This window comes from Mus musculus, chromosome 4 (genome assembly GCF_000001635.26).
Source record: "Mus musculus strain C57BL/6J chromosome 4, GRCm38.p6 C57BL/6J".
Taxonomy (NCBI): Eukaryota; Metazoa; Chordata; class Mammalia; order Rodentia; family Muridae; genus Mus; species Mus musculus.
The window spans coordinates 97,158,206-98,152,967 of NC_000070.6; the positions used below are offsets into that span (position 1 = coordinate 97,158,206).

Here is a 994,762-nt window from a genome sequence, read left to right on the forward strand (position 1 = left end):
TTTCCTAACAAAATATCCCTCTAAAAACTGTCTGAAGCATTCTCTGCTGGGCCACATCTTCATTTCCCTAAGTTCAGATACACATGATCGACTGAGGTCCTTAAAAAAATACTTAAAAAAACAAAATTTCCAGAGTGAAACAACGTATATGCTTTAAACTGTATGCTATTTTGAGAAAAGTGATGGAAACGCACGGAATTCAACCCACAATGTACAGAGTATGACATGTCCTGAGGAGATGTGAGCAAATTTCAATAATAATATATAGATTACCAGTGACAGAAAAAAAGAAACAAACCACTCAAATATAGTTATTAGGGTTACTTACAGGAAAGTGGCTAAGATACCCCATATACTTGAAGGCCCTGCCTCTCCTGGGTAATACCACATACATGCTAGATCACTGCAACTCTCTGCCCAACTTGTGGGCAGATCCATTAAGAAAATCTCTTTCCTCCCTGAAATTATTTACTATTTGAAGATTGTTATGGAAACAGCTTGTGAATATTATAATGTTTCTAAATTTGAGCCTCTGGACTCCTGAACCTTCTTCTTTTCTCAAAGGTGAATGTTTTAATTTGAAGGAAATACACACATAACCTCCTGGTTCATGCACTCACCTCTATTCCTGAATTTGTTTACCCTTAGGTTGCTTGCTCAGCAGTCTTCAGTCATGAGTTAAACTGTAACAGATTCACACTGCTAGTATAAGAGGCCCATAATATAAGTGCATCCCCACATCAGTCCTCTTGATCTCAGCATACAGAAATGGGGGCATCTTCATCACATAGGCATGGAAGGATGAATATTCTATGACAGACTCTGAGAATGTATGGACACCTGTACACAATTCCTCATAGAATATTCTAATCATTGTCTATTTATTGCTAGCATTACTGCTCTGTTGCAATGTAGCCAATCTATAAGGTTTGTATGTGTAAGGAAATCCATATGTTGCATGATTTTTGTTCTGTCTATAGTTTTAGGCAGAATCTTGGAGTAGAAGCTATTGAAGCAGGAAAATGTTATATTTGAATAGTGCCATAAAAATATGCAAGAGATAGACAACTTAGAACCTACTCATAATCTAGCTACTTAAGATTCCCATAAATAACTTCTCAAGCACTAATCACTATACATTAATCTACTTTACCTACACTTAGAGAAAATTAAATGTACATATGCAAGATCATGTTTTCTCTATGTATGAGTGCTGAGATTATACAATCTGGACAGAGATGAAGAGAATGCCCGGAACTTGATACCATTTGTGGAAAGCAGAGGCAGGGGGAATCACTGAATTCCAAGCCAAGGCTTCACAAAGAAACTATGTCTCAGAAAAACAAACAACAAAAATCAAAAAAGAAGAAGAAAGAAAGGAAGGAAGGAAGGGAGGGAGGGAGGGAGGGAGGGAGGGAGGGAGGGAGGGAGGGAGGGAGGGAGACAGAGAGACAGAGAAGGAAAGAGAGAAAGAAAGACAAGTAAAACCATTATAAATATAAAATTAAACCCTGCCCTGTAAAGGCCATGCAGGCTATACCATACTTTCCTATGAGATGATAATACTCGTGGATTTTATTTAGACAAAGCAGTCATAAACAGTTAAAGTAGAAACTTCAAAGGCTAGACAGATTTAAAAGACCATGCAATGCTGACTTTTAATGTTGAGTTGACTAATACTGCTCAGATGTCTTCTAAATGATTTAGACTCGTGCAACTTCTAGTGTTGTTGTCTTATTTCTTAACCCTCCCCCAAAATAACTAGCAATTATAGCTATCATGTTGGTTATTAATAGCTTTAACAATTGTTAATATCCTAGATAATGGGATTATTTGACGAATAACAATACATGCAACGATAGCATTTTATTTTCTTTCTGTAGAACCACAATCTCATTTCCCGCTTTACGTAGATTTTCACATGTTGCTTGTTCTATTTTGCATGTCTGAAGTTTTAAAAACTATTCATTATTATTATGAATGCAAAATGTTTATGCATGGTTGCTTATGGTGCACAGGTAAAAGTTAGAGGACAATTCTGTAGTGTCTGCTGTCTCCTTCCATATTACATGGATTTCAGGAATCAAACTTGGGCTTGGTTATCCAGCACCTTTATCCACAGTCCCACCATCTCACTGGGCTCTTGTTTTGCTTATTAAAATATATTTTACCAATTTTCAGAATAGTTTGAGCTTCACAGCACAATTAAGCAGGTAGTACAAATGACCACTTTCCTCCTTCCATATACCTGCATATGTTTGTTTCTTTTTTTTTATATATTTTGGGATGGTTTATGTATGTGACTGTATTTTAGGATGTACATGTTTGTATGTAAGTGCCCGTGGAGATTGGAAGAGGACATCAGACCCTCTAGAGCTGGAGTTTTAATAGGTTATGAGCTACTGCATGTGGGTGCTGAGAACTGAAGTCTGGCACTTTGTAAGGGCAACAAACTCTGTCAACTCTCGCAGGACCCTGTGTTTGGAATTTTTGTAATACCCTAGTTATGTAAAGATGATATAGTGTCATAAGAAGTGCAGTGTGATCCAGTGTTGAAATCCTGGACTATCTTGCACAGATAGTTTACATGGCTTCTAAAACATGGAGTACCACTGACTTTTCTTGGAAAATAAAAATAGTTAAAATAGATTAGCTATAACAGCTGTATAATTTCAGCACAGCTTGGAAATGAAGGATTGTTGCCTATAATTCTATGTATGCCATCCAAACAAAGAAACCACAATTCTGCAGAAGGATCACTCATAGTCTAATAGCTAAAATTAATGGAACAATAAAAGTGAAGCCTTCTTTGTCTCTGGATGATTACATAGAAAAACCATCACAGAATATGCACATTAAACTGTTAAATATTAGGAAGTGAATCTCAACTGGACCAACCCACTAAAATTATGGAATTTCCATGTGTATATCTAACTAATAATTCATTCTTATCTATGTTAAGTGTACATCGGGTTATTATTGTGAATTAGCACAATTTTATGAGGTAAAATTCTATGAAGTAAATTATATCATATGTTTATTTGTGAGCTTCCTTTGGAAAGCTTCTGGGCTTGTGCTTAATGAGTTTCACATAGCTCAATACAGTTCCAACCAAACTGATGTCAATAACAGGTTTCCTGAATCAGGAGTGACAAAAGTCCTGGATTAAAAAGGTGTGAATGAAGTCACTCTGGGGATCTCAAAAGTAGAGCACTGCCCAGAGGTTGCATCTGGAAACAAATGGAGCATGTGGAATAGAAAATATTAGAAAGATTTCTTCTAAGGTTTAGATTCCTAGGAGAACTGCAGAGGCAGGCATTGAATATAAAACGTGAAAGCGCAGACTTAGCAAAGTGAAAAGGGGGTAGAAACAACTATTAAAGACTAAGAAGCCAGAAGCCATGAATTTATGAAAAAAATAGAGCTAGGCGGATATGGGAAGGATTGGAGGTAGAAATGGTAACAGGAAAAATGACATAGTTACATTTTAATTTCGAAAAATTTCAAAAAGTTAAAAGAATATAGGATGAAAGAAAGAAAGAAAGAAAGAAAGAAAGGAAGGAAGGAAGGAAGGAAGGAAGAAAGAAAGAAAGAAAGAAAGAAAGGAAGAAAGAAAGAAAGAAAGAAAGGAAGGAAGAAAGAAAGACAGACAAAGCATGAGGCAAACCAGGTGCTGGGCCCTGTGCTTTCGAAATATTGTTTCCCATGCCATCAAACTACAGCTAAGGTCACCGATTCTGCACACATGGAGGAAAGGTCCTAAGAAACCACTTGTACTGCTTCTCACTATCCTTATGTCTGATAACAACTCACTCTGAGAAGGACAAATTATTGGTATTTGTACAAGAAAAAAAAAGAAAATGGGTATTCATTGCTCATCACTCAAAGTGCCAATTTTAAGTATGAACGTCATCGTATCAGAATCCAGAAATTCAATCATTTTTAAATATACCTTTTATTTCTTCTTTGGGAATTTCAAACAAGCATACATAGCCCCTCCCCAATTCCTCCTAGACCTCCTTATGTTGTGTTTCCAGACCAACTTGAAGTCCTATTGGTTTTAATGGTGAAAAGGAAAACAAGACTTATGCACCATGTTGTGAAAAGGAACAAAAAGATTCAGATACCCCAAGTTGATCGTCAGTATCCTCGCATGATAGTAGGGCTTAAATAGAAAAGAAGAGAAGTGAATACGCATTTAAGTGTAGAATCTTCTATAGGAACATGAACAATGCATCAGGGGCCACACCCTAGAAGAAAACTGACTCTCCTTCCTTAAGAACTTGCTCTGGTGCTAGTTATTTGTACACAATACCATATTTTAATCTACATCAAACCTTTGGTTCCTGGTTGTCTTTAGATGAGTTTAGGTCCCTAATTTGGAGCTTCATGTATGTATAGTCCAAGAATGCAGCATCCTGATGCTGGGGAAGTAGAGCAGAGGTGTGCAGTGCACTTAAAGTGAGACTGTTGGCATGTGGTAAGTTCAGTGATTCATACCATGGCACATCTCAATCACAGGAATGATGAGAGATAGGAGATAAAGTACAAGGCAAGGCTTGGGAGCCACTGCCTCCAGCCTTACCAATAAATAGATATCCCAGGTCCTTAATGTCTTAACTCAAGGGGTTAATATAAAATGTGAAGAAGGATGTTAAAGGTGCTTACCCTAAAACAGTATTGATTCTATTTCAGTCTTAGAAGTTTAAGAAAAAAAAATGGATATATTACTGTAAATGTCTCTTTTGATATTATAAAATTGTTTATATGGAATTTTTAAAGGACTGGTATAGAAATAGATTTCCAGCATAACATGAATTTGGAAAACACACGACATTAAATACATAGAATGATCAAAACATATCAATTTTTGGAAAATGTCCTCTAAATATCAAAATATAGATGTAGTTAGAGTAGGTCTTAGGAGTATAATATAAAATCCCCTGTACTTTTCTGTGGGGACAACAAAAAGAGATCAAGGTCCCCACTGCACTATCTTACTAATTGTCACAGCTTCTTTGCCAAATGGGTATTTTCTCAGACTCTTGGAAAAACAACCTGTCAGTCATCTTATAACTGAAATATAAAAGACCAATATTTAAACAAAGATCATGATCAAAGACATTTCCACTTGAAATTCAATTTCTGAGTCTTGTCTCTGGGTGAGGATAATAAATAAAAGAAACACAAACAAATGAATTTTGTCAAACATTGCATTTTTTCCATCTTGTTAAAACAATGACCAGACCAACATTCATTAACATAAACAAATCTGACCACAAACTAACAATACTGCCTATATTTAGTTATAAATTACCATAATATGTCAAAAACCTTAAATAACAAACAACAGAAGAAAACAGCTAAGTAAATTATGTCTTTAATTAAGCTGACTATAATTGGTTATACAGTTTATAGATTGAAAATAGCTCATGAGGTACACAAGATGTAAACACTCTCATGAAACCTTACAGTTTAATTTATACACACACAACACAAACACAAAACTAGGAATAAACACATGTGAATGTCAGGTTATCAATATTTCATTTAGGCAATAAAATATTTCTCAATAGGCAAATAGTATATAATAAAATATATCATTTTAAGTTAGAAAAATGATTAAGATCTGTTATTGCTTTAGGCATATAATTTACTATGAATGCTTTAGATTCAAGACATTGATCGTGGAACTATAAGCTTGAAAGTTTAAGAGGCAAAAGATCTATTCAATCTAAAGAAAATCTACTGTATGAGAAATCTTGAAAGTTCTGTAAAATGGTCTATTATTTTACCTACAGCATAGTTTGAATAAATTAATGTTTCAGGGAAAAGACAAAGGTGAGTTTATGGACACAGAGTGAAAGAGAAGCAGAATGGTAAGTGTCATGATGTCTTTTTCCTCTTGAGTTCATTCCAAAAACCCACAGGAGGCACCACCAATTCTGGAAAACACAGACCAGCAGTGCTTGACAGTAGTACATTTTCAGCTAAAGCTTTGGTCTTCAGTGAATAGATGAGCTAGAAAAGGCTGTGGGCGTGCCCATTGTCTCATCAGTGCCTTCCCACAACCCTAATGAGCGATGCTGAGATCCCCCATGACATTCTGGGAAGGATGAAGGCAATTAACTGTTTTCTGGGAAAATGTATAAGTGGTATGTGATGTGGAAGAGTAGTTTTTAAATATCACATAAAATCCAGCAATTGTGGACTCAGAACTCCATTTCAGCAAGGTAAATTTGACTAGACCTTGGAATGGGAGGTCAAATCTTGGCCTGGAAGCACTTTCACTTTTGAAAACAAAATAAGCAAATTTTATTTACGACTTTGGAATTTGCCTTTAATTTTTATTAATTCAGAGATAACCAATATTTAGCAGAGTGGGCCAAGATCAAACTTCAGAACACAGATCAACTCTCCAATCGTATTACTTTTCAGCCAAGCGACTGAAAAAAAAAAAAAAACAGCAAGATCTAAAATTAAATTTATACAAATTACAGCATATAAAAAAAGGGACTAAACTTCTCTTCATAAAGCCCTGTGGCTGTTTCCTGCCTATTTGTAAGATGAAGTGTGAATTGTATTGTTTACATTTGAATACCTGGTGAAAGTGCTTTAGCAGCCCACACATGGGGACCAAGGTTTGAAGGGCAGGATTAACTTCTGCAAGGAAGTGGGAATAACACTTTGGAGAAAAAAGTTTGCAGTGGACAAAGCATCCAGAATTTATTATGGAATCTCAACCCCTGTGGATACCAAAGTGATTAGTCTATGTTATCCATTGACATGCCACTTGAAACTTAGGAAGCTAACACCAGGAACAACTCCAGCCACAAAATGTTGCAGCCATGCTACCTGGCAGTGAGGACAGTTGTAGAAATGAAGCCAGGGAACCTATCTTCAGAATCCAGTCACATTGTGTGTTAGCTCTGTGACATACATGAGTTATCCAACTTTTATAGTGTTAGAAATCATTTATAAATGAAGATAGCTAAGAAATATATAAATGAGATGTAAAAAGGAGTTATAGTTCTCAAGACTAGGGGTGAAATATGTAGGTAGAAACAATCAGCATATATCAATTATTTTTAGAAATAAAAGTTAGGACAATTCCAAGAAAACACAGCTTAAAGGCAGCAATGCCTGTCATAATGTTAGGATTAGGGCAGCAATTTCTGGATGCCATTTTAATCTTTCTCCTTAACCATTTACCACTTCTCTGTGGGTACAGAAATATAGTTTTGGGGGAACAGACATATTCACTGACCTAGGTGGGGAAAAACAGAATTACAGACTGGAGTCCTTCTTTTGTACTTATAATTTCTTCAAATTTCTCCTGTGGTCAGTCTTTGGACAGAGATTAAACAGTGGATTTGAGAAGAGTTTGAGAAAAAAAAAAGGGAAAGACTGGGGCTAGGGCTTTGGGCAGCGCGAACTATGAGGTTCATTTAGAGCAAACGATTTAGAATAAATGAGAGAATCCTGTGGCTTTTGGCTGGAGGCAAAGGAAATCCCACGTCAGGCTCTCCTGCCTCTGTGCCTCCATCCAAATCCACTGGAAAGAAGAGCATTTACTCGCTTTGAATTCAGCATTTAACTGTTGCTCAAAATACCCGTGTTTCCAAATGAATACTTGCTCCTTTCAAATCCTGAGATATTAAGACCTTAGAATTCAGGGTTAAGGAGATCTTCCAACTCCCCACAGGAGTTCTGCCCTATTGGGAGATGACGGTCTTAAGTCATTATGATAGTTTCAGATGCTGATGTGCAATTCTCAGAAGCTAGCTTCCTCCTGAAGAAGCCTCACTGAATCTATGGTGGAAATTCACTTTACCCAGTCCACTACAGGCACATGGTGTCATATGAGACCTGGGTATACGGCTACATTTAGCCTTTTCCATGGTGAGAACTTGAGGAGAGAATTTGTGAACAAATACCTCAATTTTCTTTGTTTTTCAATGTCAGGAACATCATGCAGAAAACTGACCACTGAAAAGATCCTATCTGCATCCCATGTTGGTCAAACCACTGGACTCCCATTTGTATGTACTTCTTTGTACCCAGCACATTTTCATATTTTAGTAGAATCACCTGTGGGTGTGACTGATCTAAAGCTTGAGTGTGTGAGAATTGTGGTTCCGTTCACATTCTGTTCCCAACCTCCCTGCATAAGTCACTGACTTTTTTATAAGGAAGCAAATAAATACATTTTTCAAGAACATTTAAAAGACAACCATAGCTTACCTTGAAACAAAATATTAGACAAATTGAAGGCATATGCTCAAAACGAATTACATAGAGAAGCAATGAGGAATCCCACACTGGAAGTCGTGACTTTACAGGCTGTGGAGAGAGCACCCACCTGCAAAAGGGTGAATTTCTCAGAGTGCTTACCAGACTCTCTTCTCTCTATTCTCCACATTCCTGCTGCTTAAAGTCATCACGCCCACACTTTCAAAAGCCAAACAATCTCAGCTTCTTCTCATGTTTCCCCTTTTCCACTAGGTTTTCACTTAAGTCAGTAGACAAATGCTAATTTAATTCAATATTCACAAAGGACAACTGCCCTCAAACTTTATTATTCTGCTTTTCTGGGTAGCTGAATGCTCTCCATCCACCAAAATGCCCATAGTATGAATCCCATAGTGTCTGTGGCATCATGTTCGTAGCCTATCAACATCAGGTATTTCTAATAATAGAATTAAAACACCTGCCGCATCATCTCATACCTTCTCAGCTCGTCATCCTCTACTGTCTCATCTCCACTAGTGCAGGAAAGGCAGTACTTGGTCCATTCCTTTTATGCCCCAATGTCAGCTTGCTAAGATTAAATTCCTGTGTAGAAGCTGTTCAAAGTTATTGTTAATAGAAAGGATTTTTTTGTGGCATTAAACCCAAAAGACACTGGTAAAGTAAAGCTAGAAATGCCCATGTGTACCAGAGAACACATTACCGCCATTTAATTTTTATTCAGCCTCTCTCATCACTCACTGATTCCAAAGACGTTGCCCCCAAATTACTGACCTTCACCCTGTTCTTTCTGCCTCACATTCACATTCTCCTTTCTTCTTCCATCCAGATTCATTTTCTTAGAAATTACAACCTACCTTCTTTACTATTTCTTTCAAATTTATATTCTCCTTTTTGGTGATGCTTTCCATGTTGTTTCTTTGTTATTTGACAATTTTAGCTAAGCTTTCAGGATCCAAGAGAAAGACTGGTCCTTTATATCCCAGACCATGCACTATTCCTGCTCCAAATGGAGTGCCCTGTGAATCATCTTTAAGTTAGGTATAAGTTTTGTTGCTTGTGATAAATCAGGATACTACCTGAAGAAACCCTGAAACCAAGAACCTATAGCTAGTTACTGCCGGTACAGAAGATACCTGAAAGAGATTGAGAGTACCTTCATCCGTGGCAAAATCCACATTGGTTAACAATATAGAACTTTGGCCTCTACAACCTGTTCTTGGTATTTAGGCTCAGGATATTCAGAGAGGTCATTGTCTTTAGCCTAGATTTAATCAAGTTCTCTTGTTTTTTACATTGGGTCCTTATCGAGGTAATTACTAGAAAATGATCCAAAACAAAACAACAACAACAAAAAAAGATGATTTTGTAAAGGTCAGCTTACTGTGGTTGCTCCCAAATTGTGATGCTAAAACTGAGCCCAAGACATTAAGCACATTTGGTATGTGGTTTATGATTACAATTATCACTCCAGTAAAAGGGTAAAGAATACATGCATGTGTATGTATGTATGTATGTATGTATGCTGGTATGTATGTATATATATATATATATATATATATATATATATATATATATATATAAAGATCACTAAAGACCTAGATCATCTATGAGGTAGTCTCTCATTTGGGAGATTCCAACCCCAAAGTCTACCAAGTCACCAAAATCATATTGATAAATTGATTGATTGATTGATTCATTCATTCATTCATGTATGTATGTATGTTTTGGAAGACAAATCTGCTGTGCAATTTCATGATCTTCAGAACTCCTGCTGTTATGTTTTAGAGGTAAAGCAGGTAACACTTATCTTCTAAATGCATGTGAAACATGAAGAGGAAAAGAAGAGCTCAAGGCAAGCGCCAGGGTTCATGTTTGGATGGCTGGTAGTGTATTTCCCTATTAGACATGGGGAATGGGGCAAAGAAGAACACCCTGACCATTTCAGATCCTCAGGAGGTATTTATAGGAATCTACTGGAGAGGCTATTGTAAATGGGATAGAAAAGCCATAAGGACATTTTCCCACATGCCTTGAGGACCAGAGATGGATCATGAAAATGGACATAAGCTTTCAGACTTCAAAGGCAGATCCAAGAATAACTGCTCAGTGCTAAGGCACCAGTTAAAATTCCTGAACACCAGATAATGCAGTCCAGGTTTCACTTCAAATTTTAAATGGAGAGTCAGAATAGGCTTACATCATTATAAACTATTACCTTTCTGCCCTGGGCCTTTATGTCAGTTTCTTTCTTGGCCAAATATTTAGAGAAGAAAGCGCTCACCAATAATTTACACTTTCTTGGAAAAGCATATGATTCTGAGACTACTATAAAAGTCTTTCTATTCTAATTTTTAAGGGTATTTCAGATAGTGCATCCGTCTTGTTTCTCTTTGTTGTTGTTGTTGTTGTTTGTATGTGTGGTTGGAAAGTTTTATTTAACCTATTTAAAACACTATCAGTTGGTATTTTTGCTTTCTCTCATCCCTACCACCTCCAATTTTTTGATCCTTTGTTTTCTTTCTGTTTTAAGACAGGTTTTACTCAGCACATTGGCCAGCATCTTGGATTGCCACTGACAGTTGAAGTTTCTGAATGGCACAGTATAGTAGCATGCCATGTTAGTACTTTTGTTATTCTCTTGAAGAAAGAATACATTAATTTTAAACAGTTTTTCTTTGTCAATACTAGAAAAGAGAAAGACAATAAATATTTTGAAGAAAATATTTCCAAGAGACTCACTGTTACATATAAATTAACCGCAGAGGCACATAGTACTCCTAAAATAATAATACAAAGAAGGAAACTAAGTTTGTGAAGAATAGACATGTTTTCAGCATTGACATAGATTCATCATCATATAATCTTTTCAACCCAATTCAATAAAATTTTTTGTTTTTTTTTCTTATTATTATCACACTGGCAGTAGAAAAATATATTTTGTTCCTCTCTTAAAGAAGAGTTTATTCTAGTAAAGAACAGACTAGACTCTATTAGCACAGAACACACATTTCATTACTTTCTAATCCTTTTACCATGGCAGGTATCACTAGCCATTTGTAGTAATCTTCAGTGCAATGGACAAGACCTCCTACTCTATTTCAGTATTCTGATGCAGTATTACCATCAGTCAATCTAATAGGGTTCATGGGGAAAATCCCATTTGTCACCAGGGTCTAGGGGATACACATGAAGGAACATTATGCTGTATAGAGAATCAACCGCTCTATTCAGGAAGAGAGAAAGTAGGAGAGATGTCTTTGAAGTAGATTTTTAGAAAGACTCCATAGACTGTAGCTTTGAGTTGATCATCACCCACACTTTTTAAAACAGAAACTAAGATCCCTCTGGTACCCCAGGCATTGAGCAAAGAAGTGGGTACACTGTGACTTGGTTCAAGTCTCAGTTCTATTCATTTGCTGAGTTTTACTTCTTACTCACAGTGATTGAGAACATCACTGAAGCTCTGGGCCCCTCATCTCTTGAGTAAGAACCCTAGATGAGGTGATTACTAACAGATACTGTGGCTTATTTTTAATGAATTTTTTTTATGATCTAGTCATTATCCCCCTCCCTTTCTGCCTTCTGACAGTTCCTCATCCCATTCCTCCTCCCACATCTCCAAGAGGATGTACCCACAAACCTCCACACCCTGCCAGGCCTCCCCATTCCCTGGTGCTTCAAATCTCTCAAGAGTTAGGTGAATCTTTTCTCAATAAGGCCAGACCAGGCAATCCTCTGTTGTATATGTGTATGGGGCCTCTGACCAGCTAGTTTTTGCTGCCTGGTTGGTAGCTCAGTAACTGAGAGATCTTGGAGCTCCAGGTGTGTTGAGATGTCTGATCTTCCTATGGGGTCACCCTTCTGCTCAATTTCTTCCAGACTTTCTCCACTTCAACTACAGGGGTCTCCAACTTCAGTCCAATGGTTGGGTGTAATTATCTGCAGCTGTCTGAGTCAGCTGCTTGTTGGGCCTCTCAGAGTACAGCCTTGATAGGCTTCTGTCTGTAAGCATATCATAGCATCAGTAATATTGTCAGGCCTTAGAGCCTCCCCTTGAGACAGATCCCAAGTTGGGCCAGTCACTGGACCTCCTTTTCTTCAGTTTCTTCTCCATTTTTTCCCCTGAAGTTCTTTTAGACAGGAACAATTCTTGGTCAGAGTTTTTAACTGTGGGATGACAACCAAATCCCTCCACTTGATGCCCTATCTTTCTACTGGAGGTGGATTCTATAAGTTCTCTCTCCTCACTGTTGGGCATTTCATCTAAGGTCAATCCTTTTGAGTCTTGAAATTTTCTCACCTCCCAGATCTCTGGTACATTCTAGAAGGTCCCTCCCCACCTCCTACCTCCTGAGGTTGAATATTTCCATTCATTCTGTTGGCTCTCATGGCTTCACTCCTGGTCTTCCCCCCTAATACTTGATCATGTTCCCCCTTTACCCTGACCCTGCCTTTCCCCTCTCCCACTCAGTTCCCTCCCGCCCTCTAATTTCTTCTTTCTCCCAAATGGAATTGGCTTTTCACCTTCTTGAGTTCTGTGGATTGTATCCTAGGTATTCTGTACACTTTTGGCTAATATACACTCTTAGTGAGTACATACCATGCATGTCCTTTTGGGTTTTAGATACCTCACTCAAGATGATATTTTCTAGTCCCATCCATTTGCCTGCAAAACTCAGGATGTCCTCATTATTAAGAGCTGAATAGTATTTCATTGTGTAAATGAACCACATTTTCTGTATCTGTTCTTCCATTGTGGAACATCTAGGTTGTTTCCAGCTTCTGGTTACCAAAAATAAAGCTGCTATGCACATAGTGGATCATGTAATCTTGTGGTTTACCATGGTGGGGCATCTTTTGGCTATATGCCCAAGAGTGGTATAGCTGGGTCTTCAGGTAGATCTATTCCCAATTTTCTGAGGAAACTCCAGTTTCATTTCCAAAGTGGTTGTACCAGTTTGCAGTCCCTCCAGCAATGGAGGAGTTATTCCTCTTTCTCCACACATTCTCCAACATGTGTTGTCACCTGAGGTTTTGGTCTTAACCATTTTGATTGGTGTAAGGTGGAATTCCAGGGACGTTTTGATTTGCATTTTCCTGATCACTAAAGACTTTGAACATTTTTTTTTTTTTACCTGCTTCTCGATCATTTGGGATTCCTCTATTGTGAATTCTCTGTTTAGTTCTATATGCCATTTTGTGTTTGGGTTGTTTGATTCTGATATTGTGATAATGCTCAGGCTAGAAGCCTGAGATCAGTAGGCAGCAGCCTCATCCAGTTTTCACTAGTGAAATATTTCAATCTAGTAAAGTATTTAAAGTCGTTGGTATCTCTATTTGTTTGATTGGTTTAATTTGGCTTGTTTTTTTTTTTTTTTAATTTGGCTTTTTGGTCCAGGAGTGGGAAGAAAATGTCAAGCTAGAGCACAAATTTTTATAAAACTTGCTGTAGGATTCAAGGCAAAATTCAGAGGATTTTCTTCAGAAAAGTGTTTGGCTAATGACTTGTAGAATTCATAGTAAGACAATTGCTGAAGAAATTCACAACTCTTAGTACCATAACAATAATATAAGACTTGATACTATACTGGGGCTTAGGTTAACACCTATCTTGCATACTTCACATCCCAGGGCTCAGAGTTCTTTGCTAAATTCCCCATATGCAACCAGTTAAAAGAGAATTTACAACATGGGAGGTTGACTTTCCACAAATGCCTTGTTACTGCCATTGCCAGTGCCATTTTTACATTGGCATCATTACATTACATTTTTTTTTTACATTTCTGCATTTCTGCACTCCTAAACAAAAGTAAATGATGTGCCATTGACTTTTGCCACTACAGTTTTACTGCTGAGAATTTGCCTCAGGACCTTATTTAGAGACAAATTCAATGGGAAGTGTGAAGGAGCCGAGTGCATATAGAAAATATAAAATAACTTTCGTGAATACTAGCGCTTTTCTATCACAGACGAACTGATATGTAGTGACTAGCCATTTTGTTTCTCATCACTAATATTTTCTATTCTCCTTCTTAAAAAAACAGTAGTGGAAAGAAACGTTCTGAGCGTTCTAAAAACGCAAGCTTTTCATTTGTACTAAAGCATTTCCCTAAAGAACAATAGGAATCCAGAACTTCCTTGTATGCTTCATAATGAATTAGTAAAAGCCCAAAAAGATAATTTGCAGGACAGTGAGAACGATGGCTCCTCAATCACATCAATGATCTAATCACCAGCATCTCTGAATATATTATTTCACATGTTATGACGATGTTGACTATATGATTAAATTCAAGAATTGAAGAGCAAAAGATTTAACCTGGATTATTATAGTAAGTTTAATGTCATGGTGATTTCTTTAAGTTACAGAGGGTGATAGGAGAGAACATATCACAAAGAAAGTTGTCATAAAGGAAGAAATCACAGTGATGTGTTGGGAGAAAGACATTAGTGCATGCCTATAATGGTGAGAATAAAAGGACACAGGAACCAAAGAATGTGTGTGAATGTTAGAGCTTGATAAAGATGGAGAAAATAGTCTCTCACAAGGACTACTTTATTCCAGAAAAAGTCAAAGACCTCTGTGTGACCTTGTAAAGGACAAGATAATAAATGTGTGTTGTTTCACCCCACTAAGTATGTGGCTACTTGCTATAGCAGTGATAGAGAATGGATGATACAGATGTTTGCGACCTAAATTGGTATTAACTATAGTTATTATTCACTGAGTTCAGATTACATCTGAAACACTGTTTCATGATTGGCTCAAGATTGTTAGCTTAATCCATTTAAATGTAAATCTGTAAGATGCATTCTACTCTTAGTCCCACAAAGTAATGAGAAATCAGGGCCAGAGTAAACTAAGGAAACTTCCAAAAGTCACATAGCTTTTCAGAAGTAGGACTGTAATATGTATGAATTTATTCCACTGGAAACATATAATTGAAAAGAAGAAAGGTTGATGTGACTCCCATCCAAACCTCTTTGTAGTTTTTTTGAACAATTAAAATGTTCATCTTGGTCACTACACTCTTAAGCAAAAAGAAATATACCATTATAATTAAAATGACACCTGTCACAATAGGAACAACATCTGTAATAAAAACTTGAATTGTTTAACAATGAAAGTTTGATTAAAATTCTTACCACTTGTGTGGATTGTAAGGTCTTTTTTTATGGTCCCACAGTGTTGAAGAACTTTTAGGAAATGGAAAAAATACATCACCGTCTTTATTCTTTTGGAAAAATAATTATTCAGCTATAACTCAGGATGCCAAAAAGCAGTTCCTTTTAAAACATGGGGGATGTTTTTCTACAATACTATGAGAGAATTACAGGACCCCAGCAAAACAGTCCATGATTTTAGCTACTGCTTCCACAGTTCAATTTATTACAGTGTATTTTTTGGCCTATAACCAGCCTATCACCATATTGCAGATTTATAAAGTTTCAAGCTGAAAACTTAGGATTCTAGAAACTACTGATATTCTTTAACAAACTCCACCCCACTTCTTTTTCAATGTAGATTTTATATGTGTAGAAGAACCAGAAAATTTTATTTCTTGCTTTTGGTCTCACCTAGGGAAATTATACTAGCCTATTTCCCACAATCTTCTAATGTAACCGTACAAAAATCGAATTGTTTTTCTGGAAGTCACCAATAATGTTTCACATTTTAAGCAACACAAAAAAAAGAAGCCCGGGTTCCGGCTCATTCCGTGATTTATGACTATCCTCTTCTGAGCAGTTCCTATTTATACATTCATTTGTCCTGTCTCTGGCAGCATCACTAGACACAATATAGAGTGTCCCAATTTTTCCTCTGGAATCATAAGAAAACATTTAGCAGAATTGAAATGATATTGCTTTTTAATTTTCTTGTAGAAATCTGTGGTTTGTATAACATGACTCAGTCCAGTTCTGATTAATGGGAATGCATTTCTCTCCCCCAATAGCCAAGTCTGCAGGTATTAAAAGCTCTCACAATCCAAATACTGGAATTAAATGCAAAGCCCTGTGAGCTCAGAATTTACTGCTCTAAGGAAGAGATTACAAAGAAATTGGAAATAAATCCAATAGTAAATTTAAAGAGGTTCCTGAGCTACTGTTTCCACTTGCAATGGATTCCTTGCAACTCTGCCTTGATAAACTGCTTGAATAAGCACTGGCCCCAAAGTAACCTTTGCACTAGATTTGATGTAAAAAATGGTTCCCTGTACCATAGGCATGCTGGGAGCTGGTATATTAAGCACAGGACAGAACCATCCTATTGGGATTGTCAGGAGTGATGTCACGCCTGATGTCTGTCACTCTCAGACCTGAACATAAAAACTGTTTCTCTCAAAGCAGTTTGTGAACTCACTAGTGTTGCTGCTGAACACAGTTTTGTCCATACCAACAGAGTAAATCAAAGGCTTCCGTAGGATACTGAAGAATATTCTAAGATTTAAAGTGTCAAACGTTGGGCTCAGAAATGCCATCTTCTTTGAGAACGGATTTCTTATACTTCCTTCCTTCATTCAGCCATAGCTCCTTGAATTTTTCTGTACTGGAAATAGCATCTTTGTAACAATATCCATACAGTATATTTTAATAATATTTCCTCTCTCCTAGGTCTGTCCAACTCCCTCCCTACCCAACATCATGTTCTTGTCCCTCCCTCTCTCATTCATTTTTTTTAAATTGAAAAGAATTTTTCATGCAATATATTCTGAACGTAGTGTCTTCTCTTCCAAGCCCTCCTAGATCCCATCCACATTCCCACTTACCCAACTCCACAACCTTTCTTTTACTGTCTTTTTAGGAAAAACAACAAGCAAAAAAGAGAATTTTAAAAATGAGGAAAATCCTCCCACTGATGTCCAACAAGGCCATCCTCTGCCACTTATGTGGCCAAAGCCATGGGTCCCTCCATGTTTACTCTTTGGTTGGTGGTCCAGTCCCCAGGAGCTCTGGAAGGTCTAGCTGGTTGACACTGTTGCTCCCCCATGGAGATGAAAACACCCTTAGCTCCCTCAGTCAATTCCCCAACTTATCCACTGGGACCCAGATCTCAGTCCAATGGTTGGCTGCAAGCATCCACCTCCATATTTGTCAGGCTTTGGCAGAGCCTCTCAGGAGACAGCCATATCAGGTTCCAGTCAGCAAGCACTTTCAGACATCATCAGTAGCATCCAGGTTTGGCAACTGTATATTGGATTGTTCCCCAGGTGGGGCAGTCTCTGGATGGGCTTTCCTTCAACTCTGCTCCACACATTGTCTCCATATTTCCTCCTGTGAGTATCTTGTTCTCCCTTCTAAAAAGCTCTGAAGTATCCACACTGGTCTTCCTTCTTTTTGAGCTTCATATGTCTATGAATTGTATCTTGGGCTGAAAAGGGGGTTTGATGCCTCAGTGTAGGGAAGTGCCAGGGCAGAAAGGCAGAAGAAGGTGGGTAGGTGGGGGATCACCCTCATACAGGCAGAGGGAGAGTGGATAGGATAGGGGATTTCCTAAGGGGAGACCTGGAAAGGGGATAACATTTGAAATGTAAATAAAGGAAATATCCAATCAAAAAAAAATTGAAGAAAATCACAAGAAACACACAAACACCCTACAGAAACACAAAATTGGAAATCATAATATATAAGCAAAAATGCAGAAATAAAACAATATAAGACAAGAAGTTTACAAAAATAGCATTGAGTTTGTTTTTTGTTCACCGTCTACTGCTGGCCATGGGGCCTACAAAACAAAACAAAACAAAACAAAACAAAACAAAACAAAACAAAACAAACACACACACAGACAGAGAGAGAGAGAGAGAGAGAGAGAGAGAGAGAGAGAGAGAGAGAGAGCTTTTGTGTTGTCCAACTTCCCATGGGCATGGGTCTTGTAATGAATTGTGGTTGATATACTGTGTTAAAAGAGGGACTTTGCGTCATTTCCTCTTCTCTGTGTGATGATTTTTGTCTGGCTTGTATTTGTGAAAGTCTTGAGCATATTGTAACAGTCTCTATGGGTTCATATGTTCCAGCCCTGTTGTGTCTTGAAAATATTTCTTGATATGGAATCATCCATGACCACTGGCTCTTACAATTTTTCCACCTCCTCTTGTGTATAGATTTACTTGAGCCTTGAGGTGAAGGTTATAATAAAGGCATTGCATTTAGGGATAAATGTTCCAATGTTTCTGACTCCCTGAACATTGCCCAATTGTGGAACCTTATGTTAATTGCCATCTACTGTAATAAGCTTCTCTGAAGGTAGAGTGTTACTCTGATCTATGGAAATACCAACATGTCAGTTGTACTTGTGGTATTGCTATGTTCATCTAACATACTAGTAGTGGGTTATCCCTAGGGTCCATGCACTATCTAGTCTTAGCCTAGCCTATTAACAGTATCAGGTATGAGATGCCTTAAATCCATTTTTTACAAAGTGGCTGGCTAGTTCTATGACACTTGTGCCACTATTGTACTAGTGGCTATATCTTGCAGGCAAGCTTCTATTGTTGTTCATAGTGTTTGTAACTAGGTGAGATTGGTGATTCTTTTCTGTGAGGAGTGGATGTGGCAGCAGTCCCAAGATGGCACGCGGGACTGCAGCCAAGTATTATATTACTTTGGTAATAGGAGTAGTATTTCCAGGCCCAGGAATACTAGTGACAGGGGTGAAGCTTATAATTGAGTACCTACTCAAATTCTCCTTGTCTGATAACATAAGTAATTGATGTCTTCCGCAATAGGGCCTTACTATCAGGTTGTAGAAGGTAACCAATAGCATTAGAAATAACCTGTTATGTTTGAGATGGGGGTTGTCTATAGGATCCCACTGACTGATAAATCAAAATAATATTTCTGGTTCTATGTGTTTTATTTGATAGCTCATGACATCTAGTTAAAGCATTGTCTTCTGCATTATGTTGTGAATTCAATTAAATATTTTACATCTGTATATTTTAGGAAACTCCCACAGTAGTAAGTTTTGATACAGGTTTTCAAAAGACATTTAATGTTAATTGTCCCTTCCCATATTCCCTTCTCTATATGGCCCTACTATTCCCTCCCCTCATTTAACCTTCTTTTCTAATTTTCCTTTATCTCTCTATAAACTATATAGTATTCTCCCTTCTTTGGAAAATCACCTTCGTACTCTACATACAAAGGTAGTCTCTGACTACCTATCTAACTCCTTGGACATTATAAATGAAACATAGATAAATAAAGTTTAAAATGTCCTCATAGAAAGGAAAAATGCAATGTTTGTCTTTCTAGGTCTGAGTTGCCTCACCTGGCATGATTGTTTTTCACTCCATCCATTTATCTGCAAATTGTATAACTTTATTTTCTTTAATAAGTGACTAATACTCCATTGTGGAAATGTACCACATTTTCATCATTGATTCATCAGTTGATGAATATCCAAGATTTTCTAATATCTGGTCATTGTGAATTGAACATCAATGAGTATGGATAAACAAATATCTCTATAGTTAACTGTAGATTCCTTTAGGTATATGCCCATGGCTATAACATCTTGTAATTTCACCAGTCATAAATAAATATTTCCATTATCACATTCTTACCAGCACTTGCTATAATTATTTTATAAATCTTGAATATTCTGACTGGGGTAAGATGTAATCTCAAAGTAGTTCTAGATTATATTTCCTTAATGGTTAAAGATGTTGATCAATTTTTAAAGTCTTACCCTGCCATTTGTACTATACCTTCCACAATATCTTCAAAAGTCTCTTGGAATAAATCTGAACAAGCAAGTGAAAGATTTGTGCAATAAAAGATTTAAAACATTGAAAGAGTTAATTGAGGAAGGCATCAGATGATTAAAAGATCTCCCATGCTCAAAGATCAGAAGGATTAATATTGTGAAAAATGGCCATTCTACCAAAACAATCTACAAAGTCAATGCACACTTTAATAAAATTAAAGATTCAGACATAACTTTATACATTTACAGATACCTAGGATACTTCTCTTTGTTTTTGTTTACTTTTGAGTGTTTTTTTTTGGTTATTTTGTTTGTTTGTTTGTTTTTCTTTAGAAATAAATCAAAACTATATTCTGGAGTAAACAATGCATCTTTAACCTCAGCATACCTTGAGTCTGATAGTAGAGAAATATACTGAAATTCATTGGCACAGGAAAGAGGTGGAAGATCCTGATAGCACAGGCACTAAGACTAACAACTTATAAATGGAACCTCATGAGATTAAAATGCTTCTTTACAGAAAAGACATCATCAATTAGGCAAGGAAAAAGCTTACAGAATTGGGGAAAATTTTTACATTTTACATTCATGAGGTCTATTTTTTAGTGAAAGAACAGAGAGAGAGCGAGAGATTTCAGAGACATCTCTTTGACAATTGATACCTTTAAAGACTATAAGTGAGAATATTAATTCTATTTAATCAGCTTCTTACTCTTTTGGTGCCATTGTGCATTATTGCCTCCTTAAAGGTCCTGGCAATTATGTTCATCATTCAGAGATACTCATTAGCCATATGCCCCTGTACTGGACCTTGAAAACAGACAGAGCAGTAAAGAATAATTACCTAACTCAACAGCCAAAAACAAGAAGAGACAAGCATGTAAAATTGCACAGTAAAGGGTAATGAGTATGACTGGTGGTCACGAGGGCACATATATTATATTTGGATTGAAGAAAAGCTCCTTGAGCTAAGTATAAGATATATGGACTGGGAGAATAGTGGGTAAATACTGGACTCTTGGCTAGATGTTGGTCTCTGGAGAGACTCCATCTATCCAAAGGATCTTTAACAGTGCAGAAGTCTGTGTATTTAAAATATGTTCCTAATTATTCCTAGGCCTGTGAGCCAGAATCCTTATATAGTCTTTAACTGGACAAAATTGTTACCTAAATGAAACCTTTTATTTTTTTTCCATGTTCTACTCTCTACCCCTTCTTTATATCCAGATGGCTCTATACCATTCTTTTTTAGGCAGTCTTCAGAATCTTCTTATTACAGTTGCCTTTTCAAAGCAAAAGCAATTCCCAAGATGCTACTTTCTTAGTTAGTTCTTAGTTGGACAGACTAGAAAAATGGCCTCCAAGGTCATGATTAGATGCCTCCATCTAAAATGTTGTTACTTTCTGTGATGACTCCATTGTATTTTCTCTAAAATATCTGCTTGCTTTGAACCAAAACAGAGATCTTCTTGCCTGTGGACTTGAACTTGGAAGAGGGGTAATCTCCCTAGAGATTACTGTAAGTATTTACATGTATTAGCATCCTTTATTAGAAAATAATATAGTCCACTATATTATAAAATACAAAACCACTATTCTGCTAACTTATTTCCACATATAGCATGATTTCTCGCCCAGGTCCCAGTCTGTAGTAGGTGCTCAGAAAAATGTGTGTTAAATGACTAGCTAAAGCAATTACTGGCTTGCTTCCTGCCAAGAAGTTTATTTATTTATTTTTAGACATGTCACTAACAAACCATATAGTTTGCAGTTCATAATTGGACTTGACTGCCACTGAACTAGCCTCCCACTCATTCTCTTTCCATCTGAGCATCATATTCATATCTGGATAACGTCCATATTTTGTAACACACAGTAAACACAGGGCTTCCTAAAGCCTCTAGACAAGGCACCTGCTTCTGTAAGACCATGTTCAACAATAGCAGAGATTGCTGTGACTGGATGCGTGCAGGCTACGCATCCACTAGCTTCTTGCAGCCACTACTCCATCTGCACCTAAGCACCACCAAACAGAGCATCACTCATATAGCACAATATTTTCCAAAGGAAGAATGAGCACCACAGAGACAGCAAAGAACATCTTCATCTTAGCCTTCTAACCAACTGGCAAGCAAATTATCACCACACTTATCTCAGTGTCACTTACAGAGTGGTTTGGTGTGCTGAGGCCTGGATTAACATTTGCTCCACATCTTAAATGGAACTCAGGCCCGCTGCAAGTATAGCTAGTGTTACTAGCCACTGAGCCATCTCTCCAGGCCCTCTGCCAACAACTTACTGTTCAGAATGTCAAATTTGTAGGAAACGTGAAAATATTTTAATTCAAATACCTAAATTCCTGTCATTCAAGTCACATAATTAGCATTTTTCTCTACTCACTTTATCATATATTATTCATCTCTCAGAACCTGTTTTAATCCAGGTTAACTTTTGAAATCACTGCTTACATTCCACACATTTATTTTAATCCTTGTGCTCTCTGAGTCAGTCATCCCTTCAAATTCCTTACTGAGAATCATCTACTATGTGAGGAACTGGAGGCTTAGCCATTCTCCCAAGCTTAGCTTAATGCTGAGCAATGAAAGAAGACTCAAAACAGAAGCTGAGAATTGTATTGCTGGATTGGTACTCTGTCCAAAAAATATCTCTCTCTCTCTCTCTCTCTCTCTCTCCCTCTCTCTCTCTCTCTCTCTCTCTCTCTCTCTCTCCCTCTCTCTCTCTCTCCATGTGTGTGTATGAAAGAGAGAGAGAGAGAGAGAGAGAGAGAGAGAGAGAGAGAGAGAGAGAGAGATACACACAGGTACACGTGTCCACAGTGGCAAACAAGCTCCATGTATATCTCTGCAGAGTTATATTGCTGTAATTGGCCTTCTTTCTCTCTTCTTCTAGTCCTATCACTCTTGCTTATTGAGTCCTTTCCATTTGTACTAGGTTTCTTGTTTGTTTGTTTGTCTTGCCATCTTTTCTCATTTTCTAGAAGGGCTTACTCAACAACTTCACTATTTGCCATCGAACCTGGTCTACAGAATGTGCAGAAATTCCCTCACAAGCTGCTGAATCCCCAGAGTTCTATAGCCCTACCTGTAGCAACATACTGGAGCTACTCCGTCATGCAGAAAGCCCAATGCAAGGGGCTAACTTTGTTGCTGGAATTCACCCAGCTTCAGTGTAACCAGTGAAGGTCAGATATGGTCCAGGACTCCAAAGATGTGCTGTTTATTATTTCACATGAAGAAAGTCAAATAAACCCAGTTTCTACTGATTTCCGTAAGAATTCACTATTATCTGTGATACTGGAGTGATGGTGACTCATGTTTTGACCATAGAGGCAGTTGCAAGCAAGGAAGCCTGGAGTCTCTGTTGCACAGAGGGGACTAATTCACATTTAGGTGCAGATGCTCTCTCGCTTAGTGCCCTTGCATGCTTGGAAACTCTCCTGTTGCAGTTATTAAAAGGAGAGTCTACTCTCTGATTTCACACTAGCCTATTTATCAAATCTTGTTCATGAGATGTGTCCTGACTCAAACTATTGGTAGCAGTATCAGCTCAGTTTGGGGTGATTCCCCCTGGAGCTTAAAAGCAAAAGGTAAGACAGAGAGAGCAAGACTTTCACCTATGTCACACAGGGTGAGAGGTTGTGACAAGGTAAGAGTTTCTAGATAAATGAGTATAGAGCACAGGATGAAGAAGAGAAATCATATGCAAAACAACAAAAAAGAAGCAGCAGAAGAAAAGCCTTTGGGTGCCATCATCACATACTCAGATATTTTATTTTGAAAGTGACAGAAAAGTCCTGAAGATATTTTCCAGGACGCAACAAGGTATGTCTCCATTCAAAACATCACTTAGGATAGAAAATGAACTTTAAAAGGATAAAGATGAAGCACTGAGAAATGATTAGCTTGGACCCAATAATAGTAACTCTAGCAATAGGACCAAGGGAATTAAACTAATGTTTCTGAATTAGAAGACAATTGAGTTGGAACAGCCAGGTTGGTCAGAACCCCTGGTCTATGGCCCATTTTCAGGAAGTCACACCTAGACCCTAGCTCTCAAGTGTTGTCAGCATATTCTCAAGTGGCTAAGAAAGTGCAGAGTCTACTTGAATGGCAACAGAGAAGGACTAAGCAGGCAACATTTCTTCCCTGTTCTCTTTCTTCTAATCAGTGAAAGAAGCTTAATATAAAATGTTTCTATTTAGCCACTACAGGGGAGGGTAGAGTGAGTACAAAATCATGCCTATTAAAATCTTGATTCTATTTTAATGGCTGACAGCAATGGCACTTTTTAGCATTATTGTCAAGATAGGACACAATGAGATACAAATTCAAGGAGCGACTGAAACATCTACTGTTTGCACTCTACACTCAATACCATATGAGACAATATTTTTACTTTTATGTCATGCATAAAACAGCTATAATATCAAGTTGAGGGGTGCTCTCTGGGAAATATGAAACCAGCTCCCTCTACTCTAAGGTTGTGTGGACTCTACTGCTACTTAACTCAGTTTTTTGTAAAAAATAACAGGATGATCAGCTGTCATCTAAGCTCTGAATCAAAAATAAACTTTATATGTATAATGTCACTCTCTCAGAGATGCTATGAGATATAGACATTTTACTGTAACGATCTACAAGTGTCAGAGTTTCAAAGGGTTGTAAAATGAAAGGGGTGTTCATGTGCCAAGGCTGCATTTGACATGAAAGCAAAGCTCTCCAATATCATAAACAAGTCCAGAACCACAGTCAGGGTACACAGAGAAAGAGACCAGACACTACTGCATATACCAGCAAGATTTTGCTGACAGGACCCTGATGTAGCTGTCTTTTGCGAGGCTATGCCATTGTCTGGTAAATACAGAAGTGTATGCTCACAATCATCTATTGAATGGAACACAGGGGCCCCAAAAAAGGAGCTAGAGAAAGTACTCAAGGAGCTAAAGGGGTCTGCAACCCTGCAGGAGGAACAACAATATGAACTAACCAGTACTCCCCAGAGCTTGTGTCTCTAGTTGCATATGTAGCAGAAGATGGCCTAGTAGGCCATCAATGGGAGGAGAGGCCCTTGGTCTTGTAAAGAATATATGCCTCAGTACAGGGGAATGCCAGGGCCAGGAATCAGGAGTGGGTGGGTTGGGGAACAGGGCAGGGGGAGGGTTTAGGGGACTTTCAGGATAGCATTTGAAATGTAAATGAAGAAAATATCTAATAAAAAAAAAAGGAAGAGCCCTTTTAATTTGCCCCCACAAACCTACTTGGATCATGTTGTAGACATTGGCTGACCATTTTACATACACAATTGAGGGAATAAAAACTACTTGTAGTTTGTCTGGAAAGCTATTAGGAATTTGCCTAGCACGTCCTTATTATTTAACACCATTTGTAATAAAAACAAGAATACAACCTGCCCAATGTATTCAGTGTGCTTTGCATTTGTTATCTATTTAATCTTAGCCTGCATGGTAAGAATGGAAACACAAAATTAAAAACAAAGAAATTGAGATTCACAGGCTTCATAGAGGTGGAATAAATTATCCTAGTCTGAGAGTTGACAGAGACATAGGGGTCAAGGACATCACAAGGAACCCTACTGAATCAACTAACCTGGGCCCATAGGGGCTCATAGAGATTGAACCACCAACCAATCAGCATGCAGAACTGAGACAGAACCAGGCCCTCTGTACATATATAAGAGTTGTGTAGCTGGGTCTTCATGTGAGACTCCTAAAGCAGGAGCAGGGTCTATCTCTGAATACACTGCCGGCCTCCTTTGAATCCTTTCCTTTAATTGGGCTTTCTTGCCTAGCTTCAGGTGAAGATGTGTTTAGCCCTACTGCAACTTGATATACCAAAGCAGGTTCATATCCTGAGAGGCCTCCCCTTTTCTTAGGAGAATGGGAGGAGGGGTAGGGTAGTGGTGAGAGGGAAGGAATGTAAAGAGATTAGGGAGGGGAAGCTGAAGTAAAAATGACAGCAAGATTCAGGAGGAGAGAGTGGATAATGGTATGAAATTAACTCTAATGATACAGAACTGGCCACAATGTTGTATATATTTTTTTCTGATAACTGAAGATCCAAGCCCTAAAAATAGTCACTGCACCATCAAGCCATCAAGTCCTATTTAATCTTACCTGATCTCTCAGGTTCACTTGATTACAGTTTCCTTCATCACTGGATGAATTGACCTCCTATCTTTATCAGAGCCTTTACAATAGGAACAACTAAGTTGCCAAGTGAAGATCATGAATCAGGCTCTGGGCTAGGCACAGCATGGTATTATTTCATTGAATGCCTACAGTAACTGTTAGAGACACATTCTATTATTATCTGTATTTCACACATGGGACACAGTATAGTAGAGGGTGGTAGGTACATTGCTGAACTTTCTGCCCTTTGTGACTTGGCAAATATCTGGACTACTTGTACTATTCCCCATAAGAACACCATATAGTCTTTAATCTCAAGTCAGTCCACATTCACCGGTGATGTGAACTTTTGTCTTACCTGTCTCTTCCCTATCTGTTTCCTGGGTGCCAATTCCCTGTGTAGTAATTGTTCATCTCTGGTCTTTGAGTGACTTTGTAGTACAGAATCCTTACAGCATCCCACAAATAGCATTTGGATCATGCATAAACAAAAACTAAACTATTCAAATATCAAACCAAGGATATTTTATCTTCCACAGAATCTATTATCGTCTACATAAAATCTCATAGTGAAATTACAGAGTTATCAAGGGTTATATAACCAATAAGTGCTGAAATGAAGATACCAAATCAGTTGTTAATTTCATACCAGATTCTGCACATCTAAACAAATGCCGTGATACCTTGCTAAATGTCATTTACCTCGTTCCTCACTAATCTCTGAGGTTTTTCATGGAAAATTTTTACATTTTTAGTTATGTATCAATAACATTAAGTACTTAAAATGAACTCAGATGACATTGAAAGTAATTAAATTGAATTGGATGAAATATTGCATAAAATTCCCCAGAATTATCATCCACATCCTTTCCCTACTAGCATCTTGCATAACATTAATATTTTCAAGTCATTTTTACTTTTTCCTAAGCTAGTTGCACATTCCCAGGAGTTACTAGTCAATGTTAAAAATCACTTTGACACTTGCTGCATAACAAACTCTTCTGACATTTTCCTATTGATCCTGATTGAGCATGATTGATTAAGTTCATGCAGTCGTTTCAGCACTTTTCTATGCCATCAGTTATTGCTACAATGCTGTAAAATCTATCGCCATCTTAAAGGTAGGAAAACAGGAAAATGAAGGCTTGAAGATATGCAGCATTTGACTATGTAACTTAAAGTTAACTGTTGACAGATCTGTGTCCATTTCATGGTGTGTGTGTGTGTGTGTGTGTGTGTGTGTGTGTGTGTGTGTGTTTATGTATCCTGGTGTATCTTTTCTCTTTAAACATAGTGCTTTAGTCAATTTTCTCAGTGCCTCTCTCATTCTTAGAACTCAGAAAGATCTACTCACTAGACTTCATATTAATGATGCTAAAAGATGAATCAAACAGTAATTGTAAAAAAGCCAAATGGAGATATCACCCACTGAAGAGGACCTAGGCATAGTGTGTCTGTGTTGAGCCGAGGAACATCCTTAAAAGACCTGAACAAGGAAACTCAAAAACAAGTCTTAGGATCCCAGTCGAGATAAAGTTAATGTTCTTTAAAACTAAAGATCACACTAAAGCTTATTGTTTAAAAGAGGAGCAGGGAGAGACCAACTATAACTCATAATTATAGCTAAAGTGTTCAGAATCCACTTCTTGTGGATAAAGCAGATAGATTTAAATTGTTTCTGTTCCTAGGTTTCCATAGACCCACATTTAGGTTTCCTTAATTTATGGTCAGTTTGAGATTAAACAACTTTTCCTACTTTTTCTTTGAGTCAAAGATGAAATCATGAATGATTCCTAGAAAAAAAACCTGTCAAATATTCTTAGATCAATAACAACACAATCACAAAATATCATGATATACAAATAATGCATTGCTTAGGGATATAATGACAGCACTAAAGCTAACTAGAGCAACATAAAGGTAATAGTTAATAAGCTAAAGTTCTATGTACAGAAAGTAGTATTTTACAAACAGCAGAGCCGAAAAAAGCTTTTGTGAGATCAGCAGGTTGAATGGAAGAAAGTCATGATATCTCCATCAAGGCCATCAAGTCTCACACCTCAGGGAATTTTGCAGAAGAGGAGAAAAAAATGATTGCTAGAGTGGATAGAGTGGATAGAAGGAAACAAGACTTTTTTCGATTTTTTTTTTTTTACTAAAAGTATTTATTTATTTCCTTTACAACCTAATATCAGTCCTTCCTTTCCACCCAATACCACCACACACAAGTTCTTCCCCCATTTCTACTTCCCTTTCTCTCCTGAGAAGGGGAAGCCTCCCTCTGGGTGCCAACCCCCTCACCAGCCATACACATATCAAATCACTGGGGAATGAGGCACAACCTCTCCCACCAAGGCCAAACAAGATTGTCCATTTAGGGATGTGGAATCCACAGACAGGCAGGCAGGCAGGCAGGCAGGCAGGCAGGCTCAGGATCAACCCTTGCTCCAGTTGTTTAAGGGGACCCACATGAGGACCAGGCTGCTCATCTGCTACATATGTGCAGGGGACCTCATTTAGCTCATGCTGGCTATTTGGTTGGTGATTCAGTCTCTGGAAGCTCTCAAGGGTCCAGGTTAGTTGAACCTGTTGTTCTTCCTGTGGAAATCCTGTCTTCTTTGAGTCCCTTAATCTTTCTCCCAAATCTTCTATAAATCTCCTCAAACTCCATGTAATGTTTGGGTGTGAATATCTAGATCTCTCTTCATTGACTGCTGAGTGGAGTCTCTCAGCAGACAGTTATATTATGTTCCTATCTACAAGCATGACAGAGTATAAATAGTAGTGTCAGGGATTGGCTCTTGACCATGGGATGGGGTTCAACTTGCAGCAGTCATTGGTTGGCCATTCCCTGAGTCCATGCACATCTTGTAGACAGGACACATTTTGGGTTGTAGGCTTTGTGTGTCCTTATTCTTCCACTGAGAGTCATGCCTGGGTACAGGAAGTGTCCACTTAAGGATTTATGTACTCAGATTGCTGGGAATCTCAGCTAGAGTCACCCTTTTATACCCTCTGGAGTCTATTCCCATCCCAGATCTCTGACACCTCCTAGAAATCACTCCCACAGTGAATCTCCCTTCTCTGTACCCTGCTCTCCATACGTATGATTTCCCATCATCCATTCCCCTTCCCCTCTTCCACCCAGAACTTCCTGACAGAACCCCCATGGCTCAGGTACTAGAACTAAGAATTAATAAATGGGATCTCATGAGACTGAAAAGTTTCTGTAAGTCAAAGGACACTGTTATCAGGACAAAACAATACCCCACAGGTTGGGAAAAGATATTAACTAACCTTACATCAGACAGAAGGTTAATATCCAAAATATATATATATATATAAACTCAAGAAGCTAGACACCAACAATCCACATAATCCAATTAAAAATGGGATGCAGACGAAACAGAATTTTCAACAAAGAAATCTTGAATAACCAAGAAGCATCTAAAGAAATGTCTAATATCTTTAGCAATCAGGAAAACGCAAATCAAAACAACTCTGGGATTCTACCTTACAGTCACCAGAATGGCTGATATCAAAAACTCGAAGGACAGCACTTTCTGACAAGGATGTGGAGCAAGAACACTCCTTCACTGCGAGTGGGAGTGCAAACTTGTCCAAACCACTCTGGAAATCAATTTGGCAGAGTCTCAGAAGATTTGGAATAGCTCTACCTCAAGACCCAACTATAGCACTACTGAGCATACACCCTAAAGGTATCCCACCATCCCACAGGGACACTTGATCACTAAGTTCATAGCACCCTTATTCATAATAGCTAGAAACTGGAAACTACCTAGATGTCTCTCAACTGAAGAATAGATACAGAATATGTGGTATATCTACAAAGTAGAATACTACTCAGAATATCATTAATTTCACAGGCAAATGAATGGAACTAGAAAGTATTCTCCTGGGCTGGTGAGAGGGCTCAGTGGTTAAGAACACTGACTGCTCTTCTGAAGGTCCTGAGTTCAAATCCCAGCAACCACATGGTGGCTCACAACCATCCATAATGAGATCTGATGCCCTCTTCTGTTGTGGCTGAAGACAGCTACAGTGTACTTACATATAACAATAAATAAAAATCTAAAAAAAAAAAAAATGAAAAGAAAGTATCCTCCTGAGTGAGGTAAGTCAAACCCCAAAGGACATGCATGATATGTACTCACTGATAAGTGGGTATTAGCCACAAAGTACCTGATAGCCATACTGTAATCGACAGACCCAACGAAGCCAAATAACAAAGAGGGAACAAAGGAGGATGCTTGAATCTTTCTCAGAAGAGGTAATAAAATAGTTATCATAGATGGATGAAAGGAAGGACCTATGTGGAAAAACAAAACCTTTTAAACACAGCAAGACCAGCAGTTCACACGAAGTCACACAGACTGTGGTAGCATGCATAGTCCTGAACAGGACTAATCCAGATGGAGTCCCACAGCTGAAAGCAGAAATGTATACATGCCTCTGTATTAGTTAGGGTTTTACTGCTGTGAACAGACACCATGACCAAGGCAAGTCCTATAAAAAACAACATTTAATTGGGGCTGGCTTACAGGTTCAGAGGTTCAGTCCATTATCATCAAGGTTGGAGCATGGCAGTATCTAGGCAGGCATGGTGCAGGAGGAGCTGAGAGTTCTATGTCTTTATCCAAAGGCTGCTTGTGGAAGACTGACTTCCAGGCAACTAGGGTGAGGATCTTATACCCACACCCACAGTGGCATACCCATTCCAACCAGGTCACACCTATTCCAACAAGGCCACACCTTCAGATGGTGCCTCTCCCTGGTCCAAGGATATACAAACGATCACATGCCTCCATCTCCAACCCAAAGATATTTCCACTTAATAACCACCCAATAAAACTAAATATTAGTTTTTTCTACATGAAGTAATATTGAGCATACAAACTACTCTTATGGGCATATCTTGTTAAGGGCAGCTTCCCTGCCCAGCAGTAGCTGACCAACACAACATGAACACAGTGGGGGGGGGGGTTGTTTGTCGTTTGTTTATAGATTTTTGTCTCAAAATGCTTTGCCAAGTTACTTTTTTCTTACAGGTATTTTGTATGGTTTCTGGTTTTGTGATTTTATGGGATTTTTATGTGTGATAACACACATGTCTCTGTGTCTATATGTTTCTTCTGGGGGTTTTTTGTTTGGCTCTTTTCCTTCTGTTTGTTTGATTTCTTCTATTCTTTTTTGTTGTATTTGATAATGTTTTACATTATTACAATTTTTTTAGATTACTGTTTGTTCTCTCTCTCTCTCTCTCTCTCTCTCTCTCTTTCTTCCCTTTCCTTCCTTTCTTTCTTTCTTTCTTTCTTTCTTTCTTTCTTTCTTTCTTTCTTTCTTTCTTTCTTCCTGTTTTTTGAGACAGGGTTTCTCTGTGTAGCAGCCCTGGATGTTCTGGACCTCACTCTGTAGACCAGGCTGGCCTCGAACTCAGAAATCCACTTGCCTCTGCCTATGCCTCCCACATGCTGGGATTAAAGGTGTGCACCACCACTGCCTGACTAATTAAAGAGACAGGTGTAAATTTGTAAGGGAGGAGTGGTTGGGAGGATCTTGGAAGAGTTGGGGGAGGAGAAACTGTAATCAGAGTATACTGCATAAAAAAATCAACATAAAAATATAAGACCACATTCCATTGCAACAACCCCACAAACTATGGAGCTTCAAATACTGGAAGATAAAGATGATAGAATGCCAGAAAAGATTTTATAGTCTTACTTTAAAAATGACAAATTACTCAATAGAAGACTGGAATATGCAGGTAAAAAATTTAATTCATTGTCTAGACAAGAATGTTATTTAATCGATTCAAAACATAGCCAGAAGAAAGTCAACAAAGTGGATGAGTCAGTATTGTGGAAAGGTAATTTTAAAATACGTGAAGGAAATTTTCAAAAGGAAGCTGAGACAAAGAAAAACCAAAAATACTGGCAATGAAAGAATCCAAAAACCCTTCATAAATAAACAGCAGTAGATAAGAACAACATCAAACACACAAGACCAAGAAGAATGAATCTCAAGAATGGATGGCAAGGTCAAAATCAACCTCTCTCTCTCTCCCTCTCTCTCTCTCTCGCTCTCTCTCTCTCTCTCTCTACACACACACACACACACACACACATATATATGTATATATATATATATATATATATATATATGTATTATATATATACATATAGTCATGAAAATGGCCAGACCAAGCTTACTATTGAATAATATATTGGAAAATAATCCCCTAAACTTAGATAAGGAAGTAGACGTGATCTTCTGATATCTCCCCATAGCTAGAATGTTAGAGAATACAAAGCAAATAGTTAATACAAATAAATAATAATAAATACTACATGAACAAACATTACCCTGGAGAGAACAAAAACATTTGGCAAGACAGTCCTAAGAAGAAAGTTCAAAAGTATTTATACATAAAAAAAAAAAAAAGTAGGAGAAAAGGCTAACCTTCCAATGATGAGAATTGATGCACTTATAGAGTTAACAGGTGAGAAAACTCAAATGTAAGAGATGGCAAGGGATGGCTAGTAAACCATACACTTGCTATGTAAGTAAACATAAAAGGGAAAACAGATTTCATCCTCACCTACCAAAAAACACACAGAGATCCTAGTTCTCTCTGGAGGGATGATCTCTGGCCCCATATTAGCACCTGAGGTTGTACAGTCTCGAGATTTACAGCCTGAGTCAGGAGAGGGTTATGCTGATGATTGGGGCAGTCTCTATCTTCATGGAAAATACAATTCCATGTATTCTATAATGTACAAACTTTTCTTTCCTGTCTAGTCACTAAACAAGGCAGTATAACTACTATTTCCAATATGTTCACTTGTCACAGTCCTCTTCAGAGGATTCAAGGTGGACACATAAGCTGTGCACAGGTGTGCACAGAACCAAGGCTGGGGGATTCAGAAACTAATCACCCTTGCTCCTAACTACAGCTATATGTAGGAGATTATTTCTGCCTGATTTTTACATAATGGTGGGAGTCAGCTCTAATGTCAGTTAATGAAATAATACTGGACAAAAACTCAGAAGATGTCTTGACACATAATAAATAGTCAAACATGTGCCTACCCACCATTATTCCCATAATCATAGAATCATATTAAGATTTAATAATGCAGTAAATTACAGAAAAGAAATCACTTTATGCCACACAGGCTGAGAAGAGTTGGGAGAGGGGAAAAACATAATCAGAATATGGTATATGGGGAAAAAGTCTATTTTCTATTTTGAAATAATATTTTTAATATAGTCTTAATAGGCAAAGACATGGCATCCAACAAAACTCAACTCTAATCCATATTAAAACTCTCTAAAAATTTGTTTCCTAGAAACACTCTAACGGTTATAAAAAGTAATATTGGAAAAGGTACATTTAATGACTAAACTGAAATGGTTTCTTTTAGTATTGTCTGTAGGAGTTTGGTCTGGTGCTGCTTGTATTTAGATGCTAAATACTGTACCCCAAGATCTGGTTGCCCCAAGATGAATCCTCATGTACACCTCACATGCAAATCTTGCTCACTGGTAGAGAGAGGGGGAAGGGAAGAAAGGAGAGCAAGAGAGGAGGAAGCCATGATGAGAGGAGATAGAGCATGAGCACGTGGGCAGGAGAAGAGCAACTAACAAGGATCATGTGGCGGCTGGGATGTGAGTGAGAATCATGCCAATGCCTGCCCGATCTAGGCGTACAGCTTGGAAATTAAATACCTGGATTCTGTGTCTTTTGTGTGGGCTGGCTTGAATAAATAATTAAATTTACAATTGTCAGAATGGATTGTAATTCATACAATCAAACAATGAAAAAATAATAATGTGTATGTTGGACTACAGTAAGGAATACCATCTTCATTTATAAACACTTAGCTGTACAGAAGTTTTAGGTATCGATAGTGTACCTGCAGTAGATATTAAGTTATTATATAAAATTTCAGCATTTAATAATCTTTTTTTTCTCTCTCTATGTATGTATGTATGTATATATATATGTATATATATATTGTGTATGATCAATTTAATAAAATTGTATAATAATATAATTTATAATTGCACACAAAAATGTATTTAAGGGATTTTATAACAATTTTATTTATAAGAACACAAACCTGAAAGCTACTCCACATTCCCAGCAAGCAGCTTAATGATAAGTATGTTATAAACCCAATGTAGAATCACTGGGCAAACCATAAATTCCAGATACATGCAAAAACCTGATTACACTTAAAAAAACCAGCCATGTAGAAATCATATATAATATATAAGTACATAATATATTTAACCAAAATTCTAGTTCCATAAAAGATGATATGTAAACAAACAAACAAACAAACAAAAACAGAAAACTGGTGGCCATTCTGTGTCTGGCGGTACCAGCTGAGGACTGAAGGAGAAAATGGAGGTGCTGTGGATGCAGATGACGTCAGCATTCTGAGTTGTACAGAGGTGGGGCTATATAAGCATCTCTACTTATACTAGCTGACTAGAGTTTGTCAAGTTTGTATATTCTTTGTCACATGAAATCTGTGTGCCAATTCAAATGAAAAGATAAAAATATGTGGAAATAGAGGGGGAAAGTAGGAAGGACAGAGAGTGGGAGAAAGGGAGAAACAGTCCCATAAATTCAAGAATATCTGAGGCAACAGCCAAGAAAGGAAGAGAGCAGGCCCTGGGAGCGTCAGGCTGTTTCAGAACCCTGCAGCTATTTAAAGATGCCAAACAAAATCCTGAAGCAAAAAGAAAACATAGTTTTTGAGATGCAAAAAGCAGAAAGTGACCTCTGACCTCTGACTTCTGATCTATCCGCTTAGATAGCATTTGGAAGTTAAGAGTTCATTTTCAGGAATTAATTTGTATAGTTCTCTTGTTCAGTCCCTTTAATTTGGAAAATAAAAGTCACTCCAAATTGCCCACTGTATTTCTGCCAAACTCTCATGTGAAGAATTGGGTGGCAGGTGTTTCTTTCTGTAGTCATTCTTAGGAGGGTTTGTTCCCATGTTTGAATGGAGTCACTTGTGCAACTTCCCCCTCCCCCAGATCTTTCATTGCAGCCTGGCCTGGAATCTATTCTTCTGGAGTACGGTGGAATGTTCGCCCATTTATAATTGCTGCAATCCTTCATTTCTCTCTCTCCGTTGCTTTGCTGTGCCAAGCACATCAGAGCTAAATTCTTGGCAAAGGATTTTTTGCTTGTAATAGTACAAAATACATTTTACTATGCCCTTCAGTGTGTGTCCTGAAGGGAGATGAAGAAAAGCCTGAAATAGCTGAGGGAAGATCTTCTCATGAAGAGTAGCTGATATATGGAAGTAACCTGCTACAGCTAAATCAAGTACCTCCAGATGTGGCAACAAGACCAACAAAAATTACCTTTAGTGAAGGCAACACCAGAAACCAAATTGTAAAATACGTTAACTCAAACGCTGCACCTAATTCTTATCATTACAAAATGACGGTCATTTTTATTTCTTCTTTGTTTTAAATGGTAACTTTCAAACTTAAAGACAAATACTAAGTAACTTGGCTAAGGTTGTTTAAAAAGTAGGCTTAGAGGTTTTATGTGTTCAAATCCAACCCCAGTGTGCTTTGTCCTAGTTCAAATTGCTTTATCATTCCACCCCCCCCAAATCTCTCACCAACACCTGTCACTTGAATGAATATGTTTTGAGTGAAAAGCGTTTAGAAGAGAAAGCCCCTATGAGAAGTAGCAGAGATATTGTAGGACAAAGCCATTAAAACATGTTGTTCTAGAACATCTGAATTGTTTGAGAGCCACAGGAAACAAGGAAAACAAAATGTAATTGACAAAACATACATACATACACACATACATACATATAATGGATATATACATTACATATAATACATGCACATATACTAGATAGATAGATAGATAGATAGATAGATAGATAGATAGATAGATAGATAGATAGATAGATAGATAGATAGATGGAGCTGTGCTCAAATTAATAAATCATTCTCTGGCATGGTTAGCAATTTCAATGACTCGCTCCCTAGATCCTAATTTATATCAGCTCTGAGTCTTTTGACTATTTCATTAATCACTAAGGATATGCTTTATAATTCTCATAAAACTTTTTGGACCTTCAAATCTGTATGAAGACACCAACCACCATCCATTCAGATGGGACGCACCCCCTGGATGACTGACAATCAATCTCAGTAAATCCAATCAGAGTAAGATTGAAGTGCTATTGTTTAGGTTACTGTTTTAGTGATTTATTGTGTTTATGCAGACATTTCATTAGGCCAGTGGTCTTAAGGTTTCAGGTAATTCCACAAAATTTTATGAAAACTTGTAGGTACATTATATTTTATACTTGAGGATGTTGATTTTCATAATTTTACAAAATTAGTAATGAATCTATAACTCATTACAAAGCACTAATCTAACACTTAGAATGATAAGGCTGATTTTTAGAGCTTTTTACTGTATTAACTACTTCTGTTGCTGCTGTATCAAAGTTCCTGATTGAAAGCAAACATAAGGAAAGAAGGAAGGAAGGAAGGAAGGAAGGGAGGGAGGGAGGGAGGGAGGGAAGATTGATTTATGTAGGCTCAAAGTTTCAATATAGAACCCATCATTGCAGAGTTGGTATTGCAGGGATGCATTGAAGGTATCAATATACCAGAGGACTCAGCAGGCATGCATTTAGAAACATACCAGGTGAAATATTAGATGTCATGAACAACTTTAAAATTTTAATTACAAAATTTGTAGGAAACAGAAACAGTGAGAGCAAAGTTTCATTGTTTGGGGTACCTGATTGTTAGTGGTGCTGCCGATGGGCATTTTCCAGCATGTTGAAAGGCCACATGATTGTCCTCTCAGATGATGTGAGGAAGCTCAACACCACCTAGGAGTAAGTCAGAAGTAGCTGGATATCATCCTGGTTTTTAAACAGAAAAGAGTCTTTGCTGTGATTTTTTTTCTTTTCTTTTTTCTTTCCTTTTTTGTTGATATCATTTTTTATCCTTTGAAAAAGACTAATTGTAAAATGTAGTTAAATATTTTATAGTATTTGTCATTTGTTGATTGAATCGATGAAATTTGTAAGCAGATTAAAATAATTGTCCATTAAAATGAGTCTTTCAATCATTATGCAATTTAAAGTAATAATCTAAGAAGGCCTTACTTTCTAATCAAAATTATATTTTACGGTGAAAGCAATGAATGACTATCCAAGGCTTTGTCCAGTGGGAAAACATAAATCTAAAATTTAATCATAGGTTTTATATAGACTACTTGAGAAAAGGATACTTAAATGCAAATAAATGATTAAAAATATTATTGTAGAAAATCAAACATAATTTTATCTCAGTGTATTGAATTAACCTTGAAATTTTTCATAACCTTTGTATTATTTTTAACTTAGTTACAACCATATTTATTTTTTAAACAAACTTCTAAGGCACACTTTAATCTTAACATTATTATTGTTATTTAAAATTTTTAGAAAACAATTTTAATGAGCTAAATTTCAATGAAAGCTCAGGAGGCTATAGGAAGAGCACACAAACATATGGTATCTTAGATATCAAACAGTTATAAACGCAGGTAATTACATTAATCATTTTTGTTTTCTTAACTTAATTACTCATTAAGGATTCAAATTATTGTAACATGTACCTTAGTGTGGTCTTTGCTAGAAAAGCATTTACTTTTTATTGGTATTAATGAGGCTTCCAAAGAAGAATAAGGCATCCAGAACAGGCATTTCTGAATTGATCCTTATTACTTTTTAACTAGGCAAAGATGGATATTTCTAAAATTATGTTTTTATGCTGTAATACATGAAGATGGTCTCTAAAGACGAAGATGTCTGTGTAGACCTCAAATTAGGCTTTTTAAAGTGACAATTAAAAATTAGCATATTTTCTTGCATAGACCTGGACAAACTAAGAGTCTTGAAAACCATGTTTGTTTGCTTGTTTGTTTGTCTTTAAAAAGATAGTAGTGGTCAAATATCCTTAAACTCACACAGCATAGCTGTTTATTCCTCTTACAGTCTTTCCACCTTTCCTTCCTCAATGTTTCTTGAGTCTTAGACATAGGCATGTTTTGTAGAGTGTATCCTTTGGGACTGGGTTCCACAACTCATCATTTTGATTGGTATAAAGTATCTGTTTGTGAAATTTGCATAGCTCTTTCTCATACAATGAAGCTAATCCTGAGTTAGGGGTCATTAGGCCAATTCAATTCAGGGGGCTTTGGACCCTGTTTATGAAGTGTGTGGTTTCATAAGAAATGGGGACTTGTGTTCTGTCTCTGGGAGGTGGGGCATGGTAACCAAGGACAACAACAATAAGATTTTGGAGTCTCTTAGACAATCCTTGTCAACAACTCAAAAGAGGGCTTAGGTGGTCTTTAGCACTTCGAGAAAGCACTATCAGCCCATATGGGAAAAGTTCATTAAAACTATTTACACGTAGAATTGTGTGCATTAGTCCTTGGTGGCTTTTTTCAGCCATGCACATTGTTATTTTACCTACTTCCCTTCTCCTTTATTTACCTTAGCCCCCTTCCCTAAGAGACCTTCATTTTCCCATTTCACCTATCAGGTAACTTATCCTCTGCTATTCCCATTTGTTCTCTTTCCATCTTCTTCTGATTTTATGTCCCATACCCTCTCTAAGCTCCCCTTTCCCCTTTCACAGATCAGATCCTGATTGTATTCTGAATTCCCCTCTCCATAGATGGCAATCTCTCTATATTGGCAGTGGCCCTATTTTTCTCTCCTGTTTTCTGAAGTAACTGAAGTGTACATATGCACAGTTGATCATTTGAAGCTAAGAATACTAAGTAAGTGAGAACATGTGACATTTGATTTTCTGTGTCTAAGTTATCTCACTTTTTATGATATGATCTTTTCTAGTTCCATTCAACTACGTGTAAAGTTCTTGATTTCATTTTTTTCTTTACCACTGAAGAGTATTTTATAATATATATGTATCATGATTTCATTCAACATTCATTTGGTTGTAAGAAATTTAATTTTTCCCATTTCCTAGATTTTGTGAATAGAGTAGCAAGACAGGGTTTCTCTGTGTAACCCTGGCTGTCCTAGAACTCACTCTGTAGACCATGCTGGCCTCAAACTCAGAAATCTGCCTGCCTCTGCTTCCCAAGTGCTGGGATTAAAGGCATGCGCCACCAGTGCCTGGCGAGTGATCAAGTATCTTAAGAAAACATGTTGAATCCTTTGGGAATATGCCGAAGACTAGTTTAGGCATATCATATGGGAGATTTGTATATTTTAATGATTTTGAGAATTCTCCACTATGATTTTTATAGTGTTTACAGTCCCAACAATGAATGAAGCATCTTTTCTCCCCCCAGTGGGTCAGGGCAAAGGATTTGGGACACTGTATAAGCCTAGAAGTCAACTATTGCAAGGTACAGGTGGCCAGACTAAGCCAATGCTCTGGTAGCTGGGCTAGATTTGGCAGGATGTGGAAAAACAAATATGAGATACTTGACTGACGTGATTATTCCAGCAAAAAGTGGCTGGCTCATTCTTGGAGACCCAAGTGTGTCACCATAATTGCTAACACAAAAACCCCAAATTCTCACCTTAAAAGGAATGAAAAATAATTTATTCTGAAGCCATTTTGAATACCCATGGTCTGGAACACAGATTTAGATTACTCCAGATTCCATGTTCCAACATAGAAGTTATTTCATGAAGTCTTTATAATCTTACAGAATGAAGAAAGCAAGTTTAAAACGGAATTGGTGGGTACATCCAGGAGATAATTACGGCAAGATGGGGGAAGTTTAGCTATAGGTCAAAGGTACTGTCTGATGACATTCGTAGATTCTGAGTTGGTAGAAGCTAGAGAGGCCTGCCAAATTAATAGAATCTAAAAGGATTCTACCTACTTGTAACAAGACAATAGTTAAACAGAAACACAGGCAAAGACTGGTCCAAAAGGCAAGAACTAGCCCAAGATAAAGTAACTAGCCCCAAGAGCAGCAACGGTCCAATAGCCCCATAATAATGCAGCGCTAGTCAGCCAACCAGCCTCTGGAGACACAGTCCCTTTGAGGATTGTTTGTTCTTTAACTATGGAAAATTTTGAAATTGGACTGAGTACATTTTGCTTTATTAAAGTTCCCTGAACCTCTGAGGGACAGGAATGAAATGCTGTCATCAAAAGCAATACATTTACATAGTGAGTTGACAAGATTTGTGTAGTTCATATTTATTGTCAACTTTACTTGTTTGAAAGCACAGAGGTATCTGTGAAGGTATTTCTACACACATTTAACTGAGGGAAGGAGACATCTTACAGATGTGGGAAAGAAATCTCACAAAATGGGTTCCCAGACAAACTAAAGACAAAGTGAAGCACCCAGGTGACTGTAGTGGCTATTCCTGGTTGTCAACTTGACTATATTTGGAATGAACTACAATCCGGAATTGGAAGGCTCACCAGTGACCCTTATCTGGAGGCTTGGAGATCCTTATCTGGATCTTGGTTTGGAGATCTTGAGCCATCGTGGCTATGGATTCCAGAAGATTGAATCTCAGAGTTTAAGGAACACGCCTTTAATCTGGGCTACACCTTTCATCTGGGATTGAAGGTGTGGTGGAACACACCTTTAATCTGGGCTACACCTTCTGCTGGAGACAATATAAGGACATTGGAAGAAGGGAGTCTAGCTCTTGCTCTTGCTCCTTCGCCTGCTTGCTGCGTGAGACTGAGTAACTGCTAGATCCTTGGACTTCCATTCACAGCTGCGACTGAACCATTGTTGGGAATTGGGCTGCCGACTGTAAGTCATCAATAAATTCCTTTACTATTTAGAAATTATCCATAAGTTCTGTGACTCTAGAGAACCCTGACTAATACAGTGACCACCAGCATTTTATGCTCCCTGGGTCAGGACTGAAGATACAATGTGCCCAACTACCTCACATTCCTGCCAGTAGGCCTTCACAGAAAACTGACACCCATCTCCTCTTAAACCACAACCTAGAAGAAACTTTCTTCTCTTAAGCTGCTTCAGTCATGTTTCTCAAATTGATGAAGAAAGTACACACTCACTATCAAGTATCCCTCCTTTCTCAAATTTCAATCTAATACAAGCAGCATCTGTTGTGCTACAGGCTCCTCACAGGAAGGGAACCCAGATGGCTTCTGTGAAGGTTTTAACCCATTACTGAAGCATCCAGTATTCCTGTGATATCCCTTCTCTGATTACATGAGAGGCTACAGCAGAGGGAGTGTTCTCCATGTTATACAGCATCTAGAGTTGTTTGCACCAGAGTACAAGAAGTTGACACCATGTTAATTTGCTTCAGAATGTGACCTAGAAAGAAACTACCTTTTCTCCATATGGATCCATTATTCTGGAGGTGTTATTTGTCTGAAGCAATAAAAATAGGTCTGACATAGTTCCTTATGCAAGCCACACCATTTTATTTTATTTTTTATTCATTTTTTACACTCCATCCAACCCCCCCATCTACCCTTTGACTGCTCCACATCCCACACCTCCTCCCCACCCCACCCTATCCCATCTCCACATATATGCCCCCACCCAACCTCCACCCCACCTGACCTCTAAACTCCCTGGGGCCTCTTGAGGGTTAGGTGCATCAGCTCTGAATGAACACAGACTGGGAAGTCCACTACTGTATGTGTGTTGGAGGCCTCCAGTCAGGTGGTGCATGCTGTTTGGTGGTCCAGTATTTGAGAGATCTCAGAGGTCCAGATTAAATGAGACTGCTGGTCCTCTTATGGGATTGCCCTTCTACTCAGCTTCTTTCAGCCTTCCCTAATTAAACAACAGGGGTCAGCTGCTTCTGTCCATTGGTTGGGTGCAAATATCTGCATCTGATTCTTTCAGCTGCTTTGTTGAGTCTTTTGGAGGGCAGTCATGATAGATCCCTTTTTGTGAGTGCACTATAGCCTTAGTAATAGTGTCAGGCCTTGGGCTGTATCCCCCTTTGGGCCTATTGCTGGACCTTCTTTTCATCTGGCTCCTCTCCATTTCCATCCCTATAATTCTTTCAGACAGGAAAAATTATGGGTCAGAGATGTGACCGTGGGATGGGAACCCATCCCTCACTGTATGTCCTGTCTTCCTGCTGGTGGAGGTGGGCTCTATAAGTTCCCTCTCCCTACTGTCAGGCATTTCATCTAAAGTCCCTGCCTTTGAGTCCTGGGAGTTTTCTACCTTCCAGGTCTCTGGTGCATTCTGGGGGACCCCCCCCCAAACCTCAGTCCTTTTCCCTTACCCAATACCAGATCAGGTTCCCCTCTCCCCACGCTCCCCCAACCCACTCCCAGCCTGTCCACTTTCCCTCCCAAGTCCCTCTCTCCCTCACCACTTGTGATTGCTTTCTTCTCTCTCCCAAGTGGGACTGAGGCATCCTCACTTGGGGACTTCAGCTAAGCCACATCATTTTAAAATCACATAACATATAAGAATTAATAGTGATAATTTTTATTATATAACTTATAGAAAGGAAAGAAAAACTATAGTGAAAGTAAGATCTTGGTGGCTAGGAGTTGGCAATACAAGTGGATGAATGATCTGAGAACATAAGCATTTTAGAGCAGAGAAATTATTCTACATAATAAACTAATAGCAGTTACATGGCAGTGTATAAGCATCAAAATCCACAGGATATACAACACTATTATAAACCATGGCCCTTGGGTATAAATGATGTGTTAATGTTGCTTATCAGTTATGATAAAGAATACCACTGAATATTTATTTATGCACACTGGGGTACATTCTAAATTCTACTCAGTTCATTGGTGCTTCAAACAAAATTATTCTTCATTTTTATTCTAGTTTTAAATTTTAAATTTTTAGAAATATTCCTTTTCCTTTTTATTAATGTGTAAATGTGTGTATGTGTGCCATCTGTGTGAAGGTGCCCATGGAGGCTGGAAAAATGTGTTTTATTCCCCAAAGCTGAAGTTACAGGCAACTGTGAGCTGTCTAATGAGGGTATGAGGAACCCAATTCTAGTTCTCTGGAAAATCAGAAAATTCTCTTAACCACTAAGTCATTTCTCCAGCCCTTAAAACAGTGGTTCTTAACTTGTGCGTCCTGACATTTTTGAGGGTCAAATGACCCTTTCACAGTGGCCACCTAAGACTATTGAAAAACACAAATATTTATAATACAATCTATAACAGAAGCAAAATTGCAGTTATGAGGTAGTAACACGAATACTTTTATGATTGAGGGTCACAATTATATGAGAAACTGTATTAAATGGCCACAGCATTAGGAAGGTTGAGAACTACTGCCTTAAAAAACACTCTTCTAAAAGCTAGGAATATAACTTTGTGGTATAGCATTTGTACAGCATGAAGCCCTCGGTTTAATCATAAGTACTCATAATAAAAAGGAAAACTGGGATGAGCAAGATAGGTACCATAGGTAACATTACCTGGAATGTAAACCTGTTGAGCTCCATTTCCAGAATCCACAAAAGGTGAAAGGACAGAACTTCCACAAAGTGTCTAATTTCTAAATGTATACCATAGCCTGCATTCATCAAACACACACAAAGAAAGGGGGTGGGGGGCAGAGAGACGGAGTGAAACAGAGACAGAGAGATAGAGAGTCAGAACAAACAAACAAATCACAAATCCTACTTCATGGTACAGTAATTAAACAAGATGGGATGTTACAATGGACTAAGCTTGTTTGCAATGAAATCCAGTGTAAATTTATGATGAGATATGTTTAAAACATTTATTACAGCCTTAAAGGCAACAAAGACCTTCCTCTTCTCATTGTTAAAAGTCAAAATAAAAGAAGTGTCCTAAAGAAGCCAATCTCATGTTACCATCTTCATTCCAGTGTACGGAAAGAAAATGTAAAATGTAGTGCCTGGAAGCAAAACCACACACAGAAAACCTTTTTTCAGAAAGTTTTTACAAAAGGAACCCAACATAGCTAATAAACCTGAAACTTCATCTTTGAGGAACAATCATTAAAGGTCAGAGAAGGAGGAAGAGACACAGCATCCTTCTCCACCGCAGTCCTACTCATTACTACTACTCAACACCCCTGGGCTTAACATTGTAATTTCCCAAGAAGCTACTCAGAGTGGCTGAATTCATATATAAATATATTCTTCCTAAGAGGAGACAGAAGCCAAATAGAACAGTTTATTTGCCTTGCCAATTTAATTTTTGACAGTGTTGGCACCTGGGTTTATTTATCAGTCTTTTAGTAATTGCTTATTCTTGCTTATCCAAAACCCAGCATGGCACCAAAGCAATGCAGATACACTATAGATGTTTTCACAGTTTAAAAACTGTCCTCGACAGTGAATGTTCTGTGCCATTTCAAAGCAGTGATTATCAAAAGGTCCTAAGGTATTAATATCATTTGAAAATATGTTGAAAAGTAACAATAAATAATTGGTACCCACCCCTCTGAAATTCTGAAGGGGGATGGGTCCAGAAACCAAGCTTGTAGGATTGGGGAGATGGCACAGTCAATAAAGTAATTGCTATGTGTTGTATGCCGGCCTGTGGCCTACTTGAACCAGGTACATCTGGGAGGCAGGCTGGGGCTGAAAGAGACTTAGACGGCGAGAGATTAATGGACACCAAGACATGATTCTGTTCAAGGCCCGCCAGTTTACTAAGAGAGTCTGCTTATAAGAGGGAGGCCCATCCCCAGCCAATCCATTCTTGGTGTCTGGAGCCAGCCTGTAGGTGACATGCAGAATAGGATGTTACTCCTGAATGTCTCAGGGACTTCTCAGCAGGTAGCAGTGTCTTGGAGAGGTAAGTGGCACGTGACAGAACAAAAGAGCCATCTAGGTCAGAAGGCTCCACCCTAGGTAAACTCCTTAGTGGCAGCAAGGTCAAAGTCTGGATCAGCCTGCTTCAGGGCTGAGGGAGGCTACAGCTATGCAAGCTTGAAGACCTACTGTCTGTGCCCTGGATTACTCCCTGCCCAACCCTCCCTGCCCTTGGGGGTTGGAGGTGAGGTGGCATGAAGTCAACACAGCAGCAAGCTCATCTGAGCACTGCTGCAAACTCCTTTAATATCCTCTACCTGTGTCCCATTGGTCCCAAGAAAGCATCTCTTCTAAACAACAGTTTCCAATTGGCTGGCATTGTCTGCACCAGCAATTCTTGGTCTCTCAGGCAGTCCTCAATTAGGTTTAACTGCAAGAGATGCTTTTTGAGGTTGCATGATCCCCCGAATTTATATAGAGGTGGGCCCATTGTTCCTGTTAAACAAGACCCCATAAAAAGCCATGCACAACTCTGAGTGTCTCTAATACCATCCCAGGAAAGGGTGTGCTGCCCAGCCAGTCTGGCCAAATAGGTAAATTCAAGTTTTAACAAAAGACTCTGTTCCAAAAAAATAGTGCAGAGCAATTGAGGAAGACACACATCAACCTCTAGTATCCACATTAATGTGCATATGCATGCATGTATGTCTCAGAAGAGTGCAAATGTATGAAAACACACACACACACACACACACACACCTCTGACCTTTCACAAAGCCTCTGGGTGGCTTTGGTATATGATAATATTTAAGAAACTTTTTTTTATCCCAGGTAGGATTATACTTACTCCATCTAAAATGTTCCTTGATAGTACCTGTAGACATTTTGGTTACAGGCATGCATTGTCAGACAACTGGCTTCCAGTTCATCAAAGGTGATTTTCATACTATATTGAGTACAGATAAGGACCTGACCCAGATTAAACTCAGAAATCCAACATGTGTCAATAGATATTACAATAGGTATTACCTCAGATGTGGATTGAAATTATTAAGGCCAGTGAAATAGAACATTTCAAAAAGAATGGCAATTTTATAATGTACAGTGAGATGCTAACAAATGAATAACAACCCTTACATTTCTTCTCTGTAGCTAGAAGAACCTGAAGAAGTCAAGCCTTGTTTAAAAGCAGGAAACCAATCCTAGAAAATCAGCTAAAATGACAATAATTAGACAAGTATCTCTGAAAGTTTTCTATGAGACACTCATTATAGCAAGAAAGTGAAATGCATTCTGACATCTTCCCAAGAGCTGTTTGAGGTGGGTATAATATTGCTTTATTTTGCACATTAAACCAAAAGAGATATGAACCTGACAACTTAAACAGTATGGCTGTGGTAGTCTAAATGAGAAATGTACTCCATGGAAGGGTGCAATTGAACACTGACTTGGTGACCTGTTGGTGCTGTTGCTGGGGCGCTTATAGAACCTTTAGGGGGTACAACCATGCTGGAGGAACGACACTAATGGAGATGAGCTCTGAGTATGAGCTCACTGCACTTTCAGCTCACTCTCTCTTTTTCCCTATGCACAGTGGAGGTGTATCAGCTCTTACTGCATGTTGTCATGCTTCTCTGGCCATTGCAGATTTTCCCTCTGGAATCCTAAGGCAAAATAAAATCTTTTCTCTTTAAGTTGCCCTTTGGTCCTAATAACTTATCACAGCAACAGAAAGTACATATATACCGGCTACTGTTGTCCTGATAGGAAATACTAGGACAAGGTTAAAACCCCAGTCTGTGTGGAAGAACAGCAGTGCTCTCAATCACTACACTGAACTGCAGGCCATAGGAGCAGCATAGCACAGCTCAGCCCTAGACTCCCCTGACAAGTGAGTGAGTAGTCTATCATACTTGGAATTTCTTCACCAAGACTTTTCATAACAAGATCCCATTAGCTGTTTTTCTTATTGACATGACAAGCTATCCCACAATAAACAATTTTGGGCAAGAGAGGGTTTATTCTGGCCTAAGGTTGGAGAATATCATGGTGGAGAAGGTACATTAGTTGGCAATGCTATCTGTAGATCTGGTGGCTGAAGCAGATCTCTGGGCACATGGTGACCAGAGTCAGGTAGCAGAGATGTGAATCTTGGTGCTCAGTTGACTTTCTCCCTTTCCACTGTTAATTCAGCCTGTGAACCCAGGGCATAGAATGATGCCATATATATTAAGTGGTTTTTGTTGTTGTTGTTGTTTTTGGAGGATTTTTTTTCAATTAACCCCTAGAAAGGTCTTTAAGGCTAGATTCCAAATGATTCTTAATCCAGTCAACTATAAAATCACCTATTAGCCAACAGAAAAATGAAAACAAAATCAGGTTCTGCCACAAGCCACCAACAAATCTCCTATTGTCTATGGTGTTGTTTTGAAGCAATCTCTTTTAAAGTAGGGGAACTCCTCTGCCTCGGAATATGTTTAACCAGGATGAGATGAGCACCTTCAGCAGGGCAAGTGGAGCTCCTTCAGAAGAGTTTGTACATCTGTACCCATTGTTGAGCTGGAATTTTCCAATATGTCAAAGAATTGGAAGGAGAATAATCTTATGCCACAACTTTTAATTCTGCAGGGTATTTCTTTATTTCCCCAATTCTTAGTTATAGTTAAAACAAACTGAGCTAATGGATAGAAAACAGAGAGCATATGAGCACGAGAGTTTACTCAACTTCTCAATCTCATGCCCCCACTGCAGTATGAAAAGAAAGGGAAAGAGAACAAAAAGGTCCTCAATTTAGTCAGTTCTACCTTGTTATTTCATCTACCTCTTCACCCTCAGCCAGAACCTCATTAAATTGTGAGTACTCCATCTGCAGGCTAGGAATGGAAATGTAAAGGGTCACAAAAGATAGCCTCTGGAAAGATTAGAGTCAAAGTCTGCCTGTGACCTGAGCTTAGACGTTTTTCAACAGCTCCTCAGTTTCCATGGCCAAATGAGAAGGCTTTAATGGATTCTTAGAGGTTGCTAAACAGTCCATTGAAAAAGGTGGGGAACAATAGGTAATCTTGTTCCCCATTTGTACTGTTAGTTTTCTGTTCACTTGACATACTCTAGAGCCTTGTGTGAAGAGGGAGCCTCAGTTGAGAAAATGACTCCACAACATTCATCTATGAAGAGATGTACTAATTAATGATTTTATGAGGGATGGGTCCAGTCTATTGTAGGTGGTTCCATCCCTGGACATGCGGTCCTGGGTTCTATAAGAAAGCAGGCTAAGCAAGCCTTGAAGAGCAAGTCAGTTAACAACACTCATCCATGGCCTCTGAATTAGTTCCTGCCTCTAGTTTCTGCCCTGTTTGAGTTTCTGTCCTGACTTCCTTCTATAATGCTAAACACTCTTCTCACCAGTTTGCACTGTGGTCATGGTGTTCCATTACAGGACTTGAAACCCTAACAAAGACAACATTTTGATCTTTTCCACTTGACTGTGTCCTTCTGTTACACAAATGCTCAGAAGATTTGTGTCTTCTGTGGCACAGAATAGCAAAGAATGAGCAGCCACCTAGGATTCCTATCAGCATCTTTGATAAGCAGGCCAGGAACAGAATCTCAGAAGTATTAACTACAGTCTTCTGTGAATTAAGTGTAGAGAGACATGTCATCCAATTCTCCCAGCTCTTGGATTAATTCTGTGGCTGCTGTATCCTATCACAGGATACAGCACAATACTAAGAATTCACAGATGACACTTTTAGAGATAGTAAGATAGAGACTGCAGCTCAAAGGTCTTTTATTTTCTGAAAATGATTGCAGTTCCCCTGAATCTAACACAGTTATTAAAATGACAACCCAAAATGGTCTACTTTATAAAATGCATATGCCCCAGATCATCATTATCAGGACAAGTGAATTTTCCATTTCTCTTACTTAGGACTTTGCCATAACCAGAAAAGCTAGTAGAAAGTGGCTATGGTAGGACTGCTTTTAGCCACACCATGCACACTGCCCTTGGACTGCTTACATTTTCCCTTTGAGAAATCCATTCTCTGAGTCACAATAACAGGTGCCTCTAATTTCAGTAGTTGATGCCTCTTGCTTTGGGTGTTACATGGTCTCTAGGTAGCAAGACATAGTCTGATTTCCTCTTGGTATTTGTTCAGGCTCCCAGGGACAAAGGAGGAACTTGTAAATCCAGGAAAAACAGAAATCGTTACCTAATAAAACACCAACAGACTTTCCAGGCCTCAGGGAGTGTAGCACTGCTGCCCTTTCTAATTCATAGACCACATTCCAAGTGCAAAATGGAATCATTTTTTGTTTTCAAAGTGATGCTAATTTATTATCCATGGTGCAAATGTTGACTGTGGAAATGAGACTTCAAAAAGAATGTCTGTAGCCCAGAAAGCTTGAGGGGGAACGGAAATCAGTAAGGAGTGAAGAGAATCAAGTAGATTCTGCATTCCAAATTGACTACACTCAACAACTCATCCAACCATTCATTAGGCTTTCTACTACTAATCTATTCATTCCAGAAACTTCCTAGGTTCTACAAACATACAGATGTTTAGGATATTCTCTCTCCTCCAGCAGGAATGATGGATAAAGAAAGCACTGGGAACAATGCTGTTACTTTTATGTATTGTATTATTAAGCTGGTGGAAATATCAGAAAAGAATTGTAGGGAGTGTAAGGGAAAAGATGAGGAAATAAAAACATTGAAAGATAAGAAATCTTGAAGAATAATTTATACAATTAACTTCAGCAAAATTGTGGATATTTCAAGGAACAACCTAAGGTAGATAGATGTGTTGGAGAAATTCTACAAAGGATGGTTCAAGTTCACAAAGGTTCCCAGGCTTATTTTAGCTATTTTCCTCCCCCCTACAAATTCTACCATGCTGTTTCCCTGGAGATTGTTTCAATACCTCAAGATTGTGGTTACATGCAAAAGAAGACTCTTTGGTCTTTTAAGCTAAATGGGGATTTACTTTTAAAAGATGTAAAAAACCTGAAAAATAAAGAAATAAAAAAAAACAGAAAAAAATACAAAAAGTATGGAAGGAGACTTGAAGCAAAGGTAACATGCAGTGATCTAATGTTACAGCTTGTGAGGGGCAAAGTGGCTAGACCAAGATCCTGCCTCAGTACAATCCCACTGAAGCAAGCAATGCAGCAGGTGGGGTCTTTTGTGTCCTGCTACAAGGAATTAACAGTTTACTGGGCACTGTGACCTTCTTTCCCATTTGCATTTTCTTCATTTGACTGTACTTAAATATTTTTTGAAGTTTTGAAGTGCATATAACATAAAACAGATGATTTTAACCATTTTAAGTATGTGCTGTAGTGACACTTATCACATTCACATTAGTCAGTAACCACAACCACAGTCTCAGGTCTCCTCAGTTTGCAAACCTGTTAAGTCTGTGGCCAGTAAACAAAACTCTTCCTTCTCTCCTTCTGCAAAGTCTTTTTTTGTTTGTTTTTTTTGTTTGTTTGTTTTGTTTTGTTTTGTTTTTTTCAAGACAGGGTTTCTCTGTATAGCCCTGGCTGTCCTGGAACTCACTTTCTAGACCAGGCTGGACTCAAACTCCTTTTTCTTGTGTGATTGCTATGTCAATGTGTGAAGGGTCCCTCCACCGCCCGAGCTCTGTGATTCTTGGATAACTGAATGCTTTCTGTGACACCTTCCAGTTCTGTACAAGTGCTCCTAGAGAGCAGATGGTGACTAAGGTTAGACAGTCCAGGATCTGAGCCAGAGCCTTGTGCCTTCAGTAAGAGATGCAGAGACAAAGGACTGAGAGGAAACCTTGTCATAGAAGCTTCTAGAACATTTGACTTTTCTAATATTATACATAAAATTAAGTATTTAAGCTTGGCTATCAACTCAGAGGATCTGAAATCATAACCCTCATAACTGTTGAATTAGAGAACTGTATATTTTTACCTTTAGTTGAACAGAAAACTTAATGACATCTTTTACACATGGGTCACAACAAAATAAAATAAACAGGCTTCTGCTCTAAAGGATTACTCTTAAATGGGAGCATAGATTAAAGTAATTATACTATAAACTGATGGTTATTTCTGCAATAACTAATTAATAGAGAGGAAGAAAGGACTGGATTATCATGGAATGTTGGAAAAGGATTACAAGAAGTTATAGTGCTTCCTTTAGTCAACTTTTTGGCACTGTAACAAAATACCTGGGGCGGCTAACTTTTATAAAAAAAAATTAGCTTATAGCTCTGAAGATTCAAATACACAGTGAGTATAACATTTCATTTCTGTGGTTGGGGAAGCTGTGTTCTCATGAGAACTATCTTCTGAGATAATGACTTTAGGGAGTTAAAGATCTTCTATCTTGCCCATCTCCCCAAATTTCCACCACTTCCTGGCTCCATCACCCTACTGACCAGTGCCCCAGCAACTAAAGATTCTTGGTGAACACAAACTCAGCACTTAAACTATAATCACTCTTGAGACTGATCTTAAAGGTTAGTGTAAGTATACTTTGCATATAAATCCTTGAGACCCAGCAATATATTAAGGATTCAGGCAAGACAGGCTATAAGGTACTACAAACCACTGAAAGGTTAAACTTTGCTCAAATCTGAGGGAGAGATGAAATATGGCCAAAGAGGAATCAGGATAATGGTCAGGATATAAATAGGTCAGGAAGAGGGACAGACATCTTTTGCTGTGACCAAAAATACCGTTAGGTATCCAAGCAGGAGTTGGGCATGTGGATTCTCTGTGGGTTTTAGGGTGTCATGCTGAAACCATATCAAAATGTTGTTGGTGAGCGTTATTCTTAAGGTAAAGATCCATGCATTTCTTTGTGTTTTTATTGTGATTAGCACAATCTATGGAGTGAATAAATGAGAGTAGAGAACCCCTCCCCTGAGATATTACTGCTTTCAACCTTTCTATTTCCTACCTCAAATGAACTTTTCCTCCTCCTCCTCCTCCTTCTTCTTCTTCATTTTCTTCTTCTTCTTCTTTTTCTTCTTCTTCTTTTTTTTTTTTTTTTTTGAGACAGAGTTTCTCTGTGTAGCCCTGGCTGTCCTGGAACTCAGTCTGTAGAACTTTTCCTTCTTACAATGAGAAGTTTACCATATAATCCCTTCACTGGCCAAACTTCCACTGCTCGTATGCATACTGGTGTAGAGGTAGAGAGTATGGAAGGATAACACTAGGGCAGCGAGAAGTGTGAAATAGAAAGAATCAGTTTCTTCTTCCCTAGGAATAGTGTGCTAGTTGCCAAAACAGTGAGTGAATCGAGAATGCTAATGCCATGAGTAGCAGCAGATTAATAAGCAACCTATTATTAGACTCTACCCTGCACAGTAAGTGCTTCTATCCCCACCTTCCTTGAACAACATCTGCTGTCACATTGTGTGTCAATGTTGGGAACACTGGTCCCCATGGACATGGAAGGAATTGAAAGTGTACAAGAGAAATGCTTATATAGAGACCAGAAAGAAAAAAGAAGAAGAAGAAGAAGAAGCCTTGCTGCAATGCAATGATTTAACACTGTCCATGCTGGTGGCATAGGAGCAATGCCTATCTTCCCTTTCCAGATTTATTATAAGCATTAAGGCAGGAAACATTGCAGCATCAATTTACCCTGTCTCCCCTTTGGCATCTCAAATGATACCAGGCATATATGAAGTGCTTTAAAATGAGATGCCTCACTATCTTGAATTAGACTATGTTGTACTTGATCAGCAAATCACTTAGCAAAGAAGTAGTTTGCACCCTGCCAAGTGCCAGGACAATGAGCACACCATCTCTCAAGGATTCTATGAGATGACAATTCTTTCATGACTAAAATGGTACAAACAATACAAAAACAATTAAAAAAAAACAATAAAAAATGGTACAAATAATACAAAAAAAAACCACACATGACATCATTGTGTGTTTCGGGTTTTAGCAGTTTGGGTTAGATGAATCTGGCCTAGAATTATGGATCTGCAAATTAACGTTTTTCTTATCTATGGAATAGGACACTAACTAACAATACTTCAGGGGTTTGAGGTTTTTTTTTTGTTTTTTTTTTGTTTTTTTTTTTTGCTTGCAATTGTTTTATGGATAAGAAACACTTCATATATTCATTATGCCACATAGTATATTCCTGGTAAGATGTCTCCAATTGGTTTTAAAGGCTAACATCAAAAAGAGATTGGAAAGAATCTTCTAGGTGGAGGTAATTAAAATTCACAGCCTAGCATAAAGTATTTGTCATGAATCTTGAAGGGTGAATGCAGTTACCACAGAAGAATGGAGTATAGGGCAGGAGTGGGGAGAGTAATATCACCCAGAGAAATACAGAATAGGGGAATGGATTTTTTTTTTAGGCATTTATTTCATTTACATTTCCAATGCTATCCCAAAAGTCCCCCACACACTTCCCCACCCACTCCCCCACCCTCCCACTCCCACTTCTTGGCCCTGGCGTTCCCCTGTTCTGAGGCATATAAGTTTGCATGACCAATGGACCTCTCTTTCCACTGATGGCCAACTAGGCCATCGTCTGATATATATGCAGGTAGAGACAGGAGCTCCGGGGGGTACTGGTTAGTTCATATTGTTGTTCCACCTATAGGGTTGCAGATCCCTTTAATTCCTTAGTTACTTTCTCTAGCTCCTCCATTGGGGGCCCTGTGATCCATCCAATAGCTGACTGTGAGCATCCACTTCTGTGTTTGCTAAGCCCCAGCATAGTCTCACAAGAGACAGCTATATCTGGGAATGGATTCTTAAAATGGGAGACATGGATCAACCAGCACAGCAGAACTAGAAATCCAGCGAGGACAACAAAGTTCTTAGAGGCAAGTAGAATAGGACAGTTAGGATAAACTCAAATAATAAAACAGAGGCTTGCTCTTATGAAAAGCATAACCAAATATGAATGAATTTACTCTATATGTATTTTTATGACACCATATTAAACTATTTGTTCAAGTAATTTTTAAGGAAGATAAGTCTGGTGGCATTGACAAGCTGGCTCATCCAGCAAAGCTATGAGAGTGCTCTAGATAACAAATGGAAACACTAAACTAATGCAATGATGAGTGAAGAGAGGGTGTAAGCTTTTGGGGATAAACGGGTTACTGTAAAATGGTTCCCAGACATTTATGCTTGTGATTATATGTAATTAATATGGCTAACTCAGTTAAATTTCTTTTTCTCTTCATATATCATGCAATGACATATATATGTATATGTATATATATATGTGTGTGTACATATATATATATGTGTGTGTGTATGTGTATATATATATATATATATAAGCATTTTATTTTCTGAAAAACAAGATCTGCATTCAATCAACCACATTAAAAACAGAAAAAAGTAAAAGAAAAGATCCTTGAGGGATGTAAGATTCATGTTATTTACTGTGTGTAACAACCCTGCCCCAACAATTAATTGTCTAAATTTGCAACTGGTTATCAAATATCAGGGCCTGACTTAACTCACTCCTGCTGGGCAGCTCTAGTTGTTGGTGACATCTTAAGCTGTGGTCATGTTACCCTTGAGTGTATGAAATGTACAAGATTAATCACTTAACATACCTGACATTGAGCTGGCTGTCAGCACAGATCTCAGCTGGGATGCTGGTGGAAGTGCCTCATCTCATCAGCCTGACCTTCCCCCATGTTGCTTGGAGTTCCAGAAGAAGGAATGTGATGTGGAAGTGATGGATCTCAGGAGCCCTGGGATCAGATGTGTTTGGTTTTGACTCAAATGCCTTCCCTTTGATAAAGCCTCTCTTAAGAACAGCTTTGGGTTCAGGCAGGAGATACATTCATCCTGAGAGGAGGAGAAGCATGGAGATGAAGGAGGGGAGATTGCTGGGGAATGTCTTTGTCCAATGTTATGTTTACCTCAGAGACATTCTTAAATGATACAAATTTAGGAAAACCTGCTTGAAAATTATATTTTAATGACTAGGAATCTAACATTCATATCAAAACATTGGCTGCTGGTATGATTCTATTCTTGGCTACTCTGCCATCCTGGCCCGCCACTGCTTTATCCCTTCTGGTGATTGCTGATTCAGTCAGACATGATGCACTATTCAACCAAATCTTACACAAGCCCGTCAAAGTCAGCGTGATACTGGAATCTTCCTCTGTCTTCGCCCACTCTGAGCAGTCTTTCCCTGAAGTACCACATGCATCCTCTAAACTGGCACATTCCAACTCTGCCCATGATTCTGTCCCAGCTGATCCTTCTCAAACTTCAGCTAAGGAGCCCCGCTGGGAAGGTAGATGCAACAAGCTTTTGATTAGTAGGGTCAGTGTGAAGCTTGTTAATGAAGAGTTCAGCAAGTTCACTGACTGCCATCGCTGCCTCGTGGGAAATAAGAACAGAAACACAGATTTGAACATGTACCAGATACTGTTTAATTCCCCTCTTTTCCTTCAAAGCCTATTATTGTTAGTCTTTTCAAATAGTTCCAAATCCACTCCCTCCATTCATTTCCATCTTCATTTTTTATATGCACTGGGCACTCTGTTTCTGTGTCCAGTCTCATACCCTGAACATGTACAATTCTCTAACTTAATGCCCCTTCCCTCACTCACAGACAAGCATACATGTAGCCTATGCTCATAACACAAGACAATGTTTCTAATAACATAGCTTTGGTCAACACTGTGAAAACTGCCAAACACTGTATCTGTTAAGTAAGCTAGAGATATTTATCTAAAGATAAAATAGAAATTAAATTTCTGTCTATTTTATGTCTATTTCATTGTCTACTTCTATTCCCCTAGCTGTTTCAGGAATCATTCCAAAGATACCCACTGTACTTTTAATATAACACCATCAAAACAATATTATATATTTTAACCACTATACCTCAAAATCTTTAAAACCAAACCATATTTTCCCAATGCTACATTTTTCATATCTAGCCCCAACTCAAAACAAGTGTTACAATAATGCATCAATTAAAAATATAGGTAAGAAAATTAACAGTAGTATTGGCAAAACGAATGAAGGACTTTTTGTGCACACACAAGACTATGCTTGTCACCAAATCTCCTGGGGGTTTGTTCTGCATCAATGGGTTGCTTCTCACCTAAGAAAAAACAAGATTGGAAGAATTTGAGGGGAGTTCTAGGTCAAGTGTGCTGTTTTAAAATATATTTTTATTAGATATTTTCTTCATTTACATTTCAAATGCTATCCCAAAAGACCCCTATACCCTACCCCCGCCCTGCTTCCCTACCTACTCACTCCCACTTCTTGGCACTGGTGTTTCCTCATACTGGGGCATATAAAGCTTGCAAGACTAAGGGGCCTCTCTTCCCAATGATGGCCTAGTCAGCCATCTTCTGCTACATATGTAACTAGAGACAGGAGCTCTGGATGTACTGGTTAGTTCATATTGTTGTTCCACCTATAGGGTTGCAGACCCCTTCAGCCCCTTGGGTGCTTTCTCTAGTTCCTACATTGGGGGCCCTGTGTTCTATCCTATAGATGACTGTGAGCATCCACTTTTATATTTGCCAGGCACTGGCAAAGCCTCACAGGAGACAGCTATATCGAGGTCCTTTCAGCAAAATCTTGCTGGCATATGCAATAGTGTCTGCGTTTGGTGGCTGATTATGGGATGGACCCATGGTGTGGGGTAGTCTCTGGATGATCCATCCTTTTGTCTTAGCTCCAAACTTTGTCTCTTCAACTCCTTCCGTGGATAATTTATCCCTTATTCTAGGGAAGAATGAAGTATCCACGTGTTGATCTACCTTCTTGACTTTCTTGTGTTTTGGAGGTTGTATCTTGGGTATTCTAGGTTTCTGGGCTAATATCCACTTATCAGTGAGTGCATATCAAGTGACTTCTTTTATTATTGGGTTACCTCACTCAGGATGATATCCTCCAGATACATCCATTTGCCCAAGAATTTCATATTTTTTTTAAATAGCTGAGTAGCTTAGTACATGTTTTTAATAGCTGAGTAGTACTCCATTGTGTAAATGTACAACATTTTCTGCATCCATTCCTCTGTTGAGGGACATCTGGGTTCTTTCCAGCTTCTGGCTATATAAATAGGGTTGCTATGAACATAGTGGAGCATTTGTCCTTATTACCACTTGGAACATCTTCTGAGTATATGCCCAGGAGAGGTATTCCTGGATCTACCAATAGTACTATGTCCAGTTTTCTGAGGAACTGCCAGACAGATTTCCAAAGTGGTTGTACAAGCTTGTATTCCTACCAGTAATGGAGGAGTGTTCCTCTTTCTCCACATCCTTGCCAGCATCTGCTGTCACCTGAATTATTGATGCTAGCCATTCTGACTGGTGTGAGGTGGAATCTCAGGATTGTTTTGATTTGCATTTCCCTGGTGATTAAGGATATTGAACATTTTTTCAAGTGCTTCTCAGCCCTCTCGGCATTCCTCAGTTGAGAATTCTTTGTTTAGCTCTGTACCCCATTTTTTCCATTTTTTATTAGGTATTTAGCTCATTTACATTTCCAATGTTATACCAAAAGTGTACCCCATTTTTTAATGGGGTTATTTGATCAAGTGTGCTTTTAACTACATTGCCTTTCAATTCCTTTCCAATTATGAGACTCTGGTACAAAATGACTTTGTGAAGCTTGTTAAAAGATTTCTAAACCATACAATCAGTTCTTCCTAAATGATACAAGAAAGGAATTTCCAATTCATGACACTTAAAGAGACAGTAATCCTATCATCTACACTTTGGCTGATAGGATTTTAAGCTTCTGTGAACTAGGATCACTGACACACCCTGACAAGTCTCCCACTGCCAGCCATCAATTCACAGCTCAACAGAAAGACCCAAGTGACAAGGAGATGGGTAATACAGACAACTTATTCTTGTCTTTTCTTCTGAATTCTCTTTTGTATTTTCTGTAAAACCCTTGCACTTCAAAGCAGTAAGGCAACTTTTGCCAGAGAAGAAGAAAATCGAATGTATGGAATAGTTGTCTCAAAGAACTGAAAGTACTCCCAATGGACACATTTTTCATTTACGCATATTGCCATGCATCAGTAATGCTCTTTTTTGGCTCATCTTACAGGAAAAACTGCACATTTCCTCCTATTCTGATATTGAGTTCTATGTTTGTCATAAGCATCAAGAATGTCACAACTAATTAATTTCTATAAACTGATTCAACAATTACAAAACTAATTATTGCATATTTAAAACTACTGTGTATTGTTTGGTATTATGAGAAAATATAAGCAAGACAGACTGCCACAAAGACATCATAGCCAGCTTGTTACACAGCAATGCAGGGACAATAACGAAACAGGCTCCTCAACTCACCGACAAACTAACTAAATCAATGCTGGATATTTCTCCAAATTAAGAAAAGGATTTTTATTTTACTTTTGCCCTTGTTAGCTTATGTGAGTGGCTCTGCTTTGCCATAAGAGTGAGAAACAGAGAGAAGTGGGGAGATTGTTTAAGCCATGTCCAGTCATAGAGGTCTGTCCTTTCCACTTCTTTTCTCCCTCATCTCATACTCGCGGCTTAGCAGTAGAGACCATCAAACAGGCAGGTTAAATGGAATCTAGACAAATTTGCCACAGCTATGCTTCACAAAGCACATGCTAGAGCAGAAGCCAAGCATGCTGAACAAAGGACTTCACCAGGGACATGTGCTGATTTGGGGTGAGGTTCAGGTGGGACTTGAGAAATTTAATTTTAGGAAATGTACTTTAGAGTCTATCTTAAGTGTCTCACTAGCAAGAGCTAGATGATAAAACAAAGGTGTTAGGCCTGTGCATCAAGTGTGGTCCTTGGTATCACTTAATCACCACAACTGAGATGCTGGAGGAACCCAGGTACCTATATGCCCATGAGAAGGATGCACAAAGAAAATGTGGAATAATATTCAGCATCATAAAAGAAGGAAATCTTCACATCTGTAGGAACGTGAATGAGTTGAGAGCACATGATGCTAGGGAAATTACAGATACATAAAGACATGTACTTCCTTTCCTCACACTCAAATCTTAACGTTGAATTAATGGAAATACAGTTAGAAGGAGGGTTACCAGAGAACAGCGACTTGCAGGACATGGAATGATGCTGCTGAAAAGGATAAACTTTCAGTTCTGGGGTGAAGTTTTGGTGAATACACAACACAGTAAACATAGTTAAGACCACAGTATTGTAATCACATACTTTGCCTGCTAATTTAAAATTAATTCTTACATTTTTAATTTACTTTTAGTGTGTCCATACATCCATTCATGCATGCATGCATGCATGTGCATGTATGTGCATGTGCATACGTGTGTGTGTGCGCGCGAGTGTGTGTGTGTGTGTGTGTGTGTGTGTGTGTGTGTGTGTGTTTGTGTGTGTATACCCTCAGAGACCAAAAAAAAAGGTAGAATCCTCTGGAGTTCCAATTTCAGGCAGAGGTGAGCCACCATGTGTGAGTGGTTGGAACTGAGCTTGAATGCTCTGGAAGAGCTGTACAGTCTCTTACCCTCTGAGACACATCTTCAGTGTCCAACATAAATTGTTTTAAAAAGGCTATTGAGTTATATTCTTGGCATTTACCAGGACAATGGTTCACAGTGTTCTTAAACCAAAAATTTCCATTATGAGGAACACAGGAATCACTTAATTTGATCGTGGTGACTGTATCACATTGTAAAATTGTAGTACATCACTATTTTGTATGTCTAAAATGTGTGTAATTTTGCCATATTAACCTCAGTAAAGATGAAAATGCTATATATATATACGTGTGTGTGCATGCGTGTGTGTGTGTTTATAATATACTCCCTCCAAGAATGTTAATAACAAATGAATATTCTTGGGGACAAGACATAGTGCAAAGTTGCAGAAACTACAGCATATCTGTTGAATCACAAACTGGGAAAGTGGCCTAACAAGTTAACAGGTGGTACAGTGATGTTTGTAGAGACCCTTGGCCCCAAGCCTGAGCATTCAGGCAGAGGGACATTTCAGAGCATAGTGCCATATGCAGTGGGAGTATTAGCCCAGCATGAAGAACTCAAGGCAGGCTTCCCAGGGGAGGTTAGCACCTGACACTTTTTAATCTTCTAATTCAGCATTTTCTGCTCCTTTAACCTGCCAGGCCATTGACAGTAATGCCATTGTCTGACAAGAAGAGGGCCAACTGTCACCTGCGTGTGCAGTGAATTGTGTCACATGGGAGACACTGACCTACAGAACCTAAGTCTTTCAATATTAAATGACCATGCTGACTTTCCAGGTGTGTGTTTTGGGGGGCAGAGTTGCCTTTATTACTATAGAGAGTACATATGCCTGCTTGTTACCCTCAAGGAAGCTACCTTATCTTTTAAGGCCACACACTCACCTTTTGTAGAAGAGGTAAGCACCTACATAACAAAACATAAAACCATCTGATTTCAGATGTCCTTAGTATATGTGGTTGCAGCATGCTTGCATTGTTCTAGAATGTGAGCTATGCCCTGAAGAATCCCTTCCAAATAAGAGCTGGTGAACACTCTGGCTTACCCAAAAAAAACTGTGCATGAGACAAAACACACTACTAGAAAATAAGGGAATCTATTATAAAATTCAGCAAAGCATCTACCTTGCCTTGCTAGCCAAATTTTGCTATGTGCTCTCAAAATACCATGTGCTTTTCTCTTGAAACTTTTTATAACAGTTGTACTATATTAAGCAATTAAGCAATTGAATGTTTTTACCTCACCTTCTATTGATTTCTCTAGACTATATAAACTCTTGATACTCAGGAAACTAAGTGCCTCATTTTTAATATTATGTTTGACTATGTCTAAGAATAACATAATATTGGATATCTAGTAGGTACAAAGTGTTTATATGTGCATGCACAACACATGTAAGTATATATATATATATATATATATATATATATATATATATATATATATACGTATATACTTATATTTTATTGTTGACAAGGTCACTTCACTTCCCAGTGGGATATGGAAATTTGACCATCAAGATTGATTCCATCATTCTTCTGATATCTGACCTGAGTTCCCTGTGACAAGAAATCATGTAGTATTTTGTCTTTAATTTACATAGAAGTCACTGTGAAGAATGGATAGCAATGGATTGCCTAAAGTCAGACATCAAGTCTTGAAGGACTTAGACTGGAGTTTCCAGACTCCTGGCTCTTTCACTTGTCCCCGCTTCTGTGTTCTTCTACCATGAGATGTTGCTGTTAAGAGTTCTAGGGACACTGGGAGGACTGGAGATATTTGAAGTTCTACACTAATACCGCCCAAATCTCCTGTGCATCACAGAGCCTGAGTCACAGATAGAACAATTTTCAAGTCTCTAGTGCATTCTTCAATTTGGAACTTTGGTTGGTTGGTTAGTTGGTTGGTTGGTTGGTTGGTTGGTTGGTTGGTTGGCTGAGTGTTCTAGTTAAATCTTTGAAAATCTACAGGGCAACTCTACAAGTCAAACCATCTGAATGATCTGCCAAGCTCAATTTCAAAGATGCAGATCATTGCTATTTCTTTCTCTTATGTTATTTATGTCCATGAAAGAAGCTTTTCTTACTCAATTTGCCTGTTTGTGATGATTTAGCAACCAATCCATTCATCGTCTTTTAAAAATTAAAATTTGTGAGTTTTAATTGCTTAAAGTACATTACTTCTCTTGTGATATTGACAAGGTCATATAGTAGCTGTACTGAAATAGGGGAGCATCAACAACTGCTTACTAAAGATCCTGGAAAGCCATGTCCATTTCTCCTAAGAAAGTGAGCCGGCCATCTGCTCACCTGGCAGGCCCCACAGCATACTTGTGATGGACTGTTGCACCAGCAGCCTGGTCTGACAAAGATGTTCTTTTGAATGACAGGCTGACTTTAAATATAATAAATAAACAAGGATTAGGGATTGCCATGTGGGTTCTCAACTCAGTAGAGGCAAGTATTTGGTTTTTAAATTTGAAAGAAATACAGAACTAGTCTCCATCTTCCACCTGGAAAAGCCAAGATTTATGGACATGAACGTCACTATTCTCATTCTTATGCAGCTGCAGCTATTGGAATACTTGAGGTGAGAATGCTTTATGGCCCCAGGAGAGCAAATGTTAGTCTGTCTTCCTTTCCAGACTAAGTAGTTTCACACTAATTCCTGAGCAATGAATCTCTTCTTTTTAGTAAATTCCATGACAAGATTCTTATAGGCAGAATACTGGAGAACAAATGTTTGAGCCACAGGATGAATGAAAAGCTTTTTAAATGCAACGATTCATAATTTTTCTCAGCTACTGTCCAAGCATTTTGCTGTGAATCTGATATCCTTACTCAATACTTTTCACACATACATTGTGAATATAGCTTAATATATTCTACAGATTCACACTATAACTCATTCCCTTCATTGGAAGGAGGCTACCAGATATACTAGACCTGTGTGATGTTAGAATATTCTGAAGGGAAGTTCCACCATTAATTCATATTTTCCTGATGTTGAGCCATTTTCTTTGATCTGAGAATTTGATATTTCTCTGACAGCTGCTAACTTTTAGAGTATTGAGATGCCACTAGAAAATCAGATCTGATTTGTAGAATGCACTTAGATCAGCCTCCTAGTTTATTGGTTTTAGTACAACCTTCACTTACAAAAGTGTTTTCCTTAGTTAAACAAAGGCAAAGGATAGAATCTCAATTCCTCTGTCTCTCATTGTCTCTCACTCTTCTCTCTTTCTCTACCCTGATTTTATACTTAAAAATAATTTGCATACATATGAGAAGACATTTAAAAACATTCCTAGAGGTAAATGTAAAAGTAGGAAACATATTAGAATCATGATCTGACTTTTCTCTGGACAAACTTCCTGTCCTCTGTATGTTTAACTCTAAAGTAAAGAGAACTCCTAGCCACAGTTACAATGAAATGAAAGTAAGTTTAATAGCTTGTTCATTGGCAAGAGGCATGATATGCTCTGCCTATGGGCATCAAGTTCATGAAGTTTCAATGTGTCTGTGAAGCAGTGTCTTAGAGTTTCTAGTCCTGTGATAAAACATCACTACCAAACGAAACTCAGGCAGAAAGGGGTTTATTTCATCTTGTTACTTGTACTTCATCATCTAGAGAAGTCAGAGAGAAAACTCAAAGCATGAACCTGGGGCAGAGATGATATAGAGGTCATGCTTTCTTATACACCCCAAGACCCCACCTCTGCCTAGAAGACCCACAATGGGCTGGTACTTCTTGAATCAACCACTAATTAAGAAAATGTCCTACAGTCAAATTTTATTAGGCATCTTCTGAATTGAGGGTCCCTCTTCCCAAATTACTCTAGCTAATAGAAAGTTGACATAAAACCAGCATTACTCTCAGGAATTTGATATTGCCTTCTATCCAACCTAGAACTGAGATAATGACAATAACATCCCTTCCTTTATATGATAGTTGGTGTTATTTATTGAGTTAATAAATGTAAGGCTATTGGAGCAGTGCCTACTGCTTAAGTATACAGGAATGCTGGCCATATTGTAAGGAAATCATTGTCAGTATCATTTACTAAATGCTGTTTTTATTTATTTTCCTGATTCTAACTTTAAGTTGATAGGCAATCTATCAAGAGGAGCACAAAACAAAGCAGAACACTACATGACTATAGCCCTAGCACTCATAAAACTGAGATTGCTAGGTCAAAGCCACTCTACACCATAGAAAGTTCTCGATTCAAGAGCACAATAGCCTGTATAGTTCACAGGAAAAACACAAAACAAAACAAAACAAAAATAAAAGAGAAAAAACCCATGATGGTATCATTAGGCAATAATTAAGCATAACAAGTCCTACTATCAAATAAATACCAGAAAAAAAGAATAAAGCAAATGTTTTCACATATTGGGAACTGGTAGCAGATGCTTTGTCTCCCAAGATATGTTGAGCTCTTTTAACCCATATATAGAAGTTGAGACACACTTCAGATTGCCTTAGGGGAAAGGAACAGAAATAGAACATGGCAGTCACCAAGCTAAAGACAAGAGTAGACCTCAGGATACAGCTATAGCTATAGTTGTTAAACAATAAAATGAAGGGGAGAAGGAAATCTGTTCAAAGAAAAATACAAAGAAAATTACACAGAAATTCTCACTTTCTGACTTAATTCTAATCTTTTCAAGAATACATGGACTCACAAGAGGCAGAGGAAAGCTAACTGTCATGCAAGAGAACAACTAGCCAAGAGCTATGAGGTCACTACTACTGCTCACCAGATTCCATGGGAGTTATCGTTCTTACAAATATGTAAGGAAAGAGTTTTTTGGAAGTCTGGAACACTTATATCTCTGAATTTCACTCTTTACTACCTAACTAATTCAACCTCAGAATAAAAGAATCTTAAAAAACACCTGTTCCAAAAGGGGAAAAAAGGCAACCAGATTGCCTAGCAGGTAGAGGCAGTTGCGGCCCATTGTGCATATCTGAGATTGATCCCAAGACACACACAGTAGGCAAAGAATCCATGTGATATCTTCTGACTCCTCACACGTGTATATACATAAGACACACAGTAAGTAAATAAATTTTAAAGCAAAGCAAACAAGATTTTTTTTGAAAGACATAACACATTCTTAAATTTTTATTATTTAAATTCATTTTATACATCAATCATTTTAATAACATTGAATACTTTGAGAATCAAATAATACACCTAAATTTTGTTCAGCTTTTATATTTCATATTCTAAAAATGTCATTAATGCATATTTAATAATAACCACAACTAAGGACCCTATGTCTAATATTGAGTACTAACCTGTTTCAAACCATACAAAATAATCTTTGGGAATTAAGCATAGTAAAACAGCATAAAATATTAAAACTGAATCATTGAGAAATATATTCAGAAGCCCTTATATGATATCACCTCAAATAGTGAGAGAGTATTTACAATGTATTATATAATCTGTGTATGTTGTCTAACAATCAGTTTATTTAAAAAAGAATTTTAGTGTTTCTAGGAGAAAAATTATTTTTTCTTAGATATTAACTTTATTTACATTTCAAATGTTGTCCCCTTTCCTGATTTCCCCTCTGAAAACCCCCTATCTAATCCCTTCTCCCCTTTCCCCCTGCTCACCAACCCACCCATTCCTGCTTCCTGGCCCTGGCATTCCCCTACGCTGGGGCATAGAACCTTCACAGGACCAAGGGCCTCTGCTACATATGCAGCTGGAACCATGAGATCCACCATGTGTACTCTTTGGTTGGTGATTTAGTCCCTGGGAGCTCTGGGGGTACTGGTTAGTTCATATTGTTGTTCCTCCTATGGGGCTACTAACCCAATCAGCTCCTTGGATCCTTTCTCTAGCTCCTTCATTGGGGACCCTGTGCTCAGTCCAATGGGAGGCTGCAAGGATCCACCTCTGTATTTGTCAGACACTGGTGGAGCCTCTCCAGAGACATATATAACAGGCTATATCAGTGCTGGCTAAGCTGGCAGTTAGCATGTAGAAGAATGCAAATAGATCCATTCTTATCTCCTGTACAAAGCTCAAGTCCAAGTGGATCAAGGAACTCCACATATGAGACTAACAGAAAAGAAAGTGAGAAAGAACCTCAAGCACATGGGCACAGGGAAAGTTTTCCTGAACAGAACGCCAATAACCTATGCTCTAAGATCAAGAATCAACAAATGGGACCTCATAAAATTGCAAGGCTTCTGTAAGGCAAAGAATGCTGTCAATAGGACAAAAAGGCAACCAACAGATTGGGGAAAGATTTTTACCAATCCTACATCCAATAGAGGGCTAGTATCCAATATATACAAAGAACTCAAGTAGTTAGACTCCAAAGAACCAAATAACCGTATTTAAAATGGGGTACAGAGCTAAAAAAAAGAATTCTCAACTGAGGAATACAGAATGGCTAAGAAGCACCTAAAGAAATGTTCAACAACCTTAGTCATCAGGGCAATGCAAATCAAAACAACCCTGAGATCCCCCCTCACACCAGTCAGAATGGCTAAGATCAAAAACTCAGGTGGCAGCAGATGCTGGCTAGGATGTGAAGAAAGAGGAACACTCCTCCATTGTTGGTGGGATTGTAAGCTGGTACAACCACTCTGTATATCAGTTTGCCATTTCCTCAGAAAATTAGACATAATACTACCTGAGGACCCACTAATACCACTCCTTTACATATAGCTAGAAAATGCTCCATCATGTAAAAAGGACACATGCTCCACTATGTTCATCATAGCTGTATTTATAATAGCCAGGAGCTTGAAAGAACCCAATTTCCCTCAACAGAGAAATGGATACAGAAAATATGGTACATTTACACAATGGAGTACTACACAGCTATTAAAAACAATGACTTCATGAAATTCTTAGGTAAATGGATGGCAAATGAATGAAATGATAGAAAATATCATCCTGAGTGAGGAAACCCAATCACAAAAGAACACACATGGTATGCACTCCCTGGTGAGTGGATATTAGCCCAGTCACTCAAAATACCCAAGAAACCATAAACCAAATGAAACTCAAGAAGAAAGACCAACATGTGGATACTTCAATCCTTAGAATGGGGAACAAAATACCCATGGAAGGAGTTACAGAGACAAAGTATGGAGCAGAGACTGAAGGAATGGCCATCCAGAGACTGCCCCACCTGGGGATCCATCCCACATACAATCACCAAACCCAATACTTTTGTGGAGACCAAGAAGTGCAAACAAGACTTTTAACCCATAAAAACATATAATCTGAACATTAATTTCCTATCTTTTAAACAAATTAGGGTATTATTTAACACCCAAACAATATTCAATATGTCAAGTATCCAACCAAAACTTATTAGGGGGGCTGGAGAGACTGTTCAATGGCTAAATGCATACGCATAAAGTAAAATAAATAAATCTTTTTTTTTTACTACTAGATTATGTCAAAAAAAAAACAAAGAAATAAAGCCCATGGTTAAGAGAAATAATAAATAAACAGGTACAAATGAATAAAGATAACATTACTAGATAAACATACTGGGGGTAAAGTAGGGTCAAAGTAGAGGAATGAGGGTACCTGCATCACATTTCCTCCTATGTAGGCTTAGGGATCATCTTGGAAGAAGTAGCAGAAAAACTTAAATCTAGAGACAGTAGAATACAACATTTCTGAACCCTACAGGGAAGTTGTACATATGAACTCAAGGTAGTTGTGGTATCATGAACATGACCTGCTGTACAATGAAGCCAAACTAAATCTCAGTTTGGAGGAGATATGTAAATAGGACCCACCATTTTGCTGCATACAGGAAATGTACCTCAGTGACCTTAGAGAAAAGACTAGAAAACAAGTTTCCAGGCAAATAGTCCCAAGAACCCAAGCTGCAGTAGATATTCTCATATTGAATAAAATTGACTTTCAACCTAAAGTTATCAAAAAAAGATAAGGAAGGACACTCCATAGTTATCAAAGGAAAAATCTATCAAGATGAACTTTTAATTATGAACATCTATGCTCCAAATGCAAGGACACTCATATTCATAAAAGAAACTTTACTAAAGGTCAAAGCAGACATTGCACCCACACAATAATAGTGAGAGACTTCAATACCCCACTCTCATCAATGGAAAGATCATGGAACAGAACATAAACAGAGACACAGTGAAACTAACAAAAGTTATGAACCAAATGGATTTGACAGATATCTATAGAACATTTTTTCCTAAATCAAAAGAATATACATTCTTCTCAGCATCTCATGATACCTTCCCCAAAATTGACCATATAATCAGTCACAAAACAGGCCTCAAGAGGTACAAGAAGATTGACATAATCCTGTGCATTCTATCAGATAACAAAGACTAATCTTCAATAACAACAAAAACAATAGAAATCCCACATACACATGGAGGCTGACCAACATTCTACTCAATGATAACTTGGTCAAGGAAGAAATTAAAGACTTTTTAGAATTCAATGAAAATGAAGGTACAACATACCCAAAATATGGGAAACAATGAAATCAGTGCTAAGAGGAAAACTCATAGCTCTGAGTGCCTTCAAAAAGAAACTGAAGAGAGCATACACTAGCAGCCTCATAGCACATCTGAAAGCTCTATGACAAAAAGAAGTAAATACACCTAAGAGTAGTAGAGGTCAGGAAATAATCAAAATCAAGGTTGAAATCAACCAAGTAGAAACAAAAGGAACTATACAAAGAATCAAACAAACCAGGAGCTTGATCTTTGAGACAATCAACAAGATAGTAGGCAGATTAACCAGAGGTTACAAAGACAATATCCACATTAACAAAATCAGAAATGAAAAGTGTGACATAACAACAGAAACCGAGAAAATCCAAAAATTCACCAGATCCCACTGCAAAAGCCTATACTCAACAAAACTGGAAAATTTGGATGAAATGGATGATTTTCTAGACAGATGCCGGGTACCAAAGTTAAATTAGGATCAGATACACCAGCTAAACAGTAACATAATCCCTAAAGAAATCGATGCAGTCATTAAAAGTTTCCTAATCAAAAAAGCCCAGGACCAGATGGGTTTAGTGCAGAGTTCTATCAAACCTTCAAAAAAGATCTAATACCAATACTCTTCAAACTATTCCAAAAAATAGAAACAGAAGGAACACTACCCAATTTGTTTTGTGAAGCAACAGTTACTCTGGTACCTAAATTTGACAAAAATGCAACAAAGAAGGAGAACTTCAGACCAATTTCCCTTATGAATATCAATGCAAAAATACTCAATAAAATTCTCACAAATGAATCCAAAGACTCATCAAAATGATCATCCATCATGATCAAGTAGACTTCATACCAGAGGTGCAGTGATGGTTCAATATATAGAAATCCACCAATGTCATCTGCTATATAAACAAACTCAAAGGGGGAAAAAAAAACCCATTTCATTAGATGCTGAGAAAGCACTTGACAATATCAAACACCCCTTCATGATAAAATCCTTGGAAAGATCAGGAATTCAAGGCCCATACCTAAACATAGTAAAAGCAATATACAGCAAAACAGTACCCAACATCTAACTAAATGGAGAGAAACTTGAAGCAATCCCACTAAAATCAGGGACTAGACAAGGCTGCCCACTCTCTCCCTACCTACTCAATATAGTACACAAATCCTAGCCAGAGCAATTAGAAAAGAAAAGGAGGTCAAAAGGATACAAATTGGAAAGGAAAAAGTCAAAGTATCACTATTTGCAGATGATGTGTTAGTAAACTTAAATGACCAGAAAATTCCACCAGAGAGCTCTGAAACCTGATAACTTCAGCAAAGTAGCTGGATATAAAATTAACTCAAACAAATCAGTAGCCTTCTTCTACTCTAAGGATAAACAAGCTGAGAAAGAAATTAGGGAAACAACACCATTCACAATAGTTGCAAATAATATAAAATACCTTGGTGTGACTCTAACCAAGTAAGTGAAAGCTCTGTATGACAAGAACTTCAAGTCTTAGAAAAAAAAAATCAATGACCTCAGAATATGGAAAGTTCTCCCATGCTTGTGGATTGGCAGGATTAACATAGTTAAAAAAGGCCATCTTGCTGAAAGCAATCTACAGATTCAATGCACTCCCCATCAAAATTCCAACTCAATTCTTCATAGAGTTAGAAAGAGCAATTTGCAAATCCATCTGGAATAACAAACACCTCAGTGTAGCAAAAACTATGTGCAACAATAAATGAACTTCTGGTGAAATCACCATCCCTGACCTCAAGCTGTATTACAGAGCAGTATTGATAAAAAAACAAACAAACAAACAAACAAACAAACAAAAACTGCATGGTATTGGTACAGTTACAGGCCTGTAGATCAATGGAACAGTATTGAAGACCCAGAAATGAACCCAATCATGTATAGTCACTTTATCTTTCACAAAGGAGCTAAAACCATTAAGTAGAAAAAAGCCAGCATTTTCAACAAATGATGCTGGACTGGCAGTTAGCATGTAGAAGAAAGCAAATCAATCCATGCTTATCTCCTTGTACAAAACTCAAGTCCAAATGGATCAGGGACCTCCACATTAAACCAGGTACACTGAAACTAATAGAAGAGAAAGTGGGGAAGAGCCTCTAGCACATAGGCACAGGGGACATTTCCCTGAACAGAACACCAATGGCCTATACTCTAAGATCATCAATTGACAAATGGGACATCATAAAATTGCAAAGTTTCTGTAAGGCAAAGGACACTGTCAATAGAACAAAACAGCAATCCACAGATTGGAAAAAGTTCCTTATCAATCTCCCAACAGATAGAGGAATAATATCCAATATATACAAAGAATTCAAGAACTTAGCCTCCAGAGAACCAAATAACCCTATTTTAAAAATGGGGTACAGAACTAAACAAAGAATTCTCAACTGAGGAATGTCGAATGGCCCAGAAGTACTGAAAGAGATGTTCAACATCCATAGTCATCAGGGAAATGCAAATCAAAACAACCTTGAAATTCTACCTTGCACAAGTCAGAATGGCTAAGATCAAAAAACTCAGGTGACAGCAGATGTGGATGTGGAGAAAGAGGAACACTCCTTCATTGCTGATGGGATTTCAAGTTGGTACAACCACTCTGGAAATCAGTCTGGTGCTTTCTCAGAAAATTGGACAAAGTACTACTGGAGGATCTAGCTATACCACTCCTTGGCATATACGTAGAGGATCAAAACTGAGAGAGAGAGAGAGAGAGAGAGAGAGAGAGAGAGAGAGAGAGAGAGAGAGAGAGAGAGAGAGAGATCTTTTCATATGTAACAATAACTAAAGAGTTCACAAATTTAAGATCAGGAAAATGTTGTGTATAGTTTCCTCGATGATTAAAGCATTCCATCCTTCAGAAAAGCTCCTTCAGACAGAAAGTAAACAATTCAAAACAGTTTCAGCAGGTCCCTGAAACTGACCAGCTTCACTAGGCCTTCCCCTCCTTAAGAATAAATAACAAGCTGGGCAGTGGTGAAGCACACCTTTAATCCCAGCACTTGGGAGGCAGAGGGGAAGATTTCTGAGTTCGAGGCCAGCCTGGTCTACAGAGTGAGTTCCAGGACAGCCAGGGCTACACAGAGAAACCCTGTCTTAAAAAAACAAAAACAAAAAACAAAACAAAAAAAAATACAAAACCAAAAAGTAAAGGAAGGAAGGAAGGAAGGAAGGAAGGAAGGAAGGAAGGAAGGAAGGAAGGAAGGAAGGAAGGAAGGAAGGATAAATAATAAAAAGTACAAGAGACTCTCAGAGGAGCCAAGCTGCAAAGAAAACTCTGAGATAAGTTTATCCACCTGGATGAAGCAGAGACCAGTGACCTGCCTGGAAGAGACCTAGATTAACTGAGCTCCCAGGAAAGGATACTCTCCAACTTATTGAGTTCTATTGTGTACACGAACCATATTTTTTGGTATCCATTCTTTGGTTGAGGAACATCTGGGTTGTTTCCAGCTCCTGGCTATTACAAATAAGGCTGAGGCATGATTTTTAAAACATGATGTTTATAAATTTTCCTATTTTTTCTTATTTTTGTTACTAATTCCATATTTCTTGCACAGTATTCCAGGAATAAAATGTTAATGTATAATCATTATTCCTGTGCAGAATCAGCTTATAATGGCTTATTTTTCTACAATTGTCCAGGAACTAGTTGTAGTGGTACCTTCTGTCTAGCCCCTAATTAGTTGTTCAATACAAAGTGGTCAGCTCTGAAATCATATATAAACAAACAAAACAAACAGACTCATCAGGCATGTGTGTGTGTGTGTGTGTGTGTGTGTTCATTTGTTTGTCAATTACAATAAAAAATAAGAAGCCATAAATTTAGGAGGGAAAGAAAACAAAGGAGGGGTAGATTAACAGGACATGGGATGCCTGGTAACAGGCAAGGGAAGGGAGGAATAGTCTAGAAAATTGTATTTTCATTTTAAAAATACTAAATTAAAATTTAATTTTTAAACTTTAAGTTTAAAGTCCTTCTTTAAAAAGTTTATTGTTCTTATTGTACCATAGTCACTCTTCTTGAACAAGAGTAACTGAAGCTGTAGAAGGCAAAACAATAGGTAAGACGTGCTGCTGTGGGTGACCAGTCAGACCTGCCACATGAAATAAGTAATGTTCAGTGCATCCTTCCAGAACCCACTCAACTATTCTCTCCTCTCAGAAGCCTTGCTGCCCTCTGAGATGAAACTGGAATTCCTAGGTCTGTTTGAAGTAACACCCAGCACCACCAGCATATTGTAGTTCTGCTAGGGCCTGAGTGTAGCTATTCATTGATTTGTTTACTTATGTCTCCCTGGTGAAACTGTTTTAGCCACTCACACCTAGCACAAGGTCTAACGCATGGGGAAAAAAAATGCATAAAATTCTTGAAGATGAGAGAGGGGGGAGGGGAGAGAAGGCAAGGAGAGAAAGAAAGGAAAATGATTTTCCTAACACTGGAAGGGGGGAAGATATTCTGGAACTTGTGTGTCCAGCAAGTTTCAATTTACATCCACTGTCACAAGTAATTAGGATCTTTCCCAGTTCTTTCACAGCAATGCCTGCGAAGTCTTTGCAAGTATTAATCCAGTGTTAGGCTGGTGCTGCGTGTCCTGCTATGCCATATGAATCCCTTCCCTTATGATCTGAGGACAGTAAAATATTGTACAAATATTATTATGCCAAATGAGTATGTGTAAAAATTATCCTCAGGGCTTCCACGGAGGAAAGAGTATCTCACCAGCAAAATAAACACACTTCCCCAGCCCCAGGCAACACCACTCCTCCCTTCTCCTGACTCCCAGAGCACATTATTCATTCCTCTCATCAAGCACTCTGAGAGGCAGCTGAGAACTGAGTGTCCTCCCTTCCTACTGTATTTCAAGCTTCTTGAGGCCAGAGATTGTATCTTTTCCTGCCAGCTTCAGGTTCTTATGTAAGCACTGGCACATGTAATTACCCCACATGTATTTCTAGAGTGCTTCAATACATACAAGAGCATCTTCCGATACTAAGATTTGAAAGTGTTGCTGAGGTTCTGTCCACAAAACACAGTTGGAGTTCAACATTAAAACCCTGTCCTAAACAAGGACCAATGTAAAGTTTCCCTGAAAAGTGAGCTTCAGCCACTGGTGGAGACACTGGAAGTGGAAAGGGACCGGAAACCATCCCAATATGCTTGGTCACCATCAGCATCCATGCAGGAAGGAACTTCTGTGATCTTTAGTGGTATCCGGTGGCAGTTCTATTTTTCATGTGAAACTTTATAAACTCACAGATCAAACATCTGCAAATGATGCACAATAAAACTAAGACAACAAACAAGATAAAAGTGATAGAAGTGGAATAAAATTGCTCTCTATGTGAGCACAAACATATAGCAGGTTACATGTTCGATGCTCAGGATTCAGTGTTGCAATATGATGGGCTCCCGGGCCTGCCTCACACATTCTTTAGAGTCTGTGCAATCACAGAATGTCTCCTGCTGTAAGTTCACAATGTTTTCAGAGCAGACTAAACAAAATCATTGAGAGCATAACAATTTGGTGCTCAATTTTCATATTCAATTAGCTTTAAAATCCTATAAAATCCAATCTTTATTTACCTAGCTTACCCAACATATATAGCATCCTAGACAAGGTTGTGCTTCCAAGTACATATTCTTCAAAGTAAAAGAAGAAACTATATCTGTGCACCAAGTAGATAGTGATGAGGAAAAGAATATTATCATGAGCCGGGAATGGTGAAAGGGTGATCATTCCCAGAAGTGTAGGGAGGCCACTCAGGGGTGAGGATGTTTCAAAACCTTTAAAAGGATTTTAATATGCTAATGAGAACATTGATATCACCCAACAGGATAGTCATCTTCACATGAATTTGGAAATGGTACATGTTAGAATTTATTTGAAATTTGATAAATTAGAAATTCTTTGAAAATTGTCATCAGCCTATGAGAAGAGATTTCCTAGTACTCCAAATCCTCTAATGTGTTTATGCTTTAATGATATCTGGAGCCTACAATGAGCCACAAAATAACTTTTGGCTAGCAGTTGAACGTACATGCCACTCTTCTCATAAGAGTGTTTTATATAATGTCATATAGTTCCTGTGATTGTCCACCAGTTCAAGCAAGGTCAAAACACATAAAAGCATATTTCTCAAAACAGTTCCTGTCATTAAGGGCTACATGAATATATTGCCATTTCAGAGACAGAAAATATTATATATTAAGACCCACTAACTATTCTTTTAACTGATTAATTTAAAGGGCATCAAGCCCATGTTTGGTGGTAGTTGAAATCTTTTACATGTGCACTTGCATGGTGTATCTAGAAAGTAGGTACTGTTCTTATTTTATACACAGTAACAGTCCACAGCAAGATAAAAGATCCATCAGCACCATTGATTCAGAGTCTTTTGACCTCAATGGTTGCAATATTCCTATCTTCAGAAGCCCCATGATGCTCTTTAGAACTCTCGTAGCTGTGTATATATGAGAAGTAGTAATAAACAGCAACAGAGAGCTAGGAAACTAGTACTCAAATGTTCTTAAAACCATTCTATTTCTGGTTCCAAAAATTCAAATTTGGGGGCTTCAAAATTTCTAATAGTTTCTATCAAAAGCCTAGCTAGCATTTTTGCCTATGTTTAGAATTTCATCTTAAATCTCACACGGAAATGCTAGGAACACAAAAGAGCAGAAAATCTTGAAACATAACTGGAAGAGGTTTCATGTTCTTAATTATAAAACTTACTATAAATCTACAACAGTATGAAAAGTGTGGGATTAGTATAAGGGTGTAATGTAAGTGAATCGAACTGAGGGTCTAAAAGAAAACCCTTAAGCTCTCAAATTCTTAGCCTAAGTGTGGAGACAAGTCAAGGCATAACGGATTATCATTGAACAGAGAATCCTGGGACAACAGATAGACATGAGCCAAAGAGTGAATTTACCCTCTCACTTAATATGACACTTAGCATATACCTTCAAATAGACTTTAGGTTTCAATACAAGAGCTAATTATACAAATGTCTAAAACAGTAAACATAGGAAAGTATTTTTTGAAAGTAATTTTTGACACCTTTGAAAAAATAATCCTCACAGAATACAGAAACACTTCAAAGAATAAAACTAAAACTAAATGAAAGATGATATGCCAGGTATGGAAAAATATCTAAGGATTGTATATTTGATAAAGAACTTGTACCCAGGAAAAATTAATTTAATAATTTAAATCAAACAATTTTTAATGTGAAAATAATTGAACCAATGAAATTCCAACAAAGAAGGTATATAAATGACCAAGAATGCTATAAATACAGTTTAACATCTATAGGAATTAGAGAAATATGAATTAAAAGCATAATCCTAAAAAGGCTATAGTCAAAGACAAAGAAAAACAATGGACTCTGTATATGAACATGGATAAAGAGGAAATTTGAATGCAAAATGATGTAATTGCATTGCAAAACTTCCTATTTTCTTTTGTCATGTATTTCAATATGACAAAGGCAAATTTACTCTTTGATATTTATGCAAGGGTAATGAAAGTAACCACTAAAACTTGAATGTGAACGTTCAACAGGTCATTATTACTAACTGAGGGTGAAAATAAACAAAATGCTCATCAACTGGAGAATAGAAAAATGTGTGGTGCATCCTTACAATAGCATATTTGGTAACAGAAAGAAACATACTACTTCAACATGAGTGAATTTCATTACGCTGGAAAAATATGCCAAGAAAACTAGTCACATATTACATCACTGTATTTATAGGATATAATTACATGAAAAGAAGTTAAACTTGATTGAGAGGGACAAAGTCTTCCCATGACTTTGGGAGAGCCTGTGTGTCTCTCTTCAATTAGCTTGGGTAGTTTTTTTGTCTTTTAACTGACAACATTCCTTTTCTTGGATTAGTCCTTTGTGTCCATTTGCTGTCCCCCTCATCACCACCAGAAAAGCACTTTAAAAACCACAGAACATGGTTCAGAAAGTTTGATACCAATGAAGGTTGAGATGTTTCAGAATTTATGCTGATTCTTAAAATTAATTTATTTATTCACTTTACATCCCTATTGCTGTCCACACCCCCAGTCCCTCCCTTCATCCCCATTCTCTAATGCCTTCTCCTCTGAGAGGGTGGAGGTCTCCCTGGTTACCCCCTTACCCTGGCACATCTAGTCTCTGTGGGGCTAGTCATTGTTTGCCACTGAGGCCAGACACTCCGTTCATGAAATAAGAGATGCCCTGGAAGTCCCCTCTTCTCTCTCACAATAGACTTGTCTCTGTTGAGTCTATTGGTGGATCTGTGATAAACTAGGAGATTCTGGATATTTGAACCCATCCTCCTCTGTTCTGCCTAATGAGTAGTTTTAGGTGGCAGAGTCTGGCACAACCAGACAATTCTTCTAAAAACTGCCATCAAAGAAGTAAGATGCATTTATGGACTAATGTTGAAAGAAATATCCTGAGCAGGAGGATAGAAATGAGGATGGAACCAGAATTCTTGAAGAAAGCCAAATAAGAGTTATCACCCATTTGTTGTACAGTGTACACACACTTTGGCTACACTGTAGAATCTACTTTCCATCCCACTGCCATACAGTCTTATGTGCACAAAAATTTTAGTCCATAAGTCTCAACCTCTTTATTTGAATTTACTGCTCACATTTCCATTTAAACCTTTATTTATTTTTAGGATTATCATTTTGCCATTATCTCTGTGATAGTCTTGTTAAGAACAGAGGATTTGGATCACCAAAGACTCGAACTTGTATCTTGGAAACTCACTGGATGTTTTTTTGAACACTTAATCAAGCTCTCATAAAATCACTCTATAAAATTAAGTCAAATATATCTGATTCATAGAGGACAGTAAGAACAGAAGAAACAGTCTCCTAGAGTGTTTGCTGTGTGCCCTGACCCAATGAAAAAAAAAAAAAAAAACAAAAAAAAACAAAAAACTTTGAGCTTTATGGACAAGAGCAAAAAGAGTTGCCCACATGTCCCTGCCCACCTATATGCTGGCCACCGTTCTTTAACTGAGAGACATCTTGCAAATCTTAGACAAAATCAGAAACAGAAGCAATGGCTTCACTCTAATCTCGGACCAACCTTCACTGACTTTTATTACTATACAAGCCTGACTCCTCAGTCATCTATCAAAGGACTGACTCTTGATGTCTGCCAGAACGGCGCTAAAGTATCTTGAATTCCTTAAAAATAATATCTTAATTTTTGATTCCTTCTCTTTAGTGCCATTAAGATCGCTCAGTTTCAGTTACCTCATTTATCTGTGTAACTCTATTTTTCCTTTTCCAGGAAATGACGATACCCCCCCACACACACACACACACACACTCCCCATGCAAACTTACTGCAAGAAAACCGTTCAAAGTTAAAAGCAATTTAAGTTACAGGAGACACATATTTGTTAATAGCACACTGATACCATCTTCCTATCTCCTTCACACAAGTGAGAATGTGGCTTCAGGAGCCATTTCTATCTAAGACTCCAGCTTCCACTGCAAACTGGCCAGAGCCCATATACAAACTGAAGCCTATTTGGTCATCACACAGCTGATTTTTATCCATTCTGAATACAGTATGATTTTAGACTTTTTCCAAGCCACAGGTAAACGGAGAAGGGGGCTATCAGCAGTGCCTGTAAGAAGGCTAAAAGTGATATTATTTCTGCTCACCATTAACTATCAGAGCAAATTAATATTTTTAATAATACTAGAAAAGTCAGCAAAATGCCCATGATATCTCAGAACATCTTGGGCACCCGTTCTCTCTCCACTTGCCCTAATGTCTTCTGTATTTATTCATACATTTCAAAAGGATCAGCCAAGCAGGCTCTAGGAGACAGAATCTGGCACCTCAGATACACTGAGAGTCTCCATGCCCGAAGCTCTGGCAGGCTGCAGGCATCAGGAGTTAAGATTACAAGCTTCATGGGAAACCAATAGCCTTAGGAAGAAGCAGTCAATCTGAATTAAGACATCAACACAGTCAGATGAGGAAGGTATGCTATGGAGCCTATTGTTGGGTGCATGTCAGGTGAAGGCAGTACTAATTACTGTGCAATCCAAATGTGCCTGTTCTCTATTCCTCCCAACTTAGGGTCACCTAGTTATTATGGCATAGTGCTTGCACTATTTTGGATTCTGCCAAGTGGCAGGTGGCCTGACAAACATGCGACTCAGCATGTTTTGTTGGGTCCCCACAGCTGTGCTGCCAATCAGTTCAGGATGGCTGCAAGTTAATGCTAATTAGCTTCTGTTGATCTGCATATTCCAACAGCCTCCCAGGATTCCCATTTTGATATGCAAGATTGCCAGTTGGGTGTGTGATTGAATTAAGAAGCAAAAAAAGATTTTAGCTTCTATGCGAGAATATGTGGATTTGAATTCCCAGCAGAGCCCCTTACCTTTCTGATTAACAGTTGGCAGCTCTGGCCCTTAGTGAGGGAGCAGGGGCTCCAGGCAAGGGTACTGCTGTGTAGCTTGTGAAAACAAGATGACACCTTCACCTCCTAGCACCATTAGAAGGAATCATTCCTTCCATCTGGTCTGTGAACTGTCACTGGCAATGTAGTTGGGCAAACAACCTATAGCTTTCAGTTTGGTTCAAATCCATTTAGTTCCATTGGTTTCTAAACCAAAAAAAAAAAAAGTAGTGATAAGGAAATATCATTTCCCATGTTGTTCCAAATGGCCACTTCCACTCTCTCTGGGTAGCTTTGGTTAAAGTGCACTAACACCCCAGGGTTCTGTTTCTCCTATGGCAATGATAGCCGGTTATTATGGGATATATAGCACACAATAAGGATGTCAAAATGTTTGACACATGTGAGCTTCTAATTATTGTAATATACTGTAAAAAAAAATAGACAATTGTCCAATAACAAGAGCTTGTGTGGGTCTGGATGTTCAAATTTGAACAGAAATCTATCTTTTCTTCTTTATCACCAGAGTGTAAATGGGCAGTTACAATGGGATACTCGAGTGTAATCAAGGGCAATCATGGAGCCCATGTCACTGTGTTTGAGTGGGTCACGTGAGCTGATGCTCACTCAGTACATTACTGGCACCTCGTCAATACTATTCAGTGGATAGGAATTTCCTTCTGCTTTGTCTTCAGGAAAGCCTATGAGAACCACAAGTGTGGAGGACAGAGGTAAGAGGAGAAAGGTGGAAGGATTTCTGCCATGCTGAGAAAGGAGCTTGGCAGGAAACAGCACGGTGGGACTGATATGTTTAGATTTTGCACCTGTATTTCATCAGGGCAATAAAAATATGATCTCACTGAGTAAACATTACAAAAACAATTTTCAAAAGTTTTACTTGGCTACAGCCTCTAGAAAGTCTGCTTCCCTGAAGTGATTAAACAATATTTCTTGGAAATCATTTTTTTAAACATATAATCATAAGGGAAAATTCTCTCCTCGTTTTCATGTTGTTGAATTTAGGGGCCCAACTGCACCTTAGTAGGAAGAATTATTAATACCATGGGTACAATTATATTTTATTTTTATTGCATATTTTATGTTTTCATATATGTGTATACAAATATGTATGTCTCCATTTTCTCTATGTATATATATATATATATATATATATATATATATAAAACAGCTGGACATATGCATCTATATAGTGTATGCATTTAAATGCCATCTATGCGTATACAAATGTATGCCAATTATGACTTGAATTCAAACACACATGTACTCCTGTCTTTTATGTGGCACCCATAGTTATCAGTCACTTAGCCATATATTTTAGTGACTAAGAGGATAGACCTAAATCAGATATTTGAACTTTGTATTCCTGGTTGTAACTTTAGAACAGTTATTTAACCTCGTTGATCTCTCTTAAAATGGTGTAGTGATTATGCCTACCATGAAAGATTGCTATGAAAATTAGTTTCATAAATATGAAATCACATCTTTATCATACAGCTATTTTATGATCTATAGTCTCATTTCTAACTTATTTGTTTGTTTTGGATTCCATTAGTTTTTAACAATCTTATTTTGCTTGTAAATTCAATGAATAGGAATTTTTCTCAGCACAGAAGAGCAGAGCTAGTGGCATTTCTATCCTGTAAGTAGTAAGCATTTTAAACATCATTTTACAGCATATCTTCCTGCATCTTGAAGAATCATCTGTGTATATACGCTTAGCTATGCAAATGTATATACTGTCTATCCAACCCACCTCATTGCCTTCCTCATCCTTAGAGAAAACAGAGAATAACCTGAATGCATACGCTTCACAATTCATAGATCAGTGTGCTACTTGGCAATCAAACTGAATGTTTGCTTTAGCAAAGCTCTTCCTTTGCATATTTGGCTGCTTCTTTCAGAGGAAGATTTCTTTATTAAGTAACTTAGGATGAAAATTATTGCTTGTTTTGACCAAGCTGCATATGCTTGGCAATCCAGACTGGACTAAATTAGAATTTCCTCTCCTTCCTTTCCATGTGACCTTATGCAAGCAGTGAAATTGAAGGTAAATAAGTGTGCCTTTCAGCAGTATTGATGTTGAGGTGTTGGCTGATGTTGTCAGACTATGGTCCTCAAGGCCAGGCAGTACTTCTGGAGAAAGGTGCTTTTATATATATAATGTGGCCCTTTCCACTATAATTATGAGAAGCAATGAATCTGGAGAGTTACAAACTTTGCACTTTCATTTTCTATCTTTAAGAAACATTCTTGTGTCAGGTTCTTTTTTACCATACTCTTATTCTAGGTGAGGTTGTTTGGGCTCTAGAAATAGGACATATGACCTCTACTTTTTAAATTCTTATGATAAATAGGGGATATAAATATGTAAATGTATGAACAAGATCAATATGATAGAGACTACAGCAGAGTGCACTTAGCAGGTGTGCGAATGAGGGGGAAAGACAGACTCCGTAAGAAATAAAATGAGCCCTAGCTGAGCTGCCTCTTAAAAGGAGGGGAATTTGACAAAGGGAAAGCAGGAAAAGGATATTCCACAAAAAGGATCCTGCAGAGTCACCCTAGGAAAGAATTTAACAAATTAAGAAAATCATCAAAGGGTCTTGTGTGCCTGGATCCTTGGATGCACAGAGGAAAGTAACAAGAATGAAGCTTGAGTCATAATTGACATGTCACATTGGCCTGTGCATACAGACTAAACAGTACAACTGCTGTTCCTTAAGGAAAACTAAAACTATGGAAATGTTTTAAGCATTTCCATGTGCTTATGGATGAGAATCTTGTTTATATTTCCAGTTTCTTTTGATTACTAAAAATAAAGGGGAAGCATGGACCTGAGACGGGGAGTTATTTAAGAGGGTATTTTAGCAGTTGAGGCATGGTGTAATAAAGGTTAGGAGCAAGTATACGATGCTAGAAATAAACAGAAAGAAATTGTATATTTTAAATAGTTAGAGATGTGCCATCTACCTCACTTGGAACTGGTTCGTGGAAGGAATGAGTCAACGATAGGCCTAGGCTTCAGCAACTTATAAGAAATATGGGAAATATGGGCTTAGTTTTGAAAAGAGGAAGAGATAATCTGAGGATGTTCCAACAGATATACAAATTTTGATACTTGAGTTTGGAGCTCACAGCAGAGGTTGGGATTAGAAGGAGACATTTAGAAATAGCTTACAAATTTAATGGTGAAAATACAGGAAAAACCACGATGAAAGCCTTTAAGGACAGATGAGAATGCATGTGGTGGGGAGGAAGCATGGCAATATCAGTACATAGGAGACCCATGTCAACATCTTTACACTGTGTGACCTGATTGCCACTGGCCATCAATGTAGCAAACAAAGCCCTGGAATTCTTGGAAGACCTGACACTCTCATGATGTACAGTGTCCCCAAGAAGCTGTCTGTTTTCTTTGTCACACAGAGTCCCTCTGAACTGAGAGCAAACAGAACAAAAATAATTCATTTTAACGTTAAATGAAGAATTAAAACTGTGGTGGCCACTATTTTGAATGACGCCCTCAATTTTTTTCTATTCTGTTGAAAAGAAACAATGTGACACTTAATTTTCTCTTTGTAAAGGCTGGTAAGCATGCAAAATACTGGAGTCTATTATAAACAAATGGTCCTCAAGTGCAAACAGAAAGGCCCTATCCATATAGGGACAGCAGCAGTGAAGAATACTGATTGATGGTTGCTTTAAGGATTTTAGTAAGTACATGAATGAATAGTCACACAATGATGTGGGTACTGGTTTTTGTTTGTTTGTTTGTTTGTTTTTATCAGATACCTAAAACTTAAACAGTAAGACCAATATCTGATGTAATAATATACTTAGTAGCAAATTTAAAGAGCAGAAAACTTTTAGATGTTTCTTATGGAAGTTTTGATAAATTGGGTGGAGCTGATATATCCTTGAAATTTATTCTTCTTCAGGCAAGGGCTTCATGCCCTTGCCATAGTTAATCCACCTTCTCCCTAGGCCATTGTAAATTCCTGTATATGGAGTGATTCAGCTGTTATTCTAAGTATTTACTCTAGTTCCTTCTTAGACCACAACCTTCCTTCTTCCTAGGTCATTGTAAATTCCTGCACATAGGAGTGACTCTGCTGTTATTCTAAGTTTACTTTGTAGAACTAGCCCTGAGATTTCTAGCTCTTTTCCAGTAAATTTTAATGCCTGATTTCTTTCACTATCTCTCTATCAACACTGGAGGCATTTCGTCTGAATGAGTAGCACTCTTACAAAATTAAAAGCCCAAGGTTGGCTCAATGATTTCCTAGGATATTGGAACATTGGTGGAGGCTAATCTAACTTAGTTGTATGTCAAAATCATTCCTTGGAGGCACTTATACTAAAACAATATTGAAGGAAAGCACACAGATCCGTTCACCAACTGACGTATGGACAAGTTTGGAGCATTGGTGCTTCAGGATGCCAAGAAACCAGAAAACTACGTTTCTGTGAAACTTTTTGCCTCAGAACTGCCTCCAAGCTTTCGGGCCTGTTACACAGTTTTCACTGGAGTGGGTGTGGCAATTATAAGTAGCTCATTAACATTTTTGATACTGTGAATATAAATGTATTTAAATTGTAATGCAATGATGGATGCTCACAGATGAAATGGAAACTTCTGGTTTCTTTGGAAAGTAAGTTATGTCAAATGATATTTTATTGAGGCACATAGGTGAAAGGATGTTTTCCTGATGTAGACCCAGGTGAAAGGATGTTCTGCTAGGAAAAACACATGAAAGGATGTGTATGTTTAGAAAGAACATAAATATGACCTCACAGCATTGGTTTGCTTTGCTTTGTCTTGCCATTCTTCTCTAATGGCACTCATGTATCGGTTTGCCTTACATTGCATTGCTGAGCTCTGCTTGTGGTGACTTCATAGAAAGAAACTTGCACCAGAACTTCTTGTGAGGTTCCTGGGCTTCTTTGTCACACTCTCTGGTCAAGTCAGCTTGACAGGCTGAGGCTTGAAAGCTACTCACGAGGCAAAAGAGTTTCACAGAAACTCGCTCCTGGAGTCTGGCATTCTCTCTAACCCATACATTAATTTTCCATTCCCACCTTAGTCTAGTGTATGGATCCACGTGCTCTCTTTTAGTATTATCCTATTATAAGTGCCTTTTAAGATTGAATTCTGACATAGCTAAAGCCAGTGTTCCAACAGTCCTAGAACGTCCTTGAGCAAGACTATGGGCTTGGAATTCAGGAAGAATGTTGCTATTCAGTGACATTCAGAATAGCCTCTGGTACTACACTATCACTTAGAATAAAAGTCAAGTCGCTCCCATATACAGGAATTTACAATGGTTTAGGAAGTAGATCGGGCTGTGATTTTAGAGTATTGCATTATTCATAGGATGGTTAGCTAGAACGGAACTCTCTAGTTAGAACCATAACTTGGGTGTGAAAGCCCTTGCCCTAGGAGAGTAAAGACCTCACACCTGGCTTCTAAGACTATAGCTGAGTTACACCCATACACACGTATTTACAATGGCCTAAGGGGAAGGTGGACTATACAATGGACTAAAATAGGAACTATGGCAAGGGCACGAAGCCCTTGACCCTGGCTTCTAAGATTAAGTGAATCTTAGGTGGAGCCCTTGTTGATCCCAGTTGTTAACAATAAATTCTATCCCAGCTGGTTCCCGTTAGACCTTCTGTGTTTGCATTCCTCTGTTTTATGTACGATTTCAGTAACCTCTTTGTACCTTGCGGGTATGTCACCCAACTTCCTTATTGTCTTCTGTATAAAAAGTTTGATGCTCGATTTGACAAAATACATTCAGATTCTACACAACCTCTCCTGTGTGTATCTGTCTGTCAATTCATCTGACGCTTTGCCCACCCGCGACTAGAGACCCTTTCCACGCAGACAAAGGGGCCCAGAGGGTTTGCGGCACTTCTTACCACTTCTGCACACTTGGGCTGGTTGTTGAACCTCAGGATGTCTTCTGGAGTAAACTGCCCTTGCTTGTTTATGTGTGGTGTCTGCCAAGTGGACTGAAATGCAGCTGATAATTCCTGTGTAATATCTACCCAATGGACTGGTTTGAAGCTGCTGATTCATGTTTGGTGTTTGCTAGTGTACTGGACTGAGGACAATAGAGATTAAAATTTCCCCAAAGAACTATTTCTAAACAGACCCACTTCCCCATGTCCTAATAATCTTTCTTTTCCACTACTTCTGGTGGGTACTGAGAAAGAAGGAAGGTTGAACCCTTATTAAAAAAGGTTGGGAAATTTTATGCCTACACACAGATCTACCATTCAGTCCTACAAATAAAACTTTATCATTACAGTTTATAGCTATGTGTTTCTCTTCCACAACCGTAATTTGCTGCCTAACTCTGAAGTACTTTATTTTGAATTTTATACCTATCATGTCCCTATTTTATACTTGGTTTAGCTTCATTTGTTCTAGCTTGTTTCAAATTTTATATTAATGCTATCAAGCTGTATATAGCTTTCTAAAATTAGCATTTCTTATGTGAACCTTATATTACAAAAACATAGCCACACTATTTTTGTATAATTGGCTTTTCTTAATTTTCTGCTAGGTAATATTTTGTATAAACATGCCATAATTTATGCACTCCTTATTTTATTAATAGGAATCTGATTATTTCTCAATTCTTTGTTTTGATAATAACTATTTCCATACATATTTTACATGTCTTTGAGAATGAAATTATTGTTGGATATGCCCAGGTGTAGGATTACTGGGTTGAAAATTATAGTCTTTATAGGATGATGCCAAATTGCTTTTACAAAGTTGTTATAACAATCTGTAAACACATGATAAAGGTATGAGAAATCCTGACAATCCACAGCCCCTACCATAGTTTTGTCACTCTTAAGCATACTGTCGGGGAGGTAAACACAGACTTATCTCCCAATTGCTTTTCATTTGCACCCCCTTCAACTACAAATGAGATTGAGAATATCTTCCACATTGTAGTACTTCAAATAATGTGGATAAATTATTTGCCAATCATATGTACCTACTTTATTCATAAGATTGCCTTCTGTATATAACTCAGCTTTACCCAATAACTACCTAGTGCACAGGCTCAGGGGGAGAGGCTGTTCACTTACCTCCACCAAGACCTCTATGCTATTTGTCCTACCCAGAGCTCTCCATGGAATTAAGGCTAGGCAGGATTTTAGCTGATCAGCTTCTGCTACTTTCAAACCTACTGTTTTTGCTTCATGGCAGGTTCATCTTGAGATAAAGACATAAATCTAGAATACTATAAATATAAGACATATCCCAAATGTCAGAGGGTTACAGCATAAAAGAAAAACAACAAAAAATCTGAGTCCTCAGTTGGAAGCCTCCACAAAATAATTAGATGTCTCCCAACACAAGTCAGGAAAGCTATGAAACAGGGAGTTAAAGAACAGCCAGTTCCTGGTGAAAAAAGTATATGCTTCTAGGTGGTTCCAGGTTGAAAAGAAACACCTTCTGTAGAGCCACAGATGACCTTGGTTTTCTTTTGTTTGTTTGTTTGTTTTTTTGTTTTTTTTTCCCCTGTGTAAGTACATTTTTTTAAATTAGGTATTTTCATTTACATTTCCAATGCTGTCCCAAAAGCCCCCCATGCCCCCCCCACTCCCCTTCCCCCTCCTACTTCTTGGCCTTGGCGTTCCCCTGTACTGAGGCATATAAAGTTTGCAAGACCAATGGGCCTCTCTTTCCACTGATGGCCGACTAGGCCATCATCTGATACATATGCAGCTAGAGAAATGTACTGGTTAGACACCATTGCATACACTAGCAAGATTTTGCTGAGAGGACCCTGATAGAGCTGTCTCTTGTGAGGCTATGCTGGGGCCTAGCAAACACAGAAGTGGATGCTCACAGTCAGCTATTGGATGGATCACAGGACCCCCAATGGAGGAGCTAGAGAAAGTACCCAAGGAGCTAAAGGGGTCTGCAATCCTATAGGTGGAATAACAATATGAACTAACCAGTACACCCCGGAGCTCGTGTCTCTAGCTGCAGATGACCATTTTAGAATGTCCCTTCTTGTATGTGACAAGAGTTATGGCAAGAGATAAGAAGTTAATTAAGGAGCCCTTCATGTTAAATGTCTTGGAAATATCAGGAATTCAAGGCCCATTCCTAAACATAGTAAAGCAATATACAGTAAACCAGTAGCTAACATCAAACTAAATGGAGAGAAACTTGAGACAATCCATCTAAAATCAGAGACTAGACAAGTCTCCCCACTCTCTCCCTATCTATTCAATATAGTACTTGAAATTCTAGCTAGAGCAATTAGACAACAAAAGGAGGTCAAAGGAATACAAATTGGAAGGGAAGCAGTCAGAATATCACTATGTGCAAATGATGTGTTGGTATACTTAAATGACACGAAAAATTCCACCAGAGAACTCCTAAACCTGATAACAACTTCAGCAAAGTGGCTGGATATAAAATTAACTCAAACAAATCAGTAGCCTTTCTCTACTTAAAGGATAAACAGGTTGAGAAAGAAATTAGGAAAATGACACCCTTCACAATAGCCACAAATAATATTACATTACTTGGTGTGACTCTAACCAAGAAAGTGAAAGATTTGTATGACAAGAACTTCAAGTCTCTGAAGAAAGAAATCGAAGAAGATCTCAAGAGATAGAAAGATCTCCCATGCTCATGATTGGTAGGTAGGTTGAGGACTGAAGAGAAGGATCAGCAGTTAAGAGCACCGACTGCTCTTCTGAAGGTCCTGAGTTCAAATCCCAGCAAACACATGGTGGCTCACAACCATCTGTAATGAGATCTGACACCCCCTCTTCTGGAGTCTCTAAAGACAGCAACAGTGGACTTACATATTATATATATACACATATACACATACATATACATATACACACATTTACCATCTTGCCAAAAGCAATCTACAGATTCAATGCAATCCCAATCAAAATTCTAAATCAACTCTTAGAAAGAACAATTTGTAAATTCATTTAGTATAACAAAAAAAAAAAAAAAAAACAGGATAGCAAAAACTTCGCAACAATAAAAGAACTTCTGGGGGAATCACCATCCATGAGCTCAAGCTGTATTACAGAACAATTATGATAAAAAAAAAACCTGCATGGTATTGGTACAGAGAAAGAAAAGAAGATCAATGAAAACCCAGAAATGAACCCACACACATATGGACACTTGATATTTGACAAAGGAGCTAAAACCATCCAGTAGAAATAAGATAGCATTTTTAACAAATGGTGCTGGTTCAACTGGCTGTTAGCATGTAGAAGAATGCAAATAGACCCATTTGTATCTCCTTGTACAAATATCAAGTCCAAGTGGATCAATGGCCTCCACATAAAACCAGATACACTGAAACTTAGAGAGGAGAAAGTGGGTAAGAGCTTCAAGCACATGGGCACAGGGGAAATTTTCCTGAACAGAACACCAATGGCTTATTCTCTAAGATCAAGAATTGACAAACGGGACCTGATAAAATTTCCAAGCTTCGGTAAGGCAAAGGATACTGTCAATCGGACAAAGGGGTAACCAAGAGATTGGTAAAATATCTTTACGAATCCTATATCTGATAGAGGGCTAATATCCAATATATGTAAAAAACTCAAGAAGTTAGACTCCAGAGAACCAAATAACCACATTAAAAATGGGGTACAGAGCTAAACAAAGAATTCTCAACTGAGGAATACAGAATGGCTGAGAAGCACCTAAAGAAATGTTCAACATCCTTAGTCATCAGGGAAATGTAAATCAAAACAACCCTGAGATCCCACCTCACACCAGTCAGAATGGCTAAGATCAAAAACTCAGGTGACAGCAGATGCTAGCTAGGATGTGGAGAAAGAGGAACACTCCTCCATTGTTGGTGGGATTGTAAGCTGGTACAACCACTCTGGAAATCAGTATGGCAGTTCCTCAGAAAATTGGACATATTACTACCTGAGGACCCAGATATATCACTCCTGGGCTTATACATAGATGATGTTCCAACATGTAATAAGGACACACGCTCCACTATGTTTATAGCAGTCTTATTTATAATAGCCAGGACCTGGAAACAATCCAGATGTCCTTCAAAAGAGAAATGGATACAGAAAATGTGGTACATTCACACAATGGAGTACTACTCAGCTATTAAAAATGGTAATTTCATGAAATTCTTAGGCAAATGGATGGAACTAGAAAATACCATCCTGAGTGAGGCAATGCAATCACAAAATAACACACATGGTATGCACTGACTAATAAGTGGATATTAGCCCAAAAGCTCCAAATACTCAAGACACAATCCACAGACCACATGAAGCTCAAGAAGAAGGAAGACTAAAGTATGGGTGCTTCAGTCCTTCTTTGAAGGAGAACAATATACTCACAGGAGCAAATATGGAGATAAAGTGTAGAGCAGAGACTGAAGGAAAGACCATCCAGAGACTGCCCCACCTGGGGACTAATCCCATATACAGTTACCAAAACCAGACCCTATTATGGATGTCAAGAAGTGTATGCTGAAAGGAGCCTGATATAGCTTTCTCCTGAGAGGCCCTACCAGCCCCCATTTCTTGGCCAATGATGCTCTTTCCTCTATGATATTGCTTTTATCTTATTTGATGAGATGAGATGTGTCCTTACATGATGCCTTCTTCTTACCCTTGACACACCTATATCTCTGTTGTAAGAACAATTGGGATATTTTGGGCTTACCTCATAGTCATGATAAACTTAGGGCCCCTGATATTAAATCCCTTCTACTTAGTTGTCCTTACATTCAATTAGATGGGCGATTGTTATCCCCAAAATGTAAACACTATTGCACTTTGGAGACATTTTGTTATCCTGGTCATTGTTATGGTTTATAGACTTTACAGCAAGGAACGAATAACACTTGCTTTCTCAGGTAGAAGTGGTCCTTATCAATATATGCAGAAAAGATCTTTGTAAATGGTTTTATAATAAAAGTCGAAAAGAGAGTAGTACTGCAAGAAACATAATTCAATATAATCAACACTACATAGGATATACCTGGAGTCAACATTATCTTAGGTAGAAAAAACTAGAAGCAATCCATTATAATAAGGAATGAGGCAGACTTCTCCATTATCTTTACTCCTTTTTAACATGCTTGAAGCATCAGCTGGAGCAATAGGACAAGAGATAGAAAGTAAACAAAAATACATACATATATATGTATATATATAGTTATAACTTAGAATAATATAATAATTATGATACAAAATAATAATAAATACTGTATAGCTATACAAATGTTAAAATATATTTGTTATTAATATTCATATATATTTAAATAAATTTATAACATATCTTTAACTAGATAGAGAGATAGATAAATAGCTATAAGATAAGCAATTTAAACAGACCCATAACCCCAGTTAAAAAAAATAAAAATCTTCACACAAAAAAGGCCAGAGTCAGATGGATTATGTCCAGAACTCTACCAAAAAGAATTACAACTCCTCCTCCTCCTCCTCAAATTATTCTGCAAAATAAAAACTGAAGGAACATTACTAGATTATTTTTATAATAAGATATTATATAATAATAATATCTTATTATAAAAATATTCTAAATAATCCAGTTTAGTATTTTTAATTATTTAAATATTAATAGTTTAATATCTAAATAAAGTTTTTAAAAGAAAAGAAACCTAGGCATCAAAACAAACAAACAAAACAATTTAAAAATGTGACAGAACTAACAGAGTTCTCAAATGATGAAATAATACAAATGGCTGAAAAGCACTTAAAGCACAATTAAAAAATTGTGAGGATAACCAACTACTCTGACTTGATTTAAGGCCCACTCTATGAGATGTAACCCATGCCTGACACTGTGTTGGTTGCCAAAAACTGGAGACAAGTTAGTCCATGGTGCTAGGGGTAAATCAAATACTACTGTTCTGCTAAAGAAATGAAGCAACAACATGAATCCTAATGACATTATTCTATACTCGTAGATCAGCATCTTCCTCAGCCATCATAAGAGAAACTTACCCTTGCAGTAGATGGGATATAACAGAGACCCACACCTTAACAAGGTATAGAGAGTAAGAGATATTGGAACACTCAGTCCTAAATGGGATGACTTCACCAAAATGCAGGCCTCAGGAATCTATGTGGAAGAGGAGGTATAATGATTATAAAATCCAGTAGAGATGGAAGACAAGAAAGCAGGACTTATAGACACAACAGGACTGATATACATGGAAGCACTCACAGAGCCTACACAGATATGGGCCAGATGGGACCCAGCACTAAGAGGCAGAAATGAACATAAGCTCCCATCCCTAACCCAGAAGCTCTCTCTAATTGGCATCCACTTGTAAAGGAAAAATTAGTCTCTCCAGTGGAATCTCATCAGGTATATTAACCACATGAAGGTTGGGCACAAACTCAAGCCCAACAGTAGATGTCCAACACAAAATGAACTCAATGATATTTTTTTGTGGAAAAAAACAAAACAAAAAAAGAAATTCAAATATGGAAAAGAGTTACATTATCCCTATTTGCAGATCATATGATACTATACATAAAAGATCATGCAAATACCACAAGAAATCTTCTAGAAATGACCAACACTTTCCCACAATCAACTTATAAAACTTAGTAGCCTTTCTATATATCAATAACAAACCCAATACTAATGAGGTCTTAGAAGCATCCCCATTCTCAGTGGAATATAAAATAATAAAATAAAATATCTAGGAGAAACCTGACCAAGGAGATGAAAGACCCCTACAATGAAATCTTTAAAAATTTGGAGAAATTGAGGAAGACATGAAAATATGGAAAGACATCCCATACACTTTAAATGGCAGAATTAATATTATAAAAATGACCATTAAAAACAATTTACAGGTTCAGTTCAAAATACTCAAGATAGTCTTCACAGAAGTACAAATAAGTTCTAAAATTCATATAGATCTATGAACGACTCTTGATAACCTGAACAATGCTGGTAGAATTACCACACTTGGTTTCAAATTATGTTAATAGAAACAGTATGATCTTGGTCCCAAAATAGACTTGTGTATCAGTGGAACTAAATAGAATACTCAAATATGAATGCACTTAACTATAGCCATCTGATATTTGACAAAGATGCCAAGAGTATACATTAGAGAAGAAACAGCACTTTTTCCAAATGGCTCTGGGAACGCTGTATTTACAAGTGTGGAGTAGTACTGTTGATTAAAGTACTGTATGTAAACAGAATACTATTACAAAAGTTCTACTAGTCAAACATTCTGGTTTGTCTTGAATCTTGATACTTTTTTTCTTTTGTTACTTAAATTCGTGTGTGTGTGTGTGTGTGTGTGTGTGTGTGTGTGTGTAGTGTTGTGTGTCTATGTGTGAACCTATACCTAGATGTGTTGTATAGCAATTTCTTCCAACATAAAGCATTTAATGTCAAAGAGAAACTCATTAAGACTCAGGATGCTCTAAAGGCAAGTCAAGTATTCTGTCCTGCAGAAAAGTTCCTTAAGACTTAAGAAGTTATATTATTTTAGAGGATTTTTATTTGTATGCATATGTTTGTATTATCTGTATGATTCATATTCCTATGGTTCATGTGTGAGCCTGGTGCCCACAGAGGTAAGAAGCAAGAAGGGCCCCTTAAACTGGAGTTACAGATGCTTGTAAGCCACTGTGGGTGCTAGAAATTAAACACAGGTCTGTCTCTAAGTCATCTCTCCAGCCCCAAGTCTCTGAATGTTCTAAAGGGAGGCCTTTGAAAACTCAGGGATAACTCAGAAGCCTCAGGAAGTCTCTGAACTTGACCATACACCTTCCTCAAGTTTCTTTATATAGTAAAAGCCACTGAGAAGATGTAGATCCTTGGAGCCTCCTGGAAGAGGCAGAGACCAACTGAATTGCTAATGAGGCAGAGAGTGGCTGAGTTGCCTGGAAGAGGTATGCTATGACCTTCCTGCTGTCTGCAAATTCTTCTATAAGCTGGGATTCCTGCTTTCATTATCTGTCATCCATACTGGGTTATGCAAGTGCCTTTAAATCCCTGTTTCAGTACAAAACCCTCAGTCAGGATAGGGACACCCCCACACACACATTAAACTTTCAACTCAAAGTTTATCCTATCTAAAGATAAATAAATAAATAAATAAATAAATAAATATGCATAAATGGAGCAGAGATTGAAGAAAAGGCCAACCAATAACTGCTCCAATGCAAAATCTATCTCATGGGCAAACACCGATCCTTGACATTAATGATATGCTGTTATTCTTGCAGACAGGAGTCTAGCATAACTGTCCTCTAAGTGACTATGCCCAGTCAGGGATAGAAACAGAAGCAGATAACCACAGCCAAACAGAGCCAAACATTAGACAGAGTTCGAGGACACTTAATGGAAGAGATGGGGGAAGTACTGAAGGTCCAGAAATATGTGGGAACTCCACAGGAAGACCAACAGAATCAACAAACCTGGGCCCCTGGGAGCTCTCAGTATCTGAGCCACCAACCAAAGAACACATATAGGGGGGAAAAATCCCCTACCCCCACCCCATGCTTGCTGACCCAGCATATAAGTAGCAGACACTATGATTGGCTTCAGTGAGAGAGGATGTGCCTAATCTGTCAGAGACTTGATGTGTCAGGGGGGAGAAGGGGATTGCCATCTTCCCCACCCTCTCAGAGGAGAAGGGGAGGGGAGATGGGGAAAGGATTCTGTAGGGAGGGAACTGGATGGGGAATGGCTTTTGGGATATAAACAAACGAATTTTTTTTAAAAGAAAGGAAAAGGAAGCCCCAATCATATTTCTGTAAGCAGTCCCATAAACTCAGTCTCACAAAGTTGGACTTTGGTGGTATGCTTACTTTGTTCTATCATTGACTTTGGCTTTTGTTTTGGGGGGTTATTTTTGTTTTGTTTGTTTGTTTGTTTGTGTTTGTGTTTGTGTTTGTGTTTGTTTTGTTTTGTTTTAATTTGGAGTGCACAATTTCTCAGTCTCCCCAGGAAGAGAGCCACACAACAGGGAGTGCAAAAGCCTGACTTCTGGATGTCTTCCTCTGTCACTCTATACATTGTGTTCTATGAGAGAATCTGTTGACTGAACTTGAGAATCATGATTTTTGGCTACAGTGGCTGCCTAGGGAACCATTAGAATATAGTCTCTGCTCTAGCACTCTGCTGTTACAGGCTCAGGCCACCACACCCAGATTTATATTGATGCTGGGGATCTGACATGGGTCCTAATGCTGATAAAGCAAGCGAGACAGCCACCAACCTGTCTTCCAGTCCTGTTTATCCATCCTTTTAACACTATAAATATTTAAGCTGTTTTCTCTTTTCTGTGCTTTCTTGGTTTGCTTATTGATTTGTTTTGGTTTTCTACTGTGTGTGTGTGTGTGTGTGTGTGTGTGTGTGTGTGTGTGTGTGTGACTTCTGATACAGGATCTCACCATGTAGCCCATGATGACTTGTAACTCATGGCCCTCCTTCTTCAGACTCATCTGTATTGGGAATAAAGCCTATACTACATAATCACAACCATGAAGTTATTTTTTGTGGGCTATTAAAACTTGTAAGCCTATATGTTCTTGGTCTGTAATGAACACATGTAAGAATTTGAAGTATAAATCTATGAATTACATATCTGTAAGGTGTAGAATAGTTTTTTAATTTTTAATTTTACAAAATAAATATAATATTCATAACATACACGATTTTGTTTTTATTTACCTCTCCAAGATAGAAGAAATGTTTAAATCATTTTTCAAGTTGATTGAAAAACAGAAAGTCACCAGTGGTCATGCTAGATATCTTAATTTCTTATTCTGGTTGGTTTTTGTCAATGTGACACAAGCTAGAGTCATTTGGGAAGAAGGTACTTTAAAGGAGGATCTGGCTCCATTAGATTGGCCTGTGGGCATTCTCTGTGTGGCAGGTCTTGGTTAATAACTGATGTCGGAGGGAGGAACCAGTCCATTGTAAAGGTTCCATCCCTGGGCAGGTGGCCCTGAGTTGTAGAAGAAAGCAAACCAAGTAAAACAGGCAGTAGGCAGTGTTCCCCCAGAGCCTCTGGTTCACTTCCTGCCTCCAGGTCCTTCCCTGGAGCTTCAGCCATGATTTTTCTCAGTGATGGAATGTAACCTGAGAGTTATAACTTGAAATCCTCCCTAGTTGCTCATAGCGATGGTCTCTATCACAACAAGAGAAAACAAAGATATCTGCTTTCTAACCAAAAATCCAATATTGATAGAGTTAAATTTGGGCATTCTAACAAGTATAGAATAATATAGTTTTTGAGTGTGTAAAATTTTATTCTGGTGGTATTTCTATGCTTTATTTATAAAATCATTTCTACACTCAAGCCATAAGGTATGTTACAATGACTTATAAAATTTGATAGTTCCTTCTAAAGTAAAGATTTTATTCTTATTTCTATCTACATTTTTAGATAGAAAGGAACTCAATTTATTTTCTCTCTGTATGTAGCCATCTTCCCCTTAGCACTGGGCAGTTTTTCTATATTTCTGTCCTAAGTAAATTTTCCTGCCTCACTTCAAGCCCATATTACATCTGCACTTCCCGTGAGCTACAGGAAGTAGATCCTGGGAATAGATGAATGTTCAGCTTTCAGCCAGGCATCAGCAAATGGCACAGGGACAATTGAGAAAGAGAAGGCAGAACAAATGTATGAGTCACATGATGGGGGCGAGGAAAGCCATGAACTGTTGTCTGCTGGGAGTGACATGCCCACTGCAGTAATGAACTCCCAGAAGCTGCCATTTCGTGCACAGGCCTACAGAAGACTGGGTATGAGCACTATGCTTGGGGAGAAGCTCATGGGGCCTGCCCCTCCTAGGGTTACATGTAGGGGAGACTTAGTGATACCTGGTAGTTGTCATAGGAGAGGAGTCATTGCACTCAGTGATGTAACAACTGGTGAGTTACCCATGCTCTAATGGAATGTACCACTGTTTCTCATGACAGTGACCTTAGTTAAATTCTTTGGTCACAAAATGAAAACAAAACATGAGACATGAGAGAATGAATTCCAAGACATAGAGTGGTGGGACAAGAAAATATTCTATACCTGTATAACATCAGGAGTGTGTTAAATTGTTGAAAACAGAATAAATTTAGAGTGTTAGGATCACTTTGTTTAATTTAATCAATTCAGAAGTTCAAAATCAATTTATCAAGTTTTACAAAAGATTCAATTAAGGCTTAAGAAGTACTGCATTTGGGAAAACTTGATAGCTTTACAGCTTTAGAGCCTTGGTATTCATAACTATGGAACTCCTTTGTATTGGTTTATAACTTCTTCACTATTTGTAATTTTTTGTAAGAAATCCATTCATGACATCTGTGTTTACATTACTTCCATCCTTCTTTTTCTTATGCCCTCAACTCACTCTCAAAACATGACCTCTTCTTTAGATATTGTTACACATGCACACACACACACATAGGTACTATAAACACAACATGTACGTATTGTTACATATGAACGTACACATGTGTGCATATAAATAAAGCCTGCTGAGTCCATTTCCTGGTTAGTACATTACACTACAAAGTATTATACTGAGTAGGTTACCTAAACCAAGAGAACTAAACTTCTATGTTCTCTCTTTGTCTTAGTGTTTCCATTGATATGAAAAGATACCATGACCAAGGCAACTCTTATAAAGGACAACATTTAATTGGGCTGGCTTACAGATTCAGAAGTTCAGTCCATTATCATTAAGGCAGGAGCATGGCAGCTCTAGGCAGACCCGAGCTGGAGGATCTGAAAGTACTTCGTCTTGCTCCTAAGCCAAACCAGAGAGCACTACTGTCTTCCAGGCAACTAAAAAAACTTCAAAGCTCACATTCATAGTGACACACTTTCTCCCACAAGGCCACACCTACTCCAACAAGGCCACATCTCCTACTTATGCCATTCCCTTGGCCAAGCATGTCTAAACCATCATACTCATTTGTTGATCATAGCTCTGAATCTGTAATGTCTCTTAGTCACTTGTATTTTGAGAACTTCCTGTTCGGTTCCATGTCCCATTTTTAATTAAGATTTTTAAAATATATATTTAGTTGTTTTAATTTTTTGTGTATTCTATATACTAACATATGTCTAATATATATCTGACAAAATCTTTCCCATTCTGTAGGCTGTGTCTTTACCCAAATAATGGTGTCTTTTGTAGAACCTTAATTTCTGATAAGCATTAAGATCAGAAATAAAGAATTGGGGTCTCATGAAACAAAGAATCTTTCATACAGCAAATCACATGCATATATTTTTAAATTGGTTAAAATAAACAAGATCATATTACAAGATCCTTTGCCACCATGAGTCTTGGTTGTTCTTTTAATACACACCATCTAGAATTGCATGGGGTATTAAGTAAGTTAATAAAGGTGAACTCTTGAAATTTGAGATGTTTCTATTGGCAGCAGTATTAATAGTAGTAATGCTTGATTCTTATAATATAGTAGAAGGGTGAGGGGCTCTCTTCTTCTGGTACATTATATATTGGACAAACCTTTTAAACTCTCTGGTGTCATTTCCCTTACCAATAAAACAACGGAATTGAGTTAATGGTCTCTAAATTCAATTATAGTTTTAATGTAAGAAACTAGGATTCCACACCTATAAAAATTTAAGCATAAATCCACTTTCTTCCAACAACCTGTCAAGTATTCTGCATTATCTTTACAACATGAATAACTTCCATAACCCTTATTATTCTTCCAAAATTTCAAAGGGTATATAATATTTTATCCCTCAATAAACTGTTTGAGTATGCCATTTAATCACATTTTATATTTTAATATATTAGTTGGCCCCAGCTATTTTCCAGCCATGCTGATGAATTTTGACAAAGTGTAAAATAACTAAAGACAGATGGCTTGCAGCTCCAACTGTTGGGGTCGATTTTCCTCTACTAGGAAGGTCATTGATCCTTCAACTAAGTGTGGCCTCAGACTACATGATGGCTCTTATTTGCATGTTAGAGAAAGTAGAACTCAAGCCCTTTAAGTTTCTTACTGAAACATATGAGTTTCGTCATGAAGTGTGACTGCTGCGCTTGCAGGTTTACTATGGGCAGCCTCACACATGTCTTTGCACATTTTTGAAATAAGGAGCACATTAGCAGAATGCCTGTAAATTAAACCCTTCCCAAAGGATACATTGTCTTGTATCCCAGAAAACATTCTGCATTTTAATTAATATACTAAAAGCCACTACATTGAATTGTTTCAAAGGGAGATTTTATGCTACATAAGATACATTTCAAAAATTCTTAATCTCAGTATTTTAGGCCATCACTATTATGCTCACTAATATTTGAAGTTTGAACAACATTTTTGAGCATTTATCTAGTGTGTGTGGGGGTGGGTAGGTGTGGGTGTGCATGTGCATGGATGTGGAACCCACAGGACAGCTCAAGTCAGTGAGTTCTCTCACTCCAGCGTGTACTTTGAGATAGGGATCAGACTTATGTTGTCCTGTTAGCAGCAAATATCTTTCCTACAGATCTGTCTCCCTGTCTTTTACAATATGTTAATTCTGTGTTCATCGCATGAAAACAATGTCAAATGTACAGAGATCTTTGTGAAGTGTCTTTCTGATCCACACTCTCCAAATAAAGTAATGCTGAGTTTTTTTTTCACAATGCTTTACAGAATACAAATAAGGCTTTATCATTTATATGTCGTTATCAAAAATGAAAGAACAAAGTAATTCAAGTGAGTTACCCAAAACTGGCTTTACATATTGGGTTACTATGTGGGGTTGTGTCCAGTCTACTCACAGCATCAGTAAAAGAACAGGCTCCTCTATTAACTCTGAAGAAAGAAGGTAGGATGCAGGGCCTAGCAGCTGCAAAGAGCTGAGGTCAGCCATTACTTCAAAGCCATGTGCTGCTCCTCCTGGAGAACTGGAAACTTTTTAAACACCAATAACTGTACATGGCCACAGCAGGCTCTGCTCATCAATCAGTACTCAGACTTCCTGTGTGTAAATGGTCATTACACAGAATTATTTTCTCATGAGTTAATCATCAAAATGTATAGAATTGAGGGTCTAATGGTTGGAGGATCTGTGCCCTAGTTAGTATCTAGGGATATTTTTTGTCACAACTGGATATGGCTAGGGGAGTGACAGGGGCACAGTCAGCAAAAGCCAAGGATCCTGTTTGGCACACACAATGTACAAGACAGTTCTCTGAAGAATTTCCCAGTCCAATGTCAACAATGCCGAGGTTCAGAATCACCGTTCTAAATGCATTTTCAGCTCCTAAGCCCTTCAAGATGTATTCCCAAGCAGCAGACTTCTGCAAGTTGGCTATATAGAACTCCCACCAAAATAATTCAAGGAAGAAGGAGCCCCAGGCTTTGCTTAAAATAAATAGTTCATGTGGATTCAATTCAGTTGACCTAAAACTTTAATGTTTACCTACTGCGCAAATAGCACTAGGCTATACACTATTGGGGAATATGTGAACAGTTACAGCAGAGTCCATACCCTTGAGGAACTTATAATTTATTAAATGTGGCAAGACCATAAGAACAAGGGCACTATATCCTCAGTATCTACACAGTAAATGTTTTACAAATTGTAATTTTTCAAAATTTCCCCTAATTTGATACAAAAAACTATCCCCAACATTCTCTCTTTGTTCTTGTTAGAAGATTTTGTCTCATATTTGTCAAAAAAAAAAAAAAACCCAAGCAAACAGCAAAACTTGAAACCAAGAGTTGGAACCAACTTTGGCTTCCATATCTGTCCAATTACATTAACATCTCAGGGGACACCCTGACCCTCATCTATCCAGAAACAACTCTTTCATTAGTTTTCTAGTCCCTCTCCCTTTCAAGATCCATCAAAACCACAGAACAGGTTTAGCCAAAACAGCATCAGGGCACAGTAACGTTCTGTGAAAGTAGCTTCTGTATCCCCTCCTCAGGTCACCTTGTGGACCTGAAACTGTATAAATACCTGTTGTACTCCTATCTTATACTTTTCAAACTCTTTCATAAATAGCTTCTCAATCTCCTCCTTTTCTGACTTCTACCTACTGTGCTGAAATTGGATTCTGCCTCTATGATTGTTTGAAGCTGCTTCCATCCATTCTGCTGATCTCCATGCTGTAACATTCCAAAGGCTTGTTCTCAGAGATTCTTAAAGTCTGAGGAATGTGTCCTTTCCTACGTAAGCACCATATGTAGCCACTCTTGTTTTTAGGAATACTTGTATATATGTGCATGTATATAACAATTAATGGAAAAAGAGGCCATTCATTTGGAAAAGAGCAAGGAGGGCTACATGGAATGATTTGGATGGAGGAGAAATGATGTAATCATACTATAATTTCACAAAGTAAAATAAACAATCTTAAAAGAAAGATTAAAAATTCATAGAATATTCAAAAGATAACAGACACACCCACTGACACCCATTTCTAAAGTGTGGTATTAAACAAACAGTCCCCACTAAATTATTTCTTGAGCAAATATCCTAAGACAGACACTAAAAGCAGAAGAGAGATACATTAAGACCAGATTCATCAAGTCCAGAAATGCAGAATGCGTATCATTTGGAGAACTAAGTAGCTCTGAGATTTCATATTTGATTGTCCACAAAGGCAACGATGCCATTTGTTGTAAAGAACTCCAAGAAAAGGTTATGAAATAAGAACACAATGACATTCTTCCCTCGGGCACACTGTTATTGAAAAGTATACAAGATATCCTGATGGAGGAGTCCAGTGTTTAGTTTAGATGCAAAGGTCCCTATGTTTCAGCTAACCTCCCAGAAAAAAAAAAAGAAAATTAAATTTTAGGGTAAGAACTTAAAACTATTATTTATTACATAAATGAGGCAAGACTGTGGTCAATGGAGCCAGATAGACTTGATAAGTGTAAAACTACACCCATCACATGGTACGTCTGAGACCTGAAGCAAATATGTAATCTCATGAAATCCTAAAATTTTCATGTATGACTTAAGAACATCTGTACCCAGAACATTATGTTCAGACCATGCAACCAAATGATGTACAGGCTGAATGCCACACGGGAGAAATCACGTTGTACTCATATCACCACTAATTTTACTATTAGAGTATTATATATATTAAATATCTATTCATAAATTTAAAGATCACAATGTCAAATATGCAAAATGTTTTAAAGATCAATATTTTCTTATTATTAAACTCTACAATCTGGAAAGGAGTCCAAGAAAATTTATATTTCATAAGCTATAACTTCCTGGCACCAATCCCTGGAATGTTTCACACTTTCATCTATCCATGGGATTATGGTAATTCATATCTGAGTTATGAGTCAAATGCTGTAAGAGTTTCTCAGATACTTACACAAAAGGCTGAACTAATAAAGACAAGTTAGTCATTCTTGTGTTCATTTAAAAGCACACAATGAATCTATTCTACATTCTAGGACAATGATAGGTAATGGGGATTCCATACAGAACAGATTCTATTCACAAAGAGCTTACAGCTTCATGAAGATATAGAGAAAACAATTTTGGTGATGTGCAATGACAAATTTGGATAAATTCCCTCCTGCATAAAAGCATGAAGAGTTTGAAATCTGCAATGAGGAGCCCTGGTGCCTTCTGCAGTTTAAAGAGAAATTCCCCGGGGTCACAGTCACATGAGAGTAAGAAAACAAGAACATTTCAGGCAAGGAAAATGACCATGTGAGGACACTGCAGAGGGACCATGAAGGATATCTTAGGAAAGATAAAGAACAGGGAATATGCCACTCAAACTTACATGCAATTTTATTTTTCCTAAGAGGCATAGTTGACTGACAGGACCCAAGCCAGCACATTTTGGATCCAGCAAAGGATTCACATGAGACCAAGTGTGCCAAGTAGCACCAGGCTTCAGAAGGAACATGGCAGCATACTAGAGCCATGCCATTGGAACGGATAGGATCCACTTTCAATGGGTGTCTCTCTGGAGATCCACTGCAGTGCAAGGCTCTTATGACTGGACTTCCTCCTTGCCTTTCTCTTACAGTCAGTCCCCTTCTCTTTGTTAAACAGACACTTTTATTCAACCTCAAATATACAATTCACATTTTACTGCAGGGTAATTTCTGGCCAATTCTAAATTTAAAAATGGGTGGCTCTGATAAAATCCACCTCACGAAGTGCAGTTCAGGATGCAGGTTGTTTGTGTGCCTTTTAGTTGAGCACTCTGTTTCTACCAGGCCTCTCTAACATACAAAACGGCCCAAAGACCTATAATTCTTTGCTTATGATATGTCTTTGCCTTTCAGGAAACTGTGTTATGGCTTCATGCAGGGCTCATCATGAGCTATACACTCCATCTTACCCACTAGGGACATACCACCACCAAGTCTGCACAAACAACAGAGCTGCTCAAGATTATAGAAAATTAACTGGTGAGAAAGAACACCTGCACCACGATTAAGTGAAAAAGTGCTCTTTGCAAACCAAAGCTAATCGTATTCATCTCAGAGCTAAGACAAAGACAGAGACCCTACTGCTTCAGATAACAAATGTGAATAGAAGAAGGAGCTATGACCTATGAAGGAGGATGAGACTTTAGGCTGTTAACTTCCTAGCAGAGGACTATGAATGGACACCAAGCAGGACACCAGAGAGAGCTTTTTGCCACAGACTTCTGAGGGTAGACCCTAAGGACTTCCCATTGGTCCCCACATCCAAGAAGTTTCACTTCTAACCAATGTCAAGCTGGGGGCCAAATCCTCCGAACATTCTATTATCAGTATTTTTCAATTATAACTAACTTAATACATAGGTTCCTAACTATTGCTAAAAGCTGTCTTCCGTACTGTATACATAAAGATCACTTAAGTTTCCTGTGGATGCTTTGACAATCTCCTAGAAGACTCCTTAATCATGTACGCATAGCTCCTGGATGCTTCAAGCTTCCCCTACTGTGTAGCCTGTGGGCTTTGGTAGTTTTTAAATTAGGTCCAAGAGCACTTACCTCTCACCAATAATTCTTCCTGCTCCTTACTATTTCAACTAACATGTTCCACCCATATTATACCCTCGGGGGCTCAAACCTCAGCACAAATCCTTCCCAGCTAACACCCAGGCCATTGTCAAAGAAGAGGGAGAAACAAATTCAAAATAATAAAATTTCAACTGCTCCAGGATGATTCCTTTCTCTTTTATTTTTCCATTCTCTACTCTAAAAAAAAAAAATAATAAATCTGCTCCAAAGTATGCAAACATTTCTTATGAGACATATTTCCCCTTTCTGTAGAATAAGACATAAACACATTGGCTGACATATGGGTCCATGTGTTCCTTCACCAAGGTGTGATGAGACTCCATGTGGCGTATGTGCCAGGTGAGGGGGAGCTTGCTAGAGAGCAGGGGGAAACAGGTGCAGGAGGCCCGTGGGAGCACAAAGCCCTGCAAAAGTGTGGGCACTCAGATCTTAAGCTCTAATGCAGGACCAAGGCTCCGTCTGACTTTGTTTATTTAGCACCTTACCTACGTGGGAACACGAAGGACTTCAGTGCTTAGTAAACTTCCAAATCGTCTTGCAGAATGGAAATCATATAGTCCTAGCCAAAAGTTGAGGGCTTGCAGCTATCAAGTGAACTTCCTTAGTGGTGGTTCTCCCAGACTTTAGTATCTTAAGATTCATTTGGGCATCACACCTGGTACCATCCCGGCTCTGCCTTATTAACACAAAGGCAGTTTCTACATCTGAGACTGAACTGTGTAACCTGCATTTACAGTATTTCAAGTTGAGGTCACTTCTACAAGTCTGAGAGTGGTGAAGATGTACCTTGCTAATTATAATATTATAACACTACACACACACACACACACACACACACACACACACACATACACACACACACACACACACACACACACATCCTAACCACACTTAATGAGATTTCCTTCCAATTTATTTCTTGTCATTCTTCTAAGTGTAGTCTTCTGTGGATCTGGGAGGGGTAAAAGTGCACGGGACTTTAAACACTGTTCTTGATTTTGGAGCTCTTGGAACCTAACATGATGTGTCCACCACAGGCTAGACTATCAGGAGTGTAAAACAGATTGGGGCTGGGGAGAATTCATGCATTCTACTTTGAGAGGAAGGGGTTGCTTCACAGTAAACATCAAGTTAAACATCAAGTACAAATTTGCCCTCAGTGGTGAGAAGGAATCTGACTGACAGACCTATGAAGAGAATAATTTACCTCATTTCCTCCTACAGTAAAAGAACTTGTTACCTCAAGGTCAATTCCATCAATAGTAGAGGAAACAAACAAACAAACAAACAGGTATTTTTGGTTTTGTTTTGTTTGTTTGTTTTATAAAAGCCTTCCAAAACTAAGGTTAAACATAAAGGAAACACTGAAATAAACACATTTTCAAAAGTAAAGTGTCTTCATGAATAGACAGATTTATTTTTATTTTCATTTATTTTTTTTTTCTTTCCTGCTTGTCTCCCTCTAGGGAACATTTCATTGAAAGCTGTTGACTTTCCTGAACTCCACTGTCTGCTTAAGCACACTTCTTAGAGTTGGAGTATAAAACAGAAAATGAATACCACAAAATCATCCTTAATATCCAAAGTTTGCTGTTTCTGTTAAAAACAACAACAACAAAAACAGCAAGCAATTCTACAGTACTGCTCCCTGCTTTTTTCATGTTTTGTTATCTTGTCTGCTTTAGCAAAATGACACTGAAGAGCTTAAACAACAGAAACATCTCACTGTTTTTGTTATGGTAAGTGCAAGATGGAAGAATCAGTAGAGCTGGTGTTGAGAGAAGCCTCTGGTTTGCAGAAGGCCATGCTATCTATGCTTATTCAACATGCCCTGTCCTCTATGAACACAGAGAGTGACCTCTTGATATTCCTTCTTTTTGTAAAGGACACCTACCTGATCTATCAGATGAAAACCTAACCGTATGACCACAACAGCTCCTTTAAGAGCCCTGACCTCTCTGCCACACAGGGGGGAGGGGGTGTTCTCTGTGACTTGTATCTGGCTTCTTTCTTAGGATTAGTTTGACTTCACTTTCTGCCTTGCTCTCCTTGTAGGGAGAGACATAAATTCACCCTGAACTGAAGGTTCCTTAAGATCAGAGACTTTATTTCCCTTATTTAGATTCATTTCCCTGTTGCCTTTTCTGGGACACTGTAGGTCATTTGACTGGAACAGAATCCACATTTACTCTTTGAGCAATAGTCACAAGCACACCAAGAGAACTGTTACAGTATTCTCAGTTCAGGCCCGAGAATCCATGGGACAGTATCAGTACATACCACAGTCATGTACTTGTTCTAAATTCTTCATAAATCAGCTACCATAGTTCTTACTTCAGTAAGGAGGAAACAAGTTCAGGGAGGTCAAACGACTAAGATGATGTCTAGGAACCAGTGTCAGAACCAGAATCTAAACCTTAGTTTCCTGGTTCACAGCTCAAGCGTTTAACCATGCCACTGGCCACATGTTCTTTAATGGATGGTTGAGCTATGGCCTGCCTTATGTTTCTTTTATGACAACTGTATTAGATTTCTAGGGCTGCCATGAGTTTCTACAGATGAGGTGGCTAAAAACAGTAAAGATGTTGTTCTCTCACAGTTTGTGAGATCAGAATTCCAAAAGCAAGTTGTTGCCAGAATGCAACTTCTTTCGAGGTAACCAGGGAAGGATCCACCCTTTATCATTTCAGTATAGTAGCCCCAAGCCCCCGATCTCTCTCTCTCTCTCTCTCTCTCTCTCTCTCTCTCTCTCTCTCTCTCCTTCCTTCCTTCCTTTCCCCTCTTCCTCTCTCTCTCTCCTTCCCTCCCTCCCCCTCTTCTTCCTTTCCTTTTCCACTCCTTTTTTATGTGGCTTTAATAATGGTTATTGCCATTTAATTAAGGCCAACCTGAGTAAGCAAGGATGTTCTCATGAGGCTTGACATATTCATATCTAAGACATACTTATTCTCAGTAACCACAAGTTCTGATGGATGGATGTGAACACATCTTTTAAAGGGGCACAGTTATGCTCACTAACACACCAAAGGAAGTTAGGGCCTAGTATACAGGAACATTCTCTACTAGACCCTTCTTTTTTATAACCTTATCTTTGTGTCCCTACTGAATCTCGTCTACATAAGTACTTCACTCCTCATGATAAAAATATGGGCAATATTTGCTCATGAGTCATTGACCCAAAGTATATGCCAATTAAATTTGATTTTATATGTAATCTCACTAAGAAGTTTTGGCTAAAGGAAGGAAGGAAGGAAGGAAGGAAGGAAGGAAGGAAGAAAGAAAGAAAGAAAGAAAGAAAGAAAGAAAAGAAAGAAAGAAAGAAAGAAAGAAAGAAAGAAAGAAAGAAAGGAAGGAAGGAAGAGAGAGAGAAGAAGAAAGATGGAAAATTTGATTGATTCTTTTTTCTTAAACAGGATTTTAAGTACCCTAGTCTGGTTTTGAACTTTTTACACAGTCCAAGATAACCTGGAACTTCTGATCTTCTATCCTCATCCTTTTGAGTGCTAGGATTAGAAGAATACACCATTACAGAGTATATAAGGTGTGTAGTAATCCAAACCAAGGCTTTATGCCCCCAACTCAAGCATTCTATCAGCTGAGCCATATCCTCAGTCTTCCAGTCTTTTTGTAGTTCATTTTGCTCTTCACAGCCACATTTTTCAGCAGGTTTGGGACAAGAGTGAAGTAGGTCCAACAAAGAACCTAGGTTCAAAATGTGATGTTTATCTCTGACAGCCTCAGAGACTGGGGAACTCAGTACCTCATACCACTCTCCCAATTGTTTCCTGGAATAAGTTCCAAGAGCCCCATGAAGAGACACAAGCAAACCTGAGAAAAGAAGAGTCCTGATGGCATTCAAGTGGCTCTAACCATCTTGAGGCTCTGTGAGATTGTCTCATTTGACATACTTTGAGTTGCATGAGAACATGCATTCATTTGCCTTAATTGTTATTGCACATACTTGGCTCCAATAGAAAAAAAATTTCAGCCAAGGTTTTAGTCTCAGTTCTGCCCTTCCCCTCCTGCTGCAAAACGTGGCTGTCAAGAGCAAAATGAACTCCAAAAAAGGGGAAGGCTTAGGATATGGCTCAGCTGATGGAATGCTTGGGTAGTGGGCACAAAGCCTTGGGCTGGGTTCCCCAGCACCTTACATACTCTGCCATGGTGTATTCTAATTTCCCAGGGTTAGAAGCCTGGAGATGTTGATGGGTACCTAGACCTCAGCACTAATGGTTGTGAGGTTCATAGTTGCAAAACTTTCTTCCTTGGCTTTTTGAAAACACCCATCTCTGTTGTCTTTTCATGTTGAGGTTGAAAGACAGGTCGATTGTTGACATAATCTCAGTAAACATCAGTGATTAGGCTACACTTTTAAGGGCTAATTAAATATATTTGGCCATTTTACCAACTGGCACAGAATGCTATCTCTTTATTGTTCTGTTGCTTTTCAAAGTTTTTCTTTTCTCATTTGTAGTTTTGAGTAGTTCTACTTCTAATATTTTTTTCAGTACTACAAAAAAAACCACCCTCAAAGCAAAAATAAATCAGTATACACTAACATTTTTCTTAGTATATAGCCAAAAGATTTTTAATTATCTCTGAAAGCTGTGGATCTCTTTCTGATTTCAAGGAATCCCTCTCCCATCAGGCAGATGGGACATGTGAAGTACCAGTTCCCTGGTCTCCTCTCCTAGAACAATGCCTCTCTGTTCTTCCTCCTCAACTGCTTCATACTCTTCTTAGAGAATCCAGCACTCATTGTAAAGGGGGTGACAGAAAGGACTGCAGCCTTCAGTTTTCTTTCTTTTAGTGGTTTGTTTGTTTATATGGCAGAAGGTTTAACTTCTATAAATAGGCACCATCATCTTGGAAAATAGAGTGACTGCTGTGTTTCCTAGGATTTGACATAATTAATCCAAATTAACCCTTGAAGCCTCTTATTTACAGAATAAGAAGGAGCAAGTAGGTTGTGGAATGCCATGGACCTGAAGAATGGTAAATTCACATGTGGAGCCAAGCAACTGTGCTCTTCCCAGGGCAGTGGGGCAGGCCAGCAGCTCAGCCCCTGGAAAGAACATGCCTTTGCTACAGGTGAAAAGGCTGTTGTGTGGGGGTGAGGGCAGGGTCCTGAGATTATGGAATTCACTGTGTTAGACAATTCACCATAGTTTCCCATTAGCCCATGTTGCTTCAAAAGCATCTAAGGAATCTGTTTGTGTCAAAGGCAGCGGAAAACTTCCTTCCTGACCCAAAGGTAGGTCCAGGGTGTGACTCAATATGATATTTAGTAGATAAGTTTGCCCTGCCCTTTTCCCTAATGTCATTGTTACCACATTTTTCTTCCTTAGATACATATGTCTAGCTTCTGATTTTAGTCAAATCCCTTGAGGGTAGTGATTCCTAGTTTCTGATGGGCTGTCCCATTTCCTGGAGCTGTTCATCACAGGTACTAGTGGCTCAGAGAAATGGATTTACTCCATCCTTTCTATTGTGATGTGATAAGGTGGATTTTGGAGTCTCTAAGATCCCTATCAGATGATGATTGTGCCAGTTGTACGACTTGGAAAGCTACAGAACCTCTTTGTATGAGGAAATGCATGCTGAGACTCTACCTTTCTCACAACTCTGTTCCCAAAAGGAAGAATTGGCAGCAGGATGAATGTAGAAGTGAAGAAGGTGAAATAATTCATGGTCAACATTAATAAATTTAAGTAACAAACACAGACAGCTAAACTAGGTAAGCTAGGATAGAATCCAGAGATTCCAAATGCTTAGCATCAAATTCACAGACAAGCAAATATGGGGAACCCTAAGAAAGAGCCACCCCTGCTAGGACAGTTGCTACTATCACAGAAATGTGCTCAGACTTGTCCATAATGATTCTAAGTTTTCAGAGGCTGATTGTTGATGTATCTAAGAGCCCAGCCTCTATTTGATTAATACTGACTCACTTAAATGATTGCTAACAAATATAACCTTGAATAACTTAATTAACCTTTCCATCCATCACTTCTTCTCATCTGTAAAGTAGGATTCACAAAAACTATTTCATTATGAAAGCAAGTGATATCTATTCACTAGAAACAAATGCTTGCCATATGCCAAGAATTGGACTAGAATCTAAAAATGTTATGCAAAAATCTTTGCAACTATTATGTAAATAGCTCATGTGACAATTTATACAAATACCTATATATTTTATGCAGTTATATCCTTATATATTTATGGAATTAAATATTTTTATTAGATGTTCATATATTATATGGCATGTTATGATATGATATATATCTTGTCACCCTACAGAAATTGTTCAAGTGATAGTACACACCATAAATTGGTGTTGGCATTTCTTGGAAAGAATGAGAAGAGGCAACTCTACAAATAAGAGCTGTGATAATAGCATAGGGACTTGCTGCTAGTGGTCGAGCAGCTTGGAATGGAGGTTACAGATAGTAACAGAACCATTTCTACCTCACAGGTTATTAAGATTAGTTTTCACATCAATGTCGTTGGGGGTCCCATCCCCAACTCTATTTGTATGCAGAGCATAACCTGGTAGCTGCATGTCCAGTTATGTAACACATAGAGTTGACAACATATAGATAGAAAGGACATTATTCACGAATGATATATGCAAAGGCCCTGAGGTACCAGAAATTGTTGGGTGTTAGTGAACATTGACCATCTAGATAGGTGGATACATCGAGATCTCATTTATTTTTGTTATTAACTGATCTCCAGAGAATTCACTCTTACTGAGAAATTCAGTAGCTAGCCGATACTTTTTTCTCTCCACTTTGATTGTGTTCTGGAACTTTTTGGTAACTACTTCAGGAGCATTGGAATTTACCTGACTGGTACTGACAGTTCTCTGGTAACAAAGTACTGGCCATTGAGATCAGCAGAAACATCATACTGCTGGTGCCTCTACCTGCCTGGTCTGTCCTGTCCTAGGGGGTATGTCTTAGCTCCTTATAATCATCCTGCCACTATGTAGATAACCTTTACTCCAGCTGTAACTGATATGTTTGTCATGGTGAGGAAATCTAGTCTTAGGAAGGTGATGCAGGTAACTTGGTAATATAATCAGGGTAAGATGATATTGATTACTGAAACAAACATACTGTACTGTGAAACCAATTCTCTATGTATGTTCCTTAAAAACATGACATTTTTCAATAAACATAACTACTCTGTGATTTCACAGAGATTGCTTGTTTTCATCCCCAAATTCTTAAAACATCCTCTGGGACTCTTCATTTGCTGTGGAACACAGCCCAGTAGTACAACTGGTCACTCACTAGGAAACACGCAGCAGTTAGATAAATTTCACTTGTCAATGTTAGTTGTCATAAAGACTGTCATAAAGGCCCCTTGTCTGGAGACATTGAATAGGTGACCTACTCTGGGTACACTGTTAGAGTGCACAAATTTGGATCCTGGATAAACAGGGCTTATGGGTAGGACATTCACAAGCCCTTGGGAACCCATGTTGTAGTTTGGTAAACATCATTGGGTTACTGAAGCACCCTCTTTGCTGGTCTCTCTGCTTGTTGTATCCATCTTTTCTGTTGTGATAGCTCTGGGGCTATGTGTAATTTGATGCTAATCCCATTCTTATGAGAGGGGCTTCAAATAAGGAATGAGTCAGCACTCAGGTGATTTCCTGTAAACCTTCTTCCCACCTTAATTTGTAAAATGAAGGCTAGAGCGTGATTGGGCAGGAAAAGGAAAGGTGGAGCTCAAAGGAGAGAGAGAAGAAAGAAGAGTGGGAGAGGGGGGAGGGAGGAAGGGAGGGAGGGAGGGAGAGAGAGAAAGAGAGAGAGAGGAGAGAGAGAGAGAGAGAGAGAGAGAGAGAGAGAGAGAGAGAGAGAGAGAGAGAGAGAACAGGAAGGAGGAGGAGTGGAAAGAAAGCAGACCAGACACATGTGGCCTGGAGAAACCACAAGTTATAAAGGATCTCTGAGATGTGGAAGATGGGGTAGTATAGTGGTAGATCTGCCCAATCTAGGTGCACAGCTTGTATTCATATTAATAGAGTTATGTTTTCATTACTGGGGCATATTTGGGTTGGAGAGTTACTCCAACACCTCTCTATCCTGGAATACTCTCTATCCTGGAGAGCTTTGTAACCTTAGTGAGCTGCTTCCATTTTCACTTCCACCTGTCAGCCTCCTTTTTTCAAAGGAAAAGGCAAGAGCTGTTTGGTTTCATAAAAGCAAACTGCCTTTGTATATAATGTGGGATATAGAATGAGTCAGCTGGTCCTAAAAACTTGACTTAGTTGACAAAGAAATAAAGAAAGGACGAACACACAAACTTAAATACAGAAAAGGTGGGATCCACTGGGCTGTGCTTGCTCTGGTGAAGCCTAGTATGCTCAACAACAACCTGGAACATCATCATATTTATTGTGTGCAGCCCAGAAGGGCGTAGCTCATCTCTGTAGGGGAGCAGTCTCAGGTTGCCATCATCTGGGACAAGGAAACTGCAGTTGGGCGAATATACTGGTCAATTCTTATAGATACAGGAAAGCTTTGCCTTGTCTGAGCCCCACCAGGAGGAAGGCTTCACTTCCATTTTACTTAAATTTTGTAATTTTTTTGAGTCCAACTGTTTATGCTATTTACTTGTGATTACTGGCTTTATGTGTGATAAATGTCTCCTCTTTTCACTGCTGATGATATATAGCTTGCTTTTATTTTCCCTTTCCTCTTTTGCTAAAGGGTGATTATTTCAATTAGCTTTTTCCAAATCAATATGCTTTGACTTATTTGATCCTTGTCTTATAGTTGCATCTTGGGTGTTGAGCTTTATTGTCACTATTTTATTGTTTCCTGATTTTCTGAGACTTGAAATGTCATTTTGAAGTCTTCTTGAAAACATGGTATAGGCATTGGGCTCAGCCTGTTTTAATTTATCACAAGCACCAAGGGTCTACATATCCCATGCTGGTCACGTTCTAAAACTCCAATAGGCTCCATTCTTATTACCATTCATTTAAAACTTTCCAGTTTTGACTATGACCACTTCGACTTACCAACCTTCCAAAGCAACTAGCAAACTAGTTAAACAGTTAGTGGACTTGTTGGACCATAGTTTTTCTTACTGTTAGTTTCTAACTCAACCTCACCCTGCTCAGGAGTGGACTTGACAGGATTCCAAGCATTTGGAATTTGTTGAGAATTGTTTTCCAGCATGACATATGGATTTGTTTTGGTAAATTTTCTTGTGCACTTGAAAAATCACATGTATTGTGTTGTTGTAGAAGTCACTTAAGACATGTGTGTTCATTATTGACTCTGTGTGCCTCTTGTGTTCTGCACACATCTTTTGTTATTGACTGGGAACTCACTAAAAGGCTCCATTGTAATTGTGGATCTGTTTCTGTTAGTTTATACTCCATGTGTTTTTGTGGTTGTGTTATTGGATGTGTGTACATTTTGAAATGAAATATCTAGCTTGTGGATTTGCCCATGATATTTCTATCCTGCCCTGCAATTTACTTTGTTTGATGTTAGAAGAGCTGTCCTGGCATGTTTGTGATAAACTTTGGCAGAGTCCACCTCCCAGATCTTTAACTCCTAACATTCTGTCTTCATGTTTAAGATATATCTTCTAAAACTAACATGAACAAATGTTTGTTTATATAAGTAATTACTTTTTATTCAAATACTTAATTGATATTATTTAATTTGATGTTGAACTTACTTATATTTTAGGATTGGATTATTTATTTATTTACTTATTTATATTTTTAGATATTTACTTTATTTACATTTCAAATGTTGTCCCCTTTCCTGCTTTCACCTCCAAAAACCTCCTCTCCTCCCCCCCCCCCCCACTCACTGGTATTCCCCTACACTGGGGCATAGAGACTTCACAGGACCAAGGGTCTCTCCTTCCATTGATGACCGACTAGGTCATCCCCTATTACATATGCAGCTGGAGCCATGAGTCCCACCATGTGTTCTTTTTGGTTGGTGATTTAACCCCTGGAATCTCTGAGAGTACTAGTTAATTCATATTATTGTTCCTCCTACAGGGCTACCAATCCCTTCAGCTCCTTGGGTCATTTCTCTAGCTCCTTCATTTGGGGACCCAGTGCTCAGTCCAAATGTAGGATTTGAGGATCCACCTCTGTATTTGTCAGGCACTGGTGGAGCCTCTCAAGAGATGGCTATAACAGGCTTCTGTCAGAAAGCACTTGTCATCCACAAAAGTATCTGGGCTTGAAGATTGTATATGGGATGGATCCCCAGGTGGGGCAGTCTCTGGATGGTTACTCCCTGCTCTCTTCACTCTCTGCTCTACACTTTTTCTCTGAAAATCCTTCCATGGGTATTTTGTTCCCCCTTCTAAGACTGACTGAAGGAGCCACACTTTGGTCTTCCTTCTTCTTGAGTTTCATGTGGTCTGTGAATTGTACCCTGGGTATTCTGAGCTACTGGGTTAATATCCACTTGCCAGTGAGTGCATACGATGTGTGCTCTTTTGAGATTGGGTTACCTCACTCAGAATGATATATTCCAGTTCCATTCATTTCCCTAAGAATTTCATAAATTCATTGTTTTTTATAGCTGAATAGTACTCCATAGTGTAAATATACCACATTTTCTGTATCCATTCTTCTGTTGAGGGACATCTGGGTTCTTTTCAGCTCATGGCTATTATAAATAAGACTTTGATGATCATAATAGAGCATGTGTCCTTATTACATGTTGGAGCATCTTCTGGTTATATGCCCAGGAGTAGTATTAGTGGGTTATCAGGTCCAATTTTCTGAGGAAACTCCAGACTATTTTCCAGAGTCATTGTAGCAGCTTGCAATCCCACCAGCAATGGAGGAGTGCTCCTCTTTCTCCATATCTTTACCAGCATCTGCTGTCACCTGAATTTTTGATCTTAGCCATTCTGACTGGTGTGAGGTGGAATCTCAGGGTTGTTTTGATTTGCATTTCCCTCATGGCTAAGGATGTTGAACATTTCTTTAGGTGCTTCTCAACCATTTACTATTCCTCAGTTGAGAATATTTTTGTTTAGCTCTGTACCTCATTTTTTAAGAGGGCTATTTGTTTCTCTGGAGTCTAACTTCTTGAGTTCTTTGTATATATTGGGTATTAACCCTCTATCAGATGTAGGATTGGTAAAGATCTTTTCCTAATTTGTTGGTTGCCTTTTTGTCCTATCGACAGTGTCCTTTGCCTTACAGAAGCTTTGCAATTTTATGAGGTCCCATTTGTCAATTCTTGATCTTACAGCACAAGCCATCTGTGTTCTGTTGAGGAATTTCCCCTGGTGCCCACGTGCTCAAGGCTCTTCCCCACTTTCTCTTCTATTAGTTTCAGTGTACCTGGTTTTATGTGGAGGTCCTTGATCTACTTGGACTTGAGCTTTATACAAGGAGATAAGAATGAATCAATTTTCACTCTTCTACATGCTAACTACCAGTTGAACCAACACCATTTGTGAAATTGCTGGGTTTTTTCCACTGGATAGTTTTGAGTAATTTGTCAAAGATAAATGACAATATGTGTGTGGGCTCATTTCTGGGTCTTCATTTCTATTCCATTTATCTACCCTCCTGTCACTGTACCAATACCATGCAGTTTTTATCACAGTTGCTCTGTAGTACAGCTTGAGGTCAAGGATAGTGATTCCACCAGAAATTCTTTTATTGTTGAGAATAGTTTTCACTATCCTAGGATTTTTGTTATTTGAGGTGGATTTGAAATTGCTCTTTCTAACTCTGTGAAGAAATGAGTTGGAATTTTGATGGGGATTGCATTGAATCTATAGATTGCTTTTGGCAAGATGGCCAGATTTACTATATTAATCCTGCCAATCCATGAGTATGGGTGATCTTATCATCTTCTGAGATCTTTGATTTCCCTCTTCAGATACTCAACAAAACTGGAATATCTGGATGAAATGGACAATTTTCTAGACAGATAGCAGGTACCAAAGTTAAATCAAGATCAGATAAATGATCAAAACAGTCCCATATTCCCTAAAGAAATAGAAACAGTTATTAATAGTCTCCCAACCAAAAAAAAAAAAAAGTCCAGGACCAGATGGGTTAAGTGCAGAGTTCTATCAGACCTTCAAAGAAGACCTAATACCAATACTCCTCAAACTATTCCACAAAATAGAAACAGAAGGTACTCTACCCAATTCATTCTATGAAGCCACAATTATGCTTATACCTAAACCTCACAAAAACCAACAGAGAAAGAGAACTTCTGACCAAATTCCCTTATGAATATTGATGCAAAAATACTCAATAAATTTCTCGAAAATTGAATGCAAGAACACATCAAAACAATCATCCATCATGATCAATTAGGCTTCATTCCAGGGATGCAGGGATGGTTCAATATACAGAAATCCATCAACGTAATCCACTATACAAAGAAACTCAAAGAGAAAACCTGTATGATCATCTCATTAGATGCTGAGAAAGCATTTGACAAAATCCAACACCCATTCATGATAAAAAGTCTTGGAAAGATCAGGAATTCAAGGCCCATACCTAAACATAGTAAAAGCAATATACAGCAAATCAGTAGCCAACATCAAGCTTAATGGAGAGAAACTTGAAGCAATCCCACTAAAATCAGGGACTAGACAAGGCTGTCCACTCTCTCCCCACCTATTCAATATAGTACTTGAAGTCCTAGCCAGAGCAACTCATCAACAAAAGGAGTCAAAGGGATACAAATTGGAAAGGAAGAAGTCAAAATATCACTATTTGCAGATGATATTATAGTATCCTTATATTACCTCAAAAATTCCACCAGAGAACTCCTTAACCTGATAAACAACTTCAGCACAGTAGCTGGATATAAAATTAAACAAACCAGTGGCCTTTCTCTATACAAAGGATAAACAGGCTGAGAAAGAAATCAGGGAGCCAACACCCTTCACAATAGTCACAAATAATATAAAATACCTTGGTGTGACTCACTAAGTAAATGAAAGATCTGTATGATAAGAACTTTAAGTCTCTGAAGAAAGAATTTTTCTATTCTACTAATTTTCTTGTTTGTAATGTATCTCATTATTTCTTTTAAAATCTTTGTTTATGGTATGATGATTTATTGTATCAGTTTCCTCTTAGTTTGTGTGATGAATACATCTTCGTTTATTTTTCATGTTATTACTATAGGTCACAACATATTTTCTTAGTAGAATCCTTATAACTAATACTTTTGTTACATAATGGACAATTCAAGAACTTTGAACACTCAATTCATCGTCATATTATCTTTGATGTGACTATTTGTGTGGACTTCCATGCTATACATATGAGAAGTAAAAAAACTACTTTTTCTTTAAAGATTCTAAAATCCATAATATGTGTTTGCTTTTTTTCCTCTATATTTATTGTATTGGGTGTGAATTTCTATATGTCTCTCTAGGATCATTTTCTTTTTGTCAAGGCTATTTGGTTTGATAAATGATTCTTATTTATTTATTTATTTATTTAATCACTTTCCACCTTGGTCACAGAGCTCCTCCTTCCTCTTCTCCCAGTTCCCCTTTACAGATTCTTCCTTCTGTTACCCTCTCTCCTTCTCCCCTTCATTTTCTTTTGTTCTTCTTGAGAATTTAGTGCAATGAATTTTTATTATATTCCCGCTCCTTTCTCCAACTCTTCTTACCCTTTTCCTATCTCGCCCATTTTGTGTCTTATTTTTTACCCATTGAGGAAAATTGGTGCAGTCCAAACATTCTTGGATGTATGACTTTCTACTGGAGCCCGGTCCACTCATGGTCGCAATACCCTTAAACTAAAGTTACTTTTCCTTTCCCAGCAGCTATGAAGTACCACAGATCCACTGCAAGGGATGGAACCTCAAGGTCAACTCCTTTCTCCATGTTGAGATTTGGTCTGGCTTGGACTTGACATATCATATATATGTAATCTGTGACTCTCACTGTAAGTTCATGTGCAGCTACTCTGCTGTGTGCAGAAAGTGATGTTTCTTTGTGCTCATCTATTGTCTCTATATAATTTTTCTGATGATACTTGGCAATGATCTTTGAGTTATTGGAGGAAGTGATACAATATAAATGTTGCCCTTAAGACTGGTCATTCTTCAGCCTCTTATTTTCTGCACCTTATCTAATGTAAGTCTCTGTGTTGGTATCAGTTACGGAGAACAGAAGGTTTTTCTGGTTCAGAGGTTCCTTAATCTTCAAATAGAGAAAGGATAAGTTAGGGGTTGTGTTATAAATAGTTACAAGATATTTTTATGTTTGACATAGTTGATTGCAATTTTTATTGTACTAATAACTTCACTAGAAAGTATTTATATGTTGGACATGATTTAATTGCAAACTTTAAATACATATTATACAGTAGATGTGATTTATACAAGCAAGAATAGCTGAGGCAGCATGGGTTTTATCCTTCTTTGTTCAAACTGTCCTTCATTGTTGGATTTCCAGCTGTTTCCTGTTGAAGCAAGTATGACATAATAATCAAAATTATCAACACTGCTGCCTCCAGAAGCCAAGATTTTTCTTCAGTTTCTATGTCTTCATCTATTGTTTTTATGTTTTTGAAAATTCTTAGTTAGTAGTTCTTCAAAGTCTCCTTTCTAACATCTTATACCAGTTTTGCCTACAATTGTGGATATTTGAACATTTAACTATTATCCATTTCATTTCTACTTTATTCTACATTGCCAAATCTCATTTTTCTCTTTGAATTTCTTGTTTTTCTACTAACTTATCTTCTGATTCACTTATACATCTCTTTCCACAGCTACAAAATAATATTAAATTAATCTATTAACTTATTTTTTAAAATATTGTACATGTGCATTGTGTGCATGTGCGCATGTCTGTGTGTGTTTGTGTTTGTGTGTCAGAGAGAGAGAGAGAGAGAGACAGACAGACAGACAGACAGACAGAGATAGAGCAGAGATAGAGAGACAGAGAGACAGATGAGTAGGGGGAACCTGAAGAGATCAGAAGAGTACATTGAATTTGTTGGGTGTGGACTTATAGGGGGTTGTGAGCCATGTAGTGTGGGTGCTGGCCATTGACTTCAGGTATGCAGAAAGAGCAGCAAGTGCTTTTAAATGCTGAGCCATTTTCTAGTCCTGCTTATTAAGTTTTTAATAGCAATAGTTATAGTTTTCCATTACAGACCTTCATAGATTCATTTACTTAATGAAAATTTCCACTTCAAAATTCTGGAGGCTTTTCTGTATTCTATAAGAAAACAACGTGAACTAGATGGCTTAAATGACATTTATTTTGTATGTGTCTGGAAACTGGAAAGTCAAGATGGTGTTTTGAGCAAATTTAGTTGTCAGTGAGATTCTTCTTTCTGCTTTGCACATTACTACCTTCTCCTAGACCATCACATAATACAGAGAAAATGCTTTGTTTATTTTTTTTCCAAACCATGATCCTGAGCTCATCTCTACATACATAGCTCTAAAAGAACACCCCTCCTGATAGCTTAACACTGGTGACTAGTGTATCAATAGGTGAATTTGGAGCAAATGTAAATAGTCATTTGCCAATGCCATTTGCATGTAATTCTGCAGTCAGAGGACTAGCATAAGAAATTCATTCCAAATGGAAATTATTCTGTATGTATAACTAATTTTGTTTTCTGATTTTTTTTGATTATAAAAAACAACTCTCTGGAAAGTTTTCCTTTAACAAATTCTTCCCTAAACCAATATGACAGGTCATTTTGCATACAAAATAATTGTCCAAGTTTTTTATGTCATTTCATTGGGTAGCGTGATATGATCACAGTTTTACTATTGTGATTTGGTAATGTATAGTACAGCTAACAAAGTAGTCTACAAATTAGGAGCTTTGGGTTTATAGTTCCACTTTTCCCATTACCTGATTTTGCATCCCAAAACAAATTGAATAAATTCTATTTACATTTCTAAATGTGGCTTTTCAAATGACTCAGTTTTCATTAACAATTAATAAAAGTATTTTAAAGATACTTGTGACAAAGTAAGACACTTTCTGAAATCTAAAGTGTACAAAATATTCACAATAATCTCTGATCTAATAAGCAATAAGATATTGAGAAAATGTGGGGATCCCAGATTTAAACACCATATAAAAGCTAGTATCTGAGCCATTTTATCATACTAGCTTTTTATCAAGAAGTTCCATGAACTAGGAGTACTTTTGCAAATGAATTCTGCAAATGATACAGGTGATTGACCTGGTAAGATCTAAGACTAATTAAATATCTAAGAAAGAGATAAAGATTATGTTCTTTATATTAATTTTGCATACTTTATTCAATGCATCTGATAGGGTCTTATGTTTTTCTACCTACTTCTTTAATGGCCAATCTTTTCCTGTTTTATAATAAAGCCCTTTGCAGCAGATACTAACATGACTCCGGTACTTTTTTTGGTCTCAACATAACCTCTGCTTTCCTGGGCATAAATCACTAAACATTGAACAAGATATGGTTTCTTTATAAAAAAGAGATACCCTCTGATTAGAGGGGAGGAAATGGAATAGGAGACCAGGAAGGAAGAAAGTGAAAGGCAAAGTCACAGAGTATGACTGTGGAAGAGGCTGAAAGATTGTTAAAGCAGGAGAATCAGAAAGTTTTCTGTGAGACTGTATCTCTCAGGAACATCAAAAGCTCCCTCCATAAAGTCTCACCAACAGGACTACCTAGACATAATCTGAACCAGGGCTATACCAATAGACCTGCTAAGGTGGGTGGGGAGAGTAGAAGAGGTCTCCACCTTATGCAAAGAACTCTAGGCAACTAAGGAATGCTTATCAGCTATATCGAACACCAAATAGTCAACCCTGAAAACTTACATACAAGTAACACCACACAAACAGAGCTAGTTATAGCTATGTATTTAGGAATATGTGAGTGTTATGTATGTTTGTGATTATACATATATATGCATGTTTGTAACAACAATTAATGAAAAAAGAAGGTCATGAATTTGAAAGCTAGCAAGGAAGGCTATATGGGAAGGTTTGGAGGAGTGAATGGGGAGGGGGAAAATGATGTAATTATATTATAATCTCATATATAAAATAAAAAATTAATAATAAAAAGTGGTAGGATCTCAAATTTGCTGCAGAGAAAAGGCAGGCTACGTCTCTGCTCCAGCTCAGTCACAGAAGCTATTTGGTGGCTCAAGAACGGGGAAGAGGCAGACTAGGGTAGAAAGCAGAGTGAATGCTTGCCAAGTGTAATGAAAGATATGTGGCCAGACTTGATTGTTTGAAAAGTCTAACATCCAAAGGTGCATCTGTTTCTGAGACTTGAATGTGCATCTGCATCCAGAAGTTTAAAACAAACGACTCTGGATATGTTACAAGTGGATTAGATTCAATCTCAAGTCCCTCCCACGGTCTTCAAAACTCTGATTGAAATTCATCAAGACAGTCCTCATCTTCCACTTTGATCCTGACACATGTGACTGCTTGGTGTTTATGAACTTAGGTGAAACCTATACACTTTGTATTAAGTGCATATTCCTTTGTAATCAAAACGAAATCATCCCTTCTGTCTGAGACACATTTATGTCTGGCTTATGGACCCCTAAACACTAAAATGTCCCTTTTCTTTATAAAGTACTGACCACAGGCATCTCACATTTTCAGCTGATCTCTGATGAACATTATTAAGGACACTAATTAATCTGCATGCTCCTGGATTTTTCATGTACTGACCAGCCTTGTATTCTGCAGCCCTACCAGGAGATGATGTGTATATACAGATAGTGTACTTACTGCCATTGCTGAAGTCACAGGAAGCTTCCAGTGAACACCACAAGTTGACTACATAATAATTTTTACCTATATTGAACGAATTCCAGTGGACAATAATTTTCTCTAAAAAGTTCACACTACAAAAACATTCATAGTCTAGTTTGCATTTCTTAACTTTGGGCACACCAAGAAGAAAGTTCTTCCTTTGCAAGGACTCACCCACCATTCAGAAAGTGCAAAGCAGGAAGAGGGTGTCTGTTAGGTTCAGTTTCCATTCTAGAACTGTCCAGAGGAGGCTCCCAGAATGCCTTGCTGCATAACAGCTGCTTTTGCTGGTGACAATAAAGAAAAAGTGACCTGTGCATGATTATTAGGTTAGAAGCAGAGAGAGAAAGCACCGGTTCTTTGTGGGATTCTCCTGTCACCCATACTTCTTAAGAAGACTGAACTAGGAGATGGAAGGAGAGAGATGCATGGAGGTGGCATTTGGAAGAATTCATTTTGCCAAACTTAAAATGTTCTCTGTATGCATTCTAAAGGAAATGGAAGCCACATGTTTCTGATTCATTTACATGTAATCCATCAAAATATTATTTTGTAAGAGATACTTAATGTCTAAGGAACCTGCCAAGCTTTCTTGTAAACACATTTCCCTAAAGGACCAGCTGCACCGAGGCAGATGTATAAGAAGTTATTCTTGAAAAATGGAACTAGTTTCAAAGTCTCAAGTTCAGTTTAAACTTCCCCAGAACAGCTTAGCATGGGAGGACTAGCATAGACTCTAGAGTTAGACAGGCTCACATTTTTAATCTGCTTTACCTTGTACTAAAATTCATAAAAATATATGTCCATATATGGACGCATTTGTACAAAACTAACACTAGAAATGCAGTTATGATAAAGTAAAATCTCACTGTTTTTATAGATACAGTTACTAAGCTTACACAGGACAGCATTTTCTTTTTGTGAGAAGTTAAGTTATTGAGGCAAAACCCCATCAGTAAGAATCTCTGGCATGAAAAACAAGTTTTGCAAAAGAATTTCCCTTCAATTTTCCATGGAATCTGCTTTCTAGAATCTGTCTGCACACAGACTCTCAAATAAGGTCCCTGCTCCTCTAACTCCCTCAATTCTCACGTAACTATCATGCCTATTATTTGTCTCTCTCTCTTTGTTAGAAACACATATTTCTCTGAAGTTCAAAGCGATACACTTTACATTCAAATGATGTAAGACTTTCTATAATAATGAGAAAGCATAAACTTTGGAGTCACAAACAATTCCACTTGGTTGTAGGATTTGCCAGTCACAGCCGATTTCATCCTAGTCACATTTTGTGGGTTCATTTTATACACCTATAAGACTGGATTTAAAATATTGAACACACAACGTTGCTTTGATAAATTAAATAATACCAAGGAATGGCAGGTCAGATAACTTCCATAGAGAATAAATTAAAACATTTTATATTCAATGCTTTAAAACATGATCTTATAGTCCTCTGAGTAGACCATATAAATTCAGGGCTTTATTCAGTTGGAGGAAAGCCAGTACACTTATCAGCTCTACCCAATAAACACATGTGAGTAGCCACTGAATGTCTTAAAAATGCCCGAGGTTAAGTCTCCGTAACAAGAATACAAATACAAAATATTTGCTTTGCTACTTCCCTTTAATATGCTCATTTCAGTCATGACTAACCAATCACAGACAACTTTTACACTAAGCAGACAGCATCTTCAAGTCCTTTTCACAGCCTTTCATGAAGCCACTGTAAATCCTTAAGACTTGTCAGGTTTTCTGTATGCATCCTCCTTATATGGCATTATTCTGCACACACCACTCTCCTGAAATTTCACATCTATGCATTAGGCACTTACTTAGCAGTTACTCTGTCTTCCTGGCCACGAAGGTAAGATACAGAGAAAGAAGTGCAACCTTGTTTACCTGAAACACAGAATGACGAACTGCTGTGTAAAGTAGGACAGACAGGAAAAGTATTGGGGAAGAGAAGTAAATGAGGGTTTACTTTTGTTCTGTGTGTCCACTCCTCTTCCCCTGAGTGCGCCTAAGATAGAGCTAGAAGATGTGAAGATAAAAATGGGCACATATCGACTCTACACCTTCTGAGAGCTCCTACTGCCATGATTTAGTCTCTTTGATTTTTCATTGGGGGGATGTTAAATGGTAACTTTTGAAACACTGGGGAATGTAATGTGGCTAGGAACATTTGTATTGGGCCTTAAAGGGCTTAACATATTCTGTCAGAGAGATGATAACATCCAGAAAGGGGGGGGGGGGAGAAGTGCTCTGAGCCAATACATGGAAGGATGAAAACTTTCTGTCCTTGCTGGTTTGCCACCTCCCAGGCTGAGACAGACGGACAGATTCAAAAACAAAGCCTGTGGCCAAGCAGAATAAAGCTAGGTCAAAAGAAGATGGTGAAAGATGCCAACAAGAGAAGCTGTTCTTCATTGTTTGGGACCTTTGCTAAAGCATTTTTTCCCATCAGTCACTGCTGCCTGCTTGATCATTAGCACCCGAACATCTTGTTTGTTTCCACCAGACGGAAGTAATATACAATTATGCAAATCACCTTAACTCCAAGTAAGGAATCACAGTCCAGTCAATAATGTTGATGCATTATGAAAGGGCAGTTCCTCCTGGAAGAAATAACATCAAGAGCCCATCATAAGCAAGCATTTTGAAGCCTGTGGAGGACTAGTCCCTACAGCACAATCTATTATCATATTTCCACATAATTAGTTTGTTTTCCACTTGAAATCAGAAAACGATTCGACATTGTGTTCCCTGCCTCAGGATGGAAGAGCATTCAGTGGAATTCTCCTGTGAAGGCTTGCATTGTGAATAATTAGTGAGAATTAATCAGTGGAAATTAAGTTTGGAATATTGTCCTACTCATGAATAGTGCATGGGGCAGTTTGGTAGAGGACAAGGAGAGTCACACTTCCATGGCAGGCAATCACAGATGACTGCTGGCAACCCATTTGGTAATCAGTGCTGTACCAGCCTGAGAGGTGCATGTGGCTACAGGCTGTGAAGAACAGTCAACTTTTTATTTATTTTTGCAGAATAAGGACGGGGTTCCAGAGACACCTCATGGTGTGTTCATTGTGGTTTTTCTTTGTTAGACAGGCCACAGAATTAGAGGGGCATTAGCTATTTTAATCCTTGCCATTATTCTTCCTCTTTGATTCTATTATTCCCATTTTACTAGGAAGAAAAGTGGGCTTTAATACAGCACAATCATTGGCTAATCAGTAGTGGGTAGATTGGCACTGAAATCAGAATGCAGGACTAAGAAGGCTAACTCATGGGTGAAAATTCCAGTATAGATGGAATTTACTCAATGCAAGTTTCAACTTTAATTCCTAGATCAGTTTCCCCAAATGAAAAGGGGACATATTGAATTAAATTCGGCATGTTTTTAAAAAACTTGTCTGAAAATTCTACAAGACTGTATAAATGAATCCTTCCCATAGTACACTTTAGTAGGGACACTAAATACCTTAAGCTATTAATCAGGACACTTTCTTGGAGGTCTGACACATTGATACTTGGAAACTCCTGCCTTGAGAAAATTCCTACCCATGATTGCAGGATCAAGCCATACGTTCCTCTCTACTCCAGCCCTGTGGGGTAGTTTTCTCCAGCTTATGGACCTGTGAGTAGACTGGAATGGGAAATTTGTAAATGATCAGGGTTAATGTCTACAATTATTAAGTAACCGGAAAAATGGAGCGGCAGGAACACACAGCAGGGGAACATTTTTACATGCAGAAAGGGATGATATTTCTGTAGATTACTGTACAGCTTTGGTTTTCAGGTCTGCGGTACACTTGAGCTCATACTGATTACAGTTACCAGAACAATATGGTCACCAGAACTGTCAATTCTCTCTTTTTCCTTTCCTTTCTATTCTTTTCTTTCCCCTCTATCTTTTCCTTTCCTTTTCCCTTTTTTAAAAATATCAAGCATTAATATGAAATTTAATATAGGAAAAAAGTATGGAAAGGTAGAGCATAGCAGCTCACAGCAATCTTAAAGGCTTTTCCTTTTGACGTTTTGTGTGTGCTTTCCTCTTCAAAAGCAAATGTGAAGGAGGGTGTGTTTTCCATAATAAATACATCTGCAATTCTGACTTTCTTTTTTTCACTTAAAGTGCTAAAATAAGCACGTGTCAACTGTTCTAAACACTATAAGAATTTTAATTTCTTAAAAGGCACAATTGGTATACATAATATTAATTGTTTTCAGCTTCAAAAATCACCTTTTGTTCCTTTCTCAGGCAGAGCCATTTCCCATCCAACTGCACATTTCCCTCTCAGGCATCTGTTGAATTTGGAAGAGGTTTCCAGACGGAGTTGAGAAATGGTCATTACAGTTAAGCTGCAACTTCAATCTTGAAAATGAATGAATGGATCCGGTCCAGTTCTTTGGCTGGAACCCAGTCTTTAAAATCCAGCAGAACAATGATTATATGGCTTCGTAGCCAGCTGGTATCAGACTTGGGCAGGGAGAGTGTCAAAATATTAGTGACTTTTTTGCATTTGTCAAAGCTGAGGCCAATACAAGAAATGCAGACAGCTTGCAAATGTGGATTGAGTACCAAAGGGTGTTTGTGTGTGTGTGTGTGTGTGTGTGTGTGTGTGTGTGTGTGTGTGTGTTTTAATCTTGCCCACCGGATGTCAACATTTTCTTGCTTTATGAATATATCAACAGCAAGGATATCCTTTACTTTGAATATAAAAACCGATATAGATTTATCACTAATTCATCAACACTAATTTATTATACTGGGGCAATTTACTCAACTGGAATAGTGGAGCCCTCAGCATTTCCACTGGAATCCCTCCTCTGCTTTCCTGGGTCTGTAATTCATCTGCTTACTCAGTTGTTCCTGAACCTGGCATGCAAGGTCTCAGTGGGAGAATAAATATATTTATACACAGTGTTTAAGAAAGGCTGCCCACACTGAGTTAGAAAAACAAGCATATGCTAGCACTGTCTGGCACTCTCTTTGCAATTCCTGTATCTCTCCAAAAGGGACAAATCCACAACAGAACTTTTTTTCCCTAAAAGAAACAGTACTGACAGCCAATGGGCAATATGGGCTTAATGAACATTTTTCTCTTCATCAATTTTTTTTTCTTGGACTCTTTCAAACAGTAATACAGGGACATGAACTCATTGTTTCCATTATAAAATGAAATCAGTTGTTAACATTCACATGCCACAGAGAAACCCCTTTCTCCATTTTCCTTCAGTATCCTTGGGGTGAAAGAGGGCTCTATTGTGTTGTCAATAATCCCATGTTCTGCACCCATGGTGAGAGGCATGGTGGAGTCATCCATCACCAGACATGTTTGTTAGGTGTGTGACTCTGTCAGCTCAGGCCATGAATCTTGCTGTGGAGAAATGCTAAACACACACCTTGAGATTTTAGTGAGTATGAACTGTTTATATCTGGAGGTCTGTCCTTGTCGGTTTCTTACTGCATCAACTGAATGACCATGGCAAGGCTCAGAGAGTAAAAGCATTTGCTGTGCAAGGATAGGACCTGAGTTCAGATCACCAGCACCCACATAAAAGCCAGGCACAGTGTAACCCGTGCTGGGAGCATGGAGATATGTAGATCTGAGTGGCTGTCAGGCCAGCCAGTATGACTTAATGGTTAGTTCCAAGTTCAGTGAGAGATACTATTCCTCAAAATAAGGAAGAAAGTGGTAGAGGAATATACTTGACTGTGACCTTTGGCCTCATATGTGTACACAGGTACACACACACACACAATGGTCATAGAGAATTTTTAGAAACTAATCAGACCTACAAAATTCAAAATTCATGTGATTCAAGAATTCAGCAAAGATAAGAAAGCTCCCCAGGCAGGTGTGACCTGAAAGTAGCCTGCTACAAAATACCATCCTTCACTGTATTACTGACATGTGGGCAATAGGTGAAATTCTTCTTTCCCTAGAATAGAGGTAGGCACAGAACCACTCTTTTATCTCAAGAATGCTTAGTTGAAGGGTTTCTTCTCATACACCAGTCTGAACAACTCACTAGACTTTTTACAAGTTTACAACTTCTATCCATCCTCAGGTCTGCAATTTTACCTATGTTCCATACATACCCTGAATTTGGGATCACTTCCCAAGAATCCAATGTTCTCTCCTGAGAATCAGCCACCAATGAGGATAAGAAAGGAAAAGAGACTGGCTGAACCATGTGCCCAAAGGTAGTTATTTATAGTATTTTTTTTATTTATTAAAGAAAAATATCCATTTTGGTATTAGATATGGGAAGCTAGCAGATCTTAAATCCAAAATATTTGGTTTTTGCAATAGTCTCCTTTTCCTTATTTTGACTATTTTTTAAAATAAAGATATTTTCTTATTTAAGTGTAGAGCATTTTATTTGAACAGCAATATTAATGATTGATAACATATGTGTAGCTCTTCAAATTCATAAACACTTTTTACAAGAAACATAACCTCCATTTCCATAATGCTAAATGGCCATATTTTAATTATTCTTATTAATATCTTTTAAAAATATTATTCTTCATCTTTAGATCAGTCATTATTCCATTTAAAAATAAAATCATAGACAAGGAAAAATAAAGTGACTGAGTCAAAGTAATAGAGCCTAATGCACGGGAATCAAAATGGAAGCTACAGACGAGCGAGCAGCTTCTGTATTCTGGTCCCCAAGCCTTCTCCAGGCTGGTTGTACTGTTTTGAAAAAGTCTGTCTTTTGTAGGATAAATGTAATGGAAATAGATTTGAAGCTAGAGGGCTCTTCAGTCACACAGACTCCTTTTAACACCATATTTTAATTCATGGTTTTATTTTATTTTTCTTAGAGACTCCCTACCAACTGTATAATCTTTGAGTCTAACCAAACTTGGATCTACCCCAGAGAAGGCTGCCAACATGTTGTTTGAACAGTGTACCTACAGGGCTATTCTCACAGAAAGCACTCCTTAGGTGGTATAATACCAACCTTCCACAAAAGCTGGTTTTCACTAGTCATTACTTGCCAAAGTGTAGTTTTGTAGAGTGGTAATTTTATTACATATTAACAAGTGACCCACAAAATAATTGGTAGTCAAACAAGAGTCAGTTTTTTAAGGTTGTGATGTTTGTTTTGTTTTGCTATTTTAATCTGGAGTCCTGCTCTGATACTTGCTTATGCTAGCCCATGTAAAGACTCTCAATAACTACTTCTGAACAGATCACTACCTTACATTAATATAAAAAGATGGCTCTGAGAGAGTCATGATGAAGCCGCAAGGACTCTATGATTCAAAAAAAAAAAACTGACAGGCCAAAAAAAAAAAAAAAAGTTAACAAAAGCTCCTTATACTTTAAGACAGATGGGTTATCTATGTTCAGACTTTTCAGAAAGATGTCACAGGAAAACAAGAACAGAAAAAGATACATTTGGATAATTAGTTAGTGAAGTGCTTGCAGGGACTGATGGGGGCAGGGGGCAACCAGATAGATCATCCAGAGTACATGGAAGCCTTTTTGTCTAGAACAGGAAAAGAGCTCAAAATGTCCCAAACCACTGGGACAAAATTCTTCTGAAACAAAAGTGAGACCATAGCATATGCTGGTTTCACAGAGAACCACGACGAGTATAACCTTTTATCTAGAACACTGTTTTCACAAAAATATTCTTTTTGCTTTATTTTTTTAAGCAGCTACAGCTGACCAGGGTCACAAGTCCCTTCCAGTCAGCACCAGCACGGGGGCACCTTGGGGACAGAGTCTGCAGACACCCCCAAGGTCTTCACAGGACTCTCCATGGGATCATAGGACCTCTGGTGAGTGGAACACAGCTTCTGCTCCAATCCAAACTCACAGGACCTGAGACTGCATTAATTAGGGAAGCAGAAAACCTGGCCTGACCAGGGTCACAAGTCGGTTCCAGTCGGCACCAGCACCAGCACCGTGACACTTTGGGCACAGAGTCTGTGGACACCCCCAAGGTCCCCAGAGGATTCTCAACGGGATCTTAGGACCTCTGGTGAGTGGAACACAACTTCTGCCAGGAAGCAGGTACTAACACCAGATATCTGGGCAACTTCCCTGCAAGAGGAGAGCTTGCCTGCAGAGTAAGCTCTGACCATTGAAACTCAGGAGAGAGCTAGCCTCCCAGGTCTGCTGATAGAGGCTAACATGATCACCTGAGGAACAAGCTCTAACCAGAGACAACTATAAAAACTAAATCCAGAGATTACCAGATGGAGAAAGGCAAACGTAAGAATCTTACTAACAGAAACCAAGAACACTCACCATCATCAGAATGCAGCACTCCCACCCCACCCAGTCCTGGGCACCTCAACACACCCGAAAAGATAGAACCCGATTTAAAAGCATATCTTATGATGATGGTAGAGGACATCAAGATGGACTTTAATAACTCACTTAAAGAAATACAGGAGAACACTGCTAAACAGGTAGAGGACCTTAAAGAGGAAGCACAAAAATCCATTAAAGAATTGCAGGAAACCACGACCAAACAGGTGATGGAATTGAATAAAACCATCCAAGACCTAAAAAGGGAAGTAGACACAATAAAGAAAACCCAAAGTGAGGCAACGCTGGAGATAGAAACCCTAGGAAAGAAATCTGGAACCATAGATGCCAGCATCAGCAACAGAATACAAGAGATGGAAGAGAGAATCTCAGGTGCAGAAGATTCCATAGAGAACATCGGCACAACAATCAAAGAAAATACAAAATGCAAAAAGATCCTAACTCAAAACATCCAGCAAATCCAGGATACAATGAAGACCAAACCTACGGATAATAGGAGTAGATGAGAATGAAGATTTTCAACTTAAAGGGACAGCAAATATATTCAACAAAATTATAGAAGAAAACTTCCCAAACCTAAAGAAAGAGATACCCATGAACATCCAAGAAGCCTACTGAACTCCAAATAGACTGGACCAGAAAAGAAATTCCTCCAGACATATAATAATCAGAACAACAAATTCATGAAATAAAGATAGAATATTAAAAGCAGTAAGGGAAAAAAGGTCAAGTAACATAAAGGCAGGCCTATCAGAATTACACCAGACTTTTCACCAGAGACTATGAAAGCCAGAAGATCCTGGGCAGATGTTATACAGACACTAAGAGAACAGAAATTCCAGCCCAGGCTACTATACCCAGCCAAACTCTCAGTTACCATAGATGGAGAAACCAATGTATTCCACGAGAAAACCAAATTTACACATTATCTTTCCATGAATCCAGCCCTTCAAAGATAATAACAGAAAAAAAAAAAAAAAACAATGCGAGGACAGAAATCACACCCTAGAAAAAGCAAGAAAGTAATCCTTCAACAAACCAAAAAGAAGACAGCCAAAAGAACAGAATGCCAACTCTCACAACAAAAATAATAGGGAGCAAAAATTATTTTTCCTTAATATCTCTTAATATCAATGGACTCAATTCCCCAATAAAAAGACATAGACTAACAGGCTGGTTACACAAACAGGACCCAACATTCTGCTGCTTACAGGAAACCCATCTCAGGGAAAAAGACAGACACTACCTCAGAGTGAAAGGCTGGAAAACAATTTTCCAAGCAAATGGTCTGAAGAAACAAGCTGGAGTAGTCATTCTAATAACGAATAAAATTGACTTCTAACCCAAAGTTATCAAAAAAGACAAGGAGGGGACACTACATACACATCAAAGGTAAAATCCTCCAAGAGGAACTCTCAATTCTGAATATCTATGCTCCAAATGCAAGAGCAGCCACATTCATTAAAGAAACTTTAGTAAAGCTCAAAGCATACATTGCACCTCACACAATAATAGTGGGAGACTTCAACACACCACTTTCACCAATGGACAGATCATGGAAACAGAAACTAAACAGGGTCACAGTGAAACTAACAGAAGTGATGAAACAAATGGACTTAACAGATATCTACAGAACATTTTATCCTAAAACAAAAGGATATACCTTCTTCTCAGGACCTCATGGTACCTTCTCCAAAATTGACCATATAATTGGTCACAAAACAGGCCTCAACAGATATAAAAATATTGAAATTGTCCCATGCATCCTATCAGACCACCATGGAGTAAGGGTGATTTTCAATAACAACATAAATAATGGAAAGCCGACATTCATGTGGAAACTGAACAACACTCTTCTCAATGATACATTGGTCAAGGAAGGAATAAAGAAAGAGATTAAAGACTTTGTAGAGTTTAATGAAAATGAAGCCACAAAATACCCAAACTGATGGGGCACTATGAAAGCATTTCTAATAGGGAAACTCATAGCTCTGAGTGCCTCCAAAAAGAAACTAGAGAGAGCACACACTAGCATCTTGACAACACACCTAAAAGCTCTAGAACAAAAGGAAGTAAATTCACCCAAGAGGAGTAGATGGCAGGAAATAATCAAACTCAGGGGTGAAATCAACCAAGTGGAAACAAGAAGAACTATTCAAAGAATCAACCAAACGAGGAGCTGGTTCTTTGAGAAAAACAACAAGATAGATAAACCCTTAGCCAGACTCACTAGAGGGCACAGGGACAGCATTCTAATTAACAAAATCAGAAATGAAAAGGGAGACATAACAACAGATCCTGAAGAAATCCAAAACACCATCAGATCCTTCTACAAAAGGCTATACTCAACAAAACTGGAAAACCTGGATGAAATGGACAAATTTCTAGACAGATACCAGGTACCAAAGTTAAATCAGGATCAACTTAAGGATCTAAACAGTCCCATACCCTCTAAAGAAATTGAAGCAGTCATTAATAGTCTCCAAACCAAAAAAAGCCCAGGACCAGATGGCTTTAGTTCAGAGTTCTATCAAATCTTCAAAGAAGATCTAATTCCAGTTCTGCACAAGCTATTCCACAAAATAGAAGTAGAAGGTACTCTACCCAACTCATTCTATGAAGCCACAATTACTCTGATACCTAAACCACATAAAGATCCAACAAAGATAGAGAACTTCAGACCAATTTCCCTTATGAATATCGATGCAAAATATCTCAATAAAATTCTTGCTAACTGAGTCCATTAACACATTAAAACAATTACCCATCCTGACCAAGTAGGTTTTATTCCAGGGATGCAGGGATGGTTTAATAAATGGAAATACATCAACGTAATCCATTATATAAACAAACTCAAGACAAAAACCACATGATTATCTCCTTAGATGTGGAGAAAGCATTTGACAAAATCTAAAACCCATTCATGATAAAACTCTTGGAAAGATCAGGAATCCAATGCCCATATCTAAACATGATTAAAAACAATCTACAGAAAACCAGTAGCCAACATCAAAGTAAATGTTGAGCAGCTGGGAACAATCCCACTAAAATCAGGGACTAGACAAGCTGTCCACTCTCTCCCTACCTATTCAACAATGTACTTGATGTCCTAGCCAGAGCAATTCGACAACAAAAGGAGATCAAGGGGATACAATTTTGAAAGGAAGAAGTCAAACTATCACTTTTTGATATAATATGATATAATAGTATATATAAGTGACCCTTAAAATTCCAACAGAGAACCCCTAAGCCTTATAAACAGCTTCAATTACGTAGCTGGATATAAAATTAACTCAAACAACTCAATGACCTTTCTGTACACAAAGTTTAAACACACTGAGAAAGAAATTAGGGAAACAACATTCTTCTCAATAGTCACAAATAATATAAAATACCTTGGAGTGACTCCAATTAAGGAAGTTAAAGGTCTGTATGATAAGAACTTCAAGTCTCTGAAGAAAGAAATTAAAGAAGATCTCAGAAGATGGAAAGATCTCCCATGCTCATGGATTGGCAGGATAAATATAGTAAAAATGGCTATCTTGCCAAAAGCAATCTATAGATTCAATGCAATCCCCATCAAAATTCCAACTCAATTCTTCAACGAATTAGAAAGAGCAATCTGCAAATTCATCTGGAATAACAAAAAACCTAGGATAGCAAAAACTCTTCTCAAGGATAAAAGAACCTCTGGTGGAATCACCATGTCTGGCCTAAAGCTGTACTACAGAGCAATTGTGATAAAAACTGCATGGTACTGGGATAGCAACAGATAAGTAGTCTAATGCAATAGAAATGAAGACCCAGAAATGAACCCACACACCTATGGTCACTTGATCTTCGACAAGGGAGCTAAAATCATCCAGTGGAAAAAAGACAGCAATATCAACAAATGGTGCTGACACAACTGGTGGTTATCATGTAGAAGAATGTGCATTGATCCATTCCTATCTCCTTGTACTAAGGTCAAATCTAAGTGGATCAAGGAACTCCACGTAAAATCAGAGACGTATAGAGGAGAAAGTGGGGAAAAGCCTTGAAGGTATGGCCACAGGGGAAAAAGTCCTGAATAGAACAACAATGGCTTGTGCTGTAAGATCGAGAATTGACAAATGGGACCTCATAAAACTGCAAAGCTTATGTAAGGCAAAAGACACCGTCAATAAGACAAAAAGGCCACCAACAGATTGGGAAAGGATCTTTACCTATCCTAAATCAGATAGGGGACTAATAGCCAATATATATAAAGAACTCAAGAAGGTGGACTCCAGAAAATCTAATAACCCCATTAAAAAATGGAGCTCAGAGCTAAACAAAGAATTCTCACCCGAGGAATACTGAATGGCTGAGAAGCACCTGAAAAAATGTTCAGCATCCTTAATCATCAGGGAAATGCAAATCAAAACAACCCTGAGATTCCATCTCACACCAGTCAGAATGGCTAAGATCAACAATTCAGGTGACAGAAGATGCTGGTGAGGATGTGGAGAAAGAATACACTCCTCCATTGTTGGTGGGATGGTGAGCTTGTACAACCACAATGGAAATCAGTCTGGCGGTTTCTCAAAAAAATGGACATAGTACTACTGGAGGATCCAGCAATACCTCTCCTGGGCATATATCCAAAGATGTCCCAACTGGTATGAAGGACACATGCTCCACTATGTTCATAGCAGCCTTATTTATAATAGCCAGAAGCTGAAAAGAACCCAGATGTCCCTCAACAGAGGAATGGATACAAAAAATGTGGTACATTTACACAATGGAGTACTACTCAGCTATTAAAAAGAATGAATTTATGAAATTCCTAGGCAGATGGTTTCTTACACGCGTTCGCGCGACCGGCCAGGAAGAACGCAACAAACCGGAATCTTCTGCGGCAAAACTTTATTGCTTACATCTTCAGGAGCCAGAGAGCAAGAGAGCAAGAAAAAGAATGGCAAAACCCCGTCCCTTTTAAGGAGAATTATCCTCCGCCTAGGACGTATTACTCCCTGATTGGCTGCAGCCCATAGGCCGAGTTGTCATCATGAGAAAGGCAGAACACATGGCGGGAAAACTACCCTTGGCACATGCGCAGATTATTTGTTTACCACTTAGAACACAGGATGTCAGCGCCATCTTGCAACGGCGAATGTGAGGGCGGCTCCCCACAATGGTTGGACTTTGAGGGCATCATCCTGAGTGAGGTAACCCAATCACAAAAGAACTCAAATGATATGAACTCACTGATAAGTAGATATTAGCCCAGAAACTTAGAATACCCAAGATACACAATACAATTTGTGAAACACATGAAACTCAAGAAGAACTAAGATCAAAGTGTGGACACTTTGCCCCTTCTTAGAATTGGGAACAAAGCACCCATGGAAGGAGTTACAGAGATAAAGTTTGGAGCTGAGACAAAAGGATGGACCATCTAGAGACTGCCATGTCCAGAGATCCATCCCATAATCAGCCTCCAAACGCTGACACCATTGCATACACTAGCAAGATTTTGCTGAAAAAACCCTGATATAGCTGTCTCTTGTGAGACTATGAGGGGCCTAGCAAACACAGAAGTGGATGCTCACAGTCACCTATTGGATGGATCACAAGGTCCCCAATGGTGGAGCTAGAGAAAGTACCCAAGGAGCTAAAGGGATCTGCAACCCTATAGGTGGAACAACAATATGAACTAACCAGTATCCGGGAACTCTTGTCTCTATCTGCATATGTATCAAAAGATGGCCTAGTCGGCCATCACTGGAAAGAGACGCCCACTGGTCATGCAAACTTTATCTGCCCCAGTACAGGGGAACGCCAGGGCCAAAAAGTGGGAGTGGGTGGGTAGGTGAGTGGGGGAGGGAGTGTCTGGGGGACTTTTGGGATAGCATTGGAAATGTAAATGAGGAAAATACCGAGTAAAAAATATTTTTAAAAAATAAGCATCTATATTTGAAAGAAAAAAAAAGACCACTGGACAGAAAGTCCTTTAGATGTGTTTTTAAATCCCATTTCTTCTACTTTTGGGATTTTTAACAATGAGCATTGCTCTTCACTTTTATCACCCTCAGTTTTCCCATTTTAAATGAGGTGTCAATATCTACTCATAACTCAGCAGTATCTCATCGAGGTGCTACATATGGAAAAGGGACCTTAGAGACCGGTGTGTGGCAGGGTATTAGAATACATATGTGTTGGGAGTTGGGAAATGGTTCAATTAGTAATGGTTGACAGAATACATGTAAAAGGCCTGCCATAGTGGCACATACTTGCAATATCACCTTTGAGTATCAGTAACAGGGAGAACCCTGGGGCTTGGTGGCCAACCAGACAGCCTAGCATCCTTAGAAAGCTCCAGGCCAGTGAGATGTCCTGCCTGAGCAGAATCCATAAATAAGAAGAAGGTGGACATTTCCTCTGGCCTTCACATATGTGCTTGTACACACAGGAACATATGTACACACACACACACACACACACACACACACACACACAAAGAATGCACAAATAGGTATGCTGGATCTGAACTACCAGTCAGAGTGATTAGTAGTTTCTTACAACAGAGCAGAGATGTTGAATTCTTTGCGCACAGCTACCCAGTGAGAATCAGAAGAGTAAAGGCTCAATGCCAGGGCTACTGGTGTGGGACTTTGTGTTTTCTCCCCACATTCCATGTATTTCTTTTCATGTTTTTGTATTGGGTCAGTCCAAAACCAATTGAGATTACTTGTCACTCTCTGAGGCTATGGCTTGGATCTTAACAGAAAAGATAAAAACCAATCACCAAGATGAAAGACACAGAAGACAAATCTCAAACTCTACAAAATCTTATGAAAGACACCGCTTTCTGGTTTCTCACCCATTTTAAGGTCTAAACTGTAACTTTGCCACATTCCACTTTGAATTCCACTTATAATTAACTTGTATTTCTTAGAACATATGAGCATTAATACCTGTCCCGTTTGAGTTATGCTATATCAACGTGCCTGGCTTCTAGTCACATTAATTTTCCATTTTCTTTAATTATTCTTTTACTATTTATTATTATTATTATTATTATTATTATTATTATTATTATTATTATTTTATTGCCTTAGTTTAGCTAACTTCTTCCAATTATCTCTGACCTTTTTGGAGCAGCTTTAAGAAACTATTTCTAGAGCTGCCTGCCCAAACTTTTACCAGAACACTGATCAAAACCTTAATGTACTTCTCTTAAGATCTTATTTCAATAGAGAGCCAAAAATAAGCAGCAATTATTAAGAACATCAAGACTGAAGTATTCTCAAAGATGAGGGCACCAGAAGCTCACAGACATCTGTATTATAACATCTACACAACTCCATGCTCAGTGCTGTTCCCCTAATCTTTGGTCAAGTATCTAGAAAATCAAAAGCTTACTGTGCTGTTAAGGGATCTTAACCACACAATTTAGAGAGAGAAATCCAGAAGATGTATGCTATTTTAACTACTTCTGTAATCTCACTTTCTACATAGTGAGAGAAAACACTATAGGTGCCCTATGAATATAAATGAGAGTGATGGTGTCCACCATTTAGAAGCCAGCAGCATGTCTTATACCCAGCTCTACTCACTTTCTCAATAGATGAGACCTTGAGTTATGAGAGATTAATTTCATTTGGTCATCAGGCAGGAGTGCTCACTCAGCAGTTTTTAAATGCAAATCCAATTGTGGGTTGCTCACAGTGTAATTTTGCCTTATTTTCTCTTCTTTTTTGAAAGAATTGACTAGGATGCAATTCTAAAGGATAATGACCACAACCAGTTATATTAAAATGTCAGATATAAAGTAGAAGTAATTATCTGCCCTTCAAGAAAATCTTGATCTATGGAGCCCCAAACCCATTATGTAGTCCATTCATCAACATCCATTCAATACCCGCTATGTACACAATATTGCACTAAATGCATAGAGTGCTTTCCAAAGAAGTTGAAGACCAGCTCTGCTATTGGAAATTATTGAAAGTTGGCTAAAATGGATAGTGTATTACCATGGAACACAGAATAGTTAACCAACTCACACTTTGGTCACACACCACTCTGCTAAGTGTTTGAAAGAGCAGGATCATATAACCTGAAGAAGAAAAGATAAAGAGAAAAGCAATGGTTATTCTTTTAACCAATACTCATTAATCAACAAATCTGCACCACATAGGTTTTTAGCTATGTGAGATCTTTCTGTGGTCCTTGCAGTCTATTGCAAAAAAGTAGACACAAAATCCCACAAATAAACATGATGTTTCCATAGTGATAAGAGCTACCCTACAAGGAGAACAAGCCAGTGCAAGGAAAGTAATTTATTGCTTTAAATTAGTATCAATGAGTATTTACTGCTTTAAGTTAGTATCAATGGGTAATCAGGGTGAAGTTTCTGAGCATAGTCTAATGTGATAGGGAGTAACTAATTTTGAAGGTGTTTCTAGAATAATTTCAGGTTCCTCCTTCAGTAACAGGAAGTGCCAAGTCTGTGGGGAACGAACAAGCTTAGTTTTAAGGAACAAAGGAAGACATGTGTGGTAAGGAAAAATTACAAGTTGAATAGTGATGTTCTGGGATTCAAAGAGACAGACAACAGACTCAAATGTCAATTTGCAGGGCATGGTAAGAAGGATTCTGGGTTTTCCAATGTTTTGGGACATCATCTGGGCTTTAAGCAGAGAAGTGACTTGATATAATTTAAGGAAGATCTCTAGGACTGTCTTGTACAGTATAGATTATTGGTTATGGGACCTCAAAAATATCCAATCAGAACAAGATCTAGATCCAAGAGAGGAATCAGAGTATTTTAATTTGATATGGGTTGCAGAACCGTCTCTTCTTCCCACTACCACATATTTAATTCTGCAAGTATTTTTGGCATAGCACTAACTATGGGTTGATTGTTGGTGAATTCTAGATCCCTGGAGTGGTGGGAAAGAGAATGAAAGTACTTGGGTTTCTGACTCTATTTGCAAGTCCTTGACAAAGTCAGGCTCCTTTCGGGGTTTGGTTGAACATTTCAATGCCTAGAGGCAACCTGGCCCAGGTGAACTGTTCATTATGGTCAGAACTCCCAATTGAGCCACTTTATTGTGTGGCTTTATTCATACTTCTGTTTTTATAAGGTATCTTAGTTTTTCAAAAGATTAAATCAGGGGAAACATATTTAAAGCATCAAAGTCAATATTATTTTCTTTGATGGATCCTCTTCAGGTTCTGAAAGAATCTCTACAGAGTTTGTGAATCACCTCAAGTAATATCTCCATCTTGGTTCTCCCATTTTCCTTGTCATTAGCAAAATAATATTTCTCTCCCATGCCCACTGACATTACCCTGGCATCTGAACCACTAGATGTGACACACACAAAAGCTTTAATGTGTAGACATGGTAATCAGAAAGAAAATGTCAAATCTGCATACATTTCAAGTGACCCACAATATTTACCTTACAGCAAGTCTCCTGTTTCTCTGACAATTGCCTCACGGAGGAAGTGACTCATGTTCCACACTAAGCCTCATGCCATTGGAAAACTTCACCTCAGACTCGTTTAGAACTCCAGAAAGATGAATGTCACTGACTTGCACTGGATAACAAGGCTAATTTGATATGACAAATGATGCTGATTTGAAAGGGTCACTGACCACTAGAACTTCCAGGTCCAAAAGTGCCTTGAAGCTGGATAAAAACTGAATATTTAAGCAGACTGTTAAAGCAAATTTGTTTCCTACCTTTCAGGAGTGGGTATAGGAGTGAGCTAGAGAGCTGATATAAGGCCATGCCCAGTAATGATGGCTGCCAGGCACGTGCCCAGCACACTGCATAGATCTTGCACCTGGCAGCCTGTGAAGTTTCAATTCTCTTCATTCCTTGGAGCCTAGTTGTGCATACTTCCAGAAGGATTTCAACCCTCTCTATCTTTCTTGTATCAATTTTATGTTTCATGTGCATAAATGTCTTGACTGCATATATGGCTGGGTACTACATGCATGCACGGTGCCTAAGGCAAAAAGACCACAAAAAGAGCCTCTTAGGAAAAAACCTGGCATAGTTTTGTATGTTCAGAATTTCAATGGCAGTGATATATCCTTCTCTTCTCCTAAACCTAAGGAAATGCTTGTCTCTAGAACCACTCTATTTACCCTAAGCTTTTCAGAGCTTGAACCATTGCAGCTTTTTTTTTTTTTTATTGAAAAAGGGACACTTGAATAAGCTGAAGGAGGGACAATGTAAGATTCTGATATGATTCCTTTGGATATTTTCATATCTGAGGTAGTGCAGAGGTAACATATATTAATTACCTTTCCAACATTGTGCTTCCTACAGTCAATTTATGGCTGTTGAATTGGTCAGAGATGGTCCTGTAACCCAGAGCAAGAAATGTAGTACGTCCTAAGTGGGTCAGGAAGGCAAGGGAGAGTCTTAAGCATTATCTTTATATATATAACTATTAGGCAATAGTAAGTCCTCAGAGAGCAATTGCAAAATAATATATGTAAAGCACAAAGTATAAGCCCTGTTACTCAACTGGCACATAACAGATGCTAGTTGCGGCTATTATAAGCATTAAATCTATAGCCTCTTTACCTTGGCCTTTCCGTTATATTTTACTTCCTTTCTTTTTCTTTCAGTGGATAGGAGAGTACATAATCAATCAAAAGGATGTCCTTGCTCTTGGAAGACTGATGTATACTTCTGAATAGTCAGTTGTACAAGAGTCTACCCATTCCAGACTGCATGCTTTTAGCCACTGAACCAAAGCCAGATTTCTTATTTTTAATATCTTTTGCTGGGAGCTAAAAGAGCATCTTGAGACTAAAGGAAAATTAAAACCAAGTATGACTGGTCTTTGCCCATTAATTTACTCAAACAAATCATATGGAATTCACATATAAAATACATTGTCTTTCAATTCAGAAAATCTCTGCAGAGGTCAATTCTACTGTTCAGGTTATGCGTGACTGTGGATTTGTTCCCAGTATCTCCAAATCTGTTTCCTCCTTTTTGAATAGGAATATCTTGGCTTTAAAAAGAAGAAGTAGAAGTTGTAAAAGAAATAAGATAATAAAAATAATATAGAGTCAGACTATAGAGATGGCTCGATGGTTAAGAGTGCCTTCAGCTCTTCCAGAGGTCTTGAGTTCTATTCCCAATACTCATGCCGGGTGGCTCACAACTTACTGTAACTCCAGTTCTAGGGTATATGATGACTCTTGCCTGAATGGGATCCTGTGTCCTCATGCTCTTACTTACAGAGACACATATACATGCATGTACAGAATTATACATAAAACATATCTTAAGTTGTTTATTAACTCAATCTCTGGAAAAATAGAAAAACTGTGTGTTCATGAGGTTGGCATCCATTATCTTCAATGAGCAAATTCCTGGTTAAGAATAATATGTTTCAAGTTCTACCATGTAGGAAAATATACTTTCGACAATTGAGAATCTATATGCAAAATGTTCTTACCAATGCCTGCAAATGATATAAACCTAAAAAGTAGTTGTGTCATTTAAGGTCCCAGATATTGGACCAACTCGTCAAAGTGTGCTGACTAACACCTCAAAAGTGAAGGCCAAATGAATGGTGGTAAGAATAGAAGCTACCCCATCCTAAAAGCCATACCATACCACTTGTTTTCATTATATAAAATAACCACCGTTGTCTCTACTTTACTATTGGAATAGCCTATGATGAGCTCAAAGTTTTCTAATTGTTATATGTGATAATTGGAACACAGCAATGATGAAGATGTATATAGTACTAACTCTGACTCACATAACTTCCTGGGTGGAGTTTTAAATGGTGGCAAAGAAGTCCTTGTCCTGAATAACTTTACATTTATTATTTGAATTGACATCTGACCAACTCTAGAGGCTCCATGTTCCCACAACGCCCAGTGCTTCATTGTGGATATAAATACTATCTGTAGAGATAAATCTGACCCCAACTCAGTGAGTTATAGTGTCCCCATGATGCCATCATTCCCTTTATGATTTAATCAGAACACTTGCTTAAATTAAAATAAAGCTTAGTCATGAATATGATCATTTTCCCCAACATCTTTTCCATGGAGCTGTCAGTTTTGTGAACAGGTTTGATTTATACTGATATTTTATCCAGAAATAAATTGAATTAGCAATTTAAAATACAGACTACAAAAGGCTGCCAGTGTGCTAATAACTCCATTTCCCTGATTAAGAAGGCTTTCACCAAAATGGATAAAGGACAAAACTCTCTTCATTCCAAAAGTTATTATGACAATGGGCTCAGAAACAGTAGAGACTAGAACACCATCATGTCTGACAAATGGGCATCCATCTCTGGCAAGACTGTCTTCAGAGCTTTGATTTCCATCCTTTGGTCATAAGCCTTGGAGGATCTCTTTGCTCATAGAATTATAACCCCAAGTTCCCTTGGCACTTAAGCTACAAGCTGATTCCTAATGTCTTCTGTCTTATCATTTTATCTCTCTTTTTCCATCCCATCTTTAATTAGTCTTAAATGTAGTGATAAAATTTGCCCTTTCCTCCTGGATCAAGAGAGGTTCAAATAGAGAAAAGAATCTGTGAATGCCAGAGCACAGGACATAAGCCACCTAGTATTATCTCTACTCCACCACAATTGTCTAGTGGTCTCACAGAAGAATGTACACACTTCTCCACAGGGTTATTCCTCACCTCTTGCAGAGCTTTTCCTAGTTGGTGTATCTAGGGTCTTGTGGCTTTTGGTTTTTATCTTTATTTTTTTTTTCAAGCTCAGCAAAACCTCCTAACAGAACCCACATCTCTCATTCTTCTAGTTCTCCAGAATATTCTTTTACTTTCTGTCTTTATTTACTTAGCATTATCCTTGTCATCCTGGCTGTCCTTTGTCAGTGACTCATCAACTAAATTTCTAGTAAGGCATAAGAGAGAGTATTAGTCTACTGTAGGCTATTGTGATGAAGATCTACAATGGGATATGTTGAAAATTTTCCCACAATTTTAGAAACTAAGTAGTTCAACATCAAGTTGCCAGCACCTGAGGGTCAGGTACTGCATACTCAGTGGACAAAAACAGAAGAGGAAGTATGGGCCAGGACAACCCCACCACACCCTTTTGTAGCAGAATTAATACAGTGAAGGCTAAATCTTCTAAAGGCTAGCTGGTCTTGGATACTTGTTTACTGAGAGCCTAGTTTCTAATACATTCAGCTCAGGTGAGGGAAGGACTGCATTTTATACTAATATATAGCCTTTTGCTAGTTTCTTTTCTCACTGAAACAAAATATCCAAGGAAAACACGACTGAAAATAGAAAAGATTAGTTTGTCTGATCAGAAAAGTCAGCCATTCATAGCAAGACAGAGTATCTCCATCTACAGAGGCAGAAGATTGCAGAGGTAGCTTACATACATGGTAAGACCTACAGGAACAGAGCTCGAAAGAACAGGAGTCATCTATCTTTCAAAGGCTTACCCATAGTGACTTATCTGTACTAGCTAATCCTCATGCCCCAAAGATTACATAACCTTCCCCAAATGGTGCTACCAGTTGATGAACAAGTACCCAAAGCAGGAGCCCATGGCAAGGGGTGGGAGTGTTTCAGGGTAAAGTCATGATAAACTAAAGTGCAGATTCTGCTAGATTTTGTTGAGTGTCTGCAAAGTACAGACTTAAGTCACAGGTCTTCTTGTTCATTATTGCACTTGCCACTCATAAGGTAGTTAGTATTTCTCACAGTTTGCGCACATACAAATGGAAATCCAGAGATGTTAAGCCTTTCTTTTTCAACATCTCATGACCAGCAAGTGGCAAAGCTGAAAAATGATTCCAGGACAGATTTCAAAGCCCATGTTGTTTCTACCAAATTATGCCTTCCCGTTTATTAAGTGCTGGTGGATGACTATCCTAATTGAATGGTGGAAAGTAACTGGGGCATTAAATGGGGTCTACAGTAGCTCAGAGCACTAACCATCTGGGCCCGATTATAATTGACCATAAGGATTCATATCTAACTATTCATCTTGTAACCATCTCATTCTCTGGCTTTTACTTTTTTGATTGTTACATCACACATGAAACAAGGAAAATAACAGAAAATAGCATGTATAATTCAAATCCTAAATAACTTTATTATCAATATAGTTTTAGTTACTCTAACTTCTATGTGACCTAGTATTGTCATAGCAAAAATGAGAGGATGGTTGGCAATCTCATAGGACAGCAGGGACTAAGAAACATACACTGAAATCTTTTATAGTAGTAGGTAATTCTAAGAACTTTAGGAAATTTTCAGGACTGATAACTAGTAATAGCTATTTAATTCTGATTTATTTATTTTCCCAAATATTAGTCATATTCTTTATCTAAAAAGAATATTCTAGGCAATATAATAGAATGTCAAATGTATAGAGATTAATATTATGAAAAAGTAAGCTTTCAGGCAATCCTTTAAAGTAATTCTTTAAATTCTTTAAATTTCAAAAATTCCTCTCTAGAGGAATTGTTTCTAGAAGATTCCTGGCATAGGAAGACTATGAGGACCCACTGGTGTATACAGAATTCAGTATACAGTATTCAGTGTATATTGGGGTGAGATTTGCATAATAAATATGAAATGCTAGATAAACTCCTAAGTACTAGCCCTGTGTATACTGTTGGAAGAAAGGAGTAGTAGGGGCAGCTGAGATAATGTGCCACAGAGCTGTGACCATCTTGTTATTCAGGAAATATATATTCTGATGATGTCCTCAGCCATGTGTCCAGGAAGATGATGGGAGGGGGCCAGTTAAATTGGAAAGAAAACAGTATAAAAATACAGAGAAAAAAATGTCTCTGGCCAAATTTGGGTGCAACAAAAATTTATGGGTATAAACATGAAAATTTGAATGCAGTTAAATAGTGTGAACATTTAGGAAATCAGCACCAATCAGTTCCCTTTGGGGCTTATGATCTCATAGTCATGGGCTTTGGCTCAAGTTTACAATATCAGGCATGAAATCTCTCCTGTGAAGCAAGTCTTATATCCAATCAAAGAAGTTGGTTACCCCCATAACTTTCATGCCACTACTGCATGTCACTGTTACAGCACTCAGTGTTTGGTACTGGCAATATCACTGACATATTTTCTTTCCCAGAAACCTATATAACACCCTCTGGAACTAGGTAAGTTATCCAGAAGGAAGCTTTCTGGTCACTTCACAGCTAATTTTGTGATTTCATGCATCCAATATAAACTGAATCTTCTGCAATAACTCTTACCATCTAGCTTTAGTGGTCAACCAAAAACAATGAAAATACTGTATAATGTTTTGTTTGGCTATGGCCTCCCTGACCAATAACTTCTAGGAAAGTATCTTGTTACTGGTTCTGAATTTTTCACTTAATAACCCAAATATTCTTGGTTATTGTACCCTATTCTCCACCCATGTAGTTTTTCTGTTCAACACTCCCTTTTAAAAAGAGCCTATATTAAAGTATTTGATTTATTTTATGTGTATGAGTGATTTGCCTGAATATATGGCTGTGTACTATGTGTATGTCTAATGCCATCACAGACCTGAAGAGGGAATCCAGCCTCTGGAACTTAAGTCAAAAAGGATTATGAGTTACCAAGCGAGTGCTAGGTCCTCTGGGGCAGCAGCTGATGATCTTAACCACTGGGACATTTTTCTAGCTTCTGATATTTTTAGAATCTTAAAACTGCATGTGCAAATTTATATGTGGAATTATGTGTATTATCGGTTTGAGAATTGGAGGTGTTAATTAATTAATTAATTAATTAGTTAATTGTATAACTCCGTGTGGCCTTTTCAGACATATTGCTATTTTACCTTTTTCCCTCTTGTGTATTTGCCTTTCTTCCACTTCCCTAAGGACCTCCCTTTTCCTATTTACTCTATCAGGTCATTTGTATCCTGTTATTCTCATTTATCCTCCTCCAACCTCCTGCATTTATCTCCAATCCCTCTATCCAGGCAATGGTCCCATTTTACTTTTTTGTTTTCTGTGGTTATTACAGACTATGTGCTCACATCTAAAGACTTGGAGCTGGGAACCTTAGGAGTGTGTGTGTGTGTGTGTGTGTGTGTGTGTGTGTGTTAGAGAGAGAGAGACAGACAGACAGACAGACAGACAGACAGACACAGAGAGAAAGAGACACGGAGATAACATGAGATATTTGACTTTCTGTTTCTGGGTGACTTCACACAATATGATCTCTTCTAGTTTAATGTATTTATCTGCAAAGCTCATGATTTCATTTTTCCTTACCCCTGAATAGCATTCCATAATAAATATGCAATATCCTTTCCATATCATTGGTCAATTGTAAGACAATAAGTTGTCTTCATTTCCTAGCTATTGTGAATAGAGCATTAATGAACAGATTGAGTCAATTGGAGTAACTTTTTAAGTCCTTGGGGCATAAGTCAAGGAGTGGTATAACCTGGATCATATGATTGTTTGAAGAGGATTGCAACCCCATAGGAAGACCAACAGTATCAACTAACCAGACCCCTCAGAGCTCCCAGGGACACATGGGCAGGTCCATGGCTCCTACTAGTATGTAGCAGACAGAGGACTGCCTATTCTAGCACCAGTGGGAGGGGCAGCATTTGATCCTGTGGAGGCTTGATGCCCCAGAGAAGTGAGATGTTAGAGGCAAAGGGGAAGAGGTGGGGAATTTGTGGAGAGGAGACCTGGAAGGGGGATAACATTTGAAATGTAAACAAATAAAATGATTAATAAACTAAAAACAAAGAAAAAAGAAGAAAGAAAAAAGAATTCTCCATACTGTTTTCTATAGTAACTGTACAAGTTAGAAGCTCCCCAAACAGTGAATAAGGGTGTCCGTTCCCTGCCTTCCCTCCAGCACTTGTGGTCAGCTGTTCCAATTATCTTTGATATTCTGACTGGGGTAAGATAAAATCTCAAAGTTGTTTTGATCATCATTTAACTAATTCCTAGAGATGAACATATTTTGAGACGTTTCTTAGCTTTATCGTTCTTCCTTCCTTCCTTCCTTCCTTCCTTCCTTCCTTCCTTCCTTTCTTTCTTTTTTCTTTCTTTCTTTCTTCTCTCTCTTTCTTTTTATAGTTTTTTTTATTTTTTATTAGATATTTTCTTCTTTTACATTTCAAATGCTATCCCAAAAGTCCCCTATATCCTCCACACGCCCTGATCCCCAACCCACCCACTCCCGCTTCCTGGCCCTGTCATTCCCCAGTACTGGGACATATAATCTTCGCAAGACCAAGGGCCTCTTCTCCCAATGATGGCCTTCTAGGTCATCTTCTGCTATGTATGCAGCTAGAGACACAAGCTCTGGGGGTACTGGATAGTTCATATTGTTGCTTCTCCTATAGGGTTGCAGACCCTTTTAGCTCCTTGGGTACTTTCTCCAGCTCCTCCATTGTGGGCCCTGTGTTCCATCCAATACATGACTATGAGCATCTACTTCTGTATTTTCCAGGCACTGGCATAGCCTCACAAGAAACAGCTATATCAGAGTCCTGTCAGCAAAATCTTGCTGGAATATGTAAAAGTGTCTGGATTTGGTGACTGTTTATGGGAAGGATTCCTGGGTGGGGCAGTCTCTGGATGGTCCCTCCTTCCTTCTCAGCTCCAAACATTGTCTCTGTAACTCCCTCCATGGGTAATTTGTTCCCCATTCCAAGGAGGAACGAAGTGTCCACACTTTGGTCTTGCTTCTTCTTGAGTTTCATGTGTTTTGCAAATTGGATCTTGGGTATTCTAAGTTTCTGAGCTAATATCCACTTATCAGTGAGTGCATATCATGTGAGTTCTTTTGTGATTGGGTTACCTCACTCAGCATGATAGCCTCCAGATCCACCCATTTGCCTAAGAACTTCATAAATTTATTGTTTTTAATTGCTGAGTAGTACTCCATTGTGTAAATATAACACATTTTCTGTATCCATTCCTCTGTTGAGGGACATCTGGGTTCTTTTCAGCTTCTGGCTATTATAAATAAGGCTGCTATGAACATAGTGGAGCATGTGTCCTTATTACCGGTTGGGACATCTTCTGGATATACTCACAGGAGAGGTATTGCAGGATCCTCTGGTAGTACTATGTCCAATTTTCTGAGGAACCACCAAACTGATTTCCAAAGTGGTTGTACAAGCTTGCAATCCCACCAGCAATGGAGGAGTGTTCCTCTTTCTCCATATCCTCGCCAGCATCTGCTGTCACCTGAATTTTAGATCTTAGCCATTCTGACTGGTATGAGGTGGAATCTCAGGGTTGTTTTGAGTTGCATTTCACTTATGATTAAGGATGTTGAACATCTTTTCAGGTGCTTCTCAGCCATTCGGTATTCCTCAGTTGAGAATTCTTTGTTTAGCTCTGTACCTCATTTTTAAATGGGGTTATTTGATTTTCTGGAATCCAGCTTCTTGAGTTCTTTGTATATATTGAATATTAGTCCCCTGTCTGATTTAGGATGATAAAGATCCTCTCCCAATTTGTTGGTGGCCTTTTTTTCTTATTGACAGTGTATTTTGCAAAAGCTTTACAATTTTATAGGGTCCCATTGGTTGATTCTCAATCATACAGCACAAGCCATTGCTGTTCTGTTCAGGAATTTTTCCCCGTTCCCATACCTTCGAGGTTTTCCCCCACTTTCTCCTCTATAAGTTTTAGTGTCTCTGGTTTTATGTGGAGTCCCTTGATCCACTTAAATTTGATCTATGTACAAGGAGATAAGAATGGATCAATTTGCATTTTTCTACATGATAAGCGCCAGAAAAGCCTCCACCATTTGTTGAAAATGCTGTCTTTTTCCCACTGGATGGTTTTAGCTCCCTTGTCAAAGATCAAGTGATCATTAGTGTGTGGGTTCATTTCTAGGTCTTCACTTCTATTCCATCGATCTATCTGTCTGTCTCTGTACCAGTACCATACAGTTTTTTTTGTTTTGTTTTGTTTTGCTTTTTTATCACAACTGCTCTGTAGTACAGATTGAGGTCAGGCATGGTGATTCCACCAGAGGTTCTTTTATTGTTGAGAATAGTTTTTGCTATCCTAGGTTTTTTTGTTATTCAGGATGAATTTGCAAATTGCACTTTCTAACTTAGTGAAGAATTGAGTTGGAATTTTGATGGGGATTGCATTGAATCTGTAGATTGCTTTCAGCAAGATAGCCATTTTTACTATATTAATCCTGCCAATCCATGAGCATGGGAGATCATTTGATCTTCTGAAATCTTCTTCGATTTCTTTCTTCAGAGACTTAAAGTTCTTATCATACAGATCTTTCACTTACTTAGTTAGAGTCACATTAAGGTATTTTATATTATTTGTGACTATTGTGAAGGGTATTGTTTCCCTAATTTCTTTCTCAGCCTGTTTATCCTTTGTGTAGAGAAAGGCCACTGATTTGTTTGAGTTACTTTTATGTCCAGCTACTACATTGAAGCTGTTTATCAGGTATAGGAATTCTCTGGTGGATTTGGTTTGCCAGAATTTTATTGAGTATTTTTGCATCGATATTCATAAGCGAAATTGGTCTGATGTTTTCTTTTTTTGTTCAGTCTTTATGTGGTTTAGGTATCAGAGTAATTGTGGCTTCATAGAATGAATTGGGTTGAGTACCTTCTGTTTCTATTTTGTGGAACAGTTTGAAGGAGAATTGGAATTAGGTCTTCTTTGAAGGTCTGAAAGAACTCTGCACTAAACCCATCTGATCCTGTGCTTTTTTTTTTTTTTGGGTTGGGAGACAATTAGTGACCACTTCTATTTCTTTAGGCTAAATGGGATTGTTTAGATCATTAATCTGATATTGATTTAACTTTGGTACCTGATATCTGTCTAGGAAATTGTCCATTTCATCCAGGTTTTCCAGTTTTGTTGAGTATAGCTTTTTGTAGTAGGATCTGATAATGCTTTGGATTTCCTCAGGATTTGTTGTTATGTCTACTTTTTCATTTCTGATTTTGTTAATTAGGATACTGTCCCTGTACCCTCTAATTAGTCTGGCTAAGGGTTCATCTATTTTGTTGATTTTCTCAAAGAACCAGCTCCTGGTTTGGTTGATTCTTTGTATAGTTCTTTTTGTTTCCACTTGGTTAATTTCAGTCCTAAGTTTGATTATTTCCTGCTGTCTACTTCTCTTGGTTGAATTTGCTTCCTTTTGTTCTATCGCTTTTAGGTGTGCTGTCAAGCTGCTAATTTATGCTCTCTCTAGTTTCTTTTTGGAGGCACTCAGAACTATTAGTTTTCCTCTTAGGACTGCTTTCATCGTGTCCCATAAGTTTGGGTATGTTGTGGCTTCATTTTCATTAAACTCTAAAAAGTCTTTAATCTCTTTCTTTATTTCTTCCTTAACCAAGTTATCATTGAGTAGAGTGTTGTTCTGCTTCCACGTGAACGTTGGCTTTCTATTATTTATGTTGTTATTTAAGATCAGCCTTACTCCGTGGTGATCTGATAGGATGCATGGGATATTTCAATATTTTTGGGTCTATTAAGGCCTGTTTTGTGACCAATTATATGGCCAATTTTGGAGAAGGTACCATGAGGTGCTGAGAAGAAGGTATGTTCTTTTGTTTTAGGATAAAATGTTCTGTAGATATCTGTTAAATCCATTTGTTTCATAACTTCTGTTAGTTTCACTGTGTCTCTGTTTAGTTTCTGTTTCCAGGATCTGTCCATTGATGAGAGTGGGGTGTTGAAGTTCCCACTATTATTGTGTGAGGTACAGTGTGTGGTTTGTGCTTTACTGGAGTTTCCTAAATGAATATGGATGCCCTTGCATTTGGAGCATAGATGTTCAGAATTGAGAGTTCACCCTTGGAAGATTTTACCTTTGATGAGTATGAAGTACCCCTCCTTGTTTGTTTGTTTGTTTGTTTGTTTGTTTTTGATAACTTTGGGTTGGAATTTGATTTTATTCGATATTAGTATATCTTCTCCAGCTTGTTTCTTTGGACCCTAGTGTTTGGATAAATTTTTCCAGCCTTTTACTCTGAGGTAGTGGTCTGCTCATTGTGTCCTAGATTTCCTGGATTTTTTGAGTTAGGGTCTTTTTGCATTTTGCATTTTCTTTGGTTGTGTCCATGTTTTCTATGGAATCTTCTGCACCTGAGATTCTCTCTTCCATCTCTGGTATTCTGTTTCTGATTTCCTTCCTAGGATTTCTATCTCCAGACTTGTCGTCCTTTGGGTTTTCTTTTTGTTTCTACTTCCATTTTTAGTTCTTGGATGGTTTTGTTCAATTCCATCACCTGTTTGGTTGTGTTTTCCTGTAGTTCTTTAAGGGATTTTTGTGTTCCCTCTTCAAGGCCTTCTACCTATTTAGCAGTGTTTTCCTGTAATTCTTTGAGGGATTTTTGTGCTTCCTCTTTAAGGGCTTCTACCTGTTTAGCAGTGTTCTCCTGTATTTCTTTAAGTGAGCTATTAATGCCTTTCATAAAATCCTCTATCAGCATCATGAGATATGATTTTAAATCTGAATCTTGCTTTTCGGGTGTGTTGGGGTATCCAGTACTCACTGTGTTGGGCACACTACGTTCTGATGATGCAGAAAGGTCTTGGTTTCTGTTAGTAAGATTCTTACATTTGCCTTTTGCCATCTGGTAATCTCTGGTGTTAGATGTTCTAGCTATCTCTGGCTGAAGTTTATGCCTCCTCTGATTCTGTTAGCCTCTGCCAGCACTCCTGGGATTCCAACTCTTTCCTGAGTGCCAGTGGTCAGAGCACTCTCTGCAGGCAAGCTCTCTTCTTGCAGGGAAGGTGCCCAGAGGTCTGGGTCTAAGCTCTGCTTCCTGGTTGAGGATGAAGGCCTGAAGGGACCCTATCCAAGAAGCTCTGATGCTTCTGCAGCCTGCATGCTCTCCTGTGTAGACTGGTCTCTGAAAGACCCGGGATACAAGATGGAGCTCTCACCAGAGTTGCTGGGTCAGAGCTCTCTCTGGAGGCAGACTCTTCTCAGTGATCCTAAGATCCTGAGTGTGCTAGGGCACCTGCGGCTTGGAGAGTCCTCTGGGGACTTTGGGATTGTCCACTAAGTTTGTGCCCAAGATGGCATGGATCTGGCGCCCACCTGAAAGAACCCCAGCTGCTGGTCGGGCAGGTTTCCTGTGTCCCTGTCCCTGCTGGCCCAAGCCCCTCTGGGTTGTTTTGGAACAGATATTGTGTTCCACTCACCAGTGATCTCAAGATCCTGGGTGTGCTAGGGCACCTGCAGCATGAAGAGTCCTCTGGGGAACTTGGGACTGTCTGCTAAGTTCACGCCCAACTTTTTTTTTTTTTTTTTTAAACTTCTTTTGAGGACTTTCTATTAAGGTCTCAGGGCTATTTTTTAAATGGGTAATTTTGGGTTTTTTTTGTTTTGTTTTGTTTTGGTTTGGTTTTTTATTTTTATTTTATTTATTTATATTTTTGCTTGTTTTGTTTTTTGATTGTTTGGTTTTGTCTCCGATTTTTGAGATCTTTGTATATTCTGGATATTAAACTTTTGTCAGATACAGCTGGCAAAGATGTTCTCCTATTATGAGAACTTCACCTTTAACTAGTTGATTTTATCTACTCAGGCTTTTTAGTTTCCTAAAGTGCCACTTGTCAGTTACTGGTCCTAATTCTTATGCAAATGAATTCAGGAAGTTCTTTCTTACATCTCTACCACATAGGATGCTGTCTATGTTTCTTGTAGCACTTTCAGTGTTTCAGGTTCCAGGTTTATGTCTTTGGTCTATTTTGAAATAGTTGGGTTTTGTGGTTGTTGTTTGTTTTGTTTTTTGTTGTTATTATGTGCAATGTGATTAACACAGGTCTAATGTCTTTTTTTCTACATGTGGACATCCAGTTTTCTCAGTACCAGTGTTGAGGATGACTTTTTTCTTCTAGCCAAAATGGCTAAGATGTGTTTCTGGTAGGCAGCAGTTAGATAGATTTAGTCTGTGTCCATTGATTAGAGAATTGAGGCCATTAATATTTAATATTATTATTGAAATGTGTAGGTTAGTAGTAGTCACTGTATTGTAGGTTTTTGGTGCTTTTTATGTTTTTAGTTGGGTTTTGTATTTTAATAGTAATGGCTTCTTATTTCCTTCCACTCTTTCTCTGATAAGTTCAATTCTCTCTTCAACCCCAAATAATGCCTCCTGTATCATCCCTTGATTAGGTTTCTTGGTTATAAATATTTTAGGCTGTTTATTTTGGAGAATTTTTTTTCTCCTTCACTCATGACAGATAGTTTCCCTGGGTATATTATATTATGTTGACTGTCACTCCTTTTAGGTATATGTTGTTGATGTGGGATTCTTCCCCCTCATATACACCAATAAATTGAAGGTTTAGGTTATTCACAGTGTTCTACATTTTCTGCTTTCTTTTTCTGATTTTTTTTTTAATTCATGTTCCCTGCTTATTTGATCTAGATCCTCTGTTTTGTTTTTAAGACCTTATATTCTATCTTGTTTTATTCATCCTAATGCAAGTCTTTCCTTTTAGTTTTCTAGTTTGGCCATTGGCTCTTTCAATTTCATCTTTATTTCAGCTTGAATTCTCTTTAATGTTTCTATTTCCTAATTGAATTACATTCTGAAGTATTGGCTTGTCTTCAAATCATTTCCATCCTCTTTGAGTTTTCTTGGGCACCCTTCAAGCAGTTATTCAAATTCTTTGTATTTTTTTCTCCTTGATTTCATTAAACTTTTTTGTTGTTGTTGTTTGTTTGTTTCTTTTTAAACTCCTTGAACTCTTTGAGGATATTTAAGATTGTTGTTTTAATTTCTGAATCCTGGAGTTCATTTGAATAATTCTGATTGGCAAGCATTTCTATAAGACTGGTAGATTTTGGAGAAAAGATACTGGCTTGACCTTTCATATTGTTGATATTCCTGCAATGAGATCTGGACATGCGGACTTCCTTTGTTCATACTGAGTTTCTTATGGATGACATAGGGAGGGTAGTGGGAAACAGAAGATATGGAGGCAGATTGAATAAAAAAACTTTGGATATAGCTTGGTTGTAATGAAGCCATTTGGACAGAAGAGACTGGGTTGATATACAGGTTGTATTTCCTGGTCTAAGCTGGGAGTGTAGTGGTAGACAGGTCTGAGTAGAAAAATTGGATATGATGTAAAATAATCTTGTGGCTTGATGAATAGTGAACATTGTATTCCAAGCCCTGAGAGCCTCTGAAGTGAATGTACAGAAGGCAAGAATAGATGGATAATACTGGTAGAAGACCCAGGCTACATCTAGTAGGCTGTGACAAAAATGTCAGGGATGCTCACTGTAGAACGAATGGCATCAGCCACTTCTATGTAAATTCTGGGGGCCACACAGCTGCAAAGGCATCTCCTGCGGAAGGATCTAATTGAAGACTGCCTGAGAGACCAAGGATTGCTGATGAAGACAATGCCAGCCAATTGGGAACTGCTGTTTAGAAAAGATGTTTTCTTGGGACCAATGAGGAGTGGGAGGAGGGTATTAAAGAAGCTCACAGAAGCATTCAGATGAGCTTGCTTCCAGCCCTTCTCAACCCCTCCAGGAGTCTACATCATTGACTCCATGCTACCTCATCTCTAACCCCAAGAATAAGTAGAGTCAGGCATTGACTAATCCAGGGCATAGGCAGCATCTCACCAGACTAGTCCCTGGAGGAGGGCATGGGATTTGGGGGTAGGGGTTGGAGTGGTGGAAGCCTTATAAAGATTTCTGTATGCGAATACAGGCAAGACAAGTCTGGAAAAAGCCTAAAAGGAGGTGTTGGGGCTAGCAGATTGTGTTATGTTGAATCATTAATGCATGTCTGGGATGAAGTTAACCTGATCATCAAGGATATTCTTTTTTGTCTGTTCTTAGATATGGTTTGGAAGAATTTTGTTGAGAATTTTTGCAACTGTGTTTATAAATGATTTCGCTCTTTTGTGTAGTTTGGTATCAGCGTAGTAGTGGTTTCATGAAAAGAATTAGAGAATGTTCCTTCAGTTTATATTTTGCAAAGTAATTTGAAGGAGTGTTATCATTAATTTTTCATTGAAGGTCTCACAGAACATTGAATTCAATTAATTTGTCCCTGGGCTTTTAAAAAATTACTCCTATTTCGTTAGGTTTTAATTGTGTGTTAAAATTCCTTATTTCCATGAGTATTTTGTTACCCCTTCTAAGCAGGACCAAAGCCCCATACTTTGGACTTCCCTCTTTTGAGCTTCATGTGGTCTGTGAATTGTGTCTTGGGTATTCTGAGCTTTTGGGAACAAATACAGAGACAAAGTGTGGAGCAGAAACTGACGGAAAGGCTATCTAGAGACTGCCCCACCTGGGGATCCATCCCATATACAGAAGAAAAAAAAAAAGACACAAGATACTATTGTGGATACCAAAAAGTGCATGCTGACAGCAACCTGATATAGCTGTCTCCTGAGAGGCTCTGCCAGAGCCTGACATATACAGAGCCAACCCTTGAACTGATCACAGGTCCCCAAAGGAGGAGTTAAAGAAAGGACCAAAGGAGCTGTTCACAACCCCATAAGAAGAAAAACAATAACCAACCAGAGCTCCCAGGGTCTAAATCGCCAACCAAGGTGTACACATGGAGGGATCCATGGGTCCACCTGTATATGATGATGGCCTTGTTAGGTATCAATGGGAGAAGAGGCCCTTGGTTCCATGAAGGCTCAATGCCCCAGTGTAGGGAAATGTGAGAACAGGGAGGTGGAGGTGGGAGTGGGTGGATGGGTAGGTGGGGGTACACCCTCATAGAAGTAAGAGGAGGGATGATGGGATATGGGGTTTCTGGGGGATGGGAATTGGGAAAAGGGCTAACATTTGAAATGTAAATAAATAAAATATCCAATAAAAAAATTCACACACACACACAGAAAAAAAAATACTTCTTATTTCATTTTGCTTTAACGTCCATAGGTTTTAAATACTTAAAAAAAAAAATCATTACTTTCATGTGTTTCTGTTTGGAACAATACATATTTTTAAAGTATTATGATTCTATGAATATCCTCAGAATCCGTTGTAATAGATCTCTAATTTTATTAATTTCATTACCTCTGTTTCTTTTGGTTAATTTGCCTAAGGGTTTGTCAATCTTGATTTTCTCAATACACCAACTCTTTGTTTCATTGATATATTTAATCACTTTATGTGTTTATTTCAATGATTTCAACCTTGAGCTTGATTATTTCTTCCTATCTACTCTTTTGGGGTATTATTTCTTGTTATTTTTCTAAGTTTTATTGTGGTGTTCAAAACTACTGGGAGAAATCAAAAACTTAGACTCAATTCAAATTTACAGTAAGTGAACTTATTCTTACTGCTAGCAAAAGGGCAGCAGCTTTAGAGCCAGAACAGCATGCCCTGAAGAAATGGGGGCAGGGGGGAGGTTTTTAAGGCTGATGGCTAAAAGGTGTGCATTACAGCTGTCCATATGATTGTTCCCAGCTGGGCAGGCACATTGTTTTACTTCTCTCTGTTGTGTTTCTACTTGTCTTCTATATGGTAATAGAAAGATAATTTCGGTCCCTTCTCATAGCAATAAGCAGGTTTGGCAGAAGTAAAGGCAGCTGTTGATACCCCACAGCCCATTGTCCTATTCCCATCTTACCTGCAGACTACTAGGATCTCCCAGGCATTCCAGAGCAAAAGGGCAAAGGCCCTTAAGGAATACCTGGCTCCGTAGAAAGTCTCTTTGGTCATCGCAAGGGACCCGTGTAAATTATCACTCAGGTCTGAGCTCTCAAATGACTGGGATACAGCAGTTCCTTCTAGGGCAGGCAAAAAAATTCAGTGCCATCAGGTTAGGGCTAATGGTAACATCCCTACAGTTTCAGACATGCTGTTAAGTTATTGATTTGAAATCCCTCCTTTTTTTTTTTTTTAATGTAGGCATTCAAGTGCAATGAATGTTCCACTTAGAGCAGCTTTTATTATGTCCAATAGATCTGGGCATATTGTGTTTTCATTTCATTCAATTCTAAAAAACAAAAAACAACAACAACAAAAACAAAAAAAAACTTAATTTTTGTATTGATTTCTCTCTTGTTGCAATTTTTAATTCAGTAGTGAGTTGTTTAGTTTCTGTAAGTGTGTCTGCCTCCTGTTGTTTTAAGTGTTGATATCCAGCTCTAATGTATGGTGGTTACAAAGGATTTAGAGTGCTATTTCAAGATTTTTACTATATTTTGAGACTAGACTGTATCTTGATACATGGTAAATTTTGAAGGAAATTTCAGGAGCTTCCCAGAAGAGAGCATATGATTCTATGTGTGGGTGGAAAGTTTTGCAGCTGTCTATTTGATTGGGGTATTAAGGTCACCTGCTCTTAATGCGTGAGGATCAATATGTAACATTGGCTATACTGTCATTTCTTATATGAGCTCAGGTGCTCTTGCAATTGGTGCATAAATGTTTAGAATTATATATATATTCTTTTGGTGAACGTTTTATGAATTAGTGGAAAAATATCTCCTACCTCTTTGGAGTAGTTTCGGCTTGAAGTTAAATATTTGATTTGATTTATTACATATTACATAGCTACACCTGCTTGTTTCTGCTCTGTTTACTGGGAATACATTTTTATCTGTCTTATCCATCCTTTTGCCATGAGATGATTTATTTATAATTTATTTATAATTAATAATGAAACTGTACTTCTTGAATGCTACAAAAAGGTGGGTCCAATTTTCTAATTCAATTTGTTAGTGTATGTTTTTATGGTTTGGTAGATAGATACTTCTTTAATTTGGGTCAACCATGGAATGTTATACTTTCTACATCGATTGTGATAGATAGTTTTGAATCTTCTACAGACACTCAACTTTAACACCACTTGTTGTAAGTCCCTAACCCCCTTCAGTTGTGTTATTTCTCTAGCTAAGACTTCAAGTACCATATTGAATAGGTATGGAAAAGATGGACAACCTCTTCTTGTTCCTTATTTTAGTGGGCATGCTTTGAGATTCTCTTTGTTGAGGTTGGTGTTGTCTGTGGTCTAGCTGTAAATCACCTCTATTATATATGGAGGTATGTCCCTTGTATCCTTGGTCTCTGGACATTTATCATGAAGGATGTTGGATTTTGTTAAAGGCCTTTCCTGCATATAATGAGAATTCTTTTAGTCTGTTTACATTGTGGATTACATTTTTCAATTTGTGTAAGTTGAACTACTCATGTATCTATGTTCATAAGGAAAATTAGACTGCAATTCACTTTCTTTGTTGGGTCTTTATGGGTATTGAAGTAACTGTGGCCTCATAAAATGAATTGGCTAATGTTCCTTCTATTTTGTGGAATAATTTAAGAGATATTGGCATGAATTCTTTGAAAGTCTGGTAGAATTCTGTGCTGAATCCATCTGGTTCTTGAAGTTTTCTTTTTTCTTTTTTTTTTTTTGGTTTATTTGTTTGTTTTGTTTTTTTGTTAGTTTTGTTGTTGTTGTTCGCAGTCATATAGTGAGTGCTCCTATTTCACTAGAGGGTTATAGTTCTGCTTAAATTGTTTTTATGATCTTGATATTACATTCCTAGGTGGTATATATCAAGAAAATTATCCACTTCTTTTAGATTTTCCAATTTAGTGGAGAACAGGTTTTTAAAGTAAGTTCTTTTAATTCTTGAAATTTCCTCAGTGTTATGTCCCCCCTTTTTTTCCCATTTTTTATTAGGTATTTAGCTCATTTACATTTCCAATGCTATACCAAAAGTCCCCCATACCCACCTACCCCCACTCCCCTACCCACCCACTCCCCCTTTTTGGCCCTGGCGTTCCCCTGTACTGGGGCATACAAAGTTTACGTGTCCAATGGGCCTCTCTTTCCAGTGATGGCCGATTAGGCCATCTTTTGTTACATATGCAGCTAGAGTCAAGAGCTCCGGGGTACTGGTTAGTTCATAATGTTGTTCCACCTATAGGGTTGCAGATCCCTTTAGCTCCTTGGGTTCTTTCTCTAGCTCCTCCATTGGGAGCCCTGTGATCCATCCATTAGCTGACTGTGAGCATCCACTTCTGTGTTTGCTAGGCCCCGGCATAGTCTCACAAGAGATAGCTACATCTGGGTCCTTTCAATAAAATCTTGCTAGGGTATGCAATGGTGTCAGCGTTTGGATGCTGATTATGGGGTGGATCCCTGGATATGGCAGTCTCTACATGGTCCATCCTTTCATCTCAGCTCCAAACTTTGTCTCTGTAACTCCTTCCATGGGTGTTTTGTTCCCAATTCTAAGGAGGGGCATAGTGTCCACACTTCAGTCTTCATTCTTCTTGAGTTTCATGTGTTTAGCAAATTGTACCTTATATCTTGGAAATCCTAGGTTTGGGGCTAATATCCACTTATCAGTGAGTACATATTGTGTGAGTTCCTTTGTGAATGTGTTACCTCACTCAGGATGATGCCCTCCAGGTCCATCCATTTGGCTAGGAATTTCATAAATTCATTCTTTTTAATAGCTGAGTAGTACTCCATTGTGTAGATGTACCACATTTTCTGTATCCGTTCCTCTGTTGAGGGGCATCTGGGTTCTTTCCAGCTTCTGGCTATTATAAATAAGGCTGCTATGAACATAGTGGAGCATGTGTCCTTCTTACCAGTTGGGGCATCTTCTGGATAAATGCCCAGGAGAGGTATTGCTGGATCCTGCGGTAGTACTATGTCCAATTTTCTGAGGAACCGCCAGACTGATTTCCAGAGTGGTTGTACAAGCCTGCACTCGCACCAACAATGGAGGAGTGTTCCTCTTTCTCCACATCCACGCCAGCATCTGCTGTCACCTGAATTTTTGATCTTAGCCATTCTGACTGGTGTGAGGTGGAATCTCAGGGTTGTTTTGATTTGCATTTCCCTGATGATTAAGGATGGTGAACATTTTTTCAGGTGCTTCTCTGCCATTTGGTATTCCTCAGGTGAGAATTCTTTGTTCAGTTCTGAGCCCCATTTTTTAATGGGGTTGTTCGATTTTCTGAAGTCCACCTTCTTGAGTTCTTTATATATGTTGGATATTAGCCCCCTATCTGATTTAGGATAGGTAAAGATCCTTTCCCAATCTGTTGGTGGTCTTTTTGTCTTATTGACGGTGTCTTTTGCCTTGCAGAAACTTTGGAGTTTCATTAGGTCCCATTTGTCAATTCTCGATCTTACAGCACATGCCATTGCTGTTCTGTTCAGGAATTTTTCCCCTGTGCCCATATCTTCAAGGCTTTTCCCCACTTTCTCCTCTATAAGTTTCAGTGTCTCTGGTTTTATGTGAAGTTCTTTGATCCACTTAGATTTGACCTTAGTACAAGGAGATAAGTATGGATAGATTCGCATTCTTCTACATGATAACAACCAGTTGTGCCAGCACCAATTGTTGAAAATGCTGTCTTTCTTCCACTGGATGGTTTTAGCTCCCTTGTCGAAGATCAAGTGACCATAGGTGTGTGGGTTCATTTCTGGGTCTTCAATTCTATTCCATTGGTCTACTTGTCTGTTTCTATACCAGTACCATGCAGTTTTTATCACAATTGCTCTGTAGTAAAGCTTTAGGTCAGGCATGGTGATTCCACCAGAGGTTCTTTTATCCTTGAGAAGAGTTTTTGCTATCCTAGGTTTTTTGTTATTCCAGATGAATTTGCAAATTGCTCCTTCTAATTCCTTGAAGAATTGAGTTGGAATTTTGATGGGGATTGCATTGAATCTGTAGATGGCTTTTGGCAAGATAGCCATTTTTACAATGTTGATCCTGCCAATCCATGAGCATGGGAGATCTTTCCATCTTCTGAGATCTTCTTTAATTTCTTTCTTCAGAAATTTGAAGTTTTTATCATACAGATCTTTCACCTCCTTAGTTAGAGTTAGGCCAAGATATTTTATACTATTTGTGACTATTGAGAAGGGTGTTGTTTCCCTAATTTCTTTCTCAGCCTGTTTATTCTTTGTATACAGAAAGGCCATTGACTTGTTTGAGTTTATCTTATATCCAGCTACTTCACCGAAGCTGCTTATCAGGTTTGGGAGTTCTCTGGTAGAATTTTTAGGGTCACTTATATATACTATCATATCATCTGCAAAAAGTGATATTTTGACTTCCTCTTTCCCAATTTGTATCCCCTTGATCTCCTTTTGTTGTCGAATTGCTCTGGCTAATACTTCAAGTACTATGTTGAAAAGGTAGGGAGAGAGTGGGCAGCCTTGTCTAGTCCCTGATTTTAGTGGGATTGCTTCCAGCTTCTCTCCATTTACTTTGATGTTGGCTACTGGTTTGCTGTAGATTGCTTTTATCATGTTTAGGTATGGGCCTTGAATTCCTGATCTTTCCAAAACTTTTATCATGAATGGGTGTTGAATCTTGTCAAATGCTTTTCCTGCATCTAACGAGATGATCATGTGGTTTTTGTCTTTGAGTTTGTTTATATAATGGATTACATTGAAGTATTTTCGTATATTAAACCATCCCTGCATTCCTGGAATAAAACCTACTTGGTCAGGATGGATGATTGCTTTAATATGTTCTTGGATTCGGTTAGCAAGAATTTTATTGAGGATTTTTGCATCGATATTCATAAGAGAAATTGGTCTGAAGTTCTCTATCTTTGTTGAATCTTTCTGTGGTTTAGGTATCAGAGTAATAGTGGCTTCATAAAATGAGTTGGGTAGAGTACCTTCTACTTCTATTTTGTGAAATAGTTTGTGCAGAACTGGAATTAGATCTTCTTTGAAGGTCTGATAGAACTCTGCACTAAACCTGTCTGGTCCTGGGCTTTTTTTGGCTGGGAGACTATTAATAACTGCTTCTATTTCTTTAGGTGATATGGGACTGTTTAGATGGTCAACTTGATCCTGACTCAACTTTGTTACCTGGTATCTGTCCAGAAATTTGTCCATTTCATCCAGGTTTTCCAGTTTTGTTGAGTATAACCTTTTGTAGAAGGATCTGATGGTGTTTTGGATTTCTTCAGGATCTGTTGTTATGTCTCCCTTTTCATTTCTGATTTTGTTAATTAGGATTTTGTCCCTGTGCCCTTTAGTAAGTCTAGCTAAGGGTTTATCTATCTTGTTGATTTTCTCAAAGAACCAACTCCTCGTTTGGTTAATTCTTTGAATAGTTCTTCTTGTTTCCACTTGGTTGATTTCACCCCTGAGTTTGATTATTTCCTGCCGTCTACTCCTCTTGGGTGAATTTGCTTCCTTTTTTTCTAGAGCTTTTAGATGTGTTGTCAAGCTGCTAGTATGTGCTCTCTCCCGTTTCTTCTTGGAGGCACTCAGAGCTATGAGTTTCCCTCTTAGAAATGCTTTCATTGTGTCCCAAAGGTTTGGGTTCGTTGTGGCTTCATTTTCATTAAACTCTAAAAAGTCTTTAATTTCTTTCTTTATTCATTCCTTGACCAAGGTATCATTGAGAAGGGTGTTGTTCAGTTTCCACGTGAATGTTGGCTTTCCATTATTTATGTTGTTATTGAAGATCAGTCTTAGGCCATGGTGGTCTGATAGGATACATGGGACAATTTCAATATTTTTGTATCTGTTGAGGCCTGTTTTGTGACCAATTATATGGTCAATTTTGGAGAAGGTCCCGTGAGGTGCTGAGAAGAAGGTATATCCTTTTGTTTTAGGATAAAATGTTCTGTAGATATCTGTTAGGTCCATTTGTTTCATAACTTCTGTTAGTTTCACTGTGTCCCTGTTTAGTTTCTGTTTCCCCGATCTGTCCATTGATGAAAGTGGTGTGTTGAAGTCTCCCACTATTATTGTGTGAGGTGCAATGTGTGCTTTGAGCTTTACTAAAATGTCTTTAATGAATGTGGCTGCCCTTGCATTTGGAGCGTAGATATTCAAAATTGAGAGTTCCTCTTGGAGGATTTTACCTTTGATGAGTATGAAGTGTCCCTCTTTGTCTTTTTTGATAACTTTGGGTTGGAAGTCGATTTTATTCGATATTAGAATGGCTACTCCAGCTTGTTTCTTCAGACCATTTGCTTGGAAAATTGTTTTCCAGCCTTTCACTCTGAGGTAGTGTCTGTCTTTTTCCCTGAGATGGGTTTCCTGTAAGCAGCAGAATGTTGGGTCCTGTTTGTGTAGCCAGTCTGTTAGTCTATGTCTTTTTATTGGGGAATTGAGTCCATTAATATTAAGAGATATTAAGGAAAAGTAATTGTTGCTTCCTTTTATTTTTGTTGTTAGAGTTGGCATTCTGTTCTTGTGGCTGTCTTCTTTTTGGTTTGTTGAGGGATTACTTTCTTGTTTGTTCTAGGGCGTGATTTCCGTCCTTGTATTGCTTCTTTTCTGTTATTATCCTTTGAAGGGCTGGATTCGTGGAAAGATATTGTGTGAATTTGGTTTTGTCGTGGAATACTTTGGTTTCTCCATCTATGGTAATTGAGAGTTTGGCCGGGTATAGTAGCCTGGGCTTGCATTTGTGTTCTCTTAGTGTCTGTATAACATCTGTCCAGGCTCTTCTGGCTTTCATAGTCTCTGGTGAAAAGTCTGGTGTAATTCTGATAGGCCTTCCTTTATATGTTACTTGACCTTTCTCCCTTACTGCTTTTAATATTCTATCTTTATTTAGTGCATTTGTTGTTCTGATTATTATGTGTCGGGAGGAATTTCTTTTCTGGTCCAGTCTATTTGGAGTTCTGTAGGCTTCTTGTATGATCATGGGCATCTCTTTCTTTATGTTTGGGAAGTTTTCTTCAATTATTTTGTTGAAGATGTTTGCAGGTCCTTTGAGTTGAAAATCTTCATTCTCATCCACTCCTATTATGCGTAGGTTTGGTCTTCTCATTGTGTCCTGGATTTCCTGGATGTTTTGAGTTAGGATCCTTTTGCATTTTGTATTTTCTTGGACTGTTGTGTCGATGTTCTCTATGGAATCTTCTGCACCTGAGATTCTCTCTTCCATTTCTTGTATTCTGTTGCTGATGCTCGCATCTATGGTTCCAGATCTCTTTCCTAGGGTTTCTATCTCCAGCGTTGCCTCGCTTTGGGTTTTCTTTACTGTGTCTACTTCCCTTTTTAGTTCTAGTATGGTTTTGTTCATTTCCATTACCTGTTTGGATGTGTTTTCCTGTTTTTCTTTAAGGACTTCTACCTGTTTGGCTGTGTTTTCCTGCTTTTCTTTAAGGGCCTGTAACTCTTTAGCAGTGCTCTCCTGTAATTCTTTAAGTGACTTATGAAAGTCCTTCTTGATGTCCTCTATCATCATCATGAAAAATGCTTTTAAATCTGGGTCTAGATTTTCGGTTGTGTTGGGGTGCCCAGGACTAGGTGGGGTGGGAGTGCTGCGTTCTGATGATGGTTAGTGGTCTTGATTTCTGTTAGTAGGATTCTTACGTTTGCCTTTCGCCATCTGGTAATCTCTGAAGCTAGCTGTTATAGTTGTCTTTGTTAAGAGCTTGTACTTCAGGTGACTCTGTTAGCCTCTATAAGCAGACCTGGGAGGGTAGCACTCTCCTTGGTTTCAGTGGGTAGAGTATTCTCTGCAGGAAAGCTCTCTTCTTGCAGGGAAGGTACCCAGATATCTGGTGTTCAAACTGGACTCCTGGCAGAAGTTGTGTTCCACTCACTAGAGGTCTTAGGATCCCGTGGGAAATCCTGTGTGGGCCCTTGCGGGTGTCAGGCGACTCCGCTGGCAAGGAAGCCTGGGGCTCGAGTGGAGCGGAAGGGGTTTTTGCCCCGGGTCAGGCCCGGGCAGTCTGCTTCCCTATGTACCGCAGTCTCAGGTTCCGCGCGATTGGATTGGGTATGTCCCCCTTTTTGTCTCTAATATTATTAATCTGGATCTTCTCCCTCTAATTTTTAGTTAATCTGGCTGAAGGTTTGTCAATCTTATTGATTTTTCTCAAAGAACCAAATCTATGTTTCATTGATTCTTTTTATATGCTTGCTTGCTTGCTTCCTTCCTTCCTTGCTTGCTTGCTTGCTTTTCTGTTTTATCCATTGCAGCCCTGAGTTTGGTTATTCCTTGCCATTTACTCAGTCTGGGTATTCTTACTTCTTTTTGTTCTAGAACTTTCAGGCTTTCAGTTAAGTTAATAATACAAGGTCTCTCCCCATTCCCCCCTTTTTTGTAAGCATTTGGTGCTATTAACTTCTTCTTAGAATCACCTTTATTTTGTCCCATATTTTGGGATATGTTGTACTTGCATTTTCATACAATTCTAGAATGGTTTAAAATTTTCTCTCTCTCTCTTTTTTTATCTTAATATACTTTTTATTCAGTAAATGAGATGTTCTGTTTTCAAGAGCTTATAAACTTTTTGTGTTTATGTTGTTAGTATTCAGCTTTAAAACATGGATGGCCAGGTAAGAAGCAGGGTTTTATTCCAATTTTCTTGAATCTGTTTAGACTTGCTTTATGTCAGAATATGTGGTCAGTTTTTAAGAAAGTTCCATGAAGTGCTGAGAAGGCAGATTCATTTGTGTTTGGGTGAAATTTCTGTAAATACCTGCTAGGTACTTTATGAGGTCAGTAAGCTTCAGCATTCCTCTGTGTTTGTCTGGATGACATGTCTATTGGTGAGAATGGGGTATTGAAGTTATCCATTATCATTGTGTGAGGATCAATATGTAAGTATTGTAGTAGTATTTCTTTTGTGAACTTGGGTGCAATTTCTTTGGTGCATAGATGTTAAAAATTGCAATAGCCTATTGCTAAATGTTTTCTATCATAAATACTTCCTTTCCTACCTCTTCTGATTAATTTTGGTTTGAAGTCTATCTTGTCATATATTAAGATGGTTCTGGCTTGCCTCTTAGGTCCATTCATTTGGACTATCTTTCTCTATCATTTTACCCTGAGGTGGTATCTAGCCTTGGTGGTAATGTGTGATTTTTGGATGCAGCAGAAAAATAGATCATGTGTTCAGATCTAATCTGTTAGTCTTATTATTGGGGAATGGAGACAATTGATTTTAAAAGTTGTCAATGAGCAGAATTTGTTAGTTTCCATTTTATTATGATGGTATGGGTTTTTCTCTTTGTGATTTGCTGGTCTGATATTATTTATTCTTTGTGTTTTCTTAGGTGTGGTTAACCTCTTCAAGTTGACTTCCTTCTAGCACCTTACATAGGGCTAGATTTGTTTAAATTTGATTTATATCATGGATTGCCTTTTTTCTCCATCTATTTTGATCAAATGTTTTCCAGAATATAATAGTCTCACTAGTCTTGCTGGCATGTGGTATCTTAGAGTTTGTAGAATAACTGTCCGGGACCTACTGACATAAAATTTCCACTAAAAGTTCAGGTGGTGTTTCCTCATCCACACCTAGACCTCCATGGAGACATGGCTGACTATTTTTTAATTAATTAATTAATTAATTTACTTACTTACTTAATGTATATACGTTCACTATTGCTCTCTTCAGACACACCAGAAGAGGGCATCAGACCCCATTGCAGATGGTTGTGAGCCACCATGTGGTTGCTGGGAATTGAACGCAGGACCTCTTAACTACTGAGCCATCTCTCCAACCCACAGCTGACTATTTTGATTGAATGATTTTCACACTGGCACCAAGATATCTGTGTTTGAGATGATTGTAATTCTAGGTGTTCATATCTGGCCTTGATTGTTTCCTCCATTTTCTGGTTCTTGCTATGTTCCCCCTTTGGATCTTTGAAGTGAGTGGTGGCTGTGGTTCAGTTAGTAGGCAGTGCTTCTAGGTCTTTGACTGGTATGAGCACTGAGGTCCCAGAGAAAAACTTGTTTCTAAGTATTGAAAGCTGAGATGTAGGACTAGGAATGATATAGAAGAGTAAGGGGCTGAGAGAGTTCACAGAGGAGAGAGAGAAACTTGCTCTACCAGGGTGATTCGTAAGCTCCATAGGAAATGGAGGAAGAGAAGGAAGCTGGGTCTCTGCATGTGGTCTGGTACAAGACTGGGAATGACACTAGCAAATTGGAACTGGGAATGGGATTGAAAGTAAAAGTCACCTATCTGATTGCTGGTCTGGTGCGGCCAGTTTCCAGGGAGAAACTTCCTCGAGTGTTGGCAAGTAAGACAAAAGCACGGGCTGAGGAAGGAGGGCAGATTCTGTGTCTTGTGTGTCCAGTGTATTTCCTGGGATTTTCCACATTGACGATCAAATGAGTTGTATATTTGTGCATATAGTACTGTCTAAATTCCCAACTTTTCATGTTTTAGAAACTTTTACTTATCTGATGTACTTCCTAGAAATATTGAATAAACATCTATCTAGTAAAAAAAAATACTATGATCATTGTGAGTGCCACTAATTTTCAATATTGTTACCTACACTGATTTTCTTATGATAGCAAATATAGTAATCACTGTGCTCCAGGCACTATTCTTTGCTGCACAACAAATGCTATTACTACCTCCATTTTATAAGTAAGATAACTGAGAAGGTTCAAAGACTGTAGATAATATAGTGAAGGGTACCTGTTCATCAGGAAAGACAACTATAGATTCATTAGATTTATTTAGGCATTTTAGTGTAAAATGGTATGATTCTTACCTTTCTACTCCTGGGGGGTGGGGGGGAGGCACCATGACAACATATAAAGAAAAGTATTTTATTGGGCTTATGGTTTCAGAGGGTTAGAATCCATGATGCTGGCAATACATGTGGGAACAGCAGAGAGATCACATCTAACCACAAGCAAGATCCAGAAATTACACTGGGAATGACAGTTAGATTTTTGAAACCTCTAAGCCAATTCACTGAGACATATTTCCTCCAAGACCATACCTACTAATCCTTTACAATCAATTGCACTAACCATGAATCAAGTATTCTAGCATATGCGCTTATGGTGGGGGGCCATTCTTGTTCTAAATACCATAGAGGTTTGAACTCCTTTTTTCCTTTCTTTCTTTTTTTCTTTTTCTTATTCTTCTCACATACAATACACCCTGACCACAGCCTCTACTTGCTCCAACTCCACCATACTCTTGACCTCACTTCTCCCCCAGATCAATTGCTCTTCTGTTTTCCTTCAGAAAGGAGCAGCCCTCTCAGGGATATCAATTAAAGACAGCATAACTAAATACAATAAGACTGACGCATAAAAAGGCTGGACAAGGCAACACAGTAGGAGGAGAATGGTCCCAAAAGCAGGCAAAAGAGTCAGAGATAACCTTACTTCCACTGTTAAGAATCCCACAAACAACCCAAACTAAACAACCATAGTATGTATGAAGTGACTGTGATTGTCACTTCAGTCTCTGTGAGTCCCTATGTGCCCTGCTTGGTTGACTTTGTGGACCACGTTCTCCTGGTGTCCTCAATACTTCTGACTACTATAATCCTTCATCCTTCTCTTCCAAAGTGTTTTGTAAACTCCTCATAATGTTTTGGTGTGGGTCTCTGCCTTTGTTCCCATTAGCTGAAGAAGGAAGCATCTCTGATAACTATTGTGCTAGTCTCTGATCTCTGAGTATAACAGAATTTCATTAGGAATCGTTTCATTGACTTTTGTGGGGAATGGGGGAGTAATTGTATTTGATTCTCCCTTAGGTCTTTGACCCATGTAGTTTCTAGTTTCTGGCCATCTAATCAGTGTTAGGCATGGGCTCTCTCTCAGGACTTGAGCCTCAAATTAGACCAATCATTGGTTAACCATTCTCAAACTCTGAGCCATGATTGTCCTAGCACCTCCTGTAGGGAGAATGAGTGTGTGTTGAAGGTTTTATGGCTGGATTGGTGTCCTAGTCCCACCATTAGGAGCTTTGCTTGGTTACAGAAGATGTCCAGTTCAGGCTCCATATCTTCTGATTACTAGGAGTCCTCACTAAGATCACTCTCATAGCTTCCAGGAAGTTTCCACTGCATTAGGTTTACACCCTGCCCCTTAAGTGCCCACTTATTCCAGTGATGTCTCCGTGACCTCTCTTCCATTATTATACTGGCTAGTCCATATAAGAGACACACAATCCTGATATTTTATTTGTAATCTGGAAGCCTAGATTGGACAGGTTTGAGCTATTCTAACTTATATCCCAGCCATATATCCCTTACTACTTGCTGATTCATTTCACCTGGGTTATCCCCAGGGTCCATTCTGCCTGATCACATGCTCATGATCCATCTGGCCTTGTGGTCACCTTCATCTCTGCTTTCATTTCTTCCTCCTTTGGTCTTTCCTGAGACTCCTCACTCAATCCTCAAGTCCCACCTTTGTCTCCCTACTGTCCATTCTCAGGTTCTAGCCTTTCATTAAGCAGTTAATTTTAAATTGGGGGGGGGGGATGTTTAGATACCAAAGCTGGTGTGCATGGGAATTTGCTTATTTTGGGGCAGTAAGATCGTGGGGTAGAAAATTTAGCATTTGAATATATAGTAGTACCATACCAAGGCCCAACCTCCGTCCTCCACCTGAGTCTTTTTTTACCATCCCCACCCCACCCCAGTCCACACACAAAACCTCTTCTGATTCCCCTTGCCAAGGAGATGCATGTGCTCCATGAGAGCCTTCCTTGTTATTTAGCCAATCTGGGTCTGTAAATTGTATCATGATTGTCATTTACTTAACAACTCATATTCACTTATGAGTAGATGTGTTTGTCTTTCTGGGTCTCAGTTACCTGACCCAGGATGTTTGTTTGTTTTGTTTTGTTTTGTTTTTGTTTTTTATTACTCCTGTCCATTTGCAAGAAAATTTTTATTTAATTTTTCTAACAGCTGAATAATACTCGATTGTGTAAATATACTATATTTTCTTTTTCACCTCTTAGTTGAGGAATATATAAGTTGTTTCAGTTTCTGGGTATTATGAACAAAGATACTATGAACATAATTGGGAGTATGTCCTTAATTGTAGGATGGAGCATCCTTTAGGCATATTCCCAAGAGTGGTACAGGTGGGTCTTAAGGTAGATTGATTAATCTTCTGATGAACCACCATATTGATTTCCATAGTGGCTGTACAGGTTGGCACTTTTACAAGCAATGGAGGAGTGTTTAAAACCTTCACCATCATGAGCTGTCTCTTGAATTATTGATCTTAGCCATTCTGACAGGTATGTAGTAGAATTTCAAAGTAGTTTTAATTTTTCATTTCCCAGATGGCTAAGGATGTTGAAAATTTCTTTGTTTCTCACCCATTTGATATTCCTCTAGCAGAGCACTCTTTGTTTAGGTCTATACCCCATTTTTAGTTGGGTTGTTGGGTTTGTTGACATATAGTTTCTTGAGTTTTGTATATATTTTGGATATTAGCTATCTATTATATGTGGAGTCTATCATTCAATGATTTGTCATTTTGTCCTATTGGCAGTGTCCTTTGCTTTACAGAAGCTTTGAAGTTTCCTGAGGTTCCATATATTAATTGTTAATCTTAGAACCTGCACTATAGGTGTTCTGTCTAGGAAGTTGTCTCCTGGGATAATGCATTCAACACTATTCTACTTTCTCTTATATTGAGTTCAATCTGGTATAATGATGAGATCTTGATCATTTAGACTCGATTTTCTACAAGGTGACAAATTTGGATCTATTTGAAGTCTACATGCAGACATCCTGTTAGACCAGCACCATTTCAATGTGTGTTTCTTGCTTCTTTGCCAAAAATCAGATATCCATTGGAGTGTGGATTTATACCCGGGTCTTCAATTCTATTCCATTGATCAACCTGTCTGTTTTTATGCCAATACCATGTAACCAGGGACTGTGGGGGTTTTGTTTTTTTCATATGAAACTGAGCATTGTCCCTTCAAGATCTATAAAGAATTGTGGTGGAATATTGATAGGCATTGCATTCAATACGTATATTGCCTTTGATCATGTGGCCATTTTTACTATGTTAATTCTATCAATCCATGAGCATGGGAGATCTTTCCATCTTCTGATATCTTCTTCAAAGACTTGAAGTTTTTGTCACACAAGTCTTCTTGCTTGCTATGAATTGCACTAAGATATTTTATATTTTTTTGTGGCTGCTGTGAAGGGCATTGTATCCTTGATTTCTTTCTCGGTCCACTTGTTATTCATATATAGGAGAGCTACTAATATTTTTGTTTGAAGTAGACTTTGGAGAATCACTTATGTATACTATCATATCATCTCCAAATAAATATATTTTTACTTCCTTAGTTCCAATTTTTTTCTACTTGATCTTTTCAGTGTATTGTTCCAATTAGAACTTCAAATAATATATTGTATAAATATGGAGAGAATAAACAGCCTTGACTAGTTTACTGATTTTGGTGGAACTGCTTTGACTTTCTCTCCATTAAATTTGATGTTGGCTATAGGCTTGCTGTAAATTGCCTTTATTATATTTAGGTAATTCCCCTGTATCCCCAATCTCTCTAAAACTTTTATCAGGAGTAAGTCTTGAATTTTGTCAAAGACTTTTCTTTGGCATTTAGTGAGATAACCATGTATTTATTTGGGTTTTTTTTCAGCTTGTTTATATTATAGATTATACTGACAGTTTTGTTGTTTTGTGGATGTTGAAGCATCCTTGCATCTCTGGGATGAAGTCCACCTGCTCATAGTGGATAAACCCCTTGACATGTTCTTTAATTCAGTTTTTGAGTATTTTGTTTATTATTTTTGCATCTATTTTCATAAGTGACCTTGCTCTGTAATTCTCTTTGTTGAATCTTAGTGTGGTTTGTGTATCAGGATGACCATTGCCTCATAAAGTGAATTTAGCAATGTTCCTTCCATTTGGGGGGGTGGGGGAGATAGTCTGGGAGTATTAGCATTAATGTTTCTCTATATGTCTGGTAGAATTATGCTCCAAAACCACCTGGCCCTGGATGTTTTTTGATTGGAAGACTTTTAGTGACTGCTTCTATGTCCATTGGGGTTATAGGTCTATTTAACTTGTTTATCTGATCTTAATTTAATGTTGGTTCTTGTTCTCAGTATCCTGAATATTTTTCACTTATTGGGAAAGTGTGTCTAGTCACATATTTTCAGAAGTTATGGAACTCTAACTTACTAGACTAAACATTGCACCATGATCTTTACTTTTCTCATACAGATTAAAGACAACTTTGATATTTGCCTCTAGTCCCATGAAGACAGAGATTCTTGTTCATCATGGTGTCTTATATCAATTCTAAGAAAGCAGACAATTTATATTTAAGTTATGTTTGTCATGCCCACATGATAAAACACTTGTAGAAACTTCCTAAGTTTTAATTCTTAATTTTGTTTCACAGATTCCATATACAAGAAGAATCCAGAATTGTTTTTATAGACTGCAGCCAAAATTTCTCATGCATTTGAAGTTATATTGACAATATAGTCTTTTATTACATAAATAACTACATCCAGTTTTCATTGGTTTCACACACCTACTTATGATATTCTGAGCACATGGGTCATATCTAGACTCATATATCTTCTGTATTTGATGTGGGTCCTGGCACAAAAACAGACATTTTGTTGAATAATTAAAAGGCAGCAACTTATGGCTCATTCATATTTATCCATATTTGGCAGATGATAAAACGATATTTACAGGAATAGATATGACCTTCAAGATTATAGAATTTGTTGGTGACAGAACTAGAATTTGATCCTAGTTTTCATAACCCAAAGTCACATTTCCAATTAGCCATACAATATAGAAACAAAGGATCCTGTATATATTCCTACAACTATGTGGCAATTAAATTTCATGTGGTTTCCTGTGTCAGCTATATAAGAAAACTCAAAGTTCAAAGGAACTTAAGGGAAATAGTAAACCTTATGTTGCATTTATAAACTGATCCCTAAAAACAGTTTATTTTGTAAATACAGTAACATATGTCAAAAACCAGTCTAGGCTTCCTTTTACTAGGAAAAGCTATTTTTTTCTCAAAAATTATATCTTTTGCCAACTTTGAATTTGAGATTGTGTTAATGAAAAGCTGTTCAAAAAATATAAATTTTCCTACTAACTAGAAAATCATGGAGAATTGGAGGTATGCCAAAATACCAAAGGCAGTCTATGCCTGGTGAGATTTCAAATCTCACCAAGAAATTCAGATGTATGAATACAAGTTTATACCAGGCAGTGATGTGGTCACTAATAGGTTTCTTACTATCATGTGAGAAAAAAAGTTGATTACATTGAAACATCATGGCTTCACTTGGAAAAGAAGCCTCAGAAAAACACCTTAGCAAAGGTTAATGAGACAAACTCCTTCACGTATCAAAGTTTCTCACCACATGACAACATCTCTCATATCACCTTGATGAAGAATACCAGAATGTTAGAATTGGACATAATACTTAACAGCAGTTGGTATAACCATAAACATTGATGTTAATTCTTGCTGCCATAGGGACTAAGTTGGTTGACTGAATTCCTGGTAATGACAAGAAATAAGACAATGAGCAGGGGACAGAGTTTTCAATAAATCTGTAAGTGTAAAATGAAACTAGCAGCATCAGAAAATTAACGACTGCCACAGAAGTTTACCAATGTACTGTTTCCAGATCACAGTTCAAATGTCAAAGTGTAGGAAAACTAGTAGCTTTGAAGCTTGGAATGGATGCAGAGTGTTGATGGTAGAAGATCCTAATACCTTTCCTGTGAGAACCAGTCTACATTTTCCTCCAAATCTCCACATCCTGCCCTAGAAAACTACAGCTTGATCAAACAGAAATGATAACTCTTCACTGTAATGTGGGCACTCTACTCTTTAAGGTCAAGAGTGATCTCGATTTTCTATTTCTGTGTTGTCTTCATCTTTCTTGCTTACCAGAAATACCTCGTGAACTACCAGTACTTCTTTTTTTTTTTTTTTTTTTTTTTTGCATAGGCCTAGTCCAGAATCATTTTATTAAAATAAAAAGGGGGAGATGTGGGAAGCTGCAAACGCCATTACAAGAGATGTGGGAAGCCACAAACGCCATTACAAAATGGCGCTAGTTTCAATAAGCCGACGTACTTCTTGACATTTAGGACAATGACCTCTCTGGATACTCCGTTTAGTTTTGTCCTTTCTTCTTCAATTAATATAGAAGAGCCCAGGGTCAGACATAGATAGCCTTTATCTGAACTCACTGCCTTTGGGTAGTCACCTGAATTTATGACTTTAAGTGCCATCTAGACTTTGACATCTATATCCCAGACCTCCAGCTTCACCACTGACTAATGTAACCAATCACTAATGCAGATATTTCCATTTAGCCATCTTATAAAAGTAACATTTATTCACATTATGTAATTGTCCTCTCAGAGGCTTACTGCCTCTGCCTGCTAACCTAGGCCTAATCCTGAAAGCTTCTAGCCTCCGTACAATCTTATTTAGGCCTAGAATGTTTTCAGACTCTAAGGCTTATTACTTCCTAAATTTCTCAGATCTGGCTGGCTCATTCAACTCAACTGTTCTGCCTCAAACTCCTCTCCAAACAGACTGATTCAATCTGGCTTCTTTCTCTAGGCCTCTCCTGTATTACTCTGCTTGACCTCATACTCATTTTCACAATATGTTCTAATCTGATTCCTTCTCACTCTCTGGCTCATTCTGTCTTCATCTGTGTCTATCTTGTTCTCTCTGTACCACTGTCTCATCTGTACCACTGTCCCAGTAAAAACTTCCTCTTCTTTTCTATCTCTGCACTGCACTCTTAAGTTAGCTTCCTTTTCCTCAATCTTCTCATGAGAGTTGAGCATATTCTAGTTGTCAAACCTTTCTTGGATTTGTTGTGTTGTCTACCACTCAACTATATGTCACTTTCAAACATGGGTGCTTCCTTCTACAAGCTAACTTTACCTTTATTGCTTGGGATTAAAAATATGTACTAAGGGCATGTCTATATTCCAGCCAGAGGGACTAATGGCTAAGGGCTGAGCCACACCTCAACTAGAATCAGTTTTTTTCCAGTAAATAATATAATTTCAGGGTTCACAGTGTAATAAAATATACTGCAACAATATCTAGTAGCTTTTAAAAATTATTATGACTCAAATGGAATTTTTCTTAAGTCTTTGAAGCTCACTTCACCTACAGTCTTTCCCACCTCAACTTTTAACAGCTTAATTCTTCAGGTTGCTGAGACTGCACTCTGTGTATAACTCCCCTTATTTTATTTTCAATAATATTCAAACTGTCAAGAAATGCAGATAGACATACTTACAAAATGCATTTAGAACCACAGAATTTTTGCTTTTCCTGTTTTTCCAGAAATTCTGTCTTCATCTTCTCTAAGGTTAGCTTCTGATCCTCATTTCTCACTGGGACATTCTTGAGCAGCTCACTTTATACCTATTCTGTCCACCTGTTGGATTTCAGGAGTCACCCCACAAACTACACAAACACTGGTCTCAGTTAGACAGGGATGGTTTATTGAATGTACACCCTGATACTGATCAATCAGGACCATAACTCAGAATTTGTGGGGTGAGACACAGCACTGAACATCTTTTTCTTTCATCTTATGAAGAAAAAAAAAAAAAAACAAAGAAAAGCACAGTGAGCTAAAACACAGGTCCAGGAATTGCTGCCAAGTGGTGGGCTCTGGCTCAAGTAATTTTAGACATAACCGTTCATACTGACCTTTAATTCAATGGGTCCTACATAAAACTTTGTAGAATTTTTTTAAGATTAACAAACCTCAGAACATACTGAACATAACAGGACATGTGATCAGCATGATCTTGTTCTGACTCAAGTTATTTTTCTGTGTCAATGGCTGTCAGGCATATTCAGCAACAATATGAAGTTACTGGCAGGCATTAAACAAAATGGCTACAACTATGCTCCAGGGCAAGGGATGGTAGACCACAACACACAATCTCATGAACATCTCACCTCCCTAATACCTTAACTTTTCATTGTCCACAGTACTTTTAAGCATTTTCAAGGCTTTATATTATTAAGAAATGCTTAGCTGTCTCCATCTGCTAAAAGGGGATTCATATATACAATGCTGTTTTTCTGTTTTAATTATTAGTATGCTTATACTTTTGTAATCAACTTGTTCTAATGTTTTAGATTATAAAATAACTAAAACATTTCTCCTTACCTTTCTTAACCCTAAATGCTTCAATATAGCTCTCTTTGCTCTTATTTATATTCATTCCCCTTTTCTTTATTAATTGGCATTGCATGCATATATGTGTGTGGTTATGCATGTAAATTCCTAAATATAATAATGTTACAGTCTGTAATGTCACAAACATACATACTTGTATGCTTGTTTCCAAGGGCTGATTCTGGCACTGAACAATAAACTGGCATGCTTTTCCCTACAGAAGACTCTCTTCTGCTTCCAGCTTTTCTCATTTTCCTATAGATCATCCTGTTCCCTTTTCTACAATGTTCTTTCAGCCTTAGACTTGGCGCTATCTTGTAGAACCCACTGTGACTGGATTCCACAATTCTGCATATAGCTTGGTTGTGATTAAGCATAGTGGTCTCAATCTATTGCAAAGAAAAGTGTCCTTGATGATGGGCGAAGTCTACAATTACCTGTGGACATAAGAACACATGTTTGAATATGGTTTAGTAAGTTAGTGGTTATAGATTCTACTTTCCAACCATGAATTTACTAGCACAGAGTAGTTGCTAGGTTTCTAGTAGTAGGAATGGTCTCTACTTTGTTAGGTAGGAATTAAATCCAGAAAATTGGCTACTACCCACATATGGCTACTGTCAAGGTATATTTGCCACTGCTGCATCCTTAGGTTATTCTGCCATGCTGGTTGTTGATGTGGCCCACAGTTATCATATCTGGATGGGACTGTTTGTTGCCTCCCTTCTTTGGAATCTTGTTTTATGCTTTCTGGTACCACAATGCCAGTCCTCCAAGAGAGGACATTCAGGTCAGTTCTAACTAAAGAGTTACTTGGCCCTGTTTCTGAAATATGTGGTATCTTCTCCAATAGTGACTTACCATCTACCTTGCAACTAACCCCATCAACAGTAGGCTATGCTTGGGGAGGATCTTGGACATCTCTGGCCAACAATTTAAAAATATTTTGGGGATTAATTAATGATTTAATTAATGTGACACTTATACCAAAGCTCTAACATCAGTTCTTCAATTACAACATAAGCTATAAAATTGAAAAAGAGAAAATCCATGGAAGAGTGGATTCATAAATTTTTCTGGATGAGTTTTGTGAGAAAAATGGTGCATTGTTGCAGAGAATACTTAACCAACTATTATGTCTATTTCTGAGCTTCACACTCTTCAGTGGACATAAACAAACTTAAAATATCAAAACAGGATGATTATAACACTGAAATGTTGGTTTCTTTCTGCATATAATCACTCGGTAATCTTGAATACTAACTCTTGAATAGAAACCTTGGTTTAATCAATAAGATGCAGGATGTTCACATATAGAATGGATGATAAATGTTAGCATATTACTGTTAATATTAATTAATATGTGAATGTTATTGAGTTAGTTACAAATATATCATATAACATAATTCATTCATCACTATACTAAAAAAACATATATTATGATTTAACAATATGATCTCACTAGATGGTATAATTTTATTTTGACTCCATTAAGCTAAGTTTTGTAGAGGAACAGAAGCGACAGAATGAATCTATTTTATAAACAATTTGCTTAGATGATATGTACTGGGTATTCCAACAGTGGCTGTGGAAATGGAAAGAGAACTTGGTACCTCGTGAAGTTAGATGCCTCAGCAGTCCCTGGAGGCCTGCAAGATTCCTATAGAGTCTCTGGTATCCAATCCTGCTTAAGCTGAAATTTGATGTCAGAGAAAGACAGAAGTAGCAATAGCAGTAGCAAGAGATATATTCATTCAGCAAGAATTGCAGGCAGGCAATGCTGGTTTCCTTTAAACATCTTTATGTTGGTGTCACCCATTGACAGTATTGCTCATTCTTAGTACCAGGCCTCTCCTCTTGGTTAATTCTTTCTAAAAATGCCTTCACAGAGAAGCCCAGAGGTGTATGTCTCTAGTGATTCCAGCTCTCCTCAAGTTGACAATTAAGATTCATCTCACTCCATGTAACTACCCAGTAGTAGTATTATTATATTGATAAGTTTTATATGTAATGATCAGAATTAATACGAAGACTAAAAGGACTCCTGCTACAAGGGAAGTAAGGTTTCTTCTAGAAATATTAAGAATAAACTCTACCTTGGGTCAATTTTAGAGATTGAGCTCTTAGGAAGACCAGCTGGATGGCTTACTGTCTCATCTTGAGTGAAGCTCTTTGATTCATTCATTCAAAGTGAAAATGCTTTACTGAGCCTTGATGTCTATAGTGGCCTGCATCCTTCCAATCATGTCCTTTCTGTTGCCTCTATTTCAACGCACAGGTAGTCTTGGATGACGGACTCCTCTGTCTGCTAGGTATGCTCCTGTTTCTTCCTCCAAATCTCACGTTGTGATTTTCCCTGCACAAAGGATTACTTTCACTGAAAGAGAAGTAGTTATTTAACTTTTTTTAGAATTGAAAATATACTCTCTCAAACAATATATCCTGATCAGTTTCCCTTCTCTCCACTTCTTCCAACTCTTCCCACCCTCCTATCTCCCTCAGACCCATTCTCTGTTCATTTCTTCTTCAAAACAAGATACACTAAGACAAAGTAAAAGCCCTCATAAAGAGGCTAGACCAGGCAACTCAGTAGAAGAAAAAAGACACAAAAACACGCGAAAGAGTCAGAAAAACACAGTTTCCACTGTTAGTATTTTAATTAACAGGGTGGTTGTTCCTTTGTATCATGTGGTCTTGTAACATTGAAACCATTGTATGTTTTCCTATCAATGATAAAAAAGAATGAAGGCTAGTGATGTAGCTCAGTTGTAGCTTAGTATGCAGAGCCCCTGCTTTTAATACCCAGCACTACATAAACTGGTGGTTGTTTCAAGCCTGTAATCCTAGAACTTTGTTGAGGTAGGGGAAGGTAGTAAGGTCATAAGTTCATAGTCATCCTTAAACTGTTTCTTCCATGGAGAGTTCAAGGCCAGGCTGGACTACATGATGCCTCATATAAAAGAAGGAAGAAAAAAAAAAAGGAGGTCGAGGAGGAAGAGGAAGAAAGGACAGAATGTGAAGGAAGCACCATGAAATCCAGGCTTAATGACACACAACTGATATCTGAGCACTCTGGAGAACTGTTAAGGTCTACTAGGCAAGCTAGGCTAGGGATCTAGCCCAGTGGTCAAACGCCTGCCTCACATGTGCAAAGCCCTGGGATTGATCCATAGCTCAAGAGAAAAAAGATAAGGTGGAAGAAAAAGAAGATAGTTCACAAATTTCTACCCAGAAAGCCAAAGGAGTCACTTATTATATGTATTACCATGAGCATCTCTATAACAATAGTTCCTACTGAAATAAAGACAATGATAGTATTTCCCTGCATTCATAGATTTATACACAATCTATTATGACTTTACACAGCATAGAATTTTAAACCATAAAATACTCATTTGTATGTAATCCCATTAATAATTCTTCTTAATATGGTTTGTATGTTCTCAATTTCTATATAAGAATGGGAAGTAGATATCAGTTTTGAGATTATGTGCAGGTTAAATTTCCATTGCTAGCTTCAGTGTTTTCACTTACTGGGGTATTGGATTAATATTTATTTTATGGCTGCTCTATCATAAGCCTTGGTGATTTACTAATGACAGAGTAGTGCTTGAATTGAACAAACTTGTTACAAGCTTCTGGAATACCTACTGGCTTTTATGAACCCCTCTATGATGATACAGCCCTATGATATCCTTAGAACCCTTCATTATTTAACCTCATGATACTCATAGTCATTTTCCTTCTTTGTTATTTCACTTCATTTATGACAGAATACCTTGGTGTGAAAGTCACTACCAGGCCCATTTAATCATCTGTACATTTTCAGATAATGCTAAGAAAGGAGGGAGGTAGTTAACTAATCATAGTGTGTTTGGAGTGCCTGGTAAAGTGTTATAGGATATAAATCCAGAAGAATAATGGAATCAGTATGTGAGGGAACTTGAATATCCTATTAAATAAGTAGAATTTTATTTGAAGAGGGAGGAACAATAGGAACCTGAAGTACTATGTAGATGAAGACAGGAATGTGCAGACATGGAGTTCAGAGGAAATCTTGCCTCTGCTCACTCATTCACAGAGAAGCAAACAGAAGCACCCAGTGTGTCTCATCCAGAAGAAACACACAGATCAGCAGCACCCAGTGTCTCCTTAAGACATGACTGGCTCTGTCTGGAGAACTGCTTTGCATCCACCTGACATACAGGATGTTGTTCTCAGGAAGCACAATAGCATTGATTGGGATCAAATATCTGGATAAGCTCCATCTACTGAGCCAAGTGTGGGAAGCAGGAACACTGCAGCAGTTAAATGCACTGATTACAAATCTCTTGACATTGTCAAGAATTCAGGGATCATCAGTGCAAACATGAATGTATTGATTGCCATACTTTTAAATGGGGCTGTGGGGGACAACCTTGGAGAAACACTGAAGTGCTTATATAGAAACAATGACTTCCCTGCTAAATTTGCTCTCTCTCTGCAGGATTCTTGAGGTTAGCAAGGTGTTTGTTAACTCACCCAGAAAATGTTTATTAACATATACTTCATCCCAAGGTCTTGCTCAGTTAGGATCTGAAGTATTTATTTGAGGACAATATGGCCTGGAAGGTATCTAATGTGTAGTTGAGGCCTGTGTGAAAGATAAAACATTTACATCAAGTTTGGTGTTGTCCAGACACCTAAAAATTAAGATTATAGTTCATGTACTGATTCCTGTTTTCCATTTGACACAAAACTAAGTACATTTTGGAAGAAGGAACATTGAAGAATTTTTTTCCACCACAAGTGCTTGTGGGTATGTGTCTGTGGGACATTTCAATTTAGATGTTAAAGTCAAATCAAGAGGAGATGATCACAAGTTTTGGTACCATCCATATTACTTTTATTGTTGGTAATAACAACAGTAACACATTGGAATATTTAATATTTTATGAGCAAATACTTTGTGCCAGGCATTGGCTCTACAATGGTGTCTTCATGTTTAATGCTACAAGAACCCACTGAGGTAGTCATTGCCATTTTCTCCATTTCACAGAAGTAAAGGGAAGTTCAGAACCTTATCTAGAAGTACACAATGAATAACTTGAGGCAGGCACAGTTTGGAACCAGTGGTCTCAAAACTACTGTTGTTTCCTTTATTCTGACATAAAATAAGAGATAGCGACTGACTGTTTTGTTCCTCTCAACTGAATACTCTTGGATTGGCATGAATCTAAGAGTTTTAGCTACAAGGAGGTTTACAATGCAAAAGAAAGGAAGACAGAGAAACAAAAAGCAAACAGACAGGGGAAAGAGAAGGAGAGAGGGAGGAAGAGGGAATAGGGAGAGAAAAAGAGAAAATGAATGACAGGTGACAGAAAATATGAATCTTCTAACAAATAACAAAATCTTGAATCTTGTCCCTCAACACCCCACAAAATGGGAGTTCTCTTTGTTTAGAAAGGGATCTTAGGCAAAGAAACATAGGAGACATGCAAAATTCCAAAGCGCACTGAGACAACGGCAAAGGCACAGGAGCCATAGTACCAATTGTTCCAGAAAGTTCAACTAGAAATACAGCCCCGACATGGAATAAAAGACTTGGTAAAGGTAAGAAGACACCAAAGCAGTTAGTCCTACCATGAAAAGCCTCCTGTGCTATCATTAGGACAGTCAACCTGTCTCTTGACCAACAGGTTAAGGAGTTTGAACAGAAAAGAAGCCATTGCATGTCTATTAAAAAGAGCCCACTGAACTGTCCAGACTGCCACTGCCATCAAGCGATGGTCATACAATGCACTGTATGACTAGCTGGGTCCCCTTAAGAGTGAAAATACTACCAATACCATGCAGGGTTTTTTTTTTTTTTTTTTTTTTTTGCTTGTTTGTTTTGTTGTGTTTTGTTTTGTTTTTTATCAATATTGCTCTGTAGTACAGCTTGAGGTCTGGGATGCTGATTCCCCAGAAGTTCTTTTATTGTTGAGAATAGTTTTCACTATCCTGGGTATTTTGTTATTCCAGATGAATGTGAGAATTGCTCTAACTATGTGAAGAATTGAGTTGGAATTTTGATATTGCTTTAGGCCATTTTTACTATATTAATCCTGCCAATCCACAAGAGATCTTTCTATCTTCTGAGGTCTTCTTCGATTTGTTTCTTTGGAGTCTTGACGTTCTTACCATGCAGATCTTTCACTTGTTTGGTTATAGTCACAGAAAATTGAGTAAAGTACTACCTGAGTAACTTTCTATACCACTCCTGGGCATATACCCCAAAATGATCCAACCTGTAATAAGGACACATGCTCTATTATGTTCATAGTAGCCATATCTATAATAGCCAGAAGCCGGAGCAACCCAGATGTCCCTCAGCAAAGGAATGGATACAAAAAAAATGTGGTACATGTACATAATGGAGTACTACTCAGCCATTAGAAACAATGACTTCAAGAAATTCGCAGGCAAATGGATGGAACTTGAGAATATCATCATGAGTGAGGTGACTCAGTCACAAATAAACAAACATGGTATGTTCTCACCCATAAGTGGATATTAGTCCAAAACTTTGGAATACTCAAGATTCAATTCACAGACCACATGAAGCTAAAGAAGAAGGAAGACCAAAATGTGGATGCTTCAGTGCTTTTTAGAAGGGTGAGCAAAATACTCACAGGAGGAAATATTGAGACAAAGTGTGGAGCAGAGACTAAAGGAAAGGCCATCCAGAGACCAGCTCACCTGGGGATCCACTCCATATATAGCCACCAAACCCGGACACTATTGTGCATGCCAGGCAGTGCTTGCTGGTGGAAGCCTGATATAGCTGTCTCCTGAGTGGCTCTGCCAGAGTCTGATAAATACAGAGACAGATGCTCACTGCCAAAAATTGGACTGAGCTTGGGGTTCCCTATGGAGGAGTTGGAGAAGGGGCTGAACGACCTGACAGGGTTTGCAGCCACATGGAGAGAGCAATAGTGTGAGCGCCCAACTTGCCAGCAAGTGAGACACCACAACAGAATCCTTCTGCAACACGTTTATTGGGAGAGCATTGACTGCGTAGGTGAAAGACCCTGAGTCCAGAAATGGTGCTGCTTATATAGGCCTAGGAGTGACATGTCCATACCTGATTGGTTATGCTACCAGTACCTCAATAATATGCGTCGGGCCAGGCAGTGACTCAGCAAAAAAAAACCTCTTATGCACATGGCACATTGGTTGTTTACCCATAATCATGGGCGGTGGCCAGTGGTAGCCAGCGCCATCTTGTAATGGTGTTTGCGGCTTCCCACATCTCCCCCTTTTTATTTTAATAAAATGATGCTGGACTAGGCCTATGCAATTATGTCCATCCACCACGGCTCCTGTTTTAGGTTGTTCCTCTAATGTCACAGCCTTACCTGTCATAGGGTAACCCTATCACCACTGGGCCCCGTGTCTTAGGTTGGTCTGTGCATGAGGAAAGTTGCCTGTCTCTGGATACCGCGATGCTGTGTGACAGTAATTGCTAAATGACCTAGGGCGAACTCTACAAAAGAGGCCAGCCAAAAAATGAATTAGTGGGGAAATCATGATCACCCTATCTCGTGCAATGAGGAAACCTCAGCGATGTGCAAGGGCTGATCAATGATTGTTGAGTCTCTCTCATCCCAGTGCAATGGATCCATAAATCCGTGGGGTGCAAGAGCAGAGAACTCAGATGCCGACTAATTCTTGAGCACAGATAACCAAAATTCAGGGGAGGCGCCATTTTCAATAGCTAAAAGTGCCTGAGTTATAATCACCTTGTCACGTTTTTGTTGAGTTCTGAATTTGCATACCAACCAGAGCATGAACACCAGTCCACAGCATACGGCAGCACCAAACAAAATCACAGCCACCCATTCCTTAAAGTAAAAAAAAAAAAGCGGAGGTAAGCCAAGAGGTAAAATTGCCAACAATGATGGGTTCTATTCGAGTTCCATTAAGGCTTAAAATCTGGCATTAGATGTAAAGAATTGAGGAAACACCCGAATGCGTCAAAGGCCTGGTTTCAGGAACACAGAGCTCTTCAGTTCTCACTAGCAGGAGCACCTCCAGCCACAGGAACATCTACCTCCTCATAGCTCCACTTGTTTTGAATTGCTCTGGTCAGCCGCTCCGGGACCTGCAGCTGTTGTCGATGATCCTGAGGAAACACAAACAGACCCTCTCTCCCAAACCAATTGAGAGCGCTCCTCTCTTACCTGATTCAGGGCCTCATTGCTTCTCTGGAGTTCTGCAACATCGTCGACAACAGTGGGCAATGATTTCCACGCCCTTATGGCAATCTGATTCACCTGCTCAAACACCTGCACTGGATATCCTGTCTGTTGTTGTGCAAAGCGACCTTGACCAAGCAGCATATCCCTATCCCATGCTGGATTTCCTGCAGCAGAGTTAGCCACTTCCTATTCATTTGCAAATTCAATAAGGAAGGCTTTCCAATCTAAATACTGCTCAGGTGAAAGGCATGCCTTCACCAAGACTGCCCAATCGGATGGAGTCATGCAGTGTCATGAATAGTCAATGCCTCTACTTGAGCCACAGTATAGGAGGCAGTTAAGCCGTACGTCCGCATGGACTCAGCAAAATTCCTGATTACTTTGAAATCTAGAGGTTCATGATATCTCTGCCCTGATTGGTCTGTGAAAATAGGACATCCCAGCAAGGAGAATATAATCTCTCTCCAAACCTCTGAACAGAAGGTCCGCTCATAGGTGGCTGCCGATGAGGCATAGGGAACTAATTTGCCTTCCTCCTCCACCTCGGCTTTTATTTTGTCCTTTCTGTCCACCTGATAACACTGTGTCTCCTTTCTTTTTCTTTTTTCTTTTTAAGCCCTTCTCCTCTTCCGACATACTTTCTTGTTGCTCTGTAAGGATTTTCTGACCTGTCTTGACTGCCTCTACACACAGTTTCAAACAGTAAAAGTCCATATATCAGAACAAACAAGACCAAAACTATCAGACTTACCCACAAAGGGTCAATGGGAGAAAAAAGCATAATTCATGAACCTTAACTTGTCCCAAAGCCGGGAACCTTATCATCTCAATCCTTTCTTTCCTTCTCTTCTCTCTTTCCCTCTCTCCTTCCATTCTTTCCTTTCCTTTCTTTCTTTCCTTTCCTTTCTTTCTTTCCTTTCGTTCTTTCCTTTCCTTTCCTTTCCTTTCTTTCCTTTCTTTCCTTTCGTCCTTTCCTTTCCTTTCCTTTCCTTTCCTTCCCTTTCCTTTCCTTTCCTTTCCCTTTTCCTTTCCTTCACTATTTCCTTTCCTTTATCACTGATTCCTTTTATTTTTCCTCCCTTTTCTTTTCCTTTTTCTTAAAAAAACATATTCCCCTTTAACCCGGGGATCAATTTGGGAGACTTACCAGTACCACCGTTCTTCAGCTGAAGAGTTCTGAATCCACGCTGGATCCTTCTCAACAGTCTGTTTTGCAGGAACACTTTATTAACCGCTCCTTCCCCGCAATGCAGTTCTGAATTCTACCTGTAGCAGGGGGTCTTCTCTCGTGCCTGAAGATGTTTCTTTTTCCGGGTTTTCGGCACCATTTATGAGTGCCCAACTCGCCAGCAAGTGAGACACCACAACAGGATCCTTCTGCAACACGTTTATTGGGAGAGCATTGACTGCATAGGTGAAAGATCCTGAGCCCAGAAATGGTGCTGCTTATATAGGCCTAGGAGTGACATGTCCATACCTGATTGGTTATGCTACCAGTACCTTATTAATATGCGTCCAGCCAGGCAGTGACTCGGCAAAAAAACTCTTATGCACATGCGCACATTGGTTGTTTACCCATAATCATGGGCGGTGGCCAGTGGTAGCCAGCGCCATCTTGTAATGGTGTTTGAGGCTTCCCACACAATAGTGTCAACAGGCCAGACCTCCTAGAGCTCCCTGGGACTGGACCACCAACCAAAGAGCACACATGGAGGGACCCATATGTGGCAGAGGATGGCCTTCTTGAACATCAGTGGGAGGAGAGGCCCTTGGGCCTGAGGATGTTTGATGCCCCAGTGTAGGAGAATGCCAGTGCAGGAAGATGGGAGTGGGTGGGTGGAGAGTACCCTCATAGAGGCAGGGAGAGGGAAGATGGTATAGAGGGTTTCTGAAGGGAAGACCTGGAAAGAAGAAAACATTTGAAATGTAAATAAAGAAGATACCACCCCACCACCACCACCATATAGAGTGAAAACAGGGCTACTAACCACACCAGGAAATAAACTTTATGGCCATCATATTTTACAAAAACAAGGGCAAAAAACAAACAAACGAACATAAAGTAGAAAGAGGAAAATGACTAATCTTTTGAATAACTTCACAAGACAGTAGCCAAAACTTTGAGTCATTCTCTCACAAGGGAGAACTTTTAGCTATCCACACCTTTCTTTTCAAAGTAAGAAAAAAGAAAAAAACAAAAGAAAAACAGGTTTATGAAGATTCGGTCAGATTTCAAGGATCTCGGAGACAGGAAACCAAAGAAATCAAATCGAATTCAGTTCTATCAGATTCAAAAAATGATCTCTTCCAAATCATCTTGTTGTATTTCCCATACTTTGTAGTATCTATCTTCAGTGAACTGACAAATTCACTTTAAAAGGGACCTTGAAGGCAAGCAAATCTGGATTTGAAGACTGGCAATCACCATAGCTAGCCAATGCCCAAACCTCTCAAAGCTCAGCTTCCATTTTATGAGAAACAGGAATCTAATCAGTTAGAAATTTATAGTTGGAGTTCAATGAAATAAAGCATCTAAAGAGCTCCAGGGAGCAAGATCGGTGATCTCCAGGGAGCAAGATCAGTGATTCTCTTCAACAGACAATGTACAGAAGGGCTGGGATGATCTTAGACCAGAGAAGGGGACTAAGGAGAGTGTTTCTTCCACCTCAGTATGCCTCTGTGGGAAGCCATAGTCTGGACATCAGGCAGAGGACATGCACTTTGCTTCCAAAACAGGCGCTATTTCTGTCTGTCTGTTTCAGTTTCCTGTTTGCTATGGGTCTATAAGCATTTATTATGAAATATTTTATGAAATAGTGTTGCATAATAAGGAACAAGGTTAGCATTCTGGAGAACAGGAAGACCAATCAGAAACAAACTACTGTCAAGTAATAGGGTCACCTGATGATCAAACTAAATGTTGTTTAGTGTGAATTTTACCAAGTGCAATCAAAGTAAAATAAATAAATAAATAAATAAATAAATAAGATATGCAGAAATTTGAAAGGGAAAGCAAGATCACCTTTAACTACAGGGAAGAAGAAAAGACTTTTTGATGCACCATCCAGTGTAGTAGCAAACAAAGAGTTGGCTGGAAGCTCTGAGCTTTTGGCAGAAGCCAAAGGTGTGCACAGAAAAGTTGTTCATAGGATGTCTGTTGAAAAAAAATTCTCTAGTTATCAAAAACTAGCAACTGCTTTTGCTAACCTGCATGTCTGGTCATCTCTCATGGAGGTGTTCCAAACAGGCTTATTGGCGGTGGTTTGTGACTCTTCTTTCTTTTTAACACCTTAAAAGAGACATGGAAGACAGGTAAAATCATTAGAAAACCATATACCTACTACAGCCTCTTTCTGATAATTTCTCTCTTCTAAGTGCCTTCACCCACCAATATTCAGAACTGGGAAAGCTGGCCTAGCCTTAACAGCCAAGTGTCCTCCAGAGTTTCTCTCAATTCTTCCTCACCTGCCTGGCTTGGTTTATATTTTAAAGTTTTCACTAAAACCCTTCAAGTTCTAAAGCAGACTTATAGCAGTATGTTTTTATTTATGGTAACATAAATATTAGGTCTCTCAATTTCTTCATCGTCTTAAATGTATTCCATTTGAACTGGCTTGACACACTTGTGCCTTGGAAAGCAGAGTATTACATGACTTACTGTACTGTGGAAAGAAACAGAAACCCAAAGTTGAGTAACCTGCCAGGCATGGCAAAGCTGATGTCACTTTCCAGATCACTAATCCTTCACTCCTCACCCTGTCCCAGACCTCTCTGGGAAACAGATGTGATATGACCCTAGGCATTTTCACCATTACCTGCATCAGTTGTTCCCTGTGTTAATGAAAAACATCAAATAAGAAGGCCTGGGGTTTAGAGAGAGATTAAAAACAGGTGGGATGCTGTGTGTTTCTCCTTTTCTCTTTTGCCCTTAGCGAGACTGATTCTAGTTTTAGGTGTTCAGAAGGCACACTCCTAACTGTGGATTATCAGTTATCCACCCTTTAATGTGGTTGGCCTTCTGGGCACTAGGAAAGATGTTACACCATGCAGCCAGATGTACTTGGTGTGAGGCTATTTCCAGTGAGCCTAAAGAGACCAAACACAGACTCTGAATTAATAAGTTTGCCCTTTGTTATCTTTGCTTTTAAACCAAATAGAGCAAAATAAAGAAGTTTCAGTTACTGCAGATCCCAGTCTCTGAGTAGGTAGAAGTGGCTTAGGAAGAAGGAGGCCCTAGTAACCTGTCTCAGTTGCTACTGTTTCTCTAAAGGCCATTAGCGTGACTGTCTTTCTCGAATTTGCTAATCACTCCTTCCTTTCTGGCCTCTTCTCTTGCTAACTTATGGTTTTGCACTTCATTCTTTTATCTCATCAATAGGGACCACGGTGTCTGTTCATGCTCTCAACACTGACAGCCTGTTCTTTTCCCACCCAGATTCACTGAGGTTGAATATAGCTAGATAGGTTGAACCACTCTGAGCCTCTGTTCATCGTTGAGTCATCAGCTGCAAGCAACCTACTTTGGCACATAGGAATTATGGGGAAATGTGCTTCAAAAACTCTTCAAGCAGATTAGCATAGTAATAGTCCATCTATGTAGAGCCAAGAATTAAAAAAAAAGGCAAGGACGATAAAATTATGGAAAAGTCCCAAGACCTAGAGATATTATGACTGTCTTTGAGTAGTTTTGATCTGATCTTCTATGGAACTGGCAATAAAACAGTTTAAAACATTTAAAACAAAATATAAAAAAAATAACATAACTGTAAGATATGAAGTCTCAGCCAGCAAAGATAATATACTCAGACTAGATAAAACAGTGAATTGCATATTTCTTGTAGAAATAACATGGAATGATTAGAAGGACACAAATACCTAGAAGTATGTAGACGTGATCCATACTCCCACTTGAGAAGGTTCCCTTTGGGTAATAATCCTGTATTAAGATGAACTCTTCCATCATTGCAAGACTGATTTTGTAGATACAATTCATTAAAGACTTTTAGAGACAGTTTTCACTGGTAATCTAGTAGTCTCTATTACCCTACAAATCCTTAAAAATGTAGACCATTTCCCCACTAGTTGAGGAGATTTTGGAGAGAAAGTGAAATGGAAAGGTATGAGGAGAATAGAGCTGAACCATTGAGATCTACAGCATGAGAAGATTGATTCAGGAAAGGGACCCCCGACCAATGAAGGCATCTGCTACAAGTTGGGAAAGACTCACATAGATTCTTCTTCCTATCCTTCATATGCGAGGTTCAGCAATGTTAAGACCTTAAATTGAGCCAGGAGCTCCAGCTGGCTTCCTACTCTAGAAGAAAAAAAATGTGTATTGCTTTCAGCACCAAATTGCTGGTATTTCCTTATAAAATCAATTGAAAATATATCTTGTTTAACTTATGGCACTTAATTGGTGTGGGTTTTCTTTATTTTCTATATTCCTTCATTTTTGAAACAAACACAGTTCATTTTGGATAGTAGCCATTTACTTGTGAAGTTGGTGGGGTTATTTCAGGACTGTGGGAAGTCATTAAGCCTGTAGAACAATGCTGATCAATGCCAGCAGTTCTGAGATGGCTATTACTATCTTCTGTCTTGGTTTTGACACCAGAGAGTGGAGCCTTTGGTTTCCATGCTCAGTACTTCTGTGAAACAGAGTGTTTCCCACCCAAGAAGAGCTTGGATACAGCTAGTAGAGACCCTGTTTGAGACACATCTTGTTTCTGGTTGCTGGGAATCCCAAATTTAGAACGTCACTAGAAAACTAGCTTCATTTGTTCTCAATTTCTCTTTCCTGGAAAACTGACACAGTTTGGGAAAACTTTTTCCTATTGCTAAATATAGAAGTCTCTGGGCATGAGCTACTCAGATGTTTTATTGGCTATTGAAGGGAGTAGAAATCTCTGTGTGTATATATATATGCAGTCTTTTGAAATCAGTTCCTTCCAAAAGAGCATTCACAAGCTGGAGTCCAAAACGTCGTTCTGTAAAGTTGTCAGAAGCCTCACTGTTCTGCCTCACTTTTACTTTATCAGCCTAAATTCATAACACCAGCAGAAGCATGGAGATGAAATCAGATCTGAAAAGGAGAAAATTGATTTCCTTGCCATGCCTTTACATTACAAATGGGTCCAGGGCAGAGCAATCCCAGCTGCACCTGGAAGAGTGCATGGGCCCTATGAATAATCCATGCTCCTTTCCTAGACCGCCAGGAAATGCTGACTCAGCATCTGTTTTCCAAGCAGCTGAGAATCTAGGTCAGGTGAAGCAGAGACGTGGAATGAAACTCTGGGTGTTCAGTGGGTCTTGAAAACAGAAAAGGGACTTAAAAATCTGATTAGAGATAGTTTCGCTTTTCTTCCTATTTGTATCCCTCTGATTTCCTTCTCTTGCTTTACAGCTCAGCTGCTTCACTGAGCAAAGTATTAAAAGAAGAGGGTGGGGGTGGACAGTCCTATCTTGCTCCTGATTTCAATAAGATTACTTCAAGGTTTTCTCCACTTAGGATGTAGTTCCCTGTGGGCTCTTCATATATAGCTTTTATTATGTTGAGATTTGTTCTCTCTAGTCCAACTCTCTCTAGAAATTTTTATCATGAAGGCATATTGGATTTTGTCAAAAGCTATTGCTGCATCCATTGAGATGATCATGTGATTTTTGTACTTAAGTCTATTCATATGATCTATTACATTTCCTGACTTGTATATAATGAAATACTCCTCCATTTCCCAGATAAAGCCAACTTAGTCACGGTGAGAATGTTTTTGATGTAAGTCTGTATTTGGTTTGCCAGTATTTTTAAATATTTTTTATTTATTCTTATCTCATATGTTTAAGTTCCAACCGCAGTTTCCCTTCCTTCCTCCCCTCCCCTATATCCCATATCAACTCCTCCTCCTTTTTCCTTCAGAAAAGGGAAAAGTCCAGCCTCCAATGGATACCAACCAAACATAGTATATCAAGTTGCAATGTGACTAGGCACCTCGCCTTGTATTAAGGCTGAACCAAGCAACCCAATAGGAGGAAGGGGTCCCAAAAGCAGGAAAAAAAGTCATAGATAGCCCCCACTTCCACTATAGGAGTTCAAAAAGAAGACCCAGCTACACAACCATAACATACATACAGAGGGCCTAGGTCAGACACATGTAGGCTCAACAATTGTTGGTTCAGTCTCTGTGAGCCCCTGTTAACCCTGCTTATTTAATTCTGTGGGCTATGTTATTGTACTGTCCTTGACCCCTCTGGCTCTGGCAAACTTTCCAACCCTCTTTCCTGAGCTCCACATAACTTCCAGCTCTGGACTTCTGCATCTGTTCCCATCAGTTGCTGGATGAAACCCCTTTGATGATAATTGGGCTAGGCTATGATCTATTCGTATAGCAAAATGGCAGAATAAAATCCTTTCACTGATTTTTTTTCCAGTTGTGTTTGGTTCTGCCCTAGGTCTCTGAGTATCCAATCTCTGATGATGGAACAGTCACTGGTTGGCCATTCCCACAATTTCTGTGCCACCATTACCCTAGCATAACCTGTAAGCAAAACGAATTGTAGGCCAAAGGTTTTGAGGCTGAGTTGATGTACAAATCCCTGCACTGCAAGTCTTGCTTAATTACAGAAGATGGCAAGTTCAGGCTCTCTATTCTCTATTACCAGAAGTGTTAGCTAGGGGAAGACTCTGTACATTCCTTGGAGTTCCCATTGTACTAGGTTTCTAGCTCATCTAGAATATGTTCCCTAATTTCAGTTGCCTCTCCTAGTACTTTTTGCCTCCATCTTCCCCACACCTGATCCCTTCTGTTCCCAGCTCTGTTGTAGTCCACCCACAAAATCTATTCTATCTTCCCTTCCCAAGGAGGTTCATGCATTCCCTTGTGAGACTTCTTTGTTACTTAACCTCTCTGAGTGTATTTATTTAGTATGATTAGCCTTCACTTTACACTAATATCCAGTTATAAGTGAGTACATACCATGTTTCTATTTTTTGTTCTTGTAACCTCACTCAGGATTTTTTTAGTTCTATTCATTTGTCCAAAATTTCATTATGCTATTTTTTATTAGTCATTTTTCTACATCCTGAGCAAAGTTTCCTCTCTCTCCTCTCCTTCCATTCCCTCCCTCTTACTTCAACTCTCACCTCATCCACCCCTCTTTCTCTTCTCCTCAGGAAAGGGGAAACCTCCCATGTATATCAACCAGTCTTTCGATATCAAGTTGTAGTAAGACTAAGCTCATATTCTATTGAGGCCAGACAATGCAGCCCAGATAGAGGAAAGGGATTCAAAGGAAGGCAATGTAGTCAAAGACAGGCCCTGCTCCTGCTTTAGGTATCCCCATGAAGACCCAGATGCACAATTATTACATAAGTGCAAAGGGTCTAGATATGTCCCATACCTGCTCTCTGGTTGGTCATTAAGTCTCTTTGAGCAGCCATGGGCCCAGTTTAAATGATTCTGTAGATTTCTCTGTGGTGTCCGTGATTCCTCAGGCTCCTAAAATTCATCTTCTCCCCCTTCCATAGGTTTCCCCCAAGCTCCACTTAATGTTTGGCTGTGGGTCTGTACAACACCATCAGTTGCTGAGTGAAGTCTCTTTGATGATAGTTATGCTATGCTACTGTCTGCAATTACAGTAGAATAGCATTAATTGTGTCGGGGTAGGCTCCCTCTCATGACATGAGTCTGTCTGGGCTAGTCATTGGTTGGTGCTTTCCTCATTATGATCTACCTTTTACCCCTGCACATCTGTAGGCAGGAAAAATGTGAGGCTAAGATTTTGTGACTGGATTGGTATCCCAAAACTTCTACTGGAAGTCCTGCTTGGTTACAGAAGAAGGCCAGTTCAGGTTCTATACCCTCCACTGCTAGAAGTCTTAGCTAGGGTCACGGAGCCTCATAGATTCCTGGAAGTTTCCGTTATCCTAGGTTTCCAGTTTGTCTAAGTGATACCTCCATCATCCAGTTGTTGTTATCTCTGTATTCTTTCCCTCTACCTCCCTTCTTCATCCCTCCTGTTCCCATCCCATCCCCTTTCCCACATAGCCCCCTCCCTCCATCTACCTACATGACCACATCATTAGATGGTGAAAAAGCCTTTAACAAATCCAACACCTCTTGATGATAAAAGCCTCAGAGAGGTTAGGGATACAAGGTACTAACCTAAACACAATAAAGGCAATATACAAAAGCCAATAGCCAACATCAAATTAAATGGAGAGAGAGAGAGAGAGTTAAACCAATTCCACTAAAACCAGGGACAAACAAGGCTGTCCACTCTCTCCATATCCACTCAATATTAGTACTTAAAGTTTTAGTTAGAACAATAAGAAAAGTAAAGGAGATTAAGAAGATACAAAATTGAAAAGAAAAAAAAGTCAAAGTATAGCTATTCTCTTGCGCGCGCCCAACAGGCCAGGAAGAACGACGCTGCTACAGGATCCTTCTGCACACGTTTATTCAGTCCTATTTCTTCTTTCTCTATATATCTCCCTTGTTTATATCTCCCAATAATAACAATCCTCTCTCGAATAATAATCCTCCCTCTAACCCGGGCCTCTCACTCTTATATACTCTCAGTTCCCATCCACGCACAGCAGGCCACGCCACCTCACCAGGCACGCAGCTTCAGCTAATCAGGGCAGCAGGGGCATATCTCCATCAAATTGGATTCACCGGTATCCTGGTACACCTGCGCAGCACTCAAGATGTTTGTGTCTTATATGAGGAAGTCAGGTGCAAGTCATATGACTTAGCTGCAGTCCCTGGCGCCTTTGGGACTGCCGCCACACCCGCTCCTAACATCTCCCCCTTTTTTCTTTTTTGGCAGAGAGAATGTCTGTAGATAGCCCCCCGCAGCCATGCCCCTTACCCGTCCTTGGGTGACAAACAGCATTGGTTTGATCCCTGTCTTAGGTTGGTGACATGCCCAGGGAGTCTTATCACTGACTACCTCTCAATCATGCCAAGCCACTCCTGGGGAGATTGTGTTTTGCTTGCGGCAGGTGCATCAAAAGGCCAGGATATTAATTAACCTATGGCCAGATCTTAATTGCTGCAAGCAAGCCTCATGGGTGAAGGTAGAGGTCTGATCCCCAGTGTGCAAGCATAGGGGCCCTACACAAAACCATCCCTTAGGCTCATCACCCAGAGAGGTCTTGGCCAGCTCCCGTGTCGTTTTTCCTGGGGGAAGGGAACTAGGACACTGAACCTTCATGCAATCAGACGTGCCTTCCACAGGATGCCAACAGCAAGCTATCCTCTGTGCAGTGCTTAGCCTCGCACCCCACGGCATAACGCAGCATAATTTCTTTTAGAGCGGCAAACCGAATCTGAGGAGATTGTCCCGCCTCCACTGCAGCAAAAGCCTATGCTACCATGGCGAAAGTGCGGGCCGCACACTCTGCACCTAACACATGTGCCAAACACAAAAAACACACACACTATAACAAGCATACATCCCAGGGCTCTCATCCCCGCTCATCTTCCCTGAAGCAAGGGATAGATAGCCAGAGGGGCTATCTCTTTAAGGGGAATTCAGGGATCAAAAAGGCATGAAAAGAATATCATGTCGAGCTGGTATCGGCTTCTGGAATACCGAAAGGATCTCTCATCTCTGCTCCATCCTTTGTGCTTGTGGGATCATCCACCACATCCACAGGGGCAACTGGATCAGGAGCCTCATTCTTGCAGCGTCTCACCAATCTCTCCAGCACCCAAAGAGGTTCCGTCTGGTCCTGTGGAAACACACAAACAGACCCTCTCGCCCACATCAACACCTGATCCTGTCGATCCTCTCCAAATCTCCGGACAGAAGGTCCACCTACAGGTGGCTGCTGAGGAGGCATAGGGAGGCGGCACAAAAGCTAATTCGCCTTCCTCCTCCACCTCGGCTCTTTTATTTTGTCCTTTCTGTCCACCTGATAACACTGTGTCTCCTTTCTTTTTCCTTTTTCTTTTTAAGCCCTTCTCCTTTTCCGACATACTCTCTTGTTGCTCTATAAGGATTTTCTGACCTGTCTTGACTACCTTTACACACAATTTCAAACAGTAACAGAGTCCATATATCAGAACAAACAAGACCAAAACTATCAGAACTACCCACAAAGGGTCAATGGGAGAAAAAAGCATAACTACACAGCGAGGATCTATTGATCACTACACTGAGGTTATCATAGTTCCTTAATCTGTCCTGAAACCGGGAACCTTAACTTATCCCAAAACCGGGAACGTATTGTTACTTTGTGCCTGCTTCCTGGCAACTTTATATTCCCCTCTATTTTATCCGAGGTCCTTCCCAAACTTCTGGGTTACTTTGTGCCTACTTCCTGGCAACTTTATGCTCACCTCTATTTTATCCGAGGTCCTTCCCAAACTCCTGGGGTCGCAAGTTTCACTCACCGTGAACTTACCCTGCTGGCAACCACTGACTGCTGAAAGTTCTGAACTCGGCGGGGGAGTCGGTTCCCCGTACGGGCCACCAATTGTCGCGTCCGCTCTCGACCAGCAAGAACGACATGACCACCAGTCCTTCTAACAGCAGTTTACTCAGTCTTCATCTTTCTTCTTTCTCTTCATCAGTACCGTTCCCCAGCTGAATAGTTCTGAATCCACGCCGGATCCTTCTCAACAGTCTGTTTTACAGGAACACTTCTTTACCACCATTCCCCGTGATGCAGTTCTGAATCCTCCCTGTAGCAGGGGGTCTTCACTCATGCCTGAAGATGTTTCTTGTCCCAGGTTTTCTCGTCCCGGGATTTCTCGTCCCAGGTCTTCTCGTCCCGTCCCGAGTTTTTCTTCCCGGGTTTCGGCACCACTTCTTGCGCGCGCCCAACAGGCCAGGAAGAACGACGCTGCTACAGGATCCTTCTGCACACGTTTATTCAGTCCTATTTCTTCTTTCTCTATATATCTCCCTTGTTTATATCTCCCAATAATAACAATCCTCTCTCGAATAATAATCCTCCCTCTAACCCGGGCCTCTCACTCTTATATACTCTCAGTTCCCATCCACGCACAGCAGGCCACGCCACCTCACCAGGCACGCAGCTTCAGCTAATCAGGGCAGCAGGGGCATATCTCCATCAAATTGGATTCACCGGTATCCTGGTACACCTGCGCAGCACTCAAGATGTTTGTGTCTTATATGAGGAAGTCAGGTGCAAGTCATATGACTTAGCTGCAGTCCCTGGCGCCTTTGGGACTGCCGCCACACCCGCTCCTAACACTATTCACAGATAATATGATATATATCACAGATAATATGATATATATATATATGACTCCAAAAATTCTACCAGAAAATTCCTACAGAAGATAAACATCTTTGACAAGGTAGCTGGATACAACATTAACTAACTAACTAAATAAATAAAATCAGTAGTACTCCTATATATAAATGATAAATTGGCTGAGAAAGAAATTATGGAAACAACACCACTCACAATAGCCACAAGTAATACAAATACCTTGGTATAATTCTAACCAAGAAAGGGAAAGACCTGTATGACAAGAACTTCAAATCTTTAAAGAAAGAAATTGAATATATCAGAAGATAGATCTTCCATGTTTAGGGTTAGTATGCCTTAACATAGTAAAATGGCTACCCTACCAAAAGCAATCTGCAGATTCAATGTAATCCCCATTAAAATTGGAGCACAATATTTTACAAACTTTGAAGCACGAATACTTAACTTTATATGAAAAAACAAACAAAAAATCCAAGATAGATAAAACAATACTGTACAATAAAAGAACTTCCAGAGATATCACCATACCTGATTTCAAGCTGTACTGTAGAGCAATAGAAATAAAAACATCATATTGGCATAAAATCAGACAGTTTATCAATAGAATTGCAGCAAAGAATCAGAAGTAAATTCACATACCTACAGACACTTGAGTTTTGACAAAGAAGCCAAAACTATAAAAGAAAGCATCTTCAACAAACAGTGCTGATCTAACTGAATATCTGCACGTAAAAGAATTCAAATAGATCCGTTGCATTTGTGTGTGTGTGCATGTGTGTGTGTGAGAGAGAGCCTGCACAAAATTGAAGTCCAAGTGAATCAATAAGACTTGAATATAAAGCCAGCCACACTAAATCTGATAAGAAGAGAAAATGGGTAACAGACTTGAAAGCACTGGCACGGGAGAAAGCTTCCTAAATAGAACACCAACAGCTTGAGCACTAAGATCAACAACTAAGAAATAGGAAACAGAAAACTTTCTGTAAGGCTATAGGACACTGGCTATAGGACAAAATGCCAGGCTACAGAATGGAAAAAGATTGTTACCAACTCCACATCTGTCAGAAGGTTAATATTCAAAATATACAAAGAATTCAAGAAACTAGACATCAACAAGACAAATATCCCAATTAAAAATGGGATACAGCTCTATACAGAGAATTCTGGAAGAAGAATCTTGAATGGAGCACTTAAAGAAATGTTCAACATTCTTGCCAATCAGAGAATTGCAAATAAAAATGACTCTGAGATTCCATCTTATACAGTCAGAATGACTAAGATAAAAAGTTCAAGCATACTCAAGAATACTCCATTGCTGTTGGGAGTGCAAACCTTTGCAACCACTTTGGAAATTAATTTGGTGATTTCTCAGAAAGTTGCCAATAGATCTACATCAAGAACCAGCTATACCACTCCTGGGCATATACCCAAAAGATTTCCCAGCATCCCACAAACACTTGCTCAACTATGCTTATAGTAGCATACTGCCAGAAACTGGAAACAACCTAGATGTCCCTCAACAAAAGAGTGGCTAAATAAAATGTGGTACATTTACACAGTGGAATATTACTCAGCCATTAAAAACAAGGACATCATGAAGGTTGTAAGCAAATGGATGGAAATAGAAATGATCATCTTGAGTCATGTAACCCAGACCCAAAAAGATAAAAAAGAGTATATGTACTCTAGTATTTGTAGATATGAGTCATAGGGTACAGGATGATCATGCTACACATCACAAATCCAAAGTAGCTACTAAGTAGCAAAAATGTCCCAAGTAGAAACAATTGAATCTTGCTAAGGGAAAATAGATGTTTTTGTTGTTATTTGATTTTTTTTTCAAACAGCTGAGTAATACTCCATTGTATAAATGTTTTTTAGTTTGTTTGTTTGTTTGGGGGGGTTGTTTTTCTATTCTTTGTTGGTTTGGGAACCTCTAGGTTGTTTCTGACTACTATTGCTAATAAAGTTGCTATGAACACAGTTGAACAAGTGTCCTGTGTAAGGATGGAGAGTATATGCCAAGAAACAGTATAGTTGGGACTTGAGGTAGATTGATTCCCAATTTTCTGAGAAACCATCATATTAATTTCCTTAGTGACTATACAAGTTTGCACTCCTACCAGCAATGGGTCCTCTTGTTCCACAACCTCCCCAAGCATAAACAGTCACTTGTGGTTTTGATCTCAGCCATTCTGACAGATACACAATGGAATATCAAAGTAATTTTTGTTTGCATTTCCCTAATGGCTAAGAATTTTGAATATTTCTTTAAATACTTCTCAGCCATTTGAGATTCCTCTGTTGAAAATTCTCTGTTTAATTCAGATACGTAGAGCCAACCATTGGACTGAGGTAAGGGACCCTTATGGAAGAGTTAGGAGAAGGACTGAAGGAGCTGAAGGGGATTGCAACCCCATAGAGAGAACAACAATTTCAACTGACCCAGATCCCTCAGACTTCCCACAGACTAAGCTGCCAACCAAAGAACATACATGGATGGGCTTGTCCATCCCACCTCCCCACACACACCCCACTCCCACCCTCACCCCTATCCCCACCCCCATCCCCACCCTGCCCCCTGCTACCTACATAGCACAGACTGCCTTGTCTGGCCTCAGTGGGAAAGGGTGTGCTTAATCCTGTAGACACTTGATGCCTGGGGGAAGCGGATTCTAGCTGGGTGAGATGGGAGTTGTGGGTGGTGGTGGTTGGAGAGCGTGCTCTCAGAGTGAAGCAGAGGGGAATGGGGTGAAGAGCTCATGGAAGGGGAACCAGGAAGTAGAGCAACATTTGGAATGTAAATAAGTAAAATAATTAATAAAATAATCCAAAAAAAGACAACTATCTGTTTAGATCTGTACCCCATTTTTAATTGGATCATTTGATTTGTTGATGTTTATTTTCTTGGTTTCTTTATATATTTTGCAAACTAGCCCTCTATCAGATGTGGATTTGTTAAAATCTTTCCCTATTCTGTAGGCTGCCTTTCTGACCTACAGATGATGTCCTTTGTCTTACAGCAGTTTTTCGGTTTCATGAATTATTATTTACCTATCTTGGTGCCTGCAGTACTGATGTTCTGTTGAGGGTACTGTTTCCCATGCCAATGCATTCAAGGCTATTGTCCACTTTTGCTGCTATATATCTGAGATCATGTTGAGGTCTTTGATCCACTTGGACTTCAGTTTTGTGCAGGGTGATATATATGGATCTAGTTGCATTCTTTTACGTGCAGACATCCAGTTAGACCACCACCATTTGTTGAACGTGCTTTTATTTTTCAATTTTTTAATTCTGGCCTCCTTATCAAAAATCAGGTTCCACAATTATATGAATTTATGTTTGGGTCTTCAATTCAACTTCATTGATCAAGTTGTCTGTTTTTATGCCAATACCATACCATGGAGCTTTTATTACTATAGCTCTGTAATAGAGCTCAAAATCAGGGTTGGTGATACCTCTGGAAGTTTTTTATTATTCGAGATTGTTTTTACCTATCCTGTTTTTTTTTCCATATGAAGTTCAGTATTATTCATTCAAGGTCTGTAAAAAATTGTGTTGGAATTTTGATGGGGATTGAAGTGAATCTATGGATTGCTGTGTATTGGCTTTATAATATTTAGGTATGTGCCTTGTATGTCCGATTTTCCCAAAACTTTTATAATGAAGAAGTGCTGGATTTTGTCAAAGGCTTTTATGGCATCTAGTGAGATGATCATGTGGGGTTTTTTTTCTTTTAGTTTGTTTATCTGGTGGATTACATTGACAGATTTTTGTATGATGAAACATGTATGAATCTCTGGGATAAACCCTACGTTATGGTGGTGGATAATCTTTGTGATGTGTTGTTGGATTCAGTTAGAGAGCATTTTATGATTTGTAAATATTTTATTCAGGAATTTATAATCTATATTCATCAAGAATATTAGCCAACAATTTTCTTTGTTGTTCTTTTACCATGTCCTGGTATTAGAGTAATATTGGCTTTATTTGGGAGTGCTCCTCCTGCTTCTATTTATTTTTAATAATTTGAGAAGGATTAGTTGTATATATTTTTGGAAAATTTGGCATAATTCTGCTGGTACTCTACCTAGGCCTCAACATTTTTTTAGTAGAAAGCATTTTTATTACAGTTTTAATATCCTTGTTTGTTTTGAGTCTTTTATGTCCTTGCTTTCTTAGTTTAATTTTGTTTATTTGGATGAATCTAGAAAATCATCCATTTCTGTTGAGATTTTCCAACACATAGATTCTCAAAGTATTCTAAGAATCTGAATTTCTCTAGTATCTGTTGTAATGTTTTACTGTTCATTACAATTATGTAAATTTTGGGTCTTCTCTTTATTTGCTTGGGACACGTGGTCCACTGGTCTTTTGACCTTGTTTCTTTTCAAAGAACTAGATCTGAGATGCTTTGTATCATTTTCTCTATGTTCATCCCTGAAATCAGATGCACACATGAAACATTCTATACAAGGTTGTATTTACATATGTGTGTGTGTAAAAGAGGACATAAACTTTAAGTAAAAGAGAGTAAATTATTAAAAGAGAGAGTAAATTGAGGAGGTAAAAGAAAAAGAAGGGAGAAATGATATAATTTTATTTTAACACCATGTTTTTAATTTTTTAAAAGAATATATAATTACATTTTAACTATCACATAATGCAATATTTTCTTTCTTAGACTACATGATACACACAGCCACTGAAATAACATCTGTAGGATCATTCCTTAAGCTCCTACCCACTAACCTTCAGTTAGCCCTGTTTCTGCTTCACTCACCATCACTGACTGCCATACCAACTCATGTGTACTTGTTCTCCAAAGGAAAACAAATATCCAACTATTTACTTTTGTTGGTCTCTTTTTTAGAAGATTCTTCTCTCATTTGTCAGTAATATAAATTGAAGTCTATCACTCAAAGGGAACCCATGGTTCTATATGTAGAAAATATCCCCACCGTGCATCTGATTTGAGCCTAGAGGGTCTTTCTTAGGTAACACCTGATGTATCACAATGGCCCTATCAATCTATACTAAAATCACTCACTGTCAATCCCACAAACACCATGCTCTTTAAAAGTAAAATTGTTTTGGCTCTGAATGCACACTGTTCTTGGCACAGTGCCCAGTAGTCATTAAGTGTTTGCTGAAGGAGACCATGAGAAGGAAAGTAGGAGTAAGAAATGCACAGGAAAAAAAAAGAAAGGGAAATCAGATTTTTAACAAAGGAAGTAAAGAGAGGCAGAAACAATGGAAGAAAGAGATGGCAATGAAGGAGGACAGGAGAGAAGGAAGAAGGGAAGGAAACCAAGCTCACACATGAGAAGGTGGTTTATAAATTGCACATTGCCTCATAGCTCTGAGGAGCACACTCATCTTCATGAAAATATGCTGATAACTTTGCCTTTTTGAGTTCAAGGCAAGGCTGCTTTTCCTTAAAGCCTTCTTCAGACATCCAGACCCACTAACATCCTCTGTAAGACAAGTCTATGACCTCTTCAGAGTAGATTATTCTCTTGGCCAGCTCTTCTTTGTTCTAGTAGGATCAATTACTAATTTGGGTGACAAATTACTATTAAATACAATCAGAAAAAAAAATGCCAAAAATCACACAGAAACAAATTTCAAAGTCTCTCTAGAATTGTAGTCTCCTGAAACAGCCAAGAGCCCTGTAACTATTCAGCAGGGAAGGATCTCGAAGAGTAAGAGGATGGAGTGTGGGTTGTTTCTGAGACCACCAGTATCTGTGTGTGATGATGGAGGTGGAGGCACCTCCAGAAATAGTGTTCTTATTTATGTAGTAGAAGCTGAACTTCCAAATCAACATGAGTGAGAGTTTTTAGATAACAGTTGTAAATACCAGTTGCTGCTATGGCTTCAGTACTATGGCTGCTTCTGATTGCTTGATGGTTTTGAAACTGCCTTACACTAGAATAATTGCACTTTCCAAATTGCACCTGAGGCATTACCATACCTGATAAGGCTTTCAATTAGTGTTTTAGAATAATCACTTGAAAAACACTTTCTTTCAAAGAATACTTTCAATAGAAGAAAGATCATATATGCTCCAGAACTATCTTTTAGAATCAGTATGTTAACTGCTTTCCTCCTTCCCTAACCATGAGTAAACTCAATAACTTCATAGTTGTACATTTTAAAGCCATCCCAATATTCTGGAATATTTGGTTTTCTTTTTCAAGAATCCCCTGGTCTCTCTATGTTTCTGTCTCTTTCTGTATCTCTGTCTCCATCTCTGTCTCTGTGTCTCTTTCTCTCAGTCTTCCCCTGACTCTCAATTTCTCTCTATGGCTCTCTCTATGGTTCTCTGTGTATCTTTGTCTCTGCATGTCTCTGTGTCTCTGTCTGTCTCTGTCTGTCTCTGTCTGTCTGTCTCTCTCTCTCTCTCTCTCTCTCTCTCTCTCTCTCTCTCTCTCTGTGTGTGTGTGTATGTGTGTGTGTGTGTGTGTGTGTGTATCTGTCTGTCTGTCTGTCTGTCTGTATGTCTGTCTGTCTGTCTCACTAGCTTTCTCATTTTACAAAGCAGTATTAGCAGAGTAGAGAGATTCAGTGGAGGTGATTTAGAATCAATGTGCTCCTGACCTTGCCCAGGTCTTATATAAGTATTTGAATTGGAATAAAATTAGGAATGAATATGAAGGAGAGAAGATGAAATTTAGAAGTAGCAGTGAACCTGGAACCTCTTCTTAAAGACAACACTCTGTAACTCAGTAAGTAGCTTTCATTGTCACTCTAGTTTTTCATTATGGCATTCTAATAAAATTTAAAGCATAAAAAGAAAAACAAAAACCAAGCTAATCTGCACCAAGAGACTTATGAATATTTTCATCATGGGGCAAAACTGATTGAATGGGAGAAGAAAATACAATTTGTTGGCTATAATAATCTACTTGGGGAGTTATAATAAAATTCCAACAATGGAGTCACATAACAGACATCTATTTCCTCACATGTTAAGGGAGGAAACCCTCATTGTTACAGGTTTCATGCTCTGGGGAAGCTTCTCCTCCTGGCTTTCAGGTGACATCTTGTCTCATTTATGTCAGTGCACCAGACCCAGATGCACTGTGGATTTGAACTTCATATGTAAACCTTGGGCAGAGGACACAGTCATATAGGGTAGCCAAATGTCTACTCTTCAGGGGTATCGTCTTTAAGTAACATGTGACTGGCTCTCAGTTACACTCCAGGCTGGTTCAGAATGCTACCTTTTTACAAGTATCTGCTTCTCTTTCCATACCAACTCCACTTGCTTCTTGTACCTTTTATGTTTGTTCTCTAAGAGTCTGCTTATTAGCACTGCTCTGTCTCTAAAGGGATGGAGATCCCTCTAGTTGAGAGGATGTCTTTTCAGCAATTTGTAGCCATCATTATTGAGAATTTCCCTATCAATATTTTACTCCTTACCACTAAAAAGCTTCACGCTTAATTTCTAGTCATTTTCATTGCTACATGCGCAGTACAAGACTCTAATATCAGAAAAAATAAACTCTTCCCTGCTACTCAGAATATATAACATCAAAGACAAAATTGTGCAAACTCTGAGCTATAAGATTTTATGTTGGAAAGCATATACATTCATGAAGGGTACAGTGGTTGACACTGAGGCTTCAGGAAGTATGATTCATAAACTGACACATGAGCTTATCTATGTATAACAGTCCAGTATGTGATGTCAAAACCATATATCTCCAAACACTCTTCTAGTCCTACTTCTAGATAGAATTATCCCAGAATGGACACAAATCCAAAGAACAATAGGAAAATTAGGAGCAATCTTGTATGGCTAGACATAGTATAAGAAAAGGGAAGCCAGATATTTTGCTTTGTTTATGTTATAGATCAAAAGTTTGTGTAATATATTCCCTTGCCAATTTTGTGTACTTAAATTTTCAAATGTGATAGCACAAGCACTGGGATTAGGAAAGGACATCACCCCAATGAATGGGTTAATGTTGTCACTCAACTCTCTAGCTTCTGCTACCATATTGATGCTAGAGTAAGAATATAGGTTTCTGAAAAACAGAATTTAATCCCTCACTAGACACCAAATCTACCAGTGCCTACTAGTACCAAGGACTTCTCAGCAGCCAGAGTTAGGAGGACTGTGTTTCTGTGTTTGCATGCCTTGCACTCTGCTCATTTACTTTAGCAGCCTGAACCAATCAAGAGAGGCTGATTGTGTCTATTGTCTCTTGAGGAGTCTTATAAATAATCACAGCAATTATACAAATTAGGGTTTAATTGGAATAATATACTATGTGATGCTCCCTAAGTATTAATTATTGTATTTAATATTTTAAAATTCTAATATGTGCTGTTTCATATTCCAGTGTTGCTGAGAGTCTCCCCTCTCTTGGTGGGAATAAAATAATTTTGAGTCCAGTAAACAGTTGAACTTGGACTTGCTGAAATGGAGAATGTTCACAGGGGCTGGGTACCTGAAATTCAGTGCAATACTTGGTGTTAGATATAATGTTTATGCTATTATACTGATAGGCAACTGTTATAAGGAGCTTAATTAGCTAACATCATCATATTTAGGAAGTAGAGAATAGAGTGATCATCATGTAAAGGGATTATATGGATTTTTTTAATGGGAGAAAGAAAAGTACTTTCTTTTTCCTTCTCTTCCCTTTTTATTGGTTATTTTATTAATTTACATTCCAAATGTTATCCTCCTTTCTGGTTTTCCTTCAGCAACCCCCCTTCTTTCCCCTCCCCCAGCTTCTATGAGGGTGATTACCCTCCCACTCATCCACTCCTGCTTCAGTGCCCTAGCATTCCCCATACTAGGTTATCGAGTCTTTACAGGACCAAGGTATAGAAAAAATGTAAATTGGTCCATTCTTATATGGCTTTTTGAGAGTGGAGTTTAATTTCTTCTCAACCTCACCCAGCCCAGAAAACTCTATTGATGAAAACATCATGTCTATGTCAGCTATGTTAGTGGTTCATTCCTCAAATGTCCTCTCTAATTAACATTGCACAAATATTAAGCTCCTGCACTAAATCAACTCTTGTTTCTCCCTGACTGGGCTAAATGGCATTGGCATGTAACCCTATGTGTTGCTGAGGCCTTCCTTGTCATTGTTTGTGAGGAAACTACAAGATGTGGAGAGTGAGATTTTATAAATTGAATAAGAACTTATGAAGATAAAGTGGCTTTAGACTTAATTGGTATTGTATTGGAGAGCTGGTAGGCTGTGGGAAAGCTTGATATACAAACCTAAAAGATCAAAGATGTACTTGTTCAAGGAATGACATCTTTTCCTCTATAAGTTTCCTTGATTGCCCAATTTCTGCTTTGGAAAAGTGAGATTTGAAGCTACATGACATTGAGAGATATACTTACTAACTCAGAGCCTTGCTGCTTTCTTTTCTAAGCTAAGATGACAGTAAGGACTACTGCCCAGAAGGTACTGCCTGTGAGATCTTTAACAAATGCCACCAATGAATGGCACACCTTTCCCCATGAGCCATTGACAGTTTAGCTCTGTGGACAATGGCCCTTTTCTTGAGATCTGTGTGCTTTCCTTTCCCTTTTGTGGTTTCTTCTGCTTTATTTCACCCAGCACAAGTCACTAACCTTGGTTTAAGCTGTGAGTCAATTCTTTCCCTTATTGACTGCTTTCATTCAAGTATACACTGCACCACAGAAGCATTCTGCCTTCTGGGTATTTTGATAGTCTCAGTAACTATAGCTTCATTCAGACCACCATCACCTCTTAGCTTAATCTCATATTCGAAAATAACTATCCCTCTGGTACTAACATCTCCAAAACTATTCTCTAGTCCAGGATATAAATATGACCATTCCATTTTGCCACTGAAAAAGCTTTATGACTGCCCATTGCTGACTAGTGTCTAACATTTGCTAAGTGCTTAAAACTGTATAGTATTTTTCAAAAGTACTCTAAGGTGCATATTATTGCCATTTCTCTTACATAGCAACAGATTTGGACCACAGGAGCATAGCAATGCATATGTTGGCAGAATGTGAATTAATTTTAATATTCTCAATAGAAGTATATTATCCCATAAGTCTTTGTTATCAATTAATTGAAAACATGCATTGTTATACACATTAGCCTCAGAATTTGTGCTGCTTTCCTCTGTTATTCACTTCCTAGGATAATCATCTTCCATTTTCCTCTGACTCCTGGAACAATGAAATCTCTCTCAGTATTTCAACATATGCACCAAATATACTAATCATTATATTAAGATGTAACATATAGAGATGTGGATGTGAGAGTAGGTAGATGATATCTAGATGAGTGGACAGGTAGATGATAGGTGGGTTGTCAAATAGTAGACAGATAGGAAAATATATGGATGGATATATGACAGACAGACAGACAGACAGACAGACAGATAGATGAATGATAAATACAGAAATAGATGACAGATTAATGAATATATAGACAATATAAAGAAAAACATATGTACATATGTATTCTTTTCTCTTTGAAAATAAATTGACTAATAATGAAAAAAATTATGGAAATAGTACTTACAATGCCATCGATGTAAAATCATAACCACCCCTCAAAGAGAATGCAACATTGTTGTTTTATTCTGGCAGAATAAATGTAGAAGACCATGACCTAGATGCATAGATTTAGTCTGCCCAAAATGCCATATTACAACTAGATAATAATGTCATGAAGTTTTTATGGTAACAGAATAAAGAAATCCACAAATCAAAGTACCTTCAAAATACTTTGGTATAAACATCAGGTAGGCTGGTTACTATAAAGTAGGACAAGCTCTCTTTTTGGCCTTACTTTCACCTGAAGACATTACTAGCCTTTGGATTGATAGAAACTAAAAGATGGTTTGTACATTCAATAATGGTTTATCTCATAGTCACAAGGATTGATGTTATTTCAAACATGGAGGTGGGCAATGAATAGCTATTAAAGATAACCTGATATAGCTTGGTTCAACCCATACCATATTATAGATCTCTACAACCATAGAATTTCTAATCAGTTAGTCTTTTATAACTTTTAACACAGGTGTGACTTTCTTTCTAAGAATTTCAGTTCACAATGCCATGATAATAATAGCAGATAAGTCAAAGAACTAGATAATGTTCTTTTAGAAATGCAAATGATGTAACTCTCAGTGAGATGACCTTTAACTAATTAGAGAGCTATGAAGTCCAATTAAATGTCTGGTTTTTTGCCTACAAGATATAAGTGCTACTATTGTACCACAGAGGATATCTTGTTGGGCTGGTCACTGTTGTGTCTTATAGACTTTATGGTTGAATAGGACTGCTCATTGCCTTTTTCCCTTGGCAGCTGGAATAACACCTTTAGATGCTAGGAAAGCTAGTCTTCAGAGAGAAGGCTTCCAGATCTGTTCCAGCTCATCACTCCAGGTCTGCTGTCCAAAGCATGTGGTATCATCAATTTCTGGAAGACAACCATGAACAACAGAAACAACCTACATTGTTTTAGAAGTTTCTTGGATTCCCCTAAACAACAGTTAAAGGGGACGTGTCTTATGTATGGCACTGGGATTTTTGTTAGTCTGTTTAGCTTCAAGTAGCATTATCACTTCAAGTGATTTAACTTCACTCAAGTCATATGTATATAAACACAAATATAAATATAATATTTTTATTTATTTTTATGTATAATATAAATCATACATAGACATAAAAACATATATATGAAGAAGATACACACAGAGTAGACAAAACCTCTACCCCCTATTCCTGATAGAGTATTTAATATACCAAATTTAAAAAGAGCCCAAAAAACAAAGAATCAATAATACAAGTGACTTAAGTGTTGTTGTTTTCCATACCCACACCAACAGTTGTCCCTTTGAAAAGACATAGGCAGTATGGCTGTGGTAAAATGAAATCTGAAAATAATTCTAAGTTGCTTTATCCTAACAGCTGACAGTGTTGTTATTTAAAAATGCTTCTCACTGTTTCTTCTTCTGAAAGCCCTCTGTTTAGTTCCATCCTCCATTGTTAAACTGAGTTGTCTGATTTTCTGATGTTTAGTTGGTTGGTTTGTTTTTATTTTGTGGGATGTCTTTGAATATTGTAGATCCTAACCCTCTATCATACATGCAGGTGGTAAAGACTTTTACATTACTGTATTTTTTTTATTGTATAAGTCTTGCATTTCAATGGTTAAGTTCATTCAAAGATATTTTAACATTTCAAGGCTATTGTTAATGATATTATTTTCCTAGTTCTTTTTTGGTATGTTGTACTTTGTATACAGTACAGCCATTACAAAAACCAGTGTTGTAGTTACTCAAAAACTTAGAAATGCTACATGATACAGCAAGTGACTCTTTAAGATATATCCAAAGAAATGTATACCCTACTATAGAGATGCATGTAGCCTACAGAATTGGAAAACATTTTTTACCAACTACACATCAGATAGAGGACTAGTATCTGAAATACATAAAGAACACACACACACACACACACACACACACACACACACACACAAACCCTCGATATCAAGAAAACAAACAACCCAATTTAAAAGAGAGTAGAGATCTAAACAGAGAATTTTCAAAAGGAGAAGCACAGATGGTTGAGGAACACTTAAGGAAATGCTCGTCATTCTCAGTTGTCAGGGAAATGCAAATATAAACTACGTTGAGATTTTATCTTAAACCTGTCAGAATAGCTAAAGTGAAAACCCCAAGTGACAGCTTATGATGTCAAGGATATGGAGCAAGGGGAACACTCTCCCACTGCTGATGGGAGTACAAAATTGTGCAGCCACTACAGAAATATTTATGGTGGTTCCACAGGAGATAGTCATCGACCCTCATTAAGATTCAGCTATACCGCTCTAGAATATATACCCAAAGGACACTTCATCCAACCCCTGAGACACTTGCTCAACCATATTCACTTCTCCTCTATTCAAAGTAACCAGAAATTTGAAACAACCTAGCTATCCTTCAATAGAAGAATGGACCAAAGGATGAAACCAAATACTACTGTTGTAAAAGTAAATAAATTAATAAATAAATAAAAGGAACAATAAAACCTCTCCTAATGACATTCTTCTATACTCATATCAGTACCTTTTTTTGTTCATCATCAGAGAAGCTTGCTCTTGTAGCAGATGGGAACAAATATGGAGATCCATAGCCAGACATTATGCAAAGAGTGTAAAACCTTAGAACACTCAGACCTAAGTGGGTTGTCTCCATCAAATTCCTCCCTCAGAGCTCAGGGAACCCCACTAAAGGGGAGGAGGAAAGAGTTTTAAGAGCCAGAGCACGTAAAAGACACCAGAAAACAAAACCTTCTATATCAGAAGGATCAATGCACATATGAACTCAAGGAGGCTGCGGCAGCATGCACAGGGCCTGAATGAGTCTGCAGATGATGGGGTCCTAGAGCTGAAAGAAGTAGATACATGTGCCAATCCGTAATCCAAAAGCAACATCCAACTGATAACCACTTGCAAATAAAACTTTAGTTTCACTGAAGGGACTATCAATGAGGAAACAATGCAAGACTTATACAATAAAAAAATACAGTAATGTAAGTCTTTACCACCTGCATGTATGATAGAGGGTTAGGATCTACAATATTCAAAGACATCCCACAAAATAAAAACAAACCAACCAACTAAACATCAGAAAATCAGACAACTCAGTTTAACAATGGAGGATGGAACTAAACAGAGGGCTTTCAGAAGAAGAAACAGTGAGAAGCATTTTTAAATAACAACACTGTCAGCTGTTAGGATAAAGCAACTTAGAATTATTTTCAGATTTCATTTTACCACAGCCATACTGCCTATGTCTTTTCAAAGGGACAACTGTTGGTGTGGGTATGGAAAACAACAACACTTAAGTTACTTGTAGACCCACCTATTGATAGCTGAACTACATTTTTTGTGCAATCTGTGAAGCAAAAGTCAATTATGCCTTGCCTAGATTCTCCATCACACAAAAATTGCTTCAAAAAATTTTAATGCATCTCAAGGATTACACTTCCTCATCCCATCATGTTGGTTTTGAGTCATATCCAGCAATATTGCTATTGAATGGGACATACTGTTACATTAGAACATCCTTCCAATGAACCAATGGAAAGAAGCTGTAAGATGGTGAGGGCAGCAGGGGAGATTATATAACTCTGGAAATCTACTAAAAATTTCTTATTTTACATTTCCTTGTGAAGTGATCATCAATCGGCCATGACAGTAAGCAATTACCAGCTAGATTCAGTCATCCAATGCCTCATTTGTACTGAATGTTGATGAGTGTAACTACAAAGGCAACTGGCTGAACATAGCTATCTTAACTACAGACATCCACACCAGCTTCAGTAACTTGAGCTCTTTTCTCTTAACCTTGTGTCCAAATTCTTCCAGGAAATTATGAATAACCAGACATCAACAAGAGGATAGTACTATATAGATTCCATCTTTAAAGAGAATAAAGATACTGTTTTGGGGTATGGAAAAGTAAACTTACAAACTGAAATAAAAAATAAAAAGGGCATAAGTAAGAGGGCTGTAGTGGAATAGAATTGCCTAGAGATCAACACATAGACCATCTCAGGTCAACTTCATCTTTGTCAGAATCCCTGGAATGCTTGTTTGACTCATGTGCTATTTTAAACACAATGCAGATGCACTGGGACTGAATACTTGCTTATCACAGAGGAGACTCTCTTTCATGAGAGACACCATGCAACAAGATAGAGGCCCAGCTCCCAGCTACTTTTTTTTTTTTTTTTTGCTTAGGCAAAAGATACACCATAGAGATACGGGTTATTGTTTCTCAAAATGCTAGTCACATAGCCAGAAATAATATGCTGGTAGAAATAATATGATGCCCACCATACCCTATACTTTCTCTCATTTTTCTCACATAAGGAATGAAAATTTAACTCTGGCCATTTGCTTGGTAACTGTGGATAAGGCAGATATAACAGGACAATAAAACAAAGTTATCATTAAAACACTAAATAATTCTTCATGTCCCACTTTGTTTTATATAAATTATATATAATTTACACACACACACACACACACACACACATATTAAAGGAGTAAAGGCCAAGGAGGAAGCATCATGCCAGCAGGAATCCACAAGAGCAATTTCCTCATGGAGACCACAATGTTCAGCAACTCTGGGAAAGAGGCTGGTCATGTTATGCTCACGAGAAAACTCTCATGTTTTTAAGCAGCCTGACTTCCTCTAAACTCTAGGAAGCTGGGCCTAGAATAAAGGAATACGCTGATTTCTCATTTTTATTGCAATTTTAATTAAGAGATAATTGTGTATATGTATGGAGCAGAGCGCAATGTTTTGGTGTATGTGTGTATTGTAGAATGATTAAATTAATTAACATAGTCATCACCACACATAATTATTTTTTATAGTGAGAACACTTACAATGAGCCCTCAGCATTTTTCAAATGTGTATTATTACTAACTAAAGTCACCATGCCACACAATGAATGGACTGCTATTGATTTGCCTTCCTTCTAACTAAAACTCTGCCCCCTTTGACAAGCATCCTCCCACTCTTCCACACAGCCCCGATGGCCACCATTTACTCTCTGCTCTTAGGAGGTTAAATGTTAAAATTCAGCGTGTGAGGAAGATGGAGCAGGATTTGTGTTTTCATCCCAGACTCATATACTTGGAGGTGTTGAATGTGGCCACCCTCTTATAAAAGCACTTTTATGTTCTGCTATGTATTTTTTATACCACATTTAAAGTCTGTTCTTCTACTGATAGGTTATAGATTAATTTAATAGCTTAAGAGTTATCAATAACGATATCATGTATGCAAGAGTGCAGATATCTCATCAAGAATTTAATATCATTTTCTCCCCAAATCTATATAGTATTGAGACTGCTGGGTCATAAGATAGTCCTCCTGCTAAGTTTTAAAACATCTCCATGTTGTATTGGCTGTACTAAGTATTACTACTACCCAGAGTACACAATAAATCCCCTTTTACTGCATCTTCATTAACACTTGTTGTATCTCACCTTTCTATATAGCTATCTGGAAAAGTGTTAAACAATACCATCGCATGTTTCTAATTTGTATTTATCATTTAATAGTGAGGTTAAGAATTTTTTCATACAAATTGTTAGCCAACTGTGAAAACAGTGATAAACGTGTCTGCTTCATTTCACAATTTATCAAATAACAATAAATTCACAAAATGTGATTTTTTAATCACAATAATTTGTCAGATAATTCTATATATCACAATCTGGTAGAGTTGAACACAGGTCTCTATTTTTAATTTCTACCGTATTTATTAATATGAGCCCTCATACCACAGAGCATACAGTGTGTGTGTGTTTGTTTGTGTGTGTGTGTGTGTTCACATGTGCGCTTTACAGAATGAATACAAGTTAATGAGATTATAGCAGAGTTTAAGAGGGTTCAGTAGTAGACTGAGAGAAATCCCTAGAGAGTATGGGTAAGATGACAAACCAATCTCAGGGAAGAAGTTGCTGCTGCGGCTAAATGATCATCAGGGTCTAAAGCAAATATCAGAATTGACTCCAGCTGTGAGGTGAAAAGGCAGAACAAGATCAGAGCAAGAAGTCAGATCTTAGACCAAAGAACAGTCATATGATGGGCAGAAAGAACAGTGGGGTAAGCCATTTCATCAGTATGGAATGCAGCTAAGCTGAGAGGCTCTGGGAGAGTCAAGTGTTCTCGGCTTGCAAGGATTTATATCACATGGTCTGTCAGTGGTGGGGCCAAGCATTAGATGTCTGTTTCTTTATGGTCCAGGTGATTTTGGTCTTATATGTTCAATAAATTCTTGAGACATTTTTCCCTCACATGTTATTAAATTCACACATGTACTCCCATAGTCTTAGGTAACACTGAATTTTTTATAGGATGGCATCTAAATTAGGACATATATATAATTTTTATTTTTATTTATTTATTTATTTATTTATTTATTTATTTTTTGCTGTGATGAAACACCATGACCAAAAGCTAGAAGAAGAAAAAAGGTGTTATTTGGCTTACACGTCCTGGATATGTCCACCGAGGAAAGCCAAGGCAGGAATTCAAACTAGAGGCAAAAGTTGATATACCCAGAAGATGCTCCAACATGTAATAGGACACATGCTCCACTATGTTCATAGCAGCATTATTTATAATAGACAGAAGCTGGAAATAGAGGAATAGACACAGAAAGTGTGGTATATTTACACAATGGAGTACTACTCAGCTATTAAAAGCAATGAGTTTATGGAATTTGTAGACAAATAGATGGATCTGGAGGATATCATCTTGGGTGAAGTAACCCAATCACAAAAGAACACACATGATATACACTCACTGATAAGTGGGTACTAGCCCAGAAGCTCAGAATCCTTCTTAGAAAAGGTAACAAAATACCCATAGAAGGAGTTACAGAGACAAAGTTCAGAGCAGAGTCTGAAGAAACGACCATACAGAGACTGCCCCACTTGGGGACTCATCCCATAAACAACAACCAAACCCAGACACTATGGCAGATGCCAACAAAAGCCTGCTCACAGGAGCCTGGTATAATAGTCTCCTGAGGACCTTTGCCAGTGCCTGGCAAATACAGAAGTAGATGCTCACAATCATTCATTGGATGGAGCACGAGGTCCCCAATGAAGGAGCTAGAGAAAGTACCCAAGGAGCTGAAGGGGTCTGAAGCCCTATAGGAGGAACATCAATATGAACTAACCAGTACCCCCAGAACCCATTGGAACTAAACCACCAATCAAAGAAAACACATGTGGCTCTAGCTGCATATGTAACAGAGGATGGCCTAGTCGGTCATCAATGGGAGGAGAGGCCCTAGGACCTGTGAAGGTTCTATGCCCCAGTATAGGGGAAGGCCAGGACTGGGAATGGGAGTGGAACGGCAGGGGAAGGGGGAGGGGATAACTAGGAAAGGGGATAACATTTGAAATGTAAATAAAGAAAATATCTAATTTTTTTTTTAAGGATGTAGCATGTAGCAATTTCCCTGGAGTCTAGTTTGGGATGTCTCACAAATGGATGCTGGTGAGCAAGGATTGGGGTCCAGGAGGTCCAGAAGTACCATGTAATCTGTATGTTGCACTGGCCCATGTGGTTATCTACCTTAAATTCTCCAATGGCTTGAATGAAAACTGTGCTGTATAACCTTAGGCACTTGACTACTTAGTCCTCATTTAGTGGCACTATTTGGGCATTTTAAGAGGTGTGGCTTTGCTAGAAAAAATATGTCACTAGGGGCAGTTTTTGAGGCTTCAAAGCCTAGTCATATTCCATTCATTCTCCACTTGTGCTTGAAACTCAAGATGTGGGACCTCAGTTTCTCTTCAGCTACCTTGCCTGCCATCTGCTTCTACTCCCCCATCAGACCATAACCCTTTGTAACATTAAGCCCATATAAACTCTTTCTTCTACAAGTGGTACTGGCCAGGTGTTTTATCACAGCAATAAAAAAGGTAACAAATACAAATTCTAAACAGCAAAAATTATAAGCAAGCCCACATAATATTATATCTACAATATGGGAGGTATGCCTGGGGACATTGCTTTGAATCCGGTTTCAAGAGAAAGGTGCGTGTTTTGTGGGAATTTGTGGATTTTTAGTAGACTATGTGGAATTAAGATTCTTGGCAAATGGAATAGAATGGTTTGCAACCTACCTCAGGAAAATCAAACTTGCTGCCATGTGTAGGGAGGTTTAGAATGGAAGATGCAAATTAGTTGGTCAAGTAGCTAGGTGATAATTATTGTAGTCAAAGAAAGGACAAGAAATGAGACTTCTAAGGGGTGTGTTTACTTTATTTTCAGTTTTCAAATTTTGTTACAAAAATCCAAATTTTCCAGAGAAGAGATTTCCACAAGAAAGCTAGTTTTCCTTGGGAAAACAGAAAGATATTTTTGGATAATAGTACACTTCCTGGGAAGAGTTGGGAGGACTCTGGATCTTTGTAAAAAGGATTTCTGGTATTTCATAATCATAATCCTTCTTTTAATATAGAAGAATCACAATATGACTTAGAATATAGATAAATGTAAACAAAAGATATACTTTTCATATTGTCTCACTCCTGATTGTTGTAAATGTAAAATGATCAGAAAAAATAAAAACAATAGAAATACCTAGAAAGCTGATAAGGAAAGCTGTCTTTGCTACAAAGCAAGATTTTTTGTCCTTTATGGCCTCCTTTGAACCAGCATGGAAAGTTGGTACAATGTTCTAGAAGCTATCATGAGAAATGATTTAACCTTGTATAGAGAAGCAATAGACTGGTGGTAGTGAAGCATAAAGTAGTCCCTGAACCTTTCTTTTTTTTTTTTTTAATCCAGGGAACAAACTCTTTCCTTGCCTTAAAACATCCCTACTAGATAGAACAATCCGAACAAGTAGGGCCACTGTGCAAAGCAACCTGGAGAACTTGGAATTTAACTCCCCTAACATAATTTCTTTGTAACTGTCAATATGAAATAATCCCATCAACATACTCTGGCATAATACTGCACCTACCAAAAGGCTCCAACTGTAAAATATGCAATGTATAGTCCCCATGACGGTGACATTGGTTTTCATCCTGTTCCTGAAGACCCTCTTACATGATCCCACTTGCTAACTTTGTCTTCATCACCTTAATCCTGTTCTATTTTTTCTGAGTTTATGTTTTGTCATAGCTTCTCGTTTATTCCCTGGCCCCTCATTTTATCGACCCTCTTGTTTCACTTCCATTGCTTTCCCAGATTTCATTTGCCAAAGCATAATGTCAAAGTGAAATCCAGTCACATCATTTCTTACTCAAATATATTATTTACATTTAGACTTTTTATTTATGTATATATGAATGTACATGTATGTGCGTGTGTTTGTGTATGTACTTGTACCCACATGTGTACATGTACTTAGGCCCACATGTGGTCTATCCAAAGGCCAGAAGAGGGCTTCGGATTATCTAGAGCTAGAGTTACAGACAGCTTTGAGCAGCCCAATGTAAATGCTTAGAACCATCCTTGGGATCTCTCCAAGAACAGCAGGAGCAATAGCTAACCCCTAACCATCACCAAATCATTCTGAATCATCAGGTTACCTGGCTGGAAATGTTTCCTCTTCAGATGTCTCTATACTCTGATCTATTCAGTTTTCCATCTTGGTTGCTTGGGCCACATATCTTTTCATAAGAATGTGCTTCCATCTTCCACCCATCTTCCTTGTCCATATTCACAAACACTGAAGAGACCTTAGTTCACAAATGTCTGGGTCTTAAAAATCAAAGTCTATATTTGCATATTGTCGTGGACCCCAGAAAGAGTCAATTGCATATTTTTTAATCAGTATTTACCAGATAGAAATTTAAGGTTAGAAAAATGTTGGTTGTTGGCATAACAGTTCTCTTATAAATAGTATTAATATATACTAAAATGTTTGAAATATAATTTCATTACAATTAATGAGAAAATTGGCATTGTTTTACATTTTTGCAAATTTTCTATTATGTGCTTTAATACAAGAATATGTCTTGGTGGGGTTGGGTGTTAAGCTGAGAACATACGAAATAAACATACAAATGTTTGCTACTTAATCAAGGGCATTGTCTTTTGAATGTGAGTTTTAAATGACTACCATGGCATGATTACCCTAAGGGTGACATATATCCCTTGGTGGTAACTAACAGCTCTCATTGAACTTAAGACCAGTTCAACAAGAGGGATATCATGCCTAATACTAGAAACCCAGCCAAATACTCAGAGCTAGTGAAATCAGGGCTACTAGAGGAGAATCAATACCAACACTTTACTAAACCAGTGTAATTTTCATTATAAATATTTGTTCTTATTCTCAGGTAAGTAGAGTGCTCATCCATCATCCAGTACTTCCATTTGCAACACAAAGAGACCATTATCTAAAACCACAACAAATCAAAATGTAGAGGGGCAGAACTTAGTTCCAGCTGATTCATCCACAATACAACTCCTGCTCCCAAGGCTCAGACATCATTGCAGAAGAGGAGGAGAAACGATTATGACTTAGAAGACCAGAGCGTTTGTTGTGAGATTGAGTCTCCTAGTAATATTAGTTGCTAAAACCATAAACATGATCAGAACAAGGATGAATCTAATAGATATGTTAACTTGGACTTGAGTAGACAAAATTCTAAGAGGCCTCAACCTTACACAAAGAACTATAGGCAATTAAAGAATGCTGAGAATGGGAGAAACAGTCTTCACCAGGGAGAAACACATCAAATGATATCCAACGAAATGGTCCTCCCTGAACACATATGCATACAAGTAACATAGAGAGTGAGCAAGTTGTATTTATGTATTTAGAGATTTAAAAAAAATGAAATGCCTGTTTTACATTCAAGATGCTAAAGACCACATTGAATAACTTCCAGTTTGTTGACACTGTTTGCTTTCAAGCTAACTAAATTTCAGTTTCTTCTGACTGCTTTTCATGGTACAAATATTAGAGGGAAAAAATGAAGAATATCGTCAGGTTTATAGGGTTATTTAGGTGTGAATCTCATCACCAAACACTCCCTGGATGAAAACATGATTCACAAGAATACGGGTGCTATTCTTTGGGAACCACTCATCTGAGAAAGCATCTTCTCGTTTCATCTCAGAGGAACTGCCACTTTTTAACTCCTAAAACCTCTGATGGATGCTGTCTGTTTCTATGTAATCCTTTCACACAGATCCCAGTAGTGAGCCTGGGAAAAACCCAAATAGGTTCCTGTCTTAGTTTCATTTCCATTTGCTTTGATAAAATACTTTGACAATGGGAACTTAAGGGAGAAAAGTTTACTTGGTACACATATCCTGATTATTTTCTTGCAGAGGAGTCAAGGCAACGGGGACTAGAAGCAGTTAGTCACATTACATTTACACCAAAGAACAGTATCTTCCTGCCTCAATTTTCTATTCTTATATGGTCCAGGATCCTCTGAATAGAGAATGATGGCACCCCAAAATGGGAGAGTCTGCCTACATCAGTTAACATAGTAAAATAATTCCCCATGGATATGCTCACAGTCTCACCTAATCCAGACAATCCTTCACTGAGACTTCCTTCCCATGTGACTTCAGATTATGCCAAGTTGACAATTAAAAATGTCTATCACATTACCAATCCATGGCTTCATGGCCTTAGAATGTGAACAGTTCACTGAAACAGCCTTTTCTTGATAATTGAAGGCAGAATATATTAAAATATTGCCAGTGTCGGTGGCAATAATTTATGACAGTGACCAAGAGACAGAAGCAATTTATTGTCAGTAAGAGTGATTGAAAGGTAAGGGTGAGGAAAAATTAATTTATGTGTTTAAATAAACATATCTGAGTCTTCCATATGATTGGCTGATATCCATGAATATCAGGAAACATTCAGTGTCTCCACTGCAAAGTGCCTTCTTGCATGAAGTCTTGTTGGTGTTTGTTTCTTGTTTTGTGAGATGATGTTAGATGTAGCCCAGACTAGACTCCAACTCCCTGTACAGCTAAGAAGGACTTTGAGCTCCTGATTCTTCTGTCTCCACCTCCCAAGTCCTGGGACTAAAAGCTACCACCATGCCCTGCTTTAAGTCTTTTATTTAATCAGAGGTGATAACTTCCATCTCTGTACAAACTTAAAACACCTACATTTGTACCCATTTCTGCAACTACTTGGTGTTTGAATGGTTTCTCCCAATGGCCTCCTCTCAACATATTGCAAGCCCTTGGAAAGTAGTCTAATTATGGAAATTTTAATTTTAATTTTAGGGTTAGAGAAATAACTATATGGATGGTTAAACAAAGAGAAAGAGGGAAAATACTGCTATAAACCCCAAGCCTTTCTCTGTTTATTCCTAAGTTATTTCATTTTTAAAAACTTGTATAAACACATTTGCAAATTATCTAGATACCAAGACTAACGCCAAGTAACATAAGGCATTTGAAGAGCCATCACTGAACAGTTTCTGAAATTCTGATACAGATTCTGAAGAGATGGTTCATTAGTTAAGAGCACATACTAACCACACTTGTAGATGGTCCAAGTTTACTTCCCAGCACCTATTTCAGTTGGCTCACACCTATTTGTAGCCCAGGACTCGAGTTATCTGATGTCACTGGGCTCTACAGGCATTGCACATAACTGTACATACTCAGATAGAGATACAACATCATAGTATTCATAAAAAATAATAAGTAAAACATTTTTAAAATTATGAAGCATAGACTTGCTGACTAAGTTATAAACAAAGATGTTTTATACACTGATAGAAATCCATGATTATTTTAAAGATTATAAAACTGTGGTTTATAAATCAGAGATATTTAAGCAGAGCCTATATACCTTTCCATTTATATTATATCCATACTCAGGAAACTTCAGAATTAATGCCCCAAATCATTAGGTAAAACTCATCCAAATTTAAGTTGTATACTTCTTTTAACCAGTGTTTGGATCTTCACTTCCTCATCAGTAAAGAGCATATTCCCCTTCTTGGGTCCCTTATAAAATTCACTAAGCTGGTTTTCTTTGAACAGTACACTGTCCATATAGAGAATGGGACAAACTGTCTATACAGTGTTTTCTTTCTTCCAGAAACATGTACTTCATGCTTCCTCTCAAGAAGTTCAGACTGAATAATAATATTTAAAGAGGAGCTTACCAAGATATTAAAGAAGTCAGAGGATGGACTTCCAATACACAGTTTAAGAATGCAGCCACCTCAGAGGCCCAGCACAGCCTTCCAGTCCCCACATCCCATTCTGCTGCACATGCAGAGTCTCCCACTTAGACTAAAAGCATTCAAACTTTTTCTTCAAATAAAACACAAGTACTCCGTCCCATCTTCCCACCTTTGGGGATTGAACAAATGGAGTCTGTAATAAATTGAAATGGCATCACACATGAGGGTGAACATCTCAGGACATCTCTGAGGTAAAGAAATGGCAAGGATCATTCTTAGAAGATAAGATTCTACCATTGTCCTCACACTTACGTGGTGAATTGAGCAAGTTATTATAAAAATGCACGGCAATTTTGCCATATGCAGAAGCCGGAGAAGTGTGCTGATTGTCCTGGGAAAAAAGAATGAACTCATTCTGAGCACTTGTGTCTGGGCAGTTTACAGACATTGTGTTGCTAATTCTTAAAAGAACCATGGTTAACATATACTTCCCACCACTTTTATGAGCAAGGAATTTAGGTCCCATAAATGTATTCAATCTGGATTCAGTCTGGATGAGGTCACAGAATGAATACCTATTATCAAGACCATCCATCACAGACCACTCTACTTGCCTTAAAAATTGCTGTGGGATACAGGGCAAACATGCTGTGCTTATCTCACAGGCAAAACAGTGGTCTGGTCCCTGCACATCACTTGAAAACCTGAGTTCGAAGTTTCTTCCTCATCCTCTAATTGCGCAGCTCTGATAGCATCATCACTTCTCCAAACCTTAGTTTCCTTGTTAGTAAAATGGATACATAGACTTGAAGGCCTAGATACCTACCTTGCAGAGTAGTAAAATGTCTCAGGCTCTCTAGCACTCTTACACAAAGTACACTATTATTATTATTGCTATTACCATTATTATTATACCATGTTCTTGGGCAAGACATTTATGTTAAACTGACACAGCATATAATTGGAGTGCTCAAGTTAAATAAATGAAGTCAGCTGTCTGACTCCTTTAAGATAAATGATGTTATTACAACATAATTGTATAACCCCATATAGCTTACAGCAGCAAAAGGATGTGTATTTCACATGCCCTCCTATAATTACATCCCCATTATAATTTTGCAGTTAGTTGTGATGAGCTCTGGTCATGAAAACATGCCAATTTTGTATAGGATTGAAGTCTGCCTAATTTTAGCAAATTGAGAGTCACACAAAAGAAAAGAGATAAATACTATGTTGTTATTTTTCATTAGAGAATTGCTATATTAAGAGGCTGTGATCCAGCTGTGTTTGTTTAAATAAAAGTGTGATTTGAATACCTCCTACAGCTAATGTTCCTGCCAATGAATAAAAGATAAAACTGCAGCTCTCGTTAGATGGGAGTCTCTGCCTTCTCGCTGACTCGGAGATTTATTGTTCCACAGAAAGAAGTTGAAAGCGTGGATAGTAGACCACACGCAGTGGCCTTTTGTGTATTGTTTCAAGCCATATCGCTAATAGATTTCTTCCACCAAAGCTCCCAGCAATTCAGCTGCGTTCAAATGCTCCACTTAACTGTGGAAAAAAATAAGAATAAAATAGTAATTATGCCTAAATGGCAAGTGCATCCCAACTCAATGCCACAAGGAGGAAAGTAAACAGGAACAAATATCATTCAGTAGGCATGCTGTACTTCAGTGGCCTCATGATAATGCATTGGAACCTCCTTTATTTCTTCTTAATAGACACTTTCCCTTCAAACCTACTGCCTCTAGCTCTCTCTCCTGTGTATCCCCCGAAAGCTGGAATATTCTCTTGGAATTCATTGTCCTCAAAAACTGTCTTCCCATCAAGAAGGATTAGAGTGGCTGGCCAAGTGGTAGCTCCGATGCAGTACAGTCCCAAGTCAGCAGAGTGGTGTGCTAGAAGGGACACATTGAGTTAGGGAGGGTTAAAACTATCCTCTGGCAGATCAGATGGTCAGTAAATGTGAGGTCCCCATTCCCTACAACAATAATGTGCCTTAAACAATGTCATCTCATTGCTTACTTCTGACTCCCCATTCTTGCCACCACCTGTACTTTGTCCTTTAAAGTAGGAATATGTTACCACATGGCTTCTTGTCCTAGTACACACACACACACACACAGGAGAGAGAGACAGAGACAGAGACAGAGAGACAGACAGACAGACAGACAGACAGACAGACAGACAGACATAAAGAGAGAGACATAGGTTCTGCCTTCTCTTTGGTTTATCCCCTCATACATATGGGTGACTTCCCATTTCTTTCTCACTAATGTAATTCCCCATAGAGAATCATGTTCATTTACATGATTTCACCTCTCAGAAACATTCTCTAACCCCCACCATGGATGCTCCAAATATGAGTGAGCATGTCATCTCTGTGACAGTAATCTGCCATCCTTATCCTGAATTCAGGAAGCTAGCCTGTCCTAGAGAGCCATACCCCTTGGGATCTCATCCTTACTCTCATGTAGAAGGAGGATGTCTTTTCATTTCTTCCTCCTTTATTCCTTCCTGTCATTCTTTATCATTTACTAGAATAATATTCATCAGGAGTACTTACTGCTGACACAGAAATGTGTTTTTCATGTATTAAGCTGAAATCAAGAGATATATAGTTGTGTTTGCATATCCAGTTTATTTACACACATCCTTGAATAAGATCTTGACAACTAGAACTGTGTATCCTGAAGGTCCCTGACCTGGGCTAGAACATTATACAACAAATGACTGATACATGGGTGGATGAAAGATGCATGGATAAATGGATACACAAATGAATCTAACTTATGACTGGTGGCATAAGAAAAGCAAAAATAAATCACAATGACAGCCAGAATTAGAGTGAACTTACTTAAAGCTCTTTTTAAACGGAGGGCTCTTATGGAAAAAATAGGTGACTTTGCTTGGGAATGGAGCCTCCCACCCATGGAGCACAGTAAGAGTGACTCATTAGTGGACACATCAGAGCCTATTATCCACAGGGTGTAGTTTAGAATGGCTATGCTTTGTTGCACTAAAAACCAATCTCGGAATAATTGAAAAATGATATTTAAGACAACTGAGGAACAAAATCTATTTGAGATGTATTTTTTTTATTATGTATTTTCCTCAATTACATTTCCAATGCTACTCGAAAAGTCTCCCATACCCTCCCCCCAACTCCCCTACCCACCCATTCCCACTTTTTGGCCCTGGCATTCCCCTGTACTGGGGCATATAAAGTTTGCATGTCCAATAGGCCTCTCTTTCCAGTGATGGCCGACTAGGTCATCTTTTGATACATATGCAGCTAGAGTCAAGAGCTCCAGGGTACTGGTTAGTTCATAATGTTGTTGCACCTACAGGGTTGCAGATCTCTTTAGCTCCTTGGATACTTTCTCTAGCTCCTCCATTGGGGGCCCTGTGATCCATCCAATAGCTGACTGTGAGCATCCAATTATGTGTTTGCTAGGCCCTGGCCTAGTCTCACAAGAGTCAGCTATATCAGGGTCCTTTCAGCAAACTGTTGCTAGTGTATGCAATGGTGTCATCGTTTGAAGGCTGATTATGGGATGGATCCCTGGATATGGCAATCTCTAGATGGTCCATCCTACTTTCTTTGTTGCTTCTTTCAAAAATTCAAGTCTGGACTAACTAGCATGTTATCCCTTACTTTGAAACATGTGGCTCTTATCCAGGGCATTTTTTCAATATGAGAAATGAAACAAGTGAACTAAAAAACTCAGAACTGCCACCACTGAAGGCAGGAGAAGTGTTACAATATGTCATTACATTTGTACATTCATGGTGATGAAGGATTTTCTTATTAGGGGAAAAAAGGATACACACACACTTACATTTTTTATAACTGTACATACTATTCAACCTCGTCAAGCCTCAGCAGTTTCTTTTATAAAATGGCATTAACAGAGACCATAGAGCTAACTGGGTCAGTATAATGCTTTCTGTCCAAACATGAAGAACTAAGTTCAGGTATCCAACACTTACATAAAAAGATGAGTGTTGCAGCAAACATCTGTAACCACCACATTGGGGCAAAGGAGCAGAAATGGGTGTATCCTTGAAGCTTTTTGACCACGCAGTAAAGGACAATCAATAAACTCTAGGTTCAACAATCAGACAACTTTGTTCAAAAATATATAGTAGAGAACAATTGAAAAAGACACCTGTTATTAACCACTGACCTCTACATATACTTAGGCACATGTACAAAGTACAACCACATATATTTAAGCATGTAAACACATATCTTACTTGAAGTTCTCAAAAACAAAAAGATGTATGACTATAAAAGCTATGAAAGGACAAGCTCTCACAATAAATGAATAAACAAACAAAACCACCAACCAAATAAATAAAAAAAAAATCGAAAAAGAAAACTAGAGTACTTCAGTAAAGAATGTGTGTGGGCAATTTATGTTAAAATAAAGTATAACCACAGATACTCTGGCTGCATGCTAAAACAGGTTTTATTGGAATTATGCAACATGCACTCAATTTAGAAGAACTGACGTGTTAGAGCTGACTTAATTTAGGCCAAGTGGAGGTCTGCATGGCTGACTGCCAGAAGTCATTGACTCCTGAAGGCTCTGGAATGTCAGAGAAAGTCTGGCTTACACTGCCTTAAGTCAATTTAAATAACTCAAATGCCTGAAGCCCAAAAGAAGTCTGTTCAAATGGTAACATTTGTGATCACATCAGAAGTATTTGGGTTTTTCCAAGGATACGGCATAAGAATCAAAACTAGATGTGAAGTCCTTCAAGAATGCTGATTAACAGCAGAACTTCCTGATATAAGAAGGCATGTGTTCCTTTGTACCGTCAGAAATGATTATTGCTAGAACCTCAGCAATAAAACTCTACTCTGACACATGACAGTTTCCTAAGGTGCTGAGCAACCATGTATTCTATACACTGGATATTACTAATAGCCAAGGTGATCATTTTGGTCACATATAAGAGCCTCTGAAAAGGAGTATTCAGACACTAGTGGATCTGTAGAGAAATGTTGACAGAGAAGGACTGTAACAATGTTAGGGATGTACACACAAAACTCAGAGAGCATTTTGTAGCATGGTATGGCACATAGTTACCAACTCACCTTCAGAAAGATAAAGGATGCTAAGGATGCTGTGCAGCATGCAGAGTGATTTTCTTTCAGATAATCCTGATTAGAAAGAAGTAAATGAAAGTACAAGGGAAGTTTGTTGAAGTGTTCACACTGAAAAGATGAGTCTCCCTGTCTCTCTGTGTCTCTCTATGTCTCTCTGTCTCTCTCTTTCACACACACACACACATGCATACATGCACACAGGCACGTGCACACACGTGCAAACATGCACACCTATCCATGCATATCTGCATTGAGGAAACAACAAATGTAGTGATTAAAATGCACCCTCTTCAAGTAATCTTCACCTAGGTCTGACAACCTGAGCAAACCATGTAACCTCTTTAGGATTTTGATCTACCATTGAGGGACCTAATAATTTCTGCCTGCTAGGAAATTAATAGCATGGCCCATTACACAACAACTGGAAGGAAACTTAGGTTTCATGTTTGCTCAGCAACTCAGAGAAGGGTTTGAAGGTAGGTGACCTTCATTCACCATTTTATCCACCAGTCTACCAATTCCAGTCCCCCATTCTCATCCTCAACTCTGTGCAGAACACCTACAGGTGCTTGCATTCCTTTTCTTTTTCCATTCCACGTGGAGTCCACAGACACTCCTGGCAGACTCACTCAGCTTTTCTTCCTCCTTTGCACCCTACCCTTCCAGCTTATCCCCATTCCTTCCCACTAGCTTCCAATACCTTAAAGCAAATTCTACCTGGGACCCTTATTGATCAGGTCCTTCTGGCAGGGACTTAAAATAAACCTTCAGCCACCAGAGTCCTAAGATACAGAGAAAGAAATGAAAACAAAGGAATAGAAAACCCACACAACAAAGATAAGACCAGATATCAATGCCTGGAATTGCAAACACAGATGCAAGACACCAGAGTAAAAGGAAAATCAGTAACAGACAGGGAGAAAAATGTTGCCACTAAGAACCCAGCAATCTTACTACAGTAGGCCTTGAGGAATACAATGTAGAAGAAACACAATGCAAGTATTTTACAATAGTCACTTTGAATATGCTTACAGACCTTAAAAGGATTTAAAAAGAAAAAGAAACACACACGCACGCACACACACAAAAGATATAGATATGATGTTCCTGTCTAAAGGAAAGACGGAAATAAAAAATGGAACAGAGACTGAAGGAAAGACCAACCAGAGATCGCCCCACCTAGGTATCCATCCAATATGCAGACACCAAACACACACACTATTGCTGATGCCAGGAAGCACTTGCTGACAGGAGCCTTATATGGTTGTTCACTGAGAGGTTCTACCAGCACCTGACCAATACAGGTACAGATACTCACAGCCAACCATTGTACTGCGCCCGGGGACTCCAATGGAAGGGCTAGGGGAAAACTGAAGGGGATTGCAACCCGATAGGAAGAACAATATCAACCCACTGGACCACTCAGACCTTCCAGGGACTAAACTACCTACCAAAGAGTATACATGGAGAGAGCCATGACTTCAGATACATATGTAGCAGAGGATGCCCTTATCTGACATCAATTGGAGTGCAGAGAGGCTTGAAGCCCAAGTATAGGGGGATGCTAGAGGGGTGAGGCAGGAGTGGGTGAGTGGGTGGAGGAGCACCTTCATAGAGGCAAAGGGAAGAGGGGAGAGGCGGGATGAGATGAGGGTTTGTGGAGGGGTAACCAGGAAGGAGGATATCACCTGAAATGTAAATGAATAAGATAATTAATAAAAAAGAAAAATAAACAAGATACAGATAGATATAAAATGCAAAAAACAATGGAATGGAAGGAAAAAAGCAGTTCAAGGTAGGGAAGTAGATATACAATCAATAAAGAAAGCCAACTGTTAGGTAAATCCGGAAATTAAAACCTTTAGAACTCCAACAGGAATCACAGAGGCAAGCTTCACCATGAGATGAAGGAAAGAATCTCAGGCACTGAAGACAAGATAGAAAAAATAGGTATCTTAATCAAAGAAAAAATGTTACATTTAAAACCTTTCAGGCATAAAATATCCAGGACATCTGGGACAGTTTGGAAAGATAAAATCTACAAATAATAGAAACAGGGAAGAGAAATTCAGGTCAAAGGCACAGAGAATATTTTCCAAAAAAAGTATAAGAAAATATTCCAGACATAAAGAAGAGAGACAAAATACATAGAAAACATTAAGTAGATTGGACCAGAAAACAAATTTCCCATGACACTAAACATATAAAACAAAGACAGAATATTAAATGCTGAAAGGAAAATAGACCAAGCAACGTGTAAAGGTGGACAGAGTAGAATAACACCTAAACTTTCCATGGTGAATTTTAAAGCCAGAAAGGCCTGAATGCAAGTCTCTAAACTATAGAAAACCACAGATACCAGACCAGAATACTATACTCAGGAAACTTTCAACCACAATATATGGAGAAAGACATTCCACAACAAAAATAAATTTAAGCAGTATATTTTTACAGCAAGCTGTAAGACAACTTCAATACATAGAGGGTAACCAAGCCAAGAAAAAAGTAACATCAGAACAATAAATCAAAAAGAAGAGGAAAAACCATACCACAACATCAAAATAACAGGAATCAACAGACACAGCTCATTGATAACTCCTAACATCAAAGGTATCAATTTTCCAATAAAAAATACACAGACTAACAGTTTGGCTTTGATCTATCCCTTGGCCGCATCCAAGAAACACACCTTAACATTAAAAATAGACATTACTTTGGGGTATAAGGATGAAATATTTATATTTAATTTAGAAAAAATGCTGGTATGGCCATTTTAATCTCTGATAAAATAGAATTAAAAACACAACTATTCAGAGGAGATAAGGAAGGGTATTATCTGTTTATCAAAGGAAATATCCACCAAGTGAATATTGCAATTCTAAACACACATGCACCAAACTTAAGGGCACCCAAGTTAATAAAAGAAACACTACTAGAGCTTAAATCACATATTGACCCTCACTGAGATATGGGTGGTTAACAATATCCTACTCTTGCCAATATAGTACCATTGTAGCAAAACCAAAAAAGACAAATGCTGAAGATAAATGACATCATAACCCAAATGTACATGACATTTTAGAAAATGATAGATAGATATATAATAGAAGATAGATAGATAGATAGATAGATAGATAGATAGATAGATAGATAGATAGATAGATAGGGAGGGAGGTAGATAGGGAGGTAGACAGATAGTAGATAATGGATGGTAGATAGTAGATAGATAGATTTCACCCAAACACAAAAGAGTATACCTGCTTCTCAGTAACTCATGTAACTTTGTGCCAGTTTGACCACACACTTGGACAAAAAGCAAGCCTCAAGAAATGCAAGAAATTTTAAATATAATGTATCCTATCTGACTACCACAGACTAAAGATTGATATTAAACAACAGAAACAACAGAAAGCTCACAAACTCATGGAAACTGAAAACCCCACTACTGAATAAGAAATGGGTTGAGGTAGAAATTAAGAAAGATTTTTCAAAACTTTCTGAAATTGAATAAAAAGAGGCAAGTTCATCACATTCAGTGCTACATTAAAAAAATGAATGGACAGAATTCATTTCTGCTATTAGCAACTTAACTGCAGACATGAAAATTATAAAAACAATAAAGTAAAAGTAGTAGTAGTAGTAGTAGTAGTAGTAATAGTGGTAGTAGTAGTGGCAGAGGAGGAAGAGGAGGAAAGAATTGAAGAAGAGAACGAAAAGAAAGGGTAGAAGAAGGAGGAAAATCCTATAAGGAGTCAGCAAAAAATTATCAAACTCAGACCTGAAAACAATGAAATAGAACATACAAACAAAAGCACTGAGAATTGGTAAAACAGTTTGTTCTTTGAGAAAATCAGTAAGATTGACAAAGTCAAATTAACTAACAGATAAAGGAAGAAGATGCAAATTAGCAACATTAGAAATGAAAAGAACAGACACTGAAGAAATAAAAAAAAATGGTAAAGACATACTTCATAAGCTTCTATCTACCAAATTGAAATATCTAAATGAAATGCTTAATTTTCTTGATATATATTACCTACCAAAGTTAAATCAGATAAGCAATTTAAATAGACAAAGATTTTCTAGTAAAGTAATTAAAAGGATATTTAAAGAGCAAGATGAATTCTAAAAGGCTAACACAAATACTCCTCAAATTATCCCACACAAGAGAAACAGAAAAAAAAAAAGTACAATTCTTTTTATGAGATGTCAGATAGTCTGACACCCTAACACATAAAGACCTAACAAATAAGAGAGAAAATTATAAACTAATTTACCTTATGAATATCAATGCATATGTAAATTGATAAATGTAATTGACCGCATAAACAGACAGAAGCCTCATGATCATCCCACTAGGTGCAGAAAAAGTCTTTGATAAATTCAACACAACTTCATGATGAATGTGTTGGAGATATTACAAATAAAAGATATATAATTCAATATAATAAAGGAAATTTACAGCAACCCCTAACCAGCATGAACTTAACTGGAGAGAAACTCGAATCACTTGCTCTGGAACTATGAACAAAGCAATGCTGTCACTTCCCTCCATGTTTAGTCAATATAGTACTTGAAGTCTTAGCTAGAGCAAGACAACAAATGAAGCAGATCAAGGGAATACAAATTGGAAGGGAAAGAGTCAATGTATTATCATTTTCACATGATGTGATAGTCATAAATGACCTTTAAAATTCCACAGGGAAACGCTTATGTCTGTTAGCAAAGAAGCTGGATACAAAGCTAACTTTTAAAAAAGGGAGTCTTCCTATATACTAATAACAAATGGACTGAGAATTAATTCAGGGAAAGAACAAGTGGCTGGAGTAGTGGCTATGCAGGAACCTATCCCAGTTATGGGCCTGCAAGACAGACCTGGTGGGAATGAGACTGGACTAAGAGATGGCCTCACTTAAAACATACGGAAGAAGAAAGGACTCAGATTGCTAGCCCCCTACCAACTACTACCTAGAGAAGGAAGGGCAATGGTGCACACAAGAAGGAAAAACTATATTCCTCAGAAAGCAAGCTGAAGACTTACTAGGCTAAATGCAAGAATGGACTTATTTCAGGGATAAAAAGCTTGCCCAAGCAGTTAAGGGACATTAAGTATATATAATGGACCTCAGGTTTTGGGTCAGAGAAATAGTTGAACAGCAAAAGGTATGTCAGCAAGTGAATCCTTATGTGGCCAAGAGTAAACAGGGCAAAAGACCTAGGGGATTAAGGCCTAGGGTATATTGGGAGGTCGATTTTACAGAAGTTACGTAAGGAAAATATGGCTACAAATACTTTCTAGTGTTTGTTGATACTTAATCTGGATGGGTTGAGGCTTTTCTCACCAAGCAGGAAACAGCTAACATGGGAGCCAAGAAGATATTAGAGAAAATTTTCCTGAGGTTCAGAGTGCCCAAGGTAATTGGATTGGACAACAGTCCTGCTTTTGTCTCTAAGGAAAGTCAGTAATTGGCAGAGATATTGGTGACTAATTGAAAGCTCCATTGTGTATACCATTCCCAGAGGTCAGGACAGGTAGTGAGAATGAACAGAACCCTAAAAAAGAACCCTTAACTAAATTGTCCTTGGAGACTGGTTTGTGCTCCTTCCCCTGGCCCTGTTCTGAGCATAGAACAGCCCCTACCATTTTAACCTGACCCCTTTTGAGATCCTGTATGAGACCCCCCCCCACTCCCTTGACCCCTGTTCTTGACCCCCCCTCCCCCAAGTGACTTTTCAGGCTGACAAGGATCTTATTGCTTGATTCCATGCTTTCCAGATCAGGCACCAGGAATTGTGGCCTACACTTAGTGCCCTGTATAACGCAGGTACCCCAGAGGTTCCACACTAGTACCAGGTTGGAGAGTGGGTATATGTTAAGAGGCATCATGCTGAAAAGTTGGAAGCAAAGTGGAAAGGGCCATTCCTCGTGGTGTTGACCACTTCAACCGCCATTAAAGTGGATGGAGTTAACGTAACTCACCTCAGATCAGCACATGCACCTGATGCTAACTGGATAGCAGCCAGACAACAGAGCAACCCCCTCAAGCTCAAGATCACTTGCTCTTCTGCAAGGCCAGAGAAACCATGAGATGTCTATGTCGATCTTCCTTCCTTCTGGCGCTGAGCCTCAGCAACCCCCATAACCCTACCAAAGTGACTTGGAAAGTATTCTCAGCCACTGGGGATGTAGCTTGGTCCATTACAGAGGAACACCCACCTTATATCTGGTGGCTTGACCTTGTCTTTGATCTCTGTGAGTTAGTGGCTGACCTGGACTCTTCGGATATCCCCACCCTAGAGACACAGGGAGAGGGTTATTTCCTGCCAGCAGCAGACCCATCAGTGTTGGGAGGCCAACCACATTTTCTGTGCTACCTGGGGGTGTGAAACATCAAGAAGCACATACTGGAGACTATTCTGGAGGTAGTTAAAAATTCAATGACCTGACTCCAACAAAAGTAGTCTGCACAGGTGAGAGTGTGCACTATAGAAGCTAACAGCTTCTGGGACAGGCGAGAGCCACAGAGCTTCTGAGGCAGCACCCTTTTCAGGCTCCAGACATCCGGGCACCTTCCCACCAGAGGATAGGTGTTCGCCCAGCCCAGGAGGGATTTGTCTCAGCATCACCGGGAGCCATCTTGGTTCCGAGACTCCACCTAAAGTAGTCTGCACAGGTGAGAGTGTGGACTACAGAAGCTAAACAGCTTCTGTGACAAGCCAAAGCAACACAGCTTCTGTGACAGGTCCAGTTTTGGGCCTTCATCTTCGGCCAGGAGGGAGGTCCAAATGCCAGATATCTGTGCACCTTCCCTGTAAGAGGAGAGCGTGCTCTGACCACTGAAACTCAGAGGAGAGAGCTAGGCTCCCAGGTCTGCTGATAGAGGCTAACAAGATCACCAGAGGAACAATCTCTAACCAGAGACAACTATAAAAACTAAATCCACAGATTACCAGACGGCAAAAGGTAAACATAAGGATCTTACTAACAGAAACCAAGACCACTCACCATCATCAGAAACCAGCACTCCCACTTCACCCAGTCCAGGGCACCCCAACGCACCCGAAAAGCTAGACCCGGATTTAAAAGCATATCTCATAATGATGGTAGAGGACATCAGGAAGGACTTTAATAACTCACTTAAAGAAATACAGGAGAACACTGCTAAACAGGTAGAAGACCTTAAAGAGGAAGCACAAAAATCCCTCAAAGAATTGCAGGAAAACACAACCAAACAGGTGATGGAATTGAATAAAACCATCCAAGACATAAAAAGGGAAGTAGACACAATAAAGAAAACCCAAAGTGAGGCAACGCTGTAGATAGAAACACTAGGAAAGAGATCTGGAACCATAGATGCAAGCATCAGCAACAGAATACAAGAGATGGGAGAGAAAATCTCAGGTGCAGAAGATTCCATAGAGAACATCGGCACAACAATCAAAGAAAATGGAAAATGCAAAAAGATCCTAACTCAAAACATCCAGGAAATCCAGGACACAATGAGAAGACCAAACCTATGGATAATAGGAGTAGAAGAGAATGAAGATTTTCAACTCAAAGGACCAGCAAATATATTCAACAAAATAATAGAAGAAAACTTCCCAAATCTAAAGGAAAAGATGCCCATGAACATACAAGAAGCCTACAGAACTCCAAATAGACTGGATCAGAAAAGAAATTCCTCCCAACACATAATAATCAAAACAACAAATGCACTAAATAAAGATAGAATATTAAAAGCAGTAAGGAAAAAACGTCAAGTAGCATATAAAGGCAAGCCTATCAGAATTACACCAGATTTTTCACCAGAGACTATGAAAGAAAGAAGAGCTTGGACAGATGTTATACAGACACTAAGAGAACACAAATGCCAGCCCACGCTACTATACCCGGCCAAACTTTCAATACCTTAGAAGGAGAAAGGAAAGTATTCCACGATAGAACCAAGTTCACACATTATCATTCCATGAATCCCACCCTTCAAAGGATAATAACAGAAAAAAACCAATACAAGGACAGAAACCACGCCCTAGAAAAAGCAAGAAGATAATCCCTCAAGAAACCTGAAAGAAGACAGGCACAAGAACAGAATGCCAACTTTAACAACAAAAATAAGAGGAAGCAACAATTACTTTTCCTTGATATCTCTTAATATCAATGGACTCTACTCCCCCAAAAAAGACATAGACTAACAGACTGGCTACACAAACAGGACCCACCATTTTGCTGTTTACAAGAAACTCATCTTAGGGAACAAGACAGACACTACCTCACAATAAAAGGCTGGAAAACAATTTTCCAAGCACATGGTCAGAAGAAACAAGCTGGAGTAGCCATTCTAATATCTAATAAAATCGACTTCCAACCCAAAGTCATCAAAAAAGACAAGGAGGGGCAATTCATACTCATCAAAGGTAAAATCTTCCAAGAGGAACTCTCAATTCTGAATATCTATGCTCCAAATACAAGGGCAGCCACATTCATTAAAGAAACTTTAGTAAAACTCAAAACACACAATGCACTTCACACAATAATAGTGGGAGACTTCAACACACCACTTTCACCAATGGACAGATCATGGAAACAGAAACTAAACAGGGACACAGTGAAACTAACAGAAGTTATGAAACAAATGGATCTAACAGATATCTATAGAACATTTTATCCTAAAACAAAAGGATATAACTTCTTCTCAGCACCTCATGGTACCTTCTCCAAAATTGACCACATAATTGGTCACAAAACAAGCCTCAACATATACAAAAATATTGAAATTGTCCCATGCATCCTATTAGATCACCATGGACTAAGGCTGATCTTCAATAACAAAATAAATAATAGAAAGCCAACATTCACATGGAAACTGAACAACACTCTTCTCAATGATAACTTGGTCAAGGAAGGAATAAAGAAAGAAATTAAGGACTTTTTGAGTTTAATGAAAATGAAGCCACAACATACCCAAACTTATGGGGCACAATGAAAGCATTTCTAAGAGGGAAACTCATAGCTCTGAGTACCTCCAAAGAGAAACTAGAGAGAGCACACATTAGCAGCCTGACAACACACCTAAAAGCTCCAGAACAAAAGGAAGCAAATTCACCCAAGAGGAGTAGAAGGCAGGAAATGATCAAACTCAGTGGAGAAATCAACCAAGTGGAAACAAGAAGAACTATTCAGAGAATCAACCAATCGAGGAGCTGGTTCTTTGAGAAAATCAACAAGATAGATAAACCCTTAGTCAGACTCACTAGAGGGCACAGGGAAAGCATCCTAATTAACAAAATCAGATATGAAAAAGAGAGACATAACAACAGATCCTGAAGAAATCCAAAACACTATCAGATCCTTCTACAAAAGGCTATACTCAACAAAACTGGAGAACCTGGATGAAATGGAAAAGTTTCTAGACAGATACCAGGTACCAAAGTTAAATCAAGATCAGGTTAATGATCCAAACAGTCCTATATCCCCTAAAGAAATAGAAGCAGTCATTAATAGTCTCCCAGCCAAAAAAAGCCCAGGACTAGTTGGGTTTAGTGCAGAGTTCTATCAGACCTTGAAAGAAGATCTAATCCCAGTTCTTCACAAACTATTCCACAAAATAGAAACAGAATGAACTCTACCCAACTCATTCTATGAAGCCACAATTACTCTGATACCTAAGCCACAAAAAGACCCAACAAAGATAGAGAACTTCAGATCAATTTCCCTTATGAATATCGATGCAAAAATCCTCAATAAAGTTCTTGCTAACCGAATCCAAGAACACATCAAAACAATCATCCATCCTGACCAAGTAGGTTTCATCCCAGAGATTCAGGGATGGTTCAATATACCGTAATCCATCAACGTAATCTATTATATAAACAAACTCAAAGACAAAAACCCCATGATCATCTCGTTAGATGCTGAGAAAGCATTTGACAAAATCCAACATCCATTCATGATAAAAGTCTTGGAAAGATCAGGAATTCAAGGCCCATACCTAAACATGATAAAAGCAATCTACAGCAAACCAGTAGCCAGCATCAAAGTAAATGGTGAGAAGCTTGAAGCAATCCCACTAAAATCAGGGACTAGACAAGGCTGTCCACTCTCTCCCTACCTATTCAACATTGTACTTGAAGTCCTAGCCAGAGCAATTAGACAACAAAAGGAGATCAAGGGGATACAAATTGGAAAGGAAGAAGTCAAAATATCACTTTTTGCAGATGATATGATAGTATATATAAGTGACCCTAAAAATTCCAACAGAGAACTCCTAAACCTGATAAACAGCTTCGGTGAAGTGGCTGGATATAAAATTAACTCAAACAAGTCAATGGCCTTTCTGTACACAAAGGATAAACAGGCTGAGAAAGAAATTAGGGAAACAACACCCTTCTCAATAGTCACAAATAATATAAAATATCTTGGTGTGACTCTAACTAAGGAAGTGAAAGATCTGTATGGTAAGAACTTCAAATCTCTGAAGAAAGAAATTAAAGAAGATCTCAGAAGATGGAAAGTTCTCCCATGCTCCTGGATTGGCAGGATCAATATAGTAAAATGGCTATCTTGCCAAAAGCAATCTACAGATTCAATGCAATCCCCATCAAAATTCCAACTCAATTCTTCAACGAATTAGAAAGGGAAATTGGCTGATTCATCTAGAATAACAAAAAAATCTTAGGATAGCAAAAACTCTTCTCAAGGATAAAAGAACCTCTGGTGGAATCACCATGCCTGACCTAAAGCTTTTCTACAGAGCAATTGTGATAAAAACTGCATGGTACTGGTATAGCAACAGACAAGTAGACCAATGGAATAGAATTGAAGACCCAGATATGAACCCACACACACATGGTCACTTGATCTTCGACAAGGGAGCTAAAACCATCCAGTGGAAAAGAGGCAGCATTTTCAACAAATGGTGCTGGAACAACTGGTGGTTATCATGTAGAAGAATGCGAATTGATCCATTCCTATCTCCTTGTACTAAGGTAAAATCTATTTGGATTGAGGAACTCCACATAAAATCAGAGACACTGAAACTTATAGAGGAGAAAGTAGGGAAAAGCCTCGAAGACATGGGTACAGGGGAAAAATTCCTGAATAGAACAGCAATGGCTTGTGCTGTAAGATCGAGAATTGACAAACGGGACCTCATAATGTTGCAAAGCTTCTGCAAGGCAAAAGACACTGTCAATAAGACAAAAAGACCACCAACAGATTGGGAAAGGATCTTTATCTATTCTAAATCAGATAGGGGACTAATATCCAATATATATAAAGAACTCAAGAAGGTGGACTCCAGAAAATCTAATAACCTCATTAAAAAATGGGGCTCAGAGCTGAACAAAGAATTCTCACCTGAGGAATACTGAATGGCTGAGAAGCACCTGAAAAAATGTTCAACATCCTTACTCATCAGGGAAATGCAAATCAAAACAACCCTGAGATTCCACCTCATACCAGTCAGAATGGCTAAGATCAAAAATTCAGGTGACAGCAGATGCTTGCAAGGATGTGGAGAAAGAGATACACTCCTCCATTGTTGGTGGGATTGCAAGCTTGTACAACCACTCTGGAAATCAGTCTGGAGGTTCCTCAGAAAATTGGACATAGTACTACCAGAGGATCCAGCAATACCTCTCCTGGGCATATATTCAGAAGATGTTCCAACTGATAAGAAGGACACATGCTCCACTATGTTCATAGCAGCCTCATTTATAATAGCCTGAAGCTGGAAAGAACCCAGATACCCCTCAACAGAGCAATGGATACAGAAAAATGTGGTACATTTACATAATGGAGTACTACTAAGCTATTAAAAAGAATGAATTTATGAAATTCCTAGGCAAATGGATGGACCTGGAGGGCATCATCCTGAGTGAGGTAACCCAATCACAAAGGAACTCACACAATATATACTCACTGATAAGTGGGTATTAGCCCAGAAACTTAGGATACCCAAGATATAAGATACAATTTGCTAAATGCATGAAACTCAAGAAGAAGGAAGACCAAAGTGTGGACACTTTGCCCCTTCTTAGAATTGGGAACAAAACACCCATGGAAGGAGTTACAGATACAAAGTTTGGAGCTGTGACCAAAGGATTGACCATCTGGAGACTGTCATATCCGGGGATCCATCCCATAATCAGCTTTCAAATGCTGACACCATTGCTTTGGGAAGCCCCTGAGTTAAGCTTTCTTAGCAAAATTAGCATTGTTGTTGAGGGAAGTTTTACATATGCTGTGAAAGCTCAGGGCAGTACTGAGCAAGATACTAATTTTATATTATGGAAACTTAAATCCACTAACATCAGTTATCCATGTGGATGTAAATTGTGAGGGAAGCACACACAGCTACATTTCCAGGTTCTTGGTAAATGGTAAAAACAGATGAGCTCAGTGAGGGAAATAGTGTGGAAAAGATACAAAGGTAAGATTCAAATCTGATGTTTGAGGATTCAGTGGATGTCAAACCTATAATGTCAGCACTCTTGTACTTGAAAAGAGACACTTCAGCAACTCCAACTGAGAAGAGTTGAAGACAAATAAGAAGGGAGAAAATGCAGGACAGAAAGTAGAAATGAGAAAATGGGTGAGTTGAAAGAAAGCACAGATATTCAGAAAGACTGGGGCAGTATGAACAAAAGAAGGGGGGATGGGAAATGGAAAAGGGAAAAGGAGAGAATATGCATAAGGGAGAGGGTGAGGAAGGGAAGGTGAGGCACATAGCTTTGCAGGAAGAGCATCCTATAGTCATGGGGCTGACTACCAAGAAGGGTGTTTTAAATGTACATGAAATAGAGATCTATTGCTGATCTCTGAAACAAGGGGGTGGGGGTGGGGGACACATCAGGTTTTAATTTCCCTCAGTATCAGCTAGTTACATTTATTGCATTTATAAACAGATATCTTTTGGCAAGTAAATAAAAAAGGCCTCCACCAGACATGCAATTCTGGGCTTCAATCCATTCACTCTGTGAATTAATTGACTTTATTTGAACTCTACTGTTTGCAGTTGGAAAATTCGCTGTGAACATGTTGTACATATCTCAGATATCAAATAGCAAATGTACTGTAGCCAGATCCTGAAACAGAGCCAGAAATTTCTCATTAATCAAAAAGGGGTTTCTCTATGATTAGGAAAGACAACCAAGAGTAAATAAATGAAATAAACAGCTACAATCCTACAAACACTCTCCACGTTTCTCTTGTAGCTTTGGAAGGTTTGGCTTCACTGGAAACTCAATGAGTATACTCAGTAGGGGGAGGCACTATATCTAGAACCAGCCTCCAAAGGAACATTTCTTCTTAAAATCTCCTTAAAATTTCATTAAAAAATATGTTTTTCATGTTTCTAGCAGTCATATAGCGGAAAGAAATCAGATAAATTGGTTTTATCTTCTATTATAACAAAACAAAACATTTACTCTTTTGCTATGTGAGGAAAGTTCCTTTTAAGCTGACAAGATCAAGAATTAATAATATGTTTAATTTCTAAAACTAATACATGGTAAAAGGGGAAAAAAGGCATTAAATACCTAGTATTCTTGCCAGAATTTGTGGGAGCTTGAAAAGTCTTTGGGTCTTCCTTCATCAAAGCACATAGATGAAACATAGATAGGTAAGCAGATGAATGCATACAAATGTTGTGTGACTTTTTCTGGGGAGCTTTGAAAAACATCTATTTATCCACAGACCACAGAAATTATTACACCGAAGTGTAGCACGGTAAGCTAGTGAGGTCATTTTGAGTTATTTACCGGAGTGTAATTGAGAGGTCACTTTACAAGCATGGCAGGTCAAAGCCAGCTACATCACTGGAAAGTCTACCTTTGCATGGGTTCCATTCACAACATCCTTAGAGATCCCTGAACAACTAACAGGTAGCTCAATTTGTCAGTGTTTCCTTTGACTTGTATAGTTCTTATTGTTTATATACCTGGGGAAAAGGCCCTGTGAATCTACAAAATTCCTGAAATTAGTGAATTGTTGTCTTCCTGCATCTTAAGAGTTTCATTTACTTCCCAATCATTAAGAAGCCTTTCTCCAGGGTATTTCAAATTAGAAATGACAAATGTTTCAAAATGACAAATTGTTAAAGTACCATAATAAGGAATATTCAGGGCTAGAAACATGATAGCATAGTAAATGAAAGAAAAAAGAAGGAAAGGAGGGAGGGAGGGAGGGAGGGAGGGAGGGAGGGAGGGAGGGAGCAAAGAAAAGAAGGGAGGAAGGGAGGAAAGAAAGAAAGAAAGAAAGAAAGAAAGAAAGAAAGAAAGAAAGAAAGAAAGAAAGAAAGAAAGAAAGAGAGAGGAGGGGAGAAAGGGAGGGAGGGAGGGTGCAAAGAAAAGAAGGGAGGAAGGGAGGAAAGAAAGAAAGAGAGAGAGAGAGAGAAAGAAAGAAAGAAAGAAAGAAAGAAAGAAAGAAAGAAAGAAAGAAAGAAAGAAAGAAAGAAAGAAAGAGGGGGAGGGAGGGAGGGAGGGAGGGAGAGAGAGAAAGGAAGACACCTGTGCAATACTGGAAAGCCAATGTTTGATCAGTATCCATAGCTAAAAGCAAGTCACAAAGCTAATTCTGTCTGCTTGCCATTTGTACTACAGCTGAGATCAATCTAACTTATGAATATTCCCCCTGTGTTTTATGCCATTGATCCAAAATCCTCTCATTTGTCTTTGCCTCTTTACCATGACTTAACCCCTGTGCTGGACTGCACAGCAAAAGGAGATGTCCAGGGCAAGGAAGGTTAGAGCCTCCATCCAGGAATCTTGGAGCTGTTTTTCCAGCCCCAAAGGATTTGGAGTAGAGGATCTCCCAGACAAGCTATTTGGGAATCATAGTCAGAGGTGCAGACAAAAACCTTCTTGTAGGTAAATAAAGAAAATAACAAGTCCCTCCAAAGAAACAAATTTTATAAGGGAAATAGTGAAACAACAGAGAAAAAATGTCAACAGTGAAAAGTTATGAAAATGGCATCTAGTAAATGAAGCAGATAGATCGTTAATTAAAATCATTATGTATGAAATCATCAGCATGTCAGCCCCTCTGAAGACCGCACAGTCTGAAGGACTCCCAGGAGATCTTAAACCTTCTTTTCAGCACCTCATGCATGATACCTTCTCCAAAATTGCCCATATAATCAGTCATAAAACAAGCCTCAACAGGCATAAGAAGATTGAAATAATCCCATGCATCCTCTCAGATCACCATGGACTAAGGCTAGACTTCAATAACAAGAAAAAGAACAAAAAATCCACATAACCATGGAAACTGAACAGCTGTCAAAGATAACTTGGTCAGAGAAGAAATAAAGAAATTAAAACATTCTGGGAATTCAATGAAAATGATGACACAGCATACCCAAACTTTTGGAACACAATGAAAGCAGTGCTAAGAGGAAAATTTATAGCACTAAATGTCCTTGTAAAGTAATTTGAGAGATAGTGACACTAAATCCTTGGTGTTGTTCCTGTCAATAAAAGTGCAATACAGAGCATGAGAAAACCCCAAAATGTTGACTTCCTGAAAAACATCTGATTACACTCTTCAAAACTGTCATTTGCCAAAGCAAGTAAAATTCTGTCATAGTAGAGAGGAGATAAACAAACATTAAACCTATATATAGTTGGCCATTATGGAATAGTGGAAGGAAAATCTGAAAGATATTAATGAGATGTAAAAAGATATGTGGAGTGAAATTAGCAGCACCAAGTCCTTGGAGTTCATCATGTGTGGCAAATACAGCATGCTCATGTCTAGTACTGACTGTAGGATGCAGTGTACATGGAGACTGTATGATGTCTACGTAATTTCTGTACCTATTCAACAAATAGAACCAAAAGTTTCAGAAAGAAGAAAATGATAAATTGTAAAGTAGAACTAAATGAAATAAAGACTAAAATGTAATAGAAAGAGCAACACATGGAGATGTGTCTGCTCCTGATCTCTTCTGGGTTTTATTTTGATGGAATATCCTATTCCATCACTTTACTTTCAGTCCTTAAAATGACAAAGTTGGCAAATTATTAGCTGGATTCTTTACATATAAATGAAGGAAAATCCAAATACACAAAACAGTTTATGGACAGGGAAAGGGTGACATTACAATCGGCAACAGAAATACAGAAGATTATTGCAAATTATGTTTAACATCAACCAGCCAATAAAATTTAAATTCTAGAAAGAAACGGAAAAAATTCTAGATACATACTACCTAAATCAAACCATAAAGGAACTGATGACTTTAGGGAAGCAACAGTGAGTGGAGATATCAAGTTGTTAATAACACATTGAGGAGGGAGAGGCCCAGCAATTCCTGGCTTCACTGTAGGGCTCTACTACATATTTAAAGAAGATTTAAAGATATTTTTAATGAAAAAGGAAAGAATTTATTCCAACTCATCTACTTAGCATTAATCTGTTATACATAAAACCAATGACACAAGCTGGGCGTGGTGGCGCACGCCTTTAATCCCAGCACTTGGGAGGCAGAGGCAGGTGGATTTCTGAGTTCGAGGCCAGCCTGGTCTACAAAGTGAGTTCCAGGACAGCCAGGGCTACACAGAGAAACCCTGTCTCGAAAAAAACCAAAAAAAAAAAAAAAAAAAAAAAAAAAAAAACCAAAAAAACCCAATGACACAACAACAAATCTATAGCCCAGTATCTTAAATGAACGTAGATATAAAAAGTCTTCAACAAAAAATAGCAAATAAATTCAACAACACATTAATAATGATAACCCTGAAACAAAAGAATATATTTAAGCATACAAATATGGTTTTCTATATACACATAAATCAATAAATATGATATACCACATCATTAGAATGAAGAACAAAATTGATCATCTCAGTATATTAACAGAATTAGAAAAAGAAACATAAGAGACATGAGTTGCTTCCTCCAATTCTTAGTAGTCACCCAAGGTAACACACAATTAAGGTAAAACCTGCAATCTCTACAACAAAAACCAGATGATATTATTTACAGCAATAGAGCCTTGCTGTCAGTTCGTAGAGAGCAACTTATTGTCTTGGTAACAGCCTGGATTCCCATTAGGACCCTTTGACCAACAATGCAATTAGATGTAACCCAGTACCAGTACTGAAAGCTTTCTTTGGTGAGAAGAAACAGCCAGTTGGGGTTTTGTCTCCCAATTATTTGGCAGTTCCACTTAAGTCAATTATAAGCAGTATTCACAGAACCACAAAGGATATGTGTAAAGTAAGAGACGAGTTGGTGCTGGTAGATCTCGTCAAAAGGGAGAAATAGAATAAATAGTTATGGGTGGGTGAGAAGGAGCTAAAACAGGAGGATCAATTGAAAAGAGGGGGATGAGGGAGGGAATATGGGAGAGACAACTAAAATAATCATTTGAATATGAAAACTCAATATGGTAGTTAAACAAATAAATAGTAGTTAAACATATAAATACATATATGCATATATGTGTATCAAGGTGATCTAAATGAAATTGCCAAATAATGGAGGAATATAAGCTTTTAATCCTTTCATTTGAGTGAATCTATTTACTAGTAAAATAGTAAAATGAGTTTCTGACAGATAGTCTATTACTGGCTTTTTTCTGATGTTCAACAATTTTATACCTTTTTCTTGGGTATTTAATTGATTGATATTCAAGGTCATTTTCTTTATAAATAATGACATATTTCAGGAATTTTTCCAACTTTTTTGATGTATCCTCTGTTGTGTTATTTTTTACTTTTTGTTTGTTTATTTTTCTGTTTGTTTGTTTCACAAGACAGGGTTTCTCTTTGCTACAGAGTCCTTCATGTCTTGGACTTGCTTTGCAGACCAGGCTGGCCTTGAACTCACAAGAGATCTACCTACCTCTGGCTCCCAAGTGCTACAATTAAATGTGTATACCACCATGCCCAGCTGTTTTATTATTTCTTGTCGTAAATTACAAGCTTTCCATATTGGTTATCTTTTACTGTATTTCTTTCATTTTACTCCAATGGTGATTTTTTAAACATTTGTGTGTTTTCATGGCATTAGTTATTTTCCTGCCATTTATGCATTTATCAGAAGGCCAGACTAGTGGAGGTAAATTTCCACTTCATTGCAAACTCTCACAGGAAATGAAATCAGCATTCCAAACAAATATCTACAGTCACATGTTCTTTAATTTCATTATTATAGGAATATTCACCAATAGCCAAGATATGGGATTAAAAATGTACTACTTATTGGATGAAATAGTACACAAAATATATTTATAGAGGTTAAAATATTTAGCCATAAAAATAAGGAATCCCAAATCTTCACAGTATAATGAATGTAACTTAAGGACATTATAGTAATTGTGTATTCTAAATTATACTTAAAAACTAAGATAGTTGGTGTCACAGAAGGAAAAAGCAAACTGATGATCACTGAAAGCTAGTAAAGGTAGAATAGGGAATGGAGAGAGAAGTTTGCAGCTAATGGTCACAGTAATAAACTTGAGTATGAGATAAAAGTTCTATAACTTTATAGAATAAGACCTCTAAATCTTATCTAATAAGGTAAGTAATTTACCACAAATTTCTATGATTTTAAGAACTACAAGAGAATAGGTAGTTTCTCAATGGAAGTGCTAATTGATTCATTTTATAATTACATTTTTTATAAATGTATAAAATCATCATAATATGTCCTATGAATCTATCTATCTATATCTATATCTACATCTACATCTACATCTATCTACCTATCTATCTATCTTTCTATCTATCTATCTGTTTGCTTGTTGACAAAGTTGAAGTTAAAAGGTATGTACCATGTTAAAATAGGTATATTCCACTAGCACTAAATAAGCTATAATAAAATATTATTAATAATTTTACCATACTAATTGAAAAAAAAATATTAATTACAAACGAATTGAGAAAAATTGGATATGGATGCTGTCCAGTTGTAGTATCATTGCTTGTCCTAACAAAAATTTAAAAATAACCTATGCATCTTTATTAATATTAGGAATAGATATTAACTGGCTTTGCTTATACAGAGTGGAATATTTATGCAGTTATTTGAAATAAGCCAATATTTATGCATATATATACATAGATATGAAAAGAAATATATCAAAATGTTGATTATCAGTAACAAAAGCAAATAAAAACACTCAATAATTTATATATCTATTCATCCAAATGCACAAATAATACATATTCAAAGTAGTACTCTTCCAGGTTAGTACATTTTCTAGGTCAGGAACTAATAAATTTTTACTCTGTACATATTAATTTGTTTAACTCATCAAGTAGTCACATGCAGCCAAATGAACCACTGAACTTATGCTCCAGAATCTACACTTTCTGCTTCCCTTGAATAGGATGCTTAGAACACATCAACTATATCAGAATGCTATAAAAGAAGAGAGATAGGAGACTGAAGATTTGAGGGAAAATGAGGGATAACCCACTAAAATAACAAAGCATAACACCAACCAGGTCTGATGAAGATTGGATACCCCACTAGGGATAATAGTTACTTTAATGCTATATATCTGATGTTCATTTTTTTTTCTTTTTTTAAACATGGCAACGTTGCAAAAGAAATCCGATTACCTTTTAATCCTAATACTTATATATTTTCAAAACATGGCTTTTATTTTAGAAATCAGAGATTTTGTTGGCTTGAGATTTATTTCAGAGATCAATGAGCCTCTTCTTGACTCACTTGAAGAACATTGCCAGACCATTTTCTCTGGAGACACACTTACTATTCACTCGGACAACTGTCTCAAAGCACACAATCCTGAATTGCACTTGAATTTCCTGACTGGAAGTTCCCCAAGCCTGAAGGTCAGTTTACCATCTAACAGTCACTCTGCACCTACTGAGCATCTCCATTCCCAAAGCATCACTTCCCTTATGTTCTGTTCTCTCAGTGGTGACATTTGTATGTCCATACCTGGATTTGTATTTCTCTATCCATGTCCAACTCCAAAATGTGCTGAGATGTTGCTATAGATCATGTACTATACCCGGTACTGAGTACACAGGACTAAATAAAATACTAATTCTGAAAATAAACTTCTATAGTTTAATAACTAATATTTTTAGGATGATGAGAATATATAAATGACTACAATAGATACATGTACCTGTACAGAGCTTCTCAAAGGAAGATATCAACATAACTACAGGTCATTTATTATTTGATAATTGACAGCTATGAAATGTGCTTGTATAGTTGGGCAACTGAGCTTTGAGGGGGACACTCCTTTTCTCAGAGTATTAAAACAGAGAATTTGGTGTTATACCTGAAATCATATTCCTCAATTTCTCTTGCCTGTGGAGAAATACTTGAGTGTTTGTTAGAATGGCATGAGTCACTGCAATCAGGACTCCAACGTGTTTATTTTAAAACAGTAAAAGTTCAAATCCATTCTCCTGCATTGAAGACAGACAAGGAGACCAGACTGGGAAACACTGAGCAGAGTTACCCAGGGAACCATCCTCCTTTGTATTGATATTCTGATCTTTACTGGGGCCATCTCACTGTAAAGGAAATGAAAAGGTGGAAACACATGCACTTTCAGCACCACAGCAAAGCTTGATGCATACAAATTACTTCCATCCATTATCTTTTCATTAGTGGTAGCAGGTGACACGGTTCTAGATCCAAGCACTACGGTTCTCCATAGTTACCTGATGGGAGAAGATATGGTCCAATGGCACAGTTCTTTAATGAGATTGTACAACCATTTCAAACAAAAAAAGTGTCATAAATGTGGGAAACACCATTTATGATCCACAGTGGCTAAGCAAGCATGTGTGCACCATTTTTCCCCTTTTAAGTAGGAGGCCATCTAGGAACACTGAGCAAAAAGAACACACACTTTTTGCTGATCATCACGTTGAGAATTCTATGTCAATCAGAAAGTGTCCTGCCAATCAAGAATGCATTTAGCTGGACTAAATTATAACCAAAAACTAAAATATTCCCACATTTGCTAATTAGTCCATTGGATTTATTTCAACTATAATTTTCCTAATGGGAGTTAGTTTTTGTCTATTTAACACGAGCTAGAATCACCTGGGGAAAACCTGAAATTGTCTGTGAGGCATTGTCTTGATTGCTAATTGGTACAGGAGGACTCAGGCCACTGTGGGTTGTTTCCTACCTAGACAGCTGAGCCTGAGCCGAGAAAGGGAGATGAATGAGCCAGGGAAACAAACCAGCAAGCAGTGTTCCTCCAGTATCCTTGCTAACAAATCACCAAGCAGTGTTCCTCCAGTATCCTTGCTTCAGTTTCAGGATCCTGGCTCCTGCCTTGTGTTCCTACTTTTGCTTTCCTCAATGACGGACTGAAACTTGTAAGCCAAATAAACTCTTTTCTCCCCAAAGCTGCTTTTCATCAGTGTTTAATCACAGCAATTCTAAAAAGGCCAATTGGAAGAGTGCCTAATACATTGTGACTTTTGTAACTAAAATCAGTAAAAGAATGTAAAAGAATCAGTACTGTATATGGTAGATCTAGGAGTGAGTTCATCTTTTAACTATCTCTTAAAAATCACCCTGGGAAATTTCCTAGGTTGTCTAGGAGAAAATAACTCTCCTGGCAAGGTTGCTTAGGGAGCAGCTCTGTGACTCTTTTGCCTAGAAATAGAGACAATCTGAAATGAGCAAAGCAGAGAAGCCCCAAGACAGAAAGCTGGGTCCAGCAGGGAGCTGCTGGACTCAGCCACAGCAGAGTCATGTATTGTCACCGGAGCTATGTGTAAGCCAAATCAACTACTGTTCATTCAAATTATACAATTCTTTCCTAGAGACTATGGAAATCTTGATAAAAGTAATTTCTTTCAGTTACTAAAGTTTGGTAATATCAAACTAAGACTAATATCAATCTCTTTACAAACTGTGTTTTCTGAGACATACAAATATTGGGTATTAATCATAAGCATTTAGACAAAAAAGAGTATAAAGCAATCCCACTTCATAGTTGATAAGTCTAGACTCAGAGTAATATCAACTCATTTTCTACAGATAAATGATTGTTTTGCCAAAAGTAACTAAGAAGGTCAAATGCAGCCCAGTATTGCTCCCTACAGAAAAACCCTGTGTGATGGTTTGTATATCCTTGGACCAGGGAGTGGCACCATCTGAAGGTGTGGCCTTGTTGGAATAGGTGTGACCTGGTTGGAATGGGTGTGTCACTGTGAGTGTGGATATAAGATCCTCACCCTAGTTGCCTGGAAGTCAGTCTTCCACTAGCAGCCTTTGGATGAAGACATAGAACTCTCAGCTCCTCCTGTACCATGCCTGCCTGGATACTGCCATACTCTCACCTTGATGATAATGGACAGAACTTCTGACTGAACCTGTAAGCCAGCCCCAATTAAATGTTGTTTTTATAAGACTTGCCTTGGTCATGGTGTCTATTCACCACAGTAAAACCCTGACTAATACACCCTGTAAAATCTTCAATGCTGCTTTTGGAAACTGCTCTCATCCTTAAGAATATTGCTCAAATGATGCTACCTAAATACAGCTTTTAAAAAATTAAGAAACATACTATGTGAGTATGTTTTTATCACAAGTCCTGCAGCATAGTATATGTGTAATAAATATTTAAGTTTATTTGCAGATTATTAAAATCAAACAAGTAAAGTTATTGTAGATTTGTCTTTACAAGCTCCTTTCCGGATTATTGTATTCAACAACATATTTGAATATAAGTAGTCTTGCTTTATCTTCTTATCTGTCTAAGCAAGGAGAAAAACCAGCAATGTTCCTTCATTCTTTTCCGTCCCAGCAGTTAATCTTGGTAAGTATGGGGGGAATGAGAAAAGTTACTATGTGTATACTTGTGTTAAGCACATGATTCAGCGTTATGCAAATATTAATCCCCGTAATCATTAAAATTGTCCTCCTTGAGAATACTGTTAACTTTGACTCTCAGATGAGAAAACTGAGACCAAGAAACAACACATAGATTACCCAAAATAATAACAACAACAAAAATAAATGAAAACAAACAAAAAACCTTTATTTTAGGTTGTAGGTGGAGGAAACAAAAATCCTTGGGTTGCTGGTTATCTGAATTTGTGCCATTAACTTTACATCTTTATGGAAAGTGATTAAAATATCTGTGAAACTACATTTGTGGTAGGTATGGATTAGTGAGCCACCTTCTCCTGTACAGGAATGTCACTCACTTGGTATCACCTCTGCCTGACTCAAAACCTATATACCCTTTGCCTGTCCAGCCTCCTTGCAGCTAGGAGAAGCTGATTTTTTTTTTCTTTTGGTAGGTTTGAGCACGTATTTGTACACAGTGCAGAGCTAAAATAGAATATCTGTTGGTTGGTTAGTTAGTATTTAAATGACTTCTCAAAAACCTCTTTTCTAAAGATTCAATCGTAAGTATTATCCTATAAGCATTTAAGAATATATGGTGCTGGGTGGTGGTGGCATACGCCTTTAATCCCAGCACTTGGGAGGCAGAGGCAAGTGGATTTCTGAGTTCGAGGCCAGCCTGGTCTACAAAGTGAGTGCCAGGACAGCCAGGGATACACAGAGAAACCCTGTCTCGAAAAAACAAACAAACAAACAAACAAACAAAACACAAACAAATAAACGAAACCAAACAAAAAAGACTATATGGCATATGCGGCTCTAATAGAAACAAATTAACCCCTCTTCTATTTGATACTGAACAGGTCATGGAGAGTTACAACTCATTTAATGCATCTCTTCTGTGGTTGCAATCATAAGAACTGTACCAAATGACTTCTTTTGTCTATGCTATAATATCATAATAGAAATCTAAATCGATAGCATATTTTCAAACCTAATTATATGCCTCGCTTCTAAACCAGTCCTGACGACATACAATAAGTGGTAGTGTGGAAATTAGAAGATGCTTAAAAAATAGCAGCTGCAAATTATACTGATAGTGACAGGAATAGAAGTCTGAACTCTGCTTCTGTCTATGAACAATGAGTCCTATTGTGACTTTGCCATCAAAAGCCAAGAGGAGGGGCCTTATCCAAACATGCCAGTATTTTCAGAAAAAAAATTTTTTATAGAACAAGCCACGATTCTGTTAATTCAAAACACTATAAGGAGCAAAACCTTTGAGCAAAACCTCATCTAGGCACAAACCTTTCATTTCCCATCATAGACCTCCAACCTAGAAATGTGGTAAGACCAGAACATGATGTCTAAATCACTCCTTCCCATACTTTGAAGGATGACTAATGTTTGCTATAGACTTCTGAAAGATGTCAAAAGACACAAAGAAAAATACAGTAATTCCAAATCTCACACCCAGACATGACAACTATTCTCATGTATTTCCATAACACTGACACCAATGTTATATATTTGAAGCAATAACATGATTTCACTGGATGTATAATCAAATAGTTCAGAATTATGAATGTCCCATAAATCATAACATGAAAAGTTGTTACTTTTTGAAATGCTGAATTATTTTTCTATATTTGCCATGGCAAGGTACTAAAGATTGGGTGGCTTCAACACAGGAATCTATTTTCTCATTATCCTGGAGACTGTAAGTTTTAGACCAAAGAAAACAGCAGATTTGGTTTCCTCTGAGTCCCTTTCCTTTGATGTGTAGAAAGCTGTCTTCTCTAGGAGGGGCCCTCTTGGGCCAGGAATTTGAACAGAAGTGGTGGTCTTACCTGTTCTCACAGGTATGTCAGCCCTCCTGGGAGACCAGCTTTCTCCCGACATGATTTGGGTATGGGTGCTGTGGCATAGGATCAGTTCCAGGCACAGATGGAAACCAGAAGCATCCGGTCCCAGGCTGCTTCTCAGTTCCTGTGTCCTGAAGGTTCTGGGCTCTGAGCAGAAGTGGTGGTCTTACCTGTGCATGGAAGCTGAACAATGCCCTACTCAATGGTAACTCCAAAAAGGAACTTGAGAGAGCATACACTAGCAGCTTAACAGCACACCTGAAAGCTCTAGAACAAAAAGAAGAAAATACACCCAAGAGGAGTAGACAGCAAGAAATAATCAAACTCAGGGCTGAAATCAGCCAATTAGAAACAAAAAGAACTACAACCAAATAGAAACAAACAAACAAAGAAGTATAATCAACAAAACCTGGAGTTGGTTCTTTGAGAAAATCAACTAGATAAACCCTTAGCCAGACTAATTAGAGGACACAGAGACAATATCAAAATTAATAAAATCAGAAATGAAAAGGAAGACCAACAGAAACCATGGAAATTCAAAAAAAGAATCATCAGATTACTACAACAAAATTAGAGAATCTGGATGAAATGGACAATTTTCTAGATAGATACCAAGTGCCAAAGTTAAAACAGGATCAGATAAACCATCTAAACAGTTACATAACCTCTAAAGAAATAGAAGCAGTAATTAATAGTCTCCCAACAAAAAAAAAGTCCAGGACCAGATGGGTTTAGTAAAGAATTTTATCAGACCTTCAAAGAGGATCTAATACCAATACTCTTCAAACCATTTCACAAAAGAGAAACATAAGGACCACTATCCAATTCATACTATGAAGCCACAATTATGCTGCATAGTCTCCCTTGGGGTTGGAATGGTTTCTGTCTAATCAGTAACTTGTCACAATTTCCTTTCATAGAGGACTTCATAAGAAATTTTCTACTATTTCTACCATGTTTAGTGTTCCAAATAGTTTTTAAAAATTGGTTGAGTGCATATTACTTTTAGCTTCAGAAGAAACCTTGTATATTTAAGAGGCATTTAACTATTATAAATTATTTTGATGACTTAAAAAATGTCAATACTGAGTTGTATATTTTAAAATATATTTTATTTGTTTAATAAAAATAAAAAAAGAAAGCCGCCTTCTCCCTCTACCTTCAAATCACCTTCCACCTGCATATTTCTATAGCTCAATATTCTCTTCTTTTGTAAAATAAAAAATATTATGTTTATACTTTTCTGAATGTTTGGATGTATAGCCTGTGAATGGCCTTCAAAGGCCAGAGTGTGACCCTTAGAACTAGAGTTGCAGGCAGTTGTGAGCGAACAATAGAACAAAGCAGAAAGTCTCGAGTGCCTTTAATACCTAAGCATATCTCTAGGCTCACATTTTTTTTTAATATGGAAGCCTTCTACATTGACTCAACACTTAGTATAATTACATTATTTCTAGCTCAGCAATTATTTAAATACCATGCTTCTAAATGGAATCCTAATCTGACTTTAGAATTCAAATTAGCCATCAGAATAAAATACAAACTGCATCTACTCCTACGTGTAGGAACACAAACGTGTGTGTGTGTGTGTGTGTGTGTGTGTGTGTGTGTGTGTGTTAACATAAATACATCATAGATCATCAGGCCAAAGTATTTATACATTCAGTATGGGCAACCTCTTGATCATAAAGTCTTTCATTTATCAATATTAAAGTAATATTTATGATGATAAAAAGTATCATTTAGTAACTAATTAAATAATTTAGTACTTTGGGAAAATACACCAATATTCACTTTATACCACATACCAAAGTAAGTTCAAAATCAAAAATAATAAATGGAAGGAGGACATGGGAAGTAAAAAGAATGAAAATGGGACATTAGAGGAGAAAAAAAGAAAAGTGCAGTTTTATCTGTCTTACCTATGAATGGGGTAGTTATTTTACCTTTAATTCACTCATTCATTTAATAAACATTCCTTGACCAGCTATCATATGCTAAATTTTATGCTAAATACAGCATGGCACTTTTTTATTTTTTATTTTTATTTTTTGGTGCTTCTACACAACAGGAGCTCCTCATATTGCTATGATGTAAATACAAATTGCCAACTCTAATAGTGTGCTATTCTATATTGTTCCCATCAGTGTGCACCAGTATCACAAGCCGCATGCAGTAAATAGGTCCCCATATACGTTGTCTTCAAAGCACTCTTGTACATCAGATCCTATTAGAAATGCACAAAGAGGCCGGCTGTTAAGGAGCCCTGAGGGAACCCTGTGTAAGAACCATCATTACACAAAGGGAAGACTGCTGCCTTGATTCCAGTGCTGTACCTGTGTCTTAGCTTGCAGGTTATGCCTGAGCGCTCATCTGTGCTCACATTGTCTGTCCTGATGCCTGGGACTGCAACCCCCTGGAGGTTGGTGCACCACATCTGTTCCCTTCATTGTGACCAGTGTGGTAATGAAACACTCATAAAGAGATTCAAGTAAGTGCTTTTAGAAGATAATGATGCAGAAAAGGAGCTCAGCAGGCAGGATCTGTGGGGCCATTGAGGAGATGCCCTGTGTGTGCCTCCTGTCTCTGATCAGTCGGATCCTATAGCATCACACACGTGGTCTTGCACATGCGGAGAACAGGACCCCATCTCTTTTGGACCCATTTGTGTTTCCAGCCAGAGAGGAGAGAAATTATTGGTTGGATAATAAAAGGTGGTAAGAAAGTTGGAGACTTCATGGGACACTCCAAGCACTTGACTCTGGACAGTGTTTAGGTTTTCTCCATTTACTGTCTTGAGGAAGGTGAATTTTTTTCTGCATGTTTCCAAATAGGACAGAGTTTTCTCCACTAGGTACTAACAGTTTCAATAGCTCATAGAATCGCAGCATACTTTTAGAATCCAGCTATATTCCCCAAAATAGTGAAAATTACTATTACCTTAGGACATAAATACATTAGACAAAACTTGTTTTTCTAATAAATTTTATGACTATTGACAATAAACAAGTGATGTAATCCCCATGTCAATTATTACTGATTTCAAACAAAATATCTTGACCAATTGTCTTAATTGTCTTAATTCAATGTTCATAAATATTGACATTGCCTCAGAATTATACTAATATTATTGACTTACGCCAAAAGGAAAACTCATATTTAATAGAATTAAATCAATTGAATTAGTTGACTAATTTCTATTTAGCAGCATCTTTTCATTTTTACTTCTAACTTACTAAAATTACTAAAATCATATATATTCCACTGTTTCCATTAAACACCATTCATTTATTAGTCTTTTTCACCTTCATGTTAGCTAATAGTAATGTCCCCCTCTACCTCCATGGATGTTTTTTGGAGGCCATTATTACCACATAGCATGATTGCCTTAACTCTATTTTACATTTATAAATTTTATCAAAAATTACCCTACCCAATCAATATTTATCAATACATTTTAACATGTTGAACGTTAATTTTTGTATTTATCAAGCTAATTCCTCCAAAAATGATTGACTTCTATCATTTTTACATTTTTAATTGCATGGTTTTTCACCTCTTATTTAATCAAGTGAAAATTTACCCATTGTTTCATTATCGAGAATAATATCCTCTGTTGAAAACTTGTCACTTCCTTCAATTATAAACATTCTCTAAAGAGATCAGCTCCTGTTCAGGCCTGAACATGTGAAAAGGGCCTACACTCATGCTCTCCCTAAAGTGAAAACTGAAATATGTACGTGTACGTGTGCGTGTGCGTGTGTGTGTGTGTGTGTTAGAGAGAGAGACAGAGACAGCTGAAGCAATGGAATCACAAGGAGCTAGAATAATCATGAAGGATTTTAATTCAGTGTTCATGGGTTTGGCTCTACTCTGGAAGGGCTGAGAGGAATTGTGGCCCTACTTGGGGAACTGCATGTTCAGATTTTAAATGCAAAATAATGCATCAAGTTGACAAGGGGTTAATTATCCTAATTGTTTTTGTTCATATGACATGAACTAGATAGAGTCACCTGGAAAGAGGGAATCTCAGCCAAGGAATTTCCTCCATCAGACTGGCCTATGGATATGTCTGTTAGACATTTTCTTAATGAATGATGTGGGTTGTTGTATCAACCCTGGACCAGTGGTCCTAGGTTGTATAAGAAAGCAAGCGACATGGAAGGACTGGGAACTGGGTATGATCGAGATGCATGATGTGAAATTCCCAAAGAACCAATAAAAATACTATGTCAAAAGGGGACAGGGGGAACAGCCTGAGAAAGCCATGAAACACAGGTGTATTTTTCCAAGGAAGTAACATTTTCCATGGTCCCTGCTTTGGTTCTTGTCTCCAGGTTCCTGCTTCAAGTTCCTTCCTTGATGCCACTTAGTGATAGTATTAATTGCAAAATGAAATAAAAATTTCCCATAACTCACCTATGGTTAGTGTTTTATCACAAACTAGAATAGGTCAACAAACTAGAATATACCTTTTTTTTCCCTGAATTTTAAAGAATAGCCCTATTGGCTTGGAGCTTTCTATATAGACCAGGATGGTCTCAAAAATCAGAAAGACCTGCCTCTCTTGGCTTGTCAAATGCTTTATTCAAAGGCATGTGTCACCACGCCTGGTCTAAAGCACATTCTTTTTTTTTTTTTTTTTCCATTTTTTATTAGGTATTTAGCTCATTTACATTTCCAATGCTATACCAAAAGACCCCCTTACCCACCCACCCCCACTTCCCTACCCACCCACTCCCCCCCTTTGGCCCTGGCGTTCCCCTGTACCGGGGCACACAAAGTCTGCGTGTCCAATGGGCCTCTCTTTCCAGTGATGGCCGACTAGGCCATCTTTTGATACATATGCAGCTAGAGTCAAGAGCTCAGGGGTACTGGTTAGTTCATAATGTTGTTCCACCTATAGGGTTGAAGATCCCTTTAGCTCCTTGGGTACTTTCTCTAGCTCCTCCATTGGGAGCCCTGTGATCCATCCATTAGCTGACTGTGAGCATCCACTTCTGTGTTTGCTAGGCCCCGGCATAGTCTCACAAGAGACAGCTACATCTGGGTCCTTTCAGTAAAATCTTGCTAGTGTATGCAATGGTGTCAGCATTTGGAAGCTGATTATGGGGTGGATCCCTGGATATGGCAGTCTCTACATGGTCCATCCTTTCATCTCAGCTCCATACTTTGTTTCTGTAACTCCTTCCATGGGTGTTTTGTTCCCACTTCTAAGGAGGGGCATAGTGTCCACACTTCAGTCTTCATTTTTCTTGAGTTTCATGTGTTTAGGAAATTGTATCTTATATCGTGGGTATCCTAGGTTTTGGGCTAGTATCCACTTATCAGTGAGTACATATTGTGTGAGTTCCTTTGTGATTGTGTTACCTCACTCAGGATGACAGGGTTGCCATCCTAGTCAAAAACTCTGACCCAGAATTGTTCTTGTCTACAAGAACTCCAGAAACAATAATGAAGAAGAGACTGAGGGAAAGGAGGTCCAGTGACTGGCTCAAATTGGGATCCATCTCAAAGGGAGGTTCCAGGGCCTGACACTATTACTAATGTTATGGTGTGCTTATAGACAGGAGCCTATCTTGGCTGTCCTCAGAGAGGCCCAACAAGCAGCTAACTGAGGTAGACACAGATACTTATACCCAACCAATGGACAGAAGCCAGGGATCCCTGTGGTTGAATTAGGGAAAGGCTGGAAGAAGCTGAGGAGTAGGGTGACCCCATAGGAAGATCAGCAGTCTCAACTGAAATGGACCCCTGAGATCTCTCAGAAACTGAGCCACCAACCAGGAAGCATATATTAGCTGCTCCAAGACCCCCAACACATATACAGCAGAGAACTGCCTGGTCTGGCCTCAGTGAGTGAAGAAGTGCCTAACCCTAGAGAGACTTGAGGCCCCAGGGAGTGAGGAGGCCTCGAGGGATGAGGGAACCATCCTTTTGGAGATGGGGGAGGAGGAATGGGATGATGAACAGTCAGAGGGCTAACCAGGAAGGAAATAACAACTAGACTGTAAGAAAAGATTAAAGATAATTTTAAAAACAAAAAAATAAGTAAAGATTTTTATTATTATGAATTACTTCTGTTTATTTCATGTAAGTATGTTGGAGTTGATTAATTAGAAATTTTGAGTATAGAATTTCTTCAGTCTCTAAGTATAAAAATTTTGAGAATAGTGAGGAATTCAATAAAAGCATAGTAAGAGTACTGAGTAGATGCAACAGTTGGTACTAGTAACTATTAAACTATAACCTGTCCTTTTCTGTTTATCCCCAAGATCTGATGTTACTATAATAATATAAAACACAGCCAGAATCACCACATTCTTTTTGAAAGGTCAACACATTAAATGGTCAATGTCTCTTTAAAATATCAAGAACATCTTAATTGTAGGCTCCTGCAAAGTCCAAAATAAATTATATACTCTCTTATTCCAAGAAGAAAGAAGCAGAGCTACAATTACATTTATGTAAAACTAACATCCAATAGTACTGGTATCAGAATGAACTAATAATCTTCTGGGCTCCAAAGAGCTTGGAAGCTTACCTTCTGTCCTACAATCCATATCACATATAGCTTGCATCCTAGGCTCAGTCCAGCTCCATGTCACATCTATCACTTTCCTTGGTAGTCATTCTATAGTCCTGACATCTTTAGTACACTCAGATCCCCACCGCAAATGAAGCTGCCCCTTCACCAACATCTTTTACTGGATTCTCTTCAACTCTGGCTCTACCTTATGCTGCCAAGACTCAGCAACCTCTTCATGACCACTTCAACTCTGAGACCTCCACTATGAGGCTGAATTTTCACCAATAACATCCTGGCTTCTCTACAGTGACTCCTACCCTGTCAAATGATGTCACACATCAACTTTTCTACATGACCCATTTATGATTTCAAAACCAGTACCATGTGGGAGATGCTTACATATTACCAAGCTCAGCTACCAGACTGAGACTCACTCTTGTGCTCCCCCACACAGACACACATGTGGACCACAGCTTCTATGTACTGACCCTGAGAAAATATTTCCCAGAAGGTTCCATTTAAATGATGTCAGTCTCTAGTTTGCTGATGGTGTTACTGTTTTTACAAACACAACAAAGATCTGATACTTTTCTCCACCTAAAGACTCTTATCCCTGCTTTCAGAGGTATCCGCTTGATTGAAATGGCATTTTGATTTACTTCTATTTATCTTCAGTAAAATTTCATATCTGTTTTATGTGGGTACAACAAATGCCATCTCCATCAGGCCAATTGAAAGGTGAAAACAGGGACACAAACAGCTTTGCTGAACTGCTATATTTAATTTTGAGAAATGTCCCCTGAAGATTCCTGTAATTGTGAATACATTGCTTGAGAGAGAAAAGAAAGTGATTGTATTGAACTTGATTCCCATGACAAAAGGCTCCTATGTACATTTTGAAAGAAGCAATTGAGTCTGGCTGTTACCAACAGGCTAAGAAGCCTGATGCTTAGTGCGTCACATTGTTGGTGAGAGCTCACTAGACTACAAAGGAGAGAGTAATATGGAGAGTGTTTTCCTTTACCTGCCTTGCTCTTTGCTGCTGTCTCCAGTGCACACAGCTTCACATGAGCATCTTACACTCTTACATCTAGATTGAAACTAAAGCACAGGCAGGCTTTTAACAGATGACAACTCTTGGATCCTGGGGCCTTTTAGAATGACTATTTCTCACTATCTGGTCTCTTTTGCAAGGTGTCCCTTCCATCCCCATTCCACTCTTCCATAGGCGTCATTGTGAAGTCATCTACATTTTCCTTGGGAAAATGCAATGGAAATAATTACCTACCTACATGTGCTTCTAGAAAGACTTCATCGGGCTTTCCCATCAATGTTATGATAAATCAAGCGTGTGTATGTGTGTGTGGGTACCTGAGGTTTATTAATATGTGTATTATAGAAAAATGTGTGGTGATTTCTATAAACACAACACACACATGCACACATGAATACACACACATGCAAAAAGATAAAACTTTTACAATTTTACTAATCTTTCTACTTATTGTTGTAGTTTGACTAAGGGTGCTATTTCCTATTGGTCTATTTGTAAACATTTGCTGCTTATTTGTTTGTTTGTTTGTTTGTTTGTTTGTTTTTTGAAACAGGATCTCACTATGTAATTTTAGCCAGCCTGGAACTCTCTATGTACACCAGGATTAACTTGAACTCAAAGAGATTCACCTGTTTCTGCCTCCTGATGCCCACCCAGCATAAAGACTTTATTCATGACTCTGAACTGACCTTAGCCCCACTTTTCCTGCATACATTGCCACTTGAAAGGCACTGGTTTGCTGGGAGTGAGCACTGGTCTCTGTTTCAATGATGAGACACTTTTGTCACTAAGGAAAGTTTAGAGGTTGCAGTTCAAAGCTAACGGTGAAGTTCCACATTCTGCTCACTGTCACAGGCTCCCCTGATCACTCGTTTTCCATAATTCCGAGTAAAGAAAGAGATGCTCATGAGAACCACTTAGAGGATGATTATAATGTAGACTTTCCATCACCATAAAGTCTTCTTTTTAATCTATTCCTAAGGTTTTAACAACTAGGTACGGTTTTTTTTTTTTTTTTTTTTTCCCATTCGCTAGGAGGTGTGGCTTCCTGGCAAAGGTGTAATGACAAATAGTGGTTTGTTTCTTAATATAAGTAAATTTCAGGAGATCCTTACAGATTTACAGTGATTTGATTAAGACTTTCCCCACCTGTCGCAGACATCTGAATACCTGGTGACTAGCTGTTTGGAGAGGATTAGAAGATATATAATATATATAATCTTGCTGAAGGAAGTTCTTCACTGAGGGCTGACTTTGAAGCTTCAAACGACTACAGCAGTTTTGAGTTAGTGTTCTCTACCTCCTGCTTGTGAGGTCTCAGCTGCTGCTCCTGCTGTTTGATCTGTGCTGTGTCTCAACTCAGCCATCACACTCTGCCCCTCTGGACCTGCACGTGACATTAAACTTTTTGTATAAGTTTCCTTGGTTATGGTGTTTTAATACAACCTTTTTTTCAAAAAAAAATATGTAATACAGGGCAGGTAAGTACTGCTTTTTCAATGGCGCAGGAAAGGATAGAGAACCATTTGGAGACAGGTTTTTGCGAAATCCAGGTGCTTTAGGAAAAGGAAGAGTTTTAGTACGAAGGCAAAGCAATTATATTGCTGTCAATGTGAAGTATTTCTAGAAAGGGGTCAGGAGGATGTTAAGTAGCCAAGATGCTCCCTTGGTCTCACTCACGGACTCTTTTTCTCTTAGAAGCTTGAATATTATTTTAATATGGAAAGTCTCACCATATCTCTAATACAGTATATATCACTGATACTTGGTAAGATCTCACTCCTATCAAAGCTGTATAGACTAACACTTCTGAGGGTAAAAGTGGTGATGTGGCTCAATCATAACACTGAACTTCATCTAGTGACCAAACAAGCCAGTAGAGTATCTCACCTCTGCTCTCTCCATACGCTTGTCCCCAAAGGTTTGTTGTGTTTGTGTGTTCCATTGTATTTTTTATTGTATCTATTTAAAAAAAAACAACACAATTATTGCATAATGGAGATAACACTAGCCTGTAAGCAAATTAAAAATATATAAACACTCAAATGTAATAAAACATAATAACAACAACAACAACAACAATAATAATAGCTTCTCTTTCAGATATAATCTATACAAGTGTCTTATTCTCCATTGCTGGTGAATTTATTTTAAGACATGACTCAGGGGTCCAGGTCTCCTCTCTCTCATGTTGTTACCACTTTCAGTATGCAGCTTCCATAATCCCTCTGTTTCCCATAAGACAGTAAAAGGAAGCATGGATGTGGGAGATCATGAAAAACGAGAAAGAATAAGGCTGAGAAAATGGACATATTACATCCACTCACATTCAACCTGGCTAGAAATCCATCAAATATCCATACTTAGAAGCAGATGAGTCTAGGAAATGTAGCCTGTCTCAGGCCCATAAAGAAGAATAAATGGGATTGATGAAAGATATTGCCTGCCTACCATAATTCCCACTCCGCTTCATGTGACAGATGGCTGTTCACATAGGCATGGTGTCCTCTTACTGACCTAAAGTATGGAGAAAGATAAAGATGCTAAACAACTGGTTATACCTGTAGTATTATAATAAATATTATACAGTATAACTTAAGGAATACAATTGTGACTCTGACAACAACGTAGAGGATAAAACAACTCTGATGAGTATTAATGACACAGATTTTAAGCTAGGAACTAGATGATATATAAGGAAAAAAAAACAAAAAACAAGAATTCACCAAGTTGTTTGTGTATATGTGAGAAAGTGTGTGTGTGTGTGTGTGTGTGTGTGTGTGTATGCATGAAGTATTTAAAGAAAGAGTTTCATAGTATGGAGTAACATAAATTCAGGCCCTACCACTTATTCAATTGCTCTCTTAGCACTTTGAGTGCTCACTATATGACAGACTTTCTGCCTGTCTCCCTGAAAACTACAAGGTGAAGGAAGCATAGTTCTTCTGTCTATTGCACCAAAGAACTTAGTTAGATGCGTCAAGGACTTCTCACAAATAACCTCATATATTTGGAATAACTTTTAGTATCGAAGAACGATGCCCTTTATACCACCAAGTCGTTTTCCTTCATTTACCTACTAAACAAATTATTGACCCAGAGCCACAATATCAATACCACCCTCTCTTACTGCTGAGCCTGAGTTCCAGCTACTGCACAGCTGGCTGAATATTCAATTGTACGTATCATACTCGTGGGCCCTTTTAAGAAAAGCAGTATGAGGCTGGCATGTGCGGTACTGGATAACTGCAGTGCTACCTTCTTGCTCTGCACCCACTGCTCACATCACACCTCAGCTGGGCTCACAGACTCTGAGCAAAAGCAGCAGGAGGACCCCAATTTTCTTCTGCTCTAGGCAGTTATTATTTTCATATTAAAATAATAGTTGGTACTGATGATGTGATGTCAAACCTTCATGAACAGTTCCCATAGCCTAAAGGTATAGTAAAAGATAGATTCATATCTTTTAGCATGAAATACAGAGCTTATTATTTACAAAGATAAGTACTTTATATACAGGAAGTCTTCCTGTATTACTCTGAATGGGTAAAAATTCATGGGAAAAACAAACAAACAAACAAACAAACAAACCCAGAGCTATGCACCTTAAGTTTCACACATTTGGAGTCATGATTAATGAAATGGGTCTACTGGGACCAGACCATGAAATAGCAAGTAGTGATTCTCCATGGAATTGAGGACCTGTGGTTTTTGAGACGTCTCGTAACCCAGTTCCCATTTAAAGGTGGTTCCTGCTCTGTTATAATTCCTGCAGCCATGTCTAAATTTTGGCATGAGTGCACACAAACACACACACACACACACACACACACACACACACACACACACACCTCTCTCTCTCTCTCTCTCTCTCTCTCTCTCTCTCTCTCTCTCTCTCTCTCTCTCTCTCTGCTTTGGTGATACTTTGACATGTAGGCCAGTGAATGTAAGTAGGCACTGGCCTGCCCACTGTAGACAGGCCAGCCAAGGCTGCTACTTTGTTTCATGATGATATTAGCAGGGTGACCTGTAGGGGGCAATGGCTCCCATTGCCATGGAACCTGACTTATTCTGACAGTCATAAATGGGAGATATGGTAAATCAGCTCAGAACTCATACTGGACTTCCAGTGACCCAACAGACTAGGACACTGCACCACCTCTACCCTCCTCATTAGCTTGTTCCTAAATGTGTGTATGGTGGTAAGTTTCAGTGTTTTGCATTGTTTTTCTTTTCTGTAGGAAAACAACTAAATCTTGAAAAGTGCCATAATGGGTTTTTGTTTTTGTTTTGTTTTTCTGTTTTGTTTTGTTTTTTTTGTAGTCACCTAGAAACCTATCATTTCATAGACAAGCCAACTCACAACTCAAGTTCAGTACTGCAGAGCAGAGTTTGAAGTTTTTAATATTTATCCTTTGTTCCTTTCGGTTTCTGAAACCAGAATGCTTTTGAGTGGTACTTTACTTTGTTATGAAAGAGGCAGTGGCTGGTTTTTTAATGGTTACAAAATGGACTTGCAACCCTGGCCCAGCTGCTGTGCCCACTGGGCCACAAGCAGACTTGCAGCATCTTGTCCAAGGCACACATCAGTGCTCCTGGCTGCTGCTTCCCTCCCTCCCAGTGGACAAGCCACCACCTGCTGTTGGCACAGTGCCGGCCCTTCAGGGAACAAATGTTCTCTTGCTGCTGGGTGATAGGACAGGACAGACGATGGAATTCAAGAGAACAAGGGAAAGCCATTCGCCGGCTGGCTGCCCATTCTCCTCCACCCATCTGCCTCCCTGTCTAGTGAAGACTGCAGTAGTGGAAGCTATGGGGAAGTGGATGTTTGGGTCAGACTGTGGTCTAGATTTTTCTGTCTCCTTTTCTCGGGGCTGTTGTTCTCCTTTATTTATTCAGCCCAGAAGCATTTATTGAGCCTCTGTTTGTGCCAGGCAATTTGCTAAGTGCTAAGACTATAGACTTAAACATTTCATTCTTCGTCCTTGAGAAGGTCATCATTTAATAGGGGTACACAAGACACATCAACTAATAGATTATGATACAACACCAAGATTTAATAGCATACTGAAAAACAAAATGCAGACAGGAAGAACATTAAAGTATCACCCAGGCGTGAGATGTGGGTTTTGAAGACTGTCACTCTCAGTAGAAAACCCTGCCTTGCCTCATGCTACTTGATTTACCTTTAATAATTTATTTAGTGTCTCCAATCCCCTATGATTTACCAGTATATGACTATGTGAGACACGTAATGATGCTCCTTAATATGGCACATAATAAATATTTAGTCAATATTGGTCATTGATAACAAGTAAAAATTGTATTCAAGGGCATGTCCCAAAGATGATGCACATTTCCAATCACTGTCAAATCATAAGCCAGATGAGAGGGGGAATATGAGCAGATCATGGGCATCATGGCTTATAACCAAAAAAGAACTGAGCTATCTGTTTCTAAGACACAGTGCTGGATGCAAGACTTAATAAAAACTATAGCTAGGGTACCAGACAGGACAGGCTGGGGGAAAACTAGAAGAGTAGATTGGAAATTAGCAATATGATAAAGTTTACATCTTTCAAAGATCACAGAGGGCAGGAGTGGGAGTCAGAGTCAGTGAACATTTCAAAAATACAAAGAAAAAAGAATCTCAGAGAAGGTTTTGTTTTATTTGCATCCTGCAAAGTACCTAGGGGTTACTGAGAGGAAAAACTACAGAAGTGCCTATTGAAGGACAGGCAGCATGAACATTTGCATGGCCACACTCAGGCAAAAGCAAGGATGCTAGAGTCACTGAAGGATGGAAAGAAGTGGAAGGAACTGGGGTTGGAAGATGGTGGGAGCTAACACACAGAGGGGTGAACAAGCTGTCTGAGGAAGACAAAAATGGCTCTCTAAACCAGCACAGCCACAGTTGCTTATCAAGTGGGAAGCAATGTGCAGGCCATATCGCCAAGAGTTCTGTATTTAACTGATGTGAGGAAAGGCCTGCCCATAAATGTGTGTGTGTGTGTGTGTGTGTGTGTGTGTGTGTGTGTGTGTGTGTGTGTGTGTATGTGTGTGTGTGTTTACAAGAACTCCAAGCAATTCTAGTATGCAGCAGAGGTGACAGGCCAGTGCTATGGGCAATCTGAGGTCAATGATAATTCACCAGGTGAGGCTAGAATGTGGGGAAGCTAAGAGAAGATATGCATTTAATTTCAGCAAATGTCATCTGCCCCAGCTTGGTAGCAGGCCTTGTGCTAGGGTAAGGAGATCAGGGAGACAGAGTCCAGTGCTTCCTATTTACCTTCAGAGCAATGAGGAATCACTTTCACCTTCACGGTCTCACCAGAGGGACTGCGGTTGCAGCCCTTCCAGGGAGGCAGCCTATATAATCACCTCAGTCATCTGGAGGCCTATCCTGAGACCTGGTGTGGGGCTGCAGTGGAGAAAATGAATTGAGCAATCTTTTATAGAGCAAAATCAATAGCATCAGAACAGCAACCACAACAGCAGCCAGGGCTGGTGGGAGGAAGGGAGAGAGGAATGGAGAGGCTTGAGGAATAGCAGAAGGACCCAGCAATTCAGACAAAAGAACAGAGGTGCCCTGGAGTCAGGAGGGTAAAGGGAGCCATGAAGAGAGGGTGGGGATAATGTGGTAGCGTCTACACGTTTGGACTCCACCTCTACCCCTCTTGTCTTAAACCACCATTGCCTGCTCAGAGTCCCAAGTGCAAAGTAAGGCAAGGAGATTTAAGGGAAAAACTAGCTCTTGGTACATTCCTGACTAGATATTTTTCAGAAATTGATGCACAAATAATCCTCACTGCTTGCTAGTTTCACAAAGGAAGAAACCAAATACCTGAAGATGGAAGCTTCTAAGTCTATGCATAATGGAGTCATTTAACCCCTCTTAGAAATGCATCACTCAGTGGCTTTGAAAAGGAAAGAGCACTTAAGAAATAAGTGCTTATGCTCAGCCCACATGTAAGCACCATGCGACAGCATCTCTCAGGTCATCAGAGTAGTTCTAAGCAGGATTTTCCTATAGCCCAAAGAGGACACCTTACTACCTTTAAACAGGGAGTCTGGAAACGGTGTATGTCCTCACCATGTACCACATTTTCAGGCATTTTGATCTTAGATTTGAGAGCTTCCAGACCGACAAGAAATAATTTTTTGCTGTTTGAAGTTATACAATCTAAAGTCTCTATTATAGCAGCTAAAACCGACTAGGACTCTGTTGAGCCATTAAACTTCAAGAATGGATAGTTATAATTGAGGCTTAAGTAGTTGAAATCTGGAGAATATTCATAATAAGGATTTGTTTCATCTTTTTCTTCAACACTTATTTTTATTTACTATTTATTAAAGTTTCCTTCATATAATGTATTTTGCACCTGTTTTCTCTCCCCCAATTCCTCCCAGATCATCTCCTTATCCCTGGTACCCAATTTTATATTTCCATCTCCCTCTCCCTCTCTCCCTCTCCCTCTCCCCCTCCCCCTGCCTCCCTCTCCCCCTCCTCCCCTTCCTCCCTCTCCTCCCTCTCCTCCCCTTCCTCCCTCTCCTCCCTCTCCTCCCTCTCCTCCCTCGTCTCCCTCTCCTGCCCCTCCTCCCCCTCCTACCCTCCCCCTCCCCTTCCCTGGCTGTGGGTCTCTACTTGTTCCCATCTGCTGCAGGAGAAAGCTTCCCTTATGATGACTGATTAAGATGTTGATCTATGAGTATAATAGAATAATATCATTAGGGGTCATTTTATTGTTTCTTTTTTTAGACCAATAATACTTGGTTTTACCCTAGGTCTCTGAGATATCTGGTCTAGGGTTGTTGGTTACCCAAGAAGTGGTAGGTAATGGGTTCCATCACATACTTTTTTTTTTCTATTCCCAAAAGTTTTGTGCCACAATCACCTATTTTTCTGACAGGTCAGATCATAGATCAAAGTTTTGGAGGCTGGATGAGTATTTATGTTTCTCTTTTGGTATCCATCAGAATATGTTCCCCTAAAAAGACACTAGAAGATGGGGGTGAGGATTCTATGTAGGTACCAGTATAACCTCACCATGTTCAATGAGTTGTGTGGGTGTTGGTTTGACTAATGGGGCCTTGCTCTCTGTTTATAGAAAGCACATATTATCTTAGCAACCAACTGAGTTGTTTGGGGATTTCCATAGGACACCTCTGGCCAATAGCTCCATGGGTTGTAACCCATCCAGTGTTGATACTGGGAGCTTCATTTGGTGGCAAGAGATGGCCCATCAAGAAGTTTCTAATGCACCAGGTTTCTAGAACACCCCTCAAATGTCCCTCAATTTTACCTGTCTCTTCCCACACTCCTTCCATTAATCCCATCTCCCACTAATTCAACTAAACAAAACTCAAAGAAACTCATAGAAATGTAAGCCTCAAGCACAGGGACAACATGGGTCTGCATCAGGTCCTCTGCATATATATTATAGCTTTCAGTTTAGAATTTTTAATTGAAATCCTGAGTTTGTGAATGAATCTGCCTCTGATTCTAGTGCCTGATCTTAGAACTCTTTTCCTTCTGTTACTTTGCCTTGTTTGACTTCTATGGGTTCTTTTTGTTTTATCTATTATATTTTAGTTTGTTAAAATAATAATAATAAACAGGTGAATAACTTAAAAATAAGATAAAATTACCAAAACAAACAACCACCAAACAAACAAAAATTATAGCTCCTTTTGCAATGGGCAACTCTTACTGACCATGGACAACTCTGGAGAATAGTTGATATAGCAAGTGAAATTTCATTGAAGAAAACAGATTTTCCCTTTCCCAGCAGGTATCAAGGACAGATAGCTTCTTAGTTAGGAGTGAAATCTTGTGTCCACTCCTTTTCAGTACTGGAATTAATTGTCTGGCTTAAACCCATGCAGGTCTTATTGTGCTGCCACAACCTTTGTGAGTTCATATGTATATCAGTCCTGTGTCTGAAAAGGTTTCCTTGGAGTCATTCAAGATTTCTGGCTCTAATGATCTCTCTGCCTCCTATTCTACATATATCACTAAGCCTTAGGTAAGGATTTTGATGAAAATATACCATTTAGAAAACTCCAAAGACTCTCATTCTCTTCACATTGTCTTTTTGTGGGGCTCTGTTAATTCTTGTCTACTTCAAGAAAAATTTTCCCTAATGGAAGTTGAGGGATACTGATTTATGAGTATAACATCACGTTATTAGAAGCCCTTGCTATGTTTCCTTATCAGAATGTAAAATTGATTTCTAATTATAGTAAGTATTTTCCTGGACCCATGGCCTATACAGTTTATTGGCCATTTTAGCAATATCATTTATGGGTTGCATTTCATAGGCCAAAAAAGAAAAAAAGAAAAAAGTTGTTAGTAAACCCAATAATATTTGTGCTACTCCTAATACCAGTTTCTTGCAGGCATGTTACTGTTGTAGGTACCCAGGATTTGTAGTTACTTCTAACTACAAGTTATTGATATAGGTGATTATCTTTCTCCTCCAGTAGCATGTAAAGTACCTTCCAGAACCATGAATGAATGCTGATCAGTAGGAATAAAGTCTTTAGCTGAATGCCAGTGAGACTTCTCCAGGTTTGATGACATAAATGAGTGTTGTCCTCAGCAGCAGAGAGCAACCAATAGTCTTGGCAATATCCTGTGATAGAGGATCCATGGGACCCCTTTAATCAACAACTCCATATAATATAACCATTCCTAATACTGGAGGATCAGGAGCAGAAAAGGCTTTGACAAAAATCCAGAGTTTCTTCATTGTAATAGGTATCCCATTGAATATGTAAGTGGCTTTTGGGGGGTTTTCAGAAAATAAATCCTGCAATCCATGAGTATGATAGATCTTACACTCTTTGGGATCTTCTATAATATTTTAAGGCTTTATTATTTAAGTTTTTTACTTGTTTGGTTAGCTTTCCCAAGATATGTTTTGAGGCTATTGTGAAAGGTACTATTCTCCTGAGTTCTTTCTCAATATTAAGACTTCTAAATTTTGTGTTAATTTTGCATCCTGCTATTTTGCAAAAAGTGTTTATCAATTCTGGATGTTTGCTAGTAGAGTCTTTTAGGATCTTTTATGTATAAATTATTTCACCTGCAAAAAAAAAGGATAATACTGTGGCTTTTTCCTTTCCTATTTGTATTCTTTTGCACTTTTTTCAGCTCTTATTGGTCAAACAATGTATTGAATAGATATGGAGATAATGGACTGCCCTGTTTTGTTCCTAATTTTTGTGAAAATTCCTTGAGTTTCATTCTGTTTAGAATGATGCTGTCTGTGGGCTTCCTGTACTTTGCCTTAATTATGTTGATGCATGTCCCTTAAATCCCTAGTCTTTCTAGGGGATAGCCAAAACAAGCATGTCTTCCAGTGTTGGGACTGGGATACCACAAAATTTTTGGTCTACAATCTGTCCTAACTGCAAGAGGTGCTAAGGCAATGGTGGCTCAAAGGTTGTGGATGTGGCCAACCAGTGACTGATCTAATTTAAGGCTCATACCACAGAGTCATACATGACAATGCCTGAATGGGTAAGAACTAAAAGGTGGGTGGCCTAGAAACTTACAGTAGAACCAAACACTACTGGGGGGGAAAAATTCAATGAAATGTTTCCTAATGATATTCTGCTACACTCTCAGATATAGATCAGTGCTGAGCCCTATCATCTTCAGTGTGGCCTCCTCCAGCAGTGATGGGAGCATATCCAGAGATCCGCAACAGAACAATAGGTGGAGCTCATGGGAAACACACAGAAGAGGAGGAGGAGGAATTGTAGGAGCCAGAAGGGTCAATGGCACCAAGAGAACATAACCCACAGGATCAACTAAACAGGGCTCATAGAGGCTCATAGAGACTAAAGTAGCAATCACAGAACTTTCACAGGCCTGTACTAGATCCTATGTTATGGTTATTCAGTTTAGAGATTTTGTTCCATTCCTCACCATGGGAGTGGAGGGATCTCTCACTCTTTTGTCTGCTCTTGGGACTCTCTCCTATGGGATTGCTTCATCTAGCCCTAATATGAGAGTTTATGCCTAGTCTTATTGAATCTTGTAACATTGTGTTTGGTTGCCATCTCTGAAAGACCTATATTTTTTCTCCAAGAGAAACAGAGAAACAGGGAATCTGGGGAAGAAGGTAGGAGGGAACTGGGAAGAATAGAAGAAGGCTGTAGTAGAGGTGTATTTTATGAGGGAAGAATAAATTTTAAAAATTAAGTTGAATTCCCATATAATAGGGGTGAAGATGCCCCCACTAAGCATCTTATGCCTCCATATACACTTAAGTTTTTGCTGGTAAATTTCAGTCTCTTTTCCTGCAAAGTAAAAATTTGTTTATCAACTATTCCAAAGCCTCATGTTACTCGTATTCTACCTCTAGGAAACTAAGTTTATTACCAACACTACAATTTGAGAAACCCAAAGGAATGCTTATGTGGAGGAGTCTGTTCAGTCATTTCAGAATGATGTTTATTCTTGCATCCAATTAGTAGTTGTGTCCAGAGAAGCAAAGTCATGTTTAACACCATGGTAAATCCATTTGTGCCTGTACCAACACAGAGAAAAATGCTTTTAGAAAGGAAGAAGGAAATGAGGTCATTTCCCTAGGTGTCACCAACATGAAGAATACCTACCAACACCAACAAAACAAGGTACCAGTGATAGGGAAGTTCAAAGCATATCATTGGTGTGCAAAACCTGTGTACAGCACTGAGATATCGGTAAGGCTTAGCCTAAGACCACCAAGTGCTCACAACAGCAATATGATAGAATATCACATTATTTTCTTTGTTGGTAGTGAAGGTATAATTCTCAGTCCAGAGATTGTCATATGACTGACACCTGACAAATTATATGTGGGTAGATCATTTTTAGACCTTCTCCATGTCATCTTGCATGAACATGTCCTTTTGACTGTAAGTAGGGACGTAAAGTAAGAAAGTCATGCATTTAATAATACATAGCTATAGTTGGGGTGACAAGCTCCCTGGGTCACTATAAGGAAGAGACAACCTAATCACAAGCATGCACACTGCTCTCTTAGATTAGCAAGAGAAAAATAATCCTAAGACTATGATTTAGAGATTTGGTTTCTTACATCTGCAGTGTTTCCTTTTCCTCAGGTCCTTTGTAAAAGTCATTAACTGGAATTAACTGCTCTCCTCTCCAAGCCTGTGGAAAACGTGCTGGATGACCTTGGGAAACTGACTTCTTCTCTGAGTCTTCCTTTCAATTATATCTACAGTGAAGTATTTTTCCTTAATGAAAAAAGATAATGCATATGAACAAATGTGAATGCTGAATTGCTTTACAAGTTCAGTATAGAATATTAAGAAGTGTCTCTGGCTTGCCATTTCTCCAGTGTGCCAAAATTTGATTTTAGTGGATTACAAACCTTTTGAGTTTATTATCAAGTCTCCTACTTAATAAAGGATGCAATATAAATTATAAGAAGATAATTTTTCCATAGAGCCCAGTAGCTATTCTCACTATGAATTAAAAAAAATAAGTGGAATAAATTAGCATTAGACAAAAATGGCTTAGGCACCACTGATAGTGTCAAGCTGTCCTTACATCTTGAAGAAACCAAGCTGAATTAGGAAGAAATTCACCATTTGCCCTTAGTAAATGAGAGATCCCAACCTTGAACCTAATAAATAACTTCTGTCTCCACGTTACCATTTCTACCCTACCCTATAATTCCTCCCTGCTGTAGTGCTCAAACTCCTACAGCCAGTATGAGGCTCAGGGGAGAGATTGGCTGGACTTCATCTCAATCTTGCTGGAAACATTGCCAAAAAGACCCCAGCAACCTGTTATATAAACAATGTCTAATCTGTGAATCTCCCAGGTCCACAGTAACCATTTTGTTTGAGTTGCTGGCAGAATACCCCAACTACTGGTTTAACCAGAGTTGCATAATTTTATTTGTTTTACATATGCATACTGAGTTATGGATAAGACATCACTCAACAAAAGAGTTCTCTAACTTTGGTTTTGCTTTGCTTTACTTTGCCTCTTGAAATGAGGTTCATTATATAGTTCCATCCATCCAGGAACTCTGAATTTTCTCACCTAAGCCACTTGTCTGCTGAAATTACAAGTGTATGCCATCATAGCTTGCAGAAGTCCTCAATGCTATTTTTTTTTAAGAAAAAAAAGGAGCTGTTGAATCATTAAGCAAAATTGTTCTCGTCAATTTTTCATTATTTCCATTGCTGTGATAAAATTCCTTCCCAAAAGGAGCATTTGCCAAGGGCTTTATTTCACTCACAAAAAATAAAAAATAAAATTCCAGAGGAATACACGCTATCATGAAGAAGATGTGACAACAGGCAAAGGGAGTAGACATGATCACAGAAGCAAGAGGCTGTGATCATATTGCATCCATACTCAGGAAGCAGAGATCAAATAGGAAGCCTCAGGGTCCACCCCAGTGACCCACTTCCACCAGCATGACTCCACCTTCAAAAAGGTTCAAAATCTTCCAAAACAGTATTATCATCTTGGGACCAAGTGTTCAAACATCTAAACAAGTCAGGAAATTTCTCACTCAAATCACAACCAGGTGAATTTTGAATTTATATTAAGATGACAAAGAGAAAAGAAAATCATTTTATAGTCTTGTGAGACATTATTTTTATGACATTAAACAAGTCCCTTCAAATCCTCCACTTCCTATTCTATGAGCAGAAGACTTGGAAATGAAGTCCAGGAAGGAGGAGGAGACTAACTATGAAAAGAGCCGTAAAATCCCAAAGAAAGATTTTAAGTTAATTTCAAAATAGCATTGAGTTACAGCTATGTGATAAGTAATTGTACAACTATGACATGGCATCAAATAGATATTGTGCCAGTAGAGACATTTCTGAGAATGAGTTATGTCAATCAGAAAGGGAACCAGGGACTGTCAGGAAGCAAAGAAATGCACTAGCTAAGGAACAGAAAGGTTCTTGATTTATATAGATACATAAACATAAAATCTTTGTCTGCATAGAATCCTTTCTCCATCCTTACCCCTTCAACCAATGGTAGGGATTACGAAGAGTCAAGTCCTTTCTTACATTGTCATTCATTTGTCACCAAATAGCACATACTTCCCAAATACCTCCTGCATCACATACTGTATGCCAGGCACTAATGATTCAGAGATGAATTGATTTTGATGCCAGTTCTCAGGGTGCTCATGATCTGTCCAGAAGATTTAAAGCATGTGCAATACCTTGCACTAGGAGAATAATTGAGGAGCAAAGGAGTGAAGGATGAGGCATCTTTGGTGGTCTCCCTTTACTCACAAGATGCCAGACTCCGTTTTTCCTGACTTCCTCACCTCTCTGTGCCTCACCTCTGCCTTTTGCATGCAAGCTCTTGTGCTGAATCAACAAGATCAGGTGCAGACATCCGAAGTGAGGGAATAATGAGGGCAACAGAAGGTCAGTGCAAATAGAAGGCAGTTATGTTGCTTCATGATTTAAAGTACTAAATGGTACATTTATTTCCATTAACTGCAATGAGATGGTGTCCATGTGCCCAGTAACAATGAGATTTCACTGCGTCGCTTTTGCTTCAGCACACCTGGGACAGAACCAACTGTATCTTGAGTATTGAATGTTCTTAAAACATGGAGAAATAAAGATCACTGTGCATTTTATCTTCCTTGTTCCCCTCTACCTGATCATTTTTAGTTACAGACCGAATCCTCACATTCCAATCTTTTAGTTAGGCAATGTTTGCTGAGCCATGGTACAGGCAATCCATTATGAGTTTACAGACATGTAAGAAATAACACATTTGTTCCCTGGTTTCAAAGTCCTAACAATCTCATAGGAGAACAACAACCATTGCTAAATACATATGATTAGTACTACATCAAAGCAAGATTACTGTGAATGAGACATGCTAGAGATGGACTCCCTATCAGATACCATCCCCAAGAGGCTTCCTACAAGAGAAACTTCTAAGTCAAAAGTGGAAAGGCATGGCCTGTCGAACAGATACATTGAAAGATATATCCACAGATGTGTGATTGTTTTCCTAAATACACTGCTTGGAGAAAATACCCAAAGTCAATATATTAATGATAACTAGGAACCTAGCATTCCCTGTGCAATTTGGACTTAAAGAGACTATGTTCCTAATTCTGGTCTGTTTTCTCTTTATTGTCAGACATCATGATGATGATGATGATGATGATGATGATGATGATGACGACGACGATGATGATGATGATGAAATTAAGATTATATGTTATATATGGTCTCTGTCACTACAAGATTCTCACCAATGGGGTTAGGAAAGAAAACTTCACTTTGTGATTATAATCTCAGTTACTATGGCATGTGTCAGGAGGGCCGCAAGACAAACAATTCTTCTCTTTGTGGGATTAGGATCCAAAACAACAGTAGAATAGAGGCCCTGTCATTGATCAGCAACCCAGCACCAGGTATAAGCTTCAATCGTAGCATCCCAGCTCTGCCTGGTACTGTGAGACAATTATAATGGAACAGATCCCCAGTTCTTGGCTTCTGATCCCTTTATGGTTACTAATCCCATGTACAGATAGACTCTTCAAAGTTAAAACATGTCTTGCTAAATTCGTTTCTAAGAACCCTAAGATAACTATTTCTTACAAATTCTTTCCTCAGAATTGAGGACAGAATTTGGCTGAGAGATGTGTCCTGGATGAGATCATGGGGCTTCTCTGTCTTGGAAATACTTTGGACACTACTACATCAGGCTACCCAAGATGAAACTAGTTGTATTCACAGCTGTTAGGGAGACTGTGTCCGAGTTTGTTTAAGCAAGAAACTGCCTGCTCTACCAAAAGGAACAACTGAGAGTCTAGAGGAACATCAAAGGATACAATCTTACCATATACAACTCCTAGCTGTCACATAAAAAGGTATACCATACAAGGAGGGTTCTATGAACCATTTACCAGGGAAAAGATTCTAGCCTATTAGGTGACTGCTGAGTCGGGTAGATGTTAGAAAGCCTTGATGTCAGTTAGGCCATGGGCCAGGGAAAGAAGCAGGGACAGTTTCACAACTTTCAGCAATGACCTTGGAGAAGTCATTGCCCCCTCCTTGAAGTGAAGAAGTAGGAGGGCCACTTCATTGCTAAAGGTCTTCATGTTCTATAAATCATCAATTCCAAAACACCTCACATTTCTGTAGCTCTTCACAGCTCATAAAGTACATTACCTCATTTCATGCTGCAGCACTAAAGGCAAAACTTGGCAGAGTTCAGAACTGACCTTACTCTTCCTGGTGACTTTTCAATGGGAATGCAGAACCCAAGGCATCTCTCTCACCACTCTCACGAGTAGCCCATCCTCCCTCACTCAGAGATGATAGAGGTATGAAGAAGAGATTTGTAAGACAAAGTCATTCCATTTTAAGTGTTCTCAGTATGCATTTCAAAAAGTAGGGCACTGCTACTGCCCATCCTTATCCCCATAATATCTAAAGAGTAGGCAACCAGAAAGAGTTTGATGATACATGTAACAGAATGTGACTCTAGAGTATAAAGGGGTTGCTGATGCCGATAACCTGAAATAATAGAGCCAGAGAGTACTTAGCCTTCCTTGACCAGGAATTTAGTTTTACAGTTGATTCCAAAGGGCCCTGGGGACACTGAACAAAAAAGTTTGTTTAGATTTTGACCTTACATGATTGAGTGACCCAGGCCAGTGAATGAACACCTCTGAGCTTCTACGACCCTATCTGTATCACTGACTTGGATTAGATGATCAATAAAATACCTTCAGTTTACTAGTTCTTCATTCATTCAGTTCCTACTGGTTGAGCTTCTAGTCTGTATCTGACAGTGGTAAAAACAGAGAAATATAACCAAATCTTTCATTTAAAGTTAAATGTGTGCATACTCCTAGATTCCCAAGACTATGATGCTGAAGAAGGAGGCTAGTGAATTCCTGAATAGTTTGGCTATATCCTGAGACTCTTTATCAAATGAAAATTGAAATACATGTGAACATGTCCTCAGATCTTTAAGTGGACAGACAGACAGACGCATCATCAGCATATGTGGTAAAGAATAATGTTGCTCAATGACCATCCACATAGGCTGAGCACAAAGCAGGTGACTCTTCTTCTAGAAGTAGCAAAGATTTTACAGCATGCCAGCATGATGCTTATACCAGCCCTGAAAAAAAAAAAATAGAGACAATATGGCATTTCATCAGCAGGAAGAGAGCAAATAGAGACAGGCTTAACGGTTCAGACTTAATTTGAATTTCTTAGAACATAGAGATGAGAAGGATGCAAAGCAGCTAGAGATGCAGACAGGAGCCAGACCATGGAAAACCAAATTAGCTTGGCCAACACAATGAAGGCTTGTGATCAGGAGCTAATATGACCAATCTGAATTCAGTAAATGTCATTCTGGTTGCCGTAGAGACTGGAGACAGGAAGGAACAAGGGTTGAGCCAGGATGAAAATAAAAATATCTACTATATTCTGGAGGTTGAATCAGCATTTAAGGGATGCCAGTAGACTTATAGAGGAAGGTATAAAAGTAATAGCTTTCTTGGAATGCTGTGTACAATTCTTTTATTTATATAGTTTTTTCCTATGTAACAAGTAATTTTCTAAGCACTTAAAACTATTTATCATACCAAATCTGTGAGCCCAGGATTAGCATGACCCTACATAACAAATGAGGAAAATGATACCTTGAATGGTTGAATCATTTGGCCAAGCTCTAATTGCACATAAACAAGTTTTTTCCCCATCAAAGCCACTAAAGCTGCACTAACAAGTATGACTTCGAGAGTACTAGCTTAAGTCATGCCATTTATTTCTGTACTAGAAATAGAACAGACTATATGAAATAATAAAGGTTGGAGGGGGGACTTGCTAATCAAGCTTCCTATGGTATTGTAATAGACAATCCCATGAAGAACTGGGCAAGTTTATGTGAAGTAGAAGACAAAGTCATAGCTGGAGACAGAGACTTGAAGGTTGGCTGTCTATGTAAATGGCAATGGTCATCAAAATAGTGGCCAGGATAGCTCAGCACTGTCACTGACTGGCACAACTCACAGGGAATGACAGGATTGTGTTCTCATGGCACATCTCGTTTTCATTGAAGGCTAAGAACTGTTCCTCATTTCCTATGCAACATTCATGATTCCATGGTTGTGAGCTAGCTCTCATGTTCTGAAATACACAGAAAGGCTCAAATGGGTAACTGACAGGAAATGAGACTTGGATAGAAATAAGGAATTGAGGAAGTTGAACCTCTCTTGCAACCTTTAAAAAGCCTGCTTAATACACCCATCTTTAATATTTTAGAACCTAATTGGTACAAAACATTGGACCTGCAATTTGGTCATACTCATTATGTATTTACATTCCTTTTATTAAAATATAGTAGAAATGAATAATTGAAAGATCAGAGCTTAAAATGATTTTGCAGCTAAAAGTTAAAGCTTGAAAACTGATCTACAAATAATTACTATATCCACTTAAAATTTAAAGACTGTTTAATTTTATTTTTAGAGCCCAAAGAATCCCAACAGACTTCATAAGAAGCAAAAAGAACACTCGCTGGCTGTGGGCACTCCACCTCATTCAGATGCAGCCCTTTCTATCATTGCTTGTAGCAGTTAAATACAGTAAACCATTACTTTGTGCCAGGCACTGGACTGTGTACCTTCTATCCATTGGAAATTCACAATGCCAGTCAAAAAAAAGGTTACTTTCTTCATTTTAAGGATAATGAAAGCATATTTGAGAGATTACTCATTTCCTCGGGCTCATTCAGTGAGACATGGTAAGCTGAAACTGCTCAATACAACTCATTCTAGAGTGTTACAGTGAGCAGTTTCTCAGGCTCCAGGTTCCAGCTATGTCTTTAGTGTCTGAATTCTTTAGTGCTCTCTAGAATGCCTGAGAAGTACTTTGTAACAGCATCCTCTCTTCTTTCTTCCAGACAAATCAAACCCTCACACAACCTCCACCACCAAACAGCCAGAGGTGACACTGAGTTCTTTTTATCCCTTCCTTATTTGGCTGCACCATTTACATTGTTACTTGAAACTGTGAGATTCCCGTTGAAGTCTATATTTCCCTAAATGCCACGAGCTCTCTTCAGCTTAAACTTGTGACACATTGCAATGTAAGCTTCACTTCAAACATTAAATATTATCAAATAAACTCAGAAGTGCTCTGAGAAATGATGAGACCCATAATAAATAGTGCCTCTGTTGTCCCCTCAGGTATTGAATGAGTAACATAACAGATGAGTGGAAGCAGAGAGTCAAGAATCATTTTTTTAAGTTGCTACTTGAGTTTTTAATAGCTAGTCTGAATGTTCTAAATAACATCAGTAAACCACCTGAATTAGCCACCCCAAACTTTTACATCTCAGAACTTAGAGCCACTTTTGGAGTTATTTTCCAATACCACTTGTCCTTTCTTATATTACCTTTAGGTTTAAATCTTACCTGAGATTTTTATCCCTTTAACATAAACAGACAAATACTACACCTTATGATGACTTGATGATCATTTTATCTCTTCTTTCACTCAATAGTTTCTCCAGTTCATAGACCCCTCTACTTACCATTAGTAGGCTTCTCTTTAAGTCTTACCCCTACCTAGCCCAAGTTCCTGGACCCTAACTTCAACATTGACTTGTTTCTACAATTACCAATTCCTTCAGCCTCACTAGCCTGATGTGCTACTTACCTGTCCTATGTTAGTCTAATTGTCTGTTTAATGCTTTACCTTCAATATAATAAGGTGAGGATTTATTCCTTATTCATTGATATGTAATTAAAACAGAGTCACCGTTCTTATCTGTGGGTAAAATGTGGTAACCTGGTGCATGCGAACAAGTACAGTAATAAATCAGAGACTGAACCACTTCCTGCTCCTCAAATGTTTAGCATTTGTGTTTAATACACACAAATTCCTCTCTTCTAGTTCTTAATTTAGTTCACTGAAATTTGCATTTCACAATTTCATATATAGTGTATTCACATAATTCCCACTTCCTACTCTCTCACCTGTGTCCATTTTACCTTTTGCTTCTGAATCTCTTTCATCAGTTCGTGTCTTTCTGTTTCATATTGTGAGTTCTGACATAAACCAAAGCCATATGAGTGATCGTGGATTTGGAAACTTCTACTGGAGTTTGGTGGGAATCCCTATCAGGAACACAACAAAAGTGGGAGCAAAAAGAATACTCGCTGGCTGTGGGCACTCCACCTCATTCAGATGCAGCCCTTTCTATCATTGCTTATAGCAGTTAAATACAGTAAACTGTTACTTTATGCCAGGCATTGGACTGTGTACCTTCTATCCATTGGAAATTCACAATGCCAGTCAAAAAAAGGTTACTTTCTTCATTTTAAGGATAATGAAAGCATATTTGAGAGATTACTCATTTCCTCAGGCTCATTCAGTGAAGACATGGTACCACTCTCCTTCAATGAACTAAATTAAGAACTAGAAGAGAGAAATTTGTATGTATTATACACAAATGCTAAACTTTTAAGGAGCAGGAAGTGGTACCCCCTCTCCTATAATAAGTTGGTTGCCAAAAGTCCATCAGTAAGTGGTAGAACCCAGTAAGACCCTTCCTTCCATAGTTGACTACTTCCTTTTCCAGTCTTATGTAAGCCCTATGCCAATAATCACATCTAGTGTGATTTCATCTTTAAATGACTGTGTAATACATAGAAGGGGACATTTTGCAGCCCTTCTCTCAATCCTTCATCTCTTACATTCTTTCCATCCTCTCTTGCACATTATTCCGCGTGTCTTAAAATTTATGGTATGAATTTCTCAATTATTACTAAGCATTCAATCTTCATTTCTTTTTTTTACCTTGGGTCTTTGCATTCACTGCAAAAAGTCTTTTCTGATTAAAGGTGATAGTAACATTTCTCTGTGGTATAATCATAGATGCTTAGAAGGTAGTTTAATGTCATGTCAATTTAACTAAACAGCAGTAATAAGTATGGAATTTAGTCTGAAGATTTCTCAGAAGGAGAAATAGAATTAACAGATGATACTATTCTTAGGTATGTAGCCAAAGACTTCTATATCGCACTACAAAGATATTGTACAACCATACTTGTGACTGCTCCATTCACAACAGCAATGAAATGGAGTCAGTCTAAATATCTAACAACTGATGTATAAAGGTCTTTTACATATACACAATGGAGTTTTATTTGTACTAAATAATAATGAAGTTTAAAACACACAGGAAAATGAATTAAACTAGGAAAAAATCATGCTGAATAAGTTAACAAAGTCCCAGAAAAACAAATACCACATGGTCTTTCTCATGTGTAGATTCTAGCCTTAAATCTCTATTTTTTGTGTGTTTAACCTGGAATGCCTACACAGGCCAGGAAGCTAGAATGAGGCAATGAGGGGTAAACACTAAGAGGTATGTCAGTAGAATATGAGTGAAATGAAAATGGAGAAGTGATATACCAAAGGCAAAAAATTGTAATTGGGGAGGACAGTGAAAGGTGGGAGAAATGAGAAAGTGGTAGACATAGTTAACAAAAATAAAATGTATGTGGAATCTGTATAAAAAATAAATTAAAAATAAATGTAAAAAGAGATGCCCTGAAAGACTGAGTATTGATGCTCCTGTGAGCTATGAATTTCTGAACAAAAATCCCAGTTCCAGGTACGAAATAACTTGATATTTTTATATTAGTTATTGGTTGGGGAGGTTCTGGGCTGTTGCTCACAAGAGCTAGGTGTTAAAACCTTATTGGTAAAGACACCACCCACTTTGGTTGCAATACATAAAGACTTCAAGGTTACAGTGTTGGAAGTGGCAAAGCCAGCTTGTAAAGAAGAAAAGATGCCAACCAGCAGTTTTACCCAGCTGTAAGTCCTATGAACCACAGTACTGACATACACATCAAGATGTCCATGCTTGGGCAACAGTGATATAGTTTTTAGGGAGGTAGCCAGTTGCTCTCCGGTTGTATTTGAATCCCATTCCACAGGCGAGAATCCATGCCTGGTACTTTAAACTTGCTGAAAAATCATATGACCCGAAAAGTCATGGCTTTAAGAATTGTTTTAGTTATTTATAAATGTACTCTATTATAAACTATAATCACCTTTCTGTACTATAGAGCACTAGAACTCCTATAAAAATAATGTGCATACAAAGTCAGTTTTAATACCTGTGTTGATAAGCTGGAGAATAACCACTAATATAAGAGCCAAACACAAAGTACCAAAATCAAGATCTCTGTAACAAGTTCAGTAACAGCAGGTTTAGCTAGGGAACTTGTGACCTGGTGATAGCTGCTATTGCTAAGTAGAGGAGAAATCCACAGTAGAAAGGCCCTACTCTTTCCCAAGAAGAAAGAGAACAAACTTTCCCCGCTACTATTATAGAAGTTTCATAAAACCTTGCCCACCAAAATATACTAGAAAATAAATAGGACAATATATCCTTTATCTAACAAAGTAAAAATCACCTCATATCTATCCTGTTCATTGTTCATTGAATACAAGTTAATGAAGAACGGTAGCATCTTCTAAGAGTACCTGGAAAACCACACCAAATTCTCAGCCATGATACTCATAAAACGTAAGAGAAAAGCATTTGTTGAACACTAGCATGTATGCCTCAATCCTTTATAATTACCATATGTTTAATTATTACTCAACTACAATGTCCATGGCATATATGAGAAGAAGCAAACTGATTAGTTTCAAATAGAAGCAAAATGAATAGTACTCACTTCAACCATGAAATGAATAATAGAGTCAAGACTCAGATTCATCTTGCTATCCACCCAACACTACGACTAATGACGAAGAAGATGATGAACAAGGTGAAACTCTAACCATTAGTTGTCTCTATTAAGAATTCTCTAGCACCATGTAGCTATCTAACTGACAAAATCAAAGAACTACAATCTGACTGTTGAAATATGCACCATCTCCCAATATCTCTCATGCTGGAGATATTACTCACAGACATCTTAGAGATGAAATTCTCTAAGCATAAGAGTTTCTCTACCCCAAGTCTTCAAGCTGTGCTGCCAGGTCCTGCAGGGGGAAGTTAAGAAGGAAATCTTGGTATCTCATCTCAGCAACTCATTCATCTGTTTATCCTTCTGTTTCAAGTAGTGATATCATAGTTCCTTAAACTATACTAATCACCATGAAAACTGTTTACCCTTTTCTGTGTGCACTTCAATATTTATACAACCTTACAGCGAGTTACTCAAGAGTGACTTCAATAGTGTGGGGGATCTGTTTCTTGATTGGTCAAATTAACTTCACATGAAGATTTCTTTATTTTTTAGACATATTGTCCTGTCAACACATAGTAACACAAGTTTAATTAAAACTCAATCATGACTGATTCTCAAGCCTCACTGTGGATTAGAAGTACTGGTTGTTTAGGTACGAACCTAAAAAGATCTTAATTTGGTAAATCTATTATGCATCCCAAAAGTCTACATTTTGATAATCAGGCATTATAGCATAGGCCTATAATCCTAGGACTCATGATTCTGAAGTAGGAATAGATCTTAGTAAAAGTCAGCTGAGATTACATATTGATATTCTATTTAAATAGTAGGGAGGGGCAATTCCCCTCTGAATACTAGCTAGGTCTTACCCTAGATAACCTTTCATTGATAAGTATATATTGAAAATAAAATACATTTAAACAATGGAATACTATTCAGCTGGTAAGAAAAAGGAAATTTGTAGGTAAGTATATAGATGTAAAAACAATCATCTTAAATACTGTAACACAGATTCAGAAAGACAAATATTACATGTTTCCCTTTTGTGGGAATATTAGGTTTCAAGCTTTATCCAGAGTATCCACAGAGATTGTGTAGCTGTAAGAATCCAGGGAGGGAGAGAGTATATTCCAAATAATGAAAAATAGAATATAGTGTAGAAAATGATAAAGGAAAATGGAAAGGGGGATGAGATGGAAGGGTGAAGTGGGTAATATGGAAAGGGACAACTAATACTAAAGACTTTTGAAAAGTCATATAGAAATCCACTACTATAGAAGTTTCCTAAAATAAATACATGTACGACGGGAATTTAAATGGAATCAACACATAATGGAGAGACAATAAAATCTCAACTAAACATCAAATGCTAACAAAACAACACCCCAGACCCAGGGATAGGTTACATCTTTTTGAGTTATTGAGCATAAGGGATCTAACAGACATCCCACCACCCAGGGATTACTGACTATAGCCAATGCTATACATCCCAGTCTCCTAGAACTTGATGGAAATCGTCTTTTGCTTCTTAATAATATGGCTTGTGTTTTATCAAAACCCATAAAGCCTATACATCCCTAAATGTTCACTCCTAAGGAATGGTCTCTTGGGAAATGATCAAAGACAACTGCAAAGACCTCCTATGAACACATTCAGTGCACATTTCTTTATGGATAGAAAACCAAGGAAGGGAAAGAGGAAAGAAACAAGTTGGGAAAGAAATGGAAAATAAAGAAACAGGAAAGGAACTTTCCAACAGCAAGACACTGAATACCAGAAAAATATAAAAATATAATTAGTACAAGGCCTACTACAGGGTTCTATTTTAATAACTTATAAAACACTATGAGAAGTGGTCTGGTGGTGTTTCTCAGTTCTTAGAATTCTTGTCTAATGTGCAAAGCCCTGTACATTATCAGTGCTATGTAAAATCAGATGTTATGATGTATACCTGGACTATAGGAATTCAGGAAGGAGAAGTAGGAAGATTAGAACTTTACAGTCATTCTTTGTTACATAACTATTTCAAGGCCAACCTCCGTTACATGAGACAATAATGGTAAAACCTGAGAACAAATGATGGATGGACAGTCCCTAAACTTCTGTATTATGTCTTTACTGTTATTTTTAAGTAGTCTTGCCATAGAGTTCAGGTTGGCCTTGAAGTTACTGTGTAAGCTGAGCTTGAAATAGCAATACTCCTGAGACAGCTCCCCACTCTCAATGTAGCATGGATTATAGACATATGCCATCATACCTGGGCCTCTGCATTCGTTTTTATAACTTCATGTGAACCTAAAACCATCTCAAGAAGTTCAATGAAAAGTAAATAAAAGCAAATACTCAGCAAATAACAGCATTAGGATTCATACCTAATGCTGTTAGCTCTGTCTGAACTTTCTCAGCAGTAGCAGTGCTAAACTGGTCTCAAGATGTTGTTGTTTGGCCTTTCTTCCTTGACCTTGTCCTCTCAGGCTCCTGGGGGACTTGACCTGACTGTAACTTTGCAAAGTGCAGCCTGCTGTCCTGTGTTGCAAAATTGTCGGAACCACTCCTGACGACCATTTGCTAGGACTGCCAAGACCAGCAAGGGGCAGCCTGCTGGTTTTCTTGCCAAGGAGGAGCAAAGGAAAGAAGGTAAGAGTCAATGGGCATTTTGCCTACTGAGGACTCTGGGAATGGATGCTCCATAGATATGCAAATTGAATTCTGTGTAATTTGTGCTTTTCAATAACCTCAGCATGTGTTGGATATGTACAAAAAGAATTATAAAATAAAATTGCAGACAAAGGGGAAAGTCAGAACGCAGAAAGGAAAAGAATTGGTTTATTCCACAAGCCAAACAACAGGTCATCATAAATTCGCCAGCCATTAGCTCTTCAGTTGCTTGGAACAAAGAGATTGAAATGAAATGGTCGGGGGTTGGAGGGCAGAATCACAGTTAACTGTGAGTAGCTGGCCTGCTTCCACTTGGCCAACCAGACAGCTCAGAAAATTGGCCAGGGAACTGCCTTGTGACATGTGCCATCTCACTGGGACAGCCCTCATCAGTTTGCAAACTAGCCACAGCTCTTCCATATGTCCAGGGAGCCACTGGGAAATGTTCTCTCAAGTAAATCATGGGGTTAAAAAAGTCCAACTGGGGTTTAGGATAATAGATCAGTGGTAGTGCATTTGACTCACATATGCCAGCCCTGGGTTTGATCTCCAGTGCAACTGAAAATATTAAAAAAAACAAACCTACAATGTTTTAAGTGGCTACCAGCTGATCTATAGTTACAAGTCCCATCCCTCTAAAACTGTAAGATGAACAAGGTACAAAATAGAAGTCTGAAGGTAAAACCAAATAGGTGAGGGCATGAGAAAGAAACTGAAAGAGAAGATAGTGATGGAAACAATAGTAATCATTGCTGCTAATGCCCTGCTATGGTTGGTCTGTCACTCCCACCTGCAGCCCATCATCAGTTTTCCTTCAAATCCAAAAGCAGCTGTCTACTCAGGAGCAGAGTCCCAGTGGCCCTCCCACACATTCTTAAGTACTGTGAAGATGGCTGTGAAACGGTCTCCTAGTCAGACAATGTCTCTCTCCATCACCACACTCACTTGCATATCCATTTTGAGTTGTCTTTTATTTTGCCCATTCCAATAGAATCTGAACTCTTTGACAACAGTGTCTAGAGTTCAGTGATGGATTCCAAATGCCAACCATTGGGCCTGGTTCATGTGAGCTACTATAGTAATGTTTGCAAATGACTGAGTGAGTTTTGGATGGACAGAAGGTTAGATGAAAGCTAGGCATGTTACTTTCCATACTTGCTACATGAGTTAGTGCTTATTAATTCCATTTTGCAAATGAAGAAAGTAATGTTCAAAGAAAAAAAAACTAATCATCTGGTGTCTTACCTTGTGAATGACCATCTTTTAAAGGTGACATTCAGCCTCAGAAGCAGGACATAATAAAGACTGGGAGAGGTTTGAGCAGCAAATGAATGGATAATAAAAGAAAACAGAAGGAAGAAAGACTGGGGAGAAACCAGGGCTGAGCTAAAGCAGTTGTGCCTGGGAAGAACAAGGCTTTAGCTTTATTTGAAAAATAAGTAACAAAGTCTAAGTTGAACATAAGCCAGAAATCCATGATGTCATATTAGCACAGAATCAAGAGTTTAAGATGGGCTCCCCAATCCTATTTGGCTCTAACAGCAGGTGTAGACTGGAATTGGAGATTTGCAAACTGGCCAAGGTCATCCTGATACTTCGAATGCAAAGGAAGCTCAACAGAGATTTGATAAATAAGCAGACAAGCTCAGAGATTTTGCTGTCTGCATCAGAAAAAGGAAAGGGGACAGTTTTGCTTAAATGAAGTAAAATAATCTCCCTCTTAAAGACAGAAGTCTCATGGACCCTGCCTGCCATAATTCTCAGAGTAATATGATTTTTGACAAATTCATTAAGCAATAAGACATGGCAGACTGTAAATTGCTCTACTGCTAATTTATGTCCACCCTATTGTTAGGCATCTGGCCAAAACTCTGTCTTATCTGAGAGCAAAGATATAAATGGCCATTGTGTTGCCACAGTCTGGAATACTTGTGAGGATCAGAGAGTGATCAAATTGTAGAGTTCCTCCACTCAGAGAACAAGAATTCAATCCTTCACACTGACATTAATTTTACCAAGTGCCCACTTCAAAACAGTTGCTATTCTTAAATTACATTTACAGAAGTTTAGGAACACACATGTCACACACTCTCACATAATCCTTATGTTCGAAGTTAGTACTCATTTTGAACAAGCACAGAAGAAGGGGTAACTTTTTCTAGCCAGGTTTAAAGGGAGAGTTCCAGAGACGCTTCTGGAAAAGAAAGGACATTTAACTTACTATGAAGACACATACAGATATTGCTCAATGAAGACCTATTAGCAAGTACTGCAAGAAGACCCAAGGATGTGGGGAGCTATCTTGTGTTCATAGCATTTAAGCAAACTGTAAGTCTGAAGTAGGTTACAAGACAAGAGATGATGCCCTAGGATCCAGTGGATATGGGTTCCACCTATTCATCTCCATTGATATTGCTGGTTCATTAATCACTACAACACAGGAATAGTGGGAGCTTGTCAATTAGGAGGATATACACCTTTAAAAGGCATGCTATTCTCATTTAGACAAAAAATATTTTTAAATGGTCAATATGTATTGATGGCCATGGTCCAAGTCTTAGAAGTTGTCAGCAGCACTAGTTAAATTGTAGCTTCTCAGAAGCTGTCATTAATAGGAAAAGTGTGCAAGCCAATTGTTCTATAAACACCTTTGGTGAAATCCCCTCCATATGTGTACACACACCCAGGGAGCAGGATCTCTCCCCTCTTAGGTTACCAAAAGGCAGAGAAGAAAACTGAAAAGTGAAGAAAAACAAGTAATACATGGAAAAAAAAATCCCAACTAACCTGAGCAGTATAATCATGAATCTGACATTCCACAGGACTTTAAGTATCCTCACTTGGACCTTCCTTATTTAACTTCTTAGGGTCTCCGGGGTGTATCATGAGTATTCTGTACTTTTTGGCTAATTTCCACTTCTCAGTGAATACATATCATGTAAGTCTTTTGGGGTCTGGGTTACCTCATTCAAGATATTTTCTAGTTCCATCCATTTGCTTGTGAAATTCACTATGTCCTTGTTTTAACTAGTATTTTTTATGTAAATGTGCCACATTTTCTGTATCCATTCTTCAATTGAGGGACATCTGGGGTTGCTTTCTGTTTCTGACTATTATAAATAAGTCTGCTATGAACAAGTGCAGCATGGGTCCTTGTGATATGGTGGAGGATCTTTTGGGTATATGTCGAGGAGTGGTATAGCTGGGTCTTCAGGTAAGACTATTTCCAATTTTCTGAGGAACTATGAGGTTGATTTCCAGAGGGGTTGCAATCCCACTAGCAATGGACAAATGTTCTCCTTTCTTCACATCTTTGCCAGCATGTGCTGTCACTTGAGTTTTTGATCTTAGCCATTCTGATTGGTGTAAGGTGGGATCTCAGGGTTGTTTTGATTTGCATTTCCCTGATGACTAAGGATATTGAACATTTCTTTACATGTTTCTCAGCCATTCGAGATTCCTCTGTTGAGAATTCTCTGTTAAGCTCTGTACCCCCATTTTAATCAATTATTTTATGTATTTATATTTTAGTCTTTGCCCCATCCCACCCCTCCACAGTTCCTCACCCAATTCTCCCTCCCCTTTGCCTCCCAGAGGGTGTTCTGTAACCCTCATATCCTCCTTCCCTGTGGCCTCAAGTCTCTGTGGATTAGGTTCATCTTCTCCCACTGAGGCCAGACCAGGAAGTAACCTACTATATATGTGCTAGGGTCCTCAGACTAGCCAATGTAGGCTGCCTGGTTGGTAGCTCTTTCTCTGAGATCTCCTGGAGGTCCAGGTTAGTTGAGGATGCAGGTCTTCCAATGGAGTTGCCCTCCCTTTCAGAGAACTCCTAAAGCTGATAAACAATTTCAGAAAAGTGGTGGAAGATAAAATTAACTCAAACAAAACACTATCCTCCCTTTATACAAGTGATAAACAGGCTGAGAAAGAAATTATAGAAACAAAACCCTTCAAATAGTCACAAATAATATAAAACTATCTTGGTGTAAGTCTTACCAAGCAAGTGAAAGATCTGTATGACAAGAATCTCCAATTCCTGAAGAAAAAAATCGAAGACCTCACAAGATGGAAAGAACTCCCATACGCATGGATTCGTAGGACTAACATAGTGAAAATAGCCAACTTACCGAAAGCAATCTACAGATTTAATACAGTCCCCATAAAATTTCTAAAACAATTCTTCATAGACATAGAAAGAGCAGTTTTCAACTTTATATGGAAAAAAAAAAAGAGCCAGAACAATTCTCAACAACAAAAGATCTTCCAGATGAATCACCATCTCTGTACCCCATTCTTTAATTGGGATATCTGGATTTATTTTGGAGTCCAAATTCCTGAGTTCTTTATATATTTTGGATATTAGCCCTCTATCAGATATTGGGTTAGTGAAGATCTTTTCATAATCTGTAGGCTACCATTTGGTCCTATTGACAGTGTCCTTTGCTTTACAGAAGTTTTTCTGTTTCAAGGAAACTGTCCTATAAGACAATGCTTTGTTGAAGCAGACATTTGAGAGCATTTGAGAACAGACATATGGTATTTTTATGGAAGCTGCCTGGTGAAAGGTCATGTGATATTGTGCTGGAGCAGACATTTGAGAGGATATGTGATGTTTAGAAGAATAGGAGTATAATCCAACAGACAATGGATGATGCTCTTGCAATAGTTCACCTTGCAACTCTTTGCTGGTCTTCATTGGGCTTCACTGACACTGTTCTTAGTTGATTCTCTTGCATTGGTTTGCCTTGCAACTCTTTGCTGGTTTCCTGTGGGTTTTGCTGATGCTGGTCTTTGCTGATGACACTCTTGCATTGGTTTGCCTTGCATTTTTGTTAATCTTTGCTTGTCATGGACATTGTACAAAGAAATGCATCAAAGAACTTTTGATTGTACTCTTGATGCTTCCACAGACTCATGCCAATTGGTGAAGGGTCATGGTTTCTTTTGTATAGAGCCACTGCTACTGGTTAGTGTTTGGTGTTTACCTAGTGGGCTAGACTGCCACTGCTGATTCATGTTTGGTGTTTTGCTAGTAGACTGGACTGTTGACAAGGAAGATTAGAATTGCCGCAAAGAACCATTTTTAAACAGGTCCACAACCCCCATTTCTTATTAACCTTTCTCCCCTACCTTTGATAGGTATCAGGCTAGAAGGGAGATTAAAATTTTAAAGAGCCACAACTGAAGTAGGTTTTGAAAACTCTAAACCTAGAAGTGGTGCCCAACATGGGGTAGGGTAGGGTAGCAGTTTACCTTCCAACCTGGTTTGCTTCCCTGTTTCATCATGCAGTAAATTTCTGGTCTCAGACACCAAGCCTGAACACTGTTGTTCTCCTCCCACTGGGATTTTGCTTTGAGGCACTTTTATATCTATCAGCAAATTCTCTAAATGCATAGCAAACTCTTCAATCTTTTCTAACATGAGAGAATTGTCAGCTTTCCCCTAATCTTTTTCAAAATAGTCTGGGTGGGTCCTCAGCTGTTTCTATTGAAACTGCATGACTATTAATCATAAGCAACCAGCAAAGTCTCATATGAAATGCCTATTACATTAGAGAAGAACTTCAAAACCCACAAAAATATGTGTCAGAAATTGTTGGGAATTCAGGTGGTGTCTGTGTTGTCGTTATTTTTACTTGGTGCACTTATTTTCAGCCTCTGGAGATCTTTTATGAGTTTTCTTCTATGTTAACACTGTTGATGAAGCTGGACAACTTTATTAGTCTTTTTTTTCTACAGAGAGAGGCGGGCCCCAAGAGATAAAGAAAAGTTTTGTTGTGTGTGGATCTAGTTGTGGGGCAACTGTATGTACTATTCAAAGATTTATGACAATGTTCAGACATTCTTTCTGCTCCCCAAGGTAGCCTTGTAGGAAAGGTTTCCTGTTGCCTCAATAAGTAACAGGAATATGGAGAGGAGTGGAAAGAATATTGGTCTTGGCTTCAGGAAGCCTGGGTTCGCAGCTCAGCCCTGTCACCTGAGGGACCTTTGGTACAGCTCTACTGAGTCTTAGTCTGCTTGTCTAAAATGTAAATAATGGGGCCACATATTTATTATTATTTTTCACTCTAGTGACATAACTTAAGTGAAATCACTTCATGAATTGTAAAGTACCAACAACTATGTGTGCTAAAACACTAGTCATCATTAAATATAGTAATATAGTATATGAGCCTTGTTGCCAGGCAATCCCTGTGTGTAAACCAGCATCCCGTAGTACTCTCTTGTTTCCTGCAGGATACAAAGTTCACCCCCTCCCCATGATTCAAATAGGGAGATGTTAATAAACCCCTAATTAGATCTATCTGGGCTTCTTTAGCAGTAGTTCTCAGTCTTTCAAATGCTGCAACCCTTTAATACAGTTCGTCACACTGTGGTGACCTCCAACCATAAAATTATTTTGGTTGCTAAGTCATAACCACAATTTTGCTACAGTTATGAAATACAATGTAAATATTTTGGAAGATAAAGGTTTGATGAGGATGACATTATCAATAGGTTCAGAACCACTGGTTTAAAGCAATTAATGGGGGTAGGGGATGGTGAGTTTCCAAGAGGCTAGCATTTCTATTAGGGTAGGAGGGTTCAAGAAATACTGCAGCCTTGCAGGAGGGGAGGTCAGCCAGAGGAATGCAGCTATTACCAGATACACAGAAACACAGACTTCCAACTTCTACCCACCATCTTCAACTGATAGAACCCACTCAGAAAAGTCAGCAACAGACAGAAATCAAGCAATTCACAGAATTAAAACCCCAAAGATGCATGTGGTGGTCATCTTTTATTTCCTATTATTCAATGCTTTCTAATGGTCTGTGACTGATTTGCATTAGGCATCTGAGACAACCAAAGCCATCTTCAGATCTGCCACTTCCTGCCTGTGCAATTTTAGTGACTAAGCCTCCCAGAAGATCAGTTTTTTAAAAAAAAAAAAAAATCTGGAAAAGGAGGAACTAAAGAAGTCAATTCCAGAAGCTGGTGTCTGTCCAAAGCAGGAATTTCAGAACAGCACCTCTCAAGGCAAGCACTCTGTAACAAAATGACCTTTTCCTGGGACCTTCCTGTTACTGCATTCCACTCCTCCTGCTCAGCACCAGAAACCAGGCATAGAATTCTCACCCTCTTCCATCTTTGAGCTGCTTGATAATTTTGCCTCCTTTCCTAGACCTGCTATTTCATTTGTATTTGACTCCTTAGCTGCAGTTCTACATTTCTCATTGCGGCCTTCAAAGAAGCCTCCTTCCATTGCTTTCAGTGCTATTACTGCATTGTTTGGCTGAAATATATCCAAACTGTTTATATGCTTTTCCCAAAAAATATACCCCTTTCCTCTTACCCTAAATATACACACATCACCCATTTGTTTTAAACTTCAAAATACTAAGTCTTTCTTAACTTTGCAGTCAATAAATTATAGGGACATATCTACTAAATATTTAAACTATGTTTGAAATCCACCTGCTTTCCTCTATGTCTTGAAGTACCAGGTCTTTGTGAGCCATCAACACCTCTTGCCAACTTCACTGTAATAAATTCCCGTGAGGTGTCACTGCCTCCTATCTTCTCTACCCATTCTTCACACTATAGTTAGAATGTTTGTTCTAAAGAAGCCATTTTCTCACACCTCCTCTCTTAGTTAAAACTCCCCAATGATTCCTTTTGCTTCTATTAAAAAGACCATGTTTTTAATTGTCAGCAAGACTCTGTGTCCTAACTAATGTCACCAGCCAGGTATTCATTTAGAGGAACACTTTCCTCTTAGCCTCATTTTTAACATGTGACCCACAAGTCCCAAAATGCTTCACTTTTTGCTGTCCTATGGGTGGTGTATGTCCTAGCCAGGGTCCTTTACCTTCAAACGGAATTTACCTTTATGGTTCATTTTTATTTCCACCTCTAGCTAGACATCATTTCCTCTATTTTGTGAACATCAAAATATGATACATTGGTATCCACCCTCCGGTTATACCTCCTCAGCTTTAAATTTCTGACTCTATGAAGGCAGGAATTACACTTATTCTTGACAATAGTTTTAATGTTTTGTCTAGTCTCTGACATTTTTGAATAAGAAAATGTAGCCCAGAGAATTTTCATCTTATCCTCATTCTCCTAGTTTATCTATGAGTCTAAAATTGTCTCCCAACTACACAGAAAATCTTTGGACTCAGAGATAACTTTGGTCTTATAACTGTAAAGTGAAGACATGGCTCTAAGCTACAAATACTATGCTAGAGCTCCAATCTGCAAAGATCCTTGGGCGTCCAAGGATCAAACAAGTCAAACAGTACAAAATGTCACAGCCCACAGTTTCAGAGCACTGTGAAGAAGGTAAGCACAAAGCTGATTTTTATGTGAAATGAGAACACAATGTTTTGCACAGAATATTCAGTTTCTCGTTGATGGAAAGCTCTTTATTCTATTCAAATCTACATCCATAATACATATGAATTTTTCTTACTGTTCTTGGACCCATTTTTACTGCTTCCCTCTTTTTACATGCATGGAGTTTGCCACTAGACCAAACCATAAATATTCACATTTCTGTAAATATCAGAACTCTTCAGCTAAAAAGGCATGGCTGGATGTGTTGATACTGGCCTTATGGCCTTGGTGTTCACCCTTTCTTGCTACTTAGGATTCTTTATTCCATAAAGAGTAATCTCACTAAATGAAAATTTTCATCCACAAATAATATATGTTTTATTAATTAAATATTTGGGGTTATAGAGTTAGAGTTTGACAAGTGTTTCTCAAACTTATCAGAGGAAAGGAAAATAGTTTATCTTTAAGGTCACAAATAGTAGTTCATGCAGAGACTGTGGCCCAATGTAAACTAAAGGAAACATGGCTATGTTCTAGCTATTACTGGTGAGTTGTTAAAAGGAGCTCCATTTTCTACTTCAAAAACTCATACTAATTCCCATCCTCAGAACAGTTTCTTTCACATTAGAGCAAACAAGAATCTTGCTTCTCTATACTCATGAAACAAACAGACGAGTTTGTAGTTGTCAATACCTGGTAAATACTGTACAAATCAGGTTGAAATACAAGAGGGGATGCTGGAAGACTTCCTGGAAAATTGAGAGAGGGGAATGGCAGAAAACAGAAGTATTTTTCAAGCAAGTTATGAGCAAGCACCTTATATCCACAGCAAAGACTACAGATATATGGAATGGAAAGCAGCAAGAAATTAACATTTGGAGATGGTCAATGTTTGTAAATGAAAGATAATATTTGAATCCACACATAACTTGTGCTAGTCATGGGGTTGCATGACTATTATTCCCCAACACTCAGCAAGTAAGGAAGCATAATCAGGACTTCAAGGTCATCCTTAGTAGCACAGTGAGTTTGAGGCCAACCTGGGATACACAAGACCATTCATGCACATTTGTGAACACATGTGTTTTTGTGAGTTCTACATATAACATACTGACCTGATTTTGAAAAAAAGATCTGCTATAATTGTATTTGGTTGTGTTAAGGAAAAAATGCACTACATGACTATTGATATTGTTAATAATTTTTAATACTGAGAACTAAGTAAAAAAAGAGTATTTTTTGCTCACTTTCCATAAGCACCCAGGAAAGCAAGTAGTCTGAATACATGGTTCTACAGAGCCTACATGATAAGACTCTTGGCAGCTGCAATTCTGCTTCCCTTTCCACGGTGAAGAAACTCAGGTCATAAGGTTAAGCCACATTTCCAAGTCACACAGTAATTGAACTAGGACTCAATCTGAGTCTTTCAAAATCTAGAAACTGGGCCTATGTCAGTCACAGCATGCAGCTTCTCATAATAACTTCAAGGATGATGACCGTGGTGAGTTGAGTTAGGACTCCTTTCTTAAATCTTGCCCTTCCCTCATCTTTAGGAGTCCTAACCAACAAAGCTGTTCATAAAAAAAGAAAAATTACCAAGTATCTAATTGTCAAAGTTATGGTTACTCTAATAAGATGAAATGAAGACAATGTCTGAGGCTAGAAGATTAATACTCCCCCCTCCCATTTTTTTTCTGCTTACATTTTGGACCAATGTATAATATGGGCAGTCATATCAAGACAATGAAAGAGAAAGTCATCCACTTTCAGGCTCTGAGAGAACGTTATGGCTATCAAACAGGAAAGAATGCAAAGCATCAAGTAAAGATGGAAGCATTTGTCTAGAGGAAGCCATAATCCTTCCCACCAGGACTGTACAAAAGTATCATTAGAAAATGTGCCTCCATGAGGGGATGAGGAGCTATAGACTAATGAGAAAGGGAGAATCAGTCTTCTCCAGAAAAAAAAAATCCCTGATAGGTTACTCAATCCTATGTGCTCAGCCCTAAACACATCAAATAATAAATAAATATAATAAATGGATATATATGTTATATTGAGAGGTCAATAATTTAAGAGAATGTAGGTGAAACATGGGAAGAGTTAGAGAGGGGAAGAAAATTATGTAAACACAGTACTCATTTATAATAATCTAAAAACCTAAATGTAAATTAAAAAGAGAAAATGTTCCTCTACTCTAAACACTGTGGGATTTCAGAATAGCAGGAGAGATACAATAGGTTACAACTTCCCCTGCAGAAAAAAGGAGAAACATAGGAAACACTAATTTATATTATACAAATACACTTTAGAATAAAGCTGAGCATTCAAATATTTCCTGTAGTTCTGAAAAGTACTCTAACATTCATCATTGCACTTAAACATCACAGTAGCCCTTGAGGTCAAGAGCAGAACTACACAAAGGTTAAGTGACTTTCCTCAAATCAGATAGTAAATTGACCATCAAGTCTTCCAAATTCCAGTCTTATTGTTCCAAAGTCATAAGGACAAGTCTTATCTAACCACTTCATGAAGAGGGTACAGAGGTCAGACAGAGAAAGAAGCCTTGAGAACAGTGAAGTTAGCCTCTTACAAACATCCCACTGTTGAGCACGTCCTCTGAGTTCCATCTGAAAGTTTGGATGATTACAAGAAGAAAAGGAACACTGTATGTATCCCCTACCCAAGCTATGGCTTTCTTCGTGTTTTAAAAAGAAAGAAAAGAAAGAAGAAGGGGAAGTTTATGGAAGGAGAGAAGAAGGGAAGAAAAGAGAGAGGGGGAGATGAAAGAAAGAATGAAGGGAGGAAAGGAAGGAAAACAGACCATTCCTACTTTTTAAAAACCTTAGTGATTGTAGCCATTGACATCAGCACAGTCACAATTATTCATGCAAAATGAATAGTTATCACAGTTAGTTATCACAGTTGCTAAGAAAATCTCTCCCAGAGCCACTGTTCTGCACGAGTGATTCCCATGGGATCTGTTTAGTACATACCCTAGATGGTTTCTAGTGTAATATTTTTTCTGCCTTTTTCACACCACACTGCTTCAGGCTCCACACCAGAATACCATGAAACCTAATTTGTTAGCTTATTTTAAAATCAATGTTAAGCATGTTCTATTGCAAGCCCACTCATCCATTCTAGGTATGCAGAAAGCTAATATTCTACAAAGTAGACTTCTCTCCATCGAAATCTCCTTGTGCTTTTGTTTTCAAATAATAAAGTTTGCAAGATCAAGGGGCCTCTCTTCCCAATGATGACCGACTAGGCCATCTTCTGCTACATATGCAGCTAGAGACACGAGCTCTGTGGGTACATCAGACTGCCCCATGATAAAAATACTTACTCATCCTCAAACTGATTAGCCTTTATCAGTAGGTCTGCAGCACCAAGATCCTATCCATGCCTGAGAAGTAAAGAAGAAAAAGAAATAAAGTCTTACCTGTCCGGGGGTCCCTTTTTGGGCACCATTCTGCCACAGACCAACCCCAGTCGGCCTCTCTCAATCCGTGGCGAATAAGGGGTTCCAGTAGGTGTGCATGGAGTTGCGAGAATTGACAGACAGATGCGGAAGAGAGAGAGAGAGAGAGAGAGAGAGAGAGAGAGAGAGAGAGAGAGAGAGAGAGAGAGAGAGAGAGAGAACTGAATCTGAATGTCAATTCTCGCTGATTCCATGCACACCTGCCAAAAACCCTGTTTCTCCACAGATTGAGAGAGGCTGACTGGGGCTGGTCCATGGCACTCTAGTGCCTACTCTAGAAGCAGAGCTGTGCACAAAAGCTGCAAGCTGATTCTACAAGCTTGCCATTGTCTTGCCCAATTGGATCTCAGAAATCTGGAAAATAAATGGTGATTTGGAGTGGAGCTTAGGCGACCCCGCCCCTTCCAAAGGTGCATTGGTGGCTAATGGCTATGGGGGATGATTAGTCCTTATCCTCAGTGTTGTATCCAACTGGTTGGTTTACTTTATTCCACTGCATAACACACCCCCAAACCCATGTTCATGCAAATAACCCCATTTAAATTCAATGAGAATTTGTTGAAAAGCAAAAGAGTTTCAGCAAAAGAGAAAAAGAGAGAGACTATAATAGGAACGCATAATCAAAATATATCATGTACATATATGCAATTCTTAAGGAATAAAGTTTTCAAAATAGCATTTCATGTAGGAAATCTCCTATGAAAGTAAGATTTGGGACAAAACGAGGAGAAGACGAACCTCATGAGACCAAGGAGTAGATGGGGACAGGAAGGCAATGAATCCTAATGCTATAGTAGTCGTCTACAAAGAACTTGTTTGGTCTGGAGAAGTTTGTGATATATATATATATATATATATATATATATATATATATATATATATATGCACATATATATACCTGACTTCAAACTTTCACACTCCAAATCCTCCTATAAAAATGTAAGACTCTGACTAGATATTATTTAAATCCTAGGCTGGCGATCACAATTCCCAGGAAAGCAGCAAGTCACCATGTCTTGTTTGTCATTTAACCTCAACCCCTAGGGAAGGCACAGTTCAGACAATGGTACTATTTAGTAATTGTCAACAGAAACATCAATTTGAACAACTATTCACCTGGGAAAATAGCTTCCCTTAAGTAAAGAAAACCAGGTGGGACGCCACAGTGTCTAGTAATAGCATTATAATAAAAATGATGCACTGAAAAAGATATAAAAACACATTTTTACATTTCCAGCAACACCAAACCACTATTCAATGGCAGCAAAGCACAGGGAGATGTTCTATTTAAAGGAGAGAAAAAGAAGTAAGTGCATTTAGAACACAGCCTTAGAACGCCATGCTAGTGCCCAAATGAAACCCATCATCAGCTGGACCAGCATGGCACGTGTCTATAGAATAGATCCACATGCTGAGCCTTTAGACCTTCCCCAATGCCTCAAAAGAGAGTAAAGACACTAGGAGATGTACTTAAATTCTGACCTGTATCACACTATTGAGTACAGTGGAGTTGGAACAAGAATAACTTACAGTGATAGGAAGAAGTCGGCAGATTTAACAACTAAATGATTCTAGCTCGAAATAGCATCTACCGTGGTGTACTAGCATTAATGAATTCTCTGGAATTGCAACACATGCAACAATCATAAACATAAGTTCTGCATCAAAACACTTGCCTAGACTGTCAGGCTGTGCAAACTGTTGTAGGACCACTTAAGCAAAAACAGAAAGTGCTTTACCAAAAGCTTTCTTAAATGCCAAGACATTACAAATGGATGGGGAAAAAATTAGAGAAAGAAGATGTTGCTGAAGTAAGTGTCCTGGAACAAAGGAAAATATCCGAAATCTGATGAGCAATTATAAACAGTTGACATGCCAAAGTACATGAGAAAATCTCATAAGGCCTCACTCCTAGATAAAGAGCTGAAGGTAAGTAATGACTGCCAGGACAAGGAGAACCAGCCTTCTTTAACGACAAGACCCAAAATTAGTTATCAAATACCAAATGACCAGTCCTAAAATTATATACACATAAACAACACATATTGGATTTAGTATGTTGTATTTATTCACCTATATACACACATACATGTATAAAACAATAATTAAAGAATAAATAGCCATGAATTTGAGAGGAATCAGTAGGTACAGACTCATGAAGAGTTAGAGGGAGGAAAAGGATGTAATATAAATACACTATACATGTATGAACTGAAAGAAAACATTTAAAAAATGATAAAGCAGCCATTTTAGAGAAGCCAGCAATTAAAATACAATCATTCCAAACCTTAGCAATGAATTTAATAGAGAGATTAAAATTATCAACAAAAATCACTCAGATGAAAAATATATTGTGTGAAATGAAACACGGAACAGCATCAATATTAGGGTTAACCAAATGAGGGGGAAAAAATCTATGAATTCAAAGACATCAGAGGAGCAAAACAAAATTAAATTTAAAAAGTGTACAGGAATAATGGTTAAAAAAAATCACAGAAGCAATGTTCAGGTCATTGGCATTTAAAAGAAAGAAGAAAAAGAGAAAGGAGTAGAAATTTTATTTTAAAAAGTAATAGCCAGAAAACTTAACCAGCGTGGGGAAAGCTATAACTGTCCAGGTATACAGGAAAGTCAGATGTCTTCAATTAGATACAAATACAATGACTTCCTACCATATTAAAATCAAACTACCAAAGCCCAAAGATAAAGACAGGACTTGGAAAGCAGCAAAAGAAGTGCCAAGATACCAAGTAGTAGAAGCTCACAGGACAAGAGAGGGAATTAACATAGTCAAATTTCTAAGGAGCAATAAATAAATATAAATAAATAAATAGCACTAACATAATTGTACCCAACAGCACTCCCTTCAGAAATGAATATAAGACAAGCAAATCTGAAATAGTGCATCCTACAGGAAATGCTGTGGGTTTATAAATTAAAGAAAAAAATGTAAAATTGTTGAATGAAAACATTTAATAGTATAAAACACCTTGGTAAGAGTATGTCAGCAAATTCAGAATATTCTAATGCTGGAATGATCACGTGCAATTTGCTTGTGTCTTTATCATGAAGATCAGAAGACAGAATTGGTAGTAGTACTAATAATGGAAATAAATTTTCAGGGATATGTAATATAAAATGTGAGTTGTAAAATCATCTTGACATGTGTACAGCAGCAGGACTCGGGAGGTGAGGTCAGTCTGGGTTTCGTAACTGGCATTATAGAGAAAGAAGAGAATGGCGGAAAGAAGAAAGGCAATGAAAGTGAAAAAATAAAGATAGGGAAAGGAGAAGGGAGGGGATGGTAAAATGGCTTTGGGAGGGAGGAAAGGAAAGAATTGTGAAATAAAAAATTCAAAATGAGGATAGGAGTTAAAAGGTAAAGAGCTTTTATTGTTTGTGCAATCAAATTTAAGTTTTTATCAACTTAAAGTCTGTTATAGGATGATTTTTGCAAATGCCATGTTAAAAACCCAGTAAAAACTTTTATTAATAATAATAATAATGAGTAAGTACATCCTGCTCAGACATCATCTGTATAATGTTATTTGTATGTATGTTTTCAGGGCTAAGCATTCAGTATTTGATAATTGTGCTCTCACAATTAGGGAAGCCTAACTCCAGCTCTCAGCTTTCTTTAGTCCTCTGTAGTTCTGTGTGTATGACTGAGGATGGGCTCAACAATCCACATTCGAAAGTCTTCCTCCTTCGACTCATGTTTAGACAATCAGGTCATTGTAATTTATCAGCTTCTGACATTAGTAGGAGATAGTCTTGTTGCAAACCCTCTGGTCCTCTGGCTCTGGTGATCATTCTGCTCCATTTTTCACAAAGACCCCTGAACCTTAGCTGCAAAAGTTATCTTGTAGGTGTAGCCATTGAGGCTGGGATCCACAACTCTGCATTCTGATTAGTTGTGGATCCCAATGATAATTTCCATTTGAGAAATTTGCTTGAAGAGGGAAGAGAACTGTACTTTCCTGTGAGTATTAAGGACAAATATTTAGAGTTAGGTAGGGATTATACTGTTTTGGTAAAATGGCAGTTGAAGGTTCTTTTCCAAGATCCATTACCTCACTAGCTCTGTGTAGTTGGCAGGGTTTCTGGTACCTGGCAAGGTTTCTCTCCTGGGTCTTAAGTCCAGTTAGAGAACTGGTGGTTAGTAGTGTTGTACCACTACTTCATTTTTACCACAGTTTAGTTTAGTATTCACTTTGTCAGTAGCATCTTAGTTGCTGCAACTGTAATAAAACCTATAAACATTTGTACAGACTTTTGTGGAGGTTAATAATTTTCAGCTAGTTCGAGAATCAGCATGCACAGTTGTGGATCTAATATTAAGAAGGTATTCTGTTTTACAGGAAGCTGTACCACTTATTGCTGAAAGAGTTTCTACTTCAGTACATTTAAATGAGTATTTGCTACTGTATTGAACCTTGGACATTCTAAAGTGTGGCTTAGTCAATATATATTTTACAATAAGTCAAGTTTTAAAATTATAAATTAAATTGAAAAAGATTTTAAGTAATTCAAAAATCAGAGTTTAAATATCTGTTATTCATACTACATATGTCCATTTGTGCTAATTTTTATATGTACATAGTACCTTCAAAGATGACATGAGGAACTGACAATATTGATTGTATCATAAAGAAATTTGGAGTGATTAGCAGCAGGGAGAGTCTAGGTACCTCATTAAATCCTCTACTACTTTTGAATTTGAAAGCATATGAACAGTGTACCTCATCAAAACACGCATTGAATCACAAGCACATCACCTAGAATTGTTAGAAATTTCTGGAAAATTAGCAATGCACATTCTCACCCATCTAGAGTAAACTGGAGATTCCAAGCAGGGCCCTCTACTAACAATAGCACTCCAGCCATTTTCCAGAGTTCTAGGCCAGGCCTGGCTAAAAGATCTGACCAATTCAACTACAAAAGATCATCTACTCTCTCCCAAGAGAGAAGTCATCACAACGGCTTAGCCCTAGATAGTAAGTGGATATCCTGCAAGAAGTCAAACATAGTGAAGAGCTAAGGATAAGGACTTTGAAGGGACAAGTAACAGGAGAGAGATCTGGAGCAAGTTTCCTAAGGTAAGAACACACTTGTCACAGCTGATGAGCAAGAAGGGGACCAATCTGGCTATAGCAGAATTAAGTAGAAACATGGAACCAGATATAAAGGAGTCACAGCCTTTTCCTCTGGGAGAGCATGGAAGTCAGTGAATGATTTCAGCAGAGTGAGTTGGAAGGGTAGCTATTTGATGAAGATATTAAAGTCAAGCTTTAGAAAAATAGAAGCTGAGGATTAAGTCCAGAATAATAAGATATTTTTTTCTCCAGGGAAATTACTCCTTGTGGTCACTCTGCTCTTTGGGATTCTTTCTTGTCGATATCAACTTGGTCAGTCCAAGTTCCCTCTACCACATTCCCCATCTTCACATCAAGAAAAGCTAATGTTTGCACATATAATCATCCGTGTCAGAGACACACTGATATTTCCTACCTGAATATGACCTACATTCCACATACCAAAACCTAAAGGAGCATGTAGCGAAGTCACATACATGATCCCATGTGCACACACATGAAGCTGTCATTCCTCTAAATACATAACCACTTTAAACGTTGTGTTTCTATAGCAAGGAGAGTCTGACTAATCAAATCCTCCTCTGAAAGAAGAGAGGATAGTTACATAAGAATCATTAATATCACTGAAGGCTTTTGGCTGTGCAATTCAAGACTCCCATGGCAGTCTATGACGTTTGATTACCTTCTCCAAACTCTGCAAACATCTGTGTCCTGATCTATTCCTCAGCCATAACATGTAGGTCATTCATCTGCTCCTCTAACAAAAATGTGTTCCATCCAAATTTTTCTGAAAGCCATCTCACTTACCACATGTATAGCACAAAATTTAACTTCTTTTCTGAAAGTCCACATTCTTATGTAATAATTAATTCCTATCTCTAAGAATCAAGTGACTTTTTAAAACGGTTTTTGCAGCATTGTAAGTTGAACATAAAGACTGTGATGATAGCTGGTGATGACTTTTTGTAAATCAGAGATTATTCCTGATTATAAGGTGACAAGAACATTTCCAGGCAAAGAAGGAGGGAACATGTGAAAAGAAGAGTATCTTGGATACTATTAGAAAGATCCAATGAACATGTACATGTATATGCAGACATGCATCATCATCATCAATAACAACAACCATATTTCTTTTTTTGTTTTGTTTTGTTTTGTTTTTTATTAGGTATTTATTTCATTTACATTTCCAATGCTATCCCAAAAGTCCCCCACCCACTCCCCCACCCACCCACTCCCACTTCTTGGCCCTGGTGTTCCCCTGTACTGAGGCAGATAAAGTTTGCACAACCAATGGGCCTCTCTTTCCACTGATGGCCAACTAGGCCATCTTCTGATACATATGCAACTAGAGACACGAGCTCTGGGGAGGGGGCGGTAATTGGGTAGTTCATATTGTTGTTCCACCTATAGGGTTGCAGATCCCTTTAGCTCCTTGGCTACTTTCTCTAGATCCTCCATTGGAGGCCCTGTGATCCATCCAATAGCTGACTGTGAGCATCCACTTCTGTGTTTGCTAGGGCCCGGCATAGTCTCACAAGAGACAGCTATATCTGGGTCCTTTCAGCAAAATCTTGCTAGTGTATGCAGTGGTGTCAGCATTTGGAGGCTGATTATGAGATGGATCCCCAGATATGGCAGTCTCTAGATGGTCCATCCTTTCGTCTCAGCTCCAAACTGTGTCTCTGTAACTCCTTCCATGGGTGTTTTGTTCCCAATTCTAAGAAGGGGCAAAGTGTCCACACTTTGGTCTTCGTTCTTCTTTAGTTTCATGTGTTTTGCAAATTGTATCTTATATCTTGGGTATTCTAAGTTTCCGGGCTAATAAACACTTATCAGTGAGTAAATATTGTGTGAGTTCTTTTGTGATTGGGTTACCTCACTCAAGATGATGCCCTCCAGGTCCATCCATTTGCCTAGGAATTTCATAAATTCATTCTTTTTAATAGATGAGTAGTACTCTATTGTCTAAATGTATCACATTATCTGTATCCATTCCTCTGTTAAGGGGCATCTGGGTTCTTTCCAGCTTCTGGCTATTATAAATATGGCTGCTATGAACATAGTGGAGCATGTGTCCTTCTTACCGAACAACCATATTTCTTACTTGTTAACTATCTACCCAACCTTGGGCAAGTTCTATGCCTATATGAGCCCGTTTGCTAATCTGTAAAGAATGTAAATAGTCAAACATTTTTAACAGGACACGTTTAGCAGATACTGAAGGAAAGGCCATCCAGAGACCGTCCTACCTGGGGATCTATCCCATATACAGACACCAAACCCAGATACCATTGCAAATGCCAAGAAGTGCTTGCTGACAGGAGCCTGATATAGCTGTCTCCTGAGAAGGCTCTGACAGAGCCTGACAAATACAGAGATGGATTTTTGCAGCCAACCATTGGACTGAGCATGGGGTTCCTAATGGAGGAGTTAGAGAAAGGAGTGAAGGAGCTGAAGAGGTTTGCAACCCCATAGGAAGAAAAGCAATGTCAACCAACCAGAACCCCCAGAGCTCACAAAGACTAAACCACCAACCAAAGAGCGACCCATGGCTCCAGCCACATATGTAGCAGAGGATGGCTTTGTTGGGCATCGATGAGAGAAGTTGCCCTTGGTCCTGTGAAGACTCGATGCCCCAATGTAAGGGAATGCCAAAGCGGGGAAGAGGAGTTCTCATAGAAGCAGGGGGAGAAAGAATAGGAAAGGGGGTTTCCAGAGGGGAAACCAGGAAACATTTGAAATGTATATAAATAAAATATCCAATAAATAAGTAAATACCAAGAGGTTAAGCATCTTATCTTAGGTCATGCTCATATGACTCCCTTGACACTGACCCCAAGCACATGATAAACTGAGACTTGTTCTTATACTTGTCCTCATTGCTCAGAGTGTTTAGCAATATAAATGGAGGATCCAGGAAAGAAACCAAGTCCAGGGTAAGAGCAAACAAGGAAGTCAGATAGAAAGCAGACTCAGGAGCCAAGAAGGAGGTGGGCCTTGAGGATACTCACATATGACACACAGAATGCCATCTCAGCCAAACTAGAAATAGGCACATATCCTGTTTGTAGCAGATGGTTTAAAAATAAAGTATCAAGCAGGTGGATTGACAGCAAAAGACAGACTTTGGCTTCATTTCTGCCCCTAGAGCACATTAAGAATGTCATCTCCATGCACTCAATCTCACCAGCTCATATATAAAGAAAAAGGCACACTGAGAAGCTATGCCCATCCAAGCCTTAGTCCAGAATTCCTGTAGGATATCATCCTCACTGACATCAAGGGAGTTGTCCCAAGAGAGGAGGCCAGAATGAAGATGACCTGACTTCTGAATACAGGCTTAATCATTTATGCTATACTAGCTTCCATATCTATCATGTGCTCTTTGACCAAGTTTTATAATTCTAGGCTTCCTCAACTATAAACTGAGAGTGATAGCTATTTTCTTTTTTTTTTAAGATTTATTATTTATTATATGTAAGTACACTGTAGCTGTCTTCAGACACTCCAGAAGAGGGAGTCAGATTTTGTTGCGGATGGTTGTGAGCCACCATGTGGTTGCTGGGATTTGAACTCCGGACCTTTGGAAGAGCAGTCGGGTGCTCTTACCTGCTGAGCCATCTCACCAGCCCGATAGCTATTTTCAAGGAAGCATGTGAATGCTAACATGGTAACAGACATGTAAAAACTGTGATCACTCATGGCCTATGCTAGCTCTTTACTATATATGTACTATGAGCTGTATAGTAAAACTGGTGAACAAAACCATTCTAGACCACCTTTAATGGTTTTAAAGACAGGTGGTATGCTTCTGTATGCAGCACCTAACCTCATTGCATTTCAATTTTTAGCCATACCTCTCTCATTATTTGTCACTGTTAGGTGATCTCTTGCTTGTCATATGCCTTCCAGCATATGGTAGCCACACTAGTGAAGCATTATCCAGTGATGATATTATTAACCTGGAGTACCATAGTTTAAAATTTTGATTTTGACCATAACTCTGTACTTCACCTGACTCAAGAAACATCTCTGTAAGCTTTTTAGCTCCTGCAACAGCAACAGGGGAAGCCACAATCAGCTACTGAACTCATTGGTACAATGCACAGCTGAAGAATTATGGTATTCTCATGATAGCTCTCCTGACGCTACCGTTGGGATGATATACACAAGGGACAGAAGGGGGGGGGGGTTAGAGACCAAATTTTTCACTTTTTCTTTTCCTTTATGGATTAAAGATGACTGACATTCTGGGGGTCAGGAAAAGACTTACAGGAAGAAGAGATAGTACACCTCTTTTATTGCTTAGGCAATCAAAACCCTCTCAATTTCCACCACTGAAAGAATAGATACTTCCATTGTGGACAGGGCATTAAATGACCAAGGATCAAAGGTTAACTAACAAGATATAACCTAAAGTGTGTTTTAAAGGAAAATTTCACAATCAAGTTGAGAGGATCTTTGCTACTGATTTCAGGAAACATTATATTTTAAGTTTCGACTACAAGAAGATAGTTGATTGAATGATGATTTCTATCCTCATGAAGTCAGAGTCCTTTTCTGGTGCCTCCAGACAATCAAACGAGTTATCACAAAACAGGTCAAACTGCAGACTTAACCATCAGTGGGTAGCTGATTCTAGTCCAGAGCACCAGCAACCACCTTTATCAATTAGAATAAAGACTCTTCAAATACAGACTGCATACTCAGAGCATTCATGTGGACAGGTTTTTGCTCTTTGATTTATGTGCCTAGATATGAGTGTCAGAAGCCTGAGAAATCACAGCTGGATTAAAGAGATGAGCTGTGCATGGAAGTCACATTTTGTTTTATGAAAGAAACTTGAGCATTAGGCTTTGAATGGCTGGGCACCTTTTTAATCAGAGAAGAGCTGCTCAGTGGGGGCTTTGCAAGTGAGCTAATTAGTAATGTGCTGCAGCTTTACCTGGCTAATCGAATGATTAATCACTTGGTAGACTTCAGTTCTCTTGTTTCCTGGCTGTCTTTGGCTCTTCTATTTGGTTTTTTGTATTTTTTAATTAGCATTTTAATAGGTGGCAGTCACCATTGGGGTAAAAGAAAATGGCATTTTCCTACTTTAACCATTCTGTGTGTGTGTGTGAACAAAAATGAGACAGAGGCCGGTGTTCTGTAGGATTGATTATGGCTTGCCCCAAAACTGTTTGGTTTAGAAGGAATATGACTTTCGGTAGACAAGGAATGTAAAGCTCTGTGGAAAGGTTTGAACATTTTCTTATAACTGTGATTCTGACTAGAGACAGTATGACTGAACCTACAAGTTAGCCAATGGGTACTCATAACTTTCACTATTTAATTTACCAAGTAGTAAATTAAATTTGCCAAATAGCATAGCTCTTATATGAAAAATAAAAACATATTTCATAGTTTTGTTGAAAAAAACTTTAAAGTCTACTTTAAAATCCTCTTTAATGTTTTCTGGTACAAAAAGAAAAATATTTAAGTGTTTGTGGTACAAAGCACATATTAAAAAAACACATATCATTTATCTGGATGTTCTAGCTCCTGACATTTCCAGATTTATAGTGATCCAGAGTACAGATATTAAAAATGTTAAGGAGTTTCATTATTTTAAAAATAATATTATATTATGTCCCTACTTTAATTTACTATCTTAAAATGATTGTCACCCATGAAAGCATGTAAATGGCTAAGAACTACACAGATATCAGTTACAGAGAAGCTCCTCATTATGTTAGTATAATCGCCCAAGACAGTTTATCCCCTACCCTGTGTTATGTTCATCATCCGATCCTTCATCTTCAAGCACCATGAGAAAGCATCCTTTGATGATCTTAATGGTGTTTTAAATGCATAACAACATAACAACAATTATCAATTTGTTACAGTGATTCCCCTTTATGGTTTCTTCCTGTGTTTGGTTCTAATTAAAGCATCATCTATTGCTGCATGTGTAGAATTTCTGTTTGGGAGTAGAGAGTAATTGCATGAACACATGGCTGTTCAGAAGGCTAGTGGAGCTGAATCCTGAAAGCATGTGTAGCAATACAATGGTCAGTTGGTCTTTATCATGTAAAGCTAGTGATTCTCGGCCTACTTTGAAATTGCAGGATTTCTACTTGTGCTTTTCAAACCACATGACTTACTCCTTTAAAGCCTTTGTCTTGTTCTATGATGATGATGGTGGTGGTGGTGGTGGTGGTGGTGTGTGTGTGTGTGTGTGTGTGTGTGTGTGTTACGTGTAGTGGAAAGATAATCCAAGCAGAGTTTCAAAAGCTCAGGTAAAAGAAAAGTTTCAAGTAAACAAAGTATCTCTAAAATAATTTGGGGATAAAAGGAAAAAATGTGAAACATGGAAGTTGGAAATCTAACTAACAGGATTACCCTTCATTCATTGCTTCCTTTATAACCACCCTTCAAGAATGGCTACATCATCTGGAAACCTCTAATGCAGCCAGAAGTGGTTCTTGGAACTGAAGTTTTATCAAGAAGACTCACTAAAATAAAAAATGCATTAATAAATCCCTTTTGGTAAGGGTTATCATAGAGATCTCAAGCTAAAAGCTAAGTTCTAGTTTGTTGCCAGACAGTCAGCCCATGATGAAAGTCATGAGGGAAGCACAGAAATTGCTTTGGGGCTGATCATAACCTGTGGTGAGAAGAAAAACTAGAAATTAAAGGAACAAGTCAATTAGCAGTCTCCTTATGTCAAGCTTACTCTCTCCATTCAAGAATATGCCAGTTTCCAGGACACAATATTGACTTCATGGCTTCATTATAAATTGTGTGTGTGTGTGTGTGTGTGTGTGTGTGTGTGTGTATGCGAGCGCGCTTGCGTACATACACACACACACGAGAGAGAGAGAGAGAGAGAGAGAGAGAGAGAGAGAGAGAGAGAGAGAGAGAGAGAGAGAGATCTTTCACATCTGTCCTACCAGCCCTGACTACATCGTTCCCTTCCTATAGGTTAGCTTCTGGATCACATTCACTTGGATTTTCAAAAGTATGGTGGCACTTCATCCATCCTCAAGATTTCTCCTCCAAGTAACTTCTGGACATCCTTGGCTGAAAGCCTGTTCCTAAACACGTCCACTCCTAAAGGGCTTTGATCCTGAGCGTGGCACCATGATGTTCACTATGCTTCGAAGACACCTAATCAAACTCTGCTCCAGGCTGCATGGTCAAAATAGCTTTTGTCTGGATACAGAATACACTTGCATTTTGGGAGAGCCAGGATCAGTTAGAAACAAAACAACATCATTCCATCAAAAGTTAAAAAAAAAAAAAGCCAAGTGTGGTAATGCATGCCTTAAATTCCAGCCTTTGAGGCTAGAGGTAGAATGCCACAAGCAGGAATATCTCTATGAGTTTCAGGCAAGCCTAGTCTACTCATGAGTTCAAGGCCAGCCAAGACTACAGATGACATTATGAACTAACCAGTACCCCGGAGCTCTTGACTCTAGCTGCATATGTATCAAAAGATGGCCTAGTCGGCCATCACTGGAAAGAGAGGCTCATGGGACACACAAACTTTATATGCCCCAGTACAGGGGAACGCCAGGGCCAAAAAAATGGGAATGGGTGGGAGGGAAGTGGGGGGTGGGGGTATGGGGGACTTTTAGGATAGCATTGGAAATGTAATTGAGGAAAATACGTAATAAAAAATATTTAAAAAAAAGAAGATGGACCAGTACCCATTACTTAATTCATCATGGAAGCATACAAGCAAAAGTGACAATAATTTAGAATTATGATGTTTCCCTGGCTTTTGTTTTGTTTTAACTCCTCCCTCTGAGATTAAGAAAATTTTATTTTTATTTTATATAAAATAAAATTGCATTAAAATATTTCACTTCCTGAAAAAAATATGGGAAAAAATGGATTTTTAAAGTGTTAAAAATATGAACAATGGAATAAAGTGGAGTTTCTTGTTCTGAACAATTACTAATTGTTGTCTTGAACACATTTACATTTTTGTTGTTGATATATTAAGCTATTAAATTATACATAATTGGTTGTCAGAAAACATCACAGGTTATTATCAATAAGTAATAACTTTTTGAGACAGTCAACAGAGGTCCCAGGATTAGAAACTCTCACAATCTCTTCAAAATAACATTCATTCCTTAAGTTAAAGATTGAATAATTTGTTTCTGAATCAAATAGTAGCCTTTCTACTGCAATGTATAAATAAATACAGGGAAATCCTGATGTACATCATTACCACATGGAGGCCACGTTGACTTTCATTTCTACATCTCCATGGCTTTTTGACCTTTCTCAGCTCCACCAAGTCTTATATCCAGTGAAGCAGAGTCTTCAATGTGCCAAAGATTTTAAAAGTGAAAATTGAAAAGATCCTCTCTATTCTATTCCTGGTAAACTCTTCATAATATGGTGTGTACAAAATGCAATAATTTCACCTCAAAGTTAAAAAAAATATATGTATAGCAACTCTGCTCTCTAAGAGTACCCTTCAAATATGTATAGGGCAGATGTGAAGGCAAATCAAAATAGCAGCCAGAGCACGTTTTTCTCTTGGGAGTATCTCTAGAGCCTTCAAGAAAAACATCAAGATTTCCTTCAAAGAAGGATCCTCGATATTCCATCCAAACCAAATTCCATCAAGCTTAAATCTGAAATGTTCAATATGTAAAACATGCCTAGACTTTCAGGCAGATATGGCTTGTGCTGAAATCATACCTGGCTTCACCTTAATTACGTATGGATTGCATAAATGGTCTACAAAACAGAGTAGTACTTAAGGCATATTTTTAAAAAGAGAGTGTGGTTTATGTACACACACACACACACACACACACACACACACACACACACACACACCACAGTAATTGTCCATGAGGAGGAAGCATGAAGAAGAAAAAGGATCACCACAAAATCCAAAGAACTATTTTAATCAAATTTTAAGATGGCCAGAGACAAATTCAATAACATTCTTTTAGATCACACTAACTCACGAAAACAACTCAATAAATATTGTTGAAAAACTGAGTGAATGGGTGCTTGCTTTATTATCTTTAAATGCATTAAATTTGGCTATAGCCCCCCCACCCCCACCCCCATTAGTTAAGAGCAGGTGGTACTCATTAGTTCCTCTTAAAGAATATTTGATTTCTTCTTAAACATTTAAAAACAACTTTAGCAGTTCATGTGGTATCCAAACTCAAGAGATTTTTCCATGGTATATCACCATCCTTATAAGTGCCTGTTCTGTATCTGAGGTTAGTGGGCAAACTGGTCTCACATCATCAGTACATGGCACACCAAGAGGCTCAGCAGTACTCTCTTGGCAGCATCAATTCAACTCTTCATGGGATGATTCTGCCCTTTTCACTCTCAGCTCACACATCTGAGACAAAATGAGCCCTAGTGGTAACTCATAAAAAACAGCAGACATAAAATGATCAAGGTATTCTGGGTAATAAAGCAGTCAGTCACCTGCAGAGCATTTGCCAGGTCCCAGAACCTCAAAGGCTGCTTTGTTCCTCACTTGCAGGTGAACTGCAAGAGGAAGGTGCCTCTCAGCCACCGCCCCCTGGAGCTGCACAATACACTCATTCAGTGCCTGGGTCCTGACCATTCCTCTCACACTGCTTCGGACTTATTGGGTTGCCTGTGCGAGATCATTTCCCCATCTGTGCCTCTTTACCCCTGACCCTGTTACTACACAATGCCACTCCGAGGGCGTGGCAGAATATTACATTCCAGAGAGGAAAGGCTGTGCTCAGGCTAAAGACACCAGGCAGACATAAGGACACTCCCTGCTGGCCACAGAGCTCTCACTGTCTCTGTAGACAATGGGCCTCTGTGTAGCCCATCTCCTACTGCAATGACTGTTTACATGTTTTCTTCTTTGGAAACTTCAAACTGCTCAGTACCCAGGAGCGGTTGCACAGGGAATTGTTTATCCAGGAGGAAAGGGAAGAAAAGGGGTGAGGATTGGCCCTCTAGAATAACTTACCAGCAAGCTTGTGTACTCTGAGTGCAATGTCATGGTTTTCACTCATTTAAACAATGATTATCTCCTAACCATGCACTGTGTGTCTTATTAAGAAGCCTACTAAGAGATGCTTACCCTGATAAACACTGCCTGTCTGTGTTTGGCTGATGGCAGAGTGAGTGAAAAGCTTGTCATTAATTAATTTTTGTTCAGCAGTCTTTTTCTATCCACATCTATGCCTAGCATTGTGTTATGGCTCTTGGATCCCTTCTCATTTATCATCACTTAACAATAAAGCTAAAATGTTAGCTTTCACAGACAATCTCTTACTGGTGACAAAAATAAATAAATAAATAAATAAATAAATAAATAAATAAATAAATGAAATAAAACATCAGTCAGTAACCCTGTGGAGAATACTGTAACAAAATACTTAAACCATGTTTATATATATTCCAGCCGGTAATATCACTCCTGAGAGTTTACACTGAATACATACCTCTAATGCTGTGAAACTATATCCATTAAGATATTTAGAGTGGCAACATTTTTTTCTTGTAGAACATTGGAAACTACACATTCAAAGCAAGGAAGTTGATTGAGTAAACCATGGCAAATATGCATTTTAGAGTATGGTGTTTTCAGAGATACTGTGTTACATGGCAAGTGCAATATGCCAGACTGAAAATATAACTTGAAACCTTTATATAAAATAAGGGGTAGGAAGATTTGCAATTCCCTCCTAACTTTATCATCCTGTGTTAAGAAAAAGAAAGAAGAAAGGAAAAGCCAGGGAGAACTAAGCTGATGCTGTATCCGAGATGAGGAAAGAAGGGGAAATGGACAGAAACATACTGTGAAGCCATGGTGATATCTGTTGACATTTGAATTATTTTGAAAAGGAAATGTAACCCAGAGGAGAAAATTTGAAGTTAAATATAATTGTCACCCAAATATGGTCAAAGTGACTTTCATAACCTCAATAAAGGGAGAAAAATTTTAAAGATTCCAATAAAATCAACACTGAATTTTACCACATAGACATATAGATGACATGTGATAGAGGTGTATCAATATAGAGCTGTCATATGCAGAATTTTAGGCAGAGTAGACAAAAAGAAACAATAAATTCTGACCTCTTTTTAGTTTACTTTTTATCTTGGGTAAAACAATCCTAAAACTATTTTAGGTACATTAAGGTGATGCAGCGAGTGTTGCGATGTTGTTGGGAGTTGGGATTTTCACTGTGAAAAAAAATGTCTAAGTGTATAATGGAAGAAATAATATTCTATGGTGTTGGGTTAGAGTTAAAAGTTATTGGTATGGAGTTTGAATTTTAACACATAAGTCTCAGGAGCAAAGGTGGTCCTGTCAAATGGTTTATGCCCAACATTGGTTTCTAGTACTATTCCTTTCTGAAAAGAACCAGAACATCACAGAAAAATAAATGGCTGATTTCAGAGCAAGGGTGAGGTATGTATAGTGTAAACCTAGAAAACCATGTATGCCCAAAATTAAAGTGATGCTGAGCAAATGATTAGGTACCATGTGGGGCCAACTTGAAGAATCTTCCATGAACCAGGCATCCAGATGAATGTACAATTAATACAAAACAGTGAGGAATTTGAGAACATTTGAAAACAGAAACCCATGGGTCTATTGTGATGAATAGATGACAGATCAGATAAATATAAGATGAAAGACAAATGGATAGATAGATAGATAGATAGATAGATAGATAGATAGATAGATAGATAGACAGACAATCTGGTTTGTTGAATGTAAAATGGTAAAATCTGGAGGGAATTCTAAATTTGGACAAATAGCCATTTGTAACTGTCAGAACTGTCACTATGGAGTTAGTTCAGGGGAATAAAGCTCACCATTAGATGCTGAAAACAGTAGGAACTTTTTGGTAAGTAGAGTGATATTCTCATGGTCTTAAAAACATCTTCTTATATTTTGCTAAGTAGCAAAAAGAGTGAGAAATCAGATATTACCACAACTGAGAGACTGATGCTCCTATCACCAGTCTATGAGGCTATGCCAGTGCCTGGCAAATACAGAAGTGGATGCTCACAGTCATCTATAGGATGGAACACAGGGCCCCCAATGGAGTAGCTAGAGAAAGCACCCAAGGAGCTGAAGGGGTCTGCAACCCTATAGGTGGAACAACAATATGAGCTAACCAGTACCCCCAGAGCTTGTGTCTCTAGCTGCATATGTAGCAGAAGATGGCCCCTAGTCAGCCATCACTGGGAAGAGAGGCCCCTTAGTATTGCAAAATTTATATGCTCCAGTACAGGGGAACGCCAGGGCCAAGAAGTAGGAATGGGTGGGTAAGGGAGCAGGGCAGGGTGAGGTTATAGGGAACTTTTGGGATAGCATTTGAAATGCAAATAAAGAAAATATCTAATAAAAAATTGGACAATTCAATGTTCTGGGAAGCTCACACCATCCCTGGCCTGAAGCTCTGACTTGTAATGAAGAAACTAAAATGACTTATGAGAAATAAAAGATCAACCAGCTCCCAGGTAAGTACATTCTGTTTTAGTGGTTGAGTTCTGAGCTACTTTTCACGTCCATTATCATAAATAAGCAAATACAACTTATGGAAATATTCCAGTTTTAAGGCAGAGAAATAATGGGAGAACAGAATGCATATGTAACCTCACATCAAAACTGGTAATGAAGGTATAAAAACGAACCCCCAGCACATATGTAGCAGAGGACTGCCCTGCCTAATGTGCTTAATCCTGTAGAAACTTGATGCCCCAGGGAATGGGGATGGAGGAAGCACCCTCTCAGAGGCAAAGGGGAGGAGGCATAGAGTGAAAAACTGTGAGAGGGGAGACCAGGAGGGGAACGTGTTTGTCATCATTTAATGGGGTGGTAGCAAATTGTAATGGTCTTAGATCAGAGAGGAAACCAAATACAAAGGTGAGACTCAGGGATTTCTCTCTTTTTCTTTCCTCTAGCATTCTTTCTCTCCTATCTATTATTAGGGGAAAATGGGGAAAGTGATGAAGAGAAAATTGGGGGGATATAGGAATAATATAGATATAAGAGAAAAATAGTAGATTCAATTGTCTCTAACACCAAAGAATATTAACAACCCAAAAATCTTTTAATATAGAATTTTAGATATTGATATAAAATTAAGATTATATTTGGTTATACTGGTTACAACATAGATATGCATCATGTCTGCTTAAGGTATTGTACCTCTATAATTCTTTAAAATGCAATATTAAATTCTAGTTCATTTGAAGTCTGCTACTACAAACTATTTAGGATAAGAAAGAAATGCAAGTTAGTAGTCAATCAAACTCATGGTCATTTTAGACACTAGTCTAATTTATTGCAGGAATATTTTTTTTTAATTGAACAGATAGCAAAAAGCTAGAAAAAAATTCTGATATATGATATATGATAGATAGATAGTCTTCAACAACCTCAGAGATCTACAGAATATGGCATTTAAAGTTGTATTATTATTAAAAGATCTTTTTTTGATAAGGAGACAGGTCTGCTTCTGGCAGCACCTTCATTCCATTTCAATGAATATGTTGAGCACCAGTAACCTCCATATGGAGTTTTCTTCAAATGTGCCAGGCTAGTCCCTGGGCAAGTAAATGCCCTTGTTTGAACTGTAGCTAGAATACTGTCCAATGTCCGAACTAGACAAACAAGATGCAGGGAAGTCAACTGATGAGACTTGAAATGCCAACATAGGCAAGTCTTTCAGAATTTCTGCTTCACAAGAAAGTCTGCCATATACTGTGCCATAAGGCTGAATGTGGATGCTCCATTTTTATAGAAAAGTTTCTGTCCAGGTAGCCAAAAACCTCTGTCATTTCAATAGTTATGGAAGCTGTTTGCTCTGGACTTCCTGCATATTCAAGTAATATTAATTCCTTGTCAGGTCTGTGATGGTCTGGAGACTAGCTCATCTCACAATTAATACAAGTTATGATAGAAATGATTTCATTACAGAGTTATAATTCACCAAGATAGGATAGATAGTATTTTCTTCAAAGTTGCCAAATACAAATGGACTAGACATTGTGAATGTAATTTTCACCTGATGGTTTTCATAATTGTTAATATTGTATATAATTTACTGATGTAAGAGAAAGCCTTTTACTGGACTAAAAGGGGGAAATGTAGAGAAAATCTCTTATAAGCACCACCTGTCAATGGAAAAGTCAATGGCCAATGAGCTCAGCAGAAAATAGGAGGTGAAACACTGGCAGGAAAAGAGAGGATCCTGGGAAATAGTGAAAAGATTAAATAGTGAGAAGATAAAAGAGAAACTCGAGAATAGGCCTGGGAGAGAGCCACCAGGAGATGGGTGTAAACCAGCAGGGAAATGAACTCACAGAGAAACTTAGGGAGACACTGAGGAGACATCAAGAAAGAAGCAGGCTGTGACTGAAGAGGTAACTAACCAAATGGTAGACATACAATAGTTCGAATGGGTTAAATATGTTACAGAGTAGTCAGAGAATTAGCCAAAACTTATGGCCTAGACATTTAATAATAAAAAATTAGTCTTGAACTCATTGTTGTTGGTAACTAAGGTGGCTGGGAGGAAAAAAATATTTAAAAATTTTAACAGGAAGATCCACTATAGATAGACATTTTTGGATAGACATCACCCTTAAAGTAAAAGGATGGAAAAAGATATTTCAAGCCAAAAAGTGCGTGTCACTTTCTTAATACATTAACAAAATAATATTTAAGCAAAAACAAGTCAGAAGATAAAAGAAGCCCTTTACATTCTGATCAAGGAAGCAATCCATCAAGAGAGTATTATGATTCTAAATGTATCCATTGAGCTCGGGTGCTCCCAGATCCGTGGAATGCATCCCAGGGGACATTAAGCTATACAATAACCTCAGCACAATGGTAGAAGGTAATTTTAACATTTCACCTCCACTACTGCACAGATTATCTAGACAAAAATAAAAATAACATCATAGATCTAACAGATAGTTACAGAATAGTTCCCCCAGGAACTGTAAGATACACATTCTTCTTAGCACCCGTGGGAGCTTATCTAAAATAGATCACACATTGGAACACACACACACACACACACACACACACACACACACACACACACATATTTAGCAAATACAGAGAAATTGAAACAATTCTTTTGTATTCTATCTATCCATAAAATCTTCTCTCCTTTATATTCATGGTTTCTGCCATCAACCTGGTCTATCATGGATATCATTTAAATGCCACTGAAGCTCTATTGGATTTTGGTAAGTGCTTATTGAACTACTAAAACAGTTCTAGGATGTTCACTTTTTAGCTATACAGAAATTGAAACTTAAACCTGAGAACTAAGTCAACAATGTAATAGCCCTTCTTATGAAAACTGATCTCATTAATAGAAGAATAAAAATTTTTTTAAGGTAGTGAACAGTCTGATCTAGTGCAGAGAACCAGCCAAGTTAGACACAACTGAGTTCTACATCCACATGCACGTAGACAGAGGCAAACTGGAGGGAGCCAGACAGATGACCAAGCACAGGTAATGCTCAGACTCAATAGTAAGGGAATGGAGACAAAAGCAACTAAAACTGGTAAGAGTTCAGAAAGTTTTATTTGGCACTTTTACTTTCTTTCTTTTCTTTTTCATTAATTTATTTATTCACTTTACATCCTGATTGCAGTCTGCCTTCCTCTCCTCCCAGTCCCACCCTTAAAAACCCCCTCCTGTCCCCCACTTTTTCTCTCCCTTCCCCTCAGAGAAGGGAAAGCCCCCTGTGTACCACCCACCCTAGGACATCTAGTCACATCAGGATAAAGAGGATCCTCTCCCACTGATGCCCGACTAGGTAGCCCATCTAGGGGAATGGAGATCCAATGATAGGCAACAGAGTCAGAGACAGACCCCACTCGAATTGTTAGGGGACCCACGTGCAAACAATCTGCACACATACTACAAACTTATAAGAGACCTAGGTCTAGCCCCTGCTCTTGAGGAGATGATTGTGTTTCTGTGAACCCCCATGGGCCAAGATCAGTTGACTCTGTAATAGTCTTGTAGTGTCTTTGATCCCCCTCTCCGGCTTGGTCAATGCTATCCTCCAATCTTCCATAAGACTCCCCAAACTCTGCCTGACATTTGACTGTGAGTCTTTGTATCTGTTTCCATCTGCTACTGGATGAAGCCTCCAACGTGCCTATCCTCAATCCAGTGTAAAGCTATCAATGACCAAAAACAAAATAAGGGAACTTAAAGAAAACAGTAGCAGGGTTTTCACAGCACTGGGTCAATTCAACTTAAACTGTTGCCTCTTCACACCTAATTGTGGTTTTTATGTTTCAAATTTCCCTATTCTGGTATAACAGGAATGATCAGAACTGTTTCTTTGGCTGCACTTTTCTCTTTTATTTTGTTTTTTGGTTTGTTTTTAATTTTTGTTTTGTATTGGGTTTTCTTTTGGTTATTTTTGGTTTGTTGTTGTTGTTTGTTTTAATTTGTTTTGTTTGCCCCTGGCTTAGCAAACTGGGAAGTCTGTGTTGGTGCCAAAGTGTTTTTAAAAGTCATAGTGGCCTATGGCATTTATATCTGCCATTTCATGAAGCAGAGCAGCTCTGATGGCCCTTCTGCCCTCATGTTCTTTTGTTTGTTTGTTTGTTTTTTGTTTTGGGGGTTTTTTTGAGACAGGGTTTCTCTGTGTAGCCCTGGCTGTCCTGGAACTCACTCTGTAGACCAGGCTGGCCTCAAACTCAGAGATCCGCCTGCCTCTGCCTCCCGAGTGCTGGGATTATCTTGCGCACGTCCAACTGGCCAGGAAGAACGACGCTGCAACAGGATCCTTCTGCACACGTTTATTCAGTCCTGTTTCTTCTTTCTCTATATCTCCCTTGTTTATATCTCCCTTGTTTATATCTCCCTCTTGTTTATATCTCCCTTGTTTATATCTCCCTTGTTTATATCTCCCTCTTGTTTATATCTCCCCCCCCGAACCCTGGGCCTCTCACTCTTTTATACTCTCAGTTCCCTTCCACACACAGCAGGCCACGCCACCTCACCAGGCAAGCAGCTTCAGCTAATCAGGGCAGCAGAGGCATATCTCCATCAAAATGGATTCACCAGTATCCTGGTACACCTGCGCAGCTCAAGATGTTTGTGGCTTATATGAGGAAGTCAGGTGCAAGTCATACGACTTAGCTGCAGTCCCTGGCGCCTTTGGGACTGCCGCCACACCCACTCCTCACAGGATTAAAGGCGTGTGCCACCACGCCCAGCTTGCCCTCATGTTCTATATCTCATACATACACTCTGAGATCTGAGTCTACCAACCAGGCACGGCATAAAATACAAGCTTTGGAGTCATACTTGTCTGGATTGACACCATTCTTCAGTTACTCAATGGGCAAGAAAACCAGCTAGCTTCACTGCGTCTTTGAATTTCAGCTTTTCATCCTTAAAATAACAAGAAAAAATGAATGCCTGCCCTGTAAGACCATTGGTTTAGATTCCAAACACATAGGTTTGTGGAGTATATAACAAAATGTCTGCATCTCTTTGTTTTTACTCTAACAGTGGGTAGCATATACTTCTCTATCCTTTACACAAACATCAGACATGGACCTCAAGTATCTGAACACAAGTTCTGCTGGTCACAGAATGCTCCCTGTACTCCTTGTGATATTTTCTCTGCTAGCTGTAAAGGTCCAGTTATTGCTACTGCTGCAGTCAATAGTCAGCCAACAACTACAGGCCATTCAAGATCAGGCAGATTTGGTCAGTTCCCTTCATCTGGTCCTGGAAGTTGGAGTAAGTCCAAAGGACTTCAGATAAGGCTTGCCTAGATCATCAGAAACACCCAACTGAACCTTAAAAAATGAAAAGTAATGAAAAAGTTCTTTGAAGTCACTATATTCCACGGTGGTTCATTATGAGGCAAAACCTAAAAGATTCAGCTCCCTTCCCAAATTATATTTTCTAGCCAAGTGGCTCTGAGAAAATGATTCCCAGTGCCTGCTCATGGATTTCAACCCTAGGAAACTGCACAGTGGCTATTTGAGATAGAGACCAGCCTGTGATTAATAAAATATTATACAGAATTTAATCAGCAAGGCTTTGATTGAGCTCATATTTCTGAATCATGATCTGAGCTATTCAGCAGTACAAAGTGGTTGCTAAGGTAGCCTAAAATGCAGAATTGTCATTCTACTGTTTCAAAGGTTCATGATACAACATTTCCAGAGATGAAGAATCTCACAGGGCAAGGAAGATGTGGCTGGGTGGAGCGGACTCCTGAAGGTTATGGAGCAATCATTTTCTCCAGGCTTTATGTAATATCTGTAACACTCTTGCAGTGAGCATTTTCAACTCTGTGAACAAGAAGATTGAGGTACAGGCTACATAGGGACTGTCTCATGATCCTCTGGTCAGTGAGGGATGTGGCCCATGTTATCTACAGATGAGATGTACCCAAAATTATGCTTCACTCTCTGATGACCCACTTTCGGGTTGTGAGGTCACCTAATTCTGGGCTACACAGATACTATCTCAAATAAACAAAGGGAAAACAAGTGGGTGATGCTATGAGTATGTTCATTACCTTCGTTAACTCTTCCCATAACTTATATGTCAATCAAGACATCATACTGTACTCCATATGCACATATTCATGTCAGTCACATTCATCCCTACCCTTGTTTCCCTCTGCTCTTCTCCTCTCACCCTTGTTAATGCCCTTCAATTAAAAATAAATAAAACATTGGAAAGCTGGTGCTGCCATTTAGCTAAATGAATACAGTATGCCCACAAAATTCTAAATAGATGAGTACTTTCCATTGATTAGTACTGCTGTCAACAAGAGTCAGAGAAGCCTCTTTTGCAGTGGTCAGCAGTGACTTTAGGACTCCTGATTGAGCAAAGAACTAAGAATAGCTGTTGAAAGCCTGGCCATGGGTGGGACATCAGTCTCATCTTCTCCAAGGCTCACAGGCTGAGAGTCAGAAAGACTGATTGTAAAAGCAGGAGAAAGGTGCTCAGGGAAGCAGTATGAAACACTGACTTCTAGTCATGGCAGCTGATCTCTTGAACTCACAGCACTTAGGATTACCAGCACAAGATCTTCTCAGAACTGGGCCCCCTCAATACCATGGAGACTAGAAGGCTTCTAACATTCAGACATAGTTCATTGTTGATAGAAGAGAGAAAGAGTTCCTCCGGTGGTATAGCCACTGGTGAGCTACCCGAAATCCTGGAAGCAACATTACTGAACTCAAGGGGCAGCAACAAACACTAAAGGAACTGAAAAGCAAGAGAGTATTTGGGAGGAGAAAGGGGATTAACAGGGTGAGAGGGGGACACCAGATGGTATAAGGGGCCAGGTGAATATGATTGAAATACATTATGCACTTGTATTAACATTTCATTATTGTATATATAACTAATATGTTAAAAAAACAAAGCCATGTTCCAATGATGATCTCATAATTCCCCAACTGTAGCAGACACTCAGAATTAACATATGTTTTATTTCATTTGTATTTGAATTTGTTTTTTCCTTTTTTATTATGCTTTGAGAATTTCATACTTTAGATCCTCAGTGTAAAACAGGGAGACTCCAAAGTAGAAGAGGGGCATAAAGATTTTAAGAGCCAGGCTGCCTGCTATGAGAAAGTATCTTCTAAAGATGGCAGGGAGCTGTCCTCATGAAATACCAACATTATGAGTGCCTAAACAAAACCTGCTTAATAACCACAACAGTCCACCTGCTATCATGGATGTGGAAAACTTCACAAGACCCTCTGCTAGATGGAGATGACTCAATCAACAGCTGATGAGAGAGGGAGAGTCCATTTTCTCCAGGTGTGAGCCCCCTGATAGATTATCCAGTCCCAACTGGTTACCCATAACACATAGACATATGACCAACACTAAATGGACCCAGTGGTATGTGTGTGTGTGTGTGTGTGTGTGTGTGTGTGCATGTGCATGCAAAACAATATTTGAAAGAGTCATGACTTTGAGGAAAGTGCCTAAGGACATGGAAGAAGTTTATGATGTCAAAATAATCTTAACTCCAAGTGGATGAGGGTAAGAATACTCAGGAAGTTCATGGAGTGGAGCAGTGACCAAATCTTCAGTCTTCAAAGGTTTGATTGACAAAAGGCATAATTAAGTTAGGTATTTTGTATTCACAGCACCCCAGAGTGAATGGTATACAATGGGTGGGGAAGTCTCTAACCCTGCCTATACATTTTCCAAATCGAGCATATCAAATACACAGGACAGATTCTCCACTACTGGCAGACAAACCTGGGGCCAGAAGGACTAGCTCTGTGGAGGAAATCCACTGTAAGTGCATGGGGCAAATTTGTCTGGCCTGCATTTCCAGGGATGCAGGATGAAAGGAGGCTTTAAGGCTGCCTAGCAACACTGTGTTTATGCAGCAGTCCTCAAGACTTGGAGGGAAAAAGAGAAAGGAAACAAACAAAAAAAAAAACCTGTTTCTAGAGGCTGCTTGAGAGCTGGAGGAGAGGGGCAGGAGAGCAGGAGCCTGGGAGCAGGCCCTCCACTGCCAAGCAGGTCATGTGATCCCCAGATTCCAGGGCTGCTCGCTGACATGGGAAATGGGCCTGGTGGCTCCCAGACTGCCCCTAGCCCCACACTAATCACAGCACTCCTCTGCTGAGCCATTGTTTTCACAGCTGTTCAGCTGCTCCTGCTTAGGAGGAGGACAGACAGGCCGACTCCAAATCATGGAGAATAACACCAGAGTGCACAAAAAGGGGATGGCGGGGGGGGGGGGGGGCGAGGAGGAGGGTGGAGGGAGGACTGGAAGGATGAAAACTCTTAACTCTTTATTTGGCTACATTAAATACAATGGCTCTTTCTATGCCACGTGAGAACTTGGAGATGAAAACTGTTCTCCATCTCCGAGGTCTTTTGGGGACTAGATTTTTCACCTGAGATTCTTTCTGCCGATAAAAATCACAACAGAATTTGTGCTCCTTTTTCCTTAACACACTCGGTTACACTCACCGCTGGGAAACAGGAATACCTGGATCAGAGTGTAAGAAGGGGAAGTAAAAAAATCAATAGCCTAAAGAGAAAGTGGAGCAGACATTTACAAACTGTTCAGTGGGTACTCGGGATAATGCGAGTATAATGTCATAAGTCCTCACACAAACCGTAAAGGAGATAAAATCTCCACACTCTAAACGCAAAGCTGATGTAGTTACTGACTTGCTTACAATGACGAAGCTGTACACAGGCAGGTCATGACTCTAAGTGAGGTACTGTGACCCCCAAGACAAGGTTCTTGTTGCCAGGTGCCCTGTTTCTTTTAATGGCCCTTACCACTTTGCTGTGATTGTTGGAGGGAGCCGTAGGATGAATTATACAAATGATGGCTTCACACAACATGAGCTTGTTATCTGACTGTCTGGAGGTCAAAAGTCAGATATTGGTTTCACTGAACTAAAATCAAGATGTTTCTTCTGAACACTCCAGGGGAGAATCTGTTTTCTTTTCTTTTCCAGACTGTTGAGCCTGCCAACATTTCTTGGCCCGCTATCCTTTTCTCCACCTTCAAACCAGCAGCATGACCTCTTCTCTCTTCATCCTGAGTCCTCCTCCTGTTCCTGGAAGTGCCTCTCACCCTTCTTGGCCGAGTTAATTCTTATCCATCCCTCGAGACTCAGGTTGAGGGTTCCATCTTCTGATATGCTCAGAGCTGTGAGCATGTGTGTGCGCATGCCCATGCTTGTGCCCTTGCCCTACCATGTTCTGTGTGTGCCGCCCTCACACTTGACAGCTGGATGTAACTGGATATGGCTCACTAGAGCTAATAGTGACCATTTCCCTTCCTCAAATCTTCATTTGCTAACATCGTATTGCTAGCTATTGTAGGAATATTTATGTTACAGCAATAGGAAGTCATTATTCAGTATTTCCACCTTACCTAAACCAGCTTACCTAAATCCCACTGGCTTAATTTCTCATTCCGAGCTTTTACACCCACAGTCTCTTCTTAGCTCTACCTCACTGTTATGGTTTTACCCTTGGTAACCATGGTGAGATGCTCACTCATGCACCTACACTGTCCCCTTTTTCTATCCCTAGTGTGGAGCAATGAAAGGGAATGACCCTCCATAGACTCATGTGTTTGAATGCTGGGCCCACAGGGAGTAACACTATTAGGATGTGGCCTTGTTGGAGTAGGTATGCTTTGTTAGAGGAAGTACATCACAGTGGTAGTGGGTTTTTAGGTCTCCTATGCTCAAGCTACACCCAGTGTGGCACACTGTCTCCTTCTGCTGTCTTCAAATCAAGATGTAGAACTCTCAGCACCGTGTTTGCCTGCATGCCATCCATCATGATGATACTGGAGCCAACCTCAATTAAATTTTGTTGAATAACTGTTGCAATGTCATGCTGTCTTTTCATGGCAATAAAACTCAAACTGAGACACCAAGCATATATCAAAGTTTCTGACAAATTCAGGATGGCCATTCAAATATCCAAGGACAAACAATAACAATCATGAAATCACGAGTACTTTCCAAGCTTACCTAAATTAGATGTACCAGCTCAAACAGACTTAGAGTAAGGCAAGTTTTGTTTTATATACTAGAGATTAGAACCAGAGCTTCAGACATACACAGAAGTACTCTATGTCTGAGTAAAGACTTCTAGCCAAAGGCAGTTTGATTTCTCCTGATATACAACTGCTTCATGTATTAGTGATATCTGCGCTGCCATCGTGTCCTAGAAGAGGAGCGGAGGGTGACAGGGAAGAGACGATTCTCTGGTATCTTAAAATAACCAGGGAGCCATTCAACAATATCAGTCACATTTGGCAATATGTGAATGAGTCCAACTGTTTTTGTCTCCACGTCATTTCAGGTGAAACTTCTCAATCCATTTGTGGGATTCTTCCCTCCCATCCCTGCATCGACTCCTGGGAAGCTATGAGAAACAAGAACAACAAGGGGGAAGGTGACTGTGGTGAACTTTGCCTATGCAATTCACAGCCATGTTCTGCTTCTCTTTCCTCTGTGCCTTGTGCTAACATAGGAGTAGGGGAACATTCTCTGTCTTGGGTGAGCCTGAGTGGATGGATATACTAGCATCTATCAAATCTTTACTGTCTCACTTCTTTTGCCTATCATTATGTTAGAGGAACGAGAAAGAATGGCTACAGGCACATGAACCTGGCCTGTAGGCATACTTGTTTTGCAACCTACTTTGAATAAGGGTTCAACCCCTCATCTCACCCACCAGCCAACAGAGGTAGTGGAAGAGAAAAGTTATTAGGATATGGGGGAGATGGACCTTTCAGCAATAGTTAGTTCTTAAGCTTGATCGTCTTTAGCAGTTCAGTCCCATAGCAAACACCAAATACAACTCAGCAGCTACAGTCCAGTCCTTTCAGCAAGCAGACACCAGGCAGCTGGCAATCCTGAAGAAACCACCAGGCTTGCCAGCCTCCTCAAGCTATTTAAAGTACCTGTTCCCAAACATCTTTAAACTCTGTGGACTAAGCAATAGTTTCAGAGGTCAAATCCCGCCCCTGCAGTAATAGGAACCCTAAGATACATTTAATCTCAGTTTTTAAAGGAAAGATAACTTTTATTTATTCTTCGAAATTTTCATGCATATGTACAATACATGTTTATCATATCAAAATCCCACTTTGTCCCTCCAACTCCCTCAAAGTCTTCAAACACATCTCCCTCCACAATCCATACCCAACTACACATAAATTCATAAGCTACTAAGTTAAATTACTATTTTCCATCTTTGCATAAGTGTGGGTTCATGCACAAGGGTAATGTGCAATTTACCAGTTGTCAAATCTCCAAAGAAAAATGTTTCTCCTTCCCTGAAACAACCATAAACAACCAGCAACTCCCCTGCTAAGAGCATGGCCTTTGTAAGCACAAACAAAACAAAAACAAAAACAAAAACAAAAACAAACAAAAACAAACAAACAACAAAGAAAATTTAAAGGGGTGGGATTTCCTGCAATCACCACTCCCTAAATCTCTTTAACTTCTTTCTTAGTAATTTTCAAACAAGTTGGTTCATGGACCAGCTGCTTTTTTTGTTGTTGTTGTTCCTTTTGATTCTTGAAGCCCCTCGTATAATTCACATTGCATCCCCATTTTTTGCATAGTTGAGAAATTATATATTTTTGAACTCATGTATTTAGAGCTCTTTCCCATAGCCTAAAGGACTGTCCTGAAGGTCCCAGTGTTTATCATTTTGCTGAAACATAGTCACACTCTCCATCCCTGGACTGGTGCTGTTTCTAATTATCATGGAGTCATTAACATTAACAGGTTAACAGGGAGGAGATCCCTCAGTAGTAAAGAGTCCTCCACTGTTAGTGGGTCCAGAAAATGCATACATTATTACACAAACAAGCCTTTCACTCACGGCAGCTGTCAACACTCAGCAACTTGTGGAGGCTCACACCTGGGCTCTGTTCCAGGGGCAGGAACCATGTCACTCTGTCCTCACAGGGCCACACCAGGCTTGGCCTCACTCATTTTTGTCATAATTCTTGAGATTTCAGGAGGTAGAATATAGGTGTAAATGTGTATATGGCTGAGTATTTGCAATCACTTATACCCAGCGTTTTGAACAGTTCTCTGAATTAACCATGACCTACAGCAAGAAGACACTTATTTGAGAAGCAACACTAATCTATGTGTGTAAACACAAATATTTAGAAAGCAATTTGACAACATCTTGGCTAGAGAAGCCATAGGCACTGGGGAGGGGCAGGGGCAGCTACTGTTTCTGTCGTTTTTAAGAGTGAAGAGCAATCCCAAAGAAGCTGCACAGCAGTTTGTAACTTTTCCCCCTTTTATTTCCCACTCACAAGAAAAATCAGATTACAGAAGTTCTAGAAAAGTTTCTAAAAAGAAATCAGTGAACAGAAAAATCATCTCTTCCAGCACTCTCTTGTTTTGCTCTGGTTAAATCAAATCAATCGTATGTTCCCATTGAGCACTGCCACTCTCCTTAGCTCATTCAGCAATGAAGTTCAGCTCCAAGACCTATATGCAGTAAAATGTACATAATGTCCCTAAATCAAGAAACAAACAAACAAACAAAAAAAACCTGCAATTCAGAATGAATGAATGAATGAATGGATGAAAAGTGTTGCTTTAAAATCTACATAAATGTAATATTTTTCAGTTTTTCTACAGTTCATGGTATATAGATACTCATATTGACACAAATAGTAGCTGAAGTTACATTTTAATGGGTTGAAATGGTCGGAAAGGTTTTCTAGGATTCTAGAGGAGCCCATGGCTAGCTCCATGGATCACAGTGTACAATTGATCATGTCACTATTCATCTGTGTGGTGGATTGTTGGACAGTCTTGATCCCGTCTGCTTCTATGTCACCCCACAGAGAGGTTTGCCCTATCTTCTCTATACCGTGAGCTATTCTCTGCCTCTAGCTCCTCTAGCCTCCATTTGGTATCCTTCCATGTTGGGGAAACCACAAACCTCACTTATTTCGTGTGAGCAACCTACAGTAGTCAGTGTTCTGTAACTATAGCAAAAAGCCTGAGAAAACAGCCTTGTGAAGTGCAAAGGTTAACTTGGATTTGGTGTTCCAGGGCTTCTGTTAAGCATCAGTAGCTCCAATGCTTTGAGAATCAGCCATGTGGCAAGAGGAGTGCCAAGGACTGATATAAAGTTAGGTCATTCCACAGGACAACTGTTTTCATATAAACCTCCTCCAGTAAATAACCTGTCCCGTGATCTCACAGGCAGAATATAATTAAACAAGACTGGAATGAACCAGTCATCCATAAACTCTTATATAGGACTTAAATAGCCTTTAGAATTTATAAAATCTTTAAACTATTTGAGAGCTTGTTTTGTAACAAATACTCCCAGCCTAAGAATCACGGCTTTCCTTGTGACCTCTTCACACCACACCCTGGACATCTCCCATTCACGCCCTTCACACTGTCTTGTTCTCCTCCCATTCAAGTTCCCTGAGCACCAGTAGACATGTTTCTTCTTTAAGAATTATGCTTTAGTTTGTGACCAGATCTCTCACTTGGATTCACTCTCATTTTTAACTTAGTGATAGAGCAATAGCCCAGTGTTTATAAGGCTGTGGGTTTGATTCCCAGAACGTCGGGAAAGTAAAATAACATTTCTTTTTCCAACCAAGTCCACGGGAAGGAGCTCAGCGAGGCCCTGATCTTTTCCCCATCAAACTTCCGTGAGCCAGAGGGATTATAAAGGGGAAAAACACATGTGCAAATAATACCACATTATTTCCAGACCTATAAACTACAGAACAGATTGCATCTGCAATATCTGCTTGAAATAAGCCTGTAGTATGTTAGACCCAAGGGACGAGTCAAAGTAACCTGTCACAAATACCCAGAGCAAGATATTGGGCGCCCTGGTATAATCTGTGTATTTACAGGAGGCCTCCCTTCAAAGGTAGCTCAGATCCGGATCTGAAGACCTTTATTTGAACTCTCCACTGCGGCGTAATTGACAGGGAGAATTAAAGGGGATATGAAGACCTGGGCCTGAACTTTTTCAACAGTCTCAGCTCGGCTCACATTGCTCATGATATTAGAGGCTGCCGTGATGATATTAAATGATGCCGCACTGACAGAGATTAACAGACTATGCAATTAGATTTAAATGCTGTAATTGGAACATGCTGTTAAGTGCCTACCATCAGTCCTGGGCTCCCTTATGACAAGTGAGTCTCTCCTTGGGCTGCTTTGTAAATTTAACACTGTCCTCGCCAGCCACAAATCCATTACCACTCGCACAGAGGCAAAGAACAACTCACTGTTATAAAGGGATTGCCACGTACCCTACTGCACACATCTACAGTCTTGTGTGCTTACAATATGCTTCAGGTCCTTGGAGCTTTCTGACCTGTGTGAGTAAGGGACACCCACTCTAGGGCTGCTTTGTAGGATCAGCAACAGAGAGCAGCATGCCTGTCCACTGCTCAGCTGCTCTATGCTCTGAATCTACACTAGTTCTCAGACTCTAGATTCCCAGCTCTTCCCATCACCCTACATCTCTGCCTGCCTAGGTGTGATTTACAGCTAAATTTTGCCAGCTGAGCAGCCTTCTCTCTAGAGGTGAGGAGGCCCAGGCCCCAACAAGACAAGCAACTGCTTTTTGCTGCCCATTACCCTCCTCTCCATAGGTCTTCACCAATGAAATTACCTTGATTAATCACTGACTGTGCCATAGACCAAGCAAATCCATCAACTCCTGCTTGGGACACCCCATGCAGTGCCTGGTCATTGATAAGACTAGATGAAATTAGATCTTCAGTCTCATTGACTATTTCTATCTGTCAGTTCAATTTTCTCTCTTACAAAATACAAAAATTAATAGCTAACATTTGCCAAGATAATCACCGGGTGTCCAGACTTTTATAGATATCTATATGTACTAGCTCTGATTTTTAAAGTTGATTTTCTGTCATCCTGGTAACAGAATTCCAGGCAGGTTACAAAGGTCATCACGAAGCAGGAAGAGTTAATGAACCTCTGAAACCACTTCCCAATCCTCACACCAAAACTAAAGCAGATTTTAGGGGCTCCTCGTTAATAAATTTTAAGTAATTGAAATAAATCATGTGTTATCTCTAGTTTAAACTTGGAAAAGTTAGCTGAATAAAAAATTAATGTTCTGTTCAAATCCCTTAGCCACTAGGGATATCTCTTTTTAAAAGAAAAACAAGACAATAAACATATCTATAGTATTGACTGCAGAAGGAAACTTGAATGTCTATCACTTGATTTTCCCTCTTTCACACACACACACACACACACACACACACGCACACGCACACGCACACGCACACACTCTCATTTGCATGCATACACACATTTCTTATCTACCACCAAGCAAGTCTTACACTTGAATTCAGATCTTAGGCTTGGCTTCAGGACTCTTTACCAGACAAGTCATTTGCTGACACTATGATGTCACTTTTACTTTTACTATTTGATCCATTTCAAATTTATTTTGATGTACAGTATGAACAGGAATCCAAAATTACTGCCCAAATGGATATCTGATAATTGCTGTAAAAATATCTATTCACAAATCTCTCAGTTCACACACATGTACAGTGCTGTGAACTGGCCAGTTTACATGATGTATCATTTACCGTGTATTTGTAAGTTCTACAGGGGGGCTTTCTTCTCTGGTCCTTTGGTTTTACTTTTCAGCCAATGTTTTCTGTTTATTCAACAAGCAGGATATCTTTTAATATCTCCTAAAAAAAGCATTTTCCCTTTCTATGAATCTATTTATTCTCATTTACTTTTTAAAATATCATTTGGTGTTATATTAGGACTATGTGTGATTTAAAGACTAATAATAAAAAAACCTTTCCATTTATCTTAGAATGAGTCTTCCTATCAGCGAACTTCTTGTATAAATTTGTTCAGCTCTTCTTTCATGTAATCTCAGGAACATGAATGTATGTGTATGCTGTACACCTGTGCATATGTATGAAGTTGTGCTTGTACATATGTATAATGTATCATTATTATACTTTGCATATAATGTTGCATTAAACATTTGTCTTTTATTTCCATTGGACAATGATTATAGAGGTAGATGAATATAAAATAAAAGAACTATATTCATATATGAATGTATATTTGTTAACTACTATCTTCATAAAAATTTTCCTTTTCATTATGATGAAAGGTTCTTCAATTTGTTGCTGTTTTCATCTAGCTGATAACTCAGTTGAGTTTGAGTCTTAACTACGAGAATCTTTTAAGACTTGCAGTATTGACTTCATTGGGTGATCTTTAAGATGGCTTTAATTTGTACTATCCACTGAGCAAAATCCAACAGATATATTGGCAATAATTAAATGTTGCATGTTTGGTACTGACAATAAGAGAAAAGAATGAGGGAAGTATCCTTACTCTCTGTAATAATTACAACATCTAATACAGTGGTTCTCAACCCCTTTGGGGGTCGAAGGACCTTTTCACAGCGGTTGCCTAAGACCATCAGGAGGCTCAGATATTTACATAATGATTCATAACAGTAGCAAAAGTCGGAAGTAACAGCAGAAAAATTTTATGGTTGGGGGGGTCACCATAAAATGAGGAACTGTATAAAAGGGTTAAAACATTAGGAAGGTTGAGAACCACTGCTCTAACACAAATACATCACATGGTATACATTAAATGTGTAGATAGAGACCAAATATTTAGTGGGCATTAAGAAACATGACACAATGAAAGACACCATGTTGACTGACAGGATCTCGGAAACTGATATGAGGGGCTAGAAAGAACTTGGACTATGTTATACACTCACTTGTAATCTAATCTAGCTCTCCCCCCCCCAGTTTAATCCTAAAATTCAATACTTAATTCAGTTTCTTAATCTGTAAAATGGAACCATTATAGTGTCCAGTTTATGGTGAGTCTTAACTGGAGTACTCTGTGATTAACAAACATATTGTTTTTAAATATATTATCTTACATTTTTAATTATTATTTTAATAATATTATTTTTAAAGTTACTTTCTTCTCCTACCTCCTTTGTCTTTCATTCCCTGCCTTTATTAGGAAAATATATCTACTAAGTAAAGATCGCCTAATATAGAGAATAAAGCACATGCATAACCAGACACACACACACACACACAAGAGTACACACAAACACACACACACACACACACACACATACACACACACACACACACACACACACACACACACACTTTTTAAGAGTAGCCTTGGACTATGGTAGGATCTTAGAGTCAGGTTCTTACCCCCTATGTGACCATAATTCTGTCCTTTAAATCACTAAATATTTAGGGTTTTGTCTATAAAACAGAAGTCATAATACTATTTCATGAGTCCATTTACAGATAGTGACAATGCATATGAAGCGCCTGGGACAAAGCAGGGACAATATCCCCAGTGTCCTTGCTCCTTCCTGATAGCAGCACAGTGACAGCTGATATATGGAGTACCCACTGGTTGCCAAGAATGTCCCTTTTCAGTCAGCCCACTCACATAGAGGGGGACTTTGAGCTGTCTGGCCAAGACGTACGACGACAGGAAGCCCCATCCCGCTCTTTCTCCCCAGCCTCCAATTCTCTGGTCATGTGAACCCCTCACTGCAAAACTTAATCACATGCTGTCGTGTGCGGTTACTCAGCTTGCCGTGTTCTATCCTCCAAAGCTCCTTGTCCCACACTGTTCTTTTATCTCACAAAGCACCTCTTGTTGGATTGAGCCCAACGTCAGCAAGCAATTAAACGCTGTAAATCATATAATTTTAGGGTTGCGAGGTTACTGGGAGGTGTGATATATGAGTCACCTCAACTACAGTTGATTAAACTGTTTGAAAAACTCCACTGAAAGATTTCCTTTTCTACCACATCCTGTCCCACTAGGAAGTCCCTCTCACCCAGAACCTGCACTTGCTTCTTTCTCAACCTGAAACATGATTCCCCCATCCTTTCCCATTTTCAGCCCTATTACTATAATACTTGGCAAGTGACTTGCTGACCTCCAAGTCAGATTAGTACCACCTTGCAGTGTAGCATGATAGCCTCTCCACCCCTCCTGCACTGCCCTCACCACACCTAGCACTCACCAACTGTTGTGGTGATTTAAACAGCAAGCATCTCTCCAATTCCCTGACCTCTAAAATCCAAAAGCTAGGAATAAGTCTGTTTCTGCTCTTAGTATCACTAGCATCAGCCCCTCACTCTATACCTGGACCCTAGCACAGATGTAGGTTTTAATACAAATATGTTGAATTGATCCTTGCATGAATAAAATTATTGTTAAGTACTTCTGAATGTGGCTGCATTTTACTCTCTAACTGAATGGAGTCTCACCTCAGCCCAGCCACACAGTATTTATCTTTTCCCTACCTTGCAATTTCCTCTCCTTAACAGTAATATGTTATATCTAAGCATCTGGATGTGACCTGCCATCGGGAAGAAATTCAACTTTCCTTTTCTTTCTGGCCCAACTCACTCCTACCCTACTCCTGACATGCAAACTGGACACACAGCATGTTCAAAACCTCTCCCTCTCTCTCTCTCTCTCTCTCTCTCTCTCTCTCTCTCTCTCTCTCTCTCTCTCTCTCTCTCTCTCTCTCTCTCTGGCTTGCCAGCCAGGATCCATTTTCCTCAGTGACCACTGCCCTCAGGGTCCAGAAACACCCTTGCCCTTTGATGTTGTTAGATCTCAATAGCTGGCTCTTTCTGAGGCTCACTCATTAAATTTCCCCCAGAATACTGGTTTTTTTCCCCTTGATTGGACTATGTCACATGAAGACAGACACAGAAGGGGAGAGTTTTATTCCCATTTACCTTGGTGATTCTCAGAGTGCCCTTTATCCCATTTTCAGTTGTAGCATCAACCGCTATGCATTCCCTACATCCCCACACCAACACCCTGGGCACCTTCTGCACATTAATACTTCCATAAATATGTGATGAATGTGCGAAGTGAACCTTAAGGGAAAAGATATTGAAGGCATTGGGAGCTTTTATGTATATTATAAAGCTGTGATACATCAATTAGAGTGTCAATAAGCATCTTCCTCAGTAACATTCAATTGTGAAGTAACATAATTAATTCAAAATTAGACAATCAGTCAAGGTATGCATAATTTTCCATCAATCAAGACATGATTGCTTAGCTGTGATAAAGTTCAAAGGGGTGGGTAAAGCTTCTAATAGGGCTTACAATTGCATAGGGCAACTCAGGAATTAGAGAATTGTTGAAATGACCAGACAAGGCTGTTTAAATATCAGGTACAAAAGTAGCATCTGTATATTCTTCATTTCACTATAAATCTCTGGCAAAATTTTTTCTAGAGATGAGCAAATCTACTAGTTAGGTGCAATATTTCTATGTCTATCTCTGAAGGCTTCTCTCTCTCTCTCTCTCTCTCTCTCTCTCTCTCTCTCTCTCTCTCTCTCTCTCTCTCCCCTGGAGCACCCACATATATGCCCACATACATACATAAACTAGAGAGAGAATAAATAAGTAAGGAAGACAGATTAGATTGATAGATCAGGTCAACAAGTAGACAGATAGATAGACACATAGGTAGATAGATCGGTCGGTAGATAGATGGATAGGAAAATAAATATATTAAGTAGAGATAATATTTCTGAAATAAATTCAGTAGTCCCTTCATTTGTGGCCCTGGAAGAACAGAATGGAAACAGAAACACATGACAGGACTCGTTTAGCAGCTAATCCTAGGGTACAAGAGAGAATTTTGGAAGAGGTGATAAGGAAAAAGCAAAATGTATTCTTAATTATCTTCCCACCCACTCCAGTGTTCTTGTCTTCACTCATCAAACACTTGGTAAAGCATGGACTGAGTGCCTCACAGTGTCTTTACAGATGCAGGAAGGAGGATTCAAAGGCTACCTGCTCTCAAGGCTACACTCTGGGGTTCAGCTTGTCACTCTGGACATACTTCCTTTCTGGCACTTCCAATTACCTGTGTATCCTGACGTAGGGTTTTCCAGCTGCTCTCCCACCCTATTGTGGCCCTTCCAGAATCCCTACACGTCTATGTGAACATAGACATACTTCCTTTCTGGCACTTCCAATTACCTGTGTATCCTAGGGCTTTCCAGCTGCTCTCCCACCCTATTGTGGCCCTTCCAGAATCCCTACACTTCTACGTGAACAAACTTTTTCAGCGTTTTTCATAGAATCTTCATGATTTTTTTTAAATCTAAGAAGTTTGTTTTCTTCTTGTTGTTGTTATTGTTGTTGTTGTTGTTTGTTGTTGTTGTTGTTGTTACCATAAGTAATAATGGCACATCATGTGAGTTCAAAGCTTACCATCATCCTGCAGCAGGGGAGACTCTCTCCCACTTTCACTTTCAGTGCTGTCTGTACAAAGGCTCTCTTCAGTCAGAAAGAATTACTTCAAAGTGAGCAGGATGTCAATTGTCCTGCACATAGTAATTGAGAATGCCACCTGCAGAAAAGACCACTGCAATAAGGTGTGTTCAGGCCAAGAAGGCTACCTCTGGTGTCTGCTCCAACCATCAACACCCTGACTTCTATCTACCAGGAGTTTCATGGGACAACAAGCCCAGGCAGTTTAGAACTTAAAACACACACACACACACACACACACACACACACACACACCTTGGGATAAATTCTGACTTGACCTCCAAGTCCCCAGTTTACCTTGGCTGAGGCACTGCATCTCTCTATATCCATGTACCTCCTGTCAAAAACAGAACTAATACCTAACTTCTAGATGACTATTTTCCAAGAGATTTGCAGGTACATGGAAACCCATTGGCCCAACAATAAGACAGAAGTGTTCTGAGGGCTCTAAATTGAAGAAAGAAAGGGCTCAGAACTCAATGTCTTCCAGACAGGATGCTACCAAGGAATTCTCTGGAAACCGAGTTTGTGAAGTTCATGCCTTTACAGACAGGAAACAGTCTTGGGTCCATCTCATTTGTGCCAGCTCCTCTGCTTCACGTTGAAAGTTAGATGAGCTGGATGTGAGACTGCCCCTAGTCTTCTGCATCTAAGGCACAGAACTGGACCAGGATCATAGATATCCTGCCCTCTGCTCCCTCCCCTGCCTTTTTAAGATCTCTCGTAATAGAGCTGGACAACAGTTGGGCAGGGTTGGGAGCTCAGGCAACACTTTCCCACACCTGTTCAGAAGTGGTGTGACGACTCTATGCACTGCCTGGCATCTTCACACTCCTTCCCTGCTTTATCAGATCAAGAGCCTTTACCGGACTTACAGACAAAAAGCTTATGAAGCCCAGATCACAGATGAGGGTGTGGGGAGAGAGTAAAATGGATATACTTCTCCACCTTCAGATGCTCCTCTCACATAAGAGTAGAAAAGTATGTGACATCCTACTCCAAAAGACAAAAGCTATAGCACCGAGTGAACACTTTTTCTGACATTGAATCCCCTCAGCATTGATGTTTTGGGGATGGAGAGCAAATAATGGTGGCTTATCCCGCCCAGAAATTTGGGAAATTTAAGTCAGATGTTCAGGGAAGCCATTTTTCACCTTGGAGCCTCTTTAAAGAGGAATCCAGGTGGCTTTCAGCATGAAAGCCAAATTGTTGATAAAGGACAAGAGTTTGGGGGTCTTTTCTTGACACCAATCCATATTGCTTTAACAGAATTCAGGCACATTAAACTCAATAGTCCCTCCAAAACTGTTAATCTGCTCTCTGCTACTTCTGATGGTTAGAATTGACTGGGCAACTATCCCAAGAACAGTCCAAGGAGAGGAAAATGTTCTCCTGTCTTACCTAAATAAACTTTGACAAGAAAGTTGAGTCCCGGTTAGGGAATTAGATCTTTAGAAAATGGTAATATCCTGGAATTCCTTGCCAATTTTTTTGACCTACTTTAATTCTATTTTTATCTGTGAAATTGGAAAAGTACACTATATGATCCAGGAGATTCTCATGTAGGTATATGCATGTATGTGTGGGGGGGCGGTTGCTAAAATAAATGTATCCACATCAAAAACTCTTAGCTGCTATTGTTAGTGCTACATCAGCATTGACACAGTGAGAGGTGAATGTGGCATACAGGCTGGAAAAATCTGTAGGCAGCAAATAGTAGAAGTTTTCTGTGATTGGTTAAACATAGACATTGGACTTCATATGAATTTAGGCAGTTGATTTCAAGTACCTGAAATTCTGACCTCCTATTTGTAACAGTATGTGCATTAGTTGGTGAGCACTACATGGCATAAATACAAAAGGCTCGAAAGGTGTTCATAGTACAGACTTATTATAGGATCTTCTCTATGTCCCCAGGGCATTGAAGTATGAGGTCCTGATTCTTACAAAAAAGAACACTCAGGGTATCCGCATGGCCAATAGTTCAAGTGAGCAGCCACCGAGGGATATACATTTTCCTGAAATGCTGACATAACTATTTGCCTACTCTTATCTATGATTCCTTTAGTTGCTGCAGACACAACACAGGCTGAAAGCCTACAGTGTTTACTTTCAGATACTCTATACAGAAACTTGGCTGACCTTTGTTCTAGCTCTAATCAAACCCAACCTCTATATTCACAGTTCTCAAAATGTAAAAATCAATATAGTCAAATAATGTGCCTAAGGCCCAGAGGATACTTAGCAAAAAGCAAAATAAAGAATGTCCTCTACAGGGCAGTAGTGGGACCATGATGCAATATTATTATCAGCCCAGAGAAAAACCTGATTAGAATCTCAGTGTTCATTATCAGGCACACAGCCAGCTATGACTTGCAAGCTTGCTTTTCCAAATGACTGCAAGGCTAATATATTTTTGTGTGTGAGATCTTTGACAAGGACAAGGTATATACTACTTATCAGTGTCTCTAATTTCAGTCTAATGATTTTTAATGAAAAATATACATAAATAAGATATAAGAAGTAAATTATTAGTGGCAGGCAAAAATATAATCACATTCTTACTTAACACAGAAGCTAGTCCTAGAGAATTCCATAGGAAATACTCTGAGTTTTAACCACTTGCAGAGAGTCCAACATACATGACCTGCTCTGTGTGCAAACACTAAGGAAGTTCTTCCTCTAGAGCTGACACTGTGAGGTACAGATCAGAGCATATCTCACATGTATGAGTTGCAGCCCATTAACTTCTCATATCAGGTTTTATATTATTCCTTCACACTTTTTGAAGAGAAATTATGTTCTGTGTTTGGATGTCAAGGACCTACTTGCTAGCTGAGAATAATCTTACCTTAATATTAACATATCACCATGAAGGAAAGTCATATTCTAGATATTAAAATGCCATTGTCTTACAGACCTATAAGATGGTAAGTTTAAGGCTAGCCTGAGCTATATTGGGAAACAAGTCTCCAAAAGCAGCAACAAAATGAAGTATTTAAAACTCTGGATAGAAAATAATGAACCAATATTACAACTGCTATGACAAAGGGATGTAAATTTCTTTTAATCTGATTGCAAGCAGAACCTCAATGACTCAATTGAAGCAAAAGAACAAAGCCCAGATACCATGAAGCTCCACAAAGAGCAAAGTCCATTTTTCTTTGAGGTAAAGTGTAGTATACTAAACTTTGTCTGCTCTTTTACCTAAGCAGATAAAGAGTACTATCTTTAGCAATTATAAAAAAAAACCTATGATAACTCAATAAAGAGGAATATAGTGCATCTGTGTCACTGCTACAACTTGAAGCTGATATATATTTTGTCTAGAAAATAAAAATTGTACTGTTAATAATTTCTGTTAGTGGTGAATATCTCATAGCCCTTCCTGTTTGTATGTGTCTTCCCACTGACGACATTGCTGGAATTGTTCATGTGAAAAACAATGAGTAGTTATTGACAAAGTCCGGTATATTTCCTATCTCATGGAGCAGACCTTAAATCCAATCAAACAGTGGTAGCATCTTTTCATAATAGCCATGCCAATTACTGTACCAGTGGGCATATCACACAGGCAAGACATTACTGTAGGTCCCAGCATTTGTCGCTGAGTAAGACTGATTCCCACCAGTAAAATGTATAGCACCTTCTATCACTATGCTATCCAGGAGGAGACAACATTTACAGTTGAGTGCCAGCTAGTTTTCTCCATGTTCAATGATATAAAAAAATGTATGTCGTATCTTCAGCAATACAGTATTTCCTTCAAGGTGAATAAGGTAAATATTGACAATAGTCTGCAAGATTTTGGAAGTCTATGGGACCCCATTGGACAACAACTCAAAATGATTAATCCAGGCCTTGTAATGGAAGTTTTATTTGATGACATAAGATGTCCAATTAGGGTACTGCTCCCTCCTATTACATGATAAATCCATTTAAACTCTGTGTGTGTGTGTGTGTGTGTGTGTGTGTGTGTATTTTAGGAAGCTTCTACAGTACTGGACTTTATATGGCTATTTAAAAAGTTCTTTATGTTAGTTTTCCCTCCCCAAAGTCCCTCCTCTACCCTGTCTTGTCCCTACCCTACCCAACTCTTCTCTTCAAATTCTCCCATTATCCCTTTAGAGAGTTATATTCTGTTTGCCTTCTCTGAAAGAACACCTCTTCTAATCAATCCCTTACCAGCTACCTAACTTTTATGATTATTCTAAATGAAGCACATATATTTAAAAGCATAAAGCACAAAATAAGAGAAAAGTTAATATTTGTCTTTCTGAGTCTGGGTTACCTCACTTAGAATGGTTATTTCTAACTCCATCAATTACCTGCAAATTTGATAATTTCACTTCTTTTTACCAGCTGAATACTATTCCACTGTGCAAATATACTAACTACACTTTTATTATCCATTCATCAATTGATGAATATCAGGGCTATTGCCAATTTTGAGCTACTATGAACAGAACCACAATGAACATAGATGAGCAAGTATCTTTGCAGTTAAGATGTAAGAAGTCATATAGTTTTATCTCGTGATAGACTGTGAAGTACAAACTTCCAGTTTCTTTGTAAAGCCAGTTATGTCAAATGATGTTTTGCTGGGGCACACGGGTGAAAGGATGTCTTGCTGGAACAGACACAGGTGAAAGGTTGTTTTGATATAGAAAACATGTGAAAGAACCCACGATGAAAGAGTATGAATATGATCCCATAATAAGTGTCCGATGAACACTAAGCATTGGTTTGTTTTATTTCACCTAACTATTCTTTCCTGCATGTATTGGTTCACCTAACATAGTGTTGTTGAGCTCAACTTGTGATAATGGTAATTCACCCAACAACTGCTCATGAGCCTCGCTTCAAGCTGTTTGATTAGCCTGTGGTTTCTTCAGGAGTTAACAACAGCTGCTGGTTCATGGCTGGTATCTGCCTGTTGAAAGGACTGGTCTGCAGCTTTTGATTTGTATGTAGTGTTTGCTACGGGACAGAACTGCTGCCAAAGATCAAGCTCACCCCCAAAGAGCTATTGCTGAACAGGTCCACTCCCCCCATATCCTAATAACTTTTCTCTTCCACTACCTCTGGAAGTAGTGAGCTAGAGGAGGGGTTGAACTCTCATTAAAAGTAGGTTGCAAAAAACGTCTGCCTACAAATATGCTTTCAGTTTTTTTGAGGAACAGCCACGTTGATTTCCATAGGTCTATACCGGCCTGCACTCACACCAGCAGTGAATAAATGTTCTTCTTTGCATAAATCATCAGCTTTTATTTTCATTTGCTTTATTCATCTTGGCTATTCTAACTAGAGTGAGATGAAATCTCAAATCAATTTTAATTTGTATCTTCCTTGTGGGTAAGGATTTTTAAGTGTTTTACAGCCATTTGTGTTTCATCTTTTGAGAACTGTCTATTTAGTTCTCTCTCTCATTTTTTAATTGGGTTATTTTTTTTCCTGACGTTCAGTTTCTTTGTATATTCTACATACTAACATACATAATAACACAAGACTAGAAAGGTCATGAGCCCAAGGGCGAAACCTACTACTGTTATATTTGCTCAGTGTATATAACAATAAAACAATGTCTAGTGACATTGCTAAATCCATAGATCAATGCATTGCTTGACCCTCACCAGAGAAGCTTCTTCTTGCAGTAGATGGTTATTAACATAACTTGCCAACAGGCAGAGAATGGTAGACTTGGGAATATTTGGCCCTAACTGGATACCTGTATCACACTTCTCTATGTGATAGAGGGATGTAACAGCCAGACAGAGGGTGAGTTCAAGAAGAAAAGAGCATTTTCCAGACACAGCAGGACCAATGAACACATGAACTCACAGAGACTATGACAGCATGCACAAGACCTGTAGGAGTTCAAGCTAGACAAGACGATGAAGGAAGGGAAATGGACATGAAGTTCTACTTCTAGTCAAAAAGCTATTTGCAAATGCTACTACTCAAAGAGGAAAAAGACGTTTTCTTTACTGTAGTAACACCAAATATAACAACCACACTCCAGGGTAGGTACCATGCTCAGAAGTCCTTGGCCAACAAAAGTTGGTCTCTATGGATCTAGCTTTTTTCATTTCATTTGGTTTGGTCTTTAAAGAAAGAATATTAAATAATCAAGTATTACCAGATTATGGAGTTGAAAACAGGAGCCATGAGTTGATGTAGTAGCACTTCAGTGCTGGTTCTGTGTTTTAATTTCTTTTGCTAAAGTAATTAAATAAAATAAAACCCTTCTAAATAAAACCCTCTGACTGAGAGTCGTGAAGAGGTTTGGTATAAATGTTGTAGGAAAGTAAATGTAAACCGGTGATAATAGTATGTGTGTTCCCACTTTGGAAATCAATTTGACAGTTTATCAGAAAACTGGGGATAGTCCTAATTCAAGACCCAGATATACCACTCTGGGGCATATAGCCAAGAAATGCCCCGCTATACCACAGGAACACTAGCTCAACTATGTTCATAGCAGCAGCTTTGTTTACCCATAAGAGATAAAAACTGAAAACAACCTAGACATCCCTCAACTGAAAAATGGATAAAGAAAATATGTTACATCTATGCAATGGAATACTATTCAGCTATTAAAAACAAAGGCATCTTGAGTGTTTCCAGGCAAATATATGGAACTTGAGAATATTCTGAGTGAGTTAACTGAGAAATGCATGGCATTCACTCACTTATAAATTGATATTACCCACAAAACACAGGATACACACACTATTCAGTGAAGCTAAATAAGGAAAGCTCAGGCAAGGATGTTTAAATCTCACCTAGAAGAGGGAATAAAATAGTCGTAGGAGGCAGATGGAGGGAGAGAACTGGGTGGGAGAGGAGATGTGGAGAAAAATGTGACTGGAGGGTTCAGGATTGGAGGGAAAGGAGAGATGGCAATATGGCCATGAGAATGAATGGAATTCTGCAACTAGTGGGGGTGATGGGGAGGAGCAGGCATCTCGAGAACATGGCAAAGATCTGGGATGAGGGAGAATCAATAGGGGTGACCTTAGCTGCAACTCACAGCATTGGAAATATGGAACCTGAAGAGGTCAACCAACCCCTCTAGGGTCAACCTCAGTGGAGAGACAGGTACACCAACTCATCCACAAAACTTTTGACCCAAAATATATCCTGTCTATAAGAAAATATATGTGTGGGAGATGAAGCAGAGACTGAGGGAATAGCCAAGCAGTAACTGGCTCAACTAGAGACTCATCACATGGGAAAGCACTAATCCCTGACACTATTAATGTTACTCTGTCATGCTTGAAGATAGTAGTCAAGGCTGTCCTCTGAGAGTCTCCACAAGCAGCTGACTCAGACAGATGCAGGGACTCACAGTCAAATGGGTCTTGGGGACTCTTCTAGAAGAATAGGAGAAAGAATTATGAGCCCTGGAGGGGATAGGAACTCCACAGGAAGACTGAGAGTTAACTAACCTGGACCCTTCAGCTCTCAGAGACTGACCCACCAACCAAAAAAGCATCCACAAGTTGTACCTGGGCCTCCCTGCACATATATAGCAGATGAGCAGCTCAGTCTTCATGTGGGTCCTGAACAACTTAAGTGGGGGATATCCCAAAAGCTCTTACCTGTCTGTAGGATAAATTCTCCTTGCTGGACTGCCTTGTCTTGCCTCAGTGGAAGAGGATTCACCTAGCCCTGCATAGACTGGGGAATATACAGAGAGGTCCTCCACTCTCTCAGAGGAGAAGTGGTGAGGGATTGTGTGTGAGTGTGGGGGTGGGGGGTGACCAGGAGTGGGAGCAGAGATCAGAATGTAAAGTGAATAAATAAAATAAAATATCATGTGCATTCCTTGCACGGATAAGTCATGTCTTCATGCAAGAGGATAGAATCAATTATTAGAAATAAAATTAACTAATACATGGGCTTTCCAGTTACCAATTCATAATGAGATAAATGATTTTTTTTTCCGAAGGGAATAGATCATTTGACTGCAAAGTCTAAGAGAAGCACCTTTGGCTAAGGGAATCCAAGGGCTATTAGGATATTTGAAAATTATCCTAAAATTAAATTAAAGATGACATTGGTTTCTTTAACCTTTCCACAATATTCAGATGATAGAAGCAGAACCATTTTTGAGGTTTACATAGAATTTTACAGAATGTTCAAAATGATTCTTATAAAATATTTGTAGCAGTCAAAGAAGACACTTTTCATCTGCTTACCAGGCACAATGGCCTTGGTTTTGACCCATAGCACCAGAAACAAATTGCATCTACTGAACCTAAGAAAGCTCAACTCCTTTTAATTTCATTTAAACATCCTTCAAGTGAATGGATTTTTTTCTGTCCTATCATCATCTTGAATGTTTAATAACAGTCCAAATCTTCTATAATAAAATTGTACTACTTAGAGAATTAAGCATATTAGGAGAAATATAAAGAATATATTGGAAAAACAGTGAGAATACAGATAGAGTGTGGAGCTTTTATTTTCTCAGTAATAGAAAATTCCAACACTTTAACAACCTGTAGTCTGTTGATAATTGGTCAAAAATGATGCTTTTGGACTTGGTAGATCTCAGAATCCCAACCTAATAGTTACTTGCCTCTAAAATACAAAACCCTTGTTTGGCAGGTATACAATGAGAAGAAACTATATCTTTTAACATAAACCAAGATCTTAAACTAGAAGCAATTTAAATAGTGAGGGAAGTTTGTCCAGCATTAGTGATCACCTAGAACCAGGTTTATCTGTATGGATTCAGATCTGTTAAGAAACACAAATCCATCAGTTTGTAAGGCTGGTTCACAAAACAAACCTATAGAACCTATCGGCAGTGGGGTGGTAAAAGGAGAATAGGGGAGGGGAGGGGAGGGGAGGGGAGGGGAGGGGAGGGGAGGGGAGGAGAGGAATGGAGGGAAAGTGAAGAGAGAGAGAAGAAGAGGGAGGCAAGGGGAGAGGAGGAGAGAAGAGGGAGGAGAAGAGAAGAGAAGGGAAAGGAAGGGAGGAGAGGGGGGAGAGGGGAAGAGAAGAGAAGAGAAGAGAAGAGAAGAGAAGAGAAGAGAAGAGAAGAGAAGAGAAGAGAAGAGAGGAGGGGAGGGGAGGGGAGGGGAGGGGAGGGGAGGGGAGGGGAGGGGAGGGGAGAAGAGAAGAGAAGAGAAGAGAAGAGAAGAGAAGAGAAGAGAAGAGAAGAGAAGAGAAGAGAAGAGAGGAAAAGATGAGGACTAATTAATTGTAAAAACCTTATTCCACCACAAAAGCAACTAACCTGAGAAATATAACCAAGACAAGACACTAGAGGAAAGATTTCAGAGCCAGGATATAGGTACCATTGTAGATGTTTAGCAGACAAATTGGAAGAAGCCAGGTATAAACACTTCTGTATATCCAGCACCTGGTCAAAGGTTGTGATCCAAAGTGATGGGTAGTTTAACTCATGTTGATACAACCTACAGAAAAACTACAGACGTAAGAGAAGACCATCTAGATCATAAAAGCAGCTGTTGTTTATTCATATTGTGTTAGCAAGAGTCAATCAGCTGACACAGAGGTGGGCATTGAAACAGATATCTGTTCAATAAAAATAGGCAGGGCTTCAGGTGAGCACAGCTTGTCAGGTGGAGAAGCCTAAGACAGGCTCTCTAAGAAGGCATTGAATGTTACTGGTTTATAAAGCATGTTTAACTTTCACTCATTGTTCTTGGATTGGAAATGGGTCCAACAAACAAGGGGATTGTCAGTTAGTGATCAAGTGCTGAACCAATTACCAGAGAACTGTAGGTTGGATTCTACTTTCCTGTAGTTCATAGGCCTGAGCATCAATGTCATATGTTATCTATGCTTTTTCTATTTACACATGCTGCTTCTCGGTCTTTGAATTGTCTACTTCATTTTCTGCTAATTATTTCTATTCTTTTCATTTTAATTGAAAAAATGACAGTCTAAATACTGATCACTAGACAATGATGGATAGCTATTAAATTATATCTTCTAATCACCTAAGAGCAGCCAAGGATAATATTTAGCAGTAGTTTCAAATAGAGAAGGGAATGACCAGTGGACTTCTTGAGGTCTCAGCTAGGCTGGCTCTGGGTAATATGAAATCTAACTTGAAATAGTCCAAATGTCTTCAGTACCACATGTGAATGACAAAAAAATAAGGCAGATAGAAATAAATGGATTCTGGATGGGGGGGAACAATATGTAGCAATAGCTAATATTTTAAACTCATTGAGGTTCCTTAGTATTATTAACATTATTACGTCATATCTTAAATTGAAACAAGGTTAACTGTCTACCTAAGATACATAACTGGTAATAAAGTTGGATGGAAGCTCATGCTGGCCAAGCTCATAAACTTCATGTTTCCACCTAACATATACAAGGAAGCTATGTTTAAGTGAAGACACACTTTGATGGTTAAAACAACTGGATGGATGTCAGACTCCTGCAGTGAATTCTGACAGTGCATCCCTGAGTTTTCTAACTCATTCATTTCTAAGTTCTTCATCTGTAGCAAGAAAACTCTAAGCACAAGCTGGGTGAGGTCTGTCAATACTAACACAGTTATTATGATGTATCAAAACATCACTCAATATGGAATGGAACAGAATGGAATGGAATGAAAGAGAGTTATTTCCCAGAAGCTCTTTCACAGATTGAAGAATATCTAGCCAGGAGAGATATTTTAATCAATGTCTGAGAGGGAAGGACATTTTTATGTATATAGCTACTAAACTTTTCTAGGAACAGGTGTGTCATATTAATAATAGGACTTTTGTTTCTAACCATGTCCATGAAATATTAGTCTTCAGCTTAAATTGGTTTGTAAAATTCCTGGCATGGTCAACATTTACTCCTTATCCTCTTCCTCCAAACATTCTCAGGTCCACTCCTTGAGATGAAACACATACTGCTAAGCTGGCCAAGAATCTGAGTCTAGCTGAGCCATGGACCTATAAGAAAACCTACTATTATTCTACTAAAGGAACATACCAATGACTCCTAGTACTTTATAGATCCTTACCTCAGTCAGCCTTCATTAGAGAAGATTCTTCTTGCAGCAGATGGGAATTAAACAGAGACCCACAATATAAAAATAATGAGAGACTTTGGAGCACTCCTAAGTAGAATGTCTCCATTAAATACTTCCTTTCAAGGACAGATCTATATGAAAAAGGAAGCAGAAAGACTGTAATAGCCAGAGGTGATGAGGGACTCCACGATAACAGTCTTCTCCAGACACTACAGGACTGATTCAAAACAGGACTGCTGCACATATGAACACACAGACACTATAGCAACACATATAAGACCTGCACAGGTTCAAGCCAGTCTGAACTGAGCACTGAAAAGGAGTGGGCATAAAGCCCCACCCCTAACTAAGAAGCAACTTGCAAACTTGCAACTGACACTTTCTGGCAAAAGGGAAATCAGTTTTCTCCAATGGAATGTCACTGAGTTTATCAACCATCCTTTTTAGGGCAGGCAGCATGCCCAGGAGCAGTTGACCAATACCAAAAAAAAAAAAAAAAAGACATTTGGGGGAAGTGGCTTTTTGTTTCATTTTTGTTTGTTTTGATGGTTTTCACCTTATTGGATTTTTGTGTGGCTTTTATTCTTTTGTTTGTCTACTAAGGGAGAGAGACAGTCAGACAGACAAAGGTGGGGAGAGAAAGAACAGGAAGTTGTGTGAGTGGGATCTGGGAGGAGTTGAGGGAAGGGAAAACAGGATCAAAATATATTGTGTGAGTAAAATAGTTTTTAAAGCAGCTACAGTTCCTCCTAAGCTCAGAGGAGTGTGCTCATGGGTTGCTGAGACTTGGAGCTCTTGATGATGATGCTTTCATGCTGGGTGTTTCACTGAACCCTCACAACCACGCCAAGAGGAAGGGGATGCTGTTAAGAGCCGAGGAAGCAGAAGGTGCTTCTCCAAGGTCATGTGCATCTAGGGCTCACAAGCATGGGCTTTGGTCTCCAAATGCAGAAGCCCATTTCCAATTCACACCAAGAACAATGAAAACGTTGACACAAGATTTACTTATTCAAACCAAGGGGGAAACAAAACACTTAACCTTGTGTAAGATGAATTGTAAATACATGTATATCATAAAAGGCTGGTTATAAGGCAGCAATGGATTAGGTCTTCAACAGACAGAGACATTAAACTTGAGGAATATATTACCTCACCTAAGGGCCCACAGACCTCATAGAAACCCTACATTTATTGAAAACATAATACATACCTCTGAGAGCCAGAGAAGGGGTGTGGTCTAGTAACTTCTATCAGCAGTTCCACTGTTGTGTTTTGCCACATCTGCACCTCTAAGAACAGTCATCACAAAGTTGACATTTTCCAAGCACACTCTTCCAAATGACCAGACCAGCCAGATCTTAAATAAGTCTAAGTCTCCTCCTGGGTACACACACCTTGAGGTACATGAAGATACTCACTGTGTATCTCTTCATAACAGGACATGCCTCTGGCCATGAAGAAACAGAAGCGTGGAAGAGACAGAGATATAAGTGAGGTGAGATGAGACGAGATGATGGGATGGCGGGGTACAGGACAGATGCTTGTGTTCTACTACTCAGTCACTCTCTGTCACCTTTAATAATGTAATATTTACAATTATGTGATAATTTTCTTTAGATCAGCTATTATTTTTCATCAGGTATTTCATGGCCATCACAACCCCAAGTCTAATGCTGAACTGAAAACACCCACTTCCATTTGTACCTTCCGCACTGTTTCTGACTCCTTAAAATCTTCACACCAAATCTACCTCAATAGTCTCACCAAATTTGGAGTCTTAAGTGTTAATAGAGAAGGATAAAAATGTCACCTTCTTGGCCCCCTGAACTGCCAACTGGTGACAGATTTGTGCCTATCATTCATCAGCGGCAAGTCTGTGTGGTTGATGTTCCATACAACTGAGTGCCAGCTCCTGAGTCTGTGTCCGGGTCTCTGTATGCTCTCAATGATCAGGCTGTGCATCATTGTGTTGCCTAATGTCAGCAGTAACTGAATATGTAAATGAATAACTGAAAGAGAAAATTAAAGAAGAAAAGTGGGGCATGTCATTTTACAGGTCACAACTCATTTCTTATTCTTTACCACAGGTCAGATATTAATTGAGACTACCTCTCCTGAATAAGCATGTTCTTTGGGATAACTGATTCAGCCATAAGAATGACTCCAAGTAAATGAGAAATGGCTCACTACAATACAAGGGGTTGAGAGCTAAAACGCTTCAAGTTGTATTAGTGGACAGTGCTCAAGAATTCCTCTCTTCCAAGACCTGGAACTTCAAGATGTCAGGCCTAAGCTGTGTCTGCGGTTCCCTGAAAGATCCATGACCTATGCTCAGAAAACATGTTAAGTCACTAGACACTAAGCTTACTGTGGACAGATTTTCCATTTATTTCACTTCCCTTATAAATTCAAAAGACTTTTATTGAATTAAGGCTCTTAAATTTCAGTGAAACATTTCCTATAGTCACATTTCAATTTCTGCCTTTTATTAGTCAGCACATTGGAATTGATTTTAATGAACAGTTCAATACATTACTGGAGAATATGTGTGCCATTTGCTTGAGTTTTTGAAATAAGCTTTGGAGTGAAGAATTGAAGATTAAAATCAAGTATAGGATTATGGTCCAGACACAAAAGCATCCACTCACTTTGCAGATATGTGGCACTGATCTGAGACCAAAGGGGCTATGTAGAGAGAATGTCTTATGTATTGTATGGATGCACCACCTGCCAATTAAAAAGCCTATGGCCCATTGCTTAGGCAGGGAATAGAAGGCAGATTCTGGGATACAGTCAGGAGTGGGAAGATCCTCCCAGGAAGATGTGAGGCAACAGATGCATTGTACCTGAACTTAGGTAACCAGCCACATGGCAGCATGCAGGTTAAAATAGCTGGGTTATCTTAAGTTATGATCTAGTTGGAGAAAAGCCTAACTATATGGCTAAGGTATTTGTAAATATGAGTCTGAGTCTTATTTCTGGGAGCACAGGGCTGGAAGGAAGATCCAGGCCTAACTTCTACAGGGTTATACACAGACCTACATGGGAAACTTTGCTCTCCTGTGAATCCTACAGTCCTCTAACCATTCTCTAACATGTGGCACATGTGTGGAAGGGATGAAGCCACAACAAAAGCACGGTGGCTACAGAGGCAGTATCTGGGGTTGAATTGGGATGAGGGTGTCTCTTGCACGGTACTGGAATGAATTTTAGGCTGTTTCCCTTTGCTTCCAGTGCCTGCACACCTGTTTCATATTTGACATCTCATAGCAATCCTATAAGCTTATGAAACACAAACAAGTATAGGCATGGTAGGACTATGGGCTGGGTTGTTTTGTTTTTTATTTTAAGTAAAATTAAAATGCATGGAAAATAGATGTTGAAGAGAGCCATAAAAGGCATGTCTGCTGAAGATCTTTCCAGTCTTCATAGACAGTACAGTCTTGCTCTGAGAAGTTCCCTGGGGCTGAACAGTGTTATAGAGTGACTGCCAAGGCCTATTAACAGGGCCTTTTGTCTGACTCTCCAGTCTAGACTACTGGGGACTCTTGAAAACAGTGCACCTGCGTTTACATTATAAACCAACATCAGTTAAAGAGCTAGCACAGGGGATTAACTCCTCCACTGATGACTGCATCCTTTAACTACTTTCTGCAGCTCACATAGCCCTGTCTTGTGATCTAATTCATTCTATATTGTGGCTTAAATTTCATTTTTTAGTAGCTAAATCTTCACTCCCAATTTTCCTTCTCAATCCATCCAATGTTTTGGTATTGAGGTATGACCATCATCCAGAAAGTTCACATAAATACAATTTAGTTATGAACTAAAACCAAAAAACTTTTTAAAAAATCATGATACTTTAAGTACATTTACAGTTTTTTGCTGTGCACAATCAGAACCATCCTGGGATTCATGTGTCCCTTCCTGATCCACAGGTGTCCCTTTGTAATACAGAACATTGGTTGTGCTAAGCCTCACAATTGCTCTGCTTACCCACACTGGCATCTATAGGCAACTGATCCAAACATCCCAGGCCTAGACCTTATGTCACCTCTCCAGGGACAAACATTACCAGTTTGGGATGAAAAAGGTTTGGACATATCTTGAACACTTCTAGCTTCATTATGACAATGTAGCACCAAAGTCTTTGAGGAAAATAAACTAGATCAATGGAAGTATCTGAAAGGGAATAAAGGATGAATAAAGTTTAATCAAGAGTTTGAAATCCATCCAGTGTTTTTTCTAAACTTTACCCGTACTCAGAAAACAAATAGGGCCCAACACTCTGCACCATTTCCACTAGATTATTGTTATTGTTGTTGTTGTTTTATTGTTGTTGTTGTTCTTGTTCTTGTTGTTCTTGTTCTTGTTGTTCTTGTTCTTGTTGAACAAATTAGTTTCAATTAAATAAAATGGAGTCTCTCCAGAATCCATACACTTTCTTCTTTGAATAAAAGGAAAAAATGGACAAATTTAGCTAATTGTTAAGTGAGTAGAGCAACCTCCAGAGGTTCGATGTTACTTACAAGTCAACTGGAGAAGGAAAGATGCAGAGGAGAAACAGAGGTTAAAGGGAGACCTAATGGAGGTATCACCCGTTTCTGGAATTCTTTGCCCTTCTCCTCCACGATAGGAGAAATGGACATAAGAGTTCAATGTCATTCACAGTGACAAAGAGCCATGGATAAGAAATTTTTCTTATCCAAATGTATATAACTAAAATGTAGCATAGCTAGTCAGTTCCTCCCAAGTACTCAGAGATGGATATTTCTAGAGTTAATTCTCAGTAAGTGCTTAGTTCATTACTTAGCATCCTGCTCTGTGAGATAAAATTAAGGCAGCCTTAACACAATGATTTCCATCGAAAAAGGATGTAAGCAATAACAGTAGATCACTGCAAGACAAAGCCCTGTCCTTTAGCTGAACCACCTACAGGGTCCTCTTTCAGAGACCAAATCAAACAGCCAATTGCCAATAGTATTATATAGTTTAATAGAGAGCTTGGGCACTGTGAGCTTCATCTTAAGAAATCCTTAAATACCTACTGTGTGCCAAATGTTCTATCTCTTTCTGGGACTCAGAGTTTGGTCAAAACAATCCCTAATCTTAAGATTCCATTTTCCAGAAATTAGATTCTCTCTCCCTGGTGAACAGCTGACTTCATGGAAGGAAATGTAGATTGTGAAGCAACCACACAATGGTTCTAGTTTAATGCCGCTAGGTGTGTGGAAGCTCTATGGAACTGAGAGCATATAAGCCTGATCTTGCATTATGGCTAAGTTCACATCAGAAACATACACAAGTGTGTATAGATAAAGGAAACGAACTGAGAACTCAGGCAAGATAGCACTGTTTACATCTGGGAAATCCTGAGTGGGCTGTTCCAGGGAATCTGAAAGAGGGAGGAGGGAATCTGGGGCATGAGCTAGACCAGGAAGAAAGCAATATAGAGCTAATAAAAACTCTGGGTCATCAAAGGCAGTATGAAGGCCACGAAGCAGCCATTGGTGATTCCCATCCTATATCTTTCAGTATAAGCCAGCCCAGCCTCCAACTGCTACCAACTTGACTCTGTCTGTGGTATCTCAGAACAGCCAGAGCTCTTATCTGCATTCTGGGCAGGCAATGTACTAGGCCATTACTGTCTCTGCTCCTGCTTCCAGAAACAATTACTAATGGTGAAGAAATAGCCTGTTACCAGCAATGGGAAACTCTAAAGCTGGTGCCACATAGCATTATTAGGATTCTGCTGCCCATGTTATCAGTTTTCATAATTATACTCCGTCATGTCCTCCATGATGGTTATTATTTTCTCCACTTCCCAAATGTCTCCTAGGATATTACCTCCGAAACTCCCATTGACACTTGACTAACATTCCCCAGGAAGCCAAACTGAGATGCTACTATAAGATTAGGGTTACCAACTAGATACCTAATTATTATCAAATTTGAGCTAATGGTAAGCTGCTATGGTAAAGATAGCCAAAGACAACCCAATGGATGGGTGTTGAGGAAAGTGGGGAGCTGTGGACTACGGAGGGAGTAAGGATGGGCTTCATCAGGACCAAGGCTTCAGAAAAAATTGCTGTGAGAATCAGCATTAGATTTGCTCCTTTCTTGACATGAGGGTAAGGATTAATGGGTTCGTAATCATTTGGATTTTTGGTATCCTTTGAGAAACTGATGAAAGCTTTGCATCTTCTAACTAGAAAAACAAAAAGTACATACAAATAATTTTGCCTGTAACTTCAAGGGATTCACAAACCCCAGATTAAGAATCTCTGATTAAAGGCTCTGAATGGGCTGGACTTGAAGCCCTGATTGTCTGCAAAGGCCTTTGGCATTCATTCCACAGGCACTGGGGAACCAGCAAATGTTTCTGCTATCACGGTTCCCAAGTGGTTATAGTTTTCCATTCTAAATGGAACCCTAGGAATCTAAATGTTTTTAACAGATTGAAAGAGAGATTCGGGGAAATGTACATAGGTAATTGAACACTTTGCTGGTAAAAAAAAGTTTTCAACTAAATGTACTATAGGCCTTCAAACAGCGCTGACTGCAAAATTCAGATGCACATCAGAGATGCCCTACAAGTTGCTGCCACAGCCAAATGTGTTGGCCTCAGACATTCCTGAAGCAGGCTGAATGCTGAATGGAGCTGGAAGCTAGCTCAGGACAGACACAACTTGCATATGATCACATCTAAAAGCCAGAGGTGAAAAGCCTCTGGCACAGAATACAAGAGAAAGGGACAGCAAGAACAAAATAATCCACTTGAGGAAAACCAGCACTGAGAAGACATAGAGAAGGACATGCTGTATATGGGACTGGAGGAAAGAGGCTGATGTGAGAGCAAACAAAGAAAGTGTTAAGATAGGGGCAAGATAGGAACTGTGCTTAAAGGGACCTTAAGTACTAACAGAAATGCTAAAAAATAAAATTTAAAAAAAAAGGTTAAGGGATGGACTGGTTGGGTTTTGTTTTTACAAATGAATTTAAAGAATGGCTTTCATTTCTCACTATCACTGTGCTGTCAAGTCCTTCAACTTGATACACAAACTAGGGTTATTGCAATTGAGAAAAGGTCTAAGATACAGTTATGGGGCATTTTCTTAATTAGTGATTGATGGGGGAGGCCCCAGCCCATTATAGGTGGTGCCATCCTGGGCTGGTCACCCTGGGTTCTATAAGAAAGCAGGCTGAGCAAGCCAGGGGAAGCAAGCCTATAAGCAGCACCCTTCCGTAGCCTCTGCATTAGCTCCGCCAGGATCCTGCCCTATTTGAATTTCTGCCCTGACTTCTTTCAATGGTGATCATTGCTGTGAAAGTATAAGCTGAATAAACTCTTTCTTCTCCATTTCTTTTAAGTCCTGTTGTTTCATCACATCACTAGAAACCCTAACTATGACAATTAAACATGTATAATAATACTATAAATAAGGGATTATCATCATAAGATATTATCAACTGTACTAAATGTAAATATATGTTAGACACTGATTTAGTTTGTCACTAAGGGCTCATATATTAAATGGTGGAGAACCTTTAAGGGGTGGGACTCAGTGGAAGATTGCTAGGTCAATAGGAAAGCTACCCTCACACAGATATGGCTAAGGTACTTTGTGTTGGATCTTAGTTCTTTCTACTGTCTATGCCCCTCATCATGTGATCTCTCCCTTTTGCAAATGTATCTACCATTGTGCCATTTGTCTTGTCTCTGCAGAGACAGTAGCATTTATATGATTTAAAATTCCAGCCTCTGGCCAGGCAGTGGTGGCGCATGCCTTTAATCCCAGCACTTGGGAGGCAGAGGCAAGTGGATTTTTTAGTTCGAGGCCAGCCTGGTCTACAGAGTGAGTTCCAGGATATCCAGGGATGCACAGAGAAACCCTGTCTCAAAAAAACTCAAAAAAAAAAAAAACCCAAAACTCAAAAATTTCAGCTTCTGAATCTTGAGCTAAGAATTTTTTTCATGAGTAATACAGTCTCAGAAATTTCACTATAATGATATAGAATGAACTAATCCAGTAGAAAGCTGCACACATCTCCAGATGAACAACAGGAGACCTAGAATTTGAGCCAGATCTGACTTGGAGTTATGTGTGCCTAGTTCTTGTTGTCCTTATCATAGATCTCATATATGTAGAATAAACAAGGCTGAAGGGACAACACATTACACAACTGAAATCCCAAAATTACTAACTAACAATTATTGGTGTCTGTATAGTTATGGATTAAAGTGATAGGCAGGCAGGATGTTGTTATTGTTGGACCCTCTGAGCATCCACATGATGATCTCTGAAACACTGTTATGTCAATGCAATCAGGAAAGGGCCTGTGGGAATACGGGAAGCCTTGGTAGTCCAGGAGTAGGACTTACCATTGCATCTTTCAGATGGCTAGACTCGTGTTTCTGGAATGGCTTTGAATGGATACTGAGCAGGCATAAGAGGTTGAATCCTGTTCAGCTGTATGCTCTCAACAGCCATCAGAAATTTCATGTCCTCAGCTTCTTCACTGATGTAGATTAAACCACCTTTCCTCAGAAGAAGTGTGGGGATGCTATAAAGAGTATGAATTCAAAAGCCAGCAACTTTACATTCCAAAACTCTTTGTAGTCTCTTTTCCTGTTTGAATGTCTTTTTCTGATTCCAACAAACCAAGATCTGCCAGATCTGCCAAGATCTGTTGGAGTTGTTTCCTTCGTTTCCCCTCAATTCACAAATAGTAACAAAAAGAAGAACAAATTTTCTTAGAATTTTGATACATAGAACACTTCAGCTCTGCTCTAACATCTCCTTTCACAATGAATCTGGAAGTGAAAGCTTTATCTTTCTGTCCCTTTGTGGAACATGGCTTAGGGTTTCATGTACTAAGTCACAGTTGTACAGCAAGTGAAGGATGAAGTGGGCTGAATGGAAAAGGGTGGTGGAATAACATCATTAGGCAAGTTGGGTTTTTGGGGGGGATATTATTTTCTATTTTTCTGTTTGTTTGTTTATTTATTTATTTATTTATCATCCTGATCACAGGACCCTCCTCCCAGTTCTCCTCTCACATAATCCCTCCACCCTCCACTTATCCTCAGAGATGGGGGAGCCCCCCCCCCCCGGACACCAACCTACCCTGGCACATCAAGCCACAGTAGGACTAAGCACAACCTCTCCCACTGAGGCCAGACAAGGCAGTCTAGTTAGGGGAACAGGATCCACAGGCAGGCAACAGACTCCAGGACACAGCACGCACTCGAGTGCACGCACACGCACACACAGGGTTCTTCTCTTTTTTAAAATGCTGTTTTAAAGCTATTGAAAGATCCATTTCTGTTCTATTTTTTAAGAGTTTTACTCCAATTCGGTTTGACGTTTACCCAGCAGAAGTTTATTGGTTACTTATTGTTTGTCTGGGTGTTGAACATCTCACCAAAGTTCATGTACTAAAGGCTAATTCCCCGAGTTTGGAGGCAGCAGAATCTTTAAGAGGCAACTGTAGCTATTAGCCTTAAAAAGGACTGTGAACCAAAAGTAATCTGCTTGTTCTGTCGTCCTCTCCTCACAATTACCATGTGACTTGTTCTCCAGGTTCTGAAAAGCAATTACTTTTTCATAGACTAGAAACTCATCAACTGTGAGCCACAATAAACCTTTCATAAGTTATTTATCTTTCATAAGTTATTTAACTATGGTGATGGAAAGTTGACGAAAGTTTACACTGGTATACATATACATTATACATATTCATATTCATATTATGCATATGCTATATATGTGTGTATGTATATATGTATACACACACACACACACTTACACATACCCCTAATGTTTTGATTTCATCTGCCTCATGGGAAAGAGTTTCCATATTCTTATTTATACTCAATACGTATTCTGTAAGTATTAACTATGTGTTTATTACAGTGTGTCAACTTGTACACAAATTGACACAAGAAAAAATTCCCATTTTCCAGAACCTCAAGATCAGTGTGGAAATAAAAAAAAAGGAAGTCGACAGCCACAATTCTTATCAGTTGCAATTAATATGAATACAAACCATAGCTGAAAACAAGACTTGTCTGTAGAGAGAGCTTTTACTATCTGGTACTATTTAAAAGTAAGAGTCCTTGAAGAAGGGTTTGTGTACTATCTCAATGATGTTATCAAAACTGTATTTCTGTCCAGTTCCAGTACATTAGCATCTCAATTTTAAACTCTTTTTCTGAATACAACATGTCTATATTAAAGTTCAAAAGACAAGGAAGAGGAAGCAGAGGAAACAATACCATATTGTGCATATCTCTATTGGCTAAAATACGTTTCCCAAAAGCTCTCAGAGACTTCTGCTAGCTCACTGACCATGACAGTGCTACATGCCCATCCATCCACCAGCGAGCTAATGGAGGAATGCAGCTGTCACTAACAGCCATGACTTACTCCTAAGTCTGGAGTGTGGTTGCTTCTCCTGAGTTGCTCAGGAGAGGGATAGTTGACTCAAACCAAGTTCATGCAGCAAAGAGAAGGCTGCTGTGTAGGTAACTAGTAGCACCTCACTGCCCAGTCCATCAGCCAAATGAATAGAAGAGAAGCAAGCACAAGATTCATCAGAAAGACCCCTAAGGTGGCCTTTGGGGAACTGTGCTAAATTCAGAAAGAAAGGCATTTCTTTGAAATGAGCTTTAAGGCAGGACCAGAAATGTGACTGCTTTGGCATAGACTGGTGGGACTTAGAGTCTTTCCAGTGCTTTTGGTGGTATCTGACATTAGCAAGATAGCACACACACCTTGCTGCAGTGTCCAAACCAATGCTCAGGCCCAAGGGAGACAGACTACCCTAAGGGATGGAAGATTACTGAAGGGACAAGTAAAGGGCACCTCTGGCATCATGACACCATATTCAAGGTTACTATGCTGTGACTGAAAAGCTATGGGTTCTAAGAGGCTAAACAAATGAGTTCAAATCCAAGTTCTGTCTTTGTCTGTGAAACAAGAGACCCTCCTATGGGGAACTAGGGAGGCTCTGAGTAAATCTATGTTTTTGACATTGGGCATGGCAATGTCAAGAACCCTAGGCCAGGTCCATAGGAACAGCAAAGGCTCACCCCACCCAGAGTAAGGCTCAGAGGCATAGGAAAACCTTCTTCTGGTCTATGTGTGGGTATTAATTTTGTGTGCAGAGTCTTCACTGTAGCTTTCCCCTACATGTTTATGTCCTAAAGATTTCCTAAAAAGACCACTCCTACCAAGACTAGCTAAGCCTGTCTCTTTGATCCAGCAGTCTAACACAATGTCTGCCTCCTTATTTATCTGTATGCAAAAGTTCACCTCCATATACAATTGTATGTAATAAACATGCTAAACTTCTAGGGTGTTGCAGTTTCTCCATCAGAGAGCCCACCTGACTCCCACTTCTCAGTGTATTTGTTTGCCTGTTTCTGTTGGTTCTTTCTTTATTCTCTCACTGCCTTAGTCAAGCTCACCCTGGGAGCTATGCAAGGACACATCAACCTCCTAACTGGTACAAATTAAAAACAATATATGCAAAGTAATAACAGATTGCCTGGAACAGAGCAGTGATTTGGGTCTATTGCTAGTTAGAGCAAAGGAATGGAGATAATGGAATGGAAATGAATTAGAAAAGCATGGGATAAAAGGAATGAAGCAACTGTGAGCCACAAATTCAGAACTCACAATCAAAAGGTAAGTATTTTAATAGAGCTTTATGACATACAAAGCCCCATTCTTCCATGTTGTGCACATGGGCTCTTCACAGTCAGCATTATTATCAGGATTCCCTCTTTTCACCCATCAAAAACAGATTCATCTAAGACTCTGTCCAGAATGTACAGTGTACAATCCCCTATACCTCACCATCGGCTCCTCTCTCTCTCTCTCTCTCTCTCTCTCTCTCTCTCTCTCTCTCTCTCTCTCTCTCTCTCTCCCCCCTCCCCCTGTGTCATATCACCTCTGCACCTCTGTCCTAGAATATCACTGACCATGCTAAGCAGCATCACAGCCACTAGTCATCATGGTGGCCTCAAAGGTCAGTGTCAGAGATGCCATCAGCAATGCTCCTTGGTCTGCAGACCCTGGGCTTCACAAAGGGTCATGCATTGATTTACTTAGCAAAACACGTCACTTTTCTAGGCACCAGGATCTCATGACAAACCCACATCCCTGCTTATAAATTCTCAGTTTACTTGTAAAACCTAGCAAATTATAAAGAATTCTAATGACATCTAAATGTCCACAACATAGCACAGGTGATAGTGTTAGCCTGGAGGTGGTTGTAGACCTAAAGGAAATGATGGCTAGTAAAAGCAAAGACAAATAGGAAAGAGCAAATAAGGGTTTCATGGAGCACTGAGTAAATGTGAAGGTAAGCGGATCCAAAATATTGTATCATATGACTGTACTAAAAGATTGTTTGTTGATGACCTGAACTTTAAATTTAACTGGACAAAACCCTAATGTTGAAGCGAGAGAAAACACAACCCACTTTGCAAACTAAAAGTGATTGCAGTCCAAGGAAAGTAGCCACCCATTCTGAAGGAAGAAAGTCCCTAGGAGTACATTTGCTCAGGGAACTCAAGGTTCAAAACAGGACCAGCTGCTGTTAGAAAGTAAGACATAGAAATGCTGTAAGACCAAGCCACTGTCATATCACTAGCTGGCAGTCTCCTTAAAGACTCCTCACAGAGCATTTCTAACCTGTGTCATGCAGGGTCCAATAAGTGAAACAGACTGTGAAACTGTAGAGTACCAGTCCAAGCCCCAAACCTTGGCTTCAATGTTACAGGCAATGGCTTCATAGTCTGAATTCTCCTAAGTTTCTAGATATTATTAAGGGTGATAAAGTAGGATCATGCTTCGAAAACCACTGGCATAAAGATAAGACCACCACTCCACAATGCAAGCTCAGACACACAAGTGAATCTGAAGTACTCTGCCCTGTGGAAGGAAACATTGAGTATTTAATTCAAACAATGACAAGCTCCTTTTGATAACAATGCACACTCAAATTGTGTGTCTATACTTCTGTACTATAGATTTAAGTAAAGAGATGAATCTTTTTTCCAGTTTAGAAACATATCCACAGTTCTATGAACATTAGGCAGGTTCTCTATCATTGGGCTACCTAGTCAGCCCCATGTGTTTGTTATGCATATTATGGCCTAGTCGGTCATCAATGGGAGGAGAGGCCCTTGGTCTTGTGAAGGCTCTATGGCCCCGTATAAGGGAATGCTAGGGCCAAGAAGCAAGAGTGGGTGAGTTGGGGAACAGGGCGGGGGAGGATAGGGGATTTTCGGAGAGGAAAATAGGAAAGGGGATAACATTTGAAATCTAAATAAAGAAAATATCTAATAAAATATCTTCAGAAAAAAAGAAACAAAAACACGACTGTTTTACAATAGATCTACAATTTCTATTTTCTCCCGAAGGCCAGTGAATTGGCTTGAGGTCTCAGCTTAGGGAAAACTGGAGTGACTAAGGACTGCCCAACGTATAGTCCAAATAGCTATACACATACCACCCAAGATGCTGTTAGCGGAAAAATACTTTGACCTCTCCCTAAACCTATCTAATAAGAATCTCGAGGCAGGAACAACTAATATTTTACAGAATTCTCTATGTAAGTCTATGAATATTAAGATGAAACCCCTGGCAGCTACCTCAACTAGAGGAAAAACTGTACTTATACCTCCTGGCACTTACCTCCACTAGAGGATAAACACATTTTGAATCTAAAATAACAGCTAAGGAAACTAAAACAATGCCCAATACAAAGCTGATCTGAGAATACATTCCACTCTGAGATTCTGGAATTATTCAGTGCAATTCATTGTTTCCTTCATTCTTGATATTGTTTTGTTTTGTTTTGTTTTGTTTTGTTTTGTTTTGTTTATGGTTTTCAAGACATGGTTTCTCTGTGTAACAGTCCTGGCTGTCTTGGAACTCACTTTGTAGATCAAGCTGGCTCTGGTCTCAAACTCACAGAAATTTGCTTCTCTACCTCCTGAGTGCTGGGATTAAAGGTGTGCACTACTACATCCAGCTTACAATTCAGTGTTTCTAATGGACAGCTTTAAATTAATGGATACTGCACTTTTTCTGAAAAAACTAGTGATATCACAGTAGCATGACACCATGAAAGAAAATTGTTTAATTCTATGAGATTCTGAAAAGTTTACCAGTTATAGAAAACAATGTCTAGCTTTCAGGAACCCGAGGAGGATCCCAAGCACAGGACTTTAAACACCACCGAAGAAAGTCTGGGAAAGCCAGGATGAGTTATTTGGTCACCTTCTTTGGAGTTATTTATGGAGATGTCTGATGTCTCTGCAAAATCATCTTCTTTTCTCTGCCTAAACCAACTATTGAGTTTCTTCATAAAGTAATATGGACAGACCAAAAGAGCCCAACTTAATTAGCCAGTTTTGCAGTTACTTCATAGCTGTGTGATATACACAGGTCAACTAATCTATGGTAACAAAACTCAGTCACTCATCTGCAACATAACAATCAAAACTCCCATGCCTATACTCACGTTATCATTACCAAGGCAAACAGAGATAGTTTTATAAAGCCACATAAATACTTTTGTGTGTCCAGACTGTAAGGAAGACTCCTGGCATCATGGAAAGAACACATATTGGGACAGGCTGGTCCTACTTTCAAACTCAGACCAGAATTTATATGAGTACATTATTTTATCTCTTTGATATGATTTCTATCCACAACATAGAGATTCAAGTTCTCATTCTTATAGCACATTGAGAAGATTAAACAGGACAGTGGTTGCAAAGTGCCTGGTATACTCAGAGCTCCAAAGTATGAGCTCCCTTCCCATGATTATAAGACATTAAAAGGCTTAATGATAGTTTTTTTTTCTTCAGTTAATGCCATGAATAGCATCATTATACTTGCTTCCTGAAGTGAGAAGCCACAATAACACTCCTCCCTGCTCCCAGGGCTCCTTTGATGTGGTGGGGTTATGGGGGTGTTATTACCACTGGGTAAGACCAAGTCAGAACAAACTCCCCAGCTCTTACCCATGGAGTACAGTGAAGACTTAGAGAAGCCTGAAAATGAAGTGATCTTTGTAACTGGAGAATGTCATACCTCTGACTTCACCTGTTGACTTATTCCCTCAAAAGTTCTCGTATAAAGACGATAGTCTTTGTAAGAATTATTTTCTTTTACTTTTTGAGATTATAATATAATTATATCAAATTCCCTTACTCCCTCCAAACCCTTCCATATATCCTTCCTTACTCTTTCAAATCCATGGACTCTTTTTTCATTAATTATTGCTACATATGTGTGTGTGTGTATGTACACATCTGCACATATCTCATACATACTCAGTCTGTATAATGTTATTTGTATATATTTTCTAGGACTGACCATTTGGTATTGGAGAAAACTGTCTCCTAGCTAGAGAAAGGACCCAAGAAGTTAAAGGAGTTTGCAGCCTCATAGGAGGAACAACAATATGAACTAGCCAGTAGCCCCAGAGCTCCCAAGGACTAAACCACCAACTAAAGTACACATGGTGGGACTCATGGCTATAGCTGCATATGTAGCAGAGGACAGCCTAGTCGGTCATCAATGGCAGAAGAGGACCTTGGTCCTTTGAAGGCTCTATGCCCCAATATAGGCGAATGCCAGGGCCAGGAATTGGGAGTGGGTGAGTTGGTAAGCAGGGGAGGGGGGTTTTCAGAGGGGAAAACAGGAAAAAGGATAACATTTGAAATGTAAATAAAGAAAGTATCTAATAAAAAAAAAAACCCTGTCTCCTATTCTCAGGATTCCTTCATTGCCTATAATTCTTTGTTTAGGGTTGAGGCCTAGTGGACTTTCCCAGGTTGGCATGTCTACTGTTGTCTTTCTTCAGTTCACATTTAAGTAATCATGTTGGTGAGACATTATGAGACATTCTGACATTACTAGGAGACAAAATTTCACAGAATACTCCCTGATCCTCTGGCTCTTTCAATCTTTCATCTCTCTCATCTGTAATAATCCCTGGGCCTTAGATGTTGTTGTTTTATAGATGTATCCTTGGGTCTTGACTCCACAAGTCTGCAATTTGATTAGTCGTGGTTTTCAATAATGGAGTTTCTTTGATGAGGATGAGACTTGTACTTATCTGAGGGTATAAGGACAAATATTTAGACTTTAGGTGGATATTATGCTGCTTTAGTAAAATGGCAGTTGCATGTTCTTCGTCAAGATCTATAACTTTACATCCTCCAGGTAGTTAACTAGGTTTCCAGTACTAGGCATGATTTCTCTCTTGAGGAGCAGGTCTTAAGTCCAAATTAGAGAGCAATGAGTCATTATCAGCATATGTATGCCACTACTATACACTTTGAGTTATTCTGTAATGCTGGTTATTGTTATAGCACAGCTAGGTAAGACTTTTGGTTGTTTGCCTCCTTTAAAAGCCTGCATGACACCTTCTGGGACCATAAAAATTAATCATCAGGGAGGAAGTTTTTAGGTAAGTTCTAACTCAGGGCCCTTTGGGCTCTAATTGGCAGATTTTTTAAAAAGGAATAGTCCCCTAAAAAGCAAATTGGAAGTTTCAGCTTATCCCAGTAGAAAAGGGACATCCATCTAAATATCTATTTTCATGTGTGAATCATGTAACATTTGTTTCTGGAATATTTCATCCATTCACCAATCACTTTTGATTGGTATTTTTAGCATCTATTTTGAGTCAGGCTTGGCATATAACAAATATGATTAATTCTGCTTGGCCATATATTCATATCCTCAGTGCCACAAACCAAAACCTTCCTGATCAGGGCAAGTCTGAGAAGTGATGACGGCAACAAGAAGGCTTAAAAACCATGCGGCTTCATGCTGAAAGTGGGCCTGCCTCCATGTGTATATTAAGCTGACAGGAATGCAGGTGACTAAAGAAATGACCCTTTGAGACTAAGGTATCTATTGCATTTGCCTTGGCAAGTGGCCTTCTCTAGATTCCTGTGAATAAATCATAGACAAAGGGACCTAAGCATTGGTTGATTGCATGTATGTGGCATCAGGTCATTATCTCAAATTAGAAAAACGCACACACCCCTTCCACTATCACATTGATTCTACATACCAAAGCCTAGCAGTGAGCAGGTTTGGACAATGAGGTTTAGAAAATGACAAAAAAAAATTTCAGAGCAACAAGAAGAAAGAAGGGTGTGGGATCTTCCTTCATAACTCATAAAACGAAGTCAATGTATCAGCAAAAAGATCACAAACGAACTGGAGAGCTAGGCATAAAATACAAATAACCATCTTATCTTGGGTATCATTTTATGCAGCCATTATTTCATACCTGTCTACTAGGACTGTTGCTTATCTTGATGAACCCTGTATATTTTACCAAAGCAACTGGTAACTACTCAGGACAGCAGACATTTCCAAATGCAAGGGGCCACAGGCAGCAAGTTCTCATCAGAAGCTTATGTGCCCATCTGTGAATTTGGCCAGCAGCTTATATGTCACCAAGAAGTTGTGGTAGTAGAAAATGTGACAAGTTTCTAGAGAGGGCAGCCAGTGTAGCATGCTTCCAGGACCCCTGATTCCTTCTGTCCTACAGCTGGGGTAGCCTGAGTCTGAAATGGAAACTTCAAAGTTGTTTGTGGGAGAGGCCGAAGAATTGTTTCCTAGCTCTCAGACTCAATTCTATTTTCTTCTAATTCTACTGCTGACTTTTGACTCTGATATGGTCCCCAAGTTCCTAGTCCCAGAATAAGTCTAATCCAAAAGTGGATATTTTTGTTAACTCATATGGCTATCCCCAGCTAGAACAGGACCAGCATAAGATAAAAAGTTATTAGATATTACAAGGGGTAAGGGGGTAAATAAAAAATGCAATATATTTCACTATTTCCCACCACCAAAGCTTTCTATGCAAGGTCCAATCTCTGCTCCAAAGAATAAGAAGACTATTAATGAATACCGTTGACCAGCATGTACTATACACTGGTTTCTTACCTTTTTAGATGGCACAAAAATGCAGTCTAATTTTAACCAAGGCCAGTTAGCACACATTCAAATATACTTAAGAAAGTAAGGATAAATAGATCTAGGATTTCGACCCAATCTTTTAAGAGTGGCTACCTTTTAAATCAGCTACTTCTGACTCCGGTTATAAAATACACAGCCTTCAATTCAACATCACTTGACATAGTTACAGACTCAAGAGCTAGTTTTCTCTGAGCATTTCACAGCTAATGTAGTGAGATATATCTATTTTTCTTGATAAATATCCTCTTCTTTCATCTTTGCTTTTGTCTGTGTGCCTGTGTGTGGCTTCTGTGACATTTTCTGCTTAAAACTTTACTATACATTTTCTTTCAAAACCATACGTGCTCCTTCACTGCAGTACAAACTGCAAGGCACCACCTGCTCCTCATACTTAACCCATGTGTGTTGTGGTGACTGCCTGGTCCTGACTATGGTCTTTATACTATTCTAGCTAGATCCCCTGCTGAGCCCAGGGGCTCAGATCCCCTCTTGGGCATTTTTCTCATCCCTGATCTAATCCATCACCTGCAGCCCAGATGGGAGACCACAAATCTCCAGGAATGCATCTCTAGTGGAGGACACGTGCTTGCCCCAAGGCTCACTATCCATCCCCAGACCTGGAATCTGGCAGCCTTCGAGAGAACACACGTTCTTTGGACCAAAGATGGAATAAAAGCCCTTTCTTAAAGTCTTCAAACAGGGGCCTTTGCTGGGGTCAAATCACCTCAAAAATAAATGATATCTCAAAAGACCTGATAGAGTTGTTCCCAGTATTGCCCATCCCCATCACACTTTTTGGATGAAGTCACCTTCACGTGTAATGTGCCAACATTATCTTTCTGATGCGCTATGTTCCTTTACTTCAGATTGTTTCACATACACAATGTGGATTAAATCCACGTTCTTCCTATTCCTCAGCAGAATTTTCTATCATGGTTACACTTAATTTTCCTTATCTTACAAAAATGAAAATTAGAATTGATAATCAAGCAATAGAAATTAAAGTTAACAGAGGAGTTTAGTTCTTGCTTTAAAAATGGAAGCTCTATATATGGACACCCTTTGACATACTGTGACACATGGGTCACTGGGAATGTTTAAGGCCACTTGCATATGCTGAACCTATACTGGCATGACCCACTGTGGACTTAAAACCTACATTTGCCAAGTAACATGAAAAACTGACAGACAATTATAAAATGACTACTCTTTTAATCTCCGTAGTTCACTGGGAATTGTGCTATAAACAATTCTGCTTTGGAAAGTTTCATATTACATGTAGTGAAAAGTAAGTATGTGGTGTGTGTGTGTGTGTGTGTGTGTGTGTGTGTGTGTGTGTGTAGGAACACATGCCACAGAATGTCTGTGGAGTTCCGAGGGCAACCTCAGATACGAATATGAATCTCTATCTTCAACCCACCTTGTCTTAGACAGGATCTCTTAGCTGTTTCCTCTTGTACACTTCAGACTAGCTGACACATGAGCTTCTGGGATTCTTCTGTCTCCACCTCCCATCTCACTACAAGAGCGCTGGAATTACAAACCTCACTACAGTGCTGGTTTTACATGGATTCTTGAGATTTGCATTCAGATCTTCATGCCTGCACAGCAAGCATATTACCCACTGAGCAATGCTTCTAGCTTCAAAGGCAACTTTTTATTTGTCATGTAATTCTGTGTGTTTGGACACTGGAAGTGGTTGTATAGTGTAAGCCAATTTCCATGGTACAGAGCACAAGATATATGGAGTAACTACATAATTTAATGACTTTAAAAGGTTCCATTTTGAAAGAGAACATTGCACTATAATTATAATAATTATGCTCCCTTATCAAAGTAGAGAATTATTCCTGGGACTTCAATGCAGGGTCATTCTCATCTTTAGCAAAGCCCTTACTATCTTCTCCACCAGCTGTCAGGAATATGGGGAAATAGAAACTGGAAAAAAAAAGTCTCCAAATGAATGTGAAGTGCTGAACATTGACCAAGGCCATTGTGTTATGTCATGAAGAAACTAATAAACAAGGAGATAAAGTGTAAACAATTTAAGGTTCCTAAGAAAACTCAGGTTGCTAATCTTAGTGGCACCACAGGACTGAGCAATGACAGAGTACCAGGCTGAAGGGGATGTGACTACAGTGCTAGGTCATATTTCCAGTCACCACTGACCTCTGAACATCAAAATCACTGTGTGCAGGTTAATGGGGAAAGGTTCCAGGCTGCCAGAAGGCAAGTGTCCATGCTTCCCAGAGGGTTTAGTGCCCTCCATTGCAACCTGAGTAGCCATCTAGGAAAGGGCCATCTACTTTTCCTTGAGTATTAAAGGTAGCAGAAGTTGTGCTTCATTTGTCCAGAAATATAGAGGGTAAAACATATTTCAGTGCACTAGTTTTATTGAATAGTCTCTTTTTTTTTCCTGGTTTAATAAGGAGCTGTTTATTTTTGAGAAAAAGATCCCAAACATCAGGCTGTTCACAAAAATAACCCATGGTATAACTTTAGAAAACAAATATTAAGACTATTACACTATTTTCCTGTAAGATGCATTTGACATGCCAACTCCCATTCACAAAAATACATGGCTATATTCGTGTTGTAACAGTCCCACCCATGTGAGGGAAAACACACACCTCTAATGCAAAGCTGCTCTTAGTGTTACAAGTAAATGAGATGCCTCTGCAGTTAGGGAAGCAACTACTGAAGTCATGAATGGGAAGAACTGTACTCCCTGCATAACAAGAGATTATTTTGGAGACAGTTGATAAAAACCATACAACTTTTTATTGTTAAGTCAAAGAGGTATCAAAATTAAAGCAAAGCTTACAGGGTGAGACTTAACGGAAGTACTACGGAGCATGTACTATGGAACTGTAACTAAGCACAGGGCAATCATGAATTAATGAACACAGGGAGGGTAAGGCGGGACAACAGTGAGAATGTGCAGAAGACCCCAGGGGAGATGACCTGGTGTTACTTTCATCTCCCACAAACGCCTAGGTAAATGAATAATGGGATAAGATTTCTAAGCTCCACTACGTGCTTAAGAGTCATCCTCTCCATTGGCGCTCTCTCTGTCGTTGTCTCCTTCCTCGGGCTCTTTTTCATCATCCTTCAACTCCAGCTGGTCATCCCCCCGATCTTCATTATCGTCATCATCCAGCATGTCACCCTCCTCAGCAGAGTCATCTGCACCTGCCTCAGACTCCATCTTCACATTAGTCTCATCTTTCTTCACAGAGGCGCTGCTCTGCTCTTCTTCAGACTTTTCATTCGTCATCTCTACTGGGGATGAGAAGGACAAGTCTGCTTGCTTGCTTTGTTCTTTTTCAATTTTTTTTCCAGGCTTTCCAGAAGAGAATCCACTTTTTGTTTTATCTGAGTCAGCTCCTTTTTAGTGGTCTGAAGGTCATCGCCTTTCAATTTTCCAGACTTGGAAGAAGATCCCCGTTGTCCACTCTTCGAATTGAATCCACTTTTGCCCCTTCGTGAGGTGTTCCCTGAAACACGCTGACGTTTGGAAGGCACCACAGCTCGAGCAATAGGAGGAGGAGGAGGAACCCGTGCTGGGTAACTGTACATCCTGTCATAATAATCCCGTTGAAAGTCATAGTCCAAGTCAAATGAGGAACCGTACATCTCCGCTGCAGATCGTTTCACACCTGCTTTTCCTCGGTTCACTTTTGGCTCTGCAGCCAGGTTAATATCTAAAACCTGGCCAGCAATCATTCTGCCATCCTCGCCAGCTACAGCAGCTCGAGCATTTCTTTCATTAACATACTGGACAAAGGCAAAGCCTTTATGCACAGAGCAGCCCACAATTTTGCCATACTTTGAAAAGATGGCCTCCACATCACACTTCTTGACCACCCGAGTGTTGAGATTCCCAATGAATACACGGGAATTCATGGATCGAGAATCTGTCTTGTTGGTAACATTGCTAGCCATCTCCTTTGATGATGAGGTTTCTCACAAGGCTGAAAACATCATCCAGGAAGGGTATACATCTGTTCCGAAGGCCCCCCTGGCTCCAGGTCATCCTGGCTGTTGCTGCTCCAAACTGGCATCCATGTTGCTGCGGCTTGTGGTTTGTGAGGGGTAGTGTACAGGAAAAGCAGGATGGGATTTCAAGGGAAACAGTAGGAAGATGGCTTTTTGGGAAAATTCCATCACCATTATAGGGTTAAATAGTACCACACACATTTTATTGCAGCACAGTTTAAAAATCTAACAAATGAAAGATTAAAAAGAAAAAAAAAGATAAAAAAATTAAAAATACAGACGTCCAGAGATGCTCTAAAACAGTTAAGTTAAAGATCAGGAAAAATAAGGTCAAAGACTTAACAGCCAGTAAAATTATTTCCAGTGTGGGGAAGGGGTTGGGGGCAAGGGTGGGGTTGGGAGAGAAAGGGTTTATGTGATCAAGCTACTTAAAAATGCTAACACCTTCACTTTCTCTCCCAAGATGGAAAACTCCAAAGTCAATCAGGAGGCTGAAGAAATCTTAACATTCAGAAAAACTCTACTTTAATCCGTTTAAAAATCATCATTATCATCATCATCATCACCATTATAAGTATAGTAATAATAATAACTAGTAAGTAACAACAATAAAAAGGAAACCAGCGAAAGTCAGGAAAAATGTAAAAAAAAATTGTAATAACTTACTGTAGCTGAAGATCAAAAAAATCTCACTGTAAAAAAAAAAACAAAAATAAAAATAGCCCAGATTAGAAAAACGGGAGGCCTAAAAATGTCAAGTCAGTAAAGTTCAATTCTTTTCTTTTCCAAAAGCAGTTTCCACAAAAACCGCAAGGGTAATGTTCTCAATAGCAGACAAGCAAAGCCCTTTCCACATCATCAGTTAATCTTAAAAATACACGAAGAAGTAGAGAGGTCAGTTTATGAGGCTAAAAGGCTCCTCCTCTAACCCAACTGCTGCAGAAAAAAATAGAAATAGAAATTTTAAAAATTACAAATTAAATCCAGGTCCCATTTGTTTTGTTTTGTTGTTTTTTTGGAAATAATTTAAAAAAAAAAACACCTGTATGTTTGCCATAGTGCACACCAAGTTGCATCAGTATATTTAAAATGTCTTTATAAAATCAATTTTGAAATGGGAATGTGTGTGTTCTGGAAAGGTGGGGAAGGGAAGTTAAAAATCAAAGCTGAGCTCCAGTGAGTAAGAATGGGGTTCGCCTTGCTGCCCAAAAGGAAGGAGAAAGAGAAGAGACCACCTCTCCTACTGCAAGTCTACGCCGAGACGCCGGAGCTACAACAGCGAAGAACCACACGACCGTTCGCTCTCTGTCTCCTCACAAAAATGCTTGAATAGTCTCTTAAGATTCTGTTGGTGATTATATATAAAGCCCCACTTGGTGGTCAGGTGACTGAACACATTCTAAATTATAAAATATAAATTATAAATAATACCAACTTATCTTTAGCTCATTGGACTTATACTCATATTTCTAGGATGTACAAGGAATACGATTTTTACTATTTAAATTGCCTTCAAAAACCTATTTGGTAAAGAATAGAATAGCGTGACCTTCAGATAGCAGGGTCATGGAACAGGAGTATTCGTTATGTTACACAATGACTCTTACTGGATGTTCAGAAAAAACAACAATGTAAGTAGTAGACTCACAGCTTTATCTAATGTTAGAGCTATAAAGAGTGAGGGGAGTGAATGCTAGAATCACACATGACAGAATGAGGATTTAGGCCTTAGGAATACTGCTCACATGGGACAGGACATAGAAATGTGTATAACCTAAACAAGTATAAGGATTTTTTATGCCAATCATCTACTTTCCTATACTAATCCCACTTCTTCTAACCCTAGAAATACAAATGATGTAATAAGAGTACCATAAAGAATATTCTTATAGTATTAACTTGGCTATCAAGGAAAAATAGATACATATATCCACAAATATGTGAATATTTTAATATTGTATATATACATATATGTTTGTGCTTATACATATAGACACATTGCAAACTGCTGAGCCCTTATGTAGTGTTCAGCAGGTTTTTAAGAAACTGGTCACCTTTCCATCCCTAGCTGTCATATTTCTACCCTATTTATTCGCAATTCCACAAATCACTCTCTTCCATTCGTAGAACAGATATATTCTCAAATTCTTTTGGTGTAATAATAACCTGATCATTTCTTGAAATTACAGTTTCAGAAAAATGATACTGGAGTCCAGGAGTCTGCATTTCAACACAGCCTACGCTTCACTCTTCATTGTCTATAGACAACACTTGGGAAGACTCAAAAATGGAGAAATTGTATCAATGCCCTCTCTCTCAGTAGCTCCTAAATTTTTCTGAACTTCAGAATCAAACAAGGAGGAAAGAAACTATTCATTTAGGAGTCCTATCTCTCAAAGTAAGTCACTCACTGAATGGAGTGTGTCCTGTATACTCAAAACACTGGCCATGGAGCTCTTGACTCTAGCTGCATATGTATCAAAAGATGGCCTAGTCGGCCATCACTGGAAAGAGAGGCTCATTGGACGCGCAAACTTTATATGCCCCAGTACAGGGGAATGCCAGGGCCAAAAAGGGGGAGTGGGTGGGTAGGGGAGTGGGGGTGGGTGGGTATGGGGGACTTTTGGTATAGCATTGGAAATGTAAATGAGCTAAATACCTAATAAAAAATGGAAAAAAAGAAAGTTGAAAAAAAAAAGAAAAGAAACTGTTACTGCAAGGCTGACATTCCACTCATTCTGACTTCAGTGGCCAATTTGCATTAAATCGTCCAAAGCAACCTTACATGGGCTATAGATACCATTTTCCTGAAAGAACAGAGGATTTCTGTATCTAGTATACCAACCCCAGACTCTCAGGCTTAAGGCATTCCTCACTGGTGTCTATTATAACTCTACTCTCCATAGTCAGTCTTCCTTGCTCTTATTTGTATAAAAAATACAGTAGGTAGATGACAACAAAGTTCTTATCTGTAAATGTCTCATCCAATCATAGGAAAACAAATTTCCTTAAAAAGACAAAAGAGAACTCAACAATTTCAACTTGGCTTTTATAGAAATAGGAAGAATAGTCAATAGGATGTTCACTTTTATCTTTTAGTGTTAATCCTTTTTTAAAATTATCTTCTTTTTATTTGTCCTTCCCTGACATATTACATCCAAACTACATTTTTTCCTCCTCCCCTCCCCCAGTGCTCCCTCCCCCCACATCCCTTCTCCATCATATCCATGCTACACTTCTGTCTTCTCCCAGAAAAGAGCAGGTCTTCCAGGGGCATTAACCAAATATGGCATAACAAGCAATAAGACCAGGGATGTATTTGTACATCAAGGCTAGATAAGGCATTCTGGTAGCAGAAAATGTCACAAAGGTAGGCAAAAGAGTCAGAGTCAGCCCCTGCTCCCATTGCTAGGAATCCCACAAGAACACCAAGCTATACAACCATAGCATATACACAAAGGACCTAGGTCAGATCCACCACAGGCTTCCTGATCTCTGTGGTTCCACTTGAGTCCCAGTCAGTTGATTCTGTGGGCTGTGTTTTTGTGATGCACTTGATCCCTCTGGCTACCATAATCCTCCTCACTGTCCTCCTCCTCCTCAGGACTCACCAAGCTCTGCCTAATATTTGACTATGAGATTCTGTATCTGCTCCCATCAGTATCTCCACATCTGACAGACAGGTTAATATCCAAAATATATAAGTGACTCAAGAAACTAGACACCAAGAAACCAAACTATCCAGTTAAAAAATTATAAGGTACAGATCTTAGAGAAATCTCAACAGGGGAATTTCTAGTGGCTGTCAAACACTTAAAGAAATGTTCAACGTTTATAACCTTCAGAAAAATGCAAATCAAAACAGCTTTGAAATTTTATTTTACGCCTTTCAGGATGGCTAAAATAAAAAACACAAGGACAGCTCATGGTGGCAAGGATGAGGAGCAAGGACACACTCCTCTATTTCTAATAGTAGTGCAAACTTGTACAGCCACTTTGGAAATCAATATGGAGATTTCTCAGAATATTTGTAATTGATCTATGTCAAGATACAACCATACTTATACTCCTGGGCATCTACCCAAATGATGCTCCATCCTACCATCCTACCATCCTACCATGACGACACTTGCTCACCTGTGTTCATAGCTATGAACTTTATTCATAAAAGCTAGAAACCAAAAACAACCTAGATGTCACCCAACCAAAGAATGGAGATATATATATATATACACATATATGATTTACACAGTGGACTAGTATTTATATTACTTAGCTGTTAATAGGATGTTTCTTAAATAATCCTCACTATATCCATTTCACGCAGTTCACCTTCTCACATATGGAATTCAAGTACAGCCATGAAGCGCATGCCTGATGTATCAAACTGATGGCTGTTGGTCACCACAGTTCTACCAGACCTGAAGCCATACTCCACTTGCCAAGTATACAGAGCCCTCTTTTACTTATCACACTAAACTTTCTGCACAGAACCTGTGCACATAGGATAAGGTGGATTTTCAACTCTCAGTCAGAAACATCCTACAGTAAGGCCCTCCTAACCGAACCAACTCTAGTACTTTGGGCTATATAACTAGACAATTTAAGGACATTCCAGAAGAATGTACTCAAATCCAGTCATGGACAGATTACAGAGGATTCCAGAAATACCCTGAAGGTCATTGCTGGTCATTTATAAACCTATAAATCCGCAGACCAGAAATAAACTAGCAAATGCTTCTTTTTTTCATTTGCATGGTAATTTTTAAAGAACCTTTAGTGTTTGTAGTGAATCAGAAAGCCAAAATGTTGATTTCATTCCTGTTCCGCAGGCATGCCTTGAAAACCACACAGGTAGATGAATTTGCTGAAGGAGGTCACCTGCTTTGTGACATTTCTGCCTTTACAGCACATGCCTGCTCAGTTCACTAGATTGTCATGAGGAGTGATGACCATTTCCAAAACTGAATCCATATCTGATTACCTGTCATGGCATATTTCATCATTTTCCATAAACATTTACTGTTCTAAATAACCTCTACCTTCAAGAAGATCTAATGCTAAAAAAGTCCCTCCCTCTGGCAAGTCTTGAGACTTATCATTCCGTTTTTAGGAATACCTCAGGAAAACCATTACAAGTTATTAAAAATTTCTGTGTGTAATATAATAGGGATGATATTAAATCAGTATTTGTCCTGCTCCCTTACAAATCCCATCACCCAGGAAATCACATTCTCTGAAACATGTTCGCCATTTATAAGTAAGAAAAGATCAAGCCAGGAAAGAGAGAATTTACTGAGTCAAATTGATCTTTTGTTAACTGGAAATCAGCTCACTAGAGTCTTAGGCAAATCTATAGTCTCAAAAGCCAAGACTGAGAAAAAATAGTATTTTCTGCGTTATAATAGCTCCATTTTCACATGCTGATATCCAGGCTAAGTTAAGTCACAGAAAATATCATTGGTCATTTTTAAGGTCAAAACCTCTTCTGATTGCTTTTTATGACAAGTACTAATATAAGTGTTTCATATTCATTAACTTCTTTCAACCTTACAATTCCCACCTTGTATTTCAAGCTTCCTGAATATAAACTGGTTTCTATGCAGTAATAATGAATACATTACAAGCAAGCAAACAACTGTAAAATATATACCACCACCAAAGTTTACAGGTAAGAAGATGAAGCACAGGGCAAATGTTTTCTTCAAGATTTTACAGTCCATAGTGAGGACTAAGATTCAAGACAACACAACTGCTTCAGAACACCAAGTTATGGAGCCAAACAACTTCAAGTTCTCCAGTTTTAGCTTTTTCCAAAATTCATGGGACTATAAGCCAAATAGAAACAACATCATATCTACAGACAAACATACATAATGTATATACATTTTTAATGTCCACAAAATGTCTACAGCTTTTATTCCATTCTAAAAGTACAAACAGAATTATAACTTTGCAGCATGCTTTAAAAGATGTAGAATATACCTATGCTATGTAATATAATAATAATGATGATTAACACTTATCACAATGTTACCTAGACCTGGCCTCATAGATCTAAAGATACCTTCTTTTTGGTATCCCTTGCCACCTGCTTGCTGCCTGAGTTTTGAATGCTAGGCAGCTTCTTTTAAAGTCTAACAAAAGCATCCTACCAGTGCCTTTCCAAGTACCATCTTTCCTTTTACATCATCAATCAGCGATGTAGAAAAGGAAAGAAGTGCCCTGTGTTACCAGTTGAATGACTCAGATACTAACCTATTCAATTGACTTAAGTAGCATGTGCTTATTCAGCACCTATTACATATCACACTCTATGCCAAATGCCAACAAGATCACTTCAAGTGACCAAAACTGAAGTGGCCTCTTGCTTCAGGCAAATAGAACCAACCACTTCATTCAGCCTTAGAAACAGCTTCTGATACAAGTAGACTTAGTAGCAGCCTCATGTCACAAATGAAAAGTGAACTAAACAAACTTGAGTAATTTTTTAGTTCACACAGTTCCACGGTGATATAATGGTGATCTCAAATGAACAATTGGTTTCACAGACCATCTGAGTTTTCTCCATTTTGTTACCTCCAGGTTTACCTGCTCTTACCAAAGACTCCTAACAGTTCTGTCTTTTGCAAAGTTAAAGAAAGAGCTACTCAGAGCACTCAACAAGAACTAAGCCTAAGTCATGGGACAAGAAAACGGATGTTTGCCTAATTGTGTAGAATATAACTAACCAAACCTCACCCACCTTGGAAGCAGCCCCTACACTCAATGCTTCAATCTGACTTCCTCAACAGAATAAGGAAGACACATTACGCTGAGAAAGAGAACCTCTCAACAGGACCAGTAGAAAAATGACTGCTTCTGATAAAGGATTTCCAGACTGCTTGTCATTTCTTGAGGACTTCACTTCTATTTTTGTTACTGTGTGATTTTGAAGTTAGCACAGCACTACGTAGTTCAGGATAGCCTCAACTACCAGTAAACCCCTCCCCTCTCAAAAATAAGGATGAACACTATATATTCTCAACTTACCAGTATACATCTATCATGTAAAATATTAAGGACTTTTAATTTTAATTAATAGATGCTAAAGCTAATACTTTCTAGAATCTGCCCAGGATATGAATTATGTTTCTAAGATGGCTCTATGTCACATAATGTCAACTGTGGTTCAGAAAGATAATCAGAACACTTGAACTTGAAGGTTTACAAAGAACACATCATTGCATTGGATTGATACCATTGCTTTAAGTTCATCCTGGGTTTACTTTACTGCTTTACTTAATACTTGCTAGTTATTGGTGTTGACACTTTAACATTAGTTTAATTTATCATTGGTTGTTCTATTACTTATATGGGACTTAATAATACATGTGTGTATTCTGATTCTAGTGGTCTTCACTAGACTGTAACATGTGTAGTTTAACTTGTACATCCTTGATAAGATGAATCTATACACAGCCATATCTTTGAAAATGTATGTCAACATTTTATTGGTACTGCCTATAAATGTGAGCCATTGAAGTTTGATAGTGGAATCCAATGGGTTCAGTTATACCTGCTCTAAATGAACCAGCCACCCACAGTCAACTATATGCACTAAACAATGCTTGATACAATAACTAATGGGTTACTAGAGGCTGAAAAACAGAACAGAGATCCTGGAAAGATGTAAAAGCACAGTAAACGTCACTGTTATTGTAACAGACTTAACTCCACAAATAGGTCGTAATTGATGCAACAGAATAATGAAGACTCCTATAGGTATCATGCCATCTTTCTGTCCTGAAAAAAAGCTAGAGAAATTGACCTTACTGAAACCATTTCTTCTGTGAGAATGAGGCGTAAAAGGAAATGCTAAGCAGCAAGTATACATAAAATCTATCCACATCTTCGCCTACAGTCTGTATCATGTACACAAAGGTCAGATCATGAACTGGTAAGAACAAAAAAACTGAACAGAACCTTAAAGCATAAAACAGAAAACTTCCAGATCAAAAAAGCTAACATATTTCATAAGAATATGTAGAATCCTCAGTCTATACAATATAGTAACAATGTCAAAGACACAATTCAAAATCCCCTGACATAAAAAGAGATGGAAAAAGGTGAGCCATTCCCAAAAGACAAAATAATCAACGTAGCCCTATTCTAAATAGCCCAGAAGTTAGAATTAATAACCCTTAACTAACTTCTCTTTGGAATATATTGAGACTATTAAGATATACTTCTGTTCAAAACACAGAGCATAAATTAATATGGAGCATTTCGACTTAACTAAGTTGCCAAGAGCCATTTAGGAGAAGTTAAAAACTAGCAGGTGAACTTCCTGAGAGGGTTCTGCCATAGAGTGTCAATCTATGATGGATTTGCTTCTCTAGGCAAGGAGATTATATCTGGGGAAAGATTCCTGCTATTAATATGCATTTCTTGTTATTATTAAATATATAAAAATCACTAGGTATTGACCCACCCTTTTGAGCAGACCTATGAAGATGCACTATCTTGCAGTGATGCTATATAGACAAATAGAAAATGATTCTATAGGATTTCTGATTTGATTAAAAAAATTTTAGGAAGAAAGTTTTTAGATATGATCTTAGTTTTGAGAAATATGTAATAAAGTTAGAATCAGGAATAGAATTTGCCATTTATCATAATAGTAATATAAAGGCTGCATAATAAGAAATAGAGCTTTCATATTCACACTAAAAGAAGAAATAGACTTGGGAAATTTTTGTGTTTAAGGAAAAACATTTAGGTCCAAAAATAAAGTCACAGGTATGCACTATGATAAGGCAAGACTGTGTACAGGTACTCACACAGGGCAGGAACCTGGAGGCAGAGGCCATGGAGGGATGTTACTTACTGGCTTGCTTCCCCTGGCTTGCTCAGCTTGCCTTCTTGTAGAACCCATGACTACCAGCCTAGGGATGGCACCACCCACAAAGGGCCCTCCCACCCTTGGTCACTAATTGAGAAAATGCCTTACAGCTGGATCTCATGGAGGCATTTCCTCAAGAGAGGCTACTTTCTCTGTGATAACTCTAGCTTATGTCAAATTGACACACAAAATCAGCCAGTACAGAAGGTACAAAAGACCAGAGAAGATAGAGTTGTTGATTGAATGGTTTGACTTGGGGAGTTCTGCCTCATCTATTCATTCATCTATCCATCCATCCATTCATTCAGATGTATATGTCTGTTTATCTATCTGTTTGTGTGTAGGTATATGTGTAAACATGCTTGAATACTTGTGGAGTTGATTGTGACAGACGGTCAGTCAGGCCTGGTCAGAATGTGGGTGTATGAATGTTTAAATGTATATGTATCTGTGCATATTTGACTGTATAAAGCATTTTAATTCTTTTCCTTTTCTTCCTTTCTGGTTCACAAAGAATTAACCAGCTTAGCCAAAGAGGCTTTTGCGTGATTCACCAGAGAAAGGAGCACCAATAATAAATCCTTCTATTTATTTGCCCCCTGCCCTGCCCCGCCCCGTTTTATGTTGAGGTGGTAAAAGCCAGAAACTACTGCATTTTCAGATGGATCAGCTACCATTGCAAAGTAACTTAGACTTAATACAGGTAAACGTTTTCTTATTAAAAAAAAAAAAAAAAGCAACCCTAAATATCTCACAAGACCAAATCTTGCCCCACGGCTTATGTCAAGACAGAACCAAGAAAGAATAACACCAGGGATGGCCTCTGACACTAGGTGTCTTATAAACTTCCTAAAACTAAAGACCCTGAACAGCAGTCAGAGTACACCAAAGACTCACATCATTACTGACTTGTCACCAAAAATACCCAGTGAAGGAGTGTGCTTAACACACTGAAAGAAAAATGATTGTGAGACCATGCCAGTGACCTTGCAAAATTACCCCTCAAAAAGGGAAGTGAAACGAGCCTATTTTCAGAGAATATAAGCTAAGGACTATTCACTATGATGAACCATGGTGGAGGAATACCCAGAGGGGCCCCATGTTCTCAGAGGAGAACGGGGAGAGGGATGGGGAAGGTCTCTGTGAGGGGGGAACTAGGATAGGGGTAGCATTTGGAATGTAAGTGAATAAATAAATATAAATTTTAAAAGGAAATTATTTTAAAAAGTTTCCCAGATACAAAATAGCAAGAGCATGAAAATGGATAGCCGCAAAGATGGTTCAGAGTTGGAAACACACACCACTCCCTCGGAGAACTTGGGTCAGCTCCCAGCACCTCTAACTGTAACTCCAGTTTCAGAAAATCCAGTACCCTGCTGGTGCCTCTGAGGGCATTGGGTATGCCTGTGGTATACACACATACATGCAGGTAAGCATTCACAGACATACAGCAAAAAGTTAAATGAATCTCCTTTAAGATATAAGAAAAATTTCAGATCTTTGAGAAAAGAATAAATATAAAAGATGAGATTTTTGTCATCTTGATTTTGTCATCTGTCACATGTAAAGCAAAAAATCATATTATTTATGGAGTTTATAAAATGCATATGAGAACTATAGTAATATTAGTGAGGTGGATTTTTGTAGTTGTAACTTATATTTGGCATGAAGTAGTAAAATATTTTTAGTAGAAAATTTTAAAGCATATATTGGAATCTCCATAGCAACCCACTAAACAGGTAATACTACTTCAGGCAAAGTCAATAAAAAAAATTAATGTATAAAGAGACCATGTAAGAACCTTGGGACACTATGAAAAAAAAAACAAAATCTATAAATTACAGGTTATAGGAAGAATTTCATATAAAGGGCATAGAAAAATATGTTAACAAATTTATAAAAATAATTCCTCAAATTTAGGGGAAGAGAAGCCAACAAGATACAACTGGCATACAAAACACTGAATGGAAAGCTCAATCATTCAGTTTCATTCAGTTACAATAATGAATGCACAGAAAAAATATACACAGAAACTATGTTGAGATCTGTAAAAGAGAATGGCCTAGTCACATACCAAGACAGGCCCATCAGAGTCACTGCTAAGTTTTCAACACAAATCATAAAAGAGGAAAGGGCTTGGACTTATGTCTTTCAAAATGAAAGGTCACAGCTTTCAACCCAATTAAACATACACAGAAAAGCTATTTATCATGATTGAAGTAGAAAATAATTTTCCTGTAATAAAAGCAGGGCAACCAAATTTGTGGCCACCAAGCCTTCTACAGAAGAAACTGGAGAGGGAGGCAGTTCATTCTGAAGAGAAAAATAATTATAATTGAGACAACAGGAGGAACGAATCATCAATGAAGCTAAGACATTCATGAAGCAAATGAAGACTAAAGAATTCCTAGATGCTATAAGATCAACAAAATAACAAGGATCTGTATGTACTTTTCAGAAATAACCCTAAAAATGAGTAGTCTCAAATTCCTCATCAAACAACACAGTCTAGCCAACAATCCATATTTTTGCAAGGTTGGAAAATAGCCAGGGATCCACCCCATAATCAGCATCCAAACGCTGACACCATTGCATACACTAGCAAGATTTTATTGAAAGGACGCAGATGTAGCTGTCTCTTGTGAGACTATGCCGGGGCCCAGCAAACACAGAAGTGGATGCTCACAGTCAGCTAATGGATGGATCATAGGGCTCCCAATGGAGGAGCTAGAGAAAGTAGCCAAGGAGCTAAAGGGATCTGCAACCCTATAGGTGGAACAACATTATGAGCTAACCAGTACCCCGGAGCTCTTGACTCTAGCTGCATATATATCAAAAGATGGCCTAGTCGGCCATCACTGGAAAGAGAGGCCCATTGGACTTGCAAACTTTATATGCCCCAGTACAGGGGAATACCAGGGCCAAAAAGGGGGAGTGGGTGGGCAGGGGAGTGGGGGTGGGTGGATATGGGGGACTTTTGGTATAGCATTGGAAATGTAAATGAGTTAAATACCTAATAAAAAATGGAAAAAAAAAAAAGAGTATTCCAAGAGTCACTGCATTTAAGAATGTTACATGATATGCACTCACTGATAAGTGGTTATTAGCGCAGAAGCTCAGAATCCTTCTTAGAAGGAGGAACAAAATACCCATGGAAGGAGATACAGAGACAAAGTTCAGAGCAGAGACTGAAGGAACAACCATCCAGAGACTGCCCCACTTGGGGATCCATCCCATAAACAACCACCAAACCCAGACACTATGGCAGATGCCAACAAGAGCTTGCTGACAGGACCCTGATATAGCTGTCTCCTGAGGGGCTCTGCCATTGCCCTGAAAATACAGAAGTAGATGCTCACAATCATCCTTTGGACAGAGCACACGGTCCCCAATGAAGGAGCTAGAGAAAGTACTCAAGGAGCTGAAGGGGTTTGCAGCCCCATAGGAGGAACATCAATATGAACTAACCAGTACCCCCCAGAGGGTACAGAGCTCCTTGGAACTAAACCACCAATCAAAGAAAACATATGGTGGAACTTGTGGCTCTAGCTATATATGTAGCAGAGGATGGCCTAGTCAGTCATCAGTGGGAGGAGAGGCCCTTGATCCTGTGAAGGTTCTATGCCCCAGTATAGGGGAATGCCAGGACCAGGAATGGGAGTGGATGGGTTGGGGAGCAGGGAGAAGGGGGAGGATATAGGGGATTTTCAGAGGGGAAACTAGGAAAGGGGATAACATTTAAAATGTAAATAAAGAAAATATCTAATAAAAAAAAAGAAAGGAAAAGAAAAGAGTATTCCAAGCAAATGAGACAAGCAAGCATATCTGTTCTCTTATCTGGTAAACACTAACTTCAAACCAAGTCTTGTAAGAAAAAATAAAGACTGCTACCTCATACTGATCATAGGAATAATCCATTAAAAGGAAATTACATGTAAAGATATATCAATGAAATTCACCAGTTAAATAAAGCAAACACTACTCAATTTAAAATCAAGCCAGTTAAAAAAATTCTATCACCGAGTCAGGAGGGACTCACAAGCCCTCTCCACTACCTAAGAAGCTCTTGACAATTGATGGTTACTAGGGGAAGAAAAGTCTGTCTCCTTCAAAGCTGTGTTCCCTGATAGGCTAGCCATGCTCTAGGGGATGGCCCACCACACCCATGCCAAGTAAGAGACAGAAGATAATGAAGGTAGCAGGAAGGGGCAAGAGCTAAGCCATCATTCACCCTTTCTCCAATGGACTGGCTAAGATTCAGATTAAACAAGTTTTCCTCTAATTATTACAGCAAGATTCCTTGATGAGTCTTCATGATGTTCTAAGGGATGAGGAAGGAGGCATCGGTTTCACTTCCGACTTTTCTTCTGTGGACAGCCAGGTGAACGTATAGTGTGAGGAAAGTGGGTACCAGGAGTCCATTTGGAAATATTTTCAGCTTGGGTGACCTAAACTGTCGAATTGTAGATATTAGGTAAGTGCTTTGTTGTGTCTTATTGAGAGTCTAACAAAGCAGATGTGTCTGAAGGTAGATATTCTTTACTTGTATGTGAACTAACAAATCTTGCATGCCAGAAAGTTTTATCAACTCATTTGGTCCTGTGGTGGCCATTGAATTTCAGCGCTGGTTTTAGTTTTATGGAGACACGAACAGGCTCAAGGAGGTCAGCAACAAAGAAAATTAGAATTAAAACTCACACGTGCCTGTTCCTAAATCCCTGGCTAACTAACTCTTTGTTCAAAGATGGCCTCCACCACCAACCATGTGACCTTTATGGAAGTGAACCTCTATCTTAGAGCTCTCTTCTTTTTCAGACTTTGTTCCTTTCTCTTTTGAAGACACTCCAGAAGTAAACCCAGCAGCATTGCCTTTGCCTCTTCTCAGGTTACAAGAAGACAAACTGCTGCCTCCTCTGTATCCCTTTACTAAGAGGAAAATAGGAAAACTGAAAGCACCCCCAATGCTGCAAGATTAGGGGTGCACTCATTTAACGTTGGCCTTCAAATCTTTTGAGGAAGCTGAAATCTAATTTAATCTATTACATGATTGTACTAAATTGCCTAACCACATCAAAGCTGCAATGGCCTCACACTCTGGGAAGGGACATTGTTAAAATGGTTTCAAATATATAATGCAGTCTCTCAGGTGCTCAAGACAGGGACGCCCATCCCTGAATATAAAGCTTCCTTCACACTTGGAGATCAAAACAACGGAGCCATTACTTGAGAGACTGGATGAAATACCAGATCCATTTCTTATTAGCTTCCATCATTAAAGAGAATTTTGTAGCATGGCTATTTTATAGGGTTTTTTGCCCATCCCCTACCCCATGGCCTTTAAAAAGAAAAGGCACTCCTAATGGGATGAAGGGGCAGAAGATTTTTGAAGATCAAGATTATGAGTAAATTTCCCACTAATTGCACTGTTTTCTACTTTCAGAAAAGAAAACCAAAGACTGTTTTCCACTTCCCCTCGGCATCTAATGCCACTCATTTTAGGAACGCAAAAGAGATGCTAAACACATCAATGAGAAGGAAGAGAGGGGCTTACTCCTCAGTCCTGCCTTTGTGAATACTTGTGAAGAATGTCCTATGTGAAGCTATTTTCTGAAGTAGCAGATGAGTTTTCCCATAGCAGCATTGTTGCACTAAGCAAGATTCTTTGTAAAGCCCACAAAAGTCAAGAAACCCCATGATGTTTCCAGCAATGACACTAAGACAAGGTACTGGGATTCTCAAAACAGGAGGAACATCCTCCACTCTCTTGAGAACTCTTCTGGAAGCCTTGTAGCAGTGGAAAGACAGCCTGATATGAAGAAAATAATGTTTCAGAAGGCAGACCATTTTGTACCCAGAGAAGAGTAACTGGACAGAGCAAAGTAACTGGGACCAGTTACAAGTGTGAGTCCTGACCCTGTACCCTTTCTAGCTCTCAAGACTAGATTCTTTTTTCTGTGCCTGAGCTTCCATGTCTATACTAGTAAGGATTAAGAGCATGTCTTTAACTTTGTTGTGATCAAATAAATTACACTTCAAAATAAGAGTTCCAGGCTACTGGTATACTCACTTCATTTATTACTTTTCCCTAACCTCTCAAGATATATTTACCTTCCAACTTTAGGAGGACAAACTAAAGCCTATAAACATTGAACAGTTTTCCCAGTGAAAGGCAGTTATAAAGGACAAGTTTTTTTTTACCTTTTTATTAGATATTTTCTTCATTTATATTTCACATGTTATCCTCTTTCCTACATTCCTCTCCGAAAATCCCCTATCCCCTCCCACTCCCCTGCTCCCCAACCCACACATTCCTGCTTCCTACCCCACTCCAGTCCTCCTTCACACAGTCCCTTCCCCATCACCCATCTCCTTCTCCTCTGAGAGGGTGGAGCCTCCCCATCCCAATATCCTCACATACATCAAGTCTTTGCAGACTAGGTGCATCCTCTCCCACTGAGGCCAGACAAGGCAGCCCAGTTAGGAGAATGGATTGCACAGATATGCAACAGATTTAGGGACAGCCCTGCTCCAGTTGTTGAGAGACCCACATGAAGACGGAGCAGTATATATGCCACATATGTGCAGGGGGCCTTGACCAAGCCAGTGCAGTCAGTCAACAAGCTCTCCAGCCCAGGAGTGAGGATTAAAAAGAAAAAAAAAAAAAGGACAATTAGACAACACTGTAGAATGACCTCCACCAGTTCTGAGGCTGAGGCAGGTTTATTTTTTTCCCAATCTGCTTTTATACTATTTTAATTACATGCAAGCAATAAGGGCAAACAGTACAATAAACACAAATAGTCAAGGAACAAGCAAGGCAATAAGCAAAGTCCCTTGATCACTGATTCTAAGGGCTTATCAAGATGACCAAAATATCTGAGCCTACTTCCTTGTCCAAGCCCAAAATCAGATTCTTGCCTGAAGCCTACTTCTTTTGTTCCACCCTAAAATTAAGATTCCTGCCTGAGCTTACTTCCCTGTTCTAGACTAAAATTAGATTCCTGCCTGAGATTACTTCCTTGTCCTGGGCTAACTCCTGCCTTAAGCCCATTTCCTTGTCCTTGGCCAATGTCAGATTTCTGCCAAACTGCTCCATAAACTCCCAACAGGGCCTAAGTCCAGCCCATATGTGCTCTTTGGTTGGACATTCAATCTCTGAGAGCCCCAAGGGTCTAAGTTAGTCGACTCTGCTGGTCTTTCTGTGGAGTGCCTATCCCCATTTTGGGCCCTCAATCCTTCCCCCACCTCTTCTAAATATAAGAGTCCCTGAGCTCCATCCAATGTTTGGGTGTGGGTCTCTACATCTGTTTCAGTCAGATGCTGGGTGGAGTCTCTTAGAGGACAGTTATGCTAGGCTCTTGTCTACAAGTATAACAGAGTATCATTGGGGGAGGGGATCTTTAATATGAAATTGCATGCAAATTTATTTGATCTTCTGCTACATCAAACAGTAACACAATACTTTCATAGTATTTTAACAGCTCCCAGAGTCTCACTAGATAATACTTAAAATGAAGATACACAACTGATCACAATATTGAGAACAAGACACTGAGTGCTCAACTGTAAATAAGAAATCTGTATTTTAACTCCACCAGCACCAAGGCTCAGAGAACACAGTAGATGAGGACGTGAAAAGGATGTAAGAACTGGGTGATAGAAAGGAGTTTGGGTTAAATTCTGTCTTCTGGTCATGGGATGGCTTTTGCCCTCATTAACTCACAGCATCTGAATTTTCCCCCAAGAATTTATCTATTCAGTTTATATCCTGAACACTGTTCCCCTCCTCCTTCCCCCCTCACACAGTTCCACTCCTTACCCTTTCTCCTTCTTCTCTGAGAGGGTGGAGTCCCCCCAGGTATCCCCAGTAACTGTATGCTACAGCATGTGTATCCTCAGCAGTATGCATGCTACATATGTTCAGGGTCCTAGGTCCAGCCTGTGTATTCTCCTTGGTTGGTTATTCAGTCTCTGAGAGACTCCAAGGGTCCAGGTTACCCAGAACATATGTAGCATGCATATTGCTGGAGAACCCCAGTTACTAAGGTTCCTCATAAGACCTGCACAAGATCAAGCCAGCCAAAATTCCAGCTTACATTACTGAGGTTCAGTCTGTTGGAAAAAGTTCATCATTGGGGCAACTTTGAAGGCTTATAGCTCTGTCTAATTTTCGGATTGTTTTCTATGCTTCCTGTGTGGCTAAAACTTGATCATCCACTTCCTTGTTCCCACTGACATACTATATGCCTTCACCACTATTATGGACTCTAGCCCTCCAGAACCATCACAAGAAATAAATTCTTTGCTCCTTACACTACTTTTGGGCAATAGTGCTTTATCACCACCTCAGAACAGTAGCTGATATAGGTACAGTCAGTCCAGAATTGACATGCCCAAGCCCAGCTTGATGAATTGAGTGTGATAACTTGTAACCTAGTTGACTCTGGGATGCTACATTTAAAGTAATTTGTCACCACTCTGAATACTAAGCTCCTACATCATATAGCTTTAAGTCTATAAAAGATTTACAAACAGCTGGTTTGGGGTTGATAAAGCAGGAACAGTGACTACAGATGCAGAGAAAATGAGGCACTGACAAAACCAGACTCTGGTCATGTTATATGTTCATATGTACTCTCTCTGGCTCTTATCCATGCTTTTCTGGTCTCACAAAATACTGTCTAACCATGGAATGTGCTTGGTGTTTTATGTCTACTGTTTGTCAGATTAAGAACTTTGTCACTCAAGAACTAGGAATGACATTATTATCCCCTGTTTATAGAAAAGGAAACAGTAGCATAAAAAGTTTAAATGACCAAGTCACTCACAGTTACAAAAACATCACATCTAGGATACAAACTTAATTCATTCAACATCCCACTTCACTTCTGACCTGCCAAGCAGCTGAGCAGTCATCTTGGCTGAGTACTGTGTTAATGGCTGGAGGAGCAGACTATTTTTGCTGTTTCCTGTAGATCACATAGTGGTATGTAAACTGTAGCTCAGTGTAAAACTTACCTAGTGTCCTAGGACATTTTGCTCTTGACAAAATCAAGGTAAAACATCGAACCAACAACAACAACCAAGAAAGCAGTTTAAGGAAGATCGGGGTTATTTTTTTTTTCTGGTTTACATTTCAAGGGGTTTCCTTCAAAATGGTGGGTAAGGCAATGGCAGCAGAAGCATGAGGCAGTTGCTGACACTGCATTATCATGGCAAAAGCAAATAGAGTGCTCAGCTAGTGTTCTCCTTCTGTAGCTCAAGACCCCAGCCTATGGAATGGTGCCTCCAAGAGTTAGGATGGGTCTAACCTAATCTAGAAGGCCTCCTGGACAATTTCCTAGGTGATTCTAGATCCTGTCCAGTTGACAATCAATACAAAACATCATGGCAGATGATGGAGTTGCAATCCAGGAACTTCAAGGTAACAAGACTAGATGCTATACCTGGAAGATAAACTTTGGGCTAGACCTTGAAACAAAGTTATAAATTGCTAAATAAATGAGAAAGAAGGGTAGTGGATTTGTAAAATGTGGTTAAACAATTCCACAAGATACAAATGTGTTTGGTTAATCACTGTTAAAGACTTCGTCTGCTGATTTTCTTCCATAAAGCCATCTCATGAACAGTGTTTCTTAACCCTATGAACTTAGAACATGCTGTCTGCCATGGAACTCCTTGCATGCCCTGGAAATGAGATGCATGAGTCTTTCAAGTTATCATTCAAGCATCTGTCTTAACCATAAGTGTCCTGTGGAGCCTTGTTTTTAAGGATAAAGAATGGTTTTACCACTGGAAATTCAAGTTTGATCTGCTCAGAATTCATATCTGGGAGGAACAGCTTTCCTATATATCTTGTATTCTTTTTGCTTTAGAAATAATGGAAGATAATGGAGGAAAACAATTAATTGTCCAATTTATTCAGGAAAGGAGTTTGCATGAGAAACTGTGTAAAGACTCCCCAAGGATAGAGCACATACCTGGTTCTCTTAATATTGCTCATTTCAGAGTCTCAAAATGTACTTACCCATATACTCAACAAACATCTCCAACCTGACTCAATTCATAGGTGATTAGAACTCCTCTCAAAATGAGTCTGTCCAACAAAGAGAAGGCAGAGGCCATGGGGGTCCTTAAGTAAGATGCAAGACATGTCTATGGAAATGAATAGTTCTAGAGTGTTTTGCAAAGTACCCAATATGCCAAATGTTTGTCTTTACCTCTTCAAACTACAGTAAGGCTATACCATAATACAAGTCCACTGATCGCTTCCTTCACCCTCCCCCCCAAAAAATGTCTCACTACAAAAAGTCAATAGAAATAAGATGCTTAGTTATAAAACTTGGTTTTGGTTAGGATTGGGTCTTTTCTTCTTTAAAAGGTAGTACCAATAATAAATGGACAGTGACCAGTAGGACACTCTTTGAGAAGTCTAGATCTAGAAAGAAAGTTCTTCTCTTCCAGTAGAGTGACTTTATCTCCCACTTCATCTGCAGCTTAGTCATGTGATGTTATAACTCTGTCTATTCCTTCATTCAAGGACCTCTTAACATGCCCAAAGACTGTCATCCTGATCCCTTAGTCGATCCCAGGCTCAGTGGATCTCAGAAGCAGAGTGCTGTTAAGACACAGGTCCTACACCATTGCATACACTAGCAAGATTTTGCTGAAAGGACCCAGATGTAGCTGTCTCTTGTGAGACTATGCCGGGGCCTAGCAAACACAGAAGTGGATGCTCACAGTCAGCTATTAGATGGATCCCAGGGCCCCCAATGGAGGAGCTAGAGAAAGTACCCAAGGAGCTAAAGGGAACTGCAACCCTATAGGTGGAACAACAATATGAAATAACCAGTACCCCGAAGCTGTTGTCTCTAGCTGCATATGTATCAAAAGATGGCCTAGTCAGCCATCACTGGAAAGAGAGGCCCATTGGACTTGCAAACTTTATATGCCCCAGTACAGGGGAACACCAAGGCCAAAAAGGGGGAGTGGGTTGGTAGGGGAGTGGGGGGGTGGGTATGGGGGACTTTTGGGATAGCATTGGAAATGTAAATGAGGAAAATACCTAATAAAAATTTTTTTAAAACTAAGACAATAAACTAATTTCTAAATCTTAAAAAAAAAAAAGACACAGGTCCTAGGTCTTGTGGGTTTAAGTCCTACCTCATGTCTCGAACCCACAGTCTAATGCCACATTTCAAGGCCAGTTTCTTTCTACTAGCTTTGTGAGACAAATGATGCCCAAATTCTACATTTCAATATTCTACCTGTGAACATCAAAGCAAATATACACCTAAGAAGCTTGCAAAAGTTATATTTATAATTGTGCATTTACGTGTGTGTAACTGTCCTGTATTTATTTAGTAGGAAACTAAGGTTTGTCATATTCTTACCCTCTATCTCCTTGTTCTTGCTTCTTATTGTCTTATTAGGCCAATGAACACCTTTTATAAGAATAGCGGAGCAGGGCAGTGGTGGTGCATGTCTTTAATCCCAGCACTCGGGAGGCAGAGGCAGGGAGATTTCTGAGTTTGAGTCCAGCCTAGTCTACAAAGTGAGTTCCAGGACAGCCAGGGCCACACAGAGAAACCCTGTCTAGAAAAAACAAAACAAAACAAAACAAAACAAAACAAAACAAAACAAAACAAAAAAAAACAAAAGGAATATCAGTATGCATTAACCTTCTGCTGTTATTGCTAGCTACATGAATGATATCACAGGATTTCATTTTCCTATCTGAGACCTAAGACTTTGCCTAGCAGTCTGCTTAGGAAACCCATTCCCACAAGCATTGTGCCAAGGATGATAATTCTCCCCCAGGGCAAATCTACATGCCTAAATCACTCCCTAAAAGCAAGAAGAAGAAAGCTGGTTTGAAAGGGCTTGTTTATTTTGTCACTTTTCCCACAGGCAAGGGCATTGCAGGCAATGGTGAGTAGGAAAATGAGACTATAAAGAAATATCTGACAGTGCTTCCTTAATCGTGGTCCACATCTGCTGATCCAGCCAAAAGTGAGGGGGCAGAGGTGAACTTTGCTATGCCATGGTGAATAATGCAATCATACGTTGGATACCAAACTACATTTAACTGCCATATAAATCCTGCCTGCCTCCATACCACACCTCATTATCTCACAGGAAATGTATAGTTTCCACAAAGTCAAATATGCTCCGACCTGTGCCTCTGAAGCTGAGATGGAGATGCAGGGCTGAGAATCATGTGCTTGCTGCACCAGCAGTCCAGCTTCCCTGGAACACATAAGGAACCCTACGCAGACATCCTTAGCATTCACTTGTCATGGGCCATCAGGCAAAACACTTGAACATGCTGCTTTAGAGCTGCCAAATAGAAAATGGGAGTACTCCTTCCTGCCTTGAAAATTAGGAGGTACAAAGATCTTAGCAAATCATTCAAGGTCAAAATCAAACCTATAGCTGAAGATCTGGATGAACATTGACACAAAGTCTGTCTTGACTCACAGTGTCCTTTCCCCCAAAACAACAACAAAAAGTCCTGTCTGTATTTGTATCATTATGGTACTTTGGTCGAAGCAAACTGGGCTAAATCAAACCCTTAGCAATGGCACTTGCTATTTAGGGCCTCTTATTCTCAACAGGCTGAGTTATGCAGATTCCCGAAGAGGATGAAAAAGTGTCAAACGGACACAAGTGTAAATGTCCAAGCCTGATTCTAAAGAACGTGATGAGGTAGCAGAAATTGTATAAGAAAGTGCAGGGGAAACTATCTCGACCTCTGGAGGGGAGAGGAGGGCCATCCGGCAAGCGCTCTGCCTGTGTTCAGAAGGGGAAGGAGCAGGTTGGGTTGGTTTTGCCTTGTTGTCAGCTGCAGGAACTGAGAAGCCCTGTCCAGGTTCAATGCTCCATTCTTAAAGTGGTGAACAAAATCCCTCTTTGTTCCCCAATGAAACTTATCTCTGAAGAGCTGAACCACTTCCTGTGAGATACAGCCCTGCAGATGTGTCCTGCAAGACCCACCCCACTGCTCTGTCTTCAGTCAAAAGGGCAAGAATGATCACTTTGTACTGCTGCCTGAAAACGACACTGACTCCTCTGATCTCAACTGGGGTTACCAAGTGGATAAAGCTTCCTGCTCAGAAGAGAGTCGAAGTGAGTGTCTGTGTGTGTGTGTGTGTGTGTGTGTGTGTGTGTGTGTGTGCCTGTATGTGTGAGTTTCTGTGTGTCTTTTTGTGTGCCTGTGTGTGTGCCTGTGTGTGTGCTTGTGTGTGCATCTAAGTGTGTATCTGCATATGCATCTGTTTGTGTGTGCCTATGTGTTTCTTTTCTTCTTTTGTTAATTTGTTTAGTTATTTATAGAGCTAATAAAGGCAACAAGGAGGGTCAATGCAGCCATGTTTTCCAAACAGTATTTTGTGGAACGTGTCCAAAGATTGGAAGCACTAGCAGCCTGAGGCAGGGGATGAACTGAGTGAAGGCAGTAATTTGCCCCTGGACCCTTCCAACTGCCTGCTGTCCTTTGCTAATACCAACAGTCAAAGAAGTTCTAAAATTTGATGTGTCAAAGTTAATAGCATTTCATCGCAACAAAGACTTGTTTAGATATAAAACGTTTTGTTATGTAACCTACTACTCTGGGGGTTACAGATCCATCTAAAAATCTCCCCCTTCTTCCTGATAACACAGAGCTTCATGATTCTGAATCATTAACTCCAAATCTGGTCTCAGTGTCTTCCTCTATAAAATAAGGTGGTCCTAGCAGTATATATGGCTAGGCTTAGTATACTAACTGGATACTCCAGTTGAACATGTCTTCACATCTATTAACACTGACAAATTGTTATCAATGCACTTTTAGAGTCAGACTCTCTCTTTATCTTGGGAAGTCAAAAGTGATAAATATAATCTTTCATGGAGAAATCCACAATCTGAGTTATAAACAGAAACGAAACAATGAGAGGTAACATGTCTTGAACTTAGCAAGTGGCAAGCTGTTATTTCAAATTATACATTTCCTAACATCTTCCTCTGGGCACTGTTGAACAGATACTAGCCTCAAAGTTGCCTCAGAACTTAAGAAAAATGCACTTTTACACAGATGGAAAGATACAATGAAGACACCATCAAACATGTTACAAAATGCTAGAGAGGGATCAAGGACCAACAACAGTGTCCAGAAGTGTTCTAAACAGCCATCATATGCTTTTCTCTTCAGAGATGACTATGAAGAGCTTTAGCGAGGAGGATGAGCATTTCCACATTGATAGCCCTCTTCTTGGCAGCCCTAAGTTTAAGGTTCATGGAAAAAAATATCCCTTGTATTACAGCACATACACCTCACACATGTCAGGAGAGGAAATGATGACCCAGCCATTCAAGTTAAATGATGAGTTAAAAGTCCACTAAAAGGAAGTACATCTGGAAGCCTGCCCAAGCTCACCATCACCTGGATGTGTGGTTTGCTTAATTTTTAATATCCTGCCTTTCCTCATTGGTAAATGGAATAGCAATTACCTATTCGAAGGCATTGGTGTGCTACAGAGTCGGCCATTTCCTCATCTCTAACAATCTCGTTGCTACACTCTGCGCTCCCCGATGTTGTACAAGCCCTATTTTTCTCTGAAATCACTCCAGTGAAAAAGGTTCCTCAGAGCAGACTGAAACTTTCATTACAAAAAAGATGATGGGAAAAGCATCAAATCCTTGGCTTACCCTTTAGATTGAATGAGAAATGGTTACAACAAAGCAGGTATAGTTTCTCCCAGAGGAGATCAGGAAAGAACACATGTACAGTGGTTTAATTTTTCAACAAAGACACAGTACAATGCTCTTTATGGCATTCCTATTTGTGAACTCAGAATTCAGTGGTTACCAGCAGATAGTGTATAATATACACAAATCTACATTTAGTGCTACTAAAATTGATGGGCTGTTTAAATGGGGCTGTATAAGGGGTTTTAATTTTCCTCCAGTGGGAAAGATGAGCCACATTAAATTCATGTCTAGATAATGAAAAGGAGAGAAAGACATGAAGTTGGGAGTAATTGACAGGAGGAAGACCATCTCAGTTTCCCATTTGTGTTCACTTTTAACTATGAGTGTGGCACAGGGCATGAATGGATTATGCTGATTTATTTCACTGTCAACTCATTAAAAACTGTAAGGTTTGTTCCCCAGAATTCTACTTTGTGAATGATTCTCAGTGAGATTCAGCAAAGAACTTGTATATGGTCTCAGCAGCACTTGAGCAGGAGCCATTAGTGTCTGAGGTTCCTTTAGAAAGCAGGCTTAGGTCTGCCTGCTTGTCAACTGACCCTCACTTTTAGCCCATATCTAGTTTCTCTTCTGTAGCACAACTCTACTTAACAGTGAGCTGTACTAAGTCTGTAGGCAGATACTTTCTGGCAGACGCATACGGGCTCTCAGGAGAGTTGTCTCCTGGGTTATGAGATTGGATGAGTTGGCCCTGACCCTCACAGGTTCCAATAATTGAGAGAGTGGGCCCTGCATGTCAACCACACAAGACAGTAGTATGGGTGAGCCAACATGAAGGCAAGACTGAGGGAGAGCTATCGCTGCTATTCTTCTGCCATGAGGTATTGTGTATGCTAGGGTGATGTCCTTGCCCCTCGCCACCTGCAGCAGTTGGGAGAGCTGGTATCAAGGGTCTGAGAGCCAGATATCTTTCTTAGTTTCTCTAAATTAGTCCACATATTGAGACACAAACTAAATCTTAACGAATTCCGAAAATTTGAAATAACTGCATATATCCTGCCACACCACAATGTAATAACGCCTAAAATCAATAGTAAACAAATCTCTAGTAATTACACAAACTCATAGCCTCTGAATGATGAATGGGTAAAAGAAGAAAGAAAAAGAAAAGAAATATTCCTGGAACATAATGGAAATGAAAGCACAACACAACAAAATCTATGGAACAGTTAAAATTAGTCTGATAAGAAAAATGTAAAGCTCTGAAGAAATGTGCCTACATTAAAAATCAGAAACAGCTCAAATGAGGCAACTCAAGAATCCAGTAGATGGGAATAAATAATAATATCAAAGCATAAATTAATATGTCATTGTACCCAAAGAAATTCTTATCTCACAGCTACCAGTAGAGTTGTCATAACACCATACTCAAACTCCAATCTTAAAGGTATCCAAAATACACCAAATATTCCAACATCTCCTAAGGGCTCATGAAATAAAATAAGGAGTAGAGAAAAAGTATGATTCTAGAAGGAAGGGTGGGACATATGAGCATTACAACACCAGTTCTTCTGATTATCCTTTACCAATAAAATCAACCCTTTCTTCCTAATGCTTTCAGAGGACAGCATGATGAAGAAACTGAGAAAACATGGCTGGAAATAGACCTTCCTTGCCTAGAAACATGAGTATATAAAAGAACACAAGATTAAATTGTAGTTATAACAAGGGCTAAGTACTGTGAAAAAATCAAGAACCAACTCGTGGGCATGGTGTACATAGTATATTTACTACCGTTTCAATGCCTGCATTTCTTCTTGGCACTTGATAAAACTACTCTTCCAAATTCAAAATCCCAAGAAAAACAGTGAATAAATTAGAAAAAAATAGCAAAAGAAAGCCATTATAAATTTTCTTTAAGAATTAAAGTTCAACAACCAAAAGATAAGTTTTATGACTCAAGGGAACCTTCTGGTGTTAAGTTGAATGGGAAAGCAGAAAAAGCATCTATATTTCTGAGAATCATGAAAAAAACATATTCTATGTGAATAGTCAGAGTCTAGAAATCTTTCTTATGGCTAAGGTTATTTTAGAAGCTTCTCTATGATGATTTCTGCTAATGGCAAACATTTATATATATATAAAATAAGTGTGAATAATTTAATATGCATAGTATATAAACCTTATGCAAATCCTATAATAGATATATCAAGAAATAACATTTTGAAAAGAGAAGAGTTTCCTGCACTGGGGATTGTGACACCTAAATTTGTAGTGCCACTACCCTTGTAGAAACATCTTAACATTGTGTCATTTCAATTACCTGGTCATTTTTTGTGGTTCTGAGTATTTTAGTCCTTAGTAAAGACTTTGTGCTTTCACTGCTTGTTAATGAATGCAAGTTCCTCACCCCTTAGATTGTCTCAGTGAGGCAGGCAGTCAAGGAACTCAATCCCATTATGGCTGAATACTTGAACACCACCTTCATGTGGTGACTGGTATGATCCCCCATGCCTTTTTTTAATGCATCTAGTGGTTGTATACCAGTTGCAAGTGACTTAATTTCAACTTCAAGTGCCTTAAACATGAAAGATGTGTGTTGGTCCATGGAAAGGACCCAGTTCAGGATCTTTTAAACCTTATTACTCACTAAACGCTGTGGGTATCTGTACATCCCATCTAATAATTCTACTTTGGAAATTATTTCGTCAGCCATAGATTCCCTACACAAAGATAAGATGGCCACAGAAATGGATCCTAATAAACTGGCACCTCAAATTTAGCTGATAATCACGCCATGTTCTTTTGCCCACTCTATAGCCTATTCACCCCAGCTCTGAACCCTGGAGGGGGGCTGTCTTTAACAGTCTACACAAAGATTCATCTGTGTCTTCTAGCTTTTGGCTATATTTGACCAAAAACAGGTCAGAGGAGGAGGAGAAGGAAAGAAAATGAGGCCGATCCATTGGTTGATTCCCTCACTACAAGGTCACTTTGAGCTAGCAGCCGACTATAACTAAGGTAGCCTTTCTACATGACTCTTAATCTGACTATTTGTGATAGCCAGAGTGTGACAGCTCCTCCTCCTCCTCCCTTATAAACTCTCCAGGACACTGAACTATTTCTTATTACTCCTTTGTACAAAGACTCCTTTATTCTTCTAATTTGGATGTAATATCTCTTCTAATGGGACACTGATTTATGAAACATTAGGAGGAGAATTTCTTTCCCAAGTGGTTCTAGTAAAACTTTAAAGTTATATACTTTGAATTTCATAATAGACCTTTCTTCCTCTGATCAACTCTACTACCTGTAACCAGGGAGATGCAGTACTTTAATTGGCCAAATCTAGTTTTTAAGTATCCATCCCTGGTGATGGGGTCAGTCTCATTAGATCTAGAGATACTATAATCTACACTCAGTTTGGGAGATAGTATTGTCAAGGCAACCTGAATAGCATGGCCCATAATTCAAATCCATCTGTGTCTATAAACATACAAATATACAGTAGCCACTCCTCTAGTAATTCTGCTCATTGGAAGTTGTCTTGTCAGTCATAGATTAAGATGCTAATGATATGTCTCTAAATTGGGTCAATGGACCAAGTTCTCTTTCCAGTCTTCTTGGATCTTAATAATCTATGGATCTGAGTTGACAACACTGGCTTATCTCCTGCCCAGTCACTGAATATTACTATGACCTTGGATAAGTCAGCAAACCTTTTCGAGCTTTTGTTTCTTTCTCTGTAAATTAAAATGTGAGCTTAATGTTCTCTTGAGTCTGTTTGATATTTAAAAAAAATGAATCTATGTTTACCTCCAGTTCAAAGTCTTGGTAACTCATATTGCAAAGGTCATATCAAACTGAGGTCTCATCACTCTCTAAAGTTAATATGTTTTAAATTATTAAAAACACAGACTCTAAAGCAAAAATTAGGACCACAACTTTAGAAATGACTGAAACTATAGCCATTGGGGAAGGAAAATGCAGTTGGGCAATCCTGTACAGCACTGCTTCATGATGAGTCCTTTACAACATTGCCTCTGGATGAATCAGCTTGCCTTTCAACCTTCTGCTATCAAACTCGAAATCCAGATTCTCAAAAGCTTTGCTAAAAGCATATCAGTAGGACTACCTCCTTATATTCTCCTTGGGGGTGGAACAGCACTTGGCTGACATTCTCACTAGGGCAGCAAGCCATTGAGGAATAATGGTTCTCTAAAGATAAAATAATGAGCACACAGGATTGCCAGTGCACTCTAGGCAGGTGACCGAGACCTAAGCTGGGTGCCATTTGCTTTGCATAGATTTTAATATATCTCTGTGCATATTCCTTTTCCATAGAACTCTATGGACCTAAGCCATTGCCTCAAAGCAGCACCAACAAAATAAATAATAATCAGTTTCTAAAATCCAAAGAAAATGGATAGGGAGCCAAGAGATTCTAAGAATCAGAAGGAGTGATTTTAAAATAAGATTCACATCTCAGAAACATCATAAAGCAAAGGCCAATGACTTAGTTTTGTTTTCATTAGACTCTATTATTTTTCAGCCAAGGGCAAATGCTCATACAATGAGATAGTATTAAAATATATGAATGCAAATTCAACAACTGCAGCAGAACAGGTGAATAATTTATAAGTATACCAAATGAATCAAATGCTCCTCCAACCACGACCAGTGTGCATCAAAACCCAAAGCCACATAATTACACAGTAATTATCCAGTTTCTAACTTGAGGCTCCAATATTAGTACAGGAAATTATTTACCGGTTACCCTTGGTTGTAGAGCAGAATTGGATTACTATCATCATGAATTAGCAACTTGTTGGTATCTTTAAGGAGGATTTAAATATCTAGCATTAAAATGGACATGTTACTTGTTCTGCATATGAACTGGCCACACACATCATGTGTGTATTTGCATTGTACTTATGTCAATGTTTGTATGGATATAAATTTGTTTACCTTGTAATCAGAAGGATTTACAGAGACTTCAAGGTTTGTATATTTTGTCCTTAATAGGTAAAAGGATCATTTTTCAAAATACGATCAGCCTGAACTGCTAATCTAACATGTTCCACTAAGAAGTGAAAACGAGTCTCAGATAAAGTGGGGGAAACATTGTAAGTGACCTCTCTTCAGTTACTGTGCAAACCTTAGCTCTGACAATTGTATACACTCAGCTAACACACAGAATCTTCAGGGTCTTGAGCCCGCATGACCCTGGACACACAATGCTTTCAAAAAGTGACTCATGACTAGGTAGACAGCTGAACATTAAGAAAATAGCTAAGATGAACCTTGGGCTACAGTTACCATTTGTTCTTCTAGTAGGAAAGCCTTGAGAAATATTGAGATTACATCAAAGAAGGACAAGAAAGCAGTTCTATTTTTGTTATGAAACCTTTCAGGTCTTGTTGTTCCCCAAACCCAGGAGAATATGTATCAGAGTGAGGAACATTTTGTCCCATCTAACACCTGCTCACACTCAGTGGAAGAAATCAATAAAAATAGAAACTGTACCTCTAGGGATCCATTGCTGAGAATTTGACCTTTCACCTTCACTCTGTAGCCGAGTTGGAAAGCAGGAAATGGAGAATAAGAGCTTGGGTGACTCCATGTCTTCATCCTCGCCACAGAGAGAATCCTTTAACCTCCTCAGCAAAAGCAAAATTATCAGTGGCAGAGTACATTTCCCAAAACTCTTCTGTAGACAGCTATTGCCCATATAGAAAGAACACACACACACACACACACACACACACCCCTCATAACAGAAGGAAGAAACAGAGAAGGCATGCACTGAAATCTGGCACAACAAGGGAGACTTTGCAACCAAGATCTTCACTCGCTGAATGACAAAGCTGTTTGTATGGAGAAGGTGAAACAGCAAGGCATATACAGGTAAAAGGTTACAGGGTTTGAGTTATGGGTGGGTAAAGACACCAGACTCTGAGGAGCCAATGGAACTGGATGAGTGGATAGCAGCAACTGGAAATCAGATGATATTCCTTCCCTTTAAACCAATTGTTCCCAATTATAACCACTCTTTAAAGAATCTGACATTTTTAAGACTGTAGGTAACTTCCATCTCCCGAGATTCTCATGCACTAGACTTAGATGAAGTATACAGTGGCTGAGGGGTTTTCTTCATATGTCTTTTTCTTTTGACAACTAGAGTGAAAACTTGGAGGTTCTTTGGAAAGACTGTTGGATGGTGTTTTGCTGGGGCAGGCACGTGAAGGAGTGTTTTGTTAAAGTGGATACAGGTGTGAAAGGCTAAGGCAGAAAGGACGTTTCACGGAAGCAGACACAGGAGAGAGGATGTTCTGATAAAGCAAGCACGTGAAAGGACACGTGATGAAACATTCTTTGCTAACAACACACTTGTATTCGTCCGCCTTACTTTTCATAGTTGAGCTGCATTTGTAGGGACTCCATAGAGAGAAACGCACCAAAAAACATCTGGTGGTGGGCTGCAGTTTCTTGCTGCTTCTGTGGACTCAGGCTGACTAGAGGCACATGCTGAAGCAAGGCATGTGGAGGACATGTGATGTTTGGAGGGTATAAATAGGATTCCACAGTGCAAAGGAAATAGAGATTGCCTTGCTGGTACAGCGAGCTGTGCAATGCTTGTGGGTATCTTGTCTTCACTGATCCTCCCTTCCCTGAGAGAAGCATAGCTGAGAACTTCTCCTGGTGTCCCTCTGGGACCCTCCTGCGGCTACAAGCTGAGGCTGAGACTGGCTGTCTCTGCTAGGTCATATCACTGCTGTTGCTAACCCAACTCTATTGAACTGGACTGCTGGTGTATCCGTGAAGTGTTTGGGAGTGGATCCACCTGCTGCTGCTAACCTGAACTGCTGAGTTCCAGACAACACAGAAGGAGTTGCTCCAAAGAGCCTTTCTAAACAGGTCCACTTCACTGCCCCCCATATCCTTTCTTTTCCACTACCTCTGGTGGGTGGGCTACAAGGGAGGTTAGAGCATTTAAGAAGTTATTATTAAAAATAAGGTCTGAAAAAAGTACAGATAACTCTCTAGACAACATAGGATGAATCTAGGATTTTTAAAAAAAATCATTGTTTATGTTGCCATAATCCACCAATGTAAAGCAACAGGTCTCACATTAAGGAGGATCCCGATACGTCAACAGTGTTTTGCAACCAGATTTCAAGTCACTATGCTTGAGAGAGTATGCTTTATAAATCTTAAACCAATGCCATCCAATTCTACATATTCTAAGAGTCTTCAACATAGAAGGCTAATCAGTGAATCTTGTGGCATCATGGGGAGAGCAGGCAGGATGTTGCCTTGAACAGTGGTTCTCCTTGAAAACTAAAATATGCTGCAAAATACTCCACATGTTCTAAAGTGCAAGATTAAGATTGCTCAAGCTACTGTAATAGTCAGACCCAAGCCCAAAACAAAAGTTTCCAACACTAAGGCAGACCGATTATATCAAAATGCCTCGTTGTACAACAGGCCTGAGTGCTATGTAAAAACCCTTGATAGTGAGGGTTGATGGAAGAGGCATGTGACATAATGTCAGAGGACAACTTTCCAAAGTCTTGTCTTCCAGTGTGTTTTATGGAAATATGGGTTTTGTTTTACAAAACACATTTTTCATTACTATGTAATTATGCTTCAAAAGCTTTTATGTTTGAGATGATTATAAAATAGGGATACAAAAAAACAAAAATGTTTTCACAAGTTATAATACAGAATCATTATCAAACCTTTATGTTTAAAAGAAAGGCAATTTTTGATGAAGGAATTTTTAATAATTTCTTCCTGTTTTTATAATTCATTATGAAGAAAAAGTGTGCCTTTTACAAAATGGTGGGATAAAAATCTCAAGGCACTACCAGAACTGTTAAACTGCTTTGTTCCCTACAACTAATACATGCTAATAAAATATTTCTAACCTTAAATGTAGAACAACTAAGTCACAGTTAAAGATTACAATTTTTATTTGTCAATTAAGGGTAAAATTTGGCAGTTACACTGGTTTGCATTTCTAGCAGCAATGTATAATAACTCGCGTCTATCCACATGTTTGCGAGCACTCGCTCTCTTCAGTCCCTTTAGTAATCATATTTACTAGACTGAGATGGATCTTGTGGTAGTTTTAATTGGTATTTCTCTGATGACTGGTGACTTTGAGCATTTTTCGTGTATTTGTTACAATGTGTATGCCTTTTTTGTCTATCATAGATCTACTGTCTTTTTTTCTCCAAACCTATTATCTAATTCTTGCTCTTGAGTTTTGAGAGTTCTCTGTTATTTCTGCATGTCTACCTCTTATCAGATTCACAGTGTGCAAACTATTTTTCTTTCATTTGTGGTTTGTGTCTGTACTCTGTTCTTTGCTTTACAGAAGCATTTTATTTAAGTATAACCCTTTATCTATCTTGTGTCTTGTGTGCTTGGGGGTCTTTTCCAAGAAATCTTGCCTGTCCAGTGCCCTGAAGCCTCCCATATGTTTTCTTCTACCCATTTCATAGTTTCAGGCCTTAAGTCTTTAAATACAGAAATGTTATAGGAAAATGCTTTTGTCTTAATCCCAGGTATGGGATATGGGGCTGCTTCAGATTGTCCAAAACAGCAGACTATGATTTGCCTCATGCTCTAGCAGGGGTGTGGTTTTGACAGCTGCAGATAGTTTTTGTGAGTGTGTGACATTTGGAATTCTGGGGACTCGTGAGAGGGTACATAAATGTTAGGATCCTGAGAGGGGCAGTGGCTGCTGCTGCTGCCTTGCTACTGCCCCTGCTGCTGCTGGTGGCTGGTGGCTGGTGGCTGGCTGAAGATATCTTGATGATGAAGATCAACATTGCTCCCAGGAACATGGTGCTTCTAGTCACCAGGAAGTAGTCGAAATAGATTGTTGCCCCTTACTCCTCTAATCTTCTTCCTCTTCTACCGAGTGTTGTGGGGTTGGAAGGCATAAGGGTAGAGAATGATGGTAGAAAAGGAGAACCTATAGAGTAGCCAAAAGTCTGGCTATAAGTGGCACCAAGGCATAGTGCTCAGCAGAATGGGAAATCTGATCTGTAATGCCATAGAAGATATGGTAGGTAAAAAAAAAAAAGGGATGGATGTTCTGTTTCAGGATGTCAGCATTGTGGCTACTGCTGCTGAGTTATCTCCACTTTTTATCCTTTTCTCTAGGGTGGTATGGGATTGAGTTTTATCTGGGGTGGGGGAGCTTCTTCTTCTTCTTCTTCTTCTTCTTCTTCTTCTTCTTCTTCTTCTTCTTCTTCTTCTTCTTCTTCTTCTCCTTCTGCTCCTCCTCCTCCTTCTCCTCCTCCTCCTCCTCTTCCTCCTCCTCTTTCTTCTTCCTCATTCTCTTTTTCCTCTTCTTCCTCTTGCTATTCTCTCCTTCTCCTCTTCCTCCCACTCCTCCTCCTTCTTCTTCCTCTATTCCATCTCAAAAAGTGGAGGAATATGGCTAAACAACTAGAAAAATTATGAGTGGGAATGGAGGGACCTGAGAAACAACAACAAAAAAGAATGAATGGGAAAACCAAAAGGGTCACTCTACTCACTCATTTCTCAAAGGGCTTCAGAATTGTCTGTGTAACTGGAAAATTGCAGGTAGAGATGAAAGTACTTGGGAAGCAAGTAGCACTGGAAAGGGGATAAATAAAAGGTTCAGATCCAATGTCTGAGCTTGGGAGTTTCCCCAAGGAGAAAAGTTGGAACAAACTGTGCTTGAAGGCAGATCACAACTCTGCTTGGTGCCTTCAGTTTTCCACCCCTGGTCAGGGTGTAAAGCCAGGTGTGAGTCTGGGGAAGAGGAATAGACCAAGGCCATGCAGGATAAAAGGTTAAAGGAAAACTGAAATAGTCCCTTTCAAGAAAAAAAGGGGTTAATTAATCTTGAACAAATTGCACCACCAGAGAGGGGTGAAGTGACTGGCATTACAAAATCCCCATCAGTTTCCCCAGTAATTAATTGTACACCCAGCGCATGTCTGCTAATGGTTCCAGATCAGGGTTATGACAAAATAGGTTGGCATCCTATAGAAATTATAGATCTGAGGCATTTTAAAGAGACTATGGTTTCCTACTGGATATATTCATCTTATGTAAAACAAATTTTAAGTGACTGGACTATCCAAAATGGAATTATTCTCCAAAACTGGAAGGGGCTGGTAATAGCTGTGCTAGAAGCCAGTCAATAATTATAGTGGTCAACATGGTATAAGAAAGAGGCTGTGAATATTGAACAGAGAAATAAAGCAAGGGGAATTGATATTGTCAAAGTTCAGTTGCTGGATGAAGAGCAGTACTCTGATCTATAAGAACAGATTCAATTTGATGACACCATTATATAGCAATGTTGTTTAGTGCCTTTAAGAGTTTGGGTCTTCCGGCTTTATTTTCAAATGGACCGCACCGGCTTCAGGCTATTTGAAGGGTTCTACTCAAACATGGATATCAGACCAAATCACATGATTTATATCTAGAACATGAGTGACAAAATTAAAAAAGAATTGAAGAGATCCCTGTATGCCCTGTTTTTTTCAGTTTGGACACTTGGTAAATTGTGGCTTTAAAACCCATGAAGATGAGGGGGACAGGCTTTTGTTATATTTAAGGAACTGGGTTCCTCCACAAATCTTTGAGACAATTACAAGGATTTCCATTTTATGGTAAACCAATGAGAATTCAGTACGCAAAAACAGAGTCTGATGCAATATTTGTGGTACTTTCAATGACAAGGAAAAGAAAAAGGAAAAGAAGAAAGCTAAAACCATGCAATAGGCTGTAGCAGCTGCAAACAAGAAGCCTGGTCAGGGAATACCAAATTCAGCTAATACCCAAGGAAATGCAGCGTCAAATCCTCAGGTCCCTGATTATCCTCCAAACTATAGCCTATTCCTTAAGGACTTGCCAGAGTGGACGAATGAGATGATGTTATCCATGCTGTTAAAGCAGTTCCCTGGTTTCAAGGAAGTTCACTTGGTACCAGGGAGACATGACATTGCATTTGTAGAATTTGAGAATGATGGACAGGCTGGAGCTGTCAGAGATGCTCTGCAGGGGTTTAAGATCACACTGTCCCAAGCCATGGAGATTACCTATGCCAAGAATTAACATGCGGGATGCCAGTTTGGAAGGACTTGGTATTATTTATAGTGTTTGTTTTGATCACATTTGGTCAAGTCATTTTAAATGGTTGGAACTGAAGGTGAAGTTTTGGGAGAAGAGTCACCTAATTTTTTAAGTTTTGCTGAACTATGAAATACAAAGCCTTAACTTTGTACAATAAACTTTTATTTGTATTCTTGGGGGTGGGAGGGAAGAGCTTTGGATAAAGTTGAGGAGCCCAGGAAAAGTTCTGCCTCATTTACAAAAATTCTATAAGGCTCTGGAGTAGCCTTTTCTGACTTTTTGCAAGGATTAGTTTCAGCTGTTTACAAAGCTTATGAACACTGTTAAGCAAGGCAGGAGCTGATAGAGACCCTTGCCTTTGACAATGCTAATACTCAATGTAAAAGAGTTAATAACTGCTAAACGCATGGACAGTGTCAATCATCGTATGCAAAGGGACATAGCTGATGTTGGTTCTCACAATTATCATATTAATACAGCATAGGACAAGCTATTTCTAAGGGTCTCCAAGATCAAAATGTCCAGTGCTTCAAAAGCGGAAAATTTGATCATTTGCAGAGAAACTGTGACTAAGCCATACTAATGGTTTCAGATTTCAAAATGTCTGGGGGTTAGCTATGAGAAATACGGTATTTTCCTGCTGAGGCAGTGAACAATCCATTTCCAGGGGCAATGGGTTTTCAAAGATCAAACAGAAAGAGTGCCTAGGTTTCCCAGGATGCACAGGCATTGTGGCAAGGGATAACATTGAACCAATGAGTGTAGGTCCAAGACAGATATTCAAGGCAATTTATGGCTGTTAGGAAATGAAATGTAGAACCTGGCAGCTCAAAGCCCTGAAGCAAAATAAAATGAGCAACTTCTCTCTTGTCAGCCAGAAAATAAGAAGCAGGCAAAAACCTGCAACTAAGTATTGACAGTCTCATGCATGCTACTGTAGACAGTGCGGCCCCCAGATAAACCTCTTACCCTATCCCCCAAAATTCAATGTTATAAAGCAATCACTGGAGTTTATGGTCCTTTGCCCTCAGGGACAGTAGGAATGATCTCAGGATGAAGTAGATTGACCTCCCAAGAACTCGTTGTGCATCCTGGCAAGGAGAAATTAAAATTATGTCCTATGGGGGCACGGAGAGACAGACAGACACACACACACACACACACAGACAGAGAGTGAGAAAGAGAGGTAAATTAATGCAAATGATAAGATTGCTAAGCTGTTGTTTCCCTACATCAAAGGCAAAGCTGCTCCAGTAGAAAGAGCAGGGGACTTTGTACGTACTAAAAATATGTGTTCTGGCAAACAGTGGTTAATGATCAGAAGCCAAAATTAAAATTGCAAGTAAATTGTGTTGAAATCGAAGGTTTGGAGGATACAGAAGCTGATGTGACTATCATTCCCCCCACCCCCAAAGAAATGTTAGAATTCAGAATGGCCACTTCACAAGGTTCATACACAATTTCTAGGAACTGGAAAATTTATCTCAGAAAAAAAAATATCTAGTGGGTTAAATGTGTGGGAGTGGAAGGTCAAACAGGGAAATTAATACTTTATGTGTCTGAGATACTCATAAACTTATGGGGAAATGATCTTTTACAACAGTGGGAGTACTCAAATTAATATTCCTATAATCCCAGACACAGCCCAAGATGGACTGTAGATGCTTCTGGGAAAGGTATTGATGTATGTCATCGAAAACAATCCCAGGCTGTGTCAATTATCCAAATACAAGAAACCCTAGGAACTGAGTTTCCAAATTTATAAGCAGGGACCACTGATAAAACATCAATGACCTTATCTGTAAATGGACAAGAACTTTAAGTTCTTAAGAAGCTGATTCTGAGCAGGGCCATGGTGGCACACGCCTTTAATCCCAGCACTTGGGAGGCAGGGGTCGAAAAGAAAAGAAGAGAAGAGAAGAGAAGAGAAGAGAAGAGAAGAGAAGAGAAGAGAAGAGAAGAGAAGAGAAGAGAAGAGAAGAGAAAAAAGAGAAAAGAAAAGAAAAGAAAAGAAAAGAAAAGAAAAGAAAAGAAAAGAAAAGAAAAGAAAAGAAAAGAAGAAAGAAGAGAAAAGAAGAAGCTGATTCTGTAATTACACATTTACTGGAAGTAAAGGATATTACAGGGATACCTGTACAAATTAAAACTGACCATGGCCCTGCATATGTCTCCAGTAGAATGAAGCAATTCTTTGCATATTATAACATAAAGAACAGGCCGGGGTGGCGGTGCACGCCTTTAATCCCAGCACTCGAGAGGCAGGGGCAGGCAGAGTTCTAAGTTTGAGGCCAGCCTGGTCTACAAAGTGAGTTCCAGGACAGCCAGGGCTACACAGGGAAACCCTGTCTCGAAAAACAAACACAAACAAAGAAAAACCAAAAAACAAAACATAAAGAACATTATTATATACCAGACAATTCTACAGGATAGACTGCCATAGAAAGATATAATCACACTTTAAAAGAGATGCTAATAAAGCAAACAGGAAGAATTAAAAACCCTCAGAGATAGGCTAAGTACAGCCTTGTTAACTGAATTTTTCGAATGTTAATGAGAAAGAAACAACCTAGCATCTTACAGATGCTGGATTATAGAAGAAACAAAAACGACCATGGGATTAAATCAGCCTATAAGGATGTGTTAACATCAGAATGGAAGCCTGCACAAGTTTTACATTGGATACATGGATTTGTTTGTTTCTATAGAAAACAAAAAGTTATGAATGCCATCAAAATTGATAAAGGTTAGAGTTGAGCAGGTAGTACCTCCTGAACACCTTTATCACTGATTTGAAAAGTGTATGATTGGTTCATTTAAAATGTCTCTGTTTATAATTTCTTACTAAACACAGATGATTAATGTCTTACAACAGAAAGGGGGAAATATAGTGAGAATTTTGGTTTCTTTAAACACAGAAGTGTTATAGGAATATTTTTTTTCTTAATGCCAGGTGTGGGATATGGAGTTCCTTCAGATTGTCCACATCAGCAGACTATGTTTTGCCTCATACTTTTAACCGAGGTGCAGTTTTGACACCTGCAGATGGCTTTTGCAAGTGTACTGTGTTTGGAATTCTGGGGACTCTTGAAATGGAATACAAATGCCAAAACCCTGAGAGGGAGCAGTTGATGCTGCAGTTGCTGGTTGCTGCAGTTGCTGCAGTTGCTGGTTGCTGGCTGGAGATATCCTGATGGTGAAGATCAACATTGTGCCCAAGGAACTAGAACCCCCAGTCAGCGGGAAGTACTCTAAAGACATCAATACCCCCTTTCCCTCTAACCTTCTTTCTCTCCTACCTACTGTTGGTTGTTGGGAGGGATAAGGGTGGAGAAGTATGAAAACGGGAACTCCTAAACGAACCAAAAATCTGGCTACATTTTTGGTCCGTTTTGAGCTGATTTTCTTTGAATGGTCAAGGATTCTTTCAATGATGGCAATATTAGAATTTGTTTCCAAAGTTTGATAAGTCCAGGTATGGATATCAAATTCTCCCAAACCCAGTGATGAAGCTATGTATGGACTGTCATAATGGGATATTCTGCAATGTGTGTGATGCCACTCAGAAGATCACAACTAATTAGCAACCAAAGAACGAGAAAAAAAAAACTAAAAATGAAGTCCCCACAGCCAGAAGATCCCACAAAGGGCATTCAGCCACATCTCTTCCCCTCATGGAATGAGAGTGACCTAGTACATTCCTCAAAACTACACAGAGGAGACCAGCAGAACTTTCAACTGTCTCTCCTTATTCTGAGTATGCCCACAGATTGTTGCCTGACACAGCACAACCATGTCAGCTACCCCAAACATTTCCTAGATGCGGAAGAGAAGGTAACTCTGCAAGTAATAAGGTCTAAACGTTCACATCAAGCTATAAGAAGATACGTGTTATTTATCCTAAATTCATACACTGACAGACTTTAATAGAGACATGTATCTAAAAATATGTGTAAAGTTGGTTTTTATACAAGTGAATTAAACAAGACTTCAAAGATAAAAGAAATGTTTTCTTTGTGTTTTAACTATTTCTTGTATTTTTTGAGATTATAGTATAATTACATCATTTCCCAATTCTCTTTCCTTCATTCAAATGCTCCCCTATTTTTCAAAATCATTACTCTTTTTTTTCTCATTCATTTTAAGATAATAGAATTTCATTATTACTGTAAATACATGTTCTACAACTGGTGGTTGATATTCCTGGTGTACTAAAGACATAATTTATGAAAACACTATAACCTAACTCTGCAAAGTTTCATATTATTTTCTGGTTTTGAGAAAATCTTTTTGAATTTTAGTGCTTTTGATTCAGTTCAGAATTTCATATGTGATGAATGTTGGGAGTGAAGGAAGTCCTAAATGCCTAATGTCCTTAGTGAATATGTGCTATTGATATGTGCATGTCCATGCCAAGAACTATAGCCTCAGACTCATGATAAAATGGCACAAGCCCCCACACATACACACTCGAAAGGTGAAGCTCAGAAGGGTGGCTAAGACTTCCTCTTGTCCATGTTTGGAAGTTGATAGTCAACATGCTGAACTTCTAGAGTCCTGCAGTTTCTCCATCAGATAGCGCCCAGTCCACCGAATCCCAACTTTTCTGTGTTTCTGTGTGTGCTGCCATTTCTTCATTCCCTTGTCAACCCTAGTGATGTAAAGCCCTGGAAACCATACAAGACATTGGCACATCAATATTATATTTACATAATTTCTTTACCTCCTTTACCACCTGACTCTTCCTGTGCCTCCCTCACTCCTTTCTCAAATCCATGATGTCTTCTTCCTTAATTATTGTTGTTGGTGGTGGTGGTGGTGTGTCTGTGTGTACATGTGTTTATATAACTACAGCCTACTGATCCCATTTAATGTTGCTCATATCTGTATTTGTTAAGGGCTTATTGCTATCAAATATGACCTGCCCTTAAAGGAGACTGATTTGTCCTCTCATGGCAGCCATTAGTTGCCTTTGGATCCTCATTTGAGGATAAGGCCCTGTGAGATTCCCCATCTACACTGGCATACCAAATGATGTGTTATTCCTGTCTTGTTTAAGGAACAATATTCTTTACATTTCATAGGGTAACTTCCCTGTTATGTATAAAATACTCTATCTCACAGCAGATAGCCTGTTTCCCAGCTCTTACAATCTTTCTGTCCCTTTCTTCTGCAATGTTCCCCGAGTCTTAGGTATAGGGGTTATAGTGTAGATGCATCCATTGGTTTGGGTACATGGCCAGTGGTTCTCTGCATTTTGGACAGTTGTGGATTTCTATAACTTATTCAATGACTTATTCAATAGCAATACAGAATAACACAGTGGTCCTGAGCCATTGTAACCTTTAAGTTCCTATTAATGATAGAAAACTCATGCTTCAGAGTCAGGAACAATTAAAATAATAAATACAAATTACAAAATTAAAATAATATTTTTAAAGATTTGTGCATATTGTATTGAATATTCAAATGCTGCATCAAAATTATCTTATATAACACAGTAAGTTAGTAGTATTTCCACCAAAAAACCCTACAAACCAATTTGATTACATCGTAAAGACTATCACTTATTTATATTGATCTATACAGTAAAGAAAAAAGATGGGTATCACTGTTCATATATAAATTACTTAAACCTTTGCTCAAACTTGAATTTTTGACTGTGGCAAAATGTTTTCATCTGTCATTTTAACTGCTTTTTATACATGTACATTTTATACATATACATTTGTATATGACATAAATTGATGAATATTTCATATCAAATTAGAAATAAAAAGCAATGAAAGGATTCTTCACCCTACAAAATAATTCTTCATTGGCCAGAAATCTACGTTAGTCAACCCTTTTGTAAAGGAAAGACTTAGTAAGCGAACTAACCTGCTTTTGCTTTTACCTAAGGGCTCCTATTGTCCTAGTGTTCCCCACATTCTGAAGCAGGGACTATCGTTGATCTTGCAATTAGACAACCCATAAATATTTAATACATGTGTATGAATATATTCAGTAAGAGAAGGTTTGCTTTGAGCTCTGGAAGGAGTTTCATGGGAAAAGATGCCAAGTTGCTTGTCTAGTTGCATCCATTGCTGTGACAAAGCCCTGTGACCAAAAGCAAGTTAAGAGAGAAGAGCATTTTGTTGTTGTTACTGCTGCTGTCTGTTGTTGTTGTTGATGATGTTGTTGTTGTTATTGTTGTTGTTGTTATTGTCATTGAGATTTACACTTCCAAGTCACAGACCTCCAATAAGGAAAGACAGAGCAGATTTTAAATTTGAACTTGAAGGCAAAACCATAGAGGAACATCACCTTACTGGCTTTATGGCACGCCTGTGTTTAACTAGTTTTCTTATGCAGCCTGTCTGCCTAGGGCAGTTGGGTCATGACCCATTTAGGGGATGAACAATCCTTTCATAAGGGTCACCTAAGACTATGAGAAAGCTTGGATATTTATATTAGGACTCATAACAGTAGCAAAATTGCAGTTATGAAGTAGCAAAAGAAAATATTTTATAGTTGGGGGGTCACCACAACATGAGGAACTGTATTAAATAAAAAGTCAACACATTAGGAATGTTGAGAAACACTGGCCTAAGGAATGGTGCCCTCCACAGTGGGCTGGGTTCTCCTACATCAATTGATAATTAAGATAACCCCCCACAGACATGCCTCTGCCAGCCCATCTTCTGCCATCCCTCAATTGAAACTTCATTTTCTCAGGTGATTTTAGCCTTCAAGTTGACAGTTAAAGCTAACTAGGACAGTTGTATACAACAGCTCTCAACACTAGAACCTGATAGACACAGACACCCATATGTTCTCCACTATTTTTTAAATATATTTAGGAAATATGGGGTTCTCCAGTACAAGACCTTGAGTAAAATGTAATACTGCATCTGCTCCTAGAAGCCTAGAGCCCCGGGATGGACCATGTTGAATAAGATACGTTGTTAATACAACTGTATAAAGATAGGGAGAAGGTCTCAGGCGGCATATGGGAAAGAAGACTTAGTGTCTCCGCACATGAGGGTGGGGAATGCTTTCATTTCTCATTATTTAAGAGACAGAGGACGATGATATTAGCAAGATGGTGGAATCAGAAGCACCAAATCTCATTGTCCTCATAGAAAGAGTGACTATAATATGACACATGTGAGTGGGAAATGCCTTCATGAGAACCCTAGAAATAAGTTCAAAGCCAAGAATAGTCATGCTGAGAGTGGCAAACCAAGTGCAGGGACCCGTCCTTAATCCCATCTACTTAGGAAGCTGAGGTAAGACGAACACAAATTCAAGACCAGCCTGAATAGTACTGGTCGATCTGGAAAAAAAATAAGGAAACTAGGAGGGAGTGTGGAAGAGAGGGGGAGGGGTAAAAGAGGTGGTAGATATAAAGAGAAGATGTAGTAAAAGATGCCGTTCCATATCAAACGTCTCCTTTTCCAGAGTGCAAAAGTCCAATTATCAGTCTCTTCCTTGGGGGGCGGGGGGGAGGGCAAAGAGAAAAATAGATTTTGCATTCAAAGTCTCTTCTCTCGAGGAACTAATTTCCTTCTCACATACTTCACAGTGTTCATGCCTAGGGGCTGCAGAGAACAAAAGTGAGCTCGGCAGCTCATGTCAGTGCCAGGGAACTTGTAATACCACAAACAGAAACTGGCACAGCCTGCCACCTAGGGAGTGAGAGCCCAGCTTGTGGCTCTGGGAGTGGAAGGGGTGAATGGAGCGGACATGTGTCCAAAAAAGAAAAAATCCCAGCTCTTCAGGGACCTTCAAAGAGACTGGTTTCTGGCTTACCCAACACAGGTTCCTGATGGTCCCCAAGGCCTCAGGGAAAGGCACATAGTTTAGCACGTTGGAACTTGTAATACTACAGATAGACACTAGAGGGAGGAAGAGATTACAAACTGAAGACTAAGCCAGCAAAACTCTGCCGGGCTTATTCATGAAAGCATAGAAAAATGTATCCCTAGACAAATTTGACGAGGTTCTGGAATCTTGACCTCAAATGACTGTGGAAGTCTTTCCTTGTACATAGTTGAAGTAAAATGATATAGAGGCAGGTGTGTTTCAAATGTACAACCAAATACAAAGGTACAAGGCATACATAAAAACCTGAGAAATCATGGCCCAACCATAGGAACAAAAGAATCTCCAAAGCCTAACTTCAGGTAATGGAGTTAAGTGAATGACCAAATTAAGAATTCAAAATATCCATGTTACATTCAATCAACTCACAAGAACATAATGAATAGAATAACAGTATCAAGTCTCTCTCTTTTTTTTTTTTTAAATAACCAAACAGTGATTTCAAAGCTAAAGAACACAGAATAGAACTGAAAATTCACAATGGTAGTAACTTCATTCACAAGATAGAATCAGCAGTCACAAAGACATTGACATTATCCAATCAGAAGCATAGTAAAAATGAACACAAAAAGAGAATAAAACAATCCTACGGAAATGAGAGGCTATCATAAAGTAGAGTGGTTAGGAAAGAAAGCGATGGGAGATTGCCATAGAGTTTATTGGGTTCTTGGATAAATTCCTAGTGCTAAAAACAATAAACAAAGATGAGAGAGAGAACAGAAAAGAGGCAGATAATAAGATGGTGTGAATAAGTGACCCTGTGAGGGAAAATGGACATCTAGATGTCTAAAGGACCCTAGCTGTGATTAAACCAAAGAAGCGCATCTGAGAAATTACAATCACATTGTCAACAATCAAAGATAGGGGATTTTGTAGGCACAGAAATAAAAGTGACTTGTCACATACAAAGACAGCCTGGTAAGAATAAGAAGGGATTTCACATTGCAAGCTTGCGGGGCAAACGGAAACACAATGATATGTTCAAGTGCTAAAGAAAAATAGTGTCAATCAAGAATACTACATATGGCTATAGTCTCCACAGAAATAAAGCAGAAATACCTTCCCAGATAAGTAAGAGCTGAGGGGTTTCATCACCACTACATTAATGAAAATAAGAAATGCTAAAGATAATTTTAATTGAATTTAAAGGATGATAAAGAGTCCCATGAAAGCAATGAAGGTAGAAAGCTCAATGGCGAAGGGAAATGCATAGTCAAGTAAATGCATAGACTAGGGAAATACCATAATAGCAGTGTGAAATTTCACCTCATACAGTATTTCATCTATGGTGCTGGACATAAATGAAGAATACAGCTTTAAAACTATAATTTGTGACATTAATGACAACACGTAGGGCTGAGGATGTGGCTCAAAGTCAGAACATTTACTGATTACACACAAGGTCTGCCCATTCCCAAAATAATTCAGGAATAAAACAAAACATAAAACTTGCATTCACTGTTGAAAATAAGCTGAAGTCATCTTAAAGTCAGTGTTATAAACATAAGTCATGCTACACAAACCCTGCGGTGAACACAAAGACGATACCTTTAGATTATGGACAGAGAAGAACAAGAAGATGCTAAGTATCCATTACAAAAGTAGACAGCAAAACAGAAAGGCAGAGAAAAGACCTCAAAAACTGTAAGACAGACAAAAAGCAATTGCTAAAGAGATAGTCTAAGTTCTTCTCTATAATAAATTTTTTGAATACATCGATCAAAGCTCCTGGTCATAGAAATGGAATATCTGAATGGATTTTGAACAAACAAGATCCAACCGCTTGCTGTCTCCAAGAGATACACTCTAAAGATGTGTAACGGCTAAAAGCAAACTATAAATGATGTTTCTTACAAACAATAATGAAATGAGAACAAACAGAGGTTGCTCCACACATACCAGAAAAATATATTTTAAAATGTAAAATGTCATGAAAAACAAAAAAATGATAGATAGATAGATAGATAGATAGATAGATAGATAGATAGATAGATAAATAGATAGATAGATGGATAGGTGATACATGGGGGGGGATAAAAACAGTGAATTCAGCAGAATTTGTAGTCAGAACACCCAAATGTATGAAGCAAACATTGATAGAACCTGGGAAATATACAGTAACACAATAAAAATAAAAAATCATAATATCCTACTCTTAATAACAGACAGGCCATTCAGACAGAAACCTGTGAGCCAACAGTAAGTTTGAAAAAACTAAGAACAGATGGACAAGATCCACATATAAAGAACGTGGTGCCCTGTTGCCTCAGAACACCTATCCCCAAGTTCAAAAGGAAATTCTATAGTATAAATAGAATGTTAGGGAACAAAACAATCTTAACCAATTAAATAAGATATAAGCCACATCACACATCACTTCCAACCATAAGAAAATGAAAGTAAAAATCAGAGACATTGTTAAGCATGCGGAAATCAAATAACTTACTCTTGTATAGTCAATGGGCTAAAGAATAAATTAAGAGATAAATTGAAAATATTTTGAGACTCTTGAGAATAAAACACAAGGTCTTAAGCTTACACTATTCAACACTACCATGTGTGTATAGCTAACAATACTATGACCTTAAAAATGTAATGCGAGAGACACAGTTCTGGGGGGGTACTGGTTAGTTCATATTGTTGATCCTCCTATAGGGTTGCCGACCCCTTTAGCTCCTTGTTTACTTTCTCTTGCCCCACAGAACTGTGTCTCTAGTTGCATATGTAGCAGAGGTTGGCCTAGTCAGCAGTCAATGGGGGAGAGGCCCTTGACCTTGGGAAGATCATATGCCCCAAAACAGGGGAATGCCAGGACCAGGAAGCAAGAGTGGGTGGGTTGGGGAGCAGGGCAGGGGGAGAGTATAGGAGACTTTGGGAATAACATATGAAATGTAAATGAAGAAAATATCTAATAAAAAATTTTAAAGCTGTAATGCTAACTTTATGTTAACACATTATTTACTGTTATTAAAAACAAACTTTAAACTTGTTAGATGAGGAATAAATAGCACCTATACCCACAAATATTAATTATCTACACATGGACAGTCAAGAACAAGGCTTCCTAAACTCTACACTCATAACCACTTCATACCTGAAAAGTTTTTACATGACTATTGATATGTATGTCTAGAAAATAGGTATATGTTCACTGATTACACATTACAGAAAATTAAGGCAATTATCTACTATACATACAATTTTACAATTTATTAAAAACTAAACTAATAACATACACATGCTTGTTAGTGTTCACATAAGGACCTAAATCTTAACTGCTTATTTGATATTGCAAGACACAGAACATCTTGGAGGTTTGTCCAAGTGTTCAATGTTTATTTTTATACATCAACTCTAAGAGCACCCACCATTCTTCATAAATGCATGGTGTAAAATGCAGGAACATGTTTAGATCCATTTCAGAAAGTATGAAAACGTTTGCCCTATTCACAAAAGAAAATTTATTGAATTTTTTCTATGTATTTTTACATATTTTAATTAAAATATAATTATAGCACTTTCTCCCAAGTTGCCACAACTCTCAAACTGCTCAAACTCTTCTTGTCCCACTATTATTGCTACATATATTTATGCACAAATACAACCTACCGAGTCCATTCTATTTTTTGTTTATGTACAGTTTCATTGATACTGTTTGTATTGGATAACTAAATAGAGAGCTCCTCCCAGGTAGAGGGTAGCTCTCCCATTCCCAGCAGTCATCAGTTGCCTTATCCACAGATGTGCCCCTGTGAGGTTGTTTTTCCTTTCCACATCAACAAGTCTACTGATACTGCCATTGTTCAAATTTTGCTTATGCAGGCATTTCTAGGAAAGACTGTTTCACAGCCAACTTCTGGTGTTTCATTCTTACAGTCTTCCTAGCCCCTCTCTGTGATGTTTGCAGAGCCATAAATGCAGGAGTTGTGACGTAGTTGTGGGGTAGGGCTACCCAGGATCTGTTGATGTCTGCATTGTGTCCAGCTGTGGATTTCTGTGATGGTCTCCATTTTCTGTAAAGAAAAGCGTTCTGATAAAGGTTTGATAGATCTGGACTGATAAAGTGATGGTAGTAGAGGCTCTTCTAAGAGATGAGACATTGAAAGTGGGGTAGGTTTCGAGGAACATGCGTGGTATCCCTCCTGTTAAACAGGCTTAAGTGCAATTAGACAGTCATTGGTTGTCGCCAATGTGTGAGTGCCACTTACCATACCTTTATGGATATCTTACCATGCTGGTCATTGCCATGGTTGAAAGGTATCACAACTGGGTAGGACTATTAATTGCCTCTCTATCTTGGCATCTTGCATAGTTATTTTCTGGTAACCTGGAAGTTAGAAAAGATACTCTTAGATCTGATTCAGATCAAATAATTTTGAGCATTGTGTACTAACTGTGCTGTATAGGGGTACAGCAATAGGGGCTTAGTATCAATCATTGTGAGACAACCAAAGGCAACAATAATAGATTATATTATTTTGAGAGTCTCCTGGATTACCCTGATCAGTCATTCAAATGGGGAAGCCCCATGCCTAGTCTTGAGGTTTTGTTAGTCTATGTTTCTTGTGGGGAGCACTGTCAACCCCAGTGGAGTAACTTCCTCTAAGGTGCATACATATACCCGTGTGTGTGTGTTTTAGATAAATATAAAATAATAAAATCCTTAAGGCTTTATCAAATAACGTTGGTGTTATTTCTCCCTCCTTCTTTTCTTCCTCCTCCGTCTCCTTCTGTATTGACATCTCCATGCCCCCCATACAACTCTCCCCATTTTTCTATTTCCTGTTTCATATTACCTACATCTTGCTGTTCCCCTCTCATGCCCCCCTACCCTGCTACATCCTCTTTATAATTTCCTGGCTTCTGTGGCTACTCAATGTTATACACACAAATCTGAAGATTAGGTACTAGGAACTGCACATAACAAAGAGTGCACAGCACTTGTCTCTCTGAGTCTGGGTTACATCGTTCAGCATAATCTTTTCTAGGTCCATCTATTTACCTAGCAAAGGTAGCTAATGAACCCATTGAATGATTTAAAAAAAAGATTTCAACTCAGCAACTCAAACAGCAATTTTTAAAATTAAATAATCTAAAGCAGTGGAATACAAAGATACACTAACTTGATCTTAAATACTGAGGACTAGATTTCTTTCTCTTCCCCCCCCCCCCCACAATTAAAACACTGTCTCTAGAAAAGCAGAAAATTTTGTATAGACAACACAAACATTGTAATTTATAATCTCCACTAGTCTCAAATTGGATCCGGGTGTTTCAGACTGCATTCCTAGGCTTAGCACAGCATGACAGCAAGCAACAGAGTAAAGATTGCCTGTGCTCTCAGAACCAAGGCTGTGGTGAAGTCGCATGATGATGCGGCACTGCTAAAACACCTTGAATTTGCTACACACCTAACTTTGAACTTGTTTTTGGTTGTTCCATATTCAGAAACCTTCCACTGAGGCTGGAGAGAAGGCTTAGCAGTTAAGGCTAGACTCACACCCAAACACTTAACAACCTGTTCACTTTTGCCAGCTATTGTGACACCCACCCCCAAACACACACTAAGTTATATAATTCCACATTGGCTCATGACTCCTAGAATCAGAAGCTTTGTCCTGGTCATCTAACCCAGTGGCTCTGAAACAGTGACCATCCTTCATTTATCAGATTCCTATAAAACAAACATGGAAATCAAAGAACCGCTTATGTTGAGTTGACAAGTTTAGGAGGTTTCCAGTTGACAGACAATACACATTAAGCCCCAGATCCCCAGGACCGTTTGATCTAATCAAAGGTCACTTCACTGATAAGCCTGAGTCCTCATGCTGGGGTACCCAAGAGAGTTGCAGCACGACCCTGGCTCTTCACATTCTCTTTCTGCCTTTTGTGCCTAATGCAGAAGATGCCCAGTTAACCATCAAGGCAATGAGACAAGGGGACCAGGTGCTGACGGGTTATGGAAGAATGCTTAAGACTAATCACCAGTCAGCACACATTTCCAGCTTCAGTCATTCCTAATGTCTATTTGTTTCTGTTGTAGAAACAACAGCCTTTCATTAAAAGAACTTTTGAAATTACATAAGAGCAGAAGAGAAAAAAATTATAATTCCATCAGTTATGTACACAACCATTAACATGTGAATGTTTTCTGTCTTTTAATGAATAGATTGCTGGGTTTTTGCTGAACTGTGTTCATTCTGTGTTCAATTTTGCATCCTGCTTTTTTTCGCACTGTTTCAGCATACGCGTTTTCCATTTGTAAACAACATTTTCTTTCATGGCTTCACAATATGCTTTGATGTGGTTGTACTGCGTGGAATGTTTTTTTCTAATTTTTCACCACTTTGAATAATGTTCAAGAGGACGAGTATATGCAGCAGAACCACCTTTTTAAATGATGTGCCCAAGGAGAAAATATGGAGTCAAAGATTTCTAAGCATTTTCACACATCCTGTCAAATCATTTTCATACTTTATTTAAATATAATTACATGATTCTTTAAAATTCTAGAAATAAAGATAAAAGTATTTATCATTATTCCCTTGAGGTCTAGGGTCTGTCAACTAGTAAGCATCCTTTCCTTGTCATTTGAAAATGCACACACACACACACACACACACACACACACACACACATGTATATGTATATGTATATATACTAAATTAAGACCATTGTAGTCTATAACAGATTCGCTCTTGATATAATCATTTGTGAACATAGTCCTATGTCAAAAATTCAGTAGCTGGGAAGATGACTTGACTCAGTGAGTAAATTAATTTTCACACAAGCATGGAGACCTGAGTTCAGATCCCCAGACCCACATCAAAACCCACACCAGTAGCTTCTGCCTGTAATCCTAGCACTATCGAAAGTGGCAGAAATTAGGCAAATTCCAGGGGCTCACTAGCCAGGCAGAAACAGTAAGTTTCAGATATTTTTATATTAACTCTGAAAAGCACCTGCTTTAGACAACTAAAAAGCCAAGAAATGCCCAACACTACTCTCGTTGCCCTGACTATCTTTTTTTTTTTTTGCCCTCTGTGGGGTGTGTGTGTGTGTGTGTGTGTGTGTGAGAGAGAGAGAGAGAGAGAGAGAGAGAGAGAGAGAGAGAGAGAGAGAGAGATCTTCTGGGTTGATGATGTTAAAAGTAGGATGATGCCTCCTTTTGATACTTGGGAAATGAGCAAAGTGGGGTCCTCTGTTGCAGGAATAAGCTGGAAGACATCTCCAGCACTGGGAAGTCCTGTGGCATTCTATCCAGACACTACCCCATATGACAGCTCCCTCCCAGGCCCTCCCTCTCTGATTCTTTGCTTGTTGTCTAGCCTGAAAGTTTTTCCTTCTAGAGCAGCGGTTCTCAGCCTTCCCAATGCTATGCCCTTTAATACAGTTCCTCATGTTGTGGTGACACCACAACCATAAAATTATTTTTGTAGCTACTTTATAACTGTAATTTTTCTACCATTATGAATCATAATGTAAACGATTGTGGAGATAGAGGATTACCAAAAGGGCTATGACCCACAGGTTGAGAAGCCCTGCCCTAGAAAAACAAGCTCTTGACAAATACAATATCCCAACCCCTTTGCTTCAATTTGGGATAATTCTGTAAGGACATCCCAGCTTCTGGATTCTTTGCAAGATTGGTTGGTCTTTGTTATAACTAACTAATTTCTTTTTTTTCCATTTTTAAATTTTTTTTATTTTTATTAGGTATTTTCTTAATTTACATTTCCAATGCTATCCCAAAAGTTCCCCATACCCCCCCCAACCTCCCCTACCCACCCACTCCCACTTCTTGGCCCTGGCGTTCCCCTGTACTGGAGCATATAAAGTTTGCAAGACCAATGGGCCTCTCTTTCCACTGATGGCTGACTAGGCCATCTTCTGATACATATGCAGCTAGAGACAGGAGCTCCGGTGGCAGTACTGGTTAGTTCATATTGTTGTTCCACCTATAGGGTTGCAGATCCCTTTAGCTACTTGGGTACTTTCTCTAGCTCCTCCATTTTTTTTTATTTATGCATTTTTTATTACGTATTTTCCTCAATTACATTTCCAATGCTATCCCAAAAGTCTCCCACATACACCCCCATTCCCCTACCCACCTATTCCCATTTTTTGGCCCTGGCGTTCCCCTGTACTGGGGCATATAAAGTTTGCCTGTCCAGTGGGCCTCTCTTTCCAGTGATGGCCGACTGGCGGTTCCTCAGAAAATTGGACATACTACTACCAGAGGATCCAGCAATACCTCTCCTGGGCATATATCCAAAAGATGTCCCAACCGGTAAGAAGGACATATGCTCTACTATGTTCATAACAGCCTTATTTATAATAGCCAGAAGCTGGAAAGAACCCAGATGACCCTCAACGGAGGAATGGATACAAAAAATGTGGTACATTTACACAATGGAGTACTACTCAGCTATTAAAAAGAATGAATTTATGAAATTCCTAGGCAAATGGTTGGACCTGGAGGGCATCATCCTGAGTGAGGTAACACAATCACAAAAGAACTCAAATAATATGTACTCACTGATAAGTGGATATTAGCCCAGAAACTTAGTATAGTGAGATATAAGGTACAATTTGCAAAACACATGAAACTGAAGAAGAACAAAGACCAAAGTGTGGACACTTTGCCCCTTCTTAGAATTGGAAACAATCACCCATGGAAGGAGCTACAGAGACAAATTTTGGAGCTGAGACAAAAGGATGGACCATCAAGAGACTGCCATATCCAGGGATCCATCCCATAATTAGCCTCCAAACGATGACACCATTGCATACACTAGCAAGCATTTGGTGCAAGGACCGTGATATAGCTGTCCCTTGTGAGACGAGGCTGGGGCCTAGCAAACACAGAAGTGGATGCTCACAGTCAGCTATTGGATGGATCACAGGGCCCCTAATGGAGGAGCTAGAGAAAGTAACCAAGGAGCTAAAGAGATCTGCAACCCTGTAGGTGCAACATTATGAACTAACCAGTACCCCGGAGCTCTTGACTCTAGCTGCATATGTATCAAAAAACTAACTAATTTCTAACCCCCGCTTGCCCAATCCCCCTTCCTTTACCTCCCTGCCAGTATTGATCCTACAACTACCACAGTAAACATACACAAGTGCTTTCAAAAGTCTCACTCTGCTTGTTTTCTAGGCTGGAGCTCCAGCCCTGCCAATAACTTGGTCCATGAGTCAAATGGACATCATTTTCCTAACATGCAAAGTAAGAGGTTTTGTCTTGTCTATCCACAGCTTCTTACTTTAAGTGGATTTATGTGATTTCTGAATTTTTTTAAAAAGAAAAATCGTTTTTATAAATTCATTGACCAGGAACCAAAACCTTCTTTAGGCTCCTGATTATTTGTGAATGCATATGACTCTACAGGTGTGGTTCTGTGGTGTAACCCAGAGCCTGCCCCAAGGAAGAGCCTACCCCCAGTGAAGAGCCTCCAGACTAGACAGTAAGCACAAACAACTCTTCTCTTCCATAGAAGGAAGGTTCAGCTGCAAGATATTGGCTACTGTCTTCCTGGAGAGGTATCTGAATGGAGTACATACCACAGGACCATTCTCCTCGCCACCAAAGAAATCACATGACAGCCTCTTATTTACAAAGGAGATACGCAAGGAGCTCTAGGATCCCAAGAATAAATAAAGGAAACAGAAACCAGGCTGAGTGCCTACTAAGTGTGTACCCAGTATTCTTGTTCTTTTGAATAGTAGGTTCAGTTAATCTTCACAGCACTCCCTGTAAGTTGGCCAACACCATCCCTATTTTACTAATGAAGCCACTACAAAGGACATGTGACAACACAGAGTCAAATGTACATTCGCTGGTCCTACCAAATGCAAAGTACATGCCTGCTCCTGTCCCTGCTTCCTCAGCGAGAGCTAGTGTGCACCTGGAGGGCAAGCCACTGTCTTTCCCCTTGGAATCCTGAGCACCTGGCAGGGTGTCAATCACCTACGATTAAACACACATTTATGACATTAATTACTTAAGATCTCAACTTCCAAGAGTGGCATTTCCATTGCGTTATCATACAATCAGCCGTCTTACATCCCCTCCAAACTTCTCTTAAAATGCTCAGTCTTCAGAGGAAACCAAATTCAACAAAAATGGCTCACCTCTTCCTATGTAACACAGTGAGTTCAATCGCTTCCTGTTTGCAAGATCACTCACCTGTCCTGATAAGCTGATTGATTGCCCTAAACTCCGTATGCTTTGGAAAAACGGTTTAAACACCTTCTCCTTAACATAGCCATAAAAAGCATTCTAAGGATATTGGATCATTCAGTGGGACTCAGTGAGACCAATATCTGCATTGCTGCCTCCCAGGTACCTCTGCTTTAATAAAGCATGCTTTATAAACCTCATGAAGACTATAATTAAATTTATAAGCAGCATTTCTCACAACTTTTAACAAAAGATGTCTAACTGGTGGTGTGTGTGTATTCTCTCTCTCTCTCTCTCTCTCTCTCTCTCTCTCTCTCTCTTTCTCTCTCTCTGTGTGTGTGTGTGTGTGTGTGTGTGTGTGTGTGTGTGTTTTAAAATCCTGTTCCATAAAGATTATGGCTCCCCCGCTGTTTGGAAAAGATCATCTCACTTGTAACACTAATAACTTGAGCAGGGGAGAAGCTGGCCTGGTGAATGGAATGCACTTCACTGCACATCTTGGCTCAGCTAGAAATCGGAAACAGATGGTCCTTGCGGCTGCTTTCCCACTCGAGCCTGCTCACTGCCAGCCTGTGGTCTTCAGTGGGCTGCTGCTGGCAGTCTGTGACTTGAACATAGTAGGACGTGGCAAAAGAAATCAAATCTTTTCCAATGAGCAGCAAGTTATAATGAAATTTGACAGATATGACATTCTATACCTAACATCTAGTTAGAATATATTAACCTTTTAGTTTTCTTAAGCGCCTTGCAGAGAAGTTGTGAATATACGTATTAGAAGCTTGTGTTGCGTGTGTTCTCTTTTCCTTTTTTCTTTCTTTCCTTTTTTTTTTTTTTTTCCTTTTTAACAAGGGGCAGAGGGTTTAGCCCAATCTTGGGTGGCAGCTGGCTAACAGAAAATGCAGAGAGAGAATAAAAGTCAAGGAACTTCTAAATAGAAACGAGGTGCAAGAGCTGCCACTAAGGAGGAAATTAATTCTTTGCAGGACATGGTGGGTGAGTTCCTACAGAAACAACAACAAAAAAAGCATCAATATTTTTCTGAAGGACAAAATCTACATGTTTACATGCAAAACACACAGGCACAAATATGATTAGCCTCAGAGTACATCATTCAAATGGAATGGGACTGTCTGGACTCCCTTATTTTCCTTGATGCTGATGTTTCCAGTTTGTGAATTTTCTTCTGCCACACTGCAAGGTGTCCTGGGACATCAAGTTTTAAGCTCAGGACACTTATACCTAGAAATAACATGTGCCTGTGAAGACAGCTTTACCACTCTTGCTGGAAGGAAGGAAGGAAGGAAGGAAGGAAGGAAGGAAGGAAGGAAGGAAGGAAGGAAGGAAGGAGGAAGGAAGGAAGGAAGGAAGAGAAAACACACACACACACACACACACACACACCACTCCAACCCCAGAAGAGGGGTCTGGGTGTTCTTTCTGGCTGTGGGGAAACTGAACTCCTAACCTTTCCATGGTGGCTCTTCTGCCTCCCCAGTATCACGACCCGTGAATAAAACCACACTCACTGGAATTCGGCAAGGTAGTGCAGTGTGCTGAGCTCTACTTGGGAATTTTTCCACCTGACTAAAGTTAGAGGAAAGACCTGGGTATTAATAGTACATGATCTCTCTTCAGTATAGAACTCTCTTTTATTTTCTTTTTTTTTAATCTTAGATGTCCATTTGCCATGTACTGAGCTCTGCAGCCTCAGAAACAGGGCACCCTTATAATATCAGGGTTTCTAAGATTGTAGTGATTTAAGCCAGTGTGTGAGTGTGTGTGTGTGTGTGTGTGTGTGTGTGTGTGTGTGTGTGTAAGCCCAATGTCTAAATCTACGAAAAGAAATACAATATATCTGCTTTCTTGGAATAGGAAACGCACTGGCGGGATAGTTCTTACTCAAGCAGATGTAGGCTGAATCTTTCTTATTTTTTTAATTTTTAAAACAAAATCCTGATTGTAGTTTAGATTAGCCTTCTATACGCAAGTCTCTTGCCTACACCTCCTAGGGTCACAGGTGGGCACCAACATACCAGGATGGCTTTGTTATTGATTAACTCGAATATTTTGCTAAGACTCTTACCTCTTGGACTCAGACCTGATAACTGAGAATTATATCAACCTTCTAGGACTGTTACACACATTTCACGTGCATCACCTAAAAGCATTTTAGGAGGTGCCTGGCATACAGCAGGCGCTAAACCTTGTAAGTGACCTCAGAGGTAATACCAGGGGTTAAAAAGCCAAACTTAACTCCTGTGCTTTTCCCTCATTCTATTTCCAATTCAGAAACCCTAAATAGGACACTTTGCTGCCTAGCATCTGTTTCTGATCATAAAGTGAGGTTAATAACAAGTCTACCTCATAAGCACCTACCTGGAAAAAAAAAATACTTAAGGCTCTTGGAACATCGCCTGACTGAGAGGAAACACTGGATAAACGTTAGCTGTTATTACATGCTGCGTTCAAATCACGTGCTCTTGTTGAGTTTCACATTTCCAAGGGTCCTGGAAACAAAGCTTAAAAGGAGAGGGAAATGCATTTAATTGCTGGCACTACAGAAATGCTATTTAATGGATGGATGAATGGATAAAAGACATATGTTCATCAAAGACAGGTGGTAATACAGCCAGCCTATCTGAGGTAGACACAGAAGGACAATCTAGATAAAACAGGCAACGGGGAGTCAAAGAGCTGCAGATCCCTGCAGAGTGGGACTCTGACCCATGCCATGTACTAAAAGGGGAAACAGCATGAACAAAATGGACAGAGGAATCTGTAGGACCATGAGGCTGCAACAGGCTCTCCAGGTGGACAAACCTCTGTGTCTTCTTAACAAGTTGTCCTAACCACCCGACGGACCTCCTACATTCCCAAAGCCCCGTAAGAAAGAAAGATACAGTCCCGCCTTGGGAATCTCAACGTGTAGATGGGAAGACAGTCTAATTTTACATGATTTTAGGAGTAGGTACTAGTATCTGACCTGTGTTGGAACGAGGCTCAGCCTAACAGCATGGGATCAAGGGATGGGAAACCAGGGTATTTCTCAAGAGAGGAGCAGCATGAAATAAACAGAGCAGTGGTGACAGCACAGCACTTGTCACATAGTAGGAAGTATTCAGTGGAGGTATATTTTTTGCACACAACCACACATATACATGTACGCACACAAACATAGACATGCCTAACAAAAGTTATGTTTTTTGTCTTCCTGATTGCCATAGGCCACAGAAAATTAGAGAGGTTTATTAACCTGGGAGAGGGCACACAGTCCATAATCCTCAGAGCAGAGTGTGAGACTTCAGAAACAATACTCTCAACTATTCTTCCGCCAAAGCCTCTGGAAAGCAATAATCCTCCGCTGCACATTGTGCTTCCGTAGCAAAGAATCAGAACTTCCCATCGACGCTGTCCACCTGTTGAAGGCCTGTACCCCAGTTCACTGGAGGACCCAGCTATGAATCCTGTGTCCTGGGACTCTTGGTTTGTTTGCTTGCTTTCCATAACGCAAAGGGTTTCAGTTAGGCACTTTGTGATGGCAAGAGCAAGGTTAGGGGGCCACTGGCACTTGGCCTGAGGCTTCTTCTGATGGTCCATTTCCTTCCAAGTGCTTCTCGGCTCATCACCTGGGCCTTATTCTGTCTCCTGACTGAACAACAAGGGGATCCCACTTCTTATAATACAGAGTCAAGGAAAGAAAAATAAATAAATAAAAGCCCAGACTCTCCGGCTTGTTTCCCAGTGGGAAACGCTGCCTTCACCTCAGATCCACTCACTCGCGTGCATGGAGAAGTGTTCAAATGACAAGAGTTAAATTCAAACCATGTAGCCGCTTTCCGCTATTTTTTTTTTCCTGACTGAAGGCAAACCATTTAGATGTTTGTTTCCAAAAAGGCATCTGTCAGCAATCAAAGAGGGGAAAATGTATAAGGCAGTGCGATTGTTTGGAGTAGCATTTCCTGGATCCTGTGAAATGCTTGAATTGTTCCCCATTATGCTCACCAAATAATTTTATTTCCCACAATAATTGCAATATTTAACATGTTTTATTTAATCTCGTTTTAAGGCTATTAACAACGGGGCCACACCGTGAAAGGCCTGCTAGCGGAAGAAGGGCAGTTTCCAGCAGGCTTTTAGTCGACCAGGATGATGTTAAATGTTCCTAATTGTTCTAGATTTAAAACTGTTTTCCAAAAATATCTAGCATTTCTTTGTTCAAGACTACTGTGTTATCTCCCACAAAGTCCTCTCAGGTTTTCCATCATTCACAAAATGAAATCTGGATGCCAGCTTAGGTGGTGCCCCATTCATTCATAAATAATGGGCAAGCATAGGACATTCGGGATCCTGGAAATGCTGGGCTTCAGAGGACAGCCACCTCCAACTTCAGAGCTCTCTGACAGACAGACAGACAGACAGACTTAGACACAGAGACGCTGCAGCCTCACAAGTATGTGTGTCCGTGTACCCTCATGCAGGAGAGGAAGCTGGGTACGATACAGTGGGACAGGGGGCCTAAGCAGGGGAATGGGTAGAACGAGAGGTGGATTCAAAGACAGAGCAATGCTTCCTTTTCCTATTCCTTCAAGGGGGTGGGGGTGGGGTCACGTTGCTATTTTACATTATACGTAGAATTTACAAATTTTCTCCTTGTCTTCCTCCAGATGGTCATTTTCATAACGCTGCGGTTGCACAAGGCTGAGAAGGACTTGGCCGGGAAAGTTGGGGTGCGTTTCTGAAAGGAACAAGTGTCCCTCAGGGGACTCACTTGCTGTGCTATCACAGGTTCCTTAGACTTGAGACAAAGGGCATACAAACACAAATAAGCCCCCAAAGATGGAGAGAAATCCTCCAAGTCCATGTTATTAGAAGATTACAACAGGACGGGGGGGGGGGGGGTGGTCACAAAGAAGAGGAAAAATTGCCTAATTTATTGTATGGTCATCCCTAAGTGCAGCTTAGAAGCCATGCTTGAAATGAGAAAACACCTCAGGCTCTAAAAGACTAGACATTACTTTACTGAAATTGTTTTGGTCAAAAGGAGCTAACTGCTGTATTACCATAATGCTAAATAATTAAATGATGATGATACCAATGACTATAATAACAACAATCCCTATTATAATTAAGGAGTGGTCCATAAATACAAAGAAAGAAAAAAAAACCAAGGTAACCTCTTTGCAACTTAAAGACCTGAACCAAAACTACCAAAGCATAATTAGGTTGAAACTATGCCTAGGAAAAATTCATTAGCTAGATGAAATGTTAAAACCACAACTCGTCAATGATCGCAGTTGCTCCCTTCGAGAAATAGTAATCAATTCTCCCACGCCCTGAGGTACCCACATAGAGGCCTCTGGGTACAGAACTGTAGACAGTCACCAGTGGGAACTTGGGGACCCAAAGGTTGCTCAGCTACAAAACAAAACTCACTAAGAGTTTTCAGTGTCACTCTCACACAGGTGTTCTCTGCAGTCCCAGCCCAGCCCAGCTCTCAGGAATGGCAGCTACCAAACACAAGTGACCAAAGAGAATATTCTGGTCACTTCCTGTTCCCTGTTAGTCTTCAGTAAGTGGCTTGAATTCAGTAGCTGTCTAGACTTCTTCCCATTTAAAAAAAAAAACAAAACAAAACATTTTTCTAGTATTTCTTATAGATAGATCCATATTATTACATTTTTTTCAGGCCAAAAAAATTTTTGGCATAACTTAAAGTAAATTCCTATAAATAAGATGACTGGGTTACAGTATGGAAATCAGAGTTAAATTTTCCTGATTGAATAGACTCTTATATCAAACTTAACTGCAACTGTGTAAAATGAATTGATAAAAGACTGCTTACTTTATTAATAAAGATTGAAGATGTCCAGAATTCATTTCTACGGCATCGAATAAAAAAATGTAGTTATATAGGCTAGTGTTGGCTAGAACGCACACCGCGCCAGCAATGTACTACTTTACTCCCATGAAAACACAACGAAACACAGTGCCAACTGAACCAGAAAGCAAGGGACTCTGAGGCTGGCGTCCTGTATTTAGGTTCTTTCATAACCAAATTAACTAATGAATTAATTAAAAATTTTAAAAATACACAACAACAATAACAACCAAAACCACAAACAAGGTATAAAAAGAGAAATAATTTTCCCCTGGAATCTTTTTTTTTTTTTCTCCTTGGAAAACCTGTTCGGTTATTCCCAGATTTAGTTTTAGACTCTTTGCTTTGCTTCCAAGGGAGATGTGTAGCACAGCAAAACCTAAGCAACAAACACTTTCTAAAATGCGCAGTTCACAATCTTGAGGAGGGTGGCTGTGAAAGACAGATACTGAATCAGACTTAGAGTCTGAGTTGGGGGGAGGGAAAAAAAAGCCCCAAACGTTGCATGATAGTCTCTAAGCAGTTCCATCTGTCAGGCAGAAATTTTAGGCTAATAGCCTGTGGCGATCTCCCTCCGCAGTCCACTACCTGCCTTTGTCCTATTAAATCTCTTTATTCTCCTTAAAAAAAAAAAAAGCAAGGGGGGGGGGGGTTGTTGGAAGGAAAGGAAAAACCTTGCAGACCAAAATCATCTGAGTGATGAAGCCCTAATTTTAACCACCTCCCTTTGATGTGTAGCAGTGGGCTCTTGTTTTAAAGAGAGAGAAGGGAAGACAGTTCTAGCAGCAGACTCCTCATCTCCACTTCACCTTGCCACTGGGTCTGGGAGAGATTGGTTCATTGTCAAGGAGATTTTTTTTTTACCCATGATTCCATATGGTATGGACCGGACTACATGTTGCCCCACATGCCACTGCAAATGTTTTCTCAATTAGGTGTCTTATCTCCCGTGAGTTAGCATCAGATGAAGCTTGCTGACAGCGTAATGGCAGGGAAAGCTTCCGACGGCTCCATCAAATGGCAGCTTTGCTACGACATCTCGGCCAGAACTTGGTGGATGGTGAGTTGGCAGCCGGGACTGCCTTTTTTTTTTCCTCCCCCCCCCCTTTTCTACTTTCCCTCCCTCTTTGACAAAATGTCCCAGACCTCACATTCATCAAACTCACATTTGATTTTTTACACTCTTCAGTGAGGCTGCCTCGCACTGCTTGCTCTTACCACCCTCCCTCTCTCTGCCACTGTGCAACTGGAGTTCCCAGTAATGCTTGCCCTTGTTTTCCATGGGACGGTATTTGGTGTGGGTTTTTTTTTTTTAATATTAAAAACATTTTTAAGACTGTCAAAGTTTTAAGGTGGAATTCTGTATTTTAGCTATGGATGTCTGCAGATTAAAAGAAAAAGAGCTGTTTGCCCTGCCCCTTGGGTTTCGCGTCTTCTGTCTAGCTTCACACCCTCCTCACTTTTGATTTTTGAGAACTATGGGGTCCATGGTTCTCCTTGGCTGTGAGATTTTACTAGGGATGCATATCAAACCTTGGACTGGTGCATGCAAGCCCTGCCTGTGAGAACCCTTTCATGTCCCAGTAATTGGAATGCTTTAAGTCACCTGTGAGAGTACTCTAAGGCTCCATTCGTCATTTTCCTCAGGGGACCAGAGCTCTGACATCTAACTTTTCCATATCTGTTTATATCGGAGCAGACCTTCCATCTCTAAGAACCACCAACTTCGAGTGGAACGGACCCACACACCCTTTCTTTCCATTTCTCTGGGCACAAGAAAGTTTCAGGAACTCCTAACTTGTAGCTGCAGAACGAGTTAACTCACATGTCATGGTCAACCAGGCCAGACAACCTTTGACTTCTGGGATCTCTAAGGGTTGGGGTGAAGTGGGAGGATGGACAATAGCTCATTGTCACAGGAGACGCTTGTCCTGTGAGGAAGAGAGTCCCAGAATCATTGCTGTCCTCGTTAGGGTGGTGTCCGTTAAGGATTAATTCGTTAGCACCGCATTCCTAGTTTTCCGTAATTATTATTCTTACAGCAAGCGTGAATTCATCCAGGGAGTGAGAAAAAAAAAAAGTTTGCTTCCAGGACAATGAATGTATTATCCGTTCCTAACTGGACCGTGAACTTCAGCTCGTTTCACATAGATATCAGTTTAAGAAAAGGAGAGTGTGTGTGATGTTGTAGGGGGAGTCTGAGGACTGGGATTTCAAAACAGGGCATGGTTCACTGTACGATCTACAGAAAAAAGCACTCTCCCTTCCTGGACAAATGGTGCTATCCTTTTGGCAAGGCGTAGGAATTCGGAAGACTGAGACTTTTAAAAGTGAGCTACTGCAGGATTCTATTCGGCTGCTGCCTGGGACTCAGTATGTCCATTCCAAGGACTTGAGTAAAAGTAGTTGTGGGTATGTGTGTACTTGTCTATTTTCTCTCGTAATTTCTTACCTAGACGTCTGAAACTTTACCAGTGGCTACAGAACAGTATCACAGAGCGCTTTTGGCTAATGAGATTCGCAGTCCTCTATCTCTTACGACCCTGAGCGTATTCAAGGCATTTATTTTCCCATTAGACTTTCTGCCAGCAAGAACAAGGTTTGCTTGTATGAGATGGTCATATTGCTTCGATTCACACAGCTTGTTAAGCACTACAAATGAATTTACTGATTAGATTGGCAATTATTTTCTACGCTAAGTTGTAAGCTTGAAAAAAAGGGGGGGGGGACCTGCTCTCGGGAAAAACATTCTTTTCCCTTACTGTACTTAGGCGGTCCTAGATTTTATAGACTGTTAATGGTAAATCCTGTCATCTTTTTTATTTCTTGCAAATATCACCAAAGGCTTCTCTAGAGCAAGCGCGTTCTTTCTCTCTCTCTCTTTCCTAGTTTGGAAAACTGTAATTTCTTTTCTGTAAAGTTTACTTGGAAGTTGCTCTTCATCTAAAATTATTTTGCAGATGTTTTACCACAGGGAATATAGTGTATAAAAGTGGTGGGAACACTTAGCAATGCATTTGACTCAAGATAAACAATACAGAAAGCTCACACGCTGCTGTTTAGGCTGCATACTGAAAAGAAGTTTCTCGGGACTTCAGTGCCTCTTGATTTTTGCTTTGAATAAGGGGTGAGAAATCTACAAGCTCTTTAGAGAAGATGTAGGAAATACCACAGGAAATAAATCAAAATTTTAGTTCCCTTAAGGGCAATTGCACACCATAGAATTTTAGACCTACCAGTTACAAATAATTCTGATGTAAATTTTCCAGTTTTGGTGGCAAACTAAGGAAAAGCTTTTCTGAAGGATGAAACAACTAATGAAAAGAATACAAATTTTACATTTTATTTCTTTAGTTCTCTCTCCTTGAATAGCCCTCACTCCTTCACCCACAAGATCGCCACCTTACTAGCCCAAACAATTTTTCCAAAGTGAAAAAAAAGGAAAAGAAAACTCCTGGTTTACATCGTTCCTCTAGCAAAAGACAGTTCAAGATCTGAATTTCACATTAAAGGCAAATAAAGCTTTAAAAATTACCTCCTGTGTCATCTGGCTGCTCAGACTCCAGGCTCATAGTGGGAACCTCCGGCTTGGTCCTCCCGGCATACAAAGGCAACTCAGTGAATGCCCCCTCCGCCCATGGAGACTCGGCCTCAGCTGCCAGCTCCGGGATATGCAATTTTGCTTTTTAATGAATCGTAAACAATTTGTATGGCAAATGAGTTTGTTTGTTTTAGTTTGGGGGCATGTGCTGAGCCAGGTTGTACGAGGTCATCACCTATTCCAGGATTTAGGTGCAAATGGGTGGAGCTCTGGGTCACTTTTTAATTTTTTTTTTCTAAATAATAAGGACACACTAGGATAAAAGAAACCAGTCAATAAAAGATTAAGAATAACAAGCCCTCTCCCCCTTCCTTTTCCTCCCCTCCCCCCATAACTGCCCTGGCTTACAGTGGAGTTTTGTGCCCTTTCTAATAACTAGCTGGAAAGCATTTGCATGACGTAACCAACATTTCTTATGGGTATAAGTTTTAGCATTGTCTTTAAAAGACTACTTCCACTTTAAAAAAAAAAAACAGCTATTTTATGATGAAAAATACTGACATGGGACATCTCCAGCATCACTTCTTAAAATTAAAAGTTAACACTTTCCCGAAGGCTATTGGAGATAAGAAATTAGAAAGATAGTTTTTATATGAAAGTGGTGAAAAAAAAAAAAAAAAGAAGAAGGTGCATGGGCTACCCCAGCGTGTAATGAAAACTTTTATTCAAAGCCACCAAGTTGTAAACAACTGAGAGGTTGACAGGCAACTGGGTTCAAGCATGCACATTCTAACAGTAATTACCTTTGGCACGGCCACTTATGAGAAATCTTTTGATATCTGAGCCACTTCTCTAATGCTTTAATCATGTAAATCAAGAAATAGATATTGCGTATCAACTTCATCTCACTGTGTTGTGACATCTCTAGTTGAAACTTTCCGACAGAAAACTAAAGAGAGTACTTGCAAAATTTTTCTTCGCTCCAAATGAATCTGAAATGCCTCAAACGCATACGTATGCTCCAGAAGGGACTCTCCTCTCTTAGAACACCTCCATTCTCCCCATACAGCTTCAAAACGAAGGCAGAATAATTCTTCTCCTGGTCACACTAAGTTAGCGACAAGGGGACAGGGTTGATTATGGGAAAATTTGTCTGTGAATTTCAAAAATACACGTGTCTTTCTTCTATCATTCAAATTTAAGATTTATGATGTCTAAAGCAAAAAAAAAAAAAAAAAGTCCTGGGTGATGCTGCAACCAGCTGTTACTCAGGTCAAATTCCCAACCACTTATTTTGTGACAAATTTTTCTTTTTAGAAATTAATACATTATTTTTCAGTCAATAATTGTTGTTTAACCCAATTGTTTACAACTCAAACTTGTTTTAACAGTAACATGCTTGGGCAAGAAGGATCTGGTATGCCTTGCAGTATAAATATCTATTTTCTAAATATGCATGTAAAAACATGTTTCTGTGAAACCTGCTTTATTCTGCTTACCAATTAGAAGCCATCAATGTGCAGTCTACTTCCACAATGGCTCGAAGCTCCAGGTTCATGGAAACCTCTTGCCTGTGCTTGCTTGAATTCATGTTGTGAGCCACATTTCCCATTTCAACTTTTAAATGATTGTCAACTGAGCAACTTTTCCAAATGACTGTTTTCTGCGTGCCTTTGAAGGTACTGCCTAGTGAAGATTTTTCTAGGAATTGGCACTAGCCTTTCAACATAATGACTGAAATATTGGAAATTGCTTAAATGGTAATAAATGAAAAGATTCAAAAACGAAGAGAACCAGGAAATAATAAAGTGTAAGGTAGTCTCAGTAACTGGGCTAATTTTAGAAAGTCCATGGAATACCTATGTATAGACCTTGAATTTAATGCATTTTTATGCTCTTCTAAAATATCTTTATACAGCAAACTGGCCTGATCTGAGCTAATTATTAAATGAACAACTTTAACTACAACCCACCATTGTATGTAACCATATCATTTCTAAGAATATCCACCAACCTCAGATGTTTCTATGCCCTCAAAACATTCTTTTTCTCTCAGTAATAGATTCTAAGAAAAATCCAAATGAGGTGGTAGGGTTGACTTTTTTATTTTCTTCCACATACATTAAGAATGTATCCTTATCGTTTTCTTTGAGGTCAGTCCTGCTTTTCAAATACAATTCGCTGTTCTTAGAGAGCAGCAAATACATTAGAGTGGTTCCTTTTTTTTTTTTTCTCCTTAAATCTAATTATGATCCAAATGTGCTTCATTCAGAAATGTGATTGGCTGCTTCAGCTAGCCTCTGCTCTTCTGCTATCGTTCTAAAAAATCTTGATTTCCTGTTGTTACGGTCATATTTCTCCTGTGAACTTTAGACAGTGAAATAAATGCTTTGTCCTTCCTTATTTTCTAGTTGAGTTTCCTTCACCTGTCCTGAATATTGTCAGGAGTGTTTCTAATTTAAAACCAAGAGAATCAGGGGCTGATTAGAAGACAGGAAATTGGAGGATTAAGCTGTCTGGTTATACTTCCTTTACTTATCAGCACTCAGTAACTCACTCTAGATTGCAAACGCAACGGGACAGTTTTTACAATTCATTGTTCTTTCTGGGTGCTTACATACATACAGCGAGGGTGTGTGGCAGCCTGTGAACTCCCACGAGCGTGCAAATGTATCGGTGAGTATTTCCTGTGTGCACATGTGAGTATAGTGAGAAGAGAATCTGCAGCTGGGAGTTATAAGTGGACACATTTAAGTGGGGTAGTCCCAAACCAAAGGGGGGCTTATAACGGAGGCATGAAAGTTCACATTAAGACCATCATCCCAGGATAGTCCTGTGAAGTGGAGTAAAGAATGGGAAGCTACAAAGGAAAAGGCAAGAGGCGCTAATTTGGAAGTTAGAACTAGACACTGGTAGCCCTTATGCTGTTCCTCTCTCTGAGTTTGGCTCAGATATGCCAGCACTCGTATCAAATAGAGAAGTAACTCAAAACAAGTGAATGAGTTAATCTAACAGGATTCCCAAGGCCACTTTGGGATTCCCTAGCCTCCAGACAAGAATGGGTTCTTTCTTCTTGTGACAGCAAGTCTGCGTGCTCCAGATGGGCTTATATTATGAGATAGATGCAAGTCAGGGAATTAGACGGTAGATCAGGACAAGAGAATAAAGGTTGGTCTTATGTCACCCAATCACCCAAAATTAATGACATAACACAAGTAAACCGATCTTACAGAGTCTTACTGCACTGTGTATATTTACAGGGTGGTGATCTAGAAGCCAGGCAGAAAAGTACCTCGTTTGACCTCATTCTGCCCACTGCCTTGCCCTGAATAAGAATTGGCTGGTTATTTTAGAGAGTTCTTGGTGTCTGTGTAAGTCCCCCCGCCTCCCCCCGCCCCCCGTACTACAGAACAGTAGAAGATGAAGTGCATAGGAAAGTATGGTGTGACAAGAGCAGGTGGTTGGTTAACTGGTAAAGGGGAAGTTAACACGTAAGGGCTTGTTCAGAGAGTCCTCCATCCCTTCACGTGTGTACCTCTGACCAGGCCCAGAGATCAGCTGTTGTTTCTGTTCATAAGTAGAAAGGGGCCCGTCAGTACCTAGCTGAATATTCCACCCTCACAGGTAACAGACTAATGTCTGTCTGGTAGATATATGCTTGATGGTTGGATACTTTTTTATTAAATCTCATCACCAATCTAGTTTATATTTAAAAGGAATAAGGTTAGTAAAGGCTACCCATCACCCGAGGCAATGTACAAGCTAAAGACAAGCCACCTAATCTATAGAGTCCACTTGTTTGCTTTAGACCTACTCGTCTTAGGTGAATTAATAACTAGAATTTCATACTACTCAGAACTTTAGATGATTGAGACCACTCATTTAGAAAGGCACAAGTCTGTTTTCTGTAGAGGTGTAAAGTTTATAATGTGTCAGAAGGAAGGACAGGACAGCAGTCTTGTGACGTGATGTCCACTCTTGATAAGAAAGTGAGCCATCTTCCTGTTGTGTAACAGGATGCTTCAGTGCTATTAAACAGGCTAAGGAACTGTGAAAGGCCTGCCAGGCCTGACGCATAAATCTCATCATTTAAAAAATATCCATTTGTGTGTTTAAGTTCTTGAAGAATGGCAGGAACGTTTTTATTCTGTTATTTAATATCTATTTAATGGATATTTTGCTTACAGTTTTAAGTGGATTGTGCCATTTTTCAAAAAGCCATCTTTTTCACAGAAAAGTGCTTGTTCTTTCTTCTCATTCCTCTCTTCCTCCCCCTATTTCTCATCAGCACAAATGATAACAGAATATTGGTGCTGAAAGTTAGGGTTAGATAGATTTCATTGCCACAAGACTTTCTAACTAAAGGTTTGCTCCAATCCAGAGTTTTCAATGAAAGGATACAGTATAGGCTCTATATGTCTAGTGTCAAACAAACAAACAAGCACCTATTTTCCAGACAGCCAGAGCTTTTTGCCTTTTCTTTCTTTCTTTCTTTCTTTCTTTCTTTCTTTCTTTCTTTCTTTCTTCCTTCCTTCCTTCCTTCCTTCCTTCCTTCCTTCCTTTCTTTCTTTCTTCCTTTCTTTCTTTCCTTCCTTCCTTCCTTCTTTCTTTCTTTCCTTCTTTCTTTCCTTTTTTCTTTCCTTTCTTTCTTTCCTTTCTTTCTTTCTTTCCTTTCTTTCTTTCTTTCTTTCTTTCCTTCCTTCCTTCCTTCCTTCCTTCCTTCCTTCTTTCTTTCTTTCTGTCCTTTCTTTCTTTCTTTCTTTCTTTCTTTCCTTTTTTCTTTCTTTCTTTTTTGGAACCAACATGATATAATTTTTTACTCCTTGCAATCCAGGATATTATTTTTGTATGTGTGGCCCTTGGTCTGCACGTGCTGTTGCTAAGCTGGCATTTTAAATGGGTAGAATAAGGTATGAGGATCAGGTCAAAGGCAGAGGTTAATGATCCCAGGCACAGCAGCCTACACAGAGTCATGGCGCATGGGGAGAGCCAGAACATCGAACCCACACCGGGCACCTGATACAAGTAGCCGAACCACGTTAAACCACATATCCCTACACAAGTGCTATAGACACAAGCCTATACCATCTAAGGGATGGTTTCACCTAAATTCCCAGGACAGCCCTCTCTGCTGCTCACCCTCATATCCTCAACCACCTCCTCCACAGATGTGACTCTTTTACTCATGCTAATGAAATGGCTTAGCAGCTGGATTTAATAAACCCCCTTCAGATGCTGAAAAGATAAACATTGTCAACTAAATAATTGATTTCATCCATTTATTTAAGAAGCAATTAAAATCGTCATACATTGTTCTGGCTTTCTTATTTCAAGAAAATAGTGATCTCACTTCTCATTTTGTAAGTGTGTGGGAAGCAACCTGGTAACAGGTGTTACAGGTAGTACCCCCTCCTCTTAAACACTAAGGAATCATTGAAAGACAAATTGCCCAACACTCAGGTCAAAGTCTACACAGTTTTATTGGTATGGCTTCTAAGAAAGGAAATACAAAAATAATTTAAATAATTATAGAAGGGGCTGCTATAACATCTCAGTGAGAAGTCAAGAGATAAGCCTAACCACACAAAGTAACAAGTGTAACTATTTCCTAGTCAAGCTTCTGGGCTAAGGTATCCTGTGAGGGATCAGTGTGTCTGTGAGAGCTAGAAAGCAGTTATCTATTTGCCACTAAACACGGTGCATGCAGCCCTATAGTAACTACACAGAGTATGGCTGCTACCTGGGATTTGTCGCTCTGGGTACACACCATAGATCAGAAGACAGAATGAGATTCTAGCATCAAAGTGTTTCACTGGACAAAACAGGAAACAACTTAAAGGCAAATACTCTGGGGGAAAGGTCCTAGCCCTGCAAACAACACTGCAGACTTAACCAATGGCATCTGACCCTCTTCTCCAGCAGGTTTTGTAGGTAGAATGCAGTCAGGGGACTGGAGAGTATCTCAAATAAGAAAGGGAGCCCTCAGGCAGGAAGGGCACCTTGCAGATCATGCAGGTGCCAGATATTGGAAGAAGTGTATGGGAGGCAGAAAGGAAGTCTGGGTGTCGAGGATTACCAAGCCCACTCCAGTCACTCTACTATGGCTTTGTGGTTCCAGAAGAGCCTTGAGATCCCCACTGGGATGTGATGTATGCAGATGGGGGATTCCTTAAGCACCCGGGCTAAACAAAATGCCCATTCTCTCCACCCAGCAAGTCCCACCCTTCTTTTGATGCCAGTGGAAAGGAGGTTCCTTTATGGAGTTTTCTCTGGTCTCAGGGGCTAAATGAATCTTTCCCTGTATACGCCCCAGGTACTCTTGCTCAGAGAATACCATCAGTGGTGAAACCTTGCTGAAGCATTTTGATTTGTTCTCTACAGCTGCGTTGTTTCTTTAATATCAGAGTCTAGGCCTGTAGCTTCATATCCCCAGTGTCTAGTTTATGGCATGGACCTAAAAGATCCATAGTTCGATAAGAAATATTGAAAATGTGTGGGCAGCAGGAGCCAATGAACCTCTGTGTTTTCCCAGAGAGAGATCGTCACCAGACTTCTGTTTTACCGCCTGCTCACCAGACTTCTCTCTACCTTTTGTCAGCTTCCTATGTCTACATGGCTCATAAGAACTTTGCACAAGGTGAATACAGCTCACAACATCTCTATAAACATCTCTATAAGAGTACCATTTGCATTTCCACTATGCCTGTGAGAAAACTGAGTTCTTGTTAAGATGAAGAGGCCAATAAGAAGTTTGAGAAAGTCCAAAGCTCTATCTGCGAGCCCTTCATTGCAACAGTGCCAATATGCCTAGTACTGTCACACTCTCATGCAAGATCAAAAGACAGTGGTCTGTAATCATATATTTCATCCCATTTTACAGAGACTACAGGAGCCCTAGAGACCAAAGTTCCTCTAAACTCAAACTCATCCCAAAGCCTAGGTTATAGTGACCATTCTATGAAATAACCATTAGGTCAGAGAACAGGTCATTGTTTCTAGAAAATCAAGCAGGCTTTTCCCCTTCTCTGAGTGACAGGTTAGCAAGAGATTTTCTCTTTTGTTTTCTATTTTCTTTCTCCTTTTGTTTATTCTTTCATCGTCTTGGAAGTAAGCATGTATTATTTACTTATAAAGGTGTTATTTGGGGGTGGAGAGATGGCTTAGAGTCTAAATTTATTTTCCTCTCAAACATGAGGACCTGACTTTGCATTTCCAGGAGTGACATAAAATCCTAGATGTAGAAGCATGCGCCTGTAATCTTGCCACTAAGAAATGAAAGCAGGAGAATTCCTTTGGCTGGCTGCTCATCCAGCCTAGCCAAATCACTGAACTCCAAGGTTTGGTGAGAGACTACGACTCAGAAATTAAGATGGACAGCAACTGAGAAAAACCCACAACATCAGACTCCAGCCTCTATGTGCACATATGGGTTCACATACATACATACAAACATACACACATACACACACATATGCACACACACACACCTTCCCTCCCCCCACAAATACACACAAACACTCATGTGCATGTGTGAACATACATACAAATTGAGATTTAACAATATAATAATACTAAAAATATGTACCTTATGGACTTCATAAGAATGGCAACAGGAGCAGCTGACAGTTTGCATGGGCATCGGAGGTCTTGGAGTTGGAATATGACTAAGTATGTTGAAATCACAATGCCCAATTCCTTCATTATGTCCTTCACCAACGTGTTTGTGTAAGGCTTAGACTGAGGCATGGAGTTCTTCCCATTCCCCAGTGAAGCAGCTGTCAAAAGCACAGACTTCAGATTCAAGCTGGCCCTGGGAAAAATGCATGACATGGGATGAACAGTGCCTAGAAACGTTCTGAATGCATCTGCATCTTCAAAGTGGAAACACAACAGTCACTGTTGTGGGGTTTAATGGAACAGTGCATATTGCACAAGCCAGAAACCTGAGAGTTATCCTGACCTTTCCTTTTGTATATTCTGTCTATCTAACTTAAGTTAGAGCCCATTGCATTTATTTCCTATGTAATTCCTAAATTTTCCACCCACTACTGTCTCCCAGTCCGAGCTGCCATCTTGACTGGCCAACATCACCACAATAGCTTCCTCACTGGTCTTGCCACATCTATCTTTGCCTCCTGCAATTATTCTTCACATCGAAGGCTAAAGGATCTTTTCAGAAACAGGTCATCAGTCATCTCAATGGATTGCCCTTGCTTTGAGAGAAAGAGCAAAACCCCTCAAGAGGCCTGCATGCTTTGCCTCTCCAAGCCTGTCTCGGGCCATTCTTCTCCCTGAAAGGCTTCATCCCTGAAACTGAACTGCTGTCAGTTCTTCAAACTCTCAGCACCTCGGACGCTGGGCACATTCTTCTCCTTTCCCTAGAAATGATTCTCGCTATAGTTAGCATTCTAACTACCATTCTCAGCACACACACATTTTCTTAGGATGCCCCAACCCCCAACACACACACACACATACACACAGAGAGAGACAGAGAGAGAGATAGAGATAGAGAGACAGAGACAGAGACAGAGACAGAGACAGAGACAGAGACAGAGACAGAGACAGACCAAAAAACTGTCAGAGAGCCCTATGGGATCTCAGGGCACTCCAGACCTCGATACATACACAAATTGAGCACTGTTTACATTTGGAAATGTGTGATTGTTTAATGCCTCATTCCCCCATCAGACCATAAACTCCATGAGAGACAATATGTTGCTCATACATGTTTTCTTGCCTCCAGGAAAGTGTCTGGCATGATAGTAGGTAGGGGAGAGATGTTTATTGATCCAGTGAGCAAGTGGGTGGTACAATGTACATGGATGTTAACTACTGTTATTATAAATAATATTTTCCACACAGAGAAATGTACTTATTTACAAGTGGGCAAAGTCTTCCTTACATGTACTTAAAATTGGTTCCTAATAAAATATCAATTAGAAACTCAAGGTAAGATCCTGCATTTGAGCCCTGGCTGTGCTAGAAGCACACCTTGGCTGCCAGATTGCCCACACATGGCTGATGAGAGCTCAGCAATCTCATGATTTAATGTCATTTTTGAGGCATTTGGCAGATGATAAACATTTAGCAAGTGTTCGATTATTGCTACTAAAATATTAATAGTCCCAAATCTTCCTCCCATAATTTGTGTGGAGTTTTAAATCCCCCTCAAACTCTCTTGTTGTCAGTTACATCACCTTTGCAATGGTGGTATCAGTCTCTCTCAATAAAGTCCAGGCACTGTGTGAACAATCAGGCTAATTATCTAGCAGAAAAGCCTTCTTGAAAAATCATGAAATTTCACAAACCTAGGAAGCCACTATAGCAAACTGTAAAAACACAGGCTCCAAATAGATATACTAGAACAAAATCTACACAGTCATTCTGGGTTTGTTCTGACCCTTTCCAGCTTTCCCTGATAGCCCAATGTGAGGAATGAGAAGTCAGTCTGTTCTCTGAGCCAACTATAGCATCGAGGGGTTGATAACGGAAAGAATCCACACAAGTGTGCACAGGGGGGAGTAACAGACGAATGGGGAGGAGATAAGAACCTGTGGTGGAGTCCCTTTTGCCATCACTCTGGAAGCACCAACTCAGGTTGATTGCTCATACATAAAGTTAGGTCAGTTGTAGTACCTGCCTCATGGATAACAAGCTACGTGTGTAAGTCGTTAACAGCATGGCTAGCATGTGTTTCTCATTTATGAAGGGCCAGCGGTCATTAAATTTGTAATTATTTTCAGCAATGGTGTCAAGCACCGTTATTGTCCTAACTACAACAGTTTAGTGTGTCCCTATTTTAGGGCCTGCGAAAGTAGCAAAGTGGTTCAGGAACATCTCACAAATGGATTCTTTCAAAATGGTGGACATGTATATGAAGACAAAGTCATTACTATCCCAGTGTATTTGGTTAATTTGCCCAGTCAGTTTAGGTAACACTAGTTAGTACCTGTGACTGAGACACCTCTCAGAAACCCAGGATTTATTAAAGAACATCAGCTTAACAAGAACCTCATCTCAAGACAGGGAAATCATTGCTTGTGGTGAACGTTCATCCAAGCAAGGGTACTTTCTGCTCAATGTACAAAATCTGTTTCTCAAGCTAACGCTCGGGAAAAGGCATGGGAGATGCCATTGTAACTTACATGCACGGTGATGTGCGGGTACTCTCCTGTTCCCGGAACTGTCAAATGTCTAGCTCAACTCAACACCCTTAGCCATCCTCAGAGGACATCAGAAGCCTCTTGTTCCCTGGGAAGATGGAGCCATGACTGCATACGGAGTCCTCTCAAGTTATTGATTGCCAACATGCTTAATAAACCTAGTAACAGAAACAGCTTCTCTTCTTAAAAAAAAATATATGCATATATATATATATACATATACATATATATATATATATATAATGAAACAATGAGATTATTTTAAATAACATTAAAATAATAATTGCAGATCACATCTACTCAAGCACATCTGTGGTCCGTGCTTTATGGGCTGCCTCTCTTGTCTGCTGTGCTTCCATTCTGTATTAGCCCATTTATCAGATAAGAAGCTGAAGGACTATTTAGGCTGTTGAGATTGGCACAGAAGTAGAGGTGTTTGCTGGTGCTGTGATTCCCTCCCAAACCCACATGGCTAAAGGAAGGAAGTGACACTGCCAAGTTGTACTCTGACCTCGTCACACCACACATACATATAGGAATGCACACATGTACAAGATAAATAAGAAAGTGTCATTAGAACTACCATAAGCAGACAAAGCTACTTTAAAAATAGGTGACTGATCTTTGATTTGAACACTGGCTACACATTCTAATTTAAGGTGTACTTCATAATGGCAATGTCTGCTATTTAAGATTTGAACTAGTTATTAATCATGCTGTTAATATTTTTCCAAGGGAAAATAGACCCCAAGAGCACAGTAAGACTCGGTATTTGAGGCCACAGAGCTACAGCCCTTCTTCACAGGGTAATGGTCAGTTCCTCAGAGACTGAGTCAATGAAAAGAACTACACATCTCTGGCTTCACAGTCCCTCAAGGAGAATCCATAAAGAAATCACTTTCAGCCTTCTCTTTCTTAAGGCATAGAGAATGGGGTTTCTTTAAAAAAAATAGTCACGTGGATTGACTCAGTGATCACTCTGGCAGGAAATTCCACTAAGTCCATGTCAATAACACAGGATAAAAACGTGTAATAAATGACCCATGACTAGGATGCTCCAAAAACAAAATCAAATAGCCACCTGTCATGGCAGTGAGCCCTGTACCCACCAGGGACCAACAGGACTCACTAGGACCCACCAGGACCCACCAGGACCCACCAGGACCCAAAAGGACCCAACAGGGCCCAACAGGACCCAACAGGACCCAACAGGACCCAACAGGACCCAACAGGACCCAACAGGGCCCAACGAGGCCCAACAGGATCCAGAGTAACTGGATTGCCAAATACCAGCAACACACCATTTTACAGGAGTGGCAAATCATGGCTCCAAATAAATATCTGCACACTTGAAAATGAGTGGGTGGGAGTAGAAGATAAGAAAAACACTAAATGCTGTTGAATGGGAATGAAGGGAAACTCAGAGGAGGAAAACGTTTGAAAAATCACAAAGTAACGAAAACCATTAAAATAATATTTACTCTTTTCTATGTTCTAAAAAAAAAAGAATAACAAGATTAGAGGGAAAAGACAGATAAATAGCTGGAAGGAAGCATTTTCAATGAGATTACCAAGTGAAGTGGTGACTCAAACAACCAATACTGCATAACAGTCTGACCCTGCTGCTGTGGACAGACACAGCGTGGGAGCCTGGATGTGGTAATTCAGAAGCCGCATTTTCGATAGCCTTCCCAAACAAATGGATTACACAAAGTAAAAACCACCATGTGACATAGGATGACACTGTCCCCAAAAGGAAGACTCAACTCAAAAACCGCAAAGGTGTTTCTACAACCGGAACGATTGGAGAGGAAGCAATAATCAAAGACATTAGAAGAGGTTGAAAGAGAGAGCGAGCACATGGAAGACATTAATATCCTGAGCCATGCTTCCTGTGTTTTGGGGGAGAGCTAAACAGAGGTCCCACCTACACTCCGCCTTCACAGAGGAGAAGGCAGGGCAGCCACAGTGTTCAGTGAGAGAAAGAACAAAATTTTACCAAGCGTCTTATCTCATGTAAAATTCTAAAATTCTATTTAATTACCAACCTTGATCTTAAAATAAATAAAAATCAATGGCTACAGTTTGGAGACTTCAAATGAAGTTGGAAGGAGGATGGTCTTACTTCCCAGTCACTAAGGAAGTTAAAATGCACACACTGTTCTGTGTGCATAAATCCAGACTACACAGCCATAAAAGAGAATCAAAAGAAAAATAAATTAAGTAAAACAGACTAACAGAAGTCAACAAAGGAATCTGTACAACAATAAACGCAGGTGGTCTAAATAAGATTCTCAGATGAATTTAAAATATTGAGGCCTGATGTTTGTCACCTCTGACATACTTAAACAAAAGTGTTTATGTTAAAAGTGTGGAGAAAGCTGAGTTATTAAATAGAATGAAATGAAAAGAGAAATCATCTCAGTTTCTGGTGTTAGCAAGCTTCAAGTCAGAAGCAAGTAAATAAGGAAACTACCCAAATGTATAATGTTATCTGTCATTTATTCACAATAGCCAATTAGAGGACAGCAAGAAAAAAGTATAGTAATCAATTCCCTCATATATCAACTAACCTAATATTAAATGATAAAACAGAAAAATTAGCCAAAAAAAAACGAAGGAATTGACAGAAACCCAATTTACACCTGTGTAATTTTGTACAGATTCACCCAAATTTAATAGTGCAATTAAATAACGATATGGCATGAGCCATTTGAATAAATATAATTAGAAATATTAAAATAACCAGAGAGTGTTGACCTCTATAAACAGACTATACCATCTTCTAGAATATTCACAAAAGTTTTATGAAAATGTACTACGTTGCACAGTATACATACATGGAAGGATATACACACAGTAAATTCTTAAAGTAAAGGCTTTATGTGCTATCATGACTGGCCATGTGCAATAAAACAGGAAATAATAACAGGAAGTGGTCAATATCACAACAGAGTTAGTTCCAAAATTACCAATGATGGGCAGATGCCCAAATTGCCATTTTTATTGATAGCTGTCCTAGAGGTCCTGAGCAACTCTGAGGCTATGAAACAGAGCACTCCATATAATTATTGAAGGAAGTCTACAGTATTGTTATCTTCAGGAGAGGAAATTAAATTCTTGAAAAACCCCAAAGAAAGAAATAGAAATCCTTGTAACAATGGTTTGCTAAGGCGACAGCAAACTCATCAGGAAACAATGGCAGATAGAAGTCATATAGGAAGCTGGCTCTCTTCCCAACAGTATCTAGAGCAAAATCACAAATACCTAGGTCTTCCCACAGCAAGTAGGCACAACCCAAATAAATGACAAAAGCCATTAGTGAGTGTGGATGCTGAACACACTATACATACTGTAAACACAAGTTGTCCCACCAATTCAAGCTGTAGGTTCAATACTGTTCATAACAAGCCCTCAATTACTGAGCTGTACAGTGCTTTGTTAGAGCTGTGAAATTTACACAATAGAGAAGAACATTTGTTTACTTCAAATTTTCCATTAAATGTAAAGAATGAAAAATGCTATTTTCTTCGTTAAAAGAAGTGTCATTGGACTGAGTTTCCAGGACCATACTATCACCAAGTACAACGTGCTAGGTTCCTAGCAGGGAAAATCTTCTGTTCACAGAGCTGAAGGCCCCACAGGAACTCAGCACACGCTGGCCTTAGAGGAAGCCCAGGTTCCTCACAGTTCCTCACACAGCACTTTCAGCTACCTGCCAGGAGCAACTTCATGCTTTGGGGTTCCAATCATAAAATGGTCATTGAAAATTAAAAATCTGTCACCAGTTTTCTGCATATCTCTGTCCTGTCACAGCTACCCACCCACCGGCGTGGAAGTTTTGCTCTCACACCACAGCCTCACAGCTGATAGGACCTGGGCTGGCTGATGTAGAATCCGAGCTGGGTTTAGAGGGAAGGTTTTGGCTAGGGTTCAGAGCTGAGATTAGGATTACATTGAAGATAGTGTGTTCGAATTGTGGTTGTAGTGGAATACGTTTTCAAAGGGTGTTCTGGAATGAAACTTAAAAACCCAAATTCAACAAAAAGTAGGACCATCTCACAGGCACAATCTAAATTTCCCCTAAGATTCAGAGTCAATAAAATTACCAATATCACAATATTATCCCAAGGTACCCCCAAGCCCCACGATCTTTCCTTTGGGCCTACTCAGGAGACAACCCCCCTAAAACTGCTATAAAACATGGACCTAGCATAGGAGAGAATCAGTCAGAGACTCCTAGTAGCAAGGCCCTTACACCACACTCTGATGAGCTCTTCAGGTCAGGCAAGGATGGAAACAAGCAGAGCTGCTTTGAGGTGGCCTTCCCTGATGCCTGATAGACCAAGGCATCTTTTGAGAAAAACTGATTTAAATTCTCAGTCTTATGGGTTTTTTCTGGCTACTTTATTAAAGTAGCTATAAACCAAGAAAATTGTTCATTTTTACTTAGTATAGTGTAGAATAATCAAAATGCTTTGTCTACTTGCTTTTGAATATGTACTCTTGGGTTAAATAATGCTTGCAATGAGCAAAAATTGAGGATAAAAGTCACAAGTGTGAGTTTTGGCTCACGGCAATAACTAGAGAAGCCTTTACAGTATTTGTAGTCTCTTGTCGACTAAGATTGTTGCTCAGTCCTTCTCTGTCCCCATTGTATTTATTGCATATGTCATATAAGTGACTGGTCCCCACCTTCTTTAAACTGAGTGATGAGCACTCTGGCATCCTCACTACCCGACCCTCTCATTGCCATAACTGAGGGAAACCACAAGGCCTTTCCTACAGATCAGGATGCAGAGGAGTTGAAGTTGTACCACATGTTCCTCTGGAATTGAGGACAAGCTCTGACCTTCACCTTGCCTACCTCTTTCTGTTGAATCTGTGGTAATAAAAACAAAATAAAATAAAATAAAATAAAATAAAATAAAATAAAATAAAATAAAAATAAATTCAAGGTTTTACCTTATTCACATCATTTCCTCAGTAAGAGGAATAGGCCTAATGAGCCTCCTAATGGACACGCAGACTAGATTTTTCTATAACTGCTGTCATGTGAATGGGGTCCTGCCTATTGATTGGCTTAGTGTATCTCCTCTTTGATGGGCAAACCAGTTTAATAGGCATTGAAATGATGGTTGGGTCGTAGTTGACTTTCAGGGTAGCCTGGGCTGTGAGTGTTTAGAATGGGCCCCCTAACCACCTAGTGAACACACTCTCCAAGGAAAAACAGTGAAGACTAAAGAGAAAAGAAATCAGGAACTAGAGGTCTAAGCCTCCAAAGACAAAGTCCAGCCAGTTCACTTTTCAATGGTACACAAATGAGGCATTCTCTTGGTTCTCAGACAGCTTTTACATTACAGGACATTTGTTTATCCCGGCCTCTGCCAAGTGACACAAGGAGCCGCCAGCATTTCTCAAAGGGAAATTTCTCCTAGTCTTCCCTTTAGATACCTCTTCTGTAACTTCCACAATAGCATTATAAAGCGCCCTTGTATATACATCAAGAAGGATTGCTTTCTCCCTTTGAAGATCAAAACCGCCAAGGTGCTCACCATCCCAAGCCCAGCTGGAATATTCTCTATCTCTGGCAACCATTACCATGTTGTGGAGAAATGTCACAGTAATTTTTTCCTAATGTCCCTAAGTCACTAGAAGAGTTCTAGCTCCATGGAGTGATGCATGTCTACAATCACAGGACTTGTGAGGTTTGAGGTAGGAGAGTCTGAATTCAAAATCAGCCTAGGTATCCTAGCCAGATCCTGTTTCAAAAAAAAAAAAGTCATTACAATTATTTTTGAAGCATCTTTGGTTATAAAAGCATCATTAGAGACCTCTGGACTTTGTAATAATAGCTAAGCACCGTGTTCAGGAAGCACACTTTGAAAAGCACTGATCCCCAATGATCTAGAGAAAGTGTCTCTACACGCTGGACCAACCAGGTTGATATTCTGAGTTTTGCTCTATCTTTGACAAGTTATTTGCAAAAGAAGGTTATCCAAGTAAAACCTCATAGTAAACAATACTAGCTTGCCGTGCTGTGGCACTTTGAAGCAGCAGAAGATCCCCACTCTGAGTCACACCGTCCCTGAGTAAAGAGGTTAAGCTGGACTACGCTGGCGTCCCCATGGTGTTCCATCCTAGTAGTCTATGGTAGCTTTATGCCAAAGAAGAACTTTCTCCAGAGATTCTGGTTAGCACATCCTCACTCTGGGAAGGGAAAACCCCAAATCCTCCAAGGTCCAAAACTCTTAGAGAGCCAACATAATTCTATACCATAAAAAAAAATCACTTTATGCATGAAAGTATTAAAACTATTGCATAAGCCACATGTTTAATGAACATAAACAAATTGTCTGTTTAGTCTAGTGCCTCATCCCAAGAAACAGAACTTGTAATGTGCACATAGTACAAAATACAAAATTTTCCAGTCTGCAGCACTTTTATTTCCAAGCATTTAGATAAGAAATATTCCACCTGTGTATCCCGTCACCTTTTTCTGTTATCCACTTAAATCCCTTACCAGACATGTTAGTCCGGTGTGATAAAGACTGCCTACTGGGGACGCTTCAAGGGGGAAAATGTTTATAACCATTTCTAACGGGATAAGGGGGGGTAGGTTGCTCATGACTGTTATTAATTATGATAACAATGAAAACTGTAGCTCCTTTTTGTTCCTTTCCATCCTTACCACGTTTAGCATTGATCTTTATCTGAAATGACAAACATTTTCTATGACAGTTTGCTTCCACCCAGAACATCTGGTATCTGGCCAGCAACTGTAAATTGATGCTCCTGCTCTAGTGTCTGACTCACTGGGAAGGGGCAGGGAGGGGGTGGCCGCAGAGACAGACGCTGCTAAGACATTTAAAATGCACACTCCCCTAATAGGAAACAGAGCAGACTGTGATAGAGGAGGGAATGAGAGGCTGTTTGAATGAGGGTGGAGGCAGGGAGGGTGGAGGGAGCGCCCTGTTACTAAAGGCTCAAGCAAGCTGAGAAGGAGAGAGCAGGAGTGGGGTTGCCTGATAAGATAGTAACAGAAAGCCATGTGATGAAAGTCTGCCTGAACAGAGTCTAGGAGCAGAGAATCACCTGACAAAGGCAACAAAGGGTGGCGGAGGGACGGACGACGCTGCAGTGGCAAAGGGCTCCTGCAGGAAGGCTTCAAAGATGATAGGAAGGCGAATGAGTTAGGAGACTATAGAGAGGGAGAGTGGGGTAGGACACCCTTCCCCTGACAGTTTCCCAGTTTTCTGATGAAGACTAACAACTTCCCCTCCTAGGATCCCCAAGGCATTGAGCCCACCAAGCTAGGAGCTTGTTGACTTCAATGTATTTAATCTCACAGGTGTATAGGCCCCAGACAGAATTTCACAGGGAAGATTGCTGTATATATTAAGGTTCTGTTATGGAAATCAGAAAGAATTCCAGCCCCATCTTTTTCCCACAGACTATAAAGCAATTAATAGAAAGGTTTCGGTACATTCATGGAGTCTTCTGGCAAGATCTTCTGGACACCTATCAGGTCCTGAGCTATGGAATGGCAGGGACCAAGGCCACATAGGAAATAAGACACAAGCCCTAACTTTAGGAATGATAGGCTGTTTCATCACAATGAAAATTCACTTCTGGCCTTTAGCTATTCATCTCTGCAAAGTTTTCTAGGTCCTGAAACAATATCTACAAGTGTCACTTACATAAAAAGAACTTCCCATCTTCATCAAAACAGTAGGCATCTGACCTAGACGGCCTTTATTAGTACTCCTATTATTGCTGGAAATAATGTATCTGGAAGGAACAACCTTTAAGTTACCCTGTGACAGAAGACATTTCTTTGTTCAGGATTGGATTCATGTAAAAACCCAAAAGCAATAATGAAAGAGAACCAGCATTATGGGAGAGATTTTAGGAAGACCATGCCCAGATTCACACAAATTCAAAAAGTATTCAAGGCAGAGATTGGGAACCCTGAGCCCTGGGTGCCAGATGGTTGACTCACTGACAAGCTCAGGAACACCATGCCCTGGGGGCTGGGCAGCTGCCATGCAGTTCCCCATCCCTGGGAGAGTGCCAGCAGGCCGTCAGCACCCTCACCGAACACACTTTTACTACGAAGGTGGGCACTGAGAATCTGTTGGTGTCTCAAGAGATTAAACTAGTCCCAAGCCTCCAGTCATTTTCACACTTCTAACCTGCTGCCCATTGGCTCCTCGGGTAGAAAGGGTTTGACTTTGTTTGTTTTGCTTTGTTTTGTTTTGTTTTGTTTTGTTTTGTTTTGTTTTGTTTTGTTTTAGAGATGGAAAGTTCTGGTTTGTGTAAGTGTGTGTGTTAAGATAGATATTCATAGATAGATGATAGATAGATAGATAGATAGATAGATAGATAGATAGATAGAAGATCATAGACAGATAAATAGAAAAATTAAAGTTACTATTTTACCCTTTGATGAGTATATAGTGCAGTGATATTAAATGCATTAATATTATTGTACAACCATCACCATCAAAATTTTTCACCTAAAAGTCTACACCTATTAAAATGCAATCCCCGCACCATGTCCCAGTACTCAATATTCCACACTCAACTTTCTGTGTGTATGTCCGATGTGCTCTGTGCCTTGTGTAAGTGCAATCATAAATATTTGTCTGCTCCTTGCTTTTTGACTCACTTAGCATCATGTTGTAGCACTTGTCAAAACTTCCATTCTCTTTGGGATACCACTGCATCTATAGGTACAGGTCACATGTCAACCATCTATTTATCCATTGGTAGCTAGGTGGATTGTTCAACTCTTTAGCTGATGTAAATACCGATATGAACATGGTGTGCAAGTTGCCCCTTCTAATGCATTTGGTTACAGGTTAATTATAGGTAGAATCACTGGAGCCTGTGGTAATCAGCTATACCATTTAACATCCTCACCAGTAATATAAAAGGTTTCCAAATTCTCCATAGTTGGCCCAATGCATCTTCCTCTCAACTGCTTGTTTACAACTAACTAGTGGGTATGGTATGGTATTTTAGCATTGTGTGATTCTCATTTTTCTAAAGGTCAATAATGTTGAGTATCCTTCTTGTGCTTAAGGCAGGATTTGGCTCTTCTGCACAATTCCCCATCACTAGTTGACGACTCTTCATGAAGCCCCTCTTAAATTCCCCTTTAGCTGTTAAGATTACACCTTCCCTGTGTCACCTGTCACCAAGCCCCACTGCCCATGAATCAAATCACACTTTATACAGTCTATTACATTGATAAGTTTGAATGCCATGAGAACATGCAGACTAGAAAGAGAGGGAGACTGACTCCATGCCTGGGAAAATGGACCACAGTTTTAAATGTATCCCTCTCATTTGTTGAAGAGTAAATGTGTTTTCAAAGAAGACTCTTTTTATTCATTAATTCATTAAGTGAGCTTTTACTGGGTGTTTACATTTGGTAAGCACCTGTTAGCCTTTAGTGGGGATTGGATAATGATAGTGCTATCCCTTAGATTAAAGGCAGTGGTTCTCAACTTTCCCAATGCTGTGACCCTTTAATATGGTTGCTCATGTTGTGGTGACCTCCAACTATAAAATTATTTTGCTGCTACTTCATAGCTGTAATTTTGCTATTGTTATGAATTATAATGTAAATGTTTGGCACGTGGCTCCAAGGGGATCCCAGGACAGACCCACTGCTTTGTGGGCTTCTTCCATATGCAGTAGGGTCTCATCCATCCAAAAGACAAGACCTCTTGTCGCTCTTGGCTAGCTAGCTCATTGTTTTCTTATTTTAGTGAGAGTATCATAGTCCACAGAAACAACACTGTCTCTGGGCATTTTAAGCAATGACTAGAGCATGCTGTATTTGCTAGACATAGACCTGTAACCTCAGCATGACAGGACTGAAGGCAGAAGTATATATAGTCTATGGCTAATTTGGACTATGTAGTGAGAACTCTATATCAAAATTTAAAAAGTGGTATAATTACGGTTTTAAAAAGAGAATTATTTCTTTAAACAGACAGCCCTAGTGTCCTAAAATATTACCTGTGTGACTCTAAGGAAGTTTCCTAAACTCCTGACCTCAGTTTTCTTGTACATTTCAAGGGTGTGATCATATAAAGTGCTATGTTATATGCAGGCACTTCATAAATACAATGCTAGCTGTCATCATCATTATTATTACATCGATGAAACTTTGTCCTTGTATTTATTAGAATTTTTCCCATTATAAGTTTGTATAAGAGGTTTGGGTAATGGAAGGAAAGTGGTATTCACTTGTTTTGTGTTTTATTTTTCCTTGTATAACTCTATGAAGTTCTCCCACTAGAAAGAAGAAGAAAAAAGAAGCAGGGACCTCTAAGTCCTTTTCACACCACACTGATCTCTTCAAGAATAAAAGAAGCAACTGATTTATAAGCACAAAGTGTTTATAAATACAATTTCAGAAAAACAAACAAACAAACAAAAAGAAAACAACCAAGGGTTTCTCTCTTGTGCATGGACCTAAAGATCAATAGGACTTTTACAGTTACAAAAAAAAATGTTTCTCCCAAGAATCCCTTGTAGCAGATCAATACACAACCACTATAGTGAGTAGAAGGTCTGACATCCAAGAACAGAAATCCCATCCTAACATTAGAAGTATGTTTTCCCAGGGAAACATATGGGCTTAGGCCACAGTTCCCGAGCATTCATGCTTTATTCAAACTTACTCTCTTTCAAGCTTTGCCTTGGGCATCACTACAGGAAACACACTCCCTGTGGGCAAGTCTGCTGCCACAACCACAGACCAAGAGTTTGGAGCCGAGAGGAAGATGCTCAATAGTTTCAACTTTCAGCTGCCCAAACCTTACTCTTTCTTAGAAAACCATGTAGTCCAGAAATGCATTTCCTTGGGTTGTGACTCTTCCTTGCTAGGATCCCAAGCTCTATCAAAAAAAAAAAAAAAAAAGAAAGAAAGAAAAAAAAAAGAAAAGAAAAAAAAACTCACATCAAAGAAAGCTTGGGGTCATTCCTCTTGCACTCAACAGGTGGGCTTGTTTCTTTGTTTTGTTTTCTGGCAAATTCAGATATCAATGTCAAGTTCTATGAAAAGGAATATGCTATGGTTGTCTATGGTCATCTTGACTTTCTGTTCTCTATTTGCATTGTCACTGAGATTTTAAAAAGGGTCCTCCCTACCTTCTTAGTGACTTGAGGAGACACTGCACTTTGCTGTGCTCCAGCGTTCTCAGGCTGGTGGCAGGGCTCAAGATCCTAGAGTGAAAGGTATGAGGGTCAGTGTGATCCCACCCTCCACGGGGCAGTGTACGGGGAGGGAGAGGAAGTGGATGGATACGTATGCTTCCTTTTAAGCTGTGTTCAGGGCCGACTTTTATCTTATTTTGCCTTTAAGCTAAACGGCATGGGTCACATTTAGAGCATATGTTGCTATCACTCGCTTCTTTTTAGCTCAAGAAACGTGAAGGAGTATGGGTATTCTTTATATCCACCACGGTTAGAGTGGTCGCATGTTTAGAAATATCACAAAGCAGTAGTTTCTCTTTCTGTTATATAACATGCCAAGTAAGAGACTGTAGCTAGTGTCTCCCTTTCATCCATGTTATTAGTGATTCAGGTTGGGAAAGATATTTTTTAACTGACAGAGTGTTATTTTACAAGGGAAAAGTTCTTTTCACTTTCCTTGATGTAAAAGAACAGACAATGAAAACATTGCCCCCTTGGATACCCACAAACCCCTCTCTCTCTCACCAAAAGCCTCCTAATGGATGTGCTGTGTACATTCCACTTCCTGGTTCTCCCCTGTAAGAAGCTTTCACTTTGCTGATCTTCCCTTATAAACTCTGGCCAAGAACTCCAAAATCCAAGAGCGCCAGGGAAGAAGTTTCATTAAAAAAGAAGCCCTCTTTCTTATTTTGACTTTAGATAGGCACCAGGTGGTACACATCAGAAAGGTTAGTGGAGTTCCCTGGGTGTAAGACATGAAATGGGTTTAAATAACACTGTATTAGTCATGAGGCAGCGATGGAGTGACGTTGACACGACTTGAAAGTAGTTCTGTTGAGGGAATGAATGTGTGAAAAGAGCTCGCTGCGCTAAGTGGGCTCTGCGATTGTGTGCACACTTCTACGATCCTGTTTATTGATGCCTGAAACAATTTGCAAAATAGAAACAAATCCACAAAGAAATATGTCTGGAATTATTTGTTTATATGACAATTTAAAACACACACACACACACACACACAGGAATCCAACTGCCATATTTCATGTACTAAGTATACCATATGTGGTAGACTCCCCTCAGAAAACCAAACAGCAACCTTTACCATCACACACAGAACAATGAGGAACAGTCCTTTGCCTTGCCTCTTCCACTATCTAGCCAAACAGAATTCCAAGGCAGTCATACTATTGCCCCCTGCTATGCTGATAAGCTGCTGAAGAAAGAACTGATTTCTCCTAATGTAGCTTCAGTAAGATTGAGACACAGTTGCCCAATTTTTTAAAAACAAATATGTGCTTTTAATGAAAACAATGTGTCAGTTTAGGAGAGGCTAACTGTTGCACTTAACTGCTTTACAACTCCTAACCTGCTGGGACTTCTGTACACTCCCTCAAGTCTTAGGACTATTCTCCGTCAGCAGGTGAGGAGTGTGAGGCACTGGGAACCTCATTAGCTTGCACAATCACACCACCTGTAAGAAGGCATCCCCTCCCCCAGCACAGAGTACACATATAAAGGTCTTCTGGTCCCCTTAGAAGCTCTTGGGTTCCTGATATAAGTTGTCATCTAAACACCAGCATTTTATTTCAAGACTCAGAATTTAACTCAGCCTGCTTCCATTTCTGCCAGCTGTTCCACGCTCAGGGGATGCTCTCTCTCTCTCTCTCTCTCCCTCTCCTTCTCCCTCTCCCCCTCACCCCCTCTCTCCCACTTCTCTGGATCCGAGCCTCTGAGGAGGAACACTTGTTGCTATGTGTCTCAGTTCAGAAGGACAAGGGGCCTGGGCTCTGCCAGCTGCAGTCTGGCTAAGTCACTTCTCCAGATTCAAGGTTAATCAACTGCAAATTCCATTAGTTTCATACAGAGTGAAAATAAAGAACAGACAGCCCCGAGTGGGAACCTCAAGTCAGGTGTGGTCCTCCAGGCTGCCTGGCAGGTATCTGTTCTTTCCCTACTTCCAAAAACTGTTCCTTTGACAGGGACACAGATATAATAATAATGACGATGATGACGATGATGATGACGATGATTCCTAAAAATGCCTCTGCTCTTGGAAAAGCCAGCAACATCTCCTTCCTCATGCACCACAAACATTTTACTTTTCTAGAAAGAAGTAAAGATACTTAATCCTAAACTCAGGCTCTTTCTGTCACAGCCGCTGTGGGAGCGTTTCCTAGGTGCCCCATGGTATGCAGCTGGGTTAGGTATGAAATACAGACATCCTGTCCCTTGTCCACTGGCTCAGAAAGGCTACTGTGACTCCAAGGTGGTCCTCGCTTGAGTCTTTGGGCTTCTTTTCACAGTCCCTGATATAGAATGGCTTTAACACACAAAATAAAATCTGTTTTCCAAAGACCGCTTGTGTTGTTGGAAGAACAAAAGTGAACTCGCAAGGACATATTCAAACACATGCTCTTAGTTTCTCATTAATCCAAGTTGAGCAAACAAAAGCCTTGCTGGTGGGATGAAAGAAGTATTATATAGCAGTGCTGAGTGTGCTGGGAATGCCCTTCAAACTGTGCTGCTGCTCCTCTATGGGAGGCTGCCCCATCAGGTGAGGGTTCACTTTCCATTTGACTTTCTAAATGCCATATGGTCATTATCTAAACTCCTTTCTCTTTCCCTGTTGGCTTCTGGGTCGCTGTTTTGCTTACCTAATTTTCCCTTGTTAAATTACTTACCTATTCCTGCCTCCAGATTAGGGAGGTAGGGGGATGTAACTGATTAGGGGACAGGGGGGTGTTATTGTTTTAAAAAGGGAAGAAAAATATGATGACTGGGAGCTTATAAGTTAACGAACCCCACCAAAAAATGGTCCCTTTCTAGTTATAGTTTGCGGAGGAATGAAAGATGCAATTGTCTGGAAGGGAGATCCATGGGATCCATGCTGGCTCAGGGGTCAAGGGTCGTGGCATGCAAAGGTCCCCTTCCCTTTGGCATGGATCCCTCCGTATAACATAGTTTGGCAGCTATCTCCTTGCACGCCGGCTACCTGCCAGTGCAGCTGGTACTGTGTCTGGTGCCGACAACAAAGCATCACTCGGCTACCAGCAGCTCTACATGGGGCCACTTTTCTCAGATGACAAAGAAAGATGGGCTATACATTCTACCATCAGAGCCCATTAAAAGGACTCTTAAATTGCATTGCTACAGTTATTGTTAATTATGTAGTAGTCACTGGAGCTGGGGGAGCTTCCTAAGGAGCAGAGGGTGACTATATGCTTGGAGGGGGGAGGAGGTAGTTGTCATGGAAGGGGTTACATGGAACGAGGACTAATGATAGGAAGCCGGAAGTTTAAAACAAAACAAAACAAAACACCTTGCCTGCCATGTAGAGCCAGGTGGCATAAATAGGGTGAGCCCTTGGTTCTGAAGATGGGTTCTGAAGGCTGGTAGTGTGACTGATGAAGAAGGAATCAACGTGCTGAAAGAATCTTTAATATATGCAGCTTGGAAACTGTCCTGCCCACCCTCCATTCAAAAGGCGGCTTCAGAGATTTCCAGCATTTTCATTTTTTAAGAATAATTTTAAGCAATTTATCACTTGGCTGTAATGCATTCGCTGTGGGCTGAAATCAGTAAGTCCTGCAGTGTGGAGATAAGGCCTGTTGGAAGGTTGGGGAAAGAAGACCAGAGGTTGCCCATTGTCAAATAGCCAGAAAATTAAAATTAAAGAGTCGTGTTTACCCCATTTGGCCAGCTGGGTAGAACTATGTCACTGGATGGGTGTTAGCCCTGTATTTCAAGGGTAGATTCTTTGAGATGTTTTTATTACAGAAGTCCAGTTCCTTCCACTGTTGAGAAATGAAATTGTTGTGTCCCTGTGCCTGGAAACAAGCAGAAGCCCCTGGCCTGTTTCTGATGAATTCCATTGTGCGTTTTGAAATCTGTATTTGTCTTAGTGTTTTTGTTGTTCCTTCTCCAACCCCTCTGCGTGTCTCTCTGAGTGAAGTTTTCAGCTTTAGTAACTCAGTCACTTGTCCCTCAACAAGGAATTGAAAAGCACAAGGATTCCAGAGAGGGGTCCTCAGGAGATTTACCAATCTTCTTGGGCTTATTTTGAGATTTTGGCCCTTGAAGGGAGATGACGCTGTTCTCAAAACGTCTGGCAACTTTTTTCCTGCTACACACTGAACTCCAGCAGAGAGAGGATCCCAGTAAGATGTCATTTCACTGCAAAACACGGCAGCGGCTCTACTGTTGGCTCCTCCCATTCCCACCCCTATGTTCCTCCAGGCTGCCACCCTGGTTCTCTACATACCCCAACCTCTCCTGCCAATTCTCCTCAGATGAAAAGAAAATCCAAAGGGGCTGGGGCACAATGGGGGCAAACGAAGGAAAAAAAAAACAAAAAAACTACAGTCTTTAGTTCCTATCTTTCCTTCTTGGGGCTAATTTTCCACTTCTTGGTTGTTCTGATCTCAGCTATTTGCAATAGTTATATATAATTTAGCATTATACAAAAGTATTGTCATATCAAACATAGTGAAATGGATTCCAAAAACACCATCTGGTATTTGGGAATGCACTGTGAGTTGGGAACGTGAGAAGAGATATTCTTTGCCACTTTGCTTGGGATCCAGCCATTAGCAGTGTAATTGCCAAGAAAAGGTGACAGGCTCCCGGCTTAAAACAAGTGGGTTCCTCCCCCCTTCTCCTATTAACTCTTGTGAGCCCTAAACCGTGTTAAAAGGGACTCTGGGGATCAGGCAATTTAAAGAAGGAAGAAAGAGAGAGAAAGACAGAGGGAGTGAGAGAGCGAGGGAGGGTGGGCAGGAGGGAGGAAAGGAAAAAGGAGGAGGTTAGAGGAGGAGGGAGATTCAGAGATGAATTAAGAGACAGAGGGAAAGAAGATCTGTGGACTGGGGTAATTGTGCTTTCAAATTATCTGGGTTTTCAGTAGATTTGCATGTTGAGCGTTTTAGTCTAAAGCCTGTTTCAAAATCCTCATTAGTCTCCTCTAATCCATCTAAAATTATGGAGGCCTATATCATGAAGGTCATCTGTGATATTGAAACCTATCACAGGGTTAGTATCTATGCCTCTATAGGAAAAAGAGAGTTCCTAACATCAAATCTCCTGAAACTGATGTTTGGAGGATGGCCACACAAAGGAAACAAAGGAAAGAGGGCTCTCCACATTTACAAACTTGTCCCTTGCTTGTCCCCTTTCAGCTAAGAAGAGTAAAAAGGAGGTAAGAAATAAAAATAAATTTAAAAGAAGAAAAAACAGAGACAAGACAAAAGTGTCATCCTTTGGGGCAGAAATCAGAGAGGACTTCTTAGCAGGAGATAAAAATAAAGAAACACCAAGGGGGAGGGAGTAGAAGCACAGGCTGTCATAGCTCTGTTCAGCCTGGCATTCACAACCAGGGTCCAGGTCTGTTTCAGGCGACAAAAAGAGTTCACAGTCATTTTTTTCCCACTCTGGTGTCAGAAGTTAGGATGTGCGACCCAGACCTGCCATTCCATTACATGGAGTCAAATGATATCTAGTGGGTGGATGAACGCCTGCCAAGGCAGAACAGTGAAAGCTAACTCTCTCCGTCGAGCTCCTGTTTTTAAATATTTATATCTCTGGCAGACTTTTTTGGGGTAGAGGAAACTGAAGGCTCTTTTGCTATCTGTCATTTCACCCAGGCAGGGGAGAGAGTCGCACAACTTGATTTTTCCTCGAGTTTGGCACCAGGAACAGGCGATGGCGTTTCTTTGGGGTGGTGAATTTTGCTTTGTGGAAAAATGGCCCAGACCAAGGATTTTTACAGGAGCCAGCAGCCGCTTTCCATGCTGGCTTGGGGCAGGGCCAAGTTCCCATTAGCACTGCTGTTACAGTTCTGGCCTGCCTTGCAGTGGGCTGATACTGGCAGTGGCCATGGCCTGTTAGAGAATCTACCGAGGAAGAATTGACAGCCTGAGGTGCAGGGAAGTATATAGAGCTAGGAACTGGACATCAGGCATCCCCCCCACTCTTGCCACCAGCATGAATTCTCTTTGCATTTGCAATTTGCTTCTGCCTGCCCCTAGTCCTGATGGCCTTGCTTCCTTCGCTGCTCCTCCTTCTTCTATGCCCCATCTCTATCCCAGGGCCTAGAATACAGCATTAGCCTTCTATCAGTGAAGCAACATCGGAGCATATGCATGGAAGTGGTTCCACAGGTAGACATGAACATTGATAGACCTGCCTCTTAACAGTGGCTCTGCCTCCTCTTAGCTGTGGGACTGCTGGTAACTTTGTTGCCCCTTCCATAGCACAGGGGAGGGGCTCACTTCTCAAAAGGATGTGGTATGGCCTGAGACAGATTGTAAGGGAGCTGAGACGATCCTCCGTTACCTCCTGAGCACAAATTATTGATGGTTGTTTGTTTGTTTGTTTGTTGTTGTTTGTCGGGCATAACAAAATGCACCCAAAAACAACACAAGGGAAGAACGATTGATTTGGTTTCTGCTCATCCTGAGTCTGGGGCAGGACAGAAACATCACAGCATGCACCAACGAAAACGCTGCTCATCTGACCAAGGCAGGAAGCAGAAAGACAGGAAGGGACCAGAGACACGTTACCCTTCAAAGGCATGTCCTAGGCAAGCAATGTCTTCCAGCTAAGCCCTGCCCCCTAGTAACCTCTTGAGCTAGAAACTTGCCCATGGGTTAATCCACTGCAGAGCTTTATACATCCACGATCCTGCCACCTCTCAGTTCAGTCACTGGCAGCTGGAGGCACAAACCTTCCACACATGAGCCTTTCGGGGTCCACTCCTTCATAGCCAAGCCAAAACTATACTCTATGGGTTTTGTCATCATCAACATTAGGTGTATGGTTCTGTCTTCAAACCTGTTGGACCCTTTTCTATACCAAGTATTGTAGTGAATGCCAGAGACATGGAGAATGATAAGACACAGAACCTTCTGGGAGTTCTCCATTAGGCAAACCAGGTTAAACAACCACAAGACAGCTACATACAACTTTTGCTCTCAACTCAAATTCCTTTTTAAATTTTTTTATTAGGTATTTTCCTCATTTACATTTCCAATGCTATCCCAAAAGTCCCCCATACCCACCCCCCCACTCCCCTACCCACCCACTCCCCCTTTTTGGCCCTGGCGTTCCCCTGTACTGGGGCATATAAAGTTTGCAAGTCCAATGGGCCTCTCTTTCCAGTGATGGCTGACTAGGCCATCTTTTGATACATATGCAGCTAGAGACAAGAGCTCCTACTCAGCTATTAAAAAGAATGAATTTACGAAATTCCTTGGCATTTCACATCATCCTGAGTGAGGTAACCCAATCACAAAGGAACTCACACAATATGTACTCACTGATAAGTCGATATTAGCCCAGAAACTTAGGATACCCAAGATATAAGATACAATTTGCTAAACGCATGGAACTCAAGAAGAACAAAGACCAAAGTGTGGACACTTTGCCCCTTCTTAGAATTGGGAACAAAACACCCATGGAAGGAGTTACAGAGACAAAATTTGGAGCTGTGATGAAAGGATGGACCATCTAGTGATTGCCATATCCAGGGATCCATCCCATAATCAGCTTCCAAACGCTGACACCATTGCATACACTAGCAAGATTTTGCTGAAAGGACCCAGATATAGCTGTCTCTTGTGAGACTATGCCAGGGCCTAGCAAACACAGAAGTGGATGCTCACAGTCAGCTATTGAATGGATCACAGGGCCCCCAATGGAGGAGCTAGAGAAAGCACCCAAGGAACTAAAGGGAACTGCAACCCTATAGGTGGAACAACAATATGAACTAACCAGTACCCCGGAGCTCAAATTCCTTTTAAGTTTTTACTTTTTACAGATGTTTTTCTCTATCATTTGTCAGTAAACCCACAATTGTAATGATAATGGCTATTAAATAAATTGAGCTTTGGATGAGCCAGACCTGAAATAAGCCCTTTCTACAACTTGCCTAATGTAGGTGTTAAGAATGACAGTTTTGTCATAGAACAAAAGTTAAAGAATAAGTATGGAGTACCTTGTATAAGAACCTAAGATCCCTAATATGTTTGATCCCATGAAAGGCAGGAATTCACTGCTTTAGTTTCTTTTGGTTGAGCTAGTATGATGGGAGACTCCAGGAGTCTGTTCTTATCCTAAAAAGACAAGCATATGAATTGATTAAGTCAGAGGTAGGGGTCACTGGGGACATGGACATTGCTCTTTGGCTTAATAGTTTCCCATCACTTACTATATACTTTGAAACTCAAATAGGCAAACATAATTCAACACAAATTCTTCCTTCAAGAAAAAAAGTAAAGTAAGCTTGGGATATAGCTCACTGGTAAAACATTTGCCTAGCATATGCAAGGGCCTTGGTTCAATCTCCAGTACTACAAGGCGAAAAAGAGGAATCACGCATGTTTATAACTAACCATGATGTTCAGGCAAAAGTAAAGGCCATTAAGGAGTTTGCATTTCTGAACTCCATTCCCTCCAGCAGGGATGTAATGGGAAGAGACAGACCCTCAGGAAAATGACACCCAGGTGACGGTGACGATGCTGAGTATGCAGGAGGAAGCCTTACAAGGAGGAAGGGTTGGGGGTTATGCTATTATGAGTTAGAAGCGCTTAAAACTGACCCGGGAAAAGCCAGCCTGTTCACGAACTAGAATAGTGGAAGAGATGAATGAAGGGAGTAGATGTCAAAGACAGTGGTGCCTTGCCAAATTTTATGAACAAAATTAATGCCTAAAAATATTCCTCTCTAATCATATCATATGATTAATAAATATTACTGATGGAAAAGTCATGTGCTGAGCTGGAAGGGGAAAAATCAACTACTTCAATTTTTCTTTTTTCTTTTTCTTTGTTTTTTTTGTTTGTTTGTTTGGTTGGTTGGTTGGTTTTTTTTTCTAGACAGGGTTTCTCTGTGTCACCCTGGCTGTCCTAGAACTCACTTTGTAGACCAGGCTGGCCTCGAACTCAGAAATCCTCCTGCCTCTGCCTCCCAAGTGCTGGGATTAAAGGCGTGCACCACCACCGCCCAGCCACTTCAATTTTTCTATTGGCTTCCAGCAAAACACTTATTAAGCAAATGTTCTGCACCAGTTTAAGCACTAAAAATACAAAAATGAGCAAAACATCATATGATTTGTCAATTTAAACTACAAAGAAACAGATAAACTCTCTAAAGAATCATAGTATTTTATTAGGAAAAGGCAGAGCTACATTGTAACGGAGGTGACAGAGTCTTGTGCTTTGAGATTGCAACCATTGGAAGCCGTGGGTATATCAACACTGGGAACAAAGGGAAGTTTTTAAAGGGCAAATGCAAACTCTAGCAAGTATTGTGAAATAGTAATTGATGACTGATTAACCAAAGTGGCATCAGTCCGGGTTGAACAGAAAGCTACTAGACAGATGTTTCTGTCAAAGTGGCCTTTATACAAGATTGTGGACACTCTGCAAGGTTGTGGTACTGTAAGGCATACATACAAAATAGCAGGTGCTTCACCCACTAAATTTACTTCTTTGTTTAAGGTTGATACAGCTTTCACATCCTTTCTGTTCTTTGGAGACGAACATGGATCAGGAGCAGAGGCATACCTGTGAAGTAGTAGTTCAAAATAGTGAAGCAAGCAAGGCACTACTACCAGTCTCTAGGGTTCAGACAGAAAGTATGTAACGGAGCACAGAGAGAAAGCAGAAAACTTACATGTCAAGTTGAAGAAGAGAACAATCCTCCTTGAATGCCGCTTTGTAATCTGCAAAGCTCTGAACAGTGCCACTTGTCATTTTCCTACTATTTGTCAAAGCTACCACTCCGGGGTGATGTCAGCCCAAAGGGAAACATGGTGCTTATGTGATGGAGTGGAAAGAAGACTTTAAGTAGTATCTGGTCTGCTTTCTCTCAACTATTATGGAATGAATGTATGTATTGCAGTTCTACTGATAAAATAAATGTTAGTTGATCTCTTCAAACTAACAATCCTTTTTCAAGCTCAAAGATTAACAGAAATTAATTCATTCCAAGTAACTGCACTGTGGTGAGTGGACTTACAGGTGACATTCTTTAGCATTGTTTTTATTTCAATATATTTTATTGCGTGGCCTCACACAAATTCTAGTTGCATTGGTAAGGAATAGAAGGCAGTAGTATCTGTGGACATTTGGTTTGTTTGATCTTTGTTCATAGCTTCACTTGCAGTCTCAAGATAATCTTCATTTCCCCCAGGTCAGAACTCTGAAAGCATTGGTCCATCTCATACATGAGCCAACGACAACTAGTATGCTGGCTCTCTGTGCTTCTTGGTGATAGGCAAACAGACAAATAGATAGACAGGCATATAATTATGATCTGATACCCAAGTAGCCCAAAACTTAGACAATGCTGTCTACAGTAAGGATTTATGGCTATCGTCTTGTTTCACAAGTGCCTGAGATGAACATTTGCATCATGGCAGGTTAGCAAAACAACCAATGGGATTCGTGCTTGAATATTAATGAGGGGCTATGGCTCACTTCTAGAAAGACCATATTGTAGAGCTTCAATCTTCCTAGACAATGACCTGCTAAAAGGAAAGTAAAACATGGGTACAAATATAAGTTGTTCCTTTTTATCTCTGAAAAATGGATGGACTGCGGGGGTATCTGCTCTCTGCGACTTATTTGTCTTTCCATATATTAAAAATTTGAGGAGAACTGTTTTTAAATAAAATTTTAGTCCTACCCAAGCTCTGATGCCCTTGCCATATGTGGCAAACCAAAAATTACTTTGAGTCTTAACAGTCTAAATATAAAGCCAGGACACATTTCTTCAAGTCCAACTTCTTCAGACTTCTCTGAGTTTATATAGACAATTTTCAGTTGCTAAATTTGAAAAAAAAAAAAACGGGTCAAATAGGCTTTCTAAAACTATAGAATGCTGTATTGGAGCTCTTATCAGCTTTGCTTGGGAAGCAAGACATCTTCTCCCTTCTACCATGCTTACTCTAAGATCTTAGACTAGAGGACTAAGTCCTTCCAGCACCAGTGAGATAAATATGTCAAAATGAACTAAGTCAGTACGAATCTTGAATTATTGACAACAGAGTACAAGGGATATTCAAAGAATAGACTCTGGTGAAAAATGTTGTTGATAGGAGTAAAAGGATAAGAAAACACAACCCTCCCAAATGGCTTCCAGAAGTTTCTGGTCCAAAATGTCATGGAGCAAGAAGTGTGGCTTGTATGTAACGAACTACACCATACTGAGATTGTCCACAGTGATTCCTCACAGTGGAACCTTGAGGACAACCGGAAAAGAATAGCCGAGGTGACTACCAGAGTCACCAGTCCTAATACCAAGCTTCACAAAAGAAAGTAAGCGTGTTTCCTTTTTGTTTAAATAAAATAATGAAAACTGTCCCTAAGATCTATATAGCCTCTTATCATTGAAAAGTTCATCTATAGAATTTTCATCAAGGATGATCCAGAACTCATTGTGGGTGGCTTACATTCTTTGTTCTGTTTTCCTTGGACTCCTCCTGTGTGACTTCACTATTTCTATCTAAGAATCATCTCAGTGTTCCCTGCAAAGCTTCCAAGATTCATTCCATTTTAATTTGTACTGACCCTAGGGCCTATTCTTAAACCAAAACTGTGGCCAGAAGATGGAAGAAACTGTTTGGTATAATTCATCCATTTGTCCCACAACTAGAGAGGAACCTGGAAGTGATGGGGCTTTAAGTTAGCTCTGTGTCATTGGGATTGGTGACAGGTGAGAATAAAGGTCCAAAAGCCAGCTGCAAGCATCCACTGACTTGTAGACCATTGATGTCACTATAAAAGAAAACCCAGATACATTCTGGGAAAGATGCTCCGTCATACAAGGATATGATGTTGTATTATGATGTTGTATACACAAGGATAAAGTAGGGTTGTCCCAGCTCTTGTGGTGTACAGGGTCATGTCTGTAAGCATACCTGTGACTCTTTCTTCCTTAAATCATGAATGGATTTCTCCCCCAGCTTCAGTTCTGAGCTGTTGCCTCATCAAAAGGACTGTATCCTCCCTCCTTTTTAAACGGGGAAGTATAAAATAAATCAATGAAGTGCTATCTGAAGGTTAAAATGAAATAGAAAAGAAACCACAGTTTTGCCTTTATAATTTGATGTTTTGGGTAGAAGGAGAAACTGGATAAGAGAGACAAAGGGAAGGTTTTTTTAAAGCAAGATTCTGGCTCCTCTCATAAATAGCTTATTAACTCCCTACTGCTGCCTAAGAAGAAATTTGCCAGTTCAGTCAGATGGTTTGCTATATCTCAGTGTGTCAAAGGGACCCAATTCCTAGTCAGACAAATTTCATCAATGCCAGCCATTTAGCAAGAATCAGGAAAAGTGCTACCTAGATCTCTGGGGACTCCTGAAACTACAACCTGTTGGTAAGATTGTCTGACTTTTCTAATGGAAAAACTGCGATTCCTTCAACTGGAACACAAAGGGCAGAAGCATGCTTTAGAATGAGTTAGTATCCTTCCCCACATCAAATCACAAGGCATAAATTTTACTCCGTTTCACGGCTAAATCAGCAGGTGTCTCAGGAAACTAGACTGATCGTGGCATGACCCAGAGGGATCCTTCTTTTTAAGAGTTCAGCCCTGTGCAAAGGAGATCCAAGTCCTGGAAATGCCCCCTGGCTTCCTATGGAAGCTCAGCCTGAACATTCAGTCTCAGAAAGCTGGTTCCAGCCTCCTCATCCTGTCTGTGAGGTCCAGATCCTGGGCAGATGTCTCTCACCATATGCTGGAGGTGATTTAACAAGGCCAAGTGGGCAGCCTGGCCAGAGGCACTCTGGAGCTCTGGGTTACGCCTAGCAAAAGCGCACTGCTGCCGCCTGCCCGGCTGTCCCAGCCTGGCCGCTCCTTCCTGGAGAAGAGACAGCAGCCGCGATTACAGATGCCAAGCAGCGGAAGATATTTTTAAAGCTGCAGCATCTGGCTCCTTGGCAGCCTTTATCCGCTGGTGGGCTGGGTGTTTTGGAGTCGCCTCTGGGCACTTCGCATGGTTTGGCATCTGATTATTGTCTGGGCCGCCTTTTAGAGCTGAGCTGTGGTTGTGGGGTGGGGGATCCCTGACACCCACTGTTGGTGGTGACCTGGGTCTCCCCTCTCAGTGACATCAGTATGTTTCTGCATCTTTTGCGGTTTTTTTAAACTTCCTTTTTAAAAAGTGATAAAAGAAAGATCATTTCCCCTCTGCCAGAGTGGTTTTGAATGGATAGAGCCAGCAGCTCGCAGCTGCCCAACGGTGCCCACACTGGCCTCTTTCCTACTGACTCAAAACAGGCTTTCTTGGCATTCAAACTTCCCTCAGGCTTCACTGTTCCTCTAATGTCTCCCTGGAGAGGGAGGGGTCTACTTTTTCTTTCTTCCTTCCTTTTTCCTTTTAATCCTGTTTTTGCAAGAGATTCTGAGACTTCCTGCACATGTCTAAATACTCTCTCTCTCTCCCTCCCCCCCTCTCTCTCCCTCCCCCTCCTCTCTCTCCCTCCCCCCCTCTCTCTCTCTCTCACACACACACACATACACACCACCCACAAAGAAGGAAAGAGAAAGAAGGCAGACAGGAAGGAAGAGAGGGAGGGAGGGAAGGAAGGACAGAAGGAGGGAGAGAGAGAAAGGAAGGAAGGAAGGCAGAGAGGGAGGGAAGGAAGGAGGGAAGGAGGGAAGGAGGGAAGGAAGGAAGGAAGGAAGGAAGGGAGGAAGGAAGGAAGGAAGGAAGGAAGGAAGGAAGGAAGGAAGGAAGGAAGGAAGGGCGAGCAAGCGAGCAACACTGAATCATCTGGCAAGTTGTATTAACACATGAAACTCAAGAAGAATGAAGACTGAAGTGTGGACACTTTGCCCCTCCTTAGATTTGGGAACAAAACACCCATGGAAGGAGTTACAGAGACAAAGTTTGGAGCTGAGATAAAAGGATGGACCATGTAGAGACTGCCATATCCAGGGATCCACCCCATAATCAGCATCCAAACGCTGACACCATTGCATACACTAGCAAGATTTTATTGAAAGGACCCAGATGTAGCTGTCTCTTGTGAGACTATGCCGGGGCCTAGCAAACACAGAAGTGGATGCTCACAGTCAGCTAATGGATGGATCATAGGGCTCCCAATGGAGGAGCTAGAGAAAGTAGCCAAGGAGCTAAAGGGATCTGCAACCCTATAGGTGGAACAACATTATGAACTAACCAGTACCCCGGAGCTCTTGACTCTAGCTGCATATATATCAAAAGATGGCCTAGTCGGCCATCACTGGAAAGAGAGGCTCATTGGACTTGCAAACTTTATATGCCCCAGTACAGGGGAACACCAGGGCCAAAAAGGGGGAGTGGGTGGGCAGGGGAGTGGGGGTGGGTGGATATGGGGGACTTTTGGTATAGCATTGGAAATGTAAATGAGTTAAATACCTAATAAAAAATGGAAAAAAAAAGATTTTCTTTTCCTTACAAAGATACATTTTAGAGATAGCCAGCTCCCTAGCCTAGAAACTCAGGCTTGAGGATTTGGCCCTGTTTCAGCACAGCAGTTTGAAGATGACTTCCAGTGACTGTTTCAGACCTGGTGACAAGAAAATTATCTCTGTCAAGCCATGGGCTCCCTTGTTATTGGCCTGGGAAGGCAGCAGTCTGCCTCTCACCCATGGCTTGGCATGAGCACAGAGTGTGGTCTTTTCTCCAGCCAACAGGCTGGGCAGTAGCTACCCGAGAATGCCAATGGCCAGGGTGATGCCTGAGGCCCAGCTGGGTTGGCCAGAGCACAGTGTTTTTAGGAAACTGGCATCACTAGACATGGTTGTCTCCTTGCCTCACTGAACTACACATACAAATGGAGCTCATCATTATCCAGTCCATCTCTGGATCTAGACTAGTCCTGGACAGTCAAGGTTAGAGAGAGCTGTATCTCTTTCACCAAGCTCAATGCAGAGACAGCATCTCATCAAATGAGTTAACAGGAAACCATTAACACTTGGGACTGGTTCAAGGTATATGTCTTAGCCTGTCTGGGTCTGATTACAGTACTGGGAGGCAGAGGTGGCTACTTTTTCTTTCCTACTGAGGACACTGAGAGGCATAGTGACTTAGCAGTCACCTGTGAATATGTTAGAAGATTGTAGACTCCAGTGTTCTTCCTCTACAAGTCAACTGAACCATAAAATCAGTGAAAACAAGGTTGAAGACCAAACAGTTGTGTGTTTGTATCAGTCATATTTGGAATTACAGAGATAGAAAGAGGAGTTAAGGTGGGTTGTAAACTCATTCAGAACACACATAACAACGCGTTCAGTATGTCTAGGAGAGCCCCATCTTTCACCTAACCTCAAACTGACTAGTCGGAAAGAGCAGCTCTATTTGAGTAGAAAGTCTGCTCAGGCCCAGCCATTTCAGAATGTTCAGTAGCTGCAGAAAATTCCATTAAAACAGAGGCTTCTTAAATATTTGACTTAATTCACTGTATCTATTGAGATCCTTCTCCGTGCTGGGCACTCTTCTCATTGCCAAGGAGCAATGGGGTTGAAGATGAAAAAAACTCAGGAAAGAGGAGGTTTTCATTTTTAAGTGTGGTAATCGGGAGAGTTGACTATGAAATGTCTTGTCAGGGTGTGTACCCCTGAGCACTCAAAACTAGGTACTATTCAGGAAGTTCCTAAAACAGAGTGAATGGGGGAAGGTAGTAAGAGATCAGGGAGATCCTCCAGCCTAGAACAAGTTGAAAGTGGCCTCAGGAAACAGCAGGGTCTCTTATATCCCTATCTTATATCTCATCATCTCTAGGAAGGTTCCAGGGTCTCTCACATTCTGCATTCCTCAGGAAAACCCCAGTCCTTTAGATGCACAAGGTTATCATCTATGTGTAAGCAAGCAACAGCCCAACAATGACCAAAATGGCCACAACCAGCCACGTGACTTACCTCGATCCCGTCTTTCTTATCCTCACAGCAACAGTTGTAACTCTTACCCATATATTTTGTAATGGATGACCTTAAAGCCCGTGGAGATTTTGGCACAGAACAAAGCTGACTAGAAGAAAGAGAGCCTTTGTCCTCTTCTCAGAAATAAAAGCAGAGTCTGAGTCATGCATTTAAGCCAGCACTTTGTGAGCATCCTCTCTCTGAGCTGCTGCAGTGACATTCACATCCTTCAAATTTTAGGTCCTTATTGAAAAGATTATTTAGGACAGAGATCCAAGGGACTCCATGAAGGGAGTAAGAATTCCTTGGTCTGCTTCCCATCACTGGGACAAGGATGAATTCTAAGGCCACTTTTGGGCCAGTTCTCACCTGATACTTTCTTTCTTCCCAGATTTCCTTTCATTACTTTACTCGGATGGTTCTGGGAAGTGACCCCAATACAGGCTAGGAAATTCTAAAGCTTATTAAAGGAATGTAATGTATGACTTATCTCTTGTATAACATGTCAGGTATACAAAATATCCTCTAGTGTTTTTGTTTATTGTTTCCTGATCTTGACCATCAACATTTATTTACAACTGTTTTGGTAGACTAAATCTCATAGTATTGTCTCTAGTAAGCTGTACTCTTGTCCTTCCAAAGGGAAAAATACATTCATTTGTTTAACTTATTTATGTAACTTATATAACATTTAATATAAAAAGCAGCAATTTTCAAAGTACATTGAAAGGAACAAGAGTTGCATTAGAATTGGTCCCCAGTAAGCATTTCATGTCTAAATAAAGTTCAACAATGACACAGGTAAATCAATAGAGTTTTAGTTTGCAGCATATCGTAAAATCATGAAAGTAGAGAATTAACAAGGGAGAAAGACCCCAAAAGAATTTGGGGTGCTTTCTTTCCCTGATGCCTATAAACATGCTTGGCGAGGGTTAGCCTCATTCTCTTGCATCTGCACAAAAATCTAGGCGATCCTGTAAGTCTCCTGGCAAATCCTGGTCAATGACTAAACTTAGAGACTAGTACTAATCAATACTGCTGCTTTCTGTGGCGGCTGCTGGAGGCAGGTGGTCTGACTTTATACATTCGCTGTGCCTGGCTCTGTGCATATGTCTCTCTCTTCATCCATCTCCTCCATGCATTCTGTTTCCTCACCCTAGTTTATGACCACCCATAGCTAGGAGTCAAATGGGGAAGGTGGGCTGAGAAGGTGTCTAGGGAAGTCCTTACTCTATAGGTAATTCCACTAGACAGCTGCGGGCAGCAGGGTCTTTTTCCTCTCATCCTCCTATTGACCAAATCCTATATGAGGAAAGACACCACTGTCCAGGAAAGCATGTGGAGCAGCCTTCTCGAAAAGAATAGAGTAAGACAAGGTGGAAAGTAGTTGTAGACGGTGGATGGGATCCTTATGACCCTGGCAGATGATCTATTTAGATTTATTTTTAAAATTATTTATTTTTATATGTATGTGTGTTTTGCCTGCATGTCCATCTGTGCACATGTGCAATACCCGAAGGAGCCAGAGGAGGCTGTCAAATACACTGGTTTCTAGCAGTGGTTCTCAACCTTCTAATGGTTTGTAAGCATTTAATACAGTTCCTCGTGTTGTGCTGATCCCCAACCACACATTTATTTTGTTGCTGCTTCATAAGCATAATTGAGCTACTGTTATGAACTGTAATGTAAATAGCTGATATGCGAGATATTTGATACACAACTTCCAAAGGGACCACAGCCCACAGGTTGAAAACTGCTAGGTTCCATTCATTGTGTGCGTGCTGGCAGTAGAAATTCCTGTCATCTGGAAGAACATCCAGTGCTGTTACACTGAGACTTTCACCAACACACATATACACACACATACATACATACACACACACACACACAGAGAGAGAGAGAGAGAGAGAGAGAGAGAAACAGACAGACAGACACAAACACACACACAGACACACACAAACACAGACATACACACACACACACACGCACACACATCAGATATTCTTCAGAAGTACCCACAACTTTGTGAGGTGGCCGCCACCTGCCCCTTTAGCTGCTTTGTCAGGATTTTTCACACTCGGAGTGTTCAGGCATCTCACTGATGCTCTAAGGAGACCCTTCACTACCTCCAAACTAGAATGTTCCTTCACCACTTCTCACCTAGAGCAGATATGAAATATTTTTATATCTTATAACTCATTCTTTGCACTGTTACTTGGGGAACCGTCTCTTTTAAACAACTATGCATCTTTTGCATAGTTAGAAACACGGAGTACTTTCTATTGTTACAGTTTCTGTTTTCTCCTCTGGATATAAATTCCTTGAGGGCACGGGCTTTTCCTACTTCACCTGCTCAGGCTTCCTGGATCTGGTACGTAGCAGGAGCATGGGAAGAACCCAGGAGCCACCAACTACCCCTGTTTGGGCCTCAGTTTCCTCCACTAGAAAACAAGAGACTCAATGCTGGTGATGTGAAAGGCCCCTTTGAGCTCTCAAATCCCTGAAATGTAAATGCTAATCCCTCAGGTGAGAGACCCTCTTGACTTCTCTGTCAAGAACCTTATTCCAAGTTTATACATTAACCAGAGAATACAGTAGGGCGAGACGGTTACAAAATCTCGAATTACTTAGAAGAGGGGGAAAATGGCATTACAGGGAACGTATAGAGTTTCTCAAGGAAATGAGCAATCTCTTCTTTGATGGAATATGTGAAAGCTAACCTGGAAGGAATAATTCGATTAAATGGTGGTGTAAACTGGAAAGGAAGCATTACTTCCTGAACTGTACTGAGTGTCTCACAGGTGTCACAGGGCCCACTGCCTCAGTCATTAAAGTGTTTAACTGTCTCCACTTAACTATGTGCAAGCGATTAAAAATGGGAGCTTACTGGGACTCCTGGCACCAGAACTTTCTGGTGAATTGAGCTTTGTTCTCTGTTACTTACGATAAAATGAAAAAAATAAAACCCATAGCAAGGGTATATAGCAATGGCTACTCTTTTGCCACAAAGGACCCAGAATTCTGCAGAGCCTTGGTGACCCCAAAGGACATATAGAGACAAGTGGTATGACAAAGAATGAAGCTAGAATATAAATCTCTGCTTTGAGGTGTAAAAAAAAAAGTTTGTAATACCTTGCTCTACTAATTAGGTTGCATTTTCAGAAAAGCAAAACATGAAGCATTTTGCAAAGAACACAGCAGTTTTCATATCAGAGAAGGTGTCTGATACGTCACAAACTCATCATAAAAATAAGAAGAATAATTCACAACAGTAATAGAATTTCAGATTTGGACCTAGCAAACCTGCATCCTAACCCAGCCATGGCCACTTATAGTACAAGCCTTAACTGAGTGCTTCTTCCGCCTCTGAGTCCTTGTTTCCTATGAGAACGCTTCAGTATAATGACATGTGTATCCCAGGCCACCTTGAGCAGTGAGTCAGTGGGTTTTTTATAAGGGAACACTAACAAAAGTATAACAGATAAACAGGTTGGTCTTACCACATCCATCCCTGTGCCTTGTCCAGATATACAGAAAATACCCCATCATCAATAGTTCCGATCTAACAGCCGTGCAACCTAGCCAAAGAAAGGAAGCGCCAGACTTCCAATAGATAGATCCATGAGAGAAAGGCTTAACCCTGGGAAGATAATTAGAAATGCGCATTGTGCTGATGGCAGATGACAAAGAATGGCATCTTACAGAGGTGAGCAAAGATGGCATTACCCAGGTGAAGTATGGTTCAGAGATTACCTACAAGGTGGGAAGAGCATGCATGAGGACGAGGCATAGGAAGGGATTTGGTATTTTTAAAAAACACCAGGATGGCTAAAGTCTTACTAAAATGGGAAAGAGAACTATAAGAGGAGGCAGAGGAGTGGAATCAGAAGCTAACTCCTGTAGATGTATCCCTATACACTGAGGGAGATCTCTGTGTACAGTCCTATCATTGAGCAGGGTCCTTGCCAGTGATCCCATATTGTTGACTTGCAAAGTATCCTGTGACAGCAGTTGCACTGAGCATCTCACGTTTGCCATGTTGTCCATATCAGAAAGGTAGCCTCACACTGCATGCCTCAGTTCCCCCCTACCAGAATAAGAATGACTTGGACAAAATTATCCCAGAGATGTCATCCAACATAAAATCTTTAGATTCTAAGTGTTGGTTTCTCGCCAACTTCCTTGGGTGACATTAACATTGAGACTGTCACTAACAAAGAGAAGGGCTGAGCATCTGCTCTGCTCATTCCTGCCCCACTGCTGTCCCTGGGAACTCTCAGGGGGAGAACTTCGGAAGGAAGAACGGCCAAGGCCCCACAAAGGGTTGCTGTCAACAAGGGAAGCAGCTGGCGAGGATGGGCTGACAGTGCTCCTGGACCCTGCCAGCCTCAGGCAGGGGAGAGACGAGATGCTTTCTGCTCCCCAGAACTGGAGGAGGCAATGTGATCCCCAAGGGGTGGGGCCTCTCCGAGGACACCTGGAACAAAGGGGCCTTTAGAATTTTTTCTCTTGAGCCTGTTCTGTAATCAGTTGAGCTTTTGGTCAACCCGTTCTTAGATTAGTCAAACCTCTTGCGATTTAGGCTGGGTCGGCACAGGAGAAGTCAGGTGGAAAGTTAAGGTAATTACTCAGATGAATCGAGGCTTACAAAAGCAGAAAAACTACCGAATGTGGAGCCTGTCTACAGGGCATGGGTTTTTATAAACACCAGTCCGACCGGATCTCCTCTGAGCTTGGCTCTGCATGTCACCAGGCTGTGTGGGCCCCGTTATCCCGTGGCATTCACAACTTCAGGCAGCATCTGAAGCAGATGAATATCAGTGAGCCAGCCAGCAAGGTTTTATTGGTTCACTATGAGCTAGGCAGCCGTTTGCAGCTCTGAGAGGTTGTAACTTTTAACCTGGTTAGTCAAGAAGACCAAGTACTAGACGTTCAGTGAACTGTAAAAGTCACCCATTCCCTGGATGTAATTAATCCTGACTAATTTTTGCTGGAGTGCTGACAGCATGGAGTAGGTAGGGAAGCTAGCGTGCAGGACCAGAGGCTTAAAAGGAAAAGGAAGAAGCTAGTTCCAACTGTGAATTAGAGAGACAAAAGCAAATAGGTAATAAAATGAAAACACAGGCAAGTTAGAGGAAAGCTGAGAATCCATGTTCAGAAAAGTGCTAGAAGTTAGAGCCGGGGAGATGACACAGTGTATAGAGCATCTCCCTCAACTTGTGATATGATTATCCTGAGTTCAAATCCCCAGAGCCCATATAAAAGCTGGTGCCATAACTTGCCTGTTTCTATATTCACAGTGCTTCCACAGAGAGAGGGGAAAACAGAAAAATCCCCACGTTCATGGGCCAGCTAGCCTGTGATATAAAGCTGAAAGCAGCGGGGCCTCATCTCAGAGGGGAAAGTAGGATGGCTGCTTAAGGCTGTCTGCATATGTGCTCTGGATCTGCACACATGTACATATATGTATGTCATCCAGGAAGGGAGGGAGGGAGGAAGGAAGGAAGGAAGGAAGGAAGGAAGGAAGGAAGGAAGAAGGAAAGAAAGTGCTGAAAATTAAAAAAGAAAAAAACAAATTGTGTCCACTGTGGGGTCTCAGTAACTCGGGGGCTTTGGCTACAGTGCTTGGGTTCCCCATGTCCCTGGGGAAACTATATTGAAATCACAACCCTGCAAGGGGGATTCATTTAGAAATAGTTGTCATAGGTGTCATCAAGTTATTGGAGGGAGCTCTGATCCAATATGACTGGCATCTCTACTGGGCAATGCCTAGAACAGAGACAGGCAAAGAGAAAACACATTAAGGGGACAGTTTGACAAATTAGAGCAATAGGTCCAGAGGCTAACATCACAGAAGACTTCCAGGAGGTGACACAGAAATATGTCAAGGAAGGAGTATCCCTTATGGGGCATAGAAGGAACCTGGCTTTGCTGAGACCTTGACTGTGGATTTGTAGTCTCCAAAAATGTGAGACTGTGAGTTTTTCTTGGTTTCAGGCCCCCCACCCTAATTTGTGGCACTCATGACAGCAACCCCAGGAAACCAGTTCATGCATGAATTCTCTCCAGATTAGTGATGGCAGCATTGGTTTCTACAAAACACCAAGGGGAAGATGGTCCCAAACTCCCAGAAGGAGCTTTGCAGGAGACTGAATTTGTATGTTTACACATTGGGACAACTCAAAGACACAACGGAAGAAGCCTTGACAGAAAGAACCAGGCAGACAGCAAGGCTCATGGGTAGAAGCACTAGCTAGCTCTAGCGTTAAACAGGCCAAAGTTTGTGGGGTCTCATTCTGATCCTTGATGGCTGTGCAAACTGGGACCAATTATCTCCCTCTCTGGGCTTACACCTCTCCCATAATGAAATGGGGTAATAGTTTATCTTATAGCAATAGGAGAAATCATGAACTTCCAAATCTGTCTTAAAGGGCAAGCTACATTCCCTGCTAGACAACTGAAACACAGAACTCTGGTTTGTATTGAGCCTCTGCCTCCTGGCTCAAACTTTAGTGCAGGTGTCTACAAAACTCAGGCATTTCTCATAGTGACCCCCTCTGCTGATGGCAGTGCCGGTGTGAATTACAATTTCAGTCTTCCACCTCTTTCTTCCTACCACTCCTGCCCTCTTGGCCTTACTCTCCCATTCTAATGTCTTCTCACACAGACCCTTCACCACCATAACACCCCTAAAAAGAACATGCCCTTCTCAATGTGTTCTGTCTTCTAGGGAGGCAATCGCTCTCACTGAGAGCCAAGGAGGGAAGGAAAGGTGATGTCCGTGGCAAGGAATCTCTCTGAGCCACCCACCTCCTTCAAAAGCACTTTGCCACTGCATTTGCTCTCCTTTCATCCTACCCTACTATGGATGGCAGCAGCTGACACACAGTAGGTGATCAATACAAGCTATTTATAATGTACTTGTGCCTGCAGCTCCTTGCCTGGGCCAGAAAGGGAGAGGAGCCAGAGAAAGAAAAGGCTTTTTGGGTCTCCAGAAGATGATCCTGCATTTCAGTTAACAAAGAGAAAATGTTGCTCTCCTTGGGAAATGGGCTGCAGAGCCCAGCATTTCCCTCTGAAGCTTCTCTCACCCACTTTTGATTCCTCTCCACTCCCAGTACTACCTACCCCTGCGAAGTTCCCCATCTTGTTACACACAGCCTCACCACAGGACATCCCATTAGGCCGTTGGGCCTTATTAGTGCAGGCTACAGCATGCCGAAGTGTAACTGGATCCTGAGCCCTATGCTAAACGCTCCATCTGGACCTGCTCTCCCATGCTGATGAGGCTGCGCCCTCCTCTGCTCAAAGGTCTTCCAGAGAAAGGCTCGGGTTTCTCAAGCCTGGTCAGAGGGAAGATAGAAGCCTGACAGAGGCCACCCACTCTTTCAGACACAACCAAGTCGATAACGGCAGGGACTTGTTTGTTCTGCCCAGTTCCTGTTATGGCCTCCGGGGAGTGCATTTATTAACTCTCTGTCTTATGATAAATTCACTCAATGCATTTTTATTGAACTTCATATATAAGCCAGTCATTGTTCCCGTCAGGGTACAGCAAAGCCAGTCTTCTGCAGAGTGGAACCTGGAGAGGCTGGGCATGGGGCTGTGGGGGGATGGACGGTAGTCAGAGAAGAAATGTAATCTTGCAGAAGCAAATTACAGAATGTGTATTCATTTGCTAGGGCTATAGGAACAAAGTACTATAGACAACGGAAGTGATTGTCTCAGCTACGCGTGGTGGTGCACACCTGGAATCCCAGCACTTGGCACTGACACTGGGGCATTACAAGCTCGAGGCCAAGCTGGTCTATGTCGAGAGATTCTGTTTCAGAGAGAGATGGGGAGTGGGAATTACAGCTATGTACCACCACACCCAACACAAACTTTTATCTCTTATCTTTACCTCTGCAAAGACAATTTCCAAATAAACTCATGTTCTAAGCTCTAAAGGTTAGGGTTTCAAACTGGGAATTGGAAGGGCCATGATCCAGCCTATAACAAGTTAGGAGTCAGTAGGTACTGTGTACAAAATAAAACTGGAGAGCAGCTAGAAATGACAGGGCATGAGGCATGCCTGCTCAGTGGGGTGTCAGGAAAGGGTGCCCTAGACTGGAGGGCAAGCCTCAGAAAAAGCCCTAAAGCTGGGATTAATCTGGCTAGAGTTGAGGATGCAATGGAAGCAGGCGGCAAGACTGGCAAATGAGATCAGACAGTTGATGGGTGAGGAGGCGGAGCCTGTGCTTAGATCAGACAGTTAACAGACAGGTGAGGAGGCGGAGCCTGTGCTTAGATCAGACAGTTAACAGACAGGTGAGGAGGCGGAGCCTGTGCTTAGATCAGACAGTTAACAGACAGGTGAGGAGGCGGAGCCTGTGCTTAGATCAGACAGTTAACAGACAGGTGAGAAGGTGGAGCCTATGTTTAGATCAGACAGTTAACAGACAGGTGAGGAGGCGGAGCCTGTGCTTAGGGCACTTGGACCAGAAGCAGCTGGACTGCTGTGAGAAGGGCACCATCTGCTTTCACAGCACGGAAAAGAAGTTTTCTCCATTAAATCTCAGGTTTGGATAAGGAAATTGGTCTTACATGACTTACATTGGATCTCTTGGACAGCACTGAACCACTTGCTTGAGAATTTAAAGAACAGGTCCAGGGCAGCCAGATAGTATTTTACTAGGACGCATCTTCTTGTTCCACAGATGTGTATGGGAGGTGGGAGACTGGGGGGAAGGGGGGCTCTTGGTATTTCTGACCTTTCTGAACACTCAGAGGTTGTCTACAATGGACCAGAGTGCTTTAACATTTCCCATCATGGGCTCTGGCTGGCGCTCAATTCCCTGTCCTACTGCAAGTACAAAGAGAGGGCAGAACTCCTTGAGTATGCACAAGCTCTTGAGCATCCCTAAATCTGCCTCCTAAGGAAGCCAAGGCCGATAAAAGCTTCTAGCTGAACAGGAATGGAGTGTAACGTTCATGGACATGACCAGGAAATGCCATTAGGCCCGTGGGGTCAGTCTCTGAGAGCCATCAACTCCCGTATGGGAGTCTGAGCAGTCCCTCCTTTTTCTCCCCAGTGCTTAGGGGCCCAGACCCCAACATATAAGTTTCTTTTAAGATCTGCTAACATAAACCAGGGTGACCATTGTCAGACATGTTATAAACATTGTTTTTAATCCTCAGGAAACGTCACTGTTCCCACTTTACAGGTAGGAAAAACAAGCCACACAGAGGTAGTTTGGCCAAGAGATCATACAACTAAGCCAGAGAGGGGGACTGGAGTTTAAGCCCAAGTTCAGATAACATCAAAGTTTGTTTTCTCCTTGAGTCATTTTTTTCTGCAATTTCTAACTCAATTTGAATAATAAAGCTTTCTATTTGATATTGTCTTTTAATATCAATGTTAAAATTCCTTTTATATCCTTCCCCCATTAAAAGTCTTACCCTGTTTTAAAGACCCAGTTTTAAACAGTAAAACTGGGCCCTCCTCTTCAGTATAGGAGGCTGTGCTGCTCTGATGCCTTGCTGATGGTGCCTTAGTCCCAACAGAACCTGGTGGCATTGCCTCTGGATTACAGAACTCCAGTAAATATGAGCTTTGGAGTGCAGTGAGCCCAGCTTTAAAACAGTGGACACCTTATATGCTTCCCTTGGCTCTCACTTTCCCCTGAATGCAATAAATATGAAAACCCTACTTCATATGGTTTCCATAAAGATTAAAGGAAACAATGTATGGTCAACCATCCGTGCTTAGTAATTAGTGACTTCTTCTGTCTTCTGATGGGCCTCAAGACATTCCGCCTTCTAGAGTAATTGTTCCCATTGTCTCTGGATAAGCAACCAGTGATGACTTACAGGTAAAACTGTGAATGCTAATGGGATAGGGTTAACTCACAAGATTCTAAAAGGGGGAACGAGGAAGGAGCTGAAGAGATGAGGGAGGGAGAGGATATTAGACACAAGGACACAGGAAAGGGAAAGAAGAGTGAAGTGTTCATGAAGACAGTATGGAGAAGGAGGTAACATCAACATGGATTCCCACATGGCTTCACTGAAGGGTTCAGGGGGACACATCCCCCTTCCTCACGGATGCTGGGAGCTGCCACTGCAAGGAGTTTCTTCCCCTTGCTTTCCACATGCATCAAGCTTACATTTTATCAGCTTGTGCCTAAAGACAGGGAAGGAATCGGGACATCACATTCTTCCGTGTTTTAAAGTCAAGAGTGATTCAGTCACTACCAGGAAATTTCTCATTGTGAGATCTCCTGCTTGCCAAGGGGTAGCCATGACAGGCTGGGAGATCCCTCTTACTCCCAGGAAAGGAAAACCAGATCTCCGGAAGAGCTGGCCAGCTTAGCTCTCCCCTTGGTCAGCTGACAAATGTGAAGGAGCGGCACGATCTCACAGATTGTAAGTCAATTAGGACATGCTGACTTCTCTAACAGGATTATCTGTGTCCTACCCCAGAGCCTGTTCTATTAATGAACCAATCAATGACCTTTCATTTAGAGTTGACTCCCTCATTCACACATTGGATTTTCCTATAACAGAAATCAGTTAGTAACCTAAATAACCAAATGAGGAGTTAATAATCCTTTTAAAGTCATCATTAGGGCCATTTTTGCTTCTTTTGCAAAAGTTGTGATACTAATATTAATAGCCTTTTGGATATGGGCATGGTTCCAGTGTCTTATTTCTGCTCCCAGGCACTAAAGGGCATTTCAGACAACTCACAAGAAGAGAAGGAACTGGGACTCTTCCACTCAGAGTAGACAAAGTACTCCCTAACCTTACTACTTCAGGAACTTTGAAGCCAAGTACAACATAAAAGAGGTTCTCAAGTTCAAAGTCAGCTTGAGCTACATAGCCAGTTTGAGGTCAGTCATACAACTTAGTAGCACTGTCTGAAAGTAAAATAAAAGGGCTTAAGATGTAGCTCAATAGGAGGGCACTTGCCTAGTGAGCACCAGGACCTGGGTTCAATGTCAAGTGCTGAAAGAAAAATAGTAAACCTACAGACAGGGAAGATTTCACCAGAGCCAAGGGAAGCATATAAGGTGTCCACTGTTTTAAAATCAAAAATGTTCACATATCTGTGAAAGTAAGGATGCCATGAATCGCTTAAAGCTCTCCATACTCAGAATCGTCTTTCTAAAGCATAAATAGGATAATTTCACAGCAGCTTACAGTTTCTACATAGCCTTCCATTGCTGTCAGGGCAAAGTTTTAACACTGGGGACAAAACATTATAGATTTGGTCCTTACCCACTTCTTCAGCTCATTACAGCTATTTCTACTATTGTGCTCTGTACTGTGCTCTGAACATTGCACACATACGCACACCCCTATACAGAAATACATATGAGCACACATATGTACATAAGCTTATATGTATACATGTGCATGCACACACACACACATTTTCCCTCATACCTACTGACAATTATTCAGGCCCCAGACTAGATGTCACAACCCTTACAGAAAGTCAAGCGTTGAACTAATGATGTTGGGATGCTTTGTGGGGTTTCTTTCTTATGTTTTAACCCTTCCTAATGGTTTGGTGACTGCTGGTTTGATCTCCCCTATAGTATAAACAATAAGGACTGCGTATGAATCTATGGTCCACTATTGTGACCCTATGCTCTAGAATACGGCCTAGTACAATATATATGTTCCAATTTAAATTTTGTTGGAGAGAATGCTTTTAATATAATCTGGAAAAATCTTAGGTAAGCCTAGCATAGAGTAGGTGTCCAGTAAGCTGTTTGTCAACTTAAGTTAAATTATGACAAATAATCACAGGGAGGCAAAAGCGTAATCATCTGTCAATAGCAGCAAACAGCATGGCTGTCCATGTGTATGCTGTTTGCCAGAGGGGAGTGGTCTTGCTGGAATATTAGGAAGAATGCCTTAAGGGGAGGAACTGGACCCACTTTCAGGAAATCGAGCAGACTAGCCAATGGCTGAAGCTGCTGCAGCAGAAAGGTGTCGGGGACACGTATGACCACTAAGTCTCAGAATCCCGTTCTCAGATCCACTTTTCAACCAGCATCTATCTATCCCCTTGCCTGGCACATTTTCCTACAGACAGACCATGTGCTGACCCAAGCACTTCTGTCCCTTCCACGGCTCTTTCTCATTGAAAAATGAATAAATTGGCCCAGCTCACACACCAGGCTAGAGGGAATCTGTCCTCAAACCCTGCTTGATTCTGACTTTAAGAACAAATATCATGTTTCTAAATTTATAGAACTGACAACCAGGCCGTTGGACTCAGCAAACTGCACTGCCTTGTACGGCCCAGCCTGAGCGATCACTGCTTTCCCAAAGACATTGCTGTCTGGTACCTTAGAAACACAACAGGAAGAAATCTAAGACCCACTTAATTCAGTAATGGCACTGCTGGGCCCCAGAAGCTGCCCATGCTGAGAACATCAGACAAAGTGGCCCTGACTCAGGCAAGGTTAAGCCAGTAGGAAACAGAGGATGGTGGACCCAGACTAGAAAGGGTCTTCATGGTAGGAATTCAGCAGCTGGCATGAGAGGTAGAGAGGCTCAAGCCATGGAGAAAGGGACAAAGGAGGAGAGATTATATTAAAACCATTCTCTCCAATAATTTATAAGCAAATGGGGTAAAAACCTGGGGGGCTAGTATGATTTTTATCCTGTTTCTAGTTACTCAGCACTGAGTGTCATCCATCAATATCTTGGTATCATCAACACTATGATCCATGTATCCAGCACCCTTATTTATAGAAGGACACCTCTGTGTATATAATACTAGGTAGTTTCTATAGTTAGAATCTCACATATCCCCCACAATCCTGGAAGAAACTTTAAATGTGGAACTTAGAGGAGCACAGTACATGAAGATGTACTTTCCAGGGTTTATGGGATCCTAGCTCCTACTCTTCCTTTCTGTCTTATTCTCAGCCACCAGAACGTGAACAACTTGTCCCACACTGCACCACACCACACTCCTACCATGATGTTCTTCCCCACTGTAAAATAGCAGGGCTGTCTGAAACCACATAAAACGTGTCTAAGACTGGAAACCCAAATAAACCTTTCTTCTTTTTAAATTGATTGTCTCGGGTATTTTGCTAGAAACATTAAGCTGCCATAGTTGTCAATGTGTTAGCGTGAATTATATGCAACTACCAGCATTTGGCTATTGTTTGCTTGAGAGAGAGAGAGAGAGAGAGAGGAGGGAGGGAAAGAGAGAGAGAGAAAGAAGAGAGAAAGAAGTAGGGGTTAACTTCATGTGTTTCAGACCCAGTTTCTATAAGGGTTGGTCCATTAACATGGTGATGGACATGACCAAAGAAGGAAGGAAGGAAGAAGAAAAGACTTGAGGGGATGGTGGCCATAGCAAGGACAAAGCCCACCAGCATTTATTGTCAGGGCCCCTGCAAATAACTATAGATTTGTGGCCCAGGGGCCTGGACTCCAGACAAGCCAGGTGTTGTTTACCAGCAAGTCACAGAAGTCTCAGGCTAAGCTGCCCCCTCCCCAACACCCAGAGGCCCAAACAGCCCTGGCCGGCCTCTCTCTGTGAACAGAAATCAGATCACATGTTGCCTGAAGTCAGATATGTGACCAGACTCGGTGCACTGTGCAAGATTTCAGCGATGATGAAAATAGCTTTCTCCTGCTGCATTTAACATCTGGTGTCACAGATTTTTGCTGAGAGCCATAAAATCACTAACTTGCAGAGAAAACCTCATTGTGGAAACATACATTTCTGGGGGAGGGGGTGGCAGCCAGAGCCCGGCTGTGTTCTCAGCCTGCCTCAATGACAACTTAGCAGCAGCCCTTTGTCTCCAGGGAGGAAGATGAATTTCACAAAGCCTTGAGAGGAATCTGGGGCAATAGAGAAACAGCGCTAGGCTAGCAACTCCGTGTCACTGACTAGCTGAGAGACCTCAGACTGGTTTCTTAACCTCTCGGAACTTTCATTTCCTTATCTAATAAATAAATAAATAAATAAATATATATATATAAATATATAAATAAATAAAAGCAAAGATAAAAATAGCCACCTGCTGGGGTTACTGTGTGGATTCAATGACTAACATATGTGGCAGGGCCTGGCACAACAGTAAATGCTAGCTGCTTCTTCCTTTCTTCTTTTCTTTTTTTGTTCCCTGACATTTCCTTTCAGACCCAAGTCTGCCTGAACACTGTGGCATTTGTCAAAGCTCCTGCATACAGAGTTCCTGCAGTGCCTGGCCCAAGTAGTGGGCACTTGGTCCCTGGGGCCATGCTGGGAGGAGCTCTTCCAGGATTGACAACACCTATTGAAGGCCTCTTATGAGCAGTGCCCCAAGCACCTGCTGAGTGTGGAGGGAACTGTAGGGCCTCTGGGAAGCAAGCAAGGAAGCAAGGAAGGAAGCAAGAAATCAAGGAAGGAAACAAGCAAGGAATCAAGGAAAGAAGGAAGGAGGGAGGGAAGGAAGGAAGGAGGGAGGGAAGGAAGGAACGGAGGAAGAAAGCAAGGAAGGAAGGAAGCAAAGAATGAAGGAATCAAGGAAGGAAGCAAGGAATCAAGGAAGAAAGCAAGGAATCAAGGAAGGAAGCAAGGAAGGAAGGAAGCAAGAAAGGAAGGAAGGAGGTTAGGCAACCACAAGCCCACCCACCTGTGCTTCTTTAGTAACCCCATTCTATCCAGGAAGATGCATGGCCTATGGATTCAAAGAATCCATGACAAGGTGAGGTGAGGCCCAGGTTCACCTGTGAGTAGATGGGATTGGAGAGACACTGTACAACTTAAACTAAGAGTGAAGAGAGGCTGCCTACCAGCCACAGCCACATCTGGAACATGTGTCTTTGTACTTGACACTCTCGGCTACCTATGACATATAGTTTCTGTCTCATCACTACTGTGAGCAGAGTGTGAGTTGCTCAACATGATGTGTGTGACCACAGTACTGGTCTGCTCCTCAGTATGGACTTGACCTTTACCCAGGCCACAGGTGCTGCAGATATCAGCTGGGACATCCACAGTCTTCCTCTGCACAAAGTCCCTTGTGTATTCTGTGTCCTTGTCCTCTGTCTCTGTCACTGTCTCTCCATATCCCCATGTGTCTGTGCCCTTACTCTCTGCATTTTTCTGCATCTTTCTGTCTGTCTCCTTCATTCCAGATGCTATCTACCTGCACTACTCCCCCAGCTGCCTGGGGTCCCCCACAGCCCAGCCACTCTTCACATATTTTTAACTCTCAATTATTATCTTTGCCGTCACCATTTCTGGCAGCAGGCCACAGCAAACAGAATGTGAGAAAGCAAAAACTAATGAGCTTCTTCAGAGAGAGTAGGGGGCCTCTGTTACACGTCTAGTCCTTGGAGTCTAACTTCTGGCACTTCCATCACGTCTCCAAATGGTAGGTGAGGGTTGTTACTTTTCAATTTGGTTGGGCTGTGTAGCACATTGCAGCAATTAAAATGCACCCTTCGTGTAAAATCACAACAGGGCCAGCAGGAAGGGTGCCGGTGTGTGAGGACGTATTTCTTTAAAAGTTACTTTTTTTTTTTCACATGTTCTCTGAGGTTGAGATATGCTACAACCAGATTTATGCAGGAAGAGCAGCACACATATCATTCATGACAAGGCATGGCCCTGACTGGTTGAAGACCTTCCAGGGCTTGATAGGCCTGCCTGTGGTTGAGTCTGGGTCTCTGGATTTAGCCTTGAGATTAAACTGACCTACCAAATTATGCGGTGGGTTTGGCCAAGTCAAGGGGCTCACCTATGTCTTCATCAGTCATTCCTCACCAATAGTTCATAGAAGTTCCCAGAGAGCAGGAAATGAATGACTTTAAGAAAGGCAATGATGGAGAGTGGAATGGGGTTCGTCAACTACACTGGCGTTCACTCATCCAACATATATTCACAAGTTATTTTGTGGACATCATGTATAATGCTGCCTTCAATATCTGGAAGCAATAGGCTTGAGATCTCGACTTTCCCAACACTCCTCTTACCAAATAGTGGGAGAAGGTGGGGTTCCTATTACCTATATGGCATTTCCACTCATTTTTCCTGTAAGAAATGTTTAAACGGAAAACCAGAGGACACTTGTCTGTTTCTTTATTATAAAAAGTCATGCATTTATTACAATAAAATATTTAGTGTAGACCAAATACAGAGACCAAAATATAAATGTGTCACAATCCTATCTACTGTGTATAAGAAATACATAATTATATTAATTGTGTGAGAACCTGTTATTTTCAAAGGAATATTATTTTTAATATCAGTAGGAACAAGCAATCCTGATAATACAAGTATGCCCAAGAGAAACAAAGACCTGAATTTAATATGTTTATTGAAATCCTACCTCACAGGGGGACACTTCTTGCCCTTCCAGAGCTGGGAAACTAAGTCCTTTGTCGCTTTACGGAAACATTTAAAGCTCATAATTTGACAATGGGTTCCATATCCTGTTTTTGAGCTAGTGTCTCATCCACTCTAGTGTGTCTTTCAGACTCTACTCTCCCTGCTCTAAACACCTTCCTCACACAAGCTCCCTCTTTCTGCTTTGACTTCACCCCAATGCTTCCCTCTGTGAACACTCCACGCCTGTAGCCTTGTAACGTCCCAGAGATCAGCAATGACACCTTAGAATATGAAGACAAATCCTGAACTGTGTAGAACTGGGAGACCATTCCTATTCTGTCCCCCAGATGTTTTGCTCAACACTACCTTGAGATGCTAACTGAGAGGGCAATGGTTAACTCTGCTTAAACCATTGATTTCTAACCTCTGACCATAGAGAAACATCTTAGAATATTCATTTAGACAAGTTAGCTCTGTTTAGCATACGGTTATTTATTCTTACAACACTATAGAAAAAGAAGCACTAGGTTTGATTGACAGCATCCTTCTCTACTTTAACCACTGTTAAAGTCATCGTTGTCATCATCATCTTCTTCAAGGCCATCACTGGTATGGTCTCCACCAGTTCATTAGCTTTACTTCCATTCCTCAGTTCCCCAAAATTGCTTGAAGAACCATATGCTTACTATTCCTTCTTTGTTCAAATTGTGCTCCAACACGTCCATGCAAACAACTCCTACCTACCCTTTAGGGCCCAGCTTTTCTCCTCTATAGAATCATCACTGAGCCCCACAGTGCAGCTGCCTCAAGTTTTTCTTCCTGCCCTTGTTTATGTGTTTCCCCTTGTGGGTGGGATTATTTTTTGCTTCTAAGTCTGCCTTCTCTGCTGGGCTAGGAATTAGTAGAGGACAGGTCGTATTCATGTTCACATCCATAGACGTAGCACAGTTCTGAGTCGCCATTTCCAAATGAAAGGTGAAAATGACCTAGAGACCAGAGGCCAGGTACCCCTGACTAGCAGGTACAAAAGAAGAGGAGACTTGAAAAGAGGAGGTTCAGGCAGAGAAGCAGCAGCAGTTGGAGGCTACAGCTGTTTGTGACATTCTGGTGGTACTGATGGCTCTTAACAGCACTGGCAATGTTCCAAATGTGCAGGTGGTCTAGGGTCAGGGGGAAGAAGAACAGGCTCTAATGAAACTGGACTTCAGACACGGCACCAGATCAGGGTGGGGGAAGCCGTAGAGAATCCAGGGAAATCTGGATGCAAATCTGACTCACTGGGTAATAGTCATTAGTTGATTGAACTAATGGCCTAGAGTTCTTTAAAGTCCTCTTAAGTAGGGAGAGAACGAAAACCTGAGTGGAGCAAGGCTGAGCCCACAGGTGCAGACTAAGTGGCTACACCTGGGGGATTAGAAAATGGTGGGGACAGGAAAGCAAGCTGATCATTACAGCTTCCAGATGCTTCTCCAGCAGACCTTGTTAGGGTTTGCCTCTGCTCTAGTCTCTAACCTCGGGCTCCCACGCCATGGATTTATGCATTCAGTTCACAGTCTGGAAAATTGGCTTCTACATGTTTTTAGAATCCTTTGTGCCTTAGAGTAAGACTCCAGGATTAGACTCATGGAGGTGTAATCCAAAGATGTGCTTATTACAAGTTGCTCGAGCCAGTGATGAGAGCCTTCCTCATACTCCAGTGAAACAAAGGCCATCCAGCCACGAAATTTTGTATAAAAATAAATATGAAGGATAAGTATGAGTGGATTCTTACAAGAAAAAAAAATAGTTCCCTCTTTTTTAATGACCAAAGACACAGTCTCCTGAACCTCTAAACCAATCTGAATAGTTAAGTGAAAAGCAGTACATCTAAGAGGATCTGAAATACAGTGTGTGCCATTTGACAGCTTCTTAATATGAAAGATTCTAAACCCTTTCTAAAGTCCTAAGTACATATCTATATCACAAACTTGGAAGGAAAGACACCCACCCCCACGAGTTCAGGATGGTAATGCGGCCAATGCCAGTAATTATCAGGGAACTATTAAAATGAAGAGGCAAAAACCATCTAGAATTTCACGTATTTTCCAGATGAAGTTCAAAGCTGTAAGAGAATTGTACTGTCTGTTTTTACATTTCAGCTTGGCCTCCCGATACTGGTACAAGAAAAGTTACAAGTAGGTAGCTGGGGAGTAGGTGGATGGGTGGATGGGTGGGTGAGGGGAGCATCACCATGCTCTCAATTTCCCACTACTCTAGAATCTTTTAGGCTTCTCTTACCCAGAGCTTTTCCTCCATGGTTACAGAGACTTTGAGACTAAACACTGCCACAAAAGCAAAGGCTTCCCTCTATGACAGGGATTTCCCCATTTCTCTTAGTGGCAGCTCTTCCTCTCTTATCTACCAACACACTTGTCTTCTATCAGTAACCCTCAGACATCCAGGACCATTGTTGAGTCTCTTCTGAAGCAAGTGCTGACGGTCGTCTATGTTTCTTATTTCAGTCTATAACACTGAACGAGTCAAAACCCACCAGTTGCTCTTCCAAGTTTTCCATGATAATCTTCAGCACAGGACTTTTCAGAAAGAAATCACCCAAAACATGAAGAATAAGCAGGACTGCTTAATGACAGAGGCTATTATTTAACACCTCAGCAATCCTATAAGAGAGAAAGTCATCCCCAATTGATAGGTGAAGAAACAAGTTCAAAGGTATCTTGGTTTCTCTTCTGTTGCTGTGACTAAAATAAAGGTGATTCTGGCTTAAAGTTATGATGGTTCAGTCCGTCAGGACAGGGAAGACTTGGCAGCAGGCAGGAGACAAAGGCTGGTCCATCACAATATGGTACAGCACTATGAAAGCTGAAGGTAGGCAGGAAGTAGGACCAGAATACAAAGCCTCAAAGCCTGCCCTAAGTGACCCACTTCCTCCTGAAAGATGCAACCTCCTAAAAGTTCCTCAACCTTCCCAATCAACTACACCAGCTGGGAAGCAGAACCGAGTGTCCAAACACATGAGCCTATAGACACATTTCTCACTGGATCACAGCCATCTTTTGATGAAAAACGCAGTCTAATCCCAAAGGTCTCCGTGGTATTTAACCATCTTAAAAGTGTCCAAAAGTCCAAAGTCTCTTCACACAAGGCAATTTCTTAACTGTGACCCTTGTATTGGAAAAAAAAAAACACATTTGCATACTTCTTGTACATATTGGCACAGAACAAAAGATCCTATGTGGAAAAATGAGAAATGGGGCATAGCAAGGAAAGGTCAGACCAAAGTAACACCAGAACTTAGTAAACACCGAATCCTGCAGCTCTGTTCTTGGCATCTGGGACTCAGCATGGAATCATCACAGTTCTGAAGAGCAGAGTGAGTCGTGCCCCCTTGTCTCTGCTGCCTGCCACACACATAGCCTATCTCAGGCTGTTTCCACCACTCCATGAATTCAGTTTTCTTCCATGGATCCCATGGTACTAGCCTTTCTGGCATCTGATGTTATATATAAATATATATATAAAATTTGTATATAATATGTTATATTACATATGTATATATACACATTATAATTTAGGTTTCCACTTCACAGCTTAATGATGTTCCAGTGACACATTTCCTCCACTGAGATTCTGGCTCCTAAAGGTTACTCAGTCTCCCCTAACAGCACCACCAGGTGGGGTCCAACTGTCCAAACACATGAGCCTTTAGAGACTTCATAGTATTGAGTAATTTTTCAAGTTCTAAAATTTCCCTCCTTCTAATCAGTTCCCATTCATGCTACATGAATTGTTTTCCATTTCTGTGGCCAGAGATTCTTCTAAGAAGGATCGCTGATGTAAGAGTGAATGATACCAAATTAAAATGATTCTTATGAGTCTAGAAAAAAACTAGAGCCAGGTAATGAAGGAACAATGGTTTATGCCTACCAATCTGAGAGCAACAGTATCTCCAGAACTTTCTAGGAGCCCCAACAAGAGGATCCTTCTGGGTCTACATACACCCCAGCTTTGTATACTCTGCATGTATACATAAAATACATTTGGTTTTGTTTTGTTTTACGTTCTTTAAGACCATGACTATCCAGATAGAGTGGCTCTGGATAGAATGCTTGCCCAGCAATGCATTTCTACCAACAAGCTGGGATGCTGATTTCTGCCTAGATTTCTAAGACCAGTAAAAATTTCCAAGTAGCTTATGTAAGTTTCTTTCTTTGCCTTTGAAATCTTCTTTCAAGCTCTTTAAATACAGCAGTGTTTACTCTGGCTTGTTCACTACCCTTGTATTGCTCTATTATTCTTAGATGAACATTATCCCTGTGTCTTTGGCAATTAAACTATCTGCCAGCTGAAGAGATGGTGTCTGTAGCAAGGACATGTCCCGAGGGAATCAACATTCTGGCTGGCAGAGATTCCCACTGTCCTTCTTGGCTGCCATACTAGTCTGCTTGTGGCCTAAACCCATTACCTTTCAGACACCTTTCTCCAAATCATCATCTCCTTGCTCCCTCCTCCTCAGAGTCTAGGTTTGAGTCATACAGAATTATCTCTTCTTCTGGTGGTATCCATCTCTTTCCTCACTGTAAGAAAGTATCTGACAGCAACTTAAGAGAAGACAGGCTGTTTTCACCTCATATTTGAGTCCTTGCACAGCAGAAGCTCTGGGCAGAGTTCTCACACATTCTGGCAGATCAAGAAGCAGAGAAAGAAGGAAAGCAGGGCCCTCTTGGCCTACTCCTCACAACCTATGCCTACAACCCAGGCCCCATGTGCCGAGGGTTCCACAACTTCTCAAAACAGCACCACCAACTGGGCACCGAGAGTTTCAGCACAGGACCCTAAGGGGCATTTCAAATCCAAACCATAGTATTCCTTAAAATCTGTTTCAGTTCCTTCTGCCTGTTATTCTCCCCCTGCTGGGAAGAGGTAAGAGAAGGAATCTCAATTTATACCTGCTATAACCTTAATGTTGACATCAGTGTCTAGCACTCTTAAGCTCTGTGGCTTACCTGAAGTACTCAGCCTTAAACTCCAGGTCCTTCCCACATGTCACTACCTCTGAGATGTTTTCCTGATACTGCCACCAAGTTTCAGTTGCCTTTTTATATTTTCTCCTCCTGAATCTTGCTGCATAATGAACACTGATGTGACTATGTTATCATTTTTAATAGCATCTGATTTACACATTAAACAGTAAACTTGAAAGCATGGTTATGGCCAACATAATCCCTGTAGCCTTCTCAGTGTAAAATGCACAGGCATATGGATTGGGATTCATGGGAGACAGAGACACCACAGAGATGCTACTCTCAAAATGTCTAGGCTGCATGGGTAGGAGGGAGATGGAGCTCAAATGCATCCCCTTACCCACATGCCCCAGCTTTGCTAGCTAAGTCACAAGATGAAGGCTGAAGCTGGCATGAACTCAGCTTAAAATATGAATGAAAAGGTGATTGAATAAACAAGGCAGGAGCAGGGGCTGGTATTTTTGCCCATGGATGGTGTTTCTGTTTTAATACCACTCAGCAACTCTTTCTTCCTGTTGCCTATCAACATGATGGAATGGAAAGGCAATAGTTAAGACATTTGGGGATAGAAATAACTAAGGCAGTAAATGACAATTGTGAGTATTCTCTGGTTAGCTTATTCTACCAACTTCTGACATTATGCTCATGCTGCTATGGAATTAGTTTCCTGGTTGGTTATAGGAAGTTCATTCTTCCATTTATTTTCTCCCCCCCCTTTTTTTTTGTTCTGATTTTGTTCCTGTTTAGGAGTGGGGGTTGTCTGTGTGTTCATGTTCCAGTGCATGTACTCTGGGTCCATAGGTAAATACACATGCGCATATATATATATATATGTGTATATATATATATATACACATATATATATATGTCAAAGAACAACTGTGGTTAGCATTTCTCAAACATCAGCCACCTTTTTTGTAAGACAGGACAAAATTACTTAGGGGATTTACAGCCACCCAATGATACACCTAGAATCACTTAGGGGATTCGCAGTCACCCACTGGCACACTCAGTGTCACTTAGGGGATTGACAGCCACCCGCTGGCACACCCAGCAAAACGTAGGGAAATTTTCTTACTGGCTTTAAACTCTCCAAGTAGGTGTGTAACAAAACTTTTCCTAGAGAGACACTACACATACACATCTACTCATCTCAGATGGGGAACCTGCAACAGACCAAAGTATGGGTACCACCTCAGTCCAACTCAATGAACCTGTAAGGTAGTACTTACAGGAATATGTGGGGTTACATGCAAAAGCAGAGATGACTCAATGACAGCTCTATCACTAAATCCTACTCCAGCATGGGTGACAGCTCGCCAAAGCTGAAATACTAGAGTATAGTGCACAGCCTGCAGTAGGTTAACATGTTGGAAAGTGTCCTTTAAATGACTGTGTTGGTCTAAACCTCTTCCTGGCAGCTCGGCTGATTTCCACTTCTGGGCAACTTGGTTTAGGTTAGATTCTTGGGCATGGCTTGTCTGAGCATGACACTCAGTGCTCTTTCTTGTTTGCTCTTAGAAAGGAGGGGCTTACTAAATCTGTTCACTTTGAGGAACTTCCTGAAGCTATTTTGCTTCGCCACCACCCAACTCCTCCAAACGGATCACTTGCCTTTCTCTTCAAGACCACAGGAGAGGGCTTACTAAGACAAAAGTTGTTCCATGTTCTCTATGTAAAAGGGAATTCTTCCTCTACCATATGAACCTTTCTGTTGTGGGCATCCTGTGACTTTCAGCATAGACCATTTTGTCTTCTTCGCTGAAGAATGAAAATTTCCCTAAGTGTTGCTGGGTGTGCCAGCGGGTGACTGTCAATCCCCTAAGTGACACTGAGTGTGCCAGTGGGTGACTGCAAATCCCCTAAGTGATTCTAGGTGTATCATTGGGTGGCTGTAAATCCCCTAAGTAATTTTGGATGTGTTAGTGGGTGAATGTGAGTCCCTTAAGGAATCACAACGAATAATGAATGCATTGAGCACCTCCAGTTCTTGGTGTATAATATAGTTAGTCGAGGCCATGTTTATGGAGAATATTACTGTTCTCAACTGTTTCCAAAGTTATAATCAATCCTCTAGGAAATTGCAGTTTTGTGTCATTTAATGGGCTGACATCAGGGTGATGTTTCCAGGACCACAGATGGCAACAGGTACAAGGAAGGGTCTTAGATTCTCTGAGGGGCTCTTCCATGCCAGGCACTATGCCCTCATTCTACTTAATGTTCACCATAGTCTTAACAACCACAGCTCCCATTTACAAGAGAGGAGACTAGCCTTCCTAAACCCATGTCATTAATTGTTAGGGACTTGAAATTCAAAACTACATCAGCTCCCAAAGGCTGTGCCACTACATTTCTTGACCACAGATTTCATTTTCACCTTTAACAACTTCCTTTATATTAAAACTTAAATTTGTACACAAATCTATTAAATAAAACACAGTATACAACACTACACAATTTTATATAATGTAACAGGAAAAGTCCAATTTAAAATGTGAATGCCAAGAAGAAGGAAGACTACAGGGTGGATTCTTCAGTTCTTCTTAGAAAGGGGATCAAAATACCCATGGAAGGAGTTACAGAGACAAAGTTTGGAGCAGAAACTGAAGGAAAGGCCATCCAGTGACTGTGCCACCTGAGGACCCATCCCACATATAGTTACCAGACCCAGACACTATTGTGGATGCCAACAAGTGCTTGCTGACAGGAGCCCGATATAGCTGTTTCCTGAGAGGCTCTGCCAGTGCCTGACAAATACAGAAGTGGATGCTCACAGCCATCCATTGGACTGAGCACGTGGTCTGAAATGGAGGAGCTAGAGAAAGAACTCAAGAAGCTGAAAGGGTTTGCAGCCCCATAGGAGGAACAACAATCTGAACCAACCAGCACCCCCAGAGCTCCCAGGGACTAAACCACCAACCAAAGAGTACACATGGAGGGACTCAAGGCTCCAGCTGCATATGTAGCAGAGGATGGCCTTGTGGGACATCAATGAGAGGAGAGGCCCTTGGTCCTGTGAAGTTTCGATGCCCCGGGGTAGAGGAATGCCAAGACGGGAAGCAGGAGTGGGTAGGTTAGTGAGCAGGGAGGAGGAGGGATGGGATAGGGAGGTTTTTCCAAGGGGAAATGAGGAAAGGGGATAAAATTTGAAGTGTAAATAAAGAAAATATCTAATAATAAAAAAATAAAAGGTGAATGCCATCTTAGGTAGAGAATACAGCCCAGAAAACAAGGAAGAGAGTTTTAATACAACAGAAGAATTGTTGAAAGAAAAAAAAAACATTGAGTATTCACTAAATATACCAGGTTTCCTTGTTGAGTTGGCTTTTATTTTATTATTTCTTTGATAATTTCATGCAATATGTTTTGATCCTATTTATAAATACCCCACTCCTTCCCCGAGCCCTTCCATAGCCATTCGCTTTCTATCACAACCCTGTGGGTCACTATCATGAAGAAACTGAGACTCAGAAAACTCATAAAACCACACTAGTCTATAACCAAGCAGAAGAGCTTTGGTTGAGCCAGGTCTTTCTGACCAAAAGATCCACTGTCCTTCCTTGTTGTTGGACTGGCTTTTCTGACTCCAGTATCCCCAAGAGAGCCCTGCATACAAGTAGTATCAAGACTGGAAGTGAATAAGGATCAGTATAAGAAAGAAACAGAACTGAATGAGGTTTTATGAAGATAGTTTTCTTTACTGTCCCACACTAACCTGGGTCTCCTAACAACATGGCACCAAACTACCCTCAGCTGACCTAGGCACTGGAAAATACACTTGAGAGCCTTGTTTCTCTTTGGTTCTCCGTGGCACTCCATGGATCTTCCTATAGCTTGTAACTGTGGTCATTTAGGAAGTGGGTAACTTCCTCCAAGGTGTGACTTCTCCATCTATAAAATTAGTTTGTTGGACAGGATCGTCTAAAACCCATGCAACCTAAGGTCTTGAGGGTCTTCAACCAAACAAGTCCCAAGTACAATATTCTCCACTTACCAACTAGTAGTTCTCTGAGTTCCTTCATGGGGACTTCAGAGCCAGGCTGACTGTGGCTCTGAAAGAATGGTTCTGCCACTGCTTTGTTTGACAGAGTTTACAGCAGGTACTCAGTACTGGCTACACAATATTCTATAGAAGGATCTATCTCATGTCCTGTAGATGGCAGGTCTTCCTAAGTCATTCAGTCGACAAATCCTTACTAAGGCCCCATACAGTGCCTGGCAAAGTGTTGCCTACTGTAGTTTCCTGCTATGGATACGGGGAAAAAAACTGGCAACCAAGCAGGCATTAGACAAATAATTTTACACACACACACACACACACACACACGCACAAAATGAAAAGCCAGTTGTGTTCTATTCTGAATTGCTCAAGAAGCCGGTGATGGTTAGGCAAGGAAGTCAGTTGTTGAATTTCTATGGCTTCAGCTACTTCATGAATTAGAGATGGCAAGATTGGATGCAGTTAAAAAAACAAAAATCCCTAGCAACCATCTAGGAGAGGCTTGTTGAGGCTTGCAATAAATCGGGGCTGATGGAGACAGTCCTGGACTGACATTGTTGGGAGGGAGAAGAGGGAGTGAGGCAGAGATGTGGTATTAATGGCACCCCTATTGCCAGTGTTGCTGCGTAGGAGGGGGAGAATAACACTAATCATCATGCACGTGGCTAGCTTGGTTTCCCTGTCCAGGGAGGCAAGATGCCAAGAGGCACAGGTGTTCCCTACCATCGAAGGAGGCTGCTCCCTCTCTTGATTGCATAAACAGGCCTCCTGCTTTCCTGCCTTCTCAACATCCAGTCTCACCCTGGGGAGTCCTGGCCGACCATCCAGGGTGCTCACCAGAGAGGGAAAGGATTGAGGGGGTCTGAGTGAGGATGAGGGCACCTTCTGGCCAATACTGAGGAGTTGTTGCTCAGGCCTTACAGAATCTGCAAATGCTGTGGGTCCACCTGGGGCAGCATCCGCTCTACTGCCATCTGTTTCCTATCGAGGCTGAGCACGCTCGTGTGTGTGGTCACAAACGCACAGAAAAATCATTCTGCCAATAAATATGGAACGTTAGGCTTCGTTTGTTTTTTTTTTTTTTCCTCTTCCTTTTAACTGACTTACAAAGTGAACCCTGAAAATTCTGACTCCTTCTACCATGCTTCGCCCAATCCCAAGGAAAATATAATGACGTCACATTCCCCTTGAAATCTATACTTTATTGAAGGGTTGGGCGGGGGGCTTATTGCACATGTACAAGGGCCAAACCAAAGGAGGAAATGTGAGCAAAGTGGTTGCATCCTTTTGCAGTCAACTATTATAAAATCTGGCCATCTCCCGTGCTTCATGAAGACATACAGTTTCCAACAGGCCTAGTTTTACTTTACATAATTGTAACCATCTCAGCATGTCAATTAGCATAGAATGTTACCTTTGGGATGGGATCAATTAGAGACCTGAAGATTGAATTTGGAATCATGATTAGCCCGTTTTACATTTTGCCTTCATTTTCTAAAATATACAATTGTCTGATTCAGCCCAGTTTTTTTTTTTAAAAAAAAAAAAAAAAAAAAACGTATTGTAAACTTATTTATTTTTTAACCTAAAACAGACATGGGAGGCTGGTTAGTAACAGGAACCATGGCAAAATGGAGGATGGGGGTGCTATTTGATTAGAGCCTATTCTTAAATTTCCACAGCAAGAAAATATTGAGAGTAGCGGAATGGTTGCTGGATTTTCTTAAGAGCTGAAATCATTATGCTCTGGCGGAGTTCCAAGTTCTTCTCTTTTTTTAGGTTACAATTTGAAACGGTGCAGAACATGCTATAGTGTTGTAGTCATTCATGTAATGTCATTGAATTGAGCTTCTGGAAATAGACAAAGGACTTTGTGTCCCAAAATGTTCTTCTGGCGGAAAATTGATAGCAGCATGAGATACGCTATTACGAGGGTTGGTTCTGCCTCCAAATTTGTGCTGACTAAAGTGGAGAGAGAGAAAGAGAGGGAGGGAGGGAGGGAGAGAGAGAGAGAGAGAGGTTTCAAACAATGCTATACACATTTCCAAGAGGAGCTGTAGAAGTTTTCCCGGGGTTACTAAAATAATGTGAAGCTCTTTGTTTGCTTTTAAGTTGTTTCCCAAATGGAGACAATGAACAGGCAAACGCATGACATGAAATCCTGGGCTAATTCTCCCAAGCCCTCCCTGCCCCCATTCCAGCCCTGAGAAGTGTTTCCCGTTCATTGAAGCCCTGAGTCTGGAGCTCTTGCCAGATTCGTCAGAGTGACAGGCGAGTCCAGCTTCAGCAGCCAGAGATGCAGCCTGAATGCAAATCAAGGCTAGGCCTGGGCTCTCTGGCCAGGACACATGGTGTTGGGCCTGAGCTCATAGCTGGCCAATTCTTTGCCCTGATCCCTTTCCAAGCTTTGCCATCTTCATTGCTGCCACCCCTTTTAGGAAGAAAAGTTAGAGCTGTTTGTGCATGATGTGAAAGATATGCCAATAAAGCCCCTTTCCATATAAATAGCACATCAAAATATTACCAAATAATGCTGGTGACTTTGCCAGCAGGCAGAGGACTCCATCTGGAGATAATATCTTCCAACTGAGAGGCGTCCAAGGTGCCCTTTCCTAGGCAACAGGCACGCTGACCCACATGGGGCTAAATCCCATTCTATCTGAACATAAGCAATCCTTCTTCTGCTATACACAGGCCACCTGTGCCGGATCCCGGAGCAAACAGCTCCAATCCAAAATTAACTCATTGGTCATTTCCTCTGAGACAAGAACAGCGCCATCCTTCCCTGACCAGTCTGATGATGTCTGTACATTCTCCAGAGAGACTCGAAATAGTAAGTACAGGACTAAGGACAAGATCCCTCAATACATTCTGTTACCTGCTCTGGTCCACTCAGTGACAATAGGCGAGCTCACTGTTGGGTCTGCTCTACAAAGCATCTAACCGTCTAAGTCAAGTTTCCCAGCTTCTCTGAGCACAAGGATCTCTGTAAAGTTTGCAACCAGCATCTGGATGAAATGCTAAACTTTAAATATAGAAGGTGGACTGTCCCAATGGCAGATAGTTTCTAATGCACACAGAGACTCTTTCCTGTTCTCTTGGTTCTTCCTCAGATTCCTGGTGAGTGGTTACTAGACACAGGAGCAAGGGTGAGTCAAATATGGATAGGGTCCCCTAGATCTTTATAATCAGTTCAGAGTTTCAGTTCTTATTATGACTAAAGGTCTCTGAGGTTTCTTAGAGAGGCCTGCGTTCTCTGCTTACCCTGGTCACCAAGTTCCTTTTAGAGGACTATTGCTGACTTGGTTTCTGCCCACTTAATCTGAAAAGTGGCCATTTCTCCTTACAGTGGACTGCAAAGCATGTGTGGGTAAAGGAACACTTTTGAAGAGCTCTCTAGGCTATGGCGAGAGCACTCAGAGAATTCTCTTGCACGCTGATGTTGCACTAAGCAACAGAGGCATTCAGACGCACCTTCCTTAGACTTCCATATTTTTCTTTTTTCTCCCTGGTTTAGCATCACCTCTCACAGTTCCTAATTACTGAAAGAAGTTATCTAAATTGCTGAAAATACAAGATTTGGAACAATCCCTCTTCTAGGGGCAGGGGGCATAGAGTGGTCACTGAAAGGCAGACTTAAACTTTCATACCCTCATATCTCAAAGACTATTAACACTAGATCAGTTTTTACAATGGTGTTAAATGTAAAAGTTCTCTCTGGTCATGTATTACAGAGGTCTGATGCCATTCAATTCTGTCACCAGTCATGTCCTGAATCCCTTCCATTCTAGGCACGATTCTAAGCCCTCTCAGCACACATCCTTATGATTCCCCACCACACTTTTTATCTGGGGAAACTGAAACTGGGGAAGGGCCACACATTGTCCAGGACATCCCCATCTATCTTTTTAAAGCTAGTCTCCCAATCAATCAATTACTAAACGTCCTACAGCTGAGCAAGTGTTAATTGCCTTCAAGGTATAAAGATAGATATAAAGGCCTGAAGACAAAGCCCCAGACAGCACTGGGTTATAAACAGCCTGTAGAAACTTAGAGTTACAACTTTGCAGACACACACACATACACACACACACACACACACACACACACACACACACACACACACACACACACACACCTGGATTTGGATCCCAGCTCCAATGAATTTGTTGGATGTGACTGGGCAAGTTACTCAACTTCTCTGGGCTTCATATTCCTCAAATACAAAATGAAAACATCAGAAGTAAGTGCCCAATTCAGTTGTTTGGGGGCCTAAGGAGATAAAGCATTCAGTGCACACAGAGCCATGAGTGGGCACTTCTCCTTATTTTGATGAACATGATTGTACAGCTTGCTTTGTAGATTCAGCATTTAAATGGTTAGATCTCTATGCTCTGAATACCCTTTTAAAGAATCATTTGGGCAACTAGTCAATGTTTTATTATATAGACACGCCATACTTGGTGACCCATACGTCACCAAGGTTTATTTTATCAAGACCTTTATATATTAAGAGCATTACCTCAGTTTACATTTGTGGCAGACGGTTCCTTAGGTTTTTGTTTGCTCTCTAGTTTTATGTAAAATGTGTTTTACATGAAGTTGTTCACTTTTATGTAATCTAATCTATATAAATTTTCATTTATGGTAACATCCATTCATTTTAAGCTTTAAAAAAAGCCTTCTTATAATAATAATAATACAGAAACTAGGGGATAATTACCAACATCTTTTCCTAGTGTAAAAATATGTTTCAAAATGATTCACCAAGTAAGTTCAAATGGAGATTTCCTACAGGTGAACTGGTCTCCGCATGAGCAACCTTGGCATCTGATGACTTGTACTAATCGGTAACAGTGGCAATGATCTCCTCATAGTCAAATTTACTTGGTTCATATTACGAGTTTTTCAGAGACTAGTCCACTACTCTCTTCTCTAGTCAAAAGATCTGGAATCTAAGAACATGCCCAGCTCTCTAAGGGATGTACTAACAAACTGCAAAGATCTGCTTCGTGTGTATCTGGCCCTCAGGGACCTTCTTCGTCAAAGTCGTAACCCCCTCCCCCCCCCCCCCATCACATACCCCCATTCAGTCCTGATGATTTGGAGAAAAGACTGGCAGGAGGATGGTTTGGGTCAATTAAGCATTTAGCTCTGTGCTCAAAACTGTGATTCTAGTACAAGGAAAATCTGGACTATTTGTCTCATATGGGAATGGAAAGACAGTCATGAAAGTGATTTCTGCTTTGGAGATTAAGTGAAAGAACACATCTCGCAGTCTCTTAGCACAATACCTAACAAATAAGCTACTCACAAACATTAGCTACTGTTCAATTTTCTACAAGATGACCATAGTCTTTCCCAATGTCCCAATATTTGGTATAAATAGTGAAGTAAAATCTCCACACCACAGCAGACACACTCACATCTTTGAACTCTTTTGTTCTTTTCAGCAATTTCTTGAATGCTTACTGTGCCCTAGGCTTGCTGTTTAGAAAGTGGGAGACACAGATGTATGCCTAGGTAGTGGTGTTCCACCTGGGTTCCTCAGCCTCTTCTAGATCAGTGATAGCTGGTTCTTCACCACCTTTTGAGAAACACAAGCTATTACTGAGCTCTCATACTATCCACAGCAAACAATCAGAAGATTGGGGGCTATGAAGATTTCTTCAGTGTCCCCTGAGGATGTCTCTGATATGGCTAGTCTCCTGTATTAATACACACTGCCTCCACTGGCTTTGACAACGTGGTTCCTATGTGGACCACAGGCATTGTTTGAGAACCATAATCCAGGGGAAAGAGAGACTTGGGAATGCTTAAACAATGGAAGGACCCAGCCTTCTGCATGTCATAAGAACAGAATGGATCTCTCCGGCAGTCTCTCTAAAAGTAGCACCTGCTATTGTACTTTTACTCTTATGGGACATATTGAAGAAATTTTAATTTTATTCACTCATAAAGTGATTACATGGTCAATATGTCCTCTAAATTGCTTCTTATTTGCCTTTTCTTGGGATTAATCACCCAGTGTTCAATGTTCACGTCATGTTGTTTCTTCCCAGTCTAATTGCTGTTTGTCTTAAGCGAACTGAGCCAATGGGGTACTTTTCCATGGTTTCAGCAGTAGACCTCACCTACTTAAATACTCCAGTCAAGTTTAATTTGTCTTCAGAGGATTAGATCAACTAACCAAAGCAAAGAAAGTTTGTGACAATCCCTGGAAGAAACTTCAAAAGAATTGAACTTCTCCTTGTTGAGTGAGGAACTGAATATAAAGTTCATACACACCAAACTTTACCCTCTGTCACCCAGAGCAATGAGTGGCAAAAGGTAGTGGCTTTCAAATCTAAAATAGAGGTTACCTGGAGCATTGGGGCAGAAAAAGATTGGATGAGTAGAGGAAACACAATTCAAAAGGGTTGGCCTCAGCACTACAGCGCTCTGCCTTATGTGGCATGTGGGCAGGTCCTTCAGCATTCTGTATAATGTTTAACTAACATGCAAAGTGTTTGATGAATGGCCTTGTGATCACCTTAAAGCTCTGTGATCAGAGCCAAAGTCTCCAGGAACCATTTTGAAAAGTCCTGCAGGGTTAGACAATCTACTGTGTGTCAACTCTTTCTTCTTTGCCTGGGTATAGATAGTTCTCAGGTGTCCTGGAGGATATTACACATGAGCCATGACACATACCACTAGTTTGTGGTATCCTGATTACTTTTTGGTATTTTAAGCACGTGTATCTAGCTAACAAAACATGAAGATTTAAAGGAACCGACATAATGATATAAGCCAGTGGTGTTTATTTGATACAACACAAAACCCTGGTCACTGTCTCTGGATGGGGGAGGAGAGGGACACATGCTAGATTTCCCACCTAGCCAAGCCGGCCATACAGATTTTCACTTGGCCTCATTCAGGATTTGTAACAGATGATTCACGTAATAAGTTCTACAGCTCAATAGAAAAATTTGTCATAAATAAACAACTCTAAAATTAGAAATTTAAATTCTTCTATTTTTCTTTCACAACCCAAATTATATATGACTATTTCACTGTGTACATGTACACACACACACACACACACACACACACACACCATCAAAAAAGGGACTCTTTCCTGTGAACATTAACTTCTCAAGGAAGACTATGATCAGTGTAGGCACACAGACAGTTACCATTCTGTTATTTGTCAAGTGAGGAAGGGGAATTGAATAAGTAAAAATAAAATGTGTATACTTAATAAGTTCCTTCATTCAAAACCAACTAAATCAAAATGAAAAATAATAAATATCTAAGTTATTAAGTAGCATATCTGATCAATTATTTTGAACATAAGGTATATTGTGTCCTATTGTGTGCTATTGTTAAAATTATCAGTCGTCCACAATGTGAAAACAAATATAGATTCCCATGTGTTCATCCAGCAGCCAGAACACATGCCTGAAAACATTTTCACATGTGAATACTTCAAGCACAAGCTCTTTCTTGAACTAACATGATTACCCTTGACAGTAGCGGTATAAACAGACTCAGATGACAAATTTGATAATTGTCTTTCTGCTGTTAACTTCCGCTTTGTTCTTCGGCTTTATCATGAAAAGGCTTTTTATTGACAAGTGCGTTGGGGGCCTCCCATGTGGAAATCTTCCACAAGCAAGCAAATGCTGTCTAATTATATAGCTTTTCTATGACTTTCCTTTCACAGACAAACTCACAGACCAACAGGTTGGCCATGGTATTTCCCTCCCTCAGTAGAAAGAAAAGTATAACTTTTAAAATCAAGTGCAGTTCTTACTAAGTGGGTAACTACTAGCTGACCTGGGTAGAGGAGGGAAATACAAGGACACTCAAAAAAGCTGTAGAACTGAGTAGAATATCTATTTAGTATATACGATGCACCAGGAACATTGGCCAAGCCTTAATGACAGATGTGAATAGCCAGGCATGGTCCATTATCAAGGAAAGCCTTTGCCTTAGTAAGCAAGAACACTATGAACACTGAGTAAAGAGCACACCAAAAGATGTAAACCGCTGAGTGATCTATGGGGAAATTTTATGTAAAGGGAAGACATTCTTTTTTAAAGTTAGTGTTATGAGAAAGCATCAGCTGTACTGCCTCCAGTAACCCAAATGTCTCATGTTACCAAGATATAATCCAGAGTAGAACAACATGCAGTTTTCTGTGGATGCACAACCTTAAAAGACTCTAGCTGTGGAACTCCTCAAAGGATAGACACTGTCTGGGGTTTACTGGCTAGATAACTGGAGATTAATTATGTGGAAAAGCCATATGATAAAGGGGGAGATAAAAAACAAACAAACAAAACAACGTGCACCTAGGATGCAGGGAGGAGCTGAGTAAGGCAGAAATGGCCTAGAATGTAAGGTCAGGGAGTCTCAATAGTGTGTGATGGGCATGAAGGAGTCATGGAAAATTTAAGAGCAGGATTATGGGATGTGCATACCTGTTCTTTACAGAATCTTTATGGCACATGGGAAAGCAGAATGACCCAACAGGCCTCTGGAGATGGGCAGAAGATCTAGAACCAAATGAGATCAACAGAAACAAGGGAAACCACCAGGATCCACGAGGAGGGTCTGAATCAGGCAGCAGCTGCAGCCATGGAAAGAGCGTGACAAACAGCAAATGCTAAGAGATGCTTTGCCTGGTTACACACAACTCTGTCTGGACTGGCCTTGGGAAGACAGCGGGTGGTACTGCTTGCCATACTAAAACCTCGAGTATTGGAGACTGGGAAGATGATAATGGCGCTATTAGATACCGTAACTAGGAAAGAGGCTTCCGAGTAAGAGTTTAGGGTTGGTATTTGGTTTGAGCTTTGAAACTTGCAGCTCTAGCTTTGAGACTTCTTTCCAACAGCTAGTTCAAATCTGCCCATGCCAGGATGACCAAGAGGTGAATGAACTGACTCCATGAGTCAGCCACAACCCCATCCCAGAGCCCCATGTGCTCAGAGCCCCATGTGCCACCTCTGCTTAGTTTATCTGGAAAATATTATAAAATATTTAGTGCCACTGAGTTTGGGCCTGAGAATGGAGATCACAGTGCCTTGCCTAATATTCTCTGGGATTATTACTGCTAGTAACTCTTTATTGGGGAAATCAAATAGCTATAACTTTTCACTGTTGTTGGAAAAGCTTGCGGGGTGAGTCATTTACTCCCCATAGAAAAGCCCTGTCTACACAAGGCAGGTAGTAAAATTAAGTTCAAATAACTGCCTCAGAAGAGTGTTTCATTTCAGAAAGCCTTGCATTTTCTCCTTACTGGAAATGAGTGTTACAGGACATTAAAAGTCTCTATGTCCTATATGGTGTTTAATATAAACACTCCATTTTTTTCTTTAATCTATCCAAGATCAATACTAAAATCTGTAAGCAGTGAGAGGTGGTGGCAGGAGAGCTGGCATTTCCAGCACAGCATCATTAATGAAACACTTTGGACAATAGTTCTCTTCTAAACAACCCAGCAGTCAGCACTGCTGCCTCTCATTTAAAAAACCTGAAGCGTAGAGAGACCACAGGAAGTGGCCAAGGTCGGGACCAAGGATGAGTCTAGAGATCCCAATATGATCTCATGTGCATATGTGTCATATCCCATATCAACCTTCAAGACTCGCCTCAGCCTTCCCTGGGGTGGATCTGGAGGTCATTGTCAGATCTGTTCCAGGTAGACAGGAGGTAAATGATTCTTTTTACTCCAGATCAGGTACCCTCATAGCAACAGTCAGAAATGACCTCATGTGTACTGATCAACCGCAGGAGAATGTGGAACACCCATACACAATATAGAGACTCTTGAAAGTAACATAAAGAAGACTGAACTACTTGGCTCCACCTTTGAGTTGTTGGGCTTGTCATTAACGGGAATGACAAACCCTAACCTGGAAGTACAGGGTCTAGATGGAGGTGAAGGGAAGACATTTCACATAGCCAAGCACAGCCTCCTGTAATGCATCCTTGCAAATATCTCTGCAACTCCCAAGTTCCCCTTCTCCACAGCTGCTGATGTCTCTCTCCTCTCCCTGCAACCTCTATATCCCCCATCATACCCTTGCTACCTCCTCTTCATGGAGAGCAATTGGCATTCACCTCTGTCGGCATGACTGAGGGAAGTTAAAAATATTCTTTGGGATCCATTTTCTTTTAGGACTTGGGAACTGTTAAAGGAAAAAGGCTAAAAGCTCTTGGTTTTATTATTCCTATCCAGAAATAATGACATGATAGTTTAGTTTCCTGTTCTAGGTTCTTTGCACAGTTCATCTTTTATTTCAGAAAAAAACTCTTCAAGGGCAAATGATGGTCCCCATTTTACAGAGAAGAATATTGAGATTTAGAGGAATCAAGTTATTTAGAAGATCAAGTTTACTGCTTCAGAATACCCAAGTCTAACTCCAAAAGCACCAGCTGTACCATATATAGAAGAATCAGGAAGAGTAGAGCTCCACCTCCCAGCCAGCCAGTTCAAAACAGCTGCAGCTCCACGCCCCATCCCATTTCCTCCAGCCAGAGGGGAAAGGAAGCTTGTTACCTTTGAGTCTATAGACCCACTTCCTGAAGCAGCCTGGGGTGCTGAGTACACACATGGTGGGGCTTCCCCATGCCTGTAGACCTGCCTAACTGCCCGCTAGCCACATCTGGAACATATTTTAAATTACCTTTAACCACAACTGCAAAAGACTCGTGTGTGTGTGTGTGTGTGTGTGTGTGTGTGTGTGTGTATGTGTATGTGTGTGTGTGTGTGTGTGTGTGTGTGTGTGTGTGTGTGTGTGTGTGTGTGTGTGTTGTATGTGTATATAAGTTTAATATATTAAGCAAGTGACTTGGAGTATTTGCTGAAGCTCTGCATGGGAGACCTATGTCCCCACTTCCTTTACTCTCCCTAGCTCTGCACAGGAAACCTGAGCTGCTTCATGTGGAAAACTGGGTATGAGAATTGTTCTGAGGGCATACACAAACTCTCACGGCTCTTTTGGAATGTGACTCTATTTTAAGTGAGTACTGGGAAATGGTATAGGATGAGCCGAAATCAAACAATCAGCTTTAGAACCAAAGTGACCCAAAAGGGAGTCCTAGACTTGCTGGATAGATACTGCCAGGAAGATCCCAGGACAGTCATTTTCCCCGGGGCCCCATCCCATAAGAGGGTTGCTAAGGAAGAGTGAGATAGTGCAAAAGTAGATGTAAATGATCCTTTCTGACTTTTCCAAAGACAACTTCTCACTCTCTTCCTGCTCCTCTTAACACTGGGGTCATCCCCAAGTGACATCCCTTGGGATGGTAGTTTAGGATTAGCCACGTTTGAGTACTGTTCCTGCATTTATGAGCTATGAAGCAATCTCTGCTTTGTATTTATTTTCCCACATATTAGATGAGCATAGCATCACTCATTCTCAAAACCCCTTAGATAAGGAATCCTGTAGCAGGTAGACCTTCACTGAAGGAGCTCAGCTTTCTTCCAGAAGAAGAGGTAGGTGAAGCTTGGTGTTTGTCCAAAAGCAAAGGGGGGGGCAGAAATAAATCATTTCTAGAGCACATTTGTATAACAAAAGTATCTGGACTGTAGGGGCAGGGATCTTTAAGCCATCAGTCTATTATCTTGGGCCCTGAAGGGTTCCGTACTGTGTAGTGGTTTGCCCATAGTCTATACCTGGGTGGGGGGAAAAAAACTAAATAGGATGGTATTACCCAAGACTGACATCCTGGACGATTCTCCGAATCAGAACCCAGGAGGTGGTATTCCATACCAGAAGTGTCCACTGAGGAAACAGGGATGTGATAAAAATAACTATTAGCTCATGGCATGGACATGTGAGGGAATATAAAATTTAGTCTAAAATCAGCCAGGCTCCTGCTGTTGGCCAGCGCTTACCCTGCAACTTCCCAGCAACCCATCATCCAGCCAGCCCCATCCAGACCCAATCCAGGGGCCAGCACTGCAGACAAATGTCTCAGCTTTACCAGGGCCACAAGTGTATCTTCATGCCTACACTTCAGAAAGAGTTTTCTCATTCAGATAGATTCTCAAGGTAGCTTTCTGACCCAGATCTTGAAAAGCAGCAGCCATCAGACCCCTCCTGATTAACTTGGAAAATGAAGAAAACCACACATCTTTGTCCAAAATGTGGCATGATATCCAGTTTTGGGCCTCATTCAGTCCTGGGGCTCAGGCTTCTTGAGGAACTTTGCTGGTTGCCTTCTTCCTATTCTTCCCCTTACCCTTTGGGCATTCCTGGAAACAAATGCCCTTCCAGTTAAGCATATTTTATGAACTAATTTATTCCAGCTGTTCATTTCTCTGGATTTCTCACTATATTATACACATATACATGCATACATACATACATACATATATACACACACACACACATACAGAGAGAGAGGGGAAGGGAGAGGGAGCGAGAGAGGGATACTCTAAGACATATTGGGTCTTATATTGATAGCCAGGTAACCCCTAAGTAACTCAAATTGCTCATGTATCTAGTACCTTAAAGGTATAGTCACAACTAGATAACTGCATAAGAAAAGTGCTAACCTCTACATGGCAAGAGAGTGCTTAAACCCTAATCCTTCCAGGCCTGCCAGTGCCTTGTTATCCCAGCTATTCAATAAGCTGAGGCTCAAGGCTCACAAGTTCAAGGCCGGACTCGGCTACATAGAATGTGTTCAAGGCCAGTCTGTACAACTTAATGAGACCTTGTCTCAAAGTAAAATATTAAAAAAAGGAAAAGAAATACAACTGAGTGTTATAACTCTTACATAGCATCATTGTGAGGCCTCACATTCAATCCCGGCACCAAAAAACAACACAATTTAAAGAAAAAAAGTCATATTAAGTCACTGGTAGAAAGAATGGGAAGTGAATGAATGAGTGAGTGAATAAGTGGTTGTTAAATGGATGAATTAACTGAGTATAGTCTGTGAGTTGGTTCATTGACCAAGAAATCTATGTGCTTTTAAATCTCAGAATAAGCTTGCTGAGTTGCCATGTTGGAAATGAATATTCTCAATATCACATAACTAAACACCCAAACAAAACAAAAGTAAACCAAAAGGACGTTTCTTTTTGCAGAAAGAAAGCGCAAACCAGGCTTGAACATACATGGGGCAGGAAGTTCACTCAGTTTTTATAGTGAAGCAAGTGGTCCCTGTGTCTCATCCTATTGGTGGGAGCTGAACCTCCCAGTCTGATTCAGTGGTTAATTTTTCATTGGCACAGAGGAAATGAAGGAAAAAAGGGAAGGTATGGGCCACGCCAGGTCATTAAGTTCTATTGATACAGCAGGGATTTTGCATAAACAGAAGTTTTACCAGGTTGGGGAGATTAAAAGATTTGCGTAAAACTTTTACAGTGTTGGGGAGATTTATGGAATATTGGCCCTTGGTGAGCTAACCACCTTTCATAGGAAAAAAAAATATTCATACAGGTTGAATACTACTGAGTCTCAGATGAGAAAAATGTGCTTCAGGGAAGTGAAGTATCTTGCCTTAGGTCATTCTGACCTAGACTGAGGAGCATCGGGAAAATTCCAAGTCAGGTAGAATACTACTGAATTGGCCTAACATCTACTCCTCCAACTACACTCAGGTCTTTGCATTGATTTGTTGGCCGTGTGTACCTTCAAAAGCCTGGACCATGACTTACAGCCTTCATCAGGGCCCCACTACATCTTCAGAATAGGGAAGATAAGTTTGCATGGCTAGCGCAAGGGAGCTGTCCCTGCTTCCAGATGGGGAAGCCCTGATGCCACATGTAAGTTTCCTTCATTAAGTTAGTCGACTTTATTTGAAGTCACTGCTCTTTATCTGAGTTGACAGCAGGTTTCTGATCAAATATGGCTGAGTTTGCCTCTTAGGTGTGAACCTGACTTGAGTCCTCTGCAAATCGTTGGGGGAATGCCTTGTGACTGGAGGTGCCAGAGCTAAGAAGTTTAAGTGAGCCTAACTCAAGGTGACAGCTGTCATCAGAAGAAGAAAAAGCTCCTTTTCATCATGCCTTCTTCATGGCCTTACACGCTTCCAACAGTCTTTGCATCAGCTCCGGGTTCTGCATCTCTAGAGCAGGGAAAGAGCCTATTCTAATAAGTATTTGGCCGTTCTGATACAGTAACCCGCTGGACGGACTAGAAGGATTAGAAGGTTCTTATGGAGGGAAAGACACAGGCCATGGGCTTGTGGGTAAAAGATACTTGTGTTCAGGCCTTGTATATGTCTTGTTGTCTCAGAAATAATGTTGGGGCAGTCTAGGAGGCTCAAGACACATTTTCTGTAGTTCAAGAACAATGGTCACTCCAGCCTGGAGTGGATTGAGATAACCTTGAAAATAGAAACAACAAACAACATAGCATTTTCCTGAGGCCACACTGGTACATGGAAAGATCTCTGCCAAATCTCTTCCTCGTGCCAAGACTTCCAGGTGTTTCTTTGTGTTCGCATAGAGAACTCACATAATTTTTTCCTTCACTTTGGAAGAGGTGGTCCAAAGTGTTTAAGCGACAGTAGTTGCAACATGTCAGAGTGGGAATTTATTATCTCAGCCCCAATAGGTCTTAATAAGCCTTACACAACTGTTTAGGCATTTATTCTATTAACGGCTGTTCATTCTGGTGGCTTCACCTGAATATTCATGATCTTCCTCTCCCCAGAGCTTCAGCATAGCAGCTGTTGGAAACCCGCAGCAAATGTTCAAGAGAGTTCCACAAATATAAACACCCTCTCAGCTGAGTGTTTCAGCCCTGGCCTCACAGAGGCAAAGACATGAAACATTTATGCCAAGAGGATTTTGAAGGACAGTATTTATAAACCTACAATAACCCCTACCTTCAGAGCATCCTTCCCTCTGATTGGGACATAGCCATGTGGAGGGAAGGTCCAGGAGTGTCCACGTCCACAAAGATCACAGTTCCCGCCCCTCCCTGTTCTATCCTGGAATGGAAGGTTCTGAATAAATTCAGTAAGAAGTTACGGCACCTTTGAGAGACGGGAAGGGAGACTCATGGGATTGGGCCAAGATGGTACCTGTTAAGAGTGAGGTGCTTAGCGAGAGGGATATTTTTAGTGGAAAAATATCAAAAGAGAAAGAATCGGTGGTGTCTTCTCCAAAGGGATGTTACTAGGAATGACAGGATTAAATTAGCAGGCGGACAACCTGACATGAAGCTCAGCGAGATCTCCCCGTTGAGCATATGTTCACTGCCTTCCAAGTCAGAATACAAAGTAGAAAAATTTCAGGCCCATCTTTATGATCGAACAAATCTCCCCCTTGGGCCAGACACTTAACCACTTTGTGCCTCAGTGTCCTCATTTATAAATTGCAGGGAGGGGCAATGTCAAAGATAAACCATAAGCCCATTAAGATATTAATGCATTATAAATACATTTCTGTTGTGTTTATCTGAAGAAGACTTTGAGAGTTCATTTTAAAATGTAATGTAATGGTGAGTAAGCCATTCTTCTGAGAAATCCAGCTCTTTTCATCCAGTGGAGATTCAAAAGGTAAATTGAAATACAGTAGAATGTATATAGGGCCACACAATTTAGTGTAGTTTAAAAAACACAGAAAATGCATGAGCTGTGGAATCATATTGGACAGGAATGTAACCCCAGTTCTACACATGAAATTTAACCAAATTATACAGCTTTTGTAGGCTCTGGGTCCTTCCTCCATTAAACATAAGGCAGCTTTGCCTTTCGTTTATTTCGCAAGGCTGCAGAGGCTGGACACAGGACGGTGCCTCACGCGAAATGCAGCTCCCTTCTTGTCTTCCTACCAGAGTATAGCTGGCTCAGCCTCTGACCTCTATCTGCCACGCCCCCTCACTTCCGGTCAGCAGCTTCTCTAGCCTGGAGAGGACACTCGCCGTTTGATTCTCCACTGGCCTGGCAGACTTAGTCTTTCCTGGAGAACAGTAGTAAGGGGAGGCTTTATTTTAAGGTTTTCCCCAGAAAGAGAAATCGCACTGACAGATCTCACGGAGCATGTCCATGCCAGGCAAGTTCCCTCCTCTTGGCCTTGCAGAGAATGCCTGGATATCTTTTACCAACTTTTTTTTTTTTTTTTTAATTAACATCCTGTCCAAAATTCTTGCAAATGCTGTCTAGATTCACATGAAAATTCTAAAGTTTCCAGTAGATGGTCCTAAACTCATGCAAATACAGACAGCACTAAGTGGATGCTGGCTTTGAAAAAGAGGGAGAAGGAGTTGGAGTTGGAAGAGGAAGAGGAGAAAGCAAAGTCTGTGAACGTGAGAGGAAGATGTCCGGGCATAGGGGAGGAACTGTGGGGAAGGGGACGGGGCAGAGATTGTAGCAAAACACATTATATGCATGTCTTAATTCCCAAACAGTAGAAAGGGAGGGGAAAACTGGAATTTTTTTCATGGTACTTGGAATTTTAAAACAAAAACAATATAGCGGTTAACAGCAAATCAGTGCAATAATAGCAACATGCTCTTTCAAATTCAATTTTTTGTCTCTCTAATGCAACTAGCTATTCCAAGCTTGGACATGGCTGCAATACCAAGGAAGGAGAATGATGGGAAGGTAGGGCCAGAGCACACCCTGGAGGGCTCAGAAGGCTGTAAGGGGGATTCTGCTAAATTGGAGAAGCTACAGGAAGAGGCACAGAGGTAGAGTGGATGTTTTCCAATGGCGATGATGAGACGCGAGTTCAAGCACCAAGCAAAGAGCTGAAAGTAAGGGAGAGGAGTTTGGCACAGGAATGAGAGAATGTCCCTAGGACTAAAGTGATTGAATGAGGAGCAGTGACAAAGAAGGTTTACACCACACTGAAATCCACAGGCAGGGCAGGGTATAGAGACACTGTGAACAAGTGTGTGCATGGTAAGCAAATGAGTTTTGAATGCCAGAGGAAGGGCCACCGATAGATAACCTAACCCCACCAGTGACCTTGTGAGGTGGCGATTACTCCTCCAGGACAGTACAGGAACTGCAGCTCCGAAGAACTTACAACTTGCTCTATAGCTGCCATGTGGCCAAGCTTGAAACTCAAACATACGACTTTTTCATTTCAACTCCAGACCTATTTTCATTTCTCGCCATAATTCATTAACAGATATAATCATTTAATGCAGATACGAATCTGATTTCTGGGGTCCCATGGACCTGTTTAACAGTCTGATGGATCATGGACCTCTCCTGGAGATTTTATTTTTTTAATTTGTAGGATAGAATGCGCTGAACTATTAGAGGTACTTATTGTGTTTTCAGAAAACATATATAAATTATCAAAATATGTAATTAAAAAAATAGTTGCAGAAAAGTTTTAAATAGGGTGCTAGGGGAATGTAAATGCTTCCTCATTCATGTGTCAAGGATTGTGAGCGCCATCAGACAGACTAAAATGGCCCAAATCTGGAACAGTGGCCAGTAATGTTTCAGGACAAGTGGCTTCTGGTGTGACAGACCCATGGCTTTTATGTTCCTCCTGTGACTTACTTCTGACCACATTTTATATGAAACATATCAAAAGGATAAATTTTTAGTGGGAACATAAAGGAAGAGAAGGCCTGTTCCTCACCTAAATTCACAGATTTGCAGATATTATGCAGATCTCAGTTAGAAACCCGGTAGATGTTTCAAACCCAAGGTGATGGGTAAGAATTTCTGAGTTATTCAGGAGTAGGGATGGAACTGTGGATTTTCTTACTGAATTAAGAACAGATGTCAGCAATGGTCATAGACTATGCAGACTTAGAGGCTCACTCACTGTCTCTCCTTGTGGTGTCCTGTAGGCCTAAGAACTGCTGGTAGTGCCGGCCCCTGAGATCAGTCCTCCCCAGAAAATACTTGGCTGTGATTTCCCGACACTTGCTGGCAGGGCTCAGCCTTCAAAATTCTGGACTTTTTTCCTGCTATGATAACAACTGTTTCCCAGAACATGCCTCCATCTCGTCCACAGGAAAGCGGCCTTTAAGGGTCAGTGTTTTGAGCAGCCAGGAATATTCCAGGGGTAGAATTGTTCCAATGCAAGCCTGCCCACAGCGAACAGTAACAGTTTCAGGCTAATAAGGGGATAATGCGTTTTCAGCAGATGAAAGAAGGATCAGAAGGTAACTTGAGCTAGGGCAATGACAGTGCCCAAAACCTTACAATGGAAACTATCTAAGGCATCCAAGGCCCTTTGTTAGATATGAATGATTCCTTTTTCTGGTGAAAAGTGTATGAAGAACTTGAGAGGAAGGGCCTGAGTGGCTTTTATGAAGAAAACCTCTGTCTGAGAAAGCTAGGCTCGGGGGTCAGGTTGCAGAGCCAGTGAATCCTCCCTTCCCAAACAGGGAGGAGCTGAAAGATGTTCAAACCACAAAAATACGATGTGTCCGTCTTTGAAATCTTTCCTCCAGCTTTTAAGCACAAGTTCATGCACGTTCCCTTGAAATCCCTGTCTCAGTGTGGAATCCGAAGCAAGGACAGAAACAGACTTAATTAAGAACTCTACGAAAGTTTTACACAGGTCTGGTAATCCCCACTCTATCCCCAGGGCCCGGAGCAATGCTGTAGTGGGAAGCAGCACACCTACTCTAGATACCTATATTCAATAAGGCATCACAGCGTTTAAAGAGTGGGTTTATTTTTGAGTATTTGATAGATTTTATTGAAAATCTAAAGCCAGTACTACAGAAGAACTGTAAATGATTTAGTGAGCTATGTTTTTAGTGTACGACTTTTCTTATTCAGTCATGCATCCATTGATTTAAAAACTATAATTGAGTGACTTTTATAATCAATGAACTAAAAATGGGTGCCAGAGATATATTGTAGAACATGACGTGTTCCTAATGAGGTGATAAACATTCAACTATTAACTTGTCCTGAAATAGCTGAGAACCACAGAGGAGGGTTGTTGAATATTACACATTTCTGAATTAAGAGCACACCTAAGAAATGAGCCTAAGGACTTAGCATTCCTACCAAGTTTCACAGTGAGTCTAATGCAAGTAGCTGTCACCCCACACCTAGGAGAACCCTGCAACTGAGACATGGAATACTCCTTCATGGGGCCCTCCAAGCTATTATCCAAAGCTCACTGCAGAAAAAATGCCCATCTTTAGCTTCTAAGCCCTGACTTTCAAAGTGTTAGTCTTTGACTTGACATTCTTAGACAGAGGGCAGTCTTTAAACTTCAGATCATATGCAACAACTTATTCCTAGAGAAGACTGAGTCTTACCAACATGCTCTGAAAATGCCATAGTGGTTTTGTGGTGACTTTTGTCCTCCACCTGACCCACAAACCTCCAAGCTGGGTTGCCTATACTGTCTGTGAGCATCAACCCTAGGAACAGAGTTCCTACCGCTATGGGTGGGAAAGCCACATTCTACTTTCAAGGTGCTTTGTACATCAACACCAAAGTTATGCAATAGCCTACCCCATGCAGTATCTTCATCCTCATATCACACGTGCACAGGCAGAGAGAGAGAGAGAGAGAGAGAGAGAGAGAGAGAGAGAGAGAGAGAGAGATGCATACACATAGAAATCAGTTTGCATGTGAGGGTTAGCCAAATAAAATCTGTCATCTTCTTGGTGCTATTAAAAAGTACTAATTTTCAAATTCTTGGGTATAAACCATATACAGCTAGCAGTTCACGGAAGAATTTGAGTCTTCACAATTCCACCTCCTAAGGTTACCACAAAGTAAAGAACACCAGGTTCACAGTACAGTGGTCCTTCTCCTTCCCATACACGGCAGGCTTAGGTTCACCCTGGACATGCCTGGACTGCACTGTGGCTCCACCATAAATTAATCAATTAAAGTCAGCATTTGTCTCCCTTCCAAGCACAATAATGTCTGAGCCAATTAACTGTATCACAGTGGATTCCATTTATAGTACTTTTAGAACTTAATCCCTATGGGTTTTAGTTTGAATGTTGCTTATGATTGCTCTGAATTGGTGAAAACTGTGAATAGCAAATAGTATCTTCTCAGAAAAATATTTCTTCAAAATACAACTAAATTACATGTTAGAAGACATTCTATCTTGCCCTGCTCTAATGGCTGGGTAAGAATTACTTACAATTAGCATATACATGTTGCTAAAATGCCTTTTTTAATGCTCTTAGCTTAGGTTACACAAATTTCTCTTATGTACATCAGAATTATTCAAAGGTGTCCCTGTCAATACTCAGTAACCCCACCGAAGCAGCTTTAAGCCCTGGATAATTCTAAAAATCCATCTGTGTCCCCAAACTCCTATGATTTTTAATTCAGTTTTTACATCTTTCTCTTAATTTGGTACAATTTGTTTATGAGTAGGGCTAAATAATTACAAGATATTTTTTTTCTGACTCCAATTACTTTGTTTCCTTATTTTCACAGGAAGGCTAGTAGTTGCCCTTCATGTGGACGTGATAGATCTAGAACCCCAGAACTTCACCACCAAATTACTAAAATCCACACATACTTAAGTTTCTTCTATAAAGTAATATACACTTGTATGTAAACTACACACATACCCCATGTATGCTAACAATCTCTTGAATATTTGCAACGACTAGAGCAACATCAAAATGGCAAGTGATGTATGGGTAGTTAGCACACTATTATATTATGTGAGGAGTAATAGACAGCAAAAGGTCTGTACACAGTCAATACAGATACAGTTTTTTTTTCAGTTGTTTTGATATATTGTTGATAGAAACCTTGGATGGGAAATTCACATCTCTTTAAGAGATTCACATTCTAGGTGAAGAGCAGAGGGGAAATAAAGAGAACACTTCATTCCAGGGATGCTGAATCATAGTGTATTGTTACTGCCAAATGTAGTGTATCTTTTTAAATTCGGTTATTTTGTATAAAATCACAGGTTATTGCTAGTGGCAAAATAATATTAATAATATATAATAAAGTGAGAGAATGCAAAAGTTGATGAGCTCTTTCTGGACTTGACTCCAGACCTTCTGAGCCTAGAATATAAAAGAATTAATATATAGTAATTAACAAATACACAAATTGCCCTATCCATAAACAAAATAGTGAGTAATAAACTAGCTAATGAAAGAAAACATTGGCATGCAAAGCTCAGTAGCCATTTAGGAAAAATGCATCTCTTAGAAGCTTAAGGACACAGCATCTGTATCACAGCACATAGCCAAGACTGACAACAGAATTTACAGCACCTGGAGTAAAATAAAAATGAAAAAATAATTAAAAAATTCAAGACAGTAGCATATAGCTCAGAAGGACAGGGTGAGTCGTACATAGGGAGACTTCAGACACTACCCAAGTGCCTTTGGGCTAGGACTGCATACGGCAGTTTTTAAATTTTTATTTATTTTTTTTCTTGGATATTTTCTTTATTTACATTTCAAATGTTTCCCTCTTTCCAGGTCTCCCCTTCAGGGACCCCCTATCCCATCCCCTTTCCCCCTGCCTATATGAGGGTGCTTCCCCACGTACCCACTCCCATCTTCCTGCACTGGCATTCCCCTACACTGGGGCATTGAACACCCTCAGGCCCAAGGACCTTTCCTCCCACTGATGTTCAACAAGGCCATCATCTGCCACATATGTAGCCAGTGCCATGGGTCGCTCCATGTGTATGCTTTGGTTGGTGGTCCAGTCCCTGGGAGCTCTTGGAGGGGGGGTGTGGCCTGTTGACACTGTTGCTCACCCCATGGGGCTGCAAACCCCCTCAGCTCCTTCAGTCCCTTCTCCATCTCCTCTATCGGGCTGCCAACCATTGGATTGTATAAGTCATTTTAACATTTTAAATTGCAGAGGCACTGGCTCTTGGCAGAAAAGGCTCCATTCCTGTAGACAGCATTTTGGAATTGTGCTAGGCGGTAAGGTGTCTGCTGGTTTGATGATTGGATACCCTGGTGGTGCATGGTTGGTAGAGGTTGTAGATTAACCAAATCCTCAGAGTCAGGGATAGATAGTACCGAACTAGGGAGAATCTGCTGTCCTTCTTCCCCAGAGGACATTTGAAAGTCCACAAGATAATCCCCTAGGTGAAATGCCTATTGTTATAATCTGTGCTTAAATACTATCTTGTTTTATGCACCCTAAACATTCCAGCAGTGTGACAGCTGCATTGGTTTTGAATGGCTATGCTCTACCACTTTAAAAGTGTAACAAGTAACATGAAACCAGCTATATAAGCAACAAAACTTATATACACTACAACTGTGTCTATGGTGGTGATAATTCCCACACTGTGTGAGACACCAGTGAAAACCACCTGCTTTAGGCTGCCTTTGCAGCTGTGGTGTAGTTCAAAGTGACTAGGTGAGGTTCACAAGTATCTGGTTCCCCCATTGAGTTTTCTAGCTGGGTATTTGCTTCACTTTGTGAAATGAATACTTAAGATTATTTTTCCTTTTAATTCATCTTTTTATTGCACTGAGGCATGTTTTTTCTAATTGGGTGAAGTCACTTCTAGTATTAGGGCATTCACTTCGTGCTAACAATGGGAGCTTTCAAAAGTGCACATTACCTACAGTGCCTTTGGATATGAAACAATTGGGAACCATAGACTAAGAGGCATGCAAATAAGAAATGTGTGAGCCAGGAGGAATTAGGAGGATTAAAATATGGCAGGGATATAAAAGGAAACTGAGGCCGGAACAAGTTAAAGATACCCCAGAAACTGCAGGCCATGTCAAGACTTGAATTCACACTGATGTCCAGGACTAAATAAAATAATTATTTCCTTCCCTTCTCCCTTACTCCTTTTCTTCTTCCTTCCTTCCTCCCACCCCCTCCCTCCCTTCAGTAAGTACAAGGAGCCATGTCTGTGTGCTAGGCTGCAGGGTGGTCCTGATAATGCAGAGATGACTAAGCCACAGACCCAGACCTTAAGGGGGTAATCAGCTGGAAAAGAAGAATAACAGAACTATGGCGCCCGTATTCAGTGCAGCACAAGGACCCGGGCCCCTCTGGGTGCTGCAGAAGGCTTCCTGGCAAAGATAGATTTGAGTGGATTTTTGTTCTTGAGCTTTAGACAACATGTGGTTTTGACCTATAAAGGTGGCACATATTTCTGGAGTACACTGAGATAACCCAATGCATACATAATATGGAAAGCCAAATTAGAACAATTAGTACTTCTGTCTGATTACACATTTTTCACTTCATTGTACTGGGAACCTTTTAATTCTTCTAACTTGTTTTATAATTTCTTTTGAACAAACCACACTAGTTACAATTTGAATGTTGATGTTGCAGAGCCTTAAGTTTGTATGGTCAGGGTAATTCTATCCCAGGCAGGTGCATAGAATGTTCAGACTCAATAGCTGAGACAAAAGCATTTATAATCAAGTATTGACTGCCCATAGCCATGAAAAAAAAAAAAAACTATCCTTTCCTTGCATAAAGAACTTTCCAGAAACCTAGGGTTGTTCACCATTTTGCCAAGCACAGTCCTAAGGCCAAGCAGACAGAAGGGCTTTTCAGAGGACTTGGGGCTCCCTGAGGTGCACAGGAAGAGGGGAAATGAAGAGGAGGTTTCCATGGGTTTCTGTGGGTTATGAGGACCTGATAAGCCTTTGGATTTCTATGGGCCTTGGCTAGAGTGCAAAGTAAGAAAATAGCTTGTTGATTGCTGAAATGATTAAGTGGATCACCTTATTGATTCTCACCTAGCTTGGAACAGACCTCAATAACCAGCATCAGTATTTTAATAAGAGGAAAGGAAAGATTTACTAGACACAAATGCTTTCCATTAGAGGTGAAATAAAGCCCCCTGCCCCACCATCAAGGGGCCATAGCGTGGCCTCAGCCTGGAGCCTGCCAACCAAACGGGAAAGTAACCAAAGAAAAGTTAAGAGACAGCCCTGGGCCTGGGCTTACCAAAGCCTTAGAAGTGAATTTTTACCGATTGCCAGAATGTATACTTAGCCTCTTCTTCCTTCCCACTCTTTAAACCCCATAACCCATCCTGGAAGCCAGAGGCCATGCCAGAGAGCTGAGCATACTGAGGCCAGGCACTTTGCCTACTTGGGCCTTTCTCTAGGGACTACATCTTAACTACATCAGCTCAAACTGACAAGGGGCGTACAATTATCGCTATATCTCAAGGAAGGGGCCTTCTCATGAGGACTCCTAACCACCTGGCACCAGACCTGGATTTTAACGATGTTTCTCTTAGAAGTAGGATTTGTGGGTATGTATTTTTTTTCCTCTGGAGGCTTTGGTATGAATCCACTCGCTGCTGCATAAGCTGGCAGCGTTGGTTTTCTTTAGCAATTGCTGTGTGCCTGTGCCAACCATATACTATGTCACTTAGGTTTCTCACCCAGCTTAGGAGTTGACCCTTCTGTCATTATATCCACTGTAGAGATGACTCAGTGGAGGCTTAGTGGTTGGACTTGTGCACAATGGTGAGTAAGAAGGACTGTTATATAGAACTGCCATGCTTGTAGGGGCAGCAGAAATGGGGACCCAAAGCTCTTTATTTTTTTTCTATTTTTTATTATTTTATTTTTATTTATTCACTTTACATCCTGATTGCTCCCCCTCCTCTTCTCCCAGTCCCACCTCACAACCTCCCATGCTATCCCCTCTCCTTCTCCTCAGAGAAGGCAAGCCTCCCATGGGTACCAATCCATCCTGGCACATCAAGTTGCAGCAGGACTAAGCTCATCCTCTTCCACTAAGGCCATACAAGCCAGGCTATCTAGGGGCTTTAAGCATTTTCCATGAGTTGTATTTTTTAAATGTAGTTATGGCTGCTATTCATTGGGAGAAGAGAAGGTTTACGGTTGATGGGAATGGCCACAGAGAAGCCAGGCTGCAACAACATTGCTGGCTGCCTCAGCTGTGATGGAGAGATGGAAGGAGATACCATCTCCTAAATGTATTTTGAGAGCAGACTGGCCTCTTATCACCTTGCACTTTTGCAAATGAACAAGAGCTATGCTTCCTGGGTACCCCAGATGGCGTCCCTACCAGCTGCTCTCATTATACTCTGGCTCTGCCAGTTAGACCATAAGAACTTGACCTCAGTAACAGAATGCCGTGCATCACCCCGTAGAGCCCAAAGAGAGGATTTTATGATGGTTTATCAATAATGGTTTCTAGGAAGCTATGCAGCAACCTGGTCAGCATTCACAGGAAACCCCACCTACAGAAAGCTCTCTATTTGTTTTTCTGACTTTATGATCATTGCCCTGTTCTCTGTGGTCAAAGAAGCAGTGGCCTCAGGAAAAAAAGCACAAACTGAGACAGACTAGGAATATGCTGACCCACAGTAGGCTCTATTGCACATATGTCAAAGCAGCTAAGGAGCAAGGTGTCCTAATGGTATATCAGTGAAATAAGAGAAAGGCTTCCCACTACTACCACGTTTAAATGTCCAGCCTGGAAACAGAGAAGACTCATCACACGGGTAATACAAACCCAGCAGGGAGGTGTCTCCTTGGCCATACTCTCCAGCGGGAAACAGCTGGGGGCAGGCAACTGTCTGCAGGCCTGACTCCTAGAGACAGAAGGTTGAGTGCAAGGTGAATTCTCAAGAGAAAAAAAATGTGAGGGAACCTTAGAGAAGACGAGTTTCGTGCATAATTGATCTGACAGGCAGTGCCCATTCAGTCACCACAGAAGGACCACTCTCCCATGCAGGAACACATTTCTATTGAGAGGCACCAGATGCCACCTAGTTAAAAAAATGTGTTCACAGGAGTACTATGTTGTCAGTCTGAGCTAGGGATTTGGAAAACCCAGACACTGTGTTAGAGACCATTATTATTATTATTATTATTATTATTATTATTATTATTATTATTACCATCATCATCATCATCATCACCATTATCATTTTAAGTCTAGCTCTGGACAAAATTGGACACAACTTATTCACTGAATGGTTGAGGGAAGGTCCTGTGTCTGTCCTTATGATCCCACACACCTTGTGACTGCTTAAACAATTTCAGAGAAAATATTTTTTTTTCTACTTTGAGAAACTTAAAGTGAGAGTTATATGAGAATCTTTCCTAGACAGTTGGGTTCAGCTGCTTCCTAAAGGCAGAATAGAGGCTGTATTTATCCCATCAACATGTCTGTGTTTATGTCCATCCTTGTCGGTCATCTTGCTGGAAATAATACTAGGTAAGATTGGCACTAACCTTGTTTTATAAATTTTACAATCCAGCAAAATTTCATGCACATCAATAGATATCCGGGGGTGACTGCGACAAAAGATTAAGTTCAGGTTAGTTGACTTAAGATAAACAGCTTATTCTGAACGAAGTGGTTTAAAGGCAGCTTACAACTTTTCAACATTGCTACATCTTAATAAGGCAACATGTGAGACTTATGATGTTCGGTGTTTGGAGAAACCATAGATATGGATGCAGACAGCTGTTCAGAGGAAGCATCAGTGTGATAGCAATGGCAAGACACATGGAGATAAGTAAAACCATGATAGAAAATGACAATTACAGATAGGGAGAAAGAAGTCACATCCAGACCTTTAACAGGAAGACAGTGGATGTATGGCTCCTGGGAGATGAACAAAATCTAGTTCCTACCTCAACTTCCCAATACACCTGTTCATTTGTGAAATAAATAAACTAATCCTATGTACAGTCTAGACACTGCTATGATCTGGGATAAAAATCAGACTAGATCAACATCAATTAACAGGATAAGGGGCTTGTAGAAGATACGCAGAGAACACAACTCTGCTTGCACTGAGTTCACTCTGGAAGCCACTGCCAAGGAAATGACGTTTGCTGACTGTTGAGAAGTTATCATTGCAGGGGAGAACGGGGGAAGTGCGGGGAGGGGGGTGCAACAGTTGAGAAAATAATGACAAGGACAGAAGTCAAAGATAGCTATGGGGGCACTCAGGCACATGTGAGAACAGGAAGTAAGGTGGGAGAGACCAAAGGGAAACAGGAGGGAAGGCTGCAGTCCTTGGGGAAGGACAGGAAGGAGGGGAGGGGCTGTAAAGGCAGGAAGCTCTAGAGGGCTGTTGTGGGGGAGAGCAAATGACATAATTAAGAGGGAGCCAGAGGCAGGCTGCAGCAAAGGTGCACAAGCAAGGCATGCAGAAAGCTCAGTGGGTCAAGGCGTAAGCGTGGACAGCAGACAGCACCAGGCAGACACAGCTGTGCAAATGCAGGGAGGTGGCAGGTCAGGGACATGACAAAGCTCAGTTGACAGGTTAGGGGAAAAATGGGCCAAGAAGCTGGCACTGGAATAGTGAGTGGCTCTCAGTTCCAGCTCAATCAACAGGCTCTGCACTGAAAAGTATTTCAAGGCCTCCTCTGGCTTTGACAGAGGATGGCCACAGTCAGCCAGTAATGTTCTCCATCAGTCTGCAAAACTACGTCTGGTGTCTAGTCTCCAGACTAGAGGCCGGATGAAATTGTAAGGGTGAGACAGAAGCAAACCCAGAGAGGAAGGTGGCGGAAGCTGAGGCATTGACAGTAGGATCTTCAGGGCCATACCAGGGCCTATAGCATGGTCATGGGAAGATTTGGCTGAACACAGAACAGGACATAGTCTAATATCCAAGTATTTAAATATAGCTGGCATTTTTCTCACTGAAGAATATAAGCAGCTTTGGAAATATATACTTGTTAGTGAAGAGAAGGGTATGTGGTTGGAAGAGCCCTTGCCTGTTATAACAAATGGGAAAACAGAGTGAGCACTTCCTTCCCACCTACAGCTTCCACTTCCCCAAATTAACATGGAGGCTTCCTCTAAGCTGACAATTCACCTGAACCTCTGAGCTCACTGAGCAGCCATTCATGGACCATTTCCTCCAATGGGGTAAGAAAGTGCAAGTAACACCTTGACTTCAGTGGCCAGATCTCTCCCTCTCCCTCTCCCTCCCCCTCCCCCTCCCCCTCCTCTTCTCCCTCTCCCTCTCTCCCTGCCCCCTCTCCCTCTCTCCCTGCCCCCTCTCCCTCCCCCTCTCCCTCCCCCTCTCTCTCCCCCTCTCTCCCTCTCTAATCTTGCATGTGAATACATGGATGTGCTCATTTCTGTATATATTTGTACATATCATTATATGTTCATTCATACATATATGTATGTGTGTGTGAATGTTCCAGTGCCTCCTACAGGCTGAGCTAGTGCTCTACCACTGAGCAATCCCACTCACCTTCCCTGAGAACCTTCGACATGGGACCTACCCTAGATTGGCACATTTGGATTGTCAGATATAGTGAGCATAGGTACAGTGTTGAATAGCCGACCTCTAGAACTCACTCACCTGATGAGCTGAACACTGATGCTATTGAACTGTCAACCGGACATTTGCTTGGTTCCTAGACTGTTTGTGGCAACTACCAATCTCCTGTTTTATTACAAGAATTTGATGTTGAGATATTGTAAGAGTGGAACTGTGCAATCTTTCTCACTTTATCACATATATTTCACTTAACATAATGCTTTCAGGGTTCACAGCCTTCTTTTAAAGGCTAAACAGCATCCCATTGCATGAATACGAATCTCTTCTTTTCCACTTGTCTTTCGGGGGACATGATATTTCTGCATCCTCCTCACTTTGAATATGGCTGTAGTAAACTAAGGAGGGTTAATATCTCTCTGATATCCTGATTTCAAACCTCTAGGATAAATGGCCGAAAGTGTTGGATCCCGTGGCAGTTCTGCTTTTAACTTTCAAGGTACCTTCACACTGTTTGCATTCACACTAACACAGCGCGGGATTCCAGTTTCTCTGCATTCTCTCTTAACTCTCTCCACATCGTCTCCTAAGCCTCTCTGCTCTCTGTTCTCCAGAGCGACAGTGTCCCGGCAGCCCAGCAGAGAAGGATCAATCAAGTCACGGTTAGCATAGGTCTGAGTGTCCGTTCTCTATGCCCCTGCCCACACCAGCTGCGTCATGGCTTTACGCAGAAGAATGAGAGATTAGAGACCGACCGTGAGAATCCAAAGCTTGCAGAACCCCTCAAAAAGGGGAAAAGCCTTTGTCATCAAAGGAGTTAATGAGCACACGTCTCTGCAGGAAGCCCTAAAGAAATGAGTGTTCTGAGTGTAGAACATTCACTTTACAGTAGGTGGTGTTATTGTTACATGCTCATACAGACAGTACTAATTAACAATCCTAAAGGCCACATCATTAAATTATCTTCAGCTTAAAGCCCTGCAATGTTTAGCACATCCCAGCAATTCAATTATATTCAAGGCAGTAGCCTGAATGTCAGGTACTCTTCTGTGGCCAGCGAAGAGCAAGCAGCTCTCAAAAGCAGATGAACCCCAGAAGGAGAGAACAGCTCTGACACACACACACACACACACACACACACACACACACACACACACACACCCTTGTCCCTCTTCCCAACATACATGCTAGATGGGAAGCAAAGATAAATTTCAAAGAAAATGCAGGAGTGAAACACGGACCTTACCAATTCTATATGTAAAAACAGGAAGACTCTGACAAGATCTTTAAAATCTGACATGAAAAATCGGCTCACTGCCCTCCCATCTCCTCAAGGTCCCCTGTCTGCATTTTCTTCTGAGCCTTCCTACCTCCCTTGTGATTTCTGAGCACAGCACACTGTGTCTGGGGGTTGAACTTGGACGACTTTGTAGCTTGTGGCTGGGCTTTCCCTGCAGTGAGCACTCAAAGGAGAGCACAAAGCTGTTCTGTTCCTCACCCTAGGAGACAGTTCCTGTGCAGAAAAGGCTTTGAGAGAGAGAGAGAGAGAGAGAGAGAGAGAGAGAGAGAGAGAGAGAGAGAGAGAGAGAAGTGGGCTCAACCTCATTTGACCTTCCCCATGCAGATGAGGTCCTGTGTGTAGGCTCAGCGCATCTCAGCAGGCCAAGTGACCTCCATTGGCAGGCAACACCGTGACACAACCTCTAGGTCGAAAGCTGCCTGTGGAAGAGGAACATCTATGGGTCCACTGATTAGCACACAAAGAGACAGACAGAGCCAGCGGGCAGCTGGCTAGCCAGGACACTCATCTGCAGGCACAGAAGCAGCAGACAGAGCCATCTGCCTCAGTTTCTCTGAACTATCTCCCTTAGTCGCCATCTCTGTAGAAACCATTTCAGCATCCATCCTTACTCCAGTACCACCCCAGTGTTCCTCGGGAAGATCCCACAAGATCCTTGGGGTCAAGCAACATATGAATCTACTTATCATGCTCCATTACAAAGAGTACATCCCAGTAAAGATTTCTGGATGGTATGAGAGCTGGAGAGAAGGTTGAGGGACAAACAGATGACAGATAAATGGCCAAAGCACACCAAAATGATCTTGCTCCCCTCTGTGGGAACTGAATCCTCCCCTGATAGTACCAAGATGGATCCTGGCTCTCCAGAGAGGAAATTGGTGACAGAAGCCAGTCTCTCTCTAAGATGAACATCGCTATCCAGTCAGGATATTGTTGCCACAGACCCAATAGAGCTTTTCTTAGTTTCCCTGCCTATGGTCTAGACAGGTACTGCCAGACATCAAATAACCTGTCTCTGGGCTTTGCAAACTCATAAAGCATTGTTGAGATCCTGTCTCTACCATGGCATCTTACAAACCTACTGGATCTAAGACAGCTCCAACACAGGCTCCAACCATTTACATGTGGAGGAGAATAACAGAACTGACTTCACAGGCTTTCTGTGTGGATTAATGTTTTGTGAGACCCCCGACATGCTCCAAGTCAATAGGAGGCAGCCTATAGATTGGCAAGTCCCTAATCTCTATAGAGACTGCCATCATTGTGAAGTGTGTTGCTCAGTTACATCATTCCCAAAAGGATGGCAGGGAAGAGCCACCGAGGCTGGAGGGAGTGCCCCATGAGCAGACGAACAGGGGCTTAAGAAAGTATAGTCTCTGGTTGTAGCTGGTTTTAAACGATGTCAGGCAGGCACTGCTGAGAAGCAGGTCGTGACGAGAGCAGGCAGAGAAGTGAGGAGGTTTGGCTTATAGTTAAAGCCTTTACCCAAGTGGACAAACATGAAGAGACTGCCTGTGCGTATGAGCTGAGATCGCCTCTGGGGAACAAAGTCATGAGATTACACTGATGCTGAAGTTCCTTGTGCCTCCATTTGTGACACCACTGTCCTCTGAGTCTCAGTTTACATCTTCTTGTGGCCTCACTTGACGCCAGCCTAATCCTCCCTACTGAAAATAAGTCCTCTCTCTTCTGAGGACCCTTAGCACTTGCGTGTGCAACACACCTGCAGATTTGCCCATGCTGGCCCCTTAGAATAGGATCATAACAAACACTCAAATCATACTAAACGTAGGAGGAGGGATTGTTTGAAGCAGCACACCTGCAAACACACAGCCAATTAAGTCTCACAACAACATCCCTTTAACTATGAAGCAGGTGGCATCAAAACTCCCATTTAACAGATAAAAAACTGATGCAGAAAAATTAATTAGCATGCTCAAGGTCAGACCACTTTAAATACATAAGGCAGCAAGAGTTTCCCTCATTATTTATCACCTCATTTCTCTCCCCGGCACAGAGGTGTTACTGCCCAGAGCACATAGACTGCACACTATTGTGCTAAGGCCCTGATTATATTCAAACTCCAGCTCTATATAAGTTCTGTATCCCTCTTCCTTCTCATGCAGAACACGAAAATGCTCAGTGCATGCCTCCTCGCTTGGGTTTTACGAGAACGAATTGGACTGCTCTAAGCATTCAGAGTAACTCCCATAAGTACTGTGTACACATACCTTAGTACTGTGAACAAGAGTCCTGGCTAACCTCATCTTTATGCCTTGTGCTCTTGTGTCCACACAGTTGATTTCTATGACTAGTTCAAGAATATGGAGGTAGCAGTAAAACAGATGGCTCAGTCCATTTCAGCACAGAATAACTTTGTAACACAAAGCTTGACCGTTAACTTCTTAGTCTTGACCTTCTTGGTTTATAAACTGGAAATGCTACACACTCTCCTGGAAATCCTACTCCACGAGTGCAGCGAAAACAGTGTATATATGACTGGGAAAACTGAAGGGACCATCCTGAGTTTATTTTCCCAGATGACACTATCTCTCGAGGGGCTCTGTCCACTGTCAAGGTTTTTTTGCTGCCTTCTACAAAAGCAGTTTGTAGAATTCTTGATAAGCCAAGTAATTTTCTCACAAAGCAGGTTGCATAGACACCCTCCTGATCTTATCAAGCTGGAGAATCCACTGCCCTGCTCTGGTGTTCAGGGGCCACATCTCATCTTGTCACCACAGATGTCTGTTGCAAAGCTTCCACCCAACTCCACCTTCAGTGCCAATAAAGTACCCGGACAGTCTGTAGAGGGGTAGAAAATGGTGTGACAGGTCAGACGCTATAACATATGAGACATTTATGTAACTGTAACTCTTGTAGTCAGACCCACCACTTACATGCTTTGTATTTTACTTAACTCCTTCCACAATGACCTGGGAATTTTGTGAGGGTTAGAGGCCTAAGCCAGCTTCTGGCTCATAAGAAGTGCCTAGTGAAACCATGTTCACTACCGTTAGCTTTCCTTCCTCACAAATGTCCATTGTACCTCATTTCACCCTGAGCTCAGGGAACCTAGAGCCCGCTGTGGGGAACTCACATTCTGAACTTTTCCTGACATCTTCCAGGACACACCTCTTGGTCCTCCATCTGACACCCCAGAGCCTGCTAAGATGCACACCTCCTAATGTGACATTTGCTGAATGATGCTTACTATGACAGCTCATAAAGTCTTAAAGTGCAATCCCTCATCACTTTTCCTCTGACCCCTTGTTTCCTGTTCACAAAGTAGAATCTCATGGGCTTGTGTGATACCTAAGGCATGGCATATTCCCATATATCCATTAGTATTTGTTACCTAGCAAGTTATGCCAAAACTTTGTTATTTTATAATAACCATTCTTTAGGTTCAAATTTCTATGGGCTCACAATTGGCCTGGTCTTTCGTTAGACTCTCCAGACCTGAGTTGTATCTCAATCCTCCAATATTCAAATGATCCAAAAAAATCACAAAGTAAACACAAATCCAAGGGAAATGGATCCTGTCTCTTGATGAGAGTTATGTTAAATTGTTGGTTGCATAATAATATTTTTGTATTCTGCCATAAGTGATAAATAAAAGCACCTCTTCAAACTAACTTAAGTTTTTGTCAAGTTTTCTAGTTCAGAAATTTTTGCAAGACTTCTTACATATAATGAAAGAAAACAATGTGATGAACTTTTACTATGTGTCCACTTGGTACTAGGTAGAAGTATTTACAGTATAGAATGGTAACATCTCTGCCCTAAAGGTGCCTGTCGGTGAAGTAGCAAAGTATACAGGTGCAGAGACAAATTCTAAGACTTGGTAAACTATCTGACAACAGAATATCTTTCACAGGGACATGTACAATTAATCATTGATTCTGTTGTTTACAGTAAATTCTAATTCAGAGCCAAGCTGCAGTGTGAGCAGACTGACCAAAGGATAAAAGGTTTTAGATGAATCTGGAAAGTTGGTTAAAATTGCTCTAAAGCTGAGCGGTGAATGAGCCCTTGGTGGCCACTTTTTTGGGGGGTATCTTTGCTTCAGAAGTGACTCCCAATAGCCATAGACTACATGATGAAGCTCAGTCTCCAACATCATCTGGGGAAAGGGAGGAGATCCTAACCTCGGAAGCCACCTGTGAAATGGAAAGCCTCTCTTGTGCTCTGGTCCAGGAGAAAGACCACAGGTGTTTTCAGTCCCCCAAAGCTGCTTGCATTCATTTGCTTTTCTGCTCTCGGATTCCATTCCTGAATTGCTATCTCTAAGTTGGTTCTCCCTCCACAGAACGTAGAATACCAGACTGGACTTGGACATCATGCCTCTGGCACATATACGGCAATCAGTGCAGTCCCTGGCCCTTTCCATCTACATCAATTACTTATTAATGTCCACTCTGCATAATTCCTAATAGTCTCCAGGTTTCTAGACTTTCACTGTAGTAGTCACGCATCAAAGCTCACTTCGTAAGATCCCTTTTAGTGCCCTGTCATAAGGAAACCACTCAGCTGTACATGGTTCAGTCTCACCATAGGTACTCATGACTGTATACTGCATCTGTGTGGTACCTGGACAGTGCCTATCATTACTCCTTTTACTAGGCTAGTCCTCCCTTCTTCCTTTGAACTTCCAACTTAACTAATTCTCATTCCCTTTATTCATTCACCTTCTATTCCTCCAGCATGACTTTCCTTCCCTGGTCTCCCATCCCAGCTTTAGTAACCAATCCACATTACCTCTGACAGTTACATAAAGGATGTGAAATTTCAAAAAAGGATTATGGACTAAAGGGTGGATAGGTGGATGGATGGATGGATGGATGGATGGATATATGTTTCATCAGGAAATTTCAAACAATAAGCAAATACACCAAAGGCTTGGTTTGGGTTCTATAAAGTTCCTCCTGTGAGACATAAGATTTTTTAAATCAGAGCTGCTAGCCACATTTTCTATTAATGTGTGGAAGATGATAATTAAGACGCAGTTTCACATTATGACCACAGCATAGAAAATTTATGCTCAGCATACACATGACATTACCCATTAGAAACAACACTAAACACCATTATTGGAAAGAGATAACAAGGTCCAGCAAAAAGGACCACCCCCTTAGGAATTTCAATTGCAAATTTAAGACAGGGTCCTTGGAAATGAGGCTCCTCACTAAGTGCCAGATGTCATGAGATTCCAAATCTTGCCACATTTGGGGGGATAGGTTTTCTGAGCATGGAAACTGAAGTTTGCTCTTCTTAGTTCCCTAACATAAATCATCTTCATCTTACAAGGCTTCAGCAGCAGTGGGACCTAGAGACCCTACTTCTCAGCTTCCAAATATCTCCTTTTGCTCTCATCATCCATAAAGCCTTCACCACCCCTCATGACACCATTAATTCATCAGGCAACATTTCTTTTGTGTTTTTTTAGATCATAGAAGAATAAATTTAATTTAATTTTGGAGCACCATTACATCTTTCTTTTAGGGTACATTGCCTTAACCACTGAGCCACCTTGTACCTAAATTTCTCTTTTAAAAGGACTCATGCAGCAAGAACAAAACAAAGTAACTGACTCAACTAATGAAACCAGGTGTCTCTCTGTAGTGTCTGACTTTGATAAAAGAAATATTACACAATCTGTATAACAGTTTAAAGTGCCAAACAAGAAAAGATAAAGCTCTCTTCTTGTTTATTCCCCTCCCATCGTTCTTTCTTTTATCCACATGAAGCATATTTACTGACTGTCATGTATCAGGCAGTCTGTTGGGCCCCTCAATGTCGAATTCCTGGATCACAATTGTTTCCTGCATCCAGAGGAAACACCGGAGTATAATACACAGTTGGAGTAAAGGATCACAGATGCAACAGGAGCTATGGCCAGAATGCACCACAGACACGGGGGTGGAGTAAAATATCCAAACAAAAGGATGGGTCACAGGTTTCCCAGGGGAAATATCGAAAGAGTGATGGTGATATACAGGAAAGCAGAGTCCCCCTTTGCTAGAATGGCACGCACGTCAGATGGATGAATTACACATTTGCAGAACAACAGATCATCCGTTGTAACTTAGGGAATGGAAATGATGAGGCTACAGAGATATATTCAAAGGTCAGGTCGAGAAATGCTTTGGATACAAAGTGAGTGTGATTTGTTGTAAAAGCTGCAAGCCGGTAAAAGACCATACACAAGCAATGCTATAATCCAGTGTGTTTAGATAGCATACTCTTTTGCAGCACAGAAGATAGAGAGCTGGTAAATGAGGCTGGAGGCAGAAACAGCACCTAAATAAATACTAACATAACCTTGATGACAAATGACCAAGACCTAATGGACCAAGACAATGCCTGTAGCACAAAGTTGAGGCTCTGTCAACTTTAGATAGAGGCACATACTTGCAGATGTAGCATCCCATCAGCCAACAAGTGTAGCAGTTGGTTCTACTGGCAACTTCCTTTGCATTTCCTTTCCATACCTATCTGGTTTGGATAAGCTGTGTCTTTAGCAATCAGCGTGTTCCGAAGCCTGTATTGCCATACTATCCCATTCATTTATTAGCTGTGCTCCTTCAGGTCAGTCACTTGTTTCCTCTGGTTCTTGTTGCTCTTGCTTGTAAATTAAATCAGAAGGCTTACCTGCTAATTTTGAATAGAGATAATAAAATTGCTTACTCAGACGCGTTCTCAAACACGTATCAGTTATTACCCACTATCTCATATAAGGAATGTGTTAGATGCAAAAGACAGAAAACCACTCTAAAACTAGCTCAAGCAACAGAAAGGTAAGGGATGTCTTGGAAATACATGAACAGACCAAACTTTAGACACAATTTGACCTGCATTCAAATGACATCAGCAAGATGCCACACTCTTCCCATGAGGCTCTATTCCCAGACTCTTAGTGTATCCTCCTTCTCCTACCAGCTTCAGGTTACATTATATCAGGTAAAACTGTGTTGTTTAATATGTTCTTCTTTAAGCCTAGAAAATTTGTGTGCTCTCTTTCTGTCTCTCATTGGCTTTAGTGACCTGAACTGAAATATGTGACTATAGCTATGAGCACAATATAATTCATATTTTGATTTAAATCTATTTCAAGTACTCTATACTTAGGATATTTGAAAGAACAGAATTCAGGACTTGAATCTAATCCTGAGAACTTTTGGAATTCTCCATGCTTGTGCTAATGCATGCTTGTTATCACAGCACTGGGAAGATAGAGACAAGCAAATCCCTAAGTCTTTGCCTAACATAATTAGCAAACTCCAAATAGTTATAGATCCTGTCTCAAAAATAAATAGATAAATGATAGGTGGATAGATAGATAGATATAAAGAAATAAATACATAATAAGTTAAACAATGCCAGTGGTATAAAACCCAAGATTTTTACATACATATGCACACACATGTACAGGTACTCTCAAACATATATGCACCTGCACACACACACACACACAGAACTGAGAATTAAGGAGGTATAGTTGTTCAAACTCAGAATGAGGGTCCTTTATAAAAAAGCAAAGAGACACATGCTATGTGCATGAATCTCGGGCCTCATTTAAATTGCTGCAAGTGAAGCACCACTCAAAACTTTAGCTGCTAAGGAGCCTGGGAGAGATTCCTGACCTTGCTATTGCTGCCACCATTTTGTCTGAGCACTGAAGACACGTGGCCTTCCTTTCTACTTATATCATAATCATGAAATGATTGTACTATCATGTCGAGGCCTCAGGTGTTCCTGCATCTCCCACATATTCCACAGGATACATTTGAGAAGCACTTGAGAAGTTATAAGGCAGACAGCAAGGGAGAGCCTCTAGCTCTGTAAAGAGGTTCAATGGGCAGGAATCAGATAAACGGATCTGACAGTAATCAATAGCAATTGTATTGTGAGAGGAATCCTCTTCCTCTTTGGAAAGTACCTTCTTGTCCCCAGGGGGCCTTCCCCATGTCTATAGGATTTAGATCATTCCATTCATCTTTTCTATCAAACCACGTCAATGGTGAGACCCTGCATTCAGTTACCAATGTGTGCCCCATCCAAATGTGTCCACAAACAGATAAAAACACAAAAACAGCAGTTGTGTGGACATCAAAAGAGTGGCCATCAACAGCTTCCTTTCTTTGGCACAGGAGAGCACAATGCAGATGAAGAGTGTCCTGTTTGTCCTGTTGCAGTCAAGAGCGTGGTCATATACAGGAAATCACCTTGAACAATAAATCTCAGTCTTGGTTTTTTATTTTGTTCTGGATACATCTAGATCGCTCTCATCTATTAGGAAACCAATACCAACTGGGAGAGGCCTCTTATGCCCAGGAAATAAGATCATCTAAAGTATTGATTTGTACTAAAAGATCTTATAGCCATGAGGGGTACAAGGTGAAAACATAGTTCATTTGAAATAAGTCAAAATGTTCTGATTGTACCTATAGGTAGGTAGCCCTTTTTATTTACAAAAAAACTAAGTTATATCCATTATATTATTTGAGTCTCATCTAGCTCAGGGATAGTAATCTAGCATATATGACATGCTTCATTTTATAGATGTGAAATCAAGAATTTGGATGCAAAGGACAGAGACAGTCAACTAAAATGACATAGTGCATTAGTGTCAGAGATTGGACCTGTCCCCTGTCTCCCAGGTCTGGGTTTTTGCATGGCATCTTTGCATAGGGATGTTCAACTACAGACTCTAAAGACTAGGGACTGGATGTAACTGTTAACCAATGTTTTTCTAATTATTAATCTCCTAACATGGAAAGTACTCTCATCTTATCACTGTCCAAATTTATGTAGCTACATAAGAGGAAAGTGAACAGTTGAGTGTCAATTTAGACTAAATTGCGAAGCTAGCCACCAACTAACTTAAAGCTTACCACTCCTCCCTCTGCTTTCTTTCTGCCCTTAAAAATCTTAGAGCCTTGGAATCTTTGTAATGACAATTGAAGAATACCCTTTGTGTGCAGACATCCTGTCGTGTGGCTTCTCCTCCTACACCTCCAGAACATACTTCTTAAAGCATATGCTTGCCCTTCTCAGAATCCCTGCAGTTGTGATCCCCTCCAATAGAGCTTTGACGCCTTGTCATCTCCACTCATCAACCTGTAGCATCGGTACAACGTCATTCACCGTGTATCTGCTGAGTACTTGTCATGGGCCGAGGCCCACTTGGATACCTACTCCTGCTATTCTCAGCTTGCAAGCAAAGAAATAGCCTTTGAGAGATTGAAATATTTGACCCAAGGTCAGAGCTGAGAAGAGGCGGGACCAAGTCTCTTTGAAAGTCAGTGTCCCTGTGGCTTTGAATGGTCATGCGTTTGAAAACACAATCCCTTCCTCCAGATAGAGCAAAGAGCCATTTTTGCCAACACAGCTCCCTGTGCAGCACTATTCTGTTTTACAAGTCAGTAAATGCTCAGGAGCTCCCCATATAATGTATGAGGTTAATTAATAATATGTAAAAGTTATCGTTTATACGGCAGAATCCCATAAACATTTATTAGTATGCTAATAGAGAGTAATGGCCATGTGAGCGTAAAATCAGATGGGGCTGTTGTGACACAGCAAAAGACTGTCAGAAAAAAAAAACAGTATTCTCTATGCAGTAAGAGTATTCACGCGTGATCTCTTGATAGACTTCATCATCTCTACACTGCCCTTGCCAGGGTGAGAAGGGGCTGACTGAGATTCTGGAAGCCTCACTCTGATCCTGGCTCTGCCACTCCTTATCCAAGGAAAAGAGCTGGCATTTATTGAAAACCACTCTGTCCCAGTATTTCTTTTTTATTTCTTTTTTAAAAATTCACTTTACATCCCACTCACTGGCCCCTCTCAGTCACCCCCCCTCTCACAATCCTTTCCCCATCTGCCATCCTCTTCTCCTCTGAGCAAGGGTGAGGTTCTCCTGGGTATTCCATCAACCCTGGCTTTGTACATCCTTTCCCACTAAGGCCAGACAAAGCAGCCCAACTAGAAGAACATATTCCACAGATAGGCAACAGCTTTTGGGATAACCCCTGCTCCAGTTGTTCGAGACCCATGTGAAAACTGAGCTGCACATCTGCTACATATGTACAGAGAAGCCTAGGTCCAGCCTGTGTATGCTCTCTGGTTGGTGGTCCAGCTCCAAGGGTCTTGGTTAGTTGACTATGTTGGTCTTTCTGAGGAGTTCCTATCCCCTTCAGGCAGGTAATCCTTCCCTATATTCTTCCATAAGAGTCCCCAAGCTCCATCATTGTTTGGCTATGGGTGCCTGCACCAGTCTGAGTCAGCTGCTGAGTGACAGCCATACTAGACTCCTGTCTGGAAGCATAATAGAGTATCATTAATATTGTCAGGGATTGGTGCTTGCCCATGGGATGGGTCTCAAGTTTGGCCGGTTATTGGTTGGCCATTCCCTCAGTCTCTGCTCCATCTGCTATCACTGCACTGTATCAGTTGTAAGTGCATATTAGCTACAGAATACAGGATACACATGCTATACTCCACAGACCCAGAGAAGCTAAACAAGAAGGAAGGCACAGATGCTTTAATCTCACTTAGGAGAATAAAATAGTCATAAGAGGGAGATGGAGGGAAGGAACTAGGTGGGAAAGGGCATGGGGAGGGGAATGGGGGGAGCTTCAGGATCAAGTGTGGGGAGAGACAGGAAAGATGACAAGATGGCCCTGAGAATGAATGGAAATCAACAACTACTGGCAGTAGAGAGGTGAGGGGCAGGCATCTCCAGAACAAGAGAGAGACCTGGGATAAGAGAGGCACCCAAAAATCAATGGGGGTGACATTAGCTGTGACTCATAGCATTAGTGATATAGAACCTGAAGAGGCCACCTCCTGTAACTAGGCAGGAACCTCTGTGAAGTTGTAGAGACACCAACCCATCCACATAACTTTTGACCCCAAATTTATTCTGTCCCAGTATTTCAATAGCTGCCTTTCCAGTAACTTCTCCATTTACTCCACTTTGGCTCTACCTCGGTGAATTTGAGCAACTGCCTGGCACCTAGCACATATGCAAATATATTCTGCAGCTATGCAAAGTTGAAATGAAGCCACTCTCCCTCTCCAGGTGTCATTCTCTTCGATGAATCTCTAAGGTTCTTTACCTCTTGCTCTCCTTACTTCCAGAGAGATGTCCATCTTCTGGAAATGGACGTAGTCAGTGAAGCCATTCAGTCAGGTGAATGCAAGGCAGCTTACTGCAACAGACTTTCTTCAAAAGCACAGTGTTTTCGATTCTTAGCTCCCCTGCTTTGGGTGGCCATGAGGCAAGACTGTCTTTTTGTCTCCCATTGTGCCTGGATAGTGGAGGGAGAGGCATTGATGGAATACACTGCTGTCAGTTCCTCAGTGGAAACAGGGAAATAATAAAGCTCGCTGGGAATAATAGCTGAAGATGTTTAGAGATACATAGATGTGATTTTTTTGAAATTACACAAGTAATTATTATCTATTGCCATCAGTTCAGAGGCACAACAGTGCCAACAATGTAGGTCTGCATGTCAAGTAGCTCATGACCCGTAGGATAGAGGGTAAAGGATAGAAAACCATTCCTAAACAAACGAAATTATAAAATCCTTTTTTTTTTTTTTTTTGGCTTGTTTCTTTGGGGGAAGGATCTTGCTTTGTAGCCCTGGTTTTGCTGGAGATCACTGTATATTCGAGGCTTAACTTGAGATTGTCACAATACTTCTGCCTCTGCCTTCCCACCGGAAAATACACTATTTGTTTGTTTGTTTGTTTGTTTACTTACTTACTTACTTTACAGTGATTGAGCCTAACACCTCTCGTATGTCAGGCAAGCACTTTACAATCAAGCCACATCCTCAGAGAGTATAATGGCCATATGAGGTTAGATCAGACTTGGGGGAGAAGGCACTGGGACACAGCTAAAGACTGTCAGAAAACCCACAGTATTCTTTTATCCAATAAGAGTATTGCTGGATATGAGTTGCAAAGTTATAAAGCTTTATGGGAGAGAAAAGGCAATTGATTTCATTTGGATGAATTTTTTCACAGAATGCTTCATTAAAGAGAAGGATTGTATCTTTAGCTTGGCCATGAAAAATGAGCCTTTTTTCTGCTTCTTTTTATATAACATTATACCCATACTGCATGTAGCTCTTGTTTAACTACTATGTGATATTTCATGTTATTAACCATAGCTTTTTTTGTTTTTTGTTTATTTGTTTGTTTGTTTGTTTTGATAGGAGGGCATAACTGAGTAGTCACTATGTTTTCTCCATTAGACTGACTATCCTTCTACATGTTTCATGCTTATTTGAGCTCTTTCTCAGCACTAACAGTCACAAGTGGAATTACTGGCACATATCCCTTGCCAAATGGTCCTGCTAAAGACTACACGGAGATAAATATCAGCAATCACAGAAACACACGCGCGCGCGTGTGTGTGTGTGTGTGTGTGTGTGTGTGTGTGTGTGTGTGTGTACATTAAAGGCTCCATTGGAGTTATTATATGCTGGCTTTACCTGATATTTACTTCCAGGACTGAGGAAGACGTTTGCTTAACACAGGTGATCTTCCAGAACTCAGTGGTGACTACTGGAGTCCTAGCCAATGCTTTCTGTACTTTTCTGAATGTACATAATTAATCCTGTTTATGCAACAAGGCCCATCACAATAAGAAAATTACTCCCTGGAAGTTTGGCTAATGGAGGACATCAGCATAAAGAGAGAGATCATCAAAGATAGCTGGCTCCTGCAACAGCCTGCAGTAGTGTGAACTGTTGGCTGCCTGGGTGGGAAGAATAGGAGATGGGTGAAAAACCTGGTATCTAACTAGGATCTGAAGCAAATGGGGAGCCACTGGTGCCCGTGTGTGTCTTCTGTCCTCTCCCATCTGTCTGAACACCACAAAGCACACTGGCCATGGCCCTCTGACCCCTTTCCTCTTCCTCCCACACCTTCTTAATGTTTTCAAAGAGCCAGAGTTCTGAGCCAAGGAGCCAAGGAAGTCAGGAGGTCAGGGCTGCAGTCCTCCATGATGACTCACCCCCAAGCTGCCGACATGAAAAAGACATAGTCTCATACCCAGGTGTGAGAACTGGAAGAGTTCTGAGCCAGCCCTGCCCAAAGCTCCATGAGAGTTCAAACAATCCCCAGAGCCAGCAAGAAGAAAATTGTCTCATAAAATTTCCCATTGATTTTAGTTGGATCCTTATAAATCCCATGGGGCCAGATTGCTTTTAGCATGATTAATATCCTGCCTTCCCTAGCCACGTCTATATTCTGTCTCTTCTCTCCACCAGTCTCTAACACTTGTGCATACCCACACACCAAGCTCACACACTGTCACACACCCAGTCTTCAGCCCCGTGTGCAGGAACACGTGCACAAAGAGACATCTTAAATAGGGCTGTTTCCCTCATCAGGAAACTTGGGGTTTGTTTCCTTTTGTAATGTGTTTTTCACACTTATCTCAAACTGGCCAGCCTCTGCTTCATGACCAGATTTTTCCCTTGAAAACATCCCAAGTTCACATAACCCAGAGCACAGACCTCCATCAATCACAAGCCCGCTGATTGGTGGGTCAGCACTGTGAACCAAAGCAAAGCTACTCAACAGCTTGTTCTCTGCACAGCTGGGGCTTCCCAGGGTTCCCAAGCCAGCAAGAGGACACCTCAGTGAGTGCCCAGCCTGCACAGCTGTGCAGTGGTGGAGCTTCGGCTCTTCGTGAATACAAAGGAGTATGCATGGAGCTCCTTTGTTCAAAGGAACACAGGAGTCAGAGGAGGCAGCTTCCCCACTCAGGGCAAAGTCCAGGTGAACTTGCAACAGAAATAGCCTTTACCAAAGACCATTTTAGTGGGGAAATCAGTGTGTGATAGGGTGAGACAAGTCCCATCAGTGTGTGTCGCAGGCACATGGCCTATTAGCATTCCACTGCCATTTACTCTCATACTGTTGCCTCTCCAGCTGCCTGCAGCTTCGAGACACTTCATCAGATCGCCGTCTCCTTGGTATCCAAAAAACTTACCAAACAAAGGCAAACTTTAGACAGAGAAGCTGTTCCAGGATGGCAAGCAGCACAGTGGAGGGTCATGTATCTCGCCGCCCTCGAGGATGGTTGTGACTTGTGCCATGCCTCTGCCTGTCACAAAGAGAGCAAAGATCATCACACAGGCCCCAGATCTCTACATTGTCCCTCACTCCTGTGTGGAGAGCCTCAGAGTCTGAAAGTGCAAACTCAGCCTCCATTTCCTCACAGCTCCTGGCACAAGCTTTACCACACAGGGTAAATGCCCTATGAGGTGGCTTTTATGGGGAGCTATGGGCCTGGTCTGAAGATATCTGCTCTGTATCAAAGATAACCATCTTTTGAGAGAAGAACCACTACAGGGTCCTGTCCCAACCCCTGCAGCTCCAATCCAAACATAGAGAAACTGTAGCCCTACATCACCAGGCATGGCAACCTTCCCTAGTATCAGTTGTGCCCTAAATAAATGCCGTGAGCACATATTAATCTGCTGTCTCTTTGGCACAGGGAAGTGGTTGCAAGTAGAGACCCTAGGCATTACATTTGCAGGTTACCTCTACTCAATGAGCCACTTTGGGGCTAGGTCTATGAATAGTCTGTGTACTTCATTGGGGTAGTTGTGAAATGAGGTGACCTGTTGCACACATATCTGTTTGGAATGGTAGCTGGCATGTTTGTGTAACAGTGAGTGTGCACCATGTGGCACACACTGCTCTAATTGCTAGCATGGCCAGAGGAAACACAAAGAGCAACCACAAAGTCTATATCTTCCTGGAGCTCCCAGTTTGGTGGTGCTTCATCCTAAACAAGTGTGAGGGGCCTCTAGAACTGTGTCATCTGGGTGCCTTCTATCACTTATTGGCTAAGATAAAATGCATTTTTACGACTTCTGTGGCATTATCCTTGGTCTACCCGTGGGTTGTATCTCCAAGACTGGCAAAGGTCCAGGCCCACAATGGGCATTCAGTAGCCAGCTTCTCAGTTGCCAAAGAGCAGATAAATCTACATTTGTAATGTGGCCACATCCCTGTCAGTACACAGGTCACACCAAGCATCATGCTCTAAGCTCTGGTGTAAGGGCTTACATATTCAAACTCCATCGTCAAAGCACACCCTTGCCCAGAACCTCTATCCCTAACCACTTGCCCAGATTTTGAGCTTATCTTCCCAAGGCATCCTACCGCAGTCAAAGAACAGAGATGTAATTCCAAAACTGCACTGGATCCTCTTAAATCACCGAAGTGAGTGCAGCCATGTGTAGCTCGCCCACTTGGCCACATTTCCACTGCAAACTCCCCCAAGCCACCACCAATACAAAGAAAACATCCAGTCAACCACCCTAGGTGGCAGGTGTGATCTACAAACCTGTCACTTCTCCGATGAAACACATACACACAAACACACAGACACATGCGCTTGGCAACCCAACGCTTCCCTCCTTGTCGGACCCTGGGTAGAATTTCTCATTTGCCTCTCCAGACCCACACTCTTCCTCCCTCATCCCTGCCCTGATCAGTACTAAAAGTTGGCCTTACACATCCACTTACGAGGCCTGTGACCACAGGCAAGTTACTTAACACCACTCTGCTTCAATTATCTTCCCTGGTAGCAGCCAGCTCAGACAACACTGGGTGATTATCCCACACATAAACTTCATAGAGTATCCTGTTTACAGACATGCTAAGAAATGTTTGTCAGTGTTACCAACGTGTTGAAGAGGAAGAACAGTGAGCTAGCCTCAGTTTTCACTAAGGTTGTTTAGTGCTAGTTCTGATTGAGTGAGGAAACCCACAGACAGAAGACATGTGTCCACAATCTGTAGCTACACAATTAAAATAACTATTTTAGAAATAAAGCTACCACCATGCTAGAGGCATTTTTTTAAACAAATTCAGATACATGGCCCTACAGATTTCAGTTGCCCAAGATTTCATGCTAGAAAATGACTTTTCAAGGGAAGAGCTGTTTTTATCTCTGAATGTATTTCGATGTGCTCAGAGTCACAAACTTCAGGCTGTGACACTCCTGACAGAGATGTACTGGACCATGTGGCTTATTCACCAAGGATGGTGGTGGCCCCAGTGTGCTGTTTGAAATGAGCTTCTTTTTATTTTTTAAAGCACAGCAATGGCTCTTTATTCTCCAGAACTCAAGTATTCCTGAAATACAGGCAGCCAGGTTAACAGCCAAGTCCTAAAAGGTGCCAAGACAGTCTATTAGGAAAAGGAAAAATCCCGGGTTATAAGTCATTCGAAGGCAGTTTAATTATAAAATGTGTGAAGCTGGGTTGTAAATGTGAAGGGTCACACTGGCTATTTCCTCGGAGCCTTTGGAGAGCGTTAACTAGTTATCATTATATGAACTTTATGAATGTGCCAAGCCCAGGGCTATTTATTATTTCCCAGGCTCCTTGACGGTTCCCAGTGATACCAATTGATACTGACCATTAGACATACCAGTGCTGGCACCAGGCAAAAGCTTCGGATGTAAGCATTGGCATGAGAAGTCTGCCTACCAAGCATCTAACTTTTAGGCTTGTTTGGTATTGTTTAGAGATTTGTAAGCAGCTATTCTCTACTCTGTCATCTTTTCCCTTCTGCCACCCCCAATGTGAGCCTCTGATCTTCAATCCTGGGTGACCCTACACGCATGAATGCTCACACTCACACTCAGACTCACATTCACACAGAGAAACCCACTCCATTTTGAAAAGATGATCACCGCTGACAGGTTCTGCACAGAACAAGACACATCGTCCAAGCCACATCTCTGTGCCATGAGGAATACACCCCTACTTGGAATCAGTGCCTTGCTGACACACTGTGAGATCAGAGATGTCACCAAATTGAGCCATCTTTTTTTGTAAACCTATGTCCTCATCTTCATCCTCCAAATAGACTAGAGGTGAGGCAGCATGGAGAAAGGAAGAATTGGCACAAAAGAAGAATTGATAGTGATCCTCCACCTGTAACTCACGATGGTCCCATACCCAACCAAACTGAGGGAACAACTGCAAACCATATGTTTGTCAGAAGTCTGAGCGGCTGTGGTGTGCCACAGTGGAAGTGCTGCCCTTGGTAGCATGCTTAATGGTCCTAGGCCCAAAGCCTGAGTTTGTACCCCACCTCCCCCCATTGCTCTGTGCTATAACTGACCCTGCTTGTTTGGTTTCAAATGGCTGCGTGATGTCACAGGATAAACTAGGAAGTGATATCTAGACACACTATAACACTATAGTGATATCTATAACACAACTCTAGAGATACCGCTGTCAAGAGTATTGGGAGGAGAAGAGTTTTAAGCTGATATTAACCCTGGTGATGAGGCATTTTATTTAATCGCAAGTGATAAAACTCAGATTTTAACGACAGCCTCACAATGTTCTTGTCCCCTTTAAGCAGCTGAGCTCAAACAGTTGCAGCACACTCCAGCGCATGACTGGGTGAGAATTGCTGGGACACAGGGTCACAAGGATACCAAGCAAGCCACAGTAGAAGCTCCAGGTGGTGATTCAAGAAGCCAGATGTGAGCTGAGAGCTTGCTTAAAGCCATCTGGAATGGTAAGGGAGGACCAAGCCAACATTTTCAATGCACTCAAAGCCAGACGCTTAAGAAATAGCATCTTGACACTAGACCAAAGGGCAAGAAGCAGACTCCACAAAGATGAAGCCCAGGAGAACTGAAGGGAAGCCAACCAAGTCTTGATAATTAAAAAAGAGAGAGAGAGAGATGAGGTCAGGAACATGTGGAGATGGTTTGGATGATTCGGTGCATATCTGTGAGAAGTATGCCACTTATATTTATTAATGAATATAATGATAATTGCTCCCAAAGGCCCCCACAGTTGGTGTTTTATCACTGTAACAAAAAAAAAAAAAAAAAAACCAGAGATAACCAACTCAGAAACACAAGAGGTATGCTTTACATCATAGCTTTGGGGGTTTCTGTGTATAATTGGTCCCATTGTTTTTGTCTATAGAAGTACAGCACAGCACATTGGGAGCTGCCCACCTCATGGTAAAGAAGTAAAGATATAGAAGGGGATGATGTACCCCATTTAAAGGGACATTTCCAGTGCCCTATGGATCTCCCCATAAACTCAACCTCTTAAAGTTACACTGCCTCAAAGCAGTGCCACACTGGAGGAACAAGTTCAGTGCCACACTGGAGGAACAAGTTCAGTGCCACACTGGAGGAACAAGTTCAGTGCCACACTGGAGGAACAAGTTCAGTGCCACACTGGAGGAACAAGTCTTTAATACATGGACCACTGAGGGGCATTTAATGTGCAGGCTCTTAACACTGCTTTCTCTCACTATAGTCAGCTTTACTTTAGAAATATACCGCAGTGATAACTCAAGAGAAACCCATAGTTATCCCTGCTGTGCAATGCAAGTGTGTGCCCACATTGGGCCGTTTTAAAATTGTAGAGAGAAGGCCAACGAGACTTGAGGAAACTGTTCAGATTGGAATAAACACATTCCCAAGGCAGCATTCAAATAGTTGGTGCAAGTAAAATATACTTCCTGAGACGTTACAGTGCTTGTTGGGTGGGCTCATAAACAACAGTGAGACCTCTTCCGGTGACCAGGGCATTCTGAATATACCAATAGAAAATGGAAATAGAGCCCTGGCATAATAAGGCTCCAGTTTCCATGGCTGTCATTGATCTTGAATGTCTACCTCTAAACACAATGACTTAACTTGGTTTGGTTTCTCTTGCTACAAAGCCAGTCTCATCAATACCCAAGCCCAGACCCAAGCCAGCTCTCTGAGTAGAACTCAACTCTGGCCTTTCTGGAGAGAGACATTCCAGTCCCTGAAGTCCTTAGCATTTTACAGACTTCTTTAAAGGACCAAGTACAGTGTCTGGTACAATAAATCTGTGTTGACTTCTAAGCCAAGGCTGCCTGTGCTGAGGGAAGTCATGTTTTCACATTTATTAGACTTTCTTATTTTATGATTCACTTCATGGGACCCATGCCAGCAGCCCTGATGCTTTAGGAAGTGGACTGATGACTCAGGGACACAGTGTTAGATGTCCCCAACGGAGAGCTACAAGTGCCTCCTGGATGTCTCAGGCAGCCTAGAAGCTGCATGCTCAGGTTTGGCCAATGCTTTCTCTGCATTGTCTCTGCCTATTGTGTGCATGTGAGGAACGGCTGTTAGCATGTGCTCTGTGCTCCCTGGAAGAGCGGGACCAAACCTCACCACTAAAATGGGAAAGTTTCCATGATTTCATTCTCTCACCCACAGTGATCTCCGGTTTGCACGCTCGGATGAGGGGAGAGGTCTGCTTTCAATTAGATTTACTCAAAGGGGGAAAAAAGTGTTTTTAAATGGTGTGTAAAAATAATTCAATAAAGGCCTCAGAGGTGTGAGCTGTTGTCATACTCCTGTTTGGAAAACGTCACTCAGAAGGCACCCAGAGGCAACAGAGGGATGTGACACCTTAAAAAATTAATTTGTGAACCAAACCTTTGAGATTACTTGTCCTTTGTGCCAAGCTTCCAGTGTCCTCACTGGGGAAACCCGAGGCTCGGGACTGTTAGCCAGGCTCGGTCATGTTACCTGGTTTGGTACTACAGAAATTACACTTTTTTATACTTTCCCTTTAATTCTAAATGTCACCAAGAAGGTTAGCCCCTAACACAAAAGATACTCTATGGCCTTACTACAGACAGTTACCTACTCATAAATCTTGGTCAGACAGTAATGGGGGTATGAGAAATGATTGAATTCAGTCCAGTATCACAGTGTTAGATCGAGGGGAGACCTGGAGAAGGTGAAGCTGGGGAGTCTCAGAGGAGACAGGAGGTCCGCCCACCCCACCCCACCCCCTTGTGCTGAGAACCCTCATCTTTTTGAATGACATTTTAGATGCGTATGAGTGACGTCATTCAGGATGGTAATAGTTCAGTGAACACTCGGATCCCAAGCTCAGTAGGAAAGAAGAACTGAAAATGAGATGGAGGGACTGGGTTATGCTGTATCCCAGCTCAGTCAATCACTCCACTGTACGATCCCAGTGTCGGGATCAGGGCTGCCAGTATTTCGTACAAAACAACTGAAGGTCCTTGGGAGGGAAGCCACTAAATTGTTATAAAAGTCATTGAAAGTGGGTTAGTGAGATGGCTCAGCCAGCTGAAGTGCTTGCCGCCAAGTCTGACAACCTGGGTTCCATCTCTAGAAAACATGTGGTACATGGAGAGAAGTCACTCCCACACGTTTTTTTGGGGGGGCGGGGGATAAATCTAATTGAAAGCAGGTCTCTCTCCACATCTGAGCTTGTAAGAAAGTTGTACTCTGACATACACACACATACACATACCACATTCACAGCCACCCCTCCCACACACGTGCATAATAAATAAGTGTAACATTAAGTCATAAAAAGAGACACTATGGTTAAGGGAGTTAACATTGTTCCATTAAACAGTGATCACTTTGAACAAATCATTCTGACTGGGCCTTCCACTTATGCTAAAACCATGTGCCTCTAGCCTCCCACCCGGGACCAACCCCACAGCATGGACCACCTGGGTGTCTGGGATGAAGGTCTTCCCACGGGTTACTCTTCTACTTGACAGCCTATGTCTAGCCACTAGGCATAGTCCTATGAGCATGTCACATGAGGATTCTGAGCAAAAAGACCTAATGGCTCCCTGCTGACCACTGGTCAAAATCATGACTCCGAAATGCCTGTCAAATGTTGCAAATTCTGGTGCACACTCCCTCCCACAGCTTCTCTGGTCCAAACTTCCTGTTGCCTCCTCACCCCCACTGAACATGTTTGCTCTGAGTCTTTCCCTCAGAAGGACTGGCTTCTCTCCAGCTCCTCACTCAGGCTTCACTTTCCCTGACTGCTCCATTGAAGACTGTAGTCCAGATACCTGCCTTACCAGCTAGATCTCTCTGTGTGACACCAACCCCACCAATCTCCTCTCTGTGTGACACCAACCCCACCACTACCACCACCACCTAGAACACAAGCTTGATGAGAACACCAATTCTTGTCAGCCCTCTTTGTTGTGTGCTAGTTCTGATAACTAGAGAGTCCATATTTGCCAGAGAACCAGAGTCACTGACGCACATATTGCCCTGCTGAACTAGCTGACTTCCTCATCCATCCTTTGGGAAAGTTTTGTGTGCCTAACCATGTACTTACTCTGCAAGGTACCATGCCTGGTCCTAGTTTGGTTACCTACAGGCTCTACCCAGTTTGGTAGGTGCTTATAGAAAGACATGAACATTTGGCTCTGCCAAGGGATCTATCTGGTCCAGCTGGCCAGGCATCTGAGCAAACTACAGGGCAACAGTGTGTTGATAGGAAGAAAAGAAATGTTTGCACCGCTATGCCCGCAGCCACCCTGGCTTGTACCCACAATACTCTAATGCCATTCTATATGAAGCTGTCAACATTCCTAACTGGATGGGATCAGGGGATTTGGGCATTTTGTTTTTAACACTAAGCGTTTTAAGTACATGCAAATCAAACATAGAGACAGCACTGTACAGTGATTTTCCAAATGCAGGTTTCTTTCCTCCTTATTTTTAGTACAATATAGGCAAAAAGACATAACACAGTGAGTCCTTGGCAGAAGTTTATCTTTACCGTCTTTCAGCTGTAAGTGAATTTAGCCTAGCACCTATGAACCATCATGAATATCGCTGCCTAGGGACATTCTGCTAGGATTCAGCAGCAGCACTGTGTCCACCCTGCTTCCTCTGCTTCCTAAGCACCCTAAATCTATTTGACTATCATGACTACATCTTCTCTCTGGGTCTCCCAAAGCTCTCGGCACAAAATGCTTTTCTGACAGTAGCAGAAGTTTGTGAGCACTAAACAACAAGTAAACACAAATTGCTGTGAAGCAATGGAAAGGGTGCTGAGACAGGTTTCACTCTGTAAGAATGACATGCATGGGACCCAGGACCCAGAGAAGGCACATGGAGAGTTCACATTTCAAGATGAAGAGTAATGTTGACTTAGTTCCTCACTGGTAAATGAGCTTGGCAGGACAAAGATGACTTATCACCACCACTAAACTCAGGCTCTGAAAAAGAAAGTGGACAGGAGGCTAAGACTGGGGCCACACATGCTCCGTGTTTTATTTAAAGGAAATGTAGGTAGAAACAATGGCTTAGCGTGGTGCTTTGGGCATTAGAGCTATGAATAAAATTCATGGGGCAGATTTTCTAATGCAGAGACAGTCATGGGCCATCAAATAAGCAATACCTTAGTGATAACCACTACAAATGTAAACTAAATACGAGCAGGAGACAGACTGTGACAAGGGAAGTGTTACACAAATTCAGGGTAGATGGCACTCAGAATGTGACATTACCAGAGAAGCCCAAATGTAGACAGAGATTGAAACACTCCAGATTCTGAAAGACTAACAACACCAAAAGCAAGGCCACTTTGCCACATTCAAATAGAATCCAGGGAGGTGAAGTGCAAAGCAAGGGGAAGAACGGAAGGAAGACCAGTGAGAGGTGAAGACAGGAGCAAGATGGCCAAGAGCCTGTCCTGACTGAAGTCTGGATTTTACTCAATTCAGCGAAAAATCCTTGACTGTTTTTGCAAAAGGGAGGACCCTGATCTGATTTGTGTTTCAAAATATCATCTGGCTGCTTAGGCATCAGATACAAGAGGGCAGAGTGGAGAAGACAGATGGTAACAATGTCAGAGATAACACATGAGAAGCCAGGAACTGGGGTGAGAGGAGGAGGGACAGACACCCAGTTGAGAGACAGGGGACACAATGTTTGGTTGTGATTTGAGAGGGGAAATTTTTAAAAGGAGCAGAATTGAGCTAGGGCAAGTTGTGACTAGGAGGATGGTAGACCTTACTCAAGGGGACGACAGAAGGAAACACTCTATTCTGGGGAATCATGGTGTTTGGGGAAAGAACGGGACTGAGGGCTACTGTTCCTTTTCTTTTCTGAGGTCTCTAGGACATTATTTGGGAAGAAGAGTTGGAAATGGGGATCCCTTACGGTCTTATACCACTTGGGCTCCTGTAACAAACCCTACAGTCCAGGTGATTTATGTATAACTGAAGTTTCTCTCTCATGTTCTTTGAGGCAGAGAAAGCCCAAGCCAAGGTGATTTGCAGATCAGGTGTCTGGTAAAAGCTGCTTCCTAGTTCATATTTGTCTTATCCTTGTATCTTCATAAAGAAAAAAATCTTCCTCTAAATTTCTAAATCCCACTCATGAGGGCCTAGTGACCGACTCCTTCTTTCTCAAAGTTCTACATCCTCATCAATTGTCATGAGGCTCAGGTTCACATGGGAACTTGAGGGGATACTCACAGATCATGTCTTTCACCCTTTCTAAAGGGGAGAGAAACTTTTGTCATAGAAATATATGACTAGAAAAGGTTCACTCTATGTGCTAGCTAGTTTTATCTCAACCTGACACAAGCTACAGTCATATGGGAAGAAGGATTCTCAATTGAGAAAATGTCTCCATTAGATTGCCTGTAGGCAGGTCTATATTACATTTCCTTAATTAGTTATTGATATGGGAAGGCCCAGTTCATTGTGAGAGACACCATCTCTAATGGTTCCGAGGGCTACAAGAAAGCAAGATGAGCAAGCCAAGAGGAACAAGCCAGTAAGCATCAGCCCTCCATGGCTTCTATTCAGTTCCTGACCCCTGTCCTGAGCTCCTGCCCTAATTTGATTTGATGACAGATTGTGATTCAGAACCATAAATGAAGGAAATTCTTTCTTCCCCAAGTTGCTTTTTGCCATAGCATTTATCAATGTAATATAAATGCTAAGATATCCCACAATTCAGCTTTTACTTGCAATTCAATTCACCCAGGAAGAACAGGGAGAGTAAGCAATGGTAGCGCCAAACTACCTGAGGTTCCAGAAGAAAGTTTGTCTAGCTGTCATTTCATCTCACTACACGTCACCACTCTGAAACAAAAGGATTTGTTGGGTCCAGTTGTCATTAAAATGCAAATGAGCAAGAAATACGTGTGAACAACAAGACCAAGGAGTTCTTGTTAAAGGAAGATTTCGAGTCTTGCTTTACAGTATTTCTCCAACACTGATGCCATAGATTCATGTGCTCTACAAAATGCACCATAACAAGTCAAGGCTCTGCCCACAGATTTTGGCATCTAAAAGTGCATCAATCTAGATTGAGTTGATATTTCAAACAATTTTTTTAATGCTATGACAATAGGAAAGTGATTAAGAGCATAAACTATAACTCTTGCTCCCCACTCCAGTAAATCCATGCTGTATCCTTTTATGCAAGTTACTGTCTCTATTTAGTTTCCTTATCTGCATAATGATTAATAGCAGGTATCACAAAGGTTCTTATAAAGTATGCCCATGTGCATTAAGCACTTAGGACAATATGTATGTCCCTTAATGGCAGGACTGAATTTTGGGAACACGATTTTTATGCAGCTCTGTCATGAGAACACATTGTTGTGTGTACATACAAACACAACAGCACAAGTCTATCACTCAGCATAATCTCCATGACATCAAGAGCTGAAGTGACCATAGTCTGCAGGCAGCTCCTGCTGCCACTAACATGGTATTACTCTACAATAAGCTTCTTATAATTGGAAAGAATATAGTCTAAAATAACCATAAGCCTATATCATAGTAAACACCTCCACCAGCAATATAGGTGTGTGCTGTCATGTAACCCAGTGTTACATGTCCACTGGCAGGGCAGCAGCTGTGTTGTTACCACCACAGACAATGATGAGATCCCAGGCAGGAGGTAGTAGCACTGCAATGGCTGTTTCTAGCCCCATCAGATTGATGGTGTTACCACCAACCACGGAATCAGTAACAACTGAAGCACCCTAGGATGCCTGACTGCAGAATCACCATGATGGTTGTGGAACTTGCAGACCTAGCATCGAGTCACTTAATCCATTCCAAGATGAACTCCTGAAAAAACATTTCTAAGTGTCAAGGGTAAAGCAAAGATCTTAAGAATAAGGAAGTCCCTAAGTGTGAAGAATTGTGGCAAATATGAAAGAAATAGCTAAGGGTCTTATTTCTCTTGCATCCACAAACTTGGAAAATTCTTGCTTATCTCTCTGACTGGACAGTGTGGGGTTTTAGTGGTATCCAAGGTGGTGAGGTTTGCAGAATAAAGATCTGGCCTTAGAACACCATGGCCTTACAGACTAACATACCTTGGCTAGAAGGCAGTGAAATTGGAAACTAATATGTTGCTAATGGATGTATAGTGGCATAGCCATTTTAGAAAACAGTTTTGCAATTCCTCATAAATTAACACTGAGTTACCACATAGCCACCAAATCTAACTCTATGTATGCTCATGGGAACTTAAAATAATATTCATATACAAGTGCATGCACAAATGATCATTGGGTTATTATTTATAGTAACCAAAAATGAGAAACAGCCCAAACATCCCAGAGTATGTGACCAGAGAAAGAACAGGTGGTACAGCAATACAGTGGAATATTAGTCAGTCAGTAAAACAGCAAACTATTTAGACTGTAACAAGGTAGATAAACCTTTAAGACCTTGTAGCAAACGAAAGAATCCAGTCACAAATATGAATTGCTCATAATACAGATTTCTAATGAAAAAGTCTAAAAGTAACTGCCGCAGTTATACAACTTCTTTGAGATCTGAGGAAAACACTCTGGAATTGCAGAGATTAAACAATAATATGGATATTAAAATCTACTGAATTATGAACTTTCAATTAACTTTTACGTTATGGGAATTATTATCTCCAAAATGTTGATAAGCTGGCATATTCTTCATGACCCTGTCTGCAATTTTTCCCTATGATTGTCACATTCAGCTCTCTCCCCACGTTGAGATCAGATGTAGTAAGTGTAATTCCCACTCAGAAGATGGAGGAACTCAGGCTCAAAGTGTCAAGATCAGAGAGGGACAGCTAGCATGAGAAAGGAACTGCAAGTGGATCCAAGGTCAAGGTCTTCTGAAACAGTCCAATATTCTCCCAAAAGAAGCAGTGGCAGGGGCTGGTGTGGCCACCAAAACACTGGGCTAGAGCACCCAGGAAAGGAGCTAGGTACACTGGGAAATGTGTCCTTCAAGCTCTCTAGAAATGTTAATCATCAGTTAACATGAGTCATAAGCCTTGGGCTATGACTATCACCCCTTGGACCTCAGCATCCTCATTTATGAAATCAAGATAGTAGAACGTAATTATGCCTGGAAGGATGTGAGGCTATGTTACACACAGGAAAAACGCTCAGAGTTGACAGAGATTCTGCCATTCCATGTGGGGATAGTATCAGGGGTTCACCAGGTTCCTCACTGTTTCAAGGACCTGGCCCATATCCTCCACCTAGGTGGTGGTGAGAGTCAGAGGCATACATTAAGGGCCAGGGAGACACATTCTGACTTGATTTTGGCTTTAATTTAGTATGTAATCCTTGCTGTTTCCCTCCTTTATATCTCAATATCTCAAGTATAAAAATCACACGTAATCTCAGGATTATTGGACTCAGACGAAAGCAACTATCTGAATGGACTTTGCAAAGTTGTAACAGAGCTTATTAACTACAAACTACTAATAATCATCTTCTTAATAGAAAATGGACATTGAACAACAGAGGTTCCCAAGAGCTGCAGAGCGCTTCCTATGTGCTCTGCACAGTTCTAACCGCTTTCTGGGAGTGAACTAGTTAGCTAGCCCACATGACAGTCTTTAAAAGGCAGTGTGACTGCGCATCTTGGCTTTCCAAATGAGAGCAAAGAACAAGATGGTTCCTTTTCCCAAGATCACAGAGGCAGTCAGAGGAACAGCTGGAAACTAGAAGCTAAGTTCCCTGGCATCAAAGCACTTAACCTCTACTCACATTCACCCTACTCTCGAGTCACAGATGGTGAAACTCTTGGGGTCTGAAACCTGAGGCATTGGAAGAAATTAACTTACATTCTAAGACCACTACCCATCAAGCCAGTGTTCATATTCCTCTTATGTCCTCTGACTCACGGGCTGGTCACTGAGAGCATTCTACTACAGGGGACTTCAAAGGCATATAAGCAACCTAATTAACTTACTTGGGTTCTCCATCTCCAGCTTAGTAAGAACAATAGTAAGACTACACATCAAAACATCAGCTCTTTCCATCTCCTAACCTGGTTGAGACCTACTTTGATGCCAAGGATACACACACGCCCACAAGGATGGTGTGGTACCTTTTGCCAACAAGTCTCTTCTGAATATGAGAAAGGCAGCACAGTATAGATCTTTCAGGCCAGGGAGTCTGCTACACTGGCAAATACTTCTTTTAGCCACTGAGCAGGGATGGGCCCCGTGACATGATGAGTTATTTATCACAGAAAGACAAGATCCTGAATGGCAATGTTGGCAGAGTGTGCCCTGGTAAAACTAGGAGCAGGTGGTGTGGAAATTAAAAAGCAACTGGAAAACAGAGGAAATTGTGGCATCCTTCATTTGGACTGAGAGGCAATTTTTGGTTCACTCCCCTGGAAATCACTTGGGGATAACCTAGCCGTTATTAAATGTGGAAAGATTCTCTCATTACTAAGATCCTGTGCCAGCATTTCTACTTAGTAACATGTCATCGTCACAGAGCCTGATTTAGGCCCAACATGAGAGGCTCTAGTAAATCCTGTCACTTAGCAGTAGGCCAAAGAAGACAGTTCCTTCTGGAGGTATAATGAGGCTGCTGGTGGAGTACCCGGGTGCCTGGAAATGCTGAGATACAGAAGAGAGCTGAGTGACTAAGTTACTCATATCTTCCAGGAAGTAACATTTCAGTAATGAGATTCCAAGTCCTGGACTCTGGTGGGAACTATAAGTCTATTGACACTGCTACTGAAGAGCTTTCTAGCAACCTCCTGGATTCCTGTACCAGACTCCTGACCATACTCCATTTATGCACTAATCAATAAACAATCTGTGATGACACATGGGGAGAAAGCTTCAACTCCAGGTTTCTGTTCATCTCATGCAGCGACAACTCTACTGGGTTACAGGAACAGGTCATGGACCTGCAAGCCACCACAGGTCCCTCTTTTATACAGTCTGTACCTAGCTAATGACTAGTCGGCCTCATCTCATGACTCCTGTGCACTGTCATCCGGACAACAGTCAGAATCCACTTGTCTCACTGCTTCGTCCCATCCCAGATGCCAGCATCTCTCATCTGGATTGGGCAGAAGTCTCCTCACTAGACTCCTACTTTGTTCTGAACACTTCTATGGTTTGAGAGTGTTTTTTTGCTAAAAACACCATCCCCAGTGCAACATTTGGGAGGTGGTGCCCAAGAAGGGACTCTGTAGTAGTTATGGACCAGTGTACTTATCAAGGGGATAAGGCTGGGATCATAGGGGTAAGGTATAATAAATTCCAGCTTGGTCTCTTCATGCTTTTTTACTCTTGGCCTCTCTCTTCTCATGGGCTGACATAACTTGAAGGTCCTTGTCAGAGTCATGACCTTGTTCCTGGACTTAAGCGTTTCAAGGAGGAACAGATAAATGAATGTGTCTTCATAACATATTACTCACTCAGCTATTCTATAACAGCAATAGAAAACAGAATAGGGTACTGCACATGTAAATGTCATTCAAATCATGCTATGTCTATACATGAACCTCAGTGATTCACCACTCCAATAAAAGCATGAGTTCAGCAGATGAAGGCACTTGATGCCAAACTTGACAGTGTAAGGTCAAGCTTTAAGATCCACACGGTGAAGCCAGGCATGGTGGTCCACGCCTTTATTCCCAGCACTTGGGAGACAGAGGCAGGCGGATTTCTTAGTTCGAGGCCAGCCTGGTCTACAGAGTGAGTTCCAGGACAGCCAGGACTACACAGAGAATCCCTGTCTCGAAAACAAAACAAAACAAAACAAAAAAGATCCACACGGTGAAAGGAGAAAAACTAACTCTTACAGATTGTCCTCTGACCACACACACACACTAACATGCCCCTTGTCTCCTTTTTTTTACCATCTATCTTAACTCCCTCTCCACCATCTCTACAGCAGCAGCTTCACTGGATTCCTTGCTATGCACCAGATAGCCTAAGTGAGGATAGAGGCACAGTGGCAGAGGCCATGAGAGCTGCCAGATTATGGGAAAAGCAGAGGGCATGGTGGGGGTGGGGGGAGCAATCTTTGTAACCTACTGCAAGGGTGACCAGTCTAGTGGATGGGATACAGCTTATCTGGAGTAGATGGGGAACAATAAACAGGATATTTGTACAGAAGATGAATGCAAATTTCAATTCTCAGAAAATCAGGGGAAGACTAAGCACCCAGTTTCCAAGGGTAATTTTCCTATGCCACTGTTTTAAGTTGTCAGCTGCAAAAATATATCTAATTCATTAGCTCCCAGCCCAGCGGTCGGCCTCATCTCATGTCTCCTCAAATCCTGGCAACTGCACACTCCTATGTCTCCTTTTAGATCCACTTACTGTGGCCATCATGGCTTTCTAAGAGCTACCTTGATTGACCATACAGTACTGGGCTTGAGCACATTCAAACTGCTGTTCCTAACACTAATCCTTTCATCTGGACTCTTGACATTAGAAAATAGGCTTGAATCAAACTTAGTTTTCTGTCTCCCAATGCCTTTCTCTTCACCTATTTACCTGCATACATAACTCACACACACACACACATATATGCACACACATATAAACACACACATTCACACACATACACATATAAGCACACATACACACTCAACTGACTGTGGTATTTAGACCCTTGGTTGCTATAATTCTGTATATTGAATGACTTAAACCCTTGACTTATACTAGAACCTTGTGCTGTCTCTACCTACTACATTGTTAGTTCTTTGTGTTGGGGACCAGTGCTTGTGCTTCAGTGTAACCCCAGCTGTGTCAGGTTCCTATCAACCCCAAAAATAGAAACAGGTGGCTGAAGGAATGACAGCAGCCTGAAGAAAGCCAGGACCAAGAATACAGGCAATGAGTCAAGAGTGGGTCATCTAATTGTGCAATTGAGTCCAGGGAGGTGAGGTTAGGCATAAGAAATAAAGAAGAGATAGACAGCATGGTAGACCCGAGAGCAGGGTGGAGTCCTGCTACCTGATGAAGCTATTGAGCTGGGATAGAATGCAGCAGCTGGAAAAGAGGCCAACTGTACCCATTAAAAAGAACAAGGGATTTCAGAAGCTGGGCCACAGATTATACCCTAGAGTTTCCATACCCAGTCTTTGTCCTGCCAAACTAGGAAGAGGTCATAGCCTAACTGAACTATAGCAAATGAAATAGGCAAAATGCAATTCTCATGTCAGGTAGTCCTTAAATCCTAACTGTGCCTCTTAACACCCACATGCTGTAGTTGTTCTCCTCTATGGTCAAAAGAGTGCATGTCTTACACAGTAATGTCGATGATGAACCAAGACATACAAAATGTACACTAGTCAATAATTGAGTGCTGTGATTTGCACGTGAATTGCAAGGCATGTCATTTTCAATGGAGCACAGGTTCAAGTTCTCCATTTCTCACAAGTTTTGTGACCTTCAAAACATTGCTTTTATCTCCCTTTTCCTCTTCCATACTACAGAGATAGTAATAGTCTTAGGCAATTATTAAGAAAAACGTACTGAATCATAGTAAATCATGCAGGACAGTCACTGGATTATAGTGTCATCTAAATATTTGCTGAACAATTGCATTCTTGTTTTTATTAGGAACCAGGAGCCTAATAGTTCCCCTTCCTGATTTGCAGCCCCCAAACACTAACAGTAACGGACATTGGCAGGAGGAGCATTGGAGCTCCCTGGTGTCTCTCAGTTAGTGACCGACAAGCCCTGACCCCTTCTCTCTGCCGCCCTTTCTGACTCCACGGGAACCAGGCAGCCCCCAGCTTTCTGAGAAGGTCCCCAGAGACTTGACAGTATGTAACAAAGTGGTGGGAGGGAGGAAAGCCAGCAGAAAGGGCTGACCCAGTGGGCTGGCTACTGCCCCGGGATCTATTTCCCGGTGTCTGGGAAGTTGCTGACTTCAGCCATTCCAGAGTGAAGCACCAGCCATGGTCAGAGACAGCACCGAGCAGAGCACGCAGCACAGCCGTAAATCTGACCGCCGATTATTTAAGAGAACTGACTTTCTGTGTTGCGATATTAAAGCAAATCTGCCTCCTGCCTATAAATCAGGAGAGCTGTTCTCAGCTTCAGGCACTCTGTAGGGCTGGCTGGAGACGCGCGTGCTTGAGAGGCACGGAATGAGACCGAAGAGAGACGTACTTGCTTACCTCTTCGACATACTGTTCTCATGACCCTACCTGGACTGCGCACCCCTTCCCTGTCCCATGACCTCAGGTTCCCAGCATCCTCTAGGGAGCCTCAAAAACACCAGAGGAACACCTGATGCTGACATTGCACTCTGTGACCAGATGGAGTAGATAGCCGTAATCCGTTTAGTGTTCATGAAATTAAATATCAAAGATAGGAAGGGAATTTCCCAGGACCACCCAGTGTGAGGGCAGAGTGCAGATCAGGCTGTGTCTCACAGTTCCCAACCCAAAGTTCTTGTGACATTAAGTCAGTCTTATCAAGAAGTTTCGTATGTGTGGCATGGGCTGAGAAGATGGCTTAGTGGGTAAAGTTCTTGCCACACAAATGTGAGGGACTTAATTCAAATTGCCCAGAATCTACGTATAACCAAGCATGGCAGCTCATGTCTTGTAGGAGGTGGAAACAGGAAAATCCCTGCAAGTTTATGGGCCAGCTAGCCTGGCACTGACCTGCAGACATGCACTGTAGCACATATGTACTCACACATACAAGGATATACACAGAGAGAATATTCATCTTCATATGCAAGGTATTAAAAACTGTGACTAGTAGCCTAGAAAAATATTTCAGCTCAAAATGCCCAAATGCACATTGCCTTGGACCCCCTCTGCGGATGATGCTTTCCACTATATCAACAAAACTCACCACTGTATTAAACCCATCCTTGGTGTCCAATCACCAGGAACAAAACTCAGGTTCTTAACACAATGCACAAAGGTCTTTGTGTTCATGGTCTTTGCATTTACTCTGTGTCCTACAAATACAGATTATGACCCTCACTTTACCTTTCTATCCTGGGAGACACTTTCTGTTACCCACCTCCTACCCCAGGATGGATGGAGGCTCCTCTTTGATATTCATCTATCACCCTCTGCTTGCCTCTGCTAGTCCTTGCACAGTGGTTTCCTTGCTACCTCATTGTGCTTCCCGTGCTGTGCCTTTAAATTAACTCTTTACAAGCAGGAAGCCTGCTCTATGGATCCAGATAGCACCTCAGGAATCCAATGAATGCTCTTGGACTTGAATTCTCACCATTACCCTAAACAGTAAACAGTGTTCTTGACAATTTGTGTAGGAGATTAAAAGCTCAAACACAATGAACACATCCTTTGGGATGGTCTCAAACTAAGATTACAACAGGATTCTAACTAAAAATGCTACACCCAGCCCTGATTCTTTCTTCTCTTACCTGATTTTACTTTGGACCCTCCACTAGAATGGGTTTTCCGACTCAAGTGAACACACTGACTTAATCTTGTCATTCAGTGTCATCCTAGACAGAGGAAGAAGAGATTTCAACATCTCAGAAACATCTCACCCTTCCTGCCAGCATGCCTCCAATATCCCTAAGAGATGACCAAGTGGTCGTCCTTGAATACCTGCTCCCCCATGCACCCCCTCTCCCAGAAGGTAGACTGTGCCTCACAGGTACAAACAGAGGGCAGAATATTTGTATTTAACTCACCGCTATTGAAGTTTGCTCTGTTTACAACCATCTACCACAGGAGGGTGAGGGCCTGGCAGGAATACTGAAGGCAGCAAAAGGACAGATAGCAACTGAACTGCTAAGCTCTCTGAATCTAGAACTCTGAGCCTGTATTTTTCTCCCTCCCTTTTCTCCCCACCCCTTCTGCCTCCTTTCTAAGCACTATTAAAAAGAAAGGGCTTGAAAAATGTACTAATTTTGCGAAATACTCCAAAAATATTACTTCATGTATTTAGGATCCTAAGTGATTTTGCTTCCAAGATTTGCTGACAAAAAAAAATCCTCCTGGCATTTCAATGCAGAGAAAATAAGCCGTATAATTTGGGAATCACTAGTGTTATTCCTCCCTAACCTCCCCCCCCCCCCCCAGTTCAGGTTAATGTCGTATACATGGCCCCTGGAAGGACATTTCTTGCTAAGGGAGTTATTGGCTCTTTATTTAAAATGTTCTGGAGGGATGATTTGTGGGTCTAACAAACCTAAATAATTTAAAGTAGTCTCTATTTGCTGAGAACTGCAGTTTTTTTTTTAAGCAGATTTTAAATCTTTAAAGTTTCAGAGATTGAGATAGATGGGACGGGGATTTATTTGTTGCAGGAATTTCTGTTTCTTGTGCCGCTCCTTTTCCCAGCATCGGTTCTTTTCTCGTTCTCCCAACGTGCAACCTCCAAGCTGGAGAACACTGCACACAGGCACCCGTCACAGTGTGAGCTTTCAGACTATGCAAAGTAAATCTTGGTGCAACAAAACAGGCATAGCAGCTGTGACTGGAGCTGCTGCGATCTCTTCTCAGCTTTTCACTATTCTGCGGAGGCTCCCAGAGCCCTGGAGAAGCACATGTTGAAGGGAAAGGGTGAGGGTCAATGTACCCAGGGTGCCTCTGCGAGTGCAAGGCTGGTTCAGCCTAGAACAGTACCTCTTGGTTGACACTGTATGCATCCTATCAGCTCTGGCTACTTTTTGCACTTGGTTTTGACCTCTTCATAAATCCACCAGCCAGCCTTCAGACTCCCATCTCTTAGCAGTGATGCAATGAGGCAATCCTGCCCAGGAGCACAGCATAGAATAGCCCTCACACGTGATGGTGGACATACCTATCCCTCAGCAGCCATCCCTGCTCCTGCAAGTCTGGGTGAGCAAGTCATTTCTAAGCAAGGCACGTTTTTCTGCAGTCCCTTTTCCAAAGAGCAAGTGGTGACAGTGTCTGAAATGCACAGTCAGCAAAACAGCAGCCACTCTGCCTGCAAAAGCCTGCAGAGACCCTGCAGAGACCCACCCCACTCGCTCTGTCCCTGTCATCCTGGGTAGAAGCTCAGACTTTCCCCTGGGAGTGTTATATTCTATGCCAGCTACTAACTACCATGAGGCTTTTACCAGTTTCTATGAGTCACATGGACTCCAAATGAAACCAAGGGTTTTGGTTCAGTTTTGTGCTCTTGTTATGGGAAAGGGTGTTTGTCCTTCCGGACACCTTAACTGATTTAGGTCTCAATTTAGAGAATGCAGGCTTAAGAAGTTCATTTTCACTTCATGAGAAAGTTGATTGGCAGCACTTGCTTTACTACAGATGACAGAAGAGATGGGGCAGAAATGCTTCGCAATTCATGAGTCTGTAGTCTTATTTGTCCCTTGGCTAAAGAATTTTACAGGAAAACCCACACACAAACAAACAAGCCAACCACACAAGGTTTCCAAGTTCTGCCTTGTGCAAACCCAAGTACTTTGATTCAGTGGTTTTCCTGACAGGAACTACAAGAACTTCAACAGGATGTTTCCTACTTCAGGTGGGATTAGAGAGAATGAGGCATGTGACAGGGCAAAGAAAATGCATACAGGAAGATGGTTAAATTAAAATTGGAGCCCAGCTCCAGAGTGGGCCCAAGTCCTGTCAGCAGAGGTAATGGTCCCTCCTCTTGGAAGGCTATGGTACTTTATCCACCTTGACATGAAGGCTATGCCTGTCTCTCTTGTCTCCATTTTAAGTGGGTAGATACACCATTTCAGGTCTACTTCATACACCCCTTGATACGGCACGTGGCACTGCGGGATTATGGATTTTGTCAGCACTGACAAGAACAGTCTGCAGAGTCACACATGGCACAATCACGACTTCAAGCTGGTCAGAGTTCTCATTCACTGGGAATAACTTCCTTCAGAGTCCTAGAAACAGAGATGGGTACTACCTGGAATAAAACTGGGTCCAAAGATATACCAAATACTTCAGTGTTTGAGAAAGCTGCCTATCAGCCACTATAAGAAGCAGAAAAAAAAGACTCAGAAAATAAAAAGGGAAAGGTAATGCAGGAAGGGCTGGGATATAAGCAGTGGTGAAGCGCCTACTGGAAACTGCAATGAATCAGCTAGCAGTATGGAGTGTCCAATGTTTGTCCAACACGCAGCTCAGTTTTGCTTCTACTCACACCAGCTCCATGATTTGCCAACCAGTCAGAGGTAGAAAGCTGGATTGCTAGCCAGATGGCAGCAGATCAGGTGTGTGACACTCCTCTGCAGACCCAGCACCTTCAGTATTTCAGCTACTCAAACCTCTCCTGCTACAGTCAGAGCAAAACTCCTTCAAAAGACTTTGGTTGGGTTTCTTTCATAGCATCTCTTCTCCAAGTTAGGAAAAACAAAAAACAAAAACAAAAAAACAAAAAAAACAATGCACCTAAGAAATCAGGGTGTAGCTCAGTGGCAGAATGTTTACCTAGCAATGTGATGTGCTGGCCTGGATGCCCAGAACCACAAAACTAATTAGCAATCAAAAATAATCAGTGTAGGGTTAGGGGGGTGGCTCAAGCGTGAGGACCAGAGTGCAGGTCTCTAACCACTTTTGGGTTTAAGAATGTAAAATTGGAACTCTGTTTTCAGTGGAGAAGCGATGTCTCAGGTCATGGGCACTCTGCACAGAACTGATTGGTGAAATCTACATCTCTTGCTCTAAGTCTTTTTTAAAAATTATTTATTTCTATTTCTATTTTTATGTGCATTGGAGTTTTGCCTGCAGGTATGAATTGTGAAGGTGTCAGTTCTTTGAGTTACAGAAAGTTGTAAGATGCTATGTAGGTGCTGAGAACTGAATCTCAGTCCACTGGAACAGCAGTCAGTGTGGCCCTAATCACTGAGCCATCGCTAGGAAGTTCAATCTAAAAAAAAAGTCAGCCCCAAGTAGGGTTAAGGCTTGAGTTGAGTTTGAAGTCTCCTGAAATATGTGGAGTGGTTTGAACTCTGACATGTGTGAATATTAGCTTGCACAGTAAAACCATCATGACTAATTCAATGCAACTACAGGAAGTTATTTGGGGGTGGGGGGTGCTGGTGGCAGGGGTGACTGAGAGCACTGCGTTGTGAGGAAGGAACCTTTCATGATGACTGAATGATTTATTAACCCCCAGAGAAGGTGTTACACACAGGGCAAGCCAGAGTTCCCTGGCAGGGCAGCAGTGGTGAAGGGTTTGAGCTGTAAAGTCATCTTAGTTTAGTGTTTATAACAATAGGGTTAAGAAGAATTCAAAGAGTGCCAAAAATGATTTGATAAGGTTTGGCTTTTTGTTATAGGTCTTTCCTGGAATATGATCCTTATCTCTTTTAAATAATCAAACACTGCACAACTTGGGGACTCAATTTCTTGCTCTGATTTCACAGATCCTTTCTCCCCAGCAAATAAGCACCAGAGGAGGAAAGATGCATGGGCCCCTGAGCTTTTGGTCAGACATGCAATGCAATATCATCACCGTAATATTTAGGTCACCATTTGGCTTAATGAACCCACTTGATTTTAATTATATCCCAAATGTAATCTTTTGAAACCTCTTGAATTGTTTTCCAGGGATATCTGGTGAAATATAAAGAGGTCCCTTCAATCCAATGAAAATTTCTGTTTCAAATTACTTATTGAGCAATTAGACCGAACTTGATGTCACTCACTATAAAAGTGTACAGGAGCAAAGATCTTACCAGTGAGCCATGTCACCCCTAGAAATGGGAAGCACCAAGAAAGGTGGGCATCTTGAGAGAGTGTATTTAATATATCATGGAGCAAAAATATAGAAGAAGAAAGTGGAGAGTTATTATTCTGCAAGACCAGTGATTTCCAGAGGTCCACCGCAGTGGAGTGGGGGAGTTAAAACATCTGTTTATACTGACGGTTTGCAGGAAGAGGGGTCTTAAGTTCAGTCTCAGTGCACACAAATAGTAACTACACAGAGTAAGTCTTTATGTTAATTACTTGACTATGGTGACCACATCTCTTGTGCATGCACATCTGAATATCAAGTTGCACACCCTAAACATATACCACTTTAATACACTAGTAACATTTCAAAAGGCTGTAAGGATAAAGATATAAATGGCTGGAGAGATGGCTCAGTTCTTAAGAGCACTTGCTGCCATTGCAGAGGATCTGGGTTTAGTTCCCAGCACGCACATGGCACTTCACAACTGTCTATAACTCCAGTTCCAGTGGAGTTCCAGTTCCAATGCCCTCATCTGACCTCTGTGAGAACCATGCACACATGTGGCACAATATATACATTAGCCAAAACACGCATGCCCATTAAATAAATAATTCTTAAAAATTAAAATTTGAAGTAAGAATTTAATATTCCTCCCTGAAACAATGTTTGTTAACTGAAGTCCTCCAGAACCCCAGAGACTTAGAGAGCAGGCACACAAAGACACAAGTTAGCAATAACTGAAGCCTAGCATGACAGAGGAGATGGGCAGAGCTCGGCAGGGCACCCCTCTTGGCAACTATCATAGCACAGATCCAGCAATCGCAATCTAAGACAAACACCCCTAAACCAAGACAGTCCAAAGATGGTGCATTCATGCTAGAAAAAAAATTACAGTAGAGCTTGCCCCAGCTCTATGTGTCAAAAGGTACAATGTTTCTACCCTCTGCTTCCTCATTCAAATCGTGGCAGTTCCATTTCTAATTCAGTGTTAGGCTGGGAAGGTTGCAAATTAATTGCAATTATGCCATTTTTGTGCCAAGTGATAATTTACCGCAATTAATTATCAAAAAACCTACTGCTGTCAATTATGATACACGCTCTCGAGTGGGGGAGGAGCCATTTGTGAGTGTGGGGAGTCTGTGGCAAAGTTATGTTTTGCTCTTTTTCCCCCATTTCCAATTAAGTGATTATAATTTGTTTTCATTATGCCAGACACAATGGAAAAACTAACAATGTCACTCTAACCTCTTTCTTAATATAAATATTATCTAGACTTACACAGTCCTATTGTGGCACCTGCAAGTTGGGCTTTGAGGGAGGCGCACTTCAGAATTAATGAGTGCAGCTGTGGTCTCTCTTACGGCAGCACTTGTGAAATAACCTCTTTAAAGTGCCATTACCACAATATTGACAGAGTTATTTATAGCACTGCAAACCCTCCCCATCATAACAGAGGACTTGTCACCCATGGCAAGCTCGGGATGCTGTCATCCCCTGGCCTTCATTCAGAACCTGGAAACAGACACCAGGTGGACCACATTTTGCAAATGAGCTCCAAGAGAGATCCAGGAAACTTGGCCAACATGAGTGGAATCACCACGGAAAAGATCCAAGGGCCGAGTGACCACCGTAAAAAGAGCCAAACTGAGCCCAACTACTACAGAATCCAGCCCCTGCTAAGGGGCAGGTTATCCAGGAATAGGAGACAGGGCATGTGTGACTTGATCCAACAGAATTCTGCAGGGAAACAAGCACATCAGGATGTGAAATAGATGATTTTGAGTCAAAAGATTCCAAGGCACATGGGTACTGCCAAGAAAATTCCTTCACAACCGTATTTCATGCCATTCTATTCACTATGCAAGCTATGTTTTTTAAGCAGGTAAACCAATCTATGACCCACTGGCTAGCTTCAAAGTCCCGGGACATCTACAAATGAATCCCAACACATGGGTAGATGACAGTGCCATATCACAATGTCAAAGTCATGAACAGTTCTGATTATAGAGAAATTAACATTTGCGGTTTTTAGCAGTTAAATTTTAAGCTCTTTGTGGGTGTCTATCTATCTGTGTTTCATTACCTTAGAGCTGAATATGTAATTAACAACTACCATGTAAATTTCAGAATTCTTTCAAGAGCCAGCCAGTGTAGGAGGCACACCTCTTGGCCCTTTAAGATCCAGGCTTGTAAATCGCTGTTTCTTCCTATTCAGAATACTACAGTGTAAAACAAGTCAGCTTCACTCTTGAGAGTCAAAACCCCTTTGCTAATTTAAATGCTTTGGGACCACTTTTCCCAGAATGCAGCAGGTCACCAGGACAGAATATTGATCTCCAGCCTCACAGCAGGGAACTAGAAGAGGATCTTTGGGACACCAGCTGCCAACACCTGGAGGGGATGCTGAACACAGACTCTAGGCCTTCTCCTGTGAATTAACCCTGGAGACAGGAGGAAAGCCCAGTGACTCACAAGAATTGAGTGCCCTACTCAGCCCTCAGCCCCCAGCCCCCAGCATCCTGCTCATACCCGCACAATAGCAATGAGTGAAACTGTAGGAAGAATGTGGTGGCTGTGTGACCTGAGAGACCCAGGGCACAGTTGAAGGAATGTCACTTCTCAGCTCACCTGTTCCTTAGGGCAAAGGGTTTGTCTTCCTCGGATACTTAGGGCCAGACTGTGGTTCTGTGTAAGCTTGGATGTTGGCCTGGGATTTGATTTCTCTTTCCTACCTGGATTCTCATTATATTCTATAACCTTAACCCTAACTTCACCCACCTCATTACCACCCCCAGCCCAGTAGGTCAGAACTGCCAGGCAAATAGGTCTATACGTTGCCTTCTTGCCTTCCCCTGGCCTAGGGAAGTAGAAGGTAGCAGGTAAGTTAGGCAGAATGCATAACCTGCCTGTGAGTCCACATCTTAGTTTGCAAACAGGCTTTCCTAAGTGCTTCTGACTCAGAGGGTTTAAATTGATGTAGTATCCCAGGTAAACCCTGCCTACATTCTGTTCCGTGGACACCTTGATATCTCTCATATACCTACAGGAAACACAAGCATGCAACCATCCCATAGGGAGAAGGTTGCCATTTGTCTTAGGCTACAAGACAAAACAGTTGTATGTGTGCAGAATTTAACTCAGCCCCAGCCCCCTCCTGACTTCCATGCTTGCATTTATTGGTAGGAAAAGGTATTTTCTCTTGCAGAAAGCTCCTGTAGATGGGGGTTTGCTGCCTTCATTCACAAAGTGATTTTTTTTGAGAGACAGGTATATAATAGAAAGAGGTGAGGGGGGTGGGTTGGGGAACCAGAAGAGCTGAGATTCTAGTCCCAGCCGTGTCATATCCCATAGCACTTTTCCTGCAAGCGTTTTTTGTCTAAAATGTGAATGGCTTAGCCTAGATCTGAAGTTTGGATTTCTAATGCCCTCTGGGCCAAGGCTAGCAGTGTCAGCCTACATAAAATGCTCAGAAGCACAGGGAATAAAAGAACGCCTCTATCACTTAAGAACATTTTTACTTTAAAAGCATCAGCTGTGCTTGGGCAGCAAAATGTGTGCCCAGTGTGAACTCATTCTGTGATGGCTATTTACAAGCCCTGGCTGTTGACTACACTACCAAAGAAAATGATATTAAGGGTATTTCGATTGTTCGTTTATGAAGTGATCTTCCTCAGAAATACTTAAAATGTTTGTAATAAAAATCAGTGAAATTCAGTATAGATTCATTAATCATTTTATGTATTTAATGTGTATGTTCTATATTCTAAATATGAAAAACAAGCTATCCATCCATGGGCTGTCATTGGCTCTGCTTCTGCCTTTGACATTAATCCCAAATGCCTAGAGCAATTGGAAAGTGGGCAAAGCAGCCAGGCCAGGAACCTCTGAAGGCTGCTGGACCTGAATGCCACCTTCAAGCTAGCTGCCTCTAGGCTGTTCCTTGGCCCTAACCAAAAGTTCCATATCTCCAGTTAGAGTTTTTGGTTGTTTGGTTGACTGTTTGGTTGGTTGATTGATTTTTTGGTTGTTTGGTTGACTGGTTGGTTGGTTGGTTGATTTTTTGGTTGTTTGGTTGACTGTTTGGTTAGTTGGTTGATTGTTTGGTTGGTTGGTTGGAGACTGGTTGATTGGTTTTTGTGTTGGGTAGTTGGCTTGATGCCCCAATGAATTTCATTAGAATTATTTACAGACAATGGATGTGGGGTTATTGACAACAGAGGCAGCTCACCAGTGGCTATACCATGAAGATGTGACTCCTCCCCACCACCACCACCACCAACCAATAGCTGCCAATAGATCCTCAGGGAGCAGTGGCACCATTTAAGCCCTTCCAATTTCCATGAGAGTATGTTGATAGACCTAGTCTTGTGTAGGTCTTGTGCAGGTAATCAGAACTGCTAAGAGTTCTATAGTCTAACACCATGTCCTTCCTGGACGACTAAATCCTGTAACACTCTGTCCCTTCTCCAGTGCCTATTGATCTTTCTTCCTTGATGGTTCCTGCCCCTTGGAAGTGGTGATGTTTATGTTTCATTCCAAGCAGAAAGTGAGAAGTCACCTTGTCTTAGTACTTAGACTAACCCTGAGTCTCTTCAGGAGCCAGGACCCACTGCAAAAAAGAAATGTCTCTGGCCAAAGTTAAGAGCAGCACTGATCTATGACACAAATATAAGTATTTAGAAAGCAATCTGGCAGGTCAGTCATGCCTGTTTAAGAATACAACAACAATTTTTTTCTTCTTCATTAGAACCTACCACCTCCCCAGAGCAGCCTTTTGAGCAGGCCTTAATAACCAGTCTTTCTTCCTGCAAGGCAGGCCTCAGATCTAGTCAAACAAATTTAGTTACGGCTTTGAGCATCATACTAACATTACATCATTTGGCACATATTACCTGGCTGATTTGTAGTATAGCAAGCAGCATCGATGGCTGAGGAGGATTGTTAATGACAATTCTCCACTAACAGCCCACACAGCACCTTCTAACAGTACGAAAGTAAGGGAGAAAACACCCGGCTTAGTTTCAGATGGATCTCTTGATGTTCTACAGCCAAAGGATGCAGTGTCTCCAGCACCCAAGTCTCCTTACATAGTTCTAACGAACAAGCCTCCGTCATGGTGGTAGCCTGTATTGTTTCAAGAGCCAGCAACTCACAAGGAAATAGAGTACTACCCAGAACCTATATTTTCATTTAACAACTATGGTTTTTACAAGTGGCTTTCTTCATCCATCCAAGGTACCTTTGTTCAAACTCTTTTTTATTTTTTCTAACTTCCTGCACATATATTTATTATCATACCTGTCTTTCAATCCCTCCACCTTTCCAGAATGGTGATTATGTGGCATCGTGCCATTTCTCTGCGTACATAAGGTCAGAAGGAAGCAAATGTGCAGTGACCTGGACCAAGCAAGGTGGCCTAAGGAAAAGAGAATTAGTGATGATATTCAGTTTCTTCCATCCTGAAGTCCACTTACGTAACTGGGGGAGAGGTCAGTAGAGGGAAAGATGGGCTTGAAGGAGATGGAGGGATCGAAGGCCACTTTGTCCCTTCAGCAGCCAATGTGCCGGTTTCCAGCAGCACATTTCCCATGCTGCACTGTAAGTTTAACTGTTTGTTTGCCTATTTCTTCTACTACAGTGCTAAGTTCCTTGAAGATATTTTTATGTCCTTAAGACCCATCAACTTAATATTTTTATGTTAAATACTGTTCTTCATATTTCATACTTATTTTGAGTATATGAAGCTAATGTAAGAAGAATTATGACAATGGGGTACTTGGGATGCTAGAGCATAAACAATTATAATTTATAATCATACATTTAAATATGTGTCTGCCTGATATCTATCTTATCGACTCCAGTATATTGCCAGCATTTAGCACAGACCCTAACATATATTGCGTGATGAGTAAGTACTTTCTAGTGATTTAAGAAATGAGGGGAAAACAGAATTTTCAAGATTTCTGTTGCTGTCAATATGTCCCCCAAAGTGTTTGACTCCATTGCTATCTCAGACTGTCCGGATAGAATCCCTCCTTTTGAAGCAATTGCTTGATAGTTCTCTGGATCATAGGAGCCAGAAATGTTGAAAGAAAGCCCTATATAACACTCACAAGCTTACATGATAAACCAGACTGACAGTTAAATCAGAGAGGCCTTTTTCATAATTTAATTAAACTCCCTTAAATATAGACATTAGTCAAGGACAACTTTATTGATTGCATCTAATTGCACATATTTTCTTACACTTTTACTGAGGGCTATTTTTCAACCAGCATGAAGGCTGCTCCCATTTCTGAAAGGGGATATGCTACAGTTGGATTTTAATTCATTACCTCTTGGACATACTGTCATTCCCTGGCTAGTACCAATCCGTTACAAAATGTGATGGTGTAATTACTTATAGGACTCCCATACTACCGTACTGTATCTAAGTGTTAGCACCTTGAAAATTCTGCCTATTCTTCATTTCATTCATCAGTCACTCAACAAACATTACTGGGTCCCTATTGTGCACTAGAAATATAAAGATGAAAATTACACAAGACTGCTATCCATGGATATCCAGAAAGGCGGAGCAGTAGCTGAATACCTAGTTTGGTGTGCTTGCATAGTGTACGTGGAAACGTGGTAGTCCAGGAGATGTAGTTGTCTCATGGAGAAGAATTGGGACAGGCTTTTGAGATGGGCTTTGGATGCAGCAGGGGTTGTCCAGACCTGCATAGTTAGATAAGAGCATTCTAGGAAATATAACCATGGTGTTATATTGCAGATGTGCTGTCAAGAGGCAGCAAGGATCAGTGAAAGCACTGAGGGTCTGGGGTTCAGGGATGAGAAGCAGATCTCACCAGATGGACAGAAGGAGAACCCAATACACGAGTCCTTTGCACCGGTAGTAAGTCCATCCACCTGCTCTGATGTGCATCAGCTGAGGCTTCCCGGCAGCCCTGCAAGGAATAAATCACCTTCTTCAAAGATGAGACATTGAGGCATACAGTGTGTACTCAAGTCAGCTCAGCCTGATAGAGGCAGAGCCAAGATTCACACCTGTGTCTAGGATATCCTTCTAAATCTGCAAGCTGCATAACTACCACCTCAGGCTGGGCTCCCATTCACAAATGAAGTCAGACTCTTCATGAATTTAGTGAATTACTGGACAACATTAGAGGTGGGCATTTGGGCTCTATGGTTTGTTTCATTGATTTAACCAGTCCAAACCCATTGTAACTCACTGCCAAAATATTCCCTGCTTTTCCTTAAGTCAACTCCAACCCTCTGCATCTATGCTCAGCCAAGATGTTGCCTCCTCCAGAAGACTAGGACCTGGTTGAATCCCCTTGCTCTGGACTTTTGGGACTCTCCATTCTCCACTTGGTAGTATCACTTGCTGTTCTGCAATTTCTTTTTCCTATATCTATATCTTCCCTTCCCCAGACCCACGAAATCTTGTTTTTTTTTTTTTTTTTTTTTTTTGATGGGTGTAGACTCATGATTTTAATTCCCAGGTCTTGATATACTACCTGGTATATCAACGAGTAGTAGTATTACCAGTTACATGAATGGAGACAGTTTTCATTGGGCTGATTACAACCAGCCATGGCATTTCTACAGACTTAGTTAGTGAAATTTCCAACAAGCCATTCACAAAATGTACCTCAACCTGTTTTCTGGTTCTGAAAATTTTGATGCAGACCATTGATAATTATATTTCCAGCTAGTTAACCCTGGAAAATGCTGGTGCTCCTGAATGCTTTTTCCTGGAAATCAGGAGGGCAGGGCTTGGGCTCCTATCCTTTCATTGTCTCCTGGGTGATTGATTATTCATGAGTCACCCAGTCTCCCTGAGGTGAAGAGACTGGCTCAGTCTCTATCAGTTCCAACTTCAGACCTTCCCCAAGAGCAGTCTTTGAAGGAGGAATATCCAAAGAGGTAGCCATGGTATGCAGGTAGAGAAGGTGTGAAGCAATCATCTTGATTGATTGCTTGTTATTGATCAAAGCAGGGCCTCAAAACTATAAGGCAAGGGCTATATATGCCATTGAGCCATATCCTCAAACCTATTAGTTGTCTATGCCTGTTAAAACAAATCACCAAGAATTTAATAGCTCATTCCTAATACAAATCTGTCTTATAGTTCTATAGCTTAGAAGTCTAGCAAGAGAGTCACAGAATCTATACCAATGTGTTGGCATTCCTTCCCAAGATTTCCAGAAGAGAATCTGTGCCCATGCTTTCTCCAGCAGCCACTGGAGGAATGCCTCTACCTTCTGATTCCTTTTCCATCTTCAAAGGCAACAACCCTGCTTCACCATCTTCTAATCCAACACCTTTTCTACCTTCCTCTATTTCCCCCAAATATTCTTCTTATATCACTGGCTCTGTTTAAATAATATAGAATCACCCTGCTTGATTCTTCTCCTTTTCCATGTAATGTAAGTTGTCCCAGGCCCTAGAACTGTGCTATGGGCATCTTTGAGGAGAGCATAATTATGCCATAGCTGAATGAAGGGTACAAAGGGAAGAGGGAGGCACCATGGGATGAGGGGAACATCTCTACCCACAGTGCTTTGGAGCTGTAGCCCCCAGTCTCGCAACACTCATGCATGTACTAGTTTGTGAGTTTGAACTAGCACTTGCTTTTGAGCTTGAACTTGCCATGTAACATCTCCAAAGTTCACTATGTTCCTCTTCCTCCCAGGGGAAAAAATTGTGGAAGCTAAATGTTTTTTAATTATTGAAGCTTGGCCAAGAACAGGTACTTCATGAAAGAAAGAAAGCAAGAAGTTATCTTGTTGGACCAGTGGGAGCCAGGGGAGGGATGAAAGGAAGCATGGACAGAAAGGTAAATAGAATTCATGCTGTGAAAAGGGTTAGATGCCAACTTTTATTTCATAGGCCATGAAATGTTATCAAAATCACAGGCTGGAATAAGTGAGTGACTTGAGCATTTTTCCAAGCAATGAAGAATGTTGGGTGAATTTAAATGAGTAGCTTTGGCTTGCAGATTCCCTAGAGACAGGTAGGCTAGGCCCCTCACAACTAGACTTCACATTTTAAGTCAACAAGATGAAAATAAATCCTTCAATTCTGTTGCTGCCAGTTGTGAACAGCATGGTGCCCGCTAAGCACTTGGTTCATGTTCACACATAATTTTAATTCTCCCTTAACTCGAGATTCATGGATTTTCAATTTACCAACATCTGGAACAGTAAGGGCATTGGAAAAGCCATCCTGGGAACTTGCCACTTACACAGTAGGGCCTCAGTAAACATTTGTTATCAAAAACCCCAAGCATAAGAAAAGCAGGATTTGGAGAGCAAAGCCAGTTCTTTTGAAGTGAAGCGGAATTTGAAGAGTTTAGCTGTGACATACTGAAAAGTGTATTTAGCGAATGAACAGTTGGTGAAAATCGTCAGCTAAGGTTAGCAAGACGTGCTGGGGAGGGGGCAGGGAGTCTAAAGTGTTTGTGCATGAAGGAGGGGCTTTGGCTTTGTGTTCATTTTCTCAGGATCAAACGCACACATGCTCACGCACAAGCACACACATGAGTGCACGCACGCAGAGCTGGGCACTCTCTACTCGGTATTATCAAGCAAGCTCCCTGAGCTGTAAGAGACCTGTGGTGCCTTCAGTGACATCGCCATCAAGCACTCCTAATTAATTCTTAACAAGATCAAGATGTTATTTTGTAAGTCCCCCTGCTGTCCAGTTATTTGTGCGTAAACTGATATATTGTTATAATGAAGAGAATGCTTTTCCTTTATTTTTTAAACATTTTTCCCTTGAAAATTTCACACATGCATAAAATATTCTGATCACTTGTATTCCATTCTCTTCCGGCTCCTGCTGAACCCCTCCTCCTCCTCCTCCTCCTCCTCTTCCTCCTCCTCCTCCTCCTCCTCCAAGTACCCCTCCAATTTTCCTGACTTTTGTTTATGTGTGTTTCTTTTGTCACCTACTGAATTTAATTACTTGGACAAGCAAGAGCACAGAGTCACCTATTGGATACAGGCGACTTACAGTACTACGCCACTGCAGAAAGTTAACTCAAGCAATCACTAGCTGCCAAGAGCCCCTCAGGAAGGATAAACCTCATGAGCCCATGCCAGGTTCAGGATGTTGATACCCTCTTGTACAGATCCAGTGCAGAGAACTGCAGCTGTAGGTACATCTATGCAACGGTCCTATCCTGTGCAGAGGAATGCTTTGAAGAGCTCACGTTCTCTCCACTCCCTTTGCCTCACTGTAGTCTGAGCCTTGGAGAGGGGTGATACAGATGCCCTGTCTAAGACCAAGCACTCACTCAACTGTTACTCTCAGAATGTTGACAGTTGCGAGTCTCTGCATTAATTTCTACCCACTGCAAAAAGAAGCTTCTCTGGCCAAAGCTGAGAGCGTCTCTCATTTATGAGTATGAACATAAATATTTAGAAAGTAGGTTGATACCATATACATTCAGCAAAACAATATAATAGATTTGAGCCTGAGACTAACGACATCTTCAGCCGTGAGTTTTTGACCAGGTTTATAGGTGTGAAACAGCCTCACTGGAGCAGGCCTCAAGTCCAATCAGAAAGTAGTTGATTACTCTTCTCAGAATCATGACACTACTGCACCAAAGGGCATACTTGGGTGGCAGACTGATATTGTAGCTGTCAAGGTTCACTCTTGCTGACCTTTATCTGCAGCAGCCTGCTTAGCACCTTCTAGCTCCATGAACTCTTACTAAGGAGGAAGCTTCCAATTCAATTCTCACTTGATCTCTCTATGATCAACAACCAAAGTGTGTGTCAGCAGTTTGGTATTACCACCTTGTTCTCATGGGCAACCAAGAGCAATAGCTATACCCTGCATTGCCTTGCGGGGCTCTGGGATCTCCATGAACAACTTATAGAGAGGTAGCCCACATCTGGTCATGAGATTTCCACTGGATAACCACTGAGAGCAGAGTTATCCACCTACCCAGGGTACCTCTGTTAAAACTCTAAAAAGGATGCTTTTAAAATTAAGTGCTCCTCCAGGTTATAGGAAATTGAGCGAAAATAGTGCTTCTTGCACCAGTCTCTGCCCACAAAATGAGTTCTGAGCTCCTGCTTAGAGTATCCATAAGAGACTCAACCACACTCCATGGTGTTATTGTTTCTCCAGAAAGTTCCCTCTAACGTGTAGATTTAGTTGTGAGCAAAGGACATGGGAGCTGCAGAGAGTGTCTACAGATCTTTCTGCACTGGTTCCTGTGGGTTTCATCTCATTCACTGTTCATAGGAGACTCTGGGAGCAACTACAGGACCTTTTCAAATGAACTGGGAAGAGTTTAATTTCTCTCCAACAGTCCTTTGACCATGAAGTGGCAGAACCAGAATCTAAAGCTAGCCTTCTCAGCCATTACCTGATGCTAGACACTGGAAAAGTACAACTAAGATCAGCGTCTGCTGGAGCAGAGGTCCACAGGCCCACAAAGGGTCCTGAAACAGTCTTGCTAATTAGGTGACCTGCGTTAAAGGAAGCACCGTCAAACCAGAAATTAATCACTTTTCACCTCTAAAAAGAAACCAAGAGAGAATTCAGCCAGTAAATGAAAACCCAGACTTCAGCTGAAAGCTTGTCAGAAAATTATTGCAACCACACCCATGATAATACTTGTTCGAAGTACATTTATCCTCACAGCCTATGAGGTTGCTGTTACCCTCACATGTCATAGATGAAGAGCCAAGGACACAGGGAGGGCACAGAGTAAGTGGCAGAACTATGACTCTTCCCAGGGTCACACTATCACCAAAATGGAGATTTGGGATCATTAAATGTCAGTGAATATAGAACTGCACTGGGGTAAGAGTGTCTTCCAGAAGAGCCATGATGGGACTCTCATTTGGGAAGTTTTTCTGCTGTTTGATTGTGTATTTGGCTGATAGAAGTTGTTCTAGTTTGGTATAAAGACATACCACTGCAACCTGGGGAGGAAAGGTTTTTTTTTTTTTTTTTGGCTGGTATGTCTCAAATCACCATCCATTATGAAGGAAAGTCAAGAGGAGGAACCTAGAGGCAGGAGCTGAAGCAGAGACCACTGAAGAATGTTGCTAACTGGTTTACTCCCTGCTAACAGGTTTGCTCTAGCTGCTTTCTTATATAACTCAGGACCATCTGCCCAGGGGTAGGGTAGCACTGCTCACAAAACATTAATCAAGAAAACGTCCCCTCAGACTTGTGTACAGGCTGTTTTGATAGAAGCATTTTCCCCACTGAACTTCCTTCAGTCCAAATAATTCTAGCTTGTAGTTTATAAACAAAAACAAGCAAATAAAACACCACCAACAACAGTAAATAGCACAGGAGTACTTCTAAAGTGATAACCAACGGTGACATTTTATTTACAGGGAAATCTCAAGGAAACATATTGCAAGCAACAGCAGCAGTCCTGAGGTCAGCTCTAAAAGGGAAACGTTAGCTTGAACGTTGGACACAACGCTCTTCTCCCAGTATGTGGAGATACCACAGTCGTTCTAGACAACACGGGTGATTTCTTCCTAAGGGTGGGGATGTTATAGGAAATCATGGAGACTGAAAAACTCGTGGGAATCAGGATGTCTGTAGCTGCTTTTTCCACTGAAGTCCTGAGATCTTCATTGCCAGCCCCCTTTGTAAACTGACATTATCTAAACTAAAAGAGCCCATTGTCTGCAAAAGTTAGCTTTATTGTTCTGGTAGGAACATTTCCAATGAAAATATGTACATGGAAAAAATAGAGAACCTTTTACCCATAGAAACAATGGCAATTAACATGTATACAGAGTTTGGCATTTATAAAACTCTTATTCATTTATATCTCAGTTGAGTCTGCTAATATGTCCTGGGAATATATTTTTATCTTATTGTGAAATTCTGTCATTCTTTTAAGAAATGCATGGAGAGCTCTTTCCCTGAGTTAGTTCTGAATATAGATAAGTAATCAAAACGGGCATTCCATTTGCCTTCCCAGGGCTACAATACAGGAAAGATGGCATTCCTGAGTATGTGAGCAAGTGCGCATGGACAGAGAAATGGAAATGGTGTTAAAAGCTATAGAAGAGAGGGACTGGGGACTGGGAGAGCCTGTCATGGGAAATCCTAAGAGCAACTGAGGGACATAGTCTGGAAATGACTTCGAGCTGCACTCTAAGGAGAAATGAGAATTAATATAAATACCATCTTGCCAGTAAAGACCTTTCTGACACCATTGATGACATTTTACTTTGGTTCCCTTTCTCATTTCTGTGACAAAATACTTCCCGGGAGCAACTTACATTTGCTTTCTATTGCTGTGACCAAAACCAACTTAGAAAGGAAAGGGTTTGTTTCCAGTTATGCTTGGGAGTCCATTGCCAAGGGAATTCAGGGGAGGAACTCAAGGATCCTGCCTGGAAGCAAGAACTGAGACAAATACCATGGAAAAACATTGCTTACTGACTTGTTCCTCATCCCTTGCTCAGCCCACTTTCTTGTAGAACCCAGGACCACCTGCCAGGGATGGCAATGCCCACAGAAGGCTAGCTCTTCCAGCATCAATCATTAGTCAAGAAAAAAAACCCACAGACTGGCCTGCAGATCAGTCTAAGGGAAGCAGTTCAAGTGTTGTTCTCTTTTCCCAGATGACTATAACTTGACAAAAGCAAAACAACAACAAAAAACCTACCCAATCAGCACAAAAGAGTTGACTAACAATTTTGGAAGATATGGTCCATGATGGAGGAGAGGTATGGCAGCTGGGACATTTTCATGTATAACACGGAAGAGCTGGAGATAGTAGCTTCTCACATTGTGGTGAAACTGAAGCAGAGAGGACTAAACCAAACCAGTGATGGGCTATCTCAGTCAAGGCTCATGCCCAACAAACTCACTTCTGCTAGATTGGCCATACATCTCAAGTGCCCCACAACCTTTCAGAACATTTCTATCATCTGAAACTAGCTGTTCAAATACATGAGCCTCTGGAGGAAGTTTTATAATAAAACTATAACAAGGAAAATTGTTAGACTGAGGCAGGAAGAACATTTGAATCCAGACAGATCAGGGTCAGCCTGGGCAACAGAGAATGATTTTATCATTTGTAGAGTCTCTATGTATAAAATAAAATAAGATTTCAAGAATCTTTTATTTTATTTGCCCATTCCTATTTTTACATATCAATTCCCTTCCGCTGTACTGTGTAGTTAATGTATTGTTTTGTAACCTGGACTCCTCCATTTGAAGGCATATGCTATAAGGGTTTTTAATTGTTTGTATTTACCTGTGTGTTGGCCATATATTGAACAGAGAGTTCTCAGAGGAGAAATACAAATGGTATATAAACTGCTTTTAAAAAGAGCTCAAAGTGTTCAACATCATTAGACATCACGGAAATGCATATTAAAACTACTTTGAGATTCTATCTTACCCCAGTCAAAATAACAACAAATGCTGGCAAGGACATGAAAAAAAAGGGGAGTCCTTATTCACTATCAGTAGACATGTAAATTGGTGAATCCAGCATGGAAATCAGTGTAGAGGTTTCCCCAAAAAACTACAAATAGTTATCATGAGACTCAATATTCCATTCCTGGGCATATACCCAAAGAATTCCATATTCTATGACATCATGGACCATATTCTATATTCATATTCATGTTTGTGGCTGCTCTAATTGCAATAGCTAGGGAATGCATTCAGCTAGATGTCCATCAACTGATTAATAGATAGTGTAAATGTGGTGCATTTACACAATGGAATTTTATTCAGCTTTTAAAAAATGAAATGAAATATATAAAACTAGAAAATGCTATGCTGAGTGCAGTAACCCAGACCCCCAAAAACAAACATTGCATGCTCTCTGACTTAGATTTCTGTGCTTGAGTTGGAGTTGAGAACCTATAGAAGTCTTGTCAAAAAGCCCATGGCTGTGGAGGTCATAGACCATACAGTGCAACCTGTTATCATTGTCTTTGTTACATGGATAACAAACAAATTGCCTTCTAAATATGCATCTGTATACCCGTAGGCCAGTGCTGTCTCACTCTAGGCAGTATTTAATGCAGAAACTCATACTGGTCCAAATGCTGTAAAGAAAGGATTATTGAGTGCTCAACTTGAGATGGATCTCATCGTGGTGTCTATGTGAAAGAGGACTAAACAACTGAATATTTGGAATGTGCTTAGACTAGTTGGTGGCCTAGGAAACCCTGTAATTATAAATTGCTATGATTAGTTGAGATGGACATCATCCCCACCAACAACAACAACTTGGGTTGTCTGGCCTTGGACATGCTTTCTGCAGAGCGACTGCTTGATGCTGCCACATTACAAGTGCCGACATGGGTTGTAGTTTATCTGGAATCCCCAGTCTCAGTAACCCTTGGGTTCAAATGCTGAGTCACTCTTCCCTACAATACAGTACCCTGTTTAACTCTGATAATATAATGAAGATGTGAAGTTTACCCTGGAATCTTGAAGCCTTTCTTTCTAAATGTAATAATTATATAATCGTATTTCTACTTTAAGATTCATCTACTAAAAATGTTCATGAATCGTCCTTCATGGGGAGCCAGAGCAAGGACCAAAGTGGTATTAAAAGTGATAGTGAGGATCCAAAATTATTCGAAGAATTCATTGTCTTTTAGCTTTGTAATATAAGATTCTAAAATGTATACATGGTCTTGGGGATGTAAGGATATAACTCAGGGCAGGTTACTGTTTATCAAAAATTACCCAGTGCTTGAGAGAGACTTCACTAGGGGGAAGCTGTCTGAGGGTTGTACTGCTGTAAACATACACCATGACCAAGGAAACTTATAAGGACAATACTTTTGAGGCTGTCTTACAGGTTCCGAGGTTCAGTCCATAATCATCAAGGCAGGAGCAAGGCGGCAGGCATGGTGCAGGCAAGTCTGAAAGTTCTACATCTTCATCTGAAGGATACTAGCAGAATACAGGCAGCTAGGATGAGGGTCTTAAAGCGCCAATAAGGCCATACCCTCTAATAGTGTCACTCCCTAGGCTGAGCATATATAACCACCGCAGATACCTCACAAACTTGATAATGTGACTTTGATTCTCAGAACCTACATGAAAAAATTGAATGCGGTGGTACCCATCAATAATCCAAGCACTCCTACTACCATATGGGGGAAAGAGGTAGAAACAAGATATGCCTGAAAGGTCTTGGGCTAGCTAACGTGCTGTGCTAGCATGGAGTATTCAATAAGGCAGAAACATTAGAGAGATTTTTGCATTAACAAGGTAGACTGAGAGAAAAAATTCCCAAAATTTATTCTCTATACACACACATTAATAACAACAACAACATCACCAAGGTCAATAGCCAACTGATAAAACCTGTTAGGCTTATATCAAGGTTTATCTTGATACCAATTTAAATAGGTTTTAAGTAACTCTGGTTTACAACAACCAAAGAATTAACAATGACCAAATCAGCAAACAGTAAATTGCCATAGTTGAATATGTGAGGAGGACTGATGGAATAATGTTCACCTTTAATTTACTATAAATTGTTTGTGAGAAAAGATTCCTGACACCATAGCAATGTTTATTTGCAGAAACGAACCATCTGTGGGTGTAAAGATCTCCACTCACTAACTACAGTGTTAGAATAGATGGAACAAGAAGCATCCTTGTGGGGAGAACTAAATCTTGGAAATGACCACTTAGGACATAAAGAGCCAATCTTCCTGTAATTCACCCAAGAGAGCCGGAGATTTGCGAGAAAGCTAGCCCACATCAAGGAGGCTGCAGGCCCTGCACAGCAAAGGCATCTCCCCTTGACAAGTGTTTAATTTGGCCTTGTAAAGTGTGTGAAGTGCAGGCGTTTAATTTGTTTGACAGAAGCAAGCCCAGAGCACCTTGTGTAATATGGTGCCACACGGCTTCGTGACTCCTACCACATGGTAGGCATAGTCTAGGCGTTTGTGAAAAAAAAAAAACACTCAAGTTGAAACAGTTTGACAAAGATCTGTTTTAATTAAAATACACAAACCTTCTCTTCTGAGCCCAATGGGTGGAAATGAAGGAGAATAACACTCAGTCCAAGGAATAGTTCCTCTTTCCTGTAAGAGGAAAAGATGCTTTGGGCAGGTAGGAAGTCTTTGTGGGTCTTAGCCATTCCGATATCCTCCACCTTCCAAAACATCTTCTTTCTTCCCTCAGTGCTGGCCATCCGCCCCAACATCAATTCTTTCTTACTGAGCAGTCATGGTCTAGGATAGCAGCTCTATACTATAATGTTTAAACGTAGAACCAGGAAACTCTGCCAAATTCTTCCTTTTAACTTCTTGTGCATTGATATGCAGCTGCTCATAAATTATCTACATCTGTCAAGATTTTTCTGCCTTGGGTGTGTTAAGAGACCATCTTTAAAAAAAAATTAAGCAAACATTCTTCCAGCCTGACAATTCTACCACTCCCTACTACCTACTTTAGCTGGGTCACTGTTTGCCCAAAAGAGAAAGTCACATCTACTTCTCAGCAGAGTGTGGGGGATGACTCAGACGGCTGTGTTCCACTTGACACCTGAATTCTTTCTCTGTCTCTGTTTCTCTCTTTCTTCCTAACAGTTACTGTTCACTTTTTCTTCCATCGCATGTTTGACCAGTTTCCTTCCATTCCCTCTATTCTCTAGGTTTATTGGCCTTACGGGTTCCAGCTAATGTTAAATGTGTACTTCTGCCCCAGGACTTTTGAAGAAGCCATCCCCATAGTGAGAAATCTTCTTCAGTGCTGGCCCTGCTTTCTAAGTACCTTCCACTAGCTCCTCTGCCTCTTCATTTGTTTGACACCTATTGAAATGTTATTTCTTTTCAGTTAATAACTTTGATTACAATATTCAATCACATTGTTGTGGGAATGACATTGTTGAACTTAATACATTCTCCTTGCAATCCCTTACATTTGTACAGTGTATGGAGGTCATACACTGTAGATTCACCCCAGCATTCACCCCATTACCTTATTTCATTACCTTCCCTCTGTTTCTTAACCCCTTTTAATTTCCAACTAGATTTCCTCATACTTCCAGATATATATATATATATATATATATATATATATATATATATATATATATAGAGAGAGAGAGAGAGAGAGAGAGAGTCTCTGGGTTTTAGTTAAGGTTACTCATGTGAGTGTGGAGGTAGCCGGGTTCTAACATGTACACCCCTGAACATTAAACTGCATTTCTACTTCAGCAGTCTGATGCCTAGAATGAAGCTCAAATGGATGGGGCCAGAATTAAGAAGCCTGGATGTATGCCCCAGGTCACTTATTTTAAAAACCCTGTGTCCCTGTGAGTGCTATACAGGCACAATGATACCCAGGCCTTATAAGAGCAAGGCCAGCTGTCCTCCCCTTTGGCTGGAATACATTGTTCTAGACCAGAGGGCACTGCCCTAATATGCCTAAGCTCCTTTCACAAAATATTACAGGGCAAATTTGAAAGTAGGAAGGTATATTTGCTCAACTTTGGAGACTGATAGCTGAGGCCAGAATCCCAGCATGGTCAGTTCTGGTGAGGGCTCTTCTAGGCTGCAGCCAATCTGAATGTCAGTGCATCTTTATGGATTTCCATAGTTTCATTTATAGTTTCTATGACAACATACCCTGGCAAATGCAGCTCAAGAGGAAAAGGTTTATTTCATCTCAGAGTTCTAAATTACAGTCAATCATAATGGGGGAGTCACAGTCCCCAAAACTTGAGGGATTTGGCTTGTATTTAGAAATGATACTTTGTATCACAAGTCCTCTGAAAAATCTAAATAAGGCTGTGGATCCCCTTTCCCAGAAAAATATATTGATGCGCACAATTTTGTTTCTAATTTTAAGGGGCTTACTAACCATCTAAAAGATAAAGTAAAATGGAAGTCTGGGTCAGACAAGTCCCCCATCCCACTACAAAACACTATCTGCAGTAGTAATAGCACAAAGGTATGTATGCATACATTTCTAAGCTAAACACAAACTAGAAGGATAACAAGTATTAATGAGGATGGGGAGGAAATGGGACCATTACAGACAGCTGATGGGAACGTAAGTTAGCACAGCCTCTATAGAAAACAGTATAGGTTTTCTTAAGCAAACTCAAAGCAGAACTATGCCATACTCCCCACAGCTCTGAGGACTGTCCTAATGGGTGCTGAGCAGGGTGAAGAAATTACATACACACAGACACAGAAATACCTCGGATTGGGTGGTCTGAGCTCTCTGATGGAGAACTCACTGGATCCTAGAAGCTCAGCATTTTTATTATACTCAGTTAAAAGAGAGGTGGGTTTGCTGTGTAAAGCTGAGCAAAGAGGTAGATTTAGCTAATGTTGGTAGGAATCGTCCCTATAGGGGAACAGTCTTCAGGCCATAAACGTTCTGGGGACTGGGGAAGTGCAGCTATGGTGGACATTTTCAGCACACACTGTCAGCATTCACGTTAGGACCAGGGAAAGGCTTTGCTATTCCTTTGAGCCTCACCCAGAAAAAGCCTTGTCAACCTTGTGGATCTGAGGCACTGGGGTCCTGGGCATAGATGTGTCCATGCCAACAAAAAACATTTACTCAGGACTTCACTCCCTCCCTACAGAGCTGCCATGAACATCAGCAATCCCAATGCTGCATTTGTAGCCAAAGAAAATGAAATGACCCCTGCACCTAGCTCTTCATTGCAGCATTGCTAGCAATACCCAAATAGAGAATCAATCTAAGAGTCCCTGACTAATGAATAGGTAAAGAATAGAGGGGTGTGTGTGTGTGTGTGTGTGTGTGTGTGTGTGTGTGTGTGTGTGTGTGTGTGTGTGTGTGTAAAAGGGGAAAGCCTGTTTTTGTGATACCCTTTGGGTTTGTTGGTTGTGTTTATCCTATGGATACACCCAGAGGGTGTTACATTAAGTGAGCTCTGCAGGCACATAATAATAATAAACCCTATGGTCTCTTTCATATGTGAAATTTTTAAAAAGCAAACTCTTAAACAGAGAGAAGAATGGTAGCCACCAGGAACTCGTGCTGGGCACTTGGGAAATGTCTGTCAAAGGGTATAAAATTTCACTTAGAAGGAATAAATTCAAAAGATCTATTACACATTGTAATGACTAAAGTTAGTGCTAGTCATCTGGAAATCACTAACAGTGTAAGATAATACATATGTCAGTTCAGCTTGATATAGCCATTTCACAATACATATGTATTTCAAAACATCTTGTGGTAAACCATAAGCACTAATATACACAATTTTCATTTGTCAGTTCTGAAGGAAGAAGATGTCTATGATCTCTGATTGCACTGGGCTAGACTCCCACAAGGAGATACTTGCTGTAATGGCACTGAGGGGACGTCAGGATCCCTGCCTGACTGAGATCAGGTTTAATAGTGAGAGGAGAAAATGGCTTGTGACAAGGCAGCAAAGAAACACACTCAGGATACCCAAGAGAAGCAGTCTGGAACTCAGAGGTACACAAGCAGCAAGCAGACAAACATTCTGAAACAGAGCTCACATGACCCAACCAGAAGAGTGTTCCAGGGACACCAGCCTGCTATACTTTTGAGGGCTGCAGCTTCAGTGGAATAGATCGGTTTTTTTTTTTTTAAAACAAAAACAAAACAAAACTCCAGAGTTTTAAATAATATCTTCCCATTTTTACTATCTGCCTTTTGAGAACACAGGCCTAATTTAAAAAAGAATCACATCCTTCATAAACTTCCATTTCCTTGTCAACAAAATGTAGAACACAATAAGAGAAATTCTGTATTTTGTTTTTGAGAATACCCAACGAAAGAGAGTAAGTATGGGTGTGGTCAGAAGTAGAGCACTTACCTAGCTTGTGAAAGCCTGTGGCTTTATTCCCTGGTGCTATAATAAAGAAACAAACATCGTATATTGGGACATGCTAGACAATGTTAACAAAACTGTAATGAAAGGTGAATTGTTCCTAGTGGCAGAGGTGTTAAATTTAAATACCACACATCACACACCTATAGAATATATAGAACAGCAAAAGAGACCTTTGCAAAATGTAAATCAAATTATGGCCTCTTTGCCTTAAAACCCACCAATGGATTCCCTCTCAGGAAAAAAAAAAAAAAAAGCAAACAAAACCTTTTTCTCCATTGTTTCCCTGGCTTTTAAAGCTGTGCGAGATCTGGGTAGTTAATCTGTCTCAGTCAAATTCCTTGTCTCCTTCACTTAAACTAGTTAAGCCATAGGACCCTATCTGTCACTTGTCTCTTCTTACGGCCTTAACATTGGACAGCTAACAACTGGGTACAGTCCCGGCCCTGGGGCACAGTAGTCTCATTCCTAGCATTCAGCTCTCAGGAGCACATCAAGATGCTCCCGTCCCAAGTGCCACCTTAATACTGTTAATTATTGGCACAGACTCTCAGCTTCTGGCATGGCCCTGGATTCTTATGACTTGTCTTATGTCATGAATGTGCTGCTTCCTCCAGGATAACGTCCAACAAGAAGGAACCTACATGGTCTTTATAGCTATTGTATCCAACAGCCTCTGAAATGGCATGTAGTTATAAAAATTCATTATAGTAGTAACAATGTTGCTATTTGAGCAGATTAGTAGAATAGTGGCAAAGCCCTGGGTTAGGACCAGTGTAGTTTCTTGGGCCCTGTTCTGTAGTCATGAATTAGAATCTCTAAAATATATAGCTCATGTACCCAAATTTTTATAAACACTTTAAGTGGGTAAAGATTGTGACTTAAGTGACCTCAAAATATAATTTTTCATAATGGATTTTTAAAAATTGAATTCTAGAGCAATTTTGTTTTTTTTAGATTTTCATAGAACTACAAGATTGTTATGGCTAGTAAAGTTCTTAGCCTATTCTCAAACTTATAAACAGAGATGGCAAGAGCTGTATAGCCTTTCTGGCATGGGCCTACAGAGTGTGCATTTGGCAAGAAGTGAGTCACTGTGCCCCAAGGCAGCCCATGTGGAGGCTCACATGGAGGTGAGGGTCTTATACAGAGGTAAGAAAATTAAATTGAGAACGTAGATTTCCCTTTGTATTTCTGATTCTGTAGCAATTCTTAGGCACTGGCAACACAGATGTATTTCATTTTTCCCATGCCACAGAGTTATATGATGGGGCAACTGTGTATAATGATTTTTACTTTTAAAACTACTGTTGGGGCTGGAGAGATGGCTCAGTGGTTGATAACTCAGGCTTCTTTTCTAGAGGACACAGATTCAAGTCCCAGCTTCCACGTGGTGGCTCACAAACCTCTGTTACTCTAGTTCTAATGAATCAGTCACCCTCTTCTGACCTCTTCAGGCACCAGTCATATGATGGAACACAGTCATGCATGCAAGCAAAACATCCACTCATATTAGATACATTTTTTTAAGTTTAAAAATAACAATGGTTATCCTTCAAGTTCAAATAACAGTAAATTTGTCTCAGCTCATTCAAAAACTGAAGCAAGTAATAGAAAGAGTTCCCTGGAGAATCTCACTGAAGCTTGATATGCATTGAGCTTTGATTCAGGCCAAGCACATTCCACACCATCTTAGTTAATACTCTCTTTTGCATAATGAGTAGAGCTCATGATCACCCTCTTAGAGTTAAAGCCTGCCAGGAACAGGAGTGTAGTTCAGTGCTGACTTGCCTGCCTCTGGTCCTGTATTTGTTCCTTAAGATGACAACAAAAGACAAAGCATTAGTAGCACACACCCCAAAACTATATAACTTGTGCACGTCAAGTTTGGTTTCAACACTAAGCAGCTAGCTGACCTCGATGCCATCATTGATTTACCATCTGACTACATGGTACACACATTTTTCACCTCAGTCACCCTAAAACCTGGTCCTCTTTGGCTGTCTCAGGGACACTGTCCCCTCTCCTTCAGACTAATGTCTTATCCTTTTGGATGTAACCCCTCTAATCATTCTAGTTTCACCCCTATGAGATACTTTTAAATATATCTAATTCCATTCACTCTGTTTATGTAATGACACAATTCTTAAGGTTTGGGGGATGTTTCTCTCTGACGTCTATGTCTTCCTGGAATAATCAACTACTACCGTGAAACACTTTTCCAGTCTGATGACAACACGCTAAGTAGTGGTTTATAGTTGTGGTATTTTTGATTTAAATAGAATTCCACATGTACGCCTAGGGAATGTGATGTGTAGTTTGGGACCAATGTTCTAGGTTGTCAAGATTATTTTAAATCTTGACCCAATCACCTGCAGTTTTAACTCTGTGTATCTCTAGATTTTACTCAATTAAAAGTCCATTCCCTTTGCAAGTGTTCATATAAATGTTAAACTGTAGAAAATGAAGTGTATATAACATAGCAAAAGTGATTTTGTGAGTACAATAGTAGATCAAGCATGAGAAAAAGAATTCAGTTGCTAGAATTGACTTCGAATGCACTACCCAAAAGTACTTGGCCTACCCTTGCCTTGGATCCTCTGTGGTGCCACATATAGGCAGTATACTTGTGTTAGCATTGCCACTTCTGATGAATCTTTTTTAAAAATCCTTAACAGTAAAACTCATTATCTTATAATCAACAACATTGATTAAGCAATAAGTAGTCTGTAAAAGGTAAAGCATCATGCATATGTGCTAAGATTTCAGAATCGAAGCAAACAATCCAAACATGGTGGAATGAAAACTATGTGTGGAAGGTGTTGTGAGAGGCTATGAAGAAGTCATACACAAACTCACACACACACACACACACACACACACACACACACACACACACACACACACACACACACACAAAGGAGACAAGAAACTAAGAGTGGCTTCCTGTAAGAAAGTCGTCAAAGTTTAACACACAGGAGTAAAAGGAGGGGTGTCATTGTGTACTGTGACCACAAGGAGCTCTGACACCACATTAGTGACTTCATTTTACATGTGAAAATAGTTAAATGTTTAATCAAGAGCCACATCTTCAAAGCCTTCTCCATGAACTAAGATTCTCATTATCTCCCCTGCCTTGAGGATCCTACAGGTGTTTTCCCATCCCAGTTAGCTTGTGTTTCACTAACTAACAGGGACATGGATTTTCCACATCTCAACTTCATAGAAGCACATCAAGAACTGAGAATACTGTCTCACATTCTCCCTTGTAGCTTCCACAGTTCTAGAAGCATCCTTGGTGAGTTGAAAGGGGCCGTAGAGATGAATGCTGAACAGTTACAGAGGATGAAACTAGGACAGAAACTCTCTTTCCCTCTCTGTCCCTCTCCCTCTCCCTCTCCCCCCCCCTCTCTCTCACACACACACACACACACACACACAGACACACACACACAGACACACACACAGACACAGACACACAGACACAGACACACACACACACACACAGACACATACAGACACACACAGACACGTACACACACTCTGGAATGGGTCTGGAAAATTGAGTACAAGCTCCACGGTGACAAGGTTCTATTTGTATGTGTCCTCTTTGCCCCAAATGACTTGCAGAGTACCAAGGTGTCTTTCTTTTTGTTTTTCTTTTTTTATGTATAAGTTTATATATATTTATAAATAATATAAATATATAACATAAATATAAACATTGTAAGATTAGTAACATATAATGTATGTGAATCTGTACAATTAGAATGGGGATAGTGTGCCTTTTCTCAACCAATACCTCTGTAATATTTCTTTTTTTTATTAGATATTTTCTTTATTTACATTTTAAATGCAATCCCAAAAGTTCCCTACACCCTCCCCCTTCCCTGCTCCCCTACCCATCCACTCCCACTTCTTGGCCATGGTGTTCCCCTGTATGGGGCATATAAAGTTTGCAAGACCTAGGGGCCTCTTTTCCCAATGATGGCCGACTAGGTCATCTTCTGCTACATATGCAGCTAGAGAAACAAGCTCTGGGGGTACTGGTTAGCTCTTCTTGTTGTTCCACCTATAGGGTTACCCCTTCAGCTCCTTGGGTACTTTTTCTAGCTCCGCCATTGGGGGCCCTGTGTTCCATCCTATAGATGACTGTGAGCATCCACTTCTGTATTTGCCAGGCACTGGCATAGCCTCACATGAAACAGCTATATCAGGGTCCCTTCAGCAAAATCTTGCTGGCATATGCAATAGTGTCTGGGTTTGGTGGTTGATTATGGAATGGATCCCCGGGTTGGGTAGTCTCTGGATGGTCCATCCTTTTGTCTTAGCTCCAAACTTTGTCTCTGTATGTAACTCCTTCCATGGGTATTTTGTTCCCTATTTTAAGGAGGAATGAAGTATCCACACGTTGGTCTTCCTTCTTCTTGATTTTCTTGTTTTGCAAATTGTATCTTGGGTATTCTACATTTCTGGGCTAATATCCACTTATCAGTGAGTGCATATCTAGTGACTGAGCTGAGAAGTCTAAACAGCAGCTGTACCTAAGAGAAGTTTGTAGAGATATTAACCTTGTCCCTTCTAAACTCCACACAGCTTGAACTTTCACTTTCAGACCTGATGGAGGTGAAAGCAATCATGAGGAAAGAAATTTGCTTCCTTGAGCCCGAGAAGACACTTTATGTCCGTTCATTGTATTCTTCGTGATAGCCAACTGGCCCCTCTGGAAAGAACACTCGGAAGCATCCTCTTTATTTAATCAAGTGCCTGGTCTCCTTCAGGCACAACCCTTTATTTTCCCACTTAGATGACTCTAGGACAGATCATGCACTCTGAATCTGGTGAGATGAGTCCTCTTACTCTTCTTCAGGTGTCCTGGATATTCACTGACATTCCTGTTAACATATGCACCTGGAGTGATATTTTCACACTCCACTTTCAAATATTCTTCAGGTTTTCTTTGGGAGCACATAAATCTACAGAATACTCAGAGAGAAATGACAAATGTATAGTATACTGCTGCATGGTTATAGACATGACTTCCGTCACTTTTCTTTAGGCATTATTCTTGTACATGTTTATTCTGAGGTTTATTCTTCAGCAGTTGATGACTTCTAGCTTGTAAAGACTTTTATTTAATTTTTTAAAATTTACTGTTAACTGAGACTAGGAAATAGAAATGCAATGGGTTTTTTTCCCCCAGGGAGAGCATGTCTCTAGTGATCTCATAACTTACCTATTAAGTCTAGTAGTTCTTGTGCATTCTGGATTTTCTATACACTTGATAACATAATAGACAAAAAAAAACGAGCTATGTTCTTCCTTTATAAAAGCTCATACATTTATGAGTTATAATACTATAAACCCATTGCTTCAATAGCCAAGATCAGTACAAGAGCAGGATCAGCACACTGGTTACGGTCAGAACATCAGCCAGGATCAGCACACTAACCAGGATGAGGATACTAGTTAGTTAGGGTTAACACACTAGCTTGTATCAGGGTATTGGTGAAGTTGAGTGCATTAGCTAGCATCAGTGCAACGTGAATAGAAGCAGTAATAGCAGACAATCCTGTGTTCCTCTCACACTCATCTGTTTATATCATGTTACTCTAGATGGCGTTTGCGATGGGCCTTCCCCCTATAGCTTACTTCCTTTGCATAGCAAGTTTGCTAGGATTTGTAATAACACATATGGATATTAAATTTTGTTTGATGTTTTCATACATATAGTTAAGTGATTATATTCTGTCTCCTGCATTCAATTAACGAAAGACTTTGCTGAAGTTTTTAATGCCAAACCAACCTTGAATTCCTGGAATAAACTCATATGGGTAGTGATGTATTAGCTTTTTATATTATTGCTAAAGCTTCTTTGTTACTATTTCATCCAGGATTACTTTACTTAACACTTTTATATCTGTCTTCCTAAGAGAGATTGGTGCAGAATTCTTGGAAATGTTTTGGTATTGAGGTTATACCTTTGATATGCCATAGCATAGCAGCGTCTGCCCATATGACTCACATAGCATAAAGGATCCCCCAATTTTTGTTCTCTGGCAGAATCCTCAGAAAGCTGGTACTAATTATTCTTTTAAAAAGCAGGTAAAATTTCCTGGAAGAGCCATTTGGTCATAGTTTTTTCTTACTTAAAGTTTTATCATAGATTCATCTTCTGTAATAATTATCAATCTATACTTCCCCTTTCCCTTGCCATTCACTTAATAAATTGTGGTTCTTAGGGAATTTATCTACACTGTATACATATTTAATATATTTTCACAATTATTAAATTTTAATACATATAATATTTATAATAATGCCTTCTTGATATTTGTAATATTGAATACTTGTGTTTTCTGCTTTATTTCTCAGTTTTGATGTCTTCTTTTTTGAAGTATGAATTATTTTAAATAATTTAGTAATATATTTAATTTATTAATAATTTTATTTTTATATTTTTGCATCATCAATATTATTTCTAATGTATAATAACATCTTATTATCTATAAAATTAATAACTTTATAAATTAATAAATAATTTGATAAATTACAATAAAATTATATCATTTTAATAACATTAACCATGAAGTATGATTAATTTTGTTAACTTGTAAAATAAGCTTCCAGAATTTTGGTACACTCTGCTCTGTTTTGTTTTAATTAGTTGTTATTATTATATTTCTCTGTCTTGCTTTCCAATTTCTACAAAGTTCTGAAATGAGTTTTACTTTTTCATTTCTCACTTTTTCTACTATGTGGCTTGTACATTTTCTTCTAGTGTAAGTACAAGATGCCAAAGATTTAATCTAAGCATAGCATTAGTTAAATTATATTACATTTGTTCACTGTTTTCCACTCAAATTATTTCTTATTCCCATTGCTGTTCCCTCTCTGATCAATGGGACTATAGAACTCCATTTGTTAATTTCAAAATATCTGGACTTGGCATAGTGATATATGCCTGTATTTACAGCACAAGGGAGATCAGGCAGGCATACCACCATGAGTTTGAGAAGGCCTTGCTTATATAGCTAGCTCCAGGCCAGCCAGTGCTAGATGATGAGACCCTGTCTGAAAAACACACAGGAAAAATCAAAGGGGGGCAGGATTTTCCAGTATCTTACTGGTGTAACTTCCAGTTTAAATACCCAAAAAGGAATTTTCTGAGTAGTTTCAGAAGCTTTGTTAAGTTTTTATATTCTTGAGGAAAAAAATACATGTTTTGACATTATAAGGTGACTTATTCTATATATCTATTAAACCAATTTTTATCATGATATTTCTCAAGTTCTCTATATTCTTACTGGTTTGAGTTTTTAGGATCTATCAGACACTAAAGTGATTATTGAAATTTCTTGTTGTGGTGATGAATTTCACCTTTCAGATCTTCAGTCCTTGCTTACATACTTTTCTGGTGTGTGTGCTGATGTGTGTGTATCATGTTATTAGACAGACACAATTTCCTGTGAATCAGCTCTTCCTTCATTAAAACGTGCTGTCCTCATGTTCGATAATAATGCCTTATAATTTGTGGAGCTGTAATAGTACTTGAGGTTACTTATGTCCATTTTGCTGTTCCTTTCAACATCCCTAGACTTCTTTAATCTGGGTGCCTTTCTTCTGCATATGTGAGGAGTATTAAATTGAAGGTTGTGTCATATTATCTCTATATCTAAAGCCTACATGGTCTGTTTTGGTTCTCTGTGGGGTTTTCCATGTCACTCCTATGATCTTGTTTCCTTGTGTGTCTAGTTATTTCTCCTTTTTGTTATTAAGCAACAGTTGCTACATTTGAGTGTTTGTTGATAGGATAGATTTGAAATCTAGGATGATGCTATCTTCCTCCAGGAATATTCACATTTATCTCTGCCCTCAAGCCATAAACATTTCAATCCAATTTGAAGATAATTCAAAACTGACTTTAGCCTTTGTGGCATCTATTTCTAGTTCACCTGTATACTCAGCATTTATACACTCTGAGGCACCTTCCAATTTCTGTCTTCCCACCAACCTCTCAGCCACATTCTCTAGATGTCAAATACTTCTAACAGAAAAGGAGATGCAGATACTCACCTCTGGCCTGATAACTGGTGGTTGTTGTTGTTGTTATTGTTGCTTTGTTTTGTTTTGTTTTTGCAACCTTGCTCATTCTCCTAAGTCTTACATAAATAATATTTTATTTTTATATCAACTTTCCTTGTCCCCAGCAAGATACAGCAAAGACGATATTGTCATCAACTGTAAGATGGGTCTAAAAGATTGCTTCATAGTTTCTGCTTTTTAGTATTGATAATCATTACATGTTTCTCTTACTTTTTTGTGGTTATGAAAGTACCACATTCCTACATTTAAACATTAGAAAATACAAGGTCAAATGTCACATTGCTTTGTTGACGGGAAGTTAGCAAGAGAAGACCCCATATGTGTTTGTACACTTCTCACTTTTTGGATCCTCTCTTGGTTAAATATGCAAATGGAAACCCCACAGATGAAGGGTTGACTGCCCTTGAATGCTTTGGTTATTTCCGCAAGATAAATTCCTAGACACATAATTTTATGAAGAAGTAGTGTAGCTGATATGTGTACAAGGCTTGACACTTGATCCCCAAGACCAAAAACGACACATTCCCTGAACCAGAATTGCTGGACAGAACATAGAGAACATTCCATATATGGCCAAGTTGTTCTCCAGAGAGTATTTCCAATGCATGTTTCTACTGGTGGAAGGGATGCTGTTTACTGACAAACACCAGAGCTTCTGTGAGCACTTAATCTCAAACCAAAATAGATAAGATTCATCATTAAAATGTTTTTAAAGCATAGAATTTTCAAGTGGAGTTTTGTGCACTGGCTTGTGCAATGATTATAGCTTCGATTCCTGCCCCCAACCTTTTGGATGTGAAAGATGAGGAAGCATGATCTTGAAGACTTTAGGGTCCTAGAACAAGCAATTAGAGAATATACTCACATAAAACTTGGTTTCTTGAACAATGCCAGAGGTGAGCACTGACTTCCAACCCTCTGGTGAACAAAGCAAGAATTCTCTTAGATAAGGTATCTCTTAGATATTCTCTCAAGTAAAAAGCAGACACTATGAACAAGTTTAAAACTTTCTGCATTCCAGATGGTTCCATAATTACTGTAATAATGAAGTCTAAGACAGTCAATCTTTCATTCTAATCCCATTAAATTCATAGTATAGTCCAAACCCTGCAACAAAGCCTTGCAAGATTAGCCCTATGTCTGTCTTTTCTACCTAGGCTCTCTCCTTTGTTCCTTATATTGATGGTCACCTGATTTCTTCCTTACTCCCAGGTAGCTACGTTTTCCTATTTCCCATATTCCATGGACCCACGGTGTACCAGCTCTGACTTGTCCTTCAAAATGCAGCTCAGGTGTCACCTCTGCCATGAAATTGCCCCACCATGTAAATAACATGTTTCTACTTCATAATATGCTACGTATCATGGCCGCCATCGTGCCACTGCATAGTTATACTCCTCTGCCTGTCACTAGCTATATCAGAAACTGCTGATGTCAAGGATTATGTCACATTTCCCTTTATTCCTTGAGTGCTACACCAGAAAATAACAGCTATCAAAGAAATGCTTCCTAAATTAAGTCTTTTCCCTACAGACATTTTTCTGGTTGAGCCAAACATCTCAGATTCTTCCTTGTATTACTGAGAGTGCAACCTAGTAGTCTTATTCCCATTTTAAAATAAAAAAAGTTAGATGAGAAACAGCTGCATAACATCCCAGAAGGACGGAACTAGGAGGGACATGTGTGACAAGCCAGGGCTTTTGTGTTTTGGGTAAAGAAGCTGAATTTCATGGCCATCGAGTGTCTTATCCAAGGTCACTCTGCAAAGTCATAGTGGAAAAAGAATAAGCGTGCTGAGCTCCTGACCTCAAAGCTGAAATTCCTCCCTCTAAATTAAGGACTTAATGTAGGAGCAACTGTGGAGGAGATGGGCACATAACTCACAGAAGGGAGTCTCCAAGGGTGGCTGCATGCTGAGGAGACAGCTGGCATCCCTCATCTTATCTGCTCAAAACGACAAAAAGAGAAAATCTATAATATCAACATAAAGAGAGAAAAGACAACACTGTGTGTGTCTTGTACGGAGCATTGTGTTCTGGGTGTGTTATTGTATGTGCTTTTTTAATATACCATAAGCTAATTTTATTCTTTGTCAAATGGAGAGATAAAAACACTAAGGTATATCTATCTTTTAAACTATGTTTTAGGAAAATGAAAATCTAGTTCTATGGGTGTGCTCTTCTTGGTTGTTTACTAATGGACAACCACTTTGTATAAACCACAGATTATTTTCCATGGGGAAGTATCATGGAAATAGATGAGAAATTAAATTCAACAAAGATATTTACCTGCCAAGTTGCATTAATAATTCAATTATTACATACGAATTTTATTTCTAAATACTATTAGAAAATAAAATGGGAATGTTGAAATGCTCAGGTCCTATTGTAAATAATGGGACCGTTAAAAATAATGGTAAACAGTGTGGATTCTGTGGTTTGTGGTGTCTTCAGATCAGTGACTTTGAGGAAATAATTTACTAGTCCTTATCTGGGTTCCCTCATCGAAGAAGGACAGTAGTCAGGGTACATTTGTGATAGTTGTGTCGAGGATTAGATGAGATACCTGCAAAGTGTTTTTAAAGGTGTCAGTCACATGGTAAGGCTGTAATGTTTAATGTAAATGTAATGTAACGGTAAAGTTATCATTGAAGTGGCCCCTTGAATAAGTACACATTGGCAATAATCCACAGATCTACTGGGGGTGGGAATTAACCAATCACGCACCAAAATGCAGGCCTTCCACTCTGGGAATCATTTTGGAGAATATAACATATCCCCAATGGCTTCTCTAATCTTATGCCACATGAGACCTGCAAAGGAAAACGGACGAATCACAGGCATCAAATGTTATAATCATCTACAACTTCTGGGTTTCCACATAGCAGTTCTTCCAAAACATAATTAAGGGTTTGAAAGTCAAATGATATAAGTGCTAGTTTTAATTACCGCTTGGTGAACTTTAGTGTGTTAGAATTGTCACAACTTTCCTTAAGGATTACTCTGAAGCCAGGCAATACAGTGGGAAATTATTAACTCCTACTTTGGTACAGCAATTATCTGCATTACAAGGTTTATGCAATTAGCTGTTTAAGATGTCATTATATTTTGCCATCTGGTACACAGGAGTTTATGCATATGAACAGGCACGTGTTGAAGTGATTTTCACTATATGACTTGTTCTCAACCCAAGCCATCTCTCTAATGAGGGAAGTTACGGTGCATCGTGCATTAGTGGCAGGTGCACACCATCAAGCTTCATTTTCATCGAAAACCTTCATTTTTTCCATTCTAAAGTATTCTGCACAAGTGCTGGGAAATTAATTAGTCGCTCTCGGTTCAACGCCTGCAGGCATGTTCCTTAGCAGTTAGAGGGGGCGAGGCTTCAGTCAGGGACCTCTCCTCCTTTCTCACCCTGACAGCTCTGCAAGGAACCCTCAGGTAGTGAAAAGACCCGGTATGAGCTCCTGTAGTTGATCTTGCAAAGTGGGAACAGGGGACCTGGCCTCGGGGTGCCCTACACCCCGCTTTACGCGCCCAAGGCGGAAAAACAAAAAGGATGCTCCCAGAGGGGTCCCGCAGATTATCGGATCGCGCCCATCAGGTTACAGAGAACTGGATCCCTAGCCCGACTCTACTTCTGCGCCCCCTTCGAGGATCCCGGGCTGAAGCACATTAAAGCGGCGCCCTCTGGTGTCCGCTTGAGGCCGCCGGGTCACAAGAGAGGCTCTGGGATGAAAGTTGTCACCCGATCGGATCACCAAACCGAGGCCCTGAAACTCTTAAAATGAACCTTTCCAACGCGCGCGCTGAGTGCGCCACCCCGCTGTACAGAAAGTCTGGGGCACGGGTGACTCCTCCCGGGCCCTCCTTACTGGACCAGGGTCCCAAGCCCCCCGTAAGATGCCCTGCAAAATCGGCAGGCTGCAGATGAAAGCGGGTGCGAGTCTGAGTGGACATACCACCTTCCCCGCAAAGGGCACAAGGAGAGGTGAGGGGATGTAGAGCGACGCCCAGCTCCCCAGGCTAGAACCACGTTTATAGGTTAGTACTCTTGAAAAGCTCACTGGCCAAATCACCCCAGAAAGGCTAACAGACTCAAAGACCGGCACCTAGCCTAGGATACTCCCCCGGCACCTCCCCCCACGTGCTGCCATAGTAATATGCCACTGACTAACCAGCTGGAGCTTCCTCTGCACGGTGGACATTGTCACTCTTGGGAAGCATAGCACTGGAGTTCCCAGGAAATTGTCTTCCTCGGAACCTGCCCAACCCAACCCCCCCCCCCCCCCACACACACACACACACACACACACTTGGCACCATAGCTGTCTCCTCAGTTTTACCCTCAGCCCCAGATAGGAATGTTTCCACTATCTCAGTCTGGATGCCAGTCCAAGAGCTTAGTTCATTCCAAAAGGTCAACAGGTTCATGGCAAGCAGTTGGATTTATGGAGTTGATAAAATCACACTTGAGACTTTTCTTTGGACAATCTTGCTGTCCCCCCAGTCTTTCACCTTTTATGTTTGGAGCAGCATCTGACTGAAAAGGGACCAAGAAAAGAAACCTGGACTCTTCTGCTCATTTTCTGCACTAGCTTTACCTCGGGGAGAGGGTTGAGGAGGGTGAGTCTGGATGCCTTACAGGCAACCGGCATTTTTTTTTTTTTTTTTTTTTTGAAGAAGAAGAAGAAGAAGAAGAAGAAGAAGAAGAAGAAGAAGAAGAAGAAGAAGAAGAAGAAGAAGAAGAAGAAGAAGAAGAAACAGCAAGCTTATGTATTGCACTGAACCAGACCCCATTATTACAGTAAAGAATAGAAAAAAAAAAAAAAAACACAAGCTAAGAGGTAAGCTCAAAACTAGGGATGAAATGAATATGGTATCCAAATAGATGGATACAAATAAGATGAGACCAAGGAAGTAGCTGTTATCTCAGAAGGTCTCTGTGTGGACAAGACTTGCAATACAAATGAAGTTTGAGGTGCCAAGAAAAAGAAGCCTCTGTGGGAAGAAGGTTGTATAAAGAAAAATCAAGCCCAGACTGAGAAGGCTGGGGGAGGGGCTGAAAAAACCATTAGATAAAGTGGGATGAATAGTTTGGAGCTAGTCTGGTCTGTCTAAATTCTGTGTATGCCTCTTATGAGTTCCAACAAGCAATGAACTTGACCACTAGTGCTTTTAGAATTATTATAACCATCATTTTTTATTTAGATGATTTCAAAGTTGTTGCCAAGATCCCTAGACTTCTTGGGTGCAGAGGTCTAGGCTCCTCAAGTAAACTCTTGAGTGAGGCCCATCTTGTGTTCATGCCATCAGCTCTGCTGTGTCAAACACTCAGGAGTCCCTCTATGCCCACATTTATGTAGCGTTTAAATGATGTGAAAATACCGAGGTTTCTAGTACAAGCATATAGCAACTGCCTTTCTCAGCAACTGTCCCATGAAATTGGTCCTTCTAAAACCAGTAATGTGTGACACTGTTTATTGGGCTCTCAGCAATGACTTTGCAGATGGCTCCATCCTCATGATCAGGAGCTGGGGTCAGGAGTCTCAGACAAGTCTCACAGCTGTCTGTTAAAAAAAAAAAGCCACTTTGATTTAGTAACTATTCACTTTCTCATGGCTTCCCTGACATTGACCTAAGGCCTTGTTCAACACACGTGACACAAAGAAAGTTGACAAGTTTCAGAGTGCCTTAGAGGTCCCTGATTGCTTTGCATTTTCTTTACTGAAGACCATTGGAGACAAACTCACTTACACTGACAGACATGTGTTTCCATAATGTAGAAACATGACAACAAAGTAGGTCCCGTCACCCCCAAAACAGTGCTGTCTCTTGTAAACCTGTCTTTATGTGGCTGTGCATAAAATGAGGTCACACACTGTAACTCCCAACTTTCCTAAAGTGCTTCCTCAAGTCACTTATTTATGGAGCAATACCAAAAGAAGATGAATTCATAAACATTAAAATTCTAGAATGAAGGCTGTAATTTCATGGAGGAAATGTCTGAGTTGAGACACATTCTCTTTGAGCTTTCTTGCATCATTTCATTATTAAAAAAAAAAAAATGAAGATCCGGACCCTGGAATGGGAGAGGAAGTTTCTACCCTAAAACTTGTATCTTAAAATTCCAAGAAGAAACACTCTTTTATTTCTTTGTAGTTCTGCTAAAATTTAGAATAATATGGAACACATAAAGCACATTCTAAAATTCTATCAACTGCTGTTGCTTACTTACAACAAAGCCCTCTTAATTGCCAACCAGTCACTAAATAAATAAATAAATAAATAAATAAATAAACAAACAAACAAACTGACAACCTGGCCACTTGACCTTACTGTGATAAGGTTAAAGTATTAGGTACCCAGTAGGGCTCTTCAGCTAATGGGTTTCTTTGTGCCACGTGTTTCAAAATGAAAATCTATTAGGTTATTAGAAACACTGTCACTGTGTGGAGAGTGGAGACAACTTGCCGAAGTCTGGGCTCTCAGTAATCTATTGGCAAGGAGATGGATCATAGTTGGAGCTGGCAGGAAGATCTAGGCAGGAGGGCTGTCTTTACAGACAATGCTCTAGCCAAACCTTTTTGTTGCTTAACTTAAGGAATTTGGTGTGTGTGTGTGTGTGTGTGTGTGTGTGTGTGAAAGATGTGGAAGCCAGAGGTCAATGTTAAGTGTTTTCCTCAATAACTCCCCACCATAGTTTTTGAGACAGGATCTCTTACTGAACCTGGGACTTGCCAATTTGACGGATAACCAGTAGCTCTAGGGATCTTCTCTTCCCAGTTAGTTTTTAACACGTTTAAGAAGACTGAACTCAGGTCAGACTTGTGCACCAATAATGTATAGGCCAAGCCATTCTCTCAGCTTTGAGGCCTTTTCGCAAGTTCGGTTATTCTACCAGTGTAAAGGAGGTGCTGTGGGTAGGAATGGTGGTTTGGGTTTTACGCTTTGATGGATGAGAAGGGGAACTCATGCACAATTTTCCACAATGGTAACCCCAAAATGCTGAAAGTAGTATAATTTGCTTCTCTATGTAATCCAAACCTTTCATTATGAAATGCCACTACAAAAAAAGAAAGAAAGAGAGAGAGAGAGAGAGAGAGAGAGAGAGAAAGAGAGAGAGAGGAAGAAGAAAGAAATGTCACTACTATTACATGGATACAAAGAAATGACATATTTGATATATGGGGGAAAGTGCAGTGTCGGCCTTGAGCTATATAGCTCGATGATAGAGCACTTGCCCAGCATGCATGAAGCCCCAGGGTTGAGCTAGGGGCAAACTCAATGTATATATTCTCATAATAAGGGCAACAGAGCCCAACTGCTGTGGTTTAGATGCCAGGACATCAATTGCTATATTAAACTAAACTTTTCCTTGGGCTGTTTGATGAGATTTGGCTGTGTGGGCCGTGAGGTAAGCATAGACTAATTATATTGATAGAAGTATAAGTCAGTCTGTCTCTGGCTTTTCCTACTGCCTCTGTGCCCTGCTCTTTCATCCACTGTCAAGATTTTCTAAGGAAACACTGCAATCATCACCACTTCTTGGGCTGCAAGAGCGAGCCTCTGTCACCCCTTCAGCATGGCACAACCACTAAGGAGCCAAGTCCCCTGCCTGACTTGGATTGAGAACTTTTACAAGTGTCCCAACACAGGTGCCAGTTGAAGTCACTTTCATGTTGTCAGAGGAGGGTTCTCTGCGGGCCTGCTCTGCTGATTCTTAAAATGACTCCCTTGAAAAATAGGCAGGGAAGCCAATAGCCAGCCTGGAAGCAACTTTCCCTGTGGCTTTTGCTTCAGTTCCTATCTTCAGGTTCTCACCCTGCCTTCCCTTACTGATGCACATAACCTAGAATTGTAAAATGAAACAAACCCTTGCCTCTCCAGCTCCCACAAAAGTGACTCCCTTGACCTCCCTGGCCCTCCAATCCCCTTGGGAACTCACAGTTCTTCTTTTCAGAGGTGCTATGAAAGACAAAACCTGTCCTCCTATGTAAAACACCTAATCTGATTTCGAAGAACTTAATACTACTACATATCAAAAGCAGGTTCAGAAACAGACTTGAGTCTGCTGAAGTTGTAGTTATAGCTTTCACCTCTGGATTGTATGTCTTCATCTTTACAGTGGGAATAATGTATATCATATATGGTTCTGACGTTCATGTGGTAATTAACAATTTATAAAGTAAAATGATAATTAAGTAGTCACAGCCATCCACTAATATGTCTCTTTTGTCTATGAGGAGATTAGCCAGTGCTCAAATCAGCTATTGGGGCCACTTGGCTGCCTTTCTCGCCTCTTCCTCCTAGAGACCTAATCTTTCATGGAACAGGAAACACATATGCAGTGTCTTTAAAGTTTTATTTCTCGGAAGATTTTTCCCCCTTTTAGAAATAGGTGGGAGCTCTTAACATGGGCAGTTTCTCACCTACTTTATCTCATTAATTTAGAAAAAAAAAAAACTCTCACGGTTATAGTTCTGAAGGGGAAGAAAAAGGAGAGTGAGTGACGGAGCAACTTGTCCAAGGTCACACAAATACTCTTCCTAATGAAATTGACTGCTGCTCTCCTTGGCTGAAACGTGGGGGAGATACTGGGTTCAAAATCCAGCCAAAACCATTAGAGCGCGAACAAGTCCAATCAGAGCTAGTACTGTTCTGTTTCCCAACTTCTTCACGCCCCCAACGCAAATTTTCGGTATGGTCTAGTCTGCTGTTGCCTGCCAACAGACCTGTTGGTCTGGATTGATTACAGAGATGAGATGGCTGTGCCCAAAATCCTGCCTTGCTTAGGAAAGGATCTCCAGCCTTCTCACCAACGTGCTAGTTGGAACTCGACTGTAGGTGGCGCCCTGCTTCGCTTAGGGGAACTTGAAGGATGAGGACCCGGGTCACCAGCTGCCTTCTCTTAAAGGAAAAAAGTCTTTTTCGCCCGGGACTTCTCTCCCGCTCCCCTGGTGTGGGCGGAGCGGAGCGGTTGCGGTTAAGCAGCACTTCTCAAGAAGTAGAGCCTAGTGACCGACCTCTGAGCGCTTCCTGCCCAGCGTGGCGCTCCTGAGCCGTGCTTGAACCCCAATCCTCCCGCGGCCCAGGCCGTCCTCACCCTTCTACCCCTTCCCCTAAAGTCAGTAATGAGATTAAAGGGCTGAGGACAGTGTGGTTCCTAGTGTGACCCTGTGATTGAGAGGAGGGGGAGAGTCAACTTTACAAAGCTCTAAAAGGCCAAACCTCAAAAGACTTGCAAGAGAAAGCAGCAGGGTGCACCTGCATGGCCTGTTTAGGAACAAGGACCGCCTCCTCAGGACCCGGTATCGGCGCCCTGTGCGGTCTCTTCGTGCTCTTTCTTCCCTCTGGCTCCGGCCTGACCCTGAGCTTTTTCGTTGCAAAGTTGGGTTCCCATATTCGAACCCCATCTTGCACACGTTGGGGTGTACGCGATGGAGCTGGGTGTTGGGGAGTGATCACACCACAGCTGATCTGGGAGCACTTCGGGAGGCGAAGCGGAGCAGGGAAGGAAAGAGTGGAGTCAGTCCTACAGTGGCTGAGCGCTGAGTGACCGGGTCATCGGGATGTCCCGTGGGGTGGGAGGACGCGTAGGGCGGCGTCAACCTCCGGCCTGGGTTGTTCTGCTGTGGCCACAGGCGGACTTGTCCTGTGCGCGGGTCCCCTCTTGAAGATCGACCGAAGTCCTTCCTACGGCAGCTGTGGAGGGAACTCTGGGGGAATGATTTGCTCCGACTGCACTTTGAGAAGAAGACTTTTTCTCTTAAGAGCTTCTGAAGTTGAACGGTGTGGTTAGGGGGAGTCGTGGGCGTCCTCTGCTCGTTACCAGCGGCCTGGGACAGGCCGGAGAATTGTTAAGTGGGTTAGCGAGGCTGGGAGGAGGAAAAGTGAAAGCGGAACTGGATAAGGGAGGAAAGCGTACAGCTACTGAAAAGAGTGTTGGAAAAAACACACTGCAAAAAGCTTATTCTTTTACTCAGTCTTTCTTTGATCGGAAAAAAGTAAAACATACCTGACTTGGATTTTTTCCCCCTACCAATTAGAACCTGTTACACTTTCCCAAGTCCATAAAAGAACTGCAGAGATAAATTTAAATAAACAATGGCAATGGGGTATGTACAGTTGTGACACTTGGTTGCAACACCATTTAGTGACAGCTTTTATCTTGAGAAAAATAGGGATGTAACTATTAATCTCTTGTGCTGCTGCAGGAGATGGGGTCCCTAAGAAGGGAATAAGCCAAATAGAAAGTGCAGTTATGGAAACAGAAAATTGAGATCCATTTTAACACTCTGGTCTTGGGATTCTAGCACTGCACTCTACCCTAGCATTAACTTAGCAGGAATATCACCCGGCCTAGTCTCTGTGTGATTCTTAAGACAAAACAAAGGGCACGCAGTGTTTTCCCTTTAAGGAGCTACAAACAATTGCTGCACGCAGTAACTCCAATAGAAGTGGTCTTCATACTCTCTGGGAGGCAGGAACTGGATTTGGCCTCTTTCTAAGGTGCAGGTGTGTGATTTTTTTCCCCCCAGAGCTGGTGGGTATAAGAGACAGAAACCACAAAGGCAGTGTGTCCTGGTGCCCTGCCCGAGCATTTAAGCAGAGAATGGTGGACATATTGAGGTTGTGCTTCCAATGCTGGCAAAGCTGAGGGATGGATGGATCCTGTCTTCTACAAACCTACACACTTTGCACTCAGCCCCCTTCCTCGGTAAACTGGATGAAAAGCACTTTTATCCCTGAAGGCATAAATGGAGACTTCACTCTCTCTTCCAGGGTCGAAACCTCTGCCAAGGGTTAAATGACAAGCTTGTAGCCCACACTTCGTGAATATAACTTACCCAGAACAAGGGAGCATTTAGTGATGTCGTGAAAGTTGGTATCCTCTTTCAAAGAGATAATTTAAGAAGATGCATAACATAGAAGGAGGACCAGGAATGTTGGGGTTCAGTTGTGTTTGCCAAGGGGATTTGGGTGGAGGTGCAGTATGTTGTGTTATCTTAGACACATGAAGTCTGAACAATGTTATGGCCTTCATAAGCTCTCCTGCCTGAGAAATTAAAAATTGCTGCCACTTTCCCCTTGAGTCCATTTTGTAAACCATGAAAAGCTGAGTATAAATGAATGAAGGTGATAGACTGCTTTGCCCCTCTCCCCTACCCCAGTATTACATTCAGGGTTCCTATTCTGCCAGTTAAAGAGCCAGGGCTTATCACACTTAAAAATGTGGGGGAAAGGTTCAAACACAGGCAGATGGGAACTTAACTCTGGGCATTAGAAGGAAGGATTACAATCAATCAATTAGTCAATCAATCAGTCAATCAATCAATCAACAGGAGAGGAAAATACCTGTTGCAGACTGCAGCAAGCAATAGGAAACAGCCCAGCCTACAGTCCTGTCTGCTCCAGAGGCTGACACTCCATGGCCCTCAGCACCCAGTGCTATGGTTCCAAAGTTGGAAACCAGGGTTTTTAGTTGGATTGGAACCAGCCTTCCCCCACACAGCCCTCTCTGTAACCAGACATTACATCTTCAGTGGCAAAGATGTTTCTATGAAACCTTGCCTCTGGAAAAACGTTTTAACCTGGTGATATACTGCAGTGTCATTAAGTTGTCCTCCAGAAGGCTTGGGAGAGCTGTGTTTTCCTGAAGGGTTCAAGGACACAATTGACGGGGCAAGAGTGAGCTTCCTTAAGTTTTTGTGTGTGTGTGCCTTGAAGAGGGCATTTTTTATTTTTATTTTGGTTGGTCTTTGGTTTGGATTGATATCTGCTTTGTTTCGGTTTTGGTTTTTAACTGCTTGCAATACTTCAAATTCGTGCAACATTTTCCCTATGAGGAGACTGATAATCTTGCTCCATCACCCTAAGCCACCGAAGACAGGCTGCTGAGGTGGTGGACAATTAGATCGGGTTCCTGGAGTTGAGGAGACAGAAAGGTTAGGATTCAGGCCTCTCAAAAATCTCTAACAGGAAAAGAAGTAGCGCCAGGGAGCGCCTTTCCAAGTGCAGCTGTGCTTAACAGTTGATCTTCCTTTCAGGACAATTCCTAAAAGGCACTCAGTGAGCTTCAGCTTCCAGAGGATCAAGGGCTGGTCAGCAGTAGCTCTCCCTCCTTCCCCTAGCATTGCTCCAGATCTCAGCGGTCCAAGGCAACGTCCAGATCAGCTCCTGGGTCAGACAGAGGGCGGCGCCTAGCTGCCACCTCCTTCAGAAGCGGAGTGGGCGGTCATGACCTTGGCCTTAGCTTCTGTGCCTCCAGCTCCTTGCCTGGAGACGCCGCTAGCTCTTCTCTGGGTCTAAAGTGGGACATTCCCGTGTTCCGGATGGGTGAGGATGAGAGTGAGAGGCAGAACTGAATTTATACTCAAATTCTCCTTGAAGTTCTCCTCGGAATCTGTGAAAACCCGCAGCATCACAAAATCCCCACAAGGATGCTCTGAGGCTGAAGCTGAGCAATTTCCATTCACCGGGCAGCAGCGTCTGGTGTCAGGTCCTTAGGAATGAGGAAAATGGGTTTCTCACGTTGAATTCCCAAAAACCTACACTTAAAGTACAAGTATACTAGATTTCCTTACTAAAACTTATAGCTTCTTTAAGGGAAGAGTTGTGCTTCTGTGATAATGATGGGAAGTCCTGGGCTGCTCAAACAACAGGCCCAAAGGGCCAGAAGCAGGGCAAGCAGGCACGGTCTACTCTGTAGTTTTATTCATTTGTTTTGGAAACATTGTTAATGAGATTGACCAAGTGGAATTGTGGGCTCATGCTAGCAAGTTGGAAGGCATCATTTTTTTTTTCTCTCCAGACCCTTTCTGACTAAAAGGGAACTTAACCCTGGAGCATAAACTCCTGCAACTTTGAAGTCCTAGGGTCATCCATTCCATTTGGGGAGTTCTAGGCCTACCAGACCTAGGCTGTCACACACAGTCCCTGCTAAAGTAGTTAATGCACTGGGGCTTCGAAGTGCACAGGCAGAAAAAAGTGGGGCATTACTTTCCAACAAGGGTGACCTAAGCCTGCCAGTGCCTACCTTGTTCTGGAAACACCTAATCCCCACTTCCTCTATAAAGCTTAAAAGCAGCTTGCCTGCAATCCCAAACTGCAAACACAAGCACAATTGGCCCCTGAAGCATTCCGTTCCTGTGACCCTTCCCAAAGCCTTGCTCAAGGATGCACTCTGGGGATCCTTTAAAGGAGAGAGAAATTCAGGCTTTCCTCTTTTCCTTTAAACCAATAATGGCACAAAGGAGCACGTCAGGGATTTGGGTTTGCTTTGGCTTCATAATTCAGTGACAGAGATTGGGCCTAAGCTTGTAACAAGCGGTGCAGGAAAGAAAGCATCACAATAGGAAAAGCAGGAATTGGAGCTTTAGCAAGGTCTCTCCCAAGAAAACCTCGACTTCCTCCTATCTGGGCAGTGAGCATCTCCTGGACATATAGATAAAGTCAATATTGAATATTTACCTTGATCTGGTGAAGTAGGAAACTCTCCAGCTCATATGGTATTTGAGTTTTTGAGGAATATTCTGGCCTACTCTTAAAAATAATAAAGACTGCCGAGCTCCTCACCTTATGCTGACATCATAAAAAAAGATAGATTAACTGCTTAGGTGCCTTATTTGAAACCCAAGGGTCCTGCAAAGATCCAGCCATTCTGACCATTGCTTGTTCTATGTATACAGTAGTGTGTTAATAACCTCCAACATGCATGTACTTGTTTCTTACCCCTGCCTTGTGGGCTAAGCACTTTCATGAGATAACTCATTTTATTATAGCACCTCAGTGAATTGGTTGATGATATATCGCTACTGCTTCTATGAATTAGTTGCAGATAAATCCCTACTACAGAAATGCAGGAAACTGAGGCAAAACTAAACTATGTAATCTACCTGGGATTACTCAACTAACACACATCAACACTAGTAAAGGGTTTGGCCGTAGCCTTCACTACATCCAACAACAATCCTTGCATGCAACCCTGCTCTCCCTGAAGTTGTTTTCTGAAATAGTAGGCAGGGTGTAATTAATCCCATTAATTTGGCCAATCTAAACAGCCAACCTGGCACAAGAGTACTGCCCACTAAAACACTACACACTCTGAATTATCCAAGTAACTCTGTACATCCTATATATAGATTATTAATAAACAAAACTGAAATTTTCCACTCTACAAATCCTTTTGGATGATCTAGATAGTCTTTCTCAAAACAGAGAGCCATAGGACATGAGCATTCTCAAAGTACATTCATTCTGTGCTAGACACACTCAGAGCTAGTTCTCCACATTAAGAATTGAGACCCACTAGACACTTTAACTACCATCCTTTCTGCACAGAGACCACCTGAAGAATGTGTCCTCTCTCTTTAATAAACCTCACCACCTAGATGGAGCCCTGAAGTCACTGTGCAAAGAAAGATTATTTCCCTTCTGCATTTTTACAGAAGAGAAAAGAGAGGCCTTGGAAAGGGGAGACTTGTTCAGACCCAGACTTACACAGCATCCAGGACTTTGCTTCAGCTCACTGGGTTAGTCTTATGCCCACAAAGCTCATGCCCCTGAGACTAAAACACACTTTGAAAACAAAGTTTTAACAACTCCTCCTCCTCCTCCTCCTCCTCCTCCTCCTCCTCCTCCTCCTCCTCCTCCTCCTCCTCTTCCTTCTGTATCCAGATTATCTGTAAAAGAAAGTCTTACTGCTTTCTCCATTTCATATGTGTTCCTAGAATGTCTTCACCAGATGTTCACCCAGGAACTTTCCATTGCATTCTTCAACACTCAACTGCACTGAGAAACATCATTTTAGGTCTGACCTCAGTTAATGATACTCTTTTTTTCTTCTTTCTGCTTAAAAAAAAAAGAAAAGAAAAGAAGAGAGAGAGAGAGAGAGAGAGAGAGAGAGAGAAGTCTTACTCTGCCTACAGAAGAGCCAGTCTTTACAGACTGTTCCTTAACGCTGGATCCCCTCACATGATAGCTTTGTTCGGACCTTATTTTGCGCCAACTTGCATTATACGTCACTTGCCCACGCTGCAAACGATGAGGGTACTGGACTGGAGTGACAGGTTCTTTCGATTTTTTTCCCCTATATGCAAAGCTGAATCCTTCCACTTGATCCTGGCGCGCACGCGCGAGAGCACACACACACACACACACACACACACACACACACACACACACACACACACACACGTGTACTGTGCATGTGTGAGCGCCTATGGATCTGGGTGCGCGCACTTGTGATTTAAAGTGGCACAACGGAGGGTTGGACTGAAGCAGCAGTGAGTTATTTTGTGTGATAAATCAGCTTTATTGTCTCCAAGTCATACTTCCATTATTCACTGGAGCTGGACGGCGGCGGCGGACGTGCACTGCGGCAGAGCGCCCTGCAGCCCTGACTCCCGGCCACTGCGGCGGCGGAGCGGGGCGTGAGCTGCGATTGATTTTTCCAGATCGCGTCTCCTTCAGCATGGCTCGCCAAAGGGAATCCAGTTGACTGCGGGAGCTTTGCAGGATGCATGTGGATTGGGTTTAGTACCTGCACTTTAATTTTTTTTTTCTTTTGGGGGAGGAGCCGAGTTGTCGGTACTGGAAGGGAGATTTACTTTTTCCGTCTTAATTTTCTTTTACTCCCTTAAAGAAAGAAATAAAAGGAGAAAGAAAATGGCCACCAGGCCTTCTGAGTCCTGGGAAGGCCAAACCTTTGCAGACCAAAAGACCGTGCTGAGTAGGTGTGCCCCTCTTCCCCTCTCGCTGCCTTCTTGGCAGCTCAGTCGCGGAGAGAACCGGGCTTCCGCACTTGTGCGGAGCGTTTGTCCTCATTCGATTTATTCTGGCAAGTAGTTGCCATTTTTTCCCCTTTAGGAGTGATCCTTCTGTCTGGCTTTTGAAATAAAAATGTGCCCAGAATAGGCTTCGTCTGACTTCTGCTTAACAACCACTAGATGCGGAGAAGCGCGCTGAGGCAAACTCCTCACCAGATCTGGGGACAGCACTTAGTGGAGCAAGAGTGAGAGGGCTAATTAACTAATTACTAGCTGTGTCCTGAGGGCTGTGAATTCTTAAGCACATCCATTTAGAACACTGCTTTCACTTACTATTCCCCGATGTTCTCAACAGCCAAGCACAGGGTCACCCCAGCCTGATCATTTACATTTTAAAAGTGGGATCCCAACCACTTGGGGGACAGCTTTGACTCCCTATTTTAGATTCAGGACAAAACCTGCGTGGATTTTTCAGGCATGAGAAAAACGTTTCCAGTCCTGCAGAGTTACCCTTAATGTCCTGACTGGAGGTTTCTGCCACTTTTCCTGAAGCTACCTCCGGAGCAATGTCATTTGTCAAATTGGGAAGATAATTGTAGTGTGGATGTGTAGATGTGTAAGTAATGTCACGGATTGTATAATAACAACTTAAGCAACATGTCTCTGTTTAGACTGATGGAATTTTCCTGAAGTTTGTTTGTAGTTTGAAAGGGTTTAAGTGCCATGCAGACTACAAATGAGCGGCTTTGCACTGAGGAAGCCTGTCTGACCCAGCACTCTCTCTGGCACTGGCTCTCCAGGCCCACCTTAACATGCAGCCCCAACACATAGGTATAGAGGCTTAGAAATCTTGTTTTCCCTCACAGTGAGAGGAGACCCTGGGAAAGAGGAGGCCAAGCTGATGGCTCTCATTTACTTGACAAAGTCAGTTGGATTTCTCGGTAGCTAATACCTCTGTTTAAGGGGACTTGGGAAGGCAAATGAAACAATTCAACTGGTACTCAAGTCAAATACACAAGGGAACGGGAACGTGTGCTGGGGGGAGGTCTGAATATATAAAGAGTGTTAATAATCATTTTACAAAGCTATGCCCAGTAGAGCAATCTCTTCATTACAACCAAAATAGAGCTTTCTAACAAACAGCATGGTGGAAATAATACACATGAGTCTAATGATAATAAAAGAAATAACTATCAATTTTACTTACTAACATTTAAAACAGACAGTTATGTTTGGATCATGGCCTACGATAGATGGGCAGTGCACAATTCCCATGCTTCTGTGATCTGGAGAGACATGGGCATTTTAATTCTGGCATAAGAGGAGACACATACAAAGTTAACATCTAGGATCACAGAAAGCAATCCATCTAGACACTCAAGAAAGAAAGCCCTGTGGTCCAGGGCAGCTGCACCTCTATTATGTCTTCTCTGAAAGTCCCAGATTCCAAGGCTCCAGGCTGTATAGACTCTAACTTACAGCTCTGTGTTCCATACACACAAAATCGAATAAGAACACACAAGAAGAAAAGGCACAGGCACCAGAGAAGCCTTCAGTTTGTAAACGCTGCCCTGAAATGAAGTCAAACCTAGGGCTTTTACACTGTGTAGAAACAATTCACTACTATGAAGTTCCTAGCTAACCAGAAAATCTAGCTTTAAAAAAGTTTTTAAGGAGAAAAAGACACCCCCCCCAAAAAAAAAAACCCAACAACCTTTCTTACTGTGGAACAAGTCTAGCAAGAGTCACAGTGCACTGCTACTTGAAAGCTTTTGGTTAGGGAAAATGAGTGCACAGTTTCATGAGGTTAATAAACACTAGCCTGGAAATTAGAGTGTTTCTCGGTTGTTTTTATTTTTAAAGTAATATTTAAAAAAATTGTGCTCAGAAAGTCCTCCAATTTATCTTATGGGGACTGTTCTAACCACCAGTGAAATGTTTTCTAATTTTCAACATAGGTTCCAATTCCTATGTCAGACTTTGACTGTGAGAAAGAAAGGAGGCTACTACCATTGAACTTGCCATATACACTGAGGCAACTTATAGAACTGTGGCTATGGAGGGACATTTATCAAAGAAAAGTTTTGAGCACATTGAAATGACTAGAATGCTCTCATAACAACATCAAATCAATAAAGGCAACTGTAAAACTATAGGTCCTGGTTGGCTTTGAAAGAAAAAAAAATAAGGAAAAGGAGAATGAATTTCATAAACTCTTCAATACTTCTCCAATTAAAAACACCTAGCTTAGGAATCAATAGGTACCTCTGTAAATGTTATCTACTAAGAAAAACTTTATTCTGGACAAGCTACAAAAACTGCAAAAGCCCCAGGCAATAGTCTAAATGACACTTGATATTACAATATGCTTTGATTACTGAGAAGCTAAACATTTTAGAATGCTAGGAAAATTATAACATACTCTACAACATACACATTACATTTTCTATATTGTTCAGTAAGAGTTTCAACAGAGTATCACTAATAAAGTATTAGAAATGAAGAAAGAGTGGGGGAGGCATGTAACTAACAATTTGGAGCAATGTTATTTATATGTGTTCATGATCTAGAGAGGGTTACTCTGCTAGTAGCCTTGTGGTTGATAACATAACCCAACACCACCTGCCTCAAATTGTTTACTGTACGAATGAAGGTCACGCCTTCATTCCTGTCTGAATCCCCAAACCCTAATGTAACATTTGGCATATCAAGGACATTCAGTAAACATTTCCAAACTTGAGTTTATTTGATAGTTGTCTGCTGTAAAAAAAAAAATAATAATAATAGTGAATGTAAATTTTGGTAGTGGTCAGGACCAGTAGAAATGATTCCACAGTGGGTCAGCTAAGAACATTTTGTTTCTAGGACAGGAGAGATGGCTCAGCAGTTCAGAGTACTAGCTGGTCTTCCAGAGGACCTGGGTTTGATTCCTAGTATCCACATGGTGCTTCATGACCATCTCTAACTCCAGTCCCAAGGGATCCAATACTCTCTTCTGGCTTCTATTAGGCACCAGAAGCCCACATGGTGCTCAGCTACAAATGCAGGCAAAACACCCACATACATAAGAGAAATAAATGTTTATGGTGGCTGTCTCATAACAAGGTAAAAATGCCTTTGATAAATTGTCAATAGTAGATACCCTAGGATGACTAGCAAATGAATAGGAATATTATTAAAATCAGAAGCACACACCACCTCTTAGCTTCTATCAAAATCTACTCCCTTTTTCACTATACAGTTAATGCACATACCAAGCACATGAAAAACTTGAACTTTTCAAGTCTTACTCGGGCTTGCAGCAAAGCAGCCGTTGCAAATGTGCTGGTCACACTAAGGCCTCTTTGTAACTGGCTTTCCTCGTTCCCTTTTGATTTTCTTTCCTTGGTAAACACAAAGCAAATGCTATGCCAAATAACAAAATGTTCTGAAGGTAAATGCTGTCCTTTCCAGCCTCATTTCACTGATTAGATGAATCCTAATATCTGCAATACAGCAAGGACTTCTGAATGCTAAAACCTGGAGTATTTCCTCCAAAATAACTCATTTTTTAGAGAAAAAACCAAGTTGTTTCTTGGCCCGGTAAAACAGTGGCCTACAAGGATCACTAATTGTTTTCCTAGTTACAAAACTCTGTAGATGAAGAATATTTATAACTTTCAGAGTAAAGAGAGATGGAGCATATAAAAGGGGCAGGCAGTATCACTATCTAGTTCTGTAGTTTTATATACTATGCTATCTCTTTATTTACTTTTGAGATTGGAACTGAGTATCGACTCCACGCTGGCTGGCTGGAATGCTCTCTCTCTCTCTCTCTCTCTCTCTCTCTCTCTCTCTCTCTCTCTCTCTCATATCTCTGTCTCTCTCTCTCTCTGTCTCTGTCTCTCTGTCTCTCTCTCTCTCAACACTGGCCTCAAATTTTTGATCTTTCTGGATTAGTATTTAGGATTACAGGCAGCAGCACCACCCCTGGCTTTAACAGGAGACTATAAAAGTAAGTAAAGAATAAGTTACAACGTTAGAATGAAACTATCTAAATTAAGGAAAATTCCATTTAATGAATTACATATTTTTGCAATGTTTAATGTGTGTGTGTGTCTGTGTGTGTCCGTGTGTGTATACAGGGATAAAGATAGAGGACAGATGGATAGACAAACTATAGACAGAACTCAGGGCCTTGTTTATGCCTGGAGAGACATCTACCATTGAGCCACAACAATATTTCATTTTTAATGTAACAAAGGAATAGTAGTCTCCCATTAGAGTAGTTTATTCTAAATTGCTCTAGTATTAATGGTACTAAAATATTAGTTGATGAAGTAATGACTGAAAGGGCATATCTGCTTTACCAACCAGTAGTAACCTAAAGGCATTACCTCACCACCAGCCAGGTCAACCATTCATCAGAATAGTATTCACTTTAAGAGAAGAGGCAACTTTCCCACCACTGTGCAGAGACACCTTGGACAATGTAGCATTTTTTAACCAAGCTGTTTACTAAGTATCTTTTGCTTCAGATTAGCCTCTAGGTACAGTGCTCATCTACCTTCAAAGCCTACGGTTTGATCCCCAGAACCCCATAAACCCAACACAAGCCTATAATCCCAGCGGCATGAAAGTAGGTTTAGGAAGATAAAAAAAAAATTCAAGACGCTCATTGACTACATAGAAAGTTCAAGACTAGCCTGAAATATGTGAAATCTTGTTTACTATTTTTCATTTGTTGATAAAATTTAAAAGGGGGAAATATTATAATGAAGGAGGAAGATAACAGGTAGCCTGTTATCAGAACTCTAAAATCACTCTCCATATTGCTACCATGGTGATTTTTCTAGGAAAAACAAAGTCTTGTCTTATTACCGGTTGGTAATTACATCTGTCAGTGACTCCTGACTGCTGTGATAAAATCGCATCCCAACCACAGGTCACTGTGCTGACTCTGCCCATGGCTTCCCCTGCTTTTCTAGCAAGCAGTTCCTTTGTCTTCTGCCAACCATCATCCCAGTCGTCCTCCTCTTGACTTCCTGCATACAGAAAGTATTTCTGAAATGAATGCATTTTTTTTACTATGTAGAAGAATGGATGTTTAGAATTACAAAGGAGCTTATATACCATATAACTCAAAGATATTCTTCAGAGCTAAGGCTGAGCTTAGTGGTAGAGCACTTGCTTGGCATGCGTAAGACCCTGGGTTTAATCCCCATCACTGAAAGTTAAAAGATTCCTTTTACAGATGAGGATATTGAGAGTGGTCCTGAGAAATCAAACAATTTTCAAAGCTCACAATCAGAGCACGTGGAACTAAAATCCAAGATGCCTGATACTTAAGAAGTTAACTTCATAAACGACAAAAGTCATCAAGGAATTTGCTCAGGATTTCTCGCTAAAGAAAAATCAAGCTTGGTATATTTCCTTCTCAAAGAAACAGAAAATACATTTACCATGAGATCAGGCAACTGCACCTCTGGGTGTGTATCAGAAAGCATGGAAGCAGGGCCTTGATTACCCACTTATGTACACCCATATTCATAGTAACCAAAGGTTTATAGACAACCCAAGTAACCAAGTATTCATCAACAAACCAATCACACCCCACCCCACAAACAGAAGGACATTGGTTACATTATTTAGCTTTAACAAGAAAGGGAAATTTAGTATGTGAGTGAAACTTAGGACATTGTGCTAAGTAAAACAAGCTAGTCACCAAAAGTCAAGCACTATATAATTTCACTTCTAATATGGTTTGTGGAGATAGAGAATAGGATGGCATTACCACACACTGGGAAAAGGAGAAGAGAAAAGTGAGCCACAGTTTAGGAAGAAGATAAAAGCTCTGGGGATGAAGAGCAGAGAAAGCTGTACACACTGTGAGTGTACTTGACGCCGCTAAATTGCACATTTAAGATGGTTAAGGATTAAACTCTCTCTCTTTCTCTCTCTCTCTCTCTCTCTCTCTCTCTCTCTCTCTCTCTCACACACACACACACACACACACACATATATAGTAACCAAGTATTCATCAACAAACCAATCACACCCTAGGTTACATTATTTAGCTTTAACAAGAAAGGAAATTTAGCATGTGAGTGAAACTTCAAGACACTATGCTAAATTTCTCATATCTATCTATCTATCTATCTATCTATCGATAGATAGATAGATAGATAGATAGACAGACAGACAGATAGATAGATATGAGAAAAGACTGACTTTTCCCTAGCAGTTCCCATAGCAGGGTCAGATCTTGTCCTGCCCTTTTCCTATAATGCTTTCTGGAATCTTAGCCTATTTACTGGGCTTTCAGACTGATAGCCCTACTTTGTCTGATTCAAATAACATGAAGGACAGTTTCAACTCAACAACTCCAACTGTTAGTGTCTTCTGTGCTGAACGGATTCTGTGAATCTTGTAAGAAAGAAAAGTCAAGAGAGGCCGCAGACCTCTTGAACTTAAGGTTGGAAAAGAGACTCTGAAGCCAGCACCTATGCCAATCTGGTTCCAGTTTCTAATTCCTCTCTTTCTACTTTTTGATAAGTTTTGTTTTTAACATCAGCATGAATGTGGAAAAACAAAACAAACAAAAAAACTCCAGGTCTGCTGTTGTTTTTTTGTTGCTGATGGTCTGTTCTTACAGATAGCCATGCTAGACTAGGTAAATTTCACCTCACCACTAGAGGAACACTGCTGTAGTTAGACGAGCCAATGAACCAAGGGCGGAGGTGTCCTTGGATAAGGCTCCTACCCCTTCTGCTTCCCCTTTCCCCACCCCCAGAGCATCCCCGGTGAAGGCTGACCTCTCTGCGACCTCACTGTCTCTGGGGGGTAGAACAGCAGTGGTGGAGGATATACTGGGAGATGTGTGTCAAACTTTTCCAGCATCAGAAAAATCTGTGTTGCTTTTGGAAATCCATACTAGGCTTTTATAGTGTTTTATGGATATTGTATATTTCATAAGTTCTCACCCTTTCCTCTTTTATGATTAAGAAACTCAAGATAAAAATAATTTTGTCTCTCTATGTGTATGAGTGTACATATGTGTGTTTGTGTGCAGGTTAATGTGTCTGTAAATGTGGAGGGCAGAGAGAGAGAGATTGGCTATGTTGGCTGGCCTAGGTTGGTTGACTTTAGATATGGTTCTCATTTATTTTATTTGAGAGAGAGAGAGAGAGAGAGAGAGAGAGAGAGAGAGACTGAGACTTATCTTTATTCCCAAATCTGGAAAATATGGGATTGACAAGCATAAATGAATAGCAGCACTCTTTGTCCTCATAGGCCTTGAGAAGCTAACAGTTGTTGGTAGTTCAGGCCTCCCCAGAACAGAATCTCAGGTTTGGTTGGTTTTCTAGTTTCTCATTCACGAATTCATGGAATCCTCACCAGAGCTCATGAATAAAGTACAGCTGATGATATTTGTGTTTCACAGAGTAGGTAGTCGGAGAGGCTTGCCAGAGAAATTGACCTGCCCAAAGTCACCAGGGGTAGAGAGCACAGTTCACACTCCAGCAATCCCATCTCAGGCTGAGGCTGTCATCCTCCTTCAGTGTCCTGAAAAAGTATCCCTTACTGTCTAAACATGCTGGTACAATTCTAAATACTAGCCTGGACTTTGTTTCAGTAATTTAATGTTTTCTTACTTCCATTGGGTTCATTAACAGTATGTTTCTTTTCTCAGGCTTCTTTCAGACTTTGGTAGCAGACACGGTCACATGCTCTCTCCCTGTTCCTGCAGAGTAGCCTTTGCATGATGTAATGAGTCTGGCACTGGGCTAGGGGTTAATTCTTTACCAGCTGTGTGGCCAGCTCCTTAACTCTACCAGCTTCAGTTTTATCATCTGTAGAATATGGTAGCTGGACCCCCTCTTGAGTTCCCCTTCAGTTCTGTCCTCCCTGGTGACCTGAGCAGCTCACTTAGATAACATTCTGTTCCGTCTCTTGAGATTGTTGTGTTGTGCACAAGATGAGAAGGATGGGTTCACTGCTTGCTTTTGAACATGATTACAGGCTGCAACAACAACAACAACAACAACAACAAATCTATTTTAAGAAATTTAAAGTCCACATTCTTTCTTAAAGGAGCATCGCAGGCTAGAGCTTTGAAGGGAATTCTAAATAAATCAGATATTCTCTTCAGCTGTCAACTAATTGAAAAAGAGCCTGAGTATCTTTCTACAGCTTGTTGAGCTCTGGTGTCTTGTCTATGTAGTGGGAATGGCACCTATCCAGAAAGGAGGTCAAAGGTGATCATCATGGCGCCCTGTGAACTGCAAATCCAGTCTCTCTTCATGCTCACAATTCTCCCTTGTGATAATGGCCTTTGTAGCAACAGCGTACTCCTGATTCTGTTTATTATCAGAGCACCAAGACTTGGAAAAGAAGCTATTTTCTGTATTTATCCATCAATTTACAGCTATCTATTGATGGTCTACTCTGGGAACTTTGTAGAGATGTGTCCAAGGATGAGTAAAACAACGAGTATGTAAATAACTGGTATCTATCATACTGAGCTTTAGATGAGAGTCAGATGTTGTTAGGGAGCACAGGGGGTTTTGACCAAAAAGAAATAGCATTACATTAACTGCTGAAAATGAATGGGTTACAGAGCCATCATCAGGGACTTCTGGGCAGATGGCAAATACACACACACACACACACACACACACACACACACACACATAGCATGTCAGAACGTGATAAAAGAAGAAAAAGAAAAAACAAAACAAGACATTGCTTGTGGTTGGGGTGAGAAGACAAGAGGGAGAGAATGAGCAAAAGGGAAGTATGAAAAGGAAAGCAGATGATAAACGTCAAGGTTGCATCCCAAGGTGGGGAAAGCCTGTGGGGTTTCCAAGAGGTAACAATTGAAAGCAGCTCTCCAATTTGGATACTCTTGGCTCCTAGTACTTCTGTAATCTCAGTGCAGAGGCTCAAGTAGGACTCGCACAGAGGAAGCAACTTATTTCACCAAGTCATTTAGAGATCCACATTCTCCCATCTTGCAGCTCCTGCCTCCCGGACATTGTCCCAGCCCTTGTACATATAGTTAAGTCCTCTCTTTAGCCTTTGTGAAGGGCTATGGCCAAGGAGAATTTCGTTGAAACAAGTGACATAGAAATTGTGTACCACTCACGTGTGATTGAGAACTGAATCACATGCCCCGTACTTCCCTGAAAGGGGGAGGGGTGATAAGTAGCTACTATCTACTATAAGCAGTTCATTTATATATCCAAGACAAGAAGATAGATTGGGGATTGGGAAGGGGGCAATAGATGCCCAAATATATGCTTATGAGGGGCCTTATTCATTGCTAGATTTAACTTTGCTTATAAAAGTCATCATGTGTAATGCTACATTAATCTTTCAAATGCCCATGTTAATTGGCTTGCTTTAGAAACTCATTGGTGGATCTAGGACTTACACAGGGAAGTTGATAAAATAGAAATATACATTTTTTCTTTCAATTTCCCATTTTTCACAACTTAGAACAAATCAATTATCAAAACATACTGCAATTTTGAGTTGCATCTCTAATCCTTTCCAGCTTCAGTGTTCTCGTTTCTATGTCAAGAAGATTAGAGTTCTATTTGGGTCAACAAAGCAGAACTCCTGGAAGAGCTGACTATTCTCAAGGCATAAAGCCAAACTACATGGAACATCGAGCTCGCCATGAGGTTAGCCACCCAGAGTCACCATTCTCGATGAGCACCCAAAGTTACCTGAATGCAAACCAGCCCGGTAGAAACACTGATATATAAGTACTACCATAACTGGTATCTTCTTAATATTATCCAATCAATCATTAGGTTGAAGGTCATAAAGGAAGTGGTGGCAGCTTAGACACCAAGGAACGTGTGCAAAAGCTTTATTCCTGAATTGTCCCTGTTGATCAAACTCCTTGAAAACTACTGTCAGAGATGCCTCTCCATTGCTTTCTGTTCTCTGAGCCATTGTGTTAGCTTTGGCTGTGACCAAAATACCAGCGAGGGCAACTTTTAAACATGCTTTATTTTGATTCATGGTTCCTCAGCTATCACCCTGTAGGCCTTGGTTCTGCCATCACCTGGGGTGGCAGATGGTTGGGGTAAGGGATGAGAGGGATGGGAACAGGGGGAACCAGGAAGAGGCTGCACATTTCATGGTGCGAGGGCACAAAGAAAGAGAAGCCTAGGATAAGACATATCCACAAGGGCAGCCTTCCAGTGATTTCCCTAAATCTAGGCCGCATCCTCTTCCAGAACCTTCCAAACTAGCACCACTAGCTAGGAGAATGTAGCAGATCATCCCATACCCAAACCTAACCTCATCATCTACTAAGTCTCCTTCTCCTGGTTTGCAGCTGAGCTACAGCTTAGGTCCTTACCTCCTCCAACCTCAGCTTCCCTGCCTTCTTTACAAGGGTGAGCTTCGTAATTAACATGTTTTATTCTTATTTCTTTAACTAAATAGCTATGACTATGACTTCCCAGTCTTTCAAATGAAAGCTTTCAATGCTCATAGGCCTTTCCTTGATCTTGCCTTAACCTGACATTCCTACCTGTCCTCTAGTTACGATAAAGCGATAAAGCGAGTCAATACAAACTAATCTGCCACCGTCAGTCAGACACTTCTATATGTTACCTGGAGAGGAATGACCTGTTCTTCCCCTGTCTGACAAATGCATATTCTTGGTTCATTGCAAAATGCCATTTGGCCTTTTCCAGCCTTCATGACTCTATTGTCATAACCACACAGACTTCGTCAGTGCTGTCACATGTTAGTATCTATATATGTGTACACATACATCCATGTGCATATGCATATGAGTGTTCAGCTTTATATCTTCTTCCACCTTTGGACTAAAGCTTCTTAAACTAAGGCAGCGATCACATCATATTCTTCTCTAGCCCTAGCTCTTAGCATGTTAAAGTGTTTAGAGCAGGGCTCAATATGATGGAGACAATTTATGCATATTGCATGAATGTTTCTCATCTTCTAAGTGAGGAAGTTAATGCTTGCAGAGACTAAATAATTTGTGTAAAGTCACATGGTATGACCAACATTAAAACCCAAGTTGGACTCTGAAATGCATGGTGTGTTGTTGACTATATAGACATATAAAAGATCAGTTTTGTAATGGCAGCAACCTCTGTCATTAGATCAGGATAATAAATTAGAGACAGTGCATAACAAACAGTTACTGAATACTTACAAGGCCTGATTTGCTTAGCAGTTTGGGTTAATCAGACCACGGCAGTGTGGTGGCAACCTCTTGGACTTATCTGAAATTCTTTTTTTAAAAAACATTTTTTATTGATCCTTTGTGAGTTTCACATCATGTACACTCATCTCCCTGTCACCTCATATCTGCCCTTCACCCTTGCAACCTCCTCAAATAAAATATACACACATAAATAAACAAACAACAACAATAAAAACAAAGCATAGAAAATATCATGGAAACTGTAGTATGTCACAGTGTGTCCTCTGTCCCTCTGTCCACCTATCTTCACTTGTAAGTGTTCATTGCAACAGGTCAGTGGTCTGGTTTGAGATTTCTGGCTTTCATGAGACCATTAATATTGGATCCTCATCAGGCCTCCTTCTGGTTATATTGTTGTTGTCCTGTGTCATGGAGATACTGTAGCTTTGGGATAGCATGAGTGGCTCTTATATATGTCCCATTCATTCACAGCTTATATAGATGTTGGGGTGGACCAGTTCAGAGCCATGGATCTGAGCCTGGGTGGTAGCTGAGCTGGTCATTCTGCCATTTCACCAAGGCTAGTTATCCAGCACTTCTCTGGCTAGACCACCCAATGCAGCCACTAGCAGGAGGCAGGGTCACCTTTCCTGCTGTCATGCCCCCAGCAGGCTGGTTCATCTGAACCTACATCTCTACAGCCAGCTTCAGTGCTGCTCTACAGTTAAGGTGTGCTCACTCTCCCAACTGATGTAGCCTGAGAGGGGCTTGGCCAGCTCTTCTGCTCTTGTACCCTCAGGGCTAGCTCACCAGTGCCTTTGCCATCAGGGACAGCTCCACTGTGTTGGCCAAGCAAAGGCCTACACAGGGCCTACTCTCCTGATTGCTTCAGCCACTGAGGGTTGGGGGCAGGGCTAGCTCTCTTGGCTACTACTGCTGGTGGTAAGGCAAGGGAGAGGAAGGGCATACACACACACACACACACACACATACACACACACACGAGAGAGAGAGAGAGAGAGAGAGAGAGAGAGAGAGAGAGAGAGAGAGCGAGCTCTACAGCCCTGTGGGGCGGGGGTTGGGGGAGGAGTAGCTGGTTCAGCTACACACCTTCCACTAGGGCTAGCTCTACTATGCTGCCCAGATGAGGTGCAGGGCCCACTCTCCTGAGTGGTGGTGGGGTCAGCTCACCCAGTCTCATAACCCTAGGGGTCAGCTTTTCTGATTGCTTCCCCAAGGCCACTTCTTATCTGAAGTTCTTAAAATTTATTTATTTATTTATTTAATTGCAACAGTAGTTTTTGTTTGTTTGTCTATATGTATGTCTGTGTGAGGGTGTGGAATTCCCTGAAACTGGAGTTACAGGCAGTTGTGAGCTGCCAGGTGGGTGCTGGGAATTGAACCTGGGTCATCTGAAGAACAGCCAGTGCTCTTAACTGCTGAGCCAACTCTCCAGCCCCCTTATCTGAAGTTCTTAGCCCTTGACAAAATGGAGTTTCATTCTTACAACAGGTCAGTGTCCTATTTTATAAGTGTTATTACTGGCTGGTGGCAACAGAGCCTGGTACCAGTTGAACTAGGCCCAGAACATTAAACTTAAACCTTTTATTTAAGTATTAAACAATTTTTGACTCATCACCAACATCAAAGCCATCATCACCTAATCCATTTTATTTAGTTTACTTCTAGTTGAGAGCACCATGCCAGGTGGAAATGGGTACTGGGTCGACAAGGCCTGGATTAAACACCACAGGCTGTGTAGAGTAAAAGCTTATCCTAGTCTATGAAAAGTAAACTAGAACATAAACTTGTCTAATACCAAGGACAGCCTCAGAAAGATTCCTCCCAGCAGTGCTGTGTCAGCTGACTAGCTGCTAAGTGAACACGTGAAGCCAAAATCATAATTCAAATTAAGATGTGAGACTCCTCTAGCCTTTAACTGTGGAGGCTCTTACTAATTGGTTAGATCTTTTCATCAAGGAGAGTTATAGAAACCAAGATATTTCTTAGACTTTTTGGCTGGATAGGATAGTTTTGTTTTGTTTTGTTTGTTTGTTTGTTTGTTTTTAATCAGGTAAGCTAAGTATACAATTTCCAGTAATTCATTTATAATACAAAATATCCTAATTTACTTAAGGGACACAAAGCAAACACATTAAACAACAACACAAAAAGTGTTAAGTCTAGTTGTGTGCTTTCCATTTAAAGAGATACTCCCTTTAAGACCATTGGTCCAAACTCTGCACCAAAGAATATTCTGATAATTAAAACAAACTCTTAAAACAAGTTTGAAGGTGAAATGTCCAAATGACATGGTCGTAAAGAGTCTGGGTTAGTGAAATAAGAGGGTCAGTCAATGGGAGGAAGGAGGACTTCACAGACCAGTTACTAACATGCCCCTCCCACCAACCCTGTCAACAAACTTTCAGTTCATTTCTTGGGGGTAAGAGGGGAGGGGGGTTGCTTTAGACTTTGTACCATCCAGGTTTTGCCGGAATATTGATAAATTAGGAGCAGGGCGATCGACTTCGAATGTTAAAATATCAATTCTTTAAAAGGAGCTGTATTCTCTCTGTAGCCCACCTAGCCATTTAGTCCTCTACAGAGAACCGGGCCACCCTCTTCTCTTCTAAACCCAGGACGGACAAAGGCTTATCTCATTGAAGTCTCTGTGACGTTTTTGCTCCGTCTTGATTTAATGCACCAAAGAGGACCTTTAACTCTCGGTCTACATCAGTGCAAATAAAGGTTAAATCTCTCACCAACCATCATGAACTAGTCTAATAACTCACAAGAGGCTCGGAAAAAGAAACCGACGAAGCAGGTGTGCGAACGTGATTCAAACATGCAAAACCGGCGTGAACTGCGGGCAAAGGAACTATAATCTTCCCATCTCTTACGAGCCTGCTGCAACCTCTGCAAGCAGGGAAACTTCCCCTGCGCCAAAACCCGGATCCCGGGAGCGGGGCCTATCAACTCAGAGGCGGTTCTGCAGCCGGGAGTCCCGACCCGAGCTTGCGCTGAAGGCCGGGGCTCCCATTGGCCACAAGCCGTGGGGGAGGAGGAGACAGCGCGGAGAGGGAGGAGGGGACGCCTGAGACTGTCCCTGCCCCCTCCGGCCCCTTCGCCTCGGGCGTGGTTACTATGCAAATTGCAGCGATTGCGGAAATAAACAAGGGGGTAGGGAGAGGAAAGAGGGGCTGCTGAAAGGATCGCAACTTCTGCAAAGTCTCTTTCAAGCACACCAGGCAAATCCAGAGAGAATCTGAGAAGCAGCCAGCTCGGGTTAGATTGGATCGCTTTCAAAGAGGAGAGAGAGAAAGAGAGAGAGACCGCGAGAGAGGGAAAGGGAGGGAGAGAGAAAGACAGGGGAGAGAGAGAGAGAGAGAGAGAGAGAGAGAGAGAGAGAGAGAGAGAGAGAGAGAGAGAGAGAGAGAGAGAGAGAGCTCTGCCATCCTTGGTAGAAGCCTTTTGATTTGGAGTTTAAAAAAAAAATATCCAAGAAGCCTGCAATTGGCCAGCAGCTTAAAAAAATCTCTTCCGGGTTTTCAACGGTTCCAAGTTTATTTAGCTATTTTTTTTAATGCAAAAAAACAGGGACAAGCGATGAAGCAATTCGTCTGAGCATTTTAAAGTTTCTCACGTACTCTTTTTACATTGCAATGGTACGTGGTACATCTTAAACTTTCTATTTTACATTTATACGATATGTGTTATATAAACAACGGTAGAATGTTTATGCTTAATGGTTAAGACTTTAAAATTTTTCTAGCTCGAATATGCACTTTAGTGATTGCTGGGTAAATGTCTATTGCGATGGTTTTCTTTTAAAGATGCAGCTTTGTGGATCGTGTTTTTGTTATGTGCAGCAGAGAGATCGGGTTTCTCTTTCTTTCTTTCTTTCTTTTTTTTTTCCAGGATTTGAAAAAATTGCTGAGCTTAACAGATTTTTTTTCCTGCTAGCGCTTGCTCCGTTCCAGAAAAGGGGGGGAGGGGGAGGGGGATCCTGTACGTGCTCTGCTCTGTTAAAGACGTCTGGCCTCTGCAGTCAACCTAACCCGAAAAGAAATGTCTGGACCCGAGAATAATTGACGATTCGATCCTCTAATCAATGGGACAACCTGCGAGATTGACAGAAGTTCTATCCAATCATGAGAAAGCTTGGGCATACAGTGGTTCGTAATAGCCATAGGGGGCGGGGCAAATGAGATCTGAAGTTCTCTGCAGTTCTGAAGGGGATGGTGTATAGTTCAAGCTGTCAAAGATACCAGCGCTTCCGGATTTAGCAATTACAATAGGAAAGAGGGGTGTTTTTTTGGTTGTTGTTGTTAGTTTAAAGGAGAAAAGAGGCTGTTGGGGGGTTGCATGGCTCCTATGTGACTTTTAACTTTGCTCCTTTGGAAAATTCTGCTAGAGTAATATTTAACCTTGCATTAGTTATTCTCAGAACTCAGGGAAGTTGGGAACTCGTAGGAGAGGTTTAGCTTCTTTGAGAAAGATGCCTCAAGTTGGTACTGCACTAAGTGCTTCAGAACTTCTCGCTGATTCTTTTAGAGTCTTTGATGTATCCATGAAAGAGAACGCACTATAGGTAGATGGACAACTGTTCTATAGATTTGAAAAGGAGAAGGGAGGGGCTGGATGTTCCTGAATTCTACTGTTTCAGATTATGGTCAGTAGCATGGAGCATATCACATTTCTTTGTGTTACCACAACAACCCTACTGGCGGGTACATAAGTGGGAGAGAACTGACTCCTGTTAGCTGGAGTCTAGCCTCTTGTTCAATCCTGGCCATCTGCATGGTGGAAACTAACTGCCTTAGTTTGTCTTGGAGATATAACTTGCAGCCTCTGGTTCAAATCTATCAACCCCCACCCCCAATTCTGTAGGTAATACATGGAAAATAATATGGATTCTTTACTTTTTAATGTGGATTTAGTTCTCATCCAACTATTTCCTGAGGCTTTGGGCCTTCCAGACAAACCTTGTTCGGAAACTTGATGTGAAAAACTCACTTGTGTGCTCAATGCATCAACATGATTCAATTTGGGATTATATGCAAGTAAGAGAAATCTGCACACAAGTGACCAGTAAGTAAAAAAGTGAAGAAAAATGCTGGAAAATACTAGTTAAGAGTTAGTCTTGGTGATAACTATAGAGCAAATGGTATTTATTGTCACTTAGGAATCCTGGTCCCATTTTCACTACTTTGGGCATTAAAATCTAAATCACATTAATACAATTTCCCAACTAAATAGAAAGGAGAGGTATTTCAGATATATGTAGAAGTGAAACTTTATTGACGTAATTTATACATCTAAGAGGATTTCACTAAAGCTGGCAAGGTAACGTTTCTGCAAATAAAACAGTAAATGCAAGGCTGGGCTCTGTGCCAGGGAGAATATGGATAGCAGAGAGCATGGCAGGAACCTCCTTTTTGCAAAGACAATCCGGTTTCAAGGCAGCCTCCTACCACTTGCAAAATAAACGACTGGAGTAATGTTTCCAATAAGGATTTACCCTTCCTAACAATGGGTCATTTATATGATTGCAATAAACTAGTTTTCATACATCACCTGTGTTTCCTACACTCTTCTCCCTTCTTTTGCTCCCCCTTCCCTTCCCCCTCTTTCTCAGATCTTCCTTTCTCTCCCTCTCTTAGTATCTCTGTGAACTCTAGACAAGGATTTACTTTTGCAACCTAGAAGACAGGAGAAAGTTAGAAATGTTTTTTATCCCGGGTCTGTCCTCTGAGGAACATCTGTTTCTTTGTGTGTTTAAATTTATGCCTGTTGGAGAGAAAGTTACCAGAAGCCATTCTGTAACTGTAACTCTTCTACGGTATTTTTCTCAGTCTAGTTTGCAAAGGCTGTAGTTGGAACTGGGCTTTGTAGTGTTCCCCCGCCTTCCACCCTCCTCCGGAGCGGGGGAGGGAGCGGGAGCTGGCACAGATAGGAGAGAAAGCAGGAGCGGATGTGGAGGGCTTTGGTGCTGAACTTGGATCCAGCCCTTGCCTAGAGGGCGCAAACAATCGTCCCATATCCAAAAGTCTTACGAAGGGCGCCAAAAGTTACTTAAGATAATATTGCTAACCGCAGAATGCTGGAAATCGCGGGCACATCCACTGCTGCAACAAAAGAAGTTTCTAAAGTGGAAATATCAGCATTCAATTACTTTTTCCCATTTAAAAAAAGAAGACATGGCAACAGGCAGTTATTTAAAAAAATCCCCTTGAGAATCAAAAGTAAAATTCTTTGCTGTTTTGAAAAGAGGCAGATGTGAAGTGTATCTATACACCAAAAAAAAAAAAAATCCACTTTGGAAGAGAGCTTCCCCAGAGCGCGCGCGCGCGCGCGCGCACACACACACACACACACACACACACACACACACACACACACGGGACAATAACTTGTCACTGTGCCTCAGTTACATGTTGGTTCCCTCAGCCAGAAACTTCTGTCGAGGAAACTTGGAGAGTCTTGAAGTTATAGATCCCAGCAAAGGGTTTCGTGGCCAGGAATGTTTCTCTAACTCCTCTTAGCTTGGAGGGCATTTCTTCCTTCCTGAAAGCCACAAGGAACCAAGGAAAAGCAGTTGCTTAGTTTGGGAAAATGGACGTTCTAACTAAAGGTTGAAGCTATTACTTTCCTTCAATCCTTAATATGTAATCGGAATAATATGGATTCCAAGAATATTCAAGAGCAGGGGGTGGGAATCAGGGGGAGAAGAATGGATTCTTGAGCATTAGCCCTAAACGGACTAGAGAACAAACAAACTTTAGACTGCCGGCTGTCTCAGCAGAACATTATATTTGGCCTTTTCTAGTAGCAGGCTTACCCACCTAGAAAAAAAAATCTGAATGAAAGTGATCATACCCCCTCACTTTCTTCTGTCGGGTGGGCATGCCTGCAGACTCTAGTCCTGTCATCTCCACCAGGGAGCGGATTCCCAGTCTGTGTGCCAGCGTCGGAATCTGGGGAGTTTTAAAGAAGGGTAGGTAAATACAGAAGGCTGCAAAACTTCAGGAGGGAGAGGAGGAGGAGAAAATGAGAGTTTGGAGGAGACAGGTATACTTTTTCCCCCTCTAGAAGAAAAGAGAGTCTAGAGAGAAAGTGTTGAGTTTTTTTTTTTTTAAGGAAGAAAGAAAGAAAGAAAGAAAGAAAGAGAGAAAGAAAGAGAGAAAGAAAGAAAGAAAAGAAAGAGGGAAGGAAGGAGGGAAGGACAGAAGAAAAAGAAAGCTGGAAGAGCAGGCTTGTTGGCAATGTGCCAAACCCTAAAACCACCCCCCCCCCTTCTGCCAAAACAATACTTTAGCAAACCTAAAATAATTGCAGGAAGCTCTTTTCCATCTTGAGAACTATTACCTGGGGAAGGGAAAAGTTGGGATCCACAAAGACGCACCCTTGAAGAGTGTGTCTGGGGAACAGGGACTCAGATGTTAGTCCTGGGCTCCCATTTGGGGATACAAACATATCTCTTTCCTAAGGGGGCAACCCTTTCACAGTTTTCCTTCTCAGTATACAGAAAAATGTCCCAGCTAAACCACTGTTGTTTCTGACGTGACAGAACTTTTTTGGGCGTTTGTGTTTAAACCCACCAGCTCCTGGGTTCTGGGAGAGAAGAGCGTTCGCTCATGACTCTCCTCCTTGCTTTCTCCAGACACCTCCTCCCCCGCAATCTGGGGAATCTTTGGGGTGATCTTCCTATCCCCCCCACCCCCAGATTCTGACTGCTATAGAGTCGTAGCTGAAAAGTTAGCAGGCTTTTGTGCATATTACCTCTCCCGACGATACTATTCCCATAGAAAGCTTCGCAGGAGAGATTACAATGCTTTTGAGCTTTACCGCATTTCAGAGGAAGGGAGGAAAAGTTACCTAGAAGGTCTGATTTTTTACAAGAAATTTGCATACATGCAAATGTAACGCGCGCCCTTCTCTGGGGTTCCTAGGGAGCCCAACCCGCGGCCCACGGGGGTGCGGGGCGCCCCGACAAAGTTGCCCCAATCCTCTCCCGACGTCCGCGGAGGGCTGCGGCGCGGGTGGGGGGATGGGGAGGAGGAAAAGTAGTTTTGTTTGCTTAAGCACATCCTGTGGCAGCCTATAGCCGCCCGGAGGACACGCTGAAAAAACCGCTCCGCGCCGCGTTCCCGGGGACCGCGCCGAGCGGGGCGGGGGGCGGGGGGCCGCGGGAGGCAGCGAGCGCGGAGCGAGCGGCGGGCGGGCGGGCGGCCCTGCAGGCTGGGGACCGGTGTCAGCGCCGCAGCCGCCCCTCCCCCACCCGGCTCCCCCCCACCCCGCCCCCCCACCCCCACCCCACCCCACCCCCACACCCCCGCGGCGGCGGCGCGAGCGGGCGGCGGCCGTGCGGTGCGGTGCAGAACGCGGCGCAGGCGGGCGCGCGGGCAGCTCGCGGGCACCCGGCCGGCCGGCGCGGGAGCGGGAAAGGGTGCGCTATGCCTTTAACGCCCGCGTACAGTAGACAGTATAGTGGAGTGTAGGGAAACTCTAGGCGGGGTTAAAGTTCAGCGCGTGGAGCGGCAAGAGCGCTGGCTGCTGCAGTTGAGCCGAGTTGGAAATGTGAACGCAAGAAGCAGGCTTGATTTTTTATTCCTCCCCCCCTCCTAGCTCTCTCCTCCTCTCTCTCCCTCTCGCACCCACACTCACGCACACCTCCAGCCCGCACACAGACGTGCACGCACCCCCCGCCGCCCGGCAGTTATGTATTCTCCGCTCTGTCTCACCCAGGTAAGCAGCTGCGGGGGCGCGGGGCGGCCGTGTGCCTCGGCGGGAGCCGTGTCTGCGCGTGTTTCTGTGTGTGCGCGCGCGTGTGCGGGGGGGGGGGCTGCAGCTTTAAGAAAGTAACTTTGTTTCCATGCGGGTGCATTCCTCCTGCTCGGCCATTTGTGTGGGCACATGGCTAATGGCGCCCTCTTATTAATGCGTTAATTAATATCGGGGCGCCGGACTGCGGAGCTCCGCCGGGGCTTGCGGGCGCCCCGCACGTGTGTCCGCGGCTGCAGCCCCTGACACGCTGCAATCTGGACTCTGGCGGCTGCGGCGCGGAGCGCGGTGCCCGCGATTCCTCCGCTCCAGGGAGGGGCGGCTGAGCCCCGCAAGCCCCGCACGCCGGCTGCACCCGGGGCGCCCTGGCTGCCGGGGTCCTCCCGCGCCGCCGCGCCCCCCGCCGACGCCCCGAACTCTTACTTTTGTTTTGTGCCAGCTTTGCGGGCCGGCCCGGGCAGCGCCCCTCGGACGCGGCGGGCGGGCAGTGCTAGCCTTAGTCCGTGGGCTGCGGAGACGCACTCCCCGCGCCGGCCCGGGACCTTGCTGTCCTTGCCTCCTGCCCGCGACCCCCAGGCGAAAGTTTCGGGGTCTGGCGAGCCCACGCCGCGGAGGCCACAGAGCCGCCAAGGCCGCGGGTCGGGCCGGGCTGGGCCGCTGCGGGCGGAGTGGGACTCCGGCTCGAGGGCGAGCGGCGGCCAGGGCCCGAGTCGGCTGCCCCGCCGCCGCCGCCGCCTAGGCAAGCCCCGGGCGGCTCAGCCAGCAGGACCCGGCAACTTTCCCTGCAGCCCCACTCGCGGCGTGGGGCCTGGTGCCCCTCCGCCTGCCCCTCCTGCCCGAGCCTCCCAGCCCATCCCTCCCGGTCGAGTCTGCACCAGCAGCAAGGAAACACTGCTATTTTGCGGCTCCGGATCTGGTCCCGTTTGAATATATTATTTATTTTCTCTGACTAAAAGGCATAAAGTCAGAGTGATTTGCGCTAATTTTTCTCTTTAAGTACGAGTCTTTATATGGCTTTAAAACATTGCACCCTGGCCAGTAATCACCTACATGAAGTTATATGCTTCCAGCACAAGGTTTCTTCACGACTCCCTCAAAACCCTGCTACCACTGTGCCTTCAATGAGTTGGAGCTAACGGTTTACCGGGAATACTTTGGAAGGCTGGACGTATCAGTAGCTTTTCCTCTCCGCTGTAGAGTCTGGATTTATTTCCCATATGACTTCCTTTCTTACTGCAGTATCTAACAGTAATAACACTGGCTATTTGATCTCAGAAGACTCTTAAATGCATCTTTTATGTGGAGATGGTCTGTTTGGGATTTAGGCCTCACATTAATAATGGATTGCAGTTGTTTTAGTTATTGTAAAAGTACCCCCCCCCCCCCGCAACTTCCAAAGTTACTATTTTAGTAACTTGTGGAAGTATGGAGTGAAAACTTCTCCAACTACTTCTGGCAGGGTTCACAATTGCATATGGATAAGATGCAAAGTGTAAGATAATTTGAATGAATTATAGTCTGCAGTGAAAGTGCTGAGATTCGAAGGCTGAAATTCTAGCTGGCAAAAGTTTGCAACACATAGAACTTGTAGATAAGACCAGCCTGCTGCAATGTCGAGAAAGACCCTCATGGACACAGCCTTGTCTTCCGAGCGAGATTTGAAAAGATAAAAGTTCTGGTCTGGGGTTGTGTATTTCAGGAGCATACCTGCGAATCCATGCAGGCCTCGGGCAGAGTCAGGTATTTAACAAAGTTAGCTTCTCTTGAGTTATTATCACGTTAAGAAAGTTTTTTTTTTTCTTTTCTTCCCCGTTCCCCCTCCTACACACTTGGCAGCTTTGATTGACGCATTCACTGGGCCTTCACACCACTAAGAGAAACGCTTATTTGGTGTAGCAGTTTGTGAAGAAAATGTACAATAAGCAGGGGATAAAGGCTCATTTGTTTTATGAGAGGGTCTTTAAAAGTTGATTTACAATTTATTTAACTTTCTGGAATATTTATAATACGTTAGAGCCAGTTTCAGAAAGAAAAACTTGGGCCGTTTATTGCTCATTTAAAAAATAAAAAGATCCAGTGAGCATGGTGATAAACGTGCTCTAACCGAAAGAGTAGGCTCAGCCTGCTTGTGTGCACTTTGAAGGGCTTTGCCTTGAGACTGGCAGGCCTCTTCTTTTGATTGAGGATGCGCCTATCACAACCAACTCATGGACCTGCCTAAATACTGACAGTTCAGCAGAAATTTATGAGTAAACCTTTCAAAGGAAAAAAAAAGTGGTTTCCAGCACTACCACTATTCTGTGGCTCTTAAACTTGGCCTGTTTTCAAACAGATCCACATTTTAGATGCTGGTTCAGAGTAATGCGGCGTTGAAGCAGGTCCACAGGTTTATTTTTTTACTGGTGGTCTGTAACATTCTCACCAGCTATTTATGTAAAATATTACTTTTTTCTCTTCAATAATTTTAAAATATGACACAGTTTATGGTGTTTTGTTCAGCAATATGATATATGAGGACATACTCCCCACCCCCCTGAATCATTTATGCTTTCCTTGGACATTTCCTGTAATTTTTTTCTTTTTTAAAAAGTTTGGATTTTGGGGGAGATATTTCTGTTAATAAGTTGTCTAAGTATAATTGTCATGTGAGTAAACTTACATAAAATGCTGTGTTCTTTTATTTGCATCCTAGGAACCTTTTGGGCATAATATATTGTAAATGCCTCTGATGCAAAACTGGGGACATAGACTGCCCATGATGACCAGCTGACCTTATTCTCAGATTTTTTTTTTTTTTTTATGAAGAGATGTTATGGGCATTTGGTTGGCAGGTGAACGCAATGCTTCTGAGCGTGAGCTGGTACAGTTTGCAGTTTTTAAGAAGTATTTTGGGAGTATCTTTGGGCTAATAGCCACAAATGTTTATTTAACGTGTTTATTATCGTTAATAAGGTAAAGCCTTAACACATATCTGTGCTGTATTATTGGGAGCTATTTGCATTATAAAATGGAGCTGAGTCTTCAAAATGAAAGCCTCCTTTTGGAGAAGGCTCACTGTGTAGTTTAAGGTCGACTTGAGGAATTCTTTCCATATTGCCAGAGTCATGGTCTCTAGTATATCCTGTATACATCTGGATGTCAGTCAATATGAAATACATAAAGTTTATGTGTTTTAGAACATTTCAAGGATGAGCTCAGAATTTAGTAATGTTTAAAGCTTTGTGGTTTGGCATGCACCTTAGCGGATAAACTGCGACTTTTCTTCCAAAGGAAGAAAGATTCTCAAACATCACACAGTTTAGAAATGCTAATGGTTTATGGTAAAGAATAATATAATTCTTGTATTTTGTTCTTTTTTTCCCAACCTGAAGAATGCACACATGTTAAACAAAGCTCACTACTACTACTTTTTTTTTTTCATCCTTATTTTGAAAAAGACCAAGTTTCAAAAATGAACTTGAGCCATGGAGCCTAAAATGTGTGCAGAAAGAAGGAAAAGGCCAATTATTATAACAATTAAATATTCATTATATTATTACACACTTACTTTAAAGAACCCTGCTATGTGTAATGTTTACAGACTTGGTTAAAATTTGTAAAAATAATTAACAGGTTAAACTATGAAAATATATTACCTACAGCTTATATTTGAATGTTTAAAATTTTAGTAATTTTTTTTAGGAGTAGTACTGCTCCTGGTATTACAGTTTCTTGTATCTCAATGATGTATATATGCAGATTGCTATAACAAACATAAAAAATATATTTTATATTTGTCCACCTTAACTCTTTTTAAGAAGTCACCAAATGTTCCTCTAGTTTCCTTATCTTCATTTATTTGAAAGTAAATAAATTATCTCGAGGGGCATTTGTGGCAGAAAGCTGTTATTTAAAATTGCTGTGTTCTGGTCAGTCAAGAGTTGGGTGTTCTCTCTGAGCATCTGTGAACGTTACTGTTGTAACTTTTTTTTTTCATTTTTATACTTGAATTTTCCAGCCAGCATCAATATAAAAGTCGTGTATTTTTAAAGAAAATCATGTAGCAAAATATTCAAATGTTTTAAATTCAATTTTCTCTTCAAACTATCTGATTTTTTAAAGAACTCTGTAAAGGTTTTCCTTGAGTCTACTCTTTGGTGATGGGAAAAAAACTGAAATATTATCTTTTAAAAAATGAGGCGATGTGTTTTGTAGGGCTGGTTGCTTCTGAGGGCTTCCCACAGTCCTATCAGCACACTAAATGTGCTCAGTTGCGAGAGTACTGTCATGGTGAGGCACCCTGTTTACTCCCGAGCATGGAGATTTGCTTTGTTTGGTGCCCCCCCCCCTTTTTGTTCTCTTCCCATATTTAGTGATGATCTCTTGAGCATGGGTCTTTTATTTTAGCCAAATGAATGAATACTAGATCTTCCCTTCTTTTCTGTAGAGACCTGACATATTTTTTTTCTAATTTTTTTGTAAATTATCTGTAACTGTAATATTCAGAAACATAATTAAGATATTACTAAAATACGTGAGCTGCAGATCAGAGCCTACATGGACTCTTCAGAGGGGAAGCCTTTGTTTTCATTGACGGTAGGGATGGGTCTTACTCCTAGATGACCATAAACGTTGACTGGCACCCGAGCATTTAGGATTTGCCAATCTGGCGGCCAGGCCCTGGCTGTACTACAAATGGTGAGGTCAAGGCTGGGACAAAATTAGATATGGCCTCCTTGAAATAGGGCTAAAAGTATATATTTTTATAAAGGTTTAGATGCACTGTGCTTGCTGAGGAAAGGATCTGGGAAGTAGGCCGCACAACAGAATGCACCCAAATGTTTAAAAAGGCTTAGTAACTTTCTTCTTTCAGATTATAGGCAATGGTGCCGATAGTAGATTCCCCTTCCCCTGGTTGCCCTGAGGGATTTTAAGTATGGTTTTAAAGGTAATGTAATACTTGGACCACATTTCATCTGAAATGAGGTATTTCTTTAGGGCAAGTCCCAGAGGCGACTTGTCTCATTTTGTGTTGGTCGTATTCGTATTTTTGTCTCTATTCTCTTCCATAGGATGAGTTTCATCCTTTCATTGAAGCACTTCTGCCCCATGTCCGCGCCTTCGCCTACACATGGTTCAACCTGCAGGCCCGAAAGCGGAAATACTTCAAAAAACATGAGAAGCGCATGTCGAAAGAAGAGGAGAGGGCCGTGAAGGATGAACTGCTAAGCGAGAAGCCCGAGGTCAAGCAGAAGTGGGCTTCCCGACTTCTGGCCAAGTTACGGAAAGATATCCGACCCGAGTACCGAGAGGATTTTGTTCTTACAGTTACAGGGAAAAAACCTCCATGCTGTGTTCTTTCCAACCCTGATCAGAAAGGCAAGATGCGGAGAATTGACTGCCTCCGCCAGGCAGATAAAGTATGGAGGTTGGACCTCGTCATGGTGATCTTGTTCAAAGGTATTCCGCTGGAAAGTACTGATGGCGAGCGCCTTGTAAAGAGTCCACAGTGCTCTAATCCAGGGCTCTGTGTCCAGCCCCATCACATAGGGGTTTCTGTAAAGGAACTCGATTTATATTTGGCATACTTTGTACATGCAGCAGGTAAGTGTGCTGGGAAGAACTCCTTCCGCTTTCTTGTGTGTGTCTCTTCTGATGGCCTCTGTGACCGCTGAACCATTCCCGACCTCCGCATATCACAAACCTAGGGCATCTGGCCAGTGAGGTGTCAGAGGTAAACCAGAGTTTAAAACAGCTTGAATAACCTGCTGCCCCTGTCTGAGGTGCCACCCTCATTCAGGTATAAAAGCAAAGCTCTCAGAATTCCCACTCAGGTCACATATGGTAAGTAAGGCTGTCAGAGGTCTTGGGAATCAATGGATGAAACATTGTGGTCACATTTTTTTTCAAGTCATGATAAGAGACTCATGATGACCCTCGTAATCAAGAGTAGGTTTTAAACTGGATTGTGATCTTATTAAAATACATTTAGGTTGTTGTTAGCTGCTTTTCTGTTGGGACTGTTTTCAACCTTCTGAGGCCTCTTGCAACCCCTGCCAAGTAAGAAGTTGGAGGTAAGGTTACTATCAAAATGCTGGTCGCTTATGAAAGAAGGCTAATCACATTAATATACAGGCTTAGCAGCTTCGTATGTTGGAACTCTCAGTGTTCTTTCAAATGGCTGAGGGAAACCAATCAACTCAATTCTAAGCAAGTGACAGAGGGGTTAATATTAAATGTGACCAGCTGGCATAGCCTGTCTGAATGCCTTGAGAAATCGCTATCGGTAATTGATCCATCGATCTATGTTGATTTGTACGAGATTCACTTATTGATTTTGAGACATGTCTTTTCCGGAGCATGCTTCAGAATTTGGAAGAGCGTTTCAGGAGTCAACTGTTGCGAGCTGGGCGAAATGGTGCAGCTTCACTTTGTTCTTTTCGTCTTGTTTTAGACAAAGGCTCATTGTGTTACGTGAAGGCTCAGGTCTTGTGTAACTTGTTGACTTTTTATATGTACATATCAGTCTTGCTAGATTGCCTTCATGGCAGTTGCTTAAGCCAGATGGGAGAAAGAAAGTTGTGGAATCCAATCAGTGATTCATTTTAGGGGCGCTCTTTGTCTCTCTGTCTCTGTCTCTCTCTGTGGGTCTCTGCCCCTGTTTTTCTCTCTTTATCGTGACTACACATACACACCCAGACACACACTCCCCCCCCTCCCCATAATGAAAAGAAAAAGCTACCACCTGCAAAGTCAGCACTATTTTGCAAAAGATTCTGAAAATTGTAAAAAAATAAATTAACTTTCAAGGAAATCGGCTAACATTCCACTCTCTCTCTCTCTTTTTTTCCAATGTATGATTTAGAAAGAGAACTTTCGTTACCCATCTGTCCTTACTTAAGAAACTGGAGAAATTGACTTTGCAAGCATGTCACATCATCATTTGTGTTGTGTTGGCAGGGTCTAGATGTGTATTTCAGAGGATGTGCTCGGAAAACGTTTCAAATATTTGGGCTTTTGAAAATGTATGCTTGTTCATAAGGCATGCCTGTTGCTTTAGCCAGTTCTAGGCAGCAGAACTTCTAAACAGGAACAAGTGGCCTTTCCTTAACCCTCCTTAACCTTGCTGCTCATTTTTCTTGTCTATATAAAAGCAAAGGTAAAGGTTTTTGGTCTTTTTTCCCCATTATTTGTATGTGCTAAGTGCCTGAGGGTGCAAAGGTTACAGATGTTCCCAGCGCTTTCTTAGCATATTCTTTACATTGGGTGTTTAGCTTTACCTGCTTAAGAAAAGACTGGATTAATAATAGTGAATGTTCTAATTGGGCAACTTAGGAACTTGATGCCAACAATTTATGTAGCATGTGTGTGTGTGTGTGTGTGTGCTTCCTACAGAAAAGAACTAAATGGAAATGTCTGTGAAGTTTCTGTCAGTGTGAGTAAGACCCACTCTGGGCTTTTAAGTTAAGCATTTCTCTGAGAATCGCAGGGAAACTATCTTTAAAGACATTTAAGAGTCTCGCTCTTGCCATTCTCCAGTTCGCCTTTCTCTGTTGGTGGGTCATTACTGTGCCGATACTTCCCTAAGCTAACCCAGTTGCTTAGCTGGTACAATGCCTGAAGGGAGGATGCTGCTGTAATGCCATTTGGGAGGTTGCTTAGGAAGGTTCGCATTCTTACAGCTTATGAAAGATTTATTGACAGCTACATGGATCAGACTTCCTTCGGTTTGGTGCTCCTCACGTATCCCAGAATCCCTCCTGAATACCAGCCAAATGCCTGGCCATTGGTTTCCAGAGCACCACAGTAATGGCTGCCCATGTGCCGGCAACAGGGGCCTTGCAAAAAGAAACTAGTAAAGGCCTTTCATCAGAATATATTTCAAATCTGACTTAAGACATTCTGAGATCTCTTATTTGTAGAAGAGAAGCTGCCAATGAGGTAGATTGGTCAACCTATGTACAGCTGCCTTGACGGGCATCTGTTACAATGCTGAAGATTTGTAAACACTAAACAATGTTTTTAACCTCCTTAAAAGTTTTGAGAACTTGCCAGTACTGGCAAGAAGCAGAGACTCTGAAGCGCACTGCCCAATCTATGCCAAAACCATTGTGGCCTTTGTACCTGTAATGCATTTTTATTTTCATTTCTTTGAAAATGTTCTTTTTCCCTTCCAGAATGCCTCCTCTCCTCTACATAGCCACCAAATTGAGATTTTTTTTTCCTTTTAAAATATGCACATTGATTATAACTTCATGCCCTGGCTGTTTTTTTTTTTTTTTAAATTTTTTAAAATGTTGGTGAAAACATTAAAATGTGAATACTGGAAGCAAATGCATAACCAAATATTTGTTAAAAGCGGAGGTGATTTTTTTTTTCTTAAGGCTTAGAGATGATAAAAGCCAACACGTTGACTAAATCCCTAAATCTGGTGGTATTAGAACTGTGTGACTTTTGTGGCAGATATACAGTAAGAAGTCGAGTGAAAGCAAGTGATTTCATGAGCCCGAGACTTTCATCTTGTTCAGTCTATAAAATAACAAAACCATTTTATGTCTTTAATTTGGTCTCTGTTTGCATTGTCTTTCCCATGTATCGTATGACGACTTGGTGGTATTATGGCATCATGGCAAGTGGTTTTCTTTGTGGGCGTGTAACAGTAAAGCTAATTTATGACCAGCCTTTACCAGATGATCTGTATCAGAATCTACAATATACCCGGCACGTGGCAAGGTCACAATTTAAGTTGTTAAGGTCATAACCTTAGCCACCAGGCATTTGACCTTTTAGATAAAGTTAACCTTTGTTCATTAGTAGGCACTCAACCGAGAACTTTCTGGAGAGTTTTTTCTTTCTTTCCTTCCTTCCTTCCTTTCTCTCTCTCTTTCTTTTCGTTTTTGAAGCTGTTCCTATATAACTCTGGAAATGTAATCGTATTCTGTTGAGTTAGTTAAATTTTGCTTAGAGGTTAGAGTTTTAAACGGATTTCTTTCGCCGACAGAGGCAGATCACTTTATTTATGACATAAAGAGGTAACCACTGTTTATGTCTGATGCTACCTGATGTGGGGTAGAGAAGCAGCTCTGAGGTAGTCTTTACAGTCAAACAAATGGAATTATGTTTACTTTGACAGACGCCCTTACTAATTGGTGGGCGGCAGTGACCCAAAGCTGAAGCCCACAGAGCCACTGTCACTTTCTAAAGGTGGGGACGTTTCTAAGATTGCAAGTATATTTTAGCTCTCTTGAAAATCCACTTGGAAAGATTAAGTGTCCGAAATTGTCAGCAAATTCCTTCAACTGCTAATTAGCCAACGACAAAGGGACCAATGGTGGTGGAGGTACGTGTGAGTTTTAAGGTGGAAAGTGAACATTTCTGCGGTAGAACCTTTCAGTACAGTGGCTACTGGTTGGTTGTTATGTTTCCGCCTTCACAGGAAGAGCTCTTTGAATGTCCCAGCAGCTTGGTACCCATCCTGTAACCTGCAGGACAGGATTACTCATCACCTCAACCCCTGTACAGAATTGTTCCTCTGCTTCTGCTCTCAGTAACACTCATTTTAAGTTGGAACTATGCTAGTCGGCCTGTGATGAGCCATGTGCTTCCATGTCAGCCAAAAGAGGAGCTATTCCCATTCAGGTGCGTGTTGGTTTTAGTTTGGCCTCGTGACTGCCATTCCTTCATCTAGTACTAGAGAAAACCATGCTATGCAGATAGACCAGATGGTTATGTTGACAGACTGAGAATTCACTTCCTACTGCTTGAGAGCAGGTGTAAGATGGGGAGTGCCTGTGAGTGTGTGCTTTGTGTGCATGTGTGCACACCCAGGCTGTACCCAGAGTGCTCCTTAAGCAGTAGCAATGATTTCAGTAGTATTCAAAAGATGCTATTTTAAGTGTGGAATAATTACACATAAGGTTATAGTGCATAGAAAATAATTTTAAACATTAAAAACAAGTCATATTATTTTGTTATATTTTATGATTCTATGTCAGATTAATTTTTACAATGCACTGTCTTTTAGGTGACTTAGCACATTTGCTAGAGGGGGTCTGCATTTCTAACATATTCAGCATGTTCTGCTGGCAAGTATATGTGTATATGTGATGTGAATATGTGTTTATATCCAAGACTAAGGCTGTACATATATAATTAAACTTCTTAAGAAGCTTAACTCCCTGCAGAAACTTGTGCACATAGTTTCTGTGATTTGTGATGATAGAGTATGTTTGAAAATGAAGGGATAAGACTAATTAATATATGGTGATACTTAAAATTAAGAGAGACTTGTCTTGTATCCCAAAGTCCAATCCTGACCTTAAGCCAAATTCGTGGCAATTTTTTTTATGAATACATTGTAAATTATTGATACATGTGTACAGTTTTATCTCTTAATTACATAAAGGTAGTTTTAGCAACTAGCAAACTTGAGATTAAATATGACTTTTAGAGCTTTAAGTGGGCTCTGCAGTAACCTGAGAATAGTAACAATATCCTTTTCCTTGAATGTAGTAACAAAATCCAATGCTTAGGACATAGTAAAAAAGATGGAAGTTCAAAGGCAGCGCTTGCACAGGAACAGGGAGCAAAGTTGGTTGGGAGGAAGCCTTTGAATGGAGGTCAGCTTGTTTATGGCTAAGAGGTTTGACTGTGTTGGTTAGAAAGTTTCCCAATGCTATTGGCATGGTTTGCTTGTCTTCCTTCCCACCCTGTGATGAATAGCATTAATTTAAACCTATTTAAGGCTAGTGTGGGAGAAACCACAGCTTTTGTTGTGGTCAGTGCTGTACACAGTAGGACTGGGTTAGGGCCTGGAGCTGCTTCCAGAGGATACAGAACAGCCTGTCGGGTTTTTACATCTCTCACAGAAGCAACCGCTCCCAAGTGTCAATATAGCTTGTGGAAACAACACTGAGGATGACGAGGGAAGGGAAAAAATGCAAATATGCTAAACTCTAATTTTGTACCATTCCTTCAGTAATTTCTCTATCATTATTTAGAGGTGAGAACTTACATTTAAAAATATTTTAAATTGTAAACCCTTGTGGGATGGGGGAGAAGAAAAGGAAGGCAGGTGGAGGAGGAGAAGTACGATAAACAGGCATGCATTGTTGAGGGAAATGTGAAACCATAGACTGAATTGCAAGTGCATGCACTCTGAAGGAGTTTTGGCCTATGCAGCCATGGTAAAGGATCTCAGGCAGGGGATGTCAAGTGGAGAAGTCTATCATGCATAACGCTACTTTTTTTTCTTTTGTATAATTAATTTGAGACAAAACTGCTACTTGTAGCTTCAGAAGGTTCAGTTCAAAACTTCAGAAAGCAATGTTTTCAAAGACTTCTTCTGGAGTTTAAGCTTCCAGTTAGGGTCTCTAGGAGTCAGAACGTGGCAAGGATACTCTAGACATGCTTCTGGTGTCTGCTGGTTTGCATCATGTAACTCACAGTGCGGGCTGGCCACTTTCAGGATCTCTCTCTCTCTCTCTCTCTCTCTCTCTCTCTCTCTCTCTCTCTCTCTCTGATGTAATGGCAGCCCACACATTATAGATCCAGACTCTGATGTCTCGGAGCTCGACAGGATTTTCTCACTTCTACTTAAATAGAAGTGACGTTTCCCCTTTTGTCCCCCACACCCCATATTGGAGAATGCATTCATTTTTTGTTATGGTTACTGCAGTGTTTTAGTTAATGGCATTAGTCCTCCCAACACTGTTCTAGTTAAATAAACATGGGTTTGGAGGCAGAGTGATAAGTCCGGCAAATGGTAAAGGCAGCAACTCTACAGCAGAAAACATGCTTGCTGTTCTGTTTGCAAAAGAAACTACAGAAGACACACACACAAAGGAAAGAAGCCCTCTGGTCTATGTGCCTTGCCACTTTTTGGTCTTCTTTGAACTGTGTAACACGTTGCTAACCCAGCAATGATTAGGAAGGCCATGGTGACTATGCATTGGAGTAAAATTACTTGAACATCTTTGAGAAGTTTACATTGACTTTTACATCTTTTTATATCTTTCAAACACCTAACCTGGTGATAGATCTTTGCAACCCACATCAACTGGGAGTACAGGTACGGAGCCCAAAGGAAAGGGACAGCTTGGCATGTCTGAGCCACAGCCGACACTGTACCGAGTTCACTATACTCAGCTTGCTCTTTTGAACTTCATTTTATTTTTCCAGTGCTGCGCATCCCCACATTGCTAGGCTAGCGGCCTACCTCAGACTATTCCCGACACTCCACTCGCTCTTTCTTTTCTTTTCCTTCCCTCCTTCTTTCACCCTTTAACTCTTTCCTCACACTGGTATCCTAAGTAACAAAACTCACAAGAGCAGCCTGCAGAGTGACATCCAGGCAGGCCTGCTGAGTCAAAAATTATTGTTTTAAAAGCCATCTAAACCCACCTTAGACCATCTCATAGCTTGTGTTTTTGCAACAGGCTCCATTTAAGCAGTGTCACACAGCAGGACCGTCAAAAGCTAAACCTTTTCGTGGGGATAATTTCCTCAACAGTTCAAGTCTTAGCCATAGAAGAGACGAAGTTGGTTAGGAGAAAAATGGTCTCCTGTCAGAGTTAGGGTCAAAATTCTGGAGTGACTTATTAAGAAATAAGTCTCTTTTAGAATGGTGATGTGAATACATGTATTTTTAAACAGGTTTAAAATAATTTTTTAAAAGATACATTTAGATTAATGAGTTCTAGATACTTTCAGATGACATTGAATATTAAACCAAATATTACCTAAAAATTAAATTTAACACATATATGAAAATTTGACATGCTTATATATGTACAGGGAATAATATTTTAAACCTCTAATGATTTAATTTTAAAATTAAAAAAATTGTTTTGCTTTGAAATTTGCCTCTGGTTTTATGTCAATAATATAAAAGAAAGCAAAAATCATGTTCCATAAGAGGAACTTTATTACTTTAATTTTTAAAAATTAAAATAGAAAAATACAAAAACAGATGATTGATTTTAATGCCCTTATTTTAATTTTTGAAATTTATACAAGTTTTTTTTTTTTTTCAGGCTCAGAGAACACTTTTTTTTTTTTTTTTTTTTTTTTTTTGAGACAGGTTTCTCTGTGTAGCCCTGGCTATCCTGGAACTCATTCTGTAGACCCAGGGATTAAAGGCATGTAATGCCATGCCCAGCCAAGATTAGCTCTTAATGGCTGTAGTGTAAAACCTAAAACCCACACAATGCGAATTTTACCACTGTAAATAGAATAAAAAGACCAACCACTACAATTTAAAACACATTGGGGTTTTTTTGAACGTATTAATTCTTCTAAGGTGTATTTAAATCAGCTACTGACTTGAACTTTTATTAAATAAAACAGAAATATCACTTATTTACCTATGAGACAGGGTCTCACTGTGTAGCCCCGACTGCCCTAGGATTTATTGATTTAGGCAAGGCTGAAGGCACAGAGATCTGCCTGCCTCTGACTCCCAAGTGGTGGGATTAAAAGTATGTGTCATCATGCCTATCTTGAAATACTCTATAAATTAAAAAGATAATTACTAGGCTGGGTATGGAAAAATCACTCCTGTTATCTCTGCATTCTTTAGGCTGAGGCAGGAGGTTTGCTAGCTTGGGCAATAGAACTAGGTCCTCTCTTAAAAGGTCAAGAAAGAGAGGAGGGGGTTATTTTAAAAATTCTGTGAAACTGAAGCACTTGCCATGCTAGGCTGCTGTTCTTGATGCTGTTGTCTGGGCGACTTTATTCTGTTCTTGCTAGCCCAGGACTGGGTAGCATATTACATCATGCTATTGTAGAAAGTATCTACAGTAAGTCACACAGCTTGTTCTGGATGGGAATATTCACATATTCCCAGGGAAATGGTATTTGCTGGCAAATAACAAGGACAGTAGAATTACAGTGTCAGCATTTACTGTCTTTTCAAAATCAGAGACAAATTTCTTAATATCATAAATTTGTAGCCATCTCACCTATGTTGATGTGTGGGTGTCTTTTCCTGCTGGAGGCATTTATAATTATGTATATTTTAATCTTAAAGGGATTACTTACCTAAGTTTAAGCTCCTGCACAGAGTGATTATTGTACATGCAGGATTCTATAGTGTCACTCTCAGATCTTCTATTGACATGCAAAGAAGCTGACATAAAAGCCTTAGGGTGACAAACTCTCACCAAGTTTTAGGAAAGTGTTTATTGCAGAAGAAGCCAGTTTAAAAGAGGGACATAGACAGGACAGATGAGCTGAAGTGACCTGGTGCCCTTCTCTATGCCACTGTGGAACATTCTAAATGAGTGTGGGGTAGGATCCCATCAAAGCTTGCTATAGAATATAAGGTATGGTGTGTCTGCATGTTATCTCTGCAGCTCCCTATTGCACCATTGTGAGGGTTCTGTTATACTAGCACATCAGCATTAAACATCACAGATATCCTTTATGCTGATGCTTTTGTTTGTTTGTGTTTTGTTTCTTTTTATTTATTTGTTTTGTTTTTGGTTTGGGGGGTTTGGTTTTGTTTTAATTTTTTAAATTTATATTTATTTATTTATTTATTTATTTATTTATTTATTTATTTATTTATTTATTTATTTATTTGAGACAAGGTTTCCTTGTGCTGTCCTGGAACTGGCTGTATAGACTAGGCTAGCCTGGAACTGGCTGTATAGACTAGGCTAGCCTGGAACTGGCTGTATAGACTAGGTTAGCCTGGAACTGGCTGTGTAGACTAGGCTAGCCTGGAACTGGCTGTATAGACTAGGCTAGCCTGGAACTGGCTGTATAGACTAGGCTAGCCTGGAACTGGCTGTGTAGACTAGGCTAGTCTGGAACTGGCTGTGTAGACTAGGCTAGCCTGGAACTCAGATCAGCCTGTCTCAGCCTCCTGAATACTAGGACTGAGCACTTGGTCATCATGTCTGTCATATGCTAATGGGTTTCATTTCTAATAGTATGTTTTTAAGATTTTTGAAATGATGGACTCAAGAGTATGTTTGCAATATTATCTTATTTAAGATTAAAGTGTGTGCCAAGAAGGACTCTAGGTGAGAATCTGGCCGCCAAGTCGCTTGCATGAACAATGCTTGTGTCTTTGTAGGACTGTGACAAGGACTTTTGGTGGGTGTGTATCCTATAAGATTAGTGAGTTCCTGAAATTGCTGCTGGATTCATTTAGTCAGTGGTCTCCCTTCTCTTTTTGTAAATGGTAAAGAGGTTTCTGTTTTCTATCGTAGTTCCCATGCTGTGCCATGTGTGTCTGTAAGCAAAAACAGTCATTGTGGGGCTTTTATGACCTATCAATAAGTGACAAGGATTTTTTGTTAGAATTTATTCTTAATGTACCTTTGAAAATAACTACCATCACCCTTCTGAATCAAAAGTATAGCACTCTGGGCTGGCGAGTTAGCTCAAAGTCTGGTGACATGTGTTTGATTCCTGAAACATTCATGGAGAACTTAACTCCACAAAGTTGTCCCCTGACCTCCACACCTCCACACCTGTACCACAGCAATGTGCTCCCCCATGTCATGCTTGCTCTCTCTCTCTCTCTCTCTGTCTCTCTTTCTCTCTCTCTCTCTCACACACACACACAAATAGCATATTGAAAACAATTACCATGTTTACATTTTTAATGAATTTTTTTGATGTTTTAAAATTTTTATCTCTCTAGAGCTTCAATAAAATGAGGTAGGGGTAAAAATTTTAAAAGTATAACATCTTGCCAAGTTCAGAATACATATTATGTGTAAGGTTATATATAATATATATACACACATATGTTTTTTGTGAGAAATTTTTTTGGCTGAAATGTTACAGTGAAAGACATAATTGTTCTAAAGATGTGTGTCTCACAGAAAAGACGAAAACCACCCAAAGTGGATAAATGGCATGCTTTGTCCTTATGCCACCTACATTTTTAAACTACTGTGACTGATTTCTCTAGAAAGGTCAGAGGTTTCAAACAAAAGCTTTGTGATTCTTCAAAGGGAGACATTTTGAGTTTTTCTCTGTGGAGACTGGCTGTGCCTAGCTTTGGCTTCATTTCCAGTTGTGCTTGGGAGGTGACTGGGTACAGAGTGACAAGGGAGTACCGCAGGTCCTTAGCCAGCTGACTTGTGGGGCAGGCAGAGGGTAGAGGGCCGGATGACTCCACCTGGGCGCTCTTACGCGGTCCCTTAGTTTACAGGCGAGCTCACAGGCTTTCTCTTGTTTTGCTGTAGAGCCTTCCTTTACAGACTCAAAACACGGGACAGCCAGAGAGGTTTGTGTATTTGGGTACCATGGCGTGGTGAAGTTTCAGCCATCGTGGATACGGGTTTCTTTGATTTTTACATGAACTTGTTTGTCTTTACTTTGTTTCGTTTCTGACTTCCAGTCTGGGTGAGTTGTTCTTGTTGTGTGTTTGTTGGAGGATAGATGTGCTCAGGAGACTGTGACTGCCCTTGTCAGGCAACAGGGACAGAACACACTCAAGTCTGATGATTAGGAAAGAAGAGAGCCGGCATTTAAGCCAAGTCTCTCAGATCCCATGCTTGTGTTCCTTAGATGCGGTATCTACCTAGTATTTTCATATGTATTATCTTACTGGCGCTCCACTTAACCTTAACATCTGAGTTGAAGAGTTCTTATAAGTGCCTGTATATAGTAGGAAGCAGGTTGAGGAACTAGGCCCCGGTATGATGGTTAGTCGATTGCTCTTCTGGATCTTCTTTTTATCTCAGAGATATCGACAACACATCAAGTTCTAAGCTCTGCTTCTGAATTTATCGTAGTACAAACAAACAAACAAACAAACAAAAACAAGAAATGTTCTCCAGGACTCTCAAGATAATCTTGAAATCCATTGTTTATTTAAAAGCTTAAAAATGTAGTAAGAAACCACCCAGAATGTTGTCTGTGTTTGTATTAATTTTGTTTTCTTACCTTGAAGAAAGTTCGGAGGCCTGGGCCTTTATTTCATAGGCAGAAAACCGAAGCTCTTGCTTCCCAGAAGCTGTGTGATGGAAGATTCTGTATGAGTCACACAGCAGCTGCATCCCAGGGATGCTCTGGCTGATACTGGCTAGTGAGGTCAGTTTGGCTGCCTCTCTTGACAGATTTTACCATGGCGCTGGCCATTGAGTCATCAAACATCAGTTCTTACGGTCTCTGCATGGTACTAGGTTCCCAAGATAGAAGAACATACCATGCAACAACTTTCTTAGGTATAATTTCTTCAGATATTAAGATTTCAAATATTTTGATAATTTTACACTAGGGTCTTCCTAATTAATAGACTGTGTGGAGTCTTTAAACATTTGTAGAACCAGTTGTTTTAATTTTTAAAAAAAAATTGTGTGTACATGTCTATGTTTGCATGATGGGGATGTAGGGGGAGGGTGCATGCTATGGTATGTTTGTGTATATACCTGTGTGTGTGTATGTGTGTGTGTGTATATGTGCATGTGTGTGTGTGGAGAGAGAGAGCGCGCGAGAAGGAGAGAGAAAGGGAGGGAGAGGGAGAGAGAGAAGTAGAGAGAGGGGAAGAGAAAGAGAGAGAGGGAGAGAGAGAAGGAGAGATAGAGGGGGAAGAGAGAGAGAGGGAGGGAGAGAGAGGGAGAGAGAGAAAAAAACTTTGTGGAATCACTTTGCTCTTTCCACCTTTATGTGGGTTCCAGGCGAGGAGCTCCGCTCCCCTGGTTTGCCTGCTTAGCACCATTAGGAACGGAGCTGTCTCACTGGCCCCTGTGTTGTTTTTTTTTTAAAAATAAAATAAATGCTGCACATTGAGATTTGTAACATTTGACTGTATTTCTATTATGTGTTCAAGAATCTTTTGTGTCAGAAATGTCTGTGTAAATGTTCCGAAAGAGGGCCCAAGCTTTCTGTTTCTTAGAAGCTGACCGCTATGATGTTTTCTCTAGAGCAAGCCACTGAACAGTGAGACATAGACAGACAGACAGACTTCCTCCCCCCCCCTCTCTGACATCTTCCTTGTAATGATGAAGTGTGAAACAAATAGAGTTACAGAAAAACAAAACACCGGGAGAACTAGAGTGGAAAACAGAAAGGAAGGGAAGCCTTGGAGAGCAAGCTGTGGGGAATTCATTTGGCAGTTGGTGGAGGTCCCTAACACACAGCCAGATTTCAGTGGTGCCGCTTCCTACAATCCGAATTCTGCTCCCTCTCTGAAAGTCAGCAATGGCAGGACTTGCACACTGATGAGGGTCTGAGGTTGCCAGGGGTCTGGATCTGCTTTGCCTTTCCTTTCCGATAAAAGATGGCAGGTGCAGGTTGCATTGCGTTTGCATAGAGAGCACCCAGGGCTGCTGTGACCAGTGTGGTAATGGGGTGGCTGGAGGGTCTATAGGAGCATGTGTAGACAGTGGTCAGAAATAGGAGAAAGGTTCCAGGTCTCATATATGAGGTAACAAAAGAAGAGCATAAATCTGCTGGTCCCAATAGCATATGCTGGGGTTTGTTTTTCTCTATTTTATTTGCTTGTTGTTTAATCTGAAAGTGAAATCTGTTTCTACCACCACCCCGGTGTGCGCGTCTCTCTGTACCAATCATAGAACAAATAATTTGTCCTACAATTAAGCTCAAAACTCAGAAAATGCAGCGCATACAGTTACAGAATGGCACGGGATTGTCATAGAAACTTGTCCCGAGCACTGTAAATAAAAATGGGTGGGGATTAGTCTCAGGAGCATGTGGGACGTCATGAAACTCAAGACGAAGCTCTTTGTTTAACAGTCAGCAAGAGAAGTGAAGCAAACTTGATACAGTCCATGGGATGTTAGCAGTTCAGATCCTCCAGGGAAAAGAAAACCACATCGCCTTCGGATTAGATAACCTGTATATACAAATGACAGAGTGTGCCTGATGGTTTTAGAAATATTTTGTATATCCTTTACTTAAGAGTTATCTTATTCCCAAATAATGAAAGTTTTTAAAATTTCAAAATCTGTCTTTGCCCTTAATCTTTAGAATCTTACTCTTTGTCTCTCACCCCACTTGTTTTTGTTTGTTTATTTTGTTTGTAATGCTGGAAAGTATTACAGTTTCATTGCTTGTCTCCTATCTCATCTCACATAATACCAGTAACAGTGGATAGTGATAGACAATCTTTCCTAATGTCCTAACATTATGTATTTCTAAATATGTATAGTCAAGTTGGAACTGAGTTTGTAATAATGCCATTAACACCATTTCTGGTTTTAGAGTCTTTACGAAGGACATTGTTTCAGAGTATTATTCTCTTTCAAAAGCTCCGCCCAACATCTGGAAAAAGCATAGCTTGTCTTAGAAATTGGAGTTAATCCCCATCTGCATATTCCCACCAGGATGATATTTCAGTAACCAAAGGATCTTTGATTCTTTGAACTTCAGGAGGGAGGAGTTGGGGTTGGAGAGCATTTTAGGACTTAAGGAACTCAGTGTTGAGGACTGGCTTGGACATGAGACAAGACCCCCTTTAACGATGCTGTTACTATGTAGTTCATTTGTAAGCAGGATAACAGATACAGCATTTAAATTCTGCTAACTGGAATTTGACCAATTCAGCTGAGTAAGGTGGGTAAAATGACCTTTCAGAGTTAACTATTGAACCCAGCTCTCCTTGAAATCAGAGAAGTCATATGGGGAAACAGGAATAAAGATTCTGTGTATGGAGCACCCAGGGCCTCCCTGCTTTCCTTCCTGCCTGCTGCAGGCTTCTACCCATGAAATTTCAATTGCAACGTATGCATGCATGTTTTGTTTCTTATGTCCTAGCCCACTTTTTACTTGGCTAACGTTATTAATACTCGGCTGTATTCTTATCTCCTCAAGGAAGCGTTCTTTTCATCCCCACTTGAGCTGAGGATCCTTTGCAGTGTATCCCTGACATCCACAAGCACTATGTTAATACTCCAGGATCACATCCCGTGTCATGATAAAACTGTCTTCCAAACTGGGCTGTGCGTTCTTTCTGGGCAGGGCCAGGCTTGTGTCGTTTTGGATTTCCCCATGTAGGACAGCAGAGGACCTGGCACTGAGTGTGTATACCACAGCATCTTTCTTCACCTGGTTGAATTATGACCAAGAGGAGAATTTGGGTGGAGCAGCATGAAATTGAGATATTTATTATCAGAATTTTAAAAGTGGTAGTGAGGGTTGGGGATGCAGCTCAGTGCTTGCTCAGCAAACTCGGGGTTAGAAAGTACTGTAGAAATAAATAAATAAACCGGGCGGTGGTGGCGCACGCCTTTAATCCCAGCACTCAGGAGGCAGAGGCAGGCGGATTTCTGAGTTCGAGGCCAGCCTGGTCTACAAAGTGAGTTCCAGGACAGCCAGGGCTACACAGAGAAACCCTGTCTCGAAAAAACAAAACAAAACAAAACAAAAAACCAACAAAATAAATAAATAAGTAAATAGATAGATTAGATAGATAGATAAATAAATAAATAAATAAAAGTATTTGGTATCTGGATGAGAATTGTTTTTCTCTTCTCATCCATGTAAATCAATAGCTGTTCCTTCACCTAAACCTAGTTTCATAATAGCCCAAAGGAGTTACTGATGTGTGAATAATTATGATTCTGAATTTAAAGATCAGAATTCTTTATTAAAAATTATTCAGGCAATTAAAAAAAATTCTCATGATCCTGTTCTCAACTTCGATTTGAGCCTTTTGACTTTGAAAAGATACTGTGTCGTGGGATGGAGTCATGTATGTTGTAGCAGCTCAGCTGTGAGGAGAGCCCCTCTTCAGCATCAGGTGTTTACTCACAACCCACTGTGTGTGAAGTGCACTTGAGAGGCAGGGGGTGAGATAAAGACTCTAGGCTACAGAATGTCTAGGGTGTATATTTATTAAAAATGGAGCATTTCCCCTTAAACTGCTCAGTCAACAGGTTCTTGTTGGTGTTGATTCATATTTTGCCTTGGTGTGTAGGAAAAGGTCTGTGGATCTCTCCTGATCTCTAGTGAGCATTTGCAGGTTCCTGCATTTTGGGAGGGTATATTTAGTTATCCAAAGTTGGGAGATGCCACAGGCAGCAATACACAAGTTAAGGGTCACAATCAAGCTGTTAGGTCATATGCATAGGGCTGAGCTCTTACATTTCCCGTCTGAAATCTAAAGCTTTTCTCTCATTAAAACTATTAAAACAATTTCATTAACTCCAAAATGCACAGATGTGTGTGTATCCTCTTGGTTTAATTGAGGGCCTGTTGATTATCGGTAACATAAACTTCTAGAAGGGAAACAGTAACCAACCCAAGATTCTCTGACACACACATTCATGATTTCACTCCATAGCAACTCATATTAAACCCACTGCAGAATAGACTTCCCCAGGAAGTGTTTCTGTCTTACCTGCTTTTTATTCAAAAGCTCCTCCTGGTTTCAGCACAGGACAATGGAAATATTTTGTCAGAATACTGCCTTTTTCGTTTTGAAGATAGAGCCTTAAAAATAATGAGAAGCAAAGTTTGGTATATGAAAGTTAAAGTTATTTTACGACTTTGAGAGATATTTGCTCTCAGAAAATTCTAAGACCAGGTTCTAAGAATTGAACCTCCTTCCTTGGTGGTCAGTCACACACAGTGTGGTAACAAAGAAAGAAGGGAGCGGGCGTTTCCTCTTAGATTTTAATTTCTCCTCAGAGGTGCGTGGAAGGGCTTATTCCTGTGAGTATACACCATTCAAAGTGTATCTTTTAATTCCATGTTTTTCTGTGAAGTGTGCAATTCTGGGGAAGGGGATAATCCACTTGCTTACAAGGTAATAATCTTGAGAAAAACAATTATTTGTTTAGGTACAGATTTTCATAAGACAATTTTAAAACTATCTTGAAATGTCAGGAAAAAGAGCGCCTAATCAGTCATCGAAGGAAACTTTTAGTTCTTAAAATTTAGTCAAAATTATGTTTTACACTTAGACTTTGAATTAGGAGACATGCTAACTTGTTCTTATTCCTTCAAGTGTATTGGTTGGCGGCATATTACGTACTGGAATCGCACCACTGGGGAAAATGGTTCCTTGTCTCTTGGTGTGGCTGACAGAGGCTTGGCCTTCCTTGTCTCCTCAGCCCTTTTGTTTGCAGTTGCTGGCAGGCTGTCTCAGGTGTGAGGAGGATGCTTAGGGGAACAGGCATTCTCCCTGGTAGACAGTGACTCTCTATTGGCCCCTGTAATGCTTATCAGTGTAATGCTACCTCGCCTCCTCATTCCTTCATTCTCCAGTCTGAGACACTAGGATCCCCTTCGTCCTGGTCAAGTGTGGATTTGCACACTGCACTACTTCTGCTTCTCCATAAATGATTGTTGGCGAATGTAGATCTTTGAAAGGAAGCCCATCCCTATGCCCACGCAGAGCCTCTGCGCTGAAGGGCTGACTGGGTTTGTGGTGACAAAGGAGACACCTCACGAGCAGGATTCGTTTGACCACCACATGCTATTCATGTCCTGTTAAGCAGAAACATTTTTGAACATGTTTAGAGAGTCTCACTTCTATAACTAGATTTTTTTCCTTTGAGATTATATCTCTGTGCTTCCCAGGCTGCCCTGGGAATCCTGGGCTCAAGGGATCTCTCTGTTGCAGCCTGGAGGACAGCTGAGAGTGTGGACACAGGATATCCCACTGTTGTTATTTATACAGATTACTGTTGGGCTATTACTTCATCCCTCTTCTGTCAGACCACAAAACTTTGTTGATTTCTTCCTACCCTTCATACATATAGGAAGATATAACATGTATAATGTGTTTTATGTATATATATACATGAATATAGACACACATGTAACAAATAAACATAGACTGCCCAACGTTTTCTGCAGGCCTTGTTCATCTTTTCTTGCCCCCCTTCATAAAGATACAAGTTTATTTGGAACTAAACCTGAGAGTGTAAAGTGGGCTATTTAAAGACGGGGTGGATTACCTGTTTCTCTCTGACCTGGCTGAGGTTACCACTTCCATCTCTGTACCCTTGTTGGCACGGGGAGCTTTGATTGGATTTGACATATAATTATTTCAAGTCAGGCACGGAGGAATGAATGAACTCTTTTTTTTTTTTTTCTAACCTGACTCTTACTACATTTCTTTGAGCATAAAAGGATAGAATTACTTAAAACACTCAAAAATAGAAATCTGAATCTCAGTGCGCTTTCTTTAGGCCTTGTTTCTGGGAAGTTCCAGGCACACCATTATGACAAATATTTTCATTTTAATACACATTACTAATTTTAGTTATTACTTATTTGGGGATATGTAGGTCACAGTAGAGTGAAGTCCTGTGGATCTGCCCCTCCCAAGATAGGATCAGAACCTGTGCCTTCTATTCATTCACTTCCCCATCGTCTTGTCTCAGAACTCTGAAAAACCCACCCATTGATCTGAATTTTGCATTTGTAATTGCCTTCCTCTAAAAATAGATGTTTTGTTACCTATCTATATGCTAAATATATTGTTTAAGTTTACCTGTTTTAAGTTTTATAAATTAGATAGATAGAAAGTATACACAAACAGTTATACCAAAGCGCCTTTCTTCTCCTCAAAATTGTTTTTAGTGTTGCTGCCTATGCTGTAGTACATTGCTGTATAATATTCCATTGTGTAATGGAATTATAAATTCTTTCCACTTACTTAGGATCCATGCCAATTGTGCCTAGGAGTAGAACTGGTTGGTCACAAGGCAGGTAAATGTTAAGACTTTTTTTAAAAGAGTGATATATATCATAACTAGTTGTACACATTTGTACTCTTCAACAGGAGTCGGACATCAAAGGCTGTGCTGATCTCTGCATTTTCTCTCGTATCCATCATCATTAGATTTTGCTTTTTTCCTGACTAGAGGCTGTGCAACATTCCTCTCTGTGATTGCCTGCATTTCTAATTTGATTAACGATAAGACTGAGTTCTTGTATTTGTGGGAACATGTTCCCTTCCTTATCTGTGAAGTATGTGTTCTTACCCTTTGATCATGTTCTGCTTTGCTGTCTGTTTTTCTGCTGTGCAGAAGCCCACTAGCCCTGGGTTCTAACTAACTAGCCCTGAGTTGCAAAGACTTCCTCACAATGTGTGCCTTGCCTTCTGCTTTCTTCAAATTACCTTTGCTGAGCAAAATACCAAAATTTTAATCAAGGGAAGCTTTTGAATCATTTGTATCTTGTTAAAGACGATCTTGGTTCCACATTGAGTCATGTGTGGTATTTTCTATATACACTTGTGTTCATCATATTCAAATGTATATTGCACTGGAGTTTATTTTGTAGCTTGTGTGAGGTAGGACCTGTTCTCATCGCCACCCCCCAATGAATAAGCAGTTCATAATGCACCATTTATGAGATAGTGTTTCTGATGCTCAGATGCCCTTTGATGCCACGCTTGGAACTCACATAGCTTCAACATGCATGCGGCATGTCTCCCAAATTATCTACTCTGTCCTGATTCATCTGTTCTGTTTTATTGCCACAGTGCTTCAGTTATGAGGCACTTGCATCAAGTCTTGCCTGGCAATAAGGCAAATCCACATTTCTGCTTTTAACACATGCCTCTCACTGTCCTCAACCCTCTATGGCTCTATTATAGGATCATCTGGGCAGGTTTCAAGAAAGATCCTATTGGGACTCTGCTCAGATGTAGTTTAACTTTATAGGTGAGGGAAACTGATATTAAAACACACACACACACACACACACACACACACACACACACACACACACACACACATACACACACCACCACCACCACCACAACCACCACCACCACCAGCACCACCACCACCAACAACAACTATCAGATCCTATCTATGAATATGGTATGCCTTTCTTGTATCTTGGTCTTGTCTTACATTGAATTGTTTTCATCTAGGCCTAGAAACTTTCAGGGATGTGATATGTGTCACCTGTATTTTCAGATTATATTCTACTTTGGTTTCTGGTATAGAACAACAGTTAAGTTTTGTGTGATGATCTAGCTCTGGTTACACATTTTAGCCAGTGTTACACCTTGTCACTCTTTGGTGTTTTCTCTGTGGATAGCTCTACCTCATGACGTAAGTTGCCATTTTCGTGTCTACCCTTCAGTGTCTGTCTATGTTGACTCCTCTCTCATGCACACATGCAATGCAGCCTTCCCAGGGTGGGGCTATGGTTTCTACTGGTAAGGGTGAGGACCTTTGATTATTTTTCTTGGCATACCATTTATTTATTTTTTAAGCCATGAATAAGACAAATGAATTCTTTACAATTTAAATATTACCGACAATATTTTGAATTAGAAACGCAGCACAGCCTTACCTGCTTAATTGACTACACTCTTATTTCTGAGGATGGCAATGTAGAGTCTATGTGACCAGTAGTAAAATTTTGTTTTCCATCACAGTGTATTATGTGGAATGTCTATGGTTTGTATTTATTAATGGGGAGTGATGTCTTTAAGAAGATAGTCTTCTTACATTTCATAGTAAGGTTCATTTCTTATAGTAATCATCTTAGGGAGTCAGCAGAGAGAGACTTGCTATGCATCTCCTAGATGCTTTGATACTCTGTTGTATGCACCAGTCTCTGAAGTTTTTTTTAAATGCTTTACAACTTAAATTTATTTAGCTATTGTATATGCAGGTGTGTGGGCACAAATGTGGAAGTCGGGACAGTGTGAGGGAGTCACTTTATTTCTTTCACCGTGTAGATTTTGGCTCAAGCCATGAAGCTTGGAGGCAAGCCCCTTTACCTACTGTGCCATCTTGTAGGCCACAGTCTCTCAAGTTTTGCTTTGAGGTGTAGTACCACTTTTCACAGTTGAAATGTCTGGTTTGGATGGATCTTCTTTCTCCCCTCTGTCATGGAATTTTTGTTAAGACTTAAATAGATAATCCCCGTCTTGCAAACTGATTGCAGGAAGATGCCCGTTAGAGGTAGAAAGTAATTAAGCAGCTAGGGCTTTATCATGCTTTAGCATTGCATTTAAGTCTGTTCCTAATTGGGTGATTAATGCACAAGAAGTTCCTTACCCCCTCCATCTCTACAGATGGCAAATGGTAGGTCCCAACTGTCATTGTTCACAAAAAAGGTTATGGTTCAAAGTCAAAGATTCAGAGATAGCACGCTAATCAATCATAGGAAGTTGTGTCAGAGTGCCCAGCCAGGCAAAAGGCAGGCAGGGTGCTAGTATTGACCCAGAATCCCTCAGGAACATTTGTTAAAAGAAAAAAAAGTTTGTTCTTGAATTTGTTTAGAAGAGATTATTTGCTTATTTGAAATGTCTCTTTGAATTTAGTGTCAGACAGACATTTAAGTAAGTCTGAAAATAACAGCAAATAGGTTTCCTGTGGATGGGTGCATCCAGCATTGGTGGGATTTAGTTTTAAGGTGGCATACGACTGAAAGTACCATGTTAATATATTGGGATTTAAAGGGAGTGCCTTTTAACCATTTTCACATGAAGATAATTTACACTGGATAACTTCCTTTTCTGGGAGGCAGAATAGAATTATATTCTGATATTGATCCACAGAAGGGATTTGCATTTTATTCATGCTATAAAAGTGCCTTTAATGGAGATATTGTGGTAATTGAATCTATACTGTGTATCACTTTCAAAGTATCCTTTAAATTATTTCATGTTATATGACTTAGTAACTAAATTTAAGTCATGGGGAAGAAGATGACTACTATATCTTTTTAGGCATAGTATATAGCCTTTAATATTCTTAAAGCAAATGGCAGTTGAGGGCATTCTATAGTTGAAAGAGAAAGAGAAAAAAAAAGAAAAGGAAAAAGACCAACTAGCGGAGAGGATTCCATTACATTCAGCACAGTATGAGCTAAGTCAAAGGAGTTTTGTTAATTAAATTCAGTTGCTGTCCATTAGACCAGTGCAGAGAGATGCCTCTGCTGGCGCTGACACAGCACAGGTATGCAATTTGGCTAAATGGCCATTTCTAAACCGTAGCACACATTTCTCTACCAGTTCACGTTTTTAAAAGTGGGAATTTTTAACCTTAAAAAGTCAGGGTAAAGGTGATTTTTTTTAAAATTCAGAGTGTTAAGAACTGATTAGTTTGTCGACTTAGAAATGTATGGTTCACATGAGCATTAAATGATTTTTTTAAAATATGCAATATCTGCAGGTAAATGTATCAATAAAATGTATATTACATATATCAGTAGATAATGTTGTGCTTTTAAAAGTTCAGTTGTCTTTTAACCTAAAGTTATTTTATTTAAGTCATAATTATCCCCTCCCCTTTTAAAGGCATTGTATAACTACAATCTTTACATGTAATTGAGGGAATAATTATGGGAGGTATAAAAATGAAATTTAGGTGGTGGGTAAGTGAGTCTGCATTTTGGCATAAATCACTACTTTTAGAGGCTTTATATGTCAGTCTGATAAGTTCCTTACTGTAGTGAAATGACAAGAATACCACTCAGGCACTGGCTGAGGCATGGTTTTGACAGCCAGCAAGCTCGCAGCCTTGCTGAGTGCATGGATTCCCACTTCCTGCCAAGATCAAAATTGGCAAACCCCACAAAGGATATTAGGGATTGTCACTTTAAGAAGGAATAACAGGGTAATGTTCTTGCTATGAAACGTAAAGGAGATTCCTTCCTGTATAGTGGGTGGAGATCTGGAGGTGTTTGACCCTCAGTAGAGTTTGATCAGAGTGAACCTGAACAATGAAATCAGCAAGAGTCCCACCGATGTTAGTGACAATACTCAGTGCAGTTTCACTTAATAGGACATAACTGTTAACTGTTGTCCTTTGATATGAGAAGGATTTGTACAGTAGCTTTAAGGTGGTTCCTCAGACCCCAGACAGATATTTTTAACTTTTCAGACTTGAAGAGTGGCACTTGTCTTACTTCCTGACTTTTTAAAAAAATTTTTCTTGTACAAGCAGATGGGTTTTTTTTTTCTTTTTATACATTTCCAGATCTCTCCCATGACAACAACTCATTATTGAGAACCTACTGTGCACCAGGTCTGTATCCAGCACTCAAATGTTGACATTTCTTCTGACTCAGGAGTTTTTATTTGAATTTAGGCATTAAAAAAAGAAGAGAAAGATTACATTCCATGTTGTGAAAGAGTCAGCCCCGAAACCTGCTTACCCTTTGCTATTTACAGTAAGTACTTTTGAAACAGCTGTAGGCGCTCAAATGAAAGTCGCGATGTGGAGTGGGAATGTGGGAACATTCACTTGAGAAGACCTCGCATTCTCCAGCTTTATAGCTAGCAGAAAAGGAGATTGTTGTGCATTCTATTAAATACTGCCAGTATGATTAATTTAAAGGGTTACATTTTATTGAACCCTGGTGTAGATGCTCTTTGTCAACCCACATTCACAGCTAGTTAGAGTGTGTGTAGCATTTATCAAAACTTTCTGGAGCCCCCTCACCTCATTAGCATGTGAATCTCTATTCAGCAGTTAATGTCCGTTACTGCAAGAGTGCTCAATTCTTGTTTTCAATAAGCCAGTTGTAAAATGTCAGACTGTCACTTACAATATAAAAAACCAAAAATGATGGTATTGGTAAAAATGTTATCACCTCATAAAAACAAATTGTAAAGACATGAAAGTGATCTTGCGATGCTGGGCTTTCAGAAGTGAGTTAGTGCAGCTACTTTAAATACCAGTTGTGTAGATTCCCACACTTTCCTTCCAAAGGAGAGGTTTACACAAGCATAATTTAAGTTACAATTACACTAATTAACATCTCATTTGCATAAATTGTTGAAGTCAAAACAACAAGGAATTGTCTAAGAAGCTTAATCCTATTTGTCCAAAATAGAAAGATTTTTTTTTTTTTTTAAAAAACATGCCCTAAAATTTGGCAGCTTGGTTATGTTTTTAGTGTGTTGAACATTGTCCTTTAATAAATGTCTTTCGACTTACACAAATATATTTTTCCTACTTTTTCTACTCCACTCTTTGTAAAATGAAAACCACAATTGGTTCTTAAATCAGTGCTGACAAGATTTAAAATCATTTATATAAAGTAGAGATGCTAAATTCATGATGAAGGGTGAGCATGGTGTGCATGGTTAGGTGAAGGGCTGTGTCTGAGCGACTGAATAGCAGGTGAAGGGCTGTGTGCATAGACACTTGAAGGGCTGCATGTATGAATGTGCTTATGTGTAGATGAAAGGCTAAGGTTATGAGGCTGTGTCTAATGTGCTCCTGTGTGCATGGGCCTGTGAAGAACTGTGTGTGAGACTGTATGCATGGGTAGGTGAAGGGTAGTGTATATGAGGCTATGTCCACAATCATGTGAATGCTGTGTGCATGTGTGTGCGTGCACACACACAAGTATCTGTGTGCAGATGTAGGGGTTTGTGAAGTTTACCTATAGTTACCAGTAGCTAATTAACTTTTAAAATATTTTTCTGTCCCTTTTAGCTTAATGAGGTGTTTTGTAATTGTCTTTTTGCTGTTGGTAAAGATTAAAGATATTCTTGACGTAGTTGCTACCCAGCTTACATGTGTATGTGAGAGCTATATCTTTATAACAGAAAATTTAATTTTTAGGGGCTTGCTATATATCCAGGGAATTTATATCTATCTGTCTGTCTGTCTGTCTGTCTGTCTGTGTGTCTGTCTGTCTGTCTGTCTATCTATCTATCTATCTATCTATCTATCTATCTATCTATCTATCTATCTTTCATTCTAAGCCTGAGTTCTACCACTAAGCTGTATCCCCAGGACTGAAAATTTTCCTTTCAATGGCTACTCACCTCTCACCTGTAGGCAGCTTCTAAGACAGTGATTTAGGAAAGTCAATCTTTTTCAAGATTCATTTGAAACTGAGAAAGGTGACACAAATCTACATTCCCAGGATTGAAAAGGTGGAGACAGTTATCTTTGATACATAGCAAGTTTGAGACCACCCTGAGCTACCTGAGCCTGTCTCAAAGACAAAGGGGAAAGGACTCATTTAAAATTAGAGACATCTGGGAGCCGTGGAGGAAGTTTTCATACTCACCTATGAAACTGCTGTGTTCACTTTCTACCTCGCTCATTCAGAGTTGCTCATCTTGCAAGACAGATGATGGCTATGGAGAAATAAGCACTACCTGAAGCATGCAGTGGCTTTAACTGTTAACTCTTTCAGTAATTGTGGTAGAAGCATGAACATACCTTGTCATGTATGTGATCTGAAAATGCCGGTAAGAGACTAAAGAAAGACTTGCTCTTGGATACCACATTTTGGATATTTGATATAATTAGTTTAAAATGAATTTTGTATGCAGACAGGAAACTGCAGTGCATTCACACTGAAGTTACAGAATCCCCAATGGTTTATTGGCCCAAAAGTGTGACAAGGCTGGGGATGAGATCTTCCCGGTAAATTTGTGTTTCTCTTGAAAGCATTTCATTTGTTAAGAGTATATGGTTTACTTATCCTATGTACAATATATAGCTTAATACTTACTTGTTAGTCTTGATATAAAATATCTTTTGTAGTTTGACCTTATAGGATATATATTTTTCTTTTAGTTTTGAAATTGTAATATAGTTATTTCATACCTTCCTTCCTTTTCCTTCTTCCTCATTCCTCCTCCTTGCTTTTCAAATTCATGCCCTCTTTATATTAATGGGCATTACGTGTGTGTGTGTGTGTGTGTGTGTGTGTATTTCTTGTTCAGCTCACGTTAACCTGTTGCCTTGAAATAGATTATTTAACCTGCAAGTTCACATGAGTGGCAGTGGCAAGTGAACTATTGTTCTAGGTTTGGTTGTGGGTACCATCTTAGATACACACTATAGTTCTGACTTTATAAAGTCTACATTCTTCTTGTGGATGTGTACCTACCAAGTGAGAACAGATTTTGATAGAAATTAGGAGGATTCATGATGAATTTGGGCAGTCTAAGGGCTTGCTGGCTAAAGCTGAATGTGAGTTCAGTTTCTAGGCTAGGGCAGTAGTAGTAGCTCAGTGTAGCTTAATATGTGCCAGGCTCTAGACACCAAAACGAAATAAATACAAGCCCCCCACAACAAAGACACATCACAGGTCTGTCTCTCTCTAGTGAAGCTAAGATTACATTGCCAAATTTGTTCTTTATGGGAAGCTGGTTTTCTGTCAGTTACTCAAGGAAGTCCTGGACTTCTCCTTTAAAGGCTTATCTTTGTTAAGGCTGGGCATGGTGTGCAGTGTCTGCTGTCAGTCCTCTTGCGACTGCTCTGACAAAGTCTTCAGGAGACTAGAAAGACTGGGATTCAGACATCAATGTGGGTTGAAATTGGTCATCACATCCAAAGACAAAGCTCGGTGCATTGGCTTTTGAAACTACTCAGTCCAAAACATCAACAAATATATCATAATAATCACTCAGCAGAAGTAAGGGGCCATGTTACACACTGATGGGAGAAAAGCAGAGAAAGACAAGAGGCTATTCTTCTCTTCTAGATGCTCATAGCTCTGCTGGGAAGCAGGAAAAACAGTTAAGTGCTCTGTTCTATGTAGGTTATGAAGGACCCACGAGGCCCAGGAGAAGTGAACAGTATTGATTCAAGTTGAGGACTCTATGAAGAGGATGGGAGTACAGAAGAGCCTTGAGGGCTGGCCAGGGACATGCAAGGATGGAACAGTGAGCTGGGCATTGTAGAAGTCTTGTCGGTTAAAGCTGATGTTGGGTTGTGGATTATAGGATTGTTGGAAGGTAGATGTCCAGGAGAGGCCATGATGGGGATTGGCAGTGACTCCCTAGTGGGGAGCAGAAGAAAGGCCAGAGCATAATGTGCAAACAGTGAAAATCATGTCTGTACACAGCACACACTGTGAAGGGTATGTAGTGCTTGGGTTTTGTCCACATTCATTCAGCAAGCACCCATTGTTTACCTAGTGTCAGCCATTGAGCAAGGCTACCTGCAAGTAGCTCATGAGCTTCAAGGGCAAAGTTGAAAGGATTTATCCAGTTGACTCTTTCTGAAGAAGTAGAAGGCTCATGTATGGGGTGCCCTTGCAGACATGGAGTTTGGCACAAGTGTACATTTAAAGGTTACATTCCTTTAACTCAGTTGTGAAACTTTAGAAGCCCAAAGAAGCGGGTGTGGGCTATAATTCTTCCTCCAGATACCTTCCACATAGGCAGCCAGAATCTGCCTTGTATGCAGCAGTAGCATGAAGAATTAAGGCCTGTCTTCTTAGTCTTGTTCCTGTCGAGACTTCCCCTTTACTCCCTTAGGAGTTTAAATCAGAGGTTAATTTCTTCTCATCCTGGGGCCTCGTCAGCTATTAATAAAGTTTAATGAAATAAAAACAAGGCCCAAGTTAGAGATTCCAAAATAGTCCTGGAGTTGGGGAATACTTCATTATCAGAAGAATTATTGTATGGATTTGAGGAAGCCCCTGCTGACAGTGGAAAGCCAGACTCTTAGTTAATTAACAGAATACAAATAACCCAGTGGTTAGTCTCTGTTACTGTGGCGCTGCTATCAGCTATTGTGAAGGTAAGGGCTTTTCTTAACTGCAAATATGCAGGCAGCACAGATATCAAACTGTGTGGAGATGACCTTAATGAAGAAAGGGGTTGGCTCTGGAACCTTGCCTAGAGGGAATGAGGACTCATGAGCTTGATAAACACTGTCAGTTGTTAAGGCATCTCCTGATAGGTGAGAAGCGGTTTTTGATGGCCCGCATCTTCTCTATGGTCTATTATCTTGTGAGAATGACATTCGTTAAGTTGGTATCTGTGTGCATCCCACCCAAATAAAGAATGTTTCATCAGCAAAGTGAATTGCCATGTAGTTGTCAGACTCTGGAAATAAATTATCAGTGATGACTGCAGCCAGTGAGGCTGTTTGCTTATCAGATCACTTGAGAGCAGAGACAAGCGAGTTTCATATATTCTTGGGTCTTGAATTCTCATTTTCGACATCTGTTCCGAAGCTTTCTAAGCCATGGAATATTCTAAATGAACATTTTCTTAAATGGATGAAGGAAGACTTAGTTTCTCCTGTTAGGTGAAACCTAATTAAAAATTAAATAATGACTTTGTGTTGGCTTGTACATTTCTTATTCCTTGAATGTGTAAGTATATTTTGTTAGAACATTCCATTTTTAAAAGCATGCATTTTTTTCTTTGATTTCAAGAAATTCTTAAAACTGCTATTTGGTTTTTAGAGTACAATAGGGTGTCAAAGCTAGTCTATTGGTAAGAATGGGTATGTAGCCTCATGATCTATATTTTCTGTGATATTTTCTGAAGTATAATTAGCTTAATCTTTCTTCTTCACCCTCTCTAGTTCAACTACACCCATCAGGGCAGTTAACTGAGGCACTGTTCTTTGTATTATACTAGGAATTCTTTATAAACGTAATAAATGAATGTCCATTTTCTTATAGGCCTTATTCTCTAGTGGACCTCTAGTGAATCTTGGTAGCTTCTTTCCACGAATGATAATAGAGGTGGTATGTATAGATCCCTCCATAGAAAGGGAGAGAGGCATGTTTGTAATGAGTCACTGGGTTATGATATGAGATTTGCTTTAGCCTTGTGTTGCTATTTTTTCCTTCTGGAAGTTTAAGACTGTTCCCTATCCTGATGCATTGATGTCAAGTCTATTAAGAGATCAAGAATAGAAAAAAAAATCAATTCATGGGGAGGCATAAGTTTTTATGTTAATAGATGAATAGATGCTGTGTTTTTTTACATAAATATTATGTTTTATTTTTAATTAACTTTTTGGTGAGCATAACAAATGTTTTGAGATTGTTTTATATTTCATTGATAATGTCTTATTAATGATTAATTTTTGTCCTTATAAGTTTTAGTTTATTATTTAGGCATTAAACTACCAAATACATGTATTAAGTGCCTGTTGTGTATGAGTCTCTAATCCTAGTGGTGAAAACACACGACAGGGTCCCTAGCTTCAATGATCTTGTTTTTAATATATATATATATATATATATATATATATATATATATATATATTTCAAATTATATGTATATTTCATACTATCAATGATGTACATTATATATTATGATATATGCACATACATACATATGTATGTATGTATATATATATATCATAATATATAATGACTATTTTACCTTCTGCATATCTGTGTATCTGTGTATCACGTGCATGCCTGGTGCCTGCATATGTCAGAAGAGAGGGTTGGGTCTCTTGGAACTGGAATTATGGGTGGTTGTGAACCCCCACGTGAGTGCTGGAAACTGAATCTGGTTCCGCTGCAAGAACAACAAAAACTCTTAACCAGTGAACCATCTCTTCAACCTTCTTGTTATCTTCTTAAATTTTACTTTTATTTATTTGAAGTGCTAAGCATAGAAGCTCAGGCCTTATACACAGTAGGCAAATACCTTATTACTGTTTCTAAAGGAAAGAAATCATCTAAGTACATGAACTCATGGCAGGAGAAGGATGAGACCACACTCTTCTTAACTTCTATGTAGAGAGAGACAAAGTGCAGGAGTGAGAGGTTCAGGTATATGTGCATATCTGTACGCATCTCCCAGGGAACGTGTATATGTGCATATCTGTACGCATCTCCCAGGGAACGTGTATATGTGCATATCTGTACGCATCTCCCAGGGAACGGGTATATGTGCATATCTGTACGCATCTCCCAGGGAAGAACCTTATGACAAAGCAGAAAGGCCACACCAGTGAGGGGTCTGTGTGGCAAATGGAGCATGTGAGTCTGGGTCCATATAACTAGACCATTTGGTGTTGAAATAACACGTGACATGGTGCGTCTCAGAGGGAACTAGAAAACGTAACAGCGTCAGGTATCCAGGTAAGAGGCAAATCACATTAATCTGGAAAAATGAGATTGTCTCTCAATTTCAAGATTGTTTAATGCAGTGTAGAGAACATAAAAGGCACCATTAGTCTTTTCTTCTGTAATGCAAGCAGGAAACATTTCAGATAGATCAGTATGACTTCCAGTTGAAACAAAGACTATAGTTGGCATTTAATCTTAAATATTTGTGGACATACCTAGTGGCATTAACCTTAACATGGCTATTCTCCTCCCTAGTAAGACTTAGAAATTCTGCCTTCCCAGTTCCTGAAACTCATCTACCATTGACTTGGATGCCTGACCCTGGACCACACATTTCTTTCCTTATTTATCTGGTCCATATAATGAATGGCTTTTCCACGGGAACTAATTCAGTTACTGAGCACAAGTGCCACACACCTTCAGAAAGTGACACTGCAGGTGTTTAGTGAGAGGAAATTTCGTTTGTCTTTTATTCAGAGACACTATCTAGAAACGTGAGCTTATGATATATTAATCGGAGAAACTGGCATGAGTCAGCACTTCATTCTCATCTGGGCACTCATAAAACAATCTACATGGCCAACATAGCATCATGTTTGTAACTGAGCTTTTGTTTCTGTATACTAAGGAAACTGAACATTTTGTTCTTTGACAAAAATGATTCTTTAGGTTAGGGTCAAGAAATGGATTCGTGATGATATCTGCTTAATTGTTGAGGATATTCAGCCAAAACTTAGAGACAATGTATCAGGGTTATACTTCATGAGCAGACACTTGACTTTAGTCTTTGGATAGAAAAGCTACACATCTGTCTGCACTCCTTGGGCCATGTTAACTTGGATATTATTTTAAAAATAAAAAGTTTGAGGGAAAAGCTTGCACATAGAGAAAGTTTGCAGCACATTTCCTGTGTGTTGTAGGGTATACCTGTTTCTCGGAGGGAGCCTGATCTCTAGAAACAGCATGTTTGTGTCCTCAAGGAGGAGAAGGGATCTTCTGTCTCCATTTGACTGTTTTTATGGGTCAAATAGCATTTCTTTACTTTAAGTTCTGTGGTATGTTCTGTGGTTTGTGTTAGGCTCTGTAACATTTATAATTATATGAGCTGACAAGATGGAATTAACTTAATTGAGGAGTTTTGCATAGTGTCTGTACCAACATCCTAATAAAATAATATGAAATTCAATAAGTATTGCCGAGTGGGCCAGCACTCCACTCATGGAGGCTCACTAAACGGGATATATTCTCGTGGCACCCTTCCAGAATGTAGAAGAAACACATTTATCTAGGTGATTAGTATTCTTCCTGTCTGCCAGATTTAAGAATTGTTTGGAAATATTGTTAGAATCAAAATCATGTCTGTTGCTACACAGGGTTGAGCATTCCAGGCAAACCCTGGCCGGTTTGTTGTTCTCATGACCACTGATTTTCATGTCTGCCCTGACAGTGACAGTTTTCAGTGACAGCAGCCAGTACAAGGCAGGGCACTCCTTTTTTAGACCCACCTCAAAGCCATTCCCGAAAACACTTTGAAAGACATTGTGGAGACACTCGGGGCCTCCATAGTTTGGCTCTTGGAAGTTATTAGCAGCTTGTAGTCCAATCCATTTTAAACTGAAAGGGACGTCTCTGCACAGCACACATTCATCACTTCTCCAGTTCTAAACTAAAGAAAGATGAAGACACTGAAAGTAGGACTTTAAGAACATTTGGAGCATAGAGACTTTTTAAACTTTCAGATCCCCATATTAAATTTAAAGTGAACATAGCATGCTTTGCATTGGACAGTATTGGGCCGGGTACTGTATTTTGTTAGTGATAACTGCTCGACATAATTCCAGGGACAGCTTTAAAAATCTAAAATAAATTTGTGATAACTGTATTAGCAAATTCTAAGGTCTTAAATTGACCTCTAGGACATTAGGAAATCAAATTTAAAGCATTGCATTGTCTGTTACTCAATGGAGCGGGCTGAGGACAGCGTGTGACTTGTGATCGTCCAGTGATGCAATAGCTGTGTGCTCCAGTGTGGGTTAGGGTTGATCAGATGACCGCCTTTAACTATGCCCTTCCCGGAGCATTTTGAATGGCTGTTTTCAAGTAACAACCTAGGCAGTTACCTTATTGATTTTAAGAAAGACCCTTTTTAGCTATAAAAGCATATACTATCTTCTTTGGATTCTGGCTTAGAAATTACCTACTATGGTCAGAAATGTTTACCCAAAACTCTCTCCTCAAAAACAAGTAAAACTTATATGGAGTAAAATTTATAAACAAGAAAACAGAAGTATTACACACACACACACACACACACACACATGCACACATTACACACCTTTGCACATGCACACATGCACACATTATGTACATGCACTTCCACTTTCTCCCCTGGAATTAGTTTTCATTGAACATGAAGACACTTTTCTACTCATTTGGATTCTATTTTTACTTCATTCACAGGAAGTGATGACTATACACTCAACACAAACAGAGTTCACTTCATGGGGTGAAGAATTTTCACTCTGTAAATAGATTTCAAAATGAAAGAACCTTTCTTGCTCAGCACCATCACATGCACATTAGGTTCCATCATGTGCACAGTAGATACCATGTTACACAGAGCGGACCAAGTTATGTTCAATAGTGTGTGACCAGATCGCCAGTATCCTATCAACGCAAAGAGGAATTCTTAATCTAACTTGTTTGGAAGCATGAATGTACTCGATAGTATCTTGGTAAGAAGAAATGTTTACCACCTAGACCTCAGAAGTCAGAGGTGACATGGAATGAGTTTGGACTTTGCTTCCTTCACACTGTCTTTCAGTTTTAAAGTTATAGAATTTCATTTTCGTGAGTGTGTGTCATTGCAGTGGGTTAATATGAAGGTGGAAAGATACTCTAAAGGGAGACCAGCATCACCGCCCATCACAGGAAAGATTCTAGGAAACAAATGGGTAGCCATAGGCTTGGAATCATAGAATGTCCTAGTTGTGAGGGACCTTAAGTTCCATTTAATCCAAAATTTAGATCCCACGACCTGGATGAGATATGTGTTTTGTAATTGTGAATGGACTTTACTCATGATGTACTTCTAGTTGTTTATGTTAATAATGAGAATAATCTGTATGACAGTCTCCCTTTCTTTGGATGTTTGTATGATGCTTGTTAATCTATTTTCGGTAAAAACATGTAAGAGAAAATTGCAATCGAGCATTGTAATCTGAAAAAAAAGTAATCTGCAATTATTGGATTGATTGTGCTTTTGGCAGTGAAGTTGTTATAGTTTGAAGTTTTTAACCAACTTGAATATGTCCCAGAGTTTACACAGGGTTGTTTATAGTCTCACTAGAGACAATCTATCTGCTTCTTTGTCCTGACATTTTATATGGATGTCATGAACCAACATCAAGACAACATAAGTAGCAAGCACTATGGATTTCATTACTCACTCCAAACATGGGAATTGCAAAATATCTTTCTTTAAATATTTTCTCACTGTGGTGCAACTGTGGAGGGCCAAATTCCAGCTTAAATAAAGTTTCAATCTAACCAGTTGGTAGGACTGGTGGCCCTAGTAGAACTCTTTCTAGGTTTGGGCTGTGTTTTGGCTGCTCCAAGTGAACCCCTCACTTCTCTGTTTGGTGTGTGTATATGAGACATGGGACATTCTCATGCTGCCATCTCTTTTTTGAGCCATCTCTGTGAGATTCTGTACTACTCAGCGCTTTCCTGCTGCTGATAATCTTCTTATATGATATCCTATCAGCACAATCCCTTTAAGGAATTATCTTTCTGTTTTGTTCAGTCCTTCCATTCTGGTTTCTAAATGTTTGTTCTTTTCTCTTAAATAATTCTTCTAATGGAGACTGCATGTGGTTATGAGGTCAAAGTCAGTCAGTAGTCAAGGCAAGAAGCTACTGCTGTGGAACTGGTCCTGACACAAGCTATTCCATTGTCAGCAACTCCTCTGTGGGCAGCTTGATGGAACACTGCAGAGGGTAGGAAGACACTTGCACTGTGATTTCTTTTCTTTCTATAGTGCACATAGAAATAGTAGGGTTTGGGGGGTTTCTTCGAGAAAATTTGCAGATTACTCAAATATAGGTGAAAGAATCTCAAGTTTGCTCATTTTGGCATAATTTTAAGACAAACGTGTTAGTGTTGGATCTGGGCCTGTGATGGGTGAATGAGTGTTTCAGTGAAATGACATAAGTCTGTGTAATTTGGAGGGTAATGATGCCTTAGAACAAGAATAAATCTGGAGCCATGGAAAGACTCCATATTCTAGATGAATGCATGCTTCCTCTTGTGACTATGAAAAATGAAATTAAATCTTTATTTATGTGCATCTACTTGAGCAACACTATACGGGCTTAATTTATCATATATTTCAGAACCAGTGGTATTAACCTTAACCTCTTTACTCACATTGCATATGATATTTAATCCATCATCTTTGTTTTAAACAAACAATACACAAGCTGTTCCTGGCATTGGTGTTAAGCGGATGGCCCATCTGGAGAGCAGGAATATAGATCATGAGCATAAGAGAATTGAAATTGTGTACAAGGATGGATTTGCATGTGTAAAACCTTTCTGTTTTACCATCCTTTTTTTTTTTAAATCAGATTATTTCATACTAGGTGAAATAACTCCCTTCTCCTTCAGTCTAACCTATGTGTTCTGTTGGAGAGAGAGAGAGTCCTTTCAGTGTGACGGGAAGAACAATTGAGTTTTGAAAGATAATTAAATAATGGGCCACTACGGTTTTTGTTGTTATTGTTGATATTAATTTTTGCTGTGGTAGTCCGTGCAGCAGGGCAGAGACAGCACAGGCGAGGGGTTTAGGTCTGAGTCTGTGCCCAGTGCGTTAGAGCCTTGGCTGTCAGGATCCTTGAGCTACCATTTTATGGGAGCAAATGTGAGAATTTTTGTAGGTCATGCATTTAGCTAGGCCTTGTAAGGTGAGCAAGCTCTGCCCAGTGCTCATGACCTCTTCGAGGTCTTGCTGGGCAGAAGTATGATCAGTGAACACTGGAGTGCTGTGTATGAGCTCTGGCCCCACAAAGGAAAGACACCTTGCCTGTGTTTTGAAAAGATGGGACAACTTGTGGTGTAAATCCTTCCTAAGGATTTTCTATTTTGACAGACAGAGGAACAGGCATCCCAAGTATTTGAATGGTGAGAGATTCAGAACAAACTGTCAACAAAGGCCTTCCCAGTTCCACAATTGTAGCACCATCTATGTAGAATTCTTCAAATAGCTTTCCACTGATGACTTATTTTCTGAAACATGTTTATTGTCATGGTTGAAAGAAAATAATAATGAAAGAAACAGTGATTATGTCTAGTGATAAAATTGGGACCGGATGGGAGTTTTCTTCTCAGTAATTGTTGCTCCATTTAAGCAATCAGCTTGCTTCTCAGGTGGCAGAAAAAAAATGTAGAGGGACCACTTTCCCTATTGGCTGGCGGCTCCCCTGCTTCTTGGCCTCCCTCCACTGTAACAGATCAGGTAGAGGCACTTGAAGAAGACTATGTGCAAGAGGGCTTCTGGATTGACAGTAGGGACCGGCAACAAAGTCTAGAAGCTGGGACAGTGGTGTATACCCACGGTCTGCATGCCACCACTGCAGGAGAAGTACACTGCTCATTTAATACTCTTATATTTGTAGTGGAGGAATGATGGTCCCTGGACAGAAGGGAGTTTCTCTTTTAAGCAGTTCCAACTAAAGAATCTGTATACATCCATGGTTTGCAAATTAGGCTTGGATATCTCCATTTATTTTTATTGTTGTTGTTTATGAATGGCCAATAATTTATTCGAATGTGACATTTGAGCTGGCATTCTTTTTGGACCAAGATGACAGGAGCTGCTGCTGTGCTGTGTTTGGAAGAACAGTCACAGCAGCCCTTAGCTTTTGTCCTAGTTGGTAGTTACAATTTGCTCTCTTCGCTTCTCATTTAGACCTTATGGTATTTCCCAACCCTTAGACTATTTTGAAAGGCTTTGATTAGAATATGCTGATAAAAGAATTTGATAACCAAGTTTGGAACCAACAAAGCTATCTGCAGAAGACTGAATGGTTTGGCAGCCTAACAAATTCTATTCAGAGCACACAAAGAGATCCTGGAACGTGTTATAGGGACTTGTGTTGAGGGAATGGTATGAACTCAGGTTACCTGAAGAATATGGCCGTCATATGGAAACATTTATGTGATTATGGAAATTTCTTTGAAATACAGTGAAATGAGATAATAAGATATAATGCCCAAGAAGAAAAGAATGAGTGCTCATTTTGATTTTTAAGTGGTTGACAGAATGGGAGATGCCTGAGAATAGATCATGTTCTGCTCTACACACACACACTCCTGAGGAGATACCACTTATTCATTGTCTTGCTGACCCAAACCCAGACTCAACCACATTTTTTTGTGAGAGCTTGTGTAATACCCTCCTGGCCTAGAGGAATTTGAAGGAGGTAGGGAGCCGGGATGGAGGTGGTATCATGTTGGGTACCTGACGTCTGCCAGGCACTCCATTGCTGTCTCATTTGACTCATGTGTGTTTCCTAACCTCCAGTTCACAGACGAGGGAACTGAGTTATATGAGCACAGGAGACTTGCTTTGGATCGTCTTTCTAGCTCGAGGCAAAACTGAAATCGAATCGTAGATCCTGCTTCTTGGTACACTGTGCCACCTCCCAGGTTGAAGGGGATCTCTCTCCCTAACAGGGCGGCTTCCTTTGTCTTGATTCTGCTGATTGTTTTGAAATGCTGCCTGTTATTGAGCTGAACATTGCCTCCATTATCATCTCTTGGTCAAGATTTGGCCTCAGGAGGCTGAGGGATTCGATAGACTGCTCTTTTCCCATGTGGGTAGTTTCCCCCTTTTATGTAGTTGTTTTTCCTTAAAAGTATAAAACAAGCATGCCGATGACATACATGCAATCAAACATACCTTCTTGACTACAACTCACCCTTTAGGATATAGAATTTGATTTGAATCTTAGAGGACCGGAGACAGAAAACACAAGTGTTAGACAGCCCAGTATCCATCCCATCCGAATGGCTCTGCAGCCAATTATCTGTTCTCTTTCATGGAGGCCACCAGTTAAAGCAGGGAATAGGGTAAACAGAATAGATTAGCTTGTGATCTACATACCAGTTTCTGGTTTTGCATTCAGTATTTAGCCTACCTGTGCAATTTTATGAAAAGAGGGTCAGTGAATATTGTCAAGTTCTCTCCTAAACATTTAAGAAGCTCTAAGTGTACCCTCCAGATTCAATTAATTAACCTTTCTGGGGAAGTCTTCCAAACAGTCATTAATCCATGTGACTTGTCCTTCTCTGGATCCTGTTATATTGTCCATAAGACATGGTAAATGGCCTTGTAAGATGCCTGACTGAAATTAAAGTTTCTAATTTTTTTTATATTCTTTTGATATCCATTAAAATGGAAAGAGACTCGGTATCATCAAGGGGGAAGTAAGCCTTTTTTTAAAAAAAAGAATACTTTTTAAAAAAAAACACTAAAATTACAGATATAAGAGAGATCGTTTTCTTTTACTCTTGGAGGATTAAATAAATTCTCAAGGAGGAAGTAAGCCTTTTTAAAAGAACATTTTAAAAAATAGAAGCTAAAATTATAGATGTAAAAGCGATCACTTTCTTCTACTTTATTTTTCTTGGGGGGTTGTTAAATAATAAGTCCAAGTTTTGTTTGTCAAAACCTCACCCTTTCATCTGCAGGGGCTTTTTACAAATGGGGCCTTGTACACCCAGCAATGACCTGATCTAGAAAGTCTTAGCTTCCTTGGGCATAGCCACTTCTCAAGGGCAGGAGCCCTGACAAGGCTCAACTCTCTCGCCCTGAGCTCAGCCCCTGCCAAGTCCTACACTTTGAAGGTCTGTTGACTTCAGTTGAATGAAGTGATTTACAGGAAACTGCATGTTATTTAGTGTGTCAACCTTCTCTTTGCCTGCAATTGGGGTGAAGGGTTTAAAAATACTGTCATATTGAGCAATTAATAAACTTAGTAGGTTCTGGTAAAGAGGACCAAGGACCAGTGTGAGACATGACCCACAGGCAGAAGGAAGTGCCTCGTCAAAGAAGATGAGCTTTATTGTGTGTGAAATGAGCCAGAGTGTTCTCCTGTACCATTCTCACATTGCTGGGGGGTGGGGTGGGTGGGCACTGTCCTTCACAAGATGGGAATTGGTGTATTTTAAACATACAAAGAGAGAATGTTTGAACTTGAACTGTAGAGAGGTCAGTTTATGCAACCGTCCATTCTCCAGGGATGAGGTGCTTATGTGACTTTCATGAGGTCACCCACCGGGAACAGTATGTGCATGTGCCCTTGCCCTGCCCAATAACTGGCAAGGCTTACCAATTATTTATTTGTTAGTTAGTTAGTTAGTTCTCATTTAACAGCTAAGTCACATAAAGTACTCAGTTGCCCTGGGATTATTTTTGTAAATGTGCACCAACCATCCTTTTACAGAATAACTGATCCCAAGTTACAGAACTTGACTGAATAGAACAGTTTCCACACACATGAAACTGCACGGACAGCAGTCATGGTTTCTAGCCAGAAGTTGACAGTTCTTTGTTATTGGTCTCATTAGGGATATGTTAAAAATCGTGGATTAAAACCAGAGACCTTAGGAGGCCTGTAGTGTCTTAGAAAGAGTTGTACCTTCCTACAGTTGCCCCTTGGTGAGCTCTCTTAGAGTTAGAATCCTAACTTAATAAGGGTGTTAGCCCAATGTGGTGGCTCTAGCATTGACATGAAGATATATCCTTGACTTTTAAAAAAATAGTTTTTTCCCCCCTCAAAGTCAGTATCTTTACTTCAAATGTGAGGATCCTGTCTCACTGGTCTAGACTTCTACAGAACCTTTCTTTGCTCCCAGAATGACTAATGCAGAAACCGCTTCTACTTTGCACTGAGACAACTGGAAGTTGTGGAGGCAGGAAGAAGAGAAGCGACCACCTCCTTTCCCGTCTGCCTTATGCAGATGTTTAATTTCAGGCTGCTGATGAAATCAGGAAGACTCATGTTCTGACACTGTCAGAAGTGGCAAGTGAACAATGAAGACAGATGCTATCTTGCTGTCTCTGAGTGATGGACAATATGACATACCCATTTCACTGCAACTTCAAGATCTTCTGTAACCTTTTAAAAGAAAATAGCAGAAGTTGCTACTTGTACCCAAGGGATGGGAAAGTTAATGAATAGGAAGACAGAATTTACTTAGGGAAACAGTAGAATTAAGCTCTGGACAAAGCATGCATCAATGATGCGTAGCATCTTTCTTAATTGGGTCTTAACAGGTTTCTGACTCATGTGGCAATGAGTGTGGAAGTGGGTCATACTAGACCATGCCAGAGGCATATCCTGCAGCTGTGAGAACTCTTCTTACCTACTTGAGCATGGGCACCTGAATTTCTGGGGACTGGCTTCTGTAGCTTAATTTAAGTTTCACATACACTTTAGTGGTTAAACTTGAGCTAGACTCAGAGAGTTTGTTTCCATTAAGAAAATGAATCTTTTATGTGGACCAAGGTCAGGTTAGTTAATTTGTTTGCTTTTATTGGAATAACTTTTCTCATTCCAATTCATCACTTAATTTTAAGTGGGTCTACTAAAATACCCATTAAAGTCCCTTACATTTCTTACAGACTAGGACTGTGACAGGTTCATGAGACTTTCCCCTGCTAAATCTCAAGCCATGAAAGGTACCTTTTCTGGTCATCAAATTATTCCTTAATATCCATAATTTCCCTACAGTAGGGAAACTTTTTTTTAGACTACCATTTTGAATTCTAATTAGAAAGAGACAAAATGAAGATTTCACAAGAAAGACTAATTAAAATATAAAACTGGGGGCTGGAGAGATCACTCTGTCATTAAGAATGTTGCCTGCTTTTCCAGAGGACCCATGTTCAGTTCTCATTACCCATGTAGGATGGCTCAGAACCACCTGTAACTCTAGCTTTAGAGAACTTAACACCCATTTCTGGCCTCTGTGAGCACCAAGACACACGTAGCTACACACACACACACACACACACACACACACACACACACATATATAAATAAGAATGAAATTTAAAATGTATATATTTAGAAATATATATGTTATATAAGCCAGATAAAATATGTAATATATATATGCATACATGTATGTAATTGTATGTGTGTATATGTATGTATCTCTCTCTGTGTATGTATTTATCACACACATACATACATATATATATGCTTGCATGCCAGATGGTAGCAAAGCATTTCATTCTAAAAGCAAACAAAAAGCCCATGACCTTCCTTCTTTTCTGCTCACTTCACTCTCTTCCTTATTCAAGAATCTTGTAGCATCTAAATGTTGATGCTGCTAGTAGAGTAACTGTGATGCTATTGCTCTAATTAGCGGTGACAAAAGATCAATTAATGTTATAATTAAAAACAGTGTCTAGATAAGTCGTTTGTGATGAACAAATGCGACAATTACTTTGTTCATTGACAGGGATGTGCTGAACTTCCTCCGTAGGCTTCAAGCTGATGCATTTTTATCGTTGTACACATTTAACTGTGGGCAGTGGGAGCAAGGCAAGCATATTAGGGAAGGAATAGAGCCCCTAATGTCTAAGCTGGAGCCATATTTTACCATACTTGACACCTTTCCTTGGTCTGTGATGCTATATCAGCAACTTGTACTCAGTGGGTCTGGAGCCTCAGGCTTTTAATATTTTATCACTAAATGCTTAAGTGTTTATGCTGCAAAAAGAAAAGGAAAAAAATATTCCCACTCAGACTCTCAGATCACATGACTAGGCCTGTGTGGTAACCACGCCATTGATGAGTTTGGTTCCATTTATGATGATAGTTTTTAAACTGACAGCACATAATAGTATGCGGTTTCTTTGCAGATCTGGTTGGGCCCTCTTCTGATGCAGAGCGAGCTTGTTTTCACCCCCTGAATCTTGGGAACACTCTGCAACTGTTAGAGGAATAACCGAATCTCTTTCCTGAGTAGTTGCCAAGCAGATGTAGCTTTGTGGAGGGTGCCCAGAAACTAACTTCTGCAGCTGATATCGGGTGACCTTTTCCTCCATTTGACTTTACTAGCAAGCTTTAAGTAGCAGAAGAACATAATTTTGTGTCGGTGGATCACCATCTTATACACTTTTTAAAAAGAAACAGATAAATTTAGATAAGCCTATTGATAGAAATGAAGTAAACCTAATTTTCTCTCTCAGAATATCCATGAAGACGTGTCCAGCATTGGGTATATGATTTTAGACAGAAGAGAAAGAAAGGAAGCAAGGAAGGAGGGAAGAAAGAACCCTGGAAAGTCCTCTAAGAAGTTTAGTACTAGATGCCAAATAAGGTCCCTGCTACTATTAATAACAGCTTACTTCTCTATTCCATCCCATAAATGGATCATGCTGCAGGCATCCACCTGATCAGAAATTGGTTTAATTTTACATTATTAATTCACTGTTTCAACAACATCATGTTTACTATTCTCTCTGTAATAGTAAGTTTGGAAATGAAGAAATATCAATAATGCCAATCCCACTAATGCCTCACCAAAGGAACATCTTTTGTATCAGGCTGGAAGTAAGGGTGGTGTGGAGCAAACCTCGGATACCTGGATAGCAGCTGAGCTCCTGTGCCTGGGGAAGGTAGTGTGTTTGTGAATGAGGAGGAAGCTCTGGGGAACTCACTGATTTGATTGTGTGGCTACCTAAAAAGACACTAGAATGCGTTCTACTCTCAGGAGCAGTTGGAAGAAGAAAAGTAACACTGTAGACGCAGGTGTTAAAATCTTGCAACAAATGAGATACTAGAGAAGGATTACTCAAGTTCAGAGCTCGGCGGAGTGGGGGTGGGGTAGATGTCAGGTTTTCCTACACAGTAGTGAGTCTTTTGTTTCAGAGTTCATACTCTTGGCAGGCAACTCCTTACCAGTGCTTGATTTCCTGTGGATCTTTCATTCAGCAACAGAACTAGAGGTGGGAGCAGACTTTGTTCCCTCTCTCAGGCTTTCAGGACTGTCCTTTGTGTAGATGGAGAAGAAAGAAAAAAAAGTTGCTTTTTTTCCCCAAGCAAGATGCCCATGTGCACACGTGAAGAGCCGTGTGTGCTGAGGTAGCCCTTACCAGCCCTCTTCTGAACTTTGAATTTGTCCTTGTAGAGATTTTGAAGCCTTCTCTTCTGCCTCAGCAGACGAACTCCTGTGCAACTTGAATGGATGTTTCTCAGGTGTTTGCCTAGAGTGTTTTAAAAAGCTAGTTCATGGAAGGATAGAAAGGAAATAATTTGGGCATAGCTGGTATTTATTTGTTCTGAGTTGGCCTTGTAAGTGCAATTCTTAGAATTTAATAAAAGTGTGTATGTCATCTTAACTTTAAAGGACTCTCAAACTGGTGTCAATGAGTGTATGAAAAGCCATGTATGTAAGAAACTCTCCGTATCCTAAGGATACACACATGTACACTAGCATGAGGAAGGGACCTCACTGGTCTTGTTTGGTTGTTTTTCTAATGTCATGAGCAGTGCCTGGCATATAACAGCTACTCAATAAATATTTGCTTCTTGGAAACAATGATTATAAACAGACAGCATCATATAATGGCAAGAGCATTAAGCTAGCATTCAGGAGATCCACAGTCAGCTTCCATCTAGCACAGCTACTAATAAGTATTTGAGTGGCCAGAGTCATTCTGTTTCTTTAAAAAAAAATGTTTTTGTTTATTTATATTTTTCTGCTTGTCTGTCTGTCTGTGTGTGTGTCTCTCCCTCTCTCTCTCTGTTTTTCTCTCTCTCTCTGTGTTGCCATACACCACCGAATGCATGTACTGCTTGTAGACGTCAGAGGCTAACTTGCAGAAGCTAATCATATCCTTCTATCGTGTGGATATGGTCATAGAACCCAGGCTTGTTGCTAGGTGCCTTTATCCTCTGACCCATCTTGCTGACCCTTATTTTACTTCATTGCTTCTCGATTTAAAATAAATGGGGGGGGGGGCTTGCTTTTGTTTTTGTGAGTTTTTATAGTAATTACATGATATCTAAGTGATACAGAAGTGCCTTGGGAACTACAGGGTGCTGTTAAAGTGTGTGTGTGTGTGTGTGTGTGTGTGTGTGTGTGTGTGTGTGCAGAAAATCCTTTATCTCTTTGCTTCTCAATTTCTTTTCTTAGGAAAATCAGATTATTTAAATCCCATTATGCACAGCTCTCCTCTGTTCCTACTAAGCCTCTGTATTCCATGACCTCCAGCGAATCAGGAAGAAGTGGTGAGTCAGGCCTGTGAGAAAGCCTGGGCCTGCTGTTCTCTCAAGTCCCTGCTACTTCGGGTGCCTGTGAAACCCTGAGTGTGGAGCCCTGATGGTTGTTTGCCTGGTGGATGTAAATAGAACTCTCAGTGTCTTAATTATGAGCATTTTAAAGTTCTTTGATAACTCAAGTCTTACTTGTTAGTATAGTAAATCGATACGCATGTACTGATACAGAAACAAATCAAAATCAGTGTCCTGGAATTGGATATCAACATTTTAAAAGAAAGAGTATATGTATGAATGTGTGTGTGTGTACATGTGTGTGAGGAAGTGCATATGAGTGTGTGTGTGTGTGTGTGTGTGAGAGAGAGAGAGAGAGAGAGAGAGAGAGAGAGAGACAGAGAGACAGAGAGAGACAGAGAGACAGAGAGAAGATGTGTGGGTGTGTGTGATTGTATGTATGTTCGAAAACATGTTCCAAAGCTTGTCTAGAAGGGAACAAGCAGAAAAGGGCAGGCAGATAGCATGATGTTGAAAAACAACAGCAAAACCAAGAGAGTTGTTTTCCATTTTCAAAGCTCCTCAAGGTTTATGTCTATTTTCTCTCCCTGATTATATTGTGAATTAGGATTCCTAACTTAGTCTTGAGTTGAGTGGTCCCTCTTGTGAACAGTACACCTTACTGTTAGAAAGAGATGTCCCGATGAAGACTGTGGGAAGCAGAGACTTCCTAGTCTAACTACTTTCATTTGATTTTTGAGAGAACTAAGATCCAACTAGCCTGCAACAGGGACCCTGTGAAAGATCAGGCCCCAACAGTCAGCATTCCTCCAGGGTCAGCTTTATTAAAATGAAAAACAATATTTTAAATCAACTTCAGGAATCTTACCAAGATTTTGTTTATGTTGACCTACCCAGCATTACACTAGCCAATGGCAGGTTCCAGTTAGTACCAAGTGCTACCCACATACTGTTCTTAGCTGGCTATATCCATGGATCACAGCTTTCTAATCTGTTTATAAAAATATAATCATACTCCTCTGATTAAAATTTGAAAGAATACCACAGCTACCACCCTTACTGTGCCTAGGTGGCTTAGGATACAGGCTTCTTGTTGAGAGAGTTGTTCCTCTTAGGCCCAGAGAGAACACAGCCTACAATATGCCTCCGTTGTCTCTGCATTCTTTCTGGAAACCTGACCTTCCTTCTGTCTGCTCTGTACAGATAGGCTAGGCGAAGTTATGTTAAACATGTACTGAGGCTTGATTCACTGCACTGCAGCCTGGCTTTCTCTCTTGATTAGCTTTAATCAAACCCTCCACATTCCATGACCTTAATAAAGCTGTTTTTCCTGACAACTGAAGGCGGTCTTAACAAGCACAGGTCCTCTGTGTTGAAAATAAGGCTGAGTTAAGATGGGGGCTTAGGTCCTCATTAAAGTCCACAGCATGGAGTGCAGGGGAACGATGAAGCGGTGTTCCCGAAGCATCTCTTCTTTAAATTTAATTAGACAAATTATACGCAAACTAGTAGATGCCCTGGGAATGCAATCAACATTAAGGCTAATAAAAAGCTTGAACAGGCCATAAAGACTGGGGGAGGGGAGGCACCATGCGACCTCTGACATGGGCAGTGAGTGACAGCATCGGTCACTAAACCCTGACACCGGATGGATGCCAGTGTAGATGTTGTGATACGCTTGTGAGTGCAGAAATATCTATCATACTTAATGTCTCAGCCTTTGGCACGTTAGCACTTCTGCAGGGGGCATTTCATGGATCTTCCTCTCAGTGATAACTATGGCCTTGCAGTGGAGTTTTGAGAGACCTGGGTTCAAATTCTAGCAAGTTGCCTGTTAGATGTCTTCTTTAGTGGTTTATTTGACCCCCGTAAAGGAAAGTTTCATCGTCTATCCACAGAGAGTAAATTCTCTTCTTGGAGAGTCTTTATGGAAATGATGTAGACGTGTAAAGGAAGAATGTTTGGCACAGTGTTGGGTGCTTGACAGTGCTGTGCCTGAACATCAGAAGTAGGGCCTATGAAGGAGGAACTCCATCTAGCTAACAAGGTGCGTGTGTGTGTGTGTGTGTGTGTGTGTGTGTGTGTTTTGAGTTGGTGGTAGCATTGTTTTAGTTGTGGTTCTGGGATTGAGGTGAGAGTCTTGAGCAAAGGAGGCTAAAGGCTGAACTACACCCCCATCACTGAACTAAACTACATCCAGGCCTAAGAGCTGTTTTAAGTAAGCTGGCTTCTAATTGTGTGAGAGTTGGGTTATAAATGCCAACATTGTATCTTGTAGATGGATATGACTTTAAGGGAGAAGACTAGAGGACTGAATTGCAAACTGTTTTGAAAAAAAGGGTGACTTGACTAGACACTACGTTATTGGGAGTTTCCGGGTGGCAAAGTTTGAAACATTTATTGTACTCTGCATTAAGCATCTTGCCTACCTTCTTGCTTCATTTAATATTGATAACAGCACTTCTGTAGGTACTGTTGGGCCAATTTTAAAGGGAAGGAAAAAGTTTAAGGAGTATTAAGCAAATTGTACTTCAAGGAATCAGACTTGCAATGCAGGGTCTGCCAGGTTTGGGCCAGGCTGAGAGAAAACTAGTTCAGATATGCTCATTGCTTTTCCAAGTTTCCAGGTTGGTGTACTCTGTAACCCTCCCTGCTGGGTCCTTTCATCCCTGAATGAATTCTAAGTAACCTTTCCTTGTATCACTTTCCCCTATCACCCTGCTCCATCCTGGCTCTCAGCCTCAGTTGCTCATTTAGAGTCAGGGTGTGTGAGGACATTAGTAAGTACTGTTAAAGCTCCCCAGTGACTGCAGCTGTGCAGCCAGGGCAGAAAGCCCTGGTGGGGGGGGGCGGGGGAGGGGGGGAGCCAGAGTCCCAGCAGTGATTTTGCAGGGTTGATTCTGATCCATTTGCTTGTTTGGAGGAAGAAACATTGAAACTGGAACTTTTTTTTTTCTTTTCAGTTGCGGTAGATGTTTTCCACTCATTAATTAGCTATAAAAATTAAATACTTTCTTCCTATTAGCTCCACTCTATGCTTCAGTTTTTAAAAATCCATGTTGAAGAAGAATAAATTGATGAAACAAGAAGGGATTCCAGCAACTTCCGCCACAGATAACACACTTTTACTAGCTTTATTGTTATTATTATTATTAAGAAATTATTTTCAAGTCGGTCGTGGTGGTGCACGCCTTTAATTCCAGCACTCGGGAGGCAGAGGCAGGTGGATTTCTGAGTTCAAGGCCAGCCTGGTCTACAAAGTGAGTTCCAGGACAGCCAGAGCTACACAGAGAAACCCTGTCTCGAAAAACCAAAAAAAAAAAAACCAAAAAAAAAAAAAAAAAAAAAAAAAGAAAGAAAGAAAGAAAGGAAGGAAGGAAAAGAAAAAAAAGAAATTATTTTCAAAATAAAATGTTTGTAGCCGTATCCTAAATGGTGGGATGCATCTGTGTTCTCCCAGGCTTGTGCCTGGGCTCTGGCTCTCCACTCACTCCTTAATGAACACGTGGTCATTTTGAACTCTTTTGAGCCTCAGCTACCTAATCTGTGGAGCTGAAGCAATTTCTAATGCACTCGGGTGCTCAAGAGATAAACTGAAGGGGACAATATTCAAAGTATAGCCCAGAAGTCACCTGTGTGGTGCCTGCAGTTGGAGCCCCGAGACTGGTCAGGCGGTGAGCCTGCAATGACTCTCTCCGCGGGGTGGTGTCTCGGAGTGGAGCTTTGCAGGGACTTCTTTCTCCTAAGAGATCTCTGGGCTCTTAATGACCTAGGAGGAGGAAGGGGAGAAGTTGGGGGAACTGCACTGGAGGCTAGTGTGTGGTGAAGATCTCAGCCCTCCCTTCCTGTGAGATTTCCCAGTGTTCTCTCCTGTCTTGGTCTGCGAAGATGGTGCCTGTTAATGAAGGCGGACAGTCATTGGAAAGGGAGCCTGTCCGTCTTTCCTCCTGCCTTCAGGCACAGCTACATCTAAATTCCTGTGAACACATGCATTTCCATTCTTCTTGAAATGCCTGTGTCTGCATCTAACTATTAAGAAGTTCATTCTCACTTCCAGTTTTGATAAGCATATTTCTTACTCCTGCCATCTTCTGTGGAGGTAGAAAATTGCTTTCTACAGTTAGGAAATTTTACAGAAAAGAAAAAAAAAATCATCCTTCTAATGGGTGGAATTAACAGGCCTTTTTTTTTTTTTTTTTTTACTCAGTAGCTGTTTCTGCAGATCCATGATCTAGTAAAAACCTAGACATTAGGTTCCTGGGAGCTCAAATGATGCCCACTAAGTGGTGACAGGAATATCTGAGCAGGTAAATGCCTTGAGACTACTCACTACTCACTCCACATCTTTATGTGACTCAGGCCAGCCTGGCAGTGTGGCTGTGAGGCCGAGATAAATACTGAGAATTGCCCATTGTACATTAAAACAAACAAACCAGCAAGCATAAGCCCCTCCTGTGGACGTCTCTGCGGCTCTGCCCTGAAGGCTCTAAAGTCTGTTACATACTGATAGCTAAGGGAATGCAATCAAGATTCTTTACTAATGCCTACAGAAAAGAAAAACCACCCTAAGTTGTTAACTGGCCTCCAGGATATATATAGGTAAATATCGAGCTGGGTTTTATTTGGGATGAGAGGTTTGGTACAATTTAATATTCTAGAACAAACAGGAGAAAAATTCATAGTGCACTTGAATTGTTCCAAGACCAGGGTGAAATGATGTTGTTTTTTACATGTAGCTCCTGACGGCTTTACATTGTTTCCATAGAGGAAAACACTATTTAAAGTAGCCTAGGCTAGGGGCGCAGTGAGAGTTGGGTGTATTCAGATTGCTACACTCTTTCTTCTGCAGCCCTGAGAAACTTTAAGGCCTCACCTCTGGACATTCTGGCACAGTTGGGGCAAAACTAGCAAGGTAAACATGGGACGAAAACCCCCACTCTCTGTTAAGCACAGACAGGCAAGATGCATTTAGAACTAGAAGCGTCATCACACGGTGCAGAGTAGAAGAACTCTTCACTCGACAGTAGGTCATGTGAAAATAACCCATGTCCATTGACCGCAAGATTAATAGGGGCCGGCAGTGTGGCATTGCCATGTCAAAAGCTAATGCTGTGTTGGGCTGTGGTCTGACCACAACTGGGATTTTTTTTTAGTACCCAGTTTTGGGTATAAATGCTAAGATGAATGCCAAGAGAAGGAAAAGCCAGATGCTTCTGGAGGAAACCCATCTTATATGAGAGTCCGTTGCAGAATTGCTGAAAGTCGCAGAGGGGCGGGTTCCTTAGTGCGATTTCAGGGCCAAGGGCGTCAGGGCCGATGCACAGTCTCTGGTTCTCTGTCTTTGGAGCCTTGAGCTCCCATTTACCAGAGGAAAGAAACCACAGAATGCTGAGTGTACCCACAGCACCTAAGCAGACAGCGTAAACTTGGTTTCTGACTTATTTTCCCAACACATCTATTCACCCTCCTAAATTTCAAAATAAGAGGCTGTTCTCATTCTTCTGGCTGTCCTCCAAATGAGAAATGGTCCGTCTTTGGTCCGTTTCCCTTAGGGGAGAAAGAAAAGACATTCGAAGTTATCACCTGTGCCCTGTCTTCAGTTTATTTCCAGGAGCTCTTTACAAATAACACTCACTAGAACAACGCAACTGTCAAACTTGATAATTTCTGAGGAGTTCTGAGTAGTTAGCATTAAGAAGTGCGAGAGGCAAAGAATACCACTCTTACAGCAGAGGGAACACTTTTACATCCTTTCTTGAGGTTGAGGTTAAGTTCTGTGTGACTCAGCACATTGACATTCTACGGGACCCTGAGTCTCTTCTGTTTCCTGATCTACTTGTCTTGACCTGTTTCATTTTTCACACCAAAATACTTTCATTAGCACAGCAATCATGCACAGGAGATAATAGCAAGCTGATATAATTATCTGGCCTGTCAGAGGCCATGGGTTTATTTCATATGCAACTGTCTTTCCTGGTGGGATGATACACTTTCTGCTGACACAATAGGTGTGCCAACATGCTAAATAATCTGCTGGGTGATGTTAAGGTCTCTGTGGCAAATTCACCTAGAGAGGCAGAATGGTGAGACCAGTTTCCTGAGTTCTAGCTCCTAACTGGCAACTGACCGAAGGTCTAACTGTTAAGCGGTTAAAACCAAGAAGGAGGCGGTTCACTTTGGAACCCTCGCAAGGTCTGTTCTGGTCTGTTCTTTTCTTGTGTGTGCTTTTGGCATGCAGATACATGGGTTTAGTCTTTGCAAGAAAGTTCCTTTTGAAAAAGGATTTAAAAACACGAAGTGCTCAATCCACAGCTACCGAACAACTAAAGTGACTGCAATTTCATTTGAGAAATTATGCTGCAAAGAAGAAAAAAGTTGTTTATTATGGCTCAAAATTTTAATCACCCAAGGGCTGAAAAGTTAAAAATAGACAATTCTGCCTTCTGTTTATGGTAAACTTGGCCGAGTCCCGGCAAATTTCAAAGCTGAACATACTGTATGTTATTTTTGCTTAATTTTAGATTCCACATTTTAAAATTATTTCTTACAAGAAGCATATTTCAGGATATAAACTTAGACTGAAGAACAGTATTCTTGATTTCTGCCCATATTGAATCTCCTTTGAAAATAGTAAACTATGGGTTTAGGATTTTCCTGTTCCCAAGAGTCCACATGGGCACCTTTCTAAGTCTTGTGCATTATGAATGAACATAGGCATATGAATTATAAAGGTTATTTTCTGCTTTCTAGTTCCTCTCTAACTGTGAGTTTCTTCAATCGGTATAACACTGCACGTGGTGTTTGCACTAAAGTGCATTAGAGAAAGGACATTCTTCAAAGTATGGGCCTGTAGTTTTCTGGTAAAGAGGTAGGAAGACACTTAACAGACAGATAGCTGTGTGGCCCATAGGCATGTCTGTGCCTGAACCAGGACCCATAGAGAGATGCTGGATTGGTGCCTCCTTGCCATAGCTTGCAAACTGTGCAGTTTCTCATCTGATACACACATAGGCAGCTGCAGATCCACTTGTGGGTGACTGGCTCAAGAGCGAGCAAAATTCTTGACTGAACCCTCTTCATTCCTCTTCAGCCAGGAGGAACACCTGGCATTGCCTTTTTTATAAGACTCTTGTTGCTTCTTGCCCCTGTGTTCTTCTAGAATACTTTTTGGGGCCATTTCTCAGTAATATTTTTAGAACAAGACCTTTGTGGTGGCAAGAAACCTAGGGAGGAGATTTTAAGAAATCTATTCGTTAATAAGTGTGACTCAGAACCAAACATGCCCTGGAGAATTGCCGGTGTTCACAAGTCAGTGTAGCTAAGTATTCTTGTGCGACTAACTCCCAAAGGTTGAGATTTCTGGAATCACTTTGACAACCTATTTGTGATCAAGTTAATAATAACTATATTTGTAGCTCATTGTATTGGTGCTTTTCCAATCCAGCTGACTCCTCCATACATAGTATTTTTGATATTACTAAGAACCCATTGTGCAACTAAGAAAGCTAAGCCTTCTGAGCTTAGGAACTTTTACAGAATAACTGGCTGTAGAGCAGCCATGTCCAGTCTGGAGGCAGTGGCAGAAAGTTAGCATTGACAGTATTCTCCCATGTTACTGTGGCTGGAAGAAGTTGTGTTTACAGAGGGGGTGCTCTCATGTTGATTAGGTGCTCAAACCCATATTTCAAGAGATATGCTACCATACTATGGATAGAACGCATTTATGCATTCAACTCAAGTACAGTTCCTTATTTTTTTTCCTAATATGAAGTGGGCTAATTCACTCAATAAATATTGTGTGAAGATCTGTTATTTGCCAAAGGGATCCTTCTAGATTTGGAGACTATTTATTAGACAGTAGATTGTACATCAGGCTGTAGGTTACTGGTTCTTACAAGTGTGGGGCCAGCCTTACTGCACATCAGCATCCATGTACACTCTTTAGAAATTCAAATCTCTGGTTCCCAGCTCAGACTTGAAAAGTGAAGACCTGGGGGAGGCCTGAGTGAAGTAAGCCCTTCAATCTAAGTGATTTTACTGTATGTTAAGGGGTAAGAACCACTAGCTTAGAAGCCTTTATGCTTTTGTGGCAGGTAACTCTGGAAGACTTAGATTTATTCCCAGGTGTGTGTGTCTGTGTGCATGTATGTACACATGCAAGCGCACGCACGTGCACACACACACACACACACACACACACGAATCCATGGGTCTATCTGCTCTAAAGTCTGACCTCAGGATAGTATTTAGTGATTGGAAGAGCTCAGATGCATACATTTGTGGGGCAGAGCTACTTGGACATTTTTGTCTGAGGATACAGGTGTTGCAGTCACAGGAACCTAAATTTAGATTCTTAACATTGCTAGACTCTATCCAGATGAACTTGTGACAACTGCTAAACCTTCCAAGCCTTACTTTCTTCACTGTAAAGACTAGATTGGTAACAATGGAACCCTGATTTACACTTTCTTCTACTCTATAGACTCTAGCCTTCTGCTTAGGATGCAGAGGTTTGATGGGGTGTCTTCTTTAAGAGATGGGGTAGTGTTTAATTCACAGCTAGGTTCATCTTCATCAGAAACTGGAATGAGAGGACTCAGTATCAAGGCCCTCCTGATAGCGCTGGTCCCTCTTTACCCGCTGTCTAAGTAAAGTAGTGTTCTTTTCGATCTTTATCTTTGGGCTCTTTCAAATTCCCAGAAAGTTTCATTCAACCAAGATCTGTCTGCAGATATTTTATTCTTGGAATACTTGTGGCATTAGTAGTAAATCTGAGACAGGCAGATCTCTGTCTGTTTTGTGCCATTTCAGCACTAAGTCAGGGAGAAAGACTCTCCAGGAAATTAATGCTTCCCTCCAGCACCGTATGAGCTAACACTCTGCCCTATAACATGATCTCACTTTCCCCCTCTGAATTTTTGTTCTGCTATTTTTATTTCATTTCCCTGAGTGGCTTGAACCATCAGTGCACATGCACATAGGAGGTTTCTGTGGGGTCTGGCCAGTCATCCAATCTTTTGGAAAGTACATTACCCACTGGGTGACTAGATGGTCATTCAGAAATAGATTATGCAAGTTTAATCTTCAAACGTTCACTGATTCACTAAGCATATTGCATTGAGTCCTTACTATGTTGCCAGACATTGTTCTAGGTTCTGAAGGTACAGAGATGAAGAAAGAAGCAGCAAATGCATGCCTTCCTACCACATCATCCCCAGGAAGCTGAACGTGTAGTAGGTTTGAACATCAGCCTTCAAGGATAAATTCCTTGCACTGAAGGAGAAAGCTTTTTATACAGTCTATGTGGATCCTTAAATGTTGTGTATGATGTTAAGCTTGGCATTGATGAAAGCTACCACACTGCTTTTCTTCTCTGTCAGACCCTGGTTCCTAGACTGGGTTCGGGAGGTTGTCTAGTGATTTAATGCAGCTTTTTTTCCCTCTGTGTCATTGTGAGCCATGAATTTTAGTTTCCTGTTGTAAGAAATTAACACAAACTTAAAACAATGGAAATGTGTTCTCTTGTACCTCTGGAGGTAGGAAACCTCAAAGCCATCTCACTAGATTGAGACCTGGTGATGTGGGGCTGGTGTCAGGGAGCATCCTTCCCAGGCCCCTTGTTGCATCCAGATTTACCCAACCATTTCTGCAAAGTTCCTTTTGTAGCATTTACATATTTTCATCATTGCCAAACGGACATCATGGGGTGTCGTTATTTAGCAGACCATACCTGGTTAGCATGAGTTCTAGTGAGTTTGGACTCAGCTACCTAGGATCTTGTGTGTGCGCGTGTGTGTGTGTGTGTGTGTGGGGGGGGGGGGGCTGAGTTTCTCACATTCCATAAAGCCCAGCCCAGTAGAGATACCTTAAGATCCAACTTTGCAGTTCGGGTTGAGACTACTCATGTAGCATAACTACCTGACAATGTCCTTAAATGATTCTGGTTTGTTTCCCAAGACTCAGCTGAAAACCTTCCTTTCCCAGATTTCTTTCTGGGGCCTCATGGACTTATCTGATGCACTCAATTTTTGATTCTATATTTCCTGTTGTAAATGTCCTCATCACCTCTTTTCAAGTGATAAATCTTTCCAGAGAGAGGCTGCTTCTGTGGGTGCAGGGAGAATGCTTGATTCAAGGTTTCATGCTGGTGAGTGGACCCTGTGTTCTCTAAATGTTGTTGTTGTTGTTTTTCTGGATAGTTGTATGTGTTTTACTCCATTTCCCTGAAAACATATTTCCTGGAAGTTGAAACTGGAGTGTGGTTCTTCTGGGGTCCAGGCATCCTGGCATCCTGGGGCTTGCTCAAGTTGAATTTCACATTGTGCAGACACTGACAGAGCTATGACTCGGACTTACTAGGAAGGCTCTTTACAAGTGAACAGGAGTATCATAAATTTACCACAAACCAGGTAAATCCCAAATGTTTGGAGTCAAACAGAATACCTTCACGAAACCTAAAATTCTCAGGATTTATTTGATTCATCAAGGAAGATATTCTGTGGTCTGAAAACACTTAGGGGTATTGTTATGAACAGAATTCTTGTGTGGAGATATTTTGCGTGTGTCTATGCCTAGACATGCACTCGAAATCTTTTCTGATCAGTAATGTAAAATGATCAATTTTGGCTTTTCTGCTCCCAGAATAATTTACCACCTGTTGTGGAAATGCACCTTGAGCCTTCGATATTTTGTTTAAACTGCTGTGGGAACACACGTTATTTTCATTTGGCTTTTAAGTAGTTGTGCTCTTAATAATACTATGTGAGTTTTCATGGTCCTAGCCACACTGACATCTGTGTTCTGAAATTTCAGTTGGATTAAGACACTGCCTTGGTTCGAGGGTTGAAAATTGGTGAAACGGGAGAACCCAGGGTTGTGTCTGTGTATGTTGCAATTAATATTGACAAGTAGGCAGACGTCCAGCATCGTCCGAGGAAGCTGACTAATGTTCATTAAGCACCGGTGCCCGTGAGCCTGTGAGGAGCTTCAGCTGCTTGATTAGCAAGAGCAACACGGAGTTCTTGTGCGTTTCGGTTTTCATTGCATACTGAATGAATGACCAGCTGCACCTCGGTGGCGTGGGATAGTGACGGTAGCAGGCACCCTGAGACACTGGGTGTCCTGGTGTGCATTAGGCACTTGTAAACCCTTATGAAATGAGTGAGGGATCACTGTTGCCAAGCCCTTACAATGTCTGGACCTGCATCCCCAGGAACTTCATCCACATCTCCACCTTTTACCGTCTAACCACAACAAACTGCTTTTTATCTTTTGATCCCTCCTCAAAACCTCTGTATTTTTATTCTTCTGCTTCAAAGGACACTCTCCTAATATATTGGATGTGGTTAATTCCTACTGTTTTTTTTTTTTTTTACTTAGCACCTGGTGGGAGAGTGTTCAGGGGGTGTTATGGTGGGGGTCTTCTTGAAGGCCTGCTGTATGAACTTTGGGAAGCTACAGGAAGTTACTAACTGTGATACAAAATTGATGTTTCTAGACCTTTTTGGAGAGTGTGGGTTATCTTCATCATTTATATATGCATCTCATAATTGTAGTGCACTTTTTATTTGGAAATGGAAAAAGCACAGTTTCCCAGTAACTTGGAAAAGAAAGTCAGCTGCAGGTTCCCTCTGTGTATAGAATACACTGAGCTGAATCTCAGGTGAAGGAGCTCTCTGGGAAAGTTACCTTCCTTCCGTGTACATTATCCTACATTTCCTACTTAGGCAAGAAATAAAAGGGAGGCCCCACTGTTCCCTTTCTAATTGAGTTTAGGAAGGTATGGCTAGATAGTAGGATATAGTAGGAAGATGTGGTAGGGTCTCAGGAAATAGTTTCTGTGGATGAAAAAGGAGGTTCCTTCCTCTTTTTGCCTTCTAACAATCACAAATCAACCTCTAGTGTCTCACTGCTGCTCTCTTCCTTTGTGGCTGGACGTGCTTCACCTCGGTCTCCACTTGGCACTTGGTAAAACTAGATTCATCTGGTACCTGGCTTCTTACTGGTATAAGCTCTGTTATCCATGGGAAATGCTTAGAAAAATATAAGGCAGAGGAAGGGCTAGCCAGCCAAATTCATAGGCAGCAAACAGGTTCACTCCGAAACCAACAAGGTGGTATGGAAGACAGCAAAAACTAGCCGAACCTCTGTTATCCTTTTCTTGAAGTAGGCTGGACCAGGTTTTCAGTCTTCTGGTGATGACAATTTGATGCTGGGAGGTTACTTACCTTCCCCTCTGTAGCTTTCGAATATGTATAGTTGGGGGTGGGAATGTACTATTAATTTTTAGGGTGGTTTGGCAGTTAGAAATTATTTTACATATGCCCAGTCTCTACCTGATGTAGAGTGTATGTTAGTTATCATTTTATCATTGCTGCAGTGATACTGTCATAGGGTACAGCAGCTTTTAGGCAACCACTGAAGGTCAGGGGCTTCTCTGGTTCGATTTAGACTCCTCCATACGTCTTCAAAGGAAAATTTCTCTTTCCCCTTGGGGAGAAATTAACCTACGGTACAAAGGGAGTTGAGAGTCTGCGCTCTGCTTTCTGAGTGTTTCAGAGATGGCCAGAAGTTGATACCAGTCACTGGAAAGCCACTAGGCAACATGAACGCCATGGTCAGGGTGATAGAACATGGGGCCTTGGCCTGCTCCCAGGGCTCAGCCTCTGCTCCCTGAGCCTCTCATTTCCTAAGTCCCTTTCTGTCCTGAGTTCTGCCCCTGTTCCCTCGGGCCCAGCACAGCAGACCAAAGGGCTTTCTTGGCCATCCAGCTGCTTTAGGTTCAGTGGAATCCTTCCTGATCAGTGGGGGGTTAGTACAGTGGCCCTGCTTGGGTTCAGTTAGTGCAATGGCCTTGTACTAACTGGTCTTGTTGCTCCAAGAAATGTTAGCAAAGCAGTGCCTGGACCTTGGACTATGCTTCATGTTTGACCTTTGGTGGCATCTTTTTGTGAGCCAGCACACCTGGCTAAATGTCTTTCAACTCCGAAATTATGCCGAGTGGAAGTATTTTGAATAAATGTAAACAGAGAAGGAATTTTGCCTGCAAACTTTAGAATTCTCATCTCACTTGGCTGTAGTAACTGCTTATTACAGTAGGCTTCTTTGTGGTTGATGATAATAAACAAGGAATGGATTTCCAACAGAAATTTCCCCCAGTCTTCCCTAGGGCATCTGAAGTGCCTTTTTTCTCCTGTGGGCTCCAGAGTCATGGGCAGTGTTGAACAATTAGCCCAGAGGGAAGCCCTGGAAACAGTTGGTCCCTCAAGGCTTGGGAAGTCACAAAGGCTGTGCTGGCAAGGGGGAGGAGGGAGGGATGATGTGGGGGCTGGGGGGGGGTACTCAGAGGTAGTGAGAGGGGTGGGGGTGGGTTGTTTCCCAGATAGTTTTCAAAGAACAGAGGTTGGTGTGCTTTGCTGTGGGCCCCGAGAACAGTGCAAGTCTGCTTCAAATTCTTCTTTGTCTTTATCTGGTACTTTCTCTAGCACATTCCTTTTGGCTTAACAAAGTGTCTTCCTTTCCTGTTTCATGGTCATTGATAACAAGAGCTTGAAGGCTTTTTGCTTCCAGGCTCTGCATGGAGTGGAAAGAGGAACACATAGGAGGGGGACTTGCCATCTTAGAGATGTTTCCCCATTTTTATCACACAAGGGGAAAGCTGTCCAGTGTGCAGAGAGGACCCAGGTTTTCATTTTAGTCTAGGGGGTGATTGATTGCCTTTCTTTCAAGGGCCTGATGGAGGAGGTCAGAGTCTTAGAAAGGGAAGAAGCCAGGGAAAGGGAAAGAAGAAAGAGTGAGATTTATGGCCTCCTGCATCACGGCTTTTATGTCGCATAACTATTCCCAACACTGGAAGTTCATGACACGCTCGCTGAGAAACAGCTCTGGAGTACAGAGCAGTGATCTGCATGCAAAGAGGAAATTACACAGTCCAGCCTCTGCTCTGCCTGCTGCAGAGAGCACACTCAGCCCGTGATGGACACAGGTTCCAGTGGCTGCTGGGCATGAGCTGGACCACCCAGCACCACTTACACTGTGCACAGGGTGGCTGGCGATGCTGTTTATAAAGCATTGTTTCAGCAAACAGACTTTGCTGTTGCTCCTTCTGCATCTGCCCTCTTCACTCCCAATGTGGAAGCCTTGGGCATCTCATGCCAAAGAACACTGCACTAATAGAGCCTCTGCCTCCACCCCTACCTTTGATAATTGAAGATCTTTTAAAATGTTTTTGTCTTCCATTTTTTATTCCATATGGGCCCTTAGGTAACATGACCCAGTGTGGCCATTAAATGGCCCTGCTTACAGTTGGATTGCTGGGTACAAAGCAAATTTATGGTTGTTTATTCTCTCCTCCTATCAGCTATTAGTGCCTAATCATATGGTCTATCGATCATGAGATTAATCGCCTGCCCATAGAGGCAGCGGGTCTTGTGGAATGCTTCCCTGCGCCAGAATGAACTTCAACCTTTTATACAAACTGGAAGAGTCAGAACCATCATTCACTGCCTGGAGCCCCAGGAGGTAAATCCCTGCTTCTCCAAGCAGTGTTCTCTTCACTTCCTTCCCTTGTGTAAAACTTCAACTCATTGATTCAGACACACACAGAGCCTTTCTGAGGCACCCTATACACAATGACATAAGCTGCAAATACGTGGGCTTTATTACACGAGGCCCACAGTCTGCATAATTAAAGATCTCTCTGCACTCCTATTATAAATTCTCATTTTGCAAGATTTATAGCTGGGCTTTTAAATTTTTCTCAAGCTAAGACTTTCTAAGAGTGTTATGATCAGAGGTCTATTTTCTTTTTTTTTTTTTATGAAATGTGTTTCTTTGAAGATATAAAAAGCAAACTCTAGAAACCCCGTCATAGAGGTGTCAGCACACAGAGGTTAGCCATGTAAAGAGTAGGTACTCTGTACCCTAGAGTGGCTTTGCTGACCTTTGTCCCTCTGCAGTTATGAGGGCCAGAAGCCCTGTGGTGTCCTGCCGTGTCTGGATGTCCTGCTCTGTCTCTATAACTCCAAGGAGGAGGAGGCTGGGATCATACGCCATTGATCTTTTCCCAGCCTTGCTTTTACTTAGCCTAGCTTTCTCAGTGTGAGTCCTGAGTTTGTTCAGTGAATGACCCTCAGCAGGGACTAGGAGACTTGCTTCTTTGTGTTGACACTGCCCTTGAAGGCAAGGGTGTACACGTTTAGGTGACACTCTGCAGTCTCTGAAGACAAGTTCCCTGCTAACAAAATGACTATACATTCTGGGCTGGTCACTGGTGTTCTGTGGGTTAAATGCTACTAGAATAGTGCCTTCAAATGTTTGATTGGAACATGTCAATGGAGTTTGCCATGACCTCACTGCTCCCTATTAGTCACAGTGTCATCACAGAGTATCAGCAGCCTGCTTTATCTCACCTACGCCATCCTCAAGCACTTATGATTTCTTCCGGTATTTTCCTATAACATGATCCTTGGTTACTAGGGTTTGAAGTCTGATATTTGGGCTACTAAGTGATGCCTCTGGCTGTTACTTTAACCCTCTGTTCCAGTCCTGTTATTCTCAAGAATCTCAGCTATTATTATTTTTTGTTTCATTTTGTGTTTTGTGGCCCAGATAAACAGCAATGGATGATTAATTTGTTTTCTCCCTTTGAAGTAAATAAGTATGTATAGTTGAATACACTGAGCCATTGTACAGAAGGTGAAATGGTTTTGTGTGACTAGTTGGTTGATAGTTTAGCTTGTGTGATTGCTTGGTGGGTCAGTGTGGAGGTCCTGTTTGAGGTTTTGATATGCTAAAAATAGCTCCCAGATCTTTCTGACTTTTCCCACTTGTGGTGTTTGTAGGCTTAGCGTAAAGTTTACTCTTTCACACGCTGTTGGAGTCCTTGTCTGTCTACACTTGCTCCTTCTTATTTCGCAACTTCCTTTCACTGGTGCTGTGCTGCAGCCTCCCGTACAACCTGTCTCTTGCTGTGGTAAGATGAAGGGAACTCTCTCATGTGAGTTTACTCAGAAGCCTGATAGCTGTAGTTTCCTTCTATAGTCAAGAGCATTTTGAAGGATTTGCTCTAAAACAGTGGTTCTAAACCTGCAGGTCGTGGCCACTTTGAAGGGTTGAATGACCCTTTCACCGGGGTCACCTAAGACCATCAGAGAACACAGACATTTACATTAAAATTCAAAATAGTACCAAATTACAGTTATGAAGTAGCAACAAGAATAATTTTATGGCTGGGGTCACCATAACACGAGGAACTGTTTTATTTTAAAGGGCCACAGCATTAGGAAGGCAGAGAAGCTCTGCTCTAAAGGACGGGAAGTCAGTATGATACACGATCCTCTCTTTTGGCTCAACTCAAATCTATTGAACTCAGGTTACTTGTGAATATTTTAACTTGCACATTTAAATGCATACATTTAAACAAAGCCCATTAAAGATCTGTACTGTAGAAGTAGTCTGTGTATAAACTACCTTTTAATTGAAGCTTGTCCTATCATGCTTAAATAATACAAAAGTAAAAGCTTTTGAAGATGGCAGGCCAGTTGGTCCCCATGGTTGCATGAATAGTTTGGGCTCTGGGGTTGGACTGGCTTACCCAGTCTGTCAGTTATGAATATGTTGAGAATACCTGGCAGAACCCTTGATGTCCTTGCCTATAAAATGGGATAATACTTTGTTCCGAGGAATAAATGAAAATGACTTAAACAGAGGACATACAGGCCATGGAATAAATAATGAATATTCATCATCATTTAGCTAGAATTTAATGAAGCTCTATTTCTGAGCTTGGAGGCTTTTCTTTCCTGACCATAGCCAGTTCACCATACCTTGGGAAAACTGGTGGTGCACTGATGTTAGCATACTGATACCAAACTAAGTCTGGATCAACATGGCACACTATAGCCCAGAATCCCTGGACTCAAGCAATCCTCCTGCCTCAGTTTATCAATTAGCTGTGATTATGAGTGTGTCCCACTATGCCCAGTGAGATTTTTCATTTAAAGAGCATGAATGTATATCTCATGAAGACTTCCCATATTTGCTGAGTTACCCATGTTTCCAGGAGGTTCTATTGTGGTACTTTCTTATTTGCCATCAAAGGTCCCAGATGTATTGCTTTCCATGTTTCTGAAAACATGCTAAGACCTAGATCTAATATAATGACATGACTGTTTCTCTAAAGTTTTCTTCCCTCAGACCAGTCTCAAAGTTTCATTGCAGAAATCTCATGGACCATGCTGCCATCCTCTGTTATTTCATGCTAGTAAAAGTATGAATGTGACTGTTGGACTGGCAAGATGGATCGGCAGAGATAGGCACTTGCTGCCAAGCCTAATGACCCTAGTTCAACCCTCTGGTCCTACATGGTGGAAGGAAAGAATAGATTCTTTAAAGTTCCTTAAAATAGATTTCCTTAAAATCCTCCAACTGCCACACATTTGCTATGGCCTGCCTGTCTGCACATGAAGACACATAAAACACATACACAATAAATAAATAATAAGTGAATAAATTGAATAATTATAACTAAAATTAAAGTAACTTCATTATGAATCATAACATTAGCAAAAACTTTAAGCCCCCGAGGAACCAGAGCTGGAAAGATTCTGAGATGTCACCTGGTCCAAGTCCCATTTTACAAATAAAAACCATGCCTTTGGCCAGAAAAAAAAAAGATCAGATTTGAATAGAGCTAACCTGTAGGCTTTTAAATTTCGTGCTCAATGGAATCTCTACTCAGCTGCTCTGTTATGATTTTGCTCCTTTTGCAGGACTTGTATGTATTTATTAGAGACCGTCGAGATGTAGCACTGGGCATTACTTTTGTGGCAAAAGCTCTGAAACTATAATCATTATTAATGGATTCCATTATTTGGGAGAGCGTTTTAGGGACTACAGAGGATTCATTGCATTGATCTATTGTGCCACGTTTGTATTATACCAGGTAGTTTAAAATGATATTCTCTTAACCGTTAGGCTAAAACATTGTCCACTGTTGGCAGTTATCCCATCATGAGACCGTCCTTTTTGCCACTGAAAATACATAGTTCTGCTGAAAGGAGCCTTTTGACCGGTCCCCAGTGCCTTGAATGTGTTTAAATCCCTCACTACTAAAATGGGGGGATTACGGCTGCTATCATTGTTCTAAAACAAACTTCCCTTTGGACGATAACAGCAGCGGTAAATCAGATGTTGAAGAAAGTACCAGCTTAACTTCAGTTTGCTTTAAAAGGGTTTCCTCTTTAATTGACAAGTGTCATGTATAATAGAGCACGGTAGCTCACATAGAAAACCCTGGGCTGGGCTGCCTGCTGGGGCTGCAGTTCTTAATGAACGTACAAGTGAATACACGGAGGCAAAAATTTAAAGCTCCCCAACTGGGGAGCATTCACCCCGTTCACCATGGTCAGCCTGGTGATCAGCCACACTGATCCCGCTGGGACTTGTCTTGGGCATGTGGCTTGTGTGGCTTTCAGCGCTGGTGACTGGTATCTCTCCTGGTGGTATTTGGAAAGATAGACTAGATTCTGATGTCAAAGGAATAGGCAAACGAGATTGTTTTGGTTTTCTTTAAAAAATAAAATAAATGCACTAAGCTCGTTGAGACTCACATAGTTGCTTTGCATCATGGTGGTTTTCATGGGCTCTGGGCGACTTGCTAATAAATATCCCTACGTTCCCTCACATTGTTGTCCTTTCTTGCCTTTCCTCTGCTTCCCAAAAGAGAACACAACTGGATTTTACAGGTGATGTTTACAGCCATCCAAGACACTTGAATAAGCACTTAGAATACTGCCAATAGAGGCAGGGGAAAGGGCATATTATTATCAAATTAAGTAATGGCTGGGCAGTGATATTTTATTTATTAAAGCATGTCTGAGTAGAATGGACTCTGGTTCTGAAGAGCACAGATTTGAGAGGAATGTTGAGTTTGGAAACGTGGCAGCCCACAGCCCTGTGTATGGTTTAAATTAAACCTTTTTTTGGAAAGCAGAATAGCTTGAGGCCACATTTAAGGGGAACGCTGCAGCAGAGTGGGCCGGCTGTGGTTTTTCTTTCACTCTGTCAGCGGCCCACTTTCCCTTGTTTTAACACAGAAAAAAGACTTTGGACTCCTTCAGACCAACCACATAGCCTCTCTGCTGACCACAAAAAGGAAGCTTGGTGAAGAAGCCATAGGATTAATACCCACTGTCTCTTAACCCAGCCGAGGGTGAAACTCTGTAAGAGATTTCTCTGGTCACGCTGACACTGTGGTTGGACTTTAAACATTTTAAATCAAGCACAACTTTGAATTACATTATGCCACAGTGCTCTGTAAATTGTTCTCTGAGATACCATGTTAAAAGTTATTTACACGAATCCCCAGGTTTCAGAGGAATAAACCGCTAACAGCTTTGTGTATCTTACAGAGAAATAAAAGGAAAATTAAAGATGTGTCTGTGACAGATTAGCTCAGCTGAGGCAGGGGAATCACTGGCCATAAGAGCTGATCTTTCTTAAGCAATGAGACTACAGGCTCATGACAGAAAAGCCTTCTTGTCTTCCAGAGTAGTAAGATTAAGAGTGTGGGTTCTGCTAATCACTTACCAGCTTTATTAATTAGCCACATTATTATTATTATTATTATTATTAATTATTACTGTGGTGGTGGTGGTAGTAGTGGTGGTGGTGTGCCCACCACAGAATTCTGGGCAAGCCTACTACTCCTGAGCAACACCCTTAAGCCCAACCACATTTCTAGTTTTCAACTAGAAAAATATGGTTTTTTTGTTTTGTTTTTTAATAGAAACTCACGTTTCTTTAAAAACTGTTTGCACTGCAGAGAGTTCTACTTAACATACTGGTCTACTCAGATGTGAGAAATAGTTGCCTCTGTGTCTTGAACATTAATTTTAACGATTGGAATCTTATAACCCTGATTACCTAATCATTTATTTGCACAAAGAAGTTCTGAAATTGCTCAAAGAAACAAACAACCTAAATCCCCATGCATTGGCTTTTGTATTTACTACAAACTGCCTGCTTTGGATTAATATATTTTGAAAGAAATACTTGGAATTTATATTTTGTCCAGCTCAAATAATCAGCTTTTCACAAGTGTACTAGATCTGCATTCTGGTTTCTGTTTAGCAAAGAATCTTAATTCATTTGAGAAGTTGTAGAAAGAAAATCCCTATACAGGTTTCAAAGCTTCCAGTAACCATAGGGTTAATCTCTGGTTGCCCTGTAGTGAGGGCTTCATTAGAGAAATGGGTCTGTATAAGACTTCGTGTGTATGAAGAAGTACAGTTGTCTTCCTGCCTGCACATCCCAGCACTGTTTAAATACTTTGCCTGTGAGCTGCCCATTTATTGTGGTTTATTTGCCCAGGTGTCTTCAGAGCATCTTGTTCTGTGCCTGCCTGAACTTACTAGCCACCCGGAAGTAGTTGCCTTGTGTCTGATCTTTCTCATCTTGCTAGAATTATACTGTAACTAATTGAATCCATTGCTCACTGTCTTGTTTTTCTTCCCCATCTTCCTCTCAGAGGAATCATGTCAGGACCCTATATGCTCTAGTCAAGGAAATGGCAACCGACTTACCAAGACTGGCATTAAAGGTAACCCTAACCCAGAAAGATGCTTTCAAGGACAAAACATTGTAAGCATTCTTACATGTGAGAATTAACTACTTAATTGGGTCATGGTGGAAGCCAAATCAAAGTGTGATGTTGAGCATACTTTGAAAGTTGAAACTTGCAAGTTGATGGCATCCTTTCCAGGCTCACCTTGGAATCAGGGGTCTGCCAGCTGCAGGTCGTTCCCTCTGTACACTTCTCTCTGGCTTGTAACACCCCAGCACCTCAGCTTTCTAATCTTTGAAGTGGAGAAGTTGATTATCTCTTTGTTCTGCCTATCTCAATGGGTTGTTAAGGGAATAAAACTAGGCAAGGTAGATGAAATCCTAAAATGCTGTGAAAGTACATGGCAGCCAGGATCTTGGTAGATGACAGTATTTCTCAGATGCCTTCATCAAATCAGCATGAGCTACTCTGGATTGGGAAGTGTCCCATGCTGGGAGGGAGAGAGAGCATCTAGAATCCCTCTTCCTGGTAGAGGATTTATATTTTTGACCAAATCATTAGGACCCTTTGTTTCCCTCTTGTCTCATCTCTGAGGTGACCTCAGGTAGCAGTTCTCACCGTGTCATGGCAAAAGCAGCACAGCTCTGGCATTTGGAAATCTTCTGGAGATGCGTGTCCCAAGCCCCTTCCCGGGTATGGAAGGGCAATGGTAGGGAGGTGGCTCCCAGCACTGTGCTTTGTAAAGAGAGTTTGTGGGATTCTGAATTAAGCTCTATTTCCAGACTCAGGCTGCAGTGCCATACAACTTACAACTAGGATATTTATGCCTTGTTTCTGCCTGCTTCACCAGGGCTGTGCCCAGTTCCATGATCTGGAGACTCTTCCCAGTGCACAAGACCTCAGAGAGGGCAGCCAAGCATTCTTTTGGTGTGTCACACCGGGTGTGTGGCCCAGAGAGCTGAGTTTGCAGGGGGGAGCAGAGACTTCCTTCTATGCCCCAGTACAGGGGAATGCCAGGGCCAAGAAGTGGGAGTGGGTGGGTTGGGGAGCAGGGTGGGGGGAGGGTATAGGGAACTTTTGGGATAGCATTTGAAATGTAAATAAAGAAAATATCTAATAAAAAAAAGACTTCCTTTTCTGAACCTTAGGGCCACACTCTCCTTGGCCAAGTATTTCTGGTGTGTCTCAGCTTTGGGGCCCTGCACAAACTCTCCAGATGCGGGAGCTTCGCCGCCATCTTCCTCATCAACCCCCTGTTTCCTGGCGGCTGCACCAGCTCACATTCCTTGGAGTTTTCAAATGCCTTCACAGACTATCAAAATCTATTTCCATCTGTGGAGATGGGGGCTGAGGAAGTAAAATGCACATATCCCCTTGCAAATACACTTCATGAGTCACAATTTTGTTTTTACATTCAGAAGTATATCTAAACACGAGTGTGTGTGTGTGTGTATATGTGTATGTGTGTGTGTATGTGTGTATGTGTATATGTATATGTGTGTGTATATATATATTGAGGGCCAATTTCTACTTGTCTGAATAAATTTAGAAAAAGTGCAAGCATAGTCTTCATGCACAGGGTAGACCCTTGAAGTCTATAATCTTTTCTGTTCTAGATAGAACTCTGAATTTTTATCCCAGAGTCGCAAATAGCCAGAGCAGACAGTTATCTCAGTCTGGAAAATAGAAAGATATGAGATGTGTGATCTGATAGCTGACAGCAGTGGCACTTGAACACACGGTGAGAGCAGCTGAGGTTTGATCATAGCTTGAGAATCTATAGATAGGTAGTTAGATCATATATGTGTGTATATTTGTATATATTTTGTTCATAAGTCCGATACACTTAAATTCCTCAAGAGTTTGAGTGCTTACTGCACTGGGACACTTTGATAGTATTTTGTGTTCTTAGTGATATGACAGGAAAAAAGATTAAATTACATTTCTGCAGACCAGAATATTAGTAACAAAATTACAGATTTCTCTCCAAAATGTAAAAAAATAAGTCATTAAAGCGGTAAATGTAAACAGCTTTGCAAATTTATAATCATAGAGTTCTGCATTTGCTAGAGCCCTTCTAAAGGATTTTACCTAGCATTCCATATCATCTGTAAACAGGAGTGTCTTCTTCAGAACCATGTTCATGGAAGGCTGTATGTGTTACAAAGGTCCAGAGGCCCTGGATATCTGTGAGTTTGGGGCTTCCTGTTTTTTTTGTTTTTTGTTTTTTGTTTTTTGTTGTTTTTTTTTCTCCCAGAGAAAGTCGAGTGGGAAGTCTCTGGAAGCCTTGTTTTCTGCAGCCTCTGATGCACTCATGTCTGGAGCCTGAGACTAGTTTCTGGAGTAAACGGAGGACTCCAGGGTTCCACGCTTCCTGGAACAAGACCTGGAACAGTCTGTGAGGACAGTTCAGAAATCTCCCAGGAGATTTTGGGTGGTTCAACTCTTCATGGTTTTCAAATACAAAGAGTTGACCTAGGTGTTCTGAAATCTTCTGTGGCCACTCAGGTGAGATGGCTGTATCCCTAGGGTTCTGGAAATTAATCCAGCACAGGTCCCAGAGTCACTGACAATGTCCTAAGGTAGCACAAAAGATGGTGGTGGAAAATCATTCAGTTACTGTCTACTGCCCACTGCAAGGAAAAACAGCTCTTACAAGCAGGCACTATTTAGGGTGGGCCATCTTGTTAGCCAGTAGGGCTGTATTAGGTGTCTGTAGTGTCTGCTGCCACAGCAGAATATAGTAGCACTTCTCATTCGCCCCCCTCCCCTGACACAATCCATAACTCTCTTAACCTTTATTATTTTTTTTGCATGATGTCTAGTGTTTGCAAATGGCAAATGGCTGGAGAAAAACAGAGTGAAAGTTTATATAAAATATTTATACCCTAAAGATCTTTTATCTAGTGTCATTCAAAAGATAGAGAAGTGAAAAATGTATTGCGAGTACATTATCAAGAGTACATTATAAATTTAAATCTCAGATTGAATAATACCAGCTGCTAATGTGTGGAGCTTTGGAAATGAGTCACTTTTGAATCTCAAGAATTTACTGCATCAGGTCAGTTACACTTAAGAAGGAAGTGCCTTTACAAAAAAAAAAATCCTATACCGGAATCCAGACTTACATTAGTAGGCATTAAAAATCAAATATTTGTCCTAATATTTATGTTAGGATGCAGTTACATAGAAATGAGATGTAGGATCTGAGATACTTTATGAAAAGTTTCTCAAAAATATCAGGTACTTTTGCTCATATGCAAAGAATATATATGTGATTAAGATTTGCGTGTTTATAATCATAGAGTCAAGTTATGTGACTATTGCTATGCAGATTTAGCTCTGTTCTTTTCCCCAATAGTTAATTATTTATTTATTGGGGTGGGGGAATAGAACCCAAAGTCCTTTAAATGTCAGACAAGCATTCTCTACTGAGCTGAAATATATTATTTTTAAAACCAAGAACTACCAGTTGGTTTTTAAGAGGTCATTTAAGAGGGTGTCATAGTATTGATAAGGCATTTATATAGCATATTGACTAGATTTCCAGTCACAATGACTAGTGTTTACTATAATTATTATCTTTTTGATATTATCCTACGCCCCCACTATACTTATATCTTTCTTTGGTGGCATGGTGCCTTCCTTCTCTTTGTAGGTAGGGTTTGGAGGCAAAACCAGAATCAGTGTGCCAGTTGAAAAGCCAATAGTCAGAGAAAGGAAATAGATCTCTATGTGCAGACATGGCTATATTTGCTGGATATTTGGATTCCTTTGCGCAAAACCAAAAATATTTTGTTGGATACAGTGATGCCTTGTTTTCTGTGATGCTCAGTATGTATTTCTAAAATACTTATTTATATTTTATGTAGATGAGTGTTGTTTGCATGTGTGAGTGTATACCACATGCATGACTGGTTTCTGAGGATGCCAAAGGAGAAGAACAAGTTTCCTGGAACTAGAGTTTCAGGGGGTTGTAAGCCACCACGTGGGTGCTTGGAACCAAACACGGATCCTCTGTGAGGACATGGGTATGGGGAGCCCTTGTCCTAGTGCTGATGCTACTGTTGGGTGTTTGGTGTTCTCTATTAGTGCTGTGTGAAAATTCTAGGCACAGTGTTCCTAGTTTCTTTGCCCTGAAGAATCTAGAAATAAGAATTTTATGAGAATTATACAATGTTTTAATGCTTTAAGTGATTGCAGCTGTGTCTTGAGAATACTGCTGGCTACAAGAAACAGAAAAATCTTCGTTTATCAGTAGTTTAAACAATGAATTATTTTTTCTTGTGTAACAGTGAATCTGAAGGTTAGTCATTGTTGCTTTATTTGCTCTGCTCTGTCAGGAATCCAGACAATTTTCTAATTTTTATGTCCTAACATTCCTTTCTCCTTGATTAAAAGCACCCCAAACACTTGTGTCATTGTATGGCTGCCACCGTAACTCCATGGCAGGATGGCAGAGCAATGGCTGAACCAGCTTCACTTGCTCCATTTATCATGAAGTGAAGACTTCTCCAGAAACTACACAGTAGATGCCACTTCATCTTGGGCCATTCTGGCTAGAATGCTTTTGCAGTTTCTGTAAGGGAAGTTGGACAGTGACTATCTAGCTTCTAGCCTCTCTGGTGGAGGCAGTGATAAAGGTGCAAATGGCTGTTACACTGTAGTTGAGCAGTGTCTGGTGACATTGCAACTAATTGAATGCGAAAGTCAGCTCCAGCACCCAAAGAGCGGCAGCCTCCAGGACATACCCAAGCCCCCCTCCAGATTTTGTTATTATAAAGAAAAATATTATTGGGGTGTGAAAGGAGAGAAGCAATCGGAGCATTATTTTTAGGCTAAATTATTTTGCATTATATAGAATTTGTTCTTTCCCAAATGAACAAGTTTAAAGGAAAGTCATGTAAATGTATTCCTTGGAAACTTATTTACAGTTTTAGTAGAGAAATTACGGAGGAAAAAGCATTTGATGTCTTCTGTTTTGCTGTTACATCTGAATTTCCTTAAACATACTTTTTTTTTTAAACCATGGATAAGCTTCATTTTTCTTTAACTATTTCATCCTAAAATAAATATATATATTTAGATTCTAAATGGCATGTGATTTTATAACCTCTATTGGAAGGATTTCTTGTCTGTATTTAGCTGAACATTTCACTCAAACACGGAGAAGTTCTCCCGAGATGCTTTACAAAAGTGGCCATTTTAAGCTGATTAGAACCGTACTTCTAGGCATGGCTGTAGTTGGAATGCTATGAAACAAGTGTATACTTAGCTAATTAAACTCGACAGCTATGGAATTTGAAGAACTCTTAATCACAGCCAGGACTGCACTAAAGGGAAACCATACCTGTTTGACTGGAGTACTCCTACTTGCACGTAATATTTCTGTTTACACCTTTCTGCCACTTATGTTGAGTTAGCTGTTCTTTAATGCCCTTGACAAACTCAGGAAGTCACCAAGTGTAGATAAATTGAAAGAATATATTCCTCAAATTTGATCTTGATTACTTCTTCTCAGGGCTATAAATTTGTGTTATCATGACCTGGATGTTAATAAAACTTGAACTCCAGGTCACCTTTAGGGTTGGTCCCCATACACCAGCGTGTCAAGTGTAGAGTCTGTGAGTTGGCTGTTTGGTGAGTGCACTTCACAATGGACACAGTATATAATCACATGGTAGGCTCAACTAGTTAGTAAAGGTTCTGGTGATACTGGGATGATAGAATAGTCAAAATAGAGAGGAAAAGGCAAACATGTTTATCAGATCCAAGCTTAGGCAATGCTTTTAGAACTATATAATGGGGTAAATATGTGAAAAGAAGCCCACTATACCAAGCAGTCTACTCAGGATAACAGTGAAGAGCAAGTACAGAACCGTCTTCAGACCTAACTTATGGTAGAATTGTAATCACTTATTTGGTGTTTGGTGAGGCATAATTTATAGACAAGGAAGAAAACTAAAGTACAGGGATGTACTTGCATGGGAAATACTTGTTTTTCCATCTACTCTAGTATATATACTGATCAATAAAGCACTATGCTTAGTGTATCAACACTGTCTCTAGTCTTCATAATGATATATAAACTAGGCCCTGATGCCCAATTTCTTGGGTCTTTGTGCCAAGTGCCTTTCTAAAGTTGCTAATTGTACACTTTAGAGTTGAGATTTGAATCCTGCCCCGTCTGTGTTCCATACTCATTTCCTCTCCACCAGAAGGTCCACCCACACTGAACAATTGAGAAGAAAACTAGCAGATGGACTTACATGTGGGTAACTGTATGTATGATAGTGTACTTATCAAAGGAACAATGCTTTAGGATATGGGCTTGTGCTGTTAATTATACCTGGTGAAAGAAACTTTAGCATCCCTCTATAGACTGTGCCGACACATGGATGCTGGCTAGTCCCTGAAGACAGTCCATCCAGGAGTATTCATTGAGCTCTTACTTTGCTGGCACTAGAAAGATAATGCTCATGTACTTGAAAACTTATTTCTTTTCCCACATGACTTTTCTAATGTTCTGTAGTAAGGGAAGTGCTCTGAGAAATGTCTTTCAGCAATACATCAATCTGTATGTGGAAGGCTAGGTAAGTGTGCTCATTTCTCATCAAGGACTGACCTGGAGTTAGAAGTCAGGTTTTAGGATACGCTTGCTTTCCTCCAAAGGAGGCATTTTCTTTGTAGAGTCATTATGATATTTTGTAGCTATTAAAATTTGCTATCTTCATGATTGGCTGTGCACTGAACGGGATGAAATATTTATTAAGGTCATATCACTGTTATGTACAAAGGAGCACAGAATGATGTTTATGCTCTGCTTCTGGGCAGTGTTTCTGCTGGTGCATCTATGTCTGTAGATGTTATTGATTATAATTAAGCCAGTCTACATTGTCTCTTGGAATTTACATGAGTTTAAAAATCAATCCCTCACATATTAATTTGGAATTGTTTGAAAGGATCTTAGTCTAATGATCAACTTTTCAACTATTAATCCTGCTGTTGTTTTTTTTTTTTTTTGAGTCCAAAGCATGTGATGTCTCATCAAAACATTTGTAGTGCTTAGATGTTATGATCTGTTTAGTTTTCTTTGGTTTTATTCTATCACCAAACTTTTGAAAGACTGTTATAGTTATCCTTTGTCCAGTAGATGTCTGAGTATGCCTTGTTCAAATCATGAAGACTATTTCAATTCCCTATCAGATTCTCTCTGCATTTGTACATTTCCTGTACACTTCATAAGGTTATGAGGCTCTGTGCTGTTTGGCATCTCACATACACTTGATGGATTGGATGGGGATCACTGGGGGGCAAGAGGTCTGACTTTGAGCACAGTACTAAGGAATGCTGTCAGAGCTTTATAAGAGATTTCTGTTACTTTCTCTTTTTTTCTTTTTTTTATTAGGTATTTTCTTCATTTACATTTCCAGTGCTATCCCAAAAGTCCCCCATACCCTCCCCCACCCACTCCCGACCCACCCACTCCCACTTCTTGGCCCTGGCATTCCCCTATACTGAGGCATATAGTTTGCACGACCAGTGGGCCTCTCTTTCCACTGATGGCCGACTAGGCCATCTTTTGATACATATGCAGCTAGAGACACGAGCTCCAGGGGGTACTGGTTAGTTCATATTATTGTTCCACCTATAGGGTTGCAGACCCCTTCAGCTCCTTGGGTACTTTCTCTAGCTCCTCCATTTTCTGTTACTTTATTTGCACTTTATTTGAAGCAGAATTGATAAACATATTTATAGTAAATATTGGGGCACTAACAATCATGCAGGCTTGTGAAGCTGATCCATACAAACAAAGAAAAGAAGCATTTAATAAGCACTGTGAAATCCAGTAGTGAGGTCCTGAAGAGCCAGTGCTCTGTGCAAGCCTGAGACTGATTTATATTTATGCTGTTTCTCTCGGGAACTGATTTCAGGGGCATCGATTATACTTCTGCCCAAGTGGACTGCCTCGGTGTGTACATGTATACTCTAGGTGTGAATTAAGAAATCAAACTGAAAAGGTAATAGTTCTGATATGGAAAATCCTGCAGTAAAGTGCCCTTTTATTTCAGTGATGGAGAAATAAAGTGAGTGTTATTTAAACATGAACTCATGCTAAATACACAGCCATCTGAGCCTTTATTTAGAATAGATTTATTTCCTCAAACAAGAGACTTGTGGAGATTATGGGCAGCAACATGTTCTTAGGACCTTGATTCTTGAAGATGTTCAGTAAACAGTTCTCACAAGTAGCACTATGTCTGGAAAACCCTGCACCACTCCACGCTTCCTGGGCGGAGGTTATGTGTCTTCTAAGGTTAAGTTTTGAAAACTTACTCGTGACCATTGTGGAGCTTTCAACATGGAGTAGAGGTCTGGTTTTTTTTTTGGTTGTGTGTGTAATTATGAATCACTGTTGAATATTTTCCATTCACCAACTTATCAGTATTTTCTTTTTCACAACAAGACTGGCTTCCTTTGCTCACGGAAAGTCCCCAGTTTGTTTAGAACACAGACTATCTTATCACAATTCTGGTGGAGAGAAGATGCAGCTACATAAAACAGAGAAAGCTGAGCAGGGTTAACTCCCAATATCAGGCCTCTATTTGTGGGAAGCCCAAGTGCACAAATAACTTGTTAAACTTCTCCCTGGCTCTGGTTAAAGGGATCTTTACTTGTAAAGTTTAGCTGGTTCCTCCCTAAAGTCCTCCCCACCAAATTAATAATTTCAGGAGATCTTAAAAGCTTTTAGAAGACAATCTAAATCCCCACTCCAGCTACTACAAACTAAAAAACAACACAGAAGACCTGCTGCTTGATCTCTTTAGTTGTGCAATAAGCACACACTAGAGGATTCTAAATATTTAGTGTCCCCTCAGCTCCCAGTGTTCTTAGCTTTAGTTAAATAGGGTCTCTGAGACCCTATTCTTACCCCCTCCTGCAGCCTCCCTCCAGGAGTGCTCCTCCTTACTGCCACCCCCATTTCTCTCTGGAGAATTCATTTGTACTTCAGCCTGTATTGTAACAGCCAGCTCTTCCTGATGTTTCTGTGGGCTCAACTGAATGTGAGAAGGGCTCCACCATTTCTGTCTGGTTGGGCTCTGTAGTCCTCTGCCTTGTATTCCAGGTGAGCTCCATTCCTGTAGCTGTTGCGATGACAAAGAACAAAGCAACCTAAGGGAGAAAGAGTTTGTTCTGGCTCACAGCTCCTTAGTTCCATTTGCTGTGACACTGTGAACTTGGCCTTTCTCGCTCTCTAGGATTTGGGTGTTTGTCCTGCCTGTCTCTTGGAAGGCATGGTCACAAATGACGTAGATAGCCAATCTGAACTGTGCAGAGAACCTGTACACAGTCTGGTGGAGTCCTCATCTGGACCCATAGAGCTATCTTGGAGAACTCATTCACACAGTCTCTAGTACTATCAACTGTCATTCTCATTGGGTATTCAAAGGCACCTCTGACCCAAAAGAAGTTGAGTGATCTCCCTAAAGGCTTGATTAAGTGGAGGTACATTGCTTGACGAGTTCATGGCGGTTCAGAATCATTTGCCTGGTGGGGAGGAGGAGAGACAGCTGTGAACGTAGGCGTAGAGGAAAGCCTAGGTTAGACTCCTGGCTGCTGTGGTGCACCTGGGCAAGTTATAGCCAAGGCTGATGTTGTAAGATTGGGCCAGAAACTTACATTGCTAGTAAAGGCCTAGGCAGGCACCCAGTATTAGTCATTTCCCAGCACTGCAGATATTGTAAGGTTTTGAGATGTTAAGGATTAGTGCGCTTTTGCCTCTGGGTAAAGTCTTTCTCCACTGATCCTTCTGATAACTACAGGATGCGTGCACCACATATTTCTTTCTGGCAAAACTCTTCTTCATGGCTGTGGTAGGAACCTTAGGAGATGGTCTGCAACGAGCAAATATTACTCTCACTGCCGCCTTGATGGGTGGATACTCGTCACAAGGCTGACCTAGCCTCATGGATGGAGCACTGGCAAAGGTGTCAGGGTTTGCCGAGCCTTTAAAGGAACAGACTTTCTTTTATTAATAAGACAGTGACAGGTCTCTTAGTTTGTTTAAGAGAGAGGACGGGAGAGAGAGATTGTTTCCTCAATAGAAAAGGACGGGAGCTTATAGAAGACGGTGTCCATGCTACTTTATGTGCTTCTGCCTATGGTCAAACGGGAATGATGTGCACGCTGCTCTCCACTGGCATGCACACTCAAACGCTTGGCTGTTTGGTCTCATAGCTGTTGATGCTGGAACCATGGAATATTTGCTTACTCCTCCACTTTCTCTCATTCATGGTCTTTTATAAAATTCTAATTATTATATTCTCGGAAACATAAATTAAAAAAAAAACTAGAGAAATTTTAAAATGCTAAAATTATTCCAGACTAAAACGTATAGGATGGTACTGTTTACCCATCTACTTGAATTAAGAGGCCAAGCAAATGGAAATGTGATCTATTTAAGAAATCATTTCCTCAGGCAAGAAGCATATTTCCTATATACCTTGTAGCTGGACAACATTCCTTGCATTTGTATTTTGAGAATAAGCTGAAGATATTTTGAAAGTAACCAAGCAGCTTAGTAACTTCTTAGACTTAGCCAAGAAGTGCAAAGATCTATAAATGCTATCTGTAATGCAAGCAGATTGAATCATTCAAGTCCCAAGTCTGGTAGAACACAGAGTGGACAAACAGGGAGAAATTCCTTGTTTAGGGCGGGCTTTGAGTCTATCTTCTTTAAGGAATGGCTGAATACTGCTGATAGATGTGAGAACGATCACGAGACTTTGCCACCTATGGCTACCGTGTCTGTCGTGCTGTGCTTGTCATGTGCTTCTGGAAGGTGGCTCATTTTGTTAGGGGGAAAGAGAGTACTGGAATAGGCTTGTACACTTAATTCTGATTTGCTCTTCAAACTGCTTGTAAGAGAGACAGGAACATTTGGCCTATGGAAAAGGGTGGGATTTCCTCTGAGCCCCATTGGCATTCTCAAAGACCAATATAGAGAGTAATTTCAGTGTATCTACCTTAAGAGTTTTGCCACTGAACATAGAAAGGAATTTCAGTGATGTTTCCCAACTGGGGATAAATGCCAGGGAAGAATCCATAGAGCTCTGAGGACTTCAACCTCCAGGGGAAGAAAGCAGTGATTTATGGATCTCTCTAGAAATTATGGTTGGGTTCTTTCCACTCTCAACCTAGTCTTCCTTAGTCATGTGACCAGAATTCAATTATCTCTGCCATAAATAATCTTGTGAATGGAAGCAGTGTGTTTGGCAGTGAATTTCTGTCTCCTAAAGAGAAAGGAATAACGTTAGACGTTATTAAAAATAATACTGTATGAACCTCTATTCCAAATACAAGTGGCCGCAAGAGTGTGGCTCATCTCTACAGAAGGTAGCTTTAAATGAATTTGGTACATGCTAGTGACAGATTGCATAAAGGTTGGTAATACTTTTTGAAATACGTGTTTTGAACAGGCTGTATTTAGAAGTTTATTTATGATTGGTTTGAGGATAAAGCCAGCCTGTTGGTGCATAACAGAGTTGATCTGGCTCTGACTAACATCCTTGAAATATTTAATGAGAATCTGGTTTGAGCATTTGTAGTCTCCTGGGCACTGTGGAGATAAGGGCACCCATTCTTTAAATACCAGTAGCCTTTGTTTTCCTACCTTGCTCCATGTTCCATGTTCTAGACTAGGGAAGATCAGCATTTTATAGTCAAAGGCTGTGTGTCTTGAAAATAGCCATTTTGCTACCTATCCTCAGCCAGTAACAATTTATGTCTAGAAGATGGCAGAGAGTGCTGATTTAAGTCATTTTATAACCAGTGTCCTTTACTGGGAGTGAGTAGCTCTGTAAATTGTTTCAAGAATCGGAGCGTTTTTCTTGGTTATTAAAACTTGACCATCCATCTACACAGGGCTCATTCAACTGAGAAAGTTTTATTGGACCCAAAAAATAATAATCCTTTATATTCGTATAGTATTTGCAGTTTTCAAAGGGACTCTTCACATCCATTTTCTCGTTTGATTTTTCTGACAACACCATGTAATAGAGAGAATAGGTACTGTTACCTCCAAATGAGAGATGAGGGACCTGTAGCCCAAGTGCCTGTAAATCCTGTTCAAGGCTTCACAGCTACTAAATGACAGAGGCCAGAGCCCCTGAGGTTTGATGCTGGCCCAGAGCTTTTGTTGCTCATTTAGGAAAGAAGCTGTTGGTTCAGGAAAAGGAAGCTAAAGGACAGCTGAGAGGGAGGTGTGCTGGCCTCCTGTACTCCTTACCCACCACGAGTGTGATGGGGCAAGATCTTGACTCCACGCCTGCGATTTCTCTTCTTTTCTCTGACCACAACAGGTTTTGTGGCAAAGATGACACACAGACAAGTTGTATGGGAATTCTTTGGAAGGTGCACATTTACAAATGAATGGAAGTTTCAGTCTGTATATTTTCCCCAGAGTAGAGGGCCTTTGTTCTCCTATAGAGACCTGAAATCTACCCACAGGAGAGGAGAGCAAGGATCCATTTTATTCATTCCCAGGCTGTCCCTTACCACTCACTCTTTCTGATTGCCCTTCATTTCCTTCCTCTTACCTTTCTGAGCTGGGTGTCATGATGTTCCAAAGAGGATGTCAGAGTCATAGCCAGATAACCCAGCCATGTCACTTTCTGACTGTTCAGTTTGGGGCAGGCAGCTCTTTTTTCAGGCTTGGTTTCCTTTCTCTGAAGCTGGTCTAAAGATGGTACCTTAGGGAATTGGTGAAGTTGACACATGAATTTCATGACATAGCAACCAGTTCTCGGTGCATTCTCAGTAAAGTATTCTGTATTAGGGATGAGCCAGCAGAGACAGGAATCAGGCCAGAGCTGATGAGAGCACTGGATTTGGTCTCAGCCTGAGGCACTGCTATTGCATTATTGCTCTGCTTCCATCCATCTTGACTCTCTTCCCCTCACGTGTGAGAGCTAAAAGAAGAGTTGAGTTACGAGGTGAGGGCATTTTGCAGATGGAGAGGCAATAGCTAAATGTAGTAACAGAAACCCTGCCCTGGGTCTGTTCCCAGCCTTCCCTGGTGGTTGTGAAACACATGCACCCTCAGCAGGCCAGGGTAGCATGCAAAGCTGTTGTGAAGGCCTTTCCCACACACCACTACCTGCCCTGAAAGCCTTGTGTGTGCTGACGCTTCACAAAGCAGATGGTTTCTTTTGCTTTCCACGTGGTTTTGAAATGAAATGGACTTTTGATGAAATAGGTTGGGGAATTCCACATCCAATTATGAATCGGTGAAAGGAGCAGAGAGAGGGTGTACTATAGAGTTTAGAAGAATTCGATGCTCCTGTTTCATCCAGCATTGGGTTAGGGAGGGAAGACTTGAATAAGTGAATCTGCTCCTCAGGGGTCCAAAACCAGCCACCAGCCCAGAATGTGATGTTCACTTTAGAAACCTGAGAAAAACAGAAGCGGCCTTCCTGTTGTCGTGATACCATACAGTGAAATGGAAGAGCAGAAAGGGACTGGCTGGTGATGGAGCTCAGTGGTAGAGCACTTTCTAGGTGCTACCCAGTTATGTTCTCAGCAATGGAGAAAACAAAACAATAAGGTTTCAAAAAAAAAAAAAGAAGGAAGAAAGAAAGAAAGAAAGAAAGAAAGAAAGAAAGAAAGAAAGAAAGAAAGAAGAAAAGAAAAGAAAAAGAAACCAAAAGCAAACAGAAAACAAAAGTCAAACCAACCAACAAACAAAAAAACAAAAACCCAGCAATCCCCAAAAGAGCAATAATAACAAAAACCACCTACCAATAAGCAGATAAATCAGGGACCAGAAATTCAGGGGAGTCTGGTTCTTAGAGCAGGATGGAGAACTGAGATCTTGGCTTTTGCTAGACCACACGCCCTGAAGCTAAAGTCATGTTTTAGGTTGTGACAGCTGAGATCCATGAGTAAACTTTTGACAGGACCCAACCAGACATGATTCAGTCTTTGAGAACGTTGTGGCATGCGGTGGGGAGGACCCTCTGCAGCTCTGCAGCTGCACTGTGTTATTGGTGTGTGGCCTCCTTCCCAGCTCCAGTTAAATGACTTAAAAAACACACTGTAAATTTTATCACATTACAGAACCAATCACCAAACATTATCTGTAGTTGCTTTTTAAACTGAGATTACTTGGTTCTGGAGTTTATTATGATTTTAAGATTTTGAGAGGCATAGTAGGGTAAGTGGGGGGATATCATTAGAGCCGACTCTTAGGGGACAGCACCGGCTACTCATGACTCTTGTAAACCCTGGGGACCTGCTATTCTTCCCTTATTTCCTGAACAACTACAAAGCAAAACACAAAAACAAAACACTAACCCTGCAGCACAGGAAGGAATAATGTGGGAGGCGGGGCTTGTGCGTTTGCTAGCCATGGGTTCTAGTCTACCTGAGTGATGTCAGAGAGGATCACATGTTGTTGGCCATCTTCTGTACCTGCTTCGGCCGCCTCTTCCTTTATAGTTACTTCACTAGTCATTTTCTCACTTAGTCATTCAGCATTTTGACACTCATGTGTGTTAAGTTCTGTATTAGTCATATTTCCGCTATTGAGAAGCCCACAGTCCAATGGAGAGGGAAAAAAAATGACAGTCACCAGCTGATTTCTGACAGAATTAAAAGCACAGTTTAAAACCTAACTTAGTTGTTTTCCTTTTTATTTGTTTTTGTGTGTGTAGTATATGTGTGTATACACGAACATGTGGATATGCCTCACTTGTGTGTGTATGTATTCCCTCCAGGGTTTTGGGGGGGGGGGGAGCATAGGTAAATGTCAGGTGTTTTCCTTAATTGCTATCTATATCCACCTTTGTTTTTGAAGAAGAGTCTCTGACTGAACCCAGAGCTTGTGGGTTGACTAGACTGGCTGGCTACTGAGCTCCAGGAATCCTGTCTCTGTGGTCTCAGTGCTGAGGTAACAGGCAGGCCCTACCCAAGTTTTCCATGGGTACTAGAGATTCCAAACCAGGTCCTGAATGAGCTATCTCTCTAGTCCTTAAGTTGTACTAGTCTTAGATGTCAATACACAAGTGGGAATCTAGTGTCAAAGGCTTGGCTGGAATGGAAGTGGATAGAGGGTCTGGCCTATGTAGCACACAGCAAGGCAGCTGTGCCTCAGGCTACATTTACTGAAGAGGGAGGCCAGAATCCACACAGAAAAATCTCAGCCAGGGCTATGTCAGCACAACTGAAATGTGTGTTCATTTTCTCTTCATTATAAATTTTACCATTTTTGTTTTGTAAAACATTTTTTTAAATTGAATATTGACCTTTATAGGATGAAGAGAGGCAAGTATCAATTAGTAAATGGAAAAGGACATTTTTTTTTTTACCCCAGGGTACTCCACATATCTAAGAGATGTTAGTTTTATAGCTTCTCATGTTATATTCATTCTTCATTTGTCAGAACAAAAACTTGTCTATCCTTTGTAAGAAACTCTAACAATCCTTGGGGATATATAAACTGGAATGTACTTCTGTGAACTCACAACAAACAGCATCATAATAATGTAAGGGTTGTGTACCTGTCGATGTTCTGATGATATCTCAAATAAATAGTAGGCAAATAAATGGTAGGCAAATATCTCGATGTTACCATAAATGCTCGAACACTATTTTGCATAGTGCTTATAGTAAGAGAGAGAAATTAAATTAGTTGGCATATCATGTAGTGTATATATCTATATCTATGTCTATATATATATATCCTCTTTTTAAGATATCCCGACTCCCCTGAGCCACTGTGAATGAAGAGGGGCTTTGATAAACCATCTCAGCACTGGCCCCGTAAGGCCTTGACATTTGCAAACTTTATTATTTTTTTTTGTCTTTTGTCCCATGCAGCAGCCACTCTTGCAAATCAACCTTGGGAAGTTAGCATTATCTTAATGAAGATCTATAGGAGACTTTATCTTCAGACAGTAAATCAGCTCTCTAGGCGCCATTCATCTCTTCCTTCAGTATGAGCTGGTGTACCGCACCTCACCAAAGCTCATCTATCTTCTGTGGGTCCATGGTTATTTGCTCTGCCCACGTCTCCTAGATCATCAAGCAGGCAGGGATGCTTTAAAAGTCACGAAGGTCAGCTGAGATGCCGAGTGTTGCCCATTACTTGAGAGGTGGTGCTCCATCACAAAAAAGAGGGATGCACAAGAGCACCTGGATTAGGCCTGGTTACTCAGAGGCTGAAAGAGACAAAACAGTGAGCAACAAAATAAAAATGTTGAGAATTTTGAAGTCTTAGGAATAATTTCCTTACTATCTGGGGAAATTATGCTGGCTTTCTTTCAGCTTCACAGTTAATTCTACACTCTGTTTTATATGCTAGGTGCTTTTTACAAATGGCATATCATTTCCCATGGTCCTATCATGGTATAGGTGCTGTCATTCCCCATGCTCATAGGAGGGGCTGACAATCACTAAGGAGGCTTAAGTAACCTCCTGAAGGATAATGGCCACAGGCTGGACTCGAGGGTCAAGGGCACCTGTCTCCAGCAATTCGTTTGGGAGCATGGGTATGCTTCAGTCTTCTTGGAATTGTCCACTTGTTGGGAAGATCAATAGGAGCCATGCACATAGAACACTGCAGAGAAGTTACTCTTGGCAGTGGGCCCCAAACCATGTCTTCAATGTGTTTCAAAACAGTCCTTGTTCATCAATTTATATTCCTTCCCGAGTGGATTCCATGACAAAGGTTTGGGTCTACATAGTTTATTTGGGAAGTGACCCCAGGAAGTATAGAATTGGGGGCAGGACAGGAAGTCTTTATAAGCAAATAAAGCTGGTACCAGCTGTGTTCAGGCCAGTTCAATCCTGATGGATGCTAAATATACCTGTGATTATTGCTCTGAGAAGTAGAGCTTAGCTCCTGAGCATGCCACTCTGCATCCCTAGACTCCCCATACGGCAGAAGACCTAAGGAGCAAAGATTGGCTATTTATGCCTGAGGTAGGAACACAAGTACATTCCAGCCTCAGTGACCTCCACGGTGCCAAGAGCAGAGCCTGCGGGGAAGAGCACTGGCATTTGCTACCATGTTTGTTTTGAAGCCAGTACCCATTCTGGCTGGGATGTGTCTAGGCTGGGACCCAGCCTTGGGAGTGGTAGCTGTATTATTCAAGCAAGGCCCAATGGACACATGGAAGTTGGAGCTAGCTAGGATGGAAAGATGGGGTTTTCAAACCACGAAATGGGCCTCCTTGCCAGTTCTTCACCCTCAGCTGATGGGTAAACTCCTAGACTTCTATAGGTCTCAGTTTTCTTATCTCCAGAGTGGATGTAGCAATCCCACAAGACTGACAGGCTTCATCCTTCAGAAAGCTGTAGCACAGTAGAACCATTTGCAGCCAGTGCTTTGTGCAGGTGGGAGGTCAGGAATTATTAGGATATGGTGGAGCAGCTCTTTGTTTTACAAGAAGTGTCAGAAGAGTATTGTCATGATAGCCGAGGAGTCCTGTATACTTTGAGGGTCAAGGGCAAGAGAGGTCACATTTAGTCATGGCTCCTTTTCACTTAATTTTTGGCCTGTAGTACTTGGTGCCCCTGTGAACCACCAGGAAAGGAATGTTTGCCTAGCAATTCCCTTAAAGTATGAAGACTTTTTTCTTCCTGTTGAACACTGGTTTGGATTTACAACCCACAGAGCACCCACTGCTCCCCTCTCTGTTACTTTCTATTAATTTTCTATGTAAAAGCCAACTTTGTCAATGGCTGCTGATACCAAACCAATCTGGATTCTATGTGAGAAGCTCACTTGGCCCTCCTAGCAGGAAGGCCTGTTGCTGTCATACCCTTTTGATTGCTCATTCCAGGAGTCATCCAGCTGTTGGCTGGCCTTACCTTTTAGTTTCTTCAGGCCCTTGGCCAGTCTTGCTGTCCCTTCACCCCACACATTTAGCCTCTGACTTGAACTCTGTCACTCAAGAGGGAACATTAGAAAACCCACACTTCTGAGTCATGCTCTTTATTTTGTGGCCTAAGGAGGTAAAGATGCGGTGAGGAGCTTTTAGGGACCATCATGCCGGAGCCTCTTTATTGCCTAGCAAAAGCCTTAAATGTTAATGTGAAACCTCGGTATTGATTGGCTGATTCTTGATTCTTCCTCTATTTATATTACTCACTGGTTATATTAAATTAAACATAGGAAGGTCCACTTAAGATGACTTTGCAGCATGGGCAATGGGACTTTATCACAAAAAGACCAAAAGAGAGCAGTCACTTTTAGTTGTGGCTTAGCTAGAGAAGACAATTGATGAGCAGACTGGCTCAGCAGAAGTCTGGAGGTTCTCAGAAGGAGCCAGAAAGAAGGACTTTCTTTCTAAAAGTCCTTATCTACCTCCTCTATGAGAGTCCTGGTGTATGGTGTGGTGGAGCCTGGGAACAAGAGCAACAACTTCTATATTGGCTGACTCTAAGCATGGTGGTTGTCTCATAGGAGCAGCTGTTGGGTGGAGTTCTGGGACTATTAATCCCACTCAGTTTGTGTAAGTGATATCTGGTCATGTAAGATGCAGAATCAACAACAGACAGCCTCGCTGTAGTAGTACAGGATTTAGAATCTTGGTTAATTTTGATCATCTTAACCCAGTATTCGAAGTTAATCTAGATGAGAGTTTTGATTAGGGTGCCATAAAGAGCTTCAGTTTTTATTGAGTCACTGTTCAAAGTTTAGAAAGATGCTGAAGCTGGGTATGGTGGTATATACCCTCAGAGGTGGACACAGGATGGTTGTGTGTTCAAGGCCAACTTGAGCTACATAGCAAAGTATTGTCTCAAAAATATCAAAGCTGGGCATGTAGATATGGTAAAGCACTTGCAAAGACATAGGGGAAAAAACCCAACAACAATTAAAAGATTTGACCCCTGGTTAAAATGGGGCTGGCAAAGGCAGTGAAATAGTTAATGTGTCCGCCTCCCTTACAGGTTTCCCCAGATATGCTTACTGGCTGTACAATGGATAATTGTCAGCTCTTGTTGTGCAGATGCTGTTGCAGATGGAGTCCTGTACCTGCATGCATAGCAAATGAATTCGACTGGCAATCCCCTTTATAAAGCATAAATATGTAATTTGTTCAGCTGTTGTAATTAAATATGTATGTGTGAAACAGCCACCATTCAGGTCATTAATGATGCGCCATGCCAAATTAGAGCTTACAGACAGTAATGTACATTGTGGTACAATGAGGGAATTGCAAATAACATAGCTAAGCCTCTGCTGGTAAAGGATGCATTCAGAGGCTTTCAAAGGAATATTTACATCTGTAACATAATTTTTATTTAGAAGATACATTTTATTCAGTGTAAAAGTCTCTTAAGATAGTATTGCTTTCTTCACCAGTTTAGTTTTATTGTTTTAGCATTTTACCATACAAATGCCACATTTTATTAGCCATGCTGCTTGTGATGAGTCTTAAGTATCTACTTACATCTAAGGCAGCAGCTACCCTTGCGTCCTCTCTTCACCATTGTGGTTGAATGGATCCTATCATAGCACATCGGAACATACTGCTTATTTCACTAAATTAAAGAGAACCTCATAATATTTCAACCATAATCCCCACTGATAGGTAAACAAACATAGTAAACAGCATGTTTATTTCCATAGAAATAGGGATGGGAAAAATGCAGTTATCAAAATAGAAACAAATAAGAGTGGTAAATTTGCCCCTAGTGTTTTAATTCCCAGTGAATTACTTGTGAATCCGAAGAATTTCCTAAGAAAAGTGTCAGCCATGGGTCAGAATGATTGCTTTTCAAATTTTAAAACTCGAGAGTTCATAAAATAAAAAAAAATTATTTATTGCTCTATCCTTTCACTCTTTGGTTTTAGGTTACGTTCTTTGAAAGTGTTTGATCTGCCATTTAAATACATTAAAACTATTTTTACTTTCAATTCTTTCTGCATTTGTATTTTGTTTGCTACAGACAATCTATTTTTATCATGCATGTTGTTTTGACGGTTCATGCTGAGACTACAAGAGCTGACCATCTCGACCTTTCCGTCCAGTAGGGCAGTGGGAGGAAACATCTCAGAGCTAATTCTGTCTTGTTCACAGCTGGGAACAGAGCATTCCTCTGTGACCCCCTTGCACAGGATTCTCAGGGATCACTTGAAAGCTGGACTCAATGCTAAATCCTGGGCTTCTAAGGTTCAATACAGACAAATTTAAGTGGACCATTTGGTTGAGAATCGCAGGAGGGCAATATAGTTGTTAAAAGCTTCATGAACATTTGAAAATGGAATTACTCAACAAATTATTTTAGTTTTGTAATGAAATCAAATTTAGAAGTTTCCTTAAGCCTAGGATGGTTAATCAAGATTTGAGCTCTTGAGGAATTTTCAAAACTAATCCTGTATATTGTGTAGGATATAAACTTTTTGTTTTCAATGAATAGCAAATGTTTTAGTTCACCAAATGCATATTTTATTTTAAAAAATGAAAACCTAACAGCAGAGTTAGGTATGGTGGCACATGCCTTTGGTCCCAGCACTTGGGAGGCAGAGACAGTGGGATCTCTGTGAGTTCAAGGCCAGCCTGTCTACAGAGTGAATTCTAGGACAGCCAAGGTTATCACACAAAGAAACCCTGTCTCAAAAAAAAAAAAAAAAAACAACAATAGCAAAACAAAAACAACAAAACAACAACAACATCCCTAACAGCAGTTTGTTTTACCTAAATTATTGTGACATAAAATCAAAATAATTTAAAACTTTTCATATCTTTATATTTCTAAATTTTTTTGTACTTTTAAAAAATATCTTTTCAGTTCAGCTAAATATATTTCCTTTGCAATGCTAAGGAAAAGTGTGATTCATGAACTGTTTATTTAGACTGGACTATAAAGATGACAATGATCAAAAGTTCATAATGTACTTCAGTTGTATTAAGAATCCCCTCCCCCATATAGAAACTGTTGGAAAACGGCCTTGTCAGCTACATGCTTAATATGACCCATGAGTTCATTACTTTCTGAAGATTTTCTTGATGATCCTTTTTCATTTAGTTTCTTTATCCCCGTTAGAGATCTTAATCTTTGGATGACCAGTTTTATTATTTCTATATGTTTTAGAACTATTCTAGTTTGGGGTGAGGCATTTTGAAGGGTGTATGACTTTGCAATATCTTAACCAGCTGTAGAAATATATACATGGGAAACTGAGGCAAGAGAATCCTAAGATTGAAACTTGTCTTGGCTCCAGAGTGAATTCAAGACCAGAATGAGCAGTCTACTTTTTAATATACCTAATCTCAAAAAACAAACAAATACCAGCCTGGATATAGTTCAGTAGTAGCCAGTTGATTAATGTGTGCAAGGCTCTGGGTTCAAGCTCTTATCTTTCAAAATAAATAAATTGAGTTTAGATACCTTTCAAAGGTTTCTTTTTTTTTCCCCTTGAATGTTTAAAAAAAAAAGCTTAAAATTCACCAGATGATGATTAAAGACCTCTATTACAGAACACTTAGTAATGGGAATTGGGAGACATGCAGATAGCCTTACCCTGAACCTGAAAAGGGAGAAACATACAAAAAGGCTAGAGATCCTACTTGGGTAACTTGAAGAAGCATCCACTTGTTTTGCTGGAGTGGTAAGAGTTAAGAGCATGGTTTAGGATTATTTGGGCTGCTTGCTCTGGAGGAACACATGGGAAACCACCAGCAAGTCTTCTGGTCTTGTATTAAAGAACGTAGCCTTTCCTGAAGGGGTAGGAATACCCCAGTGGTCAGTGGCTAGTGGCCTGGTGCTTTCTGATATTGCCATAGGCAGGCCTGGCCAATCAGATGTGCTCATTTGTTGGCTGTTGTTCCTTTGGCCATCACCGCAGTAAACACTTTCCCTTGAATGTTGGTTTTCTGTTGTGTCTGGCAGCCACATAGGGCTTGAACTTCAGCCAGAGGCAAATATTTATACACCAGAGTGTGCAATGTTCAACTGGTCAGGCCTGAGAGGAAGAGAGCTCCTTCATGCCTTCGGCCAAAGGGGAATTATCTATTTTTCCTTCCTTCCCGCTGTGCCCTGCAGAGGTAGGACCTTACTGGAAGCCTTCGGTGCAGATGCCTGTGCTTTGTGAAGGGAGGACACCCTCCTGACATTTCTGCCTGCTCCTTTAATTCTCCTTGCAAAGTTTACAGTTAGTATTTTCCCTGGAACGCTGTCAAGCCTGAGACAGCCCAAATGTATGCCGAGCTGTGAAATCGAGCCGGAGAGAAGCAAGTTTGTGAGAAATCTGTTTCTACTCAAATCCGTGAGCTTCATTAAAACACAAGCAGAGAAACAAAAACAAAAACAAGGAACTCAAGGGGCCGTGGCCGGCTGGGCCCCCGGCGCCATTTCACGACCTGTGAGGCGACGACGCAGCCGTACATGGCGCCGTGTTTACCCGCCGCAGCCAATCAGCGCGCCGTGCCAAGCCACGTGACGTGCCACGAGGGCAGCACAGCCATTTCCTTGTTCTGAAAAAGCTTGCTTCCTCCGCAGAGTTCTTTGCCTTGCGCTGCATGCCAAATGTGCCTGCAGAATGTGTCTAGTGGACTGGCATTTCTCCACAAAGTTATTTCAGCAGGTAAAAAGTCTCTGCGCACTTGAGCTCGGAGCATTCTTTATGTAAAATGGATTTCCCTTCTTGGCCAGAGGCCAAGGGCACGGCGCACTGGCTGGGTGAGAAGAGCGCTTCTCTGCTGAGAAACTGGTGGACCGACACACTCTTAATTTTTTGGCTTCTGACCAAACAAGCTAGATGAATGCCAAAATTCAACAAAATAACACATTATTGTGTGATAGGAGCCATGCTCCAAGAGAGCAGGAACTCAGAGGAACTTCACACTGGCTCCCCACCCCTCCCCCTTTTGTTTTTTGGCTTTATTTTCTTAAAAAATAAAATAAAATAAAAGCATTGTCACTTTGGGGAGCTTTTGTAGGAATATGGCTAAATGGGACCTAGAGAGTCGGGCTTTTAGCAATAAACTTGAAGGAAGGAACTGAAAGAAAACAAGAGCTTAAAATTACGTTCATGAACTTTTCCCAGACAGAACACACAGTTCTCTTGACTTCGCGGAGCTGCGTTTAACCCTACAGACTCCGTAGATGTGTCTGAGTTGAAAGCTGAAGGACTTGGCATTAAAGTGAGAATTCTGTGAGATATAGCTACATTGTACAGATTTCAAAATAGAAGGAGAACTACAAATGTCAAATGCGGAGTTTTAGCTTTCCCAAACCAAAGACTGGTGAAAATCTCATGCTTTGTTATGGTTTTTGTACCCTGCCCCCTCCATCTGACTTTGTAAGTGAATTGAGTCTGTTCTTCCTTGCTTGACTCCATAAGCAAGTCTTGAAAGGCCTGTGCCTCAGTTCCCACATACTCACCTTGAGGACATTCAAGGAGAGAATCAAGATTCTTCCAGTCTATAAAAATGTTAGAAGCTAAGCTTGAAAAATAAAACAGTAAACAAACAAACAAACAAACAATTAGAATCAAATATCCATTTTGCTCATTCACACAGCACCCAGCCTAGCAATCTAAAGAATTACAGTAGTTTCTGCCATTCCTTTGCTTACAATGCTTAGTGTTTCCCAGTGTGTTGAGAATAAACTTCAAGCTGGTGGCCAGGGCCTGCCCTACAAGATCTGGCATCTGCACCACCTCTCTAGCCTCACTTTATCCTGTTGATTCTTCCATGCTTGAGCCTTGCAGGTCTCCGTTTGAGGTCAGGACTCTGCCAGTCCCTTTTCTATGTGTTGTTTGCCTGTAATGATTTTCCTCCCTTTTCTTTTGGGTGATACATTCTTGCCTTTCAGTTCTCGGCTCAGATGATATCTCTATAAAGGAGAAATCTGAGGTTGGCAATCATGCTTTTCTATGGAACATTTCTTAGGAAAATCCAAAATGCCCCTGCTAATTTGTTCAATTACTTACATTTTTTACTGTTGCCTCCATGTCTGTCCTACAAGGACAGAAAATCATAGATATCCTCTTCTGTGTTTTTATATTGTATCTAATCACATAGGGAATAAAATGTTGGTCAAGTTGGGATATTCCAAAATATATCAGTTTACCTTCAGTTTCACTGAAGAATCCAATATATTACCAGCCCCCAGAAGACCATTATTATAGCATGTATACCTTGATAAGCATCTAGTTCTCCTTATAAGTACATGCTGATCCAGAGAGGAGGAAGGCTTGGAGGTCAGTCTGCCTGTACTGGAGGCAGCATTGACTAACCATGACAATACAGTTGGTTGATTAGCTAGTATAAATTTCAGTTTTCTCATCTAAAAAGTGAAATTTAAAAATATTTCCAATATCATAGGATTATTTCCATTACTGTTGCATATGATTTAGATTAATTGACCTGTTAAGAAAAATATATTATTTAGAGATAGAGACAAAATACAATCAGCAATACAATACAATAATACCTGTGTTATTCTAATGCATCAGACCCTAAGCAGTTTTACTGCCAATGTCCTTCCCATTTTTTTAAGGAAGGAACTAAGGCAAAGAAAAAGTAACTGGCAGGACATAGATTGGATACATATTAAATATCAGAGCAGGATCTCATGTATTCTCCTCCCCCACCCCCTGGAATATGTACTCTTTATATCTGGTCACTCTAGAGTCTAGTGAAGCAGTATATAGCTCTCGTTAGAAGCTGAAAAGGACTCCGAAGAGCTGACATACTGGTAACATGTCAGCTGCAATAGTAACTTAATAGAAGGGTTAAATGAGACGATTCAAGTAGAATGCTTAACTTATTGCCTAACAAATGGCAAACAACTAACAAATGTGTGGTATTCCAACAACCACTACTATTATTACTCTGTCATAGTGAAATGAGACTCGTGACCTTCATGACTAGCCTGAGTCCCTCTCCCTGTGTTAGCATCTTCACTGAGCTATCTACCTTTAAGGAAACTGATCCATTACCTGGAAAGGAATCATTGTGGAGCTGTCTCTGTAACTGACATTCTGCCTTAGTAATTTAATAATTACCGCCCTCCCTGCTTTGTATTTCAACTTAGGAATTGATGTGTCTGTGAGGCAGTTTGTTTTTCCACGTGAGGAACTGTGACAATGGCATAGAGGGATGCTCTACTCAGACTCAGTGTTCCACCCACTCCCTAGGTGATGTCAGATACAAGCCTCAGAAAGATCTGTTTTTCCATTGAGGCTGTGCCACACACCACCCTGTCTGTCCCTGCTTACCCATAGAAGTTCCGATTGGCCCCAACGTGCCTCCAAGTTGCCTTCCTGTGAAGCAGGATGTTTACAAGTATTTAATAGTGTTCTTGCCTTCAGGACTTCAGAAGCCTATAGTATCCTCATTTCCCATGGCTGTGTGCCCAGTGTCAGTGCAAGCCCACCACTGTCCCTGTAGCCTGAGTTCATGGTTGAGGAGATCTGAGTGTGGTGGACCATGCCTTTGCCTGTGCAGGGTTAGGCAGAAGCAGGGCTATGCAAGGAGTCTAAATGTCTGACTCTGCTACTCGACTTCCTGGAGGACTTGGTGCCTCGAAATGGTGGGTCTGGTTTGGCCTGTTGGTGAACTGAAGCAGTTAGCTTTCTCTGGATGCTTCCTTACGTAACGGTCTTTTCAGTTTCAGAAAAGGAAGAACACAATCCGCCAAAGCACCCAGAATTATAGCAGATGAATAGCCGGGAGTAGTTGAACAAAGTGTCTATTGTGTGCTGTGCTGCAGAGCAAGATATATACAGGGAACTGAGACCAGGATACAGGGGACTTCTTTTCTCCTTTCTTTTCTATTTTCGTTTGAAACAATTTTGCTTTCCTTGTAGAAGTTGTTCCTTGCTCTTGGTTCTTCATTCAGAATAACATAGTCATCTGGATGCATGTCCTGACCCTACCAAGAAAATACTGTTTGCTTCAATGCAAATTATTTAACTGTGTGAAGTGGAGAGTTTAGGTAAATTTTGTAAATTAATCTTTGGTACTTATGGCAGATAAAAAAGCCTGTTGTTCTGAGGCTGTGATTAGCCACTTGATGTATCTGAACACTTCCTTCTTCAACAACCATTGCAGGCACTATTTTACTATTAACTGTTGCTATAATACCTAGCTTGCATTTTCCCAAGTTACATTCATTACTTAAGGCTATACTTAGATGAGTCTGAGTTCAATTCAAAGTCCTGTTTGCCCAATTCCATCTGCGGTAAATTAGGTTATGGTTAGTATTTTAAACCTGTAAAATGCCTATTTCATAGACATAGTAGTGTTCAGTTCATAGGCTTATTGTACTATAAAGAAAAGTGCCCATCTTGGTGCTTCTTAGAAATCTAAGGCACCATGGCTGGTCAGAATATCAGGCTAATAAAGAACCAAACAGGTATTGTGTTCAAATCAAAGTGCCAGAGTCAAAAAGTGTAGCAAGGTGAGGGGTTGAGGAGGAGAGTGGCCAGATAGAGGTCAGTCAGGGGCCTTCAGACCACAGAGGAGACAGAAGGCAAAGCAGGCTAAGCTTCCCAACCTGGAAGTTAAAGCATGAGCTACGTTTGACCTTTATCCAGTATCTCCTGTCTTCTCTTTGCCTGGGCAGCACAAGCACCTGGGAGGCAGGTGCAGAGTGCTGGCTTCAAAGTGTGGCTCTAAGAAGAGCCACTAGTTGTTACTCCAGTAGTCACATAAATAGATCCATAAGCCAGTGAGATCACCACCAAACCTTAGTTCTGTACACTCCATTTCCTGTTCAGGAGAGACATCCTGTGCTTTACTATCTAATGATAGAAAGGCTAATAGTGTTAGGGTGCCAAGCCTCAGGTATGGGCTAAACACTGGCTGATGGATGGAGAGGGCTTGGGACACATCTTGTGTTCTGGACACTTCAACTCACATTTCTATTTTAGGATAAGAGAAAATACCACACATTGCTATTTCTGATTGCAGTGCTGTATAATTTTAATTATGGTGATATTAATTCAATCAATTTAATGAAATGAATGCTATGAACTAACTATAATAGCATTATTGAATGGTGGTGCTTTGTAGCAGACAGCAGCAGTCTAAGCCTCATAAGTTTTCAATAGTTATCTCATTTAACTCTCATACTGTCACTTGAGTATAGTACAGTTATTCCTCATTTCGCTGGCCAAGGGATTGGTACCAGGCAGGTGAACCCAGAGGTCAGTCTCAGGGGCTACATGATTTTATTTACATCAGAACAAGTTCCATTCCTATGGTATTTCCAACTAATCTTTTAAAAGAATAAGATGTATCTTTTACCATATGTAATATATATATACACATATATATATTTGTTATATATGTGTCTTATATACTTATATATATTTATTATATATAAGTATGTGTTTATATAGAGACATATGCGCATGAGTTCAGTTGCCCACAGAGGCCAGAGAAGTTGGATCCCTCTAGAGCTGGAAATATAAATGACTACTGATAAATGTGCAGAAAATTGAATTCCAGCCTCTGGAAGAGCAATATGTTCTCGTAAAAGCTGAACCATCACCCCAGCCCCTCAGCTAATGAATTCTTAGCACTAGAACACTGGGTATTCCCCAGATGACTACTATTTATGACTGCTGCTATTGTGCTAGGTGTAACCCGTGCTTGGAGACCAGGTCTTTTCCCAAACCGGGCTGCTGTGAATTGGGATGTGAAGTACCTTGTCTTTACTTTCTCAGTCCTTTGCTTATAGACACACATACACATCTCACCCCATTTTATTGATGCCTTAAAAGAATGACTCATTTTAAATGTATAGGAGTAGGGGAGTGGTAGTCTCAGGGTAGGTTGTAAACTCTAGCATTTGGACATCTCTAGATGGAACTGAAGAAGTGTGTGCCTACTGAACATCTCGATTTTAGAGAATATGCTTTTTGGAATTAGAATCTGTAAGGTATCAGAACCCAGACATATGAATTGAAGACCACAGACATCAAGTGTCTTTTGCTCACCTGGCACTCACAGATACCTAAAGCTTGGATTGAATTCATTGCTGTTCCCAGCTCTGTCATGCATGTGTTTTGTTTTCCTGTGAGTACTAAACTCCTCTGGTAGTTTTGTGATTGAGGTTTGGTAGCCTTAATGATCTGGTACAGTAAACAACCAAGTTTGTGCCAAAAATTTTCCAGGACCAGACATGGGTTTTGACACTATAATAAATTAAAAAGAAAGATGTTGGCAATGAAAATGAGGATTTTTTTTTATAAAAAAGCAAGCAAGAGAAGTCTACTTGTAAATTTCAGGCATGTTTTCCTAGTACTTCAGCTCAGTGTGGCAATGCTTAGCTACATTAATCTGTTACTGGGGAACTTCAGAAAGAATGTTGGGCCCAGCCATTAAGAGATTGGTGACCCCCTCCCTTGAGCATTATTGAAATTTGACAACATTCTCAGAGTCCCCTTTTTCTTTTAAGGATTTGGCTATCAAAAATACGGGTAAGTGAAAGGAACCAGGACAAACTAATGACCAAGTGAATAGTAGTGTTTCAAGTCACAGGTTGCTATGATACAGCTCCACTGTGACCTGGATGGATAAGTGCTCAGTGGGATTTGCTTTCTGGAGATTCTGGGTGACTCCTCTACCAATTCTGCACGTCTCAGGCCTGGTTGGTTGGCCGCCTCCTCTTCCCAGCAGCATCACTTACTCTAGTTCTGAGAAACAGCTTCCTCCCATTACAGGCCCCAATTCAATTAGGCAGGGGACATGCTGAAGGTTTGGGTGTGCATCAGCTTCTGGTGTGCAGACAGTGGCTGAGTTTGGAAATCTTGGTGAGGATCTTGTGATGTCGTGGCCTAGGTTCTTGCAGTCTGGTGGCTCATCCCATTAGTCTCCTGTCTTCCAAATGGGTGTAGTGGTGCTTGTGTCTTCAGTCATAGTATTGGTGACAAGGAAGCCATGTGGTTTCCCCCAGATGCCAGGAAATCCTTATTCTCTCCTTGGAGTTGAGTTTGCCCCACAGGGGCCCCTTCCCTTTTTTCCAAACCATGACTTAAAACTTAAAAAAAAATGGACTGGAGACGCTTTAAAGGATATTAAAAATAGCCCAACAAAAAACTTCCTTCTCTTTCTTTAGCCCGCTAAACTCCCTAATTTTAGGCCACCATGTAGAACTGGGCCTTTATTGAGTTTTGAAATATCAGAATAAGGAGGTATTTGTGAGTGTTTTTGATTGCCTTTACTGAAAATGCTGAGGTGATTCGGAGGCTCGTTCAAGGAGTCAGTTCTGTTACGTCACCATGGGAATACATTTTGTTTAGCATCTCAAAGAATTGTTGCTCATCTTCACAGGCCCTTGTCTGTCTGTGTACCTGCCTTTGATCTGCTTTTCCAAATTTGAACATTTCTAATGCTCACTCCTGAAAACTCTTCTTCACATCCTTAAAATACTCTGACATTTTCCAGATTAGCCTAGCACAGAGTTCCAAACAGACAGAAACTGCCAGAATCCTCTCATGTGGGAGGGGGACTGCTGTTTATCATTGAATGTGCCTCCAAGACCTACCGACGTTGGCAGGTGGCCAATGCCTTTGGTTTGGACCAATTTATGAAGTGTTTGTGTGCTTATGAAAAATTTTATCTCTGCTATTCAGAACAGTGGGACCTAGAACAGACCCCAAAAACGTAATAAATATGGAAAGAAACTTTTCTGTTATTTTTTTAATCACTGAATACTACAAGGACCTTTGTTATGTATGTATGTATGTATTTACACATTTATGTACTTTAATTTTGGTTTCTAATTTTACCATATTGACAATCTCTCCAGTAAAGTTAGCACTGCAGTCATTAGACTCTACTCTGTCTGGTGTTTTTCTTCTCCTTCAGGCCCATTTCCCTTTCCACAAAAGGAGGGATGTCTCTTGAGTTAGCCACAACAGGACGGTATCTTCCAATAGCTAGGTAGAACTAGAGTCAATAGCACAGTGCACAGTAAGTGTCTTGGTGTTTCTCTTCAAACGCTTTATGTGTTAGCTGTAGTCAAAAGACAAAGGATCATTTGAGTCTGGATGGTATGGAAACAGGACATTTTCTAAATAGGCTACAAACCTCCTGGATCCTAGAAAAAGTAGTTAACACATTGGACAGCTAACACATTTGCTTTTAAAATGAATACTTTCCCTTTAAAGTTTTTTTTCATCGTGTTTTATGGCCTTTTGTGGAAATAGCAAAAGGTAAGCATCCTGGCATGACAGATTGATATTCTAATGCAGTGCTCTCACCTACACCATCTTATGCTTCATTCAGGGCATTGTCTATATACATTCAAAGTGAACTTAACTTTTGACCCAATTAACTGATTGGTCTGATAGATTTAATTAAAATGAAGGAGTGCTTGTGTAGAGAGGAGCAGCATTAGTATAATGTGGTCGTGAAGATTAACACGATTGATTTGATTTGATAATTAGTTAATTTGATTAACAATATAATTTTGCATCTGGCAGATATCTGGGTTCAGGTCCTCACTAGCTAGCTGGGTGCCCTTGATCTTAAACTTTGAGTCTGATTTCCCCATTTCCTTCCTTAAAGCACTGTAAAGATGTCTACCTCATACAGCTGCTGTGAAGATTTTGAAATATATCATGTAGAATGCTCAGCACAATACTTGACACTTTGGTGGTGGACAATCATATCTATCGATATGTTCCAGAATAGACATTCTGTGTGTTCTCTGAAAGATACATGTCACCGATGGCTGATTCTTTTTCTCCAGTGAGTAGTCAGTTTCTTTTCTAAAACACAAGTGGGGCAGCTACCATATTCTTCATGTTTTATCCACTGTTTTGAAGTTGGGTCAAACCTGTCTTTATTGTTCAGGCCTAGTTTAGGCCATAATAATAGTTCCTCTAATTAATTAATGAGTTGACTTTTACAGTGATGTGTCAAATGCTGTAAGGTACATCTATAGCTCCAGTAGTTCTTATATGAATGCTAGTAATGGGCATACAAGCTTAATATTTCACAGAAAGAATTCAGAAATGAAGAGACCTCAGGCCCCACCCTAGAGACAAAGACGATCCTTTCTGCAGCAAGCAGGAAGAAGACAGACCTGAGCCAGCGCCCTTCCAGCTATCACATGCTGATCACTTTTCTTCTTAATTAAAAGTGCCCTATTCCTGACCTCTCACTGGCAGGCTACTCAGAGCTCTGAATTTCTAGAGTTCTCAAAGCTATTGAACAAATGCACAACATTAGTCTAGACCCTCCAACTGTATAGAGTCCCATTCAGTTTCAAAGATACCTGGGCAAGTCTAGCCTGAGACCCAGCACAAAGCCCTGTGAGTGTGTTCTTTCTCAGGTCAAGGTTCTTTTTCTGTAGCTTCCTGGTGAGTCAATGCTGACCCCCCTGCCTCTTGTTGCGTGTTTCTCCGACTTTACCCACCACAGTTCAAATAGTAATAACCAGGAATCCATATGTAAAGATTTCTAATTAACTCACTGATGTGAACATGTGCAGAAATTCCAGACATTTGTTTACAGCTTTTTTTTTCTATTGTATTTCATGGGATGTTGATTTTGTTCCATTAAAAATTCCTTTGTCAAAAGCATCTAATGACACATTAAACCAGTCACCCACTTGATAGTTCCTGTCACATTAGCCAGGCAATACAGTGAAGTGTGACACAAAGATTGTTTCACCTCACTTTTAGTTTTCTTGAGTTGAGTCCTTTGGATTTCAAGGTTTAGTAAGGAATTTATTCCTGTGAACAGTTTTGTTCTGGTGACCATTTTAGTCCAGTGTTCTCTGTATGTTGTCCTGTTTTCCACTTTATTCACATTGTATCCTTAAAAGTTATGATAGTTTAAAATATACTTTTGATCTATATTCATTTTATTGATGCCTAAATTGTGTTTGAGAGATTTACTTTGCCACCAGATACATGAGTCCTTTTATCTAATGTTACTTTACCTAGCAGAGAAGGATGCTTATCCACTATAAGATATCCTAACACATTTTTCATCCTTTGACATATATAATAAAAATGTACACTTCGTTAACAATAGACTTTTAAAACCACAAGAAATACTTCCTCTGAAGGATACTTCTTCTTAGTGTTATTGTAGACTCCACAGATTTCAGCTTTTATTAGCTTAGTCATGGAATTAGGGATAGAAGGTGTGTTTATAAAGAGTTTGGAGAGCTATTCTAAGAAAATTATAGCGACAGTCTGATTTTTAAATCCTAGAATTGAAAACTAGTACTTTAGATGTGATATCAATAGAATCTAAGAATGTTATAAACTTCCTTATCCTGGCAAAACTGGATGCCTCTCGGCATCATAACCTGAATTATCTAGTGAATTCCTGTGTCATGGCTGTGAACCACTTATTCAAGGTAAAGGAATCCTCAATGGAAGACATTAAAAGATGGCTTGAGATGAACGTGCAGTGTGTCTGGAGTTGGACAGATGCTTGCATGTGGCTTCTCTGCTGTTCTTACAGGAGCATCTAGCCATACTTCTCAGGGAGAACTGCTCTGAAAGGTAGAGGAGATAACCAGAGGTCATGCTCTTTGCACCAACCTGCTTTGTACTTAAGGATAACTATATACACATGCATATTTGCTTTCCAAACCAGTTACTGGGCTTACAGCTGAGGGGAGTGTGTGTGTGTGTCTGTGTGTGTGTGTCTGTGTGTGTGTGTGTGTCGGTGTGTGTGTGTGTGTGTGTGTGTGTGTATTTGGTTGTCTGTGTTGTCCAGCAATGTTGTCTAAAACATGAAATTTCTAATGTTTATCTTCAGTATGTTTTGCTTCTTTTCAGAGCTTAACTTCAAGTAGAATGTGTTGTGACTCTATTTTCTGCCTCTTTATAACAATACTGATAGGAAAAATAAAGTAAAATAGATTGCACTGCTTATAACTGGGGCAGGAGGTGAGGGAAAGCAGCACAATTCTTGCTTTTAATCCTGTTGGTCTATATTGAATTTCTGCTCCAGTGATAAGTCTATCTTAAATTCACTCAGAGATTTGGACTGCAGGAGAGCCTGGGGAGCTGCTAATATTTAGAGTATTCCAGAAGCATTGCATGGCTTGATGGTTAGAAACTCAAATTTCCAGAAACAGAGGACCAGCATGGCCTATTCACTACAGTAGTCCTGTGCCATCAAAGACAACACGGCAGGAATCCATTATGTAGAAAAGGACCCAAAGAGTTAGTGGCACTGTTAATACTGCACAGTGTGGCCGAGACGCTCCTGGTGGTTCTAGGCTTGCCTGGAAACAGCACACCCAAACCCTTCCCACTTTACACACAGTAAATAGTCGGACAGGAACAGGCAGAGGGGCATGGGAGAACTCCAAGGCAATTCATTAACCCATTTCGAGACATTCTCAGGCAGCTTACTGAGCTTCAGAGGTCAAACTGACCACTAATAATTCATCACAGAGGAGAAATTCTGAGAAGAAAAAGTTAACAAACTTTTTAATACTTAACGAGTTGTCTTAAAAATGTTTTAGTTCCGTACCTCACTCACCTGATTCACTGACGTGTGCCGCCTACTTTTAAATCACATTTGGCAGTATAAAAAGAGCCGTATTCCTTTACACTTTGGAACAGGTAACAGAGGTTGTTTGTTTGTTTGTTTGTTTGTTTGTTTCTCCTTGTGCCACAGAGAGCACATGCTGCAGGGACTAGCATGAGACTCCCAGGGCCACCAAAGGTCAATGGCTGTGCTGTTATGAACACGGTCCAGCCTGGACTCTGATCCTGGGATCAGGTTTTAATCTTGTTCATTTCTTCTCATCTTTGTTCCTGCGTATGTCTGAGCTGCAGCGGTGGCCCTCTACACACAGTGTCTGTAAATGGCAGAATGGCCGTGCAGGGTAGCAGGGGATGTTGGCAGCACACTTTCCAGGCACCTAGCGCACAAGCAGAGAACTTCGCTTCTGCCAACTGTGACTTCAGAACCCAGGTCTGTTCCTGAACCTGGACACCCAGCTGTCAGCATGTTGCCATATGTCACCAGCACATGGCACCCTAATTAAAATTTCAAATTGCATGCATTTGTGTTTGCTGGCTGGCTTGCTTCAAAGGCAGGGACCTCACCACCCCAGAATCTCCTTGCTTCTCTCTGAAGTATTATTGCCCGCCATGCTTAGGAATGGGTTGGAAAACGGCCTTTCCCAGGGAGGAGAAAAACACTACTCTCAAATTCTCTCACCTCCTCTTTGGAAGTAAAACTACTTACTATCTTAAGGAAGGAGGGTGGGTGTGAAGATTCATGGCTGGTGCCCTTGACTAGGATTCTGACAAGCAGCCATGTGGCTCCTGGTCCCATTCCATTCTGGCTCACACACATTACTCCAGTCTGGGCTCTGTCTTCTCAGCTGAAAAGTGACTATTACTGCCCCTTAAGCATAGTATACAAAAAAGGGGTTTAATTTGAGATGTAGTTGTGTTTTAAGAGGAGACAGCCTGAAGGTGTGTCTCTTCCTGCCCTCTCTTTTAGTGCACACCTACTATTAGATGTTTAAATTGGAAATTTTATAAAGGAATTCAATTGAGGCCTTAGAGAAAATACCAGGAAAAGAACCCCAAAGAAATAGATTTCTGTATACAAATCCAGGAAGATACGTTGTGGGTTGCCAGGATCCTCTGTAAATTGTTATCAGTTATTGAATACTTGTAGAACGCTAAGGAAAATTCAGAGAAGTGTGACTGTGAGCAGGTCCCATTCAGTTCTTAGCCTCCACTGTTGCACATGGCTGCCTATAGCCTCATTTGAGACATGAGCATTCTGTGGCTGACTTGAAGCAGAATTTTCTGAGCAATATTTAGCATAGAGCAAAATGAAATTTGAACCCACATCTGTCTGATTAAAGCTTGCACCTCATATTATTTGCCTCATGGGAAAAGGATGCTAAGTGTTTTGTTTGTGTGTGTGTGTGTGTGTGTGTGTGTGTGTGTGTCTATTTAGTTTTTTGCTTGTTTTAATCATAGCTTCTAAGACAGGTGATGTCTTCCCTAAATATGTATTTTTGTATGGAAAGGCTGAGAACCTTATCCAAATAATCAGACCCAGAAGTTTTTCAGATATTGTATTTTTTTTTAACTCTTGGGTGATTTGCACTTATGTGATGAGATATCTTGAGGGATATAACTCAAGTCTAATCAAACTTCTCAATAATTTATGTTTTTAAAATTTATAATAGTTTTATTTATGGTGGGACACACACACACACACATATATATATATCGTACAGACTATTTTAGTGTCTTTAATGCAAATTATATTGGCTACAGCTAAATGTGAAATCAGATGTGGAATTTTCCACTCGTGATTTTATCTCTATTGATACATAGAAAGTTTGATAATTTGTAGCATTTCAATTTTTGAATTTTAGGTTTAGGAATACTCATTCCATGTACATTTTGGTACAGGCACAAATCCTTTTTAAAAAAATTGAACTAGAGTTATATAACTAATTGCATGTGGAACTTGAGTGGTGACAATGGGTATTTTCAACTTTACCCAGGCTGGAAACATACTGTCTCATCCAAAATTTATACCTGTGGCTTATTTAGTTATTATTATTTTTAATGAGGTCTTATTATATTGCCCAGGCTGACCTCGAAATCCTGGACTCCAACTATGCTCCTGTTTCAGCCTCCTGAGATGCTGAGACTGTCAGTATGTGTCACCATGGCGGCTTTACCTCTGGCTTACTTTAAATCTCTGATGCATGAGGACATTTTTGTTATAATGGCTTCTATGGCCCATCAAGTGTGTGCTGTGCAGCATATTGACTTGTCACTTTGTGGTTAATAATAGTAAGGACACACACCCACGTAAGCTGAATGTCTGTGGTCTTCATCCTCCCTGCTAAGAGTCAGGTTGGTATAGGAAGCCTCAAGGTCAGCTGTGTTTCCCTCTCCAGAGCCCACTTGAGGCTTCGGACCCCAACTGCCCTTTTATTACCACTGCAGTCTTGAACAACCATCATAATTTTTCTTGGATGCAGTTTTCTTATTTGTATGAGAAGGATCAAAGTATGGGTTAATTTATATAATGCACTTAGAGTGTTTCTCTTGGAACACTAGTAGAATCCAATGGATGTTGGCTAAAAATTAACTGCAAAGGGCTGGAGACATAACTTAGTGCCAGACTACTTACCTGTTATATACAAGGACCAGTAGCATACACACAAAAAATAAATGAATAAGATTAACCATCACATTTTATACCTCATAGGGAAAAAAGATATTCTCCCCCACCCTCCCAGATAAGATTAATTGATCCATTCTACTGGAAATACTGATGTTTGAACCATTGACCTTTTTTTATAGCCTCTGACTTACTAAAATGAATCTCCTTTATGATTTGGTGTGTTCGTTAGCAGTTGCTAGGTAAGCTTCTGCTATGAAATGGAATCTCTAAAATAAATAGTATCATAAAGTTCATGGTAGTAATCGCAGTGGGTAGACAAAACACGCCAACTTCATTATATTTCAACAAGTGCATATCCAGTCCAGTGGATTATCACAGCCATATAATTATTCGTATACACACCTTGAAGTATTGACAGAAAGAGTTAAGGAAAACTAAACACAAAATCCCAGCACCCTCCAAAACTTAGTAGTATATAGTGCTTATGGCAATAATTTGAACAGTGGCCACATGGATGAGAGAAGCCAGCAATGGTGTCCAGGCTGCCTATCTTAGAACCAGACAAATTGTCTTCAGACTTAGCAACGTGAGGCAGTCCTATCACCTATAAACGTTTCTAATCATGTGTAGATCAGATTTCTATTAAGCTCATATTTACTCTGTAAAGCTTCTGAGATAAACAACGAAGTGTGAAAAGAAAAGCAACTACTGTATTTTATGTAAATTTCCAATGGAAATTATATCATAAATCACAATGTGTGGTAAGATTTCAAATTATTTCTTATGTTTGACTTTTATTTATCAGTACCCTGAGTACCATACACACTGACAGCCTAAAGAATCAGTATCTTTTACTGCCTCTCCAGAGCATCCTTGCTGATAACTTTTGGAAGGCGCATCATGATAATTTCAGTTGATGTATCCTCCCCTGCCTGCATCCCTGTCTGCAGAGAGAACAAATAACCCAGTAACCGACTTGTTTCTTTCTTCCACCAAGTATTAAGAAGTAGTGCTTTTTCTCATATTCAAAGAGATAAATTTGCTTGACTCTTTTGTGTTTTATACATCATAGTAAGAAAAACATAATCTGATGGAAGCTTAGGGAAAACTCTTAAAATAGTGGTTGCCAGCCAAGATTCCTGACTCAAAAACCAGGGAGGAGAGAGATGGAAAGGAGAGGGGAAAGAAAGAAGAAAGAGAAGCAAGTAGTAAAAACTGTTTAATGTAGTATCGGCTGCCAAGAGTATTTGGTACAGTTGCACACAGACTTCATGAGGAAGCACTGTAAGAAACATGATCTAATGAGAATGCATTTATAAGAGCAGTGTCGAGTCATTAGGCAAAGGGGAACAGTGGTGTCTAGATCTCCTTCCATAACAAAGTTTAATGAGTTTCTGCACAGAGGATTTTAGGTTAAAGATTTGTCTGATAGTAAGTGTGAATAGAAATGCAGCTAGAAATGTAAACTATTGTCTTGCTCCAGGATCAATTTCACAGCTAAGTGTGTTCTATGGAACACTTGAGTATTGAGCTGGTGAGAGGGCACAGTGAGTAAAGTCTTTGCTACCCACATGATGACCTGAGTTCCATCCCTGGAACCCACATGGTGGAAGGAGACAACTGACTTCTGTAAGTTGTCTGCTGACCTCCATACATGCACCATGATGCGTGTGTATACTTGTGCATGCTCACATAATACCCAGGTATTGGTATTTATGAATGGTGGTTTTAATGAATGACTCTCACATCTAAGATAATCTGTTTAAGAAATGAACTCCAATATCTTACATTTGTTATGGGGACTTGAGCAGCCCCATCTTCCATGGACTGTCTTTTTGGGGAAGATGTTAACTCAGGACTCACATAGCACCCAGAGCATGTCAATTGCCCAGTGTTCCAAAATAGCAAGTGTGGATGGAGACTTCATTTTCTTGCCTTGTTTTCTAGTTCTGGTAAAATGGAACTTAACTATTCCCTCCCTACATAATAAACTTGTGGTCTTAAACTGTATCAGTGATGTTTTGTTTTGTTTTGTTTTGTTTTTCAAGACAGGGTTTTTCTGTATACCTGGCTGTCCTGGAACTTACTCTGTAGAGCAGGCTGACCTCGAACTCAGAAATCCGCCTGCCTCTGCCTCCCAAGTGCTGGGACTAAAGGCGTGTGCCACCAATGCCTGGCATCAGTGATCTTTTAAGTGAATTATAAGTAGACAAAAAGGAAAGAAGACACAGTGGTGACATTGGGGAAGACTAATAAAATAACTGACCTTATTCTCATGTTTTTAATGGGCCAGTTCCTAGCATCATTTTAGAGATCACAACTGCCTCTTAACTCTGGCGTCAGCAAGAATTTGATACTTCCTTTTGGCCTCCATGGGCACCTCTATACATGATACACGCACACATAGACACACACACACACACACACACACACACACACACACACACACACAGAGAGAGAGAGAGAGAGTGAGAGAGAGAGAGAGAGAGAGAGAGAAATCGAGAGTCTGTCCGTGTAAACCTCATCTGGAAGAGTTTGTAGGAGGTGGACATTGTTTAAGGCTTATTTGTTCTCATTCTACCAAAAGTATGCTCATGAAATTTGTTATGAACGATCTGTTATTAGCATAGATATTCTGTCATTCCAGGTAGTTCAAGAGTATTTTAATGGCCATAATTAAATTTTAAAGTGACATGGTTGTAGATATTATAAGTTGTCTGGTCATTCTGTGATTCATGTGCAAAGAACACGTTGTTATTCTTGTGTTTTATTTATCACTCTTTATTTATATAAAAAATTGCATTTGCACAAGAGAAGAATTAGCAGGATGTAAAATAAAAGAAAATGAAAGTTGCTGATGGGGAGAATATTTTAAATGTCTTTTAGGACGTGGGTGAAAGAGCTTTGCTTAAGATTTCACCATATGCTAACTATAACGCAGCACTTCAACTTATTTACCGCTAGTGCTTCGTGTAAGTCACGTCATTCTGAAAGCCATGGAAACTGCACATTTGTGCATTAACCTATGTAAACAACAAGAACTGGTCATCCATCCAATTGTTGCTTCACTTATTTTGAATTACAGTGCAATTTTGTGGAGGGTGAAGTGGGGATTACACAATATAGTGATTTCCTGTTAACACCTACATTTTTTGCTGATCAAGCAAGGTCTGTTGGTATGAGAGCTTAACCTTTATTTTATTTCAAAATGTGTTTTTTATTCTTAGTTCTGCTGGTGCCTGTGGTTTCACTTTTCTCTGTGAGCCACATGTTAAAACCTGCCCTGTCGAAATGAAGGAGTCAAGCCCTGGAGAAGACATTATAGGCAAACGCTATATTGGAAAGAGCTCAAGAAACTTTTGAGCCTATCAATGATACTATAAAGGGAAATGCATGGGTGCTGACACCTTAGGTGCCCGAAGTACAGAGCAGAGGCAAAGCACAGAGGTCCACAAGAGAATTTACCCACTCCATGCTATAAAACAGAAACGCCTGTGTCCAGTGTGGATGCCTCCTTTCTCTGGGCTCTTCTGCTGGGCTGCCCAGTACATCCCACTTAGCCTTCACGATGCCCCAGATATTTTATGGAACAAGAAGGGGAATGCCTGCTCATCTGTCCATCCTTCCTCGGTTAGCCTACTGCTTTCTCTTCCTTTTGCCATCACACATGGCTTACGTTGCCTTATGCTAGCGACGTCTGGCTTCCATGGTAGTCAGTTGTGTGTGAATTCATCTCTACCAGGCTGTGTTTTCTTGAACACTGGGACCATGTTTTCTTAGTGCTTCTGACAGCTCTTTGTAACAGTGAATGCTCAATAACTGGTATTCAGACTGACTTAAAGAAAAAAAAGAGAAAGAAACAGAAGGAAAAATGTAATTTTGGTAGGATCCAGGTCTTTTAATGGTTATTGGACATTTAGAAAAATGTTTTGACCATTTACCAGGCTCCAGTTGGGCCACTTGGCAGTGAAACCTGTGTTAGGGTAGTCTTTTAAGGGTGCACACTTGCTGTGGACTGAGAATTCCCACTTCGACAAGAGAGCCCTCAGTTTTGCCCTGATGTTTTGCCCCTACCACTATATATCCTAGGAGTTGTTTGCTGACACCACACACCCACGTTTCTAAGGTGAACTGGAGTGGGGGCTCTTCTCTGTCTGGACTGCCCTAGTAATGTGCTATCTGCTTTTCTGCTGCCATCCTTGAAGAGGGTCTGATAGAGAGGAGCTCCTCATTACTCAGCTGTCTTAGGTTCTCGATTCCACAAGGGCTAAAAAGATCAAAATTAAAATTGGGTTTTGATGGGTGAACAAGGTCCAGTCGTCTGGGGGACTAGAAATTACTCAAGTTGCTTCACATCCAGTTTCTAGAAAGCAGTTCTGGAATATAGAATTTTCTATGCACAGTCTCATCCATGCATCTATTTGTAGTTAGAGTATTCGTGTAAGATAATTCTGACATATGACATAGCAGGAGGACGTTCTAGGGGAAAATAATAAGAGGTCTTTCTGTGCAATCCTGGATGGGTAAGCTTCAGGGTGTGTGGCTTCATCTTCATTCCTTAGAAGGCAAAGGAGTAAAAAGGCACTAACATCTGGTTTCATCTCTAGCTCTGAGTGTCTGTGCTATATTTGCTATAGCTCACTGTGGCCCTTGAGTTGATGTGGTTACTGAAGATAAAGAAGCTATTTGGAGACTGGACACTGACCTTGACTTTGGTAGAACAAACCCAGCTGCTTCTCTTTCTTCCCATCCATCCTGTTGCTGTGTGAACATTCTTCTGACATATGCTCAGCGATGCTGCAAACATTTAGGCCAAGCTTTTTTCTCTTTTATAATTTGCTCAGTCCATCACTTCAATGACTCTTTCCTGAGACTTACCATTCTGGCCAGGAGGGCTGTATTTTATTGGCTCAAATACTCTTTACTTTATTGACAAAGCTTAGTAGTGGTGGGCAAATACTTGGCCATATCAGTTGATTTAAATCCCAATGTAAAATATAAATGTATATTGTTGTCAATTTAACTAGGTTATAATGGCTACCCATTCTGCAGATGAGGAATTGGAAACACAGATACATGAATAAGTTTACCCAGGATCATACTGGTAGGATAAAGGTTACAGAAGTGGATTTGAGCCCAGGCATTTGCAATAGTATATTTATATGCCAAAGAATGTTAGTAAGGCCTGGACCATGTGATGGAGAGCAGGCCTTAAACTTGTCCACACATGACCCCCTTTTTACCCAAGAAAAATTTACATCATCTGGCTGTATTAGTATATCAAAAGATATATAACCAAAATTTCACTTATAATTAATTATAATTTCAACAATTCCTTGACAAATTTATGTGTGTGTGTGTGTGTGTATGTGTGTGTGTGTAATTTCACATTTACTAAAGATAAAAATCAAATCTGTATACTAGTGAGATGGAATTGCTTTTGTGTTTTTACATAAAGAACTAAATCTTACTGAGTGTGATGTAGATGCAAAACATCTTCAGTAATTTCAAGTTGATTGAGATTTTGGTTTTATGATCATCAGTGCTAAGAGTTCCGCTTTCCATAAATACACATGTTAAAAGGCAAAAGTGTGTTGAGGACCGTTTTAGAAACTGTTGGTAGTTCTCTCCTAATCCCAAGTCAAATTCATTAAATGATTTATGAAATCCAAATTTGTTTTCCACTACGTTTCTATAGGAGTGGGCAATTTGTATGCACAGTCAAAATGCTGGGATTCATAATACACGGTAGCCTTTAATCTGAGCTGCAGTGTTTCAGTGTCCCCTGATGTTGTGTGTGTGACCATGATTGCAGTGCAGAGTGGGCATGCAGTGTGATCCTTCCATGTTACACATGGTGAGCAGTGCTAGAAATGCCTCACATTTATTACGCATTTTACTTGAGGTAATTTTTGGTTATTGTGGGTTTTTTTTCTCTTTTTGACAAAGTTTTTTCGAACCCCACGTTCACTGATATAACTCCTAGTCGGGTTGCAACCCATACTTTAGGGAGCTGGTGTATAGAGTGTGTCCGTTTTTCTGAAGTCCTTTGAACAGATTTCTCTTAGAGCTGTATTTTATCATCTTGGTGTTTGTTTAAGCTTAGACATGATACTTTCTCATGGATATATTAGTCATACTGTCAAAGTGTCGTAGATTTTAGAATCAAGAATATTTGGAGCTGCTGGCCAAGAGTTTGCTACTGGATCCAATTCTTTCATTTCTAACAGTGAAAGCAGGGATAGAGAAAGCTATGAGACTAGGCAGAGCTGGCCCTGACTGAGCTGAAGAATGGCTCAGTGGGCAGAGTGCTTGATACACAACTGCAAGTTTAGGTACCTGGAACCCATATACATGCTGTGTGGGTACAGCATCCCTCTCTAATTCCAGTGTTCAGAAGGTAGAGGCAGGGGATCCTGGAGCAATCTTGTTAGCTAGATCATCTGTATGAGTTCAATTGAGAGAGCCTACCCCAGTGAATAAGGGAGAAAGCAATCAGGGGAGCTTTCAACTTCAACCTCAGGCTTCCATACCCATGTACACACATGTACCTGCACACATATGTGCCCCCACACATGCAGACACACTTAAATACACACATAACACAGACACATACATGAAAAAAGAGACTTGTGGTCTGGTGTTCCCCAGGAGCCTCAGCCATGACACAATCATGGGCTTCTATAGGGTCCCAGATATTTATGATATTCAGCAACTGCCTCAGAATGAGGTCTTATTCTTTTTCTCCTTTGTAACTTTTAAGACACAAAACTCATTTGTATAATGCTTTAAAATGAATTCAAATGTTTTCTTTTCTAATATTTCATATTCACAGAGAAACAGTCTTGCCAGCCTCCTGAGTATGCTCACCTTGGGGAGAAATCTCTTTCTGAGATGCCCCCACAGTTGTCAACAGCCATGTAATAAAGGACGAGCGACAAAGACCACCCTTGTGCTCGCAGCTAACTCCCAAGGCTTGTTTCATTGTAGTAACCTTGACAGAAATATAGAAGAATTTCCACAGGTTTTGATCTGAAGCCTATGGCTGACACTTGAGCTTTCATGTCTAGAAGGCAGTCTGCCGATTCTCTTTTACAATCATGATAGTTTTTGCCAGGGGGCCTCATAGATGCATGTTGTCTCCTCTCTATGTGCATCCTTTGATGCAATGGAGAATCTTCAACATTAGACATTAAAAGTATTTTTGAGATGCAAGGTGTAGGCTACTCATAGTGTATAGCTCTGGTCCCCTCTGCTTAGTCAGCTGAGGTGAGAGAAACTGCTAAGACCATTAGTTCAAGATGGATGGCTAGACTGGCTCAAAACAAAAAGTAGCAAAAGATGTACATTATGTCCCAGGTAACAAATAGGTTCATTGACTATTTACTAAGGCAAGGAGAGGAAGACTTAGAGCTGTCCATTTCACTTCTGCCTTTTGGAACTATTACTATCTGTTCATTTTTGCTCTCTAAGCCCACCCATTGCAACACACACAAACACACACACATGCAAACACTGCTCTGTAATCTGTATAATGTTGGTTTTGGATAAACACCCTTGCTATTCTGGGTGTTATTAAAAATACATCTTTAGTTGTGCATCTAGGACTAATGGGGGTTAGAAAGTAGACACAAGGAAAGAAAATCATTATGACAATCAAAAAGGCCCCCAGTGGTCTAGACTGTGGAGATGCTGGGATTTCCATCTCATGGGAGGGAGGGGACCTGCTGAATTGGTTCTGAAGTTCATAGCTGAAGTGGGTTAGAAAACTGGATAAGCATGTATAAATTGTATATAACTAAAACTTTTTTGAAATAAACTTTAATGAACTATTGCTTTGAGGGAAAAATTATATTCTTCTTAGCTTTTATTTGTATCAAATTTAAGTAGACAATGGGAAATTATTCATGGATAATAAATAGCACTTAATAAGATATATATTGTCTATCCACGTGACTTTTGAACTCAGAAACAATGCCACAAGAAAACTTAAATCTGTGCACAAGAAACTTATGTATATGATTCTCTTTGTTTCTGTTTTAGTTGCACCCTCCGCCTCCTCCTCCTCCTACTTCTCCTCCTGATAATAATAATAATAATAATAATAATAATAATAATATTCTTCTTCTTCTTCTTCTTCTTCTTCTTCTTCTTCTTCTTCTTCCTCCTCCTCCTCCTCCTCCTCCTCCTCCTCCTCCTCCTCCTCTTCCTCCTCCTCTTCTCTCTTGTTCTTTTTAGACAGTATCTCATATTTCCCAGACATGCCTTGAACTGGGCATGTAACAAAGAGTGACCTTGAAATTCTGATCCACATGTTTCCTAGAACCTCTGACTATATGCAAAGCTGGGGCTTGATCCCCTTCATGTGTTCTAGGGAGGTGTTTGTATCAACTGAGATATATCTATCGCCAGCCCTAGTTTAATGGTTTTATCTATGAAAAACTTGCTAGTCTCATTTATAGGTAAGTTTCCCAACCCCCTAGGCTGGATTTTCATTGTAAACTGATATGTACTCATCAGCATTTGGGGTTCAGTTGATAGCTCAGGGGTGGGAGGAGTCTCAAGAATATGTAGTTGTGGGCACTCTCTCTGACCACAAAAGCACCGTTCACATGTACCCAGATGGGATTCCTAGGGCTCTGTCTGGTGAAGTGGGACTTCTGACTTTACCAGTGAAGCCACCCGTGCATGAAAAACCTTCTCTGCCCCTCTGCATAGGAACAGGACAGTTATTCAGAAAAAAAAAAAAAAGTTTGTTTAAAGATTAAAACAAAATGTCATGTTATTTTCTCTTGGACAAAGTGTGTGGTTTTCACTTGTGTATGTGGCTTGACGTGCACTATCTACATCGTTTGAACCCCAACTCCCACAGAGAACACTCCAGCACACCAGTCCATCTGTTGCAGGATCATAGGAGGACTTCCTTTTGCATTGAGCTAAGTAAGGCGGCTTGGCTCCTCCAACCCCTTCACTTTAACTGGTCATTCTTGGCTCTGTTGCCACTCACAACATCCCAACCACTTTCTTCTCTCTGAAGAGTCTCTGCAACAAGCCTATGTAGATTGTCACTCTTTTTGCCCCAGTTTTTCTCATGACTAGCTTTGGAATGTTGTGTCTGAATCCTGACTACAGTGTGCTCAGCAGGGGGAGGGAGAACTATGCAGATCTTATAAAATACAAAGAAAAAGTATTGTGCCATATACCTTTTGTCTTTGTGTTTGTAATTTAGGTTTGAGAATACCTAAACTCTTACCTTTTCAGTTCCAAAAACAACAGTCTTTGGAATCAAGCATATGTGAACTGAAGCTATGGAAGGTGACCATAGACAAGCTAACTTTCTGCCAAGTAGGAAGGGAAGGAACAGACTCATATTGGGGTGTCAGAGCCTCAGGAGGTCTGCCGCAGGACACACAGCACAGGTTTTTACACACAGAGGCGGCTGCTGCAGGATGCATAGCACAGAGCCTTAACATAGAAAGCAGCTTCCATTCTCCTACTAACAAGGCTGCCTTGGCATTCTTTTGTTTTGTTGATTTTTATAAAATACACTTTAAGCTCTACTGTAGGATATGCTTTCAAATTTTTTATAAGAATGCCAGAAGTCTAAAATGTAAGACCTTAAAGGGTCTCAGACACGGTTGGATGGTTTCTTGGTGATTTGGTAGCAGGCAGTTAAACATACTTGGTTTCTAACACATTTAGGAGAAACTCTGAGTGAAGATCACCATAGCAATAGTCCCCTTAATTAGAGGACCAAATAACAGGGAATTCACTCCCAGTGCTTCTTGGTAGGAGGCAGAATTCCCCCAAACACTGGAAGAGCATAGGAAATGGACCCCAAAGTCTCTCCAAATTAAGGAAACTTACAAACTAAACCTACATATTTAAAAAATATCAGAAATGTGTTCATTTCTTTCTATTTTACTGAGTGAATGTTAATTTTTCAGAGAAAATAAATACTTGAAAAAGTTACATTTTCTAATGGATTTACATGTTTCACTTTAGAAGCATAAACCCATTCATTTAGCAATAGTGTTATTTGTGAACATATTAACTATTTTGGGAGCCATCAATAACCATCTAGGACTATACAGCCATTTTTCCCCAACGAGTTTTGTGCAGTATTTATTTATTTTTGTAGGATTTCAAATTCATTTTCCATGTAATTTCTGCAAAGATAAAGATTTATAGCCTTTGAGGTATGTATTAGAGCATTTGAGTAAACTTTGAATAGGTAATTTTATAATCTTAAAATGAAATGTAGAGGGGCTAGAAAGGTAGATTCCATGGCTAAGAGTGCTTGCTGCTCTTACAGGGAACCCACATTATTAGTTCCCAACCCCACACTGAGTGGTTCGAAATTGTCTGTCTGAAACTCTAGCTCCAGGGACGCTAACACCCTCTCCTGGTCTCCGAGGACACTTGTGTACATGTGCACAAACACACACATATCAACATACAAACATTCACATAATTAATACTATAAAAAAAGAAATCTTTAAGATAACAACTGAGATCATTGTAGATATTCAGATATTCAAAATATAAGGAATAGAAGGCATCCATATTCTGCCATATGAAAATAATTAACATCCTAATGTACTACCCCCCAGGTGGTGTTTGTTTATTTGCTGTTGTTTGGTTTTTGTTTTGTTTTGTTAGAATACTGTTAGACATTTATGATTATGAAAATATGTCTACTTCAAAAGTCACCAAATACTAGACTTGTGTATTATAGGATAGAAACGGATGTTAGCCAAGCAATATGAGTTGATTTAAAAATAAGAATATCTGAATTACAGGGGAGACCGTAATGGTTTTGAGTTTCTTAGAACAGGGTCTTCTCAACTTAAATAGGAAAGGTGGCTTTCCTTAAGTGAAATAAGATTACAAAGAAAGGTGTGTGAGCTATAAAGAAAATGTTCACATTACCCAATGGTAGCTAACAAATAAGGAAACTACTCAGATGTGCTGTGTTATGGCCTTGCAGAATTCAGAGAAAAGTTCCTTGTTTTCAGTGACTCCAACTTGAATATCTATCCTTAGGGTCACATTACCATCACTAACTTACAATGTAAGAAGATGGAAGATTCTTAGACATACGTTAAGGTCTACTCTAAGGCTCTTCACTTGGTCCTAGATCTTGAAGATCACTTTGTACTGAGTTTATCTTTATGGACTCTTCATAGTATGGCCCGTTTGTCTCTATATTTCTTGTGCTGAATCACACTTCATTCCATTAACATTAAAACAAAAAAATTAAAAACAAAAACAGAAACAGAAAACCTTCTTTGTGTCCAGGATGAAAGCCAGGCCATTTTGCATGCTAGGCAAACCCTCTGCTACTAAGCTACATCGTTAGCCCTTCTTCTATTGAATCTATTTGCGGCTGGGCTTACTTGCCTAGCATGCGTACTGCCCTGGCTTGATTACCCACCACTGCAAAATCTAAGGCAAAGACAACAAACAAAGGAACAAACAAAAAAAGGAAAAAAATCCACTGCACAAATGTTAGAAAAATGGCTGCAGCTTTGGAAAGGTACAAGATACTGAACGATGAGCCCTGTTCATGCCTTTCCGCCTGGGCATCTGAAGCCTGCTGTTCTCATCAGCTGAGTGCACGTTTTTATCTTTCTGCCCTTGGCTCTCTTGTACTTCCATCTGCATGCAGTGGGCAGGTGGGGCTTCTTCACCAAAGAGAAAAGAGTAATATCTTTCTAGTGTGCCTAAGTCTTTGGCATTTAAACAAACCAGAGAAATGCATAAATTTAGCCAAGGATTGGAGCCAGAGTGATGGCTGAGTTGGCACCACTTCACATTCTTCATTCTCTGTATTTATAGCAATAAATTTCAAGTCAGGAAATAGATTGCAGGAGCATGATGTATTAGGAAGGAAGTTTGTACACTTGTGGCTTATGGGTATCAGTATAACCTCCCTGCTTCCCTGGTTGAGTGAACTGCACCATTGTTAAGAAGCAGAGTATATGTAGAGCTATTGCCTTTTAAGAGCTTTCTAAAGAAAATTCACTCCCTTCCTCCCCTTTGGGTGCAGTGATAGAAATCAGACTGCGGGCCTTACGAATGCTAGGCAGGCACTCTACTACTGAGCCACACTCCAGCCCAGTGCTCAATTTAATGGCAAGATAAGAAAAACACCGTTGTATCACCCCGTCCACTGAGATGTACTGAAACTGTCTTAATATGGAAATTTGCATTCAGTGGTTTCTTTCTTTTCTTTTCTTTTCTTTCTTTCTTTCTTTCTTTCTTTCTTTCTTTCTTTATTTATTTATTTTTTTGAAGCAGCAGTTGGGCACAGTTCAGAAATAATTTCCCAAATTACTGTTTATTTAGTTATGATATTAAATAATAACTATGTTTTTAGAAAAACGGAATTCATGAATTACTTAGGTTTCATGTCTTTCACAATCCATTATATTTTCTAAGGAAACCTGATTTTCTGAACATTTGAATCACCTGATTTTGAAGGTAGTTGATAGAGATCTAGAGGCAGTCAGGAACACCAACAGTCAGTCTCCTTAGCTATTTTATCCTATATATTATGCCCAGTAGAAATTTAGTGGGGAGGATACTGTAGTAAAAATGATACCCAGTGTTCCTGAAGGTTTGGGCCTTCATCACTTACCTAATTGCAATGTGAATTTAGATGAGTCTATTGGATTGTTAGGTTCGCAGCTGTAGCAGAAAGCTTATTTGTCTTAGGATAACTAAAAGGACCATGATGCCTGACACCAAGATCTGCGCTCAAAGGGGAGATAGATGAGTGGGTAGGCGATGGGGGGAGACCATCACTGTTTTGCCTCATACCCCATTGAAAAATTTCTTCTGAGTCGTCTTTGGGATCCAAACTAAGGTTTACTGTTCTTCAGAGCCAAGGAGGAAATTACATTGTAGTGTTCACCTACAGGAGCATAGTTTGGGTCTCAGAAATCATGACTTTGGAATTCCAAGTGTGTATTATCCAGCATCGACTGTGAGTCCCCCAAGGTAGGCACAGTGTCTACAATGGTGCCTCTCAGATAACAGAGGAAAGACTCCACAAAGCCCTTTGCCTAACTGAACGAGTGAACAGCATTTCTCAGGACACTTTTTTTCCCCTGTACTCAGCGTCTGCTTATGAATTTCAAAGACATTTTCCATAGCACCAGAAAAAGGATGCTTTTACTATCATTGACCGTTCCTGTATATATTACACTGTCCCTGTAAAGAAGAAGTTTATGAGTTGCTCTGTAAAAAGACATCCACAGTTCTGCACCTCTGAGACCACACTTTCCGACACAGACACTACATTCAAGCTTGCAGACCCCTGCTCTGCCTGGTGTCTGGGTTTCAGCCCAGACTGAGGTTGAGTGTAGGAAGATGGAGGCTCTGTGGTTAAACCACTTGTGGATAATCGAAAGTAGACCATACTTATTTTCAATTTGGCAGCTGCGTTAGCTTTTTACTTGAGCGAGCTGGTTTTCCCTGCTTCTTCACACTGTGGCCTGCTCACCATTAGTGGTCTGGCAGAGAGATCTGAGGAAGCTTCCTTTACTTCCCCTCTGCTGCACCAGGGTTTCCCCTGATTGGGCCTCGGTGGCTGGTATTAGGCAGTTGGATCAATTGCTGTAACTGCACCAGAAGAAAAGACAGACAAAACAAAACAAAACCAACAAACAAACCCAAGTACGACCCAAAGAGTCACAAAGACAAATCTCAGACCTGATGCACGTGAAGAGCTATGGCTACTCCAACTGTCCCCCATGCTCTTATCCAGACCCTTAAACATGTCTGCGGGCAGTTGATATTTGAGTCCACTACTGCATCGGGTTTGATGCTCCGCGCTTGGATACCATGTGAGTTGGAGGCTCTGTGTGCCTGATATAGATGATGTGTGAATGTTGCAGTGTCAACAGGAGACGAGGGATGTGAAGATATGTGTTCATGTGGGACAGACTGTAAGTCCTCATCTCCAAGGATGAGCTAGTATATGTCACCCACTTCATGATGGGGCCTGTGTGGTTTCTTTTTTTCCTTTTCTGTTTTCATCTCCAGTTGGTGATATGTCATTTAAATCTGCGCTGGCAAATGAAATGTGGTTTTCAACTCAAACTGAACTTGAGTTAGGAGAACTTCAGCTCTCGTGATCTTATTTTACTATTTTCCTTGGATAATGTGCCCCTGATAGCACATACTATATCCAGAATATCTGTTATTACTTGAGTACAGTTAACTAAAAAGGAGAGCTGATAAAGTTAAACCCACTTTCCCTCAAGCATTTACCACAACCGGGTAAGACAATGGCCTGAATGCTAAGTGCACTTTACTCAACTCCCGGATGCTTTTACCTTTCTTGCTGCAGACAAATGATGGTCTGTTTGTCTGTCTGTCCCTGTCTCTGTCTCGATGTGTGTGTGCATGTTCATGTGCACACTTGCGTGTCTGTTGGTCTCTGATCAAGCAATATAAATATCACTGATGTCTCAGGTATGCAAAGGGACTCAGTTGTATCATTCATAACAGTGAAAGATGTATGCCATTTAAGCAAAAACTATTGACTTAACGTGGTTTACAATTATATTACAATTATATTGATGTACAAAAACTTGAAAAGATATTAAAATTGAAAACCATCTTGAAACGTGCTTTAAACAAACAAATGCATTGTAGAGTTTCTCAGGAGCATGGGAGTTTGGAAGTTCTTCCCAATCAATCCAAACCTAGATGAAAGGTGTCTGCCATTCTCAGACTGCTCTTTTCTCGCCTGTATGTAGAGTAAGTTCAGGACTAAGGCTTGGGGGGGGGGGCGGTGGTGCCAACCTCTTGATCATGATAACCTCACTTGGGTTCTCCTAAGAGCTTACCACATTGTTGCTTGCTAGAAATTGCCTCTCCAGTTTGGATTCGACCACAGAGCTAAATGGAGTTCCATTCTCAGCTCTTGCAGATAAACATGCAATATCCTGGAAAGCAGGTGGTTTGCTGATGTCTTGTGTAGGCTCTCTAAGATGACAGAGATCGACAACAGTGAGGTCTGATGCTAATGGAGTTTTGAAACGGGATGCCTCTCAGTCAGCAGGAAGTCTCACACAGTACCTGAGCGCCATAGTTGCTCACTGGTGAGACAAGGATTTCCCCTTACGGTTGTCATCACCAGTAGCTTCCAGGTTGTAGCTGAGAAACCGCTGGCTCTGGATATTTCAGAGATGGTTTTTCTAGAGTATTTATCTCCCAGTTGCTCATCTGTGGGGCAGTTCTTGTGTTCTCAGAACCTGTGCTTCCAGTTCATTGGTTCTATAGCTGAGCCTTGCTTTCTCAGGGCTTCCCTGTCTGCTGCTATGTTATATTTGATAGTTTAGTGGCATGAATATGCTTTATAAGTGCTTACTTTGTCAAATAACAGTAGCTCAGATAGTAAGTGGCAGAGAATTTATATAATATGCTTGTTAAAATCATGGCCATTTTTGAAATAGGCCCTAGTTCTGAGTTAAAAGTTAAAGTGAATTCCTATAATAACATTATTATTGTGCTTGCAAAGCCTGACAAATATCAGGTGACACACTTTTCTATCTACATCGCACCTGATAGATCTAGGCATGTCTGGAGTCCTCAGCTAATGAATGGCTGGTGTGTCTGAAGTCTTCAGCCAAGGAATGACGGCACACAAGATACGCCTGCTTTGTCAGGAGCTTCCCAGGGAATAAATCTCTTTTAAAACAGGAGAAAGTCATATCTACAGAGTTGTTAGCACTATTTTAAAGTACATTTTAATGCAGATATTTTTAAAATACACTTGACTGGGGACTGGAAAGATAGCACAGTTGGTAAAGTGAGTGTCCTGAGGATGTGAATTGGACTTTCAGAGCCATATAACTAACCAGAGAGGGTAGTGTAAGGTTGTGATCCCAGTACAGAAGTAACTGGATCCCCAGGGCCTGCTGGGTAGACAGTTTAACCTATGTGGTGAGTTCTGGGCCAGTGAGAGGCCCTAGCTTAAGTAAAGTGAAGTAGATGACACCGAAAAGGTGACACCTGTGCTTGTCCCCCAGCCTCTACACATGCTCACACATATCCCCCACACAAATATGCACAGTTAGACACACAAAATACATTTTGTCAATTTTTCAACATTGTCCAACTTCTCAAAGTGGTGACACTTTTATTTGAGGTGTGAAATCCTTTTGTGCAGGCTTCCATGTGTATGTGCCATGTGTAAAATGCAACTGAAAAGTTCTAACGGGGTCTTGTTGGTTCAGTTACTGATTATGTAATGCTATAACTCTTTTATAAGCATGTTACTAGTTTTCCTGTTTTGAGAATGAACAAGAAATATTAAATTCACTCATTATTGAAGGCAAACACCTAACTTTATCATTAGGCATTAGGTATGTTTAGAGCTAGCCATAAATATATATTAAAAGGCTAGGTCAAGGGGCAGAAGCCTCAACCATTGATACAAATGAGGTTCTTTACTGCATAATTATAGATGGTATTTTCCCATGGTAGCTGCTAAATTGAAAAGACTTTTCAGCCTTACCATTACAAGTTTAACTTCTTCAGGTATATGAAATACCAACCTCATCCTGTTCTATTATAAATGAGCTTTTGACCTCTAGATGAATTATCTTTTAAATGCCTACGGTACCCAGGTAGACACAAAAGATTTATTTTTATCGACTTCTACAATGTGACAGAAGCATTTCAGAACTTGTTCTGTCCTTGCTCCGTGACCTGGCATTATATCGTCGGGTCGTTCTGACCCGATAGGTAAACCAAAGACAAAGCCATAAGGAGCAAAGCACAGGCCCATGTGTTCAGCACCATCCGTACTGCTTTGAATTAATAACCCCTCAACATACTTGTCTATTTATTTCCTAAGGAGGAGCTAGCTCCCCAACTGCGGATGCTACCAAGTGTGAGGAGAAATACTGACTGTTCTCAGGGTGCTGACAGTGACATCCTGGCACAGTTACTTCCAGTCATAGTGACTGTCAAGTTCACTTCTCCATCTCTGTTGGAGAGTTGGGGGTGTGGTCTGAGTGTCACTGTGTAGTTCCCAGTGACACGTAGTGTACCCCTATCCAGGGCTGTGAGTTTATGCCATCAACCAGTATGATGATCATACCATCTTCTCCTGAAACGAGCAGTAGCATAGGTCTGATATCTTTGTACTTCTTGGGGGAATCCAACTCTGCACTGTGGACCTCCCAGACCCTAGATAAAAAGTGTCTGTGAAGGATATTGTCAGACTATCAACTTCAAAGATCAGATCTACTCTCCATCTTCTGGAACTGTGTACCGGGGCCATGGGACAGCAAGTGGGCTCTTGAAAAATAGATAGCTTCTTTATTTCATCTGAATTTTGTTTTATAAGCCAATCAGTTGGGCAGGACATGATCACTCAGGTGAGAGCCGTTTATATGTATTGTGTTTGCTTTGGAGTCGGCCATTGCTGGCAGTGTAGCAGTTGTGTTTGCTAGTTTGTTTTGCATATGTTTTCTCTAGAAGGAACTTGATTACACTCTTGAACAGTTGTATGGACTCCATGACTTCAATTAGTATGCATGATTATGCCCTTAAGGTAAGCTATCAGTAATTACAAACCTTATGCTTAGGAACAGCTATCTACATTATTCGGTCCAGTGTTCCTTTAGCTGTGTTTCAGAAGTCCAAGTATTGGTTAGTAATCTACCACTGAAGTCAGCGGGGACGGTCCCACTGGAGCTATTGGGAAAAGCTTAAGATTGGGAAATGGAACTCTGGCAGGCACAGGTCAAAGGAAGCTATGAAACGCTTGCCCCACAACCCTGAGCAGCCTGCTTTTTTTGCAGGGGTGAACCTCTTCAAAGTCTTACTGAGAATCCCCTCTGCGACTTAGCACCCTTTAAACGTGACAGAATGTAGGCCTCAGAGTGGACATTGTATTTAGTTTGAGCTCTTGAGTTCTTGAGTTCACTCAGGAACTTTGGAGCTCCAGGCACCTGCCTATCCTTCAGTTTTATAGGTCCTGCAAGGCTGTCTGCAGAATGCTGATAAGCATCGTGATGGAGGAGAACTGAAGCAGTTTCTGAAGTGTTTTTACTCAGTCACTGGTACACAGAAGCCTAGTAAACGTGGGTTTCCTTCATACTCAGCCTCTGCCACTGCCGTCTCCTGGGAATCCGTGCGCAGTTCGTGACTTTACTCTCCCATGCCAAGTGTATTTGCCCCATTGTTTTAGCTAATTGAAATGGAAGGCCATGGAGATCTAAACATGCAGACCTACTAAATGAGCAGGCACACTTAGCCCTGGCTTTGCCCCCTTTCCAGGGTGCTTTAAAGGCGCAGGCATTGCTGCTCTGTTTCTGAGTATTTTGCCGCTGTAAGATGTGGTGACATGCTGGGATATTCTTATGAAAATATTTGTTGTTGATACTCATGTACTAGCTTCAAGATATCTGAGAACCCACTGAAATGACAGATGGTGATTTATCTTTGTGAGTATGTTTCCTGGGAAAATAGGCCATGCCATTATCTTTCCACAAAGAGATAGGTAGGGGCCCTAAAAGCTTAACATTGGTCCAAGGGACAGCTTCCTGGGTGCCTTTGACCTCTCCAGCTCTGTAAATGTCACCTTGGAATCCATTGAAGTCTTATTAATATGGTGGCTGGAGTTCCAGGTTATGTTTTATTCTAGTGAAAACCAAGAATGCACAAGCCTTCCATTCCATAGAGGACCCTGGAGTACACAGGAATATGCAATCAAAGCACAGTTAAAAGTCCCAGGGGTCAACAATTAATACATTTTGTTTTCCACCTTGCAAATAACTCTAATGTAAATACTGTAAATTGCTGGGTCATGCTTTTCTGCTGGTCAGCAATGGGGAGGTATAAGAAGATATCTTACTGTGTTGCTGGATGGACCCATTATGATTGACACATAGGCTGAAATGATAACACCTTGAGAGTTGGAGGTAGAGTGTTTTTGTTCTTAGAATGTCTAACCTTACTGGAAAGGCATTTTCCCCAACATAATAGACATTTTGTACCTGGTTTATGTTCACGTCAGTTGTGCTTGAAACATTGATAATAACAGACACAGGATTGCTGAAAGTTAGTTTTAATGTTATTTTCCACATTAAGAAAGTGGTCTCTCTAGAAGTCCTGTTATCCCTTAAACCATTTTGATAGTTCCTGTGGACCTGCCCTAACCGTCCAGTGTGTGAACATAAGCAACTCTGGTGCTCAAGACAGGTCTGAGTATGTCTTTATTTCAGACCGTGTTCAGAGTATTATTTCATTGCTCTGAATCATGAATGCCTAGGCTTTGCTCAAGACGTATTCATGCTTCCTTTAGAGAAATAAGTGAGGGAGATCAAAGAACTTCAGTGACTTTATATCAGCATCAGAAAGGATGAAGGTCAGATGCTAGTCTGAGCTACTTTTCCCAGCCACACACTCTCTGGTGGTTTTGCATATAGCACACACTGTAAGTGTTTGCAATAGAACTGCTATCATGAGCCATGTTTAAGGTTTTAAATAGATTTGTGCTTTAAAGGATTTAAAGAGATTTTGTTTTCATTCTGGCTGGACATTGGGTATCTCCATTGAAAACTTGGAACCCACCGCAGGCAGCATTGGACTCTCATCTGTTATTTAGAACATCAAAAATCAAAACATGAAAAGGCCAGTTCGGAACTTATTCCACATGCTTATTAAACCTTGGTTATTTTAAAGTTTTTCTAAATAATGCTGACTTTACTCGATTCTTATGAACTCCGTTACAACTAAGTTACTTAGGAAGCCATTGGGGAAAAGAATACACCCCAACCCAAAACCCCTTTCTTTTCAGCCAGGAGGGCGAAGTCAGCTAATCACCCTCTGAGCGAAGTCACATCATCTTTCAGACTCTCTATATACTTATTAGTGGCCTATAATTTTAGAACTTTTTCTTGATTTTACAAGAATACCATGGTAAAGAGTAACTTTTTAAAAAGAATTCTGTAGCAGTATTTCATTAACAGTGTGTGTCTGCTATGCCTCTGAACTCCCTCAAAACACTTGGGACTATCACACAATGTATTACATAGTAATTAATAGTGCCACAAACACAAAAGTATTACTGTTTCTAATATATATTGCTGTTAGTATTGAATTTCATAGGGATGCTTTGTGCCTATAATAAAAGTTTGTGTCGTGCTCTATTTTTAAATTAATGATAAAACCTTGCCTATGTATATTCTCCCTCATTAGGTCAAGCTTCCAGTGTGCATCACATTGAAATAACAAAATAATATTAGCAAGGAAAAAAAACAGTAAAATTACCTTGGAAAAAAGTTATCAAAATTTTACTATTTATGAGTTTAGTATTCCAACTTTGTATCACAACTTTACATCACATGTGTGTTGACTTGTGTACATACATACACATAGCTACATATATATAAATATACGTAGATATACTGAAGCGTACACAGAGATTTTGTAATTTTTTACAAAAAGTAATAGCTACAGCCCAGACACCCTTTTCTATTTCCTGGTGAGCTCAGTAGCTCTAGCATATGATGTACATGTCGTATTGTTTGGGAAATTCATTCTGTGGTAGACACAGAGCTTCTAAAATGTTTCTTTTTAATTTATGTGACAACAAATATTCATGTTGTAATTATGACTATTAGTATAGGACTTTCTATTTTAAAAATCATATTAACTTGTGCTTTAGTTTAAGTGAAACTAAGTGATACTAAATTAATAACTTACATCTTATCATTTTTATATACTATAAAAATATTGCTTTGGAAGCTGGAGAGATGACTTAGTAGTTCAGAGCATTGGGCCTGGGTCTAATTCCCAGCACCCACAGGGAGACACTCTTATCTTACACTACATTTCCAGGGAATCCAATGCCCTTTCTGGCATCCATGTGCATAGCTGGCACACAAACATATACAGGCAAGACATTCATACACACAAAATAAAAGCAGATAAATCTAAAAACTATTTCTTCTCTGGTTACTAACCACAGTCCCAAAGCTCTTTTGAAGTATTTACTAATTATATATGTTTGGCATATACTAGTAACCTAATTATTAAACTTATGCGTGACTCATAAAAATACCTGGTATTTTACATTAATTTTAAAAATAGGACAGAACATAAACTTCCATTTGGGGTGGCAGGTAAATCTTTAGGGTGTTTCATTGGTCCTTTACCAACAGCATGCGTGTGTGCGTGTCTGCATGCTTGCCTGCGTGTGTGCATATCCGTACATGTGCGTGTCTGTTTGAAGGTCAGAGAACAACCTGGAGTATTGGCCCTTGCCCTGTACTTCGTTTTAAACAGGGTCTCTTGACTGTTTTTCTGCTAACTTTGTCAAGCTAGTTGGCCTGTGAGCTTGTGGGGATTCTGTTGTTTTGTCTTGCCTTCTCTTCTCAGTGTAGGAGTATTAAGATTGTTGGTGTTTGCATTGTGGGGCTGGCTCCTTTACATGGGTTTTGGAGATTCAAACTCAGGTCTTAATTCTTGCATGGCAAACACTTTTACCCACCTAAGCCTTCTTCCTAGCCCCCATTCCTTGATTGTAAAAGGGGAAAGAAAGACTAAAAATCTCACTATATTAATGATTATAATTTTATAATAATATACCATGTCCCATTTTTTGCATTAGCTTTAATAATAGGACAAAACAGAATAACTTCCCTTTGGTGTGATAGAGAAAGCTGTGGGGTGTTCCACTGGTCTTTTGCCAGCAGCAACAAATGGTGTGTGTGTGTGTGTGTGTCTTTGTGCATCCATTTCCTCCATCCATTTCCCCCATCCATCGCCTCCCTGTCTATCACAGAACATCTTAAATGCCGCTAGCAGGCATTAAGCTGTCCTCTCCAATTTGTGGGTTTGTGGGCTAGTCCAGCAACAGGCTTTGGAGAAGTTGCTTGCCACCTTATTATAACATACTTAAACTCAATAGCAATTCAGGCCTTACTGGGTGTTTACCTAATTTATTGTGGAAATGTGGTATTTAGACCATTGATTAAGTGAAGTTTGTCAGTACAGTTAAAAGAAATTAGAGACACTATCATTGCTAAATCACTTCACAATTCAAAGAAGTATTGTAAACATATGAATCCATTTAATTATAATAGTGCCAATTATAAGAGAAATTGTAACGCTGAAAACAGTGGCTTTTATGTAATCATAATAATGGCATGTATTTATCTTGGTTTGGCAAGTTGGGCCTTTCTTTAATACTTGGCTTTGCCTAAATAGACTGTGGTTTGCTGAAACCCACAATAACCCCCACACCCTCCAATTTCTTATTTCAGAAAATACTGAACAATAATCACAGGTTATGAATGCTTGCTGTATGCATGACTAGGAATAGGACGTATCTGTGGGGCTTAAAAGGGTTCTCATTTACATTCTTCCATTGGCTGAAAGTTTAAAACAAATAAAGATTCCTGTGCTAAATATTCCCATCTTTTCTCGCACAAGTGCTTGCAGGCTGGGTACAGTCAGAACTCTATCACTTTTTGTGTCTCTTGTTTTTGTTTATTCAATACATATCCTTAAGTGTCAGTTGTAGCATTTGATATGTAGTCTATTAAAACTTACTGAGGACTTTGAAAGTGTCTTCTGTAAAACATAATAAGAATAAATTTAATATTTGAGTGTTGGCAAGCTTCATTTGTAATGTTGAGGTCAAATACTACCTGTTAGAATAACAGTTTGAAAAGCATGTGTGAAAAATTTCATTCTCTACTTAATAAAATGACTTAATAAAATTACTATTATTACTGAGGGAAAGGTGCTATCTAGTGGTATAAACAAAATCACTCTGCAGTTGGAGCCTTGCTGCACGTTAATACCAGCCTTTCAAGCTCCCCACCTGCTTTCAGGAAGGTAATTTGCTGCAGCCACACACTGTAGGCACGGGGCAAAGAAACCTCACTGTTGCTGAGTGAATGAGCGAAGGGCGCCAACTGAAACTCTACTTAAAAAAAAAAAAAAAACAAAAACAAAAAAAACCAAACCAAACCAAAAACCTTCTAAACGTTTGTATCTTAAGGATAATTTCTCATAGACACCTAGAATTTATTTATCCCCAAATTAAGCTTCACCAAACAATGTGTTAAAAAATGGCAGCCTGAAAGGGTTAATTTTTTATTACTTGAAATTTGATATAAAATTGTGGGCAACCGATGACATGGCTCAGAGTACTTGATTATTCTTTTCTCAATAAATAAGAGTGGCATACAGTTAATTTCAGCACTGTAATTGAGCAATGCATTCTGGGAAGTTGAAAAGCTCTGTAAGATGAGGAAATGTTTTAGGGACTAATCATGAGAAGAAAGGAGCCTTTCATAGCCCGTATGATGGTGTTGTCAGAGCGAAAGGCAGATAATGATTCGGTAATAATGGCACATTGTGAATATTTAAGCTGAAAAGATTTGGGCAAAATGAACAGACATTGTTGGTTTGTTAAAACTGAACATTTGGTCTTTAGGCTTTAAAAGCCTTCTGAACACAGTACAACATTTTTATTCAAAATATTCCCTAAAACCAGATACTTTTTTGAAAGTTATAGCCAACACTACCACTAGAAGTTTTAAAATGATCATTTGTTTAGTTCTTTTTTACTTTTTTCTGCAGAAATGAAGCTGCAGGCTCTCTTTTTTGTTACAAAAAAAGGTAAAAAGTTTGGTGTGTTCTTCTTTATATCTCTTTTGAAAAATTTAGCTAAGGGAAACAACACCTTCAAAGAACATTCTCACAGGAATGATGTGAAACATTGAAGCAATTCCAGTTCTGAAAAAGTAACGAGATCTACGTGTTGTTTGTAAGTTTCTCCTGTGCGATTAGTGAGGGTCTTGCAGCTGGGGGGCTGTGCGTCTTCTCTTCTCTTCTTCTTGGGTGTTTACAACCTGTTTGTTTTCATTCTAGAAACGTCTGTGAAATGCAACTTCATTTCCCACTTGGGGTGAGAGTTACCAGGAGTGTGTTCTGGTAGCTTCCTTTAGTGTAGGAGAAGAGCTTTGAGCCCAAGCCCAGTCCAACCTGCTCAAGTGTGTTCTTTTGAACAAAGCCGGTAAAAAGCTGCATCTTATTTTAGAAAATGTAGTATGGACAAAGCCTCACTATGTTGATAATGTTTTTTAAGACTTCAAAATGTGGTTCAGTTAGACAGGAAAACTTCAGGAATCAGGCTTAGAACACAATTCACTCTCCATTGTGCCCAGCGAGCCTTTGCTTATTACCCATATGTTACAATGACAGAGGGAATTTTAATTCTGGCACTTTTTAATAAAGTACTTTTCACGTATACTTTCATATACAAAGAAATGAAACAGATTTCTGGGGCTACACAAATGTTTTTCTTGAGTAAAAGCTGATTACTTATTTAAAATGGGCTCACAATTTAAACCCAAATAACTTTTTTTTTTTAATGTTTCTGTTCTGAAGAGTTTTTTTCTGAAGAGAAAAAAAATGTCGCCGTGTGTTTACGCTAACATTTGCTTTTACCCATATGCTTTAAATCTGTGTATTTGCTTAAGCAAATACTGTTTATTTTTAGGACAGTTTAATTTTTCTTTGTAACTGGAATTTTTAGCAGTAATATTTTTTTTAATTGAGTTAAATAAAATTGCCCTACTTAAAGGACATTTTCTTCAGGAGTTTTGAACTGTCAAATCCTTTATTACCATTAGCTGAGATGAGGTTGGAGGCAGGAAATACTCAGAGTCCAAAGGAAGAAAGGAAAGCCAAATGAGTGTGTACCAAGCAAATCTGTTAGAACCCGAGTGTGTTCGTGTGTACCAGGCAAATCTGCTAAAACCCGAGTCTGTTCGTGTACTATTTTTTCCAAAGGTGTTTTTGTGAAAGGTGCTATTCCTTGTGCTTCTGGAAGGAGGCACAGACTTGGATGTTGATCTTTTATCTGTACAAATACATGTGTACTTTTTCAAGTTTGACAAGGAGATTGGTCATATAAATGAGGTTACATGTAGAGCTGCCCATTCTTATTTTGAGGATATGAGGTGACCATTTCAGATGGTATTGAGAGATTTCCCAGGTTTCTGACTTTCAGAGTCTGTAGGACACTGCTGTTATTCGATCTAACTTTCCTTCCAAGATTATGTGATTCTCACTTGACATTTAAGGACTAATTTTATTTAGAAAGACACTGGTTACCCCATCCCTCCTCCACATTTCCACTCCTCAAATTCACCTTTCTTACCCGGTCAACTCTGCTGCCTATGCCAAGGGCCTCTAAGCTTTTCAGGGAGACCAACTCAAACTTCCTGCACAAAAATTGCTCCAGGAAAATTCACCTTATATTTTATCCTAAGCAGTTGCCATCCATTTGAGAAAGCCTCTTGTTTGAAAACTAGGATCCTACTTCCAAGTTTCCAGATGGTTCTTGCCTGATACGAGGAGAAAAGCTTGAGGTGAAGTCTGTATGGGGGAGGAAGGAACTTTGGGTGCTGAGAAAAATCACATTTTCCTTACTGAGATATAAAACAGTAAGGGCAATTAGACATTGTGTCTAAATTAGGGAAATCAGAGGTTTCAATGAAATTTTCTAAAAAGATATTAAGTGAGTTGGCTTGAACTTAACTCTTCAATGTTTTTCTTAAATATTTTTATTAAAATTAGCTCAATTAGAATTTACTTAAATCTGACCTCTAAGTTAATGTTAACCAAAATATTTTTCTCACACTTTTGCCTTTTTTTATGCTCAATGGCAGAGAGGGAGGGAGGGAGGGAGGGAGGGAGGGAGGGAGGGGGGGAGGGAGAAGAGAAGGAAGAAGAAGAGGAGGAGGAGGAGAAAGAGAGAGGGGAAGGAGGGGTGTTCTGAAATAAATTTAAAAGACATGCTTATGGGTCTTAGACATTTCAATACACATTATGTGTCAAAGGATCTGAGACCCTGGTTTAACGTAGCAGTAGCTGCAGTTATTTGTGCACAGAGCCCTTTCTGGCTTGTAACCCTTATTACCCTCCCAAACCACACTTTAAGAAATTGTACCCTTTGGTCTTTTATCTGCATTTGGGTGACGAAACACTGTTTTGGCCTCTGTGGTGAAATCCTTTCCCTACTGATTGCTGCCCATCTCATTCTGACCCCTAGTCTGCTCAGTCTCCATTTGGGTACCAGGAGCACCCAGAGGGGACCTGACCTCACAGCCAGGGTCCTCACTGTGGCTTGGCCCACTGTGACTTACTCTCAGGACTTCACACTGTGTCCTTGGAGACAGCAGTGACTGGAACGATTCCAAGTTGGTGAAAGGGTGTTCTAATAATGCTCCAAGGTGGCACCACTTGCTGATCAAGAGGACAGGGTGAGGGTGTTGAAAATGTGCCCTGCATAGGTCATTTCACATTGCGCTGAAGCCCCTTCTTATAAGGTCTCCATTCCTGTCCCCTGCTGTTCTTAGCACCAGGGAAGTTTAGTGGCCCCCTACCCCTGCTCCTCTATTAAGTTGTTGTTACTACTTAGAAACAGACTATTATTGTTGAGATTCATGGCAAAAGACTTTACTGAACACCTCTGGTTTGAGTTTGCACTGTTTCTCAAAACTTCCCGACGTTGGGTATTCCATTATATCTGTCATGCCAGCACATGGGAGACTGAAAGCTGAAAGATGTTGAGTTTGAGGCAGACCTCAGCTGTGGAGAGTTAGAGTCCTTTCTGGGCTGTGGAGAGAACTGTTGTCTCTGAAATTTAAAAACAAAAAACAAAAATAAACAAACAAACAAAAACCCCAAACAACCCAAAGCAATTAAAGTCCATGAAGAGGAATTGATTGGAAGATTTTAACCTAAAATAAATATTTGCTATAATAGCATTTTATAATTTTTTATCTACATAGTATCTTTCGGGGAGATTTGTATGGGTGAAGCATGGGCAACTGTAGCAATGTTTTTTAAACATTTTTTCTTGTCTTCAAAAGAAGGTTTGCTTGTTCTCATTTGAGGCTGATGTCATTCTATCTGAGGAAACACAATGGTTCTTTTCTACCAAATATGTATGTTTGTATCTTTGTAAAAGTTTTAGATTTGTGGGTGTGTACAGTCCCCACTGGTATGAGAGATAAAAGTTATTTTAGTGCTTGAGCAATGCTGTGCTAAAAAAAAAATTCTAAAACACATACTCAATGCAACATCCATTTTAATCGTCTTAACAAGTAGACTATATAATTCCAGAAGATTCAGCACAATTCATTAGATAAATGGCTTGCAATTTTAACAGACCACAAACATATATTTACAAATTATTAAAAGTGAAACAAGGTCCTGGTGGTAATTCATGCAATCACATTAACTAATGCATTAATTGGTGATATGATTTGGAGGCGGGTGCTGTATATCAAATGTAGGCACGATCTCTACCACTGAGCCACTCAGCCCCAAACCTTAAGTAATATGTTTCCTGTACCCAGCAAAAGAAATGAAATGTTCCACATCCAAGAAATACGATTAGCAGAGAAAAATCCAACTCTGGCAGGAACTGCTATTTGTGGACTACTTAATGTGGTGTGTGGTATCCCTACAGGAGTATGTGGGGCCGGGCTTCCTAAGCCCAAATCCTGCCTTATGCTATGGGCCATTAGCACCACTTGGGAAGTAACATGTGCCTCAGTAGTTAGCACTTAGGCTGTGTTTTAACAAGTCTCCAGATATGTATTTACATGATAGACTATACTGACACCTTTCAGTGCTATCTGTCAATCATGGTTTAATAACGCTCCTCCATACAGGGTTCGTTTTTATTGTCTCTCTATTTATTTTATATTTTCAGGAATTCATGGTCACCTGACCCCTTGGCAGCCTTCTGAAAGCCCACACAAACCTTGCTTCCCAGGGCTGGAAAGGGTGTTCCAACCCTTGTGAAAGAGAAAAGCAGAAGTAAGGGCAAAGCCAGTTGGAAGGGATCGGCAGAGGCGCCTCCTCTCACGAGATGCTTTCATTACGTGCTTGGCAGCCACCTGCCTCCATCTTTTTATTTTCCTTTTTAGTGAAAGGATTTTACATCAGTAGATATTATTAAAAAGATCTTATTTAACATGCAGACGCATTTTGTGCGCAAGCGACTGACTGCTTGCTCAAGAGTCTAGGAAGGCTTCGTGGGAAGAGCGCAGCAATCTGAGCCATATGTATCGGGCAGGTTGCCAGTTGTTGCCAATATGCCCAAACCACCTGGCCGTGCACTCAGCCAAGTGTGCCACTGTGACCAGCCGGCTCGAACCTCGCCGCCTTTCAGGGCTTAGGAGCTCTGAAGGCCTGAGCTGTACTGTTTTGCCCCGCTGCCAGCGGTTCCCACTCCCACAAACTGTGCAGCTACACTGACCGGTGACTCACAAACGCCCATTTTCAAAGGAGCTCTCCCTTTGTTTAAGGCCCATTCACTGGTGTTGAACCCGTGCCATTAGATGAGCCTGGAGATACTGCCTGGAACCTTCCCCCATATGCGGTAGACAGACACAGCCTGGCTGGCTCTGCTGCTCCCCAGCCTGTAGCGACAGGGTTTGAGATTCGGCTTCGCCAAGATTTGGGTTGGTTTTATTTGCCGCTGGTTTCAATTTTTATTTTGAGTGGTTCTGACTTTTGAATGTTTGGAAACGTTTGTTCATTTGCTTTTCCTCTCTTTGTTTAGCATAGAAATCGGTCGAGTCGTTTCACAATTTATTTATCAAGCGTGGTTTCATAATCTTTGGCAATCTAGGTCAGGCAACAACCAGGGACAGGCAGGATCGGAGCATAGAAACTTGAAGACTGGTTAGTTCTTTTTGCAAGCCATAGTAGAAAAAAAGGTTTACATCAAAGGTCTGCCCTCTGTGAACAGACTGTGAGAATTGTGTACGCACCTGTTTCCCTTTTTACCTTGGCTCCCAAGAAGCTCAGAGATAAATTTAGTTTTTAACTTCAATAGAGGCTTCGGCACGTTTCATGTTCCCATTATGTGTTTTCTTCACATCTGCAGTTTTTGTTTATACGTGTATATGTTTTGTTTATATTTGTAGTTTTTGTAGCTATAACTTGGATAGGTGTATATTTAATGCGATTATGAACCATTTCTTACCTTTTTTTTTCAGAAGGTAGATTAATAAATAAAACTTTGGCCTGCCTAGCGGTGATTGTTATGTTTCAGTGAGCTGTTCTAGGATAAGCAGGTGACTGGAGAGATCTGTGGCAATGCTCCACAACGTGCACACTAGCCTTTGGCCTGGACATGTTATGATCTCCCATTCACTCTGTGGTGTGAAGGTTCACTCAGTCTCTCCGGCCTTCCTCTCTCCAGCTCAGGGGTCACCATAAGCTGGATCCTGAGGAACTGTTTTGGCTCCAGTTTAATCAGTCGGAATGGATATTACTAAGTAAGCTGCCTCGTTCACTCCTTCCTAGAGAGGCGTCAAATGTTCCTGAAGATTTAAAAAATATTATTATAATGCACCTTTTTAATTAAAATTATCAGACACTTCAAGAAATCCATGCTATCGTTGTTGAAGTGTGTTTTGGGAGCCCATTTTTCATTCTATTAATAAGGCCTGTTCAGATAGTAACATTTTGGCCAGTGTCCTGTGACACGCTCAACAAAGGCTGGAGCAAGGTGGAGTCGTACCAGCAAACAAGATGGATAGTTCGTGCTGGGGGGAGTGTCCCTGAGGGTTTTTGCAGCCTGTCAGAGAGGCTGCAGCTGTAACCACCCATCTGTGCAGGCTTGGCTTAGACCACACTACAGTATTGAGTGCTTACCCTGAGGAAGGTGTTCGAAAGAATTCATGGTATCAGTCAAATAATAATGCCCGAATGTGATAGGGCTAATGTGTGTAAAGAAAAGTTCCTGTAGTCCACAAACCCTTTACCTTTTGACAGATATAAAATTCTAAACTCTTTGCAGTATTCATCTTAGTGTTTGTTTTCCTTCATTATAGTGAAAAGGAGTAGCAAACACTCAGCATCTCCATCCATGGCTAGCTCCGAGCGTCTCTGTCCGTGGGTAGCCCCGAGCGTCTCTGTCCGTGGGTAGCCCCGAGCGTCTCTGTCCGTGGGTAGCTCCGAGCGTCTCTGTGCATGGGTAGCCCTGTGTGTCTCTGTGCATGGGTAGCCCTGAGCATCTCTGTCCATGGGTATCCCTGAGTGTCTCTGTCAGTGGATAGTCCTCAGCATCTCTGCCCATGGCTACTGTTCAGGATCTCTGTCCATGGGTAGCCCTCAGTGTCTCTGTCTATGGATGCCTAAAATCTGTCATACCCTAATCTCAGAGGCACATCTTAGAGGTTCTTCCCTGTCCACATGCTGACCCTGCAATTGAATCTTCCTGTCTATTTCTGATCCTAAGTAGTACTGCCTTGATCATTTGAGGATATATTTTTCTTTGAAAAATATTTGTGTGCAACAAGAAGCTCTGTAATGCTGGACAACGAAAGCCTGTTAAGCACTACTAATTTGACATTAATTATTTGAGATTTAAAAGGACATGATAAGAATCTCTTTATAACCAAGAATGCAGATCTCTTCCACAAGTGATGCAAAATCGTCTCTTGTTAAATATAGGGGAAGAAGTAAATATATTTCATCAGAATCGTCTAAAACAAATCAGTAATGGAGTAAAAGTTAGAAATTCTATTTTAAAAGGATTCGTGTTTTTTTTTAATTTCTTAATTTTGTAAGAAATTTTGTAGAAGTTTCTATAGACAGCTTTACTGATTTTACTGAGCTAAATATAGCAGAGATATTCTTGGGAAAATATTGTGCAGTTTCCTTCTATTTAGCCCCTCCCCACACTTACTTTACCATATATTATTAGAAGAAATGATTACTTTTGTGTTTATGTTCAAGGTTTTGTGAGAGATTTGCAGTAGAGGGAATTTTGTATTGGTGTCTTCAGTATTTGCCCAAACTCAGAGGACCTAATCCTTGCTGTCATGGGAAGATCCTTAGAAACTGTTATTTTATTTAAAAGAAAATGCCTTTACTCTTTTTAACTAGCATTAGCCTATTGAGCATAAATGGACTATTCAGCTACACACTGCCTCATTGATGAACCATCATTGATTCATTTACTGAGCACCTAAAACCCCCACCAAGACCCGTGGAGGATGGGAGTCAGCATCCTGTGTCTCCCCCTCCTCAGCAGCATGCACTTAGCAGCTTTGCAGTCTCATTTTCTGGAAGAAAACAACAAAAAAAAAGCTTTAAATGTTGAATTTTCTACCAAAACCAAGAATACTGGCACAAAAACCTTGTTAGAAATAATTTCAAGCAAAAGGCATTTGATAAAATCTGACATTGATTCCAGACTTTCAAAAATTCTTTGAAATCCAGCCACAAGGAAACAAGTATCCAGACGACAATGCTGCTACCATCTACATTCCATCAGTGAACCATGAGATGGTGCAGCCAATCCAGTAACAGCAAGAGTAAGACCGAGATGATAGCCAATGTGCAGTGTGCATCTGGAGCTTTTATGATGATAACTAGTGACTCAAAATGCTGGACCTTTTGGATTTTTATTAGAGAATATAGGGCAGAATATCTAGTTTAAAAAACATTGAATACCCACACAGTAGACTTTAATCAGCTAGCTATCGCCACTAAGAAGCTGTGGTAGAGAGATGAAAAGAACAAACCAGGAAAGCAATACAAAACTAAAGCTATTCAGGAAAACCTTCAACTAACCAAAGAGTAGTTTGAAAGTCCAGCTGTGAAGTGGGTGCATTGAGCTATGGAGGTTGCATGAATGGACACAGGTGACATCTAACAAGACCACCTGCAGCAGGGACCACAAGTTATCTCTTCCTCCTCCTTCAAGTTCCATAGCCAGTCATCATGGAGTTCTGCCAAGCTTCCCTCTGACTAGCATGTAAACCAACTCCCACAGTTGTAAGCCCTTTGCTTTATGTTCTTTACAGCCTAGACTGTTTCTAGAATCCTCTGTTTGCTCCCATTCTTTCCACGCCATTCATCTCTTCCTTACACTGTTGCCAAGGTGATATTTCCAAAAAGGAATTATCACTTCCGACTGGCACCCTCCATTGGCTTCTCATCATCTCCTGTAGACGATCCAACCTGGTGCTCCGATGCCACCATGGAGAATACCATGTTCCAGCTGTCTGATACAGTACTGTTGGAAGGCTTTCTTTTCCCCCAAGGGGCTGTGGGTGTTAGTGCCTTGGAACTACAGAATCAGTGTGGCACATGCGTGTGTGTCTCTTTTCTGCTTAGGAAGATCTCCCTTGAGATGGATCCATAGCCTGGAAGACTCCAGCCCCTCTGCAGTTTTTAGCTTAATCACTGTGTCATCTGAAAGTCCATCCCAGACACTGCAGAGTTAGGGGCCCTTTGTGTACCCTTACCGTGACCATGATCACACTTCTCTGTCGTGACTGTTGAACTTCACTGGGATATGGATCTCTCTGTGTCCTTGGTATATGACTCAAGGGTTGGAGCACGGTTGGTGTTTAAGGTTATTTGTTGAAATGTATACTTATAAATCATTTTTGGGGGTGATTGCTTTATCATTTCTTGGTTGTTTTTTGGCCTCTGGGGATCTAAACGGTGACTGGAAATAAAACTTAGTATCACTCATTTTTTTGTGCCGCTGCTGTAGCCTAATGAATGTATAATGCTTTCTCAGAGAGAAAGTTTTATGTGTTACGGTATGGGCTTGTGCTTCTATGGTCTGTGCTAATTGTATCTTTCTGAGATGTTTTGTCTAGGTTGAGGGCTTCAGTTTATTTGCTGACATCTGCAATCATATAACGAGATTTTACTTCAGCTAATAAATGATACAAAGTCATAAATATGTAAGCTTCAGATCCATTAAAATATTTATTCAAGTTCTCTTATTTACTCGGGGCTTAAGTTGGTACAACTCTATTGCAGAAAGTTATAAAATGTCTTCAGTTCTCAGGAGACTGCCTAGGGTAAAGACCTGCTCGCCTGGCAGGGACCCCAGCGTGTAAGTAGCAGGCCTTCAGAGGAGGCCTGGCAGGCATGCCCACTGTGCACATAAGTTTTAGTGTTTGCGGACTGTTCATCTACCAGTGATGGTTTGGTTCTGGAGTCCAGGTTTTCAGCCCCACCACCAAGCCTTGGACTTTCCTATACTAAAAATGAAGTTTAGGAATTGGAAAATGAAAGGTTCATCTCTAGGATAATTTCTCTAATTGCCCCCTCACTTGCTTAACTAGGTTGTGTTGGGATGGTAAAGCATGGCTTCCGGTGGTCCTATGTCTGCAGGCATTCCACAGCCACTAATCAGTCTATGCTCCCAAATATTCCTGTGTGATTAGGTTAGACTCATTTAAACTAAAACAGGGAATTAAGTCATATATTGTATGTGTACATGTTTATGTAAAGCAGAATAGAGAAATGTTGCATAAAATTTTATTGCTGCTAGTTTGAGATGACATGTTATAAGTGGCAAAAGCCACAACCAATTATGCAGGTCATCTCAACTCAATGCCAATAAAATGCTTTTCCCTATACCACCAGCCAGCATTCTGCCTATGCAACACTTTTAAAGAGAACTTCCTTTAAAATTTTCCAGTGTGGCAAAAAGTTTTTATTGGTGCCATATTTCCAACTTGCTGACCTGTAAATATTTATCCTATTAATATAACACAACATTTTAAAAATAAATTCACAGTAGGGGACCCTTTCTGAAAACATCTTTCTTTGAAATTTAGTAGTCCATTTTTTTTATGCCTGAAGTATAGACATTTAGTTTTTAATGTTTTTTTTTTCCCATTTCAAAACCAACTGTGGCTTGCCTTATCCTCAAGCCCTTCATGGGCATGTGCACAAGGAAATGCAATTTGTACTTTTTTCTAACTCTTGCCTTTCTTCATAAATCCATCAGACTCTTAACTTTGCTGTGCTAGGTTTGAACTCAGGATCCTGCACCTGCTACGCAAGCACCTTACCACTGAGCTATCCATCCACCCTTCTATTTCTGGTTTATTGTTAAATTCTGTCACTAAACTTTTAATTGAGTGCATATTACCTTCTCCAAATAAGTTCCAGGCTCATAGGACATATATTTGATGGCTTTGTGTTATATTTAAGTTTTATTTTTTTCTTCTTCCTTCCATCCCACTGATATGGAAAGATTGTTTACCCTGGCTTTTTCTAGGATATCCATTGGCTATTAGAGATAGCAAACAGACCAGGAAAGACCTCATCTTATACTCAAACTACTCTGTACACAAGTCACTTGGGAGGAATTGTTTAGGAATTCTCAAACCTCTAATGCAAGAGAACCAGAGTATATATCTACCTCTAAGTGCGAGACAGCTCAGATGCAGGATCACAGACCTATCCTGAGAAAGCAAACTTATGGGAGGTGGGGGAAGAAACCACTAACTGGACATTATTATGATGCTATACTATTGCAGATGTTAATTGGTACCCATATATTCCAAGTGTTTAAGAATCACAGTGTAGCAGCATATACAGAGACCAAGAAAACCAGAAGAGTGAGTTGCCAAGTCCTTGATCTGAAGAGAAGAATGAATGTGTGAATCTAGAACCAGACTAAAGCAGCTATAACTCATAGTGGGCTTTATTCTTTGGAGCCAATTCAGTAACTTTTCTGAACCTTAGTTTCTCACTGTGTAATATCAGGGTGATAGTGGCTATATCACAGAGTCTGCGCTGACCTGAAGGGAGTTCAGGTATAATTGGGATTCTTGGATCTACTCAAGGGTGGACATAGGCTGAGGCAATGGAGTCCCAAACCAGTCCCATTAAATTGGTCTCACTAATTGCTTAGCATGATGTATCATTGTCCTCTGAGAATCCCTAGGTAAATGTACAGAGAGCTGCACACTCTCTGAACTTGTCTTTCTCATTTAAAACAGTCTGGACAGGGAGCGAGGAAAGTGATGCCCTTCCTTTCCCATGCTCCTGAAAGCCTATCACGCAGCTTTGCGCACCTGGTGCTGGCCCATCCAGCATCCAGTGGGTGTGTGAGTACCGCCTCTCCCCAATAGCTCTTCTGTGACTTGAATGCTTGTCCCCCGTCTTTGTCTCCACTCCTTGCAGGCCACTTTGCCTTTAGTAGCCTATAGATAGTGTCATGTAAAAGAAATTAATCCCTCAGACAGGCCCAGTGGCTAGCTGCAGCCTCAGCAGCAGATGGGGTATTTAAGGCAAAAATAGAAAAGTCTATGCCTTTTGTTTAAGCAGCCTGTGAGGCTGTCAGGGTCCCCACAGTCTTGTCTGGCTGCTTTACTGGTCAGGGAACGGAGGACTCAAATAACTGAGGACAGATTCCCAGCCCTCCCAGATGGCCTTCTCTTTAAAGGCATGAAGAGACACATTTTCTACTGTATGCTTGAATGTTTTCTTTGCTTGCTTGCTTGCTTGCTTGCTTGCTTGCTTGCTTGTTCGTAAAGGTCACTAGGAATGAGTTGTTTTCCTTAAAATACAATGGCTGCGATAGCTGTACCTTCAGACCTCTGGCTTTGGTTCCCTAGCTTTGAGGTTTTCTGGGAAGGTCCTGTCTTGGTCCTGCTTATGGCATTACTCACTTTACCAGACTTCACTGTGAAGAAAGATGGTACAGTTGCTGATACAGAGTGGGTGGGCACGAACAGCCATGTTTGTAGAGGAAACAACAAAATATGGTCACGAGCAATAAAAGGAGGAGTGGTCTGTGGGTTCATCATTGATTTTTAAGAGAAGATTGGGTCAGCTCTGCTATTCCAGAGACTCCTCACTCTTATAGGGCTGTGCTTGACACTGATGATTTGTTTTTGGGTCATTGTTTCATTTCCCTGGGCAGAGAATAGAGCCCAGACCCAATCTATGTTGGGCAAGCACTTTGCCAATGGCCCAGTCCTGGTGATGATAATCACAAAGCAGTGGGAGTGATGTTTTCTCCTTGCATAGTGTCTGAGCCTCCCTCCCTTCCTGAGCCCCTCACCTCTTGAGGAAATAAATACAGGGATTGCTCATATATTCTACCATGGATGCTGTGCACATTAAAGACATCTGGTGCTGACCAATGATTGAAATCCAGCTCAGGGGAGTCTCATCCTTTCACCTTTTTAAAGTCTATTTGGAAAATCATGGCGGGAAGATAGGGCAGGGCTAAGTCATCCTCTCTGGGTGAGAGTTGGTGTGTGAAAAGCCTACTGCACAGAGCTGACAATCAGGACAGTCACTGGAGGGAGCTCCTTGCCTAAGAGGCCAGATTCGAGGGCACTGGGGCTTAATTTCAAAACACATGGCACAAATGACCACGTGCTTCCCAACTTTAAAGTGGGTGTTTGGCATAATTTTTACATTGTGTCTTTGCTATGATTTTCTTAAGTGCATCCAAACCACAAATCAAGACCTTCTCCAAGGTAGATACAGAATAGGTAGATGCAAAAATAAGTAAGTAAGTAAGTAAGTAAGTAAGAAACTGAGAAAAAAGTGTTACGCAAGACTAAAAAGAAGCTAGGGTTTAACTCCTCCATCCAGTTTTTATTTATTTATGTTTGAAGACAGGGCCTCCCTCCTTGTGTACCAACACTGACCTCAGACCCATGATCTGCCCCAGCTTCCTGAATCTGGATTATGGTATGCCAGCATCATTGACACACTTGTATATTTGAATCCTGGTGCATAAGATGAACCATATTTCCTGAGAGAATCAATGAATACACACCCAGAAGCTTCCTTCTCCACATCAGTATAAACTAAGCTCCCATTGGGTGGGAATTTTCATCCCTGAAACATTCCCCAACAGTGGTGAATGAATGAAGCCAAGGCAGTTTTTAACCTGAAACTTTCAGTGATGTGGGAACCCCTGACGTCCATGCAGTGTTTAAAGTAAAAGCCTCTCCTAGCTCTACAGATAAGCACTCACTCTCATTTTCAAGTAGTTTTGTTAAAGCAAAGATACTATATATGAGTTAGCTGGACAACTGACTGATCAATAAATACTTCAGTGTCCGTAGAGAGTTAAGCATAAAATATTATGCTTAACTATATTAAAATGTCAATTCAGAAAAAATAATTTTTTCTTCTGGGCAGAACAGATAAATATGAACTATCAAAAAAAAGTCAAATTATTTTCTTTTAGTTGTATGATTGCCACTACCCCCACTGCCATATTTTATAAATGTTTTGAATGGTGAAACATTCTGTAAGTTCCCCACACTTATAATTTCCTACATCTTCCCTAGATCATGATTTGCTGGGCCCCACTTGTGGTGCCGGGATTTCCCAGGTGTATAATTGACCTAACAGTGCTCATATACCTAGGAATCGGGTATAAGACTTAATTAGTGAACAGTGGTAAAACCCCTCAAGAGAGTCTGAGTCAGAATGGAAGTGCATTGTTATTAATCATTATTACTATTGTTATTATTTTTAAATGGCTTGGAGCCATCTCTGAATTTAGCAATAAAGTAAATGTATCTAATAATTCTTTCTATGTGCATGCTCTGTGGTCATGGGTTTCACAAATTAAATGGTGGAATACTTGTAGGATATGATTATAATGATCCAAGTAAATGATCCTCAACCAATTCAAAATTATGTGATTAAGACCCCAAGGAGCTACAGCAAGCAGTCTCCTTTCCTTCTTTTCTGCTTGGTGTTGACCCTCTGTGTGTTAAATTATGTGAAAGTTAAAAAGCAAACTCGTAACACACTAGCAAAGTGTGTGTGTGTGTGTGTGTGTGTGTGTGTGTGTGTGTGTGTGTGTGTGTGTGTGTGTTTGGGTTAGAAGTTGAGAGTATCCGTGATCCCTTGTCCGAGAGACAAAGAAGCTATTTTAGGTATAGCTAGTTTCACTTTCTGTAAGTGGTAGTGTAAGGCTTTTTTTTTTTTTTAATTCGACATGGGATATGGTCAGCTATCACCTGGACAGTCACAGGTCCCCTCCTGTCCCCTCCTGTCAAGTAGCTGCATTCTGTGTGTGCAAGGCCATGCTGCATGTCCCTGGAGGAGCAGCTTCCACTGCCAACTGTCTGCTTTCAGCTTGAATTATCTCAGGCAGACATCCTGGCTGGCTGCAATGCAGGATGCAGGGCTCGGGCCTGGGAAGACCTAAGTTTGGCAGCCCTAAGTTGGGGAGCGAAAAAGAAAAAGGAAATTCTATCTTTTCTGGTGCTTTTCCCTTCTTGGTTTTCCTAGTCGAAATCAATGGTGGGGTCGATAGCTGGCTCTGACTTGTTCCCTGCATGCTGAGTTTTCCTGATGTAAGCCTTCAATGTCTGGGCTGCAGGCCTTGTGTGTCAGGGAAGGCTTGATGCTGTCACAGCCCTCCTGGGTGACATTTAATTCCCGTGGTAGCCTTTGTAATCCAAGAAGGGAAGCTGAGATCAATTTTTACACCGTTTAGTTGTGGAAGAAAATTTTCTTTCTTCCAGTTGATCATTCTTACAAAAATCAACCATATTTATATATTTTTCTCTAAACAGCAAAAGCGAATAAAATGAGATCTTTGCATTAGTGCGTATTTTGAAATGAAAAACAAATCAAGTCCTGCCCTGAGTTGTTAAAATGAAGTTGGGAATTTTTCACATTCCTTTCCCATGACAAAGAATGACACATTTAATTTAAATATATCCATTTTGGGGAAACAGTAATCTCTACAGTGACAGTATCAGGGTGGTATACAGTCAGCTCCCTGCTCATGTGGGTTTAATGCATATCTGACACTATATGCTGGATTTTATGCATATTGGATAATTAGGAGATTAACCATTATATATGATGTATATTAAGAAGTTTCTATTTTTCTTTGATTTTTTTCCAATGGACTCTTATTGTCTAGATTAGTAATTGCTTATTTTCTCTTCTAAAACTTCTTTTAGTTGCCTGTGTCCTTCCAGTCTAACATTTATTCTTCAATATAATACCTAATACCTCCCCCCCCCCCCACACACACACTGTAATTTTCCTTTCATTGGTTATGGTGTGGTCAATGAAGATAAGATGGTAAGACTGTGTAAAGTTTATTCAAGTTTTGAAAGAGATTTCTTAGTGGATTCAAAATAGGTTGTAAAATCATTAGGAAACATGGAGCTGGAAATATTAACCACTAGCTTAGTAGTGCAGAGCACATACTACTCTTGCAGAGTTCAGTTCCCAGCACCCACAGTGGACAGCTGTTAACTATATGTAACTCCATCTCTAAGAGGATGAGATGCCTCTGGCCACCAGGGGCATCTGCACTCATGTGAACATACTGTTACACACACAGAGACATACACAGACACACAGAGTCATACACAGACACACAGATAGAAAGACACACACACATGCATGCACACATACACTTAAAAGTAATAGAAATAAATCCTTAAAGTAAATTAGGAAGCAACATCCTATGAATTATATTTCTTTAAAATACTAAATATTTTTATTTGAAATAACACAAATATTTGAATGGCAATACCTTAGGAAGAACATTAGAATCAGGCCTTGTCCTCAGTGTTACATATCAATCATGTTGTATTAATTGAAAGGGTTTTATATAATCTCATAAAGAAACAGGCAAACTCCGGGCTTTCTTCTGTACTGAAAATCTATCATTCATGTCTTCCATTACTGCACTATAATTATGGTAAGTGAAGCAGAACAGGATCAATAGAGCAATTTATCAATGCATTCCAAGCCATCCTAGCATGGTTTACGTCATATCACTGCAGATACTGTCACTCAGCAGAGAGACTTTGAGTAGCATAACGAGGTTAGGCTGACCCATTTCAGCATAATGTCTTCCTATGTAATGTTCCAGTTCTGAGCATGATTTAATGAATTGTTTCACTTTGGATGGTATTATATGAATTAAAATATTTCCTGAATTGAAATCGGTTCAGGCTTCAGGTTTAAGAGCCCTGCACTAATGTGAGCACTGTAGTTGATGCTGTGTCTCCCCCCGTTCCTGTGCCTTTCTTTCTATTGCACCTCATTGGAGCTAGAGGATGAGCCAGGTGCCTCGTACACCCCAAGGAGCACTGGTATTTAAATAAATGTGTTGCCGTTTTATTTAGTAACTCTAGTCTTTTATCTTTGGCCATCACAAAATTTAGAATTCTTTAGGCTTTATTGTCCTGTTTGTGATTTGGCAATAATAGTTGGCTAATAAAAGAATAGTTTGGGGATTGTTTTCCCCCCAAAAGTATGAACAATATGGTCCTTTTATCATAAAGCTTCTCCCTGTGTTGATATGGAATTATTAAATATTCATAACATTCAAAGGAAGTTACTGAATCGTGCCGTAAAGTGTTATTTATTTCAGTATGAAAAGATATTTTCGGATTATTGGATTGTCATTTTCCTTTTCCATATGTTGTAAAATTTCACTCACTGTCATTTCACTTAATTCACCAGTGTAGGAAGCTGTACAGGTTTTATAACGATGTCGGTCCCAGCAGTGCACAGTTACTGCTTGTATTTTAAGTTGTTAGACATTAAGAAATGCTTTCAATGATAATGTAGGGTTTTTTGTTTGGTTTGGTTTGGTTTTTGTTCTGGTTTTCTATTTTTATGTAATCAAATACTTCAAAATTAAATATGTTAAAAGGTGAAAGAGTGAAGCCAAAGATGTTTTGAAAAACACCAAAATCTGCAAAGTTTTCCTTTTCTCTGTTTAGATGAGCCTTAAGAGTTATTGTTGGGCTGAGAGGTGGACGTTGTCTCCTTACCCAAGGAGAGTTTCGTACTACATGACTGAGACTTCCCTGGGCTCATGAGATAAGACCATGGGTACAGTCTGTGACACTCGGTTGCCATTGTCTAGAATCTAGTTCTCAGCTTGCCTTTGAACAGACTCTGAAACATTTTGATAATATTTGTGGGTTTTGTGGGGGCCGAGCATGTCTGCCTTTCTTTTCCTTACCTGCTCCTGGTAAGAGCCTCCAACATCATTTAACAGCTTGTCTGCTAACGGCTTAAGGACACAGAATAGCAGCTGCATTACATAATGTGTTCTAAGTTAAGGAATTTGAGATGTCATTACCCAAATGAAGATGTAAATTGTTTTGTTGGCAAGGCTTATAAGGAGGGTTTTGTTGTTGATGGTGGTGGTTTGTTGTTGTTGCTGTTTGTTTTTTTGGTATTTTGGAGGGTTTTTGTTGTTGTTGTTGTTGTTGTTGTTTACCTGCTATCACATTGTATTGGTTAGCATGGACTATTTTAAACCAGCATTCTATTTAAACAGTGTCAGCGAATTCTGAGAGCTTGCCAAACAAATCCTCAAAATGGTTGCCAAGCTGTAAGATGGCTGCCAAGATCTAAGCACACTGAGCAGGTTCAAAATGGTGACCAACTTCTCAGAATTTGTTGGTCAGGTTCTACTTCTGCCAGTCCCTTCCCCCATGCAACTAACACCCAGAAAGAGGGGTGGATCCCAAAGATGCGAGACTTGGCACTAACTCCTTGGCACGAGTCCTTGTAGTGTCATCCAGAGATTCGAGGAGTCACCGAGTACTTCTTGTTTCACATGCTTGGCAGGAGACGATTCGAGGGACACTGGGGTGAAAAGCCATTGTAAAATAACATGGCCGTTTCCTCTTCCTGATCTAGTGTGCACCAGATAATTCTCTGGAAGAGATGTGGGGAGACTAGACAAGGCAATACTTTCTTCAAAGAGCTTTTTAAGCGAGAGCAAAAAGTGTTGACTAAGACTTTTGGGCTGTGCCTTTTTGTACTGCTTGCATGAAGTGGCACAAACTTTATATACAACAGGTTTAAGATTTATTTTAGTTTTGCATTTGTTTACTTAAGTTTATAGCAATTGCATTCTGGCAGTTGTGCTACTTAGCAGATTGAAATAAAATCATAGGGTGAATTAAAACATACTGCTGTTAGTACTGATTAGAATTTTAGCTTAGTGTAAATACCGGATGCAGGGTCCAACTTTTCAGACACTTGGCATGAGCTCAATAGGGATCTCCAGGCTACACAGGAGACAGTGTGTGTGTTTGGATGCTTTAAGAATTCTTGGATAGGTGCAGCAGACTGCTACTGCTGGCACGGTGGTTCATTGTGCTGGCTGCATAGTGTGCTCGGATTCCAAGGTAGACAGAAGAACTGGGGAAACGAGAATAAGGGAGAGTAGTTTGAACTTAAAACACAAAACCCGAAGAAAAGAATTTCTGTTTAAATTGTAGAGCTGTTACTGTGCACTTTGGCTATGGATACAAACAATGATTCCTAAACTAAGGTGAAAACGAAGGGCTTGGGGCGATTTGAAGGATGCCCTGGTAGCAAATACAGTTTTAAAACTGGGGATTTTTCTGAGATGAACATATACAGATGGATTAGCTTCTGCGGGCAGTAAGTATAGCAAATGAATTCCTTAAAAGGGGCTTGTGCTTAGCACCACCAGAGACTAGCTTTTGTTCTGCCTGAGACCAGATTCTTCAAGGTAGCTTTTAATTGGCACAAGCAGTTTGGTTGGTACTTGGGTAGCTTTCAAAAAAGCTGTTGGTCCTAACAGGTGCTGTTGCTGTTGCTGTTGCTATTGTTGTTGCTGATAATAGTTCAGAACTAGAATTAGAAGTTACTTAGTGTGAGATTTTTTGAACTCTGTGAATTTGGGGTGGGTGGTTCAGCATGGAGCCTGCTTTTGGCTCTGCACACCGTAAGTCAGAAGACATCTAAGAAGAGTGGCTTTTGATACATGGAAACTTTTCTCTTATAGTTAGCCAAAGATGCTTGTTGCCATTTAAGCTTCCTACTATCCATTTCTAGCCTTTTCTCTCTTAGTAAGCAGTTGTTAATAAAGACACAATCATTTGATAGGAGAAGCCAGATTGATTGACAATGCTGAAATTTGAATTCAGGTACCTTTCCATGAAGAATGGTAGCGCCCCTTTAGCTTTGAATATCAGTTCAGGCTGGGGCTAAGGAGGTGCCTGGCATTGGCTTGGCAGTGTGTCTGAAGGTTGCAAGATCCCTCAATACGTTTTTATATGGTCTATTTATACTGTTTTGTGATATTACACCATTAAATAGCTTAAAGCCCTGTAGTGTGCACAATGTTGAAGAGATTGCTCAGTGGTTAAGAGTGCTTCCTATGCAAACGTGAGGCCCTGCATACAAATCCCCAGCCCCCACAAAAAGGCCAGGCATGATGATATGTTTCTGTAACCCCAGCAATTCAGGGACAGAGATGGGCTGATCCTGGGAGCCCTGTGACTAATGGCCTAACTGAAGCGGCAACCTTCTGGTTTAGTGAGAGAGCCTGTCTCAAGGCAATAAAGCCGGGAGCAAGTACCCAACACCCTCCTTGGGCCTCCACATAAACACACATAGAAATATGCACCGGTACCCTGACATTTCTCTCTTTCTCTTTCTCTGTCCCTCCCTCCCTTCTGCCTGCCTCTCTGCCTCTTTCTCTCTCTTTTTCTGTCTCTCTGTTTCTCTGTCTCTCTCTCTATCACACACACACAATTTTTGTGATAATTCTTACACATTGTACTATCACTTCTTTTAGAATGCACCGAATAAAACCTTTGTTTTCAAATTTAAAATTGAAAGTTCAGGCCAGACCATCACAAGAAATCGCACACTTTTAACTTACAAGTTAGTAATGATGATTCAAATGAGAGTATTTTTCTTTTTGTTTTTATTACACACTAGCTGATATTTTAGTTCATATTTGGGTGAATAGTATTGTGTGACAGTGACAAAAAAACCCACATAAAATATGCAATTTTTCTCTTTTCATACATATCCATCCATGAGTATGTAAGCAAGTAAGATTTTTTTTCACACTGCTTGCAGCATGAGATAATTCTAAATTTTAGAATATAAAATGCCAGGTGGGTAATGTTCGTGGAAGTAGAATAGAGCCTATTTTTACAAATTGGCAAAGAATTCATCAGCATTCATACTTTCGTAAAAAGCACAGTAGTTTTCAGGGAAACTTTGTTCGCCTTCTTATAGTCGGTACTTTGGTGAAATGACAGACTCCTTTCTTCGGGATATTTTCCTATTAGCCCTTCCAAAACAAGGATTTTTATCTGCAAGGGTTGTTTGTGTTTGACACTGATGTTGCTGTGTGTTTACCATCTCATCCTTTTCCATACAGCCCACGTGCATGCTTGGTGCATGTGCTATGTGTCTGCCTCTGTCTATCCAAGTATGTATAGAGATATAAACTCCTCTTTCTATATAGCTCGCTGTATAGGGCAACCCAAACAGCTGTTAGTCCTTTTTATAGCTTCTTTAATCTATGTGCCAACAAGTCAGTTTACAAAATCTGTTTTGTTGATGACTGCTGCGATAATAATTGTGGTGTTTTGTGGCTTGGCAAAAGGCTGGGGTCTCCTCTGAGGACTCTTGCCAAAGGCTTTGAAGGGGTTGAGGTGGATCCACTGCCAAAATGAGTCACCACTCTCTATTTTATTTAATGTCCTTCTGCCAAGGCCTTAGACACTTTCTGTTTTCATTCTTTTGTAGGCTTCCCTCCCCACATTGTGGTTTTCTTCACAGCCAGAGGCCTGGGTCTGCCAGGATAGGTGAGAGAGGCTGGCTCCCCCGTGCCCAAAGCCAATGTGCACTGAAGTGGAAGGCTTTGCTGTTGTATACCTTAAATGAATATGTGGGCTGGGTTATGCAGTTATGAGTTACAGATAAAATGATGGGTTTAGATAACCACGTCCTGCATAGTCACCTCACCCTGGGTCAGGGATCCTCAGAAGTACGCCTAGTATTTTCCTCAAGTGACATTCAAATCATATGACCAAATTTTAGTGGTTTTCATAATTGCTTAAAGCCCCTAGATTATTCATGAGTTCTGGCTAAAGGCCCAAATCTTGAAATTCTCCTCAGACAAAAGAGCCCCATCCCCCTCCTTTCAAGTGCCATAATATTTGGCTTCGTGAAAGTATTTTCTACACATGCCTAATAGACTTCAAAGACTAATCCCAACATTTATTCCTACCTGTCTAGATTTAAATTGTTACTCAGAAGTAGACTAAGAGATATGAATTGCTGATGTGATGACTGAAATATATTAGAGATTTAAACATTTCCTTTATTCAGTATTTTAGTATTTGAAACACACTGGGCTAAATATCTATTTGCTGGGTTTTTGCAGCTTAAATACACACTGCATTTACAAGGTGATAAAAAAACAATAGTGTCCCACATGATAGCAAGCAGGAGCATGGTTAGATCCTATCTGAACCCAGATAGGTTGGGGTTTTCTTTCCCTTTCTAAGCCATAGTTACAACATCATTCTAAAATCTAATAAACCATATATATGGAATTAAGTTGAGGTTGTAGTTTTTGTTTTCTAAATATCCATTCATTGTGGTAAATCTTTAAGCATGGTACACACAGTGAAACTTCATTATAACATCCCCTGAAAACATTTCCATAAAAATAAAGTAAAAATTTCAAAGTTCAAAGCCCTAACTGTAGGCACCAAAATATTTTCCATTTATTATGGTCCAAGCTTTTGTTCTTTGGGGAGAACACTGTAAAGATAGCTTTATTTAACACTTGGTTTGCAAAATGAATGCTACTAAAATGGGTTATTATTTTAATAAAATTTTCAGTTACAGAATATAATGACAAAGGTGAAGAGTGTGAACAAGTAAGCAAGATGAGTGCCAAGTTGATCATCTCCTGCCTAGGTCAGAGGTCATTGTTCAAAAAGTCAGACAATGAGCTAAGACACTTCGTAAACGTCTCTGTAAATATCAAGATGTTTGAGTTTGTAATTTCTTTTTGGTGTCCTAAAACTTTAGATTGTCTGATTCCTCTCTCCATATATCTACCTTAGAGTTGTCACTTGGAATAGTGAGAAAATAGAGGCAGTCATTAAGAACCTATAGCCACTCTGAAGTATAGATTCATTTAAAACTTAATTTCTTGAGAGTAAGGCAAGATTCCAAGACAGAAATTCTTTTGAATCATCTATAAAACACTCACTCCCTAGTTAGGGCTCAAGCTGTGTAAAAAGCCCCAGGTCCTCTTGAGCCTCGTGTGAACCCCATAAACTAAGTAAAGTCCTATAAACCTTGTGTGTACCCCGAAGAACCAAAATAACGAAACCCAGTACAGCTAATTAAAAAATGTTTTTTAGCAGATGCTTTCTGTGTCCACAATTTAAATCCAGAACCTGCATTTGGAAGTGAATTGCTCTATTTTGGAAGGTATAAACCATAACTAGAAGTATTGAATTATAGTTATCCTTTATGAGCATCTAATACATACTGCTTAAGAAAAGGAATTGGACTCCTTTGGAAATATTATTATTTGCCAAGTTGTAAATATTATGGTAGAAAAGATTGTGGTTTTGCTGGTGGTATTAATAGGAGGTGTCCTGGCCAACATTATTTGAAAATAGTAATGCTATCTTAATTTATACTGAACCTCCTGCCACAGATTTAAAATGAGACTCTTGCTACATCATTATTTTGACCATGTGAATTGTGGAAACCAGGTACTATTGGTCTGCTGAGGCAAAAAGAGAAACGGAGTTGCCAATCTGCTACGTCATCTGGATTCAGAATCAAGTATATTACCGTTTGGTGGCACCCGCTTCCTCTTAATGACTGCTGAAATGACAGGGCTAAAGTGACTTCTCCGAGTCTCTAGAACTAAAACTCTGGAGAAAACTGTTTCCATGGAATGACATGGAAATGACCCACCACAGTCCTTTCGAAAGTGAGTGACTGCCCTAGCAGGGTACATTATGGCCCTCTGGTCTGACTTCCATATCGATCACTGTAATGAGAAGTCCTATCGTTACTGTATGTACCAAGGGTCTAATTGTCTTCATGTGAACCAAGTCATCTCTCTGCAGTTCTTCATGCCTAGGCATGGTATATGATTATAGCAATCATTTCATTTGAAGTCTAAACATTTTTCATGATTCTTCATAAACTAGTACTTTAGATGCCCAGGAAACCAGAAATCCCTCTGCTTGTTAATACTGGTAGTTAACTAAAAGGAGAATTTTAAGTTTCTTACTTAATGTACTCTTTTGACCTTCTGTTACTCTGGCCAATTCCTTCCTGTAAGGATTGATTGATTGGTTTTCATATACTCTCTGTCTGCTCATCCATCCATGGGTACAGGAAAGACCCTGTCATCATGATGACCAAAGATTCAGGTCCTCAGTGGAATGAATGTCTTTGCCATACCTAAAGTTACATGACACTGAAATATCTCCACGTGGCCACAGTCTTGAGCGCATGGGTGAAATGTGCACTTCATCCACTTTTATGTCATCTTCCCAGAAACTACATGGCCCTCTGAAGGAATGGACTGTTAACAGTGTTTGCATCCTATCCAGTCTGAGTACAGCACACAGGGCCTTTGGTGTACCTGTCCCCTCACGTGAGGATCAGTCTATTACAGACACTGCATTACAGCTTCTCTCTAAGTTCTTGTTAATACCATACAGACCTCTGGAAGGTATTACATCTGCCCTGCTTGGCACCGTCCATAAGGTTTTGGTATTGCCCTTAACAGATAGGGGAAGAAGGATGTATCATGGGAGGAGTGGGGGACAAAATGCTCTTGGGGTGGCACAGTGACATCTGGTTACTACTGCTGTGTCAAATGAGTATGCTTACTGCCTCTGGGCTGAGTTTTGCAGCGAGCACCCAATTCCTTGAAGTCATCACTGTGCCGAGCTGAGTGGTGGGGTTAACTTGAAAAGGGACTTTTCATTTCAGAGCTAGAAGTGTTTATTAAGAGAGAAAGTGAGCAAGTACCTTGATGATCCCTTTATTGTTTTTTTTTTTTTTTTTTTTTTTTTTTTGGTCTTGAACTTTCTGGTCTAAGTGAAAATGTTACCTCTTATCATTATTTTTGAACCTTAGATGAGCTAACTCTTCTGCCCAGGACTTTGAAGTTTTCCTTGGATGTATGCAGTGTGATGAGCAAATAGTGCTCTGCAGTCATAGTTCCCAGGTCTCTGACGTAGATAGAGGGAAAGGAGAAGAAAGTGCTGGCCTCACTTACCTGTCCTTTAGCTTGCTAGTACGTGGCACAGGGGATGGAGTGAAGACAAAGTAAACTGTTCAGCTCTGTGAGAGTGATGGAGAGCTGTGCGTACAGTAACGTAAGAGGCTACGTTGCACTGAAAGGCTTGGCTGAGATACATTCTGGAAGCGTCATGCACAGATTTCACAGATAAGCATCCCCCAACCTTGAGTTGGTCTACAGACCAGGTTAAATGTAACCCGTTTCCTAGGAACCTCTGCTGCTCCAGCAGCACTGTCTTCTTCCCACTCTGTGTTCCCTGCTGGGCTCAGTGCTACTGCTGCTGCCGTGATCGCACTGCACAGGAATACTCTGAGATTGCTTACAAGGCTGACTTAAGTGTCTCCTTAAAACTAACCAGGAGGTTTTCTGGTAGACAAGAGGACCGCACTGCAGATCTAACTTAACCAAGGACTGGCTGTTTTTAAATAGCAGTCAATGATCATTGCCAGTATTTTAAAAAAAAAAAAAAACCTCTTAAAATTATTAAATATGTAGACATGTGTAAGTAAAAGTGTGTCAGTTAACTAATCTTGTATCCCCCATGCCTCTGTATATACTTCTGAATGCATGGAGACGTCATGGTAAGCTCTAATCTGACCTTCATGGTTTTACAAACAAAAGAGCAGACTCTCATGGTCCCTGAAGTGACATATTATCGGAAAACCATGAATACAATTTAGTTTTAATTGATTCTCACTCTTAAGTATGCAACCAATACAAATGTGTCTCCTTTTAATTACTTATTTGAGCCATATGAGTTAAGCAGAGAGTTGTTTGGTGAGCCATGCAAATACCTTACAGGAAAGGAATCCATCTTTTATGTTATAGGCCTACAAAAATAAAACAAGCTCTTACTTTACAATGTTATTAGTATTACTTATAAGTTCAAAACATAATTTATAAAGGGTGCTTGATACATGTTTGCTGATGGGAAAAAAATGGCCACAAGAATTAAAAGTATGGAATTGAGGAAAACAACATTTAAAACATGATGAACTAAGAAACTGTTTTAAAAAGTAAACTATCTCTCAAGACCTAAATGTTCACTAACCAAATGCTATTCTTAGGACAGGCAAGGGAATACTCTAAGAAAATTAATTCAACCCATACATTTATTAAGTTGTCCTTTGTGATTAGCATGGACAATGGAGTTGTGACTAGAGAGGTGGAAGGAGTAAATAGAGGAGCAAATAACATTCATTACCATGTCCTTTGGACAAGTTTAAGTCCACAGATACACGAGTTAAATCATCGGTTCGAGGAATAAAATGTGGCAGAAATTGGAATCATCATGGACAGATTCTTCCTGGAAGAGGCAGAAAGAGGGAGCAATTCCTTCACTAGGAAAATATTTGTAAATTATGCTCGGTTAGTTCAAGTATACAGCAACCAGATGGAAGTTTTCAAACCTATTTTCCACAGTTCTTATAGGAAGTGCTGAGTAAAAGGTATGGCTCCTCTGTGCTGAAAATAATCATTTTAATTGGATTGCTTCTTTGGAAACAAGACAGAGTGTATTGCTAAAAGCTTCTGCGCCATTTTCAATATTTGTAATAATGTAAGTGCTACAACTGTGCCTCCATTTATATGCAAAGGCAGTGATGCCTTCTATGGGCATGGAGACTGGGGAAGACTCTAAGAAGAATGTCTGCTTAAATGAAAGCAGACAAAAGTATTTTTTAACTTCAGATTAGAGGACCAACTCTACTTTTCTTAGGAGCTTTTGTTCACCCAAGTTCTGCTCTCAAGGTCAATTTATGTGTTGCCTTTTGCTTACCTAAAAGGGTGATATGTCTGTCAGCACCACACCAGCTACAGATGAGCTGAGGTAGAAGAAATGAATGTAACATTCTGTGTGATGGGCTGAAATGTTCACTTTTTATTTTGGTAACAGAGCAAAGCTTACACTACAAGAAAGTCAGGGGCTGACTTAGTGCACATTAAAATGGACTTTAGACCTTGAATCACTCTCTGTGTCTCTTCTGCCAGCCAGTCAAAAGTTTTAGTTTTATACTATGACATTTAAAAAGATCTTATGAAGTATTTGTTAAATCTTAGCTTGAGATTTGATCCTTGTGAGGAATTATGCTTACTATTAAAGACTTTATGGTAGGATAATATCACTGTATTTAACTAACACAGCTGAAAATCAGTTTGGCTCATCTGAACTTTAACTAAACTGAATTTATTTCATTTGGGGTATATTCTGTAAACCCCAAACATCTTTTTCTTCCTCTGTATCAGAACTCTATATCACAAAGGAAGACAGTGGGCTTTCACATTCATTCCATTGCTCTGGGCTTGTTTAAGTAAACGTTCGTGGTAGTCATTCACACTTCATAACTCCTTGCAGCAAATGCCTCTTTTAGTAACTTCTCCCTGGCTTGCATTGTTTTACATTGACTTAGAGAGAGAGAGAGAGAGAGAGAGAGAGAGAGAGAGAGAGAGAGAGAGAACATGCATGTGCATGTGCACACATGCGAATGAAGTCCTACATGTACATGCTATATACAAATAAAACTTCACCAGAAAGTAAAATCTCTGATCGCTAGTGTATTTTAAACACACACATTCACACACCAAGGAGGGAGGGGAGGAGAGAGGAAAAGAGAGAGAGGGGGAGGGAGGGAAACTTGTTGACGTGGGAAACTAAAGTTTGAGAGTTCCAGACATAAGTTCTGTCTTCATTTCCCCTACCTGAAATAAGAATAGTAAATATTTACTTTGTAAAAGTTTCTGGGAAAGCTATGTGTGTAAATTCAGTCAGCTCCCAGAATTGACCATGGCTGTTGGTTTTAGGCTGCCAGTAACTCTAGGATGTTACTAACGTACTACCAGCATCATATTTGCACGGTTATATTCTCTTCTTGTTTAGTTGGTAATAAATATTGATAATAAGTACAGTTGCTGAGAGGAAGACTTTTTAGTGCTAAAAGATTAATTATAAGTGTGACCACGTGAAAGATGATAGTTACAGTAACCCAAAAAATCTTAAAATGCAAAAAATAGGACAATCATATTTATGTGATTGATTTAATTGTCAAACTAAGTGATGGTAGAAAGGGAATTAATATTTCCCTAATCACTGATAACAAATTTGAGTGAAAATATAAGTAATGATATTCTGATAGTTATAAAAATTAACAAAAGTATAAATAGACATAGATATTGAATTGGAAAATACTGTAGCAAGAGCTGATCTGCCTAATTATTTTTCTTGTTTTTAAAAATGTATGGGATCAACTTCACTATTAAGTTTTCTATTCATGTGGATAGAAGTTTCAACTCAGTTACTATTTTAAGCATGACTACAATATGAAGGTCTCATACTAATTTCAGATTATTTCTTATACTATTAGAAGTTAAAAGTATGTCAGTATGCCAGGAAAAAAAAAAAGATGTTTTTGTCAAGACTAAACCCTAGCATCATGTATTCAACATCAATTCCTTCTCACTGTATCTACTCCCTGGGTTTTAGGATGATACTTTCTTTGGATAATTCTCATAGTAGCAACAGTATGTGAGCCATCCTGCAAGATGAATGAATACCTTACAGGATGTCATAGAATCCTTTTTACATGTTTGTGTGCTTAAAGTCAATTGTCTTATTCTGAGATGTATTCATTCTCTAAGCTAATGACATTCAAGTTCAAGGTGAAGAAAAAGTTCATATAAAAAAGTTCAATTCATATAAAATAAGCCAGCAGCCTTAGAAAGGCAGTAAAGGTGAGTTTTAAAGCTTCTGTTAGATCAAGCATGGGTCAGACAGATATAAAAGACAGCAGAATATATAAGAAGTACAAGTTAGTCAAGCTTATTCTTTTTTCTTATTTATTTATTTTATGTATGAGTACACTATTGCTCTCTTCAGACACACCAGAGGAGGGCATCAGATTCCATTATAGATGGCTATAAGCCACCATGTGGTTGCTGGGAATTGAACTCAGGACCTCTGGAAGAGCAGCCAATGCTCTTAATCGCTGAGCCATCTCTCCAGCCCCATCTAGCTTATTCTTAATGTGCTTTTAAATATGACCTTTCTTTTAAATGAATAAAATTAGAACTGTTATATGATTCCTTATGGGCATGAGTTGTGTAGCAGAGATGCCACAGAACTTCAACTAATGGGTCTTAAAGTTGGGTCTTTTCTCTGCATAAACAATTTGGCTGTGGGCTGTCCATGTGCATGAAGCTAAAATGTGTACAAGTCTCATATTAAACAAACATATTTGTTCAGTGTTTTGTTAGATAAGTGTCTTCTGGTCTCAACAGTACTAAACATGGCTCCTCTCCCACTCCTATACACATCCTTTACAGAGTGTTAAGAGGTCTTTAGTTCCCTTCCTCCTGAGGGAGGAAAAAGAGAGCTGGCAGATAGAGTTCATGTCCAAGGACATGAAACCTGTAAAGGCCAAGACCTGAATTATCAAGTGTGCTTGACATTATTGGTTAACGCTGGTGTGTGATTCCATGAGGTTCAGCCAAAAGAGGTTTCATGTAGTTTGTGTGAAGACATTTAATGCAAGCCCCATGGTGCAGTGTATGTGGTGCAGGCTTATTGGAAAAAGTTGAATGTCCCCCAAATCGGGCAGAATCAAGAAATTAAAGAGTAGGTGAGAAGGCTACAATAATGCAGGCAGTTACCATCAGTGAAGCCACCCTGTGCTAGCATGACATAGACCTCTAGATGATGGCCTCCATTCCAGATTAGTCTGGACACTGTCCCAAACATAGGCATAGAGGCTCACATTTAAGGGGGAACCATACCTGTTATAGAGAAAGACACAATTTATTGTACCAAATTTGGAGCAGAGATCAGAAGCTAGGGTTGGCTTATTATTGATGTCAAGATGAACATGAACTTCTCATGCCCCCCCAACCCCTGAGAACAGCTGAGACCACAGATGGGAACTGTTAGGAAACGAGAAGACAAGTGGTCTTGAGGAAATGGCGAGAAGCCACGTGAAGACTAAAACAGTTCAGATAATAAGGAATAAAATTCTTCAATGTGTTAGCAATGAAGACAGGATCCAGCAGCAAGATCTAAATGTTCACCTAAAGACACACTGTTTTTAAAAGGCAGTTTGTACCTGCTCAGATGTCTGTCAGTTGTGTACCCGCTCCTTGTGCAGGGGTAACAACCTAGACCCTGTGTCTTTAGTGTTGGTGGTTGTCTACCACTACTGTCTGCTACTTAGTGGTGCCCCAAAAGCAATGAATGGTCGTTGGCTGATTTGATCTGATTCAGTAGCACGTGTTATTCTCATACATCCTTCATTAAAGCAAAGATAGACATTTTTCTTTTTTTGAACAACAACAAAAAGATCTATGTAGCTAGTTTGTGAGTTTTGGATTCTCCTCTGGTGGATTGTTCATTTAGTTAGTGGTGCTAGCTGCAGTTTATAGTGAGGCATTCCGGAGGTGTGACTGAGCTGTTTGAATGAGACTTTAAACATAACAATACTCTGTGTGGGTTTATTTCATGTGTTTGTTCCCTCTTATGTCATTTGTGGCACTGAAAATGAGATCACAATTCCCAGAGTCCTGGGACAGTTCACTGAAAGGTTAGCCCACCTAAGTTTATAGGAGTTTTCTGTGGATGGAATTAGAACTAATTTCCACTGTTGTTTTTGGAGAAAACTGTAGACTATAATTATGTGTTGGCACTTTCTGAACAGCTCCCTGTATTGTCATATTATTTTAAATGAGCTCTGTTATAAAATGACCTTTCATGTTTGGATTGCAATAATATAGCTTACACTGGTCTGTAGTTAGCAAAATCCAAGGATCCAGTAAATGATAGAGTGTTGACACAATTCTAGCTAGACTTTTGTTAAAGATGACTAGCACTTCCCTGGGTTTAGAGGGGAGGGTTGGGGTTGGAGGAAGTAGACATTCTCTTTTCTGCAGTAATTGAGCAATCTTGTTGAATGGAAACTATACAACATAGAGTAGCTAAGACCATAGGTAGCAAAGATAATAGTCACGCAAATGTAAAAAGTAGCAAGGAAGCGTCTTGTGCAACATTTGTATAGCAGACTCTTTAGTCTCTAGTCCAGCCTTTAGAATAAAGTACCATCTTTCAGAATAAGGAGCAGCAACTTTAGACTTCTGGGAAGTGCTACCCAAAGGCAGAATGTGCAGAGAGCCCTCCTGGACACACCGTTGCTCTACTGCATCTCACCCCCATATTAGTAATAGAATTTTAGTGTTCATTTAGAAGACAGTCTGCCTTAAAGCAGATTGAATAGTTTGCACACTGTGAATTGTAATTAAAGAGTAAGAGGTACTTATTATGTCAACAACTGGCATGAGAAACCCCAAGCAGCAGGTGACCCCAGCCATGTGATGTTTGTGACAGCTAGGACCCCTTTATACTGGCTTAGCAATCTGAAAGTCCAAATTGAAAGAAGCCCGGGGGCTGTGTATTTCATTAGATCCCAGGGGAAGTCCAGGATACAGCTTCCTTCTGTTTTCCTGGGAGGTCGCCAGAAAGTTGGTACAGCACTGTTTCTGTCAGAGGCTGAAAGAGAAAAGAAAAAGCGCATACAAAACAAAACAAAACACCATACACACCACAAACCCATCCACCAACTTCCTGCCCCCCCCCAAGAACCATAAATTTAACATTTCCCACAGTCTTTCCAAGACCATCGTGATCGCTGTGTCAGCACTGTGTTCCCTGCTTGGAATAGTTTGAAATGAGGGCTCAATGTTCCAGCATTGAAAAAAAAAATTTAATCTTCACCAGCCAGTCATTCTTTTGGTATACAACCATGAGAAATGATCAAGCACACATATCAGATTTGCTTGAAATCTGTTTGTATTAGGCACTACATCATTTGTCTGGCCTTCTAAAATGGGGTAGATATCCAAATTTAGAAAGATAAAAACATACTTATAGTAAAGGAAACAGACCAAGGACACATGCCATATGTAGCCCCAGTCTTATTGTGATGAGTAAACCCTTTGAAGTATGGTCACGTTAATATTATGCCATGGTGGGGAAACTCAGAGCTTTTAGGAGTTACATCATGAAAATAGACATCCCACCATCATCACCCCAACTCAGGCTTGGATATGGTCAAAAGGTTTTGACCATTATCTCACTTAAGAGCCTGATTGGAGTGAAGAAATCTCCCTTTTCTTGGTACCTCATATAGGCTACGAGGCATCCAGCCTATTGTTGTGGAGTTTCTGCAACCAGAAATAAGTGCTTTGCCTCTTTTCTGGATAGCACAGATATTTAGTAGGTAATTCTATTTATTTAATTTTGTATGGTATGCATGTGTATGTGTGGGATGTGTACCTGTGCATTAATACATGTGTATGCCTGTGGAAGCCAGAGATTTACATGAAAAGTCTTCCTTAACCATCCCGCATTTAGTTTACTGAGGCAGTCCCTCTCATGAAACCCAGAACCCACACACTGGCTGGCTCCTGGGATCTCCTGTCTCCAGTGCCTGGTTAACAGGTGGGTCACCATACTGTCCTTTACCACATGTGGGTGATGGGATCTGAACTTTGGGTCTCATGCTTACGTAGTAAGGTACTTTATCTCCTGAGTCATCTCTTTAGCTCCAGAAGTGTTTTTTGTAAAAATAGTTTTGAAATGTATTGAATGCATAAAACCACAAAAAATTACCCATATGGATGCTTACATACAGGAGTACATTATGTAAAGTTTAAATCAAGTTAAACCTACCATCTCCCCAAACATGTAGTATTTCTTTTGGTGAAGAATTCTAACAATTACAACTTTCAATTTTTTTCTCCTTGCCTTCTGAAATGTATAGTATGTTGTTCCCATTGTCAACAAAGACCTCTAGTGTCACCCATACCTTCTTCTGCCTGTCTCACCATCCTCTGGTGCCAGAGGTCCCACTTTCGCCATCCATCTTGCTGACATCGATTTTGAATTTGAACCTCAAGTTTCTTGAATCAGCTAATGTGACTACCCCTAACCTGCCCTCAGGGTATACATCCAGGAGGAAATGTTCTGAGTCCCATATAAACCTAGCATACCATTTAATCCCTAAGTGCCATTCTGTCTGAAGCAGAAGGCAAGGATTCTCTCAATAGAGACCTACCATTTTCCCTAAATAGAGAAAGGAGGGTTAGCAGTTGCAGTTTATGAGATGTAACTATGTGTGCAATTGTACTGGCCACAGGGAGAATTTTAGGACTGGGCTCCATCATTCTTTACATTTGCTGGGCAAGTGGGAACCTCTCCTCTCAGAGCTCCATTCAAGTATTACAATGGGAGAGCGTGTTTGTGTGTGCATGTGTGTATGTGTGCACAAATGCACTGTATGTTTGTATTCATGTACATGTATGTGTGTGCTGGTGCATGTGCACGAGGAGGGCAGTGGCCAAGGCTGTAGCTCAATGATTCAATAAGACTATCTGGCCAGTGAGCTCTAGTAAGTCTCTGGGCTCTGCCTTGCCAGTACTAGGAGCCCAGGCATGTACTGCCCCATCAGGCATTTTACCTGGACTCTGGGGACCAGAACTCAGGCCCTCACACTGAGCCCTTTATCACCGAACCATCTTCCCAGTCTCCAATTGGTTTTGTATGTAGTCTATTGTAAATATGCAAATAATTGCTTTTTAATTTTATTTTTCAAAGCTAGGTTCTTGACTTTGTTGGAGGGAAACTATGGAGTCGAGTACTTTCCTTTTCAGTTCTTTTTGTGGGATCATTTGAAATATCACATCATCAAGTAGGATTATCATGAATGTTAAATGATACAGTTCCCAGCTTTGGCAGAAGGGAGAGCGTTCCATTGTATTTAGCCATTTCAGGAATTTTAGCCTTACAAGAAAATGTAGCTTTTTCTTTCCTAGCTGGATTTTGTTTCACCTAGGAGACAGAAAGCCTTGTGAGCCATCTCAGGAATCACCCTGGCTTCATCCTCTTGCCCAGACTGGCCCCTCCCTCCTCCATTCCTCAGTTCCAACCCCCACCCCCAGCCACAGTTAGCTTGTACTGTGTGCAAGTGCTTATGCAGGTGAGCGGTGCCCTGGTGCCCTCTGGGTCTCAAGCCTTGGTGGGAAGACAGATGGGAATTACGTGCAGTGAGAAATCATGCCAGAGCAGAAGTCCACCTCAGTCAGCAGGGTGCAGGGCCAGAGGAAGGAGTGATTAATTCTGCCAAGAGTTTGCTCTTCTGCTCTGGCGAACCCTCTAGATTCCGAGGAGATATCTGTGTTGTGTTAACAGGCCTATCAGGCACTAGGAAAGAATGGAAGTATGTTTTGTGCCCAAGAAGGGTGTTGGTTGAAGCAAACACTAACCTGCACGAATCCACCAAGACCCTTTCAAATGTTTAAGAGAAAGCTATTGAGTAAAGTTTTTTAAAAGTTTTTAACAAATGCATTTAAATGACAAATCAAAGTTGGTAAACCCAACAGACAGTGTCCTTGAGGGGAGTGATTATGTCACATACTGGGAATGCTGTACAGGAGATGGCATTCCCAGGAGCTATTTCTGCAATACCAGGGGGGTCCATTAACCTTGGCAGAAGTCTCTCATTCCCCCAAATGAGAACCTTTTGAGTTCACTATAGATTATCCTGTAGTGCAGTGTGGGTTTTAAATTTAGCAAAGCTGGAGCCTGCAGAAAACCAAATCAAGAAGATGGGAGAGAGAAGATTTGGGTTTGAGCCAATAAACGTATTCATTTAGGGCAGAGGGTTGGTTTGAGCCTGTCAGGCCTCACATGCCTTTCAGAAGAACGGTTGGCCATTTTCAGTTTTTAGAAAATATTTTCACATATTTATTTTATTGCTATGTGGAATGATTGAAACATGGTGAGCACCAGATCTCCATTCTCCCTCCCCCACCCCCGCCAGAGCTGCCCCATTCCCCTGGTGTTACCCCTCCCCTGATACTGTCCCACCCTTCCCTGGTCATTACCTACCTTCTTCTGGTTCTAGGACTTTCCCCTGCTGCTATTCCCCTCCCCTGCCTGGGACTCACCTCTCCCCCTGGGACTCACCCCGCCCCCATCTTGCCCCCTTTCTCGTTCTGTCCCTCTAGTTCTATTTCCCTTCCCAGTGATGCTCTGAGTGGTCCCACAGTTTGGGTACCTGAACCAGTTCTTCACAGCTGGGATGCTGACCAAGAGAGCAGGGAGGCCTTTGTTGAGTGCCCTATCTACAGTGGTCACCAAAAGGCACCTTATCGAGTGGGTGCTCATGAAAGCCCCTTGTTTTTTGATTGTAGAATGTTTTTCCAGTTAACCGAGTTTATTATCAAGACAATTTCATAGGGTTTTCATTTCCTTGATTGTTAAATAGTTTGTGACATTGGGTTTTTTTTAAATATATAAATAAAAAATGTAAGCTGTCTATTTATCTGTTTACTTCTTTAAAGTACAATAGAAAGACTGTACTTGTCAAAATGCTGAGAACGAAGGAGATTTTGATACAAAATAGAATTTCTAGTTTTTGTTTTTGAGTTTTTATTCACTCAAAAAGACAAAAAGTTATCTCTTTATTTTTTGTTATGTTTTATTTATTTATTATTGAAAATAGATCTTCTTTCATACAGTATATTCTGATTACAGTTTCCCCTCCCCATCTCCCCCAGATTCTCTCCACCTCCCCACCCTCCCAAATCCACCCCCATTTTTTTCTCTTTAGAAAACAAATAGGCATCTAAATAATAGTAATAACAGTAGGCATTTTAGTCAGTGTGTTAGTGACACCTCAGTTACTTCTGGTCTGTCAGAGAGATACTGCATGCCCCATTTATTCTTGTGCAGTCACTATTTTCTCAGGACATAAAGTTTGTAAGAAAGAAATTATGTGGACTAAAAGAATTTAGGACTTTTAGGGGAAATCTCAAGCTAACTTGTCGAGCTTCCTTCCAGAGAGGTTAACAAGCCCAGATTTCTAATGATTGGCTCCGGAGTGCAGGTCCCCTGATTCTGAACGTGGTGTTCTTTGAGGGACTGTTAAGCCAAATACCTCCAAGGTCTCCTCTCTGAAGCCCTCACATTTGTGAGTACTTACTGCAGACTCAACGGGATAATGAAGTGCTCTGGTGGAAGATCCCTCAGAGGTTAACTTTACGTGGAATGTTACGGGCCTTGTACTCTAAGGTGCAGCCAATAACAAGAGAAAAAGCGAGCTGGCTCTCTGCCTTCCATGCAAAGGTTATTTTTCTTATTACAACAAAACTAATTAGTGGGTTTTATAATGTAAGAAACTGTTGCTGTTAGTAAAGTTTCCTCAGCGCCAGGAAGCAGATGGCGGCGGTGAACAGTGTTTTCTTTTGCCAGGGTTTGTATATGCTTCGAAACCTGCAAGAGATTTTGCCTTTCTGGATTCATATTTCTGATCTTTCTTATTTTAAAACAGAAATAGAAACTTATATTTAAACGTGCTTCCATCATGTGGTCTGTTTGACATATCGTGGTTGCTTGAAAATGTTGAATAACATTTGATGTTCCTCATGAATTTCTCTTCACCAGTGTTTTCTGCTTCTTCTCCTTGGGGAAGGCAAGACTCTGCCCTCAGAGCACCACAACAGGGACTTAGAGTTGGTTGGGAAAAGCAGCCCATGAGATCTTTTTGTTTTGTTCCCAATTTCTACATAAATCCCAACTTTTCTCAGAGAGGTTTCTTAGAGCCTGCCTATCTTCATTGTGACATCAGTGTGAATAATTTACTCTGCTATCTGCTAGTGAGACATGAGTCTCTGTTAACTTAAGTGTCTTTCTGGTCATTGTTTAAACTGTGTGAGACAGCTGAAGCACATCACTACAATATCAACACAGCAGTGGCGTTAATAACAGGACGTGGGCTGATTTTAAGAGCAGTTGCAAACACACATGCTTAGGATGGTGTGGTGTGAAGTTGTTCTGTGTGATGGAGAATTAGCACTTTTGACTAAGACTATCAAACCATCAAATAAATAAGAAAGAGGAATCATTAAATGTATAGAACTACAATATAAAAACCAATCCGATTTTTTAAAAATTATTTGAGCAAAAGTAAGAAAAATATACTGTCCGCAAAGTACTGTTTTAGCTCATTTCTGATACTATAGCAAAACACCAGAGGCTAGATAACTTATAAGAAGAGAGGTTTATTTTGACTTTGGAGGATGAAAATCTAAGCAGCATGCCCCCAGCTGGCAAGGATTTCTGGCTTCATTACCTCATGATATCATAGCATGACATCATAGCAGGTTTTTGGACAAGACGGAGATACCAGATAGCAAGACAGAAAGACTAGGAAGAGATCAGACATATCCATGGTCTCACAAGGTCAACTTCCCACTAGGTCTCACCTTTTCAGAGGTGCTGCAATGGAGAGTGAGCTTCCAACAGACACCAGAATTCTTTGGGGACAAGCCATGTGGGAATCAGAGCCGCTGTGAACATGTGAAGCCTGTGGGGTAATGGGTTGCTTTGAAAGGTGATGACTTTCAATCCAAGGGAAGAAAAACTGCCATGTCTTCCGTGACCCCCATGATAGACTATGGAATTACAGTTTCTTCACTTCACCCTTCCTAACCTAGTCACTCACAGATGTGATGAGACACTGGGTCACCTTCCTTCCGGGATAAGTACATTTTAATCTCTAGCTTTTCCTGCATCCACTGCAGTTGGCTTTCTGTCCCACTTTAAACCTGTTGTCTTGTTTCTGCCACCTGGTCTACGGTGCCACTGCTTTGTTCTTCTTTTTAAAAAATTATAATAGGATTTTGTGGGGTTTTTTCTAATCCCCAAAATAATGCAAGACAGAATTGGACAAGGCTGTGTCAAACACTATTGCTTCAATGTCCTGGGTGCTGATGCTGCCAGAGTGAAGAATAACCATCTGACTCTTCATGAAAAGGCACCTGCTGTATAAGCCCATTGACCTGAGTGAGTTCAAGACCATGAGCAGGAGGAAGGAAGGAGCCAGTTTCAGAAGATTGTGCTTAAATCTTTATAAAGCATTGCATGGACACAGAGACCATCCCCAACAACAACAACAAATAATAATAATAATAATAATAATAATAATAATAATAATAATATAAGGAGAGAGAATAAAGGAAGAAAAAGGATTGCTCTTCCAGGGGGATAGAAGAGATAACTCAGCCCAAGTATGAGGACTGGAGTTTAGATCTCTCGAGCCTTGTATCTGCCTGGCAGGGTGGATGCCTGGATGCCTGACCTCAGTCCTTGGCATCCCAGAGTAAGCTTACTAGTTAGACTAGTTAAATATGTGACACTCTGCATCAGTACATAAGGTGGACGCGATGGAGGATGAAACTCATGTCAACCCCTGGCCTCTACACAAATGTACACATGATTGAAGGCTGACAGTCTAAACACCATGACCCCAGCTGGCAAGGGTCTTCTTGGCTGCATCACATTGCACATACAGATACACACACACACACACACACACACACGCATAACATACTCGCACATGCATGTTACATTTTTTTTAATTAAGAATCGCTCTCAGAACCTGGTAGGGGAGAAGGGGGTCCCGTGGAAGTGGGCTGTGATTGGCAGGTAGATCAGCCCACCAGTGTTTCAAACACCAAGGATGCAGCAGCTTCTCCTTACGTTTGTTTTTGCTTTGCCTTTTTTTTTTTTCACATTCACTCTTATGAGGAAAATATATGAAAAACAAGAGTCAAGAGATTGGTGATTTTTGTTGAATATAAAATAAACAGATAAGCCCTTTCTGGTTTGTAGAAATTGCTACCTCCCCCTTCTACCACTGGCAAATGTTAGAAAATCTTTGAACTTAAAGAAACTCCATGAGGGGCTGATAGAAGTGGCCACTTAAAGCACCAGCCGCTGCCTTCTACAGCGCAAGCTGAATGTGAGGGTCTGACTGGCCCTGGCCACTTTGGGACTAGGAGGGTTTCCAATGCCTTGCACTTGTGATAAGAACTAATTGACTCAACCACCCACAGAAAAGGAGCTTTTGCTCTGAGAATGCCTGAGGGATGCATGCTGACTTTTGAAGGATGAACCAGAATGTATATTATTTGATGCCATATGCAAATAATTAAGAAGAGACCTCCTAGTAAACATGATTTCTCAGTAAAATAAGTCTAGGCAGTAATAATTTTAAAAGCATGCACCCTGAAAGACTTCACATGGCTAATCCCTCACGAATTCTTACTGTTGTTTGGAAGACAACTTAAATTCAGAATTTTACTGAGCAAACTGCCTTTCCATCCCAGTTACTGAGAGGAGAATGGTTTTCCTCTTAGCCAGCGTGAGAGAGGAGAAACATGGAGACTGTGTCCTATGAAAAACCAGCAGGACCAGAGACTGAGGTCAGGTGACAGTGAAGGCTGGGTGCATGACCGTGTGACTTCTGGTGGCACTTGGAAGACGGTTCAGAATTTCAGAACTAGGTGAGCATGTGAGTCTTATGGTCCAGGTTTGGTCTCCCTTGTTATTACAGTTTCCTACACTGCATTAACTCACACAATTCTGAAGTTTTATAATCTGGGGCAGCTTTGGTGCTATATTAAAATTCAGTGGGAGAACTACTGGCTAATCTTCTTAGGATGTTCAGCTGCTCCATGCTAGAAGGATACACAGAGATTGATGTCTTCCAAGTGTGGTTCAAACATCCAAAGCACTGAGATTAGCACCATGTGAAGAAACTTTAAAATATTGTACTGCAATTAATTTTAAATAACTTAGCACTGCATATGTCAAGGGTGGGGGGAAGCCATAATAGACTCCAAATGGAACTCCCCAAAGTAGAATGAATTGCCCAAATCATTTACATCATTTATCATAAGGACATAGAAGCCCAAAATATGACTGTTTTCATTTGAAGATGAGTGAACTTTGAGAGACTTCTATTCCACCTGTGGTGATACAGAGGCGTTCGATGGAGGGACATCCATATATTGTACATTTTTATTATAGGCCCCAACGTCAAGGAGAAAACTTTCTGTTAATGTAGAAATGGAGATCATGTTGTTTTGCAGATATGTGTTAAAGAAATTCTGAAATATTTTTTAAAAGAGTTAGTGATATAGTTCAGTGGTACAGTGATGGTCTGCCTTGCATAAGGCCCTCCATTCCATTTCTTACACAGTTTAAAAAGCTACTATTGTCAGGGTAGAAAGATGGCTCAGCAGTTGTGAGCACATGCCGCTATTGCAAAGCAGCTGGGTTCAGTTCCCAGCACCCACATGGTGGCTAACAAGGGATCCAACAACCTCTTCTGACCTCCACAGGCACCAGGCATGAAAGTGCTACATAGACACACATATATGCAAGACCCTTATACCAATAAAATGAATGAATCAAATTTTCCCTTTTAAAAAAGCAGTGTTGTCTTAAAGTCTAAGCTACAACTCTACTAAGTTATTTAGTAGCTTTCAAAGCATAATAATTTTTATCTGGATGACATAATGGGTCAAGATATAAGGAGAAAGCTTTCATTGTTTGTATGCTTGTGTGGTGAAGGGTTAGCCAAATGACTGAAGATAAAAACTCTTGCAACTCTTGGGCCATTTGTGGTCATTGATAAGGTAGAGAAGAGAAGAGATGGTCTTTGACTTTCAAGGAGAACTGCACTTGTGTTATTGCTAGTTGTGCTTAACGACGATCAACAGTGAGTAAGTACCTTGGAATCCCTTCTGTGCCTTGACTGCGGCCAAACCAACAAAGCAGTTACTAGGAATCTGCTTCAGGTACTGAACCTGAGAGCTGGAAAACCTTCAGAGGCCAGAGGACTTCCCTTGCTTTTAGCTTTTCCAGCTTGGAAAGGTGAGAGTTTACATGTCTAAGAGGGAAAAATGGTTGAGTTAGGACCATAAAGTAGGCCTCTGAGTCCTAGAAGGTCTGCCCTTACCACACAAAACATCCGCATTGCCGTAACCCAGTCCTCCCAGTACCAGACCATCTACCCAAAGCAACCATGGCATCCTCCAGGATAGGACCAGTTGTATTCCGTAGCCCAGAACACTATATGTTTTTGTCTTCTAATTTCATTTCTCTCTCAGTGGTACCGTAGTCCCTGTGTGTTCACGCACTGTAGTATCTGCTGCAGAAAAGAAAGAACATAGAAATAGGCAGAGTTGATACCATTTGAAAAGTGGCTCCACACAGTGAACACTTAGAGATTGGTCACTCCCATAACCAGCAAGGCACGTTATGTCACAGACAAACCTCCATAGTCGTGAGAGTCACCTGTTAGGAGGAAGGAAAGGGGGCGAAGGCCTTCCCAACCCCACACAGCCACAAGAGAAACCAGGAAGGGCTGGAATCCATATTTCCTTGTACAAAACTCTCTGCCAAAACTGCCATTTCTATGAAAGAGAAATGAATGAACCAATCAATCAGATCGATGAATACTCTCCATTTTCTACCACCCATGAAATTGTTGTTGTTAGACACAGTCTGGTTTTTTTTAAACATTATTTTAATAGTTTACACCATTTGCATCAATGCCAATTTTGCGGTGAACACCCAGCTTTTCACCTGTGTTAACTTTGCCTAACACTCTCTTTGTTTTATTAGAAATGGTCACCTCAGTCAGCCCTTGCTACTAACAGTCAGGATCCAGACCCCTGTAACTAAGGTTACCAAGGTACATTTAGTTGCACTGAGGCCACTGTCAGTAAGGAAGTACACACAGCTGTGACAGTGTGCAGTCGATTCTTTTCCTTAAGCAGCAGGAGATGGGATCCCATTGGGAGATGTTACAGAATCCCCTGCACTGTTATTGCCCTGACTGACTCAGCTCATTTGCGGGTCAGTGCCTTACCTGTCCTCATTGTCTGCCCCACAGTATAGAAAGTGGAAGCTGCATAGTAGGTGCTGAATTCATGAATGGGTGGATTGAGTGACCAGGCCCAAAGACAAAAGACACGGGGCCAGTGTCATTTCAGGAAAAATGGTACACTCACATTCCTCCTTCAGCTGAGAGCAGTGGCGTGAACATGGCTACTCTGAAGAATCTTTGGCTTGCCCATCTCCCTGGTCCCATCTCTCAGCAGTATGGGAACTCCTGCATCTAGGGAGATGGAACCTTCGTGCTTACCCTGTCTGCATAACCAGCCGCTCTCTCATTAAGTGCCTATGCTTTTCAGACAAACTGTTGCTCCTCCCTTCTCCCTCACAGCTTGTCATAGACTTATTTTCTGATCTGGATGTGTCAGGGCCACAGTGACTTGAGATTAGTTGTCTCATCCCTGCCCGCCATGCTTTCTGCTTGACTGAATTCATTACTCCTTAGCTCTCCTTTCCCCATTCTTCCTTGATAGGAGAGAAAAATGCCACAGTCACCCTCCATCCTTGGTCTCCCCAAATTCCTAGGGATCCCCACCCTGGGGGCAGGACCCTCCTCTTCAAACCTTAACTGGACTTTTAGACAGTTGTCATTATCTTTGTCTAAAGGTCATAGCTAAATTGAATAAGAGGAAAGCTGTGTTTTCCAGCCGATGCACAAAGGCAGTATTGACTTCCCTAATCCAGTTTGCTGAGGGGTGAGAGAATTAAATTAGATATCTAAGCACAGAAATTGAGAGCCTTTGAAAACAAAGATAAGGAGACAAGACTGTATTTTCCCTCTTCCTGGGAGCTCTGTGCTCAAGATTTTGCAGGTGTGCCATCTGATCCATGGCTCGCATCGATCAAAACTGTGCCAATGCATATTTAATCAGCGAGGGGACCTGGGTGCATTATAGCCATCATCCCTATATTGAATGGACTGTCAGACTTTTCTGTATGCTCCACCCCTACTCTCCACCCCCACTCGCCTCTCCCCCTGCCCCTCCCCTCCCTTGTTTGGGAAGCCTGTGCATTTTCTGAGCGGCTAAAAAGTTTCTTTGTTTTTAGCTGCTGATGCATACATTGCCACTGACGGGAATACAAACAAGTGGAGCCCTGACGTGTTTATTTTGTCTACCAGGACAAGCTAGCTACACCAGGCCGGTCCCTGCACAAAGGGTTCCAAAGCTTGAAAACCAGAGGGGAAAAAAAGAAAAAGCAAAGGAAAATACTGTTTACCTCTTCCTCTGTCGTTGTCCTAAAGAATAGCTGGTCATGTTAGAAGTAGAAGGAAAAGGATTCCATTACAAGTCACAGAAGTGTAGAAGAGATATTTATCTGCAATTATTTTGTTCAACAGCTCCCTGGGTTTGATATTTAGACTCAGGACTACAACACATCTTTCCTCAGTTCTCTTAGGAGTTCCGGTTCACCTTCATGTCAGAAATCTGGTTCACCTTCAAGGGAATCCATTGAAAGTTTCTGCTTTTGTTTTTTCTTAAAAGATGGACAAATAGTTACAGCTGTTTTTTTTTTATTATTATTATTGTTGTTTTGTTCTGTTGTGTTTAAGTTTACCAGGGTTTGTGGTGGTCTCTGTTGGTGGGCCTTCTTAAAGTGCAGAGATCTAGGGGGTTTGCCATTGATATCCCAAGGGATGATGGGCACCATTGGCCTTCACACAGCCTGAGCCTCCCTCTGACAGAAGTAACACCAGGTCTCCTCAGAAGAAGAGGCATAGGCAGCTGTGAGAGCTTGAGCTGATGCAGCTCAGCAGCATAGACTAGCGAAGAGGACTTGACTTTTGAGGTAGCTTCTTGCTGGTGAGGTAATGAAGATTTCTATCCCTTGGATCAGTTTGTACCTTCCCCTTAGCACCCTCCCCCCAGGCTCATGGGAAATCGTTTGCATACATTTTGTATCAAAGACTTCTACAGATACTACAGAGACAACTTCCAGGCTCGGACAAAGCATTGCCTGATAAACACATTTTACACACAAGTGTCTGGAATAAAAAACAGCAAGATGAGGCAGACACTTCCATCACTGAAGATACACCCCTCCCCCAAGGTGGGAATTAGAACACTTTCTGCAGAACCGTGCTTTCATACTGTTACACCAGAACCATGTCACATGTAGGTTGGAGTTAACGTTTTAAAGTGAAAAACTTGCCTGATGAGAAGACCTAGGTGGCAGAAACGCGCTGTTACTTGTGATCGATAAACTTCAAAGTGGGGAGTTTGTTATAATCTTTGCAACAGTCCCGTTAGGTTAAATGATTAGTAGCGTTCCCATTTTATAGATGAAGAAACTGAGATACAGGAAGTTAAGTTAGATCACTGAGTTTGTTTTTAAGATGCTGCTCTTAAAAAAAAAAATCATTTAATAGTCTCTTCAACATGAAATACAAGTAGAAGAACTTTGTGTTGCTCCTAAACTTGACCAGCACACCCTCAGCAGAGGGTGCCCTAGTCCTTACGTGAATCAGAAATGGTTTGTATGAATAAGAACACAGAAGAGGTTAACTCTGTTGTGCATCCCTCTCCATGGATGAGTTACTGTTATGACATGGATATATATGGGAACGCTTCAGCATATAGATGCTGGTTTCCCTCATCTCCAAGTATATAGACAACTCTAAGAATCTATTAGTTACAGGGGGGCTTACATTCTGACACGTGATAGTTTTACAGTGACACTTTTTACGTAGGCCCTTGTTTCCCTGGGAGTGGATAGGCAGCCGGGTTGATCAGTAATAGGAGTTCTGAATTAAATCACAAGTTATCATTACGTGCCCTATGCTCCTCTCATAGGAAAAATGAAATTCAAATGGTTATATAGGCATTCTAGTGTTTTTCAGTAATAGACTCTTGTCAAAGAAAATGTGAGAAATTATTTCTACCTTTTCCCATCACTGACTTCACTTACATCACAGGAAAAGATCCTTGAAACCCACTTGTTAGGAAGATTGACACTTTAGTGAGTGAGTCGTGTTATTACTCCTAGAGTGAATGAATTCATGGGTTTTAAAGCTAAGGAGTGACTCACCCCAACTGTCATCTCACAATACTTATTCCATTTAACTTTTTTCTCAACATGTTAAAACTGCATCATTCCACAGCCTCCTCGTGCACATAGAAGCTAACACATTGAGAGTGGGTGAAGAGACAGTTGACTCGCTCCTCACCCTAAACACTCACATCATCGTACACAATCCTGGCTAAACAGATGGGCTTCCAATACCAGCACTGATGCCAAAAGTCTAATTCCTGCAAAGTTAATATTTCACAAATTTCTTATTCAGAAAACTATTATAAAAAGAAAAAGTTTTGAGGAAGAAAAATAACCCCGATTACATAGCAGTCTTATGTAGTCCTTGAAAATGCCAGGCACGGGTGTGGTTCGAATGGATCTCCAGAGCAGCTGGCAGCCCCGGGGTGGTCTGGTGGACCTCTTCCAAGTAGTTGCTGCACAAACATAGCCTTCGCTCTCCTTCGAATACAACATGTGCAAACTAGCCAGGTCCCTCTGCAGCTGGCTCTTCCCCCACTTTACCTCCCCATCATGTAATTCCTTCAGACAGCACACAAACACATAGTTCTCACACACTAGGACTGATTGTAGAGATCAAATTTTGTATCTTAATGTAAAGATAATACTTTCTGTTCAAAGAACCATGAAGCGTTTCCATTCTAATACTTAAGAAAATGTACAGGGCCTGGTTTACCCCACCACATATCTGTTCTGAGAACTAGGTCATTGCACGTTAACTTCTCCTCGTTAAGTGAGTGACAGGTGTGAGCATTAGTTGACCTGAAATATTGGTTTGGTTATTTGTTATAAAATTCTGTCTATTATCTAGAGGTGTTAGTAATATTTCTGTAGTTCAGACTTATTGATATATTACAAACCTTATCTTTCACCTGATCAGGATAGATAGGCTTCTGTTCACCTGATTATATGGCACTCCGCCTTGCTTACCTCTTAAGCCCTCTCTGCATGAGACCCATACAGTGGTGCACATTCTCACATAAACATTCATATTCCTTATTATTACGGTCGTTAAGATCTTGATCCCATAGAAAAACATAGGCAGTATTTCTAAATGTAGTGTCCCAACAATAATTTCTTTTTCTAACAGCAACTGTGAGAAAAGTAAGCAAAATGTGACTGACATAACCACTTCGTGTTCTAGAGAGCCTTACTGTAAATATGTCATGACACTAGAGCCAAGCACAGTAATTCTTAACCTTGTACTATCCATCAGAGAGATATTTTGTCCTATCCTATGTGGATACAGAAGATGAATTATTTAACCTACCTCTATGACGAAGTACTCAACTTCTCAAGCCATAGACACAGAGACTTAACTACGGTTTTAAAGTTGTTATTGGCTACAGTTGCTGAAAGCTATTGTTGATGATAGTCAGAGCAAACACCCAGCTCCTTCCTTCCTTTCACCCTCTCCCAGTTCTTCACTTATTTTCAGGACAGTATCCATTCTGATCTTTGAATCTGGTTCATTTAGGTAACTGAGAACTCTGACTCTTTTGAACAAAAATTTCACTTTGTTTAACTGGACTGGCGCTGTCTGTGTTTGTGTGTGTGTGTGTGTGTGTGTGTGTGTGTATGCCTTCGAGTTTCTTCTTAATCTTTCAGTTTGGAAGATTAAAAACCAGACACTGAATTCTAGCAAGGGCTTTGCAGGCTCAACTTTAGCCAAACCTTTATGTATGTTGGTAGGCTGAAACTTAGCCTGAAGTGTTCCTCTGGGGGTCAAAATGTGTGCTTTCATGGTCCATAGACTTGTGTTGATATTGCACTGGCTAAATGGGAATTCTGTTGCTACATTTAGGGAGGGGAGGTGGGGACACTGCCATGTGCCTGCTCTGCTTTACCCCATTCTTGGCAGCAGTCTTAAGACCTGCAAGGCATTAGTCAGCCATTGGAGAGCACATGACTTCTCTTTCCTTTGTACCTCTGAGTATGGGAAATGTTCCTGCCATTGGGCATTGTATCCTGTAAACAGTTCTTAGGTCTTCTGAGTGCTGAACAGTGCTCTGTGCTCACAGGTGGTACTTGCTACAACCTCTTTACATCATGCAGAGTTTCCAGATAACCCCACGTCAGAGGGGTACGTCTCGCTTTCCTTACCAGCCCCCAACAAGGGGCTTACACAGCAGAGATGGTGGCCTTTCCATCCTTTGTTTTCTGAATCCCACTCCTCTTTCTCTGTGACTGTACACTTTTCAGAGGCTCGCTGTTACTGGCAGTTGCCTATCATTAAGAAGCTGAAAGAGAATTGAGAGTTTAAATCTTGAGCAGTTACTGAGCTCTGCGGCTGGGCCAGGCAGAGGAAAGAACCCCCCTCAGGAGTCTGAAATCACCATCACCCAGCCTCCGTCAGCTGCATCAGGAGAGATGTGTGTACAATGAAAGATGGATCAGACGGAAAGGGATTAGTTCTAGGTCAAGGACAGGAAGATTGGCAATATGCCATCTTTTCATGAAGCTTAATTAATATAAAATATAGAAAAGTGACACCTATGGTTTTCCCTCATCACTTTTACCACATTAGCATGTTTTTTGTCATTTTCTTTCTGCCAAAAATGTACTCTTTGAAAGGGAACAGGGTTAAGATTTCAGGGATTGAATGTGTGTATAAACAACAAACTCAGGTTCTCTTCATCTTGTCCGAGTCAAAGGCACAGATACCAATATGTCGGCATTAGGATTTATTATTATTATTATTATTATTATTATTATTATTATTATTATTATTATTCTTTCTCTGGTGATTATATTGAGAGTGGACTATCTTTATCTGAGTACTGCAGCAATATAGTTGTAGATGCCATAAAAATGCGTAGATAAATGGCTACCAGTTCACTTAAGAGGTCTTCACCCAGCTTTTTATGCAAACCCTGTCTATTTTAGTTTTAAATGTATGCTCATACATTTTTTAGGAACCCAAAGAAATATCACTTTTCAAGGTTAGATTGATGTTTGAGATCCATTGAACAAACAAACAAAAAATCCCTATTTATAGAGAAAAACAGATAACCCTAATGTACTTTGTACACCATCGTTTAGATACGCTTTAAGTAATGTTCTTATCCTTGTAAAATACAGCTTTTAACCAGAGAGCTGTTGAAGAAAGCCACTAGTCTGCTATACAGGGATTGAGAACTTCCTGTATGAAAGGGCCATCCTATTTTATGTAAGTGAGTTTGTTTTTTGTTTGTTTGTTTGGGGGTGTGTGTAATTATTTCAAGTGGCCAGAAATCAAACAATAATTGTCCAAAACAGAAATACACGAAGTCTTCTGCCAGGTCCCTAAAAAGTAGAAAAAGGAGAAGAGTAAAGTATTCGTTTTGATAGTGTTTTGACAGAAGTGCTTAGGAGGGCTTCCTTTTGTATCAGTTGTGTGTGGATAGAAATTAATTTGTAATTCTGGTCATCTGGTTGGCTCCGTACTTAACAGCATCTGTGACCTTTTCCATTCGAGCAAGGGGCTGTGTCTCCTCCTCGTGGAACAGCACCAGGACCAGGACGGATAGAGAATAATTATCAAAAGATTTAGGGCACTCGGGTTTCATGTAGAGCCTTGGCTTTGCTTGAGCTTTCCTGGGATAGAATATTTGAGCTAGACGGCCTGGGGTGGTAACATTCTCCGGGTTTTGAATAAAACAGAGAATTCATGCTCCGCTCGTTCCCTGCTTGGCTAGATGCCTCTTCTTAGTGTTTGTGTCTCAGTGTTCCATGGATGCTCATGCCCGGACCCTTGTAGACCAAGCCCGAGCCTTTCCATCCCATTCAGCTCCTGGACACTCTTCTGTGGCTTGAAATTTTAAACTAGCTTTGAAAATGCCTCCTTCAGCTCTTACTGCTCGTATTTTCTGTTTCTCTAGAGGTAGGGCAATGAAATGAATATCTTACACAAAAAAAGTGAAACGAAAAGAGATGTTTGCTTCCAGGTTTTATAAAAACGTTTTGGGTTCATTATCCCTATTTTCATTAATATTGATGAATAAATATTTAATCCCATTGTCTCTTGTGTACCTCAATTAATTGACAGAAAAGATACTTTCCACTGATTTATGGAGAAGCACTCCTTATAAAGATGTCACACCTATAGGAATAATTTGAGCTAAGGTATCAGAACATTTGTTTGTATGGTTTTAAGCCAAATGTTATGTCTGGCAAAAATTCATCTGTTTTCCAGGGTGATCAAAAGGAATCTCTTTAACATAGATTTAGATATTTTCCTTAAATTTTATGTAATGAAAGGTTTAAGATTTGTCTAGAATAAAAATAATGACAGTACGACTCTCTGAAAACAGACTGAAATAGTTTTGAAATGTTTAACTTGTAATTTTTTGTGAAAAAAATAGGATCTTAGAAAAAGAAGGAATTAGCTATATTTTATTTAGTTGGTCTATTATAATACTAGTTTCTGTCGTTAGAATTTAAAATATGATTTCACTATAAGTTTAGCTGCATCTCCAAGGTTTAGGCACAGGCTTGGTGTTTGTCTTTGCAGTTCATTCTGAAAGGGCTCCTCTACAGGCTTTTGATACGTTAAGACTTCTGGTTTTGTTTATTGTAACAAATAGCAATTGTCAGGATATAAGAAAGGCTCTTTTGCTAGAGTTAAATTTTTAAAAACCGTTTCTTTATGGCTTCTTATATTTTAATTGTTGACTCATCAGAATTTTTTGTTGTATTTACCAGGTTAATATTGTCTGAAAATTCTAAAGTAGACATAACCCTTTTTATGATTAAGATACCCATTGTCTGAAAGCTGGGAGTCTTTTAATATCACAGATTAATATTTCTAGGTGAAAGGTCCTTGGGAGCATCACTTCTTTGTTTAGTGTCTCTAGGAAAGACAAGAGACGCTATGGCTAGGTCCCAGAGTCAGTCACTCTTTCAGTTTGGTCATGGTTATATGTTGTAACTCTTGACGTTGGCTTCTTGCTGAGATGAAGTCAAATTAAAAATAGCTAATTCTGAACCTGTGACATCAAGGTAGAAGTTAGAATTCACATTTTACATACATAGAGATGTTCTAAATTTTTTAATTTCAAATAATTATTTCTGTCTGTTGTCTTAAATCTCTGAATTCTCTTTGAGATGTGGCACATGATTTTTTTTTCTTTTCTCCCAAACATATAAGTATGCTTGCTTCTTATTCTATAAAATTCTTTTAAAGTTCCTTCTATCTCATTCTAGAAATAAATAGAAATAATTTTCTAATTAAAAAATTATGTTTAAAAAAGAAATCAATTAAATTCTCTACATGTTTACAAGATTCTGCTTTTACTAATAAATGCTTTTGGGGTCCCCCGATGCCTCAGAACAACAGGAAAGCATTTACCCTGTGAAGGAAGCGTTAGGCTGGGAAACCCTTGTCTGGGCAACTGCTTATTCCCAGTGCATGTGCTAGAACTTTAGGACTTTGGGATTCAGGAGTGTGAGCCTGAGATCTGTGCTGTTGTCTGGGTTGCTTTTCTATATGAGCTTGAAAATATGTCCTTTATTATGATCCGACTCAAGCATCTAATATGTGTAGTGGAGGATGAAGCTATTATCGGACTTCAGTGTGTAAGTAATGGAGAAGTGAGCTCGGAGAATGGTTCTGGAGAGCTTAGTTACTGATCCAGCACAGAGGAAACTACTGGAGGCTTAAACAAAACCGAGCATTTCTGCTAAACCCTCATGTGCCTGCCGCACCTGCATACACACACACACACACACACACACACACACACAAACACACACACACACACCTCTTTTTCCATCTTTTCTTCATCAGTCCTGTTATTTTTCTGATGCCCTCATTCTTAATTCATAGGCTGAACCTTTTGAGAAAGTCTGGCCCCCCCCCCCCTGCTCCGCTTTCTCTCACAGACCCTGTAATTCCGGCTGTATTCTTTATGTTTTTCAGATTCAAGTCAATCTGAAAGTCCCAGCCAGCCAAGTGAAGCTGACATTAAGGACCAGCCAGAAAATGGTAAGTTTAGCATTGGCCTCTGAGCTGCTGTTGCAGAGTCCACAGGGGCCAGCAGCCAAAGGCTGCCCTGTGGGCACTCACAGTAAACTGAGGATTCACAGAGAAAACTCAAGAGGCATCCTAGCTGCCCCAGTCCCCACCCCAGTCCCTCTCGATGAAGGCTCTCACCAGAACATTTAACTCTCTGGAAATGTGAGAGGGGGCTTGGAATCACCAAGGCACATTCTTGAGCAGCATGAAAGAAGGATCATGGACTTCCTATGTCATTTTATAATAGATCCTTTCAAGTGGAAATGTCCAAAGATGCTCATTGAAGGACAAGCAGTCTGCAGGATAACTTAGAGCTTAACCCTATTGAATCACCTTAAGAAAGTACCATATCTTCAAAGGATTTTCCCTTTTAAAATGTCTAAAATAAAATAGCAAGAGAACACCCAGTCCCTCTGTTGTATAAACGGAGCAATCCCCTCCCTTGTTTTTCTCTCCTTCTTCCTCTCCATGTCTGCAATAGTGGGAATTGAACCCAGAGCCCCTGGCATACCAGGCAGGTCCTCTGCCACTGAGCCACATCTCATATCTATGTGAAGTAGCTTTTATAGAAACCGCTCCAAGAATGAAAGCACACTTTACATTCAGTAATACCTTGTGAGATATTCCAGATTTGTGATATACCCCCAAAGGGTGAGAAGCATAGTAGTAGGTTGTAATCGTAGATTGAGCAAGACCACTCATTTGATAAAACTGGCCGTCTCTATCACAGGCCAATGTATTGATATCTTAAAAAATCCTCAAATATATGACTAAATTCTCAGGGCATTTGTTTATTTATCTAAATATTCACCCAATACTGAGGATTTTGGTATTACCTTAGTGATAATTATTTACCAAGTCTCTTTCAATGACTTTATCCTAAATAAATGCCTATGCTACTACTGGTTCAGGCCCCTCCCCCATTTTTTGTCCATACAATGTTATCCTTCTATATTCTTCATCTCCTACTGCATACGTGAGAATTCCTCTCCTCTCCTCTCCTCTCCTCTCCTCTCCTCCTCTCCTCTCCTCTCCTCTTTTTCTGTTCTTCATTTTTTCACATTTTAATCTCCAGTTTGTTATCTGGAAAGGATACATAAACCGAATGATTTGGTATTGTGTGATGGAGGACTCACCTAACCAAATTGGAAATTCTATCACTAATTGTTCAGGACACTTTTTAATGGTTAACCCTGGAAACTCTTTCTTACAATTCTCCACTGTGATGTTAAATATAAACTGACAGTTTTTCTTCGCATCCTGGGAGTTTACTGAAGTTTCCTTCATCAAAGCTTTTCTTTTCTTTTCCTTTCCTTTCTTTTCTTTTCTTTTCTTTTCTTTTCTTTTCTTTTCTTTTCTTTTCCAGAGGCAGTTAAGAAAGAATGGGAGAGACCCCTAAGATTAGGATTTGGGTTTTTTTGGTTTTGGTTTTGGTTTTGTGTGTGTGTGTGTGTGTGTGTGTGTGTGTGTGTGTGTGTGAGAGAGAGAGAGAGAGAGAGAGAGAGAGAGAGAGAGAGAGAGAGAGAGAGAGCGCTGCATATTAATCTTGTTGGCAATTTAAGTAGCCACATATAGAGACTTGTTTCTTTATTTTGGGGCCTGGCTGCTGATGCCTTAAATGTTCCATTTTTCATAAAATCTATTTGTACTAAGGTTCCTGAAGTTGTGTCCAGAGATACTTTATTTTTATCTTAAAAATTGGTAAGCTGTAGGGTGTGTAGCTCACATATTTAGGTCTGGATACCACTCCAGCAGGTTGCGATTCATCTGTCTTCATAAAATGGCCGGCAAGCTGTTCACATGCAAATATAAACCGAGCAGGGAGAGGCCTGGCACACCTCTCTGGAGCTGCCTGCAATACCGAAATTGTGCATTTCCCATCCAAAAAGCATCCCACAGCTCAGTCCAGTGTTTAGGCCAAAGGCATGGTGATATCGGCCAACTTGGATGACTTGGTGCTACCTTAAGGATTCCTGAGTGTGGTGAGTTCAAAGAGAGGAAGGGTTTGTATCTAAGAGATAAAAGAACAAATAACTACTTTTCAAGCTTTGGTGCTTTTATTGTTGTTGTTGTTGTTGTTGTTGTTGTTGTTGTTGGTGGTGGTGTGTGTGTGTGTGTGTGTGTGTGTGTGTGTGTGTGTGTGTGTCTGTCTGTCTGTTTTAAGAAAAAGCTGTTGTATCTTTAGACCTCTCTACTGGAAAAGGTTATCATATTCCTTTCTTCCATCTGCTCTTCGTCAGCCTCACAGATCATTTCAGAAAGAAAGATAACATTTCTTTTCTTTAAAGACACAGAATCGCAAAGGGAATAAACGGTGGTTTTAGGGCAAAGTATCTGTGTGCCCTAGGTAAGCTTCTATTCACCTTGACTGACCGTGTGTCCCTCTCCATTGCCCCAGCCAGGAAGTATGAATGTGAGTTTCTGAATGGCTTCTTTTTGAAAGCAGAACCTCTTGTAGGCATATCAGCTATGCTCTATGGACTTTTGGAATCTTGTGTGATGGCATGACAGAATCTGTTCTTCAAATGAAGTGGGAACACATTGTTCCTTCCTTATTAATTAGCACACACAAGGGAAGATGAGCTTTTTCTCCTAGGTCCCTAGAAAAGTAATGGGAAGCAAATGGTAGTCCCCAAGTAAACCTTAGAGAGTGGCTAAATGGCAACACACTGCTTCACCTACAGCAGTCAGCCGGGCCTGCTGAGTTCTGTAGAGCTGTGTTTTCCTTACACAGTCTCAATTGTGAGAAAGCACAAATCTTTGAACAATTAGAGTAGTAGATGGAAAAATTTTAAGGAATTATCTGGAACCCAGAGATAAAAATACCAACATTTCTGAAACTCAAAATTGATGTAATCTAATGGTTAAAAGCACCTCTAGAGCCAGACAGACCTGTGTTCAAATTAAATAGTAGCTAGGTGAGTAAAAAGCTTCTTCCACACACTTGATCATCTTGCAAGCACGCGAGAAATCCTAAAAGGAACCTACAACACAAGTATTGAAGTGACTGTGGGTGGGAATAGTATAATGCCTTGTTCACAGGAAGAGTCCAGGGGTTCTTCAGGAAAGGCTTGCTGTAAACATCACATACTAGTCTGCATTTCCATCTTGGAGTCCTGGTACAGAAGGAATGGTGTCAGAAATGAACCAGAACTTCCAGGGCCATCCTTTGTAGATAAACTCTTAGATGCCTGGCAGTACGTTCCTCCTTAGGTCCCGTGGTCCCAGAGTAGACATCTACGTTACTGTTTAGCTCTGTCCATTCATCTCCCATGAGCCTAAGGACTAGTGAACAGCAGAAGAGATTCTGAATTTCTGGGACCTCCAGGTATGTGTGTTTCAGAAGAGAGGTGTCCTTCAAAGAAGGCACACTGCCTAGATTTCTTTAAAAATATCAGCTAAGTTATTATTATTATCATCATTATTTAACCTGGCATATAATCCAAGTAGAATCTGTAAAATGCTGGAAATCGTGTTGGGAATATAGCTCAATGGTAGATCACTTGCCTAGTTGGGTGAGGTTCCATATTCAAACCCAGCCTCATGATAAAAAGAATAAAGAAAAGAAACCAAAAAAAGCAAACCACAAATAAAAGGAAAAAAACCCACACACACAAAAATAAACTGAACAAGCAAACCAATAAAAACCTGTGAAATAATGTAGAACTCATGACAAAAATCACATGAAATAGATCGTACACAGCACCCAACTCTTCACTCTGAACATACAATGCAAGGATATTGCTTAACAAAATCAGTATGTTGATAAATGTTGTCGGTACCCTTATATGTTATGTTTTGTATATGTCTTCACTGTTGAGTTACCATAAAGGTTTTTTGGGGGGGAGGAGCTTCTCTGGAGAAGTTGGACATCCAATTTGCATGTAGGAAAAGACCTATAGGTAGAAATATCTAGATTTAACCCATTGTTTCTGAAGCCAAAGCTAGAGTGAGTGGGTCAAAATTAGCTGCCCCAAAGCATGTGTGGTTGGCATGAGATATATTTGATCACTCTAGGGAATGCAAATATAACATGATGCTTCCAACTCTGATGTATCCTGTCCATCACTCATGAGAGCAAAGCTTGTGAGATATCATTTCTGCTTAATCAAGGCCATATTCAGTTGGACCACAGAGGATCAGGAGCCAGTCAGCACAGACAGACCTCAGACACATTCCCCACTGGGTCTGACATCAGTGAAAACACCTGGAAGTAAAAATGGGCAGGGCAAAATCTCATGCACAGAGCCATATGCATCCCATTCACCACTGCCAGCCAGTAATAACCTTACCTTAGTTGTTATTGATAGTGAGAACCCCTGTAAGAACCAAGGTCATTTTCTTTGGGCTCGGTGGTGTGGTGCTCCTATGTTGCAGCTCTATGGTGTTGCTACACAACCCCATGGGCCTCTGCAATTAGAGGAGAGCCATTAATCATGACACTTGCCCTAGATTTTGAAATTATGCAACTCTACCTGCCACCTGGAAAAATCGATTCTAGATATACTTTTTTATTTGGCTGGTATTTGACTCTGGTTTTGATGTTGACTAATTTTATTTATTCTAGTCCCATCTCGAATGGTTAAACTCATCACCACTGTTAAATGTTACTAGAAGAAAAAAAATGAGCTGATCCTCACCATAATTGTTATTACTTTATTAGTTATCATTTCCTCTCATTCCTGTATCTATTTTGAATATTTAAATATTTTCCAAACAAGTTCTTCATAGCTTAAGATTTATATGTAGATACACTTTGTAAGTTGGGGGTGAGTTAAGAAAACTGTAAATTTCTATTTCTCTTTGGATAAACTTTTTTTTTTTTTTAGTCTGGTAAATGTTCTTATAAAAAGCCCAATTTAATATTTTCTTTTCTGTACTTCCTCCACAAATATAATAGATGTGCTATCATATTAAATCACAATATTAATATCACTGAAAAGGCAGAAAAGTTGATTATTTCAACCTAAATACATTGTGACTGTTGGACGGACTCCTTACGTGAGAGGTTATTTTTGATGAATGGGCCATTTTGGGGTCATTTCCAAATCTGTGAAGACAATGTACCCTTACAGCTTGCATTTTTCTGGGAAAGCAGGAGTGGTCTGGCATCATTGACTTGTAAAGACAGTCTATCGATGTTTCATAATTTGCATGACTTTCTTTTACAATTACCTAGCAACAATTATTCTCTGAAGTGTTCTTCAGAGAACCCTGCAGGGACAGACACAGTAGAGTGACCACCAAAATAGCTGCAATAACAGTAATGATCAATATTCTAAAATATGTAAAGGCCCCAACTCAGGGGAGACATTACAGCCTAAATGCCTGCTGGTTTTCAGCTCTGTGTGATTAAGTTCCGACTGATGAGTTTTCAGCAAGGCAATGGAGCCAGTCTCTCCTCTTTAAGAGACCAGGGACTAAGACATTGCCTGATCTGAAATGGGAGTTTGAAACATGATGAATCCTGAACTCCTATATAACTTGAGCATGTCTGGCCCATTGTCGTCTCCTTAGAAATTCTTCTAGACTGCTGAGTCTTAGGAAATACGAGTGAGGCAATGGCATAGCTCACACAATCTACACACAAAGTGTGGAAAGTGGGGAAGGAGTCACTCTAAAGAAGTAAACAATTTATTGTCTATCCACAAGTTTGCCTGTGTGAGCTTTAGCTCTGTTGGCTAATAACCCAAATAGGAAATGTTTTAGACCCCCATTCCCTGATTTTTCAGATTCTGAAATGGGCTAGCAAGTGATTTCTTTCAGATATTTCCCCACCTCCGTGTCTAACTTCTTACATAATTACAATTATTTAATTACAAAGTGAAGAAGAAAAAAGGGGGTTTTCTTTTGGCTTCTCCAATTTGTTTGCCCCTGTGTCTCATCAGAGACCCAAGAGTGCCCTTTTCCTGGAACATTCAAAATAGGAAAGTGTTTGTGATTTGCATGTGGTTGTACAAATATACCCACAGCTCAGGGTTCTAGCATTTAAACTGAAGTGAGGCTGTCTTCATCCAGTCAGTGTAGTAGAAGATTCACCTGTTGCTTGGCTGCAGCTCCACCTGCTCCTGTTTCACTGTGATCCCAGCATGGAGCTAGCTAGCACAACAGGACCCATTGACAGAAATGCCTTTAAAAGGACCACTTCTCTGTACTTCCACATCAATCAAGTAGCAGCATGAGGAAGTATCAGGGGGCCTAGGTGGATTCAGGAATATGGGCCTTTGCTGATACCAACTGATCATTTCTCATTTCTCATTGGAATGAGTGAGAATTTCTTATTTTCGAGCATGCACATTATTTTTTGGACGGAATAATCCAGTTATGGATAATAGTAGTAAATAGAATGTAGTATGAGTAATGTATTTGGAGATTCAGGGTCACTAATCCAGACTGATTAGTTGTCTGACAGAAAAATTCATGGGACCACAAGGATCTTGACTCCTTTGCTCACTCCCTCTTCTTCATTCTTTTTCTCTTCTTTGGGTTCGTCTTAGCTGCTGGCAGCTCCCTGGCAGGAGTTTATTGTTAAGGAACTCTACTGGGATGGCTCCAACAAGGTGGGGGGAGGAGCAGCATTTCCTGCAGAGTATTCTGCTCCTTCTTGGTTATTAATTTTCATACTTGGTTGACTTTAGCCCAGAGGGAGCCAAGGAGTCTCCTGTGCCTCATCCACGGGCAAATATGGCAAATAACCAAAAAGAGAAGTGTAACGAGCGCTGTGGCGCGCCTGAGCCACAGAGGAATCGCCACCAACAATCTCTCCACACAGGACACAGTATTTGCTTAAATTTCTGTAGATATTCTGCAGCCAGAGAGCAAGCAAGTACTCATAATGGTCAGAGATGAATAAGAAGTTTTTGGACAGGGCCACATTAGTGAATGGGAAGCTGACACTGAAAGCCAGACACAATGATCTGTGAAGGAAATATCAGCCAAGTGGCTTGAAGGAACTCTCTTCAGTTCTCAGAAGCCATTCAAGGGACAGTCTTCAGGGTGCATTCAGACCATGTATTTAGGAGTGGTAAGCCAACACAGACGTGGTTCAAACATCTTTGTCTTGAGAACTTGATAGCCTAGAAAGGGAGCAAAAGGCAAGATTCATCTATTTACATGTCATATATTGGTCATGTCCGTTCTAAGAGACAGGCATGATTTTTTAGCACTACACAAATCAAAAGCAAGTCCAGCTCTTAATGCTTACCTTTTTGGTCAAGAAAGTGACTAATAAGCATGTAATATAACTGTCAATATTAAATACTATGAAATAAAGTCAAATGAGGAGGTGTCACTATTATACAAAGGCTCACGGGAGGGCCATTGTGATCTGTTGCCATTTGAACTGAAGCCCAAAGATTAAGTTGTAAAGTTGGCTATTATTAGGTAGTTCTATTTTAGTATAACAGAACAGCAACAAAGCTGTCTCTGGGGTATATGCAACGTGGAATATAGTATACACAAAGTATTTATTACTTAAGCCAAGTTCTGTACTTTATCTGGCAATTAGTCCAAATTCTGCACACACCCTGTAGAGGTTTCAGAGTTAGCCATCATAGTAGTGTGTAGGGGGTTTAATTAGGCTGTGATGACGTCACTGATCACCAAGGGTCAAACCACTGGAATTTAACCCACTAAAAATGAAACCTGAAGAGACCACTTCCAAGTTCTCATGACTTTTGGTGCATTGCCCAGTAGTTGTTTTGGAACAATGAGCCAGTTGTCAGGTGCTGTCAATAGGTGCAGTAAAGATGGTTGAGAGTCACTCAACCTATGAAAGTAAGCATAGAAGTTTAATCACTGGGGTATCAACTGAATCCACCACTGGGGCCTTATGTGAGTCACTGTTGAAAGAAAAGCCAAAGTGCATTTTTTCACAGCATCTTGCTATTAGCAGACTATTTGCCTCATGAAAGACAGTGAGTATAGAACAATTGTCAAATACTAGAGCACTGGAAAATTCCACTTTCAGAGGTGGAGTCAAAAAAAAGACAGTTCAGGTAAGCTGGACTGCAGAGGACTCCATGCTTCAATAAGAACTGCTAAATCTGAAGGCTTTGTTTAAAGAGTGAGTTTCTCAGGACGACTTTACTTAGATTGAAAAATAAGCTTGTCTGAAGATGTTAGATTAGCATAGAGTTGACCCTTTTAACATTAAAAATGAATAATGTCACAGATTTAAGGAAAGCAGTATTAAAGGAAATAGGATAAAATTCTTCAAGGGTTTAGGAGTAAATAATGCAAAAATAATCATTTTTGTTTTTATGATCATAGCACACATTCCTCGAGGGCATTTTATATACCAGGTGTTCAAGTTCTCTAAGTACAATAGGCTGTGTTGGAATTCAGTGTGGAAGACATTGTGGAGGGAAGGGAGCACCTTCAGACTGCAATATAGTTCCAGTGCCTGGATACGGAGACGTGGTCTAAGGATTTTCATAGGAATAGTCTCAGATAACAGGGACTTTCTAAGAGAATTTTGTCTAGAACAGTAAGAGACAATGGGCCAAAGCCACCTATTTAATTGCTGTGTTCCTGATGCAGGAATGGGCCTGCCTCAAGGCCTTCCCTCTCAGTCACTGGATGGGAACACCCTGGAGAAAGTGCAGCCTCCAGATGTGCTAGGTGGCCTGAGGAGCCACAGCCTGGTTGTCAGGCAATGATGATTGTCTTTGTAGCAGTACTTTGTCATTTGAGACAAAGTTCTAAGAGTTCTGCATGTACAAGCATATTTAATCCTATTTCTAAAAGCGGATGCTGTTGGTGCGTTCATTTTACAGATGAGGACGCAGGGAATTTAAATGATTTGTCCAGAGCCAAGTATTCACAAGTCATTCCAGCTCATTCCAGCTGCTGTCCAAATGCTTGGCCATTACACATGCTATTGTGGAAAGAATGGATTTCGAATTTGGCTTCATAATGCATTGATTTGTAATGTGGGGCAAGTAATTTAAACTCTTAGGCATTTGGTTTTCTATGTCAGAACTTCCCTGGAGAAATGTATTTTGTTGCTGGTTTTGGTTCTAACAGTGTTAGTGCCTTTTGCACCCTGTTTGTTTCTTCGGATGGATACTCCTCTCTTATCTTACTCACCTCATCATCTTCCAGGAGACCTGCCTCAGTTTTAGTCAGGCAGCCACAGGAGATACATTATATCCTTAGGTGGTATGTCAGTTCTGTGAGTATTGCTTATATGAATCTATATATAATGTGTGTGTATATATATATATATATATATATATATATATATATATATATATATACACATACACACACACATACACACAGTACCAGTACTTGCAACTAACTATTCCCAAGAGATATTCAGTGGAGTAAAGCCCTCTCACCACCTTATTGCCTCATGGAGGTGAAGCATCTCTTAGTTGACATCTTGATTTTATTTTTGGTAAATTGTATTTTATGGAAATGTATTTTTAGGAACATTTTTCAGTTTTGGGGGGAGGAAGTTAAAATTATTAATATATGTTACTTTTGTGGACATTTGAAAGCATGAAACTAACTTTTCATTTTATTTTCCTGCCAGAAATGGAGAGTATCCAATGGGATTTGTTTTAAATATTATACCAGGTGCTGCTATGTTTGTTGGATGGCATAAAACAATTACAGTTGCCAGTAAATCTAAAGTGCTCCAGTTGCAGAAGGTGGAAGAATGTAGTTTTATTGAAAAAAAATGTTTACTTCCAGTCCCAATTTTTTGAGCAAGGCAATAAGAATTTTCACCTTACCTCTTTAATTTCAGGTTTGTGAATTATTTAAAAGAACTGTTTAATTCTCCATTTCCAGCGAGCAAAACCAAGTTCGTTAGGAGATCTGATTCCTGGCAATTCCCACATTCACAGATCATGGTAACTCCATGGAGAGGTTTATCTTCTTTTAAAATTGCAAATGTTGTCAAAACTGAAAGCTTTTCAACTGAATGTCTTGTTAGAGCTTCAAACCCTTAGTAAGATCCTAACAACAAAAAAAGGGGGCATTGATCCATCACCCATTCTCAAGTAGCTGCACAGAGGGGCATGTGTGTCCATTCTGTTGCAGGACTTGCAGAGTGATATTGTGAGATTAACTCAGCAAACCTTAGTTGGACCAAGAGTTAACAGCTGGTGGCCCCTGAAGTAAGGCAAGGGGGAGAATGGTCAAGGAATGATAGGCTAACATGTACGTGCCCAGGTAGAGTGGCATAGAATGTAGCTTTTTGCTTATTAGTCTATCCCAGCCAACTTGGAAGTAATAGTTTGGATCTATTTTTTTAAGTGGAGGAAAGATGGATTTTCAGTTAAGAGAGATGGTAAATAAACTGTTTTCAGAAATATTCCATGAGAGAAATTAACACAAGATGCCCCGATCATGAGAGACAGACAAATTCTGAGCAGCTTTCAGCCAGTGAAGATGGGCTACGTGTAGATTGCCTGTCCTCTACACTCTGCCTGTTACTCACCCTTTCCAAGTATGTCTCAGGCTCAGTTCCATCCAATGAGACCTGAAGGAGGACCATGTGCAAGCCAGGGAGCACTCCTCTGTGCAGAGGATCTGAAGATTTAACTCTACAGCAAGAGCAAAGCTCAGAACCTAATCATTTCCAGCTGCACTAAATACACTGGTTCAGAACTCAGCTCTTTCTACGTGGGATTCTTCTGTAGATCTCCTGGGCAAGCAAGAATATTGACCACAGTGTGGAAAGACTAGTCAGTAAACACTATAAATTGTTTTTAGTATGCGGAATGATTTAGCCATAACAGTTCTAGAGATAGACATGGAGGAAAACAAAGGCTGGAGAGTGTATTCGTGGTCAGTAGCCAGTGAGAGGCCATGTTTTGTTGCTATGTCTTCCTTAGGAGATCTTTGAAACTAAGATGGTAGTTCATAAGGTACTTTGGAAGCCTTTGAAAGGCTTGTACTTATAAATAGCAATAATAATACCAAAATAGGAAATCCATCCTTCTTCCAATTGATCTTAACCATGTCTACTTATTAATTTATGTGCTATTCTGGGTGCCAGGCAGTGGGGAATAAAAGCAGAAATTAAAGTCAGGCACGCTCAAGTAAATACGTGAGCAAACACAGAGAGAGTAGGGCAGATACTTACGTAAAATGCAGTTGTGCTTCCCTGGGCGTGGTGAGTAGCAGCATTTGGTGTGCATGGTGAGGGCTGGGATGTGTATGTGTTGGAGGTTATTCAGGAGGCAGCAGGGGTGAAGCACAAGTATACACAGAATAGGTGAGATCTTTGCTCTCAATTCTGAAATGGGCAACATTTCACGGATGTTATTTTGGGCTTTCTTATCCATTAATATTATCTCTAACTCGCCCTGACATTCAGTGAGGAAGTCTGGTCTACCTAGACTTCGGTATCTTTCTGGGAGTCCTCAAAGCAAACTCTCTCTTGTGGATCTCAGCTGGCTGCTCCTGCTGAGGCAGTTAGGCTTAGAGACCTCTCCTGTCATAGGATCCTTTCTTCCATGGTCTGAATCTTAGATGTTGGAGCCCCTTTTTTATCTCCGTACCTATGGAAATGACATATGCAGGTGACTTTGGTGGGCATAGGGAAAACAAGCTTCAGAAGACACAAGCTACTTCATAAGCAATGCTGTTCTTAGAAGCACTGATCCATGCCATGTCTTCCATGAGCTCTCCTCTCTTCCTGTCCTCTCTGTTACAAATGCTGAGGAGTTCCAGCCTTGCGCTTTGCTGAATTTTTCAGTTAAGATTCTTGGCAATCTCCCTTTTTGATTATGGTAAAAATGCAGCATCAAGGTATTTTCTGAGTTGATGGATCTGGCACCCTTGATAAGATAATAAGCAAGAGTTCTATCCTCTGGATGTGGAAGAGGGAACACCCAAGGTTCTCCTTAAGCAAACAGAGCATGCTGATGAGAGGCCCTGGGTGCAGAGCACGTAGCACAGGCATGGAAGTATCTAGCCTGGAGGGCCAGTCACACGCCTGTTTCTCTGGAGTGAAGCAGGCTGACTGCCTTGCTGACAATCAGAAAGCATCTATGAATGAGAGAGAGACAGAGATGAAATTAAAATGTGACTTCTTTGGCATCCACCTTTCGAACCTAGGCCTTCCCCACTTTACTCTAATTCAATTTAGTAGATGTTGGAAGGAAACTAATACAGTTAAAAAGAACTCCATGTAATCTCACTAACGTTCTTAGAACATTGTGCTCAAGGTTTTCTGGTCAAGGATATTTGCATTTGTAGGATAGTTAGAGACAGGTTTCTCTTCATGTGGAAAGCCCTTGCTTTGAGAATGACATTTCCAAGCTGTCAAAGTGTAATGTCCTCAAAGCTCAAATAAAATGGCCTTTTACTCTGTAAATATTGAAGAGAAGGCTGAAAGCTTCACGGTGAGTTCACTAGCCTGCTGAGTTGGGCTCAGAGAAGGACATTTGTTGAGTCCGTTATAATAAAATTCAAGCCTGAGCGATGTAATGGGAAAGTATGAACAGCATCAAATCCCCCATTTTCCCCTGGCTTCCATTGCTTTGGCATTGCTCGCGGGTGGGGTTTCCTTTGGAGTGAAGCTCACTACATGCATCTTTGTTACTTGACTGTTCTCATCTCCAATTTCTTGCTGTTTACGGAGAACTATAAAAATCTTCACGCTAAATCTTCACATATCACATTTACTCATCCAGCCAATATTTATTTATTAAACATCTGCTGTCTTCCAGATACCATTCCAGGCCTTAGTCACAGGACTGGGGAAGTTGACAGTGGATATGCCTTTAATGGCACAGACCAGCAGTAACAGAGAGACCTTTTATGGCATTCAGCCTTTCCCAGCTTCCTTTCTGCCACACAAATTCTCTGCTTTTCTTAGACTTAAGAGCTTCTCCAGGAAGAACAAATGGACAGCAGAAAGTGACCTGAAATACTATTGAAATCATTTTCTTTCTTCTCTGAAGAGTTGACTTGAAAATAGTTTGTTTAGAATTCGGAGTCACTTTTGCATTTTTAATATTGTGTTTGTTTAGTGGTTTCTGGAACAACTGCAAAGGGAGACATTCATGGCTGATAAACCCCATGAGAGCAAAGACTTCATCTTTCCTATCTCCATTTTCCTGAGTGCAGTGCCTAACTACCACAGAATTTGGGCTCAGTACATTTCTGCTATAAACACATAACTAAGCAAGGCTGTCCTATCCTTGTAGCCTGGTGCACAAACAGTTCCTAAAGGTTTGCTGATGGCGAGGCTGTAGATGATGGCCAGGAAGTCTGTGTATACCTGGAAACCAGTTACTCTGGAGGCTGAGGCAAGAGAATACATTTGAGGCCACTCTGGATCTTCAGCTACATACTGGGACCTTGTCAAACACACAGAAAAGAAACAAGAAAGATTAAAAGCATATGGATGCTGTCCACATCCAGTGGGCTTCTGTTGTGAGCACATGGTTCTCAGCCCTTCTCCTCTATGCAACACTCTAGTACTTCGATGGCTGGCCAAACAGCATATGTTTTTGTTTGCTGCACTGTGGCAGGGATGTATGTGTCTGAAGGCCTGCAGCAGCATTGGCTGCCAGTCAAGGAGGAAAGGGTTGCCTTGGCCTGGCCTGGTGAGACTTCAGGCTTTTATTTGAGAGTTGTCATTGTCTACACATTCCTTGTCTCTCCACAACCAGTATATTTCCCCAGAGCTTTGCCCTGACAGAAGAAAAATGTCTATGAGACTGAGGTGGGTAGCACTAGTCCAAGTATAGGAGAAGAAATTGCCGTGTGGCAAAGATGACTGACACAGAAGGATCCTTGTTCTCAGAGTACTCGGCAAAGCAAAAGGAGATGTCTTAAGAGCAGGCAGCACTGAGCTGGAGTTGAACAATTGACAAAGCAGGCCATGTCTATCTTATATCATTTCAACATACTTATAGAAATGGTGCCTCTTTGTTACTCTTTTCCATGACTTACATAGTTACAGAACATGGGGAGTTTGAAGATGTGTTGAGTTTGATAGGCTTCCTATTGGAGGAGAATATTTGTGGGAGGAGTTAAATCAGCCACCAATGTAAGCTTTGCCAGAGATGTGGTAAGAGAGGCTGAGAAGTCTAGGCTGTGACATTTCTTGGGACCATCTACACCTGATTTTGCTCCTTCCTCTAACTGACCTGGGGAAAGGCACTGGGCCTCTCCATGCCCCAGTGTTCCCACCCGAAACAATGTTTACTGATAGTTCTTATTCTTCTTTGCCCTTAAAGACTTGGTAAAAATATAATATATAAAATACCTGATAATACATAAGACAATCAAACCACATATAAATTAGCTACTAAAATAATTCCTAGAAACCAGGAATTCATTCATTTTCATGTCCCTTCCCAAAAAAATTAGGAGCCTGCAGATATTGTTTATGTTTTTTTTCCAGTACAACAATACTAGTTTTTAGGTTGCACACAGTTACAACGGTCTTACGTGGGAAATGAATGCTCCTCTCTCATGTGGAGGGCATTGTACCATGTGGTTCATGATTTCCCCTCCAGGCCTACAGAGTCCAAAGGAAACAAACAAAAAATCACCCCCACATTCCCCACAGCCCCACTCTATCTCTAGTCTGAACTTATCTGATATTTTAACATTTCTAAGATAACTTTTTCAATGCAAACACACCAAGTCACCTCAAATAGCCAAAAGAAATGCACGAATAAAGCCGTTAACTTCTAACAATATTTCGATTTACCCAGAATTCATCTAGGGAACTTCAGGATATATTTGTGTGTCATTATGTGGCTTCAGGCTTCAAGTTCATTAATCCTCAAACCCTCAAAAGCTTAGGCTTTTAAACTTCTTATTTGGATGAGTATATACACACCAGGAGTGCTTGGATCCACTATTTTCAGATAGCTTTTATTTGACATTTCTTTGTGGGGAGAATGAGTAGCTCATAGAGAAAACTATGTTATGTATCCTTGGTGTTTGTGTGGCCACATTAGAGTAAATGTTGGGAATCCTAAAAACATAGTTACTCCCAGCAAATCTTACCTGTATTTGCTGACACTAAAAGGAGGCATCAGTATCTGCCTTCTTAATATGCTAGAGTGAAGAGTCTACCAAGTATAGAATTTAGATCTCTGACAAGTTATTTCTCAGATTAAAAAAAGGTTTGAGTAGTAATTATAGATGATAGATAGATAGATAGATAGATAGATAGATAGATAGATAGAGCATATTTTCCTTTTCATACGTTTTGCTGATTGTACCAAGTTCTTTCACCTCACCTTCTCATAAATGTCTTCAAGTGTGCTCGCATAAAGGCTCACAAGAGTAGCTATGCCAAGCCATTTGAAAGGCAGTGTTCTTGCTCTATGATTTCTTCTGTGGACACTCCCTAGCCATCTTACACGATGACGCAAGTTGGTAGAGCAGCCTTCCTTGGTTAAATGGCTCATTTATTTCACTGGCCTGATGAAAGCTCTGTGAACCACAATGAATCACAACAATTATCAATTTAATTCTTTTTTTACCCCATATTCATTTAAAAGGCTTGCTCTATAAATATAAAGCCCATAGATAAAAGGTTTCTCTAAAAATCACTCTCTTTTCAAGATGTTTTCATTAGTTGGTATTCATTTAAGTGGGTTCTACTCTGCATACCATTAAAGATGTGTGTAAATGTTTTTATTGGTCTCTTCCCTGTCTTCCACTTTTATATTTCCTCTATAAGAGGCAATGCCATTAACCTTAGCAGTGCTGAGTGTGATCGCTTTTCGATCAGCCCCATCATTGCAAACCACTGATCCATAGCTTACATTACTTAAACCACTGGTTCCTAAACAGAAAAATAGCTCCATTACCTACATGGAATGGAGATAGGCTGACTGGAAAATCCTTTCACAAAGAAGACTGATCACAGAGCTCATGAGCTCCTTTGGGAACAGCCCTTTCTTGGATATAAATGCTGCAGTAGTAGTACCTGGGTTTCTTCTTTTAACTCTACATAAATCTTTTATTAAAGACACATACGTGGGTGCCACTGAGCTGTTTTGGATGTAGATTGAGTCTTTAAGAGCCATCCTTTCCCCACAGGCAGTGGGCAGATATAGACCTAATAATAATGCAGGGGAAATACACTAATTCAGGGGAGACAGACAAGATGCTCTGAGGATGCAGAAGGTAAAGTGCTTCAGCTCAGACTTCAGATACAGAAAAGTGAGAGTTCAGTGACCTAGAAGGAGGTGGAGGAGCCAAGAGAAAGAATCATGTTTCACATTAATAAAATAGCACCACTGAGGTCTGGAAGTTCATGATAATGAGTTGTGCAGAGGAGACCAAGCCCAGTCTAAGAAGGCATGGCGGCCATAGGACAGGGCTCATGTTTTTGTCTTGTCTCCTGAGTGTCTGCTTGCAGCACAGCTAGTCTCAGGTGGATGGACTCGAACCCATTTGTGCCCCAGTTATAGCCTCTTCTTGTCATTCAGTCACAACATTGGTAGAAAGGGCCTTAGATCAGGAGTCTGAAACCTGGCCTTCATGCCTGGGTCAGCCACATCTAGCTATGATACTGGGGAAGCAAATTGTCTTTTCTAATCCATGGTGACTCTTCCATAGTTGTAGACAGAAAAACGGTGCCAATCACATAGCTGTCAAGCATTCTAAATTTAATAACACCAAAAAAAGTTTCCAGCATATAGCTAGTGCTTAAAAACAATAAATAATTACAAAAAAAGAGAAGAAGAAACAGCTGGGGCTTTGGAGATGCCTTATTCCATACTTAAGCATGGGGAACTCAGGTTGCACCCCAAGCTCCCACCTAAAGGACAGGTTTAATGATGCATGACTGTAGCTCCAGCGCTCTAGTCTCTGGAAGCTACTGAACAGCTGCTCTAACCAAATTAGTGAGCTCCAGGAATGGTGAGAGCATGTGTCTCCAAAAATAAGGTGAACAGTCATGCATGTGAGCCTGTGTGCATACATATACCATGCGCATATACATGTACATACATGCAAATGGACATATTTTGATACCTAAGTACCATCTGAAATAAATTAATTTTAATTATTGACTTGAAGGTTCTTTTTGCCATCTCTCGAAGATAATTTTTAATCCCTGGAGCCTACCAGATGGAAGGAGAGAACCAGTTTGCCAAAGTTGTCCTCTGACCTCCACAAGTGCACCATACCATGCACCCCTGTGCTCTCCTGGACACATGTATAACTAAATGTAATAATAAAGTGACGTAATTATCCATCCTGTTGTTAGGATGGCAGAGCACTCTGCACTGCTTAGCATTTGCTCCATGGCAGCCAGTAAGCTTGTAGAAGCTCACAGGCAGTGGTTCTTTTTGACTTAGTGTAGCTGCTAAAGCCTCTCTCAATTGTTGATGCTATAAAAACTAAAGAGTCTAATGTTTCCTCAAGTCACTGTAGTGACAGTGACAGTGGTCTTGATCTTCACACTGGTTCATATTTTTACCTCCCTTTCCCATCTTTTGAACTTTCTTTTGATGTTTGTGAAGACTCACATGTCTGAAAACTTAGTCTATCTTCAAATATGAGACAAGAATGTTAACCAATGTTTGCCAAAAAAAAAAAAGTCACTACCTCTTTAAATTTTTTACTTAATTTAATCTCGGTGCCTCTAAAAGAAAAGCTTTCACTTAAAGTCCAGCCTTTCAGAAAAGCATTCTTGTTCATGGGAAATCTTAATGGAGAAAACTGTAGATAATGAATTTAAGGAAAATATCTGGCAACACAGGCTTATGCAAGTCTGAAGTGCCTGGTGAAATCTCAGACAGTCCAAATGGAAAATTACTCAGCCTGTTTCCTCAAGATAGACTTGTTTGTACAGCGACTCAAAGTTTAGGTGGCAGAACGGTAGATACACATGCTGTTCTTATGAGCTGTGTTTTTAACCTCCTCTTAGTTTGGAACGTAAGCTGGTTAATGTCTTCATTTGTGCTTCCTGGATTATGAGAATGGTGCAGTTCTATTGGACTCAGAAAGTCGAGAGCCTCCCCGAAGAATCTCTCTTACCCCTTAGACTTTAAGTATTGCCTCATAGGAAGAGTGCTCTTAAAGAAAATATTGAGTCTCGTCCTTTTAAGATCAAAGCTTTCAAACATTTTAGGATTCCCATGTAGCTCCAAACTGAGCAGAGTACACATCAGGTCTCTGAGGCTGCAAAACCCTCTGGTCTGAAGAAGCAAAAAGCAAATGAATTAAGAATAGGAGTTCATACATTGCAGGGAGGCTGCGGATATAGCTCAGTGGAAGAGTGCTTACTTAAATGTTTTTGGTCTTGGGCTCAGTCTCCAGCAACACACACACACGTGCATGTGGGCACATACACACATGCACACACCTACCTACCTACCTTTATTTCCACAGTTGTGAACCCACTTACTGATGAGATACAATTCATCCTTAAGACCATATTTTATATACTGTGGACAATAGCCATAATATATACAATTTATGTTGTACTTTTGGTTTCCCCTGAGTATAACAAGTTAATATTCAAACATGCTACTTAAAATAGATAAGATTTATATTGTAATTTTGTGTTCTTCTGAGGATAACAAGTTGATATTTAAACATACTACATCACTTATGTGTAAGAATTAACCGTATGTAATTTTTTAAAATTGACACAAGTCTGAAAGTTTTAAGAACATGGCCATTTACAAATTAGATTCCAAAAGTACTCATTGATTAATAAGAATAATAGAAAATGCCTTAAAACTTGACCATTTCTGAATGTATACTGTCAGAGAGTCATTGAATCCATTAAGACTATTTTGTATAATGAGCAATCCAGTGCTTTCTCATGAAGGTGTATTACTAAAATAGCTTTTCTAATCAATCTTACATACACACAGAAGATAGAACACATACAATATATATGTATATACATATATCTTGCATATTCTAAATATATGTATATGCTCCAATCTTCACTTTTGCAAAGATCAGTGGCTCACAAATCTATGTAGAGTAAAATGGGAAACGAGGTAAAACAAAAATTGACAAACTAATTTAAGTAGATGAGTAAAATCAGAGAAGGCGCTGGAACAAAAACCTCTGCTATGTAGTACATGATTAATTACATTAAGCTATACGTTTGGTTCTGAATTTCCTGGCAGCCAAAGGAAAAAGAGAAACATACATGATTAATTATGTGCTTCTATTACCCGTGAGAAAATAAACACCAGTACATCAGGGACGGAAGCTTTCGCTGGCACTCCATTCCAGTACGAATTTCTCATGGGACTCTGGCACAAAGACACTGAGGGCTATAGGAGCAGTCCATGCTTCTGCGGTAGATGCAGGAGTCTGGGTGAGGGTGCTTCTCTTGAGGCCTACAAACTGGGCACTCAGAAACAAATGAGATCAACTCACTACCCGTGATCCTGGGCAAATCACAAAAATATCTTGCTTCTAATCCATCAAGTAACTTATAAAATTAGCAAAGGTATATGGGCCTCATTGGGGGGGTGCCATAGTCTTCAGAGATTCTAAATATTTCTTAGAGCTAGATCTTAAAGTCAGCACCTGCTTCTTTAAGAAGGGCTACTTCCTAGGAACTGAATCCGTGCTGGCCTCATCTGCTCGCAACAAGTGCTCCGTAAAGACTTAAAGACTCTTACCAGGGCCGGACAGGCCTGTGTCCCATGACTGCTTGAAGCCTGTTACAGAATTCCCTCTGGAATCTTCAAGTTGCTTGAGGACCCCTCCATCAGAGGAGGATGCCTACTGTCCACAAGAAGATGAGATTTAGAAGGCAGAGCCTTTCGAGAGTGGGGGGGGGGATACTGTTTTAATCCCCCACCCCCAAATAAGTGACATCAGAGCTTCATCTGCAGGCAGCTTTTGGTTAGTTGGTTGGTTTGTTGTTGTTGTTGATGTTGTTGTTTTGAGACAGGGTCTCCCCATGTAACTCTGGCTGTTCTGGAACTTACCCTGTAGACCTGGCTGACCTCAAACTCACAGAGATAGAGGCATGTGTAACGATGCTCAGCTGAGCTTTGGGGTCTTGAAGGAGAGCAGAAGCCTAGACATTATCCTCACCAGGTCTTTCCAAAGGTACTAACATGTGCTTGGGAAGCTGGCTCTCAGCCACTGTTGACCTGGGGACCTTTCTTTCCTTTGAGTCTCATTAGCATTCCTCTGAGGAAGGACTTTTCTCACACGTGGCATAACTTGGATGCATTATAGCTGCTTAGAACTAAAAAATGGTTTTGATGTAGGAGGAAGGACAACAATGATGATAAGGTGGGGAAGTGTGTGTTTGACAATTGCAGTATACCTATGCAATGAGTAGAGGCATTCATTTGCCCTCATCACGTAAGGCAGAGGAGTGCGGTCCGGCACCTGAATCCTCACCCAGTCCCATATGCTCTCAATAAATACCCTAGGAAAAAACTTTCCTCGTAGCAGAGGCCATATGGAATAATGATGTCGACAAATTGGTGAGCTATTTCTTATGTGACACTGTTAGGCACAGTAGTATGAAGAGCATTGAGTTCTCCAAATGCTTAATTTATAGCTACAGCTATTATTTCAGTGTACAGCGTCAGATTTATTTCATCAGAGAGAGCAATTGGGAGGCTCCAGGACAGGGACTAAGTGGGAATCGGCAGCAATGCCGGGTGAAAGTGTTGTTTCTAAGAATCTTGTTTGTATGGAAACCCCCTTTGACTAATGACAGAAAAGAAAACATGTGGTGTGCCTTGAGTAAGGCAGTCCTTGACAGGATGTTTGAGTTTTTGTGTTTAGTCTTCCCCCATAGTAACAATTATAATGGATGCATCAAAAACTAAAGCCTGCAGACCTTGTGACCCGTCTTGTAATCAGTGCAAGTCGGTTTAGGGCAGGGAAGCCCAGCTGCATATTAGTTTTATTAGCTGTTCCCAAACATTTTATTGCGAGATTGTGGGGGAAAGCATCAACATTCTTAACTTTCCAATATGTTTCCTATTCAATATGTATTTTACTTGGGGAGTATAACTAAGCAATATGTTTATAATTTCTTTGTTTTTAATTCATCAAAATACTGCCTTTTGGGAAAATGATTTCAGCATAGGGGAAGATCTCTTGTTCTAACAACCTGTTCGTCAAAAGAAGTATGTCTTTCCTGCTCCTTCCAAGGCATATAAAACTACAGTGCCTTTAAAGGTTCAAATCTTCACTCTTCATTTGTTTTTAATGATATTGAAATTATTTTTCCCTATTCTGATGGTTATATTTTATACTATTAACTGAATAGCTAAATGAGCTGTGTCTGGCTTTTATCTCTCATAATCATTTCTTTTATTGATGAAGAAACTGAGGCCCAGAAAGATTAAACACCTTACACAGTCCAAATGGCTTCTAAGTGGTAGAAACTTTGAGCAGACATTCCTTAAACACCTGTTTTGTGCACATAGCTTTCTAGCTTTACAGGATTTTCTTAAACTCTGCCCTTTATAGAACATACATTCTAGTTGCTTGATACAGAAGATTAAATCACAAATACAAAAGAGCAAGTAGTGATCAATTCTGTAGAGAAAAATTGCAAAAGAAAGAACAGCAGTGTGACTAGGGTTTCTGTTCAAAAGAATCAGGTATCAATGTCTCTCTCAGAAGTTGATATTTTAACAAAATCCTGAAGGCATTGATGGAGTGGGGCTGGCTGATGTCTGAGGGAAGACTAGTGCAGGACTAAAGGTAGAAACAGAGGAGGAGGAGGAGGAGGAGGAGGAGGAGGAGAAAGAGGGGGAGGAGAAAAAGGGGGAGGAGAAAGAGGAGGAAGAGAAGAAAGAGGAGGAGGAGAAAGAAGAAGAGGAGAAGAAAAAGGAAGAGGAGAAAGAGGAGGAGGAAGAGAAAGAGGAGGAGAAGAAAAGGAAGGAAGAGAAAGAGGAGGGGGAAGAGAAAGAGGAGGAGAAGAAAAAGAAGGAGGAGAAAGAGGAGGAGGAAGAGGAAGAAGAGGAGAAGAAAAGAAGGAGGAGAAAGAGGACGAGGAAGAGGTGGGTGAGCCAGGAAATGGGAACCTAGTGGGTCAGCTCAGACTAAAGCAGGATCCAAAGGGCTTGGAAGATTTGTGGAATCCTATTGTCGAACACGAGCCCCCAGCTTCCAAGTCAGAAGTGCCATCATTGCTGTGAATGTTCCAAGAATCTCGGGTTACACCATAGAAACTGATATGAGACCAGCTTGTACCCTCAATGGCACAGATGCCATTTGCAGGATTTGAACCTAGAAGAAACAGGCTTTCTTGCTGCTAGAAATAGACTGTGGCGATAGAGCATCAACTTTCAATTTTATCTCTGTGCTGTGTTTATTTGACAAAAGCATAGGGGCTATATGAGCAAATGTGTAGTATATGTAATGTCCTGAGTTTGATTCCCACCACCACCACAACACATACATACATACATACATACATACATACATACATACATACATACATACAGAGACAGAGAGACAGAGACCGAAATTAAGCGTCAGCTGTGTTAATCTAAAATCCCAGTGGTTAGCCCTTCCTTTTTAAAGGAGATTCTAGCTTGAGGAAACTATGGAAAACAAGAGGAGTTCCGAGTCACGACGTTCTCTTTGCTAAGGAACCATAAGGACCTACCTGGGAATCTGGGACAGCATGGCATATTCCCAAAGAGGCAGAGGATGAGACAGAAGCAGCTTGAGAGAGGCAGCAGAAGTCACATGGGAAGAGACCACCCATTTTCTTTCAGCTTCCTGGCTTTTGATCCAGTCTCTGATCCTGAGGTCTGGAAAGGTGACTGGTGCCAGGAAGTTACTTTTTCAGCCCATGCAGATCCTCCCTGAGCACAGTCCAGTCTCTTAGGAAGAAATGATGAGAGGGCTAAACTGCATCTCCTACCTTCCTTCCTGATACACAGGACAGGGGAAGTAGTGAGAAGAGAGAAGTTTGACACCCAGTTAGTAGCTGGCTAGCTTGGCCCAGTCTCCAAAATTCATCAGAATGTGAACGCAATTTGGGATGCTTGCTTAACAACAGGGCTTGTGTCAGGCATCACACAAGGAAGGCTTTATCCAGTATTAGATGTGATTAATATTATTATCACAATAAAATACATTCAATTAGCTTTTTAAATTTCTAGTTCTCACCACAATATTCACTGCTTACAAAAGTATATATTATGGAGCAACTTGGAGGTAAATGTTGTGACTCTTGAAAGGCATACTGGACACAAGAAAGAGAGAAAGAAGTACACTAGAAAACAGAGATGTGCTGAATAGAATGAATGTGAGAATAGATGAATAAAATTGTGACCACCATTTTATTGTCCAACATGGTGATTGTATGTTATAAAAATGTATTATTTCACAATAGCTAGATAAAAACAAATCTTTATTTTTTCCTCACAAAGGGATGACAAATATTTAAGGTGGTACCTATGTTGATATCTCTGATTTGATCATCACACATGAACATATGGAAATACTGGGTATCCCATAAATATATACAATTTCGTGTTGAACAAGAACAAAACAAAATAATAAGAATGTGATGATATAGCATAGAGTAAGAAAGATAGTAAATACTGTCTCAAGGCAAAAACGGGGTGGAGGAATGCACAGGAAGAGAAGGACAACAGACATGGAACATTGGAAAGGTCTCAGACTCCATTAGGACAGAGGGTAAGCATAAAGGATTATTGCCCTGCTCTCAGGGGCACCAGGCTGAGAGCACCTCCAGCAGCCTCCGTAGTACCCTGCATGGCCATGGACTTCACAGACTAGATCTCTGCATGTTTGAGGAGCAATGAGTATGGAGACTTTGGATTGAAAACCCCAAGTGCATGGCCATGGTGTCTAACAGGTGAACTGTAAGGCTCAGCATCTATCCAAACCTCTATGAACCTAAGCTGGGTAGCCAGACGATTCTCCCAAACTCCTGCAGTAAGCTTTGAGAATGAGGCTTCCTTTTCTCCCAACCCTGTGTGAATTGCCCCTCTGAGGGTGGAATCAAATGGAAAAGCCATTATGTCCCCAGAGCCTGCCCTCCTATTCTGAGACCTGGTTGGCTGTAAAAGGGTGAGACTGGCATTCAAACCGGATTACCTTCCCTAAGCAAGAGAGTGTCTTTCCCCTGACTGTTTTCAGAGACACACAGTCAGCCCTTTGCATCTCTCGGTTCTCCAGGTCTCTGCCTACCTACCTTTTTGCTAGAACTTAGGGTTTGTGGAGAGCTGTCCATTTTCTCAGTTTTTGTTCCTGGAAGGCTTTCGCTCACTCACCTACTTCTGCTTTAGCACCTGCCACTGTTCATAACTAGGTGCCAAAAAATGGGCTTGGCCTTTGTATCTCCTAGCTTATGAAGGTTCTCCACAGAGTCACTTGCTTCTTAAACTTATGCTGCAGGCGTGCTGGGCTGCAGTGCTGGAGTAGTTTCTGTGGGATCAGTACATCCATGTACGGACAAGCACTGCCCTGCCATGTCAGGTGATGGAAAACACATGCTTCCACAGAAAGAGTGGTCCTTATGCCCAAGTTGGAGTTACTCTGTTCAGCAATGGCTTAGACTCCAGGGAAATCCTTTTCTAATTCAGGTTACCTTCCTCTACCACAGCTAAGCTGACACTGTCCAAACTGGAGGAGTCCAGAATGTACTGAATTGCTCAGTGGAGAACAGACTAAAAGCAGTAAGAAAACAAACAAAAGCCGTTGGCGGGACATTATGGACGTGTAAGGATCCATGCGTTCTTCAGCTCGGATCCAAATGACTGTGTCCCTCCCCAAGTCCACAAGTTCAAATCCTGGTCCCGTGGCATGTTATTAGGAGGTGAGGCCTTTGAGAATATGGTGAGGTCATGGGGGCAGAACCCCTAAAACAGATGCCAGAGAGCTTAGGTACCTTTTTTGTCTTGTAAGGATGTACCTAGATGGTACCATCTCTAAGGAAGTATACTGCTAAGGATATCCAGTCTGTTGATATTCTGTACTCAGAATCCCAGATGCCAGAAGTACATATAATAAATGCTGTTGTTTAGAAGCCACTCAGTTGATGATATTTTGCTAAAGCAGCCTAAGTGGATTAGGACAGCATTGCAAGCCAAGATGTGATATAATTCTAAACCATGATGACTGTCAGTCACTGGCATCAGCAACGAGAGATGATGTAGAACCCAGAGATGGCTGTCTCCTCTCTGGGGTTTATGCAGTGTTTCTCCAGAATGACCAGGCTGGCAATAGAGTCACGTTTGTGATCAGGATAAGCTTTCACGAACCTTTCACAGTGATCCATTCCCAGGCATCTCTGAGGACTCCTGCCTTCTTGGGGCCTTTTGTAATGAGAACTAATGTACCTGAAATAGATCTGGGAGCCATTCTTTGTCAAAAGTTAGGAAATATAGGCTGTCTTGTCTTCCTATAAGTGTAAGTTGCTGTTGTTATTATTATTATGTGAGAAGCCAAGTGCTCCCTGTGGAACTGGGATATGGTGGTGCAGAGAGCATGACTGGCATTGAGCATGGGCGGCAGTAGTGTGATAATAACATCCCCCGGTAATGAATTTACCCTTACCACAGATCCCAACCCCTTCTGTAGCTGAACTTGACCAGGGACAACATCTCCCAGAAGCCTAGTAGTAGCGCCTGGAATTCACTGGCTTTCAATTTTTAAGCTGGAAAAATGTAGCGCCTGACAGGTTCCCTCCATTTTAATCTCAGAAATGGGTGGTGGGAAGCAGGTGGCAGTGAGGATCTTTTAACAGTGTGATGGATCCAGACTCTTGCATGCTTGGCTGTTTTAGTAGCTGAGTCCAAAGATTAAACAAGAGAGGGAAATCCCACAGGAACTCATCATCAATGTCACTGAAAATGGAAAACACAGAGACCTCATTATTTGTGACACGACAGGAAATAACAAAGATTTACTTTTTAAATGAGTAGGATGGGTGGGTGTGTAATCCAGAGTCCAGAGGCTGCACGTGAAAGAGAACCATTTGGTCAGCATGAGTTCTTACAGCTACGACATTGTTTTTACATAAAGACCAACTATAACATAGTGTGGTTTCATAGTAGCGACGACTATGGAAATTTACCTTTATAAGGAAGTCAAGAGGGCCTAAGAAGCAGTTTCTGGTGGTTTGGGGGTCAAGATGGCTTAGAACCAGTTAACAGTTCAGCCTGGCCTGCCCCTATTAATCATAGGAACTCAAGCAGATCAGTTAAACTTTTCAGCCTCCAATTTTTCAGGAAGCAAAGAAGTTAGTAATTGACTCTGGCTCTTGCTCACAGATCTGATATAAGCACACAGTGAGTCTTCAGACAGCCATCCCACTGCTGGCTCTGCCTTGCCATTGCAGTGTTAAATCTGGCATCCTGCATGGATGCTTCTGTACTCCCTTCCAAATGGACCCAGGCCCAGTCAGGCAGTGACTGAGAACCAGCACTAAGGTAGATACCTTGTTTCATTTCTAAATAAGACTAAAGAAATCCACCCCGCTGTTTAGCAGCCTGCCCTGCAGGGACAAGCTCTGAAACCATTTCCATGCCCATGATTGTAAAGGGATAGAGGCCAAATGTTTACTAGTTCTGGAAATACCCTATAGAGTTTCTCTATCTTGTTCTTTCATGAACCAACACACACACACACACACACACACACACACACACACACACACACACACACACACACACATATCTTGCTGTGTTTCCTGACAGATTTTACTGACCAAGCCTTTGCTGTGTTTATCTGGCCCATAAGACGGCACATCTTTAAATGATATGCAGCTTACCATGAAACCATCTGAACAGAAGGCCATGCCACAGTGGACTGAGGGGAGATTGCTAGTTTAATGTACTGCTATGGGGCCTATGGATTGCCGATCTTTATCTCCTTCTGCAGTGATCCACCCTTCAAATTTACCACTTTAGTTAGTGTATGTGGAGGTGGGATCAGGTGTAATTTCCAAGTTCAAGTTGTGGGAGTCAGTTATCTCCACTGTGTGAGTTCCAGGAATTGAACTCAGGGCCCTGGGCTTGGCTGCAAGCACCTTTACCTGTTGAGCTGTCTTGCCCCAATCCACAAATCTAAAAGTGACTTTTCCTTTTTTGAGTCTTTTTATCTTCCCAGAATTCCCCCTCTCTCTTTCCATAACTTCGAATAATAAGAGAAAAATTCAAGAGTAAAATTAAACTAAAAAGTAAAATTTAGGTAGATGGGATTTTTTTCCCCTTAATTTTCTATTTTATAAAATGACGGTATGAAGTAGAAGCAACCATTGCTTTTCTTTGTCATATAGTAGAAGTCTGCTTTTAAAGACATTGGCTTCAAACACTTAAGAATGCCCTGGTGGTTTTCCTATCACAGAGACTGTTTGCAAACCAAATCCTATCGGACTTTCTCTGTTAAGAGGGATCTCGGGTGAAATGGCAAATCAGTAGTGTGTGTGTGTGTGTGTGTGTGTGTGTGTGTGTGTTTGGGGAATCTCGTTGGTGTGTTGGGCTGGTGGCCACAGTCTGGCTACTGTAGATGTGGTATCAGGCTTTAACAAATCTATTGCTGAAAGCATAAGATGCTGTGGTGAGAACAGACCACTGGATGAGAATGGGCTGAGCCTGCAAATGTTACAGCAAATGTACAGCTTGTCAGAAACTCATTAATACTTTAACCAAGCTCAAACCAAGAAGTGGTGCACTGGAGGCTTTTCCCCTGGTCAGAGTGCCTGGAGAGGAGACACGCTCCTTCCATTCAACATAGGGGAGAGAAAGGAGGTGGGTGAGAGCCATCAAAGCCTTCTGCCCAGCACACTCCTATGCACACACACCCCACACACCCCATGCCAATAATGTTCCTGTTCAGAGAGAGAGACAGACTCTTCAACTTCCTTAGTGTTTCCCAAAGTCCCATCTCTGGTCATTACCAGCTAAAATGCTATCTGCTTTACTTTGGTTTTCTGCCCCTTCTTTCCTTCTTTCCTCCTCCCCCTCTTCCCCTTCCTCCCCCTTCTTCTCTCCCTCCTTCTCTGGCTCACCCTCCTCCTCCCCCTACCCACTTCTCTTCCTCCCCTTCCCTCCTTTGCTGTGCACCTCTGAATTTCCTAAACACCTTTGAAGAAATAGCTTGAGGCTCTCCTCTCTGGTGGCTTCCTCTCTGTGCTCCATAGCCCTTGCTGCACCAGGCGCTCCCCCTGGGGAGTAGCCTCCTCTCACACCTATGCAAACTACAGCAGGCAGCTGTGCAGTTTTCATTCTATAGCTCTGGCTCTCACAGGACACTGCTAAATTATAGGCCCTTGGTAAGTTTAGTTGGGTGAATTAATAATATATACCATGCTGGAGTTGGGTTGAAAAATCAGGGTTTCTGAGCACCGTGGTGTTTTGTGAGGGGTTTTTGTTCTGTGTCACTGTCCTGTGCCTTGACAGATATTTAGAAGTTTCCCTAACCGCTTGTGACTAAATGTCAGGAACCCTACCCTGGATGCCACACAGTTGTGACAATCAACAACTGTACTCAGATCTTACCAAATGTCACCTATGGAAAAAGCACACCAAGATACTTTGAAAGAAGCTGTGTGTGTGTGTGTGTGTGTGTGTGTGTGTGTGTGTGTGTGTGTGTACATGTATGTGTGTGTATGTATATGTGTACATGTATGTGTGCATGTGTGTGGGTGTGAGTGTGAGTGTGTACATTGTAACATCAGTGGTTTGCTAACTGTTTCATAAACAGGTATGACGTTCTTTTCAAGTTAGCAAACTGTGTACGCCAAACTGTTGATGCTTGATGTTGTGAGCTTCTACAGCGGACAGAAGTACAGTATTATAAAATAAAGCATCTCTTCTCTCATGAGAGCCCTTTGGAGTCACCGTTGAAGTCAGAGGTGCCCAGAAGTAGCACTAGCAAACCTTGAAGGTGGAGCCTTTGCTAGGCAGTGCTGGAGACTGCATTAATTCAGGCAATCCTCACTCTGTATGTAGAATAAGATATTGAGGCCCATATTTATTACATTACTTGCTCCAAGGCCCTCAGACATCAGTGAAAATGAGCTGGGACTATGTGCCCAGTGGTATGTCTGCACCCTGTCCTGGGCTGCCCATGTCTCCCTTATGGGAGTCTTTTGTCTAGTGGAGAAGAAAGGTTCAGGGTTCCGCTTAGAGGTGGATTGCCACCAAGATGTGAGCAACTGTGTGTTCCCCATTCTATGTGATAGTCTGCCCTCTCCACGGATCTTATATCTGGTAATGATATACTGGATATGTGGGGACACACAGCATAAAGGGTGTGCTCTTTGGGTAGTGAGGAGAGTTCAAAGAGGTAAGCTCTGGACATGGGAGAAATTTGTGTTTCTCTCATCTTTAGTACACAGGAAGCCATTGCTAAAGTCCACATCCCTCAAGGGCCCTCAGATCAAAATGGTGATTCAGTATGGCTCCAGGGCCTCATTGGGTTTCTTTATTTCCCAATTTAATTTTAATTTCAAAACCCCAAATGAGTTTCTAAATTTTGCACTCTCTCTCTCTCTCTGGTGTGTGTGTGTGTGTGTGTGTGTGTGTGTGTGTGTGTATGGACACATGCAGCATTGCCGCATGTGTGAACATTTGTGTATACCCATAGTAGTGGGTGTCCAGGCATGTAGAGGCCAGAGGTTGACTTTAGGTGTCTTCCTCTGTCGTTGTCCAGTTTATCTTCTGAGACCAGCTCTCTCATTGAACCTGGAGATGACTGATTTGGCAAGAGCAGCTAGCCCTCAAGTTCCATGGATCCTCTGTCCCAACTCTGACTTCTTACAAGCTTCTGGGGTTCCAGACTCCCTCCTCTGCTTGCTCAGTGTGTACTTTACTGACTAAGTCATCTTTACAGACCACAGTTCTTAGCAGCCTTCTGTAATTCATTGCTAAACACCTCCCCAGTACTTTGACCTGGAAAGAAAGTTCACTTGGCAATTTTTTCTTTTTTACAGGAAGGCTTATTTTCTTCAGAATCTCATTTTGATGCTAAACTACAAATAAAGACAAATCAACAACCACAACAAAAAAAAACCCCAGATTTTAAAAAATTCTTCCGCACTTTCTATGGTTCTCTCTCAGTGTTTACTACTAAGATGGCATAGCTTTGATCTTGTGCATTTGAGAAGAAAAACAGTAAATTAAGCAGTGGTGAGGATAGATAAAGTTGAATATAGTATGGCAGCTGTACTGAGAAGGGGAAGTGACATTGAGTAATAGTGACTACTGTGAGAAACTATAGGTTTCCTGATCTTAGAGGAAATGAATAGCTTTCCTATGGGGTATGGTGAAGAATAAAATTGTCTTGGGCTAAGAGGCTAAAGTTTCTGTTGCAGTACAATCACTGTTATAGGAAAGCAAACAAACTACTATCTGTAGGCCAGACCAGGCGTGTATACATTCACAGGGATGAGAGTGTTGCCATCCTGCCTGTAGCTTCACCTGATTCTTTTCCAAGGCTTGGGCCTCTGTCGTTGGTGTCCCTTCACACAGTTTGGGAATGGTGCCGTAGCTGAGAGTGAACTGCTTGCTTGAGTCAAGATCCTGCCTGGTAGTCACTGTTTATATGACCTTGAGATACTTGCCTGAAGACTGTAAGTCTGTACTCTGTTGCTTTAACTGAAAATCAAGGCTATTATAGGAAGGAGAAAATGGCACTGGACAGAGCAGAGATAAGTATCAGGCTCCGAGTACTCAGAAGAGGTAAGCCCTCACCTCTTTCTGTTCACTTGTGCATACATGACGAGCTGAGTCACCTCTTCTCACCATTGCGTGGCTAATACTGCAGGGCTTTGTCCACTCTATAGGCTGTCCCTGAGCCTCCAGAGAGCCTTCCCTGTCCTTCCCTAAGAGCCCTGCACCTTTCCCCATACTTACTCCCAGATGGCCTCCCTCCCACTGGATTGCAGGTACCTGAAGGCCCAGCATATACAACCTCATGCCTGCCTCAGGACCCAGAGCAAAGGGGGAAGCAACAAATGTTCTAAGTAGATTAATGAAAGTGCAGTTCACTTATTTCAGGTCTCAAAGACGGTAACTGAGTGGGATCCAAACCTATGTAAAGGAAATGATAAGCTATACAATTAAAAATATCCCCCTAGTAATCAGTGCATGGGATTATGATTTGAAGCTGATTGTTTCTCAAACAAACAATGCCTCTGAACTCGCTGAAATGACCCACATGTAGAAATAATATCAGAAGGTCCTCACTGCATCTGCCTGAAAAGGTGTTGCTACTAACCTGAGGGAACATAGTTTATTGGTTTCTGTTCTGAGTTTACCACCTATGTATGCCTCATAGGTTAGCATCGGTAAGTGTCTATGGAAAGAGAAAATTAGGATGTCAAAAAATAATTTAGGAAAATATTTAAAGGACCTTTAAAAAGAAACCACATTTGACTTCTAACACTTTTGATGGTAATTGGAACCCCAGAAATTAGTCCCGGACCCTACTAACCTGTGTGCAAATGAGTTGCAGGATAATGTTGACTTCGTCAACTGTGGCCAAAAGGGTTCTACCTTCAAGTTAGCCACAGTTTGCGTCCTTCCTAGCACTGCTACTAAGATTAGTGGCAGAAACTCCTATGGTAGCGAACGACATTTCGAACGAATTGACAGTTTACATCTGATTAGAACTTGCTTTCTCTGTGATGGTATTTTAGGATGTAAATGAAGTTAAACACATGCATTCACACATGCATGTATGCATACATGCAAGGGGTTCCTGCCTCATCTGAGACTGTTCTGCAACCTTGCAGTGATCTATGGGTTTCCTTGGGTTAGGGACAGAAATTGAACAATGATGTTCAATTACAATAGAGATAGCCCATTGTAACTCTCTGACAGAAGGACTTCATGCAACTTGGCACTGAGCGCCTGCCCTTACTTCTTACTGTTAGGAAAATGACAGGTATTCTCTAAAATCTCAGAATAACCAGAGACAGCAAACATTGAGAAAGAGCTGGAGGAGTTACCCTAGTGCTGCACCAACAGTAGCTTGGGCCATCATTGGACTTGTTGGTTGATTGACATCATGTAGCTATGGTAGCCTGGACTGCTCCATTTCCACGGTGGCAGTCTCCTCTGTTAGCACTAGGGACGTGGGGTCATTTGGGTCCTAGGTTCAGTCTTATTTCTACTGCATCTTTGTGCTATAAATAGAGAGCAGAATGCTCATATCTTTCCCATTTTTACATATTACTTTAGATTTCTGTAGCAGCTGTAGAGTTTTAATGCCTGGCTTCTGAGAGGTCACATTGGAGCATTGGATTCAATGTTTCAGATAGTTCCATAAGATTATTCGGTTTCAAATACATGATGCGGTCTGAAAGAGGCATTTCTCCACTAGAGGTGAGGAAGGGTGTCAAAAAGAGAAGTCCTTCATGGGTTTCCTAGGGAAATGCCAGCAGTCAGTGGTGAAGACCACTGTGTGAGGTGGGGGCGGGCAGGGTGCTGTATCCTGCAGTGAACGGGATCTGTCTACACTCTGGAAGCCATGCCCTTCAAACTGCTGATGGCCCTGATGAGAAGCGGTGCAGTAATTCTGAGAATGTGAGCATGCTGTCTTCCAGCTGAGTCTGAGAGAGACTCAGACTATTCTGTGAGAACAAAGGTTCTGCTCCCTAAAATCCAAGAGACTGCCTGCATCCCAGAGTGCTTCAGTGATCAAAGTCAGTGAAGTGAAGCATGTCGATCATCCTCCTGCCTCAAAGCCAAACTCTTTTAGCATTGATTTTGAGCTGTGAGGAATCAAGACCCCCATTGGTAGTGAGGCTTTCCGACAGCTCTGTTTATGCTGAGGCATGGAGCGGAGCTGAAGTGTGGAACCCTAACAAAAACGCGTTTTTCCCTCACTTAATGATAATAATCGCTTATATCCTACCCATTTTAAACCATCAGAAGCATTTCCCATTTTAAGAAATGTAAATGGATTTTATTTGAAATATATTTTAGAGATCAGTTTATAAATACCTATTTTCTATTGCAAACAGCATGGACACATTTAGATATCAACAGGAGTTTTCAGGAAATCAGATCCTTAAAAAAATAAAGTGAAACCAGGGAAGGGAAGGTTGTTTTTCTTTCCTCATGAAAAAAGTTAGTCTTCTGTCAGAAAAATGCACTCTATGTCCACTTAAAAAATAAATTGTACTGAATGTTACAAATATGTAATGTACTTATGAATAAGTAAGATTATATTAGGGATTATATTTATACCTATTTAACGTAACTTAGAATCTCTTTTTAAAATTTATTTATTTATTTGTTTTTGAGGCAGGGTTTCTCTGTGTAGCCCTGGCTGTCCTGGAACTCACTTTGTAGACCAGGCTGGCCTCAAACTCAGAAATCCGCCTGCCTCTGCCTTCCGAGTGCTGGGATTAAAGGTGTGTGCCACCACTGCCAGGCCGAATCCCTTTATTTTTAAACAAGCCAGTAAAATATATCAGGAGGTTTGTTTTCAGCAAATTTTGTGTTATTTGCTTTGGAAAGTAATCTTATTTCACCCCAAAATTTACTCAAATAAATAAAATAAATAAACTACCAATGTTTTCATTTATGCACATATGTGAATATTTAATGTCCATGTCAAAAGGACAGAAGTAACTAGTTTTTTTTTCTATTACAATTTATATAAGATTCATGATGTGAGCTACTCTGTGACACTCTATACTCAAGGTTCTTTGCTAAACATTCAAAATTTACTAGATCATTATTTTTAACAACAAAACCTTCTGTGGTAGATATAACAGTTAGTGCCATTTTATAGATAAAGAAATTAGAATTTAACAGTGTAATCTAGGAGTCTCACATCCATGGTTTGTCTCCTACTTTACTATGTATAAGTAATACCTGGCAAACATAGTTTTTGAATGACAAAATAAGAGAACATTTGTGCCTATAGTTACTTCTATACAAGAAAAAATACGAATAACTAAAAACTATCACAAGTAGCATTTTTTATTATTGCACACCTGAAATTAGGCTTAAAACCTGTATACATTAAAAGTTAATACTGGAGAAATTTGCTAAACACAGCAAAATTAACTTCACTTTAAGTAAAGTTTCCCAAGCAATGGTAGCAGACACTGGCAGGTTTGGGACTCTGCTGCAAGCCGACACTTTGAGGGAATGTTCTTAGCAAAACACTCTCTTCAACGGAAATTAGGTCAGCCTTCTGGAACATTTATCATGTGTACCTGTCACCAGCCAGACCCAGTCCTAAAGTGAACTAAGATCCCACGCAGTGGTCCTTCCTTCTCTGAGAGCTGCAAAGAACAACATAAACCAATAGTTCTACAAATATGTGAGTTTGGCAGACACTCCCATAAAACGAAGGCCAACACCCATAGTGTTGCTCTGGGGATTGAATTCCTTAATACTCTGTTTATAGAAATTTGAAACAGTAAATGGATTCGGTCTGTTCTGAAAAACACTCTGTCCCATGGCTCCTTTGGAAGAACATGTACAGTTGCTATAGAAGGGTGTGGGCAGATGCCCCAAGTCTGAGTTGGAAGTCCAAGCCATCAGCCCCTGTTTGTTCCACACCACTCAGCCATGTAGGTTTTGCCAGACACAGGTGACTATTTGCATAGTTGCAAGGCCACCTCTGCTGAAGCTATGTCATCGCTAATTTGACATTGCAACAAGAGGAATCGGCAAAATCCAGAGCAGTGGAAGGTTCAGATGGAGCACATTGTAAAAACCAGAACAGCAGAAGTAAGTCATAGCACCGTGTGCTTTCAGCCATCGTGTGGCATCATTTTGGTGGTGTCAGAGCTCTGAGGAGTGAGAATGTACCTGCGTCACCATGTGTGTGCTTCAGCGTGTGTGTGTGTGCGTGTGTGTGTGTGTGTGTGTGTGTGTGTGTGTGTGTGTACTTCAGTACACAGCATGAGGGTTTCATGAACTTAAATGACCATATATCTGAGCCACCATCCCAGTATCAGCCAGATTATGTTAACCTCTTTGGAATTCATCTTTTCATATCCCGATGATGTAGTGAACACACACACAGACTTAACCTTGCTAACAGATTCATGAAGTAAGGTAAAGGAAAGGGTGACATCATGAAATACTTAACTCAGTCACAGGAATGTACATGGCAAGATAAAAAATGACACCGGTAGACAGTGTTCATTCGTGCGCACGCACCGAGCGGGGATGTGCGGTATGTGCTGCACTGTTAAAGTGATAGAGGAGGCTGAGAGAGTGACGCTTTCCAGTTTCTTCCCCATTCCATCCACAATCCGTGCCACTGTGTGTGCAAGTGCGCTCGCTCACAACTCTCTCTGGTAGTTCACCATGAAATGCCCATGGTAGACATTCTTCAAACACTCAAGCAGAGCATTATTAAAGTTTTGTTGTCTTTGAAAATCAATATGCAAAAACAAAATAAGTTTTACCATGTCTTTGTTGTCCTGTTTCGTATGAGAATCTTAAACAGCTGGGAAAGAAAATGGGGGATAAAGAAATCCATCCATGATTCCTTGCTTCAAAGAAAAAAAGAAAAAAGAAAAATGAAAACTGGAAACAAAACAAAACAAAATAAAAACCTTTCCAACTTTCTTGATCACACACTCTATTAAGCCAGGACCAGGAAACAATTTCTAATCAGTGCTGTGATCTGGGCCCAGATCGTGCTGGCCTTTTGTATCGGGCCTCAGATCTGTACTCTCTTCACACTTACTCACTTCCAGCTGTTGTCATTGAAATCCCACATAATCTTCCAAGGTCGAAGGGCAGTCACCCATGGCTGCTGCAGTTAAAAGGTTATGCTGATTTCTGTTGTCAAATATTGGCCCTTTTCTCTTCCAATCACTCCCATGCTACTTCTCTTTAACAAGAAGAATCCAGCCTAGAATTGTATTACATGACTTTAAAGTCTTAAAAAGTGTTCCTTCATTGTACTTACCCGGTGTGGCCTGAATAGTCTAATTCATTCTGTTATATTTCACAAGGAGCTATCTAGTGCCTCTAAAATACTTTGTGTTTGTGCTAGGCCAGCAAATTCAAAGTATCATGGCCTGCATGATTTGTAACCTGTAATGGTTCCTGCAGGAATGTATAATATAGACTCTATGATTGAATAAACACCACAAATTATGGCATTAGTGATAGTGTGATTCTTGCGAGAATTGTACAAAGCAAAATGCACAGGCAGAAGAAGCTCTTTGTGATCTTAAGTATTACCTGATGCTATGGTATTTGGAAAACTACATATCCCTATGTTTAAAATATCTCTTTAGATTATTTCTCTCTGTAGCCTTGGAAACGTAATTGAAAGCATTTTTTAACAATGTATTGCTTCAGTTCATCAATGATTTTCTATCCATGCTTAGTGAACCAAAATCAGTTTTGAATGTCTTAAAATTGGCACGTAGCTGCTGGTCACCATCTCTACCTGTCATTGCCTGTGTCTTATGCTGGTTTAGCAAGCTGAGCTCTGTTAATGGTTTCAGAGCCACATGAATTAGACCCAGAAAGGAAAGGCAGGGCGATGGGCCATGAAGGATTTCTGCTGTTTTACACTCATGAACCAGGGTAGCCCTGGGGTGATCCAGTTCCATGTCTGTTTCATTTAAGATAATCAGTTTCGGATGTATTCAGGGAATAAATTTCCTTATTTTTCCCTAATATATGCATGGGTTCATAGTAGAGGCTGGAGTTACTTCAAATAGTTCCAGCCATTTGTCAATTACCAATTGTTACTGTCCATGTGTGTAGACAGTTTTGATTTAGAACATGAAAGCAGTAAGTTTGGTCCAAACCCCCCCTTTTACTTCAAAACAAGGTTAATTTCAAAATAAACTGAAACCCATCAAAATTAATTTTTAAGAAATCAAATGTATAAACTGCCACTTGCTCTATGCTAATGATAGTGGCTTGACTTAGTTGACGTGAATTGTTCTCCATTTGTTTACATTTCAATGGCATATTTGAAAACATAATCCCAAAAGTTAATATTTCTCTGCTCTTAAACAAGTTTTCACTTGAAAAACACTCATTTATGTTGTGGTCTAAATGTTTAGGGAAGACAGGGAAGTTAATTTACTATCATAAAAACAAACAAACAATGGATGGAAGTGTTTTCAGCCTGGAATGGGTGGCAGGATGGAAGACAGAGATTTATTCTGTCTTTACAAAAGGGCAACATTGAGGTGTTTTGAAATTTAAGGAGAAGAAACACATACTTAATGGACTGTTTTAAAAGCACTTGGCTTTTATTAATCTAAATATCCTTGTCAAAACATAGTATTGGTCACTCCACTTGGCCTTGGTGTTTTCTTCTGTTTCTAGGGTCATCCATGATGTCATGCGTCAAATATTCACAAACATACCAATAAGTTAAAAAGTTACTCTGAATTTTAGATTTTTTGCTAATAAATATAGTCCTTGAATTCAGACAATAAAGTCTATCTGAAATCCTCAGCCAATTAACTTTAGTTTACTAAATGCCACTAATAGTTAATACAGAAGTTAGTAATGTGTTACCTGTGATCGATTTAAAAAGAAAATACTATGTAGAGAAAATTAACAATACACATTCTTCTCCAACTCTCCCACCGTCTCAATGATCTTAGGAAAAATCTTTGAATATCTCAAATTTTCAGCTTTTACTTCCACCAAAATCATAATATTTCCAAGCACACAGTTGCAATATTATGTATCTTAAAATTAGTCTCCAACAAAGTACCAAACATGGCAAATACTAGACAGATTATACACTTTTGATAAAATTGAGTACTACCCACAGAGGAACTACAGAAATATTCTTCAGATAGGGCCCTTGCTTTGTAATAGCTGTGTCTTGCTGAACCCATCTTCCTAATGTAGACACGGTAAAGTGATTGCAAAGTGTGCAGTGTCCTTCAGTCCTGCAGTGACAACGTTCAGTCAGGTTCCAGGACCCCCTTAGCACATGGCCTGTGTGAGGGAGAGATGAAGAGGAGTGGTGGACTTAGAGACAAACATCTGCCCCGAAGAAAGCCCACCCTGCCAGATCACCGGGAGAGAGAAAGCTAAAGCTTAAGAAGGGCGTTTATTGCAGAACCAGAGACTTGAGGTTGCAAATGGTCCTTGGGAATTTAATAGTGTTTTCCACCTTCAGTTTTCTGGGCAACCTTTTGGTTTATAGATATTTGGTCATTGTTTTTACTTCTGATAGAACATTTCAGAGGGCTGTTCTTCATAACACATTTTGGGGAACACTGATAGGAACCCCAATATGGAGACTAGAACACAACAGGAGTAGCAGGCAAGGCACTTTTGCCCACAACAAAGAGAGTGTATGTTTGGGACATATTGGAAACTAATGCCTAAAGAAGATTCTCTGAGAGGCTTTAACCATGTGGCTAAGGACTCTAATATATATTCTCAAATCACAAAGTAATGGTGGCTTTTATTTAGATGGAACCTGACTGTCATACACTGTCCTTCCTCTACTATGCTAGTAATCAAATAGGAAGTTGACACTTAGCAGGCATCACAAATACTTATACCTACAAGACCTTACAGCCTCTATATGTCTGAGCAGATATGTATAGTAGAAAAGTCTAGGGGGATGTGGTAAATCTAAAAGCTCATGTCCAAGTACAATCGTCCCATCTAAAATATGACAAAAGTCAGAACATTGCTAGTGAAGCAGATGTTTACAGACTGGGACTAGTCTATGAGCCCTAATTTCTGATATTTTGAATTCAGAAGAGAAAAGTCAGTAGTTATGGCTTGGGTACATGCAAAGTTACTATAGCAACTAGAATATGCTTTGGTTTGTTTCAACTAGGTTACTTTCAATGGAAAATAATGTGTAATATCTTTTCTGTGTCCTTACAGATAGATAAGTGAATTCTTCATATTTTTAATACAAGGAATTATTCCAGAAATCAGAAATATCACAAATTTCTCCAATAAATGGCAAATAATTTAGTTATCAAACAACTTGCCATATGAAATATGTCATAATATAAATTATGCTAAGGTTAAAATCTGGCCTTACTTGAAGCCATAGAAGTAAACACCTCCATTTAACTCCATAAAGACCTGTTTTCTGAGATACCCAAATTGAGTACAGAAACAGCTATTACTATGTCAGTAATAATATAGTAATTTACATGCGGCAATAGAAGCCCACTAAGTAAGGCTATCTAAGTCATTGAACAAATAGGGCATAGATAGAAGGGAGTTGTGCTGGGCCTTCTGACGATCCAAGTTCGTAAGCTACAACAATGACATTCTGGATTATTGATAGAGTTCAGAGATGATGTCAATGAAGTGCGCAGTCAACTTACATCCATAACCAGACGAGACCTAATGATTCAGGACAGGGAGGGCCTTGGTATCTGAACTTGAGAAACACCTAGTCTCATATGCAGTCTCGACTGTATCCTCCGATACAGACTTCCCTGTGTGGAGACAGTCAGCTTCCTCTGATGGCCAGCCCTCAAAAATGACATGTCTCTGGCTCTCTTCCCCATCCACTGGGCAGTTCAGCAAGGTTGCCACATCCCAGCATATCTAGCTTTTCTTGCCCTGCCTTAACATTCAAAGGTAGGTAGATGTTCAGTCCTCTTGTAAGATAAGATTTGGTTTCCAGAGAAAGGTATTTTCTGAAATCATTGCTAACATCTTTGAGGTAAAAGAACCACTGCTTCTAAGAAGCCATCAAAGAATTTCTCTTTACATTCAGCCTCTCCAGAAAGGCCCCTCCCCTTACACCGAGAATGGCTGACTCCCGGGTCTATGAAACCGATGCTGTACTTGTGAAGTCACTGAACAAGGGTACAGGAACTCTTTAGTCATAAAATATAAAAAGGAAAGAGACCTGCTCTATTCAAGTCTCCTATACAGTTCTGAACTCAGCTCAGGACTTTGAGTCAGATCACTTAACAGCATACTGCTGCATGCATCTGTACTTTACAGAAGTCTGTGTTTTCCAGTTGTTTCTAAGAGGCCCTGTTCAAAATAGAAACCTCAAAGCCTTTCTCAGTTTGACTGAACTTACTCAGTTCCAGAGTTTACAGAGCTCTCCAATGTTAATAACATCTGAATTTTGAACCACTAACACTTAACTCTGTGTTTTGTTTCTACCCCTTCTTCATCTTCCAATAAAGCCAAGCAGCCATCGTCATTTCCTTGACTCAGTGTGTGTGAGGACATGAGGTTCAGCTTCTTGGGTTGCGTCATAACTATGCCCACCATCTCACTTTCCTCCATCATTCTAGGGGCATCCTGTCTGATCGCTGCATTTGCCCAATCATATGTCTGTCGGGGACAGATTATAAATAAAACCCGTCTGATAATTCAGTTATGCTGGGAGGAGCTGCTACCATGAGAGCTCATGAAATATTCAGTGCTCTTTGTTTTCATGGTCTAACTTTGAGGCATTCATTCACACACTCACCTTCTGCTTCACCCGGAGACAGAGGCTGCTGATAGAAGGTGGAATTATCTTCGTAGTGATGTTCTCAGCCATCACGATCCTTGTTTAAGTCTGAGACTGGATTTCTTAGGGGTAGGTGTCAGTGTCCATTGCATAATTCCACTCTCTGACTCTCCTTTTTGTTGCTGTCCCAGACAGTGGACTAGAGTGGAAACCATAGCACATACACAGGCATTTCTTAGCAGAGAGACCGACGATATCCCCTCCAGCAGAAGCCACATTGATTTTTTTTTTCTGTGCTGATTCTGTTCAATTTGGAAGGGATAAATGTGGACGGCTTGACTTTCTTTGGATGATTTAGTTTCTAGGGCTTGGTTTATTTCAACCCTATTACAAAACATTTGAGAAACAAACACGTTCTGTAACTGTTTTTATTCAAAAAAAACGAGGCCGCTTTGCGTTCTGCTCACTCAGGGTCTCTCTGGAGTACTTCATGCTTGCCAAGTATCTTCCCTCGAGCCAGAGCAACAGTGACACAGAACAGACTCTGCCAGCTCAAAAGGAGGCATGCTCAACATGAGCAAAGAGGGCTCACCATCTTGTGTGCCAGCTACTGTGTTAGAGCCATGCACAGTACATCGGGTCAGTGTTACAAACAGAGAAAGGAGTCCTTCCAGAAGTGAGGTCAGTTAGGGCGGACTTTGGTAGAGGTGTCAGGAGAGCTTGGTCCTCAGGGACAGATGAGGAATGACAAGCCCACCAGAGGAGTTGCTGCTGCACATGTGGGACTCCTACAAGGTTCCTGATAGGCCGCTGAATACATCAGATGTTATCTCGGCGTCTTCTGCACCTGCCACCCTCCTACCTCCAAGCCTTTGCTAGTCTGCCAACGAGCTCATCTGCTTTCTGTCCCAGTTGTCTTCCCAATATGTTTCAGAGAGCATCTCTTAGGAAAGATTTTCCCTCACCATCCTCCCTGATGCTCTTGCTGTGAGTTCACTTCCTGTCACTTAGACTGTCTATGCTTTTTTTTTTTCTATTAATCTATGTTAAATGGTTTTAGCTGTCTCTATTGCTGAACTGCAGACTCTCTGAAATTAGGGACCACAGATCTACTACAGCACCTGGCACATGCTAGCCACTCAGTAAATATGTCTTAAGAGAATGAATGGTCAGATCTGCCCAACATTGAGAGGGTTCTTGCTTCAGATTAGAGAATGGATTCTTGAGGATACCAACATGAATAAATGGATAGTAGACAAGAGATGGTTTGAAGACTCTCTGTCATAGTGGTGAGAACTGGGTTTGCCCTCACCTTGATCACAGGAATGGGGAAACATGCAGAGTGCAACAGTGTAGACTGGAAGCTGAATCAATGTGTGGACACAAGGGGTTAGATAATTGTATAAAGCCAGAGTAAGGATGCCACCAAAACATAGAAAGATGAATACTTTGGCTGTATTGGATCTGAGGCTACCTGAGAGATGTCTGGATAGAATGTCCAGTAGATGCTTAATTTAAACACTTGGAACCCAGAAGGGACCTCAGCAGAAGGAAGCAATTTGAGCATCCTCGATTGAAAGGTTCACTTATCTATTCACAGATATTCACTAGCTACTTTGAGGCATAGAGATCCCAGCGGTGAACAAATTAAACATGAAATCTAATTCCCACAAATTCGTTTGCCCAGAAAGTGACAACAGAGGTCGCACTGCCCCAAAACTGGTTATCAAGATAGATCCACTTTGGGGTGGCAGAATTAAGGTCTATGTTTATATTTACTCCCTTCAGAGATGCTTATTAGTCTTTTCCTAAAATATGGACTTTTGGAGTTTGGTATTAGAGCAAGTGTCAGCCTGTAATTGGTGGGACAAAGAGAGATGCTGGAAAACTACACATTCCATTGTGCTGTGATTTTCTGGCTGTTGCATGCACTGAGCCCACACTCGTGTGCACTGAGGCCGGATTTCCTTTGTTATGGTCTGTGGGATACATGCGATCTTAATGGTGCCCAGTAAAATAGAAATGTTATGATCTGTTTTGACAAGACCTCTTTAAGGGAATTTTTTTATTTATTTGCTAGAGTTTTTGCTTTTCGGTTCTTTTATCCAAGAGACAGTGCCTCCAGCACTTACCAAACAAGAGTCCCTAGATATACACCCAACTGTGGGTTGCTTTGATGAGTAAAGTCCTTAAGAACTTTTAAGGTGAACCTTTGCGGTTTCATTTTAAACAGCAGGTTACGGTTGCTATATATCCTAATATTTAGACCTACTTTTAGTACCATAGATATTGTATGCTATATCAGAGTTAACTGAAAATTTTAAACTCAGAAAAAAAAACTTCTTTATTCAAAACTGTTTTGTAATTAAAAGAACTCACAGACCGCTAATGGTCCTCTAAAACATAGCTGCTTCTGTACATTTCTGTACGTGGCATCTAATAAGCTTTCTGCTGTGGATGTTCTGACACACATCAGTCCCTGCCCCTCAGCAATGAATGAATAGGTTCTATGAAGCATGTACATCTTATTTATGGCTTGCTGTACATTCAAGTTTACCTTTTCTCGTGCCGAATTTCTTAAGATATGTGTCTTATTGCAAAGAACAGTGATTTGTTTTTAATCGCTGCAGTTAACACTTGCTCCTGTGCATCACACTTAAAGCAGGTAAAGATAAACTGACTCCACAGGCAAATCTCTCCAGTAGAGTATGCCTTGTGGGATACACAGAATCAAAGCTATAGGTGCAAGAATGGAAAGCGCCTTAGACTGTGCATCCCTTGCCATTTGTAAGCTAGTTTCTGAGCACACGAAGTCGCACAATGCTTCTGCATACACACGGAATCAGATGGTTTAGAGAAAAGCCATCATATTCAGCTAGAATGAAGCATACATAAAATTCAAAGGTGAAACAACTTTGAACTATTTATATATTTCATTAAAAAAAAATCGACCAACACAAAAACGACTTTTCTCTAAACAAGAACAATTTTGTGTTTGTATACAAAATAATTTGTTTCCATATTTCAAAAACTGAATTTTTATTTCCTGTTTGGCTTTTCCAAAGTTTCCTCTGTAGGAAGTGATTGAATCATTAGATTTAAATCAACAGACAACTAAACCTGACTAGACATTTCCGTGATGAATGTTTCAAAGCCATATGGAGCTTGGGTATCCTGATAGATTCCCAAGGATTCTGAGTCTACACCTTCTTCTCTCCTCTCCCCTCCCCTCCCCTCCTCTTCCCTCTTCTTTCTTTATTTCTTTTTTCATTGTCTCTCATTTCAGACTTCCTATTGAATTTTTTTAGCATCTCAAAAAAAAAAAAAAAACACCCAGTTGTTACATCAAAACTTCTCCACAGCCTCCAGACCCAACCCAAAAGCTATGTCTGTTACCAAATAATTTTACCCACCCCCCAAACCCCCCAAAAAAAACCAGGAGCACAGAGGGAACTGGGTGTGTGCTTAGACCTCACATGCTCCATCATAGCTCTTAGGCCTCACATGCTCCATCATAGCTTAGGCCTCACATGCTCCATCATAACTTGGTGAGTATTTATACTTGTTTTGTTTCAAGTTTTCGTTTTATGACAGTTGGCTTTCTTCTGTTTTTGTTTCCACAGGACATTTGGGCTTCCAGGACAGCTTTGTCACATCAGGTGTTTTCAGTGTGACTGAGCTAGTAAGAGTGTCACAAAGTAAGTATAGTTTTGCTCTGATTCGGTCCAAATTTGCCTTCAGTGTTACTTCTCATAGGGCTTTAACACTTTCACAGCACCCTTTCTGTTCTCCTTAGAAAAATTATACCAACTAGTTTGTTTAAAAGCCAGTATTTCTAGGCTAGGAATAATTAAGAATTTTAATGTGAGGCATCATGGTAAGGACTAATGCTGAATGTCTCACACAGTCCTGGTTACAATGTGTGAACTTGGCTTTAGAAGATCTTGAGTCTTCCCTCTGGTTTCTGAGGAATTCTGCATTTAAGAGACATTGTTTCTGACCTTTAAGCAATGCTAATGCTCTCAGTATGAGTGGCACATTACAGCATGGTCATTACCAGCTTGTCGATAACAACTACAGTGGTGATGGAAGAGTTCATGCCACCGCCCAGTTCTGTTGATCAAAGGCCCATTGATTGTATGTTTGTTATGGCATAACCCAAACAGGGCAAAAAGCATGGGAGTCTGGCTGTCTATGTCTCTCTCTCTCTCTTCTCCCCGACAGCCCCCACACTTCACACAAACGGTTGCCCTCCTTCCAGAATGTCTCTGTTTTAAAAGCATTCCTACAGAGACCGCCTGCTCTTAGACTCAGTTTAAAAGTGAAATTAAACATCAAATATTAAAATTTTACTTTTATCTGACTAAAGGTAGGGAAATTTATATTGTTAAACATGACTTTCAAGCAGCATCAAGTTCTTTACAGAATGAAATGGAATTCGTAGCCCCTATTATATGTGTTATAGGCTTGCAAGGATGCCCGAGGAAACCAATGGGCTGTGAGATGCCACAGAAGTCAAGCCAGCCTGGTCTTCCAAGCCTGTATTCTTCATATCTTGTTTTGGTCATCACAGGCTGAAAGAATCTTTAGCATCCAAAAAATGGGATACGATGTGGGACTAGAGAAAAATCCAGGTGTTCATGAACATTTCCCATTTGCTAAGCACTGTGTTGGGCCTTGGAGGGAGGAGCATCATTAGTTGATGTTGATCCTTGGTGTGTCTTAGCTGTACTCTGAGTTGTGCAATCTATACTCTGAAGCTAACTAAGGGGAGGTTGAGAAAGTCTTCTGTTTAAGACCAGGCAGGTTAAGTGGTGGGGAGGCAACTGTGCATGTTAGAATTCTGACAGTCAGGGAGGCTGCTATTGATGGTGAGGTGCTATTGACTGATGCTACTTCTGGGTAGAAGTGGCAGAATCCTCATAGGGAAGCAATAGGAGTAACGGGTGATAGCCTGCAGTGGGGAAAATTTGGCTTTATTATGAAAGGTGTCCCAAAGTACTAGGTGAGGGGGAACTAGATGATTTTATTGAACAGGAAGACATGCGCCTCCCTGGCTAGTGCATGGTGGATTAGCCAGTCCCTGGCCATAGACAGATAATAACGCATATGTACTAAAGGTAATCAATATTCTATATTTTTCTTATTAGCTTACTAATAATAGCATATAAAGAGTATGTCTTATCAAAGTGTATCAGTCATAGAGGCATTAGAGCGAAGTATATTTATTGAGGCTTTATTGAGATCCAAGCATAGCCTTGATTAAAAAAGAAACCCTTTTTACTCTAAGATTAGAGCTCTAGTCCGTTTCCTTCTGCCTTAGCCACTCAAATGCTTGCATTAGTCTTCATTACCAGCAGAGTTCCAAGGTCTGGGGGTTGTAAGAGGCCAGACAGCTCAGAACCATCCCCAGCCTCTTGCCCTTCCTCCCTTCCCTCATTTTCCTTTCAGGTCTTATATCTAAGATTGATTAGACCTCCACTCAGTCTAAGGCAGCATGATTGCCAAGTGAGTTCTACATGTTCCTTCAAGACTGCCAGAAGGGATGCCTGCCCTTGGGGCTAAGATTGCAGAGTGTCTTGGATTGTTTCCTGTGCCTGTGTAGGGGGCTGGTTAGCAAAGGCCTGGCATTGTGAGCATCCTTCAGCTTCTCAATGCTTTCCGACTCTGCACACTGCTGTGCCATCACTCCAGGACTCACTCACACATGGCCTTGTGCTGACTACAACTGTTCGGTAAGAGCAGGACCGGGCTGCATCAGCTAAACCATGGCTTCAGGCCAAACCGGTCAGCTACACGCCAGAGACCCTCTCTTCCTTGTAGACCTTTAATCTAAGTTTGTCAAGGTTTATTTTTATAGCTTGCCTTGCCTATTGCAACAGGGATTCCCAAGCTCTGTCCTTCGACCAGAAAGCCTTTCTCAAAGGCATAGGCTCTAGTTAGGTTTCTGTTCCCGTGATGAAACACTGACCAAAAACAACTTGAGAAGAAAGGGCTTATTAGCTTACAGGTCACATTGTATCATCAAAAAAAGCCAAAGCAGGAACTGAAGCAGAGGGCACAGAGGAGTGCTGCTTACTGCCTTGCTCAGCCTGCTTTCTTAGACCATCCAGGAATACTTACCCAGGAGTGATTGATACCTCTCATGGTGAGCATGGCCCACCCACATCAATCATTAATCAATAAAATGCCCTACTGATATGCCCACGGGCCAATCTGATGGAGGCAACCCTTCAGCCCCATAACTTCCAGCTTCATAGTTTGTGTTAGGATGACAAAAATACCCAGCACAACACACCATCCGAACTGCATAAAGAAGTTGAGTCTATGACCTTACCACAATCACAACTAGTTGTGACCCCATACAGTGTGGAGACTCCATATTACTCAGAAACGATACCCTTGTCTTAAACTGTTTCTCTTTCCAGATACATAGTGCTAGCCTTCTACATGTGATAGTAAAAATATTTACTTCCCCCAGGAGTCCAGTGAGGTTCTCACTGTGATGGGGTAGGGGGAGCTGTTTCAGTATTTGCAAACGAAGAGTCAAGTTAAATAACTACTCTCATGTCTTTGCCTGGGAGAGTATCATCTCCACAGTGGTGGCAATGACAGAGCAGCTCAGTCTCACGAGTTCCTAGGTGAGAGTTAGACTAGACAGCCAGGCTGCTTGACAATAAATGCCTGGAGCAGATGCTAGGAACTGCTGGACTAGGGACTCTGGCCCAGGAGAGCTGCAGGAAGTCACAAACTCCCTCACCCTTGCCTCCCGCCAGCACCCTTTAATTTCTGCCTTTATCATCTAATGTTTGTGAACTGTAGCAACGGAGACGCTGGCGCTGAGAGTATGGATTTGTTCTGTGGCCCATCTCCACACGTGGCAGGACCATCTGAAAGCACTTCTAGTTATTTATTACCTTGTTCCACGAGAGGGAGAAAACACAGACCACTGCACCCTGGGCCAGAGAAAAAGAAGAATTCAGTACAGGGGAGAGGCTCCCAGGAGCGCCTGGGGTTCCGAATCCCTGAGGTTGTTTTAGCATAATCCCATGAAGGAGGAGACAGGAGCCATCTGTTGAGAGGTGCTTCACTACACAAAGCCCTCTACTACAGGCATTTCCAGATAGGCCCCTCCCCTGAGCTGCCAAGGAGAGCCCATTCTGCTGGCTGCTGAACGTCCCTGCTTCAAGGGCTCTCTGTCAAACCCACTCTTGTTTATTTTGTGCCAACGTTTCCTCAAAGTACGTGCTCTGAGGCTGCCAAATGTCCCTCCTGGTGTGAACTCAAAAAGTTCTGTCCCAAACTCCACTCCTGCTCATTTCCTTCTAAAGTGCTGAGTGTTTTCCTTGAAGTTGCTGGAGAGATTCTGAAACCTTAAAGGCTTCCGTGGGAAAGAGTAAAAAGACCACAGATACACACACAGGCCATTGTGCCTCTGCTCCGGCCTGTTCCGATTGCCAGCGTGGTTTGTTACACCCAAACTGGCTGCAAGGGTTAAGTAAACTTCGTGGCTCGGGATGACTTCACAGCCCTGGAATTCTGCAAAGCCAGGATTCTCAGTACACTGTGGCTGGCCTTAGAGTCTTTGGGTGTGAAAACCACTCTCAGCTGCTCAGCCTGTGCTGAGTTCCTGCTACATGGCTGCAGAATCTATTAAAGTCCAGCAGATGAATTGCCCTGGCTCTGCCACAAAGCCTGGCTACCCGATGGACTTCGGGGTTCCCAAGTTGTTTGTCAATGGAGAGTGGCAGTGAATGGAACGGGCCTGTGCCTCAGCCTGGCATGAGGTGGCACCCTAGCGGCTGTTTTCTGCCTTGGGAACGTGCACTGCTGAGATTCTCACACAGGAATCATCATGGGAGTTCCGAATGCAGTTTGTTCTGAACTTCTTTTTCAAGTCCTTGGTATGGCTTCCAGCGCCCATACGCAGGCACTTAGGATTTCTGACCAGCAGTTTTGTAAGAACCAATGAATCTAGTCTAACCTGACGTGTAGAAAGAAGTTCTGGGGCAAAATTAACTCAGCTAAGAGAGGCACAGTAAGAAAATGAGACATTGGTAGGGCTAAGCTCAAACTTGAAAATACAAATTGTCCTTATCTGGAAAGACTAATGAAGAAGCAGGCCTCAGATGAGAAGTCCCGGGGAGGGGGCATCTTTTGAGGGTTACCACTTAAATAGTGGCGGTTCTTTCTACCTTTATTGGAGGAGGATGACTTAAAAACTTCCTAGTCTGAGCAGGCAGCCTGCTGGCTCTCTCCTCTGTTAACACACACAGTAACAATGATCATGGTACAGAAATTAATTTTTTATACAATTTATACTCTTAAGCAAGAAACCATTTAGACTTCAGCATTAAAGGAAGAAACAAAAAGACGATAATAAAACGTCCACTGCAGCCCAGCCCGGACCGTCACTGTGACCTTGCCTTTGTTTGGCATTACACAATTCAATGGCAGGCCACTCAAACTATGCTCTCGATCAATATCCTATTAAAGCAGCACAAAAAGTCTCCATAAACTTAGTGGTTAGCTATGTTTATAAATGGAACTCGGCATAATTAGATGGTCAATAGCAGGCTCTACTAGTAATTTTAAAATGAACATCACACATCTTATGCATAGAAGCCAGAATCAACCCCTCTGGAAGGAAGGTCTGGTGTGTAGTAGACAATAGGTTGGATGGCCTTTTTAAAAAAAATCTTCTCTATGTCCAAAATGCAGCTTCTAAAGAAAATCTGTTAAGTAAGCCATATAATAGAAAATTCTAATCGGTCCCTTAAGGTTTTTTTCGAGTCTAAGTCACTTCATTCTAAATGTATTACACCATGGGATATGTTTCATTTTCTAGTTTTAATCAAGCCCCCACACAGAGAGGAAATAATAAATGTTGCCACACTCATAGAAAAGGGAAAAAAAATCAGTCTATCTGGCTTAACTAACAGATTTCCTCCCAGTTCAATTCAATACAATTTTAAAATAAATGTTGAAGTTGAATTATTTCCAAAGAATGCTTTGTCATACAATTTTTATTTCCTTGATTCATTTGGGGTGAGTGTTTGAACAGTAAAGCAGGAAGCAAATGGAGTGGACCAGCTGCACTAGGGTTTCTACCATTCACATTTGGGTGGCTAACCTTGATGTCTATCCCTTCCCTTCCTCACCAACCAAAAGACGATGAGCTACTAAGAGGACACCCCCACCCACAGGCTACTTTATCCATAGCTGGTCCCATCCGACCATGAGATATATGTGTGCCCTGTGTTGAATATATGTCCTGAGCAGTGTGTGTGAGCTACTGTGTAGGTCACACTTAGGTCAGAGGGAGTGTGCTTTTGACACTGGGTAGCACTGTGCATGTGTGCCCTGTGCTCTTTGGTATATACATACTCCTGCCAGTCCTGGTTAGAGCTGCTCATGGCTGGGTTTGGGCCATTTATCTCTATCCTCAACTGAAGGGTCTGCTAAATTTCCCAGACTCATGAGCACTCTTATGATAGACACTGGATCTTGGAAAAAGAAACACACACTATACTTTGATATGCATACTAACTTGTTGTCATGGTCCCTGTTTCTCTAGGTCCATCTACTGCTAATCTTTTCTAAGTAACTTCTACCTACATAGTGTGTGGTTAACACAGACTATCAAACACACACATGCCTGTAGGATGCCAGGAAATAGTTCAGGATTTATAATAGGGGTGAACATTTGAAATTTAATAGCTGTGGGACTCTGGTCAATATTTGCAGTGCCTCTTGCCTGTGTTTTCTTCGTAGGTTATAATTATTTAATACAAAATATTTAAAGTAAGTCCTGGCTATAGGCTGAGCATAAATCTGAGTGCTAAACTGGGGAGACCTCTCAAGAACACAGAGGTAACATAACAGGACGCCTCATGTTGGATTAGTGAGAGCTCAATGATGGTAATCACCTTGATCATTACTGGCTTAAGCCTTTGCCCTTGATCATCTACTGTGTGTTCTTGAGCTGATCCTGGAGCTGACCACTATCAGCCAATTTTATTTAAAAATATTCACATGTGTATAATTATGAGTGACTGATTTGAGGACTGTGTCCTAAAGCTTGGTTTATTACAGCCATTTAGTGGTCCCGTCAGGTAACAGCTGTGACAGAAGAAAACATACTAGTACTGTTCTTACTCATCTATCTAGAAAAGTCTTATTCCTCGTGATTTTTAGCCAAATCCTACATTTCTGCCAACATTCTGGGTAGCTAATGGGAATTTAGTGAACAAAGGACATAATCCTATTCTAACACTGACATTTTCCAACATTAAATGGTCAGCTATGAATGGGTTAACCATATCAGTATTTCAAATAATACATAATTCTACGGTGTTTTTAAAAATGCTATTTATGAGCAAAAATTCAAGAGATCGCTACTGATAATGTAATCTTCACTAAATCTTTATTTGCTCGTAAGACTCACCTTTAAGAACAGATATCAATATCCAATGAGTAATATTGGGGAGCTTGCAAGGCCTTCTTGTGATCTCCAAATACCTGATATAACTCTTTTTTGCCCCACAATAAGGATGCAAAATTATTGGGATTTGTTCTGGAGTATGTGCTTGTAGCTTACCCTCATGGATTGGAGAGGCTGTTGGTGGCACCCTGTAGGGATGTCTGCGATGGCTGACTGAGCACTCAGCAAAACCACACCATACATCAGACGCTGAGCCATCCAGTATGTGATTAATAGAGTACATAATTAACACCGAGGATTTCTCAATAAGAGCAGGAGGAAAAATCAAGCAGTTCTCCCTAAAAAATGGTTGTTGTTATTGTTGTTGTTGTATAGATAACTAATTAATGTGTTATTAGGAAGGGTCTCTGTTGGTACAGCTAATGGTCAGATAGTACCAGTGTACTCTTGGGGAATGAGCTTATATGTAGATGTCCTTCCATGGTTTATAGATCATTGTGGTAAAAAGACCTTTTATGCCATCAAATCCATCCTCTGTCAAGAAGACTGAATCCCATGGCTGAAGTTGTATCGTATGCTAAACGGGTATCTCATCTGACTTCAACCAAAAGCCAAGACAAGATGATGCTCTAAAATGCAGAAAATCAATTCCAGTCCCAAAGGCAGAAGCCACTAATGCAAGAGATCAGTCATCATCATTTGCTGCTCATGGCCACTCTCCTGGACCAATTTTGAGACCCTGCATCTAGAAGAGCAGTAGCTACAACTCCTTGTGCTGAAGACTTGGAGAAGAATGTAGGGGACATAGCAGCCTTGCTACTTATGGTGATAACTTATCTCATGAGACACATCTTCCCTGTAATTATGAGACAGCAAAGACAAGAGCAGGAATGTGGCTCTCCTATTTCTTTAGCTGATATCTACAGACACCTGACATCAAATCCCTGTGCTACACCTGAACATTTTGCTAAACATCACCCTTCATTTTCTCATTTGTCAATGAGAATAATGTTGATGTATACCATAGGGATACCATAGGATAAAGTTCTATATTTTATTTACACTATCTGGTACATAATAAAAATCAGCAGAAAGAAGTCCTTTGCTGTTTTCATTAGCATGCTCATGATTTTAGTTCAATTCAGTAAACATTTGTTACACATGTAATCTGTAAGTAGGAGAGGCCCTCCTCCATGGGGATTATGCCTGGGTTTCTCAAACTTCAAGACTTTCTATATACACAAAAGTGACTGAGTAGGACTAGCTTAGAAATTCAACTTATAGTGGTTATCTGTTAAAGGTGAACCTTCATAATTCAGAGTGGAATATAACACAGTATTGGTGGATTCAGCCTATTTTAATAAAAATAGAAACATCTTTCATAAATAAAATTTTCTATGCTTATATTCCTCTTTTTCTTCAAGCATAACCCCCTACTGTCACACTAACACACACACACACACACACACACACACACACACACACACACACGTTTTCTTAACCTTGTATTCATAAGTCATGGCTGTGTGAAGGAGGTGATCTGTGCGTGCTAGCAACTGCCTTTTGTGGTGTTAAAAGCATTCTGTTGGCTTTTGGCACCTAGTGCTACATTTCAGAAAAAAAGCATTGCTTAAATCTTTTAATAGCAGGCAAGCTCATTTCACATGGAGGGAAACCCATGTTTTAGTTCAGTGCCTTCCTTTTATGTTCCTGTTTGAAAAACCCTACTTCCAGCCTGCATTTGGCCACTCCTTTAAAAACAGGGATAGAAAGAGGAGATCAGCACAGGGTTTACAGACCAGAAATCTGCTTGGCAAAGGAGTTGCTGAAGACTGTGGTGTACAAGCTGCACAGAAAGTACCTTTATGATTGATTTCCATTCAAGTCAGACTGACTGCAGCGTGGTCATTTTTCTTGCCCATAACTGCGCACACTGCAGCAGTCTGCTATCTGCAGGGCGTCTGAATTATAGCAGTCTATGTCCGTGTTACCTCTTACACAAATTACTTACACTGGTTTCTTTTTCCATGCAAATTCATCAGTTTTACAGCCCTTCATAGCCACAGTCAGGAAACTCTGGCAGAGAACACAAATTGATAAAATGAGTTAATTTTACTATACTTTTTTTTTTCTTTCTAAAAGCCCTCTTTTAGGCAGTGTTCAGGAAACATATTACAGTAAAAGGGAGATAACAAAGGAGTTGGATTTTCTTGCCATAAATTACTTTCCAAGTTAATTTCCTTTAACGATGATTCCAGATTCGCCAGTATTCATAGCATTGTGTGTCTTACAACTGAGCCTTTGATGGAAAGAAGAACAAGTATTTTCCCATGTTCACTCCTTTTGTGGCAGTGACATGGACTTTCTTATAGGACCTTTGCCAATGAAATACAAAACAACATGAAATTGTTCTGGCATGGAACTGCGTGCTATTGTTGGAGTCCTCTGCTCCCAGTATAAGGTGTAAGCTCCAAGTGCTCTGGGAGCAGTTTTGGTAGGTCATACAATTGAAAGAAAAAGATGTCTTAATTTTTCATAGTTATTTTATGAGCTACAAATTGAGTGCTGATGGCCTTTGGAAGGGATTTATGGCCACATTCCCTTTATTTCCCTGTGTATGTTAGGAATGGGGGAGGAGACATGCAGATCTGAGGGGGGAGGCAACTGATCCCTAGAACGTAAGACCCTCAAGGGCAGAAGTTTTTACATCCTGTCCACTGTTTTTAAGCATATAAAGCAATGCCTAAGGTATTAAAGGGCTCTGTAAATGTGCATTGCATCCCAGGAAATGCAGCCTCTGTGTGCCTTCAAGCAGTAGGCTGGCCACATGGGTAGACATTTTGATAATGCCCCCTGCCAACTCCTATCGAACAAGCCATCAGCTCAGCATCACCATCCACCCAAGCAGAGGAGCCTGAAAATTTGGATAGAATTTTATTTTCCCATAGTCCTCTCTTTCCAGCAATGCAACCCAGAGCAGATTGTCTCTGGTGGATGGCAGAAGTTCAATAACCACAGCCCTATCCAACTGCTAATGTGTACAGAAGAGCAGGTCATCAAGAGGGTTGGCTACTGAAGTAACCCCTTTCTTCCAATAGCCCGCATTACTATAATGATGCCTTAATAGCAAACCATTTATTAAGAAATGACACAGAGTACATTCTACTCATGACAGGAAAGAGGGGGAAGGGAAGATGCATGACTTAGAAATAACATCTGAAGGCACAATTTCCAAAGTTAACCTTTTGATAAAAACTCCTTGGTGAAGAAGATACTTAGGCTACAGTAACTGCAGTATTGCTTAAAGAAACAGGGCCCTTTTCCTCTATGCTTATGCATATTTATGGAGGACACTTTCATTTTGACTCCAAATTAAGGGAGGTAAATGGGGATGATAACCATTTCCTTAATTCAAAGCGTATTGATTGATCTTCAGCTGTCTACACAAAGGGTAGGGAGCTGTATAGGAATACAGAAGTAGTTCTTGGATCGGGACAATTTTAAGGTCAGGTGGTCTGATTTCGTCTTCGTGACCTAGGGAAGTTTTTCCATCATTTTTTTGTGCCCTGGTCCCTTCCTAGTACCACTGTGAGTATTAAATGGGATGGTGGGTTTATCACTGCATGGCAGCTGGCCCATGAAAACATGCATAATGATGTGTGCTGATGACAATGGTAGTCCTGGGAGCCAGTTCTGCGTGTTTATCATAGTCGTTATGATGCATGGCTGTAGTCCTTCCTAGGTACATGTACCCACTGTTTCTTTCTGCTACCCTGTCTTCATTGCTTACCAAAGGCTCTACCTGTTCTCTAGATGGGAGGATCTGAGAGTGTTGTTCCTGTAATAGGGACATTGTGATGTGAAACCTGCACTCTAATGTGAGGCATTCTCCTCCTGGTCACAGTACACCATCCTAATAATGTGACCCTACATATTGCATGGGCTGCATGCACAACAGTAATGGACACATGTGCATGCAAAGAGCTCATAAGGTAGACACAGTTTGCGTCTCGACATTGTTAGGATTAATGAGCCGAGGTTGGGAAGCTCACTCTCGTTTCTGATTCAAGGATGTTTTAAAATATGAGATACACATGCTTGCTAACCTCTGAAACCACTCACCATGAGTCCATTGAGCACTCTGGACCAGGCCATCTGGTGCCTTTGCTGCATCCCACATGACTGCAAACTACATGATCATTGGAGGTCAATGCAGGGCAGGTTAAGGAACATGCGTGTGGGCTGAGTTAATTTTTAAAATCCATATAGAGGTAGAGCACTGTATTTACATATACATGTTCCTTCCCTCATATATTCTGGCTCCCTTGATATTTTACAAAGATAACAAAAGGAAAGGACATTTTCCTAGGGTAGATGACCCAGTGCATGAAGTGTTTAGTGGAAATGCCCTCAATGTCCATGACTGTGGAGATGCCATAGCGCTCCCTCCCTCAGCCCAGCCTAGGCTTTCCTGCTTGCCCTTACCCTCTTTAACAGCCAGATCAGGGGGATCTCACCATCCTCACTTTGCTCACGGGTCAGCAAGCTTCCCACCAAGCCGGGGCCTCAATTCCACTCTGAAATTTGTGAAGAAAATCTAAATTCACACATTTGATGTGGACAGGCCGTTCCATTCTCTCTAATTAACAAGGACACATAACAGTAGGCTCCAGGAGGCACAAGGCCTTAAGAGCACCTATCATGTTATTATGTGTCAGGTAGCTATGGTAATGATGAGTGATGTGGGCTGTCTTGTATAATGGCCCAGTTCATACATAAAATATTGTGGAATAAAAGATGAAATTATGCAAATAAATTGAATACAAAAGCAAATGATAGGATGACTAGCAGCATTATTGAGCAGGAATCTGTTTACACTGTTGTCAAGATGAGCCAAAGGCCCCCCATTTAAAGCCCATCATTGATACATGTGTTTGATTTTCAGTTCTCCATATCTTAGGAAAGATCGTTTTTACATGACAATGATGCTTGAGATGTAGTCACTGCTATTAGTCAACTCATTGTACATTCTTAGAAATTGTTCTATTCCTTCTTGTCGTCTGCCTCTGAAGTTTCTCACAGAATGATACAGCTCGTCTTGCCTCCCACGCAACAATCCCCAGAAGCACTCCTTCCTGCTACAGTGAACTGGCGACCTATTACTAACACCTGTCTTCTCCCAACCATCCTTTGGTGTCATCTTACTTCATCTTCTTGCTTAAATGACATCACTAATGCAAGTCTTCAACCACCTCTTCTCTCCCAAGCTTGGTTTCATGAGGGAGAGATTTTTCTAGAGTATAGATGCAAAACTGAGGGTAGTATTTCCATAGACTACAGGCCCTTCTTTGTCTCAGTACAACCACCTGCACTTATGACCAGTACTTATTGGTTGCCTTCTGCTGGCATGGGTGACGCTTAGAGATTGGGAATCTAAGTGGAGTGATTTCTACTCCTGGGGATGTAAGTACATCAATGGCTCTTGTGGAAAAACTTGTGATGTTCCAGATTTGGATCTGCACTTCTTATAGAAAAATACCAGGTCCTTTATGGCCCAACCTGTTGACTGGGTTTCTGACAGCTCTGAGTCAATGTTAGCCATGTCTCTTTCACTCTGTGTCCTAGACTCAGAGCTGTCAGAAACCCAGTCAACAGTTCCTGTTGTCTTATCTTTAGGTGATTTACTCTACCCAGAATTCCTCCTTTCTTCCCAGTTGCCTGTCCTTTCAGCATCCTCTCGAGGTACATTTTCTCAGGCCCTTTTACTCCTTGAGCCTCCTCTTCTCAGACCAGTTTTTGAAGGCTTCCCTGCTCCCTGACCCTTTGTCTTCCAGATTGCCCTGGAATGTGTTTGTAGGTGATGGCTGTGTCTCTGGTCTACATCCCTTCTTCTTGGTAATAGACGTGCCGCCAAATCATTCTCTGAGTAAAATCTGGACTCATAGTGTTCCTCGTTCTCTTTTCTCCTGATAGATATTAGTATATTGGATATATTTATCTATGCTGATTGGCTTAATATATACAGTACATACTAGTGCACACAACTACTGTTCTGCTTTTACATATTTCAGAAAGACAACCTTAACTGGCAGTCTCACCATAGAATTTATACTTTTGAAAGACGATGAGCAGATTTTTATTAACTCATTTAAAAATAATTATTAAGCTACTGTAAACAAGGCATCCAGAGCCTGGAAGACATAAAAATACAGATAACTACATCTCAGAAAGAATCCACTATGAAGGTAATAGGTTAATGAAATTGAATCAGAAGTTGGCAGAATCTTCTCTAAGGGTAAGAAGCAAATACTTTAGCTTCAGGGGCCATGGGGTCCCATGGTAGTCAGAGTTCTTTCTGTTGCTGACAGTCTGCAATGAAGGTGTATGCATGGAATCTTTCTTTGCAAGCACACACACACACCACCAACACCACCTACACCATTAAAACAACAACAACAACACAAACCTCAAGGTCCAGATGTGTGCAGGGAGTTCACATGCCACAAAGTAAAAAGAATGAGAGAGTACTGTGTGCATTTCACATCACTGGGGGCCTAGATGGATGAATTCATGGAACTCTCAAGAAAATGTGGAACAGAATTCCAAAATACAGTTGAGAATCAGCTGTTGTCATCCAAGTAAGAAAACCTGCAGAAAATTTGTGGAGCAGTTACTTAAAAAAAAATTAACACTAAAGTACGAGAGGTATTTTCATTTAAACCATCCAGTAATGCTTGTTGACAATCTAATCTTTAAAAAAAAAGGAGTAAAATAAAAAGATAAAAGGTACATTAGAAAGAATATGCCTTTCTAGGATAGACCATTTTTATTGTCAATATTCCTTTGAAGTCATAGTTTATTAGCTACTATTCTGGATAATCTTTGCAGATAAATACAACAGAGAATGTGTTCCATACTGCACTAACATTGGTTCTTGATCACTTTGAATTTACAGAGACTTCATTTATGGTTTGTTTTGTTTTTGTTTTCCTCTCTCTAGCACCAATAGCTGCAGGAACCGGCCCCAATTTTTCTCTCTCTGATTTGGAAAGTTCTTCATACTACAGCATGAGTCCAGGAGCAATGAGGAGGTCTCTGCCCAGCACATCCTCTACCAGGTAATTGGATTGGTAGCTTCTAAGGAGCTAAGCACAGAGACACACTTTGATGCTTAACTCTGAGCCTGTTGGACATTTAGTAATGTGTCCATAGTAATAGAGGATACAAAAGTCAGCCTCAATAAGCTTTCTTATTAGGGAACCAGACATACATGAAACAAATTACACACACAGACACACACACACAGACACAAACACACATATACCAGAAAGACAAACAGTTACTTCAGTTGTATCCCATGAAATAAGCAAATTTGAATAGGCTTTGTCCAAAATGGTAAGGTGCTGAACTCTGAATGCTGGTAAGCTTCAAGAGGAGACAGGACAGGCATGGTGATCTGGGAGAGGAAGAATATGAGCAGAGAGAAGAAGAGGCATAATGAATGTAGTGTATTCTTGGGGAAAGATGGATGGATATCAATGGGGTAGAAGAGGTGAGTGCTTTGGCTTGATTGGCATGAAGTAGGCACTGATGACACCAGAGTAAGAACCCTGCCCACAAACTTCTTAGCCGGCTGGGCCCTGAAAGTTCTCAAATCTAGTCTGTAGAAGTTCCCCAAACATACAACTGATTTGACATGCAGCTCAGATCGTGGGATGAGGCCATCCTTTGGATGCAAGTGGTCCAAAGCAAACGTTGGAACTGGAACACACAGCCTGCTGTGAGCATCAAGCTTCCTGGTCCCCTTAGTTAGCTCTCAGAGCCAACATCTGGAGAGGGCTTTCTAAGACCCTGCCTTCTCTAGATAACCTGTACCGGGCTAGGGGATTAGACATCCATCAGAGCCGTGGTTTCCCTTTACATATTGGCTTTAGCACTGGACTGTGGCAACAAAGAACACAGCAGAAGAGGACTGTCAGTCATGTCTGTGTACTTTGTAGGAAAACGTTTATCACGTGTGGATTCTGTTAAAGTGAGTACAAGCATGAATGATTGAAAAGAGTGCTCGGAGTGCAGACATGTTCCTTGGTGGGCGTCTACCTCACCATCATGACCAGTGTCTGAAACATCAGCTTGAAGATGAAACGAGCAGTCATTTTGAACACTGTACAAACATTGTTTAAATGTCCCCCACCCCACCCCCCAGTTCATTAGAGTATCACCTCCACACAAAAAAAAATCAAGGGTCTCAAATCCCAAATGCATCTATAACAGAAAAGGGGGATTTTGAATACATTTGAGTGTTAATACACTGGGAGGATTTTGAATGTTTACTGACAGAAGAGACAGTATACTCAGTCAATAATAAAAGCTTTGTAAATACTTGCAGGCAGTGCTTAATTTAAAAGTTCATGGGTGGCTTGTTTTTCATATGTGAACTACTATCCCATGTATCTCTCTAACAGTGTCTCTTACCGCCTGTCCTTGCATATACTCCAGACTGGTTTCTGATCTTATGCTGTGACCTGTGGATGACGGGCTAATTATTGTCATTTAAGAGGCTAATGCCATTCTCCAGTGCGAATAACTGGTCCTGATAAGGAGTTAATTACAAATATCAATGTTTGTTTTCTCTTGTTGTCCTATTCCTGGGATGTTTTTATTTAGGTGTGTATGTGTGAGGGGGGGAGGGAAGATCGAGAAGAAGAGGAGGAAGAGGAAAAAAGAGGAGAGGAAAGAGAGAATAATGCAGGTGTTCACTTGCAAAGATGTCTATGGAGATCAAAGGAGAACTTTTGGGAACCTGTTCTTTTCTTTCATCTTTACATGGGTTTCCCAGAAGGAACATGGGTTATCAAGCTTGCCCAGCAAACCTGTTACCTTCCAAGGCATCTCACTGCCCACCCTACACTGATTTTTAAATAAGAGTCATTGACTATATAGATTAAAAGGAATTATGTTACAAGTTAGAAAATATGCCTCAAAGAATACCACAGATTCACACACAAAACCATTACCAAATGGCGGCGGCAGCTACTGCTGCTGCTGCTGCTGCTGTCAACATTAATCTGTCTGTAGCTTTTTAGTTGTCTTTTTAGCTTGAGTCTTAGTTTTCACCAACAAACTCTTCTGCTATTGCTTCAGTGGAACCACTAGAGCACAGAGCAATTAAGCCACTTGCCCAGGGCCACAGGCCTAGTAAAGACAGGGGTACCACTCATATTCAGGTCTTCTGAAATTTACAAACCATAGTTATTTGCGCTAAACTGTCTTAGCAACAATGCTGTACACAGGAACCACAGAGTATGAGATCCTAGCAAAGCAGTGTCTCAAATTTCCACCTCAATCTGACCTGTAGTACCCACTGTCTGAATACTTTTACTATATTGGCAGTATCTTACCTCTCAGTCTGTCTCTATGTCCCTTGAAGGACAATGTCTTAACTTTCCCAACTCAGAAGCAGATAATAAGCACCAAGTCGTTTTATGTGGCACTGTAGGCACAAAGAAAAATCAGAGGAGCTCTGCACACGGACAAGTGGAAATGTTCAGATTGGCTTATGTGAATACTTGGTAAGGGGAATGGCATTGCCTTGTGAATACAAAGCAAGGCCTGGAGGTCTCACATAATAGGAAGCAAGCAATAGAATCATGTGTTAGACAGTCAGGAGGAAGAGACAGTTAAGGACCAGTTCCAAGAAATAGGTAAACGGAATGAGCAAGATATCTGTGGTTTCTATATGCTTTCTATTGTTCCAGGACCTCAAAAATCTTTAAAAAGATGGGTAAAAATAAAGATATGGGTTTCATTCTAAAGGCCTTTGTAAAGAGAGTCATCCATGTGCAGTTCATAGAGTCAGAACACTGTCTCAGGAGCCCCTCCTCACCATGCCTCTACTTCCCTCCCTCCTGGATCCTGTTCTCTCTCTATCCTCACTTCCATCATACAGATGCTGAGCCTGTGTCCATCCTGAACTTCCTCATATGTGAACTCAGGTGTCAACTGTAACAATACAGTGTCCCACCTGATGCAATTCATACCTGAATTCTATTAGAGCACCCAAAGAAAATCAAATCTTTAGAACTCAGAAAAATATTAACAGTGGAGGGTCAACACACAGTGGAATTGGCCTCCGGGATTGGTTCTCATTGAGTATAGATGCTTGGGTGGTCCCTTGTCCCATTCATGCTGCAGCTTTTGAGCACTTAAAACAAACTGACACTGGAGTAGGCTCTAAAGATCAAAACATGATCCTAATAAAAAGGTGGAGAATTCTTGGGTTGTCAACTAGGATGAGACAGAAATTTCTGGTGATGTCACCCGTACTCCTGGTTCCCAAGACCACAGAGGTCTGCCAGTCTGATTCTCTAACAGCATCAGTGTTGAGGGGTTGAATCCTGGGCCATGTAAATGGTGGTGTCTGGCTACACATGTAAGGCAAGACAATGAGTCTAGGGAAGGGTGCTTAGGATGACAGAAGAGGCAGAAATATCCTAGGAAGTTGATATTCAACTCCCACAGCACTGTCTGCTTGAATCCACGAACGCTGAACACAGCTAGGAACTTGCCTATCAGTACGCTCCTTGATTCTATATTTAGATTTCACATACATTGTAAAACACGTAGTCAGTTGTGTAGGATGCAAATTAGGGAAGAAATTCAAATTATTCCTTGTTGGTCATCCCAGATACATAAGTCTCAATGTAGTTAAATAAGAATCATGGAAAATCGAGGCAGCACAATTCCCCTGGGGAGGAAAAAAAACCATAATCACATCCCTGAGGGTTTTACAGTCTTGCCAGAAATTTCAAGTCTGCTCTCTGAGTGGCTGGAGTATCCCAGGGGATTTCACCCAACTCACAGTCCTCTAAGTTACAAATGGCTGACAGTTTTGAAAGACAAGTATAAATAAGTGTGGAGGAAGACACCTGGTTCCATATGGAAAACAGGGCACTCCTTGTTAGATCAGGATTCCACAACCAAGAGATCTGCTCTAAATTGGGGCCCAGCTTCCTGCTTGCAAGGTGTCTTAGTCAGGGTTTCTATCATGCACAAACATCATGACCAAGAAGCAAGTTGGGGAGGAAAGGATTTATTCAGCTTACACTTCCACTTGCTTTTCATCACCAAAGGAAGTCAGGACTGGAACTCAAGCAGGTCAGAAAGCAGAAGCTAATGCAGAGGCCATGGAGGGATGTTACTTACTGGCTTGCTTCCCCTGGCTTGCTCAGCTTGCTTGCTTATAGAACCCAACACTACCAACCCAGAGATGGTACCACCCACAATGGGCCTTTCCCACTTGATCACTAATTGAGAAAATGCCTTACAGCTGGATCTCATGGAGACATTTCCCCAACTGAAGCTCCTTTCTCTATGATAACTCCAGCTTGTGTCAAGTTGACACAAAACCAGCCAATACACAAGGCAAAAAGGGGAACCTATGTGTTAGATCATTTCTACTTTCTGCTAAAAGGAACAATAGAAATGCATTTAGAGACACTAGGTTTTTCTGATTTTTGTATGTTGGAATTAGTTTTTCTGTGTGCATTATGTAAATGTCAAATAAAGGACATGCATTCTCTACAGTTTACGTAAAACAGAAAAGTTCAAGAAATTATTTTTTCATCAAGCTTCAAGAAAAAAAAGAAGGCCATTCACTAGGCAATCCAAGACTTGTCCTTGATTCCTAAATTAGCATGGTCCCATAAGCTTGTTCCCTTAAATCTGGTTTTAATGAGAATATAACCTCAAACCTAAGAACTTTGGACCACCCACCTGAAGGATTTGAATTTCTTACCTAAATTGCATGCATCCTACGTATCTTAAAGTTCAGATTGTGACAGTAACATTGTCTGTCTGCCTTCCTTTCCTGCTGCCTTCCCAAGTCCATTTTCTTCCCTCATACTAATGGTTTCACAATGTAACTCCCACGGCACACCAAAGTAGAAGGCTTCTGAGGTCTCTTTGCTTGTAGGATGAAATCCAGATGCACAGTATCTTCCCTGACCTGCATACTCTATTTCTGCGGGGTCCCTCCATTGGTCTCAGCATCTCAGAGACCCAGAGCGTCTCTGGGCACCATACCTGACTTGTACCACTGAGAGACACCTGCTCCTGGAATGCTATGCAGTGTCTGGTGCCCTGTGTACCATGAGCTCACAGTAAGGGAGTGTGCTGCCCTGTTATTCAAGGTTCAGTAGCAACCCCAGGGAGCAGACATTACATTACCCTTTCAGGTTATGAGGCATGAGAGAGTCATGGGGCAAAAGGAAAAACTGCCAAGGTTAGGTGGAAAAGTATCTTATGAAGCTTGAGACAATATCAGTTTGCCCAAAAGTACAGAGGATTTTAATATTTTTAAAAGCATGCTAATGTCTGAGTTGTGTATTGATGGAGTACCAGACTCCCCTAGCCATTGCCTGCTCCTATTGCTGTCTCACAAGCACTTAGAGACTAGTCACAGTTCAGGAGTCCTCTGCTCTGAGAAGTACTTCTCAAACGCCAGGCATACCAATGTTCCTCCATCCGCAGCCCATGCATGGCTTCTTCATGACCCCTCTGTTTCTCTAGGGCCTCTCCAGCTCTGTTCACAGAGAGCCCCATCTGATTCACCATACTATTCCACACTTGAGTCTTGCCCCTGGCATGGAGGAGCTACGCAGCCAGTGTCTGATGAATGAAACCCTGGGAAAGTTGTGCATCCTAACACATGGTCAGGTTTCCCAGCAGTCCCTGCCCAAGGCAGATCTTCCCCGTGCAGGACTATGTTGCTGGCATTCTGTTTGGTCTGTCAGAGCAGGAATAAGCAGCAGGTGCTATCTCACCGCCTTCTAACCCTCAGGCTTCACTGTGGGAGGAAAAATGCAGTTCTTCAGCTGGAAGAAAAGAGATACATTGTGGGAGTTCCTAGGTCATAGCTCTGCAGAAAACCAGTTTCCATTTACACAAATGAAATAAAATGTCATGTTGCTCATCTCTGTGTAGAAGGACATAAAAGTCCCCAGACCACTGTATGTCTGTGCCCTTGCTGGTCTCAGGGGAATATCCTCCTTCTTGCCTTTTTTAGCCACTCTGTTTGGTATTTTATCTCTAGTGTCTAGAGGAATATACATGGTGTAAAGTATCTTTTTTATAATGAACAAACCCAAGTGGAAGATGGGACATGCCCCCCTCCCCAAAAGGCAGTCGAAGCTTCCCTGGAAAGGTTCTTGAACCCTGCTTTTTATTTATCTGTCTTTAACCTTTTGTGGATGTCTTCGTAGATTTGAATAGGCTTCTAGGCATGCCGCTAGTGGCCAGCCTTGAGCCACACCTGTGGAGATAGGATACCTGGGCTTCTGAACTGGAAGCCAAAGCAGGAACTGACCACCAGCTCCATAAAGCAAAAAGGGCTCCAAATGAATGTGGTGCCAGCAACTTGATCAGAAAAGATGAAACCAGAACTTGAATGCATAGGCCAAGGCTGGGCACCCCTTCCAGTGACTTGGCCAACTGCACAAGAGCCTGCACAGGGTCCTAGAACTGCACATTTCCCCAGTGAAGCCTCCAGGAGAAAGGTGGCTTAGTGTGCTTTCAAATATGCATCCCTTTCTTTTTATTTTCTTTTTCTTTCAGCTCTACAAAGCGCCTCAAGTCTGTGGAGGATGAAATGGACAGTCCTGGTGAAGAACCATTTTACACAGGCCAAGGGCGCTCCCCAGGGAGTGGCAGCCAGTCCAGTGGATGGCATGAAGTAGAGCCAGGTGAGCAGAGTCATAAAAGGGAAGGAAATGGTGTGTGCGTGTGGTTGTGTTGTCACGGCAGAGTGGTGGAAAGCAGCAGATACAACGGAAGTGCATGATAGAATGTGTCGGCTCACTCATAGGCTGTCACCAGCACTTGGAGCCCATGTGCATTTCATTCTACTTTGTTCGTTTGTTGAGCTGAGGTCTTACTATGTCACCCACTGTGGCCTCAAGTTCAATGTTCAAGTGTTCCTCCTGCCTCATCTTCTTGAGTTTTCTTTTGTGTGTGTGTGTGTGTGTGTGTGTGTGTGTGTGTGTGTGTGTATACACACACACACACACACACACACATACATACACATACATACATACATACATATACACACACCTTTTGGGTTTTGGTTTGGTTTTGTTTTTCTTACTATACTCTATTATCCATAGGAAAAAATCATCAGCTTTCCCCACTTTGTGGATAGCAGTGAAAAAGCAGAACAAGCCCCCTGTGCTGCATATTATAAGTGGATATTTATAACATGATAACATTTGGGGTTTTTTCCTTTTTTTTTTTTTTTTTTTTTTGTTGCTGGCTATCATCATAAAGGCTACCAATTTTATGTCTGTCTGCACCAACCTGAATACAGCCCATTGGTCAAACCTTGGGGCTGTCATGTGACGGCTGTAGAATCTGGAGAGTGATTCTGATAGTAGCACTTTCTGGAGACCCTAATTGTCTGACTTCCATGGCTTAGGAGAATGGACTCCAATGCCTTCATCAATACAAGTCAAACTTTAATGTCTGACCTCCGTGTGGCTTGGGGGAACAGGCTCCAATGACTTTGTCAATACGACTCAGATGAGTAAGAAGTCAGAGGGGTTTGAGGATCATCTGAAGCCCCGTCTTCGAGTCAATGACAGGGCTATGTGGTTATAGTCCAGACTCCATGACTTTCCTGTAAAACGCAGTCTGACAGTAGTAATAGCTGTTTCAATGCTCTTGAGTATCGAGTAACATGCTCGGTAGTGTCCACTTAAGAATTATATCCAGCACAGAATGATATGGGGGCAAAAAAAGAACGAATTCTCCGACCATCCCTCCCCCACTACAGTCTCAGAGTAACTGCCTGTAAGAACAGACGGGCATCAAGAAAATCTTGGAACTAACCCCTCATCTTCAACTCTAACACCTCCCTCTCGTCCTCAACACTTTCTCAGTATACAAACTCTACGGCTGTAGATGGCTTTATACGGCTATAAAGGAGAAGCAGAAGGGAGATTTTAGGGTGATGGACCCATCTGGATCCTGATTATGGAACTTACCATAATTGATATAATGTCTGACATTCACAGAAGCACGCGCCTCCTCCTTAGGCTTGTCGCATCCTATCCTAATTAAAAAACAAGTAACAATGAAGCCCCACACCCTATTGGCTGGGTCCTTTCTCTTGTTCCTTTATGAAAATGTGAACGTCCCTGTGTGATTCCCTTCTGCCCAGGGCCCTCCTGCAGCTCATCCGTTCACCCACTCAGCACTCTTCAGTGGAACTTTCTGTGAGAGCTCACAGGTAGATGAGGAGGCAGTGGCTTCTGCTTTCAAGGGATTTAGAGCAGATGTGGGATCAGGAGCGCAGTGCTGCAACCATCTCAGTGTTGGGTGGAGCACAGGGGTATGAGAGCCTCTGGTGTCTTCATTTTATCACATCACCCATGCAGCACTCCAGGTGCGGTCATTCTCAGAAGGCTCCGTGTCACCTTTGTTCCACAGTATATCAGCTCACCTAAAGTGCCAGAGATATATAGCCAGGCCAGGCAAAAACTCAAGTGCTGACTTCCATTGCCAGTAAACCATGCTCTCCGTGTATTGCTAATGAAAGGTACATTTGTATTAAAATCAAATAATTAAAGGATGGACAATATTTTGGGTCCCCTTTAAAGGGCTAATTAGTCCTAACCAATTTCCCTGCTTCAGTGAATCAGAATCAAGTATATAGGTGTGGTACATTTTTGCTGGAGTGCTATACTCACATGCTCCATGTATTCTAAAGCTGGCTTATGATGTTGATGGATATTGATGGACACAAAGCCCCTCTCAGTGAGCCCAGCCCTCCCAGCCGGCCCTGCCTCTTCTCTGGCATATATGGGGGCTATAGGGGCTGCCTGAACAGAATGCTTTGACCTAGGAATTCTTTCATTGGAAGCAGTGTCTGCTCATGCCTACACATTATGACAAGAATAATTATAAATTCTAACATCTGTGTCTCTGCACCCTGTGCAGTCATCAAATAACTAAGTTTAATGGTTAAATCCTCTTTACATGGAGGGATTTTTTTTTCTTTCCTTCTTCTGAAAGAAACTGTGTTCCTGAAAGCATTGCCCATTGTCTTTTCTTGTTCCATTAAAGAAACATGCGATCTCATGGCATATACTGGTGGGGGCTGGAGAGCACAGTGGACAAATTTATATTTGGTCGTAGTCAGCATAGAAAGTCATAATTGAAACAGGGCCTGAGGGGACATTAAAACACAACTGAGGGATGTTGCACACGTTCGTGGCGACTTTGGTGTCATTAGCTCACACCAGCCACTCTAAATGGATAATTTATGCTGCCAGATGGTCCTTTTTGGGGATTTTCCATCAAGCCCAATCCCCTTTTTGGCACAGAGAACACCTTTATGTTGTTCCCACACTTATCCGGGCCTCCATAGCTTGTCCCCAGGGGTACAGTTAATTAAATGGGAGGCTTTTAGTAGTTCACTCATGTAAATTGCCTTCAGAAATATGTTGGGAATTATGTATATCCCAAATGCATGGACAGCCTGCTCTTGGGATAATTCTCTCAAACAAGTAAGAAGGGCACTGGGTTTATGCTTTTGATGTGACACAGAAAGCAAGGATGTACTCATGCCCCCCTCAGAGAGCCTGGCATCTAGGGGTCTGCCCTCACTAGGTTTCTGGGACCGCCGAACTACAGAGGCCTATAAATGACCAGAAAGGGAGCCAGGCGAGACATCCTTGAACGACAGGAAGATGTTGGAAAGTGAAACAAACGGTCCAGACATCCAATAAACTACATGCATATTTTTCAAACATATTTCATAGTGTCCCATTCCTCATTAGTTTGTCTCTGCACTTTTGGTGCACAGGAAACATTGCTCATTTCAAACCCTAGGCAGTCTTGGGCTGACTCCTGCTTCTCCTGGTGCTATGTCTGTTCCCTCCACTTGGTTCCATTTCCCAGCTGTCTCAAAACTTGGTTGGGTTAGATCTATATAGCCATGCACTGGGATATGAGCCCTGGGAAACTACCCGTCAAAAATCACATACTCTCAATGGCTGTTAAGCTACACAGGTGAAAAGTTGCCAGTGAGCCAAAAATGCAAATGACCAAGAAGGAAAGCTGCAGGCAGCACTTCATTGGCTGAGGCAAAGTTCTGGTTGCACCTGAGAACCTGCAGTGCATCAAGGTTGTTTTTCAATTGATGCCGGGTTGTTTGTTTGTTTTGAGAACATCGCACTGATGGTGTATATGTGTACAGGATCTGTCTTTCAAACTAAAGTTGACTCCAAAGTCTGAGTTTGCTTTTTTATTTAACCTTTTTAGCATGACTACTTATGCTAATATTTCAAGGTCTTATTTTCTAGACTCATGTTTAAGTTTAAAAAATCATAATAAAGATAGTAAATAACTCAATAGAAAGATCTTAAAATTCCCCATTTTCCTTATTTTGGCCTCTTATCATATAACCTAGGTCAGGGGAAAAAAAGATATAGCCTACTAAATGCACGGAGAAGAGAATATATAAGCAAAGTATTAACTATTAATGGTGAAATATTTGCTGTGTCATCCATAAAATTCAATAATCCTCAGCCCTTAAGACTTGTTTAAATGCTACGTCAGAGAGGCCCGTAGTGACCTAAATAGCTGCTGCCCTTGTATCCAACACCTCCTCCCTCGTAGACCCTCTTGCCTTGTCCAGGCTCCATCTATCTTTCTCCCCTAGAATATGCACTCCTTGAGACTGTGACTTATCCCATCTTTTACATGGCCATATCCTTAAAACCCTCAACAATGTGTAGAACATAATAGATGTTCAATAAATATTGACTGAATGAGTGAATGAAGCAGAGAGATGGGAGCTTTCTTATATACCCAGAAGCAGCATTTGCTGCCAACAGTCTTATAAAAAAGTGGTATTTCCTATATTTTAAACCTGCAGGCTTCCAGTTAAATCTAATTAATAGCAAATAGTAGGAAGGATAATGGCCATGGCTCAGCCAAGCATCTCATTGATCAGGAGTAGGACCCTGAACTGCATTCCAACTACCCTTCTCCTTAACGGATATGATACGTGATATAAGATGATAATGACACACTTAATGATATGGATAGCTCAAAATAACCAAACATAAGGAGCTTGCATGTCCCTATGACTATGACAAAGAAATGGCAAATGCTTGAGGTGACTTCCTGACTCCATACATCAAAACACCACACCCTACCTCCATAAATATGCATAGTTGTTCATCAATAAAATATGTCTATATTGCTTAAAAGAAAATTACAAAAGATAATTCATGCTGTGTGATGCACATATCATGATCTCAACAGTGATCTCTTTTTATAGGGTGCTTTACAGAGTGAGTTTAGATGATCTCTCTGCTTCACTAGGGAAATTTCCACTCTTCCATCTCCACTTTTTCTCTTTACAATCATATGTAAGCACCAAGCCACTATCACCCGAAGACCCAAACCTGGTACCCCAGGCCGTGTCTCAGCGGTGCATCTGAGACCACCCAGACTTCAGCTGTTGAGATTGACGTCATCTATAGCACAGCTGTGGCAGTCACTGGACTTCAAATGTTATACTCTCAAATCTTTCTCCCTATGCTTAGCAGCAATCTCTTAAAAACTATCACAAACGGGTAGAAAAACAGCCATTTCACATGGATCAGAGAAGACCACATACTGGGCAACCCTTGACCCTCAGTACAGTAACGAAAATCACCCACTTCTTTCTCCTCCTCCCCTATTCCCTCACTCCCTCCTTTCCCCCATTTAAATGCCTCTGCTCATCTTATACTATAAAGTCAAATCAAGTCATGGGCTTTTATTAAGAGTCATCTGTGTGCAGTACTCTGAGGTAGATCCAGAAACAACTGCACTGAGGACCTGTCTCTAAGGCTAAACTTGAGAGGTTAACTACTCTACCTAAGATATCCCAGTCCCGTCTCTGTCTCTCAAGTCAAGACTATCAGCTGAGCTGATAGAAGCCAAAGTCCTTTGTAAAATTAATCTTCTCTAATCATGTGCACTGTTGGCACCAGGATCATTGAGGGGACAGACCTCACCCAGCTGATGGTAGTTAAGAGAGCTGTAACTCTCGGTGGAGAACTAGGGTCAGTTTCTTTAAAAAGTAGCCAGTAAGCTGGGTTCAGGTTAGAATCCAGCTGAGAAACATTCCCCAACTTGAAAAGTCTAGCCTTCCAACCATTAGAACAAATAAATTGAGAATGCCTTTATCCATATTTCTTCTCAGTATGAGCAGTTCTATGGCTGTCCTGTGAACCTCCCTTAGGTTCTCTGTGTCCCAAAAATAGAGGACTCTGCAGGCTGTCTGCTTGCACAGCCTCAAGATTTGAGGCTGCCCTGCACTGAGTGTGTCACTCAATGCCAGCAGATCTGAAGGAAATCTAATAAGAAACTTTAACTCTTATCCATGGAACCTAGTACTATGTTTAGATGTAGGATTAAAAAGCCACTTAAAACTTTATGTCACTATGTGCCGTGGCATATGTGAGTCCTCCACTTGAAAGGTAGAAGCAGAAGGGTCAGGAGCATCCTTCTACTTGGCTACGCAGTGAATCCAAGACCAGCATGTGCTAGATGAAACTCTATCAAAAAGCACACAAACAATCTAACATGAACTGTTTGAATGTTCTCCTATAGCAAACCATTCAAAATTCTAATGCACTAAATTGTGTGTGTGTTATATGTATGTTATATACATTATAAAACTATTAATAAGCAATTGTGCCAGTCAAAGTGATGTAAACTCCAAACAATTAAGTGCAATACTTGGAGTCAAAATTGAGTAAGTAATACATTTAATTGCAATTATTTTTAAAATGCTATCAGAGATAAACTTCTTTCAGGGATAAACTTATTTCCAGGTTAAGTTGATTTTATTTTTAAAAGTCTCAAGAATTTCCTCTTATAAAAAGTTAGTAAGTAGGTAAATACATTATTATGTGTTTTAAAAGCATCTATGGAGGACTATTTTGACAGTTTACAGGTGACCCCAGATTTGCAGAACGAGGCCTTGATAGCTATAAGCACAGTTGAATTCTGAAAGTAGCATTGGCTCATCTCAGCTCTGTAAATCATGTATTAGAAGCTAGGCATGGTGGTGCATATCAGTAATTTCAACATCTGGGACACTGAGGCAGGATGCTTAAAAGTGCTAGGCCAGCCTGGGCTACCTAATGAAACCCTGTCAAAAATCCCATGTTGCGATTGTTCAGTTTCCCACACCTGCCAATCCTGATTTGACTGCCAGTAGCCACTCTTTGGTTTCCAGAGTAGTAGAAGTTTACCAATGCTTACTTGTAGCTGAGGCATCTAAGAGGCCCTTTATAGGGGCTGGTAGAAAGGCTTCAGACTGGTGACAATAGTCCATTGATCACAGGCACTCTGCAGCACTAGCATAAATTAGGGGAAATGATTAAATCTCCCACAATCCCCTGCAGTAATGGAAATAGTCACCGTTACAGAACACTGCCGTGGGATCAATGCCTTGGCTTTTCTTCTACATTTAGGAACAGTGGGAAAGCATCATTTGTGACAGCGTTCTCCCACCATTATCTCCTTAGTATTGGCACCTGCTCATTAGAGAATGATGTGCCAGAGAGCACCAGTAGAGTAACAAGGGTCTGTTCTTAATGACCCTTACCAGAGAAATTTCACCTAAATAAAGCATTACAACAGAAAAGCTCCATTACAAAATGAGTACTCTCATCACCCTTCAAGAATTTCCCTACCTTTCCATCAGGGCTCATTTCCTAATGTCAGAAAATGCTCTAAGCCAACCCTTTCTATTAAACTCTAAAAGGCTATACAGAAGAAAGATGTCTTTGCACATACACATACATGCTGTATTGTGGGCCACATACATATATGACAAAGAGTGGTCCACAAAATTGCTGGTTATTTGGTTTTTTTTCTCCCAAAGCTTGTTACAGTACCTGATAATATGACAGACATTCAATCAATATTTGTTGAATAAATAGATATGAAGCTGGCGACCACATGTGTCCTATCATGTCCTTTGAATCCGATCAAACACTTTGACATCAGAGTGCTGAGTGCCTGCCTCTGATGAAGGAAGGAGAGGAGCCTCTTTGGCCTTGGAGAACCCAGGTGCACAATTTTGTAAATACAGAAACTCCCAAGAAAATTAATGCTGCATTTCAGTTGGTCTTGTGTAGATAATAAATTACCCAAATCAACAAATCCTTTAATTTCATGCTTAAAAATGGGGTTATATAAATATTCTAGGATAGAATAAAGACAGAGCCAGCACTGATTGGTGAGGCTCACTGTGAACTCTTCTCACCCTTTTCCTGTCACCATGCCCAGGTACTAGTGGCTCAATGTGGCCCAGACTTAGCCTAGGGAAAGGGGGAGCATTAAAGGAAACTCCACTCTGACCACAGCAGCCTTTGAAGGCTTGTCGGAGAGGAGAATGATAAGAGAAAGATTAAATACTTTTTTAAAACAAGGAAGTAGACATTAAGAGTTAAAAACCTTTTTAAAATCTCGTCTCCTGCCATAATCAAACCTGCAATCTTTGTAAACTGCTCCGGATTTTCATTTCCTGGGAGAACATCAAACAATGACAGGAAGAAAACAAAAGCTACCATTGATTGACTTTCCACCATGTGCAAAGTACTTTGTCTGTCATTATCTATTGGATGCCTTCTGTATACATGAAGTATACTTAATAAGCTGTAGACCTTCAGTGAAATAGTGTGTATGTCTTTTGGTGAATACTTGAAAAACTTTGAAGTGTTACGAGAAGTTTGATACTATGAAATTTGATGGCAAACACATTGTACACCTCTGAAAGTATGATGTGCAAAGCTCTGTGAAAAGTGGAAGATGAAGTAGAAAATTAAAGAGGTAGATGCTGGCCCTAAGAGACTAAACTCACTAGGGTCAAAAGGCATGAATAGTTAAGTCAGTCAGGAGACTAATGGGGCATAGAGGATAAACAGCATTAGTTTGGGGGTTTACTGATTGGCCTGGGCCACAACCTTCCGCTGCACTTGTTAAGAAGCCCTCCTATGACTCCTGGGGCAGCAGTGGAGCCTGGTCCCTGTGTCCTTCTCTTCCCAACAGGCAAGTATCTCCTGCCCGACTCCTAAAAACATGTAGGCATCATGCACTCTAGGAATCCCACAGGAAGGATGTGAGCTTCGACCATCCTAAGCTAGCAAAAGACATCATCCCTCATACAGACCAAAAGCTCCCTGTCTTAATAAACCACAGAGTTTTGACTTATGGATGTACAAAGGATAGGCAGATAGAGGTACATAATAGATCAGAATTATTGCAGATATGATATTTTGCATGATCTGTTAGATATTGTTAAAATTTTCTTGAACTAGTACAAGGTAGTTTAAATCTTTCATATAAAAACTAGACAAGGTAGTTTAAATCTTTCATATAAAAAGAAAAAATCTCTTTAAGTAGTGATCTTATCTTCTCGACTCTATGAACATAATGCAGATATGAACCAGGCCATAATTTGATTAATAAAGAAGATATATTGGCTAATACTTTTGTCACTAGAATGCTGCTGGAATTTTAAACATATAAGTGTTTCATAAGTAACAGTGGTAGCTAATAGCAACATATATTATTCTCAACTATATATACACATACCTACATACATCATACATGCATATGTGGGCATACATGCATACATATATGTGTGTTTATTTCACATATACCCATTTAACTTGTTTAAAGAGATCAGATCCCAGATCACTTTTGGTAGCATTTACAGGCTGATTTCTTTCTCATTTACCTCTTGTTTCTCTACCACACTAACGAATTTACTTAAATATTAAATGATTGAGTTTAATGCCGTAGTTTGTGTAGAAATAATAAGGGCTACTGGTGCTTTTTAACAAGGTAGCTCTTTAAAACTCCAGAGCAAGAATCTTTTCTGTGAGGAATGGGAAGAGAGGAAGAAGGAAGTCTTTGGACCCATCCAGTCCTGTGTCTCTGGGATGTCAGCTTCTCATGGGCCTGTGTGCTCGACCCCTGTTTTCCTGTAGACGATTACAATAATTCATCCAGCTCATCCGTCCACCGGCTTCAGTTACATCATAAACTCATCAATTAATCAAAGACATGGCACCCATTTGGAGATGATGGGTGAAGTGCATCCTAGGAGATTCCGGGAAGTGCTCCCATGCACATAGTAAATCAGAGACCAGTCCTGATAGATTCCTGAACAGCAGTCCAAGTACTCCAATAGAGAGGGTTCCCTCTAGCCCTGATCACAATGTATGTCTCTCAAATGAGAGGCAGAAAATCAAACATACGAGAATCCCCTCATTTTACAGCATCTCTTAGAGGGGAAAGATTAACCTGGATTGGAGATGATGTTGTACATTAAAAAGCAGTTTCTTGCTGTGACTTCTCAGAGCCAAGGATTACTGATTCCCCCTCCCCCCCCCACCTCTCTTATCAACTAAAAACCTGTCTGGCGCTTTTGGATTTTTGAGTGTAGGGCTACTATGATTCTTGGTTCTCTGATTTCTTTGGTGTGATGACCTGCTTATGGTCCAGTGCCTTGCATCTCTGTGGAGAGTGGGTGCCACCAACCACTATGATGCTCAGACTCACTGAAACCATGCTGCCAACCATGTTTCGGTGTGGGCCTGTGTCTTCCTGTGCTTTTATTTTTAATAATTCCAATTTCTTGGCATCTCCTTTTGTGCATGTAATGAAGGATGGATTAAAGTTCCTACTGGCATAGGTAGAAAATTCATTGAACACATTGGAACTTGTAAGAGCATCAGCTCCTTATCTGAGTGTCCTATGTGGTGCCCAGCACTTTTGTCATGTTAGCAAGCCTACGCTAGGAGTTGCTCAGCTATCACCAGCTTCCAGCACTAATGACTTCCCAATACCAGAGTTAACTTGGACTTGATGCCTGTCAGAGTACATCGTCTGCTCTTCAGTCACGAAATGAAAAGCGTGAAAGAGCATTAGTGAACATGCCTTGCTTGCCTTCAGCACACCTGAGGCTCTGACATAAGCCACACTGTGTGTTCTCATGCCCAACTTGGTGCCACAATATGTGTAGGATCAAAAGAAGTAAAGAAAGTTGAACGTGTTTCAAGTCCAGTTATGATTTGATATCTGTCATTTTGTGGTGGCGACACCTGCTTCTAATTTGAAAAGTACTTTCTATCCGTGTGTGTGTGTGTGTGTGTGTGTTTTCTTCAGAAATTTTATCCTCAAGATACTTAAGTAGTAGTTTTTCTCCTTTGGTGTTGTGCTTGCATTTGTGAGTTTATCGATCAGCACTGAAGGCTTAAGACGCATTTAGTTAAAAGGGAAAACCTTTCATAACACAGATCTATTAAATTTAGTTTACATCAGTTTTTGTCCTGGCCACACATTAGGAGTTTGCAGAGAAATTGTTTGTTACAGGTCACTACTGTTTGAGTTACATGATGGTTGTCTTGAGTTGACTAACAACAGAGTTGGAGATAAATTTGAACAGAGCAGGAACTACTTAAACCCAACACTCATATTTAGCTGTTTTTCACCATCAAGAGCAAGTGAGAAACCATTTTCATGTGCCTCTGAGTGGAAGAAATGATGGAGGCGGCTGGCTTGTCTTCTTTGACACATGTAGTAGTCACTTTGTTGGGGGATAGCCACTTGTAGTGCCCAGTGTCATTTGCTTTGTTGTTTTTTTAGCCTGCATGAAGACCTTTTCCTCACAAGTGCTGGATAAAGTTCATCCCATGAGTAGAAAAAGCTGTGAACGTTGGTGCACAGCTAGCAACCCATTCTGATTGGCCTGTGGGGAGTTGTCTGCTTAAAATTGGATCCTTGTGTTGAGTTTCCAAAAAAGGTGTGAATGTGAAAAACAAGTGCTAAATCATGACTCCAGAGAAAATGTCGGCCATGAGCAGTTTTTAGTTTAAGCAGAAACCAAACTTTAAAATTCGGATAAATAAGACAAGTTGGGGGAGAGGGTGAGTCACTTGCTCCCAAATCAAAGCTTCATGGAGAAGCAAGTTTCACTGAACTTGAATGCGACACTCAACAGAGACATTGATTGAATGGAACTGACTCATTTTCTTAATTGATATGCAAAGCTCTGCCAAGCATTTACCCTTAGTGTCAGATAAGTAATTTTTAATAAAATATTTCCAAGACATGAAGACAGTTAAGAAAACAGCACGGTTTTTAATAACTGCACTCGTAAGTAAACGGATCTATCATTATGTTGTCACAAAGAATGACAGAGAGCAGAAACATGCTGCTGATCCCTCACAGATAAGTGTGTAATGTAATTAGACAGACACCCTTCCTCTGTCGAATGCAGCATTAATCATTAGAAATGCAACTCGCTCTGTTTGATATGTCACTGTTGTTAGAAAGGAAAAGCAAGCCAGGGAGATGTGTGCTGCAGTGACTCATGTATTTGTCTGATGGGTATCAGAATTCCTCTTGATTGTTGAATGTATGAATACTGCCAATAATTCTGTGGCATTTTTGCATGTGTGAAGGTGTGTTTGATATACAGTGCTTTGTTTTGTTTGGAAAATATCAGTGTCGTAAGTATTCTTGAACTCAAAATATTTTTAAGCTTTGAAATGGTCTTTGGGCTCATCCAAAATGATGGCACAATGTATAGTCAGATTTTCCTTAAAGGGGTGGGCTAGAAGTTGTCTGCATTCAATAATGGTCTAAGAGAGAAACTTTCTGTGAAAAACTCTGTGTCCAAATGACGAAATGCATTGCCTTTTTCCAACATTCATAAACACCGACTTTTAAAAAAAATCCATTTTCTTTTACCATAGAGCTCCGTCTTGAACTGTGAATTGCTGAATAGTTATAACGGGTTATCAGCACAATTTACTGCACAAGTCTATCTTCTGACTCGCTCAGTGACTCAAAGGCCTTTCAGAATACAGATGAGGGTTATTGAAGTATGGCAGGCAGATTTCACTAAGTAACAGGTGGAGGTCAACATACTTTATTTGTGGGGATGAGCAAGAACAGAGATGAAGCATCAAATGCTTCGCCATAATAAGGTTTAGCAAGAAAACGCTGACTGTACCAAGCTGAGATTCTCGCTGACAGAACCTTTTCTTGTGTTTATTACTTGATTTCACAGTTCAAGCAATTTGGAGAGGCCTAAAATTATATTCCCTTTCCCTTATGAAATGTTTGAATCAGCTTCAAATTTTTCACTTCAAATAAAGTGATAGGTGCTTTCCATGTGTCCAAGAGATGTTAAGGTAAATAGAGCCCTCCTGCTGCCATTACTCCATGCATTCTTCAGATTACATTTTACCAGTGGAACTCTCAAATCGCAAGTATTTGATCATGGTTTAAGTGGCAGGTAGAGGCATGTTTGAATAAACACTAAAGTTCGCATCACTGGGGCTAGGGCTATTTGCTCAGATAAAGCATCAGTAAGGATTTTGATGAAGCATGAGCATTGTGTTGCCTGTGGCTTCATGGGGGTGAGAAGAAAAAGCCTTTGGGCTTGCCACCCTTTCAGATTTGTGCACAGGCTTTGCTTTTAGAAAGTGCACATGACCTTCACGTATACCACAATAGCATCCAGAGAAGCAAAGTTGCCACTGCTGTCTGAGAGGATGAGCAGGCAAGAAGTTAGTTGCCACTGCACACACAAGAGCTGCCCCAGTGAATGTTCACCTCAATGCCAGCACATGCATCTCTCTGCCCTGGGAGGTGCTGTGACCATCAGTCACACATGACTCTGGACACCTAAACTGTGGTGATGCTGAGTGATGGAGTCTGCAAATGAATGCATACACACTGGAGTAGCTTCATGTGGTTGGCCTCTACCACACTGGACAAGGCAAATGCAAACCAAACACAGGTGTGATTATTGAATTTTGCACCTGTATATCTAAGAAGAATGAATAAAATGTTTTACCATGTTACACTGATTTTTTTTTTTGCGGGAAAAATAATCATTTGTTTTTCTCATGCTTTTTTTTTCTTTACTCACAGTCCAGTGAATGTAAGTGATTGCTGTGTTGAGCCAATGCTGGTCCATCCCATAACATGTGGTGGGAAGAAAGACTGGGGGCAATGGGATAGGTAGAGAATATACTATCTCCTGGACATATAAGACGCACGACACACAGCCAGGTGGTGGTGGCACACGATTCTTAGAAGAGTGTTGTACTGAAAGGAGGAAGAGTTTTGGCTGTTCGTGTTCAAAGCCTGGCTTCTGTACTTTCTTAGCTGTAGCCCCTTGCCTTCTCAGTCTTTACTCCCAAGGCATCCTCTCTCTGAGCCAATCTTGAACCTACTGGACTATTCCCAAGCATGCCTGACTTGCTCCCACCTACAGAAAGTTCTCCATGCCTCCTTCCTGCCCTTATGTGTGGCAGACCTAGGCTATTGTTGTGCTTATTGCAAGTTCAATTACCCATGATCCTTTGTACTCCAGAATGTTAATATGCATCTTGATTTTCAAGAAGTAGAAATCATAGCTGCTTAACTTAAATTGCTTTGAGTCTACATATAAATTTACCTTAGCAGATCTTTACTCTGTCTGACAAGGCTACCATCAGATTCTGTCCAGCCTGATTGTCCAGCAATTTGCCAAGACCTGGGTGTTAAAATGCCATGAGTAGTCATGATCTTGAGTAAATTTCTTAACATCCCTTAAGCTCTAACACCTGCAGTGTTAGATTGTAGATAGGCAAGGATAATACCCACACATCTGAAATTAAAGTGTAAGAAATTAAGATATTTGTAAGTACACAGCACATAGTAGGTACTCTCTAATGTATAGCTTTATTGTTTTCAGTTGATTTTTGGAAATGATTAATATACAGGAATTTGATCTCACCGGGTGTCTGCTGAGCCAGGAAGTGAAGGCATGTTTAGACCTTTAGGCTTGGAGGAATCCTGACCTGGATTGAGGGACATCGTACAGGTGGTCACTGGGGATTAGAAGCTAAGGAAGAGGAAGGCCAGAATATGTCAAGTGCCATATAGACCAGTGGTTCTCAACCTGTGGGCCATGACCCTCTTGGAGGTTGACAATCCTTTTACAGGGCTCTCCTAAGAGGATCAGGAAACAGATATTCACATTGCAATTCAAAGCAGTAGCAAAATTATACTTATGAAGTAGCTATGAAAACAATGTTATGAATGAGGGAGTCACTACAGTATGAGGAACTATCGTAATAGGTCAGAGCATTAGGACAGTTGAGAACCACTCATACAGACCAGCGTTTGGGGAGCTCATCCTGAGCTTAAAGAGCAAAGTAGCATGTGCTTTTAGTTTCTCTCAAACACTCTGTGGCTGTAAATGAGAGTCCCTGAAACTCAACTTCCTGTGTCAGTTATGACACTTTGAAGAAAGGAATTTGAATTTCATGCCCCAAACTCCAGCCATGGGCATATGAGGCAGTTTCCTATAGACTGTACCTGGGCAACTGTCAGAGAAAAATGACAGCTCTTCAATGAAGTAAGCAGCTGCACTCTGTTGCCTTGGTGTCCTTTTAAAATGTCTGTCCAGGGACTGTAGGAATGGCTCATTGGTTGAGAGCACTTGTTGCCCTTGAAGAGGACCTGGGTTCAATTCCCAGCACTCACACAGTGGTTCACAACCATATATAAATCCAGCTCCAGGGACTCCAAAGGCCTCTCCTGACTTCCACCACACAAGGCACACATGTGGTACACATACATATGCTCAGGCAAAACATCCATACACATAAATTAATTAATTAACTAATTAATTAATTAATTACATGGAAATTTTAGGTTTCTGGTTTGCCCTCCCTCAACCCCATTGCTCCTATAATTCCTGAAAGGGGCCCTTGGAGGTTTCTTAAGTAGTGAAAACTTTCTAGTGCCTGTAGCAATTCCTTCCCAGCTTCTACTGTGGAGTTCTTGATCAAAGTCTAGGGTAAAGCCCATAATCTGGGGATAGAATAGTTAAAAATCATGATTCTCCTATTTTCTTTTTTTCATTACTTAAAGTAAATCTTAATTTATCTAGGAGAACTTGAGAATTAATGAATTAAATATCATCTAATCTTATTTGTTGAAAGCTATTTCTTAGAAAAATTGGGGGGAAAACAACAATTTCCAGACATGTCTAATCTTTTTTTTTAAAAAGCACTAATTATACCTCTCTTCCTCCCACCCCAAGAAAATTATAGCCTAGCCCCTTTTGTATGAGGTGGTGTCATTTTCTCTGAATTAAGTGTATTCTAGAGGAAAACCTTACAATTTAGGATTAGTTAGGTAAAAGTAATGGAGACTTCTTGAAATCTAGCGAGTGTTTGTAGCAGGTGTTGCTATACATAACTCAAAAATCCTGTTGGTTCTTATTGCAGATGATAGGTTGCCACATACGTAGCAACGGAAAGCAACACACATTTTGTATGTCCTATGTCCATGGTCAGCAGTCTCACTACCAGGTGCTCAGGTCTCTCCCAAGGATGACAGCATGGTCTTGTTCCATCTGTAGCCCTCTCTAGAGCTTAGGGTCCTCCTTCAAGTCTTCATGGTCGCTGGCAGAATTCAGCATTATGGCTTTAGGACCAAGGTTTTGCTTTTCTTAAGTCTCATTACTCTAGATAGTACACTAGAATTAAAGGTTTTGTTCGTTCACAGAAACCCCTACCAGTTATTATTTGTGCAGTAATTATGTAACCCTGGTGCATAGATAACTGGTAAAAGAGGCATTAATAAGGAGTTAATTTCAAAGTAATGTGAAAAAGCCAAACTATTTCAAAAGCAAAAGTCAAGGTGGATGTCCTCTAGCTTTCAACATAGAATATTTTACTTGCATTTTGAAATTTCACTGGTCAATTAAGTATACAAAACAAATTAACCAAAACATACATTATGCATGTAGAAAAATATTAAAGTATATAACAAGGAAATGGGCTCAATATAAGTCTTTAAAAATTGAAAACACAAAGTAATTTTGAGCTTCATGACAGCCTTAGGGTTCACATTACTTAACTGTGATAAATTTAGATTAGACATAGTCTGGCGTGTTGTTCTTACATGCTGACTACGCTTCTCCCCTCTGTAACTCTGTCAAGAAGGATTTAAAGTAAGTGTGTGTGTGTGTGTGTGTGTGTGTTCGTGTTCACACTACAATGTGTATGCAGAGGTTAAACCTCCCACCTTGTTTTTAGGCAGTGTCTCTCTGTTTGTGCTGCTGTACTGTGTAATCCAGGCTAGCCAGGCAGCAAGCTCCTGCTGTAGGCATATATATTCATTTGTTTGCATAGGTCTAAGCATGCATAGCTCCACTCTGTCATAGGAGTGCAAGGACTAAGCATGCTTAGCTCCACCCTGTCATAGGAGTGCAGGGACTAAGCATACATGCCTTTACCCTGTCATAGGAGTGCAGGGACTAAGCATGCATGCCTTTACCCTGTCATAGGAGTGCGGGGACTAAGCATACATGCCTTTACCCTGTCATAGGAGTGCGGGGACTAAGCATACATGCCTTTACCCTGTCATAGGAGTGCGGGGACTAAGCATACATGCCTTTACCCTGTCATAGGAGTGCGGGGACTAAGCATACATGCCTTTACCCTGTCATAGGAGTGCGGGGACTAAGCATACATGCCTTTACCCTGTCATAGGAGTGCAGGGACTAAGCATGCATGCCTTTACCCTGTCATAGGAGTGCAGGGACTAAGCATGCATGCCTTTACCCTGTCATAGGAGTGCAGGGACTAAGCATACATGCCTTTACCCTGTCATAGGAGTGCAGGGACTAAGCATACATGCCTTTACCCTGTCATAGGAGTGCGGGGACTAAGCATGCATGCCTTTACCCTGTCATAGGAGTGTGGGGACTAAGCATACATGCCTTTACCCTGTCATAGGAGTGCAGGGACTAAGCATGCATGCCTTTACCCTGTCATAGGAGTGTGGGGACTAAGCATACATGCCTTTACCCTGTCATAGGAGTGCAGGGACTAAGCATGCTTAGCTCCACCCTGTCATAGGAGTGCAGGGACTAAGCATACATGCCTTTACCCTGTCATAGGAGTGCGGGGACTAAGCATGCTTGGCTTTACCCTGTCATAGGAGTGCAGGGACTAAGCATGCTTGGCTTTACCCTGTCACAGGAGTGCAGGGACTAAGCATGCTTGGCTTTACCCTGTCATAGGAGTGGGGGGACTAAGCATGTTTGGCTTTACCCTGTCACAGGAGTGCAGGGACTAAGCATGCTTGGCTTTACCCTGTCATAGGAGTGCAGGGACTAAGCATACATGCCTTTACCCTGTCATAGGAGTGCAGGGACTAAGCATGCTTGGCTTTACCCTGTCATAGGAGTGCGGGGACTAAGCATGCTTGGCTTTACCCTGTCACAGGAGTGCAGGGACTAAGCATGCTTGGCTTTACCCTGTCATAGGAGTGCGGGGACTAAGCATGTTTGGCTTTATGTAGGTTTGGGGGGGTTTTGGATGCAGAACCTCATGCTTCTTTGGCAGTACTTTGACCACTGGCCTTTCCCAAAAGCTCATATTTTGCTGTTTTTAAAAAATCACTTAGCAGCTTGATCACTCTCTACCTGTTACTGCCACTCTCTACCTGTTACTGCCCAAGTTGTACTTAAAGTTCCATTCTTACACACCGCGCATTGAGGAAAATGAACATTTTGAAGAAATCCCAGCTTTCTTGAATCAGTCATTTGCTCCCTTCAGTATAGTTGGTTCAATGCCATGATTCCAACAGTGATCCCATTGTTCAAAAAACTGAAATAAAAATCTTCATTCTTCAAAGTTTTGAGATTTTTCCACTTCTGTTCTGTCTCTGTGTCTTTCCTAACATGTAATTCTGGCATTTGACTGACTTTAAAGTAGAAGAGTAGGTAGCTCAAAACTTCCTTTGTGCAAAAGAGGTTTGAATGACTTGGGAGATTGGTCAACACTTAAACGTTTTATTATTTATGTTTTTATTTGAAGGCCTTCCCCTACTGTAGTTGAATCCTAAGACCTTGCTTGGGTCGTTGTCAGTGATTGTTCACCTATGACCTCAGTGTACCCTAGCTGTTAGCACACTGGTACGGTATGGCCTGTGACCTTTGCAACAAATATAATGGATGCAGCTACGACTGGCAGATTTGTTTTTAATTCAGATCGATCAAACAGGGGTTGACCTAGAATGGATCTGACTTAGGAGTATGAACAGCATGAAATCACACAGCTACCCATTGTGTACTTGCATCTGACTAGGAATATACTAACTAATTTGTTCTTCTCTTGAGATGAAAATCATGAGTTTTGTTATATCAAAGCATCTGTGTGTGAAGTCACAGGTAAAAGTGCAAGCCGTACATGGAGTTTAAAGAAGAGAGAGGGAGAGGGAAGGAGAGAGGGAGGGAGAGAGAGAGGGAGGGAGGGAGGGAGGGAGAAGGAGAGAGGATATTTTGGGACCCTTCGGTACATTTTAGACTCTTTGATCAACATATTTATATTAGAGAAGACCTAAACAGACACACTTCATAACCAGATGCATTTAGATAACATTTTATAGGATAATATTAATCTCTGATTTTAAAAAAAAACCAAAACATGTTTAGGAATAGCCTCTCTACATAAAAATACTATAGTTCATGGTACTAGGAATTACTCACTGACAGTTACATACTAATATCAATAGACCAATTACTTATTTTTCTAGTTTGCCCAAGTAAATCTCAGATAAGAGTAGACAAAACATAGGTATACATGTTTAAATGACTTTTTTTTTCTTTTTCTGATGCAGTACAGACCAATTTTATGCTGGAAACTTGAGATCCCAGATTTGTCCTGTGATAAGGAGATTTGACGTCATTTCCTTTATTATATGTCCAAACTTCTGTTGTCTTACCTGGCACGCCCCCAAATGAATAGATGACTCCAGTTGTGCCTGTCAGCACAGTTGCTGAGAACACCACAAATCCAGTAATTACAAGGGACTGTTTTCCCATTCTTCCCCCAGTATTTTTCTTTCCAATGCATTTCCTAAGTTTAACATGCTGTGAAAACCCTAGACACTGTAGAAAATGCTATTCTTTAAGACACGCTTTTCTTATGTTTTCTTAGCATAAGGGTGATATATGTTCATCATAGGAAGGGCAAGTAAGCAAACGGAAGCCAGCAAACCACAAAAAGTTAACTCACTGAGGAGCCGCGGTTACAGTGTACGCACGGCTTCCAGTTCTTTCTCTGCATAGAAAAAAGGACACAAATTATGTTGTACGTTCTGTGATTGATGTACTACAACACCCCATGTTGTAATTGGCTTTTCAGTCAACATTATATTATAAATATCTCCCATGTTGTTATTCTTTTACAGTAGTCTTTTCATTGGTTAAACCATATTTACTGAACCAGTCCCAATTGCTTGTATTTTAAGGATTTGGGGTTTTTGTTTTTTTTTTTTTTTACTTTTATCTTTTCTTTTCCTGTTCTATAAATAATTCACTGAAAGAACATCTGAGCTGCTATTATCAAGGGCATTTTTATGTTAAAAAAGCTAAATTATTTAAAGTGTAGAAAAATGCTTTGGTGCTGAAATAAGGTTACTGACAAGACAAAATGATTGCATGCGAGGCTGCCTTTGTGTGCCTAGGCAGCCTCCTTTGTAAGGGTCCCAAAGGTCACAGACACGTGACAGAGTCACTGGAAAAGTTGAAGCGTGTGGAAGTCAGATTTCTGTTACTATAACAAGTACAAAAAAAATGGAGCTTTCGAAAAGGTCCTAGAAGATCTAGTTCATGATCAGGTAGACCTCCCAGGTCGTCCCAGGTAGACTCACTAGTGCTTGGCAGCAAGGCAGGGAGAATATAAGTAAAACTGCTTGTCTTTAGCCAGGAAGCAAGAGAGAGCGAGAGAGGGAGGGATCGGATCCCAGGAACTCACTCAGTAGTCAAATAACCCTTGACCTGCCTCTTAAAGGCTCCCCCTGCTCCCAGGAGAACCACTTTGGATGTGAAGATTTTAACATGTAACACGCAGGTCTTTTGCAGAGGACACTGAAGACTCAAGATACAGAACCCCCCCCCCCAATAGAGAGAACACCAACTGTCCCCAAATGGACTACGATTTGAAACAATAAATTAAAATAACTTACAGAACCACCTGAAAGGGGGGCCATTCTGTTACTGATTTGCTCCTGTGACAAATTCAAAGCAATTTAATCCAAATTTCCAATTGCAGATGATCCCATTTTATTTCTTCACCCCCCCCCAACCCCCCGCCACTCTCTAAGTGTTGTCTTTTTGGGTCACACAAGTTGTTGCTCTGTAGAGTAAAGTTACCTCACCAATCACCCCCTTCTTGCCAGGCTTGCCATCTCCAAGCACACTGAAGAAGTCTGAGAAGTCTGGTTTCAGCAGCCCCTCCCCTTCGCAGACCTCCTCCCTGGGAACAGCATTCACACAGCATCACCGACCTGTCATTACAGGACCCAGAGGTGAGTCGCTTCCCCAGAGATCCATAGGGTCTACATCATAACCTTGAGATCAAAGTAGCAAAGTGGGGAGACAGTGAGGACTCCCTGTAACTATTCTGAGGCAATAAGTGATCTAATTCTTATATTTGAGAATAGTCTTAGAATTTTAGGGACCAAAGAGTTTTTGGCATCCAATCTATTGCTCTAAAGTTAAAAGACACAAGCCTTTTTGGTTTGAGGGACAGTAGACCAAAATCAAATGTGCCCTCAGGCTATATGTGTGCACGCCTTGTGTGTAGGTGTTTGGTGAGTGGTTTTTCCATGTGGCCAGTTGCCTATTTTTCAAGTGACAAATGTGTTTCAGTCTCCTGTCCTTACTGAGTCTCTACAGATATGTGGCGTTCTGTGTTGAGGTTGTTTGCGTCAGGGTGCTGACGAGTCATCTTCATTCCCTCCTTTTGAAGTGGTAGATAGTTTGTCTGGTTTTCATGGCAATGTTTTCCTTACTTCAGTCTCATGTGCTTTTAAGTTTATTATTAAAATGTGTCCACAAGAAATATGATTTATATTTCACATTAAAGACAAGCCTTAAACCCTGAAAGGATGTCAGCAAATCACTTAGCTTGATCCTATTGCAAGATGAAAATATTTATTAGTTTATTTATGAAACTCAGACAGTAGGAATATGGCTAACTGTCACCATACTTGCACCCCTCCATCAGGTTGTCCTTTAGGTTCGTTATCTACTAGCTGACATCAAAAAAAAAAAAACCCCTGGAAAGTTACGGTCTAATATCTACTTTGTCATATACCTGGGTAAACTGATTTTTCTTGCATTAGCTCATGTTAGGCACGCTGAATCCGTTTGTGAATCTGAATCCATTTATGAATACTGTCATAGTCCCAAGAAAGGAAATATCGTTGTTAAGAGGGATACACAAAGTACATGTGAAAACTCTCACTTAGAAAAAAAAGTGCTCTGCCATGGGAAGCAATTACTATGTCAAGAAACTCAATTGCTTCATCCTTAGAGATACTATGGTCATTAATATAATGTGCTCTTCTGGATCTCTGACTGTTCCACGTTTGTATCTATGGTATAACGACAGATGCTTACCATATATACAAACATGCACACACACACACACACACATATATATATATATGCATATATATGTATATATGCATATATATATATGGATATGGATACACACACACACACAGTCTTATATCTTACACAATATATCTTATACACACAACCTGCAGGCAATTTTAGCACATGCGGTCAAGTATACTGTGATGAACTTGTATCCTGTCAGTGTTCAGAAAGTCTAGGGCTTTGCACATTTCAACCTTGCTGCTTTTAGACTATGGGTACTCAGCTTGTGCTTCTTTGGACACAAAGCTGCCTTAGCTATGCCCTTCCTGTATCCCTTCCTGCTTCATGGCCTCCCACAGCTCTACAGCCTGCATCTCCTCTGCCTTTGTCTTCCATTCTTAGTTAATGTTCAAGTCTGGTCCCCATCTGGAATAAGATTATCTAGAGACAAGCATCTCTCACATATTTTACATCTTTTCCCCTCACCTAGTGGGCTTTAACATAATGAATAAATTAAAGGAAGTTGAAGTTCATGTAAATACACACTCAAAAGAAATCCACCCCCTACCCCCATCATCACACACACTCTGATAACTTCTCGATGCCCCCGAAGAAACAGCAAGCACATATGTAAAATCTTCTATATGCTTCGTTAGGAGCAACAAAACTGGTGAAGGGCCCCAGCCTGTGATCTAGAGAAAACTGTGTGTGATGATCTAAGTCTTTGGTACTAGATGCTAGGGTTGGTTTTAGTTTATGCTCTTCTGACCACTTCACTGTGTGCATTGTAAACGTAGAGACATGTGGTTTCCTAAGTCTAATCTCCTCTCTGACAGTGGCTTTCTTTGTGGCTTTGATGTACATTGCTTAGCCTTGTGGCCTCAGTTGGACCATCCATACCCTGGGAATAATACTTTGACACCTATATTTCTGTTTAGTTACAATCATGTAAAGGAGTTAAATTGTATTGGAATAACCTGGAACAAGGAAAGTTACTAAATTTCAATGAAGCCATTTTTGTCATTTTTGTCACTGTAACATTTACTGGGCACTTTAAGCTGAAGATTGAGCCTCCCAAGACTTTCTTTTGCCATTACTTAAAGTCATAACCATTATGATGTATCCAATCATGACAATGTAGTTTATCCATAGTAACTGAAAAGAAAACCTTTGCTCTTCGCTCTGTTGCTTCAAAGGCTGTGAATTTGTCTAGGGATCTAATTCAGTTCTGAAACGTGTTTCACTCACAGCCTGCTTTTAGCTCTATATCTTGGGTCGAAGTCTAACAGTATCTGATGAGAAACCATAAAAATTACTTAAAACAATTCTTTAGTTAATCTATTATGTATTATATAAATATAATTTAAAATAAATAAAATATATTAAAGACCAAAGCAAATGTGTCATAAATTAGATGGATATGTTTATTAATTTTTCCACATAGAATTAAATTTTGGTGGAGTATTTGACTCTTCAGGGTATAAAGCATCTTCATTATTTTTAGAGTGAATCAGTATTTTAATGTCTATCAGTGCAAAGAATGTCACCTCACACTTTCTCTCTTTCACACACACACACACACACACACACACACACACGTATATACACATATGTGTATATTTAGTACACATATATTTAATGTCATTCCACAGATTGTTAGGAAATTTGCCCTAACTTTAAAGCAAGTCGTTAAGTTAATTTTTATATAGCTCAAGTCAGACATTCAAACAACTTTTAAAGCCAAATATTCCAATGTAATCCAAATATTTATTAATATGATACCTACATACTGAGAAACAATAGTAGGAAAACATTCTTTGTCTCCCATAATAAAATCATTTTGCTTCTGAAAGAGCAGAGACCTTTGTATATAAAAACATTTCAATTGCTGACATTCAACAGTCTCAGCTCAGAACTGAGGTGTCGCAGGTGGCATTCACAGGTGTGTGGCGTAGATGCCTTGTGGAATGGAAAGCACATGATCACTCAGAGCCAAGTCTGCGGTAGAGTCACGTGATTGACCCAGGCGAACATTGCAGAAACAACTTGGGTTCGTTGCCTATCTGATTTTGAGTTAGCTTTTTGCTGATGCAGATCTTTTAGTACTGCCAATTTTGCACAACCCCCACATTTAGCCATATGATTCCACATGCGGATGCAACACACAGGTTAAGAAACTAAACCCTCAAGCGTTTGTCCCACTCTTTTTGTATTTATTCATTTTGTATATGCCTGCATGTGCAAGTGTGTATGTCTGTGTATGTATAGCTATGGGTGTATAGGTCAACAGTGACTTCCAGGGGTCAGTTCTCTCCTTTCACAATATGGGATCCAGATATTAAGCCCAGGTCATCAGGCTGAACAACAAGAGCCTTCACTAGCTAGTCCATTGTTCAAACCTTTGTCTGACTCCATTTAAGAATTATTTGCAGTAATCATCAGTGATATTTTAGAGTTTCTTAAAGATATGAGAGTTCTTGAAGCTTATCTTTCTGCCTAAAGCCTTGTGTTTTCAAAAGTAATGAGAAATGACACTTTAATATTTCACACCAAGGAAAGCAACTGTGCTTTAGAGAAACTGGGAGGCCAAATGCAAAGAACTGGGCTCTAGGAATCATTTGGCCTAATGTGTCTCAATATAACCTAACAATGTGTCTACGGGTATCAGAAAGATACCATTAAGTCATGACTTAAGAGAATTATAAGCCAGGCTTGGTGATACAGGCCTAGAATGCAGCAAGAGACAAAGAGAGGAGAATCTTCAAAGCTCAATAGACAATAGAATGTGTTTAAGGCCAGCCTGGATAACTTAGTGAGATCATATTGTAAAATTGAAAAATAAATTTAAAAAATGGTTGTGGCTATAGTTCAATAGTAGACTGCAAGTCTCCCGTGTGCAGGGCATGCTGGCCCAGGTAGATTCCCTGGTTAAAAAAAAAAAGCAAAAACAAAAGCAAAAAATAAAATAAAATAAAATTTAACTGTTAGTATAATTCTATGCTATTATGACACCAAATGATATCAAGGAATGAAAAGTCCTCTTTATGATTTGGATATGCATGGTTCCCTAAAGTTTCATGTGGTAGAACCTTTGTCCCCAGTGTTGCTGTGTGTGGTTCCTGGTACATTTAAGAGATGAAGTCTAGTGCAAGGTAATTATGTCAGGGGCTCCTTCAAGAGTAAACTAATACTGTCTCCTGAGAAAGGTCAAGGTCTGGTTGGTAGGAATAGATTCATTCCTGATGATGGGTTGTTATAAAAGGCTTAGGCCTGATTCCTCACTGGTCTCTTATGTTCTTTCTTATAAACATGACACTTCTGTATGTGATCATTTCTCTCTTAGCTTCTCTGTCATGTTATGACAGAGCCAGGGGACCTTCACCTGCATGGCAGTCACTAGTCATCAGAATCTAGAGGCATATAAGTATCTCTTCCAGCACCCAACCTTAGATATTTTGTTATAGTAACTCAGAACAGACTAGCAAAGCCAGAAGTCGGAAGGAGCCTCTGCTCAGTATGACCACCACACTCCTTCTTGCCTTCCATCGACGTTTTCAGCTAAAAGAAAGATTATGAGGTACTAGCTCATAACCACTTATAATTCTTCTCTTTTCACATTTATTTATTGTGGATACATGGGCATATCATGATATACAACATGCATAAAGGTTAGAAGACACATTGTACAAGTTTCTCCTTCTGCCACGTTGGTCTCAAAAATTAAAGTAGGGTCTTCAGGCTTGGCAGCAAGCACCTTTACCCATTGAAACATCTCACCAGCCAACTGTTACCTTTTGTATGGTCCCATGGTCAGAACTATACTGTATGATTGGCTCTAGCAACAAGGGAGGGTCCAAAATATAGATGTCAATTTTTAGCTGAATGTAATCATCAATATGTATAAAATTGGGGTTGTATGAATTAGTAGATAATGAAGTAATATATTAACAAGCAGTTCCTGATGAACTTGGTATGACTTACTGATAGCAATCTGAGCTGGCCATAGCCAAGACCAGAATTCATCTTATTTAGTTTCCTGTTCAGTATTTCCTAAAATTTACTCTGCCACTAGGGGTTGGGGAAAGCCACCTTCATTTAAACCTTTAGTTTGTCCTCTCATTTAATTAGTCCAAGACATGATGTGGCCATTTAACTATTTTGATAATCATGTGTAGCCTGTGTTAACAGTCTGAGTTGTTATATAGCTAAACTTAACAACTCATGTATCTTCCTTCTTTCTTCATTAGACTTAGCCTGTAATCCCTTGCTTCTAGCGAAGGCATGGTTTCTGTAAGGCAAAAGTCACTTCAAACATTTTTTATACCATTCTGGATTTTCTACATGTTAAAATCAACTTGAAAACTCCTGGTACCATCTGGTGACCCATTACTTTTTCCCACAAATGTTTACCAAGTGCTCACAACAAACAAGGTACTCTTACAGCTACTGGACAGAGGGAGCAAGTGCAGCCCGACTCTGATCCCCAGAGTACTTACCACTTGGCAGCTGAGGGAAGAGAAGAGCCAGAAGTTGTATGGTGGTCTGATCAACCCTAATCGGAATGCCTGAAATCAAAAATGCTCAAAGTATAGGCTTTTGAGCACAGATGAGATACAGCCTGTGTATCACCTTGGTGCTCAATATTTGGTACATTTCACACTCTCAGGTTAGGGTTGTTTCATTGGTAAGTATATACAGATATTCTCAAATCTAAAGTGAAATCCAAACTCAAAAACACACAGTGCCAAGCATTTTAGAAAATGGACTTGACCTACACTGTGCTAGGAGAGGCACCAGATGCCAGGCAAGACAAAGAAGGGCATCCTCATGGGGAAATACCATGGCATTTGGCATTGTCAGAGCACAAACAAGCATGATGCTTAACCCCATCTCAAGCCTTTTGCCATCTGTTTATCAGTATGCAAAATAGAGAGCTACTGAAAACAAATAATTTTGTTAGATAACTAGGTACTATGAAATTAAAATGAAGTGATTGCAGGTGTGGCTAAACACCACATCTTTGTGTGTGTGTGTGTGTGTGTGTGTATGCAAGAGAGAGAGAGAGAGAGAGAGAGAGAGAATAGTTTAGATGCCAAATGATTCTGAGACTATTCATAACATATACCAGAGCAATAGTCACACAAGACCTCCAGAATCAAGCAAACAGAGGAGAGCAAATCAAAGCCAAGGGACCCCACCACATACTCGTCAAAATAGAGTGCTGTTCAATTGTATTCATCAAATTAAAATAGTCATCATAATTTTGTTTTCTATGTAAACAAAAATGAATGCCCTGTGCCTACATGCTTAAGTGATGCTATCTTCTCTAAGAGTGTGGCACTCTGCGTTTCTGAGTTTGGATTTTATTTTAGATTTGAGAATATCTGTATATACTTACCAATGAAGCAACCCTAACCCGAGAGTGTGAAATAACTTAAAAATAGAATTCACCAGGCTGCCCATCGTGTATTCACGACTCCTGTGTTTATTGAGAAACTGCCACTGATTTTCTAGGTAGATCCATTACTTACATTTCCACCAGTGAGGCAAGGTCCAGTTGCTCCAGACTCTAATCAAGCCTCACTACTATCTTTTTTATCCCAGTTACGAATGGCATCCCATTGTGTGATCCGTTACACTGCCCTGATATTAAACAATGCTGACCACAAAATAATAATAATAATAATAATAATAATAATAATAATAATAATAGTCACACAAACCAAAGATTTGTTGTGAAGCTATCAAAGAGTCATGCTAGTCTCTGTTTAGGGAGGTCTTCCAAACTTTACATGCTCGAAAAGATTTCTAAGTCCATGATCCTCCTGCTCCTTGTGATGAAACATCTGAATGGCTAAAGTCAACTCTATCTCCCAGTTTGGCCAAGAAAAATACACTGCAGAGAATTATGAGCATGAAGACCATCTTCCTAGAAATAAAGGTCACCATGAATGGTTGAAGGAGTATGGGTTTGTAGCATGCACAGACAGTAAGAAAGCAACAGGGAAAGAGAGATTAATATGAAGGCAGTGGTTTCTAAATGGCAGCAACCATGTCTTTTTCTGCTCATCACTGAATCCTTCCCTCTACCTCATGAGCACTCAATAAATATTCTTCAAATAAATGAATGAATGCATATAGGAACTAATGGGATGTCCTTCCCACCACATTTGGTGGTAATAATAATAATTTATTAATAATGTTCAGGAACATGTATTTTGAAGTATTTGTAGAAGTGCCTTGAATGTGCAGGTATTCAATATTTGTATCTATTTGGTTTCAATTTAGAATTTCTACCTTGGACCTGGAAAGATGGCTCAGAGTTTAAGAGTATGGTTGCTCTTCCAGGGAACTCTAGTTCAATTCCCAGCACCCACATGGCAGGTCACAACTCTCTGTAATTCCAGTTCCAGGAGATCTGACAGCCTCATACAGAATGCATGCAAGCAAAATACCACTGCAAAAAAATAAAAAAAATAAAAAAAAACCTTTCTACCTTGCTATGTATTAGGAAAAATTAGCTCAAAATTTTGGGTCTCTTTAAAAAGGCACATATTTGCCTATAGTACTGTGTTTCCATCCACTGACAAGCTAGAAGGAGAGATATACCCTGGGGTCCCATCACTGTATCCATGACCCTGCACTGTTGGCACAGTCTCCCAAGGGGTAATTTCTCAGGCTTTCCCCTGTCATCTGCAAACTTCTTGGCTGTTTAGGAAAGCTTCATGAACTTAGCTGTGGACCAGTTAGCTGATGCTCAACTGAATCTAATTTGTTTCTCCTGGGTTACTGCAATTGAATCATCTCAAGAAAATGAGAAGTAATTAAGTACCTGTTGCAAACATGGTGCCGACATCCCCTGCCAGCAGACAGACGCACGGTGTTTATTTATTATTGGAGTTTGTCATCTGGGAGAACATGACATCGCCCTTCTCCAGGAGGAATTACTCCAGTTGCTTTGCAAATTCAGGCATCACAGACCTAACAAGCTCCACTCTGGGGCCTGGGCAAGACAGGAAAGATTTGGGAACACAGAGTGAGCCACGTGCAGTGTCCAGCTTCCTGGGAAACCTCGTCCAGGGGCCTGGGAGTTACTGGACAGCGGAGAGGAAATGCAGCATTTTCACAAAGGCTCCTTAAGTATCAGTTCAGGAAATTATTAAATTCATTAGCCAGATACTTACAACCAGCTATTACTGCCCAGCCAAAGGAAAAACCAGAGCCAGCAAATGTTTTAAAACTACAGCTAAACAAAAGTCAGGAAGCGTGTAATTAAAACTGTACCTTTATTGTATTGTAAAGAGTTTCACTGTGACATGGAAAATATTTAAAGGAGAAGGCTGTTTAGCTAATTTGTCTGCAAGTGAGCTGCAGAATGGAGAACCATCCTAAATTAACTGTAAGGCCACCCACTGAGCGATCCTCATAAAGGGCCAGGGCAGCTCAGCTTGGTTTTGTGTAACTGTTCAATAATTACCAGATAAATGCATAACTCAAAGCTCTATTACACTAATAATTTGTATGAAGATAGATGTGTGGGACACCCTGCTGGGTTAATTTGTCATCCTGCAGGAAACTTTAAAGAGAGCTCCTCTGTAGTGGGCTCATGTTAATATGCTGTCCAGGGAGGACAGGTTAGAGCAGGGGACCACTTGGCTCCTTAATCTTTTCAAGAGGCACAATGAGAATGGGGTGATTAGCTTAGTGGACCCCACATCCACACTCATTCCGACAAAGGAAGCTGCCTCCACGCATGTCTGTGGCAAGGTTGTGTGTCTGAAGGAGGAAGAGGGATTCACGGAGCCACGTCCACATATAAGTGGTAGCCGTGGCCAACCCCCCGGATTGATTCCAGATACATCAACTGTAACTGGCTTTATAGTCAGATGAGTCCCTGAGCAGCCCTTTCTTTCTCGTTTAGCTTAACCTTTCCTTGATTCCATGCTTAAGAATCATTACTAGGGTTTTTTGTTTTGTTTTGTTTTTCAGCACAAAAACAAAAATTTGAAATTGAACTTTTATCTTCTCTTTATGTGAAATTGTCTCTCCCTCCCTCTCCCCTTCCCTTTTTCTGCCTTCCCCCAACTGCTGTTTCGAATATAAAGCTCACATTTAGGCATCAGTGCAGGTTTGAGGCTCCTCTATTGACAGAATCATAAATCATGCTCAAGTTAAGTGCATTGCATTGCCTGGAGCTGAGCTTCTGCAGTGTTTAAGTAGTCCAGCCTATCACGCACGCACGGAGCAAGGGAACACAGTCTGGAGGACTCTTCTGTCCTGTCCAAAGGACTGCAAGAACACAGTCACTCTTCCGGGCTGCGTCCTTTGTGTTGGGAGCGCTGGTGCATTTAATCATCAGTTGCTTCTCTGCATCTTCCCGAAACTTCTGTTTGCTTCCACGAAAAGCACGTGTGAGAACATCAGAGCTGCCTGGTTCTCCTTCAGTAATAAAAGGCCTGGAACAGAAGGAAGGTCTAAAAGGAAACAGACCATTTGACCTCCGAAAAAGTAATTTAAACAGAAGCAGGGAGTGCCTAGCCAGGTGCTGTGCCTGGCAGTGGAGTTGACCACAATAGAGTTCAAGTCCTTCCCAGCCATGTGGACTCTATGTAAGCTTTTGGATGTCGTTTGTCCTCAGTGGGCCTTTGTTTTCCCACTTTTGCATAATTGGAAAGCATTGGAGTGAGGAGAGTGAATTGCCTGTCCTGTGGAAGGAGGGACTTGGAATGCAGTGTGTGTCCAGTAAGTGGCATTTTTCTCCCAGACCCCCACCCCTGCCCTGAGAACTTCCATTGCTCTCTTTGTGTTTGCATTCTTGAAATGATCTCACACCCTCTCGCTCCTGACCTGCCATCTACTCTTGATCTAGAAGTAACCTAGAACAAGCTGGAAAAGAAAAATGGTCTTGGGAAAGATAGCAGACCCGGGTTCCCTGTGCTGCCCCCCCCCAACCCCCCCCACACACACCTTATGTGGAAGAGGAGTGAACTCGGAAGTAGAGCAGGTAGCCCATCACTTCATGTCAGAGACTTCACCTAGAGGAGCCTTCTTTATCTATGGCTCTCACTAAATGTTTGTTAATTGGGGTCTGCTGCTTACAGAGTCAGTTCAGCAAATAATAGTTGAGCCTTTGTCTGGCACTAAGAATAGAGGCCCAAATGGCCAAGCTCAAAAGGCCACCCCTGCCAGTCTACCTGATAGAGCAGACATCATTGATGGGGAGGTGATAAATAGCCAGAGGACAGCATCAGCATCAACTGAGCAGCTGGTGGAGATCTTAGGCTATGATTATCAGGTTCCGTGGGCACCTTCTGTTGACATAGTTAGAAAACCTTGTCGTCTTTAGGGAATGTCACCAGATCTTCCTAAACCCCCAGATTCCTGAGCACTATAATAAAAGCTGATTATAGCTAAGTACTAGACAGTGAACTGTGTTAATAAAGACTCTGAGAATTCCAACCAAATTGCTTAACCACCCTTCCATTGACTAGCCACAGAGATAACAGGTTAGGTTAAGAACTGAAAAAATCTAGGAGAGTGTGCCTTTGAGTGGACACACATCAAGTATACAGATCATAGCTTGCCCCCTCCAGCCCTCTCATTGTGAGCCCCATTCACAGACTATGTGTCCTCATGTTGTAGCACACAAAGTGTGGACAACTTCACACTTAATTTCCACTACCTTGGCAATCCAAAAGGGAAAAGAATGGCTTTTCTACAACACATCTAGAAAAGCGCCTACCACCAGATTAGTCTCTGACTGGCCTAATCAGGATCATTTGCTCATCTTTTAGACAATCTTTATACCTGCAAGATAACAGGATGTCTCATTGTGTAGCCTGTTGTCTATAACCACCATCAGAACCAGGTATCAGGATTGCTAATCACATAACCTGAGGCTGAGGGAGAAGAGCTCTCCAAAGAAATGGTAGCACTCCACTTACAGAAGAAAGGAAGAGGATGGCAGGGTGGGCAGAAAACCAGACCTGTGCATTACAGGAGGGAGAGACAGGAGCTAAGTTGCTTGGAGAGATAGGCAGCCAGCAGCCATGCTCACCAGTCCACGAGTTGGTTCTGCACTTAGCACTTGCAGAGCACAGGTAAAATGCAAGCTGAGAAAGCCATCATCAGCTCATGCTCTGAACCTTGTATTAGTAACTTTGTATCAGTTACCTTTTCGGTTGCTGTGGGGAAATACCATAAGCAAAAGGAACTTAAGAAAGAAATGGTTTATTCTTGCTTCAGACGGATAGAGTCCATCGTGGAGGGGAAGACATGGCAGGAGCAAGAAGCTAGCTGGTGACACTTTCATACACACAGAAAACAGAGTAATAGAAGGCTATAAACCCTTAAAGTCTTACCCTAGTGAAGTACTTTCTCCAGCAAGGCTGTACCTCCTACGGCTCTATAACCTTCTCAGACAGTGCCACCAACTGGAGATCGGGTGTTCAAATACATGACCCTGTGGAGGATTGTCACTCAGACCATGGTGTATGCGCAGCTTCATTCGTAAACAGTTCAACTCTTGAGTGTCAGTTTCCTAACACCACTCTATACTCTGTATTACATTTCATATTTCTCATTCCCAGAGATATCTGAAGGATAATAAATATCTCCAGTCTAGTTTGAATCCTGTTTAGCCTGTAGCAGATTCTCAGTATGTTTGTTGAATGTGTGGGCTGACTAAGTACCTCTATATATTCATTCTTACCCTCAGAACAGTCTTCTTTTTAGTGCTATTACACACTTATAAAAAGAAGTGTGCCCGTTTCGAAAGTTTAAGCAGCTTTCTGCAGATTATCCAAAACTGTGCAGTTGCTTTCTATAATCCACATAGAACAGAGGATACCCGCCAAAGGAAAGGAGGACCAGGAGAGGCTGGCCCAGCACAGTGGATATTAGAGCCAGATGGTACCAGACTTTACATGCTGGACCAACACTTCCTCCTCTTGAATAAAATTCACTAATATAAGGAAGAAATACTGTAATTCTGCAGGATAACTTAAGAGACTTCACATTCAGGAGGGCATTCTGAAGTAACCTGTAGCAATCACATTCAACAGCACAATCTTAAAGTGTGGTCAGCCTGATAGTTGGCAAGGAGAAGTGCTAAAAATTAGCCTTTGGCTTTGCAGTTGCTGTGCTACCTTAATTTCTGTGATAAAACGCCTTAATCAAAAGCAACTTGGAGAGGAAAGAGTTTATTTCACCTTAGAGCTTATAATCCACCATTGTGTGAAGTCGAAGCAGGAATCTGGAGGCAGGAACTAAGGCAGAGACTATGGAGGAGTTCTGTATACTGGCTTGCTCTCCTAACTGCCTCAGCCTGGATTCTTAAACACCCCAGGACTGCTCATAGGGAGTATAACTCAGTAGTCTGGACCCTCCTATATCAATCACTAATCAAGAAGATGTCCCACGGTGTTACCTATCGGCCAATACAATGGAGACAGCTTCTCAATTAATTAAGGTTCGTTCTTCCCAGGTGACTGTAGCTTGAGGCCAATTGACAAAAACACCAACTAGCACAAGGATTTTCCTTGCTTTTCATTAACATGGTTTACTTGCTTCATACTGAATGGAGATAAAGACTTGCAAACATCACGATTCCCAGCACCTGTCATCCATGCAGCCGTAGCTTCTGCACAGATATGGTTGCTAAAGCTTTCTTGCAACACTCAATCTGCCACTCCAGGGGTCTTGAAGCCCCTCAGAAGATTTCCACCTGCTCCTGTTAACCACATATTCATCCCTTCAGTGATGGGATGGGCTTTTTTTTTCCTCAAATTGTTTCGATGTATTTGTCATTCTTCATCTCTTGTCTCATAGTCTCACTTGCATTTGACATAGAAGTCTAAGTTCCCTTCATAGAGCTGGATTCCTGTCAACTTTGCCTATTAAATTATCACTCTTCATATCTGCGCTAGCCACAGCTGTAGGGTGCTGTTTGAACACATTTCACATCAGCCACCATGGTAGCTTATGCAATTAATGTGGGAATATGGTCAGTTCAGAAACCCTGTCAGGATAAAGGCTGGGGCTCTACATCAGATCTTAACCCAGAATACTCCATGTCTATAAAACTCTGGATATGCTAGCCAACAGACCAGATGGTCCCTGTAGCTTATTTTTTAAATATGTTCTTTTAAATGGCTCATGCTCTATTGCTTTCCAGTCTTCTAGATTTTAATTTTATTACTATGAATCAATTGTACTCAGTTATTTGTAAACATAATTGTTGATACTGAATTCCATCGACCCACTCAAAATTTAAAGTGGATGGGCCTCCAAGTATTTTGTGCAAGTTCTGTTTCAAAATGAGAGAACCAGGGGAGGGTGCATTCTTGTCAGCCATATCGGAGCAGAAACTTAACACCCGGTGTCTAAATAGAAAGCTGTCCCAAAATATGCCCTTGGTCACAGGAAAGCCAACTTTTGTAGCAAGCTTGTGTTAACTGTCTAACTAGCCCACACCCTGGGGCCCTCCATGGGCGTGATGGTTTCTATGTTAGGTGGCATGCCCAGAATCTGGATAGATCAGAAGGCAGTAGGAATGACAGATGTGTCTACATGGAGAAAGAAGAGGCCGGTGTGAACAGTCAGAATTAACACCCAAACTCAGAGTTCTAAGTAGAAAAGTGTCTACAGCAAGATGGCCATGTAGTTGTAAACATCTATGTTGTCTCACAGCCTGTGTCTTAGGCAAAAGTAGGAAAGATTTTTTTGTTCAGAAAAGAAACTTTTCAGGTTACTGAATATAGTTCGACTCTAAGATCAAAGGCATCCCCACTGCTAATTTTGTATTTGTATTTGGTTATTTGAAAAATTAGTTCTGAGATCCTTATGTCATATGAAGTCTGAAGCTGCTCTTTTAATATCCACATACTCCTGTGGAGACAGGCAGAGAAAGGCACTCTACTCCCTGCCCCTAACTCCCAACCTCCTATATGATACAGTCTGTGTACAGCCAGCACTGATCTGAGGACATGGGAATAAATTCCAGTGTCGTACTTGCCTGCCAGCATCCTCTCCTGCAATGCAATATAACAGTAGCAAAAAAGAGTAGCAAAATTACAAGATGCTGTTTGTGGATCGTCATGTGAAATGGTAAAGCTTCCTTCTGAAGTCTATTTATGAAGAACTGGTCACTGTGTGCAAAGACTAGCAACCTCAGCTTCTTCCTCCCAGATGTTGACAGCCGGAGACTGCTGGCATAGAGAGACCTCTTTCTGAGATTAGCTAACCCCTCCCCAAGTGCTGTACCTAATAAACACGCTGAAGTTCTGGGTTGTGGCAGTGACTGACCCCAGATTTCCTGTACATGTATCTATGTGTCTGTCCTTTCTTCATTCTCTTACTGCCCTTCCTCGGTGTACTGGTATGCTAGCTGCATGAGCCTCAGACAGTCAAGTCTATTATTCTAAGACCCATGAGTCGTATCCTACGCTGCATTACTCTTCTGACATATATGCTTGGGATGACATAGATGTAACTAGCTCAGAACAAGGCACGCTAAATAATGGTGAGGAAGAGGCGTGGAAGGTGAAGAGGAGGTTTGTGGAGGCATGGAAGCCATTCCGAAAGCCTTGAGAGCATAAGAAGACCAGGACCTGACAATGGCTTGTAAACAAGGCACAAAGAGATCAGTGACTGACCGGTTCCCTGCAGACGTGAGAGGGTGTGAGGACTAGAACTTCTGAGTCTATACCAGGTCAAACCCAGGCCTGGCCTATACTTTTATTGAGATTATTAAGATTTTATTGAACATAGTTTCACCATTTTGCTAATAGCATGTCTGTAGCAACTTCTGCAGCACAGAGTAGAATATTGCCACAGACCTTCAACATATCTATTCCGCCAGCATTTCTCAACCTGTGAGTCTCAACCACTTTGGGGACTGACCCATCCTTTCAAAAGGATTACATATCAAATATACTATATGACAAATATTTACATTATAATTTTATAACAGTCACAAAATTACGTTTATGAAGTCGCAACAAAAATATCCTTGTGGTTAGGATTCACCACAATTTGAGGAACTGTACTAAAGGGGCACAGCGGTAGGAAGTTTGAGAGTCACTGATCTCCAGACAGGGCGTCTCCATCATGCTGGAGACCAAAACCCAGAGCTTTGGAAAAACACAGAACATTTTCCTCCATAGGCTGTGATGTACTGCTTGTTTGGTTGGTTGGTTGGCTTTGTGTGTGATATGGGGGAGTGGTCACCTAGGAGCCACAGCCTGCCTGCAAAGTTAAGAGGTCAACTTCGTGGAGTCAAAGGAAACAGTTAAAATTAATTAAAATTGATAAAGAATATAAAACAACTTTGGCCTCTCTTTGTTGGAGGAGAGGAGATCTGTTTTTTTTCCAAGAAATGAACACTCTGATCTTCAAGTGTTGTAGTCAAAAAGACGGCTTAAATTCAAGTAGACTCACTCAACATCTCCATGTTGGGACAATGCAGTCGCTTACTGTTACCGCATCTGAAGCAGTCGTACAGAAATACTGCCGTTTCGCAGAGCATCACGAAATGTGAGGCTTTCCCCCCTGTGCCTTTCACATGCTTCTCGGTGACACTCAAGGTATGGACTGAGAGTCTTGGAAAAATCTGAAGAGCCTTAGCTTGCTTTGAGTCGCATGCTTTGTTACTTAGGAAAGGCTCAGCCTCCTAAGTGCCGAGTAGCAGTTCCAATTCCTCCCTCCCTCTGTCTGTTAACATAAATCACGCAGCTCCAAACTTCTCGGCTTTCGTAAATGGCAGGCCTGATTCATGCATGATTTATCAATTATAGCTGTGGGCCATTAGGATAGATTTCTCAGCTTCAGGTAGGCTGCTTTCGGGGTTGTAGGGGTTGGTTTAGAATTTCTAAAGAAGCTCGGTAGTTGACAACCCAAACAATATAACTTCCGATTGCCCTTGTTGGGGGCTTTTTGGTTTTAAGTAGGATTTTTTTTTTCTTATAATTTCTTCTCCTTTTGGAGCTTTGCCTTGGTATCAAAAAAGAAAAAAAAATGTTTTAAGCAAGAGTAGTCGGGAGTGCTCAAAGCCACTCTTTCTTGCAAAGAGCTCATCTAGATCCTGCAGACAGACGGGTGGCTGTTCCTCATGACAGCCCAGCAGAAGAAACAACTTGGAACCTCACCTGTTGCCCCTAATGATTAATGGGCAGAAGATGACGCTTGGCAGATTCTGGGCTTGGGCAAGCCCTTCATTCTTGCCAGGGAAGAAACCTCTATCTTGAAGCACTTGGAGGAGTAGATTTTATGGCTGTGTCACCTCTGGACGTTTTTTTTTTTTTTTAATGTATCCTCTCCTAGGACAGAGTAGGATCTGAAGGCTGATACCAAAAAGCAAGAGCTAATGTCTCTATGTAAGCTGTGAGAACCTACAGTGGTTCACAGATGAGGAATAAGTCAGGACAGTGGCAGAGCTGCATAGAATAACATGGTTCAACACATGGTTCTTGGAACTTGGAAGGCTGATCCTGGAAATCATGAGAAGAAATGGCATTCTTCCTGAGATTTTAATAAAGCATAAGCATACAAGGTCTGGCCACCCCCCAGTACCATCCTGTTTATGTACTCACATGCACTCTACTAAAGCATGAGTCTAAGAGGTCTCTGCCCTGACACTAGGCTGTGACACCAAGCATCACTAGCAAATGGCCTGTCCCTCTATGCAGTAATTACTTTGGCCTTCTCCTCCCTAGTCCTGGTCAACTCCAATTTAAAGGGAGGAAGACTTTTTTACTTAAACATATGTTCAGTTGTGTTAGACTTTTAGCCTTCTCCTTCTTCAAATTAAAAGAGATAATTTTATATAATTAGAAATTTCTGGAGACTGGGGAGGAGGGAGGCCAGGACAATCTGCCTGAACATAAGTGATTGCTGGACCTTGAGGAAATCCTTTCTCTAAATGTGTTTGTGGTAACTTTGTGTGTGCAATCACAGATCCATTTCCTTCCTCTCCATCTTATTTGTATTCCCATGAAAAGCCCAGGTTGTTGTTGTAAGCCAGGTTGGCTCCTAGCTAACGGCTACGCTAGTAGTGAGAGCCATTCATATTGGAGTGTTCCCAACAGACACTGTGTTGCTCCTGGCCTGGGGTATTGAGAGTACTAGACCCCAAAAGCAGCCAATTGGTGGTGTCTTTTAATTCACAGTACTATATTAACATCAACATGGATCCAGATGGATGCTCTGTAATAAACTATAACCACTGGAGAAAAGGCTATATTGACTCTCAAGTAAATAATGCACATTTTAAAGGATCCAAATATGCATTTACATAATGTACTATAATTTTTTATTGTGTCAACTATTCACACACACATCCATCAGAGATGTTTCTCCTCATCAAAAATTTGGACTCATAACACTCTATGTATTCCATTAACATCATGCCAGCTTCATAATGGTAGTTTCTCTTCAACACAGCTTGCCCCAGCCATCTCAAAGAACATCTAATAAATTAATTGTTTGGTTGATTTCACCCCAATAACTCCTACTAAAATGATTTGAGAAGACTTAGATAAAAACGTAGGTACACTAAGAACATCAAACCCAAGGGAAAAGGGAAGAAAAAAAGAAGAAAAAGATTCAATCTTAGCTCTGGACTTTTAGTGGTCCTCAGTGTCCAGTAGAAGAAGAAGATTATCCAGAGAAACACCAGGGATGAAATGGTAACCAACAGATCTTTGTGATGTCTATAACAGGTTCTCTCTGAGGAAATTAAAGGTCATGATCTAGAATCATCTGCTTCCGTCTCTACAGTGACTTTCTTTCCCAAGCAAGAGAAAAGATGCTTGAAGAAGACAGCCCTACAAATGCAGACTCAGCAGATGTCTGATTTAGAATCTCAGGCTAGATGACTTCCTGGAATTAACTAAGAATTAATTGATCCTAATCAATCGGCCATTATAGAATTAATTCTATAAAGTACCATATAGTCTTTGGTCTGCAATGAGTTTGACACCATAAGGAAGAGATGAATACACTGCTGTTACTAAAACGTAATAAAGAAATGAAAGTCTACACTTTGTTCTTCCTTCTTCTTGAGTTTCATGTGTTTTGCAAGTTGTATCTTGGGTATTCTAAGTTTCTGGGCTAAAATCCACTTAGAAGAGCAAAGTGTGAACAATTTGCCCCTTCTTAGAATTGGGAACAAAACACCCATGGAAGGAGTTACAGAGACAAAGTTTGGAGCTGAGACGAAAGGATGAACCATCCAGACACTGCCCCACCCGGGGTCCATCCCATAATCAGCCACCAAATGCAGACACTATTGCATACGCCAGCAAGATTTTGCTGAAGGGATCCTGTCTCATGTGAGGCTATGCCAGTGCCTGGCAAACACAGAAGTGGATGCTCACAGTCAACTATTGGATGGAACACAGGGCTCCCAATGGAGGAGCTAGAGAAAGTACCCAAGGAGCTGAAGGGGTCTGCAACCCTATAGGTGGAACAACAATATGAACTAACCAGTACCTCCAGAGCTCGTATCTCTAGGTGCATATGTAGCAGAAGATGGCCTAGTCGGCCATCATTGGGAAGAGAGGCCCCTAGGTCTTGCAAACTTTATATGCCTCAGTACAGGGGAAACACCAGGGCCAAGAAGTGAGAGTGGGTGGGTAGGGGATCAGGGGAGAGGGGGGAGGGTATAGGGGACTTTCGGGATAGCATTTGAAATGTAAATGAAGTAAATACCTAATAAAAAATTGGAGGAAAAAATGAAAGTCTAAATTTACACTGCTAATCATTTTCTTTTACATCTTTAATAAAATAAGTTCAATGGTATTTATTAACAACTAATGGAGAGAGCGCATGGTACGGGTGAATTATTTCTTCTGTCATGTTTCTTTAACTTTTATCTACTTATTCTTTGCTCAAACCTGTGTTTTTCCTTGGGCAGCATACTCTTTGATGGCTACCACTATTTCTTATCTAAAAGCCATTTATCACTTTCTGGGAGGCCATGAGGCAAAGCCACTTGATCCTCAAGGTCATTCTCAGGGGACTCTGGACAGTGGAGTGGTCACCTTTGTGTTTGAGGTGCTGCAACAGTTGAGTCTAAAATTTTGTTCAGCTCAGTGCATTCCTATTCTTGTTTGAGAAATACCACCTACCTACAATGCTAACTAGAAATGATTCTGTCAGAAACAGGTCTCTCTGGTCAGCGTTTCTTGCTACCAGTGAAAACAACTGAATCTGTGCTGGAAGAAAGAAAAAAAAAGATTCCTTTCATTCTTTAAATCCAGCAGCACAATTTGTAGGGGAAGAGCAAACCAGGAGCTTTTAACTCTTTAGCTTCTGAGTTTTCACTCAGATACCATAATGGATTCTAAACATGTATCTCATTCTATGCAGTCTTAACTTAGAACCAATTTTTCACCATGCTCTCTGGCTCTTCATCAGGGGGCAAAAACATATTTTTGTCCTTGGAAAGTTTTATGCTTGTTTTTTCTTAATTTTTAAACTCCTTTACTCAGCCATTTATTGTGCAATCACCAAATATATCTCAAGTGTCAGGCTCCGTTCTGAGTCTATCACAGTGAGTGTGACTAAGTGGATAGGAATCTGCTCTACCAAGACAAGATTGTGTAGAAGAGTAAGTGAAGAGTCTAGAAAATTCTGATTTCAGTCATTGTTTGTGATGTCCTCAGTTGAATGACTAAGGGTAAAACTTTACCTAGGTTATCCCAACTTGGTTTCTTCAACCCAGAGTGGAAGCCTGTGAATTTTTTTTCTTTCTTTTTTTTTTTCTTTTTCAAGACAGAGTTTCTCTGTGTAGCCCTGGCTGTCCTGGAACTAACTCTGTAGACCAGGCTGGCCTTGAACTCAGAAATCCGCCTGCCTCTGCCTCCCTAGTGCTGGGATTAAAGGCATGCGCCACCACTGCCCGCGAGCCTGTGAATTTTTATTAAATGAATTCAAGTGGCCTGAAAGCAATGGTTCTGCCTAATTATCTGCAAGACCTGGGTTGGAGTCCTGCTTCTGCTCCAGCCTGCATTTTTACTCTAGGATCTACGAGGATTGCTCAACAATTGTCCACAAAACCATAGACCCTTACGCTATTAGTTAAAAAAATACTGTAATCCTAAGGAGGCCCCCATATCAGTAGGCATCTCAATCATTCCAATGGGATGGTGAGAGAAAGGCAGAGAGAACAGACTGAACTTTGGCTTCTCTTCCATGTTATGCATCACTCTTGGTATTCAGAAAGATAGAGTCCCTAAAACTGTGGACATGTCTAGGTTTTTCCGTGTAGGAGCTCCTGCAGCGTAAAGATTTAAATTACAAAAGGAGGGAAGGGAAAACCATATGGATCCCTGTCTGGAGTCTTTTCTGCCCTGACTTGACTTGGGATGAGTGTTGTCAGTCCTTCACGTGCGGCCATTAGCCTCTGGCGGGTCTTGGCTGTCGTCCTTCCAATTCAAGAACAAAAGCATTCCTGGAAAAAAAATTATTATGCATCTCACATAAGCTTTTTTTATCTAATGTAATCTTGTATAAATGATAATTATCAGGGTTCAAGTATAAAGGAGTCGTCGTCGTCGTCTGACTCTGTTATCAGATTTATGGAGAGAAGCAGCCTCTCACAACATCCCTGCCTGCTCAGCCTGTGGCTGCCTTGGCTTTGAAAGGGCAACAGAGAAAAATGCAACCTGAACCTTCCACTGTAAAGTACAGCATCCAAATTGCATGGGTTCATTAAGTGATCATTTACTACGGACTTCAGAAAAAAAAAAAAAAAAGCTCTAGTCCTGAATTAGTCCCTAGAAATTTCCTTGAAAGGAGTATAAGAGCTTTAACAATGAATTATTATCTATGGAGAGCTCAGCATGAAAGGGGATCCATATGTGCAAAGTAGAATTTGTCAAATGTAATGTCGGTTAAATCAGGTCTAATCTACCAAATACATTTTTTATTGCTTGCTTCATTAAAAAGGCTCTTAAGGTAATGAATAATCTTCATCTTCAACAAGGATTATTAATGCCTTTATAACTCACGTCCACTGAACATGGAGAGGCAACTTGAAATTCTATCCTCCTCTAACCTACATGTTTGTCTTAGCGCCTTAAAGGAACAAATCCATCAGAACTGCGCAGTGTGCGACATCCTGTCGCATGAGCAGCACCGTGAACTGGGCCAGCGGAAGAAGTGAACAGAGGAAACTGATGGGCTCAGCTGTGGCAAACCAGGTCTTTTTCTCCAAACCCCTGACGGTTGCTGTTTTCTTTTGTTTCTTGCAGCAAGTCCACATGCGACGCCATCGACTCTCCACTTTCCAACGTCACCCATCATCCAGCAGCCTGGGCCTTACTTCTCACACCCAGCCATCCGTTACCACCCTCAGGAGACGCTGAAAGAGTTTGTCCAACTTGTCTGTCCTGATGCTGGTCAGCAAGCTGGACAGGTGGGGTTCCTCAATGTAAGGAAACCAATTTTTTTCTTCCTATTTCTTTAGAAATGCTAAGCAAGTGTGAAAATAACAAGAAGACACTTTATGATCATGTGACTTTGGGTTGTAATGTCCATGCTGACTGACTGCAGGCAAATGTCATATTTATTCTAGATTATGGGAAAATGAACTTGCTGTAAGAGGGATTGGCCGGGATTTAAAAACAGTGTTTGTGTTAAGTTTGCAACTGTCAAGCTTATGGATATAAATTGTCTGGAGTGTGAACCATGTAACCTTCCCAGTTCCACCTCCTGCATTCTAACCCCAGGATCATACAGTTAACAAAATAGAAAGACCAAATAATTTTAAATAATGGTTCGGGGCAGTCGAGAGAGGCAGAGAGCAGAGGGAGACAGATGTTTCAGATCAACCAAGTTGATGTTTAAAAAAGAATACAGTCTTCTAACACTTTAGATCAAGTTGACCAGTACTTGAACTTAAGATGCTAGAGGCAACATTTACTGTAGTTTGTTATTTCTGCAAGTAGTTATCTTTTCCACTTATCTACATATAAAACTAAGCCATGTTCAATAACCATAAATGAATGTTTTCATTTTTCTCAAATAAACCAAATAGTCACAATTTGAAATAGCACTCCAATACTAAAAGTTATTTTATAAAATCGCAAATTTTATTACAAATATAAAAGCTATAGTTTACAATGAACGACTATATCCCAAGGCCAATGGCAATAATAATAATAAATTAAGACCAGCAGAAAGCCATATTTGATTTCCTTTTCTCATAATATCTATGCATGAAGCCACAGATTAGCCATAATTATTACTGCCTGGTTTAGGATGTTATGTCACATCCCTCTGTCACAGGTTTTTTCCCCCCTGCAGAAAGACCTGATTCTGCAGATCTGAGCCAGAATGGGCAGCTTTGACTAATGTCTGGTGATATGTTCACAGATACACTTCTGTCTAGACAACAAATCAATATGGTGCCTTTTTTCCATTTTGCTTGTATATTCATTTGCTTGGCTTATTCTAAAATATTCACTTATGGACTCTCAGTCTACTCAGAAATAATCTCAAAGATTCTGTAGCCTTCTGATCACCAGACAGCATCTGAGGAAAAAAATACTAAAAATACCACAAATGCTAATGGACTTTTACTCTTAAAAGCCCAGGACAATGGAATCTCCTTTGACTGAATTTTGGGTTGGGGCTACAGTCTACGTACAGGCAGTTACTAGCTGTAACTCAGTATGGAAAGCCACTTGGGAAACATTGAAAACCCGAGCTGATTGCAAGTACCAGGTTTGACTTCTGAATACCAAGTGTGGTTTTCACTAGTCATGACATCATCTCATATAACTATCAAATACTCTGTTTTACATTTTGATCAAAATTTTACAGGTTTCTTTTTTAAGACAAGTTTCTTCATACATCTATTTTGAAGATCTTGAAAATACATGTGGCATGATCTCTTCTGAGGGAAACATGCTTTTGTTAGAAAGCTGCTATTTGTCCGTTCCAACATCAGAGAAGTATAAGTCTCATGGCATCTGCTAGTATAAGTCAAATCAGGAGTGCAATATATAGGAAGAATAATTGCAAAAATAAAAGCAAAAATCTGATAGCCAAAAGCTTCTGTGCCTAATGCTATATGATATGTGCAAGGAAATATCCTTGTTCAGTGAATACATTTATTAACTGTATTATAAAATCAACTTTAGGAAATGAAAAAAATATCATTTGGTATATTTTATATACAGATGCAGGGATCATCATTTTACCTATATAAGCAAACATAGTGAAATAATACCTCAGTCTATAAGCATGGAGATACTAAATAAGCCTTTAGGAGTCATGAGAATGTTGGTGGCAGCAGCATCTGATATAGCACTGAGCAAGAGGTGGATACTCAGGTAGACAAAAGACCAGAGTACTCCGGACATGGCACCCTGGGAACTAACAATCACTGTGTTTCCAACGGCCTGAATATTAGTGATTTGTATGGCAGGTACCTAACGAAACTCTCCCTTTTGGAAACAGCTGGTGGCTGACATCTGTTTCTTTTTCTTGTATGTGTTTTCTCTGAACCCTTGCAGCCCAATGGAAGCAGTCAAGGCAAGGTGCACAACCCATTCCTCCCCACCCCAATGTTGCCGCCGCCGCCACCACCACCGATGGCCAGGCCTGTGCCTCTGCCCATGCCAGACACCAAGCCTCCAACCACATCAACAGAAGGAGGTGCAGCCTCCCCCACCTCACCGAGTGAGTATGGCTGAGATTAGGCGCCGGTTACTTACCATGCTCCATGCACTTGAGTTCACACCTAAGCCTTGTCCCTGGCTGTGCAGGCTCCAGCAATAGGCCCAGATCCCCACCCCCATCCCCACCCCTGCTGCCCTGTTATGTCTATAGCATAAGCTGGAGCCCATATCCAAGAGCCCATATCCAAGCCACTTGTATGCATGGTCAAACTACACCAGATATGGAAATGATTGGGTGTAGGTGGTAGATTAAAATAGTGTAAAGGCATGCTGAGGACTGGGCTAATAAATTTTGTGTATTTCTGGAGTGGTTTGCATAGAGTGCTATTCCCATGATGTTCTAAGAGTATCTCCTTATGTCTATTCTTAATAGCAAAAGGTTTCATGTTTTCCCTAGAAACTTGACAAGGAAAAAAGTATATGCCTGGTATATAAGATAGAAAATATATCTTGATCAAAGTGACTACTCAAAGGTATAGTAAGAAGGGCCCCAAAACAGATCAGAGCTAGAGGCCATGGGGGCTGCATGAGAAGACTTAGGAAGGTAAGGGACTAGAGAAAAGGACTGAATGGAGAAAGGACCTTTTGGCTCTTCTCTCAGCAGTCTGAGGATACTTGATCAGAAAATAGGGGATTCTGAAGTCTCTATGATTGGGAATGATGCAACAGTGGGCAATTCTCCAAATTTTCTTTGTATTTTGGAGCTATCAGGGCCAGAAATGGTGTGAGCACACAACTATGGCCTCTATTCATGTCTGCAATAAAGGTAGAAAGAGTGATGGCTGGAGTTTCCAGGTGACCTGGCAACCTAGCCTTAAGAGATGGTGTGATGGGCCTTCCCCAGTGCTGCAGAGAGGATGAAAGTGTAGAAATGGGGGCAGAGGAAGAGCCTGGGGACAGCGGGGACAGGGGTCCTCTAAAAGAAGTGAGAATGTGAAAAGATGGAAGAACAGTGTGGAAAAGAAGCATTTAAGTCAGGAACTAGAAGAACACTAACAGCAGTTGAATGGAAGGAAACTGGGGAAGAGTATTTTGTAAATATAAACAAGCATTTAAATAAGAGGCCTTTGGCTTTCTTATATTTAACATTTTAATTAATGATATTGGATACAGGAGAGAGAGGGCCAAAGAGGGACCACAGTCCTCTGCTTAGATCATAGTCACTGGAATCGGTTCTGGGGACACAGAATCTAAAGTGACTTGCATCCCTCTTGGACATAGGTCAGAGAGCGAACTTTGCATCATCTAGTGTTTATGTCTTTGGATAAGGGGATGACATTGTGTATAAATTATACAGCAAAAAGACTAGAATCCAGAGTCAGTTTTGGGAGACAGACCTACTTGGTAAGACATGGTTCAGTCTAACACCTAGCAGCCAAAGAGAAAAATCAGTGTCCATTGACATGGGAAGGAAGTTGCCTAACGGAGTTGTTGGCACTCCTCAGAAGCAAGCTGGGGAAAGGCTTGAAAACTAATGTTAGTACTGGGTAAAAAATTAAGGCTAAATTGTGCTTTTGAGAAACCATGTGCTTTCTTAGAAGCTAGAATGGCAGGGTGGTTTGATCTGTTTATCCTTAGCAGTTTATAAGATCTCAGCTGCAGCAGGAAGCAGGGGGTTAGGGAAAGATAGACGTTCAGCATCCCAACAGTGTGTCCAAACTGAACTGAAACTTGTTTCAAAGAACAGTGGCACACACTTGTCTGTTTAGGGGTTTGGGTTTGCTTGCAATAAAATAAGAATATTTTTTGGTTTGAAAAAATAATAAAACATGAAATCAAGCCAAAGGGCTTCTCTATTACCAACTTTTGCAAGACCTCAATTTCCTCTAGAATAGAAATAGCATTAGCTTCTCTGTCCACTCTCACAGCAGGTGATCAGGAGGGAATAGGCTAATATGCAGGCTATGTGACAGACAAAAGGCCAAGGCATCATTGTTAACATCTTCTGATAATGAACTACAAATAGATGCCAGCCTAGAGCAGAATATGTGTTGCCTCTGGCACTGATACTAAACTTTTCAGCATGGGGGGGAAAGCCATGGGCAAGGCAGATCTGGAAAAAATTACCTATAAAATAAATGTATCTTAATGGGAAAAATCTGTTCCCTTCCCTTAAAGATCAGGAAAGTAGGAATGGGGGAAAGTTGTGCTCTTCCCTAAAAAGAACGTTTATATTTTGGTATGTGTACATGACCATTGGCTACAGCGTGCAGGACTGTTAGAATGTGGTAGATAGGATGTTTGACCTGGGAGAGCAGTTCACACGGTGTGGTCCACACACACTGGAGCTGCCACTGTGGGTTTCTATCCCCACTAAAGGAAACCTCATTTGCATTCATGCTCTTGAGCATCAGCTGTGTGCCAAAACCCTCCTCAGCACCTAGAAGAGGGAATAAACATGATTTAGAAATCATGATGTTATGAAGACTTTATTCCAAAGAGGAAGAGCAAGAACAAACAACACAATAAGTTGTGAAAGGCAGGCAATGTAAGACAGGGATCCCTGTGTGTGTGAATCCAAGAAGCAGTAAGGGTGGGATAGCATGCAAGCGGGGAGCAAGACTTACCAGCCCTTTGACATTAGGCAAAGGCCCTGATGGGTGGGACCAGATGACTGGTAGGCAGAAGGCTCAGGTAACAAGCATGGAGTTAAGCCCTTGGGAGTATGAAGCTTGTAGGCCTGTGTCAGGACTTGTACATTTCCTGCAAGTGGAACTCTGAGCAGAGGAATGCTTCCTGAAGCCTGGATGTTAGTAGAGAATTGTGGAGGGCTTTGTTGAAGTAGGTTCTGGGGGTGGGGTATGGGGAACAAAGAAACAGAGCATGATGAATGCAATGGGTTTCTTGTACACGTCAGCCCCCATTAGAAACAGAGCCATACCAAGGCAAATGCAAAAGATAAGAACTTCCATCCTGGTGGCCAGGAAGCTTAAAACAACCAAACATAAGTGAGTTAGGAAGCTAGGAACCAGTCAAAGAAATTAAGAAAGTAGAATTGTGCAGAGTATGTTGAGGGGTGCCATGGAAATCACCCAGTGAGTTGTCTGTGCACTGACCTGGGGACAGAGTCAGTAGAGGCTGTAAGAAGCTCTTGGACTCCAAGAATATTCTAAAGATAGAGTTAGTAAGCTTTGCAGGTACATCTGATCTGGTACAGAAAAAGGAGAGACATCAGTAATGACCCGTATGTAGGGTTTTTTTTTTTTTTTTACCTTGAGCTTTTGAAGGGAGGGAGATAAGAAGGTTCTAAGAGGAGCCATTCTGGGTGAGGGGTGGGCACTGGAAGGTGGAGTCCATGAGGCCTCCCAGTGCTCAGGCTTAGCATAACTTGCTGCCAATGTCAGATTACAGAGTTTTTCAGGGTGCATCTTCTTAATAAAGGGCTTCTTTTAAAACAGACAGTATAGCATAAGAGTTTTTTAAAAGGCTGCATGTGGTGGTGCATAAGTTTAACCTCAGCACTTGAGTGACAGAGGCTGCTGGATCTTATGAGTTCAAGGCCAGCCTGATCTATAGTGAATTCTAGGCACCCAGAACTACATAGTGAGATTCCACCACCACCACCCTTAAAAAAAAAAGAGTTTTCTGGGTCCTCATGTCATGGGTTGGGACTAGCTCATACCACAAAAATGGAATTTCCCATATATATTTTTTTTTCTGAAGTGAAGATCGGCATCATAACATGGAATTATAATGCAAAGGAGAAAACACTTTTGAATTATGGTAGGAGATAAAATATGCATATTTTCCTTTGTTAATTAATTAAAAATCAATTTAAGGTGCATAAAAAACTCATAAACATTTCTCTCTTCCATTCCTTCTTAGTAATGAACTCTTGATTTCTTTAAACTAAAATTCTATTAAATTAGAACCATGTAATAGCAAGTTACATTTATTGTTTATTTTTATGTCTCAAATGAATCTTGCATCCATTTCATTCTGTAAATGAATATGTACCTATAACCAAGAACATAACAATGATCTACCACCAGAACAAACGTGTTTAAGTCTAACAATTAACATATGTTCAAGGCCTTTTGTGAGCAAACTCCACACCTGCATGCATTATCTTCCTTCCACTCCCTTGAGGTCAGTATTTCATAGACAGGGCAACTGATATGAGAAATTTGAGGCTACCTTGTCCAGTACAACACTCCAATCCTGGTGTGGTAAGACTTCCATGCTCTTCTGACTACTATAACTGGGTAGCTGTCTCAGTTAGGGTCTCTGTTGCTGTGACAGAGCACCATGAGCAAAGCCACTTGAGGAGGATAGGGCTTATTTCAGCTCACAGTTCCACATCACAGTCCATCATAAAAAGAAGTCAGGGCAGGAACTTAAGGCAGGAACCTAGAGCTAGACTGAAGCAGAGACCAGGGAAGAGTGCTGCTCATTGGCTTGTTCCTGGTGGCTTGCTCAACCTGCTTTCTTATGCAGCACTGGACCATCTACCCAAAAGTGGTACCACCCACAATTGGCTGAGCCCCCTTACATCAATAATTAATCAAAGAAATGCCCCCACAGACTCAGTCACAGGCCCATCTGGCCGCAGCTTAGGAAGAGGTGCTTGAAAAGAACAATGCAGAAGAGCTGAGCCTTTCCCAGAGTGCTTTGAGAAATCTTGTTTGTGTAGTACCTCACTTTAGCCTCACATTAACTCTATGAAGGAAAGCCTCTTGTTAAAGTGATCAAGACAGAGAAGACAATGGATTGATAAGGTAACTTTCTGAAGGCCACTCAGTCAAGTGTTATAAAACATGATTCACACTCAGCCACCTTGAACCTGGGGTTCCTGGGATTTTCTGTGGCATGAAACTGTGCAATAGCCCAAAACTTCTTTTGTTAAGACAGTAAAGACTCGCTGGGCATGGTGGTGCACCCCTTTAATCCCAGCATTCGGGAGGCATAGGCAGGTGGATTTCTGAGTTCAAGGGCAGCCTGGTCTACAAAGTGAGTTCCAGGACAGCCAGGGCTATACAGAGAAACCCTGTCTCAGAAAAAAAAAAAAAAAAAAAAGACAGTAAAGACTCTGTGGGAAAATATAAAAGGTATTAGTAGTTGTTGGAACATAAGTATGAATATGACTTATTAGCAGAGAAGAGAAGGTGGAGGTTTGGAGGAAGGCATGGTGATCATGCTCCATCTTTCAGAGAAATGGAAGGTATCAGGTATCGGAAATTGAAAGACAGGTTAGAGGCTTCATATCATGAAGCACTTTTTTCACAGCAGATGTCTAGACAGTATCAACTGATGTCTGAATTTCAAAATATTTACTTAATAAAATTCTCTTTGGCATAGAGGCCTATGAACTTTCATAATACCGCAGATTCTTGAAACTGTCACCATAAGCAAGAGACAGAACAATTCCATAGAACTCCCTTGCCATTCTTGCTTCCTCTCAAGTAGGGGTCTGATGTAGAGCAAAATTTATTTTGTCCCTATTCCAGATTAATTTTTATCACTTTACTAGGCAGCTGTTATCAATATGTGTATAGGACAGAGAGAGAGGGAGAGAATGAGAGAGAGAGAGAGAGAGAGAGAGAGAGAGAGAGAGAGAGAGTGAGTTCCAATTAACTAGGAGTAGTATGGACTTTTGAAACCTCAAGGCCCACCTCAAGAGACACACTTCCTCCATCAGAGCCACACTCCTAATTCTTCCCAAAGAGTTCTGCCAACAGTGAGCCAAGCTTTCAAATATATGAACCATTCTCATTCAAGTCAACACAAGGCCCGAATACATATAGTGTTTAGTCTATGAATAGAGTGGTATCCAGAGAGAAAAAGGCCAGTATCCAGTAGAGTATACCGAGATAATGGAGTAGCCATCTGGAAAAATATTTCTTCCACAAAAATAAATTTCATCTGGGACCAAAGCAAGAAAAAAAAGTTAAAAGGGTTGACCTATACATATTTTAAAACCATGGTACAGTTTTGTTTATAGTATATGAGAGAGAAAGGCCTCTCTGAAAATATATATATATATAAATCTCCTAGCATCCATCGAAGAAAAACATGACATGTTCTGACCTAAAAATATCAAGAAGTTATACACAAGGGAAAAATACCAGGAGCAAAAATAATTTAATGTAAAGAAAATATTTGTAGCATTTGTGCAAAGGGTGCCAAAATACTTAATCTAAGCTTTTTAAAGTCAGGATCAAATAACTACACGAAGGGACAGAAAGAAAGAGAAAGAAGACATTCGAAAGACTTCTAACTCATGTGATGTAGAGCCAGGTAAATGAAGACTCTAAAGGTTTTTACCTACCAGATTAGCAAAGATCAAAAAGTATCTTAACATGATGTTGACAAGCATATTCTTATAGAAAACAGGCCCCTCCCAGGGCATTGGAAGACTATAAATGGTTTAGCCTTTTCGCAGAACAGCACTGTGTATATAAAGTTACATACAGGATTTATGCTATAAGTATTAAACATTTCTTTATAAAACCATACACATATGCATATGTCTTAAATGTAAGCCACACATGTATACTTGGACATATGCACCAAACTATATCATAAGTATTCATTGAAGCATCAGTTATATTAGGAGGCTGATAACACAAATATCTACCAGAATAACTGCTCGGCACAGGGACTCCTGAAATACAGACAAGCTTATTTAGACTCAGGGAATAGCCTTTGAGAGGCACTTATGTGGTAAGGAGGGTCCAGAGGGGTGTGGCCTGCACTGCATGCTGCAGAGGGGATGGATAGGACTCAGGAACTGAGTTGACTGGCAAGAGGGAGCAGGGCTATTGGGAGTGCCTCCTCTGATAGAAACAAATGACACCATATTTTGATTTGCTCTTTTATAAAATATAATGATTTCTTTATGTTTAAAAGTACTTGCCTAATGATCTTCCAGCAATCTTGCTAACCAAATCCTTTGAAGCCCGAGCGTAACAGCAGAATGTGCTATCTTTAATAAAGAATAATATTTCCCCTCCTGGAAGACTTCAGTGTAAGATCTGCGTTCCATTCACAGCAGGTGTTGTCTAGGGACTCCCAGCATACAAATGGATATATACCATCCTCAACAGTGATTTGCTATCCTTTTTTTCAAAGCATTTTGGTTTGTATACAGTTTATTTTTAATGTTTATATTTGCAAAAAGCGGTCAGAAAGATCACTCAGTGGGTAGAGATGTTTGCTCTAAAGCCTGACAACCTACGTTTAATCCCTGGTACCTCGGTGACAGAAGGAGAGACCAGCTCCCATAACTTGTTCTCTGAATTCTTCTCATGTGCTGAGGCATGCAAGCATGCTTGCGTGCGTGCGTGCGTGCGTGCGCACACACATATGCACATTAAACAGATGTAATTTTTTAAAATGTGGGTTTACAAAGGAAAAGAAAGAAAATGTTCTTAACGTCCAGGCACCAGGTAGGTTATTTCCCAAATGCATCAGGTAGTTATTATACCTTTAAGGTGGAATTGTGAGACCTCTTTTAAAGAAAATGACATCGAGCTAACATTCAAACACAAGTCTCTTGAGCTCCAAAGCCCAGTGCTTTCTACTCTGCCAGAACATATAATATGGTGACAGGTGTGATACTGTGATTTTCCTTTGAACATTTCTAAAACACCCCATAAAAACATGTTTTTATTATTTCAAGGGTCATAGCACTGAACTAGACGAAAAACACAGGACCCAGAGCTGGGGAAAGACACTAAGGCCAGAATTGCAGGGATGGGCGGCTCAGTACCAGAGTACTTGCCTGATGCGCAGACTATGAGGCCAGCTCAGAGGAGGGATCAGTCTGAGAGGCAGAATGGAATGGAAGGCTAAATCTACGTGAATAACCTCCGACAGTTCAAGTATATATTTTCCATAGCTTTTTTTGTTTTCTTTTTACTTTTTGAGTTGACATGTGAGTATTAAGAATTTCTTATTAAAGATAATATATGGCATTGCAGGGAATTTCAAAAGCATAAAAATATAAAAAGAAAATTATGTCCTCCACAATGAGCTACACCGTCAGCACCTTACTTTTCCTTCCATTCTCCTTGGGTGTATATTTATGCATACATTTCATGTGTAGACAGATATATGATATGTAGTGGTTTTGATCATAGACTATAGTATCCAGGTGCTACTTCCTCAACTGGAACATTATGCCTTCTTTATCAGAAAGTTGACAAATGCAAATTTAAGTGCAGTCTGTATCCATGTCCCTCCCATCTTTTAAAGCATCCTTATGGACTAGGACCCAGCATATGCCTGGACCCACATTTTGGTCCTCAGGGCTAATCCTCTCTACGGGCTGCCCTTCTGAAAGTGGGATTAGTAAGCATGTGGTAGGAACATTCCTCATGCGACACATTAGCAAATGTTTGCAAGATTTATGTCATTTCTACCCTTGCAGACTGTGATGTCTTATTCCAACACTGCCTCTTAAGTGGTTTGAGTATGGTTTTGATTGTTGAGAAACAAACATTGTGGGTATATTAAATTCCCTCTCTCTCAAATTTGAGAATCAGGGAGCCCAAGGTAAATGATAACACTTTTTTTTTCTTCCAATCTTTGCTCCCAAAGCACAAAGGAGTCCAGATTTCCTGTCTTTCTGAAAATCTTCCACACATTACTCTGGACTGATCCGTCAGAAGGGCAGCCTGTTAGACAGTCACAGAGGGGTAGAACCCCAGTTAAAAGTATATTGGGGTAAATGATATGTAATATCCTAGCTTCTTCACATACAGATATTTGAAGAGATTAACTGGCTACAAATATCATATTTTTATGACACCGAAAAGGGCAAGCTGAGCCTGGTAGTACTCAGTAGACTGAAGCAGAATTCTTAGTTTGAAGTCAGCCTATTCTCCACATGGAGACTCGGTCTCAAACACAATCAAAAGTCAAATGGATTCCACCCAGCTTTTCTGGCTCTTACCTTTATTTTCTCTATCTCCTTCCCCTTTAAAAAAAAGTGTTAATTATGGGTTTCAAGTTTCATTTGTAATTATTTTACTTCAGTTTAAAAATTAATGAAAGTATCCCATTATATTGGGAAATGCCCATGGTCCCAGACTTGGGACCCTGAGGCTAGGCCATCACAAGCTACAGGTTCATCACAAGCTACAGGTCCATCACAAGCTACAGGTCCATCACAAGCTACAGGCCATCATGGGCTGGAGAATAAGGCTCTAACTAAAAGAAAAGAGAACGACAAAAGTTCCTAGATGGTATTTTAAAATATCCATCATTATTTTCCATGAGTAGAAAATAATTACTTTCTAACTCATTATCTGTTTGTGTTTCAGCCCTAGTTGAGTATAATACATATATTAATGTGTGTATAGGTGTGTACATGAACGTATTACAGCTCTGTAAGGTAATTTTATTTCCTACTGCAAGCATATTGTGGTGTCATTAGTTACTATATAGAGACACGGATGTCTCTAGAATGCCCCACTATCTAGATGAGGCATACCTTGTAAGTTGGTTCCAGTTTGCCGCTCTTATAGGCAATACTATAATGAACATCTTGGAGCATAAATCTTTATCAGTACTTTCATTGGCTGCTGAAGATAAATTCCCATGAGTAGGTTTCCAGAGTTACACAGCCTTCTGAGAGGTTGCAGAGGCTTTTCAAGGGAGAATGAGCCAATATATTGATCTAGGTTTTTTTTTTTTTTAGCAACCCCCAGCTGAATCCAGGGTCTGTTCCTTGTGCTGTTTAATAAAACTTTTACCTGTGTCTACTCATACACATGCTGGCCTTAGATCAATAAATATGTCCTATCAATTGGAAAAACACTGCTACAAAAATAAATGGCAGTTACAGAATTTAGATTAGCCATCAGAAATGAACTGAAACCAAGCCTCTTCTCCTTTTAAATTATGACCAAAAAAGACAGTTATGGTCAATTTGAGAAAAATGGCACTGGAAACACTGGTGAGGAAGTGCCACATTTTCACACATATTTTACTAAGGTCAGGTCATAGCATCTTCAGTTGAAAAGTCTCTCTCGGTATCCATACTGTACCTGTGCCTCCGACCTTCCTGTGAGCCACTGAGGAGGCGCTGTACAACGTAAAATATCAAAAGCAAAGCCATCTGCCTGAGTTGACTCTGGGGTACCTTTTGCGAGCTGTTAGCCATTACACCTATCATGCACACTGCTCTTGTACATACTACTGATGCTAATAGATTAAAGTTAGGATTCGTTAGCTTTCCAGGAAGGAAGCTGGAAGCTATGTTGCTCTGTAATAACTTACGAGTGATAGGACTCTAATTTCATGCCCCGAGGGCTGTGTTTCTCTGTTGTAACTTGTTTGTGAAGACAAAATATTTGCAGAGATAATAGAACCAAAAAACTGAGTGCACAGAGATGATCCAAACTGTGAGAATTTGGAATGGTTATCCTCTAGATTTCAAAAATACAAGATGAGAACTAATAATACCCATTCTTTCATATAAGACCACCTCTAAGTTTTTGCCTTTCAAAGGACTTACGCATCCTATGCTATCCCCAGCTATGTGATATTAATATGGCAAATGCATGTCCTGCCCTCTTGCTCATGCCAAATAGATTTGTTGGCGGGGGGTGGGGGGGGGAGAAGGAGGGCTCCAATATCTCCAACATTCTCTAGTGACCTTGGAGGAACCTGCCATTCAAATCCAAAAATGAATTCAATAGTAATGGATTCCTTTAGATATTAGCTAATCTCTTTTCTAGTAGTTTCTGTGTTCTTTTTAAAATGGAAGTTTTCTTATCCCCTTCCCCTACCCACGTACTATGAAATAAGACAGGAAGTTAAAGATTCGCGAGACTATTTAATGAAGTGCTTCAGTTTGCAACTTATCAGCATCCCTCATGGGCTGATGTCACTGCGAATCATTTCATAGCGTTGCAGTTGTTTGAAGACTTGGCTCTAAGTCTGTACCCCCAGCTTGCTTTGGTTACCCTTGTTCCAGTAATTAGCACATTCTCTGGCCCGGTAGGGGGAAAAAAATCACACAAGGGTATTTTGAGTGAAACTGAAGTTTTGAGTGGGAGATCCATACTGACTTTCTGAAAATGAGGGAATGTGAGAGGCGTGCACTGGTGTGGGGGATAAGAAGGGATAGGTCCCAAGTGGGGTCTTATCTGACTGTTGTGCTAGTAACCTAAATGCATTCTCTTTGTTTATGCTAGAACTCATTTCTTCCTTTTAAAAGAAAATTGACTCCATGGACCTCTCCCCAGCATTTTTTTCCCAAAACTTTAGGTTTTCGAAGCTTTCAATGTACGGCTTCTATTTGCAAAAGACAGCACATCATTTGAGGTTGTACCCTGCCTCTGCGGCTTATGCTGCTTTCTGGGGAGTGCCCTGCCTCCAGGAGCCTGTCAAGCCTACTCGCTCACACATATCTCAAAGCCTTCCCTGTCTCCTCTAACACCGCTTCCTGTTCCCCTGGCAGGGTGTCACTGTCTGTATTTAACAGCCCACAGGTTATCTGTATTACTTTTAGACTCGAATATTCATTTTCTACTCTTTTTTGGTTGACTCTGACATCCGAGGATAGCAAGTATCTTTGTCACCTTTGTATGCAACAGTGTGCAGAACAGAGCCTGGCATATGGCAAGGATGCAGATAAGCAATGGACGCCAGAGGTTAGACTTGGGTGGAGCTAAGCAAATAAAGAAAGCGTGTTCACCACTTCCATGGAGTCGGTGTCTTTGATGAAATGAGACAAGTCTGTCTCCATGCTTCCCAGCAAAGAGTAGGCAAGGGTTGATTCTAGCATCTGAAAGTAAATTCAGAAGCTCCATGTTCACCAGGTCTGTTGCATTCTTTGTCCCTAGCCACCAGAGCACCACCCTACAAGCAGCTCAGCTTCCTGGGAGAGCATAAGAATACAGACCAATCTGAGTAATCAAAGAGGGGCCCGATTGCAGTCACACTGTACAAAGAGACCCAGGCTACCTTCTTCCTCTTCTCCCTGCCTTCCATATCACATTTCAGTTGCTAAACTACACCTTAAAACTGCCTGCCTAGTTCCAAAGAAGCAGCACAAATTCAGTTTGATAATCTTCCATATTTGGGTGATTTCACTCTTGTGGAATATCCATTGACTTTGCTATAGATATCCTAATAGCAACATCTTCTTCCTAGTTTTTCGTTCTCCTCCTCCTCCTCCTCCTCCTCCTCCTCCTCCTCCTCCTCCTCATTCTTCTTCTTCCAACATGAAAAGGATAACCTCCATTCAAAATTATACCTACCAAATTCTTACCAGCATGAGCAAGTATCACTGTGTCAGCAGTCAGCACTAATTCATCTGGAGATGCAATAGCTTCCGCATGCTTTCCTTGTTCTTTCTCACTCAGAAAAGGAGGCCCAAACACCAACTGTAACTCTATTTACTACACTCATGGCTGAGTTAAAAGCTAAGGCCTCAGGGATGCCTGCAGAAGTGTGAAGAGCAGTGTTGATGGGTTCTCTCTACTTTCTCTACCAGCAGTTTCCAACATTCTCAGAGGCTCTGTAAAACTGTGCTGATATTGAGAGGGAGGGAGGGAGGGAGGGAGGGAGGGAGGGAGGGAGGGAAGGACTGAGGGTGAGAGACAGAAAAACAGAGAGACAAAGAGAGACAGAGAGAGAGACAGAGAGACAAAGGGAGACAGAGAGACAGAAAAAGAGAGGCAGAGAAAGAGAGACAGAGAGAGTCTTGACCCACTTTGCCCATTTGCTCTGACAATGGCAAGAGAAAGCATGTCCTCCATAAAGGAGTGTGGGATTAGCCATGCATATGAAGAACCCAGGAGAATGTCACTCTGGAGGTTTGCAGGGGAACAACCATGATTTGAATTTTGGTATTTAAGACTATGAGGCCCAACTTAGATTCTTGGATGATATAAAGAAATACACCAGATGAAGGAGGAAATACCGTCAGATAGTTCAGAAAGAGCTGGAGGCAGCTTCTAATAAGACAGTCTTCCATGGTCTTAGGAAAATGGGCCATGGAGATGTCAATAAAATGTCTGAAAGCAAAAAGTAAACACTGAATTTCAGAAGCTGCCAAATGGATAATAATTTGATATTAAACAAGGACTTTTAAAATAAGATTCTGTAGCTAAAATAAAATCTCTGCAGTTGCTATAAAGACAGTTGTTCACTAGCTACCTCTGGGTCTCTCCTTCAGAAGTCTCAAGATGTCTATAGCAATCCCTCAATATCTATTTTTCAGGTTCCGTGGTTTCCCAAAGCTCTTCCCACAGCATCTGACATTAGTCTTTTCAATAGGCCAAAAACTCTGAAGAAAACTATGAGTGTTCTATGGCAGCAGCATGACCCAGTTGTCTGTAGTTAACGTCCACACTGCCCATCTTGTCCTGATGTCCTGTTCATTTTGGAAACTCTTGTTTGTGTGTATATAATTGATTTGCTGTGACATATAGTTTTTTTTTTTAAGCTGAAGTTTTGCTCACTAATGCAAGTCCCTGACTCCATGGTTTCATTGAGGGGAATCAAATTCAACTTCTGTCATATCTTTTCAGGAACTAACATCCTAGTACAGTTGAGTTTCTGCCTGCTGTAGCTATTGTATAGAAAAGGCATCAGAATCTCTCCCTCCCTTTTTCCCTCCCTTCCTCCTCCTTCCTCCCTCCCTCCCTCGTTCCCTTCTTTTCTTCCTCCTTCCCTCCTCCCTCCCTTCCTTCTCCCCTCCTCCCTTCCTTCTTCCTGTCTTCCTTCCCATCTTCCTTCCTTCCCTTGCTTTTTTCTATGTCTGTAAATGTGCCCAGAAGGTACCTTTCTGTAGAATCATCTTTCCTAGGTATAAGAGTACAGCTTAGGCTCATACCATTAGGTTCATACCTCACGGTAATGAGTATGAACACACTACCACTTCTCTCACCACCACTGCCTTTTTTGTTTATTTGTTTAATAAGCAGAATAAACTTTGGTGTTTGAGTAGCCCTTTGGAGCATTAAAGGCATTCTGGGTTGTTCTGAAAACTAGACTGTGATTTGTCTAAACAAAGGGAAATAAACAGTGATTCCTTTCCTAGTGATTCTGGATAGCTAATTTGTCCTACCTCATTCTTTTCTCTGCGTCACTAAGCCCAGGGTCTGTCTCTTTACCATGGAGTTCATGTATAACACAGAATGTATACTTTGTAAATGTCCTGCATCCTTTAATTTAGATGATGGAAGGGAAAAAACAAGTTAGAAGTAACAATGTCAACATTTAAGCCAAGTCAAATTAGGTAATAGGACATAATAAAAGACCTTTCCAACCCGAGCCACTGTGTTGTGAGCCGTGTATCAGTGCACACATACACACCCTAGTAACATGCATGCTGTGGTCAGTTAGTGTACTTATTGGGGATGTCACTGGTATGGCAGAATCATCCTCAGAAATATTGCTGTGTGCCTATGATAAGCAGCTGTCCAGTGCACACTGTTCCACCAGGACCATCAGACTAAGAGCTTGTGCTTCAGTGTAACATGGGACACATAGTTGTAGAACCCAGACATACATCCGTGTACTTCTGTACCTGGGCAAACCACCTGACTGTTCACAAATGGCCTGATGGGTCCGATAGATCAGTTCAGCATTACCATCCTCCTGACTCTCCCCTCCCTTCTTCTTGTGTCCTAGAAGCAGGTAACTATACTTCTAGGTAACTATAATCCACATCTTTCAATATACAGACCTCCTTTGATATTTCCTAATATGTATTAAAGTAAAGCCATAGGCTAAAGGTAAAAGAAACACAAACTTACCTGGTGTAGTGGCTGAATGTAGACTTTGCTCTCAACTCAAACTTCCTGGTGTAGAAGGTAGCCCAGAGGAAATGGTCAGATTGCCATGGTTAGTATGACACAGAGCATCCTTGTCCTTTTATACAAAACTATTAGTGGATGAAGGCACCTAGAAAACTCCTACCCTGCCCTCAGAGGGCCTTTGGCTTCATCTTGTGCTCAACAGTTTAACTGGGTTACAACTATACCATGTGACCATCACAGACCTGTCTCTTGCCACCATCATAACCAACAGGATTTGGGTCGAATTGGTAGGAATGATAGCCTTATGTGGGCTTGAATAAGAAGCAGGAGCAGTCTCCCGAGAACTCAAAGAGAAACAGGTGATGTCAATAACAACACAATTGCCCCGTTAGAAATTCTGAGCTGTCTGTGTTTTCTTTAGACAGTGTGTATCTAGAGTTGGTTTTTAAGAAGTCTTTTATAATTTAATATTTTCAGACTAGCTCATCAGTTGAGGACATGTACTGCTGCTCTTACAGAGGATCCCAGTTTCGTCCACAGCACAGATGTCAGGCAGTTAACAACTGCCTCTAGCTCCTGTTCCAGGGAAATCTGACACCCTTTTCTGAATTCCTTAGAGGCATTCAGTCACATGTACATATTTATACACACACATCCAGAGAGAGGAAAGAGACACACAGAGAGAATGAAATGAAAGTCATAAATAACAATCTAGAGATTCTAGGACAGAGAAAGAATGTGAACTAAATTTTTGGAGTTTGTGGTAAAGTGAGTTTAGGGTACAGCTGCCTAAACACATATTTGGGCTTGCAGCTCATGAAAAGCCCCTGATTTTCTTTTCTCTAGCAAAGAAACTCCTAAACACAAAATGACAAAGCTCCCATGTCCAGTGAGGAGAGTGAACTCTAAAGTAGTAACCAAGGCCCCAGAGCAACAGCTCAGTTTATCTTCTGCAGAAGGGTCCTGGGAAGGGACAAGTGGTGGCATGGAGGTTTTAAGCATACCTGGGCATCGTCAAGATTCTACACGTGCTGTATGGCCTATAAAGGCTGCTTGCTCTAGCTGGGTTTTCACCCCTTTCCTGGAGAACCCCTTCATTCCTTCCTTAAGACTCCTCTGCCCTCTCTACCTGTGGAGGCCTAGAAATGGTTTGGGACTCTAACAAGCATAGTGGATGAGAGAGCATGGCTGTAAAGTGATCTGTGTTCCCCCACATCCTACCCTGTTCCTTTCTCCCTGTCACTAAGACCGGGGTCTCTCTCTCTACCCCAGAACTCATGTTTAACATACAAAGTACACTTTGCAAATGTCCTGCATGTTCTAATCTGAATGATGGGAAGAGAAAACAACTCCGCTAAGCACCAATTGGATGCCATTTAACCCCCAGCGGTTCCCGGGAGCCAATCCCTGCCCGCCCTTCCTCTTGCTAGCCAGATCTTTTGCTAGCTACAGTGTTTGCATTAATCAACTGCGTAGGCTCGGAGACTGTGTGTTTTGGTGTTGTTTGTGTGTGCAATCTCGTGCTGCTTCCTGAACGCATGTGTCCCTTCCCTTCACAGCCTACTCGACACCCAGCACCTCCCCCGCAAACCGATTCGTCAGTGTTGGACCACGGGATCCAAGCTTTGTAAATATCCCTCAACAGACACAGGTGGGCCGCTCTCAACTTTTCTGTATGTGGTGCAGCTTGTTTTATTCATCAGGTGCAGTTTGATGTGTCTTGGGGCACACCAGGTCACACATGCTCCAGCTCTCTCCAGTTCCCTTCCTCCTGACTCCATCCCCCGCAGCCCCGTAGCCATGTTCTGTGTTCTTAGAAACCATAAGCAATATCCCTGGGATCCTTGCTTATGGGATTGGGGTAGGAGAGGAGTTCTTCTGGGCCAGACTGCTTTTGCCATGACAAAATAAGATTGCTAGGCTGGACAGTGTGTATTCCCTCTTTGTGGCAGCCATGGCTCTGTAGTTATAAGCAGACAGACAAGCTTCCCCACAGAACCTGTTTTCCATGGTATTGAAGCAGCCACTGGGAGACCAGCCACTCCTCTCATTTTATGGCCCCAGGAAACTGGTAAACTTTCTAAAAGGGGCCAGGGCCTGGGACAAACGGTTTCTAAGCTCTTTATTAAGTTCCTAGTGTTAGGTCCAAGCAGGTGACTGATGGGAAACTAAGGTCCTGTAACTGGGCAGTGCTAAGCAGAAAGTCATATGGATGTGGCTGATTGAAAGTAGGGTGCAGAGAACCCAGAGCTGGCTGAGCACAGGAGAAAGATGCTTTTGGGTTTGTGTAGGCTAAGAAGGGCTCTTCTAAAACAGGTTTAAAGCGCCTGCTGTGAGTTGAGATGGTAGCAAGTTTCTGGGCCCCAAGGCACATGACTTAGGTCCACGTTCATAGAACAAACTACTCTTCAATTTCCTAACCAGAATATGACCATGCATTTTCATAATTGATACAAAGGAAATGATTTTGTCACTGAAGTTCTTGACATACATTTTCTTCAGGTTGTTCTGTGCGTGAGCTTATCATGTCCTGTCAGCTGCCTAGCTTATATCTAAAGCGAAGAGCTTCCTGTGTCTGCTCCCTCCACACAGGGCTCTGCTTCACTGTGCTTGCCCGCAGCACTGCCTCTGATTCCCCACACACACTTACATTAAGCAGCACCCCAGAAAGTCCAGCTCTAAGTAGAAAATGGAGGGCCCAAGAAGAGGAACCACTCTCCTCTTGAATCTCCTGCTTCTGCTGTTTCTTCTAAATCTGGCTTGCACATGGTGTCTGAGATTAAAATTCCTACTCAGTACCTCCCTCCCATCACATTCTTTCACTTACTCGCTTATTTTCCCATACCTTCAAATATTCCAATACTGTCCTGGTGGTTTGAAGTTGTACCATTGTCTGAGAACACCCGTCCTAGAAGATGGGTGTTTAGCTGTGTGCTTTGGGCTTCCATGTTCAGGCTCAGTGAAGAGTGAGCCAGCAGGCCTCCCATAGCTCCATGCAGGATGGTGTTGTTTCTTTCAAAGTTTCAGTTTGCTCAGATTGATTCGTTGAAAACCCAGAAAGTACAAATTTGTTGAAGTGTCTTGTTTGTATGTTGCATGGTATTTTATACAACAAACGAATTCACCTCATCTAAACTGTACATGTTCTACTTTGTTTATCTGTCTATAATGAAAATGTGGTTTTTCCAGTATTACTTTCTTTCCTAAGCGCCTTCTTTAACTCAAAGGCTGTCTTCATGGTGTTGACCACAAAAACTTCAATTCTTAACAATCCAGATTTTGCACGCATCTGGATGAATGATGTCATAAAGATCTGGTATTGGCACCTAGAACTGAATTCTCTTTGTTTTCCATTAAATATTTGGCATTGTGATGACAATAGCTTAAATGTTTCTTACCACAGTGACACCTGTCACATTTGGCTTAAAGAAAGTCATTCCTAATTATTTCATGAGAAACTAAGAATGGAATTCTTTTTCTCTGCCCTCTATGAGCCTATCTAGTCTTATATCTTAAAGTAAAATTTATATCCCCCAATTATTTTTATTTTATGATATAGTACCATTTTAAGAATAAACTGTTCAAAGTAAGTATTAGATATAAATGATAAATAATAATATACTTTAAATACAGCTCCCTTATGAGAAGTCACTATTTGAAAAGGTATTTTCTTACAGATGAGTGTGTATGTGTAGTGTGTGTGTATGCATGTGTGTGTGTGCCTGCACACACATGTATGTGGTGTGTGTGGCATGTGTGCACATCTGTGTAGGTGTATGTGTATGTGCATATGTGCATGCATGCCTGTGTGTGGTACTGGGCTTAACTCACAGATGCTAGATTCTACTGCTGATCCCAAGCCCTCTTTTGAGATAGGATCTCACTAAATTGCCCAGGCTAGTCTTGAACTCACTAAGTGGTTCAAATAGACCTTGAACTCATGATCCTACTGTCTCAGTCTCCCAAGTAGTTGTACTTATAAGCCTGCGCCACTGGACTTGGCTTACAGGAATTTTTAAGTTTTATTTGAATACCTGCACGTTCTTCATTTCCTCAGCAAGCTTGCGGTTGTTGTTAGATAGCTTTGCTGTAAGGCATGGAATTGATGTTGGTTGAAAATTAGGAAAACTTTTAAGGCTATCAGAAATTTGTTCTCTGCTGCTGCTAACCCAGTAAAGTTTGAGTCCCCCATAGAGAACTTGATTTGCTCTCTGCCTCTGCATGAGTAAATGTTGGAGTTACCTAGTCAGATGGTTGACTTTATAAATGTGTTAGAGCCAAGGATGGTAGCCCATACCTGTAATACAGCACTTGGGAGGTTGGAGCAGGAAGATTGGAAGTTCAAGGCCAGCCTGGGATAGGAGATGAGACCCTGTCTCAGAACAAAACAGAATAAATCCTGACTGAAGTCCATGAACAGATTCGAGATAAGACGGTCCTTCACTTCCCCAGAACCCAAATCCTGGTAGAAATCTCTAAGCGTTCCTTATGCTGTCCAATAGAGAATTGTTCTCCCATTTGCTTGTTTATTTCCACATACCTTCTTATTCTGAGATTTTTTTTCCTGGTGAGTCTGAAGTTGCATAATTGCTTTCAAATCATCTGTATGAAGATACAGTTTACGCATACAGCAGAACAGTGGTCATTGATAAAAACGAAGAGCATCCCGATACTTGCTGCACGTGGATGACTCTAGATCACAATATGTTAGGTTGCATAAGCCCTTCACAAAAGAGGAAACCTGTTTTTAAGTGGTGATACATGTTAATTGTGGGAAATACAGATGAGAAAAATAATAAAATTCACTAGGAGTATCTGTTAATATTTCTCTATAAACCCACCCTTGACTGTTACTACACAATGAAGTATATTGCAGAAACAAGGTCAGATTGCACCCATTGTGTAGTAACCTGCCATTTCTTCTGTGCAGCAATGTATTATGACCTTCTTTCCATGTAAATTGAAAACATTGAATATTGGCTTTTATTACACCTATTCATCATCTGCAGTGATTGGTAGGGAAAGAGATCATGGATAATTGAAAGCTGTTCTTTCCCGCCTCCGCATCCCTCCTTCACTGCCAGTCTGCTGTTTTCTCCAGAGAACCATCCTGTCATTGAGGGATAGATGCATCCCTCTTATGCTTACAGAAGCCCGTTTCCATTCACACTCCTTCCAGTTGCTGGGCGCATCACGCCCTGGCTTCTGGCTCTGGATCTGCCCGCTTCTGCCTGGATCTTCTGTTTGTCTCCTCTGCTGCTATCATTTGGCCCTCATCTTGCTCCTCCATGTCTACACCGTAGCTGCTCTTACTAGAGAGATGTGGCCAGCTCCCTGTGGATTCTCTTACTACACCCTGACACTCTTCTCCAGCAGCATCCCACGATGGTCGATGTTAACTCATGGAAAAGTCCTTGAGTGTTTTCTCTCTGTTGATGTGCCCTACTCAGCCCTGAATGATACAGACTCTTCAGAGAGAAAGCCGGGGGCTATTGTAGCTGATATAATCTAATCTCTGAAAACAAGAACCTTTATGAACAGGCATTTGCTTAGAGCAAAAGAGGTCACATTTCACAACTGGGTTAATAAATAGGAATACCTGTTCTCACACAGGAGAGCTGAGCAGAGAGCTCATTTGATTCGGTTGTAGTTTAATCCAAACATTCAAATAAAAATGTTTGACCTGCAGAACTTTGATGAGGACAAATTCTTTACAATGAAAAATGAATTCTCACACTATTAAAAGCAAACGTTTTCTCTCCACCATTCAAGCTGTCATCATTCAGCATCAACGGAGCTGTGGCATCTGAAATGTTATTTAAGCCCTAGGAGACTAGCTGAGCTCGGTATGGTCCCGATTTGCTGTAACTTCTGCTAAATAAATCTTAGCTGCCTCACTTTACATACCACCTACAGTGTGACTGCCTCAGCTCAAGTTCACAGCACATGACTGAGCCTCACACTCGTCCTGAAAGGTCCCCATGGGACAAACCAAGGCAGTGACACATATTTATCTGTTGCCCACAACACCCTCTCTGCCACCTTGGATCTGTATCCACAGAGAAAGTGGAGCATAGAGATTTGGAGAGGTTCTCAGTCGACTTCCAATCTTGTTCCTGAAGTCTAGCTGAGAAACCACAGTCTAAGCGATCTACAAAAATCTTGACAATTTCAACTACTTCAGTATTTGTTTTATTGCTTACTATATTCTTTCACTGCCTAAAGAATACAAGAATAGCAACTGTCCTGAAGTTCTAGAAAGTTCGGTAGAAGAAACAGACATTAATAGTTCTTACATTAATCATGTTGTTACTAGTGCAGTGTGGCCAGGCATAATCCCGGCACTTGGGAGACTGAGGCAGGAGGATCAAGAAGTCCAGTCTTGCTTGGGCTACATAGAGAGAGTGCTACAGAAGTGCCCCTCACAGAAGAAAAACAAATAACTAAACGCCATAGTGATTAGGCTAAGAGGCTTCAACATCGCAGAATGACTGGAAGACTCCAAAGACCAGAAGAAGCAGGAGAGGCTGAGGTTGCTTTTCCGTCCTCATCTCACTTTGGTCTGGTGATATTTTTCTTGTACATTATATCTAAACACACACACACACACACTTTTAATTCTTGCCAATCCAGTGATAGATGAAATTTGAGCATCCCTTTTAAAAAGGAACCAATGCAACTCTGACTTCCCAGACCAAGCAGATACAATTAGAATCCTTACCTGCCAAAAAATATACCAGCCAGGAACCCCCTCCCCCTCCTCTCTGAGAAATGCCCCCTCCAGGCATGGTGTGCCCTGCTTTGCAGGAAGCTCTGTGAGACTCATTCCCATGAGCTCAAGACTACTGCCTCCCTCCCTCCCTTGCTCCCTCCCACGTGACTTCCTGGTCATGGAAGAGAAGTACAGCACAGAAGTTAAACTAAGGCTCAGCTGGAGAGTTACAAAAGGAACCCAGATTTCTCTTAGAGAGCAACACAGTGCCCAGTCCTGCCCCATCCTGCCCCACCCTGCAGGTGGATTTGAGCATTTCCTTTAGCCGACTGAAGAGGAACAGCAGATAAAATCTCCTCTGCTCCTGACTATGAGAAGTTACTTATTGGCTAAGTTGGCTATTCTGTATTAAACACTCAAAGCGCCACATTGGAGAGAGGCCTGTGCTCCTTACAGTTCTGCGGCTGGCACTTATGACCACTTTGCAAGCTGAAGAGAGAGAGAACTGGCACCAAGGTAGTCAGGGAGCCAAGGCTTAACTCAGTGTCCTCTTAACGAGTCTGTTTACCAAATACCATCTGATCACCTAGTTGTACACAGTGAAGCCTTACGGACTGTTTTCTCCTAAGCTGGTTCTATGTCGGGCCCGTTCTTTCTGGGTCCAATGGAAATAATGCTGAACTTGTTGAAGCCTCTTCGGTTAAACACTATGGCGTCTGTCTATCTATCTATCTATCTATCTATCTATCTATCTATCTATATCTTTCCATCCATCTATCTATCTTCTGAGAGAGGTACTTTTGTAGCATTCTGCAGACCTGCCTCAGCCCCCTGCTAGTCTGTCTGTTTTCTCATCCTGTCTGGGGAAAATGCTGCCTATAATGTTTTCAGGCTTCTGTACGAAGAGCCAGCACCACTATCTCTATCCCAACACCACTACCAGGATGGTTACAAGTGTGTGTTTTCACTTCAGGTCTTGACTAGGAATTTGTTCCATCACTTAGGAGCCAAGTGTGTAATGTTGGTGGTGGCCATGGCACTTTCTCTTTTTCCTCAGTAATTCCATTTTTATAGCCTTGTTTCTTACCTGAAGTTTGTTTCTGTGTGTTGGGGGGGTGTATTATGTATATAATATACTTACATATCTATATAAATCTATAAATATATTTATAAAATGTATATAAATATAAAGTATATTTATAAATATAAATATTTATACATACGTTCTTATATATATATATAAGCTATATGTAAGTATATATTATTAAGTATATATAGTATACTATGTAGTGTATATATATATATGTATATATATATATATACATTATATATGTATATATATATATATATATATACTATATATACACACTCATTTGATCTTTAAAGCATTCCTTAGAAAAGATCTATCATTGTTAACCCTATCCTACAGTTTAAAAACATAGAAAATTAATTTAAAGAGGGAAAGTGATTTTCTCAGAGCACATTACCAAGATTGTAGAGCCAGGACACAAAGTCATGTTTCTATTCAGCAAGGACTCAGAGGGGCTTGGCCTGTAATGTTGCATGTCAGATAACTCCCTGGCAAGCTATATGACTCCCTTTAACATTTTTTCAACCAATGGAAACTTCATTTTTCAAGTTTTAATTTGGTGGCACTTTCAAAAAAGGCAAAGAAAGTGTTCTTCTTTTTCTCAGCTCTTCTGTGCCTGCCCACCCATTACCTTTGAATATTTGTTTTTGAGTTTGTTTTATTTAGCATTTTGTTTGGAGTATAGCCTTGTTCCAAAACATCTGGGAATCCAGAGCTTGACTCATGCTTATAATTGCAGCATCCTGGAAAGGGTGTGGCACCTGTCTCCAAAATATAAAGATGGAGGGTGAATCTTAGCTAATACAAATTGGTGATTATTCTAAGAATTATGGTATGAACCATGCAACATCACAGGGTCAATGTCTAGTAAATAGTGCCGCCCTTTCCCCTCCAGCATTAACATGAAATCAGCAGTAAAGGAGAGTGGAATGATTAAGAGATGATTTCACACACACACACACACACACACACACACACACACACACATTCACACACACACACACACACACATTCACACACACACACACACACATTCACACACACACACACACACACATTCACACACACACACACACACATTCACACACACACACACACACACACACACACATTCACAGAGGAAAAAGAAAATATTAAAGATGCGATGTTTGTTAAGTGTGGAAGATGGAAATTAGAGAAAGGCTTAAGAGAAGGGCCGTGCCTTGGCAAACAGCACTTCGCCGCTCCATGCTTCTCACACCCTCTCCACTCACTCAACCTTTCCACATGAGCAGGTTCTACAAGACCTCAGGGTTACAGGTATATTAGAGGTTCATAAAGCAGGTGTTCAAATCAAGCATTTACTTATAATAAATCAGAGAAATGTACTATAAAATAATTTTCAGTATACATATGATTTATTAATGATTTCAGCAGGTTTGCATGCTAATGAAATGGATTCAAGCATGCCAGATTCTGCAGGATATAGACAATCTTCAACTTTTTCAGAGTTGATCAATGTTCTGGTTTTAAAATTATCAATACTGGGAATATTGATTCTAATAAATATTTATTAACAAAATGGTGGAAGGAAGTTTAGGGCAATTTTAGAAATTGTTGGAAACTCTATCCATATACAAAGGAAAACTCTCTTAGCAAATGTTCTATGAAACTCAAGTCAACAACACAAAAAAGTTTTAATTAAATGTTCTAACAACCCAAAGCTATACTAATTTGATACTAGCATGCTGACAGTTGGAACACTGGCAGGGAAATATTTAAAGTCTTTGTTTTCCATAATGAAATCATTATGTTTCTGTAAGAGCAGAAAGCTTTGTGTGATTAATAAAAACACTACAATTCATAACCTGCAATAGTCTCACTCTGAGCTGAGGTGTTTCAAGTAGCATGAGTTGGTACTGCACAGGGTGACAATGCATGGGGCAAAGCACACATGCACCCTGTGCAAGCCTGCAAAGATGTCCTGCAGGGCAGCATGGGCCAGTGCTGCCCAAACACCCTGGACTCATTACTCACTTGACTTTTAATTAACTTCTTGTCATTGCATATCTAGAAACATCCTGTTTACTGTTTCCAGTATTTTTGAAACCCAACGTTCAGTTTCACAACTCCATATCCACGACCAACAGATTTTAAAAGTGGGACTACAGACAGCAGGCAGGAGTTAGCGACACTTCCATGACAGTTTTCGGGGAAGAGGAATGCCTCTGTCAGTGGAGGTTCTGGGATAAGGGACATGTCTTTGACACTCTAATCTGATTTCACAGTAGAACAGGCACAATGCTATTAGCTGTGGAATGGGAATGACCTGTTTTCACATCCTGCCTATGCTCCTTTGGAATTCAGCTTCCATATCTATTTGACGAAGTCAGTAATAGTGTCTACTTACTAGGAGAAAAGCCAGTTACGTGTTGCTTAATCTAATCAAGGTTATTTTTCTAAAACTATGAGAACACAGTTTCGGTTGTCGTTGTTTCAGCTTTTGCGGGACTCCAGCAGGAACCCATGCTCTCTCTGTCATCCTCACAATGTCATCTTTCTATCTTGGTGCTTGGGGCCCCCAATCCCAGAATTTCTGCAGCAGCTCCAAACATCACCCCTATGTCATACTCCATTGTTCAAGCAATAGCAGAAAAAGGTACCATGTTCTACCTTTGTGCCTGGCTACCAAATTTCTATTTAGCTCTCACTAGCTGAAACTGAATCCCATTTTAGCCCAATATTTAGGTGTTGGGAAAGCTAGCATAGGATTGTATTGTTTGGCTTAAATCTTGGGCCGTTACCCAATCTGATCATGTTCTTATGTCTAAACAAAGTGAATTCCGTGAAAGAAGCAGTCAGTCATGGTCAGGCTGTTAACAGTATCTACTGCTTTCCCACTCTCTGAGAAGGTTCCTGTACTTTTCAACTTCCCTGATTGTTCCCTCTTCTCTTTCCTAATACTGGTATAGTTTCATATAGTTTTTTATTTTCTTCACTCCCTTTCTGTATCTCAAGGAGACCGTGTGTGTGTGTGTGTGTGTGTGTGTGTGTGTGTGTGTGTGTGTGTATGTTTGTGTGTATGTTTGTGTGTATGTGTGTTTGTGTGTTTGTGTGTGTGTGTATGTTTGTGTGTATATGTGTGTGTGTGTATGTTTGTGTGTATGTGTGTGTGTGTATGTTTGTGTGTATATGTGTGTGTATGTTTGTGTGTGTGTGTGTGTGAGAGAGAGAGAGAGAGAGAGAGAGAGAGAGAGAGAGAGAGAGAGAGAGAGAAATAGAGAGGGGGGTTAGAATTATCATCTCTTTCAGCTGCAGTTTGAGGTCCGGGAAGTGGACAGGGCTGTCCCCTGATGGAGGACACATCTCTCTGGGTTATTGTGGACTGAGAAAGCTGTCTGTATAGAGGGCATGTGGCTCAGCTCATGCAGGTTCTGTACACAGTGCCCTCCTGTGCCCCCAAAGTTCACCCAGCTTCCAGAGTCTGAGCCAGGTGCTTCCTCTAGAGAAGAACAGTGCTGGGCTCTGCTCGGCCTGAGTCAACAGAGCTTAAAGAACAGGAAACCGAGCCCAGCACCCTCCCTGCAGCATGACCTCCAGGAGGCCACAGCACAGTGGATTCTCACAGTTCATTCAGCCTTTGCAAGGAAAAGCCCAGGACCAGGAGCCAATCCCACAGATGTCTCCTACACTCTAAGTGATGACTGTCCACTTGAGGGAAGGATTGAGTACCCAGACTTTGTCTGGCCAGGGCCCTTCGCAGGGCTGCTAATGAGTCCAAGACTTTGGCAGAATGAAGGACACACTGTTCCAAGCCAGAGTCCTTGGTCTAAAGTGAGTCTCCAAAGAGCTGCTGACTTCCGCTGACTCTTCCTGTCTCCTCAGCCCCTCAGTACTCTCCCGAATTTGTACTAAAGATGAAGAGAAAATGCTGTCATTAAGAGACCTCTCTTCTGGGGATATTGCCTCACAATATGCCCTGTCCGCTGAAGCACTGTCTTCAGCTTGTGCCTCTCCCCAATCTCCTGACGAAGACGGTCTCAAAGGCCTCTCAGTGCATCCTTGCAGCAGAGCCAAAGTGAGTTACTGCTGCCCTGATATTTTCCACACACACTCCTGAGGCACAGAGGCTCATGATCTCTAACACCTCTTTGCTGGTGTTCATACAAGATTAGCACAGCCGGTCCTTGCCTCTGTGTGTGTGTGTGTGTGTGTGTGTGTGTGTGTGTGTGTGTGTGTGTGTTGCCCTCCTCCCAAGTCTGAGGTCCTCATGATCCTGCCTTGGATGATGCAGGAAGTGCTCAAGACAGGCTAGATAGGCAGCCTGCCTCCTGGTGCCTTAAACAATGGAAGAACTGATGACCGGTTCTCATGACCTACAGCCATGACCCTTCAGCATAGTCCCTCATCTGCTAATGCCTGGTCATGTGTGTTTACATGTATGGATAGGGAAAGAGCCCTACAGGGAAGTACAAGGAATAGGGGAACACTGAACTATAGGGAGGTCTGAGATGAGGCCAGCCATAGATCAGTCTTGTACATATTGGGAAAGTGGGGAAATCACTGGGCCAGGAGTCAGAGTGCCTGGCTGCCCAGCTCATCTCTCCCACTTGTCACCCAAGTAATGGATCTTAAGGAGATGAGGGAAGTCAGGATTTATTGAGTACCTACTGTATTCCTCATACCATATTGAGCTAAGAGAAAGGCCTTGGGTACATATAATCTCACCACCACCCTACAATTTGCAGACTTCTGGTGGGGGGAAGTAAGCAAATTCCAATAAAGTCTGATGAATGACATCATGGGAACATGTGTGGTCTATTAGTAGGACAGAGAGAGCAGGAAGAACTCTGGAAGGAAAATGTGGGGCGAGGAGTATACATCAGAGGCAATGGCAGAGCTAGTTTTATAGAAGAAGTATCCATGGTAGAAGAGCTTTCCTTTGCAGACCCGGGTGGTGTGTACCAGGAAGTTAGATTGTGGGGAGAGCAGTGTGTGCTCTGTCTGTCATATAAAATCAGCAACTGAGAAGGCTTGATTGTGAGTCTGGAGTTTAAACCAAGTCATAGTCGTTAATGAACACACACCTGGGTCTAGGGGAGAGTCTAGTCATGGGTGAACATGTACCTGGATCTGGGGGAGAGCCTAGTCATGGGTGAACATGTACCTGGATCTGGGGGAGAGATTCTTGGACTTTATTTTGTGGAACATTAAGATTTGCAAAAAGGCATAGAGGGCTCTCAGCAGGACAAGCTCTTGGCCTTGCTTGGTGTGATCCCCCACTGGGCATGGAATTTGCAGGCAGACATTGCATGTGAAGACATATGGTCTTGAGTTTTCTTTTTTCCAGGAGTCAAGAAAATACAGGCTTTGGAAGGAGGCAGATCTGAGTTGATTTATCATGTGACCATGGTGATTCTGTTTAGCCTCCTGATCCTCAGAAGTCACATTTCAATAAAGTCATGAAGTTATTCCCTCCTTCCTTCCACTGGTATGGCATACAGATTTAATCTAAGTAGAATGAGAAAGCCCAGTCTCTACCGATCACTTTCCTTAAGGTGAAGTTTGGTAGGGCTCTGAGGCAAAACTGGAATGGTCTCAATTCTCCTCCAGACAAAAGGACTGTGAATGGGAGGAAATGGAGGAGTGTTAACAGGGTGAGACCCCTTGAGCTGAGTGTCCAGGTCAGCCTTCCACATCAGCTTTCCATGAAGTGTACTCTAGTTGGCCACCAGGATGATACAATTTATTAAGAACATTCTTAGTGTCTTCCCCAGGAGCAAGTTGAAATGAAACCTACAGCCTCAGTTTTTGAGTCTAAGGACAAATCTGTCAAGGGATGCAGTGGAGAGTTTCTGTGTATAATTCCCCATTACAAAACGGTTAAACTTTATGCCTGGTGAGGGAAGGAAGAACAAAATCTCAGAGCGAAAGCAAGCTGTGAAGAAGCTGGGAGGGGCAGGTTCTGGATGTTCGTTTTGTCAGCTAGGTTGGCTGACATGATTAGTCCTAATGGGGTGGCAATCCTCATTGAACTGCAGATTCTGTGAGTGACTGACACTCCCTCTGCTCCCTCTGTAGGGACCCAAATAAATGGTGCATATGATATTACTTAGGCTGCATCCTTTAACCAAACTGAAGGCTGAGGCTTTTTGGTTGGGCATTTTGCTTTTTTGTTTTGTTTTTTTTTTTTTTTTCTGACCTTTCCCAACACATACAGCACACCTACCACACATGCTTCTTACTGTCCCAGAAGTGGCCTGTGGAGAGGCACTCACCTGGGACAAGCAGGTTCTCCTTTAGTGACTCACCCCCCCCTTTTCCTCTCTGTACCCTGGGTGTGCTCCACCCCATCCTCTCGGGCAGATAATGGTGCATCAGATTAGCCTGGCTCTGCTGCTGCTGCGTCAAGACCCCGATCAATTTATTGACTCCTTCAGAGTGGCTGGTACAGTAATTGTTACAAGAGAAGAATGGAAAGTGAGTGCGCGTCCACGGGAAAAATAAAAATGACGTTTTGTTCTCTGCTGCCCGGCCCTGGCCTCGCAGATCCCTATGTGCTTACCCAGCAGAGAGCACTTTACTTAAGTTAATCAGCTCCTTCTACATTATTAATGGTGACAGTTAGGGTGCCGCGGGAAGGGGACCATACGGGTGGGAGGCATTGATCTCATTCAGATGGTGTGGTCCTGAGCAGGATTGCAGCTCCTTCCTTATCTCGCTGCACTGGAGCCCCATCGGATCACATTTCCCTGATTGACAGCACGAACGACCGCCTCCCGTCAATACCATTGATCTGCTGCGAAAGGACAAGGAGCATTCTCAGCTGGGGATAGAATGAGTTGTGGTGACTGTGAAGAGGATCTCTCAAAAGGCTTTCAGCTTAGAAGTCTAAACTGAAACTAAGGTGCTGTTACCTCCCAGATGCAAACAATGTATACCCCAAGGAGAAAATGATTGTAGAAGAAACTTTCTACAGGTGATCTGTCAGTAGATTCAGTTGAGACCCTCAGTGAGCCAGGGGGTGTGATCACTGTTTCAGGGAGGAAAAAGTTATCACTAATTTCTTGGGAAATTTTTGGCTAAGTGTACATCTTTGAAAGACATTTCACTAAAGTTCAACTTTCATGGCTTCAACCTGCAAACCCTAACATAAATCCTATGTGACTGGATGAAGCTGAGTGGGTGTCACTTGTGACCTGGAAATAAAAGGTCAACCATTGAATTTATAGCTTTTTCAGTGAAAAGAACATAAAGATTCTTGCCAACTGGAGTGAATCCATATTTTAATGTTTCCCAGTTAAGATTATGAAATCTAGGGATTAGGATCATGCAGTTCAGTGAAGGTCAAACCTTGAACGTGATGGGCTAAGTGTCATTCCCTTGGGGTAGAAGATAAAACCGCTGCTACCCTCAGCAGTCCAAAATGACTCACCCATGCCCATTAACTAAGGTATAGGGATTCTACCATCATTACCAAGGCTAATGGTGATTACTCCACTAATTAACTATATCATTAACCACTCTGCTCTTCTCCTGCAATGTCCCCAAACAGTAATAGTGAGTTGAATGCTATCAAATAATTCTCATATATAATCAGGAGTGAGCAGAGATGGAGAGCCATGTCATGATGAAGGCCTCCTTTTGGGAGAAGAGACTCTGGCTGTTGGCTTAGTAGGAGTAACACCAGAGCAGTCTCTCAAAACCAAAAGCTGGTGTGGAGGCAGCCCCACTTGAACTGTGATTCAGCAACACAAAGTTTTTAAATTAAAAAACAAGCATGCATTTCTCTTTTAGATTTTTGTAGTTACTTTCCCTCTTTTAGAGCGTAAACAGAATTAATTAATTAATTAATTAATTAATTAAATGGGTCATTTTGCTAGAACTCTTCTATCTCTGTTTCAGGGCTCTGGATCCATCCATTTTGGATTTTTATGGAAAGAGAAAGATGGTTTTATAATGTCTTGATGGAAATCACTTGGATTGTTTATTTACCTGTACAATTTTTAAATCCATTTCAAGCTGCCAGGTTTTTTGTTTGTTTGGTTTTTGTTTTTATTTTTTAGGCTAAAGAAATAACATGGAAGCTGGTAATTCCCTTTAAGATTATGACACGTTTCATGATAGAAATTTTACTGCATGTTGAGCAGAATCTTTTTCACTTTAACAAAGCAGCATCTTTAAATAAAGGGCCAAAGCCCTCATGGTAAAACGACTCACAGGCAGAGACCCGGAGTCTGACTACAGAAGGGGAAGGGGCTGGTGGCTTAGTATGTGGCTTGGTGACACGGTTTCTATTTTACAGAGGAATTTTACAAAAAGCCCAGTATCCATTAGAGCAGTTACCTTCCTAAGGCTGTGACCCTTTACAGTTTCTCATGCTGTGGTGACTCCAACCAGAACATTATTTCCTTGCTACTTCATAACTGTCATTTTGCTATTTTCATGAATCATAACATAAATATTTGTGTTTTCTGACGGTCCTAGGCAACCCCTGTGAAAGGTCATTTATCCCTCCCCCACCCCCGAAAAGGAGGCTCAGTCCCCACGTTGAGACCCACTGCACTAGCATGACCCAAGCTCAGTCCCCACGTTGAGACCCACTGCACTAGCATGACCCAAGCTCAGTCCCCACGTTGAGACCCACTGCACTAGCATGACCCAAGCTCAGTCCCCACGTTGAGACCCACTGCACTAGCATGACCCAAGTGCTTGGGAATCTTGAGAAATAGAAGCTTTTACTTCAGCTCACCTTGGGAGAATTTTATTTTCATAGACTACCGTAGGGTGTGTGTGTGTGTGTGTGTGTGTGTGTGTGTGTGTGTGTGTCTTTATGTCCGTGTGTCTGTCTGTGTGAAAGACCTGTCTGTTCTCCTGGATAGCTTCTTTTCTACACAGTTTTGTCCCTCTGCCCTTCACAGTACAGACAAAGGTTAACATCCCCACCACCTCACAGGCAAAGCACTCGAAAGGGCTTTTACATGAGCTGAGGAATAGGAAGGACCTTTGATTTAAAGTTCAACATTTACATTTGTAATTTTGACTAATTTCCATGCTTGCATTCATTAAATTGAAATTGTTTAATTAGAATAAGATGAAAATTGATCATTAGGATTAATTTGACCTGATAAGCTTTATGTGTCTTTCTAGGCAAATATTATGAAATGTGGTAATGACAAACCACTGGGAGGTGATGTCACAGCTCTGCTGTGTGGCTCATCCTGTGTCTGTCGTTCTTCCTTCCCCCATCACCATCCGGCCACAGACATCTGTATATCTCAGCTAGCTTCTTCCAAATATTACCTCCTGTCAAAATGGGCCCAAGAACCAGGTTCTGTTTGTACCTCCCCTAATGACGTCATAGTTCTCCAACCCCTAGCTTCTTCCCAGAAAGCTGTTCGCTTGGCTCCTCCCCTGAGCTTTGCATCACAGTGGCCTTTGCTAACCAAGGGCTGCTCATAGAAGTCCACATGGAGTTCTCTAATGCTCCCCTGGCCTGGGATGAGGGCTATGACATCTAGACTGGTCTTTTCCTGTTCCTTGCTACTTTCTTAGTGTAGGAGCCAGGCAAGGAATTAGCAAGAGTTCTCAAGTGCTGGATAACCAAGGCTAAGGCAGTGGAAGAGCCTTTTCCTTTCCTCCGCGTGCGTAGATTTTTTTTACAGGAGGCAGCTTGCTCACTTCATCCCCTTCCTTCCATTCAAGAGACAGTTTTCAGAATTAGCCAGGCTTCCTTTTCGAGAGAGCTGTTTATAGAAGAGACACAAGCTGAGTAGCACTCAGTGCAAACCCACCCAGACACATGTAAACAAGCAGAAAGCACTCGTGAACTATCAAACTGTTTTGTCTTCAAAGCAATTAGCTTCAGATTCCTCCCACCCACCATTTTGCAAGGGTTGCTTGGTGACATTGGCAGCTATGCTTAATGCCTTTCGTGGAGGAGCCTTCAATGGCAATGGCCCATTGACCATGGACAACAGACCAAAATTATTATTAGTGTTTATGAAAAATAAAGAAGAGAAACCAAAACCAAACACAGGAATGACTACAACTCACACATAGACTATCATCATCAGTTTGAGGATTGGGAGTAAGCCTTGGGTAGAGACTAAGATGCTCTTCAGAGCTATGAGCACTGATGCCATCCCATAGGTATACCCCATAGCGACACCCCATAGGTACATGCCATAGGTACATGCCATAGGTACCCAAAGATAACCAGACTCAAACCCACTTTGGCACAACACAGAGTCTGCTTTTCTTGTGTTCACATTACATAGAATAATCTTACAAATTTCATAGCAAAAGGTTTAACCTGAAGTATATTCAGTTTCAGATACTGAATATTTTTCAGCATGGAAGTAAACGGAGGCAGAGTAAAATGTAACATAGAGTGACTTTATGTGTGTTGTTGCTCTGCCAATCCAAGAAAAGTCCATCAACCAGCACATGAAAAGAAGATGGCTGTCTTTCTGCAGATGGAGAGGAACCATCTCCCCTTTTTCTTCAAAAGCAAGGCATCAGCTCTAATCCCCTGGACCTGGGAGGACAATCAGATGACAATGTTTCATACCTTGTTTCATTTCATCCTCATATCCACCACGCTAGCCAGGTCTTCTCAGTCTCCTCTCAGCTGGTGTGTAAAACCCATGAAAGAGATGCCTGTGACTCTGCCCTAATCCACCCTGGCTCTATTTCCTCAGCCCCACGGCACACACACACACACACACACACACACACACACACACACACACACCAGCAATGATTCTTGAGCTATTTGTATAGTTTGTCATGGGACACCTTGGAGGGTACAGCTGCTGAGCCTGGGACCCAGCAGTGTACAGTCTGGCTGGGTGGGGTCACAGCTCAGGGAGAACTGTTCTGTGTGAAGAGATACCATGAGAGGACAGTCACTATCAGTGCTACTGGGTGCTGTACTCAGCTCCTGTCTTGATAAACTCATTCAGAGAGAAGACAGGAAACAGATTCCTTCATTCTCTGTCTCACACGGCAGGTTTTGAAGACCAGGACCCTTGATTAGCAAAGAGCTCAGGGTTAATCTTGGTTAGACAGGAACCAGCTGTCTCCATCTTGCTTCCTAGGGAAAAACTTAGAATCTCAACTATAACTCTCCCTCTTAGGTGCTCATTTATTGACTTGTAACTCCCAAGATATTGTTGACTCAAATACCTCTTGTGTGTGTGTTGGGGGGGGGTGTGGTTGTTGTTTTGGGTTTTGTTTGTTGTTGTTTTTTGTTTTGGGGTGGTTTTTTGCAAATATAAAATGAAATTTGTGGGTGTGTGTGCATGGAAACATTTTTCTAACAACACCCTTCAACTTCACTCACAAGATAGAAATAGTATAAGACAACTCACATCTTCATTTCTGAAAAGAATAAATGTGTGCTGGTCAGTTCCAAAAATGGCTGAGAAATGATTGCAGAAAATCTAAAGTCAAGGCTATGGAGTTCTAGAATATGCATGTAGAATCCATAACTCAGCCTTGCTGAGATTGTAATTCACATGCCTAATAGGGAAAATTGGGAAGACCTAGTCTTTTGGTTCTGCATCGTCTCTCTCTTGTGGCCTGTAAGAGTAGTCTGCAGAAATGTTAATGGCAGCTAGAGTGCGGTGCTGCCAGGGGCCCTGAGAGGTCTGCTGTGCCTGAGAAAGCAGTCCAGATGCCAGCCTTAAAGCATTCCTTCACCAAGCCTTGGAAACTAGCACACTGTGCCGGCAGAGTTCAGAGAGAACACATGTAAATGAGGCTGTGTTGTAAACTCTAGATGAGCAGTTTATTTAGTTTAAGCCTGAACTTGAACTCATAAATGCGTTCCTGCAGAACAATACAGGAAAGCTGACGTGGTTGAACAAGTCATATTTTGACCCAGACAGTTCGCTCTTTTAACAGTAAGAAAAATATTGAATTATTATTTTTAATTGGAGCATCTTCTAGAATAGCACAATTTGGCCTATCTGCGGGATATTTGTAATTGCCAAGTCAGAATGAAAGCAGGTATACATCGTTTGAAGCTGCAGCCATTCTTGTGAAATAAACAATTGATTCTCCTCTTAGTATGGTAGCTTAACAGAGGCAAAAGACCCTTCAAAGACCTGGCAAACATATAATAGCCATGCACTCTGTATTATTTTTATTACGCAATAGCACAGTGAGGGTAGGTGTGTGTGTGTGAGCCCTCCGTGCTAGCACTGGACGTGTGTTCTGAACTGCTCATAAATTTCCATCGCTAATAGATCACTACCAACTGGAACTTAGCCACAAAACCAAGTGAGTGTAACGTTGCTTGCGTGGCTGGTTCTATACAATACCTTTTTGAATCTGTCTTTGCTTAGGAGATGGATTATTCAGAAATCCTAGCTCAGAAGGTAAAAATAAATATTCTGTGCTAGGGTGATATTTCTTCTCTCCAAGTCATTTCTCTTATCATATGTCTACCATGACCAAATCACTGCTAAGACCCCCTCAGGTTGACACTTGGGGCACACCTGTGAGGCCTGCACCTTGTATTCCAGCTCCATAGACAAGCTGCCTCTTTACAACTCCTGGAAATACTTAGGAAAAAATGAATTGTTTGTAGTAATGAGTATTGTTTAGTTATGAATTTAATCTACACATTCAGAAGGAAATAAATCTAAACATAAAAGGCGTGTGCTGTTTCAGCATTAAGGGGGAAAAACTGTCACTGAAGTTGTAAACTCCCCCATGTGGTCCCATTTTACCAGTCACTTCTTAACAAAGGCAAGTTTTATTATAAAACTCTAAATCCTGTCACCATCTCTGGAGGAGGAGATTTCCTGCAGAGGTGGACCAACTGGTAACCCCTACTTCCCATCCACACTGGCTGGGGCTTCCCTAATGATGGCTCACCTGGGAGGCCAATTTAGCTGTTTTGTGGGTTTTGTGGGGTAGGGTTTAGAGGTTTGTGGTGGTGGTGATGGTGGTTTTGTTTTTTGTTTTTGTTTTTAAGTTTATTAAGTTAGGCTGGGCCCCTTGCATCCAGCAGTACTGGGGTGTTGTTTGCCAAGATAGTGCTTACTCTAACCTTAACATGGAGCATGAATACTCTAATGCTTCACAAAAAAAAATGACTGCCGAATTGTGGACAAGGAGATGATGATTCCTGGACCAGTGGAATGTAAAAAAGAGGTGTCCTGGAAGGAGAAGATAGGTACAGGAATGACGATCTCACAGTGTAACCAGAGAAGTTTCTACCCCAGCCAGTCTGAGTTTTAGACCAGAGCCCCTGACCCCCAGACCCGCACCTGGTTGTGCTGCCCAGCCCTCCCAGTCTTTGTTCTCAAGAATTCAAAACCTGCAACGCTAAGGCTTCATCTGTGGTCTGCTCAGACTGCCTCTGTGCCTGCCTTGGGGCACTGCAGAAGCCTCCAGCTGCCTGGCAAAGGAGTTGTGGCTTCCTTCCCTCTTTCTTCTTGTGGTGAGCCGAGGAGGAGGTAGAGGAGGAGGTACCATTTGCTTGAATAGCCTCTGAGAGACTGGGGTCATCTGAGATTCTTCTGTGGGCTTACCACAGGGAGAGAAATGCTGGGGGCAGATGTAGGAAAACAGACCAGGAAGGAAAGAATAGAGACAGTGAGTACAGGGCAAGGAAAGAGTAAGAAGCAAAGACCTGTGTACAGGCCAGACAGGGGGTACCTGCTAGGCAGAAAATCCCCAAAATGGCTGAGGAGAGTGGAGCAAGCCTGTGATCCCAGGTTTGAAGGGGAATCTAGGCAGTAGGATCAGAAGTTAGGGGTCACCTTAGGCTGCATGGTGACTTCAAGGACAGCTTGAGTCACATGTAAGTCTGTCTTAAAACAACAACTATGTGTTCAAGGTGTAGCTGCTGTACAGTCACAGAGGCCCAGAAGCTGAAGGGTGAGACCTGGAGGTTGTTCTGGGCAGATCTCCTGGCACTCTGCTGCAGAATGCCTGTGGGAGAAATCGGAAGTCACGGGGCTTCTGACTGTCACGTTCCTGTTCCCTTTCCTGGCTTTATCTACCTACAGAGTGAGAATAGCAATCCTTGCTGTGGGTTTGCTGTAAACCCCAGCCATGTTCGGGGGAACAGCGCTGGTAGAATGATTATTAAAATGGGACCACGCTCTACTGAGCAGCGACCTCCAATCCCCTGCCTATCTCTTCAAACAGAAAAGTTCCCTCCCTAGGCCACCGTTCAGCCAAGTCCAAATGTGACTGTCTGCCCTTGTTAAGACAGAGGCATTTAATAAAAATTGGAATCCAGTATGTAGAAAACATAGGTTTGTGTTGTGTTTTGTTTTGTTTTTGTTCATTTTGTAGCTCCTTAGGAAATCGTGTTCCTTTCTCACTCCCACTTTACACAACTTTCTTCTTGCAAATAATAATAATAATAAATAATAATAATAATAATAAATGGGGAATAAAGGATACTTGATTGTGAAAATCAAAACTTACAAAGGGCTAGGGCCTGCCTTTTAAGACAGACAGTAGCTACTAATAAAGAAAGCTTTCCTGTGTCTTAAGAGCAAACCTACTTTTTTTATGACTAACTTTCCCTGTGGGAAAGGGTTTGTATATATCTAGGCATTAAAATACAACACTTAATGAAACGGAAAGAAAAATCATCTTTCGTTTTGCTTGTATGGAATAGAAGTGTTTGTGACTCGATGCTCCCTGGACTGTTGGTCTTTGTAGAATCTAAGCACAAAAGAGACCTGATCATTAGCACAGGTTCCAGGGAGAAAAACTCACCCTCAAAGCCCCCTACACACACATACGCACACGCATGCGCACACGCATGCGCACCCAAACGCACCACACGTTCTCCACCCCACCTTCACACCACATTTTCCAAGGCCAAGCTGTCGTGCCACCATCTCAGCTCCGCCCAACACATCCGGTACTGTCGCCCCAGCCCAGTACATAGGAACTCAGGACAATTTCATCGGGTTGTTGTCCTCTTAATCTCTACGCCGCACCTCAGATCTCGGGCAGCTTCCGTGGCACGGACTCACTTTAATGGATAGAATCTATTTTTCATGAAAAAGCAGGAAATAAGCTGTCTCTTTCATAAAAAGATTTACAAAATGTAATCATTGTTGAAATATTCCCTTTGAACTGCCGTGTCCACGGGGGTCTCCGGCTCCCAGAGGCCAGCTTCATTAGAGCCTCCTCCCAAGCGCTCCAGAAGGGCAGGTACGCTGGTGGGGCCTGCTTTGATGTCTTCCATGAATGAAAGAAAAGCACAATAAAAAAGAGCTGTTGATCAAGCATAAAATACTCTTTAAGCTGACAGAATAGCAGCGTTAACACACCCTAAGCTGCTTTTACTCCCCCCCCCCTTTTCCTCACGTTTTCCTGTGCTTTGTGTACAGTGGGGGTTTGTGTTTTATAAAAAGTCTCTGATCTATGTAGTATGCCATTCACTAACAAAAACCAAAATAGGATTGTTTCTGTCCCACTTGGTTTCCTGACTACTCCCTGTCTCCCTCCCTCCCTATGCCCCCCATCCAAGTCTGGAAGGCCTGCAGTTTAGCCTGGTGCTTTTCAGGGGCTTGAGCCAATCCCTTTGTGTTGTAGATTTCGCGGCTCTGAATTTAATACCACAATTAAAGACAGATTTTTATTTTCTCAAGAACTTTCCCTTGCAACTAGGAGGAGGAGCTGGCCCAGCTGCCACTCATAACTTAGAAAATTATATCATTTAATACAAGAAAATGCATGGCTGAGGGACCACTTTCTTAGGAAATGGGTCTTCTTTAGGCCCAAGTGGATCCTTGGGCCAGCCATATTTAACAGTAAGAGAACCCAGAACTCGGTTTCCCAAACTTGTTCCCAGTCAGGTACCTCATCAATCAGTAATCAAGTATTACGTCATCCTCAATATTTCTGCTTCGTGGAGTCAAACAGTGAGGCTCTAAGGTGCCGGCAGCCATGCCTAAGATCATCTAGTCCACAGAATGCAGGTGCCACTGTTCCTGTGAGATTGGACACCAGAGCCCAAGTGTGCACCAGGGGATACAGCCCCCCAGTCGGTCTTCAGCGTAAACACAAATGGGACACAGGGCAGTTTTGAACAGGAAAGTCTTTGGTTTCATGGGGGTGAGAGTATCAGAGGAAATTATAAAGGGAGAATGAGAAGAGACTGGACTTAGTGGTAAGAGCAACACCAGGGTAAGCTGGGGTGGGATGAGATATCAACCGTGGAACAGCCCGCAGGACTGGCTTGTGCATGCACTCTCAAAGTTTGTAGGCACTGGATGGTTTATTGGGTAAAAAGATTAGTGTTTTCCCGTACTGAGGTTTGAACCAAAGCAGAGGTCTTGGCTGGGAGCGGCAGAGTCATTCTCCAGGGAGCAGTGGTTTGGACAAGTGCTGTGTATGTAGTAAGCAGGCAGAAGGCCATGTTGCAAAACTATTGCACATGCTCCTGACGCAGTTGGCCACGGTTGGCCCCATTGCAACAGTTCTCACATCGGAGCTGCCTGGGGCAGCCATTAGAGACTTGTGCCTCTCTAGGGAGGGCGCCTGTCACTGCAGGAGGCCAAACCATGTGCTGGGCGCATGTATGTGGCCTAGCTGTGCTATGGAGACCCATCTAAGATACGGTACTTCACTGAGGGTGCTGGTGCCTGGCCCTGGGAAACAGAATCCTGCTTTCTTTTTTTCCTCTACTTAACCCGCTCTATTCAACTTAATCTATTCAGTACCTCCTCTCTCACCCACTGGGGCAAGACCGTGGGGATGCCACACCTGAGAACATGAGTAGCTTTCTTGTGAAGAAACAGGCTGTCACAGTCCCACCACCATAGTAACAGACGGAGCCTATGGGTAAGGACCCTAAGAAAGGTACCTCAGTTTAAAGGAACATCTGGCAAGGTGGCTCGTCAGCAGGTAAAGCTCCTTGCTACAGAGCCTGATGACCTGAGTTCAATCTCTGGCTCCCACATGATAGCAAAAGAGAACCAACACCTGCAAGGTGTCCTCTGACCTCCATAGCCCACTGAGGCACACAAACACACACACACACACACACACACACACACACACACACACACACACACGTAATTTAATTTAAAAAAAAAAGAAAAGGGGGTCATTTAATCTTAGACCTCAGGGACCAGCAAGTGTTAGCACAGCACGGAAAAAGGCATAGCCTGTGCCCAGGACCCAGCAGGGAGGAAGCATTTGGCTTTGGGAGATCTGGAAGGAGTTTAACACACCACAAGTGGTGAGAAGATAAGGCTCTACAAAGGTAAGCGAGGCCACTCACGGCCCATTAATGTTTTAATAGTTTCCTGCACAATAAACAAGTCTTGGTTTAGAGTTATTGAAAACAGGCTTTCTTTAATTAACAAAATAAAATCAGACAAGAAAAATGGCTGTGGAGATCAAAGCCTGAGACTGGCAATACCCATAACTAGCACCTGTGTACAGCATGTCACCCTTTCCAGAAACTCGTGCTGACCACTGTCATCCTCTCATGCCCAGGACTCCAGGGTCACCCAGCACAGAGCCCTGTCTGTCATACAGAGCCCTGTCTATGATGTCATACAACCCATCAGTGGAATTCAGTACGGGCCTTTAGACATTTGGCCTCATCAGCTGAGTTTATCAAGATCCTTTGAGAAGTCGTGAAGGGCATAGAAGTCTAAACCAAACCTCTTCCTGCTGGACACTAAAGCTTCTAAAGGCGGATGCCACATTTTCTTTACTCCCAACATTCCCAGACCCTCAAGTCCACGACACCAAGAAAACTGCAGCCTCTTGGTACTTACTGACCAAATGACTAATGGCTCCCAAGTGGTTGATCCTAAAAGGAGAAACCAGGAATGCACGCAGAGGTCTGTCTACTCCTTCTGTGTCAGAGACAGGGGTGCCCCCTTACCCCCCCCCAGCCCCCCTCCTCCAGCTTTTGGCTGATTTGCCAAGGACAACTCATTTGTGCTAAATAGTAGGCTTAGTTCATGCAAACAAGAACAGGAAGCCAGAAATGACTAACTGACTGGATTCGTGTGGTCCAGGAGAGGTAGCATCATCCCCAGGAGGGACAATATAGTAGCTGCACTCAATGCAGACCTGCTTGCTGGGTCCCTTGTGTGGCTGGTAGAGACTGATGTGTTGGAGGGGAGCTTCCTGTATTTTTGTGTTTCCGTTTATATGTGTAAATGTCCTTAAATAACCCACCTTGCCTGGAGAGGAAAGCTAAGCGTCACACCCACTTCTGGATTCCACATTAACAACCTCCTTCCGTGCAGTGTTAAACTTTGCCCCGAAGGGCCTTTTGTTCAACTTTTTAATTTGAAAAACAGATTTTGCTGTCACAGCCCAGCCTGCCCTCCACAGCATGCGTGCGCTCACACACACACACACACACACACACACACACACTGTCTCTCTGTCTTTCTGTCTCTGTCTGTCTCTGTCTCTCTCTCTCCCAAAGTGAAATATCTCAGATCTACTTCTTTTCTGTTTTTAAAATGTATGCCCTGCCCGCTGCGTAGAAAGGGAGACTGTAAGAAAAAGTTGCGTGTGTTAGAATATTGGCAGTTGAGAAGGAAGGTGAGTCCCTTGACTTCATCACCTGTCTCCAGTAGACTCTGGACCAACTCCATTTTGTAAGGCACAAGAGAAGGACCAGCCTGCCACTGTCACAGTGCGGGCTGCCATCTCAGCCCTCTTGTTTAGGATACAGTGGGACGGAGGCTGTTTATGGTTCGTAAATCCTGACTACTGTGAGCATTCCAGAATCCCCACAGAATGGGGCTGGAACTTTCATGGAGCTGTAAATTAAGGGGCGGGAAGTGTGATAAAACTCCTAAGAGAACCGCGCTGCAATGGTTAAATGAAATTTTATAAGCACGTCGCTGGGCGCGGAGCTGTTTTGCATTACATGAGTTGAATACCTTAGAGACACCACATCTGCAGGCACTTTATTAAATCCTGAGTCAGCACTTTCCAACCTGATGAGATTACTTCTCCATCTGACCAGCTAGAAGGAAAGCTGAGCTCTCGGACTGCAGATTTCTTTTGATGTTTCACCTTGAACACTGAAAGAGGACGGGTTCCCCCTCCCACCCCTGGTTCATCCCAAACTGTGGACATTGAGAATGTAACTGGCTAATTTCTTGAAACTAGAGCCTTTGAGGGAGTGTGGATTTATGGGCCACCAAATCAACTGTGGTTGAATGTTCCTGCTGGGGGAGGGGCAATAGATCAAAGCCCAGTGTTTACTGCCTCAATGTAAATGTATCAAGATAACATCCTCTGATGCAGTACTGTAATATTGCCACTCTCGGCAGATAAGGGACAGGGATTCCTTTGTAGTCGCCTGGATACAGTAGGGCAGATTAAGGGCCTATAAAGTATGAAGGCAGAGGCCATATGAAACCCAAGCAGATGTCAGACGTGAGGATGATTTCCTGACTCTCCCTCCACAGATGAGTTTTGCTTCTCGTGTCAGTATCTTCCCAATGACTTGATTCAATCCAAGTATTTCCCAGATTTTCTCAGATCCCTCTCGCTCTCTGTTCTCCTGTCCCAAGAAGAAAGATGCCGAATCCTCCTTTAGTGAGTGCTCTCAGACTTGCTGCGTTTTCAAGTAACGAGATTAAAGGGAAATGCCACAGCAAAGGAGCCTTTCCTCCTATTGCCTTACCCGGCTGAGGCGATTGGCAGTTCTCAGAAGTTTAGGAAAATCCAGGAGCACCTCTGTGTGGGCGGTTGTCACACCTGTCACCACCAGTGTCTTCAACTACAAACTGACAGATAGAAAACTTGGCAAAATGGAGTAATTTCTTATTGCTTACAACTGTTTCTCTACTATATTTCTGCAGATCGTTTACTAAGAGACCTCATTCAAAAAAACAGAAAGAAAGAAAGAAAGAAAGAAAGAGAGAAAGAAAGAGAGAGAGAGAGAGAGAGAAGTTCGTGTGTGGTTCCCCCTAACTGACTTCCCATTCTGGAAGCCCTTGGTCAAGTAGCTGGGTTAATTGTCATGAAGATTAGTGAGATGTTGAAATAAGTACTAATGGTCAAATTACAGGAGTGAAAAGTGGGAGAATAGGTTTTGGTTTGGACCTGAAAGGGTTAATTAAGGTTTTTTCACGGGTTATTAAAGACCCCCAACCCCTGCCTTAGGAGTCATATTGACAGCCCACCACAGGGCAGCTCAGCTCCTCTATTGACATGTTGCTGGTAGGAGCACAATAGCCCCAGTATCTGCAAATCATTGCTAAAATCATCTCAAGGAAAAAAAAGTTCCCAAGCTTTAACATTAGACAAAAGCCCGGGAGTTGCAGTGTGCAGCTCAAAAACCCAGAGTCAGCAACTTCTATTGATTAAAAACTAACCTTTAAAGTAACTCTGAGAGCGTGTGGTTAGCATTTAAATTTAAACATGTCGTGAGTTGATTTGTGTTACTGAATACCAACTCAGAAGGAGTAACATTCACAGTGCGGTTTTTTTTTCTTTCTTTCTTTCTTTTTTTTTTTTTTTTCTAACTCCCTTAAGCAGCTAAAGTATTTCATGAAATGTCAAAAGGGCAGAAAGAAAAAGGGGAGGGGCCAATGCGGGGCCTCATCGTTTTCTTTCCCAGGCAAATATTCACCCCCCAAAAGAAAAGTGTGGAGAGCGAAACACAATAATTAGTCCTTTGTCTAACTTTCTCAAATGCCAAAGAAAGACAGATTAATTAAATATACAACAGTGTTGGTTTTTGGAGCGGGGGTCTAGCTTGCTGGGTAGGTCATAAATTAGGCAGAATAAATACTTCAGTGTGTTTGCAGTGGGCCTGCTACGTCAGAGCCACTGGAAGGTTGGTGGGAGGAGAGTGGCGGGTTTCTTGCTAATGATAGTCACGTCTGGGTCTGTCTGGTTGCTAAGAGCAACCAGACATGATGTAACACCAGGATGAACTTGAACTTGGGGGACTTGAAAAGAGAACAATAGCCCAGAGCAATCAATAAAGCCTATTTCAGTGAAGGGTTACAGAGCTGCTCTGGGGTAACCTTGTGGGCGAGGCACACACTGAATAGTAAGATGTGTGAAGAAACTTTTTTTTTCTTTGCTTTGCTTTGCTTTGCTTTGCTTTGCTTTGCTTTGCTTTGCTTTGCTTTGCTTTGCTTTGCTTTGCTTTGCTTTGCTTTGCTTTGCTTTGCTTTGCTTTGCTTTGCTTTGCTTTGCTTTTTAGCAGAAGTATGTACAGGGCACTGCTGATTTTTGTAATGTCCTGAATGCAGAAACTACGGGACGGAAAACTGCTCCCCCTGGTGACTCGCCAGGTCCCAGGCCTTTGCTTCAGGACTGCCACACTGAAGAAGTCCAGAATTTCACAACTGCCTTAGAAAGCATGCAAACAGATTGGGAACAGCACTTACCACTCAGTTTGAGACTGTTCTGTATAAGAGCAGATATGGAAAGTGGATCTGCGTCAGAGATCAGGAGAAACTTAACGCAGACACGGTTTGCGGTCTGCTTCCCTCCCCTTTCCTTCTTACTGATCTTTCTTTTGTCCACTTAGATTTAGGCCATGCATACTTGCCAGGGTGATTTCTTTTCCAGATATAAGCAGCTTTATTGGGTTCTCCGAAGCGCATGGTCAGAGAGTAAAAGTCTACAGGATGAGTAGTTTTGTGGTTTGAGCTAGGAGTTTTTGTTTTGTTTTGTTTTGTTATAAGCGCCTTTGGAAATCAAAGGTACCTTGTGTGACCAGGAAATTTTACACCATGCCTCCATGGAGCTATCACTTAGCTATTTATCCCTGGGATCAAAGGAGTCCCGACTTTCCCCTAATTGAATCTCCCCGACAAGAGTGAGCTTTAGCCCTCACCTCCGGAATCAGTTCCGACTGACTCAAACCCTGGTGATGTTTTCAATGCAGAACTCACAGCCTCGAAGCTGGTAGGTTTTCTGATGAAAATACTGAATTCTTCAGAATACTTAGAAGAAAGTTGGCAAAAAAAAAAAAAAAAAGTCATACAATTTTTAGCCTCACTTGAGTTTTGAGATTGGTCTATAGTTGCTCATTTTGTTAAGCGAACTCTCTGTGTTGACAAAGAATGTTTCTGAAAGGGACATAAGACTGGCTCCACAGCTGGCAGAAAGCTCCAAGGGCACATTGAGTAGACAGAAACATGAACGAGAACTACAGTGGTTTCATTTCCCCATGAACACAATGGTGCTTCATAAGGTGCCATCTTATTTTATTATGTATCTTTTCTAAGAAAAGAATTTTAAATATATGCCATTGAAAGGATTTGCACCTGGCCGGGCAGTGGTGGCGAATGCCTTTAATCCCAGCACTTGGGAGGCAGAGGCAGGTGGATTTCTGAGTTCAAGGCCAGCCTTGTCTATGAAGTGAGTTCCAGGACAGCCAGGTCTATACAGAGAAACCCTGTCTCGGAAAGAAAAAAAGAGAGAAAGAGAGAAAGAGAGAAAGAGAGAGAGAGAGAGAGAGAGAGAGAAAGAGAAAGAAAGAGGAGGGGAGGGGAGGAGAGGGGAGGGGAGGGGAGAGGAGGGGAGAGGAGGGGAGAAGAGGGGAGAGGAGGGGAGGGGAGGGGAGAGGAGGGGAGGGAAGAAAGGATTTGCACCCATCATGAGGAGCAAGGGGAGAGGCCAGTCTGACTTCCCACCCCCCACCCCCTCCCAGGTCACCAGTGAGTTTTCCACCAGACCTTTCTGTTTTAACTGCTATCATGGGCCACCTACAGAATGTTGTGTTTGTACATTTAGCACCTGTCCTTAGCACCTACACCTCACTGAGAAATATATTGAGAAAGTCATGGAAATAGCTATTTGCTGCAGCCCCAAGCTCACACTTCAGCCACTCCATCGAATTTGCTTGTCTTTCTTGAGCCCTCCCAGGCATTAAGCTAGGTACTAATAAGATAGCCAGGTTCCTTGCCCTCTTCTAATTGGCTCACTACAGGGTTACAAAACCTGCCATGTGACCAGAAAGACGGCACCTGGTAAGATATATGCAAAGCATTGGCAAAGCCCACAAAGGCAATGAATTTTAATGTCAGAGGAATAAGATAAATTTCAGTGGCTTGGGATTTACTGTCATCCCTCGACCACATGAACTCCCAAGGTAAATTCTGATCCCATGGTTAAAAGAGCAACTTTCAAAATAGTTTTACAATATTGAATGCTTTTTGTTTTTGTGCACTGGATCACTGTGGGCCTTGCTCATACTAGCCAAGAGCTACCCACGAGCCACTACACCCAGCACTACACCTGCATTTTAATTAGACTTTTCTTTTTGTCTTCCAGTCCTGGTACCTGGGATAAAAGTTGCAGCATCCCACCATCCTCCAGACAGACCACCTGACCCCTTCTCAACTCTGTAACATGGACGCAACCTCAACCCGGCGCAGTTACAACTTCACTGTCAGTGGAAGGGGAGCGAAACCAACTCGAATCAACTTATACATGGAAACAGCAAACATCGTGGTCAAACAGCAAAGGCCATAACTTTTTGGGATTCTTTTTTTTTTCTTTTTTTCTTTTTTTCTTTTTTTTTTTCTTTTTTAATACTTTAGGGACTGTCGTAATTTCTCATGGTGCTGGAAATGGTTGGGCTGTGTGACATTTGAAGTGTTTCAGTGGTGGCGTGAGCAGTAGGTGAAGTGGTTGGTGAAGGATGAGCCTCGCTCGTGAACTTCCTGTGGTAACACTTGGGAGCCTGGCCTTTTCCCAGTATTTCCTGAATTTGCCCGTGCAGGTGTGTGACCCTCCCTGAGCATCTGGAGACACCTGGAGCATGAAACCTTCTGTAATCGCTGAGATCTGTAACTTACAGGACACTCAAAGGGCAATGGTTTTTTTTGGGGGGGGGGTTGTTTTTTTGGTTTTTTTTTTTCTGTAACATATTAGGGAAAAAATGCAGTTAAGTTGATCTTTCTTTTAATTTGGTTTGGTTCAGCAGTCAGCAGTTACATACATAACACAACCCGCAAGGACAGTGAATCCGCTCCTGTTGCAGAGCAATTTCCAAAAAGACGGCAAAGACTACTACTATCAGTTTGGTTGGGTTTTTGTTTTTTTGTTTTTTTTTTTTTTGTTTTTTTTTGTTTTTTTTGTTCTTAAGTTTTGAAATGCTGCACTTACATTTAAAAAAAAACATTTTTCAACAATTTCAACAATGACACAAAAATTCACATGGAAATGGGGAAGATGGTCTGTTTTGACAGAAACTGACAGGAATCAAAACAATCGAATTTTGAATTGAGTGAAGTGCAATTTCATTGGATAGCTAAGTATCTTTGTAAGATAGAGATTGTTGAAAATTCTATTTTTGTTTTTCAAGTCCTCCCACCCCAGGACTCTAAATTATTGGGGTAAAAAACAGCCTTGCAAGAAAAAGGGGAGCTATTTTTGCTTTTTATGTTTTTTATTGTTAAACTTGTATCCCTTTAAAAAAAAACCGAAGGAAAATTTAAAAAAACAAAAAAAATACAAAAAAAAAATACAAATCTAATGGTGCTTTTACCACAATATGTTAACTACATTAAATGCTAATTAATTATTTTCTGTTATCAAAGCACATAACTCAAATGAAATCATGGTATCTGTTAATTTTATAAGCTAGAAATCACTATAATGAATTATGCCAATTCTGAAAAATTTTACACATGTATGGCAACACCTGATCTATCGGTTATCCAACGCTTCATTGTACCAGACATTGTCCAGAAGTTTCAAAGACCCTTTGCAAACCCTGAACTGGGCTACGGGAAAATAACACGAATACTGATAAGGACACAACTATGTGTGCCCATTCAGATCAAAGTACTTGTTAGGGAAAAAAAAAAAGTTCACACCCTCCCCGCCCCCCCCCCCCAGATGTCTTGTATCTTATGTTTAAGGGAAAAAAAAGACAAAAAAAAAAAGACAAAAAAAATCAAAAAAGGAAAAAAAAGCAGAAACAAATAAACAAACAAACAAAAAAAATGCAAGTGATTTTTCTACCAGACAGCGAAGCACCCTTGCTTCCCATGCAATGTCACGGTTTCCTATACTATACATATATATGTGTTCTGGTCGGCAAAGCCTGCCGACCAGAGGAAGTCTCTCTGCATGTTCTAGTGTTAGTAACTAATTTTTATATAGCTAATGTAGGATAAAGTAGAGTGCATTAAGACAATATTGTAACCCCACTCTAGGCACTTGCCTTTAAACTGTCTCAGCCCTTCAGAAGGGCTCAACTACTGTCCTATACAATCAAGTGACTGAAATTCCTGGGAAGACACTTTGCTCCTCACCTAACCCCACCCCCATCCCTAAACGATGTTGTTTTGTTTTTATTTTTTTCCTTAATTTGCACGAAAACAGAAATTCCATATCAATGTGCCTTGCCCTGGATAGTGATTATTTGTGGAATTGTTGCACATGCTCCTCAATTGAAGGGGTTTTTTCCCTACTCAAGCATTCGGAGACACTTTCTGTAAATGTTAACCTTTATGTCAGCCATCGTCAGTTTCAACATCTAGACCTAAATAGAAAGTTAGCTGTTCCGCAGACAGGCGTAGTCTTGAGTGTCCTGTGTGGTCAGTGGCAGTGCTATTCTGAGCTCTGTAGATGCTTACAATGTCAGTATTTGGGATGTCGCTGCATTTTTTTTTTCAATTTATTTGGAGTCTCCCTTTATTCCTGCCCCCGCCCCCAGATATATGAAAATATGCAATACCTGCTTATATCATGTAGAAAAGCTTAGCAAGTATTAATTTTTCTTTCTTTCTTTTTTTTTTTTTTTTTTTTTTTTTTTTTGTTTGACCAAAGTCAGTGCTGCACATGACGCAGTGGGTTTTAGGTGTCTCTCTTTGTGTTTTCTGTGGTTTGTGATGCACGTGCGCAGGAAGGGCTCCTCTTAGAGAAGCAGCCAAACTGTGAAGCACTAAGCTGACCCTGCTTCAAGCAATTTTGTTTTTACAACTGTTCCTTTCACAAGCAAGCCTTAAAAAAAGAGAAAAAGAAAAAAAAAAGACAACTTCCTTTCTCTTCAGACCCCCACACCCACTTTTCTTAGCAGACGGCAGTCAATCCACATTCAATAAAAAGTACATAATGCCCATTTTTATATGCACGTTTTTAAACTTCCAAGTTCTGAAAATTGTTTACTGGTTATCTCTATTTAAGGAAAAAAAATAAAATAAAACATTTTGGATTTTCATATGTGTCTGATAAGTGGTTGTATAGTCGTTTGGCGCTGTTGTATGGTGTGATTGTCAGTGTATGGTGTCACTTCCTATAGCCAGCAGCAGACTTTGCCTTCCCTATAGCACTTAGCTGAGCATTACTTTATGATGACATATGTGCACTAAAAAAAAAAAAAAAAAAAAAAAAAAAAAAAAAAAAAAGGAGAAAGAAAAAAAAAGAAAGAAAAAATAGCAGCTTTCAGTGCTTCACAGTGAAGGGAAAAAAGCCTAGACAAACATTTTGTCAGAACCTTGCGAAATGCCAAGGTATTACCAGTAAATTGGTTGTATATACAATAAAATTGCACCCTTTTTTTAAACAAAACAAACTAAGCAATAGTTTGGGCAGTTCTAGTTGTTTTTAGTGAGCATGTTGTAGTCTCGACTGCAAAGAGAGAGAATAAACTGCCCACTCAGAAGATATGTAATTTGTATCGTTGTATAGTTTTATTGATTACACTGATTTATTCTACCCTATTTTATAATGCAGGACTTTTGTAATGTTGTCTAAATGAGGAAACATTTCTGTCAAATTAGCCTAGTGAAATCTCTGATTGTTCATTACAAAGGCAGCGTTCACAGCATTGCTTCTTCTTCTTCCTTCTCCACCTCCTTGTGGGAACGGGATTAAGTTTAAAACTTTCCCGTTTCTTTTTTGTTCGGTTGGTTTGGGTTTTTTTTTTTCTTTTTCTACTTTTAAAGTATTTAAATGCAATTATTTTTCTGCCAATGGTATAGCCTATGCCTATGCTTGAGAAGTGTAGGTCTACTGAAGAACCATTACAAATGGACGTCAGAGGTGTGCTGTACTTTTGAAGGTATTTTATTGTATTAGGTTTAATGAAGCTAAAAGTAGGGAACTCTCAACAGATTTGCAGGAGGAAAAAAAATGTTTTTAAAGGCTCTCAACCACTGTGGAGGCAGCATAGGGTGACAGCAACCAAGGATTAAGTAGTCAGTACACCAAGTTCTGGTCTGCTCATGCTTCATTGTCCAGAAAGCAGCAGGAAATTGTAGTTCCGTTGTCATCAAGCAGGAAGCAAATGCAACACCGACCAAGGCAGTTTAGGTCAAGAGCTGAGCCAAGGTGCTTGAGGAAGGCTTTGCTACAGGAGTGTAGAGACAGACAGCCCCAAGAGCTGTCAGCATTGGAAGCCAGACTTGATTCTGAGACATGTTGAATTGCTTTTTCCTCTCCCATCAAATGGCATTAACACAATTGGTAAAGATGGTCCCTCAAATGACTCCCCCCCCCCCATTTTTGTCTTTGGGAACTGAAGTCAGAGGCACCAAGTCTAACTCTCAGCATTTTTCCAATAAATGTTCTCCCTTGGCCCCTCTCCTGGCCACCACAAAGCTCCTTTTCTAAACTGTCCTGGGCAGAAGTCTTCTCTGGTGCCCTTCTCCCATCCTCCAGCCCTTCACTTCCCACTGAGGTTGTCTCTTTACTGCCTGGCATGACATCTAAAAGCTCACTGCCTATGCAGGGCTCACTCCCCACCATCCGGATGGCCTCCCACAGGCCCTCCAGCCTCAATCCTCCGTGCTTCCTTTTTTCCTTTCCCAACAGTCCAAGAGCGCAGGATCCAACTTTCTAGTCACGCTGTTCTGTATTCAGTCAGCCCACAAGAATATGCAAACTCCATCTCAAAACTACTGTCTTTCACCTTCCCAAATCTCTATCCTCGTGTGCTTCAAGCTCTATAACAACCATATCATGAGGTATTTGCAAAGGAAAACATTTTCTCCCATGATTTGTTTTTTGTTGTTATTGTTGTTGGGTTGGGGATTTTTTTTGTTTGTTTCATTGTTTTGGTTTTGGTTTTGATGGGGACTGGTCTTTAAGACTGTCATTTGATATTTTTTTACATCAGAGTTTATCCCACAGTCCCCCATCTCTCCCTCCTCCTTCCCTCCCTGTCTCCTTCTCTCTTTCTCACTGTCTGTCTCTCTGGTTTTCTTTTGCTGCTTCTTCCCTTCTGGTTTCTGGTAGCAGGCCTCCATTGAACTGTTGTAAAATACAAGAAGTGTGGTCAGTAAGGAGAGTTGGGGTGGTGCCTTCCAGCCTGCCCGCCAGTCCATCCTAGACACTCCCAGAGGCTGCTAGCTCCGCCCCTCTGGCATGGCTTTCCTTTCCCATCGCCTTCGGAGGCCATTTTGTCTTGAAGTCAATGCATGCTCGTGCTGTTCGACAGTAACCTACTCTGCCTTCTCCACCTCCGAGGCTGTGCATTCATCCAATTAGTGTCATGAATGTTTCCCCTTTATTTTTCCAATAAAAAAAAGCAGTGGGATGAAAATTGCTTTGATATATAGCAGGTATATTGAAGCTATTCCATAGCACTTAACTGTAGTGAATACTGTGTCACCAGTTCTGAAATCAATTTAATGTTTAATGCAAATCCATTACATGGTGCTATTACAGGCTGACAAAATGATTCACACGAATGTGACAACTCGGGCTCAGTTCACTCTGCTTCCCAACAGTGTAAATGCATAGCAGTGTTTACCTGCATGAGAACTATGCACTAATCTATCTGAAGAAAAAAAAAAACTATATCAACTTTGGTATCTACTTTCCGTTTACTTCAATCCTTGCCTTTTTGGTCATTGTTATAATGCCAGCTTTAGGACAGAAAGAATTATAAGAAAACCAGCATAATACCTGATATATTAAAATGTAGTGCCTGTGAAACCTGTATTATACTGCTCTTCTGAAGTAAGACTTTTCTACACCGGTAGCCTTCGCTGTCTGTCAGTCAGGACCTCTGGTATAGGTGATGTAAAATAACCGTACAATATTATGCATGCTATCCCATAATGCTTAGTGACTGTATGATATTACTCAGAGTTCTGTTAGACTTTTTTTCTGCCTCGGTTCTTATCGGCTAGGTTTGAGGTATTTCACTGAGAACGTGAACTCGGTCTTCCTTCCAGCTGTCGTCAGGATCTTGGAGGTGTACACTTACTTAAATTCAGTATTACTTGTGTGTGTTTTCATTTTTTTGTTGTTGTTTTTTGTTTTTGTTTTGTTTTGTTTTTTGTTTTGTTTTGTTTTCTTTTGTTTCTCCTAAGGGACAAGCATGGGTGTTTGATTTCAGAAATCAGTATCTGGTGAGATTTTTGTCTCAAAACTACCATTTGAATTTCAAGAACTCTGCTGCAAAACCACTCTGAGAATGTTTCCAAGTGAGAGTCACTTTCTTGACCCTCAAGAGAAGCTAGACGACACAGAAGAACCTTAATGGACAGTGTACCCATGCTTGATCTGTCTCACACCAGACTTCCTTGTAGTAAAAAGAAAAACAAAACAAAACAAAAGAACTTTAAGAAATCACTTAGCTGTTTAGTTACATGCACAGATGCAATATTTTCTTCAAAAATATAACTCTGTACAAACTTTGGGCCCGATTCATAAGAAAGAAGTTTGCTATTAACACGGGATTTTAAAAAATATGCTCTCTCTCTCTCTGCTCTCTCTCTCTCTCTAAATTTGGATATATTTTCTTCCCAAATTGAATATTTCCTTTGTTTAACTCCCCCCCCCCCCAATAGCACCCATTTGCCTCTCATTCTCCCAAGGGTTGCATTAAGGAAGTTGGAGGGATGCTATATGGGGACTGGATCCCAGTAAGGCTCACAAGGCTAAGGGGAACTTAAGTATGGGATACAGCACATGGATGCACCCCTCTGTGTGTCAGGCATCCTCCATGTGGACTCACTGTGCTGTTGGGACTGAAACACTAACTTTGTAAAATGTGTCTGGACCACAAGAGGATACAGGAGAAGTGCTACCTCTGATCTAACTAGAGCAAGCTCATGGCAGAAAATATCACAAACTTTAAAATGTGAAGATTCCTGTCTCTCCCGTGGTTTTAAAGGCAAGTGGTGTCCAAGAAACAGAGCATCCTTCCTGCCGTTCAACGCTCAGCTTTTCCGAAAACCTAAAGCTTGTGTTCTCTTTGCTTTGACTGCAAATTGTACTGCTCTTGTTTTTTTAATTTTTTTCTTGGTCATGGTCTGTAAATTTGCTTTTTTTCTTTCTTTCTTTTTTAACCTGTTATTGTCCACTAAAGGTCTTAGATGTCTGGCCATGTGAGAATGCAGTAAGGGGGCTGCCAGCTCTCTTCTCCCTCAGACCATTGTCTCCCCGCTGAACTCGGCTGCCTTGCCACCGAGGTGCCAGCCAGGCTAGAGGAGTGCCAGCAGGTCCCAGTAGGTCCTTAGGAAGGCTGTCAAGGCCCAGTCCATGGTTCCTTCTCTGCTTCTCCTACATACCTTTCCCATCACACATGAAAAAAGAAAAAAACAAATCTGCTCAGAGTGCCTCTGGTTTCTTTTCAAATTGTGGGGGGAAGGATTAAAAACTTCAAATGATGGAAAAAGAGATCTCTTGTGAAACGAAACGCCCCGTGTTAATAACTTGGTCTGAAATTGTTTTTATGAGCCGGGCCCCCTGTGCCTCTAGCATATGTGTATTGACTCTCATAGTTACCCTTTTCGTTTACTGTGTTCTGTGAAAACTTGTAATTGGTTGAGAATCACTGTGGGCGTCCATTCTTATCAACTAAATCTCCACAGGGTTTTTGTGCTGGTGTGGATTAGTTTAACTCTTGTATTCAACCGTTAGTGCTACCACCTTCTCACATTACAATACAATTACTGGAAGCAAGTACTGCATTTCCTATGCAACAAAAAAAGGAAAAATAAAAAAAAAATTGCTAATGCTACGGAAGCCGTGTCCTCTTTTGCTGTGTACACAATGCCTGGGGTGAGTGAGCTGTGTTGTGGGCTGGTGCTTTCCCCACAAGTCGGGCTTTCTGCGTTCACCTTGACAGATTCTAGGTGTATAGGGTCTTTCACAGGGTTCCAAGGAGAGTGTTGCTGGCCTTCTACCTGCCTGGGCCAATGCAAGCTTGCAGATCCCACCTGGAGCTTCCTGTGTGTCTGGTATGCTTGCCTATGTGATCTGTTTTTTGCTATGGGAGTCAGGAAGTGGATCCCAAGAGGGGAGGGGGTCCAAATGGCCCTGGACTATATAACTAGAAAGCACAGCCACCAGCCATGGATCCCGAGAGATACAAGGAGACAGGATCAGGTACTAAGGGTGGAATACACATGGCTGATACTTGTATCATTTTGGGGGATACAGGCGCACACCATCAGAGAGGAAATACTATGTGGCTGGTACTAGGAGCTCTGGGAGAAGAATGGCTAGTGCTAGAAATCGGGATGAAGCTGAGGTGTCTATGGAGTAAGGACTAGCTGAAGCTGGGGATCCTGGAAGCAGCTGGAGAATGCTGCACGCCTCTACCTCCTGTGACACTGTGAACAGCACACTGTTGTCACCACACTGTGGGCAGCGAGCTCTCTCCTCTCTCTCCTCCTCTTGGCTCACACCAGTGTTCCTAGTACTAGTTCCTTGTTTCTTGGCTGGAACTAGTAGTAGCTAGCCATTTAGAAAGTCTGGAAACTGAACCAAGAAAACTATCAGTCCCAGCCTCACCAGCAGAGTATAAACCAGTGAGCTAGGCAGGGAGAGACACAAACTAGGAGTACACACATTTAACCTATTTTTTTAAAGCTTGATGCCACACTGTGAGGCGAGTCTAGTTTTTATCCTCTTATAGATGAGGCTCCTGAACAGAGATTAGTAACTGGAAGCCATACAAAGAATAATCATCTGTGTGTGATTCTAATCTGAGAAGTCAGATGCCTACATTTTCCCAGTAATCACCAGATCTTCATTCTGTTAACTGCTTACCAGCAATACTGGTGAAGTGTCTACCATGTGCCAGAAACTATGCCAATGCTAAGACTAGTAAGTAAACAAAAACTGGGTATCTGTTCTTCTGAGCCATGTAGTCTAGTAGTTAAAAAAAATAAAATAAAATAAAGTCCACTCAAATCAGCCCAGCGCCACAGTCATGATGAGTCTTCACATTGTTCTGAAGGCCACTGAGGCCAGTGTCACAGATAATAACTGACAAAGCAAAAGAGGGAAGGAGACTCTTGCATAATGAGCAGTAAGGAAACACTATGTAAAATGTACCTGCATTCAAAGGGACCCCAGGGAAGGTGTATTAAACTGAAGAAAGGAAACTCTCTGGTGCAACAGGGAGTCTGACCTTGAAGTCAAGACGCTGCATGTGCTTGCAGCACATAATGGGTTTTCCCCCTCTTAAAGCACACTCATTACTGTCCTCATCACTTTGAAATGACATGTGGCAAAAACAGGAGAGACTTGTTTGGGCTCATAGTTTTGTCAGGGCTTCCATATGTCAAACTGTGGAAGGCAGGGTGGGACTCTTGGTGGTGGGAGTGTGTGAATCAGAGACCCCCTCGAATCACAATGGACCAGGAAACAGCACAGAACAGCACCAGGGAAAGTATAGCCTTCAAAGTCCTCAAGCATCCTACTTCTACCAGCCAGGCCATGACACCTAATGACCCTGGGGCCTTCAAAACACCAAGTTCCCAAACTGGGGACTAAGTATTCAAAACATGAGCCTGCAGGGGAACATTTCACCTTCAAACCACAGCAGCTTATAAAATCTTATCTATTCATTAGATTTGTGTATACTATCAAAGAAATAACCCCACATCTCACAGCAATGAAGATTTTAATCTTACTTAACACGTCTCTTGTGGGTAGCCTGAGACCTCTGCACAGGATTGCCTCATTCTAGGACGCTAGACAGAAAACAGATAGTGTTTGACCATTGCGGGAGGTATTGGCAGGATTCATAATAGCTTTTAACATCTGGAATAGACTCCCACCACTTTGGCTCACATTTCATTGGTCAAAGCCAATCACAGGAAGGCTAGAGAACAGGACTAGTCATGAGCTGGAGAGACAAAGATTAAGCTGAGTAGAGAAGAATGTTGAAGTCAGAGTGGCAGAGAGGTGACAGGCAATGAGTGCAGGTTCACAGTAGAGCACAAGTAAACATAGTAGAGACCAAAGAGGACATAAATACCTACTAATCGCTAAACGCTCACATGCCAAGCAGTTTAGGTGATTGATTTATCACCTCACATTTAGTATTTGGCTCTGACTGCAACTATTGAAGAGGCACAATCAGTCCTTACGAAGCATTCCTGACTCAAGTTAATTGAGCAACTTTCTAGTACTTGCCTTAGCATTTAAGTTAAATCATATCAGTCCCCAATCACATTGATCTTTATAATTTGGCCTCATGAAACTGAAATCTAAGTCAATCCAAATCATCTAGGTCAGGTGGTATGCAACACAGCGCTTGGACATGGGACAACATTGTAAATCAAGACCGTGGAATCAAGTACCAAACTGGCCCAGGTGACTCCTAGCTCTCCATTTTAGTAGCTCTATGGCATTGGCTGGTGCCTCAGTTTTCCTATTGGTTAGATGAGAATGATTATTACAGGATCATTATAGATATCTGACGAATTAAAATGTGTTTAGCGTAGCATATTGTAAATGCCATCACCAAAGAAAGGACCCCTGGTAAAGGTTTCAGTGCACAGTAATGCAAGTCTTCTTCTTGTTCATTCCCAGGCTGCCATTTGGCTGAATTCTGAAACCTGACTCAACTAAGCAGGAAAAGGTATCCCAAGAAATGTCGTCTAGGGTTTACATCTTGATATCTTATTTTCTGAACTCTGCTATAGTAAGGGCCTCAGTTTTTCCATCTACAAAGTGGAAATGAGTGTGGTGCCTACGGTCAAAGACCATGAGAAGGATTGAAAACAACTGATGCAAGTAGATCACCCAGCAGAGTACCAGTCATGTAAGAACCTAGTATCATGTGGTTCATCCTGGAAGAAAGCAGCCTTGACACCCTGGAGGACAGAGATGTTACAGAGAGAAGCTAAGCATAAAACCAGAGTCCCCCTAGGTGAGGTAATACAAGGCTGTAGCCTGTGAGACAGAGACAGGAGGATTATGAGTTTGTAGTTAGTTTGAACTACACACATCCTGTCTCAAGAGGGTCAATGAGGAGAGGGTGAACAGAGGAGGAGGAGGAGAAGCAGGAGGAAGAGGAGGGATGAGATGGGGAGAAGCAGGAGGAAAAAACAGATCAAAGAAACCAAGGAACTGGAGAGAATCCCACTCCCTTCTTTCATTGGTCACGGGATATTAAACACATTACTTCTCACCTTGATTTTCAGTTTCCTCACCTGCCAAGTGAATACAGTAACGTCTCTCTTCCTGGAGAAAGAAGTCCAAAGAGTGCAGTAAAGTCAAGTGAGAAAGCACTGGGAAAGGCGAGCATCAAGCATGGAGCAGACTTGAGAGAATCCAGCTCCAGGGCATCCCTGGCCCAGGTTCCATCTTCCTGGACAGGCTTGGCCAACAGAGTAACTGATTCTTATCTGCAGGAAAATGAGCCTGACTGAAGCTGTGTCAGTCATCATTGTTGAGCCTTCAAGTTCTGGCTCCTTGGTAAAAATGAACATGGCCAAGTAGGAAAGGACCCACTGGACACTGGCAGAAAGCAGGGCCTCCTTTGTTTTGTAACAGAGAAAGTATCATCTATCTCTGCATTGCATCACTCCAACCCATGTTGGCTTTGCATCCAGCACATTCAGAATGCATTCCAGTCCTGTTCAGCCAGCACTGCTCATAAAACAGCAGGCACGCTGGCTTCTACTAGCCCATTGCAGGCACATGCTGCTTAGTCTGGTGTCATCGGTGCCCACATTATGCCAATCAAGCCACTTCTTTTCCCCCAGTGAAGTCCATCCATCTTTTCCAAAGAAACACTACATTCATTACTCCTCTTCTCCATGTCTCTCATGCTCTCCCTCTCCCAGATCACCATGCCTGTCCTGTCTCCTCTTGAAGCACTCAGACTTGAGCACCTCACTCTTTTGGACAAGGCCTATTCAAATTATGCTTATTTCTGGAGTGTGTGTGTGTGTGTCTGTCTGTGTCTGTGTGTGTCTGTAAGTGTGTGTGTGTGCTACTAGAAATTGAACCTTGACCCTCACTCGTGATAAACACATGCACTACCACTCAGCTATCTCTCCAAACCTTTTCTCATTTCTTATTTTGAGACAGGATCTCACCAATTTGCCCAGGCTAGCCCAGGCTAGCTCAGGCTAACCTTGAACATACTCTATAGCCTAAGAGGACCTCCAATTTGTAGTCTTCCCACTTCAGCATTTTGAATAGCTGGGTTGCAGATCTGGTTCACATTGCAGTTCTCATTATAGAAAAATACCATGTGTTTATAAATTTAGAATTGGCAAATAAACTAATACTTATCTACAATCTATCGATTTACAATCAACATAGGCCTGTCTGCCCTTTCTCTTCTTTCTATCCATGTTCAGACTATTCTGAAGCAAATCTCAGTTAGTATGTAATTCCATTTCTATTTGTGACTACATCCCCAAAAGACAAGATTCTTTTATGAAATGTCGAGATACCATTTTTATAATTCAAACTGTTAATAAAATTTCTTGATATCATCAGTTATCTGTATTAAAATATTTGCAAATGTCTCTCTCTTTTTTTTTAATGATTTGGAATCTGGCAATATGTCTCAGCAGTTAAGAGCACTTTCTGGTCTTCAGAACATTCAAGTTCAATACCCAGCGCCAATATGGCAGATCACAACTATCTGTAACTCCAGTTTCAAGGGATCCACTGCCTATCCTGGCCTCTAAGGATGCTGAATACATATAGTGCACAGACACACAAGCAGGCAAAAAATCTATACATATATTTTCTATTTTTAATTTTTAATGACTTGTCAAAGTAAATAACCAAGCAATGTTCATATATGAAGAAACTTGGATTCAATGCCCCGTCAACATTTGTATTTTCTTGGTGATAATGTGCTGAAGACCTGTTTTATTTGTACCAAAGAGCTTTTGTGGATGGGATTCCAATAGGTGGAATTGTTTGGGAAGAATTTGGAGGTGTGGCCTTGCTGGAAGAGGTATCACTGTGGGTGGGCTTTAAGATTTCAAAGGCTCATGCCATTCCCAGTTAGTGCTTAGTGCTTCTCCCCCCCCCCCTGGAATCATTAGCCCCAAATAAAATGTTTTCTTTTATAAGTTGCCTTGTTTATAGTGTTCTTTCACAGCATTAGGAAAGAAACTAAGACAACATGTTCTAACACTAAGCCAGAATCATGTTCCTGACTTTGGAGTTGACCCAATAGGATGCAGTCTCAAAGCTTTCTTGCATATTATTCATAAAATGCATTAGGCTCTAACTCTGAAGACTCTGGGTAGAAAATAATCACTGGACCCAAGGAAAATATGCTGCAGAAACTACTCATTGCCAGCCATACCACGGAAGAGTGTCTTTTCTCTGACAGAGAGAGGAGAATCCGAGAGTCCAGTAAATGGCAAGACCTCTGTCTTCTTTTGTTCCTTTCTGATGATAATTTCTTTACGCCAGCTTTACCTTAAAAGAGAACAAGATAAGTAATTCTGCTCAAACACTCTGGAGACGAATTCTCTGCTCAGCCACTATAGCTGCTGGATCCTCAAAGATGCCTGGATCGCACAACAAATTTTATCTACTATCTCCTATGTATCAGAATTTGAAGCTATCAAAGGGGATAAAACCAATATAACCATAGGAGAGAGCAAAGTTCAGCAGAGGAAGCAGACATGCAAACCAAATAATTATACACTGGCCTTAAAAGAACCAGGCACATAACTGGTGCTAGGAAACAGGGGGTTGGAAAAGAGAAATTGTGTCCTTCTGTGTTCTCTGTTGCTATAACAAAATACCTAAAGCTAGATAATTAATTTTTTTAAAGTAGAAATGTATTTAGTCATGGTTCTGAAGGCTGGGAAGTCTAATCATGTGGTGTTAGCTTCTGATGAATAACTTCTGTGCATCAGGGCACAGCAGAGGGAATTTACTACACAGCAAAACTGAGCCAGAAAGCTAGCTTGGGTTTCTTGTCCTTTGTGAAAAGCCACTAGTGCCAGTGTAGGTGCCCCATCCTCATTTAATCCCAAATGGTTTTTAAAAATTCCACCTCCAAATATCATAGACTGAGCATTTAGTTTCCAACTTCTGGGAGACATATTCAAGCCATAGCAGGCAGCTGCAGAAAGCAGATAGCCCTTCCAAGTCTTCAGATATGAGAAAAATCCTGAGAGACTGGCAGAGAGACACGCATACTAAGAAGGATAATGATCATAATAACAGCTTACATGGCTGAGTGAGCCCCCTTGACACTGTATATTATCTTCAATATTTTCATGAACTTGCAAATCTATCCCAACCCCAGGCTTAGCCACATTTTTCTGATGAGTACACAGACTAAGACAGTTTAGTAACTTTAATGTCTTGTTTATTTTAATAATTCCTTGAGTCTGGTCTCAATGACCACTCAGAGGCTCATGGCATTGTGTACATGTGTCAGTTGCATTTAGGCAATGGAAGTCTGCTCAGCAAACAAGAGGTGCCCTGTGGTAGAAGGGGAGAAGAAATCTATTCACCTCTCCAAATCTCCTCTCACCTTTTCCCAAACTTCTGTCCACTCTGGATGCCAGCTGGTTTGGTCCAAGCCAATGGGCTTACTCTACATCAGACTTCCATTTGATGCCACCAAGTGAAACCTTTGAGTAGACTGGTGAGAGGGAAGCAAGGTTTCCCAGACTACTTCTTCCATGGAGTTGGCCCTGGGACTACTCTAGCTGGCAGCATTCCTCAATAGAACACTATAGGTTCTCTCAAGATAGTTGATATTCTCTGTATCCCAATGAAGGCACTAAGAGCCTTGGAGCACTGCCCTGTCCTATATAATCTACATCGTGCCCAGACCTTTGTAAATAGTGTCTTTATTAAATTCTCCTCAAATCATTTTAGATTGACTCTGCCATCTGTTTCCTGCCGGAACCCTGACGGATAGAGCAGTCAAGCCAGAGTCTTTTTCCTCTGAAACAACAGAGGCTCACAGTCACTTACATGATGGATGTCAAAACCATAAATCTTCCCATCTTAGTTTATCCTGGACTCAGACGGCTGGACTCAACCTTCAAAGGTCGCTGGAGTCCATTTCCCTGCCTCCGGCAAGGCATCCCACCCTAGCACCGCCCCTGAGTGTGCCTGTCAGAGGAAGTATATCTTACTTTGAAGATCTCCAGGTAAGGCAAGACTATAACTCACTCCAGGGTGCTCAGCCTCCTTGCCTGATAAATCTCCCTGCTGTCTAACACAGCCCCTCCTGTTACAGGTGAAGCCCGTTTCCTTTGTCTGATCCTTGGTGAGAGCTGAAAAAAGGATCCGTCATTCTTGGAAAACGGGCGTTAAATCATCCCTTCCTTGCCCAGCTCTGACGTGCAGATCAATGAAGGCAGAGAATCTGCACATGCTTGTCTCGAGTCATCAGCCTGGATGCTCTGAGACTATGCTGACCTGTAAGTAACAGAAGGATGAACCTGGAGGTTGGTACAATCAGGGAGGGAGAGATGGAAGCTCGAGTCTCCCCAAGAAATGACTCACTGGTTTCCTGACAGAAATAATGGTGAATTCTTCTTCTCTTTGCATTTGTCTACTTGACCATTTGTCCTCTGCCTATTAATCTGGGCCTGGATTCTGAAGACTGCTCATTTACTGGGGTGTACTGGCATTGACAAAGGGTACTGTCTCCGGTTAACTTCAATTCCATCTCTCTGTATTCCTAGCAAAGGACCACAGTCCCAAGGATGAAATAGAAATTTATTTTATTACAGGTCATGAAGTTGAAAGTCTAAACCCAGGTTGACAGGTTTGATTCTTCTGAAATTAAGTGTCCCTGGCTTACAGGTGGTTGCTGTCCAGTCATGTCACACAGCCTTTCCTCTGTGCACATGTCTCAGGTGTCTCAGGTGGATTCCATGTCTGTGTATTGACCAGGTCCACCTAGTCCCTTCTAAAAGACAGGAGTTCTAGTCATGCCAGGATAAGCTGAGCCCCAGGTTTTCTACCAAGACTTAGCAATAGTAAAACACTGAGCCAACTTCCCTACACTGCAGACAGCATCTTTCCTTCCTACATTCTTCATGAGAGGCCTATAGCACAAAGATCACTCATAGAGGCTGTGCTATCCACTTTCAAAAGACAGCAAAAACTGTGTGTTTTCCCCCAAATTTATTCTAATAATAAGAGAAAAAATTACATTTTAATTTCTATAAATTGATACGATGGGGCTGGAAAGATGAGTTGGTTAAGATTTCCTGGTATTCTTCCAGAAGAGCTGGGTTCAGTTCCCAGCACCTAAGGTTGCAGTTTAGTTCAACAGGTTATCATAGCTAAAGCTAAAGAGAACTAAAGCTCTAATTTTTCACAGGCTGTATCATTCTCTCTGAAGATAGTTCAAAGTATCTACCTAAAGAGTTTTCCAGAAGTAACAAATGAAAATAAAAATGTATTCACATATACAGAATACTGTATTAAGATTGGCTTAAGTGGCAGAAATGTACTTTTCACACTCAAGATCAAAACACTTCCTGTCTTAATCAATGTTTTATTACTGTGAAGAGACACCAAGATCAAGGAAAGAAGAGAGCATGTATTTGGGGGCTTGCTTACACTTCCAGAGGTTTAGTCCATTAACATCATGGTAGAGATCCTTGACAGCATACAGGCAGGCATGGGAGCAGGAGAAAGCTTTATGTGTTGGTCCTCAGGCAGAGAGAGATTGGGTGTAGTATAGGCTTTTGAAACTTCAAAACCTACCCCCAGTGACACATTTCCTCCAACAAGACCAGGCCCCCTAATCCTTCTAATCCTTTCAAACATACCCTGGTGATTAAGCATTTAAATATATGAGCCAATGGGGGTCATTCTTATTCAAATCACTACACTAGCATAATTTTTCAATCTCAGAGCTCTTTTCTTGGCCTGAAGGTGGTGTCATTATGTGTTTATATAAAGGTGGGGCAGGAGAGCACATGTGCTCTGGTGTATCTTTTTATGGAGACACCAAGTACAACACAAAAGGACCAAATTTTTATGACCTTATCTAACTTTCACTAACCCCCAAACATTTTGCCTCCACTGGCAAAATCACACTGGCTATAGAACTTCACAGTATGAATTTAAATGCCAGGGATACCACACACATTCATTCCAATACAGTGACGTCTTCAGCACACAAAATCAATTCACCTACTACGAGATAGTAGCAAACAGCTGTAATTCAGTTTTAAAGTACTATTTAAGAAAGCACCCCAAGTGCTTACATGCCATGCAATAAAATATATTCAGTATATGTTTGCTGAAAACTATAAAGACTGAAGAAAGAAATAAGCCTCAATAAGGCAGATGTGCCATATTCCTGGTTTGACAACCCCAGTGTTGTTAAGATGGCAATTCTTTGTGAATTGATCTATAAAAAGTCAATGCAATCTCAGTACAAGCCCCAACATCATTTTCTTATACATAGCAGCAATCTGATTTCAACATTTGTAAAGAAAGACAAATGGACTGGAATAGACCACTTTCAAAAGACAGACACACAGTTGGATGTCCCACACTATGCAATCTCAAGACTTATTATAAAGCTTAATAACCGAGACGGCACCATAGTAGCAAAGAAATCGAAACAGACATCAGTAGATCAGGACCCAGAGCGGACTGACACAAATCAGTCAACTCATGTCTGGCAAGTGTACAAAAGGCAACTCAATGGAGATGTAGTCTCTTCAATGTACAGTGCTGGGAAACTGTGTGCCTGCTTGGAAGAGGGAGATGGGGAGGAGAAATAAACTTCATGTATATTTCACACTTTGTTCAAAGTTTAAGTTGAAATGGGCTATAGAATTAAATGTAAAACCTAAGATTATAAAGTGCCTAGAATATGATAGAAAAAAAAATGTGACCGTGAATGCTGTAAAAGTCTCTTAAGATTCAATAGCAAAAGTATGCTTCATTTCTCAAAAGTACGTTTGGTCTCTTAAAATCTTTGGCCTGTGGTGGCACACGCCTTTAATCCCAGCACTTGGGAGGCAGAGGCAGGTGGATTTCTGAGTTCGAGGCCAGCCTAGTCTACAGAGTGAGTTCCAGGACAGCCAGAAACTATGTCTTCAAAAAAAATCTTTGGCCTGTCAAAAAAGAAAAAAAAAAAAAAACCACTATGCAGAGATAGATTAGGCTACTTACAGACTAGAAAATAAATGCTTGCATCAGACAAGAAACATGAATGATGTAAAATGTATATAAGAGCAATTAAGCCAAATAGTAATAAAAGGCACATATACAAAGTTTTAAATGAGCAAAAATTTTAGGGAAACATATCATTGAAACAAAAGGATACATTTAAGTGTATTTAAGTTAAAAATAAAAAATGTGAGAGGTTTAGTTAAATCATAGTTAGCACCATATAGCTTGAAATGTATATACCAGCAAGCAATTAAGGATGGAATCTTTACGGTAGGATTCAACTCAAAATTGTCTAAAGCACTAACTTATGCCCAAGAAAAGTGGAGAGAGAGAAAATAATGGGATACAAAGAAGAGGTTTTAAAAAGCACAGAGGAGGGACTAGCAAAGCTACAACTAGCCCTTTGAAATGCTACAGTTGAACCCTCCTTGAGGAGAATGTTCTACCAAGGATTATAAAGTGGACGTGAGCCATGTCGGGACTGTAAAGATTTAACTACAGATAGGACAGTCATTAAGAGCAGTGCGATAAGAAGGTTCCGAATGAGTTCTGACAGCAAACAAAGCAGAAAGTCCAAATTGTCGTGGCACAATGAAAGATATTTTAAAACTTTCCCATAAAGAAAGTTTAGGTCCTAAAATCTTTGGGGTTTACTGCCACCAGACACTGGAAGAAGATGCTGGGAGTTCAGGACGCTTTAGAGAACAGAAAAAGAGAATCCCTTCCCCAGACACGTGACCTGGATACCAAGACCTGAAACTCATCTAACAGGAAAGAAAACTCATGCAGTTTCTGAATACAGATTCAAAAAAATCATCAAATCAAATTTTATAGTAAAGACACAAAGCGCAAACAGGCTGGCTTAATTCAAGCAACACCAAAACATTTAACATTCAAAATTCAAAGGGATTCATCATATCCACAGGGTTAAGAAAGTTGGATGGGCCATTGGGTTTAGTCTGCATTCGTGTGTGTGTGTGTGTGTGTGTGTGTGTGTGTGTGTGTCCATTCTTTTTCATACTTAGAAACTGAATAGAGCAGGGCAGGCACATTGGTCTACCCTGAAGTGTATATATTTTATAACTGAAGTTACTGAGTAATATATATTTTGAAAAACTGTGGGGCTGAGCTTTCAAGAAAGCAAAATCCTTGGGTTGTTGAAGGATGTGAAAAATAGAAAGAGTGGAAGCTTCTGTTGTGTGTGTTGAGGCAACAAATAATTGGCTCTCCTGGTTGTGCCCACATCTGTTTACAGTGTGCAGAATGCAAATTAGGGGTTAAACTTGGGACGCTTTCCAATACAGTGTATAAGAGTCACTGAAGTCAAATATCTATCAAATGTCTGAGGTTCCTAGAAGGGTGTGGAGAGACACTATGGAATGACCCCGAGAATTTGGCTGAAGGGAAAGGGTTAAAGGCAGTCTGCAGGACTGGTTTCTGCCTGCTTTCTTCTGCTACAACCTTCTGCTTGGTACTATCATGGATTTCTACTGTGCGCCTGGTTTTCTATCCCTGTTTTTTTTTTTTTTTCTCCCAGGAACAGTTTGGAATCCTTTCAGTGAGACTTGAAATGCATGCACAAAAAGCAAGTTTACTGAACTGTTGGCAACTGTGCCAAGCAGCAGGATACCGAGGAGGAACTTGTCAGGCAGGTGAGGCTGGGAAAGCAGAGGTGTCGAGATAAGGGAGAGCTGGTTTCCAAGGAACTGCCTGGGCAGCTGCAGAGGCAGGCATGGCATTGAGAAGGGTAGGGGAGTCTGGAGAGAGGAGCTTGGTGCCAGTTGGGTGGAGACTGGCCTCTTGCCTCCAGGGTCTGACACATAGCTCTCATAAAACAGAGTTTGGTTGATGGATTGCTTAGGAAAGTCCCTTTGCCTCCTACCTCCCCCACCTGTTGCACCTGGCATGTGGAGGTGTGATATGAACAACCCACACCCTAAATTAGGATCCAAACTCCTTCTTTTGTCAAAGAGCAGCATCTCTGCTTGGATAGATTGATAAGTCACTGCACCTTGAGTCTTCAAAATTACATTTAAATACGTTGAGCCTCCTGTCCCTAGGTCTTTGAAATTTTACTTAAAGTCCTTTCTTCCAGAAGGGAAAACAATGCCAGCTGATAACAGACACACTAAGACCAAATTCTCTGCTCATGTTGGGGGCTTGTCTTAGTAGTCATCGCCCTACTCAGTTTTCTCTGAATGGTATTAGCATCATTCCCAAATGCCAAGAACCCTCACAGCCATGCCAGGGACACCAGGGATAGAGATGAAAATGGTAGAGTCCAGAGCAGGGCAGACGCCAGGATCACAGACATCTTTGACAATAGTCCAAGTAGTTCTTGAGGCTCATAGAATCCATTCCACCATCAGAAGCCAGGTCCCAATGACTGGGCCTTTTGCAGCTGAAAGAAGATGAAGAAAATCAGTGAGCTGAATGGGATTCTAAAACATCTGAACAGCACTGGAGGCCCCGTGGTTCTAAATAGGAAGAAGGCTGAGCACAAAACACCTAGAGAGAGAAAACACTGCAAACCACATCATACAAGCTGCTTCTACGTGAAGACATCCAGACCTGAGGAGACTGGCGAAAGCTTCACAGTGCTCCCTGCTTCTAAGTAAATCTAAGGCATGTGTGTCAATCATCCCAAATCTTGAAAACGACAAAAACCATGATAGAAAGAAGCATGGTGGATGTGTTTATTATACTGCTCCCTCACTGGCCTACTGAGCTGGAACCTCTTTCTCAAATAACCCCAACAGTAGCACTCATTATCTACGCAGTTATGGTTTGGGTTGCAAAGGACCACAGAGGCTCACACACTGAAGCCTTGGTCCCTTTTCGTGGTAATATCAGAAGATTGTGGGAACTTAGGAAGTAGAGAGAAGTTGGAAGAGGTTGGAAACTGAGCTTTCCTTCGAAGGCTACATTTTCTCTCTGATGTGTGCTAACTCCCCATTCACCAGCTGCTCTACAGGGAGCATGATGGACTGTCTCTCCACAGGCCCAGCAACAACGGGGCAAGCTGACCATGGATGGATGCCTTGGAGACCATAAGGCAAAGTAAATCTCACTCCTTTAAGTTGATTTTAAGATGTATTCTGTCACAGTGATTGAATGCTTACTCTCACGTATAGCACACTGGTCAAGGTGTTCTTTGTATTGATGTGCTGAAAACTATCTTAGGAAATATTTAGGGAATCTTGGAAGCTATTTTCTATAGCATAAGCAAAAGCCAGGCTGTGGTGGAATATGGAGGGACATGGAGTGAAAGGTCAAAGTATGTAAGAACATTTGATATACTAGCCTGCCTCCATCTAAGACTTAAAAGCCATTTTATACTAAAGACAAATTAGATTCACTCCTGTTTATGTTAAATCTGTTTCTCAAGGATTGGGCTATGCCCTACCTGTATCCTTAACTATAAATGGTTCTGTACTGCCTGTTTCAGGAAACAGCAAATATACCTTTGTTTCACAAGGTTACTGTGACCACCTGTTGTTATGACCACCTGTTGTTATGACTGTCTCGTTATGATCACCTTGCTATGCTTAAGTTCTGCTTCTGTAACCCTGCTTACTTGCCTGCCAAATGCCCCATTTGAAAACCCTGACTCTTGAGCTTTTCAAAAACCTTTATCTTCTCTGTGTTAAATGCTGATCTCTTGAACCCCACCTTTAGGGTCATACAGACCATGTACACAAATAAAAAAAAAGCTTCCTTTAAGCAATTTGGCCATGGTTTGGGTCCATTCAAAAAGTTTGCTGTATACGGTCATAATGGAACTGTTTTTCTACAAGAAAGCACCTAGCTATACAGGAGTGTGAAGGCAGGAGGATCACATGAATTTAACCTGGGCTGCATGAAAGAACAAAGAAACAAACTCATGCAGACAGAGTATCTGAAGCAATAAATAGAATTTTATTTTTTGAAGTTTAGGAGGGTAAAAGTCCAAGACTATGTGTCAGCAGGTTTGGTTTCCAAGGGGCCCCTCTGTCTGGCTTATAGACAACTGCCTTCTGTATGCACAAATATCACTCCTGGTCCTGTCTTTGTCCTGATCCTATCTTCTCATGAGGATACCAATTGGATCACATCAGGGTCTACCTCAACATCCTTGTTTATCTTAATTCCCTCTTTAAGGATCTATTCACAAATACAGTCTAGACTTCAGCATATCAATCTAGGGATGGGAACATGATTCAGGCCATCACAAGAGTCAAGAAATGCTTTTCCTTTTAGAGACAAGAAACACATATTTAAAGCTAAGCATAGTGGTACATGTCTATAATCTCATTACTCAGGAAACAAAGGCAGAAGATAGAGATTTGAAGGCTACTGCATGCTTCATAATAAACTGTATCTTTAAAGTTATCTGAATTTTGAAATGTTGTTAGATTGGTCCAACAACTGTTACTGTATCAAAATTTCAGAAGCTAGGTACTCATAAAGATATTTTAAACTCAGAGAATTGGAGGCTGCAAGTCCTACATCATGTGGAACCACTGTTCAGCTTCTGGTGTGGACCAAAGAGTTCAAAGCATCATGGCCTGAGCCTGGGGAACAGGAGACACCATACTGCCAGACAGAGATCTGAGAGCCATTCACAGGCCAGGCTTGAACTCTTATAGCCATTTTATTTTTTATGATCTGACTTCAGTTCTCACAAAAACAACCAAATCATTTCTAAGGTGAGAACCCATTGATTTAATAATCTGCCACCAGGTCCTACCTATAAAAGGTCCATACTATCTCTCACCTGATCACACTGAGGATCAAGCCTCCAATACATGAATCCATGGGACACAAGCCATATCCAAACCTCAGCATTTGTGTAATGGCCCCATAGAAAAATGCAAGACAAGGGAGCTCTGAGACTTGGGCAAGAGTCACCAGCAGGGCTGAGTGAAGGGGAACCCTAAGCAGAAGGAAGGAGGCTTCTGCAGGAAACATGCAGAGACGGGATGGAGACATGAAGAGTCGGGGGTGCGGCAATCTCTCTCAAATGTGCAAAGCTGGAGAGTCCATGATGAAATCTGTCAGGAAGTGTAAGCGGGGACATTTTGAGGGAGATCTGGCCACATGTGTCAACATTAAAATGTACAGTGTGGGTTGATGAGATGGCTCAGTGTGACCCACCAACCTGACAGCCCAGTGCTTAATATCCCAGACCTATATGGCAGAAGTTGAGAAAATACTTCCACAACTTGTCCTCTTCCCTCCAAATGCACTACGGCACACCACACACACACACACACACACACACACACACACACACACACACACACATACACACACACAGAGAGACGCTAAATTTTTAAAATATAATAAAATGTGCAATGATTTCACTGGGAAATTCCACTTCAATTAAATTATCCCAAGGGCTAGCCACAGGAATCCAAGTATATATTCTAGAATATCAAGGGGTATGTACTAGAATTTATCCAAGGGAATAATTGCAGGTATACATAGAAATGAGGATAACTAGACAAACAAAATTACAGGTTTACTTATAATAAGGCCAATGTTCAAAAAATTAAAAGCCTGATCTAACAAAGTATTTTATGTTCCAAAAATGTCTGTGTGCAGTCAGTTGAGGCCCAAGAGGCTATGTTGTCATTGGTTATGGAAGTGCATTTGAGAGGAACTGTGGGGAAATATAGTCCAATCTGAACAAATGAGAGGGAGAAGAGTTACAAAGGGCGATTGTACTTTGAAACAATCAGTGGATCCCTGTACAGGAGAAAAGAGAACTGGAACAGGAGGCAAAGGTCAACTAGACTGTGCCATGGGTGGTGGGGAACTAACTCCCTGGAGTTGGGAACTATTATCTTTCTATTGCATACCTACAGTTGTGTTGAATTTTTGCCACATTGAACTTAATTATTTAAACAAGAAGAGGGGAACGCAGTAAAAACAATTTAATGCATCACCTGAGTTTCTTACCAGGGCCGTTTTCCTTAAAGGAGCCAGATCTGCTCTCCATCTCCTCCTTTCATATAAGTGATATTGACAAGTGGGAGATAATAAAGGTGAAGGCAGCCAAGAGGTCGGCTTCCAACTCCAGCTAACACAGTATGCCCACAGACAGAGGAAGAAATGATAGGATAAGCTAACACAGGCAGGGAATGGCAATAGGCTTCTCAGAAAAACCACTGCAGGAAGCGTCAGCCATGCCTCGGTAGAATAACAATTTAACGTAGGGCAGGAGGTCCACATGTGGCTCCAGAGTTACCAAACTGTATAACTATGAAATGAACTCCACTCCTCAGACCGCTAATCAACCTAGACTACAGGCTTTGGCAAATGAAGGACATTCACTTTCTGAGAAGCCCTGGAAGCCAAAGCTGGTGGTGAGGATGATGCCCAACCTCCAGCAACACCCATCTACTTTTAGACATATTGTCATTACCATGGTATCCCTAGGGCCTCACTTAGATGTCATGAAACAGCCTTTAAATTCATGTCAGGGTCGGGTCCAGACACTTACTACGGTTCTTAACTGTAAGCATCCACGGTATCATGGCAGGAGGAGAATGGGAGACCATTAAAACAGGGATGCATCTGATGTCTTTTATCTGCCAGACACAAGACAAGACTGGAGATATTTATTGGTTCAGTACTTTGGCAACATGGTATTAATTGTCTTTGAGTGTTTTGATAGGTAGTTAATGCAAGGGTATTAATGAAAACAGCCCCACTTCATTTTAAAATTAACTACTCGGCCATTGAGCAACAGGAGCTGATAAATTATGGCAATAAATTCGTGATCGAGATTTATGGCCTCGTAATTCAGAGCTGGGCTATGGGCATACTTGGATGGGGGAGAAGATAAGGAATACCAAAATACCAAAAAGGAGATTTATCCCTCAGAAAGCTTTTCTCCCAAATAGCTACAGCCCGAGATAGTGAAGACATGGACTTCCAGGTACCAACAGCAGGCCTGAGGCCATTCGCAGAGGAAGGTGTTTTCAGTGTGCCCATTTTGGCCATGTTGTGATGGTATGGGGAAAGAGCCCTCATTGGCCTGTCTTCTACCAGCAGATTCCTCTTGGCTAACAACATAGAATCTGATGGGCACAGCCCTGCTGAAGGGTAGTATTTATTGCAGGGTTGCTGTTAGGCTCTGGGCTAGGAGCCTAATTTACATAAATTGACTTAATCTACACAACAATCTTGAGCAGTTGCTCTTATTAACCTGTTATTAACTTTACTTAGAGGGTAGGAAGTGGTAACTCATAAACCTGGAATGGCTTGCCCTGATTCTGCATAGTGTTGGCAAGGAAGCCAGGGTCAGAAAGGACATGGGCTTTGAAAACATGGGAACCAGAATGTGAATCCCAGGCACCCCAATGCATCCTAACTAATGATAGTTTTGAGACAAGCATTTAACCTTTCTGTATGCATGGTCTTATCTATCAACAAACATCGATAAACCCTGGAGACTAGTGGGGGTGGAGCAAATGACTGTCAGAGCCCAGCTGTCCAAATCATGATGGAGAGACCACAGTACTGTTAGCAGCCAGATCAACTCAGAGAAGAAAATGTGAATGTACTTGCAGTGTAGGGATGTGGGAAAAACACCTCCCAACAAATTGAGAATGGGAGAAGTCAGATCAGCCTCTGGTGGTGCCTTAGCTTAAACCTGGGCAAATGCAAAGGTCTAAATAAAGTATGTCAAAAACTTAGTGAAAGAAGACAGGAAGAAAATGGCCCATGTTGGCAACCATGAAACAAATCATCAGAGTTTCATTGAGATGAGGCATTTACTGTCACTGTTAAGATTCAGTGATGTTCCCACTGGACAGACAAGTCCTAAAGTCAACCATTGCCCAAGGACTGTGAGGTACAGCAAAAATATCCAGTCAAGGGGGGTCATTTCTAGATTTTGAAATAAACTGAGGGCTCTAAACATCACAGAACCCATTATGATAGAGTTTGGGTCTCAGAGACCAAGAGTTCTAGGTAGACAGAATATTGTATAATAGTAGAAGAACTTGACAACCTGCTATGCTTGGGCATCAGTAGTCACTGGAACAAATACTTAGAATCCAGGAAACCAAGGAGAATTGGAAGCTGAGGCTACAAAGGTACTGAAGTGATGAAGAACCATGAGTAAGGTGATCAGAGTTTAGACAAGACAATACCCTGAGGGACAGGGGTGCCTAGCCTATTAGGATGAGGGTGCATATGAAGTTTTTTGGAACACAGAACAACAAGATGAACATGACCAAGAAGACAGGCGTCAGCTGACAGGGAAGAGAGAGAAAATGTTGTCTTGCTGTCTGCTATGTGAGACTTTTACTGGGGAGATAAGACACAAACACATCTATCACCCCAAATAAGCAACCCATGACAGACTGAAGAAATGACTGGCAGGTACCAGTAGACTTATTGGAGTTGCCTATAGGATTATGGGTGGGGGATTATAGCAACAAGGATAATTCGAAGGCAGTTGGATCACCAAAAACCCCAACACCAGTGTCAACTCACAAAAGCTGCATCTTTGGAGGTCTCTCCACTACATCGTTGTGGCCTGCTAGCTTAGAGAATCTCCCCTCAACCACTCAGCTGGGCAGAATCTGTCCCAGTGGTTGCTTGCTGCCTCTGTTCCCCTCAGAAGGGCCCTTGGAAATGTGGTGTCAGCTTTCCTGAACGTGTGAAGTTTGTCTGCTTCCTGACTTTGATGAACCTCCATCTTCCTCCCAGAAGAGAGTGTTTCCATTCAGAGGCAATCGCTATACACCATCCCACTTGAAATTGTGTTCTACTGAACATCCAGGCATTTAAGAACCATGACCACATTCAATGTCAGATCTGACATTGGATGCTCTTCACTCAAGCCAACCATATGTCTGTCTCTATCATAGTCCTTGCCACCTCATCTTATATATCACTGTAATCCCATTGTCCTCACTGAATAGTGCACTAACTGATATTAGAAGTGCATACTTATGCAGCTAGAGACTGGAGTCCCACCATGTGTTTTCTTTGATTGGTGGTTTAGTCTCAGGGAGCTCTGGGGGTACAGGTTAGTTCATATTGTTGTTCCTCCTATAGGGCTGCAGACCCCTTCAGCTTCTTGAGTACTTTCTCTAGCTCCTTCACTGGGGACCCTGTGCTCCATCTAATAGACGACTGTGAGCATCCACTTCTGTATTTACCAAGCACTGGTGGAGCCTCACAGGAGAAAGCTATATCCGGCTCCTATCAGCAAAATCTTGCTGACATCTGCAATAGTGTCTGGGTGTGGTGGTTGTTTATGGGATGGATCCCCAGGTGGGGCAGTCTCTGGATGGTCCTTCCTTCAGTCTCTGCTCTGAACTTTGTCTCTGTAACTCCTTCCATGGGTATTTTGCTCCCCCTTCTAAGAAGGATCAAAGTATCCACACTTTGGTCATCCTTCTTCTTGAGTTTCATGTGGGACTCATATCTCTAGCTTCATATGCAACAGAGGATGGCCTAGTTGGCCATCAATGGGAGGAGAGGCCCTTGGTCTTCTGAAGATTCTATGCCCCAGTATAGGGGAATGCCAGGGCCAGGAAGCTAGAGTAGGTGGGTTGGGGAGCAGGGGGATGGGGGAGGGGATAGAGAATTTTCAGAGAAGAAACTAGAAAGAGGATAGCATTTGAAATGTAAATAAAGAAAAAAATTTTTAAAGCTAAAAAAAAAAGAAGTGCATACTTGTTTTTATAGTCTAGGATGTACGTGTAATGATTTCTTCTGGGAAGCTGAGCTTGAATAACATCACCCTTATTCCTTTACAGGGAGAGAAAGAGAAAAGGGGGAGGGAGGGGGCATCTGTGTGAAGGTCATAGGGCAACATTTGGAAGTTGGTTCTTGTTAGATCTCAAAATGTAGAACACTGGTATAGCGACAGACTAGTAGACCAATGGAATAGAATTGAAGACCCAGAAATGAACCCACACACCTATGGTCACTTAATCTTTGACAAGGGAGCTAAAACCATCCAGTGGAAAAAAGACAGCATTTTCAACAAATGGTGCTGGCACAACTGGCTGTTATCATGTAGAAGAATGCGAATTGATCCATTCGTATCTCCTTGTACTAAGGTCAAATCTAAGTGGATCAAGGAACTCCACATAAAACCAGACACAGTGAAACTTATAGAGGAGAAAGTGGGGAAAGGCCTTGAAGATATGGGCACAGGGGAAAAATTCCTGAATAGAACAGCAATGGTTTGTGCTATAAGATCGAGAATCGATAAATGGGACCTCATAAAGTTGCAAAGCTTCTGTAAGGCAAAAGACACTGTCAATAAGACAAAAAGACCACCAACAGATTGGGAAAGGATCTTTATCTATCCTAAATCAGATAGAGGACTAATACCCAATATATATAAAGAACTCAAGAAGGTGGACTCCAGAAAATCAAATAACCCCATTAAAAAATGGGGCTCAGAGCTAAACAAAGAATTCTCACCTGAGGAATACCGAATGGCTGAGAAGCACCTGAAAAATGTTCAACATCCTTAATCATCAGGGAAATGCAAATCAAAAAACCCTGATATTCCACCTCACACCAGTCAGAATGGCTAAGATCAAAAATTCAGGTGACAGCAGATGCTGCCGAGGATGTGGAGAAAGAGGAACACTCCTCCATTGTTGGTGGGATTGCAAGATTGTACAACCACTCTGGAAATCAGTCTGGCGGTTCCTCAGAAAATTGGACATAGTACTACCAGAGGATCCCGCAATACCTCTCCTGGGCATATATCCAGAAGATGTCCCAACCGGTAAGAAGGACACATGCTCCACTATGTTCATAGCAGCCTTATTGATAATAGCCAGAAGCTGGAAAGAACCCAGATGTCCCTCAACAGAGGAATGGATACAGAAAATGTGGTACATTTAAATAATGGAGTACTACTCAGCTATTAAAAATAATGAATTTATGAAATTCTTAGGCAAATGGATGGACCTGAAGGGTATCATCCTGAGTGGGGTAACCCAATCACAAAAGAACTCACATGATATGTAATCACAGATAAGTAGATATTAGTCCAGAAACTTAGAATACCCAAGATACAAGATACAATTTGTAAAACACATGAAACTCAAGAAGAACGAAGACCAAAGTATGGACACTTTGCCCCTTCTTAGAATTGAGAACAAAACATCCATGGAAGGAGTTACAGAGACAAAGTTTGGAGCTGAGACAAAAGGATGGACCATCTAGAGACTGCCATATCCAGGGATCCATCCCATAATTAGCCTCCAAATGATGACACTATTGCATACACAAGCAAGATTTTGCTGAAAGGACCCTGATATAGCTGTCCCTTGTGAGGCTATGCCGGTGCCTGGCAAACACAGAAGTGGATGCTCACAGTCAGCTATTGGATGGAACACAGGCCCCCAATGGAGGAGCTAGAGAAAGTACCCAAGGAGTTAAAGGGAACTGCAACCCTATAGGTGGAACAACAATATGAACTAACCAGTACCCCTGGAGCTCGTGTCTCTAGCTGTATACGTATCAGAAGACAGCCTAGTCGGCCATCATTGGAAAGAGGCCCATTAGTCGTGCAAACTTTATATGCTTCAGTACAGGGAAAAGCCAGGGCCAAGAAGTGGGATTGGGTGGGTAGGGGAGTGGGTGGCAGGAGGTATGGGGGACTTTTGGGATAGCATTTGAAATGTAAATGAAGAAAATACCTGATTGAAAAATAATTTGGAAATGAAAAAAAAGAGAAAAAATGTGGAACAAATGGCTAACTGAGGTGCCTATTTAACTTATCAAAGTAGACTTGGCCAACAGGGTCTCCCAGTATCCCCCAGTCCCTACCTGTTATAGGGTATTTCTGACATACCTGCCCCCTACCCTATACTTCTTTAACCTGGGTGGTCTTTCCTTCAGCTGCCCTTCCCTATAAAATCCAGTCATTTTGGTTACCAGCTTGCTTTTTGATCTACCCTTTACCCTGATGGCTCTCCCCTGTCCCCTGTCCCCTGTCCCCTGTCCCCTGTCCTCTGTCCCCTCTACTCACATGGCCTGGCTCATGCCCCTGCTCAGTCTGGACTTTCCCACGTGTCCCTACCTCTAGCTATGCTCTCTCTCTTTTATCCACAACAAACCCTGTCCTCCATTATACCTAGGAGGAGCCAAGTCCTTCCTTTTTTGTTTCCTTTTTATCATTTAGTTCTTTTCCATCACGTGGATCCCAGGAATTGAACTCTAGCGGTCAAGGCTTGGCAAAAGGTGCCTTTACCCGTGGGCCATCTTTATTAAGATATTTATAAGATGAAGTTTAAATAGAAGAATCCTTTCCCCCTAAACATGATCAGACACATGTAGTATGCTCAATTCAATTGAACTTAGAATTAATTTTTTCATAGCAGGTCCTTCTGAGTACAAGTTGTAAATGTTGCATGAAGCTTAACCTGTACAGAAATATGTCTCACTTACACCAAAGAAGTTCTTATTGAAGTACAAATTGAGTGTAGCAACATGTATTTTTGTGTAATCTGCCCATCTTATATTAAATTGAATATATCAAAATACAAAGATGTGAGCAAGAAGATTCTCGTACTGCTGGTAGAAGATATTCAATCTAGCAGAAAAAATAAAACCCTAAATATTTTCAGACAGTATTGAATAATTGCATGAACATGAGGGGTGAATTCCGGTGTTCAGAGTTGCTCAAATTTACATCCAACCTAATGTACATCAGCAAGAATACTGGTTAAATATAAGAACGTTTACCATAGGATCTTGGGGGAGAATGCTTGGGTCCAGGTCCTGATGACACAGGATGCTGGCCATGAGATTCTGAAAAGGGTGACTTCATTATCTATGCTTCCAACACCACATTTGTAATGTAGGATATAAAGTCTATAAGCCATTAAGCAGATCGTGTGCATGCAGCTTGTATGAGATAGCTTGACAGGGAGGAATGTTCAAAAGGAGACTGCTATTATTATTATTGCCATAATCCTTATTGCAGAGTACTATGGTATCATTAAAAAATGTCTCTATAGATTTATATTTATTAAGACGTAAAGACACTCTCATTACAGAAGAGAAGGACCACGGTCAGAACTCTGTATACATAGCAATTTCTGAGCAGATACAGGGAGCAAAGCTACTCCTCTCTCCTTTGAAAGGCTATAGAAGTAAAAGCACACAGAAAGCATCCAAACTCAGACGTAACTAACACTGTATTACAAGAGAACAGACATAGACTATAGGAGGAAAGGTCCAACAAGACAGAGCTGTTTCTCCTGAAACCTGAAGATTGTGTGGAGTTGTCCCGTCAGGGTTGAGTGAACACCTTGGGTAAACAACACCTAGGAATTTCTCAAGGAGGGGATATTTGGGCCAGTTAAGGGGGATCTAAATCAAGGGCAACATGTTTAGGTTCTAGATCACAAGTGGGGAGGTCATGATATCTGAGGGCAAGTTAGCTTTGAAAGCTATGGAAAGTTAAATGGAGTAGGGTTGAGTTGATGGGTTCTTATCCCAAGGTATCCGATAAAAACCCTGCTTCTGGCATCTTTGTTTACTTGCTCAACAAGATTCAGAATTGAATCTGGGAAAATGAACCTGGAAAAATCCCATTGCCTAGATTAAAGCAATGTTTACCCGGGAAGGAACAACAACAAAAAGTTCCCTTTAGTCTCCCCTTCTGCTGTTGAAGAGTTCTCATGTCTGCCTAAGACTCTGGGCCATCCAAATTCCACTGTATCCAGGGAGCCTGTGTCAATCTAATCTTTCCCCATTCCCTCAAGGCTGTAGACAGCAGTTGCTGCATTCCCCTTGGGAAGGTATTTCTCCAGACTGTGGCCAGAGGAGTGTCCTTTGCTCTCTCCCAGGAGACAAAGTTAGGGAGGGAGAAGGAAAGTCACACATGATAAATCTGCTCCAGCATTCCTATCTCACAGAGTCTTTGGATTCTTTCCCTTTCTCCATATCAAGGAATTTATGACGTCTCAACTCTGGTTAATGTTGGCACCACAGGGTCCAGGTTTCTGTCAAGCAACTGAACAAACAGTGGTTCCTGCTCCCAGCTGCTCTTAGGTAGCCACATGGTCTGTAAATGGCCATGCCTTCAACCTAGTCCTAGTCCATAAGTCTGTCCCTCTGGCCTTAGTCCAGAGCCTGTAACATCCACTCCTGCACATTTCCCCTAGAGTTATGAAGGTGCCAATTAAGAGAATATGACAAACCATTTGTTAGAGTTGCCCTTTGTTCCCAAGGGCAACTCTAGGTGTTCCATTTCCCACCACCCCTCAAAGTACAACAGACCTTCTTCATTCTGCTTGACCATTCTCTCATCCAGCAGAAAAACAAACAAAGAAACAAACAAACCATAAGCTGTTTGTCAAAACAGAAGATTTGTATAATTTAAGAGGGAACAACTAAGAGTTTAGGTAATAAAAAATATATATATGTACATAGTATGTATCACAATATTACTGGTTTTGCTTGGGTATATTTTGATTTTTAATTAATTATGGTTAATTGTAATTTTAAAACCAAAATTGTACCAGTCAAAGAGGTACACATCTGTGATTTCATCACTTGACAGGCCAAGCAAGAGGATGGCCAGTTCAAGGCCATCCTGGGCTACATATACAGCTTCCCAGGTAGCTGGGACTCTATAGTGAGAGCATGCCTCCAAAGGCTGCAACCAACCAAACAAACAAAACCAGAAGGACCATGTGAGATAGTGACGCTTTCACAAACAGAAGTATTCTACAGAGGCAGAAGGCCATGTGTTAGAGATTTAGTAACACCCCACTGTTGAGAAGTAGATTGGGGTGTTAGCAGTTTATGCTTCATCTTTATCATGTTTTTATTTATTTCACAGATATTAGAAGTATTTGAGGCCCCTGCTAATTATAAATTTTAAGAATTATGAATTTTAAGAAGTTAGTGAGTGTTTTTAATGGGTCTTTTTCAGACTAACTAGCACTGGTCATTTCCAATTTCATTGGTTTTATTGGCTTTAGTGCAACTCTTTCTGTTACAGTGGCTGAACTGTTCTATTTCTGCCCACCTTTGGCTGATGAATCTTTAATGGAGTTGGTGTTGGTTTGTTTTTCCTGAGTGAAAAGGAAAAAAACATTGCTCTTACTCATGTTTGGAGAAAGCATCAAAGAACAAGAGAGGCTCAGCAAGTAGCTCAGTGGTAGAACACATTCAGAGCATGTGTGAGGAGCTGGGCTCTAGCCTCACACGCGCACACACACACGGAACATGTATGAGGAGCTGGGCTCTAGCCTCACACACATACACACATGGATGGGATTTGATTATCATTAAAGTCTTGGATTTCAACTATCAGTGCATGAAATTCTGATGAATCTCTGAAGCTGTGTGCTTGTTTCTCAAACACAAGGTAAAGGCAGATAAACCTACTACATCTGCCCAGTCCAAACAAAGCAGCAAGATGCAGTACAAGTGTGATTCAACCCTGATCTCACAGTTCTGTGGCTTTGTTTGGCTTCTGTCTGGTCCATCCTGCTGAGAGTCAGCCCCTCCCTTCTTCATCCCCTTCTTTGGCTCTGCTCATAGCAACAAATCTAATGCAATAATTTTAGGCTTCTCAACACATTATATCCTCAAAAGAAGGAAGACAGATCTCTTTCTGTCATTAGCATGGATAGACAAGGAAGTGTCTTTCCTGGGAGTCTCCACAGCCCTCCCAGCCTTAACGATCCTTAACCTTAGATCCCACAGCCAGCTGGACAAATCCTGGGACCCAAAACAGTCAAACCAAACAATGGAAAACAACAGGGCCCTCGTGGAGATAATGGAAAGGACTTCCTCTCCAGAAAGAAGACTTGAACTACAACAGTGTAGCTCACTAAACACAGAGAAAAGTCACGTGAGATTGTGAACAGGACAGTGCTCTGTGCCTATAAGCTGATGAAAAACAGATAGGTGAAATGACATTGGGGGAACAATTTTACTTCTAGCCATACCGCTTTGGACAATTTACAGAACTCAGTCATGTGTAGACCAAGGATAACATGTAGTAAGGGTACATACTCACACATATTTACTTATTTTCCTTCAGCATTTTTTATTCAGTTTAATAGAAAGGATAACCAACAAGACAATATACTAACTGCCAATGAATTTTATAGCATTTATTAAATATAATCACTTTTCTGTGTGCTGAATTCATGCTAGAACTGAAGTCAGTTTTGATAAAACCAGTTTGAACTGGTAAATCTGAAGGTCTTGTTTGCAACCTTAAGAAAAGTGCCCCTAGGCACATCAGTAGGTTTTGAGTAACCATAGCCCATTTTAGATGGAAGGAATGCTTTGTGAGCCCAATCTTAGTAACATATAGAAAATCAAATTCATCTGTGCATAAGTCCTCATGCGCCGAATGCTTAATCTCCATATCTCTGATGCAAAAAGATTAATCTTAGAAGGAATAACTGACAGCCATTGCCGCAGGCTGCAGAGAAGATGAAAATGTCCTCTGCAAATGTGATCCATATTACAATACTGATGTACGTTCTGGCCTTGTTCAAATGAAGAGAACTCAGTCCACTGTTCTGTTGTGATATCCCTCTCTTACTGTGTCAGACTCAGAACTATTCAAAGACAAGAGGAGATGTGTTCCTTGTTACAACAGTCTTCTCCATGAGCAAACCTTCCTAGGAAGGTATGGCTATGTGGGATCTTGACAGTCAGTCTATGGGAGAAATTCTTACATAGCTATTTACTTAACCTCACCAAGCTGCAATATTTACTAAGAATGTTGGGATAATAGTACCTACTTTGGTACAAGGACTAAATGGCATAGCATTTGGTTTGGTTTGGTTTTTTTGTTTTTGTGGGTTTTTTTTTTGTTTGTTTGTTTTTTGTTTTTTGTTTTTTAAGTTGGAAAATAACTTTATTTGTTCTAGGGCATTAGCCAGAGTCCCCTTAGAACTTCTGAAACTGCTTCTTGGGGCCAGCAGCCTTGGTGACCTTGAGCTCATTGACTCTAACCATCTTGCTCAAGGGCCTGCATTTTCCAACAGTGACAATGTCTCCAGTCTGTACATCCCTAAAACAGGGGGACAGGTGCACAGACATGTTCTTGTGACTCTTCTCAAAGTGATTGTACTTTCTGATGTAATAGAGATAGTTCCAGTGGATGATAATGGTCCTCTGCATCTTCATCTTCATCACAACACCAATCAGGAACTGACCTCAGATGGAGACATTACCAGTGAAGAGGCATTTCTTGTCTATGTAGATACTCTTGATGGCTTCCTTGGGCATCGTGAAGCCTAGATGAATGTTTTTGTAGTACTGAGGGAGTTTATGTTTGCCAATTTTTCCCAGCAGAACATGCTTCTTGTTTTTGAAAGATTGTACGCTACATTTGGTAAGCATGCTCTGTCTGAATGTCCACCATCTTACCGGCAGCCTAGGAAAAGGAGAGGTAGGCCCAATTCCAACTTCCTTATTCGCTACCGGCATAGCATTTGATAAATCCATCAAAAAAAAGCCTGGTACACTTAATATGTGTTAGTCATTGCTGTATTTGGATTGAGAAAGGTAATTGTTGTACTGTATTAGAAATGTACCAGGCTAGGCTGGTAAATGTGCTAACTTTAGACTTTGTTCAATCATAGCTTCCAAGTTCCAGGATATGAACGACCTATAACAAGAATAAAAGAATCAGAGTGGAAAAACAGAAGCCCTCTTCTTACCTGACCCCCAATCCAATCCTGAACTCATAAGCCTTGCTTGCATGCTTGTACCCAACCTCTCTATCTTCAATTTTATCTATGCCTCCCCTGTCCCAGCGAAAAGACTATTTGTGATTAGAAGAGACAAGATCTGCCATTGGGAACTGGACACATGAAATGGTCCATACAAGCTACAAAGGTAAACCAGAGACATTTGGACAAGAACTTCAGCACCTAAAACCAAATGTGTGGCCTATTATAGAGAACAGGGCACCTAGCTGAGTGTTCTCATGTTATCATAAGAGGCTCATGACAACTCAGACAAAGGGGCCAAAGAAAGGGGCCTCAAAGTGTGGGGTCCTGGTGAAGAGCCTCTTTAGCCTGGATCTAAGTAGTTCTGATTTCATCTCTTGGAAAATTATTGTTTTAAAAATAAGAGTTTTATAATCATACAGTGAGCATACCATAAAATTCACCCATGTGAAAAATACAATCCAGTATTCATACTGGATTGGATTTTATTATATAGATTTCTGCAACACATACAACCCCTAGAGAGGACAAAGGAGAGGAGACCAGTACCCTGCATGTTCCTTCTCCCATTCCCTCTACCACTACTGGGGTAGTAAGTGACATTCCAACCTTTAAAATTTTAAATTTCTGGTATCACATGGCTCCTAAGTACAGCACAGTTTCTTAATTAAGGTTCAATGAGGAAGTGATGATTTTAGCTGGACTTAATTTCAGCTACACAGGAGGCTAACACATAAGGATCTCAAGTTCAAAAACAGTCTCAGCAACATGGTAAGAACAGAGAGAGGGGGGATGGGGGTGGGGGACAGAGAGGAAAGATAGATAGATAGATAGATAGATAGATAGATAGATAGATAGATAGTAGATAGATAGTAGATAGATAGTAGATAGATAGTAGACAGAGAGAGAGAGAGAGAGAGAGAGAGAGAGAGAGAGAGAGAGAGAGAGAGAGGATTTAATTTCCAAATTAAAAGGGAAGACTCTTCCAAATTAGTATCTTCCTAATAAATCCTTAAGGGAAGGTTTGTCTAGTATTTCACTTTGATACACTGTTGTCAGAAATGATTCTAACTATTTACAGAGGGAAACTAAAGAACTCTACAGACCTCATTGACTTAATTCTCCTCAACACCCAAAAGCCCCTCCCAACTCAGGAGCCAATGTACTTAGGGAGTCCAGCACAGTTAGAATGATAGAGACACAAGTCCTTTGACTTCTAGATTGATGAGATAGATATACTACTGTCAGAGCTGAGGGACCCAGCTACCTGAGTGCCAGAATGAGCTGAGTCTGTACAGTCACTTACAGCTCTGGGCCCCTCAACTCTAACGGTAGTGCATCTCAACAGTCTAAGCCAAAGACCTTGTGTCTCTATCATTCTAAGTGTGCTGAGTCTGTTCCTTAGTTTCCCACTGCAAAGAGTTAGAATATGGGTAACACCCCCCCAAAAAAATTCACCCTATAAAACAACTGAATTGGTTCAGTTTGAACTCAACGACTAGGAATTTGGCTACCAAAGTTTCCTACACATGTTTACAGTTCTATTTGTGAATTTTTCCAAACTGTTATAATATGCTAAAAACACACACACACACACAAAAATCATGATTTTTAGTAGGTGAGATAATGTAAATATTTTCATGGTGGTGGAGGTTGCATCCCCTGGGCTAGAGCTCAGTCAGCCTGGCTCAGAGCAGGGAGCAACCAAGGGTCACCATAGAGCGTGCAGATAAAGCAGTCTGATGTACCTCACTGATTCTCAGAATCAATCTCTTTCTCTCGTCCATATTCACAGCTATTACTGTGGCTAATACTTGGGATGAATGCCTCTCTTCATGGAGCCTCATTTTATCACTTTGTAAGTTTTGATGGTATTAGCAAATTTGTAATAGCTTCTCCCTTTTCTGCTTCACAGTAGATCAAACATTAGCATTAAATGGGAAGTTTATGATTTCCCCTTAAAATTGAATCCTAATTATGTTTAAAACTATTATACTTTCTCTCTGGGCACTTTTTCAGTAATAATTGCCAAAATGCTGCAAAGTTTCTGTCCTTCAAGACAGAACCATCTAAATCTGGCCTCTTCCCGCCTCACAGTGAATTCCAAATATGTGACTGACTTTTCCTGGCCCTGGGAGAGGCAAGCAAAACTTTAGCCATGAATTACAGTTAAAAGTTAATTTGAGACTTCCAATTTGATGTAATCAATATATTTGTAGACTTAACTACCTTTAAGCCAGAAAATCCAGATTATGTCCATTCTGGGTTAGTGAACGCTGTACTTCTGCGGGAAATGATTTGGTACGTGAGGACCAGGCTTCAGAGGGCACGCATGTTTCTGCCCATCAGTTGTATGCATGGAAACTTAGCTCGTCTGTTTTAAAGGCCTTTCTTCACGTTTACTTAGTGTGTTTGTATGTGTATATATTATGCATGTTTATCATTTGCCATGACACAAGTGTGGAGGCCACTGGACAACTTGAGAGGATCAGTCTGTCCTTCCAAGGGGTCCCAGAGATTGATGTCATGTGGCCAGGCTTGGCCAAGCCTCCTTATCCCCTGTGCCATCTTGGTGGCACAGGTTAGACATCTGTGGTGGTTTGAAAGAAAATGGTTCCCAGGGGCCTATCGGGAGTAAGTGGCATTGTTGGAGGAACTGTGTCACTGGGCATGGACTTGAGGTTTCAGAAGCTCAAGCCAGGTCATTGTCACTCTCTTCCTGCTGCCTTCAGATCCAGATGTACAATTCTCAGCTACCTGTCCAGCACCATGTCTGCCTGACTGCCTCCATGTTTCTCACTGTGATGATAATGGACTAAATCTCTGTTCTGTAAGCTGGCTGCAGTCGACAGAGTGAGTTCCAGGACAGCCAGGGCTATACAGAGAAACCCTGCCTTGAAAAACAAAACAAAACAAGTTTTCCTTTATAAGAGTTGCCCTGGTCTCGGTGTCTTTACACAGAAGTGAAGCCCTAACATCTTTGTAAGTCTCTTTCGTAGCACAAGGTCCTTTCTCTAAGATTATACTTATAGCCACCACGTGTAACAGGTGGGAGAATTTTCTAGTTATGAAGGATGAGAATACTAGGTCCAGCTGTGTGGTCGTTTTAGTTTTTCTTAAGGCTCCAAATTCGCTTATATTTAGGAAGAAAAAAGTCTGGACATATTGAAACTCAGGGACTAAAACTGCAGCTCTACAAGAAGCAATAGGAGTACCTGAGTAACAGGCTTTGCTGACCCTCGCAGAGAGGACATCTCCTTCCCAGACTGACGAGGAACATCTGAGGAAAATGTAGGTTCTTTCTTGTTTTACACAGCCACTGTGCACTTCCTGGGCAAAATTAAGCATAAGAAGAAGAAGAGAACAAGGCAGCCATTATTTCCTCTGCTCTCCATTCAAGCCCACCCCCACCCTACCCAGAGCAAATTGCCCAGGCCACTCTACAGGCTGCCCCCTGCACCTGCTAATGATAGGTTTCTGAGCTGCTTCCCATTCGTGTGAACTCAGAGAGTCCTTCGTGCCCACTGTACTCTGGGCATACTGACCACTCTCTTTAGCTGTACTCATAACTTACTTATTTGTAAATGAATTTTGTGTTTTTTCTCCTCCTAAAACAGTCCCTCTCCAAATTTTCTGAGCAGTGTTGCGGCCCAGTGAAAATGATTATAAATGTGCCTTTAAAAAGTGAGTTTTCAGACTGTGGTCCCGGAAATTCTACACCACACCCTATGACTGACATAAAGCACCTCCATTTTCTCTTTGTCTCCTCCCCTTGGTCTTGTGCTTGTCCAGTCCTCCGCAGCCACTGAAGTCTAACTCCAAGGCAGGCCAACTGTCACCTTGGCATGAGAAGCTTAGCTGTCCCTGTTCTGTCCTCTTTGCCCTGTAACCAATTTTGATTCTCCAGAATGGAGCCAAAGTTGCACACCGGATATGCTGCTGCCTGGTGATCTTTTCATTAACAGAATACGTGCCATTTGGAGTTATGAATTAGAGTTGGCACAAAGAATGCACAACCCCTCTCCAGCCTGGAGGCTGGTGGGCAAAGACAGAGCTTGCTTTTGTCACTGTGGTGTGGCCCTTCCTCTTCTCCATCCCCACTGTGGATTCCAGGGTCCCCCTTTTTATGTGAAAAGGGTAGTTGAGATTGGGTTGTTTCCAAGAGAAGTGAAAGGGAACAGAGAAGGTGGTGGGTGGAGCTGAGGGTCCCTTTAATCTAGGGGCCCTGGGGCTATACAGGGAAGAAACTCACAGCCAGAAGACACTCATCTGGGAGGCATGAGTGAAGGAAGCCAGGTATAACAACAGGCAGCTCATCGCCCAGGCCTAACACTTCTGCCTTATAAAGTCATAGGAATTCACCAACGCCCCACTCCCTTCTCTGCAAAGGATGAGTTATTGACTTATTGACTATGATGGAAACACAAATAACGGAGGTTATTTCCATGCAAGGGCAATGTGAGGCAGAGCCCTATTTTACACTGTGGGTCTTATCAACAAAGGCTTCCCTAAGTGCCTCCAAAGTGTCTCTCCATTAGGCCAAAGGAGCTGCTTTGATTCTCCATTTGAAGAGAGAGAAATTTAATAAATCAGCAAGTTCGGAGAGCATCTAAATCCAATAATCACGGAGTAGAGATAAATCACTGCAGCCACTGATGCACACGGTGCACTTGATTCCTTCGAAACCAACAAAATCAGATGGCAAGCCTTCCATCTGACATCTGGACATACAGCTCAAGCGCTCACCACCAGGCCCAGAGCTGGACCTCCTTCCTGGCTTTTGAGAAATGAAGGGCAAGAAAGGAGGCTGCCCTGTAACACAGACCTGGCAGAAGCTCACAGTCTTGTCTGCATGGAGCAGATTCTACTCCTGACACTACAGAGAGACAAGGTGACCAGGCAGGAATGTCTTAGCCCCAGCTGCATCACTGGGACCTTCCAGAGCCTTATCCAAGGTTGAGTCACCCATGGGCCACATGAGGGTGTGAACCATAGTTCGTGATGGAAGCTCACAAATCTCAAGTTGAGCCAAGGTCAGCAAGGAATCTCCACTTAAGCCCCAGCTTCTCTCACGGAGTACGGGCTATTTCCATCCATCTCTAATCCACTAGAAGTGAGTTTCACGTGAAATGCAAGTTTAGTGCAGCCCCCATATTTATAAACATGCCATCATGCAAATGGCTGGATAGGTATATGAATTATTGATTGTTAAATATTTAAGCTGAATTCCTCATCCATCAGTTCTTGTGAAAATCCAGGGGACAGATTTATGATGCTAGAGTTTTTCTGGTTAGTTGGCAGTTGGCATCTCTATTAGTTATGGCTCGCATGGAGGGTTCTGCAGTGCTCGTTGAAGATACTCTGAATCTGTGTCTTGTCAATCCTTTGGAAGAGGGTACGAGCTAGAAGAACCCCTGAAATAAACAGGGAATGTGGTTTGCAATCAACGAATGACTGGCGCTGCTTTCTCTATTCCCAATGGGTCCCAGTGTGCCCTGACTTGATTCCAATAGAAAGAAAGAAGGTGAATTTGGATTTCTACTTCTCTTTTATCATCTTCCTGGCTCTATGACATGCACTGTTTCTTCTTCTAAATCTCAGTGTGTTTATCTTATAAGGTGTATGTGCCAGGCTAACAACTACCTGGATATAAATAGAAATGTACACATATTCACCCACATGGCAATGCTACCCAGATCAAGCTTAGAGGTGGAGATAATAATAATATAGACAGAAGTAATAATAAGCCACAGGCTTATAGAAGAAAAGTCTATCCCCAAGTGGAGAGGTATTCTAACTGCTTCTATTTGCTGTCTGAGACCGGGTCTCCTGCAGCCCAAGCTAACCTCAAACTCCTTAACCTTCCCACCTCCACCTCCCAAGTGCTGGTGTCACAAGTGTGTGCCATCACTGCTGGTTGTTCCTTCCCTGTCTAGAATAGATGCTGAAGATCTCAACAGATGTCTGTCCTTTTCAGTGTTGTGGGTTCCATGGTATCCTCATCTAGAAAGACAAGTGCTACCTGGGGGTCTGCAG

General features: G+C 40.5%; 1 protein-coding gene, 7 long non-coding RNA genes and 3 pseudogenes across 17 annotated transcripts; 4 read left to right on the forward strand and 7 right to left on the reverse strand.

Moving 5' to 3' along the window:
* Window positions 1-257,211: 257,211 nt before the first annotated feature.
* Gm40207 lies at window positions 257,212-258,424 on the reverse strand. Its single transcript, XR_867943.1, has 3 exons — window positions 258,357-258,424; window positions 257,796-257,867; window positions 257,212-257,292 (listed from the first exon to the last, which is right to left on the reverse strand). It is a non-coding gene; the product is annotated as a predicted gene, 40207 (long non-coding RNA).
* Window positions 258,425-363,068: 104,644 nt separating this feature from the next.
* Gm12696 lies at window positions 363,069-364,728 on the reverse strand (annotated as a pseudogene).
* On the forward strand, window positions 398,199-398,859 carry Gm7248 (predicted gene 7248; annotated as a pseudogene).
* E130114P18Rik (RIKEN cDNA E130114P18 gene) lies at window positions 409,670-426,386 on the reverse strand. Its single transcript, NR_015513.2, has 3 exons — window positions 426,343-426,386; window positions 410,977-411,073; window positions 409,670-410,759 (listed from the first exon to the last, which is right to left on the reverse strand). It is a non-coding gene; the product is annotated as an RIKEN cDNA E130114P18 gene (long non-coding RNA).
* On the forward strand, window positions 419,861-960,671 carry Nfia (nuclear factor I/A). 9 transcript variants are annotated; one of them, XM_030253303.1, is made up of 12 exons: window positions 614,243-614,326; window positions 614,639-614,706; window positions 624,877-625,408; window positions 798,169-798,234; window positions 842,187-842,261; window positions 856,008-856,125; window positions 862,622-862,749; window positions 883,346-883,474; window positions 904,808-904,986; window positions 907,076-907,241; window positions 923,520-923,611; window positions 953,013-960,666. In XM_030253303.1, exons 2-12 carry the CDS (start codon window positions 614,704-614,706, stop codon window positions 953,028-953,030), a joined length of 1,506 nt encoding a protein of 501 aa, XP_030109163.1. In that variant the 5' UTR covers window positions 614,243-614,326; window positions 614,639-614,703; the 3' UTR covers window positions 953,031-960,666. The 9 variants fall into 9 exon arrangements, with proteins under 9 accessions (XP_006502904.1, XP_006502907.1, NP_001116424.1 ...); NM_001122952.1 differs by lacking the exons at window positions 614,243-614,326; window positions 614,639-614,706 and adding an exon at window positions 423,738-423,867 and having other exon boundaries at window positions 953,013-960,671; XM_006502842.4 differs by lacking the exon at window positions 614,243-614,326 and having other exon boundaries at window positions 614,356-614,706.
* Window positions 592,442-619,218, reverse strand: Gm38709. The gene is made up of 5 exons (XR_003955232.1): window positions 618,824-619,218; window positions 617,921-618,018; window positions 613,834-617,608; window positions 597,569-607,867; window positions 592,442-596,600 (listed from the first exon to the last, which is right to left on the reverse strand). It is a non-coding gene; the product is annotated as a predicted gene, 38709 (long non-coding RNA).
* On the reverse strand, window positions 682,635-710,804 carry Gm19417. The gene is made up of 2 exons (XR_376437.4): window positions 709,978-710,804; window positions 682,635-704,616 (listed from the first exon to the last, which is right to left on the reverse strand). It is a non-coding gene; the product is annotated as a predicted gene, 19417 (long non-coding RNA).
* Gm40208 lies at window positions 779,635-790,414 on the forward strand. The gene is made up of 2 exons (XR_867944.3): window positions 779,635-779,709; window positions 779,844-790,414. It is a non-coding gene; the product is annotated as a predicted gene, 40208 (long non-coding RNA).
* Window positions 859,883-864,896, reverse strand: Gm34218. 2 transcript variants are annotated; one of them, XR_376436.4, is made up of 3 exons: window positions 864,754-864,896; window positions 864,049-864,116; window positions 859,883-861,882 (listed from the first exon to the last, which is right to left on the reverse strand). It is a non-coding gene; the product is annotated as a predicted gene, 34218 (long non-coding RNA). The 2 variants fall into 2 exon arrangements; XR_376435.4 differs by having other exon boundaries at window positions 864,049-864,506; window positions 864,754-864,880.
* Window positions 960,672-967,892: 7,221 nt separating the features above from the next.
* Window positions 967,893-973,068, forward strand: Gm34784. The gene is made up of 2 exons (XR_376449.3): window positions 967,893-968,311; window positions 972,574-973,068. It is a non-coding gene; the product is annotated as a predicted gene, 34784 (long non-coding RNA).
* A 13,999-nt stretch (window positions 973,069-987,067) lies between these two features.
* Window positions 987,068-994,762, reverse strand: part of Gm12691 — a 99,192-nt pseudogene continuing 91,497 nt past the window's right edge.

Excerpts from the sequence above, each read along its gene's own strand:
- Nfia (NM_001122952.1), top strand. The coding sequence starts at position 423,772 with ATGAAGCTTGCTGACAGCGTAATGGCAGGGAAAGCTTCCGACGGCTCC. Across the intron at positions 423,868-624,876 it reads CGGCCAGAACTTGGTGGATG|GATGAGTTTCATCCTTTCAT; the intron begins GTGAGTTGGCAG and ends TCTCTTCCATAG. Across the intron at positions 842,262-856,007 it reads GCTAGTAAGAGTGTCACAAA|CACCAATAGCTGCAGGAACC; the intron begins GTAAGTATAGTT and ends TCCTCTCTCTAG.